This window comes from Lissotriton helveticus, chromosome 12 (genome assembly GCF_964261635.1).
Source record: "Lissotriton helveticus chromosome 12, aLisHel1.1, whole genome shotgun sequence".
Lineage (NCBI taxonomy): Eukaryota > Metazoa > Chordata > Amphibia > Caudata > Salamandridae > Lissotriton > Lissotriton helveticus.
Window position 1 is genome coordinate 785454124 of NC_136073.1, and position 1153433 is coordinate 786607556.

The window sequence follows — 1153433 nt, forward strand, 5'->3', positions numbered from 1 at the left end:
GAACAATCACAAGACAAAATGTTCTATATTTAGAAAATGGTGCAGGTGTTGCTCAATATGCATGGGATTATTGACTATATTATGGATAATTTTAGCTATTGTGATTCCTTCCCAAACTCATTTAACAAAATTAAAACCGAATGTGAGTACCAGTAAGCCAAATGAGAAAGAAAATGTACATGAAACATATGTATATAAGCCTGAGTTGCATCAAGATAAGTCAATTAGTGACTTCACTAAAAATACTTTTTCAAAGTTATTGCTTGAATATATTAAGACTATGAATGTTGATGACTGTTATATCTGTGTAAAGTTGCCAGCATCAGTGTCAGAAGGGGTGACCTATCACCACCTTCCTTTTACTTATGGAGTTACTTGTAGTGTAATCGCAAGTTTGTTCTATAAAACTGGTAAATTGGAGTATCAATATTCTAATGTGGATGAGATATTTGCGAAGTTGAAAATTGATGCCAAGCTAAACAAAAGGAGACATGCAGAAGTAATGGGAGAATATTTTATAGAAGTAGATGAGTTAACAAATGAGTATGCATTTAGTAATAATTTGATCTGTAAAATGAGAATTGAAGAGAAAACGTTTTTGAATATGGTTGAGGAGAGGAGAATTGCTTATAAAAGAAAAGAGAAGGTGAAACATGCAAAGTCAAAATATTATGCATTTGATGAGAATATTGAAGATAAAAATGTGAATGTGGTATTGAATATAGATGCACCAATGTTGGGAAAGTTGTGTATCAGGAGGGATATTTCAATATATGACAATTCTTTTGTGGGTGCAAGTCAATGTGAAGACACTTATAGAATTTTAGGAGGTTGGGGATTCAAAGGGGGAAATGATCCTGTTTTTCCTGGATTTTATTTCATATGTGGAAACAAAGCTTATTATAGACTGCCTGACCACTGGTATGGGACATGTTCTGTGGGTTTGGTCTTTCCCAAAAATTTTCATGTAGATAGAGGTACTAATGGAAAGCATGCGATAGGTAAAGTTCTAAGTAGAAAAAGAAGAGAGACTGTGTTAGAAATAATAGGTGATGTATTTGGAGCACTGATACCAGCAGTGGGAATTTCGTTCAATGCAAATAGACTCAGAAAATTGTCCACAATTGTTGATAAATTGTCAACAGATACAGCAGGAGGATTCCTAATGGTAGACACTGAAATGGTTGCTATGAGAGCTATGGTTATGCAAAATCGACTTGCCCTTGATATAATTTTAGCAAAAGAGGGAGGAGTCTGTGGGATTTTGAAAGTGCAACATTGTTGTACTTATATTCCAGACAAAAGTCAGAATATTGAAAAGTATATTATAAATATTACAGATTTGCATAAGGAAATTGAACCACTGGAGGTTGAAGGTGTTCTTGTAAGGCTGGGTAAAAGTTTCTCAGCAATTAAACATTGGTTTCAAGAAATAGGTAGTTCAATTATAGGTAAGATACTAATTCCAATAACAGTTTTAGTGATAGTTATAGTGATAAAACAGGGAATTCTGTTACTATTAATTTTTAGTCCTTGTTTAAAGCTGCTTAGAAAATTATATTAGCTTATGCTTGTTGGATTCAAGTCAGGGTATTTAGTCCTTGAGTTTTACTGTTAGAATGTGCGCTCTTAAAAGAGAGAGGCTCGCGCTGGCTCTCCTGTCTGAAACCTAATTGGTTAGAGAGCTCGCGCTGTTCTCGTGACAGTGTAAGTCTATAAATAGACTTTTCTCCTAACGGTCGGCGCTTCATCTCATGTTGGTGTTCCTGACGAGCGCTACTGTTTTCCTGTTGCTGGATTGTAAACCGATCAAACTCCCCACTCGGAATTCACCTCAGAGCTCCTAAAATTCCGACCTTATTTCCTAATCTTAGTCGAGCCCTTTTCCCGGTCAGCTGTTGGTTAATGCCGGGACTTCGTTGAAGAACGAAACTCCGCGTCTTCCCATTGAGCCCTGCCAGGTTATCGTGTGTCAGGAGATTGTTTAGACTTTGGAAAAGAAGATTCAATGTCTTAAATAACTTGCTGGTTATTTTTTAACTTGATTAACTGCAGTATAGGTGTAGGCTGTTGTATTCTTTTTCTATCACCCTACTGCAGATCTATCTTTGAGTGGTGAAATTGCTGAAGTCTCCAGGTATGAATCTTGCATGAATTAAATCAGTTTTGTTCACTAACCTAATTAACAACTAACACTTAAATAGGGGAAGCTTATTCTGATTCATAACTTTTATTTTTTAAAGGAGTCTTGAGATAGAGGCAGAGCAATTCTGTTACTATTGAGTGTGAACAAAGGCCACAAGAACCCTTGGTCAGTAAGAGATGTGTTTAAACAATTTCTGAGATTTGAGTTGTTGTCTAAGAAGAGTTATTTATTGTAAAAACTTAAACTACAGAATTGCATGAAATCTGAAGCGCATTCCAAGGAAAAGTCAACGGCCTGGAACACTATCAAGAGAAGCAACAACAACAACCGAAGGAAATATCTCTTATATGTTGTTAGTTTCTCTGTCCACTACCCCTTTCCCTTAGGGAAAAGTTGATTCAGTCAGTGTTGAAATTCCTGATTGTGTTTAATTGATCCTTGAGGGAGTTGGGAGTTTGCAGCTTAAGAGGAAACGTCAGAAGTGACTCACAGGACTTCTCAACAGTAGACGAAGCCAATTTAATTAAAATCGTTTCCTCTTAAGTCTGTAAATTCACCCTCATGGATGTCTCCCAGTTGTCGCAGTTAGTGCAAAAAATGACAGTGCAAATGGAGATTTTACGATTGGAGAATCAATCGTTTCGTCAAGAGTTAGATTAAACTAGAGCGGGTTTTTCTGTTTGGAGGGATCCCTCTAAGGAGAGAAAGCCAGTTTTAGCGCCAACAAGATTTGGAACTGAGGTGCGTCAGGCACGTTCCTCTGGAGTACAGTTAGATAGTCAACCAGTCCAAGTCACTGTTGTCACACCTACACCTGTCCCTTTGGCAAATCCAGAAAGATTTTCTGGAGATACTAGTAGATTTGCAACTTTCATTAGTCAATGCCAATTACATTTCATGTGTAAACCCCAATTTTTTCTTCAGACACCGGCAAGGTAGCATTTATAATTTCATATCTTGGTGGGGTGGCTGCGAATTGGGCAATGCCCTTGGTAGATAATAATGACCCTCTTCTTCATAATTTGCAAGATTTTAAGGTAGCCATGTCCAGTTTATTTGCTAAGCACACCTTAATTCAGTCTTCTGATAATGAGTTATTGAGTCTTCGTCAAGGGACCAAGGATCTCATTTCTTATATTACTACATTCAATAGACTTTTGACTGAAACTCATTGGCATGAGGAGAAGAGAATTTCTTTGTTTTATAGAGGTCTTAAAGATGATTTGAAAGATTCCCTTGCACACATAGTTAATTTGCCTGGTGATTTTAAGGAATTTCAGGATCTAGTGGTTAAGCTTGATCACAGGATAGGTGAACGTAAAAACTGAAAAAACAAGGAGTGATTTTAGAAGCTCACAATTTAGAGCTGAGAAAAAAGAGTCAGAAGTTAAGAATACTTTTGTCTCTTATATGTTGTTACTTTCTCTGTCCACTTCCCCTTTCCCTTAGGGAAAAGTTGATTCAGTCAGTGTTGAAATTCCTGATTGTGTTAATTGATCCTTGAGGGAGTTGGGAGTTTGCAGTTTAAGAGGAAACGTCAGAAGTGACTCACAGGACTTCTCAACAGTTTAACTACTAACAACTACTAAGAAAGTGTGTCTGATAACAACTGCTTATTTCCAGGCCGGTACATAATTAGAAAGTCAAATTCGCAAAAAACTTGTAGCCACCTCATCTGTCTAGGAGTAAAAGCCTTAAAAGTGGAATAAAATTGTAAATTTTTATGGTCAGAATATACGGTGATAGTATGTTTAGCCCCCAAGAGATGATGTCTCCATTCCTGAAACACATCTTTAATGGCTAACAGTTCTCGTTCCGCAATCGTATAATTCTGCTCAGCCAAAAGTAACTTCCTAGAAAAGAAAGCAATGGGATTTAAATGACCAGTATTTGAATCCTTTTGAAGCAACACACCACCAATGGCTGTCTGCGAAGCATCCGCTTCCACAAAAAATGGCCTATCAGGATCAGGATGAACCAAGATAGGAGCAGAGGTAAAAGCCCTTTTCAATAATGAAAAAGCTTGATCAGCTTCCTCAGTCCAAGAGAAAACTTTCCCTTTTTTCAATAACTGGGTAATGGGAGTAACAATTTCTGAAAATGTAGAAATGAATCGCCTATAAAAATTAGCAAATCCAAGAATTCTCTGTGTGTCTTTAATTGAAACAGGAATTGGCCAGGTTAAAATTGCTTCAACTTTTTTAGGATCCATATGGATCCCCTCAGGTGACAAGCAATAGCCAAGAAATTCCAATTTGGAGGCATTAAAGACACATTTTTCCAATTTAGCATATAATGAATGATCTCTCAGTCTCTGTAGTACTGACTGAACATGTTGCACGTGTTCTTCCAAATTTTTAGAACAAATTAAGATGTCGTCAATATAAACGATGCAACAGACATCCAATAGATCGTGCAAGACCTCATTGATAAAATATTGAAAAGCCGCCGGAGCGTTGCAAAGACCAAACGGCATAACAGTATACTAAAAAAGACCGAATTTCGTACGAAAAGCGGTCTTCCACTCATCACCTTCTTTGACTCTAATCAAATGATATGCTCCTCTAAGATCCAGTTTGGTATAAATACTAGAGCCTTTAATTTGATTAAGAAGCACAGGAATCAAAGGTAACGGATACCTATTTTTAATGGTCGCTTTATTAACCGCTCTATAATCAATACAAGCCCTCAAATCCCCAGACTTCTTCGCAACGAAGAAAAGAGGAGACGAGACTGGAGAAGTTGAATGACGGATAAAACCTAATTCCAAAAGTTCATCCAGATACTTCCTTAAATAAACATTTTCAGGTTCAGTTAAGGCGTAAATTCTACTACAAGGTAGAATAGCACCAGGAACTAAGTCAATCCTGCAATCAAAAATTCTGTGCGGTGGTAATTTAGTTGCTTCAACAGGATCAAAAACCTTAGAAAAATTCCTATACTCAACTGGAAGCCTATTAACTTCAGGATTTAAAGTAGCACAAAAAAGAGGCATCACCGGATCTCTGGTTTCTTGATAACAATGTAACTTACAAAAGGAAAACTCTAAGGTAACAGTTCTTTTAATCCAATCAATTTTTGGATTATGTAATTCCAACCAAGGAATGCCCAAGATCACACCAAAGGTTGGTGCATCAATAAGATCAAAGGCCACCTTTTCAGTATGTCCATTATCTGCCACTAAAGTCAATGGTTCAGTATTAAAACAAATCATCCCAGAAGACAAAACTGAACCATCAACAGCCCTCACAGACTCAGGTTCCTCCTTGGCAACAAATTTTAGATTCAATTTATGGGCAAACTCAATATTGAAAAATTCCCTGTAGCCCCAGAGTCCAAAAGCACAGGAATACTATGTCTTTGAAGAGTAGTTAAAATAAAGACCATCCGAATAGTAAAATGTTTTGGAATATGTGTAGTTATATTGGTGACAAATTGAGAGATCTTAGAAGATTTACTCGAGGAAACGATCTCGGCTTTCCTCGAGAATTCTAGTTTTCCGACAGATTTGTCGAAGGAATTTCAATAGCTAGGACTTTCTTTTTTGCAGGTTTAACAGTACAATCCTTAGCAAAGTGCCCAGGCTTGCCACAGTACAAACACAAATTGCCCTTACGTCTCCGTTCTTTTTCTTCAGGGGTTAAAGGACCTTTAAACCCACCCGACAAAACAGGTTCAACAAAAGTATTCTTAACTTCTGACTCTTTTTTCTCAACTCTAAATTGTGAGCTTCTAAAATCACTCCTTGTTTTTTCATTTTTACTTTCACCTATCCTGTGATCAAGCTTAACCACTAGATCCTGAAATTCCTTAAAATAACCAGGCAAATTAACTATGTGTGTAAGGGAATCTTTCAAATCATCTTTAAGACCTCTATAAAACAAAGAAATTCTCTTCTCCTCAGGCCAATGAGTTTCAGTCAAAAGTCTATTGAATCTAGTAATATAAGAAATGAGATTCTTGGTCCCTTGACGAAGACTCAATAACTCATTATCAGAAGACTGAATTAAGGTGTGCTTAGCAAATAAACTGGACATGGCTACCTTAAAATCTTGCAAATTATGAAGAAGAGGGTCATTATTATCTACCAAGGGCATTGCCCAATTCGCAGCCACCCCACCAAGATATGAAATTATAAATGCTACCTTAGCTGTGTCTGAAGAAAAAATTTGGGGTTTACACATGAAATGTAATTGGCATTGACTAATGAAAGTTGCAAATCTACTAGTATCTCCAGAAAATCTTTCTGGATTTGCCAAAGGGACAGGTGTAGGTGTGACAACAGTGACTTGGACTGGTTGACTATCTAACTGTTCTCCAGAGGAACGTGCCTGACGTGCCTCAGTTCCAAATCTTGTTGGCGCTAAAACTGGCTTTCTCTCCTTAGAGGGATCCCTCCAAACAGAAAAACCCGCTCTAGTTTCATCTAACTCTTGACGAAGCGATTGATTCTCCAATCGTAAATTCTCCATTTCCACTGTCATTTTTTGCACTAACTGCGACAACTGGGAGACATCCATGAGGGTGAATTTACAGACTTAAGAGGAAACGATTTTAATTAAATTGGCTTCGTCTACTGTTGAGAAGTCCTGTGAGTCACTTCTGACGTTTCCTCTTAAGCTGCAAACTCCCAACTCCCTCAAGGATCAATTAACACAATCAGGAATTTCAACACTGACTGAATCAACTTTTCCCTAAGGGAAAGGGGAAGTGGACAGAGAAACTAACAACATATAAGAGATATTTCCTTCGGTTGTTGTTGTTGCTTCTCTTGATAGTGTTCCAGGCCGTTGACTTTTCCTTGGAATGCGCTTCAGATTTCATGCAATTCTGTAGTTTAAGTTTTTGCAATAAATAACTCTTCTTAGACAACAACTCAAATCTCAGAAATTGTTTAAACACATCTCTTACTGACCAAGGGTTCTTGTGGCCTTTGTTCACACTCAATAGTAACAGAATTGCTCTGCCTCTATCTCAAGACTCCTTTAAAAAATAAAAGTTATGAATCAGAATAAGCTTCCCCTATTTAAGTGTTAGTTGTTAATTAGGTTAGTGAACAAAACTGATTTAATTCATGCAAGATTCATACCTGGAGACTTCAGCAATTTCACCACTCAAAGATAGATCTGCAGTAGGGTGATAGAAAAAGAATACAACAGCCTACACCTATACTGCAGTTAATCAAGTTAAAAAATAACCAGCAAGTTATTTAAGACATTGAATCTTCTTTTCCAAAGTCTAAACAATCTCCTATTTACACATGAATCCAGACACTTCTGGTTTAACAACTGTTCCTTGCCTTGCTAAGGCTTGTTTCTCAACTGGAGTCTAGTCTTTTGTTAAAAGTACTTAATTGACTCCCAAAAACACCTCTGCAAAATGTTCCACCAGAGTTAACTTTGAACTTGCCAAGGTTTGTTTTTAATTGTCTGTTTTTTCCAAAAACTTTTCTAACCCAGAACCAGGGAAGAGCTTTTAATTAAATTTGGAAAGTCTTTCCTACGAAGCGCTAAGGCTCTTCAGTTCTTTCTTACAATAAAAGGCATTAAATCTTACTGTCCCTTCAAATTGATTCGAAGACTGGAGACTCGAACCAGCTGCTTGCGCGAAGGAAGCTGCCACTCGATATCCCGGTTGGGCTCCTAGAAGAAGACGCGGACTGAAGACTCGAACCAGCTGCTGCGTGAAGGAAACTGACACACGATATACCGGCTGGGCTCTTAGAGCAAGACGCGAACTGGAGACTCGAACCAGCTGCTGCGTGAAGGAAAAAAGCTAAAGTAACTTCCTAGAAAAGAAAGCAATGGGATGTAAATGACCGGTATTTGAATCCTTTTGAAGCAACACACCACCAATGGCTGTCTGCGAAGCATCCGCTTCCACAAAAAATGGCCTATCAGGATCAGGATGAACCAAGATAGGAGCAGAGGTAAAAGCCCTTTTCAATAATGAAAAAGCTTGATCAGCTTCCTCAGTCCAAGAGAAAACTTTCCCTTTTTTCAATAACTGGGTAATGGGAGTAACAATTTCTGAAAATTTAGAAATGAATCGCCTATAAAAATTAGCAAATCCAAGAATTCTCTGCGTGTCTTTAATTGAAACAGGAATTGGCCAGGTTAAAATTGCTTCAACTTTTTTAGGATCCATATGGATCCCCTCAGGTGACAAGCAATAGCCAAGAAATTCCACTTTGGAGGCATTAAAGACACATTTTTCCAATTTAGCATATAATGAATGATCTCTCAGTCTCTGTAGTACTGACTGAACATGTTGCACGTGTTCTTCCAAATTTTTAGAATAAATTAAGATGTCGTCAATATAAACGACGTGCGAGGTCAAGTGCACTCCTGTTTGCTTTTTAACTCTTTATCGATTTGCAAAGACCAAACGGCATAACAGTATACTCAAACAGACCGAATTTCGTACGAAAAGCGGTCTTCCACTCATCACCTTCTTTGACTCTAATCAAATGATATGCTCCTCTAAGATCCAGTTTGGTATAAATACTAGAGCCTTTAATTTGATTAAGAAGCACAGGAATCAAAGGTAACGGATACCTATTTTTAATGGTCGCTTTATTAACCGCTCTATAATCAATACAAGCCCTCAAATCCCCAGACTTCTTCGCAACAAAGAAAAGAGGAGACGAGACTGGAGAAGTTGAATGACGGATAAAACCTAATTCCAAAAGTTCATCCAGATACTTCCTTAAATAAACATTTTCAGGTTCAGTTAAGGCGTAAATTCTACTACAAGGTAGAATAGCACCAGGAACTAAGTCAATCCTGCAATCAAAAATTCTGTGTGGTGGTAATTTAGTTGCTTCAACAGGATCAAAAACCTTAGAAAAATTCCTATACTCAACTGGAAGCCTATTAACTTCAGGATTTAAAGTAGCACAAAAAAGAGGCATCACCAGATCTCTGGTTTCTTGATAACAATGTAACTTACAAAAGGAAGACTCTAAGGTAACAGTTCTTTTAATCCAATCAATTTTTGGATTATGTAATTCCAACCAAGGAATGCCCAAGATCACACCAAAGGTTGGTGCATCAATAAGATCAAAGGCCACCTTTTCAGTATGTCCATTATCTGCCACTAAAGTCAATGGTTCAGTATTAAAACGAATCATCCCAGAAGACAAAACTGAACCATCAACAGCCCTCACAGACTCAGGTTCCTCCTTGGCAACAAATTTTAGATTCATTTTATGGGCAAACTCAATATCGAAAACATTCCCTGTAGCCCCAGAGTCCAAAAGTACAGGAATGCTATGTCTTTGAAGAGTAGTTAAAATAAAGACCATCCGAATAGTAAAATGTTTTGGAATATGTGTAGTTATATTGGTGACAAATTGAGAGATCTTAGAAGAAGATTTACTCGAGGAAACGATCTCGGCTTTCCTCGAGAATTCTAGTTTTCCGACAGATTTGTCGAAGGAATTTCAATAGCTAGGACTTTCTTTTTTGCAGGTTTAACAGTACAATCCTTAGCAAAGTGCCCAGGCTTGCCACAGTACAAACACAAATTGCCCTTACGTCTCCGTTCTTTTTCTTCAGGGGTTAAAGGACCTTTAAACCCACCCGACAAAACAGGTTCAACAAAAGTATTCTTAACTTATGACTCTTTTTTCTCAACTCTAAATTGTGAGCTTCTAAAATCACTCCTTATTTTTTCATTTTTACGTTCACCTATCCTGTGATCAAGCTTAACCACTAGATCATGAAATTCCTTAAAATCACCAGGCAAATTAACTATGTGTGCAAGGGAATCTTTCAAATCATCTTTAAGACCTCTATAAAACAAAGAAATTCTCTTCTCCTCAGGCCAATGAGTTTCAGTCAAAAGTCTATTGAATCTAGTAATATAAGAAATGAGATTCTTGGTCCCTTGACGAAGACTCAATAACTCATTATCAGAAGACTGAATTAAGGTGTGCTTAGCAAATAAACTGGACATGGCTACCTTAAAATCTTGCAAATTATGAAGAAGAGGGTCATTATTATCTACCAAGGGCATTGCCCAATTCGCAGCCACCCCACCAAGATATGAAATTATAAATGCTACCTTAGTTGTGTCTGAAGAAAAAATTTGGGGTTTACACATGAAATGTAATTGGCATTGACTAATGAAAGTTGCAAATCTACTAGTATCTCCAGAAAATCTTTCTGGATTTGCCAAAGGGACAGGTGTAGGTGTGACAACAGTGACTTGGACTGGTTGACTATCTAACTGTTCTCCAGAGGAACGTGCCTGACGTACCTCAGTTCCAAATCTTGTTGGCGCTAAAACTGGCTTTCTCTCCTTAGAGGGATCCCTTCAAACAGAAAAACCTGCTCTAGTTTCATCTAACTCTTGACGAAGCGATTGATTCTCCAATCGTAAATTCTCCATTTCCACTGTCATTTTTTGCACTAACTGCGACAACTGGGAGACATCCATGAGGGTGAATTTACAGACTTAAGAGGAAACGATTTTAATTAAATTGGCTTCGTCTACTGTTGAGAAGTCCTGTGAGTCACTTCTGACGTTTCCTCTTAAGCTGCAAACTCCCAACTCCCTCAAGGATCAATTAACACAATCAGGAATTTCAACACTGACTGAATCAACTTTTCCCTAAGGGAAAGGGGAAGTGGACAGAGAAACTAACAATATATAAGAGATATTTCCTTCGGTTGTTGTTGTTGCTTCTCTTGATAGTGTTCCAGGCCGTTGACTTTTCCTTGGAATGCGCTTCAGATTTCATGCAATTCTGTAGTTTAAGTTTTTACAATAAATAACTCTTCTTAGACAACAACTCAAATCTCAGAAATTGTTTAAACACATCTCTTACTGACCAAGGGTTCTTGTGGCCTTTGTTCACACTCAATAGTAACAGAATTGCTCTGCCTCTATCTCAAGACTCCTTTAAAAAATAAAAGTTATGAATCAGAATAAGCTTCCCCTATTTAAGTGTTAGTTGTTAATTAGGTTAGTGAACAAAACTGATTTAATTCATGCAAGATTCATACCTGGAGACTTCAGCAATTTCACCACTCAAAGATAGATCTGCAGTAGGGTGATAGAAAAAGAATACAACAGCCTACACCTATACTGCAGTTAATCAAGTTAAAAAATAACCAGCAAGTTATTTAAGACATTGAATCTTCTTTTCCAAATTCTAAACAATCTCCTATTTACACATGAATCCAGACACTTCTGGTTTAACAACTGTTCCTTGCCTTGCCAAGGCTTGTTTCTCAACTGGAGTCTAGTCTTTTGTTAAAAGTACTTAATTGACTCCCAAAAACACCTCTGCAAAATGTTCCACCAGAGTTAACTTTGAACTTGCCAAGGTTTGTTTTTAATTGTCTGTTTTTTCCAAAAACTTTTCTAACCCAGAACCAGGGAAGAGCTTTTAATTAAATTTGGAAAGTCTTTCCTACGAAGCGCTAAGGCTCTTCAGTTCTTTCTTACAATAAAAGGCATTAAATCTTACTGTCCCTTCAAATTGATTCGAAGACTGGAGACTCGAACCAGCTGCTTGCGCGAAGGAAGCTGACACTCGATATCCCGGCTGGGCTCCTAGAAGAAGACGCGGACTGAAGACTCGAACCAGCTGCTGCGTGAAGGAAACTGACACACGATATACAGGCTGGGCTCTTAGAGGAAGACGCGAACTGGAGACTCGAACCAGCTGCTGCGTGAAGGAAACTGACACACGATAACCTGGCAGGGCTCAATGGGAAGACGCGGAGTTTCGTTCTTCAACGAAGTCCCGGCATTAACCAACAGCTGACCGGGAAAAGGGTTCGACTAAGATTAGGAAATAAGGTCGGAATTTTAGGCGCTCTGAGGTGAATTCCGAGTGGGGAGTTTGATCGGTTTACAATCCAGCAACAGGAAAACAGTAGCGCTCGTCAGGAACACCAACATGAGACGAAGCGCCGACCGTTAGGAGAAAAGTCTATTTATAGACTTACACTGTCACGAGAACAGCGCGAGCTCTCTAACCAATTAGGTTTCAGACAGGAGAGCCAGCGCGAGCCTCTCTCTTTTAAGAGCGCACATTCTAACAGTAAAACTCAAGGACTAAATACCCTGACTTGAATCCAACAAGCATAAGCTAATGCAATTTTCTAAGCAGCTTTAAACAAGGACTAAAAATTAAAATTACATACCAAAAACTTTGCCTATATTTTTAAACTAATAAATAATTGAACTAATAGTTTAAATTAATCATGAATTGAATGTGATTCACACAGAACTAAGTAAGACGACCAGTAGCACCCCTAACAGTAAGATACTAATTCCAATAACAGTTATAGTGATAGGGATTTTCTTTATAAGATTATGCTGTATATATAAAGGTAGAAGAGATTTAAGAAATGTATTGAAGAAAAGGAATGAAGAAAGATTGGCAAGGATAAGAGAAAAGAATGAGATAGAAATGTAAGAAATTAAAGATAAGGTTTTCAAAGATTCAAGAGAAAAAGAGACAAAAGTAAAGATGTCATTAATAAAAAGAAGTTGAAACATGTTCTGTTAAGGTTTCCAAAATTTTGAGGGTTATTTGGTGATAAATCACCAGATGAGGGAATTGATGGAGCGAGGGGGCAAACGCAAATTTTGGGTACCCCTCGTGAAGTTAATGTCCCATAACAATAATATGTACTAATTGCATGTTTTGTGGAAATTAACCAACCATAGAGTAAAGTGCACACATTATTTTTATTTACACATGGGGAGAACTAACTTTGCTTGCATGTTGCAAAAATAATCTTAGCTAATATGTATTGTTATCGTATTGTGAACTAATGTGCAGCTTATTCATAAACAAACGCAATTTAAATGTGCTTATTGTATTCATTTACGTGATGGAGAGGTCGAAATGTAAGTATAAAACGCATTTGTGTGGCTTGCCTGCTAGGTAACAACTAACTGGGACACATTAGATAGGTGGGAGGTAAACAGAACGGGTTTAAATTCATAATTTAACATGAATCTGTGTTTGTTTCTATGATAGTTCCAAAAGTGGCCTCTGAGGCCTGTGCGAAAATGGCTGCCTGGGTAATATTGTGAGCAAGAGCTAGACAGCGCAGGCGCGCCAAAACCTGCAAGTCAGAGTGAACTGCCTGTGCTCGAGGAGGTTCAAGGCTGATGTGGCCCGGAACCTAAAATGTGTGCCAAGCAAAGATGATGTCGTGCTCAGAGCATGGGAAGAAATGTGGATGTTGCCACTAAAGGAAATGCCTAGGCCAAAGACTGTCCTAAAACAAAGCTCCTTTATTTTTTTGCTGACACTTTGAGAACTGAATGCTGTAATGGTGAGATGATGCTCACCCACCCCGAAATTGTCCAATGAGAAACCGAATAAGAGATGTTAGTTACTTTTTAGATAGATTAAGTTAGGGAATTAAGGTATAAAAAACCCTGGATTTGTCTAGTTGGGGTCGCTTTTTCCATTTCCATCGAAGACTCTTATGAATTTATTTGTTTGCTTTACAGGATTGAAGGATAAGATGAGGGTGTTAGTTAGGGATGTTAGGAGAGATTGACTCTGGAACTATTTGTTCTTTGCTAATTCTAACTGTCTTCTAAAATAAAGCGATTTTTCTTGAGCTCAAATAAAATTATCATTTTGAAATAAAGGTTACGTTTTACTGAATAAAGATTTACTAATGTTTAAACGTCAAACGTGTTTAAATGTTGGCTTTGAATAAAAATTAGAGATATGAAGAAGTAAGAGCTGGTCTTTGAATTCTTCCTACGCCTAATTTTCATTCTAACAGATCCATTGCCATTATGGTGGTGTGTCTGAATAATTTAAGTCTGAATAAAACTAGGGTAAATTGCCTTTAAATCTGCAGGTGTAAATAATAGTTAAATAGGTTTAGACACTCCACCTAAATGTTACGGCGTTTCTCCATGGCAAATTCACCAAAGCCTTGAAGCCAAGTGTAAATGAACAGGGTAAATGCGCAGTGTAATGGGCCCCACTGATGCATGATTTGTGTGTTTTAAGGTTTCAGGGTAATGGTGAGTGTTAATTAGAAGTGATTTCTGAAGCTGCGCTGTAGCAGTTATAAAAGGGAGGAGGACGGCTAGGTATGTGTAGGTGCTGGGCATGTGAGCCAGAGATGTTCTCTGATGTGACACAGGTAAGAGACATAACATATATTTGTTATGAATTATCATTGGCTAAGCATAAAATCTGGTAATAGGTGCAAAGCTGTGGTGCTACTCAAGTTTGCACTTCTGAAGTCTACTCATGGAAGGAAAGCAGGAAGTTCCATAGCTTTGCTGTCTGCACTGATAAACGTGATCCTTCAAGTTAGGATCTGTTGTATTTTGGAATTTCAACGTGGACATGGGTCTTTAGTGAGAGATTGCGTCTGTGCTGATAGGTACATTATTTCATCGGGAGAAAAGAATGCCCTGTTCCATGCGGGGCATGCTGAGATACGTGGAATGGTACGCAGACATAATATCGAACTTTTAATATCGAAGTGACATAATATCGAAGTTTAAATATCGATGATGAAAAATATTGGAATCACAAATATCGATTACAAAAATATCGTAATAAGTATGTGTGCTGAAATATCGATAACAAAAATATCTAAGTAAAAATATCGTTGTAAAGAAATATCGATAAATAGTAAAAATATCGAAATAAAATATATAGTAATAATTATGTAGTAATATGTGTTATTGTTGTGTAATAATTAATAATATTTAGAATTTATTAATAGTAATGTGTACCTATAAAATATAATAAAAAAAAATAAAAAAACATTTATAAATTTAGGAGCGGGATGTTGGGTTAATAGGGGATAAGGGTGGGGAGTGTATTAAAAATTTATATATTATAAATATAAAATTGCAGAATTTTTATTTTAATTAGAAAATATTAAAAAAAAAAATTTAAATAAATTTAATATAAAAATTTATTAATTGATATATAAATTTAGGAGCGGGATGTTGGGTTTATAGGGGATAAGGGTGGGGAGTGTATTAAAAATGTATATATTATAAATATAAAATTGCAGAATTTTTATTTTAATTAGAAAATATTAAAAAAAAAAATATTTACAAATAAATTTTATATAAAAATTAATTAATTGATATATAAATTTAGGAGCGGGATGTTGGGTTTATAGGGGATAAGGGTGGGGAGTGTTTTAAAAAAAAAATTTTTTTTTTATTTAATTGAAAAAATATAATTAAATTAAAAAACCATTTAAAAATTAAAAATTAAAAATTTTAATTTTTTTTTAAATATATGTTTTCAAATATATTTTTTAAAAATTTTGATATTTGAAATAGATGTTATTTTATAATAATTATTTTAAATTAATATAATATAAAAAATGTTTATAAATAAATATATTTAAATAGGAGAAAAAAATTAAAATGGTTAAATAAATCTGCTTAAAAAAAGTTTTTAAAATTTTAAATTTATTTGGAAAAAATTAAATAAATAAATCACAATATTTTTTAATTTAAATATATATATTTAAAAAAATTTTTTTAAATATGTAAAAACATTTATTAAACCAATATGTACATTAAATACAAATTTAAAATTTCGAATTTCGAAAAAAAATTGAAATAAATTGCGAAATTTTTTCTATTACATCTTACAATATTGTTCTACTTTAAAATATGTTTAACAATTTATTTGATATAAATAATTGGAATATTTTTTTAAATTTATTTCATATTTACACATTCGGATTAAGTATATTTGTTTGTTGAGTGTATGGAGTGAGTAAAATTGTTAACAATCTATATTGCTGTACAGTTTTGTATATTATACTACATTTGAATAGTGAAAATAAAAATTATTAATTAGAAAAGATTATTTTTAATACATTATTATTGGTTTTTTTTTTTTTTTTTTTTTTTTTGGGGTTCAAACTGCTTTATTGGAGAAAACAGAGTATGGTACACAGCTCGATCCGCCTACAACCCGGAGGCCGGCAGCAAAAATTATGAACAGTACACAGCCCAGAAGCCGGCATCCCGGGGGCCCGGCGGCGTATAGGAAAACATACAGGACGCTGGTTCTGCAGCCCGGGGCGTAGGACAAGCAAGGATGAGCAGCAGTTGAACAGGGTGTTGTAGTCGAGAGATGAAATCCCTCTCCTTTTGTTTTGTTTTTTGTTGTCAAACAGGAACCAAAACTTCCCAACTTAGGTAACAACTATGAGGCTGTATAAGACTGTGTGAAAGTTCCAATGAAGGGTGGTGTAGCAAGGCGGGTCAGGCAGGCCGCAGCCCATGGGGGAGCTAATGTCCAGGATTGCAACCCAGTGAGGCAGAGGTCTGCAAAGGTGCATCCCATAGAAGCATGAATTATAACGGGGTGTCACTCAGCAGTAGTGTGAGGCGTGCTGTGGATGCAGAAAAAATAGGATATGCATGCCCAATCATGAGGGGGGTGTGGGTCAGGCCAAGAGAGAGCGGCCCAGGTCATTCAGGACGCTGCAGGGGCATGAGAGTGCATGGGGACAAGGAAAGTCAGACGATGCAGGAGGTATTGACAGGTTGCATTCCGGGAGGGACGTCAGCGCATTGAGGAGGGGGAGGCAGATCATCCGATCGTGCATCGTCATCCGAGCGCGTGAGCAGGTAGTGCATCAGAGGTTCCCAAATATCCCTGGGCCTACAAGAAGGGGGTATCAATTCAGCAAAAGTAGTGTGTTGGTCTTGGCAATAAGTCAAGTCCGTAAGCCAGTCCTTAAATTTGGGCGCCCTTCCTCTGCCCCAGCGACAAGCAACCCGTCTCTTGGCTAAGAGCAAGGCGGTGTCAACAAATTTCCTGCATCCTCTAGGCAAGTGCACTGTGTATCCGAGGATGGCGATCAAGGGGTCAGCGGGCACCGTCTCACCCACCATCTCCGCGATAGCCTCCACAACCAGCTGCCAGTAATGAGCAACCTGGGGACAGTCCCATGCCAGGTGTAGGAAATCAGCATGGTCGGCATGGCAGCGTTCACATCTGTCGCTGTCAGCCAGCCCGAACCTATATTTCCGAGCCGGAGTATAGTATATCCGTTGAAGGAATTTGTAGTGAATAATTTTCAATCTGCTGCTAGCGGAGACGCGAGCGGTGAGCGTGCAACAGTAGTTCCACTGCTCATCGGTGACATCGAGGGCAAGTTCAGCAGCCCACCGTAGCCGAGCATTGGAGACCGGTTCCGGAGCCGCGCTTCGGATTTGGCGGTAAAGACCAGAGACCAAGTGGGTCCCGTCTTGTGATCCCAACAGGAAATGCAGTGGCGCTAGGGTCTCAGGTTCATTGGGATAATCAGGTAAGATGCCCCGCATCCCCGCACGCAGCCGAATATAGTAAAAGAGTTCAAGGGTGGTGTGTTCCTGTGCCTTAAAGAACAGTTCCTTAGTCTTGAAACTACTCTCATGGAACAGGTCGCCCCAGCGGGCGATGAGTAACCTATCACATAATTGACGGAAACCTCGTTCCGACAAGAGAGATAATTGCGGGTGATAAGTAAGCGGTAATTTGGGAGAGTAGGGCATCGGACACGACAGGTGTCTAGCGATGCGACGCCACGCATCTAATGTGCAGGAAACTGAGGTATGCGCAGTGGTGATGGATGTCTCAGGACAGTGTAGCAGTCCGTTGAGTGGTATAGGGTGCACAATCCAGTCTTCCACCGCTATGTGTGGCATGAAAGGAGTTGGAGCCATCCAATGGTAGGCAAAATGTGCCTGTGCACATTGGTAGTAAGTTTCAAAATTAGGGATGTCAAAACCTCCTCTATCGTAGGGAAGGGTCAGCGTCGACCATTTTAAGCGGGGGGATTTGCCGCCCCAGAAAAGTCTGCGCAGCTTCGCACGGAGCGTCCTGAAGAAAAAGGCACCAGGGTAGTAGGGGATATTGAGGAAAAGATATAGGAAGCGGGGCAATATCACCATTTTTATAAGTGAGGCTCTTCCCGCCATGGAGAGTGGTAGCGTGACCCACCTGTCCACTGAAGCCGTTAATTTGGTCACGGCCACTCCATAATTGGCACGGAGCGTCTCATCTTTATCGCGAGATATGCGAATTCCCAAATACCTAAGATCATCACTACACCACTCCAGTGGGTAATCGAGAGGGAAGGCATGCACCGCATCCGTGAGGGGGAAAAACTGCGATTTTGCCCAATTGATGTGGACACCCGACACCCCTCCGAACAATATGAATTCTCGAAGCAGGGGATTGAGATGCGTCTCGGGATGTTTAACGTAGAGCGTGATATCATCAGCATAGAGGGAGACATCTATTTGCCGCTGCAGGCAGTGCACTGCCCCCGCTCGGTGTAACTGCCGTATACGACAGGCGAGTGGTTCGACCGCGATGGCAAATAGCAGGGGAGAGAGCGGGCATCCCTGACGGGTGCCTCTAGTGAGTGCAATTGGTTGTGACAGGCGGCCATTGATTAGCACCCTCGCCGTCGGGTCCGTATACAAAAGTCGAACCCAAGAGAGAAATAATTTGGGGAAACCCATGCTGGCTAAAACCGAAAACAGGTATGGCCACTCGACCGAGTCGAATGCCTTAGTGGCATCTAGGAACACGGCAGCGATAGGGGTGTCGGGGTGGACCGTGCGAAGCAAGGTAAAAAGGGTGCGAAGATTATGGGACGTAGATCTTCCTGCCACGAAGCCAGACTGATCAGGCAGGACAATCCGGGTCATGAGCAGCGACAGCCGGGTAGCTAAGACTTTGGCCAGTATCTTAACATCGCAGTTTAGAAGGGACAGTGGACGGTACGAATCGCAAGTGGCAGGGTTTTTATCCGGTTTCAGAAGGGAGGTGATCGCCACTTCACGCATAGAGCAGGGAAGTATCCCATCGGCCAGTGATTCCGTGAAGACCTCACTGAGCACCGGTGCCATTATGTCAACATAGGTTTTATAAAATTCGGCCGGTAAGCCATCGAGCCCCGGCGCCTTGCCATTCTGAAGGGACATGATGGCCCCACGGATCTCATCCAGCTCGAAGGGAGCCGCAAGAAACTCCCTGTCCCCATCGCTGAGCCAGCACAGCGCCACATCGTTAAGGTAGGCAGCATATGAAGTGTGTACCTGTGCTGTAGAAGTATAAAGTGAAGAGTAGTGTGCTGTGAATGTGGATAGTATCTCTGCCGGGTCCCTGACAGCCGTGCCGGTGTCATCAATAAGCTCCAGTATAGTGTTGTGCACCCGTGGTGGTCGTGTGAGTGCAGCAAGCACTTTTCCGGGCCTATCCCCCTCACAATATCTCCGGGCCACCCAGTGTTTACCCCGGTATTTCACCTCCCTGGTCGCCTCTTCTTCAAATTTTGACAGTGTCTCTCTAAAGGTGGCGTGTAAGTGTGGGTCAGAATCCGTGATTATGCGGTGTTCCAGAGTCCGCAGTTCGCGTTCCAGTGTAGAAATGGACTGCAGGATATCACGCAGCACCCCATGACTTTTGGAGATGCAGAAGCCCCTGATGGTGACCTTAAAAGCCTCCCAGATGTGCTCAACTGACTCTACCGAGCCCTTATTTCTAGGGAAGAAATCTGCTATCTCCTCCCCCAGTTCAGTGCAGAAGACATTGTCCAAGAGTATATCAGGACGCAGTCTCCACTGAGGTCGTGGATTGTCCCATCCGGGAATGCTGAATTGCATAGACACAGGACTGTGATCGGAAAAGGTTCTAGGAAGGTGCTCTACTCTTAACAACTCTGCAGCAGCTTCTCTGTTAACTAGGAAGTAGTCAAGTCGCGCCCATGTCCCAGTGTGAGAGGTAAAGTGTGTCCCTTCCCGCCCCTGGGAATGTAGATGTCTCCAGGCATCCAAGAGACCACCCTCCTCCATGATTCCCTCCAGCGTCTCCCTGGACCTGGGCTTGTAGGAGCTGACACCATCCGCCCTATCCATGGGGGGCACCAGTGCGAGGTTGAAATCACCACCCCATATAACATGTCTTGCCCCAACAGCTACAATCTTCCCCCACAATGTGGAAAAAAGGCAGGAGTATCAACATTCGGTGCATACATAGATACAAATACATAGACATCGCGGCCAACCCTTCCCCACAGTAAAGCATACCGCCCCTCCCTGTCCATTGCCTCTCCGAGATGATGAAAAGGCACTCCGCGGGCAATAAGCACCGCAACCCCTCTGGCATAGGTCGAGTAAGAGGAAAAAACACGGGTGCTAGCCCATTTCGTCGCAAAAGCGGCAGCGCCCTGAGCAGGCAGATGCGTCTCCTGCAACATAACAACTTGTACATGATGTCTGTTCAGATAGGCAATGACATTTCTGCATTTCTTAGCATTGTTCAGCCCCCTGACATTCCACGATAAGCACGTCAATCTAGTATTCGCATTCGATACCGCCATGGGTGCAGAAAGTCTATATGTGAAAGTGACCTAGCAGGCCTAATGACAGTGCCCCGGCCGCCCCGCCCCCACCCAAAGAAACACCAGTTCAGCAGATAAAAATACAGTCTAAGCAACAGAAGCCTCGTAAAATCCAACCTCCCCCCACCCACCCCAGCATCCCAAACATGCCAGAAGCCATGGATCCCACCCTCGCAATCCCGCCCCCACCCCCCTTTCAACCGCAAAAGCAACTCCAAAAAACACAACCAAGTAATGGGGAACACCCAGTAGGGGTAGAGCATAGAGTGCGCACTGCCACTACCTGGTCCTTAGCTCCAGTACTGTACCACCCTCGGTGGAGACTAAGGCCAAGGGAGTGGTCCTTGGCATACATTACCACTGGGGTGCAGTGTCCATGCAGGTCCATCGTTCTCACAGCACTCCAGTCACAAAAGTTCTATACGCTGATGGAGGGCCATCCGTTGTGGCCGGCACCGTGCATTTACCATGCAAATATAGTTAATTATCTTGTTGTCCAGGGGGTAAATCAGCATTCTCCAGGTCCTCTGCAGGCACATTTCCGCCTCTGCGCGTTGTTCGGACCGATTTTAAAAAGTCCTCGGCCTTCTGCGGGTTGGTAAAGAAACGCTGTTTACCCTGATGGGTAATTCGTAGTTTCGCCGGATAGAGGAGGGCGTAGTCAATTTGGGCTTCCCGCAACTTTTTCTTTACGGGCAGAAACTTGCGCCGTTCGTCCTGGACCATCGGCGTGAAATCAGGATAGATTGAGAACGTAATCCCATTATACTGCAGTGATTTCTGAGTCCGGGCTGCCCTGAGGGCCGTGTCGCGATCACGATAGTTCAAAAGCCGCGCTATTATAGGCCTAGGAGGTAAGCCAGGCTGGGGCACTGGTGCCAGTGATCGGTGGGCCCTCTCCACTATAAACTGAGGAGAAAAAGCGTCCTCTCCTATGGACCCTTTAAGCAACTTTTCCACGTAGAGCTCCATTCTGCCCGTGGCCGTGGATTCCGGCACGTTCGTGATGCGCACGTTGTTGCGGCGGCTTCGTGCCTCCAAATCTTCGTTCTTTGCCGCTATGACACGTAGCAGGTTGTCCATCCTGGCCAATTGTGACGTATGGGTCGCGGTGGTGTCTGTATTGTCGGAGATCCGTTGCTCCGCAGCCGTAATGCGTTCCTCATGGCGGTCAACCTTGTGCACAAGGGCATCCAATCGGGCCGTGACCCCATCCACCTTCTCCACGACAGTGGCGAAACCCTGCCGCATCTCTTGGATCAGGCTTGCAAGATCCGCCGCCGGGGCCGGGGGCGGGGGGTTGGATTGTGGAGAAGATGTGCTCGGCCCTGGGTTCATCTGCGTCGATTTAGCGCTCTTGCGCGCGTTATCAAAGCTCAGTTTAGGCTGGCGATTCTCAGGTCGCCCCATGGCAACTCCCAGCGACGGACCACAAATCCGGACGGGCAGTAGCAGGGCAGTCCGATAGGAGTACAGGCCTCGTAAGGAGTGGGCGGTCGGGGGTGGGCAGGCGGATCCAAACGCAGCACGATCTGATAGAGCAGAGCAGGAGAAACGTCGCTGAGCCCCTCCGGTGTGCACCCCCCCAGGCCCTAGTGAAGCGCCCGTGAGCGTCCGAGCAGAGATATGCAAGCCTCGTTGAGGTCACTAGCTGTGTTGGGCCTATGGAGAACAAGTCCCAGGCATTAGGGTCTACAGCAGCCCTAGGTCAACAGGATCCAGGTCAGCAGGATGGGCAGCGTCGGTCAGTAGCGAGATAGCGTGTCTCACGGGAAGCGCCTCACAGGGGGGTAACACAGGGCCTCCACGCAGGGCAGAGATACAGCAAATCTTCAGCCAGACAGGGCCATCTGGCGTGGAGACGGCGCAGGGGTCCGCAGGCAAGGAGCACGCTCCAGCGGTAAGTGCCAGCGCGGCGGGGCAGTCCCCAATCCCTGCAGGTCCGCCAAGCCGCGCCGCGCAAGCCGGCACCGTCAGTGAAGCGGGGAGCAGTCCGGGCAGGTCGGAGCTCCGTCCGGCATGTGAAGAGCAGCCCCCCTCCTAGCACCAGCATTGAGGGTCTAGCGGCGATCGGAGGAGGGGGGGGGCGATCCAGCCCGAGGCAGGGCTCACAGTCGTCTCCTACCTGCGCAGCGACCGCCGCACTCCTTCTCAGTGGGTCCGCAGGCCGTGGCGACGAAGAGCGGCCTGCAGCCTCGTGGCGATCCCCAGGGTCGCGTGAATATGGCAGCCGCACCGGCGCTTGCCTCAGTTCCAGTGGCAGAGTCGGCGACGCTGCAGCTGCCCGTATCTTCGGCTCTGGTGCACGCAGAGCCTCCAAATTTGGACCGGGTGTGGAGAACGATGCTAGAACACAGGATAAGAACTTTTGGGGTGAATCAGCACCCCGTGGCGCAGGATCAGTGGAGGATCTTGTACCAAGGGACGGGAGCTGCGCGTCTAGGCAGCCATTCCGTAAGCGCGCCCTCTAGCGCCCCCCCTTAATACATTATTATTGTATATAGTGTTTAAGGTATGTATTTTTATTTAACTAAACATATATATACATGCATTTTATGTACCTTGGAGTGGGAATTTAAATGTATATGTAAATAGTGTACTAAAGTATTCCTAATTAATGTAGAATGGAGTAGGAATAGTAAATTATATATAATTAGTGTCCACCATCTATCTCTAATTAATGCAGACTGGAGTGAGAATATTAAATTATATTTAATTAGTGTCCAGCACCTACCCCAAATTAATGTAGACTGGAGTGGGAATAGTAATATTTATTTAATTAGTGTCCAGCACCTACCCCAAATTAATGTAGATTGGAGTGGGAATATTAAATTATAATTAATTAGTGTCCAGCACCTACCCAAATTTAATGGTGACTGGAGTGGGAATAGAAAAGTTATGTAGAATGAAATGTCATTAAATAAATATTTTAGTGAAGTAAAATATTAAATACTGTAGTGTTTTTTGGAACAAATTAATTTTTTTATTAACATGAGAAAGAACAACAATAAACATTTGTATAACATATATTTTTTACATTTATATTTATTAATATATTTGTGTAAGTTGTGTACATTTTATTAAACATTTCAAACAATATTGGTAATATTACTTAATTCAAAGAATACATATTTAATAAACATAAGTATTGTTAGAAGTAAATAAAATGGGAAACAACCATTACAACGCAACTTTTACAACGCACTACCATTACAATGAAATTTTTACAACGCAAAAACTATTACAACGCATGTATTTACAACGCATTTTTTACCAACGCAGGTACCTTTACAACGCATACCATTACAACGTAAGTATTGGTAAGTATATCATTATAAATTAAATTTTATATGTTTGGTTTTTTTTAAGGGATATTTTTAAGGGTCCAGGGTCAGTTTTCAGTTTTGGGTTAAAGGGGTATTTTTAGGGTTCAGGGTCAGTTTTCAGTTTTTGGGTAAAGGGGTATTTTTAGGGTTCAGGGTCAGTTTTAGTTTTTTGGGTAAAGGGGTATATTTAGGGTTCAGGGTCAGTTTTCAGTTTTTGGGTAAAGGGGTATTTTTAGGGTTCAGGGTCAGTTTTGGGTTTTTGGGTAAAGGGGTAATTTTAGGGTTCAGGGTCACTTTTCAGTTTTTGGGTAAAGGGGTATTTTTAGGGTTGAGGGTCAGTTTTCAGTTTTTGGGTAAAGGGGTATTTTTAGGGTTCTGGGTCAGTTTTGGGTTTTTGGGTAAAGGGGTATTTTTAGGGTTCAGGGTCAGTTTTCAGTTTTTGGGTAAAGGGGTATTTTTAGGGTTCAGGGTCAGTTTTCAGTTTTTGGGTAAAGGGGTATTTTTAGGGTTCAGGGTCAGTTTTCAGTTTTTGGGTAAAGGGGTATTTTTAGGGTTCAGGGTCAGTTTTCAGTTTTTGTGTAAAGGGGTATTTTTAGGGTTCAGGGTCAGTTTTCAGTTTTTGGGTAAAGGGGTATTTTTAGGGTTCACGGTCAGTTTTGGGTTTTTGGGTAAAGGGGTATTTTTAGGGTTCAGGGTCAGTTTTGGGTTTTTGGGTAAAGGGGTATTTTTAGGGTTCTGGGTCAGTTTTGGGTTTTGGGTTTTTGGGTAAAAGGGTATTTTTAGGGTTTAGGGTCAGTTTTGGGTTTTTGGGGTACAGGGTTAAAATAAAATTAAATTTAAATTAATTAATTAAATGAAATTAATTATATTAAATTAAATTAAATTATATTATTTTCAATTAATTTAAATTAAAAAAATTATTATATACTTACCAATACTTACGTTGTAATGGTATGCGTTGTAAATGTACCTGCGTTGTAAAAACATGCGTTTTAAATACATGCGTTGTTATAGTTTTTGCGTTGTAAAAATTTCCTTGTAATGGTATGCGTTGTAAAAGTATGAGTTGTAACGTCATACATCCAAATAAAATATACTGTTTGAAAAATACATATACAATGTATATATTCAAATACATGTTGTTAGTAAACAATAGTTTAGTATTTATATTAATATAAATATATTAATATTACATTTTGTAACAAACTTTTTAATTGAAGAAAATATTGTAGAATAGATTTATTTATATACATTTTGTTAAACATTTTGTTAATTTTTTTACACCATTTCAACATTTTTACAATTATAATAATAAATATTATGTATTTTATAATATTTATTTTTATAATTTTACAAATTGTGTACTGTTTTCTAAGTAATTTAATACAAATAAAAAATTACTATTTTTTCATAGTATTCCTTGGTTTATTAAATTAACAAATACTTTGCTTGCATTAAATAATAAGTGTGTATTTGCTATCATTTTCTTTAGTTTTGGGTCCTTTATTTTGTAACCGCTTTAGGTCGTTTTGTGTCATTTTGAGGAAGTTCAGCTAGCGGTTGGGAAACACTTCACGTCTCTGAAGGTAAGGTTTATTTAATATGTTTTAACTGTGTTTTAAATTAATTTTGAGAGTAGTTTGGTCGTATTTAGTGTTGTTAGAAGTAAATGTGTTGCATTGGAGATTATGATATGTTGTGTTTGCGGATGTACATTTAACGTACTTTTTAGTGTTGTATTGGCTTGTGTGTAGAGTTAGTGTTTCGATGTTTAAGTTTATTATTCGAAATATTATGTTGCTATTACTTTTAGTAGGACTATATGTGTTCTTTTATGTGGGTGGGAATATTTCTTTTATGTCTTTCACTTGCAGGAGTTCCTGATGTCCGAAGGAAGCGTTTTTTTTGGGGAGAAGTGTTCGTTAGTTTTATTAACTAATAGTTTGTAGACACTTCTTCAAATTTTTCGGTTTTCCTAGAGCGTTTTTTCTACATTTTTACATTTTTCGGGTTTTTTATGGTATTTCGAAAGAGCTTCGTGGAATGGATTTATCTATTTTGGGACACTTGTATTTTTTCATTTTTTTTGGGGTAACTGGTATTCGAAACTGGATTATTTTGGTGGAAATGGATTCTACATCGTTTGGAATATCTTTGGTAAGTTATTTTAAATTTTTATAATTGTGGGTGGGTAATGTTTTAATGATTATTGTTTAGTTTTATTTATTTCAAACATAATTAATGTGTGTATATATATTTAATTATATAATATATATTCCATACATTAATTTTTTTCGAAATAAATTATATGAATGTAATATTATTGTATTAGAACATTTTTCAATTGAGATTGTTTGTGGCTTACAGTAGTGTTTTGGCTATTATATTGAGGTATTCCATGCCTGTTGTGCTAGGGTACAGCTTTACTTGTTGCTCTAGGTATTTGTGCATTTGTTTTGTTTGTTTGGATGTTTTTGGAGTTAGTTCAGTAATGGATTGCTCCATTCTGAATTCCTGATAACTTTGCTCTTTTTGGAGGCATGTAATGAATTTTTCTAATGTTGGTTTAGTTCGGCCTGTTGATTGGAGGAAGGCATTGTGCCAACCTTCAACTGCGTTGTTTGTTTTAGACTCTCCATTTAAGGTGCTTCTGTAAACATTCCACCAGGGTATTAAGATTTTAGGATTTCTCCTGTGGCCAGATCTATGGAGTCTACCTATCCAAGTGTCCTCAAAGTAGTCTAAGGGCCCCATTAGGATAGCGGGCGGAAAACCACCCCGCCCGCCATGGAGGCGGAAAACAACTGCCCGCCGTGGAGGCGGTGCAACCGGCAGACAAATTAGGATCGACCGCCACTAGAGACCGACCGCGGCGGTAGTGGTGAAAATAAAACCGCCCGACGTGTGCGGTTATGACAAAACTCCGACCGCGGCGGTCGGAAAAGCAGCGGAAAAAACAAAACCGCCCACAGGGAAAGCGGAGACACCGCACAGGAAATTACGATATCCCCGAGGGTGGCGCGGGCGGAACCGCAGGCACCGACCGCCGCGGTTGAAGGCAGGATTGTATGGGATAAATGGCGGACAAGCACCAGCAAAGTCACCGCAGCGGACGAACATGAAATCCATGGCGGTCGATGTCAAAGCACCGCAGTGATGCCAAATTACTGCATAAACAAAGTAGCCCAGCCTCCAATAGATACAACACACACACACAGATACAGAAATGGGAAAAAAATATACAATACTACATAACAACACCCACAACACACCTGACAACCACTATCCAATTGGACACACCCACACAGCTGAGTACAAAGCCACCCCCTCCACTCACCACAATCCTTTGCATCTTTCCAGAACAGAAGGCCACACACCACATCTGAGAGGAGAGGCAAAATCGCACACCACACCCACCCACCCAAAACCACCATCAACACCACCATCACACCATCACAATCAAACCCCCAGCACATAACACACCTCATCACCACACCCCTGCACCCACACCCCCTGCACCCACAAACACCTCAACCCCCCCACACCATGACATCACTAAAAATGCCAAAATTCACAGAGAGTGAGTTGACAGTCATGGTCAACGAGATTGTGAGAGTAGAACCACAACTATTTGGGAACCTGGTCCAACAGACACCATTAGCCACCAGGACACAAATGTGGGAAAGGATTGTCCAAAGGGTGAATGCAGTTGGGGCCACCCCAAGATCCAAGAAGGAGATCCAGAAGCGGTGGCATGATCTCAAGAGGGTTGTCAAGGAGAAGAGGAGCAAGAACTGGAATCTGGCAAACGTGACTGGCAGTGGCCCTCCCATCCCAATGAAGACATTCACACCATGGGAGGAGAAGGTGCTTGCTATCCTGCTACCTGAGAGTTACACAGGAGTAGCCGGGGGAGCGGAGGCTAGTAAGTACAGACAAATGTTTAAGACCACATTGACATTTACCTCCTTGCAATACCCAACCACCAATACACTGTCCATCCCTAACCAACATGTAGCCAGCCATTCTGCTGAGGAGGCCTGTATGGGGCCGGAATGTCAGTACAACAACTCCCAGCATGCCCCCCTGTCCCACAGCCCAGCAGCATGGAGGCCTGCCCCACCCAGGAGAAAGTGTCAGCCATTGCACTGTTGAACAAACAAACTCACAGGTTGGTAGCCATCTTCACTTGGAGCCTGTTTGTGGGTGGGAGTGTGGAGGGAGGCCTGTCTCACTACTCCCAGCATGCCCCCCTGTCCCACAGCCCAGCAGCATGGAGGCCTGCCCCACCCAGGAGAAAGTGTCAGCCATTGCACTGTTGAACAAACAAACTCACAGGTTGGTAGCCATCTTCACTTGGAGCCTGTTTGTGGGTGGGAGTGTGGAGGGAGGCATGTCTCACTACTCCCACCATGCCCCCCTGTCCCACAGCCCAGCAGCATGGAGGCCTGCCCCACCCAGGAGAAAGTGTCAGCCATTGCACTGTTGAACAAACAAACTCACAGGTTGGTAGCCATCTTCACTTGGAGCCTGTTTGTGGGTGAGAGTGTGGAGGGAGGCCTGTCTCACTACTCCCAGCATGCCCCCCTGTCCCACAGCCCAGCAGCATGGAGGCCTGCCCCACCCAGGAGAAAGTGTCAGCCATTGCACTGTTGAACAAACAAACTCACAGGTTGGTAGCCATCTTCACTTGGAGCCTGTTTGTGGGTGGGAGTGTGGAGGGAGGCCTGTCTCACTACTCCCAGCATGCCCCCCTGTCCCACAGCCCAGCAGCATGGAGGCCTGCCCCACCCAGGAGAAAGTGTCAGCCATTGCACTGTTGAACAAACAAACTCACAGGTTGGTAGCCATCTTCACTTGAAGCCTGTTTGTGGGTGGGAGTGTGGAGGGAGGCCTGTCTCACTACTCCCAGCATGCCCCCCTGTCCCACAGCCCAGCAGCATGGAGGCCTGCCCCACCCAGGAGAAAGTGTCAGCCATTGCACTGTTGAACAAACAAACTCACAGGTTGGTAGCCATCTTCACTTGGAGCCTGTTTGTGGGTGGGAGTGTGGAGGGAGGCCTGTCTCACTACTCCCAGCATGCCCCCCTGTCCCACAGCCCAGCAGCATGGAGGCCTGCCCCACCCAGGAGAAAGTGTCAGCCATTGCACTGTTGAACAAACAAACTCACAGGTTGGTAGCCATCTTCACTTGGAGCCTGTTTGTGGGTGGGAGTGTGGAGGGAGGCCTGTCTCACTACTCCCAGCATGCCCCCCTGTCCCACAGCCCAGCAGCATGGAGGCCTGCCCCACCCAGGAGAAAGTGTCAGCCATTGCACTGTTGAACAAACAAACTCACAGGTTGGTAGCCATCTTCACTTGGAGCCTGTTTGTGGGTGGGAGTGTGGAGGGAGGCCTGTCTCACTACTCCCAGCATGCCCCCCTGTCCCACAGCCCAGCAGCATGGAGGCCAGCCCCACCCAGGAGAAAGTGTCAGCCATTGCACTGTTGAACAAACAAACTCACAGGTTGGTAGCCATCTTCACTTGGAGCCTGTTTGTGGGTGGGAGTGTGGAGGGAGGCCTGTCTCACTACTCCCAGCATGCCCCCCTGTCCCACAGCCCAGCAGCATGGAGGCCTGCCCCACCCAGGAGAAAGTGTCAGCCATTGCACTGTTGAACAAACAAACTCACAGGTTGGTAGCCATCTTCACTTGGAGCCTGGTTGTGGGTGGGAGTGTGGAGGGAGGCCTGTCTCACTACTCCCAGCATGCCCCCCTGTCCCACAGCCCAGCAGCATGGAGGCCTGCCCCACTCAGGAGAAAGTGTCAGCCATTGTACTGTTGAACAAACAAACTCACAGGTTGGTAGCCATCTTCACTTGGAGCCTGTTTGTGGGTGGGAGTGTGAAGGGAGGCCTGTCTCACTACTCCCAGCATGCCCCCCTGCCCCACAGCCCAGCAGCATGGAGGCCTGCCCCACCCAGGAGAAAGTGTCAGCCATTGCACTGTTGAACAAACAAACTCACAGGTTGGTAGCCATCTTCACTTGGAGCCTGTTTGTGGGTGGGAGTGTGGAGGGAGGCCTTTCTCACTACTCCCAGCATGCCCCCCTGTCCCACAGCCCAGCAGCATGGAGGCCTGCCCCACCCAGGAGAAAGTGTCAGCCATTGCACTGTTGAACAAACAAACTCACAGGTTGGTAGCCATCTTCACTTGGAGCCTGTTTGTGGGTGGGAGTGTGGAGGGAGGCCTGTCTCACTACTCCCAGCATGCCCCCCTGTCCCACAGCCCAGCAGCATGGAGGCCTGCCCCACCCAGGAGAAAGTGTCAGCCATTGCACTGTTGAACAAACAAACTCACAGGTTGGTAGCCATCTTCACTTGGAGCCTGTTTGTGGGTGGGAGTGTGGAGGGAGGCCTGTCTCACTACTCCCAGCATGCCCCCCTGTCCCACAGCCCAGCAGCATGGAGGCCTGCCCCACCCAGGAGAAAGTGTCAGCCATTGTACCCTGCACACTCACCTTACAGGTATGTAACTACCGTATATCTTCATGAAGTGTGTGTGTGTATTAATCAATTTACTATTGTACAAAATGCATAGACAATCAACCTTTAGGACACCATGATGTAACTCTCCACTATGTAATGTAACACGGTGTTGCCATGATTTGTACAACTGAGGACAGCAAAATGCGCTAGTGTACAGACAGCTGATGATACGCAGATGACACAAACACTGACCACTCCCCATCTACTCCACAGGTGATGAAGAACTCACTGCTGGGGACAACACCAACGACCAGCAGAGCCAGTCTCCAACTCCGGCACATGGACTCACAGATGCAGACTCCCAGGACAGTTTGGATGATGAGCTCCAGGCCGGCTCATCCGGTGTTCCACAGACCCAGAGGTCCCAGGCACCCATCCTCCCCCACCACCACCTCTACTGCAACAACAACGCAGCAGACCCCTGCTGTCACGGCCTCTGCCTCCACCGCAACCACCACCGCAGCCACTGGCACCAACACCACCACTACCACCAGTACCACCTGCAGCACCCTCCGTGTTCCTAGGGATGACCAGCCCACACCAACAACTGTGGAGGGCAGGGAGCCAGTGCGTGGCGCACCAGTGGCGAGGGAAGAGGTCCGTGGCAGCAGAGCAGGTGGGAGGGCAAGGGTCAACACCAGACCTCGGGAGGAGTGGACACCATCCCTGGACCACTTCACCAGAGTTGTGGACGCCTACCAAGAGGTCCAGGGACAAAGTGGCCGGTCGGATGAACTATTAAGGGAGCTCATCCTGCTGATGAGGTCCATCGATAACCGCCTGGGACAGATGGTGGACCTCATGGGCCAGCAAGTGGCGTTGCAGAGGGACAGGCCTGTGTCCCAACCATCACCGCCGTCCCCTCCTGTTGTGCAGCAGGATGACAGTCCACCATCCTCCCCTGCGCCAACAGAGAGGGGCGAGTCCTCTGACGCCGCTGGCCATTCAGCAGGCCCCCCACCGCCAAAAAGATCTAGGGGGCGTCCGAAGAAGAGCCTGGGAGTCTCTGGAAGCCAAGCACCTACCACACGCCAGTCACGGAGCCAGCCGTGAAGACAACCCTCTCCCCAACTGCATTGACTGTTTTGGACTATCTTTCCCCACATTGCCTTGGCAATGTCACCTGTCTGTTGGACTGGGTCACCACATCCATGTGGTGTCTACTCTTGCATCTCTGCGACCATGACTGTCAACTCACTGCTCATTCCCCACCTTCCTGTAAATATTCCCGCACAATTCACATGTCCACCCCGTAAATAAAATACCTTACAATCCAGATTTTGTGTATTGAATTCTTTAGTGCAGTATTTACAATGATGATAATGTCCATGATATGTAAACATGAAGTACAGTATGCAGGGCAGGAACACTCTGGAGCACCTAGGGAGACACAACAGAACTACAGTCACTGGTCTCATCGTGGCAACAGACACAGATCACAGCTCCACAAATATCCAAATTATCACAGGTACACTACACATTGTCTAGCTGATATGCACAAATAACGTCCAGAATACATCTCCGTACGTAACGTGCATTCCAACAATACCATACATAGGTGACAGAACATGTGGCATTGTGAACATCTGCGCATATCCATTCACAACATAAGCTACCACACTAGACTATGTAGACGTTGTAACTCGTCACACACCTTCAAGTGAAGTAGCGTTGGATTAGCTGCTGCCGTTGGTCAACTTCTTCCTCCTCTCCACTGTCCTCATCACTGGATTCAGGTCCCTGAGCAGGTTGTGGCCTTGGTTCCTCACCGTCGTCCAGGAGCAGGGGGACCCCCTTGTGGATGGCCAGGTTGTGTAGCATACAGCATACCACAACGATCTTGCACACCTTCCCTGGCGAGTATGCGAGTGCGCCTCCAGTCCTGTCAAGGCACCGGAACCTTGACTTCAGCAGCCCAAAAGTCCGTTCAATTACCCGTCAGGTCCTGCCATGGGCCTCATTGTAGCGGATCTCAGCTGGTGTCTGGGGATTCCAGAGTGGGCTCAACAGCCATGGCCTACTGGGATATGCAGAGTCCCCTGTGAATAAAAAAGACCCATAGCAATTTTGTACGACCACAGTAAAGCCAGTGAAACATAGCACGTGATAGCAGTAGTGTAACTCACCCACAATCCAGGCACGTTCAGGATGCAGATTCTCCATCATCCGTGGCACCATGCTGTTCCTCATAATGAAAGAGTCATGTGCGGAACCGGGATACTTAGCACACACATGTGAAATTGTCATGTCTGCAAGGCATACCACCTGCACATTCATGGAGTGGTAGTGTTTGCGGTTCCGATAAATGTGCTCCGTCGCCTGCGGTGCCACCAGAGCCACATGGGTGCAATCTATTGCACCGACTACATGTGGGATGTGCCCAAGTGGATAGAAGTCCCCCTTAACGGCAGCCAATTCACGTCCCCGGGGGAAATGGATGTAGCGATTCCGATAAATCATCATGGCCTCAAGTACATCCCTCAGCACCATTCTGAACATGGGCTGCGACATTCCCCCAGCGTTAGCCACGGTCTCCTGGAACGAACCAGTCGCAAAGAAGTGTAGTGCTGCCATTACCTTGTAGGTGGGTGTGAATGCCGTAGGATAGTGACGGCGAGGCTGCAGGTGGGGCTCCAATAGATCACACACGATCTTCAATGTCGGTCTGTCCAGCCTGAATTTCCTGATGATTGCCTCATTCTCCATGTCCTCAAGCACAATCAACTGACGTAGGAGATTTGGCCTCCTCCTAGTTTAGGATTAAACAGAATAGGTCAAGGACAAGCATCATGAGATGGCCATAGCACAAAGCATCAATGATGTAATGGGGAAACAACAAGCGCCAGAGAGATGCATGGCACATCTGGTTACATGGCTGCCCAATAGCTACACACAGAGGGCAGGCCTCTCCAGTGACAATACCCAAGTGACAGCAACACATCGGGGACTGTGAAAGTGGATACAATGATAGAACTTGTGACATGCGCAGACATGGAGCTACTAGAGCCACAAATCTAATGTGACTTAACATGTCTGTCATACCCATCTGCCGTACCTGCCACACCTCAATGCATCATGTACATTCTGCAAGCATTCATTACCACAATGATCACAATAGCAGGGACACTTCTGGTTGTGTGCATGATCAGTTCTGAATGCACAAGTCAGGTACGATACAATGCAGTGGCACCAGCCCGGTCAAGGTCTGCACTGACCAACAACACATTAAACCTCACGACATCTATGTAGAGCACCTGACGTCTGTCAATCATCATCACCCATCAGAACCCTTACTAAAATGGCACAAACACATGCTAAAGTGGCTCACACTGAACGTGCGTCCTCCTGTGGATGCAATGGCTCTGTGGCATCGTGTGTACAATGATGTGCCCTACACCATGTAGCTGCATGGTACTTATACATTGTCCAGGATTGACATATACAGCACTGTGTACGAAAATGCCAGAACCTACCGCCGGTCCCCAGCGGTGTGACCCCAGCACCACCATCTACCCAGCCAAGGTAGCCATTGGCACATGGACTTGTGGACATGCCGCTGGCTATGCTCCGCCGCATGAGTCGCGGTACCTACCGCCGGTCCCCAGCGGTGTGACCCCAGCACCACCATCTACCCAGCCAAGGTAGCCATTGGCACATGGACTTGTGGACATGCCGCTGGCTATGCTCCGCTGCATGAGTCGCGGTACCTACCGCCGGTCCCCAGCGGTGCGCCGCCGCCGCGGTCATTGGATGCTTTTCAATGATGCACCATCGCGGTAGCGCACCCCGGACACCCGTGGTGCGTTACCGCCGTGGAGCATTGCATACAGCCAATGGCATGGGTGTTCTATGTGGCATGATGCAGATTTGTAAAATGCGGAAGCGGTGCGCCGCCGCCGCGGAGGCGGTCATTGGATGCTTTTGAATGATGCACCATCGCGGTAGCGCACCCCGGACACCCGTGGTGCGTCACCGGCGTGGAGCATTGCATACAGCCAATGGCATGGGTGTTCTATGTGGCATGATGCAGATTTGTAAAATGCGGAAGCGGTGCGCCGCCGCCACGGAGGCGGTCATTGGATGCTTTTGAATGATGCACCATCGCGGTAGCGCACCCCGGACACCCGTGGTGCGTCACCGGCGTGGAGCATTGCATACAGCCAATGGCATGGTGTTCTATGTGGCATGATGCAGATTTGTAAAATGCGGAAGCGGTGCGCCGCCGCCGCGGAGGCGGTCATTGGATGCTTTTGAATGATGCACCATCGCGGTAGCGCACCCCGGACATCCGTGGTGCGTCACCGCCGTGGAGCATTGCATACAGCCAATGGCATGGGTGTTCTATGTGGCATGATGCAGATTTGTAAAATGCGGAAGCGGTGCGCCGCCGCCGCGGAGGCGGTCATTGGATGCTTTTGAATAAGGCAGACCCAGACAACCAATTGTAGCATCTTATCAGCTTCCTAACGACCCCAGGGGCCTATAAATCTGTGGGAGTGAGCCACACATTCCCACTGCTCACAGAGCCTGCTGCCTGGGACCCTCTCCTGCTGCTGCCTGGGACCCTCTCCTGCTGCTGCCTGGGACCCTCTCCTGCTGCTGCCTGGGACCCTCTCCTGCTGCTGCCTGGGACCCTCTCCTGCTGCTGCCTGGGACCCTCTCCTGCTGCTCACAGAGCCTGCTGCCTGGGACACCTCAGAACACACTTACGCCACAGGTCTGCCATATCCACAGGGATGTCAAGAACAGATAAGATCCGTGCCAGTCCATTCACGAGTGAGGAGCTGGATGTCCTTGTGAATGAGGTGCTGGCACAGTACCCACGCCTGTTTGGTGGCCCCAATGTCGTGGTAAGTCACCATGTAGGGAGCAGTAGGGCAGGGTGGTGTCAGACGTGTATTCATGATGCTGCAGTATGTTATTTTGGATGTGGGGTGCTGACAAACACTGACAGACAAGATGTTTCCAGGTGGTGGGAGTGTGTGTTTAGCATTGTGACTCTGTCCTAGGCCTATACTTGTATGTGTGAGTGGAATTTGCTAATTTTTGGGGCAGACATGACCAACGGTTGTTTGCCTTGTAGCTGGTTGGACAGTGTCCGCTTGTGATGTAATTTCAGGGTGCCCCTGTAGTCATCGTCAGTGTGGCCCACAGAGTAGGTTCAGTGGCTGCACAGCCAAAGTTTGTCCATCAGCCAACTTACATGCTACAGTTGCTGCACACTGATTAGTGGATATGCCCCATCAATGCCCTGTACAATTTCTGATTTACACAGTGCTGTCGATGCATTACTGTTGAAGCATCATTGTTTAGCGTGATCATCATGGAGACTACGAAGCTCAATGTGTGCATGCATTCACTAATGTTTATGCCATGCAGAGTGGCCTTGTGAGGGTACCCCCAGTTCTGGAGGGAGATTGGTCACTGTGAGTCCAGAATCTGTGTCTGGCTGCTGTACTGAAAGATGCTGACATATGACAATGTGTAAATGTTAATTTGGCCTTCTTTACTCTCATACCTGCAGCTCAAAGTACACCAACGTAAGGCTGTCTGGAGGGCCATAGCAGCAAAGGTGCGAGCCCTGAGGGTATCAAACAGACGACACACACACTGTCACAAGAGGTGGGACGACATCAGCCGGCTGGCTAAGCAAGTGGCAGAGATGACCTTGGGGATGGTACCACGCATAGGGCGTGTGGCACGGCGCACCATGACTCCGCTGATGGCACGCATACTGGCAGTGACCTATCCAGACCTGGATGCACGTCTGAAGGGGCTTCAGCAGCAAGACAGAGATGGTGAGTATCCGGGGAGGGAGAGTTTGTCTGGGAGTGTATGCATGTGTAGAGTGCCTGTGCCTGCGGTGACACATGTGATGTGCGTGTGCTGCCATGCTGTGATATGTGATGTGAGTGGCAACTGTGATGTGTGTCTGTATGAGGCATTGGCACACCATGGCCTTACTCTGCAGCTCCTGCCTGCAGTTATTTTATTTTGAAAGTTTTATATAGCGCGAACAAGATCTTTGCAGATATCAGAGCGCTTTACAGGACACGGGGGTGATAGAGTAATAGAATGTAATAGTTGAGGTAATAGTTGAGGTAGTTAGGTACAAGGTGCATAGTTACATAGGTAGGTCAAAAAAACAAGAGGTAGGACACAGGTGAGGTAGTGTTACTGTTTGTCACATCATTTAATTGACTTACTTTGTATTAGTTGCTTGTTATGCAGAGTTTTAATGCTGTTGTAGGTGTAAGGCAATCTGTTCAATTTTCTGTTGTGGCCTGTATTTTCTTTGATGTCTTTATCTGTAAAAAAAAAAATAATCATTAAAATCCATATTTAGAAACATATTTTTGGTAGCAGGTCTGTTTGCTGTTTTAATGTTAAAGCTTCAATTAATTAATGTTGCTCGAGAAAAAATAGAAAATGATTACTTTGTTAGTAGTTTCGTAGTTTTCTTCTTAGGTTTTTCTGTTATTTAGTAGTGAAGTTTTCTGTAGTGGTAGGAGATAATATACAATACATATGTATGAGTAATTTGTCCTTTTTACTAACTGTGTAATTTTAGCAGTTCCTTTAATTAAGTTACATTTTGTTACTTACTTTCAATCCTCTTAATGGTAGGTTGAATCTTAGTTTTCTTGTAGGTGTCGTCAAATGTATCCACAGTATTCTTTCCTGTCTTCTACTTTTCTCAGGTAATTTGTTTGTTGGATGTAATTGTTTATATAGTGTTTTGGAGTTAGTAATTAGTTAGCTATTGGTGAGTTTATGTTTGTACTGTTTTGATTCGTTGGTTTGTATTTTTGAAAAACGGTTGGTGTAATTAATTACCATATATGGTAAACGCTAATTAATGTTGAGCATACATACCTTTATATAATATGTTAAAGAAATAATTTATAAATGTGTAAATCATTTATTTTTAAATGTGAAAATATTTTTATTTATAAATTGTTGTAAAATGTTAATTGTAGTGCTAATAGTAATTTTTTAATGTTTAAAAGTGTTATAGAATAATAATAAAATTGTTCGATATTGCTTAAATAACGATATTATTGTAGTCGATATTTTTACTCTCGATATTTTTAACGTACTGTTTATAAATTTTAATTATCGATATTTAAATATTGCGATATATATGTGGTCGATATAATTGATATCGATGTTTATGTATTGCGATATTTTAATTTCGATATTTGTGTATGTGATTAAATAAGTATAGGATGACGATATATTTGATGTTGATATTTTAGTGTCTATAATTTTGTACTACGATAATGTGTGTTCCGATATTATGTCATAGATTCACGTGGAATATCTTTCTTTTCAGTTTTTTACAGTGGAAACCTAGCCCAAGGACAATGGAGCACTTTACAACAGAAGAGACTATGTTACATAATTTCTTTCCTTTTGTGGAGTTCGGGGAGGTTAAGTATTTCACCCTGAAACACACATTGTGGAGCTGAGACTAGGATTCAAAGCTGGTCCCCTATGTTCTAAGGTCAGCAGCTCTAGCCAAAAGGCCACTTCACCTCCCAAAATCATCGAAAGAGACCCTCCTTGACACAGAAACAAATTGAAAGGTGCAGGAAACTTGATTGATATAATCTTAAGGATGATGATGTAGGAGATATTCTGCCATGGTGTTCTGAATTTGCTAGAGCCTGAGAAGAAAATAGTCAGGTGCCCCAAGGAAGAGGATATTGGCAAAGTCCAGATAGGAGAGCCCTAAGGCAATGGTTGCCTGCACTAAGTGAAAAGACCCCTGGAAATAGGTCTCCTGACTATAATCAGATAGATTGTGTGGCTCCTTAATATTGAGTCCAGGACCTTTGAGGCTTCCCTTTCGCCTGCAAAAGCTGCTGCTGTAGCTGGGGGAGAGACTGCAGGTCCCAGCTTCCATCTGTCAAGCCCCGGAGGAGGGGCTGCCAAGCGTGTCCTGCACAACCACAGGGCGGGACGTGCCCGGGCGTAAACTGGGCGTAAAGCGGGCCCATCTGCGCCCATCTGCAGCCGGGCTGGGCCTACTCCCTCTTATGTTAGCCAGCAGCAGTTGCCATCCATATGTGTGTAAACATATAAATCATGGGTAAACGCAAGGCTGTTGGGTCTGCCTCCATATCCCGTACAACGGTCATTATAGCCAGTAGGCTTGAGAGTGCTGTGGGAATAATCTCAAACGAAATGGTGCTTACTGAATGCAGACTATTGTTAGAGCAACAACCATTATTTGATGAAGCAAGAGGCTGCATTAATATGGATAATAGTGCCCCTGGGTTAATCGAAGTGCAGGGGAGTCGCAACGAATACCCAAATCAGTGATTGCGATAAACATGTGGATAATGCGGATATCCACCTAGAGCTGGCTAGTCCGACGAACATACTCAATCATCCTTAAGTCCAGCCATCAAGAGGAAAAAAACAGCAGCCCAAGAATTGTCAATCAAGCAAAAGCAAAATGGCCAGGAAAATGGCCAGCTTTTATCTTGGATTAATCCTTAATCACAGCCAATGAAGACCGGTCATCACATGAACCGGGTTTGTTATGCCTCACAGTCCTGTGTGACAAATTCCACATTATGTTACAGGAACAGCTGAAACCCACTGTCGACAACCTAGACTGCATAGAGGGTCAATTTGTCGGATTGTCTAAACAGCAAATAATCACTTCTCCCTTACGCCATGACCCTCATATTTGCTGTACCACAGGGAACACTAATCATGCGGAACCAGCTGTGAGGACTGGAGCTGCCCCAGTCAGTTCCCATGGACATTCAGTAGGTGAGTCCGCTGGTGGCACCCATCGATTAGGTGTCAATGGTAACAGCAATTCAACTAGTAAAGCAATGGAAGAGCGGGGCGCAACAGGTATAGATAATACAAGAACAGAGCATGTTCCCAACAATGAGATGCTGAACTTACCCCCAGCAGCATGCCTGTATGTACTGGTGTTAGCTGGTGTCCCCGCTCTGAGACGAGATCGATCGGAATAATGGAATCAACTGCGTAACATAACCACCCAAAAGATCTGCAGATATAAACCTTTTAACGCAAGAGAACTAAATGATATCATAAGGGTACGGACAGTGGGTCTCTTTGGGGCTTTCAACTAAAAATACACAGGATGACTGCGTTGTGATAAATTTCAGACATCCATATTCATAAGAAATATACTCTGGATGAATGAGAATGGTTACCATGCTGAGTTCAGGATTGTCAGATTACTGCTAGGGTATTTCTATAAACCAAAGGTTACCTCGGTACCCCCCTTTTTGTGCAACTACCCTAAACTCAAGCCCCCCTTGGTATGTAGGAACAAATTTGCGGCTTTGAATGATCTAACCGATATTGATTGACTGAGGGGTCATATGCTTGCAATTAAGGAAGCAATGCTTAATCACTCAACATCTACATGTCGATCCAGTGCTCTTATATCTCAAAATGTCACCTCAAACCCACATGGTCCTTTACAGACACTATTAAGCTGGAATGTGGCAGGGCTCCGTTCTAAGATACATGTACAGGAGTGGCAACTTTTTGTAAGAAGTTATGATATTGGATGGCTCCAGGAAACCTGGGACCTTCTGCCTACGGTACTTGACGGATTTCAGTGCCTCGTTGTGCCTGCCGTGCCGTCTCAGTCTGGCCGTGTCTAGATGTCAAGTTAAACTTATCAGCTGGTGGCTGTGCTAGGTCCCTGGAGACGCCTAACAAGGAAGTCCAGGTTGTGCATTTTATGGGGGGCTTGATCATGTATCTAGTTAATTTTTATAACAATGATGTCAATAGCACTCCAAATATGGGGTTTTCTGTTTTATTTGACTGCATTGATTCATTGCAAGGCAAGGTCACTAACAAAGGGTATCAGGCTTTTTTAATGATTGTCTCTAGTGTGACAAAGGTCTCTCCAGTCCATGGTTATCATATGTGAAGGACATCTTTCAAAAGATTGGTTTGCCCCATGTTTTCTCTGAGCCTGGTTCTAATAGCAGTTTAAATAGAAAGCATGTGCAACTATTGTTATGTAATTTAGGCTGCTCCCTGACACTCAACGTGGAAAAGTGTAAGACCACTGTTGCAGCTTATTTCAGCAGGACCATAGACAGTCAACTGACTAATTGTATTTTTAGTGGACTGGAGCGTTGGGAACATACTTTATTGTTTAGTTTTAGAGCAGATACAGTCAAGTATCTGCTGTGTTTGCTGCTTACTTATCAGAAGAATCTTGACACCAACCCCTGTCCATGTGATGGTAGGACTGGGTAAACAATGCCGCACTTTGCTTTCTTCTGCAAGTTTTATATAAAACACACCAAATAATTTGTAATCCCTTTTATTAAATCCCCGAATTTTAGACAACCTGGACCAGCTTTTCATTTTTTGGTACAACTGACTGACAATTAGACAAGTCACCATGGTTTATTTTTTACAGCTACCAACCGGTCCCGAAGCACAATGCACCGTGATTAATCCTGCACCTCTGTTTCATTGGCTTTGATATATGTGTGCAATTTCCAACTTGCAATATGCTATTATGATATGACATTGCTGTTAAAGGGCATTTATTGTGTTTTTATTGCATGTTTTATTCTTGGGTTGTCTACTTTTATGGATGCTTTTGCACCCTAATAAAGTTGTTCAAATTGAATTGAGTCCAGAAAATTGTAGGAGACTAATATCATGAAAGAAATCTTGAGGAAATACTATTGAAAGGTAAATAGGTACAGATTTTCTATACCTAACACCATGTATATGTACCTTGATGATATATATCTTCAAAGAAGATAGCTGTGAAGTTAAGAATGGTAAATCTATACTTCCCTCTGTGCATTTACCTTTCGATATTTTGTTCATGATATTAGTGTGCCACAATATTCTTGTACGCGATATTCAAGAGTACAATCTTAGAGAATAATAGGAGGTGCTAACAACAGCGTTGATTTTAGGTCCGAGTCCAAAGTGACTCCGGCGCTTCCTACAAAAAGGTCAACGTGAGTTGGGGTGCAAGCCCAGTGAGACACTACACGTGTGGCATCGGTAATGTACATTTTTGAGCAGGTTCTCCATTCTGTTTTCCTGAGAATTGGAGGACGCTCCTTCTCCCACATCACAGCAAAGACCTGGAGCAGCCGCCCCACGCACTTCCGGACCCTCACCTCACTTCCGGAATTCCTAATATCCCTCAAGACCTGGCTGTTTGAATAAGCCTCTGGCTGGATACCCTATTGGGTAATTAGTTGTGCTTTATAAATCCTGACTGATTGATTGTCATTTAGTTTCAGTTGGCTTTTTGTCATCCAGTCACGGTTGACAACAAGGCAGGACCTAAATACGGAGAGGTCAGACAAAGTGTCTAATCGTTGGTCAAGATTTAGCCACATTTATGCATCATTCACATGACAGTAAAAAGTGACTGCGAGGAAATAGATAAGATAGGGCTGTGACAAGAGGTAGAAGGGGACTAGGAACAGAAATATGACAGAGCCTTGTTTTATTACAGAGGGTCTTAAGACAAGAAGTGATATTGGCTAGCAATGGAGAAGCCTAGAGTCGTAAATTCCTCTTTAAAAAAAAAGGGTCTCCTCTCTGCAGTTAACTCCTCATCAGTTGTTATAGTGGAAAGCAAATGGATTTACTCTTCACATCTCTCCTCGAATGTTCAAGCGCCTTCATTTTATTTTTCAGTACTAGCAGGACTCCTGCCGTGCTCTGCCTAAAGTCCGACAAACTTTGTATGTCTTCCGTTGTCGTGTCAGTGCAGTCTTTCACTGCTGTCACCTTGGTTTGGATAACAATTCTAGCCATCCTGTGCATCATCTTCATACGTGAAGCCTCAACCACCACAGTAGTCTTCCCAACCTTGTAATTTTATTTACAGTGATTATGAGCCAGATGTATCAAAGGGTTTTGCCCATTCTGTGTCTATGGGAAAATGTGTTCATACATAAGGCCCCTGGAGTACTATGGACTTCCAAAGTCTTCGAAGCGCTGATCTCAGCAGCTATTTTGTGTCTTCATCTATGGGGCAAAGAGATGCCTTCTCTCGACCTTGTAGCGAATTTGTCTCGGATCTTTGTGTGCTACTTCACATCATGGTACAACTATCAACAAACTGCAATTCTGAGAGGGGCTATGCTGCTCAGAGATGCACTAAACCCCAGACCCTCTCACTGCTGCAAGGCCTGTCCTGGCTTCACCATAACATGTGGCCAAGGTGAAGCTCTGTTACCGACCAGTGATGTTGCAGGTGGCCTAACAACCTATAGAGATGGCTACTAGTTGGCTACAAACTATAGAGCTTGCTACACTATGGGCCATATGCATGAACACATTTTCCCATAGACACAGAATGGGCAAAACCCTTTGATGCACCTGGCCCTATATGTACATTTCGATATATAAGTACAATCAATAATCAACCATTAGGCTCAAAGTCTGTAATCAATTACAAGAAATATTGATGTAATCTTCTTACATAGCATACTATTTCAATTATTTAATCAAATATCTTTCCAATACATAGAAGGCATCTTGTGGAGGAGTGTGGCTCAATGGTTAGAGCAGGCAGACCTTGATGCAGAGCTCTGGCCAGGGGCCAGGGTTCGATTCCCGCCTGGGCGGGTCTCTGGCTCATTAATTCCCCCGACTGGATATTCTCGCCTCAGTGCCTGTTCTGATCATGGGTCCCACGCTGCAACTCTGGGCAATAGCTTGCTTAGTCTCCACAACAGCCCCAAAAGTGCTGGGATGCCTGGCTGCACCTGGGGGGTGCCCAGAAGTGGACATTTCCCAGGAAAGCCAGGAAGGGTTCCTAAGCGGTATACGGACAGCGCCGGGACACCTCCGGTGGAGGTAGCTGTGCGCTTTACAAATTCCGACATTTACATTTTTACATTTTTTAGTTCCAATTGACATAATAACAAACCTAACCGAAGCATACTCTCAATTTAGTTTTCAAAACTCTTGGTGAAGGTTCTCCCCTACAGACTGGTGTGGTTCCCTGTTAAGGGCAAAAATAACAGGTGATGGACAGAATGCAGAACATTGTCATACATTCACCCCAGTACAGAGATCTGGGCCTAAATCCTGGTTCCCTGTTAAACCATCCAATAGTTCTGTGATATTTATTTGCAAAGGTTGCTCTTCTCCCAGTCAGTCTCATTGAGAGAAAGGGAACATTTTAGTAAATTTAGTAAACCATTTTATTAAATCACTTTTGTAATTGATTACAGACCTTCAACTCAAAGTTTGATTATTGGTTGTGGTTAGATATCATAGTGTAAATATTGGGACAATTGGAGCCAATATAGTATGTCTAGATTGGGGTCAACCCAATATACATACATACTGGTCATTTCCAACCAGGAGTCTCTCTCATTGGCAACCCTGACACCCAAGACCCTAATTCAAATAGCATCCCCTAATTTGCCCGCGCCTGTGATCTTTCAGAAGTCACCATCCCCTGCTACATTCACCACATTAAAGCTGCTTGCCACAGCACTGAGGGTAACTCTGCCATTTGTGCATGTCCTGCACCTTTGGGAGGTGGGAAAGGGAAACGAGTAAGGTGTTTATTTAATTTTATTTTATAAACTTTTATTAACCTTGTTGGCAGTAAATACAGACATTGATTTGGAAAACAATATCAGAGGCACTTTACATACATTGTAGGTAAGTATGCAATCACAATACAACAGTTGTAGGCATACAGTTTGTTACTCCATGACACACAAATAGCAGAGCCGGGACAGATAGAGTAAAAAGGCATTTCCACATAATCATATAGTAGCCGTGCCTCTTCCGTGACTCTTGGTATATCCCACCCGGCTCAGCCCATCGTGAGTCTATTACCTCAATCATGTTTTTTTCTGTGGTTAATGTAAAGACAGTGGCAAATAAGGGTGTGGGGTATGGGTAACCAGAAAAACCAGTACTCTAGGGGGTCAGGGGTCTCTCTCCTTGTACAGAAGCAGTCCCAGTGTCTGTGCCTGATTGTCGAAGGTAGGCGCTAAGCGGCTCCCAGATATCATGAGGCCGGGATCTCGGTGGCAGCAGCTCCCAGTAATTGTCTAGCTGCTCGTGACAGTATGTGGCATCCTTAATCCACTCCTGCACCTTTGGAGCCCGGTGTTATCCCCAGTTCATCGCGATCCTGTGTTTTGCAAGGAGCAACATTAGCACGACAAGCCTGTGGACCACGCGGTCCACCCCCGCTACGTAGCGCAACAGTCCCAGCAGTGGGGAAGGGGTTCATTGTACGTCTATCATGGTCCTAATAGTATGAAATACCTCCCCTCAGTATCTGGCGGTGGGTGGACAATTCCATGCTAAATGCATGAAATCCGCATCAGGTGCACAGCACCGCTTGCAGCAAGAGTCTGGAGTGAGCCCCATACGATGTGCTTGTACAGGTGTTCTGTAGGTGCGGTGCAAGCATTTAAAATGGATGAGACGCAGCCTGTGGTTGGGTGATAACATTTCCAGCTGGCTGCAGCAGAATGCCCACTGGTTATCTGTAAGAGGGGATTGAAGATCTGCATCCCAAGCTGCACTGGCTGGTGTGGAAGCTGCTGGTGCTGACTGCTGCATGAGATTGTATAATGATGTGATTAGTTTCCATGCAGTGTAATGTATTCCAGTGGTGCAAGGGCCTGTGGGGGATTCGGGAATGTTTCGAATAGCGCTCTGCAAGTCGCACGTAGTTGGTAATATAAAAAAGTGTCGAGTGGAGTATTTCTGGAAGGGTCTTCTTCTGGGGGTTCGAGCAAAGTGTCATTAGGAAATAGATTGGCAGAAGTATCAATGGAGTTTGCGGGCTTGGGCACAGGCGCCACCATCTCATAGTGGTGGCAGTTCAAGGTGTCTAGCCACCGGGACCGATAGAGCGTACAAGCGCGTATGTCCAGCGCGCCGCGCCAAGCCTCTCCATGCCCACCTTATGCACTGTGGAGTGTCAATCTCAGGGCCTGGCCATTTGTATGGGAGAAACAGGGCAGTCGAGACAGGACATGGTGAAACTTTGTCTATCTCTACCACCACATGAGGTTGGAAGGGTGTAGGGTGTGTCCAAAGATGTAAGAATTGTGCCTGTGCGCACAGTGCATATAGCGTAGGTCTGGTGCCCCCTTCCCACCCTGTGTTTGTGGCAAAGTAAGGAATTTATGTTTAACATGGGGCTGTTTCCCGGCCCAAAATATTGTTGTGAGATTGGATCTGAGTCTATTAAAAAAAAACTTGTATAAGTGGCTTGGGAATATTAATGAACATGTAAAGGAATTTTGGGAGTACCACCATCTTTGCAATGGCCATCTGTCCCACCAGAGATAACAGGAGTTTAGCCCAAATAGGGATGCGCTCTTCCAGCCAAATCATTGCACTGCCAAGATTGGCCTTCCATATTTCCTCTGTGTCACTACATACATATATTCCCAGGTCCTTCACTGGGCCATTTTCCCACTGTAGTGGGTACTTCACCGGGAAAGGGACCGCTGTCTCTGTTGCGGAAGCAGCGTGAACTTGGCCCAGTTTTCTAGACCCCAGCTATGCCGCTGAATCATATGATTTCACAGATGAGTGGTGAAAGATTTTTCTCCAGACGCTGCACATACAATTTGACATCGTCTGCATACAGAGACACCACCAGCCCGCAGGTAGTGAAGCGCAGTCCGCAATCTGCATGGTGTTGTCGGATTTGTGCAGCCATAGGCTCCATTGCAAGGGCGAAAAGCAGTGGGGACAACGTACATCCCTGCGTCGTGTCTCTGTGAACTGGGAAGGGGTCCGATGTTTGACTATTCATATGAACACGAGCAGTAGGCAGGGTGTACAATAAACGGATTAGCATGAGAAAGACGTTGCCCAGGCCCATCCTCTCTAGCAGCGGGTTAAAGCTTGGCGCTAGCTCCTGAGGTGGAAGCCGGGAGTACTAGTTTGCATTTTTAAAAATTGGTTACTTTTCCTTTGTTGTGTTGAAGTTTTGCTATTTTTAAACAAAATTGCGTAGACCTACCTATTTGATCTGTCACCCTGCACACTCCCCCCACAGCCGAGTAGGCGCTGGGACGGGGAAAGAAATACGCCGCCATTCTGGGGGTAGACTGGTTGCCGCACTAGTTGTTGGGACCTCCCGACTCCACCGGCAGTATTTAAATCGCGCAGTGCACCACTCGCGCTGTTAAAGCTTGGCGCTAGCTCCTGAGGCGGAAGCCGGGAGTACTAGTTTGCATTTTTAAAAATTGGTTACTTTTCCTTTGTTGTGTTGAAGTTTTGCTATTTTTAAACAAAATTGCGTAGACCTACCTATTTGATCTGTCACCCTGCACACTCCCCCCACAGCCGAGTAGGCGCTGGGACGGGGAAAGAAATACGCCGCCATTCTGGGGGTAGACTGGTTGCCGCACTAGTTGTTGGGACCTCCCGACTCCACCGGCAGTATTTAAATCGCGCAGTGCACCACTCGCGCTGTTAAAGCTTGGCGCTAGCTCCTGAGGCGGAAGCCGGGAGTACTAGTTTGCATTTTTAAAAATTGGTTACTTTTCCTTTGTTGTGTTGAAGTTTTGCTATTTTTAAACAAAATTGCGTAGACCTACCTATTTGATCTGTCACCCTGCACACACCCCCCACAGCCGAGTAGGCGCTGGGACGGGGAAAGAAATACGCCGCCATTCTGGGGGTAGACTGGTTGCCGCACTAGTTGTTGGGACCTCCCGACTCCACCGGCAGTATTTAAATCGCGCAGTGCACCACGCGCGCTGTTAAAGCTTGGCGCTAGCTCCTGAGGCGGAAGCCGGGAGTTCTAGTTTGAATTTTTTAAAATTGGTTACTTTTCCTTTGTTGTGTTGAAGTTTTGCTATTTTTAAACAAAATTGCGTAGACCTACCTATTTGATCTGTCACCCTGCACACTCCCCCACAGCCGAGTAGGCGCTGGACGGGGAAAGAAATACGCCGCCATTCTGGGGGTAGACTGGTTGCCGCACTAGTTGTTCGGCTCCTCCCTCTACTTCTACATATAATGAGCACCCCATGCCGGCCGCGCCCGGCCGGGGCCATGGGCCACAACCCCTGCATCTTTTGGCTTACAGAGAAGGTATTATAGCTCTGATTCCCTCCTTAGCATGAGGACTCCTGTAGAGACAGGCTGTACGCATTCCTATCATGCTTTAGAGCTGCCTGCGGTCTGTCCTTATTGTAAACACAAGCTGAATATCACCCGCACCAGGATGAAAAGCGTGACATTAACATGCTGCTCCTAAACTGTAGGTCTCTACCTAAACACAGCACAGAAGTTGCCCTTATGCTGGAGGAACACATGCCAGATGCAATTTTTTTAACAGAAACCTGGCTTACGCCAGATTCTGAACCAGATATAGTACAAGCACTACCCCCGGGCTTTCAGATTATGCGGAAAGACCATGCTTTAGGGAGAGGAGGGGGTGTGGCAATCATTTACAAAGAACAATATATATGCCGATGTACCCCTGACTTCATCCCAGACTGTGAAAGCCTAGCCTTTTGTATTGAATTTTCCCCTAATAACTGCTTCTCGGGCACTCTTATATTTCGTCCCCCAGGCCCCCTAAAGCAGTTTCATAAGGCTCTACTGCCGATTATGGCCGAGTTGGTAACAACCCCTGCCAACTTTACGCTGTTAGGTGACCTTAATATTCATTTTGATGCTGTCTCTGACCGCATTGCAATAGAGCTGTCAGATGACTTAGCTGCACTGCAATTGGAACAATTGGTCGATTCCTCTACTCACACTAAAGGCCATCTCTTGGACCCAGTTTTCAGTAACTGTACTGAGCTTAAGGTTGGGTCCACTATCTGTCTCCCCTGGACCGACCATCTACTTATCCCTCTTACATGGTCTATATGGAAGGCACCTTCCTCGATTCCCACTCCGAGGAATTTCAGGGATTGGTCCAGACTTCCAGTGGAACATTGGACCAATAATCTTATGACTTCTAGACCCCTTCCTAATGGGGATCCTTCCGCAGCCAATAAGGAATGTGGCGAGTGGATTTTGAATTCTCTTGACGCCACACTTCCGCTTCGAAAAATTACTATGAAACGGTCACGGAAGACCGCCCCCTGGTATTCAGGTGAACTTAGGGGAAAAAACGACATTGTAGGAAATTAGAAAGAAGGTGGCGATTGGAATACTCCTCTTCTGATAAAAACTTATACAGAGAGACGATAAGAGCCTACAAACAAGAGATAAAAGATACTCAAACGACCTATTTCACAGGACAAATCATGCGGGCAAAATCGAAACCTAAAGAAATTTTTCAAATAATAAAGAGCCTCACCAAATCCCCTCTTCCCCCCGTGGCCAACGGTAAATCGACGGCCCATTGTAACGATTTGGCAGAATTCTTTTTTCAAAAAGTGCACCAAATCTATGTATCTTTTACCACGTCGGACCTAGCTCCCTGTACCCGGGAACGGCCAATGCCGTCAGCAGTCTCCCCTCAGGTCCTAACAACCTTGGATCATTTCCCTTTATTAGAACAGGAGACCCTTGAATCACTAGCACGGCAAGTAAAGTCAGGCTCTCCCTGTGATCCAGCCCCCCCAGATGCATTGATTTCGGTAATTCATGTTGTTCTCCCCACTATTACGAACCTTCTTAATGCCTCCATATCTTCCGGCATAGTCCCTTCCACCTGGAAGCAAGCCATGGTGCACGCACTTTTGAAAAAAACGAACTTAGACCCTGGCAACCTCAATAACTATTGCCCCATTTCCCTGCTCCCTTGGGTGAGGAAAATTCTCGAGAAACATATTAACATACACCTCATGGATTTTCTCGAGAGCAACCAATTGCTTGATGCCACTCAGACGGGCTTTCGCCCTAGACATGGGACTGAGACTGCCTTACTGGCAGTCACTGAGGAAACCAGAAGGATTTTGGATCAAGGGGGATCAGTGGCAGTGGTCCTCCTTGATCTGAGCGCAGCATTTGACACGGTTAATCATGATACACTGCTGTGTCGTCTCTCTGATCTGGGAATATCAGGGAGGGCAATAACCTGGCTCAAATCCTTTCTGAGCAACAGGACCTTTCAGGTCTTTGAGGGAGATATTGTCTCCTCTAGTAAACCCCTGAGCTGTGGCGTACCGCAGGGCTCATCTTTGAGCCCTGCGTTGTTTAACGTCTACATGAGACCACTGGCCGAGGTCGTCCGCCCATTTGGTATTAAGATCGTTACGTATGCGGACGACACTCAGCTAGTGGTCTCCCTTGCCCAGGAGGATGGCCAATTGGCACAGAGTGGGCTAATGAAATGTCTGGAGGAAGTAAAAAGCTGGATGACAACATCCTGCCTTAAGCTTAACGGGGACAAAACTGAGTTGATGTTTCTGGGTCCCCCTACAGTAACTAACACCGACTCCCTATGGCCCCTAAGCCTGGGTTCACCACCTATTCCTAAGGACAATATGAAAAGTCTGGGGGTATGGTTGGATAAGTCCCTGACTTTCAATACCCAGGCGACCAAGCTGTCTGCAACCTGTTTTGGCCTTCTTAGGATGTTGAAAAAAGTCCTTGCACATTTATCTATGGAAGCCAAGCAGATAACTATTCAAGGTCTGATCCAATCTCGATTGGATTTTAGTAACGCTCTGTACCTGGGTGCGCCCAATTACACACTACGGAAATTGCAGATTATCCAAAACTGCGCTGCCCGCACGTTGCTCCAGCTTCCGCTCAGAATATCAGCAAAACCTGGACTCAGGAGCCTACATTGGCTCCCGGTGCGGGAGAGAATCTCCTTTCAAGCAATGTGTATCTCTCATCAAGCCTACTGGCAAAGGGGCCCGGCAATCAGCCGTGAGCTGATTACACCGTACCATCCTAGCAAACAACTCCGCTCAAGCCAGGCCTTTTGGCCACAGTCCCCAGAATTAAGAGAACTAGAGCTGGTGGCAGGATGTTCTCATATAACGCCGCCAAGTTGTGGAACCTGCTCCCCCTTCAGCTTAGGGCTAATCCTAACCTACTTTCTTTCCGTAAGCAACTAAAGACTTTTCTTTTTAATGCAAATAACTAGCTCTCTGAGCTGACCATTTTCAGCAGGTAGCACCACTCTTTTGTAGCGCTTGGACGCCCCAGGGCGGCAATCGCGCTGTATAAATCCCGTTTTCATTTCATTTCATTTTCAGTGGGAATATGTACTTCCATTCTAGCGTATCAAACGCTTTTGAGGCGTCGAACAATGCCGCCACAGCTGGAAGGTGGGGACTTAAGTGGTGCATCACTGAGGACATAGTCCAGGGATTATGTGACATCGAGCGACCTGGGATGAATCCCGATTGGTCGGGCCTAATCATTACCGGCAGTAGAAGTTGGAGTCTGTTGGCTAAAACCTTGGCAAAGATTTTATTGTCGATGTTGATGAGAGATAACGGCCTACAGGAATCGCAGGTATGGGCCGGTTTATCTGGCTTAAGAAGAGTGAATATGACAGCCTCACGCACTGAGGGGGGAAGCTGGCCTACCTACATTCAGGGCGTCAAGGTAGACTTCTAAGCGCTTGGGTGCCAAAATGTCAGAATACTCTTTATAGAAAGCAGCTGGCAGCCCGTCTAATCCCGGGGCCTTGTCCGGGTAGAGTCCAGAAATAGCCTATTGAATCTCCTCCAGAGTGATCTGGAAGTCCAGAAAATCCCTATGAGCGTTTGATAGCCATATCAATTCAATTTTGTTAAAGTATGTTTGTAAATCAGGGGGGGTGGAAGCCTGAGCTGTAGAATATAGCTTTGTGTAGAATTCAACCATAATCTGCAGCAACTTCTCTGCAGAGGAGTGACGTTGTCCCTCCGAGTCTAACAGCTCAGCAATATATGATGTGGCATGCGGCTTATGAAGCAGCCTGGCCATCGTTTTACCGGGGCAGTCTCCCTCCCCATACCTACGTGCTTGGGTCTCCTTTCCCAGAAACAAGGCATCCCTAGTCGCCTCCTCTTGATATTTGGATAACTTCTTGCGTATATATGCCAGAACGGAGGCTTCCCCAGAGCAGTGGAGTCGAGCCTCCAGTGCCGTTATGTATTTCTCGAGCGACGTAAGAGTTATGCGGATGGACTTCAGAATGCTGTGTTGCTTAGCTAGGCATTCGCCTCAGATCACGGCCTTAAAGGCATCCCAGAGCATAGCAGGTGATCTGACTGAGCCCGTGTTTTGGTCAAAACAGGTTTGGATTGCCATACGAATCTCATCTTTGAAGGCTGAGTCCCTTAGTGCTCCAGATGGTAGACGCCAAGAGAACACTTTTGAGGGACGCCCGGTGGGTGTAATGGTCAGCTGGACAGGGCATGATCTGAGAGTGTGTGGGGTAGATGGGTGACCTCCGGTTCCCACAGTAGTAGATCTCTGGTTATCAGTCAATAATCTATCCTGGCCCACGCACTATGGTGCAAGGAGAAACATATGCCCGCACGGGTATTGGGATGGATGTGCCTCCATATGTCCACAAGGTGATTGTCTTCAATGATAATGTGTAAAACACTGGCGGCTTGTGAGTGTGGGCATCTAGAGCCTCCTTCCCTGTCCATAGGATCTATGAGCTGGACATTATAATCACTGCGCCAGATCGTTGTTTGTGAACCGGTGCCTGAGATTAGGTGCCAAACTTTGGTAAAGAAGTCCGGGTCATTTCCATCTCCGACATAGATCATGGAGAGCGTACTCGGATGGTTGTAAAGTGTGCCTGTCAGAATAAGGTAGCGCCCCTCTGTATCACTGATACATTGTGTTGTGACCCAGGCCAGGCCTCTGCGAATGAGGATGCATATGCCTCTAGCATAATTGGAATACGGGCTGAGTATGCGGTGCCCCATCCCTTTATCAACAACGGGGGAGAGCCCGTCCCATCAAGTGGGTCTCTTGGAGGAGGCAAATGTCCATCTGATGCCTGTGCAGATAGGCGTGTACCAGGCGGATTTTCCAATTGACATTAAGGCCCCTAAGATTCCATGTGATAAGCTTTACTGAGGCTGGGCTACCCATGCATATAACTAAAATTCACAATATGCTGAAAAATCGGGCGGTGTATGGAGTGCAAGATGTCACCTCTGGGGTGTGTGTATGCACAGCCTATAGTGTGTTTTGTGTAAATGCAAAGCATTGTGCCAACCACATCGTGGAATGCCAACATAACTATCAAAAACAATAACAGTAAACACACCCTGCCCCCACCCCCCCTCCCACTCCAACCCCCCAATCAGGTTGAGAAGACCCCCCACATCTTAAGCATATGGGAATCATCCCTGGGGATAGTGGAGTCGCAGAGTAAACTAACCCACCAATAAAGGCTGGTTGGCCGAGTGTAGATGTGCTTGTATGAGAGCCCAAAACATATGATGATCAAATGCAACATATTGAGGGAGCCCTCTAGATAGCATATACATAAACAGCATTTTAACCATGTTGGAGCTAGAGTTGATAAACAGCAGTGACTGAGGGAGTACATGTCTTCCCGATCTGAACAATGTCTACATATGCATAGAGAAAGTTTAATTAGTGACAAACATTTTAATCTTTGTCGCTCAGCCGGGTATCAGACTCAGCATGTGGAGGCGTGTTTTTCTCTGGTTTGGACTGTACTTGCTTCTTGGCAAACCTGAGGGCCAGTTTCGAGTCTGTGAAATGGTGTGTTTTCCCCCCTTGCATTATGCGCAGTTTAGCAGGGTACAGCACAGCATACTGCAGGTTTGCCTGCTGCAGCAGTCTTTTAGCTGGCTGGAACTCACGTCTGGCTGCTTGTACAGCCATGGTAAAATCATGGAAAAAGGATATGCGGTCTCCTCTGTACTGGATTGGGCCTTTTCTCCTGGCTACGTGGAGAACTGTATCCCGGTCTTTGTAGTTCAATAGCCGGGCCACTATTAGCAGAGGCGATGCCACGGGGGGTAGACGTGGTCCTAGTGTCCTGTTCCAAAAAGGTCCCTCAGTAGTGTCTGAACAAAGTCCTCCATACGTGAGATGGCTGTGGACTCTGGCATTCCAGTAACATGAACATTATTCCTTCTCGAATGCGCTTCGAGGTCTTCATTCTTCTGCTTTATGAGATCTAGGACCTGGTCCATTTGTAGGAGGTGTTCAGATGTGGTGGCCTGAACATCGTCTGATTCACTGACTCTTGTTTCTAGATGATCCAGGCGGGACTCATGTGCGTCCACCCCAGTCTTCACCTTGTCCAGACGCGCTGTGAGGAGGTCCAGTTTAGCATCAATTGTTTTCAGGTTAGACCTGACCTCCAACATGATCTCTTTGAGTTCCTGGCCTTGGTCACTGGCTTCCCCTGAAGGTTGAGTGGTGGTCGCTGTGTCATCTTTGGAGTCCATCTGTTTAGTGGAGCGTTTTTTCTCAAAGGGGAGCTTTGACTGATGCCCCTCTGGTTTCCCCATGTTGTATGAGAGTGATTGCCAACAGTGGGTCCCCGTATCTGGGGATGGGGAGTGAAGGGGGGCTAATGTTTGATGCAATGTCTTCCAGTCAGACCAGCCAGGCCTGCTGGTGTGCGGTCAAGTTGTGATGGCTAGTGATCGCTCCGTCTCTGCCCACGTATGTACTAAGTGCATAGTCTCCCTCATGTGCTGCCCTTGGTTTCCTCCTGTCCTAGAAGTGCGTAGGTTGTGGGGCTGTCGTCTTCATGGCCCAAGGCAGCGCTGCGAGTGCGCTATTGGCACAGTGGCCGAGCAGGCCTTAAATGCGCAGTCTTTGCCAAAATATAGTTTTCGCCGTTAGGAGTTGGTCCTCTATTTCCCCCTGCTGCCCGCAGGCTGTTCAAAGATGACAGCGGAAGAAGAGATGGGTGGGATGCTTCATATAGCCCCAGGTGCCGTCTGGTAATGTCTGTGGCAATGGGGGCACAAGTTGCTGCCTTGCAATGTCTGTGGCAATGGGAGGGGGGAGAAAAAGCACAATGCCCCGCCGGTCACCAAGAGAGTAAGCGGAATAGCCACTTGCGGATTTGCCCCCAGTTTAGCAATACGTTTGTTGTAGCACTGCTGCCCCCACGGCCCACAGCCATGTGCTGAATATTTGGGGCATGCAGTGAGTGGGCAGGCCCCGCCTGCTCAGCTTCTTCCAAAGCAGGAGACAGTTGTTGGCCTTGTTTGGTGATCAGGGGAGCGTTCCCCCAATTCGCTTCCCCAGCAGCCGTGTTGTGCCTCGCAGCCCGGGGTGTGCACAATTCGTGTTGTCGGGCCTCAGTCGGAGCACCATCCCGCCAGGTTACATCTTCACCGCCGGCTCCCCGGCAGCATGCCACACTTCTCCCAGACCCTCACTGTGATCTTACCTTGGCCGCTGGAGCCAGGTCTTCCATGACTGGGATTCGTGGCCCGGATCCGGATTTTTGCCTGTAACTGGCCGCAGGGAACCAGCAACAAGAGTCGCACTCGATGTATCCGCTGATCGCTATTGTCCCAGCCGCAGCGACTCCGGCGAGAGTGCTCCACCACAGGGATCCGCTGCATAGCCGTGCACAAGTTGGGGCCCTCCTCGTGTCTCGAGTGGTCACCCAGGCCAGCTCACATAGCCTCGGAACGCTTGTAAGCCCAGATGAGTGCTTCTTTTCAGGTAGATGGTTTCGCTGTCGTATGTTACGATAGTCGTGCTCCTTATCGCAGCTGGATGTGCTCCTGAAGCATGTATTTTATCGAGGATTCTGTGCTCGGTCTGCAATGCTCGCGCACTACGTGGCTATTCTGCAACGCGGCGAAGCCACGCCCCCGAGTAAGGTATTTTCCTTGCTTGTTAAGCTCTGGACTTCAGACATTTCAATTACATTTTTACGTCTGCAGCAACACCAGTATTTGACAAGTCATTTCAATTTTAAATGGACTGAGTCACTTTATTTATACAGCATGACTGAATATGGAACATTTACAGCTATATGCGATGTGTTAATAGCATTTATCCTGGACTCAAACTTACCACAAATATGCTGTTAAACTGAGTATTTCACTCAAAATGCATGCTGGGGATCGTATTGTCTGACTCCAGGAACACATTGGAGCCAGCATTTAAAATCACGTGGTTGTTTGAATTTGCAACTCGCCTCACCTGTAAATAAGGCTCGGCATAGAGATGATCGCGTTAGGGTTGGGCATTGCTGTGTGCAGCCTTCATTACCTATGAATAAATGCTGTGTGTGGCAGAGCTGAGCTATGGTGCTTATTCTTAGCTGAATTAAACTACAGGAATCTCTGTCCCTGTTTTGCCAAGTCCTCCCTGCTGGGTTGGGGGCCCCTCAGGATGGAGATCGTTGTGTGGAAATATATATATATATATATATGTATTGCTTACTGGCGATTGCCAGTAGGTAGTAATAGTTAGGACCTATTATCCATAGGAAATCCGCAACATTCTATTCCCAATAACTTTGGCGCCGGTTTACGAATCTGCGCAAAATGTTCCAAACTTTTGGCCAGCTCCGGTCCGCTTCTATCCTGAAAATTTCACGATGATTCATCAAGCAGGGGCTGAGAAAAAAGGGGGGTCCCAAAACACGTTTTCCCCTTGCAATTTCCCATAGGACCTTTAGCCGCAGCTACAGCCCGAACTGCAGAACGGAATTAAACCAAATTTGGCAAAGAGGTAGTCCTTGGTTCAGACTCGTGCCTTTTGCTTATTTGGTGTAAATCCGTTCAGTAGTTCCTGAGAAAATGACAGTTAAAGTCATTTATATATCTATGGGCGCGGTGGATCCGCGTACCTATCCGCGTACCCTAAGCGCAGCCTGCACGCACCCTGGCGTGCACGAGCTGTATACTAATTGGCTGTGAACAGTCAAAATCAGGAAGTGTTGGCATCCATCTTTTTTTTTTTAAATCGCGGGATGCCCGTGCGTAGGATCCGCGCATCCTAGCGATATAAAAAAAGAAACGCGGTCCCCCGCGGTAAATATGGTAATTTGCCCCCGGGGAGGGGCAAATCTCGGGGGCATTATTAAAAAAATAGTGTGGGGGGTCCCAATCCCCCCACACTGCCACGGGGACCGCCACCCCCCGGGGCTCTTACTTAATATATGCGGGGGGCTCACGGGGCCCCCCTGCAGCCCCGGGGACCGTCACCCCCCAGGGCTTCTATCAAATGGGTGGGGGCTCTCTGGCCCCACCCCAGCCCCGGGGACCGCCACCCCGGGCTCTAATTTAATGTATGCGGGGGCTCACGGGGCCCCCCCCCCGAAGCCCCGGGGACCGCCACCCCCGGGGCTTCTATCAAATGGGTGGGGGGGCTCCCAGGCCCCCCCAGGGACCGCCACCCCCGGGGCTTCTATCAAATGGGTGGGGGGGCTCCCAGGCCCCCCCAGGGACCGCCACCCCCGGGGCTTCTTAAAAATGTGGGAGGGGGGCCGCACTGTCCCCCTCCTGGAGCCCTCGATGGCCCTGGGGACCGCCACCCCCCAGGGCCGGCTCCTGCGGTGTCCCGGGGCTCCTACCCTGCCATTGCAAACTGCTTTGCTTCATTGAAGCAAGAGCAGGGAAACCTGCTCTCGCTTCAATGAAGCAAAGCAGATTGCTTTTCCATATGGGGAGCAGCATGTTACCTGCTCCCCATATGGAAAAGCAATGCCGGCTCCCGCAGGAGACGGGGAGCCGGCGGACTGTGGGGGGATTGGGGACACCCCACGGTCCCTAACGGTGAGGGCCAGCCCAGGGGGATGAGGTCCCCGGGCCCGGAATTTGCCACTGCAAGGGGCCCACGCGGCCCCCTTCCCATAAAAAAAATTGAAATAATTTATATTTGGGGGTCAGGCCCTGGGGATGGGGTTCCCAGGGCCCAAAAAAAGTAAAAGGAAGGGAAGCCACACAGCCCCCCTTTCAAATTTTTTTTTTTTTAGAAGACGCGATCGTCCCTAGGCCCCCCCCCCACAAACCCTCTGCAAACGCGCCCTGTGGCGCGTGTTAAATTGGGGAATTAATTTACCCTTCAATACTGGGGGTCCCTGGGGGCCAACTAGCCCACCAGGTACCTTCAGTATGCACCACAGGGCTGCGTTGCAGAGAGGTGTTCAGAGGCTACGCCCCTTTTTACAACACTCTGCAACGCAGCTCCGTGGCGCTTACTAGAGGTTCCTGTTGAGCTAGCTGGCCTCCAGGGACCCTCAGTATTGACAAGGAATTAATTCCCCAACTTAAAACGCGCCATGGGACGCGTTTGCACAGTTGTGAAGGGAGGGGGAGGGACCTGAGTTCACATGTGTGCAAACACACCCTGTGGCGCGGTTTAAGTTGGGGAATTAATTCCTTGTCAATACTGAGGGTCCCTGGAGGCCAGCTAGCTCAACAGGAACCTCTAGTAAGCGCCACGGAGCTGCGTTGCAGAGTGTTGTAAAAAGGGGCGTGGCCTCTGAACACCTCTCTGCAACGGAGCCCCCTGGCGCATACTGGAGGTACCTGGTGGGCTAGTTGGCCCCCAGGGGACCTCAGGATTCAAGGGGACTTAATCCCGCAACTTAAAACGCGCCGCAGGGCGTGTTTGCACATGTCACCTCAGGCCTCACCCCCTTCCTTCACCATTGTACAAATATTCCTCTAAAATCAGCCGAACTACGATTTCTGATTTACTCACCTGTTATCAGGAGAGAACCCAATGCTGCATCTTTTAGCCCAGCACTGACCCTGAAAAGTAATTCTAAGCGTACTTACCAGTAACTTGTATTTCCTTCCATAGGAATCCATTGTGTGGTTTTCAGTAGAAAAGTTTCTAAGTGTGGAGTTTTGGAACTTTAAAATATTCACCTAAAATCATCTGAACAACTAATTCCGATGTACTCACCTGTTATCAGGAGAGAACCCAGTGATGCATCTTTTAGCCCAGCACTGACCCTGAAAAGTAATTCTAAGCGTACTTACCAGTAACTTGTATTTCCTTCCATAGGAATCCATTGTGTGGTTTTCAGCAGAAAAGTTTCTAAGTGTTGATTTTTGAAACGTACAAATATTCCTCTAAAATCAGCTGAACTACGAATTCCGATGTACTCACCTGTTATCAGGAGAGACGTCAGTGCTGCATCTTTGAGCCCAGTACTGATCATGAAAAGAAATTCTAACAGTACTTACCAGTTACTTGAATTTCCTTCCATAGGCTAACATTGACTGGTTTCACTTGGAAATTCTTCTAAGTGTGGAGTTTTTGAACTTTAAAAAATTCCTATAAAATCAGCAGAACTACGAATTCCGATTTACTCACCTGTTGTCAGGAGTGACCTCAGTGCTGCTTCTTTGAGCCCAGTACTGATCCTGAAAATTAATTCTAACCGTACTTACCAGTAACTTGTATTTCCTTCCATAGGAATCCATTGTCTGGTTTTCACCAGAAAAGTTTCTACGTGTCTATTTTCACAAACTAAAAATATTCCTTAAAAATTGCCTGTATGACTTAAACGCATTCTTTTGACTGTTTACAGGAGATGTACCCGTGCTGGATCCAGGATCCACCACTGAGTAAGAAAAAGTAACGTTAACACTACTTACCTGATAAGTGAATTTCCTCCCGTAGGATAACATTGGTGATTCTATGTGAAAAAGTTTCTAAGTGTCAACTTTTAAAATACAATAATATTCCTTAAAAATCACTACTGTAACCAAAACGCTTTTACTCAACTGTTTACAGGAGATGTCCCAGGACTGAATCTAGGATCCAGTCCTGTGGTTAGAAAAGTAATCCAAAAAGTATTTAATTGCATTTAACTAGAAATTCACATTGACCTCAATGTTGCATTATGCCTGAAATTGTGTTGCGCATTACAACAACTGTAACTACTGTACCTAGAAGTCTATTGCCTATTTGCAAAGTATTTAAACTAAAGTAATTCATTCTGAGAAAGTATGTTTTGTAATGTAATGTATAATTTAATTTAAAAAATAAAATATCTAAAAATAAATTGTATAAAAAAATGCAGAAAATCAGTATAAAAAAAAAATAACAATATATTTGAAAATTGTCATTTACAAAACTGTTGAAATTCACTGAAAAAACCATAGGTTTCAAACATGTTATAGTTAGGAATTAGCATTTAATAAACCTTAGAACTTCACTGAAAAAAACATAGGTTTTAGGGGTGTTATAGTTAGCTAGACATTTCACTCATATAAAACCATTGAAATTCCCCCATTATAGTTAGTTGTACTAACTATAACTCGCGCGCCCGCAATCCACTGCTGATGATGTCACATATTACATCATTCATGACATGATCAGTGACATCACTGATGACATCACTGATGAGATCTCAAATGACATCACTGATGACATCACTGGTGACATCGTCCATGTGACAAGCTGATACACCTCATCATACAGTAGCATAACCTTTCAACGCTCATTATAAAATATGAAGTACCATATTTGAAACCATTGACACACCAATACAAGTTTCTAAAAACCCACTCAGTGATTCCTACATCTACACACACATCTAAACACTTACCTATAGGTTCACTCATACATGCTAACAAAGATCAATAGAACACTATTAAATATACTTATACACCTACATCAACATTACACACCAGCACACATCCTATTCACTTATGCAGACATCCTACTCATTTATGCAAACAATTGATCATACTTATATTTACTAAGCTACACACTTAAACAAACACCACTTTATTTATTCATATAGATAGTTACTCATACTTAGTGTGTTATAAAATCACTATTACAAGTATACAGGTATCAATACGTCACTCATACAATCACTGAGTCTTATGTAGACTTATTTATATACAACAACTGTCACATACACTGCCTTTTATATTTCTAGTTTGCTGGACATATATCATTGAGAAATATATTTACTCATCACCACCCCCATAAAGAGATTCACTCACCGCAACAACTGTTTCCACATACAGTCTTAACCTCATATACCTACTAAATCAACTATTTACACATATTTGGACAGTCACACACGTCCCAACCAACCACACACACATTCATTCACTATCCCATACAAATACTCACTTAACTAATTAATAACTAATATAGACTTTCACATAGCTAGTAACCAACTTGTGTAGTACTTTACACAACAAGAGATAGAGTGATACAGGTATCCACACAGTTTAATCAATATCCCATATATTTAGTGAGACACTTTAAATTTGTTACTTAGACAGTCAATCACATTGCTACTAAATCCTCCATTCAGACACTTATACATCCATTCAGTCTTCAAGGCAGATTGCTATATATATATATATATATATATATAATACTTATTTAAATATCAAAGCAGACCACATTCACTGGATGAGGTGATCAGTGATGTCATTTGAGATGTCCTCAGTGATGTCACTGACCATGTCATGAATGATGTAATATGTGACATCATCAGCATTGAATTGCGGGCGTGCGAGTTATAGTTAGTACAACTAACTATAACAGGGGAATTTCAATGGTTTTATTCGAGATATATATATATATATATATATATATATATATATATATATATATATATATATATATATATATATATATGTATATATATATATGAAAGAAAACAATCCTGCTTCAGAGAAGAAGAGGCACGTACTCGAGGTATGTATGGAACAGGCTTCTTTATTGTTTTTCAGGTCTCCCACGACCCCGCAATGAAAGAGAGAAGCGTTTCGCCTGCTGCCAGGCTTTATCAATCTAGTTGGCGCCATGACATTTTCAGAATATATAGCCCTCTTCCCTCCTTCAGGCATAAATGGACATAGAGAATAGACTGCGTGGTTGACAATATAGGAGGAAAACATACTGGCATTCGACATATGCATACATTGCAAAGTGCAAGACATAAAAATAACTGCATATTGCACTCTAAGCATTTAATGCCAACAATTAAACATGAACTAATTCATGATATATACACAGAAAATATTATATACATCAGTCTGTTCAGCCTGAGATATAAACAAGTCATAATGACATGCCGAGGTACTTGCATAATAAACAACGATGTGGCGCCAATGCTCTCAACATATGCTGCATTCCTGATAATAAATCTAGTAAATACTGAAAGATTTAAAACTGCTTTAAATACAGGTTGTGCTGCCAATGTTAATGATGCTTACTCGCTCCCACTTCATTTTCTTGTAGTCCAACAACACAAAGTCTATCAAGTAAAATCTAAAATGAAGACACACTGAACAACAGTTCATGAAGCTGTGTTTTCAAATGCGCGCAAAAACATGCACTCTAGATGAAAGCATATTGGGCTTACAGCACTTCCCTGGGGCTCCTAGTTGCACAGGCTGTGCATAATTGCAACGGCAATGCCAGCCTCCGGGTACTTGCTATATATATTACATTGGTCACCGCCTTGAGTGGATTTCTCGCTTTCCAGGTTACTGGGATTACTGTGGTCCACCTCCAAATGCCGGGAGTGACAGAGGCGATACAGCGGATTTATCTGCTAGATGGGTTAAGCAATCCCTTGCTGGTGCCCCCGCGGACATATCTCCTGGCAATGTTGGAGGAGGTGTGATTGGGGATATGGGAGACGTGGCCGCTGGCTGGAGGAAGAACTCGGAGCATGCAATTTTGACCCCATTACCGGATGACGACAAGAACAGTGCATTCTGGAACTTGGAGGCGCCATTGGTGTAAGGCGCGCCAGAACTAAGTCAGGTGTTGGAACATACTCGCCTGGGGGTCAGCAGCTCATTAGTTAAGAGAGAGGGCGGGATATTTAAATCGAGCTGTGACGCCCTGCTCTCACACAGACACGCAAGCGGCGCTGACGAGGCGGGATGCCGAAATGCATACGCCGCAAGAACGTTGTGCCTGTTCACCTCTGCAAGAGCGGCTAAATAAAGTCTCCCTATCTAATCCTCAAGTGGGTCTCGCTTCTTTCGTGTGGAGAAGGTGTTGGACATGTTAATGCGCGAGTGGCCAGTATCGCGCTGGAGACCCCCACACCACAATGCAGATCCGGTTTACATTGGTCACCGCCTTGAGTGGATTTCTCGCTTTCCAGGTTACTGGGATTACTGTGGTCCACCTCCAAATGCCGGGAGTGACAGAGGCGATACAGCGGATTTATCTGCTAGATGGGTTAAGCAATCCCTTGCTGGTGCCCCCGCGGACATATCTCCTGGCAATGTTGGAGGAGGTGTGATTGGGGATATGGGAGACGTGGCCGCTGGCTGGAGGAAGAACTCGGAGCATGCAATTTTGACCCCATTACCGGATGACGACAAGAACAGTGCATTCTGGAACTTGGAGGCGCCATTGGTGTAAGGCGCGCCAGAACTAAGTCAGGTGTTGGAACATACTCACCTGGGGGTCAGCAGCTCATTAGTTAAGAGAGAGGGCAGGATATTTAAATCGAGCTGTGACGCCCTGCTCTCACACAGACACGCAAGCGGCGCTGACGAGGCGGGATGCCGAAATGCATACGCCGCAAGAACGTTGTGCCTGTTCACCTCTGCAAGAGCGGCTAAATAAAGTCTCCCTATCTAATCCTCAAGTGGGTCTCGCTTCTTTCGTGTGGAGAAGGTGTTGGACATGTTAATGCGCGAGTGGCCAGTATCGCGCTGGAGACTCCCACACCACAATGCAGATCCGGTTTACATTGGTCACCGCCTTGAGTGGATTTCTCGCTTTCCAGGTTACTGGGATTACTGTGGTCCACCTCCAAATGCCGGGAGTGACAGAGGCGATACAGCGGATTTATCTGCTAGATGGGTTAAGCAATCCCTTGCTGGTGCCCCCGCGGACATATCTCCTGGCAATGTTGGAGGAGGTGTGATTGGGGATATGGGAGACGTGGCCGCTGGCTGGAGGAAGAACTCGGAGCATGCAATTTTGACCCCATTACCGGATGACGACAAGAACAGTGCATTCTGGAACTTGGAGGCGCCATTGGTGTAAGGCGCGCCAGAACTAAGTCAGGTGTTGGAACATACTCACCTGGGGGTCAGCAGCTCATTAGTTAAGAGAGAGGGCGGGATATTTAAATCGAGCTGTGACGCCCTGCTCTCACACAGACACGCAAGCGGCGCTGACGAGGCGGGATGCCGAAATGCATACGCCGCAAGAACGTTGTGCCTGTTCACCTCTGCAAGAGCGGCTAAATAAAGTCTCCCTATCTAATCCTCAAGTGGGTCTCGCTTCTTTCGTGTGGAGAAGGTGTTGGACATGTTAATGCGCGAGTGGCCAGTATCGCGCTGGAGACCCCCACACCACAATGCAGATCCGGTTTACATTGGTCACCGCCTTGAGTGGATTTCTCGCTTTCCAGGTTACTGGGATTACTGTGGTCCACCTCCAAATGCCGGGAGTGACAGAGGCGATACAGCGGATTTATCTGCTAGATGGGTTAAGCAATCCCTTGCTGGTGCCCCCGCGGACATATCTCCTGGCAATGTTGGAGGAGGTGTGATTGGGGATATGGGAGACGTGGCCGCTGGCTGGAGGAAGAACTCGGAGCATGCAATTTTGACCCCATTACCGGATGACGACAAGAACAGTGCATTCTGGAACTTGGAGGCGCCATTGGTGTAAGGCGCGCCAGAACTAAGTCAGGTGTTGGAACATAGTCACCTAGGGGTCAGCAGCTCATTAGTTAAGAGAGAGGGCAGGATATTTAAATCGAGCTGTGACGCCCTGCTCTCACACAGACACGCAAGCGGCGCTGACGAGGCGGGATGCCGAAATGCATACGCCGCAAGAACGTTGTGCCTGTTCACCTCTGCAGGAGCGGCTAAATAAAGTCTCCCTATCTAATCCTCAAGTGGGTCTCGCTTCTTTCGTGTGGAGAAGGTGTTGGACATGTTAATGCGCGAGTGGCCAGTATCGCGCTGGAGACTCCCACACCACAATGCAGATCCGGTTTACATTGGTCACCGCCTTGAGTGGATTTCTCGCTTTCCAGGTTACTGGGATTACTGTGGTCCACCTCCAAATGCCGGGAGTGACAGAGGCGATACAGCGGATTTATCTGCTAGATGGGTTAAGCAATCCCTTGCTGGTGCCCCCGCGGACATATCTCCTGGCAATGTTGGAGTAGGTGTGATTGGGGATATGGGAGACGTGGCCGCTGGCTGGAGGAAGAACTCGGAGCATGCAATTTTGACCCCATTACCGGATGACGACAAGAACAGTGCATTCTGGAACTTGGAGGCGCCATTGGTGTAAGGCGCGCCAGAACTAAGTCAGGTGTTGGAACATACTCACCTGGGGGTCAGCAGCTCATTAGTTAAGAGAGAGGGCAGGATATTTAAATCGAGCTGTGACGCCCTGCTCTCACACAGACACGCAAGCGGCGCTGACGAGGCGGGATGCCGAAATGCATACGCCGCAAGAACGTTGTGCCTGTTCACCTCTGCAAGAGCGGCTAAATAAAGTCTCCCTATCTAATCCTCAAGTGGGTCTCGCTTCTTTCGTGTGGAGAAGGTGTTGGACATGTTAATGCGCGAGTGGCCAGTATCGCGCTGGAGACTCCCACACCACAATGCAGATCCGGTTTACATTGGTCACCGCCTTGAGTGGATTTCTCACTTTCCAGGTTACTGGGATTACTGTGGTCCACCTCCAAATGCCGGGAGTGACAGAGGCGATACAGCGGATTTATCTGCTAGATGGGTTAAGCAATCCCTTGCTGGTGCCCCCGCGGACATATCTCCTGGCAATGCTGGAGGAGGTGTGATTGGGGATATGGGAGACGTGGCCGCTGGCTGGAGGAAGAACTCGGAGCATGCAATTTTGACCCCATTACCGGATGACGACAAGAACAGTGCATTCTGGAACTTGGAGGCGCCATTGGTGTAAGGCGCGCCAGAACTAAGTCAGGTGTTGGAACATACTCACCTGGGGGTCAGCAGCTCATTAGTTAAGAGAGAGGGCGGGATATTTAAATCGAGCTGTGACGCCCTGCTCTCACACAGACACGCAAGCGGCGCTGACGAGGCGGGATGCCGAAATGCATACGCCGCAAGAACGTTGTGCCTGTTCACCTCTGCAAGAGCGGCTAAATAAAGTCTCCCTATCTAATCCTCAAGTGGGTCTAGCTTCTTTCGTGTGGAGAAGGTGTTGGACATATATATATATATATATATATATATATATATATATATATATATATATATATATATATATATATATATATATTACAACAAATTGCCCGAGGAAAAGGAGTGATCCTTGAAACGCGTCGGCACTTGAAAAATTGAAACGGAGCATTAACACAAGCCGCAACTCAATGGCGAATGGCCAGAGCGATGTCGTGTGCCTGCTCAAAGCTTTCGGGCAATTTGTTGTAACATATATATATATATATATTCACTGAAAAAACCATAGGTTATAGACCATATATAGTTAGGAATTAGCATTTACAAAACCTTGAAAATTCACTGAAAAAACCATAGGTTATAGACCATATATAGTTAGGAATTAGCATTTACAAAACCTTATTTTACTCACACAAAACCATTGAAATTCCATATATAGTTAGTTGCACTAACTATATATCGCGCACCCGCAATCCACTGCTGATGATGTCACATATTACATCATTCATGACATGGTCAGTGACATCACTGATGACATCACTGATGACATCTCAAATGACATCACTGATGACATCACTGATGACATCATCCATTGACTGTGTGTTTCTGTAAAGTTTAAATATGTTTTACATATTGAAAAATGAGTAGATGTAGAAGTGCCTAAATAAAAGATTTAGTAGGTGCGTGACTGACTTTATGAATGAGTAAGTGATTAAATGTGTCTCACTGAGTGCATGGGTTAGTGACTAAACTGTCTTAATTTGTGCATCATTATGTCTGTTGTTCTGTAAAGTGCTGCATGTGTTGATCAGTAGCTATATGAGTAACTATATGGGTTATTGATTGATTGTCCAAGTATTTGTATGGGAGACTGAGTGTGTGTGTGGCTGGCTGGGAGATGTCTGACTCTGTGCAGATCAATGTGTTCTTGTATCAATGATTGTATAAGAGAGTAAGTATGTGTTAGTATATGTTTGAAAATGTAAGGTACTCTATGTTTAACTGTATAGATTAGAAAATGGAAGTGTGATTGATTCTTTACAGGACTGACTAGGTGTGTGAGTAACTCCATGGATCAGTGGCAGAGTGTGAGTGTCTGTATAGGTGTATGAGTGCATATGATAGTGTTGTAAAGATGAGTGATTGTATGTATGAATGATTGTATGGGTGAATGAGTGAATGTGTGTGTAGACGTAGGAATCAGTGAGTGCGTATGTAGTAACTAGTATTGGTGTGTCAATGGTTAAAAAAATTATATTCTGTATTTAACACTGGGTGTAACAGAGGTTATATTAAAGTGTGAGGAGATGCATTGTATTGTCACATGAATGATATCATCAGTGATGTGACCATTGATGTCAAATGAGATGTCATCAGTGATGTCATTTGAGATGTCATCAGTGATGTCATCAGGGATGTCATTTGAGATGTTATCAGTGATGTCATTTGAGATGTCATCAGTGATGTCATCAGTGATGTCATTTGAGATGTCATCAGTGATGTCATCAGTGATGTCACTGACCATGTCATGAATGATGTAATATGTGACATCATCAGCAGTGGATTGCGGGTGCGCGATATATAGTTAGTGCAACTAACTATATATGGAATTTCAATGGTTTTGTGTGAGTAAAATAAGGTTTTGTAAATGCTAATTCCTAACTATATATGGTCTATAACCTATGGTTTTTTCAGTGAATTTTCAAGGTTTTGTAAATGCTAATTCCTAACTATATATGGTCTATAACCTATGGTTTTTTCAGTGAATTTCATAGGTTTTTTAATTGCAAATTTTTATAGTTTTTAAAAATAATAAATTTTAAATCGAATTTTATATTGTATCATTTTTTTTTTTTATTCTTTTTGGTGCGCTCCCGGGGCGCGGACCAGTGAACGCACGGGTAAGCGCAATCTTGCGACGCGCCCCGGGGCGCGTACTGATGAGCGTCCCGATAGCGCTATTGCCGCGAACGAAAACAACATCGTGATGTATTGCGTAGCCGCCACGCCTTGCGTCATAAGCGCGTATTGCGTAGCCGTGAGATGCGTCTTATGACGCACCGCGTAAGCGCACCCGGAAGCGCATACGATCGCGCAATGTAAACGCCCTGATGCGCTTACAAAACACGCCTCGGGACGCGCCCCGGGGCGCGTAGCGTAAGCGCGTCAAACCATGTGACTTTAAAATAACACTTTTCATTGGTTCATAACTTTTTTTTTCCAAATTGTGTGAAACCCACCCATTTCTCTCACTATTGCTTTGTACTTGGAGAGAGCAAGAGCTGTTCTGTGTTTTTTGTTCATCTCCTACTTTTCTGATCTACAGCAATGGCTGCAAGAGAGTCATCCAGCAGTGATTCCGACGGATTTTTAGATGAGGACCCTCCTCAGCAGAAGAAAAAAACCCATTTCATCTGGAAATTTTATGATATCCCTGAAGGGCAAAAAAAATCAACGCTCCAAAAGTAACCTGCAAAATATGTGGTAGTACTTTATCCAGAGGCAATCCTCTGAAAAAATATAGTTTTGGAAATGCTAATTTAATCAGGCATGTGAAAAGAAGACACCCTAACAACTTTGCCAGGGAGAGTGTCAGAGAGCTGGCACGGAATTTACCCACAGATGGCGACAGCACCTCCACTGGTGGAGCAACACCTTCGGGACCACCCCGTGGAAGAATGGTCCCTAACATTCAGCCGGTGTTTGCAGGCATCAAATTTCTGTGCACAGAGTGTGACGAACTGCTCTGCTATGGGGAGCAGAGTGTTGAACTCATTGCCATGAAGAAACAGCAACACCGCTGCCCTGCCAGTCCCTAAATTTTCACATTTTTTTGCTCCTGTTGAGCAGTTTTGGAATCCCTGTTTTTGTTTTTCCCCTGACAAAAATCAAAAAAAAATATAAAATCGTTTTAAAAAGTCTAAAAATATATAAAACAACAAAAACAAAAAAAAAGTTCTTTTCAGAACTACCTCCAATTTATAAAAAAATGCTATTTTTTTTTAAAAAATAGTGTCTTTTTTTATCTCCATGGTACGCTCCCCCGTACGCTCCCCGGTGCGCGTACCGGGCGCTCCCCCCGTGAAAATCGAATTTTTTAAATTTATTTTTTTACCCGCGGGACCCTTTTATGGCCCCCACATCAAACCTAGGGGGTCAGGGGGGCTCTACCCTGCCCCCTTTTGGTCATTTCCCCCTTTGATTTTTGCCACCTCTTGTGTCTCAATCCTACCGAGACACAAGATGGCGGCCGCTGCGGACTGTTTCGAATGTTTACAGACACCCGAGAACCAATCAGCTTGCCGTGCGCAAGTCGCGTGGCGCGCCCGGAGCGCTCCCAGGTACGCGCACCGGGGCGCGGCTCTAGATATATATCTTTTTTCAAACCTAATTTACTCAAAATTCACAGGAGCACATATCTTGAGACCTAGCAAAGGCACATCGGGCAAACAATATCTACAATTTTGCCAAGTTTCGTGGAAATCCATTCAGCCGTTCGGGCTAAAAGTGAGGCCAACCGCCCTATGGAAATTAACATGGGAAAAACACGTTTTGGGACCACCCTTTTTTCTCAGCCCCCCCTTGACAAACCCCCCCCAAATTTTCAGTTGCTGCTCAGAAACAAAATGTTCCATTTTCCTGAAAATTTCAGCCAATTCCGCCCACAAACGCCAAAGTTATTAGACATAGAATTTTCAAAAATCCCATAGAGAAAAAATCCTAACTATATATACCTACTGGCGACTGCCAGTAGGTAATATATATATATGTATATATATATATATATATATATATATATATATATACAAAGACAATGGGGTCGAGATGCCGGAGCGCTCAGCAGCGGGTGCAGGCTATGGGCCGGACCCAGGGCCAAAATTAATTTTTCAACAAAGTTTAGCCGCACACAACAATCCTTCTGATTTCCAAGTTTTTATTTTGTAAACAGAGCCAGTCTGTCAACCAACGCGTTTCGGCTTTACGGCCTTGGTCACGGTAGGGAGACACTACTTTCAACATCTATTTAAGCACTTCCTGTTAAAAACAATCCCATTGCATTATGGGAGTTGTAGTTATTACCAATTTGCTCCAAAAGGACAGACAACACATCATTATTTTATGTTGTGCTTGAGTGGCGATTGCATAGCATGTTATTACAGACATACATTGTTGTTATGCTGTGTATTCAAGTCTTAAATTGGGATGTAAATCATCGTCGTTTTATGATTATTTGATTATTTCAATGTGATTCTGATTAGTATCAAATTATTACACATTTTAAATCAATGATTGTCCCAATCTAAGGTTTTAGCTTTTAACTTGTACTGTTCTTATGTATAGTACATTTTTTTGTGTGTCCATTTCCATGCTGCTCGTAGGATTAGTATCCTTTGTCTGTATCCTATGCAGAGTCAGTCTGGGTACCCAATAGCTGGAGTGGTCTTTTTTCATGTTTTTTATGTTTCTTTCCTTTTCTATTTCTTTTCAGTTCTTACTTAGAGGTGAATGTACATCTCCTCATCATTATTCAGGCCTTTAGGCTTCTTAGTTTTTAACCTTATGATGTACTTAGATTCCAGATGTCTTAGTTTTCTTGTCCGATCACCAAGTCTTTCACTGTGTGTTATGGAGTCCAAACCAAAGAATTCCATTTTTCTCCAGTCGTTGTTTTGGCATTTGGCTAGATGTTTGGCCGTGGCATAATTCCAATCTTTATTTTTGACAGCTCTTATGTGCTCGAGTATTCTTTTCTTAAGCATACAAGTCGTACTTCCAGCATATTTTTTCCCGCACTCACATTGTATTGAGCATTTCCTGAATCCCACCTGTTGTTGCGATAACCATGTGTTTTTTATTATTGGAGCTTGAAAGTGGCTCTTAATCAAGTTGTCTTTCAGTGATCTTGCTTTTCTGTAAGTTATAAGTGATCCTGTTCCAATTGTTTTTCCAATGTCATTGTCTTGTAGCAGAAAGTGCCAGTATTTTTGAATGACTTTCTTTATTTTTTCATTTTCTTTACTGAAGGTAAACTGAACTGTCTTGATCACACACTGAATTAATGCAGACGCCACTTATACATAGAAGTTTCCAAGCATAGAAAATGGACTGAAAAACAGTTCATGTTGTTTTACAGACTTCAGTGGCAGCCATCTTGAAACTGCTCAATGCATATAAGAAATAGTACCAGATTAGATGCAAAAGTGCTTGCAGCGTTTTGCATTAAATGCCCAAAATTAATATTAATAGATGAACATAATATTGCGCACAAGTGTGGCTCCCCCTTATGTTATTTTTGGAATTGCTCATGGTTCCACAGCATAGCATTGTCTAGTACGGCGAAATAGGCTGTGTGAGACAATGGCATAGTGGCCCTTCAGGTTAAACTAGAACGACATCTGCTCCCTATGCTTTTCTGGATGCACATTAATTTTCCAACAGTGCTGAGCGGCAGATATATTTATCCATTATTATGGTGGTAGCAAACATAGTAGAAGACTGCCTTAGTGCGAAGTTCAATACTTGCACCAAGTGGCTAATGCAGATACCAATCAGTACAATTCCAGTGAAAGATGCAAAACTGAGAGGTAAGGGAGGGGCAAAGATTGTTTCAAGATAGAAAGGATGTTCTAATATACACTCCTAGACAACACAATGCACAATTGTAATTGATTTCATCTACTGGTGGGGAGAAAAGGGATAGGTCAAGATGGACAGAATTGTCAAATAGACATTCTTAGACACCAACACGCATATGTGTTATTAATTTCACCTTCTGGTGCATTGTACCCTGTACGCCAAGTGGTCATAAACAAAATCCTACTATGTTCTCATAACTGTATACATGTGAGTTTCCACATACCAACATGTTGAACTTTCATACCGCATGATAAATCTGTTGCTAAGCATAAATAGAAATATTAATCTTTAAACCAAATTTTAAATAAACGGAAAATCTCTTAAAAGTTCATATCTGTTGTGCACCCTTCACCACTGAGACGTGATTCTGAAGAAAAGGGTAGGGACCCCTGTCGCCGCCTCCAACCAATAGTGGGTCCCCTTTTTTCACCTGTAATAAAATGGAAAATACCTGATTAAAAACATTGGAATAGAAAGTCTACAATGGAAAAATCAAAATCATTATCATAAGAGCATATCCAAAGTTATAGACCATCCTATCTTTTCGGTCTTCCTATGTAAATTCACATAATGGGGACTAAGGTTAAAGAATCTAGAACATTTCCAAAGTCTCAAAATACAGCTCATTTCTCATGTAGATGTATCCCCATCTCTCCATCCAGATTGTGCGCCTGGGCTCTTTGTCTCCAGGTCTATAATGTACCTGGATTCCCTTTTCCTCAGTTGGAGGACCCTGTTCCCACCTCTGAGGTTCTGCTATATCTGTTCTACAGAAAAATATCTCAGGAGGGAACTGTTGGATAAATGGTATTCCTGACAATGTCTCACTATGGGGTAATGTATATCCCTGTTGTTTATAGCCCTCATATGTTCAAGTACCCTTTTCTTGACCATCAGGGTGGTACTTCCCACATATCTTAAGTCACAAGGACATTCCAAACACATAAATCACGGAAAAATGTGTAACCCTTTGATGCCTCTTACCTTAACAGCTGTCAAATAAAGAGCTATGCAAAAAGGGCGGAAGAACTATTTCAGGGTAAGAATAAACGTATTGGCACTTTAGTTTCTGTTTTTTGCTTCTGTACAATTCGTTCGACCTCTGTCCCAACATGGTCTTTGATGTCATCTGTGCCACATAAGATCGCAATCAAACTATTGGTTTGCAGATGAAGAAACTTAATATGATATTTAAGAATTTGACATTCAGAAAGTTGACCTAGGAATACATTCTGCCCATTGCTTGCCATTGACTTTGTGGTTTGTAACTCACATTTTCTTGCTTTGCATTTGCTGGCTTTATTTATTTTAGGCTACCCAGCATGAGTTGGTACCTTCCTTTGCCCAAACTAATTTTACAGTATCCTTCCCAGTGCACCCTCTCTGTAAACAGGCCTGTAAATCTTGTTCTTATCTGATCACGTTTGCTGTGCATTCAAAGACCGAGGTCAAATGGCAGGTGCTGTCTTCTGAGGGCATTTGTTTACTTTTTTCTCTATGACTTCAAAGTGAGATAATTTATGTGACTATCTTGCCAGATACTGGGGGTAGGAAAGAGGGTTTTTTCTATAACACAACATTTAAATGAACTGTGTAAGTATTTTACAATTTATCAGAATTAGGTACACTATTAAAGCACATTTTTTGTTATTTCTGAAGTGTGCTGGAAACAAACATTTTAATATGATCAAAACAAATCATTACACTAGGTGATGCAATGTCCACACATTTTTGTCTTTGCACTGTATAGTTGTATTAGTAAAACTGTATGTCTGTGCAAATGTAATGGTCATTTCAATTGAATATGTGCTGTGTGTAATGGCAGTACGCTACCTTACCATGCATGCTTCACGTTACACCACTCCACTGTACTCTGTGCCACTGCACTTTACAGCACTCCATGCCACTGCACTCTGCACATCTCCACTCTATGCTTCTCTACTCTACCCCTGTACCACTCTACTCTATGCCAATGCACGCTTTGCCACTCTACACCACTGCACTTTTCGCCACTGCACACTACACCACTCCAGTCTAGGCCACACCAATCTACTCTGCACAACTCCACTTTAAGCCACCCTGCACTTTATGCCCATACACTCTACGCCAATGCACTTTACTCTGTAACACTCAACTCTATGCCCCTGCTCTCTATGCCAATCCACCGTTAGCTACTCAAATCTACTCTGCACCACTGCACTCTACACCACTTTACTCTACGCCATTACACTCTAAGCCACTCTACACAACTCTACTCTACCCTGCACCACTCCACTTTCACTGTACTCTGAATCAATATAATCTATGCTACTGTACTCTACTCAACTCTGCGCCACTTCACTCCATGCCACTGCCCTCTACGCTAATCTACTCTTATGCACTGCACTCTATGCAAATGCACTCTACAAAACTGCACTCTATGCCACTGCGCTTAACTCTGCATCACTGTACGCCACTATTCCACAGCACTCTGCCACTCTACTCTGTAACACTGCATTCTCTATTCTGCACTACTCAACTGCACTCAATGCCATCACACTCTCAACACTATACTCTACACTATTCTATGCTACTCTGCACCACTCTATGCCACACTGCACTCTATGCCACTCAACTCTACTCTGCGCAATTGCCCTCTACATCATTCAATTCTGCATCACTCTATGTCCCTGCACTGTACACCACTCTACTCCACTGCACTCTACTATGCACTTCTCTAATCTACGCCAGTGCATTCTTACGCTGCATTGTACTCTGCTGAATTCAATGCCACTGCACTCTAAGCCACAATACTCTGCAACACTGTACACCTGTGTTTCCCAAACTGTGCGCCGCGGCACAGTTTGGGAAACTTCCACTTAGGCGGGCCAGGCATACACAGTGATGCCGAGCGTTATTTCTGCCCGTGTTCAGACGCGCCTCTAGGGACCCTCTTCATAAAGTTACAAGTAGGTTGCACACCTAAACATGCGCCTTGTCGGCGGTAAGTAAGCATCGGCTGCTACTATGACATGAATGCAATATAATCAATGGCACCTGAATTAAAATGCGGGCTTCAATACTTGGCTTTGCACTTGCTGGCCTCCCTGCGCAGGCCCGGCCCTGCTGCTCATCCTAATTCTGAGGATTAGGATAAGAAGCACATCCGGCACACCCGGCATTCTTACGCTGCATTGTACTCTGCTGAATTCAATGCCACTGCACTCTAAGCCACAATACTCTGCAACACTATACACCCGTGTTTCCCAAACTGTGCGCCGTGGCACCCCGGTGCGCCATTAGGACTAGCAAGGGGCGCCGCGGACTTCTCTGCAATGAGAGCAATTAAAAAATAGTGAGTCTTTTGATGCTCTCCCTTCAGTAATGATTTGTCCCAGCAGTCGCAGCGCAACATCTGTAGAATCAGGAATCATGGTTTGGCCCAGCCCCAAGAGCGTATGGCCGACATACGCACGTACATGCTTCACATACCTCCACTTAGGCGGGGCCAGGCATACACAGTGATGCCGAGCGTTATTTCTGCCCGTGTTCAGACGCGGCTCTAGGGACCCTCTTCATAAAGTTACAAGTAGGTCGCACACCTAAACATGCGCCTTGTCGGCGGTAAGTAAGCATCGGCTGCTACTATGACATGAATGCAATATAATCAATGGCACCTGAATTAAAATGCGGGCTTCAATACTTGGCTTTGCACTTGCTGGCCTCCCTGCGCCGGCCCGGCCCCGCTGCTCATCCTAATTCTGAGGATTAGGATAAGAAGCACATCCGTGCCTGTGCAGCTAGGCCAGCAAGGGCCAAAGCCAAGTGTTGCAGCCTGCATTTTAATTCATGTGCCATTATAGAAGGAAGCAGCAGTGATTATTAGATGGCTGCTCGGCTCAGAGCTTTGAAATGCAGGCTGCAACACTTGGCTTTGGTACTTGCTGGCCTCGCTGCACATGCTCGACCCCGCTGCTCTCCCTTTGAGCGCTGCTAATATTTACTGATTACTCTGACTACTGGACTCAGAGGTCTACCGCCCTTCACACTAGTGGTGGGACCTTCCCCGTGGGCAGTTTATTTTAGAGCCTTACCATTTTTTATTAATCAACATGTACAGAGGGGGGTCCGAAAGTCTTTTGTTCTGCTTATGCGAGAATTTGGACCAAGAGGCCTCTGGAATGTTTCTGGGGAGGGTTGAACACCTCAGAAAATGCGGGATGAATCCTGGTTACTTGGAACTGCTAGTGATGGTTTAAAATGAGTTTTTTGTAAGTCGCAAGTGTTAGATTCTTTATACGTACTGGCATAATAAGAAACACTTGTGTGCAGGGTAGGCTGCACACTCTGTGGGTCTGATCATGGCATCATATATGCCAGCATTTCAGAACAGTAACGTTGAGGTTTTTAATTGGGGAATTTGTTTTCCTCAGTGACTTCTATTTGATGCCGAGGTAACTTCAGGCGGAGACAGCGAAAATGAAGCCATTTTTGGCTTCAAACCCGGGAGTCTTCCGCCTGAATCGGGTCAGTTGGCATGTATGGGGCAGTTACAACTTCGAATCTGTGACTCATAGTTGGTTTTCCTTAAACCGGTATAGCGTGACCCCCTTCAGATAAGCGATGCAACTCTTCCTTATTTTACCATGGAAGCAGGCGTCTGCGCATGGTCCAGCGCATAACATTAGCATTTCCAGCTCTTAGTCCAGGTTTTGTAAAGAGAGATTGTCTTAGCTGGAAAGTCCTGCTTTCTCTCGCCATGTGCTGAGTGTGCCATACTCCTGCGTTGCCTGGTATACATATTGTATTGTTTCTCACTTAACCATTTAATGTTTTTTATTGAACAACTGTTATATTTTAATTTTGTTATAAATATGATTATAATACCTTCACAGGATTCATCCCAATTCATTTCAGGGAGAAAACTGGAAGTACTCCCGAGGTACAAATGACATGATGGGGAGCCGCGGCCAACTGCCAATTAGGACAAGGGAGCTGCGGGTTCGAAAAAGTTTGGGAACCACTGCTATACACCAACGCATTCTACACCAGTCCACTATACGCCACTCCAGAGTATGCCACTCCAATACACAACACTTTCTGCCACTCCACAACACCCTACGGCATCCTTTAACATTCTATTTTATGCCCCTCTCCTCTGCACCACTAACTTTTAGCCATGCTGGTGTACAACATGGCTAAAAGACATTGGCAAAGCCAATAGCTCTTGCCTCAGCGAGACCTATTAGCTGTGCCAATGCTGACTATCAGTGAAAGGTCACAACACCTTTAAAAGGAGGACGAGTTGCCAGACACGCTTTTGGTTTCTTGTCCAGCCCGGGTTGGTTAGCATTCCTGTCGAGATGCTTCTAAACCAAAAAAGCGGGTGAGAAATTGGACCACAGTAATAATGATGCTTGTGAGGACCCGGCGGGAAAATAAACTCAGAAGCATACAAACAAACAAGCCACGCGATCTCGCACTCGGCAGAAAAGCAAAACAAAAAACAAAAGCATCAAGCCATGCCTTCCGTCTCTTCTCTTGCTCCGATCGCACTGTTGGTGGTGGAGTTTTACAAATCAACCAGGTAACTCACAAAATTTGATGTGCCAAGGTGCTGGGGGAGCTGCTGGAGAAGCGCAGTCTCCCCACAGCACAAAGAGCAAAGTCCCACCCCGCGCTCCATGGATGCCCCGCGTACACTGCCTCCGTCCCGTCAGCCTGGCATCCAACCCGCCACCCAACAACAGCGGCTCCCCCGGCCCGCTCTGAAGCGGAGCCCGGGCTCCCCGCGCCCCCAGGGGCCAGAGTAGCGCCAGAGGCTCCTCTCCACACCAGGGATTTATGGTTCTCCCGGACCTGCAGGATCACCATGCAGCCCCCGCCGAGAAGGGTGAGCTCTGGCCGCGCTCCCCAGCCGCCCCACGTCTGCAGCAGCCCCCGCAATTCTGGGCTAGTAAAGAGGGCCCATGCGGAGTGGCCCTCGGGGAACACACACCCCTCCGCAAAACAAAGCAGCGGGCCGTGAAAACACCAGATGCAGGCAGCAGCCCTGCAGCCACATTCGAATGAAAGAAACTACGCCACAGACTCTCCTGGACTTCTTTACTTTCTCTTTTGTCCTGCCTGCCATTTTGCTGCTGCTCTCGGCCGCTTTTCTCTGGACCCTGACCCGCCCCCTTGTCCATTCCCTCCTCCTTTAACCCTTTTCCATCGTTTCCCCCTTGACGATCCTCAAATGTTTCTTCCCCTTTTCTGATTTGCCTTTTCTCCATATCCTTGTATCCCTCCCACCCTCCCTTGGTGCTGTGACTGCATCCCCCCTCCGACCCCACTTAAGGGAACTCTGCTTTTCTGTATATAGAGATAACTCTAAGCACTAGTATATGCAGTAGACATTTGTACTCTCTAACATTCCTATGTGACTCTTAGAGTATATCCATCCGTATCCCTTCCCTAGGTATATAGAGAGAACTCTAATCACTAGTATATGCAGTAGACCTTTGTACTCTCTACCATTCCTATGTGACTCTTAGAGTATATCCATTCATATCCCTTCCCTGTGTATATAGAGATAACTCTAATCACTAGTATATGCAGTAGACCTTTGTACTCTCTACCATTCCTATGTGACTCTTAGAGTATATCCATCTGTATCAATACACTATGTATATAGAGAACTCTAATCACTTCACTTTGATAACTTTATTTCGGTCAAAGACCATAAAAGTGCAATAAAATATGTACAAGCAGGATAATAAAACATAAATACGTCAGAATTAAAAAGTTATTAAACGTTGGTTATCAAAGGAATAGTAAAGCATAAAAACAGTAGTCCATTATTCCTTATGGATAAATGCAGTTCTTCTCCGCCACATGCCGAATAAAAACCGGGAAACGGCAAAAACAATGAGAGGGGCAGTGTCATAAGTTAGGACTCTACAGGCATGTACACAATGTCTAAAACCCAGGTTTTTGCATAATGGGATAATCCAGCACTTCCGAATTTCACTGTATGCTGGGCAAAAAAAGAGGATATGTATAATGTCTTCCCTGGTGTGATTACAGGCAGGGCAATTAGCCTTCATCGTTTTTGTCCATCTGGATGTGAATGTCGTAACCGGTAAGGAGCCGTGCCTCAATTGAATATATAGTTTTCTTGCCAGTGGCGGCTGCACCAGGTCCAAAAACGCCTCCATCCAGTATTCAACTTTTGTTATGAGGAACTCAGTGGACAATCTGCCCAGGGAAGTAGAACAGTGTAGCAGTTTGAGGTTATGGGATTTTACAGCTGCCACCAGTACAGTCCTCTGCATCCTCATACAGCTGTCCTCCGGTGTATCCCAAAGTTGGGGAAGACCAATTTGGTAAAGGAGAGTCTTAACGTGTACCAACCAAGGTATATTCTTGTTCTTTAACTGCCCCCAAATAGTATTGAATTCTGCTCTAAACGGTTCAAGCTCCGGCACAGACCAGAGCCTTCTCCAATAGAGCAGAGGTCGAGCTGCCACCAGATCAGTAATAGGTTCCAGACCCAGGTCCAGGCGTAATGGTAGCAGGGGCGTGCTTTGTGGAAGACCAAACAGATGTTGCATGAAAGAGTGCTCGACTTTCATTAGATTACATGCATTGGTGTGTCCCCAGAGTTCAGCAGCGTATAAGGCTGCAGACCTGACCTGTGTTTTGTATATTTTTAGGGCAGGGGTAGCCGGTTTAAAAGTTGAGGCACTATGGAATCTGCCTACGCCACCCATAATCTGTGCAAGTCTCAAGGAGAATCTAGAGACTTGTTGGTCCCATGTAAAATATTCAGTCAAAGTCACCCCCAGATATATAAAGGTCTTAACTCGCTCAAGTGGGGTTCCATTCAATGTGGGGTTTGGGCGGGTGTGCCTAGGGGGTTGAAGATCATAAACTTGGTTTTCTCCAAGTTGATCTCCAAACCCCACGAGGCGCAGAAGGAAACAAACCCGTCCAGAACCCGCTGGATGCCCGATGATGTCCGCGACAACAACAAAGTGTCGTCCGCGAACATCAAAGCAGGCACCCTACCAGTAGCCAGGCATGGAGCATCGTTATCCCTGACACAATTGAGTCTATCTATCAGGCCATTGACATATAAGCTAAAGAGAGTAGGGGCCAGTACGCAACCCTGGCGTACTCCCCGGGTAACAGGGAAACGATCGGATAATTCCCCGTTTTTCCCAAACCTCACCTGGGCGTAGTTCCCAGTGTGAAGCCGGATTAAGGCATCTAGTAAGTAAGGAGGGAGACCAAGTTCCTCCAACACTGTCCAGAGCCTCTCCCTAGGGACCAGATCAGATGCGGCCCGCAGGTCCACAAAAACAAGGTAGAGGCTGCCACCCTCTACTCTGGCAGTTTTCCAGAATAGGACCTGGAGTCGAAAGATCTGGTCCAGAGTCGAGACCCCTGATCTAAAACCGGCTTGGAGGGTGGTCAAAGTTTTGTTTTCCTCCATCCAGCCCAGTAATCTCTCCAGCAGAATTCGGCCCATCAGCTTCTGGGTAGTATCGTGTAGACTAATTGGTCTATAATTTGATGGGGCGAGCGGACAGCCCTTTTTAAAAATTGGAACAATCTCGGCTCCCAGCCAAGTCTCTGGTACTGGGGAGCCCTGTAGGACAGCATTGAACAGAACCATCAGATATGGGGCCCAGATTTTTGGCTGAGAGCGAAAGAGATCTCCAGGGAGCTTATCCAGACCCGGGGCCTTATTCGGGAGCAGTTTCTCAATTGCCAGTTCAACTTCCCTGAGTGTAATATTATCTGAACTATAAGTGGGAGACCCAATAGGGGCATCCCCTCTCACTATTGCAAGACAGGATCCAGGTCCAGGGCCCAAGACCTCCGGCAGTCTACACTCGTGCAGGGGGTCTGGGGCCATGGGAAGCTCAGGAGCCTGGCTGGAGCCATAGTTTTGACAGGGGGAAATCCCTGCACCCGGGGCCCCCAGCAGTCGACACTCGTGCGGGAGGTCCCGGGCCGTGCTAGTGCAGGAAATCGAAATCCCGGAGCCCAAGACCCCCGGCAGTCGGCTCTCATGCAAGGGGTCTGGGGCAACCGAAATCTCGGAAGCCTGGTTAAAGCCAAGATCATGACAGGGAGAAGACCCAGTGCCCGGGGCCCCCAGCAATCGACACTCATGCGGGAGGTCCCGGGCCGTGCGGGCACGTGGATCCAAACTCCCGGACCCCGGGGCCCCCGGAAGTCGGTTCTCGTGCTGGAGGTCCCGTGGCGCACATGCCCGAGGCTCCGAAACCGGTTCTGACAGCCCCTCCTGGGGCTGACACCCAACTTCCTCCAACTCAGGGCTTGTATAGAGTGACTTAAAGTGTGCCTCCCACACTATAGGGGCAATATTCGAGACCCCAGTGTCTCTCTCTCCTGTCACTGAAGAAGTAACAATTAGCCAAAAGGTCTTAGAATCTTTTAGGAGTAGTGCCTGTCTCATCTCTTCCCACCTAGATTCCTCCCACTCACTCTTTGCTCTAATGAGCACCTTTTTATACAGCAGTCTAGTTGTTCTAATTTTAAGGGTATCCTTAGATTTAATTGCCTTGAGTAGGTCTTTCTTTAAGTCTTTACATGCGTGGTTGTGCCAGGGATGTGTTTTATTCCGGCGCAACTTAGTCCCACTAACCGGATAGAATACATCCCCTAGACTCTCAACTAACTTTCTGTGGGTCTCTATAGTCTGCCCATGGGAGGAGGCATTTCCCATATCGCTTATCAGTGGAACAGCTATCTGGTAAATTTTTGCGAGACGAGTAGGAGAGTCTAGGCAAGAAGGCCATTTGACTCTTCTCCTATTGTTAGATATAATATGTGGTGGAACTATCGGAGTGGAATTAGAGTCAGGGTTAGTTTGTCCAAATGCACCCGGTTTAAGCGTTAGGACCAGCGCATTGTGGTCAATATTGTGCCTAGCGACAACCCCGAAGTCTTTAAACTTGCCCCAATGTTTGGCTTCCAACATGAGGTAGTCAATGGTGGAGGTTCGATTTGTCCTATTATATGTGGGCAGGCCAGAACATTCGTTATTGCCCCTTCCATTGCATGCCCGCAGAGACATTGCAAGGGTCAAGGCCTTAATTTGTAATACTAGCGGGGTCCAGGCCTTAAACGGGGTGATTCTTGGGGCTGGAATTTGCCAGAGCAAGTCGACCTCATCCTCCTCGCACAACTCGGATCCACCCAATGTCTCGAACTGACAATTCAGATCGCCACCAAGAATGATCGGAGTTGCGGGGTCAAGTGTCTGAAGGAAATGGTCGAGTGCTTGAATAGTACTCGATTCTTTCCCGTTCACGGTAGGCCTAGAGTAGATATTAATAATAGCCAATGTAGATCTACTAACAGATGTTAGCAAAACACATTGGATATCTGGCGAGTTTGTGTCCACCTGTACAGCCTGCATGCCCAAGTGTAAGCCTACCCATATGGCAAGGCCACCCGAAGGGCGGCCTTTCCCACCTGAGACTGCAGGGATGTCAAAGGTAGAAACCGGGATTGTCACTCGCCTCGAGGGACCAGGTTTCTTGCATCAAGCAAATGTCATGAGTGGTCATAAAGGAGGACCAGTCTGGTACGAGTAGCTTGCTCTTTAGGCCTGCGACATTCCACGAGAGTATTTTTATGCTACCTTCCATAGCCTTAACTTTATCCTTCTCCCCCCCATGTTCTCTTAGTAATACCTGATCCAGGCTCTGTTCAACCCTTGTCTCCTCCCTCTTTGAGGCATGAGGCCAGAGGATCTCATAACTATCAGAGGATAGTGACTTTTCCTGTGTTATAACACCTTCCTCTGGGTTACCCTCATTATGTTCTCGTGGGGGCGTACATGGCTGAGTGAGTCAGTCCACCTCCTCGAGGACGCTAAACCTATTCCAATGGGGTTGTATCGGATAGAATGGGGTGTGTGGAAGAAAACCCTCCCCAAATGGTTGCCAGTGGTGAATCCCGTTCGGGTGGGAGAGGGGATTTCTGATATACTGTGGACTCCTATTGTGAGGCGATTTGTGGATTGGGGTAGGGTAGAAATAGGACAAGTGCAAAGGGAATATTTGGTACTCTCTGTGGAAAGGAGTTCTACAGATGTGATGAACAGCAGGGGAGTCCCTAAAATTAATTGTTACAACATCCCCTGCCGCTGTTTTAGGGCCACTTCCAATCCAGTCTACTCTTCTCACTGCCAATATGTGGCCTGAAATGTTAGGAGGTAAGGGTCTATTTAGATTCAGCCACTGTTTGCACTTATTATGTAGGTCTACCTCCTGTTCTCTCTTCCCCTCACTAAGGGGTGGGACACCCACTAGGGCCACTACATATGGTTGTGCTTCTGGAGGCAGGTTTATTGTCGGCAATCGTTTAAAGGTTGCCTTTGGTGGGGGAGGTCTTGATGAAGGTACTACTTTTTTTGGTGCCGTATTTTTACCCTCCTTGGGATGTTGACTAGATTTAACAGTTTGCCCCCCCGCGGCTGGAGATCTGGAAAGACCTGGTGGTTTGGCTACAGGTGTGGGAGGGGGTACGAGGTTTAAGGATTTAGCTGCAGTACTTGCCGTCCTTTCTATTTGGTTCTACTGGAACAGTGGATTTAGCTAGCTCAAGACAGGGTACCTTTGTAGAGTCACCGACTGGAACAGGGGGTAACGAGTTACCTTGAGAGTTATGTGGCTTAGTTGTCCCCAAAGTCTTATTGTTTACCATGGAAGATAATCTATCAAGTTTTGAAACCAGAGGTTTAATGTGGGAAGCGATTATTTGCTCTAAACTGTTCTGGAGATCCGTCACCATATTGGTGACCCAGCAGGGTATCCCTGTAGTTGGGTGCCGGGGATGGTCAAATGGGGTTACCAAGTTATGATTGGGCTGTTTTTTTGTACCTAGATTTTTAGGAAAACTATCCTTTTTTGTCTTAGAGCCCACCCTACCAGGTTTTGATTTTGCCACAGGGGAAGGGGAAGTCAAGATACAGGGTTGATCGTCATTGTCAATAGAGGTCTCAACTAAAGCCAATGATAAATCATCAGCTACTGAAGTCTCAGCCGGGATCTGTGCACAGGGCAGCTCGGCAAATGTGGATGTTAAATAAGAGTCCAGGATCGTAGGATCAATGGCAATCGCCGAGCAATCTTCGCCATGGTCTTTAGTGCTTATTGTGGGTGGGAAGGATAATCTTCTTTCAGTATTTTCAATTACATTGGCGACCACCCCTATGGTCTGTTGTAGCATTTTATCAATTGCCGTCAGTGTTGGGAGGGACTGCGGCATTGTGGCCTGAAGTCTAGTATTTGGACGTGAAGCAGATGGTTTCGTTTTCTTGCCCTGGATACTCATATTTGCTGTGGGTTGCCTCGTTAGTTAACAGCAAAGTATGGGCAAAGGTATAAAAGACACAATAAGTCCAGCACAGGAATAGATTATTGCTCGAACTCTTAAGGGGGACAGCTAGCACAGTGGCCTGCAAACGAAAGGGAAAAGCGGATAACAGTACCTTGTGGAAGAGTGCCGGATACTTTCAGGATTAAGTGCCACTGAAAAGGGGGGTGGCCCGTCCCGTCCTCAGTCGTCCACGGACGGCCACAGACGGCCCGCCCTTGTCCCGGGCTTCTCCCGGCACGACCCGTGCGCGACCTCGCGCGAGGCGAGGGACCAGGCGTGGTTAAATGCGCCTCCTGGCGCGCGATGATGGTCTTCCTGGCGCAAAGGATCCTGGGTGATGGAGTCCCCAGCGGTGCCGGCAGAGCCAAGCCCGGACGGACACCAGCAGCAATTCTCAGGTAGGATTCGGGGGGGGAGGGGGGCGGAGCAAAGCCCGGCCGCGACGGCAGCTGCTGCGGGAAAGTCACCAGCTCGCCTCAACTCCCAGCTCGCCTCGAGCCCCAGCCACAATCCACGTAGCACCCAACAACGTCAGCGTCTCCCTCGGGGCTCAACACCAGGCGTGGTTAAATGCGCCTCCTGGTGCACGATGATTGTCTTCCTGGCGCAAAGGATCCTGGGTGATGGAGTCCCCAGCGGTGCCGGCGGAGCCAAGCCCGGCCGGACACCAGCAGCAATTCTCAGGTAGGACTCGGGGGGGGGGGAGGGGGGCAGAGCAAAGCCCGCCGCGACGGCAGCTGCTGCGGGAAAGTCACCAGCTCGCCTCAACTCCCAGCTCGCCGCGAGCCCCAGCCACAATCCACGTAGCACCCAACAACGTCAGCGTCTCCCTTGGGGCTCAACACCAGGCGTGGTTAAATGCGCCTCCTGGCGCGCGATGATTGTCTTCCTGGCGCAAAGGATCCTGGGTGATGGAGTCCCCAGCGGTGCCGGCGGAGCCAAGCCCGGCCGGACACCAGCAGCAATTCTCAGGTAGGACTCGGGGGGGGGGGGCCGAGCAAAGCCCGGCCGCGACGGCAGCTGCTGCGGGAAAGTCACCAGCTCGCCTCAACCCCCAGCTCGCCTCGAGCCCCAGCCACAATCCACGTAGCACCCAACAACGTCAGCGTCTCCCTCGGGGCTCAACACCAGGCGTGGTTAAATGCGCCTCCTGGCGCGCGATGATTGTCTTCCTGGCGCAAAGGATCCTGGGTGATGGGGTCCCCAGCGGTGCCGGCGGAGCCAAGCCCGGCTGGACACCAGCAGCAATTCTCAGGTAGGACTCGGGGGGGGGGGGGTGAGCAAAGCCCGGCCGCAACGGCAGCTGCTGCGGGAAAGTCACCAGCTCGCCTCAACCCCCTGCTCGCCTCGAGCCCCAGCCACAATCCACGTAGCACCCAACAACGTCAAAGTCTCCCTCTAATCACTAGTATATGCAGTAGACCTTTGTACTCTCTACCATTCCCATGTGACTCTTAGAGTATATCCAAATGTATCCCTTCCCTATGTATATAGAGATAACTCTAATCACTAGTATATGCAGTAGACCTTTGTACTCTCTACCATTCCTATGTAACTCTTAAGAGTATATCCACTTGTATCTCTTCATTGAGTGACTCTACTATTTGTACATCTGCAACTTCTCTTTCTGTTCGTATCTCTTCCTTATGTGACTTTGCATCTTGTACATTTGCAATTTTTTCTGTTTGTATCTTTTATGTAACACATGTAATCGTAAGTCCTTATGTTTTGCAACTGGTTCTTATGTAAAGCGCTCTGACACCTTCAGGTAAAGTTCGCGCTCTATAAAATCGCATTAAATAAAATAAAATTAAAATAAACTCAGAAGCATACAAACAAACAAGACACGCGTTCTCGCACTCTGCAGAAAAGCAAAACAAAAACCAAAAGCATCAAGCCACGCCTTCCACTCTTAGACCCCGCCCGCCCTCGCAGAGGCTAGAAGCGGCGCGCTACTGAAGTCTCGCGCCCGAGCCACCTTCGGGGAAGAAAGAAGCAGGCTAGTGCGCGGGGTGGAAAAGAGATGCTCCGGTTTGTCTTACACAACGCCTGTCATCTCATCTCGGCATTCCATTGGTTTGTCTTTGATGGGTGGGCGGTACGGCCACGCCTTCTCCTTTACTCCCTGGCTCAGTGTCTGTCAATCTTACTCGCGCCTGGCCGTGATTGGTTGACTGAAGGACTGTTGTGGCGTGTACTTCCGACGTGTGGACACTTCCGCCGATAGTCTTCCTGTGTGTGTGTGAGAGAATCAGCAAGAGGCTGCAGGGCCTCTTGGCTCATGCTCCCTTGCGGTGGTGCTAGGGAGGCAATAAACCTAGCAGGGAGCAGACCCAGTCCCCAGGCGCGAGCTCCCCCTCTACTCCAAGGCAGGCCCCTCCCGGAAAAGCCCACTCGCTCATAGTGAGCGTCCACAGGTAGGGACAGCCCAATACAGAGGATCCCGGAATGGTTCTTTCCAGGTGACCCCCTTCTCCCAAATAGAGATCTCCAGCCCAGGGGAAGGGGGTGCCTGGGGTCCCGGAAGAAGGGTCTCTAGCTGGATAAAGTCTACAGGTGGAAAACACCCACCTAGGCATACTGAGAGCCTTCTATGGAAAATAAGTTTTCCCAGACAGAACTCCCCAGTTAACAAGCCAGTCCCGCGACACCCCTCTATATATACAGAGTGCGCTCTGACAACAGGGCGCACACGAACATCCAGAATCGGTCGTAAACGGTGAGCGCCCGCCCCATTGCAAAGAGGGTTCCTTGCAGAACAAGCTCCCAGTGGGACCCCCAGAAGTCCTGATAATGACTCCCACTATTACATTGGCGATCATCTCTGATTGACCAGCTTTAATGCAACCTGTAATTGAACCAGGCAACCTTCAGAGAAGTTTGTGGCAACGTCACATTCCCAAGACAGACGACCCTCATCCTGTCTAACAGCCTCTAAACGAAGAAGCCTTTAACGTTTAAAATCTGTTTACAAAAGCCCTCGGTGCTCCATTTGCACGGGCGCAGACCTCACAGGAACGAAGATCGCTCCAGAGGAAAGAGACATTTATGTGCACTCTTCAGAGTGTTTAATTTCAAATAATAATTCCCCCTTCTTGCAAACGACCACCACACCTATTAACCAGGAAGACCATACAAAGTATGTACTAAAATTGCCCAGTAACCCACTCTTCCTTCCGGAAGGGGAATCCCCTCAAATAGACAGAATTTCCAGAAAGGGAGGTCATCAGAACAGACATCTGGCACGCTTCTCCTACCTGGGACACCCCAGATAGGATCCCCTGGGTGGAAAGCCTTCAGGACAGCGACCGTCTTGTGTATACCTGCCGCTCCCATGGAGCAGAAGCCAAAGACTGGGAAACTGGTGCTGTCCACCAGCTTGGATGCTAAAGATGAATTAGAGGAGGTTAAGTAACATTTTTGTTGTCATTGTTCTATGATAATTATATTCCAGATGGGGAACTCTTAGTGTGCAATGCGTTGTTCTGAGCATCAACTCCTTGCAGACAGATTGTGCTATAAAGGATTTCACTTCAGGTTCCATAGAATGCAACCCCAAAAGTACGTCAGAGCCTTTTGCTGAGAAGAAAGGACGAGTAAACTCTTGTCTATTGCTTGATTTGGCATCTGTTAAGGCATTACTGTGTACAAGGAACCTTAAGTGCAAGCGCTACTTTATAGTCCTAAGTGCATTACATCTTACCACGTGTATGTGTTGTCCTGCCCCAATTTGGAAACAAAGTGAAATCCTTGAAGGCACAAGTCCCTATGATGTCATTAACGTCCATGATATGTGTTAAAGCATGGTTTATCAAACCAGTTGTCGGAGACCACGGCGGTGGAGGGCAGGACATGGCTGAACTAAGAGTTACTTGTGGGCTGAAATAGTATCAGTTTTAGGTCTTGTGCTTTCTAGCCATTTGGAGGAAAAAATTGAGCTGAAGTTGGGTTATTTAAGGAAACTAGTCTTGTAGGTGAAATGTCACCTTGAGATAAGGTTGTGTCTTGCCATTAACCATTTGTGTAGCTATTTTTCCTGATTAGTGAAGCCTGAGTTTGCTACACAGACTTACAAAATTTGCGTAGCATTACTCTTTAGCTAACTTGGTACTTTCATTGTGGCCTCTTGGCTTGGTTACTTATTTTGAACCTGGGTAGAATCCCACCTTCAGCACTTGACTGACATTGATGTGATTGTAAACAAAGCACTTAATCTTCTTGCATCCAAAATGTGAATATGTGAAATGCGTTCTTGAATATGAGTAATGTAAATTTGTAATTCAAAGATATCTGACCATTTGTACATGCTGCTGTATTTTGCACCCCCTAATAGTTAACAAAGCTTCTTTGCTTCCCCGGGCCCTCACTACTTATAGCTTAATATGTACAGTGATCCTAGCTAGAAGATTTACTGTTCAACTAAAAAGAAAGTGAATAATGTGTATCCTTAGCTCCTTGCACTCTCCAAGGCATTTGCATTTATGCAGATTCTGAATTGAGAACACACAGATCTTTATATATATATATATACTAGCAGCCCGTCCCGACGTTGTCCGGGTATGAAATGTTATGTGTGTAATGTTTGTAATAGTAAATCTTAATTTATTGTAAGATTTCACGGTATACCACCTTTTTGGTCTCATTTGAATGTGGCCGTAGAATAAATTGAGTTTTGCAGCTTTTGTGTGTTGTGGAGTGTGTTGGTTATATAATTCCCAAGCAGGTTGTCTTTGACGTTAATGTGTGTAGGCTGACAGTGCCCAGCGTGATCCTGTATTTGCGAGGGCTGGTTTGAGGCCCCGCCTGAGCCCCGGACTAAATTTTAATTGTGAAGTGGTTAGATCGTGTGGTACGCTGCCTGTCAGTGTCCGCTGGAGCCGTTGGAGCGTGAATGTCGCGGTGAGTGAATGGCGCGCTTGTGCGCCCCTTTTTTTTTCTTTCCTGCAGCCACTTTTGAGAAATCTTAAGTTCCTATAGGAGTAACGTTTTGCTTTGTTAGTTTAATTTTGTAGGCAGTATGGAAAGGTCGGTGAATGCGGTGCCTGTTGGTGTTTTGATACAGCTGTGTGAGAAGTGATCAGAACGCCAAGGCGGAGCATGAATGTGCCCGCACATTGGTGGCGAAAGCCGCGCCCCTTTTTTTTGTTCATTTTAGTGCAGCCCCCTCTGACCATGCTGACGCCCACAAAGTTCGCGCCTCACTATATCTCATTAATGTCGCGTCATCAGAACGCCAAGGTGGAGCGTGAATGTGTGCGCACATTGCTGGCGAAAGGCGCGCCCCTTTTTATTTTTATTTTAGTGCAGCCCCCTCTGACAAAGCTGACGCCCACAAAAGTTGCGCCGCACTATGTGATTAATGGCGCCTGAATGGCAAATGCGGCACAGCTTGGTGTTTGTACACGGACGTGTGAGACGCGAAGGTGGATCGTGAATGGGCGCGCACATTGTTTCTGAAAGGCGCGCTACTGAAGTACGCGGCCATTTTTTGTTTTATTTGTGGCACGCCCCTCTGACAACGCTGTTGTGCCACGCCCCTCTGTCAATGCTGCACGCCCACAAAGGAATAACGTAGTGTAGTTTGACATGCCAACGCCCAAGTGTACTTTGACACGCCCACACCAACGCCCACAAGGGACTACTTTACCCCTAAGGTTGTTTGGCCTTTGTAATGTATATGGTGGCCAGCTGTATAGCCTATGTCCATCTGCTGCATCTCCCCTTTACAATGCTGTATTGGGTGTTGTGATTGGTGCTGTACTTCTTGAGTTTACCTGCCTCAAAGGTTTCAGCTCTCTCTTTATAATAGTATGAAAGGCGAGTTCAAGTTTCTCCCCGCGAGTGTGGCTGTGTCTTTACACGCGAGCGCACATATATATATATATATATATATATATATATATATATATATATATATATATATATATATACTACTATAATAAAGAGAGAACTGGGAACCTTTTGAGGCGGGTAAACTCAGGCACCACAGCGCCAATCAAAACACCCAATACAGCATTGGGCAGGGTGAGCAGATGGACATAGGCTATATAGCAGCAAAAAATATACGTTAGAAGGGCAAAGTACGTTCTTTGCCAAAGTAGTCCCTTGGAAGTAGCGCCATCTCGGGGGTGGGCGTGTGCGTTATCGACGTTCAATGCAGTAGGCGTCCTGACATCATGGGTTGGCCATTTTGGTAAAGTAAACAGGTCTGGCCGGCCAGGAGCGCGGAACCGTCACCCTGCGGAGTCCGACATGCCCAACAAATGGCCAGGAGCGCGGAACCGACACCCTGCCAAGTCACACATGCCCAACAAATGCCACACGCACAACCTTAGGCGGCGCGGAGTGTCCGTGTCCGGGGTGCGCGATGCTGGTAAGTAAAGTTGGGGGCGCGTGTCCTCGGCCCCGCTCGCTCCCCCGGCTCTCAGCCGCGCTACCTCCTCCGCCCCTTCAGTCCGCTCCTTCCCCGGCTCTGCTGCTCCCGGGGCTGGCCACTCTGCTGCGCGTCTCTGCACACAAGTTGGCGGTGCGTGTCCTCGGCCCCGCTCGCTCCCCCCGGCTCTCATGCACGCTACCTCCTCCGCCCCTTCAGTACGCTCCTTCCCTGGCTCTGCTGCCCCCGGGGCTGGCCGCTCTGCTGCCCGTCTCTGCACACAGTTCTGCCCCGGACAACGTCGGGGCGGGCTGCTAGTATCTATATAAACAAGGGCTCCTGTGGCCCGAAACGCTACATGCTCGGGATGTGGTGAAATAATAAACATCTTGCCTGAAGTTTCTGCGGGGTCTGAGTCTCCTTCACCGCCGCTGGAGGTTGGAAGTAGCAGGAGTTTGACTCTACTGAGATATATATATATATATATATATATATATATATATATATATATATATATATTGATATAAACATACTTGAAGATGAAGGATCACAAGAAAACAATAGCCAGCCAGGGCAAAACACTGTCATCTCTGCAGCCACTGAGCAAACCATCTTGTACTACCTGACGAAGGCGGAAGCTGAAACGTTGTAGTGGAAATATATTTTTGTTCTTTGCTGAATCTATCTGTTTGAGCCACTTCTTTCTTGGATATTGATATATACATAGATATACTGTTCTTATATTGCATGATTGGCTGCACATTCCTGCCAGTGTGTCTTTTTCACTGGTCTAGAAAGGAGTGAGTACTTTAGATACCTTTCCCAGTTTTGAACTTCTCGCATTCAAGGTTATTTTGGACAGACATGATGTGGAATAGTCAGCACCTAGGTCAGGGTTAATGACTAATTTCTCCCAGGCCTCCTGGTAGGCGTACATTCGTTTTCACCCAAGCCTTGTTGGTGGGTTGGATTAAGGTTCATGCAGTACCTTTTTTTGTGAGATGTGTTGGCATCTTGGCTAGTCCCCTTTTAATTTCTCGCTCCCTTGGCCCGCTCTTGTGGAGGTGCCAACAACAGTAACTTATTCTGGGTCAGAAGCTGCACGGTCTAGAGGATGGGATGGGCACACATCATGCATTTGTATTTTTCATTTGCTGTCTGTGTCAAGCGTCATGATGAACACTGAAACTGTACCTGGCTGCTTTGGCTCTGAATAGTGAATAAGCTAAACATTTTGCTCCTCAATTAATTGACAATAGAACACTGCAGAAAATAAATGAAACAGTCGCTGTAATCGCCTTATTTGCAAATTTACTTCGTGCTTTATTGTAGATTAAAAGTTTCCTTGTGCTATTGGCATTGGAGCGTCCTATTAGCACGTCAGTAGTCATGATGTCAGCTTTTGAATTGGTACGGAGTTAACACTGTTGAGAGGTTGGCTCAGGGTGCCTTCCATGAAAGCTTAAAGCACTGTGCAAGGTAGGTTAATGTCCTTATATTAACTCTTGTCTCTAATTGAAGAACTGGCAAAACTGTGTTCCAGGGATTTTCTGAAATATCTGCAGCTCTGTTGTCAGGAACTGTATTCGAAATACCCTACAATCCACAGAGAATGTCTTCTCACATTTAGAACGTGCGTGAGAAGCAAGTGGCGAAATACTTAAGGCATGTGGACTGCTATTAGAACTATATTATGAACATTTGTTGTTCATATACTTGGGATTTTACAAAGTGCTCCTCTCTTATGTTGAAGAAGCCCCTCTCTCAGAAAAGCCGTTGCACGGACCTAGATACTTGTGTTTTTTTAGGTTGGGTCAAGCATCAATCTGTTAGCCATCCTTTCCACCATCTGAAGCTTGTTGTTCAGGCAATCCATAAGATTAGTCTTTTGCAGTAATTAACTTTGGATAAAACAGCTATATCAATTTCCTGTGTCTTGTTTGGAAAACAGGTGATTAACACTGACATTCTGTTAGAGAAAAGTTATTTCACTCCTCTGTCAAAGTTTGTGTAAATCCTGTGCTTTAGATATATGGAATGTTGGGATGAGGATGTCCCCTGCATGGTAAATCGACATATACCCCTGTACTGAGTGCCGTACTGTTTGTGAGACAGGAATCCATACTTTTCATTTTGGCCCTGGCATCACATTAATCGAGTGTGTGCACAGGGGCCTAGTCCTGTCCTTGGTGATGTGAGGTTCAGTACCTGTTACGTGACCTACAGCTGCTTTTTTGAAGCATGGCCTCGTTATGGGGTAGAACTACAGTCAGTGACATGGATGAATCACATGAAGCAGTTCTGGAAGTATACTGAGTTTTGTAAATCAGGAGTGTGACCAGCTATTTTTGTTCCTGACAGAGAGAGGAGTCTTCTGACCCCTGTCGCGTAAAGTTCTGCTGTTTTGTGAATCACGGTACCTTGTGCCGAAATTTCGTATATGTGGTGTGTGTGTTTAACACGTTTATGGACGTAGAACCCTGTATGTGGTATTAGTCTTGAGAACTGGGACCAGTGGGATTCTTTTTGGATGCCACCTGATTCAGCATGGCACAAGAATGATGGTGATAGCGCTTCATCAGACAGTGGAAGTACTGACTTCATTCCTGTTGTTGGATGGTGGAGACAAGGTTGCTTTTAGAAATTCAATGAGAACATTGTCAGCAAAGGGCTGATGATTGGTTCTTCCTGAGCACTGACATTTGGCGAGGGTAGGTTGGAAGAGTGTGACTTTAGTTTCTACTGTTCAAGATGAGGAATTTTGTAGGAAGGGCCTGTCCTTTTTACTGCTTTGAAAAACAAAAGGTCTGTTAAGCACCTAGAACCCTGCCTGCTCAGATGGGTAACTAGAGTGCCTCGGTTTGCAGAAGGACAGACTGCCTAGGAGGAGGAGCCAGCTGTATTTCCAGCATGCGGAACACCCAGAAGTTGTTGAATGCTCTTTTAAGGGAAACTTGAGCAGACCCTTGTTGTCAGGACTCTTCCATCACAGACACCATAGTGGGCCTCATTCAGAAGTAAAGCACAAGAAGTAACCATGTGCTGTCTGGTACTCCTGCAACTCCTGAAGGTCTGGTGGGGTTGGTGCCAGATTTAAAAGAGAATCCAGTAGAGGAGTAGCTGCTGTCGCCATCTAGGAAGAAGCCAGATTCTAACCCAAAGACGCACCTGCCAGACAAACACCTTGAGAAGTACCAGCCTGAAGGCGGAACTGCCCACAACGAGCACCCATCGGATCCAGCCCCGAAGGCTACATCTTCCAGGATGGGGGCTCAACAGAGTAGGCCTACCAAGCTGCTTTTGCGTGCAGTCCAAGTCCTGAGTGAAGCTGCCTCTGAGAGTGCCGTCCAGGAGAATGTCTGTTAGCTTCGTATAACTGCAGCAACTCGAGAAGGCAAATGGGAGCCACTCTCAAAAGACTGAGCTACTACAGACTATGTTCTGTTGCAGGAACATTGAATGTTGCATATTCTATCCCATTTTGGGTACAAACTGTTGAACTGAACTACACAATTCTCTGCATGAGTAAAGCCCAAATGAACTGCTCCTGTGACTAAACTATGCCTATTCCTATCGTTTGATAGAGTTCCAAAGGCACCAGAGTTGCTTCTAGAACAGGAAGAGTGGGCCTTAGTGGTGTAGTGTACATTTTTACCTAGGAATCTGGTTGGAATCCCAACTTTGTAGGTGAGCTACATGATATTGTGTAGTGTTCTCTTTTGCAGTGTTGTTAAAGTACTTTCGTTTTACTAAGCCAAGCACTGAGATGCACAATATTTTATTGTATCATTTGTCGCTCTCTAGAGTTCACCTGCTCTTGTCCACCCCACACAACCTCCCTGAGAGCCTTTGTCTGCTAGCCCTCACTACCCTGTTAGACAAGTGCGGAAAAGATGTACGTAGTCCAGTTTTCCAAGCCATAGGTAGACCGACCACAGGATATCAGTGGCGAGGGTCCTCTTCCACCAGGTTTGAGCCCAGTAGCCCCGGACTGGCCTGGGGCCCATTCGAACAGGGTCAGACATGAAAGATGTGGTCACAAATACCCACTCCCCATCCCATTAACCAACTCACTAAGGAAATGCATCTTGAGGACATCAACAAGGAGTTTCAAATGAAGGTGGCGTTTGCCAGTAACATTGACCTGGAGATGGGGATAAATACTAAATAACAAAAAAAGCTTGGCTAACCACTAGCAGTGAATTTTAACAAAATACCGAGTCTGATGCACAGGATATTCAGTTTTGGGCTGGAAGCCATTCGCCAAGAGGTATATTTCCAGGTCTTCCACCAGTCTTTACCTTTTCAATAGGGTGTTGCTGTTTACAGCTTAGCCTGCAAAGCCTTTCAGCATCCGCATAGCTGATCATTGATATCTGTTCTGCTGTAGTTGTGAGAATCCTTGCTTTGAATCTGTCCAGTCTCAGTTGAGAATATTCGGGAGAACCTGATTGCTTCCTTGTTATGTTCATAATGGCCTTCATTGTGGACCCTGAGAGCAAATCAGTTGAAGACATTCTTGTTAGAGGCATTGGTGCGTTGCTGAGAAGAGGGACGATCGCGGCCTACTCTAATAAAACACCTCATGTAGAGTTATTGTCAGTTCCCCTACAAATGGACTGATCTTTTAGAGGAGAGCCTTCTAAAGGTCGGACGAGGAAGCTCAATGGGTGAAGCAGGTCTTGTCCTTTAGTACTTTAAAATATCCTTAAATAGTGTCACTAGGAAAAGTAGAGGTTACACCGGTAGAGACGTCTTGCAGTGGCCCACAAATGGGTGTGTTTTCTGTTTGAAAATGTCATCCATTGCAGACAGTATTTCTTAATAGTGCATTAAGTCCTGAATGGGTGAGAGTAAACGAGTACATACATAATGGCAGAGGTCTAAGCCAAACAGTTTAAGGCATCGAGGATGTAAAAAATGACCACGACATTACTGGGTACCACTTTGTAGGCATTGGAAATAATAGAACAGATTTAGTGTTCTTGAATGCTTCTGTTCGTCTCAACTTTTTAAGTTAGTGGTACTATATGTTACACTTGTTGCTGAAATCGTTGCACACACCCATGTGACAGTTTTTTAGGTTTTGCCTGCAAGTGCGCACGTAGTGCGCATACGCTAAAAAACCTCTTGAGATGTATATGTGATCGATGACCCGCCTCTGTCTCTCATTGGCTAGCTCCGTAAATGGAGGCTAGCCATTGGGAGACAGAGGCTGTCAATCACGCTTTCTCGGGGAAAACGCGATTCGGGGGCGTTTCTCTGGCTTTTTTTAAGCCCCGCCCCTTTGTCCCGGGCCGCGCTGTGATTGGCTGCCGGCCCGGGACACCCCCGTGACGTCATTTCCCGGGCCGCCCTGTGTTTGGCTGGCCGGCCCGGGACCTGACTTGTTTTTCATTATTGTAGACCGTCCGTGCTGCTTTGCAGCATCAGAACAAATAAGAAATGTAAAAAAAGTTGGCATTATGTCTTCTATCTATATTTATTTTGCTGCAAATGGGGTGGAGTGGTTGATTTGGTGATAAACACACATTAGTTTTTACCGCCCACGCAATGCGTGTAATCGGACCCAAAGTAATGCAATAAGAAATGGCAGCAAGATCTAACCTTGTTTTAAATTTAAATGCAAAATAATGAACAACAAATGGTGGTGTAACATGTTGCAAGAAGTCGGACACTGCACACGAATGTGAAGAGCCTATATAGGCGCAGTTACTTTAAAAAGGTTTGGGACTTGCATTTTTTGTATCCAGGGAGGTCTTGGCAGTAACGTGTGAAAAAACGCACCCCCAACTGATTTTTTTTTTGGGGGGGGGGGGGGCTGCTCTAATGGAAACTGCAATTAGCACAAAATAAATATTATGATTGACGTGCGGTGACCTGACTAACCTCTATGGTACTATCACGAATTGCATGCATAATTCACCGCACCGCTCGAACAACCTGTACATGCTCTACAAACGAGTGGCGCTTAGATCAGCCTCTCTTTAGCAGTTTTGCCATTAATCGGCGGGCCTGCGCAATTACTGGCAGTGGCAGCTGATGGGTAAGGAAGGCTGTTGAAATGCGATTGGGTCCCTTTAATTGGAGGCAAACTAAGTAGCATTTAAGAAAGAGATTGTTGCAGAGTGTTCGCTTCCTCGTTTTCGCATTCAGGTTCATTTTCTTTCTTGAACCCACAGGTCGGAGCGGTGCACGGGTGTCCCGGAGCTGCGCCTCTCCCATGCCATGGAGTTGGAGGGGCAATGGTGGAAGGGCAGCTGGCTGCGGACACCCACCAGGCGCTGCGCTACAAGGCGAGTTGGAAGCTGTTCATGTGTGCGCGCGCACCTTCTCCTGATTGCGGTTCACTGGGCTCGGTAGCTTCGCCTTTGCTTGGGGCAACTGTTCCCACAGTGGCGCATTGGGGCAAACCCCACCCCGAAACTATGCGAAGCCAGCTGCTCCCCTCGTGTGACTTCACACACAAGTGCCAGGGAGCCGGGCTGCCACTCCCTGGGCCAATTTATCCCTCCAACCAGCTGCTCCGTTCCTAGAGGACCGTGGCTCCACCCCGGGTGTATTGTATTACGCCCAGTCCTCGCACCTTGTCTACAGCCTTTTGGTTTTCGTGCGGGAACTTTCGCGGTATAATCCCGTTGCTTTCCGTTTTCTTAATCTCTTTATTAGTGCCATTTTAAATTCGTCTCGAGAGACACATGGAGCAGGATTATTATGTGTCCGTAGTGTTTTCTGTATCTGCCCGTGGTGTCTCCATTCTGAGTGGTTTCATTTTGAGTTTGGACTGTTTCCACGCTGAACGTTGGCTTAAACTGTTCTTTGTTGTCTGACATTTTCTCATGGTTTTGTTTACTAAACTGCATGTGTGTGAAAGCAAAAATGGTTGACTACATACAGGGCAGCTTGACATTCCTATGTTCAGAAAGTTGCCTGCTGCCAGGCAGCAGACCCGTCGTCATAGTTTCAACATAGTAACATAAAGTTCTCCCTATCTCACTGTGCTGCGTTTTCAAAATCTTCAAAAATGGTTACAGTCGCTGATTGATGCGTTTTAGCGGTACTTTTACTTGTGTTAGCCGCGCTGCATGTTTAAGTCTCATTACCTTTAATCACATGTCCCTGTTTCGTAAAGGTGTTCGCTTCTTTTGGAAGGCTCTTGTGGTCGTGCCAGTGTACGTCCAGGGCAATAATGCCAAGTTGAAATAACAGCCGCAAGAATTGAACATGTTTCGATCACTGTACCCCTTTGGACATCTAAATGTTCACATTATGTGCAACACTTTTCCATTTTTATGTACGTCGTGTCACAATCCCCGTTTCATTTGCACGCTTGGATGTGCATCATGGAAGTGCCGATAGCCAGAAAAGTCGAGCATGGCACGGGGTGTCATATTGTAATGTAGAAAGGCAACTCTTTGTAGAAAAATGGTTTATGTTGCCAGGTGTGATATTTTGCGAGCCAGGCTTTGTACCGCCTGAGAACAACTGTATGAGGACCTTTAGGATCGTTATTTGTACTGTTATGAATGTAAATTCATACTAGATTTTATTATTTTATTACTTCTACTCACTCAAACAATATGTCATCTGAGGTAAAGCTGCCACTGGATCTGCCTCATTAAAGCATTTCAGGCACTCCTGGTTTTTGCACTAGTTGCGCTAGGGGTGAGGGAACTTCCAGTTTCACTTCCCAACAAAAGTCGAAAGTGGCATCCTAATGGGAATAAAATTGAGGAAGTTACCACCTACGTTTATTTAGGGGTCAAAATAGATGGAAACTGAACATTCGCATCTCAGAAAAAGGCCATTTGGGTAAAGGCCTAAGCCATCAAATATGGATTTTCAACACTGGCCAGATCCATAAAAGGCCATGAATCGAAATCTATGGGAGCAGTTCTGAAAGCCAAATTGCTGCTAACCCTCGCATATGGATTGGAGATATTGTTAGGCGATGAGGCTCCTCTGCTTGATAAACTGGTAATTGGAGCCTATAAACAAATCTTTAGGCTACCCAGGATGGCCTCGCCTGCTCAACTCTAGTTAGAATTTTTAGTTACAAAATCGTCACTTGACAGGCTAGCGGCATTTGTAAATTTTTCTGTTTTCAAAACCAACACAAATACAAATTTTGTCATTTAAAATGCCAATAGCTCCAACTTTTCCAAAGGCGAAACCATTGCATTGTAAATGCTTGTTTTTTTTGTAAAATCAAATTGCCAAATACATTTTCACATGTTTATATATCTTGAATGGACATGCCATTATAGTGCCAAATGTTTAGCAGTTCGAAGGCTTGAAACCGTGTTGTGTTTTGATGGTGCCGGGTGTTGCCTGTATTCTGTTGTTGCAAGGCAATGTGTGAATATAGCTTGATCTAAGTTATCTGCTGAGGTGCGGAACTCTTAGCCATCTATGTGACTTGGAGATGTGTTGTTTGCATGATGTAAACAGATGCGTCTATGACTACTGTTGGTGTGACATAGATGTTCTGCCCATTAAAATCTGCGGTTTGCAAAGTTGTCTTGTGGGAAGAATCCAGTCTGGGGTGATGCCGTAGGCTTAATTGAAGAATTGTTCAGACTCCGTCCCTGCGTAAATTAATTGATATTGACATTGTTGTAGCAAGCTTTAAGTATAGATCACTTTTAATGTTAATCTTGAGTTAAGGGAGAAACTCTGGCAGCTGGGGAGAGGAGTCTTAGGGACCAGTGGAGAGGTGAGGCGTGGGCCTTCTAGCCATATACATTCCCTTGAAAAAGATCACTCCGCTGCTTGTTTTGAAGTAGATTTCACAGTCATTCTGCTTTGTGGGGTTTATCTTGGCTTTATTTCTGACTTTCTATGACCTTTTATTCATATTTGGATTGCTCGAACAGACAAGCAAAAATCCATGAACTATGACAGTGTAACTATTGTCTTTAATGTCAGTTATATACATGTATTCTACTGGTAGTGGTCGGAAGGAGCAGTTATGTAATATTTGCTTATCTCTCTGAACTGTGCCAGAATGGTGGGTTAGAGCGCTGATCCTTTGAAGATGGATCTCAACCCCTACATATTTCCTAACTGTGAATCACAGAAGGAATGCATTGGTTGGAACACTCTCTGTGTCTGTAAGGCCTGGATGGTCAAAGTAAACAGGTATACAGCTGGATTCACTTTGTTCTCTTTAGTCTAGCGGCTCCAACCATGTAACATGTATTTCCATGCTAAACAAACCTCTGAGGAGGGAGCGGTACGGTTAAATCTCAATTACTTTGGCTTTCTGATAAGTATGGTGCTTTTGATTAATTAAATTACACATTTGCCGCTTCCTTGGTTCATCTGTAAGGTTTTAGAATGTCAGGTTTAGTACTGAGCCATTCATAAGGATGGGGGCCTCCATGAGGGAGTATTTTCCATGGTACTGCCCGTGAAAATTTTGCTACAGCAAAACTGATAAATGGAATTGGATCAAACTTTACTCAGAATGCAGCCTTTTTGTTCTGAGTGTAAATCAATTATTTTTTAAAACATATTGTATCATTAAAACGTGACAGGAGGACTTTGAAGAGTTACATTTTAGAGACACATTGGTAGTTCAGTCTTTAGTTCAAAGCTTGTGAATACTGTTAATCAAGTTCGAATATTTAAGGAATTTGATTGGTTCATGCAAAGCTTTAATTCATTTTTAGGTCTCGCCTAGCGATACAGCGCATGCGCTACTCTCCATGGCGAGATCTATTGTTGTGGCTTTTGCTTCCGAAGGAGGACAGGAGATGTGCACTTGCCTGGACAGCCGATGTGTACGCTCACGGCGTCTCTTCTCTGGCGATCTCAGCTTGCACCCAGACAGCAGATGTGCACGCTCATGGCGTCGCGCGCGCTCCCATAGCGCTTTCACACGTTCAAACAATGCCCCCACAGCGCAGGCAGAGCAGAAAAAAACTTTTCCGCTCTGCCCGCGCTGTTCATCTGCGCTGTACTCCAGTAATGAAACAACACATTACAGGACGGAAAAGGGGGGGTCCCTTTGCACCTTGTCCACAGAAGTTCCAGAATATATATTTCTTTCAGAAAGCCTTAACCACCTTTATGTGCGATGGCCGAACTCCCGGATTCTATTCTCTTTAATTGGACTGAAACATGGTCTAGCGCAGCGTTCGATGGAAATCGCTTCTGGGAGCTTTCATGTTTAGCCCAGCCTTTGAACAAAACACATTTGCGTGGGCATATTATCCTTGGAAATGTCAGCCATATCTAAGGTGGTTTAACATATCTTGCATGTGGCGTTTTGGGCTGGTTTCAACTTAGCTGCTACTTTTTAGCAGAATATTAATTGGCCACGTGACAGCACTTCACTCCTAGGCGTTGGTGCACTGTTCTGCTCTCTTGTGTCCTAAGTGTTCTTCGTTTCAAACACATCTGCAAAACGATATCATGAAGAAGAGGAGGGAAGAGCAACCAGAGAGGAAAGGGGCACCTAACTAGGGGTAACTGCTGTGTGGTTTGTTAAAAATAACAAAAAACTTGAGAACCCACCTCCTTCCCATTAAAGAGCACCCTTTCCTTTAAAAAGCACAGCCACCGCAGCAAAGCAACTATGGACAAGCTGGAAACCGCATATGCATGGCTAGGGGGAAACGGGAGAAGTAAGGGCCGCAAAAACGAATCTCCGGGGCTTCCACTGAAAACAACCTGGTAAAGTATGTCAGAAAGAGAAATTACATAATGAACCATCAGAAAATATAGACCATAATGTACTACATGGAGAGTAGTAGAAGTTTATAAAGCAACCCTTGTGTAATATTTATGACAGTCTTTATTATATAATCATAAAACAAAAAACAGCATTTAAAACACACAGAGTTAACAACACTGAAACCATGTTATCTCCTTTTACAAAATACTTTTAGTGACACTGGGTTTTAATTAACCCGCATTGAGGAAAACGTGCTTCTCCCCCTCTGCCTCTAAATTGTTCTCTAGCTCTTTGCTGCTGCCCTCCACCCTGTCCTCCGTGTTACTACTTCCCCCGACCCGCACCCTTTTTCTGTTGTCCGTATCTTCTCCTCCCCGTTCCATCCAGCTGAACGCTGACCCCACCACCACATTACTTTTACAACACTCTGGCCATCCATGTTGTTTCCCCCCCACCATCCTGCAATTTGCAATACAATAGGTCTCGCATTTTTAGATACTTTTCCTATTGGTATTATAAATGACAATGCCTTTTATTATTGTAGGGTTTTTTTAAACACATAAATAAATGGCATTGTCATTTACAATCCCAATAGGTTAAAATCTCTCAACTGCGAGACCTATTGCATTGCAAATGCTTGTTTCTTCTACTATCTTGAAATTGACAAAGTCCGGGTGGTGGAAAAACAATTGCAGAGGACTGGAGTGGCTTGATGAGCATTGTTGAAGTAAACAAGGCTTAAGGGCTGATGTTGCAGGCTCTGCGCAGCATGGGTTTGGCAGAAAGCTATGAGATTGTGCACAGCCATAACTGACATCACTGACTAAGGCAAGGCAGAACAACTATATAACTCTTACTATTGGACAGGGTGAGGCAAGATGGGATTCCGTTTTCAAGAAAAGAGCTTTTTTTCCTTTTCTCTTTTTGTCTTCAAAAAGGCATGGTTTCATGGAAATATTTTGTTGAAAACGTTGATATTGCTTGTCCCCTTTGATGTATTTTACAATGCATCCAGATGTTTGCGAACTTCTGAAACCAATAAAAATAAAACTACCTTTTCGCTGCTGTTGGCCAAGGTGGTGAACAGCCCGTCACCTTCAGACAAGGCGTGTGTAGCCCTAGACTCTTCCAGGATACTTGAGCAAGGCAAGTTGGTGTAGCCATCTTGGACACTGCTTGCGCGCTTGGGCAAGGTGGAGGTAGTAAAAAAAAATTCAAGCTTCACCCTTGAGCAGAGCGGGAGTGGGTGTTTCCTGGGCCCTCACGCACTATCCTATCCCTGGGCAAGGTAGGGAGTTCAGGAATTCACCCAACCCAGCTGTTGGGCAAGGCAATGATGGGTGGTGGGGTATCACTTGCTGCACCACCCTTAGGCAAAGTGTGGATACTTTAAAAAAGATTAACTCTCCTCTTCTTGAGGAATCTCGCCATCCTTCGGCAAGGCTTGTGTAGTTAAAAAATAAATAAATTATCCTCCCTAGCTATTGTGCAAAGTGGGGGGGTGTTTACCCAGGCGACCCTGCCTCCATTGGAACATGCAAGGGAAATCAGTAACCCCTCACCCGAACATGTTTTTTTCAAAATTTTCCAGGTGCTTGCAAACATCAAGAGCAAGTAAGTGCCCATTAAATGGCTATAATTTGTCTAAGCTTCAGTTATAAACAACTAGCTTTGGGCAAGGTGGGTTGAGGAGGCTGTAAATTACATAACCCATTGGCACATTCCCAAGAAGCTGCCAGACCGATGCCCACCAACTAATGGGCAAACCATTGGGGAAGTCCTGTCCTTACCCGTAGACCCATAGGGGCTTTAATGGCTGCTCACCCTCCTCACACAACCTTGGGTTAATCGGGATAGGCAAACAAATAACCCCAAGAGAGGACTAAACCAAGATTAAAAATGGAAGTGATGTACATCAAAAATACCCCCAATGATATTTCCTGACAAAAGTAGTTGGAGAGTATTTCGGATTAACCTGTTTGTAATGGTAGTTTCGGCACAACACCCCATGATATTAAATTTACAAGGGACCTCCTTAGCTCACATTTCAGCTGTACTGCTTAACCACCACGGCATACTCTTTGAAATATCACAGATTTTACTCCTACAGAACCACATTACTTAATGTACAATATCAGAAATTCAATTTATAATAAAAAATGAACATCCAAATAAACGAGGACAGCATTCGTTAACATTACCTCATCATGTACAATAACGCAAATTACACTGTGTTGAAGATTCTTGTCCTTATGTTTATGTTTTTGTTTCCTGTTTGGGTCTTGCCTACCAGACAGCGCAAGCTGTCTCTTTGCAGAAAGACCTATTGTCAGCTTACAATGAACTTAAAGCCCGCCTATTGCTTACTATTGGTTTGCTTTATTGCCACTCATTCCCTTTCTTTTTATTCATTAGCTTGTGTGGGCTTTTCTTTTTGTTCTTGTTTGTCCCTCCTCTGGAGTCTGGCCTTATTACTTATATCCTCTCCCTACTTTCTTTGCTACTTTTTGATTAAAGTCTCCATGAGTGCATGTGTTTTCCAGCTATCTCCCATGTAATTTTCTCTCTCCAGCCCCGTGTGCTCTGTGTTGCACTGTCTCTCGCCCATGTGCTCTTCTCTTGCCACACTCCATGACTCTCCCACTCTTGTTTCTCCCCTGTGTTACTTTCTCACCCATGTGCTTCTGTCCCCTAGCTCCACGTTACTTTCTCTCATCTGTGATTTTCTCCTCCCCCTTCATTACATTTTGCTCTCTCTCTCTGATACTTCTTCTCTTGCCCTCTGTGTTGCTTCTGCCCTGCTTCTGCCCCCCCCTCCCGGGCTTTGTGTTGATTATGCCTTGTGTCTCTTGTTCCCCTCCAGCCATTTATATTGCTCCTGCACCCCCGATGCCCTCCGTGTAAATTTCGCCTCCCTGTTGCCTCACCAATTTGCTTAAAAAAAAGACGAAACACTATTGCGCGACATTATTTCACTTTTTATTTACCAAACCTACTCGGATTGGTAAATAAAAAGAAAAGAGGCACCTATGTCATTGTGTAGCCACATGGGTACTACAAACACAAAGCTGGTCATATCATAGGCTTTTTTATCGCCTTTAGCCATGCAGCACAGCATTGGGGATGCTGTACCGTATCAATAAACACCAATTGCAAACCCTATAGGCCCCAAAGGTGAGAACTATTGCCTTAGCCAATGGTACTTGTGTTGTGCCACTGTTTTCTGCCTTCTGAAAATGTAACATTTTCAGAACGGAGTAGCGTGCTGCCCACCGAACAGAACTTCAACACCTTATCAGGGGTAGCAAGCGCTATATAAATGCAAACCCTTCCCTCTTCTACCCCCCCACTATCCCTTTTCAATCCAAATAAGAAACTCACATGGCCAAATAATTTTTTTAAAAATACTGTTTATTTGCATTTTTACAAATTATGCAACAAAACTTGCAGTACATGACGTTCCACCAAGTGCTTTGTTTTCCATTCAAAATGTCAACATCTCCAACTCACATGGAGCCCCCCAAAATGTTTATCTGTAACGTCAGTGGATATCCGTATACAAATACCTTGTCAAGCAATACACCACAGCATCAAATACATGGTCCAGTTCTGTACCTGGCCCCCTCCCTCATCCGGCGCACAGTCACGGTTACATCAGATACATGGCGTCTCCCGATTGTAACCAGCTGACAAAGGGTTCCCAGATGTCTCTAGGGCGTGACCGTGTTGGTAACAATTCTCAATACATTGCCAACTGTGTCTTACAATATGTCACACTCACTGCCCATGTCTTTGTCGTTGGAGACCCATTCGCCCCCCAGTGTACGGCCACTTGTCTTTTTGCCAATAAAAAGAGTATTGCGGGCAGATTACGGAGTTTCGGCTACACCATGTCCATTATGCCCTGCAGCGCTATAACGGGCTCATGCCCGAAATTCAGTCCTGTTATTGTATTAATGTGATTGAATATCTGTATCCAATAATTCGCTATTGGTCTACATTGCCATGCTATATGGAGGAAGGTCGCTCGGTCCAAATTAATTTAATATCTCCTTATACTTTTTCATCACTAATCCTTTCTGAGTACCGGAGTAGTGTGCTACTCGCAGAAAAAGCGCTTCAACGCCTCATCAGGGTTAGTAAGGGCTATATAAATGCAATTACAGTTACAATGCAGCAATTCTGAGATAAAGGCTCATGTATTTTTATTTATTTTCGCCTGAGGGCAGGCTAAACCAACCATACTAATTGTTACTCTTACATATGTGAACTGTACGATTGGTTGCTTGGTGTGCTGTTTAGTATTTGTACTGTAACACCTGGAAATAATTTTACTGATAATTTCTAAATGTACTATAGGAGATAGTTTAGGTGTCTCATTGAGAATAAATTCCTACGGCCTCTCTTCTGCTGCACATTTGGCAATAGTAGAGAAGGAGCAAGCATAATCTGTTGAGAGCTGCTGTACTTTCTTCTGGAGACCATGGCAATGTCCAGTTGTCACCTTAAGGTTGTAATTTCTAAGTCTCACAAGATTAATCCTTCAGCGAGGGAAACCGGATCAACTTTTGAACAAAAGCAAATTCTCGTTACTTACAGTTTACAGAAGGAATATATTATTGAAAATAACATAGTCCTCTAAATTTTAAGTCCACATTGACTGGTTCAGAATATAAAATATTTTTCTTTTACTTCTAATACTTAGTGCCTAAAATATTGTAGCTCAGTAGGACTCTGCATAAGCATAACATGTGGTAGTATTATCCAGTTTGTTGGGAATTCAATGCATCCTACTGGAATTCAAGCCTATTTCAGTAGCATGTATGATAGTTCTTTGAGTTATTTTAGCAGTGTAAGTTGGCAACTTAGGAGGAACTTAAATTATTTGAGCACCTTCATGTTGCCTAAGACGGCTTTATTGTTGACTTCACTTTAATGCTCACAATTCAATGGCTTTACTCCATATCCTTGTTTTTGTCCTGCTACTTGAACACAGCTTCTTTCCCACATTTTGATCGGATGAGTTGTAACATTCCAAAGCTGATGTAAGTAAACTATTTTTCAATTGCCTTTTTAGCACTCCAAAGGAGCAAATGGCTTTCCACGCCCTCTTTAATTATCTGCTGTCCGCTCCTTCCCATTGCTCCCCAGACACCCGCTTCGTAGGCGTTACAAAATATATAGGTATATTTTTCATATATATATATATATTCACACATACACACACACACACACACACACACTTATTCAAAAACAAACTTTGTGTATGGGAATTTAGGGAACGCGCCAGCAGACAATTATTTTAAGAAAATGCTAAAAAATGTTGTTAGGCAACATAAGAATAAAGGTCTAATCAGACCCTTAGTGCTTTTTGTATAACACTGACTACAACTGTCTTTTTCTATTTCATAGCATTCAAAGTGCATATAACTGAGAAGTTGTAAAGACATCATGGGATATGTAGTATATTAATGAATACTGTATTATTGTTAGTTACATGCGCCATAAAGAATATAAATCCAAACTTATTTTATATAATACAAAAAGTTGACAGTTAAGCTTTGTAAAACATGATATATAAATTAATTTCAATGGAGTTATCTTTAAAGATTGCAAGACATAATGGCCTCAAATAGTGTGATAATTGCACAGTACAAAAATGTGTTGTGGTCCTTCGGGTAGGGGGATGTCATAGATTTCATTGTTATTGGAAAAGTTTGTATAACTTCTTCATCATGCATCTTTAAACTGTAGCAGCAAAGCACTAGTGGGGATTATGCTATAACAGATGGGATTCAGCTTATTTTAAATAAAACAGTATATACATGGGTATAGAGATATCACAATGTTGATATTATGTCAAAAGAAATATTTTTGGTAATTCATTTCTTTGTCTCCAGCATCATAAAAATATAAGAATAAAGCCCCAGTCGGCATAATGCCAGTGCAAATTAGGCTCAAAAATGTTTATGAAGAAGACAACATGCATGTTTTTTTATTATGAAAGCAAGTAAATATGGGAGTGGGTAGTTGTAATGTATTAAAAGCTGATATGATGGACTATATGTAAAATCACGCCTCTTTCACAAAGTCTCAAAGAAAAAAAGCTGAAAAAGTCAAAATGAACAGACGCTTGCAAACAAGGTATCTATGTACTTCTGTTTTCATGTGACGAGTCAACTGCGTTATCTTAACCAACAGACGTACTTAAATAAGTAACTAGAAATGGACGTTAATAGAATGGAAAATACTGTAACGAAGGTGTCATTTATCCTCTGATTTGTTATTAATATTGGAAATCAGTGTTCAGATGTACATGTAGTTCCTCACCAGATACAAGGCATCCAGGATGCTTTGTTTTCAGATATGTTTTCAGATATCAAGCGTTTATAGTCTAGTTGTCCTGTTAGCTCTAAGGATGTTTATGTTGACTTGATCTATGCCAAAGGAGCTGAGTAAATCTCTATTCCTGTTGTGTACCATATTGAAATGTCTCGCTACTGGATATGTTTAATCATTATTAGTGATTGAATGTTTCTGTTCTAAGATTATTCTATTTTTTACTTCGCTGATGGTGCTGGAACATTTAATAATGTAAACAGTTTTGCCGGAGATGAAACAAATAATTTATTTCTGATATGGCACATTATATATATATATATATATATATTTTTTAGTACTATTTTCCATGATTTATTCAGCCATTCTAATTTGTGTTTTGCATGTAGATGGCTTCAGACTAATCCATGTTTTAAAGATCTTGATTTCCTGTATGTGATATTGACTGGATTTCCATTTAGAGATTTTATTACACCACTTTGTAAGATTATGTGCAATGATTAGCAGTTAGTTTTATAATTTTTGTAATCCATGATCAGTCTTTTTGATTGCAATTCTTGTGTTTGTATTATGCTTGGTTATGAAGAGAGCTTTAAGGCTTAGCTTATCTGTTTGTTACTGCTGATTTAAAAAACAAATGAGCATATATTGCCTTTGTCTATTTGTGATCACCATCCTGTTTGTTCTTTGATGAAATCCTCAGCTATAATGCAGTTTATTTTCAAACTGTCAATGGGCTGCTGCTTTTTAGTTTTATAGAATGGGCGCTATGAGCATGGAGAAAGCTGTCGCCAGCAGTTGTTTACAGAAAACTTAAGTGTATAACTTCATCAAATGCTTCAAATTCCACTTCTCAAAAGTGGCCTTTCCTGTCATCAATATTCCAAGTTAACTTCATATTAATGTTACCACTATTTAAGAATTTCAAAGAATCTCTGGCGGTGCTTTTGTCACCCGACCAGATGATGACGAGTCTGTCTCTGAAATGGTGGTGCCAGGTTACTACTTGTTTCATATAGGATTCATATGTGTCTGTTTAAATTATTGTTCTTCCCACCAGCCCATCAGGAGTGTGGCGTAACTTGAAGCTAGTCTGGTGCCCATGACTGAGCTACATATTTGCCTGTACAGTTTTTTGTAAAAAAATATGAATGTGTTATGTACCAGGCAAAATTTTAGCATCTCCATGATCATTTTGTAGTGCTGTAGAAATTGGATCGGTCTCGTATTTAAATAATGCTTGCAGGCTCGGGGACAATCTTGGTGTTTGAATACTCCTGTACCACAAGGTTACATCCAAAGTGATCATGAGATCTTTGCATTGTCAAAGGATATTATGTATTTAGAGTCTGCACTGTCTCTGATATTGGATAGTAAGGAGAGCACATATTTCTGCAGTAAATGCTCCACAAAATCTACGCTGGCCTCTAAGTAACTCCTAATTGAACACCCAATACGTAGTCCTAGTGGTTTGGAGTTAGACTTGTGGACTTTTGGGAGAAAATAAAAGGTTAATTTTAAGAAATTTTAATTCATATTGATAAGGCCACGTTGCAATCAGTGATTCATAACAGCTAGTGTTTTGAAGTTGTGAAGTTTCTTCTTCTGTGTACATTTTTCTTATAAAGAGTACTAAGTTGCCCCCCTTATCTGCAGATCTGATTAAATTTTCTTCATTTTTTAGCAGTTGGATTGCATTATCTTTTTTGCTATTTAATAAACCGTTTTGTTTTTCCTTGTTTTTTTAAGATCCTCCGGCATGACATCTTGAAAGATGTCTACACCATCTGTTGCTCCTTTAGGCATGTATTTGGATGTTCTTTTTAGGTTTATGGGTTCCGAAGAATTTACAATATTTGCATCTGATGTTGATTCGGAAATGAATGAAGTTTCTGTAAAATCCAATAGTACAGCACTCGCATTTTTAAAGGTGAGACCTGTTGGCTTTGTAAGTGCTTGTTCCATCCAGTTAGCTCTGCGTTACAGATTCATCTGAGGTATGACCTACCATGTATAATTAGGCTTCGTTTAGTTAGTTTTATTTGAAATGTACACACCACAATATAAATTATTTGCTGATGTCTTTTTGGGTATGTTAGTTTGCAGTAATGTCGGGCTGATTTTGTTTGCCTGAACGTTTACTTTTGTGTATATGTACCCAGCTGTTTTCTCTGCTTGTGTGGCTGTAGTGATTTCTTTGTGTGACATACATCAGTCATACCAGTTGGTTTTGTCAATGCATGTTTACTTTGCATCTGTTTTCTTATAGTGCCTCAGAACCCCCTTAAGCAAGGTAGCATGGTGATACTGTATTAAACACTTTAGTAAAGAAATCTGTAGAGCCCAGACTGTTCAGTCAGGGCACTTCTTTGGGAGGTGATTGTTCCGAAACTAGGTGCTAATCCTTCATGTGTATTATTGTGGGGCACAACACCACAGTGAGAATCATTTGATTGTGCTTTGTGGCTTAAAACTGGGTTTTGATTATGCTGGTAGAAGTTTTAGCCTTGAAATGTCTAGTTCTGGAGACTTTAACATTCCCAAACACATTAAATAGAGAATGTAAGGCTTGCAGCTGAGTCTGCCAGAATGTTAAGTAATTTCCACATCACACAGGCTGATGGTAATCCATAACTAATTTACATAATAACCTGTGCCCTCATATACTCAATTGTAAAATAATTCTCAAGTCTTGGCTACATGGGACACCGGACACACTTATGGGGATGTTGGGAACAAAATCAGACCCAAAACCCACCTATGAACTTATGTTGTAGAGAACATCAGTTACTGATAAAGTAAACCACGCAACACATTTATACTCTTATTGGTGTAGGTTGGAAGACCCAACCCCTAGATAGATTCAGAGGAGAGTGCATGACAGCGAAGAGTGTGACCCAATGGGCACACTGATTCAACGGCTTTGAAAACAAAACCCCATCATAAGAAAATTATCTACCAATAGATGTCACTGCTAATGGATGCTGCACCAGTGCAGGGACTTGGATGCGTGCACACATTTCTTCTGCATTCTATTGTATTTTTGACTAGAAGAAAATATGTATATCTCTGCTATCAAAGAGCATGGCAAGTTCCTTGTTTGGAAGGGGACCCCACCTCCTCCGTGCTTGTCCAATGTAACCTGCCTTATGTACATTTATAAAGGTGTTGCTGTAGCAGTTGGCAGGGTATGGTGAGAAGCATTCAAAGCTTACTTAGTCTCTTAGCACACAGAACCGTGCTGAATTTCCAGGTCCCTCTTTACGATTTTGCCACTTTTCTGTGCTGGCCCTTTTTTGGCCAATATTACCTTTTTCGAAGTGTCTTTTGCCGGAGTGGGCTGCGCGATTGTCGTCTCCGTGGCTTCTTTCCGTCTTGTTTTTTTGTTGTCGTCTTTGTTTTCGTCTTTGCGTGGCTCGTTGTTGTCGTGTCTGTTTTCCGTCTTTGCCTGGTATGTATGCTCCTGTTTTTGCATTTAAGGTAAACTCGTGGCTGTCGTCTTTGTTTTCCGTCTTGTGTGCGTGAGCTCCTCACCCCCCTCCCCTCTCGTTCCTTGTGTGCGTGCGCTCCTCACCCCCTCCCCCCTCGTTGCTTGTGTGCGTGAGCTCCTCACCCCTCCCCCCTCGTTGCTTGTGTGCGTGAGGTCCTCACCCCCCCCTCGTTGCTTGTGTGCCTTTAAGATCTAAAACCAATGCAACCCCTGTCTCACAAGTTTATTGAACATAAACGCCATACGCCCTAGTTACATCTGATTACCTAGTTCATGCTCGTTGTAAATTTAATCTATTTTTATGAGGATGTGGATTGAACAACAATACTGATCGTGGAGCATCAAGTATATTAGTTTAATCAGATGTAGGGGTGCTTGTTACTAACAAAACTGCATCCTTTTCAGCACAGGTCAGCCTAGTGGAGGTAGGTAAAGTCTGTGAGAAAAGTGAAATTGTTAAAAGCGCGGTGGTTGTTGGTTGAGTGCCATTGTCTTTGTTTTTGTTGCTGAAGATGCATAGCGGAAAAAACTGCTTCATTTCGAAGTGGTCACGGTGATAATTACTTCCCGTTTTTTAATTGAAAGTAATGGGTTTGCTGCTTTAGGGCCCGGCTACCGTTCTAACTTGCTGCGTGTATACTTTAAATCCGTGATACTCAATGTACGGCCCATGGGGCCGCTTGCGTCCAACTTGACCTTTACATGCGACCCCTCCTTGTAAACAGCAGCAGTGTGTGGGGCTCGCAGTGTGTGGGGCTTGCAGTGTGTGGGGGGGGGGCTTGCAGTGTGGGGGGGTGGGCTCGCAGTGTGTGGGGGTGGGCTCGCAGTGTGTGGGGGGGCTCGCAGTGTGTGGGGGGCTCGCAGTGTGTGGGGGGCTCGCAGTGTGTGGGGGGGGCTCGCAGTGTGTGGGGTGCTCTGTGTGGGTGTGTGGGGGGGCTCTGTGTGTGGGGGTGCTCTGTGTGGGTGTGTGTGTGGGGGGCTCTGTGTGTGGGAAGGGCTCTGTGTGTGTGGGGGGCTCTGTGTGTGCGTGGGGGGGGCTCTGTGTGGGGGGCTCTCTGTGGGTGTGTGTGTGTGGCATTTGCGAGAGATTAAGCTATTGGCATTGTAAATGACCATGCCATTTATTTATCTGTTTTCAAAACCAACACATAAATAAAAATGTTGTCATTTACAATGCCAATAGCTCTAACTTTTGCAAAGGCGAAACCGTTGCATTGTAAATGCTTGTTCTTTAGAAGCCCTCACAACCTTATTAATCTTCTTCTAAATGTGTTCACTCTTCAGTCTGCTCAGCTCGTATTGCTGTAGTTGGTAGAACGTTCTTCGGCCTTGCATCTTTCATTTTATATTCATATATTTATATTATCGTATTTACAGAATATTCAATTATCATTTGTGACATTTTGGAGAAAAAAATGTTTTCTGATATTTGGTATGTTGGCAGATGAATAGTACTCGTTCGACTTTTGCCAACACTGCATGTCATCTTAGTTAATTTGTATATCTTGTCCACCAGACAACCCAGGCTGTCTGGTTTTGAAAGACTTTTTCTGGGCATATCAAAAACTGACAGTGCTTACAGCACACCCATTGCTTACCGGTGTTTTTCTTTATTGTCCGTGTCATGTGCATGCTTTTTATTCAATGACTGGCCTGCCTCTTCTTGTGGTTTTCACCCCACTGGGATTGTCTCTTGGCCATCCTTTTGATTGGTCAGCTTTTATCTGTCCACTACTCACTTTAAGGAACTAATTTTTAGGTTTCGCTGGAGGGCGGAGCTCTTAGCTCCGCCTCCAGAGAAATCTCTTGATTTCCAGTAAGGAGAATGGAATACGCCCCCCTGTCCCATTGGCTAGCTCCATAAATGGAGGCTAGCCATTGGAACAGAGATCTGTCCGTCAAGGCCGGACCAGATTCGGGGGCGTTCCCGAGATTTTTTCCCAGGGCGGAGTTACGTTTTTTCCGTTCCCTCCCCTTTCACTGATGCGCTGTCCATTTCCGCCCCCCTCGCTGTCCTGTGCACGTTTCCCGCCGTCCGTGTCCTCTCCCGCCCCCTCCCGCCGTCCGTGTCCACTCCCGCCCCCTCCCGCCGTCCGTGTCCACTCCCGCCCCGATTGATGGTTATCTAGAGCCGGTGCCCACCCGGCATTTGCCCGTAAAAATCAGCCCCCGCCTGCCTACCTAAGGAGAAGGGCCGCTGCGCTGCCCGCAGCGACCCGGAAGTGGTTGGCCGGCCGGCCGGCCAATCCCAGCGCGGCCGGCCGGAAGTGCCCGCCCCCGCAGCCCGGGGGGAAGAAAGAAGAAGCATGGCGGCCGGTTTGCAGGGCTCCCGTGATGCGAGGGAGCCCTGCTGCATCTAGGAGAGCCCAGGAGGAGAGGAACCCCGCCCGCGGCCCCAAAGCGACCGCCGGAGGAGTGCTGCAGGGAGCAAGGCTCCTGTGTGAGGAGGAGAGCCCCGCCCGCCAGAAGACAGTCGGTGAGTGCGGGTGCATACGTTTTTATAGACAATAATGTCTATTTTCGATGTTCATCTTTCAGCAGTTTTTAATTTTCCTAATCCACAGTCTGTCCTTTTAGCTCGGTGCGTCTTTCAATGCCCCGCTATCTTTTCATCTCTCGCAGCATGTTTGTCTTACTAACTCTTTGGCTATCCTGTTCCTCATTTTCCGTTCTATTTCGTCACTGGATTATTCATATTCACTCAGTATCATTTCGTTCCTTGGTTTTAATACTCCACTTTTACAAGTGTATCCCCATTCTCACCTTGTCTTCTGTTCCTTCGTTATAATTCCCTCTCACGGTCTCTTTTTTCAATCCCTCACACTAATCGCCAACCTCAACCAGTATTAGTGCACAATTCCCTCACTATCTCTAGCCTGCCTCGTCTCTTTAAACTAGTTACCCCACTTCAACCACAATCCTCATTCTGTCTCTTTATACAGCTCCCTCACTGCAATTTCCATCCTTCACCTGCCTCTTTATACAACTCCCTCGCTGCAATACCCATGTTCCACCTGTCTCTTTATACAGCTCCCTCACTGAAATACCCATGTTCCATCTGTCTCTTTATACAGCTCCCTCGCTGCAATACCCATGTTCCACCTGTCTCTTTTTACAGCTCCCTCACTGCAACCTCCACCCTCGCCTGTATCTTAATATAGCTCCCTCAGTGCTACCACTGTCCTACCATTGTCGACTCTTGATCCTATTCCCTTGCTGCAATTTCTACCGTGACTGTCTCCTTCCGTCATTGCAATCTCGCTCTATCCTCACTCTGTCTCTTTACACTATTCTGTTGCATCAACCTCCAAGTCCTGAACTTTTCGCTTTACACTGACCGCTTCTTTAAATTTTCATTCTAGCCTAGTCTCTTTGGACTGCTCCCTCATTGTATTCTATCTCTCTCCCTATCTCTTTATGCTATTCCATCACTGTGATCATTTGCTCTGTAATGATGCGATAAGGTACGGCTATGATAGCCAGTCGAGGTATACACGACTCCAGAATGATGGTTCCCTACTCAAAGGATAGTCATGACTGTCTTACTTTGGGTGGAATACACAGGTCTTGCCACTAAGTCAAAATCACCCATGTTGACTTGGGAAAGTGCATAAATCACTTTTCCTAAGGCATTGCGCACTTGGATTTTCAAAGCTTCTCATTCGCTGGAAGCAGAATGGGTGGTCAGCATCCTGAACTGAAGGGCAGCCAGTACAGAAGAGAAACAATGTGAAGGTCTGTGTGGGCCTGACTAGTGCTTGTTGGAGGTGGCGCTCAGCTGTGTGCTGCTTGGTCCTCTCCAGCTGGGAGGAGAGTTTCTGCCTCTCACCTCAATGCTTGCCTGCTTGTTTGCCCTGGAAGCACCCCAGAGAGAAAAGAACATCCTACGACCGACGTATCAGTCCTTCTGAGACTGTGTAGCTGTCATCACACTAGGACCAGCCAAGATGAATTAGCAGACATGACAATGACAAGAAAGTGCAAGTGAGCAGCCTGACCAGGGACCCTGACTAACATAGTCTCTTGCACCAATGTCCCAGCCACACCATTAGGCCTCCTCCTCTGCAGGCAGCTCATTTCTGCCTGCATTTGTAGGTTCAACTGGCATCTGTGGCCCCAACCATCCGTGCGCCACAAGAGTGTGTTGAGACACACTAGGGCCCACCATGCAACATCTGACCACTTCCACGTGGGTTGAGCATTTACAATGCAACGGTTTCGCCTTTGGAAAAGTTAGAGCTATTAGCAATGTAAAAGACAATGCCATTTATTTATCTGTTTTCAAAACCAACACATAAATACAAATTTTGTCATTTACAATGCCAATAGCTCAAACTTTTCCAAAGGCGAAACCTTTGCATTGTAAATGCTTGTTATCTTTTTGGTTAAACCTCTGAGAGTGCATGTGTTTTCCTTTGTGTGCTTCTCGTCCTATTGGATTGGCAAATGTTTATTTTAGCTATTGTCTACAAACAGCTTTGTGCTCTGTTGTTGAAGACCTATTGTGGGCAGTATCAGTAGTTACAGTGTGCTTTGCGTCTGCCCATTGCTTACCATTAGTTGGCTTGCTTGTCAGTCTCATTTGCTTGCACCTTATTCAATGGCTTTTCAATCAATCAATCAATCAATCAATCATTTGTAGAGCGCACTACTCACCCGCGAGGGTCTCAAGGTGCTAGCAGTACATTGAAATAATAGAAACGGCTGATGACCATTGCCTGTACCAACCTTCACCTTGAAGAAAGAGGGCGGGAGGGGAACACTCTCCTCAACAGGCAATTGTATCTAAACATATGCCAATTGTAGATGCGACCTGCTCCTTCATACAGAGAGTTGGTCCAGTTGGACAACAAGATTTTTTACCACTATTGTGGGACTTGGAGCTAAGCCCAATTCTGGAGGCCACCAGTCCGAAGACCAAAGCTGTTGGGCCTTACCAAACAGCATGATGTCAGTTTTGTCAGCTTTCAAATTATCTAATCCACACAGGAGCCTATGGGGAAAAATAGAGACAGGGTAACCCCCCACTCAACACGTTTCAATAACAACAACCCTGTACCCACGATGTTTTCTTATCACACAGTTACTTCTATTTACTGCTTTTAAATTTCACTGGGAAAGCACAAAGTCAACATCCAGTGCCACAACCCCTACACATAGAAATGGGTGTGTTATCAGTGTTATGTCCAACTTTCAACTAAAAATAAGGAATCTCCAGATGGAATTCAACGTGACAGTCACACAGAGCAATAAAAATAATGATGTCTGCAGCCTTGGAGCAGTACATTCACCCACACTCAATCTCCTGTGATAAAATGTGTGTAGAAGAGAATGAAACCTCACGGGCGCAACACCCTCGGGGTGGATGGCAGATGTTACCAAATTATAACCCCTTTCTCATCATTGGTAGTCATTCCATTCATAACGGAAAAGAAAGTGTCCAAAGGAAAAAACCAAAGCATGTGAAGGATGTGGTGCAAAAAAAGGAGTAAAAATATTCACTCCTTGTCGTGACACAGAAAAGATTAAAATCAACCGACACAACACACATACACCTTTTATTCTTTAATTTAGCTGCGATCTGATGAACTAAAAAGGAATGGTAGCTTAATTCCGCATACCAATACCTACAGCCAACATGTTTCACTGCCTTCGCAACTTCTGGCAGATTCGTCAGGGCTCACCATATGGCCACTGCACCAATGTAGGACATCTTAACTCTGGGACTGTCAAATTGAAAACACATCATCATTAAAAATTCAGTAACCCATAATGAATATCGTCTCCAGTCTCAATCAATTAGTATGCAAAATTCAACTAAAGGTGATTCATTACCCTCATCTAGCCACGTCTTCTCATACCGGCTTGATGGGGTAGACAACGAAGCAGACCTCTATATATTATTAGAGCACTTTTCCCGGCGGTCGTTTTTCCCGATCTGTAAATACAATGCCACTTTGATTTATTACCGTAGCGGAATAATGGGTAAAGAAATCCGATTCTCCACTCCCATAAACCCATGTGGGACACACTAGCATGTGCATTAGGCATGTAGCGATGTTCAAAGTGCCCCTGCTTGGTTACACACACATACTAATGGACCACTCACAATTAAAAATGATGATGATATACATGTCACTTCTTGAAGTCATAATGCAACTGTTGCACCCTTGGGACGTGAACTGTACCAACTTCGATGGCGGTCGGTTTTCGCAAATGGATCTATGCCTCACAAGCCTACCCATAGAGTGCTGTTCAACAACAGGCCCATTACGCCCTAGAACGCCCATTAAGAACACACAGCGCTCCCCTCCTCACCGTACGGGGGTTCACAGCAGTCAGTCTCTCATCCCAGGAACAACGGCCACATTCGCGTCATCCGGTTTTAAATGAAACCCCGCGAGAGCTAATCGCGGGCACGTGATCAAGACGACTCACGTGACCGCTACTCTGACTTCCAACGCCATATTGGATTGGGATGCTAGCGTTGACAGTTACCTGTCTTCCCCGATTATACTGCCAGCAAGGGGATGACATAGCCGATTTTCTGACTAAACGTGTGACCAGTGGTACAGTTTCTACACACATAGTCAGTATTATTCAATTTCAGTAAAAAACACAGAAACACCCTCTTCCCGGACGTTATGAAGATTTATTTTCCTTTCGGTATTATTCAATATCAATGATGCACACAGGGAAACACCCTCTGCCCCGACGTAATGGAAATACAAAAATGAAAATGAAAATACAGGTCCTAGGCAAATGACCAAACGGGTCCCATAGTCCGGTGGTTTCCTTCAATGACTGAGAAAAAATTCTCTCTTCTTCCACACAGCTCGTAGCACATCGCCCTATTATGAGACCTGCACCAACATGCTGCATGGGGGACACTCAATGGGGGACACCGAAAGAGCAAGGCTTAGAAAGAATCCTGCATTTTTTTGAGGATACTACTTTTTCCAATATATTGCTCAAGGGCTGAATGAATGGTCTTATGTCACTCTGTTCCATTCTATAATTTCGTTCAAACCCCATACATCGCTCTTTTCCCTGAAAATCCAACGGGCTTCTTTGGATAACATCACCCCTTCTATGTTGTTGGGATTGCCCTTCACTCTTTCAAGAACAGTCCACGTAAAGCTGTGTCTCTCTTTTGAGCAGTGTTGAACAAGTTTGGTAGTCAGTTTCCCTGCTCTGATGGTACTTAGATGTTCCTGTACTCTAATTTTTATTTTACGTGAAGTTAAACCGATGTATTGGAGTCAACACATATTGTGTTACAAATGTTATAGGTGTCACATTTGCGAAAGATAAAACTATTGGCATTGTAAATTATAAAGCTATTAATTTCGCTATTTTCAAAACAAGCACATAAATAAACAAGCATTGAAAATGCAATAGGTCTCGCAGCATTAGAGTTAGTGCTTTTAGAATTGTTTATGGGTTTTTTTTGTAAATCTTTAGCATTTTTGTTTCCTGTAGCCAATGCTAAAGAATTTCAAAAAAAAAAAGCCATAAACATTTTTAAAAGCTCTGAAATGCAGTCTGAAATGCTGGATATATATTCAGTACAGATACACTATATTGTTAATGAAGACATAGGATATAATATGTTGTACTGTATACACACAATTAGATGGGAACGTGCTGTGTGTGTCAGCGATTGAAAGAGACTGCACTCAGAGTTGCTGTGCGCATCAGTAAACACCATACACATATACAATAGCACCACACCCAAACAGAGCCTCTCTCAGTCTGGTAGTGTCCCCAGGGCCAGAAGGGTCTTCAACCCATGCTGTCTCCCCTGGACATCATGCTTGGGGACTTTAGGGCTCTGATGCTAAAAAAATAAATATATAAATATTAAAGGATTTATGAAGTCACGTCACGTGCGGGCGCCCAGACTAGCAGTGTGTTTCAATAAAAGAGCCTGCGGCATGCTGAATTGGTTTCTATAGGTGGTCTTCATAATAATAGCTGACTGGCGTCCTCCCCCCATCCCCGCCTAAACCCAGAAGCCCCTCTTCATCCGCTAAGGAAGTGGTGACAAATGGCTGGGCGTCAGTGCGTGATAATGCGGCCCCAGCGGGAGCTGCCAGGGGTAGCGGCACGGCCCAGCCCTTGACCAGTGACCAGAACAAATACAGCACTTAATGGGCCGCAGTGAGGTGAGCGTGGCCGGGCTTCACCTTGGGAGCTCCTCTGGGGACGTGGGAGGGAAGAAAGGAGCGCACGCGGAGAAAGGCAGACAGTTGTCTACGAGAAGAAAATCGGGGAGAATGGGGAATGAAAGAGGCCGTAGGAAAACAGGAGGACAGGGGGTGACGCGGGAGTGTCTGGTAAAACCTGAGCCGAGCACCAAGAAGGGAGAATATACAAAGTGTACAGGAATAAAACTAAAAGAGAGAGAAGAGACGATGAATCGCAGAAAAAATGCAAGGGTAAGAGCAGGTGAGATGGCGGAGCAGGACCCTGAAGCGGAGTTCGGAGATAAGGAATAGTAGAGAAATGGACAGAGCGAAAGTGCGCGCAGAACGGGGTTGAAGTAACGAGGAAAGTACTAGGAAAATGTGTATGCAAAGAGGTGTGGGCGGAATTGAGAAGAAAAAGTAAAGCGATTGGATTGAGGCAGTAAGCAGAAACAAAGAGAGAATGACTGATGAATTAAGTGAGAGAAATGTGTGGAGAACAGATGAGCACGAAGAGAAGTGGGGGCGAGAGGGTAGAAAGAAAAGAGAAAGATGTGAGAGTAGGCGGGAGAAACGAGGAGCTAAGGAAACAGAGGTAAAGGGAGGCAAACGTGTGGGGAGACGAGGAAAGCAGACGTGGCAAATGTTGGAGAAAAGAAAGGAACAGGAGATGGGCATAGAAGGAGGTTCAGAGAGGGAATAGAAAGGAAGGGATAGAAGTAAGGGGCAAAGAGTGACAAGTGAGCAAGAAGAACAAGACGGAGGGAAGAGAGGGGAGGGGGGAGGAGAAATGCGACACGGCGGGAAGGGGCAGGCAGGATGACTCAGGGGAGGGGGCGGAGCAGGGCAGAGCGGCATGTGGGTGTGAAGAACCGGGCCTTTGAAGTGAAGCTAAGCTTCACTTCAAAGGTGTCGGAGGAATGCGGGCGGCTGTGCACGCGCTTTTAAGCTCAATGCACATGCGCATTGAGCTTAAAAGTCACGGGCACTGCAAGGAATCGCCACGATTCCTTGCAAGTTAGATAAAGTCTGGATGAGCCCCTATAGTCTCGCTTGCTCGATGCGCATGCGCATCGACAGGCGAGACCTAAAAATGTGTCATTTACAATACCAATAGCTCAAACTTTCCTAATGCGAGACCTATTGCATTGCAAATGCTTGTTAATTCATCAGATCGCACCTAAATTAAAGAATAAAGGTGTATGTGTGTTGTCGGTTGATTTTAATCTTTTCTGTGTCACGACAAGGAGTGAATATTTTTACTCCTTTTTTTGCACCACATCCTTCACATGCTTTGGTTTTTTCCTTTGGACCTTTCTTTTCCGTTATGAATGGAATGACTACCAATGATGAGAAAGGGGTTATAATTTGGTAACATCTGCCATCCACCCCGAGGGTGTTGCGCCCGTGAGGTGTCATTCTCTTCTACACACATTTTTTCACAGGACATTGAGTGTGGCTGAATGTACTGCTCCAAGGCTGCAGACATCATTATTATTTTTGTTGCTCTGTGTGACTGTCACGTTGAATTCCATCTGGAGATTCCTTATTTTTAGTTGAAAGTTGGACATAACACTGATAACACACCCATTTCTATGTGTAGGGGTTGTGGCACTGGATGTTGACTAGTAAATAGAAGTAACTGTGTCATAAGAAAACGTCCTGGGTAAAAGCTTTCAAATGAAGTCAATTCGCTGTCATCCAGGCAGCAATTGCTATCATCCCTACTGAAAACGGTTCTTTAGTTTTTTCCAGATCATCGTCACAGGAGACAATTAGCTGTGTATCATCTGCATAAGAGGGTTTGCTGATCTACGCATGCATCTCAAACCGACTCTGTGTCCTTGTACTGCAAAGAGGCAGGGGAAACATAAATTGTTGCTTACAAACACGGATACGTGTATGATTTTTAAATAAGTTGTATTCTTAGTAATGTGTAGAATTCGCTGTGAGCTTAAACCTATGTAAGTGCATTTATTTACACTGTATTGGTTTCTTTCTATTGGCGATGGTGAGTTGGTGAAGAGGAATATTTTAAGGTCACTTGTGAAAATGCGGGTAGACAGTTTTTTTTCAAGATGCCAACTTCTCAATCTCGGTCAAATTTTGATAACTGGAGGCATCAAAAGTGGAAGTATTGAGCGAAATGATCACCAGAGTTAAAACCTTTTAGCTATCCAAAATAACCTAAAATAAATCTAACTGTAGAATATCTGGCTTTGAATCTTTGGATCAGCTAATTAGCTATTGACTTCATAAATGCGTACAAATTTGAATGTGGTGAAATAATTGGGTAATCTGTATACAATTTCCTTGGTTCCAAATGTGTGCAGGGGGCACGTTTGAATTTGTGTACCCACAATTAACATAAGCCAGTGGAAGATTATATTCATTAGTCTATAGAATAATTTAATTTGTGTTGTGATACACCTGTTTTTTGTTAAGTAGTACACATTGTAAAGCATCCTTGTTACGTGTTGTGGGGTAAACTACTTCTGTCTGAAAAATACGGCTGTTTGTCTCAGTGGAACTTTTCAAAATAGAGTTTTTTGATTGGCTTTTGTTGTGGTTACTAATAATGAGTACGATACGTAAACCGGGCCATGAGCAGCAAAGCGACTGCGTCCCTTTAAGATCTAGTATCAAGCTACAGCAAGGTCTGTAATAAACATTTGTCTGTATTGTATATTTTTTTATTTATAAGTATTTGCAATAGACAACCAAACAATAACACCAAGGACAGTATGCTTCAAGTTACATAAAGGAAGGGAAGCATACGAGTCCAAAGCAAATGGAAAGCTTGGGGGGAGGGAGTAAACATTGTTACTCAGCAGAGTGAATAATCAGCCGAGGTGGCTGAGTCCAGCATCATAGCGACTAGTCTAACAGCAGGTTTGATTGATACCCCTCACTATTAGTAGTGCAAGTTATCGGGGTTCCTCGTGATGTAGGTCACTAATTCGCAGCCAAATTAAGGTTCCGGAGATCGTCTGCAGCGTCATCTGTGGGATCCTGTATTCTAAGGAATGTTACCAGTGGTGCCCATATTTGTTTAGGACAAGACCGAGCAAGCATGAGATCCCAGTATGCGTCAAGCTTCTCCTGGAAAAAAATCCAGGATCGTGAAGTCACTTGTCTCACTAGGTGTCGGCTGTCTACCCCAATATATCGCCACCCTGCGCTTGGTCAGCAGCAGCACTGCTGTCAATCTTTTCATCTCTGGGGGGACCTCACCAACATATCCCAGCAGTGCAACGCGGTGTGAGCACTCGGGGAATGACCTGTGATGCATGGAGTATCTGTGAACACTGCCATCCAGATGCTCCTGACGTCAGGGCAGTTCCAAGCTAGGTGTAGGAAGTCCACGCTCGGCGCAGTCCGCATGGCCTGCGTCAAACGCTAAGCCCATCCTAAGCATCCATGCCGATGCTGCATTATAGATTTATTTTCAATCTGTTATCGCGATGAAATGATAGAATTTAAAATTGCAGATATGTATATATTTTGTTGTTTTAATTAGCTGGGAGGTCGTTACAGAGTCCATAGAAGAATATTCGGAAAAGCATGACTCAGAGGTGATCTTCCTGCCCACTCTCTTGGACACGTTCAGAGAGGTTATAAGGGGCAGGTTGGTAGCAGTGGTGGCCACTCTAAAGTGGGAGAGGGGCATAGTGCAGGCTAAACTACAGGCAGACTGAGGAATGCTTAAGAGGATCATCAACGCCTCTTCAGGGGTAGTAAGTGCTATATGAATGCAAGTTCAATACAAAGAAACTAGATTAAGGGCAGACCTGACAATACAAACTAATACAAGATCACAACTTCGCACCCTGCATATTAACAAAGCGGTAAGAGCTCCCCTTGACCTTGAAAAAGATGGTCTATGAAACGGGTGACAAGGCACACAAACTCTTGCCTAATATAGCCGAAATAAATAGTGACAGAGTTATGGGTCAAAAAATGAATCATGGAAACGTAACATACGGCAACAAGATAAAAGGCGAAATGGTTTAGTCCTTTTAAGATGAAGCTATATCTAGCAGTAAGGGGGTGGAAGCAGTGAGGCAGTTTTTTTTCTGAAAAGCCTTCCATTCCTCCACATCACAAGAGAATAAGCCAAGGGATTAGGAATTTAAAAAGGCAAGATCAAATGTGCAATTAAAGCACTGAAACGTAATACAGTTCCTTAGCCCGACAGCTTAAGTTGAGAATGCTATCAATGGCATGCAGCCAAATTAGCACCAGATCCCAATAGGATGGTCCACTAATTTCGGGAAATTGGTAGGGCCACCACAACTATGGAGGAGGCCGTAATTCTGGTGATAGCCAAACATGAAGCATCTGCTAAATGTTGACTTCAAACTTTATGGAAGGGTTTTGGCTAAGAGGCTTGCCCTGATCCTCATTGTCTGATACATGAAGACCAGTCAGGCTTTATTACAGGCAGACAAACTTTTGATAACGTTTGAAGGCTGGTCCACCTTGCCAAAAAGGCGAAATAGAAATAATTGATAGCCGAGCACGTGGCAGTGAATGCTGCAATAGCTATCGACAAGCTGGAATGGACTTTAATGAGACTGGAGCTAGCAAAATTTGACTTAGGGGTTCGGCACGGAAATTCTTTATGCTGTTTCTTAATGATCTGTCTTTTATGATTTTATCTATGAAATTGAATAAAAATTATGAATTTGACCTAGGGGTTCCATTTATAAATATGAAAATGGCCAGTTACCAGATCCTCAAAGTGAGAGTGTTAATAGACTGTCCAAGTTCAGCAACTTAAGACTTCCCTTCCCTTTGTCACCTATGCTATATGTAATGCATATAGAACTCCATGAAAATACGAAATTGTGAGAGCATAAAGGACATTTCATTCAATGAATGGAGCGTACCTTTTCTCTTTTTGCCGAAATTCTCTCATCATTGAGCGAGTCGGGTGCCTCATTCTTGGCGCTGATAGATATCCTGGAGGATAGTGGCAAATTCTCTGGTGGCAAAATAAATGGAAAACAACCCTGATCTACCACTGCGGTTAGATGAGGAAGGTGGGTGGAGGCTGTCTTAAGGTTCCCTCTAAAATGGCGACCTGGGGATTAGGTATCTGGGAGGTGTTCAGCTGACTCAATCTGTTACAGCATGCTACTTAGCAAATATGCCAAGACTCTGGGATCTAATGAAAGCTGACCTACAGAAAAGGGCCGTGTTTATATGCATCTTGGCTAGGATTCATAGATGCCTTCAAGATGAGTATAGATCTCAGACTGCGTACACCCTCCTGATGCCCCTACTAAGATTTGGAAATCTTTGATGACATGCACAGAGCCCTATTGACTTTGGTGTAGCAAGGGAAAAGGAATCGGGTCGCAACAATTTTTGGGTTTCGCCTGCCGAAAGGCTGCGCTCTGCGCAGCTTTTCAGCGCAGGTGAAATCCTATGTCGACACTAAGCACTTCGGGAACGTCCCCCGGCTCTCATTGGCTAGCTCCATAAATGGAGGCTAGCCATTGAGTGCCGGATCTGTCCGTCAAGGCCGGACCAGATTCGGGGGCGTTCCTGAGATTTTTTCCCTGGGCGGAGTTACGTTTTTTCCCGTTCCCTCCCCTTTCACTGATGCGCTGTCCATTCCCGCCCCCTCCGTGTGCCTTTCCGCCCTACCCTCGCTTTCCTGTGCACGTTTCCCGCCGTCCGTGTCCTCTCCCGCCCCCTCCCGCCGTCCGTGTCCTCTCCCGCCCCCCTCCCGCCGTCCGTGTCCTCTCCCGCCCCCCTCCCGCCGTCCGTGTCCTCTCCCGCCCCCCTCCCGCCGTTCGTGTCCTCTCCCGCCCCCCTCCCGCTTTTTTAATGTGTGACGTCACCTGCCGCCTCCCCACATGGTAAACATTACAGCTCTCCAGTTCTTTCGTTAGTACTGTGTGAAGATGTTGCCATTGCATTTTTTTCTTCTTTCTGAGGGGTCAAGCACATTTCTCCTGCCGACGGCTAGCTGGAAAGAGTTGGGTTGCAATTTAGACCTGGAAAATAGAAACAACGAGTTTTAGATGCTGAAGTTGGAAGGTCAGAAAAAGAAGGCGGGGAACTGAAGAGCCGCGGTAAGGAGGCGGTCGAGGGCAGGGGGTGCGGCGGGGTCTCTGATGGAATGGGGCACCTTGGTTACACGTAACGTGATGTTATGTACCCTAGCACTCCCACGCCAAGCAACATATGGGTGGTAGCCTGCGTCCTTTGCAAGAATCTCGTAAACTGTATATTTGCTCTGCACCCCGGGGCCGTTAATGAAGGGTTAACTTGTGATTATTCGTTTTTTTACGTCATGCACTTGCCATAATGTATATTTATAGCAAAGTGCGTTTTCTTGCTGCACAACAGCCGTTCTTTAGCTGAGAAACATTGTCTCGTTGATGCACTTTCAACCAACCCTCGTTTCCCTTTTTGAAGCACCTAGCACAGGGCGTCTCCTGTGCCCATGCTTTGCTCACAACCCGGTAGAGCTCGCGGCACGTACGCGTCGACAATGGCTGGGCCCAGATCCAAGGGGGGGACTGAGGTCCCTGCTGTGCAGGTGGAAGGACGAATGCTTGTGTCTGCTACGTATGCAAAGACTCGACGTGTGTCCCCGCAGAGCATGCTGTGGGCTCTGTAGTGCTGCAGAGCTTTTAAGTTTCTCGGGCCCATTTACGAGTAACTGGCCCATTCCATTTTTAGGCCTGGCTTGGAAGCATATTTTATAGTTGTGGCCTGATTTTTAAAAAGCTTAAATAAAAGAATCCACCCACCACGGTACAGCATGGGTAGCTCCCTTCAGCCTTTGGCTTCCTTACGAAAGACTGCACCTATGTAATAACGTGCACATCTTTGTAAACAGAAGTTCACTTCAGTGCTATGGCAGGTGGGCCAATACTTTGCCAGTTCGTTTTTTCCCGTTCATTATACTTCTGTTTTTCAGTCAACCTTGTGTGTTAAAGCTGTTCCGCCTTACAGTAAAGCAGTTGCAAGAGCTCCTATTTTTGTGGTATTAAGAATCATATATTCCTGCTCTGTGCATTAGACTGAAAAATTGGTGTCTACCTGTTCAGAGTTCAACCTCCTGGTAGGAAGCACTCCTACTGTTGTAGTACAGTATAATTTGATGATTATATATATTTTTAAATTTAACACTTACTGCAAGCATGTGGCTGCCATGTTTAGGTAGGCATCTGTTCTTCATTTTTTGTTTTTTCATATGCCAGCAAGAAAAAGAAACTTCACACCTGCTTGCCTAGTGCCTTTCGCAATGCTTGTTTTCCTTTGCATTCTGGGAACTTTTCCTGAATTTATAATGGGTTAACAGTTCTTATAAGTTCTAAAGCACATACTTAACAAAGGCCTTCTTCATATATGGTTGTTGAAACTTTAATGCTGCCCTAAATATAATAGTTCTATTCCCTTTCATGCAAAACCACAGACTGAGTTTTATCTTAGCTTAGTGATTATTAGTTCAGGCCAGATTTACTGCGATTTCGTCAACGTAAAATAAGCACCATTAACTTGCCTCGTTATCTATGTCTTACTTTATTGCGGCATTGTGAGGGCGCTGTGGTGTATGTGTTTTTTTAAGAAAAATATGCTGCGGTGGAATGTTTAAAAATAAATCAGACCGTGGTGGAATGTCCTGTGTTAAGGAAATTGGGGGGATATTTACAAGGCCTCTGCACCACTGGAGCGTCACTTTTTTTGACACTCCATTGGCGCACAATGCTGAACCATGTTTACAAGGCCAGGCAAAACAACAATGTGTGGCTTTTCATGGCCTTGTTTTACAGGATACATTAACCACGGATTTGCAGTGCATGTGGGGAGCTACCACTCGGAACCTCCACCCCTAATTACTTTCTACACTCCACTTTTTGCCAGTGCTGCGTTTCACAAATCAATACAATGCATCTCTCACAACGCAGACAACTACATAGATGCATGGCGTCATTTAGAAAGAACATTGGCATATGGCTGTACTAGAATATCCCATTTGCTTAAGAACATCTTCAAACAAGTGGGATTGTTGTAAGGGAAAAATAGTTACATAAATCCCGTCGACTCAGTGGGTAATAGCCTTGAAGCCAAAATCCCACACAACTGTTTCTTCAGACAGATAGTACAAACTCTTTGTTGGTATGGTGCTATTTTTGTAGAGGAACCTTTAGCCAATTTTGAGTTTTTAGCCATCCCCACCGTGTCGTGAGTCGCACGGTTAACGTAAATGGTGAAACTGAGTTTCAGAATATTGTGGGAGTGCAGAGTGCATAGGGAGTGCAGAGTGGAGAGTGCATAGGGAGTGGAGAGTGCATAGGGAGTAGAGAGTGCATAGGGAGTGCATAGGGAGTGGAGAGTGCATAGGGAGTGGAGAGTGCATAGGGAGTGGAGAGTGCATAGGGAGTGGAGAGTGCATAGGGAGTGGAGAGTGCATAGGGAGTGGAGAGTGCATAGGGAGTGGAGAGTGCATAGGGAGTGGAGAGTGCATAGGGAGTGCTGAGTGCATAGGGAGTGCAGAGTGGAGAGTGCATAGGGAGTGCATAGGGAGTGGAGAGTGCATAGGGAGTGCATAGGGAGTGGAGAGTGCACAGGGAGTGGAGAGTGCATAGGGAGTGGAGAGTGGAGAGTGCATAGGGAGTGGAGAGTGGAGAGTGCATAGGGAGTGGAGAGTGGAGAGTGCATAGGGAGTGGAGAGTGGAGAGTGCATAGGGAGTGGAGAGTGGAGAGTGCATAGGGAGGGGAGAGTGCATAGGGAGTGGAGAGTGCATAGGGAGTGGAGAGTGCATGGGAGTGCGTAGGGAGTAGGGAGTGCTATGGAGTGCATAGAGAGTGCAGAGTGAGTAGGGAGTGCTAGAGAGTGCAGAGTGAGTAGGGAGTGCTAGGGAGTGCAGAGTGAGTAGGGAGTGCTAGAGAGTGCAGAGTGAGTAGGGAGTGCTAGAGAGTGCAGAGTGACTGCAGAGATTAAGCCAACACATAAATACAAATTTTGTCAATTACAATGCCAATAACTTTAACTTTTCCAAAGGCGAAACCATTGCATTGTAAATGCTTGTTTTCTTTTTTTAAACCTCAAGAGGAAAGGGAGGATTGGGCTTTTACTCTATCTCCAATTACTACAAAGCGACCCAGTTACGTGTACTTGAATCGTGGCATACTTGGGGCATTGCTTTGTACTGAGTGCATCCTAGGCAAGAGTCTTGGAATGATTCTACATGACATAGATTGGTGCACAGTTCTGTATTAAAATATGGCAATACAAATACATTAAACTACACTAGTCTCAGTCTGCCCGTACTGCGTTATTCAAATATTAAGCCTGCACATGCTGTTTTCTCAAAATACTTAAGGAAGTAACACTGACATAACTGATTATCCATCATTCATTTTTCAAAGACAACTCAAGATGTCACTGTCGTGGCTGCACACTGATAAGATAGCTGCATGGTTGTGTACCATTGTGACACTTGGTCAGTAACTAGTGCTGTAAAAGCTACACATCCGTGTACCAGATTTGAATGGTGAATTGCATTTGTCTCTCTCTCTATGCTCATTTCACATAAAACGTGAATTTATATTCAGCAGTTGGTATAGTAATCGATCGAAATCACATGTCTCATATCAAAAAACTGCAATCAAAATGTTTGCGGCAATAGATGCTGAAACTGAATAAACAAGCTTGCAGTGACTGACTCCACAGAGCCTCCAGATAAGGTATAGATGTAATTTTAATGCAGTTGATGCTTTTGGAGTACCATTTCAATCCTTAGCAACTATCTTCGGCGTATGGTTTCATTTTCCAGAAAATGTATACGTATCTTAACTGGCAAACGTTGTTAGATCGACGCGTTTAGGATATTTTATTTCGCATCTTTCACAAGGGACTGAAGGACGAATGTGTTTCTTGTCACAAACTCACAAAATTGGTTAAAATTGAATTCTGAGTTTAATGCCCTCAAGAAGTAGTGTAAACCCCCCTTCTCAACCTAGCATCACCAATCTCGTCATTAATGCCAGCCAAGAAAAGTTTGAGGTAGCAGATATTTTAGGGTGGGCATGTGTATTTGATGGCAACATTTTCATGATACCTTCTTTTCCTTGCTGTCATTGTCACTGTGCGGCGTCTGTCTTGTTGGTGACTTAGTTTCCTTATAAGTACATTTTCTCGTTCCCAGTCCTGGAACGGCTCCTCTGTAAACTGTCGCACCCTGTTGAGTTAAGGACATGGAGTTACAGTATGACACAAAAACATATATAGTCGCCTTCTTTCAGAAGTACCCCAGAACTAAAAGTGGAACTAAAGCACTTGCAGGTGTCACTTCACAACCGCTCCTCTTCATAAAGGTTTTAAAGCTCATATTCTAAAACATTCTACTGCGTTTTGGTGTTGTTGCAAGAAAGAGCCTTGTGGATTTTTTTGGCGTTCCATATTTCTTCATCCGTCAAAAACTATTGCTAAATTCTTTAAATTAGTTCAGATTTTTTTATTGACCCTCTGAATAAGATTGATATTTGTGTTGGTTCTGTACATGCTCAGCGGCGTGAGTTTGTGTTATTCCACTGGTCTGTAATGGAGAATATACTGAAACTTCCAATCTTCTGCAGCTGTGACCCCAGAAATGCCATTAACCTGGTGGCTAACGTCAGCATAGCTATGAAATTCATGCCGCTTTAATACTTGGCGTGTGAGTATTTTGATGTATGTATACACTAAACGCTGTGGATAGTTACGTTGCTGATCCATGGTGTTCTAACACTGCCTGTCGCCTAAGAGATTGCCTTTTTAGGTCGAAGCCTAGAAAACGTCTGGTTTGCTATAGACATCTTGGGGACATTCAGAAAGATTACCTGGGAATATATTCCACCTGTTGCTGATCATTCACTTTGTGGTTTGTAACTCCCTTTTTATAGTTTTCTGTTTGCTGGCTTTAATTGCTTTATTTAGGCTGTCCAGGTTAAGCTTGTCCCTCACAAGGAGCAAAGCCTTTTCACACCAATGCCCTTTGTGTTCTTCCACGAGTGCTCTTTTCTGTAAACAGGCCTGTAAATCTTGTTCTTATCTTGTCAAATTTGCTGTGCATTCAAAGACAGGTCAAATTTAAGGCTCTGTCTGCAGAGGGAGCTTGGTGTTTAATTTCCTTTCTCTCACTTCAGAGTGAGAGGATTTATTTAACAGTGTTGCTGGATACTGGGGGTAGAGGAAAGTTTATTTTTTTCTTCTAGCGCACACAACATTATTTAAGTGAACTGTGCAAGTATTTCAGAATAAATTGGAATCAGCACAGGATAAATGAAGCACATTTTTTGGTTAATTCTGAAGGGTGTTGGAAACCTACTTTAATATGATCAAACAAATCAATACATTAGGTGAAGCCATTTCCACACAATGTTTGTGTGCTGTATAATTATATTAGTAAAACTGTATGTCTGTGCAAATGTAATGATCATTTCAATTGAAAATGTGTTGTATGTAGTGACACTGTGCTACCACACCATGCATACTGCACTGGAGAAGTGTGGCTCAATGGTTAGAGCTGGCAGACGTTGATGCAGAGCTATGGCCAGGGACCATGGTTCGATTCCCGCCTCGGCGGGACTCCAGCTCATTAATTCACCTGACTGGATATTCTCGCCTCAGTGCCTGTTCTGATCATGGGTCCCACGCTGCAACTCTGGGCAATAGCTTGCTTAGTCTCCACAACGGCCCCAAAAGCGCTGGGATGCCTGGCTGCACCTGGGGGGTGCCCAGGAGTGGACATTTCCCAGGAAAGCCAGGAAGGGTTCCTAAGCGGTATACGGACAGCGCCGGGACACCTCCGGTGGAGGTAGCTGTGCGCTTTACAAATTCCGACATTTACATTTCTACATTTACTCTACGCCACTCTACTCTGCACCATTGCATTCTACGCCACTGCACTCTACTCTGCATCTTTCCACTCTATGCTGCTCCACTCTACGGCACTAAACTCTATGCCACTCTACTCTGCACCACTCTACTCTGCACCACTCTGTCATTCTGCTCTGCACCATATGCCGCTGCACTTTTTTTTACTTCTTTACACCACTGCACTGTATGCCACTGCACTCTACTGTGCTACACTCTAATCTACACCACTGCATTCTATGACATTGTATTGTGCGCCACTGAATGCTGTGCTGCCGCACTCTGTGCCACTATACTTGGTTTCCAGGAGACGCGGCGCGCAGGCACCACTATCGGAATTTTCCGTCAGCAGCGCGGATGGTGACACGCGGCTTTTAAATATCGACGGAGTTTTTCCCTGATTTGGTCGGAGAGAAAATACCGGTTTGGCCTTTTCCACAATATTGCGGATTTGTTCACTGCAGATGCTTTTGTGACAACGCGCCCCAACTGAAAAAGGTCTTTTTAGGAATAAGGCTGGTTGGCCCTCCAAACCCTATCGCGGAGTAATAATGCGGAGCCAAGCTTGACAACGTGCGTCAATTAATTTGTGGATAAAGAGCCGGCTTAGCACGGTGTACAACCCACACTGATGTAGCCGGTAATCATTTTGATCCATGACTTAACCCTCGGTGCTTACAACAAGAGTTAAACGCCCCATCATTCCCCTCCCCTTCACCTATCACGTCCTGACGAAGACCCACGCAGTAAGGATCGACTGTCCTACACCATCGGGGTCGAAACGTAGACATCTACACCTTACAACAAGGAACTCCTAACCCTAGTTTGATATATTAATCATTATAGGAGTATCTCCTTAGGAATCTTTTGCTATGATATATGTCATGTTCCATGGCTTTCATGTATGTGGAATTATGTTTTGAACTATGTATTATGTTGTTGTTCTTGAATGTTAACTAGTGATGTAAAATCCAGTGAAATACATCCCCCTCCCTGCACCTCCCCCCTCCCCCTCTCTTTGTGGGCGCATTGAATCATGTATATTTAATGTCTGATTTTTCAACATTCATTGTTTGCCTGGTACAGTGGATTAAAAACACTGTTCACCTTCATTTAGTGTGTGTTTCTAAAATTCATTTAAATAGTGTGTGTTCAAAATCAGGAATTGTGTTTTGGTCTGGGACCCTCTATATATAACACTATACTCTACAGCACTCTACACCAGTGTGCCACTCCATTACATGACACTGTATGCCACTCCACGGCTCTTTACTCTTCACCATTCCACTCTACGAACACCCCACACCCCTCTGCTCTACCCACCTAACTTTGAGCTGAACAACAGCCACGCTGGTGTAAAACATTGGCTAATACACATGGGCAAAGTTAATAACTCTTGCATAGTCCATGTGCGTCTACTGTACTTACCAGCACCAAAAGAGATGCTTCGCTGATCTGCACTGGCAAAAAATCATCTCCGTAGAGTGAGACAATTTTGCCTCACTGACTGGGTGAACTCCAGGCTCGTGAGCCGGTGTTCATGTTTGTGACACTGGCAGTGTTTATCAGTCTGTCATTATCACGCCCATTTTATTTCTGAAGCATTTCAGGTAGCCTAGAAACCGCTTTAGATGTTAATTAGCCTCAAGTTTTCATTTAAAAAATGAACACCTGTGAACATGCAAGGTGGCTATGGGTCAGCCCTCTTCGATCACTGGTATGTACATTATGTTAATCACATGTCGCTTTCATCCACCACATTTTACAGCGCGGGGGCGTAGATCCTTTGTCCACTGACTGTCTTGTCCAGTTAGAGATGGCGTTTTGTATGCCAACATGTGCACAGCTACCTGAATAGGAGTACACTTCAGTGCCCAGCTGGAGTGCCTGGGCTGCTGGACCACTCGTTTATTTTTACGTATTTATAGATTTGGCAGGCATTTGTAGGTCTGGCATTTGAGGTGACCTCCGCGCTCATGCCAGACTATTGTTTCCCCCCAAAATCATACATAATATACGTACATGGTGGAGGCAGCTTTTGGTCCGCTGATTTCATCCTTTTGCCTGTTGAATTGTGCTTCACATTTTGCTCCGCTCGCAGCAGCATACCGCACGGGGCATTGGGTCGGCCCATTTTACCCATTGTCTCCTTTCACTTTGAGTGACTGCACAAAGCGAGCCCACATTGCTTACATCGGGTTCCTTTGTTTCGTTTTATTTTTAGAAAGTGTCTAAGTGACATTGTAACATTTGTAGTGCTTAGTTGGGAGTTGAATTATTCTTGTCTTCTTCACAAACTATAATAACAAAGGTGTGCTACAACTGAAAGTCTTGTCGTTTAAAACAGTACTCCACTCGTAAAACAACTGCACCGAAAATGTGTTTGCATTTTCTTTACTGCACGCAGAAGGCTACCATGTCTAGGTATTCCTTTTTAGTTCTGTAGGATGTGTTTGCCATAATTTTTTTTTTTTAATTAACCTTTTCAGAAGCTACATACACAAGACTTACTGGCATTGCCAATTATTTATTTTTGCATATTGCTTTTGTTTGCAAGAAAATAAACAATTGCACGCTTATCAAGTCCGGGCCTACTGCTTTGCCAGTGGTTGTTAACCATTGTCTTGACACCGCTTCCGGATAAACCAAGGAGTGAAAGCACCCTTGTTCTTTGTGTAATTTCCCTATATTAACATGTATGGGATATGTGTCTTGGTGGTAGGCATGCCTTAATGTACTGTATTTAATGTAATTTCTTCAGACACTATTTATTGTATGTTTCTCTTTGGTTTAAGGCTCGAGGCTTAGTTGTTGTGTTGCAGTTCTGTAGCCAGAGGCCTCTCCTAGAACCCGGGCTTTGCATCTCTTGGCTCTCTTCCTTACGTCCACCAGACACTTGTTGATGGGAATCTAAAACGGTGGGCTAGCAGGTAATCCGTCGGTATTTAGGCCAATTACAGCTATCACTCCTTCCCTTCTCAGGCTGCCACTGCCAGACTGTTAAAATAGGTTCTAGAGAGACCAGGATAAAGTCCCTCTGTCTCTTGCCAGGCACGCCCATGATTTACGGAGAAAGTAAATGCCTTCTCGGTGCATCAGAAGCACACAAATGCCAACCTTCTATATTTTAAGATTTGGTGCGGGAAGGTTAACAAGTCTGTGTGCCATGGTGAAAGAAGCTAGGCACTCCCTTTATTTGTGTAGCTCACTTTGGGGCAGCCACGTGCCAGCTCTGTTCAAATGTAGATGTCTTCTTCTATACTGCTCCTGCTGATCCTCCCCCAGGCAGGCACCAGTATTCTTTTGCTATGAAGATGAGTGGGCATCTTCGTCACAAAAAGGAATGTTTGTAGCACTGCTGAAAAGAAGACAGTGCAGAAGTTTGCTTTGCCTTGACTGAGTTCTCCGTCATGTGATGGTTCATTTCTGCGGTTTCCGCAGTCCTGAGTGAGTTTGCTCAATTGTTTCTTTACAGGAAACCTTTGGGACACCAGTATTTAAGTCGCTTATCTCCTTGAGACAATTTGAATTGAAGGCCTACTAGCAGCCATTAGGACTGTCATAGCAAACCAGCCAGAGTATTGACCTCCCCTGATAGGACTATTCTCCGCAGTGATTGTCTAATTATTGAAGACCCTGAACAGACACTGACTGATGTCCAAGTCTGAATCTTTTGTATAAAACTAGCTACCTTTAAAATGGACAATTTGGAACAAGCGAGCCAGCCATTTCCGCCGTCTTGACCTTGCATCGTTCAACAAATGGCACCATTTGAGCACATCATCATACTGAGGCTTAGTGCAGAGTCCAGCTCCATAGAGAAGCATACATGCATTTAGTTTTATCATCCGGGGGATCCTCCTCCACATGTAAAGCTACCTAACCTCGTGACTAGAACTATTTTGAGAAGACATATTCCTTAATTTAACTTTGCTTCAGAAACTATGCACAGATGTAGCTTCATTCACCCGAAGAAACTTCTACTGCACTGTTTGGACCAATCTGACCCCCAGAAGTTATCTGGCAAGCTTTTTTGTTCTCACCAGTGTGGAACCTCAACTGCTTTGAAGTATCAACTCTTAACCCAGACATACTAGTTTGAAAGAGTTTATCTTTTGACTCATTTTGGTTTTTAGTTACATTAGTTAATACAAAACGTTGCTGCTTTGAAAAGAAGGCTCACTTGAGGCCATGTTTGTTGTTCCTGTTGCATGTTTCTACTTCGTTACACAGGTACCAGTGCCCTTCAAGGAGTTTAGGCTATTAAGGATTTTCTTACACAGTGACTTCCTTTTAGAGGTGGGCATCTTTGTTGTGAACCTTGTGCCTTCGCAAACAGAGATAATTGAACTATTTTTATATATTTTTTTATTTAGTGTTTTATAGAGCGCGAACCAGACCCGTGAGGGTATCCGAGCGCTTTACAGTACAGGACAAATGGTAGGGGCGAGTCCAGGGATAAGGAAACAAATAGAAACAGTATATGGTAAAACAAACAGTCATAATATTCGACTACTATAAGGGATAGAAGCAAAAACGATGCAATAAACTAGAAAAGCAGTCTCATCACCCTGAAGGATTGTTCAAAGTGCAGGGTGGGTAACATAGGGGACGGCAGCCAAGGAATAGTGCAGTGATGATAGGTAAAGTCAGGTTGATGTCAGGTTTCGTGATCTTGGCTCTTTCCAGATGGAAAGTCGATATGTTTAATCATGGTATGCCAGCAGAGGCACACAGTGTGCATGGATGGCATCCTAATGCAAATGTTATACCATTATATAAACAGAAAAGAGTGAGTAACTAGCTCCAGAAACCCGATACCCTATTAACAGGTTCTAGACAATAAAAGTATAAGAAACATAAACAATATTTGAAGAATATTTTTGTTGGTTCTGAATCATCTGAAGATGTGTGGCATCTAGTGATGCAGTGGCTTCAAATACCAGTGGCATTCCAATAACCTCTAGCACTTGTTAGCATTATTTGTTGTTAATTATGTTGAGGTGTTCTCTTTGAGAAAAGTTCAGTTCCGAAGGACTTGCCAGCCAAAGACGTATACGTGAAGTTATCTCCGCCTGACCCTTTTCTCATGTGCTCATTTTATAGCACCTTTGGTAGGTATCGGCACTTGGATGCTAATGACAAGGGTAACTCGTCATGGAGTTTCCATTGATTTCAATGGAAATTGCATTAATGATCCAAAACAGCCTTAGCATCCAAGTGGTTATTGACTGTAGAAGGAAAGTTGCACATATGACTGTTCCGGAAGTCACAGCAGTTTGATTTGTGGATGGTTGATTGGACCTACCTGCATAGAAGTAGGTTATGATTATTCATTTAATACATTTAATATTTTTGCTGCCTAGAAATACTAGTTAGACAGTTTTGGCCTCATATGAATCTACTCCTCAGTGAAAATCATTGCGAAGGTGCAAAGTTAAGGGAACAAAATGGATCCTTGCCCAGTACCACATGCAAGCTCGTCTTTCCTCCTCACACTAAAAGTGCCTGGGAACCTACTGACATTTAGAAACCAGCCAAAGGCCATGCCCTGAGGCCACTGAAAATTGTGAAAACACAGCTTTGGCCAGCCTGCCCTCTGTTGGTATCTCTAGTGCGAGTTAAAAATGTATTATCGCAAAGGAGATTTTCACAGAAACCCTGAATATACAACGTTTTTTAAGTCTATTGAATTTTACAGCCTTAAAATGTAGCTGGTGGCTGGTTTGTTGCCCTCTGAGGGCTTTAGCCACCAATGGAATTTTCAAGGTGGAAGCAAAGGGGGAGAAACTCATTTTTATAATTCGTTACTCACCTGCTGATTAATAAGGCTCACTACAATCAAACGTAATGTAATGAACATTTTTATTAGATAAGTAAATCATCCAGGTCAATCTTTTTTGGGATATATATATTTCCGTGTCTGCCACCACTCACATTGCGCCGCCATCATGGAAGAACACAGAAAGGAGGCACTCGAAACAGCGACTCACATCAGGTAGCTAGTTGTAAAAGTCCTTTTTATTTTTTCATTTTCTTTGATGCAAAGTGCAAAATAAGTGACAAAAAACAACCTACCCGTTTCGGCCAGCGTCCATCTGTGTCAGAGTGTGTGTGGTGACATTGGTGTTTTATAGAGGGGTTGGTTGGACCTTCCCCCAGTTAAAAAAACATTTATTACAGAAGTTATTTTTTCCTGTTAAAGGAGCCTAACACATTTTTCAAAGTAGACTCTTTCTTTTTTACTTTTTATGTGTCCCCTTTTTTTTTTTACTCTCAAATGCCAGCTTTTTGCACTGATTTTCACATTCATGGTAGATTGCGAAAAAGATTTTTCAACATTAAAAAGTAGGAGAAGAATAATCATTTACAACCAATAATATCATTAACCTTGAAACAAAATTTAGGTTAAGTACCCATTTGTAGCAAAACTTTATCTTTAACTATATTGGCATCTATGCTCTACTGTTTATAAAGTAGATTGACAACAGACAAAACGGGGGAAATAAATATGATTTTCAGATTAGATTTCACATATTGAGACCTTCCCCATATTTTAAGATTCCTAAAAACATATTTTGACGTGTTTGTCGATTTCTGAAGCTATGTTAACAGAACACTACATATCGTCACTGTCCGCACCAAAGGATGCAATATACATTGAAGTGCAAGTTCAAGAATTTCATGACTTTCGAAGAGTCCAGCTATTATGCAAAATGTTAACATGTGTATGGTTATGACACAGTTGAAGTACATCTTGGTCCTATAAACCTATAAAAAGTTCAAATATATTTCTATCTTAATGAAATGCCTTGATTGTTTTGATCCTGTTGAGATCCTATGTCGGACTTTAGACAGATTAAACGCACATGCAAAAGCGCAATGCGAGTAAAGTGCATACTTGTAAAGATATTTCTATACATGCTGTTTATATACTGTCAAAGTGCATCTCATTAATGGTAAAGTACCCATTTTGTAATAGTCCTATTTCATTACAGTAGTGCACCTAAAACCAATTCAAGTGCAAAAATGCAATAAATTGCCAAGTGCAAGTAAACAGTAACACATACAAATCATGTTCACAGTTGTCCATTTTTATGTTATCAAAGTACATCTCATTGGTGGTGAAGTACCCATTTTATATTGGTCCTGTCTCATTCCATTAGTGCACTTCAATCTTGTTCAAGTGCAAAAATGCAATAAAGTGGCGAGTGCAGGTAAATAACAAGCATTTGCAATGCAATAGGTCTCGCAGCTTTAAAGTTTGAGTTATTGGCATTGTATATGACAATGGGTTGCATTAAATTTTTAGCTAAGTCTGTATTGGTGTTACTAAAGGTTCAAGACGACAAGGCTTAGTACCTCCCATCGACAAGCAGCCATCTTTTTTTCAAAGCCACACTTGCAGCTTAATGCACTGCCTTCAGTTTCCCAAAACATAATGGGTGGGTTATTTTGTGTGAATGTGTGTGTGCTGTATGTCTAAATGATAGGAGAGTGTATGCGTGTGTGTGTGTGTGGACTGTGAGTGTGTGTAAGTGATAGGAGTGTGTGTGTGTGCTGTATGTATAAGTGAAAGGAGTGTGTTATATGATAGATCCTTTTTGGGCAAAGAGCGAGTCTCCGCGTCTCCACTCAGCTAAGTTTGCATACCCAACGATCGGGTATCTTTCTTTCCCATGTTTAGCTGAGGAACATACTAACAATTTAACAACAAAAAACATGACCGTGTCCTTGTGTACTGTAACTGGTGCTCATGTAAATCGCCCCAATACCTTCGGGTCGCGTTCTCCTACATAAAACGGCAAACAAATATATATATAGCAGCTGGCGCCTATCATCTCTAAAGAAATCCGCGGCCATATATCAATCAGGCACAATCATCGTGCACGAATTAGGCATAGATCTGGTCAGGGGACATTGTACAGCCAGGCAGAATACTGGTTTTGAACTGTAGTAGTGACGAGTTTGCAGTGTTGGGGGTACTTTGGGGAGATAAACTTCCTGTTCGCTTTCGATGTGCCGACCTAGAATGTATTAGTTAAGAGCGAGTACCCACGATACAAGTATTATGGAAATAAAGAAAGGACTAAGGTGACTGCCTGCCGCTGCCTAAACTATTTATTAGGCAAGTGAATAACATACGGCTCTTCATCTAGGATAGGGAAAACCAGTCCACTACTATATCAGCTTCCTTACAGGAAGTGCATATGCGGGAGGTGACAAACTATTTTGTGCCTAAATATTTTCTACTGTAAATTAGATTTAGGACTTAACTAAAATGTGCTGTTCATTTTTCCTGCTGAGGCGAAGTGTTGAGCTCCGTGTGTGCCCTGCAAGGGGTTAACAGTCAGCAAACAGATCTCATGAGGGGCGGACCTTCGAGTCCGTGACGGCGCCCTCGAGCACACACTAAACAGTACCTGGGTCCGGGATGCCGCGGACAATGCGGGGAACAGCTGTGGACCGGCAGGGCTCAGCAGAGGCCCGGAGGTAGGTCCGGCTCGTGGCAGCGTTGAAGAGATGCGGCGCTGGAGCGGGGCCTCCGAGGGGCTTTGCGGGCCGTCGGGGGTGCTGTCTGTTGTCCGGGCGTAGGCGGGGCTCCTGGGGCAATCTGGCGGCTCTCCGGTGGGGCTCTGTCCGGCCCGTGAAGGCGTCTCTAGCTGAGGCGTTACGGGCGGGGCGCCCACGTGTGTGTCTGTGTGCGAGGGGGGGTGGGGGGACAGCACTCGTGTGTCTGTGTGCGTGCGCGTGTGTATGTGTGTGGGGGGGGAATCTCTGTATGTATGTGGCCGCTTGTGTGTGTATGCGCATGCGTGTGTGCTTCCCAGGAGCCAGCGCCTGGCCGCAGCGCTCGTTCGCGTGCGCGTGTCACTTTCAAATCGCCTCCAAGGCGATGCGCGCGGCCAGGACTGTCTCCTGGGAAGCACACATGCCGACAAAAGGGGCTCGGCGGAGACGCGCTTCGCGCGGCTAGCCGAGACCTAATAACACATACAAAGCTTGTCTACAATTGACTAACTCATTCTAAGACTCGGAGAGTTCCCCAATATCACATTACCAACCATGTTTACTCTGATGTGTTTTGGACATCAGTTGACTTGTCAAATTTGTCCTGAACCACACTTTCCTTAGATATAGATATATTTTACAGAACCCAAGATTTCCCTATAATTTAATGTAGTGTTGATTATATTCTGCTTCCTGTACTACAGTTAAGTCATTATTGGTCCGTTTTCATCCAAACGATTAGTACTAAAATTCTGCCATCTTCTCCATTTATAAAGTGCAAATGCTGGACCTATGCGGTAATGATTCATCCCCAACCATGAAAAATATATATGTTCAAATGTATAATACAACATGGTAACCAGAATTAGGAAGAGATTGACTGACTTATTTTTGCAGTATAGTCTTATAAAAAAAAGTGTGAAGTTACGCATCTGCATTGAGTCCCAATGGTATTTTAGTTCCCATCAATACTCTCCATTTGGATTCTGCTTTTCGGAGTGTTAAATCTCATTCTCCACCTCTGATGTTAAGAGGGATGTGCTCAATGCCATAACATGATAGGTTCTCAAAATGGCCTTCATGGTCTTTCTACACTCGTTTTGAGATCGCATAAGTAAAATCTTTGTTTTTAATTGCCCTAAGATGATGTAGGATACGTAATTTCAATTTGTTCACTGTACTTCCAATGTACTGATTCCCGCACTCACACTGGAGGGCATAAACAACATGTGTATTTTCGCACGTGATTCCTTCCTTAATTTAGATTTTCTCTCCTATCAGGTTGTTGACATCCTGACGGTTTTGGCCATGTTTACACTCCTTACATTTAGGGCATTTGTAAAAGCTACTCATTCTTAACCACTGGCTCTTGCTCCCACTTTTATCTGTTTTCTGATAGTGGCTATGCGTCAGAATGTCCCCAAGTGGCGGTGCCTTTTTGTAGTAGATGCCGAGATGGTTGGATGTGCATGCCTTTAGATCTTCATCTGTGGATAGTATCTTCCAATGATTTCGCAGAGCATCTCTTATCATATTACTGAAGATGTTAAATTGTGTAATATATCTGATTTCATCCTCTGTTCGATCTCTTTGCTTCTCATTGATGCTCTTTGGAAGTAACAGGGGCTCTCTTCTTCATAACCCCATGTTTTTGCATTATCCAATACCACCATTGGGTAACCTCTCCTAAGGAACCTTCTGTACATTTGGCCAATCTGTTCCAAAAATTCCTGTTCTTCTGAGCAGTTCCTCCTTGCTCGGAGAAATTCCCCATAGGGGACACTCCATTTCAGACATTTTGGGTGGGAGCTGTTTACCAATAGGATACTGTTGCAGGAAGTGGGCTTGTGGAAGAGTGTTGTACATATTTTCTGTTCCTTTATATAGATATGGATATCCAAGTAATCTATCTCCGTTTTACTGGTGTTGTATGTGAACTCAACTGGAATACGTTTGTATTAAGAGATTTAAGGAAGGCATTCAATTCCTCTGCATTGCCCTCCCAGATCAAAAACAACTTGTCTATAGAGCGCACCCAGAGTATAGCTTTTTCCATCACTTTTTTGTTTGCGTCAGACCAAATGTGTTCCGCTTCCTACATGCCCTTTGTCAGGTTGGCATATGTGGGCGCAAAGGAAGTCCCCATCGCGGTTCCTTTGCTCTGTCTGTTAAACTTTTTTTATCAAAGATAAAAACATTCTTTGTGAGGCAGAAATTCAGCATTTCTAAAATCATATTGGTCTGTCCTAAAACACTCCGAGATCTTGAACGGAGATAGGATTCACAGGCTTTGATGCCATCCTCATGTTTGATTGATGTATATAGTGAGACTACATCAATGGTCACCATTGTGTAGTCTTCTTTCCAGGGGATGCCAGCTATCCGATTTAGAAAGTCCATTGAATCCCGGATATAGGAAGGTAAGTTTCGCACATATGGAAAGAGAAAGATATCCAGAAATCTCGAGGTATTCTCCAGAAGCGACCCACAGGAATTGCCAATAGGGCGTCCTGGAGGATTTTCCAAACTTTTGTGAACCTTTGGTAACACATATATTGTTGGTGTGATAAGACTCATTATAAGGAGGTAATTCAATTCAGTATCATCCAATAATCCATCTCTATGCCATCCACGAAGCATGCTATGAAATAAGCTCATGATTATTGGTGTTGGATCTTTGAGCTTTTCATAGTTGTTCACATCGTTTAGCTATCTCTTGATTTCAAGGTAATATTTTTGAGAGTCCATTACCACTACATTCCCCCCTTTAACAGAAGGTTTTGTCACAATGTCATTATCCATTTTCAAAACATTTAATGCCCATTGATCATCTTTGGTAATATTTGACAGTCGTTGCTGGTTCTTCCTCCTTTCCTTGATGTAAATGGTTCGCAACTCCTCTGTCATTAGCTCTTGAAAAAAACCATATATGATGTGCCACAGCGATAATCTATATACTTTAGAGATCATTACTCAAGCCCTGATGAATTTCACATGTAGTGAATGAAACGCGTATGCTGTTCAGTTCCATTCATAAGAAAAATAAAGATTGCCTTTGCCAACATACGACCAGATTGGACTAATACTTGTGAACACAAGTTGTATGGTGCACTCCACGTATATTTGTTGAACTTTTCTGACTGGTGGAGGCAACACCTCTTAAAACAGCAGGTGCCGTGGTGGTGCACGCAATGTTTCTTTTCATGTTCTTTATCCAGATAAAGTGGTGATAAGGAGGGAGGTGCGATTCTTGCTTTGGCTCGCTGTTTCATTGTTGTGCATTACTACAAAAGTTAATAATAAAAAAAAAAATGTGAGTACATTTAACCCCTTTGCCGTGGTGCGAATTCTGCCGCGGTGGGCTATGGGGTGGGCGTGGCGCTATGGTGCTCATGACTGCTCCCGGACAGCATAAATCACGGTGGGCGTGTGCTCATGACGGCCGGGAGCCGTCAGAACTCTGCCCACTGATTAATTTTCCCGTACAGGCGGGGAATTAACACTGCGTCGGAGGAGTGGTAACTCATGACGGCCGGGAGCCGTCATGAGCACCGAAGAGGTTAAAAAAAATTGTTTGCCCACCTTATTACTTCCAGTTGCAAAGCCAATAGGTCTGATATTTAACTGATGTGAGACCTATTGCATCACAAATGCTTATACTGGAAACAATGCATGCTTAGGAGGCTGCCAACAGGCTGTAGACTGAGTGGGAGAAGAGGAGCTGTGGGCGGGAGAAAGGGGTGCTTGGCAAACCAAGAGTAGGAGCAGGCAGCGGAAGTCGGGCAAGGAGAGAAAATAAGCAAAAAAATAAATAAATAGAAAAATACCTTATCTTGGCTGGCCGTGAATACTGTCTCCTGTGCGGCGCTGATATCGTGAGAAAATGTCACGTTGACCACAGAGCATGCAAACAGGAGGCAGGAAACAAATAAAAAATGCGGGTGCTGCCATTGTGGCTCAAACTCTCACAAATGCGAGATATATTGCATTCCACAACACCTGGTGGCAGGGAGTGACTAATTCGTGAAAATAAACAAGGACAGGAGCCCGAAGATTTTATAGAATTCTGCTAATTAGGATGTTACAAGGTTGGGCTTGCAGAATGCCCAACAGAATTTGTTGAGGGGCTGAAAAGAAGTGTTTTCGATGCCGAATAGATGGGGAAGGTGGGTGGCACCATACCTTTTTTTTCATGTCCAGGTTTAAGGATTTTCTGGGAGAGTTTTTTTGGAAATCGAGCAAGCAATCGGAAAGAAATTTCTGTTCGAGGCTGAACCTGCCTTATTCGGAATTTGCCGAGGGGATATAATGCAATCTGAACCTGAAAAAGCTTTTATATTCCTCTCGTGCTCGGTAGCTCGCTCCCTAATTTTACAAAATTGGAAATCTAGGGAAGCCCCTTCCCATTTGTGTTGAAATTGTTTATTAAGAAAATTTTAAATAAATCACAAATGCAGATACATATGCAGAGGAAGAAATGGAGCATAGTATAAATGAGGAAACCATTCATAAAATATAACAAAGGAGGCATAAAACAACACATCCTCTAGTATTCATAAGGCAAAAATTGGGGTAAAAAAGAAAAGAAAAAGAAGAGAAAGAAAAGAAAAAGAAAAGGGGCCCCAGAGTAACAAACTAGTTGTGAAGAGAGATGGAAGCAAGAAGAATGATAAGGAGCCGAAAAGAGAGGAGGAAGAGAGAGTAAGCATGTTACGAGGATGGTGAAATTAAGGAGGGAGAGTAGCCGTAAAAGAAGAAGAGGGAGAGACAGAGTCATTATTCACTGTGGTTTCCAGGAATGGGGACCAAACTTGAAGAAAGATGGAAGCTTGGTCCTGCAGATTATAGATTACACGTTCATAAGAAGCTGTTTGTATCATTGCCACCAACCACTCCTCCTGAGAAGGAGGTATCGAAGACTTCCAATGACGCAATATACAAATTTTTGCCGTGGCTAAAGCAGTATGGAGGAGACGGGTCTGTGGCTTAGTAAACTTGGAAAGGCCACGAAAGTCATGTAAAATTATATTTGTAGAGGTAAAGGGTAAGGGCAATGACATAGAATGAGCCAAAGTGTTTCGTACAAAAAGCCAAAATGATCTGGTACGAGGGCACTCACATATAATGTGCGTTATAGCACAGCCGGAAGCAGAACATCTCCAACACAAGGAATGCGAAAGTAACTTAGCATGATGTAATTTGACCGGGGACCAGTGCCATTCATGGAGAATTTTAAACATACAAAATTTAAGGCGAGCTTCTCGAACACCCTTATGTAATCCTTCCAAAATGAGATCCCATTGAGTACCTGAGCATGTCACAGAGAGGCGTGTTTGCCATTTCAATTGAAGAGCTTTCGAAAGGGGTTGCGAAAATAGAGGGTGCAGAAAGGTCCTATAAAGACCAGAGGTGACACCCTTAAAAGTTCCCCATAAATTCAGATAAGATAAAATAGGAGAAGCAGACAACAATTCAGGTGGGGAACCTAGATGTTTTGTGATAGCTTGTTGAAGATGAGAATATTTACAGGATTGTGTGGGCGGTAGATGGAATTCCTCGCTTAATTGGGAAAAGGATTTAAATTTATCACCATGGAACAGTTGTTCTAGGGAATGAATACCAGCTTCCTGCCACAGAGGCCAGGACACAGTGCGACCTCGAACCCGAATAGCCGAATTAGACCATATAGGAGCATTAAAGTGAAGCCGCGAGTTAGATTTAAGGACACGGTGACTTCGTTGCCAAGACTTAAACATGGCAGATAAAATAGGATTTTTGGGATCAAGAGAACTGGAACCCTTGCCATATAAAAGGGACAAACCAGGGCCAGAAGCCAATAAATGGCGTTCAAGTGGAACCCATTGAGGGATGTCCTTAGACTTAGGTAAAAAGAAAGAAAGATGGGAAAGATGAAGGGCAATAGAATAGTGCTCGATAGAGGGAAGACCCAAACCTCCCTGCAATTGGTGGGATTTTAATTTTGCAAAGGTGAGACGTGGCTTAGCTGTACCCCATATAAAAAGTTTAATTTTTGAATCAATGGACCGAAGAGTAGCTAGAGGAATAGTCAAAGGGAGCATACCCAGAACATAAAGAAAACGTGGTAAGGTGACCATCTTAATCGCCTGAACCCGTCCCCAAAGGGATAAACCCAGGGCCTTCCATTTATCGAAGTCCCTTTGCATTTGCGCAATCAAGGGAGTTAAATTGTCCATGACAACGTTATCCAATCCCCTATTGAGGAGTATCCCTAAGTATTTAAGCCGAGAAGGTTGCCAGTGAAATGGAAAACCAGAGATTGCATCCTTTGTAGTAACAAGGGACATAGGTAAGGCTTCGCTCTTGTCCCAGTTTATCTTATAGCCAGAAAAAGAAGAAAAATCAGCAATGACACGGAGGAGAGCAGGGAGAGAGCGGGGAAGATTAGTAAGTGTAAGAAGAATATCGTCCGCATATAGATACATTTTTGAATGACCCCAGAAAGTTCTAGCAAAATGCGTTGCATAGTGTCAGATAAGGATTTGTCGCTCTGAGGCAATGCAACTTGCGATGAAGGAGGTGACGTAGAGCCATTACCTTTAACTGCCACAGGAGAGGGTTGTTTTACCACTTCATTGAAAAGTGACTGTTTAGGCCCACGACCACCATTTCTATTGTTAGACATGTCCGTGCACCTTTTCTATGGTGGTCTGCAGTAGCGAATAGAGGAGATATTGGAATATGAGGCAATGGTGAAGCCAGGAATATAGCAAATAACAATGAGGTAATAGGGTGTACGCAGTAAGAAAATAACCAATACTAACAGCAGACAAGTAACTCCTGAAATCGGAAAATTATTACAGTAGTGCCATAGAAAAGCGAATAATATGTCACGAAACCAATGAAATATCGAAGTAACTAATCTTGAGTACGTAAACTACCTTATAAGCAAAGCATGTAAATACAGTAAATGGCTGCAAAGAAAAACAAAGCACATGAGCTCACAATAGAAAATAGTGACTGTAAATGAGAATTTAGTCGTCAGTCTTTTCCGTCTGCCTCTCCTTGTAGTAGTGTAACTAGTAAGGTACCATATTGGGAGAATAAGACAGAGAACAGAAATAGTAAAACTGAGAAGGTCAAGTCAATTTGACACAAATATCACTTATGGCACATAAAGCAGCTAAGCAAAAGTGCCAAAACCAGTTGGTGAAAGTGAGAGGGAGAAATGGACCAGTACTCCTGCACGTGAATCTGCCAGTACCATTATTTCTGCCCTTTCAAATGATAGTCACTGTTTGCTTCCACATGCAATAACAAATATTAGAAGTGATAATTCAGGCAATAATAGTTCTGCCAGTACTAATAGAGCCGCTGGGCACATGTGCATATTTAATTAAGTAGACATGTTTCCGTGGAAGAACAAGTGTGCCAGTCTGTTAGGTTTCCCTTCATTCCTGTTGAGTCGCCTTTCTTATTCAAAAAGCATTCATTGCAGCTTGTGAGGAAAACTAACATGAGAGTAGCCTGAGGAGGGCGCTGCTTACTGTTCACATTGGCATTGAGAAATATCAAGAGGCAGCTTGCAGCATTTATAAAGCGCACCCCCACCATCTGAGGAGGCGCGGCCCTGGTTTTAAGGAGGCGCGGCCCTGTAGTAGCGCAGGCGCCGCCTCGGCTGAAGAGAGGCGCGGCCACAGAAGCGCGCAAATACCGAGGCGTACGCTGTGGAAGTCGGCCGCCTTACCATCACTCCGCTGCCATGGGAGTAATAGCCGCTGTCCAGGAAAGGAGACTACCGCCGCAACCCTCACGATTTCTGGAGCCCTGCCATCGCCAAAAAAAGTCCCACTCGAGCAGGTAAGTCGGAGAAGCTCGTCAGGGGTCCGTCCCTCGGCAGAGCTCTCCTAGCAGGCGGCCATCTTCCTGCGTGGCCAGACCACGCCCCGCCCCTTCCCATTTGAAATGGTTTAATAAAATTAAAAGGACACGGAAATTCGAAGAGGCCTACGCTAGGAGGGTAGGAGCCACTAAAAAATTGGAAAAAAATTGGAAGTTTTTTAACGAATTAGAGAAGATTAAAGAGAGATCATAATACTGGAAGTGGTAAACCAATGCAGCAGCTTTTTACTAAGAGACATTTGCATCTTCATCCAATCGTATTTTAGGGGTATTAGCATTTTGTTTTAGACTATGCACCTGTTAAAATTATGTATTTTGTATTTATATGATGAGCTGTTATAATTATACTTCTCTGTGTTTAAAAAAGCGGGCACCTATGAAGGAATTTGTCGATAAGAGGGCACTAGCACTTTGATATTGCACTTTAGGCGTAGTAGGAATTTTCTGTCATTGTTATACAATAAGAGAAATTGCACTTTGCACTTTGAATGATTATAGGACTAGTTGCTGTAGCTTTTTATAAATGTGCACTTTGCATTTTGTAGGGCGAATGATTGTAGGTTTAGCATGTTATCGATTTTGCACTTTAGGCGTATTAGGAAGTTCTTTTTTCCTTCATTGCTGCTATGTAATATGGTAAATTCGCACTGTGCACTTTGTTTTCTGAATGATTATAAGATTAGCTGCTGTAGCTAAAAAGCTGTCTTACTATTTTTTAAGTATTAATGTATTATGAACCATATGCTCTGCTCAAATAAAAAAAATTAAAAAAAAGAATGTGTTGAGGGGTGCAGAAGAAAATAAAGGCGTGGCTCACCAAACCTTTTTTTTTTCTCTCCACTATTCTCTACTTTTAGTAAGCAGCTCAGCATGCCGCCTGGAGTTGGCAAGCTGCGCCTTTCGCTGGAGTTGGGCGAGGTGTGACTAGTGGAATGCGCAATAGTTTGTTGAGCGGCGCCCAATAAAAGAAAGTGATGGCTCTCCAAACTCTTTTTTCAATATTTTATGCATTTAGAAAGCAGCGCAGCGCTATTTATTAAAATCGTTAAATATTGAAAAAAAAGTTTGGTGAGCCCTGCCTTTCGCCGGAGTGGAGCGATGCTTACAGAGACGAAAATAAAGACGAAAGGCATGCTTTTGCTGCCAAATACAAAAACAATAGTCCAAAAATAGCGTTAGGCGAATTGCGCACAAAACAAAAGTTGCGCAGCTGCCATTGCTAATTCCAAGCATGCATCATTAAAAAAAAAAATATATATATATATATATATATACACACACACACACACACACACACACACACACACACACACACACACACACACACACACACACACACACACACACACACACACACACACACACACACACACACACACACACACACACACACACACACACACACACACACACACACACACACACACACACACGACAGGGAGATACTGGGTAGGGACTAATAAGCCTATTAACAATCAAAAACATTTTCAAAGGACAGTGAAAGCAGCCAATTAAACAAATAGGTGGAGAGTGGGCGGAGCTTCAAGTCCATACCTGAATACAGCATGTCTCGAAGAGACAGCGCAACCGCTGCCTAGTCGAGACCTAAAAAGTGACTAGATCTACAGTGCCATCCAGAGGCCTCCTTGTGGTCTTATTAACCACGAGAATGGTTTAATGTTGAATGGTTTAGAAGTATCACCAGAGCCTCTTGGGGCCACCAGCTGCTCTATAGTGTAATTGCCTGCTGAAGTTTACCTTTTGTTCCTTGATTCAAGGTGTTAGGCTGTGTCAATTGGGACACTGTGGTGTAAGGTGATGAGAACGAAGACACTATGGTATTAGGTGGGGAGAATGAAGACACTGTGCTATTGGGTTGTGAGAATAAAGACACTGTGGTATTAGGTTGTGAGAATGAAGATACTGTGGTGTTGGGTGGTGAGAATGACACTGTGGTTTTAGGTGGTGAGAATGAAGATACTGTGGTGTTAGGTGGTAAGAATGAAGGCACTTTAGTGTTAGGTGGTGAGGATGAAGGCACTTCGGTGTTAGGTGGCACTTCGGTGTTAGGTGGTGAGAATGAAGGCACTTTGGGGTTCGGTGGTGAGAATGGAGACACTGTGGTTCGTACATATGTCTTATTTCTTGTGAAATGTGGTTATTGGAGCCATGAATCGGAGCACACGTCTCATCTGTGTACCTCCTCACTGAAATGTATGTGATATTCCACTTTTCAGCTCAGTTTACTCTCCCTGTCCCTCAGAAAAGAAACCATCTTGAGGCTACCTACACATCCCGCCATGTGAGGTGGCACTGAGGGCATCTCGGGACGTTCTTGCCATGTGAGGTGGCACTGAGGACATCTCGGGACGTTAGCTGCGTTCTTCTTAGAACATTACACTATTTATGGGGCAGTGCCTCTGCTGTGCACGTCTCCCCTCTGCTCATACTTGAGCCCTTCTACTTAGCGGGAGCCTTTTGCTGTGGCCGCAGCTTGCCTGGTAAAGTGGGCTACACATAATGCAGCGGGCCTCTCAGCCTTTCTCGTGTGCCTCCTAATGGCTTTTATTATTGGAGTCATTTTATTATATTAAATGTAAGGCTGGCTCTGAACAGTTATTGTTTGCTTGTGTTTTAAATGTAATAGCACAGATTACCCACATGCCCTCTCTCCAGTCGTGTCTCAACGTCTCAGGTTTCAGGTCTTTGTAGAACCCGGCTGCTGAACGGTGTGCATGGTGGTAGCTAGGTTGCAGGAAGAATCGCGGTGTCTTTGGTCTAAACAGGTATTCATGGCTGCACCGATTCTAGCCTCTTAGGACACTTTTATACATATTGATTGTGTCACTCTTACTCACTACTGTCCCTCCTCGACTACATGGGCTGTTCCATTTATTTGTTAGGTCGTAGTCTACCAGACAGCGCAGCTGTTTGGTTTGCTAAAGCATTCTGAAAGCTTCCCTGGGAATGCATTTCTGCCATTGCTTACTATTAGCTTTGTGGTTTGTAACTCACAGTTGCTGACTTTCTGTTTGCTGGCTTTATTTGTTTAAAAGGCTGTCCAGCTTGATTTCATTTCCCTGGTGAAGCATACCCTGTCTACTGTATCCTTTCACGAACTTGCTTTCTGTAAACAGGACTTTAAGTCTTATTCCAAGGGAGCTTGGTGTTTTCTTTTCTTTCTCTGCCTTCAAAGTGAGAGAATTTGTGTGACGATTCCGCTGTGAAACAAAAGGTTTTTTTTTACCACACAACACAAAATAAACTGTTGTGATATTTCAAATATATCATAAATAGGAAAATACAAATTCAGCAAATTTTTCTGTAATTCTGAAGTGTGGTGAAAACAAATCAATACACTAGGTGATGACATTTCCACACATTATAGTTTGTGCGCAGTAAAACTGTTTTTGTGCAAATGTAAAGTAATCACATGGGAAGAAATTGAGGCTTCATCCACCGCGTTGCCTCCCAGAATAAGCACACCCACAGGAACATGGTGGCTACCAGGTATATGTGCTAGAGCTTTTGTGAGTGCTGCATATCTGCAGTCTGAGAATAGGAACCGGATAGGTGGACTATGGGTGCATCTCCTTGATGAAGTAAGTAACCTGGGGCCGATTGAATCTCTGGAGCCACCATCTCACAGAGCAATGGAATGTCCTATAAAAGAATGAATGAGGGCGATCCCTCTCCTTTTCGCAGCGATGACAATGGTTTCCTCTTTAAAAAGGAATGTCTGAACTGGACTAAGGTTACATGACAGGGTGTCTCTCCATTAGGAGATACGATAGGGTACTCTTAAATCAACCTATTTAACGTTGTACCTCCCATGAATTTTACACATTTTTCGCACTGTGTGACTACAGGAGTCAACACCCCTGCCCAGACCAGGAAGTGCAGAGCCAACCCAAATAGGCTAAGGTAATACTGCACTTATGAAATGCTGCATGTATGCTTCATGTGTATATTTGAACACTTTGTTGTGCATGGTGTGTGTTTGCCTTTGCTGTGTCACGACCATCATGTGTGCCACCATATGAATGTTTTATGGTTTCTACTGCTACTATTGGAGCGGTCTGTCATATATGAATGCTTGTTTAACTATATGGTATTTTACCCTAGGTGCAGTACTATATATACACAAAAGGGAAGGTAGGACCTTGCCTTTAATTCTTTACACAATTATATGTCCGGGATCCTTCTACAGCCCTGCAGTATGCCCTAGAGGCAGAAACATGTTGGCAAACCAGAGTGATGTGTGAGACAGTACCCAATAGCATCCACTAACTACTCTCTATACTGTTTGTATTTATACTTTAGGTAGGTACCACCTAATAAAGGCAATCCTTGTGGTATACCTTTAAGTATTGTTCGATTAGAACTGGATCCCCAAAACGTTATCCAGATTGTTATATCTTATGAACTCCCTCAACAATTGTGAGGTTGAGTCTGACCTGGTAGTGCCAACTTAATTTGGGGGGGGGGCAGGGACATGAGGTGGCCTATGATGAAGGATCTTAACACAACAATAGGAAGAGAGGGTCTGAGGAGAAAATGTTTTTAGACCAGCAAGGGTTGGTTCCCCAATCCAATAACAAAACACACTATGAAACCCTCGGGTATGCACAAGTAAACAAAAGAAGAATAAACATATCCAGATCTAGTCTCTTACACTCTTGGGGTAGTCCCTTTATTACGACGAAATCCCTCCCCTTCCATAGGTGGCATGCTTCATCATTGGGATTCTCCGTGAGACGGGAAAACCTAGTCCCCCCATGGGAGCACTGGCAGGGTTAGTGACAACAGAAGGAAAGGTCTACACAGTTTCAGCCTATTGACCCTAAAAAGGTCTCGTGGCTTTCGTCAGGTCCTCTAACTGCAACTGCTAATTATAATAATCCGGCTGCTGACTACGGCACCCGGAGTACCGACTAAGAGAGCGGTGCCCCCTCCCTGAGCTGCATGCTGGGTAAAGGTGTGGTTAATTATAAGTAAATTACGGGCACAACCAGTGAATCACCAGAGAAGAATAAGGATCACTGGTTTTGTGTATTTCTGCTTTTTTCTTTCTACTTTCACATTGGTTCACAGCATTATTATCATGACTGTGAACAAGTATTTATAATTATCAGTAGTAGTTGGAAGTCCTGGCAAAAGCCACAACACCTTTTTTGGGTCAATAGGTTGAAACATGTAGACCTTCCCTTCTGTTGTCACTAACTCGCAGGTATAAGTTATCCCTGCCAATGCTCCTTTAAGACCTGTTGTGACATTTACTTTTATGACTATTGGGAGAAAGCTTGCCAATGTTTGGCTTTTTTAAATTTAGAAATGTAGCTGTATTTCATGATATATTTGTATTGGTTCTTGCGTCTTTGTGCAAGACTCAATGGAGTTCCCATCTCATTTCATAGGAATCGAATTGATTGGAAAGTTTCAGTACTATGTTCAGCACAATTGAGAGCTTCCTTTAAAGTTACTTCTAACACACCTTGAAATAGAAGTTTGTAGCACACTTCTAGATTTAGACTTTTGACTCCGGTTTTCCATTCCTCTTGGTTAGGACCTGAAAAGCTGGATTTTTACTCAAGGACTTTGATGCTTTTATGAAGTTTCTTGCGTCTTGGCAGTTTGAGTTGTTATAAAGGAATCGTTTTCACTTCACTTGATTTATCGAACGGATGAACACTCTCTTGAGAGCAGATCATGATGGGTGTATTGGTATCATGAAGGGTGTACTCAGGGCTCGACAAATGTACTCGACCGCTCGCAAATGCGAGTATTTCTTCAAGGGCGAGCCAGTTTTGAGGTCTACTTGACCGGCCTGGCGAGTGATATCTGCCACTTCAGTGCCAGGTGCCAATTTGTGGGTCGAGTGCAATTGAGGTTAGGTCGAGTAGAAAAGTGTACTTACTCAACCTGCAGGTCAAGTAAGATTTTTTAGATTCGTCGAGCCCTGGTACTGTTACCCTTCTTCCAGGTTAATGGTACTTCTAGGCTGCAGGGCAGGCACAGAACCTCTCTTGTGAAGCATAGAACTTTCTTCCCGCTGCAGATTTGTGTGCGACTGAAAAAATCTATAATAGAGCAATACATGGGAGTTGATTGCTAGTTGCTCTCCCTTTATGTACTCCCGTTTCCATAACCCAACTAGCCCTAGTTCACTTAGGGAAATTAGAGGTCTCTTGACAGTGTATGATGTGGGTCTCCCTTTCTCCCTTGCAATTAAGGATCGTTTTCTCCTTGGAAACATGAGAACATTCAGCTGTTTCCTTACTATTATTGTCTGTGACAACTTTCCATATGCTACTCTCTAAGCATATGTAGTTTACCATCTGCAACCACTAGACACATATATTGTTTAATGACTGGGTTAGAGTCCAGTAGTCGGACCAACATCGTATGATTTTGATCAAATCACTTAATCTCACTGTGCCCAAAAAAAAATATATATATATATTTATAATATATAAATATATATATATTTCCTGGAAAACCGTACCCAGACAGTGAGGCTGGGAGATTTCTACTCCCCTATCTCTGCACTCCCCTGTGGAGTCCCACAGGGCTCCTCGCTAAGTCCTATGCTATTTAACATCTACGTAGCGGACTTAGCGAGGGTAATAAAGGCCCATGGGGTACGGCTCACATCCTACGCAGACGATACCCAGCTGGTTCTGGCAATCCATAGAGATGGCCCTATTGTGGCAGCCAACTTCCAGAGAGCCATGCTCGAGGTCAGCACTTGGATGGCCTCGAACTGTCTGAGGCTTAACTCGGATAAGACCGAGATCATGACTTTCGGTAGGCTCTCTCCTGAATGGTCTTCTATCTGGTGGCCTGAAAAGCTGGGCCCTCCACCTGTCCCAGTAGAAAAGGCCGGAAACCTGGGAGTGATTTTTGACAGTAAACTGTCTTTCGACCTCCACACAAACAAGGTTGTCTCTTCAGCATTCTTTATTTTGAAAAAAATTAAGAAACTATTGCCTTACCTCCCTACCTCAGCTGGGAAGACCCTGGTCTCTACCTTAGTTTTCTCAAAAATAGACTATGAGAACGCTCTCTTTTTAAACACACAGAAGCGTGTCCTAATGAAGTTGCAGTCTATTCAGAATGCGGCTGCAAGGATTCTTCTTAACATTTCTCGTCGCAAGCCCACCACTCCTGCCATTCGTCATCTCCACTGGCTGAGAGTCGAAAGCCGTATCAAATTTAAGGCCCTCTGCATTGCCTATAAGGCAGTACATGGCGTTGGACCCAGGTTCCTCACAGAAGCCTTTCAGCTATACACCCCCAGGAGGCAACTAAGATCGGCTAACAACTGTCTCCTCCCTGTACCGCGTACAAGAACTGCCACCTGGGGAGACAGACGTTTTCTGGTGGCCACTCCAAAACTTTGGAATCTCTTGCCATTGGCTATTAAAACTGCCCCGAACCTGATGAGCTTTCGCAGGCTCTTAAAAACATGGTTGTTCAACCAGTAAGTTAATGGCTGATTTCTAGTAGCTCACAAGCGCCGAGACACCTTAGGGTATTTGTTGCGCTATAAAAATTTCGAAAATAAATAAATATATACCAAAAATTAGTTAGTAAGATTCAGCAAAATGATAACATCATTGTCAGGCAGTCAGACAAGGGGGGCAATATAGTTTTGTGGCCGAAACAACTATATTTGGAAGAAGCCCTCTCTCAACTCAACGATCCAGACTGCTATAGACACTGTGACATTGGTGCGGTGAGGAAAGCCCAAACTGACTTTTATTCTTTGTTGATGGGATGGCGGTCATTTGGACTCATTAGTATGGATGAACTGAAATTTCTGAAAAATGACAACCCCATCATGCCAGTTCTATACCTGATCCCAAAAATTCATAAAAATCCAGCTAAGCCCCAGGAAGACCCATTATTGCAGCATGTGGGGGGTTACTGGAAAACACAACTATCTATGTCGACTCGTTTTTGCAAGAACATGTGCAAAATTTACCATCTTTTGTTCAGGATTCGAATGATTTCCTTGGAAAAATTAATGACATAGATTGGGATCCAAGTTGGTGGTTAATTACACTTGATGTTACATCTTTATACACCAGCATCATTCACCTAGATGGTATTAGAGCTGTTGATTTTTATTTGGGTCAGAGACCATTGATGATGGCTGAGCACAATCGTATGGTTTTGTCCATGATCACTTTCTGCCTGAACCATAACTTTTTTATGTTTAACAACAGGTATTACCAGCAGGTCAGGGGTATTGCCATGGGGGCCTGTTTCTCTCCCAGCTATGCCTGTTTGCATATGGGCTACTGGGAGAGACAGGTCCTCTATGGTGAACACTCTGACATTGCTGCAAGGTCGATTGTTCGTTGGTATCGTTATATTGACGATGTGTTTTTAATTTGGTGTGGCACTCGTCCAGAGGCTGAGCAATTTATTAACACTCTCAATTGCAATAATTTTAATCTGGCGTTCACATCGGATATCAGCCAAGATCAGGTACACTTTCTAGACATCACTATTGAGTCTTGTCAGGGGAAATTACAGACTAAACTTTTCAGGAAGCCTACGGCAGGAAACACGGTGCTCCATGCCAACAGCCACCACCCTGCTCATCTTATTCGCAGCATACCTTATGGGGAGATGCTGCGGATAAGGAGGTTATGTAGCACTAATGTCCAATGCAACCTAGCACAGGAGGCCAGCAAGATCAGGTTCCTAGCTAGGGGCTACAAGAGAACTGAGATTGACAGGGCGATGTGCAAGGCCAATGCTTTCCCCCGCAATCAGATGTTGGAACGGAAGCAAAAACCCACTTCTACAGGAATTAAAGAACAACCAGTGACACTTATTTGGGCTTACAACAGGCAACATGGCGTACTTAGGAAAATTGTCACTAAGTATTGGGATCTCATTAAATGTGATCCCATTATTGGAGGTAAAATGCCGGCCAAGCCCTTAATCACCTTTAGGAAAGCATATTCTATGCAGGACGCTTTGGTTAAGCCAAGTCCTGAGGTGGTTACTCGAAAAAACTGGCTGGATAAAAGCAAGGGCTTTCGAAAATGCTCCAGCTGTAAGGCCTGCCTCCATGGTGTTAATAAATCGGAATACACTGTTGCCTTTTCTGCTACCACACGCAAGATCAATAAACAACTGACTTGCAAAAATGACTACGTGGTTTATGTGCTGGAGTGTCCTTGTGGCCTGCGGTATGTTGGTAGTACCAAGCTGCAGGTACATAAGAGGATACTCCAGCACATACGTGCTATTAACACCAATGACTCTGCGTATCCAGTAGCACGCCATTTCAAAGAGTGTCACAATAACAACAGTGCACTTCTGAAATACTACGCCATTGACTCGGTTGGTCCCCTGAGAAGAGGAGGAGATAGAGAGGGGTTACTAAGAAAGTTGGAAACCAGGTATATCTTGGAAATGGACAGCAAAGCCCCAGGAGGTCTTAACTCCACGGAGGATTTTTATACATGCCTATTGACTCCACTCTCCCTGCTAACTGTCTGGGTGCCAAATATTATTTGCGCCTCATCCATGCTCTGTATTCCCATTGCTTTTACTCTTAGTATGAATTGTACCGGTAGGACTTTAAACGGGTTAAATATCGATGGTCCTACATCTGATTAGCCAAGTTGACGACACAGTTAAATATCATAGTCTAGGATTAGGCTATGGTGTGTAAAGATAAAACAAACAGTAAGAGGAAAAGAAAAGAAATAAAAAACAATGATATGTTATTAATCACTATCTCACAGTCACTTCTGGTTGCACTATCACATGTTTAGTGAGTAGGCTTGTCAGGTGACTCAATCATCATCCCTGTTTCAATCTTGGAGGCTGCGATAATGTATTTGACCAGCTATTATCTCCTCCAAGACTAAACTCAGAATCTCTTGTGCACTTTAAATTCATATTCAGGTATATCAAGGTGCTTCTCATATCATTGGTTCAATCGCATTTATGCATTTTAATTTTTGTATGGCCATTTTATCTAGCTTGTATATATTTGGGAAATTCATTAAGTATATATTTATTGCGGATTTATTGTGTTGTACTTTTCAGAATGCACTTTATTCACAGAACAAAATTAATTCTGTGTAAATTGATACTAGTAACTGTTTGTACATACATACATAAAAAACACAATGTTGAGACATGATTATTTGCACATGTACAGGTGTTTCAAACGGGGTTTTTGTAATGGGGATTATCCCGTAATGCGTCTAGCAGCCTAGCAATATGTCATCTATGTCTATCATTACACAATGAACACATGTGATCCTGGCAACCAATCACGGCTTTAAGTACCTTGCACTTGCACTTTAAATTCTGCCTTCCCTCCCCCCATGCGTCATGTGATCAAGGCCTCTGTGCAGGCCGAAACGTTATGTCGATGTATTTAAACATTTATTTATTTAAACATTTGTAAAGCGCTACGAAGGCCCTTGGGCATCTCGGCGCTAGTATCTGCTAAATTCAACCCTACAGGAAGATGTGATTATTGGTCAAATAACCACGTTTTGAGTTGTTTTCGAAAGGACCATAAGGAGGGGCTGTTCTTTATGAGTAGTGGCAAAGAGTTCCAGAGCTTGGGTGCTGAAACAAGGAATCTTCTGTCACCCCATGAGACCAGTTTGGTACGGGGTACTTCCAGCTGGAAGAGATCAGAGGACCGCAGGGACCTAGTAGGCCGGTAGGGAACAAGTTGTTGAGTAAGAAAGGCTGGTCCCTTGTTGTGCAGTGCCTTATAGACAATGCACAGAGCCTTGAACTTAGTTCTGTTCCTGATGGAAAGCCAGTGCAATTCTCTAATGGTGCTTGAGACTGATTGAAATTTGGGGATGTCACCCAACAGTCGGGCAGCAGCATTTTGAATAGTTTGCAGCTTATTGAGAACTCTCTCTTGGGAATTTAAGAATAGAACATTGCAATAGTCCAGGGTGGATAAGACCAAGGACGTAATCAGGGTTTTGCCAGCTGAAGTAGGAAGAAAAGGGAGGATTTTTTTGATGATTCGTAGTTTATAGAATGCGGAGGAGGCAATCTGATTTGCGTGGGGGAGAAAAGTGAGCCGGTCATCAAACATGACACCTAGGTTCCTCACTTTACTGACTGGAGTGGGAGGTGAACCCATGGACTGTGGCCACCAGCGGGAAGACCAATCTGGGGATAAGTTTCCAAAGATGACCACCTCGGACTTATCCGAGTTCAATTTAAGGCAGTTGGAGGCCATCCAACTCCCTATGGCCTGCATGCCCAGGTTGAAATTATCAGCCATTTTTTGTCCATCATTTCTGATGGCCAAGACCAACTGGGTGTCGTCGGCATAGGATGTAAGGCTCATCGATGTGGGCCTTCCACGTTATTGAATAAAAACCACTGCTCACCTGCACTGTGGGTCTTCCTCTCTTCTTCTGCGCCGTTGGTATCCAGAGATTGGGCTCCTGGCGAGAGATTCTGAGATTGTGTTTATATATATATATATATATATATCAGACATTATGCAACTTATGCTCATGTGAAGCGCTCCCTTGGGCCAAATTTGCACTATATGAAGCTGTTTCTATTGGTTTTTGTAAAACTTTTATGTCCTTAGCCACAGAGAAGTAGTAGGAAAAGCAACTTTCCCAGTTTTATATCTGCTAAACGAGTCAATTGGTTATTGGCTCCATTTTTGTAGAGCCATATTGTCTTTTAATGTGTTCATTTGTTCCTTTCCTTCCAGAGATATTACCAGATTGGTATGTGAAACAGGAGATTGCCCTCCTTTCTTTCTTCCCCTTTCGGCACTACGATTGTAATTGTAATAGCATTTATAGCTCACTACCCCAGACGAGGCGCCAAAGTGCTTTTTACTGAATAGTATGCTACTCTGGGACCCAAAATGGATTAGTGGTGAATTAGTAAAGGGAAATCGGAAATTAATTTGAGTGGTGGACATGTGAGTTTGTTATTTGGATTGAAAAAGGATAGTGGTGGCAGAGACTGGTTTATGAATTGAATTCCAGTCTGTAATTTATTATAGCCCGCTGTTGATGGCTAAGCCGGTTTTTAAAGGCCCTGCACCAGAGTGGTGAGGGACTATAACGAGGGAGAGGGCTTTTAACTACCGGTAAAGCTCTAGACAGAAGGGCTATAAGGCTATTGGAACATTCCACCCACTAAGAGTGGAATATTCTAAATTAAAAAGGGGAAAACAAAGACAAACATTGGAGTGTTAGAGCACTGGGATTATACCAGCCAGTATAAGAACGGAGCTACTCGGTTGTCTTCCGTGAAGCGCTCAACATTCTAAACTTCTAATATTTATTGGACCATACCACGTCTGTCAAGGCTTCAGAAAAATGCTTGGTTGACCCTGGTAACTCCTGGAGAGAGATCTCCAAAACCTTGAGTTCTTATTGGTCGCTTTCTGTGCTTTGAATTTGTTTCCGTGCTGTTTCTGTCAGAGAATGTTAAAATTCTTTCTAGTTCACTGTGTAATAGTCTGCTGCCTGGAAGACTTCGATTTCGAATGAACATCTGCAAGATTCCGGACCAAATTAATTTCTTTCATGCATTGTACATGTACGAGACACTTTGCAGAAACACACCAGTAGTCTTGATGACCTGCTGGTGTAAAATGTCTTATAGATGAATAAATCTGTTCAATTTAGAATATCTATTCATTTTCTTTAATTGCCAATTAAAGCAGAACGTTTTGTCCTCATCAAAAAGTTTCGATTGAATGCAGGCTCTGTCAAACGTATTTGACACTAGAACTTTTTGTTGCCGAAGTTGAAGTTATTTTATGCCTCACCCAGTTTCCAGAATAAGTCTACTCTAATAGTGACGTTGTGAAACCAAAAAGAGTAGTGTGTGCACGTCAGAGCTTTTTGGACGTGTAAAACATAATGGGAATAACTATCCGAAAGGTGTAATCTATGTGTAAATAGCAACATTGTAAAATGTTTAGTTATGGGAAAAACATTATGTGGATTGTGATTTAAGGCAACCTTTTCAAACCATTCCTTAGGCATTGGCAAAGCCAATAGTTATCGCCTTTATAATACAAGCGCTGAGCTGTTACCTTTACCCATGTTTGTATTGTTTAAAATAAAAAAATCATATCAAAATACTTAGGAAAATAAACTTATCTTATGGTATATCAAAGCTTTACATTGAATTCAAGTTTTTTTATTCTTTATAAATGGCTCGGTTTATTTTTCTAAAACTTTTCACACTGAACGGAATGTAAATGTAATATGGAAGTATCAGAATGTTATAGAAACACTTGCTAAGGTCTAGAAGTCCAGAGAAGGGAATTATGGGCCTCTGGAAGTGTAATCGTAAGTACACTTTTCCTTCAGACAACCAGCAATGTGAGTGCAGCAGAAGGCCCTAGCTCCAGCGCCGCAAAAGTCTTTGTGTTCCAAAGCTTGTGCTTTCATTCAATATGTGGAATGCAGATGATATAACAAAAGTCTGCTTTTTGCCATACCCTGTTAAAAATCTCCCTGTTGCTATGCTTCTACAGACAAGCTAGGAAGGATGGGGAGCACCATAGCACTTGGGAGAAAGTGAGAAAACAGAATAACTTTCTTGGAGTGCTGAATGAAAAAGAAAAAAGTAGTTCCTTAAACGTGAGCATTGGAAGGATACGAGTCTGGCAATCAAAAGGGTTGTAAAGAGGCTATGCTGCAAGGGACCGACATACAAGAGAGCCATCAAATAGGAAGCAAGCAAACGAGGCCTACAATTAAGCCAACCAATGTTAAGCAATGGTTGGGCTGTAAGCCCACTGAAAGCTCTCGATAGGTCTTTTGCAACTAGACAGCTTGGTCTATCAGGTTGGGTCGACCTAAAAATTATTGTCAGACAATTAAGATCCAACCGAGTACTCAACCATGTGAGTTAAAGACTATGAGGTAATATAATAATGACCTCTGTGCTTACCGTGGTGTCCGTGGTCTTTTATGGACTAGCATGGTGCTGTGTAGGAAGTAATGCACTACAGCAAATGATGTCATACTTGGAGCTCAGAGAAAAGAGTCAACTTCTGGAAAAAAGGGAGTCAAAGTACATTATGTTGTGAGGTGTGAATCGCTGCAGAATTTTCAGAATTTGGAGACATGGAAGAAGTCTTCCATGACTTTGATAAATGAAGGTGGCATAAAAGATAGTTACTAGGGGAAGGGCAAATGGTTCATGGTCTGAGTTAATGTATGCTATGTGGATAGCTATAGTGAGGAGGTTGACTAATAGCCGAGGTAAGAGTTGATATATGAATGATAGAGATGGAAGGGAGCTTTAAGATTGATTTTTGTGATTTTTTCTTTCCGGATGTTCCAATTTAATGGATTAAAAAATTGCTGGAAACCAAGAGTCCTTGCTCATGGTGCCTCGCAAGTCTTAAGTGCATGTGGTTGCCCAGGACTCGTGTGACACAGACACATGTAGCATAGGTATCATGATAAACAAGTGTATGTAGATAATAAGAGTCCATCAGATTGAAATGATAATCACTGCCAAGCTCTTACAGCTCGCTCACTTTGTCATTAACGTGCCATGGATCACTCGCAGGAGACCAGCTGAACTGATTTTATTTACTTGTGCTGGCGATTATAAAACTACAGATATGCACTTTAATAAGTTGACATGCCAAAGATGTTTACACTGAACTATAAATATTTAAAGTGTTGCTTATTAATTTTCATTTTCCACAGAGCGATGGAGGTTTTTGATGGAAACTCCTACTTCAAGCTTGGGAGAGGGAGGTTGGAGACGGCCTGCAATGGTGTAAAGCTTATTGGCTGTTCTTTAGTTGCGACTCTCTCATTGCCAAGAAGTTTAATGGCTAGTGCATAACAGTTGGTTACTAGGTTGGTTCTGGAATTGTAGTTTGTTTCGGCTCTTATGTTTGAGTTCTGAGTATCCCACTCTATTGGCTCCTGACTCCCAGGGTTGTGCCATAGTATTCTACCTCCATAAGATTTGCTGGTTAAGTGTACAGTTGTTGCGCACAGATTCCATTTCCTGGTTGATGCTTAATATAAAACTATTTACTACTGATATTTCAGGGCTTTGTCACTGCAGGTTTTGTGTACATTAGAGACCTTGAATGTAATCCTTCAGCTTAGCAGGAGCCTTTGATGTTGTTTAACCCCTTCCATGCTGATGGCGAGCTCAGCTCGTCATCAGCATTACCTACCTTGTGCGGATGACAAGGTGAACTCGTCACTCAACATGTTGATTTTGAAATTCCAGCGCACAGCGGGAAAACCACTAGCGTGGAAGTGGTTAAGTGACCATTACATTTTCTGCATTCTGGACCCACCTGGCTTCTTAACCTCTAGTGAATTGCCCTAGGAAAGCCTGTGTAAATGAAGTTACATTCGTTGGTGTGTTGTAGCAAGAGCGCTCATAAGCTCCACATGCTGGTTAGTTGAAAGTAATGAGAGGTTCTTTCTAGTAAGAACGACTCCTTATTGATGTTTTGTATTTACCTGTGAGAGCGAACATGAGCTCTGTCTGAGTCTATGAGAATTCCCCAGGTTCTGAGCTTTTAAGTGATGTAAATGTTTTTCCAAGGCATAATGCCTAGGCGAAGGGCAGTAAGTTAGGCTGCGCTTCATCTATCCCCAGAATCTCGGCTTTCACTTTGTTCTTACAGAGAAAGCTATGTCATTCAGTGCAATGTGGTTGAGACATAAGGTGCTCTTGGCGAGTTGTGGATTTGAATCCCAACTGCTTGCAAATGGAAATTCACAAGATATTAATCAAGAAGTTGTGCTAGCATGTGGGTTCCGTTGTTGAACAGTAGGCAGAAGGGAGCCGACCATTGTGGAATGCTGCACAATAGTGTTTGTATTGACCACACTGACCAAACCCAAATTCCTTTGCTGTGTTTGGAGAGGGATAGTTGGTAACATTCCATAGTCCACCATGTTTTAGGCCGCATAGATAGCTGTGTTCTTGTCATTGTTGATAGAGAGCAATAAACCTTACTTTGATGTTGGCCGAATTGATTAAGTGTCCTTTGAAGTCTGACATCTGACCTGGAAATCATTTAGGATATGACTTGGTTTCACATGTTTTTGTGTTGTTCCTTAGGACTCCGTTTCTGTTATTTGATGAAGATAATGAGGTCATAGATTTGCCAGTAATTTTGCATAATATCTTCTAGTTTTCAGCTCCACTGATTATTTTTTTAGGTGGGAGAGTGATGATGTTGTTTCTGAACGTGTGGAAAATATCTCTTTGTAAAAGGGATATGTATCATATTTGTGATGTTCATGACAAATGCTGGGAGGAATTGTTAAGGCATGTGTCTATGTACAGACCCATGGGAAAGTTGGACCCTTTGTTCCGTAGGCCCAATTTTAAGACCTTCTTAGGCTCCAGGATTCTGTTTGTAATATAACTTTGTCGAATGAGGTATTGGTATGATGTGATGGCAGTGGAGTGTTGGAGAGGGAGATATATTGTGGCTATTAATGAGTTGTCTAGCTGTGTGGTTTGGCCTGCTAACTGTCTGATTGATTCCATAAGCCTGCACGTTTTCAAAGTGGTCTCACATATTTGGAGTTCAGCATAGTCACTCAAAGGTGGAATTCACTCATGATCTGAATTTCTGCAGATAGACTGCCATTTCAATGAGTTCCTCCAGGAATGCTAGTCCATGACCCTGCACCCAAATAGAGTAAACAGTGTTTGGTAACTCTTCAAGGCAGTTTCGTATTGTAGGCTAAAAAGACACCGCCCCTCTGTTGCATGTCTCAGAGAAGTATGTGCGTGCCCACTGTGCTTTTTTTTACTGACTGCGTTTTGATAAAGCCTGGTTTAATGGCAGGATAGGGTTCCATTTGGGGCTTGACCATAGTATCCAGGAGTTTCAATTATTCATGTAGTTCAAAATTGATACTTTGATTTTAAGCGGTGGGGTTTACGAAATGCTGGAATAATATAAGCCAAGGAGAGACTTTCCCTTATGGAATTATGCAGGCAGACGGGAGCTTTGCAACTTTTTATTTGGGGTCAATAACATTAGCCTTCTGTTGTCTTTAAGTGGTGGTGCGAGTGAAGGTGTGACTGAATAGAGGCTGTGCGGTTCTAGGATGATGCAGAGATGAGGATGGCTTTGTCACACTGTTTTTAAGTTTCTGGAAGGTCCTTGTGAAGGAAATAGAGATCCGTTTTTGTTGGCCTAGATCTTGATTTGTTTAATTAGAGTAGAATTTGTAGTATGTTGTCTGGGGGATATGATACTCTGAACCTATTCAGTTCAGGTTTCCCGGCATGATCTTAGGTTATCAGCAAAGGCTAAGTCAGACTTGGCATTTCCCATCATCAAACTTGTGTACATGCCTACAGATATGCTTTCATTGTGGTGCTTTTTAGTCTTTTGCTTGCGTGTTTTGATTTTCTGACTGTAGGGAGGATGATAGCGAAGCTTAAGGTTTCTCACTCTAAAACTGGCATGCTGGAGCTTCGCCATTATTGTAGGATCTCTCCTTAATAAGGTGATGCTAACATCTTTAATTTTGTAAATGAGTGGGTAGTTTGGGCTAGTGTGTGTGTGGGATTGTCCTGAGTATCAGATGTTGGTACGTGTCTATGGACAAGGGTGCACTAAGAGGTTCTAGGAAATGAGGGAGGAAAAACTTCATCAGACAGGTTTATCAGCCCTGGGTTATACGCAACAAGCAGTTAATGCTAATGAAAGTTGGCAGTCCACTATGGGCAGTTCATTGTGATGCATACGCTGATCATGGTGGTGCAGAGCAGGGTTTAAGGTATAGTTGCAGCAGAAGTTATGGACAGGATACTCACTGCAGCATCCCTTTCACTGGAGAAGAAGGGTTGGACTATTTACCTTGTAGGAAGCTGTTTGGGGGTATTGATCAGTCTAAGGAGGAATAAGTATTTGCATAGACTGACCTCGAGCAGTGTGGAGAGACTATCACTGTTTGAGTTTTGTAGTAGAGTATTTTGATAAGACTCAACGTTATGCAAGATCTGAACTTTAGCTGTGGTCATACATATAGGTTTGCTTATCAATTATGCCCTATTTTATGACAACCCTACACCAAGTTGTGAACATCCCTAACAAAGGGTGTCCCAAACTTAGATGCATTCTTAATTTTCTTGTTGGTCTGTATAGGAGATACAAACGTTAAGGGGGGTTAAAAAATGTGCCTTTGCCATTTTATCTTCCAGAGGAAAGTCCACACTCTCCTACAGCAAAATATGCTAATTGCATTTACGCTAAACTTGGCATGAAAGTAGAACTTTATTTACTATATGTTTCTTAACATGTTTGTTTGGAATATTTCGTAGTTTTTGACAAAGTGCTCGAAAAAGAGGTCATTGGTCTTGAAAGGGGCACTTAAATTGTATACATTGCCTGTGAGAAGTTGGCCTGGTATATGCTGTCCACTATCTAAAGTGGGGAACTTGCACCAGTCCAAACAACCCTTGTGGTGATTTAAGAGGTCAAAGATAACCTTAGAAATCTATCCAAGTGGTAGCTGTGGAGAGCAGCCTTCAGGCTTAGTCTTGAAGGAATGTTAAGCAGCTTGTTTTACCAGAATGCAACCTTATTGTATTTATTGTGTTGGTTCAATGAAAGGAGAACCACACAGTAGTTATAAAAATAAGTATTTATTATTATAACACCTTACAGTATCTGCTACATGCAGATAAACACTCAGCACACAATACTGTAGCACAGAAACAATCATAAGTAGCACTACTTACACAGTGGGCTCCAGGGGAAGACCATAACCATATACTAAAAAAGTGATATAAGCACCCCGACTCGAGTCCAGATAGTGTCTAGAGGTTGTAGAATCGCTGGGACCCCAAGGAACCTCCCAAGGTGAGGAAGGAGGGATCCCACGGAGGACGGGGGCAGTGTGAGAACACAACCGCGTGCTATGTACAATTCAGTGGGAGAGTTGCGGTTTCAGTTTTAAAGTTTAAGGACCCTTACCAGTGGATTACAAAGAAAACCTTTGGAACATAGAAGGTTGGAGAGACACCCCACCCGTTGATACCGAAGTACGAGAGTTACCTATCCCAGGGAATCCGGGTGCATAGGGCTGAAGTAGCGTCGGAAACCGTTGTCGATCTCAATGGGAGACTTCAAAGAAATGCCACTGCTGGAAAGACGAAAAGTGTCCGGTGGAACACAGGTAGATTCTTGATGGTAGGAACCTGAAAGCAGAGGGAACAGAGTCTGGGTTACTCAGGGGTGATCAGGGGCTCGGTAGACAAATCCCCACCGATGTTGGGTGCTTCAGGTGTGAAGATAGAGACCTTGACTCTGCAGCCACAGGGACCAGGAGATGTCGAAGATGACCAGGAGCCGGATACGAGCTTTCCCACGAAGGATGTGGAGTGCTGAGGGGTCGGTGTCCGACAGGACCATCAACAAGCCTTGGCAGCGGCAACCCACGAAGACAGTCGAGTAAGGTTACGGTCTAGCCCAGCAAGAAATCAGGAGACTCACCACAGCAAGGGGAGTTAGGGCAGGCCTGGAGCAACCAGGGGAGCCCAAGGAAAGCAGTGTTGTCCCTCAAATGGACCCACAGGCTGAAGGCACAGGAGTCGAGAGGAGACCTCTAGCAGTTTCACAAAGTCACAGCTTGCAGGGAGCTGAGTGCGAGGAGGCCGATGTCCTTTGTACGAAATGTGCTCAGAGGTCTGGGCTATCGATAGCCCAATGCACTTAGTAGGGGACCGCCAACCAGCATATGCACTTGCAAGAATACGCAGTGCACATGGGTTCAAGTTATGCGGCCCCCATTAGAGATACTAGCCTCAGGCTTGGTGAGAGGGCAGCTCAACCTCAAGGAACTTAGGAACCCACCTCCTGTGTTGCTGGAGTCTTAGGAGTCTGCAGGAGCTCAGGATCAGCAGACCCGTCAGTTGCGTTGCGGTGCCTGCGAATGCAGGGGATTGATTCCTCACCTCAAGGGAGATACTTCAGTTGTCCTTGAAGCTCCACAGGTCCTGTACGGAGCCTGTACGGTGCACAGGTACAGACGATGCTTTGGACGGAGAGGGAGACGAATACGGGCCCAGTTGAAGTCCAGAGTGTCCAGACGGTCGAAGGTCAGTGGTTTCTGGTTCAAAATCTTATCCATGGCGAATCTAGGGTTCTACAGCCAGGTAAGCCCTTTTGTACTCAGGTTTGGACAGAATCACGGGAGGGTCAGGACAGTGGGGAGAATACTCCCATGTCCTTTGTCCAGTTTCACGCCAGAGCAGGAGCCAACGGCTCCTAGGACTGGTTTGAACTGGACTATGCACAGGGACACCAAGTGTGCCCTAGATGCAGACTTTCAGGCACTTTGGAAGTGCACCCACCCTACCCCAATACACTAAATCCTGTCTGGTCACACCTCCCTGTGACAGGATGCCTATTGTCCTGCCTTCCCCTGCTCGAGCTTGGCTCAGCATCAGGAGAGCAGAAATGTGTGTCCGGTCGGCAGCAGCAATAATTTTGTAGTGTCTGGGTTGAGAAGACTGGTACCGGGAAGACCAGGGACCCCACGAAGCTCGCTTCAGAACATTGGAATCATACCTCTTACACCGGATACCGGTGTGGAGGTATGATTCCAAGGTGTTTGATTCCAAACACGACATGTTTTGTTGCAGCCGTTTGCGAGATAGCATTTTATGCGAGCATATAATGCACCTCTACCTATATGTCTGGCTGCGTCACGGACAACCAGGGAGAATAGTCTCCGAAGGCTGCAGGGGTGCTCTGCTCTTGCAGGGGCAGCCTCCCACGTAAAACCCAGCACCTGCCTTGAGGATTGTCTAGGCCTGCAAGATGGGTGACTGATAGGTTTTAAGTGTAGTGACCTATAGCTATAGTAAACCTATATTTAGCGTAAGTGGTGCATGCACCATCTTACACAGGTTGCAATGGTAGGCCTGAAGTTCACTTCTGCATGACCTCTCATGGGTGGCATAATACATGCCTCAGCCCATGGGAGGTCTCTGGGGTACCTATGCCCTGGGTACATGTGTACCATATACTAGGGACTGACAATGGTACCCCAGTATCCAATCTGGAGTGTACATAAGTACATACATAACATTTTAGGGAGAAAGCATATAGACTGGGGTCTTGATTAGCAGGATCCCAGTCAGACTAGTCAAAAACAGTGTAACATCAAGCAAAAAGTGGGGGTAACCATAAAACGCAGATCCTACTTTCCTACATTGTCTATTTAAATGAGTGCCATTAAATACTAATGGGATTGTCTCAGAGAACGTCTGAGGACCTGGGAATCTGTTTACATTTGTGAGAAAGAAATATTAGAGTTCTGCGAATCACATTTGAATATTTCATGAAATAATATATCTTTTTTAATTTGGTACTTAAAAAGTGCAGCATGCACCCTAGTAAGGGTATCCTGCTGCTAAGAGCCCAGAACTAAGTACACAGTACAAAGTCACAAGCATGAAGATGATGGGGTGGTAACAAATAATGGTGGTAAAATAGCCTGGTCTTCAGTAGCTTCCTAAATCTCAACAAATCAAATTCAGAGTGTAAATACAGTGGCAGCAAGTTACACCTGATCAAACTGCTGTCAAAAAGGGTCTACCGCCTAAAGTTTTTTGCCGAAATTTGGGAATCTTCAAGCGTGACTGATTTGCATATCTCAAATCAACAGTAGAGTAGCATTTAAAGCTATGTTGAAGACCCCATCGATCAGGAGTATAACTGCCTTGTTCACCAAGCACAAGGATTTCAAGTGAATCTGCTTCTTTACGGGGAACCAGTGCAAAGAAGGTAAGGCAGGTTTGATAGGGATCCTTTATTGTAAAACACAGTCTAGTCTGGCAGGTTAATTCAGAATGTGTTGCAACAAATTGAATTAAAAAATCTGGTACATCCGAATAGATTGTCTTGCACTAATCCAGACGTGCATCCACAAATGGCTTCAGAATCTGCACTTTCTGAGAAGGACAAATAAATATACATGTCTCATTGTGTCTTAGAAAAGGCAAGATTTTACCACAGAAGTGACTTGATCGACTGAAGGAATCTATTTCCTCACTAAAAGTTTTTCCCTCTGTTACTGGATTGCGTTAGGGGCACAAAGTACTTGGCTAGAGTGGAAGCTTCAAAAATTCAAGGAACTTGATAGCACAAAGGCTTTCTATCTTGCCAATGTTAAGTTTTAAGTGATTGACACGCATTCAAGTATAAATATTTAAGAGGCAGTCTTGAAGTTGTGGTGCTGCACTCTTCGGATTTCGCTCAAGTTTAACAATGATTTGGGTATCTCCATCATAGAGAAAAATATTGAACCCATGCGATTGAATAAGATGGGTCATGGGGACCATATTTAGATTGAAGACCCGTTCGGCGGGAACCCTGCCGGTGGGGACCTGTTGAGGGAAGAGGTGTGGTGCAGTGGCCAGGGCACCAGACTGGACCACTGGGTTCATGCTTTAATCCCCGGTGCCGGCGGGTGGTTAGTCCAGCACCATGTGACTCTGGGCAATAGCTCGCTTAATCTTCCCGACTTGACATGCTCGGGCATTAGTGCGCTTTACAAATACTGGATTTAATTTGTTTCTAAGCCCCATCATCTATTGCGAAATGGAGGAGGAGGTCAACATCCCTGCAATGCTATAAAGCGCAGTGACAATTACTGTTGCGCGGGACACCTACAGGTCAGGCCGGGCCAAGGGCGGGCCCGTCCTGCGTGTGACAGTGGCAGAAACCGACAGGACAGAGCGCACTATCTTTCATATGATATAAGCCTCTGGACCAAGGATCAGCCTACTTTGAAATGGAAGGTAGCCACTGGTTTAATTGTTTCTATGTCTTCACTGCTTTTGTGTCCACTATCTGCAAATAGGCTTTCTAATTATGATATCTTGCTAGTGTTTGCCTGTGTACCCGTTCTAAAATGGTGAAACGTAAGGTGCTGGAATCCAATAAAAAAAATTTAATTCAGAAAAGTGCTGGTGCTAACTGTACCCTTGAAAATATAGACCTCCTTATTGAAGAAGTTGAGTTTATTTTAAAAAACAGAGTTGATCCTGGTTGCTAAGACTGGCGACAAGGCTGTGTGGCAATAACTGTAATGGGGAGGACCTCCTGAGATGACTCCCAGACTTCATGCTCCTGTTGACATTGTGAAATCTGATGGACGGAGAGGAGTTGGCCTAACGGCTAGGGCGCTCGACCTCGGATCTGGGTTCGAGTCTCGGTAACGATGCCAAAAACCTCCTGTGATTCTGGCCAAATCACTTAATCTCCCCGTGCCTAAAATGAATGTCTGTCCTCCTGTAACGTAACTGGTGCTATGTAAAGCGCTCTGATACCTGATTCGGTTTGGGTCTAGTTCGCGCTATATAAAACTCTGCAAAAACAAATAAAAAAATAAAAAATTAAAAAATAAATGTACTACTCTTCCGCCAAAATTACTATTCTCCCCAATATTCCTTGTCCTAATAAGTTTGCACCATTGGATTAATCCAGTCTGTGCCTCCAATTAATGCCTGGACGTTGAGCAGGTAACCACCCACATCGCCTCTCAAGCCACTAATGCCAGTATTATAACTCCTGCAGATGACAGTGTAGAGGGTGGTGGCTTGAGCACAATACGCTTTGATTTGCAAGAATTGAAAGCTTTAGTCGGAAAGCTCATTGTACGAATCGATGCTCTTGGGAAATTGCAGCTTAATTCTAATTCACTAATTCTAGCTGAGGTGAGAAATGCCTTTACTGGGAATCCTAGTTTAATTGCAGAGCACCTTGATTTAGACAAGCCCTCGATGACCACTGTTCCTACTTTGCATCCCCCTTGTGGCCTTAATTCCTACTCCAACTAGCCAAGCCCCTGTGTCTACAACTAGGACCAACCTAGGGCTGTTGCCATCTGGGAGGGTTCCACATATAAACCATTCTCATGATAGTATCAATACAGATATTCGTAACAATACACAGCCAGTCTCTAAATTTGCCTCTGAAGCACACAATGATGTAGAATCCTTAGTCAATAAGGTCATTCACTTGGTTAAAACCAAGCATAAATGCCTATCAGTAATAAGATCTGACATTGTCTATGCAAAACGTTGTCTGCTGGGCTCCTCACGATTTGATTATATATCTCTGACGATGAAAGACAAGGCACTGGTTGATGGACTCATCAGTTTAGAGTTGCGCACTGGCTCCATGGTTGGGCCTCTTCCCACCGCCTTCAGACTTGGGTTACATTCTCAATCTGGCTCTGAACTATCCGACCATTCTGGGTCCTATTGTAATCCCCAGGGTACCCAAACAGATGCAGAAGTGGCCGGGTCAAGGCCCAACATACTAGACTGACTGAGTTCCCAGGTTGGTAGTTCAACCAGCAATGCAGAATCAGGTGGAACCGGTAGTGAGGGCCCGCGAGTAATGTGACTACGCATTGCCCTTATGGTGGCACTTGGGGCTTGGCTTCTGAGCGCTCTAGGGAGATGGAAGGGGCAACCAGTTCTATTAGTAATGAGGAACCAGGTGCAATTGACTGTGTGGTCCCTCAAGTAACATGACCTAGCACTGTTTATATGATGGCCCTGAGGGGACTGGACCCCGAGTGTTTCAGGGAAACTGAAGGGGTGAATCAAGTTGGTCACACCCAGCTGAAGTCTATGACAACGTTTTCATTGAACCGAGAGAACAGGAATCGAAAAGCCGATTTTACCATGATTTCCTGGAACTTGCTTGGTATACATTTTAAATTTTGTGATACTGAGTGTGGTACTTATATAGGGGAATTTGACGTCAATGCATTTCAAGAAGCGTGGGTCGTAGACAAGGTGTATCTCAATGGATTTACTTCTTATTATGTAATACCATCTCATAAATCTGGTTGTACCTCTGGGGGGTTACTGATTTTGGTTAAGAGATCTTCCTCCTGTTCCCACTCATTAATTGTGGATTCTATGATCTAATGGGGATTTGCCTTAAGTTTCTCTTAGGGTTGAACATGGTAATTTGTATTGTCTATGCAGGATTGGCACCTAATAATGTTGGAATCCCCAGTTCTAGAACTCTTAGATAGTAGCCTTATAGAATTCCATTAGACGTATGCCAAATTCATTATCACTGGGGACTTCAATGTCTCCTTTGAGCCTTCAGATTGTATTAATTCTGTGACTGAGATGGAGGATGAGCAGTGGAACATTCAGTTTCTTACTGGTAAACCATTCAGGTTTCTTCCCATATTGCTCTTTAGTTAGCAACAGAAATTATAAAAATCTACAAGAAGGGTGATGGTGGCGATCATTCAAACTATCCACAATCCCCCCCCCCCGAACCCGATCAGCCTTATTGATAATTTGCAGAAGATTTTTGCCAGACAGGTTCTTGGCAAACTGTTTAGGTGAACGGACATCATATAATATCCCCCTAGACAAGCAGGCTTTCGAGCAAAGATCAGTACTGTTGATCAGGTATTTAGATTTGCCATCTTGTATTGCAAAGTCTTTACGTGGCTTGTGTAGATCTACACGCAGCATTTGATCTTGTCCTGTAGGGCAAACTTAAGAGTGTTCTTGGTGAAATAAGTGCTCCATCTGAACTGGCTAATCTTATTCCTTAATGTATGTAGATAATTAATTGCAAGTGCACTAGGGCGTCAAATGTGAACTCATGGCCCACATCCCAACAAACAAAGATGAAAGACCGCAATAGTGACAATACAGAACTCAGAGGAATGCCACACGTACAGGGTCTTACACAGTATTCAAAAGGAAGAAGTGAAATTCGAAAAGATTTGCTCAATAGAAAATCTGGAACAATAGTAAGGCCAAATATTTAATTCCTAGGTCTCTGGCTTTGGCAGAAGGATGAAATGATTTTTGGTATCAGACTTTGCTGAAAGGTCGACAACAAGGCAGTGTGAAAGTTAACATCAGCAGCACATCTCAAATAAACAAGAACTAGTGCTAGTGTATCCTCTTTGCTGTGGCCTGAACAAAATCCCATCTGGGCCGGATATGGACTGTTGACTTCCACAAAATTGGACAATTGCTGAAAGACAACTTTTGCACCCAGTTTGCCCAGAAATGGCAATTGTGAAATAGGGCTGTAGTTGAACAAATCACCAGATTCTGGGTGGGGTGTGGGAGTCACACACCTGTTTGTAAAATCTCTAAGATGCATTGATAATGGCGTTAGCCCAGCTAGAGTCCGACATCAGATATTTTTTATGTAATTGATGAGGAACAGAGTCCCAATAATAGCCAGAAGGTTTATTTGAGGCCAGCAAAGAAACAAAGTAATTTTTGTTAGATGAAATAAAACTGACAAACTTGCCACTGTGTCAGGAAAGAAGTAGAAGACGTATCTGGGGTTTCACTGATAGGTTGATCAAATGCTGGCTGAATATAAGCAATTCTCTTTGTAAAAATATAAAAGCTATCTGATTACATTGATCAGTAGACTTGGTTGAGTCAGCCTGTTTTGGGTATTCTTGGAAATCTTTAATCGCACAGAAAATTGCTTGTGATGGATTAGGGGGGGGGGAGTTCAGAATTCTAAAAGTACATTTTTGTTCTTCAAATGAAGCGTTTTTAAACATAGTATGCCTTTTCCAATCTGTCCAAATATCTGGGCGTCCAATAGCTTATTGAGAAAGCTTAAGAGACTTACATTTTTGTCTACACCATGTGTTGGAGGACATGGCTTTTTTCTTGGGGATTAATTTTGAAGCTACCAAGCAATCACTGAAGAATTTGATCATTCATAATAGTGTTCCAATAATAAAGTGGAGGAAGCAAAGATGATCTTTGAAGAATCAAAGGAATTAATGCCATAAGCTAAGGCTGCAGCACAAAAACCTTTCTCCACACTCTCCATTCAGTTGTCTGCAAAAACTGTAACTTTATTCTTTAAAGGTGTGTAGATATAACAGGTGAAATACATCCCAAAATGGTTAGTCCTGGGAAAAGGATGGGAGTTGACATTCAGTGAGTTTGAATAAATTATATCTTAGAGTTGCCTTGAACATGAGTAGGGCCGATGAAGGGCTTGAATTACTTTTTTTTCTTGCAAGCTTGAAATTTAGGAAGTTGCTGACCTTTACAAGTTTTGCGACGTGTGGAAAAAAAAAAATCACACAGAAAAGGGAAGACCAGTGACCTGTTCTAGGCCACGACGATTCTAGACAGGTACCTAGGTGTTTGAAAAAATTGCACAGCAAAATGCTAACGCAATTAGTGGACAGTAAGCAAGCAAATTGCAATAAGTTTCAGACCATGTGGTTAACAGTTGATCTTCAGAAACGGGCGTGCATTTGTGCGATTCATAAAGACAGCATAGGGAATACATCATCCTGCACTGCTCTAAGCAAGTTTGAAGTACAGGGTGAGCGAGGGTGGACGAAGAAAGACACAGGAAAATATTTTGTGAAAATGAATTAAAAAAACACTTTCATACATTAAGAGCTCGCAAATAAGTATAAATATGCACGGTGAGGAATTAAAGTTTAGGAAATTTTGTGAAGTTTAAAAACAAAAACAGCATTGGCAGCACCAACTGGGTTCATCTTTGTGACGATTTGACTTTTGCCAATGATTTCTAGCTACGCGTTCAGCATCTGCGAGGCAGTACAGTGTGGCTAAAATGTAAACACAAATCAAAAAAAGTCTTTGATGTGGCAGTATGGCCATCTGCATAATTTTGTAGGCCATTGACCACGCATACAAAAGTGACGCAAGTCCTTTTTTTTGGTTATCGTTCTGAGTTGGATCGTAATTTTTAAAAAAAACTTGCACAAGTTTTTTCTTAAGCTGCGGGCAGGGCGGAAGAAACACTGAAGTGGTTGGGGAGAACGTTGAAACAATGTATCTGAAAGAGACACGTTCGTATTAGATTCCTTACCCTAGAATATCCCCAGGCGTCAGACTGGATCCGGAATTTTTTTGCGTAGCAGTACTCTTGCGCGTCGGTAGGCGTCGTCTGCGGCTCCGCGTCCGTCGTCGGCGTCGTGGGCGCCGTGATAAAGTCGTCGGAGTAATTAAACGCCGCCTCCGCGTGCTGACGTCAGTTTTCTTTTTTCCGCGCCAGCAGCACAGATCCGGAAAAAGTGGTACCTTAGTCACTTTTTGACTAAATCTTTTTGATCTTTTTGATCGTCCTTTTCGAGTCTTCGACTCCGAAACAGTGCCGGTAGGATGCCTGGTTTTAAGCCCTGTGAGGATTGCGATCGGCTGATGTCGGTAACGGACCCTCACCGTCGGTTTCTCCACTGTCTCGGTGTCGACCACGATGACAAGGCCTGTTCCGACTGCCGGGCTCTGACTTCGAAAGCTAGACGGGAGCGGTCCCGTAAGTGACTCGAACTCCGGCAGTCGGCCCCGAGCCAGGAGAGGTCCCGATCCGGACGGAGGTCGAGGGACCGGTCGCGGGAGCGGAGCCATCATTGGTCCGGGAGTCGACATCACTCCTCAGGGTCGAAGTCGTCAGGTAAGCACAAGAAGTCGAAGAGACGTCATCGCTCTTCCGACTCCCCCCGACGCTCGCGCGACGCGGCCGGGGGTTCGGGTGGCACCGCCCACGCGGCTCCGTCTGAGTCGCAGGCGCCGCGTTCGGCTCCATACCCTTCGGTCCCTGGGCCTCACGCGACGCCAGAGGAGATCGAGCGGTTCCTCGTGGCCATGAGGTCCCTCTCTCCTCCGACGGGTTCCGCGGCGCCTTCGGGCCCAGCGGCCCCGTCTGGGGGTCCTAGCGGGTCGGGGGCTTCGGTTCCGACACCGTCGGGTGCTTCGGCTCCTTCGCCGCCTTCGGGCCCGGTGCCGCAGGGCCCCACTGGATCCGGTTCCGGATCCGGGTCGTCGCCGGTGGATTTAACGACCTCCCGGCGCCGGCCCCTCAGGTGTCGCCACCGGCGCCGTCCTCGGGCGCTGCCGTCCCCGACGCCTCCCTCGACCCGATTCCGGCGCCGCTGGGCGCCGCTTCAGACGCCGTTCGGAGAGTTTGTTTTCCATGAACCGGCCCCATCTTTTCCTAACCCTGAGTACCAGGAGATGGGTGATGAGGAGGATTGGGAGGGGTCTGAGGACCCTCTGGCTCGTGAATGCCAGTCTCAAGAGGACTGGGCAGGGGAACTTGGGGAGGCCAGTGGTATAGACACTTCGCCTGACACTGGCTTTGTCTCGCCTCCTACCGTGGCTACGGAGGAGGGGGGCAACCTATAGTGTGGTGTTGATGAGGGCAGCCAAGGCCTTAGGCCTTGAGCTCCCCGTCGCGGCCGTGAGGACTAACCTCCTCACCGAGGTCCTTAAGCCGCAGTCATGCTCAGCCGAGCCTCTGCTGCCGTTTAACGAGGCCTTAACCGACGTTCTTTTGGGCACGTGGTCCAGGCCCGCTACGGGTTCGCCCGTAGATAGGAACGTGGCCAGACGCCATAGCCCGGCCCCGGGCGACCCATGTTTCCTGTCCACCCACCCCACCCCCAAGAGCCTGGTCATCGAGGCCTCCAATTCCCAAAACGCATTCCCGTCGGCTTCGCCGGACAGGGAATCCAAGAGGTATGAGCAGTATGGTAAAAAGATCTTCTCATCCCTTAGTCTGGGACTGCGGTCTTCCAACACCGCGTGCCTCTTGGGCCGTTACACCCACTCTCTGTGGGATACGGTTGTGGAAGTGCTGTCAGAGTGTCGGTTGGAGGTACGGGCCAAACTCGGCCAAGCCCTTGTGGAGAGCCGGGATGCAGCCAAATATTCTATCCGGTGTGGGCTGGATACCACCGACTCACTAGGTAGAGCGATGGCAACAACGGTGGCGTTCAGACGCCACGCCTCGTTGAGGTCCGCCAACTTTTCGGCCGATGTCCAAAACACACTGATGGACATGCCGTTTGATGGCCGTCGCCTCTTTGGCGACAAAGCAGACCATGCGCTTGAGCGCTTTAAGGACTCCAGGGCTACGGCCAAGTCCTTGGGCCTCTCGGCCCCGCGTCAGCAATCGGCTGCTTTTCACTCCTTTCGTGGCCATGGAAGGGGTATAACCACACGTGCTGCCAGCCACGCTCCGCAGGGCAATACCCAACGCGGTGGCGGCCGTGGAAACCGCCGTCCCGGCGGTAGGGGTCAACGGCGAGGTCAGTCCACACCTTCCCCCCGCAGCATCCGCCTCAAAACCCTCCTAGTCCGTGCTTTCAGGCCCATGTGACGCCAGTGGGGGGCAGGGTTTGCCATCACCTCCTCCACTGGCGCACTGTCACGTCGGACAGGTGGGTGCTGCAGATCGTCCGAAGGGGCTACTCCCTCCCCTTCGAGGCGACTCCTCCAGCCATGCCACCGCAAAACCACCGTGTATCGGGGGATCATTTGCGACTTCTGCAGGAGGAAGTTACGGCCCTCTTGGCCAAGGGGGCCATCAAGCGTGTTCCTGGGCCAGAAGTAGGGTGTGGTTGCTATTCCCACTACTTTCTGGTACCCAAGAAGGGCAAAGGGGGCCTACGCCCTATCTTGGACCTCAGGAATGTCAACAGCTTCCTCCGGAAGGAGAAGTTCAAAATGCTGACACTGGCTCAGGTCTTAGCTGCTCTGGACTCAGGAGACTGGATGGTAGCGTTGGACTGCAGGACGCTTATTTCCACATCCCCGTCCTGCCGGCCCACCGGCGCTACCTGCGGTTCACGGTTGGCCATGAGCACTTTCAGTTTACCGTGCTCCCCTTCGGCCTTACCAGCGCCCCACGGGTGTTCACAAAGGTGATGGCCGTGGTCGCAGCTCATCTGCGCAGGTTAGGGGTTTCAGTCTTCCCCCTACCTCGACGACTGTTTGAAGGCGGGCTCGCCCCAGACAGTCGTCAGCCACCTCCAGACTACGGCAGATCTCCTGCACCAGCTGGGGTTCTCCATCAATGTGCCAAAGTCACACCTGTGCCCCTCTCAGAAGCTCCTCTTCATCGGAGCGGTTCTAGACTCGGCGCGGTTTCGTGTTTATCCACCCGAACAGCGGGTCCGGGATATTCAGGCTCTGATTCCCATCTTTCAGCCGTTATCCCGGGTCTCGGTCAGGTTGACGCTGCGGCTTCTGGGGCTGATGGCCTCCTGCATCCTTCTGGTGCATCACGCCAGGTGGCGGATGCGGGCTCTGCAGTGGGATCTGACGTTTCAGTGGGCCCAGCATCAGGGCAACCTGTCCGACCACGTCTTGATCTCGGAGGGCACTGCGAGACAGCTGCAGTGGTGGCTCACGGACCGCGATTGGGTCAGCGGCAGATCCCTCTCCCTTCCCCAACCGGAGCACGTAGTTGTGACGGACGCGTCCCTCCAGGGCTGGGGAGGCCACATGGGAGAGGCGGAGATCAGAGGCCTCTGGTCTCCGGCGGAGGCCCGGCTCCACATCAACCTGTTGGAGTTACGGGCGATTCGTCTAGCACTGAAAGCATTCCTTCCCTCTGTCCGGGGGAGTGTAGTGCAGGTGTTTACGGACAACACCACCGCCATGTGGTACTGCAACAAACAGGGCGGGGTGGGGTCGTGGACCCTTTGCCAGGAGGCTCTGCGCCTCTGGCAATGGCTGGAACGCCAGGGCGTGACCCTGGTGGCTCAACACCTGGCAGGTTCTCTGAACGCCAGGGCAGATGAGCTCCGCCGTCGGTGCATGATGGATCACGAATGGCGTCTGAACTCGGACGTGGCGCAAGGCCTCTTTCAGCGATGGGGAGAGCCTTGGTTAGATCTATTGCCAACCGAAGAGAACGCGCAATGTCATCAGTTCTGCGCGTTGGAATTTCCAAGGCGGCACTCGCTCGGCGACGCTTTTCGTCGCGAGTGGAGTTGCGGTCTGTTGTACGCCTTTCCGCCTATACCACTTCTGCCCAGAGTGCTGAAGAAGATCAAGCGCGACCGGGCCCAAGTCATCCTTGTGGCTCCGGACTGGGCACGAAGGTACTGGTATCCAGAGCTACTAAGTATGTCAGTCGATCCCCCGGTTCGTCTTCCTCTTCAGGAGGACCTTCTGTCGCAGCAGCAGGGGACGGTCCTCCACCCGAACCTATCCAGTCTCCACCTCCATGCTTGGAGATTGAGCGGCGACAGTTGAGGCCATTTGACTTCCCTCCTGAAGTCTGTAATGTCATTCTGGCAACCAGGCGTCCCTCCACAGAAACGGTATACGCCTGCAGGTGGAACAGATTTGTGGCATGGTGCCAGCAAAGGCTGTGGATCCTCTTGCTGCCCCTCTCTCTGAGGTTCTTCTCTTCCTTCTTTCTCTTGCCCAGCAGGGCTCTGCTCTGGGCACTATCAAGGGCTACCTTTCTGCCCTTTCAGCCTTTCTGAGGCTGCCTGATCAACCTTCTTTGTTCAAGTCCCCCATTGTAAATAGATTTCTAAAGGGCATCACATACACGTTTCCTCCTGTTCCGTTTGTGATGCCTCAGTGGGACTTGAACCTTGTTCTTACGTTTGTGATGTGCGCTCCCTTTGAGCCACTTCACAACTGTCCTCTCCGCCTTCTAACTCTAAAGACTGCTTTCCTGATTGCCATCACATCTGCCAGGAGAGTGAGTGAGCTCCAGGCCCTTTCTTGTACTCCTCCTTTCCTTTCTGTCCATCCGGACAAGGTTGTGTTGCGTACTAAGCCATCTTTCCTGCCCAAGGTTGTTACGGCCTTCCACGTCAGGCAGTCTATCACCTTGCCAACCTTCTTTCCGCCTCCGCATCCCTCTAAAGAGGAAGAGCGGATCCACCGTCTGGACCAAAAACGTGCGCTCTCATTCTATTTGGATCGCACACGCCAGTTCCGGGTGGATACCAACTCTTTGTTGGTTACGTGGGCGCTAAGAAGGGAAAAGCGGTGCACAAGAGGACCATCTCCCGGTGGATCATCTTGTGTATCCAGGCATGTTACTCCTTGGCTAAGAAGGAGCCCCCTGTTGGATTGCGGGCTCATTCCACCCGAGCCACGGCGGCTACAACTGCCCTGGGCCGGGGAGTGGCCTTACAAGACATCTGTCAGGCAGCTACGAGGGCATCGCTGCACACGTTTGCAAGACACTACTGCCTGGACAGCCAAGTCCGGAGGGATGGCTTCTTTGGCCGTTCTGTCCTCCAGGACTTTCTGGTGTGATTATTGGTTTGCAGACCCACCAACGGGGTTGGTATTGCTGGGGTATCTATTCTAAGGTAAGGAATCTAATACTAACGTGTCTCTTTCAGATGCACAAGTTACTACTTGTGTAACGATATATCTGTAAGACATTAGTTAGTATTAGATTCCTTACCGACCCACCCATCCTCCCCGTTCTGCGAACTGATATCTAGGGTTAAGGTTATCCCCTTTCAGGGCCCTAGTTTCAATGGCACCAGTGTTGGTTTTTAACATGGCTCAGCGCTTCTGGCGCGGAAAAGCTGTGTCTAAGAACTGACGTCCGCACGCGGATGCGGCGTCTAAGTACTCCGACGACGTCATCACGGCGCCCACGACGCCGACGACGGACGCGGAGCCGCAGACGACGCCTACCGACGCGCAAGGGTACTGCTACGCAAAAAAATTCCGAATCCAGTCTGACGCCTGGGGATATTCTAAGGTAAGGAATCTAATACTAACTAATGTCTCTTACAGATATATCGTTACACAAGTAGTAACTTGTGCGACAAGGGTGTATAGTAGATGGAGAAGCAATACTGGGTGAAGGAGGGTGAACGCTGAAGCAACACGGTAAGGGACGTGAAAGTAACAGGGGTGTAGGGCTGGAGGTGAAGCAAAAGCGACAGGGAGGGCAGGAGCGAAAGTGACACTAGGGTTGGGGGTAGAATGGGAGCAATGGTGAAAAGCACATGGTCCAGCGCAAGAGGGAAGGGGACGGGGAGAAACTGTCTGTAAACAGAGAACAACAAAGAGTTCAGGGGAGAGATTTACATGAGAGAGGCGACTCAAAAATTCATACACACTAATGGAATGCTTCACACAAAAATAATGTATTGCTTTAACAGCAAGCTGACGAAGCAGCGATGGCAATCATTCAAATAAATTTTAAAGAGGCTATCCCCATGGGTCGGACAAACACAAGATGGACAAGTTAGGACTTCAATTAGAAGCGGACAAATGAGGGACATGGATAGACAACCATTGGCAAGCAGTGGCCGGGCTCAAAGCCCCTTTATTTTCTTGGTAAGCCACAAAATGGCTCACATGTGCTCTCTAGTAGGCTTGACCCTAAAATTGATTGTCATCAGCCGATAGGGTGCAGGACCACTTGAGGTACATGGGTGGCTGGTCATAGAGTCTGGTCCTTGTGTCCTACCACTTCTGCTCACAGCTAAATGACGTGTGCTGCTAGGTTGGAAAAGACCAGACCTGATGCATATGACACATGGATTGTATCACTGGTCACAGTCTCATATATTGTTATGTTAATAATGATTTGTTGTTAAATATAGTTGCTGGTTTATATAATTAGTTTGAGTTCACAAATCTCCAATTTGGCGCCGAGTTACGGCCTTGGTGACGTGGGCGCACTTTAAGGTTTTGTAGACAACCGTAAGTTGTGGACTTCAGGAGATTTAGGTTTTGATTTGGGACTATAGCGTCATTTTAACTAGGCTTTATTGCAGTAAATGTATTATTTTTTCACCTGTGAATATTAGAGCTTGAAGTACTTGACTATAATCTGTAATATACATGCATGGTCATCTATGTTTGCACTCTTCCGCGTATATGTATATAAAGGGACAGACCGTATTATTGCGAGCTAACCTCAGACAGAGGGATTCCCTCAACAATGTTCAGTGGCAAACTGCACACCGCTTCTGATTACTTCCAGGGAGGCGGTATGACCGAGAGACCATACATTGGTACCCGAGGGTTTTTTTGGGGATGGACTTCAGCTACAGATCGCTGTACGCGAAGAGAAGATGGTAGCAGAGGCTTTTTTAAAGGGGCGGGAATTCACATGCAATGGGTAGGTCGGTGACTCTTTAGTCTAGAAGTGGTAGATGGTGCTGGACACAAAGTTGAAGTAGTGAGGAGTATGGTCTCATTCACTGGAAGCCTCTCAGAGTCGCAGGTTGGTGGGTGAGTTCAGGCCGAAAACTGAATGAAGAGAAAGGGGAGGCAACAGTGGAAGCTTGAACGGAGGGGTGAGTTGTATGACCAGAGCTCACTTCCAGCGCGACATGGTTTGGAGTATGTGTTCCTACAGGTTAGCTAAGTCGGTGGGATCGTTGGGCAGACAGAACGAGTAACTCTAGAAATTCGGTCGCAAAGTAGCACAGGAACTCTAGAGGTTTGATGTCAGTTTGTGGGACTCACACTTGGTCTGCAAAAACGACTTCAGATGGTTCAAAACCAGGCTGTTGGACTTATTTATAAACAGCCTAAATGGTCTTCTGTCAGATCCTACCTGGCTCAACTTCATTGGCTGTCGATAGCTCATCGGATCTCTTTCAAGACCGGCTGTTCAGCCTTTAAAGATTTTCATGGAAAGAGCCCTAGATTTATTAGTAGCATTCTTACCAAATACTCTCCCCGGCGTAGCCTGCGTTCAGCCCATCACCTTCTGTTCGATACCCCTCCGTTCTGACTGAAACGTCAGGGAGGGTGTAGCTTTTCTCGCCTTGCCCCAAGACTGTGGAATTCCCTTCCCCTAGCTTTGAGAAGTTGCAATGACCTCCTCTGTTTCAGAAGATCTTTAAAAACACTGCTATTCGAGCAGGCGTATGCCTAAGGGCCCGGATCGCACTTGACTTCAGCTACCAGCGCCATGAAACCCTTGGGTGTACGCACGCTTAATAAATTCCTATTAACAATAACAATAACAATCCAGTAAGATCTATGGCGTGTCTAGGAGTCCAGTTATGAGGTCTATTTCAAGTAGTGTCAGTTACTTATTTATGGTAGGAAGTGAGGGGTTGGCGAACATCTTATTAGTTAGGTGAAAATGTCCATGTTGAGGGCTAGCTGAATTTTGTGGCCATGCCAATACCGTTTCAGCTGTACGTCACAGAGAGCATTATAAACAATACTTAGCCATATACTTAGAGAGGCCTTTTGACCTGCCATATCTTACAATTAAACGTTTTTGTCCCTTCTGCTTTGGTGGCTTTCCTCCCTATTTTTTGTTTGTCCCAGACGTGTAGCATTTATGTTTTACTCTTTCTCATTAGTTGAATGTAACCTTCCACTACTGACGTAGGAGAACTATTTATCTTATTGCATGTTTCTCTGTCATTTTAGCTCTAGCACTCTAGGGAAGTGCATGGCCTTTCGCTTTTCTCTCAGCACAATGCACTTAGTAATCCTCTTATTTCCCATCCACACTCTTCCTCTTCATCACTGTCCCCCCCCACCCCCTCCCTCCACCAACACAGTGCTGTGTTCTCTCTCTTGGATGGTCCCCAACTCCACCACTCTTGTTCCGCCTCCGGTGATTCCCAGCATTTTGCCACTCGCTGCTACCATTGACTTTGCCATTGCTTGTAGTATTAGCTAAGTCAATAGGGATAGGAGGGGGGTATTTTGGAACAATATTTTGTAGACTTTAAAGCTAGCTACCGCTTTGTGTCTAGACACACCATGGTAGCTTTTTGGAATTGTATAATTGCATTATTATGGATTCTTGTTGTTAAACCGTTCCAAAGTGTCTGTCACATTGTGCCTAAAGGCAACAACACGGCTATGATAGAAGTTTTCAGAATAACAATCCAAGGTGAATTTCGGCAGCTATTGTCTTTGCCAAGCTTCCGTTGCAATTCTAAAAGCATTGGCAAGCCAACCTTGACTGACAAAGAAGCATTGGCAGAATGGGACCTATTCGCTTTGCCAAGGCTTGTTTTGGATATGTGGACATTGGTGAGATAATGTAGCTGATTGATCGTGCTGTGCCGGCAGATGGTCACAACGAGACACACCAATTGCTTCTTCACCAGACATATTCTCATCCCTTCCGTCTAGCAAAATAATGTGTTGAAAGCCAATACATCATGGAAAGAAAACACTGAGGTGTGAAAGGTCAGTACTAAACGTACTGGATTATGTGTGTGTGCGGCTTCAATTTGACAAAATGCTGTCGGTTTAATGAAATTCTGGATTCTCAACTATATATGATTAAGTGAATCTGGCTTTCTAAGCATCTTGGCGAATCCTAATTTGATAATATGTGAGAATCTAATAAACAGCCATTTGAGAATCTCTTCAGATACTCTTCTACAATATGGCTGTACCAAGATCCAAATAATCTATTTAACGTCACAGTTCACTAAATCTGCATAACCTCTCTGGAAACCACTCCTGTTTCCAAACTCTTGCGAAACAAAGCACGTTCCGCATTTTTTATAAGATATCCGCACCTTTCCAATTGGCCTTAACCTTTTCTTTTTATTCTGTTTATTCAACATGTGTTCTGTCAAAGTACACATATTCATTAATTCAGCCATGACACAGTTGTGAACAGTCTAATGCTTCGCCCACCCACACATCTTGGGACGCCGATATTCAGGTTCGCACCTAAACCATACATTTTGGATTTGTTTATGACACAGTGCAGATGAACGCAGGCCGTAATCTTATTGATCTGTTCAGTGGTCCTTTTCCCCCTTTTTTCCCATTTCTTATTTCTTCTCGTTTAGTTCTTCTTGATACCTAATATTTCCTGGCTGGTTGTGCTTTCCCACTTTCGTATTGCTTCTGTTAGTAATACAAAGCTAGATCACAGCCAGATATGGTTCGATGCTTTAAACATTTTAACAAAGTCAGCAATGGATTTCGAGGGACATCCCATTACTTTTTCGTAGCATGTTTTAGATTCATATTATTGTCTTTAATAGTAACTCTTTTTTATAAAAAATCGCCGCTTATTTTTAGCATGTCTTTGACTTGTGCCTTTAACTTCTTTTTAGTTTTCCTCAGGAAAATCTTTTTTAATTTTTTTTTTTATTGCTCCGCAGTAGCAAGATTACACATAGAACACAACACAAAGAGACGACAATATAGTACAAGCCACTTCCACTTCAGGAGTCAAAATAATCACGAAATGCCCCCAGATGTTTATACTAATTTGACGTTTTTTAACCCCCTTTACAGCAAATAAACTCCATTCTAATTTATGCAGATTAAATATTTTAGCCCGCCAAAACTCAAATGCTGGAGGCTCTCTTTGTAGCCATTCAGAGGCAATACATAAGCATGCGACAGACATAGCAATAAATATCAGATGTCGATGCTTGTACAATGGATTCACATGAGTATCAACAAACTCCATCCCTGATAACATAATTGTAGGGGTAATTCTCATCGTGCCCATAAATGCAGATAAAAATTTCTCTATGTCCGATATAAATCCCGATAGTTTGCTACAACCGAAAAAAACATGAAGACTGTCTGCATTCTCTCCCCCACATCGAAAGCATCTTCCATCAAACTCCGCCCCCCCCATTTAAACATTCGAGCGGGGGTATAATACAAATCAAATGTAGTTTTAAACACCTGCGCCTTCAAATTGGCTGACATTAATACTTCCCTAGAATTAATGAGAACCTTCTCAATGGATATATTTTTCTCGCCCAGAATTATTGCCCATTTTTCATTATGCTTATCAAGATCATCCACTTTGTATGACAATAGTAACCTATATACCACCCCAATCTATTCCTGACGTCTGACCATCTCAATAAGAGATGTAGGAACTAGAGCCATTTTTGCCCTTAGCAAAAAATCCCTAATCTGAAGGAATTAAAAAAACTGAGATCTAGGCAAGTCAAAGTAATTGACCAACTCTTCAAACTACTTAAGCACCCCCCCCCCACCAAAAGAAAATAAATCCCCCAATTTTTTGACTCCTTTCCTTTCTCCAGCTATTTACAATGTTATCCCCGAAAATGAATGGTAGAATCTTTACCGAATTCAAAGGTGTATAATATGATATTTTCTCCAGTAAATCAATTTTTTTTATTCTTTTCCATACTTTAAAAGCACTATCTAGTGTCTTGAACCGTGTACGTTTATAATAACTCCCATCAATTTCCCTAAACAGACACGGTCTAGCAATAGGACCCAAAAGTATCTCAAAAATCGTCTGAGCTTCAGCTATGCTCCTGGCACCCTCACACGTTAATAAAACCCGCCTCCTTAACAAAAAACAAGAATAAAAATACAGAGTGACATCAGGTATAGCTAGCCCTCCTCTAGTTACTGATAGCGTCATAAACCGTATTGCGCGTCTTGGTTTTCCAAGGGCCCATATAAACTTTCCACACATCGATTGGAGGTGTTGTAGATGGGTACCAGTCACCTCGAAGGGACTATGAGTCCTAAAGCCTCGTTAAAGGGGGTATTAAGGGGAGGAGGGGTGGGGGGTCACGGAGGTGGGGTGAAGGGGGTGAAAGGGGAAAAAGGTCCACGGCAGCAAGTAAGCAATTGAATCTGAGGAAAGATAAAACTATGAGTTGGTTTCAAATACTTGGAATTTGTAGTAGTTATTATAAGGTGTTCTCCAGTGAGCTTGATGCATGGTTAGAGAGGGGAATGGCCCAAAAAGGTTGGGTTTCCTATTATAATGCCACATAAAGGGATAAAAATATGCTCATTAAATGTGCCTGGTCTCAATAATTGGGCAAAGCGGAAAAAGGTTGCAGCGGAGTTGCGATTTATTCAGCCAGATATGGTTTGTATCCAGGAGACCCATATACCTTGGCTTAAACGAAACATTCTGAAAGAATTGGCGTTCTCATTGGTTTCGGCATCCCAGCAAACCTGTATAACTAGGGGGGGTTGCTGTTTTAGTTAAATCAAATGTTTTTTTCCATTGGGCGGACTCTATCTGATAAAACGAGTCAATGGGTCGATGGGTGATAATTGAATGTGGGTTAGGGGAGAGTAAGTTCACGGTGTGTACTATTTATGGCTCAAATTTCGATGAGGTGGAAACCTTTGTTGAGTTGAATATGGAATTGGCCTCATGGGTGCAACCTTTGGTAATCTGTGGGGATGTTAACATTGATCTGTCCAATTCAGCGCTACAGGAAGTTCCCCATAAGTATAAAGGGCGGAAGCCACGGGTATTTAAAGCACTTTTTGATCTAGTCAATGATCATGGATTCGTTGATGTATGGGGAATGCTAAAAAAACTCAAACAACTAGTCCGACTGGATTCTTTTTTTGCTCCCTCTTCCCTATTAGTAGGCGCCTCTGTACAACTGTACCCGAGAATTTCTTCTGATTATGCCCCTATTGTCTTAGAATTATGTGTACTTAGGCAGCAGACCCAACCTAATTATTTTACCTTTGATCGTAAACATTGTTTAAATTAAGAATTTAAAGACCACATGAGGGGTTGGATGAGGGACTTCTTTATAAATAACAGACAGTCTGCTCATATCACTGTTATATGGGACACATTTAAGGCTTGTCTTAGGGGGGAAGTCTTTAATTATGGTATATACCAACAAAGGAAACTTAAAGCTGATCGACTTCACTATTATGATGTGTTGAGAGAGTCGGAAGGTGCTTTAACAATAGGTATTGCACTGCATATGAATAATCTTCCCGAATTAGAGGATACTGTAGCTAAGAATAGAGCTAATATTTTGGGCTTTTGGAATTTGGAGAATGCAAGAAAATACCTAATATTTAAACAGCAAAATCATGAATATGGGGAAACCATTGGTAAACAACTAGCACTATGGCTTCGTATGAGAGAGTCCGCTCTATCTATTCAGATATTGAAGGATCGGGCCGTAATGGATGTCAAGATCCACAGCAGATATTGTCTATTTTTCACCAATTTTATACTGATCTATATGCTCAACAGGGAGGGATAGAGGGAAATGAAAGACCTTTGTGGCAGGAAGAACTTTCATATCTTGACGCCGTGGAAGCAGAACAACTTGATACTCCAATTACTATGGAAGAATTAGAAAGTGCAGTCAAGATTTTAGCTGTAGGTAAAGCTGCAGGGCCTGACAAAATCCCTGTGGAGGTATATAAGCCTTTTTTCACGCATAAAAGATGAGATGTTGGATGTTTTTCGTGCTGCACAGGTGGGACATCCATCTAAATCTTGGGCAGAGGCCACTATTGTGATCTTCTGTAAAAAGGGTAGAGAACCGGATCTGGTGGCTCATATCGTCCGATTTCGCTATTAAATTGCGATAGCAAGATATACTCGAAGATTTTGGCAAATCGGCTATCCAAAGTTATTAGTTCACTGGTATCTCCAAATCACCATGGTTTTATATAATCACGAGGAACCGTTCCTCATGTCAACAAAGTTATAACATTTTTCGATATTGCATCTGTTGAAAAGCGAGATTTCGGTTTAATTTTATTAGGCGCAGAGAAAGCGTTCGATCGTATAGAATGGGAGTATTTATGGCAATTGATGTATCGAATAGAATTTGGGAGTGGATTTATGACTGCAGTAAAGGTCCTTTATGAGACACCGACTGCCAAAATCTCGGCTATGAGCTAGTTATCTGATACTGTTTGCATCACTCGTGGCACGAGGCAAGGCTGTCCTTGTTCTCCTCTTTTGTTTGCCCTTTATATAAATCCTTTTGTGGAACAATTATGTAATAACCCACGGGTTAAACCTTTTTCTGTATTGGATTATCAATTTTCTGTTTTTGCTTATGCAGATGATATTGCTGTGACCTCTTCGGATCCCTTTCTAGCATTGGACGAGATCGAGCGATTAGTAACAGTTTTTGGCCAAATGTCCGGCTACAAATTGAACGTGGCCAAAACACAAATTTTGTGTTCAGATAGCATTGTCTGGTTCGACACCAGAGTAGTAAAAGAGGTGACGTATCTGGGTATACAAATAAGAGCTTCAATGCATGAGGTTATCAAAGTGAATTGGAACTCCCTACTACATAATATCAGGGAATCATTAGATAGATGGGGACGTTTGCATTTTACTTTAATCGGCCGGAGTAACATTATTAAAATGAATATACTACCTAAAGTTTTATACTTATTTTGTTCAGGAAAATCTTTAAAACAGTAATGGGAGGTTCTTTGGATTTTTTTGCGAAGTTTAGTTAGGCATCAGCAATGAGTTATGGCCTCTCCTTCTGCCGTCTCCTTCCTCTTTTACCTGATTCTGCTCCCTCACTGCAGACCATGTGAATAAGCATGGCTACCTCAACTCAGTGTTGCTCAATCAGGTAAGTTATAAGTTTTTCTGCAAAGACCGCAAGGATCATTCCTTCTAGCTTCTCTGCTCCTTTCCTCTCCTCTGCTTGTTTTAAGTCTCTCATGCCTCCTTGCCTTCCACCCCGCTGCACTGAGGCAGTTTTATTATGCCATAAGGTGCTCAACAACTCTCTGAATAATGAAACACTGTCTCTAAGAATAATTTATTTTAGTGAGCTGATAAAATATCCTTAGCATGGTTGACAACAGAATAAGCAGCTTTCGCATCAATCTATTTAATGTAAACGAATTAGACAATATTAAGAAAAATACCTCCTACTAGCTGTACTTCCACTTTTGCTCACTGTACATCACATTTTATTTCCATTGTGTTTTTATGCTGCCTTTGAGCTCTCTTTGGTCTTATAACATGCTCACGTGGTCCTCTTGTTCCATCACAGAGCCTGATAAGTAAAGGGCCCAGATCCTATTTTCAAGTCTGAGCACTTTGGTCTAGCAATTAGTGTTGAGACCGGAATACCCCCTGCATGGTAAACTGGTATGTATCCCTGCTCTGAGTGCTGGGCTGCAACTAAAACTGGTATCATTAATGTTATTTTGACCCTGGCATCATGTTAATGTATAACGGAGATTATCCCTTGGCTAGCGCACTAATATTCTCATACATATACACATACGTTCTTATATAAACAGTGAACTGTATGAGTTCCGAACTATCCACACATCTCTTAAAAATTACAAATTTTTATTTAAAAAAAAGGGAGAGAAAGTGTTATTGTTACAATACACATTTGTCAAACCATTTGAAGCTAGTACATCATGGTCACAGAGCACATACACATAGATAACACTATTGCAATACAGTTTAAAAACAATTCATTGACACAATTTAATACAATAAAAAAGAATTTGAAAAAAAGAGCAATAGTAAACTTTTTTTTACACTAGATTTGTAAACAGAGTAAGAAATCACATTGGGGGAGAGACAAACAAAAGACATCAATTTTTAGTCATCAAGGTTACACATCTGAGAACCTGCTTATTTGGAATCTAAACCTAGGCCCAATATCTTCTAGACTTCCAGGTCAGATGGGTTCTCTTGATTGTGTATTATCCTGCGTCGACGCGTTTCGATGGCTATTTAGTGGTATACTGCCATCTTTTTCAAGACTCAGTAATTAGTCTCTCCTATAATCTGGGCACTGGGTGGTTGCCACTATCCAATATATACCTTTTCACATGACAGTTAAAATTCTAAAGGGGTGTGTTCGCATCCTCAATGCTCCGGACATTTGCTTCCTCTTAAGTGCAGCAATCTTATTTTAATGAACGCGGTTCCTCGATTCCGCCTTCCCTTAAGATTTGTTTGTTCCACAGGCTGCTTATCCTACAGGCTGCTGTTCCACTGGGTTCCGATATTATCCTCCTCGTGGGTAACTCCTCTGGCGGACTCTAGTTCTTTTGTTCTGCGTAGCCCCAGTTGATAAAAAGCCTCCCTGTTTATTTCTTCTAAAAATTGAATAGACCTCCTAATGGGAAGTGGTATCGATATCCGGTTTCTTGCGGTGATATCGGCTTGCTTAAAGGGCCTTTGTCTTCACCCGGCTAACTTGTGCGCATAGGCGTTCCACTCCCTTCTCTGGCTGACGGTTCGGCTCTGGCGGCTCGGCTCTGGCGAAAAAGTGATTCACCGAGAGCCGAACCGTCAGCCAGAGAAGGGAGTGGAACGCCTATGCGCACAAGTTAGCCGGGTGAAGACAAAGGCCCTTTAAGCAAGCCGATATCACCGCAAGAAACCGTATATCGATACCACTTCCCATTAGGAGGTCTATTCAATTTTTAGAAGAAATAAACAGGGAGGCTTTTTATCAACTGGGGCTACGCAGAACAAAAGAACTAGAGTCCGCCAGAGGAGTTACCCACGAGGAGGATAATATCGAAACTAGTGGAACAGCAGCCTGTAGGATAAGCAGCCTGTGGAACAAACACATCTTAAGGGAAGGCGGAATCGAGGAACCGCGTTCATTAAAATAAGATTGCTGCACTTAAGAGGAAGCAAATGTCCGGAGCATTGAGGATGCGAACACACCCCTTTAGAATTTTAACTGTCATGTGAAAAGGTATATATTGGATAGTGGCAACCACCCAGTGCCCAGATTATAGGAGAGACTAATTACGAAGTCTTGAAAAAGATGGCAGTATACCACTAAATAGCCATCTAAACGCGTCGACGCAGGATAATACACAATCAAGAGAACCCATCTGACCTGGAAGTCTAGAAGATATTGGGCCTAGGTTTAGATTCCAAATAAGCAGGTTCTCAGATGTGTAACCTTGATGACTAAAAATTGATGTCTTTTGTTTGTCTCTCCCCCAATGTGATTTCTTACTCTGTTTACAAATCTAGTGTAAATTTTTTTTACTATTGCTCTTTTTTAAAATTCTTTTTTTATTGTATTAAATTGTGTCAATGAATTGTTTTTAAACTGTATTGCAATAATGTTATCTATGTGTATGTGCTCTGTGACCATGATGTACTTACTAGCTTCAAATGGTTTGACAAATGTGTATTGTAACAATAACACTTGCTCTCCCTTTTTTTTAATAAAAATTTGTAATTTTTAAGAGATGTGTGGATAGTTTGGAACTCATACAGTTCACTGTTTATATAAGAACGTATGTGTATATGTATGAGAATATTAGTGCGCTAGCCAAGGGATAATCTCTGTTATACTGTTTAAAGTACTCCAATCCCCTGGTTTACAAGGGGTCCCTCTCAAAATCTTTAACAATCATGTTAATGTAGCATGTGCACAGAGTCCTAAACTTTTCAGACACTCGTCACAGGTCTGGGTTGAATCCATCATTATTCTTTAGCTCATTTCGCCACCCCACTTCAGACCCAGCTATTTGCAAATCAGTCTTGACCCTGTGCCTCATGGGAACAGTCCAACCATGTCTTCCCTGGACCGGGAACAAATATCCTGGGACCGGTTTCGGGGTAACACCCCCCATCAGCCAGGCTAGCTTGAATCTAGTGGCAAAGCGAGCAAGGGACCCATGTCTGGGCATACCCTGCCAACGTAGGGCTAACAAAGCACACACAAGGAGATGATGGACTGAGTGCTGAAACCTTTCAGACACTCGCCCCCAGTCACAGATCTGGGTTGAATCCATCATCATTCTTTAGCCCTGAGTGGGACGTGGGTCGTCCCGTGCTCTCCATGCCACTGGAGTCAAGCTAGCCAGGCTGATGTGGGTGAAACCCCGAAACCGGTCCCATGATGCTTGTTTCCAATCCAGGGCGGACCTGGCCTGGCAGTTCGGGCTGGACTGTTCCTATGGGGAACAGGGGCAAGACTGATTTGCATATGACAGGATTCAAACTGGAATGGCATGGGGAGCTAAAAATAGACGGATTTAAGCCCAGATCTCTGCACTGGGGTGAATGTTTGACATTGTTCAATATTTCGTCCATCAATTGTACCTTTTGCAACAAATAAAGAAAAACCTTATTGCCATGAAAGCGGAGAACCGTCTATGTACTGGAGGCTGCAACTGCCCCCAAAGATATTACTATGAGAAATTCTACCTGGAGGGCTGCAACTGTCACTGCTGAGTGCCTCATTGCTGCTAGCCAGGAAGGCCGTCACTGCTGGAGTTGTGTGCTGCCACAGACCCGACTCCCCAAAACTGTCACTGTTACTCAATTAGGCTGCTGCTGTTCCACCCTGAAAGAAGAGCCAAGACTTGAGTGCAATCTGCGCATGCCACAAGCCCATACTGCCGCAGGCAATCTGCATTTAAAACACAAGGCATAGCCTGCACATGAGGACGGAGACTGAGGCAATTGTGCAAGGCCCAAGTGCCTCTTTTTTTTTTTTTTAAGGATCCATAAAAACATTGAACTGAGTTTCTCAATAAGTGGGAACTTTAAAACCGTCAGCAACTGGGCTTAATCTTACCTGAGCCTGTAGAATCTTGGGTATGGGCTGACGGCATGATTGCGACCATAAAAGGAAGGATATCGATTACTGGGAAGGCGGTGTGCCGATGTAGAGTTTCACTGCTAGAGCAGAGTTTAGTACATCCCTGTATATTTCACCCAATGGGTTTTGTAGAACTTAGTACTCCTGTGATAATAAAGTACTTTCTTTTTCTGTAAAACGAGATCTAGGCAGACATTGAGTTAGTGTCTCTACAGGCTGACTGTTTAGTTCTGAGGTCTTGCTGTCATGCGCTTCCTGAGCCATCCCTCCCCTCTAATACTACCTCCTTGAGAAGCATGTGACTGCTCGTCATCATTAGCCTTAGCCTTCGAACTTGGCTCAGTTTGCAAACCCATAGTTGGACAGACCCGGGACACCAGTAGAATATGAAATGAACCACCACAGTTGGTCCCACTGCCCTATGTCTGCCTTGTGGCTGCCCTGTGGCTCCTGGAAAAGGTCTGACAATCGGAATGTTGAATTAAAGTGATTTTCGTCAAAGTAAACTGGCATCCTCAGCCTGGTGGTAGCCCTTCAAACAGACAAATATATTTTGGTTTTTGAAGAAAAACCACCTTGTTTTTAAATCTATGATCGATGTGAAGCTGTGAGTTCTTGGAAACGGAACAAGGTATTTTTACCTTGAAGACCCCATCCACAGATCCGTCCCCAACGATAGCCTCCCTGCTCAATAGGACTTGAAATATGAATTTATGCTGGATTCTCTCGTTTTGGGCAAGACCTAGAATGTTTTGTAAATGTTGATTTCCTGTCTCGAATAACACGGACAACGTGCAAATAATGGACTATTAATCGCACAGAGTAATTAATTAGAGGTTTTAGTATTTCTACCAGTGCTACTGATGCAGTGTATCCAAACCTAATAATGGTGCAATGCTGGTAGGGGATGGGGAGGCTCATTGCCATCAGGCAGTGTTGTTACCTTCTTCTTTGTTGGGAGCATTGTCCTTGTTGCTTGTAAGAACAAGCATTTGCAATGCAATAGGTCTCCCATTTGCGAGAGTTTAAGCTATTGGCATTGTAAATGACAATACCTCTTATGTTTCTGTTTTGATAATTAACACATAAATACAATTTACAATGCTAATAGCTAAAACTCTTGATAATAATAATAAAAATACATTTATAAAGGCCATGGCTACACTAACTAGTGTGTCCCTGTGCTGCAGCATCAAAGACCTCGTTCGGAGCAGTGCAGCGAGACAGAAGGGAAGGCCTAAGGGCGGAAAGAGCCAAGTCTTGAGTTTTTTCCGAAAGAGTGTCTCTGAAGAATTCATCCGAAGACCCAGGGGAAGATTATTCCAGTGTTTGGCTGCCAGGAAACCGAAGGATCGGCCACCAATTCTTTCTCTTTTGATGGCCGGTATACTAACCTGTCCCGTCCTACTTGATCTCAGCCGGTGGGTCGGAGTGTAGGGTATGAGTAAATCATGCAGATAGGTAGGCCCTTTCCTCTGTAGGATGCAGTGACTAACACACAGGGCTTTGAAGAGAATTCTTTCCCTCACCGGAAGCCAGTGAAGGGATGCTAGGTCCTGGTTAGAGGGAGCTCTCCTGGGTAGCATTAGAATGAGACGAGCTGCTGAGTTCTGAATGCATTGGAGTCTTTGTATACATTTGCTGCTTGCCCCCAGGTAGAGGGCATTACCATATTCCAAGAGTGAGGTTACCAGAGCGTGGACCATGGTTTTCCTAGCTGTCACGGGAAGTACATCAAGGGTCCTCGCATTACCCCAAAACATTTCCAAAAAAAACAATGCAAGCCCTTTTTATTTTCGGAGCAGCGGCCACCATTGTCCAGGGCTGATTGGAAAGTAAAAGCGCACTGAATGTTGCAGAAAAGCCTGCCGTGCCTGCAGTAGGAGAAACTTGTTAAAGAAAATAGTTCTCGCAGACTAAATAAGGCATACCGTGTAACAACAGAAGTAAGTGGGCCAGTCCTCATCGGAGGTTACAAATTAAGACAAGGCGGTACTAAGGAGAGAGTTACACCAGTATCAATGAATCCGAAGCCAGCATTTGCGAAGGACAATGACCTAAGAAAATGAAAAATCTGTGCGGAAAATGGGTGGGGCTTCAAGTCCATACTCGAACACAACATGCCTCGCAGAGCAGCGCATGCACTGCCCAGGCTCGACCTAAAACTGATCGTCTGTGGCCCCGTTACTGTTCACATTTATTTAAATTAACTGGATACACGTCTCTCACCATCATGGCTGCAGTAACAGTAATTAGACGTGTATTTTTTTTATACTAGGTAGTCAGTGACTACTCTTCTTCGGGGGCTTCACAGCGAAGATCTGCCAACTGTGAGCCACCACATAATTCCCAGAGCCACTGCTAACTTTTAAATGATTGACTTGTAATAATTTGATTCAGCAGTGTTCATGCAAACACTACTTTCGTGTTTACATGAACTATGCAGTACCCTGGTTAGACCTCTTGTCCTCTACCACCAGGCTTCTGGTGACAGGAAGAGGAGGAGGAGAGGGCTGTGTAAGGATCTACCTACAGAGTGTTGTTTAAGAACACAGCACTGTGTAGATAGATGTCTGACTTGCGCATGTGTTGGGCATAGTTGACCTGCTATCCCCTAACACAGGCACAATACCTTTTATTTATCAGACGTACTGCGCATGGCTCATGCAGAACAGTAATCTGCTAGAATGGACTGTTCGGGCGCCCATCAATGCATCCCTGTGGCAAATGAGGAGCCAGACAGAGCAGCAGGGGAATGCTCCCAAGCAGTGCCCTGGCTTCTGATATGTTTGTTCTTCCAGGTCCATCAACTAGCTGGGAGAGAGCTTGAGGTGGGTCTTCCTTTTAAACCCGGCCCTGCTGCTCTGTCTGGCTCCTCATTAGGAATCATGGCTTGCTGGTTCCAATGTCTAGCGCGGAATACTGCTCTTCTGCTGCCATGGAGAGTCTGAGTTGCCAGAACGGGAAGAAAGGTAACTATAAAAAAAAAAGAATAATTCAGTGTTGTTACTCTGTATGTTTGTGATGAAAGTGTGTTTTTTAGTGATTGAGACAGAATGAGATTAAGTATGATTGTGAGTTAGTTTAATGTGTTTGAGCGTGTTGATGAGAGTGAAAGGGTGGGAATCAGTGAGTGTCAATAAGTGAAGCATGGGAGTGAGTAAAGCAATGTGATTCAAGCAATACGACTAAAGCAGTGTTTGTAAAGCAGTGTGAGGGAGGTGGAGAATGTGGGAGGGAATTGGGAGTGAGTCAGGGTTGCCTTCATCAGTCGTGTATCGGGTACAGTTGCACCAGGGGTCCTGCTGCAACTGCTCCTGCTCCACTATTAAAGCAGAACACCTGTACCCCAGCAGTTCAGATTGAAGCCTTTGTGCACCAGGTGAACCTGTGGCAAGTATAACACCTCACCACTTTAAGGGATCACCAGCCCCCACTTTATGTACTATTAATTTATGTTCGTTTTGTGCTTTAAAATGTCTTGATTCTTTTTTTGTGCCACTCAGGTCGTTTGCTTTTCTTTTACAAGTGAAAAGAACCCATGTTTTCACTGTCTTTAAACTCCACAAACTAGTATATGTAAAACGTTTGTTTCGTGTGCTTCGTAACTGGAAATGTCGATTTCTTTCTAGTAATAGTCCTGCAGCTTGTAAACATGCAGCAATCTCGGGTGTACCCTCGGGCCACGTTTGCCTTCTCCCAAGTTCTTTACCAGGCCATTCGTTTATCTGAAAATACATCCTCGGCACGGATGAATCTGAAACGCACAGTATGTCCAAATTATCCAGAACGGAGCGTTTGCCCCAAGGGGCTACTTTGCATTCACTTCTGTGGTGTCGTTGATTAATTAAAGTTCGGCGTTCCGTTTAGTTGTGCGTATAGGCAAGCGTGCTTTCCTTGCATCACATCTAACGGAATTTATATCAAAGAAAAACACGGAAACAGAAAATTAGAATATTTTGAACATATTCCTAATCTCGCAGAGGCCTGTTTTTGAGGAGTGGTGGTAATGCTCGAGGTTGTTTAAATGTTGTAATTAGCAGCCAGGCTGTGCTGCTATGAAATCATGGGCTCTGCTCAACGTTTGGAGGCTGCAAATAGAAATGAATTAGTTGATCCTGGAAGCTCCCTTCCCTTTTCCTCTGGGGCAGTCCTTTCATTTATTCTGATTCACAGCCACACCCACGTTGGTTTTCTGAGTTGGTGTCCTGATTGCAGAGTGCTTCCAAATATAATGGAGTGAAGCACAGTTTAAACGCTGACATGATTTTCCTGTTGCACATCATTATACATGCACCGCAGCATTATTCTGATTATCCCTCTCGCATCTCCAAAATCATAATCTCTCCAGTCTCTGTATTCATAAATACAGCTGCTGGTTTATTTTGGTTGCTCAGATCCCTTACGTTATCACATTCGAAGAGCTTTAGCGAGACATTTTCTGGCACCCTCATTGATAAATTAAGATGTCATAAACGTATATCCATAAATGCCCCCTGAGAAGGTCAACCCCCCCCCCCCCCCAATGCATCTGGCCATAGTTTCTAAAGTGACCAAAAACTCGGGGTGTTTGCACTCTCCCTACTTTTTTCATTCCTTCCGTTATGAAAGTCCTTGGAATTAATGTGGAAGGCCTCTGCCAGAAAACAGCACGTTGTTTAGCCTGCTGATTTCGAATAGAAAGTAATCAGTACAATCCGTGCCGACTGCATTCACGAGTACGTGCTAGATGTATCTGATGAGGGCCCGTTACAATTCTTAACAGTTCCAAGGAGTAGATTAGCAGGAAAAGGTCTCTCTCTCTCTCTCTCTTTTTCTCTCTCTCTCTCTTTTTCTCTCTCTCTCTTTTTCTCTCTCTCTCTCTCTATATATATATATATATATATATATATATATCTCCCCTACTGGCAGTCGCCAGTAGGTAGTTATAGTTAGAACCTATTTTCCATAGGAAATCCGCAACATTCTATTTGGAATAACTTTGGCGCCGGTAGATGAATCTTCGCGAAATTTTAAAAACTGGTGGGGCGCTCCGGTCCGCTCCTATCCTGAAAGTCTCGGGGTCCTTTGTGAAGCGGGGGCCGAGAAAAAAGGGGGGTCCCAAAACGTGTTTTCCCCATGCAATTCGTTCATCGCGGCTACAGCCCGAACTGCTGAACGAAATTACACCAAATTTGGCAAAGAGGTAGTCCTCAGTTCAGACTCGTGCCTTTTGCTCTTAAATGGTGTAAATCCGTTCAGTAGTTCCTGAGAAAATGACATTTAAAAGTACATACGTATCTATGGCCACAGAGAATCTGCCCACCCTGCCGCGCACGAGCTGTATTCTAATTGGCTGTCAACACTTCAAACCAAGAAGTGTTTGCAGCCATCTTGTGCCTCGGTAGAACCAAGAAACCTAAATAAAAAACGATCAAAACGCGAAAAGGGGACAGGGTAGAAACACTCTGACCCCCTAGGCCTGTTCAGGGGGTCCCACAAGGACCCCCCAAGGCCCAAAAAAAAACCAAATAAAAAAAAACCCAGCAAAATCCGCGCAGGATGTGTGGATCCTGGTGATTAAAAAAAAAAATAATAAAAAAAAAAACAACAAAAAAAACGAAGCGTGGGCTCCCACGCTTGTTTGGTAATTGGGCTCACCCCCCCAGCCCCGGGGACCGCCGCACCCCGGGGCTTCTTGAAATTGTGTGGGGGGGGGCTCTCAGGCCCCCTCCGCCCCAGGGACTGCCACCCCCGGGGCTTCTTGAAATTAGGTGGGGGGCTCACAGGCCCCCCCGCCCCAGGGACCGCCACCTCCGGGGCTAATTGAAATTAGGTGAGGGGCTTCTGAGCCCCCCCCGCCCCAGGGACCGCCACCCCTGGGGCTTCTTTTAAATTTGTTGCAGTGGGGCTCTTAGGCACCCCCAGTCCCGGAGACCGCAACCCCCGGGGCTTTTTTAAAAATGAAATAACCTGTGTGGGGGGCTCTAGCTCCCCCCACACGCCCCGGGGACCGCCACCTCCCGGGGCTCTAAATATGTAAATTGGGATGTCCATGATGGACCCCCCAGCCCCGGGGACCACCATCCCCTGGGGCTTTGTATATTGTGGGGAGGGGGGCACGCAGCCCCCCTTCTGGAGCCCTCGCTGGCCCTAGGGACCGCCACCACCCAGGGCCGGCTCCTGCAGTGTCCCGGGGTGCCCACCCCCGGGACACTGCCGTTTGCAATGACAGGGTGGGAGCCTCGCGGCTCCCCACCCTGTCATTGCAAACTGCTTTGCTATTTGGAAGAGAGAGAGCAGGAAACCTGCTCTCTCTTCCAAATAGCAAAGCAGGTTGCTTTTCCACAGGGGGAGCAGCATGTTGGCTGCTCCCCATGTGGAAAAGCAATGCCTGCTCCCGCAGGATGCGGGGAGCAGGCTGGGACCGTGGGGGGATTGAGGACCCACCCAGGGCCCCCAACGGAGAGGGCCGGTCCCCGGGGCTATTAGTGGCCCTGGAGGGGGGCCACTCGGCCCCGGCCCCCCCTCCTCAAAAACAACAAAAAAACAACAAAAAAAAGCAGGCCCGAGGGATGAGGTCCCCGGGGCCATAAGTGGCCACAGGAGGGGGGCAAGTCAGCCCCCTCCAAAATAATTATAATTTAAAAAAAGGGCCATGCCCCGGGGGATGGGGTCCCCGGGGCAAATTATGGTCTCGGGGCGCTTACTGGAGGTACCTGGTGGGCTAGTTGGCCCCCAGGGGACCTCAGGATTCAAGGGGACTTAATCGCCCAACTTAAACACACGCCACGGGGTGCGTTTGCACAGTGGTGAAGGAAGGGGCGGGGCCTGAGCTGATATGTGTGCAAACACGCCCTGTGGCGCAATTTAAGTTGGGGAATTAATTCTTCTTCAATCCTGAGGTCCCCTGGAGGCCAACTAGCCCACCAGGTACCTCCAATAAGCGACACGGAGCTGCGTTGCAGAGTGTTGTAAAAAGGGGCGTGGCCTCTGAATACCTCTCTGCAATGCAGCTCCCTGGCACATACTGGAGGAACCCTGTGGTCTAGTTGGCCCCCAGGGGACCTCAGGATTGAAGAGGAATTAATTCCCCAACATAAAACGCGCCACAGGGCGTGTTTGCAGATATGTCACCTCAGGTCCCGCCCCCTTCCTTCACCATTGTGCAAACGAGCCCTGTGGTGCGTTTTAAGTTGAGGAATTAATTCCTCTTCAATCTTGAGGGTCCCTGGGGGCCAACTAGCCCACCAGGTACCTCCAGTATGCGCCAGGCAGCTGCGTTGCAGAGAGGTGTTTAGAGGCCATGCCCCTTTTTACACCTCTCTGCAATGCAGCTCTGTGGCACTTACTGGAGGTACCTAGTGGGCTAGTTGGACCCTAGAGACGCTCCGGATTCAAGGGGACTTAATCTCTCAATTTAGAACTGCCACAGGGCGCGTTTACACAGTGGTGAAGGGAGGGGATAGGGCCTGAGGTGACGTGTGCAAACACGCCCTGTGGCGCGTTTTAAGTTGGGGAAAAAATTCCCCTTCAATCCTGAGGGACTCTGGGGGCCAACTAGCCCACCAGGTGCTTCCAGTAAGCGCCACTGCGCTGCGTTGCAGAGAGGTGGTCTAGGCCGTGCCCCTTTTTAGGTTTCGCCTCGTCGAAAGCTGCGCCGCGCAGCTTTTCGGCGCAGGCGAAAACTTTTGTTTACCAGTATGTGGCTTATTCCTGCCTCTCTGTTCCATTGGCTAGCTCCATAAATGGAGGCTAGCCATTGGAAGAGAGAGGTGTCAGTCTTTCAGCGAGGCGATTGGTGGGCGTTTCTGGCGATTTTTTTCCCTCTCCGCCCCTTTGTGACGTCATTCCGGCGGTGAGTGTTTTTTTTTTTTTGTATCGGCATGTTGGTTTCATTTCCAACGTGTGCCTTGCAGGGGTGGGCTGCGCGATTTCGAGTTGCTAGCAGGTAAGCATCCCGTTCCCGCCCCCCTCCCGCTGTCCGTGAGCCCGTTCACCCGCCCCCCCCTCCCGCTGTCCGTGAGCCCGTTCACCCGCCCCCCCCCTCCCGCTGTCTGTGTGCCCGCCCCCCCTCCCGCTGTCTGTGTGCCCGCCCCCCTCCCGCTGTCCGTTAACTCGCCCCCCTCCCGCAGTCCGTGCATAGTAGGGGAGAATGGAATGACGTCAGCAGTGTCTCTGAAATGGCTTTGAAGTTCTCCCTCTTCAATGAGAAGTCAGTGCGTGAAACGACGACCCTCTCACCTTCCCGTGAAAGAGATGGCACAGTCCAAGTGTTTCCAAAATATGGGCTTTAGATTATTATCTGAGTAAAACTGCTCCGGGAACCGTGTATGCTCCGGAAAAGCCTCAGCCACCAGACATGTGAAGAAGACGCAGTGTCAGGGGGGCTGCTGCTGTTTGCATGTGGTAGCTTTCTTTTGTTTGATGTTGTCTAGACATCCCATGAATCAGCCATTCCGCTGCTGTCCTCGACATCACACACTATCCGAGACTGACCACTCGCGGCTGCCACAGTGGGAGATGGGAGCTCAGGAACCAGCACATTTGGATTTGTACATTTTGCTGCAAGCTGTTGCAAGCTAGGGACCTACAACTGGCAAAATAATGAAGTAATAGACATTTCTCAACGCTTTTGTGCTGAGCCCCGCCCCTAACTGTGTATTTGCCGCATTCAGCGTTGTTTTCGGGCCTGGGTCTGAAGCAGACCGTGAGGCATGTAACAGGTCTTTAGTCAGACAATTTCAGGTGCATAACACGTAATTAGTTTACAGCAGTTTTAAAGATGTCAGTCAAAAGTAGATGCATTCGGTAAAATGAGAGGCAAAATGGCGGAACACAAGTCTGTTCAGTGGGAACTTCTTCAGGGCCTCTTGCCTGGAGGTCTTTACACAGCCACCTCACAGTGCCAGTTATGCCTGCAGCAAAGGGCACATTGGAGACCCCGAGGCGGGTGACACTGAAGGGTTTTGGGGGACTCCATTGAAATGAATGGTCATGAACATATTTTCTAGAGCTTTCCACAGCAGTTACTGTAAGTACTCGAGTGCAGACAATATACCACTAAAAGGAAACAGTCATTGAGGGTCCCACTACTATTCTAGAAGAGACTTTAACAACCGAGTATTGCTTGGATACACTCTTCTTGATAACCTTAGTGTAATCAAAACCAGACAGCGTCCGTATTGGGCATCCCAACCATTCAGCAGTGTCGGTGGGTTGCTCCTAAGAAAAACTTTGCTCCCATGCATTTATTTACTAACAAATTAAGCCCTGATCGGCCCCTGCACCATGACTTTGACAATGCCCGGAACTGCTAGCTTCAAAGGGACACAAGCACTATATGCAAAAGATAATACACACTTGTTGGCACTGGTGTAACTGATGTACGGTTACAGCTGGAAGCAGTTTCCTTTAAAGTTGCCATATGAAAGGTACCTAATTATGACTTAATCACTGGCAACCAGTTATAGCATCCGCTCGGACTGTTAAAGGCCTTTTTTTCTTCTGAAGAGTCATTATCCAGTATGGAAGCCAGCATTGTTTAGACCCTTCCACCGGAAATAAAGTCTGACTTTCACACTCTTATATCTGTTCATGACTAGGGAGTACTAGGGAGTGCTAGGGAGTGCAGAGTGACTAGGGAGTACTAGGGAGTGCAGAGTGACTGCAGAGTGCTAGGGAGTGCAGAGTGCTAGGGAGTGCAGAGTGCTAGGGAGTGCAGAGTGCCAAGGAGTGCAGAGTGCTAGGGAGTGCAGAGTGCTAGGGAGTGCAGAGTGCTAGGGAGTGCAGAGTGCTAGGGAGTGCCGAGTGCTAGGGAGTGCAGAGTGCTAGGGAGTGCAGAGTGCTAGGGAGTGCCGAGTGCTAGGGAGTGCCGAGTGCTAGGGAGTGCCGAGTGCTAGGGAGTGGCGAGTGCTAGGGAGTGGCGAGTGCTAGGGAGTGGCGAGTGCTAGGGAGTGGCGAGTGCTAGGGAGTGGCGAGTGCTAGGGAGTGCCGAGTGCTAGGGAGTGCTAGGGAGTGCTAGGGAGTGCTAGGGAGTGCTAGGGAGTGCTAGGGAGTGCCGAGTGCTAGGGAGTGCCGAGTGCTAGGGAGTGCCGAGTGCTAGGGAGTGCCGAGTGCTAGGGAGTGCCGAGTGCTAGGGAGTGCCGAGTGCTAGGAAGTGCCGAGTGCTAGGGAGTGCCGAGTGCTAGGGAGTGCCGAGTGCTAGGGAGTGCCGAGTGCTAGGGAGTGCCGAGTGCTAGGGAGTGCCGAGTGCTAGGGAGTGCCGAGTGACTGCAGAGTGCCGAGTGACTGCAGAGTGCCGAGTGACTGCAGAGTGCCGAGTGACTAGGGAATGCAGAGTGCTAGGGAGTGCAGAGTGACTAGGGAGTGCAGAGTGACTAGGGAGTGCAGAGTGACTAGGGAGTGCAGAGTGACTAGGGAGTGCAGAGTGACTAGGGAGTGCAGAGTGCTAGGGAGTGCAGAGTGCTAGGGAGTGCAGAGTGCTAGGGAGTGCAGAGTGCAGAGGGAGTGCAGAGTGCTAGGGAGTGCAGAGTGCTAGGGAGTGCAGAGTGCTAGGGAGTGCAGAGTGACTAGGGAGGGCTAGGGAGTGCAGAGTGACTAGGGAGGGCTAGGGAGTGCAGAGTGACTGCAGAGATTAAGCTAATGGCAATGTAAATGACAATGCCATTTATTTATCTGTTTTCAAAACGAACACATAAATACAAATTTTGTCATTTACAATGCCAATAGGTCTAACTTTTCCAAAGGCGAAACCATTGCATTGTAAATGCTTGTTACATCTCTCTGCTATGCAGCTCTGTGGCGCTTACTGGATGTACCTAGTGGGCTTGTTGGACCCTAGGGACCCTCGGGATTGAAGGGGAATTATTTCTCCAACATAAAACGTGCCACCGGGCGTGTTTGCACAGTGGTGAAGGGAGGGGATGGTGTAAGAAAGTGGCTGTATATATACAGGACCGAAGTAAAATCAGCCGAACTACGAATTCCGATTTACTCACCTGTTATCAGGAGAGACCTCAGTGCTGCATCTTTGAGCGCAGTACTTATCCTGAAAGGTAATTCTAGCCGTACTTACCCGTAACTTGAATTTGCTCCCATAGGCTAACATTGACTGGTTTCACTTGGAAATTTTTCCAAGTGTGGAGTTTTGGAACTTCAAAATATTCCTCTAAAATCAGCCAAACTACGAATTCAAATTTACTCACCTGTTATCATGAGAGACGTCAGTGCTGCATCTTTGAGCCCATTACTGATCCTGAAAAGTAATTCTAACCATACTTACCAGTAATTTGAATTTCCTTCCATAGGCTAACATTAACTGGTTTCACTTGGAAATTATTCTAAGTGTGGAGTTTTGGAACTTTAAAATATTCCTCTAAAATCATCCGAACAACGAATTCCGATTTACTCACCTGTTATCAGGAGAGAACCCAGTGCTGCATCTTTTAGCCCAGCACTGACCCTGAAAAGTATTTTTATCCGTACTTACCAGTAACTTGAAGTTCCTTCCATAGGAATCCATTGTCTGGTTTTCACAAAAAAAGTTTCTATTTTCACAAACTACAAATATTCCTTAAAAATCGCCTGTGTGACTTAAACGCATTCTTTCAACTGTTTACAGGAGATGCACCAGTGCTGGATCCAGGATCCACCTCCGAGTAAGAAAAAGTAAAGATAACACTACTTACCTGCTAAGTGAATTTCCGCTGATAGAAACCTTTTCACATAGAATCACCAATGTTATCCTAAGTGTCAACTTTTAAAATACAATAATATTCCTTAAAAATCACTACTGTAACCAAACCAAAACGCTTTTACTGAACTGTTTACAGGAGGTGTCCCAGCACTGAATCTAGGATCCAGTACTGTGGTTAGAGAAGTAATCCATAAAGTAACTAATTGCATTTAACTAGAAATTCCTCTTGCGCTCAATGTTGCATTGTGTTTGAAATTGTGTTGCCCATTGCAACAACTGTAACTACTGTGCTTAAAAGTCTATTGCCTATTTCCAAAGTATTTAAACTAAACTAATTCATTCTGAGAAAGTATATTTTTTAATGTAATGTATAATGTAATTATAATGTAATTTAAAAAATAAAATATCTAAAAATAGTTTTTAAAAATGTAGTAAGTCAGTATCCAACAAATAAATATAACCATTACTACATTTAAAAATTGTCATTTAAAAAACCTTTGAAATTCACTGAAAAAAACAGGTTTCAGACATGTTATAGTTAGAAATTAACATTTAAAAAACCTTTGAAATTCACTGAAAAAACCATAGGTTTTAGGGGTGTTATAGTTAGCTGGACATTTCACTCGTACAAAACTATTGAAATTCCTCCGTTATAGTTAGTTGTTCTAAGTATAACTCGCGTGCCCGCAATCCACTGCTGATGATGTCACTTATTACATCATTCAAAATCTATTGTGTGTGTGTATATGTGTATATATATATATATATATATGTGTGTGTGTGTGTGTGTGTGTGTGTGTGTGTGTGTGTGTGTGTATTTATATATAGACGACCAGAGTCTCCTGCGTATTGCGGCTCTCCTTCAGCATGCGCAGGAATACAATGCACGGATCAAATTTGCGGTGATAATTTCTTTTATTCGCTTATCGGCTTCATAAGGTTTCGGCACTCAGGCGCCTTGCTCACATGACAGCGAAAGTAAGTGAGGGTGGAATATTTAAAGTGACAGTGCTGTGCTCCGATTGGGCTATAGTGCATAGGACTAGGCAGCGGACTTACACTGGGTACAATTAATGTGTAATGTACTGCAAGATGGCCACTACATTAATTCAATGTACCAACGCAGTAAAAAAGCATTGAAATTAACAGTAAAATACCTGTGCAAACATGATACAATCAATGTAAAATACTGAATTGCCACTGAGTTAAATACAATAGTAAAAATAAAATATCATAAAAACATTGACAATTCAAGTAAAATACCAGCACAATGAAGGTCCATTATATAACAATTGTCACACTCCCTCCTTAATCTAAAAAATTGGGAGTTGGGGTGCCTTCAAATCTATGCAAAAATCGATGCTTGTAACTAGGTTCAATTTTGAACAATTCCATGACCAATTATATTTGCCTATGCCCCTCCGGACAAACAGCATCCTGTGTGTTTTACATTTTCAATAGTGCAAATCTGTGAAATAAAGTGCATAGTGCATTTAACTAATGACTGCTCATGAATCCTCAAACATACACCTTTATAAAGCCGACTGAGCCCAGTCAGTCTTTAAAAAGAGAGAATTGTATCATATAACCTTGTTGATATGTACATTCAAGCAAGGTTATCCTGAGCTTGTAAATCAGTTTCGCCATTTATTTGTAGACAAAGGAAATCACAAATTTGAAAAAGGTGGTATTCAAGCCCCGGTATGAACACTTATTTACGAACAGAAATCCTATCTTATTGGTCCAGGGGTCAATGAATCAGGAAACGATATTGGGTAGATACATTTCATAGTTACAGATTGTCTTTATACACGTTCAGTCGTTCTCGAGGTGTGAAGCAGAAACTGTTGAATAAAGTAGAATAAGATTATTGTTTACCCGATTGTTGTACATCCACATATCATAGTTAATCAATACAGTTAGCAAAAATAGACATTTCGTTATGGTCTCAGCAGGGAACCAAAGATCGATGTTGGACGATGCATCTAAACATACGTATAAATATAAATTTATATAAATATAAATTTAAATATAAACATATACCTCCATTATGATTAAAACCATATATATATATAAATATATACATATTTGATTAAAAATAGAATAAAGAGCCATCATCACGTTCCCCATTTCAGAATAATGTTGAGACAGTATACTATGCCTACTTCCTGGAATTTCTTTTGTGAAGTAGAGGACCCTACTCCGTTAGTGTAAACAAGTGTAAAGGTCCTCTGTCACATTCAAACCTCCCGGTTGTTTACTATTGAGTTGTAATATGTATCTGGTTTCTAGTTTTCTTAGATTTGCTTCTCTGTCACCACCTCTCCTGCTAGCCAAAACAGAATCCACTACATAGTATCTGAGATCTTTGTTATTGCTGTTGTGGTGGGTCTTGAAATGACGTGCAACCGGATAAGTATTATCTTACGATGTAATGGCACGCAAATGTTGCAACACACGCTTATGAACAGGGAGCTTAGTGCTGCCCACATATTGTAGTGGGCAGGGACATTCTAAGACGTATACGGCAAACTCTGTTTTGCACGTAAGGGTCTTAGTAATTTTGTGCTCCTTGTTCCCAAACCCATCACGATAACTAGTGTGGTTGACCCCGTGTGTGCACGCCTTACAAGATTTGCACTTGTAGAAGCCTCCCCTGTTGTGGAACCACGCAGTCTTGGTGAGCACTTCCGGGCCTGTTTCCACCAGTCTGTCCCTCATATTGGGCGCTTTACTGTATGTGATACTGACCCGTTTAGGTAACTTGTGCCCAATGACAGGGTCCTTTAGTACTATAGGCCAGCTTTTGTTAATAAGTCTCCTGACCTCTTTATGCTGGGTACTAAAGCCCGTAATGATCCTAAAGGTTCCGTCCCTTGTACTGGGCATGGATCCAGTGGTCACTTCCTCTGTTATTGTACTGGTGGAGGGATTGCCTTTAGCTAGCAGGGATTGTCGATTGAGATTTCTAGACTTGTTAATAGCCTCATCAATAGTTCTCTGGGTGTACCCCCTCTCCCTGAACCTGGCGGCGCTAGCAGCTTGAGCCTCCATTAAGTCGCGCTATATACTCTCTTCAAAGTAGCCAGTACAGATAAGGCAAAGAAAAGAGCGCAGACCACCGTGGCTCGTCAGTTGCTGTTTATTCAGGTTCCTGGATCAGCGCAGCAGCCATGACGCATTTCGTCTCTTGCAGGGGACTTGATCTCATGACGCGCTTTAGGTGTAACATTTGGATTAAATACTTTTTATCTTTTTTAGATGCTTGCACCATGTGACCTTAGTTTTTAAAGTGACAGTGCATGATAATCAAACCGTTTTGTCAATAAAGTGACAGTGCATAACATCCTGCATGAAAATTTAACATTGAGTTGCATGTGTCCAGGTCTAAAATTATTGCATAAATACATTAACATAGTTTGCAACAACCTTTTATGCATTCATATAAATATATTAACCGCATGCGCGCTAGCGGTTTTCCCGCTGCGATTTTTAAAAAGCCGCGTTACATGACGCGTTACAAACGTCCATGCGTTTCGGCTGCTCCACACCGCCTTCCTTGTTCATGACCATGGCCACCATTTTACAATAACTTTTTATACTAGTTTACAAAATGAACATATAGAAAGGAAACTTAAAGTACTGTCATGGATGTCTCATCATTGTAGTCGCCATCTTTAAACATGTCAATTTTTAAATCCATGGACATAAATTACTGTGTTCAATTCATCTAAAAAACACAATAACGTGTGTAGTGCAAGATTAAAATCGCATAATTCAAGTTCATTATTATATACTTAGATATTTTTCATTTAGCATGTGGCAATAGATACATTTATATTAATAAATGGGGTCCTCTTGCAAGTGCCATATTAATTGACCTAATGAAAGACATACTATTTGAAAAACCATCTAGTTTCTAATAAATTATATTTTACAAAAGTGATGTCAAGGTACACATCATACAATGGTTTTCTTTGGCACAATAATCACATTATACTCACCCATAAACATATATTTATGTATAAACGCATATTGTTCATGATTAATTTCTATACATTTGTATACTAGAGTTATATGTGCAAGTGCTGGATTTCTCAATATATCTTATAATAGTATGTTCGAATCATATGATTACATATTTAAAAAGTTCCTGTTTACCACCACTTTATCCAAACTATAAAAAAAAGTTTTATTATACATACACAAAGAACTTCCAGAAAACATATATATTAACTGTACATGTTAGTGCCTACCATTCGCATTAGGTATCAGCTCGGTACCTAGTCCATCTAAGTCACCCATTCACCCTAAGTGTATTTATTAAAAAAAACTGTACATGTAAAAACACTCCAGGAGAAGTGCATATGTGAGTGAGCTTATTTAAATCAGCCACGTATATAATTGCTCATCCATATTATAGCCCATAGGCTCTTTACTATCCAGTTCCAAGATGAAGAACGTTTCAAGTTTTCGTAACTCCTTTTCACTGCCCCCCCTTTTGGGGATCTGGGCAATACACCTGTATGTTAATCAGGCATGATAACTCTCATTTGTATATTTTTTTTTAAAACCTTTATTGACATTTCACAGTTACAGTCAAAGTCCTTCAGACGGCACAGTTAAGCAAGGGTACAAAGGTAATACAGTCAAACAATGTAAATCAGGATCAAAGCAATAGTACACCTCACAGTATCGATGCGCAACTCAGGAGAGCCGAATAGAACATGGTCACAGGATCAGAAAGGTTTTTTTTTTTTTTTTTTAAATGAAGGAAAGCAGGATCGGATATCACACAGTTAAACATCGCCAACACTAGGGTTGCACCTGAGACCGGATATTTACGGCAGGACCATCATAGGCAGGGTATGCATAGCAAAACGTACAATCAGGATATTCGACAAACAGGTCAGACCCCCGCCCAAACAGTACCCGTCCGCCACGTAATTAAGCAGTAGAACAGAGACCCCTGTACTGAACTAGAGAAACGCACAGTGAATTACCTAAAATCAGACCCCCAGAAAAGGAGAAGAAGGAAGAAAAAGGAAAAGAAAAGCCGAAATAGCAACATGAAAAAGAAGGCCATGGAACTAAAAAACGAGTCAAAAACAATACCCCACCCCCATCCCCCCACCCTGCACCCCTGCATACGGCCACGGCCCACCCCCCTAGCAGCGTGCCTGTCGCCCAGAGTCTAAACCCGAAATATAGAAAGAAAGAGGCCAAGAAGAAAGAGAGAGACAATATCCAACACGAAATAAAAGGAAAAGAGAAGAAAATGATCGAAATCCCCACAGAAGGGGAAAAGAATCTAGGGGGGTCCCCAACACAGGCACCCGACCCCCCCCGGCCCCGCACCCCTGCGATAATACCGTGATGAATAATGAAATATAAAAAACCATAAGCAGGGTCAAAATCAATTATACAGCCCACCCCCGCAAGCTAACCAGCCAAGATGGAAAACTCTCCATGCTAGGGAAAAAGGAGCCAAGTGTCGTTGTTGTACATACAATTTGCCGGCCCGAGTAGAAACATGGCACAAAATTACAAGCGAGAAAGCACAAGTAAAACAGCACAATGAGCGGGTAGGCCAACGCAAAAAGAGCAGAATGTCCTGCAATGTTCCAAGAAGCTGCACCGTCAGGGGCGCCTGCCGCCATTTTGCGTCTGCTTTCCAAGCACATTAGATAGGAAAACCAGGACGGCCATTTCGTAGTTGCAAAGCTCGACATCAGGAAAAGCAAATAAAAGGATAATGTATCAAATGAGATCAGCGGACTCTCCGAGTATCCGACGTAGGCTTATGAGAAAGTGTCAAGTAGGCAGTCAATGAAGAGCATACAAGAAGTGATACTAGCGCAAACATTCTCCCACGTCGCCAAGAAAAACGGAGCAGGGTCCCACCACCAAACCTGTGCAATAAAGGTCCGAGCAAAGGCTGCACGGACAAAGTCTCGCACTCAAAATGCCTGCGACGATGTGTCCCTCCGTTCCGGTGGTGTCCGGCGCCCCCCGCAGTAATCCAATTCCAGCTCCTTCCTTTCAGCGCACGGGGGACGTCCACTCCACTCCCTAGCATTCACCGCGTGCACTTCCAACACATACTGTGGTCTCACCAGTTCAAATCACCACTCGCCGGGGGGACCCCAAATCCCAACGCCGCCGAAGCAAGTGTCATGGCCGCCCGCCCCAAGCCCGATAAAAGGGGGAGATGGAGTCAGCAGTCCCACGCCACTACCCATTAGTGTCTGTGCTCCACTGCAAGTGAATAAGCATGATCGGACCCCCACAATCCGAAAGGGCGCATTGGTGGTACTGCGCCGCAGCCAGTCCCACGCAGCGGAGATGTGGAGTAGGCAGCCCCTTGCAGGCCAGGCAGCACGCCATCCAAGCAGCCAGCAACAAGTAGGGGTCGAAGAAGTCCATTAAGGAGAGGGGGGGGGGGGGGACACCAAACCGGCGCGAAAAGCAGCGTACGTTCTGTCCTCCCGGTGTATGGGTAGCGCTGGAGCCAAGTCCACAGGGGCGGGCTGACCTGTTCAATTGTGGGGCGGTTCCTTCTGAAGCTCTGCATCCGACGTTGTTGATCTCGCTGGCGGCGGCGTAATCACGCCAGGGCCCGGCTGGAAGTCGCTCACAGGCCAGGAACACAAATATCCGTAACTCCGCTCTCGAGGCGCGGAAAGCGCTCGGAGGCGAACACATCCACTCGGCACCCCTTCCGACACACGAAAGCTCCGGTGTTGTGCGGGGCGGACGGGAAAATCAGGCGGCGGGAGAGGAGAGCCGGCGGAGCCGGGCACTCGTGCGACCATCTTGGCCGCTGGCCCGGCTCCGCCCCCCCCCCTCATTTGTATTTTTGAAATGTCGATCTACTGGGTAGCTGTGATAATTTTTTATAATCGCTCATAGGTGTTGGAGGATTTGCTTATGTACAGGCAAGTTGGTACTGCTCACATATATTTTCTGACAGGGCCACTCCAGTAGATATACCACATAGTCTGATCTTAATGTAAGGTTACCTCTATTCTTGATAGTTTTAATAATAACTGATGTTAAAATGTTCCGATGTGTTTCTATTTTTCCATGCTTTGCATTTAGGCACTTCTTAAATCCTTCCCTAGGTACAAGCCATGTCCTATTCTGTACATCTGTAGAGTGTGCATTTTGAACCCAATAATCTTTTAAAGATTTCGATTTTTTTATATGTTATTTGGGTATGTTTGTTAATCGGGCTTTCTATTACTGGGTCCTCCTTAATCAAATGCCAGTGTTTTTCAAGAACCCTTCGTATGATCAGCAATATATGTAGTTATAAATCTGTGAGATGTTTTATTGTCATTCTTTCTCCTTTTTAGGTCTCGGCTAGAAGCGAGCGAAGCTCGCTCTCGCCAGAGACCTTATTGTTAACGGCTCAGCTTCCCAGGAGGACAGCACTGGCCGCGCGCGCCGATTTGTTAAGGCCACGCGCACGAGAACGCGCTCGCAGCCAGGTGCTGTCCTCCTCGAAAGCTGCCTCCCTTCCCCGTGCAGGGCGGGCCGCCGCGCTGCCTGCGGCGACCCGGAAGCATTGCCGGCCAAACCGGAAGTAGGTGCTGTCCTGCACGGGTCCTCCGCCTCCTTACATTTGAAGGGCGACTTTGGGTGAGGGGGACCGCGGAGGATTTCGAAGCGGCTAGCGGCTGCCTCCTGAGACCACCGCCGGCCATACCCCAGGTACGGTGCGCGTCGCTGTCCTTCTGTCCGGCTCCCCTCTCCCCAAAAGTCCTGTAGCAGTTGATAGGGGTGGGGGTTCTTTTTCCGGGTACAGTGCCCCCGCCTGCCCAGTGCCCCAGGCACAGGTGCGTAGGCAGGTAGGCATTGTGCTGAGTATATTAGTGGCTAATGGACCATTCAAGCGCAATAGCCTGGGCCGGCAAGTAGCCGCGGTTAACAATGCATAGATGTTAAAGACAATTTATGGAGGTGGTTTGGGGTTTATTCTCCCAGAGAGAGGATGTTTACGAAAGGTGCTGGCATTTCATATCACTTTGAACCAGTGCAACTGTGTAAAACTAGGCTTTGCATTGCATTTGTTCGTGGTTGGTGGTGAAATATTTATTAGGTAAGGTCTCTCAAGTTTTTTTTCCTGACACATAGTTGCGAACTGGGGTTTTACGGTGCATTGCCAGCAACAGGATTCTCAAATAATTTTATCTGCAGCTCCGTGAGTCTCCAAAGAGGAACTTATCATTTTCTTTAAATACACTATTTGAAGGTCGCCAAATGCTTTAGAATGTGCAGAAGCGCTGTGTGTGGTGGTTGTACTTGTTGCTGCTGACAGGAGGTGGCTGACTGATTTTAGAATTATGTAAATTGGACATCTGAGATGTAACAGAGAACCTGCTCATTTACAGAACAATGCTCATCGCCTGGACTGGAGGATGAATAACGTCATTAAGTAAGGATTTAGTGCAGTGAGATCGGTAAAGTTATGGACCAGGCTCCTGACATATGAGGGGCTAGCGGAGTCAGTCAGTGTATTGAATATCAAAGTACACTGCTCGGACGGCCCGGGACCAGGGTTCGATTCCCGGCGCGGCAGGTTTCTGGACCAGGGTCAGCGGACTCGATAATTCTCTCGCCTCGGTGCCCACTCTGATCAGCGATCACACTCGGCAACTCTGGGCATTAGCTTGCCTCATCTTCACTAACGGCCCCACCAGACCGCCGGGGATGCCTGGTCTCACCCTGGAGATACCCAATAAGGGACCATCTCTCAGGGAAGCCAGGAAGGGTTTCGCAGCGGTCGAAGCGCCTTGGGACCCTACGGGTAAGTAGTGCGCTATATAAATGCCTATACATACATTTACATCTGGTTCTACCCTAGGTACAGTCCTATGTGGGAGAGATTGGTTGAGGTGCATGAGTTTCGAAATCATGCTCCAAATAGGGTTCGGCTTATCTCATGGCGCATACATGTGGAAGGTTGCGGTGTGTGTGAGAGGAGATGCAGCCATGCATTTACGCTTGCCGTTTGTTTGAGTATCGGGTCAGTAGCTTGTGTTATCAGAGGTGGGGAGAAGCAAGTCCGAAGTGCTTTTCGAAATTGGGGGTGGTTGTCAATCTTCTTATTCGAGCAGTGAATTGAATTCCACACTTTAGCTTCTTAGACAGAAAGGAGTTCCCCCGAGTTGGAGCCTTACTGAGTGGAGGTACCATCAATAATGGGTTAAGCCTGGAGTGCAGGGATCTTGTTAAGCAATATGTGTGGAGTTTTTAGGTCTCGGCTAGATGCAGAGTAGTGCGTGCAGAGTAGTGCGTGCAGAGTAGTGCGTGCAGAGTAGTGCGTGCAGAGTAGTGCGTGCAGAGTAGTGCGTGCAGAGTAGTGAGTGCAGAGTAGTGAGTAGTGAGTGCAGAGTAGTGAGTGCAGAGTAGTGAGTGCAGAGTAGTGAGTGCAGAGTAGTGAGTGCAGAGTGAGTGTGCAGAATGCAGAGTAGTGAGTAGTGAGTGCAGAGTAGTGAGTAGTGAGTGCAGAGTAGTGAGTAGTGAGTGCAGAGTAGTGAGTAGTGAGTGCAGAGTAGTGAGTGCAGAGTAGTGAGTGCAGAGTAGTGAGTGCAGAGTAGTGAGTGCAGAGTAGTGAGTGCAGAGTGGTGAGTGCAGAGTGGTGAGTGCAGAGTGGTGAGTGCAGAGTGGTGAGTGCAGAGTGGTGAGTGCAGAGTGGTGAGTGCAGAGTGGTGAGTGCAGAGTGGTGAGTGCAGAGTGGTGAGTGGGCAGAGTGGTGAGAGTGCAGAGTGGTGAGAGTGCAGAGTGGTGAGAGTGCAGAGTGGTGAGAGTGCAGAGTGGTGAGAGTGCAGAGTGGTGAGAGTGCAGAGTGGTGAGAGTGCAGAGTGGTGAGAGTGCAGAGTGGTGAGAGTGCAGAGTGGTGAGAGTGCAGAGTGGTGAGAGTGCAGAGTGGTGAGAGTGCAGAGTGGTGAGAGTGCAGAGTGGTGAGAGTGCAGAGTGGTGAGAGTGCAGAGTGGTGAGAGTGCAGAGTGGTGAGAGTGCAGAGTGGTGAGAGTGCAGAGTGGTGAGAGTGCAGAGTGGTGAGAGTGCAGAGTGGTGAGAGTGCAGAGTGGTGAGAGTGCAGAGTGGTGAGAGTGCAGAGTGGTGAGAGTGCAGAGTGGTGAGAGTGCAGAGTGGTGAGAGTGCAGAGTGGTGAGAGTGCAGAGTGGTGAGAGTGCAGAGTGGTGAGAGTGCAGAGTGGTGAGAGTGCAGAGTGGTGAGAGTGCAGAGTGGTGAGAGTGCAGAGTGGTGAGAGTGCAGAGTGGTGAGAGTGCAGAGTAGTGAGAGTGCAGAGTAGTGAGTAGTGAGTGCAGAGTAGTGAGTAGTGAGTGCAGAGTAGTGAGTAGTGAGTGCAGAGTAGTGAGTAGTGAGTGCAGAGTAGTGAGTAGTGAGTGCAGAGTAGTGAGTAGTGAGTGCAGAGTAGTGAGTGCAGAGTAGTGAGTAGTGAGTGCAGAGTAGTGAGTGCAGAGTAGTGAGTGCAGAGTAGTGAGTGCAGAGTAGTGAGTGCAGAGTAGTGAGTGCAGAGTAGTGAGTGCAGAGTAGTGAGTGCAGAGTAGTGAGTGCAGAGTAGTGCGTGCAGAGTAGTGCGTGCAGAATGCAGAGTAGTGCGTGCAGAATGCAGAGTAGTGCGTGCAGAATGCAGAGTAGTGCGTGCAGAATGCAGAGTAGTGCGTGCAGAGTGTGCAGAATGCAGAGTAGTGCGTGCAGAGTGTGCAGAATGCAGAGTAGTGCGTGCAGAGTGAGTGTGCAGAATGCAGAGTAGTGCGTGCAGAGTGAGTGTGCAGAATGCAGAGTAGTGCGTGCAGAGTGAGTGTGCAGAATGCAGAGTAGTGCGTGCAGAGTGAGTGTGCAGAATGCAGAGTAGTGCGTGCAGAGTGAGTGTGCAGAATGCAGAGTAGTGCGTGCAGAGTAGTGCGTGCAGAGTAGTGCGTGCAGAGTAGTGCGTGCAGAGTAGTGCGTGCAGAGTTGGCGTGCAGAGTAGTGCGTGCAGAGTAGTGCGTGCAGAATGCAGAGTAGTGCGTGCAGAATGCAGAGTAGTGCGTGCAGAGTGAGTGTGCAGAATGCAGAGTAGTGCGTGCAGAGTGAGTGTGCAGAATGCAGAGTAGTGCGTGCAGAGTGAGTGTGCAGAATGCAGAGTAGTGCGTGCAGAATGCAGAGTAGTGCGTGCAGAGTGAGTGTGCAGAGTAGTGAGTGCAGAGTAGTGAGTGCAGAGTAGTGAGTGCAGAGTAGTGAGTGCAGAGTAGTGAGTGCAGAGTAGTGAGTAGTGAGTGCAGAGTAGTGAGTGCAGAGTAGTGAGTGCAGAGTAGTGAGTGCAGAGTAGTGAGTGCAGAGTAGTGCGTGCAGAGTGAGTGTGCAGAATGCAGAGTAGTGCGTGCAGAGTGAGTGTGCAGAATGCAGAGTAGTGCGTGCAGAGTGAGTGTGCAGAATGCAGAGTAGTGCGTGCAGAGTGAGTGTGCAGAATGCAGAGTAGTGCGTGCAGAGTAGTGCGTGCAGAGTAGTGAGTGCAGAGTAGTGAGTGCAGAGTAGTGAGTGCAGAGTAGTGCGTGCAGAGTAGTGCGTGCAGAGTAGTGAGTGCAGAGTAGTGAGTGCAGAGTAGTGAGTGCAGAGTAGTGAGTGCAGAGTAGTGAGTGCAGAGTAGTGAGTGCAGAGTGAGTGTGCAGAATGCAGAGTAGTGAGTAGTGAGTGCAGAGTAGTGAGTAGTGAGTGCAGAGTAGTGAGTGCAGAGTAGTGAGTGCAGAGTGGCGAGAGTGCAGAGTGGCGAGAGTGCAGAGTGGCGAGAGTGCAGAGTGGCGAGAGTGCAGAGTGGCGAGAGTGCAGAGTGGCGAGAGTGCAGAGTGGCGAGAGTGCAGAGTGGCGAGAGTGCAGAGTGGCGAGAGTGCAGAGTGGCGAGAGTGCAGAGTGGCGAGAGTGCAGAGTGGCGAGAGTGCAGAGTGGCGAGAGTGCAGAGTGGCGAGAGTGCAGAGTGGCGAGAGTGCAGAGTGGTGAGAGTGCAGAGTGGTGAGAGTGCAGAGTGGTGAGAGTGCAGAGTGGTGAGAGTGCAGAGTGGTGAGAGTGCAGAGTGGTGAGAGTGCAGAGTGGTGAGTAGTGAGTGCAGAGTGGTGAGTAGTGAGTGCAGAGTGGTGAGTAGTGAGTGCAGAGTGGTGAGTAGTGAGTGCAGAATGCAGAGTAGTGAGTGCAGAATGCAGAGTAGTGAGTGCAGAATGCAGAGTAGTGCGTGCAGAATGCAGAGTAGTGCGCGCAGAGTGAGTGTGCAGAATGCAGAGTAGTGCGCGCAGAGTGAGTGTGCAGAATGCAGAGTAGTGCGCGCAGTGAGTGTGCAGAATGCAGAGTAGTGCGTGCAGAGTAGTGCGTGCAGAGTAGTGCGTGCAGAGTAGTGCGTGCAGAGTAGTGCGTGCAGAGTAGTGCGTGCAGAGTAGTGCGTGCAGAGTAGTGCGTGCAGAGTAGTGCGTGCAGAGTAGTGCGTGCAGAGTAGTGAGTGCAGGTGCAGAGTGGTGTGTGCTGTTGAGTGCAGAGTGCTGTGTATTGGCAATGTAAATGACAATGCCATTTATTTATGATTTAAAGAAAAAAAAAGAAATGTCATGAGCAATGCCAATAGCTCTACCTTTAATGATGCCGAGACCATTGCATTGCAAATGCTTGTTTTGAGTTGGGGCGGGATTAAAGAGTATTCATTCTCTATTCAAAGCCTCAGCTTTATTTGAGGCTGTATTAAGTATGGCTTGTGTTTACTCTCTTGAATGAAGCGATGTTTCATTCTTTCTCCACCTTTTCATATTCTTCATTTGGGCTACATATCCTTCTGGCATGAACAAATTATCCAAAAGGTATGCATTGTTTTAGGGGGGTTAGGTGAGAACTATCTGCATGAAGAATAGTATGTCCTGAATTAGGTTTTCTAAAAATATTAGTCTCTAATTTAGCTTCTCCTACCCAAACTAGAGTATCCCAAAATTCTATAGAGGTTTTGCTTGTTTACCCGTGAATTTTAGGTTCAAAGTGTTGGAGTTTAAATCTGACAAGAACACATTGGCCTCCTGTAAGTACCCTGCCACAGTACAAATAAATAATCAATGAACGTTAACCGCAGGGAAATGTGACTTGTCTAGTGTTCTATATCCGGCCCCAAGCACCTGCTTCTCCCACCAGCCCATATGCAAATTAGAATAGCTAGGGGCGAAGAAGGTGCCTATGACCTTACCTTGTTGTTGCTCAAACAATTCACCATCAAAGGCAAAAATATTCTTGGTGAGACGCCACTTCATCTTTTCCATTATGGCATTGTGCATCGTACACCCTATGGGTCTCATATGTAAAAAATGCTGGTCTGCCCGAAAACCATCCTGATGTCTAATGCTGGTATAAAGAGTTGGCACATCAAGAGTCATTAGCATCATGTCTGATTCCTGTTTAACATCATATATATCTCTCAATCAGCTGAGTCCTTGATATATGATGGTAAATTTGCGACAATAGGATTAAAGAAAAAAACAATATATTTTGATACATTCTCAAATATAGTATTCTGGACAGCAATAATTGGCCTGCCAGGTGGCTCTTTTGAGTCCTTGTTGATTTTTGGTATTAAAAAGCATACAGGTAGCACTGGATGATTCTGTTTAAAGAAACTGTACCCATCCCAATTTAGGAGTTCTCTCTCCAAAACTGTAATCTGTCATCAAACCTTTCTTTTACATTCAAATATTCATCCATAGTTGTATGTTTATAACATCCCATATTGCTTAACTGATTTAGTGCCTCTGAAGAACATTGCTGTTTGTCCCATAAAACAATGTTTCCTCCTTTATTAGAATGTTTTCACTATCACGTCTTTGGCATCCTTAATTTTCTTTATTGTTGAAAAGAGTTTTTTTATCCCTTTCATTCTACCAATTTCTATTGTTTCTGGGTGAGTTATAAAGATTTCGTAGATCCTTAATCACAGATTCAGAGAAAATATCCAAATTATCTCTAGGAATTTGCTGTACATATTTGATCTAGGTTGATAAGGTGCAATTCCTCTCCCTTCCATACCCAGATTAGTAAGCCGGTGTGCTCTACAATTCTAAAGTGGAGGACATGACACCTTCATGTTATAAAGACCATAGATCTTTCAATATATCAGGATCAGAGACAACTAATTGGTTGCTACTTCTGTTTCTGCTGGTTCTGTAGCAGAGATTGATGGTGGAGTGGATTCTCGCATTTTATCTTACTTTGTCAATTTTAGTTTTTGCACAGATTTATACAGATCAATCCTGCTCTATGAGTGCTCAAAGTTGTTTTCAAGACAATCAGATAGTCCTAATTCTAGGATGTTCTTCTCTTCCTCAGACAGCTCCAATTTGCTGAGATTTACTACAATTTGAGTGTTGTTTACTTCTTGGTTTGCTTCTGAGATCTTAATCTGGCTGTCATTGCCTGTGCTGGTACTCCTTCTCGTATTCCTCCTTCTGCCTTGTCCCCCCCTCCTTTGTTTCCTCTTCCTCGAGATATTCCTCTCCCTCATCTGTAATCTGTTCTTTGGTCCTGCTGTAAAAAGTGTATTTAATCTGCAGCTGTGAAGCGCATAGTTTTTCCACTTCCTCCTAGCTAAAGAGCTAAATTTCCTGCCTGTGTATTCATGTTGACTTTTGTTCGTATCCTGAATTTTTTGCCTTCGTATATTTTCAGTGTTTTGCAAATGTGTGAATTTGGCCCCTCTGGTTGTCCAATAGATTTTGCAGAAATGTTGTGGCTTTTCTATCCTTTACTCTTTGTTCGTATTTAGCCAGGCGGCCTGTGAGATCATTCTTGCATTTTACTATTTGTGTTTGCTTTGTCTCATTATCAAGAATGACACTGATTTTCTTAATTTTCTGAATTACTTCTTCCCTTTCAATTCCAGCATATTTAATTAAAATACAAATCATTCCCATAGAACTCTGGGGATTGTGTTCCACCCACTCCTTTAGAAACTCCGGGTGAGGATTTTCGAATGTCAGGATAATCATTATTCGTAGTGCTCTTGGGACTCTACTTGAATATACTGTTTTAGGGATGCCCCCCCCCCCATCTGGTAATTTCTCTCGTCTGGAGTTTTTCCAATAATTGCAAGATTTTCCAGGGGTCATTGCCAGTGCGGCACCACCCATGCTTTGTCCTGCAGCACTAATATCATTTGAGTCTGTAAACAATTTCAGCGTCTCTTGCTCCCTCTCTTCCTCATTCGTTTTCCACATGCTATAGTGTATTTTGGATGAGATTTTGAGCACGAAGCAGATTAAACCTGAATGTTTGCTATTCAGGTCCTGCTCACTGCATCTGACCCCCGCCCTTGTACGCTTCCCACTTAACCGTATCGGCAAATTTCGTTCACCAAGGGTCCTCCGACTCCTCACTCACGTCTTTTCCTCTATGTTCCTTAGGCAGCTTCAGTCTAGGTCACAGGGGGCACGCCTGCCTCGTAGCCGGTTCCAGTCATCAATGCAGTTGGTGACGTGCTTTCAAAGCGTCAGCGGTGCCGTGCATACGAGGCATCCGCCTTGCCTCAAACTTTTCTCTTAACTTTATCTCAACGATATAGAACAAACACAGGAACTCTAATTCTTCGTCCAAAGATTATTTGCTTAGCACCATGTAATAAAACATTCACGCGTTCCGGCTGCTTCACACAGCCTTGTTCTCTTCCAGGGGATGCTCATCAATAGTCATAAGCATTAGAATATTCCCGCCCATGCGCGGGACCCCGGAAACACTATATTATATGTGCCCCACATATATATGCTCATATATATATATATATATATATATATATATATATATATATATATATATATATATATATATATATATATATATATATATATATATATATATATATATATATATATATATATATATATATATATATATATATATATATATATATACATAAAAACATGCAATAGCAGCCCAATCACACCAGAGCTGAAATATGCTCTGAAGAATTTCCACCATACATGAATAATATGCATTTGAAACATGAGAAACAACACCAAAGATTGTTTAGAAACTGTTTTAATGCTTAGGCAGCAGTAGAAAGTCTTATAACTCACTGAAAGCATAGAAAGCTCCCAGGCTGCATTGCAAACGCACAGTCTAAAAAGACTGAAAAGCTAACCTGTAGCTGTATACAAAAAAACTGTCACCGTGCCTTTAAGGCACCCATGACCCCCGGTATCCCATCATGCCTCAGGGGTGACAGTTAGGTCAGTTGTTCTTTCTGGCTCCTTCAGGAAGGATCCTGGTAACACAGCTCCACTAATTTCTGTTTTCTGACAGAAAATTACTTCATTTTGAACAACTTTTTCTGCTTACTTTGACATTTTACATCTAGTCAAGTAAGAAACTGTCTTTTTCAGTCAGTTTAGTGAGCATTTTCAGCAGAGAATGCCTTCACTTTTTGACAAATGTCCTTCTTGTGGCAACAAGAAGGCAAAATCAGACAACCACGACGTTTGTATCCTGTGTCTGCCGGAAGAACATGATCCAGGCACCTGTCCTCACTGCGAGCACCTGTCAGGAAGAACTCTCAAAGATAGGGAGAGAATTCGCATCTATGGCCTGGCTCACAGGTCATCCAGAGGAAGGTCTCCGGTGAAGAAGGGTTCCAAGAAGGCTAGAACATATTCAAAAGAGAAGTCTTCCCACCCTTCAGCTTCGGCGTCAGACTTGGCGCTGAGAAAAGAACCACCGGTGGGTCGTTTGTCTTCAAAACTACCGTCGACGGCGGGCTCGCCGTCGAAAAGAACAACAGGTAAGTCGACGACGTCGAAGTATCCAGCTCCGTCGTCGAAATCCCCTCTGCCGTCGTCAACCGGGCGACGATCGGCGTCGAGGAATGTAACTCCGCCGCCGTCAACCGGGCGACGGTCGGCGTCGAGATCCAAGGCCTCTCCACCGTCGAGGGAGGTCACTCATCCGCCGTCGTCATCCAGGCGACGACCGGCGTCGAAGTGTGACTCCTCCGCCGTCGTCTAAGAAACGACGTTCGGCGTCGATGACCAAGACCCCAACGCCGTCGACAGTAAAACATCGATCGGCGTCAAGGACGCAGTCTCCGTCGGCGTTTCGTCGACGCTCGGCGTCGAGGGTGACCAATACCCCTCCGCCGTCGTCGCACAGACATTCGACGTCGAGACAGAGGGCTCCGTCGACGGCTGGTCATCGCCGTTCGACGTCGAGAGAGAGGGCTCCGTCGACGGCTGGTTCGACGTCGAGAGACCATAGATCCTCGCATCGATCGTCGTCGAGGCATTCGAAGTCGAGATTGTTGGACCCGCCGACTCCCCAGAGGCGTTCGACGTCGAGAGAAACACATACGACGCCAGAACGCTCGACGTCGAGACATTCAGAAAGGGCTCGATCGTCGTCAAGAAACTCTGTGATCATGGTTACGGAGTCAGCTTCTCGTCATTCTACTTCACAGTCTTCTGGCTCCTCAACTACATCCTCACGGTCCAGAAGTCCTGTCCTCAGATCTCCTGTGTGTCAGCCAGATCCGTCGGCTGCGGAGGTCAGACTGTCACCCAGATGGTACAAGTCATTGGACCATTGGCGAGATTCAGGGGCTACCAAACGTATGCACGAGTAAGTCAGTCCGCAACACAGATCTCCTCTCCAGAGACTGGTGGATGAAGTGGACAGGCGTAGTCCCCCCAGGCGCCAAGCAGACAAATCACCTGTGAGAAGACCAACCAGATCTCACTCTCCCAGAAGGGAAAATCCGGTGAGATCCCGATCTCCCAGAGAAGATCCTGTCAGATCTCGTTCACCAAGAAGACAGGATCCGGTCAGATCTCACTCTCCTAGAAGAGAAGAGCACCCAAGAAGATCACGTGAGAGGAGGCACGGTGCTCACCGTAGACGTCGAAGAACTCCGTCTACTTCATCTACCTCTTCTACCAGGTCTTCCAAGAGGGATTACTCTCCCACGTTGACGGATAGTCCTACTTCTAGATCCTCTCCAGTGGATGACATCGGCACTTATCTGGATGTCCTGCAAAGAGGAGCTCAGAAGCTGAGCATTGAAATGTCTGTCCCCCAGGTTACTACGACAGTAATTTTTGAAACTTTGCACGAAAAATCTATCTCTCGTCCACTGCTGCCTTTAGTCCTGGGGATTATGGATACGGTCAAGGACGTTTTCCTAACTCCAGCAGCCATCAGAGCGGTGCCAGCCCGCATACAAAAGAAATACAAACTGGCTTCTTCTGACCCAGTTTTTGTAAAATCTGACCCTCCAGCAGACTCTGTGATAGTGGCAGCGGCGAGGAAGACGCATGCAGTTGCTGCTTCCTCTTCAGTCCCACCAGATAAGGACAGCAAATCTCAGGATTCGTGGGGTCGCAAAGTTTGCAATTCAGCTGCCTCCACACTGAAGGTCTCCAGTGCGGCTGCACTGCTGGGTAGATACGACAGAGCCTTATGGGACTCCATGGAAAGGTTCAAGTCCAAACTGCCAAAGGAAGACCAGAAGGACTTCGAAGAAACTATGACAGAAGGATGTCTGGTGGCGAACCAGTTGATAAGCACAGCAGCGGACGGTGCAGTGCTTGCGGCACATTCCTACTCACATGGGGTTTGTGCCAGGAGGTCGGCTTGGTTGCGCCTCACAGGGCTGAAGCCGGATGCTCAGCATCGCATCCTTAATCTTCCGTTTTCGGGTTCCTCTCTCTTCGGAGAACATGCTGACGAAGAGATGACCCGTATGAAGACTGAACTGGATACGGTAAAAGCGGTGGGTTTGGAGAAGAAAAAAGAATTCAAACGCCGCTTTAAGACCAACAGTGGGAGAGAGGCTCAACAGAGGGTTCAAACCCCTCAGTGGTCCCAGAATAAGAATCAAGGAAAATCCCAGTTACGAGGCAAATCCAACAGAGGTAGAGGAGGTAACCAGCAGTCCTCTACCACCACGAGAGGAGGAAAGGCTTGATCAGTGGCTTCCTCTGACGCCGTTGCCCACTCCAGTGGGAGGAAGTGCTTCACAACACCTGGCAGAGTGGGTCAGCATCACAAAAGATCAGTGGGTGCTGAATATACTGCGCAATGGATACAGGCTACGTTTCCGTGCGCTCCCGAAAAGCATTCCTCCAAAGAACTCTTGCCCTCACCAGCTGAGCTTACTCCGCAGAGAGGTGACAGTCCTACTACAAAAAAGAGCTATAGAGGAAGTTCCTCCCTCTCAAAGAGGAAAGGGAGTCTACTCAAGATACTTTCTTGTTCCCAAAAAAGATCAGGAGGACAAGTTCAGACCTATACTCGATCTGCGTCTCCTAAACAAAGTCATCGTCAGAGAAAAGTTCCGCATGTTAGCTCTTCACCAAATATGCCAACATCTTCAAGCCGGAGATTGGATGTGTTCGGTGGATCTGCAAGATGCATACTTTCACATTCCGATTGCTCTACAGCATCGCAAGTACTTGAGGTTTGTCGTAGGAAGCAAACACTACCAGTACAAGGTACTACCCTTCGGACTCAAGTCAGCACCACAAGTCTTCACCAAATGCATGGCAGTGGTGGCGGCTTTTCTTCACAAAAAGGGACTCTTCATCTACCCATACCTGGACGACTGGCTCCTAAAGGGCCCGTCTCCGGTACAGGTAGCGCACTATCTGCAACTTTGCCTACACCAGTTGCACAGGCTCGGTCTCCATGTGAACCTGGAGAAGTCAGTCCAGCGGCCGACACAGTCCATCCACTACCTAGGCTCCGTTCTGGACACAAAAGTGGGAAAAGCGTTTCCTTCGGAGGAGAGACTTTTTTCCATGAGGCAGAAGTGTGCGATTCTATTAGTCTCGGCTTCCAACAGTCCGACAGGTAGCCTCTCTGCTGGGTTCCATGGCGTCCTGCATTTTTCTCATCCCGAACGCCAGGCTGAGGATGCGGCATCTACAACAGGCTCTCGAAGACCAGTGGGACCAGGCGACAGGGCGGTGGGAAGATCGTATCACTCTTTCCCAAGCAGCGAAGGATGCCATCAAATGGTGGACTCGGACGAGGAATGTGCTGGTGGGAGTGCCTTTTCACCAGCCACTACCAACCCAGTCTATAGTGACAGATGCCTCTCTACAAGGCTGGGGAGCGCACATGGGTCCCCTTCAGATTCAGGGTCAGTGGTCTGCACAGGAGCGGACGTACCACATAAATATGCTGGAGCTCAGAGCGGTGTTTCTAGCTCTCAAAGCTTTTCTTCCAGCGATCGAGTCCAACTCAGTCTTAGTTCAGACAGACAATACAACCACCATGTTCTATCTGAACAAACAAGGAGGCACACGGTCACGCCCTCTCTCCCGGGAGGCTCAAACCATCTGGCACTGGCTTCTCTCTCGAAACCTTTCAGTGGTGGCGGTGCACCTTCCAGGGGAGGTAACCAAAAAGCAGACGCACTCAGCAGGCACTTCGAAGATCAGCCAGACTGGGTGCTAAACGACGAAGTGGTAGAAGAGCTTTTTCGTTGTTGGGGTCGTCCAGCCATAGGCTTGTTTGCGGACGAAGAAAACGCAAAATGCCACGCCTTCGCGTCCAGATTCCACCGGCCAGGGACGCAGGGGAACACTCTCCTGATGGATTGGTCGGGAACATTTGCTTACGCGTTTCCTTCCCTGCCTCTGATTCCGAAGGTAGTTTCCAAGCTCCTCAGGTCGGACATGGAGATGATCTTGATAGCTCCGGATTGGCCACGACAGTGGTGGTACCCGGACCTGCTGCATCTGTCTGTGTGTCCACACAGACGACTTCATTGCAAACCGGACCTGTTGAGCAAGATGAACGGGAGGATACTGCATCCCAACTTCTCATCTCTCATCACTGAACCTGACAGCATGGCACCTGAGGTCCTGCAATATGGGCATTTGAATCTGCCTCCCGAATGTATGCATATTTTAAAGGAGGCTAAGAGACCTTCCACGAGAGCGTCTTATGCGTTCAAGTGGAAAAGGTTCTACATATGGTGTAGGGATCATCACTTATATCCAACTAAAGGGCAGGAGGAGGTAATCCTGCCATACCTCCTTTCCTTGGCAACTTCTGGTTTGAAATATGCTTCCATTAGAGTGCATTTGTCAGTCATAGTACTGTACAGGAAATCACCTAATCAGATTTCTTTCTTTCAGGTTCCGGTGGTTAAGGACTTCCTCCAGGGGTTGAAAAAAGTGTATCCCCCTGTGCGAAATCCTTCTCCTCCTTGGGAATTGAACCTGGTTCTATCCAGGTTAATGTCACCTCCTTTCGAGCCCATCCACAAGGCCTCCTTGCAACTTCTCTCTTGGACAGCGGCCTTTTTGGTGGCGATTACCTCAGCGCGCAGAGTAAGCGAGATACAAGCGCTCTGTGCGAAGGAACCATATACTGTTTTCCACCACAATAGAGTAGTCCTAAGGGCTCATCCATCTTTCTTGCCTAAAGTGGTTTCTGAATTTCATATAAATCAGTCCATTTCCCTCCCTTCGTTTTTTCCAAATCCTACGACCCCAGCCGAGCGGTCACTGCACTCCTTGGATCTTAAGAGAGTGCTCAAGTTCTATTTGGAAAAGACTAAAGGGATCAGGAAATGGATCAACTGTTTGTGAACTATGGTTCAATGAGGACGGCCATTCCAGCGGCCAAGAGGTCCATCTCCAGATGGATTGTCTCTTGCATTAAATTTGCCTATCAGCTTGCAGGCAAGCCTTTATTGGTGTCACCCAAAGCGCATTCCACTAGAGGGAAAGCCGCTACAGTAGCTTTCTTACATGACATTCCAATGTCAGAAATATGCAAGGCTGCATCCTGGAAATCGGTTCATACCTTTACGAGGCATTACTGTCTCTAATCTGATTCCAGGGACGATACTCCAGTAGGGCAAGCCTCCTTGAGAAATCTGTTTGGGTAGCCTATAGCCTGCTCAGGCTTGTTGATGAGATTACTGTCTTGTCATTCCTTTGCCCGCAGGGAAGAGGAGAGGCTCGCTATTTTATTCTAATGCTTATGACTATTGATGAGGATCCCCTGGAAGAGAAGGATTAGTTACTTACCTGTAATCCTAGTTCTCTTCCAGGGGTATCCTCATCAAAGTCATAAACAACCCTCCCGCCTCCCCGGGCAAAGGATATTCTTTAATAAGGAGATATTGTTAACCTATTTTGTTACTGGGTTTGTTTCAGTCTCCGAAAAGAACAACTGACCTAACTGTCACCCCTGGGGCATGATGGGATACCGGGGGTCATGGGTGCCTTAAAGGCACGGTGTCAGTTTTTTTGTATACAGCTACAGGTTAGCTTTACAGTCTTTTTAATCTGCGTGTTTGCAATGCAGCCTGGGAGCTGTCTATGCTTTCAGTGAGTTATAAGAATTTCTACTGCTGCCTAAGCATTAACCCCTTCGACGCTCATGACGAGCTGGGCTCGTCATGCAGTAGCCTGCTCACACGCTCATGACGAGCCCAGCTCGTCATGAATTATGGGTTTTTGTAAAGCCCAGCGCACGGCTGTAAATGTCCTAGCATCGATGCGGTTAAAACAGTTTCTAAACAATCTTTGGTGTTGTTTCTCATGTTTCTAATGCATATTATTCATGTATGGTGGAAATTCTTCACAGCATATTTCAGCTCTGGTGTGATTGGGCTGCTATTGCATGTATATATATATATATATATATATATATATGTATATATATGTGGGGCACATATAATATAGTGTTTCCGGGGTCCCGCGCATGGGCGGGAATATTCTAATGCTTATGACTTTGATGAGGATGCCCCTGGAAGAGAACTAGGATTACAGGTAAGTAACTAATCCTTCATGACCATGAGTGCCATTTTACAATAACTAAGTATGCTTGTTTACAAAATGAACAAAGAGAAATGTACCTTAAAGTGCTGTCATGGGTGTCTCATCTTTGTGGTCGCCATCTTTAAACATGTCAATTTTTAAATCCATGTATACGAATTACTGTGTTCAATTAATCAAAAATACACAATAAAGTGCATATTCAAGATTAGAATCGCATAATTCAAGTTCATTATTACATACATAGATATTTTAGATTTTTATACAGCAAGTGCCAATAGATACCTAATATTCATAAAATGATATCTAAATATACACATTTTGGTATATATTTAATAAGAACAGAAATACGCCTTGGAGTCTTGATGTGTGAAACCTGCTCCTGGTGTAAGCCGGATGCCTTCGTTTGCGAGAGAGATTTGTTTAACATGTGAAGCGGGAACCGGACCCGCGAAACGAGGTCCCCGCCACAAGGTGACCATTTGTTCTGACTTTCTTACAATACCCGGAGTAGTTTCCAAGTTCAAGGTGGCGAGCAGCAGTTTTTCACTCCACCAACACTGTGCTCAACTGAAATGCCTTTCAATTAACGTTTTTAAGTATACTATTAGCACAGTGCCATTCATGCTGAGCTCAAAAAACAAATTGCCACAAGCCTTTTGCCATTTTTGTAGCAAAGTTTTAAAGCATTGGATCTGAAAGTGCTTCCCACGCAGAGCAGAAAAATGGCAGTCTTTTCCCATTCCTGGCCCATTATTACAGCTTTGCATTGGTAAAATATCATTAAAGCTAACCTGAAATGAATAAATGCTGCCCCTGACTAATGTTTTCTCTGGTTAGAGCTCGTCAGAGAAGCATATCTTTGTCCAGATACAAGGGAGCACCCAGTCTATTTCCAAACAGTGCCCTTTTAGGATTAGAATGCACACAGTTTGCCATTTATCTTTTTTTAGCCAGACTTATTTGGGAAATTGTCGAAGGCTATCTTTTCAAAATATTGGCTTTCTATAATTGATCTGAATAGGTCTTTATTATTTCTTCCTGTCAATAGCAGTTTCTTAAAAGGCATTCAGGCCTCTTTCATCTACACCTTAGGTGCTCCGGTCTTCGGATTTGAATTTAATATTTTTGTTATAATTTAGATTTTCATAAAGCTCTCTGTCTCTCATCAGTCTGTACCCTGGATCTACAGAGATCCACTGAAAGTAGTGTACATAGGGATTAAATAAAGAATACAATGCTCACTAGATCTGATAGCTCAACGGCACAGGTTGTAAGTTGTATCTGGAATTTAAGCAGATATGGTTCAGAAATTATATGAAGAGGCAGGGAGTTCCAGAGTCGAGCTTCTTATTTGTAGAAAGATCGTCCTTCCCATTTGGTGAGTTGATCTTTTTAAAATTATTTTTATTAAACATGCAGATGTTTAGCAGCACATCACAAGTGTCACTTATTTACCATTGGGTTCTTATCCAAGCATCAGAAATGTTCAGGTCTGAGGTCCATTGACCTTTGCCTTGTAGACTACAATTTCTATTTCCCCATATCTTGCATCAATTACATAATTGTAACATTTCAAATCCCTCTGTATTCAGCCCATTTACCCCAGACTTTACCCCACTTCCCAGTGCATCCTCGGCATCTCAGCTGCACAGCACCAATAAAGGTCCTTCTCCTATTCCGCGACTCTAGGGGGTTGCACTGCCTCCAAGTCCTAGCTATATTCCTTTTTAGGTCTCGCCTGTCAATGCGCATGCGCATTGAGCTTGCGAGACTATATGGGCTTAAACAGAGTTTAACTAGACTGGCGATTTGATGCAGTGCATGTGCGCTTTTAGCTCAATGCGCAAGCGCAATGAGTTAAAATGCGCGTGCACAGCATCAAATCGCCAGCCATCTGTTGCCCAGCTTGGTGCCGCCAGCAGCTCTTCCTGCTCCACCCCCTGCTGCATCAAAGGCTTTCACGGCCGGCCGTGCTTTCAGTTTCACGGCCACCAGGCCGTGTCTCCTTTTCTGTTGCCCAGCTTGTTAATTAGAAAGTGTCTCTTACTAATTACATCCCTGCTTCACAGTAGAAAGGAATGCGCATTTCCCGGCCGCTTGCATTTCCCGGCCGCTTTTAATTTCATTTCGCGGCTACTTTACTGTGTCCTTAGTTGTCTCTCTTTCTCTCAATCTGTGCTCCCTCATCTCAGCGTCTCCTTCGCCCTCCCCCCACTGTCCCTCTCTTCCCACCCTCGCCCTCTCTTCCCACCCTCACCCTATCTCTAATTTTACTTTTAACTTCTCTCTGACCCCTCGTCTCCTCTTCCCGTGCCCCTCGTGCATGTCTGGCTGGTAATTATGGCTTGGCTGCAGCCACTTGAAAGCGGCTGTAGCCAAGCCATTATTAAATTTCAGTTTATATGCGCTCTCCCTGTTACGCAAACTAACAAAAGAATTATAGAGTATGAAGCTGCTGTCTGATCACAACACCGGCACTTCCTTTGTTACAAATTAAGCACTAGTAGGGCGGCTGTCACTGCGTGTTTGCAGCTATACACAAATAAAATTAGTAGCGAAGCTCCACTTTAGGTTATATTTATTTTTGGTGTGTATAAGAATACGTACACAATCACAGGCTATTAAGCACAATCAGTACAAAAGGGGGTGGTGATGGACGGAGCATCTGAATCAATCAAACACTCACACCCAGTCAAAAGGTCTGGGTTTAATCCATCACCGTTCTTTAGCCCACTCTGCCACCCCAGTTCAGACATGACTATATGCAAATCAGTCTGACCCTGTGCCTCATGGGAACAGTCCAGCCCGAACTGCCAAGCCATGTCTTCCCTGGACCGGAAACAAGCTTCCGAGGACCGGTTTCTGGCATTCCAGCCGTCTTCAGCCCGGCTTGCTTGAATCCAGTGGCAAAGTGAGCAAGGGACTCACGTCTGAGCATACCCTGCCACACTTATGGCGGCCAAAGGCGGTACAAAAGGGGGAGGTGATGAACGGAGCGTTTGAGCAAATCAAACACTCACCCCCAGTCAACTGAGTGTTTGATTGGTTCGGATGCTCCGTCCATCACCACCCCCTTTTGTACCGTATTAACCACAATCAGACATTAAAACCTAGTTTCCAAACTCGTTCATTGGCAGTTTTCCCCTTTAAACAACATCGCCTCCCCCATTTGAACACTTTATGTGCTCTGTGTACGTCTCCTTCGCCCTCCTCCCACTCACCCTCTCTTCCCACCCTCGCCCTCTCTTCCCACCCTCACCCTATCTCTAATTTTACTTTTAACTTCTCTCTGACCCCTCGTCTCCTCTTCCCGTGCCCCTCGTGCATGTCTGCCTCGCCGCCCCTCTCCAGGCGCTCATGTCTCCCTCGACTCCTCCTTTCTACCCTCCCCCCTCTTTCCTTCTGTTTCCCGGCATCTTTTCTCGCACGCATCTCTCTAACCCCCCCCCCCCTCATCTTCCGTTTTTAATTTGCGTAACAGAGAGAACATAAACTGAATTTTAATAGTGATTTGGCTACAGCCACTTGAAAGCGGCTGTAGCCAAGCCATTATTACATTTCAGTTTATGTGCGCTCTCCCTGTTACGCAAACTAACAAAAGAATTATAGAGTATGAAGCTGCTGCCTGATCACAACACCGGCACTTCCTTTGTTACAAATTAAGCACTAGTAGGGCGGCTGTCACTGCGTGTTTGCAGCTATACACAAATAAAATTAGTAGCGTAGCTCCACTTTAGGTCATATTTATTTTTGGTGTGTATAAGAATACGTCCACAATCACAGGCTATTAAGCACAATCAGACATTAAAACCTAGTTTCCAAACTCGTTCATTGGCAGTTTTCCCCTTTAAACAACATCGCCTCCCCCATTTGAACACTTTATGTGCTCTGTGTTAGGAAGGCTAAAAAAAGCATGCTGTGTAAAGCTGATGCCTGCTGAGAGCCCAGGCAAGAAGCCGGGGTGCTTTTCAAGAATCCATCTAATGTTACGTATGTCACCCTTTCTTTTCAACAGAATTTATTTGAACCTGTTTACCACAGCTCCCACCAGGGCGCATAGTCTCTCGCTTTCTTTCTCTCTGTCTCTCCTACTCTCTTTCTATCTCTCCCCCTCTCTCGCCCTCTCTCTCTCTCACTCTTTCCCTTTCTATCTCTCTCTTTCTCTACCTCCCTCTCTCTCTCTTTATCTCTCCTCACAATTTGTCTCTCCCGCTCTCTTTCTCTCTGGCTCTCTCTCCCCCTCTCTGGCTCGCTCTACTCCCCTCTCTCGCTCTCCCTCCCCACTCTCTCTTTCTCAGTCTTTCCCTTTCTCTCCCTCCCTCTCTCGCTCTCCCTCCTCCCTCTCTTTCTGTCTCTCTCCTCTCTCTTTCTCTCTCTCTCCCACACTCTTCCCCCTCCTTCTATTTCCCTCCCTCCCTCTATACTCTCTCTCCCCCCCTTTTTCTCTCTCTCTCTCTCTCTCTCCTCCCTCTCTCTCACTCTCTCCTTTCTCTCTCATCTGTTGATCGTCCTCCCCCACACACAACCCCTTAAACACATCCCTACACACACACACACACACATCAACCCCACACACACAACCCCACACACCCCCCCACCCCCCCACACACCCCTCCCACACACACCTCCCACACACACACAACCCCACACACCCACAACCCCACACACCCACAACCCCACACACCCACAACCCCACACACCCACAACCCCCCCACACACAACCCCCCCACACACAACCCCCCCACACACAACCCCCCCACACACAACCCCCCCACACACAACCCCCCCACACACAACCCCCCCACACACACAACCCCACACACTCACACAACCCCACACACACTCACACACACAACCCCCCCACACACACACACCCACACCCCTCCACACACACCCCCACACCCCTCCACACACACCCCCACACCCCTCCACACACACAACCCCTCCACACACACACAACCCCTCCACACACACACAACCCCCCCCACACACACAACCCCCCCCACACACACAACCCCCCCCACACACACAACCCCCACACACACAACCCCCCCACACACACCCCCCCACACACACAACCCCCCCACACACACCCCCCCACACACACAACCCCCCCACACACACCCCCCCACACACACACCCCCACCCCCCCACACACCCCTCCCACACACAACCCCACACACCCACAACCCCACACACCCACAACCCCACACACACACACAACCCCCCCACACACACAACCCCACACACTCACACAACCCCCCACACACACCCCCCCACACCCCTCCACACACACCCCCCCACACCCCTCCACACACACACCCCCACACCCCTCCACACACACCCCTCCACAAACACCCCTCCACACACACACCCCCCCCACACACACAACCCCCCCACACACACACAACCCCCCCACACACACAACCCCCCCACACACACAACCCCCCCCACACACGCAACCCCCCCACACACGCAACCCCCCCACACACAACCATCTATCGATCTATCTATCACCCTAACTCTATCTATCGCCCTCCCTCTATCTATCTATCGCATCCTCACAGCATCACTCAGCACCAACACAGAATCACTCAGGGCACCACAACATCACTCAGGGGCACCACAACATCACTATGCGCTACCACAGCATCACTGAACACTACAGCATCACTCGTCACCACCACATTACTCAGTGCCACCACAGCATCAATCTGTGCAACCATTCAACAACTGGTTCAAATATGTTCTCTCAATTTTTCAAGCTTTATTACAAATGTCACAAAAAGATGTTAATATTTCACTTCTGTTCTTGGATTTTCGTCACAATAAAATACACCGAACATAATCTTCACAAAAGTTATTTACAAAAGTTAAAGCTATTGCCATTATAAATTACAATAACTTTATTTAAGTATTGAATATTTTTTAAAAAAAAAGCCATTGTTATTTATAATATCAATACATCTAAGTCACGTAAATACAACACATATTGCATTACAAATGCTATAGGTGTCACATTTGCGATAGTTAAAACTATTGGCATTGTAAATGACAAAGCTATTCATTTCGCTATTTTCAAAACCAACACATAAATCAAATATTTGTCATTTACAATACCAATACCTCAAACTTTTCTAATGCGAGACCTATTGCATTGCAAATGCTTGTTGCTATTCTATCTGCTATCATTAGCCCCAATGTAATATACTTTGGCCATGCGGTTTAGCTGTAGCGCATAATATGTGCCTTCGGACATCTAGTGGGACCAGCTGCCCCGACACAGTGATCATTACCTGTGTGACCGTACTCCAGTATTGCTGCAGCAGTGGACCGCCCCAGTACATATGAAAAAAGGTTCCTACACCACCACATCCCCTCATGCATTTATTCAGGTCACACCCACTCATTCGGCAAAGTCTCGTCCTAATTGTGTTGGATCTATGTAAGATTTGTAGTTGTATGAGGCAGAACCTTGCTCTCATGGCCACTTCTCTAATATATGTTTTAAGGCGTGTTTCAGTTGTATGTACCAGAACTGTTCGGTGCCTGACATTTGATAGTCTGTCTGTAGGTCCTGAAAGTCCATCATTTGTCCTTCCAGACATCTCCCAAGTACTCAATACCCAGCAGTGCCCATGAATGGAAGCCCCGTAGTTTGCTCACCTCTCTTAAGAGGTCTCTGTTCCAGAGGGGAGTTTGTTCCTTTAATTTACCTTCCCAGCCAAGGAATTTAGTTGCCTACCTCGGTATTCGTACAGTCATTTGTGTATGTTGTGGTAATCCATTCACTGTTTTCCTTCAATACAGTGCCTCCAGGTATCCTCTCCGTTCCATCGATTGGTGGTCTACCCGGTATGCCGGCTCCTCCCTTTCCGCTATTACCCAGTCATTGAGTGCAACCAATTATGCTGCCCAGTAATATTTTCGGATGTCAAGGACTGCCAAACTTCCCTCATACACTCCCGTTGTAATTTATGGAGCGCAGTCCTGAAGTTCCCACCATCCCACAGTAGTTGCCTCACTTCCGACTCTATCTTGCGAAAGACCTCTATGGGTATCCTATAGGGGTGTTCTGAAGGACGTATAATAGGCGCAGGAGCTGCGTCATTTTAAAAATGGCTGTTCATCCCAGTAGCGAGAGTGGTAGCGTTCTCCTGCATAAAACGTCCCTCTGTAATCTATGTAGCTAGGGGAAGAAATTATCGTCTAGGAATTCAGTATTAGCTCGAGAAATCACAATGCCAAGATATTTACATTTAATTCTAATTGATAGGGCATTCTGACATGTCTGTATGGTTAGCGTATCCATGACCAATACAAGTATGAGAGATTTATCCCAGTTTATCTGGTAACCGGAGTAACTGCCAAACAGTTGGAATATGTTGAGTATATAGTCGATCGTAGATTGGGGCTTTGTGGCATATAGTATTATCTCATATGTAAGTTGTCTTGAAAGTAGTGTTCTGTCCGTTCTCAAATCTTGTCCTGGACCTGTTTGTCTCTGAGGTGCCACGGATCTAGGCAGGGTGACAGAGTATTTGTTCTAATGGGTCCTAGCAGTCGTAACCTCAACCGGTGAATGGTCGGATATACCCCTAGCCCTGTGCGTTGCCCCCTGGAAGCTAACTGCAACTGCAGAGTGTATCAATATGTAATCCATTTGGGCGTAACCCCGTCCGGAGCCGAAGAAAACATTGTATTGCCTAGTCAAGGGATTGTGTTCACGCCAGATATCCACCAACCCAAGAGCTTCTACAAAAGTCCTCAAGGCGCCTACCCCTACCTCCCTCCCTGGGTTCGATACCCTGTCCCTACTTGGATCCCTTGCTGCATTCAGATCCCCGCCTAATGTCAACATTCAATACGGAAGTTCTAGGAGTAGTGTACTTAGCTCAGGCAGGGTGTCTGAATGCATCCTGGGTGGTACATATACTGAGCACAGATTGAGATCTCTGCCCTCCCACAGCCCAGTGAGAGCTACATATCAGCCCTGTTGATCCTTCCATATCCTAGGGGGCACAAAAGGCAGGTTTCTCCTGACTAGTATCCCCATGCCTCGTGATCCTGTAGTGAACCCTGTGTGCGCCAGTAGCTTGTATCCGAGTCTGTCTAATGCTTTGCAGGTGTTGCCCCATCAAGTGTGTCTCTTGCAAGAGTACTGTGTCTGCTGCGTGTCGCAAGAAATATTCCATCACCATTGTTCGTTTAATTGTATTCCCTATTCCGTTGACATTCCAGGTCATGATTATCACGTCTCGTCCTGTGGGGGTAGGTACAGTGGGTGGTGTCTGAGGGTGTGTGTCAGAGATCCGTCAAATCATGAGTTTAGTCTAGCAGAGCCCCCACCCAGGCTTCGGTTGCCATAACAGCTTTGCATTGAGATGCGTTCCTAACCCCCTGCCCCCCCCGCTTCCCTGTCCCGTCTCCCAGTATGTGTCAAGCCTAAAAATGTGTTATACAAAATAATAAACATGTAAACTTCGAACCCCAAACTATAGAACTCACACTTCCCTGTTATCCTGAACAATGGGCACAGAACTCCCCCCCCCCACCCCCACCCCTCTTCAATTTGCTAAGCGCCTGTCGCCCAGAAACTGAACTATCAAACATCGGGCGGACTTAGGCCATTGGTGAGTTGCAACTTATTTAAAGAAAACACTATTTCAAATGACAAAAGCAGGATCTGGTTTGTGATGAAATCTGAGGTTTTAATGATAGTTGGGAGTAAATAAGAGTTCAAGTTCAGGATTCATCAAACTGATCCCAGAAGGATGGCCAATGACTTTTTGCCCACATACACGGTTTGCTGATATTGGTGGATTACACCTCAGAAGATTTTTATCAAACAAGACAAGAGTAGAGCAAGGTCCTAGGGTGCTTTATCAGTAACATCATGTAGATTGAAAATCAGCTTGGTGTCGTCTGCATAAAAATGTATTTGCATTTTGGAAGTCTGCTAAAGGGTGAGGATATAGATTAAGTATCAGGGTTGAAATTGATTCTTGCTGAACACCCTAAGTTAGAGGTTTGAATGAGAAATTGAAAGAGCCCAGTTGAACTACCTAAGATCTATGAAGGAGAAATAGGCAACCCATGTTAAAGCGAGACCTCGTATTGAGTAGGACAGTAGGCAATGTAATGGGATAATGTGATTGATGGTGATGAAGACTGGAGAGAGATACGGAAGAATTTGGCTTACTGTTTTGACTTGGCCACACACATGAAGAGATCATCAACAGTGCCCCAGCCTGGTCTAAAACCAGATTGTACAGGATGTAGTACCCGCTTTGTCTCTCCACATTTCTTTAATTGTGAGACAACAGCGTTTTCTAGTAGTTCTGTGATTTGGGGAAGTAAAGAAATATGTCTCTAGTTAGCAGGTTTAGATTCAGAGTGAAGGTTTTTTAGGTCTAGCCTAGCGGCAGCGTTAATGCGCTCCTCGCTCTGCGAGGCATGCAGTAGTAGAGTATGCTGTGTAAACCTCGCCCACTCTCCGCCCATACTTTTCATTGGCTGGTGTCATTGTCCTTGGTAAGTGCTGGCTTCCAATTCATTATGAGGCTTGTTAGTTCCTCCTTGTTACCGCCTTGTCTACATTTGTCACTGCCCATGAGGACTCGATCATTTACTGTGTCCTAACTCGGGAACTTTCATTACCAGTTCTGAGAACTATTTATTTCATTAAGGGATACAGCACGTATGGGGTGCCAGCTTTGGTAATGACGGCCGCTTCCTGATGTAATTTGCATTTCGTTTTTTACATTTTATTTCAAACTTTAATAAGGCGCGCAGCGCCCGCTTCAGGGACACCGCGTTCAGTTTATTAATTTGTTAAAAATTTAATACAGAGCGTGGCGCCCGCTTCAGGGACACTGTGCTCGATTAATTGTATTATTTTTTAAAAAAATTATATCGATTGCGGCGCCCGCTTCACGGAAACCGTGTTTTGCAGTGCAGTAGGTGTTGCTTTTGGTATTGTAAATGACAATGCTTTTTAATTTTTTATAAAACCCATTGCCATTTACAATGCCAATAGCTCCAAAACCCGCATTTGCGAGACCTATTGCATTGTAAATGATTGTTTTAAAATAATTTGGGCAAGTCACTGTTTTTAAACATTCTGGCACAATGCCTGTTGTAAGGGAAGTCTTTTTCATACCGGATGGTTGAGGTAACGCTCTAAGAAGGGCTTGAAATTACATCCTCAGGCTATCAAGATGGTTTGCTGCTGCTTAATTATTTACCACATTCTTTTCAAGTCGAAACATTAAATTCTGGAAACCATGAGGTAGCTTCTGTCCATACCAGAGGCTGACTGCTTCTTCTGGAAGGATCTTAAAGTCAAAGTCCACACTGATCTTTATTTTACCTGAAAAATAATCAGAAAGCATCTGTGCCAGATCTTGAGATGGAGCTATTTCTTTGCTGAGGTAAAATGGATTATTAGCAAGTGAGTACAATTATTGAATAATGTCCCTAGAAATATTTTGGAGGAGAGTATTTTTTGTGTGAATAGTACACCACTTGTGCCCTTCTGATTAAAAAAAAGTATGTTTGCTTGCCAGTTCTGAATAACTTATCCAACTTTATTGTAACCTATCCTTCATGAATCTTTTTTTTCTCTTCTACGAGGGTCAGCAGTTTCGAGTAAGGATGAACCACTTACAGGAAGCATTTTTTTGATTTATCTTTGTTCTGGGTTAAGCCCATTTCATCTAGGGTAGATCATTTTCTTTTATTAAAAGCCCTGGCTTTAAATTTGGAGTACTGATTCAGGCAAGTAAGCAAATTCTTGCTGCAGGGCTCTTTATGAAAGGCGTATTGCACTCCCAACCCACACTTTTTGAGGGCATATACAAGCATTATGAGTGACACAGTTCAGTGTAGTGTGAGGCCAGCTCCTAATTTATGTGTTTTGGGCAGAGGCGAGTCTGGTGAATGAGGTCAGTGAGGAATGTGGGATAGTGGCATCGTTACTGTGATCTATGGGAACCTAGATCACAATAACTAAATGCCACCATGTTTAGGTCTAGATTTGGAGCACGTAGGGCATTTTGTGAGATTGAAATACAATTGACAGTGGAGTGAGCTGCATGATCTACAACAAGATGAGGGCATTGCGCACCGCCAGAGGCAGTGTTAAAAGATAATAGTGCAAAGGCTGGAAACATTATACATATTCCCACTTGAACCTTGCCACAGACTCGACAACGCCACGGGCCTGCGGCAATACCGTCTGAGTGTCTTTTTACCAATTTAGTGGTTCTCCTGAAAATTTTAAGTAGGTTGTTCAGCATATTTTAAGATTCCCCATCCACCACCCCCACACAGAATGTGAACAGACTTGCTGTTACTACATCCACTCACAGTGTACTAGATCTGGAGTGCTGCTATTGAGCAACATTCAGGTTATCCCACTCAGCAGAGATAGCATGGCTTCTGATTCCTTTGGCCAGTAAATGATTTTGCTAGATATGTACGGTTTACATCCATCTCCATTCTTTTGCAGAATAGAATACTACCATATAGACCTATTACATCTTCCACCATCCTGAATTCTTATGCGTCAGTTGCGCTCAGTGTGTAAAAGGTTAATATGTCCACATTTGTGTATTGTTTGGGGTTCCTAATAGACCGATATCTATCTTTAGTCTTTTCCCTAGCAACCCTTTTTCTCCCATCCAGCTCAGCGCCTTTGCCAATGTGTGTCTTAATAAAAAGGCAATTCAGTGACGTTGTTCATTAGGGGCTTGTAGATGGTACATTGGTGCATCACTGTGAAATATTTGTTGAAGTGCGTAGAGAGGCCGTGAGCATCGTAGCACCCATAATCATGTTAAAAATGTTTCAGTTCATCTCAGAGTTCAGGTCTTCACCGCACTCTCCTGTTAATTGAAGTCTTGTTTTGTTGGTTCCAGAGGCTGGAGCGATGTATGGCGCAGGTGACCTCGATGATGAACGGACTGTCGGAGAGAGAAGCAAACGACGCTCTTACGGCACATGTGAGTTCGATTTTAACGCCTATGTCCCCCTATTGAAAGCTTTTGCAGACTGATCCCCAAGGGAGGGAACATGGACCATTATAATAGCACAGAATTACATTGTTTCTCGGTGCTCCTATTACTCTGTGTATCCGTTTTACCATCCGCTGAAGGATGTTCATCTAGGATTCAGACCTGTGAGCTGCTAGCATACACGTACCTGCCGCGGGTGCTTGGCCCACTTAGGTGATATCATCATCTTCCGGGAGACGAGAAGCTGTAGGCATTGAGGATAATGAGCTCCGTCTGTCCCTGCAGCGATCCCATAATTGGCTGTCCCCTGGCAGGATAAGCCCTGCATACAAGAAAGAGCAGGAGGTCTTCATAGAACCTGGCATTAGGATGTGTCTGGTAAAGATAATGTTACTGGAGCTGTAGAGCATCAAAGATGGTGGTTAATTGGGATTCAGAGATTTCAAATCAGTGCTGCGTGAGTGTAGCTCTTTCATGTTCCTTCCTTCCACACAAACGTGGGAATGACAATCATTCGTTATAGTTAAATTTATGATAAAACTCTCTGTATCTAGAGGCAAGGAACAGTTTCAGTTCTTCTATATTGGTTGACAAGTTACTAGGGTCCAAAGTTAATACAAAAGGCAACGCCTACAGATGATTCCATGTTGTTTTTCCAGTTTTGAAACAGTCTATTTAACCATAAATATAGTTGGCTAGTCTTATTTCATATCACATTTTATGCCTTGGCTGAGATACTATTACAAATATAACAGTCGTTTTCTGTCCAGGGAAGGTGCAGATTATCTTCACTTTTCGTTCTCGGAGAGCTTACGAATGTATGTTACTCTTATACATTGTTTTTCTCCTGCAATGTGAAATATCTATGTCATGTTATTTATCGGGTCCTCCGTCGCACTCCTTAGTCTACCTCTTCTTCGATTTCAACTGGCTTGAAAATATCCGCTTCCTGCGAGAAGGACCAGAAAGCTGCTCTAAACAACAGCTTTTCTATGGAGCCCTTGCGTGAGCTGATCTCTGCTTGTTCGAGCTCTGGCACTAGCATGTATCATTAATCACCCACTGTCCCCAAGTGCCAAAACAGTATATTGAGTTGAGTATAGCCACTCTTGACGGGGTGCCACAACCCCCTCATTTTAGGAAAACTGGATGGTAGGGCTTTTGTCAGTCTCCAGAATTTTGAAGATTTGCATCTCAAAAATGTGAAAAGGTCTTTGTATTGAAAGTTTGAAGATTGCCAGGTATTCTGGGTAAGATAAAAGCAGTGGGATCCCATGCACCATATCTCCCTGGATGCCCATGTTCCCTAGCTTTTCATTATCGAGTCAAGCATGGGCTGTATGAAATGACACAACATCGCAATGAAGGTCTCAGTGGCTGGCGTTGGACCTCATAGGTTTTTGGAGGAATTAAACCCAATCCAGATCTCTGCAACTGAGGAGTCTGGCAGACGGAACTGCATTGACTTTGGTGCTACCTGAACATTCTGTCTTACAATAGTATATATGTATAGAATAGGAATCACTGTCCAGACCAGCGAGAACCTCTGAAGCCATGCTCAGAAGTAGCTATTTTAAAAGAAGCATTGGCTTCTTCCACAAGGTGATCCAAAAATTTAGGTGAAATGTGTTTCCCATTTGGTGCATCTGAACTTTACCTCTTCAGTTGGAGAGAACTAGCCTCATCATAAAGAGTACATTGTCTCGTTATTTCCTAGTTATTCATTAACTAAGTGGTGCATGGAACTGCACTCTGTGTTGTTTGTTTTCTTACAAAGCTTTCTTTCCACTCATCTGCTTTCTAAAGAGCTTCAAGATACCACTTCTAAAACCATGGACATTACATATCCCAGGCATTTGTTTGAGTCTTTTGCTATGTTGCATGCTCGTTTATCTTATCCAACCAATTTCTTGATAGAAAGGTTGCATCTTGCATGAAGCTACAGATGTTTTATTCCAGTTGTCACTCGTGTTACTTTTTAGACTGGGAGCTTTTAGTCCTCAAAGGAAAGCTTACTTTTTAGACTGGGAGGTTTTAGTCCTCAAAGGAAAGCTGCTGCTATGACCTGCTAATGTTCCAATTTCAGAAACCTGTAGTTGTGCCACCATACCTTCAGGGCACACGTTTCTAAGCGTGGTCATTTTTTTAATGCCAGAGTACATGCAGAAGACGAGCTGGCTGCCACTGAACGTGTTTGCGTCATCTTAGAGTGGGTCTGCGTCCCATCTAACCCGCTGTTTTATTGGAAGAATTATGAAGGATGAGCTGTTTTATTGGAACAATACTGAATAATAATGCAAATCGCATTAAAGAAAAGTTACATGCCTGAAATGGTTCTTTTCATTCTGTAAATTACAGACCCACGTATTCTCCTCTATGGTTGTAGAAGTTGCGGATGTCCTTTATTTGGCTTCAAATAAAATTAAGAGAGCTAGGCTGGTGCATGGAGTTGAGGGGTTCTCTCAACGTCAACTTTGAAAAGAGAGGCCTTAATTCATTTTGAGAGTACTTCAGGGTCACTCTGAAGCTATGGAAATATCCGAACGGTTATATGTAAGCTAAAAGATACCATGATGAAGGAATAATACTATAATTGCATAATTTTTCGATCTCCTGCCTGGTCACCCCTTAAGTGCCCCATTCATCGTTTTAACCGACTGACCATGATTTCTGCACTCAAAGTGTTTATTTTGCTTAATCCACCTATATAAGGTAATGAATCTATCCAAGCTCCAACAGTGCTCCAAAACCATACCAGGCGCAGTGCAAAGTTATATATTGCATTGAACGTATTCTAGAAAACCCCATTGGTTATGTTTGAATGTGCCTCAGATGGACATTTTGCTGCTCTGTTTGGGCTGTTTTGACTACGTACATTAGGACGGGCCCTGTCTTAACAGAACTATCTGATAGAGACTTCTAGCCACAGATTCCTTACCTCAGCATTATTCCCAGTCATCAGACTGAATCTGGAATTTTTTTATGAGCAGTACCCCTGCGTGCCAATAAGTGGCATCATTTGGCTTCATGTGGCGTCGTCTGCGCCAGAAATGATGTGCACTGTGCCTATCTAGTGGCTCCCACAGCGCACTGACGTCTGTTATTTTCTTTCGGCGACAGTCAGCGCAGATTTGGAGTACTCCCCCCCCCCCCCTGTCAATTTTTCACAAACCTTTTTTCGACCTCTTATCAAATTTTTGGGGAGACATTGTCTCCTTGTATGGAAGTATGTCTGCAAGGAACGCAGATTTTAAGCCCTGTGGTGTCTGTCACTTGCAAATGTTGGTGACGGACCCACACATCGTGTGCCTCTGGTGTCTTGAGCACGAACACGAAGCCAAGACCTGCGTTGATTACCGCAGCATGCACCCCAAGTCCTTGAGGGAGCAGTTCTTCAAGCTCCTTGACGCTCAACATGCAACGCTGCAACTGTCTCAATCTCAGAGAAGTTCTCGGGATCAGTTGCAGAACCGCTCCAAGCACTCGTCGTTGCAGTCTAAGTCATCTGTGCATTCGGTAAGTCTCACAAATGCAAGAAGTCGAAGAAGTCTTTGACTTCACCATGTCCGTCAAAGTCAATTGATGCGACGAGTGAACCTTGACATTCTTGGCCTCGCTCTGCGGTTGAGCCTCCACCTGAGCCCTCACCATACCTGCCAGAGTTTCCTGGATCCGGAACTACCCCCACCCAACACTGTGAGTTTTACGTGGCCATGCACCTCACATTTTGTGACCCACCCTCGCTGGTGAGCTTTCTGGCCCTGCAGGGTCAGAGTAGCCCCTACTGATCTTCTGCCAGTCAGGCCTCTTGGACACATATCCAGATCGTCCCCATTGCCGCTGTCTCCATGGTCATCCCTGACTCCCGACACCGAGCCGGATGAGCGTCGTCCAATGTCGACTGGAGGCATTCCTTCCATGACGGAGCATGTGCCATATTACTGTGCGCCAGGACTTGGGGAAGAATGGATGGGGCCACTTAACCATGACAGATGCTATCTCCTAGTTTACACCGAAGATACCTGGTGTGAGGATCTAGCGGACGCCTGTGTAGGACTCGGGTCACTATGGCGAGTCCGATTTGATCAGGGTGGGCTATTTTCAGACCCTGCTGGACCTCTCTGTTGAGCTGATAAAGAACATGTGTTCTGTTCTCTCAGAAAGTGAATGAGCAATAAAGGTCCCTTTAAATCTTGTTTTTAACTTGTTACATGCTCTGTGTTCAGAGACAGAGGTCAAATGTAAGCTTATGTCTTACAATTTGCAGTCTGAGAAAGAAAAGTAAGCACAACCTCCATGATTAAATACGCAGCAAAGTTAGAGAATTTTGTAAAGTGAACTGCCTGACAATTGTGCTGTACAAAGAGTGGGAAATAAAAGGCTGTAGGATGTAATTTATTTTCTGACACACATTTAAATAGCTTAGAAATGAACTGTTCGAACACTTCCAAATATATTTTAGTAGTTATGAAATAACTTTTTTGTAATTCTTTTTGATGAAAAAAGAATTTAATAGGATGAAAACCTATCTGAACCCAATTTCCACAGATTGTTGTGTACGCAATATAGTTTTATCAGTAAAACTGCACTTTAGTGGGAAAGTTTGTGGCCATTTCAAAGGAAAGTATACTGTTTGCAAATGACATTGCCCTACCAAATTCTGCTTTAGTAATACAATTTATTAAAAGTGAGTTTTTAAACTTGACCTGAGAAACATTCCTGCCCCCAGCCTTATGGCAATGCTATTAGTGACCTGAGAGGCAGGTCAGGGGCTATTTGTACCCTATATATATGTTTGTTATACAATGAGCAAAGGTTTAGGCTGTTAAATCAGACAAAATAGTGTTTTTGGTTCAGCAGAAATGCTGAGCTTCCATATTTGAAGGTACTCTCCTTCGGTAATAAAGAAAAAGGCAGCTCGTAAAATAAAATATTTGCTGTGATCACACAATTTGAGACTATATTACACTCAAGTACATTACAGTTAGGTCGAGTAGATTATTCATATCACTAGACCTGCAGGTCTAGTAAGATTTTTATGATTTTTGAGGCCTATATTGGACTCTGCACCTCTTCAAATACTGCCTTGGTCTCCTCCTTCTGCGGCTATGGAAGAGGGAGCTTCATTTGCAATGGTGTTGAGATGGGCAACTGGGGTCCTGGGCTCTCTGCTGTGACAGTCGATACAAATGTCTTGACTGTGGTGCTTCAGCTGGTAGTAACCCCATCTCATCAGCTTCTCCCATCTAATGAAGCCCTCACTGATGCCCTAATTGGGGCCTGGTTCAAGTTCTGCACAAGGGCTCCTGTGAGTAGGGCAATTGCCTGCTGCCATCGCCACACCCTAGGGGTTCCCAGTTTCCTCACTCAGCACCCCACCATGGAGAGCTTGGTGGTCCAGGCCTCCACTTTCAAAGTACATCCTGGTGCATTCTTTACCCCTCCACTGGACAGGGAATCCAAGAGGCTGGATACTTTGGAGAAGATGTTTACTTCAACCTGCCTGGCAATGCGGTCAGTGAACACGGCATGCTTTCTGGTTCGATACTCCCACTCACTCTGGGACTAGGTTGCGCAAGTGCTACCTATGGTTCTAGAGGAGGCCCGGGCCATACTCAACCAGGCTATGGCTGACAGGAGAGACGCAGCTACGTTCACCATACGTTGTGGACTGAATACGACTGACTCGCTAGGCAGGGCGGATTCGTCAGTGGTAGCCCTTAGGTACCACACCTTGTTGAGAACCACTGGCTTTTTAGGGAGGACTAAGCATTACTTATGGACATGCCCTTTGATGGCTCCCGTCTCTTCTGAGACCAGGCGGACTCAGCGCTGGAGGGCTTCACTGACCGGAGAGCTGCGACCAGGTCCTTAGTCCTTTTCATGGGCCTTCGACAACCTCAGTTTTTTCTCTCCTCTCATGGCCACAGAAGGGGCTTCCATCTCTAGTTCTTAACCGCCCAGCCACCATGGCACGCAAGCTTCACAGTCCTTGCGTGGCCGAAGCTGCTGTACCTATAGACCTTGTGGGTTCAGGTAGCCAGAGGCCCCCCCCTGGCAGCCACAGCCTCCAAACCTTTTTAGTTTTCCCTCTGAAGGCCTATAGCTTCCAACGACTGGGCTCTCCAGATTTTCCGAAAGAGCTACTCCCTCCATTGTGTGACTACCTCTCCACCCATGCCACCCATTTACGACAGGCTGATTGAGGATCACATCTCTTTGCTCCTCCAGGTAGTGGTGGTTATTCCAGCTACTTTCTAGTGTCCAAAAAGGACAGAGGCCTTTGTCCTATTCTAGACCTGCACCCTAACAGCTGGGAGACTGGATGGTAGCAATGAACTTGCAGGATGCATACTTCCACATTTCCTACTTGCCTGCCCACAGACATTACCCTTCTGGGGTCTGGGTAGTTTGTAGGGCTGGGTGCTGAGTTTTAGAGTGCAGGGGGGTAGGAGTCGTTTTCAGGGCAGGGAACCAATTTTAGGGTTCAGGGCAGGGTGTTGGGGTCACGGTAGGGGATCGGGTAGTTTTTAGGGCTGGGCCAATAAATTGCAGGGCTGGGGGCCAGGGTTTAGGGCTCACGATGGGGCGGGCCAATCGCCAATTACCAGTCATGTCTTTACAACGAAATTCGTTGTAAAGGCATGCGTTGTAAAGACCCGGTCATTGTTAAGACCGTGTTGTTAAGGCACACATGGTTTAGGGAGTTGTTCCGTCCTACAACCTTGCAACTCACAGTTGCTTGCTTTCAGTTTTCTGGCTTTATTTGTTTAGGCTATCCTGCATATCTTTGTCCCTCCTGTGGTGCATAGCCGGTCTACCAACTCTCTGACTTGCCCCATGTATTCTTTCACTTGTGCTGACTCTAGGAACTCTCTTTTTTTCTTTTTCGTGAGGCTCTCCTCCAGGAGAGCTCATGTGCTTTGAGCTGTCTCCTGTATAGTAGTTCGTAGAAGTAAAATGCTGCATTTCTTTGAAAAGGTTTCCTGCCTCCTGTCTTTCTGCTTAACTGATTCTACTTGTCTCTGCCACTGCCAGATGCCTGAGGAACAATACTCTGTGTACAAGCATGTTTATTTTGGTCAGTGCTCTTTGCTAATAACATAACGTAATCAATCCCCTGCGTCAATTGTGTGCCCATGCCATAGGCACTGGAAGTAGGGGAGTTGGAAGATGGGGTCTGAAACCCCCCAAAATAATCATTCTGCAGTTGCGAGCAATAAATGGGCCTTTACATTTTGTTTTTATCTTGCCACATTTTCAGTGCATTCAAAGACCGAGGTCAAATGTTAGGTTCTGTCTCCTAGGGGGGGGTTGGTGTTTACCTTTCTTTCTGCACTGCCAAGTGTGAGGATTTATGTGATAATCTTACTGGGTACGGGAATGTAAAAAGACTGTCGGATATCAAAATGTAAATGCCTTTAAAAGAACTGTACAAATATTTCAGAATATATCAGAATTAGATAGCACAAATCAAGCATAAATTATTGTAATTCGGAAGTGTGGAAGAAACCAATATTTGAATAGGATCAAAACCAATCAGTACACTAGGTGATGCGAATTTCCATCGTTATTGTTTGTGCGTTGTATAGTTTATCACTAAAACTGTATGTCTGTGCTAATGTATGTATGTCAGCGCCATAGCACACCATGCATACTCTATTCCGCTTCACTCTACAACACTCAGCTCCACTTGATGCCTCTCCATGATACGTCTTTCTGCACCACAGTATTCCACTGTACTGTACTCTACTGTATGCCACTCTACTCCACTCCACTGTATGCCATTCTGCGCCTCCCCACTCTGCGCCATCCCACACCACCCTCAGACTCTGCGCCACCCCCTACTCCTACGCCACCCCCCCTTCTAAGTCACCCCCCCACTCCTAGGCCACCCTACTCCTACCCCACTCACCCTCTACCCCACTCACCCTCTACCCCACTCACCCTCTACCCCACTCACCCTCTACCCCACTCTCCCCCAACCCCACTCTCCCCCAACCCCACTCTCCCCCAACCCCACTCTCCCACACTCCACTCTACAGCACTAACTTTTAGCCATGCTGAACATCAGCCATGCTTGTGTACTACATGACTAAAACAAATTGGCAAAACCAGTAGCTCTTACGTAGCTGAGACCTATTGGCTTTGCCAATGCTTGTTCATTCTGGCAGGTGACTTTGCTCTTGGTTCAAAGGCCCCTGTTCCCGTGGCCTTCGGCTGGAACGATGGATTTTAAATTGAAGGATTGCATCGCCTTGCTTTCCAATTCTTTAAAGACTGTGTATCTGAGCCACGGCGTTCAGAGTCTGCGACAGCACTCGGTGCTCAGTAAAGGTCACGCCTTCCTCTGTCTCCCATCATCTCGCTCTGTTTCTGTGTTTTTCATCTGCCAGCCTTACCCCATTCCTCCTCCCCTCTGAATTTTACTTGAAGCAAATACTCCTTTAAGCCAATCTGATGTGTGCAGTTGCTTTCGTGTATGATTTAAGATTAAGATCTATTTTGTTTTCTCCCATTTTAGGTTTGTAAAGGACCCTCCCAGCATGAAGAAGTGTGTCTAGGACTGTTTGCTCTGATTCTCCTAGAACCTGCCCAGGCTCAACGGGTAAGAGATAACCTAGTCAATGTTAGCCCTCGGCGCGTCTTTTGTTCCTGAAATCTAACATGACCAGTGTTGGTGGAAGGGAAGTGGTAATTGGGGATGGGTCCCTGCGACCTCGCTGTATCTCACCTATTGACAAGATAGACTTCCACTCTAATGGACTGTGACACAGGGTTGTTACGGTTCGAAGACTAATTGTGACCACAAGGGGACAGTCCTTTGGCAAATTTATGGTATTATGCGCATTCCCTACCCTTCGTATCCTAGTGTCACTGTCTAGCATAGAGCGAAAGGTAACAACCAAGGCACTTGAGTAACGAATTGATAATATTGATAAAGGATTACACAAAAGGTGAAGGAATGTAAGTAGGTCTGAAGACAAATTTTATTACTATTTCGATTAAAAAGTAAAACACATACAATAATACAATTCATATATATCAAAAAAACTTTAAAAAGGGAGAAGACATTTTTTCATAATCAAATCAATAGAATCAGAAAAAGAGACATTCAAAACATAATTATTAAATCTCAAACAAATTAATTCTCAAACATAAAATGGGAAAACTTTATAAAACTGTGGCATTAACTAATAAATTCTCTACGCGCGTTTCGGCGACCAGCGCCTTCTTCTGGAGTAGCCACGTGTATCCTGTTTGCTAAAAACAAAAAAGGGGGGGGAAAAAAATCCAATTTAAAAATAATACTAACCTATAACTTATTCACAAAAAGTTATCATCTTTAAACAATTTTATAAAACCATTATGTAAATCAACCTACATATTACATCACTTTCATATTCTCAAAACATATACATTTTGTTTTTGCCTCTTCTTAGAGGACCTTCATTTCTTTGTGCATTTCAAACCTAACAAACCCGGGCGGAGGGGGGGGGGGAAAAAGTGAAGATACTGATATTAAAATGAAACTATCATGTATGATGTCGAATATCTTATACGGGGAGAGATGGGCACCCATTCTTCAAAATATACTTACATAAGGAAAACAACAGCGTCACAGGATAAAGTCATCAAATGCAGAATCGTTGCTCTGTACGACAATAATCTGAATATAAGGAATGAGATACCAGAATTCTATAATTAATAAATAAGATGTTTACTGACAAGAGTGTCAGAGAATGATTGCACTGTGTGATCTTTACCTAATAATAATTCAATAAAGTTCGGAAGCCGTAGATAGTTGCTTCAAATTTATAGCCAGGGAATTTGGATTGCTATATCGGATAATAGAAACATATTTTAGACAGTTGGATGGATATTAGATAGGCATCACTACATTAAGCAAAAAGTATAAGCTGTTTTTTATATAAAAAAAGGGATAGGCAGGTGATTATGGAAGGGTCTAGTACATATAAACATATGATTATTAAATAGGCATCACTACATTTAGCAGAAAAATATAAAGCTGTTTTTTTAAAATTAAAAAGGGATGGGCAGGTGATTAAGGAAGGGACTAGTACATATAGTAGTACCTGATTAAAACCACTATATACCGCAGTATTTTATGTTCTTTGTTGACGGTTCATGTAAAATTAAAAGATCAGTCAGATTCCTATGACAGAAAATAACATGAGGCTGAATAAACTCAGAGTTATGGGCGGTCATCAGTCAAAATAATATATAGGAATGCTTTTAAATAAGCATCTGCTTTTAAATGAGTACCTGATCAAGTGTAATAACGTGCAACACTCGCTCTTCAAAATATTGGTGAAATCTATAAGTAAAGGAACAAGAAATTGCTCACAAAGTCTCAATAATTATAGAGTAAGTCTAAATTTTACCGTGTTAAAAAGAGGCATAGAACATACCTCATAAAATTAGAAAAGGAGTTTCTAGTTCGTAGTTAGCAGAGGAGCCTTCTTGATAAAGAGATCTCCTGTTTGGCAGTGCAATGCTGTGAATAGGAAAAAGATATGGAAAGTTTCAGAGTTTAGCTTGAAACTTCTTAAAATAGCTTCTGGTTGAAAAGCGGCAAAGATATTAAGCGCTTACCGAGTAATTCTGTCCAAAACTGCTGCAAGGTTTGAAGAGCGAGGCGCGGGTTCTCTGGCTTCTCTGATGCGGAGCAACAAGTGAATGGTACACTCGCGGTAAATATAGTGTGCACGGCGCAGTAATTAAAGCGCAAGTGCATACACCTGGGGATGGAAGGAGGTCATGAACAGAGTGGAGGGACTGGTGATCCCGACCCGTTCGTGCACCTCACGATAGAGGATGCAAGTGATGGACAGCGTTGAGGGACTAGCGCCCTCTATGTTAGACATTAAGAACGGACTGTCAGGTAAACAGTCGGATTTCTAAACGCATGTGAATAGAAGGTAATGAGTAAAATAGAAGGACTAGTAATCCCTACAAATCCATTCACCTCGAGGGGTTACAAGCTGGTAATAAGCAGCTTCAACAAAATATGTTTAACCCAAACTAAAGTTAAAAAACGGACTGTCAAATAAACAGTCAGAATCATGAACTAGTTATAAGCCAAGTACAACAGACTGAAAATAATTAGTAAAAGTCACGGCACGGTAGTACATAACCTAAAAGGAGTGCCATCTCGGAAATTATTTGAGAAGGGAAAAACCACTTATTATTAAACAAAACAACTTGTGGGGGGAATAAAGTGTCTTATCTATATATTTATTTCGTCATCCAAAGTCTAAATGGAAGGAGGGTTTAGATGTTGACATAACCAAAGAAACTTTGGGATTTATGTCTATACAATCATTTATTCACTAGTGCATGATAATAATCATATTAAGTAATATTTTATTTATTTTGTCCTGTTACAGATTAATTTATTGCAAATTAATTCATTCCAAACTAGATGTTACTAATATCAAGCAACAAATATTTCCTTCTAACTGTCATGTGAAAAGGAGGCTATTCTTATAGGTGTTTTCACTTCAAGGTGGTAAAATTAATGCCGAATTCAAATGATCCCAACGTTTTTGGGCTTAAAGCAAATATAGGTAGACTAGCAAATCGCATTTTCCCAAGGGAGGTCACTGTTAAGACCTCGTCGAAATGTATCAAAAGTAAAAATCCAGTATACCTCCCTTTTCCTTCTTATTGCAGATCCACCCTTGGAATCTGGTGTTTGAATTTTTTCCAGTACACGCCATCTTATATCTTCTGGGCTGTGATTTAGGTCTAGAAAATGCTTGACCATAGGTGCAACCATTTTCTTTGTTCTGATAGCAGAACGATGTTCGGTCAGACGCGTTTGTATCATTCTTGAGGTTTCCCCTATATAACCTAGTTGACAGGGGCATTGTATAAAGTAAATGACGTTACTGGATTTACAATTCCACATTTCTTGTGCTTTAGTGGTATGTCCATTACAGCTAAATTCCTCGCCTGTAATGATACCTTTACAAGATAAACAGGAGGAGCATGGAAAAGTTCCTTTAATCGGGTTATTAGTTAGGATGGATCTTTGTACAGTTTTCGAATGGTCATGACAATTGGGAAATCGAGAATGCACAACAAAATCCTTAATATTTTTATTTCGTCTATAGGCGAACAGTGGCTTCTCTAGTTTTGTTTGTGCTGTGCAATTACTATTAAGTATATGCCAGTTTGAGCTAATGATCTGTTTCACCTTAGCATTAATGGTGGAATGCTTGGTGATGCAGACCAATTGTTTGTTACTGTCAGTCGATTTTTCTCTTAGAAGATGGTCACGGTCATAATATCTAGCCCTCTTGTAGGAGTTCCTTACCAGCCGGTGAGGGTAACCCCTCTCCAAAAATTTGGATCTCATGATCGCGGCCTGCTTATCGAAGTCCGCAAGGTCCGTACAGTTACGTCTTACCCGCAAAAATTGCGAGAAGGGAATACTGTCCTTTTGTGTTCTAGGATGAAAACTCCTATAATGTAGGAGAGTGTTCCTAGCTGTTAGTTTCACATGGAGATCCACCTTAAGTTTATTTTGATCAGTCTTTATCAGTATGTCCAGAAATTCAACTTGATCTGAACTCACATGTGTGGTAAATCGCAGGTTAGTGTCTGCTTCATTGATCCAGGATATAAATTCATTGAGGGATTCTCTCCCATCGGTCCAGATAAAAAAGATGTCGTCTATATATCTGGACCAATGGGAGATGGATTCAAAGAATGGGGCAATTTCATTCTGTATGTATTTGCTTTCAAAGGCCGCCATATAGATATTGGCGACCGAGGGAGCAACTGAAGCCCCCATACTTACTCCCTTAGTTTGGCGATAAATATGGGATCCAAATCCAAAAATATTTTCAGTGAGCACGATTTTTAGACATGCCAGTAAAAAAGTAGACGGACACTCTATGTGATGTTCTTCAATGAACCAGGCGGTAGTTTCTAAAGCTCCTGAGATTGGTATATTACTATACAAGGACTCTACGTCCATGGTGACTAGTAAGTCACATGCAGAATTAAAAGTGAGGCCCTCTATTTTGGAAATCATGTGACCAGTGTCTCGTACATATGATTTTATTTTAGGAATATGGGGACGAAGATAATTGTCCACGTATTTCGACAGTGGTTCTGTCACAGTTCCTATAGTAGAGACTATAGGACGATACGGAGGGTTGTTTGAATCCTTGTGTATTTTGGGTAGGCCATACACACAGGCTAATTTACCTTGATTGAAATTCAGGTAATCATATTCTTTATTTGATATGTGCCCATTGTCACGGGCTTGGTCAGTCAAGGCTCGTATATCTTTTGAGATTGTCAACGTGGAGTAAGATTGTACAGGGCTATAAAAAGAGAGATCTTGTAGCATCTCTAACATTTTAGTTTCATATAGTTTGGAGTCAATGATAGCGATGCCTCCACCTTTATCGCAGCCTTTTATAGTAAGGTTTTTATTTTGTGAAAGGGAATTTAGAGCTTGATGTTCATCTTTACTTAAATTGTAAATGGGTTTTGGTATAAAACGGAGGGCTTGATCCAGTTTTTTTAAAACTACCAATTCAAAAGTGGCTACCTCAGGGCCCAGTTGTTCTAGTGCAGGGCTAAAAGTGGAAGGGAGACTGAGACTAGTTTGTATATCAGCATTTGTGTACTCTTCTAGAGGACAGGAGGCAAAATATTTTTTCAAACGAATCTTTCTGAAAAAGGAAATAACATCACGATGTAATTCAAACAAATTAACTGATGAATGAGGCACAAAGGAAAGACCTTTTGAGAGCAATTTAATGTGGGAGTCATCTAAATCCGATGTTGTTAAATTGAAAACAGGGATTAGACTCCCTGTTTCCAATATTGTCTGCTCCTTGTTTCGCGGACAAATTGGGGCTCCTCCTGCTGGTGATGGTGTTGGGGCTGATAATTCCCCCTGTTGTGTGGTTGAAAGTGAACTCTCGGACGTCCTCTGCCCATCCCGCGATTCCCTAAAAAAGGTTGCCGTAAATTACGTCTTCCTTGATTAGGATTATAGCCAACATCTGGCTCATAGTAAGGTTCATTGTTCTCATTTTCAGAGTCTGTAGTGTCTGAAAAGGTTTTGACACGCTGTTGTTGATTTTTATTCTCTTCTGGGTAGTGATTGTGCTGATAAAAATCAACATTCAGGTATGGGTAGGTATTTTCTATTGTGCCAAATCTCTTATCTTTTAGGAGTTTGTCATTCTTCCGCTTTTCTAAATAATTGGAGAAGGACTCGAGTTCCTTGTTGCATTCCTCTATCCCTTTCATTGCCTCATCTATGTCTCCTAACCTTTTAATTTTATCTTCTAAATCCTCTATTTCTAGTCTAACCTCTGCTGCTAATACTTTTGCTGTTTCTATGATCAACATCATTAAATCACGTGAACATCTGCTGGCAATCATGCTCCACTTTTCTAGGAAGCTTTTATAATGTACAAATAGGCCAGGTATATTTCGTACACGTAGGCCCATTGGGATAATTCCTAAACGGAGGTATGCCAACATGAACTCTCCATGGGCTTCTATGCGTTTCAATTTCTTTTTAAGATCTAAAAGTTTCTTGATGTCATCATTATTGTGACTTGAATTATTAGGACGGCTACCAAAGGGGACAGATATGCCTACTAATGTAGCAAAGTCTTCATCACTGAAACCAAAGGTTTTTTGCAAAGCCATTCTGGAGGTAGTGGATGTGATAAAAGGGGGGGGGGGAAAGGGGGGGAAATAAAATGAATAGGGGTTTACGCTAGAAAAGAGATGCACAAAGAAAATGAATTACAAACAAGGGTTCAATAATAAACAATACTTGTACTGTCAATTAAAAAAGGTTAGAACAGCCCTACACAGGCAAGCTGTGGGAAATGGCGTAAAGGTAACAAGGACCCCCTGAACAAATTGATATTGTAAGTCCTAGGTCAGGGATTAACAGAGCGAAAGGTAACAACCAAGGCACTTGAGTAACGAATTGATAATATTGATAAAGGATTACACAAAAGGTGAAGGAATGTAAGTAGGTCTGAAGACAAATTTTATTACTATTTCGATTAAAAAGTAAAACACATACAATAATACAATTCATATATATCAAAAAAACTTTAAAAAGGGAGAAGACATTTTTTCATAATCAAATCAATAGAATCAGAAAAAGAGACATTCAAAACATAATTATTAAATCTCAAACAAATTAATTCTCAAACATAAAATGGGAAAACTTTATAAAACTGTGGCATTAACTAATAAATTCTCTACGCGCGTTTCGGCGACCAGCGCCTTCTTCTGGAGTAGCCACGTGTATCCTGTTTGCTAAAAACAAAAAAGGGGGGGGAAAAAAATCCAATTTAAAAATAATACTAACCTATAACTTATTCACAAAAAGTTATCATCTTTAAACAATTTTATAAAACCATTATGTAAATCAACCTACATATTACATCACTTTCATATTCTCAAAACATATACATTTTGTTTTTGCCTCTTCTTAGAGGACCTTCATTTCTTTGTGCATTTCAAACCTAACAAACCCGGGCGGAGGGGGGGGGGGGAAAAGTGAAGATACTGATATTAAAATGAAACTATCATGTATGATGTCGAATATCTTATACGGGGAGAGATGGGCACCCATTCTTCAAAATATACTTACATAAGGAAAACAACAGCGTCACAGGATAAAGTCATCAAATGCAGAATCGTTGCTCTGTACGACAATAATCTGAATATAAGGAATGAGATACCAGAATTCTATAATTAATAAATAAGATGTTTACTGACAAGAGTGTCAGAGAATGATTGCACTGTGTGATCTTTACCTAATAATAATTCAATAAAGTTCGGAAGCCGTAGATAGTTGCTTCAAATTTATAGCCAGGGAATTTGGATTGCTATATCGGATAATAGAAACATATTTTAGACAGTTGGATGGATATTAGATAGGCATCACTACATTAAGCAAAAAGTATAAGGCTGTTTTTTATATAAAAAAAGGGATAGGCAGGTGATTATGGAAGGGTCTAGTACATATAAACATATGATTATTAAATAGGCATCACTACATTTAGCAGAAAAATATAAAGCTGTTTTTTTAAAATTAAAAAGGGATGGGCAGGTGATTAAGGAAGGGACTAGTACATATAGTAGTACCTGATTAAAACCACTATATACCGCAGTATTTTATGTTCTTTGTTGACGGTTCATGTAAAATTAAAAGATCAGTCAGATTCCTATGACAGAAAATAACATGAGGCTGAATAAACTCAGAGTTATGGGCGGTCATCAGTCAAAATAATATATAGGAATGCTTTTAAATAAGCATCTGCTTTTAAATGAGTACCTGATCAAGTGTAATAACGTGCAACACTCGCTCTTCAAAATATTGGTGAAATCTATAAGTAAAGGAACAAGAAATTGCTCACAAAGTCTCAATAATTATAGAGTAAGTCTAAATTTTACCGTGTTAAAAAGAGGCATAGAACATACCTCATAAAATTAGAAAAGGAGTTTCTAGTTCGTAGTTAGCAGAGGAGCCTTCTTGATAAAGAGATCTCCTGTTTGGCAGTGCAATGCTGTGAATAGGAAAAAGATATGGAAAGTTTCAGAGTTTAGCTTGAAACTTCTTAAAATAGCTTCTGGTTGAAAAGCGGCAAAGATATTAAGCGCTTACCGAGTAATTCTGTCCAAAACTGCTGCAAGGTTTGAAGAGCGAGGCGCGGGTTCTCTGGCTTCTCTGATGCGGAGCAACAAGTGAATGGTACACTCGCGGTAAATATAGTGTGCACGGCGCAGTAATTAAAGCGCAAGTGCATACACCTGGGGATGGAAGGAGGTCATGAACAGAGTGGAGGGACTGGTGATCCCGACCCGTTCGTGCACCTCACGATAGAGGATGCAAGTGATGGACAGCGTTGAGGGACTAGCGCCCTCTATGTTAGACATTAAGAACGGACTGTCAGGTAAACAGTCGGATTTCTAAACGCATGTGAATAGAAGGTAATGAGTAAAATAGAAGGACTAGTAATCCCTACAAATCCATTCACCTCGAGGGGTTACAAGCTGGTAATAAGCAGCTTCAACAAAATATGTTTAACCCAAACTAAAGTTAAAAAACGGACTGTCAAATAAACAGTCAGAATCATGAACTAGTTATAAGCCAAGTACAACAGACTGAAAATAATTAGTAAAAGTCACGGCACGGTAGTACATAACCTAAAAGGAGTGCCATCTCGGAAATTATTTGAGAAGGGAAAAACCACTTATTATTAAACAAAACAACTTGTGGGGGGAATAAAGTGTCTTATCTATATATTTATTTCGTCATCCAAAGTCTAAATGGAAGGAGGGTTTAGATGTTGACATAACCAAAGAAACTTTGGGATTTATGTCTATACAATCATTTATTCACTAGTGCATGATAATAATCGTATTAAGTAATATTTTATTTATTTTGTCCTGTTACAGATTAATTTATTGCAAATTAATTCATTCCAAACTAGATGTTACTAATATCAAGCAACAAATATTTCCTTCTAACTGTCCTAAAAAATATTAAGGATTTTGTTGTGCATTCTCGATTTCCCAATTGTCATGACCATTCGAAAACTGTACAAAGATCCATCCTAACTAATAACCCGATTAAAGGAACTTTTCCATGCTCCTCCTGTTTATCTTGTAAAGGTATCATTACAGGCGAGGAATTTAGCTGTAATGGACATACCACTAAAGCACAAGAAATGTGGAATTGTAAATCCAGTAACGTCATTTACTTTATACAATGCCCCTGTCAACTAGGTTATATAGGGGAAACCTCAAGAATGATACAAACGCGTCTGACCGAACATCGTTCTGCTATCAGAACAAAGAAAATGGTTGCACCTATGGTCAAGCATTTTCTAGACCTAAATCACAGCCCAGAAGATATAAGATGGCGTGTACTGGAAAAAATTCAAACACCAGATTCCAAGGGTGGATCTGCAATAAGAAGGAAAAGGGAGGTATACTGGATTTTTACTTTTGATACATTTCGACGAGGTCTTAACAGTGACCTCCCTTGGGAAAATGCGATTTGCTAGTCTACCTATATTTGCTTTAAGCCCAAAAACGTTGGGATCATTTGAATTCGGCATTAATTTTACCACCTTGAAGTGAAAACACCTATAAGAATAGCCTCCTTTTCACATGACAGTTAGAAGGAAATATTTGTTGCTTGATATTAGTAACATCTAGTTTGGAATGAATTAATTTGCAATAAATTAATCTGTAACAGGACAAAATAAATAAAATATTACTTAATATGATTATTATCATGCACTAGTGAATAAATGATTGTATAGACATAAATCCCAAAGTTTCTTTGGTTATGTCAACATCTAAACCCTCCTTCCATTTAGACTTTGGATGACGAAATAAATATATAGATAAGACACTTTATTCCCCCCACAAGTTGTTTTGTTTAATAATAAGTGGTTTTTCCCTTCTCAAATAATTTCCGAGATGGCACTCCTTTTAGGTTATGTACTACCGTGCCGTGACTTTTACTAATTATTTTCAGTCTGTTGTACTTGGCTTATAACTAGTTCATGATTCTGACTGTTTATTTGACAGTCCGTTTTTTAACTTTAGTTTGGGTTAAACATATTTTGTTGAAGCTGCTTATTACCAGCTTGTAACCCCTCGAGGTGAATGGATTTGTAGGGATTACTAGTCCTTCTATTTTACTCATTACCTTCTATTCACATGCGTTTAGAAATCCGACTGTTTACCTGACAGTCCGTTCTTAATGTCTAACATAGAGGGCGCTAGTCCCTCAACGCTGTCCATCACTTGCATCCTCTATCGTGAGGTGCACGAACGGGTCGGGATCACCAGTCCCTCCACTCTGTTCATGACCTCCTTCCATCCCCAGGTGTATGCACTTGCGCTTTAATTACTGCGCCGTGCACACTATATTTACCGCGAGTGTACCATTCACTTGTTGCTCCGCATCAGAGAAGCCAGAGAACCCGCGCCTCGCTCTTCAAACCTTGCAGCAGTTTTGGACAGAATTACTCGGTAAGCGCTTAATATCTTTGCCGCTTTTCAACCAGAAGCTATTTTAAGAAGTTTCAAGCTAAACTCTGAAACTTTCCATATCTTTTTCCTATTCACAGCATTGCACTGCCAAACAGGAGATCTCTTTATCAAGAAGGCTCCTCTGCTAACTACGAACTAGAAACTCCTTTTCTAATTTTATGAGGTATGTTCTATGCCTCTTTTTAACACGGTAAAATTTAGACTTACTCTATAATTATTGAGACTTTGTGAGCAATTTCTTGTTCCTTTACTTATAGATTTCACCAATATTTTGAAGAGCGAGTGTTGCACGTTATTACACTTGATCAGGTACTCATTTAAAAGCAGATGCTTATTTAAAAGCATTCCTATATATTATTTTGACTGATGACCGCCCATAACTCTGAGTTTATTCAGCCTCATGTTATTTTCTGTCATAGGAATCTGACTGATCTTTTAATTTTACATGAACCGTCAACAAAGAACATAAAATACTGCGGTATATAGTGGTTTTAATCAGGTACTACTATATGTACTAGTCCCTTCCTTAATCACCTGCCCATCCCTTTTTAATTTTAAAAAAACAGCTTTATATTTTTCTGCTAAATGTAGTGATGCCTATTTAATAATCATATGTTTATATGTACTAGACCCTTCCATAATCACCTGCCTATCCCTTTTTTTATATAAAAAACAGCCTTATACTTTTTGCTTAATGTAGTGATGCCTATCTAATATCCATCCAACTGTCTAAAATATGTTTCTATTATCCGATATAGCAATCCAAATTCCCTGGCTATAAATTTGAAGCAACTATCTACGGCTTCCGAACTTTATTGAATTATTATTAGGTAAAGATCACACAGTGCAATCATTCTCTGACACTCTTGTCAGTAAACATCTTATTTATTAATTATAGAATTCTGGTATCTCATTCCTTATATTCAGATTATTGTCGTACAGAGCAACGATTCTGCATTTGATGACTTTATCCTGTGACGCTGTTGTTTTCCTTATGTAAGTATATTTTGAAGAATGGGTGCCCATCTCTCCCCGTATAAGATATTCGACATCATACATGATAGTTTCATTTTAATATCAGTATCTTCACTTTTTCCCCCCCCCCCTCCGCCCGGGTTTGTTAGGTTTGAAATGCACAAAGAAATGAAGGTCCTCTAAGAAGAGGCAAAAACAAAATGTATATGTTTTGAGAATATGAAAGTGATGTAATATGTAGGTTGATTTACATAATGGTTTTATAAAATTGTTTAAAGATGATAACTTTTTGTGAATAAGTTATAGGTTAGTATTATTTTTAAATTGGATTTTTTTCCCCCCCCTTTTTTGTTTTTAGCAAACAGGATACACGTGGCTACTCCAGAAGAAGGCGCTGGTCGCCGAAACGCGCGTAGAGAATTTATTAGTTAATGCCACAGTTTTATAAAGTTTTCCCATTTTATGTTTGAGAATTAATTTGTTTGAGATTTAATAATTATGTTTTGAATGTCTCTTTTTCTGATTCTATTGATTTGATTATGAAAAAATGTCTTCTCCCTTTTTAAAGTTTTTTTGATATATATGAATTGTATTATTGTATGTGTTTTACTTTTTAATCGAAATAGTAATAAAATTTGTCTTCAGACCTACTTACATTCCTTCACCTTTTGTGTAATCCTTTATCAATATTATCAATTCGTTACTCAAGTGCCTTGGTTGTTACCTTTCGCTCTGTTAATCCCTGACCTAGGACTTACAATATCAATTTGTTCAGGGGGTCCTTGTTACCTTTACGCCACTGTCTAGCATAGATACATTTTCCTGTTTGTGTGGCTTGTTGGCATTTTTCTAATACCAGGCACATAATTAGAAGGTAAAACAATTCCTATTTCACTGGGAACTTTGAGGTATGTATAATATTTCAGATTACTCTTGGAAATATGGCTTCAATGACCATGATGACAGCCACCAAAACCATCTGTAGACCTTTATCATTGTCAGGGTTACTAGGACTACGCAGCACGGAGAACCAAATTATTGGCAAGGCTATATTATTTGGTAGCATTATTTTCATCAGTTTCAGCTGAAACGTTTTTTGTAACATCAAAGATGTATCTGGCAGACGCAGTAAATCCATAATTGTCTGTAAACTCTGCAGCCGCAGTATAAGAATAATCCACTGGTTCTCTGCAATGGTCTTTGTTTTATCACAATTATTGGTGAACGCCTGGATAAAAGGGAGGCCAGGAGTGCCGTTAAAGTTGCGGTTTAAGAAACGATTACAAAATCTAGCCTTTTATACTTGTGCTCTGTTTTTCTAGACTAACAGTGATCCGCTGAAAAGAGATATTTATAACATGTTTATTTTGTGCACCTTTAGGTAATCATGCCAAAGCTAGACTGCTTCTTCATGTTTCTACAGATTTCTACCCTACAGCTTTTTTTAAATCTGAATTATATGAAACTAACTTTTTGCCACAAATATCTAACTGCCCTTTGGGGTGTTTAATTTTGCAGTACAAATTCTACTTGTATTCATCATATGAAAGAGAAACACATCAATGATTAAGTGGTTTGAGGGATGGGTGAAGGTGTGACAAACTATTTATAAGGAATAAAGTACCCCCTGCCGTATATTATTAGGATATTGAAAGTCACCTCAGAGTTCCATATCTGTATAGAGGCACTCTGCCTTCTGCCTCGTTCCCCTATGCGGTCACGGTACTCCTCAATGACTTGCTAATTCTTTACAGTGTACAGCGGGCGATGTTGTATGCCTGTGTGTATGTGTATATGTGTATATATATATATATATATGTATATATATATATATATATATGTGGTTATGTAAATTTTCCATTGAAAAGGCATTTTCTTTATTTGCTTATAAGCTTTCACACCGATGAGTGGCTCTGCACCAAATTTGTCAATCTTTCTTGGGGTACTCAGCTGAGGTCTAGCATACCAATGTTTGTGTATATCCATGCAAGGGAAAAAGTTAAAGTGGAATGGTGTGTGTGAAAAAAGGTGTTTTCCCATTTTAGTTCTCATTTGATCTTTTCCTTATGCGTGCAGCCAAGCTAGTAAATGACTTTACACACACATGGCTTGAAAGTAAAACGTTTCTCAGAAAGCATGCTCTTGTTGGCTTGGTATAAACTGATACATATATTTTTGAATTGTAAGCTTTAAAAAAAAGTTGCAGATCTTTGAAGGGCTATAATTTTTGTATCTTCTAACCGCTTCGGATCTGTGAATCCTGTATGACGCAGAAAATAAAAAAAATATACCCCATCACATTGGATGTGGGAGCCTTTTCCTCCGTTGTCTCTTTCGAATCTGCTGGTAATAATTTGGAACCACAGATCTGAGTAATCTCACTGACAAGACACTAGGGAAAAATGAGTCTTGCGGCTTCCATTTCAAGAGTTGGGGCACAGTCCCTGCATAAAAAGATAAGACTAAATAAGGGACCTGGGTGGGCATCCTATCCCCTAAACCATTCTACGGGGGGGGGGGGGGGAGTCCTTCAAAGAGCCACCCTTTTAGTGCCAATAAATTAAAAAATAAATGTTCATGGGATTGACGGATCCCCTTTGGGTGTCATGGATCTCCATTGGGGACATGAATACCCTTTTACCCTTTTGGTATCGACTTCTGTTTTAGGTATCCGGAATCCCAGAATCCTTAAAAGGATCCACAAATGCAATGCAAGCTTCTCCAATCAATGCTCCGCTTATTGGAAGTTTGTGATAAGGCTTTGGAACTGCGAACCCCGATTGGAGCTGCATAAGTCAGACTACGTTGCTTTGTGTTTACGGTACCCAGGCATGGAGTTTGCCCCAGACTCAAACATGCTAAACCACTGATATTCACCAGTACACACAAAAATCAATGTCATAATCAGTGCCGCCCTCCATGCTGAAATCACCAATTTGTCAACGGTACAGAAACAAAAAAAAGAGCGAACGCGAGAACACAATGATGGGTTGCCTAAATTTACGGATGTGTTGGTAACCATAATTGGTGAATTTCAGTGGCTTTATGCGTTTGAGACAGAACCATAACTCAGTTTATAAAGATATGTACCGCAGCAGTATACCGTCTAGTCTCAGATAACATCATTAACTTTTGCAGAACTTTTATTTTGTCGAGCTGGTTCTCTTTATCTGTAGCCCTGGTGCTCAAAACATATTTATCACTGCAGGAACAGTTGGTGTCATAATTTTCCCGAAGATTGATGAACTATGGCGCTCTAGCACACCAGAATCAGCAAGCCGCTTTCTCCATGATTATGTTGATGAGGACAGATTTATCACTGCAGTAGCAGTCAGTCTAATCAGGCTTTTGGCGTTGCTCGGGAAATGCACATCTTAAACAGTTTCAGTCACATTTCCTATGCAAATGTGATGTGCTCTGAATAACTTTGTGGGTGTTGTGGCAAGTGTGAACCTCTGGAACAGTTGGGGTCGTCAATGCAAGAATAAGCTACACTGTATGCAGCTCTGTTTAATGTGGTCCATAAAGTGTGATCAGCTAGCAAGGTGGTAACCTTGTAAAACAAGCCCCTTGGCCTATTAGACCTGAGCTTTCTATGACTTTACAAGGCTATGTTATCAGCGAATTGTTCTTAAGGGTGTTCCACGGGGCACTCAGCATGTAATGATAGAATATCAGTGGTGTGACTGAGTTAGATTAGTGTGTCCTATTTAACACCTTCGCTGCGGCGGCTATTCCGCCGCAGCGCTAAGGGGGCGGGGGGCCGCACGGCACTCACACGCTGGTGACGGAACCGCTCCGTCACCAGCCTCGAGTGAGCTGTGATGATGACGGGAGCGGTTCCGTCATGGCCCCGCCCACTCAATATAACGCGCTGCGCAGGCGTGAAATCAGCGCTGCGCAGGCGCGTCGGGCGGGCCATGACGGAACCTCTCCGTCATCAGCACAGCGCCACCGCGGCTGATGACGGAGCGGTTCCGTCATCAGCATCGATGTGGTTAAAGGGTTGTGAATGGATCGTCTTGAGTCAAGAGGCTATTCGCGATAGCTTACGCATCTTCTGGGTCACCAGGCTTCTTAGTCGGGTTTGTATCCAGGGCAGTTGGTAGTAGCAGGAGCTGTTGGGTGAATTCAGTATTTCCGCCTCGTTTGATGTATGGTAGACATCTTTCCTAATGTGTTCTAATTTTGGATGTTGTTTTAGTGGAGGGTGGTGGTGTAAACACAGTTGTACGCAATTGAATGGTTCATATGTGCTGTTATGGGTGTGCGCAATGAGTTTCTAATTAGTCTTGTTGTATGTTATGCATGGGACCTTTGATTAAAGATGTATGCACTTGTGAGCATTGTAATACTTAACAGTATGGTAAGTGTGTGCCTCTTTGGCTGTCTGTGTGCAAATTGCAGTGCCAGTTGGTGTCCTGTTAATGGCGTAAGTGTGTTTCTGACGAGACCGTGCTTTTAGGAGCTCTGAGAAAATCACTTGTAGCTTTATCAAGCTAGCTTGTCATGTATGTGCTGAGATCTTCATAAAGAGTTCATTTCAAAGTTCTGGCACTAGCAGAGCGCGCTTTGAGATCCGGCTGACAGACAGAAAGCAGAGTACGGATTGCACCGCTTGAGTGACAAAGAAAGGGGTCACCGGTATGCCAATGTCGGGCATTTGAGCGGTTACCTGTATATGAAATACATGCAGTATGGTGAATACTGACCCTCGCCCTGACGAAATTGCCCAAAGCATTTAAGGCAATGAAACATGTTAGCCCTCTAAGGAGTTAGAAGGCAACAGAGTGTCTTTTAAAGTGAGCAACCACACGGCATGGAATAAGGAGGCAAAGCCAGTGGAGGTATAGCTCGTTTTTAATTCCAAATAACGTGGTCTGAAGTCATAAGGTCCACCTTATTTTGGGTCAGTTCTTGTATGCACTAGGGAGACACCTCTTAGTAATTGCAGCACCAGCATCTTTACCAGTGGTGCACCTTTTCTCTCACTATAACTGCACATTATCTTTCTTTTCTTGTTTTTGATATGGTAGTGCTAATGTTAAAAACCTGAGCTCACTGTGAGAACCTACCAGTGAACTCCCATTGTGTTACTTCCGTGAGGCACTCCATATCTCTTCACACATTTTTCTGATATTTTTTCTGGTGTTTTCTTTTATATATTGCACTACACAATAGGGTGCACTAGGAGGGAACAGAATATTAAATTGAATATTAAATTGAATATTAAATTGAACAGGGATTCATGATAGGGGACAGTATGTGTATTAACTGCCCAGTTCGCACACAAAACTGTGGGAGCTGCAAGACATATCGAAATCCAAACAGATCTGTTCCGGAAAAAGCTTCAGGTCATATGGCTGTGTTGAATCTTTCAGTGGGGGGTTGACCTGGCTGCTTTAGAACCCCTATAGCTCCTTATTGAAGATACTGCTCCTCCTGGGAACAGCTGTTCTTGGAATTTATACTAGGGAATTCCTACCTGTCGCTGGGCAGTCTGGGGGCTTGTCGTTGCATATTTGCAGTTAGCCCCAGTGGGTAGTTAGGTGCTTTGGTCCTTCTGGTCTGACAAAAATGTCGGGTCTCCACACGGGTAGCTCATTCAAAAGTGTATGATTGCGCACTCGTAGCACAGATTTATATGCGGTTTAAAGCATTAAAGTGCAGCTCATCTCATAGAGGCTGCTCCAGATGGTCCTTCCTACGCAGCTGCGATCTCCTTTTCTAGACCACATCCTCCTGCAGGACACACTTGCAATGATCTTTCTTTGTTTCACAGCGAGTCTGCGTCTTTGTTCAAGAAAGGTGAAGAACATCCAGCAGGTTCAGGATCCTAGTCCTCTCTCATTTACCTAGTCACCCTGCAGCTGAGCTGATTACGGCACAAGGCATGCTCTCCTCTGTGAATGGAGTTTAGCAATTCCCTGTCTACAGCAGGCAGTTTCTAATTTCTGTAGGAAATCTACAGCTCTCCTTGCTGGGGACTTGTCTAGGGTGTACCTACCTTGGAAGAAAGCGAGCGATCCGGCATCTGAAACACATCGATTCATGTATTTCTCATCCACACAACTGTATGGTTCCTGGCACTGGTGAGGGAGAATCCAGGCATTGGAGCCTGGGTTTCAGTATTTTTCTAGTTTTGCGTCATTACATGTTGATTCCAGAGATCCTTGTAGAGGGCTGGTGTCAGGCAGTTGATGGCCTTTGGTTTATTGGTCCCAAACTGGTCATGGTAAAGTCTTTATTCTCTCTAATTTGGCAGGACAAGTGGTGACGCTTTGTGTGCCCTGACAGGAATCTGAGGCAGAGGAACAAAAACACAGAGCTAGGCTTTTACCGAAGTCTGTCTTAAGAAACATGTCAGGAAGCATGAAGCAGGACTGAAACATGAACTGTTCTTACACTTCAAAGGGACATCTGTCTCCCTCCTTCCTTTCAGAGAAGCCAGGTCCTTTTCAAAGGACCTTAGGAATGTTCTTACAGTCTACATCCCTGTCTAGCAGGTTTTCTCCATCCTCCATCTTCTTCCCTTTCCACCCACAGGAAATCCAAAAAGGAGCCCATCCTCATACAGTAAAACACAACAGACACACCACGCTCACTCTATTCCATAAAAGCAACATGCATTGCACAAACACTCTCTGTACATGTCGTCCTCGCCCTACCCAGAGCCCCTTACCAAAGCTGTCCACGGGCAGCTGGCATTATATTAAAAGGCGGGTGCAATGGGTTGAAGCTGATAACCCAGTGTTAGCACAGCATATAAAGGGGTGAAATTCCATAAGGTAGTATGACACCACAGCAGAGATCCAAATACCTGAGGTTAAAAAGTAACATTGTGGAAATTTGGGGGGCAATCACACAGACATACCTCAGACCCTTATGGAGTTTGGTGCTGCTTTGGGGGCTGTATTGACCAAACTCTGGCTTAATCCTCCTGCACCTTAATGCCACTCCGACCTGTCTGGATCTGGGGGCGGCTCAATCAAATGAAAGTGTGTTTCCTTCCTTTACTTGGGCAAAGAATATACCACGGCCAACTGGGCCTCCTTGACCATAATTTCATAAAAGTGTCTCAAGGCAGAAATAGATTTTTGGAGGACTCACCCGTTTTCGGCAAGGAGCTCATTTGCCGCATCTAAAATCTAAAATGGTAATGCTGCCTTTCCTCCTGTACTGTTTTGATATTCTCACTAGCCCTCTCACAAAGAAGTTTTTCTTGCGTACTACTAAGGGAGCTCATGTGGCGCAATGGCCGGTGCAGTATTTGGATGCCCAGCTTCAGTAGGTTAGTTGTTTGTCACTGGAAGAAACTTGCTTTGACGGACATCGCTTGCTTGTTGAGGAGGTACACCAACTTCTGCTCCCTGGTGCCAGACTCGGAGAAGCGATATATAATTTGGGAATGCCAGCAAGGGATTTTGTTCATGTGGATAATTGCAGAATCAGACTTGCATCTTAATTTAAAACAGTGGTCTGTTCAATCAAATTGGTGTCTGATATAGTTATAATCAAATTGACTAACAATCAATTAGACAAAGAGACCATTCAAGTGCAATAGTCTGAATAAACATGAGCAACACGGGACAATCTTTTTTTGAAAAAATATTTCTTATTTATGTCAATCAAAAATTTATGGGGTACATATCGACAATTCACGTTGATTACAATGCTTACAAATGAAAGAGGAATTACTCGATTCTTCCTACAGTTCATCTGAAAATCAAGCCCAATCCAGAAATAAAAACAATAAGTGACACCTATTTATTCTCAAATTAAAGGTCCCTTATATAGTTTAACAGATGGAGAAATGGACTCTATGGTCGACGTTTCGATCTTCTATAGTAATAACCCTTCAGACCTTCTTCAGGACAACACAGTGGGCATTTGGCAGTGACCCCTAAAAACAACATAATGTAATGCATTACTTTTATGTCTATGGAATTTCAAATCCTTACAAACATCACAGATTACCCGTGTATAATAAACAACAACTACTTTGCTCAATAATATGTTCTTACATCAACTTTATCAAAAATGCTAAACCAGGAGTCCTATTTCCCTGGATTTTGCAGAGAACAACTCTCTTTACATTTGTCATTGTATTACAGTACGTTAAATTCATGACCGCTTACTTCGTAAATAAATCCAGTTGTGACCTCAGAATCGAATGCGGTCAGAGGACTCTCAATGGCAGTCTTGGATATTGTCTAAAATGGGGAAAGGGGATATCAGGCACCTCAGCTAAATCCTTAACTATAGGTGGAAATTGACAATGGTGTTTACTTGAGTCATTTACCTGATTTTTATCTTTCCCAGACTGCTCTGTGGTCGAATTTTTCTTTTGAAGGACCAGTCCTTATTATTTTCTTCTTGCACTTTTTATGCTCCCAATCTAGAAGAAGGTCAAACGCAGAATTCTCAATTTTTGATCAATCATTGTCATTATCGTTTGAACATCTTGATTAGTTTAGATCTAATTTTGCGGAGAGGCTTCACAAACAGCACTCGTTATAATGTGGTAGAATACAGAACCACCGTTTATAAATTATAGTTGTGTTTACAACTCGTTGCCCAAGAAATGCGCTATCACTCGTGTTTTTGTGTGATGTTTCACGTGAGACGATTCGCATTTTACAGTGAGGTATACAGTCGCGTTTCTAAACGCGGAGCCCTAGGGAGCCATACACCGTTACGGGTAGTATGAACATTTGACACTTGAGTCCCCATATGTTACAGTACATACCGGGCAGTATTTAAGGAGGACTCGGAGAAGGGCAACTTTTATTACTACTTACAGTGTTGAGCTGCTTCTCGAGAACAGACACACAGGAGACTTGCCATAGGGACTCAGTCTATGCCTGAATACCCTTTTCTTGTGAGCTTACAGTTTCGCCCTTCTGATCAGTTGGCACTCGTTTTGAGCAAGTGGGTGTTACTGATCACTTGTATCTGTTTTTTTTAGAAGCCCAGTTTTCTGCTTCTGCCCTACCTACTGACTGTGCAAGCGCTGCTTGAAATTGTCTAGCCTAAATATCCATTGATTGCAAACTGCAGCTTTTTATTTAGCTGAAAAAGTGCTTTGCTGCTTCTCTTCGCACCCCCGCTTTCCGGCTCCTTCCTGTAAGTCTTGTCCGTCTTCCTGTGGAGATACAAATTTGCGTGCGTCCTCTGCCTTCCTCTCCACCCAACACTGCCCCTCTTCCTGCTGCCTTTGTTAATTGAGATCCTGTGAGTGCTTCCTGATTTCCTTTCATCCCTCGCTTTTCGTCGGTTTAGCTCTCAGCTGAATAAGATTTCTGTTCTCAGGATATAATTGGGTCTGTCACCAGCGCTCGATGTCAGATGCTTTAAATGTTTTTAATCCTGCTCTGTCACCCCCGCCCTATCCGTGTCCTCATCACAGACCCAGTCTTTCACATACTCAGAGGCTGCTCTTAAAGTCTTTTAGGAAGAGGCCATTTTGTTCAGGGCCATTCGGCATTTGGAAACCGAAATGTCATTGGCATCTCAGTTTTATTCATTTCAGTTATAGGTAATCTGGAAAAGTCTTGTGTTGCACAACTTTTCTAGGAGCAATCTACTTATTTGTCCGTTATTTTACCTGCCATTTGATTACCCAATCCAGTTTTTTGAGTGTGGTATTTTTATTTTTTCTTAAATGTTTTTCAGACCCTTCCCTTTGTGTTTTGTTTTTGCATATTTGTTTCTGAGCAGTGTTTTCGAGTTATGGTATTTTTTCATTTTTTATTAAATGTTTTACATACCCTTCCCTTTGTGTTTTGTTTTTGCAGATTTGTTTCTGAGCAGTGTTTTCGAGTTAGCCCTCCCCAAAGTGAGCAAAGGTGGCAATGTCCAGCTGGCATTTATACCCTATTCACTGTATGACGAGGCGGATCGGGGAAAGTTTCTTGCCAGGGTACCACCGAACCAAAGGCAAGCTTCTTCAGCTGATGCTGCGCTTTGGGAGATTTGTGGTTCCAAGTCTATCTGCGAATTCTCAATAGGTGATGCATGAGTCGGAGAAGAATGACCTGGGTTCATGGACCCAGGCATGTATTTATGGTACCTTTATGGTGTCCACGGCACCTGTCGGAGTACCTTGGACCCTCGCCACCATTTTTGGTGTAATGGTCTTGCAGGAAGAGAAAAGGATCTACAGATCCAGGGATTTTTTAAAAAAAAGTGTATTCACTCAGATAAACTTTAAAAAAACAAAGGTCATGTGTTTTTCCAGTCCAAAGAAAAAAATACCAAAATTCAATTGGACGATTAACAGCAATAGTTTGGACCGCGAGAAGACATATAAGTATTTGGGATTAACTTTGGATAGCCATCTTAATTACAAGCAACACCAAGAACATCGGAAAACAAAAGCTAAACAACTACTGTTTGCATTTAAAACCTTGCAAAAAAAACTCAGTGACAGCTCCACTACTCACTTATTAAAGGTCGTGGCATCAAAAATTTTACCCGCAATCACATACGGTTCTGAACTATTGAATGCTAAGGACGCAACATCCTTGAATATCGCCCAAACTAGTCTCTTCAAAAAACTGTTCAACATCCCGCGCCATATCTCACAAGACCGGATAAGACTTGAATTCGGGCTAAAGAATCAGACCATGGCAAGACAGGGAGCACCTGTCAAATACTATTGGAGAATGCGAGCAGCAGAGGACGACTCCCTGGTACATTATTGCTGGCTGGAAGTCGAAAAGCAATCAAAATTGACCAATTCGATTAATTCGTTCCTAAAAAAATCGATTGAGGCTTTAAAGTTAGAGGAAGCATGGCATACTACACCATCCTACTCGGAGTTTAAACAATTGGTCAACAAAACAGTCATCCAAATGTCCCACGATCAGGATAAAGCCACGTTGTCCAAGAAAACAAATGCATGGACGGTGCTCCCGACATATAAAAAGCTAAAGCCCCAACCATACCTTCTGGAACATTTCGTAAACCGAATGAAACAGCAATTAATTCTACTGAGACTGGGAGTGTATCCCACTAAAGATGTAACTCCTAAATGGAAACGCACCTGGTTTTCAACGGACTGTCGCCTTTGCGGACATGGAGATGAATCAGTGCTCCACCTACTCTGTATTTGCCCGGCACTACTATCCGAACGGAAAAAACTGCTGCGACTGTTGTTGAAAAAAGAGCAGATAAGGACATGCAGATCCGCAGTAATAAGATGTTTAGGAGGATCAACAGTGCAATTGGCATGTAAATCACTAAAGCTTTTAAGACTAGCTGCAAAAGCGTTGGCAAGGAAAGACACAGAACTTGATTCAGAAAATGCTTAGACATCTACTTTATAGCAAATATAAGTAAAAAAATCAGATTCCTTAAGCCAGATCAACTCCATAAGACTAAAAGGCACTAACTGTATTATTTTCCTTTGATTTCCTTTGTTTTAATAATCAAAATGTTTTAAACGGAAATTTTACTAACTAACTAGTGCTTATACATGAATTTTAAATCACAAGTGTTTACGTGTTTTTAGCGGTTAATCCGCTCTTTGTATGATTTAAACCAAATCAAATAAAGTATTTACTTACTTACTTACTCAGTTTGGAGGGGGCCTCGTGAGGGTTTCCCTACAATGGCTTGCGGGTCAGGGTGTGCCCACCATGCCCCCTTTTAATTTTTTGTTCAGGTCACAGGGGCCATTCTTCGCATCTTGAGTTGGAAGGCACAAGGGAATTTTTTCTTTTGCAGAAGCCACCCAGAACACTCTGAACCGTGGTACCAATTTTAACTTTGGAATCATTAATCTAAAATTGAATCATTAATCTGAAAGTGAAGACGGGAGAAAAGAACCTCTTATTAAATCGGATTCCTTGATTTATTTATTTTTAACTCTAGCTTTGTTGATGAGAAACGGCACAGATATACATACAAAAATGTTAACTCTTTAAAGCCCGCTCAGCAACTTTTTAAAAATCTTATATCTCAAAAAATACCCAATAGATGTATACATTATCAGCAAAAGCTCACTTTCTGAGTAAAATTCTACTTTCATGCCAAGTTTGGTGTAAATGTGCAAGAGTAAAGTTTCCTGTGGGAGATAAAATGGAAAAGCACATCTTTTTTTAACTCAGACTTGCCGTATGAGTACATCTTTACTCAAGGAAGTTGTTTGCTTGGTTGGTTTAAATCCATTCAGTAGATTTCGAAAAATTGATTAAAAGTCCTCTAGTCTTGGCCTGAAGAGATTACATTTTAGAGATATGTGAACTGTTAATTTGCAGATTAGAAAAGGGAACTTTTTCTCTTGCCATGCATTGCGTATTTGCAATCCAGCTACGACTCTGCTGTGCTCTGATTTCCTAGGTATCACAGAATAATTTCTGTAGCAGCCACCATTATCCAAAATCGAGCACAGTGTTGGGGGGAAAAACTTTAAATTAATAAATGGCAAGCGGGAGCATGGTGAACCTGCCGTCCCCACACAGTCCATGAAGGGGTGGTCCTAACGGGACCCTCTCAACAATAAACAAAACATTAAAAAATTATCTTTTTTAGGTTGATCTTAGTCTGCATAACGCCCGGTATGCTCATGACTGAGGGCCGTTTCCAGTTGTGGTTGGCTCAAGTAGGAGGTTAGTTGCAAGAAGCTGTTGAATGCGGTATCTGATTAAAAGAAAAGAGAAATTCACTGAAAAAACAAAGGCTAAAGTAAAGGTGTGGCTAGTTTTAGTTATAGCACCTTAACATTTGTTAAAAAAAATGCACCTTAGAAATTCACAGAAACAAAACAAAATGCAGTTATTGTTACAGAACAAAACCTAAAAATACTGTTAGTCACCAGATATGATAGGTAAACTAACCCAAACTCACTCCCTCATCATGCTCTGCTTATGACCTTACATATGACATTTCACATCACATGTTAAGTAAATGTTTGAGGACATTACTGATGACATCCCTGTTGATACTCTCTATGATAGTGCTGTTGACTTCAGATCGTGAACTGTTAAAAGAAATATGTGGAAAAATGTGCCTACTGCAGAATGCAGTTAAGATCCTCTACAGCCAAACACTGACTACGCATGACCAAAGACTATAAGCCGTGCGGGATGGTCGTCCGCAAAAGTAATTCTGTAGTAGGGGATCTCTGTGTATAGTCATAATCTAGTGAATAGTCCCACCCATATGCGTGGACCCCGGAGCAATCAAAAATAATCTCTTAAATTGTCAAAACATACAGAACTGCACAGACACTTAAGAGAGAATTTAAAGACAGATAATGCAGCCTATATCCACAGGCTACACTGTCCAGTACTTCAACTAGAAATTCCACAAAAATCCACAAACAGCACAGCCTGTCCAGATTTTTCAACCGAGAAAAACCCTCTGGAATGATAGAGAGGAAGAAGTGGACAGACAAGCCCCATAAGCTGCCATTATGTGGCTTAAAACAGGATACTGTGTCTTTAAGAGAACTTTCCAGAAGTCTCACAGTATCCCAAAATGCACTGCAGGTCCCTATGCCCAGAGTGCTCGAGGAAGAAGGCCAAGTCGGACCCACACGAGGTGTGCATCATCTGCCTTCCCTCATCTCATGTCCCAGAGGAGTGTGACATCTGCCAGGGTTTTTAACAGCAGAACCCTGAGAGATAGGATGAAGATCAGGCTCCAAGGCCTGGAAGACAGAAGACTGAAGGCGCAAGGTGGGTCTGGAAGGGCTTCCTCTGCCCATGCTGAGGCCTCTGGGGGGCTCCCCAGGGGCAGGAAGATCAGCAAACGTCCCCATTCTCCGTCGATTGCACCGACTACGGCGTCGAGAGGGATGACTACAGTCTGTTCCCCGTCTCCCCAGGGCTCTGGGTTGAAGCGGCGTCGACGCTTGGCGTCGAGGGAACTGAATACACCGCCGTCGAGATCACCGGTGACGATTTCGTCGTCGTCTCCGTCGTCGTCACGTAATCGATGTCGAGAGGTGGCCCAGCGTAGGCGCTCGCCGTTGAGGCGACACCGCCGTTCGCCGTCGGCGAAGAGAAGGAGGTCGTCGTCGAGGGGATCCTCGGCGTCGAGAAGGAGTTCGGCGTCGAAGAGACGCTCACCGCCGAGACTAAGGTCGCCGTCAAGGCGAAGGTCGCCGTCGAAGCAGAGGTCGCTGTCGAGGCGAAGGTCGCCGTCGAGGCGAGCGATCACTTTTCTATGCTTTAATGTGTCTCCCGAAGTGGGACAGGTTTGTGCAGACTTGGGTCCAGGGCACTCCCTGCCACTGGAACCAAGCTATACCTGGTTGATGAGCCCTAATTAGAGCGAAGGCTGTCCTCGGATGCTTGTGTTTGGTTCAGGGAGGGTCTGACCTGGCATTTTGGATTGGACTGTTCCCATTGGAGCAGGGTCAGTGCTACTTTGCATATAGCCGGGTGCAAACTGAGGTGGCTTGGCGTGCAAAATAATTATGGAATGGGATGCGGCATGAGTAATTACCAGTGGCTGAGATTAATTCATGCATTCCATCCATCACTTTTGTATACTTCAGTGTGTCCTCCAATTCGGACGGGAATGCAGAGTCGTGGTTTCTGTGCATACTGGAACCAATTAGTACCTAGCTGATGAGCTCCAATTAGGGCAAAACCAGTCCTCGGTTGCTTGTGGTCCAATTCAGGAAGGACCAGGCCTGGCAGTTTGGCCTGAACTGTTCCCATTGGAGCAGGGTCAAGATTGAGTCGCATATCGCTGGGTCCAAATTGAGGTGGCATGGTGTGCAAAATATGAATGGATTGGGATGCGGCCTGAGTAATTACCAGTGGCTGCGGTTAATGCACACATTCCATCCATCACTTTTTATATACAGAACTGGCACTGGGAGAAGATTCCAACTTCAGAAAGGTCGGTGAGATGGAAACGAGGAGGCCGAGAAAGTCAGCAAAGGAAAAGCAAAAGGTAACCCAGGGATGCAGTGGCGCTGAAAAGAGATTCTCCGAGTCGAAAACAAGATCTTCCCCAATGCAGAAACCAACCGTACCAAGAAAACGCATATACCATAATTGTCTCATGGGTTGAAGCAAAATAAGACCATTGACGGCGGACCCACAAACTGGCCTCGATAGAGAAAAGCGATCAAGTGTGAGAGGGATAAGAAGCCCAGAGCTTTGACACTTGACGTCGACCAAAAGGCTCTCGACTTCGAAAAGAAGAGACACAGGCTCAAAGCCAAAATGAAGGACATCATGAAAAGGGATTTCAGTGAATCACTTGAGCTCCTGATTCCATCTGATGCTACAACTGGAGAAGGAACCGGAAAGCCAAGTGTGGGCTTAGAACGCCCACAATACCAGAGCCACTAGAAGAAAAGGAAGAGGACATTTTCTACCCAAAAGAGCATAGCCAGTTCGTTGAGGGATTCCTATGGGACCCTGAGGAGGAAGGATGGCAGGACTCAGAGGCAGGCTCCCTTAGGGAGGGAATAGACACCCTCTAGACTAGAGCATCTCCACCTGATGACATTGCTGTGTACAATGTATTGGTTAAAAAGGCAGCTGACACATATGGGGTCCAACTGGAGGAGAGAGACACAGTCTTGCTTCCTATTGCAGACACTAATGCAGAACCAGTTCCTACCTATGTCGCTAAACGTGCTGGGCCAGGAATGAAGCCTTCAAGGAACGAGTCTCTGCAAAGATTCACACCATGAGTGGAAAAAAAATACAAGTATTGTTAAAACAACCCATCATGCAACTGTTGGAATGAAAGTGCTGACTCGATCATTGTCACAACTGCACACAGGACAGCAAATGCCCCAACTGCACACAGGGTCACCACTGAATAGGGAGCAAGAGAATTGAGATGGTGGGCCAAAAGGCAGAGAGATCTACGGCAACACAGAGACGTATCGCCATCACCAACACCCTTCTCAACTTCTAACAGCAGCACTGGGGCGAATTTGAGGAGCTCATGCAGCACCTCCAGCAACAATATCAGGCAATAACTCAACCCTTTCTGACGGAATGGCAAAAAATCACCTCAGACAAATGGATCCCAAACATAAGACAACACAGATACTGCATAGAATTGTTAAGACTGCCTGCAAACATAAAGTCAAGAACAAGACCTTGCAACAAACAGAAACAAGCTCACCTAATACAGATGGTACAGCAAATCCTCAGCAAAAATGCAATAGAAAACGTCTTAAGACTACAAAGGGGATAAGTGGTCTACTCAACATATTTCTTGGTACCCAAATAGGACAACACCCTCGGACCAATCCTGGATCTGCGCACTTTAAACAGGTTCATATGGAGACAAAAGCTGTAGTGCCGGGACACTCCTGTTGGAGTAGCTGCACGCTTTATAAATACCTGTCATTCATTCATTCAAGATGGTTACATCACATGAAGGCAACCCACAGCTACAAGAAGGGGTGTACTTGGCAACCATAGACCTCCGGGATGCCTACTTCCACATTCCTACAAACAGCAAATACAAGAAATACCTGTGGTTTGTTGTCAACAGAGCGCACCTCCAGTTCACAGTGATCCCTTTGAAGACAAAATCACACAAAGGATATTCACAACAGGCCTTGTGATGGTTGCTGCCTACCCAAGGAGATGGAGCCGTACCTGGACGCCTTACTGATGAAAGCTACATCTTTTGCACAGTGCAAAAGGAATTTAAAGACGGTCATACAAACACTGCATAACCTGGGTTTCTCCATACAGAAGGAAATATCTGTGAAAGTCAAACAAACAGTGGTGGCTAGGGAAACCAGATGTCACACAATCGCCTGTAGTTTATGGTATTCAGAAATTACCAGGAAGTTCACATTTGCCCACCTCAAATAATGGTTCACCACTAACTAGAACCACAAATAGCTAAACAATACACAGATAATTTGAGAGGCAAAGAGAACAAAAGAAAAGGTAGTAGAGGCACTGTTGCCAAGCGGACACAAATGAGACGAGAGGTTATCTTTGGCGATTGTTTCCTTTATTTCATATGGTTTGTTGGATTTTGCAATACAGCCAATATAGCCGTGTTTCTCCCGTATATGGGCTTCTTCAGGGCTGGAATATATACAAACATGAAAGGAGAACATATAAGAACAAAAAACTTGAAATAATTTTAAGAATGCAAACAAGGGCAGACAACTAAGAAAAAGAACACAAAACACAAGAAAATAACAAAATTGCGTACAATATCAAAAAGCACATCTTGGATTAAGTCATCAGATGAAAATGTTATCAAATGTTTAAAGTTGTTTTAAAACATGTAGCTCATCAACAGGAAGACTTGATCCAAAAGTGCCATATGTACATAAAGAATTAACATAAACCAATATTACTAACATGACAATGTAGTGAACTAGGGTATTAACATTCTATGCCAATTCATTTTGGCACATTGGTTATAAAGAACTATGTTATCCCATTACTTCTCATATAAAATAGGAGACATTATGTCACTTACCATCCAAAGAGTAAAAACTCCTCGATATGAAGATTTAGTTTCGAAAACGTCACTACTATTAAAGACCCAAAGGCTGTGAAGGAGAAAAGAAAAGGGGGGGAGGAGGTTGTCTAAATTAGACCAATGTATTAGGAAAAAAATACAAAACAGTAAAGACAAGTGCAGAAGAACATACATTAGCTATCTGACTAAATTAGTATAACAATAAGCTCCCTCGTACGCAAACAAGGTCGATGAATGAACATAGCACAAGATACCCAACATACCTGTGTTAGAAGGTTCAAACCTGCATTCCACTGTATAGAAGAGATCTGAGTATATCAATGGAGAGCTACAAGCAATAAAAAACACAAGGAGAGGAAAGAAACCAAAAAGAGAAAAAAGTCACCACAAACTTAAGTCAAACCAATAACCCACCCAATACTACTACCTTAAGTAGGGGGAAGAAGGTGGGCTAAAGAAGAGGAATATAACTGTCCCTGTATTTTGCCAGAGTAGTTCACAAACAAGCTAAAGATGTAGTGCCATCAGCCACATCTGGGACCAAATCTATAGATAAAATAGAAGTGCAGAAAGACATTTAGGGAACACTCCCATATAAAGAGTACATATTTAATATATTAAAATAGAAAGTCAATGCAAAAATAGCTAAAACAGGCCACACAAAACTGTTCACGTGGTAAACACCAGTACAAGCCCAAAACCACACGTAAGTATTTTATTTTATTTTTATTTATTTATTTATTTAGAGAGTTTTATATAGCGCAAACGTGACCCTTGGGTATCAGAGCGGTTCACAGATACATATACATGAGGTAGGTTAGAGATACAACTCGCATAACATTACCATATAGTGAATGAGGTAGGTCAGTATAGAGCTATACAGTAAACGTTTCACACTGATATGAGGTAGGTTAGGTATACGTCTATAAGGGATATATATCCTAGAATATGTACAATGGTTTGGTAAAGTCTAGTCATTTTGTAGCTTGAAGATTTTTCTGGATTCACATGCGACCCACCCACCTCACCAAAAATGAGCCGTTCAGAAAATAAGAAAAGACAGAATGATGAAAGTATAGGGGAGCCTCAACAGGAGAAGGTCGCCAACGGGGATAGGGGAAAGAAGAATCTGAAGATGGCAACAGAGCAAATGGGTCTGACATCATAGGAGGAAGGACAAGAACACCAGATGGTGGTCAACGCCGCCTAACAAAAAAAAAACAAATGAGAAAAGGGACTTACAGAGAAGAATTCCAAGCCCAACCACTAGATGGTGGAAAAATACACAGCATGTGAATCCAGAAACGTCTACAAGCTGCATAACTACTCATGCAGGTAAGTAACCATTTTGCCGGTTCAGACACCCCAGTAGTTCTAACTCTTCTTAATGGGCAGGAGTGGATTTGGGGAATCGAAATAATAGCAGCAGCAGATGCAAACTCTACTGTTCTTTGCCAGCACTGCTGGCTTCAAAAATCAGCGGAGTCACTCCTAACTTCTCCCCCAAATCATCTTCCGGTGAGGGCAGGGTTTCCCATTTCCACCATATGGCAGACAATTCTAATTGTTTGAGGCATGTGGGCTGCTGAATTCATATCTATAGCATAGATCGCCGCCTAGTGTTGGGTCCGGATGATTGCACATTGTTGTCATGGAAGAGTCTTCGAAGTATCACAAGATAGGTGGCTCCTCCCCTGGACTACAGTGTGCATGGGCATCGACTCCATCCCCAGATTGTTTTATTCCGCCATTGGGTTCGGATGCATATTTGATCACTCCAGTTCGAATTTGATAAAAACTTTCTTTTCGGCCCACAGGCCTTTCCTATATCGTCGGTATTGTCTTGCGTTCGGTGCCCAGCTCTGTTCTGGCTCAGTTCCCGAGTCGGACATCCAGAGGAGTCGCGTGGCTCTTCGGTGCTCGAGGCCCAGTCAACGCAACAAGACTTATTCGACAAAACATCATGGAACGGAGCCCGTTCAAGAGGTGCCCCGTGTGCAACTCCAAGTATCTCCACACCGACGTCCACCCGGTGTGCAACAAGTGCCTGTCGCCAGATCATGATGAAGCCAACTGTATGGCTTGTTCTCGTTTTCGCTCCAAGAAGACGATTCGACTTCGGCGCGCCAGGAGGCCCAGCAGACGGCACCTGACCCGGTGAACATTTTCGATACCGAGGGAGAAAAAGCAGACGAGCAGGAAGTGCGAGCCGATTTCTATTCCAGCGGCAGAGATCGACTCCAACGTCGACGAGGTAGGAGACCAGGATGGGGCCTATGGGGCCACGGAAGATAGCTCAGGCGAAGAGCTATGCCCCGTTCGGACATTGACTAAGGCTCAGGTCGAGGGATCGCCACATGGCCTTACCCAAGATCTTACACCTAAATCCACGGTCTCGCCTCCGGGCCCGACTACGGACACTTCTGCGGAGCTGCCATTAGTCAAATCGAAACCGAAAGAGAAAGCTTCCGTCTCGAAAGAAGCTTCTACAGAGCAGCCATTGGTCAAAGCGAAACCAAAGGTACAAACTTCAGTCTCCTCAAAACCGAAACTGATAGAGGCACCATCGAAACAGAAAAGCCTGTCGCATTGGTCGGCTCCACGTCTTCGGACATGTCGGTGCAGACGAAGCCAAAGAAGGTTGTCGAATCAGTGAAGTCGCTCAAGGGCGTCGAGCTGAAGACTGGGGCACCGAAAGCGCTTGCCAAAGCCGCCGACCCGAAGTCGTCGGCGCCAAAGACCGTCGACACAGTCAAGGGACTCGGAGCTCCAAAAGCTGTCGATCCTACCCGTCGGTCCGAAAAGGCCAAGAGTACTGCTACCCTCGAGTCACCGCATGGTAGTGGCTCAAGAGCACCTGTTGAGTCGGCGAAACCGTCCGCATCCTTCACGAAGCAGGTGTCGGACTCGTTGCAGCGCATTAAGGACAAGGCTTCCGCGGTCGATCCGAAGGATACTTCCACACCGAAGCCAGCCGCAAAACCGCACAAGTCGACGGCGCCGATTCAGTTCACGCTGCCGCCGAAAGTGGCGCCGAAGGCGTTCGCGCCCAAGCAGGTCGTCGAGCCGTCCATGACAGTCTCCACCGGGCCGAAGCCTAACCCTGCTGTTGTAGGCACAAAACATCGACAACCCCTACTCGAGGACCAGTCGGAACAGTTTATCGACGCCAACACCGGTAAACTTTCCATTTACAAGCGCAAGATCACACCAGCACAGCCTATGGAGTCCTACACAATTCCTTTGAAGAAGAAAAAGGATTCCACGGATTCCCCAGTTCTTGTTGAACTGATTAATCCACGTGCTCAGGACACTGCTCCAATCTCTCCCACTTACTCAGATGTGGAGGCTGGGGAAGGTGACTACGAGGAATACAACTATCCTGCCGACACTGATCCTGAGGATCAGCATGACACATGGGCAGATGCTGCAGACCCGGGGGATCCACAAACTGCCCCGGACACTCAAGTGTATGCTGTCAAAACCTCCCCTACTGAGGATTCTGCGGCATTTAATGCGCTTATTGAGAGGGCAGCCAAGAATCATGACGTCCAGCTTCATGCTGACCCTATTGAAGTAGACTTTCCGTTTGACACCTTTTCCTCCTCTGAAAAGACCGTTAAAACTCTGCCAATGCTCAAGGGTGTCTTGAAACATGCTGCAGACATTTTTAAAGATCCCACACGTGCCAGGGTTATAAACCCCAGAATTGAAAAAAAATACAAGCCGGCACCTGGCGACCCTACCTACATCAAGGGCCAGTTGCCGTTGGACTCTCTAGTTGTTTCCAATGCCCGGAAGAGGGCAAATTCACAAACTACTGGTGATGCTCCTCCCCCTGACAAGGAATCTAAAGTGCTAGAAGCATCAGGGAAGAGGGTGGCGGCTCAAGCGGCCAATATCTGGCACATTTCTAACACGCAGGCACTCTTGGCCAGATATGACAGGGCACATTATGATACACTTGAAACCCTGTTACAACACTTGCCAGACGAATATAAGGAGGCAGCAGAGATGCTCATTCAGGAAGGGAAACTCATCTCAAATGCTTCTATTAAGTGTGCACTGGACGCTGCGGACACCGCGGCCAGGGCCATTAACACCAGTGTAATGTTGCGGCGTCAGGCCTGGCTCAGGATCTCCGGGTTCAAACCGGAGATACAAACCACCATCCTGAATCAACCTGTGAACCTAGATCACTTATTTGGACCTGAGGTGGACACCACCCTGGAAAAAAATCAAAAAGGACACCGAGACTGCAAAGTCTATGGGGGCTCTCCAGTCCCAGCAGTTCAGGGGTAGCACTTTTCGTCGCTCAAGCAATAGAGGTGTTTCCAGAGGCCAAATGTCCCAGCAAACACAGTACACTAAAAGTGGCGCACAAACCTCATACAACAAACAGAGCAGAGGTGGCTATCGCGGAAACAGCGCCAAGGGCAGAGGTCGTGGAAACAACAGCTCCCGATCCTCCGCCGCCAACAAACAGTGACGCCTTGTCACTGCCCCCCGACCATACAACACCAGTCGGGGGGAGACTCCAACAGTTCCTGCCAGTCTGGAAATCCATCACCACAGACAGGTGGGTCAGAAAGCTTATCCAGTACAGTTATTGTCTGGAGTTAACATCCACTCCACCCAACATTCCCCCAAAACACCGTCCTATGTCCACAGAGCATTTGCACTTATTGCAGCAAGAGGTGCTCGTCATGCTGCAAAAAGGGGCAATCGAGCTCGTACCAGTGGAACAAAGAGGCTCGGGAGTGTACTCCCTGTACTTCTTGATCCCAAAGAAAGACGGGTCCCTCCGACCCATACTGGACCTCAGGCCCCTAAACCAGTACATTCTCTCAGAACACTTTCAAATGCTCACGCTGCAGCAGGTTCTTCCGTTGCTCAATCAGGGGGATTTCCTCGCAACATTAGATCTCAAGGATGCATATTTTCACATTCCACTACATCCGTCACACAGAAAATACCTCAGATTCACCATTCAGAATCAGCATTACCAATTCAAAGTCCTCCCTTTCGGAGTGACCACAGCGCCCAGGGTGTTCACAAAATGCCTGGCAACAGTGGCTGCGCACCACAGGAGACAAAACGTTCACGTCTACCCTTATCTGGACGACTGGCTTGTCCAAGCAAAGTCGGTCCAGCAGTGCGCTGCCAACATGTCCCACACCATTCACCTTCTTCACGATCTGGGATTCTCACTGAATTATCCAAAGTCACACCTTCAGCCCGCCCATGTGCGGCAGTATCTGGGCGCGACAATAGACACTCTGGCGGCCACAGCGCAGCCAAATTCTGTGAGAATCAACAGCATTCAATTGCTGATACAGAAATTCAGACCGCAACACTCGCTTCCAGCACGAGTGTTCATGCAGTTGATAGGCATGATGGCCTCCTGCATCTTCATAGTCCCGCACGCGAGACTACATATGCGTCCGCTTCAAGAGTGCTTAGCACGTCAGTGGAATCAGGCTCACGGGCAGTTAAAAGACCTAGTGTTGGTGACCGGTCGTGCATACAACTCTCTGCATTGGTGGAATCCACACAACCTTTGCAAAGGCCGACCGTTCCAGGAGCCTGTTCCACAGATCATCCTAACGACGGACACTTCTCTCCATGGTTGGGGAGCTCATGTACTCCACTACACAGTGCAGGGACTATGGACTACGCAGCAAAAGAAGATGCACATCAACCACCTAGAGCTGATGGCAATCTTCATGGCAATAAAGGCATTCAAGGTACATCTGTGCAACAAAGTCGTGTTGATCCGGACGGACAACATGACGGCCATGTACTACATTTAGAAGCAGGGAGGGACACACTCTCCACAGTTGTCTCATCTGGCTCAGAGCATGTGGAAGTGGGCCATTCAGAGGAACATCTTCCCCATGGCGGAACACCTCCCAGGCAAGGACAATCAGTTGGCGGATCTGCTCAGCAGGTACAGCCACCAAATGCACGAGTGGAAGATACATCCATCGGTACTCCACCCGTACTTCCAGCAGTGGGGTCATCCAGAGATAGACCTGTTCGCCACAAAGGAAAACGCCAAATGCCAAAGCTTTGCCGCCAGGTTCCCGCACACACAGTCGCAGGGCAATGCGATATGGATGAACTTGTCAGGCAAATTTGCGTACGCTTTTCCCCCAGCACCTCTAATACCGCTGGTGGCACGAAAGCTAAAGCAACACTCGATGATGCTCATCCTGGTTGCTCCAACGTGGGCACGCCAACCATGGTACACCATGTTTCTAGAACTTTCCGTGGTACCGCATCAAAGGCTGCACCTCACACCCAGACTTTTGACGCAGAGCCATGGCAACATTCAGCACCCAGATCCGCAACAGCTCAACCTGGCGATCTGGCTCCTGAGGTCTTAGAGTTTGGCTACCTCAACTTGCCTCCTGACTGCATGGATATCATTCGGGAGGCAAGGAAGCCCACTACCTGGGCATGCTATGCAGCGAAATGGAAGCGGTTTGTCATTTATTGCGTGGACCACAACATTGACCCGCTTGACGCGTCCACGCACAACATCATTTGTTATCTGTTACATCTTTACAAATGCAATCTGGCATATGATTCCATTCGAATACATTTATCCGCCATAGCGGCTTATCTCCAAAACAGGCAGCATCTCTCCCTTTTCAGAGTGCCTGCCATTAAAGCCTTTCTAGAGGGGCTCAAACGAGTCATTCCTCCCAGGACCCCACCTGCTCCTGAATGGAATCTTAATGTGGTCCTCACCCGGCTGATGGGTCCACCTTTTGAGCCTCTACATTCATGCGAGCTTCAGTTCTTAACATGGAAGTGGCTTTCCTAATAGCCATTACGTCACTGCGACGTGTTAGTGAGCTCCAGGCGCTCACTGTACAAGAGCCATTCATACAAATTCACTCCAACCGGGTAGTGCTGCGCACTAACCCTAAATTTCTTCCAAAGGTGGTTTCACAGTTCCATGTCAATCAGACTATTGAACTGCCTGTGTTCTTCCAAAATCCTGAGTCAGTGGCAGAAAGAATGCTCCACACTCTTGACGTCAAAAGGGATTTGATGTACTACATTGATAGGACCAAAGATTTTAGGAAGACGAAACAACTCTTTGTTGCCTTTTCCGCACAACACAAAGGCAACCCCATTTCCAAAGCAGGTATAGCCAGGTGGATCGTTAAGTGTATTCAAATTTGCTATCAAAAAGCTAAGCGCACTTTAACAATCCCCCCAAGAGCCCACTCCACCCGCAAGTTGGGGGCCTCCATGGCTTTCCTTGGAAATATCCCTTTAGAAGACATTTGTAGAGCAGCCACATGGTCTACCCCACACACATTTACAAAACACTACTGTGTAGATGTGTACTCCAAGCAGCTGTAGGGCAGGCTGTTCTAAAAACACTTTTTCAAACGTCTGCAGCTGGCACAGGCGGCCGCCGTTAATGGAGGGACTGCTGTATATTCTATGCTATAGATATGAATTCAGCAGCCCACATGCCTCGAACTGAATATGCTACTTACCAGTATGCATCTGTTCTTGGCATGTAGGGTTGCTGACATTCATATCGCCCACCAGCCTCCCCGGCGCCTGTAGCGGCTGCAGAATTTACACTTACTCTTAGCATGGTCATCGCTCACACTGTTACACTCCATCTTCGCCACAATGGCTAAAAACAATCTGGGGATGGAGTCGATGCCCATGCGCACTGTAGTCCAGGGGAGGAGCCACCTATCTCGTGATACTTCGAAGACTCTTCCAGGACAAAAATGTGCAATCATCCGGACCCAACACTAGGCGGCGATCTATGCTATAGATATGAATGTCAGCAGCCCTACATGCCAAGAACAGATGCATACTGGTAAGTAGCATATTTACTCTGCTGGGTCATTCTGCTACTCTGCAAGGGCTATGTTGTACTATTCATGTCCCTACCACTGGAATGCCCTTCTTCCTCCAGAATGTAGTCTCCCGCACATGCCTTAATTTTGGAAACCAGATCTGTCCCCTGTTGAACAATAGGGTCATATATGTGGTGGCTGTAGAGCAAAAGAGTACAGCATTCTATTCACTTTTCTTATTGGTCCCCAAGAAGGACTAAACTCTGGCTCTTACCCTTCTGATCTTGTTCATTTGACAGAACAAGTTCAAGAGGCGGTCCTTTGAGCCATGTCAACTCAATGTAGAAGAATGGTTAGCGCACATGTATTTTCGTCTTCCAGTTCTTCCTGCCTACCGGATATTCATGGTGGGATCCCAGCACTATGAGGTCATTGTTCTTTCGTTTGGAATGACCGCTCATTACGTATTTACTAAAGTGTGGGCAGTTTGGTGTCTTCCCAATGACTATCTGATAGACTTCCAGCTGTAGATTCCTTACCTTAAAATTATCCCCAGGTGTCAGACTTGATCAGGAAATTTTTCATGAGCAGTGCCCCTGCTCTCTGGTAGGTGGTGTCTGCGCCCAAAGTTATGCCAGTGGTGCCTATCTAGGCGCCACAAGGGCACGCTGACGTCCGTTCTTTTCTATATGCACTAACCAGTGTGGATCCGGGAAGAGCCACCCCTTAGTCTCTTTTCGACTAAATTTTTTCTGCATTTTGTCGAATTCTTTTTGAGGTCTTCGCTCCTGGTGTGGCAGGGATGTCATCAAGAAGGCTGGCTTCAAGACCTGCAGCATCTGTCACCGACAGATGTTGGTGATCAACCTGCACCTTGTTTGCTTATGCAGTCGAAAAGAGACTTAGGGGTGGCTCTTCCCGGTTCTACACCGGTTGGCGCAGATAGAAAAGAACTGACGTCAGCGTGCCTGGGTGACGCCTAAATAGGCACCACTGGCATAACTTTGGGCGCAGACACCACCTACCAGAGCGCCCTCACTTGGAGACGGTTTTCATCTCAAGTTGGAGCTCAAGCCTACTGTATACCTTTTTGCCCATACCACTCCTGCCCAGAGTTCTCAAGAAGATCAGGAACAACCACGCCCAAGTCATCCTTGTGGCTCCAGATTGGGCACGAAGAGTCTGGTATCTCAAACTGTTGAGCATGGCCAATGGTCCTCCAATCAGGCTGTCCCTTTGGGAGGATCTTCTGTCACTGCTGCAGGCGAGGGTTCTCCACTCGAACATCTCAACGCTCCATCTTCTTGCATGGAGATTGAGCGATGACACTTGATAGCTTTCGACATTCCTCTAGAAGCCTGTAACATTACCTTGGCAGCCAGACATCCGTCCACCAAGACTGTTAACACCTTCGCCGCGGGGCTAATTCCCCTGCGGGGCTGGGGGGGGACGGGGGCGCGCGCAGCGCAACGGTGCTCGTGACGAGCTCGACTCGTCACGCTGCACAGTGGCGCTGGGCTCATGACGAGCTGAGCTCGTCATGACCACGTCCGTTTCTTAGATCACTCTGAACCGCGGGGTAATTAGCCCCGCGTGTGAGCGCCGCGCGTGTTATGACGAGCTCAGCTTGTCATGAGCGCACGGCAACCGTGCCTCATGACGTCATGAGCACAGAAGGGGTTAATGCCTGCTTTGGACAAGATTAGAGGCGTGGTGTACAGAAAGACACATTGATCCCCCTGCTGCTCACTTCCTCAGTTTCTCCTGGTTATCCTTTCCCATGCCCAGCAGAGCTCTGCTATGGGCACTGTCAAGGGATGTCTTCCTGCAACCTCTGCTTTTTATCAGTTGATTGGCCAACCTTCCCTTTTCCGATCCTCTATTGTACATAGGTTTTTGAAAGGCTTATTTCCTCTCTCTCCTTTCATTGTGCCTCATTCGGACCTTAATCTGGTCCTGGCATTCCTAATGTGTGCTCCATTTGAACCCTTACATAATTGTCCTCTCAAGCTCCTTACCATCAATACGACCTTCCTGGTGGCGATATCATCTTGCCAGAGGGTCAGTGAGCTTCAGGCCTTGACATCCAAGCCTCCTTATCTTAACATCTACTCTGTGAAAGTGATGGTTTGTCAGAGAGATTCCTTTCTTCCGATTTCACGTAGGCCAGACTGATTTCATGTAGGCCAGACCATCACTCTGCCTACTTTTTACTCTCCGCCTGATCCCTCCAAGAAAGAGGAGCGACTTCACCGTCTGAACCGAAAAAGTTCATTGTCCTTGTACATTAACCGCGCAAGAGAGTTCCGGGTAGATTACCAACTCTTCGTGGAGTTTGTCAGAGCGAAGAAAGGTCGGGCTGTACAGAAGAGGACCATCTCATGATGGATCGTTCTGTAGTAGGGGATCTCTGTGTATAGTCATAATCTAGTGAATAGTCCCGCCCATGTGCGTGGACCCCGGCAATCAAAAATAATCTCTTAAGTTGTCAGAAAATTGCAGAACTGCAAAGACACTTAAGAGAAAATTTAAAGACAAATAATGCAGCCTATATCCACAGGCTACACTGTCCAGTACTTCAACTAGAAATTCCACCAAAAATCCACAAACAGCAAAGCCTGTCCAGATTTCCCTTGTTTTTACTGCAAAACCCCTCAGAAATGATAGAGAGGAAGGCCTGGACAGACAAGCCCCATAGGCTGCCATTATGTGGCTTAAATAGGATACTGTGCCTTTAAGAGAACCTTCCAGAACCTTCTCTCAGTATCCCAGAATGCATAGCAGGTCCAACTTACTTTCAGTTCTTTTTTCCGGCTCCTGCTTACAGGACCCTGTGCATTGAGCTCTCCCCTTTTCAGGGGTTTATTGGAGTTTTTTTGACACTTTTTGGTTTTAAAAGTGTTCTGCTTTGATTCTTGGTGTTTCCTGTTCACTTCTGTGTGTTTGTTCAGGCTTTTAGGGATCTAAAATGCCTGCCTTATTCGACAAGTGCCCAGCATGTGGAAGGAAGAAGGCCAAGACTGATCCACACGACGTCTGCATTATTTGCCTCCCTGATGAGCATGTCCCTGAAGATTGTGACATCTGCCAGGCCTTTTCTACAAGGACCCTGAGGGAAAGACAGAAAATCAGGCTCCAAGGCCTGGAGGAGAGGCGTCTGCAGGCTGCAGGTGGGTCTGGGCAGGCTGGGAAGGCTCCCTCTGCCCCTGCTGAGGCCTCTGGGGGGCTCCCCAGAGGCAGGAAGACCAGCAAAAGATCCCGGTCTCCGTCGACGTCGATAGCATCGACGACGACGTCGAGAGGGATGACGACGGTGTGTTCCCCTTCTCCCCGGGGCTCCGGGTCGAGACAGCGTGGGAAATCGACGTCGAGAGGCCTGGCCAGGCCGCCGTCGAAGTCACCGCCATCGACGTCGTCGTCGAGGCATCGCCGTCGACGAAGACACCGGCGCTCGCCGTCGAAGCGACACCGCCGGTCGCCGTCGACAAGTTTGACGTCGAGGGGACCCTCGGCGTCGAGGACAGTGAGGAAGCGGTCTTCGAGAAGAAAGAGTCGACGCTCGCCGTCGAGGTCTGGCCGCTCGTCGTCGAGGGGGCGACGATCGGCGTCGAGGAAGAAACGCTCGACGTCGAGGAGGCGGCGGTCGACGCCAGAGCCAAGAGATAGCCGTTCCACGCATGGGAACCGCTCGACGTCGAGCAGGAAGAGATCAGCGTCACCTGGGGTCTCAACCTCTTCTAAGAAGCGCAAGAAGGATTCTGGCGCCAAAAGTCATGCCGGATCTGGTGGCGGACGTAGGAGGCGTCGCTCACGCTCTGGAGGGTCTGGCTCACAGGCCCCTCCCTCGAAGAAGTCATCGGGCACGAGGTACTCGGTGGTCTATACGCCGCCAAGGCCTGTGACCCCTCCTCCTCTACCGAAGGAGGCTCCACCGGCTAAGCCGCCGCTCCCCTCCCTGCCTCCGCCGTCTACTGAGGGGCGGCCTCTGCCGCCAGTTCCTCCTCATAGGCCTCCGAGGTCGGTGTCCCTGCCTCTGCTTCCGACACCTCCTAAGGGTACGCCTACCCCGAAGCCCCAGGACAAACCACGGATGACGCCTCCACGCAAACCGGTGGAGCGCCCACGTGCTGGGAGGTCCCGCTCCCGCTCCAGGAGAAGGGAATGTTCGCGTCATAGATCTTCAACGCGATCTAGACGGCGCCACCGGAGACACAGGTCTCGTTCACGGACCAGGTCGTCTGGGACCAGGGACTACTCCCCGACCTTGTCAGATTCGCCGGACACGCGGGTCTCACCGGTCGACGATCTGGTGTCCTTCCAGGACGTGCTGTTACGGGGTGCAGCGAAATTGGGCATTACTTTGACAGTGCCCATTCCGAAGACCTCGGTCATCTTTGAGACGCTCCATCAGAAGCACTTGTCTCGGCCGTTACTGCCGCTGGTGCCGGGCCTGGAAGAACCGGCCCTGGATCTTTTCCTTACTCCTGCGGTGACTAAGGCGGCGCCTTCCAGACTGCAGAAGAAGTACCGGGCTCCTGACTCGGACCCGGCCTTTCTGAGGCTGGAGCCCCCTCCAGACTCGGTGATTGTGACGGCGGCGCGCAAACAACATGCCACCACGCCTTCCTCCACAGTTCCGCCAGACAAGGAATCTAGGTGGTTGGATTCCTCTGGGAGACGAGTTTGTGGGACTTCGGCGACCTCTATGAAGGCGGCTAGTGCCACGGCCTTGTTGGGTCGGTATGACAGAGCCCTCTGGGAATCTTTTCAACAATTTGTGGAACTTCTTCCGCGGGACAAGCGGGAAGACTTCCAGGAGGTGCTTAACGAAGGGATGTTGGTGGCGAATCAGGTCATCAGCGCTGCAGCCGACTCCTCTCTTCTGGCGGCGCATGGTTTCTGCCACGGAATAAACCAGCGACGACATGCCTGGCTCCGCCTTACGTCTCTGAAACCGGACGCTCAGCAGAGGGTTGCCAATCTGCCATTCTCTGGCGAAACCCTGTTCGGGAAGCACGCTGACGACGAAATGGCCCGCATGAAGGCGGAAGCTGAGACGCTCACAGCGGTGGGTTTGGAGAAGCCCAAGGAGACCAAGAAGATGTACCGTCCGTTCCAACGTCGGTTCGGTGGTCAAGGCAGAGGGCGTGGGCAGTCTTCTGGACAACAGCAGCAACAACAACAGCAGCAGTTCAGAAGACCATTCCAGAAACGCCAGAGGGGCAGAGGCGGCCATCAGTCGGCACCAGCGACTAAGGGCCAGGCCGGGTCTAGGCCCTGAGCACTTACTTCCCCGTCAACTGTTACCCGCTCCGGTGGGGGGAAGCATTCAATCTTTTCTGGCAGAGTGGAGAAAAATTACTCAGGACAAGTGGGTGCTGAATATTGTTTGCAATGGATACAGTCTTCGGTTCACCAGCCCTCCTCCATCGATCCCTCCGGTCGGCTCGCAGTATCAGCTGCGCGAGCTCCAGGCGGAGGCCGATATCCTGTTAAGGAAAAGGGCGATCAAAGTCGTACCTCTGTCTCAAAGGGGAAGAGGTCTGTACTCCCGATTCTTTCTGGTTCGAAAAAAGGACAAGAACGAGTTCAGGCCCATTCTGGATTTGCGACAAGCAAACAAGTGGATTCGCAGAGAAAAGTTTCGCATGCTGTCGTTGCATCAGATTTATCCTCAGCTGCAACGGGGAGACTGGCTGTGTGCCATCGACCTCCAGGATGCTTACTGTAGGAGAGTAGGGTCTGCTATCCTACGGGCACCCCAAATTTTTGCTTTTTGCTTCACTGGTTTATGACTTAATGTGGCTGTGGGCCTTCTGATCAGACCCACAGCCTGCTGTTCTCTCTCTAAATTGTTACCCATGTACTTTAGGTGCATAACGAAATTGGAACTGGTTCACCTTATTGGCCCCTGTAACAGTGTACCCAGGTACCCAGGGCATAGGTGCTTCCAAGGCCTACCAGGGGCTGCAGCATGTATTGTGCCACCCCTGGCCTGGCCTCCATATTTGACACAACTGGCTGATCACTCAGCTGGGGTAAGTCGGTGTAACCACCCCTTACTTAGGTGTAGTATGCCTATACCTAACCTAAAATGGACACATATGTTCCTATCAGCCACTCCTATGGAAGGCCTCATCAATCCTGGAGGCAGAGTGCTTGGAAATATGTGAGATGGTGCTCTGGCATGAGCTGAGCCTGTCTGCAGCTTTCGGAACCATGTCCTTTAGCTGTTTCATGATATTGCCATACCATATACTCTTAAGTGCATTATGAACCTCGCGGTTAAATGCTATCTTGGGTTTGGCTTTATCAAAACATGTCGAGTAATGTGTCATACAAATTGGAATACTACCCCCTCGCCAGTTCTGGCGACGGGGGTAGCATTCCACCCTTCTAGAGGGACACGATATGTACCTAGCCTGAACCCCGGTTAAAGTTAAACAGAGCCTTAGCATCCCAAAATGGATGCTGCCACCACAGACACAAGTCTGACCTCCTGCTGCTGGGAGTCTTTCCAGCGAGGGCAGCTTGGACAAAGGGTTTCCAGCCTGGGGAGGTGCTAGCACCACTCCAGACAGGATTTTGTGTATTGGGTAGGACAGGGCTGAATAGAATCAGACATGCCTGGGGCACACAAGGTGTCCCTGTGCATAGGCCAGTTCAAACCGGTGCTGGGGCTTTCCAGCCCCAGTCCTGGCGCGAAACTGGACAAAGGAAAGGGGGTGTAACCACCCCCCTTCCTGGTTCCACCCAGAGGAGGGACCTAGTAGGTGATCCGGCCCCCCAGATTCGAATAAGAGTGGGAGCTGTGTCCTGAGACTTTAGATCATCCTGAATCAACTTGAAATACAGAAGAAGACTGGACTTCGACATTCTGCTGCACAGAAGACGGAAGAGAATCTCCCTTGTGGCCAAGGAGTGACCACCCTGTGAACACAGGCACCAACCAGCAACTCGACGTCTGCTTTGCCACCGCCTCCCGCCGGAGCCCGAGCCCAGAGCCTGACAAGACCCAGACTCCCAGACTTCTCACAGCCCGATCCACAGTCCCTGAAAAGAAGGGACCCGTGGAGGCACCGAGAGACGTGGGACCGGACCTCTTGAAAGACCCCCGAGAAGCTGACTGCGCAGCATCAGAGGCACCCTCGACGCTGTGCTTTGGGGTTTGAGAAGCCCCAACCTCGAGCAGCCCTTGCACCGAAGATCAGCCCCCCAGCATCTCCACGATCTGCGTGGGGCCCTTTTGCATCGTGCCACTCGACGCGCCATCCCGGCCACTTGCCACGTGGCTAGCGGCCATCTTGGCGACGAAACCTTCAATTTACACTGCGGGTCTGGTTGCTCCAGACTTGCCCTCACTCCTGTAAAAAGGAGTACCTGCTCTGACCTTGCTGGTCCGAGTAACAAGCCTTTTTCGATTCCTGCGTGGCTTGCATTAGCCAAGGCCTGTTTGCTCCAATCAAGTTTCCGACACCGCCAACAGCGAGAAGCCTGCGTGGGACAGCTCGTGACCGACTCCTGGACGTCTTCGACCCCTCGTGTCCACGTGGCTGCAGAGAGAAGCTACACCTCGACGCCTGTTTGCACCCGACATCGCCTGGTTCCACTCTGGTTCCACGGTAGTCACTGGCTAGTGACTTTGAACATTGTCCCCTCTGCTTTCAGGTCTTCACCTCTTCAGATCCATCCTTGGATCCACCGGAACTCTTCACCTCGAGTCGCCTGCAGCATCTTCAGCTCCAAGCACTATCGACCTGCGTGACGAAACCCGACACTACTTCGACCCTATGCACCCGCTTCCTGTGGGTGAGGTAACTCAGCTCCGCCGGTGTTCCCACACTGGTACACACCTCTAGTGTCTGTGTCTAAAGTTTCATCCTTCTAGGTCACTCGGAAGGTTCCTTTTTAACTAACTTTGTAACTTTTACGCACCATTGACATTGCATTGGTAAAGCGTGCACTTTCCACACTGCACCCGAGTCCCGCGGGCCTTTCCCGACTTCTTCACTGCTAGTCCCGAACAGCTCCAGCGATTTCCCAGGCCCTAGGCCTCTTCACTTTCCCCATAGTGGTTCTTATACCACTATTTTAGTATATGGTTTAGGTGGCCCCTAGGGCTCATCCAAAATTGTGCAACTTTTGTGTATTTAAACTGTGTTTTGTTTTAACGCATTTGCTTCTGTGCTCATAAAGAGTATCAGGGTTATTTGTAGAAATAAATCTATATATATTTTCAATATATATCTGTGTGGTGTCCTTTCATTTGGTATTCAAGGGATTGTGTATGGTAAAACAGCTTGCTTCACATGCCTTTACAGAGTTTAGCCTAAGACTGCTTAGTCCATGCTACCCCTAGGATAGCTTGTCTATAAGGTTGACTTTACAACCTGCACCATAAGGGTTGCTTGGCATAGTACAAGGTGATCACTAGAACTAGTGAGCATCATATACCAGGCCAACTTCTCACATTGGTGAGCAGCGGATTGGGATTTGAGCTTGCTGTTGTTTTACCATTACAATCTTTGAAAATATCATTTGAAAGATCATACAGGTACCTGATAGGTACACTAAAACAAGACTAGATATACTTAAGTTCTACTGAACTTAGTTGTTGTAGAGGATAGGGAGTAGCACACCCTGACTACAACTACTAGATAGGTTTTGTAGGAAAACACAAGTGTAGGTAGATTGCAACACATCCACCACACTAGAGCAATGTCTGGAGCAGAGGGATCCACTGGAACCACCTCTGTTGAGAGTGACCCTCCAAGGGCACCATCCAAATTTGCTATCTTTCCATTTAAGGAACTGAGGCAACTGTGTTCCATGAGAGGAATCAAAACAGGTCCTACTCCTACAGCAGGACACCTCAGAGAGCTGTTAGACCAGTCTGAAGCTCTAAAGAACTCCAAACCAGGCCCCTCAGGGACTGGAGATGGAGGATCTCCCACTGAAGATGATAACCCTGATGCCCCTGCCCCTGTCATCCAGATAGATGAGGAAGACCAGACCCCTGGGAATACTCAGCCTGAGGAAGAAGAGGAGGAGGAGGAGGGAGAAGAAAGTGATTCTGATGATGGTAGAAATAGCCAGGGGTTAGTCAGCAGGCTTAACCAGGCTAACCTAAGCTTATTTGGGACTGAAGGTGGGTCCAACCCATTCAGACCCCCAAATGGACTTAACCAGGAGCATAGGAGGAGGAGGAATCACTCAGGTGAGTCCAATACTTCCCATGTTTCTAGAGGTTCTCATGGCAACTCCAGAAGGGAGTTGACTAGCCCTCAGAGAAGGGAACATGAGGCCAAAATGAGAGAGGCTGAACTTAGGATCCAGAGACAAGAATTAGAAGTTGCCCTGGCCAAAGAGAAACTTGCTAGAGCAAGGCAGCCTAGAGAGAGTGGATTAGATTCCACTGGTGGCAGCGCTATCCCTAAGGATAAAGACAGGTCCTATGACAATAGAAACCTGAGTAAGATTGTGCCCCCCTACAAAGTTGGGGATGATATCCACAAGTGGATGACTGCACTTGAGAGAGCTTGCAAAGTACAGCAGGTCCCTCAGGAGCAGTGGGCAGCAATCTTGTGGCTCTCCTTTGAAGGTAGAGGCCGAGACAGACTCCTCACAGTTAGTGATGGGGATTCTAGAAACTACCTGGTCCTGAAGAGTGCTCTGATTGATGGGTTAGGCTTAACCACTGAACAGTACAGGTTAATGTTCAGAGACAGCCAGAAGACACAGACTCAGGACTGGTCTGAATTTGTTGAATGTGCCACTAAGGCTCTGGAGGGCTGGTTGCTGGGAAGTAAGGTTACAGACTATGAAGGATTGTATAATTTGCTTATGAGAGAACAGATTTTAAATAACTGTCAGAACCAGCAGTTGCATCAACATTTGGTTGACTCAGATCTAACCTCTCCCCAAGAATTGGGAAAGAGGGCAGACAAATGGGTTAGAACCAGAGTTCAGCAAAAGAACCAGAACCAGAACCAGGGTGGTGACCAAAAGAAAACAGACCAGAAGGGTGGGGAGCAGAAAGCTAAAGACCAGAAGTCTTCAACAGGGCCCCAAACTAATACTGAGGGTGGGTCCCAAACTTCCAAGGAGAAGAAGAAAGAAGGTCAAAGAAAACCCTGGTGTAGCTTTTGCAAAAACACCACTCACTGGACAAGTGATTGTAAAAAGGGTGGAGCCACCAACACTGCAGCCCCTAAGGCACCTGCACCCACTAGTACAGTTGGCAGTGTTGGTCCACAGACTAAGGGGGTAGTGGGTATCACCTTGGGAACTGATGGAGATTCTGACCTAGTCAGAGTCCCCACACAGGCTGTTCTGATCTGTGATGGGGAGATTGATTTCTCCCCTACTGTCAGTCCCAATAATTTGGGCAAGTACAGACAGACACCTTTAATTAATGAAAAAGTGGCTCAAGCATACAGGGACACATGTGCCAGTGTCACTATGGTGACACCTAGCTTTGTGGACCCTGGACAGTACATACCAGGTGATAATTATCTGGTGACCAATGCCAGCAATGTCACTACTACCCATAGTGTGGCAATTGTTAACTTTTCCTGGGGAGGGGTAACTGGCCTAAAAAGAGTTGTGGTTAGTGCTGATCTCCCAGTAGAATGTTTGTTGGGCAATGACCTGGAGAGCTCTCTATGGTCAGAAGTTGAGTACAGGACTCATGCAGAGATGTTAGGGATATCATCACATGTCCTTGCTGTGACCAGGTCACAGGCCAAAAAGTGCCTCTCTGAACCTCAGGTCTTGGATCCTGGAACAATGGACCAAGTACCTCCCAAGACAAGGAACAGGAGGGCAAAGGCTGTGCCTTCCCAAATGCCTACAAGTGAGGATCAGCCTTCACAGGAAGATGATTCTGAGACCCCTGAAGGAACTGTCCCTATAGAGCTTGAACCTGATCAGGTTGAGTTTCTGGGGACAGGGGGACCTTCTAGGGCAGACTTGGGGCAGGCTCAGTTATCCTGTCCTTCTCTTGAACCCCTCAGACAGCAGGCTGCTGCTGGGAATGCTCAAGGTACCCATAAGGTTTATTGGGATGATGGGCTCCTTTATTCAGAGGGTAGAGACCCCAAGCCTGGTACAACCAGGAGGTTGGTCATACCTCTGCAATTTAGGGGCTACCTTCTTCCCTCCATTGGCACACGATATTCCCTTAGCAGGACACCTAGGCCAGAACAAAACATGGGACAGACTTGTCTGTCACTTTCACTGGCCTCACATGTCAGAGGATACCAAGGAGTTTTGTCGCTCCTGTGTAACCTGCCAAGCAAGTGGCAAAGCAGGTGGTACCACAAAGGCCCCCCTAATACCACTACCTGTGGTGGGGGTGCCCTTTGAAAGGGTAGGGATTGACATTGTTGGACCAATGGATCCCCCTACAGCATCTGGGCACAGATTCATACTGGTGGTGGTGGACCATGCCACCAGGTACCCAGAGGCAATTCCACTTAGGACCACAACAGCTCCTGTTGTGGCCAGGGCCTTACTTGGAGTTTTCTCCAGAGTGGGGTTTCCTAAGGAGGTAGTATCTGATAGAGGTGCAAACTTCATGTCAGGTTACTTGACAGCTATGTGGAAGGAATGTGGTGTTAACTATAAGTTCACCACTCCCTATCATCCACAATGCAATGGGCTTGTTGAGAGATTCAACAAGACCCTAAAGGGCATGATCAAAGGATTACCTGAGAAGCTCAGGCAAAGATGGGATATCCTTCTGCCCTGCCTTCTGTTTGCTTACAGAGAGGTCCGATGAAGAGGAGCTTCTGAGAGGGACACAGGTGCGACTTCGGCACATTGATGGAGAACCCCAGCAAGTGCAGGAGGTCGGCCGTAGTCTGGAGGTGGCTGACGACTGTCTGGGGCGAGCCCGCCTTCAACAACCAGTCGTCGAGGTAGGGGAAGACTGACACCCCTAACCTGCGCAGATGAGCTGCGACCACCGCCATCACCTTCGTGAACACCCGTGGGGCGCTGGTAAGGCCGAAGGGGAGCCCGGTAAACTGAAAGTGCTCGTGGCCTACCGTGAACCGCAGGTAACGCCGGTGGGCCGGCAGGACGGGGATGTGAAAATAAAGCGTCCTGCAAGTCCAACGCTACCATCCAGTCTCCGGGGTCCAGGGCAGCTAAGACCTGAGCCAAAGTCAGCATCTTGAACTTCTCTTGTCGGAGGAAGCCGTTGACGTTCCGTAGGTCCAAGATAGGGCGCAGGCCCCCCTTGCCCTTCTTGGGCACCAGAAAGTAGTGGGAGTAACATCCACACCCTACTTCTGGCCCAGGAACGTGCTCGATGGCCCCCTTGGCCAAGAGGGCCGTGACTTCCTCTTGCAGAAGTTGCAAGTGATCCCCCGACACGCGGTGGAATTGCGGTGGCATGGCTGGAGGGGTCGCCTCGAAGGGGAGGGAGTAGCCCCTTCGGACGATTTGCAACACCCACCTGTCCGACGTGACAGTGCGCCAGTGGGAGTGGTGATGCCGAACCCTGCCTCCCACAGGCGTCACATGGGCCTGAAAACTCGGACTAGGAAGGTTTTGAGGCAGGTGCTGCGGAGGGAGGTGTGGACTGGCCTCGCCGCTGACCCCGACCGCCGCCACGGCGGTTTCCACGGCCGCCACCGCGCTGCTGGGCATTCTGCGGTGCGTGGCTGGCAGCACGTGTGGGGACGCCCCTTCCGTGGCCACGAAAGGAGCGAAAGGCACCCGATTGCTGGCGCGTGCCGAAAGGCCTAAGGACTTGGCCGTAGCCCTGGAGTCCTTAAAGCACTCCAGCGCATGGTCTGCCTTGTCGCCTAAAAGGCGACGGCCATCGAACGGCATGTCCAGAAGAGTGGCCTGGACATCGGCCGAAAAATTGGCGGACCTCAACCAGGCGTGGCGTCTAACTGCCACCGTCGTTGCCATCGCCCTGCCCAGTGAGTCCGTGGTATCCCGCCCACACCGGATAGAGAATCGTGCCGCATCTCGACCCTCCACAAGGGCTTGGGCGAGTTTAGCCCGGACCTCCTCCGGGCATTGTGGCAGCACGTCCGCAACCATGTCCCACAGGGTGTGGTTGTAGCAGCCCAAGAGACACGCGGTATTGACAGACCGCAGTCCCAAACTCAGGGACGAGAACACCTTCTTCCCGAACTGTTCATATCTCTTGGGGACTGCTTTTAGGAGCTCTGAGAAAATCTGTTGCAAATTTATCAAGCTAGCTTCTCGTGTATGTGCTTAGATCTTCATAAAGAGTTCATTTCAAAGTTCTGGCACTCAGTGAGAGTAATACAGATTAAAGGACTGCATTACTTTTGATAGCTAGGCTTAATTTTAATTATATATGAACATTAAACAGATATTTGCAAAGCTGATGGGTCTTACCTTGTTGACCTATTAGCTTTGCCAATGATTTTTGCTGATGCTGAGAGGGAGAAAAAAAGAAAAAAGGTGTGAAGAAATGGCTATCAAGGACAGCCCCTTTAATCTGTCATGGTGTGTGCATGTGTCACATACATGCGTGCAGCTACCGAATGACTGGGGCACCAACACACATTATACACATATAACTACAGAAGTCAAGTAAAGGTGATTTTGAATCAGTGAAAAAAAACATGAAATGAATACTCAACATAAGTCCATTTAAAAAAGCAAAATTTCTTAAAAGCCTATAGAATATAGACATTCCTTATCGCGATTAGACCATAAGGTGACTTGTGCTTAAAAAAAGACAAAGGCGGATAGAACATAAAAGCACGACAAGGGCTATAACAGCTCAAAAAATGACATCAGCATTACAAACATTACATTCCCACCTTAAATCTCAACATTTATTACAATAGAGATAAACTATAGACATTTATACAAATATAATCAATTTGCAATTGCTTCAGATAAGGTTATATAAATAATGTCAAAAATTAATTAACCTTCACAAAAATGAGTCCATAAAATTACATTTGAAAAAAAAAGAACAAATTCTAGATTAAAAACAGCACAAAAACCTGCTATCTCATTAAAAAACGTTACTTCCCCACCATATTCCTCATTCTTGTGGCACCCGAAAAAAATGTATGGACCGCTGTGCAAATATATTCGGTTTGCAACAGCTGCTGATAGAGTAAGGCTGGCCTACTCCTTCCACTATTAAATAGCCAGAACAATGGAAGCTGTTGCCTACTTGGCTGAACATGCATTAGGCAACAGCTCTTTGGTTTGTTCATCAAGTTAGGGCCCAGGGCACATTGCGCATGTTTACTGTTCCAACTTTGCAAACAATATACTCTGCTCTCTCACCCGCCCTCTCCACCTTCCGAAAAACTACCACTGACACCAACGAATATATGATATCTGAAAGAGACACGTTAGTGATAGATTCCTTACCTTAGAATATCCCCAGGCGACATACTGGATCCGGACATTTTTGCGTAGCAATATCCCTGCGCGTCGGTGGGCGTCGTCCGCGGCTCCGCGTCCGTCGTCGGCGTCGTTAGCGCCGGAATGACGTCGTCGGAGTACTTAGACGCCGCCCATGCGCGCTGACGTCAGTTCTTCTTTTTTCCGCGCCAGCTAGCGCAGATCCGGAGAAGCTCTACCCCTAGTCATTTTTTTTTTTATTGGGTAAAAACTTTTATTGAGCAATCAAATAAAGGTTACAAGGATGGGCCTACAACCACACGGGCTGGCCGCTAAAATCAAGGCACAATGTAAAGATCATACGATCACTCCCGTGGTCAGGCGCAGATCAGATACCAAATGTTACTCGAAGTATAGAACAGGACACAACAATTTTCTGTTATATACATACAAAAAACAACAAACCACAAAAAGGCGAATGCATACTAATCAAAGTCAGCCCAGAAGGCGGAGGGGAAAGTCACTAATCAGGAAGACGGAATCACAATCGATAGGACTCAGCAAGGCGGGGGGGGGGGGGACAGCGGGGAGGAAAGGCAAATCATAAAACAGCATAAGAAATCTCGGGAACACCAGCCTAGGGAGACAGGGTGACATCGGGTGCGTCAACCAAGGGAGGAGTACAAATATTTCCACGATATTCGTTCCACTGACCCCAAATCTTCGTCCATGCCCTGGGTCTGCCCCTAGCTACATAGACGGTCTTCTCGCGGAACATGGACCAGTCCATGTTGTCCTCCCACACCGAGACGTCGGGAGGTCTAGATGCGCCCCAGAGTTGCGCAATGTCTCGCTTTGCAACCATGTATCCCAAGGTCGCCCATCTGGTCTGGGCCACAGAATAGTCGGTGGGTTCCCACAAATTCAACAGGCATCGTCGGGCCTCAGGCCGTAAGGCAATCCCAGTCACAACTGTCATCACCGCAAGTACTTCAGTCCAGTAGGCCGCCACCCCCGGGCACTCCCAAATAATATGTAGAAACGTCGCACTCATTCCACATCCACGTTTGCATAGACCATCCGGGGAGAAACCCATCACAACCAGACGCGGACCAGTAACATACACCCGGTGGAGGATCTTAAGCTGAACCAAACGGAGACGGGCAGGGATGGCGACCTCTTTCGGAGAAGAGAGTGCCGATTGCCAATCTTCGTCATCTAAGTCCAGCCCGTCGCCGACCCAAACCTCCCTAAGTTGGACAAGTAAGTCAGTGCGATTATTGATCAGCTTCTTGTAAATCAGGGAGATAGTGCTATCGGGAAGGTGGCCATCCAGAATGCGATCCTCGAGGGGAGTGGACTCGGGGAGGGCCACATCAGGAGTCAAAACAGAGGCCAGGGCATGTCGGACCTGCAGATAACGAAAAAATTCCCTATCACTCAAGTCATATTCGGCCCGAAGGGCCTCAAAGGACTTCATTCTACCATTCACACAGACATCACCCACTCTACATATCCCAATCATATCCCAGCGGTCAAAGCCCTTAGTAGACCAGAGACATCCCAAACGCTCTGAAGCATAAAGCGGCGTCGCCAGTGTCAGACGATTCTCCCATCCCAGACTCACATTCGCGGCGCGCCACACACTGACTGCAATCTTGGACGGGCCCATAAGATGGCGCCCAGCCGACCCGGAATAAAGCGCTCTATTAAAATCCCCTCCCGGCAGCTGGAGTCTGTCCATCTCAAAGGCCGGATCCCGACCCGGGGAATACATTGCATGGTTAATGGCCGACAGCTGGGTAGCCCAGTAATATCTCTTGATATCAGGGAGCGCCATGCCCCCGTCAAACCAAGGGATGGTAAGTTTCGCAAGGGCGATACGTGGACGCCCGTCCCAAATCAGCTGCCTTTGGAGACTCTCAATCTCTCGGAAATAGGTAGTGGGAACGTCATCATAGGAATTCTGAAGTGCATACAGGAATCGTGGCAAAGACATCATTTTGAAAAGGGCAGCCCTGCCCAGAGGGGACAAGGGCAACTTACGCCAGCGAGCCACATCCAGTCACAGTCTAAGAAGCGGGAGGAGGAGATTACGTTCAAACCGGAGTGAGGAGTCCAGCGTAATAAAGATCCCCAGATATTTGAAGCCAGACTGGACAACCTGGATAGGGAATCTATCCGGCAACGGGGGCAGAACACCCGAAAGAACATACACACAGGACTTAGCCCAATTAATAACCAGACCAGAGTTAGCGCCAAACGAAGTAAGAACGTCAAATAGAACATTTAAAGATTTGCGCGGGGAAGTAAGGTAAAGAAGAATGTCATCCGCGTAAAGCGAGACATCTGGTGACCATCGGATCCCCTTGAGTGAAGGTTCCCATCGAAGCCACGCAGCTAGTGGCTCCAAAGCAAGAGCAAAAAGTAGCGGAGACAAGGGGCACCCCTGTCTGGTCCCCCTACCAAGGCAAAAGGGAACAGAAACTCGACCGTTGACCACAACCTGCGCCAGGGGTTCGGCGTATAGTAACTTCACCCAACCAATAAATCCAGGGCCGAAACCAAATTTCTCAAGAGCTGCCCAAAGATAGGGCCACTCTATCGTATCAAAGGCCATCGAGGCATCAAGCGAAGCCAAAATGGCCGGCTCCGTCAGAAGCCCCGCCCTCGCAATGGCTCCATGGAGACGACGCAGATTAAGAGCCTTGTTACGATGCGGGATAAAACCGGACTGGTCCGGATGAATCAAACCGCTAATAACCCTCAGGAGGCGGGTAGCCAGGAGCTTAGCCAGAACCTTGGGCTCAACATTCAACAGGGAAATGGGCCTATAAGACGAACAAAGGTCCCGGGGTTTACCTTCCTTAGGAATAACAACGATCGTAGCCAGCCGCTGATCATATGGGAGAATACCCCGTTCCCGGGACTCCAAAAACATGGTACGAAGATAGGGCGCCACCCTATCAGGACGTAGCTTGTACAACTCAATTGGCAAGCCATTCGGGCCCAAAGCCTTGCCCGAACGGAGTGAGCGAATGGCAGTCGCTATCTCGTCCGTGGAGAAAGGAGACTCCAAAGAGACTCGGTCTAAATCGGAGACACAGGGCAGAGCTATATCACGCAACAAGAGGCGAGAGTCATCCACATCCCGTTCAGACACAGGGGAATAAACCACACGAAAATAGTCTGCAAAACATTCCACTATTTCAACCGGGTCAGTCACTCTCACACCATTCAAAGTCTGAATCACCGGTACCACACGATTCGCCCTCTCCTTCTTGTCCAACCACGCCAGCAATTTACCCGCTTTGTCCCCCACATCATACAAATGACCCTGTTGTTCCCGAAACATCATTTAGCCGCGTCCGTAACCAAAGACCTATAAGCAAATTGTTTCAGACCCAGGGCATGAAGTTTATCAGGAGTAACAGTCCATTCCAAGTCAGCCTCTATCCCAACAATCTCCCTCTCGAGTTCCACCACCTCCCGATTCCTCGCCTTTTTGGATTCAGCAATAAGGGAAAGGGCCTGCCCGCGGATCACTGTCTTAAAGGCCTCCCATAGGGACACCGCAGAGGAGACGGACCCCTCGTTGTCTAGAAAATAATTGTCCAACGACTTAATCAAGAGACCACGGGTCTCGGGGGAGGTTAGATACCATGGATTGATAGGAGCCACCCGGCCCGCCGCCGCCACCCCCATCTCAAAACAAAGCCAAAGCGGAGAATGGTCAGAGATGCCCCGGGGGAGGTGTCTAATCTCCCGAACAGCCGACGACTGCGCCGCAGGCATCAGGAAATAATCCAGTCTAGACAGACTCCCATGGGCCCCGGAATGGAAAGTGTATTGAAGCTGAGTAGGGTGCATGAGTCTCCAACAATCCACCAACCCAAAAGTATCCAGAAACCCACCCAGCCATTGTTGGGCCGAAGGAGTGTCCCTAGGGGGGTGACGATCATGTAGACCGGAGAACACAGAGTTAAAGTCACCCGCCATGAAAAGAGTACTATCTGGGAGGCTCAACAACACTCGGCCCAAATCGGAAAAGGTAGAGGTCTGTAGACCGGGGGGCACATAAACGGCAAACAGGGAAAGGGTCCGACCCTCGTAGCGCCCCACGAGGACGGCGTAACGCCCCCGATCATCAAGGATCACATCATCAATTGCCAGGGGGAGGGAAGCCCGGACAAGGATGCCCACCCCCCTGGAACCCGTGGTAAACCCCGAATGTGCGACGAGGCGATAGCCCCACCTGTTCATTGCACGACAAGTATTGCCCACTAGATGAGTCTCCTGCAGAAAGACAATATCAGGAGACAAACGTCGTAGACATTGCAACACCACACCCCGCTTTATACGATCCCCCAGACCATTGACATTCCACGAAATAAACCTCAACCCGCTACCCCCATCCCACACAGTGATGCCGGACCCCTCCCCCAGTGAGCATGACATCGAAAATACCATTAGCAAAATGGAATCGCCTTGAAAAAACAAAACACAAACAGCAAACTTCCCATCAACCCACCCCCCAACGACCAAGAAAACACCCCCCACCCTGCACCCCTGCAAGAAGCTAAAAAGCCACCCCAACATGCAGTGTGCCTGTCGCCCAGAAACCCCCATTCTACAAAAAGACCCCGGAGGAGGAAAGGCCCTGTCCCACCCGCCACCCCGAACAAAGTAAAGAAAGGGGAGAACACACTGAAAATAGAGGCACTTAGGCATAGAATCACAGAAGAAGGGACGTGGCACGGTGACCGAGTCATAGACCACAAGTTCAGCTCTCTACACCACCCTCGGCACCACCCAGGTGTTCGGCGGGCTCAGTCCCAGGAGGTCGGTCCGGCAGAGAGTCCAGCCAGTCATTCACGGAATCAGGCCGATCAAAGAAAAAGGTCCGGTCATTGTATTCAACTCGCAGCCTGGTTGGAAAAAGCATAGCGTAGCGCAGTCCCAAGTCCCGGAGACGCTTCTTGACTCCACGGAAGCCCATACGCTGTTTCTGCACCAATTGAGAAAAGTCTGGGTAGAAGTTCACCGTGGCATTCTCAAAGGCCACCGGGCCCTTCACTCGCGATGCCTGCAGGATAGCGTCCCGGTCCCTATAATGAAAGAGTTTCGCAACAATAGGCCTCGGCGGGGCGCCAGACTTGCCCTGGCCTCCCGGAACACGATGGGCACGTTCCACTGCGAAGAATTTACTCAACCCAGACGGAGAGAGGTAGTTCTGTATCAGGTCCTCGACCAGGAGATCAACAGAATGCGGGTCCGGATTTTCCGGAACGCCAACCACACGCACGTTACAACGACGTGCTCTGTTTTCAAAGTCCTCCAAGCGCCGGGTCATGAAATCGTTCACCCTTCGGAGGTTGCCAATCTCCGTCTGTATCTCCGAGACGTCGGCCGTAAGGCTGGATGACTTGAGATCCAATGACTTCACCTTCTCGTTGGTTTTAGATAGGTCGGCCCGAATCAAGTTCACGTCAATGGCCACGGTGTCGATTTTGTGGGCCAAAGCTTCCTACTGTAGGCCTAATGTTTCCTTCATGCCAGAAATGGCGCCCATGATGTCCTGCAAGGAAGGCTCCGTCGACTCTTCCACAGTGTGGCCAACTGCACTCGGGCCAGGGAAGGCGGCTCCAGGGGACCCCTTCGAATGGGTGTACCGATCCATGACATTAGACTGGACCGGGCCCCCGCGAAGGGGCGTTTTGGTCTTCCGTGTCTCTCGGTCCCCTCTGCCCGCCATGTTGGAGACCGCGTCCCAGGGGACTCACTCGACCCGGTGAAAACGGCCACAGGAGAGCAGGGCGTTGCAGCCGAAAGGCAGCGGCGAGGGTACCTCTAGGTGTGAGCCAGCCTGGAAGGACAATAAGCTAGCCAAAGGCACAACAGCAGTCTCGTGCCGCCGGACCCAGCAAGGGCCAGACTCCTTTGCCAGATGCACAGTCTGAGGCAGAATCGAAACCGAAACTTAAGAGGGGGACCCACCAGTCGAATCCCCCTGCCGTTGTTGTTCAACTCAGACACGGCCACTGTGCCTCACCCAGACCCGGGCGCACCTCCAGGGCGGACCCCGAAAGTTCGAGTCGTCGTATCTTCGGTGTCCCTGGTCCAAATCGAAATTCAAAAACCACAGGAAGATCAGCCCAGTGTCCTCTACACAAATCCTCGGGAAAAATCAGGATATGTTCAGGATATTATGCCGGGAGTGGCGGGGGTCCGGAGAGGGCTGTGCTCAGGCGGCCATCACGGATGCCCGCCAAGCTCCTCCCCCCCTAGTCATTTTTTGACTAAACTTTTTGATCGTTTCTCTACTACGAGTCTTCGACTCCAACGGTGCCGGTAGGGATGCCCGGGTTCAAGCCCTGTTCAAAGTGCGACCGACTGATGTCGGTCACGGACCCCCAATCGCCGGTGCCTGAAGTGCTTAGGCCTCAACCACGACGACCGCACCTGCTCCGACTGCCGGGCCCTGACGTCGAAGGCTAGGCGGGAGCGGTCCCGCAAGCGGCTCGAGCTCCGGCAGTCGGCCCGCGCCATTCCAGGTCCCGGTCCCAGTCCCACGGGAGGTCGAGGGACCGGTCGCGGGGTCGGAGTCCCCGCAGCTCCGGGAGTGGACATCGGTCGTCGGGATCCAAGTCCTCAGGTAAGAGGCATGAGAGGTCGGAGCGGCATCATCGCTCCTCCGACCCACCCCGACGCTCGCACGATGCGGCCGGGGGTTCGGGTGACACCACCCATGCGGCTCCAAGAGAGTCGCAAGCGTCGCCGCCTGCCCCACACCTTCGGGTCCCTGGGCACGGCACGACGCCGGAGGAGGTCGAGCGGTACCTCATGGCCATGAGGTCCCTCCCTCCTCAGCCGGGTTCCGTGGCACCTCTGGGCCCGGCGGTCCCGGCTGGAGGCCCTAGCGGGTCGGCGCTTCTGCCCGACGCCGCCGGGTGCTACGGCCCCGGCGCCGCCGGCGACTTCGGTCCCGGCGCCGCAGGACCTCACCGGATCCGCTTCCGGATCCGGGGTGTCGCCGGTCGACTTCACGACCGCGCCGGCCCCGAGGGTGTCGCCCCCGGCGCCCATTGTGGACGCCGTCCCCAATCTTCCCTTCGGTCCGACTCTGGTGCAGGAATGGCGCCGTTGGGCGCCGCTTCAGACGGCCTTTGGAGATTTTTATTTCCATGTGGCGGTCCAGTCTGTTGACCCTGGGTTACAGGAGACTGGTGACGGAGGTGATTGGGAGGGGTCTGAGGACCCTCTGGCACAGGAGTGCCAGTCTCAAGAGGACTGGACATATGAGCTTGGGGAGGCCAGTGGTATTGACACCTCGCCAGACACTGGATTTGTCTCCCCTCCCACCGTGGCTACGGAGGAGGGGGCTGCTTATAGCGTAGTGTTGACGAGGGCAGCCAAGGCCTTGGGCCTTGAGCTCCCCGTTGCGGCCGTGAGGACTAACCTCCTCACTGAGGTTCTTAAACCGCAGGCAAGCACCAGTGAGCCTCGGCTGCCGTTTAATGAAGCCTTATGTGACGTTCTTGTGGGCACTTGGTCCAAGCCCGCCACAGGTCCGCCTGTGGATAGGAACGTGGCCAGACGCTACCGCCCGGCTCCGGGCGACCCTTGCTTTTTGTCCACCCATCCCACCCCCGAGAGCCTGGTTATCCAGGCCTCCACTTCCCAGACCGCATTCCCGACGGCCCCGCCCGATCGGGAATCCAAGAGATATGAACAGTTCGGGAAGAAGGTGTTCTCGTCCCTGAGTTTGGGACTGCGGTCTGTCAATACCGCGTGTCTCTTGGGCTGCTACAACCACACCCTGTGGGACATGGTTGCGGACCTGCTGCCACAAAGCCCGGAGGAGGTCCGGGCTAAACTCGCCCAAGCCCTTGTGGAGGGTCGAGATGCGGCACGATACTCTATCCGGTGTGGGCGGGATACCACGGACTCACTGGGCAGGGCGATGGCAACGACGGTGGCGGTTAGACGCCACGCCGGGTTGAGGTCCGCCAATTTTTCGGCCGATGTCCAGGCCACTCTTCTGGACATGCCGTTCGATGGCCGTCGCCTTTTAGGCGACAAGGCAGACCATGCGCTGGAGTGCTTTAAGGACTCCAGGGCTACGGCCAAGTCCTTAGGCCTTTCGGCACGCGCCAGCAATCGGGTGCCTTTCGCTCCTTTCGTGGCCACGGAAGGGGGGTCCCCACACGTGCTGCCAGCCACGCACCGCAGAATGCCCAGCAGCGCGGTGGCGGCCGTGGAAACCGCCGTGGCGGCGGTCGGGGTCAGCGGCGAGGCCAGTCCACACCTCCCTCCGCAGCACCTCCCTCAAAACCTTCCTAGTCCGAGTTTTCAGGCCCATGTGACGCCTGTGGGAGGCAGGGTTCGCCATCACCACTCCCACTGGCGCACTGTCACGTCAGACAGGTGGGTGTTGCAAATCGTCCGAAGGGGCTACTCCCTCCCCTTCGAGGCGACCCCTCCAGCCATGCCACCGCAATTCCACCGCGTGTCGGGGGATCACTTGCAACTTCTGCAAGAGGAAGTCACGGCCCTCTTGGCCAAGGGGGCCATCGAGCGCGTCCTGGGCCAGAAGTAGGGTGTGGATGTTACTCCCACTACTTTCTGGTGCCCAAGAAGGGCAAGGGGGGCCTGCGCCCTATCTTGGACCTACGGAACGTCAACGGCTTCCTCCGACAAGAGAAGTTCAAGATGCTGACTTTGGCTCAGGTCTTAGCTGCCCTGGACCCCGGAGACTGGATGGTAGCGTTGGACTTGCAGGACGCTTTATTTTCACATCCCCGTCCTGCCGGCCCACCGGCGTTACCTGCGGTTCACGGTAGGCCACGAGCACTTTCAGTTTACCGGGCTCCCCTTCGGCCTTACCAGCGCCCCACGGGTGTTCACGAAGGTGATGGCGGTGGTCGCAGCTCCTCTGCGCAGGTTAGGGGTGTCAGTCTTCCCCTACCTCGACGACTGGTTGTTGAAGGCGGGCTCGCCCCAGACAGTCGTCAGCCACCTCCAGACTACGGCCGACCTCCTGCACTTGCTGGGGTTCTCCATCAATGTGCCGAAGTCGGACCTGTGTCCCTCTCAGAAGCTCCTCTTCATCGGAGCGGTTCTGGACTCGGCACATTTTCGGGTTTACCCTCCCGAACAGCAGGTTCGGGATATTCAGGCTCTGGTTCCACTCTTCCAGCCATTATCCTGAGTCTCGGTCAGGTTGACGCTGCGGCTTCAGGGACTGATGGCCTCCTGCATCCTTCTGGTGCATTACGCCCGGTGGCGAATGCGGGCTCTGCAGTGGGACCTGAAATTTCAGTGGGCCCAGCATCAGGGCAACTTGTCCGACCATGTCTTGATCTCGGAGGGCACTGCGAGACAGTTGCAGTGGTGGCTCACGGACCGCGATTGGGTCAGTGGCAGATCCCTCTCCCTACCCCACCCGGAGCACGTAGTTGTGACGGACGCGTCCCTCCAGGGCTGGGGTGGCCACATGGGAGAGGCGGAGATCAGAGGACTCTGGTCTCCGGCGGAGGCACGGCTCCACTTCAACCTGTTGGAGTTACGGGCGATTCGTCTAGCACTGAAGGCATTCCTCCCCTCTGTCCGGGGGAGTGTAGTGCAGGTGTTCACGGACTACACCACTGCCATGTGGTACTGCAACAAACAGGGCGGGGTGGGGTCGTGGACCCTATGCCAGGAGGCTCTGCGCCTCTGGCAGTGGCTGGAACGTCAGAGCGTGACCCTGGTGGTTCAACACCTGGTAGGTTCTCTGAATGCCAGGGCGGACAAACTGACAAAATGCCGTCTGTGCATGATGGATCAGGAATGGTGTCTGAGCTCGGACGTGGCGCAAGGCCTCTTTCAGCAATGGGGAGAGCCTTGGTTAGATCTATTCGCCACCGAAGAGAACGCGCAATGTCATCAGTTCTACGCGTTGGAATTTCCAAGGCGGCGCTCGCTCGGAGACGCTCTTCGTCGCGAGTGGAGTTGCGGACTATTGTACGCCTTTCCGCCTATACCACTTCTGCCCAGAGTGCTGAAGAAGATCAAGCGCGACCGGGCCCAGGTTATCCTTGTGACTCCGGACTGGGCACGAAGATACTGGTATCCCGAGCTACTCAGCATGTCAGTCGATCCCTCGATTCGTCTGCCTCTTCGGGAGGACCTTCTGTGGCAGCAGCAGGGGACGGTCCTCCACCCGAACCTGTCCAGCCTCCACCTACAAGCTTGGAGATTGAGCGGCAACAGTTGAGGCCATTTGACTTGCCTCCCGAAGTCTGTAATGTCATTCTGGCAGCCAGGCGTCCCTCCACAAAGTCGGTATATGCCTGCAGGTGGAACAGATTTGTGGCATGGTGCACAGCAAAGGCTGTGGACCCACTCTCTGCCCCCCTTTCTGAGGTTCTCCTCTTTCTTCTTTCTCTTGCCCAGCAGGGATCTGCTCTGGGCACTATCAAGGGGTACCTTTCTGCCCTTTCCGCCTTCTTAAGGCTACCTGATCAGCCTTCTCTGTTCAAGTCCCCTATTGTAAATAGATTTCTTAAGGGCATCACACACATGTTCCCTCCTGTTCCCTTCGTGATGCCCCAGTGGGACTTGAACCTTGTTCTTACTTTCCTGATGTGCGCTCCCTTTGAGCCACTTCACAACTGTCCTCTTCGCCTCCTAACTCTGAAGACTGCTTTCCTGGTTGCCATCACCTCTGCCAGGAGAGTGAGTGAGCTCCAGGCACTTTCTTGTACTCTTCCTTTCTGTCCATCCGGACAAGGTTGTGTTGCGTACCAAGCCATCTTTCCTGCCCAAGGTTGTCTCAGCCTTCCACATCGGGCAGTCCATCACCCTGCCAACCTTCTTTCCGCCTCCGCATCCCTCGAGCGACTACTACTGCCCTGGGCCGGGGGGTGCCCTTGCAGGACATTTGCCAGGCAGCTACGTGGGCCTCGTTGCACACGTTCGCACGACACTACTGCCTGGACAGTCAAGTCCGGAGGGATGGCCTCTTTGGCCGTTCCGTCCTCCAGGACTTTCTGGTGTGATTATTGGTTCGCAGACCCACCACCGGGGTTGGTAATGCTGGGGTATCTATTCTAAGGTAAGGAATCTATCACTAACGTGTCTCTTTCAGATGCACAAGTTACTACTTGTGTAACGATATATCTGTAAAAGACATTAGTTAGTGATAGATTCCTTACCGACCCACCCATCCTCCCCGTTCTGCGAACCGATATCTAGGGTTAGGGCCCTAGTTTCTTGGCACCAGTGTTGGTTCTATCATGGCTCTGCGTATCTGGCGCGGAAAAGCTGTGTATCAGAACTGACGTCAGCGTGCATGGGCGGCGTCTAAGTACTCCGACGACGTTATTCCGGCGCTAACGACGCCGATGACGGACGCGGAGCCGCGGACGACGCCTACCGACGCGCAGGGGTATTGCTACGCAAAAATTTCCGGATCCAATCTGACCCCTGGGGATATTCTAAGGTAAGGAATCTATCACTAACTAATGTCTCTTACAGATATATCGTTACACAAGTAGTAACTTGTGCGTTACCACAATTTCAAATACAACGCATGGCTTTACCACGCGAATTTTACATCGCTGGCGACGGGGGTAGCATTCCACCCTTCTAGAGGGACACGACATGTACCTAGCCTGAACCCCGGTTAAAGTTAAACAGAGCCTTAGCATCCCAAAATGGATGCTGCCACCACAGACACAAGTCTGACCTCCTGCTGCTGGGAGTCTTTCCAGCGAGGGCAGCTTGGACAAAGGGTTTCCTGCCTGGGGAGGTGCTAGCACCACTCCAGACAGGATTTTGTGTATTGGGTAGGACAGGGCTGAATAGAATCAGACATTCCTGGGGCACACAAGGTGTCCCTGTGCATAGGCCAGTACAAACCGGTGCTGGGGCTTTCCAGCCCCAGTCCTGGCGCGAAACTGGACAAAGGAAAGGGGGTGTAACCACCCCCCTTCCTGGTTCCACCCAGAGGAGGGACCTAGTAGGTGATCCGGCCCCCCAGATTCGAATAAGAGTGGGAGCTGTGTCCTGAGACTTTAGATCATCCTGAATCAACTTGAAATACAGAAGAAGACTGGACTTCGACATTCTGCTGCACAGAAGACGGAAGAGAATCTCCCTTGTGGCCAAGGAGTGACCACCCTGTGAACACAGGCACCAACCAGCAACTCGACGTCTGCTTTGCCGCCGCCTCCCGCCGGAGCCCGAGCCCAGAGCCTGACAAGACCCAGACTCCCAGACTTCTCACAGCCCGATCCACAGTCCCTGAAAAGAAGGGACCCGTGGAGGCACCGAGAGACGTGGGACCGGACCTCTTGAAAGACCCCCGAGAAGCTGACTGCGCAGCATCAGAGGCACCCTCGACGCTGTGCTTTGGGGTTTGAGAAGCCCCAACCTCGAGCAGCCCTTGCACCGAAGATCAGCCCCCCAGCATCTCCACGATCTGCGTGGGGCCCTTTTGCATCGTGCCACTCGACGCGCCATACCGGCCACTTGCCACGTGGCTAGCGGCCATCACTGTAAAAAGGAGTACCTGCTCTGACCTTGCTGGTCCGAGTAACAAGCCTTTTTCGATTCCTGCGTGGCTTGCATTAGCCAAGGCCTGTTTGCTCCAATCAAGTTTCCGACACCGCCAACAGCGAGAAGCCTGCGTGGACCAGCTCGTGACCGACTCCTGGACTTCTTCGACCCCTCGTATCCACGTGGCTGCAGAGAGAAGCTACACCTCGACGCCTGTTTGCACCCGACATCGCCTGGTTCCACTCTGGTTCCACGGTAGTCACTGGTTAGTGACTTTGAACATTGTCCCCTCTGCTTTCAGGTCTTCACCTCTTCAGATCCATCCTTGGATCCACCGGAACTCTTCACCTCGAGTCGCCTGCAGCATCTTCAGCTCCAAGCACCATCGACCTGCGTGACGAAACCCGACACTACTTCGACCCTATGCACCCGCTTCCTGTGGGTGAGGTAACTCAGCTCCGCCGGTGTTCCCACACTGGTACACACCTCTAGTGTCTGTGTCTAAAGTTTCATCCTTCTAGGTCACTCGGAAGGTTCCTTTTTAACTAACTTTGTAACTTTTACGCACCATTGACATTGCATTGGTAAAGCGTGCACTTTCCACACTGCACCCGAGTCCCGCGGGCCTTTCCCGACTTCTTCACTGCTAGTCCCGAACAGCTCCAGCGATTCCCCAGGCCTCTTCACTTTCCCCATAGTGGTTCTTATACCACTATTTTAGTATATGGTTTAGGTGGCCCCTAGGGCTCATCCAAAATTGTGCAACTTTTGTGTATTTAAACTGTGTTTTGTTTTAACGCATTTGCTTCTGTGCTCATAAAGAGTATCAGGGTTATTTGTAGAAATAAATCTATATATATTTTCAATATATATCTGTGTGGTGTCCTTTCATTTGGTATTCAAGGGATTGTGTATGGTAAAACAGCTTGCTTCACATGCCTTTACAGAGTTTAGCCTAAGACTGCTTAGTCCATGCTACCCCTAGGATAGCTTGTCTATAAGGTTGACTTTACAACCTGCACCATAAGGGTTGCTTGGCATGGTACAAGGTGATCACTAGAACTAGTGAGCATCATATACCAGGCCAACTTCTCACACTTACTTCCATGTGCCCATTGCACACAAACACAGGAAGTTCCTGCGGTTCCAAGTCGGCGCCAATCACTATCAATACACAGTACTGCCATTCGGACTGAAGTCTGCGCCGAGAACATTCTCAAAGTGCATTGCGGTGGTAGCAGCACACCTAAGGAAGAACAAGGTGTTTGTCTACCCTTACCTGGACGACTGGTTGATCAAGGCCTCCTCCTTCGCGGAAGCGCAAGCACACTTCCGGAAGACGTGCGTTCTCTTGAACAAGCTGGGGTTGCACATCAACATGTCCAAGTCGGTTCCGACTCCAGTCCAGTGCATTCAGTACTTGGGAGCCTCCATAGATACGCTGTCAGCAAGCGTGTCTCCTTCGGAGGAGCGACGATTATCACTACTTCGGAAGGCTCGGGCTCTCATGTCCGCTCCATCCACGACATTGAGGACGGTGTCTTCTCTACTGGGATCGATGGCCTCCTGTATCTTCCTGACGCCACATGCACGGCTGCACATGAGACCGTTGCAAGAGTGCTTGGAGGATCAGTGGGATCAGAGGAGAGGATCTTGGGACGACAAGATACGCCTATCTCTGCATGCTCTTCAGTCTCTGAAGTGGTGGTGTTCAGCGGAGAATCTCCTCAGAGGGGTTCCCTTCCACAAGGACATTCCCACTCAGGTTATCGTGACGGATGCTTCTCTCCAGGGCTGGGGAGCGCATTCCGGAGACCTACAGATTCAAGGGTCGTGGTCTCAGGCGGGGTCCACGTACCACATCAATTTCCTGGAACTCAGAGCTGTTCACTTGGCCCTGAAGGCCTTTCACCCGTCCTTCCAGACCGACTCTCTCCTTGTGCAGACGGACAATACAACCACAATGTTTTACCTCAACAAGCAGGGAGGATCAAGGTCACGCACGCTGTCGCAGGAGGCGCAGGCGATCTGGCGCTGGCTTCTGGCTCGAGGACTGACGATAACGGCTACCCATCTGCCAGGTGTGCAGAATGTTCAGGCAGACGCGCTGAGCAGACTGATTCAGGAAAACCACGAATGGGTCTTAAACGACGAAGTACTAGGAGAAGTCTTCGCAAGGTGGGGGACTCCAGACGTAGATCTGTTCGCCACCGCCGAAAACAGCAAATGCCGAGGCTTTGCCTCCAGGTACTACCAACCGGGGACGCTGGGGAACGCGTTATGGATCGACTGGTCGAACAGTTTTCTGTACGCTTTTCCACCCATTCCCCTGATTCCGACGGTTCTCATCCAGCTGTCCCAGTCCAGGGCGCGGATGATACTGATTGCCCCGGAATGGCCCAGACAGTGGTGGTTCACAGACCTGCTTCACCGGTCTCTCCTTCCTCACATTCGGCTGCCGTGCAGGCCGGACCTTCTCACGAAGTTCGGGGGGCTGATGTTGCACCCCAACCTCTCGTCTTTGAGTTTGGCAGCATGGCTCCTGAGTTAGTGCAATATGGTCATCTGAATCTCCCTGCAGATTGTATGGACATACTGAAGGAGTCTAAGAGACCTTCCACTAGGACTTCCTATGCTTACAAGTGGAAGAGATTTTGTATCTGGTGCAAGTCTAAGAACTATGCTCCGACGACTTGTAAGGAAGATGTCATCCTTCCTTATCTTCTACAGTTGGCGCAGTCTGGCCTTAATATCCATTCTATTAAGGTTCATCTTGCTGCTTTGACTGCCTACAGGAAATGCCCTTCGCAGACTTCATTCTTCCAGATCCCTGTGATCAAAGATTTTTTGGAAGGCTTGAAGAAAGTGTTCCCTCCTGTCAGGCTTCCTTCGCCTTCATGGGAATTGAATGTGGTGCTGTCCAGGTTGATGAAGGAGCCTTTTGAACCTATTCATAAGGCTTCGTTGCAGCACCTGTCCTGGAAGGCGGCGTTCCTCGTGGCCATTACATCGGCCCGCAGGGTGAGTGAAATTCAGGCGTTGTGTTGCCAAGAACCTTATACTGTCTTTCATGCTGCTAAGGTTGTTATGCGTACTCACCCTAAATTTCTTCCCAAGGTTATTTCTGATTTTCATGTCAACCAGACCATAACTTTGCCTACGTTTTTTCAGAATCCTTCATCTCCAGCGGAAAGGTCGTTGCATTCCCTGGATGTTAGGAGGGTATTGAAGTTTTATCTGGATAAGACCAAAGATATTCGTAGGTCTGACCAATTGTTTATCAATTATGGATCTGTCAGGATGGGTCTTGCGACCTCTGAGCAGTTTATCTCTAGGTGGATTGTGTCCTGCATACAGCTATGTTACCAAAAAGCTAATAAGACCTTAGGAGGTAAGCCTAAGGCTCATTCCACCAGGGGCAAAGCTGCCACGACAGCTTTGCTCCGTAATGTTCCGATTGCAGAGATCTGCAAGGCGGCCACTTGGAAGTCGGTGCATACCTTTGCTAAGCATTACTGCCTGGACACTGATGCCAGGGCAGACGCTCAGGTTGGGCAGGCTTCGCTGCGAAATCTGTTCGCACATTAGTGGCGTTAATTTTCTTTTCTCCACCGCCGCTTTGGTGTGGGGATGGGCTTGCCATTCTATTCACTAGATTATGACTATACACAGAGATCCCCTACTACAGAAGGAGTAGTTTCTGTCCTGTAACTCCAGTTCTGTAGTAGGGGTATCTCTGTTATAGTCATAAGCGCCCTCCCGCCTCCCCGGTGGAGAGAAATGTTCCTTTATGGAATGCGACAGGTCTGGCGTTTTACGCTTTCAAAAAGAACTGAAAGTAAGTTGGACCTGCTATGCATTCTGGGATACTGAGAGAAGGTTCTCTTAAAGGCACAGTATCCTATTTAAGCCACATAATGGCAGCCTATGGGGCTTGTCTGTCCAGGCCTTCCTCTCTATCATTTCTGAGGGGTTTTGCAGTAAAAACAAGGGAAATCTGGACAGGCTTTGCTGTTTGTGGATTTTTGGTGGAATTTCTAGTTGAAGTACTGGACAGTGTAGCCTGTGGATATAGGCTGCATTATTTGTCTTTAAATTTTCTCTTAAGTGTCTTTACAGTTCTGCAATTTTCTGACAATTTAAGAGATTATTTTTAATTGCCGGGGTCCACGCACATGGGCGGGACTATTCACTAGATTATGACTATAACAGAGATACCCCTACTACAGAACTGGAGTTACAGGACAGAAACTACTCCTCTCTATCAAAATCTTCTGCACATTAGCTAAGAAGCAACCCCCTAGGTTGCTCATTCCAGGAGAGCTAAAGCTTCCACAACTAGGTTAGCTTGTGGAGTTCTGGTTCTGGACATAAGGCAGCAACAGGGGCTTGCTTCCCTGCACATGTTTACTAAACACTAATGTTTAGACAATCCGGTCTGTAGGGATGGCCACTGCAGGACTTCTTTGTGTGAAATTGGTCTGCAGACTCACCTCTATTCCAGTTATAGCTTGGGCACCTATTCTAAGATGAGAAATCTGTGCCTAGAAGTCTCTATCAGATGAACAAGTTACTTCCTTTCGGTAAAGACCTCTCTGGTAGAGAGACTATCTAGCCGCAGATTCCTTACCGACTCACTCATTTCTCCCCGCTTTGCAAACAGATTTCTAGTGTTAAGGCTTTCACCTTTCAGCGCCTGAGTTTTCCACACCAGTGGTCAGTGTACTTCATGGCTCTGCACTTCTGGCATGTAAAGTCACGAAAAGTAACTGACGTCAGCGAGCCTGGGTGACTCATATAGGCACTACTGATGTCACTTCTATTGCGGAGCTATGAGATAGGGGGAGAAGGAGGAATGAGAGACTAGGTCGCCCTCCAAAGTCTTAGTACATAAGTTGGAATCCAAATTACTGGGTCCCGAGACCTAGCTCAAGTATAGGAAACTGAACTAGTTGATCAGTGTAACCTTACAAGAAAGAAAAATGTATTTCTAGTGTCCCCTCACTCACCGTGGGGCAACCCCGGTGAGTGAGGGGACACTAGAAAGAAATTTTTCTTTCTTGTAAGGTTACACTGATTAACTAGTTCAGTTTCCTATACTTGAGCTAGGTCTCGGGGCCCAGTAATTTGGATTCCAATTTATGTACTTCTATTGCGGACACATGGCTCCAAATGGCACCACCTAACGGCATGCAGGGGGTCTGCACACAAAATATTTCTGGATCCAGTTTGACGCCTAGACATAATTCTAAATTCAGGAATCTGCGGCTAGATAGTCTCTACCAGATAAAGCGTTACCAAAGGTAAGTAATTTGTTCGTCAGGAGCATGCACCGATTTGGGTGGAATTACACTGTGGGTAATGCCGGGTTCAAATCCACTATATCACACAATGTGAAATTTGTCTTGTTAATATTAGCCTACAATATGGAGATCACATGCAGAAATCGGAGCGGGAACGTTAATGGCATGTTATTCCCTATTCCACAGGGTTTCTTTGGGGATAAATTATAATCCCACTGTAATTCTGCATCCCCTGATTACTTTTATCCAGGGTATCAATAGTAGTGGGCATTACCACAGTGCGTTATGAATGCGCAGAATACGTGAAATACTGCATCCACCAAAGTCAGAATGTTACAGAAGTTAATACAGAGTCTAGCAACAGCCTGCGTTCTTCAGGGTCTACGTGCTTTATTTGTTAATATAGAGCCTAGCTAAAGACCTGTGCTCTTCTGGGTCTGTGCACTTTACTTGTCAATACAGATTCTGGCATCAGCCTTGTGCTCTTCCTGGTCTGTGCACGTTATTTGTTAATGCAGAGTCTGTCAACAGCCCTGTGCTCTTCCGCGTCTGTGACCTTTATTTGTTAATACAGATTCTGGCAACAGCCCAGTGCTCTTCCGGGTCTGTGTATGTTATTTGTTAATGCAGAGTCTGGCACCCGCCCTGTGCGCTTCCGGATCTGTGTATGTTATTTGTTAATGCAGAGTTTGTGAACAGCCCTGTCCTCTTCCGGGTCTGTGCCCATTATTTGTTAATGCAGAGTCTGTCACCAGCCCTGTGCTCTTTCGGATCTGTGCACTTTATTTGTTAATACAGATTCTGGCAACAGCTTCGTGCTCTTCCGAGTCTATGAATGTTATTTGTTAATGCAGATTCTGGCATCAGCCTTGTGCACTTCCTGGTCTGTGCACGTTATTTGTTAATGCAGAGTCTGTCAACAGCCCTGTGCTCCTCCTGGTCTGTGCACGTTATTTGTTAATACAGATTCTGGAATCAGCCCGTGCTCTTCCGGGTCTGTGCACGTTATTTGTTAATGCAGAGTCTGGCATCAGCCTCGTGCTCTTCCGCGTCGCGTCTGTGTACGTTATTTGTTAATGCAGAGTCTGTCAACAGCCTCGTGCTCTTCTGGGTCTGTGCACGTTATTTGTTAACCACTTGGATGCTAAGCCTGTGCTTGGACATTCAATGTAATTTCCATTGAAGTCAATGGAAACTCCATGACGAGCTGAGCTCGTCATGAGTTAATGCAGATTCTGGCATCAGCCCCGTGCTCTTCCGCGTCGCGTCTGTGTACGTTATTTGTTAATGCAGAGTCTGTCAACAGCCTCGTGCTCTTCCGGGTCTGTGCACGTTATTTGTTAATGCAGAGTCTGGCAACAGCCTCGTGCTCTTCCGCGTCGCGTCTGTGTACGTTATTTGTTAATGCAGAGTCTGGCATCAGCCCTGTGCTCATCCGGGTCTGTGCACGTTATTTGTTAATGCAGAGTCTGTCAACAGCCTCGTGCTCTTCCGGGTCTGTGCACGTTATTTGTTAATGCAGAGTCTGGCAACAGCCTCGTGCTCTTCCGCGTCGCGTCTGTGTACGTTATTTGTTAATGCAGAGTCTGGCATCAGCCCTGTGCTCATCCGGGTCTGTGCACGTTATTTGTTAATGCAGAGTCTGGCAACAGCCTCGTGCTCTTCCGCGTCGCGTCTGTGTACGTTATTTGTTAATGCAGAGTCTGGCATCAGCCCTGTGCTCTTCCGGGTCTGTGCACGTTATTTGTTAATGCAGAGTCTGGCAACAGCCTCGTGCTCTTCCGCGTCGCGTCTGTGTACGTTATTTGTTAATGCAGAGTCTGGCATCAGCCCTGTGCTCATCCGGGTCTGTGCACGTTATTTGTTAATGCAGAGTCTGTCACCAGCCCTGTGCTCTTCCGGGTCTGTGCACTTTTTAAATGTATTTTTTTACATTTTGTTTTAGTGCTCATATCACCTTTACCTCAAAATCAGTGCTTTCCGACCCTCGACCTGCTGCGTACTTTCGCTGGCTCTTGTCATGCCAGTCAAAACCAGATGTAATCATAGGGCCACGCATTACGTTGTTGATTTAGCCCTTATCCCGCTCCATCTTTGAAAATCAGCCCAGATCGTATTTGTCTTGGCCCCACTGGGTCTACAGTCAATATCCATTCAGCAATTATATCTTAGCCAATACAACCCTCTCGGAGGTACCGGATATGTCCGACATTTACAAATCTCCCTCCCAGCTAAAAGCATCAAGTGAAACCACAAAGCCTGCTGCGATCTGATCTGGAGTTTCCTGGGAGAGGTTTCCACTCCCATTAAAACTAAAGTTAGACTTAAGGTCATGGTTATCCTAAAAATATCAATGACCACATCCTCGACGTCCCGCCAATAAGCCTTTATCTCTGTGCATGTAAAAAAGAGGTGTTGGTCATCAGCTCTTAGAACGCTACACCTGCAGCATCAAGGGGTAAGCTCTTCTACAAACTTTGTTAGCTTTCGAGAGGTTCAATACAAGAAGTGATTACGCTTTAAATTGGCTAGTTTTACCGTTGAATGGAGTAATTTTACGGAGGCTTGTCATACTGTTTGACGCCTAGCCCCGTGAATGCCTTCTTTCCAGACAGAGTATGGCACCTTCAGTTTCCTATCCTCGGCATCATGCAGCTTCCAATACCACAGAGCGAACTCTTTAGCCTTTGGAGATCCATCCTGCAACTCTGAGTCAAATTCACACACACACCTCCTATCTCCTGTGAATGGGCTGCAAGCCAAGAAGACAACTGAAGATATTTGACATGGTCAGCGACTAGCTGCCGCCTCCCCCCCAATCTGGCACCCAATACCCAGGAACGTGGACACGAGACGTCTTTACTTTTTGGAAGGCGGGCGCTAGTCGCCCGGCCGTATTTATTAAAGTATGAAATTAAAAAAGGTTTTAATTGCATAATCAACAATGTATACAAAAATTCAGCAGGACATTTAGGTACATAATTCTTAGCAACAAGTTTGAGAGCCTGACTTTAACAAAACTCTAATACATGTTGTTTCCTAACTTAGACTAAACATCCTCATCTAGAATTTTTGTACATTTCTGGCCATATGGCAGGGTCACTACCGGTGTCAGGTCCTACAAGCTGCGCCTCCCCTCTGGATGTGCGCATGCGCAGTGTTACCCCGGGAATTGCCCGGTCTACGCCCTGAACTCCATTTACCCACTAAAGGAGGGCCCTTACTCTGCGCCGGTGGCGTCATGAGTCCACGCGCGCGGGGTGGCTACCAGCCTAAGGAAAGCGTGAACTACTCCTACCCGCGCTCCTTTGCTTTGCAGCATCTATTACCTTGCCCCTGGAGTTCTGGGAGTGGCCCGCAGGCCCCTCCCCCTGGGCGGGAACCTCCATAGGATGATGCCCGCCCCCTCAGACCTCAAATATGTGCTCACCGATAATGACCTTACCGCATGCCCCATACCTAATAAATACGACGACCTATGGGAAAAAATTCTAAAGGACAGCTACACTGGCTAATAAATAACAGTATCAACGTATAGCTACAAAGGGAAAAAAGGCCTAAAGACACTTAGCATCACATACAATTCACTTCACACATGACTTGCTAAAAGGGGAAAAAATTCCTGGACAAAAGCATCAACAAAATATACCAACAATTCCATCTCTATTACCCTGTGAGACCCGTGGACCGTACCTTCAAAACTTACCATTCAACCAGACATAAGAACTGCTACAAAACTTTTTGTTCCAAGGGATGGTGGGTGGGAAAACAAAGAAGCCCCGAGCGCGGGGCACACCGTTTCGGCGAGGGAGCGTCCAGGGACAAGAGGGTCTCCTGGGCGCTCCCTATCTCTTTATTCCCGAGGGGCCAGGTGGCCCCTCCTCTAGCCCGCCCCCCCTGACCCGGACCCACTTCCCAGGATCCGGGTCAAGGAGGCCGCCAGCCAATCGGCGGTGGGCCGCGCCCCCCAGGGCACGCCCCCACCACCGAATGGCGACCAAGGAGACAGTGGGGGCGACGGTCGCCGCGCCGCCATGCGTGCGGGGGGGCCGAGGGCCCCCCCTTTTCACATGGTCAGCGACTAGCTGCCGCCTCCCCCCCAATCTGGCACCCAATACCCAGGAACGTGGACACGAGACGTCTTTACTTTTTGGAAGGCGGGCGCTAGTCGCCCGGCCGTATTTATTAAAGTATGAAATTAAAAAAGGTTTTAATTGCATAATCAACAATGTATACAAAAATTCAGCAGGACATTTAGGTACATAATTCTTAGCAACAAGTTTGAGAGCCTGACTTTAACAAAACTCTAATACATGTTGTTTCCTAACTTAGACTAAACATCCTCATCTAGAATTTTTGTACATTTCTGGCCATATGGCAGGGTCACTACCGGTGTCAGGTCCTACAAGCTGCGCCTCCCCTCTGGATGTGCGCATGCGCAGTGTTACCCCGGGAATTGCCCGGTCTACGCCCTGAACTCCATTTACCCACTAAAGGAGGGCCCTTACTCTGCGCCGGTGGCGTCATGAGTCCACGCGCGCGGGGTGGCTACCAGCCTAAGGAAAGCGTGAACTACTCCTACCCGCGCTCCTTTGCTTTGCAGCATCTATTACCTTGCCCCTGGAGTTCTGGGAGTGGCCCGCAGGCCCCTCCCCCTGGGCGGGAACCTCCATAGGATGATGCCCGCCCCCTCAGACCTCAAATATGTGCTCACCGATAATGACCTTACCGCCACAGGCCAGCATTGTTAACCGACGATCTGGCCTCCCCCTGCCTTGACCTATCCTAGAAAGTTCTCACTCTATCAAAACCTTTCAACTAGGCCCTGATATTATCAGACCACAGGACCCTTCCTTCCTCCGACAAATGGACTCCCCCCACCAGGTAGAATTATGCACCTCAAATACACCCATAGTGGATCGTCTGCATCCGAGGGGGGGCTTGAACTAATTTTTCCCACTGTGTGTTGATCCTCTCTATCGAGTGATTCAACGCACGGACCGAGTCCGCCCCTCGCCCCTGCCACCACGGGATAGGTTGAGACCCTACTACTGTGCCACCCGGGCAAGTCCTGAAGACCCACCCACAGTGGAGATGAACTCATCAATGAGTATTAACCTCCCAAGTTTGGCCAAGTCAGTCCCCCCTAGGTGAAGTATCACCACTGACGGGGGGTCGGGCTGCTGAGCTAAGAGTCCCTGAAAGAAGTTACTGAACTGACCAAGGCACAGTCCCCCAAACCAACTCTTCCCTGTCCCGCGTCCAGCCTGTTGCTTGCGCTGGCACATTGTAGCACCTCCCCTTCAGGTGATGAGTTCCTCCCCTGCGTCACAGGTTGGAGAAACTGCCGGAACCAGGAAAAGATCAAGAAAACCTGGGTGACAATTCCCACTTCCACCTTAGGGAATGGGTAGCACTTACACCTGGCAGCAACACTTGGGCCCTTGGTGTCCTCTTTCTCGACGTATGCTTCCCTTTTGACGTCCACCCGCTGCTGATGTTGCGGTGTGGAGCACCCCTCCAATGTCCGCCCTGGACCCGGCCGTGACTGACACCAGCATCCCCTGAGCTGTCCACCTGTTGCAGCTGTTGTGATGTGGAGCACTCCAGATGTCCCCCATGGACCCGGCCATACATAAGTGGAAAAGATAAACACAGACCATTAGTGTTTCTGGCGATAACTGCTGTACATGCGCTAGTCTTACATTAGCATCACTTACTTGCTAAGTAAGTTTTCAGATAACCTTAGCGCCAGATGACTACTCATTCGTATTTAGTAAAGTGACAGCTTGTGCCACTTGCGGACATCCACGTTATGGCTACCTACGGGTGCCTGGTGGAAAGCCCTTCATGTAAGCTTAGACCTGTGGTCCTTAATGAATGCGATAGCCCAACCATTGATACTTCAGGACCATACACGGTGTGGAATGCCATAGAATCGTACTGTATATTTAGGTAATGTTCCTGACTTCACACCCCACGTTGATCCACACATGCCTGCATTCCACGTACTCAGATGCTAGGCTTTATGCCACTTGCTGACATTTACATTAGGGCTACCTAAGGGTGTCTGGTAATATGACCTACATGAAAGCGTCGACCTGTAGTCCCCCGTGAATGTAATGGCCCATCTATTGTTACCTTAGGACAATCCACATTGTGAAATGCCGTGCCATACTATTGTATATTTAGGTAATGTTTCTGGCTTCTTAACGAAAGCTGACCCACCCGTCTGCATTCAATGCCCTCCGATACCAGGCTTTAGCTGAGATGAACCCCAGGTGCACTCCCCACCTTACTCTCCGTTGCGAGTGGTCAGCAGCCTCAATTTGTGACACCCGTAGCGCATTTAAACTTCTTGCTACCGTGTGGTGCCTATTAACATAACCCTGGCTAAGAATAAGCCTGTAGGCTCCAATGAATGCCATAGCTCCCCCTGTAAGCTGGCCCAAGGGCCCCGTTCGCTCGCCACTTTGGCTTCTGGTAAACATCATCCTAGCCAACCGGACATGGCCAGACGCATCCCCAGAACTATGTGATGTTGCAACTAGGCTCTTGGGCACCTTATAGGTGTGACATAAGGGTGTGTAGCATTATCAGGACCCCCCGGTGGTCTTTCTACTGGCTCTATGCCCTGTCTCTATGCCATTCGTCGTTCCCCTACACCTTATTGATATCTGGCCTTGGGACACCCCTAGAGCTCCACGTGTATGGTGCTATATTACTATGTGTTATATAGGCCTACAGACTGTAATTACTCGCCTCTAATCTCATCATAAGCTCGACGTATATTGTGCCCATTTACTTGTGTGTTAGAATAAGTTTACCGACTGTAATTTCTTGCCTATAGCCTCGTAAAGGAACTAAAGGAATGTGTTTAAAACAAATACATATATTGTTATCCACCTGTTCCCTTCTCCTTTACTCATCCATGCCAATATAGACTGGTAAAGCCAGCTGTTCTACATTCCGTCAAGACTTAGCCTGAAGGCTGCCCGCAATACAGCTACCACTAGGATAGCTGTCCAATAAAGTTGGCTTTAACCTATCCTCAATGAAGAGTCGTTTGGACTGGTGCAATGTCCCCCCCTAGGATAATGAACAGCACCCCAGATGTAGATTAACCTTTGCATCGTGACCCATTGCATCTTTATTGGCATTGACCGTTCTTGTCAGTACCTCGCCCTCTACTGTGCACTACTGCTGTAGAGGTCTGTTGAGATCCCTGGACGTGAATTCTGGAATATTGCTTGGACTCTCCCATCCCCATCTGGCTCCTAAGTGTAGCAGTGCTGCAATCTCACGTGTCACTGGTGTGGAGATGTCGTATTATCACTAAATAGCTTTAGTCCCCCCTGCGGTGCAGTGGTCTATTGGAGAGACCTGATCCCATGTTACTACTAACATTTACTTTCAGGCTCTGTGTCTGTGCGCCACTGAGTACCATGGAACTGGGACAGCCTGTTCTACACTCTCTGTCGGATAATAAGCCCTAACCCCTGACACATGTCGAAAGGTGGGCAGAGTTGAGAAGAGTCAAATGTCCGGTATATGCTATGGTTCAGAAAATTGCACCTGCCTGGATCACTGGGCATTTGTCCTTAAAAAGCTGTGAAAAAATTGCATGAAGATTTCTAATTAGCCAGTCCCCACTCCAAACAAACGCAAAAAGCATTACGTGTTGCCAGTCAAGCTTCACCCCAAATACAGGACACCGTCAGATCATGGTGATATGGAGTGAAAACACCTTTTATGTTTTCATGCCTTCCTGATGCTAAGTCGCTCCTAACATTGGTTTCCATCTCACAATCGTGCGTCGAATGAGAAGCTAAGGGAACCCAAATAAAGAATGTACGTAGGAAATAGAGTCATAAAACTGTTATATATCTGGAGCAACTCAAGAAAGGCACTGACCCTACTTCGAACTCAAGCTCCCTCCTTATCCATCCCTATACTGTTATTTAGCTTAAGTCTGAAGCAACTCAAGAAAGGCACTGACCCTACTTTGAACTCAAGCTCCCTCCTTATCCATCCCTATACTGTTATTTAGCTTAAGTCAGGATAAGTTCAGCCTCCGCAGTATCAAATTTGAAAACTATTAGTTATGCCTAAATTTTCATGAGAGAAATCCACAGCCACAGATTGTAAATGCTAACACCAGTTGTCCCCAATTTAACAAACTGTAATGACAGTCAAGTTACCAGTTCAACAAAAGCACACTCATTCCTTTTGCTCTTGCACATGTTTACGAGACGCACCATGTCCAAAGCCATTCCTCCTAAACAATCGTTAGAGGACATCTAATGTTGAGGACCTGCATTGGCCACCAGTCCAACATACTGCAGGTTTTAAAGCCCTGTGCATAATATGAAACATGGCATGGAAATCGGCCCACGTTCCCTGACATAAAGATGCAACTGATATATCCTACTCGGAGCTCTAAGTTTGCAGAATCAGAATTGCCTCGTAATTTCCCCCGTTTTAGCCTGGAGAAATGTGGTGGTCGGGCTTCAGCACTCAGGGCACCCTCGTGTAACGCCCTGCCTGGCGACCTTCAGTAGACAGAAAGCACCTTAGAAATAGTTCCTCACAAAATTTAACGTACTGTTAAAGAGGGGGATCTGCCCCAGAGCAGTCGAAGGTAAGACAATATGTCCTGGCACCAGCTTTGAACGTTCACATAGAATCAAGGGCAATCCGCAATATGACAATAGCCCTTTACCCAAGATCAACCACTTCTAATAGGAAACCCAGTGCCTCCCAGGAGCCACACCAGCAGGTTTTGAATATTTTTAGTAAGACAGAGCCAAACAATGAATTTCCGGAACAGAGCCTTTCGCTAAGTATGCCCTTTAAAAATTGGCCCGGGCTCTCTTCGAGCGTCTGAGAGAAGATTAATGAACCCACCTGCCGTCCTACTCGTTTGCTTCCGGCTAACCTTTAGGTGAATCAATCCTCAGGGGCATGTAGCTACATCTTCGAGTTCATTAAACTAGTGAGTTGTCCTTGTGACTTCGCAAACCAAGAAATATCGTCTCAACTTGAAAGCAACATCAGAGACCATCGGGAGACATTATACCGTCCTCCAAATTACACCACGTAATCAGACTGCTCATATAGGGCCTTAAATTATCAAGAACCATCGGAAAGAAAATAAACGTTTCAGGGCATCAAACGGGCATCCAGCTCACTCACTGGGATTACTCACATAGAGGAATGATTAACATCTGAACATATCTCTTGCACACTTTGGTCATGAAAACAAAGGACATCACATTTCAACCCGCTTAACGCAAACCAAGAATTATCGTCTCAACTTGAAAGCAACATCCGAGACCATCGGGAGACATTATACCGTCCTCCAACTTACACCACGTAATAGGACTGCTCATATAGGGCCTTCAATTATCAAGAACGATCGGAAAGAAAATAAAAGTTTCGAGGCTGAAAAGGATATACTGGGAATTGTTTCCAAATTGAAACGTGACACGCTATTCACTATATATGATAGCGTTTGATATGAGTTGACTCTCTACTTATAAAAGCGGCATTCTCGTTCTTCTGAAAAGTCAATGTCTGACAGACAGCGCCTTTGAACATCTTTCCTTTGTTCGACATTTTTGTATACAGAAATGAGATCGTTTTTTATTACGCAGGGGGTGGGGGGGGGGTTGTTTCGTTGTTCGCCCTAAGTCTGAGCACAACCCCCGCGCCGAGCACCCGCGGCACCAACGGCCAATGGCTTAAAGCAAATGGAACTGCATTTCTAAACACGATATTGCTTAACGATAATTAGGAGTTGGCAGTGATCTGCTGGAGCACTACGTACACAACAACAAATGTTTTTTACATTACGAAAAGGGAAGGGGGTAGCACTTCCTGTAAAGCCTGTATATACATATATACATACACATCCAAACACAAACCACAAACACACCGGTAGTTTGGTATAGTCCCGCCAACCCCAGATAGGAAGCAGGGGGGGGGGGGGTTCGCTGTTCACCTTACATCTGAGCACAACACCCGCGCCGAGCACCCGCGGCACCAACGGCCAATGGCTCACCTTAATTGTCCGAGCCCGTGTTATGCCCACACCCGAGCCCTTTGCCGGATCGGCGTTGTCCCTGCTTGCCACTGCACTCCCGGGAACGCCGAGCAGCTCTCAACCTCGTCTGGGCTCTCCCTCCGACTCTCCTTGCGCCGTACGTCTTGCTCCTGTACCGCCGCCAGTTTTCTCCAAAACACCACGATATCATCTGTACGCCCCAATCGCGACGACCTTCTCCAATCCTCCTCTTGCGATCTCCGCCGATACCTGCAAAATAAAAAGAGAAATTTACAAAAACAAAGAAGCCCCGAGCGCGGGGCACACCGTTTCGGCGAGGGAGCGTCCAGGGACAAGAGGGTCTCCTGGGCGCTCCCTATGTCTTTATTCCCGAGGGGCCAGGTGGCCCCTCCTCTAGCCCGCCCCCCCTGACCCGGACCCACTTCCCAGGATCCGGGTCAAGGAGGCCGCCAGCCAATCGGCGGTGGGCCGCGCCCCCCAGGGCACGCCCCCACCGCCGAATGGCGACCAAGGAGACAGTGGGGGCGACGGTCGCCGCGCCGCCATGCGTGCGGGGGGGCCGAGGGCCCCCCCTTTTCATTTTGTAAGGGAGTTATGAGTCTTAGCCACAAAAACTTCTCATGGTAATCTACCCTGTGCTGTTAGTAATTCTGCCCAAACTTCAATCCCTGCTCTCTCTAGCGGAACGCTCAGCCCATCTTTGAGACACTCAGGGATACCCGGAGAATCCCAGATTGGTGTAAAATCTGTAAAGTAGCCCGTGCCCATTATCCTCCTAATTCCAAGCCAATGGGACAGAGCTGCCTTAATAACCTTCAGCCGAACCTTATTGACGGATTTCTTCACTCCAAATTTATACAAAAATCCTTCGGAACCCCACTTCCCTGCCATCTCTTCTCAAACAGCTTCCCAAGTTGAGGCCACCGGTGTACCCAGGAGCATCCTACAGTTTTTAAACTGGAAAGCTATACAATAAAGCTTTAAATCTGGGAGGGCTAAACCACCCTTTTCAAGCCTACGCCTCATTTTTTCCCATGAAAGCCTAGCTCCTCTAGATGCCCTAAAAAACGTACTATTTTTCCCTGAATCTTATCGTTTGCAGGTCCTGGGAATGTCAGAGGTATGCAATGTATGCTAATATAGGTAGTATCACCATCCTATTCAAATTGACTTGCCTGTATATTGTCAGGGGAAGGTTCTGCCATCTAGTGAACCAAACCTCTACCTCCTTTGCCACTCCAAGTTTTCTTGTGGAATTGACTCCAGTGGATTTAAAGTTGTAATGCAAAGATATCCGATGTTTGCTTGCATTTCCCCCTTCCAATCTAGTACATTCCAGCACATCATCTCCGACTTTGAATTATTTAATACAGCATCCTGAAAAGGCCCCAAATTCCTTTGCCAGGATTTCCGCCCTGGGAATAGTACTTACAAGTCGGAGTATAGATTATCAAATCCCCTGCGTACAACGCAATTTTATTATTTAAAAGGGACAAGCTAAAAGAAACAGCCTGACTGTCTCTCCTTAGGAACTGGGCGTTTGTTTCGATATATATATATCAAACAAAAATGGGGAGAAGGGACAACCCTGCCGGGTGCCCCTAGAAACAGGAAAACTCCTGGTAAGTGAACCATTAGGAAGGCATGGTATTCCCTATTCCACGGGGTTTCTTTAGGGGATAACTCATAATCCCTCTCTAATTCTGCGTCCCTTGGTTACCGATATCCAGGGTATCCTTAGTAGTGGGCATTACCACAGTGCTTTAAGAATGCACAATATGCTTGGAATACTGGATCCACCAAAGTCAGAATGTTACAGAAGTTAATGCAGAGTCTAGCAACAGCCCTGCGCTCTTGCCTGTGCCACATTTTTCGTCTCTGCTTCATTTTTCCCAGCTTCTGCGATCCCCGCTCCCTTCCAGTGCCACTTTCCCACTCCCTGCGTTTCCCACCTCGCAGCTGTCTTCACAGAAACCTGGATGAACTCCACCTCCGCCCAAACATCGCCACTGCCATCACAGAACGCTACAAGATCGTCCACAAGGACCATGTCAACAAACCGGGGAAGGCATCGCCATCATACACAAAAGCACGCTCCACGTAACCACCCACGCGGACGACCTCTCGACCAATATTGAGCACCTTCACTTTCAGGTCCAGACCAACCTGAACACCACACTCTTCGACACCCTTGTCTACAAACTTCCCGGACCTTGTCCACTCTTCAACGATTCCATCATCAACTTGATCGCACCCCATGCCTCCACAGACTACATCCTCCTCGGCGACCTCAACTTTCAGCTGGACGACTGCACAGACAAAAACACCTCATCCCCACTGAAGAACCTCGCTACTGTCAGACTCGAACAACTGGTCACCTCCCCAACCCACTCAGCAGGACACACGCTCGACCGCAACTTCTCCGCCAGCGACAACATCACCTTCAACCACACCACCGAGCTCCAGTGGACCGACCACTGCTGCGTCCACTTCTCCTTCACCAAACCCACCATACACCACCACGCCCACTGCTACCATTGCATAAGTTGGAACCGAAGAAGAGCTCACCACCTCCCTCAGCAAAACCCCTCCACCGACATCCATAGACGCCAACACCTCAACATGCAATATCCACCAATGGATCTATGACTGCGCCGACTCTTTGGCTCCCCTGAAGAAAGCCCCAAAAAAGCAACACTCCAAGAAAGCCAGCTGGTTCTTTACCGCCCTTCATGAGTCCAGACACACCTGTACTCTGCTCGAGAAGAGCTGGAGGAGCAGCAAGACCCCGAAATACCATTCAGCCTTCAAAACTGCTGTCACCACACACCACCATCTCATCAGAACAACGAAGAAAGCTGCCCTGCAAGAAAAGATCAACACCAACGCACTCAATAGTAAAGAACTTTTCCCTGTGGTCAAAGAATTGGCCAGACCCAGCACAGAGACAGCAGACATCCCCCCTCCGAAGACCTCTGCAACAACCTCGGGAACTACTTCCACCGCAAGATCAAGGAGATATACGACCGCTTCGACAGCATTGTTCCCCAAGATCCTCCCAACCCACATGCAACCATTGCACCCTATGACACCGGACCCCAACAGATCTTGCTCAACTGGACTCCCCTCACCGCGGATAGCACACTCAAGATCATGAAGAGCATCCACTCCGGAGTACCCTGAGATCCCTGCCCGCATCACATCTTCAACAGAGCAGCTACCACCATCGCCCCCTAACTCTACCGCACCATCAACTGCTCCATTTACTCTGCCAATTCGATGGACCTCAAGCACTTCGGACCCATCTCTCTTCTCCCCTTCCCAAGCAAGGTCGTCGAGAAGGCAATCAACGCCTAACTTTCAGAGTTCATCGAAGCCAGCCACGTCCTAGACATCTCCCAATTTGGGGTCCTAAGCAGCCACAGCACCGAGACCACCTTCCTCGTGGCCACAAACAATGTCCGCGCCCTCCCCAACTGAGGCAAGACCTCAGCCTTCATCCTCCTGGACCTCTCAACTGCCTTTTATACCGTCTCTCACTGCACCCTACGCACAAGACTCCATGACGCTGGCATTCGCAACAAAGCTCTGGAATGGATCTGCCTCTCCCTCCCTGGTCGAACACAGAGAGACAGACTACCTTGGTTTCTCTCTGAACCCATAGAGATCAGCTGCGGAGGGCCTCAGGGCTTCTCTCTGAGCCCTACTCTTTTCAACATCTACATGGCCCGCTCCCAGCCATCCTCCGGAACCACGGACTCAACATAGTCTCCTACGCTGACGACACCCAGCTGATTCTCTCCCTCACCAACGACCCCTCAGTCGCCAACAACTTTCACTACCGGATGGAGGCTGTTGCCACCTTGATGAAGAACAGCTGCCTCAAGCTCAGTTCAGAGAAGACCAAAGTCCTCATCATGGCCTACACCCCTTCTGCCTGGGGTGACTCCTGGTGGCCCGCAGCACTTGTAACCCCCGCCCCACAGACCGCGCATGGATTCTCAGCATCATCCTGGACTCCTTGCTCACCATGAGCCGCCAGATCAACGCCATCTCATCATCCTTCCACACACTACGCGTGCTCCGAAAGATTCTCAAATGAATCCCCACAGAGTCCAGAAAGACGATCACCCACACACATCAGTAGCAGAATTGACTATGGCAATGCACTTCACGCCTACATCAGCCAGAAACTCCTCAAGAAACTGCAGAACACTCAGAACACCCCCACCAGATTCATCCTCAACATCCCCGGCACATCACCAGCCACCTGAGAGACCTCCACTGACTCCCAGTCAACAAAAGAATCACCTTCAAGCTTCTTACACATGCCTACAATGCCCTACACAACTCGGGAACCTGCGTTCCCTATCCACTGCCTCGCGTTCCACGCACCCACCAGAGACATACTGGCCCTGGCTACTGTCCCAGGTATCTGCAAGACTACAGCCAGAGGAAGATCCTTCTCCTACCTCGCAGCTAAGCCCTGAACCACATTACCTCTCCACCTCAGGCAATCACCGGCACTGCCTGACTTTAGGATGGACTTCAAGTCCTAGCTCTTCAACTGAACTACAGCGTTCTGTCAAACTGAAAGCGACCCTTATGGGTGAGTAGTTGAGTAGTCGCGCTTTACAAGACATCTGATTGATTGCTCTTCTGGGACTGTGCACTTTTATTTGTTAATGCAGAGTCTGGCAACAGCCCCGTGCTCTTTCGGGTGTGCAATTTATTTGTGTTTAAACCTGTTGTGGCAGAATCAGCTCCTTGGCTAAGAGAGAGTAAATGCTGCTTGGTTGCCTCCTACGCTGGATGCAACAAATCCGAGTAGCTATTCCATGTGCTATGGCATTGCCCGTGGGCTGTGGGCTTGGAGCCTTGGAGAGCTGCAGGAGGGGTTACTGGAGAGCGCATGGTTAGATGGAGTGGACTGCTGAGAGCCGCAGAGGATCTGATGAAAGCATGTCTTCTGGAGAGCGCTGAAGTGCTCCATCTCTGCCCTCGTGACATTTATCGAGTGTGATTAAGCATCCTGTCCAGGTGATGCTGTCATTGGTGCTCTCACCCTTCCTTGCTCCTCTAATGCGGCTGTCCCCCCTCCTCCTCCTCCTCCTCCTCCTGTGGCAGGCACTCGGAGACCCCAGTGTCATCCTGGCTGCACCACCGGCTGTGTTGTGTTCTTCACACTTCTACAGCGCCAGGGCCGTAGCTTGGTCAGTAAGATTTGGTGGGGGGTGTTTCACATTTCCCAACAGTCACCTGGCATATAATGTTAAAATGCGTTATACGATGAGCAGAGCCAGGGCTTTAAGTGGGCCGGGTCTCACCGGGTCTGAGCACCGGCAGTTTTTTAAAGGGGGCCTCGAAACGGGTCTCTATCGGGCTCTGTTTTGTGCCCTGGCACAGGTGGTCCATTTTTTTTCTCTGGACTGCAGTGACTGCAGGCACATCGATGTGGCTGCTCACACTGCTCACTTCTCACTAGTGGAGAAGTTACGGCATGACGTCATGCCAGGTGAGCGTTGTAGTGGAAGGGAAATCCTTTAACCCCTTCGGTGACGATGACAGCTCCCGGTCGTCATGCGTCACGGTGGGCGTGTGCTGATGACGGCCGGGAGCCGTCATGACCACGCCCGCGATCGGAATGTTCAGCACCGACGCGGAATTCCGGCCGCAGCCAAGGTGTTAAAGAGTCATTTTCTCTCTGGATTTCCCTTCTGTTTTTGAAACTCAGGAGTAGCAACATTGCCGTGGTGTCAACAGGGCTTTAAGTGAAGCTTTTTCAATATTGTATACAAGCCATAGTTACTGCTTATTTATCTAATTCAACTAACAACCATTGGCAAAGCCAATAGTCCTGCCTTGTTGTAGGTATGATGTTACTTGTTGTATCATATATCTGGGTGCAATGACAGAAACAGCCAAATACAAGTTGGGCGGCACACTATGCTAAAGCACAGAATTTTGGCTTACGTGTTTTTAAGCCACCCCTTTATTTACATTGACCACGCCCCTTTGAGACCCCCCTCCTCCCCCAGTTTTTTCATCCCACTTAAAGCCCTGAGCAGAGTGCATGAGAGGGGCCTAAGGACCTGTGGAAGGGGAGACTAATGCTGATTGGTGAGAGTACTCAGACAGGAAACACTATTTTGTAAAATAATCAATATTCCTGAGGGCGTTCACAGCAGAGGGGGAGAGTATATGTGGGCGTTTTTAGTCTGTGTGTATGTAAACATATCTCGTGAAATCCGACAGATCTCACCATACCCAACTAAAAGCACATGTACCCAACTATTTATCAGAAAATAAATTTAGGAGGGGGTGTAACCCCTCAAAAAACCTAAAGTTACGCCCCTGTGTTGAGCTCTGAATTCCTCCCACCGCCGTTTGATCGCACAAGTTAGTTGTTTGTGTTTGGTGGTGTGTGCTTCTGAGACCGTTTGTGGCTAATTTCAAACTGGAGTGTGCGGTTAATGTAAAGGTGAACTGCTCAATCCCGGCGGTCTCGGATATAGGTGGCTGGGACTCGCGCGGCGCCTCTTCGCTTGGTGGGTGGTTCTCGGTTGTTTGCCAGGGCACGGTTCTTTCTATGCACTCGTCACACCCATGTCGGCGCCTTGTGGTAGGTCCATGCTTTGTATTATATGGATACTTCTAGGAGTGCATATAGGATGTGGACCATGACATTTCCGTTGATGTGATGGAGCGTTACCCATGATGCACCTTTCAGCATTGGGTACCGTTAAACGTCCTCTGAATCCCAGAGCGGAGTTATTGGCGGGAAGTGTTGGATTGATTATTTTATCCATGCAGTTTTATAAAGCGTGGGTATTGCCCACCGATGTTGGAACGCTTTACAGTAGAGTTGAAGCGTTACACAGGGAACATCAATTTCAACTACCTTGCATATTAAGTGACACAATGTAAAGAGGCGCGAGGCTCAGGAAAGCATCGCATAATATCCGGATTGAGAGGGAAGCCCCAGGAAAGGGTCAGCGCAGAACCTACGCCAACCAGGGGCGGCAGGGAGAGGAGGACTGCACCAAGATGTTTGACTAATAGAAAGGTTTCCGGTTGTGATTTAAATCACGTCAGTGAGGGAGCGGTGCGTAAACTCCGAGGTAAAATTCGCCAGTCTGGACTCAGCCTTCCTTCCTTCTGAAGTGTCAGCGGTTCTAGAAGCAGGTTTTCCGACTCCCCTGATGACCCCGCCCACCCTGGTAAGGTGGGGTGGAGCTGCAAGGGAGACGCGCCGGCTCTATATGGCTCTGGTTTATATGGGAAGCATGTGGAGTTTGAACACTACTGGGGAGATACAATCATTCCTTTTGGTCCCAGAGATGAAACGTGCTGCTGTGTGTAGAACTGCTTTCAGTGGAGTGAGATAGAGTTAGGAAAGGCCGCCCAGGGCAGCATTACAACTGATGTCAAAAAACAAAAACAAAAGAAAAAAAATCATCTTTGGTCTACATGTACTTGCTTTCATTGTACATCTATGTGCCTCCATGTACTTGGATCTGTGTGTCTGTTACTTTTCTCCTGAAAAAGCATATCCAATGCACTGCCCAATTTCTCATCCTGTACCTCTGTCAATATCTTTAATCTGCATATACTTACTTCCTTTATGCATCTATTTACTTTCAATGTACTTATGGATCTATATAGTTCTCTTTCTTCTAATTTAGCATTTCCAATGCATTACCCTATTTCTCAGCCTATACTTCTCTCAATATATCTTCTAGCCCAACTTTTTGACTCATCTCAAACTTCTTTCTACTACTCTTTCCAATTCACTACCCTATCTCTCACCCTATACATCTATCATTATATCCTCTACACCAACTCTTATTTATCCCAAACCCCATACCACTACTATGTTCCTCAAAATAACCCTTTTTTGACTCTCTCCTACTCTACCCCTCCTTGCATCATCTGACACCTCTTTTACTATACCGATCCCCAAAAACAAACCTTTCTAAACTCTTCCCCTGCAAAAGCCCTTTTTACTCATCGAAAAGCCTCCTCCTTCTGCTATGACCTAAAAAAAGAAATCCTTCACTTTTCTATCCCTCCACTATCCTTTCAATCAAAATTACAGACTAGCATAAATTCCATATTCCACTATACTAATTCACCACTAATCCTTAATGGGTTCCAGAGTAGCGTGCTACTCGCCAACAAAGCGTTTCAACACCTCATCAGGGTTACAAGCGCTATATAAATGCAAACCCTTTTTACCCCTCCCCAACCCTTCTCAATCCAAATAACTGACTAACATATCCACCACTCAAAATACTTCATATTTCAATATACTAATTTTCAACACTAATCCTTTATGGGTTCTGGAGTAGCCTGCTACTCGCCAGAAAAGCGTGATAAACACCCCATCAGGGGTAATAGGCGCTATATGAATGCAAACCTTTCTTTCCCTTCTATCTCCCAGCTAGCCTTCTCACTCCAAATAACTGACTAATATATACCTCTCAAATTACATTCATATTTCACCGTACTAATTCACCACTAATCCTTTATGGGTTTCCAGAGTAGCGTGCTACTCGCCAAAAAAAGTGCTTCAACGCCCTATCAAGGGTTAGAAGCGATATATAAATACAAACCTTCTTTTCTCTTCTATCCTTCTCCTACCCTTCCGAATCCAAATAACTGACTAACATATCCACCACATAAAATTTACTTGCATGTTTCACTATACTAATTCAACACTAATCCTCTATGGTTCCCGGAGTAGCGTGCTACTCGCTGAAAAAGCGCTTTGACCCCTCGTCAGGGGTAGTAAGCTCTATACAAATGCAATTACAATACAATGTCTGCACAGTGGTGAATGCTTGTAATGCCGGCCAGGAGAGGATTGCAGCAGATGTCTGTGCAGTAGTGAATGCTTGGAAGGCTGACCAGTAGAGCATTACAATGCTTACATAGGAAAAAATTAGCTGACCATTTAGGTGCTGTCCCTAGTATGACAGACTAGAATCAAAACACCTAATACTTTGATCCAATTATTTAATCATTTTGTTTTTTGTAAAAGACAATTTTTGTTTTGTTCACAAAAAGTACCTAAACGAAATACAAAGGGCACCACTACACGATATATACTTGTTTACAAAAACACACATGATTGAAACACATCTCATAGAACATAAATCAATTAAGCACAAATCAACATTTACAATATTACATAAATAAACATTTACCAGACCTACACCATCAAAAGACATTAACAAATATACATTTCAGATAACTACCAGTCATGGGCTGAAAACAGCAAGGGAGGCCCAAATGATGTTAGCTTGGGGCACCCCCATCCACCAGGGATTTTAAGTTCTTAGAAACGAAATATAACCTAATCTCATCAGTTACTAATTTTTTCTATAATTTGGTTCCCTGTTGTGGATCTTTGATGCCAACGCGTTACGGGGCCCTTATCAAAGGGCCTCTCTTCGGGGCTGTGACTGGATTCCTGTAAAAGTTCTCTGAAGATTCAATGGTTTTCAAGTGTCCTGGTATTAAAGAGCTGGTTGTGAAACAAGTTTAACGCCCATGGGAGCTTGTTCGCAAAAGCACAACCAGCCTCGCAGAACACTACTTTCAACTCACAGAGTGTGTCTTCATAACACGTGGATTCTGTGCCTTGGCTTTCTGTAATGTAAAGAGCACTCGAGGCAGACGGAGAACGCGCTCTCGGTGGCAGCAACCTCCCCATTAATTAGGCTCAGTATTCACTTTAAATGCCCGCGTTATTTCTTTTTTTGTTTTGCAGCGTAATGGAGAGACGCGGTCCGTGCGTATCTCTTGTTTCAATACGGATACTACTGGATTGAATCGGCAATGCAACCTCCAAATTAGAGGAAAAACAATCTTGAAAAATGCAGAAGATGATCTATAATCTAAGAAGACCATAGTACGCTGAAACTTCAACACGGAAATGAGTGTACTCTGCTACGTTCTTCTTAGATTAGAGATCATCCACTGCATTTTTCAAGATTGTTTTTCCTCCAATTTGGTGGTTGCATTGACGCACTGAAAGCTTGTACAATTAGTTATTTTAGGATTTTGCCTCATTTGAGATGTCCGCAATACTGATGTGTGGCTGAAATTGTGATTACCGGTTACATTGATCCTTCGCTGGATAGTTGAGTTTTGTGCCCTGATGAAGTCTGAGGTTATGTGCCTGTAGATGAAACACATGTTGGCTCAACTTGTGGCTACCTGTTATGTTGAAGGAGTGAAGCACATTGTATTTGGATATATATGAAAATTGAATAAACCACCATGAAAACGGATTAAGAAGACTACTACTTGGACTGATTATGTGTTTTCTGTGAATGTGGCTCAGGACTTTATCTGTTAGTAGTGAATGTTTGTAAGGCCAAACAGAAGAGCATTGCTGCTGATGTCCGCTTCATGGAGAATGCTTGGAAGGCCAACCAGGAGAGGATTGCAGCAGCGACCACGACTCGAAGTTGTGCTCTGACTGCCGGGGCATAGATCCGAAGTCTCTGCGGTAGCAGTCCTGAAAGCTCTTGGAGGCCTGGTAGTCCGCTCCGCACCATTCGTGGTCCTGATCGAGAGGAAGGTCACGGAGCCACCACCACTCGTCAATGAAATCTTTGCACTCATCGTGTAAGTCGAAGCACAAGAAAAAGACGAAGAAGCATCATCGCTCTTCGCCTTCTCCCCGTCAGTCAGCAGATATGGGACCCGGAGCGTCATCGCTCTCTGCTCCATCTTCAGAGCCTGCTTCTGGGACGGCTCCGCTCTTCCCTTCCTTTCCTTACCCTGCCCAGCTTCGAGCCTTTTACGAGGCTCTGCGTAGCATTTTTGGGCAGCCCGACTCGGCAGGTGCGCCTTCGGGCCCCATTGACTCGGCCGAGGGCCCTGGGCCTTCGATGCCGGTGGCTTCGGCACAAGAGGTCCCCTGGGGATTCAGGCCTGATCCGGATTGGCGCCAGTCGACCTCACTGTAACTTGCTCGATGCTGATTCCAGTGAGGACGCCCCCGACGCTGGTGGTGCCTCCAACTGCTGTCGACCACAGGCTCACCCCCCACTTGTATCCGGTGCCGGATCAACATCGCCCGACGTCGGTATCGGCACCGGAGGGTACTTTTGTACCACTGTTTATCCCTGGCGTTCCCTATCGCCCTGAGTGACAGCCAGAGGAGGGTGAGGAGGACTGGGAGGAGTCTAAAGACCCTTTTGCTGACCAGCTTGAGGAACTGGGTGATGCCAGTGGTTTGGATACCTCCCCAGACCTTGGCATACTCCGCCCCCCCCTCTTTAAACCGTGTCTACGGAGGCGGGACCTTCTTATGCAGTGGTGTTGCATTGGGCGGCTGCAGCCTTGGGCTTTGAGTTCCCTACGGTGACAGTCAGGACTAACCTCTTGACAGAGGTGCTTCAACTGGCAGCGGCCTCTTCGGAGTCCCATCTGCCTTTTGATGAAGCCCTCTCAGACATCCTTTTGGGCACTTGGTCCAAGCCCAGCATAGGGGCTCCTGTGGACAGGATGATTGCCCGATGTCACCAACCCGCCCCGGGTGATACACTTTTCCTCTCCCAACACCCAACCACCGAGAGCTTGGTGGTCCAAGCCTCGTCCTCTAAAGGTGCATTCCTTACTGCACCCCCAGATAGGGAATCCAAGAAGCTGGACCACCTTGGGAAGATGTTTTCTTCCGCAGGCTTAGGGCTGCGGTTGGTGAACACCGCGCATTCCTCTTGGACTGTTTTACCCATATGGTGTGGGATACGGTGGCGCAAGTGCTGCCACAGTGCCTGGAGGAGGCCGGGGCCGTGCTCACCTGTGCAGTTGCTGAGGGTCGGGACGCAGCTAAGTTCACCATCATGTGTGGGCTGGATACCGCCGACTCTCTGGGCAGAATGGTTTCCACGTCGGTAGCCCTGACGCCTGGTTGAGGACGTCTGTTTTTTCTGGGGATGTCCAATCTACTCTTTTGGACATGCCCTTTGATGGCCGTCGCCTTTTGGATGACAAGGCGGACTAAGCGTTTGAGCGCTTCAAGGATTCTAGGTGCTAATGCTAGATCCTCTGGCCTCGCAGCAACTTCTCGCCCCACGCAGTCTACCTTTTGCCCTCTTTCGTGGCTACGGAAGGGGTGCCCCTCCACGGTCCACCTTATCGAGCCACAAGATACCCAGTCTATGCGTGGCCGCGGACGTGGGACTCAGCGGCGCAGTTCTAGGGGCCTGTGGGCGGGCCAGTCCACCCATACCCCCCACTGCAGCAGCCTCCAAACCTTCCTAGTCCGACCTATCAGGACCACCGAAGGCTAGTGGGTGGCAGGATTCGCCATCCCCTCCCCCACTGGCAAAACTTCACGTCGGACAGGTGGGTTTTGCAGATAGTCCGAAGGAGCTACTCCCTCCCCTTCAAGACTACCCTTCCCTCCATGCCACCAACACTCCATTGCATGTCGGAGGATCACTTGGCCCTTCTCCGCCAGAAAATTACAGCTCTCTTGGCCAAGTGAGCTTTCGAGCGGGTCCCTGTGCCAGAAGACTGTGTGGTTGCTATTCACACTACTTTCTGGTACCCCAGAAGGACTGGGTCCAATCTTAGGCCGCCGGGCCCTCAACAGTTTAAGAAGCTCACGTTTGCTCAGGTCCTGTCTCCCCTCGACCACAGAAACTGGATGGTAGCGTTGGACTTGAAGGGCACCTATTTCCACATCCCTGTCTTGCCAGCTCACAGGCATTACCTATGATTCACGGTAGGCCACGAGCATTTTTAATTTACCGTTCTCCCCTTTGGCCTTACCAGTGCCCCTTGGGCGTTCACTAAAGTGATGGCGGTAGTCGCAGCTCTTCTGCGCAGATCAGGGGTTACAGACTTCCCCTATCTTGACGACTGGCTGTTGAAGATGGGCTTGCCCGAGGCTATCGTCTCCTACCTCCAGACTACTGCAGACCTCCTGCGTTCACTATCAATGTGCCAAATTCGCACCTGATTCTCTCTCTGAAGCTCCTTTTCATTGGAGCAGTTCTGGATGCAGCGTAGATTTGGACTTATCCTCCTGAGCACCGAGTTCAGGATATTTAGGCTTTAATACCGATGTTTCAGCTTTCTATCCCGGATTTCGGTGACAATGACCCTGAGGTTGCTGGGCCTCATGGCCTCCTGCATCCTGCTGGTGGATCATGCCAGGTGGCATATGCTGGCTCTGCAGTGGGACCTGAAGTTCTAGTGGGCGCAGCATCAGGGGAATCTTTCTGATATCGTCCAGATCTCCAAATGTACTGTACGTCCATTGCAGTGGTGGCTCACGAACCAGGATTGGGTCAACAGCAGATCCCTTTCCCAACCAGAGTTCACAGTGGTGACGGATGCGTCACTCCTAGGATGCGATGCCCACATAGGAGAGGCGCAGATCATAGGTCTCTGGCGGATTCCGGGCTCCACTTCAACCTTCTGGAGCTTCGGGTGATCCGTCTTGCACTGAAGGCATTCCTTCCTTCTGTCAAGGGAAGAGTAGTGCCGGTGTTCACAGACAACACCACCGCCATGTGGTACTGCAACAAACTTGGCGGGGTGGGGTCGTGGACCCTATGTCAAGAGGCTCTTCCCCTTTGGACATGGCTGGAACATCCGGGAATATCCCTGGTGGTTCAACACCTGGCAGGTTCCCTGAACGCCAGGGTAGACTAACTCAGCCACCGGTGCATGCTGGATCACGAATGGCGTCTTTACTCGAAAGTGGTGAAAGGTCTCTTTCAGCAGTGGGGGGGTGTAGGAAGGTGGATACCTGACTATGGTTACCCCAGATTTTTTGCCTTGTGTTTAGCTGGTTTTCGACTTAGTTGGCCTGGGATCCTGCTATTCAGGACCCCAGGCTATCTGCTCTCTCTGTAAAATGGACTCCATGTACCTTGGGTACATCTCCAATTGGGAATTGGGTCACCTTATGAGCCCCTGTACAGTGTACTATAGGTACCCAGGGCATAGGTGCATCCAAGACCTACCAGGGGCTGCAGCATGTATTATTCCACCCCTGGCTGGCCACTCAAACTGACTCAACTGGCTGATCACTCAGCTGGGGCAAGGTCGTGTAATCACCCCTTGCTTAGGTATAGTATTCCTATATCTACCCTTAAATATAGACACACAGTAACCTATAAGTCACTCCTATGCAGGCCTTAACAATCCTGGAGGCAGAGTGCTTGGTTATGTGTGAGATGGTGCTCTAGCATGAGCTGAGCCTGTCTGCAGCTTTCGGAACCATGTCCTTATAGCTGTTCTATGATATTGCCACACCATATACTCTTAAGTGCATTATAATCCTCGCGGTTGAATGCTAACTTTGATTTGGCTTTATCTAAACATGTCGTGTAAGGTGTCATACGCTTTGGAATACTACCCCCTCACCAATTCTGGCGACGGGGGTAGCATTCCACCCTTCTAGAGGGAGAAGACATGTTGAAATTACTGTACCCGGTTAAAGTTAACCAGAGCCCCAGCATCACAAAATGGATGCTGCTGCCACAGACACAAGTCTGACCTCCTGCTGCTGGGAGTCCTTCCAGCGAGGGAGGCCTGGACAATAGGTGTCCTGCCTGGAGAGGTGCGAGCACCACCCCAGACAGGATTTTGTGTATTGGGACAGGGAGGGCTGAAAAGAAACAGACACTGCCTGGGGCACACTAGGTGATTCATGCGTAGTCCAGTTCAAACCGGTGCTGGGGCACTCCAGCCCCAGCTCTAGCACCAAACTGGACAAAGGAAAAGGGGTGTAACCACCCCCCTTCCTGGTCCCACCCATAGGAGGGACCTAGTGAGTAAACCAGCCCCCTTTAGTTGTATAAAGGTAGGAGCTCACCCAGGAGACTTTAGATTAATCCTGGAATCGAACTGAAGATGAAACTCTGGACCCTTCGACATTCAACTGAAGCTGAAGACTGAAGAATCTCCCTTTTGGCCAAGGAGTGACCACCCTGGGCAACCAGGCACCATCCAGCAACTCGACGGCTTGCTTTGTCCTTGTTCCCGCCGGAACTCGCCTGCAGAGCCTGACAAGACCTCGACTCCCGGACTCCTCTGACCCCACTGCATGACTTCAGCACAGCTGAGCTCCGTGAAAGGCATCGAAATTCGTGGAAGCAGGCAACTTGGAAAGTCTTCAACTTGCTAACAGCGCAGCTCCTGAGGCATCCTTGAACCTGTGCCCTGGGGACTGAGACACCCCAACACCGAGCTCCACCTGCACCGAGGACCAGCCCTCCACACTCCACGAGATCTGCGTGGGGCCTTTCTGCTGGTGTTCTGCTCAATGCGTTGTCCGGTTGCTGGCCCGTTGTCTAGTGGCCCCCTGACGACGACTCCTTTGAAAATCCATCGCTGGTCTGGTTGCTCCAGACTGGCCCTCGCTTTCCTGAAAAGGTGAAGTACCTCAGACCCTCCTGGTCTGCACCAGAAGCCTTTTGTGTATCCTGCGTGGGTTGCCTTTGCTTAGGCTTGTTGGCTCCAATCTTGAAGTCGACCCCTCCATCTGCGAGAACCTTCGTAGGACAGCTCCTCTCCAGCACCTGGTTGTCCTCGACGCCTCCTGGTCCGCGTGACTGCAACGACAAGCTTCACATCTGCACCTGATTGCTCCTCGACGACATCTGGTTCCTTCCTGGCTCCACCCGGTCACTGGCTAGTGACCTAGACTCTGTCCCCTCGGCTTTCAGGTCCTCTTCATCCTAGATCCACCCTTGGATCCACCCGGACAACTTCCTCCTGGTCGCCTGCAGCATCTTCTTCCGAGGCTCCATAGGAAACAACGAGAAAACCCGACACACTTTGACACCTATGCACCCGCAGCCCGTGGGTGAGTTAACGCGAGTACTTCGGTGCTCCTGTAGGGATTGACTATCCTAGTGTCCAGTTTTGCTAGTTGTGTAATCCTAGTTAGACCGGAAGTGTCCTAAAACTCCATTACTTACCTTTCTATGTTCCCATTGACTTAACATTGACTCTCGCGTGAGAGTACTGACTCTGCACGCACCGCCTGTGGGCCTTATACTCCTAACCTAAGGGTCAGATAGTGTAGCCCCAGCGATCCTCTAGGCCCTAGGCCTTTCCCTTTCCAAAGTCGTGGTCCTTATACCACTTACTTAGTATATGGTTTTACGCGCCCCTAGGGCCTAACTGTAAATTGTGCTATTTAAAGTATTTCTAAGTGTAACTTGTTATGTGCTTTTGCCTCTGACCTCATAAAGAGTTCAGAGGAGTGTTAGTGAATAAATACATATATATTTTATATATATCCTGGGTGTTGTCCTTTCATTTGATATTCAAGGGGTTACATATGGTAAAACAGCTGGCTTTACACGCCCTCAAGAGTCTTTTAGCCTAAGACTGTTCTGTCCACGCTACCTCTAGGATAGCTGGTCTATAAGGTTGACTTACAACCATCACCATAAGGGTTGTTTGGACTGGTGCAAGGTGTTCACTAGAATAGTGAACATCATATACCAGGCCAACTTCTCACATTGGTGTGCAGAGGTTGGGATTAGAGCGTGCTGTTGTTTTACCACTTGTAATCTTGAGATATCATTTGAAAGATCACATAGGTACCTATAGGTACATATAAAAACAAGTCTTAGTATACTTAAGTTCTACTGAACTTAGCTGTTGTTCAGCCTGGGCCTAGCACACCCGGACTACAACTCCTAGATAGGTTCTGTAGGAAAACACATAGTGTAGGTAGGTGCAACACCCCACCACACTAAAAACCATGTCTCAGACAGCGAACCCCAGTGGTTCTCTGCCTGCAGAAGTAGATCCCTTGGGGACTGCTTCAAGATATGAAGCCTTAGCCTTCCAATAATTGAGACAATTGTGTACTTCTAGAAGGCTAAAACAGGGTTCAAACCCTACCCTAAAGTTCTTAGTTGAGCTCTTAGAAGAGTATGATGCTCAAAAGACACCTGACTCAGGTGCTTCAGGTAACTCGGATGAAGTCCTGCACTCCACAGAGGATACCACTGATACTCCAGTACCAGAAGAGGTAGAAGAGGTAGAGGAAGATGATTCTGATCCTGAGACAAACAGTCAGACCATAGTCAGGAGACTTAGTCAGGCTATTTTAAGCATACATGGGAGTCAGTATGGGCAGCCCTCATACAGACCCCCAAGTGGGCTTAACCAGGGGCGGAGAAGAGGGAGATCCCACTCCAGGGACTCTCTCAGATCTCATGCTTCAAATAGCTCTCATGGCCTTCCTCAGAGAAGGGAACATGAGGCAAAGATGAGAGAAGCTGCTCTTAGGTTTGAAAGACAGGAACTTGAGGTTGCCCTGGCCAAAGAGAAGCTTGCTCGTCAGGGGTGTGGAATTTAATAAAATATGTACTTGTCCATGGGACAAGTAGCTTCATAAATCTACATGTCCTGTAACAAAATCCACTTGTCCCTTTGGTGCCATGTAGTGCTGCAATCTCTTTATAGAAGAGCTCTGATAATAGCCTCTCTGGTTATGTCAGGCTAATACTATAGAAGGATTTGAATTTTGGAGTTTTTCACCAGCTCTTCCCTAATCTTTTCCCATACTGAGAAAGGTCGGCAATTTACCCCTGACAATGGCAGAAGTAAAGTTTCTTCCAGGGCTGGGAAAAATGTGGTTGGAGAAAAAGTGAACTTGTAAACACTCAACAGATTTCCGCTGGGCATATTCCTATTTGCTCATAAGATGCAATTCGCAAATATTTTCTAGGACTACGGTTTCCTGGCCTACTTAAGGAAATTCATGTACGTCATGAAAAACGTAAATCTGCATTAATACAAGGACATATATCATGGGTGCACTTTTGTGACTTTCACATTAGAGCCCCTAATTAAATCTGAGTTAACCAACACCTTTTCTTTTTATTAAAATGCTATCTCTTTCTATCTGTGAGCTGGCTTCATTGTGTGTCACAGCATTCTGCTCTTTTACAAAGTAGTTTTGTCCAGTGCCAGGAATTTCTATGGCAATGTGGCCTTTATGAGACCAAATACTAGCAGTCTAGTATGAACGCGCTGGCATACAGCACCACGCCTACCTGATAATCCCAAGGTAGAGAAAGGAGCATAGTGTAGGCCAAGTGAGTAACCAGAAAATTAAAATACCCCCCACGTTGATCCAAAGTTCTTATGACACCAAGCAAGCGAATAAAGTCATTGGAATCCTCGCCAGAATAGCTCTCTTGTCTCTTCCATCTAAGCATCTATACATTCATCCTTTCACCCACTGATATCTAGCATTTCACCTTTACATTGGCACCCATTCATTCTTTTATCCATTATCCTTTCACCAATCTGTTAATCCATCTGTTCATCCGTCAGTCCATCTACCCATCCATCTCCAAACCTATCCATTTCAACCATCCATCCATCCATCCTTTTGCTCATCCATAGTCCCTTCCTTTCACTCATCCTTCTACCCACCCTTCGACCCATCCATCAATCCATCCTATCACTCATCCATCCATTTATCCTTTACACTCATCCATCCTATCGCTCTCTAATCCTTACACCCTGTAACCCATCCACTCATTCACCCTTTCCTTCATTATAACATCCTTTGTCCATCTACCAACCCCGTCACTCAACCATCTCGGTCACTCAATCATCCATTCATCCATCTAGCCAGCCACACTTCCACTCACTCATCCTTTCACCCACACATCCATGCATGCTTTCACATTAATTACGAATCTTTGTCTGTCGAGCTGCAGACAGAAGAGGCCCATCAAGAGCTCCACCTCTACTACTTAAGCGGGGCGTTCAGGAAGGCCCTGTTCAAACCTATCCTGTCATCTCCAAACCTATCGATCTAACTGATCCATCCTGCCTTACTTTCACTCATCCATTCTTTTGCTCATCCATCCTTTCACCCCACACATCCTCCTTTTCACTCCTATTCATCCACCCTTTCACTCATCCCTCCATTCATCCTTTCACTCATCCATCCACCCATCCTCCTTTTCACTCATCTATCCACCTACCCTTTCACTTCCTCTATTTATGCTTTTGCTCATCCATCCACCCTTTCACCCGTCCATCTTCCGTTTCGATCATATATCCAATCCACCCTTTCACTAATCCCTCCATCCACCTTTACACTCAACTGTCCACCCATCCATCCATCAACCCTTCCACCCTGCCGCCAATCCATCCCCACCCAGCCATCTATTCATCTACTCTCTCGCCCATTAATCCACCCTTTCAATAAGCCGTCCATGCTTTCACTCATCAATTCACTTTCAACCTATCCATCCACTCACCCATCCCTTCATTCACCCTTGCACTTACCCTACCATTCTTTCACCATCCATCCTTACATCAATCCACTCATTCATCCATGCATCTCCCCTTTCACTCCTCATTCATCCATCCGTCCTTTCACTCATTCATCCATGCATCTATCCATTCACCCTTTCACTCATTAATGTATGCATCTATCATCCACTCTTGCACTTATTCATCCATGCATTCTATACATCCACCCCTTCACTTATTCATACATGCATCTATCCATCCACTCATTCATCCATGCACCTATCCATCCACCCTTTCACTCATTCATTAATTTATGCATCTAAACATCCACCCTTTCACTCCACTCATTCATCCAACTATACATCCAGCCTTTCACTCATTCATCCATGCATCTATCCATTCAAGTTTCAAGTTTCCAATCTTTATTTCGGCCAATTGGCCATAAAAGATAAACAGTACAAATACATCACAGTAAATCAGTTCATAAAAGGATAAAAACCGTTGGAAACCATGTACAAAATACATTAAACTATGCATCTTAAAAATTTTTAAGAAAGGCCCAACGTTTTTAAAATACGGTTACGCGTATACCAAACCTTGATAAGAAATTTTGATAGTGCAAAAACTATTGGGGGAGAAACCTCAGATTTTAAAATCCTGTACATTGGTGCATATTCCCTGCAGCCCATGTTCCTTATCAATGGGAGGAGCCAGTATTTTCTAGCTGCCTTGTAAGCAGGGCAGAAGAAAGCCACGTGTAAATCGGTTTCCTCCATGGCATCACAGGCCGGGCACTGCTTTGTGGTAGAGCATGGTGACCAGGTGCTTGTGAATGACCGGAAGGGCAGCGTGCCGTATCTCCATTGGAGATACAACTTTCTAGCAAGAACAGGGTAGATAGGATCCAGTACCTTCTCGAACCTATAAATGTCCTTGCTCTGCAGAAACTCAGAGGACAAGGACCCTTCTGCCTGCATTGTTCGGGCCCTGGTAGTTTATATTCGTAGTACAAACTAGCCAGTGACTTTTTTGAAATACTTAATGCGGCATTCGCCGGGTCCGTCCATAAATCAGGGAGCCCCAGTTCCATACATGTGGCTTGGATGTTTTTGACCCAGGGGATGTGGAGCGCTTTCGGATGGTTCAGTAATTCGGCCAATTCCGCTCTATATTCTGCAAGATCGTTACTGCTCCACAGCCTACGCCAGAAAGCTATAGGTCTCAGACTTATTTCATCCGCTAACGGTCGTAGGCCCAAATCCAGCCTCAGGGGGAGCAGCGGAGTACTGGGCGGAAGTGCGGCTATCCGTCTTATAAACTTGTTTTCCGTGAGTGACATAGTCCGACAGGGTGTATGCCCCCACAATTCCGCCCCATACATAATCGCACCCCTAGCCTGGGCTTTGTATATCTGAATAAGTGCCCCCAGTGGGCGGTATGTCGAACCGGTCATCAACCGGGCAATACCTCCAGTAGATTGTATAAGTTTGAGGTTTGCCCTAGTTTGATGGGATCCCCAAGACATGGTTTCGTTAAGAGTCACACCAAGATATTCGAAGGTGGATACTCTCTCGAGTCGCACAGCTCCCAGTTTCGGATTCGGCCGCAATTTTTGACTCGGATTCAGAACCATGAATTTAGTTTTTGCTACGTTGATTTCTAGCCCTCTGTCGGTGCAGAAGGCCAGAAATGAATCAAGGATCCTCTGAATCCCCATAGGGGTTTTGGATAGCAGCAGGGTGTCATCCGCAAACATAATTGCGGGCACCCTGCTGCCATTCAGTTTGGGAGCATCGGTATAGTTGGTGGCATTTAGATGGGCGATTACCCCATTGACGAAGAGGCAAAACAGGGTCGGTGCCAACACACAACCCTGTCTTACCCCGCGGCCGACGGGGAATCTGTCCGTCAGTTCCCCCGAACGGCCACACCTCACTCGGGCATAATTGTTTTGATGGAGCCTCTGCAGGATTTGTAGAATGTCCGGGGGAACGCCCATCTCCGCCAGGACGCTCCACAGTTTCCCCCTAGGCACCAAGTCGAAGGCGGCTCGTAAGTCCACAAAAATTGTGTACAAACTGCCGCCCTCGAATTTAGCTGCCCTCCAATAAATAAGATTCAATCTAAAAACCTGATCCACTGTGGATACCCCCCTCCTAAAACCCGCCTGATAGGGGCTAAGGGCACCCACCTCCTCCATCCAATCCTGGAGCCGATTCAGCAAGACCCTGCCAAACAGTTTCTGTGCCACGTCTATTAAACTGATGGGTCTGTAGTTGGCTGGGTGCAGAGGCGAGCCCCTTTTAAAGATGGGGACCACCTCTGCCCCCAGCCAAGTGCTAGGGATTTCCATACCACATATGACTCCATTAAAGAGGGCAGCAAGGTAAGGCGCCCAAACAATGGGCTCTTGTTTAAACATATCTCCAGGTAGGCCATCCAGGCCCGGCGCCTTTCCAGAAGCCAAGGCTGAGATGGCAGCATTGACTTCACCCAGCGTTATGGGCTCGCCCTCATATCTCTGCCAGCACACCTCCGTAACTGCAGTAGATTCTCCCGGTTCAGAGCTATATAAGGCCTGGAAGTGTGCCTGCCACACCCCTGGAGCGATGTTAGGCTCCAGTGCCGAATGTAGGTTCCCTGACCCCCCGCTCACTAACCTCCAAAACAAACGCTGGTTCTGGATCGCTAGGGCCTTTGTGAGTTCTTCCCACTGGTTTTCCTCCCATTCAGCCCTAGCATGGGCAACAAGCTTTTTGTAGGCTTTCCTACTATATTTTAGCCTATCCCCCCCTAGCCCCTCCTTGATTAGTCTGAGGAGTTCTGCTTTTGCCCTTCTGCAAGCTGCATTATACCATAGAGTTTTGCCTTGTTGCACCTCTCTAGGCTTTTGTAAGCTGGAGGAGAGATAAGGGGCCGCTACATTTATAAGGTCCTCATGGGCCTTATACAGTTTGGCCTGAGAATCTTTATTATTTGCCTCAGAATCCAGCCCCCCCACAATTTCCAGGATGGGAGTTATCCCATCATAGAGCAGGGGGAGTTTGTTCTTACTTGCAACCAAGTGCTCCCATCTAATTCTTCTCCTGGTGTTATCCAGGAGCAGAGCAGGTTTGTCCCCTTCCGCGTTAATCGCGGATAATTGGGGGCAAGGATGGATAAGGTCAAGCTCTAGCGGGTTGTGGTCACTCTCCGCCCTCTCCCTCACCCTGAAGTCCTGTATAGCCGGCCACTTCACTATTTGAGCCATGACATAATCCAGGCGAGATTCCCTTCCCGGTTTATTGTAAGTAGTTTTACTGGGTATATCCGAGATCAATCGCCCATTACAGGCTCGTATTCCAAACTTAAGGGTAAGGGCTGTCATTTGTAATGCTAATGGGGTCCAAGCCTTCGGTGGGGGCGCTTCCACTGGGGGCACTGCCCATCTGGCCTCTTCTTCCGCGGGGAACCCCTCAAAAAGACCGGGTAGTGGCTCAAAATGGGAATTAAAATCCCCTCCCACCACATAGAATGAATCATTCGGTAATTCAGATAAATAATTTGAGAGTTCCTCTATGGTCTGCGATTCCCTTGCAATTCCCACTGGCCTAGAATAGATGTTAATACAAACAAGTTTCACTTGGTTAGGCCAGGACAATGAGACCGCAAGAATGTCTTCAGAGTTGGTCAACAGCCGAGTTGCCACACAGCCCAGATGGGATGCAACCCAAGTCGTGAGCCCCCCCGATGGGCGACCTTTGCCTTCCCACCTAGCTGGAATAAAAAATGACATGTATCCCTGATGACCATAGTCCTCTCTGGCCCAGGTTTCCTGGAACATGCATACGTCCCCAGTCTCAATGTACTTTGCCCATTCCGGGTCACCCAATTTATTAGCCAGCCCGGCAACGTTCCAACATATTAACCTCAAATGGTCAGGTGTATTGGTTGCCTTGCCAGCAAGGTTAGAGGAAGTAGTTTCTGACTCCGTTTCATTCAGGAGACCTGGCACGTTGTCATCGGTGAGGGCAGGTGGATCCGGAGGTCTGCAAGATGCGTTGTCCACAAGCACTGGGTCATTCAGTGTGCCGGATGCATGCTCAGCACTGTGTACAAATACATCCAAAAGTCCCGTGGAGCCATTACCCAGGGTCGCTGTATCCTTTGATGATCCAGGGTTATTGCCAACAGTTGGAATTGATGGCTCATGGAATGAGCCAAAACCGTTATCCCAGGGCACTGAGTTGTATGCAGAGAGTCAATCAACCCCATCCAAGCTATTCAAGCAGTTGAAACGATTGAAGTGGAAATAGGGTGTATCCGGCAGTTGGTAATTTGGGCGTTGTACGGGATCCTTGGGTCTGCGCCTGTGTTCCACCCTTGTCCATTCGTCATGCAATTGAGCATTATGCATGCGAATTGGAGGGAAGAAAAAGGCTACAGGAAGGGTCTGAATAGTTGAATCCAGTGATCGATTTACGCCTTGACAGATATGGAGGACAGTGCCCGGATCTTTGAACGATACCAGAATACAATCCCCTATTATAGTTTTTCTGGACCTCCCTAACCAAGGGACCCTTCTAACCATAATAATCTCGTTGTTAAAACGTGATGGTAGGGGTCGGTTCCAATTTAGCCATTTGATAACCTTTTTCTTTAGGGATTGATAGTCTTCATGTTCACCTGCTCTTAGATGAGGGGCACCTGCTAGTACCACCGTTATACTATTAGTTTCTGGCGGGAGATCTGGTCTCCGTGGTCTCGAAGGTGGCTGGCCCGGGGAGTATGCAGGGACTCCACCAGCTTCTTGGTGGCCATCGTTGATCCCCATCTGGGAGCTTTGAGGGGCAGCAACTGCTGATTGTAGGGGCCTACTGGGTTCGATGTTACACGGTATCTTTGTTGGAATAGCCATTAAGGGCTGCAAAGGGGGGGCAATGGCCACACTCTGAGGGTGGACTATACTGCCACCCTGGGATGCTCCTCGGTTAGGAGGATTTCCTGCGGTGGGTTGCTTACTCACTAGGGTAGTTAGTGTAGTGAGGGATGTCTCTAGTAGAGTGAGCCTAGTCTCTACTTTGATTAGGCTGTCATTAATTGGCTGGAGAAGGGAGCGGAATAAAGATTCTATACTCCCTAGAGAAATGGGCGGGGAATTTATAGTGGAAATGTTAACCTTTGGGTCGTTGGTAATGCAAGCTGTATTCGAGGTTGGAACCTTAGGGGGTGCAACAGTGGGCACATGCTGATTATCCTTCCCAAATTGGAAGACCTTTAGATTTTTTTTCCCGAAATCTAGATGGGAAAGTTTAGGTTTCCCCCGTCCCCCCAATGACTTCCTACAGCGTTTGCTTGGAGGGGGCCTATGCACCTCTACCACAACACTTTGTTTTTGCTTGCTCTTCTTATTTGTGCTCAAAGCAGGAGTCTGCGTAACCAGATTGACAGAAGTAGGACAAACCGTGGGGGGAGTTGTGTCTATGATCATTGTGGACGCCGTACCCGGGGTACCTGGCGTATCCCGAAGTAGAAGAGGAAAGTCCTCCAGGGTGGGGGGGGTTTAAGCTATTTAAGAGCGTACCTTCCTCTTGAGAGGTGGGATACGGGATGATTTCTATTAGGGATCGGCTCTTTATAGATTCAATTGAGCGCCGTCGCTCCACCCTGCGTCTCTCTAAGGAGTTTTCTTTGGTCCCATCACCTTTGGCAGATTTAAAATAGGTGTCCAGCGTCCCTGTGTTGCTACCTCCCTCCCTTAATGGGGTTTCAGATGGTGCCGGCGAGGGCATCACCTAGGGCAGAATAAAATTGGCGAGTAAAAGTTAGAGAGGTGGCCCTGCCCGGCCTCCTTCGGCCCCTGACGGCCACAGACGGTCCCGCCCTTGTCCCGGGCTTAACCCGGGCGCTCCCGCGCGCTCCCGCGCAGCGTTGTTCACAGATCTTTATAGCTATGGGTCGGGGATGAGCTGGGCGGGGCGGTCAGGGAGAGCGTGCCAGGTGACTTGGCCGTAGGATTACCGGGACTCCTGGGAAAGCGAGTCCCGGCTCCTGCGCTCGCAGCCCTGTCTCTCGCACACACGCCCAGCTAGTGCCTGCAGCTCCTGTGGCTCCTTGGACGACAGAGGCGAAGCGGGACCCGCGGAGCGGGTTCCGCAAGCTGTGATGATGTCCTCCCGCTAAAAACGGCAGCTGGCCAAAGGTAAAGTCAGCGTCCCCACAAGGAATTGAAGGCGGGGTCTTTTTGAAGATAATGAGCCGGGCGGGGCGGTCAGGGAGAGCGTGCCAGGTGACTTGGCCGTAGGATTACCGGGACTCCTGGGAAAGCGAGTCCCGGCTCCTGCGCTCGCAGCCCTGTCTCTCGCACACACGCCCAGCTAGTGCTTGCAGCTCCTGTGGCTCCTTGGACGACAGAGGCGAAGCGGGACCCGCGGAGCGGGTTCCGCAAGCTGTGATGATGTCCTCCCGCTAAAAACGGCAGCTGGCCAAAGGTAAAGTCAGCGTCCCCTATCCATTCACCCTTTCACTCATAAATGTATGCATCTATCATCCACTCTTGCACGTATTCATCCATGCATTTATACATCCACCCATGCAATTATTCATACATGCATCTATCCATCCACTCATTCATCCATGCACCTACCCATCCACTCTTTCTCTCATTCATTCATTTATGCATCTAAACATCCACCCTTTCACTCCACTCATCCAACTATACATCCAGCCTTTCACTCATTCATCCATGCATCTATCCATTCACCCTTTCACTCATTAATTTATGCATCTATCATCCACTCTTGCACGTATTTATCCATGCATCTGTACATCCACCCTTTCACTTATTCATACATGCATCTATCCATCCACGCTTTCACTATTCATCCATGCATCTATTCATCCACCCTTTCACTCACTCTCCCACCCACCCTTTCAAGTCCATTATGGGCCTTTGTCTGCGGACCTGCAGACTGAAGAGGCCCATCAAAAACTCTACAGCTGCTGTAGTTGCTACAGCGATGTGTTCACAATGCCTCTGGTGCAGGCACAAAGTGAGATGAGAGGCCTAGTGCAAGGACAGAATTAGGGGTGGCCTTAGGCCTGCATGAAAGCCCATGGGGAAACTAATGAGCTTTAATGTAAGCCCTTGATTACGTAAGATATGAGAGGCCAAGGGGAGTGGGTCAGGGATGTCAGAGAGGGCGGCGGAGGGTGGTGGTGTGGGGTTAGGCAGAAGGTGGAGTGGTGGGGTTAGCAGGTTCAGGCACCGGTGTAACATAAGGTGTACAGGAAATGCAAAGTACCACGGAGGGGGTGCATGAGAAGGGAAATCATAGTGAGTTGAAGTTGAGCAGGGATATTGGAGCCCTATGAGGCCCAGGAGTGGAGCAGAGAATACAAGGCAGGGAGGGGTCGTACAGTTCAAGTGAGAGCAAGGGGCCAAGAGGCAGAAAAAGCAGCCTCTTACATGCCATTGCTGTGAGTGTACTGGAGCTGTAGAAGCTCAATGTGTGTCTCATGCTTGAAGAAAATAAAAGGACCAGGGGAGGGCCTGGAAGCCAAACGAACTTATCGAGCTGGCTCCAACTTTGAACTCTGCTTTATCATTTTGTTGTTCTGCTCTGGGGAAATAAAAGTGCAGGCCCCAACTTTTGCATTGACCCTTTCACTGCCAATAAACTGCTCAGAGCAACTTATTTACTGGCTGTGACCTACAGGGTTGAACAGCTGTTTATCGTATTACCATAAATCTGTCTACTTGTCCTTTGGACAAAATGCTAATTAAAACCTCTTGCCCTCCTAAGAAATCTAGATGTCTCGGGCGTCGGGAGATAGGAATTCCCCACCCCTGGCTCGTGCTAGAGAGCATAGAGTAAGTGGGTTAGAACCCACTGGTGGCAGCAATATCCCTAAGGATAAAGATAGGTCCTATGAAATAGACACCTAAGCAAGATTGTGCCCCCCTATAAAGAAGGGGATGACATCCACAAGTGGATTACTGCTTTGGAGAGGGCCTGCAAAGTGCAGCAGGTGCCCCAAAGTCAGTGGGCAGCAATCTTATGGCTCTCCTTTTCTGAAAAAGGTAGAGATAAGCTCCTCACAGTTAGTGATGGGGATGCTAACAACTACTCTGTCCCGAAGAGTGCTCTGATTGATGGGTTTGGCCTAACCACTGAACAGTATAAGTTGATGTTCAGGGATACCCAGAAGACACCGACTCAGGACTGGACTGATTTTGTAGATTGTGCTACTAAGGCTCTGGAAGGTTGGTTACTGGGCAGCAAAGTACATGACTATACAGGATTGTATAATTTGATTATGAGGGAGCAGATCCTTAGTAATTGTCAAAACCAGCTTTTACACCAGCACCTGGTGGACTCAGATCTGACCTCTCTACAAGAATTGGATAAGAGGGCAGACAAATGGGTCAGGACCAGGATTGGGCCTAAAAATCAGGGTGGTGACCAAAAGAGGGATAATACCAAGACTCAAGAGAAGGGTGGGGATAAATCAAAAGACAAATCCTCCACAGGGCCCCAAAACTCAAATGGTGGGGGTGGGTCCCAAAACACCTCCTCTGTCAAGAAACCTTATTGCCATGTCTGTAAACAGCCTGGCCACTGGAAGACTGATAGCAGTTGCCCAAGGAACAACAATAAGGAAAATTTTCCTCCAAGTAAGACTCCAACACCTCCTGTTTCTATTAGTAGTAATCCCCCAGGTGGTGGGAGTGCCCCCAAGAATTTGGCTGGGTTTACTTTTGGAACTCAGGTGAACTCTGGCCTAACCAGGTCCCCTAACATAGCTACTCTTGTCTGTGAAGATGGCATGGGGTTTGCCAACTTCACTGCTTGTCCCAACACTTTGAGCAAGTACAGACAGGAGCCCCTCATCAATGGTCAGAAAGTTGAGGCCTATAGCGACACAGGGCTAGCATCACTATGGTGACTGAGAGCCTAGTCCCCTCAAGGCAACTTTTACCTGGAGCCACATACCAGGTGACCAACATTGATGGAGTACAGAAAGATCATCCCATGGCAGTAATTAATCTCAGCTGGGGAGGTGTCACTGGCCCCAAGAGAGTGGCAGTGTCTACAAACTTGCCTGTAGATTGTCTACTGGGAAATGATCTGGAAATCTCAGCCTGGGCTGAGGTAGAACAAGAAACTCATTCTAAAATGGTAAATCTCCAGGGAAAGGTTAGTGGGGCTGTGATGGCCACAGCCCCAGCTCAGGAGATCCTCCCTGAAAAGGTTGATAGGGCTGTGCTGGTCTCAGCAGACTCCTTCTCTAGACAGATTGACAGGGCTGTGAGGGTAACAGCCCAAACCCAAACTGAGTCCCTTCCTGAAAAGGTTGGTGGGGCTGTGATGGCCACAGCCCAAACTCAAACAGATTTCAATGTTGTGAAGCCTGAAACTATGGATCACTCCACTCAAACAGAGAGCATTGGGGAGGAAGAAAAGTCTCCCTCCCACCAGCCATTAGGTGAGAGTCAGCCTCCTCAGGGAACTGACCCTACCCCTTGTGAAGGAACCAGGCACCATCCAGCAACTCGACGGCTTGCTTTGTCCTTGTTCCTGCCGGAACTCGAGCGCAGAGCCTGACAAGACCTCGACTCCCGGACTCCTCTGACCCCACTGCACGACTTCAGCACAGCTGAGCTCCGTGGAAGGCGTCGGAATTCGTGGAAGCAGGCAACTTGGAAAGTATTCAACTTGCTAACAGCGCAGCTCCTGAGGCATCCTCGAAGCTGTGCCCTAGGGACTGAGACACCCCAATACCATGCTCCACCTGCACCGAAGACCAGCCCTCCACACTCCACGAGATCTGCGTGGGGCCCTTCTGCTGGTTTTCTGCTCGACGCGTTGTCCGGTTGCTGGCCCGTTGGCTAGTAGCCCCCTGACGATGACTCCTTTGAAAATCCATTACTGGTCTGGTTGCTCCAGACTGGCCCTCGCTTCCCTGAAAAGGTGAAGTACCTCAGACCCTCCTGGTCTGCACCAGAAGCCTTTTGTGTATCCTGTGTGGGTTGCGTTTGCTTAGGCTTGTTGGCTCCAATCTTAAAGTTGACCCCTCCACCTACGAGAACCTTCGTGGGACAGCTCCTTTCCAGCACCTGGTCGTCCTCGATGCCTCCTGGTCCGCATGGCTGCAACGACAAGCTTCACATCTGAACCTGATTGCTCCTCGACGACATCTGGTTCCTTCCTGGTTCCACCCGGTCACCTGCTAGTGACCTAGACTCTGTCCCCTCCGCTTTCAGGTTCTCTTCATCCTAGACCCACCCTTGCATCCACCCGGACATCTTCCTCCTGGTCGCCTGCACATCTTCTTCCGAGGCTCCATAGGAAACGACGAGAAAACCCAACACACATTGACACCTATGCACCCGCAGCCCGTGGGTGAGGTAACGCGAGTACTTCGGTGCTCCTGTAGGGATTGACTATCCTAGTGTCCAGTTTTGATAGTTGTGTAATCCTAGTTAGACCGGAAGTGTCCTAAAACTCCATTACTTACCTTTCTAAGTTCCCATTGACTTAACATTGACTCTCGCGTGAGAGTACTGACTCTGCACGCGCCCCCTGTGGGCCTCCTACTCCTAACCTAAGGGTCAGATAGTGTAGCCCCAGCGATCCTCTAGGCCCTAGGCCCTAGGCCTTTCCCTTTCCAAAGTCGTGGTCCTTATACCACTTACTTAGTATATGGTTTTACGCGCCCCTAGGGCCTAACTGTAAATTGTGCTATTTAAAGTATTCCTAAGTGTAACTTATGTGCTTTTGCCTCTGACCTCATAAAGAGTTCAGAGGGGTGTGTTAGTGAATAAGTACATATATATTTTATATATATCCTGGGTGTTGCCCTTTCATTTGATATTCAAGGGGTTACATATGGTAAAACAGCTGGCTTTACACGCCCTCAAGAGTCTTTAGCCTAAGACTGTTCTGTCCACGCTACCTCTAGGATAGCTGGTCTATAAGGTTGACTTACAACCATCACCATAAGGGTTGTTTGGACTGGTGCAAGGTGTTCACTAGAATAGTGCACATCATATACCAGGCCAACTTCTCACAGGGGGAAGCCTGGGTTAGAGCTGTTCGCCACCGAAGAGAATGCGCAATGTCAGCAGTTTTGCACGTTGGATTTTCCAAGGCGGCGCTCGCTCTGCAACTCTTTTCGTCGCGTGTGGAGCTGCGGCCTCCTGTACGCCTTTCTGCCTATACCACTTCTACCCAGAGTGCTGAAGAAGATCAAGTGCAACCGGGCCCATGTCATTCTTGTGGTTCTGGACTGAGAACGAAGAGTCTGGTACCTCTAGCTCTTGAGCATGGCCTCCGATCAGACTGCCCCTTCCGGAGGATCTTCTGTCGCAGCAGCAGGGGACAGTCCTCCACCTGAACCTGTCCAGCCTCCACCTCCTTGCGTGGAGATTGAGCGGCGACAGTTGACAGCTTTTGACCTTTCTCCCGAAGTCTGTAACGTCCTCTTGGCAGCCAGACGTTCCTCCACTAAAATGGTAAACACCTGTAGATGGAACAAATTTGTAGCATGGTGCACAGCAAAGGCTGTGTATCCCCTTTCTGCCCCTTTTTCAGAGGTTCTCCTCTTCATTCTATCCTTGGCCCAGCATGGCTCTGCTCTGGGCACCCTTGAAGGCTATCTTTCAGCCATTTCGGCCTTTCTTCGCCTTCCTGATCAGCCTTCTCTTTTGAAGTCTCCTATTGTAAATAGTTTTCTGAGGGGCATTACTCATCTCTTTACTCCTCCCTTCGTAATGCCCCAATGGGACTTGAATCTTGTCCTTACTTATCTTATGTGTGCTACCTTCTAGCCACTACATAATTGTCCTCTTCATCTTCTTACTTTAAAGACTGCTTTTCTGCTCGCCATCACCTTTGCCGGCAGGGTGAATGAACTTCAGGCTCTGTCATCCAAGCCCCCTTTTCTTGCAGTTCATCCGGACAAAGTGGTGCTTCGCAGTAGGCCCTCTTTTCTGCCCAAAGTTTCTACATAGGTCAGACCATCACATTGCCCACCTACTTCCTGCCTCCACACCCTTCCAAAGAGGAGGAGAGACTCCACCGTTTGGACTCAAAATGTGCGCTCTCGTTCTACCTTGACCGCACTAAAGATTTACTGGTGGACGATCAACTCTTCGTAGGTAATGTGGGCACCAAGAAAGGTCGGGCTGTGCACAAACATACCATCTTTTGATGGGTTGTCCTATGCATCAAAATCTGCTATTCTTTGGAGAAAAAGAAACCTCCAGTAGGACTATGCGCCCACTCTACCAGAGTGACGGCAGCCACTACTGCTTTGGGATGTGGAGTTCCGCAGCTTGACATCTGCCAGGCAGCCACATGGGCATTCCTGCACAGGTTCACAAAACATTCCTGCCTGGACAGCCAAGTCCGAAGAGACTGCTTTTTCGGCCTGTCTGTTCTCCAGGACTTCCTGGTGTGAACTCCTCCGGCCCCTCCTTACACCTTATGTGCCACAGCGCAATTTGCGCTCGCTAGGGCAACAACTTCTGACAATCCCTTTCACAAAGTTGGCTCGCACTGGCGGACGCTCCTTCAGAGTGCTAAGAGCCAAACTCTGGAACGACCTGCCTCTTAGCATCCGCTCACTGGAAAATCTGTATGCCTTCCGGAGAGCCGTGAAAACCCACCTATTTTCACCTCTTTAGGTCCTCGCCTAGTCTCTGTCCTCTTGGATGTTATGTGGTTCACCAGCGCCGGGACGCCCCTTTGCTGAGGCAGCTGTTTGCGCTCTACCAAATTTTAACATAACATAACTTAGTTTGCAGACCCACCACCGGGGTAGGCATTGCTGGGGTATCTATTCTAAAGGTAAGGAATCTATAACTATAGTCTCTTTCAGATGAACAAGTTACCTACCTTCGGTAACAATGTATCTATAAGAGACATATGTAGTTATAGATTCCTTACCGCCCCACCCATCCTCCCCGTTGTGCAAACTGAATTCTAGGGATAGGGAATCCCTTCTAGGGCCCTAGTTATGTGCACCAGTGGTCAGTGTCTTGCATGGCTCTGCGGTTCTGGCATGGAAAGTCGTGTCAGAACTGATGTCAGCTCGCAGGAGCGGCATCTAAGTAGACACCACGGCGTCATCCCGGCGACCACAATGCCGACGGAGGTGGAGTGGACCGACACCACCTACTGACATGGAGGGGTACTGCTATGAAAAAATTCTCTAGATCAAGTCTGACGCCTGGGGGGTTATTCTAAAGGTCAGGGATCTATAACTACATATGTCTCTTACAGATGCATTGTTACTGAAGGTGAGTAACTTGTTCGTCTGTGGAGTAGTGAATTCTTGGAAGGCCGACAAGGAGTGCATTGCTGCAGATGGCTGTGCAGTGGTGAATGCTTGTAAGCCGGCCAAGAGAGCATTGCTGCAGATGTCTGCACAGTGGTGAATGTCGGGCAGGATAGCATTGTACCAGATGTCTGCACAGTAGTGAATGCTTGTAATGCTGGCCAGGAGAGCATTGCAGCAGATGTCTGCTTAGTGGTGAAGGCCTGGAAGGCAGACCAGGAGAGCATTGCAGCAGATGTCTGTGCATTAGTGAATGCTTGGAAGGCTGGCCAGGAGAGTATTGCAACAGATGTCTGAGCAGTAGTGATTGCTTGTAAGGCCCGCCAAGAGAGTATTGCAGCAGATGTCTGCGCAGTGGTGAGTGCTTGTAGTGAGGTTGGTCTATTATGTTCGGATCGTGGGGTCGATTACTTTTTTGGGTAAAAAGGGAGTACGAGAGACATGTTGGGGCCCCTTCTGTAGAGCACATTCTGCCATTCGTGTGGCCTAGCAGTGTATAAACATGATGACCTGCTTTTCTGTACACAGTGGAGACGTGCATAACCTCATTTCATCATTTGCCTATCCCTTGCCTTATCGACCAGCATGTGTGTATATTGTAGAGACTGTCGCTGCCAGGGAATGCATGGCTGTCTGCCCTTCACATGCACGAATGTGCTGTTGATATCTGCTTCTCCTCCTCCTAGTCCTACCGAGACCTCGCCCTGCTCGCCAGAGATGGGATGAATATCATTTTAAACAAGATTAATCAGCTGCTGATGGAGAAGTATTTGAAGCTCCAGGAAACATGCCGGACTCAGGTAAGGAAATGTGCAGCAGGCACCACCAACTTCCTGGCTGTGTAAGTCGTCAACATGTCCATTAGGCACCGCTGCCTTTTTCAGCCGAAAACTTAAAGATTCCAGCAATGGATGTACAGCCGACCCTGTTGCTTCCTTCAGGCGTGAGGTGTGTAACAGAGGGCATTGAAGGGCAACTGACGCCATTGCTCCCTTTTAGAACAGCATGGGTAAAAGAAGAGCAGCTGACACCACTGCTCCCTTCTAGAACGGCATGAGTAAAAGAAGAGCAGTTGACTCCTCTGCTCGCTTCTAGAACGGCATGGGTAAAAGAAGGGCAGCTGACGCCACTGCTCCCTACTAGAACAGCATGGGTAAAAGAAGAGCAGCTGACACAACTGCTCCCTTCTAGAACAGCATGGGTAAAAGAAGAGCAGCTGACGCCACTGCTCCCTTCTAGAACAGCATGGGTAAAAGAAGAGCAGCTGACACCACTGCTCCCTTCTAGAACGGCATGGGTAAAAAAAGAGCAGCTGATGCCACTGCTCCCTTTTAGAACGGCATGGGTAAAAGAAGAGCAGCTGACGCCACTGCTCCCTTCTAGAACAGCATGGGTAAAAGAAGAGCAGCTGACACCACTGCTCCCTTCTAGAACAGCATGGGTAAAAGAAGTGCAGCTGACGCCACTGCTCCCTTCTAGAACAGCATGGGTAAGAAGAAGGGCAGCTGACGCCACTGCTCCCTTCTAGAAGAGCATGGGTAAAAGAAGAGCAGCTGACGCCACTGCTCCCTTCTAGAACGGCATGGGTAAAAGAAGAGCAGCTGACACCACTGCTCCCTTCTAGAACAGCATGGGTAAAAGAAGAGCAGCTGACACCACTGCTCCCTTCTAGAACAGCATGGGTAAAAGAAGTGCAGCTGACGCCACTGCTCCCTTCTAGAACTGCATGGGTAAGAAGGGCAGCTGACGCCACTGCTCCCTTCTAGAACAGCATGGGTAAAAGAAGAGCAGCTGACACCACTGCTCCCTTCTAGAACGGCATGGGTAAAAAAAGAGCAGCTGATGCCACTGCTCCCTTTTAGAACGGCATGGGTAAAAGAAGAGCAGCTGACGCCACTGCTCCCTTCTAGAACAGCATGGGTAAAAGAAGAGCAGCTGACACCACTGCTCCCTTCTAGAACAGCATGGGTAAAAGAAGTGCAGCTGACGCCACTGCTCCCTTCTAGAACAGCATGGGTAAAAGAAGTGCAGCTGACGCCACTGCTCCCTTCTAGAACAGCATGGGTAAGAAGAAGGGCAGCTGACGCCACTGCTCCCTTCTAGAAGAGCATGGGTAAAAGAAGAGCAGCTGACACCACTGCTCCCTTCTAGAACGGCATGGGTAAAAAAAGAGCAGCTGACGCCACTGCTCCCTTCTAGAACGGCATGGGTAAAAGAAGAGCAGCTGACACCACTGCTCCCTTCTAGAACAGCATGGGTAAAAGAAGAGCAGCTGACACCACTGCTCCCTTCTAGAACAGCATGGGTAAAAGAAGTGCAGCTGACGCCACTGCTCCCTTCTAGAACAGCATGGGTAAGAAGAAGGGCAGCTGACGCCACTGCTCCCTTCTAGAAGAGCATGGGTAAAAGAAGAGCAGCTGACGCCACTGCTCCCTTCTAGAACGGCATGGGTAAAAGAAGAGCAGCTGACACCACTGCTCCCTTCTAGAACAGCATGGGTAAAAGAAGTGCAGCTGACGCCACTGCTCCCTTCTAGAACGGCATGGGTAAAAGAAGAGCAGCTGACACCACTACTCCTTTCCAGAACAGCTTTAAAAGAGCAGCTGACACCACTGCTCCCTTCTAGAACAGCATGGGTAAAAGGGCAGCTGACGCCACTGCTCTCTTCTAGAACAGCATGGGTAAAAGAAGAGCAGCTGACACCACTGCTCCCTTCTAGAACAGCATGGGTAAAAGAAGGGCAGCTGACGCCACTGCTCCCTTCTAGAACAGCATGGGTAAAAGAAGAGCAGCTGACACCACTGCTCCCTTCTAGAACAGCATGGGTAAAAGAAGGGCAGCTGACGCCACTGCTCCCTTCTAGAACAGCATGGGTAAAAGAAGAGCAGCTGACACCACTGCTCCCTTCTAGAACAGCATGGGTAAAAGAAGTGCAGCTGACGCCACTGCTCCCTTCTAGAACAGCATGGGTAAGAAGAAGGGCAGCTGACGCCACTGCTCCCTTCTAGAACAGCATGGGTAAAAGAAGAGCAGCTGACACCACTGCTCCCTTCTAGAACAGCATGGGTAAAAGAAGGGCAGATGGCGCCACTGCTCTCTTCTAGAACGGCATGGGTAAAAGAAGAGCAGCTGACGCCACTGCTCCCTTCTAGAACGGCATGGGTAAAAGAAGAGCAGCTGGCGCCACTGCTCCCTTTTAGAACAGCAAGGGTAAAAGAAGAGCAGCTGACGCCACTGCTCCCTTCTAGAACAGCATGGGTAAAAGAAGGGCAGATGGCGCCACTGCTCTCTTCTAGAACGGCATGGGTAAAAGAAGAGCAGCTGACGCCACTGCTCCCTTCTAGAACGACATGGGTAAAAGAAGAGCAGCTGACACCACTACTCCTTTCCAGAACAGCTTTAAAAGAGCAGCTGACACCACTGCTCCCTTCTAGAACAGCATGGGTAAAAGAAGGGCAGCTGACACCACTGCTCCCTTCTAGAACAGCTTGGGTAAAAAAAGAGCAGCTGACACCACTGCTCCCTTCTAGAAAAGCATGGGGAAAAGAAGAGCAGCTGGCACTACTGCTCCCTTCTAGAACAGCATGGGTAAAAGAAGAGCAGCTGACACCACTGCTCCCTTTTAGAACAGCATGGGTAAAAGAAGAGCAGCTGACACCACTGCTCCCTTCTAGAACGGCATGGGTAAAAGAAGAGCAGTTGACGCCACTGCTCGCTTCTAGAACGGCATGGGTAAAAGAAGGGCAGCTGACGCCACTGCTCCCTACTAGAACAGCATGGGTAAAAGAAGAGCAGCTGACACAACTGCTCCCTTCTAGAACAGCATGGGTAAAAGAAGAGCAGCTGACGCCACTGCTCCCTTCTAGAACAGCATGGGTAAGAAGAAGGGCAGCTGACGCCACTGCTCCCTTCTAGAACAGCATGGGTAAAAGAAGAGCAGCTGACACCACTGCTCCCTTCTAGAACAGCATGGGTAAAAGAAGGGCAGATGGCGCCACTGCTCTCTTCTAGAACGGCATGGGTAAAAGAAGAGCAGCTGACGCCTCTGCTCCCTTCCAGAACGGCATGGGTAAAAGAAGAGCAGCTGGCGCCACTGCTCCCTTCTAGAACAGCAAGGGTAAAAGAAGAGCAGCTGACGCCACTGCTCCCTTCTAGAACGGCATGGGTAAAAGAAGAGCAGCTGACACCACTACTCCTTTCCAGAACAGCTTTAAAAGAGCAGCTGACACCACTGCTCCCTTCTAGAACAGCTTGGGTAAAAAAAGAGCAGCTGACACCACTGCTGCCTTCTAGAACGGCATGGGTAAAAAAAGAGCAGCTGATGCCACTGCTCCCTTTTAGAACGGCATGGGTAAAAGAAGAGCAGCTGACACCACTGCTCCCTTCTAGAACAGCATGGGTAAAAGAAGAGCAGCTGACACCACTGCTCCCTTCTAGAACAGCATGGGTAAAAGAAGTGCAGCTGACGCCACTGCTCCCTTCTAGAACAGCATGGGTAAGAAGAAGGGCAGCTGACGCCACTGCTCCCTTCTAGAAGAGCATGGGTAAAAGAAGAGCAGCTGACGCCACTGCTCCCTTCTAGAACGGCATGGGTAAAAGAAGAGCAGCTGACACCACTGCTCCCTTCTAGAACAGCATGGGTAAAAGAAGAGCAGCTGACACCACTGCTCCCTTCTAGAACAGCATGGGTAAAAGAAGTGCAGCTGACGCCACTGCTCCCTTCTAGAACTGCATGGGTAAGAAGGGCAGCTGACGCCACTGCTCCCTTCTAGAACAGCATGGGTAAAAGAAGAGCAGCTGACACCACTGCTCCCTTCTAGAACGGCATGGGTAAAAAAAGAGCAGCTGATGCCACTGCTCCCTTTTAGAACGGCATGGGTAAAAGAAGAGCAGCTGACGCCACTGCTCCCTTCTAGAACAGCATGGGTAAAAGAAGAGCAGCTGACACCACTGCTCCCTTCTAGAACAGCATGGGTAAAAGAAGTGCAGCTGACGCCACTGCTCCCTTCTAGAACAGCATGGGTAAGAAGAAGGGCAGCTGACGCCACTGCTCCCTTCTAGAAGAGCATGGGTAAAAGAAGAGCAGCTGACACCACTGCTCCCTTCTAGAACGGCATGGGTAAAAAAAGAGCAGCTGACGCCACTGCTCCCTTCTAGAACGGCATGGGTAAAAGAAGAGCAGCTGACACCACTGCTCCCTTCTAGAACAGCATGGGTAAAAGAAGAGCAGCTGACACCACTGCTCCCTTCTAGAACAGCATGGGTAAAAGAAGTGCAGCTGACGCCACTGCTCCCTTCTAGAACAGCATGGGTAAGAAGAAGGGCAGCTGACGCCACTGCTCCCTTCTAGAAGAGCATGGGTAAAAGAAGAGCAGCTGACGCCACTGCTCCCTTCTAGAACGGCATGGGTAAAAGAAGAGCAGCTGACACCACTGCTCCCTTCTAGAACAGCATGGGTAAAAGAAGTGCAGCTGACGCCACTGCTCCCTTCTAGAACGGCATGGGTAAAAGAAGAGCAGCTGACACCACTACTCCTTTCCAGAACAGCTTTAAAAGAGCAGCTGACACCACTGCTCCCTTCTAGAACAGCATGGGTAAAAGGGCAGCTGACGCCACTGCTCTCTTCTAGAACAGCATGGGTAAAAGAAGAGCAGCTGACACCACTGCTCCCTTCTAGAACAGCATGGGTAAAAGAAGGGCAGCTGACGCCACTGCTCCCTTCTAGAACAGCATGGGTAAAAGAAGAGCAGCTGACACCACTGCTCCCTTCTAGAACAGCATGGGTAAAAGAAGGGCAGCTGACGCCACTGCTCCCTTCTAGAACAGCATGGGTAAAAGAAGAGCAGCTGACACCACTGCTCCCTTCTAGAACAGCATGGGTAAAAGAAGTGCAGCTGACGCCACTGCTCCCTTCTAGAACAGCATGGGTAAGAAGAAGGGCAGCTGACGCCACTGCTCCCTTCTAGAACAGCATGGGTAAAAGAAGAGCAGCTGACACCACTGCTCCCTTCTAGAACAGCATGGGTAAAAGAAGGGCAGATGGCGCCACTGCTCTCTTCTAGAACGGCATGGGTAAAAGAAGAGCAGCTGACGCCACTGCTCCCTTCTAGAACGGCATGGGTAAAAGAAGAGCAGCTGGCGCCACTGCTCCCTTTTAGAACAGCAAGGGTAAAAGAAGAGCAGCTGACGCCACTGCTCCCTTCTAGAACAGCATGGGTAAAAGAAGGGCAGATGGCGCCACTGCTCTCTTCTAGAACGGCATGGGTAAAAGAAGAGCAGCTGACGCCACTGCTCCCTTCTAGAACGACATGGGTAAAAGAAGAGCAGCTGACACCACTACTCCTTTCCAGAACAGCTTTAAAAGAGCAGCTGACACCACTGCTCCCTTCTAGAACAGCATGGGTAAAAGAAGGGCAGCTGACACCACTGCTCCCTTCTAGAACAGCTTGGGTAAAAAAAGAGCAGCTGACACCACTGCTCCCTTCTAGAAAAGCATGGGGAAAAGAAGAGCAGCTGGCACTACTGCTCCCTTCTAGAACAGCATGGGTAAAAGAAGAGCAGCTGACACCACTGCTCCCTTTTAGAACAGCATGGGTAAAAGAAGAGCAGCTGACACCACTGCTCCCTTCTAGAACGGCATGGGTAAAAGAAGAGCAGTTGACGCCACTGCTCGCTTCTAGAACGGCATGGGTAAAAGAAGGGCAGCTGACGCCACTGCTCCCTACTAGAACAGCATGGGTAAAAGAAGAGCAGCTGACACAACTGCTCCCTTCTAGAACAGCATGGGTAAAAGAAGAGCAGCTGACGCCACTGCTCCCTTCTAGAACAGCATGGGTAAGAAGAAGGGCAGCTGACGCCACTGCTCCCTTCTAGAACAGCATGGGTAAAAGAAGAGCAGCTGACACCACTGCTCCCTTCTAGAACAGCATGGGTAAAAGAAGGGCAGATGGCGCCACTGCTCTCTTCTAGAACGGCATGGGTAAAAGAAGAGCAGCTGACGCCTCTGCTCCCTTCCAGAACGGCATGGGTAAAAGAAGAGCAGCTGGCGCCACTGCTCCCTTCTAGAACAGCAAGGGTAAAAGAAGAGCAGCTGACGCCACTGCTCCCTTCTAGAACGGCATGGGTAAAAGAAGAGCAGCTGACACCACTACTCCTTTCCAGAACAGCTTTAAAAGAGCAGCTGACACCACTGCTCCCTTCTAGAACAGCTTGGGTAAAAAAAGAGCAGCTGACACCACTGCTGCCTTCTAGAAAAGCATGGGGAAAAGAAGAGCAGCTGACGCCACTGCTCCCTTCTAGAACGGCATGGGTAAAAGAAGAGCAGCTGACACCACTGCTCCCTTCTAGAACAGCATGGGTAAAAGAAGAGCAGCTGACACCACTACTCCTTTCCAGAACAGCTTTAAAAGAGCAGCTGACACCACTGCTCCCTTCTAGAACAGCATGGGTAAAAGAAGAGCAGCTGACACCACTGCTCCCTTTTAGAACAGCATGGGTAAAAGAAGAGCAGCTGACACCACTGCTCCCTTCTAGAACGGCATGGGTAAAAGAAGAGCAGCTGACACCACTGCTCCCTTCTAGAACAGCATGGGTAAAGCAAGGGCAGCTGACACCACTGCTCCCTTTTAGAACAGCATGGGTAAAAGAAGAGCAGCTGACACCACTGCTCCCTTCTAGAACGGCATGGGTAAAAGAAGAGCAGCTGACACCACTGCTCCCTTCTAGAACAGCATGGGTAAAGCAAGGGCAGCTGACACCACTGCTCCCTTCTAGAACAGCATGTGTAAAACAAGGGCAGCTGACACCACTGCTTCTTTCTAGAACAGCATGGGTAAAAGAAGAGCAGCTGACGCCACTGGTCCTTTCTAGAACGGCATGGGTAAAAGAAGGGCAGCTGACGCCACTGCTCCTTTCTAGAACGGCATGGGTAAAAGAAGGGCAGCTGACGCCACTGCTCCCTTCTAGAACAGCATGAGTAAAAGAAGGGCAGCTGACGTCAATAATCCCTTCTAGAACAGCATGGGTAAAAGAAGAGCAGCTGACGCCACTGCTCTCTTCTAGAACAGCATGGGTAAAAGAAGAGCAGCTGACGCCACTGCTCCTTTCTAGAACGGCATGGGTAAAAGAAGGGCAGCTGACGCCACTGCTCCCTTCTAGAACAGCTTGTGTAAAACAAGAGCAGCTACCACCACTGCTCCCTTCTAGAACAGCATGGGTAAAAGAAGAGCAGCTGGCACCACTGCTCCCTTCTAGAACAGCATGGGTAAAAGAAGAGCAGCTGGCACCACTGCTCCTTCTAGAACAGCATGGGTAAAAGAAGAGCTGCTGGCACCACTGCTCCTTCTAGAACAGCATGGGTAAAAGAAGAGCAGCTGACACCACTGCTCTCTTCTAGAACAGCATGGGTAAAAGAAGGGCAGATGGCGCCACTTCTCCCTTCTAGAACAGCATGGCTAAAAGAAGAGCAGCTGACACCACTGCTCCCTTCTAGAACAGCTTGTGTAAAACAAGAGCAGCTAACACCACTGCTCCCTTCTAGAACAGCATGGGTAAAAGAAGAGCAGCTGACACCACTGCTCCCTTCTAGAACAGCATGGGTAAAAGAAGAGCAGCTGACACCACTGCTCCCTTCTAGAACAGCATGGGTAAAACAAGGGCAGCTGACACCTCTGCTCCCTTCTAGAACAGCGTGGGTAAAAGAAGATCAGCTGACACCTCTGCTCCCTTCTAGAACAGCGTGGGTAAAAGAAGAGCAGTTGGCACCACTGCTCCTTTTCCAGAACAGCATGGGTAAAAGAAGGGCAGCTGAAACAACTGCTCCCTTCTAGAACAGCGTGGGTAAAAGAAGAGCAGTTGACACCACTGCTCCATTTCCAGAACAGCATGGGTAAAAGAAGGGCAGCTGACGCCACTGCTCCCTTCTAGAACAGCATGGGTAAAACAAGGGCAGCTGACACCACTGCTCCCTTCTAGAACAGCATGGGTAAAAGACGAGCAGCTGACACCACTGCTCCTTTTCCAGAACAGCATGGGTAAAAGAAGGCCAGCTGACCCCACTGCTCCCTTCTAGAACAGCGTGGGTAAAAGAAGGGCAGCTGACACAACTGCTCCCTTCTAGAACAGCGTGGGTAAAAGAAGAGCAGTTGACACCACTGCTCCTTTTCCAGAACAGCATGGGTAAAAGAAGGGCAGCTGACACCACTGCTCCCTTCTAGAACAGCATGGGTAAAAGAAGAGCAGCTGACACCACTGCTCCTTTTCCAGAACAGCATGGGTAAAAGAAGGCCAGCTGACACCACTGCTCCCTTCTAGAACAGCGTGGGTAAAAGAAGAGCAGTTGACACCACTGCTCCTTTTCCAGAACAGCATGGGTAAAAGAAGGGCAGCTGACGCCACTGCTCCCTTCTAGAACAGCATGGGTAAAAGAAGAGCAGCTGACACCACTGCTCCTTTTCCAGAACAGCATGGGTAAAAGAAGGGCAGCTGACGCCACTGCTCCCTTCTAGAACAGCATGGGTAAAAGAAGGGCAGCTGACACTACCGCTCCCTTCTAGAACAGCATGGGTAAAAGAAGAGCAGCTGACACCACTGCTCCTTTTCCAGAACAGCATGGGTAAAAGAAGGGCAGCTGACGCCACTGCTCCCTTCTAGAACAGCGTGGGTAAAACAAGGGCAGCTGACATCACTGCTCATTTCCAGAACAACATGGTAATAATAGTAATAATAATAATTTTAAAAAAAGAAGTGCAGCTGGCACCCTTGGTTTCCTCCACCATCGTATGTGATACACTGGTACAGAAAGGGTATAAGGTACCACTGCTTTCTTCTACTGTGATGATCTGGTAACTGAAGGTTCTCCGGCACCAATACTTTTTTCTGCCATGCGGTGTGGTGTGAGGGTAATGGAGATAAACAGGCTCCTCTGCCTCCTTCTGAGGTGTAATGGAAGGGCAACTAGCCCTGTTCAGACAGGAGGTGCCTGGCTCCAGCACTGGGCCGTCACCTGGTGCTGATAGTTACATTGGCTACAGGATAGTTACCTCATTATTTGTGGAGCCTCTGGACCACTTCCTCTGGAGCCATGAGATGCTTGGAACAGGACATTGAAACACATCCTGCTACCATGCCTACCGCCATGCGGTGCTATTCAGCAATGATGGAAGTGCATCTGGCACCACTGCCTCTTCCATCCAAGAGATACAGCAGTGACAGCACCAGCAATGAGTCAACAAAGCTTTAACATGGCGATTTGGGTTCTCCAGCTCTAGCGTTCTTGTGACATCTCAAAAGGTTCAAGATCTGGAAGGGTATACCCTCATGGTGCTTTGCTTTATCCACAGACTCTTTTTGTAGACCTTGTTAGGCAAAGACCTTCCCAGAAGACATTGCTGCTCACTTCCTAATCGAACAGCTGGATGGTCACCACTTTGGGGTGTGATTTTGGAGTCGGAGCGGATCATATCTAGGAGACAATTTTGGGGAGTCCAGGAACTGGGCCTGAAAGACCTATAGGGAATTCCTTCCAAACACCGAGGATTTCTTCCTAAGATTCTGCAGTGGATCACAAATATTGCTTAATTATCACTTGTGCACAGCATGCATGTAGGTTTAACTGCAGCCATCTAAAAACATTTCCTGATTTGTCTGTTAAGGATTTCCTACAGCCCGCATACTTCTTGTTTTCATTTTAGATCAGGACCATGTACATTGTTTGATATCTTTTCACAAACCTCCTACTAGTAAATGTTGTTTGTTATTTTTTTTAATGATCATCTACTCCGATTCTTGGTCCTTTGATTTTGTGCAGGAAATACTAGAATTTGTCTTTGACTCTATTTTGGGCCTGTAACTTGACCACTGTTTTTTCCCCCCATTGCAGTTGGTTTGGCTGGTGCGAGAGTTGGTCAAGGGTGGCGTCCTCGGGGCAGATGGCGTGTGTATGACTTTTATGAAGCAGATTGCAGGTGAGCTAGAGCATTATAACCCCTATTAATGGTATGTGACCTACTTTGAATATAAATAGTGCCAAGGACCATGGGTATATGCTTGTGAAGTTGCTGGTCCACTTTGATGTCCTATGGTTAGAGGTAGCGTAGATTTCTTGTTTTTCTTTATCGCTACAAGTATGAACCAACAGGCTTAGCATTTCCCAAGGACGAGATCGTTCCTACAGAGAAGCCCTTCGAGTTTATAGGTCGTTCCTGTTGAATACTTCTGTCTGTTTACAGGTTATGATCTAAAGTATGCACATTAGGGAATGGATGCCTGATTATTGTGGCAAAATTCTAATATTGACAAGTAAAATGTGTAAGATGTCTAATTTTTTTTTAAACGTGTGTTTGATGTGGCAATTGATATCTCGAGTGAAATCCCTGCTTAGCTAATTAATTTTAGAGTTTATGAGCCTTGGAAAAACATTAGCTCTTCTTGTCCCTCGGTTGCTTTTGCTGATAAAACTGGAGTGCTTATAAACTACATGAATTGTTCCTGCTGAGTATTCTATTCTATTCTGTTCTGACATATAATGAAAACAATTAGGCTCAGTATACTTGTTAAAACATGTATTCTCCCCTCTACTCGAGGAAATTCTGTTTCACTCGTCCTTAAGCCCGGACACTGTTAGTCTAAGAAGAAAATTGATGGTAATACGTGTCAGCAGTTTCCACTTCCTTCCACTTATGGTAGACCCAACCTATTGCCAGTCTTGTACCTTATGGTGCGCAGAGTGAGAAGGCATGTTTACAATTAGTTACTCCAGTTATTTACTAGCCCAGTTATTTACTAGCCCTCCTGTTTCAATTTTCCTTGTTATAGGTTCATTTATTTGGAAAACTGACTACTATTATTGTCACTCAGTATTCACTTGAGAGAGCTCAGAGGATAACACAGAAGTGAGTGGCGGGTTCACAGGATAAAAAGTACAACATGGTCAGCGACTAGCTGCCGCCTCCCCCCCAATCCGGCACCCAACACCCAGGAACGTGGACACGAGACGTGTTTTACTTTTTGGAAGGCGGGCGCTAGTCGCCCGGCCGTATTTATTAAAGTATGAAATTAAAAAAGGTTTTAATTGCATAATCAACAATGAATACAAAAATCAGCAGGACATTCAGTTATACAATTGTTATCAACAAGTTTGAGAGCCTGACCTTAACAAAACTCTAATACAAGTTGTTCCTAGCTTAAACTAAACATCCTACCTTGATTTTTGTACATTTCTGGCCATATGGCAGGGTCACTACCGGTGTCAGGTCCTACAAGCTGCGCCTTCCCCCTAGAAGTGCGCATGCGCAGTGTTACCCCGGGAATTGCCCGGTCTACGCCCCAAACTCCATTTACCCACTAAAGGAGGGCCCTTACTCTGCGCCGGTGGCGTCATGAGTCCACGCGCGCGGGGTGGCTACCAGCCTAAGGAAAGCGTGAACTACTCCTACCCGCGCTCCTTTGCATATTACCTTGCCCCTGGAGTACTGGGAGTGGCCCGCAGGCCCCTCCCCCCGGGCGGGAACCTCCATAGGATGATGCCCGCCCCCTCAGACCTCAAATATGTGCTCACCGATAATGACCTTACCGCATGTCCCATACCTAATAAATACGACGACCTATGGAAAAATTCTAAAGGACAACTACACTGGCTAATAAATAACAGTATCCACGCATAGCTAAAAGGGGAAAAAAGGCCTAACGACACATGGCATAACATTACAGTTTGGTTCACTCATGTTACTCAAAATTCCAATATCAACGTATAGCTACAAAGGGAAAAAAGGCCTAAAGACACATATCTTCAAATACAGTTCACTTCACACATCACTTTTCTACAAAGGGGAAAAAGTCCTAACACCAGATCACAATATACTACAACAGTCTACTCTCTCCCGTGGTCCATACCTTTGAAACTTACCATTAAACCGGACATAATGCTGCTTAAACTTTGTACCAAGGGATGGTGGGTGGGAAACAAAGAAGCCCCGAACGCGGGGCACAGCGTTCAGCGAGGGAGCGTCCAGGGACAAGGGGGTCTCCTGGGCGCTCCCCACCTCTTATTCCCGAGGGGCCGGGTGGCCCCTCCTATCGCCCGCCCCCCCCCGACCCGGAACCAGTCCATTGAATCCGGGTCAGGAGGGGCGCCGGCCAATCGGCGGTGGGCCGCGCCCCAGGGCACGCCCCCACCGTCGAAGGACCCGAGGGGGAGAGGAGGTGAGGCGGTCGCCGCGCCGCCATGCGTGCGGGGGGGCCGAGGGCCCCCCCTTTTCACATGGTCAGCGACTAGCTGCCGCCTCCCCCCCAATCCGGCACCCAACACCCAGGAACGTGGACACGAGACGTGTTTTACTTTTTGGAAGGCGGGCGCTAGTCGCCCGGCCGTATTTATTAAAGTATGAAATTAAAAAAGGTTTTAATTGCATAATCAACAATGAATACAAAAATCAGCAGGACATTCAGTTATACAATTGTTATCAACAAGTTTGAGAGCCTGACCTTAACAAAACTCTAATACAAGTTGTTCCTAGCTTAAACTAAACATCCTACCTTGATTTTTGTACATTTCTGGCCATATGGCAGGGTCACTACCGGTGTCAGGTCCTACAAGCTGCGCCTTCCCCCTAGAAGTGCGCATGCGCAGTGTTACCCCGGGAATTGCCCGGTCTACGCCCCAAACTCCATTTACCCACTAAAGGAGGGCCCTTACTCTGCGCCGGTGGCGTCATGAGTCCACGCGCGCGGGGTGGCTACCAGCCTAAGGAAAGCGTGAACTACTCCTACCCGCGCTCCTTTGCATATTACCTTGCCCCTGGAGTACTGGGAGTGGCCCGCAGGCCCCTCCCCCCGGGCGGGAACCTCCATAGGATGATGCCCGCCCCCTCAGACCTCAAATATGTGCTCACCGATAATGACCTTACCGCCACAGGCCAGTATTGTTAACCGACGATCTGGCCTCCCCCTCTATCCCCTGCCTAAGGACACTCTCCTCCTATCCCAGCCCTCTAGCCAAGCCCAGATATTGTCAGACCATAGGACATTACCCTCTTCTGTCAAATGAACCCCGTCCTTCAAGTAATACTTGTGACCCCAGATGCACCCATGAGGTATTGACTGTAACACGGGGGTTCGAAACAACCTATCCAACCGTGTGTTGATCCTCTTTACCGAGTGATTCAACGCCCTGACCGAATGACCCCCCCGCCACTGAAGTCGAGGTATGAGTTGTGACCACACTAGCGTGCACCCGGGGCAGGTCCTAGCTATCCAACCCGCTGTTGAGATAATCTCTTCAATCAAGATGCGCCTGCCCAGTGTTGCCAAGTCGTTCTCCCCAAGGTGAAGTATCACCACTGACGGTGGAGACCGCTGGCGTGCTAACAGCCCTTGGAAGAAACCCCTAAACTCGTGAAGACACAACCCACCTCTGCCAAAGAACGTGATATTCAACCCTAGTTGTGCCGCCCTTTCTTTCTTATCACCTGACAGGAATACACATTCCGCTCGCTTCACATATGAATGACCGACAATCCAGACATTGTTCTTTGTTGTTTCCTGTTCGCCGCTCCGTGCCGATGAATCTTGGCGGTGCCCGACGACAAATTCCTCCCCTGCGTAACAGGTCTGAGAAACTGTAAGAGAGCGGAAAGAGACCAAGCGTGAGTGACAAGTAATTATAGCATGTCAATCCGAACATAACGTTTATAGCAGTCTGATGACCACCTTCCAATTGTCTTCACTCTCTCCACCGGGAGGCCACCCGCCACCGCCTCAGTTGCTGCCCCAATCCTGAAGGAATGAGATCCAAAATCTCTAGGATCAAGACCTGCTTTTGTAACCCCTATTTTGAACACTCTCCTGAATTGATACCTGGTCAAGGGGCTCCCGTCGGCGTGACAGAGCAACGCCCTGCCTGCTGAACCGACCATCCGTCCCATGAGTGCTTCTACGTGCCTCACCGGGCAGCACGGGTTGGCGGGTGCCCGTTGCAGAACTATGGTGTGACCCCTAGCTTCTTGATCGGTCTTTGATTTCTGGATAATCACCCACATGGTGTCACCCCTTATCGTCACCCCAGCCTTCTGCAAACCACCTAATATGTCAGACTTGGATCCTGCCACAAGTTCACTAATTCTCAGCGCCCCATAAAATGCCAGGGAGAATGCCGCCTTAAAAAGAAGCACTTCCCACTCCGAGTTACAAACAATCTCCAGCGTGCCCAGTAAGGCTGTTAGCCGGGCCAACCCCATGGGCTTCCTCTTATCCTTCTGGTGTCCCTGAATACGGCGCCATCCCCTTAAAGCCTTGCGTATCATAAAGGTATTAGTGGGATCCCTGAAGCCCCTAGCTTGAGCGAAGAATGACACTGCTGCCCTATGTCTGGTCGCCGCCGCCACTGAGCGCCCCTCTTTGTGCATCCATTCTAAATAGGCTGCAAACCCATCCTCCTTCGCCCAAAGCACTTCCCACTGTGGCCCCAAGAAAGAACAATAAGACAGAAACGCCCCTTCGTAAGCCGTCTTGGTCCTGGGGGCTAGGCTAGCGACCACGAGGTCCTGTAATCTGGGGCACCAATCTGCCAAAGTACTGCTGGGAAGTGTGCTGGCGAGGGGTCTGCTGTGGGGAGATGTTCCCTGAAAACCTGCATTTTGAAGCGAGAAAGGGAGTCAGCAGCGTTGTTTAAAACACCAGGGACATGTTTGGCTCTAAAATTAGCATTCAGTTTAAGGCACCGCAGAACAATTTCTTTGATCAGACGAAGTATGAAAGGACACCGCGCCCCCTGCTGATTGATACATTCCACCACTGTCATGTTATCTGACCAAAACACCACTGATTGGTTACATAGGTGTTCGGGCCAAACCATCAGTGCCACCCATATTGGAAAAAGTTCCAGGAAGCCAATGTTGCTGAGCAAGCCCCATGTGTTCCATTCTTCTGGCCATTGTTGAGCGACCCACCTATTCCCTAGGATGGCACCAAAGCCCACACTACCGGCCGCATCAGTCCATAATCCCAACTCCGCCGATGTCGTGAGCGGGCCGGGCCAGACCACCCTACCGTTAAAATCTTCCAGGAATGCCATCCAAATGAGCATATCCTGGCGAATTTCAGACGATAGGCGCGTGCGGTGGTGCTTTTCCTTCAGCCCCCTCATCGCATGCGCGATGGAGCGAGAGAAGGGGCGAGCCATTGGGATGATTCTTAGTGCGAAGTTCAATTGCCCTACCACCTCCTGTAATTGCTGCAAAGTGACCTTCTCCTTCCGGAGGCATAACTGTAGCGATGCCTTGAATTTGCACACCTTGTCCCTGGGTAGTCTAAAACATCTCTCTATTGAGTCAATCTCGATGCCCAGAAATTCCAAGCAGGTGGTCGGGCCCACCGTCTTCCCAGGCGCAAGCGGGACCCCAAAAGCCCGCATGAGCACGCAAAATTCCTGCAATGCCAGTGCGCACTCCTGAGAACCCGCTGTACCGAGGAAGAGGAAATCATCTAAGTAATGCATGACCCTTTGATGGCCCGTCACTTGTCTCATGGCCCATTCAAGAAATGAACTAAACATCTCAAAGTAGGCGCAAGAAATAGAACAACCCATAGGCATGCATTTGTCCATGTAGAACCTATCCCCAAAGGTGAAACCTAAAAGATGCTGGTCCGCCGGGTGGACTGGGAGGAGGCGGAAGGCGGATTCTATGTCTGATTTCGCCATCAGCGCCCCGGGTCCAGTGGCCTGCAATAAGGTAACAGCCTGATCAAAAGAGGCGTACTTAACACTACAGATACCTTCGTCAATGGCATCATTCAGTGACGCCCCCTTTGGTGCTGACAGGTTATGAATCAATCTGAATTGCCCCTTCTCTTTCTTGGGGACAACTCCCAGTGGGGAACACACAAAATTGGGTACTGGCACTGCGGGAAAAGGGCCAGTTATCCTGCCTAAGGAAAGCTCTTTGTCAATTTTGGCGGCCACAACAGCCGGATTGTGTTTGACTGATAATTGGTTTCTACAGTGCGCACTGCCTGTGTATCCCTCGGCCGGGATCCTAAAACCTTTAGAAAAACCTTCCTGGAGTAGGGTGGCCGCTTTGTGGTCAGGGTATCTGTTTAACAATGGAATCATCGCCACCACATCCACTGGAGTGGGGGGGCGTAACCCGTCTGACTTATAGTGGTTTTCCCCTACCCCTCTGTCCTGTGTTACCTTGCTTGGACCTACAGGTGGTTTCTGGATGAGAGGGGTGCCCACAGGAGGAACATGCATGCCTAAACTTACACGCGGCCCTTGCGCAGGTACGCCTATTAAAATCCCAGCACACCCCTTTCTTCTCTGGCCCACCTGCCCTAAATTTCCCAGGTATTTCACTCGTTTGGGGGGGCCGAAAGGGCTGCTGCGGTCTAGTGAACGCCCTGACCGCACCGAACTGAGGGGGCGGTGCAGTGTCAGAGAACTGTTTGTGCCAAGCCATGGAATCTACCGAGTCCCACGGCAATGATCTATTGAATTCCAGTGCCTTCCTAAAGTTGACATCATAACCCTTCCATGCTTCCCCAGAATACTGTTGACTCCACCCCACAATCCTGCTTGAGTAGCAAGCCAATGCAGCCTGCAGATCTGGAGGACGCTCAGCCTTAACTGCAGTGAAAACAGCCCATGCCTGCATCCAATTATTGAGATTTTCCTCAACCCTGAATCTAGTACACTGCGCCCTCCATTCACTTGGGAGCATCCACTCTTTCAGTGCTTTTGCCTGCTCCATTTCCCTATTATCCAACAATAAAGAATAAATGTACACGTATTTATCAGCCCAAATCATTTCTTTCACAGCTAAAGACACATGCTGAGCTAGATTTTCGCTCCTGGAAGGTATCACACCGTCCCCCAAGAGCGGCAATGCCACTTCCTTACCAAGTGCGGGCACCGGGGGCGGCTGCCCTTTTACTCCGTCCAGCTGGGGAACACTTGGACCTGCAAGGGGAGAAGAAATTGGCAATGCAACACTGTCGGCGACCGGTGCCGATCTGATTTTTTCTACAAACCTTGCAGCCTCTGCCGCATGGTCTGCAGAATTCGGGAAGGCTCCCCCTTTTTGGAGCCATGGCATCATGGCCGTTAACTGAGACAACAATTCGGGTGGCATTGAATCTATATTACCCCCCGGGACAACAGGTACCACTGGGGTTATGCCCAGTGGTCCTGGCACAGCTGGCAGGGCGGGCGTCGGGTGTGGCCCGCCTGTACCCGGGATTGTGGGCACCGGTGCGGGAGCAGACCCAGCGTCTACTGGTTGACCTGCCGGCACCGGCACCACAGGGGCAATGGGTGTAGGCACATGCGGGGGTGGGACCACCGCGGGCGGTGCGGCGGGTAACGGATCCACTGGGCCTGGGGTGGGGACCGCCTCCTTGGGTCTCTTGGACCTAGGTTTCCCTTGCGGGGTGACAAATTCCCCTCTTGGCACTGGTGCCACCCTCTTGCGGATCGGTCTCCCGGACGGGCCCGGTGCCTCGCCCTCTCTGTCCTCCAACCGAGCTTCCCGCTCCTTAATTTGTCCTAGCTGTTGCCTAATGTCGCTCATCTCCCGCATCATAGCCCGCATCATAGCCTCCATGTTGGACCCCCTTTTTCCACCCCTTGGACCTGGCATGACGCTTACCCCAAAAAACACCCGCTGCCTACTTAGTTCCCAACCGGTCAACTGTGTGTACCTTTCAGATGGAGGGTCACCAGGGGGCTTTCAGCACCATGCAACGGCGACCGCAACACTAGCGGCTTGTCCGCTTATGTAGGGGGGTGAGCAAACCTAATGTAGACCCACCCGGCGGCCACCAGGAGCAATGAATGCTAGCCCCCCGTACCCCTCTTACCGACCAGTCCTGCGTCGTCGCCGGCGCTGTCAGCACCACACCAGGAGTCCTTACGTCCTTATCTGTGAGTGAATTGCACCGGTAGTATCGTTAAATGCCTGAAAAATAGATATGTATTACCACCATGCGTTAAAGAACAAGGCCGATTTAGGAAAACCTAATTTCAATACAATGGAGGCTTGAATCCGCACCTATTACCCTATTGGGGTGTGTACTAAAATCGTTGTGAAAAGAAAGATTTTATGCACAGTGTGCGATGACCGCAGGATCAAACTTTTGGACAGAGCGATTTACAAACAGTGGAGGCCTGAACCCCTGAGCGAAGTGGGCCTCCCCTATGACCAGAATTATGGTTTGTCTGCAGATAATAACGTAACCTTCGTCTAGAGGCTGCAAGGACTGGAAGGGTCTTTGAAATAACTCCCTACCCCCAGTTGGATGTGATACAGTTTTTTAGATTAGAAAGTTCAAAACACTCCTCAGCCCCTGTACTGACCAATAGTTGTTTTTTCCCCCAAAAACACACAATCCAGCAAAAAAAAAAAAAGGTCCTTCAATTATCAATATGCAATCCTAAGGGTCTCCCATCCAGGTGCTACCCTGGTTGACCCTGCTCCACTTCCCCACGCAGTACCTTGGATGAAACTGCCCTGTGGCCACAAGTAAACAGAAAGCGCTAAATTGCCACGAGTGAACACGATGATACACCGTTCTTAAATCAGAATCATTGCCCAGCGCTCCTACCAGTAATCCGCTGTTGTAAAGCGCATAGTCACCCGTAAGGAACACGAATTGTAGCGCCCCTCTGTGCACCGGAGTATCCCTCCGCCCTCTGATCGTTATATCACAGCCGGCACGCTGCTCTTCCACGTCCCCGTGCCAACAAATACCTCTCGCGGACGCCGTGCACACGCGCCGCTTTTTCCTCACACTCCCAGGACTGGGCGAAAGCCTCCGCTCCCGCCGCTGTAATTGCCGCTTCCTGCAGTCGCTTCGCGTCCCTCGGCGACGGCCGACCCGTGCGGTTTTCTCGATGAGGCGGGCGGCCGGCTCCACGCGGAGACCCCTCTAAGAATTCCCTGAAAAAGAAATCGACAATATAAAATGTCGCCTCGCGTCCTCAGCCGTAGAACAGCTTGGCGATCCCTCCACGCCGCTGATCCTGGCAATCCCGCGACGGCTGGCTCCAGGAACCGATTCGTAATTCCTGAAAGAAAAAGCGGGAAAATTTAATAAACAAAGAAGCCCCGAACGCGGGGCACAGCGTTCAGCGAGGGAGCGTCCAGGGACAAGGGGGTCTCCTGGGCGCTCCCCACCTCTTATTCCCGAGGGGCCGGGTGGCCCCTCCTATCGCCCGCCCCCCCCGACCCGGAACCAGTCCATTGAATCCGGGTCAGGAGGGGCGCCGGCCAATCGGCGGTGGGCCGCGCCCCAGGGCACGCCCCCACCGTCGAAGGACCCGAGGGGGAGAGGAGGTGAGGCGGTCGCCGCGCCGCCATGCGTGCGGGGGGGCCGAGGGCCCCCCCTTTTCATTTGCGTAACATAAGTGGGAAGATTTTTCTGTTTTAAATGTCAATGTTGAGAAATTGACAGCAACCTATTCTGATAGAAACTTCAGGCCCGCAGATCTCACCTTTTGAATATTTTTCCTTGTGTCAGACTGGATCTGTAAAGATTTCAGCAGTACCACTTCACACCGGATGGTGGTGCCTTGGGGAACCACACTGACACCGTTTCTGCCCTGGATAAGACATGCGGGGCCTCTGTAGGCACCGCTTCCATGCGCTGATGCGAGTTCCTTTCTTTCGGCGCCTTCAGACGCTGATCCGACGCACCTTCTAATTTCTCTACCTCGATTCTCATCTAAATGTTAACAGTATGCACGGAATGTCACACCCCCTAAAATGACAGGTTTCAAGCCCCGTAGGGACTGTCTTAAATAGATATCTGTGACAGGTCCTCATCAAGTGTGCTTGGGGTCAAGTCTCGACTCCAAGGCCTGTGGAGACTGCGCATCAATGAACAGAAGGCCATCGAGGAACGTTAGGCGAGACCCTCCAAGCATATGAAACACACATCAAGATGAGGGACGGAGTGCTGAAACTGTCCAACCACTCTCCCGAGTCAAGAGATCTGGTTAGAATCCATCATTCCTTTGCTCACTATTGCACCCCAGTTTGGACCCAACCATATGCAAATCAGTCTTGACCCTGCTCCTCATGGGAACAGTCAAGCTGGAACTGCCAGGCCAGGTCCTCCCTGTAGTGGAAACAAGCATCCTGGGACTAGTTTCGAGGTATCACCCCCTCATCGGCTCGATTTGCATGAATCTATTGGCACAGCGAGCTAGTGACCCATGTCTGGGAATACCCATGGCCACTTAAGGGAACATAGCAAACACAACAAGATGATGGACAGAAAGCTGAAACTTCTCAACCACTCTCGAGAGATCTGGGTTGAACCCATTGTTCTTTTGCTCACTATGCCACCCCAGTTTGGACCCAAGCATGAGATGTCTGCATGACAGGACCATTTTATGTCCCGCTACGCGTTCAGAATTCGCTCTTTGTCCCATTCATGTTGCCAAAGTCATGTCCGCTCCAGAGGTCGGTCTTCGTCATACTCCAAATCCTCAGGTAGGCATAAAAAACACAAGAAATTATTGCGGGTTTCTTCTCGCTCGCACCACTCTGATTGGTCTGAACACGCATAGGGGCACAGCCATCTTTCTTGTTCACGCTCTTGAAGTCGGCCAACTTTGGAGCCGATCCTGCAGCTGGTTCTAGCACAACCTAAGTTTCCAGGCCGTCTGCCACACCGTGTCCTATCAAAGAGTTCTGCGCAGCCTTGCTCTGGCTTTTTGGATCTCTGCTTTAATACCTCCTGCGTGCCTTTGGGGCATGAGCCAAACCTTGGGCTGATATCCTCTGCCCCCCCCCCAATATCCAAGATTGCGAGGCCTCTTCACCCTATTTCTTTCACAGCACCCATCACCAGATAGCCTAGTGGTACAAGCTTCCACCATCCGCTCTAATCTAAACACATTTCCCACCGCTCCCCCAAAAGGGAATTTAAGTGATTGGAAAGATTTAGCAAACGTGTCTTTTACTTCTACCTCTGATGTGTTAACAATAGCTGTTTGTTGGGACTATACTCGTACGCCCTTTGGGATTCCATGTCCTCCCTGGGGTGCAGGAAGAGCTTTGCCCTGTACTTTCCCAGACAATCCAAGATGGTCGTGAGGCTGCCAAGTTAATGATTTTTTGTGGCTTGGACACCACCAATGCTATTGGGCGGACCAAAGGCACTACTGTTGCCCATCACCGGCATGCGTTTCTCCAATCGACTAGGTCCTGGGCGATGTCCAGTCAATCTTGATGGACATTCCCTCTGACAGGACTTGCCTATATGGGGAGAAAGCTGATTCCGAGGTTGAACGCTTTAAAGAGAGCAGGGCTACCGCTTGCTCCCTAGGCCTTTCCTCCCAGCCTTGTCAACCGCGATTGTGGCACTGTTCATTTTGTGGCTTTGGCAAAGGGAAATTTAGGATGCTGGCACTTCAAAAAATGTAGTACCATCTACAAAAGGATTAAACGTGTGTGATAGACTTTCAAAGCAAACACCTCCTCTTATCTTGCTGGGTTATGGAAGGGCCTCTAATTCAAGGTGAACAACTAACACGTAACAAATACATAGTCCTCTTATATGACTTGTCCTTTTGTAACTTCGTGACAGCCTTCCTAATGTATCCTTTTTCCTCCCCGTCCTACTTTGACTGCTGGCGCATAAGGGCAGGCTCATCAAGATACACCAAAAGCATCCAAAATATTATACTCTATGGCTCGCGTCATAAATTACAATTCATCATTGACTGTATTCCAGTTATTAAGATCTGTTCTGTGCACCGTAGAACTAAAAGCAAATCATTTGAATGGCAAAATTATTTTTGTTAAAAAAAATGCATCGTTCACAGGCCTGACATTTATTTTTTGCTCCTGGGCTCCATGTCATTTGTCTCTGAGTCCAGAATGTCACAATCGATAGAAGAGCTTTTCTGATCTGCCTTGATCAGTAGTGTCAGAAAAGAAGGTTGGGAGGACAAGCTGACTTTATCCAAAGTACATGCACTATCTCGCCTTTGTTGAACCCTTGAAAGGAGCATGTTGAGCATTGTTCCTTTTTGAAAGTCCCGTCTTCATAGGTTGATTGATTGAGACTTTTACACCTTGATGACAGCTTGTGGTGCTCACATGGAAATAAAACATTTTACCATGTAGGTGTAGTTTTAAAACTAATTTCAGTAAAGCCTTGTTTGTCAAATACTTGTTGTTTTCAAGATGCAACATGGATGGCCATGGAAGTATAGAAAATATGGATATTGAAAGTAATGTTCCAAGATAGGTAACTTGTATAGTTCAACGGTTACTGCCAAGTTGCTCCTACATGCAAGATGTTGTGGGCATCTTTGAAGCATAGAAACTACCCTTCGAATAGGCGACTTCAAGCTTTGGCAAAGTCAATAGCTGCAACAGGTCATCTTGGAACCTATTTTCTATGCATCCACTATAGCCTCCAAGTTGAGTTTACACATAATGTGATGGTCATCTTGGAAGTGTAAAAAATAATTTTCCAAGATGGTGGCTGCCTCCGACAGCAGAGTTATTCAAGCATTGGCAAAGTCAGTAGCAGCCAGTGGCAATGTAGGGAGACACTAGTAGGGAATGGAACGCAAAACGCCGTGACCCGCAGCGGCGAAAGTGTCTCACCTTTGCGGGGTAACTTGCTGCTACGTTGAGTGTAAATTAACTATGACCTACTCTTCATCATATTCAAAATAACAGTTCCAGTATGTTTGAAGTTTGGAACACACAAGCATATGTAGGTATCCAGAGTCCTTCTGTGGACAATTCCCTCAATTGCACATGGGTCAATACATTCTGCTAGTGTCTGAAAGTGGGCTCAATAAAGATTTTCTTATATCAACAAATTATTGGCTCGATATCTTCATAATTAAAGATTCCCAGGAGCGTCCTACGCTAGCTCACTGCTACTTGTTCTAGATTTTAACTCTAACAATTCATCAAGCTGCCTTACAAAAGTGTTTGCAGGAAAGAGTTCTTCCTCAACAAGGCTGAGGCATAATGTTATGCAGAACATTTTTGAAAGAATAGCCAGCATCTCCAAATACTGAAAGACAGTTCTGTTAAATAGGACTATTTTTCTTTACAAGATTTTAGACAGTTTAAAATCGGATGATTTGTACGAGCTATTTTCCCCAAACTAGACATATCTCATTAATAATGTTATTAGAAGAGTGCGGTGCACCATGCCAGTACTAGAGGCATCAGTTCTCGTACGAAAGAAAGGCTGCTCAGTTTTGATACCACTTCCTTTGTTTAAGCTTGGGATTTTGTTATTAAAGGATTTTTTGGGGGAGGCGGTATAGGGGCACACAAATGTGATAAAAGGATGTTTAAGGGTTAACCAACACTTGCACAATAGTACCTTCGAAAATCTGGTTAAGTCTGTCTTCCATCTTTATAGCTTAGCTGAAGTCATTTATAGGGACTTTGTGTGCATTGTTTCTTGTTCCATAGCAATTAAATCGTCTATCCATCAAGGAAAGAGGGAGGTTTTACCAGTATTGCCCGAATATTCACAAAAGTGTTTCATACTTAGCAGCCCATACCTTGCCTAGAAGCTTATTGAATGTTTTCACCCAGGTGAATGTCCGTTGTACCGAACTTACCGTGAGGAGGTTGATAGATTATTTCGAAGTATTGCAAGTTTTGTCAGCATTGAGGTGATACCCGAGAAACATCCAATTTTCCTGCCTTCTGTTCTGCTTCAGGTACACCCTTCGCAGGATTACTGTTAATAATTGCTTTGTCCTCTGCAAGAATCGGACCTCAGAAGTGTGAGCTTGATGTTAAATGGTGCAATTTTAGCTGATGCACTGAAAGAACCAATTAAAAGCTCAATGCACTTGAGAAAGGTATTGGTGATATTGGTCATCTGTGCTGGGTTCATCCATTGATTACAAACGTTTCATGTCAGTAGTGGTTCATACATATTGCTTCTAACAGGCAGTTGTAGCGGGACTGACTTCATGCCACAAAGTCGGATGGTAAGTGAATTTCTGTGCGACAGCCCAATAAATGGCCGATTTACTTGGTCAAATTCTTCATTGGACTGTAGGAGTAATTACCAAAGCTATGCATTCTGCAGATGCGATGTCCATAATTATTATTTTCTGGTTTGTAAGATCTGTACTTCCATACTGTACCATCTGTATTCCCTGGAAGGAAATCATATAGAAATGGGGTTCTCTCTTGTGAGACAGTGAGTTAGTTTGCCTCTATCCTTGCAAGGAAAACGGGCGATTATATAATCATAAAGCCTTATTGTCGGGCTTTTAATGCAAACTACCAAGTTGGCCATTTTCCATGTTGTTAGCATCAATCTATAGAAGAAGCTAGTTTGAAAAACTTTAAAAGATAGCCGAGTTAAGATTGCAGACCTATTTTATAGCGTTCAGCTGGGGCGCTGGGCGACTTTCTAGATAATTGCAAGATTGCTTTCTACTTCTCCAGCCATTACCTGAAGGCTCAGCTGTTAAGGTTATCCTTGGATACATGCAGGCCTTCAGTTTGAGAGCTGTCATCTATCGCAGATGCAAATTAAGAGCAATCTGCATATGGAGTGAATTTGAATTCCATGAATATTTGCATAACCTTCTCAGAGACTTTGTAGATCTTACTGTTTTCCCTTAATGAAAGGAAATAAAATTTGATTTATTGAGCGCATGTCTGCCCGAGAGCGTCCCAGCGCTAAAGAACAAAGAGCAGACTGAAGAGGGTACCGTTAATTAGGGATCACTGGGAAAAAGAAACGTTTTAAGAAGCTTCCGGAACTTCAGATAGCTGGGTTCAGTTCGAATAATGCCAGGAAGGGCATTCCACAGCATTGCTGCATTAACCGAAAATCGACGGCCCCCAGAGCGCGCCTTCCTCACTCTGGGGACCATAGCCAGATTTCCAAGGTCAGAACGGAGAGTCCGAGAAGCTTTGTAAGGGCAGATCAAATTCCTAAGAATAGGGGGTCCCTTACCCTGAAGTGACTTGTGGGTTATACAGAGTGATTTAAATTTTATTCTTTCACGGATCAGCAACCAGTGAAGAGATCTCGGTGCAGGCTTGGCCGAGGATCTTATTGAGGAGCCGGTGAGCACCCGAGCTGCTGAATTCTGAACACGTTGGAGGGTGTTGATGGTTGCTTCGGGTGCCGCCAAAAACAGGGCATTGCTATAGTCCAGTCTAGATAATATTAAACCCTGTATTAGCAGATTCCTGGAATGGAATGGCAGGAGAGGAAGAACCTTCCGCAGAGACCGAAGTAGGCCATAACATATGCCTGCAGTTTTCTTCGCCAGAGTCCTGAAAGTCAGGTCTCGCTCTAACCACACCCCATAGCTTTTAATTTCGTCTTTCGGGCGGGAAGATCACCCAGACAGGGGGGCCAGATGGACTTGGGTAAAGATATTAGTTGGTGGCCCAATAGCATGAGCTGTTTTGGCTCCATTCAGTTTGAGCCGAGAGCTGGTCATCCAGGAATAAATTCCAGAGAGACAGGCAAATAAATTTTCCGAGCAACTCTCTTGTTGGGATAGCGAGACGACTAGTTGGGTGTCGTCCGCATAGGTGACTATTTTAATCCCAAAAGGATTAACCACATCCTCCAGTAGGGCCATATAAACGTTGAAAAGAGTAGGGCTCAATGAAGAGCCCTGAGGCACTCCACAATGGAGGGGGATGGATTTAGAGAGTGCGCTGCCTTCCCAGATCTGAAAGGTTCGGTTGCTCAAAAAAGATGAGAGCCATTGCAAAGCCATGCCCGATACGCCCAGTCTAGCGAGGCGCTGAATTAAAATTCCATGGTCCACGGTGTCAAAAGCTGCACTTAGATCCAGGAGGATTGCAACAGCAGATCCCCCTGAATCCAAGATGCATCTTGCCTCTTCCGCCACCGCTATCAGGGCAGAATCGGTGCCCTGACCCGGGCGGAAGCCCGTTTGGGAATTACGCAGCAGTTTGTTGTTTTCCAAAAAGGAGGAGAGCTGCTGGTTGACCATTTTCTCCACGATTTTACTGAGGCCTGGTAACAGCGATATTGGGCGGAAGTTGGCCAAATCAAGAGGATCGAGCCCAGTTTGTTGTTTTCCAAAAAGGAGGAGAGCTGCTGGTTGACCATTTTCTCCACGATTTTACTGAGGCCTGGTAACAGCGATATTGGGCGGAAGTTGGCCAAATCAAGAGGATCGAGCCCTGTTTTTTTTAAGAGGGCCTTCACCATGGCCTGCTTCCAACTAGGAGGGACAGCACCACGAGTGAGGGAAGCATTTAAAAGTTCAGTTGCTAGAGGGGCGATAGCATCTGAAATCCGCTTAAGAATATACATAGGCGCGGGATCAGACGGGGAGCCACTTTTCATAGAGGACAGAACTTTACAAAAATCTTCCCTGAATGTACAGGTAAAAGAGTCCAGGAAAGGGCCAGGGGTAGGGCAAGGGGTAGGGGCAGAGTGGTCATCAGAATCAGAAAGTGGCACACTATATGGTAAACTTTCTAAAATGTTTTGGATTTTAGTGTAAAAAAATCCGCTAATTGGTTAAATCTTGCTTCTGAGCTCTCCTGCCTAATTGGGGGTGAGGGTACCTTAAGGAGTTCCTTTACTATCTTAAAAGTTTCCCTGGACGAGTTAGAAGCGGATTTAATTTTCTCTTCGAAAAAAGCCGCCTGGGCTTTTTTCAAGGATGCTTTATAAAGCATCATAGCAGATCGATAAGCCGCTTTATTGTTGGAGTCCCAGTCTTTTCGCCATATGCGTTCTAATTTTTTGTACGTTTTTCTAAGATCCCTGAGTACTGTTGTGTACCACGGTGATTTAAAGACACTACTCTTCTTTGTTAAACTTTTTCTGGGTAATACCATATCTAGGGAATTAATCAGCCAGCTTTGAAAATTTATATCCGCCACTAATGGATCTGGATTCGGCAAGGGAGCTGTTTGTTCAAGTGTCAGGGTCAAGCTCTCCACGGATAGTTTAGACCAAGCCCTCTCTAAGGTGCGCGGAGCTGTAGCACATGGTGAATCCGTGAAAATTTTCCATGCAAACGGGACTAAAAAATGATCGGACCATGGGAGAGGGAGAGGGGGGCTAGAATCCAACTGAGTAATATTAGAAAATATTGGGTCCAGAAGGTGTCCTTTGGAGTGCGTGGCCTCCTTATTTATAAGATTAAGCTCAAAAGATTTAAGGTGGAGCCTAAGATCAACTGCCACCTTATCATCAGGGTCATCAAAATGTAGATTTAGATCCCCTAATATAATGAAATTGGGTGATGACGCAGCTGCGGCTATAGTAATGTCTAGAAGGGATCCTATGAACTGTCTTATACAGCCCGGAGGGCGATAGATAAGGAGACCTGACAGGGAAATATTAGGGGTGATTTGAATGATGAAATGAATACTTTCTGAGTCAGATATACAGCTGTCTTCAATCCTACATGAAAACCTGTCTTTATGGACTATGGTAAGCCCACCTCCCTTCCCATGTGACCTATGTTGGCATTGCATTAGGAAACCATCCGGAAGGGCACTAGCGATATCAAACTCCGAATTGGGAGATAACCATGTCTCTGTTAAAAACAATATATCCAGGTTGCCACCCTGGATCATTAGGTTAAGCTCGAATGCGTGCTTAGGTAGTGACCGGCAATTCAGAAGTGCCATGCTAAGATGACTCAAAGCCTGTTCACCAGTTGTCTTTACCTGGGTGATTTGAGGACACGACTACATTGCCTGGATTGGCTTTCTGACCTCTCAGGCTGACCACATCAGGCCTACCTTTTGTCTTCGCTGTATAAGCTCGTCCCTGGAGTATATCCTGCGGTGTTTAGAGGAAACCGATAGAATTTTGAGCCCTAAACCCAGTATGGCCCGGACAGGCACAGACGGGCTGGCCTCTGGCGCGCCACAGGTGCGCCCGCTGCGCGGACGGGAAGTGACGCTCATTTCATGGTGTCTGGGTCGTCAATCGCCCGAACACTAGTGCGTTAACGTCGACCTCTCCTAAGATGGCGCCCGAAGTCTGCGCCCGTGGGGTAGCTACCTGGAACCAAGCAGAGCCCTAAATCGGCACCCGGTTACCAGCTGAGCAGTAAGGAGGTACCCACAAGATCGAGATACGAAACAAGTATGAGCACAATACGTAATTTTTTAATAGTAAAGTAAAAGCACCAAAATGCGTGATTTAAAAATCAATGCAGCCTAAGAGCTGGAGAGAGCTATGACTGCGTGTGTGTGCCCTGACTCCCGGCTTTTCGCCTCAGGACCCCTAAGTTCTCATATGGTTCGCGTGGCCTTCCTAGTCCAATTTATGGTGTCTGGGCCGTCAATCGCCCGAACACTAGTGCGCTAACGTCTACCTCTCCTAAGATGGTGCCCGAAGTCTGCGCCCGTGGGGTAGCTACCTGGAACCAAGCAGAGCCCTAAATCGGCCCCCGGTTACCAGTGAGCAGTGAGGAGGTACCCACAAGATCGAGATACGAAACAAGTATGAGCACAATACGTAATGAGCGTTTCACTATTTCTTGTCACCTCCTTGTTCATTAGAGCCATTATCCTCCCACAGCATTGACGGCATTCGTAAATTGGAAGTTTTCGTGCATTCAAATTATTGTTCTTTTGTTCCGGAGTCTGAGTACGTATGAACATTTATTGGAGTGCAGTAACACAGTTGTCAGACAGCCTAAGTTTTCAGCTGCAGAGATGGGACATTTACTAAGCTAGTCCTAAGTGTGAGGACTTTTGTGACATTGTTGTAAAATTTTGTGCAAGCTCCTTAAATTTCTGCTTTGAACTCACCCCCTAGTGTTATTCACGAGCTACACTCTATAGTCCAGATCATATTTTAGAAACTCAAGGATTTCATCTTGCATGCCAGCAATAAAGACAGAATTGACCAAAGTGAACGTCTAAATATCTACAGAAGCCTCTAGTTGGTGGACACTTGAGTGGTATAACTTCAACTCAATCCTGAGTTCCCAAATAGCAATTTATAAGCATATTTGAGGCCACGAGGCAATATATTTTGAGGGGGGGAGCAAGAAAGTAATCCTTTCTAGTGCAAATCCATAAAGTAATCACTATTGTGTGAGTAATGTTCCTTGTTTTCTGGCTGACTTTAGCTTGCCATAAGAAGCTAGGGGATCTACCAACATCAAGGTCCAGTATTGGGGTAAGGCCAACGCCCCATATCAGTAGCTGCCAAAATCTGGCCAGTCCAGTAGTTAATATAGATCACATATCCAGATAATTAGTATTGGGACTGTAGAAATGACCTAGTGTAAACCTCTCTTCAGGCAGTTCAAACCAGAGTAGGAGCCATTTACCTTTTACGTCAGATGTCTGTGTTAGCACCCTAAAGCAGTGCTTCCCAAAGTTTTTTGGGACCACGACCCAATTTTTAAAATTACAAACTTTTGCGACCCACCTAGCTTGAATGGACATGAGGCAGGCATTTTTTAAAAATGTTAATAGGGTATCATGTGATAGGGCACTGTCATTTATAGATCACACATTTTCAATTGAAATGAATGCTAAATTTGTAGTTCCTATTCCAAATAACACTTGTAAGACTTATTTGCTTCTGTTACCACTTACGTTTAGCATTTCACTTCATAGATTAGACTTGAAATTTCTGTTAAATATATTTTATAGTGTTAGAACGGATAGTCTGTACTAAGACAAAGTGTGTTGCTTTCAATAGGCATTTTCTTTATCACAAATAAAAATCGCATCTATGAAAGTGCTTTGAGATCAAACTGAAAATATTGTACTTGCATTTGGTGGCTGCTCTATCTAGACTTACTCGATCTGCCATTGCTTATTCGGTCCACGGAAGAGGACACACTGTCCTCTTCCGTGGAACTCCAACGCATATGCAGGGGGAGCTTTGCATAACATAGCTTCTCCTCCCAAATTCAAAAAGAGGATTCTTGGCATCCTGCCAGCCCCCTTATCATTCTGTCTGTGCTTTCCTCTTTTCCTGAAGCTGTGCTCCCTTCTTTCCAGCTTTGCTATGACAGACCTCTTTTGTTAACAACTGTTGCTACGTCAAAGCAGTACATTATTGGGTTAAGAATTCAGTTCTACATGCTAGTGCTCTCTGAGAGCCATACATAACATATAGAATTTTAAATCGGTAACAGTGAATTAAGGGGATGTTTTTCAATGAGGAATTTTGAGTAACAACATATAGACGAGAGCAAAGCTCGAGTTGTCTATAACATCACTCTGAACCCTGAGGTGCAAAAGATCCCCATCATTCACTTTTTACCCACCTATAATTTTGTTATGTATGGCCCCCAAAATCATCTGTCCCTGTTCGAGGTGAAAAAATATCTCTGTAATTCACGTTTTACCCATCTATAATGTTGTTATGTATGGCCCTCAAAATCATCTGCCGGTGCTGTCATGTGCTACTCGGTGGCAGAGGAGTAATGGCTAGCCATACATACAATGCCCTCTCCATCCTGATCCAAATGTGGAAAAAAATCTTACCTGCATCCTTAACCAGCCCCCACCGCACTCCCTGCTTTCCTTTCCCGCAGCTGCGCATTCTGCATTCAGTCGAAGCTGACCAGCAGTGCTGCCCTGTCAGCCTGGCCTGGAAGGCCTCGGTGACATAGCTACAGTGGGTACCGAATGTTATTAGCCACTGAGCCATGCATAACTTACAGAAGGCCAATAGTGAATTATGGGGAGGTTTTCCAACAGGGGGTTCTGATTGATATCAAATAGACAACAAGAGCAAAGCTTGGGTTGTCTATGATACCACACAGAACCCTGAGGTAAACAACATCCATCTAATTCACTTTTTACCCATCTATAATGTTATTTTAGGCTTGGCACCCAAATCATCTGCCTTCTGCTATCAATTGTTATGGAGACTAGTAAGGGGGAACCATACACGACATAGCCTTTCCTCCCTGAACCAAATAAAAAAAAAAAAAATTGCCTCCTGCCATCCAACCCCACCACTCTGTTACTTTCCACCCCACTGCTGTTGAAGCTGTGTTCCCTCCAGTGCTGTTCTGGCTGGGTATGTGAGAGCTCTGCCTGGAATTCCTTTATGACGTAGAAACAGTGGGTAACAGCTTTTGTATATAACTGTTGCTACGTCATAGTAGTGAGTTTCTGAATTTGAATTCATTTATTCATAAAAGTGGGTCTCTACCAGAGCCATACATAAGATGCAGATTTGTAGATGGGTAACAGAGACTTACGGGGATTTTTTTCACCGTGGTGTTTTTGGTGACATCAGCTAGACAATGAGAGCGAAGCTCGAGTTGTTTGAGGTCGGTCAGAACCCCCAAGTGAAAAACAACCCTGTAATTCACTTTTTACCCAAGTTATAATTTTGTTTTTTATGGTCCCCAGGATCAGCTGCTACAGAGGGTGAGAGGAGCTATGGGGAAGTCTTACGTTAACATTTATTTATTTATTTATTTATTTAATTTGTATAGCGCGTTATAACCACCGGGGTCTCTAAGCGCTGATGGCGGCGTATCCTCCCTGACACAAGTTTTTAAAAAAAGCCTTATCTGCCATCCTTACCCAACCCCACCACCTTCTCTGCCTTCCTTTCCCCGCCTGCAGCTGTGCTTTTTTCTTCAACTCAAAGCAGAAAATCTGCGTTTTGCTGACCGGCTCTGGGAGCCCTTTAATGTTTTCGCAACCATGTGTAACAAGCGTTGGTAGCAACTTTTGCTACGTCATAGAAATGAGTTACCAAATTTAGAACCTGGTGTAAACGATAGAGGCCAGTTGTACGACTCGCTACCCTGTGATGGGATTTGAAACTACTTCTCAAAACGTAGTTAATAACAATAGTCTGGAGTAGTACATAGCTTGTGTGTCTTTCCACATAAATTGGTGTGCCTCTCCTGATAGCATTTGCCTGCTTTTCCCCTTGGATCCCAGTTGGTTTTTAGTTGTTGTGGTTTGCTTCCTACCGCTGCTCTTTTCACCGTTTCTTTCAATGTGGGAGAACCATGTTGGTTTCGAAATGTCTTCTTCTGAAATACTAATAATTCATATGTATCTTTCAAATAAAACTTGTAACTGGGCTTGGTCTGCTTCTCAGAAGTTGCAGACACTCCTTCTTTAATCCGAAACTAATATCTATTTGGAGACATTTCCGTCACTAGCGAGCCAGGGAAATTCTTTAAAGAGTTGGTAGGCATCCTTTTACATACTGCAGACCACCCATGGGCAGGCTGGTTATGTGTCCTTCCGTAGCCCTCCATATCAATGAGTTGGGAAGCCTTCACCAACCTAGATGTTAGGTTGGAGTTATTGCTTACCACCATGGACCAACTTTGTTGAAAATAATAATCATACATTAAAACTCTTATTTATGAGGATTATTTTCCTATGAAAGCTTATTCCGTAGAACGCAACACTCTATTTCTAAATAGCAAACATACTTTTTTATCCAGTGCTACAGCACCACCAGAGGCTTTCTAAAAGCCTACCCCTACAGAGAGGTCTTCGGGGCTGCTTTTCCAAAGGACTGCCTTTTCCAGTTCTTCCTGGGAATAACGTGTGGCAGTGTTGTCAACACCGGCCAGTATTTTGGGATGCAACTGGTACCACCCAGACAGGATTAGACGAGCGACCGATATCTGAGTAAAATATGGATCTCCTTTGTGTGTTCTTCATTAGCGCTGTAGACAATGGATTATTTCTGTCTTACGTCTGATATGCAGCAAACACTTTTTTTAAAATAATTCTCGATTCATAATTTTTAAATATTAATTAATCGGTATTTAATAAGAGTTTAGACACATGCAAGGTTAAAACATGTTGCTAGAGCTTACACGCCTCCTGCAAAGCATTCTCATCCTAGAAGGCTTCATACGCCATGCTCGAATTCAGATTGGACTGGGTCTGGGCCAATCTTTGAGACTGAGTAACCTTTCCAGATTTGGTGCTGAATCTCGTCCAGTGGCTGGCTTCATCAGTTTCAAAAAAGTTACAAGCACAGCAGTGCAGCTGCGTACCTTAATATTCCTAACACGGTATCCCAAGTCTAAATGTCTTCTATTTTCGAGTTGCAAGCCACACAGGAAAGCTAAAGTCTTTGGTGCCCTATCTGATGAAGTTCACAATGGAGCCCTTTCTAACACCAGTGTCAGCAAAGCCATACACCCCCAAGCTAAAGCTTTTTTTTCTTGTGAATTAATCTACCCTTAGCCCCTGGTGCTTTAGGTAATGTGTAAAAGTGATCCCGCCTCCTCTTTCAAAAGCTCTCCCTAATAAGAAGAGTAGGCATCTCCCAATGACCGGAAACGAGCTGTGAGGTTCCAGTCCTACCACTTTAGTATCCTCCGGAATGCCTGCTTTGTTGGACAGATAAAGTAGATCACTCTTTTAATCGTTGGAACACCTGGCAGACTGCATGCTAAGAGAGAAGAAAAAAAATCTACGAATAGAGACGAGTGATGTCTCCACACAGATTATCACCGACTAGGAAGGCCTTTAACTTCTTGTCTAGTTGTATGGTTATTTTCTTGCCAAGAACATTTTGCTCTATCTTTCGTGTCCACGGTTAGATGTCTATGAGGCAGCCTTTGATTAGCCTTTCTCTGGTTCAGAATTGTTTAGATAAGAAGTTGGTAATAAGGTGCAAAGAGTGAACTGCAAACTTGACACACCTAAGGGAGTTACAAGAAGACTAATGAAGTTTCAAAACCACAAAAGTACGATGGCTGTAGATCAGGTTTGAGCCCCATGTTCGCATCTGCCTCCAGAGCCCGAGTGATAGCTGCGTCAATGTAGATGGAGCAGAGAAGGACACCCCTGAGCTGCAAAGGCATCGGAACATACAAAGCTAGGATTCTGCCTCTCTTCCACCAACACTCGACAGCTTGAACGTAGTATAGTGATTTACCTTCAGGATTGAGAGCACATCCCCTGAGATCATTGTGTGCTGAAAATTGTAGTAAAATGGTTGGGCCTTGAATGTATTAAAAAGATTTTCCATTAAGTATTCAAAGGCAAACATGCCCCTTCCTTACCTGCCTGTTGTAAGAACTGAGTCCGTGTTGAGGTCCTGTTGTCACTTATAATGTAGAGCTAGGTTGACAAGTACCGTTTTTTGCCTATTTGCGAATTAACTTCTATGTCAACTTTATGTTCTCTGACATACCAGCAGAAAAGCATCAACCTTGAGGGCGATGAGGTGGGATGAGTCTTGGGAAGTCTGAGTAGTTGTATCTGGTCAATCAGCAAAGTTATGGTGGTTACCGTTGTAATGTCTGAGCATTAATTGTTCTGGATGCACTTTGGACTGTATTCTCCATCTTTTTCCACTTTGCTATCCTATCTCTTTGGCATCTGTTGTCAAAGTGTGGTGTTTCAGGTAAACTTATAGGTTGTCAAACGCCTTTACAAAAAATACACTGTATCATTTGTGATTCGCAGTTCTAAACTGACTTTCTCTCACTCTCTCGCCTCTTTTTTCATGAGCTGTTTTTCCCTACCCTTTTACCCTTCTTTCCATATTATGCTCCTCTTATCCTATCTTTTCTTAGACTTCATTTTTTCTCTGTTTTTGCCCCCTCTTTCTCACTCTTTCTGTAGCTATCTTTCTCTTACTCTATCCCTCACCATTCACACCCCTTCTGAGAGGAAGAACTTGCAGTCTTAATGTTGTAAAATGCTGAGTAGCTGCAGTCAGTGTTTATTGCTTAGAGTATCTTAAAAGCTATTGTAAAGCCATAAAGGTATTCCACTAAGAGTGGACATGAGACATCCGTATAATTAGTTGCACTTCATCTGCACGTTTTTCATCATTGTTTTCAAAAATGTCTTTTTTGTGCAGATCCATTACAAGTGGTAGCTTTGTTTTCTAGCTCTTCGTCTCACTCTCTCCATCCTCACCTTTCTTCCTTGTCTGCTATTCCTTTCTAGGTGGGGATGTGACTGCCAAGAATCTTTGGCTCGCAGAAAGTGTCCTCGATATCCTAACTGAGCAAAAGTAAGTTTCCCTCCAGTGTAACTTGTTGTATAAGTTTTACAAAGCATCGTCTTCATTTGTTGTGATTCATGCTGTTACTTGCTGCATGTGTTCATCCTATCTCTCATCCTTCACCAGCTATCACTGCCAAATGCTGCGCCCAACAGTAGCACCTCTGTGGGCATCACAGACGACATAGGAACACTTCCTACATAGGGTCCAAGCAAAGACAACATACTTCATGCACACACTCACATGGTGTAGCTTGCTGCTCCTTTTGATAAGTGCTTCAACGCCCCACAGCAGGGTAGTAAGCGCTTCACAAAGTTAATAATGCAATCCAGCGTTACAATCCATTTTCTAGATCCTCTTTGTAATTTCTTTATTCCATGCAACAGTTTGGTGCAGTAACGTTGAAATCCTTGGTTTCTCATCTTGGAGTGTGCTCACATGTATGTTGGAAAATGCCATTTATGTCGTTATGTTAAATAGAAGTATTTTTCTTTGGTGTATATGACGTTGGAACACCTTGTATATTTAGCATAGTCCCTTCAGTTTTAATGCCATGGAGTTTGTACATATTGTGTAGGTTAGTTTTAGGAGTCTTGTTGTTACCCCAGGCTTAGAACATGTTAAATAGTTTAGATGAAGGCACATACATCTGTGATAGTTTTCAGAGGTTGTGTTACACAGCTGAACTAATAAAAAGTTTTCCGTTGTATTTTGGCCTTCCTTGCACTTTTTTACAAGTAGTTTAGAAAGACTATTGTAAATGTCCCTGTACTGTGAGTTAAGAGCGTTTTACGCTGGTCACGCTAAAGGCATGTTGGACTGTGGGCTCACAACCTAGACCAAATATACCTCTGGGTGAGAGAGCGTTTGCTCTGCCTTTGCAGGCCCAAATCCTTTTTCACTCTGGTGCAGAAGAGAAAACAACACTCTTAAGTATTGTCTTTATCTATGGGGATAGCCCCCGCCCTGATGCAGAAATTAAGAAATCTCACAGGACTATCCCCAGAAACATACTTCTAGAGCACCAAATAAATTTACTGAGAGATTGAAGGAACCAACTTCTAACTCTCAATGTGTCATTCATAAGATCCTAGCAATCCTTTAAGTAAGCGACCAACTGCAGTTAGTCAGACTTGGTGACAGTATTGTGATCTGCATTGCTCTATCCTAGCTATTTATCATCAGAGTGCAGAGGCCGGATAAACAGAGAACCATGCTGGGCATTAGTTTGCTAAATCATGATATTAATTGTATGTTGCAGAACTCAATTAACATAGGGTCCAATGAAGAATTAAACTCCGAAATCCCCAGTACTTTCATTCACGCATTCTGAAATCAGGGACCAGAATGTTTGCCTAATTTACCTCAGGGTCCTTTGGGCAAAAATAATTCAGACTTGTGCCCTCCGTATTGGATAGGGAAAGCATTTAGGGGCATTTAAATGTTAAAGGATTTAATCAGCCCATTCTTCTGAGCACTACTGGAGTAAACAGTTTTCAGGGAACTCCTAAAGCTAGGCCTAAACAAGGTCTGCTTCTTCAGCCGTATCTTTTCAAAAACACTTTGACTGATTAAGCAAGATGATAAGATTAATTGGCGTAATAAAGTTTATTAGAGCCCAATTTGTCAGAGTGTGCTGCAAATATTGCAACCCTCTGCAGGCGTTCTACCACTTTGCTAACTACCTAGCACTCGGATATATTGTCCAAATACTCTTCTTTTGTCTGAGAGGCCCATTACATTCACCAAAAGTACTACTTTCTATTCAGTCTTCTAAAAGATGAGGACATGTATCTTAGATGGTTGTGGGAGAACTCTTTCAGATCTGAATTGGAAGTAAGAAATGTCTCTAATCTATTGACCGTTCTCAAGATCTTAGGACTCACTTATATACTGTAATGTGAAGTGGTATATTCTTAGGGCTACTGTTCTTAAGTTTGAGGATCAGTAGTGGGATTCTTTCAATTACAGACTCACATTTATGCAGGTTTAAAAATATATGTATATTTTTTTAATGCTTTTTTCGAATGGTTTGCCTTATAAAATGCACAATATAGGTTTGTCCTTACGAAGACTCCATAATTTGTTTTGTGGTGATCATTGTGGGGCGTCATTTGTAGTACGGATTGAAGTGCCTTAAACTTGTCGGAGGGAAATTGTCCTATGTTGGTGATGCCCCTATTCCCCGGTGGATGAAACGTTTCTTGGGGTAGTCTTTTGTGCAGCCTACAAAGCATTCAGCACCGTTTGAGTGTAAAGTCTCCTTGCAAAAAAGAAAGAAGACCGTTTCAATACAACATGGTCATTCAAATTAAATGGACTTTGAGATTGCTGTGATTATAATGACCTTTTGAATTGCAATGAATTGTTTTCTTTAAAGTTTGCCTTTAGGCACCTTAGTCCCATATTGTTATTTATGTTTTATTTTCTAATTTGACGTACTATATACGAAACATACACTAGTAATTTTGACTTTTTGAAAACCTTACTAGAACAATGCCGCAAACAAAGCTTGTAGGTCCAACTTTGGTTCTAGTGGAGCCCACGTCTGAGAGTCCTTTTAATGCACATGTGCAAATGATACACAATTCCCTTGTGATGGTGCAGGCTGTAGTGCCAATGTTTCTGTTAATTGTCGAACCATCAACTCGTTTTCAATGAGATAAAATGTTCTTAGAAATTGTCTACATCAGTCATGTGATGTAACGGGAATTGTGTGTGTGTGTGGTAATTTAGTGAGCCGTGATTCTATTGTGCAAGAGCTGTGTGCATGTTGGAGGAAAAGGGTGGAATTGAGAGGATTGCAGTTTGTGGTAGGGTCGGTTTGTATCATGTTATCTTGTTGCTCGTTTCGTGGGAGGCATGTAGGTACCATGCTAACTTCTAGGGTGTAACTGGAATGGAATGAAAAGTATTTTCTGTATGTTCCTATAGATTCACAAACTGACTGAAAATAGTTCCTGGCTTTAAAGTTAGTGTCTTATCATTTGATTTTTAGATCTGCAGCCAATGCTGAGAAGGGTTTGCATACTTGAGTTGCTGATTAAGTGGGTGGCGTTTTTGTTTCAGTTGTGCAAAACTATTCATAGATTTTAGACCTCGTTTCCTTCCTGAAAAATTATTTCAGCACATGATCTCGCTAAAGTTGGAGATTTTTTTCAGTATATTAAGGTACCACAAGGCATTGAACAAAGGCTTTTGATATACTCTCTGTGGCTCTCTGCAAGATGCAAGGTGGCTCTTTTGACAATCCCACCATCTCATCAATACTTGCAAAGCAGTCACGTGGAAGTTGGGATCCTAGGTTGCATAAGGTCTCCAGTGTGTCTGTTGATGGTTGGTCCAGGGCTCCAGTGTGTCTGTTGATGGTTGGCCCAGTGCTCCAGTGTGTCTGTTGATGGTTGGCACCGTGCTCCTGTGTGTCTGTTGATGGTTGGCCCCGTGCACCTGTGTGTCTGTTGATGGTTGGCCCCGTGCTCCAGTGTGTCTGTTGATGGTTGGACCAGTGCGTCTGTTGGCGGTTGGCCCCGTGCTCCAGTGGGTCGGTTGATGGTTGGCCTCTGCTCCTGTGTGTCTGTTGGTGGTTGGCCCCGTGCTCCAGTTAGTCTGTTGATGGTTGGCCAGTGCTCCAGTGTGTGTGTTGATGGTTGGCCCAGTGCTCCAGTTAGTCTGTTGATGGTTGGCCCCGTGCTCCAGTGTGTCGCTTGATGGTTGGCCCCAGTGTGTCGGTTGATGGTTGGCCCCGTGCACCTGTGTGTCTGTTGATGGTTGGCCCCGTGCACCTGTGTGTCTGTTGATGGTTGGCCCTGTGCTCAAGTGTGTCTGTTGATGGTTGGCCCCGTGCTCAAGTGTGTCTGTTGATGGTTGGCCCGAGAAGGAAGTCAGTCAGGCAGGCTTTACCGAAGACCTGTTCAGGCGGAGGCTTGCTCCCCCGCCCAATGCTTCTCAGAATAGGGCTCTTCGGCGGGCGTATAGCCACGGTTAAGGCCTCACTCATCGAGGGTGTCCCTTGGTGTGCGGAGTTACCCGTGCAGGAGAGAGCCGGCATTGTGCTAATAGAGGGGGTTGTCTGAGGCCTGTTGACACATTTTGTCCAAAAACACAAACCCCGATTGTGGCGTACCATTTAGCAGTGATAAGTGTTTCAAATGCCTTCCTAAATCTGGAGAATGCTGTTAGACGGGTAATAATCAATACGTGCCCTCTCTGTAGCGCTGCCTGTCGCACCGTGTGCCTCCGTGAGCTTGGCAGGCGGTCTCGCTTTGTGCCTGCTAGTGTCCGAGGCGGTGTGTGCGGTCACTTGCCGCACTGAAGCGATAGTGCTGGCGGAGTAGCGTTGAAATAATGTTCTGGGAGAATATAATTGGAGTGAGTGCGTCACGTCGGTTCGCTTTAATGAAATAGACTCTGTCCCCTGCTGGGAGCCCGGCTAAAGGCGGGCTCCCACGTGTGCTGCTCGGCTAGCTGTGGCTGGTCTCTTCCCAGCGCGGTGGCCATTTCGTATCCAGAGTGTGAAACTCTGGCGGGGCCGCCTTGGAGCGTGGAACTGGGCGCCTGCTTGACGGCCCTGGCTGTGTTCATCTCCTGCCTGACACACAGCGCCATCTAGCGCTAGTCTATCTGTAAACCATGCCTGGGGTCGGCTCTCTGCTGCTGAGGAGGGGAGCCTGAGGAATCTGCGCCGATAATAACCTAGCCTTTCAGGGAGCGCGAACTCGAGCCGAAGATTGCAGAGCGCTTTACATGAGCACCAGTTGCATTACACACGGGTTTTAGGCACGGCAGTGTTTCATGCTCATCGCTCTACTTTTTTAATTTAACGACTGGAGATGGTTTTTTTTTGTGTGTGATATTTGCAGCACTAGTTTGGAAGTGGTAAGCCTTCAAGTAAGAATGAATTGATTTGACTGGAAAGGGGCTGGGTTGCTGGCACGCAGGGTGGTTTGATGGTGATGGTTGGCTCGCAGGGTGGCTTGATGGCTGGTTCGCTGGTTGCTTGATGGATGGCTGGCTCGCTGGGTGGCTTGATGGCTGGTTTGCTGGTTGCTTGATGGCTGGCTCGCTGGGTGGCTTGATGGCTGGTTTGCTGGTTGCTTGATGGCTGGCTCGCTGGGTGGTTTGATGGCTGGCTCACCGTGTGGCTTGATGGCTGGCTCGCCGTGTGGCTTGATGGCTGGCTCGCTGGGTGGCTTGATGGCTGGTTTGCTGGTTGCTTGATGGCTGGCTCACTGGGTGGCTTGATGGTTGGCTCGCCGTGTGGCTTGATGGCTGGCTCGCTGGGTGGCTTGGTGGCCGGCTCGCTGGGTGGCTTGATGGCTGGCTTGATGGCTGGCTCGCAGAGTGGCTTGATGGCTGGCTCTCTGGGTGACTTGATGGCTGGCTCGCAGGGTGGCTTGATGGCTGGCTCACTGGGTGGCTTGATGGTTGGCTCGCAGGGTGGCTTGATGGCTGGTTCGCTGGTTGCTTGATGGCTCACACTGAAGACTGGGCGTTTGAGTAGGATGTTTTTAATGTTGCTTAGTGCATTTGATCCATTCTCGCCTGTTCATTGCTTTTACATTTACATTTACATTTACATTTACATTGCTATTCCTAGGATTGGTCTGAGCTATTGTTTTCTGACGCATTGAGGCTATTTTTGTTGTTAGATGGTCTTGGTACTTAGTCTAGGGATGTTCTGAAGGGGTGTTTTTCCTCATGGCAGGTGCTTGTCTTCCATGGTAAAGGTCTCCCCGTAGGAGGAACTTTTGGTCCTCTGTGTAAGAAGGGAATATAATGAATCAGGAAGGCACCTCATTGACTGATTATGTATGCCTCTCTATGGCAGTGATTGTTTTCCTGTCGAAGGGCCAATTGAGCTTCTTTGTAAGAAGGATGGAGGGGCTCATCGTCTCTGTCGGAAGTGTTTGACTCCTAATCGGAAAAAACACTTTGTCTAATACCGACCCCATCCAGCCTATATTTCTTCCTATGTGAGCTGATCTGCCTGTGGGAAGGTGCTGCTGGCTCTTGTGTGCTGTTCGCTCATGATGGTTTTTGAAGGGTGTTGTGCTTCTCCATGAAATTGAATCATGTCATTGGGCTCTTCTAGAGGAGACTTGATGTTCATTAAAACAGAGGCTGTAGAGAAAGAGTGGGTGCGAAATATCATAAGGAAATATTCACTAATTTCTTTATTTATTTCGGTGTGTACGCCATAAAAGAACAAACACACACAAATGCAAACGATGCTAAAACAGTTAAAAAAACTAAAAGTCAGGATAAAAACAATTTTGGATTAAAAATTCATTTGGGATTTAAAACAGTGAGAAGGTTAATCACATTGCTTAGTCCACGGTTAAAGTTTAAGAAAATTCATCCTATCCCACCACATAGAACTTAAAAAAGGCGATACTGAATAGACGATAAAAAGTTCAGTATTATATTTTAGGAGCCCGAATGCTTCTTTACAGTGTGTTGTGCCAAGGTTCCCACACAACTGGATCAACCATCTGTGTCTAATGTTGTGGTAACCCTAGCAGAAGAAGAATACATGGAGTTCAGACTCCTCTCCCGCGCTACACGCAGGACACCCCAATGTAATACCATTTGGCCATTTGTTGGCGGTAGCCATGCCGAAGCTGCACATACAGCTTCCTGGCTAATGCCGGTCGAATTTCATCTAGGCATGGCTTAATGTTATAAAGGAAATATGAAATCTGGGAAACAGAAATAGATTGGGGAAACTATGGTCCACCCCAGACCGGACGATAGTTAGGGAGGCCTGCACGAGCTTCATCATTGGCCGGCTGTGGATCCTGGAGTGGTTCAGGCACATTCAGATGCAACTGTCCTTGTTGGATCACCCCGATTTGTGGAAGTCCCTGTCTGTGTCCGCTTGGGATTCAAATGCAGTTATAAGACCCATTTGTGGAAATCCTTGGTTACAAGATCCACATGCGGTTCATGAAATAGTAGTTTTGTTTTAAGTAAATCAATGCCCATCTATGAACAAAGCGAAGAATCAGTCCCTTCGGCATCTGCTAGATCCCTCACCTTCAGACTAAGATAATGAATGTTCCCTTAACACAATCTGAGCCACCAGTGAGGCCTAGCTGCTACGCCACACTGCCCGGCTTGTGCCACAGCCATCTAGGGCGAGAGGTGCCTTTTCTCTTCTTTGCCCCCCTTAGGTCCTTTTGGAACTGTTGTGAAGATTAGGATTTGTTCTTTTGCAGCCTCACCCCACAGGGTGGAGCACGTGGTGCACATGTAGCTTCCCACTCACTGCTTTAAGTGGGCCGGGTCTCACCGGGTCTGAGCACTGGCTGTTTTTTAACCCCTTCCACGCAGGGCCTATTCCCCCGCGGTGCGGGGGGGGGTAGGGGGGCCGCGCGCGGCGCTACGGTGCTCGTGACGAGACCAGCTCATCATGTTGCACGGTGGAGCAGTGCTCATGACAAGCTGAGCTCGTCACAACTTCGCCCACTCCCATGGAACGCCCGCACAGGCGGGAAATTAGCCCCGCATGGGCGTTCCGCTGCAGTTATGACGAGCTGAGCTCATCATGAGCACAGCTCCACTGTGCCTCACGACGAGCTGAGCTCGTCATAAGCGTCGAAGGGGTTAAAGGGGGCCTCGAAACGGTTCTCTATTGGGCTCTGTTTTGCGTTCTTTTTTCCTGGACTGCAGTGACCGCGGGCATGTGGATGTGCGCCTGCTCACACATTGCTCTTCTCACTAGTGGAGAAGTTACGTCATTATGTCATGCCAGGTTAGCGTTGTAGGGGAAGGAAAACCCTTTAAAGAGTCATTTTCTCTGGATTTCCCTTCTCTTTTTGAAACTCAGGAGCAGCAACATTGTCGTGGTATCAGCAGGGCATGGAGTGGAAGCTTTTTCAATATTATATACAAGCCATAGTTGCTGCTTATTTATTTTATGCAACTAACAACCATTGACAAAGCCAATAGTGCTGCCTTCTTGTAGGTATGTTGTTACTTGTTGTATCATATATCTGGATGCAATGACAGAAACAGCAAAAATACAAGTAGGGCGGCACACTATGCTAAGCACAGATTTTTAGCTTATGTTTTTTAAAGTCACGCCCTTAATTACATTGGCCTTGCCCCTTTGAAAGACCCCCCCCCCTGCCCCCCCCCTCCCCTCACCAGTTTATTCATCCTACTTAAAGAGCCCTGTTCCCACTCCATCTCTCTGGGCTCCAGTGAATTGTTGGCCTCTTGGCACTTGTCCGAATGATCTTCCGCCTGCTGTTGCTGGCCACGCACAGCGACTTCCTTAGAAGGGCTAAGGAGGATTTGTAGTAGGAATAGATGTGCTTTGTTCCTTGGCCTGAAAATCGTAAGTGGACCGTTGCATGCGGCCTTCAAAGATCACAGTCCTGTACCACCTAAAGAGCTGTCGCTTGACGTGTAAGGGATCGCTGTCGAAAGAGCTTGGGTGTGGGCCGGACACCAATCCACCCACCATCACTGTGGAGCTGCTGAACTACGACTTGAACAACTTGTTCCCCGACTGCTTCCTTTCGGCCGCCACAGAGACCAGACGGTCTATGCCATGCTGTTCCAGCTCCCGACGCCTGATCATTTCCTCACAGATGGAGTGAAGGAAGCTGCTTGTGGTGCAAGGAAATGAACTACTTCAAAGCGGACCATGGAGTGTATACACCCAGCACTAGTGCAGTTCTCTGTGTGAGCTAGGCTTTGGCTTACAAGAAGCCTTCGTTTTAGTTCCATCTCGTGGCTAGCACAGTGAACAAAATGGATTTTTGAGTGATGGGAGAAGTGCGATCAGTTAGCTCTGTTGGAGTGTCTGGGATCACAAGAAATTGTCCTCAGATGTCTCGTCTATGTTTAGAGGTAGGTGTAAGTAGCTGTTTAATCCTAAAATATTCATGGGGGTGCCTGTGGTCCTGCGTTTATATCAGGAGACAAGAAAAGCTAGCTATAAGATTGCAGCCCTTCCCACTGTCCTGCCTCTCCAACCAAGGAAGAAACATTTTTTTTTTTTACCCGCCTGGTCCGCCTCCTCTGCGCCGCGTGCCGCTTATCCGTCCAGTAAGATGTCTCATTGAGTCCACACGCGTCTATGCCATCTTCTGTAGGTAACCGGTTTAAATTCTGGCCAGGCCAGTTTGCTCCACCATCCATCTAAGGTTGGTAAACTTAGGCACAGTGAATTCGGGCAATAATAGCTTTTATTTACATTCCTTAGAAATAGCATTATTACTGTATGAAGTGGAACATAATATGCAAATGATGTATTACATTTACACAGCACTTCATATCATGACGAGACACTGAAGCACATATTATAGTGTTGTATTTCCAAAGCTTGCAGTATAGTTTAGGAGTGAGGGGGCGTGAGTGCCTTTGGTGGAGGACTAATGGCCACAAAGTTAGGACCATGGCCAAGGGCAATAATACCATCCCTGCATTTTCCTGTAGGAGGTAGCTCCCAGAATGCTGAGTCATACGTCATTTTCCTGCCGCTGTTATTTATCATCTTAGAAACAGAGTTCCCATTTGCTGCGTCATGTCCTCTGATATTTTGGGAAGTTTATTGAGGATGTTGAATAAAGTCACAAGCTGTTGTTTTTTCAGTTGCTCCATGCTCCGGTTTCAGCCGCTCCATCTGAATTTCCCAATAGAAACTGTAGGGTTTGGAGAATGGCCTTCAGATTCTAGAGATGTAGGAGCAAATGGGGGCAGAGTAAGCACTTAGAATGCTTGATACTGATTTCCATGAATCGATCAGTCGAGACAGAGTTTTCAGTGAAATAGTACGAATTTGTCAGGCCAAAATCATCTGGACTTTCATGTGCAGAATTTGATGCAGAAACTTCTGTTCTGCAGTCATTTTAGGATTTTGCCAGCGACTGCCTTCTTGGATTCAGAATATTTTGTTAACTGGTAATTGAACAGTTGTTTGTAAAGGCAAGCTGTGTTAGTAGTTTTCAGTTGTTTTCTGCTACTAAACATTAGCTTTTAAAGTAGGCTTTCTGTATTTAGTGGCATTGAATTCTGACTGGCAAAAAATAAAAGGGTCTCCCAATCTGAACCTTTTGCAAAATAACCTATCCCGAAATGTGTCTTTAAAGGTCTTTCGAATCTAAACTTCCGATTTCCGGCCGCGGATGATGGTCAGTATTCCTGCTGCTGAGCAGAATTTATAGAAATGTAATTCGTTTTTTAGGTGCTTTTGTTTAGTCGGCTGCATGTAAGAAATTCCATTTTGAATGGGAAAATGCCGTTTACTCATGTACAACTTTTTTGCAAGTAAAACGTTTAGCCCACTTATGAAAAGTTGAAAATATATCTTAGTGTACATTTCTACCAGAGCTACTGCAATCTGGATGGAGGAAGTCAAACTGCTGTGTGCTAAAATGGTTCTTTTAAAAAAATTAATTAGTAGTGTGCCTGAAATAAAACCTGAATGAGTATCATGCATACTTTGCAGTTCATTTAAAGCTGTAGGTTTATTAACAAACACTGGTAATCCATTTAGACTCCACACTGTTGTTTGGAATATGGTTCTTGAAAATACTGTAAAACCCTTCTTAATCGCTTTTTGGGTTTCGCCTGCCGAAGGCGGCGCAGGTGAATTGGGTTTCGCCTGCCGAAGGCTGCGCTCTGCGCAGCTTTTCGGCGCAGGTGAAATCCTATGTTGACCATAAGGACTTCGGGAACGTCCCCCGGCTCTCATTGGCTAGCTCCATAAATGGAGGCTAGCCATTGGGTGCCGGATCTGTCCGTCAAGGCCGGACCAGATTCGGGGGCGTTCCCGAGATTTTTTCCCTGGGCGGAGTTACGTTTTTTCCCGTTCCCTCCCCTTTCACTAAAAGTGATTTCAGATGCGCTGTCCATTCCCGCCCCCTCCGTGTGCCTTTCCGCCCCCCCCCTCGCTGTCCTGTGCACGTTTCCCGCCGTCCGTGTCCTCTCCCGCCCCCTCCCGCCGTCCGTGTCCTCTCCCGCCCCCTCCCGCCGTTCGTGTCCTCTCCCGCCTCCTCCCGCCGTCCGTGTCCTCTCCCGCCCCCTCCCGCCGTCCGTGTCCTCTCCCGCCCCCTGTGAAAAACCAGGCAGGTGTGTGTGGACTGGCACGGCTGGCTGCTGTGAGGCCGAATAAGGGAAGTGATTCATAACAGCCTGGGGTCGAGAAGAGATGCCACATAATACCTTTGGGGGGCGTGGGTGCCTGCTTCAAGAATGCTTGGAAGGGCTCAGGTGCCGCGGCGTCAGGCAAGTCAGCAGAGTCCTGTGGGGCAAGGGAGGGGAAACGGGGGTTAGGGTGAAGCACCGTTGGCATGGTGCGTGGGAGAGAAGGAAGGAAAACCTTGAGTAGTAACCCTTACCTATCAGAAATGGGGTCGGTTCAGGCCGTGTCCGGGCGGAGCATCGGCGGCGGGAAGGAACTGTGCAGTCGTAGCTACGGGAAAAAATCGGGGTAATGCGTGCCGGTATGGCGAGGGGTCAGAGAATGAAGAGGCTTGTCACGGTGAAGGCTTACTACCTTGGTTACAGCGGTTCGTCAGCGGGCCGAAAGGAAAGGAGCTGGGATATCCCTTCCGGGTGGGTGACGTCGCAGGGATGCCGCGCACTGATAGGAAGGCGGTATGTGACGAAGTTGATGCGGGGACGGAGGGGAGGACCTGGAAGGAACAACAGGCCGGCGAGAGAGGGAGAAGATGGAGTTCGTGTCCTCTCCAGCCCCCCTCCCGCCGTTCGTGTCCTCTCCCGCCCCCCTCCCGCCGTTCGTGTCCTCTCCAGCCCCCCTCCCGCCGTTCGTGTCCTCTCCCGCCCTCCGTGTCCGTTCCCGCCGCCCCCCCCCAAAGGAGGAAGCCTCCCCGACCCCACCACTCCCGCTGTCCGTTCCCGCCGCCCCCCCCAAAGGAGGAAGCCTCCCCGACCCCACCACTCCCGCTGTCCGTTCCCGCCGCCCCCCCCAAAGGAGGAAGCCTCCCCGACCCCACCACTCCCGCTGTCCGTTCCCGCCGCCCCCCCCCCCCCAAAGGAGGAAGCCTCCCCGACCCCACCACTCCCGCTGTCCGTTCCCGCCGCCCCCCCCCCCAAAGGAGGAAGCCTCCCCGACCCCACCACTCCCGCTGTCAGTTCCCGCCCCCCCCCCCCAAGGAGGAAGCCTCCCCGACCCCACCACTCCCGCTGTCCGTTCCCGCCGCCCCCCCCCCAAAGGAGGAAGCCTCCCCGACCCCACCACTCCCGCTGTCCGTTCCCGCCGCCCCCCCCCCCCAAAGGAGGAAGCCTCCCCGACCCCACCACTCCCGCTGTCCGTTCCCGCCCCCCCCCCCCCAAAGGAGGAAGCCTCCCCGACCCCACCACTCCCGCTGTCCGTTCCCGCCGCCCCCCCCCCCCCCCCCAAAGGAGGAAGCCTCCCCGACCCCACCACTCCCGCTGTCCGTTCCCGCCGGTGGGAGGGGGAGGGGCAGAGATGCGGGCAGCGCTGGGAGCAGCGAGAGATGCCCAGAGCCTGCCAGTGTGCACCGAGGGTCCAAAGCGCCCTGAAGCCGCCCCTCTCTGAGGATTGCACTGATGGGCACGAGCATGGCGCACGGTATGGGACAGGAGGAGGCCTCTCGGCTGGGACAGCAAGGGGAGCCCGCATCTCCCGCACACAGGTACGCCTATGATTAATAACTTTTACATCACTTGTACAGCGCTTTTCTGCCTCATGATGCGAGTGCACGCGTGCTCCTGGGCGACGATTGTTTCCGTGCACGAGGGACGATGCAAAGGCCAGTATCCTAATTTAATTCACGCCCTCTGTATTATCTGAAGGAAGTCCTCCCATTATAGGAAATTCTGTTCTCCATGACTATAGGAGTGCCTTCCCAGTGTGTTCTTGTAGTCTGAGTGCCTGCCATTTAGTGCAGTGTTATACTTCTACTTGCATTGTGCACTTTTTGTGACATGCACACGTCACTTTTCCTCGTGTAATGTATCCTTTGCTACCTCTTGTATTGTGTTTGCCTCTGATACATGCACAATTGCCACCGTTGCCTCATGTAACGTCTTTTTTTTGAGTATCTACCTTTTATTGCAGTTTTATACCTCTACTTGTACTTTGTACGCTTTGGTAACATGCACACAGGTCACTTTTTTTCCACGTGTAACGTATCGTTTGTCACCTCTTGTATTTTGTTTGCTCTTGATACACGCACAATTGTCTCTATTGCCTCATGTAACGTAACGTAACGTTTGCCGCAGTGTGAACACATTACTTTTTGTGGTCCAGCCCACGTAGTTTAACTTGTCTGATTGCAAAAGGCCTACTGTGTGCCTACAACCTGTCCATTGCTTACCATTGGTTGTGTTTTTTGTCAATCTCATTTATTTGCTTCTTATTCGATGACTTTTTTTTGTCTCGGATTGTACTCCGTGAGAGTGCATAGGTTTATCAGCTCTTTTCTTCTGTCCCCAGTGTGATCCCCATAAAATTTCCCCCCCCCCTATGTTCAATGTTTCTCAGAGCTGTTGGCAATGTAAATACAAGTGCCATTTATTTATAAGTAAAAAAAAAAAAGGAATTTCATGAGCAATGCCAATAGCTCTAACTTTTCCAAAGGCGAAACCATTGCATTGTAAATGCTTGTTACAAGTATGAGCTCACTGTCGATTGCTGTTGGGTAAAATCAGTCTATCCCAGCCCCTCCTAATACATCTGGAGATTCGTGAGCTAGTCCAACCATTGCCTCTCTTCAGACTCCCAAACTGATAGAGGCTCTTCAAGTCCAAATGTGTACCTCACTTTCAGCTTAGCTTTGATCTTACTTCGGTCAGCAGGGCTGCCTGTTTCTGTTGGTTGTAGGGATCCATATGGCAATATCCAAGGAGAGCTTGTATGCTCTCCGCAGCATACTGCAGATAGTTTCTTTCTAAGAGTAGTCAGTAGTAGGCTGTGGTCACGCATTCGAAGCTCACGTTGAAAAGCAGACCAGAAGTTGGTTCCAGATGCAGTATAGTAAGTTGTCACGAAAGAGATTTATTTCTTCCAAAATATTCTTTAGTAAATGTATCTTTCATATAGAGTCGGATGAAAAAAAGTTTAAATTAGGAGCAAAGGGAGGGGGGCATACATAAGCTCTTACCATTTGTCATGGCTCCAAAGATCCTTGCGTAGTGATGTGAAGCAAAATATTATGATGGCCATTGCCTATACTTTGCATGAGGCTATGTTTATCTCTTTTTGGGACTGAACCAACACTGATTAAAACATTATGTTCTGTATTTTTCGTGCTTTAAAACCCAGATCTTTTGACTGGGTGTGAGTCTTTGATTGATTCAGATGCTCCGTCCATCACCACCCCCTTTTGTACCGACTGTAGTATATACGGCAAAGGTGCTCAAAGTTGGTATGGGAGGGCTAGCTTAATGCCCGAGTAGCTTCCCAGTTCTTCTGAGGACTACTTACATGTCTATTTTAGGGATTGTGGGATGGGGTGCTGCAGTCAGATTCTTCTGGCGATCCTCCGTACGCCTGGTTAAGGAATCTTGCAGTTGGGACCAATGATGGGTTTCTTAAGGCCTATATCTCGAGATTTATTAGCCGTGGTACCCTGTTCTTTTAACCAGGATATCCCTACTGGTCCGTAACTCACATTTGGATAGGGCTTAGTGGCTCATGTCCATGTTCACTGGGCTGTGCACTCGGGTATTCATAGCTGAAACTTGATATCATGCACGACAGAGGCCAGAAGGTGGAAAGGGGTCCAGGTGTCATCGGACACCCTCACTTCATTCATGAGGTGTAAGGTTTCATGTGTTACCAATAATGTAGAATAGCTGTGCAATGGTACGGGGGGGGGATAGTGGACGTCGAAGGCACTTATCCATCTGAGATGATTCTCATTTGCGTTGCTTCTAAAGTCACTAGCCGGTTCATGTCCTCCTCCTGCTTGGGCTCTCTGATTAGCATTCCTGGCAGATAGACATTTGCTTAGGGCCCAGTGCAGCACTTTGTCTTCATGCTGGGTGCAAGCTCAAGGGGATGGAGGGGGCAGCCAGAAGTTCCAGCATCCATGAAGCACTCTTTAGGACTATGCATCTTCTTCCGGCTGAGTGCAAGCTCAAGGTGATGGAGGGGCAGCCAGCAGTCCAGCATCCTCGAATCAATCTTTAGGACTATGCAGCTTCTACGGGCTTGGGTGCAAGCTCAAGGGGGTGGAGGGGGCAGCCAGCAGTTCCAGCATCCAGGAAGCACTCTTTAGGACTATACAGCTTCTTCGGGGCGGGTGCAAGCTCAAGGGGATGGAGGTCCAGCCAGTAGTTCCAATACCCAGGAAGCACTCTTTAGGACTATGCAGCTTCTTCCGGCTGGGTGCAAGCTCGAGGGGATGGAGGGGGCAGCAAGTAGTCCCAGCATCCTGTAATCTCTCTTAAGGACTATGCAGCTTCTTCAGGCTGGGTGCAAGCTCAAGGGGATGGAGGGGGCAGCCAGCAGTTCCAGCATCCAGGAAGCACTCTTTAGGACTATGCAGCTTCGCTGGGTGTTGCTCTTCAAACTACAAGCTATGGGTTCCTACTGGTGCAGACTAGGACAGCTATTTATAATCCAAATCATCCAGCTCTTTGTTTTTCAAACTCATTGGTAACCAGTCATGCTCGGAATGGAGGGTTTTTGCCGACTCCCTTGCGTGGAAATCAGGCAAACTGTCTTGGGCTTGCAGGATGTAAATTCCCACCCATGGCAGGATATCTTAAAAACAACTCTTGTGTTGTCACACTGGCTGTCTGCTCCTGGCGAAGTTTGTGCCAACAGGGTTGACTGTCTTAAGCCACACTTAAGCATCATTCAATTTTTCAAACAGATCTAACCTATTTTTACTACATAATTACCACAAGCTCTGAGTTAAAGGGAGCCATATGAATGTTCTGCGGGATTAGCTGTGGTTCAGTAGACCCCACCTCATGGGTATAGTAAGACTCTACCCGTATCGCCCAACCATAGCATCACCCCTGTTACCAACAGAGGCTTCTTCTTTGAGAGCAAGGCGTCGGATACTTTAGGTGGCCTTAACCACCAGAGCCTAATGCCTACACAGCACTCTTGAAGCATTGTCATCTGTTGAGACTACACAGTACAAAACAGAGGAACACTTTGAGGGGAAATGTGAAACATGTCACAAGTAGACTTGATTTAATCCGGTGCTGCCTGCCCGCCACACGAAGGGAAGCACTAGACGATATTGTAATAAATTCATAGTCCGCTTGGCGATAATACGTAGCATCAAATCATGGCAGGATCAAGACAAGTGCAGTACTCGGCACAGGAGAACCTTTGCCGTAAGTGTTCCCACACATACTTCGTGAACTTGTCTCTCCCTGGGTCTGGCATGCTCATGTTTCCTTCATTCTCAGAGTAAGTCTTAGACAACTGTAGGGGCAGACCAACCTAAGGTAGAAAGCTGCAACCCCTGCCCGTGAAAACAAGAAAACAGCCATGTGATGGTGGAAGCTCCATACTGAAGCTGACTTTGTATTGAAAATGGCCCTGTTAACTTGTATTCAAACACATTTCTGTTGCACATGTTATTTTTGTCCAGTTTACGATTTGTTATCATCCTTTCCCAGAATATTGTCCTCTCTCGCCAGGCATGAACACATCTGCTCTCTCTTCCTTCCTCTCCGGCTCCCGGATACTTATTAAAGTCTTGAAGTAGAAATGCTGGAGGATGGGAAGGGCGGGACCAGTTACTGGTTGGGTTGGACACTATTTGCTATAAGAGCTATCGCCTGGTCCTGGTACTCTGCCAGTCCACCTACGTTAGTGGCATGGGACAGAGAGAGGCACTGGGGTGTGAAATTGGAGGCAACCGTTTACTTGGCAAGAGTTTGCCCCCACTCCCCCGAACACAAGAAAATATGGGCAGATGTTGGACCTACTATGGACTACAGTGACTTTTAGGATACCAGGCGATGTGTATTTCTCTTTAATGCTGTACCTGACCGCTTGACCTGCATAAGTTCTTTAATGCTGTACCTGACCGCTTGACCTGCATAAGTTCTTATCATTCAAAACTCAATAACATTTTGGTTTATCAAAACAAATCTTGCAGTAGAGCAACCTTTATGGAACTGCCATAAACACAGCTGCTACTCTCCCCAACCAAAAGATGGCGTAGGGAAGTCATTTCTGCCTGCCTCCAAGGTCACCTAGAAGACACTTGTCTCTTCAGACTTCCTGTGGTGTCCCAAATGACAGGGGGCTCCGCTTCCAGTGCTACGTTCTTCCCTTGTTTTAGATTAAAATGCTTCCACTGCTTTAAGCTCTGCCATGTCTCCCTGTCAAGTGTGGTAGAGAGGTTTCACATTCCCACACACACTGAAATCCCATCTGCCAAAGTAACCCCTCCCAATGGTCATCTGGATACAGTTCTCATCATGCACTTGTTTTTGGGGTTCGACCGACTAAAATATCTCCACCTGTTCGCGAAATCCCAGGGTCATTTTTAAATATAAGTGATCAGAACAGGCATTGTTTTGGGTCTCACTTAAATGTGATTGGTCTGTAATCTGTACAAGTAAAGCACTGTTTCTCTTCAGGTTTAGAAAATAAAGCAGGAGGTGCTGCTGCAGCAGTCGGAACCTGTAAACAAACTGGCACGGCTATCACTGTTCGCCCTGGGTGGCGGGGCGTGGTAGTGTGTGTTGAATCTTCTATCCTCCTTCCTACATCTAAGACAGCAGAGAGTAAAATTGGGTAACTTTATGTCCCCCTCTCAGTCTGTGCAATGTGGGGTCCCGCAGGGCTCCGCTTTGAGCCCGCTTTAATTTAACATCTATGTAACCCCACTTGCCAAGGTGGTACGCTCCTTTGGCTACCAGGTATTGTCATATGCTGACGTTACCCAGATTATTGTCTCCAATACACAATCAACAATAGACTCTGCACCCAAGTTCCGAGCGTGCATGGAGGCAGTCTCGCAATGGATGGTTCGGAACTATCTGAAATTAAACGGAGAAAAGACGGAGGTCTTGATTTTTGGAGGAAGTCAAGACTTGTGGTCTGAGGACTGGTGGCCTTCGTCTTTGGGGGAATGTCCCCATCCAACCCACTCTGCCAGGAATCTGGGCGGACTTATAGATCCGGCCCTTTCTTTTGACCTACAGGTCAACAGAACAGTGTCTACTTGCTGTGCCATCATCCGTACGCTGAAAAAGATTGCTCCGTATCTATCGCTGGAGGCACTCAAACAATCAACAGTGGCCTTAGTCGCTTCCATGCTTGATTATTGCAATGCACTCTACGGTGGCATTAATAAGAGGTCTCTCCATCGCCTCCAGATGGTCCAAAATGCCGCGGCCAGGATGGTCTTGAACCTTCCTAGGCTTGCATCTGCAACTCAGGCTAGGAAGGATCTCCACTGGCTACCTATCCAAGCCAGGATTTCTTTCAAGCTCATCTGTCTGGCCCATAGGGCAATTTTTGGATCAGGTTCTGAAGGTATCAGATCTCTTGTTAGCCCCCACACTCCTAGTAGAACCCTCCGCTCAGCCTCTAGAAATCTGCTCTCTGTTCCCAGATTTAAAAGGGTGAAGTGGGGGGGGAGAGCCTTCTCCATCTTGGCCCCGAAACTCTTGAATTCTCTCCCCCATGAACGTTCCAGTCAACCCTCACTGGGGATTTTCCGCAAACTTTTAAATACCTGGCTCTTTTCCCAGGCCTATGGATCCTAGGTCTCTGGGCCCTCTGATACTCTGATACTCTGATACTCTAATTGTGTTTTGTTTTCTGTGATGTTATGTTTGTCTGTTTCCTGCGCCTTGATGCCCCTTGGGCTAGTTTGCGCACTACAAGACCTCTATTCATTCATTCATTCATTGTAGATTGGTAGGTAAACCAATTGGAGATTGGTGAGGGAATTGATGTGTAAGTGGTTGAATATTTTGTCGGCTGGGGCGGTTGAATGGGTGTGTTCATAGGATGGTGAATGTGTTTGGCTGGTACATGGGCAGGGGATGTATGGGTAAATGTGTGTAGGTGACTGCATGTATGGTTAGGTGAATGCACCAGTAAGTAGATGGGTGAATGTGTGGCTGAGTGGCTTTGTGGATCGTAGTTGAACAGGTAGAAAACTTTGTGTTGTTGCTTAGGTAGATGAATTAATGATTGGGTGATTGAATGGTGGATGGATAGGAGGTGGGTTTAATGGATTAAGTAAGTTGGTTAATGAGTGAATGGGTGGCTTAGTAGGTAGATGGACGAATGTGTTTGGGTGGGTGGATTGGAGAATAGATAGATAGATGGTGTGTGAGTAATGGCCTTGATAGTTGCAGAGCATTTCGATGGATGGGTTTATGTATGGTTGGGTAGAATACAAACAATTAAGTGTGGTGGATTAGTAGGCAGCTATGGGTCAATGGATGGATTGCATGGTGGATGAATGAGAAGATGGTGTTCGTGGATGGGTGAATAGGTGAGTGGGGGATTAATCAGATGGTAAGTAGTGAATTGGTCAGTAAGCTAATTAATTGTTGGGAAGTTGTTGGGTAAATGGGCAAGTGGATAACCCACTGGATAGGTAGCTAGCTGGCTGTGATGAGTAAGGAGATGGATCAAACGGTTGCTAGGTGTCGAGATAGTGATTATGTGAATAGAAGGATGAATATTTGAAAATGTTGATACAATAGATAGATGGGTGGATGGATGTTTTAGTGAGTGCACTGGGACACATGCCACCAGTAGCCAGATTGTTGCAACAGGCTCACACCATATGCCGAGACCTAACCCACCACACCAAAATCTCCACAGACTCTGCATACTACAGCTGGACCTACGACAACCTTGCAGGGCCTTTCATTGCTCTGGACAGGTAGAATGCAATGGTGCACTAGTGAGAGTTCAACGGCATACAAATACTAGATAATATAACATAACATAGCATTTAGATATGTGTTGAGTAACACAATGCCATTAGCAACCATGTTTGCTCACCACCATTTGCAAACTCGGATTTTAGGGATAATAAAACGTTTTCTCTAACATTTCAGTTTGCTTTATGTTTATGAGCATAGATTGTTAGAAGCGTAAGCTTCCTTCTCTTTTGGAGTTCTTGTTACTTTTACAAAGCTCTGCAGTTTAGGTTTTCTAATTTGACCTACATTATGGTTTGACTTGACAGCGCAGCTGTCGCCAGATAATGATGTTTGTCGCTGGAGAGGGGCTTTGGCTCCGCCCACATGTTGGGAGCCAGGACTACGTTTTGATTGGGCAGAAGTTGTGTGCTTCCGCAAAAAAAAGTGCTTGTCCTCCTCCAGCTGTGATAATTTTATTTATGTATCCAGCTGTCCAAGCTTGAGCTTTTTGGGACCCACGCACGAGCAACCCCCCCCCCCCCCCTACCCCACACACACACACACCCTCAATTGGAATGCTAGTAAAGTACCTTAGATACCTGTATTATTTATGTTGTATATCTCTGGCAGTAGGAGGGCAGTTATTAACCAACATGGATTTTTAGGTTTGGCTTGACAATGCAACTGTCAAATGACATTTTAACCCACACCAACATTATTCTACAGTTCTTTACTTCTACACAAATGCACATCTGTTCTCTTGCTATTTACTTGTAATGCTTCACATTACCAATCAAAATTCCTTTAAAGCCAGACCTGTTGGCATTGCCAGTGCTGGTTTTTGTAGACTGTTTAGTGAGACTAGACTGATTGAGCAAACATCTGCCATCGAACCCCTGGTTGTAGTATGAGCTCTTTCAGGAGCACAGCATTGTATGTATTCAGCACTGTTCACCTGTGGTCGTGAGTGTGCTTCAAGGGTAGGTGCCTGTGGCTTCTACAGATCGTCCGGGGGCTCACCCTTTGTGGTGGCCCTTACTTCTAGTCTAATTTCTGCCTGAAACCTTACTGGAGCAGAGTAGTATATGAAGGCGCAAGTATCACAGCTCTCAAAATTTCTACAACACACTTTTGCCATAAAGGTTTCCTGGGTTTCCTTCAGAAGACGAAGCGCTTCAGGCATCGGATGAAATCCTTGTTGAACCCTACAGAACCTTTGCCAAGGCAGATGTCTGTAAGAAACCGGCACATTGTTGATGAACATTGCCTAGTATGTGTAAGTATCGTACTCGCGCAGGGGGCAGCTTGGCAGTGTCTCTATACAATATGAAATCCATACTGAAAACCCTATCGCCAATAAAGACTCGATTTATTGTCTGTGGAGCATGAAGTGCTCCAGTTTCAAAGTATTTGATACCTAAAGCATGGTTGAGAACTGACAGTACCATACTCAATCATTTACCCTCTGTTTCTCTCCCTTCAGCGGTCCCCACTGTACTCCTACTGCACTGCCAGACACTTGAAATGGATAGCCTACTCAAGACACTTCCTTCACGCCTACTCAGGACACTTTCTTCGCAAGGGCACTATAGTTTTAAATACAGACCTCTTAGGCAACCTTTAAAACAGTTTTTCCCACTGAGACCACTGTCTGGGTTGTTTTTCATCCTCAATGTTCTTTAGCACAATTGCCGCACACTAAATATTCTTTGCCCCAAAACCAAACTCTACTGCAAGTCTGCGAAGCATTCTCTAAAGCTCTTACAAATAGTTTCCTAGATGTTTGTGGAGCCCCATCTGCTCGGCCCACAGTTTTCTGCCTCAATATTCTGGGTGCTTCATAGTTTAAACAATCGACTAGCTCCCCTCAGCCTGGGAGGCCACTGAGTCGGAGTCTATGAGGGTGTTTCTATCTAGGATTCTTTTAAGAAATCTTCAGCTTTTAAATGCGGACATTTGTCGTCCTTCGACATTTTGATGCGTGACCAAAACAAGCACAAACCATACCCATGCCGAAAGGTGCAGCAAATGATGTATCTAAGAAGTTTTGGACTTGAAGGTCAAACGTTTTCGGATTATCTGTAAATATCTTTGGATCGGTGGTGGGGCCATGTTTGCTGTCTGCAGCTCTGGAAGAAGGATAAGCACTTTGGATATGTCCTGTACTACAGACGAAAAGGAAACAGTTTTGAGCTTCTTAGGATTATTAATATTTTACATTTTGATCAGCCGTAGCTGTCAGCAGTGACATGTTTGTGCTTTTCAGTTTTCGGAGGAATTGCAGTAATTGAAGAGCCTACGCAACAAGTACCTTTGGACTATGCTGGGTGAACACTACTGACATACTGGTCCGATACATGGGCTTAAATCTACTTCTAAATACTTCTTAGGCCGTTTGTCTTTTGGAAATGTTTCCATCCTAGTTCCTCTTTTGTACTTGGCAATGCTGCGTTATGCTGTTTGGTCTGCTTTTTAACTCTAGTTAGAATTTCTCAGTATTTTTTATATTTATTATCATTTTATAAGAACAAGAATGTAAAAATAAAATGGATTGGTGCATTTAAATAGGCATTGCTTTTTTATTTGGGAAGGTTCTCTCGGATAAAAATGAATCGTTTTATTCGGCACACTGGTGGAGATATTGAGTGTTTATGAATTTAATGAAGATACCCATCAAGAGTTAGGCTTACTTCTGAAGTAAGGATATCTTCATCAGTTCCTCCCTTGTTTTCCATAGTGTACAAATGTGTGGATTAAACTATCCCAATGCTGAGCATTCCAGGAGTGTAAAATAGTAGCTTCTCTGAAAATGTAAAACACAATACATTGCTTCATGTGTTCCTAAAGAGATCTTCTTCCAAATACTTTGTGTTTAAAGTGTGACACTATCAAACAAAAACTGCAGTGCTTGAATGAGATCCTTTGGGCTAGCTAGTGGTTTCCAAAGGAAAACTTGTATTGTGTATGGAATTAACTCCAACAGAATCTTTAAGACCAAAACTAATAGATTAGGCATGGGCGGAGTTCCCTGTGCAAAACTCCGTGAAGAGACCAAACCCCCCAGAAGCGACGATGATTTCCGCAAGCGGCGGAGTGCACTAGGTCGCACCCTTCGCCTAATTTTTAGTGCTACGTGTTTGTCCCACGATGGAAAATCAGCACGAACTGCACCAAGCGCAGCTCAAGAGGGCACTGCTTCTTTGTGTCGCTCAAGTAGATGTTCTACTCCAGCGGCAGTTCCCTCAACGCGTACGGAAGCTTACTCAACTCAAGCGGTAGCGACGATCCGCCACCGCCTGCATTGAGAAATCTCACCAGGTGGTGGTCTGGAGTGAGATTTTACTCACTCGCGCTCACCAACTTAACATTGCCAAGCGCAAGCAAGGAAAAATACAGAATTTTTCGGAACTCTACATGCTACGCGGAGTGGGATAAACTCCACGAGCAGAATTTCACACCCAGGCTTATAATGGATTCATTCTTGGTTTCAAATCAGCAATTGGTGTTTATTGTCAGATTTGCAAGGAATGGGCATATGTTCATCTATTGCGTTAATTCCTTTTTTGTTGGGGAGGAGAGTCTGCTGACACCCTCTGGTGTGAAAATGTTTTTCCACTAATAACTTTTATTTTTTATAATGCTTCTTAATAAAGTTCTATGGTTGTATAGCACTATACCATACACTTTGCACAGTTAAATGTGACTCAATTTGTCAAATTCAGATGCACGAAGGGTCTGCACAGTAATCTTGGGATGTGAACTTGTGGCTAACTGGATGCATCGAACTCTCTATGGTGCTGGACTTACCTCGCTGAGCCACAGTTGCTGTATATGCCAAAACAATGGTGGAGAATGAATAATGCATCACTAAGGTCTCATGAACTCGGGACCGGGGTGTCATAAAACGTTTTTTCAATGCAGATTTAGAACACATTGGTAGTTAAAACGCTCTACTGGAGGAGGAAATTGTGGATAGGGAATTGTGGGTGAGAAATCGCCTTGTAAAACATTATGCTGGTGTTTAATTTCTGTGCTTTTATTGAAGGGAGTGGGTCATGAAGAGCAGTATTTTGATTGCCATGTCAGTCTACACCTATCTGCGACTAATTGTGGATCATCATGGGACCCAGCAGTTGTTGGCCCTCCGACAGAAAGAAGTTGATTTCTGCATGATGCTGCTGCGAGACCGGGTAAGAAGCAGATGCGGGTTGCGTCGTAGCTGTGGGGGACTAAAACCACACAACATGAGCTAGGAGTGGAGAGGTTTAATCCAGACAGAAACGAATGAGGATAGCTTAGAATCCAGGAGTGTACCCAAGAGTCTGTGGCCGGGGGTGGGTGGTTCAGAAGCAGAAACCAAGCCGAATTCAATAGGTGCCACCAGAAAGCTGAGAAGCAGTTGACTGGTTATTCAAAGGTCTAGTCAATTTACAAAGTAGTTTTTGTTTGCTGAACAATAAAAACCATAAAAGTAGGGACCATTGAATGGTTGGTTGCAGTGTGCTATTGTTGCCGAATGACGTGGTTCCACAGCCTTTAAAGACCTCAGATGCCTCTTGACCAATTAGAAGTTCACAGATCTCAGATGTCCACTAGAAGGTAATGCTTCATCACCTATGCGGTGCTTTTGTGAAAAATCTTTTGAGGGAAGGTTCATTGTCCTAAAATGATCCTCTGACTTCTCGAATGTCGACCAGTCGTTTTTTTAGCTAACCATGCAGAGCACTATGGGACTGTAGAGCTTCTGAACCCTCTTTAAGCAAGTTCTGAAACATTGGTCCAGGAGGATCAGATTCATGCCAGATTTTCAAGAAAAAACTGCTTAAAATATATTTATTTAAAATAAGTCTGCATGAAGCTCACTCACATAGTGAACAGTTATCCTTAAGATCTGGAATTGACCCGTCCCTCCTTAGCCTATTATGCTGGCTACTCCTGGCTTTGTAGAATCAGGGTCAGATTTTCTATCCAGGTCAAACACAATGCCTCTGGCACCATCTCCGATTTTTTTTTGTTTGTAGGAGAGGCTAGAATTTTTTTCTCCCTAACTAAATTTAATGTAGTGTTTATTTACAAAGTAAATTGGGCATTTAAAATGGAAATTGTTCCCACTTATGTGAGTATCTCCTATAGGAGAAAAATGTATTCAAAATATTTCTTCTTAATTTAAAAATGTTTCCTGGCATCTAGCGCAAGGTCAAACGAATTTAACTGTGTATAAAGTGATCGAAAATGACCAAGACCGAGGTCTAGGACGACACAGTGCTCACAGAATAGAGTGCACATATGCATAGCCAAACCCAGCCTGGGTGGCATTTTGAGGCAAGATCCTTTGTCTCTGTGTACACTTGATCTGAGACTGCTTTCTTGCCTGACATATTGACATAAGACTCAATGTCCAGTGAACCCATGCACACTTGGTGAACAGAAAATGAATATAGACAAAATTGATCTATATTGGTTTAGACATGTCCAGCCGGACAGTGGTCGCAATCTTTACTGGATCAAAAAAATATAAGACAAAGGATTCCTTCAACAATTCATCGTAGTGGGGCACAAGCCTGTACCCAAACACATACAGGTAATTACTGTATACAGAAGAAAGAAAACAAGGCTTATTAGGCAAGAACAAGGGTTTCTGTGAATTACAGTAAAACAGAACATCCAAAAGGCACCTTTACGCATACATAGTACATATTATACAATCTGTATAGGGTGCACATATAGGTCGACGGCGTTTCGATCCCGCTAAGAATTCATGGGGATCATCATCAGGACAATGGAATGAAGCCTAATAATTATTAGCCTCTATTGCCTCCGGGGCAAGAGCTGGCATGCTCGTTAAAGGCGGGTAGGGGAATGGGATGAAGCTTCCCAGTTACGGGGGCTTGTGAAGGACGCGTCCACTTGATCGCGTGATTCTAAGGGGGCCCCGGGTCAGTCGAGGTGTGTTCCTCCCTGGGGATTCAGTAGCGTTTCTCCGGAGAAACGCTACTGAATCCCCAGACTGACCCGGTGCCCCCTTAGAATCACGCGATCAAGTTGACGCGTCCTTCACAAGCCCATGTAACTGGGCACCTTCATCCCATTCCCCTACCCGCCTTTAACGAGCATGCCAGCTCTTGCCCCGGAGGCAATAGAGGCTAATAATTATTAGGCTTCATTCCATTGTCCTGATGATGATCCCCATGAATTCTTAGCGGGATCGAAACGCTGTCGACCTATATGTGCACCCTATACAGATTGTATAATATGTACTATGTATGTGTAAAGGTGCCTTTTGGATGTTCTGTTTTACTGTAATTCACAGAAACCCTCGTTCTTGCCTAATAAGCCTTGTTTTCTTTCTTCTGTATACAGTAATTACCTGTATGTGTTTGGGTACAGGCTTGTGCCCCACTACAGTGAATTGTTGAAGGAATCCTTTGTCTTATATTTTTTTTGATCCAGTAAAGATTGCGACCTCTGTCCGGCTGGACATGTCTAAACCAATATAGATCAATTTTGTCTATATTCATTTTCTGTTCACCAAGTGTGCATGGGACCACTGTTGTTTGAAATTATTACGTTCCCCGAGGTCCTGTGCTGACTCATTGGGGCTCCCTTGTTGTTAAAAAACATCAATGTCCAGTGAAGCATAAATATTATTACGTTTAGTCGAATTAGAAAATCTAACCTTAGTTTGACCCAACTATGTCATGAGAAACTCTATTGTGTGCAAGCAAAAACAAGAGAAATATTCAGATATGTCAAGAAATCATTTGTTGTCTGATAAGAAGACTTCCCTGGGCAGAGTATTGAAGTCCTCAGATTATGGCTGCCTGCTGCTGCACCACATTGGGGACACAGGCAAGCCAGAGCAGGAAGTCAGCACTCTTTCTGCAAACTCTCTCAAATGTTTACCTTTAGAGTATTGTGGACGTATTTCCCCCTTGCCCTAAAGGAAAACTCAATGGAGAATGGCTTGGAAGTAGACCGGGGTTCCCTCGCCTCTAAATCAGCTATTCCGATCTAGGCCTCTTCTAACCCAGATGTGCGGAATTGTGATGCCCCTGCTCGACGACCCAGCCAGGAAGGTGTCCACTTTATTAAACAATGCCATCTTATCTGCCTTCCTTGGTTTTAGGCTCAGCAAAGAGGCCAGGCATTGAGTGAGCATGCAGATCAAACTTCATATCCACAAAGATGCGTAATGCACACATTTTAAGGAAAGGACGGGTTGAGTGGAATGTATTGAGGGGTCTTGTGCTGGAGCTGTGTGCTGCTCACCCACTTTCATTCGTTTTAATTTCGCTTAATTTATGGCTTTTTCCCCAAGACCCCTCTCCATGCTGTCTCCGGTTGTGCGCTACTCAGCACACTGTGTACCCAGCTTGCTTGGCCGGTTCAAGTCCACGTGTCACGAGGATGCGAGACCGGTGACTTCAAATAGAAACCCCTGCTGTCCTTCACACACAGTGCTGTGGACTCGCCCTCTGCTGATAAATGTGCTCTGCTCATTCCACTTCAAAGCCGGTTCAGGGATCACATGTGGTTTGCAGCGAGGACACTTTCTCTTTCAAGACTGTTTTTTTTTTGGTCCTCAAGGTTTCTGCCTGCTCGACAAGAGGCAGTGTCCTAGCAGGGGGGGAGGGGGTGATAAAAAGACTGTTCGTGTGAGTATGTGCAGGATGGAATATTCCATCTCCGCGCGCTCCCCCGGAGCAGGTAAACAGTAACACGCATCTCTTTGTTCCTCCCCTGAAGTTCATGGACTGCTACATGATCGGCCGGGACCTGGTGCGGCTCCTGCAGAATGTTGCTAGGATACCAGAGTTCGAGCTGCTGTGGAAGGACCTCCTCCATAACCCACAGGCTTTGAATCCACAGTTCACAGGTAAACACCAGGCCCGAGCGGGACTCCCAGGTGATGGGAGCAAGGGGTATCACAAGCTCACCCGACAGGACGGCCTGGGCCCACGCATCTCTGTGCACTTGTTGTCAGTCAGTTTCACATTCATCACAGACTTTATACATGGAGAGCACTCAGCAAATATACATTCATTTACCATCAATAGGATATCAGGGTATGCGGAAGACGGGGCTATTTTGTGGTCGGGTGGGGATTGCTCGTGGTTTTTGATTTTCTGGCTGCAAAAAGTGATCAAGGGGGCACCAGATTTTCACGGTACAGCCCATGCGAAATAGGAGCTGTGATTGTGTATTTATGAAACAAGAGCAACGCATAAACCCATGGGAACCAGGGAAATGGCAATTATTCATGAGCTGTGGTTCTTATTGGTATCATTCAAGCACACTTTTCAATGTTCAGCAAAATCACTGAATGCAATTAGGGCCTCACAACTCAATGAAACACAAGGCCAACACTCCTTATTTTAGAAAGGCACTCTTTTATCCAGCTACATTGTCCAACAATCATTGTCCCAACATTGAAGCAACGTCAGTGAAAGAAGAGAAATCACAACCAAGACTAACCAAAAAGTAGTGACTGTAATGCAAAATATTGTGTATATAACAAACTACGTTTCATAGTAAACAATAACACATTGGTATAATGTAGTTGGTTATCCTATATTGTTGACCGCGTTCCAACTCTCTGCAAGATACAGGGGTCTCATGTGGGAATGACTGTTGCAGGGACATACGGGCCATGTTCCTGGTGTGTTAATGTGGACGGGCCCGACATGCAATGCAGTGCTCACCGGTGGTGATTGGTACATGAATATACGCACTCAGGGGTGCTAAATGTGCAGTGTTGAGTAGGTTATTTCAACCAGGTACTATGATGGATTGACTCCCGTACATTGTTCATCATTTGCTTAGCATGATGCCGTTCTGCACATATTGGTACCCTTCTGCAGGTGTGGCCTGCACAAAGGAGTTGGGTACCCAATGGCTGGAGTTTTCGACAGTCCATTTTCAGTCTCAGCCAAAATCAAAGGTGCAGTGACTTGGTCAAAGATCACAAAGGGTCCACACTTTCAACTGCAATTAGCCCACTTCATCACAACATTGAATGCATTGTTGAGGGGGTGCAGGTTCCACCGCCTGGAGCCTGCAGCTGGGGTCATTTGATGCAATAGAAGAATGACATCACATATATGTCCTGGAGCTCAGATCTGTTCGATTGCAATCCGGCAATGCGGTCTGACTAGACTCACTTGCCAGGTTTCTGTTTTGTTTTAAAATAGTTGCTATCTGACTACGTTTCTGGGGGTAATTTAAATAGTTTTTGACCTTTGCACTGTATTTCGTACTGAATTTCAAACGCTTCTGTATTTTGCTGCCCGCATTACACGTTATTTACCTTGCTCTTCTTGGCACATTCCTTTGGGGGACAATCGTGGAGCCTGTTAAAGCTCGCACGTTAAAGCTCGCACTCTCGATCTCTGCCGAGGTCTTTTTCCTTCCTAAAGGCCATCTTGCCAAGACCGTGGGGAAAATAGGTCAGCGGTGCGGAGCTAATGCGTTCAGTGCGCCCAACTTCCCATAAAAATTGGGACGTTGTGCGGACGCGCCACCGGCGTGCCAAAGGCAAACCCTCCTGTGCCCATCCGCTGCCCGGATTGCGCCCTGCGCCAGAACCCTGGCCACATTTCCCCCCCCCCCCCCCCCCCCCCCGGAAACTCACCAGGCTCAACCACCCAGGTAGGAACTTCTTGAGCATCATGTTTGATTTTTTGCTCTCACTTGGAGTGCCATCAATGTGTAAACTTCCACTTATCAGGCATTCCCAAACTGCTCCCCTGACCTATCACACCTAATCCTAAGCAAACTGATCGTGCCATTAACACTTCTGTCTGCACTACCAATATTAACTGTTCCTGATAAACACCCGCTCAGTAGTCAAACATAAATATTGGTTCCTTGACACCTACTCGCTGGAGATACCTTTTCTCACTGTAACTTGGGCATACGAGGCCTGTGGTCCAGATTTTGCTGCAGTCAACCCAGCGGGTTACGCTATTTATCGACCTGACTGTGTCTCCAAACGGGGTGATGGCAGTAACTGAATTGCGAAGCCCTCATTTTTAAATGCAGTCTCACTAACACCTATGTTTTTAATGGACTTTTACTGTATAGACCACTAGGCCCATGAGCCCTCTTCCTAAAATCGGTCATCAATGACCATCTCGAATCCCGTATGCAGTTCTCAAACTTCACCATTTTAGATAACTTTAATTTTCATCTTGAAAATTCTCCTAATAGAGACACGGGACAACTTACTGAGGTCCTTAGTTGTGTCCACTATAATCAAATGATAAATACTGCCACTCACTCAGCAGGGCATGTTCTGGGCGTTATTGTTTCAAGAAATCAAGACCTACAGCTGGATGCGACGTTCCCCCTCACCCGGTCAGATCACTATGCTCTCAGGCTCATTTTAAAACCTTTTTATTCAAGCACTAGCGGATACCCCCACAAAGGTCACTAAATATCGTGCCTGGAACAAAATCTACAAAAATGATTTTACTGCTATTTTAGATGCTTCGTAACCCTTCTTGGTAAATGGTCCTGTTCTAGATTCAGCTAGCTACTCCAACAGGGTCATCCAAGCAGTCACAGAACCCAACCGTCCGTCCCTTGATTATCTACCAATTTAAGATCCTTACATCAAAAATGCTGTAGGCAGGAAAAGAAGTGGAGGAAAAATTATAATCCTGACGGAAGAAACAAATACAAGCAGTATGTATCCTGGATTATAAAAATCAGATTATCCTAGCAAAATGTACACCACTACTCTGAAAAAATGACCTCAGCAAATAATTCAGCTAAGGAACTCTTTAACACGGTTCAGATCCTTTCCAATCCACCCATCACAAAACCAGTACCTCCTAGTCAATCTCTATGTAATACACTGGCACACTTTTTTCCCACTAAGGTAGCAGACGTTTACTACGAATTTGATGCTACTCGCAACACTATAGAAGTCCAGTCTATAACTAAACCCCCAGGAACCAATAAGAGTCAACTCAACAAGTTCTCTCTGTTGAAAGAATGGGCAATCTAACTAATAGAAAACACTAATGGGAGCTCTCTGACTCCTGCCCCCTCCAAAAAAAACTCTCAATGAAATAGCAGACACTGTAGCAGCTCCTCTCACTAACCTTTTGAGCAGAATTCTTCTCAAGGCTCGATTCCCAATGGTCTGGAAAAAGAAATCCATCCATCCACTGATAAAGAATCCTTCCCTTGGCCATACATGAGACAAAAAGTTATTGCCCTATCCCATGCCTACCCATTCCAGCTAAAATACTTGAATGAGACCTTAATTCTGAGCTGTCCAGCTTCCTAGAGGGCAACAAACTTCTTGACGCAGCACAATATGGGTTCAGAAAAAAATCACAGCACGGAGTCTGCTTGAATAGCTGCCACAGAAGAAATCAGATCTATTGTCGACAATGGAGGAACGATTGCTGTTATCCTGTTGGGCTTAATCGCAGCCTTTGACTCTGTACGTCACACAGTGCTAAGCAACCACCTAGCCACCATAGGCATGGGAGAACCGGCCTTTCAATTGCTTTGTTCCTTTCTCCTCAACAGAGAACAATCTGCATCAAGGGGAGAGTTTACATCGCAATCTTTCTCTCTACCCTGCGGCATCCCGTAGCGGTCATTTTGAGCCCCACCCTTTTTAATGTACACATTGCCCCCCTGCCCAGACTGCCGATATTCCAGGATTGTGTATGCGGATGACATGCAGAATTGTGGTTTCAATTTCTACTGCTATTTATGACACCGCTAAACGCTTCAGCACCTGCATTATCGAGATTGTTAGCTGGATGAGAAAAAATTGTCTTAAACTCAGTACCGAAAAAAACAAGTTCCTTTTTTGTGGAGAGATACCTCCTTTTGAAACTCATCCTGGGGGACCCAACATTTGGGCCCCCCTCCCTGTCCCGCCCCAGATAGTCAGGAACCTAGGAGTCCTCTTTAATGTATACTTGACCTTCTCCGACCAGATTGGCAAGCATACCGCCTCCTGCTTTCTTCTACTAAAATCGTTGAGAAAGATTGTCCCATTTATACCATTGGAACTGCAGAAATTGGGAATCACTGCTCTGGTGTTATCCAGACTTTATACCCTCCCCCTGCAGGATAAAAGCATCTACCAAAAAGGAATTGAATCAAAATTGGACAGCGAGGATCTTTTGCAGAGGTGGCCACTGAGCAAGAGACTTGGTGCGGCACCATCCAATCAAAAAAGCCAGGACTTAACAGGAAGCAGTGGATGTTTTTTTTCCATCTCATGTGCAAAACCTCTGCATAAGTCTTTCCTTCTCTTCCCCTCATCTGTAGGGTTCCCAGCAAAGCCAAGAGGGAATCATGATAGCTGATTCTGATTGCCCTATCTTGGGCTTGCCAATTTTGGTTCAGACCTTCATCTCTCAGAAGTTCAGCCCATTCCTCTGGGAAAACATTACAATCTCCTTTTGAAGGACAATGGACAGGCTCTGTATCAATACTTAGCATTTCTGAATGTATGGGTATGATTCTTGAACACTTAGAGCATGTGCAGAGAAATATTCTGCAGGATTGCTGAAATATTCTTGCCTAAGCCAGCATGTCTTTGACTGTTAAAACTTGTTAGCCCAAATGGAGGTGTTTCTGTCTCTGGTGTCAAGACGCTGCTCTCCATCCAATTTCAGTACAAGCACATTACATTTTGCTTTGCATACTGCATCTAGCTTGATCAAACTTCAAATATGCCTCAATTAAAGTGCACTTGGTGGCTATATCGAGGTTCAGGATCTTACCCTGCACTTAATTTCTTCAGTCTACCGCGTGCACCCATTTTTTGCCCCCTTGTCTCCTTCTTACTTCCCTAACGTCCCTATGTTTTGATCGGTCTCCCGCCAGCCCTCTTTTTTGATTTCCTGTCCACCCCGTTTTTGGTCTCCCACCCACCCTGTTTTGTTATTCTGTCTATGCCTTTTTGCTCACTCTTCTGCTCCCTTGCTCCATTTTGGCTCTCTGATTACCTTCTTGCACCCCTTTCACTCTTCTGGCCCCTTGCCTCCTTTTGGCCTGTTTCTCGCCTTCTGGTGCCCCTTTGACTTGACATCCTTAAGGTTGCTCAACCCCTAGGCGTCTTTGAGCTCGTCCACCCCCATTGCCTCTTTTGGCTCGCTCACCCGCTTATACTCTTTGGCTTGCTCGTCCCTCGCCCTCTTTTGGCTTTCTTACCCCTCCGCGTTTCCATTTTTTGGCTCTCTAGACTCACCTCTTTGGCTTGATCTCCCACGTTTTCTTGTGCACTCCTTTTCTCTTTCTTTCTCTGACTTCTCTTTTGCTCCTCATCCCTTACGCTCACCATTCCTCCTCCACTCCCTCCCTCCCATTCACTGAAGATTACATGATTTGTATATTGAAGAAAATAGTTGCGGAATCTAGTTGTAATATTCTTTATTTACAGTTGCCAAATTTTTCTTCATAATTGATCATTGTCCACACTTGCCCCACCTCTTGAGGGACCTCAGTCCCTTGAGGGCAAGAGATAGAAAGCATCATTTTATTGTGTAGGTTCCTTGTGTTAATCCGAGCATTCCGCTGTCTTTTTGCCCGCATGCTCAACACCCCAAAGCTCCCACACTCCACCTGTTGTGGGAGATCTACCCTTTATTCCACATTGGATGCAGTCCATGCTCTGTGGCACTGGTTTGTACCTTGGCCTCCCTGAATCCTCCATCTCGACTTCCTTGTGTTCATACTAGCATGTGGACTTCGCAAATTTGGACATGTCACTTCAGTGGCTCCTGGTGCAAACAAGAATATGTTTTGAGAATCTCTGTTGTGTACATCATGTGCCTGTTATAGGAAAGGGACAGAATTTGACAATCGACCCGCCACTAAAGTTCTGTGCCACTTTTAATATCAGGCTTATCGGACCTGCTGAATGAAAAGTTCACACTGCAGAGATCGTCTTGCGAAAATACTTGGCTTATCTGTTGAATAGTCTTGGCCTACTCTTCACTGAAAACCATCAGCAATTTATGTAAGCTCACCTGGTCAGTCTTTTTCTGTTTTTGTCTACTGTTTGGCTCCTGGTGCCAAAATACCCACGGCTGAAAGCTTTGGATGTCAAAGTAGATACTCAGTATCTTAATTTCACCCATGGCCCTCTTCCTTGTCCGAGCAGCCTTCTCGAGCCATGGGTTTGTACCTTCAGTGTATTTGAAGCTGTTCTATCACGGGATACAATTTCACCTTGAGTCCCCTCTTTGCTTTTCATGCCAGCAGTGAGTGATTATCCTGTGTGTAAATTGACCCAGATCTAGGCACACCCTTTTGGTCAGTCGAGCGTCCTCTTTCCTGAAACCTGTCACTCGGTCTTCCTAACTCTCATACAGAGCATTCAGTATGTGACTTGCCTTCCTTTGCTCTAGATCAGAGTTCTCCAAAGTCGGTCCTGGAGGGCCGGATCCATGGCCAGATTTTTTAGATTAGTACATTTATCTAAATGGGGATATGCTAAAAATCTGGCCTGGATGCGGCCCTCCAGGACCCACCAATCTGGCATGGATCCGGCCCTCCAGGACCCACCAGTATCCGGCCCTCCAGGACCCACCAATCTGGCATGGATCCGGCCCTCAAGGACCCACAAATCTGGCATTGATCCGGCCACCCAGGACCGACCAGTATGGCATGGATCCGGCCCTCAAGGACCTTCCAATCAGGCGCGGTGCGTCCATAGGGGCGTAGCCCGCAGGAGACACCGACAATGCATGCCAGTCAGCATGACGTCGGGAGGCGTCATGTTGATTGACATGATTGTCACCAGGCAGGCAGCAACACGAGTGCGCATGAGTGGGGACGGAGGGTGAATTTTTTGCCCACGCATGCGCACTTGTGTTCGTGCTTTTTTGCGCATGCCCATTAGGAGCCCTCCGGACTCATAATGGGCGTGCTGTGGGCGTAGAGTAACCTGTGCCCCTGCAGCGCCAGGATTGGCTGCAAGGGGCTGCCAGTGCCATTCGACAACGTGAAGGCGCCAAGGGGTTGAGGAGCAGAGGAGGTGCGGACCGGGACCGACGGTGATATAAGTTTTATAATATATTTAATCCCCCGCGCGACATCACATTACAGGCAAGGTGAGGGAAGTGCCCCAAATACTTGCAAAAGCCTTCGCCTGGTCTCTCGCTCCATTAATGACCCATTCACAGGATGCTCCTCGAAGTATCTCGGATCACCATTCACCGTGTGAGGGAACAATAGTGGATCTTATTAAACCAGACATAGCAAGCTTTCTCTGGAGCCCTGAAAGGGCTGTCTTCTGCTCCGTTTGCTAGGTTATGTGCCTCTAAATGACTCTTTCACTTAAGGTCCCTGGCAGTTCTAACCCAGATTCACGAGCAGCGGGCCTTAAAAACCACAGAGGTCATTGGGGTTATTCCTTAACTTTGCTGTCTGCCATTAATGCTGCCACTGTGTTTGGCAAGCAGTGCCAACTGTCTCGCAGGTCTTAGATAATGTCAGCAACAATGAGCGTGTGATGCACACCAGTTGCCGTCCCTCAATCCCCGCACTGAAGTGCCTATGGTCACATAAGTGTTTAAAGTGGGTGTGAGCCCTACGTCATACTGTTAAATTAATAGCTTTTCCGTGCCAGCAGTATGTTTTGCCATTGAATCGATATTGATAATGTAAACACTGGCTTTTGTTCAGTAGGAAGGTTTTATTACTTGGCAGGGAGCAATTCCTACATTGAAAGCAAATCTTCAGCCACTTAATAGCATAATATCTTTGCTTTAAAATTCACCATTTGCCTATCTTTTTCCAATTTTCTCTTGGGAGGAGGATCCAACCTGTACCCACTTTTGTTAGCTTCGCTTGCTCGCTTAAAAGTCATGCCCAACTTTTACGCCCCACTGCTTTCAAATGTCACCAGCCGCCCCTGCTTCCAATCTGGCCTGGATCCGGCCCTCCAGGACCCACCAGTCTGGCATGGATCCAGCCCTCCAGGACCCACCAATCTGGCCTGGATCCGGCCCTCCAGGACCCACCAATCTGGCATGGATCCGGCCCTCAAGGACCGACTTTAAAGGACACTGCTGTAACTAGAGCCCTACTCGTGGACAAAATCATTTGCGACCATCTTCGCCCCCTCTCTACCCAGCCGTGGTGTCCCAGAGCTTCTGGGGGCTCAGCTGTTTTTGTCAGAAATGAAGTGGAGTGAACCTTGGCCACTCCTTTATTTCTCCCGGTGTGCACATGTTCTGCAGCACATTCCCCACCACACACTGAGAAGAATACGTTCATACCGAAGCTCTGTCATCCGCCCCGTAGCTCTCTCAAGCTCCGGTTCGGATGTTGCCGTACCGGCCCTGCTGTGGGTGAATACATATTTGTCTTTCGTCCCCTCCTTCGCTGGTTCCTGTGCGCTCCGCATCAGATCAAAACGGAGATTTTGAGATTGAGCGAGGGCCCTGTCACCGGGCTGGCAGCAGGATCCTGACTTCCGGGGGTGATGAATGGCCTGTCCTTCCCAGGATCAGATATGGTTCCATTCTAGAGCCTCCGAAAGTTGTGGCGGGAAGCGCCTTGACAGGCAGCCGAGCGCGAGCCGCCTCAGGAGGGGTGTGCGCGCGGCCTCGTCAGGTGGGGTCTGCGCGCGGCCTCGTCAGGAGGGGTCTGCGCGCGGGGAGGGGTGTGCGCGCGGCCTCGTTACACTCTCCTCCACTTGTGCGCACTGAAAGGGACGCGAGATGCATTTAGCCCGCAGGTAACGTCAGCAGCCGCGAGACCTCCAGCAACAAGTCTGCGGGGATTAACGAAGCCTCTCGGTGATTAGCGCCGGGTACAAATATGCCTCCCCCGGGAGGAATTCATGGCCGGGACTGCTTACACATTTAATAATGAGCCCTGGCGGCCCGAGAGTTCCCGGCTCCAACATAGCCTGGTAAATCATGGCCGGGACTCCTCACACATTTTATAATGAGCTCCCCGCTCCGAGGCAGCCGCCAAAGCAGCGCAGGGCTCCGTCGTGTCGTTTCGGGAAGGCAAGGGTGTTAACAAGAACGAAAGACATGGGAATGCATATTGTACCACTTTTTACTCCTATTCCCTTTATTATTTCGAAGTTTTTTCTTACCATTTTGTACTCCTTCCGCTGTCAACTTTCCACAGATGCACTGATATTTTTGGAGTCCTCATTGAAACATGAAATATTCCGACCTCTGGAATTTAGTGAACACGTTTTGGTAAACCTCTGACATGTTGAGATCACCACACTTTCTACTCTTTTCATCTCTCTTTGTTAACTCCTTCACAAATTACCTTTTGCTTGTGCTTTTTTAAAGATGATTGAACTACCACATTTTCGGTTAGCAAGATCGTTTATCTGATTGAAGAAACTGTTTATGCCTCCAAACACTGTAAATCCACACGAAGCCTCTGACTCCAGAAACAGTGCCTCGCCTTTCTAGGTCGAATCACATTCACCCCCTCCTCTAACACCAACAAGCACTAAAAAAAAAATCAGTAATATGGCCACCAGCCCTCCTTACTTTACCCTACTACCGTCCTCACATTTTCCACTGCCTCCACCTGCACACTCACCACCACCACCTGACATGCAAGACACAGAGTCCGACCCAGTGAGTCCTTAATACCCCCAGGACCCAGTGGAAGAGCCCTTTATACTACAGGGGTTGGGGAAGATCCGTGGAAGAATATATAGTTGACCCAGATCTTAAGAGAGCAACACCCAGTAAAGCTGTCCCCACCAGATAATACTAATGCATATCATGCTGTCATACAAAGTGCAGCTCAACAGTCCCAGCATGCAGTAGAGGATGAAGATGATTTCCTGTTGCAAACCCTCTTCAGAACTGAAAGATCTATTAGTTTCATGCTCAAGAGCATGCTGAAGACCATGGCAAACCCTTCCGAAGATCCAGTGAAGGCCAGAGTGGTAACCTCTTGCATTGAAAGGAAATACAAACCAGCCTCACGGGAGCCAGCTTACACCAGAGGGGTGGTTATCCCTGACCCACTGCATACTGGTGCATACTCACGGGGTTACACTAGCCGTAAGCAATTTTGCAAAGTGTCTAGCAGTAGTGGCAGCACATCTGTGCAGCCAGACTATTCAAGTCAAGTCAAATAACTTTATTTCGATTCCATATAGAAATCATAAAAGTATACGTTTTAAAAGGACATTGCAATTAATCTACCATAAAATCACAATAGATGTTTACAAAAACTTAAAATAAAAATCACAATACAGGTTTTTAAAGCTAATTTCCGTCAAGACTCAGTATCTGTTTCTAATCACCAAAGCTGATCTAATAAAATTTAAAACAGCCAGACTATTCACTTGTTTCCATACCTAGATGACTGGATGATAAAGAGCAGCACCAAAGTCCAGTGTCTAGCCCGCACTCAAATAGCGGTGTCTCTACTGCGCAAACTGGGGTTCACCAGTGGAAAAAAGACATAACTCCTCTCCAGTCACAGCAAATGTAGCCCTTCCTAGAACCAGTTCTCAATGCAGAAACAGGCCGGGGTGGCCACACCAGCAGATGGGAATGGCATTCCAACAGCTGCTGCCTCTTTTTCAGATATATCGTGCTTTCACTGTCTGCACTGTGATTACACCATTTTGCTGTGATGGCTTCCTGCATACCAACTGTCCTACATGCCAAACTGCACAATACCATTGTCAGAGTGTCTATCGTGACAATGGTCACACACGTAAGGAAGGTGGGATGACCTAGTGTTGGTAACAACAAGGGCCCAGCATTATCTCCCCTGGTGCAATAGCAATAATATGTTGAGCAGCAGTTCTATTCTAAACGGGTGGCTATCGCCAGAGATGCTTCTCTTGTGGGATGGGGTGCCTTCCTTCGCCACATAACAGTCCAGGACACTTGGCCTCTACAGCACCAGGGTCGCTACATCAATTACTTGGAACTTCTAGTCATCAAACTATACCTCGAAGCATTTCTCCCCATTCTCCAGGGGAAAATGGCACTCATAAGGACAGAAAACTTGTCAGCCATGTTTAAATTCATGGGCGGGTGGGGGGGGCAGGGGGGGACCAGCTCAAACTGGTGGCCCTCAACATTTTGGACAGGTGCAGCACTGAGCCTGGGATTGCAGAGCACGTAGTGTGCATGCGTTCAAAACCTTTTGTCATCCTGATTTGAGATCTTGCTGCTGCTGCATTTTTTTGCTATGGTTCCCTCGCTTACATTTTTAAGGACGCTAGAAGGAGGCGGTTACATACATCTGCAAGTGCTTGACTTGATCACTGATTCTGTGGTGGGTCAAACTATATTCTAGAATCCCTTCTAATAGGATGGAGTCCTCATAATGCATTGTCTGGTCCTATGTACTCACAGTCCTGCATGCAGTGAGACCTATGCACCCACGAGTCACAGACCCTTTGCTTTTCATCCCTGCACACACAGCCATGCACATTCAGGCACTCGGGACTCAAACATACAAGCATGCAGACAACAATCATACATCCACACACACCAGATTTGCTCACTTTATTGTATTGGGTGCAAAAGTTTTCTAAAGGCCTTAAAATCCTGCAGGCAGCAGCTATCTTCAAACACTACATAGCACCTAAGTAATATAATGTTGGTTTGAGAATTACTGCAGATTTGGGGTGCACAGTTGTGGGAAAAATCCATGGATGTAATTAAATACGAGGCTATTTCAGTGAGGCGCACTAAAGCAGTCTACGTATTGTTGTATGTTCAATTCCTTATTAGTTATGCAAATGTTAATACTTTCCTGGCCATACTTGAGGTTTGTGAGGGCGCGCCTGTGTATGTTGTTGATGGTTGACGTCGGTTTTCTTCGTGTAACTGTGCAGTTCTTCGATACTGATTTGGCACCCCTTGTGTTCTGTGAGGAGGTACTCTACTCCCATCGCTGCACTGTGCTTCAGCGTGCATTAGTTGCCCCCGTGACTTGTCCTCATTATTTCATTGTTGGTGTTCTAGTCCTTTGGAGGAGGGAAGAATGGCTTCAGCAGGGGGTGGAGTGCCATGTTCTGCCTCTAAGCAAGGCATCGTTTACTTCCTTCTTCACAGCCTCCTTGACGCTGTCGGGAAGAGCTATTTTTAGGTGACGCTTCCTGAAGGATTGAAGCACTGTATACTGTGCTGCTTTTCTTTTCTTTCGGAGTACAGTGCTGATTCTTGGGGCATGTTTTTTTTCTTTGTTATATTGTGCATTTATATCTTCTCACTCCTTCTCCTGTGCATTTCTCCTATTCTACTTTCCTTCCACGTGGGAGATCCTTGAGTGCTTAATTTAGGTCTCAAGTGCAGCCAGACATTTTTCATCCATTGGTTTGTTATGCGAATGCTCGCATTTTCCTTACACCCACTACAGCATGAGGCAACTGGGCAGCCACTACAGCCATTGCTAACTTGACTGTGATTGACCCCTTCACAAAGAGCACATCTGCCCACAAAGTAGTTCCTTTCAGTGCTGTTGAGTACTATTGCACTAAGTGCTTTTAGAGACAAAAATACTATTATACACCTCAGCCAATTTTTCTTACATTGACGAGGCTCCTGCAGCTTCCCAGTAACGTTTTGAAAAGGAAACACGCATTGACAGACCTATCCGCTTTGCCAGTGCTTGTTGTAGGTCTGGTCTAGAGACCACTTCGCCTCGCTGCTTCTTGTTTTCTAGAAAATTCGTAATGTATACATAAATACAAATACTTTAGGTCAACTGTCTTCAACAGTTGGTATGTTCAAGTGTTGTCACAATTTGCTTCCCCCCACCATAGCATACAGCATGAGGCAGTGGGTCAGTCCGCATCATCCACTGACTGTCCAGCACTGCGAGTGACGGCATTTTGCCTGATTACTTGTTCTCGGCCACCTGACAAGGAGTGCATTTCAGCGTCAGGGCTGTTGTACCTCTGCTGCTGGGCCACTCCTTTAGTTATATATATATGTTATACTTATTCAAGTGGGGGGCTTTTCACATTGGGAATAAGTTAAAACCAGTTGTATGCTTGATAAGACAAGAGCTTTTGGCTTCTTTGGCAATGATTGTGTTTATTTATGTAGTCAACTACGAAACAGTGCAAAAATGTAGAGTAGGCTTAGAACCGGACTATTGGTTAACATTGGATGTCATTATTGTCACTGATTTGCTTTCTTGTTATTTGATGGCTTGCTTTCCCATTCCTCTGTTTATCCCTCCTCTGGAGCATAGCCTTTTTGTGACCCTTATGGTTGGATGACTTGTATCCTTCCCCTGCTTACATTTAGGGAACTACTTTTTTCTTTTTCTTTCAGTACTCCATGAGAGTGCACGTGCTATCTAGCTTTCGCCCTGTGTGATGCTTGCGGCCCTGGTGCATGCGCTGTGTTGCATTCTCCCTTGTGTGCTGCTTTCTTGTGTGTTTCTTCACTGTGCTGCTCTTTCTTTTGTCTGCTTTCCCCCCTCCTGTGCACCCTCGTACTGCAGGTATTTTCTTTATTTTGTGCACTTTTTTGGGAAGGTATGAAAGATGCTATTTCTTTCTTTTTTGAATAATTATCTAATGGGCATCCTCCATCTTACATAGGTCCATAAAACAACGGAAAATAGCGCCTTCAGAATGGCGCAAGAAGCTGACTTGCCATCATTGCATTTTTGGGGATTTTTTTTGCTGATGCTGTGCAGCTTCGGGGAAAAGTACATGCAAGCCTGATGGGTCCAAAAACGTAAAAGTGGTTGACTTTCCAAATACTTGTTTTAGGTAGAGATCTTTAAGTGTCCATTTGTTTTGAACCTGAAAATAGGAGAACTGAAAATGGAGTAGAATATTTTAAAGTTTCATCTACATGTCTCTGTTTTTGAGTGGGATACATTTACGTGTGGGCATTTTGAAAAGGGAAAGAATCAAGATCTCTTTAAGGTTTCTGATCTCCAGCCCTGTTGGCTTCATAGCACACAGGATACCAGACCTTGCCATGTGGTGCATTCACAGGCTGGTGGAGAGGGGAAAGAAAAGAGGCACAGAGCTTGCCCTAGCTGGAATCTCAAATCTTTGATTCCTGTTTTACAGTTAAATGGCTTGAAGTAGTAAAGCACCAAGAAAGGGTCAGTCTGCACGTAAACTATTCCTCCGGGCAAGAAAACTCCTCTAGAAAACGTCTTCATAGTCCTGCAACACAGGGCCTCCCCACAGCTCTGTCCTTCTGGGTTGGGGAATAAAGTGTATTAAAGCCCCTTCTCCAGGACATGGGTAAACGCTCAATTAAAGACATAGTTCGCTCAATTAAAGACATAGTTCGCCTTCGCCCACTATTATTCTGGGTACGCCTGAGAAGGACGCCCAAATTGGCAAACTATGCGGCAGCCCTTGACAAACTCATCAAACTGTACAGCTGCAACAAGATTGTGTGGTTGAGTAAATTGAGACAGCTGGTCTTAAATCTGGGGTTGGGTGAAACCTGGATGAGCCAATGCCCCCCACCCAAACAAATTATTAAGAAAATATTTTGGGATTGGGTGCAGGCAGAGGAGCTACATGGTTCTAACTGGGGGCCCTTAACCCAACAGTTTTTGGAGCGCAAACCTGTTAGGAAGTTTGAACCATTTCTTGACTTCATTCAAAACTCAAGAGATAGGTCTCTCTACTTAAAGCTGAGGTTTGGGACTCTCCCACTTAACAAATTTACTGAAGGTTGGAAAAAGTCCGGGTTCCCCCATGCTTCTTGCCCAGGGTGTCCTGCTCCCAGAGAGTCACTACCCCATTTTCTGTTTGCATGGAAAGCCTATAGGGTGGCTAGAAGAAGATGGCTGAAACCAATATGCAAAGAGATGGGTTTTAGGCACTACAGGATGGCTCAACGCATTCTAACAGACACCACATCTTTGACCACCGTGTGTGGGGTAGCAAAGTATTTGGGAAATGCTTGGCATACGCGTACAAAGCTGATAAAGAACAATACGACCTAGACGATTGTAGGCTACGCAGATTACTGTTCTTGATTACATTGCTGTAGCACTTTAAGTTTCTTGGTTTTCATTGTACATATGCCTTTTTATTTTATTTATTGCCTTGTAATTTGGCTTCATGTATTTTATGGATTGTTTTTAAGAACAGGAAATGTATACACTTTTATGATAATTTTGATCGAATAAAGTACATACTTGAAATACTTGTATTAGTGAGTGAGAGTGTGACCAGTAAGTATGGAAGGACCGCACATAATGCTTAGGCATCACTGTCACATTGCTTTGGCAGCTTCTCTTGTACTGCACAGGAATACTTCATGTAACGATTCGAGAGTTGCACCAAGCAGTGTAGTCTCCAGAACAGATGTGTGGGGTGTCGGGATTGTTGCTGTGGAGGGTGTGGTTGTAGTTGGGTAGCCCAAATGTAGGATGTGCCCCTGTTCAGGAATAAGCCGTGCCTGCAGAACTGCATGCTACCAGTACTGGGATACCATGGGTTCATCAAGCAAGGGACTTAACAGTACTTTAAAGCTCTCTGATCCCAATCTTAGACATTGTTGTAGAGTTGCACCTTACAAGTAAGCTGTAGCGGCAGAGCTTTTTCAATGGCTATTCAAAATTAATCATGCTACAAATCAGCATGGGGCAGTATTGGCAGAACTGTCTGGTGTAGGTACAGTAACAACAGTGTCTGATGGTAAGCAGCCTTTTGAACGAGTATTGTCCCTGTAGTAGGTTAGCATTGGGACTTTAGGGTAGGAATGAGCTTTGCCAACAGATCTGTTTTTAATTCCAGTGATTGGTTAAAGGTGGGTGCTGCTTATAGTGAACTGTCTGCATTTAAAAAGCGCCTATTTCTAGTTGGTGGTTTACAAGTTATTCTACAAGGAGGGAGTAAGGTGTAGTTTGTGACTGATTAATGTCGATTTCTAACCAAGTTATAGTAGACAGATGTATAATTTTTACATGACAGCAATAGTCAATATATTCTGGATCTATGGCAGATTTCTTTTCACTATTAAATCAAAAAGGGGGGATGAAGAGATCAATATTTATGGATGTCTTACACCTATGCTCTTCCCAGAAGTGAACTAGTTAAACCATCAAAATATGAGTACTTCCTCATAGGCCAGGTGGTCATGAAGAGGTGAAACCACGTGGCTAGTACTGCTGTCGAAGGCAAACCTGAAGGTCCGATCTTGATGCCCTCACTCACCTGTTAGGGTGTCATGCTTCATCATTTGGCGTTCCTTGTCTTGCCGGCGCTGCAATGCCTGACGGGCCTGGGGGCTCTTTGTCGGAGATCTTCTGATCCGAAAACGCCATTTAGAATAATGCATGTGAGGGGGCTATGCAAGAGTGTGTCAAGTGAAAGGTGAGGAGTGTCTAAAATAGACTCTGGTGCCCTCAAAATAATTTTTATGGGGTAAGGGTACCATGACTAGGTAAAAACAGTGGCGCCATCATACAGTCACAATGTACCTAGATAGCTGTCGGCTAAGTGAGGTCTACCTGTTTCATGCCTAGATTGCCCATAGGGTCAGACTGCACTTAATTAGGACCAAAAATAGTGATTTAGCGTCCTCTGAGGGGCATGAGACCTCCTTTCTTTTAAAGGATGGCTACTCAATATGTATGATAATGCACCTGGATGGTTGCAGTGCAACAATTCCACCCCAAGATGAGCAGAACAATGCCCCTTAGGCAAATTTGAATGTCCCGCAGAAACTGCAAGACAATTGTATGGGTCCGGAACAGTGCTGCAAGACTTACCCACCTCCAAGACGCCTGGTTCCAGGCATCTTGGAGGCGGGTAGGTCTCGCGACCTCCAGGCGTCTAGCCTCGTGGTTTCACTTCTTCGTGACCACCTGGCCTATGAGGAGCTACTCCTATTTTGATGGTTTAGCTAGATTTCTTTTCACGCCAACCACTGACCTTGCAAATAATGCCCCTTTATATTAATTGTATATAGCTAATCAAAATCTAAAAAAAAAAAGATGGCATGGCCCTGTCCCTGCTGGACCTACCGTGGACAGTGCTACTTTACAGGAGTAATATCAGGAGTTACACGTGGTTAGCATATTTATTTTAAGGCTGTATGGTTCCTGTACTCAGTTGTGAGTTAGCTGCAAGTGCAGTTGGGTTGAATTAGTGCTGGCTCCTTCAGGGAAGAGTGAGTTGACAGCCAGTGCTGCTTATGAGGATTGGGAGGTATGGGTGAAGTTGAGGGCTGTTCAGTAGCTGTGTATGCAGAGGGCCATGATGTTGAGTTTCCAGAGCTGTTTATAGTTGCAGTACTTAGAGAGCCGGGTTTCATAAAGGTCAGAGGTGAGCTGTCGTGCCTGGGTTGAGTGGGTTTCTCTTGTTTAAACCGCTTGTCCTAACGTGTGGTTCTTTATCCTCTCCCCACTGTAGGTGTTCTGCAGCTTCTTCAGTCAAGGACGTCACGCAAGTTCCTGGCTTGTCGCCTCACACCCGACATGGAAACCAAGCTGCTTTTTATGACGTCCCGGGTAATGTTGAGCTCAGAGCTGTGGAGAGACTGACCTACTGAAAAATATGGACAATACCAGAGATAGTAATGGTCAAAAGGGAACATAAACAAAATGATTCAAACTGTAATTAGCAAAAATGTTCAAATATCTGTTAGCTTGCCATTTGACTACAAAATACCTTTCCGTAGTGATGCAGAAGTGGCTTCAAACTTGCAAGTTCACTAAGCACACCCACCAGCTAACCCACCTCTGAAGAGTAGAAAATCACTATGGGGAAGCCCATCCAGCAAATGGGGTACAATGCCTTGAAAACGTTCCTTTGTTCCACACTTTGTGGAGAAATATGTATAGGGGAGCGATCTTGTTTGCAGGTCACCAGTAGAATGTCGTTGAGGACGGAAAATGGTTCCCAATAAGAAATCAGCCAAGTGGTTTTGTGTTGGGCCATGTTCAAATACCAGAGTTGAACATACCCAAAAAAACAAAGAGAAGGTTTCGGAAAGTGGTAGGGACTTAAATGTCTTAACTTTGGCCATTTGACTGCGTGGTGGTGTGGTGAGTTCCAGGACAATCCAAAGACGGAAGAATGGAAGCGGACCCTTGCAATCCCTGGGGCAGACGCTGTGCATCATGTTGATGGTGGTCTCCCTCCATGGACTCCCCTCTTAAATCCTGGCCCTTAGACGTCCTCTGCGGGGACGGGCCAGGAGCGAAATGGGACCAAAAGCCGGTGCGAGGCTGTTGCTTAACTGTTCAGACATGGATCTGTCTGCTGTACTTTATTCTATGTCTTCTTCTACTGTTTTCAAACGTTTTCCTTTCAAAAACTCTCAGTGAGACCTGCTTAGGCTTGCCCAGATCTCTATAGTTGGCATGTTAACCAGCTGAGTCATCTTACCAGGAAGGAGGACATGCTTCTACTCCCTACTGGAATGCGTTGAGTCTAGTTAGGAGTGCTGAAAGTGTCCCAGTATTGGAATAACAGCACACAGTTAATCCAAGTCCAAGCAGAGGGTCATGATAATCTCATGCATGACAGAAGGAGAAAGGCGCATTGCGAGACGTGTGGGCATTATTGTGGTACAAGGCTAGACTGACATCAATATATATTCATAAAAAAATATACATAGCTTTAAGGATCATTTATTTGTACCAAGACATTTCCAAACGTTTATCCCTGTGATTGCGTAGATTTATGCCTGTTTGGGATTCGCAAGCCCCATTGGGTCTCACAATAAATCTGCAAAAATCATAAACGTCAAATCATACTCCTGTTCCCCTATGTGTACTCTCTTTAACTTTCTGCATGGATTGAAACCCATAATATACACTTGGCAGCAGCATGCAAAAGCTGATGTTTTTTGCATATTTTTGTTTCTTGTGTGGAAAATGTTTTCCTTGTGGGGAAATCACTTTCCACATACCCCCTGCCCACCCCCAAGAATGAGTGGTACGCCCTCTTTTTTGCTTACTCTGAAGAGGACTCCGATCCTGCTCTTTACAAAGTAACTTTCCAGGGTGTGAAGAGATCTGCAAAGCCGCCCGGAAGTAGTAGTTGAGGAGTTTGCGCTGAGTGAACATTTTGTGGCCAAGTAAGTTACACTTGTGTGTGTAAAAAAAATAATAATACACACATAAATACAAAATGCTAATAATTAGGATTACAGGGGTGCAAATGAATACTGCTTGCTAATATGGAGCTCTTGTTAAGGCTTTGTCGAATATTGCAGTTAGTGAAAGCACTGTAATCCGATCTACAGGTGTTTTAAGGAACCCTCTAGGTGTCTCAGTATTCGTGTTCTGGTGCACGATGCATGTTGCCATTGATAAGTTTTGTCAGAGTTCTTTAGAGGTAGAGGTCTGTGGTGTTTTTTTGGGGGGTTGCTGCAGATCACAGTACATGTTCATTATGACAGATGTGCGATATCTTTGAATGGTGTAAGATAAACCAGTGGTGATGTGGTGGGAGCCCATTAATGTCTCTGATATTGGTGCAGAGTACTAATGAGAATAGATCTGCAATGTGTGGACCCTAAAGAAGGCTTTATAGTGGGATATTTGCATATTCCAGGTCAGAGTAGATGTGTATTAAGAGTTCTGTGGATTCCTCAATGCTGGGATATTGATGTAAAGGGCCAGACAAAAAGAAGGTATTGTGAATCTATTAAATGGTTGGTACTCTAAGAAAATGTGTAATAGGCAACCTCTATCCCCGTTTACTTAACTTGTGGCACATTGTAACCTTTATTGCTATCCACAGTGTTTGCTTGCATGAACGGCCCCTCGCCGTTTATGGTACCTTCCATGTCAGTGTGCTGCACTGTCTGTTGTGTTGGCAAATCTCTTAATCACAATCTCCAAGCCCCCACCCTCACCCAAGGACTAAGGAAGAGATGTGGCGTGACGGGCAGAGCTTCTGACTTTGCAACTGAGTGACCAGGTTCCAGTCCTGACGTCGGTTTAACAATATGTGATTCTGAGCAGATCACCTAATCTCCTTGTGCCTAAAAGACGAATCTGATATTGTGTGCCCTTGTGCTATATACAACTGCAAGTAAATAGAAAATATAAGAACATCTCTGTCTATATGATATTGACTCTAGACCCTGGCTCTAAAGTAAAAGATAGCATATCCTAGCAGGAGGATGCCTCTCTGGATAGCACAGGTTAGATCCGAGTCTTGAGATAGTCTAGCTGCACACTTGTAGATGTGCTGCCTAGCTGAAGGTGGCAAGAGCATTCTCTGCAGGCAGAGTATGATTTATATCCCTGTTGGCACTGTTGCTGCTTGCATCTTGTACAAGTACTCTGAGGAGACTGGTGGTACACAGGAGGCAGCCTTTTCTCAATATTGTTCGCATTGTTTTTTCCTTGTGAATTCCTCTCTAGCTCCAGGTTGCATCCACATTTTTGCAGGTTGCATTTTTCTGTGCATGGGGTGTGCCAGATCATAGTTACACTTGATGCCATTCAACAGGTTTTTTAAGGCACTATGGCTTCCAAAAAATCTGATGCCCTTTCCAACCTCATTTATTCCACCTTCATGCAAGTCATTCTCAAACCATGTCCAGAAAGATTGCATTTAATGTCTTTTTACGACACTTTTACTTGCTTGGCTTGTCCGTTTCTCCGAATAGTCTTCACATATGCTGCAGGTTCATCTTAATTCCGTGGTGTTTCAGTATTGCATCTATCCTGGGTCATGCCACCTTGGTCCTTCTAGAGCTCTTTTGGTGTAAATTCCTGATAGTTTGTGCACAACTCTTCAAACTTTTTGATGAGCAGACTGTAAATTGGTTTTTGAGATGTCCAGGATTGTCCCCATGTCCACCTTCTGAAAGGCAGGAAAATATTGGTTGTTTTACCTCTGATTTTGATCCATTCCCTCAGTCCGGAATTGAAAACCCCATGTGATGTACTCTGCCGCTTGGCACCAACTCTAGCACTCCTTGCCCTTTATTCCTATTCTCTTTGGGACTGCACATTTTACGATGCATTATTACTGTTTTTATTGTGCCTTTTCTCCTACTGTGACAGTGTTCTGTGTGTGATAAACTGTTTTCTTCTCGTTTATCCAGGTACGATTTGGCCAGCAGAAGAGATACCAGGACTGGTTCCAGAGGCAGTATTTGTCGACACCGGACAGTCAGTCGTTGCGCTGCGACCTTATACGATACATATGCGGGGTGGTCCACCCATCCAACGAAGTCCTCAGCTCGGATATCCTTCCCCGCTGGGCCATCATTGGCTGGTTGCTGACCACCTGCACGGTAAAAGACTCGGAGTCTTTGGAACAGTGTGCTTTTGTGGAATAGACTAGTAGGATGTTGAGGTACTGTGGTATGCAGTCTGTGAGAAATGGAGGGGCAGTTATTCATTGTGAAAGGGCAGTGTTCACTACGCAAGATGCTCAATGTATACCTTGTAGTGGAAAGAGTGGGGAGAAATTAAAAAATGGGCAGTAATCTATTGTTGGGGACGGAGGCAGGTGGAGCAAGGGAAGGAGCTCCGGAGGGCTAAGAGGAAGACCTTTTGGGGAAGAAACAGCTACATATCCCTGGAGTAAACAAGACGGGTGGAATAGTAATAAATCCCTGGAGCAATCAAGAAGGCTATTCCTTCGGTGCTAAAAGCGAGATTTGTAAGGGTGGCAGATTTGACTGTGGAAAGGGCAATGAGACCAGCATGGTGGATTGACTGGTAGACCTGTGTTTGGGAGAAAAGGTTGTAGTTGGAGATTGATCTGTTTAAAGTTTGATGGATCTAGTCTGGACTGCGGGCTAATGACACAGTGGGAAGAAATACATTGAGGCGGAAGATTCACACATTCGGGGAAATAAGTACTCCAGGCACATTGAGTCTGCAGTTAGAGTGGAATAAGCATTATGGCGGAGAGGGTCAGCGAGTTAGTGGAACACAGGTGTGGTGGCAACGCTTTGGGGCCTAGCGGCTCCAAGCATTAGAGAGATGTCATTGAGGGATTATGGCAAAGGGGTCTGAGATGCAATGACACAAGGCTACGAGAAAGGCATAGGATGACTGAGGAAGGACTGCAAGGCATTTGTGCTGAGGCAAAGTGTTGCGGTGACGGACAGCGAGATGTTTGCGCACCATGAGACTTTGGCTTTTTTCGAGAGCTCTGCCACTGTTCTAATTGTGATAGCTGCCCTACGGGAGAGCTACAGATACCGAGATATGTTTAAAGTTCTTCTTGAAAGATGAGAATAGCGTTCGTTCATGCGGTAGAGAAGTTGTTTAACAAATTGTCAGCCAAAACTGAAAAGATGTTTCCTGTAGGTCTCTTCTTAAGGTAGTGCGCCAGATGGAGAGTTAGGATGTGCATTTTGGGGCAGAGGTGGGCTGAGATTTTCAGAGCTGATGCGGATCAATCATTCGGGGGGCTGGAGGGTCGAAGATTTTGGGGCATGGCGGTCAGATATTTTGCAAAAAAGAGGAGTTAACAGTTTCAGGGCACATGGAGTGAATTTCACAAGGAGAGTAAAGATTTTCGAGAAGCAAAAGGAGGGGTCGGGGGCAAAGGTTTTGTTTCGGAAGTGACTTAAGTATTTGAGTGGGAGAGGGTTTAGCAAGATTTCAGTGTGGTGCAGAGGAGACCGACTTTTGGGCCACGACGGTTAGGCATTGAGGTGTAGGTGGGCAGAGACGTGGTATGTGGTCCAAGGGGGCTTTGTGCACAGATGTGAAGAGAGGGCATTGAGGCACACGTGGACAACGATGGGTGCTAATATTGGTCATTGGAGCATAGCTGCAGAGGGCAATAGTGTGCATTGGAGACTGGTGTGAGTGCAAGAGTGGCAGCTTGACTTCATGGGGAAAAGGGACATTGGGGCAGAGAGGTGGTAAAGATGATCCGATGGGGAACGTAGGCATGGGGCAGTCTCTGTCGCCTTCATTTTGTAACAGATCTATTGTTTTTAGTCTAATGTTGCAGCATCCAACGCCAAGCTGGCATTGTTTTACGACTGGCTGTTCTTCAGCGCCGACAAAGACAGCATCATGAATATAGGTGAGTAATCTATTCATTTACAGGTCTGATATTGCAGGCTACCTTTTTCATAAGCGCCAAGGCCAAGGCAGAGTCTTAAAGTGGCTTTAAGACTCTGCCTTGGCGAGTTATGGATATCTGATGAGGTGCGCTTATGAAAAAGCTCAGTTTTGATTAATGTTTAATGGTAAAAACTCTATTTCAGAATTTGGGCACTATCTCTCCACCATTGAGGGTTTATTTGTTATAAGAATAGTGGTATTTGAAAACATGAGAAGTCCAGACTGTTAATAAATTGTGTAATTTGTTGTTTTACTTGAGCACAACTCCTCTCTTGATTAGGTTACAAGGCTGGTGTTTCATTGAGAAACACTGCTGTTTCAAGCTGATCCATTTTTACCTCTCACAACTTCCACAGACCCCGCACCAAAAATATTTTTGGGGTTAACTAAAAAAATCTGAAACTTTAATTTCTTCTGAATAATCCACAAGAGCCATCCATTTCAAAACTGTGCATCTCTGTTCACAAGACTGCCACAATGTCTGTGGAAGCTAGCTTCTCCAGGACAGATTGTTTTCATCAAGGTTATTAGGATGAAAAAAAGTTTATGAATGTTCCTAAATCAACTTTTATTAATGTGCCGTTTATTTGCTATATATCCTATTGAACTGTGATGGTGTTTAAGTGCTAACAAAAAAGATTGCCATTTGAATAGAAGAATGCAAGTCACAGTTCTGAGTAAAGATACAAATCCCTGGCTTTTAGATAGTATCCAATCCATAATTTGTGAGCTATGCCAGTGTCTGTGATCTGTTTCTCACTGCAATACGACCTTTGATTTTCAGTTCCTTCTTCCACACTGCAAGGGTTTTTCGTTAATTTTGAATACAAAAAAGATATGTTGCCATTCCAGGCAAATCCTTCAAGGCTTATCGTGAACTTCAAAGACATGAAATATTATTGCACTATGTGAAGGCTGCGAGGACCTGCGATGGCACTTGAACTCTTATGTTTCTGCTGGGATCATTAAGATATCTCTCTCCTTCACCCCTCTGGGTTACTTTTCATGCTTTGACTTCACAGGCTTCTCATTGTAGCACGTGTACAGTGGGGCATGAGTTGAGATGTACAAGTGAACATAGCTGTTCGGCTAATATATACTGACACGGTTTAATAATGCAGCACCAATCATGTGGCGTCAGAATGCTACAGTACTGGCTAACTAATGAGTCGAATTCTGTAGCTGGGTTACTACTTGTTAACTGGACATTAAAATAGCAAACAAGTGCTTAAACGTGGGCTACGACGTGGTATAAGAAAATTCCACTAACTATGGGGCATTTGTTTCAGTAACCTGCCTAACATATGGCATCACAAAATGTAACTGGGATAACCCATGGCACCCATGATTTCAAATAACTTGACAAACCAGGACACAGGAATGTTCTAATAACCAGACCATGATATCTAAGCCGTGCAGTATCGGAGCAAGGCCCTGGAGTCCGAATGTTTCATAAATGGCCTGTTGTGCGGCAATACATCTTTCAACTATCGGGGCGAACATGTGATCAGTCAGTTAAGTGCACTAGCAACGGCATAAAATGCACTTGTAGCGGAAGTGTAGGGCATTAGTCCTTACAATAGTAGTTGTATGATAGAGGCACGACTAGATAAACCATGCATGCCTCTACCACGCATCCTAAACCATGAATGCGTCTTAACCACGCATTCCTTTACCGTGTAATTTCAGGAGGCCACCTTTATCCTCCTTTTGTAACAGTCCGATATCCCTGTACACGGAGTCTTAGCAAGCCTGCTTCAAACTGCCATTTTACTAGTCTTCTATCCCAGCGCACTGAATCTCCGTAAGCCTGCTTTGTACTGCAATTGTAATAGTTCAATATCCAGCACACTGCATCTCAGGAAGCCTGCTTTGTACTGCTATTGTAATAATCGTTACATACCAGTGCACTAAATGTCAAGGAGGCTGCTTCCTGCTGTTTTCTAATGGTACAAATCTCTCCACACTCTCAGAGCCAGCGATCCTGGTCATGCACCACTCCATGAAGCCTCATCCTGCCATTACTGCCACGCTGCTGGACTTCATGTGTCGGGTAAAGTATTACATCAACTTACTAGTTTTACCATTTCTCCCCTGCTGCTGTACTTCTTGAGTGCTCTTTGTTTTTACTGTCTTTGTAAACTCACTTCTCTGAACCCTAATACTGGGCAAAATGGCACAGCTTTAGTGGTTTCTTTAATTGCGGGTCAAGTTGTGAGCATCATTGTGCTATTTTTGGGTTCTTCAGCAAGGCTCCATCCTGGGATATTAATTCAGGTTCACTTAAGCCAATGGCTTCACAAAGGAATTCTACCAGTGTTGTGATATTTAAGGTCACCAGTAAGGTAATAATTTCTGCTTCATCTGCACCCAACATGTTTTCATGTTTATTTTGTCCTTAGGATAAGTAGGCCCAACCCCCTGCAGCACAAACCCTTTGGCTACAAGTTTACAGTACCACATTATGAATAAAGCGAGTTAGGTGATCTACCTAGACCAAAAAGTAAGGTGAAAAATGTGGGTGTGATGATAGATGACAAATTACTTTTTAAAGAACAAGTTAATTCTGTGGTCTCAACCTCTTATTTATATTTTATAAATAAACAAGGAGATTGCTCATCTACTCTCTTTTGGCCTGTTAAAAACGGTGGTCACTGCGCTAATCTTGGCTCAACTAGATTATTGTAATGGACTCTAGTAAGGCCTCCAAAAAACCCCATTTAAAAAACGTCACGGTGCAAAACACAGCAGCAAGGTTGCTTTTTAATATCCCTAGGTTAGAATCTACGTCCCTAGCTCTAAAGAAACTACACTTGTTTCTAATTGAAAAGTGTATCACTTTTAAGGCACTATGTCTTGCGCACAAAGCTCTGTATGGAATTGGTCCAGACTATCTAAAAAAGAACCTAATTTGGTATATTCCAACTAGATCTTTACGCTCTAGCTCTCAAAAGAACCAGGTAGTTCCCTCAAGCGGAAGGCGGTAGGAGCTTTGTTAGCAAAACTGCCACCAAATGGAATGGTCTCCCCAAACACTAAAGCCTATAACTGAGCTTTTAGGAAGGTGTTAAAAACCTGGCTTTTCACCAACGGAAAATATTTACCACTTTGACAGACAGCGCCGAGATGCCCCTGGGTGTATGCTCCGCTTTGTAAATAAAATCAATGTCAATTGTCTACAGTTAAGGTAATATTTGTGTCCATATGTTAATGCTGTTTGAACTTGCATTTGTTGTTCGTAATGCAAAGCCTTTGTTAGTAGGGTGAGCGACCTAAGGAAATGTTGTAAGGTCGAATGCATTACGGACAGTGACTCCAGTATAAAAATGTGTACACACGTTTGCAAAGTTTAACAATACCAACTATGTGTAATCCTCCCAGAATGCTCTCTTATTAAATGCAAATATGTGCAGAAGCTTGAAAGCAAGATTGATGATCTTTGCTTTCAAAATAAAATGTTTGCAGAAAAATGAAACTAAGAAAAAAGTTTTGCTAAACTACTGTGAAATTTCAGATACCATTTCTTTGAAGTATCATTTAGTAAAATGTGCTGAAGCATGCCTTTAAAAAATATATATACATTATGGAACATTTGTAACCAGTTTCAACAATATTAACGGAAACATGAAAATAAACAAGCATTTTCAAAGCCAATAGGTCTGACATTGGTGGTCAGCCTTTTGGTTTTGTCAATGTGTGTCTTCTTTTGACATTGTTTTAGTAAAACGTTGTTGTGGGACCTGTTGAGCCCTCACCAGTATAACAAAGATTGGCAAATAGCAAAACAATGTTTTGGTCTCAAGAAGCACACATTGCAGTAATAGTCCCGGGCGCTGAACAAAACTACTATCTGTGCTGATATGCTCCTTGTGGAAGAACAGAATGCAGACACTCACAGTAAAGCCAGCCAATAGATAGACAAAAAAGAACATGGAATTTTAATAAAATCAAAAGGTCTTTGGGAGCACCAGACCTAGTTGGAGACCCAGGGCCATAAGTATGAAACTTGGTTTTGCGATTCTCAAATAGCCATTTTTATAGAATCACTATTTGAGAATCGCAAAATGCTATGTATTTAGGAATTGCAAATAATTTTGCGAATCTTACATATTCCTTAATGCGAATCGCAAATTGCAATTCGCAATTAAGGAATACATCCCCATTCATTCCTATGGGCCTAGTGGCCCATAGGAATAAATGGGAAGACATTCTCAATTTGCGATTCTCAATTAGAGAATCGCAAATTGAGAATGCAATTTCAAGGGTGCCAGGGTGTCAAAAGGACACCCTGTTGCACCCCTGAAATGTGCATGTGTGCACATGTGGCACTCATACATGCCATAAGGGCATGTATGCGCGGCACATGGCACTTTGAAAAATGCAAAAAAGTGAATTTTTTAAAGAAATCGCAAATTACCACCAACGTGAAGTTGGTGCTAATTGGCGATTCCTTAAGGCCAAATTGCACTTTTTCTGTGCTCCTTACATTGCATTTAAGGAATAGCAATTTGCGATTCCTTAAATGCAATCGCAAAATAAGGAATCACAAATTTTGGGATTCCTTATTTTGCGAGGCAGTTTTGCTTTCATACAAACCATTAAACCTAACTGCGATCGCAAACGCCGAAATTCTGCGAATTTCGACATTTGCGATCGCAATTTGGATTGATACATATGGCCCCTGGTCCTTAAAGAAAGTCACCAAAGTGCACATGTATAGGAGAAAGTTAGTGTATGCAAGGAAAGCTGTAGTGCATGCAAACATAATGCTGTGCATCTTATCATGCCCCGTTTGAAGGGAAATTATTTGGCGCGGTTTGCTGGTATACCTTTATGGTTTGGTGTCATACATTGGGTGAATCGTTGCTCTCTTACACAAGGACACGTTGTTGGGAAACAAAGTATCTTCTTCTCCTGGTAGATCTGTGTTAGAGTGGGTCACTGAGCTCACTGCAGCAAAATTAGCCCCATGCCGAAGGAATTTCTAAAGGTGGAGCATGCTGTCAGTGCATTATCTCTGCTACTGGCTGAAGTGCTTTCAAGCCTTTGCTAATTGTGTGCTCCTGCATTAATACAGCTCACTGCAGGTCAAAAAGTGCACTGTTATTTGTGAAGCTGCGGCGAGAACTGGGTTATGAAAGCACTGCCTGTGAGCTCAGCTGTGCCATGTGCTGCTGTTCTAATAAGGGCTCTCTCAATCCTGCTGTCTACTTTCATTCTTGTGCGGGGGCAGCGATCTTCTAGCAGGTGCCAGGAAATCGAGCACTTTAGGTCAGGATTGAACAGGTGGTGCGTAGAATAAGAGGTGGTACGTTCTTGGAAATGCTCCCCCAGTCCTGGTCTGCCGCCTTTATTCTTTCTTTAGTGGGAGAGGGCGCGTGGGGTTTTGGCCCTGCGTGGGAAGGCTAAGATGACGTTGGTTCAGCAAAATACAAGATTTGCGATTTAAAGGACAAAACCTGTTTTAGTTGCGTGCAGAATAAATACTGTGTCAAAACTGTAAGAATATCCACCTATTAGACTGACGACAAGACCCACCGATCACCAGAACACAGCAGGTGCCTTATTGATTGGTTCTACTATTGCTGACCATTCCCTTTATCATTTAACTCAGAAAGTACTTGCAGCATGACGGATGGTTCAGGGATAGTTACGTGATATGCCATCTTATGACTGCATGGTATGCACTCATTTTTGTGAATGGCTTCTATACTCACCACAGGTGCTTTGGGGTCCTTACCATCAATGTAGGACATGACCATTACCTTGAATGACATCCTTACCATCAATGCAGACCTGACCAGTACCTTGAATGCAGTTTCAGCAATGTCAAGTGTTGATTAGAACTTGAAAAAACAATCCAGCGTACCTTCCCCCAAAAAAATTTCAACACAGCGGAGCCCCTCCTACCGCGTGCTACCTCCCTACGTACTTCCCCACACACCTCAGACAATTTTATCTACACGCATTGACTTAATAATTTAATCAACTTGCCTTCAACCCTTGATGTTACTAGCACATGTACCGCTTACTCCCTCTCCTCACTTACACACACACACACACACCTGTACAGCCAGTTACATGCATCCACACACTCCCACCATACCCACACCCATACCTACTTTACTCCAGCTTCACTTAGCTCATAGTGTAATCAATGAATACCTCTGTTCGCCAGGCTATCTTGCTATCAATCCAGAAAGAATATTTTACCGTTTCAAAAGCAATTTTTGTGCTAGTCCGTAGCGCTGGGGCACATAGTTCAACATTTCTTAGCAAAAAATATTATACAGCAGAAATGTAAAATGTCAAATTAATTTACATAACCGAAAGAGATAAGTTGGTGCTCTTGTGAACATACATTGAGAAATTTGTGTGCCTCCTAAACATGTGAATGTCTAAACCATATATCGAATCCCATTCAAAATACTGCCTAAATGAGGTGAAATAAATGACCCACTTCCAAACTAGACAAGGGATTTTCTGATCTAAATGCCCATGATGTCGACAGCATTTTGACCTGACAGCTAGTAAAGATCCAGCTTCAAGTCAGTAGTTAAGTCTGAAGAAAATACAAGCCACTTTGGTGATTTCGGAAATATTAATCATTACTAGGGGGTCATTAAAGGGAGAGTAGAAGAATAATTGGGGCTACTTTACCAATAACCCTTAGTTATCTTGAGAGGGCAGATTGCATGTGTATGGCAGGTCTGTCTGGGTTTGGGAACCTGTGGTACTGCTTAAATGCACCTTTTGCGGAAGCATAGTAAAGTTAAGATAAACTGGTAAACTAATTCAGATTTCTTTTCTCCCTCTACAGATAATTCCCAACTTCTTTCCTCTGCTTGAAACCAATGTTCGTCAAGGGGTGTTCAACTCACTCACCCACATCGTGGAGAAGCGTGTCCTTGCGTAAGCCATAGATGAGTCTGTCTTTATGCAACACTTCCAGTCACACAATACCCTAATTGAGAATTATGATATTGTTACCAGATTAGTTCACGTTGTGTCCGCAAACAATCTTCCTGTATTTTTTTACCTGGTTATCCGCTTTCTTTTCCGTTAACAAAGATTGGTACAAATATGACCTCTTTTTCAGTTTGTATTAACCCTGGGCAAAGCACTACGCTACGCTCGCGTAGTTTGCGAAGTTTGCGCAACTTCACACTACGCGAACTGCACATAGCACAGTGCAAACACACGTAGCGTAGTGCAGCAGTAATTTTTTGCTAGTTCGCGGTCCTCAACGTCAAGTTGGCGACCGCGAGCAAGCAAAATGACATCCTGGCAAGACTTTTTCCTCGTTCGCGCTCTGCAACATCAAGTTGCCGAATGCAAGCGTGGAAAATAAACCTCCCTTCAAGATTCTCAACGCGGGGAGGTTAGGTTTCTCATTGCGAGTGGTCGCGTATGCTCACGACCGCTCGGGATGAGAAACTACCGGTCCGTGTTGAGAAAGCTGCAGCTCGAGTAAAAATATCTTCGAGCGGCAGAAAACTACAGCTCGCACTGTGCAAGATGCCATTTTCAATGATTACACAGTGCCAGATGCTTGTCCGCACTGTGCAATCATGGAAAACGGCATCTTGCACAGTGCGAACAGGGTACTACGCAGTTCGCGTAGTGCACTTCGCGTAGCGCTACTTCCCGAACTACGTCCAGGTTTAGTTTGTATGTGTTATATTGAAACTGTATAGTTGTGCAACACATAGTGAAATGCTGTGGTGCGCAACCTCCTTTATTAGGATTGCAGCGTGCATGGAATCTGAGTGCATGTATCAGATTGTAGTAGGAATCTGATGAAAGTAGTCTGATTAAAGAATGCTCCTTTTTTGGTTTTGTTTATGGTGAGTTCTTCCTTTCACTCAGTTCAATACTTTGCTTTATTCGATTTTCATAAAATCACAAAAAGCATACAAAAAAGTACAATATCAGTGCATTATAAATAAAACAGTATTACACTAATTGGTTAACAAACAGGTAAAATAATACCATCATATTAAATATACCTAGCATAACAGCATTGCACAAAGCAGGGAGAAGCAGGGCTTCATATCTGATAGAATCTAGTTATCCGATTTTTCCCTAAAATGAATCACTGGCCACAAATAGCCAGATACCACACAACAAATTGAGTGTGAAGTCCTACGTCTGTAGTCGTTATGAGACTCAGGTGCCCTACTCAGTCAGTCTGCATCAGCAAAGAAGGTTCTTTACCTTTGAGCAGATCCTGCAGCCCTTTCCTTCTTCCTTTAGAGCCAGAGCTTAACCTGCGGCTGCTTGCTGTGACTCTACTGTCATGGGCTTTGCATAGCCTCTGGATGCTCCTCATGGAGAACAGGCCTTGACACATTCTACTGCTCCACATCTTTTCAGGCAGGGTGGATGGAGCATATCCTATTGCTCCTTTTTTTCAGCATGTTATCTGGCCTGAAATGAAGATGTTCCTCTCTTCATTTTTGATCAGAACCTAGCCTTCTGCTTCCTTGTAGACCCGAGGCATAGCCTGACCTCCTGCTGTTGCGCCTCCTCTTCAGTTATGGACTTAGGTTTTCCAGCTCAAGTTCAGAGCTCATCCTACTGTTCCTGTTTTTTCAGAGAGGATCCGAGCACATGCTCCTCCTCCTCAGTCATGGTAAGCATGTTATGTGGCTCCTTCTTCAGAAGAGAAACAACATGCCCTGCTGCTCCTCGTCTTCAACCGGAAACTAGCATAAATAGCTCTTCATTGTTGGTCAGAGGATACCCTGTTCCTTTCTCTTTTTACAATTTGCAGATCAGGTTACTCCACCTTATAGTGCACACTACTTATTTATTGTAGTCCTCTCTCTTCTGTGTTCCGTAGAAAAAAAAATATTTTGACTTTGTATTCATTATAATAAAATTACACAGAACCCTACCCATGGATTAGCAGAAAGATTAATCAATCCCTTCGCTGTTCCCCTGGGAAAGAAATGCACTTTACTGCCTTTAGATGTGAAATTGATGCTCTCTGTCCCTTTGTATGCTTTACATTTCTATACACTCCAAACCTCTTCTGTGCAGTCGGTGGCCAATTTGTTTTCTTGTACTCCCCATCAGCTGGATTCTGTATGACCAGCTGTGACAGGTGTACATTCTGGCCTGCCTGAATATGTATTCACTTTGTATCCCATTAGTTTGCACCCTATGTTTCCTATGTGTGTGTTTAGTGTGGACCAAGTATTTAGAAACTCCCATCTTTACAGATTGGACGGAGTGTATAGTGTCCATACATGCTCACAGTCGGGCTGAATGGAAAGATTCTCAATCCTTCTGACAAGTAAGATTAAACATTCAAGTCCTAATGCATTAGCCTCTGCTTTCTCTGCAGACAAGGTTGATAAGGATCTCCCCATTTTTTTGGTATTCTGTAGGGATGCCAGCATCTTTATTCATCACGGTCTGGTTGTGTCTATGTATTTACATAATTCAATGTCTTTTGGTTCAGAAGTGCTTCACTGGGTTGTATATCTTAATGAAATCCTTCTAACAATAAACTGCTTACACAAGGGTATTGAAAAGAAAGACACATGTAATTAACAGCCACAGCTCCCGTGTCTCTAGAGAACGCTTGCGTTCTCTCTAATCTTCGGCATGGCCATCGCTTGCAGAGCACAGGTCCTAACAAAAGAAGTGGGGGGACTAACCCAGTTAGGCCACATGGAAGTGGCATGACTACATGTGGCATCACAGTGCGTGTCATCGCATGTAGCATCAGAGGTAGTGACAACACAAGAATTGGAAACCCATATATTGTGGGTCAAGGTGGGGCAACGAAAAGGGGGTGAGTCAAGAGAGGCGGCTTCATGAAAAACAAGATATTGTTTGTCTGCTGCATTCTATGCCTCGCTCTGCAATTCTGTCTTCACTACCTCTAGTTCCCTTTTCAGATCTATCTCTGGTTGTGCTGTCACTTTCCTTTCTAACTCCACTTTTTTTTTTTCAATGGCTCTAATCCTCTCAAACTTCTTCTGTTTCATTCTCACTATTATATATTTTATTTTTTTGATGAAATTTTCTGTATTTGGGAACACTGTAATTAGATTTCTTAACTGATCATATCTTTACACTTTTCTGCCAATTTATATTCAAGATCAAATAGCACAAGTTGAAGGTAATCCTCTTCACTTCAGATGGGACTAACAAGTGGTTGTATTCAGACCTTCGTCACCTGTCGCACGAACCATGCAGCAGGCTTCCATGCATTGGGGATTTCCTCCTTTAGACTGCAACACTAGATCCTACACTAAGTTTCCACTGCTGAACTTGATCACCTCGCTCCTCAGTACTTTTATTGCTTTGACAAACTTTCCACAGGCCTACAGGGGCTCGTATACATGCTAAACATCCAGTTAACTCGTATTCCTTTTCCATTGACGATAGTCTCGATGTGGTGTCGGGAGAAGAAGATTGATCAGAGGATGCACCTGTAAGAGATACGACATCATACCTTGAGTTGGCAAACCCTGGCTAATAAAATTCTTCCATCTAGTACCCTTACTTGCATTTAGGGCCACTCTTTGCAGGCATTGTTTTCATTGTTCCAGTGAATAGAGAGTTTTTTAGGGCACTTTAAACTTAAACCCTCAATTTCCGCTAGAAATAAACGTAGTGCTTTCTGAATTAATAGTAACCAGCATTCGACCAAAGTCGTACATATGAGCCTAATCATCTTTCATGGAAGATGTCTTTGCTGTCAGGTACAAGGTGTGTATTTAGTGCTTGGGCTCAGGACACAACTCTGGTGTGACAAGTGTGTCTCCATACTTCTGGAGGCTGTTCGAGGCTGGGAAGTGAAGCTGCATTTGACCGAGCACAAGAAGTTGAGGGCTTTGCATAGGTTCCTCTCCATCTCTAAGTCACTGGCGCGGACACTTTCCATTCTCCGAGCCATTCCTGCGGCCACTCCACTTGAGCTCAAAGTGTTCTGGCAAGTCTAAGTGCAAATGCCAGCATAAAAAAGCAAACGATAACTCAACTCCACCCCACCACTCCCAAGGAGAAGGCATGAGGTATTTGAGAAGCAAGTCACACTCAGTCTAGGTCACTGATCCAATTCCTCAGCTGATCCCAATACACTTGGAGTTTCCCCTGGCCATCGTCTTCACTGCAGCAGTTTAAGGCCTTCACTGAGACCATAGTGCAGATATTAGGTGCACTTCTGGCACGGTCTATCATGTCTTTGCTCCTCAGAGAGCCTCAGAAGCCATCATTTGGGTCTACTGTTTGTGTGCCGTATGACCTCTTGGTACCTGCAACTGGCTTGTATTAACACTGGTACAGACTTCCACACTGGTTCCACAATCTCCACTGGTTCCTGCCACACTGATGCATGAAGATGTCACAGTGATACCTGTATCAGATCCAGAATTAACATCAGCAAGAGCTCGACTGATACTGATTTACGAAAGCACTACTGGTTGTTCTACAGCCTGACTCCAATTCCATGCCTCGAACGCACTGTAATTCTCAAAGGTCAATTATCTTTTTAGTTTTGACTCTGATCCTGTGCGCAAGCTGGGTGCACTTTAGGATGGTGATGACGAGGAGATGGCTTGATGATGCCTTATAATTTGATTTGCAAAACACCAGTGGGCTTGACACCTCCCCTGATACACAGCTTGACTCGCCACATGGGCCACCAATGGTGCCTTATGCACAGTGGTCGTTCGGAGCGCATCCAAGGTGATAGAACTGCAGTTTTCCTCCATCTAAACCAAACCAAATGTGTTGACAGTAATGCATCAGTCTGGGCGAGCAATGTCTGATCCTACACTTCCCCATCAATTATGCTTTTACAGTGTCTGAAACCATTTTCTTGCCCACCTGTGAACAGGCAGGTGGGCATATGTCATGGACTGGTGCCCTTGATTTGCTCACCAAGCATCCCATTCCAGTGAACCTTATTGTACAACCTTGAAATGTTATGTGAATGCCAGTATATTCCTAACCACTCCACCGGATAGGGAATCTAAGAGGATTGATGCCTTTGGCAAACGGGTTTTCGTCAGCGAGTTTAGTGTTGTGATCTGTCAATGCATTTTACCTGCTGTTCTTACACCCATGCTCCTTGGATCATAGCCAGTGAGATCTTACCAGCAGTTCTGGGAGATTTGAGGCCCAGACGATAAGTGATGGATAAAATACAGCCAAATAGGTTATCTGTGCTGGTTTGGTTACCACGGATTGCCTTGCAGGGCTGTTGATCCCTGTGTGGTCCTTAATCTTCATGGCTGGATGTGTTCCACTGGTATCTTCGCTGGTGTACAGGCTTCGCCGATGGACATGCCCATGATGGGTCCCTCTTTTTCGGTGAGAAGGTGGACTCTGCTTTGGTGCTTGTTGAAGGTAGTAGAGCAACAGCACATTCCTGGTGGGGTTTGGCTCCTGAAAAGCACATTTCTACACCATTTTCAGAACTTTAGAGGCTATTCCATGGGACTGGTGTACAGATAGACAGCCTTAATAATCAGTGATGCAGAACGTTACTCAGTCCCTCTGGGAACCCTGACACGGATCTGGCATACAATGTGCAGGCCAGCATGGGCACCAGTCATCCAGGTGTTCCACCTCCTCTTCTACACCAGCCAACAAACTGCTTTAGTTTGCTGTTAGCTGCTCATACCCATCCAGTGGGAGGCAGGATACATCATTTCCTTCTGGATTGGATATCCATCACCTCTGACAAATGGGCCTTGCAAATTATTAAAAAGGCTATGCCTTATCCTTTCTTTCCTCCCCTCCCAATATTCCTCCCGCTCTGGAATGGATTTCAGAGGAGCATCTGTCTATTCTACAGGAGTTGCTCCTGTTTCTTTACAAAGGCGCCATAGAGAAAGTACTCGACCCTGAAAAATGCGAGGTTGTTACTCTCACTATTTCATCATTTTGAAAAAGGGTGAGAGCCTCAGGTCTATCTTGGACCTCTCTTCTTTCAATGCCTTCCTATGGAAGGACAAATTCAACATGCTTATTTTGGCCCAGATGCCCTCTACTTTGGATCTGGACAACCATATGGTGTCCTTGGACTTACAGGATGTGAATTTTCATTTCCCCCTACTGCAGCCCCTGTGGTTCAAGGTGGACCAGGAGCATTTTCAATTTACCATCTTCCCATTTGGCCACTCCCATCCCCTCGTGTGTTCACGAAAGTGATGGCACTGCTCTCTGCCCATCTTCTGGGGGTTGAGAATCGCTGAGTTCTGTACCTCAAAGGCTGGCTTACTGCAGTCAGTCGTGAACTAGAACTCAACTTGTGATGTTGGTGGCATCCCAACTGATTCCCTCTCGGAGGGTTTCCTGCCATTGAGGTGATCCTGGACAGAGTGGAGTTCAGGGCTTTCTCTCCTCAGCAACTAGTCCCGGACTTCAACCAGACTCCTGAAGTTCTGGGCTCACTTCTGTATCCAGGTGATGCTGGTTCTGAGACTTTTTGGTCTGTTAGCCTCTTGCATCCTCCTTGCCAACAAAGCCAGGCGGCATATTGCGGTCCCTTCAGTGGAACCTGAAGCCCAACAAGACTGCTTTCAGTACAGATCTAGTAGGATGAATCTCAAGATCTACAGCTCCCTTCTCTACCTAGGCTGAGGGTGGTGATAGACGCATCGCTAGTGGCTTGGGAGTCACCTGGGGGAGGGGTGGAGATGAGGAAGTCTGGTCCACAGTGAAGGGCTGGGTCCATGTTAGTCTTCTGGAGTTTTAGGCAGGCCATTTGTTCTAGCCCTGAAGGTCATCAATGGGAGGCAGGTGCAGGTTCTCACAGACAACACCACCTTCATGCTTTACAGCAACAGGCAAAGCGGGGTCAGCTCTAAGATCCTCTGCTAGGAGTCCTTGTATCTTTGGAGATAGTTGAAGTACCATGGCGTCTTCCTGGCCACCAGTCACCTGGCGAAGTCTTTGTATGCATTGGTAGAGGAGCTAAGCAGATTTTGTCTGGCAGCTCAACAGTGGCAGCGACATCCCTAGATGGTGCAGGGCGTCTTCCGCCACAGTTGAGAACATGCAGTGTATTTAGTTTTGCACGTTGGAGTTTCACGTGCACTCATTAGGAGACTCCTTCCAGCTGGAATGGAACATGGGATTCCTGTACTCCTCTCTGCCACTTCCTATTTTGCCCTGAGTTTTGAAGAAGATGAGGTACAACTGGGCCCAAGTTATCTTTGTGGCCCTGAATTGGGCAAGGAGAGTGAGGTATCTGGACTTCCTGAGCATCTGTTCTGTGATCGGGTTGCCACTTTGGGATGATCTCTTGTCGCTGCAGCTGTCAGGGTCCTCCAGTGTACACAGTGCACACCTCCATGTATTGAAAATAAATGGCAGCAATTGACTGCTTTGATATTTGCCCTTCGAAGTGATGGATGTCATTGTCACTGCCAGGCACCCCTCACCAAAATCCATTATGCGGGGACACATTTTTGACCTGGTGGGGTGCGCTACATACAGATCTCTTACAGGCATAGCTGTATTTGTTGTGTTTTCAACCCAGCAAGGCCTTGCAGTGAAAACTATAAGTGCTTATTTATCTGCCCTTTCTCTGTTTGATGGGCCAAACATCCTTGCTCAAATTGCATCTTGTGATGAGGTTCTTAAAGGTTTACCGCACATTTTCTCCCAAGCCATTTGCATTTCCACTGAGACCTTAACGTGGTCTTGACACTTCTCATGCGTACGCTCTACAAGTTGATGTATACCTGCTCTGTGCGTCTCCTGACATTGAAGACTGTCCTCATTGCATCTCATCAGGTGAGTGAACTACAAACACCTTCAGTGCAACCACCCTGTTCACCTTTTATCCAGACAAATTGGTGCTTAGAACTTTGTTGGGCTTCCTTCTTAGAGTTATTTCCTTCCACATTGGACAGTCCATCAATTTACCAGTGATCTTTGCTCCTCTTCACCTATGAAAAGAGGGCTTTAAGGGTTTTACATAGATCGTAGCAAGGACCTTCGCTAGGACGATCAACTTTTTCTGCGGTTCTGTGGAACGAAGAAAGAGAAAGCAGAGCAGAAGAGGGACCTAGTTGAGGTGGATAGTTTAAAAAAAAATGTTGTTTTACATTTGTTTATTGAATTTCATTGAGTAAAAATCAAAAATATTATAGTGAGCAAAATACATCTATTTGTCCCCCCCCCCCCCATACCCCCCTAATATTAGCATGCACGGCACCCAACCCACTCAGACAGCAGCTACAGGTACAAGGAGGGAGGACCATCACAAGGGGGCATTGAAAATCCAGGGTGTTAGCCAGCACGGTACCAGCAGATTTAATGGCAAGGGGTGCATCACTACACCTGCATCTCTGGACAATATCAGTACGTGAAGCGTTGTTCGATTCCGATTGCTGTGCAGAAGATGCTTGCGTTAAGAAGTAGGTGCGCAGAGGGAACTATATATCTCTAGACCGTGAAGCAGGAGGTAAAAGTTCAGCATAGAAGATTAGTTGTTCATTACAGTATATTAGGTCCACAATCCAATCCTTGAATGTAGGCGCAAGTCCACGCCTCCATTGGCAGGTGACTCGTCTCTTAGCAAGCAATAGGGCCCGCACCACAAATCTCCTATACGCAGTGTCCAAGTCTTTGGCATGCCCAAGACGAGCTGTGAAGGGAGTCAGTAGGAGTTCTTCTATCTTAATGGGGAGAGCAGCTCACACCTCCTGCCAATAGGATTATACCAGCCCACAAACCCAAGCCAGAGGAAGGCAATCCGCGCCAGCCACCCCACATCTGGCACAGCAATCATCTGGCCTGAGTCCGAATTTATGTAGTTTGACAGGAGTGTAGTACACCCTGTGAAGGAACTTGTAATGAATAATTCTGAGTCTACTTTTGAATGCAGTCTGCGTGTCTGTGCACAGCAATAACGCCACTGCTCATCAGTAAGGGCCATACCATGTTCCACGCCCCAGTGGTGCAGTGCCTGCCCCCAATAACCTGGAGATTCTGATTGTGCTGTACGATACAATGAGGAAACCAGGTGCCTCGTTCTAGTGACTTGAAGCATGTTGTGATATGTAAGGAATGTAGGAGGTTTGGATGAAAAGTCAGCCGTCTTGGAATTGCTTTTCTAGTGGATGTATGTGAAGACATCCAGGGGGGAGGCCGGGGCCTGTCTCCTAGATAATCAGCCTGTGTAATAAAGAAGCTGCCGCGATACATATATCCCCAGTGAGTAAAATCTTGCCCGTTCAGCTGGAGCCTGCACAGGGTTTCATAGGTAACCAGCAGCCAGGAATATTATTCCAGGGAGAGTAGAGGAGGATATAGAAACTTTTTGCCCACTTTGTGGCTTAATCTCTGCCATACGCCTGAAGTGAATGCCACTGCAGACTAGTCAGTTGAGGGATGACCTGAAGGAGTGCCATGAAGGAAGCAGGAGGAATCGGCACCATATATTCTCACTGTATGGCCAGATGGGGAGAAACGGGTGGGCCGCTACCACTGAATAGCATGGTGGGCTTGAGCAGACCGATAATAAAGCTCCATGCCCGGGGCTTTAAAGCCACCCTCTTGAAAAGGTAATATGAGGGTGTCCAATTGTATAGGGGGCTGCTTCCCCGCCAGTGCTAAATTAATAAACTGCATTGTTACTGTGCAGAAAAAGGATTGATTTAACATTACAGGTATGTTTAGAAAGAGGTACAATAGTTTAGTCAGAAGTACCATCTTCATTAAGGCGAAACGCCCTGCTAAAGAAAATGGGAGAGAAATCTAACGGGTAATTTGATCAGTGAGTGTGGAAAGGGCAGTGCTATAATTGAAGCGTATTACCTCGTCTCTATCAAGGGAGCTCTCTATCCTCAGGTACTTAGGTTCTGCTGGACACCACTGCAGTAGAAAGTCCGGAGCGACTGGTGTGGTTGCCTGCATGAGGCAAAAGAGCACGGATTTCTACCTGTTGATTTGGATACCTGACAGCCCAGCAAACTGGACAAACTCCCTCAATATACCATTCAGGCTCAGGTGTGGATCTTGAAGACATAAGGTAACAAATATCCTCTGCATAAAGGGAAATGAAAAGGTACCAACTGCAGTAGCACAATGCCTAGCCGTGATAGTGCTGCCTCAACTTGCCAGCCAAGGGCTCAACCGGCAAGGCAGAAAGTAAAGGTGATAACAGGCAGGCCTGCCTTGTACCTCGTGTGAATGCAGCGTAGGGAGATGTCACCCTGGTTACTGGTTTAGAATAGAGAAGCGCAATCCATCACAAAAATGTATGGGGAAATTCCATCTGGCAAAGAATGGCTTGCAGGTAGTCCCATTCCAAAGGACCGCTGCTGCTGCCACAAGCAGTTAAAAAATTCTGGGTCATTGGTATTTGGCCCTTAGCAATTAACAATAGTGATCATGTGTGAGAGTAGTTCCCCCACATAATCGCGTACTTACCCCGATCATCACTCAGGGACCCCTTTTGGGTATATGGTACGCCTCCTGCAAACTAGTATTACTGAGCCCCCTGCTTAAGAAGAATAGGAGGAGAACACTCTGTAGGACCCCCATTTCGCAGCAAATGATGGAGAGTTGGATGTGGCTAGGTGGGTTTCCTACAACAGAACTATGTTTGTCTAAAGAGGAAAGTATATGTCTGTGCTTACGCTGGTCACTTAAACCGCAAACATTCCAGGTGCTGCAGTTATACAATGTGTGTGGAAGGGTAGAACAAGCAGTCATATTGGGTTGAGGAAGAGGGAGCATAGCATGCTCGCAATATGAGTCCGGTTATATGCTGTGGGACTGGAGTACTGAAACACCACAGACAGTACACATATAATGTCACAACAATGAGCTTTTAAGAAGAATATCCCCTCCCCCATGCTGACGGCCCAATTCCTTCAGGAAGACAATCCCACCTTTCCCATATGGCCCAAAACATATGAATGTAGAATGACACATCCAGTAGTTCAGGTACAAAGAGAGAAAAACAACTAACACCAAAATTGAGGGGGTAACCTGCAGGGTGCAACTAGTGATAGTCATCCTCATCGTGGCAAGGGTGTCGGGCGGGGGGAGGGAGTAAAAAGCTTCACCAAATGGGAAGGATATACCAAACAGGAAGGATATGCCAAGTGGCAGCCTCAACAAGAGGCTACGGCTACGGGTGCGGGGGCAAGCTGCTAAGTTTTAGTGTCAATCCATATCAAGGCCTCAAGGATGCAGATGCGTACCCCAGGTTGTGAACATGAACTCTAGCCAAGTTCAGCAGATGGTTAAGCAGCATTGGATGAAACTGCAGATTGTGCCGATCCTATGTCAAGGACAGGATGCTTACATAAAAAGTCTGATAGATCCGAAGCCGGGCTGGATATAGCATGGTGTAGGGAATAGCAGCCTGTTGAACCTTTTGTTAACCGGAATAAACTTTAAGAGTGCCTCCTGGATCGCCACAGTAAAGTCTGGGAACAGAGTGATACCGTTGCCTTCAGAGTGTGATTTTTCTGAGCCAGCCGAAAAGCAGTGTTGCGTCTTGGAATTTTAGGAGGTGAGCAAGAATCGGATGTGCCAGGACCCCTGGTGCGGGTTGAGCAGACCGGGTGCGATGCGCATTTTCCACGACGTGCCGCGAAATCAAGTCTGCTCCAAAGAAGGCTCCAAAGAGAGCTATTAACATTTTTGTCCACTGAGTCCTCCAGTTTGCCCATATTGGTGGATTCAGGCACACCTAAGATGCAAAGATTGTTGAGGCAGGAACGTGCCTCCAAATCCTCATTCTTTGCAGCTATCACCTTGAGGGCTTTCTCCATGTTAAGAAGAGTGTCGCCACGAAACGGCACAATCACCTCAACTATAGAAATATGCTCCTCTGCGTCCTGGAGCCGACCATCATGCTTCTCTAGTTTGCGAGTGATGGCGTCCAGCCCACTACCCATGGAATCCATTTGGTTTCGATTGAAGTCAGACTTTGTTGCATCTCAAGCAGCAAGGCCTTCACATCGGTCAAGTCCGAGTGCGCCTCCAAAGTCAGGCCAGCCACGTCCGACATCTCTGACCCAGTTTCAACCACCCTCTGAGCCTGGTGGGGGTCGAAGTGCAGGTTGGACTGGCGGCCGTCAGACTTGCCCATCGTGACCTGATCCGCACAGCACTGGAAGACTCCACCAGGGAAAGGTGTCATGTGAGAAACTGCAAAAAGGATGACGTGCCACTGGCAGCTATCCGAGAATCCCAGGTCAGCTGGAGAAATGACCAAGTATTGATAGGGCCCGGTCCCACCTTGCCCCTACCTATAAGTCAGGTGGGGGGCACGAGCAGGCCCTTGTCCCCTTGAGTAGAACAGCACACTGGGCCTCATGATGTCCTTAATTCTAGGGCAAGTCCAATAGTGTGCCTAGCTAGGCCTGCACCCTTCAGGGAGCGGGTCTACTGTGCGGGCCGAAGCCAGCACGGCTGGGCAGCAATTTGGGCCTGACCAACCCCCAGGGCATAGCGCTAATAGTGAGGAAGGGCTGCAGAAGCAAGCCCAAGACTGCAGCAACCCAGATCTACTCACTGCATGTGTGCCGCCTCTCCAGGCAGGCCCAGGTAGAGTATGGCGCCCGCCGTATTAGTAGAGCGCAATGCAGCCTGCCAGTTGCTGGCCCACTGCAGCCACCACACACTCAGGAAGGGTTGTCCACCACTGCTGTCTCCCCGCTATAGCTGAGCATGATCGATGACAACGGTGGTGGGCATCTCTGCCTCCAGGATTCCACCACATCTCCACACCCAATGTTCAGGCCTCTCTTAGGACCAGGTCGCTGGCGCCTGGACTCTCTGACCATGGCGTTCTCTCCTGCAACAGCACCGGGAGGCTGCTCCTCACCCCAGGGCAAACAAAGGGAGAGTGGACTCTGTACAGGAGTCACAGGCCGCTGATAAGGCAGGACGATGGAGGATATTATCCCCAGACTGCAAGAGCCTCACGAGAGTTCAGTCATCTTGGGCCCTAGCACCCCATGGATAGTTTTTTTTTTTATTAGGATCTGCGACGAGCTGGCCAAAAAGCAGCCCCTTGAAGATATGAGAGCCCATTCTACCAGTCCTGAAGCTTCTCCAATGCACTGGAACAGGAAATGCCTGTCCTTGACATCTACTAGACTGCAATATGCGCGTCTGCATACTTTCATGAAGCACTACTGCCTTGACAGCCGGGATAGGTGGGGAGGACACTTTGCCCACTCAAGACTTCTTGGTCTAAGTCAACTCCACAGACCTTCCACCTTGGGGAGCCACTGTGTTGGTATCTATTCTAGTGTAAGCATTCTACAGTTAGAAATATCCATCAGAACAACAAGTTACTTTCCTTGAGTAACACTCTTTTAGTTGGATACCCTATCTAACCGCAGATTCCTCACCGCCCTCTCTCCTCCTCAGGGTGGAGAGTCCATCTGGGAGCACTCTTTGCCTAAATATAGTAGTCATCAGTTGCTTGAAAATCAGTGCAGTCCATCTGGCCTCCACCTTTTTCAAGTCTCTTACGATTAATAGGATCCTGTTTCAGATAACACTTCAAATGTGAATTATGTGAATGAACAAGGGGATCTAAGCTTGAGGCTGTATATACAAGAGATTCAAATCGTGATATGCGCCTTGTCCAGTGGTATGGTGTTCAAAGTAGTATTTCATTGCCAAGAAGCCCTAGCGTAGCAGGCAGGAATACTAAGACGGTTCTACAAATGATAGAATAAAATAGTTTTACATGATTGTGTTCTTTAACAAATCATTGCACAATGGGGTTATCCAAAAATAGATCTCTCCACTTCATTCCTGAACAAAAAATGGCAATGCTCCTCATCCATGAGGTTGAAGTATGAAGTTCTCTGGGCAATTCCCTTTTGATGAATTCTGCATTGTAGGATTCTCACTGATAGTCATGAACCTAGAAGATGGGTGCCTGCAAGCTGGCGGGACTATTCTACGCTCTTGACTTCAGTGAGAATAACTACGATGTAGAACTAAGATTACCAGTCAGTAAGTAACATTTCCTTCTGCATTCTTTGTGATAGACGTGAGCATAGAATAATCCCACCTGTGTGCCGGGACCCCTTTGAACGTTCATAACTCAGTGAGGATTCCTACGATGCAGAACTAGGATTACAAGTAATACTCCGCGCTTTTCCTTTAAATCCATTAATACCAATTCAAGAATCTTGAAGCTTCGGAATTGTCGGGTAGCAACGATCCTCATTGTGCCAAAGAGCCCTAGGCAATGTCAGTGAAACCACACAGGTTGCCTTACAAGTTGAACCTCCTCACAAGATGACAGGGTTTTATTTTCCTCCTCAACCTGACATCCTTGAATTTGGCCTCATGTTTCCTTAAATCAGACAGTATAGTCATCGGCTTCTCCACAGTCTTTCATGGACATTTTAACAGAAGCTAAGTAGCCTTCAACCAGTGCTTCCTGTTTGTTTAAATGAAAGTAATTTTGCTTACGGTGTCACCAGCAAGGGTATAACTCTATATCCCACCAAGAAGTGATTCTCCTGTGCCTATTGTATTTGGCTCAAGTAGTGCTGCAAAACTCTTCCATCAAAGTCCTGCTTGCCCATATAGCACCTTCCAGAAAGGGTGTTAATAAAAGTATCTTTTTTAGGATTCTGTCATAAACGTTATTATGTTTTTTGAAGGCTTAGGGAAAGATTTTCACCTCTAAGGACCCCTCTGCCTCCTTTGGAGCTCACTTTAGTTCTGATGATATTAATGGGTCCAATTTTAGTATCTATTCACAAGTCTTCATTTTAGCATCTCTTGGAAGACCGCCTTTCTAGTCGCTTTTACTCTAGCTTGTAGGGTTAATGAAAGTCAAGCTCCTATTGAAGTAAAACCCCGTACTGTGTTCTATACAATTCGAGTAGTGACATGAATCCCTCGTTCTTTCCTCCCCAAAGGGATATATGAATTTCATTTTAGCTAAATTATTACACTTTCTCTTGCAGTCCTTCACCACCACAGCATTCATTGAACTCACTGGATATAAAGAGCTTTCAACCATTCTGTATAGACAAGATAAACATTAAACAAATATAAATAGCTAGTACTTTATCAACTACCGTCGTAGTCGCCAGGATCTGGCCACTTTAAAACAATCTATCTCTTGTTTTGATTCTTTCTGCTTTTCCCTTTTATGAATTGTCAAGTGGAACGCTGCCATGGAAACCAATAACCATTCAAACTAAAGGAAAAGTGGCTAAATTGGGCTTGCTGAGAGACATTCTTCTATTGGACATAGCCAAGGTGGCCCCATGGAAAGCATTCTACACTTTTACGAGATGGATAGATGGCTGTAGTGTTTGTCAGTCTACTCTAAATAATCATATTGGTTAACTCTGTATTCAGAGTCACCCCTGTCTCTCATGACAGAGCATGGTAGACCTACAAGGTTATGACATTTTTTACCTTGCTGTTCTAACGTGTATGACCATCAATCAAAACCCTGTGATGCAAAAGAAAGGATTGCTTATTTTTTGTCCTGGATTCTGCTTCGTAGGTGTCTTCTTTGAAGCCATAAATTACCCTCCCTTCTGCTCAGCTTTAGTTCTTGGACATCTCATTTAAAAACATCTGACATTTTTCCTACCTGCACTGTTCGCTTCAAAAGGAACTGACACTGTGAGACAACTGCCAGTACAAAGCATCATGGATGGTGAAAGCCCCTGGAGCCTTAAATGGACAGGGCACTTTTTAAAAATCTTTCATTGTGAACCTGTCAGGCTGCACCTTTTCTCATTACCTGAACATGTAAGCAGCAGTTTACATTACAGGTGCTGCAATGTAGTTTTTAGAAATTCTGTTTTGATGCTACATACAGTCTACAATTTAGAAAACCTCGCTTCTGATCGGCTTTTGAATGGTGCTCAGCGACATCCGGACTCTATTCATTTCGGGATACATATTGCTATGAAGTGTTCCGGGTTCCCTGCACCCAGTAGGGAATTATAACAATATTATGACTTTATTGAGGATTCCTATGGTGCAGCACCAGGACTCCCATTGAGTCATGTTAACTCCAAAATATTTGGGTTCTAAGCTAGTTGATTACATTAACCCCAGAAGAAAACGGTGACCTTTATCTCAGAAAAAAGATCCTGGCCGGTGAATCTCACCCATTCTGCTGAACTAAGCTCTTATGGGAAGAAGTGTAAAAGAGGCAAGACAAACCTGCCAGAAAATCTCTTTACTACAAACAATTTGCCAGAGCCCCACCCTGAACCGCGTTTACACTGACACAAATATTGGCATTTGATATTATACAATTATTTATTGCACCCTGCTTCATATGTTATGAGTAAAAACAATTGTGAAAATTATGAACAACTTGGAAGTATTATATATAAAAGTGCAGAGTTGAATACATACCACTCCTTTTTTACCTCATATCCCTGATCGGTCTACTAACTACATAATTTATAACTAGTTGAGTAACAGGATAGTTGCATTATTTTACTTTGTTGGGTCACGTAAAGTTCCTGCACAACCCTTTCCTGCCATCAGGAGTAAAGATAGAACACCATATTTCAGCATTCCTCCAGCAGGTGTGTAAACCTGCCTCCAATACTGGTATCTTACATACTATTTTGTATATGATGCTCTGAGGATCAAGGAGGAGTTACCTGGTGCTCTGCTACTTGAAAGTGATCAAGCCTTTTCTGTAAGTCATAATGAATCTGATGTCTGGCCTTCTGTTGTTGTTCCACGTGTCAAATCCTGGAAGTTCTGACGTTCGTCTTCATACTAGAAAGACATAATTAATGTATCTTTTCCATTTTACAATACGAATTTGGTATTCAAGTCATACTGGAAGCAAAAGGAAACATTTTGAAGCTTCAGTTGCCACTCAAACCATTCTTCAGTTTCAGCTGCCACAAGCTAACCTAGATCTGTGAATTGGGAATGTTGATGAGTGCATCCTGCAAGTTATTTCTAAACTGCTAGTCCTGCGCTTTAATTTATTTATTTATTTTATTTATTTTATGTTCTTGTATAGCGCAAGAATCGACCCCTTGCGAGGTATCTCCGCGCTTTGCTCGCAGGATGGAGTAGTTGCTATAGAACAGAGAATGTGGATGAACACTGATGTTTAGAAGTATTTAGTCTTCCTGGAATAATACAGTTTTTAATTTCTTCCTGAAAGAGAAGTGATTGTCGGTTTGTCTAAGGTCAGCTGGGAGGTTGTTCCAGAGCTTGGGCCCTACCAAAGAGAATGCTCTGCCCCCTTGTCTGGTTTTTTTAACAAGGGGGGTTTTGAGTAGCAGTTGATTGCTTGACCGCAAGGCTCTGTCAGGTTTATAGACAGGTAGCTTTTGGGCCAGGTAGTCAGGACCTTTCCCGAACAAGCACTTGTGGACAAGGCAGCAGATCTTGAATTTGGTGCGTTGTCTTATTGGCAGCCAGTGCAGTTCACGCAGCAGGGGTTTGGAGGGAGTTCTGGGGGGGGCATTCAGAACCAGTCTTGCTGCAGTGTTTTGGACTACTTGGAGGCGATTTATGGCACTCTCATTTGCTTGAATAAGGAGTCCGTTACAGTAATCAATTTTACTGATCACCATGGTCTGCACTAGGGTCTTTCTGTAGCTGTCAGAAAGGTAGGGGAAGACTCTTCTTAATAGGCCGATGGTGTGAAAGCAAGACCCAGCAACTGCATTCACGTGTTCCTTCATGGTAAGGTCCCGATCCAGTTTCACCCCTAGATTTTTTACTGTAAGTTTGGGGGTGGGTACTGGTCCCAAGTCAAGGGGCCACCAGTCGGGGGACCACAGTAAGGATGCTTTCCCAAAAAGCATTAGCTCCGTTTTTCCAACGTTGCATTGGAGGCGGTTGACAGCCATCCAATTAGAGATGGCCCTCATTCCTTCTGCAAAGTTGTCCCTGACGTTGGAGTTGAAGGAATGGAAAGGATAGAGGAGCTGGGTGTCGTCAGCGTAAGACACCGGGGTGAATCCATATTTTCTCACAATCTCAGCGAGGGGGGCCACGTACACATTAAACAATGTGGGGCTTAGGCATGAGCCCTGTGGCACCCCCTTCGTGAGCACTCTGGAAGCAGAGCGGTATGGTCCCAGGCTGACGGATTGTGAGCGCCCGGACAGAAAACTCTCCAGCCAAGAGAGGGCTTGACCTCCTATGCCCACACCCTGTAGACGGCTCGTGAGGATCTTATGGGACACCGTATCAAATGCGGCCGACAGGTCTAACAGCACCAGAATCATTGAGCCTCCTCTATCCTGTGACATCTTGATGTTATCGGTCACAGTGAGGAGAGCAGATTCGGTGCTGTAGTTGGGCCTGAACCCAGATTGGGAGTGGTCCAGGCCCCCTGTCGCCTCAATGAACCTGGACAAGTGGATGTTGACATGTTTTTCGGCCAATTTACCCAGGAGGGGCAACAAGGATATGGGACGGAGGTTGGAGAGTTCTGCCCATGGGGAGGTGGTATTTTTACGAATAGGATTCACCACTGCCTCTTTCCATTGTTGGGGAAGTTTGCCTTCTGTATAGGAGAGGTTCAAGACTCTCTGAATAGAGGGACTGAGATAGGTGGAGAGCATGTTCATCACTCTGGGGGGAAGAAGGTCAAGAGGGGACCCTGTTTTCGTGGTGTTTAAAAAGGATTTTATCTCATCCTTAGAGATTTCCGGAATCTTAAAGAAAGTTTCAGTATTGGTTTGTAGACAGGGAGCGTGAAGCATCTCTGTGTTGTTGGGGTGTTTGGCCAGTATTTTTTTATAAATGATATCAATTTTTTCCTCGAAAAATAGGGATATTTTGTTGCACAGATCCTGCGAAAAAGTATCAAGACTTTCGCAGGCTGTGGGGTTGGTGAAACTTCTTAGGATTTTATAGAGTTCTCTGGTAGAGTTGTCTGCTCCGTCAATTTGGGCCTGTAAGCTAGTTTTCCGAGCCTTTTTTATGTTGTTGTAATAGGAGGAGGCAGCTTGCTGATAGAGCTCTTTGCTTTCGCTGGAGTGGTTCTTCCTCCATTGTTTCTCAAGCTTTCTACACTTTTGTTTCTCAATTTTTAGGGCTTCAGTGTACCAGATTTCTTTTTTATTATTTTAAGGCTGGTTTTGGAGGTGTATGAGGTTTCACCATAAGGCAATGGATTTGATACTTGATCCTACCATTTACAGGCTGCATGTATTAGAACAAAATGAATAGATTAGGTTGTTGAGTACCAGTGTGGAGGACTAGAGAGACCTCTGGTTTATTGCACAGGCATTGACTTCCCACATCTGGGAAAAGAATGTTTTCTTACCACATCACAGGCCTTGAAGAACAACCAGCGACGCTATTGTATGCTTTCAAAAGTCAGGGCCATGCCGAAATGGACTTGCAGAATGTTTCCCAAAAGGTGCAACTCTAGAAATACTATACTAAAAATACAAGTCCATTGCCCTCAAATTAAATTGTCTTATAGCGTTTTTATTATTTTGTTTAAACTCTTTTTTTATTAGACAGAGCTTCTCATACAAGGCAGAGCCTGAGAGTACAGTGCAAGTCTAGGATTACAATACAATGTAGAATAAAATACACAAACGGGATTGGCAACATCTTCCAACTGGCAGCTGATAATCAGTTGGCACTTTTATGGCCACAAACACGGTTTCTAGCGTTACCCTCCCCTATGACAGAGAGCATCTGACCACAGAACAGGCAATCATGCTACATATCCAGGGTCACGCCACAGTTCGCCCGCCATGGGGCCCACACCCACTCCCGCTTTTTGGGGCAATACTGCTGTAGACTACCTCTTCTGCCCTCTGGCACCAATCAAGGTCATTCTTCCACTCTGCCGCTGTCGGGGGAGGGGCACTCCCCGGCGTCTCACAATGTTGCGCTTTACCACTACTGCCACCAGTGCTAGCCATATCTTAGACTATCAGGGCCAGTCCTCCTCCCCTTGCACCACCATTAGCAACCATTTGGCGTCCAAGGGCACCTGCACCCACATGACCCTAGACATTACCGTCGTCACCCCTCACCAATACTCCTGGATCTGAGGGCATTCCCAGAGAATGTGGAAGAAGGAGCCCTCCATGGCTTTCCCCCTTACGCAAAGAGGTGTGTCTAGTGTTTTGATTTGTGTAGAAATGTGCAGGAATAGTATGTCCAATGTAACATTTTGAGCTGCACTAGCCTGAATCAGTTTCGGATCGCTTTTTCCTGGGGCCGGTAGGGCCTACATCCAATCCTCATCATCTGTGTCTCCTAGATCTGCCCATGAGCGTTGCAAGGGTTCCATTGGGTCGGGGGAATTATTCATGAATTTTTAATAGATCACTGACACCCTCGGGGATAGGTTCCGAGAGCAAGCAGTCTTCTATGGGAGTGGAATCCGGCAGGCCTGTCCCCTCCTGTATATGGACTATTATGGCATGCCCAAGTTGGAAGTATTGGAGCCTCTCGGCTTCTGACAATTTATATTCCTGACTAAGCGTCTCATGTTTGCTGCCTCTGGCGTTAATGTTTGAGAAGGTACTGGTGCTCGCGGGTGTGTAGAGGCCCTCGTAGAAAGACGCAGACGCATCGGCTATCGCCGTGCTCTCGATGTGTAGGACTCTCCCCCCCCCCACCGCGACCCAGTATGGCTCCCTGTCCCTCCTCTCTAGCCAAGCCAGTAATTTGGAGGCTTTATTCCCAACTTCATACAAGCGGCGCTGAATGGTCAGCGCGTGTGCCCGTGCGGCATCCTCCACCAGTAACCTTAGGTCCTGCTGGCACAGTAGAAGTCTGATATAGATCCGCCCCTCCCTCCCTACTCCACTGCTCTAGCCTCCAGAGTAAGGATTTCTTGCTCACTGGCCCTACATTCAACCGCAGCGTCCTCCTGTCCCTGAATGACTGCCTTAAAGGCCTCCCACAGCATACTTATATCATTTGTATTACCTGACCAAGGCTGGGAGGTCTGTATTTACATTCCACCTCTTCACCCAGCAATTCCAGACAATATGCCCACTAGGTGCCTTAGAAAAGGTATTTTTAGACCCAAGAACCACACCACGGGGAAAGGTTTATTTTGTGGTGAAGAATCAGTTTTTGGAGAACTGCGCAAACGTTCTATCATATATATTTTTTACATACAATGCGGAGCACACAAGCGAAGATTATTGCATGAACAATAAGATACTGGTAACTTTGCTGTGTACTGAACGAAGGTGTGCCCCCCAAATTTGGCAGCGGTAGTGTCATTTAAAGGCAGTACTAGAAGTTACTGTATATTATGATCTCCTGATAAAGGGGATAACTGCGGAAACAATACTGTGAAGATTATACATTTCTTTACAAATCAGTAAGGTGAAATATCTCAAATAGATAGACCCCCCCCATCTGTAATATTGGATATGATGATCAAATGTGTAATGCAAGAACATGTATGAGTCTGAATGTTTAGGGCAGCATATAATAAAATGGTTTGTCATTTTCTTCGTTTTTCAGCTGCGCCGTGGTATTGCATCATACCATTAAATATATTCACTACTTTTATGTAGTGAGGGAAAATTTCTTGTGGGGGCTATTGCTGTGATGAAGACAACATGAATTGATGTATCACTAAGTTGAGTTGATGAAAGTGAATAGAGTTAAAAAAAAACAATGCACTTGTTTTCAGCACCAAGACAGTTAACTTTGAAGCACTACATTTCTGGAAGTGTTCCAGTTAGGAAGCAGTATTTGTAGTTTTCGTTGGCAGTGTCCTCCTTGTGTTATCGAAGCCCCTGTCATTATCTATTAAGTTCTTGTTGTATGTTTTTAAATAAAACAGCCTATTTGCTTTGCCCATTATCCTGTCAGACTCTTAGTAATCTTAGTTTGAACCAATCCATGTAATCTTTAAGTTCACTCCCTGCTCTGTGATGGAAGTGTCTGTGATAGAGTAGATTGTAAAATCCATTTTACTATCCAAAAGCCGAAAATATTGTTGATTTATATTGCCTGTTTTCTTAATGCATGTATTTAGTCATTATCCATGTTTGGAGGTGAAAGTATTTAATTAGATTCCTAAGAGTTCTGCTTGTGACTTATCCTTTCTTATTACAAGTCACTTCCTTGTCTCTTGTCTATTAGGCACTTGGCTCCTTTATTCGATAACCCCAAGTTGGACAAGGAGTTGCGCTCTATGCTTAGGGAGAAGTTCCCAGAGTTTTGTAAGGCGACATCTTCGTCTTCAGAAGGTGAGTAGCCCAAATGAGAAATAGCAGGACTACTTGAACCCTGCGCTGGTTGTGTCAGCCTCTTTATTTTATGGACTCTGCTTTTCAAATGTTGTGTAACAAAACAGGGATGTCCTTTTAATTTTCAACAAAGTTTAATATCACAAAGATGTCAGTGAAAAGGGTGCCATGCAGACTGGTTGGCTGCAGCTGTTCTGTCTAGAATGTAGTATTTCAGATAGCACTAAGGCTGCCAAACACTCTGAAGCAGTCTCTAATGAGGAGATAACTGAATTTGTGCAGGAAACAGCTGTCAGCTCTTCAGATATTGTAAGCAATCAATGATTCTATCAAAAAGCTGACTAAATATGAGGACACATGCTAACAAAATATCTGGAATTATGGCCTGAAAGTGACTTTAAGCAACATGTTTCCAAAAAGTGTCTGTATCAGGATACGAGAAAGGGTTCATCAAAAACATATTGCTAGAAAACGTGTCTTTGAAACACACGTAATGTGGTCCTGTACTGCATACTGCCAAAAAGCTGTTAGTAGACCACCGTGCTAGAAATTTTTGAATGGAAGACACCCGCTTAAAGTGATCTTTAAACCCAGCTTTCGCTGCCATGTGACCCTAAAGGAACTAGACGTTGTCCCCTTAGGAAGAGTGTTTTCCCTTTAACTATTTCAACAAGAGGAAAAAGGAAATTCCCAGGTTTTGAAGAGAACATGACCTAAGATCCGATGTTAAAGTCCTTTACAATTTATACAAGACCAAATCCAAATAATCTGAAAATAAGTGGAATTGGTGTTAGGTAGGACAAAAAGCAACAAATATCTTATTACAAAGCTAATAGTGAATTGCAATTTCCTCTTTAAAGTAGAGAGATCATTAGAAAACTTAGTCTACATCAGACTTGTATGTAAAGATGGCAGGCTTATGAGTACAATGGAGAAAGAGTATAGGCTCTTTAATTACAATTGGTGTTAAGGGAGGTATATAAGCCCTTAATAACTATTTAATCACAATAAGAATAGTCTGTGGCTTAAGTGGAAACATTTCTAGTGTATGCGACTGTTATATGGAGCAACTGAGTTTGTCAGAACGTTTTTAGAGATCTATCTCTTTTTATACATCAGCGTTGTGACAAAGCAGGCAGACGTTCCAGAGAGCCTTAAAGATCTTTTCTAAATAACAAACAGCAAAAATTCCCTTGTGGTAGACTTGTACAACATTAGGTCTTTAATTAATACTTTAATCACAGATATCTGACATTTACAATATTTCCACACACCAGACTAGATCCAGGAGATTTAAATATCATTGCTCTCATTTGCCGTTAGGTGGTACAGTGCGACTCTGCACCAAGTTCATTCAACTCTGGAATTGCCACCCATGGACGCTGAAATCAGTTCCTTTACTTCTGAGCCTTCAGATGGTTATCCAGAGCTCCGCGCCTGTTCACGTCTGGAGAGATTTGTTGAGAACAAATCTGCCAGTGTGCAAGAGAACATGCCACCTCCAAGACTACAGGGTTTAAATCTCGTACGGACTGTTGCAAATAGATGTCTATGATAGATCCCCATGAGGTGTGCTTTTGGGGTTTGGGTTCGGTGCACAACTCCAAGGGCTCCAACCACTGCGCCCGGTTGAAGTAGAGAGTGCATACCTGCTGTTGTTCCTACAAAAGATTTTCTTTGCGGTTGAGTTCTTTAGGTAAGTCAAAGGAGAAACACATGAAGCCCAAGAGGGACTCTGCCCCTTCTCACCGCTCTGGGTCACCTTAGAAAGTGCACCATGCCTCTCTGTCTCGCTCTTGTTCCATGAAGAGACAATTTTAACCCTGTTCCTAATGCGCTCCCACTTTCTGGGTCCAGTGGTGATGCCGCGGCAGTTTCAGGCCTTTCGTGAGATCATTCTATGCATCTTTGGCTTACTTCTGACTCTCTCTGGTGTGCCTTCGAGCCCCAAGCGTCAGGTTACTGCCAGAAGATCAATCCTCTGTTCTCCTTGAACCTGCTTAAGGTTCCTCACTGGCATCGGGCCAACTTAGGTTCCAACATCAAAATCTATGCTGATCCCTTGTGCGTTGACACTAACACTAGAGGCGGATCCACACCCGATTGTGTTGTCTGACGAGGCGCAGCCAATACTAAATCCTTCTGACTCAGACATAATACCATTACGGCAGTTGTGCATAATTGGGTAGAGACTTCTAGCCGCAGATTCCTTTCCTTTGAATTTCCCCAGGTATCAGACTGGATCTAGGAGATTTGTTTGCTAGCAGTACACCTGTGTGCTGTTATCTGGCGTCGTTTAGCTCTGTCTGTGTCACCTGCTCTGGAAGTGACTAGAAAGGGTCACTGGGCCCTAAAAAATACCAGCCATATGAAGAGAACTCTAATGTGGACTTGTCTGAGAAACTGGGTGATGCCAGTGGTCTGGATACTTCTCCAGAGACTGGAATGCTTTCTCCCCCTACTGTGGCTATAGTGGAAGGGAGCCTCATACACTGTGGTGCGGAGAGCGGCTGAGGTCCCTTGACCTTCTGTTGCCCTCGGTGGCCGTCAAGTCCAGCATCTTGATAGAAGTGCTGCAAGCTGAGTCTCCTCTCATTCAGTGATTCCCTCACTGACATCCTGTTGGGAACCTGGTCCACACCAAACACATGGTTTCCTGTGAATAGGACGATCACCCGCTGCCTCTGCCCCATGGGACCCACATTTCATCCCTATACCCTGCCCCAAACAGCTTGGTGGTCCAAGACAACTTTCCTGGGTGCATTCCCCCCCGCTCCCCCGTACAGAGAATCCAAGAGGCTGGACTTCCTAGGGAAGAAAATGTGTTCTTCTGCCAGCCTAGCACTGCGGTCTGTGAACACTGCATGCCTTTTGGGCTGCTACTCACACATTCTGTGAGACACGTTTTCGCAAATGCTGTCACAGGATCCAGAAAAGGCATGTGCCATCCTCTCTTAGGCCTTTACTGATGGGAGAGACACAGCGAACATTCACAATTTGTTGTGGTTTGGACACGACCGACTCACTGAGCAGTGTGGTTTAATAGAAAGTGGCCCTGAGGCACCACACCTGGCTGATGCCTGCTGACTTTTTGGGGGCTGTCCAAGCTTCCCTTATGGACATGCCCTTCAATGGCTCCTGTCTCTTAAGTTCGGAAGCACAGCAGACTTGGTGCAGGGGCACTTTAAGAATTCGTGGGCTACGTCCATTTCCTTGGACCTCTTGGCAGCCCCATGTTGCCCCCAATCTGCCTTCCATTCCTTTCAAGCTGTGGAAGGGGTTTGCAAACAAGATCATTTCTTCTACGCCACCGAGCCGCACATGCTCCTCAGCCAGTTGTCTGGTCTAACCCACCCCTCCTGCAACAGCAGCTGCAGCCTCCAACAAGCCCTTCTAATCTACTCCTTTACGATCATGGGCATCCGGTTGGCAGCAGAATTCGCCATCAACTCCCCCACTGGCAGTCCATGGCATCGGACAGGTGGGTCTTGCAGATCGTCTGAAGGGGCTACTCCCTCCCCTTCGAGAATTCCCCTCCCTCCATGCCACCTTTTCACGACCGGCTGATGGAGGATCATTTATCCTTGCTCCGCAAGGAAGTCATGCTCTCTTGGCCAAGGGAGCAATACAGAGGGTTCTGGTGCCACAAGTAGACAATGGTTGCCATTGCCACTACTTTCTGGTTCCCAAAAAGAAGGGCCTTTGTCCTATCCTCGATCTACATGCCATCATCTTCTTCCTCAAAAAGTAGAAACTCAAGATGGTCACAGTAGCTCAGGTCTTGTCTGCCCTGGAGACTGGATGGTAGCGTTCGGTTTGCAAGGACGCCCATTTCCACATTCCTTTCCTGCCTGCCCACCGGAGCAATCTGCACTTTACCATAGGCCACAAGCACTTTCAATTCACCCTGCTCCCCTTTGGCCTTGCCAGTGCCCCTCTGGTGTTAACCAAGATAATGGCGGTTGTCACAGCTCATCTGCAGGGATTAGGAGTACCTGTCTTCCCCTATCTCGATGACTAGCTGTTGGAGGTGGGGTTGCCTAGGTTGTCTTCTCCCACCTCCAGGCTATAGCTAACCTTCTGCACTCGCTGGGGTTCACTATCAACATGCCGAAGTCACACCTGACTCCCTCTCAGACTCTCCATTTCATTGGAGCTGTTCTGTACACAGTGCAGTGTCTGGCTTATAACACAACATAACATGGGTATTTGTAAAGCGCACGTTCACCCTTGGGTATCTCGGGGCTGAATACCAGATGTTCATTGTTACCCAACTCAATGGTACTCATTTTATCTACCTCAGATGGATGAAAGGCTGAGTGGACCCCCCGGGATTTGAACCTGTGACCATGAGGTCGAACACAGGCCACTGCAGTGTACGCATTAGTCCAATGAGCCACCAGATGCGAGCGGCGAGTCCATGATATTCAGGCTATGATACCGATGTTTTAGCCTCTATCCTGGATTTTGGTGAGGCATACCCTGAGGCTGTTGGGACTCATGGCTTCCTGCATCCTGCTTGTGACACGTGCCCGATGGCATATGCAGGCTTTGCAGTGGGACTTGAAGTTTACATGGGCACGGCATCAGGGGAACCTCTGCGACATGGTCCAGATCTCGACGGGAACTGCAAAGGACCTGCAGTGGTGGCTGGTGGCTTACGAACCTCGATTGGGTCAGCGGCAGGCCTCTCTACCTTCCCCAATCAGAGCTGACCGTAGTATCAGATGCGTCTCCCATGGGATGGGGGATGGGGCAGCCGTCTGGGAGAGGTGGAGTTCAAAGTTGTCTGATCTCCAATGGAATTTAGACTCCCCATCAATATGCTGGAGCTCTGTGCGATCGGACTGGCATTGAAAGCTTTTCTGGCATCGATCAAAGGAAGGCTAGTGCAGGTGTTCACAAACAACACCACCTCCTTGTGGTACTGCAACAAACATGGTGTGGAATCATGGACCCTATGTCAAGAGGCCCTGCACCTCTGGACATGGTTGGAACAGCAGGGCATATCCCTGGTGGTTCAACACCTGGCGGGTTCCCTGAATACTAGAGCAGACAAACTCAGCCGTTCATGCCTAGCAGATCACGAATGGCGTCTCCACTAAGAAGTGGCGCAAAGTCTCTTTTAGCAGTGGTGAGAGCCTTGGTTAGATCTGTTTCCATCTGTCGAGAACGCACAGTGTCAGAAAAGCTCAAAGCAAATATCATTTTTGGGTCTCCGAAAAGCACAATTTGCCATATTACTCACTGACTTTTGAGGGGACAATGTGTGAAAAGGCATAATGCAATCACTCAGTCAATTTTTCCCATTGCAGCTGGGGCCTAGCCCTTTGCCAATGCTGATTCTTTAGTGGGCAGAAAGTAAATAAATAAACCATGTAATTTGAGTAAAATCAAGAGATCTTGGTCACAGCAGACCTAATGTAGATTTTGTTTACTTTGTGAGAGTTGCAGGTCTCTGACTTATTGCTGGATGAGAGCTGAATATTTAATTCCATTTTCTCCTGCCTTTCATTTTCCTAGCAGAGGAGGTGTGATGGAGCTGCTGTTCTTAAAAACTGGAAGGAATAGTCTTGTCACCCACAAGTGCCCTTCTTGGCCCATCTCTCTGCTCCAAGCCCTCTGCTGTGGATTGTGAAACTGTAATTCAACTTTATTTATTGCTTAGGTGTGCAAACAATCCTATTCCAAAATAATATGCACTTTTTGTTGCTGTTGTTCAGATAGCTCTTTGTCGCCTTTTTTCCCGTACTATCTCTTAAATAAATCTTGCGCCGATTGAAGTGAGTCAAAAGTGGACATCAAAATGATGCACATCTATAATGCATTGTACGTGAACTAGAATACACCTTACATCGTTTCATCGTACGTTATAATCACAAAACGCTTCTTGGTACCCCACTCTTCTTTAAATCTTTTGTTGACCTAGTCTCTTGCAGGGAATCCTGTGGTCACATACAATCATGGCCAATAGTCATGCCACATAGAAAAGCATTTTGGGACCCTTGTATTATGTTTAACCTATTACAGGCACATTAGGGTTTTCAGTGTGAGTAATATATAGTTGGGGTGAAGGCAGGGGAATAACTTACGTGTGTGTGTGTGTGTGTGTGGATGGGTGTCTGGGAGTGTTTCCACATCCAAATAAACAAGACAGTTAAAGAGTAGACATGGAGGCTGAAGACTGTGGAATGCTTTTCTCCAGAGTACTATATTGCTCTTCTGTGTTTTATAACATACATAAGTGAGAACGTAGTAATGGAATGTATTCAAAAGGATTGTTACACACAAATAGTAACACATTCAGTGTGTTTTCTGAAAGACCCCTCTATTGTTGCGTGCATGTCATTGCACAGTATTCATCAATATACAAATATGCTTACGGGTTAGATCAGGCATTTCACTTTTATTTTTCTTGCATATTTTTGTACTTGTTCGCCTGAAGGATGACTGTAAACCAAGGTAAGTTGAATTCCTTTATTGCTAGACTTAGAAGGGCACACCTGTAGTATCCGCAGCCTCCGATACGAGTTGAAGGATGAACTTTCCATGTCACACTGGATGTTGTGTGATGGATCACCAGAGGAGAGCTGTGAGGTGATAATATGCATCACAAGATCATCCTTTGGTTACTGCTCTTCTATTTATTTTTATTCACATTTTGTCCCTTACTCTCCTGAAATTCCTTCTAGCAATGCTGGAAGAAGAGGAGAACCTTCAATCTGGGGCTAGAGCAGTGTCGGCAGCATGGTGTTATCAGTACCGGCCCAGAGTCTGCAACTATGCATAGTTGTTTTTATATAAATTCTCCTCACAAATCACAAAAAAATTGACAACAAGGAGAAATGGTATGCAGAGCTGTTCTGATGTCATATTGGTGGTCGCAAACCACCAGCATTTTACAGACTGTTGTATTTTGTTACACCACTATTAATAAGTATCCAAAACCTATAAACAAGCTCAATGCAGAGAAAAGGAGGATAGTGTACTGGAGTCACAGATCCTGTGTCCCGATTTCAGTTTTCTCACTGTACTAGCTTCATATTAGACTGTTTTGACACACTGCACCAAGACAGTGTGATTGGCTGTTGGCACATTGGCCCTATAATGGGTATGGGGTTCTAGGCCAGAATAATTGCTTCTGTATCACCACAGGAGAGTTATAAGTCAAGCCATCACACATCCTTTAGAATTCATATCGCAAACCACAAAGATGCATTAGTGTACAGGGTTATCTGAGTAGTCAACAACCTGGTAACCAAAGTTATGAGTTATATTCGGAATGAGAAAGCCTCACCTTCTCTTTTGTGGCATGATTAAGCATCCTCATTCCATCCTGATGACATGATACTCTCAGGGTTCACTCGACCTCATTACGTGGGAGTTCTTGATAAGTGATATACTGGATAATGGCGTGATCCAGTTTATTTTAAAAATAGCTTGAGATATACTCAAAGGAAATACCTTTATTAGTGGGTACCTCTGTATGATTAAAAGCAAATACGAAAATTAATGAAAATGATGTGTAATGATCCATTCATTCTTAATGATTCCAGCTGTTCCAGCCCACTATGGTGCCAATACTTGGTCAATGGCTTTCTTCAGGTCTAAATCAAGCCCTACTTCTAGTGCTACCTAAAGGATTTGCTCGCGGGAAAAGGAATTTCCTACTTCCACAATGAATATAAAAACACGCAGGCTATGGGTTGCTATGGCTTCGTAGTCCAGGTGGAGGGCGACTCCCTCTGTAGTCGTGCAATCCACCTACTGTGCCTTCTGTCAGTCATAATGTTGAGGGTGTAACTGCTTACCAGAAACCCTGTGTGTTCCCATGAAATGCCAGCAATACTTTCTAGGACGTCTCTTCTACTATTGGATAATTTCTATAGTTTGTCTTTATTCCACTGTTTAACTTGCACTCCTGTGTTTTTGGGACAGCTGTACTCCTGAATCGTCTAGGCCTTTCTATAGATTCATGGATCAGGTTGGCTAAAAAGTGCTAGATCCCTCCACTCTACCTGTTAAAAACCTCACCCCAGATTGATCTCTGGGCTCCCTGTATCCTTCCAACACAGGGCTTCAATATTCCTTCACCCGCTGCTTCACCCTTCACTAGTTTATGCCTTGACAATGTTGATTACAAATGAGTCGGATTGTGTTCTGATATTTTTTTTTAAATGCATATCTGCAGTACATTGATTAAATCAGCGGGTGGCATTTTGTAAAGTGCTCCTTTTCACCATACTTTTCTGTAGTTTATGTCTATTGTTTGATTCTCACGAAGTCCATTTCCAAGGAACTGGTCTATGGGTGGAAGCTTGGTGAGCACGAGGATGATGTGTGCATTTGGAAGTCTGTTCATTCTCCCAAGTGCTCCCCATGCCACCTGCTGATCCACAGCAGGCTGGACTTTTGAGCTTCTTCCCCTTCTATTCCTACAGTCAAAACGGAAGAGCCCGTTTCCATGGAGATGGAAAATCACATGGCTGACAAAGAGGACAGTTGCTATGATACTGCTGAGGCCGCATTCAGCGATGATGACGAAGAGGTGAACATCAAAAGTGAAGAGCCGAGCAGTGAGCCATCACCACCAGCAACTCAGCCACCGAAGGGTATGAGTATGCGTCTTGTTCTCATCTACGTGTACAGTATTCTTTTTGCAGGCCATTCCATTGCGTTGACCCTCAATTCCAGACCACTTTTGCTCTTGCAATATGTTGGACGAGATGTGCTTTGCCCAAACGTGTATTCTTCTTCATTTACACACCAGTCTACGTTTGCTTTATGTCCACATAACATGTTTTCAGAAATGCTGTTACAAGTATGGAAGCCTTCTCTCACCCCTTTTGTCTTTATCAGACCTGCACTTGGCAAATATACAGCATTTGGAATATATTTCAAGTGAGCTTTCATTTTGAGGAGGCAGCAGAAACTCCTTATGTTGAGAGAGGAGCTGCTGTTGAGTTATGCATGAGGAGTAGTTTGGTGAAATGCATTGGCCGGCAATAACATATCTCCTTTATGTTTCCTGTAGAGCACCGTAACGCCATTGTTGTCTACATTTCTGTTTGTAGTAATGGATTTAGTCGACCACTTCATGCTAAATGTTTCCTCCTCCCTATCTACCATTCAGCTTTGCTGTTCTTGCCCATTTGTGCTGTAATTTTAACGTTTCAGAAACAACCTATTTTTCAGTTACCTGCTGGTGTCTGCTTGCCATGGGGTGCAAAGTGATCTTGCATGCAATTTTCTTAATGTTACAATGCTTAGATGAATGTAGCTTGATGACTAGTGGAGGGATATCTTGGGCTTTAAGTAGCTTTTCCCCAACTTTGACCAATATTTTTCAGAAGTAGACCTCAGCATAGGAATTTGTAACGGAGAGTGCTATGGGGAGCAGGGTGCTGAAGATGCAATGAACCATTGCCTTACGTTTTACTCCCTTAGAATTATAAATATGCTCTAATTTGTTAATATAAAGATGACATCAGAGATATTCAGTACACTTGTGCATGCCCTTTCTCTTTTATCGATAATACATATTCAGTAGTTGAGAAAAGGAAGAGCAAAAGACTAAGAAGTTTTTAATTATCACAATTAAAGTCTCATAGTACAGTAAACTTCTTTCTGTTAACACCATGCCCCTCTTGGCAACTTAACTTGGTTAAGTCTTAACATTTCTCTTAAACTACCAGCAGTTCAAAAGATCAATACGCATTATTAAAATAGCTATAACCCCAAGAACAGTGTTTTAGTTGTGTATTTTCATTACTGAAAAGCACTCAAATGTTGACTATGCAGGTGAATGTACCAGCATAGTCACTCCCCGAGAAGTAACCATAGTTAAGATTTTCTAACAACCCCCGAGGATGAGGCAGTCCCTCCCCCCAATTGGAATCTGTTACATTTACTAAAGATAATCCGAATTTCACCTTTTCATCTCATCTGGATGACCTATATGCCCATGCTCTTTTTTCAGTGAGTGGTTTGAGTGATTCTCTTTACCCTGGAACAGGGAGATTTCAGATAGGATGCCGATATCCCTGAAAGAAAATAAATTTCTCTTTAAAGCATGTTCGGCTTGTGGTTTCAAAAAGTTCTTCACTGAGTTTATTGCCTGCCTTTACCCAAAAAATAAGGCATTAAAATGTGATATCAGTATACCTTTAAGATTAAAAACACTGCGTGGCAGAGACAGGCGCCTAGCTTTAGATCTACAAACGACATGCCCCGCCTCGGGATGCCGCCTTATTAAGATGATTTTACTCTACGTGCCCGTTAGGGAACTTCTGCTAAAAGACACATACAGGGAGGAACCTGCACCTGAAGGTGCCTGAGCTACTCGCCGGAAAAGGTTCTTTCTTAACCTACCTCTGTTTCAGAAGAGCATACCATCCTAATGCAGCCTGCAACGATCCTTTTGGCTTGGCACCTGCAAAAATGGCGGGCACAGCTATCTTCATACTCTTCCCGTAGAAAATGTTGTTGACAACAGCCTCATTGATAATGAAAATTATTAAATCATCAGCTCCTCAGTTTCCGTTGACGCCATCTTCGACGGTCAACTCATTGTCGTCAGCCTCATCGACTGTATGGTCTTCAGTAGTCCTTTTCTCTAACAGCTTAGTTGATTGCCATGTCCTCGTCATTGGCGGGTGCTTTCTCACTGCAAATTGCAGATCATCCAGTGGCCTCTGCAGCATCTTTTGTGGCTTGGACTTTGCATTTTGTCTGTATCGCCATTACCTATCACTAGAGGGACCACTGAACATTGTGTAGCCCCTCTCTCCTCTGAAGTTGTTGCACCATCTAATAACCCATATTTTGGAAACGTATTAGGAATACAAAGATAATATTCAGAAATGTGTTTCAAAAGGAGATCAGACCTATACGGTGTATAGTCTGCAGCAGTTAAAAGCTCAGTATTTGCTGGAATATGATGAGGATTATTCACTTCGATGGCCGACAGTTCTGCAACACAACCAGCCTGCTCCACCACAGCAGTAGCCACTAGATCATCTTTTGCTTTCTCACTACTTGCACCAGTGACTCTGCCACCACCTCAGCTGGTTCAAATTCCACCCAGTGTCAGGGAATATGGGTAACCTAAGCGTAAAGGAAAGGGAGGATGAAGTCCCAGACACAGAAGGTGGACTAGAAGAGGAATAAATGAACCAGGATGCAATTGATGACCGTGACTCGCAAGATCAACATGACCTTGAAGATTCGCTCATACCAAAAAATGAGCACCATCTCAATTGAAAGCTACACCGGATGACATTTCTAAATTTCACCCTCTGCTGGAAAGCTGGTCAGAGAAATGTGGCCTTCTCATCACGGTTACAGAGCAGCAAAGTTTCCACTTTGATTTTAAGGAACAACCCAGAAAACATTTCAGAAAGACTTTTAAGTCCATTCGTAGCCTCTTCACAACAAACCTATCTCCTGAGGCGGAAGCCGGGAGGCGAACCTACGCTAATATTTTTAAAAAAAACGAACTATTGTCACTGTCTTGTGTTTTTTAAACTCACTTCCTTGCAAGCATTCTGTGCACTTGCTCGAACCTGATCGGCCCGCGCAGCTGATTTAAGCGCTGCCGCGAAGCCGGATCAGAACACTCCTACAGGCGCCAGTAGCGGCTAGGACAGAGGCCACGCCCCTTTTTTAAGGCCACGCCCACTCCCGCCAGTACATAAGACGCTGAATACAAGCACCTTGTATCACAACAAACCTATCTCCTGAGGCGGAAGCCGGGAGGCGAACCTACGCTAATATTTTTAAAAAAACGAACTATTGTCACTGTCTTGTGTTTTTTAAACTCACTTCCTTGCAAGCATTCTGAGCACTTGTTCGAACCTGATCGGCCCGCGCAGCTGATTTAAGCGCTGCCGCGAAGCCGGATCAGAACACTCCTACGGACGCCAGCAGCGGCGAGGACAGAGGCCATGCCCCTTTTTTAAGGCCACGCCCACTCCCCACCACCCCCTGTCTCCCGGATAAACCATGTGCATCTGCCGGAAGCGCAGCGGACGAGCGCAGCGGGAGCGCCGTCTGCGCGCCTAAGGCAAGCCCGTCTGCGCCAGACCGAGCCCAGAGCCCTGGACCCCTGCCTCGGTCACATCAGCTCCCCTGAGGTACACCCAGGAGACTCTCCTCAAACTTAGGGACTTCTCCTCTGCCCCCTGTCGCAGTATTATCTCCCTACAGGAGGGACAGTCCTGTTGTACGAACTGTCCATACAGGCTCACTCCACGCCTCCCCCTTAAACCACGTTGGCTTAACATGGCCCTACTCAACTGCAGATCCCTCCCGAAACATCAAACAGAAATCAATATGCTCCTACAGGATTCGGAGATTGAGATCCTCTTTCTAACAGAAACCTGGATCAACGCCAACTCTGACCCAGACATAATCCAAACACTCCCACCAGGCTATCTTATCAAACACCAGGACAGACCCTCTGGGACTGGAGGTGGGATAGCAATCATCTACCGTGATCACCTCTCTTGCCTTCTTAAGGACAGCCCAATCCAGGACTGCGAAAACGTCCACTTCTCTATCCATTTGCCACCAGCCACAACCCTCTCGGGAATATTAGTCTACCGCCCCCCCAGAACAGCAACGGCTTTTTGGTGACTCCCTTGTGGAATCCATCACCTCTCTTGCCTGCCTAACCCCTAACTTTACGGTCTTAGGAGACCTAAATCTCCATTTCGATGACCTAACTAACATAACAGCCACTGACCTAAAAAATGACCTAGCCTCCCTAAACCTCCACTTGAAAAGCAACCAGCCCACCCATAACAAGGGCCACCTGTTGGACCCTATATTCACAAACCTCTCGAGACTAATCGTGAATATCCCTGTCCCTTGGTCAGACCATTTTTTAAACCCCTTCAAGCTCCAGCTGTTGGCCGAAACACCGGAGAGCCCGCCTCCTCAAGTACCATCCCGACCGTGGCAAAAACTGGATACGGCCTTATGGGCACAAACACTCGGCGGTACCTTGCCAGTGCTGGACTCAGACCCCTCCAGAGCAGACGTTCAACTACGTGGCTGGATCGATCAATCACTGGATGCTATCCTTCCTGTCAAACCCCTCCCCACCAAGGAGAAAACCCTCAAATCTCCATGGTTCACCCAAGAACTACGCCTGCTCAGGAAACAGTGCAAAAAGCTCGAGCACCTATGGAGAAAGGACTGGTCGACGGAAAGCAAAAACTAATACAGATCCGCCATAAAACATTACAAAACCTGTATAAAAAATACCCAGGCTACCTTCTTCGAGAAAAAAATACTAGCAGCATCAAACTCCTCCAGAGAAACTTATCGCATCGTGCATCTTCTTACCAAAACTCCAGACCCTGTGCCCGTACCAGACCAATCGGGCACCAGAAGCAATCGGCTAGCTGAGTTCTTTGCAACAAAAATTAGCAATATCATCAAATCCCTCCCATCTCTCACTTCCTCCCAACTCCCCGCCACCCCCCCTTCGTGTGCAGAGGCCCCTCGCCTCCAAACATTTCCCCAGGTCCCCACCGAACTTTTTCTGACCACCTTACAATCCGTGAAAAGCGGGGCTCCATCAGACCCAGCTCCAACGAGCAAATTAAAACTGGTCGCTGCCACCATCGCCCCTCCATTCACCCAACTGATTAACGCCTCCCTCGCACTAGGCACGGTTCCAGACGATTGGAAAAAAGCTACAGTCAGGGCACTTCTTAAAAAACCTCATCTTGATCCAACAGACTTTCCAATTTTAGACCAATTTCCCTCCTCCCGGCCATCGGCAAAGTCACGGAGCGAATTGTAAACCACCAACTATCCCCTTTTTTAGAAACCAACAATCTCCTTCGCCAATCCCAGACAGGGTTCAGACCTGGACAGGGAACAGACACCACACTACTAGCTGTGGTCGAAGAGGCAAGAACCATCATAGACGCAGGAGGATCAGTGGCAGTGATCCTCCTAGACCTGAGTGCCGCCTTCGACACGGTGGATCACACCATCCTTATCCACCGGCTCAGCTCGGTAGAACCTTTCAGGTGTCCGATGGCGCAGTCCTGTCCAGCGCTCTCCCCCTCCAGTGTGGTGTCCCCCAGGGCTCCTCCCTGAGCCCCACACTTTTTAATGTCTACATGTCCCCCTTAGAGGACATCATAGCTCCGTTCGGTATAAAAACAGTCATGTACGCCGATGACACCCAACTGGTGGTGTCATTAAACCAGTCAAGTAAAAGCCTGGACAACCTAGCAGCCTGTCTTGAGAACATCTTCCACTGGATGTGCGAATCACGCCTGAAATTAAACGGAGATAAATCCGAGATCCTCCTCTTGGGCAACCCACGCAAACTCCCTCCTTCCCTTTCTTGGCCACCCTGCATGGGATCACCTCCCACCCCCAAAGCAGAAGTCAAGAGCCTCGGTATCTGGCTGGACCAAGAGCTCAACTTTAAAGCCCAGGCCAGAAAAACCTCTGGCATCTGCTTTGGGCTCATTCAAAAAGCACGGAAAATCCTCCACCTGCTCCCCTTTCAATCCAGGAAACTGCTTATGCAGGGTCTGGTGAACTCCAGACTGGATTACGGAAACGCCCTTTATCTAGGGGCCCCTGCATCGGTCATCAAAAGACTGCAATGTGCTCAAAACGCGGTTGCCAGACTCTTAACAGGGACCACATCCAGATACTCCGCCAAACCGGCCCTCAAAAGCCTTCACTGGCTACCAATCAAGGAAAGGGTCACCTTTAAGACCCTGTGCATTTCACATAAAATAATGCAAGGCAGAGGCCCGCCAATCCTGAGATCCCTCATCAAACCCCATCACTCAAACAGACAACTCAGATCTGACTCTCTCTCCCTGGCCAGCATCCCCAGAATAAAGAAGGCCCGAGCTGGGGGGCGATTGTTCTCTTACAATGCCCCTAAACTATGGAATTCTCTTCCACTGTCCATCCGAAGAGAACACAATCTACTTGCCTTTCGTAGGCAACTAAAAACATGGCTCTTCCCATAATTTTTCACCTCCCTTCTCCCCCCTCCGGAATAATAGGTCGTATGTCAGCGCTGGGACTCCCTAGGGTAGCTACGCGCTTTAGAAAACCACATTCAAATTCAAATTCACTCTTCCACTTCCATGTATGGAAAATAAATACTGTGCTGCGAACTCTGGACCTTCCTGGCGTAATGTTCACACATGTCTACATTCAGTCGTCGCAGCTCAACCTGCATCACGCAGTCGTCACACCTACCTTTACACCTCTTTATGGAATGGCAGGTGCATTGACGTAATGGACGAGAATGAAAGCCATGGCAGCAAACTCCATTGAGATAATGAATACACTAGCCATTCCTGTCCTTTACCAGACCAGCAGCCAAAGCATTCATTCAAGAAGGGACTAGACAGTTGTCTGATCTACTCGGTGTAACTATGGATATTTCCAATGTGGTAGTTCATTAGTTAATTCTTTTAAAACTATGATAGCTTAAGGGCACTTGTTTTCGACCGGATATATAGTAACATTCCTCGAAATGCCTTTAGTTGGCAAAATAAAATGTGGATGAAGGTCTTCAAGGCATAAAAAGGGACACTCACTTGTAGTGTTGATATTTTGTGCATCCTCTGAATTTCCTTGATCCAGAACATCACAGAACTTCATAGGAGGATCATTGCAGTATGGTTTCAGTGGAGATAGTATGGCCATTGCCACCAGCCAACAGCAATCAAGGATATTACAGAAAGCTGAAAAAGGACAACAAAAACCCTTCATAGGTGTAACAGTGTTGTTCATACACTTAAGACCAAGACACAAACGAGTGATTGACTTCTCCACATTGCCTGTTGCCCCTCTCCATTCTTTGAAGTGGAGAGTGGCAGACTTTGCCTTACAAATGGAGGGCAGCGCTGCAGAGCGCTGAGTACACAAGATTGTCCGTTGCAGAATCTAATGGAATTTTGGCAATAGCTGCCCTGCTTCTCACGTACCACAGAACACCTTTAACATGTGGCCAAGCTACAATATGAAATATATGATCTACTGGATACATCAACACAATAAGGGCTTTTATTCCACATTCTTCTTTGTTCGGAAAGAAGATGGGCAGTTGGACACCCGATGGAGATCTGCAAGATCATTGTTGGTTTCTTAAGAGGCAGTCCTTTGGAATGATCACACTTCAAAGAGGTATACTCGGTGCTCCAGTAGGGGAATTCCTCAAGTCCTTAGACCAGGTGTCTCTAACCTTTTCAACAGTGAGAGCTACTTCTGGGCAATGAAGTCCATTCTGAGTTGCTGCCAGTAGTAAATTAAGCACTCTTGAAGAAGGGAAGTAGAGAAAGAAAAAAGAAAGGAAAGGAGTAAAGGAAGAAAGATGAAGTGAAAGAAAGGAAGCGAGGCAGGGACAAAACTCAATGAAGAGTGGGAAAGAAGAGACAAACTGACTGCAGGAAGAAAGGGAAATTTGGAATAAAGGGGAATGAGATAAGGAAGGGAGGAACAAAGACGAGAAGGAGCAATGAGGAGAAGGGGGGAAGCAAGAAGGACCAAAGGAGAAGAAACAAATGTTATATGTGGGTAATGAAAGGAAAGGGGAGAAGGAAAGAAAGAATGCAAGTAAGAAGGGCAAAAGCGGAGAAGGTAGAACAGTGAGAAAGAAGGAAACGGGGGTGTCTCCGTGCATCCTGTTTTGTCACAAGAATGCTAATCAGTCTCTGCAAGAAACTTATGGCACTTTCTACCAAAAGCATGTGTTCAATTGCAGCCTCTATGCAGGTGCACCTTCACGACATAAGTTGTGCTGTGATACGGAAAGACATGTATGCGTTCACCAAACACTACCACTGAAGCAGGCCTCGGAGGTGGCATAGGGGAGGTAACGTGTGATAGCAAACCTAAGCAATGGTGGCCTTTTAGCGGGAGTGAGAGTGCTGAAGCATTCACCTGATTGGTTAATGTTTGGCTGTTTTTGAATAATGTGCCTGTGCTACTCAAGAAACACTGTTATTGGTCCTGCAGCTATTTTAACAGTGCTAATTGGCTCTTTTATACTATCCTGGATTCAGATACTGAAAACCGGGAATAATTCAAACATGTGAACCTATAAAAAATACCCATACTGAAGAACTGAAGTTGTAAGTAACTTATTTTCATTAAGCTCAAAAAGTTGTGATTTCTTCGTAGGCAAAAAGAGAGAATTTCGATTCCACCCGATCAAAGAGACAATCATTGAGGAGCCTATTGATATTACACCTTATTTGGACCAATTAGACGAGTCTTTGAAAGATAAAGTGATTTCCCTCCAAAAAGGAAGGTTTGTGTTATATTACTTTACCTGCAAGATACTCCACTCCCTGTGTGTGCGTGTGCAATCCTCTTTCGATGATGATTCAATCCACTCCCTTTACTTCTGCAATGACCCTCATTATTTACCTGCCACACTACTTTCATATTTTTTCACTATTTCTCTTCCTACTCCTTCACAACAGTGAAACTATTTTTTTAACACTCTACTTGTCTCTTAATTTCTGGTCCCTCCCCTCTCATTACCAGCATGCGTTACCTCTTAGGCGGCACTCTGTTCATTATCGTGGTACTCTGCCCCTTCCTGTTATCACCTACCGTCTTGCTGGTACACTGTTCTTGTAATCCTTGTCCGTGCTGTTATTTTTCGCCTATTCTTGGCTACCTTTTCCGTGTCTTTTATTTCATGCTCCACCTCCCTTTCTTTCATTGGTGCTTATCTCTTTAATGCTTCCAGACTCTCTCCCTATTCTCATCTTTAGTTGCTCCCTGCATTTTCTCCTGTGCCCTTTCTACTCTTTTTTCTGTATTCTTGCTGCGTGATTCCCCTTAGCTTTTCAGTTTTATTCCAAGTTGTTTATATATATATGTGGTGCTTACCTATATTTTTCTGATGCAGTGATACCGAGGCCCAGTGTGAAGTCATGCAAGAAATTGTGGAACAGATCCTAGAGGTAAACTAGTTATTTTGTGCCTTGTGTGAAAGTGGTATGTGGCGAGCAGTGTACTACGTTTGCATTGTGCATCATTGAATCTTGTATATGTATTTGTTTTCAAGGGTAATAACTTATAAGGAAGACTTAAAGATTAGGTGTATCGGCAGCGAGCACATGGAGCTGTAAACCCTATATTGTGGGAGAATCACGTTTTCTCCTTGTTTACCCATTTCGCTCTCTGTTTCTGTTCTCCTGCTTTTGGTCTAACATTTTGTAATTGCTGCATGTGTGCGCCTTCCTGTCTAACTGTCCATTACTTCCCCTCCATTCCTTTCACCCCTTCTCCCTTTATCTGTTTTCCAGGAGGACTTTGATTCAGAACAGCTGGCTGTTCTTGCTTCCTGCCTTCAGGAGTTATTTAAGGCTCATTTTCGAGGGGAGGTATTACCAGAAGAGATTACCGAAGAGTAAGTGGTTTGTATTCTTGTGATATATAGATATGTTCACTTTTGTGGTGTGTGTATACACCTTGCTTCTCCTCTGGATTATTGTCCAGAAGATGACAGCCACTGCTCAGTTTTCAAATGAGATGTGCATCCTAGTATACATTTGGATATTTCTATGTTAAAGTCGATTAAAGCATTGTGTTGAGTTCCTTAGGTTCTCCAGGCCCTTATTGATGGCATTTTCCTGCCAGTCTCCAAAATGCTCAAAAAGTGGCATCTTTTACAAAGCTCCCATAGCATCATTTGGGTTTAAGGGCCATCGCTTCTGCCTCTTTCCACTACTTAGGGGACTAGACAGGGGTATCTCCCCCTGCCCCTTTCTCTTTGTGCTCAATGTTAGACCCCTGTCTACACACTTCAGGATCTCAAACTGGGTGACAGGCATTCGTTTTGGGGAGAATTGCACAAGGTCTATCTCTTTGCAGCTGATTTTCTCTTCACCTTGTCTGACCCCCTACATCTCTCACAGCGATAGTAGACTTAATCGATTCCTTCACATCGCTATCGAGCTTCAAGGTCAATAAACACAAATCACAAATATGGAAAGTCACAATACTGCCCTCAGTGGTACCACAGTTCTAACAACTCACCCCTTCCAATGAATGGACACCTATGTTCGATACCTAGGCCTCACCATTACAAGATACTTGGAAAAATTTACCCATACCAACTCGCCCGGTTTTGCCCTAGTTAGTGCTTGTCAGTCGGGTGCAGCTTGGTTCCAATGACGCAGCAAGCATGGGACCCATGTCTGGGTTCCTCCATCGCACTTAAGTTGTCGCACTAAAATAAACAAAAAAGTGATGGGAGAGATGCTTGAATCTCAGCCACTGGTAATTACTCGGGCAGGAACGCGGTTCGTCGTTCTTTATGCCCACCATGGCCTCAGATTAGAAATAGCCAAACAGTCTTGGGGTTGTTTGTGATCGTTTGGAGAGGGAGTGCTTGTCTGGCATTTCAGGATGAACTGTCCATAAGGAGCAGAGTAAGAACTTACTTGCATTCAATAGGCCTTTCGCTAGAGTGGCACAATGGGTGGAAAAACAAAGGGTTGGGATGTCAGCCCAAGCGATTGCAGCGGTTAAACTTATTTGCAAGCATTCCTCTCATCCCCTTTTGTCTGTACGTATTCCACTCCCTGACAATATCTGTTCCCATTGGTGAAATGCGTTCCCTACAAAAAAGACTAACAGACTAAGTATGAGAAGGCAAAATGCTTTGCCTCTCAGCTGTGCTCTAGATGCTGCCTAGGGAGTGGAGCAGGTGTCTGGTGTGCCCCAACTTGGTGGCATACTATTGGGTGGCACGCCTACGATGCATATCGGAATGTGTGGTGAGGGAAAGAGTGATTTAGAAAATTACTATGCATGGAATGGGCTGTAGCGTTCTGGCTTCTCTGGGACTTGTCCTGGCTTGCTCATTCTTACAGACCCTGAAAAATCTACCTCTCTATTGTCCTAAATACCTGGGACCAAGTAGCACCCTGAAGGGGGCTCACGACGTACCCTTTCCCCAACACTCCTGTTAACCACAACCTGTGTATATTCTGGCAGCAGCAACTGCATTCTACCAGTAATGGGAAACGGGGAAGTGTAGAGACATGTGCGATCTTTAAGAAGGGCATCATAAAGCCATTTGAACAATCTAAATAAGAATTCTGTTTCTAAAGTGACTTGCCTACAATATCTCCAATTGTGACACTTGGTGCTCTGCCAGCCCAATGCAAATGTTGCCACCATACCCCTCACACACTTTGAAAAGCTAGTTTGTAGCTTCTATGGCTCCAAGGGTCTCGTATGTCGAACATATCAAGCTATCCAAAATAGCAAACCAGCCAGCAAATTTCCCTTCAAACATAAAAGGGAACGGGACGTTGAGACTATATTCTCTCACAAATGGTGGGAAAGGCTATGTCGGAAAATCCTGAAGACTCACTGTAGCACCCGCAAAGGGTTCACCTACAAACAACTCTACCATTGGTACTTAACACTTGTATGCCTTTGGTGCATGTTTCCCTCTGTCCTCGATACATGCTGGCGCTGTGAACAAGAACCCGCAACATACATAACATATTTGGTGGCCCAGACCTTGTGGGAAGATATCCTGGGCCAGTTAAGAGGGATCTCCGGATACCCTATCTTGGCTGACTATGAAATTCCTAGTTCTGATACTTGACACTGTGGAAGGTATGACATCAGCTGATTGGGCCTTGGTAAGGCATGTGGCAAGGGCTCCAAAGCAACTACTGCCCTGTACTAGAAGAAAGCGTGCTCTGCACTCCTATGGTTCAACAAACTATGGCATATTCTCGCCATGGAACAGGTAACCTACAGTGTATCTCACTCTGATTGACTACCTCTCTAGATGGGAAATCGCATGCTTTGAACTGCTCCAGCTTTTCACTTATTCACACATCATGGAATAAGAGCAGAAACTCTATAAGACCCCAGTGCTAGGCACCTCCATCTCTGATCTTCTAGCACACTCTTTCTTACTGAGCTTGGCCACAACCTAATCAATGATCCCTTCTCTTTCTGGATGGGATGTTGATGGGTGGATCATAGGGTGGGAGGTGAGAAATGTTTTGACAAGTTAATGTATGGCATTAATTGTATGAAAAGCAAAGAACCCATTTTGAGCTCTTCGTAAGCTTGATCTTAGTATTTATCATTAAGGACACTTGCAGGATTATATTTTTCTAAAGCTGTTGTATTGTGTTGTGGAAGGCTGGTTTCTGACTTGGGATATCCAATTTTTTGACATTTTGTTTTGCAGATCCCTCGAGGAGTCTGTGGGAAAGCCTCTTTACTTAATATTCAGGTAAGTGTGGCGTAGACATGTTTGCCCTCTTTCTAAATCCAAAAGACCATGCACATTGTATGGTATCTGAGGACTTCGAGGAGGTTCTGTTTGAGATGAAGGCAGGACAAAGCCGGGATGCATCCCACTGTGAGATATTCATATGAAGTGGATCCTGCTGAAAGATGCCTTTATCACATCACTCACAAATGTTCTTTTAGTGCTATCTACATCGGAGAGAACTATCTGATACACTTTCTTCTATTGCCCTTTTTTAGGAACCTGATTCAGATGCAGGAAGATAACAGTGGCTTTTCATTACTCCTAGATCTCTTGTCTGAACTCTATCAGAAGCAGCCAAAGATTGGCTACCACTTGTTGTACTACTTAAAAGCAAGGTGAGGACAAAAGAGTGGTTGAAACAGCAGCTCTACTAGGCTATGGAGGGATTGACAATTGGTGGCAGTTGATAGATTAGTGTGGGGCGCACCCCCTTGTACTTGTACCACTTGAGAGATTGGTCCTCCATACCTGGGTCTCTTGATTTCCACCTTGATGTATGTGATATGTTTTGATGTTTAGCACTTGTGAATTGCATGTTGTGTTCATGTATGAATGATGTTCCTGAGGACATGTCAAATTTAACAGACTTTGATCGTTCCCTTCCATGTTTCCTTGTGCACACAAGATTTTTCATTTAGTTTCCCTTTGCATATTTCTGTAGTTTGTTTAGGCGGGTTAAGTGAATTGCCAATCAACTCCCACCAGGCTGGTATCAATTGAGCTAGAGGACAATGCAACAATTTACTTGGCTTTTGGAAGCTCTGCCTGCAGATCTCTAAACTAAGATACCTATAATTGCAACATTTGGCCCCTTTACTGATGCAAACCATTTACTACGGCCTCCCCTTTTGCCCTGCTTTGAGAACTGTCTGGAAATTAGAACCTTCTCACGCTTGAAATGTACTAATAGCACATAAGAAAATATATTTAGAAAAGGCTTGTATATTGGCAATTAAGCACATATTAGCCAAGTGTGCATCATCTAAAGTCACTCACTCCTAACTTCTCTGTCAATATAGTAGTAGAAGACATCTCACCAGACGTAGTTTGGAGCATCCTTTAAGGATGATTAGGAAAACTTCCCATGGTATTATTCATGCAGCACACAAAGCAGTGGACCTTCCGCAGTCTGAGCATCTAAATTACATAAACAAAAATTTTCAATACAATAAAAGACTTCAAAATGAAGAAGCACCTTGATTGTTTGCTCTCCCACCAGACTTATTTCCGCACTCAAAGAAATACGGACACCAATGCTCTCCTCCCTATAGAGTCACTGTATCAATTTGCAAAGCTCTATGGCTTATTTACAGAAGCTCCTCAGGAAACTAAAATCTAATGTCCAACCTCTCTGATCACTTCTGGTCACTATCCATGCTACCCAAACAGAGCCAATCTTATCGCTTAACACACCCTGATCACTTTGTTTTTGTCAAGTGTAGCTCTTCAGAAATCAACAGAAGACTTGTAGCAAATTTTAATTCACTTTCTGAACTTGAGAAAGATAATGCATGCCATCATCCCTGATGCGGCAAGGGGTGCAGTGTGTGCCATTATTTCTTGAACGCACATGAATGGCAGAGTCTACCAGAGAATTTAATTCCCTTATGTGAACCCCAAGGCAGCAGTATGGTCTGAGATAAATTCTCAGCAAGAATCAGCCTTCAAAGAGGCACCATATAAGAATGTTAACTCTCTCTCTCTACATACTAGCTGTCGACTGTTCCTACAAAAGATCAGAAACCTCCCCAGATATCGAAGAAAGCAAAATGATTTCCCATGTATACAAATTATGGCTTACCCAGCCAGCGACCTAACCTTTGAGTAACCCTTCTTAGTTAGTTTCCTGCCTCAAAGAATATACCTATGTTTCAAGTTAATATCTAAACAAGGGGCAAACTGAGATCCCACCCAGTTATAAACCTTGACTCACATATTTCCACATTGCAATTTAAATGTAACCATTAATATAGATAACATTTGTGAATATTTATGTTCAAGGCGTGTGTGGTTGTAGAGACACATGCCTAGCATAATCCTGCCATCTAGTGTTGGCCTCAGATGTGGGCATGTTGTTTTTCTTCGACAAAAATCTTTTGAGACACTAGGTAGTGTGACTCCTTCTCTTGCTGGTAATGCGCATGGTCCTTGACTCCATTGTTTGATTGTTTTCTTCCACTGTTGTGTTTGGACATGTACTCCTCTGTTCCAGTTCGGCGCCGTCTTCACTCATCACTTTTAGGCTTTATCGTTGCTATTGTTTAGATCGTGGCTGCTTCTTCTCTCTCTCGTCTGTTCGAGGACATAGACTTCTTCGGGGCGACTCGAGTTGGCAGTGGACCTTTTGGGGCGGACCTTACTTCTTTGGTGTTACCCAGCACCAGGTTCACCTTAGTTGGAACGGACGCCCTTCTGCTTCAGCCCTTAATGCCACGCCTAGTACCGGTGCATCGACCTCCACCAGGTGTGCAACTTTTGCCTCTCCCCAGAATACGACGAGGCCAGCTGCGAAGACGACCCTGCGTGATCGTCGATCACAGGGTCTCCAAAAGTCTTGCCGCAGCATCGAAGAAACACCAGATCTCTTTGGTCACAAGAACCTTCACAAGGAGATACAGGTGCAGGCGTGAACTGCAGACTATGGAACATTCTTCCCCGACGACCCCTCCAGCTCTGAGGTCAAAATACAGAATCTCACACCAGGTCAAGCTGGGAGTACTGTGCCCCTTCCACCTCGCCCGACCCCAGGACACCACCACAAAGGGTCGCCTACCCATTCCAGACATGCTAAAATCCACCACTGGGTGAACATTGCCTTCAGACCAAGGTGGCACCGACTGGCTGTCTTGAACACGCCTATCTTCGACTCAGTGCCGAAAATACAGCCCATGCCGCACTCTCCCGAACCAACTCCTCCTGCATCGGAGCCGAGCCCACCATCAAAGGCGAAATCCTGTGCGCAAAAACACTGTTCGGCCTCAGCACCGAAAACACCTGCTTCGGTTCTGAAACCATCGCCACCGCAAACCTCTACAGTTGAAACATTTGCATTCGGCAAATTATCACCCAGTTCCGAACCGGTGGAGCCTGTGCTACACTAGTGGACTAGCCATAGTAGCCATAGCAAAGCAACAAGAAATCATTCCGAAAGGTGTGTCAGAAGGCATATAAGACAGAAACCGCTGTGTTATTTGAAGCTTATCTAAGGAACTATATTCTTTAACATGTTATTGTTCTTACACCATCATGGTTCCCTCACACTCTTTACAGTTATTTATTTTCCGGAACTTCTGTATTCACTGGTACTTCCATCTTCAGTTGATTATTTGTTGTGCTCCCCACACGCAGACTCGTATCTCATAGCTAACTTTACAAACCACAGTACTTCATTAATCTCTGTATATCTTAGACAGCCTCCTGCCTTCTTTCTGACAAGATCTTTTATATGGTGGCGTGTAAATCCTTGCGTTTTGCTAGTGCTGTATCTTTTCTGAATATCAATAGATATGGCAAATCAAAAAAGTGAAGTGAGTGATCCACTGTACTTCCTCCTATTAACCTGGATGATATTCTAAAGACCCTAAATGCATCCACAGTGAAAATATGAGTGTAATTATGTGGTATGAAGTACATTCATGTGGATTGTTATGTGGCATAGAGTGTATTTATATGGGGTGTATTATGTGGTATTGAGTAGAGTGTAATTAGGTAGAGTTGATTAGTGTTGTTGAGTGGAGTGGAGTGTAAAAATGTTGTGTGGTATTATATGGTGGAATGGTTGAATCATGGTTGTACTGTCGCGTCGCCGGCATCCAAGTCTGTGGCTATAATAAACTCCTCAAGAATGGCGATTGCAGTAACTGTCGCCATCCAGAGTTAAAAGACAGTCAGAAGTAGGGGATTTCTACTGTTTTGCACTATTTTCAAAGAAAAGCAGACGGCTCTAAACATCAGATCATGAGCTCTGAAAATACACCCATTTCAACGTTTAATGCATATGTTAATTTAAACAAACAAACAGTTTCAATTTAAAAGGCTGGGACGCACACAGGAGAGCCACCTGTAGCTCAGTAGCTACTTGTTGGAGAAGCATGATCCTAAACCTTTTAAAAAACTGTTCCCCAAAAGTGGCTGGATACAGTATTTTACCGATAGCAAAATGATAAGAGAAGCAACAGAAGGAAAAAGCATTGGGAAATGCTAAAAAGTGAAGCATTTACTTTCTTCACCAGCATTATACAAAAGCAATGCTATACAACCATACAATCACCCCCTAGAAAACAGCATCACAGGAACAAGACATTACACATCCTTTAGGCCTTCATAACCTTTTAAAAAGTTACCATACACACATCCTCCCAACTGTAGAGCGAAAGCTCCAGCTAAGGGAGAGAAAAATTTAAAAATGAAACACCCCTCGAGGACCCAGAAGATGACCAGGAAAGGAAAAACATGCCATGCTGAATGATTTGGTGGTGGTCCCATCGTACTAGGACCACACCGGCTGAGTTATGGGCAAACATTTTTTTGTTTTATAAAGGGCTCTGCAAAGCATTGTGGGGTAAGTTTCCATAGTGCAGTGAATATTATATTATCTGCTTCCCCACTGAACCAGGGAGAGAAACAGTAAAGTTTTCCTTGCGTTTTCTTTCCTTTCTGCGGCCTCGCGATGCGTTTTCCTTCTTTCAATGGGCGCACTAACACATGCTGCTGCGACAACCGGCAGCCTTTCCTGGTGGCTGCCGGTCCAGCAGAAGCACACAGGGTCTGGGGATGGGGTCCTGGCCTCCTTTAACATAAATCCGCCCAGAAGTGCCTGTATTGCATACAAGATGGTGACAGTATAACGAGGCCCAATATGTGTGTGTGTGTGTAGAACGGTGTTCTTTTTTTAGTGGTCAATCAATCATAACATTTGTATAGCGCACTACTCACCCGGCAGGGTCTCACGGCGCTTGGGGGAAGGGGTCCGCTATTCCTCGAACAGCCAGGTCTTGAGTTGTCTCCTGAAGGCGAGAATGGTCCTGGGTCAGCCGAAGGTGGATGGGGAGGGAGTTCCATGTCTTGGCCGCCAGCTGGGAGAAGGATCTACCTCCGGCGGTGGCTCTTCGGATGCGTGTTACGGCGGCGAGGGCGAGGCTTGTAGAGCATAACTGGCGGGTGGGCGTGTAGAAGGTCAGGCAGTCGTTGAGGTACTTGGGGCCCAGGTCGTGGAGAGACTTGTGTGCGTGGGTGAGGAGCCTGAACGTGATCCTCTTGCTGACGGGAAGCCAGTGCAGGTCCCTCAGGTGGCCGGAGATGTGGCTGCGTCGGGGGATGTCCAGGATGAGTCGGGCGGAGGCGTTCTGGATGCGTTGGAGTCTTTTCTGTAGCTTGGCTGTGGTTCCGGCGTAGAGGGTGTTTCCGTAGTCCAGTCGGCTGGTGACGAGTGCCTGGGTGACTGTCTTCCAGGTTTCGGTCGGGATCCAACGAAAGATCTTGCGGAGCATGCGTAGGGTGTTGAAACATGATGAGGAGACGGCGTTGACTTGTCTGGTCATCGAGAGGGAGGAGTCCAGGATGAAGCCCAGGTTGCGTGCATGGTCTGTTGGTTTGGGAGTGGTGCCCAGGGCAGGGGGCCACCAGGAGTCGTCCCAGGCGGAGGGCGATGGTCCCAGGATGAGGACTTCCGTCTTATCTGAGTTCAGTTTCAGGCGGCTGTTCTTCATCCACTCTGCGACGTCTTTCATCCCTTCGTGTAGGCTAGTTCTGGCGGTGGCGGGGTCTCTGGTGAGGGACAGGATCAGTTGGGTGTCGTCGGCGTAGGAGATGATGTTGAGGCTGTGTTGGCGTGCGATGGCTGCAAGAGGTCTCATGTAGACGTTGAAGAGGGTGGGGCTGAGTGATGATCCTTGCGGTACGCCGCAGATGACTTCGGTGCGTGGGAGGAGGGAAATGGGGTGGAGAAACAACGTGAGGTACGGGTCACACTACTCAGAACTCGAGAGTCCAAAGAGCATGTCCCCAGGGAAGCAGTTTTGTTTCAAGTAAGATGTGGCATAAGAAACAGAGCTGCCGCCTTTGAGCCTGGGGCACTGGGTTTGTCTCACAGGTTGGCTGGTAACACATATTTTTTTTATCTCCTAACAAATGGAATTAAACCATGTTTGAACAGTTACAGGATCGGGTGAACAAACGGGAGCAAAAGAAAACAAGGGGGAGGGAGAAGTGCACGGAATAGGCACCCGTCTGATGAGCAAGAAATGCAAATGCTGTGTGTGCTTGCTGGGAAGTGCATACAAGATGGTGACAGTGTAAGAGGCCCAAGACGCGTGGGGAAGTGGTGCATGGGAGGTGGGGAAAAGGGGTGGGGAGGCAACATGAGGGACTGGACTCACTGCTCAGAACTTAAGAGTCCAAAGAGCATATCCCCAGGGAAGAAGTTTGTTTTCGAGTAAGACGTGGCCTGGGAAACAGAGCTGCGGACTTTGAGCCTGGGGAACTGGCTTCAAGTCTGGTCCACTGGTAACACAAAAAAAATAATCTGATAACAAATAGAAATAAACAATGTTTGAACAGTTACTGGATCGGGTGAACTAACAGGAGCTAAAGAACACAAGGGGGAGGGAGGAGAAGTGCACGGAACAGGCACCCATCTGATGAGCAAGACACAAAGAAATGAAAATGCCATGTGTTTTTGCTGGAAAGCCAAAAGTCAACAAAAAGAATAGTGCCCAGGATCAGTGCAGGAACACAAGTAATATGTGAAGTCCTCAAGCCCAAATTCTGAATACTGCAAAAAGAACTATTGATGGACAGAATGATGAACAATATCATGCATTCACCCAAGTTCACAGATATGGACCAAAATGTTGTTTTTTTGTTCTGCATGCCATTCCAGTTTATACCCAGCCATATGCAAATCAGTCTTGACCTTGTTCCCCATGGGAACAGTCCAGCCTGAACTGCCAGGCCAGGTTCTCCCTGGACCGGACACAATCATCCTGGGACCGGTTTCGGGGTATCACCCCTCATCAGTCAGGCCAGCTTGCCTCCAGTGGCATGGAGAGTACGGGACCCACGTCTGGGCATACCCGTCCAATTCTGGGTGACAAATGCAAACTGGGGTGGCATGGTGAGTAAAAGAACAATGGATTTAACCCAGATCTCTTGACTGGGGGTGAATGTTTGATTTTCTCCGCATTCCGTCCATCATCTGCGTGTCTTTCCCATTCTGAATACAGCATGTCTTGTAGAGACAGCGCAAGCTTTGCCTATTTGGGACCTAAAAGAACTTAGTTTTCAGTGAACCCACTGCCTGAGTATTTTGCCAGAGACAATAAATAAGTTATCTGTTCAAGCACATTGCAGGTGACCTAAATTGTTCCTAGAGACTCTCCAAGATGGCGAAGACCCTCCATGAAACTGTTGAACATGCGTTAAACAACTGAGTTGAACTAACCCAAAGGAACAGCCTATTAGAGTGAAGAACCTCCAGAACTTGATAAGAAAACGGGGGTGGGAGTTGGGGTAAGTGGGAATTTAGGGAATGTGGTTATTTTACCTCTATGTTTGCAAAAAAAGAGATTGAAACAAAACTGGCCCATATTGAGGCGGGACCCTGACAGCCCACACTGCTGAGTCACGAGTTTGTGGATGGATGGATGAGTGGGATGACTGCAGCGACTTAGTAAGCCTCCCTAGATGTTGCGCCAGATGACAATGTCATTTTTTCACTTCTTTATGGCATGGGCTTTATTAAGTTCCGCTCTACCGATGACTACAAAGGACAATGGATTCTTTAAATTTTAAGTAACATAAGGTCCTAGCTTATAATAAGATGCGCCTCATCCCTCTCTCCAGGCCACATCAAAAAATACAAGAAAATATGAAAAAGACCAGAAATGCATGAGCTGATGTAACTTTCTGCCTGGGCTCGATAAACTGTCATTCTAATAGAAAGACAGAAAATTTTTCGAAGATATTTGAAAAGTCACAAATCTCCCCCTTGGTAACATTGTCCATGAGCATCCATGTTATTAGGAGGGTTCAAAGCGCGGCCACCAAATGTGCCAGGACCTTCAGGTTTTTTGTGTGTGTGGAATTGATCAGTTTTAAGAGTCCTACTTTATCCACCTGCAAATCACCCCTTCTTTTGAAGTGTTACAGGATACCATGCTAGAGGTCGAGTTCCAAACTTACTACCACCACCTCTCGGAGTAAACCTTGGCTGCTCAAGGCAGGTGAGGTCGACGGAGAAAATGGCTTGGTTATCCAGCTGAGGACATGGGACACACCCGAGGAAACCCCCCTTATCCCCAGGGAGACCGCCCGATCACTACAGACTGGACCAGAGAAGAGGCGGCTGCACTCGCCGGGTGTGGGTCTTTACACTTTGTATAGCCTTCGCTGCGGCTATCCTGCAACCTGGCAGAGAAGAAACACGTCTAATTGTATGTAAAAAGAGAAGCTTACTCATCGCGAGGGACACCGAAGCCTGAATTACAACTGACGAGCTTCTGTTACAGCACGCTTGAACTCTCCAGAGGGGAAGCGATTTCTATCTCATCTCGGAGAAGATTTAACCTTCTGTTAAAGGTTTATCCCCTCCTAATGAGATTAAACGCTGCCGCTCCTGCCAATTCATTATCTTTTATTGTGTGTGTGTGTGTCAGAGGTACGACCCTTCCCTCCTCCAATCTTCCTCTCCGCATCTCTGCTTCCTTAATTAAAAGCGCTGCTGAAATTAATTCTTGGCAGCCGCTCCCGCCTCGGTGTTTGCATGCACTCAGGATTGGTACAGGCTCCGGTCCCGTGAACCGGGTCCCAGGCAGGGAGCCAGACCGAGCTTCCGTGCTCCCCCCGGACGATTTTAGGTTCTGTTCGGTTGTCTTTGGGGGGCTTTTGAGACTGCCTGGCAGATGGGACTGAAGCTGTCCCGCCTGCCTTCATGTCATGCATAAACATCCCTCTCAGTTGCTTTGCACTGCTCGTTTGTTGTACTGAAACCTGTGTGACCAGACTCTGATCTGGGTGTGGTAGCACCAATGTTGGAGGCAGGGGCGGCTCTAGGCTCATGGCGGCCCTGAGCAGGGAGCGTAGGTAGGGGGCCCCGGAAGAGGGGGTCCGGGCTGGGCGGTGAAGAGGTGGGGTCAGGGTGTTTGGAAGTGGAACAGAGCCGGAGGCTGCCAAATCCCTGCCACTGGGCCGCCACGCAAATATGTATCCATCCTCAGAGGATTATTATATGAAGAATATATATTGGCGGGGTGGTCCCTGGGGTATGGCGGCCCTGTGCAGGTGCACAGCTTGCACATGTCTAAGGCCGGCCCTGTTGGAGGTGCTGAAGCACTGTACATCACGCTGTTGTAGGAGAGCTGGGGTCCTCATAACATGGCCATATAAGTGAGTGACCGTGCAAAAGGCAACAGGCGAGATGGTGAACCTGTGTGCTAATAGAAGCAGGGTTATGTGGGATGAGGGTAAACTACAAATGATTATGGACTAGAGGCAGAAGGGTGAGGTACACAGCCTTGGGATAAAGCAGGAGAAGGCCGAGCGAATGACATCCGGGGAACTCTTCAAAGGATTCATCCAGGATTTGAAAATCAGGGGTATCCAATTGCCAAAAAGGGTAAGACCGATAACTGAGTGACATTTTTGTGATTGGAAGATTGCAAAGGGGGACTTGAGAGTGAAGCCCAGGGAAGGGTGATGCGCAACCAAGGAGTATTCTGCCTCCTTGCTTGTTTCAGGTGTGCCAGAGGTAGTCAGGGTTTGAACTTTTGTTTTCTTTCAGTAAAGCAGCAGCTGGAAAAATGAACCTATACGAGTCCTTTGCACAAGCCACGCAGCTGGGCGATCTCCATACATGCCTGATGATGGACATGAAAGCCTGCCAAGAAGACGATGTTCGGCTTCTCTGTTACCTGACGCCTTCCATTTACACAGAGGTACGTTTCCAACAAGGCTGAAGCCTGCTGCACACACTGCACTCTGTGATGGTTTAATATCTCATTCTGAATCTTGTTTGAGGTCCTTAAATCTCTTGATAATTTAAGCTGGGTCTGCTAGTCCCCGGCATGATTATTTCTACTAGCTTGCAAGTCCTCCAGTAAGGGTTTCTCCTATATTTTTTTTACATTGCCCTCCAGCATCGCTTCTTCTCCAGAATCATACACTGGAAAGTCCTTCATGCTTTATGCAGAAGTACTTTGGAAACACATTGGAAAACCATCTTCCTCTTCAATTATTTTGAGTTTTCACAGTTCATGGGGGCTCTGCCCTCTTCACGACTTCATGCCTGCTAAGTTAATGCCTAGCTCCGAATGAAAACGTTGTGTTCTCTTCCAGGGGATACTCATCAATAGTCATAAGCACTGAATAGTCCCGCCCACGTGCGGGACCCCAGAGCAATAGCCAATAATATGCATATATCTACATATATATATATATATATATATATATATATAATACATATAAATACACATAAAATACCCATATATAGATAATATGCATATACATATACATATGCAGCCTGAAATACACCATACTAGGCTCAAAAACTGCCATTATTGCATGTAAAACTTTTACATTTGCTAAATAAAGACATATACATTACATTATATGATAATGTAAAGAAGAAACACTGCCCTGAGTTTCTTTGAAACACACAACCTTTATTTTCAAAGGTAAAAACAGGCAGGATCATAGAGGCAGATTACCCTAGATAGGCTGCATAGTAACAACTGAAAAAATTGCCGCCGTGCCTTTAAGACCTCCATGAGCCTCCAGGCTCCCATCATGCACCACAGGTGACAGTTAGGTCAGTTCTTTTTTCCGGCTCCTTCTGTGAGGATCCTGGAGCATTGAGCTCGCCAGTTTGTGATATTTTATCACTTTCTTCTGGTATATTTCTAATATTTTCGTCTTCACTCGACGTCTTTAGTCATTGTTTGACTAATTCAACAATTTTTTCCTGGTTTTTGCCTATTTTTCCAGTCATAATGCCGGCCTTATTTGTTAAGTGTCCGGCCTGTGGTAAAAAAATGGCCAAAACAGACCCTCATTCGGTCTGTACTGCTTGTTTACCATCTTCTCACAAGCCAGAAGTCTGCTACCACTGCAGCAAGTTTTCTAACAGAACCCTCAGGGAGAGGGAGAAGAGCAGGCTGCAGTCCCTGTATGACAGAGGAGAAACAGTGAGTGGAAGAGAAGATTTTCACTCCAGGAAGACTTCTTCTCATCACAAAGAGCGCAAGGATAAAGGGGAGAAGAGAAAACATTGGTCTCCTACTCCGTCGAGGGACAGATCTTCTTCCAAGGTACCTCTGTGCTCAAAATCGGTATCCAAATCGCCGTCGAGGCGTCTGTCGACGTCGAAGCATCCTTCACCATCGAAGAAGATCTCGCCATCGAAGCAAGGTGAGAAAAGACAGAGGATGAGGTCTCCTGCGCGTAGGCGGTCCAGGTCTGGCTCGCCTGCGGCTGCAAGAGGTCGGGACTCGACGTCGTCTCATCGACGTCAACTGTCGCCGCTGAGAGGCTCGGAACATATGTCAAGGTCGCCGTTGAGAGGTGCCATGACGTCGAACCGGCCAGCAGGGGTTTCGACGTCGAAGAGCCCCAGCCATTTGGCGTCGAGACATGCGACTCCGAGAAGACCATCGCCGTCGAGGCGCACGACGTCGACACCTAAGAGACCATCGCCGCCGAGGAGGTCGCCGCCGAGGAGGTCGTCGTCGTCGAGGAGGTCGTCGTCGTCGAGGAGATCGCCCTCGGTTTCTCCGGCAGCTAAGAGGCCTAGAACGGTGTCTAAAGACCGGTCTAACATTGCTACTGTGTCTTCTGGGAGTGCCTCTTCCTCCCCTGGACTACAGATTGTGCAGGTCTCTCCAGAGCCCTCGAGAGCACCTTCCCCTCTTCAGCCAACGACTAATATCTCGCCACGATGGCTGGGAGATCTTAAAGATTGGAAGATAAGGAGAATTAATCTTCCAAGGTCTTCTTCTAGGTCACCTGTTACTGAAAGACCTGCATCAAGATCAAGATCGCCCCCAGGACACTCTCCAAAGAGACGTGAGTGTACTCCTCCGAGAAAATCTTCATCAGTGAGGAGACGGTCCTCACACTCTCCTAGATCATCACGTCGCCACTCTTCGAGGAGGCGCAGTCCAAGATCTTCGACAAGGTCTACGAATTCGAAGAGGGACTATTCTCCGACACTGTCATCAACTCCTCCGAGTATGATATCGCCGATTGATGATGTGATTACCTTTAATGAGGTTCTCTGTCGTGGAGCAGCTAAACTTATTATCGAAATGCCAGTCTCTACCACCAAGACGACGGTAATTTTCGAAACTTTGCACCAAAAGCTAACTTCAAGGCCCTTGCTTCCTCTGGTACCAGGTCTGTTGGAGCCTGCGCAGCACAAGTTCCTAACTCCAGCAGTGTTGGGAGCGGTCCCTTCTCGGATCGCTAAGAAATATAAAGCTCCGGACAATGATCCGTTCTTTCTGAGGGCTGAGCCACCACCTGATTCTGTGATTGTCTCAGCGGCATGTAAAAATCAAACAGGAACAGCTTCATCTTCTGTGCCGCCGGATAAAGACAGTAAAGCTATGGACTCAGTAGGGAAGAGAATGTGTGCCACCTCTGCTTCCTACATGAAAGTTGCCAGCGCTTCTGCTTTGCTGGGTTGCTATGACCGCGCACTTTGGGACTCCATGTCTCGTTTCGCAGAAAAGCTTCCTAAAGAAGATAAACACGACTTCCTTGAAATCTTACCTGAAGGTGCTCAGCTTGGTTGAGGCTCACGGGCCTTAAGCCGGAAGCACAGCACCTGATACTTAATATGCCTTTTAACGGAACATCGCTCTTCGGATCTCATGCTGACGATGAGATGGCGCGAATGAAAACAGAGCTCAATACAGTGAAGGCTGTTGGGCTTGAGAAAAGAAAAGATTTCAAGAAAAAATACCGTCCTTACGACCGGAGACCGAACCAGCAGAGGGTTCAAACCCCTCAATGGTCGTCGCAGCAAAATCAAGGAAGATCTCAGTTCTCCCAGCGTCGCCCTGGTAGAGGAAGAGGTGGCATTTCCAGGCAGTCTGCACCTGGAAACAAGCAACAGAACAGAAACAGTGAGCTTTTGCTTCCCCTGGGCCCGTTACCCACTCCGGTGGGGGGGAAGTGTTCGTTTTTGCCTGGAAGAGTGGACAAACATCACAATAGACAAATGGGTTCTGAATATTGTCAGGAATTGATATGCCATCAGATTCAAGTCCCCCCCACCTTCCATTCCTCCTCAAAAGACTGTCACCCATCGTATTCATCTTTTGAGACAAGAGGTGTCGGCGTTACTCATAAAGAATGCCATCGAGGAGGTTCCAAGAAACCAGCGTCGACAAGGCATTTACTCCCGATATTTTCTAGTTCTAAAGAAAGGTCCAAACAAGGAGTTCAGGCCCATACTAGATCTCGGCTGTCTCAACAAATTCATTCGACGAGAAAAGTTCAGAATGCTGGCTTTACATCAAATTATTCCACTTCTGCATCAAGGGGACTGGATGTGTTCCATAGATCTTCAAGATGCTTATTTTCACATCCCCATCGCCCCAAAGCATCGGAAGTTCCTAAGGTTTTGCATCCAAACAAGCCACTTCCAATTCACAGTCTTGCCCTTCGGGCTAAAGTCAGCTCCTCGCACCTTTTCAAAGTGCATGGCAGTAGTAGCGGCTTTCCTGAGGAAGAGACGCATTTCCGTCTATCCTTATCTAGACGATTGGCTTCGAAAGAGTGCGTCACCGATTCTGCTGCAGCAACATCTCAAGTTCTGCATACACCAGCTGCGGAGACTCGGCCTGCACGTAAACTTCAAAAAGTCTATCCTCAATCCAACGCAGAGGATACACTACCTGAGCGCACTTCTGGATTCAAAGGACGCAAAAGCGTATCCTTCGGAGGAGAGACTATCCTCCATTCTCCTCAAGTGTCAAACGCTACTGAAGACTCCTCGACCCACGGCCAGGCAGATGTCGTCTCTTCTAGGGTCTATGGCCTCTTGCATTTTCCTCGTTCCAAACGCCAGGCTGCACATGAGACATCTGCAGCAGTCTCTGGAGGACCAGTGGTCCCAGTTTTCCAATCGTTGGGAGGACAAACTGTCACTACCCCTGTCAGTACAGATCTCCATCCGATGGTGGATGCAGCGGAGTCATCTGGTAGTGGGAGTTCATTTTCAAGAAGACATACCCAGACAATCGCTGGTGACAGATGCGTCCCTTCAGGGATGGGGCGCTCATCTGGGGTCTCTTCAAATTCAAGGAGTGTGGTCAGAGAAAGAAAGACTGTATCATATAAACATGCTGGAACTCAGAGCTGTCCACCTAGCTCTCAAAGCTTAGCTTTCTTTCCTGCGATCAAATCATCCTCCCTGCTTGTTCAAACGGACAATACAACAATGATGTACTATCTGAACAAGCAGGGCGGAACGAGATCCAGACCTCTGTCGCTGGAAGCGCAAGCAATTTGGAAGTGGCTTCTGGCTCGGGGCATGAAAATATCGGCGGTCCATCTGCCGGGTGTCCTCAACGTCCAAGCAGACGACCTAAGCAGGCACTTCGCAGAAGCACACGACTGGGTCTTAAAAGAAGTGGTAAGAGACGTTTTCCAGGCCTGGGGGACACCAGAAATCGATCTCTTTGCAGATGCCGAAAACGCAAAATGCCGCGTCTTCGCGTCCAGATACCCACAACGAGGGTCCAAGGGGAATGCTCTGTGGATGGACTGGTCAGAGACATTACTCTACGCTTTTCCACCGATCCCACTCATTCCCTTGGTGATCAAGAAACTGTACAAGTCCAAGACAAACATGATCTTGGTGGCTCCAGATTGGCCTCGCCAATGGTGGTACCGGGATCTCCTGTACCTGTCCAAAGTACCGCACAGGAGGCTGCCTTGCTATCCGGATCTGCTGACCAGAGCGAACGGCAGGATGTTCCATCCCAACCTGCCGTCCCTGAAGCTAGCAGTGTGGCTCCTGAGTTCGTCCAATACGGACATTTAGGCCTCTCGCAGGACTGTATGCACATTTTAAGAGAGGCGAGGAGAGCTTCTACAAGAAAGTAGTTTGCTTTCAAGTGGAAGCGGTTTTTCATGTGGTGCACTGCTGGAGGTCATGACCCTGTTCGACGTCAAGAACAGGTAGTTACCATACTTACTTTCTTTGGCCAAAGCAGGTTTACAGTATTCTTCCATAAAGGTCCATCTGGCAGCAATAACAGCATATCGAAAGTCCCCCACTCAGGTTTCTTTCTTTCAAATGCCAGTTGTGAAGGATTTTCTGGAGGGTCTCAAGAAGGTTTATCCTCCTGTGAGGGCTCCCTCTCCTCCTTGGGAGCTTAATGTGGTTTTGTCCAAACTGATGGGTCCTCCATTCGAACCTATTCATAAGGCGTCCCTTCAACATCTGTCGTGGAAGGTGGCCTTCCTAGTAGCTATCACTTCTGCGTGCAGGGTGAGCGAGATTCAGGCTTTTTGTTCTACAGAACCTTATCTCGTTTTCCATGCGAATAGAGTGGTGCTTCGGACTCATCCGAGATTCCTTCGTAAGGTAGTCTCAGATTTTCACATTAACCAGTCAGTTATACTGCCTACGTTCTTTGCTAACCCGAACACTCCAGCTGAGAAAGCTCTACACTCTTTGGATTTTAAAAGAGTTCTGAAATTTTATCTTGATAAAACCAAGAGTGTTCGAAAGTCTGATCATTTGTTTGTGAACTACGGCCCTCTGAATACAGGCTTGCCTGCATCTAAGAGGTCCATTTCTAGATGGATTGTGTCATGTATTATGTTATCTTATCAGTTGGCACGGAAGCAGCTCCCGGGCAAGCCTAGAGCGCATTCCACTAGAGGAAAAGCTGCTACGATTGCAATGCTTAAAAATGTTCCAATTCATGAAATTTGTACGGCAGCTACGTGGCGATTGGTTCATACCTTTGCACGCCATTACTGCCTTTATTCTGATACTCAGGCGGATGCTCAGGTTGGTCAAGCATCCCTGAGGAATTTGTTTGGGTAATATTTATTAGTATACTGTTTAGAGAGTCTGGTATTCGTCCGCAGGGTATGGGATGGGCTTGCTATTCTATTCAGTGCTTATGACTATTGATGAGTATCCCCTGGAAGAGAAGGATAAGTTACTTACCTGTAATCCTAGTTCTCTTCCAGGGGTATACTCCTCAAAGTCATAAGCAACCCACCCTCCTCCCCGGGCGAATACCAGGACTGTCTATTTTTACATGTTACCCATGCTGTTATCACACTGTTATACGCCATCCAAAAGAACTGACTTAACTGTCACCTGTGGTGCATGATGGGAGCCTGGAGGCTCATGGAGGTCTTAAAGGCACGGCGCCAATTTTTTTAGTTGTTACTATGCAGCCTATCTAGGCTCAATCTGCCTCTATAATTCTGCCTGTTTTTACCTTTGAAAATAAAGGTTGTGTGTTTCAAAGAAACCCAGGGCAGTGTTTCTTCTTTACATTATCATATAATGTAATGTATATGTCTTTATTTAGCAAATGTAAAAGTTTTACGTGCAATAATGGCAGTTTTTGAGCCTAGTATGGTGTATTTCAGGCTGCATATGTATATGTATATGCATATTATCTATATATATATATGGGTATTTTATGTGTATTTATATGTATTTATATATATATGTAGATATATGCATATTATTGGCTATTGCTCCTGGGTCCCGCACGTGGGCGGGACTATTCAGTGCTTATGACTTTGATGAGTATACCCCTGGAAGAGAACTAGGATTACAGGTAAGTAACTTATCCTTAATGTTGTAGGCTCACTGTTTACTATAGTTGTTTGATGGCCTTTTTTACCATTTCTCCCTGTTAGGTATTTTCTGCACAGCGTTGTGCTTGAGAAATCTATTGTTTTAAATATAAACTTAAAAGGGACTTGCATCCAGCCTCCTCTCTTTCCTGGCTTCTCATTGGTTCCTGTGCGTGCCACTTACCTTTCCTGCATTCCTATTGGCTGCTGCGTATTTTCCTGCATTTACCAATGCTTGTTCTGCGTCTGCTTCTCTTATCAGTTTCCCGCCGCCAAAATACTGTTAACATCCGCTTTGGTGGATCTATATTTTCATAAAGTTTTGCCTATTACGCTTGCATATTTATGTAACATTTGATCGCCCGGAGAGATTGAGTGATTTGCATAGAATCACAGGATGTTGGTGGCACAGCGGAGATTCGAACGGGGATCCTCAGCTCTCGAGTCAGCAGCTCTGACCACTGATCCAAACCCTCCCCACTTCCATGTTACCTGTCTGGGAGCAATTTAGTTCTCGCGGACGATGATTGATGAAATCAGCTCTTTATTCATTACATAGGCGAAACGATGCATTACCAGTGCTTGTGATATTTATGGTGTATCGAGCATTTGGTAAAATAAAAGGTTATTTGAAAATTCCCTTGTGTCAGGCTGGGATTTTTTCAGTATATTACTCTAGGACTGAATTCAACAGTAACTAGAGCTTGTTATCATCAAAACTCCCCCTGTCCTTCATTTTCCCGAATCTAACATGCATCTTTTTAGTTGTATATATCTCTGCACATGTAGCATTAGGGAGTCCTTCATCATCCCTATTCAACATTTAAAGAACAGCATATATTGAAGCTGTCCTGCCTGCATGATTTGTGGCTGATGTGTAGTTCAGTTCTCTAGTGAGCACCGTAATGTTTTCATTTTGCAGAGGGGCGACAAAGAAGAATAAGATAGGCCAATTCAAATCCTGGGCCCAATGTGGCCAATGGGCATTGTGATGACGCTTCTCACCTAGGTTGTGTACATGACACTGATGTCCTCAACTGTCAGCAATCCTCAAGTAAATGACAGAAAGTGCTATGAGGGTTGTGTACTATAATTTCAAGCTGGATTGAGACAAACCATGGAAAATGCCCAGTAATGGTGACGAGGAGTCAAATGTACAGGAAGTCGATATCAAGAAATGTTGAGGAGGAGGCTCAAAAATAAAACAGTTCAATGAATGGGAAAAAGAAAGAAGCTGCAGCTCTGGGGGAGAAGAAATCAGTCACACAGAGAGATCAAGACACAATGGGAATCACTGATCGCACAAGGGTAAAGGTAGTTATTTTGCCAAACCATAACTCTCACCCAGGAGGGTATTGAATTAATTCAGTCAGGGTGCTTCTCAAGGAGCATGGCTAAAAAGTTCAAGGCCCCCAACCTCCCCCATCACTTCCCCATCACCTAATTTTCCTTTCCCCACAAGGCCAGGGATTATTCACCTTATTGTTAAAATAAAATTAACAGAATTTATAAAGCGCACAAGGCCCATGGGCGTCTAGGCGCTGTAGTGTTGCCAAGCTGAATAGTGAACTGATTAGAGTACTTCAAATTATACTGCGCCTATTTTATCGAATTAACCGCCAGGTTTTTAAGGCTTTTTTAAAAAGGAGATGCATCTTCAGGGATGTAAGATGGCAGGAGAGAGTATTCCTGAGCCTTGCCGCAGCAACTGAGAAAGCTCTGCCTCCACATTTCGTCTTCCGGACTCAACAGTATAATCCAATTTTGGTTGGTTGAGCTGAAATTTCTAGCAGGTACATACCTTTTGAACATGGGTTTTAAATCCTTTTAAATCCGATACGTTCTCCTTATAGAGTGCTTTATGCACCATACACAAGGTCTTAAACTGGACAGGTTTCTCTACCGGGAGCCAGTGGAGGTCTTGGAGTCCTTTCAAACACCGAATGCCATTTTGGAATGTCCAGCGTGAGCCATGCCATTGCATTCTGCACAAGTTGCAGCTTTGCAAGAGTTGACTTGTTGGCCTTAAGGAAGATTAATTACAGTAATCTATCCTCGAAGAGACCCAGGCAAGAGCACCGTTCTTATGCGCTGGGAGGACAATCAATGGGAATATCTTCCTCAGCATTCTAATCTTCTAGAAACAGGCTTAGACTGTGCCCATAGACTGCTCACTATCCAGAAGGACACCTGGATTTTTAAGTGTCTACTGGAGTCGGAGGTGTACCTAGCGTGTCTGACCACCAGTTGCTGTTCCAAATTGAAGAGTGACCTCCAAATAGAAGTACCTCTGTCTTCTCTTCATTTAGTTTAAGGAAATTCTTGGCCGTCCAAGATGCTACAGCCTTCATGCAGAGATTAAAATTGGCTGAAGTATCCTTGGTGTCTTTCGAGATTGACACAGTGATCTGAGTATCATTGCCATATGACGCTACCTCTAACCCAAAAGAATGAACAAGCTTAAGCAGTGGGGACACGTAAAGATTGATTAAGGTGGGGCTCAGAGAAGAGCCCTGAGGGATCCCAAATGGCTCTAAGCGAAACTGGTTCATTACCACCGTTTAAGATCTCACAGTAAGAAAAGAGGACATCAGATTCAGAGCTGTGTTTTTAATTCCTAGTTCCTGCAGACGATTCATCAGCAGGGTGTGAGAGATGATATCGAAGGCCGCGGACAGATTCAACAGGATCAGTCCAGCTGCCCGCCCTGCTCCAACCAGGCGTCTGATGCTATCAGAAGCAACTACCAGAGAAGATTTTGTTCCATAGTTTCTACCACAGTTGTGTTGCGACACATCTAGCAAACCTGGCTCCTCCAAAAATCCCATCAATTTTTGATGAATGTGTTTCTCCGGAATCTTTGCTGGGACACGAAGCAGAGAGATAGACCTAGATTTGGCTTCTTGAGTAGGGGACCTATTACGCCCTGTTTCCACATCAGTGGATCGTGCCCTGTCTTAAAGACTGTGTACATATTTGCCATTTGAGGCCGTATTTGCCACCTAGTGCAAAATATTAGCGTAGCAGGACTCCTGCGTAGATCCCGATTTAGTATTAAGGAGTAGTGATTCCGTTAGATCTTGCGTCAGAGGTGCAAAGACCTCCAGTGTCTGCACATCCTGCTCCTTCACCTCTGTGGTTGCTATCGAGCATTGCTGCAATTCCCTACTGAGGCTGGGGGAACCATCCTCTGTTGCATTATAGGCATCAAGCTCCACATAAATAGTTGCAATGTTATGCTGAAAGATGTCAGTAAGCTTGTTTCATAATCCTTGTGAGGCCTCTGTTCCTGAGCTCTCACATGCTATCCCTTCCAGATGGCCCTAGTACATTAACTTATAAATAATGGCCAGACCTCCTCCTGGTCTTCCTATCATATCAAGTCTTAGGATTGAGTATCCGGAGAGAACTGCATCAGCTAGGTCCGGGCCAGAGGCTTCATTGGCCCAAGATTCTGTGATAAATGCCCAGTCCTGGCGGTGGGTCATCATAAATTCAGGAAACTCCATTTTATGTTTTACCAGGGTAGTGCATTAAGTCACAGTTAGCTGATCTGGTTTGACTTATTACTGCCTGATATGTGCCACATTGCTAAAAAAAATTGATTTGGGATGTAAAAATTGGGCTTTTAAATAGTGGTACTCCAAAAATCTGCTTAAATAGTTGTGTTCACTTCACGGAATACTCTTCCTCAATGGAGGTTTCACCCTCACGCTCCTCTGTCGGCTGCAGCTCTTCAGGGGCCGTGTGTTGCGGAAGGAGGTTGCTGTTCTGCTGCCACTTCCTGGTTGAAGGTGGGTTCAGCTCTCTAGTCGTTCTCTATTCAGACGACTATGTCATGTACTGGGAGCGGACGCAAATGCGCCTGCAGTGCCTTCAGTCACTAATAGCTGAACTGGTTAGGCATTTTACTGCTTTGTTATTTGCGCTACATTTCCCTATATTTTTAATTTGGGACGTCAAAATTGTGCTTTTAATATTGGTGCTACACAATTGTGCTTTAAATAGTTGTGTTCACCTCGCGGAATAGGCTCCATCAACGGGGGTGGGGGTTGTTTTGTAAAATCTGAGAACACCAAATGTGACTAATCCAGGTTAGAGTTTCAAGACTAACGAGAGAAGGAATAGTTGAAAGTTGTTTCGGTCCTACAAGAAAACCTTCCTCTCTGTGAGGAATGTTGTCACTCTGAAATTGGTGCTCAAACATATAACAGCAACTAACTCCCATCACAAAAGGCAAGGCCTATATCCTTTATTAAAGGAGCAAAGCCCACTACTCTAACTCATTTAGACAAGGTAAATTCAGATTTTCCTGTCCCCAGCCCCCCATTACACAAGTTACATTTGGTACGTTTTTGGACGGCTTGGCTGCAAATTCTTTGTGGCCTGTGGGTACTCAAGCCTGGCAATGACCTCCACAGTGGCTTCCAGTCAGCTTGACCACTTGATCAGGGTCTGGCGCTACTCTTTATTTGGGAAGTTCATCCGCCACCTAAGTGGGGGGGGGGGGGGGTAGTGGCTAGCCTTCTTCTAGGAACTTTGGCCTTGTCCTAGGTTTTTAGGGGTGGTAGAAAAATCTGGACCCTGGTAAAGGGTTTCTCCTTGCTTGTGGTGGCGTACAGTCTTTATAGAGGCCCAATGCAACACAGACTTTCTGGCCATAAAAAGCAGAATCCACCTTTGCGGGGCCTTGAAGGCAAGCCAGGGAAAACTTTAAAGTTGATGTCTCTTCAAATTATTTCTTCACTCGAATTAGGGTTATCTTGAGCATATACCCCTCTCTTTTCTGGGCTTTCCATTCAGGTATTTAGAGATATAGTTTCGAAACTGGTCGATGTGTTCTTTTATAGGTACAACTATGAAGGCGAGTCCATTTTACCCTGGTTGCCAGGAGAAGGCCAGAAAAATATAGGAAAGGGTGTGTTCAGGGTAGTAATAGGAACGCTAGTTAAGCTGGGAATGGTTTTCCACCATCCAGACATCTACGGGTTAAATGTAGGGACCCCTTGAAAAATGACAGCCGTTTCTCATGACTGGTATGGGTAAAGATAACCTGCAGGGCGACCATATTTAGCTCACTTCTACATGTTACTACCACTGGACCTCCAGTCGCCCTGCACACGGTTTTCCAGTCCCATACACAGAAAACACATTCTGCTGTGTCCAATGCACACGTTTTAAGGAATGCAGGGACCCTAGTTTTAGGGACTCAGTAGAATTTGACATGGCGAGCTTGGAACTAAAACAACAGTGTCCCCAAACAATCGGCCGTCTGCAACCCAAAACCTATTTTCGATAACTTACTTAGTTGAGGGACAGCACTGTAAAACTACCAATCCCCTTTTATCACCGGCACAAATTAGAAGTTCTAATTTTTTATGAGGTTGCATATGGATACCAGCATGTGTGACCTTGCAAAAATAGCTGATGATTACAGTCTGAAAGCTGAAAAGTTGACCATGCCTCTTAGGTAGCAGTTGAACTAAACTACACACTCTAAACCAAGTTGTGCCTTGTTGGGGGTTACTTTAAAATAAATATTTGCTCTATATATATATATATATATCCTGGCTTGTCTCCCATTGGCTGGTTAAATAGTGCAGGCTTCCAACTGACGTCAGCTATATCAAATGCTGTAAAGGGGGGAAAAAACTTTTCAACATAAACATTTTCGAAAAGGCATGAGAAAAGTCTGCATTTTTTCATTTGAATTTGTTGTAGATTCACAAGCTGTGCTTGATGTTGTCGTCTAGTGGTTTGGTTGATTGTTTTGATCAAAGCGTAAAAACTTTGGCGCCACCTTTGCACGCCATTACTGCCTTTTATTCTGATACTCAGGCGGATGCTCAGGTTGGTCAAGCATCCCTGAGGAATTTGTTTGGGTAATATTTATTAGTATACTGTTTAGAGAGTCTGGTATTCGTCCGCAGGGTATGGGATGGGCTTGCTATTCTATTCAGTGCTTATGACTATTGATGAGTATCCCCTGGAAGAGAAGGATAAGTTACTTACCTGTAATCCTAGTTCTCTTCCAGGGGTATACTCCTCAAAGTCCTAAGCAACCCACCCTCCTCCCCGGGCGAATACCAGGACTGTCTATTTTTACATGTTACCCATGCTGTTATCACACTGTTATACGCCATCCAAAAGAACTGACTTAACTGTCACCTGTGGTGCATGATGGGAGCCTGGAGGCTCATGGAGGTCTTAAAGGCACGGCGCCAATTTTTTTAGTTGTTACTATGCAGCCTATCTAGGCTCAATCTGCCTCTATAATTCTGCCTGTTTTTACCTTTGAAAATAAAGGTTGTGTGTTTCAAAGAAACCCAGGGCAGTGTTTCTTCTTTACATTATCATATAATGTAATGTATATGTCTTTATTTAGCAAATGTAAAAGTTTTACATGCAATAATGGCAGTTTTTGAGCCTAGTATGGTGTATTTCAGGCTGCATATGTATATGTATATGCATATTATCTATATATATATATATGGGTATTTTATGTGTATTTATATGTATTTATATATATATGTAGATATATGCATATTATTGGCTATTGCTCCGGGGTCCCGCACGTGGGCGGGACTATTCAGTGCTTATGACTTTGATGAGTATACCCCTGGAAGAGAACTAGGATTACAGGTAAGTAACTTATCCTTAATGTTGTAGGCTCACTGTTTACTATAGTTGTTTGATGGCCTTTTTTACCATTTCTCCCTGTTAGGTATTTTCTGCACAGCGTTGTGCTTGAGAAATCTATTGTTTTAAATATAAACTTAAAAGGGACTTGCATCCAGCCTCCTCTCTTTCCTGGCTTCTCATTGGTTCCTGTGCGTGCCACTTACCTTTCCTGCATTCCTATTGGCTGCTGCGTATTTTCCTGCATTTACCAATGCTTGTTCTGCGTCTGCTTCTCTTATCAGTTTCCCGCCGCCAAAATACTGTTAACATCCGCTTTGGTGGATCTATATTTTCATAAAGTTTTGCCTATTACGCTTGCATATTTATGTAACATTTGATCGCCCGGAGAGATTGAGTGATTTGCATAGAATCACAGGATGTTGGTGGCACAGCGGAGATTCGAACGGGGATCCTCAGCTCTCGAGTCAGCAGCTCTGACCACTGATCCAAACCCTCCCCACTTCCATGTTACCTGTCTGGGAGCAATTTAGTTCTCGCGGACGATGATTGATGAAATCAGCTCTTTATTCATTACATAGGCGAAACGATGCATTACCAGTGCTTGTGATATTTATGGTGTATCGAGCATTTGGTAAAATAAAAGGTTATTTGAAAATTCCCTTGTGTCAGGCTGGGATTTTTTCAGTATATTACTCTAGGACTGAATTCAACAGTAACTAGAGCTTGTTATCATCAAAACTCCCCCTGTCCTTCATTTTCCCGAATCTAACATGCATCTTTTTAGTTGTATATATCTCTGCACATGTAGCATTAGGGAGTCCTTCATCATCCCTATTCAACATTTAAAGAACAGCATATATTGAAGCTGTCCTGCCTGCATGATTTGTGGCTGATGTGTAGTTCAGTTCTCTAGTGAGCACCGTAATGTTTTCATTTTGCAGAGGGGCGACAAAGAAGAATAAGATAGGCCAATTCAAATCCTGGGCCCAATGTGGCCAATGGGCATTGTGATGACGCTTCTCACCTAGGTTGTGTACATGACACTGATGTCCTCAACTGTCAGCAATCCTCAAGTAAATGACAGAAAGTGCTATGAGGGTTGTGTACTATAATTTCAAGCTGGATTGAGACAAACCATGGAAAATGCCCAGTAATGGTGACGAGGAGTCAAATGTACAGGAAGTCGATATCAAGAAATGTTGAGGAGGAGGCTCAAAAATAAAACAGTTCAATGAATGGGAAAAAGAAAGAAGCTGCAGCTCTGGGGGAGAAGAAATCAGTCACACAGAGAGATCAAGACACAATGGGAATCACTGATCGCACAAGGGTAAAGGTAGTTATTTTGCCAAACCATAACTCTCACCCAGGAGGGTATTGAATTAATTCAGTCAGGGTGCTTCTCAAGGAGCATGGCTAAAAAGTTCAAGGCCCCCAACCTCCCCCATCACTTCCCCATCACCTAATTTTCCTTTCCCCACAAGGCCAGGGATTATTCACCTTATTGTTAAAATAAAATTAACAGAATTTATAAAGCGCACAAGGCCCATGGGCGTCTAGGCGCTGTAGTGTTGCCAAGCTGAATAGTCAACTGATTAGAGTACTTCAAATTATACTGCGCCTATTTTATCGAATTAACCGCCAGGTTTTTAAGGCTTTTTTAAAAAGGAGATGCATCTTCAGGGATGTAAGATGGCAGGAAAGAGTATTCCTGAGCCTTGCCGCAGCAACTGAGAAAGCTCTGCCTCCACATTTCGTCTTCCGGACTCTCAACAGTATAATCCAATTTTGGTTGGTTGAGCTGAAATTTCTAGCAGGTACATACCTTTTGAACATGGGTTTTAAATCCTTTTAAATCCGATACGTTCTCCTTATAGAGTGCTTTATGCACCATACACAAGGTCTTAAACTGGACAGGTTTCTCTACCGGGAGCCAGTGGAGGTCTTGGAGTCCTTTCAAACACCGAATGCCATTTTGGAATGTCCAGCGTGAGCCATGCCATTGCATTCTGCACAAGTTGCAGCTTTGCAAGAGTTGACTTGTTGGCCTTAAGGTAGATTAATTACAGTAATCTATCCTCGAAGAGACCCAGGCAAGAGCACCGTTCTTATGCGCTGGGAGGACAATCAATGGGAATATCTTCCTCAGCATTCTAATCTTCTAGAAACAGGCTTAGACTGTGCCCATAGACTGCTCACTATCCAGAAGGACACCTGGATTTTTAAGTGTCTACTGGAGTCGGAGGTGTACCTAGCGTGTCTGACCACCAGTTGCTGTTCCAAATTGAAGAGTGACCTCCAAATAGAAGTACCTCTGTCTTCTCTTCATTTAGTTTAAGGAAATTCTTGGCCGTCCAAGATGCTACAGCCTTCATGCAGAGATTAAAATTGGCTGAAGTATCCTTGGTGTCTTTCGAGATTGACACAGTGATCTGAGTATCATTGCCATATGACGCTACCTCTAACCCAAAAGAATGAACAAGCTTAAGCAGTGGGGACACGTAAAGATTGATTAAGGTGGAGCTCAGAGAAGAGCCCTGAGGGATCCCAAATGGCTCTAAGCGAAACTGGTTCATTACCACCGTTTAAGATCTCACAGTAAGAAAAGAGGACATCAGATTCAGAGCTGTGTTTTTAATTCCTAGTTCCTGCAGACGATTCATCAGCAGGGTGTGAGAGATGATATCGAAGGCCGCGGACAGATTCAACAGGATCAGTCCAGCTGCCCGCCCTGCTCCAACCAGGCGTCTGATGCTATCAGAAGCAACTACCAGAGAAGATTTTGTTCCATAGTTTCTACCACAGTTGTGTTGCGACACATCTAGCAAACCTGGCTCCTCCAAAAATCCCATCAATTTTTGATGAATGTGTTTCTCCGGAATCTTTGCTGGGACACGAAGCAGAGAGATAGACCTAGATTTGGCTTCTTGAGTAGGGCACCTATTACGCCCTGTTTCCACATCAGTGGATCGTGCCCTGTCTTAAAGACTGTGTACATATTTGCCATTTGAGGCCGTATTTGCCACCTAGTCCAAAATATTAGCGTAGCAGGACTCCTGCGTAGATCCCGATTTAGTATTAAGGAGTAGTGATTCCGTTAGATCTTGCGTCAGAGGTGCAAAGACCTCCAGTGTCTGCACATCCTGCTCCTTCACCTCTGTGGTTGCTATCGAGCATTGCTGCAATTCCCTACTGAGGCTGGGGGAACCATCCTCTGTTGCATTATAGGCATCAAGCTCCACATAAATAGTTGCAATGTTATGCTGAAAGATGTCAGTAAGCTTGTTACATAATCCTTGTGAGGCCTCTGTTCCTGAGCTCTCGCATGCTATCCCTTCCAGATGGCCCTAGTACATTAACTTATAAATAATGGCCAGACCTCCTCCTGGTCTTCCTATCATATCAAGTCTTAGGATTGAGTATCCGGAGGGAACTGCATCAGCTAGGTCCGGGCCAGAGGCTTCATTGGCCCAAGATTCTGTGATAAATGCCCAGTCCTGGCGGTGGGTCATCATAAATTCAGGAAACTCCATTTTATGTTTTACCAGGGTAGTGCATTAAGTCACAGTTAGCTGATCTGGTTTGACTTATTACTGCCTGATATGTGCCACATTGCTAAAAAAAATTGATTTGGGATGTAAAAATTGGGCTTTTAAATAGTGGTACTCCAAAAATCTGCTTAAATAGTTGTGTTCACTTCACGGAATACTCTTCCTCAATGGAGGCTTCACCCTCACGCTCCTCTGTCGGCTGCAGCTCTTCAGGGGCCGTGTGTTGCGGAAGGAGGTTGCTGTTCTGCTGCCACTTCCTGGTTGAAGGTGGGGTCAGCTCTCTAGTCGTTCTCTATTCAGACGACTATGTCATGTACTGGGAGCGGACGCAAATGCGCCTGCAGTGCCTTCAGTCACTAATAGCTGAACTGGTTAGGCATTTTACTGCTTTATTTGCGCTACATTTCCCTATATTTTTAATTTGGGACGTCAAAATTGTGCTTTTAATATTGGTGCTACACAATTGTGCTTTAAATAGTTGTGTTCACCTCGCGGAATAGGCTCCATCAACGGGGGTGGGGGTTGTTTTGTAAAATCTGAGAACACCAAATGTGACTAATCCAGGTTAGAGTTTCAAGACTAACGAGAGAAGGAATAGTTGAAAGTTGTTTCGGTCCTACAAGAAAACCTTCCTCTCTGTGAGGAATGTTGTCACTCTGAAATTGGTGCTCAAACATATAACAGCAACTAACTCCCATCACAAAAGGCAAGGCCTATATCCTTTATTAAAGGAGCAAAGCCCACTACTCTAACTCATTTAGACAAGGTAAATTCAGATTTTCCTGTCCCCAGCCCCCCATTACACAAGTTACATTTGGTACGTTTTTGGACGGCTTGGCTGCAAATTCTTTGTGGCCTGTGGGTACTCAAGCCTGGCAATGACCTCCACAGTGGCTTCCAGTCAGCTTGACCGCTTGATCAGGGTCTGGCGCTACTCTTTATTTGGGAAGTTCATCCGCCACCTAAGTGGGGGGGGGGGGTAGTGGCTAGCCTTCTTCTAGGAACTTTGGCCTTGTCCTAGGTTTTTAGGGGTGGTAGAAAAATCTGGACCCTGGTAAAGGGTTTCTCCTTGCTTGTGGTGGCGTACAGTCTTTATAGAGGCCCAATGCAACACAGACTTTCTGGCCATAAAAAGCAGAATCCACCTTTGCGGGGCCTTGAAGGCAAGCCAGGGACAACTTTAAAGTTGATGTCTCTTCAAATTATTTCTTCACTCGAATTAGTGTTATCTTGAGCATATACCCCTCTCTTTTCTGGGCTTTCCATTCAGGTATTTAGAGATATAGTTTCGAAACTGGTCGATGTGTTCTTTTATAGGTACAACTATGAAGGCGAGTCCATTTTACCCTGGTTGCCAGGAGAAGGCCAGAAAAATATAGGAAAGGGTGAAGGGTGTGGTCAGGGTAGTAATAGGAACGCTAGTTAAGCTGGGAATGGTTTTGCACCATCCAGACATCTACGGGTTAAATGTAGGGACCCCTTGAAAAATGACAGCCGTTTCTCATGACTGGTATGGGTAAAGATAACCTGCAGGGCGACCATATTTAGCTCACTTCTACATTTTACTACCACTGGACCTCCAGTCGCCCTGCACACGGTTTCCCAGTCCCATACACAGAAAGCACATTCTGCTGTGTCCAATGCACACGTTTTAAGGAATGCAGGGACCCTAGTTTTAGGGACTCAGTAGAATTTGACATGGCGAGCTTGGAACTAAAACAACAGTGTCCCCAAACAATCGGCCGTCTGCAACCCAAAACCTATTTTCGATAACTTACTTAGTTGAGGGACAGCACTGTAAAACTACCAATCCCCTTTTATCACCGGCACAAATTAGAAGTTCTAATTTTTTATGAGGTTGCATATGGATACCAGCATGTGTGACCTTGCAAAAATAGCTGATGATTACAGTCTGAAAGCTGAAAAGTTGACCATGCCTCTTAGGTAGCAGTTGAACTAAACTACACACTCTAAACCAAGTTGTGCCTTGTTGGGGGTTACTTTAAAATAAATATTTGCTCTATATATATATATATCCTGGCTTGTCTCCCATTGGCTGGTTAAATAGTGCAGGCTTCCAACTGACGTCAGCTATATCAAATGCTGTAAAGGGGGGAAAAAACTTTTCAACATAAACATTTTCGAAAAGGCATGAGAAAAGTCTGCATTTTTCATTTGAATTTGTTGTAGATTCACAAGCTGTGCTTGATGTTGTCGTCTAGTGGTTTGGTTGATTGTTTTGATCAAAGCGTAAAAACTTTGGCTGTCAGTAGTATTTTGCTTTACAATGTCTCCCCTTCGATTGATATTCTTTTTTAATTATATGTAATTGTTTTTTGATGCAATCTTTTAAATTATTTTGTATGTATCGTGCATGTACTTTTTAGGTCATATTGACCGAAATAAAGTTGATTGAACTGAACTGGATATTCCACAATGCCTCTTGTGCACCAGTGCCAACTTGAAGTGGCTTTTATTAAAACCACTGTGTAATCTATTAGGACACAGTAAGAGAAAGATAGTAAGGCAGCGTTTTGAAATCTGTAGACCAGACTGTTAATAGAAGATGTTCTCATGACTTTCATATTTTTTTATATAGTTGTGAAAATCAGAAATCATTTAGCGTGCTTGCACCTTTTTTTATCCATGCATTGGAAATTGCTTTGTAGAAGATATGCCACGAGGCTGATGCTGCAAATATAAACTTGACTGCAGTTCAAAACTCTATGCATTTCAAAGATGAGCACTCAAAATGGTCCTCCAACCATCATGTGTTACATGTAAGCATGGTAAGCATTCAGCAGGAGTTCAGCGAGATTAGGGAATGCTAAGAAGACACTGTCAAGTTGGCAATTAGGTGGTTCTAGGCCAAAGCCTTTCCAGTCCCCATCAGCCTTACCTTGCTTCATCAACATAAAGATAACTTTTGTCCCTGATGCCGAGAGGTCACTCCAGAGAACTGATTTCTGTATCATGTGTTCAATTTAATGAAGACCTTTTGATATGCTTCAGGATGCATGGTTGTGATTACAGGCCATCTCACATTGCTCCAACTAGAGATGCAGGCCCTTAAACACCAGCATACACAACAGCTTGCACCTTCAACAAAGATTCATTGTTTTTCAAATTAATAAGCACTGAATTGGACCAATGCTCTGCCCAAGATGCCGTAGAAAGAGATCAATTCAAAATTATATTTTATCAATCCATCGAGAAAGTTTAACAGACCATGTTCTAGGCCATGTACTAAACACCCATCTTAGTTATTCACCCTAATTTAATAGTATTTGCATGACTGATAGTTTTTCCCATTTTTGCAGTTTCCAGATGAAACCCTGAGAAGTGGTGAGCTGCTGAACATGATCGTCGCTGTCATAGATTCTGCGCAGGTAATATTTGTAAGATGAAGGTTGTTTTTTTGGAGTGCAGATTAAAACAAGTGCGCTTCTCTAGAAATGTTTTCCTCCTAACAAGTTTTCTGTGCACCCTTTTCCTATTTAACTTGGCCCATCCCACACTTCTGTTGTGCTCCTGTCTGTAATCATCACTCTATATGCTTTCCTTTCCTCTCATTCTCCTCGTTTCGTTCGTACCTTCCTGATCTCTGACATGGTATGCACATCATTCTTTTCTTCCGACCAGTAAGTCTCTCTGATGCTGATATCGTTGTTGCTGAAGCCTAGAATCATATTGCGCTCTACCAGTGTAGCTCTTTACCTAGGGATTCCTGACAATCATCTATTTTTCAGGCTCCTTTATGCTTCTCCTGACAAGCAAACACAAATTGTATTTCAAATGTGCTCTACCACCTGTCCTCCAACCATGGAAGTACAAAATGTTTTCCCTATCCTAGGAATGAGATCTTCAGTCATTGTGCAGTACTTTTTTGATGGTACTCCAACAGTGGCTTTTGAATCTGTTTGAGGTACCTGTAGGTGACAGCCCAATCAAAGATTCAGAGGGTGGACGTGTCACATCTGAATTAGAGCAGATTCAGTCCGTCACATCCTCAAATCGATTTTTTTTTAACTGATTTCACCAGGGTAGCAGTGGATAAGACACCATTGATTCACCCAGTTGATCTGCATTCACTTTAGAATTACAACCAGCAAAGCAGGTTTACTTCGAGAATGTTTTAATTAGGATGAAAATGAAAGTGCATTTGATGCAATTTAAACAATTCACTTGGTGTTTGTAATGTATGTTAATGGAGGTTAGAGTCTCCATCATCATTGATGTTCATAAACATTGAATATCAACACCAGCGTGCGATCTTGGAGGAATTGCATTCTGGAAATTTCTTTACCAGCAGAAACATAATTTAAATGCATTTTCTTTTTCCAAATCTGATTAGAATTAGAACACAAGTCTCATTATCCAAGTAAGACTTAATCACCTCCGTCTGGATCATTTTAAGAAAAGGAACAAATATTAGAAATTGGTCTAGGTAGGTATTAGCTTCATTCCTGATAACGTTGTCCGTTCATGTTCTGGTCCCATGAGCAGGATCTCAGAGCTTTGAGCTCTGTTGCTTACCTTTTACTTACATTTACTCACAAGAATATTTTTTTTCCTCACACCTGATTTACCTTTTAACATCTTTTGACATTTACTTGTTTTTTTCTACTGCTTTTACTAGCTAATGCTAGTAATTTAGTATGCTTCTGTGTTCGTTAATGAGAGAAAAGGGTCAAGAAAAAGACCCATGTAGTCTCTGCATTGTTTTCCTGAATCACACACTGTAGGAATGCTTCTCTGCTTGAAAGTGTTGTGTATCAGCTGAAAGGCATGAGTTGCAAGGGAGGCTCAAAGACTTTAAAAAATATATGCTGCTGTATAAGCTTTCTCGTGGTTTCAGCTAACCTGATTCTTTCCCAACAAGTCTGCCTTTCCAGTATGTGAGTGAGGAGGGAGATAGATGCTTTCAGTGCCTTTGCACATCTCAACTGCCTTTTTGGCATCTCGAACCAGTTAAAAAACTCCAGATTTAGACTGGTGTCTGGGTATATTCAAAAGGTGAGGAACCAGTGGTTAGAAGTATACATCAGAAAGGGCATTACCAAAGTTAAATACTTTTTATTTCTCATGAATACTTTTACCTAACCACAGATTCCGCACCACCCGCCCACCTTCCCGTACTGTGGAGTGGACATTCAGGGGTTATAAGGTCCCAAGTTGTTTTTTCACTCTGCCAGCTCATGCGATCTGTCACCCATGCCCCAGGTTTGCGGGCATGAAAGAAAACTGTAAATACACAGTCAACAGCACACAGGGTCAGTGTCTATATGCAGCTTGTGTTGTCGTGTCCAAAGGCGTAGCTGAGAAGTGACTGAGGCCGATAGCTTGCAGGAGCTATTACAAGAGTTTTTAGATCCAACCTGACACCTGGAGAGATTCACAGGTTGAGGAATCTGTGAGAGTATTCACAAAAAAGATCTGTACCGTCAATTCAACTAGAATAATGGGTTGCTGGGTTTTCTCCTTTTGATAATCAGAACCTACACCGGCACTGTCTGAGTCTTCATTGTTCACAGTATTCCTGATAAACTTGATTACAATGAGGCTGAAACCTTCATTTTCAGTCAAAGTATTTTCGCAGTTGAATCTGTCTTACTCCTGATTTACCATTGTTCTATCCTCTGACTCACCCTTCAGAAGATGAGGAAGTTTTGCGGAGCAATGACCCTGGATGAGCATATACCCACTGATCTGCGAAGTTCGAGACTGGTAATGATCTATCTAGCCTTTTCCTGGCCTCTAGTGGAACGGAAAGTTGGGAATCCGCTGTCTCCTTGGATCTCCTTAAGTTATGAGCTAGCGGTAAGGACTTGTCTGAAGGTTAAAGACACCTCCCTTTGAGATAAAGCGTTATGCTTGACCTCATTTTAAGTAGTTCCTGTATAATACATCTACTAGGCAACGACTTGGGCCTCTGCGTTCCATTGCCGGAGATCGTGTTGTGTGAGCAGTCCTCAAAGCGGGTTATCATCATTTCAACAAAATACCTCCCCAATTTGCTATTGTCATAATTCATTGAAGGAATTGGATGGGAGCCTATATTCATTAGAAGAACAAGTTGCTTACATTTTGTAAGGTATTTTTGTGACTGCTTTTGCAGGAACCTCACCTCTTGGGGGTGGCGTAAAATGATTTTGTCAGCTTGCTTGGCTCCGCCCTCTACATCGTTAGTCATTGACGGGCACTTGAAAAATCTAAGCAGAGCTGGTCACAGCCTCCCATGACTCATTATATGGATTCCCATTGCCAGTTCCAGCAGGTAAACAACTCCATTTATGACATTAAATGGTACCACCTAGTGCATTTAACTTGATACCACTGCAAAAAGTGTTTCCGGATTCAGTCTGACTCCAGGAAATGTGTTCATTAAAGGAATCTGTGGGAACAGTCTCATACATTAGAAATAATGTTACCGAAGGTAAATAACTTTTTTGCCCCCTTTCAGTTCACCCCTTCTTTGTAGCATTGAGGGAGCCCTAATTGTTTTATTCCTATCTCTCTTTATACCTCTTCATATACTCAAGTATGTTCCTCCACCCTCTCCCACGGTTTTAGGTCTCACCTCAGCAGCACAGCACATGCACACTGTCTCCTCAAGACATGCAGTATTTACAGTGTGGGCTTCGAGCACCTCCCATCTTTTTCATTGGTTTCTGTCAGTGCCCTTCGTAAATGCCTGCTTTTGTTTGATGAATATGCTTAACACCTTCAATGCTAAGGCAATTCCCCCCCGGTGCTGATGTCTCCTGGATCCCATTGTTCATGACAAGGTCAGCTCGTCATAAGTGCACGACCAGTGTACTGCATGACGAGCTGAGCTCGTCATGAGCAGCGAAGGGGTTAATAGTCCCTCCTTTTGGACACCTTCCTTGAGGACGGCCCCTGTTACATGTGCTCTTACTTTTTAATTTACTTATGATAATCTGTGAGCACTATTTTTTTTATTTGCCTGTCTCTGCTCTGGGTATTGGATTGTAGTGATGTGTGCATGTTTTGTTTACTTCGTATGCCAGCTTGATGAAAGGTTTGCAGCTGCATCATTTGCCGTACTTGCTCATTCTTCACAGCCTCCACACTCTTGTTTCCTTTAAACAGCCATGTTTATAAGTGTTTGTTTACTTTGTGCGCCAACTTATTTCAAGCTTTCGCATCGGCTGCTCCCCACCCTGTGCCGCCGCAGACTACCCCATGTCTAATGAACAGACCTGTCTTTGTATGCTGGATTTCGATGGTCCGTGTACAAAGTGAGCTCCACTGTTGCCTCAGATGCTCACTAGTATTCGAACAAGAGGTGCAAGCAGCCAGGTGACTACCATGAACTCTGAGAGCCTCTTCTGCTTCAATGTGTAGTCTTTTTATTCCTGCTCTGCCTTTCCATAATTATGAATGAGTGTTGCGGGGAAGGGGGCCGAGGTAAGCGACGGTTGAAGAAGATAATATGCAAGATGGTGACTTTTACCTGCAATTTTAATCTAGAGATCATTGGAAAACTAAGTAGAACATCAGCACACCAAATTTAAAACACTTACTGGGAAAAATTGGATACTCTTTGTGTAAAATAATATGCTTTGTAGTCAACTATACATGCGGACAATTTATATTAATCGAGGGAAACAAGCAAAATCTGTTTTTATCATCAGTTGTGTCTGCTCCACATAGTATTAATTTTGTCATGCCACTTTATTTTATTTATTTATTTTAAACCTTTATTTTATAAAATGATGACGGATACAGATTTACAGCCACCAAGGCCGAACAATAATGCGAAGCAAAGAGAATAAATCAGTACACAGCTCATCAGCCGACAACCCGAGGGTTCGGCAGCGTAGAGGCATGATGTGGTTCGGAGCAACTGGCAGATGAGGAGAAATAAAAGGTTCTTATATTTTAGTACATACAAACAACAAACAAGAAACCCCACAAGAAAAAGAGTCGAGGCAAAGGTGTCAATAAAAGGGCCGCTGCGAGTGGCATGAGGGAGACAACGAAAAGCAAGCAGCAGGAAATCATGTAAATGGGGAGCGGGGACCAAGAGCAAGCAGTATCTCACAGTAAGTAGAATTTCAAAAACACTGGAACGAACAGTCAAGGAGAGCTTGTAGTATCAGGGGGTTCTGCAAGGGGAGGGGCACAAATCTCTCCACGATGCGAGTTCCACTGACCCCAAATCCTATCCCACTTCTTGGGCCTACCTCGGGAGATGTATACAATTTTTTCTCGAAACATGCACCAGTCCATGTTCTCCTTCCAGGCCGAGACCAGCGGTGCTCTATGAGACCCCCAGAGCTGAGCAATGTCTCTCTTTGCAATAATGTTGCCCAGTGTGATCCATTGAGTCTGAGCAACGGTACAATCATTCGGTTCCCAAACATTCAGCAAACAGCGTCGGGCCTCAGGAAGTAGCCCGACGCCTGTCACTTCTCTCATCACCGCATGCACTCTATTCCAAAAAACCACTACCGCCGGGCATTCCCATATAATATGGAGGAAAGTAGCAAGCAAACCACATCCACGCCGACATAACCCATCCACAGAATAGCCCATATGCATCAATCGTGGACCCGTGACGTAGACACGATGAAGAATCTTGAGCTGCACCAGTCGGAGACGCGCCGGAATAGCGACTTCTTTCGGAGAGGACACTGCAGCCTGCCAGTCCTCATCATCTAACTCCAGCCCGTCACCAGTCCATGCCTCACGTAGCTGTAGGAGAAGGTCCGAATGGGTATTAATACGTTTTTTATATATGAGGGAGATAGTGCTGTCGGGGACATGCCCATCCAGCACTCTATCCTCCAAGGGAGAAGACTCAGGAATCGAGATACCAGCAGGGAAGACCGAATCAAGCGCATGGCGGATTTGAAGGTATCGAAAATATTCTCTATCACTCAGCTTATATTCCCGTTTTAACTCGTCAAAAGTTTTGACTCTACCGGTGGTCCAAAGATCACCCACTTTGCTGATACCAATTAGGTCCCATCTGTCGAACCCCTTCGAAGACCACAGACCACCCAATCTCTCAGCTGCATATAAAGGAGTCGCCCTAGTAAGTTTATCAGTCCAGCCCGTGGCCGATGTTGCACTATCCCACACACGTACGGCCACCGCAGTGGGGCCCGTCAAATACCTCCTGTCGATCTTGGAATAAAGCGCTCGGTTATAATCACCCCCGGGCAGTTGCCACCTATCCATATCATAAGCGGGACTAGGAACAGGTCCATACATGGCATGGTTGATAGCACTTAACTGGGACGCCCAATAATAGCGCCTGACATCCGGTAAAGCTATACCACCGTCATACCAGGGCAAAGTCAACTTCGCAAGCGCTATGCGCGGCCGCCCGCCCCAAACCAATTTCCTCTGGAGGCTCTCGATGTCTCGAAAGTAACCAGCTGGAACCAGATCCAGCGTGTTCTGGACGGCGTACAAGAACCGGGGAAGGGACATCATTTTAAACAAAGCCGCCCTCCCCAAGGGGGAAAGAGGCAACCCACACCAAGCCGCCACATCCGACCGAAGTCGGGTAAGCGGAGGCAGTAGATTCCGCTCGAATCGGACCTTGGGGTCCTAAGAAATATAGATCCCCAAGTACTTGAAACCAACACTGGAAACAGGTATAGGGCAGTAGCGAGGCAGAGAAGGCTGTCCACTCGTAAGTGGGTAAATACAGTATTTAGTCCAGTTGATAACCAAACCAGAGTTCTTCCCGAAAGAACACAGGACATCAAATAGGATACCCAATGACTTACGGGGAGAAGTGAGGTACAACAATATATCATCAGCATAAAGAGATACCCGATCCTCGAAGGTAGGGGACCACCGTATGCCCTTAAGCGAGGGCTCCCATCGGAGCCACGCGGCAAGGGGTTCAAGAGCCAGCGCAAAAAGGAGAGGCGACAAAGGGCAGCCCTGTCTCGTGCCACGCCCGAGGACAAAAGGATCCGAGGCCCGTCCATTAACCACCACCTGTGCAAGCGGTTGTTCATATAGAAGTTTAACCCACCCAATAAACTTAGGACCAAACCCAAATTTAGCGAGAGCAGCCCACAAATAAGGCCACTCCACCGTGTCGAAGGCCATCGAGGCGTCAAGGGAAACCAAAATGGCCGGTTCCGCAAGAGACCCCGCCCTCACCAAGACACCGTGGAGGCGACGGAGATTGAGTGCAGTATTACGGTGGGGGATAAACCCGGACAGATCAGGGTGTACCAAATCACCGATCACCGTGATCATGCGGCTCGCCAAGATTTTAGCAAGAACCTTGGGCTCCACATTTAAAAGCGAGATCGGCCGATATGACGAACAGTGTTCCCGGGGTTTTCCATCCTTGTGGATGACCACAATGGGCGCCAGTCTCTGATCTCGGGGAAGAAGCCCGAGATCACGTGACGCCAAAAATGATCGACGAAGATACGGCGCCATTTTGTCGGGACACAATTTATACAGCTCGACCGGCAAACCGTTCGGGCCCGAAGCCTTACCAGAGCGAAGTGCACGGACAGCGAGCGCCACTTCATCGGTAGAAAAATCCGCCTCCATAAGCTCCCTGTCCGGGTCCGACAGACTAGGCAATGTGATATCTCGGAGCAACAGATGCGAGTCCTCCACAGGTCTGTCCGAGACCGGCGAGTACACCTCCCGAAAGTGCTGGGCAAAGACCTCAACTATCTCGACCGGGTCCACAACCCGCACACCATCCGCACGTTCAATAACAGGCACCACACGATTCACTCTATCACGTTTGTCAAGCCAAGCAAGCAACTTCCCAGCCTTGTCACCCACATCATACAGGCGACCCTGCTGTTCACGGTTCATCGCCTTAGCCGCATCAGTCACCAGAGCTCTATACTCAAACTGTTTGAGCGCCAAGGAGTGCAGGCTATCAGGCGTAATCACAGATTCCATACGTTCCTCCAACTCAGAGATATCGTTTTCAAGTCGTACCACTTCTGCAGTTCTGCGCCCCCTTTCACTGGCAATCAAAGAGAGAGTCTGACCTCGGATCACAGTTTTACACGCCTCCCATAAAATAACAGGGGAGGATACTGACCCTTCATTCTCAGCAAAGTAATAATCCATACATTTAACCACTTCCTTACTAATGTTGGGGTTACGAAGATGCCACGGATTATTAGGAGCAACACGACCTCCGGACTCCAGCCGTACATCAATAGTGAGCCACAGTGGGGAGTGATCTGAGATCCCCCTCGCCAAATGCCTGATTTCTCTCACGGAGACCATCTGCGCCGCTGGTATAAAAATGTAATCAAGTCTCGAGAGACTGCCATGGGCCCCCGAATAGAAGGTGTACTGGAGCTGTCCAGGGTGAAGTTGTCTCCAGCAATCTACTAATCCCAGTGTATCCATGAAATTTCCCAACCATAGCTGCGATGGGGGGAGGGTTCTACGAGGGCTACGATCTTCTTCTCCGCTGACAACCGAATTGAAATCCCCACCCACCACCAGCAAGCCATCGGGGAGTCCCAGGACCACCCCACCCAAATCAGAAAACGTGGTAGCCTGTAAACCAGGGGGAACGTACACAGACAAAATGGAGATCGTCTTCCCCTCCCATCGACCCCTATCATCCAACACCTCTTCATCTATCTCAAGGGGGAGGGAGTTCCTAACCAAGATACCCGCCCCTCTCGACCCAGTGGTAAAGCCAGAGTGGGCCACCAAACGGTATCCCCTTCTATTCAGTGCGCGGCACGTATTTCCTACCAGGTGCGTTTCCTGTAGCAGAACAATATCCGGGGAGTGTCGCTTCAAATACTGTAAAACTATTCCCCGTTTTATTCTATCCCCAACACCATTTACGTTCCAGCTCAACACTCTCAGCCCCCTACCCCCATCCCAGACAAAAACCAACAGTCCCCCCCCCCCGCCACAAAGCAGGCACAAAGGATAAAATAGTGACCAAATCAGAGCCTCGAAACAAACAAACAAGAAAAGACCCCCCCTCCTCCCCCCAAAGAACCCTCAACACACAACCCCCCACCCTGCACCCCTGCGGTAGACCAAAAAGTCACCCCAACTTGCAGTGTGCCTGTCGCCCCATTAAACTAACCTACAAAAAGAGAGAGAAAAGTGTCCCCTGAGGAGGAAGAGTTCCGAATCCCCCCACCCCCGGTATCCATAGCGTATAAACATCGCTATCACAGAGCCACTGCAAAGCGTCCAAGAATGGCTCATCGGCACTGACTCACTACTCCTGTTCTTCCAGGCCGCCTTCGGCACCTCTCGAACTCTCCGGGCTGGTACGCTGTGTCGGAAAGCTATCCAGCCAGTCACTAGCCACCTCAGGGCGATCAAAGAAAAATGTACGTTCGTTATGCTCAATCCTCAGGCGAGCCGGAAAAAGCATGGCATACTTCAGTTCCATGTCCCTGAGGCGTCGTTTCACCCCCGTAAAGGCCATACGTTGCTTCTGTACCGCCTGAGTGAAGTCCGGATAAAAGCTGATCGATACGTTTTCGAACTTAGTGGGACCATTAATGCGGGAGGCCTGCAGGATAGCGTCTCTGTCCCGGAAATAAAAAATCCTGGCTATGATAGGCCTAGGAGCTGCCCCAAGCTTGGGCTTCCCACCTGGAATCCTATGAGCAGGCTCCACCGCAAAAAGATTACTAAGGCCCTTCGGTGACAGATAGTTCTGGATAAGGTCCTCTACCAAAAGATCCGTTGGTACCTCCGTAGAATTCTCCGGAACGCCAACAATGCGAACGTTATTTCGTCTGGCCCGGCTCTCGAAATCATCCAGCCAACGGGCAAACGAGTCTCTGGCAATGCGAAGATCGCGGACCTCGGTTTGAAGATCCGAAACATCTGTAATTAGGCTTGCCGTCTTAACATCCAGAGATTTGACCCGTTCGTTGGTTTTCCCCAGGTCCGTCCTGATAAGGTTGACCTCAATCGCAACCGTATCTAACTTAGTGGCAAGAGTTTCATATTGCTGACCCATCGCAGACTGGATATTGGCAATGGCGCCCATGACATCCGCCAAAGTCAGCTCCTCATTCGCAGGAGTACCGTCACCAGACTTTCCGAGGGACTTGCCCGATCCACCCGGGGAGACCTTCGGGCGAGTGAAGCGTTCTATAGTCTGGGTCTGAACGGCTCCGCCTCGATTCGGGCCTCTGGTGTTACGCCTCTCAGGGTCCGTCCTGCCCGCCATGATGGTCGACGAGCTCCGAAGGGTCCTCCGAGATCTGGGCAAAATGATTTCCTCTATGGCAAGCTTATTAAGTTGAGAGGTCAAGGAACGACAGCCAGAGGAGAGTAGGCGACTAAACCAGGGCAGCAGTGGCAATCAGCAATGAGTCGGCATCAACAATGACCGAAATCGAAACCGAAAGTACCACAGAGGCAGCGGAGGCGTCTCTCAAGCCGTTGTTGTTCAATTGCCACTTGGGCACCCCGGCAACTCAAGACCCTGGATGATCACTGCCATAGGCCTCAGAATACGGGGTGCAGCAAGTCCAGTTCCCGGTTGCCAAATCAATTTCTGGAAAAAGCTTCCAATATCAGCAGGGCATCAACAAGAAATACCCGTCGTCCAAATCAGGATGTGTGGCAGGATAGATGAGGGTGGCGGAAGGGGTCTCGGGAACCCTCTGCTCACGCGTCCATCTTGGATCCGCGCGTAGCTCCTCCCCCTGTCATGCCACTTTTAAAGCAGCTTTTGAAATACTGACTTGGATAAATTCTTCGAAAGTTGTGATTAAATTATGCTAAAACATATTGGACACTGATGTATTGTTCTTACTTTATACATCCAAGACCTAGATTTCAAATGTAAGGTTGCTTTTCATTAAGTTTTATTGTTTTAACTTTTTCTTCTTTGGGTTTCAGCCTAGTTATCTTTAATTTCTGTTTCCCTGACGGGTTGTTATGGCATGCTAGCACAGATGATCAGTTGGTGTAACTTCTATTTCTTTGTAACCAAGTGCTCTGAAAGAACTACAATAGTAACTGAATGCTGCGACTCTAATAAATCTGGTCTGCCGCCTTTAACAAAGAACCTTGGCACCCTATGATAAGCTCATTTCTCACAGGAAAGCCTTACACCTGACTTCCCAAGGTTATCTATCACTGCCCCAGCCATTGTGTTATTTCTACATTCTTATATAAATGACGTGTCATTAGAGGCGGTGAAAGATGTAATTCACTTCCTTACTCAACTTTTTGAAGGGCAGAGTGTATAGACGGCTTGGGTTTTAAACCGGTTCTTAGCATGAAGAGGACCTGTTCTGCCATATCTTACTCTCCTTCTGTGGTTGTGTCTCTGTTTGAACCATGCCTTTGAATGATGAATCCCAATAGACTTTTGTTTTTGCTCAGTGTTCACATAGCTAGGAGCCATTCATTGTTAATGCAGGAGGGCCCCTTGAAGCTCCTTTCATCTCTGCGGTTGTGAACTTGCAAATTAGCCTCAACTCCTGGTACCCGAGTCACAGGTCGGGACAGTTCACCACCTAGTCTTGCAAATGCCCTGCTCTCTATTTCAGTAGGTTTCAGACTTTTTGTTGATTAACAAAAAATCATCGAATTATACTTGGAACTCTGCAGTTGCAGAATACCAAGTCTACTAACTTTGTTTTTTAGGTCAAGCTTACCAGACAGCACAAACTGTTTGGCTGCAAAACATCTGTTGTGAGCGTACCAAGAACTTGAAGGAACTAGGAGCCCGCTCATTGTTTGCCATTAGTTTGTCTTATTGTCTGTCTCATTTCCTTGCTTCTTATTCATTGGCTTTCCATGTCCATCTTGTGTTTGTCAGCTTTCTTCCTCATCTGCTTCTCCTCTTCTCCGTGTTGCTCTCTTTCTTGTGCATCTCCACTGCCCCATGCTCCTCTTTGCGCTGCTAATAGACCAATCTAAGCGGTGATTGCGATGTTACATTTGTCAATAAAATGGCACCCACATCCTTCTGCCTGGGGACGCATGCATGGTTCACCACTTCAGCAGTAGCCCAGCATGACCCCAGCACTAGTGCAGCATGACCCCAGCACCAGCGCAACACTACCTGAGTATCACTCAGCACCACCTCTGCACAAGCACACTACCTCAGTATCACTTAACACCGCATCAGCACTACCTCAGTATCAGTGCAGCACCACCTGACCGTCAGCTCAGCACCACCTGACCGTCAGCTCAGCACCACCTGACCGTCAGCTCAGCACCACCTGACCGTCAGCTCAGCACCACCAGACCGTCAGCTCAGCACCACCTGACCGTCAGCGCACCACCTGACCATCAGCACAGCACCACCTGAGCATCAGCACAGCACCACCTCCGCATCAGTGCACCACCACCGCATCAGTGCACCACCACCAGTGTAGCACCAACTCAGCATCACCTCAGCGCAGCACCAACTCTGCACCACCTCAGCACTAGTGCAGCACCACCACCTCAACATAACTCGGCACCACAGCATCACCTGAGCATCACCTCAGCACCAGCACACCACCACCACCTCACCACTACTCAGCACCACCTCAGCCTGCCCTCAGAATCTGGCATCTGGTGTTTCTCGTCTAGTGTCTGTCTGCTGCTCATGTTGTAATTCAGATACTGTTTTCCAAAACTCCACCCTCCTGTTGTTAATGCACCGCCCCCCATCCCCCAATAATATTAATAAAAGCTACAACAAACCAGCATTAGGACAGGCAGCAAGAAATTGCTAGCATTGCAAAGACGAAAAACTGGAAAAACATTTTTTATGCTAATTCTTTTTTTTAATAAGTGTTCAGTTGCATCTGTCTTCTTGGTTATTTATAAGGTAACAAAAATGCTAACACGTTTTATTATTACTTTTTAACATGCTGCACAGCAGTCACACTGCTCTACGACATAGCTTAAAGACATTGGTAAAACCAGTAGCTCTGGCAAAACACTTATAAGGTCCCAAAGGTGAGACCTATTGGCTATGCCACTACTTGTCTTACTTCTTACCCTAGTCCTGTATACCAGCAAGTACCCCACTACCTCGGACTATATCCGTAGTAGGCACTCTGTCTGTATACCATTGTACATGTATCCTTTTCTAGACCCTATCACCCTTTCCAGTCGCCATACCCACAACTTTCTATATCATAGAGCATCTACACTTGGAAACAACCCCATAATAAACCACTTTGTATATTTGGTATCTCTACCCATGGCTATTTCCAAGCACATCTTATTTAACTATACCGTACAACCATACCTTTATCTCAGTACCTGTACTCCTGCTTACCCCTCTGTGCAGTATATCAGCCCGTTGCTTATAGCCTGGATCTATATCCTACTAATATCATAGTGTCACTGCCTATGCAATGGAACCCATATCTCTTGCCGATACCTTAGCACTGCCCTATGCCCCGGTACCTTTGCCCCCGACAATAAACTAGAACCTCTTCGTGTGCCTATAAGTTAGATTCCCTCTCGCTCATATACATATTTGAGTCTCTGCTCTCAGCTCTTCTTAACTAATCCCTAGCGCCTCTCGAATACTCGTGCAGCTTTACTGTAGTTTTTTCCACATTTCCTCCGTTTTTTCGAAGGAGAGAATGTTCCTCCTTTTAGCATGTCGTCAGAATGGATTGATTGATGGTTGTTGTCGGTCTGCGTTGTCCAGGCTGTGTCTCCATTCAGTGCTTGTTCTCCTCTGGGTTCAGGCGGAGTCGTGCAGTGGGTCTGATTGGTTGGAAGGAAGTGTTGGGCTTCATTCCTTACTATTGCCCCCTTTCCGGCCCGTTTTCCTGCAGCTCGTGTTCAGATTCTATTTGCGTTTCTTAAAAACAAAAAAAGCAGTTATTTGGCTCTTAGCTACACATAACTAAACACTAGTTTCGTAGAAGAGCAGGTTCTTAATAAAAGTGCCCGACATGGTTGTAGAGAATCGACGTTGTAAATTCTATGAAGGTTTAATGCATAGGGGAACATTCTGATTACAAGTGACGTTTCCTTCATCTTCAGTTATATGTCGATGAGTCTCGTGAGGAATGAGGGGGCAGAAGCAGTGAACGGGGACATAAGCTCGCTCGCCTAACTTCTCGGTCTTCACTCGCTTTAATGAGAACGAACGCTTTCCCCGCGCAACTTTCGAGCTTTGCAAACAGCGGGCAAAAGCCCCGGGAGTGTTCCTGCGGCCGCGCGCCAGACCCCGCCGCCTTCGGCCAGGTGCGCGCGGATAGTTTTGATTAAAATTCCGAGGTCAGGGCGGGAGCGCTCTAAAGTGCGTCAGCCCAGGTCTGGACCTGGCGCGCTGAGGCGGAGTGAGGCACAGCCCGAGAATATTACAAGCGCTCTCCTTAGATTAATGTCGAGGCGTGTTTCACTTTAATCTCCGTGCGTGGCAGCCGCTCCCCAATGGGCCCCTTCCTGTCAGGCAGCGAGGACCCTGCTCGGGCCTTCATTACGAGGAGCTTGGGAAATAAGCTTGTGTTTACCAACACAGGTCCGGGTACCGAGTATTCTCAGGAGGGGGAAATCCGGCTCATTGCCAGCCACCCGGAAGATTCGGTTTCTGCAGCCGTAAAGAGGTCTGCCACGTTTCCGCGGCTCTCAGAATCCCATGGACCGGTACCTGCTGTTATCACATGGAATGTGTCGCCCGCTCCTAAAGATGGCTTCCTCCTAGGACATTCCTAGCCAAAACGGTGGTTGGGATACGCACTCCTTTGAGTTTGTACTTGAAGGTCTATGTAGGTAAGTGGTGCCCGTGGGGTTGAGCCCCCTGTACCAGGGTTGAAAACAACTGAATTGTTGCACTGTTCCCTCGAGAACAGTGTCTCCCCAGAGCACTCAAAGCCAAATTCAATGAAATGTTTCAAAGCATATGAGCAAAGTTCAATAAGTCTTTTTAATTATGTCTTTGTCTTTTTTATATCATGATAATTCTCATGTTCTGGTAAATGAGCTAATTGTTACCAGAACATGAGAATTATCATGATATAAAAAAGACAAAGACATAATTAAAAAGACTTATTGAACTTTGCTCATATGCTTTGAAACATTTCATTGAATTTGGCTTTGAGTGCTCTGGGGAGACACTGTTCTCGAGGGAACAGTGCAACAATTCAGTTCCTCCTAGGACACTCTTAGGTACCCACGCATCCTACCTCGGTGCACCAAGGGCACATTAGGAGCAGATATCCAGCATATCTCTTCAAATGAATGCCAGGTCTGCGCTTCATAGTTCAATAAATCGAAAATGTTGCTGTTACCGCTCTGCCAGTAGCATTTTTTTTTTTAAAGAAAAAAAAAGTGTGTGTGTGTGTGTTTTCACTGAAGTAACCAAAGGTTACAGGGAGGTTCTAGTTAGGATCAGATTTCACTCTTACAAATCCAGTCAAATTCAGCACTTACAGTTACCTGAGCTAACCATAACTTGCGCCCCCGCAGTGTACTACTGACTAGTTTCTCCAGCAACTGGGATGAAGGTCTTGAGTTATGCAAACTTGAGGATGTCAAGCCATCTGACCAACGCCTACGTGTGTATGGAGAGCATAACCCACTTGGGTGGAACTACGTGGGTTAACAGCGGAGCCCACTGGGGTGTATCGCAGCACTGCAAGTACCATCATGCAACTTGTCTGAAATCCTGTGAAGGCGGACTTAAAAAGATATAATTTGTATCACATGACTGCTATGTGGCTGTTAACTCCGGAGGCCTGTGAGCAAGTCACGAAACGCGTAAGGCCATTGTAAAAACCAAAGGTTACAGGGTCGTTATAGTTAGGGTCAGATTTCACTTGTACAAAACCAGTGAAATTATGCAGTTATAGTTACCTGAGCTGTCTATAACTTAAGCCCCTGCAATTCACTGCTTATGATCTCACATATTACATCACTCATGACATGGTCAGTGACCTCACTGATGACATCATCCACTGTATCACTCACACACTTGCTCCCACCCCCATACAAAATATTGTACGCCTACTCACACACCCATGCAACCACTGACGCACCTATTCACAGACCTATGCCAGTACTCTCTCACGCCTCCATAGAGCCACTCACACACACACACACACCTACTCACTCACTCGTACACCCATTCACTCACCCATACAGCCACTCATACAACCAGTTACTCACCTATATAGCCAGCTACATAACCACACACTCACCCATAGAAGCCCTCATGTACTCATTCACACAACCACGTACTTACCCATTCACACATTCCTGTACTCACCCATACAGCCATTCACACTCACACACTGTCCAATACAGTCACTCACACACAAAGTCACTTAACAAAACAACTACTCAAACAGCCACTCACTCACCCATACAGCCACTTACACACTCAGTCACTTATTCATACAGCCATTCAGAAACCCAGTCACCACACCCACTTACCCACTAATAGAGCCACTTACACCGTCACCCACCCACCCATACATTGACTGACACACCCACTCATCACCAATACAGCCACTTCGCATCTCACACACCCACACAGCTACTTACACAACCACTTATAAACCCATACAGCCACTCACACACCTATACACATGGGTATATACAGACACACAGCCACTCACATGATATATATTAAAAGTAGTATCACTAATTAGCCGTACACCTAGTATACTACTTTAAGTTTTGTAATACCTTAGTATATATATTGAACAATCATAAACTCTTACAAAATACTTACACTCACTGGATGGTGTCACGAGTGATGTCATTTGAGATGGCATGAGTGATGTAATATGTGAGGTCATAAGCAGTGCATTGTGGGGGGACGTAAGTTATAGTTAGCTCAGGTAACTTTAACTGCAGAATTTCACTGGTTTTGTATGAGTGAAATCTGACCCTAACTATAACGTCCCTGTAACCTTTGTGTTTTTTTCAAGTGAATTTCTATGGTTTGGTTTTTAACTAGTAATCACGTTCTCTGACTGGTAGAGAAAGGATGCTGGACCTCCAGCCAGCTCTCCGGATCCAGCTGTGTAGGACTTACAGGAGGTACCAGGATGGCTTCTTGGGTTTCAAGGTCCCTCAGGAGTAAAGTGGACTTCATCCCCCAACCAATAACCAATAGTGCAGCACAAGCCGCGTTTGCAGAGTGGTGGAGAAAGGGGGCGTGGCCTCCGAAGACCTCTTAGCAATCCCGCTGTGTGGGACTTACTGGAGGTAACAGGAGAGGTAGTTGGCCCCCAAGGACGTTGGAAGCCAACTACCCCATCGGTTACCAAAGGGGGTTTGCTGAGAGGTGTTTGGTGGCCACGCCCCCTTTCTCCATCACTCTGCAATTACGCCTCCTGGCACACTACTAGTTGGGGGATGAAGTCCCCTTGGCCCTTGAAGGTCCTTGGGGGCCAACTAACCCTCCAGTCACCTCCAGTAAGACTCGCACAGCTGGATTGCTAAGAGATTGTCAGAGGCCATGCCCCCTTTCTCGACTACTCCGGCGCACTACTAGTTGGGTGAAGTAGTTCACTTTAGTCCTGAGGCCTTCAGGAGTAAATTGGAATTCATTACCCAACCCGAAGCACCCCAGGAGGTGCGCTCGCAGAGTGGTGGAGAAAGAGGGCATCCGTGACTTACTGGAGGTAACAAGAGGGCTTGTTGGCCCCCTAAGTCCCTCCGCATTCAATGTACTTTATTCCCTAATCACCTCTGCCCCAGGAGGCATGTCTGCAGAGTGATGGTGAAGGATGTGTGACCTCCGGTGACTTGCCGGAGGTGTTTTTTTTTCTCAGGGAAGGGGGCTGCGTAGCATCTTGCAATGGGCGTCTGGATGCAGTTTTTCATGTGTGTCCCTGTGGGTAGCATAATACATGCTGCAGCCCATCGGGACCCTCTTTAGTACCCATGCACAGGGTACCATTTCTAGGGACTTACAGAGGTGCTGAAGTCCTTGGCAAATGGGTTACAATTAGACATTTACCTTGTTTTAAGGGAAAGAGCACTAGCACTGGGGGCCTGGTTAGCAGGGACCCCAGTGCACTTTTAGTCCAAAAACATCATTAATAGGGCAAAAAGTGGGAGTGACCAAGTCAAAAAGGGCACTTTCCTACATCATTCAAACACCACTCCTTTCACATTCTTCATTGTACACCATACTCATTTAGTGGAAACTCAAAGCTGCCCAGTTATGAGCAACTGAATGGATATTCCATGGGAGGGTTGGTAAGTTCTCTCCCTGGGTTCAGCCAACACTGACCTCATACTTCTGTGACCCTGTTTTCAGGATTGTAGCCACTGTCCAATGTAGGTTGAGTACAGTTTGTGGCAATACTCATAACAAGTAGAGCCTGAAAATATGAACCCCAAGTTAGCACGCTGCTTGTCAAGTTACCTAATTAACAGGCCAGGATGGCTTAGCTCTACTTAACAGGCACATACTGTTTGAGTGGCAAAATGAATCAGTAACAACCCTGCCCGTATCATCTATAGAGGTCCTATAGAGGATCCTATGGTTCAACAAAGGGTGACGTGGAGTAGTATCAGAGTCAGAACCACATAAAGCTTTAGTTTCTTTTCTTATTCCTTTCTTTATTGATCATTTCATCAGAGGTTTATTCAAGTATCAAAATTCAGTCATTTAGAATAAATGGCATTACACACATTAAAATCTTTACAACAGATCAGAAGTAATGATGGCAGTCCCGCACATACCTCAAATATCAGAGCTCACATCAGTCATATCATCAACAGTTGACTAACTATCATACCTTCTATCAGACATTCATACAATACAATCACAGTGGTACTTCAAAGCCTTAGTATGCAGTCAAGATGGACAATACTGCATGGATAAAGGTGAAAGAATGTGGGGCAGGGAAAGATGGAAAAGGTCATCTAAAACAGAAGATGTCCTGCCACCACCAAGAACCACGCCGACGCGCGTTTTGGTGTTGGGCCCAGGTTAGGCCGCACCTTAGTCAGGGAGATGAGGTATCACCGAGTGGGGGACAACACAACTGAAAATACAAAAGGAATATATGTACATATATACAAATATAACAACAATGATTATATATTTCATCTTTCACTTTACATTGTATTATCTATCAATATGTGTTCTGATAACCACTGTCACTCTGCACAAATCTAGCCATATTCAATTAGGGGGAAGATTAACCTCCGCAGCGCAGGGAAAAGGGAACTCAGGCATCCACTCACAGGTTGCATAGACCCATCATTCAATCATCTTACATTCATTAGCTTTCAAGCGGTAAAGGAGTCTCAATATGTGAGCCTTATCAGTAATGGGGGGAACTAAATGGTACCCCTTCAAGCTTTGGGCGCTTCTAAATGGTACCCCTTCAAGCTTTGGGCGCTTCTAGAGTAACGGAAAGCTCCTGGTAGAGCGGGCAATAATGCCACCTTCAGACTCTATCTAAGGCGCTAGATACGTCTAACACTTATCCAAGATGGACTTTTGTTATCACCACCAATCAAGGGGGGGTGGGGGTAGCTAGTACTGTAGGTACCATAATTGGACTCCTTGAATATAGTCAGTCCACAATATCTTTACACCAAGATCACACCCTCTGCAGACAAAACAAGAAAACATAGAAAAAATCAAAGGGAAAGATGAGGATATAAAAAGTTCTCAAAGGTCAGGCTATGTGGGGATTATAGTGGTCATCGCGGATCCAGGCCTGCCAATCCGCGATTTTAGTAAAAAACAAAATCGGGGTAGGTTCAAGGCGTCACAAGATAGGACATACGCCAAATTGGGTATAGCGGGTAGCAGTGGGTTAAGATCTCGGACTGGCGCTAGTGAATTAGCTGGTGGGCTTGTGGAAGCGATTCCAAATGTATTTTCCAATGTCAAAACCTTAGCTGCTTTCTATACAATAGATAGGGGGCAGGCTGGGTGAGTGGGCCACTGATCATGTTGATCGTCGGCACTACGATGCTGTCTCCAGCCGCATGACACCCCGATATAGCCGGTTCCAGATCTGGATGAGCTTGTGGGACAGCAGGCTAACCTTCGCAAGTGGGGGATAACACCGCGCGGGCTCTTTACCTTGGAGAGAATCGGGGTCAGGAGTATGCTGTACAGACCCACTTCCGGGTCAATGGAAACCTGGTCACAACTTTAGCCGAATCAGTGTATCAGGGTCTAAATTCAAAATAATTGAGAATTACGTACGGAGGTGCCAAGGTTACATATCACGCGCAAGCTACACAAATTAAAACGCTACGCAATCAGAGTCTAAGCATTCTCAAGGAATAGAATATCTGCCCTAAATAGCCAGCGTGTCTATGGGCGAGAGGAAAGGCACGGGGTAAGGGCTTTACCTCAGAGATGATCCACGGAGGGCCGTATGTCGCCCCGCAGCACTTCCGGGTTACTGGGAGCGTCGCCGCAATACAATTTAAGGTAGATATCAGGTGATCTGAGGGGGAAAATAGCAAACATGCTTCAGTCAGGGGGGTAGGATACTAAAAGCCCCACAACGGGGTTTCAGTCAAATCACTGGAGTTTTTAAAAGGTCTGACTTTAGTGTAGCGTTCTGGGTCGCTTACCATGAAACGGCTGCAAATAGAACGCTCAGGGCGGGTTCCTTAGCGGTCTTCAGCTGGTCTCTTTTCAGCACAGTCGAGAATCGGCCTAAATCTCCACCAGTTTTTAAAGACCCCAATCCGTGTGGAAACGCCCATTAAGTGGCTTCCACAAGAGAACGAAGCCATCGAGGTCGGACTATAGTCGATTGCTGAATTACTCAAATGGCGGCCATCTTGGAACGGTATTGGCCCAAAGGAAGCCGCCTAAGAGGATGCGGCAGTTCCACTCAAAGCCTAATTAGGCATAAAGTGGAGGATCCATGTGGGAACACCCATTAATTAGCTTCCAACGATGTAGTTAGATCGGACTATAGGAGACTGCTGAAAAACTTAAATGGCGGCCATCTTGGAACGGTATTGCACCACTGGATCGCGCATAAAAGCATATGGCATTTCTACTCAAAGCCTGATCTCACAGAGAACAGAGCATGAAAGGGCCTTCAAAGTATATGATCACAGGGACCAAAAGGTCCAAAACAATATCAATTTACTCAACCGTCCACCAGCCCAGGCATGCATAGCCATGCAAGTTTGATGCCTAGGGGGAAAGACGGGTGGGCGGGGGAGGAAGGAAGACTGAGTAAGCCCCCAATAGGCTCATAAGTGTACAACATTGTTGGCTCATCAAAAGACAATTGTTCTGCGGTTACCCTCGTTCAACTTGCTCTAAGATGGTAGGGGGCCACAAGATAGATATATGTATCTCATAAGGGCGTATCATCCCCCTGTTCCCCTAACTCTAAGGTGGTAAAGAGCCACGAGATAGATATAGGTATCTTGTAAAGGCACATGGAGGTAGTTATTCTGCGGTTACCCTCGTTCAACTTCCCCCAAGATGGTAGGGGGCCACGAAATAGATATAGGTATCTCATAAAGGCATATCATCCCCCTGTTCCCCTAATTCTAAGGTGGTGAAGGGCCACGAGATAGATATAGGTATCTCGTAAAGGCACATAGAGGCAGGCTAACTTAAAAATATACATATCAGAATAGGACGCATAAAGATAGGGGTCACAATACTACACTCAGTCGTCCACCTATGTGATAGCATTGGGCCAGGGGCACTCCTTGTTGAGGCCCTTTTTAACTGAATTCAGAAAGAAGATCCAAAAAACCTCTCTCTTTTTGCGGAGGGCAGTGGGGTCCACTCCAGGTTTAGCCTGGATTTTTTCACGTATGGACCATCTCAATTCCTTCTCCATATGTTTGTTCTCTAACCAATGGGTCACAATGGGGGTGGAGGATTTTTTATTTCTGATGTTCGACTTATGCTCCCCAAACCTAAGGCGGCACTCCCGTCCTGTTTCGCCCACATACGGTAAGTTGCACGGGCATTGAATCACATATATTACATTGCCTGTGCGGCAATTGGTCAGCCTCTTGTTACGTGCCACCGAGATGGTACGGTCACTGCTGGTGACAATGGTATCTCCAATCATCGCGTGGGGACAGGCCTGGCAGGTCCCACACCGATGGTTTCCAAAGATAGGATTGAGGTTGCTAATGGCTGTCTGTAAGCTAATGGGAGGATCCTGCATCTTGCCTCTCACAAGATGGTTTTTTAGGTTCTTATTCTTTTTGAACGCAAAGATGGGCCTGAGTAGGGGGGGTTTGTTATCCTCTAGGTTGAAGAGGTGCCAGCTAGAGTTAATGATTTGCCTGACCTTGTGGTTCAGGTTAGAATGACGAGTGATACATACCAGTTGGTACTGTTTGAGTGACTGGATGTGGAAGCTGGTACTTCTGGAGTTCTTAAAGCTGCAGTGTTGGCTTTGCACTCTTACATCCTAGTTTTTAATTAAAAAAATGCTACATAGAGTAGTTTTCAATAAAAATGTACTTTATGACTAAATTAGCTAATTGGCTGCATGTTTATCAATTTTAAACATTTTGTTTTGTTGCCGAAAGAAGCCATTTTTCTTAAATTGTTCACATTAAAAAATATATATACTGGAAACATTGTTCCCAGATATTCCACTTGATTGGGGAGATATTCTTTTGCATATCAATTAAGAGAGTACCCACTCGGAGGCAACTAGGATTACAGGTAAGTAACTCCTCAGTACTTGACTCCTGCAGACCATGAACCTTTGTAATACATTTGCTGTGACAATGTAGAATAATAATTGGCCCATAATTGTTCTCCCTGTTTGCCTGTAGGATGATGTCTGTATTTTATAGCCCTTCAAAACGTCTTTAACTAGATTGTGCTCCTGATCACCCCATCGTTTGCAAACTGGAAACCCCAGTCTGGACATGTTCTGTCTGTCAATATCCATTGATCAGCTTAACAGAGAGGCTTGCCTTTGTTGACTAGGATCATTTTTCACCCAAATTGCGAATGTCTAATTTGAAGGACTTTAACATTCCTGCTAATTAATGATTACATTAATTCTTGGAGATGTCGCTGGTCATTGGTGTCTTATAGTCAGAATTAAGTGTTGGGTCAGAAGTCTTACATTAAACGTGATAGAGAGTATTAAATTACCCGTCTTTGCAGATGTCCTGGCTACCTGAGTTGTCTTTAGGCATGCAATGCTTGTGGATAAGACTGCGTTGACCAGATGACTAAAGCCACTGTTTGCTGTCTCAACTTTGAGTGGGTTGTTGCCTTTGATGACTACCTGTGGGCCTTATATAAACTTACATGTGCTGCTGACTACATGTCTGTCTGTAACAAGGTCTTGGTTATTCTCTAGCTTACTCACTGGGCCGACAGGAGCCAGAGAAAGAGCACAGGTGGTGTTGTGCATTATGTTACATTGGATGCCACGCCAATGGGGTGGGTGAGTGAAAAGTTGTACTTCTGCTTTAAACATTGCCAGCACTTTGTGTCATTTGGCTTGTTTACACTGTCTGTATGGGCCTTTGTCTATGAGTCCATACAACAAAACATGGATGATTTCCGCAAAAAAGTTCCCGCAGAATAGCTCCTACATTGTGATCCACTGAACGATCAGAAGTTAGCCCTTCCATTACCGCTGAATCATAAAAGAGAGTTGATGTGTGCAAAATTTGGGTTGATGCCGTTGAAGGTTGTTCGGTATGGCAGGCTCCAAGGTGACTCAGACCGCACTTGTAGAGCTGTCCCCGAGTCTCTCAGTCACAGACCTTGTGTATGCGAAAACCTACTCCCACTCCGGAATCACTGGCTGCGGCCAATATGAATACAACTGAAAATTCGCAATTGTCAAAAAGGAGGAGAGTAGTGCCTAAAGGATGAAGTCCTACAGCTAACAGGAGCTTCCTGAAATATGTCTCTTGTGAAAAAAATCTGTCCAGACTCAATTTCCATCCAGTGGAACCCAACCCAGTCCAAGCAGAGCTCAAAGAATGCAGTACTTCAGCTGCGACATTTTGGGCCTCTTGGGGGTTGGCAAGAAAGACCATTGACGACGCATGGTAAAAGCCCACAGAAAATGACCCACACAACGTCCTTTCCCCTTTCGACCACACTGAAGCTCTCCCATCGGGGTTGTCGGTGTCTATAAAGAAGACAAGAAAACCAGTAAAGGGCGTGGCCGGCAATTTATCTTCATCCCAGACAGTACTTCTAACTCCCAATTTTAAATGTTGGAAAAAAATGTTAAAAAATTGTAATAATCCTAAAGATAAATTACCTCCGATTGTTTGTTTATCCGAGCTTCCATTTCATCTTCTAGAAAGCGGCTGGATGTTGTCAACGTGTGAATGAGTGTCTTTAATGGAATCATTCTTCGCGCACAATCCGACCCCTGTGCCACTCAGTGGTTTGCGCATCCGTCTAGCACTTCAGCGTGACTGTTGAGTAAACATGTATGGCCTCGTTTGCCAAGATCCTTGGAGCGGGTTGCAAGGCTTGACTCGGGGGCTCGGTGCTTTGCCCTCGGGTTTTAGTAATGGCTGCAAGAGTTGCCATGGACACAAGCAAAGGGAAACCAGAAATAGCTGCCGCTGCTGCGGGAGGTTAATGATGTCAAGCGATAACCATTCTGACCCGGCCATTAGAATCTGCACTGTTTACGTAAGCCTGCGTTGTTGGATTTCTCGGTAATATTTTATATATATATATCTAGAAAAAAAGCTGTCCAGAAAACAGTATGCATCTGGGAGTTTTTCAAAAAGAATTTACATTGTTATCCTGGCCCCCTCTCAGGTACGTTTTATGGTGGTGTCGGTTAATTAGTCATATATTCTGGGGCGACTTGTGGTTCATGGCGAGGGAGTGGTTGCATCGCCTCTTCTGCCCCCATATTCCTCCAAGAGGGCGTCCTCCGCGCTGTCTGAGGGGCTGGGGCCCGTGTGAGCACAGGACGAGGTGACCTAGTTAGCTTGGCACAGTCCTTCCACCTCTCCCGTCTGCAATATTGAGATATTTTTATATCACCAAGCCTTGTGTGACTTAGAGTGCGGCGTCTCTCTGGGGAGGGCTCCAGGCTTGTCTGCTTGATGGATAGGGGTACTTAAGTAAAGGCACAGCTTCTATTATTTGCAGTTTATCTGATCTTCAGGCCAGGAATATTTTCTTGTTGATACACAGTGAATCAATCTGCTTTACTCGAGCAAGCCATCTAAAATAAAGTAGAGAAGCTTGGAAGTAGGCAACGGTGGAGGAAGGGCGGTGAGACCCCTCATCCAGGTAGAGATTAGCAGTGGCAGCTGTTAATTCCATCTGTGAATGAGTGTTGATTTCAAACTAGGAATGAGAATTTACGGCCTAAAAGACAGGATAAGTGCGTTTTGCATCTGTCTTCTGGCGAGGTTTCCCTCATGACCCCCTCCAACAGCTGGGTCTACTAACTTCCTGGCCGTCCCTCAATTAATTTCTAGTTCCACCGGTTGTGGAGTGCATTGCGTTTTTTCAACAGTTCTTGATCCATTTGAATTGGGGCACCTCCATCCAGGGGGGATCCCTTCCTACAGTCAGTTACCACTGTTTGTTTCACCCCTTCATTAATAGAGACATCTTGCTTTTTATTTCCTGTTATCGCCGACATTCAATCCCTCTTCCAAAGCGAGATCAGAATGCCCCAGAATAAATCCCTTCCTCAAAACTCCCTTACACCAGTTTAGTAAAAATCATAAGAATGCATATGGATCCTGCAGTGATTCCATAAAACAGCCATATGGTGCCTCAGCCTTTTCAGTCATAATCATTTGCTGCATTCACCAGTCACATAGTCAGAAATATTTTGTGGTCACTGAAATTATTGCATTATCAATTAGTCAACCTTAATGCTGTTTTATCCCTTCACCACTCAGTCAGTCCTCAAATAACTTCGCCAATTGCTTACATTTTCCTTCTATCACTTGGGGATTTGCATAGCCATCGATATGCATATGTCGGCATTAACATGTCTGTAACTCACAAATCGGTCATTGATCCCCAGTCTTGGATCCTGCTTTCCGTTTTTCAATCTAGCCAGCGTCCACTATCAGTTACACAAGTCACTGTTCCTTCTGTCACCCAAATGTAGATTTTATTTCCATCACCTTATATGTAGACTATTTCCTCCTACCACTAATGCATTGATTCTTCCTTTCGTCACCTGATGTATTATGCCTTCATCCAGTCAACTGAGCTCTGAGCCTTTCCAACAAGCTCAGATTATTCTGCTTGTTGCCAAATCTGCCACAGACTGTTCTGACGATGGCCCCTGTTGCCCAACTATCTTTAGCAAGTCATCCAAAATGTGTATATTTTGGTGCTAAAAATTATCTTTTACGAGTTTCAGCTGGTTTTTAAGGGGGATATTTTTGTTTCTAGGTATTGCTCTGTGTCTTGCTATATTCCTGTTCCTAGGGATATATTCACCCTCTTGTTAAGTCAGTGTTTCCATTCTCCCATTTACTTCCTGTCTGTTCCCCCCCTCACAGACTTTCTTTCTATGTGTTGCTCCTTCACTGCAGAATGCTAAACTTTGGTGGTCTCATTTACCCTCCATAGATTTCGTGCCTTTTAATATTGTCTTCTATCACCAAATGCTTTCTTTGCTTTTCAGCTCCAGGAATTGGTGTGCCATGTGATGATGGGAAACTTGGTCATGTTCCGGAAGGATTCCGTTTTAAACATCCTTAGTGAGTATGGGCAAATTATTTTAGTGAATTGAATACTTCATTGAATAAATGCCACATATATTCTGGTCCAGTTTTTCTTTTGGCCACCAGTCCACCACAGACAGGAACCAGCCAAATGCAAAGCCGCCTTTGTCCTTCTGCAATAGGGGTAGTTCAGCCTGAAATGCCAGACTAGGTTCCATCCTACCATGTGCCCTTAGGGACCAACAGTAATAGTGCCGGGCCATCCTTCTCCACATACCTCTGGTATGTTCCAGTACCACCCCATGAGACCCCAATTTTGTTCTTGAGTTGGCTGATGCACATGCATTTTGAGCCAGTGACATCTGGCAAATTAAAATTTTCTGGAAGGGTGAACATCTTTGTTGCCATCACATCTGGTCAATGTGTAAATGAGGTTCAAGCTATTTGCAACTTTAAGCTGGTCACAACAGTCAGCAGACTGGGCTCGAAGACCACAATTCCTCCATTCTGAAAATGATGTTGGAAATCTGAAAAAAAGAATTGCTCTTCCACATTTCCTCTATGTTATCCTGCCTTTTAGCTGAAAAAAGTATCCAATACCTGGCTAGAAGGCCATTATTTGCTTCTTTCTTATTCGAAAAAGCTTTTAACAGTCCTCAGGTAAGATTTGTGTGTCCTTTGAGGACCATGATACTGGTTTAGCAGGTGTTTAAGCCACCATTGCTAGATGTTTAACATCATGTATCACCACCTATATTGTGTATGCAGTCCAACCTTCATCAAGTGTACTGGCACACTCCACCATGGCTCAGGAGCTGTTGGCATCATTTTGCAGGCATGTGCCTGCCAGACATATCCCAAGCTGGTATGTGGGCACCCCACAGGCATTCTCTTGTTACGATGCTCCTGAGACTAAACTGCTTGATAAGCCTTTGTGTACTCGTGTGCTCTGCGTTCAACTCAGACGTTGAGAATGGGAAGGAGCATACAACATAGTGGAACAAAGTTATGTATGTGGTGCTACTACTCTTAACCAATGGCATTTTTAGGTCGAGCGACCTATCTCAATGCGCATGCGCATTGAGCGGGAGCTCGATATATAGGGGCTTATCGAGAGTTTACCTAACTGGCGATTCCACTGGCGATTTGATGCTGTGCCCGTGCGCTTTTAGGTCAATGCGCAAGCGCATTGACATAAAATGCGCGTGCACATCATCAAATCGCCAGTCAATCACCAGCAGCACTCCTCCCACACCTTTGAAATGAAGCTTAGCTTCACTTCAAAGGCCCCTGCTGCTTCACACCCTCATGCCGCTCTCCCCGCTCCGCCCCCTCCCGCCGTGTCGCATTTCTCCTCCCCCACTTTCACTTTGATGGCCGCAGGCCGTCTCTCGTGTTTCTCCTTGTTTTCGCATTTCTCCTCCCCCCCCACATAACCAAAATTTATTTACTTTCAGGCCGTGTCTCCTTTTATTTTTGCTTGTTTATCTCTTTTCTTTCCTCTTTTGCACGTCACCCTTTCCTGTCGTTCAGTCTCCCTGTGCCATTCTCTCTTGTTCTTGCACTCATTTGCTTTATTTTTTTCCGTTTATGTTGCTCACTTCTTCACCATCCCTTCATGCTATGCCCCATTTGGCTCGCCCGGTACCCTCTATTGCTCTACCACAAGCTATCCCACTCTTTCTTCTGCTTCTACGAACTTCTCTCGTGCTAGGCTGACCCCTAACATCTCTATGCTTCTCTGCTTTCCCTCCTCCACCAGGTCATGCACTTTGCCCCCTCCAGGTTCCATTTTTCTGCTCCCGTTATTGTCCTGAAGTCCTCCTGACCCTTCTTTCCCCACGCTATCCCCCTTCTGCGTCTTTCATCTTCCCCCGATGTCACCTTCTGTATTCTGAGGTCTCCTTTCCTTCTTTCTTCCTTGTCTCCCTCCTGTCACGCTTTCTTTCCCCACTCCTATTCACTTAACCTCATGTAACTCACCTGTGAGCGTTCTCCCCTCTCGTTCCTCATGCTGTGCTCACTCTCTCACCCAGAACCACTGCATCCGACCCCTACGGAGCGATGTGGTTTAGCGCTTATTCAGCCTTATTCTGTTTATTTGTAATTACTATCCTTGCCCATCTTTGCTGTGCAGTCGGTCACTTGTGGCTCTCGTCAGGTCCCGTCTGTGCTCCTCTCTTGGTTCTGGTCTGTTGTTTGCATCATTAGTTTGGTCGCGTGCTAGCCTCACGTTCGTGTTTGGTCACATATGGATTGATTTCTCTTGATGTATTCTTCTGGTGTAGCTCATCCTTACCCCCTGTTTTTGCCTCTCGCGTGTGTCGCTGTCCAGTTTCTCTTTTTCAGCTTTTTTTCTGGTCAGTTTATTGTTAGACTTAGTTTCCGTTTGCTTTTCCTCTCATGTTTAAGTAGTGTCCTACCCGTGTTCTATGGAGTGGTTTCTAGTCCTATCCTTTCTGTGCTGCCCAATTGTCAGTTGTTGCTCTGTTTAGCTTGTCTCATTCAGTAGATTTTTTTTTTATTTTACAAGTTTTACATAGCGCTAGCTTGACCCGTGGGTATCAGAGCGCTTTACATACACACAGGAGAAAAAACAAGCATCAGCATTGCCAATAGGTCTCGCCTTTGTGACCTTATAAGTGTTTAGCCATGCAACAGTTGATGTTGCACCAAGGATATTGTGTTGGATAACTAAAGACTTATAAGGTCCCAAAAGCGAGACCTATTGGCTATGCCAATGCTTGTTCCTATAATTGCTGCCATTGTTTCCCCTCCTTCACCACCCTCCAACTGACCCTTCTGCCATTAGTCATAGAAAACACTCTAACTCCTTTAAAAAAAAAAATGGATCACTGCCAAGAGCAAGCCTATGCAAAAATATAGGGTTGTCCAATGTATGTTGTACACATGCTTGTGTTGTACGGGCACACAGAAAATGTGTATTAAAGCCGAATCATGCACTGCTACTTGCAGCAAGGATTTCCGTTCACTCGCAGACTACCAATTTTCTCTCAGCAACCTACTGGTAAAGTGCAGGAGCGATACATAAACCTATGACTGGAAAAAAAATCATGAGACAGACCTATCTGATAAGGCCGTATGACAGAGGTTGCCCACTGCTGAACTGAGCTGTACTTCCCAGTGCATGTCTCCAGGGTACCTTATATGAACACAGACTTAGATCCCTGCTGTGCATTCATGGAAGAAGATATAGTTGACCTGTTTGATGGATACTTTTACCTGCAGATTCCTCGCCTGTAGAACAATTCCCAGGCATCAGTCTGGTTCCAGAAAACTTCAAAGCAACGAGTTTGCCAATAGAGTGCGTGGACTACTTCACCACCTGCAGTGACAACAGGCAACGCCACCAAGGACATAAATCGCCGATCCTGGCGCATCAAAGTCAGTTCCATTTTTTTCATGCCTTCAATGCGGATCCGGAGCTTTACTCTGAGGAAATTCCCTCACCCCACTTGAAAATGTAACAGTACAAAGTTTCCTCCAAAAAAGTTTGAGTTTAAACCCTGTACTGATGCCGGAAGAGTTGCTGGCACCACTCCTCTCCATTTTCATCAATCATAGAAGGAAGAAGTGTTCCATAGGTAAAACTCCTCATCGTTGTTCATCTCCCACAGGACCTTTGTCTTCGTAACTGCAGCTTGGCGACTTGATGCAGATGGATGCTCCGCACAGCCCTGCTCCTTCTATGGACCCGGCTCTGAACAGACCTCTGTTCTCAGAGCCTTTGGCGCCGGCACATCCTTCTGTGGAGCCTATGATGGAGAAGTGTGGCTCAATGGTTAGAGCTGCAGACCCTGGTGCAGAGGTCTGGCAAGGGACCAGGGTTCAATTCCCGCCTCAGCGGGTCTTGGGCTCAAAATTCCACAGACCTGATAATTCTCGACTCGGTGCCTATTCCAATCATGGAGTCCCACTCTGCAACTCTGGGCAATAGCTTGCTTAATCTCCACAACGGCCCCAACAACGCTAAGGATGCCTGGCCTCCACCTTGGGGGTGCCCAGGAGTGGGCGCCTCACAGGGAACGCCAGGATGGGTTCCACCGCGGTATTCATACAAGCGCCTTGAGACCCTTGCGGGTGAGTAGTGCGCTATACAAGTATCAATTTACAATTTTTTTTTTACAATGATGCCTTTCCACAGTTCTCGGCTCCAGGGTCAGGCCAGCCAGCGCTTCTGAACGCAATGTATTCTATCTTCGCCAAGACCTCAGCGCCATCTGGCGCCCCATCGCGTCTGCCAATTTTCATGACTTTCCTTCGGTGTGGCACTGTTGGAACCACTGCCATCACCACATTGCTTTGACCCAGTTCTGCACCTCTCGGTGCTGCAACTAATGTGAAGGTGTGCCTCCCTGCTTCCACCTCCACCATCTCCTCACACAATGTTGCCAGCGCCACAGTTCGACATAGAGTGTCAGATCCACTCTCCTAGTGAGATCCAGCAGTTGCTTGAAAAGGAGGCTTATAGAACACGCCTCCATGAAATGTTTTTCTCAGATTCCAACCCTGTGGAGTATTTACCTGGTGGTGACCAAGACCCCCTGGGATTTCAAGGTCGGTCTTCAGTCGGTGGCTTAAACTCACCTGAGCTGGCTATGAGCCTCCCAATTGGACCACCAAAGGTTGTGTCTTTGCACAAAGTCTTATTAAAGGGGTCAGAAGTACTGGACTTGAAGTTGCCAACAACCTCTTCAGAACCCCCTTCTTCCCTTCAAATAGGTTATATTTGAAACTATACGGATGGCATGGGAGAAACCTTCTGAACGGCTCATTGAATGCCGTTATCGATCTGCTCCTGGCGATCCCACCTTTCTTTCCACGCACCCTGATCAAGAGGGTTTGGTCGTCCAAGCGTCTTGTCCGGAGACCCAATCAGGAGGTGCATTTCCTACAGCTCCCTCCCGCAGTGAATCAAAACTTTTGGAAGCCTGGGGCATAAAGGCCTGTTCTGCAGGGAGTATGGCCTTGAAGTCCCTTAATGCCAACTGCCTTCTTGCCTGCTAAAACCACGCCCTGTGGTACATGGCCCTGACGATTCTCTCGCATGTTCCTCCCAACATAAAAGAACATTTTCAGGTGCTCATTATTGGTAGACAGAATGCCTCCCAGCATATTAATGAAATGTGCGCTGGACAACGCAGACTTAATTGCCAGAGCCATGGTGACTTCAGTGACAGTATGACACCACGCTTGGTTCAGGATGTCTAATTTTTCATCCGATGTCCAGGCTAATCTGATCAACCTCCTAATTTGACGGCATCCGATTGTTTGGAGTTAAGACTGACTTAGCACTGGAGAGGTTCAAGGGCTGGTAAGTCATGGCTAGGTTATTGAGTCTTCAGCTTCTGACTCTCATTCCTCTTGCCACTTTCACAGCTTCAGACTAGGGTTCTCCTTTTGGTCCCGGCCGTACACACCAGCACCAGATTCCTCTTGTCCAACAGTACAGTGGCCATGGTAGAGGTAAAGACCATGGATCCGCCTTACAACCCACCTCCTCTTCCTCTACATCAGGTAAGCAGGCATAGTTTGATTTCCCAGGCTCATGCAGAGCCTGTGGGAGGGCAGGTGTCCTGTTTACTTCCGTTCTGGATTGCCATTACTTCAGACCAGTGGGTCCTTCAAATTGTAGAAAAAGGGCTAGCCCTTCCCTTCCTTCAGGGAATGCCCCCCTTTCCCCCCTCCTTCCGCTCCACCTCCAACCATTTTGTCATTCAACAGCAGGAGGTGACAGCTCTCCTCCTCAAAGGAGCAGCAAAGTTAGTGCCAGAGACGGAATAGAGCCAGGGGATGTTACACATGTTACTTCCTAGTGTCCAAGAAGGGTGGCGGTCTGTATCAGATTCTGGATTTCAGGAGCCTGAGCTTCTTCCTCACAAAGGAAAAACCACGAATGCTGACCCTGGCTCAAGTTCTACCGCCATTTGAGCTTAGAGACTGGATGGTGCCTCTGGATCTGCAGGATGAGTACTTCCACATCCCTGTCCTGCGAACTCATCTGAAATATTTGTGGTTGGTAGTGGGTTCTATGCACTAACGATTTGCAATAGTAACCTTTGGGCTGACATCGCCACCTTGAGTCTTCATGAAGGTGATGGCAGTGGTTGTGGCCCATCTCAGATAGTTTGATATCCCCATTTTAATTTACCTGCATGATTGACTCCTCAAAGGACATGGTGGCGCGCCATTTGCAGTTGATGGCATCTATCGCTGTTCAAACTGGGCTTCTCGATCAGCGAGCCCAAATCACATCCGAGTCCCTCACGACTCCAGTCCATAGCGTCAGTACTGGAAACTACCCTTATCCTAAATTCTAATAGGTTTGGTTTACACTTGAGTTTTAGGGGGAGTGAGTTCCACAACCTTGCTGTGCAGGCTAAAAAACTCTTCTCGCCCCATTTAGCTTTTTTGAATTTAGGGACAATAAGATTTCCCCAAAGAGACGAGCGCAGAGGTCTTGTAGGAATGTATTGTTTAAAGTGTTGTACCAGATAGGCTGGGCCAAAGCCGTGAAGGGACTTAAAGGCTGTGCAGAGGGCCTTGAACTGAATATGCTTACTGATACACAGCCAAAGCAACTAAATCAAAGGTTGGGAGGCAGAATTGTGTCTGGGGATGCCCGGCAGTAATCGTGCTGCTGCATTTTGATGGATCTGTAGCTTGTTCAAAAAGCATTTGTGGACATTGGCGAACGATGCATTACAATAATCCAATTTGGAGGTGATGAGGACTGTGACTACTGTTTTTTGTAGGGTCAATGAGATGTATGGAAAAACCTTTCTAAGAAGTTTCAAAATATGGAAATATGAAGATTTGATGTGATTTATCTGACCTTCAAGGGATATTTTAGTATCAAAGACAATTTCCATCTTTCCAGTACAGCGCAAGAGTCTCAGCCCTGAAAGTTCCTAGCTCTGCTGGCATCCTTCATTCTCCTATTCACTCACGCCCAGTGGCACATGAGGGCCTTGCTGTGGTACCTCTACAGGCAGTGGCTTCAATACCAGTCTTACTCCATCACAATCTTGCCTAGCACTGCAGGGAAGTGGCTTAGTGGGAGAACAAGGTGAACCTAATTCGCAGGATGGCCTTCACTCCCCCTCCTTCTGTGACTATGGTAGTCAAGGATGCCTCCACCATAGTGTTGGGAGCTCATTGGAGGATCTGGAGATCAATGGCCTCTGGTCTCTTGAAGAGCAGGTGCTTCACATCAGCCCGGTGGCACTGCGGTCAATTTGGCTGGCGTGCAAGGCCTTCCTACACTCGAACAGTCCCCCCAGGTCTTGAAAGACAACACAGCTACAATGTGCTACGTGAACAAGCAGAGGGAGTTGGATATCATCTCCTTTACCTAAAAGCGTTGACTCTGTGTTCTTGAGCACACCTCCTCCTCACCCTTATTTATTTATTTATTTATTCAGAGTTTTATATAGCGCGAACAAGATCTTTACAGATATCAGAGCGCTTCACAGTAACAGGGGGTGACGATAGCATGAGGGTGACGCAACACAATATTGGGTGCAATTTAAACTTCAGTAGCATGATCGGATAGCAGTCATGTTCTAATAGAATGTCAGTAAACAATCAGATAAGCGAAAATAAAAGACGATACTGAGTCTTTCATACAACTACGATAAAAATCAGAAGAACTAATGCTAAAGGGATGGCTTATCCCTGCATCTAAAAGTTACAGGGAGCAAGGGGAAGGGGCCTCGATATACAGTAGGCTAACATGAATAGTCTAAATAGATATTTAGTGAGTAGCATACAAGGATCGACTAGCCATCATGTCATTGTGGCAAACAAGAAGAATAAACAAATCTAGATCATGCAAAATATGACATTGTTTGACATTAGACAAACATGAAACCAGTAATACCCAAGCGGCGCGAAAGTCTCTGAGGAACAGACATTAAAGTTCAGGTGAACTTAGCCATGAGGATGGCTTTCACCTCTTTCTTAAAGAAGGCCGTGGAGGAGATAAGCCTGGTTTCGGGAGGGAGTGCGTTCCAGATCCTCGGCGCCATTCCTGAGAAGGAGCGTTTGTATGTTTTTTCCTTCCGGAATCTGCGAGGTTTCAAGAGTAGATTTTTTGTACTTCTATTGGATCTCGACCCTCCTGATATAGTTAGCTTTTGAGTGAGGTAGTTAGGTGCATTGTGGTGTACAGCCGCGTGTGTCATCACAGCAATTTTCAGATGTATTCTGGCTTCAAAGGGCAGCCATTTCAGAGATTTCAAGTCGGGTTATATGAGAGTGTTTTCTTGAGCCCGTAATGAGTCTCGCGGCAGCCTTGATTCCACAAGTTCTCAGAAAGATTTGCCAAGTCCACGCCCAAGTCATTCTCATTTCCCTGGGTTGGCTAAGAAGGGTGTAGAATGCTGACCTTCTGTGTTTCTCCACAAGTCCCCCACTTTGCCTTCTACTCAGGATGGACCCTCTCTCCCAGTCGGTGGATTAGTCTGCATCCCAATCTCCAAGAGCAGACCATCACTAACATGCTTGGAGATTGAGCTGGGACGTCTGAACTCCTTTCAGTTGCCACAAGAGGTGGTAGACGTCATCTTGTCTGTGTATTGCTCCTCCACTAAGTCTGCTTATTCCGGCAGATGGGGAAACTTTGTTATTTTGCTTGGTGTGTGGGCAATGGCGTGGATCCCTGCATGCCATACTTTCTCAAGTGTTTCAATATGATCTTTCCCTTGCTCAAAGTGGATGTGCCATTGCCACTGTGAAGGGTTATTTAGCTGCATTGTCTTATTTCCTGTCAGCAGGATCAGCCATTCCTGTTTAAGTCCCCTGTTGCCATGCTTTTTCTCATGGGCCTGCCCAGTCCTTTCCGTCCATCTTCCTTTATGGTTACTCAGTTAAACTTAAATCTGATTCTTACCTTTTTGTGGGAACTCAGTTTGAACCCCCTTGCAGTTGTACGCTTCGTATATTTACCTTCAAAACTCTGATTTTGGTTACTATCACTTCTGCTAGAAGGGACAGTGAGTTGCAGGCCCTTAGCTGCCGCCCTCCTTTCACCACTTTCTTTCCGGGTCAAGTTGGTGTTGCAACCCATGGCTGCTTTCATTCCTAAAGTGGTCTCTCCTTTCAATTTTCCCCAATCCTTCACTCTTCCGACCTTCTGTTCTTCTCCTCATCCTACGAAAGAGAACTACCTGGACCACACCAAGGAATTCCAGTTGGATGACCAGCTTTTTATCGGATACTGGGGTTCCAAAAAGGTTAAGGCGGTACAGAGGAGGACTGTATCTCGGTGGCTCGTCCTCTGCATCAAGACCTGTTACACCTTACCCAAGAAAAGCCTTCTAAAGGAATCAGGACCCATTCCATCAGGACTAAGTCAACCACTTCTGCACTCACTGTAGATGTTCCAAGTGCAGGCATCTGTCAGGCGGCAACATGGGCTTCCTTGCACACTTAACTAAGCACTACTGTCTGGATGCGGAGGTGCACAGGGATGGGCAGTTTGCCAGGTCCGTCTTGCAGGATTTCCTTGTCTGATCATTTATCAACCCTCGTCCTGGGCATGGTATTGCTGTCAAATCCTTTCTACAAGTGAGGAATCTGCAGGTAAAAGCATCCATCAGAAAAAAGGTTACTTACCTGCGGTAGGGTTCTTTCTAGTTGATACTCCAACTACCTCCAGATTCCTCATCACCTCCATGCCTTCCTGTTTGATGGATGGTTGATAGGGAAAGTTAATAAGATCCCATTTTGCAATATTTTAGTAATGCATTCTTTCTTCGATGTCAGTCGGCCCTCTTGCCTCAGTCTTGGGGATAAAAACAAAGGGAAACTGATGTGGATGCGCAGGGATGAGTGCTTTATAGCCTCTGTGATGTCAGCCGACATCACTTCTGGCGCGGAGTCCAGCGCCCTGTACTGGGGAGCTTCTCTCTGTGAAGTTTATCAGATCATGTCTGACGCCTGGGGATTGTTCTACAGATGAGGCATCTGTTGGTAGATAAAGTATCCATCAGATAGATCGTTACCTCACGTAAGTAACTTCTTTGCATCAGGCCTGCAGCAACAGAAGGGAGTAGATTGCTCAATTCTACGGTGCAACGTTGCTTTGGGATCTTTCCATGCAGAGGGGGTGCCGGGCTGAGCCCAAGAGTGCAATGGAGTTTCAGAAGCAGAAAAGCAGTTTTATCTTCACAGGGCTTTTAGCACCTGAGTGTTTGACGCTCCTTCCCTGGACTGTAACAACTCGGACCAATACAAAAAAGGTTCTATTATCTGTGCTTACTGGAGAATTTTTCAGCACTGTTTGACTGAAGTACAAAATAATATGACCTACTTCCTTTTATAAGATAAGGATGTGGGGTTTTATAGGATAAGGACGCACTATCTCCCAGCTTCAGTAGTCATTTCAGATTGATGACTTCCGTAGAGAGTTTGCAGTATGTTTCAAATTGCTATATTGTTGGGGAGGTTATTCTGTGTAGTCTGCTACCTTGGTTTCATATTTTAGCTGATGAACTACTTTCTCAAATAGACAAGCCCCTGGCGTCTGATGTAAGATCTGTGCTAAATTGAGCATCTCCTACGTATGATTTGAGAAGGGAATAACCCAGATCTGTATCCATTGCCCACATTATCAGCGCACAACCAAATTGTTCCTATTTATGACAAGAGTCTGCAAACAAACAAAACAATCAAGTTCTTTTCTCTTGTCTTGTTAGTGTTTTCCATCACACTTCCAGGCCTCATAAAGCAAGACAGCCTAGCGCCATGTGTCCGATAAATGCCAGTCTTGTCAGATTGGTTCTAAAGAATGCTGGGACGAGCTTAGGAGTTGACACACAGTGGATCTTGTTGACTAGCTTTACTGACAGCTCTGAAAGGTGCCTGCTCCATGGACCGCTTTCTCCTTTCAGAGGCATTCCTGTTTCGGAGAGTGACTCACCAGTATCATCATCAAAGCTTTTGTAAGAAGACGAGCCAGTAGTAGATATTTTAATGCAAAATGGACAACCTGAGTTGTAGCGAAATCCAGCAAGCTCTGCCTGGCAGGTCCTTTTCAATGGCTGTTTGGGCTTAGGAACAGTAAAGTCACATGTTAGGCTGTAAGCTGAAAAGGCATTCTCTTAATTCCCCTTCATGAATGCCTTTGAGTTGTACAGCAGCTAGCTTAACATTTCCTGGTCAGATCTGCCTTGAGGAATTAATACTGTAATGTGTGTGGTAGCCATTGTTTGTTTGAGTGCCATATCACATTTATAATAAGCATAATGCAAGACATGTTGAGTCCATGCTTTTAAAAACAAATAGTGTGGTGCTAAGCCACAAGTAAATCCGAGAAGTAGACCGAGCTAAACTGCTCTGGAAAATGTTGCCTGCTTATTAATGTTTTGTTGAGCACACATGTTTCTACTCTGTTTGTGTCTTCTGGGTGTGCCTGGAGTCTCCAAGATCACAAAACCCACAGACCATAAGCCCCATGGAAATTAGCCACTGTGTTACTTAGAAAATAGACTACAAATCTGCAGGCAGAATAGGGTTTATGGAAAATAGGATAAGCTGGCAGATAGGTAGTCAGCAGGCCTCGAGCAGATGGAAAAGGGACCCTTTCAAAATGTAAACGGTCTGCTGGTGATCTCGACAGGCAATTTAACCAATCTGACGTATGAGTTAATAATTGACTCCAGTTACTTCCCTATTGTTTTTAATGTGCCTTAGTTTACCCTTAGGATCAAAAAGCTTTAACAGAATAGGGATTACCCGCAGGCATTTTAACTTTTCATCCCAGAAAGTCCTTACCAAAAATGCCCTCCAAGTGCTCCCCCATAAATGAGGTCGAGCCCACCTGGACTCTGAGGAAGCATGGCACACAGAAATGTTCTGACTCGGAGTCCTTTATCAAAAGAGAAGTACTTCTCCTCTTCTCTCTGGCAGTGGTATAGGGCTTTACAGATTTAGTTCAGTGTAGTAGTATTCCTCCATGGTACAGGGTCTGGCATTTGTTGACACTTTTTTTTGGTATTGATGCATCTGAAAGAAGCACGTTAGTTATAGATTCTTTACCGTAGAATTACCCTCATTCGTCAGACTGGATCCAGAAAGTTTGTTCTTCCGCTGTACCTCTGCGCGTCGGAAGGTGGCGTCGGTCAGCTACACGTCCGTTGTTGTCGTGGTAGCCGGAATGATGTTGCGGTACCTACTTAGACGCAGCCCCCGTGCGCTGATGTCCATTCTTTCTTTTTCAGCGCCAGCCAGCGCAGATCCAGAGAGAGCAGTACCTCCAGTCACTTTTTGACTGACGTTTGTGAACAAGTTTTGTTGACGTCCTTTTTGAGTATACGACTCCTGGTGCACGAGGGATGCCCGGTTTCAAGGCATGCAGTTCCTGTCACCGACTGATGTCGGTTACGGATCTGCACCGCGCGTGCCTCTTTTGGCTGGAGTGCAACCACGACCCCAAGTCGTGCTCCGACTGCCGGTCGATGGCGCCGAAGGCTTTGCGGGAGCGTTCTCGAAAGCAGCTTGAGTGCCAGCGCTCGGCTCCACGCCTTTAGAGGTCCCGGTCGAGGGACCGGTTGCAGAGCCATCACCACTCGTCCAAGTCATCGAAGTCTTCGCACTCTGGATCAGGTAAGTCGAAGCACAAAAAAAAGTTTGAAGAAGCATCGTCGCTCTTCGACTTCTCCCTGTTAGTCAGCTGACGCGACGAGGGATGCAGGCGGTGCCCCTCCTGTGGCTCCACGCGCAGAGCCTGAGGAGTCTACTTTGGGCTTCCCTCCCTTTCCGGGACCCAGAGCGACTCCCGCCCAACTTCGTAAGTTTACAAGGCGATTCATGTCATCTTTGGGCGACCCGAACCCGCCGGCGCGCCTTCAGACCAGAGGACTCTGTTGGGGGGCCTAGTCCTTCTTCGCCGTCAGCTCCAGCCACGGCGCAGCAGGCTCCCCTTAGATCCAGGCCTGGATCCGTAATGGCGCCGGTTGACCTCATTACACAGTCACTGGCGCCGCTTTCTCCGGCACCGCAGCCGCAACCGACGCCGGACGTGTCCCTGGCCGGCGTCGACCCCGGCCTCCATCCCGATGGGGAGCTCATCCAGCGTCATCCGACGCTGGATCCGGGGCCGAGTGGGGTTTTTGTGCCCCTGTTAACTCCTGGGGTACCTTTTCGGCCAGATTGGCAACCTGAGGATGAGGAGGAGGGCAGGGAGGGGTCAGGTGACCCTTTAACTGATCAGATAGAATCTGAACAGGACTGGAGAGAGGAACTGGGGGAGGCCAGTGGTCTTGACACATCCCCTAACCTAGTCATGTTGTCTCATGTTACCGTGGCTAGGGAGGAGGGAGCATCATACGCAGTGGTGTTGCGTAGGGCGGCCAAAGCCCTCAACCTTGAGCTTCCTACAGTGGCTGTCAGGATTAACCTCCTGACAGAGGTGCTTCAGCCAACAGCGAGCTCTTTGGAGCCCCTGCTGCAGTTTAATGAGGCCCTTACCAACGTCCTTTTGGGCACGTGGTCCAGGTCCAACACGGGGGCGCCCTTGGATATGATGATTGCCCGATGCCACCGCCTGGCTCTTGGAGACCCCAGTTTTCTCTCCCAACACCCCACTCCGAGGAGCTTTGTGGTCCAAGCCTCCACTTCCAAGAGCGCATACCCTACTGCTCCACTGGAAAGGGAATCCAAGAAGCTGGACTATCTTGGGAAGAAAAGGTTCTCTTCCGCCAGCTTGGGACTGCGGTCGGTAAACACTGCATGTCTATTGGGCTGTTATTACCACTCTGTGTGGGATATGGTTGCGCAGGTGCTGCCTCAGTGTCCAGAGGAGACCCATACAGTGCTCTCTCAGGCTTTCGCCGCCGGGAGGGATGCGGCTAAGTTTACCATCCGTTGTGGGCTGGATACCGCCGATTCTCTAGGCAGGACGATTTCCATGTCTGTAGCCCTTCGTCGCTACACCTGGATAAGATCGACTGGCTTTTCGGGGGATGTCCAGAACACCTTGGTGGACATGCCCTTTGATGGCCATTGCGCCTCTGGTGACAAAGCGGACAACGATCTAGAGCATTTCAAGGACTCACGGGCTATGGCTAAGTCCTTGGGCCTCTCCAGCCGCCCAGTGCAGTCTGCTTTTAGCCCCTTTCATGGCTACGGAAGGGGTGCCCCACTACGTCCTGCCCAGAGCCACAGGCCACAGCAATTTTCCCGACGTTTGCGCAGCGGGGACGTGGGCACCGCCGTGGTTCAGGGGGCCAGCGGGCAGGCCAGTACACCAACCCTCCCTCTGCATTTGCCTCCAAACCCTCCTACGTCGACCTTTCAGGCCCATCAAATGCCAGTGGGTGGTAGGATTCACCATCACCTCCCCCACTGGTGCACTATCACACTATCACGTCGGACAGGTGGGTTTTGCAAATAGTCCGAAGGGGCTACTCCCTCCCCTTCGAGGCTACCCCTCCAGCCATGCCACCTCAATACCACCGCATGTCGGAGGATCACCTGGCACTTCTCCAACAGGAAGTTTTGGCTCTCTTGACCAAGGGATCCATTGAGCGCGTTCCTGCCCCAGAAGTAGGTTGTGGTTTCTATTCCCACTACTTTCTGGTACCCAAGAAAGACAAGGGCCTGCGTCCTATCTTGGATCTCAGGAACGTAAACCGCTTCCTCCGGAAGGAGAAGTTCGAGATGTTGACGCTCGCTCAGTTCTTGTCTGCCCTCGACCCTGGAGACTGGATGGTAGCGTTGGACTTGCAGGACACTTATTTTCACATCCCAGTTCTGCTGGCTCACCGGCGTTACCTGCGGTTCACGGTAGGCCACGAGCATTTTCAGTTTGCCGTGCTCCCCTTTGGCCTTACCAGCGCTCCTCGGGTGTTCACGAAAGTGACGGCGGTGGTCGCAGCTCATTTGCGCAGATCAGGGTTCCGGTCTTCCCCCATCTCAACGACTGGCTGTTGAAGGCAGGCTTGCCCCAGGCAGTCGTCTTCCCTCCTCCAGACTACAGCCGACCTCCTGCATTTGCTAGGGTTCTCCATCAATGTGCCGAAGTCACACCTGATGCCCTTTCAGAAGCTCCTCTTCATCGGAGGGGTTCTGGACACAACGCAATTTCGGGCTTATCCTCCCGAACAGCGAGTCCGGTATATTCGGGCTATGATTCCAATCTTTCAGCCTCTATCCCGCGTTTCGGTCCACATAACCCTGAGGCTGCTGGGCCTCATTACCTCCTGCTGGTCGATCATGAAAAAGTGGCATATGCAGGCTCTGCAGTGGGACCTGAAGTTCCAGTGGGTGCAGCGTCCGGGGAATCCGTCCAATTGCGTCCAGATCTCGGAGGGCACTGCTCGCCCGTTGCACTGGTGGCTTACGAACCAGGATTGGGTCAACGGCAGAACCCTCTCCCTTTACCAACCAGAGCACATGGTGGTGACGGACGCATCCCTTCTGGGATGGGACGGCCACATGGGAGAGGCAGAGATCAGAGGCCTCTGGTCTCCGGCGGAGTCCGGACTCCACATCAACCTTATGGAGTTTCGGGCGATTTGTCTTGCACTCAAGGCATTCCTTCGCTCTGTCCGGGGAAGAGCAGTACAGGTGTTCACGGACAGCACCACTGCCATGTGGTACTGCAACAAACAGGACTGGTTGGGGTCGTGGACCCTATGTCAGGAGGCCCTCCGCCTCTGGACATGGGTGGAACATCAGGGCATATCCCTGGTGGTTCAACACCTGGCAGGTTCCCTGAACGCCAAGGCAGACAAACTCAGCCGCATGTGCATGATGGATCATGAATGGCGTCTTCACTCGGAGGTGGTGCAAGGCCTCTTTGAACAGTGGGGATAGCCTTGGTTGATCTATTTGCCACAAAATAGAACGTGCAATGTCAGCGATTCTGCGCGTTGGAATTTCCAAGGCGGCACTCGCTAGGGGACGCTTTTCGTTGCGAGTGGAGTTGCGGTCTGTTGTACGCCTTTCAACTTCTGCCCAGAGTGCTGAAGAAGATCAGGCGCGAACGGGCCCAAGTCATTCTTTTTTTTTTTTTTTTTGTCCTCATTAGCCTTTTCGCCACCCAACTTCAAAAACGAGACTGAACCGCCCATGGGCTTTGTATCTCATTAGCCAACTTTACAGACCTAGGCTTGCGGGATACGACAGCGGCTGATGGGCCTCTCATTTTGTACTGTCCGGGGACTACGAGGCCAAAAACCCCTGCCGGCCGCTACCTTATCTGTATATCCCCTGTTAGAAGGAGGAAAAACAGTCGGCGAGATAGGCCAAGACTCATTGGACTATTCTTTTTAACAGACCTAACTTAACTTCCAGCCCCGTTGTCCCCCCCTAGCCAAAATACTGTAAGAAAAATAACCAAAATCTGTGCTTTTTCCTTTTCTGATCCATAGAGTCTAATTTGGCAAAATATCTCATAGCTTTCACCCAATCCAGTAGAGTCGGGGGTATGGCCGAAACCCATAGTTTACAAATCTCCCTTCGGGCAAGCAGGACACCATAAAACACCAATTTAGCTTTATCATTAATGATCTTACTCTGTAGGTCATATCTTCCAGTAATAATAAATTCAGCGCTTACCTCAATCTTCAGGTCAACAGGCCGAGACAAGCAATTACTTACGGCCTCCCAGAACTCCCTGATGTTTGGGCACTCCACAAACATGTGCAAGTCGTCCACATTGGCACTTCTACATTTGGGACATTCCACCAAACCGCCGCCCTTGAATTTAGAGAGTCTACGGGGAGACCAGTATGCTCTGTGGATAGTGAACAAAAGATTTCGCCTTAAATTTGCAGACTTGACTGTTTTATATAGCATAGTCATCGTTACTTGCCATTCATTCTCCGTAGCGATGTCCGGCAAGCGTTCACCCCACAGGACCACTGGAAGTAGAAACGGGCCATCCTCCGTATCCAACATTGACCAATACCATAAAGCCACTTCTTTTTTTATACACTTGATTTGAAAAAAGTTTATCTTCCAGCTCATTCTGAAGTCCAATAACAGTGTCCGTTTTGCTCACCCAACTTTGTATCTGTAGATACTTAAATTTTGAAAACCCCCTCCCCCAAATGGCTTCCCCTTGCCCCCAATCTATCAATTGTCCATCGGGAAATAGATCTCCCCAGCATTCTAGACCCGCTGCTCTCAGCGGCATAGCTAGCGCATCTTGGGACCAAAGAGGTGAACCTGGGGCATCCCATATTGAAGCCCTATATCCATAATAGGGAATTTTTATAACTCTCCTGATTTTGTACCAAAGTTCTGCTGCTTCACGCAACATTTGTAACCTTACTTTCTTGAAGTACTTTGGATCCGAGAATTTGCACAAAAAACCATCCTCATTATAGTTACTCTTCTTAAGCATGGCTAAAAACATGCGTCCAATATCTGTGGCCATCGGAACGCCCAATAATACCCTAAAGTTCTTTAACTGAAAAGCCCATAAATACAACAAAAAGTCTGGGGCCGCCAATCCACCTTTAGACCATCTTCTCCTAAGTTTCTTCCAGGACAAACGGGACCCTTTCAAGGCCCATATAAAAGAACAAATCTCGCTCTGTAACTTCTTAAACCAGTCCTTATTAAATGCCAGGGGAATTGTTTCAAACAGAAAGGTCATTTTTGGCAGGATCACCATCTTAACCAGATTCGTGCGGCCATACAAAGTGAGTGGTAGATGCCCCCAGCCTCGCAGTATAGAACCTATTTATTTTTTAATCTTCAAAAAGTTGATTTTAGTTAGTTCACCGATGTCGTGCGTAATCCTTACCCCCAAGTATCTCATCTCCTTTTTGCACGGGATATCTTCTGGGTCCAAATTCCACGACATGATTTCGGTCTTATCCTCGTTTATTTCATAGCCAGAAACCCGGCCAAACTCTTTGGTGAGCTCCAATAAACTACGCATTGATTGATGCAAATTGGGGGTGTAGATGATGATATCGTCTGCATAGAGACCTATTTTATTAACCCATCCTTCTACGACAAAAGGTGATATATTTTCTGCATTCCTAATCCTGCAGGCAAGTGGTTCTATATACAAATTAAATAATAATGGGGACAGGGGGCATCCCTGCCTTGTGCCACGCATCACCTTAATGGATTGTGTTAGCGTACCATTGATCAGTACTTTGGAGGTGGGAGCGCAATATAAAGATAACAATATATTGGTGAAACACGTCCCTAACTCGAGATGACCTATTAGGGACTTCAAAAAAGACCCGTTAACTCGGTCAAAAGCCTTGGCGGCATCAAGTGCAATTACTGCCAATGGAAGTTTATAGGCTGTGGCCAAATCTATAGAACCTATCAGTGAGAAAGTGAGCTCCTTTAAAAATCTGCCCCTAATGAATCCTTTTTGCTCCTCCTGTACTAATTTTGAAATAACCAAGCTTAACCTGTCAGCCATGATCTTTGCAAAAAGTTTATAGTCACAATTTAGTAGTGATATTGGCCTGTATGAATCAAGATATTTGGGTGATTTTCCTGGTTTAGGAATTAAAACAATAACCGCCTCATTCCAAGATTCAGGCATTGCTGCCTGCCCTTGAAATATACTATTGAATAACTGATGTAATACTGGGGCAATTTGTCCTATCAAAGTTTTATATACTTCCGGCGGAAGACCATCCGGCCCGGGGGCTTTGCCATTCTTGCCCGATTTTATAGCCCTTTCCACTTCCATTAAAGATATTTCACCATTTAGAATTTGTTTAAATTGGGATGGAAGTAGATTTACAAGCTGCACCCACTCCCTAATGGCCAGAGGCTCCGGTTCTAAATCCTCCTTATATACTTTCGAAAAATACTCGAAAAAAGCCTCTGCAATTCCTCTACTGTCTGTAATTGCTGTATCTGAGTCAACAGTTTTCACTTCCTTAATAAAGTTGCGTAACTGGTCTTTCTTCGCCTTCCAAGCTAAAAGTTTGCTGCAGCCTTCCCCATAACTAAAATGTGCCAAATTGCTAGCTTCCCATTTTTCCTTGATTCTATGCGTGAGAACTGCCATAAGATCTAGTTTCAACTCTGCTATATCGGGCGTAGCCTGCTCCGCTATTTTAGAGTCTCCCTCGTCAGTAATCTTAGCTTCGTTTAGGCGGATTTTCTCTTCCAGTTCTGAAACAACTCTATAATAGTATCTGCGCTTCTTAGCGCCCAAAGCTCCCAGCCTACCTCTCAAGAACGCCTTACATGTTTCCCAGACCATCTCAACCGTAGCCGAACCTAGATTCTTCTCTAAAAAAACTCCTAATTCCTCCGTTGTTGCTTTTAAATATTCCTGGTCTAGGAGAAGGGTGCGATCTAACCTCCAGGCTGATTCCAATCTGCGTGTCTTAAACCTCAGATTCAGTGTTATAGCGGAGTGATCTGAAATATGAACGCCTACATGGCTAGTATCTGTTACATAATCCATTATTCTTAAATCCAGCAAAAAATAATCTATTCGTGATTTATGTTTATACTTTTGGTTATAATACATATATCCAACCTGCTGGCCTGCTTTTACCCGCCATATATCACATAGACCAAACTGGGTCAGCAGCAGCCTAACTCTGTTTGACATTTTCACATTACCTTGTGCCCTTTTTCCTGAGCGATCTAGAATATTATCCATGACCGTGTTGAAATCTCCCGCCATAATAACTTTCCCTGAAAAACGTAGTAATTCGCTGGCCAAAGTATCCAGAGGTCCTACATCATCTTGATTTGGCCCATAGTGTCCCAAGATATTTAGCATTTCCCCTGCCACTTTTGCCTGCAAAATCAGCCATCTCCCTCTAGCATCTGCCGCCGTGGATTCGAAACAAAATTGCACTCCTTGCCTGACCAGAATCGCCACCCCTTTTGTAACTAAAGTTTGAGGTGTATTAAACAAATGTGCGACCCACGTTTGAGTCCCAAAAATATCCTTGCACTCGGTGGCAGTTAGATGCGTTTCTTGTAAAATGATAATGTGGGCCAATGAATCTTCTAAATATTTTAAAATTAAACGTCTCCTGGACTTTACACGTAACCCATTAACATTCCATGACAACATTTTTAAATCCAACGGACTAGCCCCGCTCATTAGATACCAAACAAAATATAAAAGCCAACCTAGTGACAAAAATAGGCTTCTGAGGACTATTTTTATACTTTTTTCCCCACCTCTTCCCTCCCCCCAGACCCCACTCCAGCCCCCCCCCCCCTCTCCCCTCTCTCCCACCCCCCACCCACCTTGGAAAACCCGACCAACCTGCCCATGGCCTCGGCCCTTCGAGTGCCTATGGTGATGGTGCTAACCCTCTTAGTGCTAGTCAATCCATACATTTTGTACAGGCTAACCTAAAAAAAAAAAAAGGACAATTCAGAGCCAAACACTAAATTAAATGTTTGCCTCTTGAGCCATCTCTCTGCATTGCTCAATAAAGGTGTCTACTTCTTCGACAACACGGAACGAATACATCTTGTTTCGCCACATTACTTTCAAAAACGCCGGAAACTTGAGTTGAACTGTAGCACCCAAATCTCTAAGAGGCTCTATCCGTTTGCCTAGCTCCCACTGTCTATTCGCCGTTACTGGGGACAAATCAGATCTTATTTCTACCTTGGCTCCATCAACTGTTATACCTTTCTTTTTTAGAGTAGCTGACAAAATGTTCTCCTTTAAGTTGTACGTCAAAAAATTAACTAATATTTTCCTTGGTTTTATTCTATTTGGATTCAGCCTGAAGGGATCGCGGTGTACCCTCTGTATGTCTGCAAAAATCAACTCCTCGTCCTCTTCCAGATCTAGCTCAGATTTCAGAAGGTGCACCACATATTTTTTAACATCTGCGCCTTCTTTACCTTCAGGTAACTTCAAAATTTTTAGATTGTTGCGCCTTTGCATATTCTCCAATCTCTCCACTCCATCTTCCTGCGCCCTTTCTCTAAACTTAATCTCATCGACTTCCTTACGATTGTCTATTACAGACTCCCACAGCTTTTTTGTCTCTGCCTCTAAGGCATCTGTGCGTGAGCTTAACTCATTAAATTTAGCCTCTAGCAAACTGCAGGACGCGCGAATACTTTCTTGATTAGCCTTCGATACCTCAAATCCCTCATGCTTGTCCCTATCTAATTTCTGTAGCAAGGCAATTATCAGCAGATCTGGATTAACCTGATAGAGTTCATCTGCTAAAACTTTTTCTCCCTCGGGGGTGTAACTGCTGGAATTCCCTACCGCACTCCCGTCATCCTTTGCTGCTGTTTCCCCTGAGACATTCAAGTGAGCCATGCCTAATATAACTGGATCCGCTAAATCAGTTGCCTCCTCGACGCCACTCTCCTGACTCGAACCTTCCATGCCCGATGCAAAAACCTGAAATCTGTTGGGACTCAAATGGGGGGGACCAATCTTGCAACCCCTCTAAATCGGGAACCTCCCCTGTGCCTACCTCTGTCCCCTGACTTTGACTCAGCCTTACAGGGTCCGGTTTTAATGTGAGTATTTTCGGAATAGGTTTGAAATATGAATTAAGGGACGGGGTTGTCTTAATCTTATGCTCCAAACTGTGTTTCACCAACTTGCAGCTTTGTTTGGCAATGTTTATTTTCTTTTGTGCTTTCTTTAGGGAGGTAACTGCACAGTTACTCGTTAGTGTCTTGCTCTCCACTCCCCTCCCCGCACTCCTCAGAGTATAGCCTACTTTAATCGGCTTAACTGAACCCCCTACAGGGACAACAGTACCTCCTAGATTCCCTTGTTCAGCTTCTGCCTTGCTGTCCTTGCTCTCTGTGATATTTTTGCTGGTATTTCTGCTGGGCAAGACTGAAATTAGGTCTGCGCCTCTTCCTCGCCCCCCAAACGCTCTCAGGGCGATTTTTGCAGCAGCCCGCCGGCCTCTCCCTACCTCCTGGGCAGCCCTCTTCCACCCGGTCGATTCTGCTCGATCTGCCGCAGCTGCTGCAATCTCGGCTAGCTTCGGCCTCGGCGTCCTGGTTCCTCCGGGAGTCTCAAGCTCCTCCGCCTCTACCTCCATACGGGATCAAGCACTCCGTATCGACAAGCCGTGAAAGAAAGCAAGACGTCCCAGACCGGCTGTTCAGAAGCCGCTCTGCACTGCAAGCTTCACGTCGTGCCTCCGCCCAGAATAACAGCGAAAGGCTCCTGCCTGTACCGTAACGTGCACCACCACTCCTCCTGCACTCGCGACCCGCTGCTAGCCGGCCGCCATGTTCTCCAAAGACACTCGGGCCCAAGTCATTCTTGTGGCTCTGGATTGGGCACGAAGAGTCTGGTATCCCGAGCTGCTCAACATGGCCATCGATCCTCTGATCAGACTGCTTCTTTGGGAGGATCTTCTTTCGCAGCAGCAAGGGACGGTCCTCCACCGGAACCTGTCCAACCTCCACCTCCTTGTGTGGAGATTGAGCGGCAGCAGTAGACGTCTTTCGACCTGCCTCCTGAAGTTTGCGATGTAATCTTGGCAGCCAGGCGTCCCTCCACTAAGACAGTATACACCTGCCGGTAGAACAAGTTAGTGGCATAGTGCACAGCAAAGGCTGTGGATCCCCTTTCTACCCCTCTTTCTGAAGTACTCTTGTTCCTTCTTTCTTTAGCCCAGTAGGGCTCTGTTCTGGGCACTATCAAAGGCTATCTTTCGGCCATCTCTGCCTTCCTTCAGCTTCCCGATCAGTCTTCTCTTTTCAAGTCCCCGGTTGTTAATAGTTTCTTGAAAGGCATAACTCATCTCTTTCCTCCTATTCCCTTTGTTATGCCCCAGCGGGACTTGAATCTCGTTTTAATCTATTTAATGTGAGCTCCCTTTGAGCCACTTCACAACTGTCCTTTGAGACTCTTAACTCTTAAGACTGCATTCCTGGTGACCATCACTTCTGCCAGAAGAGTGAGTGAGCTCCACACTCTTTCCTCCAAACCTCCTTTCCTGTCTGTCCATCCGGACAAGGTGGTTCTAAGGACCCGTCCATCCTTCCTTCCTAAGGTTCCACTGCCTTTCACATCGGACAGATCATCACTTTGCCCACCTTCTTTCCGCCTCCCCATCCTTCGAAAGAGGAAGAGAGGCTCCACTATCTGGACCCAAAACATCTTTCTATCTGGATCGCACAAAAACAGTTCTGGGTGGATGACCAATTCTTTTTTGGCTTCGTGGGTGTCAAGTAAGGTCAGACCGTACACAAGCAAACCATTTTTCGATAGGTCGTTTTGTCTATTAAAGCATGCTATTCTCTGGCTAAAAAGGAGCCTCCATTGGGGCTACGCACCCATTCCACCAGGGTGACGGCAGCCACTACTGCCTTGGAAAGAGGAGTTCCTCTACATGACATCTGTCAGGCAGTTACGTGGGCATCACTGCACACGTTTACAAAACACTACTGTCTGGACAGCCAAGTCCGGAGAGACCGCTTCTTTGGCCTTTCTGTTCTCCGGGACTCTCTGGTGTGATCTTTTGCAGACCCACCACCGGGGTTGGTATTGCTGAGGTATCTATTCTAAGGTAAGGAATCTATAGCTAACGTGTTTCTTTCAGATAAACAAGTTACTTACCTTCGGTAACGATATATCTGTAAGAAACATTAGTTAGTTATAGATTCCTTAACGCCCCCCCCATCCTCTCTGGTCTGCAAACTGATTTCTAGGGTTAAGGATATTCTTTCAGGGCCCTAGTTTTGTGCAACATTGGTCAGTGTCTTCCATGGCTCTGCGTTTCTGGCGCAGAAAGTCGTGTACAGAACTGACGTCAGCGTACGAGGGTGGCGTCTAAGTAGCTACTGCGACATCATTCCGGCGACCACGACTCCAGCGATGGACACGGAACCCACCAACGCCACCTTTCGACGCGCAGAGGTACTGCTGACAAAAAAACTTTCCGTATCCAGTCTGGAGGGTAATTCTAAGGTAAGGAATCTATCACTAACTAAAGTTTCTTACAGATATATTGTTACCGTAGGTAAGTAACTTGTTCTTTTATTCCTAAATCTAGAAATCTTATTTATATTCAACCGCAAGTTCCTTTATACAGCTCTTAAATAAACAAATCCCATATTTGACTGTTCTACTGACCATCCCAAGCCTCTTTTGTCTGAATCAGATTCCGAGTGAATCTTTCATCAGGAAACACTTAAGATTAAATTAACGTTAAGTATTTTGACTTGTTTTATTAACAGTGTAAAGGTAGATAGGCAAGGGTAGTTCATCAAGTTTAGTTGTTGCCAATTAATGTTTGAGGCTTTTAAATATGTAGCCATATTTGATTGATCTTCTCTTATTCTGTATCTTAAATTGTCTCTTGCAGTCTATGATTTGTAAATGTAGACAATTTAGAAGTAACATTTGTTAACTCTTCCTGCTAAACCTATGTCAATCGAGATATTCTTTGTTGTTGAAATTTGTCTCACCACAATCTTTTGATTACATTAACTATGCCCATCACTGCAGATAGTGGACTGGTTTTTTTATGGTCTGACATATATATATTTGTTTGGATTGCATTTTTATTTACTTTTGATACCAAAGCTTTACACAATATGATTGGTGATTTGAGCCAGTCACCAGTAAGACTGTTTGTGGGCCTGTGAAGAGATATTAACAGGGCATTCTCCTATTTTTGCATGCTTTTGTGTGAAGACATGCATTTTATGAAACTGTACCTGAGTCTCCTATGTTGTGGTTGAAAGACATTCATTTAACTATTGTCTTTCAATAGCAGTTATTATTCCTCCAAATCGTGAGTGACGTTACCAACTATTTAAGTGTAAATGGTGTAAATCCGATGTGGTAACAGTGTCCTTGCTGCTATGTGTCGTCGTTTACATAATTGCTTGATTTGCTTTTCTTGATATCTGGCTCTTACCATTTATACAGATTAGTAGTTACTGGTGCCTAAATCTGATTTTTGGGTTTGCAGATCTATTTGTATTTATATTACAAAACTCTGATATATGTTATCAAAACTGTATATGTGAAAAACTGGGTGCATAGGGTAAATTATATTTTTTCTAAAATCTGTTATAATTCCAGATTAATATTGACATACATCTTCAGATAGCATGACCTTATGATGATCAACATGTTTTATTTGTTATGTTCTATGATAGGCTCCATTTTCCAGATGAGCCCTTGAGTTTTTTTAATAGTTGTCCTTTCTTGTATTCACTGTTGCAGCTCGTCCTATGGTTCTTTAGCCTAAAGTGAGTTCTCCGGGTGAGAACGCTGCTGTTGCCGCTCTGTCGGGCACTGTTCTGTCAGAGAACTCTATTGTGCTTCCAGCTGTTTTCTGTTTGTCCGCTTGCACACTACTCGTATGCTTTGATGCCAAAGTGCATTGTCAAATAGAGCAAGCAGGTGCCAAGAGTTTGATATGTTAGGTGATGGAATTTCTCTATCCCCTCCTCCAATCATGCGGGCACTGCTTGCGATTCCATACTGGGTATTTTCATTATATTTATAATCGGCCAACCCCACCTTCCATGTATTAAAGAAATATATGGCATCTCTTCAAATAGAATTTATGAGCCGGCATGGAGGAGGTTTGAGTGCCAAAAGGCAGGTAAGTGTCTTACTTGGTTAGTGACCAGTATTTTAACCACAGTGCATAGTTTTTTTACGGTAAAACGTTTGTTATAATTATTTAAAAATAGTATTCCTGAATTACACTATAACCACTGAAATATTTTAGGTACTGTTAGTATACTGAAGATTGAGAACTGTAATTGTGATATGGGTCAACAAGCCTGTGATGTTGGCTTAAAGTTCACCACCATGCCGTGGGCCAGCTGAAACCTGTGATACTACATGGAATTAATATCCTTATAACAGTAGCATTGGCAACAGCGTTAGTCATCTATGGGCCTGGGTCCTTTGTAGGCACCGTAGCACAGTTCTTCAATACAATGACCAGTAGTAATAGTGGCATAGCACCTCTGGTATTCTATCCAGTGGTGAGAAATAGATCAGTGTCATAGAAAGAGGGTTTGAAGGCAGCCAACACCTGTTTCACTCCAGCCAACCAACTGGAGAGCTTTTTCAAGGCTTATTTGCCATTTAGATCATTTTTATTTATACTAGTAGTTAGGTCAAGTTGACAGATAAGCCTTGAAAAGGATTACCGGTTCATTGGGCAGGGCAAATTTCACGTTGGCTATTTCAGATTCATCTTTAAATAAAACACATTTTCCCATCAGAATAAAATATTTCTCCTCATTGGATAGAGTGCAAATGGTGGTGAGGTAAAATTCCCCTTTCTCAACTGCTTACACAGACATGGGCTACAGGGCCGCACCCAGCGGAATCCACTAATGGCACCTGCAGCCACATAACATATGAAGTAGTGCAAGCCTATCTTTCAGCCTTAGCCACCACAGAGGCTTTCACACAGACCGGACCTGCTCTCGTCTATCAGTCAGCCTTGGACTGTCTCTCGCAAGAATTCTTTAACCCCTTCGCTGCGGTGGCAATTTCGCCGCAGCGCTAAGGGGGTGGGGCTGCTGCACGGCGCTCGCGTACTCGTGACGGAACCGCTCCGTCACGAGACGCGGTTGAGCTGTGTTTATGACGGAGCGGTTCCTTCACGGCCCCGCCCGCTCTTAAGAACGTTCAGCGCAGGCGCTCCGAGCGGGCCGTGACGGAACCGCTCCGTCATCAGCACAGCGCGGCCGTGTCTGATGATGGAGCGGTTCCGTCACCAGCAGGGGAGGGGTTAAGAGGCTCATTTCTGGATCTGAAGTCCAGAAGTGAAACGAGAATAATAGAAGCGGGGGCAGAGCTGGAAAAGATTGAGTTGTCTGTCTGGAACTGTTGTTTCTTCGGCATTGTTTCCAAATCTCCAAGACAGATAGCTTCCCAGTAAGACGGATAGCTGGCTCATTTGTTCTAATGACTGCATCGTGTTTGGAGCTTATGCCATTCCATCTCACTGGCTGAGGTGGAGAAGATCCTGTATAAGATGTGAATCCTTTAATAGCTGTGTGTGAGAGGTACAAAGGGGTTACAAGCCTGAAAAGAGGAATAGCGAGACAAGCGACTCTGAAAGAAACCTGACCTGGACAAATGCACTTACAGCTAAGGGACCTTTTCTCATTATGGCCTCCAGTGTGGATATAGTATCAAGAATGGCTGCGTTCGAGGCATATGGGCTGCAGATGTTACATTTATGAATAGATCGCCATCTGGTGTTGGGCTCGGATGATTGCACTTGTTTTTCTTCTGGAGAAGTCTTTGTCGTCATCGATGACTGCTCCTCTGGGTGTTAGTGCGCATGGGCATCGGCTCCATCCTTAGATTGTTTTTTTCCGCCATCGGGTTCGGATGAGGATCGAAGCGCTCCGGATCGACTTCGATAAAGAAAGTTATATTCGGCGCGTAACCCTTTCCAATTCGACGGTATTGTTATCGAACGCGACTACACTTCCATCTTGACGCGTTTCAAAGAACGACGACTACGAGAAGACCAGCTCGACGTAGTCCAGCCCGGAGTCCATGGAAAGGACTCCATTCAAAAAATGTCCAACGTGTGGTGCTAAGTTCCCACACAAGGACCTACACGAGGTGTGCAACCTCTGCTTGTCCCCTGAACACGAATCCAGGGACTGTGAGGCCTGTGCAGCATTTTCCTCAAAATCGACGATTAGAAACCGTCGAGCCCGAAGACACGAGGTATCGAGAATGCAGTCACAAGCAATCCCGGAGCTGTTCGAGGACCAGCACCCAGAAGAGAAGGCAGCAGAGGGCGACGAGGCGGGGTCAGATGCGGACGAGTCCGACGTCGAGGAAATCGACGTCCAACAAACCGTGAGTGACGACGTCCCTTTACCAAATAACAGACCCCGCACGGTGTCGACCCCGCCCTCGAGCCAGGTCAGACAACCGAAAAAAGTTTCCGACGCCCCGCCTTCGGGCCCGGCAACGAAACCGAAACACTCGGTCTCCCATCATGGTGGATCCGATAAACGACCCACCCCGACATCGACACCGAAGCTCCATACAAAGGAAAGCTCGAAGTCGAAACAGTCCATGTCGACACCGAAACACGCTTCGACGTCGAAAACAACCTCGATACCGAAGACATCCTCGACACCGAAAACATCGGATCCGAATAAAATCTCGGTGCCGAAAATACAAATGGACAGTCAAAAGAAAAAACACCTTTCGGACCCGAAAACTACGGTACCGACACAGGAATATAAAACTGATCCTAAACAAAAGACTCTGTTTATTGATCCACAAACTGGCACGGTAGTCACAGAACTACCTAAAAAGAGGAAGAATGAACAGTCGGACGACAAAACTCCTCAGAAAAAGAGAACAATGGGGACAAATACAACTCCTCCCCCTTCTCCACAACCTAGAGACACACCCTCTTCTTCTCTTCCTCACAATAGGCCAACTATTCCTCCCACACGACCATCTACACCTACAACAGATGTAGAAAGTGACACAGGGGAGGGAGAACATCCTAGGGATGATGAAGACACAATCCCAGAGGAGGCAGACCCATGGGAACAGTACAATGTAGGGTCAGATAACGATAACGACCCTGAATTGTATCCATCAAAACCTTCACCTCCTGATGATAATACTGGTTTTGCGCAACTCATTAATAGAGCAGCAAAATACCACAAGGTAGAACTACATGCAGAACCTCAAATAGAGGATTTCCTATTAGAAACACTACCTGCTGCACAAAGAACATCAGGAACACTACCAATGCTTAAGGGCCTTCTCAATCACACATCAGAGATATTCAAAGACCCGGTGAGGGCTAGGGTACTGAACCCAAGAATTGATAAGAAATATAGGGCAGCTCCAAAAGACCCAATATTCATCAAAGGACAAATTCCTCTGGACTCACTAGTGGTCACAAACGCTCGTAAGAGAGCAAACTCTTTATCTACAGGAGAAGCTCCACCTCCTGACAAAGAGTCTAAACTAATAGATGCCTCTGGCAAAAGAGTAGCATCTCAAGCGGCAAACAGCTGGCGCATAGCTAATACACAAGCACTACTTGCAAGGTATGACAGAGCGCATTATGATGAATTAGAAAAACTCATCACACATCTCCCTAAAGAACATCAAAAAAGGGCAGATCAACTCATACAGGAAGGGAAGTTAATTACTAACACTTCAATCAAGTGCGCCCTAGACGCGGCAGACACTGCAGCAAGATCTACAAACACAAGCATCATGTTAAGGAGACATGCATGGCTCAGGGTTTCAGGGTTCAAACAAGAGGTACAAACATCATTACTGAACCAACCTTTTGATGAGAAAACACTTTTCGGCACAGGGACAGATGAGGCCTTAGAAAAGATGAAAAAGGATACGGAAACGGCTAAATCAATGGGAGCATTGCAACAGCCGACCCAAAGAGGTTCCTTTCGTAGGTCCACCTATAGAGGAGGAACCAAAAATACAGGTACAAGCCAGCAACAAACCTCTTTTACACCGACATCACCCAGAGGTAATTCTAGAGGTAGTTACAGAGGTAACAACAACAAGGGTAGAGGTCGCGGAAACAACAACAACCGCAACTCTCCAACCCCAAAGCAGATACATGTCTTCCCATACTTGGACGACTGGCTAATAAAGGCCAAGTCACAAGAAGAATGTCTTCAGAACACACAGAAGACAATTCAGACGCTGCACCAACTAGGGTTCACTGTGAACTACACAAAGTCACACCTGCAACCAAGCAAGGTTCAACAATATCTAGGGGCTACTATAGACACAGAAAAAGCCAAAGTATACCCCAATCCAGTCAGGATCCAGACAATGCTTACAATCATTCAAAGATTTCAACCACAACACTCACTAACAGCAAGAGTGTTCATGCAGCTATTAGGGATGATGTCATCCTGCATACTGCTAATACCATATGCCAGACTACAAATGCGTCCGCTACAAGAATGTTTAGCTACACAGTGGAATCAGGCTCAAGGACAGATTACAGATCTGGTGTTGGTAGACGACCGCACACACAGCTCTCTGAAGTGGTGGAACACAACAAACATTACCAAGGGGCGGTCGTTCCTAGAACCAATTCCACAGGTAACAATAACAGCGGCTGCATCGCTCACCGGATGGGGAGCGCATATGGAGAAATATACAGTACAAGGAAGATGGAGTGTGCAGGAAAGAAGACTGCACATCAATCATCTAGAACTACTAGCAGTGTTTCTAGCATTGAAAGCCTTTCAAATGCATGTTACCAACAAACCAGTCCTGATCAGAACAGACAACATGACAGCAATGTATTATATTCAAAAACAGGGGGGGACGCACTCTCTCCAACTATCCAGACTAGCGCAGGAAATTTGGAGATGGGCCATTCCTCAAAACATCTATCTGTTAGCCGAACACCTACCAGGAGTTCAAAACCAGATAGCAGACATCTTGAGCAGACAGTCGGAACAAATACACGAATGGGAACTGCACCAACAAATACTGCAGCCATTCTTCCAAAGATGGGGACAACCAGAGATAGACCTCTTTGCCACTCATCAGAACGCAAAATGCCAAAGCTTCGCGTCCAGGTACCCACACCACCTGTCGCAGGGCAATGCGTTATGGATAAATTGGTCCAACAAATTTGCATACGCTTTTCCCCCTCTCCCACTAATCCCATTAGTGGTCAGAAAGCTGCAACAACACTCAATGACCATGATACTAGTAGCACCCACGTGGGCACGACAACCGTGGTTCACCACGCTCCTACAACTCTCACAAGTGCCACACCAAAAGCTAAGAATTCTACCCATGCACCTTACACAGAGCCATGGAGAAATAATGCACCCAGATCCCACACAACTGAACCTAGCGATCTGGCTCCTGAAATCCTAGAATTTGGGTACTTAGATCTACCCCCAAATTGCATGGAGATAATTAAGCAAGCGCGACGTCCCACCACCAGAGCATGCTACGCAGCTAAGTGGAAGAGGTTTGCTATATACTGTACCACTAATAATATCAACCCTCTGGACGTATCAACAAAGGAGATTATTTGCTACTTACTACACTTACAGCAATGTAATCTCGCGTATACATCTATCAGAGTACATCTAGCAGCTATAGCAGCGTACCTACAAAGCAGGCAGCACATATCCCTGTTTAGAGTGCCAGCGATAAAAGCCTTCATGGAAGGCCTTAAAAGAGTCATTCCACCAAGATTACCACCTTCCCCGGTCTGGAACCTCAACGTAGTACTCACCAGACTAATGGGACCACCTTTCGAACCTATGCATAGGTGTGAAATACAATTCCTTACATGGAAGGTGGCCTTTCTTATAGCCATTACCTCACTCAGGAGAGTAAGTGAATTACAGGCACTGACAATACAAGAACCATTCCTACAATTACATCAGAATAAGGTGGTTCTTAGAACAAACCCAAAGTTCTTACCGAAAGTAATTTCAGCATTTCACATCAATCAACCGGTGGAACTACCAGTCTTTTTCCCAAAGCCACAGACGGTAGCAGAAAGGGCCCTACATACACTAGATGTCAAGAGGGCCATTTTGTACTACATAGAAAGGACACAAAATGTCAGGAAAACTAAACAACTATTTGTAGCATTTTCCCCAACACATAAGGGCAATCCTATCTCTAAAGCGGGCATCGCTAGATGGATTGTAAGATGTATACAAATATGTTACATAAAAGCAAAGAGAACATTAACTGTTCCTCATAGAGCTCATTCTACACGTAAGCTAGGAGCATCTATGGCATTCTTCGGAAACATTCCCCTAGATGACATATGTAGAGCAGCAACTTGGTCTACACCACATACCTTTACAAAGCACTACTGTGTTGATGTGCAGGCTACACAACAAGCCAGAGTGGGCCAAGCTGTATTAAAAACTTTATTTCAAACATTTGCAACAGACACGGGTGACCACCGCTAGGGAGGTAACTGCTGTATAATCTATTCTTTAGTCAGTCATTATACTTTTATTCGACACATGTATCATAAAAAGTACAAACATATAATACACACATAATTATAAAACCAGTTCATTATTTACAAAAATACACAAGGTACATATAAAAGTTATGTGGAAAAATTGACTTGGTGAACATTTTTTAAAATCTTGGTCCTAATAATCCAGGCACATGATAAAAACTTAGCAACCCCACAAATAGTAGCCATAGAAGAGGTGTTGGAGATAAGAATACGCAAAGCTGATTTATAATCTCTAACACCAAGGTTCTTTAGTACTGGTTTTAACCATTTCTTCCTAGCCGGGATGTATGCCTTACAGGCAAAGAAAAAGTGGCCCAATGATTCTTCAGGATTTGTACAACCTGGACACTTCATATCCTCTTCCCTCCTATTATTCCATCTAGACGTAAAACTTTTGAGGGGCAATGTTCCATATCTAAATTTAAGATATAAGGTCCTTTCCCGAGGAATCTGAATGAAATCCAAGAACAATTCCAGTTTTAAAGTGCATTTATGGGTCAAAAAAGTCTCAGTCAAATGTCCTGAATTTGGGTTCTGTAGCGCCCTGGCCTCTATCCAGTCCCAGTATAATTTTTTCACCACTAATTTTGGTGGAGGGGATTGGGATACCCAAGCGTCACTTAAACCCACACTTGCTGCAAGATGTTTTAAGGCATTTAGCCACTTAATTTTGCCTGCAGTGTTTAATTTTAACAATTCGTCTAACACTAAGGCATAATTAGCTAATTCAGGTGTCCTCCTCAAACGGACCCAGTATAAGAGGGGACGGAGCTGGAGAATGTCCCGGATAGACTTTCTACCCAGATCTAAGAATAGAGGTTTAAGTGGGGTAGAAGATGGAAGTGATACCAAGTCCCTCATAAACTTGTTCTCCGCCAGGACATGGTCATTGGTATTCTCATTGCCCCATAGTTCCGAGCCATAGACAGCTGAGGCAATTGCTTTACCCTCATAAACTGATAAGGCAGGGGCAACTGGCCTACTCACAGAGAGATGTTGGTTTTTTAAAATAGTGCCGGAAACTCTTTTGAGATTTAAAATCATTTTACATATATGGGGTTCCCATTTCAAGTTGTTATTAATCCTAACACCGAGGTAATCAAACTCTTCGACCACCTCCAGAGGAGATCCATTCAAGGTCAAATGGATGTTCCTATATTTCCTCTTGGTGGTCATAACCATTAGTTTAGTTTTGGTTGTGTTTATTGTAAGTCCCCGTTCCTGACAAAAAACACTAAACCGATCAAGAAGGGTTTGGAGGCCTGTGGGGGTTTTTGATAACAGGAGGGTGTCGTCAGCAAAGAGGAGCGATGGCGTTTTCTCCCCAGCCACAGTGGGGGCATCTGCTGGTGTCTCTTGCAGATGTTTCACCACCCCATTTATAAAAAGGGAGAATAAAGTAGGGGCCATCACGCACCCCTGCCGCACCCCTCTGTTAACAGGTATGCTTTTAGTAAGTTGCCCCTGCGCCCCCCAACGTATCCTAGCATAGGTACCCTCATGGAGTTTAATAATAAAATTTAGCAAATAGGATGGGAAACCCATATCCAATAGGACATTCCAGAGTTTGACACGGGGTATTACATCAAAAGCAGTTTTTAAATCAATAAAAGCCAGGTAGAGACTCCCTCTGGCTATTGACACTATTTTCCAAAAAACTGCACAAAATCTAAAAACTTGATCAATTGCTCCAACATTACTTCTGAATCCAGCCTGAAAGTGGGACAAAATATTTCCTTCCATGAGCCAGCCCTCAATCCTATTTACAATTACCCTACCAACTACTTTTTGAATAACATCAATTAAACTAATTGGTCTGTAGTTGGCAGGGTCCTCTCTCTCGCCCTTTTTAAAAATGGTGACAACTTCAGCACCCTTCCATGAGTCGGGTACTTGCTGGCCCAGCTGAATGAGGTTCAAAACATTTACAATAAAATCAGCCCAAACCAAGGGATTAAGCAACAGTAAATCACCTGGTATTCCGTCCGGGCCAGGTGCCTTACCCGGTTTTATTTTGAGGATGGCCTCCTGTACCTCACGGGGCGTAAACAATACATCTGTGAAGTCATCGTTTAAATGGACCAAACAACCGGTACCTAATGTAGGGGGTGCTAGCACAACTTCCGAAGTGCCTACGCCATATAATTTCGAGAAGTGGGAGTGCCATTGGGACTCAGTTATATGATTTGGAATGGGCTCAGCGCCTCGTCTATCAAGGACGTTAATCAGTTTCCAAAATACAGTGGCATTTTTCCCATGAGCCGCTTCCTTTAAAGCCTGCCAATGCTCCTCTTCCCAATCTTTTTTGGCTTTCGCAATACTAGAGCGATAGTCATTTCTAGCTGATCTAGCTGCTGAAGCATCCTTATTTTTAATAGCTATTGAGATTGCTTTTCTTTTTTCTCTACAGGAGACAGTATACCAAGGGTTCCCCTTTTTTTGCGTGCATTTAGTCAATTGGCATCCCTTGTTTTTTTGGAGAAAAACATACTAATCTCCCCTATTAGGTCTTTATACTTAGTTTCCAGCACCGACCCCTGAGACTGGAGTGAAATTTGATTCACAGATGCCAGGGCAGATGAGGCAGCCAAAACTAGAACCCTAATATTCTCCAGTGTCCCTTCATTACACCTAACCACATTCCATTTAATCCAGCGATTACAGTTAGAAGGGACTAGTTCTTTGGTAACCAGCTCATTTGGAGCGTCTTCACCAATATTATCTCCCCAGAACATACCCATGCAGAGGGGATTGTGGTCACTATCGATCCTCTGACTAACCTCCATATCAACAAGTTTAGCCCATGACCATACATCCAAAAGGATGTAGTCAATTCTTGACGGGCAGCCTATTCGATTGAAGGTCGTGGCGCCCATGCGGTCTGATTTAGTACGGCCGTTTAGGGCCCATAGGTCATGGGCAGACACCAGGGCATTTAACTGGATAGCTCGAGCCGACCATTTCTTAATTGGGGCCAAAGATAAGGATGGAATTAACTGGTTTCCTGGTTTATTATGATAATCCAAAAATTCGTCCTCATCAAGAGGCTCAAATGTACAATTAAAATCACCTCCCACCAGTACTGAGGATTTAGAGGGGAGGGATGAAAGCCTATTGTCCAATAACTCCAGTATTGGAGACGATTGGCCCCCTGGGAGCCCCCTGACATAGATACAGAAAAGTTCGAGAGCATTCCTGGTCAACTGCCTTTTAATAGTTATATGGAGGATGTCATCACAGGGGATATAGTTAACAATAACCTCACAATTCAAATCTATCCTGATCCAAATGAGTAGACCACCCGATGGACGCCCCCTCCCAAGCTGTGTTGCAGGAATAAAAAATGTAGAGTAACCCTGCTTATGTTCTGGCTCTACGCACCAGGTTTCCTGGAACATACAGATGTGGAAATCTTCTAGGAATTTGTTCCATTCCGGATCGGGCAAGTTTTTCTTTAAGCCCGCTATGTTCCAGGACAGGACTTTAACAAGGGAAGGGGACAGCAAAAGTGTATCCGGGGTTGCCTGAAAATCAACATCCCCTGTAAAGAGCTCTGGAATAATGCTTTCCTGGTCGGGTAGTTCCTCCCTGGTTACAGCGATAGAACCACTATCCACGGGGGTAAATGCCCCACAACCCTTGGCATCTTCAATACACTGAGGTGATGGTCAATCCACCTCTTCCAACCCGCTAAAACGATTATAACAAGGAAATAAAGGATAGTTGAGCTGTGGGCCCCATCCTTCTCCATTGAACTGTGAATCTCCCTTCCACTGATGCCCCCTCCTCCTATGGACTAGATTCCATCCTTCCTCTACAGGCATTCCCCACTGTTGCGGGTTCTGATATACGGATGGAGTGTTCCCATTACAGCCTCCACCCAATCCTTTCTTAACCGGCCTCAACCAACTCCACCTAGCATCCTTATGGCTCTCTTGCGCATAAAAAAAGGACAGGGGTTTGGCTGATACCACAGACTTGCTATCACAAGGAGGAGAGGAACAAATAAATTCTACAAGTCGTGGGTCCTCAAACGTGATAACGACACAATCGCCCTTTATGCTTTTCTTCTTCCCACCTACCCAAGGTGTCCATTCTACCATAAGTATATTCTTGTTTAGGCTAGGTGGTGGAGGGTAATTTTTGTCAAGCCAGTGGCATATTTTATTTTTAAGCGCCCAAAAGGGCTCAGAGGTGGACATTGACAGCTCGGGAATCCCCGTCAGAACGACCACATACGGACATGCATCAGGTGGTAGATTGATGTTACGTCGCGTAGTGGTTTTTCTGGACTGTGACTGGGGAATAGTAGGAGCTGGGTTGTTAGGTGTCCTTCTGCTCACTGCACTAGGTACATTTCTGTTCGCTACACTCGGACATGTGGAAGTGGAGGGTTTGATATTATTCACTATGTTAGTTGCCGGTAGAGAAGAAATGGAAGGGTTGATTGTGGGAACCGGAATACTCCCCGTGGATGGATTTGTGTTAACAGTCCCAGTGTTAGTAACAGGCAGTGGAACCACCGAAATACAGGGGCCAGGGGTGGTCAGCCTAGGGTCTTGTAGCGCAAGAATAGTAGCTAGTTGATGTTCAATATTAGAGAGCCTATTCTCCAGAGGCGAAAGCAAAGATTTTAACAAGCTGGACATAGACTCCATTAGAGAGTCAAGCCCGTCCCCTGAATTAGTTAGTGAGTCATTGCTTCCGCTGGTATCCAAAATGCTGGCCAGGCTGCTATCAAGAGTTATATCGTCCGGAACCCCTAAAGATAATAAGTGAGGAGTGGAGTCTAAGGGGTCAGACTCAGTATGATCAATGGGGGCCTGGAGAGTCCCATCATTCACTATCGCCACACCTGTATTCTCCCCCCCGGAATTGGAACCCATGGACCCTTGGCGGGGTTATCAGTTGGAAGATTTGTTGGGGTCAAGACATTTAAAGTTGACATAATAGTGTCTGACCCACCCGTCTTGGAAGGGACGGTGACATCATAGTTATCTATCGCGGGTGGATGGGGGATATTAGGGGGTAATGTGCTCATAGAGGGGGCATTGATGGGAATTAATGATTGACAACTGGCGGGAGTGGAATCATTAGTGGGCATCCCAGGAGAAGTAACAACAAGGTTAATCAAACTTTGCGGCGGGGAATGTATCATTGCTATGTTGCCCAATGAAGACCTTTTAGCGTGAGCAAGGTCCAATGAAACCCTCCTTTCCATTAAAGAAATACCCTGGTCTATCAGAGAGTTTGTCCGAGAGATAAAATTATCTAGGGTACCAATAACTTTTTTAGTTTTAACGTTTCCAGCTCTCTGGCTCCTAGTTTTGCGAGTGGACATCTCTGACAGGGTAAAAAAAAACAAGCAATAATAAAATAGCACAACAAATGACCCAAGAATAACAGTGAACACAGAGCAAACAGATAGGATACCCAGAGGAAAAGTTACCCCAATAGCTTCAATCAAAAAGCAATTGTGAAATTAAATACGAAGCTATAGTGCAGGGGAAATATAAGGGTGCGCCCAGACCAGACACTACAGACCACGGAGGGCCACAGAGGGCCCGCCCTTTGCCCGGGCTTAGCCCCGCGCGCTCCCGCGCAGCGAGGAGCTTCCAAATTTATGGTCCTGAACCAATAGGGCGGGGTGGGGCGGGGCGGTCAGGGAGAGCGGGGCCAGGTGACTCGGCCAGAGACACCGGGACTCCTGGGAAAGCGAGTCCCGGGTCGCGCTCGCAGCCCTGCCGCCTCACAGAACCCCACAAGAGCGGCTGGATGCAGGAACCACCGGAGAGTCAGTCAGGTGAGCAACGAAGCGGGACCCGCAGAGCGGGTACCGCAAGCCGTGGGTGGGAAAGCCTGAAGAAAGCAACTACGCCGGATTCAGATTCAGCAAAGGAGTGTCCCACGGGGAAGAGTTCCTTTCCTCTTTTTCACCTGGTGCTGCCGGGGCGGGGCGGGGCGGTCAGGGAGAGCGGGGCCAGGTGACTCGGCCAGAGACACCGGGACTCCTGGGAAAGCGAGTCCCGGGTCGCGCTCGCAGCCCTGCCGCCTCACAGAACCCCACAGGAGCGGCTGGATGCAGGAACCACCGGAGAGTCAGTCAGGTGAGCAACGAAGAGGGACCCGCGGAGCGGGTACCGCAAGCCGTGGGTGGGAAAGCCTGAAGAAAGCAACTACGCCGGATTCAGATTCAGCAAAGGAGTGTCCCACGGGGAAGAGTTCATTTCCTCTTTTTCACCTGGTGCTGCCGGGGCGGGGCGGGGCGGTCAGGGAGAGCGGGGCCAGGTGACTCGGCCAGAGACACCGGGACTCCTGGGAAAGCGAGTCCCGGGTCGCGCTCGCAGCCCTGCCGCCTCACAGAACCCCACAGGAGCGGCTGGATGCAGGAACCACCGGAGAGTCAGTCAGGTGAGCAACGAAGCGGGACCCGCGGAGCGGGTACCGCAAGCCGTGGGTGGGAAAGCCTGAAGAAAGCAACTACGCCGGATTCAGATTCAGCAAAGGAGTGTCCCACGGGGAAGGGTTCCTTTCCTCTTTTTCACCTGGTGCTGCCGGGGCGGGGCGGTCAGGGAGAGCGGGGCCAGGTGACTCGGCCAGAGACACCGGGACTCCTGGGAAAGCGAGTCCCGGGTCGCGCTCGCAGCCCTGCCGCCTCACAGAACCCCACAGGAGCGGCTGGATGCAGGAACCACCGGAGAGTCAGTCAGGTGAGCAACGAAGCGGGACCCGCGGAGCGGGTACCGCAAGCCGTGGGTGGGAAAGCCTGAAGAAAGCAACTACGCCGGATTCAGATTCAGCAAAGGAGTGTCCCACGGGGAAGAGTTCCTTTCCTCTTTTTCACCTGGTGCTGCCGGGGCGGGGCGGTCAGGGAGAGCGGGGCCAGGTGACTCGGCCAGAGACACCGGGACTCCTGGGAAAGCGAGTCCCGGGTCGCGCTCGCAGCCCTGCCGCCTCACAGAACCCCACAGGAGCGGCTGGATGCAGGAACCACCGGAGAGTCAGTCAGGTGAGCAACGAAGCGGGACCCGTGGAGCGGGTACCGCAAGCCGTGGGTGGGAAAGCCTGAAGAAAGTAACTACGCCGGATTCAGATTCAGCAAAGGAGTGTCCTATCTATTCATAAATGTACCATCTGCAGCCCATATGCCTCGAACGGAATATGCTACTTACCAGTATGCATCTGTTCTTGGCATAGAGGGCTGCAGAGTGGTACATGCCCTCCCTGCCTCCCCGGAAACCTGTGTCTGTCCCAACATTATCTTATTTAGATACACTTACATGGGCATATCTTTATGTATTCTACTACACTACTCCATCTAACCCTACTATGGCAAAACAATCTAAGGATGGAGCCGATGCCCATGCGCACTAACACCCAGAGGAGGAGTCATCGATGACGACAAAGACTTCTCCAGAAGAAAAACAAGTGCAATCATCCGAGCCCAACACCAGATGGCGATCTATTCATAAATGTACCACTCTGCAGCCCTCTATGCCAAGAACAAATGCATACTGGTAAGTAGCATATTCCTTCTGCGAACCGTCTGTTTGTTGCACACATTCCCAATTTACTTGCTCAACCACAGTGGGACTCAACTTTGCAGTCCAAAGCTTGCTAGTTTTGAAGATTGGACTACTTTGCAATCGCACACTGTGGGGCAGAATGCTAATGTTTGCTGCATTATTTCCTTTTTCTTTCTATGCTCGTTTAGCTTTCTTAAGTTGCACTGACTGGCTAAGCACATTTGCATAGTTTGCTGATCCCCACTGGAGTCTAGGTATCTGGGACTCAATTGAATAAGAACAAGCCTGTCCCAAGCAGGCACGTAAAGGTGGTTTGACTAGTCTTAAGACCAGCTGGAATTATTGTGGTTATTCCATGTGTAGCCATCCTGACCGGAGAAACCGTGCTCGTAGCAAACAAGACTGAACTAAAGGGAACCGAGGCAGTTGCAAGAGGATTCCTGAGGTTCCAAGATTGGGGTTCGCCAGTAGCTGTTAGTCATTTTATAGACGTGGGCCAATCCATGGAGGATTCTATAAGCTGGTTCGTGGCTTTAAAGTCGACGAGGGCTTTTATGAGAATCAAGTGCAAGGAGCTCCTTGTTTCAGAAATGTAATTCCTGTTATGGGGGACATAGATCTTTGTAACAGCCTCCTCGATCCATCTGAATATGTGGTTTAGGATATTGTACATGCCACCTTGTACGGACCAGTGTAGATGAGACGGGGATTAACGGCTGCTCCATACATGACTGTTTTACGATGAAGAGAGCGACAGAAGTATCTCTTTCAATGGAGTAAAAATGACGCCCTACTGCATTGACTTGCAAGACTCCTGCTGATTTCAGAAATAATGTGCAGATTTTGACTTTAGGCACAGGAGACAAATAAAGTCCCAATAGGTCTGTTCATTTGGCCAAGACTGATGTAGGGCTTCCGGTTTTACACCATTTAACTACAAGTAATTATGTCTCATCCATTCCTTACCCCCAAGACTGCATGGTTTTAATGGAGAGAAGAGTTCATCAGGGCCACGTACTCCGATGTTGTCTTAGTTTGGACATGCAGCAAAACATTGTTTAATGATGTTAAATAGGGGGGTAGGGGTCCAGGTACACATTCATCATGTAGGCAACAGTGAGGACCTCTGAGGTACTCGGCAGGCGGTGATGGCAGGGGCCTAGTTTGAGAGGCGAGTCCTAGCCGGTGAAAAAGAAGCAAACATCTGTTAAGGTGAAGGAGTCTCCATTAGACTCCTTGGAGAGCCTAGATAATGTATAATTTTCCAGGATGTCTAATGCTTCAGACAGGCTCAGTATGACAAGTAAAGCTACATTACTGGTCTGGTCCTAAAAAATTAGTAAAGCGGTGTCTGTAACATAGCTATACCTAAACAAGTTTGAAGATGGCTATTACAGTGATTTTTATCAGGAAAGTTTTAAAACTCCGCTAATATCGTTTTACTAGTTTGGCTAATACAGGCAAGCAAGTGATGTAATTGCAGTTGCTTAGCGTTTGCAGCTAGAAATAGTTTATTCAGAAAAAAAACTGCCAAGCCTTTTTTGCACACATCAGAGCCCTCATTGACCGAGGGGTCATGATGCTCACAGTAGAAGTGCAGAGGAGGGGGGAATATTTCTTCAGGACTTGGGCAGGGTCTAGTACAGAGTCTGTAGGTTTAAGATTACAGTAGATCAAATGAAAAGAGGTTCATCAGCAGGTTTAAGGGAGAACTTAGACTTAGTACAAGTCTCAGCGGCCGTCCAGGAGCAGCTTCTACATTAGATGCGTTGTTTAAAATGAAACTGATGTTAGGAATTTTGTCATCAAAAATGAAATTCAGACTATAACAGGTTGCCTGCTAAGTGGACAGCCCTCAGAAGTAGGTGGATACTTGGTAGAAGAATGCTCCCGCTTACAAAAGCACCTGAATGATTTGGACACCTAATGGAGCAGACTAAATACGTGTTTAGGCTGGTCTGTTATCATCTCTGTATGGTGTAAAATGAGCAGGACAATGTGTCATTTCCTCGAGTTTGAGGTGTTTAGTCCACCTTGCCTTGATTCGAGAAAACAAATTAAACTTTTGTAACTCCTCGCTCGTTTGGCAGTTCAGAGAATGACTATCATTGGTCTCAGCAATTGTAGACTAAAGGTCTGTAATGTGGATAACGTTGGGACTTAGCAAAAACAGTTGAAATGAAGCAGTATTTCTAAAGTTTTCAGATTGAAGCCATGAGTTTAAAAACATGAGACCTATATATGTGAAATTCACATATTCTAGGCTTGACTCTCCTGTTGGCTGTGATGGTCCACAATGATACATGCGTCTTAGTAGCGAGATTGTAGATTGTGTTTGACTCACAGCAACTGTCTAAACTCTGCAGTAATTGCAGCGTTTATGATTTGTGCCCGTCGTGTGGTGCATTTATCGCTGTATATTCATTCTATGCGGCACGCTCTGAATTCTCAGCGTGAGGCGGTACTCCAGGCAGAATGTGCCAGGGATCCGTACCAGTTAAATTACTCAAACTCATCAGCGACAGAAACTCTCATTAATAATGCAGGTAATTGGAGATGGCATCTGTTGCCATTGCCTGCCAGTTGTGGCAGCTTGCTGAGCGCCCCCAGGTTATTGCCAGAACCCTGAGAGTCGGTACCAGCGTCAGATCTATGCGGGACTGACATCTGCTCTGATGCCGTACTTGAATGCCATCCAGAGTTTGGGAGCTGGATGAGAGCCAACAGACATGGCATATGGCAGCCCGGCCTATTTCCCGCCTCATATTTCGCATATATAACAAGTTCTCTCTGGAGGGCCACAGTAGCAAATTAGAAAATGCCACTGATTTGATGAGTGCGAGAAGGCAAGAATTAAAAGCTAATGGGGAAGGAGCAGGCATCTTTATTGAAACAATTGAGATATTAGATTTGGAATGCGGGTACTTGGATGGCATCCTGTGCTGCTTTGGAATGCTCATGAATTGGATAATACCGTTCATCATCGAAGAGGAATGATGCTGAAATGGTGTTTTTTGTAATAGCAATTGGGGGTGGGGGATTGGGTTAGAGTACCAGTTGCACAGAATACACCAATGGACTTGGGGAAAGCAGAGGAGTTTTTGATGAATTTGCACCCATAATACAGGTTGAGAGGGATTCACATGAGCATTCCTGTATCTTGTGCTATCCTGCTGAAGGAATCTTGGGTAGTTTATTGAGTTTAGCACTTTTAACCGCTTAATTTTCATAGAACATCTGTCGGTTCTAGTATTACAGCTATTGGGGTCAGTCATAAGGCCCACTTCCTCCACACCATAACAGGAAACACATTTTCACATTTTTGTGGTGCACGCACAAGGGTCTGTGGTTCGTGGGGGTTCTCAGCTATCATAAGATGCCTAAAGCAGGGAGGGATATATAGCTAAACTTAACTAGCCTGGGAGATTCCACCAAAGCTTCTTAAAGCAACTATAGCTCTCTATGAGGGGACTTGGGTCCAGGTCAAAATAAGCCCCACAGCCTTATCATCAAGAGTCGCAACTAACAACGGACTGAAGCAGGGCTGCATCCTGGCCCCATTATTATTCAATCTTTACAGTGCAGACTTGGGGAATGCCCTGAAAGAAGCCAGTCTAATGGCCCCAAGACTGGGCAAGGCGAAACTCACAATCCTACAGGACGCTGATGATACTGTAGTAATGGACCACACCAGGATGGGCCTTCAAAGAGCTTTAAAGAAACTGGGAAAGTATAACAAGGAAAGCTGCCTGATTGTTAATCAGAGCAAAACAAAGATAATGATATTTGGTAAACATCCCCACAAAAAGCAAACTACTTGGAGCCTGGAAGTCCATCAAATAGGGACAACAGCAGCCTATTATTACCTTGGGGTTTGGCTATCTGAGAGGGCCACTCAGGCAACACACATACAACATCTAAACGCCAAAACCAACTGCGTAATCCTCTCATTGAGGTGCTTAAGCCAACGCCTGTCAAGCCCAACAGCAGAGCCTATGCTTACGATCCTCATAGCAAAACTAATACCGGCGATTAACTACGGTCACTTGGCCTTCCCAGGAGCTTAAGACAAACTTATAGCAGCAGCTCAGATCAAAGCATACAAGACGGTACTGCAAGCTACCAGATATGCAAGGAACACCAGGCTATGACTGGAATTAAGGCTCTGCTGACCAGCACTGGCACTTCAGGAAGACTTAATCAAGTAATACTTTAGGGACCTTAAAGCCTCGAACAACCCCTTCAAATATCATCTCGAAACGATCTTCAGGGAAGCAGACTCCCCATGGCACATCAAGTTGGGCCAAGCATTAGAGACCCTGAAAATCGAAGCAGAATGTTTACCCCTACCTGACCTTCCGCAAATGGCCTGGTCAAACGCCGTGAAGCAGCAGGTCCGCTCCATCTCGTATGAAAAGAATCAAGCCCTACTCCACTACAACACCAACACTACGGTACTGGATGAGTCTTATACTCTGGGGAAATCCCAACAGTACCTACAGAAAACACTACCAGCCCAGGCTTGTAGAAGAATTCTTTTTATGAGGCTCATTGCCCTGAAAATCTCAGACTTTAATTCAACATGGGCGCGAGAAGAGGGTGCAGTCTCTTGTCAGCTATGCAACTATCAAAGGGAATCCTGGCTTCATCTTTTATGCGGCTGCCCTGAAATGGCCAGCGAACGACAAAAGATGCTTCACCCCATTTTTAGGGCCCACGGGGCAAGGTCCTGCAAGGAAGCTTCGGACTGGTATTTCTAGGATACAAAAACCTACACTCAATCAGACAGGCACTAGAAGCCCTGCCATGCCTTCCCGAGTCAAGGTCAGGTAATAAACTGAAACAAAAGAAGAGCCACACCCTCTCGTAGCCCACCTGTGGGAAAGTACACGGATTTCGTCAAGGAAAAGCCGCCACCACAAGCAGCAACCTGGCATCCAGTGGCGTAAATGACACACCTTGGATTACAACGGCTGCTAGATGCCTTTGGGAATTTTATGAGGTCTCTGGATCTTAAAATTAACGCAAAAAAGTTACAAGTTATGATCATGGGGAGAAGTTCCAGGAAGAAACAAGTTAAAACCTTTTTTTGTTGCGAGGAAGAACTTAGCAGAGTGTCCACATTTCCATATTTGGGGATCATCTTTGACGAGAGAGGGAACTGGGGCCCGCAACTTAAAAATAGAAATATTGCCTTTGCACGAACAACTTTGGCACTTCTGGGCTTCACAAAAAAACTGGGGGCAAGGCCAATAGAAGCCATAATGAAGATGTACAAAGCCAAATGCCTTGCAGTCGCCACATATGGTAGTTCAATATGGGGCTACAGTGCCCTAGATCGTATGCAGGTGACTGAGAACAAATTTATGAGATCTGTCCTAACAGTGCCACAGTCCACTCCCTCATACACCATCCATTCTGAATTGGGGGTAGGCTTCATTTCTGACATGATAAAAATGGCTCCTTTAATATGCTGGATGAAGACCTGGTTGAATCAGGAAATCTCCTTGAACCACATTATCATGAAATATTATCTCCTACTAGAAAATGTTAGTAAGATCCGGTGGCTGACATATATTAAAAATAGTTTTTATAAACTAGGGAGACCGGAGCTTTTCTCCTCACCAGAGTTAATAACATCTAAGGATATTACACAAATTAAGGGTGCTATGTCACAGATGCTGGCATTGGAGAGAGAGGACTTAGAACTAAGAAAACCCACTGTAAGGGCTAACCTCATCTTAGTTAATTCATCAGGATCCGAACTTTACCTTAACATGGTGAACCGTCCCTATCACAGGCATCTTTTAACTCGCTTTCGTTTTAATTTGATCCACCTGAACCTAGGCTACTTCCCTAAATGGGGTACCCCGGAAAATGCTATGCCATGTAACTGTGACAACTTTTCCACTCAGAACACAATGCATTTCTTGATGTTCTGTGGACATTATACGGAATTAAGGATGACATTTTTGGTTCCTATACTCAGAGGCAGGGTTTTTGCAAGTTAGGCCTGCTCTCTTGTACTCACACTTACTAAATAGCCACCGCATTATTTTTCATGTTGCCAGTTTCTTAGTGGGCGCTGCCCGGATCAGGAAAAGGATTAATTGTACCTAAATGAATTTAGTTGTTGTTAATTAGAATGATGTTATTTCATCCTGTAAAATTGATAGCGAAGGTAACTAAATTGGTTGATGGTTTTTTATATTCTGATTTTATGAAATTTTATGAACTTTTTAGGAAATTTTTAATGGTTACAAATTTTCTATTCTATTCGTGTAAATAAATGTGTATTTTGTATTGTACCGTTGCCTTTTTATGATATTGATTTATCGAAATAAAGTATTCTGACTGACTGACACACCTTATCTGTGCCCGCAAAGTCATCATAAGAGTCAGCTTTGCTAATATTACAACTACTCGGCCCGGGCAGTAGCACCTTACTCCGAACCTCAAAAGCCTAATATCTCACTGCCAGGCCGAAAACCACAAACCACAGCAGAGGACCCATAAATCCTCTAGGAGTTCATAAATGCACCACCTTACAGAACTGTTGTGCCCAATCACGCGCGCCCCAAATCTCACAGACTGTATAATGATGTCACTCAGCACCTTGAGATTAAAAACATCCCCTTAATTGACTATTTACCCATCTATTATCTTATGATATGTATGGCCCCTAAAATCATCTGCTCTTACTTTCTGCTACTATGCAGTGGCAGAGACGTAATGGGGAACCATACATAACATGACCTCTGTTATGTATACCTGTCAGAAAAGGTTAAAAAAAAACCTTACCAGCCCCCACCACCTTCCCTGCCTTCCTTCCCTCTCTTGCAGCTGTGCTTTCTGCATTTAGTCAAATCAGACAAACAGGGAGCCCTGTCAACCTGGTATGGAAGGCCTTTATGACGTAGCAGCAGTCGGTAAACAGTAATCGCCTATTACTGTATCATAGCAGTGGGTTAGGAGATTCAGAAACTAAAATAAATGATGGAGGCTATCTATGAGAGCTACACATAACAAAAATTCAATACATGCTTTCGTAAGCTCAACCACCAGATTACTGAATAATACAGACTATTCATATGGAACATCTTCTAGTTACAAAGCTATTACTACAGGCAAGTAGCTTTTCCAACTTCAAGTACCATACAAACAATGCATTATTTACTCTCCAAGTGATCCGGTAGGAGGCATGAGTCCTTACATAAGCGCACATTTCCAAAATCCACAAATAGAAGGTAGGCATTCTTCGCAGCTAGCACTCCGACATTTATAAACAGGAACCCCATCACTTGATGGTCAGCCATGGACCCTGACTTTGACATTCTTCATCAGTGTGTCTTTTTCTCTCAAAATGCCATAGACCCGGATTCTTTTTTTTTTTTTTTTTTTTTAAACCTTTATTATGCAGTAAGGAATATACAAATACGGGCCTACAACCAGCCAGGCCGGCCACGACACAGTATGAGAGGCCAATGACTCCGGAAGGATGTTCCCCGGAATCAGCCAACAATATAGAAGCAATCAGTTCAGTCTGAAAAGGTTAAGTACGGCCATCGAGCAGGATCAAAGAAGGTTAATTTTATAATAAGGAGTATAGCAGGATCAATTGCAGTGTATGGATATCCGAGTTCCCATAGCGGGCCACGAAGCAAACAGCAAAACACAAGGGCATCAATATGGATAATCATCAGCAACAGTTTACATCAATCAGGATATGGACGCCATATATCAGAGCAGTACCCACCGTGGCTCGTCTCTTGTCTACCTATCACCCAGTTACATGTTTTAGACAGAACGGAGGAACCGGAATAGCAACAGTGAATATAATCATCCGCTATACTAACCTAAAGAAGAAAAAGAGGGGAGAAGGGAGGGAGGAAAGGGGAGAAGTAATATAAGCAAGAAAGAGAGAACGCCGCGCTGATGCAAGCGCCCCACAGCAATAAGCACGCAAAGAAAGTAAGGATATCGCCAGCAAGGTGGTCATGTGAGTCGTAATAGCAATGTGGCAAAACCGTAAGAAGGAGAACAACACACCTCCAGTTCCCACCCTCAATCGTACCATGGGAGACAAGCACAGACGCGGCGCTCCGATAAAGGGATACAAAAGAGCCATAGAACTGAGGAAAAGAAAACAGAGAAGAAGCCCCAGCCCACCCACCCCACCCTGCACCCCTGCAGAAGGCTACGGCCTACCCCCCCAGCAGCGTGCCTGTCGCCCTAAACCAGAACCCGAAATATAGAGAAGTCAAGGAGAGAGAGAGGAATCAAGAGGCAAAAAAGGGAGAAAGAAATCAAGAGGGGGGGGGAAGGAGACCATCAATCGAGTCGTTCGGCCCCAGCCCCCCGCCCACCCACACAATTATGCAGCGTCTAAACGAGATCGACACAATCTCAGGTATCATAAACTCTCAAAGGGATCGTCCTAGACCCGGATTCTTGAACCAGTTTTGCTCCTAAATAATTTTCTTTATTATTTTTTTTAACTCAGATAGTGGACCATGTTTTCATGTTCAGTTCTAAGAGTTTGTTTTCAAGTTTTAAAAGCACCTCATAGGATTCAATATAAGGATTTCAGGTCTGTCTGCTTGTTGTTTGTAGAAGTGCCTCTCTCCATAGTTAATCTTTATGGTTAGGAACTTTAGTATTTTTTAATAAGGTATCATTATAATCTTGTGTTAAGGTGCTTTACTCAAAATATTTAATTGCACTTTTTTAATGTGTTAATGAGGAGCGTTACTCTTGTTGAAACTCACTTGAAAGCTTAATATTGTGTACAGTAACCTAATTGAGCTCCTTTTCATATTATGCATACGTTTGATCTTTGGTACCTGTCCTACGGAATGTATGTTTTTGCCTTTTTACCCAAATGCCATATCTGATGTGCATGTCAACAAGTTTATTACAGCTGCAGTCTTGTTCCCTCAAAATGTTGTACTGCCTTTATAGACTTTGAGTATTTAAATTGGGCCGTGGATAAAACGAGCTTCAAAGTCATTGGTTTGTTACAGACCATTTATAAACCACAACTATGCCTTCAGTGTGGTCTCTTGTCTTGTATGATGGTAACAAAACCTTGACTGTGGGAACACCATGACTTAAGGATTCTTCTTACAATAGGGGCCCTTCCGGGACCACGTTGTCAGGGCAGGCATGCCCTCTCCTAATACTAATGTGTGCTCTGCTACAGACTGAGTACTCAGACACCCTTTGCGGGACTCAAAGTGCAAGGATGTAAGTCTTCTAGCGAACAAAATTACTAGAAGCTTAATGACTGATGCTGTCAACTCCCAGGCCTGACCTCCTCTCTCAATGGCAGCTCCCATCACTGCAACACTCGTTTACTCCACAGGACCAAGGGAGGAGAACTTTCTCCTCTGCTTCTTTTAACATCCGTTGTTTTAATCAATTAAATCCTCTTTATTTCTTCGTGCACACCTAGAACGTAGGTTTTGTTCCTCTGATACAGTTTTAAATTGTTTTCCAAATCTCTTCCAGATCCATAATTCCTCTGTGTTTAGGAGGCACGCTACTATTCACAGGAGAAAAATACCCTGGATGACTCCCAGGCACCGAAGGTTGCTTAATTAAAAGTGGATACAATTATTTAAAAGCCTTGTATGGAGGTTCTAGACTAAACAAATAGTGGGGGGTTTCGTTGTACAGCCCCCTCAATTCCGCAATGTTAACCCATTCATTTAATGTGCTTTATACTGGATACCTGGATGCTGACTTCTCTTGAGCATCCGGGTCTAGGTTATTACTGAAGCAATGAAAGGGGCACCCTGTCGGTAGTTTTCACATCTAGTCTAAACTTCTCGTGTAGACCATAGGTTTTGATAGCAGTGCCTGACCACTTCTAGAAAAAAGAGAAATACCAGCTACCCCTAGGATTAGTTAGTGGTGCATGTATAATGGAATTCACGCTGCTGCAGTTTTGCTGTTGGCAGCCCTGTAAATATCGGGTGATAACATTGCCTAAAATAATGATGCCTATTTTGAGTGAAGGAGGCAATTAGAGGGAAGTTGCCCCAGCAACTTTGTGAACTACAACTGTCTCTCTCAAATGTAGGTTAGCAGCAAGCACTTAACTCCCCGACCCATCATGCCTTTCTCAACAACAGTGTCCCATCTTAAGAATGTTCTATAGGCTCTTATTTTGGATTTCGCAGTGAATGTGAATCCGCTTGCGCTGATACTGTTCTAAAGGCTTCTGTTTATGTACACAATTTCTCACAGCTACAGCAAATCTTTGTATGCAACAATGCTTGGTTTCAGACAAGAGGAAACTGGTTTCAGGTTTTCCGAGGCCACAGAGTGTATTGCATTTTAATATTGCTGACAGAAAGACTGGCTATATTAGCCATTTGATTTTATGATTCTACTGGAAGTACAGAGACCCGGTTTCACTGGTGAACCTCAACTCACTTAGGTTAAATTCAAGAAAGAATGAGATCCTTTCAGTTGGTGGTTCTTTCAGGAATGGTCTATGAAATGACATCTGACAAGCCTCAAGACCTTGCCGCAAACGTCATGTTAGGCAATTTAAAATCTAGGTTTTGCTGACTGTTGTTGTTCTTATCTAATCCGATGAGCAGGGTAACGTTATCATATTTTTTCTGCTGGAAACTGTTGAGACAGATCATTTCCTTACATTCTGCAGTGTAGCCGGATATACTGTCCAAGTACCATATGGGCATTTCTTTATTTAGGAATGACCGAACTTAATTGATTACTTGTCGTGCTGAAGGTGGAGCAAACCTTGTCTTTGAACTTGTTCGAATGGCTCATAAGTCGCTTCGTATTACGTCCCAGCACTGGCTTCCAGTATTCAAAAGATAGAAATAAGAGTGTGTGCCAGGTTCATGGAGCAAGTGATGATCAAGGTTCCTCCATTTTTATATTTAGGCTGCATAAAGCTAATAGACACCTTAAGTTTGCTTTTGGTTGTCAATACCAAAAAAAGAAAACAATGTAGACCTGGTGGTCCTTTTTTGTTTGTATATGGTAACCAAAGCTTGCAACAGGCTGCCACTCACGGTTTGCCTTAAACAAAACCTTCTGCTTGTCAGAAAAGCTCTGATAACTTGGCTTTTTCTTCAATTATTCCCTGGGTACTTATTAAGTTGGCTTTCCAGTCTAACCCCTAATGCCAGGACACCATTGTGGTAATAGTGTTCTCAACATATATGTAATCCAATTGCCTCAATAGTGTTCTGTTTGTAAAAGTTCGAGGTAACTAACATCTAATTCGTCAGTTTTGTGTGGAGTAAGGGCCTAGAGATACACGATGTATGGTCCCTCCTAGCACCTCGCCAACTGTGACTAGCATATTAGTATGCAGTATCTCCTATTTGTTTCCTGAAAACTCCTATCATGGGCACTTCTGGATACCTGATTTTAACTCTATCCCTCTCTGACTCTTCTCCACTCACGTCTACCGCCTCGAGTCCTCCCTCACCCCACCCTTCCTGCCCAAAAAGTGTTAAGGCTTCTAGCACACTCCTCCATTTTGCTTTCCTGTTTCTCCAGCACTTTTATCTATGTGTCATATAGCCAAAATTTGTTAAACGTCAGTAGTTATCCCACTTCTAGGATGAGCACTCACCCCAGCTTTCAGTTTAACAGTAAATAGTAATGGTGTTGCTGAAGACAAATGTTATTCACCATGATAAAATGTAAAAGGTGCACATTATAACTACCAGTATAGTTTTTAACCTAATAATACTTGAGAAAAATAAGGTATTCACTACGCACATGTAAGTTGCAGAAATAAAGAGGAAAAAGTAAAGCTGCTTTTCTCAATAAAGTAGTTATCTACACATTTCTGTAAACAAGGTTACGTGATAGAGTAGTCATGGAGTGCTTTAAACAAATGGAGTATACAGTGCAGCTTTATAGAATGCCGATATTTCTGCACAAAAGTTCTGTGAAAAATATGGGACCTTAGACATTGTTCAGGAATATGTAATGAGTGACTGACTTTCAAACACCGGTCAAGGTGTGTTGAAGCATTTTGTTAATGTTATATGCCATTCTCATCATCTCACCACCACTCCCTGCAGAAACCCACTCCCAATTAGAAGGCCAAGATCCTACTTTGACCAGCCTTCCCCGGTAACTAACCCTTCATGGATAACTGACCTCTTGTGGGCAATCAGCCACAGTGGTCAAGGAGCTATTGCGTATGGTCTTCACACCCATGCATAACTTCTAAAAGCGAGCGCGCTCCCTCCATAGAGTCACTCCTCCTTAGGAGGATGACCACATACTACGTATAACTTTCACTCTATAGCAAACCTTTTAAGAATAATTAATCTCTCCTGGTCAATCAACGAAACATGAGTTGGTAAGTCCCTGCTATGAACCGTCTTCGGCCTGTGAACCACCATTCATGGAGCATTCACTCCAATTACATACCCAAGACCCATTAGAAGGGCAAGCATGTTGCGAAAGCTTACACCAATTAGCAAGCAGTACAGAGGCTTAGAAAATTGGGTATGAATGTATCTCGCCGAATACTTTCCAGTATGATAAGCATATGGCAAACTCACATTTATTGCATGATGTCATCAGTGATGTCATTTGAGATGTCATCAGTGATGCCACCAATGATGTCATTGAACATGTCATGAGTGATGTAGTATGTGAGACCATAAACAGGGCATGGCAGGGGCACAAGTTATGATTAGGTTGCTGAAGTATAGCTGGCAAATTTGAATGATTTTCTAGTTTTAAAATGTTATGTTATGAGTGGCAGTGTCACCTAACTATAACGTCCCTTTAACCTTTTTTTCAGTGAAAATATATATATTATCGTGCCTGACATCTCGCACTATTTATATTTAAATAAAGTCACTGCGGCCAGCAGTGTATGCTGATTTTGGAGTCCGTGTCTTTCTCCGTTTGGTGGTTACAGGCGCCGGAGCGGTAGAGAGAGAGAGAGCGGTAGAGAGAGAGAGCGAGATATATATATATATATATATATATATATATATATATATATATATATATATATTATATATATATACCTCATCTTGTATGAGACTGGTGCCTGGAACTGGACATGATGTGAAGGCCTGTATCTATTGCCGTGCCATGCTTTGAGGGAGCGGTCCCTCAAGCTTCTTGACGTGCGATGCTGTGACTTCTCTATCCCGATCGATAAGAAGGGACTAGATACAGAGCCCGCAGTCTTAATCGCGCTCGAAGTTGTCAGGACACTCGGAAAGTTCCACTGCAAGAAGTTGAAAAAGTCTTCAGCTTCGCCTCTTCGACTTCGCCTCGTCCGTTGGCTGATGAAACGAGGGAGCATCGCCATCTGAGGCCTGGGTCTGCGGTAGAGCCGATGCCTGGGTCAGCTCCATGCTTCCCTGAGTTTCTGGGAGCCTGAGTGACTCCTGCTCAACTCCCAAGAGTTTTATGAGGCCAAGCGCCTCATATTTGAGTAGCCCATTCCCACCGGCGTGCCTTAGGGTCCGCACTGGTTCAGAAGGGGCCCCCACTGGTTTGGGAGGGGCCCCCACTGGTTTGGGAGGGGCCTCCACTGGTTTGGGAGGGGCCCCCACTGGTTCCATGCTGGCAGCCCCGATGCAGGTCGGGTCCCTTGGTTCCACACATTAGTCCGGTCCAGCGCCGGTGGTGCCACTTCGACCTTTCTCGACGCCGGCCCTGATGTCGACACTCCTGGCGGTGCTGTCTCCATTCTGATTCCAAACACGGAGCCGGAGGGGCGTCGTCTGACACTGGCTCTATCTCCGACTGGAGCAATGCCTTCCAGGCCGGAGCATGAGATCTTTTCCTATGGACTAGGACTCGGGGAGGTTTGTGAGGGTTCTCTGGACCCTGAAAAATACCGGCCTTTAGATCCCCAAATGGACTGGTGTGAGGACATGCTTGATATGTAACAATCTAGGCAATCATAGAAATCGCGGATCAATATCAGGACTATTAGTATCAAGGAAATTAGGCTACAACAATATAATAAAATTCCAGTATTTTATTGACAATTAAACAGAAACTCGCATTTCGAAATTTCAAAAGGAATCAGGTTAAAAAATTCTACAATCGAAGAATTGACATAATCATAAAAAACAAATTACATATTAAAACATTTGTATTGGTAAGCAACAGGTTAAGGGGGAATAAGTGGCAAGTTGGTACTCTACGCGCGTTTCGGCGACCAGCGCCTTCTTCTGGAGCAGCCACGAATGATTATGATCGAGACTTTTGGATGTGTAGATCAATTGCTTTGGAAAAACTGAACCATCAACGATATTCTTTATTTTGGCAGTTTGTACTAGGATGTCCAATTGACTTCTTAGTTTCTGTCTTTTGCAAATTGATGATATCTGATCGCCGATGTGAATTTTCTTATAAACTAAAAAGATTGTACGTTTACTCCCGCCGTCCGGAACCTTTAGGTTGTTGAGGTCAATTAAGGATATCTTGACATAACTTGCAAACGATGAAAATCCACCTGATATGGGGATCTTTATTTAGAGAAGACTTTCCTTTATACTTGTATGCAGTACTTCAGTTTTGACGAGGTTGTGGATTCTTTTTGATAAATATTAAAATAACTCCCTGTCCAACAAGATATGACAGGGCTCCAAATTTCCGGCGGCGGGACAGCACGAGTTCACGATGTACGCGGTTATGAGACATGGCAGAGGTCAGTTGACTGGACACTTCTCCAGATACTGGCATTCTTTCTCTCCCTATCTTGGCTACGGAGGAAGGAGCATCCTTTGCAATGGTGGTAAGAAGGGTGACTGGGGTCCTTGACCTTAGCCTGCCCTCGGTGGCTGTCAAGATCAATGTCTTGATGGAGGTGCTTCAGCCGAAAGTGTCCCCATCAAAACCGCTTCTCCCATTTAATGAAACCGTTACAGTGGTGGCGCGCCAGAGGCAAGCCCGTCTGCGCCCGTCCGCGCCCACCCGGGCACAGGTCCAAAAACTTTGCCCGTTTCACCGATCCAGCTCATTAGCTACCCGCGTAAGGTCCTTCTCCAACTTAGACCAATGAGAAATCCAAATTGTCACTCCCTGCATAGGCCAGATGGCCCATACACCCATTGCAGTCTTTGCAACCCTGTTATTCAGGGAAAGATATATGATGTACTAATCGTAAACTATTTGCGTATGGCCTTATTGAATTGTAGGTCCTTGCCTAAACACTCCTTGGAGATTAACCTCCTGATTCAGGACTTTAAACTTGACATACTGTTACTGACGGAGACATGGTTATCTCCGAATTCGGAAGGAGACCTCGTGAGTGCGCTCCCCTCAAGGTTTCTTATTCATTTTCAGAATAGGCCCATTGGTAGAGGGGGTGGGCTATCCATAATGTATAGAGACCATCTCACTTGTAGGATGGCGGACAGCGGCATTTCCGACTGCGAGAGCTCTTACTTTGCCATTCAAATTTCCCCTACCTACTCCATATCAGGTCTGCTGGTGTATCGCCCTCCGGGCTGCCCAGGGCACTTTGTTAGCTCGCTGCTGGAAACAGTGATTGTCTCTGCTTCCACTGCGTCCAACTTTGTCGTGTTGGGAGATCTAAACCTACATCTTAATGACCCCCATGACAAAGTTGCGACTGAACTCCAGCTCGATCTCAAATCTTACGATCTGGGACTTAACAAAGATGCCACCCATAACAAAGGACACCTTTTGGACCCCATTTTTTCCAACATTTCGTCGTTGGAGTCCAGTTCCCCAGTACCCCTCCCCTGGTCCGATCATTTTCTGGTCCCTTTCTCCTGGCAAGTCGGGACTGATACTCTTCGAACCCCGGCTTCTCGCACTTTGGAAAGAGCTTGGTCCAAGCTCCCCCTCGAGAACTGGACGTATAGACTGGAACAGACTGCTCCATTACATGACCCTGACCCTGTGGTAGCTGACAAAAATTTCAGGAGCTGGTTGGACAGCTCACTCGACCTAGTCCTGCCTAGGAAAAGAGTCGATAAGAAGAGTAGAGTTGTCAAATCTCCTTGGTTCACCCCTGAACTTGGAGTCCAAAGGAAAGAATGCAAGAAACTAGAGCGTGCCTGGAGGAAAGATTGGGCCAATCATAACAAAGAAACCTATCGCTTAGCGATTAGGGCCTATAAAGTCTCTCTCAAGAATGCCAAGGCTGCATTTTTTGATGAAAGAATTAGAACTTCCTCCAACTCCTCTAGAGAGACATTCCAGATAGTAAAGGAGCTGTTGAAGGCTTCCGACCCTCCCCCAGTTCCGGATATCTCAGGGGCCAAATGCAATCAGCTCGCTGACTTTTTGATTCCAAAATTCAAAATATTCTAAAAACTTTGCCACAATCTGATTGCTTATTAGATCCCTGTAGCAAGCCCTATGCATCTGGCCCTCAGCTGGACTCCTTTGCTCCAGTTTCCGGGGAGGAATTTCAAAAAGTCCTGGCAACTATGAGAAGTGGTTCTCCCAGTGACCCTGCACCTATGCACATTCTCAAACGTATCACTTCCACCATTTCCCCTCTGGCCACTGACTTAATTAATGCCTCTCTGTCTCAAGGTATTGTCCCTCCAAGTTGGAAGGGGGCTATTGTAAAAGCTCTACTAAAAAAGCCTCAGTTGGATCCCACAGAGTTGGCCAACTTCAGGCCTATTTCATTATTGCCGGGACTCTCCTCCTTTCTGGAATCCATTGAGCTACTACGTAGCTCTCAAACAGGCTTTCGTCCTGGCCAGGGAACAGACACGGCCCTTATATCAGTCATTGAGGAGGCGAGGTGCATCTAGGATTCAGGAGGATCAGCAGTAGTGATCCTCCTGGATGTAAGTGCAGCTTTCGACACGGTCAACCACCGTGTCTTAATTCAGCGCCTGTTCGATATTGGAATTTCAGGCACTGCCCTGGCTTGGTAAACATCCTTCCTAAATAATCGGACCTTTCAGGTATGGGAAGGTAATGCATGGTCCAACTTAATCCCTCTCCAGTGTGGGGTACCGCAGGGCTCCTCGTTGAGCCCTACTTTGTTCAACGTGTACATGTCCCCACTGGAAGACGTGATTGCTCCATTCGGGATTAAAATAGTCAGCTATGCGGACGACACCCAACTAGTCGTCTCGCTTACTCAACTGGACCAGTGCTCTGGAAACCTTCATTCCTGTCTGTCCGAAATTTACGCCTGGATGAGCAAGTCCTCACTTAAACTAAATGGCTCCAAAACCGAGCTTATGCTTTTAGGGCCCAAGTTGACATCCCTACCCAACTCCATTTGGCCTGACTGTATGGGGGCTCTCCCCCTCCCAAGAAACGAAATTAAGAGCTTAGGGGTTTGGCTTGAACAGGACCTCTCATTCAGAACTCAAGCCAAAAAAACGGCTGGCATCTGCTTTGGCCTACTTCGTTCAGCCAGGAAGGTCCTTCCGCTTCTTCCTTTTAACTCAAGGAAGCTTCTAATTCAAGGACTGATCCTGTCTAGGCTGGATTATAGTAACGCCCTTTACTTGGGCGCCCCAGAAGCTACAATCAACAAACTTCAACAGATTCAAAATTCTGCAGCTAGGCTGCTCACAGGTACATCGGCAAGGTCCTCTGCGAGACCGGCCCTTAGATCTCTCCATTGGCTGCCAATCCGGGAGAGGATAAAGTTTAAATCTCTGTGTATTGCCCATAAATCTCTGCAGGATAAGGGTCCTCCTATTTTGAAAAGCTTAGTGCCCCCCTATAAGGCTAACAGGACTCTCCACTCGGATTGTGAATGTCTAGCCAAAATTCCCAGAGTGAAGAGGTCGTGAACAGGAGGCCGTCGATTTTCCGTTAATGCAGCGACTCTGTGGAACTCATTACCATTGAAGATGCGAGCTGAACCCTGCTATCTGCGGTTTCGGAAGCTTCTCAAAACCTTCCTCTTCCCACAGGTCCCCTAACTTAGTTCTTTCCCCCCAGTATCTTTGGTTCTATAGCGCTGGGATGCCTCCGGGTAACCATGCGCTTTATAAATCTGCTTCCATTCCATTCCATTCCACAGACATCCTGCTTGAGACTTGGTCCAAGCCTAGCACAGGGGTTTCTGTGAAAAGGACAATTGCCTGCCGCCACTGCACTGCCTCAGGGAATCCCAACTTCCTCACACCACACCAAGGTTGGTGGTCCAAGCCTGTATTTCCCTATGTAAATCCTGGCACGTTCCCTACCGCCACAGCGGACAGAGAATCCAAGAGGCGGAATACTTTAGGGAAGAATATGCTTTCTTCAACCAACCTGGCACTGTGGTCTGCGAACACGGCATGCCTTTTGGGTTGTTACTCCCATGCTCTATGGAATTCTCTTGCACAGGTGCTGCCGTTGGACCCAGTGGCTGCCCGAACCATACTCTCCAAGGCTGTTGCTGACGGGAGAGATGCATCTAAATTCACGATCTGATGTGGACTGGATGCTACCAGCTTGCTCGGCAGAATGGTTTCCTAGATGGTGGCCATTGGCGCCATTCCTGGCTTTTCAAGAGTTATATATGAATGGGATGACCCGTGAGACCACTGGACCAGGGTATTAATATGGTACATGAAAAGAATGGTCACAGTGGAGTTCAATGACAATCCAACTTGAAAGAAACAAATTCAAACATGCATCAAAACAATTTAAACATCACCTCAAGAAATTAATGAATAATTGTGATTTAATTTTCATCACAACCCAATGAATCAATCAAATAGATAATGCAATTGATGTATGAATCAAAATCATGAAACTTGGTGCTCAAGAAAAGGGGAGAGGGTGAGTGTTTAGGAAGGGTTGCGTGATGGTGTAAAGGAAGGGGGAGGTAATGTGTATTACATACATCCAAGCATTGTAGAACCTATCCCGCCTATTACTTGGCAAATGCATATAGAACAAAACATAACATAGTAGGTACAGATACACAAAACTCTGTTGCCTATATTTGATACATAAAACAATATGTCGACGTTTTGACCCCTGTTATCATAAAGGTGATTTCAGTCTTATTGGGGGATCTTCATCAGGGCCTTGTGGGACTTGTGCAGAGGGGACGGAAGCACCAATTGAAAATAGCACGAAGAATCCAGCTGCGTATTAGAAGAAGGGCCTGTAAGCTCTGTAAATAAATTGAAGTGGCCACAGTCCAGAAATGGAGGTGCTTGGTGCCTCAAGTACACCTGGTTATCCGACAAGGTTGATTAGTAACCTGACGGCGGCTCTGGTCTGGATTCAGGAAGACTTGTAACATCGATGTCATGACTAATGATGAGGTCAGCGATGTCTGAGGCATGTTTCACTGCCAATCGGCAATTGAGTAGTAAACAGTTTTGCGGTTTCATTGTCTTTCCAAGATTTTTGTCTTGAATGCTGGAAGATATAGGTACTTTTTTCAAATTATTAAGATTGAGTTTCCTATTATTGGGCAGAGTAGTTCTATTTGCATTGATTGGGATCGATCTAGTTTTATCATATCTAGCGATGGGGCTATCTGATGCAGATTCATAGGATAGAAGTAAGGCCTGAGTTCCATCGTCCGATAGATCATTGAGATGTTTGAGTGGTCGATTTTGTCTGTTTGTTAGAGTCATGGATGCCCATTTTAGCTTGAGTTGAAGATCATGTACTGATTCTTGAATAAGCTTAGTTTTAGTAACTAATTTCTTCATTTCGTGTCGAGCATTTTGAATGTCAGGGGATAAACTGTCACTTTGCAAATTAAGTATTTCGATTTCCCTATATGTAGATGGAGATTAACAAGAAGTGCACACATGATTGGTGTGTGATTTGCATGAGCTATCTAGATCCGAGTGATTAGGATCAGGGATTTTTTCAACGTTTGTTCTTTCTCTATTCATTAGGGTGACTGAGGATCCATTGAGGATAATCTGCATAGAGCTCCTGTTATCACAGGATCTGGTTGTCATCCTTGAAGGATGGGAATTTTGTATAGGAGCTGATGATGTTGATAATGCTATAGTGTGATGTCTAGATCGAGGGCTATTCTCATTTCCCCTATTAGCTGCTCTGGGATTGCTACCATGTGGCCAAGGATTCAGAGTGAACATACTCGGGTGTGAAGGGTCGGACCTTCCCTGGGGAATGGTGCTGAGTAGATATTGGTGCAGAGTATCGATTTGTCTCCTATATATTATTGGATTGTATAAGTATGATACCATTCTTGAGATGTCGAACCCGTCAGTAGCAGAGTGTTTTCTTCGAACGGAAGGAGCGGCTTGCATCGCAAGCCACCTCGTTGTGCTCGGGAGATGCAAGTTGCAGACCTGATGGAGATCGGATTGCATGACAGCGAGGACAGTAGCGAAAAGCCGTCTTTTCCATCACTCTGAGGACATGGTGGGAGAAAATGCCTGACAGAAGAAGGCCCAAAGCTCAAAGGCCCACGTGGGCCCAAAGCTGGCTGAAGCCGTCAGGGCAATTCAGGAGTCGCCGAACTGAACGCAAGGGAAATTGAAACATGATAGATAACAATACAAAGGAGGGAAGGAAGCATGTAAACCAAACAGTTCACTGCAGTGGTGTTGAACCGGGACACTGGAGTACATGTCCGAACCCGATGGCCGAAACAAACAATCTAACAATGGAGTTGATGACCATGCACATTACCAGCAAGAGGAGGAGTCACAAGACCTTGTGACTATAAAGATGGCAGAATGATGCACAGCAGGCGAATCTACAGCACTATCTGCCACAAAAAGATGCTTACTGCAGAAGTTACATTTTCCTTTTTCCACTTCTGCCGTAGGTGGCGCGCAAAATACCCCTAGAGTGACCATCATAAGGTCTGAAACCTCTGTCTCTTCCCAGAACACATTGAGATAGCCAGTGAAGACTGCCTCTCCTTCCGCTGCAAGAAAACAGTGGGGTGTGGGGAGGATACACTGAAAAATGCAGAAACTATTCTGGTTAGTGACACCCAGCATTTTTGGAGCCAAGGCAATGTCCGACGCCAAGGAAGACACAGTTGGCCCTTAGGGGATCCCAGGCCAAACAGAGTAAGATGCCAAGGCCCTTTTCTCCGCAGTCTTGAAATATAGAGGAGGGGATCGAGTTGCTTGAGCCAATGGTTGAACACACCCCTGCCATGGTCGGAAGATGAAGTTGATACCATAAAAGACCCTCCACACCTGCACCAGGTCAGCGTCAAAAATGTATACTGAGGAGAGGGTCCATCTTCAACAAGCAGGCAGATGTCCCGGACAAACAAAAATAATTATTTTAATCCAGACACAAGCAAGATACTTTACAAATACCTGGGACTTATCAAAATCCCTAAGAAGCACTCGCTCACCTTCAAGATGGAGCCTGCATTTGACTGTTGCATCATCAAGCCCTAAAAGGGTTGGAGATTTGGCCACCAAGCCTACACCATTACCATCCACACCTCCTCCTCAACCACCACCACACTCTCCTCCACCTGAGCCACAAGATACTGACTCAGATCCAGGCAGTCGTTATTATCACCATGACCCTTGTGATGAAGATTTTAGGCGACAAAGGGAGTTGATCCTTGGTATTATTATGCAGTAGACCCATAGAAAGACCCAGATCTAGAGCTGTACCCTGCTAAGGCATCACCACCAGATGGCACTACTGCATATCATGCAGTAATTTCTAAGGGCCGTACGACACCACCATCTGAAATTGCATACTGTGAAGCTCGGGGGCCACCTTCTTGTCGAAGCATGTCCAAAACAGAACGCACAGTATGTTATCTACCCCTGCATTAGGGATGCCAAAGGTGGCCAATGCTGTTTTCGGAAGGCCAGTAAAGTCGAGTTTTTAAGTCCCCTTGTAGAAAAATCAAAATGCAAGCCTGCCCCAATTGACTGTGCTTCTGTTTGGGGCAATATTGTTCCATACTCCTTGGTAGTGCACACTGCCTGTAAAAGGGCCTTTGCACAGACCACAAGGGACACTCCTCCACTTGTCAAAGAGTCCTAAGAAAATCAATATTGCCAGAAAATGGGTAGCGCTTGGTCCAGCCACACACTGGCACATTGCTAACTTGATGGGCTTCTTCTCCAGGTATGAGCACTACAATATGGAGGATAATGAGAAGCTTCGAAAGAGAGAAGACAGTTGCTGTCCACTGAGGGCAATGCCGTTAGCAGTGCTAATATTAGGTGTGCCTGTGAACGCTGCAGACACAGCTGCTTGGGGTATCAACACTGGTCCAATGGTAGATAACGAAGAAACTATTTTCATCACGGAGGGCCCAATTAATCAACTCCTAGTTTTCTTAGAGATCCCCACTGTGTTTCAATCACAACAGATATGAGGTCAGAAAATCGGGACACACAAAGATATCCTAGACATTTTGAAGATTGAATTACAAAACCACTATATGAATACAATTAACATTAAATTCTTAGTTCCAGAAAAGTTTGGTGATAGGTGCTCCTGAAGGTACTTGTGCAGATTTAGAGAGTAGGAGACAAAAGGTATGGACATATTACAAATACCATATTTCTTCATATGGAAGCCTGTCTTAACCCCTTGTGTGTTCATGACGAGACCAGGCCGTCATGAGTCACAGTTGAGCTGTGCTCATGACGGCCTGGTCTCGTCATAACTCCGCCGCTCCACCCACACGCGCCTAATTCCCCGCCTGTGCGGAAGAATTAATGAGTGGGCGGGCTCGTGACGAGACCAGGCAGTCATGAGCACAGCTCCACCGTGCCTCATGACGGCCTGGTCTCGTCACGAGCACCGCGGTGCCGCGCTCACTCCCTGCCCCCCCCCCCGCAGCGTGGGGGATTTAGCCCCGCAGGGAAGGGGTTAAATTTAATATATACCAAATCTGTTTATTCAGAAAGGGGTACAGTTAACAATTACAAATTGCCCCGCTGTGAACCCTTTATTAAATCCAGGATTTTTTGGGATGTCGACGTTTCACCCAAGCACACAAAAGGGCCAGTAAGTGCCTCAACATAAGGTCTTCATCATGACTGGGAAAGTGCATAAAGAAGGAGCAACCTGGAAAGAACTGTCATCCATGTGCGGTAATACCGTTCATAATTTCAACTGAAAATTGAAGTCCAACAGGCGCGTCATTATTTGGTGATATTCTCTCACATTAAATATATAATTTGATGTTAGAACGATCTGTGGGGGTAAATTCAAGCAATATCGTTCCAGTTCAAGGGCTAAATCAGAGACATTTCACTGGGAAAGCAAATCTCAATTCCACCCATTCGTGCACAAATCACAACAGGCTCTACACCAACTACTAAGTATCCTCCTCCCGCAACCGTGAGCTGAGGAGGATTTCATTGTGCCGTCTGTGATTAAAACTGTTTCTTCGTTATTTACAACTGGACCACTGTTGTCTGTATCGAACGCTACCCAGGTCATTCAGGTTAACTTTGGATCACCCTGTTGTTTTGTAACAGTAGGGTATCAAGACTGGCATCCTCCTCTGTAGGCATGCCTGGCTTAGGGTGTTGGGGTTTAGACCCGAAGTGTAACAGCAGCTCTTAAATGTTCCTTCTGATGGTGAGCATCTATTCGGCCCCCAGATTGATCAGATTCCCATAAGGATCAAAAAGGACTTCACCATTTCCAAATCTAAGGGTGCCCTGTAGGGAGGAAGACTGATGCATTTCCTACTACAGTGAAAAAGCATCACATTGGATCAGTGGATTCGTGGGATGATAGATGAAGGGTTATTTATATAGCACAAAGTTTACTGTGAAGCAAACGGATTACTGAACAGTAGACAGGAGCTTGAGATGATATTCAGGGTCATTTAGAATGGGCCAAGTAAGGTGGATGTTCAACCTACTTTGAATACACCTTCTTTCCACAGGCATTGTGTTGGTTTCGGCCACATGACCCACACTGAATTTCGTTGACTGTTCTGGAAATACAGCATTCCATTAATTGTGTGGAAAAAAGAGGAAGTGATGGGTAATGCGTGACATGGTGACAGAGCCTATAAATGGGTAAAGCCTACCAGTCTCAGGTTTGTAGTCACTTATTTTTCTTTGCGCGTTAAATCCTAAGGCAGCTGTCCTCCATAATGCCATTCCATGAAACAACTTGTCATTTGTGTATTGGAAGAGGCTCAAGAATGAAAACTAATAAATGAGCAGTTTTTTATTTGGTTTTCTCTCTGTCGTGACTCCTGTGGTCCTGTCTTCCTGTTGGATACTTCTACATGCAGATTCCTCACCTGTTGAATATGTCCCCAGGCACCAGACAAGATCCAGAAACTGTATGTAGCCCTCCTATTCCTGTAGGCAGCACTGGCTCTATTTAAGGGCAGAAAGCAGCACCCCGTTGATTTTTCTGGAGCCATATATTGCCCACATGTAGCGCCAAAATCACTTGCCCGCCCATTTGCACCATGCATTTAGTGGCAGAGTTGAGGAAGCAGCAGATCGATCGTGGTAGGGCAGTCCAACAACTAGATTGGAATCTTCTCAATAGTAGTATTGGGGCCATTGTCAATTCTTCAGAACAGGGAAGGTGGTGGTACTGTGAGGCATCTGCAGGTTAACAAAATATCCTCTAGATAGATTGTTACTGAAGGTAACTAACTTTTTCTACTGATGGATACTTCTACCTGCAGATTCCTCGCCTGCTTCATAGATTGCCTTCCTCTGGTGGGTCTGAAGCAATGGTCAAAAAGGAAATCCTGGAGTACAGAACATGAGACATGGCCACCCTTTCCCACTTATGAACTCAAGCAGTAATCTTTTGTGAAAGTGTGAAGAGATGCCAGTAATGCCACACAGCCAATCACAGCCTCTGGCATAACCCTTGGCGCCAGCTCTGGTCGCAGATTTCCCCAAGATGTGCCTTTTTAACAAAGGCTTGGCACCTTTTAATGCACAGAATTATCCATCGTGATAAAGAACTCTTCTGGACTGCCTTGTCCTTTTTGTTGCCTAAATACCCCTCAAGATTTCCTTTGTGCAATGAATGTAGTAATTTGCTGTCCTCCTGGTGTCCAGCCGGTGTATTCTCTCCTCCTCCTTGGTTGGATGCGCTGGCAAAAGAAGGAAGGATGATGTACTGGACCCAGATAGAAAGGGGTCACTACCAAGGGAAGGAAAACTGCTTTAGTCTCTGGGACCAACTTGTCTGGATATAAGCATGTTAAAGGTGGACAAACACACACACATTGCCTGCAGCTCCCTGATGTGTCTCATCAATATAATGGAAGAACAGCCTTAAAGATCAAAAAACGTAATTGACAACACTGCAGGTTTTTAAACGGAGCCCCCATCAAAAAGGCAAGACCAAATTCAGATCACATTGGGGGCGCAAGAAAATGTGTAGGGAACAACACTACATTAGTCCCTTCTGAAATATGGTGACAATCGAAGACTTAAATAAAGATGGCTGGTCAGGGAAGCAAGTAAATGGAGAAAGCCTGCCCACCGCACAGCCCTGCAGTGATAGCGAGACACAATACATCAGCTAGATGGGCCTTCTGCAGGTCCAACTTTTTCTCTACTTCCATGCGACCAAATCTGTTCCATCTTTTTGAGTAGACACAACCCCTTGGATGGGCAGCGCCATTCTCTGGTGACAATTGGAAGGAGCTTAGATGTCCCAGCTTCAATCACTTGAAGGTGGAGGTCCAGGAAGCTGAGATGTAGAACTTAACCCTCTGACTGGAAGTGAAAGTATGGCCTGAATGGTAGACAAAGCAGAGGCACAGGGAGTGTCTCAGTAGGTCTGTGTACCACACGCTACTTGGCCAGTCCAGTTGCAATCAGAATTACTTGTGCCCAATCCTGGCGAATCTTCCTTAGAACTTATGCAATCATGGGTATGGGATGTAGCACATAGTAAAGTGAATGAATAATTCCCCCTCAAACAAAAGGCATGCCAAAATGCCCTTAAAAAGATACTGTTGGGCACCGAGCCCGGGTGCAGAGATGGAGACAGTGTTTCCAGCTGACATAGGAGAGCTATGAAAAGTTCCTGGATCCAGTATGGCGCCTGGAGATATTCAACGGGTGACGAATCTGAAGGTAGGTAGACTATCCAGCAGAATGATTGTTACTGAAGATAAGTAACTTTTTCTTTCCTTTCAACAATTCGCTCTCCAACCACATAGTTAGATTTGGAGGGGAGTGGCACAGGGACATAGACTTTTAAATTAACTCTTTGTGCGCTGCTAAAATACGCTCTCGAACTTGATCCTTACTAGATCAGGCACCCAAAGAACCTAGAGGAATGAGTGGCAATAACTAGTAGTGCTAGAATCACTTGGTAACTATTGTTAATGCTGGAGTACTCTTCTCGGTTAATGCTGTATTAATCGCTGTGACTCTTATGAATCCTCTCATGTACTCTTATGAATCATCTCATGTACTCTTATGAATCATCTCATGTACTCTTATGAATCATCTCATGTACTCTTATGAATCATCTCATGTACTCTTATGAATCATCTCATGTACTCTCGTAAACATTGTCACATAAAATGTGCATCACTCTGATACCTTCGGGTCTAGCTAGCACTACATAAAACTCAAAATAATAATATCCGCAAAGCACAAATTCCCCATCCTGAAAATGGTATTGGAAAATGTAAAATGGTTTGAAATTTCATGGGTAGAACAGAACTGCCAGAAGTGGAGGCCAACGACAGTATCAGGCTTCTTCATTGCTTCCTGTAAAAAATGTCCTAACATCTTAAATAGGTAGATTTGTGGACGCTTTGACACTTGGCCATGCCCTCTCTGCTTTGCCGAAGGCCAGAGCATGTACAATGAGTGATCCGATTGAATTAGATGGTGACGAGCTGGTATTTTTGTTGTTAGAAGAAGGGCAGGGATGTATGTGTTTTAGCCCCTTCGCAGCGGGGGTAATTCCCCCGCTATGCGGGGGGCGCACAGCGCCCCGGTGCTCGTGACGAGCTCAGCTCGTCACGCAGCACGGTGGCGCTGTGCTCATGACGAGCTCAGCTGGTCATGACCGTGCCCGTTTTTCGGAACAATCAGCACAGCGGGGGAATTAGCCCTGCGTGCGAGCGTTGCGCGGCTCATGACGAGCTCAGCTCGTCACGAGCTCCGTGCCTCATTACGAGCTGAACTCGTCATGAGCACGGAAGAGGTTAGGGTGGGTGATCCATTGAAGCCTACTAGAGGGATTTCACTTGTTTGGAGGGTAAGATGGCTCCAAGGAGGGGGACTTCCAGCAAATAAGTATGAGTTTGAGTTGTGCCAAAACCAGGGACCCTAAAATTATGGGGTAGGAGAGGGCCAAATTAGGTGCAGGGTTTGCTAAATTATGCGGCAAGTTAAAGCACATTACGCAGCATAATGCTGAAAATGTTGCGATAGTGTCCTCTCGTTATTTGATGATGTTTACACGTTAACAGGATCTGGGCAAAGGATTCACCTCATTAGTACCAGTCTGACACCCAAATGCAGCAATAAGTACCAGAAAGGTGACCAGCCAAAGTTTGCAAAGGGGCCGTCAGTGCGCAGCTGCACGTGTTGGAGCCTTTTTAGTAACTTTTGAGCTAGAAACCAATGTTTCTTTCAAAATCTGAAAGTAATGCAGCAGATGATGATAGCTTGTCAAATCCATCATTACCCAGAAAATGCTGTAGCCGCAAAATCCCAAGTTCCACAAGCATCTTAAACCTATGCCGCACACTGCTTCTCAATGCCAAGCCTCCTTTGGTCCCCATAGACTTTAACCTTAAATCCTGGTTTCTTTTACCTATCTACCTTGAGTTCCTGCTATATTTACCCCCCGTTTCCTCACCCCATTTGCCCCCTTTGACTCTCCAGCTCGTCCTTTTATTGCAGCTCGCTGTTGGTCTGTGTATCCTCTTTGTCACTTTTAATGAAATCTCTGGCCCTGTGAATGTTTTTCCCTCCTCGGAGTTGAACGGGTGCCTGGAAGATCCAAGCGAGCCTCTTTGTTGATGTATTTCTAAAGGTCATTATTAACGATAATGAAAATTGCATCAGCTCCTGAGCACAGAGGGCCCGGAGGCCTGCAGGAGAGTAATTGGATTGAGTTAGTCGCTTCCCTTCCTTGCCTTCCCTCACACTGTACAGTAACACTACTGTTCTTGCATTTCCAAGGCGCCTTTCCCCGCTTTTACTTTTGGCTGAGGATAAAATGGTTTAGTTCTCGATGCAACTGTCTTGTAGAAGAGCCAGCTTGCTGCTTGAATGGAGCAGAGATATTTTGGGCCAGCTTTTGTACCACAGAGCAGCATCTGCTCGTTCAGAAGCAAGCTCATGTTCGAACCCCTGTCATTGAAACCCTCCAGCAGAGTTTTAAAGTTTGATACCTGCGCATTGCTGCCTTTCCTGGTACAGACAAGGGCTTATCGCGGAGGAAGGGACCTCCTTAAAACTTTGAACACGTTCCAACAAACATTAAAATACAAAGCAGGCTTCTTCTTGTTTATGTATTGGTTTTCTCTTGGGAAATATGTCCTTGCACCTTCAGACTGCCAAAATGATAGATAACGGCGGACTTGGTTATCTTTTAATACAGCAAATGTGGGGATTTGTATTATAGGATCATCTGTCAAACCCGAGGTTATAATATGCAGATGACCTTAAAAAGCCTGTTCATATGGGCGGTGCTGACCAGGCCTACTCTTAGTGAACAGCAAAAAGAGGGCGCTAGCCTCTCCCCACTGTGTTGTCCACAGTTCCAGGGCGGGTATTGTCATTCCGAAGAGCTGTCGGTCTGATCTTAAAACGCCCATCAAGCTCTCCGCTGATTTTAGGGTTTTCGACCTGGTACCTTCAACATAGGCCAGGGTCCCTATTATGTATAGGGTGCCCTTTCCCTGTTTGCGCCATGGCACACCTTAAAACAGGTGTGCCAGGTGCAAACAGGGGAAGTGCGCCCTATTACATAGAATGCTCTGCCCCCTGGTCAGCCGCAAACTTGTGCTACCCTGGGGGCAGCGCATTCAGGTGATATACGGAGCTTTGAAGCAGCCGCTCCGTGTTTACTGTGCAGGCAGCAACCCGCCTGCACTTTTAAAGGTGATTAGAGATTCCCCTTGCCGGCGGGTGCAGTGAGTGACTACACCCACCTGCAAGAGGATGTCTGGGTGGTTCATAGGACCAGGGCCGGACTGCTGCAATCCCCCGGTGCGCCGCACGGGTGGGGGCCGGTTTTGGGCCCCTGGGACGGAAACCGGTCCCGGCAAAGAGCACCTCCAACCCCCCGAGTGGGGAGGGGCGGCCGAGCACTTTGCCAGGGCTGGTTGTGTTTCCCAGTCCCGGTTGTGTTTCCCAGTCCGGCCCTGCATAGGACCCCCTTTCCCCCTCCAGAGGGCTGCTATCCGGGAGCTACTAGGTGCGCCTCCTGAGAGCTTCTTTGCCTCTGTGCCCCCGTCTATAATACAGCGCAGTCTGAGGCACAGGGATTCCCTCATTTGCATGGGGTACGCATCCATGCAATACAGCACCACCGCTTTCGGTATTACAGAAGGGTCCGCAAAAGCGTCTACTGCCCTTTCTGTAATACCAAAAGTGCCACAGGGACACGCAAAGCGGGTGTAAAAGCCTGTTGCGCCCCCAGGGCCCTCAGTGTAATACGGTCCCAGGTCTCTCTTTGTGCAGTCCTGGGAATCTAGCACTTACTGCCATTTTGATAGTATTTTCTTGTCAGTGTCTCCTAAAACGGGGAGTTTGGCTGATCTGCTTTGGAGCTTGCAGCAAAAGAGACATTCATTGCAGGGGCTAAGTGGAGCAAGCGTCCATTTCACAGAACCCCACCCTAAAAAGAGTGAGAGCTTGCTTTTGACATATACCTGGGGCTATATTACACAAAGTGCCCCAGGGGCGCAACGGGTGTTTGCGCCCGGTTTGCTCTCCCTCGGGGCGCTTTGATATTACAGAAGGGCTGCAGACACTTCAGCCCTCTGGAGCCCATGAAGCCCCGCCCCCACCCAAGCATTTCCCTCACTGACTGCATGCGCCTGCAAGGGGATCTAAAACCCCTTTAAAAGTGCAGGCGGCAACCCGCCTGCACTGTGACAACCCAGAGCAACTTCAAAGCAGCCACTCTGTTTTTCACATAAATTTGTTGCTACCAGGGCCACGCAAGTTCACGGCTGTCCTGAGGGCATCGTATTCACCATAATAAGGCGCATTTACCTAGATTGTGCTGGGCGCACCTTTTAAAAGGAAAATGCACTGCATCTCTATTAGGGCCCCCGGTGTATTATGCGTTCTAAACCAAGTGATGAGGGAAGGTTAGTATATAAGGTGAATGGATGGGGCCTACCTTGGTTAATTCCCTTTGTTGAAATGTCACCACCCCTCGTCGACCCATAACTTTTTCTCGCTGCTTGCAAGATCCCCTGCGCTGTGAAGTCCAATAAATAAAATTATTTTACTGTTCAAATGGAGGTGTTCACTGTCCTGAAACTGGAACCAACGCTCGTCTTAAATTCAGGTTTAATTATCCTACGCTGTCCTATCCCCCATTTAATCTTTCAACCTTCCAGCTCTGGTTCTACTGGTCTTTGTGTGTAAGTGAATTAGTTCTGTTTATCAGTACCTGAATTTAAAACTCACTCCTGATGGGTCTCAGTGACTGCTATTTCCAGCAAAGTTATTTCTAATGAATATGTAGTTTATGCTGTATTTGTGTAAAATGTGCCAAGAGTTCAAGGTCCTGCCTGCTGACCTTATCCTCTGTTGCTATGTACAAATGTGCCTTCCACGCTGCCATAGTTTGCACTGCCGATTATAAACTAAAATAGCCACTGAGTGTACACCTGACCACAGTCTGCCTTAGCTGGGTACCCTAGCCTACCAGAAAGGGGACCATGCGAGTTTCAGACATTGTGTCGGAGCAAGTTCGTTGTGACTAGCCCTGGGTTTCTTTTCGCCCTCTTTCTAGTTCAGAGCCTGGATTGGGAGACATTTGAGCAGTACTGCACGTGGCAGCTCTTCCTGGCACACAACATCCCTTTGGAGACCATCATTCCAATCCTGCAGCACTTAAAGTACAAAGGTGAGTGACACTGGTGTGGCTTCACTTTACGAAACTGGGACGAACACAGTGGGCTGCCCTACCTGTGCTAAAGAAGAGGCGGAACGCTACATTGCTTGTAAGTGGGAAGAACAGTTGGACGATATATCTTCTAGAGCCCATAGGAAAGATTGTTTTAGAACAACACCGTAGGTGAGGTGGAACTGTTTTCTCACTATTAGCGTTTTAAGGATTCACCCGGGGTCTCGAAAGTCTGGAGGAGAACTCATACGGTCTTAAATCAGTGGAGTAAAGAAGTGGACGGAGAACATGAGGGCTGGACTCTCGGTAAAGGGCCGTACAAGGGAAGCATATATAAAGGGGGGGTAGACCCAAATGGTCACTGAGACCTGGGTAGTCAAAGTACTGGAAGAGGGGGTCTCAGTGTAGAGAGAATAATTTCACTTAGTTGCTTTAAAAAGAAATCATCAAAAACAAGCAATGAAGCCACACTGTTTTAATTCACAATGTGGAATAATATAACAAATATACTGACATTCGTTGGAGCATATAATAGGTTGTACAGTGCCCAAAAGGGGGGAAGGTGGTGATGTGAGGAGTGTGTAGGTATAGGATTGTGACAATAAAATCAATACGGTATCACGGAATACATTCGTGTTTTAGTTAACAATACAAAAAGGAACAAGTTCTCAATACTTCATTTGATATTGGTTGCTCTACTGGAGTATGACTGTCTTATGCATCGCTATTGAGAACTTGTTCCTTTTTGTATTGTTAACTAAAACACGAATGTATTCCGTGATACCGTATTGATTTTATTGTCACAATCCTATACCTACACACTCCTCACATCACCACCTTCCCCCCTTTTGGGCACTGTACAACCTATTATATGCTCCAACGAATGTCAGTATATTTGTTATATTATTCCACATTGTGAATTAAAACAGTGTGGCTTCATTGCTTGTTTTCGATGATTTCTTTTTAAAGCAACTAAGTGAAATTATTCTCTCTACACTGAGACCCCCTCTTCCAGTACTCGTACAAGGGAAGCGGCATGTTCTCAGAGCAGTTTTCCTGAGAGGCAGTACTGTCTTTCAGTGCATTAGTCTGGATGAAACGCATTATATTTATAGGTTCTCAGAGAATGCGACAGTGTGTCGTTAAGGTATTCTGTAGAGGAAGGAATGCGACTTTTACCACGGGGTTTTGGAAGGGATATTGTACTATCATACTGAAATATTCTAGGGAAGAGGAGATGGGTGTTTGAAAGCATTTGTAGAGAAGACTTTCTTTCGATGTAGTCCGTTCCTGAGCAAGAGACTCCCTCCTGCAGTCCAGTCGAGCATTGTAGAAGGCAGTATTATATGACCATGCTGTGTACGATTACAACTAAAGGTTGAGGATCTCAGTGCAGTCGCAAAGATAGGACGTGACATTCGCTCACTGTTGCGGTGATTGTGTGTCTTCTAAAGGGAGGGAGATCGGATACAGTCGTGTTGTGGGAGGAGCCAGGATCTCTTCTCAGTGTTTTTGAGAGGATGATAACCCGGCATTCTGGTGATCTTGAGAACCAAGAGTTGCTCAGTACATGAGCCAAGAGGGGAATAGTCAAAGACTTGTCCAGTATTTTACTCCAAGAGGACATGGGCTCTGGCAGTAGAGGAGTGGACAGGAGACTGGCTCTTTAAGTGCAGTATTTTACAGCGATAAAAACTGGGTACCACCCTTCCAGATAACAGAGGAGAATACTAGATCTTGCAGTAAAATGTTCTAAAGAGGAAGCAAAAAGACTTGGCTTGCCGCATCAGGGTCTTAGATGAGGGCTGCGCCTTGCGGCTCTGTATTCTAGAGGTAAAGGGGCTTGGGTCCGCAGTGCAGTATTCCAGAGTGGTGGAAATGCGGTTTTGGTGCATTATTCTAGAGCTCAAGAGACCCAGTCTCACTATTAAGGTACAATGGGATGAGCAGAGATGCACAACCAGAACCAGAGCCCTCTTGATATTATGTCTGATTTAATTGTGCAGATTTGATTCTGCATGCGTCTTTTTCACATGAACACATCAAAAATGCAGTCTGTATTCTGAGAGGTGTTTTTTGTATCTTTCTAAACCAGAGCACCCTGAGGCACTGTCTTGTTTATTGCTGCAACTGAGGAGAGAGAAGTAAGTACTGCCTGCTCTCTGGCCCTGATTTGTGCTTGTGAATAAAAATTACATGCCTTCTGCCCATGAACATTGGAATTGTTTGCTTTGTCTGAATAAATGGGAAAAAAGTAATTTCCAGCTTGCAGCCTTGCAAGTTAATTTATGATTTCTGCTGGTCCAGTGTGCCACGTTTAATTCTTCTTCTTGGCTGTTTATGAAGCAATTTATTGTGCACTCGATTAGATATCTGTGCCATCAGCATGCTATTGTTGGGAGTCTTTGGAAAAAAAATACATTCATAGATATAGGCAGATGCACATTAATGCTAGCGTCAAACCAAGTTAAGAGATGTATCCACTCGAAGAAAAGCTATAAGACAAATAAAATGAAGCAGAAATAGATGTATTTAATTATTCCAAAGTTCCTACAAAAGGCAGATCAATTGTATTGCATTTGTGTAAATAAAAAAACGACTTTGTATAAATTTGATTATCGTGAAGAGGTCATCTTGCTTGGAAATGTTGCTTACCTTGTTTGAGAAACAGCTCTTCATGTCCATTCTGTCCACAAACAATGTGTTTTAGCACATTGGTATGACTGCTTGTTGTAGAGCGTATCAATGGTACAGCTGCTTGAACCGTTTGAATATCTTCCCCATTGAACATAAGTTTAAAACAAAGGCCACCTTAATCTCACTTTAGTGGGGCAGAAGAAGAAACTTGAGCAGCCAATCACTCAGATATATCAATGGCATCAGGAAGTATAGATAATTATTTTTACCCCAGAACTATAATCTGACGTAAAGTCAGGTTTTAAAAATAAAAAAAAGAAATAGTTTTAACAATGGGGAAAACACGACATTTCGTCAAGATATCAATACATGGTCCTCTTCTTATTTATTGCTAGCCAGAACCTTCCCAAGAAGCATACTGCACAATGTGAGCTCCTCAGTAGCCTCTGTTTCTCCCAGGAGCTTCCTCTCAGCATACCTAAATAGTGCCATCAACCATGGCGCAGACCGCTTGTTCCTGAAATATAAAGATTCAGGCTGGACATGATATGAGCTTAATCAATGGTGCATTCAGATGGAGCCAGTAGAGCGTCCAAAAAGCGGGCTTGGGGCAGGAGATAATTCATTTGAAACCGCTAGAAAATGCGTGGTGAAATCTGACCCAGGAGAAAAACCCTTGTAGCTGCTCACTCTAGTATAGCAGCAACACATCTGGCAAAAGAAATCTATGGAGACGCACTGCATTCCTAGCAGTGTTGGAACACAGTGTAGCCATTTTGATTATGGTGGCAGAGCCCTCTTGTTTCAAAGCTCACTTGAGCTGGTTGATTTCTGATCAGCCAAAACAACGACCATGCCTCATCTGTACTGAACTTCCTTCAGAGGGAGTGCCCGGCTCCAGCAATCATCTCATAGAGAGAGTGGGAAGGTTAGCTTGTAAGGCATTCTCCATTTGTGCTATCAGAATGGCATCATGAGTTAAGGGTGAAATAGATACTGGAAGATTATTCATCTTGGGTCTTGTGCCCAAGTCACAATGTAGGAAGATCCGTAAGAACAACAAGTGTACATTAAATCACATTGGACCAGTGATAGTCTTAATGAATACCTAGCTCGACCAAGAAAGTCTAAGTCAGATAAATGTCTATCTTGTGTTGCGGTCTAGTTTGTAATATTTCAAGTTCAGAAAGTCTATGAAGCAAAGGAGCTTTGGAACCGATTTCCCTTGCTCATACCTACTTCCAGTGTCAGATTATCACACATGTTCTATACCTGTGCTATGGTTCTCCTATAAGATCACGTTTGTTTCATGACTGAGCCCATTGTGCTCGCTAGCTCTTAGGAAACAGAGTTTAAGGAATGGAGGAGGATAGTTCTTGGGGAAAGGATTGTTTGGGGGGGAAAAGGTGGAGCTCCGTCGGAAAAGTTCAATATTTCAAACTCAAGGCTTTGGTTTTGTTACCAGAAAATGCTCCAGCGCTGAAAGTGGTATTCTTTTTTCAAGGGGTCCTTCGTGTGGTGTGTTTTTTGCCAGTGCTCAGATTACATAGTGTAAGATCGTTAGTTATTTTGGAATCCGTGTTTACCATTGGCATAGGGGAGGCAGATAATCTGGTTTACTGTGTCTGTAAAGAGTTCTTAACTGATGTATGCTGGCGTGGCAGAAGTTCTAGAGTCAGAGAAAGCATTTTGTTGTCTGCCTTGGCCATGAATGGATATTATACTGCTTTCAATATGGGAACTTGCCATTTTATGAAAAAAAAGAAGCAATTCAACTGCAGCACTTAATTAACACTATTTGTTTACTTTATTAGTGCTTAGTGGCAAGAATGCTTGGCGTGCCTTCACAGTACCATTTGTGTAGATGGTATAGTATTTTCCACTAAAAATATACCTACACTAATGTCTTTACTCCAAAGTAATATTCCCCACGTCACTATGCTTGGGGAAAATATGCTACCAAGCACGTGATCTGTGTCATGTAAGGAAGTGGCGTTGTACTGCTTTTCGATTGCCTACAGTGTGCGTTTCCCCTTTGAAGACAAGACAACACATGCCTATGGTTCACATTACCAGTTGTTCGACCTGTCCATTATTGTCTGTGCTTTTGGGAATAATACACTTTATATTTGACAGCCAGATATGAAGGTTTTCAGAAAGAAATGTTCTAAGCCCTTACAATGAGCCAAAACGCTGAAACTTTTACAACACAATATGGTATTGAACAAAGGGAGGGACTAAGTGCTAGTTTGAGAGGTCCAGCGTACAAGACCAAGAGGCAGTATTAGCAAAACAAGAGTACAGAGTTCCTCTGGTTGAGTGAGATAATGTGGTACTGAACGAAACCTGTAATGTGATCCACGGGGGATCAGCAGGGTGTGTATTGAGGAGAGGGAGCCTGTCAGGTATTGCAGCGCCGACCTGACGAGGGGCAGGCTCAAATGATGAAGCATGACACCTAGCTTGCTGGGTGTGTGAGAGCCCTAGTTCCAACAAGGAGAACTCCCTCTCCTCAATACACACCCTGCTGATCCCCCATGGATCACATTACCGGTTTCGTTCAGTACCCCATTATCTCACTCAACCAGAGGAACTCCGTACTCTTGTTTTGCTAACACAAATATGGTACCAAGTTCTCTTCTTAATACAAAATCAACCTTTGGTTTATGAAAATGTTCATTTGAAATGATTACGGCTTGGTTTTGGTACCGCATTTACTGTAAAAATTGTTTATTTTCCTGCTGTGCTTATTTAATGAGACAATGATTCTCTCCTCATGACTGTTGGGTATTCATTAAGTGTATATTACAGTATTTTTTTGTATTGATGAAAGCTAGCTGTTATATTAACCTGGTGTGCAACATGTTTATTAGGTCTCACATAGGCAACGCTTGCGCTGTCTCTTCGAGACATGCTGTATTCAGGTATGGATTTTAAGCCCCGCCCATTTTTCACCTATCTTTTCAATCGGCTACTGTTACCGTCCTTTGTAAATGGTGGCTTTTGATTTCTTAATAGGCTTAGAAGTCCCTCCTTAGTACCGCCTTTTCTCCTACTGTAACCTCCCATGAGGACTGCCCCTGTTACCTGTGTTGCTACTCAGTATGTTGTATTTACAGTTTCTGAGCACTATTTTATTAATGACTTTCTCCTAGCGGCTGTTATAGACAGGACACGCTCTCCCGCTTCTGTCGCCCACCCTGCAGTTTAACTGCAGGGTGATGCTGCACACAACCCATCATCTTTAACAATGAAGGTCACGCCTTTCTTTTCTTCTGCATGGCTCGCCAAACTCTTTATTACATTTTTTTAAAGTAGCACAGCACGCCTCTCAATCTTGAACAGTGGTGGCGGCGCGACTCGGGCAACTTGTTTTTTTCTTTATTCAAATTTTTTTGAGCCGCGCGGCACGCCGTTTTTCTTCTCTTGTTCATATTTGCGTTGCATCGTCTCCCTACACGTAGTAGCCATATCTCTACACGTAGTAGCCATCTCTGGCATAAATGTTTCTGTGGTACAAACATATGGCAAGCTTTGCACACAACACAAGCGCTTCATGGCCGCTTTATTTTTGTGTGTTTTGTAGTACAAACATGGAGTTTGTATGCTCCCACTTCACTGAATCTCCCTGTGCGGAGCCGCCCCCACACCACCACCACCACCTCCTACCCATCGCTGCTTTTGTTTGCTTGTTTACATAGCTCTCATTCACGACTGTATCACTATTACTTAACGAGTTTGAATCGTCGAACATGCCAGTCTTGCATCTTGACATCTTTCTATTATTTGCATCCCTTTCCGTAGGAACGATTAGGACTTACTTTTATTTTGTGAACGTAATTTTAGAATATTTTTATAACTTCAAACATAGCATGGATGATGGTTTGCATATGTACATAGCGCATACAAGAGAACGGTTTTTACTCTTTCAAAATGGCTGGCACTTTTGACCTATAAGGGAGCGTGCAGTTCGATGTCATGTTGGTTTGATAACTGTTCCATTTCTATGAAACTTGAAGTTGTGTGATGTGAATTCCTCATGATCACTGCCACAATGCAATGTTATGAGGTGGAACAAGGGGCAGCCCAGAGTAGCAGGGTTTCTGTGCTGGAAATGGGTTGGTAAAAATTTGCAAACTTCATTTCTGGTCATAGGTTTGCTTACACTTGAACGTTCAATTTTTCACTTGTGTACCCCAAAACATTTTAACTCGTGAGCCACATCTGCCAAGCTCTGAGCTTGCTTATATGCAGCATTTCCATGTTTTATGGTGCTTAGGTGTGACGTTTCGATTCCTGTTCAGTACTCTAGTGTCCATAAGTGTTTCTTGGGTCAAGCATGGGCTCCTGGATCAAACTACATGACCAGTGCTTCACAGCCGCCGCTTTTATTTTAATTTGCATCAGCAGCACGTTTATATCTGTGGTACAATGATGGAGATAGTTTGTATCCGTTCCTAGAAGAGCTATCCGCATCTTGTTTTTTATTGGACTTTCTGTGTGTTTTCACCTGATTGATCTTGTCTTGTGTTTATTAATAGCCCCGATTTCCCCGCTATCCCTTTTAATTTTATTTGCATTTCCATTGCATCGCCCCCCTACACGCAGCAGCCATCTCTGCTGGAAACAGTTCATTGCTGCGGTACAAACGCAGAGTTAGTATGCTCCTACTTCACTAAGTCTCCCCCTGCGGAGCCGTTCCACACCACCACCTCCCACCTTGCTTTTGTTTGCTTGTTCAAGTAGCTCTCATTCTCGACCGGATCGCCAAGACTGGGTTCTCTTTTCCAGTAGTGAAAATCTGAATTCTTTTCACATGCACCTTAGTGAACTACTTACTGGACACTTTTGTTACTTTTTCATTGTCGATCTTGTGTTACTTTTTACTTTATTCTTTATGCTCTCCATGCACACCTCCAGTATATTAGTATGTGTCTGTGCGTGCATTACTCTCTGTGCGCCGACTAGCTACGTTATGGTGTAGCAATGCTTCACACGTTTAATTGTTTTTAAATGTTGTTCTTTATTGGCCATGGTTTCTTTGCTTTGTTGATGCTCTTTACAGGAAACACTTCATTCAAAGAAAGTAAACCTAATACTTTATTAGAACATTGCAATGTGGAGCACTCCATTGAATACAATTGAGTGCTCAATTCTTCTACGGGCCCGTAAAAGCCTGCAGAGCAACATTCCAGGCTCAGAGAGGCCTTTGTTTTATTTGTTAGAACATTCTGCCCTCTAGTGGCAGAATGTTCTAATAGCCTTATAGCCCTTCGTAGCTGGGCTATACCAGCCATTAAAGTCCAGCTCCCTTGTTAAAGGCCCTTGCGCCCGGCTCTGGTCTTTAATGCTGGTGCGGGCCTTTAATGGCCGGTATAACCCGCTACGGCGGGCTATAAGGCTATAATATGTTCCAATTGAACCACTACCCACAGTGTTTGAGTTTAAAATTTCTTGCACTGCCTGGGATCCATCTCACGGTCGCTGTGCTTTATCTGTTATTGCTTATGAAAACAAGGAACCCACACTCAAAATCTTTTCACACCGTTTTAACTCAGGATGAAGAAGGATAAACAAACCTGAATATGTTTATCTCGGCAATTACTTGCGCCGTTTTATTCAAGAATTTTTGAAGTGAAAAAACGATTTATATCAAGAGAAGTCTCAATGTCTTGAACTTACTTGCCAAACACGTAAACTTATACAAATTCAAAAAAATACGTGAGTGCACAAACATGTGAAAGGGTACATATGAGTTAAAGACTCAAATCCAACATAACATAATTGCGCAATAATTTGACAAAAACAAACATTTAGATTATGCAGAGCATAAAACAAATATGCATTACAAAAATAAGTGCAAAGGGAATACTCATTACATCATCATACGGTATTCAAAAATAATTGACCAAAATGAAGCCTTTTGGTGTGCTTCCATATAACAAAACAACCTCTCGGTAGCAATGTTAACAGGCGTAATGTTCCTAACAGTCTTAATTATTTCTAAACTGGCTAGGATTTAATCCTGCACGCCTACGCGTTTCGAGTTTGGGAGGGGTCTTCTCAAACTCTCTTCAGGGCCAAATATATTCCATTCCCCTTTTGAGGACCGGTTCATATTGAAGCTGTCCAGAGATTTATATGTGTTAAAAACTTGACTTACTGGTAGCGCTTTTGCTGTTTCAAAGTTCAAGCGTCTCTTATTTCACGGAGAGCTCAGTAATTAGTCAGGGTCCATTCTTGATAGTTTTCTCTATTGCCGCGGTTCTGTGTAAACAAACGCGGGTGATTGTTTAGAGAGCACATCGTGTGTTATGAACGGTTGGACGCGTGCTGACTATTATGTGAAAACAAAGCCCAGGATCAGGCGCAATTGCTCTGACCTTGATGGATTCAACACACATGCTGACATCTTTTGTGATGAGCTAAGTAAAAGAGGTTACCCCAAAAAGCTTTTGAAACACTCCAAAAAACGTGCACGCTTCACTCCGAGAGAAGAACTCCTAAAAACTAAAAACAAGAAAGACTTGGACAAACTCGTTTGTGTCACCACATATGGAATACACACGAACAAGTTTCGCCAGATTATTCTGCGCAATTGGCATTTGTTGGAGGGGATGGGTTTCCCTCTACAAAAACCTATTTTTGCCATGAGGAAAAACTTGAGCGTTGGCCAACAAATCATAAGAGCCGATAGTTTCATTCAAAAACCCAAAAGTGATCTAATTTCCAAATGGAACCTCAAACCCATCACAGGCCACCATAAATGTGGTACTTGCGTGGCCTGCGCCAGTGTTGTAGAAGGAGATGAATTTTGCCACAATGGCACGAAATGGAGACACAGTTTACACACAAACTGTAAGAGTAAAAATGTAATTTACGGGATCCTGTGTACTTGCAACAAATTGTATATAGGCAAAACATGCCAACAGGTGAATGTCCGGATAACCCAACATCGCTCACGGCTTAAGAAAAAGGTTCCAAATGCACCAATGGTTGACCATTTTGCTAACGCAAACCACAAAGAAACTGATTTCAAATGGACCGTTCTGGCTGGAATGGATCCACAACACAAATCGCCTAACGTAGAGCAAGCCTTGTTGCGTAAAGAGGCATATCTAATTATGCGGTTCGATACATTCAATACTGGCCTCAATTCAATGAGTGAGCTGTCTAGGCTTTAATCCCCGCACCACAGCGGTTTTTGACTCACAGCCCGGGAATGGTGATAGATTCAGGCGACATGAATTTTTACAATGAGCTTGGTTCACTACATATCCCATAATGCCCCATTGCGGCGCCACAAAATTACTCCCACTCTGATTGGCTGAGCCTGATGAGGAGGGTCCTTTCATGCCTCTGAGAGCACCGACGCGCATCCACTGTGTGAAGGAATGCGGCAGAAACGCTGGTTGCGGCGCTGACAGGTACGATAAACTGGAAACAGCAGCGCTTGCTGCCGCGCTGTCCCGCGCGTTCTTTTTATTAAATATCTGATCTTTGATAATGCCAGTCGAGCACAATCATCTTAAACCTCACCGCGGCTTTGTTTTCACATAATAGTCAGCACGCGTCCAACCGTTCATAACACACGATGTGCTCTCTAAACAATCACCCGCGTTTGTTTACACAGAACCGCGGCAATAGAGAAAACTATCAAGAATGGACCCTGACTAATTACTGAGCTCTCCGTGAAATAAGAGACGCTTGAACTTTGAAACAGCAAAAGCGCTACCAGTAAGTCAAGTTTTTAACACATATAAATCTCTGGACAGCTTCAATATGAACCGCTTTTAATATTTTTAATATATGTAATGCGCCCAATTTGTTTACAGCGCGCCAGGCTTAAAACGGATATCTACATTTATGAGAACTACAGCGCAAATTGGTTTCTCTTGTACCTGTTAAGCAGGTAGGAACTACACGCCGTTTTCATATTTAATTCATTACTAAAAGGTCTATTCGACTTCCAAGGTTTCATTAAATTTTGTGTAAATCTTTTTAGAGTACCGCACAGACCGTATTGAATTGCAAGATTTTTCTGGACGATTTGAATTACCTCAAATCCCTAGAGGTACGTCTATTTTTACTGTTGTACAAAAGAGGCAGCTTGAGTAGGTTGAGGGGAGCTTTCAGTAATAAGTACCTCCAATTTTTGTGTTTTTATCAATAGGTCATCAAAAGGGGAATGGAATATATTTGGCCCTGAAGAGAGTTTGAGAAGACCCCTCCCAAACTCGAAACGCGTAGGCGTGCAGGATTAAATCCTAGCCAGTTTAGAAATAATTAAGACTGTTAGGAACATTACGCCTGTTAACATTGCTACCGAGAGGTTGTTTTGTTATATGGAAGCACACCAAAAGGCTTCATTTTGGTCAATTATTTTTGAATACCGTATGATGATGTAATGAGTATTCCCTTTGCACTTATTTTTGTAATGCATATTTGTTTTATGCTCTGCATAATCTAAATGTTTGTTTTTGTCAAATTATTGCGCAATTATGTTATGTTGGATTTGAGTCTTTAACTCATATGTACCCTTTCACATGTTTGTGCACTCACGTATTTTTTTGAATTTGTATAAGTTTACGTGTTTGGCAAGTAAGTTCAAGACATTGAGACTTCTCTTGATATAAATCGTTTTTTCACTTCAAAAATTCTTGAATAAAACGGCGCAAGTAATTGCCGAGATAAACATATTCAGGTTTGTTTATCCTTCTTCATCCTGAGTTAAAACGGTGTGAAAAGATTTTGAGTGTGGGTTCCTTGTTTTCATAAATTATATGGGCCCTTACCCCACTCATGTCCGAATGGGCCACACTCCCCCTTTTTTGTAAAAATTATCTGTTATTGCGGCATGTTGGTCAATGGATTTATAATTTTTCCAAAAAGCCCCAGGATATGTTGTTTGCCGAGCCGCTTCTTTTGAAGAAGGCTAATCTTTCTATTTTAAAGGAATAACCCTCAGAGGGAACTTTTTAACTTTACAATACATCCTCAAAATGTCGAGGTTAATATACTGGGAGTGTGCCCTAAGACTGACAAGGCTGCTCAAACTTTTTACATATTATGCAGCTAGCCCACTCACAGAGCACCACACTTCATGTAGAGTATTGCTAATAGGAGACTAATCTCAAAGGAACATTATTCTTTATCAAGCTTGGCAGGATGGAAGGCTGTATGGCCCCACTGGAAGCTCAACCTGACACCTTCAGTGTACACAAACAGCTCTACAGTTGATTCACTGGTTTAACTGCTGTCTCGCAGGCATTCATTGCGTTACCCACGCTCTCCTCCTTTTTTGGGGGGTCTTTTGCGTTCACCGGCTGTCCCTCTTTATGCGTCTGTGGCCTGCTCTCCCCTTCTTTCTCTCTTTTTCACACAATCTTTTTGCTCCTCTGTCTAGAGTGCATTTTCTACTTTGTGCGCAAACTATCTAGCCCTCTCCATCTTTCTATTTATTCTGTGCAGCTCTCACCCCTATCTTTTCACCATGCCACATAATTCCAGTACACAAATACACTACACACCACACAATTTCACAACTAACCATTTTAATTCAACCCACAGAATTCCATTTCAAACCACTTACATCCACGCCACTCTTTTTTTTTTTTTTATAGAATCTTTATTCGGTGATTAAAAAACACCATAAAAGCACACACATATTTACATGAATAAAAAAGTCATTAAACATTTTCAAGATCCTTGTACGACATGTTAGTGTTAACATAAAACACGGGCAGGCAAGAATGTAACACTATTAAAATTATAAAATCAAAGGCATTTCATTCCTCTCCCCTAGTTAGTCTTAGCCGGACCGCTACCTTAATAAAATTCAATATGCAACACAAAGTTAAGGGGTCCGATGCTTTTTGTAAAAAGACTAATGCCTCCCTGGCGTGTTCCTGTTTAGCTTTTTTTAAGATATTTACAAGAAATCTACGTCTGGGCATTGTAAAAAAAGGACAGAGTAAAACAAAGTGAATGGAATCCTGCGTAGACCTGTTGTCGCAGCCGCAGGGTCCCTTCTGCTCAATTTGTGTTGTGAATCCTGCTGGTGATGCCAACATAAATGGGAGTAAATTCAATCTGAAACGACACATCAGGAATCTATCCTGCGCGTTGTGCATAAGGTACAGATAAGGCTCCATACCCTCCACGCTCTTCACCAGGTTGTGGGCCCTCACTGTCTTTTTAACCCCTTCGGCCTCAGCTCTGCAATAGCTTTTCCGCTCTAGGAAAGTTTTCGCTACATGTATCTTGTGCTGGGCTACAATTGTTACGGGGTTAGTGAAGAGATTCCCAAAGCCTAGTTCCTCTAGAGTGTTCTTTACATAGTTGAGCCAGGGAATACGCATACATTTATCCCTCTCTAAACAGTCCGATAGGATTTCTCTGCTAAGAGACGCGTCAGGGTTAACCCAGATTTTTAACCAGGCCACAATTGGCCTGAGTTTTACCAAGTCATCTAGGTATGGCCTCCCTAATTCCCTGTGTGCTACAAATCCCGCAGTACTTGGGGGTGTCCTCAGGATGGATTTCAGATATTTGTTTTCTTCCCGTTGAATTCTTGTGGTGTTAGCAAAGCCCCAAACTTCTGCCCCATAGATTACTTTGGAGCATGATACAGAGCTGTACAAGTTCATCACCTGTTCCGGGCTCCATCTGCCTAGCCTCCTGCCATAGCTAGCTATTGCCCCGTTAGAGGCAATCATTTTATTACAACGTTCCTCCACCAAAGAGTTAAACTGTAAGGTGCCATCAAAAGTTACGCCAAGATAAGGAAACGTTTTGACCTCTTCTACTATGTGGCTTCCTATTGTATAAGTGAATTTAAGGGAGGTTTTTTTTCCCGCCAGGAGCACATACGATTTACCCAGGTTAACAGAGAGATCTAGGGCGCCCATGAACTTAACGAATCCGTCGATCAAGATTTGTAAGCTCCTGGGAGTACGCCCAATCAGGACCGCGTCATCTGCGTAAAGCAGGACCGGAATATGACGTGACCCTACCCTTGGGCAATCTGCCTTTAAACCTAACAAAAACTGTTCCAAATTATTAATATAAAGGGAGAACAAAAAAGGGGCCAGAATGCAGCCTTGTCGGACTCCACTCCTACAAGGAAAGGAGTCGGTCAGTCCCCCCTCCGTGTTAAATCGAACCTTAGCCGTGGTGTCACTGTGCAATTCCCTCAATATATTAATTAGGCCGCACTCAATCCCCATACTTGACATCATGTCCCACAATTTCCCCCTGTTGACATGATCAAATGCCGCTGCCAAATCCATGAATCCCAAGTAAATCGATTCATCGCTGGCCAAGGTATATTTGGCAGTCAGCATATAAAGGTTCAGGCATTGATCGCTAGTGGACCTCCCTGTCCTGAATCCATATTGCGTGTCCGAGAAGATGTTATTTTCTTCGGTCCACTCGGACAGTCTATTAAGGATCGCCCTACCCAAGAGTTTGGCCGATACATCGATCAGGGAAATAGGGCGATAGCACTTGGGATCGTCCCTATTGCCCTTCTTAAAGATCGGCACTATAATCGCTGTAGACCAGGACGGTGGCAGACCACAAATAATTGCAGTATTTATAACCCTGGTCATTAAAGGGGCCCATAATTCTGTGCTGCTCAGAAACAGATCGGGGGGAATTCCGTCAGGGCCCGGGGCTTTATTTTTGGTCAGACCCTCTATCCCAGCAGTGATCTCCTTAATAGTAAATATAACTGATGAAGCCTGAGTAATCGTTACAGGTGGCTCTACAAAAGTACCAGGCTCATGGTTATACAAACCCTGAAATGGGTGACCCACTGTTCAGGGAGGATGTTAGACCCTATCTCCGGGGTATCGTTTTCCTGGAAGGTTGGTTTGTTGATAATTCTCCAGAAACCCGCTAGATCCTTTCTTTCCCCTGCTTCTCTTAGTTCTGCCCATGCTTCTGCCTGGAGAGCGAGTTTCCTCCTCTTGGTCTCTTTTTTATATGTTTCCCTACACACCTTGATTTTTTTGAGGGTCCCTTGGTTTAGATTTAAGGCAGCTTTTTAGCTCCCTCAATGCTTTGGAGCAGTCTTTATCGAACCATCGAGGGTTATCATAGTTCCTTGTGGGCGCACTAGTTTTAAGCAGGCCATCAATCAGGTTAGCAATCTGATCGAATGCTTCTAGTAGCCTTGATCCGTGGACTTCTGTATCTAAACAGTCATTAATGGCAGATTCGCCCACGTCCACCAGGGCCTTATAAAACTTTTCCCCATCTATTTTGGTCCACTTCAGTCTCCTACCTTGATCTGTTACCCTCTCCGTGATCATGTGCTGGTCTCTAGTTCTCAAACCCACCCTATACATCAGCTCCAAAACAAGAGGGTTATGATCGCTAAAACTGCTCCATTCTATCCCTACACTAATTATCTTATTTAACAGGGATCTTGAGGCCAGGATGTAGTCTATAACAGATGAGCATCCTCTACCCTTGAATGTAGGTGGGAGTGTGCCATCCTTCTGTGTGCCTATTATGTTAATAGTATGCTCAAGATCATACTTGAGCCGGAGCATACTGAAGGCTGACCCTGTCGGCGTGTGGGAAAAATGCGGCCCCTTCTCCATGGGGCATTGAGACCAGTCTGTATTTATTTGGACCAGTGCCGGACAAAGGTGACAATTAAAGTCTCCCATGACCAGCAGCGCATGTGACTGCCCCTTTTTCTGGACTGTTATTTCCTGACCCAACCTATAATCCAATTCAGCCACTAGTGAGGTATGGTTTCCCGCTATCTCATTGTTATAGATGTTAAAAACTGTAAATCTTAACCCCTTCCCGGAGAACCGGACTGCCTGAATCCCATGGGAGTTCCAATCTGGGGAGGAGCAACTACCTGGAAGGTCTAGATCTATATAAATGGATAATCCACCCATGGCTCTCCCTGATCTAGATTTTTGAGCAGGTACAAAGAAACACTTATACCCCTGTAAATGATAGTTGTTCTCCGGGGCCCATGTCTCCTGCACACAGATTACATGGAATTTTCTGATGTAATCAAGCCACTCTTTATTATTGAATTTGCCTGCCAAACCTGCTGTATTCCAAGAGATCAATCTCAGTGCCTCACCACTCCGCACTAGTCCCCCATAAGACCTCATTTGTGTCCCACGCTCTAACTCTTTTGTCTCCAGGCCATGACCCACTCCTATGCATTCTGTGTCTGTAGCCCCAAATCCATCTAGCAAAGACTTCCCGTCACAACTCGGTGGTATTTGCTGTGACAGGAGACTTTGCTCCTCCATCTCCCCAGACAAAGCCCCTCTTTCCCCGTCTCCCAGTGGGACATTGTCCATTTGTCAATCCACCCCCTCAAGACCACTCAAACAGTTAAACCGGTTGAAAGTGTGAAAGGGTGACTCTGGGCGGCTGGGTAGTGGCCTGGGGTTAGATTCGTGATGTCTCCCCCTCCAACCAACCCTCTCCCAGTTATCATGGTTTAGGACCGGGTGTACAGGAGCAGGGATAGGGGGAAAAAAGAAGGACACCTGAAGGGTTTGAATGGTGGATTCCCGGGATCTATTCTTGCCTTTGCATATGTAAAAGACAGTTCCAGCATCCCTGAAGCTCACCAATATACAATCCCCTATTATGGATTTATATGTTCTTCCCACCCATGGCACCCTTCTGACCATTATAATTTCATTGTTTAGATGTACCGGGAGGGGTCTATTTATGTTTAGCCACTTGATGACCCTGCTTTTTAGGGAACAAAAATCCTCGGTTTCACCTACTTCAAGTGGGGGGACGCCCGCCATAACTACAGTGAAATCATTTGCCTCAGGGGGTAAATTAGGCCTACGTGGCCTAGGGGGGAGCTTCATTAGGGGAGTCGGTACGGCGTTGTCTACAGGCTGTACCAGAGGGACGGGATCTGCGGGGGGAATGGACCTATTGACATTGAGGGACTTAGTAGGTACAAGGTTAGTCCTCAGGGGTTGTGGAGGGGCCGCAGAATTCGCGGCTTGTAGGGGGGCTAAACTCGTAGCGCTATTTAGAGGCTGATGGGGGACCGGTGGAGTGGGAATAAGCTCCGGAGACCTTCCTCGGAGGCCAGACGAGATTTTCATGCTACTTAATGTGGCCTCCAGGATGGTAAGTCTAATCTCGACCTTTTTGATACTCTCGCTAATTGGTAATAGTAGTGACCTGAGCAGGAATTCCAGGTTACCTAGCGGGGCAACAGAAAGGGGGGCATTAGCTATAATGTTTCCTGTGTCTATTGTCTGAACAGAGGCCAAGCCATCCTGTGCGGTAGATTTGGAGTGTAAACCATCCGCAAGTCTCACAGACGATGTGGAGGGTTTTGATGACCTCCCAAAGTCAGAGTGAGGGGTTTTGGGTTTGTTTTTGCCCTGGGTACCCTTCGACTTTCTCCTGCGTTTGTTTGGGGGGGGGCATGTACTCCTTGTGCAACAGCTGGCTTAGGCTTAGCTTTCCTCGCTATCGGGGCTGGTGGGGGTTGCGAGATTAGGCCAATAGTCACCCTACTAGGGCTTGGACTAATGGCTGGGGTTAGACTCGTGGATGGAACTGATGGAGTGTTCGTGCAATCCCTCAACAGGAGTGGGACGTCATCTATTGAGGTCAGCTCTTCGCTGGGCGTGGCGGGATTTTCTCCTAGGGGTCTATTTTTCAGATTATCGATAGAGCGTCTCCGCTCTGCCCTTAGCCGGGTTAAGGTGCTCTCCTTGTCCCCTTCCCCCACCGCCCGGGGAAAGTAGTTCTCTAAGGTCCTATTTTTAACTCCTCCCTGTTTCATAGGGGTGCCCTCCCTTGCCGGAGACGGCATGACAGCAGGTGTTTAATGGTAGTCAATCAAAGTCTATATCAGCGAGTTGGACCAGGGTTCTGATAACCAAAGCAAGAGGACAGGCCCAGCCCAGCCTACTCCGGCCTATGACGGCCTTAGACGGTCCCGCCCTTGTCCCGGGCTTCTCCCGGCACGCTCCCGCGAAGCGGTAGCTCTGGTTACCTTTGTACAGTACCGTAACCACCTCGTGGACAGATAGGCGGGGGGCGTGGCCAGCGGGGAGAGCAGCCCAGGTGTGATCGATTGGGCGCGCAGGGACTCCTGGACGCTGGAGTCCCTGCCTCAATGCTCGCAGCCCCGCCGACACACTCGCCTGCCCCGCACTCCCCACGAAGGTGTACTCAACAGCCAACAGCTTCCAAAGTCAGAAAAGCGCTGCGGGACCCGCGAAGCGGGTCCGGCGAGGCGCTATGCAAATCCTCGCGTGCAAAGGTGCACAGGCTTCCCACAGAGCGCCAAGGTCCCGAAACAGGTCGTCACAAACAGCAGAGGGGTCCCAGTTGGTCGTGTGCTGGAGCCACTTTTACTCCGTTGGCGGGGGGCGTGGCCAGCGGGGAGAGCAGCCCAGGTGTGATCGATTGGGCGCGCAGGGACTCCTGGACGCTGGAGTCCCTGCCTCAATGCTCGCAGCCCCGCCGACACACTCGCCTGCCCCGCACTCCCCACGAAGGTGTACTCAACAGCCAACAGCTTCCAAAGTCAGAAAAGCGCTGCGGGACCCGCAAAGCGGGTCCGGCGAGGCGCTATGCAAATCCTCTCGTGCACAGGTGCACAGGCTTCCCACAGAGCGCCAAGGTCCCGAAACAGGTCGTCACAAACAGCAGAGGGGTCACTCAAAACCAAACACATGGGTAAAAGGCATTGCCATTTACCAGCCAAAAGCTCTAACTCTCTCAAATGCGAGACCCGTTGCATTGCAAAGGCTTGTCTATTTTATGATTAAAATAAAAAACACTTTTTGTTGAAACCCAGTTGTGTTTGTGGTGTGAAACCCGTGGGATGATTACATTATACATCATTATAGATGGGGAACAGTGAATTACGGGGACGTTTTACACCGAAGAATTGCCTCTGACATCAAATAGACAAAGAGAGCAAGCTTGAGTTGGCTATATCACTGGGAACCGCCCTAGGTGGTGCAATATGCGGACCTTGATAGCAGAAGAAATCCAACTCTGAGGGACTGTATTGTAATTAAAAATATCCAACTCTGAGGGACTGTATTGTAATTAAAAATATCCAACTCTGAGGGACTGTATTTTAATTAAAAATATGATGATGAGTGTTTTTTCTTCATCTTTTGACTCTCGTCGCTTCCCACTGCTGATTTTGTTGCATGTCTTCCCTCTCCAGCGGTGCGGGTCTGTAGACATGTGAGCCCATATGTATTTTCTCGTCGGCGAGAGCACGTGTCTAGCAGCAGACACCGCGGCCGGGCGCAGCCGAGCGGTCTCGGGCCGCCGCGCAGCCGCTGTATCGGAACCATCAGTAATTAGCTGGAGGCTTGTGTCCCAAAGACCTTTTGAAGCCATGAACCCCCCGCCATTCACCGGAGTGAAATTAAACCGCCCTTTATATTCACGCGCGGGTGAAATATTGGAGTCGGATTGTCGCATCTTCAACCCCGGCCCCAGAGGTTATGCAAACAGATTAGGTTCGAGTGGGGCGAGAGCTGCGCGGTATATTAATGAAGCCCCTGCGAACTGCAGCCGGGGAGAGGCCTGGATGCTGCGTCGTGTGCTCCTCGAGAATCATCTAACATCATAAGTAACAAGCATTGGCAAAGCCAATAGGTTTTGCCTATATGAGATCTACTAGATTTGCAACTGTTTTTTAGCCATGTTGCACATCAGTGTGGCTGCTGTGCATTGTATGGTATGGCATGTTATGTCCTGCCATTGTATGGTATCGCCTGTCATTGTATGGTATGGCATGTTATGGCCTGTCATTGTATGGTATGGCATGTTATGTATGGCCTGTCATTGTATGGTATGGCATGTTATGGCCTGCCATTGTATGGTATGGCCTGTCATTGTATGGTATGGCCTGTCATTGTATGGTATGGCATGTTATGGCCTGCCATTGTATGGTATGGCCTGTCATTGTATGGTATGGCATGTTATGGCCTGTCATTGTATGGTATGACATGTTATGTATGGCCTGTCATTGTATGGTATGGCATGTTATGGCCTGCCATTGTATGGTATGGCATGGTATGGCATGTTATGGCCTGTCATTGTATGGTATGGCATGTTATGTATGGCCTGTCATTGTATGGTATGGCATGTTATGTATGGCCTGTCATTGTATGGTATGGCATGTTATGGCCTGCCATTGTATGGTATGGCATGTTATGGCCTGTCATTGTATGGTATGGCATGTTATGTATGGCCTGTCATTGTATGGTATGGCATGTTATGTATGGCCTGTCATTGTATGGTATGGCATGTTATGTATGGCCTGTCATTGTATGGTATGGCATGTTATGGCCTGCCATTGTATGGTATGGCATGTTATGGCCTGTCATTGTATGGTATGGCATGTTATGTATGGCCTGTCATTGTATGGTATGGCATGTTATGGCCTGCCATTGTATGGTATGGCCTGTCATTGTATGGTATGGCATGTTATGGCCTGTCATTGTATGGTATGACATGTTATGTATGGCCTGTCATTGTATGGTATGGCATGTTATGGCCTGCCATTGTATGGTATGGCATGGTATGGCATGTTATGGCCTGTCATTGTATGGTATGGCATGTTATGGCCTGTCATTGTATGGTATGGCATGTTATGGCCTGTCATTGTATGGTATGGCATGTTATGGCCTGTCATTGTATGGTATGGCATGTTATGGCCTGTCATTGTATTGTATGGTGTGGTAACGGAGAGAGAAGTCAAAAGCCACGCGGATGGTGGTAATGGGTGGTGGGAGGAAAGGAAATGTGCAAAGGCACATGGACAGAGGGTGGGATGGAGAGAGTGGGTAAAGGCAACATGGACGGACTGTGGGAGAGGGCAACACGAGGGAATGTCATCTGTAATACAACTAAAACAAAACTCAGAAAAAATGTAAGTGACATGCGCACTCCGAAAATAAACTTTCTCAACTGTGGTGTAGCAGGTTGGAAGCAGTATCGAAGACAGAGAGAGGGTGCAAAAACCATAGGGACATCATGGGAGAGGGACAAAGGCAACATGGACAGAGAGAAGGAATGTGAGAGGAAAGGTGCAAAACAGCACAGAAGGACGTGTCTATCATACAACAAAAACAACAAAATTCAGGGAAATATGAACATGAGCAGCCTGAAAATAAATTTTCTCCACTACGGTGAAGTGCGTTTGAAGCTGGAGTCTGACCTGGCGACAAAAAGAGCCTGCAAACAGATGCAGTATGATGGAGTACTTCCTCCAACAGAAAAAATACAGCAGCCAATCAAAGCGCCAGTGGCGGAAGGACACTCAGTTCGATCAAAAGCATTACTTTGGACATTTATCCCAAAACAGCATTCCCTCATTTGCATCGCGTTAACGGCCCCAAGGAAATGAGTGTATGCCTTTGCCCATATGCCAATGCCATATTACTGAGTCGGACGCAAGGGCAAAGAGTCACTCACCAGGGACACTGATTATGCAGGACACATGAATGAGTGCACAGTTGGTGTGCCCATGACAGAGCCATGGGAAGGGAGGGGAGACAGGTCCATAGGACTCCAGGTATTCTTTGGGAACCCAGAGAATAATAGAACTGTGTATTTAATCAGCAAAGGGCTTCCGGCTTCCTTAAACTGGAGTTTTGGGTGCGAGTGTGGCGTACAGTCACATTCTTAAAGCAGAGAGTATGTGAAAGTGGGATTGCAGAACAGGAAGTTCATGAGATGTATATCACACCCAGGAAGAGGACGAAAATAAACTGCTTCCGCCGAAGCCTTCTTTGAAGGGGCTGCTAGTCCGCTTCCTCACTTGGTCCTGGTTCAGAAGTCGAACCTGGCTAAGAATAAGAAAAGGGCGACAACTACCGTTCTTAACATTTGAAGGGAAATGTTGCTTCTAATAAGACTTCCATCTTTTAAACAAACGACAGATTTTCTTTCTTCTAAAGAAATGAAAATAAGTCTCTTTGAAATCTCTTTGAAGCAAGGGACTTATGAAAATCCTTTGATGATGACTGAGACCTCAGGACCCACTTGATTGAAGCTGCTCTAATTGGATTGCTTAACTTTACCTTGAGGTTCGACTAAAATATCCCTACAGCTGTGAAGATATTGATGCGGAAATCGTGATATTTCTTCGAGCTTGATGAAACGGGTCTTTGTAGCCCACTCCTTAGGGTAAGCGTGTTTCTGAGTTGGGACTTGAGCCAGCTCTCTCAAACATTGGAATAGGCGAAAATAAAGGGCCAAATTGGCTTGTCCGGTCTGTCAAGAACAGACTACCTCTGGGTCCCTTCAAATGTTAATAATAATGTCTCTGTCATGATCTCACACACCGAAAAAATGCTTCATCATGCCCCAAAACAGTAGGACTCTGTGATAACGATTGTGATAAGTGATGAGAGCATTATCAGTCCACCCCTCTTCCTCGTCTGATTCCTTGATAATATAAGAAAAAGATGGTAACCCCCCGATGGAAGAGAACTGCTGGATCCTAAAAGCACTGCTGCTCACGTTATTGAATGGCAAACAACACAGCTTCCGCTTTGACTAGGGTTGTGCTCAGACAGGACATTCTAAGCGGCACAACACTGACTTTTTTGTATTCTACGAGGTGTGGTGCAAGCAGATTTTGAATTTGTACACTCAGCTGCAGTTGGACAGCACCTGTGAGTTTCACTTCTGCCAGGTTATAACTTATAAGCCATTGATGTTGCTAGGCGGATCCATCTGACATTTGACCGGGTCTCAAGCCACAAACAAGCATCAAGCATGGAAAGGAGTTGGTCGCGCTAGGTACACCTTTACCTCTCTGCCTTCTTCGTGGAGGTGGGACAAGGGGTTCAGGGGAAGAACTGTCTTGATAAAGGTCACTAATAAAGGTGCATCAAGAGGCAGGTCCCAGGGTGGTGTGGTGAACATTGATTTTTCTTTGTCAGGTGGACGCAATCTCATAAGCGGAGCTTTGTACTGAGGGTACCCTTAACAATGTGACTGCTGAACTGGAAAGACCTCCAATGGAACCTTCCCTCAATTTACAAAATGTTTTTTAGGGGAGAGGAGGGGATCCTTGGAATTTTGGAATCACTAATCATATAATGAGCACCTGCTGCATGAATAGCAATTGAGTCGCATTGATTGCTGTACTAAGGCCACGTGCCTCTACACTCCCACTTGCATTATATTGCATTGCATGAAGCCAGAGACCTCGTGAGGCCAGATTGGTTCCTAGGCTAAATTACAAATTACAGGTGCCTCCCTCAGGCTACCCTGCGTCCTTCTCCCAAAAGCCTACTCCTTCTTTCAGTGCAATCACATACAGAAACCTCATAAAAATAGATTACTCGTCACCATTCACCCAATGCACCGTCCATGCATTGCTGTGGTCACAGGTTGAATTTATGATGTAGCGGCTGCTTTTCCATGCTGGTTTCTCTATTTCTTGAAAGGTTCACTGAAGTAGCTTCCTCCTCGTCTTAAAACTAGCATGTTGTATTAGATCTTGGCCTGCATATGCCTATTCACACACCATATTTTGTTAGGGAGACTCACCAGTTCATGATTTTAGTATCATGCGGACGCATCAGTTGTCCTGTAAGGGCCTCACACAATCTGACCCTACTTTGCCTAAACTTATTTTACTTCCCTTGATTGAATCGTACACTTTGAGCTACCCTGGAAATGAAACCAAATCTTCTGATATTGTGATTGTGTATTGTAGGAATACATGATCCATATCCAGGGCCTTTTTGACAACTTCATGCTGTATTCGAAAGGATGTAATCAAAAAAACAATGTCCTAATAGGATGAACTGACAGTCAATTAAACATGCATGCGTATCGCATTGCTGGCAAAGAAAAAGGAGAACACTCTTCAATTTAAAGTAAGATATTCATTCATCTTATTTTATGGTATGAATTCATGGTCAGTGGTATACAGTTATAAACAGCACTGCATAAACTCAATTAGTGACAACCAAATAAAACTTGGTGCTCTACAAAAGTGACTGTAGTGAGGGTGGCGACTCAAGTGAAGGGGTGAACAGCATGGACGGCGCACAGTGAACAAGGTGCAAACAATCTACAGTGGGTGGCTCAATCATGTGACAAGGTGATATCACAGATTCAGATTGCTTTTCAATATTTAGACCACATTAGAGAGGTACGCCTGTTAATGAGCTGTGAAGTCGACGGCGTTTCGATCCACGTAAGTGAGGATCGTCATCAGGACTGGGTTGTCTAGCTTGGGGCGTGCTGGAGGGACGCTTGGTAGCGTGCGATCGCAGACGATCGTCAATTGGGGAATGAATCTGCACGGGGGCACGGCAGTGGAAGTTTGGTGGCCGTGTGATGACTGCCGAAGGCCAACACGAGTCCTTACAGATCAGCGTGCCGGCATAGGACAGCGTCCTATAGTCTGGATAGTTCAGGCTTGATAATGGCAGGTAGACTTGCTTCAACGTGAGGGAGCTGACTTATGGAATGACCGGGCGGCTGTGTAAAGTACGCCGGCATCAGCATGAGTCCTTACGGAACTTCATGTCGGAGAGGGACTGAATCCTAAGGTCTGTGATATCACCTTGTCACATGATTGAGCCACCCACTGTAGATTGTTTGCACCTTGTTCACTGTGCGCCGTCCATGCTGTTCACCCCTTCACTTGCGTCGTCACCCTCACTACAGTCACTTTTGTAGAGCACCAAGTTTTATTTGGTTGTCACCAATTGAGTTTATGCAGTGCTGTTTATAACTGTATACTACTGACCATGAATTCATACCATAAAATAAGATGAATGAATATCTTACTTTAAATCGAAGAGTGTTCTCCTTTTTCTTTGCCAGCAATGCGATACGCATGCATGTTTAATTGACTGTCAGTTCATCCTATTAGGACATTGTTTTTTTTATTACAACCTTCATACCCAGTCCTAATCAGGTATATGGGTCGCACTCCTGTAATTTTTACTATACTGTATTCGAAAGGAAGCATAGGATTAAGTGCAGGCAGTGAGATGCCCTCATGTCATGTTTTGCTCGTTGTATGAAACTGTTTTCAATTTCCTGTATCACTGGCGACGTGTAAAAGGAGCAGAGTTCCGATTGCTTCCCCTGGATACAGTCGCTTCTCAGATTTACGTCTTGATATTCCGTAACGTCAGGCGCTGCCTTCAGCCCATGCATCAATCACTGAGCCATGACCGATTCTATGGCTCCGCCATCACCCTGACATGCTGTCAGCGGGAAACCTCTTGCTGCCCCAGGAGGGTGGCAGCGTTGAGTGACAAGCTAGATGCAGACATCTCTACATGCTATTCTCTCTCTGAGTCACAAGGACAGAACGATAGGCTTCCCAGGGATAAATCATAAAGTCAGCACTTAAATTTGATAGTTAATTGTCACAGTAACCCTGCCTAAAATAAGCTTAAGCTGACCATGAAGGAATCTTAGCAGCATCAAATCTCTTCATCTTCTGATCATACGCTTTGCTGTAACAAAAGTTCCAGCAGAAGGCAGAGTTTTAAAAAAAATCCTTTTCAGTGTTCGGTTGTGTTTTGATACAGAGATTGCAGCTTACATATGGTAGTGTCTTAACTCTAGGACGGTGCAAGCAAGGCATTCTTAAAACCGAAGACGTGATGCTAAATCCATGGGCCACTGTGCCTGGCACATGAGTTAAAAAAATTAATTTGGAACCAGTTAAGCTTTTTTCCCCACAAATGATCCCTAGGAGACTGTGGCCTTATGAAATTTTCTCCAAGTTTTGATGCTCCTTGTCTCAGTGGTCGCAGAGGCACTTTAGAGGTTAGACGAAATGCTCAAAACCTTGAAATGAACGCTGCCATATTTGCTATTGCCACAATGCCACTCAACATGCCTCAGGAGCAAAAGCAGTGAGACTGTAGCCTGCCGCCTCCTATAATAAAGACTTTTCAATTTTATCTGTTACCGGGCGATGGTTATAAATTACCTAGAAGACTTCATTAGCCTCTGTCTCCCTCTGCTGTGATATGTAATATGGATGAAACCAGAAAATTCCTTTAATAGGTTGGTGCTTTGGCAATGTCTTTCACCCAACCATGCACTTTGTATCTCTCGGTTAACGTATGTAGGAAACCTGTGTGCGATTTTTAACTTTAAACAAAATATCTTTTATTATGTTTTCCAAAACGACAACCATCTTGAAAACCATGCAGTGACTGTCGGCCACAAACCTTTGTGCAATGTTAGATGAACCTGAAGTTTTTGATAATCCTGGTTCCTACCATATTATCTCCTAGTATTCCATCAAGAATCCTTTCTTGGACTTAGAGAAGTAGCCCCATTTGGAAGCAAGTAAAGTCATTTATATTGCTTATTCTTTGCTTCTAACTTCGGAGAGTCTGCAATTATATTTGTCTGCTTTTACTAAAGCCCAAGATAGGTACATGATGGCCCATTTCTGACTAAGCCCGGTTCATTTTATGGTTGATTTCAGAAAATGGACGAGTGGCCTAGAGGCCATTTGGCCTGTCCATGCGAAGAGATGTCTCAGAAAAGCACTTTACACTGATTTATTTGTAAATTGCATAAAGATACTAGTTTGTTTCACTAGATAATAGGCCATTATTGAAGAAATACGGTTTTATGCAATCCAGGCATGCTTTTTTTTCTTTTTTTGCATCAACTTAAAACAATGTAGATACATTTGCTGTAATAATATCTTTTTTAAAACAAGCATTAAGGGCCAGAAGATTAATTTGTATTTAAATTGGTATTGTTTTGTCTTAATATATTTTTTTAAAACAATTTTTAAGGCCCAAGAGACGGTCAATTTTTACCTAAATTTAGATTTTTGTATCTTGTATTTGTTATGCTTTTATTACTTTATTCTAATGCATGTATTCTTTGTAACTATAAATTTATTGTTTGATGATTGTTGTCTTTTATGGTTGATCAACCGAATAAAGACTGACTGATTAATTCCTCAGCATTAGACCATTGTTCGTGGTCAACACGATTGTTTTAGTTAACAAACATGTTTTTTTTCTAGTTTCCACTCTTTGAAATGATTACATCAAATGACAGTTTGAATCCGTACACAAAATCAAACTAGGAACCGAACCATCTCCAAAATGAATATCTTTCGCTTTATGCTTTTTTTTTCTTTTTAGTGCAGGGAGTGGTGCTTTTTAGGTCAGAGATCAGCCAATATCCCTCAGACAGCCATTTTGCTGCCTTTATTTCTATTTTTAGAAATAACGAAGCAAGACCATGCTACGCGTTTTTTGTTCTACAGAGTAATTTTGCGTTCCATTGATACAGTTTGTTCACCCAAAGAGATTTGTTCAATGTTTCTAGCTTATCTTCATTTTTCTGAGGTTTGGTTCCTGTCACAAAATGGACTGTTGCGTGGCAATTTGCGTTAGAATATACGCTCTAGATGCTTTTTTTTGCTTGCCCTATAACCTTAACATCTTGACTTGAAGACACTACTTACAAATGAGAACTGTCACCTTTAGGCAGAATCAGTTCGAACTTTTCTCAACTCAAATCTTGTACTCCTACTTTCTTGGCTATTACACCTCTCAGCAAAGTGTCACGTGTGCCTTTTATGTAGGTACCCGCATCTCCTCTCCTGTTCATTGGGAAGTATTTGACCCAAGGTTCCTGTCTATACCATCTGACTCAGTGCTGGTACACCACAGAACAAGCTATTCACATGGTGTTATTGGCACCAAATGGTCATGTACTAATAGGTTTGGGGACATAAAGTGTGCCAAGGGAGATAGATCAGCTGAGAAGGGTTTTGGAGCAAACCTCGTATGAGGAGCATGATGTGACTGTTCCTAAGGCGGAAGAACATTGCTGCTCTTTTGAGGAAGACGCAGAGTATAATTAGGCACTATGCCACCACATTATGAACTTAGAGATGTATGTGGTTACAGGAAGGAGTTTGAAAATGGTGCCTTGCGTCATTCCTTTATCCCTCCCGGTTCAGATGAACACAGTGCCAAGTGAGTTTGACATTCCAGTACAGCACTCCATGCCACAGGTATGTGATTTGACACTTTAGAGACCCCGAGAAGCCTATAAAGGCTATGTTTCTGTGGTCTATGTGATCCAGTCTACTCAGTCTGTATTACCTCAGCTTGCCAATAATACAGTTTTCCTCTCCTGTGAAATAAAATACAAGACTCCTGATTTGAACTTAGTGTTTCAGCAAGGCAGCTTGTCATCTGACTCCTTTGTGATGATATCAAAAGTTCTAAGGAGTTCCAGTGACGGCAACATCTCCATATAGGCGGAGATAGTCTTGGGGTGTACAGAGGAAGAAGGGTTTTACTCCATGCAGCCAGTGCTACCTACGCCTTAAGCAGGTTACATTGAAGCAGGTGGGTCAGAATAGAGAGGTTGTTTTGCAATACTTTTCAAAAGGAGAGGCTGTAGGGGAAGCGTTCATATTGAGAGCAAAGACAATCCAACCATTGGGTAGCCCACCAGCAGATTTTGCAGATTAGTGTTTGCTCGTGAAGTGCTTACTGATCCAGTGGTATGCTTGTGCTGTTTTGTCTGGCTTCCGTCCAGAGGTCCAGCAGCATATTACCCATCTCCTTTTTTCCAGCTCTACTCTTTCTGGCCCTTATTCAGGTAGTAAAATACAAAGGACAAGGACACAGATGACAACTCTGTTAAAATAGCGGATACAAGCCTTTTCATTTAGGAAGCCCTAGGAGATATCAGAGGTTGCAAGAAAAAGATCGACACCAGTTTGGCACTGCCCACGAGGCAGATGATGAGGTTGCGGAGATGCAACAACTGTCTAGTTCAAGGGAACTGAGCACTGTAAGTAAATACTGTTTCCAGTGTCTGTTTCCCTTCCAACACTCGGTTGGAGCGAGAGTGCAAGATTTTCTTTCCCAGTTGGGAAGAAATCGCATAACTTTCTATGGGAGCTGGAGTTGTCCCTGTATCACTGCCTTCAATACTTTCAATTTCCATTGGAAATTCCCCTGCTGCTGTAGATTCCTTCTATGGCGCATGTTGTGCTTCACCAAGTGAAGGCTGCAATCGTTCTGGCAAAGAATGCAGTGAAGGAAGTTCCTGTTGGAGAACTGTGAAAAGGAGCTTATTTATATTTTCTGGTGGCCAAGAAACCACCAAAAGGCAAAAAGCTCAATTTAGACGTACTTTGCCTCAACACATTTATAATGAGAGAAAAGTTTGCAGTTACGTTATGAGTCGTAGCTTCCTGCCAGGGTGTTTTACCGGTCATATTAGATTTCAAGGGTGCATATTTCCATTTCTCAGTTGGAAGGAACCACGGCAGATACTTGTTTCTTGGTGGATAATTTCCACTGTTAGTTCGAGTTTCTATTCTTAGGTTTGAAGTCCGCTCTAAGGGTAGTTTCAGACTGCCTTGCAATACTGGTTGCAAATCGTTAGCATCCACATCTCCATGCCTTTCTCTATGTGGACATCTAGCTGCTGAAAGCCACCTCAGTGGCTGAAGCTGTTGACACTCTGTGGATCACCTAAAATGTTGCTTCTTATCCGCGATTATCGATTATCCTGGAGACCTACCTTTGACTCCTCATCAGAGTGACCTCCTTAGTACAAATGAGGGTATGCACAAAAGGTTGTTGTTCCCTTTGACGAAGACGTGCATCTCCGTTTCTGCAGTTCCTTACCCTTTATCGGATTAGTTGTCTCTCCATAATTTCCTGCTGCGTTCACTTGATCCTGCTTCAGACTATTTCTGATGCGTGTTCAACTGAAGGTCTGCTTATTTCTGACCATTGGAACGACAGGGTCACGCTTTCTAATCTTGCTCTTCAGTCTCTCCAGTTGTCGATGGACGCCACAAACAAGGGAGACTTCATATTGAAGCCAGCTTTAAATGGGGCGGGGATCATTGAGCCGGCGTCATGGAAAAGGTAAGAACCCTTATGTGTGATCTTTTAGTTCAGACCCTGGACTGCAGTTACATCTTTGGGCTGAGATTCATCAGGCACGTTTTGCATACATTTCTATGTGTTCTGCGGGGAAAGATTACACTGGTTCAGACAGACAAGAAAACCAGTATATTTTATATGCACAAAAAATGAGGCCGTTCATTTATAGAAATCAGTAACTTAAGCATTTGTAAATTCACCAGTCATTCCAGGCCTTAGAAACAATTTCAGCCTGAATCAGGGTATTTAATGAGGAGCTTCTTAGGAGAGCACAGATGACCTACAGTTGGACTTGGTTTGAGTTATCTTTGACTTCTGTTCCTATAGCTGTTAACTGCAGAAGTAGGAAATGGGCTTTTATTAGACGTATGTTTTTTCTTACTATGAGGACGTTTGGAAGGTCAGGAAAAACAATGATTCTCATTTCTCCCACACTGGTGAGGAGAATATGGTACCTGGGCATTCTGTGACTTAGTTGCATCTCCCATCTGCCTCCTCTATTGACAGGGCCGATTGTCACCGAGCAGCAGCGTCATTTTATCACCACATACTGAGTTCTCTCCGTTAGGTAATATGGTGTTTAAAGTTCTATAATACGGACAACTGGATCTAAAGTCAAGACTTTATCAGGACATGCTACTAAAAGAAATGGACACGATTCTGGTGCATTTCGCATCATCACAGCAGCTTTCATGCCTGAAGGGGATGGTGGCCATATTTTTTCATTATTGCTAAGCCCCACCCTGTGTCGCTAGGTATAGGGAGGGTCCTAACCAGAGGTGTTTTTTAAGATCCCTTTTAGTTAGGGCTTTCTGCAGATCAGCAATCCAGCTAACTAGTGGCAGGTTTGTCAATGGATTTTCCTTTAGTGCCAATGCCCTGGTGTGAATTTAAATACTCGATTCAGATGGTAGCGTTTTTTGATAGCAGGGACTTCTGCCTGTATGGTTTGTGAAATCAAAACAGCGCTGGTAGATGAGCAGTATTTTTGTGTTTCCTTGAGGCAAGATGGCGCTGAGAACTCACACTTCCTTCTTGGCTAAGTTGTCTCAGACCGTAGCTTTACCAGCCTTTTTCCGGAATCTGGAAATTAATGGAGAAAGCACTCTCCGGTCATAAGGTGCGAGATGGTCACTCAAATAATACATTGTTAGGGCTAAGAAAACTAGGACAATCGGCACTGTTTGGTCACATATGTCAAGGCTATTCAGATGTCAAGTAATCTATTTAAAGGAGGATTTAGGAGGACACCTAACTGTGAACTCGAGTTGAAAAGGGGGCTTCAAGCTGAAGGAAAATTCACTCCACCCGAGGCAAGGCAGCACTGGCGGCTGCTTTTCATAATGTCGCTCTTATTGAGCTCTACAAAGTGGCTACGTGGAAATCAGTGAATACTTTTGTTCTTGAATATTTTATCAATTTAAATGCTAAAGCAGGTGCCTGGATTGGCCAGGTGCTTGAGCAGTCCTTCCAGTTCCAACCTTCAGCGGTTGGCAAAACCATATACTATAAAGTGTAATATAGCACTTTTTATAATACAGTTGATTATGGCCGGTAGCCCCAACAAATTGTTAAATTTTGAACACTTCTTTTCCTTTGCACTCACATTTATAGGGCATGTTGCATTTAGTGTTTAGATGTTAAATCGCCTTTTTTTCAGGGCCGTTTCACTTACTTAACACCTTGACCGCGGCGCCGATTCCGCCCCTGTGCTGGACATTCCAGAACAGGGCGCGGTCGTGACGGAACCGTTCCGTCATCCGTCATCAGCACAGCTCAGCCGTAACTGATGACGGAACGGTTCCGTCACCAGCATCGAAGGGGTTAAACTTACTGTTCTGAAAATGTGATGTACGTGTTTACAGGCTGGCTATTGTTTATGCTTCATCCGCTTGGCAATCCACCTGTTTCTCTTGCAAACAACATTGCATTTGCCCTAACATATAGCCCTTTGACCCTGTGCTTTTTAATGTAGTTTTGAAAAATTGTTTTAATGTACTTTTCACAACTGCCTGAAAAGATTTTTGCTGGGTCGATCACCATGTTTCAAAGAAAGTGATGGTCCTTTCTGTTTATCTCAAAGATCATTCCAGCTTCTGAATACATAAGGGATTAGCTCCTCGTTCTTGTATTTTCCCTGTGCTGCACTCACTCATTTGTGGTCAACATTCATTATATGGATCTGAAATTAGCTTTGTGTTTTTAAAAATGACTATACCGGGGCTTCAAGCAAATCCCATGCTGTTTGAGTCCACACGTGTATGTGAAGTCTGCATGCACCCACTGCAGGGGAGCTCCCGAGGGAGCACTTGAGAGATTCAAAGACTCTTCAGTGGTTGTTTGGTCTTCACTTTGCGGTCCCTTCAGTTCTTAGGATTCAAGAGTAATTTGGAAGATTCATCGAGAGAGAGCATATGTTGACCCTACATCCCCACCCGCATAAGTGACCCTCTGATCCAAACCTGCAGTAACTCACTTGTGTTCTCTTCCCCTGAAGGGAAACCTGCCTTCAGAACAAGATGGTCTGGTGCTTTACGCAAGCCTTCACAACCTCAACCTCCTGCTTGAAAGCGTTACACCTAGGCCAGTCCTTTCGCTGTAGAGCTTTTATTGTTTGTCTAGTTGGCCGGTGGCCATCTACAAAATCTGTGTACACCAGTAGGTAGGTAGGGTATTTAATCTAAGTTGTTAATAAGAAAGCCTAGATATTTTTGCAATGAACACTCCTCGCATCCTACAGTTTGTGATAGTTCTGGCAGGAAAAAAAGTCTTCACAAAGGAAGAGTAAAGAATTATTTGACCGTAACCTCTGCATGTCTGTTTTCGGCTGATCTAGGTTCTCAGATTAATTTCTGTTTTTCAGATACCAGTGATGCAAGATATATTTATTTATAAAATGTGTTGACTACATTATCCCACTGTGGAACTTGAATTTATTTCTTCAGCTGCTAATTTAACTATTATATTAATGCCATATTCAGCATTTGTCTTCAAAAACTGCTTTCTCACTGGCATTCTTCAGCTGGCTGAGTAGGGAAACGTGGCACATTGTTGGCACCATTTGACCTGTCACACTTTCTAAAGATAGTTCATTGCACAGTAAAGCTATGCTTTGTACCTCAAGATCAGAAACTTCGCCTTTTTACCTATGCTTACTGTTTTCTGTCATCTTCCGGGGCAAAAGGGCACTTGGGTACTACATTTAGAAAGCTAAAGGTACAAGTATTGACAGTAATGCAGCTGTTCTTAACGTGTGGTCCGTGGACCCCTGGCGATCCGTGGCACCTCCTAGGGGTCTGTGACTGTTTAGAAAATTCAATATTAGCAGAGTAAGAAATGATGCAAATAAAAAGGCAACATTGAACAATATAAAACACTATAAATATGAAGGAATTTGAAATTGTAAACTAAAAATTAGGTTGGCATCCTTCGCTTTGTTCATGGGAACAGCAAACAGAAGTATGAATGATTGACCGACTCAACTGAAGCACTACTACAGGCTGGTAAAAAGAGAAGAAGGTTTAATCGGCAAAAAAGTGACATGTTAAAATCTAACATATTTCTTTCCATGTTGTTAATGAAAGAATTTTTTTTTAAGTTGGAACCATCCATTAAAAGTTTGCTTTTTGTTTTTTTTGATTGTGAATTAAAGAAAATATTTCGTAATTTGTGTATTTATTTGAAGTATGCCTATTGCTGTTTTTCTAGTATATTTCTGAGGTTCAAACCATAGACATTGCTTAGGCCGAGCTTCTTATAGTGAATCAGGGGAGATCCATAGAAGGCAAACGGTTAAGAACCGCTGTAATAATGTATTTTGTTAAGTGTGAAGAGCGCCTTGGCAATGTGATTAATCAGAATCAAGCAATTTTAAGATGGATACTTTCAGAACTCAAGTTCTGTTATGGGATAGCAGGTAAAGATACCTCGGAAGGATTTAGAGCTCAATCTAATTGAGATAAAGTGCATCATCTGCTATTCTTAGGAGAGAGATTCTGAGATGATTTCTCAGCCCCTTGTCCAAGCACTGCTGTTTAGATTGCCATAAGATGGAGGCTTCTCAGTTTGGCAGTGCTTTGTAATGTTGCCATTCTCTAGATCCTAGCCTGCCCTCTTTTAGTAACTGATTCACAACAGCAAGCTGTAGAAAGTTGGATCCATTTAAAGTTTGAACGGGCCTGTTTATTCTTTTACATTTTATATTATTATTCTTATTTTGTTTCTTGTAAACTCTATCCTTACCTTCAGTCTTGCATGGAGGGAATAGTGCTGTTGCTGAGGGCACCTGCTGTAAGCCTCTCCTAACAATGCAATAGTTCTAAAGAGCTTTTAACATATATTTGCAATTACCTGACACCTGTTGGGATACCTCAACCTTTGGTGTCTCAGGACTTGGAGATTTTCTGCTCTCTCTGTGCTGAGGTATCCTTATTCGCAAGATCATAGGTATTTTCTTACGTGTTACTACCAAGCGCTTCGGGGTAGTTGTGCTGAAAAAAGTGTGTGCCGCTATGCTACGCCTGGTGAGACGGTGTACACTGCAACATACAACTGCTTTTTGATCAAAACATAAAATCAGAAATGTGGTCTGTATTGGAGGATATGGTTTATGTCGTTCTTTTCATATGAGGAAATAGGATCATAGTGTACAAGCTAACAGATCTTAGGTCCTTCCTCTACTCGCTTGCTTCCGACTAATAGTGAGTTGTAGAATGTTATGAAATGCTTGTGCAAGGATTGCAAAAGATTGAAGCTAATGTATTCCACAGAACTGCAAATAATCGAACTGCTAGAGTAGAATGAATTGAAAACCGTTGAGCATTTGTGTGATTTGAGCTGCCATTGTATGTAGCTTTATTACCTGAAATAAATATGGGGTAAGTCTTGGGATAGTTAATGGGAGCGTCTAGCTGTCCGTACTCTCTGCTCCTATCTTGATACATGCATTCTGTTCTCAGGCCAAGCGAGGAAATGGTGAAAATGGTTCTGAGCCGGCCGTGCCACCCAGATGACCAGTTCACCACCAGTATCCTCCGTCACTGGTGCATCAAGCACGATGACGTCCTGGCGGAGCACATCAAGCCCTTATTGATCAAGAACAACAGTTTGCCACGGAAACGACAAAGGTGAGCCTGGAAGGTACCAGTCTGATTAGCGTGGATCCTGGTGGTAAGGGTTGAGTTTGTTCTCAAGAATGGGATGGGTGCTATTGAAATAGATTTGTGGGAAATGTAGCTAAGTACCCCGATGCAAGGCGCAGCGGGGAAATAATCTGGTCTAATACTACTTTTGATTTATTTTTTGGCAATATGGTGGTCTCTTATTGTTTTTTTTTCCAGTTTCTAAACAATTTTGAGTTTCGCAATCGCAGTTGTTTCAAGGGAAGGAGGATTTGGAACTGTCTTCTGGGCCGGTTTTACATCGCTTCTCTCTGCCAGTGCATTACTGTTTAGCTGTTTCTTCCGGCAAAGATGAAGTATAGGAAACCACTTGCTTAAAGCCTGGTTTATTGCACCCCACACTACCCCCATACCCGCTGCAACTCTCCAACCACTATAATCCGGTGCCCAAGGATTCAGGGAGGAAAGAAGAAGAAACGTTTTCCTTCTGGGTGAATTCTGTTGTAACTCTCCCGCTTTCACAACACAGGGATTCTTGACAGAAAATACACGGTGCTTTTCCTGAGATCTAGGTGAAACACAGTATGAGGTCAGACCCTAAGAGCAAGGTGAGATGCTCACCAGGAACTGCCACGGGGTTGTTTTGGGCAATGGGAGCATCATTTTAAGATGTACTTTCCAGTCCTCTCAGATGCAGGCAATTCCGAATCAGTTGTGATGGTGGAAGAACCTCGACAAAAAGTACCAGGATCACTTTGAAGGGCATTTTTTCCTGTGTCACAAGTTGAACACATCACATTTTAGAGTCTGTAGAGACCCATTCTACACCCTCACAGACGTCACTCTGGTGGAACAGTCTGTAGCCATCACTTCAGAGCAGGATGACCCATCTTTTGCTTAGGGTGACCAACTGGCATGGATGTAAATTCAGGACGGTGAGTGTAAAAATTCAGGACAAAGGGTCAAAATTAAGAACAGGAGGTCAAAATTCAGGACAAAACTTCAGGACAAAGGGTAAGTTTTACAGACACATCAGAGGAGGTTGCGCAATAGTATAGAAGTAAGCCCATCCACATTCAACCATTTGCAAACCTATCCATCATGTATCCTTCCATCCATCATTTCACACATCCAGCCACCCTTTCACACATCCACCCACCCTTTCTCTGATCCATCCATCCACCCTTTCTCTGATCCATCCATCCACCCTTTCTCTGATCCATCCATCCACCCTTTCTCTGATCCATCCATCCACCCTTTCTCTGATCCATCCATCCACCCTTTCTCTGATCCATCCATCCACCCTTTCTCTGATCCATCCATCCACCCTTTCTCTGATCCATCCATCCACCCTTTCACTCATCCATCCACCCTTTCACTCATCCATCCACCCTTTCACTCATCCATCCACCCTTTCACTCATCCATCCACCCTTTCACTCATCCATCCACCCTTTCACTCATCCATCCACCCTTTCACTCATCCATCCACCCTTTCACTCACTCATCCATCCATCCTTTCACTCATCCATCCATCCACCCTTTCACTCATCCATCCACCCTTTCACTCATCCATCCATCCATCCACCCTTTCACCCATCCATCCACCCTTTCACCCATCCATCCACCCTTTCACCCATCCATCCACCCTTTCACCCATCCATCCACCCTTTCACCCATCCATCCACCCTTTCACCCATCCATCCACCCTTTCACCCATCCATCCACCCTTTCACCCATCCATCCATCCACCCTTTCACCCATCCATCCATCCACCCTTTCACCCATCCATCCACCCTCCCTTTCACCCATCCATCCATCCACCCTCCCTTTCACCCATCCATCCATCCACCCTTTCACCCATCCATCCATCCACCCTTTCACCCATCCATCCATCCACCCTTTCACCCATCCATCCACCCTTTCACCCATCCATCCACCCTTTCACCCATCCATCCACCCTTTCACCCATCCATCCACCCTTTCACCCATCCATCCATCCACCCTATCCATCCACTCTTCCACCCTATCCATCCACTCTTCCACCCATCCATTCACTCATCCATCCAGCCATTTACCCTTTCACTTACTCATCCATCCAGTCACTCATCCTTCTACTCATTCACCCTTTCAGTCATCCATCCTCCCTTTCTCTCTCAATTGACCCTTTTACGTAGCCATCCTTGCTCCCAGCCACCCACCCATCTACTCATGCACTCATGAATCCATCCATTGACCCGATCACTCATCCATCCTTTCTCCCATCCATCCACCCGTTCACTCCTGTATCCATCCACCCTCCCACTCTCATCCATCCTTTCACTCATCCGTCCATTCATTAACCCTTTCACTTATCAATCAATCCATCCATCAGTTCAATCTTCTATCCACCCATTACCTCGCCCATCATCCATCCTTTCACTCATCCAGCCACCCAGTTACCCATCCATCTACCCTTCACCCATACTTTCATACATCGTTTCACTCCTCTATCCATCCATCCTTTATTATTCATCCATTCACCTTTTCATTCACCCTTTCACTAATCCATCCAGCCATCCACCCATCCCTTCACTTACTCGCCCACCTTTGCATATTAATTACGAGCTGAGCCTTTGTCTGCAGAGTTGCAGACAGAAGAGGCCCACCAAGAACTCCACCCTTGTTGTAGTTCCTAAAGCAGGGGGGGGGGTCACTATGCCCCTGCACATAGAAAAAGTGGCAGTCATAATTAAGTATGTTTGTACTTATGTACTGTATGAAGACACCTTTATTCTTTTCAATAAAATCACTTTGTGAACTGAAAAAAAGTGAAAGTCATGAGTCGTGCATTATGCACAGTGCCAGGACATGAGGTGACTGTGACATGGTGTTGTTTCCAGGGCTTTAAGTGGGATGAAAAAACGGGGGGTCTCTCCAAAGGGGGTGCCTTTCGAATGAAAGCAGTGCAGATAGTACAGGAAAGCACTGAGCCCGTACATTAATATCCGAGCACCGGCAGCGCGCGCTTGATCGGCATCCGTCCGAGTGTTCGCTCCCCGTGACCCACGGGCTGAGCTGTCCTTCTCTGATCCGTTCTCTGATCTCATTTCCGTGCTTTGTCATGCACGTGCGTCAGTTTGAGGCCCTTGAATTTAACGTGCGAAGAGTTGGCATTTTGTTTCAGCCCGGGGAGGGCGGCTGTATTTAATGGTGACCGCGCTGGCCCTCCTGCAAGTCTCCGTCTCCTCTCCACGTGGAGCAATGCTGCCACCTAGTGGTTAGTAGGAGTATCTTCTGTAGTACAGCCTTAAAGGAGGGTGAAATTCCCCTATTAATTAATGCATATTTGGATCCTGAAACAGGAGAAGAACATCAAATGGGCTGTATATTTTAATCTTGTGTGTGGATGGCTGCAGGCGCACAGAGATTTTTTCATTTAGTTTTTAATTTAGTCTTAAAAGACTTCAGGGGGAGTCTTAATCTAAGCCGTGTGTTTTGCAGTGGCTTGTTAATGGAGTTTCTTTAAGCCTATGTCTTTAGTTGATGTTTTTGTACCTGGTGACGGTCACCCAGTGTGTCTTTTCAATGTGCCTTTTTAGTGGGGGTGCACAGTAGTGATGGGCCTTTTTGGGGGTTTTTTGCAAGGAAATGCACTAACGGTCTTCACGTCTCTGCATTTTAATTTGTTATTGTTCTGCCTGTGCCGAGACACCCGTATAGGACATGTCAGGCTAAATTATGTCTCAAAATCCACGGGCTAAACATTATAACATTGGGTCCCCAAAGTGTTGTGCATAGTATCAACGTCTTTCACCACACTTCGGGGAGAATTTCAAAGGATCAATAAAGTTAAATAAACCAGCAGTCAGTCCTATGTCTGAGAGTGACATATATTTCTCCAGAAGCATGCTTTGCTGGGACCTATGGACCCTACTTGCATAGGGGAAAATATAATTCCCAGAATCCGGATTGCTGTTGGCTAAAAACTTTCTTGCTGGATTAGCCTGCATGGATTGGCTCTTAAATACGTCAAACAAATTTGGGAAGCAGTGGAGCCAGGTACATGTACTATTTTATTACATGCACCTTACTGCCATTTGTATGGTCCAACAGCTCCTTTTGAATCAGAGTGCCCTTTTTGATTAGAGGAGATTCTTTTACCAAATCACAGTGGTCTGTTTATATTGCATTTATCTGATAGAGACTTCTAGCCACAGATTCCTTACCTTTTGAATTATCTCCAGGTGTCCAACTGGATCTGGAAATTTTTTCTTAACTAGTACCCCTGTGCGCCGGTAGGTGGCGTCGTTCAGCTCCGCGTGGCGTCATCCATGTCAGAAGTCACATGCACGGTGCCTATATAGCTGCATATGTCCGTTCTTCTCTTTACGCAAAAGTCAGTGTACATCCGGAGAAAGCCCTCCCTTAGTCATTTTTTAATCAAGATCTCTTTATTAATGTTTTTCAAAACAAACTTTAGGAGGCTTCTGTTTCACTACATCATAATAACAGGCATGGAGAATCACACTGTACCGATTAGCTTGAAGAATTGCAAGAACTCTGGTGGCTGAGACATGCACCCCTTTACCCATTCCTATGGTAGCCGCTAAAAACCTTTTTTGTTAACACCCTCACTTAGCGGCGGCTCCTTTATAGGAGCTTTGCCCCACTAGTTTGGGCTGCCAATTCCCCTGAAAAATAAAGCAGCTTGAATTCTTTAATTTATTTTCTGTTCTGTTATTTTTGGTGAGGTTTTGTTCGTTCAGTGCCACTGCCACTTACTTTGATCTAACAGCTCATTGTTTGTTTCATTGGCCCAGCTGGAAGCAAATTACATGATGTCACATGCCAATAGAGAGGGAGAGCCTGGAAGGGGGCGTGGCTGCTGCATGTGCATCTGAGGAGCTGTGTAATTAACTGATCATGTAAGGCTGGCCGGTCTCTGGACTCGGCCAGCCTGACATGCGTACTTAAGCCATCTCACTGTAAATTAATTCTGTCTTGAGGACATGGCCTGTGCCAGCTAACATAGTCCTCTGTCTTCACTGGGGCGCTTTGTTGCTTTGTCCTTCCAATCCTGGCCGGCTCTCATGCTATTTAATGTAATCAATATCATAAGAGCTACGTTGGCATTGGCTCTTCGGCACAAAGCAATTCAACCACAACATCAGAAGTCTAGAAATCTACTGGCAAAGAATCTGTGGGTTCTAAGGTTAAAACAGTGTGGTATCATTGCTGTACTCCAGACTTCACAAGAACTCCTTTGGGCTAGAGGAACTAGTCCCCTGCAGTTGGCAGGTGTACACCGCTAAGTTCACAACCTTGAAGTACTACACATCGAGCCATCCGGCGTGGCTGCTCAAAAGTCACTGGGCAGGTGACTTCTGGAAACTGTAGACCCTCAGCGAGGCTCAGCTTTCTACAACATTCCCATGGTCCTCTGGAAGAAGATGTCCTCCACTACAGTGCTTGCAGGTATCAAGGCTTGTTGGTCAGTCCGACTAGTACCTGCTTTATTCGACGCTTCAAGAGAAGGGCTCCATCTGCATCAATGACCATCCCCACATGTGGCTTCATTGTAAAGATCCTGGATTTGTTTTCAACCTCTCGTGGCACACCGGCCAGCACCAGTTGCAGCGTCTCCTGATTAGCACCACGGATAGCCAGAAGCACCACTCCACCATAGTCTCCCAAGCCAGGTAGATCCAATCTGCCTGGAATAGAGTAGAATAGTATTTATTATGCATGATTAATTAAAACCGTTGCATACATTAAAACATAATAAGACATCTGTTCATATATATTTAAAAATGCTGTTAAGTAGTCCACATATTTAATTTCAGTTACTCATTAAAAAAAAAGAGAAATAAGGAGGAGGAGGACCTTTGCCACAGTTATTTGACCTCTTTCAATGTGCCATTTAGCCTTTTTCCAGTGGATCGCAGTGTTGTTTTAAAGAGGGCCGTGGCCAACATAGGGAGACTCCTCAGTGTCGTTGCCTTAACACTTGTTTTACGTCGACAACTTGCAACACTTTGTCAGAAGGAAACACTACGGAGTGATTATAATGAAGATCTCTGAAGCAAGCCTTTTTTACCACTTGTTACTATTTTGAATTTAACGAAAAGAGGAAGAGTTTTTAGGACGTTGGCTCCGTGGATGACTCTTCTCCCACTTGTTCTTTTTGATGGATTAATCAGTTTGGCAAAGCTTCTGTTGTTGAATGTTCCAAGGGCAACGTGCATGAGTTTTTCAGTCTCTTAGCTGGTATGTCGAAAAACGTTGTTAGTCGACAATATAGCTGCACTCTCTCTGGGTTGAAACAAAGCAGTACCGCTTGTCTAAAGGTCCTAACTACGTACTGTCTGAACAAAGGTTTTAAAAGGCTTATTCTTATGTCCCTTAGGTTATTGCAGGTGCAGATAACGTGTAATAGGTCCTCCACTCCGCAGCCACAGAGGTGACAAGGCTGATCACCGCCTTTTCTCTCCCAAGGGGGAAAAACTGATTAATTACACCAATCCCCCAGCGGAGTTTTAAGAATGTATCCTTTGTGGTCATTTTTATTCCGATTTTCAAGTATGATTGCGGTTTTAAAGCTTTGTATGTATTCAGTACTACCCAAGCGTGAGAACGTTTGGATAGCGTGTTTTTATCTTCTGCGACTGACAATTGTCAGGAAACCTTTGTTACGTTTTTTTTAAATTCAGAGTGTGACACTGTAATGCTCCAGAGGTCTGTGAGTCCTAACAGTTTGATTGAGTCCTGCAGGTACTCTCTAGCTGGTGATTTTGTAGGGTGGAGTAACTCTGTCCATATTTGACTGTTCAGGGATCCTTCTGCTGCTTCTTTGATTTTATGCCAGCATTTTACGTATGCTCCCCTTCTTTCAATTGATTGTTTTTGTAGCCCAAACTCCAACCGTATTTGGGCCGGGGAACCATACCTAGGGAGCTGAAAGATGGCTCGATATGCGTTAGTTATTGTATTCTCTACGGCTATTGCATCTTTGCCCTTCATTGCTGAGCTACCGTATGTTATTGTAGGATGAAGTTTTGCTTGCAGGACTTTTATTAAAGGGTCAAGTGTTAGGTCCGGCAGGTGCTTCTTTAGAGGTTTTATAGCCAAATATATCATTACCTCTTTCCTCCGCAAGGATTCTATCTGTGGTTTGAAAAAGTTGTTTTGGTCTAGTATTAATCCTAGGTATTTGTAGCTGGATGCTTGATCTAAGGAATGACCGTCCAGGAACCAATTGAAGCTTTTCTTCCTATGGTGATTTACTGCTATTATTCTTGTCTTGCTATAATTTATTTTCAGGGTGTTCCTTTCTGATACGCTGTAAGTCACATTCAGGAGATGTTGTAATCCAATGGGGATTCGACTTATCAGAACCAAATAGTCTGCATATAACAGGTTTGATAAGGTTATATTTCCTAGTTTTTGGAGACTCCTGGTCCAAGGCCAGCTCCTTGCTTAAAGTCCAAAGGGTTTTGCTCAACTCGCCTGCAAGTACCTTTTTGCTAAGGTAGCCATTTAAAGACCGCAGGGCTGATTGACAGCTCAGTTTGACAGCTAAAGTGCACCTCTGCACCCTGCTCCCCTGAGCCAGGTAAAATTGTGATAGCTGTTGTGAACTGGTCTAGAGACTCACAAGACCGTAACCCTGAGTGGGTTCTGTTGAACTCATTCTCTAAGTAACCTATTGCATATGTTTTCCCATTGACCACAAGTTTAATGTTTTACACTGCTAAACTACTGATTTATTTAATTCTTTAAAATTGATGGCTCCAGTTATCCTGTATGTATCGATTTCATTTTGGTGTCTAAAAAATATATAAAAATCGGCTCTATTTTCATAAATTGTTTTTGAATTCTCTTGACTTGTGCCAATTACTTATCGGCTGTTTTGGCAATGTGAAATGCTTAACATGTTCCTCTGAGTAGCATGTCTGCTCTTTGCCTCTCTACCAGGATTGCGAGAAAAGAAGGTGTATGAGAGAGTACTCAGGGTCCATCTTTGTCTATTGTGCTAGTATTACATCGTAAGGAACCTCTGCCATACCACATAATACTTTTATCTTGCAACAATCCCGGTCTTGACTTCGGCTCTATACTCACTTTCTTCCACCTCGCAGGTAAAATGATCATAGAAGCTCTTGATGAGTAGAACTATTTTCTGCGGTATGCCAGAGGCTCTCCGTAAACGCCGGAGGCTATCAATAGGGGATACTGTCAAAGTATTTCTCAAAATTGATGAAGTTGATGTATAGCTGTCTCTGGCAATCTGTGCCCTGCTCTTTGACATTGCTCAGAGTAAGGATCTGATCATCACGCCCTCTGCCCGTTTTGAAACCAGTCTTTTTTATTCTGAACTGCTGTCCACGGCATTAAACATGCACTATATAATGATATCCGCTAGGATTTTACTCAGGATTGAGAGGAAGGCGATTCCACACCAGTTGTTACAATTGCTTGATGCTCCCTTCTTTGGAATCTTGACAATGATACCTTGTTCCAATCTTCATATTGTCTTGGCAACAAGCTTTTCTGTTCCTGAGAGATGGGATGGCAGTGATGATTTCTTCTTTCAGTGGTGGAGCAGTGTTCACATCCAAGTCTGTCTCTACTTTTTGGATTTTCGCTAACCTTGTTGTTACAGCTCTGTTCAAGACATCTTTGAAGTGCTCAGCTCAGCGTGCTTCCTGCTCTTTCTCTGTTGTGAATAGTCTGCCTTGTTTGTCCATGATAGAAGCGTTGAATGTTGCACACGATTAACAGTGTACTATCCTCGTGATCTTTAAGACTTTTCCCTATTCTCCAATATTGGTTGTCTCTTCTGCTTGGCTGGCAGGGTTATCCATGTATGCTTGTCTGCTATTACTATTCTTTTGACTGCTCTATTGGCATCTTTTTACTGTTGCCCCTACTTTCTCAGATTTAGTCTTTATACATTTTTTCTTTGCTGCCCTCCTGTCTACAATACCTTGCTACCTTGCCATTTGTGTTGTTTTTTCCATTCGTTCCTTTTACTTTGCTTGGTCCCAAGGCATGTTTCATTGCTCTTCACATATATTGAAGAGATATGTTCCCATTTCATGTTGACTGCATGGGCAGCTGGCTCAGACGTCTCCTCTCCGATTTCTGCCAGAAGTTGGAACCTGTTTTTAATGTGTAAGACAAATAACTTATTTGTCTTGGGTTCTTGTAATTTTGCCACATTGGAGTGTTGTCATCCTGATGTTTTGTGTCCTGTTTTTCTGAGCATCCGCTTTAAAAGAGCGGTCATTAGATTGTGATCACTGCTGACTTCCACTCGCCCTTAAAATCTTGCAGAGAGTGTCTCCAGGTGCCGCTTCGTAGGTGGTCAATCTGGTTTCTGTCTCCCTTCAGTGGGTGAGCACCAAGTTAGTTTGTTAATATCACGGTGGGGGAAGAGAGTCCATTCTTTGACCAGATCATTTATTGTGCAAACTTCCAACAGTCTTTTTACTTTGTCATTCATTGCTCCACAACATTCATTACCCATGGCTCTGTCATGGTTCATGTCATTTTCCACTTTAGCATTCAAGACCCAAATCACAAACTTCAGGTCGTGATTCAGCATGGCTTCAAGCTCAACGTACCTCTGTTGGTAGAATGTTCTTCACTATTTCTTCTGTGTCACTTGTAAGAGCATAGCACTGGATAACAGCGGTGTTGATGTGTCTACCTTCTAACTTGAGGTGGGCAGAACTTGTGGTGTTTCACTCCAGGGAATTCTACTGAGTTGCATGAAAACTCGGCGAGATTCTGAAGAGTTTCGCCAATGGACGGACCTGGGTATGTCGCTCTGCTTGTGCTCATTTTTGATTCATTCCGGGAGTTCATTCCGCACTGAAAAATCAGCGCAAACTGCACCACACAGTGAAAACTTACCAATGGGGGGCCGCCTACAAGAAATAACTCAACCACGCTGTGGTTGGCGGAATTTGGCCGAAAATCCACATTACTTGCGTAGCGCAGAGTGGCCAAAACTCTGCAGGCAGAGCAGAATGTATCCCCTATTTTTAAACGGGCAGTCACGAGTCTGCTGCTGACTGGCTTCCACTCAGGCATCTTGTTCAGGATGATGGCTATTCCTTTCCGATGTTGGTAATCGTCCTTTCTCAAGTACAGTACTGCCTCTCATGTGGTGGTTTCATTCTGTCATATCCGGTCCACCTACCTTTGCTGACCCCAGAGTATGTAGGTTGAGCCACCCCTTCCTGTGTCATACATAGTCCATATGTTCCAGAATATGGTTTTGCACTTGGCAATGAGAACTTCCGTTATCCTGTCAGTAGTTTCCATGCAACTTTTACTACTGAACTGTCTATCATACATGTGTCATGCAGATACTCTGCAAGTTCCTTGTGTCCAGAAGATTTAGTGGTTCTTCCTGCTGGTTTCGTAACAAATGCTTTTTTATAGGACAAGGTTGTTAGTCTTGTGCCCAATCTGGAGGACAGTGGATGGCACTTAATTTGGTCTCTACCCTTTGACTTCTCCAGCTTGGGTAACCCTGCCAGGACACTAAGCTCCTACTGGCAAAACTCTCCAGTTCACTGAGAAGGGCAAGCCCCTCAACTACTTCATGGTGGCGATCCTGCTGGAAGTAAGAAGATTAAAACAAGCATTGGCATTGCCAATAGGTCTCGCTTGTGGGACCTTATAAGTATTTAGTTTTGCAGCACAATATCCGATTATGCAACAAGGATATTGTGCTGCAAAACTAAATACTTATAAGGTCCCACAAGCGAGACCTATTGGCAATGCCAATGCTTGTTTTTATTTAATGATATTTTATATATCTGAAAGAAACAGGTTAGTATTAGATTCCTTACCTTAGAATATCCCCAGGCGTCAGTCCGGATCCGGAAACTTTTGCGTAGCAGTACCCCTGCGCGTCGGTAGGCGTCGTCTGCAGGCGTCCCCTGCGGCTCCGCGTCGTCGGCGTCGTGCGCCGTGATGACGTCGCTGGAGTATATAGACGCCGCCTCCGCGCGCTGACGTCAGTTCTTCTTTTTTCCGCGCCAGTTAGCGCAGATCCGAAGAGCAGTACTCCGGTCTTTTGACCAAGTGTTTGTAAAACTTATTCTTTCTACGGTGCCGGTAGGATGCCTGGGTTTAAGAGCTGCGACGAGTGCGACCGCATGATGTCGGTCACCGACCACCATCGACTCTGCCTCCGGTGTCTGGGCGCGGACCACGACGTGGAGTCCTGCGTCGACTGTCGGGCCTTGACTGGAAAAGCTAGGCGGGAGCGGTCCCGCAAGCTTCTCGAGCTCCGGGTGTCGGCCCCGCGTCGAGAGCGGTCCCGGTCCGGTCGGAGGTCGAGGGAGCGGTCGAGGGAACGTTCGCGGAGCCGCCATGGGCGCTCCGGGAGTCGCCACCATTCCTCCGGCTCGTCAGGTAAGCACAAGAAGTCGGGGCGTCGCCATCGCACCCCCGACTCCCCCCGACGCCCGCGTACTGCGGCCGGGGGCTCGGTTGACCCCGCGGCCCCGCGTGGGTCGCCGACGCCGTCTACCCCATACCCGTCGGTCCCTGGGGAAGGCGCGTCGCGTGAGGAGATCGAGGCCTTCCTCATTGCTATGAGGGCGAGGTCTTCTCCGGCGGGGCCTTCGGCGCCTGCGGGCCCGTCGGTCCCGTCTGGGGGCCCGAGCGGTTCGGGTGCTCCTGCCCCGGCGCCGCCGGCGGCTCCGGCCCCGGCGCCGCTGGTTCCCCCTGGTTCGTCGCCGGCTGGTCTCCCGGCCTCTCCGGCGTCGGTTCCTGTGGGCCAACCCGTGGTACCGCCCCCGCGTGGTGCAGCGACTCCGCCGTCGGCTCCGGCCGGCGTCGGGTCCCCGGCACCGACGCCGCGCGGCGCCACCCCCCTTTCCTCCCCGACTCCGGACGCGGAGTCGGACCGGCGTCGGCCGACGCCGGATTCGACGCCGATGGGGCCCGTTGACCCCGACGTCTATATCGTCGACCCAGAATATGGGTATGATGACGATGAGTATGGAGAGGGTTGGGAGGGGTCTGAGGACCCTCTATCCCGTGCCTGCCAGTATGATGTGGACTGGGTAGGTGATCTGGGTGATGCCAGTGGCCTGGACGAGTCGCCCAACCCTGGGTTTGTCTCTCCGTCCCCTGTGGCGTCTGAGGCAGGTGCTGCCTATTCGGTGGTCCTGATGAGGGCTGCCAAGGCCTTGCACCTTGAGCTCCCCGTCGCGAAGGTCAAGCCGAACATTCTGACCGAAGTGTTTAAACCGCAGTCATGCCCCCAGGAGCCTCTGCTGCCGTTTAATGAGGCCCTGTCGGATGTCCTTTTGGGCACCTGGTCCAGGCCCGCTTCTGGTGCGCCGGTTGACCGGAATGTCGCGAGGCGTCACCGTCCATGCTCGGACGACCCTGCCTTTTTGTCCACCCATCCCTCCCCGGAGAGTCTGGTGATCCAGGCCTCCACTTCGCAGTCCGCATTTCCGTCGGCTCCGCCCGATAGGGAATCAAAGCGGTATGACCAGTTTGGTAAAAAGGTCTTTTCCTCTTTGAGCGCTGGACTGCGGTCTTGTAATACCGCGTGCCTCTTGGGCCGCTACACCCACTCCCTGTGGGATACGGTCGAGGAGTGTCTGCCGCAATGTCCCCAGGAGGTGCGGGACAAGCTCACACGGGCCTTAGTTGAAGGCCGGGATGCGGCGCGGTACTCGATCCGTTGTGGTCTCGACACGACCGACTCACTGGGACGGGCGATGTCCACAACGGTGGCGATTCGTCGCCATGCTTGGCTGAGATCTGCCAACTTCTCGCCAGACGTCCAAAATTCACTCATGGACATGCCATTTGATGGCAGTCGCCTGTTTGGTGACAAAGCGGACCACGCGCTGGAGCGCTTCAAGGACTCCAGGGTCACGGCCAAGTCCTTGGGTCTTTCGACCCAGCGCCAGCAGACGGGTTCGTTTCGGCCCTTTCGTGGCCAAGGGAGGGGAGGTCCCACACGTGCTGCCAGCCACGCGACGCAGAACGCTCCCCAGCGGGGTGGCGGCCGTGGTTTCCGCCTTGGTGGCGGTAGAGGCCAGCGGCGTGGTCAGTCCACGCCTCCCTCCGCTGCTGCATCCAGGCCTTCCTAGTCCGAGCTTTCGGGCTCACGTGACGCCAGTGGGTGGCAGGGTTCGCCATCACCACTCCCGCTGGCGCGCGATAACATCGGACAGGTGGGTGCTGCAGCTTGTCCGAAGGGGCTATGCCCTCCCCTTCGAGTCCACTCCTCCAGCCATGCCACCGCAGAACCACCGTGTGTCGGGGGACCACTTGACACTTCTGCAGGAGGAAGTTACGGCCCTCTTGGCCAAGGGGGCCATCGAGCGCGTTCCTGGGCCAGAAGTAGGGTGTGGTTGCTACTCCCACTACTTTCTGGTACCCAAGAAGGACAAGGGAGGCCTGCGTCCTATCTTGGATCTACGGAACGTCAACGGCTTCCTCCGGAAGGAGAAGTTCAAGATGTTGACTTTGGCTCAGGTCTTGGCTGCTCTAGAACCACAAGACTGGATGGTAGCGTTGGACTTGCAGGATGCGTATTTTCACATCCCCGTCCTGCCGGCCCACCGGCGTTACCTGCGGTTCACGGTAGGCCACGAGCACTTTCAGTTTATCGTGCTCCCATTCGGCCTTACCAGCGCCCCACGGGTGTTCACGAAAGTGATGGCGGTGGTCGCAGCTCATCTGCGCCGGTTAGGGGTTTCAGTCTTCCCCTACCTCGACGACTGGCTGTTGAAGGCGGGCTCGCCCCAGACAGTCGTCCACCACCTTCAGATGACGGCAGACCTCCTGCACGAGCTGGGGTTTTCCATCAATGTGCCGAAATCACACCTGTGTCCCTCTCAAAAGCTCCTTTTCATCGGAGCGGTTCTCGACTCGGCGCAGTTTCGGGTTTATCCTCCGGAACGGCGGGTCCGGGATATTCAGGCTCTGATTCCCATCTTCCAGCCGTTATCCCGGGTTTCGGTCAGGTTGACGCTGCGGCTTCTGGGGCTGATGGCCTCCTGCATCCTTCTGGTGCATCACGCCAGGTGGCGGATGCGGGCTCTGCAGTGGGACCTGAAGTTTCAGTGGGCCCAGCATCAGGGCAACCTATCCGACCATGTCCTGATCTCGGAGGGCACTGCGAGACAGTTGCAGTGGTGGCTTACGGACCGCGATTGGGTCAGGGGCAGATCCCTCTCCCTTCCCCAACCGGAGCACGTGGTTGTGACGGACGCGTCCCTCCAAGGCTGGGGTGGCCACTTGGGAGAGGCGGAGATCAGAGGCCTCTGGTCTCCGGCGGAATCCCGGCTCCATATCAACATGTTGGAGCTGCGGGCGATTCGCCTGGCACTGAAGGCATTCCTCCCCTTTGTCAACGGGAGTGTGGTGCAGGTGTTCACGGACAACACCACCGCCATGTGGTACTGCAACAAACAGGGCGGTGTGGGGTCGTGGACCCTTTGCCAGGAGGCTCTGCGCCTCTGGCAATGGCTGGAACGTCAGGGCGTGACTCTGACGGTTCAACACCTGGCAGGTTCTCTGAACGCCAGGGCGGACGAACTCAGCCGTCGGTGCTCGGTGGATCACGAATGGCGTCTGAACTCGGATGTGGCGAGAGGCCTCTTTCAGCAATGGGGAGAGCCTTGGTTAGATCTATTCGCCACAGAAGAGAACGCGCAATGTCATCAGTTCTGCGCGTTGGAGTTTCCAAGACGGCACTCGCTCGGCGACACCTTTCGGCGCGAGTGGAGTTGCGGTCTGTTGTACGCCTTTCCGCCTATACCACTTCTGCCCAGAGTGCTGAAGAAGATCAGGCGCGACCGGGCCCAAGTTATCCTTGTGGCTCCGGACTGGGCTCGAAGGTACTGGTATCCCGAGCTACTCAGCATGACAGTCGGTCCCTCGATCCGCCTGCCCCTTCAGGAGGACCTTCTGTCGCAGCAGCAGGGGACGGTCCTCCACCCGAACCTGTCCAGTCTCCACCTCCATGCGTGGAGATTGAGCGGCGACAGTTGAGGCCATTTGACTTGCCTCCTGAAGTCTGTGATGTCATTCTGGCAGCCAGGCGTCCCTCCACAAAGTCGGTATACGCCTGCCGGTGGAACAGATTTGTGGCATGGTGCACAGCAAAGGCTGTGGATCCCCTTTCTGCCCCTCTGTCTGAGGTTCTCCTCTTCCTCCTTTCCCTTGCCCAGCAGGGCTCTGCTCTGGGCACTATCAAGGGCTATCTTTCTGCCCTTTCCGCCTTCTTGAGGCTACCTGATCAGCCATCTTTGTTCAAGTCCCCTATTGTGTTAAGATTCTTGAAGGGCATCACGCACATGTATCCTCCAACTCCGTTCGTGATGCCTCAGTGGGACTTGAACCTGGTTTTGACTTTCCTGATGTGCGCTCCCTTTGAGCCCCTTCATTCCTGTCCTCTCCGTCAAGACGGCCTTCCTGGTAGCCATCACCTCTGCCAGGAGAGTGAGTGAGCTCCAGGCTCTTTCTATTCAACCTCCTTTCTTGTCTGTTCATCCTGATAAGGTGGTTCTTCGGACTAGACCTTCTTTCCTGCCCAAGGTAGTCTCTGCTTTTCACATTGGGCAGTCCATCACCTTGCCCTCCTTCTTCCCGCCTCCGCATCCTTCAAAGGATGAAGAGCGGCTCCATCGTCTGGACCCAAAACGTGCGCTTTCATTCTATATGGATCGCACACGCCAGTTCCGGGTGGATGACCAACTGTTTGTTGGCTACGTGGGTGAGAAGAAGGGAAGGGCGGTACAGAAACGGACCATCTCTCGGTGGGTCGTCCTGTGCATCAAAGCATGCTACTCTTTGGCTCGGAAGGAGACTCCTGTTGGGCTGAGGGCCCATTCCACTCGGGCCACGGCGGCTACTACTGCCCTGGGCCGGGGAGTCCCTTTGCAGGACATTTGCCAGGCGGCTACGTGGGCCTCGCTGCACACCTTTGCGAGGCACTACTGCCTGGACAGTCAAGTCCGGAGGGATGGCTTCTTTGGCCGTTCGGTCCTCCAGGACTTTCTGGTGTAGGTTGTATTGGTTCGCAGACCCACCACCGGGGTTGGTATTGCTGGGGTATCTATTCTAAGGTAAGGAATCTAATACTAACCTGTTTCTTTCAGATGAACAAGTTACTTACCTTCGGTAACGATATATCTGTAAGAAACAGTAGTTAGTATTAGATTCCTTACCGCCCCTCCCATCCTCCCCGTTCTGCGAACTGATACCTAGGGTTAAGGACATCCCTTTCAGGGCCCTAGTTTTCAAATGGCACCAGTGTTGGTTCTCACATGGCTCTGCGTGTTCTGGCGCGGAAAAGCTGTGTGCAAAGAACTGACGTCAGCGCGCGGAGGCGGCGTCTATATACTCCAGCGACGTCATCACGGCGCACGACGCCGACGACGCGGAGCCGCAGGGGACGCCTGCAGACGACGCCTACCGACGCGCAGGGGTACTGCTACGCAAAAGTTTCCGGATCCAGACTGACGCCTGGGGATATTCTAAGGTAAGGAATCTAATACTAACTACTGTTTCTTACAGATATATCGTTACCGAAGGTAAGTAACTTGTTCAGTGCGAACATTGCCCGAAGGTGTCAGAACGCTTTACAAAAGAACCAGTTGCGTTATAAGGACTTTGGATTACATCAGTTACAATAAAAGATACAAACAGAAAAAATGTCAAATGTACAAGTTGTAAAGTCACTCAAGGAAGAGATGTAAACAAAAAACTGCAAATGTCCAAGTTGTAAAGTCACTTAAGAAAGAGATACAAACAGAATTTTTTTGTGCAAATGTACAAGTTGTAGAGTAACTCAAGAAAGAGATACAAACGGGTAAACTATAAAATCACATAGGAATGGTAGTAAGTATAAAGTACTACATATACTAGTGGGTAGAGTACCTGTAAATCCCGAATGTTTTTCTGACTGACGGTGAGGGTGGCGCTAGAGAGCGATTGCGATTGCGAGACTGAGCAGTTTGGGCAGGGGGCTGATCTCTTTACCATACAGGCAAAATGTCCGTCCAGCTGAAGGGAGCTGCTATTTTTGTGACTGCGCGGCTGAAACTGGTTTTGGAAGTAAATGAAGAGATGCAGGTGCTCTCCAGCGCCGGCCCGCTGGGAGGGTTTGATGGCCGCTGCTTGAAAAGAAAATGCACATGTTTCCCGAGTCCAGCAGCAGCTGCGAGACAAGGATTTATGTCGCTCTCAGAACTCGGCCCTTTCAGAATGCTACATTTAATCACACGCACAGAAAGCAGAGCAAATGTTAAAGATGTTGCATATAAAAGGCAGGGGGCTGATCTCTTTACCATACCGGCATGCTGTTTATTTTTCCAAAGCTTGAGAAAACCTGTTCGATAAAAAGCTGAAGGAGGAGGGGGTGCGAGGGATGAGGGAACGTGGCCTGGGGGAAGCTGGCTGGGGAGGGGGAGGAGAAATGCAAGGAAGGCTGTGTGCGGCGTAATTAGGGGAGGAGAAGCCGAGAAGCCGCAGAGCGCACGCTGGGCGAAGCCCTTTGATGTGCTGTGCGGCAAATGGAGGGAGGCTGATGCGCGTTCATGTTTGAACACGTGGTTCACGTGAACTTCATGAAAACGCCAGCAAAAAGCTGGTGGTTTCATGATGATTTTCGCTACTTGAATTCTCGCTCCGCTCGATGCGCATGCGCGCATCGATAGGTCGCGAGACCTAAAAAGAGGATATACACCACAGTTTTCAACAGAACCTCCTGAGGTCAGCTTGCCTTAGATTGGTACTACTTTTTCAGTGAAGAAGCAAAATGTTCACTATTACCACACAGCTGGAAACCTCCTGCAATTACTGTCCCAGAGTTTATGGTCCAATAAGTCTGTTATTCTGTGCTGGGTCCATATTTCCATACCTTCTGGAAGCAGACATGAATGTTGCATGCCATGAGCAGATAGAGGCGTTTGATTAGAGTTGCCACGCATGGTAGTGCATTCGTTTGGCAGTGGAAAAGTAAAATAGACTCTGGACCTAAAACTTTAGAAAAGAAACTGGTGTCACTTCTTATTTATCGCCCCACATACATATCATGGGAAACAACCGTTACACCTGCATGCCATTACAATGAAATGGCTTGCTGCATGGGGATAGAAGGTGTTCAATTTAACTCCAGCACCTTCCCTACTGTTGCACAGACTGGAGTTGGAATAGTAAATTATACTATTCTAAACTCCAGCGCACCCCTGACAGCAAGTCGTTGTAACGACTTGCGTTGTAATGGCATGCGGGGTAAAAGCATGCGTTGTAATATCATACAACCACATATCATATCAGGCATTTCCATGTTTGTCATCACTGATATGTCTGTTTGTTTAATCAAAAGACAGGAATAATGTAGGAACGAGAAGTAAAGACTAGCACAAGTACACTTATGGAGCAGTCTGAAGCTGTACGTGCTCAAGTACCCATGCCTAATTCACAAGTTAGATGCAGTCTTATATCCTGTCCGCTGGGACTCGTTGTTTCCTCTTTTCTCCAGCACTAGGTACTACAGAGGTCTGTTTTTTTTCAATTCAAAACAGCCACTCTAATCAAGCCAAGACAAAGCAAGGCTTCTGAAGTGTTTACATCTTCAAACACTCCCCATCTGCTTGAAATATGTTGTTCAAATAATGTGTGCCCATCCTAACTAAAAAGTAAAAGGGTTCAACGTTTATTTTGTTGGTGAGGCATGCGGATTGGTACACCTGTTTGTGAAATAACAATAGGCTTGAGATCATGGCAGTGATTGTACTACTTTGGTACGCTTCAGTTTTGCATTTCACCATGTAGTTTTATGGTGTTTTACCGCATCCACTCTTTAATATACCTTAAAACATAATGCTTCCTGAGAAAGTGTGTGAAACTGTTTCGTTTAAAATTGCGAAAAATAAAAATGGAAATTCTTATGAAAAAAGACATTTTAAAAAGTTTGCGGAAATAGAAGGCAAGGTTAGGGAGGCAAATAGGATGCTGTTTGAGATAACGTTGGGAATGTGAATTGAATAAGAGATAATCCTTGAGGTGGGATTAGGTTAAGAAACAGAACATTGGTTAAGATGAATATTTACAGACATGCTTAGGGATAAGCACTGCGATCTGAGAACCTTATGGTTTTTGAAAATGTTTAAGGTCCCAGTGGCATGTGTAGTTAGATTTAGACTTTGTGTTAGAAACCAGATAAGATAAAGCCTGTGAGCTATGGTAAGGGACGTTTCATAGTTTAGGGGAAAGCTTAGTGTTAGAGGCTATTAGCCAGGGCTAAGGAAATTTCATAGCTTGGGGATAAGCTTAGTGTTAGGGGTCTCTATTTGAAGTTAAGTTAAGCACTTAGAGATAGCAATTTAATTATTGGTAGTGTTTTTCAGTTTTTTCCTTCCTCGGGTTTTTTTTGCGTTTTTTTTTTTTTGCATTTTTAATTCAGGATAGGCATTTTCCTCACCTAAAGTTTCTCACTTTTACATGTTCTCACTATTTTTCAAACTTTAAACCTAGGGCTCTCTAGAATAATCTTTGGATCCTCATGTAAAAAGTCGGACAGACAATCAAAGGGAGGTTGTTTGAAAACTGCCACAGGCATTTTTCAAGCACACAAAGCCCTGGGTTCAAGTCCCCACTTTCTCAGCGGTTATTTGGGCAGTGGTCTTCTGGAAACAGCAAGCAAGGGCTCAGCATCTAAAGCCCCAAAAAAAACTACTGAAAATTTGTGGAGACAAAGGGACTCATTTCTACCTTGATAAGGTGCGAAGGCAGCGACAATAGGAAAAGTGAACAATAAAACATTGGGGTGAAAAAGTAACTCAAACCTACCTTAACTGTTTCCAGCATGTCAACACTCTTGAATATGTGGTAGATGCGTTATTGCTTCAACTGTTGCAAAGCCAGGATGCTGGAGGAAAAGAGATCCCTTATGTGGGCAACTGGAAAAGGCTTTCAAGAGACAATAAGCAATTTTCAAATCACGAAAGTAAAAAAACAATTCACGAGAGTCTCAGGAGCAGTTGCAAGAATATAATTACTCCAGCACACATAGTTCCAGTACACCCTGATTCAGGCAGTACACTTCCACTACCGCAGTACAGTCATCAGCAGCTCTTTATCTGAAAGAAACACGTTAGTGATAGATTCCTTACCTTCGAATAACCCCCAGGTGTCAGACTGGATCCGGAAGGCTTTTGTCAGCAGTACCCCTGCGCGTCAGTAGGCGGCTGCGTACGACTCCGCGTACGTCATTGGCGTCTTAGTCGCCGAGGTGACGTCGCTGGAGCTACTTAGACGCGCACTGACTTGTTCTTGCTTTTTCCGCGCCAGCAAACGCAGATCCAGAGAGAGCGGTACCCCCAGTCAATTTTTGACTGACTTTTTGGGGACTTTTGTCTCTGTTTTTGTTGTTGTTTTTTCAGACTTTGACTCCTGGTGTGTAGGGATGCCCGGTTTTAAATCTTGCGCTGCTTGTTCCCGCACTATGTCGGTGACGCACCATGAGTGTCTCTACTGTCTGGGGCTCGACCACCACTCCGAGTCGTGCCCCGAATGCCAGGCCCTGGCTCCGAAAACTTTGTGGGAGCGGTCCCGAAAATTGCTGGAGGCCCGGAGGTTGGCTCCGTGCCGTTCAAGGCCCCGGTCCCGTGGGAGGTCGAGGGACCGGTCGCGGAGCCGCCGTCACCATCGTTCGACGAAGTCTTCGCACTCGGAGTCAGGTAAGGCGAAGTACAAAAAGTTGAAGAAGCAACGTCGCTTTCCGCCTTCCCCTAACCTGTCGCGCGACACGGCTGGGGGTGCGGGTGGCGGCCCCCCGCGGCTCCGGCAGAGCCTATGAAGTTGCCGATGGCCTACCCGCCCTTTCCGGGTCCATCAGCGATTCTGGCCCAGCTGCAGGAGTTCCTATCAGTCATGGCACGCGCCTTTGGCCCGTTGGCACACCTTCGGGCCCTGTGGGTCTGACTGGGGGTCCTTGCTCTTCTATGTCATTGGCTCCAGCCCGATGTCGTCGCTGATTCCGGTCTTGACGCCGAGAGACCCCCATGAATTCATGCTTGGATCCCAGCCGATGTCGGTAGGTCTAGTATGACCTATATCGACAGCGCAGCTGCCAGACGGCTGCCCGACCGACGCCGCCACCGGCTTCTACCCCGATGTGGGGACGGTGCCGGACCGGTGTCGATCGAAGACGATTCTGACGCCGATGGGGAATTTGTATCCCTTTCTCCATCCACCTCCTTCTTTTCCACCTGCCCGGCAGGTTTGGGTGGATGGGGAGGACTGGAAGGGGTCTAAGGACCCTCTCGCAGCCCAGTGTGAGTTATACCCAGACTGGGAAGAGGACATGGAGGATGCAGGTGACCTGGAATTTACTCCAGAACCTGGCACACTATCTCCTCCTACCGTGGCTACGGAGGAGGGTAGTACATATTCTGTGGTGTTGCGTAGGGCGGCCGGGGCTCTCTACCTCGAGCTCCCTACGGTGGCCGTCAGGACTAACTTCCGCACAGAAGTGCTTTGGCCGGCGTCTTCCTCTACGGAGCCGCTGCTGCCCTTCAGTGACGTACATTTGGACGTTCTTTTGGGCACCTGGTCCAGGCCCATCACAGGGGCTCCTGTGGAGAAGAACATGGCCCGATGCCATCGCCTGGCCCCGGGCGACCACCTTTTCCTCTCCCAACACCCTACCCCTGAGAGCTTGGTTGTTCAAGCCTCTGCGTCCCTAAGCGCATTCCCTTCCGCACCTCCGGACAGGGAATCCAAGAAACTGGACAATTTGGGAAGAAAATGTTTACTTCCGCCAGTTCATGCCTGTGGTTTGTGAACACCGCATGCCTCTTGGGCCGTTATTCCCGTTCTGTATGGGATATGATTGAGCAGGTGCTGCCTCAGTGTCCGGAGGAGGCCCGGATGGTGCTCTCCCAAGCTATTGATGAGGGGAGAGACGCAGCCAAGTACACGATTCGTTGTAGCCTTGACACCGCCAACTCGCTGGGCAGAGCGATTTCCTTGACGGTGGCGCTACGCCGCTACGCCTGGTTGAGGACCACTGGCTTTGTCCGGGGATGTCCAGAACACTCTGATGGTCTTGCCCTTTGATGGCACTCGCCTTTTTGGCGGCAAGGCAGACAGTGCGTTGGGGCGGTATCTGAAAGAGACACGTTAGTATTAGATTCCTTACCTTAGAATATCCCCAGGCGTCAGACTGGATCCGGAAAATTTTGCGTAGCAGTACCCTTGCGCGTCGGTAGGCGTCGTCTGCGGCTCCGCGTCCGGCGTCATGGGCGCCGTGATGACGTCGTCTGAGTACTTAGACGCCGCCTCCGCGTGCTGACGTCAGTTCTTCTTTTTTCCGCGCCAGCAAGCGCAGATCTGGAAAAAGCAGTAACCCTAGTCATTTTTGACTAACTTTTTTGATCCTTTTTTGATCCTGTTTCGAGTCTTTACGACTCCGATCGGTGCCTTAGGGATGCCCGGGTTCAAGCCTTGTGATGATTGCGACCGGCTGATGTCGGTCACGGATCCTCACCGCGTCTGCTTGTCATGTCTGGGCGTCGACCACGACGACAAGGCCTGCTCCGACTGTCGGGCCCTCTCTTCGAAAGCCAGGCGGGAGCGGTCCCGTAGGCGCCTCGAACTCCGACAGTCGGTCCCGCGCCGTTAGAGGTCCCGTTCCCACGGGAGGTCGAGGGACAGGTCGCGGGCCCGGAGCCACCACAGCTCCGAGGGTAGGCCTCACTCCTCCGGGTCGAAGTCGTCGTCAGGTAAGAGGCACAAGAAGTCCAAGCGGCATCATCGCTCCTCGGACTCCCCCCGACGCTCGCACGATGCGGCCGGGGGTTCGGGTGACACCGCCCACGCGGCTCCGTCGGGGCCGCGGGCGCCGCGTCCGGCCCCATACCCTCCGGTCCCAGGGCTGAACGCGACGCCGGAGGAGATCGAGCGCTTCCTCATGGCCATGAGGAACCTCTCTCCTCCGACGACCCGTCTGGGAGTCCTAGCGGATCGGCGCCTCCGGCCCTGATGCCGTCGGGTGCTTCGGTCCCGACGCCGCCGGCGCCTTCGGGCCCGGCGCCACAGCTCCCTGTTATCCCGACGCCGCCGGCGCCTTCGGGCCCGGCGCCGAGGGGTCCGCTTGTTCCGACGCCGCCGGCGCCTTCGGGCCCGACGCCGCTGGCCCCCTTCGGGATCTGGTTCGTCGCCGGTGGATCTTACGACCTCCCCGGCGTCGGACCCTCGGGTGTCCCCTCCGGCGCCGGCCCCGGTCCTATCCCCATTCCTGTTCAGCCGTCGGGACGGCCCCGCTGGGCGCCGCTCCAGACGTCCTTTGGTGATTTTCACTTTTATGAACAGGCCCCATTAATTGAAGACCCTGAATCTCAGGAGATGGGTGAGGAGGAGGACTGGGAGGGGTCTGAGGACCCTCTGACCAGGGAGTGTCAGTCTCATGAGGACTGGTCAGGAGACCTTGGGGATGCCAGTGGCCTGGACACCTCTCCAGACACTGGCTTTGTCTCCCCCCCTACCGTGGCTTCGGAGGAGGGGGCAACTTATAGTGTGGTGCTGATGAGGGCTGCCAAGGCCTTGGGCCTTGAGCTCCACGTCGCGGCCGTGAGGACTAATCTCCTCACTGAGGTCCTTAAACCGCAGTGAAGCTCGGCTGAGCCTCTGCTGCCCTTTAATGAGGCCTTGACTGACGTTCTTTTGGGCACTTGGTCCAAGCCCGCTACGGGTTCGCCCGTAGATAGGAACGTGGCCAGACGCCACCGCCCGGCCCCGGGCGACCCATGTTTCCTGTCCACCCACCCCACCCCTGAGAGCCTGGTCATCCAGGCCTCCAATTCCCAAACCGCATTCCCGTCGGCCCCGCCGGATCGGGAATCCAAGAGGTATGACCAGTATGGGAAGATCTTCTCATCCCTGAGCCTCGGCCTGCGGTCTTCCAACACCGCCTGCCTCTTGGGATGTTACACCCACTCAGTGTGGGATAAGGTCGCGGAAGTGCTGCCAGAGTGTCCGTTGGAGGTACGGGCCAAACTCGGCCAAGCCCTTGTGGAAGGCCGGGATGCAGCGAAATATTCGATTAGGTGTGGGCTGGATACCACCGACTCGCTAGGCCGAGCGATGGCAACGACGGTGGCGGTCAGACGCCACGCCTGGCTGCGGTCCGCCAACTTCTCGGCAGATGTCCAGAACACTCTTATGGACATGCCGTTCGATGGCCGTCGCCTCTTTGGCGGCAAGGCAGACCACGCGCTTGAGCGTTTTAAGGACTCCAGGGCTACGGCTAAGTCCTTAGGCCTTTCAGGCCAGCGCCAGCAACCGGCTGCCTATCACTCCTTTCGTGGCCACAGAAGGGGTGCACCCACACGCGCCGCCAGCCACGCACCGCAGGGCAATACCCAAAGCGGTGGCGGCCGTGGGAACCGCCGTCCGGGCGGTCGGGGGCAACGGCGAGGTCAGTCCACACCTTCCCCCGCAGCATCCGCCTCAAAACCCTCCTAGTCCGTGCTTTCAGGCCCATGTGACGCCAGTTGGAGGCAGGGTTCGCCATCACCACCTCCACTGGCGCACCGTCACTTCGGACAGGTGGGTGCTGCAAATCGTCCGAAGGGGCTACTCCCTCCCCTTCGAGGCGACTCCTCCAGCCATGCCACCGCAGAACCACCGTGTATCGGGGGATCACTTGCGACTTCTGCAGGAGGAAGTTACGGCCCTCTTGGCCAAGGGGGCCATCGAGCGCGTTCCTGGGCCAGAAGTAGGGTGTGGTTGCTACTCCCACTACTTCCTGGTACCCAAGAAAGGCAAAGGGGGCCTACGCCCTATCTTGGATCTACGGAACGTCAACGGCTTCCTCCGGAAGGAGAAGTTCAAGATGCTGACACTGGCTCAGGTTCTTGCTGCCCTGGACCCAGGAGACTGGATGGTAGCGTTGGACTTGCAGGACGCTTATTTTCATATCCCCGTCCTGCCTGCCCACCGGCGCTACCTGCGGGTAATGGTGGGCCACGAGCACTTTCAGTTTACCGTGCTCCCCTTCGGCCTTACCAGCGCCCCACGGGTGTTCACGAAAGTGATGGCGGTGGTCGCAGCTCATCTGCGTCGGTTAGGGGTTTCAGTCTTCCCCTACCTCGACGACTGGTTGTTGAAGGCGGGCTCGTCCCAAACAGTCGTCAGCCACCTCCAGACGACGGCAGACCTCCTGCACCAGCTGGGGTTTTCCATCAATGTGCCGAAGTCACACCTGTGTCCCTCTCAGAAGCTCCTCTTCATCGGAGCGGTTCTGGACTCGGCGCGATTTCGGGTTTACCCACCCGAACAGCGGGTCCGGGATATTCAGGCTCTGATTCCCATCTTTCAGCCGTTATCCCGGGTCTCGGTCAGGTTGACGCTGCGGCTTCTGGGGCTGATGGCCTCCTGCATCCTGCTGGTGCATCACGCCAGGTGGCGGATGCGGGCTCTGCAGTGGGACCTGAAGTTTCAGTGGGCCCAGCATCAGGGCAACCTATCCGACCACGTCCTGATCTCGGAGGGCACTGCGAGACAGCTGCAGTGGTGGCTTACGGACCGCGATTGGGTCAGCGGCAGATCCCTCTCCCTACCCCAACCGGAGCACGTGGTTGTGACGGACGCGTCCCTCCAGGGCTGGGGAGGCCACATGGGAGAGGCGGAGATCAGAGGCCTCTGGTCTCCGGCGGAGGCCCGGCTCCACATCAACCTGTTGGAGCTCAGGGCGATTCGTCTAGCACTGAAGGCATTCCTCCCCTCTGTCCGAGGGAGTGTAGTGCAGGTGTTCACTGACAACACCACCGCCATGTGGTACTGCAACAAACAGGGCGGTGTGGGGTCGTGGATCCTTTGTCAAGAGGCTCTTCGCCTTTGGCAATGGCTGGAACGCCAGGGCGTGACCCTGGTGGCTCAACACCTGGCAGGTTCTCTGAACGCCAGGGCGGACGAGCTCAGCCGTCGGTGCATGATGGATCACGAATGGCGTCTGAACTCGGACGTGGCGCAAGGCCTCTTTCAGCGATGGGGAGAGCCTTGGTTAGATCTATTTGCCACCGAAGAGAACGCGCAATGTCATCAGTTCTGCGCGTTGGAATTTCCAAGGCGGCACTCGCTCGGAGACGCTTTTCGTCGCGAGTGGAGTTGCGGTCTGTTGTACGCCTTTCCGCCTATACCACTTCTGCCCAGAGTGCTGAAGAAGATCAAGCGCGACCGGGCCCAAGTCATCCTTGTGGCTCCGGACTGGGCTCGAAGGTACTGGTATCCAGAGCTACTCAGTCTGTCAGTCGATCCCCCGGTTCTTCTGCCTCTTCAGGAGGACCTTCTGTCGCAGCAGCAGGGGACGGTCCTCCACCCAAACCTGTCAAGTCTCCACCTCCATGCTTGGAGATTGAGCGGCGACAGTTGAGGCCATTTGACTTGCCTCCTGAAGTCTGTAACATCATTCTGGCAGCCAGGCGTCCCTCCACTAAGTCGGTATACGCCTGCAGGTGGAACAGATTTGTGGCATGGTGCACAGCAAAGGCTGTGGATCCTCTTTCTGCCCCTCTTTCTGAGGTGCTTCTCTTCCTTCTTTCTCTTGCCCAGCAGGGCTCTGCTCTGGGCACTATCAAGGGCTACCTTTCTGCCCTTTCAGCCTTTCTCAGGCTACCTGATCAGCCTTCTTTGTTCAAGTCCCCTATTGTAAACAGATTTCTTAAAGGCATCACACACACGTTTCCTCCTGTTCCGTTTGTGATGCCTCAGTGGGACTTGAACCTGGTCTTAACATTCCTGATGTGCGCTCCCTTTGAGCCACTTCACAACTGTCCTCTTCGCCTTCTGACTTTGAAGACTGCTTTCCTGGTTGCCATCACCTCTGCCAGGAGAGTGAGTGAGCTCCAGGCTCTATCTTCTAAACCTCCTTTCCTCTCTGTCCATCCGGACAAGGTCGTTCTGAGGACTCGTCCTTCTTTCCTGCCCAAGGTGGTCACGGCCTTTCACATCGGGCAGTCTATCACTTGCCAACCTTCTTTCCGCCACCGCATCCCTCTAAAGAGGAAGAGCGGCTCCATCGTCTGGACCCAAAACGTGCGCTCTCATTCTATTTGGATCGCACACGCCAGTTCCGGGTGGATGACCAACTCTTTGTTGGTTACGTGGGCGCTAAGAAGGGGAAGGCGGTACACAAGAGGACCATCTCCCGGTGGATCATCTTGTGTATCCAGGCGTGCTACTCCTTGGCTAGGAAGGAGCCCCCTGCTGGATTGCGGGCTCATTCCACCCGAGCCACGGCTACTACCACTGCCCTGGGCAGGGGTGTGCCCTTACAAGACATCTGTCAGGCAGCTACGTGGGCATCGCTGCACACGTTTGCAAGACACTACTGCCTGGACAGCCAAGTCCGGAGGGATGGCTTCTTTGGCCGTTCCGTCCTCCAGGACTTTCTGGTGTGAGTATTGGTTCACAGACCCACCATCGGGGTTGGTATTGCTGGGGTATCTATTCTAAGGTAAGGAATCTAATACTAACGTGTCTCTTTCAGATGCACAAGTTACTACTTGTGTAACGATATATCTGTAAGAGACATTAGTTAGTATTAGATTCCTTACCGACCCACCCATCTTCCCCGTTCTGCGAACCGATACCTAGGGTTAGGGTTGTCCCCTTCAGGGCCCTAGTTTCACTGGCACCAGTGTTGGTTTTTGGCATAGCTCTGCGTTTCTGGCGCGGAAAAGCTGTGTCTAAGAACTGACGTCAGCACGCGGAGGCGGCGTCTAAGTACTCCGACGACGTCATCACGGCGCCCACGACGGACGCGGAGCCGCAGACGACGCCTACCGACGCGCAAGGGTACTGCTACGCAAAATTTTCCGGATCCAGTCTGACGCCTGGGGATATTCTAAGGTAAGGAATCTAATACTAACTAATGTCTCTTACAGATATATCGTTACACAAGTAGTAACTTGTGCTTCAGGTCTCACAGGCTACGGCCAAGTCCTTAAGCCTTTCGGCCACGCACACTCCTTCCGCTTCTATTTCTCTCTCTTTTTGTGGCCAAGGAAGGGGCGCCCAAACACGTTTGTTTCAGAGCCACAGGTCTGCGCAGCAACAGTCTCAGCGCAGCAGCGGGACCCACAGAGGTGGGTCACGGGGCCAGCGGGTGGGTCAGCCCACCACCTCCCCTGCAGCCACTGCCTCCAAACCTTCCTATTCCTGTCTTTCAGGGCCACCACACGCCAGTGGGTGGCAGGATTCGTCATCACCTCCCCCACGGGCGCTCTATCACTTCGGACAGAAGGGTTCTGCAGATAGTCAAACGGGGCTATTTCCTCCCATTCAAGACTACCCCTCCAGCCATGCCACCTCAGTACCACTGCATGTCAGGGGATCACGTGGCACTTCTCCAGCAGGATGTTGTGACCCTCTTGGCAAAGGGGACCGTTGAGCGGGTTCCGACGCCATAAGTAGGTTGTGGTTGCTACTCACACTACTTCCTGGTTCCGAAAAAGGAAAAGGGCCTGCGTCCTATTTTAGACCTTAGCTTCCTCTGGAAGGAGAAGTTTAAGATGCTCACACTTGCTCAGGTCTTGTCTGCCCTAGACCCGCAAGACTGGATGATGGCGTTGAACTTGCAGGACGCTTACTTTCATGTCCCCAGCCCACCGGCGTTACCTGCAGTCCACGGTAGGCCATGAGCACTTTCAGTTCACTGTGCTCCCTTTTGCCCTTACCAGCGCCCCTCGGTGTTCACGAAAGTGATGGCGGTGGTCGAAGCTCATCCGAGGTTTCAGTCTTCCCCTATCTCGACGACTGGCTGTTGAAGGCGGGCTCGCCCCAGGCAGTTGTCTCCCAGCTCCAGACTACGGCTGATCTCCTGCATTTGCTAGGGTTCTCCATCAACGTGGCGAAGTCGCACCTAATTCCCTCTCAGACGCTCCTTTTCATCAGAGCGGTTCTGGACACGGCGTAGTTTCGGGTTTATCCACCGAACAGTGAGTCCAGGACATTCGGGCTAAGATTCCGATCTTTCGGCCCTTGCCTGGGTTTCGGTCAGGATGACCCTGAGGCGGCTAGACCTCATGGCGTCCTGCATCCTGCTGACCAATCATGCCAGATGGCATATGAGGGCTCTGCAGTGGGACCTGAAGTTCCAGTGGGCGCAGCATCAAGGGGACCTGTCCGAGTATGTCCAGATCTCTGAGGGCACTGCACAACAGTTGCAGTGGTGGTCCCACTTCCTTCCCCAACCTGAGCACACAGTGGTGACGGATGTGTCCCTCCTGTGATGGGGCGGCCACATGGGAGAGGCGGAGATCAGAGGCCTCTGGTCTCCAGCGGAGTCCAGGCTCCATATCAACCTTCTGGAGCTCTGGGCGATGCTACTTGCACTGAAAGCATGCCTTCCCCCTGTGAAAGGGAAAGTTGTGCAGGTGTTAACAGACAACACCACCGCCATGTGGTATTGCAACAAACAAGGTGGGGTGGGGTCGTGGATCCTGTCAGGAGGCTCTGCGCCTCTGGACATGACTGGAATGTCAAGGCATTTCCTTGACGGTTCAACACCTGGCAGGTTATTTGAACGCCAGGGCGGACAAACTCAGCCGCAGGTGCATGATTGATCACGAATGGTGTCTTCACTCGGAGGTGGTGCAAAGTCTCTTTCAACAGTGGGGAGAGCCTTGGTTAGATCTATTCGCCACCGAAGAAAATGCGCAATGTCATCACTTCTGCGCTTTGGAATTTCCAAGGCAGCACTCGCTCGGCGACGCTTTTTGTCTCGAGTGGAGCTTCGGTCTATTGTACGCTTTTCCGCCTATACCACTTCTACCCAGAGTGCTGAAGAAGATCTGGCACGACCGGGCCCAAGTCATTCTTGTGATTCCAGACTGGGCTCGAAGAGTTTGGTATCCCGAGCTACTCAGAATGAGCATGGATCCCCAATCCGACTGCCTCTTCGGAAGGATCCTCTGTCGCAGCAGCAGGGGGCGGTCCTCCACCCGAATCTGTCCAGCCTCCACCTACATACGTGGAGATTGAGCGGAAACAGTTGATTCCTTTTGACTTGCCTCCTTGAAGTCTGTGATAACATTTTGGCAGCCAGGCGTCCCTCCACAAAATCGGTATACGCCTGCAGGTGGAACAAATTTGTGGCATAGTGCACAGCAAAGGCTGTGGATCCCCTTTCTGCCCCTCTTTCAGAGGTTCTACTGTTCCTTCTTTCTCTGGCCCAGCAGGGCTCTGTTCTGGGCCCTATTAAGGGTTATCTTTCTGCAATTTCAGCCTTTCTCAGGCACCCTTATCAGCCCTCTCTTTTCAAGTCCCCTGTTGTAAATAGATTTCTCAAAGCCATTACTTACCTTTTCCCTCCTATTCCGTTTGTAATGCCACAGTGGGACTTAAATCTGGTTCTTACCTATTTGATGTGCGCTCCCTTTGAGCCGCTTCACAACTGTCCTCTTCATTTATTAACTTTGAAAACTGCTTTCCTGGTTGCCATCACCTCTGCTAGGCGCGTGAGTGAGCTCCAGGCTCTTTCCTGTAAGCCTCCTTTTCTGATGGTCCATCCGGACAAGGTTGTGCTTCGCACTCGTCCTTCCATCTTGCCAAAGGTGGTCACTGCCTTTCACATCAGGCAAACTATCACATTGCCCACTTTCTTTCCGCCTCCGCACCCTTCCAGAGAGGAAGAGAGGCTCCACCGTCTGGACCCAAAATGTGTGCTCTCATTTTACCTGAATCGCACACAATAGTTCCTAGTGGATGACCAGCTCTTTGTTGGCTACGTGGGCTCCAAGAAAGGCCGGGCTGTACACAGAGGACTATCTCCCACTGGGTCATCTTGTGTAGTAAGGCCTGTCATTCTCTGGCTAAAAAGGAACCTCCGGTGGGATTGCGCACCCATTCTACTATTCTACTAGGGCGACAGCAGCTACTACTGCATTGGGACGTGGTGTCCCCCTGCAAGACATCCGTTGGGCAGCTACGTGGGCCTCGCTGCACACTTTTACTAAGCATTATTTCCTTGACAGTCCAGTCCGGAGAGACTGCTTCTTTGGCCGTTCTGTTCTCCCTGACTTTCTGGTGTGATCTTTCTTTGCAGACCCACCACCGGGGTTGGTATTGCTGGGATATCTATTCTAAGGTAAGGAATCTATCACTAATGTGTTTCTTTCAGATGAACAAGTTACTTACCTTTGGTAACGATATATCTGTAAGAAACATTGGTTAGTGATAGATTCCTTACCGCCCCACCCATCCTTCCCATTCTGTGAATTGATTTCTAGGGTTAAGGTCATCCCTTTCAGGGCCCTAGTTTTAGTACACCAGTGGTCGGTACCTTGCATGGCTCTGCATTCCTGGCACGGAAAGCCGTGTACAGAACTAACGTCCGCATGCGTGGGCGCGTCTAAGTAGCTCTAGGGACGTCATCTCTGCGACTACGCTGCCAACGACGTACACGGAGCCGTACGACGACGCCTACCGACGCGCAGGGGTACTGCTGACGAAAGCTTTCAGGATCCAGTCTGACGCCTGGGGGATATTCTAAGGTAAGGAATCTATCACTAACTAATGTTTCTTACAGATATATTGTTACTGAAGGTAAATAAGTTGTTCTTTAATTCCGCTTCTGTTTTACCCCCACATTATGATGACAGTTTATACATGGATTTACAGGAGACCAGTAGGTCTGGTACTTCCCCCTGATAGCCCTAACCATACCGGGCTGCCAACGGAAGAGTGCTTCTTGTGCTGTCGTAATTGGACTTCCCACTGAGGTGCTGGACCTACAACTGCCTTCTGTTAAAGTTAGGTCAAGCGTCCCTTCAGAAGAAGTCTTGCAACCTGAGCCTGCTTCTCTGAGGACATGCTTCAATTTAAAGAATCCCTAACTAGCAATCCAATGTGCATTTGAACTGGAACATGCAAGACATCACACGCCAGCATGCAGAGCGCCCTACGCCTGAGAGTTTGGTGCTCCAAACTTTCACCAGCCAGGTGAGTCCTCATTCCTTCACCACGCCACCCGCCTCTAGACAGGGAGTTGAAAAGGATTGAGGTATTTGAAACAATTCTATTCTTTTCGGCCATCTGGCCTTGAGGTCGGTCAGCACGGCCTGAATATGTATGGCTTTCGGGACCGGGCCAGTGAGAACTTGCCAGTGGCCACAAAAGAATTTAGGGCACCAGTCACTCAGATTTGTGCAGTCTACACCTACATGCTTAGAGACAATGCCGTAACAATGTCCCCCGCTGTGTGGGTGGCACAAGCTTCAGGTGGGTCCATGCGGCACCATGCACAAGCAGTAGCTGAGAGCTCCTGACTGGGTCCGGAGCATCAGGCCTCCTCTATGTACTTTGCAAGGGGGCCCGCTCAAGTTTTGTAACGCCACTGTGTAGAGATTGAATGGTGGCAACTGACTGTGTTTAATGTCATCCTTGCTGCCAGGTGCCCTTCCCAGAAATGCTTTATGCTGGGCGCTGGGGCAAGTCTGTAGCCTGCTGTGCGTCTCGTAAGAAAAATCCCTTGCAAACAAAGCTGTCGGACGTCCTTTTGTTTGTTTTATCTTTGGCTCAACGAGGCCTTGCCGTGGGTAACATTAAATGTTATTTGTCAACCCTTGCAGCCTTTCTACATTCCTTGTTTAAATCACCTGTTATGATGATATTTATCAAAGGTGTGACATGTTCCTTCTCAAGCAATATGTGATTCCACATTGTGAACTTAACCTGGCCCTTACCTTTCTCATATATATATATCCCCTCATTGAGTGCCATCATTGTTGTTGGCTGCGTCTCCAGACCTGGCCAGCTTCCTCATTGCAATTACACCAGCTTGACACGTGAGTAAACTTCAGGCACATTCAGTGAAACTGCCCTCCGCCACCTTTTACCTGGACATGTTGGTACTGAGGACTAAGGCAGAATTCTTGCAAAAAGTTGGGGCCCAAAAAAGCTTTAAGCGTTTACATCATTGATCTTACCTGCAAACATGGTGTGGATAATCAGCTTTTTGTGGAGTTCTCTGGGGCCCTTTACTCCCCCCACTGGCGTCATTATGGTCTGGCTGACACTTGTCTGGAGCTACAAGGAGTGGGAAGGGAGTTTATTGATACAAAACCTAAAACTCCATTTCTCATCTGTTTAGTTCATGAGTAGCATCACATACATTAAGGATGTGGTGGACGGCGCCTGTGGATTTAAATAGCCTAAGTTTGACTTAACCCTAGTTTGATTTTGGCATCCTAAACATTAACTAAAAACTATACAAAGGCCGTTTTACGTTCTGTCTGCAATTGTCAACGTTGCATACTTAAAAGAAACCTGAGAAGGTTTGGGTATTGAGTCAGAACTGGGAGTCTTTTTCCATCTACCATCCTAAATTGGTGTCTGGTGGTCAGGGCCGGACTGGCCAAAGCAGACACCGGGCAATCCCCCGGTGCGCCGCAAAATCGGCCCTGTACCAAAATCGGCCGAAAACCGGCCCTGGCAAAGAGCTCAGCGGCACTTCCAACCCCCCCAAATGGGGAGTGGGAGGGCCGGCCGAGCACTTTGCCAGGGCCGGTTGTGGTTCCCAGTCCGGCACTGCTGGTGGTTTATAAATGTATATGTACAGTGAACTAAACTATACCGATCCAGACCTTCAATGCATGAGAGCTGGTAAATAAGGAGCCTTTGGTTCCACCCTATGGTTCCTCTGATAAGGTCTCTGAGAGCCGAGGTGAGAGGGACGCCTATCTCTGGACTTCAAGGGATTGTGCAGTATGAAGGCTGTGATGGAGATCATGGCTGCCGCTCTCTTCTGAGAAGCAGTGTGAGTTTAGATAGGTCTGCGGATAGGTCTGTGTGTTTGACTGCAGCATCCTAAACATTAATTAGCATAAGACCATTTGAAATCCATAACAAGTTGCTTAAGTCTGAGCCCTTACTGCCTGATTCACCCCGATAGTCTGGATATTGAATATACACCAGCATCCAAAGATCCCCCCCCCTTCGAGGCAGCATTTGATTTTAACAGGTAGCGTGGCTGAGTCGTGGATTGTCCCTGTGCTCCGAGATGAATGTCCCTGTCCTCCTTGCAGGAAATCCAGCTCTGGATTTGAGATACATTGCAGTCAGCCGACTGAGTCTGTTGTGATAGATGTTGTAATGATTTTGGTTCATCCCATAGGACGCACCGGAGCGCATTGCCTTTACTGGCCAATGAATGATGTGGGCTGATATATGGGGCTTAGTTAGTCATCCAGTAACACTGAGAGATTAGAGGGGCTACAATTAGTGTATTATAATAGAAGCACAGGTCAATCTTTCTGAAGCAAATGAACACATTTACTAAAAATGAAAGCAAGGCTGACCTTTGAAGATAAAAGATGTTTCTCTTCTGAAATGGTAAACTACTGTGGATGCTGATTCTGTCTTTGCTAAACCTGTGAGGGCAGCCCAACCTGGGTAATAGCTCAGCCTTTTTTGTGTTATCTGTGTAATTTTTCATTTTTCAATCCTTGCATCTATTTCGATGTGAAGTAATGCCTATGTTCCTTTTCTTTTCAGAATTGTCTCTAGAAACAGAATGGCACCAGGCCATCATTTAGTTTCATCCAGGGGGCATCTGACACCTTAGTTCAATCTGCGCAGGGTGTTAACGCCGCATATGATTTAATGTTACTCAGCTGTCACTGAAAGGAAGAGTATATTTACCCCAGTATTTGAACTTTCATAGATTCCCATGCTTTGTATCATTCCCCGTCGTCGGAATGGGAGTCTCGGTAACAAAAATACCATAGCTGTAGGTACAAAAGACCAAGGAAAAAGGCCTAGGCCTCATTCCCTTTTGTAGCATATCACCCTCTTTGTGTAAAAGAGACCAAACTTAGGCCTCAGCCAATCAGAAGTGCCTCACCCCTTAGAACCTTCCTGAAGGAACCTCAGAGCCTCAGATTTTCTACCGCACGTTGTGCTTAGGGAGTCTCCTTTGAGCTCTGCTCAACTTCTACTCTTCAAAGGATTTCTTTCAGGATTTTTTCTTCAAAATCTTCAGCTTCTCTTCGGGATTGTTGGCTGCCTTCCAGGATGTCAGAAATGGAGAAGAAAAAAGCCCTTTTCAAACCTTGTTCCACCTGTGGTAAGAAAAGGCATTTTGTGGAGGATAGGCACAAAGACTGCATTTACTGCCTCTATCCTGACCACCAGGCTGCGGACTGTAAGATCTGTCGCACCTTTTCGGCCAAGACCCTCCGGGACCGTGAGGGGGTAGACTCTTGACATGGCTCCATAAGATGAAAACCAGGAAGGATACTGTCTCTAGTGACAGTGAGGATGCAGCATCGATGTCTTCTTCAAGAAGGTCAGTGAAGAGGGGTAGGGGTTCCCCTTCTCCTTCTATGGAAAGATATTCCAAGGCCTCAAAAAAGACCCCCAGTGAGTCTGAGAGCCCAGGTCCCAGCAAATCTCCTCACCGAGGTGTAAAGGAGAGGGTAGGACCAGATACGCCTTCTAAAGGTGAGAAGACTGTCACAGCCTTCAAAAAAACCTTCATCCCAGTCTTCTGAGAGGAGTTCCAAGTCCTCGACGACGAAGGCGTCGACGGCGGAAGTCCCGTCGACGGAAAAACCGAAATCTGCATTGATGTCGTAGACGATCCCGTCGACAGGGGAGTCGTCGACGAAGGTGCCGTCGACGGCGGTAGCATCACCGTCGACGGAGACGACGAAGCCGCCGACGACGAAGGTGCCGACGACGAAGGTACCGACGACGAAGGTACCGACGACGAAGGTGCCGACGACGACAGTTTCAATCTCGCCGTCGACGAAGGTGTCGACAATGACAGCGACGACGATGTCGACGACGACGGTCTCGCCGACGAGGGCGTCAACGACATTGACAATGACAACGGCTGGCGTGTCGACCGCTTCCTCGTCGACGACTTCGACGACCCCGATCTCGTCGACGCGTATACAACCGTCGACGACGGAACCATCGACGATATTGTCCTCTGAAAAGAGAATTACCATTTCTGTGACACGGATCACGCCGGAGATGACTTCTCCAAGGAGTGTGTCTCCTCTACTGCCAACCATGCTTCTTCAAGAAGGGGAGTCAGAGGAGGATGACCTGGACTCATACAGCTATGCCAATAGTCCCTCCCAACTTCTAGTCAAATGCCAGGACACTTGACTCTGAGGGCGAATACGGACACGAGGATGTGGGCCATCATCAGTTGGCCCAGTCGTAACATCGGGCTGAGCAGGAAATGGTTACAGTGCCATCTTCTTTTCTCCAAGATCTGCATAAGATGCTGCAGGACTATAAATCTAAGGCGAGTAGGCCTATTCCGGTACCGTCAACGCCTGCAACTCCTGCAGGGATTTCAGCCTCATTAGTCACGCCTAATATTCCAGCTCAAGTTTCCCCTCGGCCTCAAATGTCCATCCATCAAGATTCCTCCGGGTTACAAGAGGTCCATGATGATTCCTCGGATGAGGATCAGCAGTCGGATCATGACTCTATTCCCAATACTGAATATGACGAATATATCACTGCTCACCGCTGTTTTAGCGGGTTAGTTGCTGCTCCACACTCCTTTCAGCCATCTTGAGGGTAGGCAGGGACATATTTTCAACGCCATTTTGGTGAGCGTTCTAGTCTTCCTGTAGGCTGACCATCCCCCATTTAAACCTGCCATGATGACGCGCAGCGGTAACGCGGAGCAGGCGCGCCGTACCCACGCCGGAGTCCAGCCAGAGTCCTGCCAGTCTGCGCTCGTCAGTGTCGAGGCTGCGGTGGAGGCAAGGTACGCTGGCTCTGTGGCAATTAGTTCTGTTAAGTCCAGGGAGTGGCTAGGCTTTTTCGATAAGTGCTCCCCCTCTTGCCATGATATTCTACTCCCAGACACGTGGGAAGGCTCAGTTTGTTGCCGTCATTGCAAAGCCAGGTTTACGCCTGAGTTGGGCTCTCAGGACGATATCCATCCTACTGTATTACGAGGCGGACTTATTAATGCAAGGTCAATGTGCAAAAATGCACAGCACATTCACGACCTGATTACTGAAATGAACCTAGACTGGTTGCTTGTTACGGAAAGCTGGCTCCGTCCATGGAGCAACCCGGACTTAGCAGTGGCTCTCCCACATTCTTTCTCTATTCAGCGATTAGATAGACCCCTACAACGGGGAGGTGGCCTGGCCATCATTTATCGAAGTGCTCTAAAATGCACTACGTATGATTTGCCAGACATTAAGGGAGCTGAGGCTATGGCATTCTGCCTTACTATCCATGACGCCTTCTCTTTCTCGGGGGCCTTGATTTATCGCCCACCTGGCCCATCCACTGACTTCCTGGAAAGCTTTGGAGATGTGCTGAGAGAACTCGCACTTAGGTTTGCCTATTGCACGGTGCTGGGAGATCTTAACCTCCACTTAGATTCCCCTAGCGAACCAGGTACTATGGGTTTTATGGATATTATCAATATACTTGGCCTGACCTTGTTAACACTGGAACCTACCCATATAGCAGACCATGTGTTGGACTGTATTTGTTCTAACTCTGACTGTTTAGTGATTAAACCCCCCTCTACTTTAACGTGGTCAGACCATAAACTTATTCCATTCGACCTCCTTGTAAAACAGAAGGCCGCGGCAAAATGTATGAAAACTGGCTGTCAGCAGTAAACCAGATTGGATAAACGCCTTTAAAAGGCCCGATCTATTGGAGAAGTTAAGAGTCAGTAAACCCGCATTAACAGGTCACAAAATGAAGAAGAACAACAACTCAAGCTGCACTAAAACCAGAAAGAGTGCTCCATGGTTTTCACTAGCCTTAAAAATTGAGTTAGGCGAAGTGAGTGCAATTACGAGGCGGCTGCTCGTGATATATATAAATCTACACGAAGGAACTATCATGCCGCAATCAAGCTGGCAAAAAAACACACTACTCAGAGGTCATTTCTTCCTCCGACAAGGGACAGAAACAGATATTTAAGATAGTCAACAGTTTCACCAATCCCACAGCACTCTCTCAGAAAATTCCCCCCTCTCTACCGCTCTGTAATGCCATAGCTACCTATTTTGAGAAGAAAATCTCCGATATTGTTAAGGACTTCCCTTCTATTCCACCTATTCCGACAAACGTAGAATCAACGAGGACAGGCTTTGAGGCAATTAACTTCTCACGCTTTGACTCATTTATGCCCATTTCTTTGGAGGACTCACATCAGGCCAACTCATCAATAAAATCTGGATCTCCATTTGATCCCTGCCCACCTATGGTCCTGCGGACCTTGGTTGAGGAGATAAATCCAACCATCAATAGTATTATTAATTCTTCACTGGCCACGGCAGAAATCCCAGGTGACTGGAAGTGTGCAGCGGTCATGCCACTTCAGAAAAAAGCCCTACCAGATCCAACCACCCTGTCCAACCTGCGTCCGATATCCCTACTCCCCGCGGTGTTCAAGCTGACGGAGAAATTCGTTAACAAACAACTTACGAGTTTTTTGGAGGAGAATAACATCCTGCACTCCAATCAATCAGGGTTTCGATCCAAGCATTCGACTGAATCTGCCCTTTTGTTTACGGCAGAGACATTACGAATGGCATTGGACCAAGGGAAGAAGGCCGTCCTGATTTTACTCGATCTATCGGCTGCCTTCGATACGGTCTCACATTCTATCTTGGTGGACCGTCTGGGTAAAGCAGGTATAGGAGGAGTGGTACTGGCAGGGCAAAAAAATGTCCTCACCCAGAGACGTCAGATTACAGTATTAGGCGACTTCAAATCTGAAGAAAAAGATATCAGCTCAGGAGTCCCGCAGGGCTCAAGCCTGAGCCCTGTACTTTTTAACCTTTACATGGTACCCCTGATTGAGCTAATCGCCTCTTACCAGATTAACACCATTTCGTACGCTGACGATACTCAGCTGATCCTGGTGTTGGATAGGGAGCTGTCTGGCGCTGAGGAAAATCTGAAGAGCTGTCTTACGGCTACGTTTGAGTGGATGAAGAACAATCACCTCAAGTGTAACTCAGGGAAGACAGAAATACTACCCTTTGGATCTCAAAATCTGTTCTCCCCTAAACAATGGTGGCCTGAAGATGCTGAAGCTCCCCCTAGTACCATCTCCTCTGCACGAAATTTGGGCATCAAATTTGATGAGCAATTATCATTTAAGCAGCAAGCGGTAGATGTGGCTAGCTCCTGCTTCCAGATTATTAAATCATTGAAGAAGTTCTTTGACCTTCTCCCTCTTGCAGCCAGGAAAACAGTGGCAGTAGCTTTGATAACATCTAGACTGGACTACTGCAACAGCCTATATGCAGGTACCTACAAAGCAGTTCTCCATAGGCTGCAGATAGTCCAGCATGCTGCTGCCCGCCTGGTACTTCGCTGGCCGAGAAGATCATCTGCATCGACTGCGCTTAAGATTTTACATTGGTTACCCATCCATAAGCGTGTCCTATTTAAGGTGCTTGTCATCACCTTTAGAGCCTGGACTAGGAAGGAGACGCTGTGGGAAGCTGAGGGAGAATACTTGCCCCGTTTGCTGGAGTTGGAAACTTCTACTGCTCGCCGCTCCCGCTGCGCGGGAGCCGCTTCGCTGTGGGAGGAGGACGACTGTGACCCACCAACGTTGCAGCATCTGACTGGCTGACGCGCCGAGAGGGAGAGAACACCTGTGGAGGCTGCAGGGGTAGCGCGGCAGGGACTCACTATCCCAGGAGTCCCTGCTTGACCACGAGACATCTGGTCAGCGCACCCCTGTGTGCCCCGCCCCCATCGGCAAACCGGCCAAAAAGAGAGCAGCAGCGCTTTTCAGTGTGACCCAGGACTAGGAAGGAGACGCTGTGGGAAGCTGAGGGAGAATACTTGCCCCGTTTGCTGGAGTTGGAAACTTCTACTGCTCGCCGCTCCCGCTGCGCGGGAGCCGCTTCGCTGTGGGAGGAGGACGACTGTGACCCACCAACGTTGCAGCATCTGACTGGCTGACGCGCCGAGAGGGAGAGAACACCTGTGGAGGCTGCAGGGGTAGCGCGGCAGGGACTCACTATCCCAGGAGTCCCTGCTTGACCACGAGACATCCGGTCAGCGCACCCCTGCGTGCCCCGCCCCCAACGCCCATCCTATATCAGCAGAGGAGAGACCGTCTTGCGGGACGCAAGCGGGACGCCGGGCGAAGCCCGGGCAAAGGGCGGGCCGTCTGTGGCCGTCCGGGGCCAGCAGGGGCCGGGACGGGCCATCCCCCCAACAACTAAGGTAAACCAGAAGCGCATTGCGTGGGGGTTTATATCATCATTGCCCACGGCGTTATTTGACCCTTATGTCTGCATATTCCCCAATGGCTACCCGCTCTGGCAGATGTTCGCGCAGAGGGGGAAATTCCACGCTGGGGACCATGGATAACTTCATCACACGCGCTGTCTCTGTTGTGGAGAAGGAAATCATCCTAGCAGAACGTAGATTATCACGCGAATACTTGGCGAACAAACGATCCTCTATGGGGTCACTTGCGCAAGCCAAATCTCCGCCAAATATCACCTCATCGGAACCCACTACGCCCTTACTCCTTAGAGACCAGCAACCCTGTGTTGTTGACCCGAGGCCGGACAGTGACCTTTTTCTAATAATGCCAGATCCAGCATTGTCAAACAGTATACCAGCTAATAATGTAGTAAGAATTGAGTCTAACACTACAGCGCTTGTCCCACCTGTCTTACCCCCAATAATGATACATGATATTCCCAAAGAACAAGCTCTACAATCACCATCTCAGCAAACAAGTAGGGCTACTGCAAAACGGAAAAGACTACTCACCCCACGCAAAACATATAGATTAAAGGCTCTAAAACGAATCCGTAGAAACTATATGATTGGGGGAGCTAATTACAAACCAGTAGCCACTGATTCTATGACCAATGGGATAGATCGAAGTACCCCTTATGAGTCTGATTTACTGAATATTTCTGCTGGTACTACCCCGGTTATTGATCTTGCTAACAACTCTGAAGTCCCACTAGCACCGGATTTACTGATAGAACGGATGCAATCCCTTATGACAAGTTTATTGCTACCAGTAACGGAAAGACTAAATGGATTAACGGAGCGCCTGGACAATTTTGAGCAAAAGTCCCTGGACAATTTCTTTGCCATAAAATCATTGATTAAACTTCACTCTAAGATTGGACAGGAGTCTATAAGGACGGATGGGAGTTCAATGTCCTCTAACCCAGCACAACCAGCTTGTCCGCCTGGGATTGATAAAGTGGTAGATCTAGGTGGGCCAAATGCTGTATTGAGGGGACCGAGAATGGAGCCCACCGAAGTACAATCAAAGACTGGTGGACAGACATTGGCTGCTCCTCCAAAGCCTGCTCCGCGTAGATCCAAACAAATAATCAACACTACCACTTCTTCAACTTCGGTGCATTCACAACCTACAAATGGGACGGGACTTATAGCCCCCACACCAGTGTGTGATAAGAGTAACAATGCCCAAACATCAGATGGCAATTTAAGAATGCAAGTGTCAAAGAAGGTTCCAAATGCACAACTTCCACCCGGGTGCCAACCATATGTGGTAGTACTTACTGGCGTTCCCGCTTTGAAACCTAACAAAAGGGAGACTTATGACGAACTGAAGAACAAGACCTTATATTGGTTAAGGGAAAATAGACCTCTACCGTACAATGTTAACTGTGAGGTCATTCAAGTCCGAAGAGTTAATTGGTTGGGTTTTAGGCAGAAAGACATTGAAGGGGACTGCATTTTGGTTAATTTTAAAGATCCCTCTGTAGCACAACTCGTGTATAACCAACAGCCACGAAGAAATAGCCGAGGAATTGGGACTTGCGACCTCAGTTATTTTTACCCAAAGCAATGGAATCAAGACAGTAGGGCCCGCCGTCTGCCAGGTTTGATGGATAGTAGATTCTCATTCTTTGACCCCCCGACCCCTGTTGGTTTAACAAACCCATTAACCAACGAAACGGATAAAAACTGGTCTTGGTGGGGCCATTGACAAACAGAAAAAAACTACAAATCCAATGGATTGCCTTCTCCTATGGCTAGTGTGGACCGGTGGGAACCAAGCATATCACCAAATGCAGATATTGGTGCTTTGCCTTCTGCAATAGAGTTAACCAAATCCACTAGGGATGGAAATTTCTTAAATGATGAATCTGGGGCCCAGATATGTGGAAATGAGTTATTGGTGGAACCTATTGAGGGGACCTCATTGAACACAGGGGATAGACACCAAATTAACATAGTATCAAGTAAACCAAAACGAGATCTGAAAATTATGTCATGGAACATTGCAGGGTTGGTAAGAAACCTTTGTGATAGGAATTGGAGCACCTTTTTGGAGGAACATGATGTTATATTCCTACAAGAAACCTGGGCAACCGATATTGTACACAGACTGGGTTACAAAGCTTTTTTTTGTGGTGCTATTGCATCAGTAAGAGGGAGACCATCAGGAGGTTTAATAATCTGGATTAGTATATCTCTGGATGTTGTTGTATCACCCTTGTACCTTGCCTCTAAAGATTTGCTCGGGGTAAAGATAGCTACGAAAGATTTGGGCGACATATACATGATAAATGTTTATAATAGACCAAATCCACAAAAAAAGAAGGAATCAGTAGTTATAGAACAACTTAGCTCCTATCTGAGTAATCTAGAGACAGACTCGAAAATAATCATAGGTGGGGATTTCAATTGCCGATTCGAGCCCATATTGGGGCTTGAAAACCTATTGGAAGATGAGGATAGAGCTCATAACATCCCGCCCCTAGATAGTGTTAAGTTAGTAAAAAGTACAGTGGCAGCTATACAAATCTATGAAATGACTGTATCCTATAACTTGAGGGCTTGCAACGGACGATTGGATCCAGATAAGCCAGCTAATGACACATTTAGCAAGGGACAGTCAAAAACACTGATTGACTTTATGCTGATTTCAACCAACCTTTGGTACCTATTGTTGGATTTTAAGGTCGTGAACAGATCAGAAAGTGATCACTTCCCCTTACAATTGGGGCTGCAATCAGGTCCTTTTTTGATAACTGCTAGTGAGACCGAACAAGAGAGAGAGGTGGCTGAGGTTGTGGTTTCCAATAATAGAAAAGCAGTAAAATGGCCTAACATTCTGGCAAAAGAAGATATGCTTGTGGGCATTTACAATACTTTCTCAGATATCATCCCCTTATATGAAAACCTAAAGTTGGGTTCTCATGATGTCTTGCTAATGCATAACCATTTAATAGATTCTTTAACTCCCCTCCTGAGCAAACCATTCAATAACAAACATGGTAATACAAGAAGGCAATTGGAACTAGAGACACCTTGGTATAACAGACAGTGTCATCTAGCAAAAACTAACTTAATTAATGCCGTAAAATCCAAAGATCAGATGAGGGTTAGAGAATGCAGACAAGAATATAAAAGACTTTTGCATAATGCAAAAAAGGAATGGGATGATCTAATCTGGGAAGATCTCCTAAATGCCGCTAGGAACCATGACCAATGCACCTTCTGGAACTTAATAGCTAAAAATAATAAAACAGGCAGCTCAAATAGAGACTTCTTTTTGGACCAAAAAATCTGGTTTGATCACTTTAAAAATCTCTATGATCAGGATGGGCCATTTCCTGAGCCCAATTATTTCGGATCTTCCCCTTTGTGCTCTAACATAGAGAAATTCAGCATTAATGAAACACTGTGCGCAATAAAAGCTATTAAGGCAGGAAAGGCTCCGGGGCCAGATAAACTACCGGGCGATTTATTCACCCATAATATAGAAGTATGGTGTCCCTACATAAACTTCTTGTGTAACTCTATCTTGCTGGGAACCCCGATCCCAGAAACTTGGAAAGGGGCTGAAATAGTCACTATTTACAAAAAAGGGGACCGCTACAATCCAGGTAATTATAGACCAATAAGTTTAATTGATATTTTACAAAAAATCTTTGCCAGACACATTTTAAACAGACTTTTAAATTGGGTAGAGGAATCTGAAATCCTTTCAAAATACCAAGCAGGATTCAGAACTAAAACAAGCACCGTGGATCAAGTGTATAGGTTCATGTGTATCTGCTGGAAATACATCCATATAAAGAAGTGTAGTATATACGTGGCATTTGTGGACCTACGCTCAGCGTTCGATCTTGTTCCTCGCCACCTCTTATGGGAAACACTACGGAAGATGGGGGTTCCAGATGACTTGTTGACTAACCTTATAAAGCTTCATACTGACAACTTTGCCAAAGTTAGATGGGGAAGAAATGGCGAACTTACCCAAGCCATACCGGTAAAAAGGGGGGTCAGGCAAGGGTGCGTGCTGGCCCCAACCCTTTTTTCTTTATTTGTTAATGACATTCCCCTCTATTTGGCACAATGTAATCATGACTCCCCTAAGTTGTGCAATGAGGCAGTCACAGCACTGTTATTTGCTGATGACACCATTTTAATATCCCAAACGCCAAAAGGCCTGCAAAACTTAATCAATAAATTTAATAGTTACTGTGAGATAAAGGGGTTAGAAATTAATTCTTCTAAAACAAAGTACATGGCCATTAATCCCCCTAAAAATTTTAAGAAGAACTTGGCCCTGAACAACATCAAACTTGACTATGTGGATTTCTTTGATTATTTAGGTATTAGGCTGGATAGCAGAATGTCTTGGATAAACCAATTAGAAAAAAGTAGGCTAACACTCAAGCAAAACTCCCTCCCAATTTTAAAAATCCATGGTGGGAGTAGCTCAAAAGCTATAACTCCTGCGATTGAGGTGTTTAAAGCCAAAGCACAATCTGCCGCCCTTTACGGGGCTGAGATCTGGGGGCCTTATATAAAGAAAACATTTGATACTGATGAAAATGTTTTCTTTAGACGTCTATTAAGACTACCAGGAAGAACGCCCCTAGTACCAGTATACCTAGATATTAGTTTAAAACGCACTGGCCATTTGAGTTGGCTGAGGCCATTGCTCTACTGGGTAAGATTATGGTCCACCCCGGAACTCGCTGATTATAAAGCAGGACTAGTGGAAGTTATGGTGTTAGATTCCTTTAATTCAATCAAGTGGTTGAGACATGTATCCCATTGGCTTATAAAAATAGGCCTCTCACACTTTTGGGAAACACCTGCGCAGTCAATTATTTCGCTAACCATTTGTAAAGAACAAGTAAAATCTGCCTATTGGAACTTTGTGAACACTAATGTATATGAACGCGCTACTGGCTCACTAACGCATAAGTTTTTACAATTCAAGGACCACCCCTCATTTGAATATTTTATGGATGAAATTGAGCCACCCTTGGCAAAAACTGTTCACCTCCTCTATAGATACGGGGTCTTACAGATTAATGCGAATACTTGCCGGTGGGGAGGAGCTAAAAATGATCCAATTTGTAAACTGTGTGATTTAAAACAAAGAGAAGACGAGACTCATATTCTCTTTTTTTGCCCGTCATACAGCTTACAACGTAAAAAATGGATCATACCACTTTGTAAAAACCTAGGCACACGCTCTTATAAAGAGGCAGAGCGGTTACTTAGATCCTCAACTGCTAGATTGGTAACATTTGGTGTGAGCAGGTACCTTCATGGTGTTTGTTTAACTAGGAAGAAACTTGGAATGATATTGTAAAAATATTAAATGTTTTTATTGCTGGCTTTTTAATTATTTATAATTGTATAAATATTGTTTTTAACACTGGGTCATGTAATATTGCTGATTGTAGGTTCTTTATATGATTAATGTATCTCCCTAAAATTACAAACAAATTGTAAATATGGATCAGGGTTCGCACTTATTGCACTTCTGTATATATGAATGTTTTGTTATTTGTAAAACAAATTTTTAACTGTGAATATGTTTGCTTGTTTGTATTATATGTCTGTGTTGGCTTAATGACTAAGTGTCGAATAAAAGCTTTTACAACAACTTTAGAGCCTTCCAGTTTCAAGGACCAAGATATCTGTCTAATGGCTTCAAACGCTATTTGCCAGCACGCTGCTTAAGGTCTGCCAATCAAAACCTCCTGGTAATTCCTAGATTGGGATTGGCTACCAAAGGGGGGAAATCTCTTTTTGTATTAGGAGCAAGAGCTTGGAATAAATTGCCAGCTCAACTTCGGCGTACAGAGTGAATTTAGGAAACTCTTGAAGACTTGGGTCTTCTCACTCTCAGATGCGGCTTGTAGGGCATTAGTGTAAAGCTTGCAATATGTTGAAGTTGCCTTCTGTCCACCAACCTTTTCCAGCAGGGTTGGTTGTTGAGCGCCAAGATGCTCCTTGGAGCGATAGCAGCGCTATATAAGTGCGATTTTACATTACATTACATCCAGCATCGCCAGTCCCAGATCCGGCGGATTCCCCGCCTGCGGACATTGGGGGCTTCCATCAGCTGATAGAAAGAGCCGCTGCAAGATTCAAATTAGCCATGCCTAAGGTTACCACGGATTGTTTTTTATATGATTTCAAGGAACCTTTTAGGAAATCAACTAGGTCCATTCCTATTGTGGATCATGTGTGGAAGGAGGGCCTAAAGGCCATGAAGAACCCGGCGACGGTGGTCCCGGAGCTACCGCGTCTGGATAAAAAATACAAGGCATCCAATGATGGTCCGGCAGCCTTAACGGGTCATCCAAGACCAGACTCTGTGATCTCGCAGGCTGCGCAGAGGAAATCCCGTAACCCCTCTGCTCCCTTAACAACTCCTCCGGACAAGGAAGGGCGGAGGTTGGATAATGTGGGGAAGAGATTTTCGTCGATTGCAAGTTTGCTGGTGCGAGCGGCAAATGCCCTAGCGATCATGGGTAGGTACGACCGCCAGCTTTGGTGTGATGTCACCCCATATCTTGACCAGCTGCCTCCGGAGTCTACGGCTGAGGCAAAGAAGATCTTGCAGGAGGGAGAAGCAACGTTGATGGAAATCATTGACTGTGCAATGGATATTGCGACGACGGCGTTCCGTTAATTGGCTGGGGCGGCAGTCCGCCGCCTAGGATGGCTCAAAGCTACTTGGTTTCGGCCTGAAATCCAAAACCAGGTCCTGGATCTTCCCTTTGATGGTGAAGCATTATTCGGTAAACTCATTGACGACACTCTTCAAGAAATAAAAAAGGACACAGAGACTGCCAGGTCCTTGGGGACCCTTCAATACAGAAAGTCTCCTTTTAAGGGATCCAGAGGTCGAGGTGGTAACTACAGAGGATCCTATCAACAACAACAACGCTATTCCACCACGGGCTCAGGTTCCCAGCAATACCGTCAGCCTTATCAACAGCGGCAGGGCCAGTCTACCAACTACTCCAGGCCTTACAATAAGGGAAAACAAGCTGGACGGGGTCGAGATTTGGCAAAACGCCAATAGCGGCCTCCTGGCTCTTCCTACTGGACCCTCCTTCAAGAGATCATCAGTTGGAGGCAGGGTCACCAAATACCTTCACAACTGGTCCAGGATAACATCGGACCGTTGGGTGCTCAACATCATTCGGAAAGGGCATTCCTTGGAATTCACGCAAGTCCCTCCACCCAAGCCCCCGGCAGCCATTCCATCGAAACACCAGCGTCTCCTGCGGCTCGAGGTCCAACAGATGCTCCGGAAGGGAGCGATAGAGCCGGTCCCCTCAAACCAAAGGAGCAAGGATTTTATTCCAGGTTTTTCCTGGTGAAGAAGACGCTAGAGAAGTGGCGCCCCATTTTAGACCTCAGGGAGCTAAACGCCTACCTCATCTACCTGTCCTTCTGGATGGTCTCTCTCCAGGACATCTTAAAGCTTATCAGCCCGGGGGATTTCATGGCCACACTCAATCTCGAGGATGCGTATTTCCACGTTCCGATTCACCCAGCACACAGAAGGTTTCTGCGATTCACAGTAGCCAAGAGCCATTTTCAGTTCAGTGTCTTACCCTTTGGACTCCGTTCAGCCCCAAGAATTTTCACAAAGGTACTGGCGCCAGTAGCAGCTTTCCTGCGAAGGAACCATTTCCAGGTCTTCCCCTACCTGGACGACTGGTTACTGAAAGCTCTGTCCAGGGAGGCAGCGCTGGAGGCTGTTCAAGCTTGTACCAATTTGTTTCAGAATCTGGGACTCACTCTGAACAACGAGAAGTCTTCCCTGGTTCCGTCCAGGAAGGCTCGCTTCCTGGGAGCCATCTTGGATTCAAAGCTCTCAAGAGCCTTCCCTACTCAGGAAAGGAGAGACAAATTACAGACCTTGGCTCAGGACTTACAAACAAAAAAGTGTCTTTCAGTTCGCCGCTACAAGTCTCTACTGGGGATAATTTCATTGTGTATCCCACTAATTCCCCATTGCAGACTAAGAATGCGTCCTCTGCAGGAGCAACTAGACAACCAGTGGAAACAGGTCCACGGTTCATTCGAGGACAGAGTGACGGTCACTCCAAGGATGAAGGAAGCGGCCTTATGGTGGACAGATCAAGACAACTTGTCCCAAGGTCTATCCTTCGTAAGCGACCCGTCTCCTCAAGTGGTAACAACAGACTCGTCATTGGAGGGTTGGGGGGCAGTGATGCAAGACCTGCATGTCGGCGGTCATTGGTCGCCCCAGGAGAAACGCCTCCACATCAACCTGTTAGAGCTCAGGGCAATACGACTGGCTCTACAAGCTTTTCTTCCTCGCCTGGAAGGTTCACAAGTGCTTATCAGGAAGGACAACACCACAGCCATGCACTATGTGAACAAGGAAGGAGGAACCAGATCTTGTCCATTGTCGCAAGAGGCCCAGCAGATCTGGGAATGGGCGATCCTTCAGAGGATATCGCTGAGGGCAGAACACTTGCCAGGCGTCCTAAACGAAAACGCCGACAGACTGAGCAGGTCATCCTCTGTCAGCCACGAATGGAAATAGAATCAGAGAGTTTTGGAGGAGGTCTTCAGCCAGTGGGGCAGACCAGAGATCGATCTTTTTGCCACTCCGACCAACAAGAAATGCCGGTCTTATGCAAGCAGGCTTCCCCATCGAGGTTCTCTGGGGAGTGCGCTTTCGATAGCATGGTCGAGGAAATTTGTCTACGCTTTTCCTCCCATACCTCTGATTCTTCGGCTCATCAGGAAGATCAAGGAGGAGCCGTGCAGGATGATCCTTATAGCCCCTGCTTGGCCGAGGCAGTTCTGGTTCACGGAACTCCATCTGCTGTCGATAGCCCCTCCTCTTCCTTTGGAGGTTCTTCCAGATCTCCTCACGATGCCCGAGGGACAAGTTTGGCACCCAGATCCGCAGTCACTACACCTGACTGCATGGCTCCTGAGCAGCGAGAATTTATGAACCTACCCATTTCAAGTGAGATTAAGGAGGTCCTTTCTCAGGCAAGAGCTCCTTCTACGAACAGGACTTACCGTCTTAAGCGGAAGAGATTTTGTTGCTGGTGCAAGAAAGAAGTCATTGATCCTTTCGCTTCCAAGCCTCATCAGATCCTTCCTTATCTGCTGTCCTTGGCCAAGCCGGGACTAGCCCATTCATCAATTAAGGTCCATTATGCGGCAATATCAAGGTTTAGGAGGACTGGATCTGGACCCTCCTTGTGGTCCTCCAGAATTGTCAAGCAATTTCTAAAGGGATTGTTCAGAGTTTATCCACCAGTGAGACCGCCTCCTCCGACATGGCATCTGAATCTAGTCCTTTCTCAACTCATGAAGGACCCGTTTGAACCAATTCATCGTTCTGCCATGAAATACCTTTCATGGAAATTGGCTCTCCTCCTCGCTCTCACGTCGGCTAGGCGTGTTGGAGAATTCAGGCCTTGACTATCCAAGAGCCTTTCCTTCAATTCAAGAGAAACACTGTCATCATGAGAACTAATCCGAGGTTTATGCCTAAAGTCCCCTCGGACTTCCACTTGAATGAGCCGGTCATTCTGAAGGCATTCTTTCCTCAACCGGCTACACCAGCAGAGAGGGCATTGCATTCGCTCGATGTGCAACGGTGTTTGAAATTCTACTTGGAGCATACTAAGAGTTTTCGAAAAACCTCTCCGTTATTTGTTGCCTTCGGAGGTCCAAGCAAGGGCCTTCCTCTTTCCAAGCAGGGCATTTCAAGATGGATCACGAGTGCCATTCTGCATTGTCACACTGCTGCAGGAAAACCTCTGACTGGGAAGATTCGAGCACATTCCACGAGATCTGTGGCTTCTTCTACAGCCCTCTTCGCAGGGGTGCAGATCAAAGACATTTGCAGAGCTGTTACCTGGAGCAGCGATCACACCTTTACCAGTCATTACTGCTTGGAGTCCCTACAACAAGAGGATGTGGCAGTAGGACAGACTGTCCTGAGGAACCTCTTCCACTGATTGGTGAGCTTTCCTTTCTTTCCCACTTTCCGTCTTTCACATTTTGTATCTTTGTCATGTTGCCTATTGCTATATTGTGATGATGCAAAATGTGGTGTTGTTCCTAACTGCTTGCTACTCTGATACAAAGCATGGGAATCTATGAAAGTTCCAATACTGGGGTAAGAAAACAAGTTACTTACCTGTAACTTTGGTTCCCCAGTATTGGTAACTTTCATAGATTCCCATGCGCCTGCCCACCTCCCCGAGGAAAGCTCAGCCTACAACAGATATGGTGTCTAAGTACACAACGGCTACGAAAATCTGAGGCTCTGAGGTTCCTTCAGGAAGGTTCTAAGGGGTGAGGCACTTCTGATTGGCTGAGGCCTAAGTTTGGTCTCTTTTACACAAAGAGGGTGATATGCTACAAAAGGGAATGAGGCATAGGCCTTTTTCCTTGGTCTTTTGTACCTACAGCTATGGTATTTTTGTTACCGAGACTCCCATTCCGACGACGGGGAATGATACAAAGCATGGGAATCTATGAAAGTTACCAATACTGGGGAACCAAAGTTACAGGTAAGTAACGTGTTTTCTTCTGTGCCTATCACATATGACTTGCACTAAGGCAAAAAGACCTTTCAGCTGTGGAATCATGTTGAATAAAACAGACGTGAAATAAAATGATTCAGTTGGTTTAATGATCCAAGTGCAGGACATTTGCTGGACTTGGGTATGCTTGCTAGTGTGGATTGGTGCAATCATTTTTGAGTTTATGGGAATTTGCCCAATAAATGCCATCACCTAAAGTTAGCACTTGGTTGAAAGGGAGCACGGTGGTGCTAAATCATACCTGGGTTTGGTTGGGCTATTGATAGAAAGCCAGGGCGAGACATTGTGGTTGTACTTCCAGTATCATTCTTACTTTTGATTTGCTCACCAGAAAGCACTGACCCTCTGTGTGTGTCTCTTCTTTTTCTAGCTTACGTAGTTCAAGCAGCAAACTAGCCCAGCTGACCCTGGAACAGATCTTGGAGCATCTGGACAACTTAAGACTTAACCTGAGCAACACCAAGCAGAACTGTACGTATCTAGGCATGGCTGAACGACATATTAAACCTTAGAAGAGGGGTACACATACTAATGTCATGAAGCAGTGCAGACCTGCATATAGACTATAGGACATGAAGCAGTTATCCCCCAGCATATCTTTACTTGTGCTGCAGGTCACAGACTAGCTCAGTACATTTGTAGCACTATCATGCATCACATCTTCGAGCTGCTCGCTAATTGTTTTGGGAATTATACAAACCGATGACCATTACTAAAAAGAAAAGACCATCAGAAGTATGCACATCACTTGAGAAGTTAATCCAGGTTCATTGCGAACAGTTTTTATGTTCAAATGAGCGTGCAGTGCAACACAAATACAAGCCCTGATGTACGTAGGTTTCACCTGCCTACCAGTTACAAACTTAACTCCAAGCAGAACGTTGTTTTGTAGCTAAATAGTGCAAATTTATAATTCTTAGCCAAACAACAGCGAACCATTTACCTTTTGTGATGGCATTTACCAGCTTGCCGAAGTTAAGACGCCAGTGTCACGAATATATATTTATGAAACGGGCTGCCCTTAATATAACACCACCTAGAACCTGGGCATTCACTAGACAGACACCATAGGTTCTATGTGATGAAGGCTTTGACAAATGCAAATTGAGTAAGTGGATTAATAAAAGATTTGACTAATTCAAATGCAGTTAAACACATCAATTAATGAAACAGAGTGGCACACGTGGTGCAATTACCCACCGTTTTTTCTGCTGTATAAAAAGTCTTCAGTGCCTTTGAGCGTTCACACAGTGATGAATAATATAGTGTGTACAAAAAACAGGCAAGGGAACTAGAATGTACAATCGATGTTGCCTATTGTACATTCAATTATAAGTCAACCGATGAATGCTGTCGAATAGATACCATTTGCCTTTTATGCTGATGGCGTTTCAACCTCAACTGTTAAAATTCATGCGAAGCAGCGACCATGTACTAACAAAACAAGCATTGGCATAGCCAATAGGTCTCGCTTTTGGGACCTTATAAGTATTTAGTTATGCAGCACAATATCCTTGGTGCAACAAGATAAATTGTTGCATGGCTAAACACTTATAAGGTCCCAAAGGCGAGACCTATTGGCTATGCCAATGCTTGGTTTTATTGCAGCTAAATTGTCCTATCCCTGCACTTGCTGTTCTCGAATAGTGACAGCTGTGCCACCCAGACTTTGTTGTCTCTAATTCTGATTTACATAAGCACTGTTTTGTATGGAAATATAGCAAACCTGCTCCAAAATCATGATAATGAGAGCAAACAGCATGTGATAAAAAGCTGTTTTAATTTTTCTAGCACACCGTTGGATATGTGTCACTGAAAGGTGCTTGAGTAAATACTTGCCTTTGGCAGATAATAAAACAGTGTTTGAAACTGCTGCCAACTGGGCTGTTTGAGCCATTAAAAGTTCCTTTGCCTTTTCCACAAGTCGAATGCCATATATGTTTTTTGAAGAATTCATTGCTTTTATTGCTTTATGTGATTCGTCCATAGGTGTATTTCTTTCTGTGTGAAGTAAATAGTATTTTCCTAAATGTTGCAAAAGAACATTAACTTTCATGGTTGCACTTTATTTATAATATCCGATCAGCGCCGCTGGCGGAAGGCTGCAGTGATTTAGGATGTGTCTGGTTCTCTAAAGTGTTCTTGATCTGACCTCCTGCCTCGCCCGTGCTTCAAGGAGTTCGCCCCGGGGAAGGGGGAGGGGTTGGGGGAGGGGGTGGGGTGAGGGGGTTGAGAGGACAAGGACAATATATTAACCCTGAGAAACAAAATGGTAGATTTGAGGGAGAACAAGAATAATAAGCTGCAGAAATTTAAAGAGAAAAGAAAAAAGTCAGAGGGCGGAGTATTTGCGAGAGTTTGAGCTATTGGCATTGAAAATGACAATGCTTTTTATTTATGTGCTTCTCATAAGCAGAGACTCTAAGTACAAAGTAGGTGTTAACACAACGCTTGCAGGTTTTCAAAACACAAATAAAAAGCATTGTCATTTACAATGCCAATAGCTCAAACTCTTGCAAATGTGAGATCTATTGCATTGTAAATGCCGGTTTACTCATGGAGAGGTTTCTACAGTATGCCCAGATGAGAAGTGAGCACATTGTATATGCACAGTCTGTTGTCGCCGCACTTGAAGACGGAAGGGGTCACTGCCCACACCAAGCCCGAGAAGCACAAGGGCCAATCGAGTATGTCTGCTCATAGCGCATAGATGTGAGTTGTTGAGCCCCAAGCACTAGAGAAGTAAAGCTACTCTTTTGCCATGCTTTCTTTGTTAGATTTTTTCTCTGGAAGCCCAAAACTTCAATAAAACCAAACGAAAACGACTGGGAATCGTTGTCTTTACATGCAACTTGCAGGCACATTTCACTGACCATCTGAACTGTTACTGGGATTAGAACCTGCTTGGTTTTACAGACATAACACATGTTTTCATGATCTGCAAGGAGCTACTGCGGCAGAAGCCATCGCAAGCTATCAACATCACTCAATAAACGTAAGACGTGCACTTGGAGGTTTATGCACTATGCAAATAAGCCCACACGGAAAATAAACGAGCAGCAGGCGCTTAATATGCCAAACTATTCCTGTCGAAAACATCAACACTGATCTGGCGCATGGACACATGGAGCAGCGATGCATGGTTTTGATTTTACATGCAATAAGACTACTGTACAAATGTTTCTTCTGTAAATACTTTACCATTTTCGTTTACGTGCGCAGCTCACTGAATGAACTAGATAGTTTATAAAGTAACAAGTTACAATGAGCGCGCACCTCTCGGGCCGAGGAGAAAGACTTCACCTGCCAGTGAAACAAGATTACACGGATCCAACCGCCCGAAGCCCGCCAGGCATTTAAATTAGTAAAAGAGCGGCCGGAGATCAAAGGAAGGGTGAAAAAAAAAGCAATTAGAGGGGAGGAGATGGGAGGCCAGCGCAGCCACTGCCAAACGAGTCACGGCCTGCGGCCGTGAATAGGTGACGGCGGGGGGTGGGGGGTGGGGAGCAGAGCTGTGTGAGGAACAGATGGGAAGACTCGTGCATGAGAGACAGTCACGTGATTGGGATTTACGTGCACTGTCCAAAATCCGCCGCTGCCTTTGAGGTGAGGCATTTCTGCTTGGCTGTATAAATCTTTTCCTCCTTATACTCAGAATCCACAAACTGGATGGGTAGATCCGCTGGTTTCAGAGCTCCTTAATCTTCCAATCAACTGTTTCTCATCTTCAATAAAGGGTTCTATTTACTGTAAGTCTGCGTCATCATTCCTGCCTGCTTAGAGGATTCATTCTGTAAAATCTTAGAATGCAGTGGTACCAACAACACGACTAGAGATTGAAGTGCTGTAATTGAAGGCAAAGATGAAATTCCCAATGCCGAAAACTCCAAAAGAAACGGTTGGAGTTGACGCTGAAAAAATACTGGGTTTTTTTTACAAATAGGTTGGATTCTCTACTAATGGAACGTAGACAGTTGCCAGTATGCCCTTATTAAAGTATAGTACTTAAACTGTGGGATTTAACTTACGGTGGTTGTGAACTTCACCTCTGCCAAACAGTTGTCATTATAGCCAACCTACTCATCAGCATATTCAGACAGAACCATCGGTGAAGAATGTTTTCTCTCATGTGTGAACTTAAGATTTGAGACAGCGAACTTTTCATTTTGAGAGGGTTTCCCGAGAAGCTCGCTTTCCTTGTGCCCACTGAAAACGTGCTCGAGGGAGAGGTGGGGGGAGGAAGCGACAGGAGCTGGGGGAGAGGGTACACCGAACAGGAGGAAGGGAAGGCTAAGAAAGGCTGTGTTTGCGGGGAGAGAGAGGGGAGGTGCTGGTGTGGGAGGAGGAGTGCTGCTAGGGCAAGGCTGTGTTTGCGGGGAGAGAGGGGAGGTGCTGGTGTGGGAGGGGGGAGGTGCTGGTGTAGGAGGAGGAGTGCTGCTAGGGCAAGGCTGTGTTTGCGGGGAGAGAGGGGAGGTGCTGGTGTGGGAGGGGGGAGGTGCTGGTGTGGGAGGAGTGCTGCTACGGCAAGGCTGTGTTTGCGGGGAGAGAGAGGGGAGGTGCTGGTGTGGGAGGGGGGAGTTGCTGGTGTGGGAGGAGTGCTGCTAGGGGAGGAGAAGCCCTGGCCGTGAATGCTCGTGCATGTTTGCTCACGTGATTCACGTGAACTGCAAGAAAACCGCGGGGCTGAAAGCCCTTGGTTTGAACAGGATTTTGCCGACATGAATTCTCGCTCCGCTCGATGCGCATGCGCGCATCGATAGGTCGCGAGACCTAAAAATGACAAGTACATATTAAAAGGATTTCATGCAAAAAAAGGTGTCTCCAAAAAGTAAAAAAAGGGCCTACTCACTGTATCCAGTAGAACAATGAGAATTTAGAAATTAACCGCAGAGCAATAGTCTCTGGACAAAAGGACAGCCTCTTGAAACACTAAGGGGTGCAATCGGTCGAACATATTTTTGAAGGTGTCCATGCTATGCATCTATAGGTCTGCTATTGCCACGCTTACCATGAGAGAACATGCTAATAATTATCAGATTTTTTCTTAAGAGATATTCAAGCCTCAAATAGTTTCTAATGAAGGATCTTAGCTGAATTTCAAGAAAGACCGCCCGAGGATGCTCAGTCCAATTCTGTACTAGTGTAATACATTGTTAACTTCATCATAGACTTCCAAGTAAAAAGTTATTATGGTGCACCAAGGTATAAAAGAGGAGATAGTATAGTAGAAAATGGGATCATCAAAATGGGGCCATTCCAAAAGAGAGCACCACAGGAGTTTGAGGACTTCGTCCCAAAAAAAAGTGTCAGGAAAGTCACAGTTCTTTTGTTTTTTTAATTTTGTTACCTACGTCTTCCTTTTTGACTCAGCAACTTGTCTAGTTGCATCTGAGGAGGAACCTGCACAATCTGATATAGCGAAATGCTTTGCTCATTAGATAATACTCAGTTATGACATTTATTTTGTCTGCATCTTTTATTGACATCTTAGCCAAACCGCCTACAACAAGGTTACTGCGCCTGACATTGCAAATTAGCCAGATTCCCCGCCTCAGTCTGTGAAGCGAACAGCCATCTAATATGTGGGAGATTTTACCTTGAAATTACTCACAGAAGCTAGTCGTGCTTGTGGCCTGGGCACCAGAGGTAGAAGTCATGAGGATATGACATCTCCTTGACGCAAGTGCAACACTGCTTGAAGCCGAACACTTTAGGGGTGACGTCCATAATTTTCATGCTTCCAAATTTAAGTGATCTTTGAGCGTTTAAAAAAAAGAATGGAGATGCTGTGGATCTGCTTTGAAGGGCTCTGAAAATGATTTATTGGATTGGCCGATGGTGCCTTATTTGGTTATGTAACGGCCCATCCAGAAAGGTCCAATAGCTGCTGCTGGAGTCATGCGGTGTCACCTCGCAGCGCAAGTTTTCTGAATCCAATCTAGCATGCGGTGAGGTTACTTGAGATGAGCAATTTGTTGGTGGATAGAGATTCCAGCAGTAGGATTGTTACTGAAAGTTAGTAACTTGTGCATCTGAATCACCGTAAAGGATTACAATATCAGTCCCATCCTTGGTTACATCCAGTACTGGAAATCTAAACAGTCCCCGACCTTAAGGTTTCACAGTTTCCTTCTGTAGCAAGAAAACATGAAAATGAACAAGTGGGTGCTCAAATCAAAGGAGATGTTCTAGAATTCAGCTAAAACCCTCCTCCTCCTGTACCACTAATGAAAAAACGATTGACGCATCAGTATTTTTGATTTTGGAAAATCTAAGCTGCCCCGTAAAGGATCACTTCATGGGGCACAAAGTGGCACTTTACTTGTTGATTAACAAGAAATCAGAGGAATAGCATCTGATCCCGATTCCAAGTAGTTAAAAAGAAATCTCCAACAACACAGTTCTCCAGCATAGAATTTTTTTCTAGAGTGACATATTTAAATTGTTTGTCAACCTCCAGCTAAGAACTTCAGGGTATATTTCAGTTAACAGTCATGTAAAATGCATACACACATAGTTAAAACTTCACACACTATATTAATTCCATCCACCACATTATTAGCTCGATCTCTAGTAAATAAGATGTGAATTTTTCTCCCTCTGAGGCCCCCACACCTCTGAGAGAGCTCGGCTATTTGATCTGCGATTTCAAGTTTTAAGTGACCATTTTGAACCGAGGACAGTTATTCCTCAGAAAATAAATAACATTCTGTTGCCGTTTGTTTGATTTCACCTTTTATTAGAGGACTGTTTCAATTATTGCTTCGGTCCAATGTGGTATATTTTCCTAATTTTCCTTCACAGGAAATTGTACTTTGATGATATTCATATGGTCTGCATATATTGTCTCTCTCCTGTACACAGCTCTTTGAGAAACATGCCAGACGTCAGTGAGAATGTCATGGGATTTTAAAAGGCAATTTGCCAAAAAGGAAAGTTCTGACATGGGTTCTGTCAGGTGTCCACCAAAATCCTTAGCCCTACTTTATCATTGACCCATCACTTGTCCACCACCCCAGTGTTGACCAGTACCTCGTTGAGGCTATGCTGTAATTAACTTCCATGACCCACAGTTATAAAAAACAAATCAGCAATGACGACCCTTTTCACAACCACCTCATCAACGATGAAAGATTCCTTGATAAAGAAGCAACATTGGCAAAGCCGATGTGCCAGCCTTTTGAGTTTGTCAAAGCTTATTTTATGTTGTCATAATTTCTGCAAATCTTTATTGCTGGTGGATGCTAACAATTTCTTTTTTTTAACTGCTAAAAGCAAAAATATGTGGTTGCTCTCAAAAGCACGCATTACCATAGAAATCCCTGGTGCTTAAAGGAACTATTGTGTGGATGTACTCCTTGTGAAATAGAGGAATGTCTAAAGTGGGTTGACCATTACCCCGTGCAGTATACTTTAGTGGGCGGTAAAAAAATGTGAATTGCACAATAAGAGACCAAGTGATGGAGAATGTGGCCTATAAGCTCCTATCAGTAAGTGTATGAAACATATAATTTTACTAAAATCAAAAGATTTTGGATAATGGTAGTCCTATAAAACTGCCAGCTCTGAGAATAACTGTAGCCCTTCTCAAGGATCTTTTTGCTGAATATGCAGCCTTGTTTACAGGTTTTGCCTAAAAGACTTTGCAAAAGTGCCCGTCAAAAGCATTGAGGAATCCAGCCATCTTCGAGGCTTTGCATCTCTTATTGTACTTGGAGACTTTTTATGTTGGACTAGTAGACAAAATAATCTATTACAAGAAATTATGTATACATGATGACACTGAATATCGTTCAAGTTGAAGGGAGTAGCACTTCCCTTAGTAATTGGGGTAAGGCCCCATGAGATCTATGAGTCACTGTAGGGGGTTCCTCGTATCAACAGGGCTGATTCACCTGTGTCGCTCTCGCTGTCTCCGCCGGTCGGCTACTCCCTTCAACTATCCGGCGGCACTGAAATCTTCAGGCCACTGTTGATACAATTACACCTTTTATGGTCCTGGCAAAGCAGTTTGGAACTCCTTCTGAGACCACAAAAGTATGAAACATGTTGACCGATACATATGCCCACTAGGGACATATTACTTCCCAAACTATAAAGAGACCAAACATCCCTTAGAATAGCACCATACACTTTGTTTTTACTAAAGACCGAGGGATCTCCTTAACCCTTTCGCTGCGGCGGCAATTCCGCCGCAGCGCTAAGGGGGTGGGGCGGCCGCACGGCGCTCGCGTACTCGTGACGGAACCACTCCGTCACGAGACGCGGTTGCGCTTTGCTTATGACGGAGCGGTTCCGTCACGGCCCCGCCCGCTCTTAAGAACGTTCAGCGCAGGCGCGGAATCGCTGCTGCGCGGGCCGTGACGGAACCGCTCCGTCATCAGCACAGCGCGGCCGTGTCCGATGACGGAGCTGTTCCATCACCAGCAGGGGAGGCGTTAATAATAAAACTACTCACTCCCCCTCCAGCCATTTTTTAACGCACACTTATAGGACCTAACTGCCACTTACACCCTTGCACCCATGCAGCTTCATCAAAAGATCTTCGATAGAGACCCTTCGGGGGACCCATAGGACATTGCAGCGCCAGCCTGACTAGGAGCACAGCCCAATGATGAAGCCTGACATCCTTCGGGGTGTGTAAGGGCATTAAAATGAGAACTCACTATCCCCCACAGATAGAGGAGCACTAGGCTCGAGCATGTCTCACTGTCTACTTCCAAACCTTTTTCTATAGGAACGGTGACTCCCTTATGGTAGAAGTCTAATTTCTGATAGATACATCTGCCGTGTGGATTCCTCACCTTGTGAATACCCCTTGCGTCAGCAACATTCGGAAATTCTTTTTTCGTAGCCTCGCGCCGACGTGGACTCCTGACGTCATAGAGACACGACCTCGCTCGCGACTCCGCTGACGTCACCGACGCCTATAATAGGCCCACGCCGGCGTGATGACATCAGTTCCCTTTTTTCCGCGTCGTCGACGCTAACGGTTATCGGGAATCTCTGTAGCCAACGGATACTTTGTTGCCTATATTGTTACCTTTTCCTGTTTCTCTGTATCTTATTCTTCGAAGATGTCTTCTAAAAAGACCGGCTTCAAACCTTGCAGAGAATGTGGGAAAATGATGTCCATCACCGACCCTCACAGCGACTGCATCTGGTGCTTGAGCTCGGACCATGATGTGGATGACTGCTCTTCGTGTAAGAAGATGAACCCGAAGGCCCTTAGAGAGAGAGAGGCGAAACTCTAGCTAAGATGAAAGCTAGAAAGGAGAAATCATCGAGGTCTCGTTCTCGAAGGGCGAGGTCGAAGTCAGGGTCGAGATCTGGATCCAGAGGGAGGTCATCATCGAAGTCGACTTCTGAACATGTTTCGAAGAAGAGGAAACATAAGAAGAGGGGACATGAGTCCCGACGTCGTTCTGGTAAGGAGTCGGGATCGAGGTCGAGGTCACCGAAGAAGGTACGTTCGAAGGTGGTGACCGTTGATGTTTCGGATCCAGATCCTGAAGGTGAGGCCTCCCCTTCTGAGTCGAGGGCTCCGGCTCCGAATCCGACTCCGGCTCCGAATCCGACTCCGAATCCGTCTCCGGCCCGAGATGAGGAGGAGCCTCTTGAGGATGAGGATTCCGCGCCCTTAGGTGAGCCGAATCCGGGCGCTCCTCAAGACAGGCCTGAGGGTTTTCAACCACCCTTTCCTGCCCCAGGCCAAGACCCATCTGCGTTTCTCAACGCAATGTACGGAGTATTTTCGAGGGCATGGTACCCCTCTGGTGCACCTTCGGGTCCCATGGGTCCCTTAGCTTTTAATTAAGGAGTCCCTCACTCCTTCCCTCCAGCTCCGTTTATGCCGTGCATGCCGGCTCCGACGCCGCTGTGGCATTTTCCGGCTCCACCGAAGCCGTCGACGCCGGTTCCGGCTTCGCCTGCTCCGAGTCGTCCTCGAACACATCCCTCTGAACCATCGAGTTCGGTTCCGACGTCGATTCCGAATCCGTCGGAGCCGATGGTGGATCCGGTGGCAAAGCGGGTCAAGATGAGATCCAGAAGAGAGGCTCAACGTCTTTTGGAGGAAAGGAGGTTCTTAGATTCACAATCTGACATTGAAGAAGGTGAATTAGATGAAGATGCTTTTGAGGAATTGGCAGACGCAGGAAGCCTGGATTTCTCTCCAGAGTGGGAGTTACCCTCAGGCTCTAGTACTCCTTCTAAGGACGTTCAACCCTATCATTTGATTATGAGGAAGGCTGCCAGTCTCCTTAAGTTGACTTTACCTACAGCAGAATTCAAGTCTAATATTCTGACTGAAGTATTACATTCTCCGAGTTCAGTGGTGGAACCTCTTCTTTCTTTCAATGATGCTCTGACAGAGCCCATTCTAGAGGTGTGGAAAAAGCCTTTGTCGTCTCCGGCTGTCTCTAAAAGTGTAGCCAGAAGATATAGGGTTGCCCCTGAGGATCCTGCCTTCTTAACCTCTCACCCTTCACCGGAGAGTTTGGTCATTCAGGCTGCATGCTCCAAAAAGAACGTTAGCGCTTTCCCTCAGGTTCCTTTTGAGAAGGAGGTGAAGAAGCAGGATCAGGTGGCAAAGAAGTCCTTCTCCTCTGCCAGTATGGCATTGAAATCATCAAATGCCACTTGCTTGATGGGGAGATATTTACATGCACTGATGGACTCTTTGAGTGTTCTTGTTCCAAAAGTTCCTGATGGCAGCAGGAAAGATTTTGAAGAAGTCATCTCTGACGCTCAGGCGGCGGCTCGCCAGGTCATTCAGAGCGGTTTGGATACTGTAGACTCTGTGGCACGCATTACTGGCACTGCTGTAGCTACTAGGAGGTCTGCCTGGTTGAAATCTTCTGATTTTTCGGCTGATGTTCAAGCAACATTGTTAGATCTTCCTTTCGATGGTTCAGGCCTCTTTGGGAAGAAGGCGGATGCGGCCCTTGAGAGGTTTAAGGATAGCAGGGCGACTGCTAAATCCTTGGGTCTTCAAATAAGGGGCTCTTCATCTGGCAGAAGATTTAGAGGTTTTGGCCGCTCTTCCTTTCGGAATTTCCGGCAAGGCCAGCAGCAGCAGCAGCAACAGCAGCAGCAGCAAAACTCCTTGTACAGGACATATAGGGGAAAACAGAGAGCACGTCCTCGTGGGCGTCAGGCCTCTTCCTCCCCCACTTCCTCAAACCCCCCTGCCTCTGAGAAGCAGCCCTAGATCCGACATTCAGGATCATGTGGGTCCGGTTGGGGGCCGGCTTACCCATTTTCTACAGGATTGGGAATCGGTTACATCAGATCTTTGGGTTCTCAATCTTGTAGAAAATGGGTATGCCCTTCCCTTTCGGGAATTCCCTCCCAATTACCCTCCTTGCCAAGGTTATTGCACCGAGGAACATCTGTCACTTCTGCAGGAGGAAGTGTTGACTCTAATAAGAAAGGGTGCGATAGAGGTGGTCCCAGAGCAGGAAAGGGGTCAGGGATGCTACTCCCGGTATTTCCTGATTCCAAAGAAGGATGGCAGACTTCGTCCAATCCTAGATCTCAGGATCTTGAATCTCTATCTGAAGCAGGAGAAATTCAAGATGCTCACCCTTGCTCAGGTTCTTCAAGCGCTGCAAGAAGAAGACTGGATGGTGTCGCTCGACTTGCAGGATGCTTACTTTCAAATTCCAATCCTGAAGTCGCACAGGAGGTATCTCCGTTTTACAGTGGGATCGCAGCATTACCAGTTTGCGGTCCTTCCGTTTGGACTTACTACTGCGCCTCGAGTCTTCACCAAGGTGATGGCAGTGGTGGCGGCTCGTCTCAGGAGATCAGGGATTCCAGTATTCCCTTATTTGGACGACTGGCTGATCAAAGCAGAGTCGTCAGAGAGAGTCCTCCATCATCTGCGCAACCCAGTTGTTGTACAGGTTGGGTTTTTCAATAAATGTACCCAAGTCTCATCTGGTGCCCTCCCAGCGCAACCTGTTCATAGGTGCGGTACTGGACACAACCGTATGTCGGGCATTCCCTCCCCCTCAAAGGATTCGCGACATACGGGAGATGATTCCTTTATTTTACAATGGAGCGGTCGTTCCAGTCCTGAAGGTCCTTCGCCTGCTCGGTCTGATGGCTTCTTGTATTCTGTTGGTCAACCATGCACGCTGGCACATGAGGGCGCTCCAGTGGTGCCTCCGCAGACAGTGGTATCAGCACAATGGAGATCTCAGGGAGTCAGTGAGGATCTCCAGAGAAGCTGCAGCGGATCTGTCTTGGTGGGGCGTGGAAGGCAATCTGTCCCAAGGAAAGCCTTTTCATCTTCCCCCATCGGTGGCCACGGTGATAACGGATGCATCCACTCTCGGGTGGGGTGCTCATCTGGGGGATCTGGAGGTCAAGGGCCTTTGGTCTCCAGAGGAAAGGTTGCTTCACATCAACCTTCTAGAATTGCGGGCGATACGTTTGGCGCTCAAGGCCTTCCTCCCTTCCCTTCGCGGTCGGTCTGTTCAGGTCCTAACGGACAACACGACTGCGATGTGGTACATCAACAAGCAGGGAGGGGTAGGGTCGCAGTGTCTCTGCAGAGAGGCTCTGCGTCTCTGGTCCTGGGTTCAGGACCATCAGATTTGTCTGATGGCGAATCATCTGGCCGGAGTGTTGAACGTTCGTGCAGACAGTCTCAGTCGGCAGTTCTCTGCCGACCACGAGTGGAGGCTTCACCCGGAGGTGGTTCACGACATCTTTCGGATGTGGGGGACTCCTCAGGTGGACCTGTTCGCCACTCGCGAGAATGCGCACTGCCTGTCATTCTGCAGTCTCCAGTATCCGATGCAAGGAGCCTTGGGGGATGCGTTTCAGTTGAGTTGGAGAGGTCAACTCCTTTACGCGTTTCCTCCCATACCCTTGATTCCTCGGGTTCTGAGGAAGATTCGCCAAGACCGGGCCCAAGTTATTTTGATCGCCCCGGATTGGCCAAGAAGGGTGTGGTATACAGATCTACTCCACCTCTCCTCTCACCCGCCGCTCCGTCTCCCTCTCAGGGCAGACCTCCTCTCTCAGATGGAGGGGCAGGTTCTACACCCCCACCTCCTGACATTGCACCTTCATGCCTGGAGATTGAACGGGGCAACCTGATTTCCTTTTCCCTCCCGCCTGACGTTGTGGATGTCATCTTGTCAGCCAGGCGTGATTCCACTAAGTCCATCTATTCTTATAGATGGGCGAAATTTGTCTCGTGGTGTGGGGAAAAGTCTATTGATCCATTGAAGGCCCATTTGTCTAATGTTCTCCAGTTTGCCCTTTCTCTGGCGCAGCAGGGGCTTGCGGTTGCCACGGTGAAGGGTTACCTTTCAGCGTTGTCGGCATTTTTCTCTGTTTGCCTGACCAGCCTTCTCTTTTTAAGTCTCCTGTGGTCTTAAGGGTTTTGAAGGGTCTTACTAATAAGTTCCCTCCTTCACCTTTTATTGTGCCTCAGTGGGATTTGAATCTTGTATTGACGTTTTTGATGGGTGCTCCCTTTGAGCCTCTCCATAAATGTCCCATGAGGCTTCTTACCCTTAAGACAGTCTTCCTGGTTGCAATAACCTCGGCAAGGAGGGTTAGTGAGCTTCAAGCTCTTAGTTCCAAGCCCCCTTTCCTGACCATTCATGCTGATCGAATGGTTCTTAGGACCAGGGCTGCTTTTCTGCCTAAGGTGGTAACTCCCTTCCATCTAGGACAGTCCATTACCCTTCCTACCTTCTATCCTCCCCCTCACCCTTCCAAGGAGGAAGAGAGACTGCACCGTCTGGACCCTAAGAGGGCGGTGTCCTTTTACTTGGATAGATCCAAGGACTTTCGCTTGGAAGACCAGCTCTTCGTTGGATTTGCTGGCTGCAAGAAAGGAAGAGCGGTCCATAAAAGAACTTTATCGAGATGGATCGTCCTCTGCATAAAGATCTGCTACTCTTTGGCCGGTAAGGAACCACCAGAGGGTATAAGGGCTCATTCTACAAGAGCTAAGTCTTCATCCTCTGCATTGGCTAGAGGTGTACCTGTGGAGGACATTTGTAGGGCGGCAACTTGGTCTTCCCTCAACACTTTCGCGAAGCATTACTGCTTGGATACTGAAGTGAGGAGGGACGGTCATTTTGCACGCTCTGTCCTTCAGGATTTCCTGGTCTAGAAGAGTGGACACCCTCCTCCGGGAGTGGGGACTGCTGTGGGACTCTATTCACAAGGTGAGGAATCCACACGGCAGATGTATCTATCAGAAGAACAAGTTACTTACCTTCGGTAACGCTTTTTCTGGTAGATACAATATCTGCCTGTGGATTCCTCACTGACCCACCCGCCTCCCCGTTGTCCACTCTTCTATGCCGGAGTTACTGTAATGTAATGTATATTTATTTTGTTGTCAAGGAAATGTTTCAATTGCTTTCCTGCTTTTGCTTAACACTGTGTGTTTTGCCTTGACTATTGTGTACTGTGTATACTATGTGCATTTCTACTGTCATTATTCCGTCCATGTGCCTCGATGGCACGGAAAAAAGGGCGGAACTGATGTCATCACGCCGGCGTGGGCCTATTATAGGCGTCGGTGACGTCAGCGGAGTCGCGAGCGAGGTCGTGTCTCTATGACGTCAGGAGTCCACGTCGGCGCGAGGCTACGAAAAAAGAATTTCCGAATGTTGCTGACGCAAGGGGTATTCACAAGGTGAGGAATCCACAGGCAGATATTGTATCTACCAGAAAAAGCGTTACCGAAGGTAAGTAACTTGTTCTTCGGGAGCACGGGTCACTGGACCTCCGCAACTAGCTCCTTGTGTCCCCCCTCTTTTATAATAGGTCTTTCTCAAACAGACATCTAAAAACTGTCTATAGGCAAGACCCAACTATGCCTGTTTTAGGCAGTCCTTTGGGTTTTTTTAGTGATGGAATTTAGAATTAAAATTTAGAGCTGTGAAATAAACTTGCTCGATTAGCCATTTAAAATTTCCCTTTAAAAATGGGGCCTACAGGCATCACTTGTCCCCCAAAGAGAATGTTGACAGTGCTCTTTTTATCAATACTGGAGTTGTCCAGAATGCTCAGCAATGTACGCAGTCAATTCTTTCCCTGTTTGTAATTAAGATCCCGTAGACTTTTATATGTGGAGTTTTTTAAATCGTTTCTTTTAATTTTGAAGACAATTTTCCTGGTGGATCACCTTTCCATAGATTCTTATCTCTGAACTCCCAGACACCTCCTTGTATCTGGAAACCTTTCTTTGCAGTGGCACCCAAGGAGTGCCAAGTGGAGCCAGAGTGGCACCGGCCGACCATGGTGACGCTAGAGCCATATAAGGTGCCACCTTGCGCCCTGATGACCATTCCCTTTTCTACTCCTAACAAAGACCCAGTTCTCCCTCCATTATTTTAGAACAATCTTTTTCTCCTTTCTTAAGCCATGTTGTGAGGAGTTTGGTCATTCCCCCCCCCCACCCCCCTCATAATTGCAGAGACCGTTTGTCACCTATAGATGGAGTGGTTCAAGCTGTACCTGTGACATTGATAATAAATGTCCACCATCCATCTATTGCCTGGAACTTAAACACTATGGCAGCAACTTGACAAATGTGCACACGATGGAGATTAAGGAAAGAGATGCCAGGTTGTTTTTAGATTAAGCCCACCAGAATGAGCCCTTCTGCTCCAATTCGCAGCCTCTATGTACTCTCTTCAGAAGGGGGAAAGATTAGACGAAACATCTTTCTTGCGTATGAAACACAGCAGGTGAGATAAGATTGTCTCCTTTTTGATGCGGTCGCAGTCTAGGATGTAATCCCATGACAGCAGTACCATTCTCTGACACTGTATTCTCTAACGTTACCTTTGCACAGAGGACGACAGTGATGCTGACAACTTGTTGTTGGACCACTACAGAGAGGCTGGTTTTTATCTTGACCTTTAACAGTCTAGCTGGTTGGATACCTCACTAAAGCCATCAATGCGTACACCACACCACACCACTCCTCCCTTGCTGATAGAGAACTCCTATTTCAGACGACTAACTTTTTTGTTTCGGGTTAAATTTATCCTTCTCTGTCACTGTGTTGAGGAAAACCAAGACCAATGACACCCTTCCATTTTCCTTGGTAGCACTGTCCCTTTGCAAGAGCTCTTGGAATTGTTCTATAGAGCTGCCCCTGTCGTGAAAAATGATTTTTGTGGATTTGCTGTGAAATCTTTTCTTGTCTTTTTCCTTGCAGTTTTCAACCAGACCCCAATCTTGCAGGCTCTGCAGCACGTCCAAGCCAGCTGTGATGAGGCTCACAAAATGAAGTAAGAGTTCGCTGTTTGAGACCCCAAGTACAGACTGTGGCCTGCCCACATGAAGAATTTTGTTGTGATTCGTATTAAGCTTAGACAGGAAGCACTTTAGTTGACATACCTTCCAATGGGTGAAGTGATAGCAAAATGGATCATAAAAAACGAGAAACACTGTCCTAGTTGCAAAGCCCCTGTGGAAAGTATTGCCCACCTACTATATGTCTGTCCAGCGTACAAAACAACACGGAAAAAATGGCTGAACCCGATTTGCAGGCAGCTTGGTACGCGGGAGCACCACGTTCCACTCCGTATTCTCAAGTCTGACTCTAGACCTTTTTTATCCTATTGTGTGGCAAAGTACCTGGGGCAAGCTTGGCTGATTCGGTGGAAAGCGATTGCAAGAAAAACTTAGCTTCCACTGCACAGATAACAGCCAAGACCTCTTAACCTCAATAGCATTTGTTTTAAATGTCACCACGCACACGCACTTTATTTCTTTTTAACTCTTGCTAGCCAGCACAAGTAAATGAAATGAAAAGTCTCCCAATGTATTGCACTGTGTTCAAACAAAATGATGAAATACTGTTGGTTTTGTAACTAGATTTTAGGATGATCAAATGTATATTTATGATTGGATCTTTTTTTATCTGTACTTATTTTATTGTTTTATGTTGCTTTTATGACTTTTTATGTCGAAATAAGGCTTGTGATGATATAGCCTTATAGCCCACTGCAGCGGGCTATCTGAAAGAAACAGGTTAGTATTAGATTCCTTACCTTAGAATATCCCCAGGCGTCAGTCTGGATCCGGAAACTTTTGCGTAGCAGTACCCCTGCGCGTCGGTAGGCGTCGTCTGCAGGCGTCCCCTGCGGCTCCGCGTCGTCGGCGTCGTGCGCCGTGATGACGTCGCTGGAGTATATAGACGCCGCCTCCGCGCGCTGACGTCAGTTCTTCTTTTTTCCGCGCCAGTTAGCGCAGATCCGAAGAGCAGTACTCCGGTCTTTTGACCTAGTTTTTTGATAACTCTAACTCTAACTTTTTTGGTGCCGGTAGGATGCCCGGGTTTAAAAACTGTGACGGGTGCGACCGCCTGATGTCGGTCACCGACCACCATCGACTCTGCCTCCGGTGCCTGGGCGCGGACCACGACGTCGAGTCCTGCGTCGACTGCCGGGCCTTTACGAGCAAGGCTAGGCGGGAGCGGTCCCGCAAGCTGCTCGAGTTCCGGATGTCGGCCCCGCGTCGAGAGCGGTCCCGGTCCGGCCGGAGGTCGAGGGAGCGGTCGAGAGAACGGTCGCGGAGCCGCCACGAGCGCTCCGGAAGTCGTCACCACTCCTCCGGTTCCTCAGGTAAGCGACACAAGAAGTCGGGGCGTCGTCTTCGCACCCCCGACTCCCCCCGACGCTCGCGCGATACGGCCGGGGGTTCGGGTGGCCCCACCCTGCGGCTCCGCGTGGGTCGCCGACGCTGCCTGCTCCATACCCGTCGGTCCCTGGGCAAGGCGCGTCGCGCGAGGAGATAGAGGAGTTCCTCATGGCCATGAGGGCGCTGTCTCCTCCGACGGGGCCTACGGCGCCTGCGGGCCCGGTGGTCCCGTCCGGGGGCCCGAGCGGTTCGGGTGCTCCTGCACCGACGCCGTCGGGTGCTCCGGCCCCGACGCCGCCGGCGGCTCCGGCGCCGCTGGGCCCTTCAGTGTCGTCGCCGGCTGGTCACCCGGCCTCTCCGGCGTCGATTCCATCGGGGCAACCCGTGGTGCCGCCTCCGCGCGGCGCCGTGACTCCGACGCCGGTTCCGGCCGGCGTCGGGGCGCCCGCTCCGGGTGGCGCCACCCCCATTTCCTCTCCAGTTCCGGACGCGGAGTCGGACCGGCGTCGCCCGACGCCGAGTCCGGCGCCGATGGGGCCCATTGACCCCGAGGAGCCGGTCTACATCGTCGAATCCGAGTACGGAGATGATGAAGATTATGGAGAGGGTTGGGAGGGGTCTGAGGACCCTCTGACACGCGACTGTCAGTACGACGTGGACTGGGCAGGTGACTTGGGTGATGCCAGTGGTCTAGACGAATCGCCTAACCCTGGTTTTGTCTCGCCTCCCACTGTGGCGTCGGAGGCTGGGGCTGCCTACTCTGTGGTGCTGATGAGGGCTGCCAAGGCCTTGCACCTTGAGCTCCCCGTCGTAAAGGTGAAGCCTAACATCCTCACCGAGGTATTCAAACCGCAGTCATGCCCACAGGAGCCTCTGCTGCCGTTTAATGAAGCCTTGACGGACGTTCTGTTGGGCACGTGGTCCAGGCCCGCTTCAGGTTCGCCTGTTGACAGGAACGTTGCCAGGCGCCACCGTCCGTGTTCGGACGACCCTAAGTTTCTGTCCACCCATCCCACCCCTGAGAGTCTGGTGATCCAGGCCTCCACATCCCAATCCGCATTCCCGTCGGCCCCGCCCGACCGGGAGTCAAAGAGGTATGACCAGTTTGGCAAGAAGGTCTTCTCGTCCCTGAGTGCGGGACTGCGGTCTTGCAATACCGCATGCCTCTTGGGCCGCTACACCCACTCTCTGTGGGATACGGTCGCGGAGTGTCTGCCGCAATGCCCGCAGGAGGTACGGGACAAGCTCGGCCAGACTATGGTTGAAGGCCGGGATGCGGCGAGGTATTCGATCAGGTGTGGTCTTGATACGACCGACTCGCTGGGCAGAGCGATGTCCACGACGGTGGCGATTCGTCGCCACGCCTGGCTGAGATCCGCCAATTTTTCGCCGGATGTCCAGAATGCCCTGATGGACATGCCGTTCGATGGCAGTCGCCTGTTTGGCGACAAAGCGGACAACGCGCTTGAGCGCTTCAAGGACTCCAGGGTCACGGCCAAGTCCTTGGGTCTCTCGACCCAGCGCCAGCAAACGGGTTCGTTTCGCTCCTTTCGTGGCCACGGAAGGGGCGGTCCCACACGTGCTGCCAGCCACGCACCGCAGAACACTTCTCAACGCGGTGGCGGCTGTGGATTCCGCCGTGGTGGCGGTCCGGGACAGCGGCGAGGTCAGGCCACACCTCCCCCCGCAGCAGCCTCCAAATCCTCCTAGTCCGGGCTTTCGGGCCCATGTGACGCCAGTGGGTGGCAGGGTTCGCCATCACCACTCACGCTGGCGCACTATCACTTCGGACAGGTGGGTGCTGCAGCTCGTCCGAAGGGGCTACTCCCTCCCCTTCGAGACCACTCCTCCAGCCATGCCACCGCAGAACCACCGTGTGTCGGGGGACCACTTGACACTTCTGCAGGAGGAAGTTACGGCCCTCTTGGCCAAGGGGGCCATCGAGCGCGTTCCTGGGCCAGAAGTAGGGTGTGGTTGCTACTCCCACTACTTTCTGGTGCCCAAGAAGGACAAGGGGGGGCCTGCGTCCTATCTTGGATCTACGGAACGTCAACGGCTTCCTCCGGAAGGAGAAGTTCAAGATGTTGACTTTGGCTCAGGTCTTGGCTGCTCTAGACCCGCAAGACTGGATGGTAGCGTTGGACTTGCAGGATGCGTATTTTCACATCCCCGTCCTGCCGGCCCACCGGCGTTACCTGCGGTTCACGGTAGGCCATGAGCACTTTCAGTTTATCGTGCTCCCATTCGGCCTTACCAGCGCCCCACGGGTGTTCACGAAAGTGATGGCGGTGGTCGCAGCTCATCTGCGCCGGTTAGGGGTTTCAGTCTTCCCCTACCTCGACGACTGGTTGTTGAAGGCGGGCTCGCCCCAGACAGTCGTCCACCACCTCCAGATGACGGCAGACCTCCTGCACGAGCTGGGGTTTTCCATCAACGTGCCGAAATCACACCTGTGCCCCTCTCAACAGCTCCTTTTCATCGGAGCGGTTCTCGACTCGGCGCAGTTTCGGGTTTATCCTCCGGAACGGCGGGTCCGGGATATTCAGGCTTTGATTCCCATCTTTCAGCCGTTATCCCGGGTCTCGGTCAGGTTGACGCTGCGGCTTCTGGGGCTGATGGCCTCCTGCATCCTTCTGGTGCATCATGCCAGGTGGCGGATGCGGGCTCTGCAGTGGGACCTGAAGTTTCAGTGGGCCCAGCATCAGGGCAACCTATCCGACCACGTCCTGATCTCGGAGGGCACTGCGAGACAGTTGCAGTGGTGGCTTATGGACCGCGATTGGGTCAGGGGCAGATCCCTCTCCCTTCCCCAACCGGAGCACGTAGTTGTGACGGACGCGTCCCTCCAGGGCTGGGGAGGCCACTTGGGAGAGGCAGAGATCAGAGGCATCTGGTCTCCGGCGGAGTCCCGGCTCCATATCAACATGTTGGAGCTGCGGGCGATTCGCCTAGCACTGAAGGCATTCCTCCCCTTTGTCAACGGGAGTGTAGTGCAGGTGTTCACGGACAACACCACCGCCATGTGGTACTGCAACAAACAGGGCGGAGTGGGGTCGTGGACCCTTTGCCAGGAGGCCCTGCGTCTCTGGCAATGGCTGGAACGTCAGGGCGTGACTCTGACGGTTCAACACCTGGCAGGTTCTCTGAACGCCAGGGCGGACGAACTCAGCCGTCGGTGCTCCGTGGATCACTAATGGCGTCTGAACTCGGACGTGGCGAAAGGCCTCTTTCTGCAATGGGGAGAGCCTTGGTTAGATCTATTCGCCACAGAAGAGAACGCGCAATGTCATCAGTTCTGCGCGTTGGAGTTTCCAAGACGGCACTCGCTCGGCGACGCCTTTCGGCGCGAGTGGAGTTGCGGTCTATTGTACGCCTTTCCGCCTATACCACTTCTGCCCAGAGTGCTGAAGAAGATCAGGCGCGACCGGGCCCAAGTTATCCTTGTGGCTCCGGACTGGGCTCGAAGGTACTGGTATCCCGAGCTACTCAGCATGTCAGTCGGTCCCTCGATCCGCCTGCCCCTTCAGGAGGACCTTCTGTCGCAGCAGCAGGGGACGGTCCTCCACCCGAACCTGTCCAGTCTCCACCTCCATGCTTGGAGATTGAGCGGCGACAGTTGAGGCCATTTGACTTGCCTCCTGAAGTCTGTGATGTGATTCTGGCAGCCAGGCGTCCCTCCACGAAGTCGGTATACGCCTGCCGGTGGAACAGATTTGTGGCATGGTGCACAGCAAAGGCTGTGGATCCTCTCTCTGCTCCCCTTTCTGAAGTTCTCCTCTTCCTTCTTTCTCTTGCCCAGCAGGGCTCTGCTCTGGGCACTATCAAGGGCTACCTTTCTGCCCTTTCCGCCTTCTTAAGGCTACCTGATCAGCCATCTTTGTTCAAGTCCCCTATTGTACAGAGATTCTTGAAAGGCATCACGCACATGTTTCCTCCTGTTCCGTTCGTGATGCCTCAGTGGGACTTGAACCTGGTTCTGACCTTCTTGATGTGCGCTCCCTTTGAGCCGCTTCATTCCTGTCCTCTCCGTCTTCTCACTTTAAAGACGGCCTTCCTGGTTGCCATCACCTCTGCCAGGAGAGTGAGTGAGCTCCAGGCTCTTTCTGTGAAACCTCCTTTCTTGTCCGTTCATCCTGACAAGGTGGTTCTTAGAACTAGACCTTCTTTCCTGCCCAAAGTAGTTTCTGCTTTTCACATCGGGCAGTCCATCACCTTGCCTTCCTTCTTCCCGCCTCCGCATCCTTCAAAAGATGAAGAGCGGCTCCATCGTCTGGACCCAAAATGTGCGCTTTCATTTTATATGGATCGCGCACGCCAGTTCCGGGTGGATGACCAACTGTTTGTTGGCTACGTGGGTGAGAAGAAGGGAAGGGCGGTACAGAAACGAACCATTTCTCGATGGGTCGTCCTGTGCATCAAAGCATGCTACTCTTTGGCTCGGAAGGAGCCTCCTGTTGGGCTGAGGGCCCATTCCACTCGGGCCACGGCGGCTACTACTGCCCTGGGCCGGGGAGTCCCTTTGCAGGACATTTGCCAGGCGGCTACGTGGGCCTCGCTGCACACCTTTGCGAGGCACTACTGCCTGGACAGTCAAGTCCGGAGGGATGGCTTCTTTGGCCGTTCGGTCCTCCAGGACTTTCTGGTGTAGGATTGTATTGGTTCGCAGACCCACCACCGGGGTTGGTATTGCTGGGGTATCTATTCTAAGGTAAGGAATCTAATACTAACCTGTTTCTTTCAGATGAACAAGTTACTTACCTTCGGTAACGATATATCTGTAAGAAACAGTAGTTAGTATTAGATTCCTTACCGCCCCACCCATCCTCCCCGTTCTGCGAACTGATACCTAGGGTTAAGGACATCCCTTTCAGGGCCCTAGTTTCACATGGCACCAGTGTTGGTTCTCACATGGCTCTGCGTGTTCTGGCGCGGAAAAGCTGTGTGCAAAGATCTGACGTCAGCGCGCGGAGGCGGCGTCTATATACTCCAGCGACGTCAGCACGACGCCGACGACGCGGAGCCGCAGGGGACGCCTGCAGACGACGCCTACCGACGCGCAGGGGTACTGCTACGCAAAAGTTTCCGGATCCAGACTGACGCCTGGGGATATTCTAAGGTAAGGAATCTAATACTAACTACTGTTTCTTACAGATATATCGTTACCGAAGGTAAGTAACTTGTTCATACTGGCCATTAAAAGCCTGCTCCAGCATTAAAGGACTGAGCCGAACGCAAGGACCCTTTAACAAGGGAGCGGCCTTTTACTCTTCTGTATAGTCCACTACATAGGGCTATAAGGCTGTAAGAACATTCCACCCCTAGAGGGCAGAATGTTCTACATAGTAAAACAAAGGCCTTACGGAGCCCGAGTGTGTTTAAATCCTCTCGGGGTCCGTTAGGCCTTTTGTTCACAGCCACCGCTTTGAACAAAGGCAACATTGGAATGTTGATGCTGCGGGCTTTTACCAGCCATTAGAAGCCCAGCGGTGCTCAATGTTCTAATGATATATTTTCTTGCTTCCATGTATCTAGAATACACTGCCTTAAAATGTGAATATTTTGTGTTCGCCATTGTGATGTGTTAATTATATCTGGTGTTTTTTCTTTTTGTAGATTCAGTGACTTATTCTCTTTAGCAGAAGAGTATGAAGACTCCACAAAACCACCAAAAAATCGGAGAAAAGGTCCTATGACCAGCCCTCGAAGTCGGAAAAATGCTACACAGCCTACAAATAATGACGATGAGTCTGTCTCCACCAGTGCTTCTGTACGTCTGAGTGAGATAAGCAATCCTCGACCTTGCGTATCAAGATTTATTTGGGGCAGTACATCAAAAACTGGGGCAACAGTTTACCTGGTTCTGTACCCATGTGCACAATATAATTATCAATTTAAAATACTAAACTTGTTTAGGACTTGAGATTTGTTAATATAGGCGCACTTTTGATAAATTGCTGTTTGGTGGAGGATGGTTTCACCAGCACCAAACAGTTGCAATTCCTGCTTCAAGAATTGCAGCAGTTACTGTTAATATTGACGGAACACTGTCTGTTTTGCCTGGGTTAACGATATCTAAGACACTCGAGATACCGTTGGATAGCTTAAGCTGCACTCGTTGTGTTGTGTAGGTTCCTGATCCTAGAATTTTAGGGATTACCGATTTGTGTACTGGACTGAAGAACATTGGCTATTTTGTATGGGCTTCTGATGCACGTATTGTAGAGGTAGTCCAAATATGTTGCCCAAAACAAGGCAGAATAATTAATGTCTTTGGCTACCCTTGGCTGAACCGTGTGTAACCTTGGTGAGTCCATGAACAATATTACTTTTAAATCTGCATTAAGGTGCAGTAAAGATTAGTGTGCCTTTCTAAATGTACATTTGTAGCAGTTACGAGCAAAGATGTATTCTAGATGTACTAGTATTTGAGTTGTTGCTTTGTTAAATTGGTGAACATTAGAGTAGTGGGTAGTTTCTAATTATAAACTTGAAGGAGCTTGGTTCATCTGGAAAGAGGTCTTTTGGCAATGTTGAGTGGTTAATGATAAACTTCTGACAATGACTGCTGGTTTGAGCCGTAGAATTCATCAAACTATGTGCATTCTCATATTATTGAGTTGCAGGGTTGGATTGCAATCAGACTTGAGTGTTTGTACGATCAAGTAATACGTTTAATTTAGAAAACAGTTTAACCATGGGTTATCAGCCAAAACTAAGTCTCCATTTATATACCTGTGCTTTAATGCACTAGTAGCAATGTGCTCAGAAATCTAAATTCCAAAATACAGAATGGGACTGTTCAGTTCCCTGGCACTAATGGCTATAGAGAATTACGCTAATCACTTATCTTCATTGCTTTGGTTCTCCTAGTATTCAGGATGTTTGATTACGGTGAAGCTTTACCCTACTCTGAGATCCACTTACCTCAGGTGTCTTTTTTCAGGATGAAGAGGATGCAAAACCGAAACCTACCAAGCGGAAACGGAAGGGCTCTGCCGCAGTGGGCTCCGACAGCGACTGAGGGGCAGCACGCCCCTTCTCTTCTGATACGCTCCACGCTTGCTGTCACACGTGTGGCTGAATGAAGATCAGGAACCAGGGGGTCTGCAGTAGACGAAGCACGCCGTCCGCAGCCAAGGATGGGCGACCGCGCGGGAAGAAGAGGCGCCCTTTAAGGGCTCTGGGTCAGTGCGAGGATCCCTTCCCTTCAGGATTCCAGTCTGTACTGCCAGCCTTCGGTTTCACCTTTTTAGATTCCTTTTTTTTTTTAAGCACCGGTCTTTTGGTGAAAGATTTGACATATTGCTGTCCTCAAGAAACTGTGTGAGTGATAGCTGTCACGCTTTACTCAATATTTAGAACCTTTGTCATTTTCACTGGTGATGGCAGGCCAGAGAATGACCTGCATCTCTGACATGTGCAAAAGCAAGTGAGCAAGTCAGGAAGACAAGCCAACTGGCATCTTAAAAGACAGAGAAAACTTTATAGCAAAAACTCCTATTTTCTTATCGGAAAATGTAAATAGTGGCAGAAGGAGAAAATTGGAATTGAACTGTTTCAATAACAGGATTTTAATAATGAAATTCATAAAATTAACAAAAATCCTACTGAAAATCACCAAGAGTCGTGAGTAAAATGGATCTTGGGCCTTTCATTCCAGACTGCAGATGGTGGATAGCATCGCCAGTATTACTTACTATACTGAGCAAGAATTTGACGGTGACCAGGGAAGTCAACAAAGCTTGATTATCAGCCACCCACATTAGGCACTGCTAGAATCTGTTACATAGAATTATGTTCCTCGCCTACCCCTGTTGTGCACTGCCAGTGGTCTCATTTGCTAGTTACTCACCACAGATCATAAGCCTTTTCCAGACTTGCTCTCACGGAGTTGGAACCCTAATCTGCTTCTCTGTGTGACTACACTTCCTGGAATAGATTTCGTTCTGCACCTAGCGGGTGCACACTCTTTTGTATAGCAATCTTAGACTTGATCCTATGGTTCTTAGGTTTGCGAAGAGCTTATGATTTCATTAAAACCCATACTTTGTGGGACTGCTGGTGACCATGTTTGAAAACAATACCTGTATGTTTAAGAGGATATGTTTCACAAATGTAGTTGAATGGAAATTCCTCTATAACAGGAACACACACTTTGTTTCCCATTACATTTGAATCACCTTCATATGGAGCAAAGGCATTTGTGACCTCTACACCTTGCTGCCAGGTTACCTGCACCTCTAGAACTAGCTCTGTCTGACCGTGACATTCAAAGTCTGGTAGAGCCTGTACTCCATAGGAAGCGCACAGGAGGAATCCATTTTTAAGATATGAGGCTCAGCAAGGAATGTAAAGTGCATGCTCTTTATTCTAAAAGACTTGCAAAATGTAAGGACACTCAATTTGTTTAAAAGGGCAGATTACAAAACAAAACAGTTGCACAGAGCCACAACATAATCTCTCTCTGTGCTTATCTTAGAAAGTGTTGCACTAGAATAAGGCTTTTAATACAGTGCACTTGCCAACACAAGTCTCTATCCACAATTCCATACTCTAGCCTCAGTTATCCTATCTGCCCCTCTCTCTTGTGCTGTTCTTTAACTTATCCTACAACGTGGAATGCTTTCTACCTTCTGAAGCCAAACTGCCATCACCCCTCAAGATGAAAATATTTGTTTAGATGGTGTTGCCTTTTTATGTTACATAAGAATGTCTTCTGTGCCTTTTGACTCCTCCATTATTGTTTTTCATTATGATCTTGCCTTTCTTTGTTGTACAGTGTTTGCTGACTCCGCTGTTCTCCTTTCTGTGCTTCTCTGTCCCTCCTCTGACACTCCTGCAAATTTCTTGTGCTTTTTCTAAAAGAAATCTGTCACTTCATTATCACTTGAGACACTTTGATACATGTGAGAGGACTTGGAACTCTTTATGCACTGCTTTACATACCAGTACTAAAATTAGATAATCCTCCTGTTGAGTCTTTAAATTATTTCTTTTTAGATTTCATTACAACAGTTTGGCGATTCAAGGTGCAGGTTTCAGGAAGTGCTTGAAGTGCACTCAGTCACACTACACTGGCTATCATAGTGCCTGGGTCGTTTTCTTTAAACCTTCACAGAGGCACCACTCGCTGGCATTCAACTTTCGAGACCTTCTCATGCCCATTCTAACCTTCCTCCAGTCAGTGAAGCCCAACATAGGCTAGGGCGTAGACACATTTTTGGGCAAGATAATAGAAAATAAGATTGCTCTCCTGGTAGTGGATAATGTCGATGGACTGCGAAGAGTTGAGGAATCTTGGATATTAGGCACAAGCATTGGTTTCAAAACTGCAGTTCTAAATGATAAAATGTGTCCAGTCTTTTCCAAATCTCAAAACTGAGACTTCAGCCTTAGCCTGTGGCATTGACTGTTGCTTACAACACTCCTAATGGCACACATTCTACTCAACTCTTACTGAATCCTGCAAAAGATTGTACTTCTAAATAGGTTGTGCTTCTTTTATCTGCTGTGTGATAGCAGGCCAACTCTTTTGGTACAGCTTCCTTAGACATATTATTTTTTATGTATGTATATATATATATATATATATATATATATATAGATATATATATATATATATATTAATTAAACGTTTTGGTTCTCCCTTTTCCCTGATTCACAGCTGCAGTTCCGGACGTCAGGGGGTTTATGTTGCAAATGCTCTACATAATTTAAATTTCAAGATATACTGAGTTTATTTTGCAATCCATTAGACCATAGAGATTTTTTCCACTATCAACTAAAATTATACTGTGGTTTTATTTGTACTCACTTCTAATACGCTTTGAATATTTTCTTGCATCTCACATCTGATTTTAGAAAGATCATTGTCCCACAGAGACACCTATTAGCCTAGGTTCAAACCTTGTTCACTTTGACCTAGGCTAACAGCAACAGAAATCTTACTGTTAGTGGATTGTCAAACGTTGGCAATTATAAAAACAACTGCTGTCCTGGTTATTTACTTAGTAATGCTGTATTCCTAGTTGATAAGCTTCTTCCAAGCTCCCACATATATTCATCCAGTCTGAATCTAGTTTCTCTGGCCAGTTAAGTGGTCAGATATGAGGTGGTGGAGCCAGGGCCACGCCGTCAAGCTGCACATGCGCTGAGGTGTCCCTTTGCTTAAAATTTAAGCTTGTACATACCTGTCCATCTGGCTCTGGTTGGGGAGAACTTGTACTATAGTTGATAACTGTATATCCTTTCTTCTTCGTTGATCTGGTCCCACAGCAAGACAGTTCTCCTATTCCACTAATAGCTTTAATGTTGTGTACTTTCCTCTGCTTGCCCTGAACTTATCCTACTTTGCCTTCTACCTTTCTGTAGGTTTTGCAGTTTTCTTTTCCCCTATGCATCTGTCCTGAGCAGATTTTCATTGGCCTATGTTTTCCTGTATGTTCCTCTCTCCACTCACCTATTTGCTTTTTATTCTCTCAGGAAGTCGCCAATTCCATATTTTCCTGTTTGTAGTTCCTTCTTTCCTATTTGTAGTTCCTTCTTCCCTATGTATCATGCCTTTTCTGTAATTGCAGCAATTATTCCTATGCAGGATTTTCTCATATGTCCTATTTGTTTTTAGGTGTTATCCTTTATCATTTCCCAATTTTTTACTTTTTGTCGTGACCTAGAGATGCTTCTCCAATTCATGTTGTCCGGCCCACTTTGCGTACATAATTTACAGTCGTCCCCAGCTTTACCACATTGGATGTAGCTGGCAGTGTTAGGATTGTTGTGGTCTCGCAATATCCATTAAATTCCTCATTCCTCATCAGGACCTGGACACTCCGGGAATGTAGCCACTACAAGGTGAAATAACTGCACCAACTGAGCCCTTCAACAGCCGCGGTCAATGTTGAAATAGGGCAAACATTGACCGCTATTGCTCCTACATATACAAATAAAACGAAAACACTGATTCCATTTAAAACTAAATTCCCATGCATCGCATCAATTTATTGCCCCTGTGACAGAACTATGGAAAAAATCAGAGTAGTGACTGAAAAAACTTTTGCATTCAGACTCAGTCTCCTGATTGCCCAGCCATTGATAGGCCCTCCACCCACCCCACACACCTAACTACAGGCGAATGCTACCAAAGGAAACTGTGTATTATGTGCATTACTTCCGAGGTTGAATTTAGTGACCAGCCTGCAAAGGGTGGCTACAAATCTCATATAGTAACCCTTGTTAGAAGTGAATCCCCCGTATGTGCCAAGGTAATGGTTATGGCAAATGAACGCTCACCCTGGAGGTATAGGCTCTTAAGGTGGATCAAGTTTTAAAAAGCTGTGCAAACTGCATCCGTTTATAGAGAAACCAGTGATTGAACAAGCATTTCCAACTTCATGAATGATCTCACAAAAATGTGGTTAATGAATAAAAAAATATTGGAGCACACCTTCTACCTCCCAAACATCCACAGGAAATACCACTAGACAGTGACCAAGAATTGGAGTGCTTTGAAGGTTTGACTCCCCTCTTGCCTCCAGGGGAGGTACAAGTCAGAACAATTACTTTTCTTTTGTAGTTCATGTGGTCTACTTCACTGTGTCCACCTGCAAATATGTGTAATGAGTTTCAAAATATTGCAGCAGGAATGTTATTTTATTGCACGCATTTAATAGCTTATTACTAATTATAGACCATCCAGCGGCCATAATTGGGAAGGAGGCCAAGAGTATGTAGCAGGTACATGTGGGGGGAATGGTCAATACAGGTAGGGTGGATTTTGAGAGCTAATGGAAGGTTACTTGAACTGCCATTGACTGCCCTGTTCCTCCTCCGTGGATAAATGGAGGGCTTACATTTTCTGTTACTTTGTGAGTGAACCACTCCGATTATGACATTTAAACAATAAAGGAGACAAAACAACAAGAATGGGAGAACAGATGGATCAGCCAGAAGAAGAGTGGAGAAATGTCAAAAACAGAAGCTGTGATATTTGCAGAAAACATCTGAAGAAAATTAACGTTCTTTTCTTTAAATTTGTAAGCTTCTTTAAAGTAGAATTGAGCATTTCCCCAATCGCGAGATTGCATCTGGATAAAAACAATTGGATACTTCAAAAAACGTTCTGTTTTTTCCAGAGTATTTGCATTTTGCTGTGTTTTTAAAATACAATAAAACAGTAAAACGTTTTGTAGAAAATATTTTTACGGTAGCGTTTTTCCTCAATGTTTTACTTGAATGATGGATTTGTTGTTAAAATCTCATGTGTCGTTTCTCATAAGTATTACCTACTCTGGAGTGCAAGATTACTAATGATCGATTCACTGTTGCAGCTGTTATTCCTGGAAGAAGACTAGGAATCTGTCACCAACGAAAGTAAGGTATCTAGCAGGCGGCCATTTATAGGAATTTTGTGTGGATCAAGAGATCTCACGTCTTTTCGCGTGTCCAGGAAATCCAGCACAGTTCTGTATCCCTGAAAGATAAACCTGATGAATAAATTAGTCCTCATGCTGACGCGACAAGCAGAAGATGACCCCATATTGGGACCGTAGGGAATTCTCTTGTAAATCATCCACATCTGCCTTCATGCTGAGTCCCCTCTACGAGATTTTGTGTTTTATGTTGTTGAATATGAATAACATTAAAGGGGCGCGAACTTTGAGGGGAAGAGGCATCTTAATACCTTCTTAACCCTGGCCAGTGTGAGATAAATGCACCGCATAATTAAGAAATGCTTTGATGCCTATGAGAAACCTAACATATAAGCTTGAGACGTGCTTTACAAAGATAGCAGACTGCTTAATATTTCATGTCACTGACTCGTTTTCATGATAGGTTTAAAGATGTGCAGTCCTCTCAGATTGTTCCCACGTCTACTGCATTCCTTCAAGACTCTTGATGCAGATATGAGAGTAAATTTAAGGTGGTGTTTAATTCTTAATTTCAATGGAGTAGGATGGAGATTGAAAAATGCTTGTGTCTAAAGGAACATTCACCTCTGGTACCAAAGGATTTGTTTGGTTCCATCTGAAAAGAAACTCAAAAACATCTCCATATGCACGCACATTTCCATAGAACTTGTGATAAATTTGTAATTGTGATGGATACTTCTAACCACAGCTTCCTCAGCTTGTGAATAACCACAGACTGGATCTGGAAACTCAAAAAGTAGTGCTCCTGTGCGCCGATAGGTGGCATTGTCCAACTCCATGCTGACGGAGCTGCATATAAGCTCCACTAATGTACACTGACGGTTCCATTCTTTCCACGACTTCAGTCAAGGTCCTGGATCTATGCTCCTCTTCTTCATCATTGAAATGATTTTTACCTAACTACTTCCTCTTTCTAAATTCTTCCAGTGTACATGGGAACATCTCACCCCCTAAGACTACAGGGTTTAAACCTTGTAAGGAACGTCACAAACGGATGTTCGTGACAGATCCGCTTGTGACAGATCCACATGAGCAGTACCTTTTGTGTTTAGCTTCAGCGCACAGTTCCACAAATCTGCAACAACTGCAGCCAGATTAATCCAAAAGCCACCTGAGGACATGAAGTGAAGCTCTAGGTGGCAAAATACTACAAGAATCCATGCAGGTCCCACGCCTGATTGAAGTTGAGTGTGTGCTCCCAAAGCCTTTCTTGCAGCAAATCTTTGGGTAAGTCCTAAAAGAAACATAAGCAGTCAGGACTCTGCTACTTCCTGCCCGTGTCATTCACCAGAGAAGGCACCAGGGTGTCTATGTGCCGCCAGGTCTCACTCCACCGTAGAGCTGATTCCAACCTTGATCCCAATGCATGCAGGAGATGGAAACTCTTAAAGAGGCCATGTTATGCATCTTTGGAACACTTCTGGCTACGCCTAGCGAGCCTTCAGCCCACAGTGATCTGAGGTTCCGTGAATTCTGAACCCGTTTCATAAAGGTCATGGTTTCGTTACGAATTTGATATTAGCGAACCGTAACTAGTTAGTGCGGCAAGTATGAGTGTTTTCATCATGTTAGACCAATGGATTCACTACGTATTTAGAGATTTCGTCCTGAACCCTTGGGTTCCATTTTGTGTACGGCAGCCATTTTGTGGTTGTCCTCACATAGGCCGATGACTGTGGCTGAACTAGTCTTTTCAAGGATATGTACACCTTAGCTCGAGTTTGTGCTGACTCCTGTTTGACCTGAGTGAACTGACCCTGTTGCCTGAAGCTGACCTTGTTAAACCAGTTCCTGCCCTTTAGCTGATCAAGATTAAGGATCAGAGCACAGGACATCATAAACTTTTACTGCACACAAATATGCCTTATCCTACTCTCACCTTTTTCTGCTCTTTTTTATGGTCTATTTACGATTGGGTTGTGCCCTGCAGACTTTCTGCGCAAGGCGAAAGCTTATGTCTAGAGATGTGTACTCATGTCCCGCCCCTCTGTTCCATTGGCTAGCTCCATAAATGGAGGCTAGCCATTGGAACAGAGATCTGTCCGTCATGGCCGGAGCAGATTCATGGGCGTTCTGGCCATTTTTACTCATCCTACCCATTGCGATCGTCATGCGGCGGTGGGCGGTGTTTATTATTTTTTTTTCTCAGCTTTGTTTTCCACCATTTCAGAAGTGTCCTTTGTAGGGGTGGGTTGCGGGATGTTCCACTGTCTGTTCCCGCCCCCCTCCCGCTGTCCGTGTGCCCGTTCCTGCCCCCTCCCGCTGTCCGTGTGCCCGTTCCCACCCCCCCCCCTCCCGCTGTCCGTTCCGCCTCCCGCTCTCGATTCCGGTGAGTAGGGAGCACTGGCCGCTGCAGGTCGGGCCGCAGCCCCGGACAAGGGCTGCCTGTGCTCCTGGAGGCTGTTCAAAGGTGTTCGAGGGAGGCTCGGAAGTCTCCTGCCCGTCAGAGCGCCTGGAGGCCGGGGACCGGTCCAGATTCCTTCTCACCATTGTGGCCTGAGAGAGGCCTTTGTGTGCGGCTGGTCCGCACAGAGGAGCATTCACGCGGCTGCACATCTGTGGAGCACTCGCGCGCCTGAGGGAACAGAATGCTATCTGTGTTGATGTATATATCCCAAATGGTGTTTGTATTGGGCCCTAACAGGGGGATTTCAAAATAGGCGTGCTAAGGCTGTGTAGCAGAGCAAACCCAATGCCGATCTTCTACGTCGGTCCATCTGAAGGCGACTTTAGCAGAGATCTTTAAATGTAGATCTTGTCAGAACATACTTAAATCGCGAAATTTGAATTCTGTTTACTTTGAAATGCGACTTGCCCGTTCGTGATTTATTTTCAGGGTCTGTTTTTTTATTTTATTTATGTAAGCCACTCTCCTGAAAATGAAGTCACTATAATGTACACTGCACTCATAATTATGAATTATAAAATAGGTTTAGTGCCTTTGTCCGGTTTGGAACCTATATTCTATGAAAGGCACTGTTTGGTTTTGGCCACGAACCTGGTGCAGTAAATGGAATGATCAGTGGGGGCGCAGACTCGTCTATGTGTTGTTTTTGTTTACCAACAGGCAGCCAGAAAGGTCGCTTGTGACGTGGTGGGTCACAGAACTTGGGAAAGGGTTTAATCCACTGGACTGAAGGTGGACGTGGCCATGTGTCATACTATGAATGCAGTCCGTGCTAAAGATCAGTCCTGTTTTTAATCTCATTATCTGCCGTAAAAAAAGAACTGAATTCGAACAGTGATTGGTTCATGTTTTAAGTACATAGTTCTGTGCTCGTCTAATAGGAAGGAGGCGCTAGTATAATGTTCATTTCCTACGTCACCAAAAGAATTCGTTAACGCTGTTTTATACAACATACGCCTGTCTTTGGGTAAAATCCGTTCACATAAATTTCGTTTGTAAACATGTTAAAGGCATAATTTCGATTATGATAATGTTGCCTGCCCACCTCTATCGCGTAGTTTTATTTTTGTTGCAGAAATACCTTCGTTCTTTAAAAGATGTTGGCGCTTACTCCGTCGGATCACGCTCACGCAGGTAGATAGATTATTTTTCGGGTTACCTAATGCGGACTCCCTCCACACCCTTCTTCAGCTACCTTGTCCCAGGCAGGGGTACGGTCCGGCTTCACGCCCCCGGTTCGTGGCTTCCAAGCCTATATTTCTGCGGTCCAATTTCCCGCATGAAGGATCCGCGGGGTTTCCCGCCACCTGAAGTATTTTGTGTGTAGAAACGGAACGAACCGCAAACCAATGCATCCAGCGCCTAGAGTCTGGAACCAAGCACTCCATTTGAAAATCTTCACTTTGCGATCGTTTTAATAGCTTCATATTTAAAATTCGAATGCGGTACTTTGAATAATTATATATATTTTTTATCGTGTCTTGAACATCTCGACGGTGGATTCGATTGAAAACTTGAGTAAAAGCTGCCGTGATCCTACCCCCTTCCCTTTCTTGTTTAAGACGCCGCAAACCAGGCTTGGCATGCGGCGCCTTTAAAACAAATCCATTTAATAAACGCAAATCGATGACTCCCAGAATTGAAAGTGATACTACATATTACCTGAAACAAGAAAGTTGACTGACCCATGGGGATCACCTGTGGGACTGGTGTAGTTAACAATAATGCGTACATTGTATTACGGCCACATATCAACCCATGCTCCCCCCGCAGCGCACCTCAGCTGAGATAAACTACTAATTCAAAACTTTCCCGCGGTGGTGAGTAGAAGACTGACAGCAGGATATGGGCAGATGGACACAGCCCCCTCACTATTTTAATCATCCCTTGAGGCCGAAGGAGTCAGATTAGCAAACCCTCTGGGGCAGATTTACAAGCGCCAGTCGTGCCTACAGACTTGTGTGGAAACAGGTGGTGAAAACAAGGGCTCCGCTCTTGGGTTGCACCCGCCTCGCTCTAATGTGCAGGGGGTGGCTGCTGCGCAGGGTTTAGCTGCTGCGCAGGATTTAGCTGCTGCGCAGGATTTAGCTGCTACGCTAACGCCAGATGGGCGCTAGTTGTGCTCTGTGGACTTGTGTGGAAGCACAGGTGGGGGAACTAGTGCTCGGTCTAGCGTTGCACCTGTCTCGCTCTTCTGTACAGGGGTGAGCTGATGTGTTATACCAGGGCGCTAAGAGTACTGTGCAGACTAGTGTGGAAACAGATGTGGAAACGTGCTTAGGCAGGGTGACTTATCAGTGTTTGCGACATGAGCCCGGCACGCTTCTGGTGTCTGCAGACGGGGCCAGGGTGGAGTTCCTCTGAGGTTTATCGACGCAGCTTTTCCAGCCCTCGTCACCCCAACCGCCCTACCTCCTTATTGAAACACACCTCACTAGGATAGGGCTTGATTGCAGGAAAGCCCTGCTCCATAACATGACCGCCCATCATCTACCCCGTCACAGTAATTCCGTTTAAGACAGGGAGTGCATTGGTAGTAGTGTTGTACACACCACTACTGAAGCGTGCATTCCTTCTTAAGGTGCATGCTATATTTCCAGTTAATTGCAGCGCATTTTAAGGTCACATTCCTCAATTCTTTTTTTGCAGTTGTATATAGCGCAAGCTCCGTCCCAAGGTATGGGGGCGCTATACATGAGCGCCAGTTACGTTACACAAGGATCCAATAATTTTTTGATAGGCACGAGGAGATTAAGTGATTTGCCCAGAATTACAGGATGTTGAGCCATTTGCCGTCAGTGTCACCCTTCCCTACATACCGTCTCCCTCAGCGGGTCCAATGCAACTCCGCAAGGGGACTCTGCAGGACCTGTGCTCACTCATCTGAACGTGAGAGGCAGGCAGCACAGACTGTAAAAGTGAAACTCTGTCTCAAGGCATCCATCTGGAAACCAGTCATCCCAGGCCACTCCAACCCTCAGATCTTGCCGTTCCTCCACTCTTGTGCCAGGTCTTCCCAGCTCCTTCGCCCACACCCAGAAGTTCTGTCACAAATACGACTCCTCTCCTCCCTCGTACACACCAACCCAGCAGTTTCACCACAGTTCTGCCTCCTCTCTCAAGGCCACCGAGTACAGTCAACTATAGACAAACAGGCGGTTTTTCGTTTTAATGTATGTCCAGATTTGTGTCGCAATGTATGGTGGTGCAGTGTATGACTGGGCGTTCGAGACCAAGTGAGTTGGGAAGGGAGCATGTATTGTATTGCTCAGTCTTGAATACACTACCTCCTACAGGGGCGCCTGCTGACTCTCCTCTTGATACTCTTCTGCAGGAGTAAATGCACAAGCCAGTTTTCATCGTAGTGCAAAATGATAACTGAAATAGTTGCAATACAAATCGCATTTGCGAGAGATTAAGCTATTGCCATTGTAAATGACAATGCCATTTATTTATCTGTTTTCAAAACCAACACATAAATAAAAAGTTTGTCATTCACAATGCCAATAGCTCAAACTTTTCCATAGGCGAAACCGTTGCATTGTAAATGCTTGTTTATTATGGGTTCGTTCGACCTGTCTAAAGAATAATGTTGGGTTTGACCGATGATTGATCATGAGCTGGGCAACTGAAAAGTGGGTTTTACTGTCATGCGATACCTCTGGTGTGGATACATGTGATTGGACAGTTTGTAAATGTTAGGTATTTGTCTGGAATGTGATTTTTGGCATAAAAAGGGATGACTTGCTTTGTAAAATTGAGCAGTCTCCTGAGAACTCATACCGTGATGATTTCTAGGACTTCTGTTACTGGCTGCAGTCAATAAATTTGATCTTTGACGCCACCAAGAAGTTTCCGTGTCTCTGTATTCTAAGTCAGGTGGAACCCGAAGACTTTGGGCGTGCCCCTGGCGCCGCTGGGTATTAAATAACCCGGTTCTTCAGTTGGCGCTTCCAACGTGGGGCGACTTCAGCGGTACCGGTCCAAGCCTGAAGATCGTAAGGAGCTTCGTGAGGAAATTCTGGAGGACGGCCACCACTTCATCGACCCCGGCATGTCGAACGTGGACTGAAGGTCTTTTCTGCGAGGCATCCCGCTTTCCTGGCGGCTACTAAAGACTGCTGCCCTGACTGTCGCCCTGTCTTGGACCCATTTGTGATGCTTTGTAGGGCGAGACGATAGACGGGTCTTCTGGTGGCGTGACTGATACCTCAGTTAAGTATAAGTGGTCGCTCCCAGTCCTTAGTTTTTGGTTCTTTGGTTCTTAGTTTGTTTGGTCCTTAGTTTTGATTTGAAAATTGCAATTTCCAAAGCCGAGGGACTCGTATATTTGCGAGACTATCATTGTAGATAATCCCTTGAAGTTTGAAGCTAGATTAGTGAGCAAACATGCCTAGTCTTAGCAAAATTAGGAGGATATTTTGTTGTGGTTGTAACAGGGATTCCCGATTGGAGGATTCATGTCCGATACCTCCAGTTGGAACTCCGACTTATGAGCTCTATTCTAAATACGGCGTGGGCCCCATTTCGTTTAATGAAGTATGGGTCCGTTACACTAGGAAAGATGGGGTTTTACGATGGCCCCAACATGGTAGTTTTGATACTGAGATTTTAGATAATCTAGAAACCAAATTGTTTGGGAAGAAAGCCCGGCCGGCAATGTTTGTCTCCTTTCGCCTTTGGCGTAAAGAAGCCAAACAGAGAGAAATCAAACCAGCTAAATGAGATAGGAATATGTCGGTACTACAAGCTGCTAGGCAGTATAGGGATGATGGAGAGGAGCGAGCGAGTGAAGTTTCAGATAGGCAGCGTTGTATGGCCATAGATAAATGTTATCCGGCCTTGCCGTCTCCTTCTCCAAAAGCGACTGAAGATCTTGAAAAAGATCCCTTGATGTCTCATTTACTGAGATTACCACCTCCTTATGTGCAGGGTGCTACTGCACCTCTAATACCTCCGGTTGTTCCACCCTTTGTGGTTCAACCTCCTGCTGTTGCACAGCCACCCGGTACTCCACAGATGGCTTTACCTCCTCCTGCGCAACCCGCTCTAGGGTCGCAAGCTTCGCTACCAGCTTTGCCTCAAACTCCTTTGCCTTCCGCTTCTGCATCTGAGACTCCTACTGTTCTTATTCCTACACCTTCTTTGCCTCAAAATACTTATTCTCCTGTTCTTATGTCTGCTTCTTCTCCTTCTGTTTGAAAACGAATGACAGAGACTGTCACTAGTTTATTGTCTCCATTGTTTGGGTTATTGAATATGACCCCTGTTTTGGAACATAGGCAGAGTCGTAGTCAGCTTCCTGGTTCCGAGGAACGAGCTGTGTTGGATTTGTTAGCTCGTAAATGGATTATGAATGCCTCAAGGTATAGTTTGCCAGCGGTTATGGATGTTTTCTTTCAGTGGGAACCGCCCAAGCAAAGGTATGTTTTTAATGTAATGTGTATGTTTCTGCGTCAGGAATGGGAAGATAATGATTTGGGTTTGATCCCGCAGGAACTACTTGATGTTCAGTCGGATTTTGCTAAAGGGATGATAGTGGAATCTGATATTACAGATGCCGTAGAGACGATATTGGCTTTTAGATCTAGACTTCCGTCTCAGACGTTGTATGAACCTGATCCCGCTGTTAGGAGGGAAGTGAGACAGTATCCAATGAGAGAGGTTCCTCCACTTTAGAAAAGAGACGCAACTGCTAATCCGCCTGTTTGGCCTCATTTTCAGCGAATATGGGTACATGTCCCTTGGAAGAGAGCCGAGGTCTTGGCTTTTAAGCAGACCTTACCTGATCCTCGTAAGTATCCTGCTGGTTACTACAAAGAGTTGTCTCAGACAGTAGATGCGTGTATAATGAATTTAGCCGACGTTGACATGTTAATGGGTAATGTAGTTCCGCAACCTTTGTGGGCGAAGATTCGTCATGAGAATCATGCAGCAGATTTAGGTGATACTTGGGCGAATATTGTTGCTGCAGATGGTAGACAAGTAGGAGGTGCTAAACCTGAACCCTTAGTTGCAGAATTACCTGGTAGAATTATTACTTTGATGAAGACGATGATGCCTGCTTTACGAGTGAATTGGGATAAGTTAACAGCATGTAAGCAGAAGAAAGATGAAAGTGTATCTGATTTCTTCACTAGGTTTGAAGAAACATTTATAGATCATAGTGGTCAGGATATGAGTACGGAAGGTGGTCAAAGATTATTTGTGGACAAATTTGTCTTTAATTTGCTCCCTGAACTTTCTAATAAGTTGAAAGATTCTGAAAGTTCTTGGGCTGTTTCATCGTCGGCCCAGATATTGGCGACTGCACAGTACTATGAGAATAGGGATAAGGACGAGAAAGAAAAAGCAGAGAAAAAGACTTAAAGACAAAGGTTCTTTTACAGCAGGCGTATCCGCCTCGCTCGAATCAGCAAGAGTCACAGCAATGCCCACAGTTTCACCAACCTCCACAGTTTCAGAGACCGCAACAGAACGCTGGGTATTTTCCTCCAAGACCCCCCTTGGGTTTGAATCAGTGTGCGTATTGTAGGGAGGAAGGTCATTATAAAAATGAGTGCCCTGTGTTGCGACAGCGTGCGAGTGGTATGACGGCCCGAGAGGTCGTGGTGGTTTTCAGCAAGTGTCTAGGGATAGAGGACGTGGTGCGTTTCCTCAGAACGAACGTTCCTTTTCCCCGCAAAATTCTATGAATTGCTTTGATCAACAGAAAATTGCATCTGGTCAGTCGACTATGCTGATGACTATTATGTTGAGAGTGAGAATGCTGACTATAATGATTGTTAGGACAGCCATGGACAAAGAGAGGGAGTAGTGTTGGTTCCAGTAGATCAGAGTGGGCCTTATGTTGCAGTAGCCATATCGGGTGTGGTAGAGCCTTTTCTTTTGGATACTGGTGCAGCGAAGAGTTCTATCATGCACTCTAAACTCCCTGGCGCACCTTTGTCTGGCTTAACTAATGTTTCAGTAGGATTCTCTGGCGCCCCAGTTTGTCACCCAGTTTCTAGTCCCTTGTCTCTTTCTATAGGGCCTTGTGAGTTGGAAGCACCTCTCATTTTAACGACAGGTTGTGGTGAGAATTTGTTGGGTTTGGATTTGTTGAAAAGGTTGCATGCAACATTACGTTGTTCTCCTTCGGGAGTACAGCTTGCATTGGGTAAGAGAGTGATCTCTCCGATGTATTTGTCTAAAGATCGGCTTCCAACGGAATTGCGTTCTCTCCCTGATACTCTTTGGGCTACTGGTCCTAATGATGTGGGTCTTTTGGAGATTCCACCTTACGTTGTAACGCTTAAAGCGAATGTTAAATTGCCGCGCATTCCCCAATATAGGATTTCTAGCGATGGTGAAAGAGCGCTTTTAGCGATCATCTATGATTTGATTGAGAAAGATGTGATTGAAGAAACGAGAGGTAATGTGTGTAACAGTCCCGTTTTGCCTGTCCTGAAGCGCACTGACTCTACTCAGCCACCTGTTTATAGGTTTGTGATCGATCTTAGAGAGGTTAACAAGATTGTTGTGCCACAGTTTCCAGTTGTTCCGGATAGTACTGCTTTGTTGACTTTGATTCCTGCTTCAGCTGCCTGGTTTTCAGTCATAGACTTGAAAAATGCTTTCTTCAGTATTCCAATTGCTGAGGAGAGTAGAGATATTTTTGGCTTCTCTTTAGGAGGCCGAAGCTTCCGGTTTAAGAGAGCTCCCCAAGGCTATTGCGAAAGTCCTTCTATTTATAGCCAGGCTTTGAAGACTCAGCTTGATACTCTTGTGTTGCCTGCTGGTGCTGCTCTTATTCAGTATGTGGATGATCTGTTAGTGGCCGCTAATGATGAGAAAACTTGTAAAGAAGCTACTCTTTCTTTGTTGCGACATTTGTCGGACTTGCATCATAAAGTGTCACCTTCTAAGTTGCAGTATTGTTGCCAAGAAGTGACCTACGTAGGTCGTCTCTTGTCAAAGGAGGGAAGAAGGTTGACCCCAGAACGAATTTAAGCGATTGCTCAAATGACTGTGCCAAGTACACAGAGAGAAGTGCGGGCTTTCTTAGGTATCACGTCGTATTGTAGACAGTGGATTCCGAACTTTTCTTTATTGGCACAACCTCTATTGGCATTGACTTGTAAGGATATACCGAACCCTCTTCCTTGGTCCGACGATTGTCAGAAAAGTTTTTCTGTGATGCGTTGTGTTCTGCTCCTGTGTTGGGTACTCCTGACTACAGTAAGCCTTTTACACTGTACGTCCACGAGAGAGAGGGTTGTGCATTGTCAGTTTTGACTCAACAATTTGGTGATAAGCAGCGTCCATGTGCGTATTTCTCGTCAACTTTAGATCCGGTAGCTAGAGCGTTGCCGAGTTGCTTGAGAGCTACAGCGGCAGCGGCTGTTTCTATCCGACAGTCTGCTGGACTGGTGATGGATAATACGTTGATTTTGATGGTTCCACATGCAGTGGATACTTTATTAAATCGGACAAAAACTCAACACCTTACTAGTGCAAGGTTGTCGGGTTATGAGTTGACACTTTTGGCTAGTCATGTGCATATTAAGCGATGCAATGTATTAAATCCAGCAACATTGTTGCCGACGTCTGTGGATACAGATGGTCAGGAACAGTACGGTTGTTTTCTGAGGACGGAAGAGGAGACGAAGGGTAGGATCGATTTAAAAGATTCTCTTCCGGATCCTGATGGTACGTTATGGGTTGATGGTTCATGCTACAAGCTTCCAAATGGTGACACGACTGCAGGATATGCCGTGACGACATTAAGTACAGTTGTTGAAACTGCACGAGTGAGCTATAATTCAGCACAAGCAGCGTAATTGATTGCATTAACGAGAGCGTGTGTTTTGTCTGAAGGAAAGAGAGTGAATGTGTATACCGATAGTCAGTATGCGTTTGGTGTTGCCCATAGTTTCGGACGTTTGTGGAAAGAAAGGGGATTCCTCACATCCCATGGGACTAAGATTCAGCATGGACAGTTGGGGAATGAGCTTCTCGAGTCACTTACTTTGCCGAAGCAAGTTGCGATTGTGAAGTGTAGTGCTCATCGGAAGGTTACGGATGATGTTGGCCGTGGTAATGCGTTTGCGGATGAAGTTGCGAAAGACACAGCAAGAAATCTGATGAGTCAAATGTATGTGGCAGGCCCTGCGAGATGGATTGGTGATGTTGGAATGTGCGAAGATACGATTGAGAGTGTGAAATCGATACAGGCTGAAGCTACTGAAAGTGAGAAGAATGTTTGGAGAGAAACTACGGGTAGATTGGATTCGACTGGTTGTTGGGTTGAATTGTCAGAACACCAAAGATGGATGTTGCCAGATGCGTACGTGCTTGCAGTGGTTACTATGGCACATGGTTTGTCTCACATCAGTGTGAAAGGGATTTGTAAGTTGTTGGCTCCAGTATGGCAGAATGCTGGAATTTCTCAAGTGTGCAGAGAATGTGGTCAAGAATTGCATGGTGTGTTTAATGTATAATCCTGGCAAGGGAACCCCAACTCCACTTTGCTCCTCCGACGTATCCGTTCGAGGTTTTGCAATTGGATTTTATCCACATGGAAAGGTGCAATAATTTAAAGTATGTCCTTGTAGTTGTTTGCGCCTTTTCTAGATGGGTAGAAGCATACCCCCCAAAAAGATAATACTGCCTCATCCACTGCTAAAGTCCTGGTCAAAGAATATTTCCCTAGGTTTGGGTTGCCATGGATGTTATGGAGTGATAACGAAAGTGAATTAGTGGGGAAAGTGATGAAGAGAGTGTGTGAAGGGTTGGGAATTCACCAGAAATTTCACGCTGCGAATCATCCCCAATCAGCTGGTTTAGTTGAGTGCTATAATGGCACGTTAAAGTTAAAGCTGGCTAAGATTCAAGCGAGCACTGGTCTTCAATGGCCTGATGCTTTACCGTTGGCACTTTTGTCGACTAGAACTACAGTACATTCCCGGATAGGCCTTAGTCCGTATGAGATTGTCTTTGGCCGTCCGGCAAACGTTTGGGGAGTGCCGAGGCCAACGAAGTTCAGTGACATCGATTATCCTATGCTAGTGGACTACTTGTATGACTTAACGACTAAATTACGTGTCTTGCATCAACAGGTTCATGATAAATTGCCGCCAGCTTCTGTGGATCCAGGTCACACCCTCAATCCTGGTGACTTGATTTTGGTGAAGAACTTTCAGCGAACCAAGAATGATCAGCCCCGCTGGACCGGCCGACACCAAGTCTTGTTGTCTACGAGGACCTCAGTGAAAGTTTTCGGGAAAAAGAACTGGATCCACGGCGTACATTGTAAGAGAGCACCGTTGCATCTGCCGTATGACCAGTGGGTCCGTGAAGGTATTGCAGATTCCGAGACTGAAAGGGTGCCGAAGTTTGCACCGTTAAGCGACGCTGAGTTGGTGTGGAGAGGCTCCGAGAAAGAAGATGACTATGTCCTTCAAGAAGCTGTGCCTGTGTCTCAAAGATTAGACACTACTGAACCTGAACTGTTGTTTCAGCCTCAAACGAGGCCTGGAAAAGAGCGTTATAATCTACGTCCTAGAAACAATGGACTAATAAAATAAATGGATTCCTTTTTTTGATTTTTGGAACTTAACTCTCTCAGCCAAGAAACTTTTTTGGTATATTTTTGTGAACCACCATCCGGGTTCAGCTGTAGGGTCACGGTGTAAAGACTAGAGAGTGCAAGCCGAAGACGCAAGGTCGGCGGTTCTGGTTGGTCTTAGGGAGTTCCCTGGGCTGACAGAAGCATTCCTTAGCAGAAGAAAACCAACCGCCGTGAACAGCATCGGTTAGAGGATGGAGTTTTTTGAGATTGAGAGAGCCGTTGAGAAAATGAACTTTAAGAAGAAACTGTGTAAAATTATGCATAGCAAATGTTTTTTGATCACATGTCTTTTGATGTTTTTTAGCATGATGTTAGCTTTGTTGGGTTGGTTTGTATTTTCTCTTCAACTGATTTCTGCACCCATTTTCCAACCTACGACTTTACCTGCTACTACTTCTTTGCATTCTTTTCATACTTTACCTGAACACGAACAGATTAGAAGGTCAGAATTTGTAAATAACTCATTCATACAGTTATTGCATCAACATCAGTTGGTGGTGAACATCACTAATTGCTGGGTGTGTGGTCTTATGCCTCATACTACGGATACAGGTGTTTCCTATTTGATTTTTTTGTTAGTCAGAACGGGTCTTTGTGGGCTTTTCAGACTATGTTCCTTTATGCCCTTGAGGTTTATCCTCCGCGTTTTGGAAGAGAGAACACAAGTAACCAAGCTTTGGTGAAAGGAGTTTTAAACATGAGTAGAGAGATCGATACTTATAGAACTATTCCCAGAGATGAGTTAATGGCATATGTTGATTGGAATGCAACCGGATATAGTATTAGTCTGGGTGAGCAGCAGAGACGAAAAAGGTCACCTCCGATTTGGATTGTACCCCATCGTGGTCATTTTTGTCTGCAAGGGAAGGGCAAGAATGCGAGAGCTCAGGGAAGAGTGTTTGTACTCAGACGTATGTCTTTGCGTCTCAAACTTCCCCACCGTTTTTAGCAGCTAAGGGCACGTATTTTGTCTGCTATGATAGAGCATATACATGGCTGCCCCCTGATTTTTTGGGAACATGTTATATTGCATATTTGTTGCCTCCTACGTACACTGCTGCCGTAGATTACCACAGAACGAGAGTCGTTAGGGGTGTCTTCAGTAAGGAAGATACCACTGGACAAGAAGTGGGAGACTTTTTCAAGGGTTTCTTACCGTTTTGGGGACCTATTGCAAACAGTAGAAATATACGGCAATTGACAAGAGTGGTTGAATCCACCATAAATGAAACTGCTGGTGCCCTTAGTAATCTGACCGCTGAGCTTCAAGCGGATCGCCTTATGACATTACAGAATCGAATGGTTTTAGACGTCATACTTGCAGATCGAGGGGGGTATGTAAATTGATTCAATCGAGCTGCTGCATTTTTATTCCAGACAATGCTCCTACAGTGTACCAGGCCATTTCCAAGCTACATAAGATCTCCGAGTCTGTACACATGGACGAAGGAGATTGGTCGTTGATGGGATGGTTTTGGGGATTGTTATCCACTTGGGGATGGAAGATCCTGATGATCATTGGGATGGCTTTAGCGATTCTATTCCTGTTCTGTCTTTGTGTGCAGTGCGCTCCTGCTATATGTGGCCTCTGTGCTACTACGTGTGCAAGGAGGCCTGCCCCAAGGGAGGTACTAAGTAATAGAATTATGCTCCAGCAACATCTTGATGATCTGATGAATATAGACCTGGACTCAGATTGACGTGAGTTTAGGTTATTGCCTATGTAAGGGCAAAAGGAGGGTCTGAGGTTCCGTGAATTCTGAACCCGTTTCATAAAGGTCATGGTTTCGTTACGAATTTGATATTAGTGAACCGTAACTAGTTAGTGCGGCAAGTATGAGTGTTTTCATCATGTTAGACCGATGGATTCACTACGTATTTAGGGATTTCGTTCTGAACCCTTGGGTTCCATTTTGTGTATGGCAGCCATTTTGTGGTTGCCCTCACATAGGCCGATGACTGTGGCTGAACTAGTCTTTTCAAGGATATGTACACCTTAGCTCGAGTTTGTGCTGACTCCTGTTTGACCTGAGTGAACTGACCCTGTTGCCTGAAGCTGACCTTGTTAAACCAGTTCCTGCCCTTTAGCTGATCAAGATTAAGGATCAGAGCACAGGACATCATAAACTTTTACTGCACACAAATATGCCTTATCCTACTCTCACCTGTTTCTGCTCCTTTTTATGGTCTATTTACGATTGGGTTGTGCCCTTTTTTATTATGGGTTAGTTTGACCTGTCTAAAGAAGAATGTTGGGTTTGACCGATGATTGATCATGGGCTGGGAAACTGAAAAGTGGGTTTTACTGTCATGCGATACCTCTGGTGTGGATACATGTGATTGGACAGTTTGTAAATGTTAGGTATTTGTCTGGAATGTGATTTTTGGCATAAGAAGGGATGACTTGCTTTGTAAAATTGAGCAGTCTCCTGAGGACTCATACCGTGATGATTTCTAGGACTTCTGTTACTGGCTGCAGTCAATAAATTTGATCTTTGACGCCACCAAGAAGTTTCCGTGTCTCTGTATTCTAAGACAGGTGGAACCCGAAGGCTTTGGGCGTGCCCCTGGCGCCGCTGGGTATTAAATAACCCGGTTCTTCAAGTGGTCCACAGGCCCTCCTGTTGGGTTACTACTGGTGGCTCCATCCATATAGCCATTTGTGCCCCTTGAACATGGGTCGGGTTCTGCACCGGTGCTAGCTTCACGTCACTTTGCACCAGTACGTTGGACATTGACTCCAACACCGCTGGTGGCTGGAGGAGAATCCAGAGCCTATTGAGGTATAAGACTCAGAGTTGAATTAGTCTTAATGGAGGCCACGCCCAGATCCCAGTGTAGTGCAGCCAATATTTAATCCCTCTGACTCACTTTAACATTGCTGCATAGTCATGCACAGACACTGCACAAACGTGTTAGCTTGAGCTCGACTCCGACCTGGGGCAGCCATATGGAGACTACAATTGGGGTGATGGGGAAGAATTTGCCCGCACCATGTGATGAGGATAACTGGTGGAGCTGCAAGATGCCGATTGGGTTGGATACCCCACCCGATACTGTGTTGGGTCTCTTACCTGTGCCCCTCAATCAACCCTGCGCACAACTACAACCCCCATCCACCCCTCTACCCGGAACAGCAACTGAGGAAGGTACACCCTTTGCAGCAGTTATAAAATGAAATTGCGTACATTTAAAACTCCCAATGTAAAAAATACAAATTACAATAACACTTATTTAAAATCACTATTAAAATGTATTAAATTATTTTACTTAAAAATTAAGTTAAGAATTTTATCAAAGAAAAAACCTATACGAAACATACTTATTAGAGTTTAAAAAATATTAAAATAAAAACAGCATTTCATATAAACAGTAGAATTTTATAAAATTAAAAGTATTCTCCTATAAACCCAGCATACCATAACTAAATTATTATAATTGTTTTAAACAAATGCAATACATTAAAACAAAAAAAACTTAAATGATATAATTACCAATTACACACCAATATTAATAAATATATGTTTAAAATACATTTTCATGCCATATTCTGACCCACAATATTTTTGACATTATATTTAAGGCACAATATCAGTGTTTCACAATATTCTTTCCATGATACATTTGTCAACTACTGCTTTATAACAACCTTGAATTGTACCCCTGGGCACTCACCCCACTGTTCAGGACTAAGTTGCATCCTAACTAGGTTTGTGCTATATAAAAATTACAAGCTTTTTTTTTTGATAAGTGTCCTAGCACATAAGAGTTTGTCCCCTTGAATAAACTACATATGGGTAACCAATATTTGTATAATTTGTGCGTGGAGTGTTTTGGTAGTATTTTTTTACAAAGTTGTAGATTTGTGGACAACGACATCTCAACATATTCGATAAATGTTTGTGTTTCAGTGATCCTAATGGCAGGGTCAGTGCGAAGAGTTTGATATGTGATACCTCATGTGTTTGTTATGAAAAAGTATTTAATCTTTGAACTTGTAACACAACTGAGAATGAAAGTTGTAGTTTATCATCTCCTTTGTCTCAAGGATTACCGCGTGTGGCATTCTGGCTAACAGAACAAGGTACTTACCTTCGGTAATGATATATCTGTAAGAGACATAGATTAGTTATGTGTTCCTCACCTTAGAATTACCCCCAGGCGTCAGACTGGATCCGAAGAATTTTTTCTTCCGCAGTACCTCTGCGTGTCGGTAGGTGGCATCAGTCGATTCGTCGTGATCGCCGGGATGCCATCGCGGTATCTACTTAGATGCCGCCCTCACGCGCTGACGTCAGTTCTTTACATGACATTCCACGCCAGAAGCGCAGAGCTATGCAAAACACTGACCACTGGTGCACACAACTAGGGCCCTGAAGGCAAGTCCCTTACCCTAGAAGTCAGTTCGCAGAATGGGGAGGATGGGTGGGGCGGTGAGGAATCTACAACTAATCTATGTCTCTTACAGATATATCGTTACTGAAGGTAAGTAACCTGTTCATCTGAAAGAGACAATTAAATATGGTTTCCTCACCTTAGAATAGATACCCCAGAAATGCCAATCCCGGAGGTGGGTCTGCGAACCAAGTTCAAACCAGAAAGTCCTGGAGAACTGAACGCCAAAGAAGCCATCTCTCCGGTCTGGGCTGTCCAGGCAGTAGTGTTTTTGTAAACGTAGATGTCATGAAGGGGGACTCCACATCCCAAAGCAGTAGTGGCTGCTGTCGCCCTGGTGGAATAGTCATGCAACCCCACTGTAGGTTCGTTTTTCAGTAAGGAATAGTAGATTTTGATGCAAAGAACGACCCATCGAGAGATGGTCCGTTTTTGCACTGCCTGACCTTTCTTGGCACCCAAATAGCCAACAAAGAGCTGGTAATCCACCCGGAATTGTTTTTCTGCGATCCAGATAGAAAGAAAATGCACGTTTTGGATCCAGACGGTGGAGCCTTTCCTCCTCTTTAGAAGGATGCGGGGGCAGAAAAAAGGTGGGCAAAGTGGTGGTCTGTCCTATGTGGAAAGAGGTAACCACTTTCGAAAGGAAAGAAGGCCTAGTGTGAAGGACAACTTTGTCCGGATGAACAACAAGTAAAGGAGGCTTTGAAGAAAGCCTGAAGCTCACTCACCCTGCGAGCAGAGGTGATGGCAACTAGAAAAGCTGTTTTTAGAGTCGAGAGTCTGAGAGTACAATTATGTAGTGGCTCGAAAGGAGCACACATAAGCTAGGTCAGAATCAGGTTCAAGTCCCACTGGGGCATTACAAAAGAAATTGGAGGAAACAAGTGAGTAATGCCCTTAAGGAAGCGATTTACAATGGGGTACTTGAAAAGAGAAGGCTGATGAGGAAGCTGAAGAAATGTCCCAAATATAGCCCTTTAAAGTGCCCAGAGCATAGTCCTGCTGGGCCAAAGAAAGAAGGAAGAGAACCTCTGAAAGGGGATCCACAGTTTTTGCTGTGCACCATGCCACAAATTTGTTCCATCTACAGGCGTATACCATTTTGGTGAAGGGAAACCTGGCTGCCAAGATAATATTACAGACTTTGGGAGGAAGGTTGAAAGCTGTCAACTGTCGCCGCTCAATCTCCACGCAAGGAGGTGGAGGCTGGACAGGTCCGGGTGGAGGACCGTCCCCTGTGACAGAAGATTCTCCCGAAGAGCTAGTCTGATTGGAGGATCGATGGCCATATGCAGAAGCTCGGGATACCAGACTCTTCGTGCCCAGTCCGGAGCCACAAGAATGACTTGGGCCCGGTCGCTCCTGATCATCTTCATCACTCTGGGCAAAAGTGGTATAGCTGGAAAGGCATATAGAAGACCGTAACCCCACTCACGACGAAAAGCATTGCCTAGAGAGTACCGCCTTGGAAATTCCAACGAGCAGAATTGCTGACATTTCACTTTCTCTTCGGTGGCGAATAGATCTAGCCAAGGTTCTCCCCACTGTTGAAAGAGACCTTGCACCACCTCAGAGTGAAGATGCCATTTGTGATCCATCATGCACCGGCGGCTGAGTTTGTCCGCCCTGGCATTCCGAGAACCTGCTAGGTGTTGAACCACCAGGGGCATGCCATGATGTTCCAGCCTTTTCCAGAGACAAAGTGCCTCCTGACATAGGGTCCACGACCCCACCCCGTACTGTTTGTTGCAGTACCACATGGCGGTAGTGTTGTCTGTGAACACCTGCCCTACTCTCCCTTTGAGAGAAGGAATGAATGCCTTCAGTGCAAGACCGATCGCCTGAAGCTCCAGAAGGTTGATGTAGAGCCCGGACTCCGCCGGAGGACAGAGGCCTCTGATCTCCGCCTCCCCCATGTGGCCGCCCCACCCCAGAAGTGATGCATCTGTCACCACTGTGAAATCTGACTGGGGAAGGGAGAGGCTTCTGCCATTGACCCAATCCTGGTTCGTTAGCCACTACTGCAATTGGAGTGGTGCCCTCAGAGATCTGGACGCAATAGGAAAATTTCCCTTGATGCTGTGCCCACTGGAACTTCTGGTCCCACTGCAGAGCCCGCATATGCCACCTGGCATAGTCCACCAGCAGGAGGCCATGAAGCCCAGTAGCTTCAGGGTAATTCTGACCGAAACCCGGGATAGAGGCTGAAAGATCGGAATCATAGCCTGAATATCCCAGACTCGCTGTTCGGAAGGATAAGCCTGAAACTGCGCTGTGTCCTGAACCGCCCTGATGAAAAAGAGCTTCTGAGAGGGAATCAGGTGTGACTTCAGCACTTTGATATTGAACCCCAGCGAATGCAGGAGGTCAGCCGTAGTCTGGAGATGGGAGACGACAGCCTGGGGCGAGCCCGCCTTCAACAGCCAGTCGTCGAGATGGGGGAAGACTGGAACCCCTGGTCTGCGCAGATGAGCTGCAACCACTGCCATCACTTTCGTGAACACCCGAGGGGCGCTGGTAAGGCCAAAGGGGGGCACGGTAAACTGAAAGTCCTCGTGGCCTATCGTGAACCGTAGGTAACGCCGATGGGCCGGCAGGACGGGGCTGTGAAAATAAGCGTCCTGCAAGTCCAACGCTACCATCCAATCTCCAGGGTCGAAGGCAGACAGGACCTGAGCCAGGGTCAACATTTTGAACTTTTCCTTCCAGAGGAAGGGGTTGACGTTCCCGAGATCGAAGATAGGACTCCGGTCCCTGTCCTTCTTGGGCACCAGAAAGTAGTGGAATAGCAACCACTACCTACTTCTGGGGAAGGTAACTAGCTCGATGGCTCCCTTGGCCTAGAGAGCTGTAACTTCCTGTTGGAGAAGTGATCCTCCGAAATGCGTTGGAATTGAGGTGGCATGGATGGAGGGGTAGTCTCGAAGGGGAGGCAGTAGCTCCTTCAGACTATGCAAAACACACCCGTCCGACGTGATGTTGAGCCAGTGGGAGAGGTGATGGTGAATCTTGCCGCCCACTGGCGAAAGGTGGTCCTGAAAGGTCAGACTAGGGGGGCTTGGAGGCTGATGCAGAGGGGGCGCTGGTGGACTGGCACGCCCACTGGCCCCCCAAACCACGACTGTGTTATCCACTTCCCCGGCTGCACAGACACTGGACTGCTTGCGCAGGCCTGTGACTCTGGGCGGAATGTGGCTGGGCACCTGCGAGACCCAAGTATCTGGCCGTAGCCCTGGAGTCCTTAAAGCGCTCTAGCGCGTTGTCAGCCTTATCGCCAAACAAGCGACGGCCATCAAAGGGCATGTTCAAAAGTGTTGCTTGGACATCACCCGAAAAACCAATGGATCGCAGCCAGGCATAGCGTCTCAGGGCTACTGACATTGAAATCGTCCTGCCTAGTGAGTGGGCAGTGTCCAGCCCACATCATATGGCGAACTTCGCTGCGTCTTTCCCTTAGGCAACAGCACAGGAGAGCACGGCCTGAGCCGCCTCCGGGCACTGTGGCAGCACCTGCGCAACCAAGTACCACACCTAGTGGGAGTAACAGCCCAAGAGACATGTGGTGTTCACTGACCGCAGTCCTAAGCTGGAGGAAGAAAACATTTTCTTCCCAAGGTGGTCCAGCTTCTTGGATTCCCTATCAGGTGGTGCGGTAGGGAATGTATCCTGAAAATGTCATGGATATGAATCTCCTGGACCTAAGCTGGACGATCATCTGTAGGCTGAGGCACACTAGAATTTAGCTAATAATAAGCATCCTGAAAAGGTACACGCAGATTGCCTTTTCAGGTTTGCTTTTCATAAATACTTATGTGAATACATGATAATTTCTAAATCTGAACAAAAAACATGTCTTCCTGTGGAAACCTTCTCCATTAACTCTTTTGACTGGCTCCGAATATATACAAAAAATGTGAACTCTGCAAAATGGAGAATACAGAAAAAAACAGTATTGACAAAGTCAGTAGGTCTCGCCTATGCAAGAGCTATTGGCTTTGCCAATGAGTTTTAGCCATGTTGTACACCAGCTTGGATGCTGTTTAGCACGGTGGAATAAAGTGGCATAGAGTGGAGTGGCATAGAGCAGATAAGAGTGTTGGAGTGGCGCATGGTGGAGTAGTGTGTCAGAATAGAGAAGGATGGGGTTGGAGTAGAGCGAAGTGGCCTAGTGTGGAATAGTGTTGTAGTGTGCAGGGTGTGGTAGTGCATTGACATTACAGTCAACACATTTTCAATTGAAATGACAAGTGCATTTGCTCATACAGGTTGATTGATAAAACTACAGCGCACAACGTGTGGAAATGGCTTCACCTAGTGTACTGATCTGTTTTGATTGTATTAAACTGTTTGTGTCCACCACACTTCCGAATTACAAAAATGCTTCTTTTATAATTCTGTTATATTATGAAATATTTGCACAGTTCATTCATAGACATTTAAATGTTGTAGTGTGCTAAAAAATATATATATATTTTCCTTCCCAATACCTAAAACGATTGTCACGTCATTCCTCTCACTTTGAAGTCTGAGAAAACAAGCATTAAAAATGCAATAGGGCTCGCCTTTCATTAAGTTAAAGCCATTTGCTTTGCTATACAATACCATTAGCAAAGCAAATGGCTTTAACTTAAACAAAGGCGAGGCCTATTGCATCGAGGAAGCGTGTCGCCGCCGTCGCATCACCAGAGAAGCGTGTCGCAGGGCTGTCGCATCACTGAGGAAGCGCACAGCTGCTGAGCATCGCCGCAACACCGGAGTAGCGTGTCTCCGTCACCGAGGGTGTTGCCCCATCACCGGAGAAGCATGTCGCAAGGCCTGTTGCGGGTCAGAAAACCACTGAGTTCTCCGCACGGCTGTCGGGCGTGCACGCATCGCCTCTACGTTGTCGCATCGCAGTAAAGATGCAATTTTCTCGGATCGTCGCATCGCATCGAGGCGCCATCTGATTCTTGGCACACCAGAACCGGAGCGCAGGAAGAATCAACACATCGCCTTCTCTGCAACGCTTTTGTTCATTTTGCGTTACGCATAACCGGTACTTTGTGAGTAAAGTGTTGCATTTCATCATCTACAAATTTATTTTTGTAACCACCTTTCTAAAGACATTCTACTGACTGAGTTTTTGTATGTTGGATTTTTGCTGTTTGGGTCTTGTTTAGTTTAGATAAAGATATATTATTTTCCTAAGCTTGTGTGGTGTCCATTTGTGGTGTTTTCACTGTGTTACTGTGAGTGTTGGTACACATACTTTACTCATTGCCTTTGGGATACGCCTATCTGCTTGTGCCAAGCTACCAAGGGGATGAGCAGGGGTTATCTAAAGTGTATATCTCCCTTACCCTGACTAGAAGCAAGGGTCCATATTTGGTCAAAGGTACCTACCTCTGCCAACTAGAGACCCCCAGTTCTAACAACAATAGAATGTAAATATCTGTAAATGAATGGTACAAATTCAACAGCTAGCAAAGCAACATGAATCACATTTTATGTAATTCTGAAGTGTGATGGGAAGAAAGAATTTAGTAGCGTCAAAACAAATAAAGTCACTTGGTGATGCACATTTCCACACATCATTTGTATGCAATATAGTTTTATCAGTAAAACTGTATGTCTGCAAATGTAGTGGTCATTCCAATGGAAAATGTGCTGTCTGTAAATGACAGTACACTACCACAAGATGCTTTAGTTAGATAAACATAAAAAAAATCGCCCCTCAGTCCATTATAGCTAAGTGGGTCGCAAAAGTTTGTCGTTATAAAAATTGGTTCGCAATTCTAAAATGTTTGGGAAGCACTGCTCGAGTGGCCATTTACACTTACCCTAAAGTCACAACACATAATCTGCTCCTCTGGATCCCTTCACAGCCCGTAAATGGGCTGCACTGAAGGGGTGGTTATGGATGCTAAGTGACCATTTTACGCCCCGACTTCTCAGCCAGCCACCTTATGAGTCTTGTACATGCAGTTGGGGGGAGGTCCTGACCAGACTAAAGGAGGTGACAGACAGGGAACTGCAGCTGACTCCAGGTGTTTGCCTGTTACACTGGTTTCCCCACACTGCCCGTAACAAGATCACCAGTAAATTCCTAGACTTAGGATTAGTCCTAGCTAAAAGAGAGAGATTACTAGTCATTGGAAAGCGATAACTGCCCCTAATACAGCGCGATGGTTGTGGGAATTTATAAAGTGGGCGGATTGTGAGGGGATTTTCCGACTACAGATGGCCCGGAGGACTGACAATGATAAATGACTGGAAACGGCGAGGGCCTGGGTAGCGATGGTGGACCTTCTTAAGGGCCCGGCTGAAGACAATGACTGATCCTCTGCAGGCAGAGGACTCACCCTCCAGCTTTGGAACTTTGCCTCTGGTGTGTGGATGGGATGAATGTTGGGTGCGGCGAATTATGTGTGTTATCTTGCAGTCCTCAGGATCGGTGTGATGCTAAGAGGGGTCCACCTCTTGATCTAATCAATGCCTAATATGCCGTTATAGCATAGGTCAGTGGAAGGATCAAGTGAGGAAAGGTACGGAAGGTAACAGCAGGGAGGGAGATCTGAAACGACACACATACCATGAACTACAACTCCACTATATACCATAAGCAAGACAATACTTCTCGCAATATTCACTGCTGTACCTGTAAAGTAATTAAATGTAAGAACACTATATGAAGATAATTCTCTTCTGGCAAACAGGGGTCTTCTAGGTATCATGAACTACATCCAACCTGCTGTGAATAATACTGCTTTAAATCCAGACAGGTTGCTTCTATGTAGCACATACCTTCTTTGTAGTTTGTAGGGAAAAGAAACACACAGGGTTACGCCACCCATAAGATTCCCTGAACACACAGTACCTCTGTTGCTTTCCTGGTTCTCCGTTACTGGAGTTTTTCAGCCTCTTAAACAAACGTCCTCTGCACGTGCTTGACTTCAGCTCACCAACAGAGAACTGGACGCGGCCGACAAAGCTGTGCGATTAGGCTTCCACTTTGAGCCCTCAACAACGTCCTCCGCATGAGCCACCACACGCGAGCTCGCCAACGGAGGACAAACAATCTCTGATGCTTCTTTAGTAATACACACAAACTGTCCTCCGCATGAGCCGCCTATGCGCGCTCGCCAACGGAGGAGAATACGGCCTGATTTGCCGTTTGCTAAGTAGATACACAATGCTCCTTCTTGAGTAATACCCACAAACCGTCCTCCGCATGAGCCGCCGACGTGCGCTCGCCACCGGAGGACAATACGGCCGAAATTGCCGTTTGCTACGTAGACGCGGATAACCCACTCTCCTTCGCAAAAGCTGCCAACTTTACTCACCAACGAAGGAAAAATCCAGATCAGGACGGGAGACTTGAGGCAACACGAACTTCTCCTCCAATGAATAACATCAAACTTGAATTTCCGACACTGTTTCCTGACACGGGGGGCGCTAAGTAGGAAACCGCAACATCGCGACGTGCTCCTCGGGGCATGATGGGAGTTGTAGTTTCTCCGATGAAACAGGACGTGTAACGAGCTGTTGTGCTCAATTCCGGACTCATAACAATGTGAGAGCATCCCCCTGGATGAGACCCTGATTACTCACATAAGGATTTCAATATGGTGGTAGGAATGTTTACTGGGCGACAAGAGAGATATAAGGGAGAGCGGCATGTCTGAGGGGAGGGGGGAGGAAGGGACAGAGGTGGCAAGGGTGGAGTTGCTGTTGTTTTTAAGTGGCCTTACTAGGGGAGGGGAGGAGTTCGAGTATGCACAACCTTAGGGCAGCAGGGTACTGCCATCCGGGATAACGTCAAAGAGTGGAACAGATATGATTAATGTACTTTGTGGACAACAATGCTGATGAAGCCAGGGACGAAGACCTGGACGAGGTAGTCCGGGATGTGAATATGACACACTATATCCTTAAAATGACACAATGTTGTATACTTGGAATTAATATGCACAAGGAATGGGGAATGTCATGTATGTGGTAAAAGAAACCTGAATAAAGTTTGTTTACAAAAAAATGAGTCTTGTACATGCAGGCCCATACTTAGATGGAGAACCAGCGGACCCCTCCCTACCCTCTCTATATTACTTCATTCATCATCTGTGCAGGGTTCAACCCCTGAGTGAAACCAGTGAAATTCCAATTAGTGCTTTGCATTTTGCTCCACAGCAGGTGCTTAACCCACCAAGCTGTTACACCTGCAGTGCTAGAGGGACCAAGAGTTCCATTACATGCCTGTGCAGCCCAAGTACTCTTTTATAGAGGGGGTGCATTTTGCAAGTTGACAACAAATTAAGCCTATTATAACGCTATCTAAGAACCGCTGATCCCCGGCCTTTAACCACTGCTTCCATTTGTAGCTCTATAGTCGTATGGGCAAAAAGTAAACTGCAAACGGCATAATCAAAAGGCGCGGCACATCTCACTCAGAGTCTGAAACCCCACACGCTCAAACCTGAACTTTCACAAAAAATATGCATTCTGGGATTTGTAGTATCCTTTAGCTTGATATACCAGAAGATAGATTTGGAAAAGAATAGGCGAGCACTGGGAGCCCTTGTGACACGAGTGACCCAATGGCTTTACTCACCCGTGACAACCAACACCCTGAGAGTTAACCATGAGGCCCTTATTGTGATGGATGACGTCCAGGGCAGGGCACACCTTGTACTCTCATGTGAGCGTGAGGCGTGCTCCGCAGACGTACAATGTAGGAGCCAGTAACTAATCACCTCTTTATGGTAACGGCGTCGGCCCGTGAGCCGTGCTGGGGTTCAGGTTCACCTGTGGATGGAGCGGGAGCGGGCTCCAGAGGCCGGGCACAGGTAAGAAGTTCCCTCCTGTGCTTTTAAATGCCTTTGACTCCGTGCTCTGATGATGGCTTTTAAGTAGGGCTGACATGAGTCTTCCTATCGGTGACTTCAATCTGCATCCTTTCCTTTTACTTAACAAAGCTTTCTGGGAGATGTAGTCTTTCTTTGCTTTAATTGAACCAACTGGACTCACGCGCCGGATGAGGGTGCTTTGTGAAATAGGCGCCGGCGACTGGATACACTGTCCTGCGCTGACAAAGCCACAGGACACAGGTACCTGGTTCCGAGTGGAGTGTCGTGGGGATACGTGAACTGACATTAAAAAAGACATAATACTTGAAACTTGATGATTTGATCGGAAATCCTGAGGATTCACCAACGACCCAGAACTTTCCGTCATACCTGAGAAAAGATCGGCTTCATGCACATGACCAGAAACTAGCAGTGTTTTATCCACACTAACTTGTAGCACTGCCTTAACAGAATATCCAGTACGCTTCACCTATTGCCATCAGCCCAGCCGGGTCGGAATTATCACTGAGTGAGCGCCCTGAAGAAGTCGCGGAGCAATACTCCTTGTGCGACGAAACACGTGTCGGCTGGCTTGTTCTACGTGCCTTTACGCTTGAAAAGGAATAAAAGACTCCACTTGAGTGAACTACACATTGGCATTACTTCAAGTCCTTTTTTCTTCGATCTGGATGATGAATTGTGCTTTGTTATATTGCTACTTATATGAACGTTACTTTCTCCAATGTGTGCCTAGGCGCCTGTTTTCTGGTTTTCTGTGTGTGGGATTTCCCGTACTATAACACGCACCATATCATGTTTATTTTGTGAATTCACACACTTTAGCGTGGATTCGCTGAGTGCCTGAACAAAACCCTGACTTCTTAAAAACCCTTTTCTAAGTGAATCATTTGCAATGTAATCGGTCCGTATCTGCGGCTAGTAGTCTCTATCAGATGTACGAGTTACTTACCTTCGGTAACGATGTATCTGGTAGAGACGATTCTAGCCGCAGATTCCTTCACGGCCCGCCCTTCCTCCCCGTTCTGCTAGGACTTTTGGCTTGGTTTTCTGCACTCGCCTCCCGGTGGGTGGCTGTGTCTTCTGTGAGTTCATTCTTTTGCTCTTTTTGACAGGATGATTAGTCTTATTTCTTGTTACTTCCTTCTCTTTGGTGCATTGGAGGATGGGTTTATAGGTACTCCTGTGCCCCTCTGCTCTGGTTGCTCCAGGATTGGGGCTTGCCTTCACTTTCTTCCCTCCCCTCCCCCTATTGTTACTAGGGGTCCTGGCACCTCTGCTAACCTCCGGGTTGGGGTCATCTGACTGTGCCTTTGCCCCTTGTTCGTCTGAGGGGTTATCGCACTCTGTGATTTGTTATTTCTTCTTTCCCTGCTTTTGGGTACTGCTGTGTTGACACTGCTCCTTATGGTGTTGTTCGTAACCATTCCTTTTTCCAATTTTTCTGCTCTTTCGCACACTGTTCCCATACTCTCACAGTTTTGTCTGATGGCTCCGCGTTGTGCCGCGGAAAAGTTCTCCGAAGAAAACTGACGTAGGCGCACCGGGGTGGGACTTATGTGACCTCGCTGACGTCACGTACGCAGACAACGCTTGGGCGGAGTCGTGTGATTCCGTCCCCCCGGCACGCAGGGATGCTGTGGCAAAAAAAATTCCGGATCCAGTCTCACGCCTGGGATAATTATACATTCAGAAATCTGCGGCTGGAATCGTCTTTACCAGATACATCGTTACCGAAGGTAAATAACTCTTACTTCTAGCATGAAAGTTACTAAAAAATAAATCCCTTCTTAAAAGTTGACTGTTCACCTTCCAGTTGCTTATTGTATTTAGGTGTTAGACTAGTACTGATGATGTGAAAACTTTGTCCAGGGAGTGTTAATGTGTACAAATTACACAATAATTAAGTAATACTATTAAAAAATGCTGCTTAATTTGTGCTTTCTTGCTGCATAGTTTAGTCATTCAAACATCCTGCATAATTAGGTCCTCACCTGTCGTATAATTATAATGGCCTTGCCACTTATGGCCGGCATTAATCGTGGCTGGGTGGGTGGGGGATAATGAATAATTTTTTTTTTCTTACCTGTCCGCCAGCCAAATCCCACGTTTTCTCATCTCCTGCTTCTGGCAGGAACAGGAAGCAGGCAGCCTCCCTCCCCTAAGACAATCACAACGCTGCAATGGCAGCATTGTGAGTGGTGGGGATGCTGCCCAGCCAGAGACTTACGGGGAGGTCATTTTCTCCATGTAGGCTGCATGGAGAAAGGGCAGAGTGTGCAAGTCCGGTTTGGAAGGCCCCAGAGGGCCGTACAAACAGTCATTGCGCCCTCAGGAGTGGGCACGACACTCCTCCCCTGCCATCTCGCAGAGCAGCTCTGCCCACCCGCCTGCCCAACTAAACATAATATGGTGATAATGGAAAGTTTCTGCTTCTCGCACTGTGAGAAAGCAGTGGGGCGATGCTCCTCCGCCCTAGTGGAGGAGCCGCCCCTGGGCCTGGCTCATAAGGCACTTACGGCTGCCTTATTGTTGTTTCTACATGCTATAAAACAGGTAATGCTAGTGCCTAATTTAGAATGCCGTCACCTGTTTGCAATCCACTTGGCTACCTTGGCCAGAACTTGAATACCTTATCACCGGACCTCAGATAAAATGCCGCCCTGCGACCAATGACAATTTAAGGCTCGTAATGCAGTTAAATCTAACCTCCGTGTCAAAATCAGGTGTGCCGCACGTAGGCGCTTCCTTGCCTCTTCCTGGTGTCAGCTTAACCGCATAAGAGCACAAGACAACACAACAAACTTGGAATCTCGCGACATCCCTTCGGGATCATAAAGAGCTGTACAAAACTCGAGCCATTATATATATATATATATATATATATATATATATATATATATATATATATATATATATATATATATATATATTTGAGTTTTATATAGCACGAACTAGACCCGAAGATATCGGGTTTCAGGCCGCTTGAAATGAGCACCAGCTTCGCTTCAATTAATAAATAAAAGTAAACCTTGGTTCCTGGGGGTGCTAAAAAATCTGCGACTAGCAATATGCCCAGGTGATGTTAAGCAGTCCCTTGCGCATCGGTCCCTTAGTCGGGGTAAAAGATTAACTGTTGGTAAACTGTTGTCTCAGATAAGAGTGTCAGGTGCAGTAAAGAAGGGGGGGGGGGGGCTCATTTGGGCTTGGGAAGTCGTTTGAGAAGGAAAACGGATCTAAAGATCAGCTTCTCAAGATTGTAAACAACTAACAGGAAACTGTGGGATGGGGCACAGCTGGCTGCATGGTTTAAAACCCTTGGCCGTGTGTGTATAATTAAAAGCACGCTTGTTTTCCTTTTTAGTACTCCCCCCTCAGGCCTTCCTGTTAAGACAAATCCATCATTAGTTTGAGGGCCTTGTTTGTCAAGGGATGACAGCCGGTCTCCGCCCCTTCTCTTCTCCAGTGTGAACTCATTAAACAGTAGCCCTTTTCAGGGCTAATCAGTGACTCCTATCCTGTGTGTCTGTTAAGGTTTAGCAGGCACCAGTTGTACCCACGGCAAACTCAGAAAAGCATGGGTCCCACCGTTTTGTGGGTGGCAGTGATCACTCTAAATTATTTTCCTCCATCTGTCTTTAAACCCTTTAATGCTGAGGGACCCTAGTGAAAAACGTTTTCCACCCCACCACCCATGACGAAACCTTTAAGGTTTTTCCCCCCAGTTAATATGTACCTTCTTCATCCACTAAGAGTTATAAAAAATCTTTCTAAAGACCCCAGTAGAAGACCTCAAGACGAGATCCGTTTTGCGGCTTGGACTGCAAGTGCTTAATTTGTAAAATCAAAATAGTAAAAAAAATAATGAAATACAGGGAACTCTAAAAATTCCATAGTGGTACGCTGCTGGCAGTGACGAATACCAGGCTTGCCAAAAATACGTTCTTGTCTCTCAAAAGAACCCACGTCCTGCAGCGACAGCACAAATTAGGAAGTGCTGCTTTCCGAAGCCAGGTTCTTCTTTGAGTTCCAGGTTCCTCTTCGAGTGCTAGGTTCCTCTTCGAGTTCCAGGTTCCTCTTCGAGTTCCAGGTTCCTCTTCGAGTTCCAGGTTCCTCTTCGAGTTCCTCCGGTACCTTTTCTGCCCTCTACGCAGTCGGATGCCTAAGAATGGCCCCCCAGATTCCATATTTATTTTCCTTATGTGTTCTCCACCTATGTGATATTTATTGTATTCAACACCCAAATCTTTACTTCTCCTCTTTGATTTATTTTTTTATAATATTACCTTTGAAGCAAAGTTTTGTCACCTCCTTTCTGCCCTCATCCATAGAGCTCTAAAGCAAAAACTTGTAATTTGAGTACTTTATATTTAAAAAAAAGTTAGTAAATAATTAAAGTATATCCCCTCATAGATGACCCCGCCAGCCCCTTGGGCATCAATTTGCACCCACATTTACTGTAGCGGAGGGCAGACTCGCTTGCCTTTATTTTATTATCATTTTAACTACAATCAGCATGATATTTCTGCTGGAAATGTCTTACATGCCAGTGGCGGTGCACAAATTAGAAGAAATTATGGGATATATAAGCTAAACTATTCATGGAGGATTGAGAAAGGAAGCTCAAGCCTCTTTGCTCAGAAGCGGTATTTTATTACGAGGAGACACCAAAACCAAGACAGAGAAAATACACCAGTAAGACTGTTAAACAGAGTACAATAACAAGATAGAGGCAACACTAGGGGACCTGCTGGTCACTCTGCCACTCTTGCATTTTGTCGGTGGGGCAGGATTGGCTGCTGTGATCAAACCATACTCTGTGGCCCTCAATCGGTGTGGGGCTGGTTTGAATATTATTGCCTGGGCTGTTTTCTAGTTTCCTGTCTGGATGAGCTACTTATAGTTTCTGTACACTTTGTCATTCATTCATGAACTGTTCTTTTCCTTCCAGTCTCATGAGATGACATTTCAGGGAAGCTCTGAACTCATCATGCACGGGGATGCCTCCGATCCAATGTAGGAGCAATTTCCAGTGCTGGGGACTTGAGAACAAAGTGACTTGGCCGTGACTAGCTTGTTCTGGTAAAACGGAGCGGTAATTCCGACATGCGGAAAAAATACATATTCTTGCCATGGCCAGGGAAAAAAGTATTGGTAAGCTCCTGGCATTCCTTCGTTAGTAACCCCCATAGCATTAGCTCAGCTGTGCGTGCTACCTTAATCTTCAGGGAATGCTTTAAAAATGTTTCTATATCCTTCTTTAGGGTTTCTAAGATGGACAGGTGGAAAACATATGAACAATATTTGCTCCTGTACTAAGGCATCTGGGGAAGAGGACCCCTGCTAAGCCTCCCCATTGTGCAATCTTGGCCACCGTATAATAAATTAAAAAGATAGTTTTGTAATGTTGTGCCTATGACCCAGTTAACCTCAAAACGGAGTGTCCATACTTGAGCCGGTCTAGAAACTCGACAGTTTTCCTACCTAGTCTTTGTTTCCATTTCTCACAATGCTTCTCTAAATCATCAGGCGTAATCTGGCTCAGCCCTCCATATATTTGGATTATGGTACACCCTTTGTGATCCCTAATAGCCTCCGTTATAGGGGCTTTGCTAAATGCTCTTACCCCTCCCCCTTTCTTTTTGGCTAGGTAACTCCGCACCTGCAAATATTTAAAGAAGTCTTTCCGATCAACCCTGAAGAACTGGGCTTTCTCGAATGGCATTATTATACTTCTGTCCAGCAGATCCCCCAATCTTCCCCCTCCAAGATCCTCCCAGTGCAGCATTACAGCATCGTGTAATATCTCTGGAAATACAGGGCTCCTAAAATGCAGGGCATAAAAATTCATCCTCCCTAACCCAAGTTTCTTCATCACCACCATCCATACATGGGATGCCGCTCATATGGTTCTGAATCTAACCTTCTTGTAGTAACTGGGTTTGTTAAATTTCAAGAGCCAGTTGTGAGCCTCCTTTCCCATTATTCCTATTATTGACATTCCAGGGGGGAAAGTTATGGAATTCCCTCCCTCTGGCCCTCCGCTCCCAACACAGCCTCCAGCTGTTTAGAAAGCATCTAAAGACCTGGCTGTTTCCGGCCAAAGGAGCTCTAGTGTTTGGTGACCCACTTCTTGGGTCCCTGCCCCTTTTTCCGTCATGATCCGCTCAGCACTAAGACACCTTTGGGTATTGCTTGCTTTATAAAACCAAGTCATGATTCATTCATTCCTTCAACTCGTTTATATCTGGGAAACCATTGCTACTCCATTGGTCCATGATCTTACCCCCAAGTAGACCCCGCATAAACTGAAGTGCTGCTGCCCAATAATACATTCTTAGATCCGGGACAGCCCATCCCCCTCTCTCCCTAGGAAGGGTCATGAATCTGAGAGCCCTCTTGGTCTACCCCTGTGCCCATATAATTTTGTTAACCATAGTTTCATCCCCTTGACACAGTGTTTTTTGATCTCCAGGGGTATTGCTCTAAAGAAATAAAGAATCTTTGGGAAAACATAATTTTAATAATATTGCACCGGCCCTCAATTGAGAGATACAAATTGCTCATTCTGTTGTGATCTTTCTTCCCTTTCTGAATAACCGGGGTAAGGTTTAGCTCCACAATTTTTTTCAGCTCTGTTGTTATTATCACGCCTAGATAGACCGCAGATTTCGTCACCCGGGAGTCACGCAGATGGACCCTGCTACTTATTACAATTTGGGTTTCGTCCTGATGGAGCAAATAACCTGACATTTTCCCAAAATCACCTGCCTCTTTTTTTTTTTTTAATTTCCGTTAAGGCTAAATGAGGATCAGTCATCACTATCGCGAGATCGTCGGCCTACCCCAAGATTTTTGCGTCAAAGCCGTGAAACTTTATGGGTGAATTCTCAAGTTGGTATTGATTTTCCGAATCAGGGTGTCTATGTAAAGTGCGAATAAGAGAGGAGAGCAAGGACAGCCCTGTCTTGTCCTCCATGTGACTGGGATAAGTTCTGTTTAGCCTCCCATTAACTGGAGCCGGGCCCAGGGGGCTCTATACATTACACAAACTGCATCAATAAAGCCTTTACCAATCTCAGCCCGCTCACGAGAGGCCCACAGATACTCCCAGGAGACCCTATCAAACGCCTTTTCGTGCCACACAGAACTAACGCCATAGGGCCTCCGGAGATTGAAGCAGCATCAAATAATGTAACCACTCTGCGAGTGTGGTTGGCAGTTCCTCTGCCTGCGATAAAGCTGCCTGGGGGATCACCTTACTTATAATAAGGCTTAACTGACTAGCTAGCACTTTTGAAAAGATCTGAACGTCCCTGTTCAAGAAGGTTATGGGTCTTTAAGACCCAGTCTCATTATGATGTTAGCCCTTTTTCAAAAATATAATAATATTAGCCCAAGATTCTGGAGGAGTCACCCCCTTCTGAGGCTGACACATTATGTCGATCAGATCGGCCCCCAAAGTTGAAAAAAGACTCTAAAATTCTAACGGGATCTGATCAGGAATCTGATCAGGACCCGCAGCCTTTCCAGAGGGTAGGTCTTTTAGCGCCCTTTGAATTTCTTCACCTGAGAATGGGGCATCTAGGGATTCAACATCTTCTAGGGAAATCTGCTCTGTTCGACTGGAATCTAGATAACCCTTTATATATCTCCACAGAACACCAGTCTTTTCCATATAGTTTCTCATTGAGATTGCGGAATTCTGATATTTCAGTAGGGCTGGAAAGTAATATTCCCATGTAATTTTTAATCTCTCGGATCAACCCACTTACAGTCTTTTGTCTTACCCGTATCGTCAGCAAGTGCTCCACCCGCTCACTGTATTTGTAGAAGTCTTGCCGCCAAGCCATATATTTTTCCGCAGCTCTTTCTGCCGAGACTTCCCCGATAGCTGCTTTTGCCAAGGTGAGCTTATGCAGAATTTTCTCTATACATATCCCACTGGTGACTGCCTTGACAAGTTCCTCCTCAATACCTGTCATGGCGCTGTATAATTCATTTAAGCGTTGGGACTGCTTCTTATTACGATCCAGGCAATACCTTCATGTCAGAGGTAAGATGGCGTCTGTGTAAATAGCCCTTGGAATTAAGTACTGAACCATGGAGAATTAGCCCGACAAACATCCAGATAAAAGGCTCATATGTTTGATATAACTTACCCACATTTTTGGCCTTGGACTGTCGTGTAGTTCTTATAAACCTATATGGGATCTGCGCGTTTAGTCCACATTCACGATAGGATTGGTGTCAGACTGATTCTAGATACCCCTACTGGGTATGTTAGCCTGTATACCAGCTAGCTCACAGTGCCACTATAAACACCTCTTACCAAGGAGAGAATAGCACATGGCAACTATTGAACATGACAACTCTGTCCCATCAGGGATCGTGGAAACAGTGTACCACTTTCCACTCAGTCACTTCTGCTCACTTCGTCTCAGAGAGATACACATAATAAACGGTGGAGACTTTTTTCAATAAGCATCTATTGAACCAGCGTCATTCTAGTAGGTGTGCTGAAACAACCATTAGACAGTAACATATATAAATGATTATAAGCACTAACAGAGTAGAAGGATGGTAGATTTCTATCATCGTGCTAAAAACAATGAATACAGGCAAGTATATAAAATACATGACAGTACAATGCGTACTCCTACGATGTAAAATGCGTACTCCTAGATGTACCTAAGTGTACCTAGCATGTGTATGGGTGTGAAAGCCAAGAATCCCTCTAGGATAAAGTCAACCTCATAACCTGAAGTGAGAGACTGTTGGACCCTGTCTTGGTCTCGAGATGGACACCCCTGCAAGAGATTAGACCACTGCGAGCTGGAGTGTCTGCGTGCAGGAACCTCACCATCTCGTGTCAGTGTGTCAGCGTGGAAGTCATTTTCTCCTCTGACGTTCTCAGCAAGATATGGTGTATATAAACCCAAAGTGGTAACCCCTGGGGATATACCTTGCTATGTCATGTCAGACTAGGATGACGGAAGGAATTACCCTTATGCATAGTTATTATGCAAGAGATGGTAGGCCTACTGTCCTGCTGTGATTCCAAGAATCCTCATGCATAATGAATGAGGCTTAAGCTTTTTCGGAGAAACCCCCATTTCATCTTTGGACATAACCGTAACTAGGTAAAAGGTCATTATTAATAACTGTTATGCAGTGTAATGGTAGGGGAGAATATAGCTGAAAGGTTATATGACTACCTGAGCCTATATTGAAGTACCTATATGGAACAAAACAGGACCGGGCCGCGATCCGTGGATCAGAGGCAGCATTTCCAGCTGCAATCTTGACCGGAGTGCTGGTTGCTCACTGCGTACTGCGGCTCAAACCGGCGTTTGCTTTGGCCCTCAGAGGAGGAGTCAGATTGCTCAGGTGACTCGCAGCCGGCACCAGCAACAACAGCAAGATGCCTACCAAGACAGCTCGCACTGTACGAGTAAAAAACTTTGATGCTGCTATCAATGCCACACCGTCACAGCATCATTAGCCCCAGCGAATGGAAATCCTACCCTTTTGCAGCGCCCCTTGGCTGGGAGACCAGGGGCCAACAATAACAAGACAGCCTTGAAGGGAAGACAGAGCATAGAAATCATCAACTCAGGAGATAGAAGAACGAATGCTAAAACATTACCTGGAGAAAAGCAAAGTTCCCAGTGTAAGCCACCTTCAGCAGCATCAGCAACAACAGAGCATCATGGCATTTTTTCCAGCTGTCGTGACTACTACAGGAGATTCCATGGTGGGAATATTAGTAGGCTGCAGCTTGATAGACCTGCAGGGTAATGGTGCAACCTGGGGAAGCTCGGAGTGGAGTGCCTTGAGAGAGATCTGGGAATATCGACAGAAGGACAAACGGGGCCATGGGGCTTATAGGGTGCTCACCTCACGCAAGTGGTTATGTGTCACCCGTCAGCCAACTTCGACATTTTCATCAACAGCACACTGCATGCTGAGATTTATACGCTCAAAATTAAAAGCGACACTACAAGTCCCAGAATGCAACGTGCTGCCAACTATATACTTAGAACTGTTTAAGGAAACTAAACAACACCTAAAGCTACCTGGGAGCTATGAATACATTTTTGATTTAAGGTCTCCAAACCTGCCCCCCCCCCCCCCCCATGCCTCAAATATCTTCTTCACTTTTTACACTGCCTGGCGTGTCCTTGAAAATGACTGATTCGGGTGCATGAATACTTACCAGTTTATCCAGAAAGGGCTCTCTATCTCTGCGATAATACATGTTTTGTTCTTTTCAAATCTTTTACAAACATTCCTGCGCTCTGTTTGTTACTTTCCTCCCGTGAAGTAGCTTTCTAATCCGGCATTTTCAAGGCCGGTGCACCACGATTTGGAAAGTCTGTTGTCAGAAGCAGCACCCATGTATTCTTTTTATCAGCACAACTTTAACTTAAATCTACCCAGAGTTGGCAAGCGCCCATTTTGCACACGGGGGTGGGGGTGCGGGGCTGGTTGGCGCGGTGCGGTGCACGTCGGGATATGTTATGGGGAGGGCCAGAATGGGAACCCAAACCAGCTGCTTTTGTTACTGGTACCCGATATAGCAGCACTGCTGCAAAATAGCCCCCCCCCCCCCACATATGCGATCTCCCGGGGAAGCGCCCGTCGCCCGCTGTTGCCAGTCCGGCCCTGGTTATGGGGACAAGCTCGCTTTCGTTGTACGTGTGCTTGGAAGCCCCGTTCTGTGCACTTTCCTGCAGCCGCAGACAGTATCCATCCGCTCCTCACCTTTGCCCCAGTTCCCCCACTCGCCGCCCCCCTCGCCTGCTTTCCATTAGTCACACGTGCTCGGCGGAGCAGACAGAAGGCCTGCTTTTTAGGCCCATAATCATTTCCTTGTGCTGCTGGAAGCCTCCCCGGTCTGGGCTCAAGCAAAAGGTAGCCCAGCGGGTTGCTCTGCCTGCTGCCGAGATTAATGGGCGATCTGCAGGGAAAGAGTTTGGAGGAGTCGGTGACCCGAGCACTATTGGGTTCCTGATCACAACTACGGGCTCATTTCGTTTCTGATCAAATCGCCCGTTGTGCCCGTAAACACAGGATTTAAACGTGTTATTTGCCACGCGCAAATTGTACCTCCCACACACACACACACACACTGCCAACAATTTTGCACCGGAGAAAACATGTGCATTATTAACACATAGGCCTCTGGTTGGTGAGATGCAATGTTGCACTCGATTCAGAGTTTGACACCATTTTGCACTCCATTCAGAGTTCGACACAATTTTGCACTCGATTCAGAGTTCGACACCTCGGAATGGTGAATAACACGAACATATGATATGTTATTCCACACTCCGATGTGCTAGAAAAGTGTCACTGCTCCCTGTTCTGTTACTGTGCACCAGCGTGGAGTGCAATTTGTGCAGGGTCTGTAATCTCGTTTTGGGTCTGTAATCTCGATTTGGGTCTGTAATCTCGATTTGGGTCTGTAATCTCGATTTGGGTCTGTAATCTCTATTTGGGCACAACTGGGAGTTTGCACCCAAAAGTGGATTTGTAATCCCGCAGTTGGAATCGTGTTTCGGGTCCTAACATGAGGTTATACTTAAAAGGGGACAGGACAGGTTCAGGTTCACCGGGGTCCAGCATTACCCTGGAAAATAAACCTAGTAATTACTAGTATTTTAATATACTTTAGAACAAGAAGGAAAGTAAAAATAAAAAAATCCACGTTCCAATTTGGGATAACATATAAATGATGTTTTCTTATGATGCATAATGTATTTCTGTTAATTGGTGGTATTTCTATTTATCCAGCACAATTTATTAAACTGAATGGAATTTAAGAAATGACTCGAAGATATTCAGCAGAAGTGTACAGGCGGTGGTGTGATAACGTTTTACTGCATGCCATACCCTGTACTGCTGCGTCTAACCCCGGGGGAACATGCAATAAAAATAAACTGTAACTGGTAAATCGTATATTGTCGTCTCTAGCTCACGTCAGAGCACTTTGAGACACTGTAAACACGCAGAAAGACGATAAAGATCTGTTGAACTCAAAATGGACTGATAGCCATAGTCATATATAGCTTTACTCGGAGTCATAACAAACATCCATAAAAGCAATTGTACAAATATAAAACATCTATCGATTTCTGATAGCCACATTAAAAGCTGTCAGCACGGCCTCCAAAGAGATGGGTAGGCCTCATAAACACAGTAGGTGAGAGTGCACCACAGGCTGTGCTCATACATTTCTCATTCCTGTCTTGTGGGTGTTTTGGAATAAAGGCCACCAGGCCTTACTCCCAGGGCTTTAAGTGGGATACAAAATCAGAGGGGGAGGGGGGTATCCCAAAGGGGCGGGCCAATGTAAATTGGTGGCGTAGCTTAAAACATGTAAGCCAAAAATCTGTGCTTAGCATAGTGTGCCGCCAGACTTGTATTTTGCTGGTTCTGTCATTGCATCCAAATATATGATATAACAAGTAACATCATACCTACAAGTCAGGACTATTGGCTTTGTCAGTGGTTGTTAGTTGCAAAAGATAAATAAGCAGCAAATATTGCTTGTAGATAATATAATAGAAAGCTTTGACTTAAAGCCCCGGTGACACCACAACAATGTTGCTTCACCTCAGTCTCAGAAAGAGGAGGGAAATCCAGAGAGAAAATGACTATCTTTAAAGGATTTCCCTTCCCCTATAATGCTCACCTGGCATGACGTCATGTGAGAAGTGAGCAACGCACACTAGTGAGAAGTGAGCAGTGTCAGCAGCGTCAGCAGCGCTGTCTCGAAACGGGTTTCTATCGGGCTCTGTTTTGTGCCCTGGCACTTTTACTGCAGTCTGGGAAAAAAGACAGACCACCTGTGCCAGGGCACAAAACAGAGCCCGATAGAGACCCGTTTCGAGCCCCCTTAAAAAAACTGGCGGTGCTCAGACCCGGTGAGACCCGGCCCACTTAAAGCCCTGCTTACTCCAGCTTCATTCTGGCGGAACCCCCTCCAGTTTCCCTCTTCAAGTCAATGCTTTTTGTGGAAATCTCTTCAGAGGCAGCCCCCTGTGTTTGAAGACAGAGCTGTCTCTGAAAGCAGGACAGCATCCTCCCATCTCCAGCCCGCCTGAGGAGGTTGATCTTGTCCTAATCAAAATTCTCAAAGTGAGTCCTACATTGTGTAGATCTCTCCAGCTTGAGTCAGCAGACCTGCCATGTTTCCCTGGTCCGTGCGTGACTAGAGTCTCCAGTCTAGATAATTCTTGAACTTGTAGCCTTTTTTATTCCATTATAAAACCTGCAGTAAAAGTCCTACAATTTAAAGAAAAAACCTTGACTGGAGTAGCTCATCACACATGGAACTAGGAAACTTGGCAGCCAGTATAACCCGATCCATTTTGAAGGATTCTTAACCGCATCGGTGCAGCGCATTTTCCCGCTGTGCGCTGAAGATTGCGGAATCCCGCGGTTCATGACGAGCTCAGCTCGTCATGAGCGTACGAGAGGTGTAACTCATGACGAGCTGAGCTTGTCATGAGCGTCGAAGAGGTTAAAGGGACCGCCTGGCGAATTATGTCACAAAACACAGCAGGCATTATCAAATGCAGGAACATTCTTGACTGCCGACTGTTGGTGATTGGTAGCAGTGGCCAATGAGAACTGTTTTCTTATTAAACAAGATGGCTCCTTATACGTGTGAAAGGCAGATAGGCGCTCACTTTCACCAGTAATCCACATCTGTCCTACCGACTGCAAATATCCGTCTGCATTACTTATCTGATCAAACTGCTTCTGGGACCAGGGTACATATACTACTGAGAAGGATCTATGACGATATAACGAGGGCCATTTCAACGCGTTCTGTTAGATTGCGGTTTTCACAACGCAAGTCGTTACATCGACTAATGGATGCGTGGTAAACAATGTCTCCCACTGAGAAGCTCTAAGTTGAGAAAACTGAGCTTATGTTCCTGGGTAACTGCACAGACCCATGGAACAGAATCAGCTGCCCGGATAAATGGAGTGCGGCCCCCCATCAAGAACTTGGGGATGTGGCTTGACCAGAATCTTTCTATGGATACCCTGGCAAAAAAACTCTCAGCTACCTGCTTCTGTATTCTACGCTTGATCCGAAAGTTCATAGACCTTCTCCCAGACCAGGTGCGGAGAACGGTGATTCAGGCACTAGTGCTCTCAAGTTTGGATTACAGTAACTCACTGTACCTAGTGGCCAATGTTTCCTCTAATTTCTTTCCACTGTGTGCGGCAATGTACGGTCTCTGTGCGCTGCAGCCAAAGGGTATGTGCAGCAAGAAAATGACCTTTTATGCGAATGCCGCGAAAAGCTCCCAAAATCAGTTGCATTTGCCACTCTAAACAACTGTTTTACAGCGAAAGCAAAAAAATGGGTATTTTTAAAAACATTACACCATGTAATAAAGTATTATGCCAGTTTTGTGACGTAGTGGCACACTCATAAGACAGGACCTGTTAAGTAGCACCTACATCCCAGTTAGAGAAAACAGGAATCAGAAGATTGAACCATTACAAAATGTTACTGTAGTAACACACACAAGAGCCTCTCTCAAGGCAGTAAAGGTGGTGGAAGTTACGAGAGCTGCTACATCATACAAAAGTGCCCTGCCTCTGTAAGGGACCCATAAATGAGCCATGGGAACATAAATAATGGTTTCTGGTCAGGAGCGGTTTTATATAGCGCAGTGTGCAAACCTAATGTTGGTTCAAAGTGTGGGGTGCAGGGTGAGATAGTAAGATAAGAGGGGCCGGAGCAGTAAAGTGATAATTACAAGGCACCGCATGAATTAAATTCTGTGGGGAGCAGAATGTAGAGATTGTGTCACTCTGTAAAAAAAAAAAAAAGTAAGAAAGAAAAGTAGGCATAATGTAGCCATGCAACATAAAAGTAAAGGCAGCTGGACACCATTTAAAAATAAAGTATTGCATTTCTCCGAGCGCTTAAATGCCCGGTGTATTTTGCGGTTGACTAGTTATTTGGTATATGGCAATTAGGATATACCTGGATTATCTATCTTGCAAGTTTACTGTAGCTGCTTAGAAATACAGTCATGTGATAAATGCATTCGTCAACATAGCCCTGCACAATTACACAGCACAAAAAAGAGGAGTATTTGAAGAACAATTATGCAAAAGGTGTTGCCCTGGAATCAGCCTGGCGGTTCTCTCTGCCCAACGATGCAGACTACCTGTTGCTGCAGCATCCAACACTCACCCGTTGGACTGCCTTTCCTGCTACATAAAATTATCTTCCCTCTCCGTCAGCACGGACTGACTAGTTGCGCTCTTCCGTGCAATCCCCTCAGCCCTTTCACAGTCTGTAATCATTTGTAGCATGAGCTTTCCATCTATGTTTACTTAACTATTGGTCAAGAATTATTAACACCGCCCTAGAGCAATGTGAGAAGAAATATAGGGGGAAAGCATATTTAAATATGTTATAAAGATGCATTAATAACTTCTGGCTAATAGGTTAAATAAACAAAGTAAAGTAATGTGAAACAACTCGAGAAAATATAGGCCATTTGAATTCCAAGGCTCAGACACAATATGGGACTGTATATACAAAACGTTCTGTTCCTAAATAAAATCACCCAGAGTTCTGTAAAATAACAGCCAGAGCGAGTATTGCTGACAAGCCGTGATTGATACTAAAACACACACCCCTGCAGAATCCTGCTGAATGCCACCTCCCAAACCTCAATATGAACAGAACAAGCAGCATATGTAGGAGCCGCCTGCTCTGATGTCCGTGACCCTGCTAGACTCCAAAGTGCCATGGAAAAAGAAAACGAATCAATGCAATTGCATGGTGTCCCCTTCCAATGTGATCTGCTCCTTCCCACGCGCCTCCTATTGAACTGCTGTTGCTCATCCTGTTCTGCTGTGGCCGAAGAAAGGTTTCACGTTCTTGTGTGATGGAGGCAGTGACCCGGCAATGACATGTGCGTGCAGCACTAGTCTCTGAGCGCTGGGGAAAGGTAGGGTGCATGTGCGCACAAGCGCGCACCCTACAGGGAACACTGCTAGGGGCCCCCAAATACGTAGTCAACAGGCTTCAGATGGTTCAAAATGCGGCGGCCAGGATGCTACTGAAAATACCCAAGTAGGAGTCAGTGAAAGATTCACTGAGCAAACTCCCCTAGGTTACTATCCAATCCGGAGTCGAGTTCAAGGCACTCTGCTAGCCCACAAAGCTATGCACGGCAGGGGGCCAGCCTTGTTACAGTCCCTCATTTCCTCATATGTCCCCAACAGGTCCCTCAGGTCCTCATCTGATTCCCTCATGAGTACAAGGATAAAAAGAGCCAGATGGGGAGGAAGATCCTTCACCCATTTAGTCCCAAAACTTTGGAACTCAATGACTACTGAATCGCGACCTCTAAAGGACCTATGTAGTTTCAGGAAGAAACTCAAAACCTGGCTCTTTCCATGATTGCCATGCTAAGCCGACCCACCACCCTCTCTGCAGCCCTTGGATGCCCTTGGGCAGCTATGCACTTTACAAATCACAGAAACATAAACATGCAATGGATACGCTGTGTAAGTCTTTCAGCAAAAGTACAATCTCTCTTGATTTGAGAAGAGCTAGACAAACTCTAAAGAGATGCAAACAGTGTGCAAACTTGCGGATTAGTTGAAAACAAGTATTTTATTTATTCAGTCTAGCAGCAGGTAACATTTAAGCCATCCTTTGTTATAGATTATTTTCATAACAAATGTATTGATCTTCCAATAAATAGTGTACCATGGAGAAGCCATTCTCACACAGTGGAGGTAGTCAGTGGTAAATCACTTGGGTTGATTGATATTCAAGGTCTAAGCGGCCTTAGCAGTTATTTTTGGCCTTGGTCTAAGTCAAAAACAAAATGACAAAATGTAAGAGGTCTTCACTTTTTAATGGCTATGCAGTGTATTTATGTTAATTACAGTAGATATGTGATTCCTTTGACTCTTGCCGCTTTTATCGCGCTCCACGCTGGGTCTGCTGTGACTTTGAAGAGTGCTTTGTTTGTTTGGCTGCCCGGATTACTGCTTGCGGAACCCGCTGCGTGGGTCCCGCATCGCTGAGCCCACCACCCATCTGCCTTCCTGAAGGATCTTTTTGCTTGTAACTGCGGGGACCTGCAGGGCTGCGAGCGCGTTGTGGGCGCAGGACTCCAAGTCCCAGGAGCGCCCACAACTCCCAATTACCAACAGCTGGGACGCTCTCCCTGCAGGCTCCTCCCCTGGTTTGCCATTGCGGTAATAAGCCGCTTTTCTACTCGCACTGGTGGATTCCTTTGACTCTTGCCGCTTTTATCGCGCTCCACGCTGGGTCTGCTGTGACTTTGAAGAGTGCTTTGTTTGTTTGGCTGCCCGGATTACTGCTTGCGGAACCCGCTGCGCGGGTCCCGCATCGCTGAGCCCACCACCCATCTGCCTTCCTGAAGGATCTTTTTGCTTGTAACTGCGGGGACCTGCAGGGCTGCGAGCGCGTTGTGGGCGCAGGACTCCAAGTCCCAGGAGTGCCCACAACTCCCAATTACCAACAGCTGGGACGCTCTCCCTGCAGGCTCCTCCCCTGGTTTGCCGTTGCGGTAATAAGCCGCTTTTCTACTCGCACTGGTGGATTCCTTTGACTCTTGCCGCTTTTATCGCGCTCCACGCTGGGTCTGCTGTGACTTTGAAGAGTGCTTTGTTTGTTTGGCTGCCCGGATTACTGCTTGCGGAACCCGCTGCGCGGGTCCCGCATCGCTGAGCCCACCACCCATCTGCCTTCCTGAAGGATCTTTTTGCTTGTAACTGCGGGGACCTGCAGGGCTGCGAGCGCGTTGTGGGCGCAGGACTCCAAGTCCCAGGAGCGCCCACAACTCCCAATTACCAACAGCTGGGACGCTCTCCCTGCAGGCTCCTCCCCTGGTTTGCCGTTGCGGTAATAAGCCGCTTTTCTACTCGCACTGGTGGATTCCTTTGACTCTTGCCGCTTTTATCGCGCTCCACGCTGGGTCTGCTGTGACTTTGAAGAGTGCTTTGTTTGTTTGGCTGCCCGGATTACTGCTTGCGGAACCCGCTGCGCGGGTCCCGCATCGCTGAGCCCACCACCCATCTGCCTTCCTGAAGGATCTTTTTGCTTGTAACTGCGGGGACCTGCAGGGCTGCGAGCGCATTGTGGGCGCAGGACTCCAAGTCCCAGGAGCGCCCACAACTCCCAATTACCAACAGCTGGGACGCTCTCCCTGCAGGCTCCTCCCTTTCTTTTTCCACTTTGGACAGTATATCTAGATCTATAGATTCCCGCGGCGCGGGAGCGCGCGGGAGGGCGCCGGGAGAAGCCCGGGACAAGGGCAGGACCGTCTGTGGCCGTCCGGGGATGCCCGAGGACGGGACGGGCCACCCCACTAACATCTACGACCCAGACTTGAAGGTAGGATCATAATCCATGGCATCAATCAGCGAGAATTCCAGTATTGTGGGGACCAGCAGAAGAACCCTAGATAACTATTTTACCAGGGCTTCCGTGGACTTGGACAAGGATGACTCATTATCCGAACGTAGGTTAGAACGACGTTGTTCGATTGAGTCCATGAAAAATAGACCATTAATTGATCTGGCATCACCACCCCTTATGTCGGACACCGCCATGGACATTGCCTATGAAGATCCGTTGTCCTTGGACAAATTTCCCCTATTGCTTAGAACTACTCCACCGCCTATGGTCTCTTTATCGATTGTTTCTCCACCTAATGCTTTGCTTCTAGGAGTTCCCAGTCCTGGCCTCAATGTAGAAAATGCATCTTGTCCTTTACCAAAGGAGTCGTCCAAAAGGTTAGGCAGACCTCCTACTATGTGTAAAGCCCCTGGTCCACCACCCACTAAAAAGAGGAGGGGGCTAGGTGCTCCTCAAAGGGGCAAGCTTAGTCATACCGAGTTTGGTAAGTCATTAAAATCTAAGACAATTGGTGCAATTTCATCTAAAATTACAGTACCTACTGATACAGTGCCAATAGTATTACCAACTCCAGACCCAAACCTTACACTCCCTGATAACAACCAAGGGGGGGGGAATTGGGGTTGTTTCCGCTCCAAGTTTAGTTATTACTCCTCCTGCTGACATCGAGCGGAATACTGTCGAGCAGTTACTCAGGTCCTTTATGCTCCCGATTCTGGATATCTTAAAAAGGGTGGAGCACCGACTGGGCAATCTGGAGGCATTGGTTGCTGACAGGTCAAGTATTCCTATGACCTCCCCAGGGTCTATTATTGTGCCGACAACTGTACCCCAGATTCCAACTGCCTCTGCTCCTATCCCGCCGGCCCCAAACGGCTCCAATAGTGGGAACAAGGGAGCCACTGAACCCCCTGATAGTAACAAACCGAGCTCTGTGGATCTCCCCAAGAGTTCTGCCAAGGCTAACACTGTAACCACTAAGCCTCTAAATAACACCCACCTGAAAAATCTGGCTCCCCAACAGGTACAGGCTCCTGTGCAAACAGTGGTAAAATCTACAGCCCAGTCTACAAGAGAATCCCAGAAGGGTGGTGTAAATCCCAGTACTAGGAGCCAACAACAGGGCAGGGGGAGGTTGAGCCAACACTCTAATGACAAACTATATGGTCCTAATGTTGAATTACCCCCTGAGTCGCTACCTTTTGTAGTTGTACTCACAGGGGTCCCTCCATTAGAGGTAGGCAGAAAGGAGGGCCATCCTCAACTAAAGAATAAGATTCTCCATTGGCTAGGACAAAATAGACCACTCCCATATTACATCGATGGGGAGATAGTCCATGTCAGGCGTCTGCCCTGGTTGGGTAACAGGGAAAAAAACATCGAGGGAGACATAGTTGTTATCAATTTTAGGAACCCAGAGGCAGTTAGGTGTATACTAACTGGCCTCCCTGGGAATCCGAATACTGCTATAGTCCCACACGATCTAACCTACTTTTATCCGAGGTCGTATGTGACCCCCGCCCTTTTTTCCGGGGGGCTACCTGACTTACATGGTATAAGGAACATTCACATGCCCTCCCATAATAGCTATGTGAGTCTTTTCCAAAGGCCCCCGTTAACTAGAAACAATCTAGGGTGGAACACAGTCCCTGCCAGTGGCCGTAGTATGCCCCTTGGGGCGCCAGAGCACCTGCATGGGAGTAGGAACATGGAACACCTGATCCCTTTTACCCCACTGGAAACCTCTAACAGATATGGCGCCCTTTCCAGTCTCGAAGGGTGCGATTGACTTCCCGTTTTGGCCACCCCCCTTGCAAATGATCCAAGTGTTGGTGGTGGGGGGCTAGTAGGGGAGGATACCCCGACTAGGACAAGGTTCCCAATTATACCCCTCCAACCTGGCATCCCTCCCGCTAGTATACATGAGGCCACCAGCATCACAACTAACCATGATATCTCTATGGTACAGACGAGTTCTGAAGTGGGAGATCCAACTGTAGAATATGCCATACCCCCTATTCAGTTAACTGCCCAACAGCCTCGCAAAAATAAAAATCTATTATTAATATCATGGAATGTGGCGGGCCTGGCTGGAAAGTTAGATAGTATGGAGTGGTGCAACCTGGTGGACAACCATGGCATCTGTATATTCCAAGAGACATGGGCCATGATTACTCAACACAGAATGGGCTTTGTTACTTACGCTGAGCTCGCAACTAAGGGACCTAGAGGTAGACCATCTGGTGGCCTGACTATATGGGTGGGTGTTCATCTTGGGTTCTCGATTAAAAGGATCAACACCAATACCTGTGATATATTATGTATCCTCCTAACCCGCCCAAACACACCCAAAATAGCGATTATTAACATCTACCTACGCCCTGTTTCAGGGGATGGGGCCTCACAGACTTTAGAGTATTTAATTGCACTATTAAACAGCTTCTCAAGCGAGATCAAGGTGTTAATAGGGGGAGATTTTAATTGTCATTATGAGCCACTTGGGTTTTTTTTCAAATAACAACAGATGAGGATGATGCCTGCCGGATTCCACCCCCAAATGTCTATCAAACTAAATCTTGGACATCCATGGCCATGCAGCTCACTTCATTGACATATACATTCTCGCTTAGATCTTGTAATGGTCGCTTTCCGGGGGACAGCCCAGGAAGGAATACCTATAATGGAATGGGCCATTCATCAATAATAGATTATCTCATGGTTAGCATGTCCTTATGGCATTTGATCCGAGAATTCTATGTACTTGACCGTTCTGAAAGTGACCACAATCCCCTGGTAGCAGACTTGGATTTGCCACTTCCCGACGGGGAGTATCGAGAGGATGATATGGTTTCCAGTAACATGAGGATCCTACAGGGTGGTAAAAGAATTCGTTGGGCTTCTATTAAGTCCTCGTCAGATAACCTGGCCCTATTGTATAAAAGTGTCATTCCCCAGTTTGAGCGCTTAATAACATTGCACGAAAGTGCCCAAAATCTTGATAAAGACGCTAAATTCTTAAATATTCATAAAGAACTAATGCTGGCCTTGGTGGTTAGTTTTTTTAAACCAACAAACCAGTCCAACCGACAGGCATGTACCACCAATCCCTGGTATAATCAGTCTTGCAGGAGGGCGAAGACCACCTTAATTTCTGCCCTCAAAATAGGCCATAGAGCAACCATCATGGCTGCAAGGAATACCTATAAGAATCTCCTTTCCAACGCAAAATCTGAATGGGAAACAGAGAAATGGGATGCTATTAAACAGGCATTAATTATAAAAGATGCAAGAACTTTTTGGAATCTGGTCCATACTGGGAAGCCAGAGGGTAAGGCAAAGATTGACCCCAACATTGCTGAGGAAGCTTGGTGTGCCTACTTCAGCGATCTTTACTCTAGTTCTGTTTCCCAGCACAAAGCTTTACTAACCACGTCACTGAGATTGGCACCTGGATGTCTCCCTCCCCCATTTACCATGTCGGAAGTTACACTTGCGGTACAAGCATTAAAATGTAACAAGGCCCCAGGGCTGGACAAGATCCCAGGTGATCTTTTCAGAGATGAGCCGAAGATCTGGGTCCCTTATCTGACCGTCCTATTTAATGCTATTCTCGACGGCCAAGATGTTCCAAGTACCTGGCTGGGGGCCGAAATCATCCCGATTTACAAAAAGGGCTCTCCGTTGGCCCCGTCAAACTATAGGCCAATCAGCCTAATTGACGTCACTCAAAAAATCTATGCCAAACTGCTTTTGCAACGCTTGCAAGATTGGATTACTGAGAACAACATCCTCTCCCACCTGCAAGCAGGGTTCCGAGCTAAAACATCCACCATCGACCAATTACTACGGCTCCAGGTACTTTACTGGAAGCACGTGGTCTTGGAAGGGGTAGTCTCTACCTGACATTCGTGGACCTCAAATCCGCTTTTGATATGGTGGACAGGAATCAATTGTGGAGCATATTAACAGCAATGGGGATTCCACCTTATTTGTGTCATCAATTTAAGAGACTCCACGAAGGAACCTATGCGAAGGTACGCTATGGCAAATATGGCCAGCTGACAAGAGCTTTTCCAATTGAGAAGGGAGTTAGGCAGGGATGCGTACTTGCCCCTACTTTATTTTCCCTTTTTCTAAACGGCCTTGTTGATGACCTAACTAGCGTCCATAATATTGACGCTCCCAATTTAGCTGGTGGTAAATTTCCTGCACTTATGTTTGCGGACGACACCCTGCTGCTCTCAAAAACATCAATGGGGATGCAGCGGGTGTTAGACCAATTCACCGAATTCTGTAGGAACAGGAATTTGGTGATTAATATAGATAAAACAAAGTACATGGTATTTAATGCCAGCGCAATTAATTGCCCACGCACGCCCGAAAATGGATGGACGACCCCTGGAAAGGGTAAATAATTTCACCTACTTAGGTCTGACCCTAAATGATAAAATGAGTTGGGAAAATCAAATGATTAAGGCTAACCTAACCCTTTCTCAGTCCACGGGGGGGATTCTCAAAGTACAGAAATCGTGTGTCCACAAAATAGTCAGCGTACCGATGGAAATATACAAGGTACAAACCAGATCTTCCACCCTTTATGGGGCGGAACTCTGGGGGCACCGCCCAGCGAGTGAGATTAGCATAACTGAGAATAACTTCATCAGACAGCTTCTCTCCCTACCAAAGAATACACCACTAATTCCACTAAGGCTGGATTTAAACCTAAGGCCAATTGCAGAAACAATTGCCTCCCGCCCACTCCTCTACTGGCGTAGATTGTGGAGTGTCCCGGAGCTTGAGTGCTATAGAGAAGAACTGAAGATTGTGATGGCACGCCCGGGTGCAGGGAGGATAAAGTGGTTATCTTTTATAAGGGGGCAGGCGTCCAGGATTGGCATGGAGAATCTCTGGTCCAATCCGGAGGTCGCATGCCAATCCATCTCAAAGAGAACCCTGGCAGATTCTATAAAATATTACAACTTACAAGAAGTCCTTCGATCGGCAGGGCCCTCTAGTCTCACCGACAGCTTTTTGGATTTTAAGAATGTATACAGCTTTGAGAGGGAACTAGACATCATAGAACCGGTCCTAGCAAAAAAACTGTATTTACAGTTTAGGTATGGAACACTACCCCTCCACTCCTACACCGATAAATGGAAAACTGGTCTAGTTCGTCTTTGCCCAGGTTGTGATGATCCAAATGAATCCCTAATGCACGTGGTTTTGTTCTGTCCTGCTTATTCTGTTAGCAGGAAGAAATGGATTATACAGCTATGTATGAATCTAGGAATTAGGAACCATATAGAGTTTTTTAGAATATTAAAAACTGATACTAATGCATTAATAGTTACTGCTATAGTTAAATTCTTGTTTTCAATGTGGTTAATCAGACGGAGAATGATTCGGTAGTAGCAAGGCACTCCAATGGAGGTAGATTGCCTGTCCTACCAAAATTTTGATTTCTATCGTGTTTTAAATCTTTTAATCTGTGTATTTATTGTTTCAGTATTTTAATCGTCACTCTAGATACCACATGCTAACGGATTTACTGTATATATATAAAATGGGATGTAACTGTGTATTAGTTGATTGTTATAAATGTATTTTTTTCTTCTTGATGTACTTTTATGGTTCATAAAAAAACCGAAATAAAGTAAAATGATGATGATGAGATATGTGTATGTATCACCAAAACAACTGAAACAAACATTAAATTGATAAATTTAGCAGATATTACATAAAGAACATAACTTTGACTAATTTTTGAAAAAAAAACATTCATCAAGTGTATCGTATATTAGAGAGTGCAAAAGAATACATTAACTAGCTTCAAATAGTTCTATCAATGTTCTTAAGACAATTGATAGTTCATTTCTTCTGAGGTGAGGGGTTATCCTTTGTAAAGATGCTTCTATAAAATTCTTATTTATCCAATTATCCATTTTCTATTTGTGGGTAGATTTCAAATTTCTCAATAGAATTATTTTGCTGAGGACTACGCTGTCTTGCGAACCCAGGGTGCAGATTTTGTCCATTAATTTGACTGAGGACCAGACCATTAAAAGTAAGACGCAATGCGTCAAGGTAGTTGTACTTTAGCAATTAAACTATTCCTTGACTTCATTTACTTGAACCATTCAAGAACCTACAACTGTTAATAAACATTTGCCGATAGTCTGCCTTTTCTTTGTGCCTCATATACTTATACAGGAAGGTGTCTGGAAACTCTGGTTTGGTACCAGTATGTTGCTTTGTCTTGATGCAGCTAATGTTCTTGCAGTAGTAGCAAACTCCATCAGGTGCTAGGAAGTCTGTCTACCACTCTAACAACAAATGGTAGGTCAAAACCTCTACTCTTCCTTTCTAATCTCAATAGAGATCTGAAACTAGATTATAATTTGAGATTTTAAGTAAAACAGATGAAATATTTTATGCAATTTCCAACACTCTCCAAGAGACTTCCCCCGCCCATCAGAAGGATATTGTCTAAAATCGAAATCTACATCGTTTAAGCTTATGTTCGAAATAAACTTTCTCAGAATGTTTCTGCAGTAGGTTCTCTTCTTTTTTTATGTTGAGTCTGAAGACCGGAATAGCTTGGGTTTTCCTCATAAGTAATGGCTTGGATGAGAATGAGGGAGATTGAGGCAAAATTGCGATTACTTACCAGTAATCTTCAGTCCTCTTAGTCTAGCTCATCCCAATCATTACAAATGAAGATTACTAGTAAGAAATTTTTTGGGACCTATTCTGTCAACTGGAAAACGAATTCTCTGAATCGCCCATTGTTTCAATCTGCCTTGTGGGATTCTTCAACGTGTCCCGATCACGGAGGAACTCATCCCCACATTGATCTTTAAGATATTCCCCAACACAACATTTTCGAATCCAACACAACGCTTGTCTTATCAGTATGAATCTTGGATGGGCAAAGGACATGTATGTACTGTGGACGACTGGCTATATAGACACACTCCCACTACAATGACGCCCAGTGTGGCTCACAACGAAGACTATGCCCTGGTGGTGCTCGCTGCTGGCAGGCTCTCCTGTTCTGTTGCTTCTGCTTCCTGTTCATAGAGAGGCCTCTGGTCAATAGATGCCTAAAATCTGCAAAGAGTCAAACATGAAACACAGAGCTATGGTGGCATGTTAAGTATATTTTTTTAAAGTGCAAGTAAGACCGAGCCCCTTGGAGCTAAAAGCGTAACATAACTGCTATCAGGAGAAAGACAGTGATTGAAATAGCCAGGTGAATGGCTTTCCTTAACTTAATAAGAGATGGTTCAGAGTGAGTAAACGTCTGGAGAGATTCCACAGTTTGTCCACTGCAAAAGAGAAGGTTTGGTCTCCAAAAGTCACCGTATTTGCCAGTGGCAAGAATTGATTAGCCGGACGTAATGGTTTATTGGGTCAATAGGGTTGGTACATGGGTGTCAGGAATTGAGAGCTGTGATGGTGTACTATTTATGATCAACACTGAGTAGTTTATGGGTTATACTTGAGCGTTTTGAGGAGCCAGTGTAAGGATCACGAGTAATCCTCCGATGGCCTTACGGAGTGGAGCGGCAGCATTTTGGACCAATTTGAGGAGGTAGAGAAGTTTTACTGAAAAGTCAATTAGAGGACGTTAGCGCATTTCACCCTACATTGAATCTTGGCATTTTCCACAGGTACAAGAAAGTTCTTATCAATATAAGGAAGTCGTTTTCTTAGGATACTGAGTTGTCTGTTACCTGTCCCTGACATTTTTGTCACTTGTTTTTCATGTGTGAAGGTTGAGTCCAGTGTATGATGCTTAAATTGCATATTGGTCTGAGTATAAAGGATAACATTGCATTACCTTAGGCAAGGTTGTGCTAAACATGGAGAGGTATTGGTTGTAAGAGGCACCTCAATTTTGGATAGATTAAGCTATAGAAAGTTAGTGGATGTCTGTCAGTATGTTATCGTTGAGCGTTACAGAAGTACTGTTTGTCGCGTGTCTAGTACCTATTTATTTAGCTGCTTGTTCAGGAACAGTTGCATTAGGACTCTACAGTGTGCATTACATGTCTATACTTTTGTTTTTATATTTCAACCTCGTGAAAAAAGTGCCACAGTCAGAAGGCCTGAACGTCCTCCAAACTCTTGCTCACTTCCAGCCACTTTGTGCATTTAGGAGTCTTGCCAACCCTTGATTACTAGAGTCCTGGGGCTTCTGAAGGTTGCACACAAGCTGCTGCTTGTCTAGTGGGGGAAGCTGTCAGTGCTCTGGGCAGAAGCAGCTCTACCTTGATGGACTAGCTTTCCTTCATTTGAACTTTTAAAAACCAAGGCACCTCTCAAGTTTCATGGTTTAATGTCAGAGTATCTTAATTAACTCTGTCAGGCTTTTTTTTCCCTTTTTAATAAAAAATATGTCTCAGAAAAGTGTTGCCAAGTGAAAGGTTTCTCAGATGTTGTCTAAGCAGCACTGTTTTGTCAAGATGTTTGCTTAACCTATTAGAGCTGTTGGCAGATACACCTTCAGGAAAGCTCTTCAGCCCGCCCATCGCTTACCATTCGTTGGAGTCATTGTCACTCTTATTTGCTGGCTTTTGTTTGGTCCGTGCGTGCAGGCCTCACATTCTCCTTGTGTGTTTCTCAATTCCGTTGAGCATGGACCAAGTACTGAGTTATACTGATCAACTTCTTTGTGAGTGTCTTTCCTCTGCAGGCTCTCTCTGGGCTGGTGTACTGACACCCATAGTCTCAAACCTAGGTCAACTGCTGCACCAGCACACTATACTGTCTCTGTCCGCTCCCCGACAAATCTGTGACAATAATATGCAAACCGATCTCGGTGTACCATATCATGACCAGGCCGAACACTAGGCTGCAAGACCTTTGCGTGCAATAAGCCATCACCCTCCCATCACATGGAAGAGTAGAAGTGGGTGAGCCCCTGAAAGCTCAGGGGGATGCATGGCTCTGGATTAGCTCGAGAACTTCATGGCGCCTCAAGCCCACAACGAGCTGAGCTTTCACTTGACTTCTGTCTGACACCACCGCTCCCCTTGTGGTCTAGGAGTTAAACTAAAAAAATTAACATTTGAGGTAAAAAATGAGAGGTAAATAGACACCCATTTAGTGACTGATTCGTACAAAGTGAAACCAGAAACCCTCGGATTAATCCCAGATCGCCCCTTAACCAAACTGTATGATCTTAGGCAAATATTTTATTTCACCCACCCTCATTATTATATATAAAAAGCACCTTCAAATTGTGAGTCCAGAATACGAGCTGTAGAAAAACATAGCGTGTTTGTTTTAAAAGAGTTAAATGTTGCTCTCCCTGTGAGAACCTGGGCCACATACAAGGTGCACATGATAACTGACTTGCTTTATAGGTCACTTATGGCATTTTTTTTAGTGTTATATAGCGCAAACTCAACCCAAAGGCATTGGAGCGCTTTATGATGATCACCAATTACATGACACAATACATTATTTGTCCCCTTTTCTAGATTTTCTTAAAATCATTCTGTGACTGTTATGTTATTCAACGAGCCTGATCCATAGAAGACAAAATGCATATTTGGACAATTTTTTTATTTCAACCCTCTTTTATCGCAAGATTATTGCACTGTTCTTGCACTAACCGGGATTCTTTTTTGTTTCATTTTAAATCTTTGTATATGTATTCATGAGTCACATGGTTTTAACATTTTGTTATGGATTTTAGTAATCAAACAATAAATTTGAATTTGACACAAGACATTTTTTATAGGGTGTTGTTACCTGGACGGAAGCAGGGGTCAGAATAGATCTAAGTGCATGAGAAAAAAACTGTCACTTTTAGTAAGTACATGTTAATGCAGTGATATTATGTGACTTATTAAAGTCAACGTGTCTTCATGTTAAAGAATACACAAGTTAAAGTTTTGAGTAGACTTTCTCATATTTTACGTGATGTTTGCAGCATGATTTACATGGCAACCATTTCCAGGGCAGGGCTCATACACGGGCGTCTAGAACCATGGCAGACACCTGGCTTGGAGTTCCCTGCTAACTTGTTGGCTTGCCCATCTCTATACAGCGGTGGGGAGGAGGTGTTGGATTGGCCTATAGGCAGGGCTACTGGAATTATGTGGCAAGGTTGAGTAAATTATGAGGCAACAAATGGCAAATTATGTGCCGTTATGAGGCACATTTTTAAATAGTATTACTTCATTATTTTGTTCTTTTTACACTTGTTGACAATGTCTGGGCATTGGGTGCACCTCATTTGTACCAGTTTAATACCTAAATATAGCAATAAGCAATGGAAAGGTGACCAGTCAACCTTTTCAAAAGGCTTTCCACCCAGCGGTAAAAAGTGCAGCTGCGTTTTTAGTAACTTTTGAATCAAAACAAATGTGGCAAATGCGGCAAAAATTTATAATTGTGCGGAAATCGCAGCGGCTGCCCTATTGTATACTTCCAGTGGCACTGCCTATAGGGCAATCAGGCAGTGCTGGATGGGCTAGTCTGACAAGGCAGTGTCTGGGGCTGTTTTTCTATAAATGTTTGGGCTAATTTTATTTTTTATTTTATTTAATGCAATTTTATATAGCGCAAACATTACCCGAAGGTGTCAGAGCGCTTTACAAAAGAACCAGTTTCAATACATAAGGATTTAGGGTTTACATGAGTTACATAAAAGATACAAACAGAAAAAATTGCACATTTACAAGTTGTAAAGTCACACAAGGAAGAGATACAAACCGAAAAAATTGCAAATGTACAAGTTGTGAAGTCACTCAAGGAAGAGATACAAATGGATAAACTCTAAGAGTCACATAGGAATGGTAGTGAGTACAAAGGTCTACTACATATACTAGTGGTTAGAGTTATCTCTATTTTTTTTTTTTTTAAATGAGTTTTTTATTGCAGAACTGATACACGGCCATTCAGCCCACAACCCGGAGGTCGGGAGGCAAATTGTAAGCGACATAAACAACAAGAAGCCGGATGTAGATCGTCTTCACTCTGCGGCTCAGCCCTGCTTTTACGTTTGTTGTAAATAAGGAAAACTTGAAAAGGAACAACCCAAGAAAACAGCCCCCCCCTCCCCCTCCCCTAGTGCAGCAAAGTCCACCCAACAACTCGAAGGCAAGACAGCATAGACACAGGATCAATTGTTCGTGGGGTAATATGTTGTCCGCCCACCAACCAGTTCATCTGTGAGCGTGTAGGAGGAAACTATCCACAGTGTGTAGGAATGTATAAGAAATCTATCGCATTACAGGGACGTAGGAAGTTCAGCGGCGTCACTGTCCGTGTCGCTAGAGGAATTGTGATTGCGCAGGGCTTGTACTAATGTTTCCCATGCCTGTGCAGAGTCCAGTGCTTTTTCGTTCTGCTGCTGCCTCGCTAGTTGGTAACGCAGGGTGCTCTCCCCCTCCGCCCATTTGAGTAATTCAGTGCGCCATTTAGTGCCCGTCGGACCAACTTGTGCCTTCCAGCGCCGCGTTATTTCACGTTTTGCCAGGATTAGTCCCATGTTGATAAACTTGCTAGTCACCCGTGTCTTGGGGGTATGCGGGAACCAGTGCAGAAGCGCCACTGCGATGTCAAACTGGAGGGTTCGCCCCGTTACCTCTTTGAGGGTTTCCCCCACCATCTTCCAGTAAGAGGACAAGGCAGAGCAAGACCATAACATGTGAGCCAGGTCCGCTCCGATTGTCCGGCATCTCGGGCAAGCCGCAGTGTCAGAGGCAAAGTACTTCCGTATCTTCTCCGGGGTGAGATATGCGCGGTGCAGAATGTAAAAGTGGACCAATTGGAACCTAGCGTTGCGCGTGCTCTTTCAGGCCCGGCGCATCAGCTGAACCCATGTGGTCTCCGGAATGTGCCTCCCTATGTCCGTCTCCCATTTGACCCTAAGCGCCTCCAGTGGAGTCATCTGCTCCTGGGTCATCCTAGTGTAATAAGCACGTTACGGCTTTGACCGTTCCGGCTGCCATCATCACATATTGGCATGTCAAGGACAAGTTAGAGTTATCTCTATATACAAATATATACAAATAGTAGATTTTCTCAGGATTACATTTTACCAGCGATTAGGCTTGGACAAATATATATCACATATTTACAGAGTGAACGGAGAGAAAAGAAAAAAAAAATCATGGCCAAGTATGTTAGTTTTTACAGTTGATTTTCCCGATATTACAGGCATACAGTCTCACATATCTTGCAAAATATTCATACAGCATGTATTTAGAAGGCAAAACCGGGGCCTCTATTATTTTAGTGTCGGGACTATTTTTTGTCCCAGTTCGACCCTGGAGAGGAGCCCTGTCGAGGCAGGCAAAGTACTGTCACACTGCCCTTTCTGTCCTGGATATGGGTAGTAACTAGGCAGCGAGGGACACGCAAGACACTGTGCGCTGCACCATAGTAATAGCAGGTAATCTTGGGAAAATTACTGAGTGGCGCAAACTATGCTCTGTCCACACTTATCACCCGAGGAAGCAGGGAAACCAGAGAGGGTAGGTTTGTCACTACCGAATGGCATGGACAATTTCACACTTTAGTAAGCCTGGGGTTGCTCCTTGCTCAGCTCGGCTCCCAGACTTTGGATGCCAGGCACTACATTTAAACAGGCAACCTTTGCCAATCATACCTAATCTGTGACAGCAAAAGAGAGCAACCGGGCCATGCTCAGCCTGGGATGATGGAGCATGGCATTGGTACACGTGGAACATTTATTTCATTTTGTTGCTATATATATGCTTCCAGTATTGATACACAAATTGGACTGTGGTCCTGTGTGTGGGTCAGAATTGTACTACTTAAATACTAACATAGAGAAATACAACAAACACAGGTAACTTGGGATGATGGGGCAATGGAAACCCGATGACGGAAGGCGGGAGGGGGCCAGGGACAGCAAGCTGACCACACAGGGCAAGTGGGAGAAGCAGTGGCAGCACAACAGACGAGGTATGGCAGGTGGGAGGGTTAGCGGCAGCCCCACGGACAATGGCGGGAAGTGGAGAGGTGGCAGGCGCATGCACAAAGGACCGTGGAGGGCAGAAAGGAGGGGGTAGGGGCAGCTCTTAGATAGCAGACGGAAGGGAGAAGGAGCAGGGGTAGCAAGCTGGCCACGCAGGGTGGGCAGCGACAGCAGAACAGGCCATGCATGGCGGGAGGGAATGGCAGCACAACGGACCATACAGGGCAGGAGGGAGGATATAGGGGCATCGACTTGGACGGTGGAAGGCAGGGTGGATGGACGGGGCAGGGGCGTAACACAGGCCACCGCAGCCCACGCAGTGCGGGGGGGGCCCCTAGCTCCAAGGGGCCCCCTTGGCACTGAACTCTGGCCGGGAGTGCTCCTGATTGAGCCCGGAGGGGCCCCCCTAAGTACAGTGCAGGGAGGCCCCCTCACTTTTCATTACGCCAGTGGGACGGGGCAGCATGCTCCCCAGGCTGAGCAGACAGGAGGGTCAGTGGCAGCATACCCGGCCATTCAGAGCAGGCAGTGATGTCTTCAATGATTTTAATTAACATGTCGTGAGTGATGTCATATGTGAGGTCTAATGAAAAGTAGGTGGTTGCTTCTGCTCCAGGCCTTCTTAGAAAGCAGTAAACGCGCATGAAGGCTCGCGGTAGTATACTGCTTTAATTCCAGGGATCCAATAATGTGTTGTCAGTTTGTAAAATTCCTGATGCTTGTATAGGCAGCCTTGAATTCATCAATCAGCGGAGCAGGTGAAGTGTGAACACACGCAATCACGGCTATTGAGCCCTAAAAGGACCAACACCCACGTGCCAGAACTATCACGACCTTAACTCAAACTTGATGGCTGACTACGACGGCTTTCACTACTAGACGTAGAAGGTACAGCTCAAGAATGTGCACTCTCTGTCGAAAATCACATCTGTTAAAAATACTCCTACTGGTCCATGACAAAACTGCCAAATTATAAAGCCACCTATACATAGAAAGGTTTCAACATGTAAGGAAGGACGCAAAATAAGCATTGTTGACAACTTTTAATTTTATTTTCAATATTGATTATAGTGAGCTTTTCTTTTTGACTTATTTCCGCAAATAACCGTAATGATACTTTCAGCTTTATTTTTTTCAGGGAATTTCTAGATCTTATTACCATATGTAAATATAATGTCACTTTAACAATTTTTCTGCCGCCACCACCACGTGCCCAATTCAACTATGAACAGAGCAGATTCGATTTGTATATATTCACATGTAAGGTGAAACGTAAAAAGTTTTTCGAAACCCAGCATAAAAGTGTGAAGAAAAAAACATTACACACCTACATAGTAATTTGTTGTCCTTGGATGCAGAACTGATAAAAGATCTTTTGGAACTAGAACGTGGGGAGGAGGGTGGTGTGTCGGACCGTACTGACTTGGACCTACTAAGTGAACATAAATTGCTGGGGGAGGAGGAGGCTGATACCCCTTTCAGACATCAGTTTCAATTCACACCAAATATGCCACAACAGCATAGATACATTCACCGAGAACATGATTCAAGAATTTTAAAAAACGAAGGACATGGGTATAAATACATGGTAATATAACAACACCTTGGAAATTGAAGTTCAGGAAAGCAATGGAAAAATTGTCATCCGACAATAGTTTATGTGTTGTCAGGAGCTCTGATGAAGTGGGTAACGTGGTTCTCTGGCCCAAAGATATGTACTTGAAAGAAGCATACTCGCAGTTGAATGATGTCAAATTTTACCCAAGGATCGCTCAGACAGAATATAATAGCTTGAAAGAGATGTTTTACACAGAATTGAAAGGGTGGCGGGATGCGGAATTGTTAAGTACTGATGAATACAATTTTCTAAGTGTCAAAACCCTAAATTACCAATATTGTATTTGATACCTAAAATCCATAAAACAAAGATTTCCCTCCAGGAAGGCCAATCATATCTGCAATTGGAAGTTTGTTTGAAAATATGTCCAAGTATGTGGATTATTTCCTACAACCTTTGGTAATGAGTTTGCCATCATATATCAAAGACACTACTGATTTCTTGAGAAAAGTATTTAATGCACAATGGGAGAAAGATTTCTTAATGATTTGTTTAGATGTGACCTCACTTTACATAAGTATAAGACACACAGACGGTTTAAGAGCAGTGAAATATTTTTTGAGATCTAGGCCAGTTAGATTTCAAAGGTACAATGAGATGTTGATACTAATGATACAATAGTGTCTTACCAATAATATCTTTTTGTTCAACAATGAGCTATTTCAGAAAATACAAGGGACAGCGATGGGAACCTGCTTTGCCCCCAGCAATAACAATTTGCATATGGGCCGGATGGGAGGAGCAGGTACTACATAGCACAGAACTACAGAAATGGTTCCCACACATAGTGGTGAGAGGTAAGATATATTGACAACCTCTTTTTACTTTTGAAAGGTGACAGAGAAACAGCTGATGAGTTTGTTAGGCAAATTAACATTAACAACCTCAACTTGACATCCACTAGCCATATATGTGACTCCAGCATTGATTTCCTAGATGTAAGGTTGAAAGTAGTTGAATCACAGATAACATCCACAGTTTACAGGAAAGAGATAGCAGGGAATACCACCCTACATGCTATGAGTTTCCACTCGGCAGCATTGAAAAGTAGCATACAGTGTGGTGTGCTATTGAGAGAAAAATTAATCTCTAGCTCTAGTGAAGCCTTTGAATGTACACAGAAGAGCACAGTTGTATGACTAAAAGTCAGGGGTTACAGTGAAGACACACTCAACAGAGCGAAAACCAGAGTTGCATCACAAAAGAGAGAGGAACTCCTGTTCAAGCATCAAACACAAAACCAGAAAGTAGACACTGAGTGCAGATTAATCACCACCTTTAATAAGCAACACAATGTTTGGAAACCATTACAAAAGCACTGGCATATTATCCAGCAGTAGGTCAAGAAGTCAGCCCTAAACCGATGGTTACTTGTAGAGAAGTTCGTTCCATTAGGGACACTCTGGTAAATGATGACTTGATAGAGTTCTTTAGCTGAGTTTTTAGCCGATTCAATTTGCGACGAGAAGTAAGCTGCCTTTTCTGTTACCAAGTGGGATTTATATTTGGTTAGAGAGAGTTTATAAGTTTCTCTCTCATGGGAGTCAAATTGGGCTCTCCATTTCCTCTCTAGGCGTCTGCAGCATTGTTTTTCAAGCCTTAAGGCATTTGAGAACCAGTGGCCAGACGGCCGGGTCCTGCCTTGGCCCACTTTTTTTTATAGGGACTAATTGAGAGAAGGCAAAATTGAGCCAGGTGGAATAAGACGCGGCTGTGAGCTCCAGATTGTCAACAGCAGGGGGGTTGATGAAATCAGTAACTGCTCTAATTGATTTTGATCATCTTTTGCCCAAGCTCTATGCTGAGCTGATATAATCCTCTTGCTCGGGGCTGTGTTAACTGCAGAGCAGTTAATCGTAAACAAAAATGGCTCAGTGATCGCACCAGGCTAGAGGGACCACTTTGAGACTAGAGATATCATTGTTATTAGAAAATAGTGCATCAAGCGTGTGACTTCCGCTGTGTTTGGAATCTGTGCTAAGAAGTTTAAGGTCAAAAGCATCCATGATTTTTAATAAGGAGACAGTATTCTTGTCTTGATCTTGTGCTAAGTGAAAGTTAAAATTACAGAGGACTGTAAAATTAGCATTACAAATGTCCGCCTCAAGTAGTGAGCTGATAGAGCTTAGGAAGCCGGATTTAGGGCCTCGAGGGCGGTAGATAAGTGAACCCCTAAAGGTATGTTTATTAGTGAGCCCTAATTTGAAAGACAGTGCTTCCTAGTCCTCAGACTGTATGGTAGTAAAGTTAGCCCCAAGATTCTCCCGATAAGTGACAGCCAGTCCCCCTCCTCTTTTCAGTGGACGCTCTTGCCTATGCACACGATAACCGGGAGGCGGAGCTGTGAGAAGTTCAGGTATTGAGGTGTTAGTAGCCCAGGTTTCCGTAATAAACAGGATGTCAGATTAGGAGAATTAATGAGTTCTGCTACTTTGAAAGCGTGTTTTACTAAGGAATGGGAGTTGACTAGGGTGCATATTATATCCTTAGAGTCATGTCTTCCAGATGTTTTCAAGCTAGAGTCAAGGAAGTTAGCAAGGGAGAAAGGGCCGGGAAGCTGGACACCACAGTTATTACAGGTTCCCTCCGGGCCCTGGCAGAGGGCTAGCAGGTTAAAGCAATTGCAATTAAGGTCCTGTTTATTTAAGTCAAGTTCCTTACTTGAGAATGAAATTCCAGTCCTCTAATCTGCGGCAAAACTGGAAGGGGTTCTGGCGCTAGGCGCATTTCAGGCGCAGATGGGCTTGCCTTTAATGTGCCTTTGGCACGCCAGTGGCGCAGACGTGCTGTGGAAGTCCTCATATAGCCCATTTTTAATTGTTTTATGAGTTTGTTCTCATTTTTTGCTTTATTTTATATTCTGTTCCCAGTACCTTTCCCACACAGGGGAGCCTGTGTAGGGTAAGCGGGGTCCTGGGCCCAGGTACGTCCCATGTTTTGGTTGCTCACCTGTTCGTAGAGTGAGATTAGCGCTGGTGTGTAATCACTCTCCTATATATGGGTACTCACAATTTTGGAAATATGCAAATAGCTACTGTTTCTAAACTCTATATTTTGTTCCAATTTCAGAAATACATTAGTGTCTTTCATCCTGATTTTTCACTGTATATATTTTCCCAAATGAATTGCTATATACCCAATACATAATAAAAAAGCATTGCAAGACGCTGCTCAGTTATTGGCTCTGGGTTCGTCAGATTCTTGGTGTACCTACAAGTCCTATGTATCCCCACAACCAGAAAGGTCCAGCGGATGTAACAGTATATTGCTTTCAAACATCTGTCATAATTAGAAGTTAGAGGTGAAAACGATGGCACAAATGGCTGTTTTTTATAACTCATTTTCAATTATTCCTATTTTCATTTTTTTAAAAAATCTTTATTATTCAGTTTGTAGCATACAGAGAGCAAGAAAACAAATGAAATTTAAGACAATAAAGTGTATGTCATAATAACATACTTTCACAACAAAAGTTCCAAATGCTGAAGCATTGGTTGCCATATCTTCAGCCCTAATTGTTTTTTTTCTCACAGATTTGATTCGGTATAAGTTAAATTCAAGATGGAACACATTATAGAACTTAGCTCTCCACATTTCAAAGGCGGGTGCCTCGGGTTTCAGCCACATTGTAGCAATACATAACCTAGCTACCGCCATTGCCATAAAAATAAAATAACGGTGGGGATAATAATTCTGTAAGCTTTCCATGTCTGTACCAACCCCGAAAAGCAGCAATTCTCGACTAATACGACATTGCACCTTCGTTGTTGCTAACAAAAATTCCTCAATAAATAGAAAAAACTGAGAGACTGCATTACAATCAAAGAATACATGAACAATATCTGCTTCCTCCATTTGACATCTAAAACATTTTCCATCATGGATATCACACCACTTCATCACTTTGGCTGGCGTGTGATATAAATTAAACACAGTCTTATAATGTTGGGTACGCAGATTTGCAGTCAGAACTACTACACCCGCCATGTCAATCGATTCTTGCAAAAACAAAAACACATAACTACCCAGTTGATTTTGACATTTCATATCTTGCATTTCAATATCATCCGGTTGCTTTGAAAGTAATATTTCATACAAGGCCCCAATCTTAGCCCCTTTTAAAAGAGCTTCAATAAATTCAATGTTAACAATAACCTGTGATCTACAATATTTATATAAAAAATCTCGTAATTGTAAATATTTGAAAAAATTATTCTTAGTAATTGCATATGCTTCCATTAGATCCATAAATGAAACCAGTGCACCATCCTTAAATAGTCCCCTAAACGACGAACCCCTTTGTCTCTCCAAGTTCTCATCTTTGTATCCCAGAATATCGCCGGGAATATGGCCCTAGAGTCGAGAGGTGTATAGAAATTAATCCGTTTAATAGCCAGGATTTTCCTAAGCCACTTCCACCCCTTGTAGGCTGCAGTCATAATTTTAAATCTAGTACGCTTGAAATAGCTTGGCTCAAAGAACTTCAACAAGGCTTCACACGCCTGATTTCCCAGTGTCATCTGATAAATATTTGGTGATTCAAACTGCCGTGTCACCCCCCCTATTACCATGTACCTCGCATTTTGTAAAAGGCATACTAAATAATATAAGATAAAATTTGGGACCCCCACCCACTGCATACCAATGGTAACATCATGTATTATGAGGCACGACGGGGTTTCCTCCAGCCCCAAATAAACCTATCCGTAATGCATTGAAGCTGCATTAATTGTGCCCTTGACAACTCCAAAGGAACCGTCCGAAAGTAGTATAGCACTTTGGGGAGGATGCACATCTTTAACACATTCCGACGTCCAACCATTGACAAATGTAAGCATTCTATCTTTTCTAACTGGCTTTTAGCAGCCCCTAATATGTCATTCCAATTTACATCAATTATCTCCTGAATGGACAGCCTGATTTCAATCCCCAAGTACTTAGCCTCTTTTGTTACTCGTGGCTCACTTGGACACAGCCCCGTCGTGCAGATAACTTGGGTTTTAGAAATATTCAATTTATACCCAGCAACCTGTCCAAATGCTTTAGTCAAGCGTTCAACCTCCCTTAATGCTGACTCAGGGTCCGATGTCACGACCGCAATGTCATCAGCATAAGCGAGGACACGTACTTCGTATTCGCCTACCGGCATTGATTGTATTAAATTAGTAGACTCCAATAGCTGTAATAATGGCTCTATATAGATAGCGAAAAGTAAAGGAGAGCAAGGGCAGCCCTGTCGCGTTCCCCTGGTAATATAGACAAACGATGACTCTTGTCCTATGGTACATATTTTGGCCCGAGGGCGCCTATACATAATTTGTAAAGCCTGCAAAAACAAGGGGCCAAACCCCATTTTACGCATTGTGGGCCATAAAAACATCCATGTGACGCGGTCAAATGCTTTTACCGCATCCCAAAAAATAATACCAATATTCTTTTGAAGTGCAGTTGCATAATCTATTAAAGCTATTACCCGATGGAGATGATTTACCGTACTTCTGCCTGGAAGAAACCCATGCTGATGACGAGATACAAGCATTAGGGTAACTCGCACCAACTGAGTAGCCAGTATTTTAGAGTAAACTTTTGCATCAGCGTTAATTAATGATATGGGCCGGTATGACCCAGGCATTTGAGGGGGCTTGTCTTTTTTTTTAAAACTACTATATTGGCGGCATCCCAGGACACCGGAAAGTTTCCACGTTGAGCCATAATAAAAGTAGCGAGCATATCCTCCTTTATAACACTAAATAGTAGTCGATAAACCTCCAAAGGAAGTTTATCCGGGGCAGATGCTTTCCCGAACGCTAACTCTTCTACTGCTAGCTGTAGTTCTTGCATAGTAATTGGAGCCTCAAGCATTTCCCTCTCAGAAGACCCGAGTTTAGAAAAGTCAAAATCCTGGAGGTAGGTTTCTATTTGATCTTGAACAATTAGATCTTGGGTATATAGTTCTTTATAATATATACGAAAAACCTCCATGATACCATACATGGTCTCAACCGAATCCCCTCTATCATTCACCAACATATCAATACGTTGAGACACCTGCCTGCACCTTATTCTTTGGGCGAAGCATCTACCCGTTGCCTCTCCATATTCATATCTTTCAGTTTTATGGACATTATACTGAGCAGCAATATCTTGACTCCAAACCCCATTAATCCTGGCTTTACAACTAGCAACCTTAGTTTGTACAGTTTGGAAGTCAGCATTAGATTGAATTACCGACATAAGTTCACACTCTGCCACTCTGAGTTCCTCAATCAACCCTGCTATCAAAGCTTTCTGTTGTTTTTGTTTAGCCCAACCATAGCTACATGTTTCCCCCCTAATGCCAGCTTTAAAGGAATCCCAAACCATTGGTTGGCTAGCAGTGCCTCTGTTGTATTCTAAAAACTGCGTAGCCCATAACTTAATATGAGTTATAAACTCCTCGTCACTAATACGTTTTTTGTTGAAAGTAAATGCTCGTACTTCACGTACCGGCTGCAAGCAGGATAAACATTAAAACTACTGGGCTGTGATCAGAAGTGATTTGAGACATAACGTGCATCTTTGCACCAGCAATTAAAAATCGGGGTAGAAAAATATAGTCCAACCGCACAAATTTAGAGTGGGGAGAAGAAAAAAATTATACCCTGGATTACCCGGATTTATCTTAGACCACCCATCAACTAATCCATGTTGGGATATCAGCTGATATAATGCCCGATATACCTTCGGCTTACGGCCTTGATAGCCCTGAAAATGAGAATCCCATGTATGGGCGTCTCCATGTATGTTAAAATCACCAAGTAATATCAATGGTATTGGCCACTGTGCTAGCTCCACGTACAAGAACTCAAGAATTTCTGCCTTGTCAAAGTTGGACCCGTACACTGTACATATTGTAGCTTTGGTAGCCCCTATTGTACACTCAATAATCGCCCACCATCCGAGGTTGTCAACCCGTATCCTACCCGTACCAGCTACAGCTCGACTACCCATTATGGCTACCCCTCTATTCATAGTAGATTGTTTAGACACTGCTAGTACAGAAAAACACAATTCTAGTAAAGCCTTGTGATTGGACCAGGGAATATGGGTTTCCTGCAGACAAAGGATATCGGGATTAATTAAACGTAGTTCATTGGTAACCCATTTTCTTTTCAAAGCATTATTAAGACCGCTGACATCAAAGGAGCAAATTCGTAGATTCCTAACTGACATCAAAGCTGATAAGTTGCTGGTCGTTAACGAATAAACAAGAGTTTAACTTCACTCCGACATAATTAAAACAGATGCTATGAACTGACATTTTAGCTTTTTCCCCACTAACCCTTACACCCCCCAAACCCATAAGCCCCCAGTGCCCCCTAACCCACCCCAACACCACCACCCCAAACCCCCCCTCGCCCCTAGAGTGAAACCCCCCCCCTTAACTAAGGCAATAGGGCTGATAGCCCTTGTGATGCTCGGTGAGTGGTTCCCATGGTACTCGGCTCACCAGATCTGCAAATCCCCTTGAATAAATCAGCCTTTGTCCCTTATCTAATAAATCCAACAACTGGGAAAAGAAAACAAAAAGAAGGGAAAAAGGAAAACTATATAGAATCAAAATGTCCAACCGTAGAATGGCAAAAATATGGCAGAACAAAAAACGGTATACCTTTCCCAGTTCTCTTCCTATCAGGCCTAGCCATATCGTATAATACCTATCTTGCCAAACAATTGTTCAAAGAAATCAAGATAGCCCGTGGCTGCTGAGGGCTTACTTGACCGCTTCTTGCCGGTCGCTGCCGAAAAGGAAATCTATGGGCCCATTGTATCTCGCGACTCCAGTTCCATTCTGGAACTTTGGGGAGTGCTTCCTCAAATAACTCTGCAACAAATTTACGCACATCCTGTCCCTCAAGACCTTCCGGGACCACTAGTAAGCGTAGATTATTACGGCGAAGGCGGTTCTCCAATTCGGCAATCTTATCCTGCACATCATCTTTATGCGCCTTAATTTCGGCCACATCAGCTGTTTGGGACACCATCTGGTCTTCCAGTGAAGATATCCGCGCCTCCGCCATTCGAGCCGTAAAATCATTACAGGTTTTTGCCAAGCGTCGAACGGTATTTTGTAGCTTTCTGCAAGCGGTGTGTGTTTTTAAGTGTTCCGCTCGAGCCTCCAGCCGGTGGTCATTAATGGATCTGTAAATTTCCTCCAGCGATACTGGACTAGGCGCTTGACTATATTCCACAAATACAACAACCAGGGTTTGGCGTAATGCGCAGCAGGGCCACGCCGTAAATAGTTTAAACAGAAAAATTGCCAATATTAATATTAAAAACAAGGCAGTAAACAATCTTAATTTGCTCTTATGCAGGCAGAGTCCCCCTAAAAATAATACCGACCTCAAAACGACGACTGAAGAGACCACGGCGAAAGATAAGGTAATGCATGGCTAGTTTTGGCAAAGTAAGACGAACGGATATCAGATGCAACAATGATTAAGTGTTCCATTTCCTCACGCCCACAGGGACGACAGTGACAATCCTCATACGCTGTTTATAGACTTTTGTGGAAAGAAGGATTTCTTCCCTTCTCAGATACACAGGTAACTGCGATTACAGTGGGGTAGTACAGTAGTTGAAGGTTATTTTTTAAGATGAAACAGTAAGAATAGGATATTCTTGTGTCTTACAGGATACATTCCACATGGTCCTGAGGAGAATCCCCCAAATTAAGGGGCTTCGAAACGCGTCGACCTTTTGATTTGGGCCAATCTTCTGTTTTGTATAACATACATAAAAATGTAATTTGTAAAAATGAATTAGATGGCTCAGTTAGTATAAAAAAACTAGTCTTGTTAGAAACTTTTAAACTGTTTAGTACCTTGTTCAGAAATTGTGGGTAAGGTACATTTTCACTTTGTCATCTTTTTTTCATTGCTTGCTTCTTTTGAGTGTGAGAATGTGGTATGAGAGTGATATGGAATGACTGTTGATATGGTGTTTGGAATATGAATTCTGTCTATTATTCTTCTTTTCACACAACACTTGATCCTTTGAAAAAAGTCCCCCTCTTTTGCACATAATTAGGATTTTGTATATATTAGTATAGGTGTATTATATTTCTCCAATGTAAAATGATTGATGTAATCTCTTAAAAAACTCCAAAAATAGTTTAGTCAATAAATAGATTGAGTCAGACGAAACTAAAGGTCTGTTTGTGATACAATTGTTTTATTTCATTGACTATATTCCACTGCATCAGCACCCCCACTAGCTTGACCTGAAAGATCTAGTCTCTCCAGTAGCTGTGTGCCTACGGAGAGGTCCCAGTCGGTCATTTCCGTGGTGGTTGTAGTTAAATCTACACTGCCTCCTCTGTCCTTCTTCCGAATAGTAGAGACTTGAGCAGAGGTGTCCATGGAGAGAGTATTTTTACCAAGACTGCCCTCCAGCACAGTTGGGGTATTTTCTCCATCGCCGTCTTCTGGAAGTGAAACTTCTTCCATATCTGACCCTTCAGACTGTTCCGCTAACGAATAAAATTTGCCATCCTTGCTACTTGGCGGCTCATGGGTTTCTTCTTCACTGGCTGCACCTTCTCCATCCTCCATTGCCTCTATAGCTTTAGACCCGGCCTCCATCTCTTCAACCGCTACCAGAATACGAGGCGCCCCAGATAGCGGTGTGGATATGTCTAAAGATAACTGCGATGGATGATCCTGCTCCACACCTTCTCCATTTCCGATTACATCAGCCTCTATATTAGGATTGGAAGCAGCGATGTTAATTTTCTTCAGCCCAATAGCCGACTGAAACATTTGGGGTATCTTAGGGTGGCCCGGTGTTGCATCTTTACTATGGCCGGCATTCCCAGAATCTTGAGCACCCTGCATTTCTTTGTTTTTTGCAGCGAGCGCTGTACGCGTACCAACTACCCCTTCCCCCACAGGTCTAGTTTTCGCTCCATGGGCCGACTTGGGTGGCATAGCAGATCACAGCAGATCGTAGTATTATTAAATCAATAAAGCCCAGTTCCGAGACACTATGATAGTCCTCCGTCACCCGTGACTCTCAGCCAGAAAATCGGTAGCCACATTTTTACACAATGTTTATCAAGTTTGGAAGAAATCGTTTCTAGTGTTTCACTAAATGAAGCCACCATTAGCACCACTGTAGCTCATCAAATGAGTATAGATAAGTATATCCACTCCAGCCCCTCAACAGTATTTAAGCTACAGCCAAACACAGATTAATCCAGCTACGCCGTCTTCAAGAATACTCTTACATCCGATAACTGTAAAGTAATCTTACTGTCAGCGTTGCTCCCAGCACCAGAATTGGTTCCAAATTGAAATTTACAGGTTACTCCTACTTGCGATAGCCCCAGGTGTGCTAGCGGTGCATTAACGAAGCCAGCATACAATAGGATGCAGTGGTAAACAGCCAGCGCTCTTCTCCGATCAGTCACCCGCTTTTAAATACAATGTTGCCGCGAGCCTCCACATCTCAGCAGGACTCATAACTTCCAGCAACTCTCGAGCCGCGGCTTCGGCCACCGCGACCCCGGGTATGTTCAGCGAGAGCCTGCACGCACTTGCCGGCCGCGTCACTCCCCGCTCACCAGCTCCGGCATTCAAGCAATCACGGGCGTTCAAATGATCAACATCTCCGGTGCAGTCAGACGCTGAATCCCGCACTTTCACCCGCCAATCCTCCAGCCGCCTCCACGCTTCTCCTCAAGAAAACGAGCAGCCACACATCAAAATCGTCCTGAACAGGTGAGCCGTGTTCCAAGCAAGGGAGCTCCTCACACACACGTCCACGCGGCGGACGCCATCTTGCCCAACTGCCCCAATTATTCCTATTTTCAACTGTTAGCTTCTATAAAGAAACCTTGAAGGATCTACACAAATGACCCCTTGCTAAATTCAGAAATGTAATTGTAATTGTAATTGCATTTATATAGCGCTTACTACCCCTGACGAGGCGTCAAAGCGCTTTTTCGGCGGGTAGCACGCTACTCCGGGACCCACAGAGGATTAGTGTTGAATTAGTATAGTGAAACATGCAACTACATTTTAAGTGGTGGATAGGTTAGTCAGTCATTTGGATTTGGAATGATAGCAGAAGGATAGAGTAGGACAAAAGTTTGTATTTATTTATCGCTCGCTTGTTGACACATGCTATTCAGGGAGCCTATAAAGGATTAGTGGTAAATTAATATGGTGAAATATTTCAGTGGTGGATATTAGTCTGTTACTTGGAGTGGGAAGGATAGCGGATGGATAAAAGGGGAAGAAAGATTTGCATTCATATAGCACTTGTTACCCCTGATGGGTGTTGAAGCGCTTTTTTGGCGAGTAGCACGCCACTCCGGAACCCATAAAGGATTAGTGTTGAAAATTAGTATAGTATAAATATGAAGTAATTTGAGTAGTAGATACGTTATTCAGTTATTTGGGCATTATATTAGTATAGTTTAGTCTGTTAATTTTGATAGAAAAAGGATAGTGGAGGGTATTGCTTTCATACCCATTTCTACCATTAATTGGAAGAAGGTTGAAAGCACAAAAAATAGCAAAAATAGGCTATTTCCCAGTAAAATGCCAAAGCTGTGTAAAATATTTTGGTTTTCTGACAAAAGTCTGTCAGTCCCTGAAAGCTGAGAAAATAGTGAATTCAGTCCCACGTACCCTTTGTTGCTACCATTTGCAGGAAAAAAAACAGACGCTTTCATTTGCAGCACTATTCTCGCATTCCCCCCCCCCCCCAAAGTCGCTGTATTTTGGCTAATTTCTGGGTCCCCACCAGGGGAATGAACAAACCCTGGGTACCTTTAGAATCCCCATGATGTTGGAAGAAAAGGACACAAATTTGGCGTGGATACTTTATGTGGTCAAAAAGTTACAGGGGCCTAAGCGCAAACTACCCCAAATAGCCAAAAAAAAGCTTAGCTCGGGGGGGGGGAATGCCTAGCAGCGAAGGGGTTAAACTCCTGAGTTTTTGATCTTTACATATCTGTTCCAGCCTACTTGCCCAATAGACTTGTTTCAGTGTTGCTATTGGGCCCTTTGTTAATTTGTCTGGTTGCAACCACACCTCATCCATCTTAAGAATCTCTCACAAAAGCTATATCTTCTTTAGCCATGGTGGGATATAGAGTTTCTTGCCCAGGCTGATAATCTCCTCCAGGGTTGGCCTGTAGATAACAAGTTCAGGGGTGTTCCAAAGTCAAACCCAATGCATTCAAGGTTTTAATAAAACCATATGATCAACTCTTTTTAGTCCCAAGTCAAATCGAAGTGTGGTAAGTGGGGTGCTCCAAGGCAGATTAAAAATGGACATGATAAAATGATTTTCTGCACTACTGAACGATGTTAGGTCTGTCAACCCCCAGAGCGCTGCGCCATACACTACCCCTGATAAGGCCATGGTTATATATACTTCCAGGGCTGGGGATACTGCTCCGCTGGAGGTGGCTTTGTATTTCATTGCAAAAAACACAGTTTGTATTTCATCCCTATGGCCATAGCCCTTTGGAGTAAGATAGATTTACTTTTCCTTATCTGTTGTGCCCAAGATATCTTATCAGACAATCTTACTCCCAAGCAATCAAAGGACTTTACTCGATCCAAGGGAGCCGTCTCTAGCCTCATATTGCCCTTATTGTATTCACTCAATCAAGACTGATGGCACACACTCAAAGACTGGATCCAGACCAATTGGGTAAGTATAAAAAAGGTATACTTATGTTTTATTTTTAGAACCAAGCAGGACTTGGCACAGGTAAGTAAAATATGCTCTCAAATGCAAGACGTACAAGGAAATGCAGTTGTGGTTGAATTTGAAATAGTTACAGGTTGGTAGAGATTCAAAAAACAGTTTACATTACACAATAATTACTTTTAGAATACTGTGTAGTTACTTATAGACTACTTTGAGTAATGGGGGTCGTATGCCTAAATACCACACATAAGGATCTCACATTACAAGGTAAGTAAGACTTTTCTTGGCTTGAGGTAAAGTTACTGTTTTCCCCATACAAACAACAGTTCAACACTTAAAACATTTTAGGCCCAAACTTTTATAACATGGGTTACTATGGGAGAAAAATGGTTATCGGTTTCACAGGTAAGTAAACGTCTTACAAGTGGGAGTTTTGGGGGCTAGGACTAAGGCTCCTCAAGGTCTAGGTTGACACTTGAGTTGCACCACCAGCGGCAGTGGGACTGGTGGGGGCGCAATGTTAGCCAAGGGGGCTAAGGAGGCCTTTGGTTAGGGACTGCTTATGGATAGGCCACTTGGGTGTGGGAACAAAGCTCAACGGGTCAGCACTGCAGGGGACAACAATCAGCACAAGAGCTGCACCACCAGCGGCACAGGAGCGACCAGGTGCAGGGTGCTAAGGCGATGTTGGGGACCTTGCAATTTTTAATGGAGACCTTTGGTTCAGCAAAGTTGCTGCAGGCTCAGGCGGTGAGGCTTCCTGAAGGCAACCACCTGCTGGAGAGGTAAGTTTAATTCTTGAGGGATGCCTGGACACATTCGGTTGGACTCCTCAAGGCCGTGGGGCATCGGGAACAGTGGTGTCTTCTAGCATTGGGTTTTCTTACCAGCTCTTTTTGCAGTCAGGGGGGACCCTTCAGGTTGAGGCTGCAGGCGTCGTCTTGTGGTGTGTCGGGGATCACCAGATCCCAGATCAGGATCACTGGGGAGACCTACTCTTGGTGTTGGGCCACTTGGGCCATGGGCGTTGGGTGCAGAATTGCTGAGTCGCCGGAATCTGGATTCTGTTCTTGGAGTCTTTGTTGAGCAAATCCGGTGCTCACAGGAGACAGTCTGTAAGGTGAGTGCAGAGCAGGTACTATGGGGGGCTGCTGGACATGCGAGGTTCTTCACTATAGGCAGGTCGGAGACGGGACAGGCCGGTAGGGCTGAGCCCAAAGCAGTAGGTGTCCTCTTCTTCCTGGGTCAGCACGGCTCTTCGGTCTTTCGTCTTTCTTCCTCAAATCGGATGAGGCAAGGTTCAGGGTGGCCCCTAAATATTAGATTGAGTGGTGTGCAGGTTGGGACCAATGGGTCCTTTCCTTGGGGTGAGTACACCCCTGTTATGCCACTCTCCAGTGGGAGGGGGAAATGAGCCTCTTCCTGATTGGTTCAAGATGAAGGGGACTGAGATGTGTGCTTCACCTCGCCTTCCCCATCTGAGGGGTGGGGTTGGCATTGGTGGGCACACCTCTTCTCCTAGATTGGTTTTCTTGCTGATTCTCCCTCCCAAAGTGGGGGGCAGAACCAGTGGGAGCCAGTTGCTGGGGGCAGCAAAAGGCAGGGACAGATCACAAAGGCGGCAAGCCTTTGAAACTACCCCTTCGTGGACCAAGCACATTCTGTAGGAGGAGGCATGACACCTCAGCACAGGATGAGCTTTGTTTCTGGACTCAGAAAGCAGAGGGTCTCTATACCAAAGGGTCCAGAAACCTGTCTGGAGGCGCCAAATGGCTGCACCCATTCAAGAAACAAACCAGGGCTGGTCGTTTCTCAGGGGGCATCTCTAAGATTTATTTATTTATTTTTATTTATGAAGTTTTGTATGTCCTCTTAGTGCATTTTACATTAAATCCCACACTGGCATCAGTGTGGGTTTAATGTGCTAAGAAGTTTGCAACCAAACTTCCCAAGTTTTAGTAAAGCCATTATGGAGCTGTGGCGTTCGTAATGACCAACTCTCAGACCATATACTCTTTATGGCTTTACTACACTTACAATGTCTAAGAATTGATTTAAACACTGTAGGGGTACAGGGCTTGTGCCACTGTAGCCTCACCCCAGGGCTAGTGCACCCTGCTAGAGGGGTGGCTTCCCTAGGTCTCAGGCAGTGGGTTGTAGGCATGATATACAGGGATGTGTGCCATGTCAACTCTTAACTTTTCTCTGCACTAAAACACAATGCAATGGCAGTGTGTGGGTAAGGTACAGGGCCTAAAAGGGTGGCACAATAGCTGCTGCAGCCCTTAGAGGCCTTACCTGGTAACAGTGCCCTTGGTATCCATGGTACCTTTTTACAAGGACCGACATGTGGCCAGAGAGGTGCCAATTGGGGTTACAAAGACACAGTTTTGGGAAAGAATACAGGCCCCGGAGCCCGATTGGCCTATTGGCCATTGGCCGCGACTCCCCATTATGTTACCTGCTTTTTGGCGGGTGGGGGGGGGGATGTTAGCCCAGCCTCGGAAGGACTTACATTTTTCTCCCTGAAAATATTTGGGATGAAGCTGATGAAGGTATTATAATCATAGATTAAAATTAAAATATAACAATTATTTAATTATACAAATGTAATTGGTTATGTCAGGAACAATACTCTTCAGCAGTGGGGGTCTGCATATGGAATTTTTAAAAACTATTTTTTGTTTTAAAACCAATTACCTTTAGAGGGAGGGGCGCACTGCTAGAAACCAAGTGGAAAGGCAGATAGGCGGGGGACAAAATATACAATTTTCATTGGCACCTTTCGTGAAGTTTCGAAAATGTGCCAATGCATGCCAGCAGGAGTAGAGTGAACATAGAGTAGTCTAGTTACCCATAAATTAGTCATGCAGTTCAATGCAAGCATTCAAGTGGACATGGATAGATACACTGAAAAAGCCAAAAGCATTAGTAAGCAATAATATAGAATAGCCACATCTTTATTAACAATGTTTCATTTTGTCCTGAAAAAGAAAAAAAGGAAATGGTTGTAGCTTTCTAACTTTCTGTAAATGTGCCTAAAATTGTTTACTGGACAAAAGCACGTAGAAAGTGTTTTAATAAATTGACAAGCTGTCTAATTATTACAGACATAAGAACCGACTCTACTTCCCTATTGTGGCAACCCAGAATTTACTGTATTTAGAAGTGCCACTCTGTTCCCATTTACAAACCTGGTTCAATATATTTTGGTCAGGGAATGGAATAATTTCATGAAAAAACTATGCTCTACTACACATCTGTTCCCATTTGCAATAATCCAAAAACGAGCGTTGTAACCTTTCTTATTAACTCATGCGAATTCTGCCCCCTCTGCATGTTTAGCACCAAAACACTTCTGTGAAGCTGTGGTTACAAATAATAAATCCAAAATGCACATATTTAAATCTTTATCTTTAAATAGCTACCAGGAACTGGAAATGTTGTGGCATACAAAAACCTGCAAGCCCAGGGTCGTGTGGTGTTTAAAGTTTGAAAGTAAATACGAACAATTCTAAAATAAATAAATGGCATAGTAACCATATTAAACCTTGTTCGGTGGTGCACCCTAAAAATGAAAAAACATAATTCCTCATGATGCGTGTGACCAGCTGTCAGTCTCCAGGATAACCTGTAATTTTACCGTACGTACAGCAACCGTTTTCACAATTGCCCCACATAAGAAATTGTTTGAGTGTTGTATTTCCTGCCAGTCCGAGCATTGTACTTACAAAACTGTTCAGTCAGGCAGACAGCTGGCTTGTAAGAGTCAGTGCTGGCTGGAGGATGCAGGACTGTGATTTATGCTTATGGTTTCTTCCAGTGGTTCCTAATCTGTTTACGGCGCCCTTAGCTAGATTTTATGGCGCACCAGGGTGCCACGGCGCACAGATTGGGAACCAATGCTTTAAAGGTTGGTGCAAGCTTTTGCACAAACAAATGTGAAAACTAGAAGTAAATGGGCTTGCTTATTCTTGTGTCGTGAAATATGGGTGAACAAAAAGGGTTGTACGACGGTACAACGCAGGTAAATACTTTGTATGCCTTTGCCACACATTTTTTAGCGCGCATGTTTATACCGTGAATATGCATTTACAATGCATGCCAATACCACGCATTATTTTTAGATTTAAAAACAATGTATTTGTGGGGGAAGACCCCCACACCCTCCAACTTACCTTAAATGCGTGGTATTGGCATGTGTTGTAAATGCATATTCGCGGTAAAAATATGCATACTAAAAAATGCGGGGTAAAGATACAAGGTAAAAACCTAGTTGTAAAGGCTGTTTCCCAACAGAAAAGTTGTCTTGTATTAGGATGCTTACTGGACCTCTGTCCTGGATCCACAAGTTCAGTTAGCTATTTTATTTTGGGATATTTTCTGTTATCTTTTTCTGGATTGCAGTTGTGTCTTCAGGCCTTGTTCATCAACTGAAAGCGATATTTGCTGACCTGTCTGTCTTAACTTAGGGCGATTAAACGCAATATGAATGTTTACTGGTGAACCGTTTTGACAAAAATGACATTTAGACCAAATTATTGGCGTCAAATCATCGATAGAATGAAATAAAGTGTGCTTCCCTGCATTGCAAGTATGGTTTCACTAATAATTGCTCGCTTTACATCATTTTCCTAATTTCTATTTCACAGTTGCTACTTTCTTTTAACACTGGTCTCTTCAGTATGGTGTATCGGTTGAAGCAAAGCCAGATTTAGGGTGAGATTTAGAATAATTGAATGTAACGGGAGAGGGAAGGCCATCTGAACTAAGCACATTGCAAAGCAGGGGTCATTAGTGTGGATTCTTTTCTTGGTGAATAAAAGTAAAGCTGCCTGGTGGTGGTATGCACATGGACCTGCCTACATTTCTTCTCAGTTTTAAATTCTGATATTTGTTTCTAATGTCCGGTTTGTTGGATCGTCATCCTCGGAGTAGCGTTGAGTCTGTGTGCTTGCTCGATCCTGCAAATGGCACTGTAGAGAGCACTTGTCATTCTTCGGTGCACCTCCTTCCCAGACGCAACCTTTGTGTAAAGAATGCTTCTCCCAAAAGAGCGTACCGGGTCTGGCTCCAAGGAGGAGCACTCACAACAGAGACACAAGGAGGTGTGAAATCTCTTCACTCCAACCTTCCTGACACGGCAATTAGACAGACAATGAACAGGCCTGGCCAACAAGGTTTCTCACCTTGAACAACAGGATCTAGACTCCCACCCTTAGCCCTACCATATGCTGAAGTACACTACTAAGAATGAATCCCCAGGAAGTTTCTAAAGGTAGTCCTGTCTCCACCCCTCCCAACTGTCTGGATCTCCAACTCCTGCCCATAGGAATCCAGGCAGTACATTTCTATTGCCTGGGAAGGCTCTTCTCACGCCTCATCATATGCTATGCTAAACCAGGAGCATCCAAATGGATCCTTTTTAGGTCTCGCTGAGCCAGCGCATGCGCTGCTCTGCAAGACATTTAGTGCGTGGCTTCAGAAAATGCTACCACACGCTTTTGCTTGTGGCGGCCTAGAGCTTGCGGTTATGCGCACAAGCGCGCGCGCCTTGCTCCGCCTCTCCAACGCTCGCTATGAATCTCCTTCTTCCTCTTTCCCTAAGGCACGAGCTGTGATGCAATGAGGCTCGAGAATACTTCTGAGGGGGCAACATGTGTGAGCGAAACGAAAGACTTTAGCAGCACCACGGAGACCTATTCCAAAGGGGTCCTATTGCGAAAGCCACATGCGCCCTTTCACGCTGAGACTTGTGTGCTCGAGCTACACTCCCTCAACACTTTTAATAGTGCAGCACCGGGTCAACGTGTTCTTTACACCTGTGCACCAGCTCTTCACAATTACGTCTCATTCACGGCTTTGGACTTGATTCGGGTTTAGTTACTGATTCAGAGCTAACAATCCGGATCAGTGAAGTACAAGGGTACATACAGCGCACGCTTACATTCAAAATGTGGTTGTAGTGCCGCAACTTGCTTCCTCCGTCTATCCGTTTGCACAAGTCGACCGAAACAGATAAACCTTTAGACGCGCGTTGATTTTAGCACTCTAACACTTTCTATCTCTCTTTGATTTTGTTTTTTTTCATAAAATTGAATTACATTTACACTTTCTGTTTACTTCCTAACAGTGTCGTGGATTTTGATCTCTCTTTGAATCTCCCTCTAATCTCCAGGATGAGACTTTTCAAATAGAATCACGTCACCCGTCAGTGGTTGCCAGACTCATGCGTATGTATGTATTTCATTCATAGCTGCGAAGAAGAAGGTGATGGGAGTAAGCTATTGGCGGGAAAAAACACAAGAAAGACAGTCAGTGAAAACCAGTTTGATGGTACTCAGTGGGTGCAACACCTGCTTGCTTCTGCTGCAACAATGTTTCGGTCTTACAGCGAGGCTCAGAATTACTTAGAGGAAGTATTTCTAACTGTAGGGCGCTTCGTTATGTTTATTGTTTTCATATTTGAAAACCTGACCTCGTGATAAGATATGACCTTTTCTTGGTGCGATTTATTATTAGAGCTTGATTAAGTCAGACTCGAGAATGACGGTGGTCATTTAGTCCCAGCGCCCCCCGCCAGCGGAGTAATCGGTCGCAACTATCACGGTCTCCATCATTTGGATAACTTTCAGATTCAGGTAGCACACGGGTGCTAACTACAGCTTGGGTACTGGCATGCTCCCATTGTGTCAGACACATGTCGCCTGCCCTTGGGAACTACCATCCTCAGCACATGCAATGGAAACAATGTTGATCTTGCCTATTGCTTAAAATCTTTGCAGCCATTACAATATTGTAGAACTGACTACCAGTAATGTTAATAAGCACCTTGAGATTTCTGCAATATTATAGGCAAAGTCCATGCTAAGAGTATTTCCAGTGGCAAGGGTCCCATCTGCTTCTAATTCTGAGATTCGGTCCTATTTTTTTAAATTGTATAAATCATAATAATGTCTATATTGTCTCGCTAGAATATATGCTTTAAAAAGTGTATTTTCACGTTTGAGATTGTCCTTGTGACCAGACTTGGGGCCCGCTTCCAAGTATTTTGGCCTTTGAAAAAAAATACTTTGATTCAGAGTATTTGTGAACAGGTTTTACCTGAAGAGCACCTGGCTTTCCTTAAAGACCGCATGAATTGGCAAAATACATTGGAAAAGTGCTACAAGTGCATGGATCGGAATGGTCTTTTTTTTTTTTTTTTTTTTTAACAAGATATCTTGGGAAGTTGTGTGCCTAGTAAATGCACATACGGTTTTATGCCATTGGATCTTGTGGACATTCAAGTAAATGTGCACTGGTGTTCTTAGAATGGAGTGAGAAGAAAACAAGTGTCGGAATACTTAAAACTGGAACCACACTTTGGGGACTACCCTTCAAGGCATTTAGGCTTATTTTGTTGTTCTCAGTATACTTTGATTTCAAAGGCCCAACGATCATTTTTTACTTCATTAATACTAGCAGTCACTGGCATTGTATTGTTGTATAGATGTAAAATGTCTGGTGGTAATTGGCAGAGTAAGTTGCACCCTTAACCACAGTATTTTATATTAGCAGCAAACAATGTTTAAATCCAGCCTTGTAGGTCTTGCTTTATTTTAGTGTATAACAGTTGATGCAGTCTACGTACGGTCTATTCCGCTTCTCACATTCAAAAATGTAATAAACTATCAATAATTCAACCTTAGCATGGCTGCAAAAATAGCAAGTAAGAAAGCATTCTACATATGAGTGCGCCTCTTTTCCATTCTGCGAGTTTACATGTATATAGACCGTGAGATAGGCACACAGGCACATAGATCTTTCTCCACAAATACGACACAAGGATCCCATTTATAAGGGTTTGTCGGAACAATTTAGAAGCGGTATTATTTAATGTGTTATGGCGAGGACAAATAGAGAGAGATGATTTGCTACATTATTTCATCCACTCTATTTATGATATAGTACTATTATACATGAAGAAATATTAGCGGGAAGAGAGGTGTGCAATGTGTGTGTGTGCGTAAACACACATGGAGACAATTAACGAGGTATTTACATGTAAGTGCTAATTTTGTGCATGCCTGCATGTAGAATGAGTTCTCATTCCAGCCGCTCCATTTTAAATCTGCATTCCTTGGTCCCTCCAGATGTGCGCAGCGGAGACAGGGGTTCTACAATCTGAGCAATGCCGAGAGCTTGTTGTTTACAGACAACACCCCAGTTGCTTTTGACCCACCACGCCCTTATCCCTGCTCTGTTGTTTTATCCACCCCCCCTGCTTCAGCCAGGCCACGCTTGTTCTTTTAACCGCATGCGTGCGGGCGGAATTCCGCCCGTACGCTGAGTTTTTTAAAAACGCATGTTACGTGACGAGCTGGGCTCGTCATGAGCGTGCGAGGAGGCTACCTCATGACAAGCCCAGCTCGTCATCAGCGTCGAAGGGGTTAAAGGCTCCTCGCTCAGAAGGTGAGTGTTTCAGCTTGTGTGCGCGTGTTCTTGTGAACATGTGAGTGGAGAACATTCAGAAAACGCCTACAACATCTTGTGACCATGCTGCGTGTACAGTTCCCTGAGTCAGCCACGGCATTCAATAAACTGTGTTTTATTGCAGGCAGGAGTCGGTAGGGCAGTAAGGGTGGCAGGCGCCCTTGTACAAGCAGACAAAATGGACAACCACTCTGCTAGTGCGCTATAAAAATAAAACCATAACTGCAGTTCAGATGTAGCCTACTCCACTGCACCAGATGCACCAAATATAGCTCCGCCCGGCACGTAAGCACTCTCTCTCTCCAAATCTCACTCTTTAAATCTCTCTCTATCTCTCTCTCTCTCACTGGTCGGTTAACATGCTAGCTGTCTATTTGGGAGTAGGACGTAGCTGATACTCAACAGTTACTGTGTAAACAAGCATTGGCATAGCCAATAGGTCTCGCATTTGGGACCTTATAAGTGCTTAGCCATGCAACAGTTGATGTTGTTGCACCAAGGATATTGTGCTGCATAACTAAATACTTATAAGGTCCCAAAGGCGAGACCTATTGGCTATGCCAATGCTTGTTAATATTGGAAGCTAAACTTTAAGGGCAAACAGCAATAAGAAAACTGCTTCAGCACATGCAGAATTTCAAAACCTAATATTTTCTCACGCTGTTACAATAATGAGGTTACAGCTTTTTTCCAGTGCAGCATAAATCTCTTGATATTTCCCAATATATGCATCCAGCCATTACTTTACCCTTGAAACTCCTGGGCTGATCAGCTGTCTTGCAGAAGTAATATTCTAGTGGTATTTGTGGACTGAATCTAGTGCCTTCCAAATGTTTCTAGTAAAGCACTATCCCCCAGATGCATCAAGCATCCATTTTGCGATTCCTTATTAGCGAAAAATAAGGAATCGCTAATAAGGAATAGCAAAATGGTATGCAAGAAGAAATCACTTTAAAAATAGCGATTTCTTAAAATTCCTTAATTGCGATTCGCAAATTGCGAGTCGCAATTAAGGACTACCTCCCCATTCATTCATATGCGCCTAGAGGCCCATAGGAATGAATGGGAAGAATTTTCAATTTGCGAATCGCAATTAGCGAATCGCAAAATGAGCATGCGATTTCAAGGGTGCAGGGGTGTCCAAAGGACACCCTGTTGCACCCCTGAAATTGATCTGTGCACATATGTTGCGCACACACATGCCCTTAGGGCATGTGTGTGCGCAACATGAAACTTTCAAAAATGCACTTTAGTGCATTTTTCAAAGTTTTTGCAAATTACCATGAAGTTGTACTTCATGGTAATTTCCGTGCCCTATTAGCGAAATTGCTATTTTTTAAACTTTAATGCATTGCAGTTAAGGAATCTCAATTTGAGATTCCTTAAATGCAAGTAATCACAATTTAGCGAATTCTCAATTTGCGATTTTTGCATTTGGGATGATGCATCCCAAATGCAAAAATACCGGTTGCAAAGGGGCAGATTGTGAGAATCTGCCCCTTTGCGACCAGATTTTCCTTTGATGCATCTGGGTCCCATGCAAATAATACTGTCGCACCCTCAAATTGCATGCTATGGAAAAAAGCCTCCTCTATCTTCCTACAAACGCTGCATAAAAACCGACCTTGACTTAAACCTTCTGATTGTCACCCCTATTTTTTGCCTTCAATTACATTTTCCTACTTCTCATCCCTGCATTCATCCTTTCTCGAAACAGAGTACTCTGTCATATGTATGTTTGCCTTAATTTCTATTATGCCATTTCCCCAAATTGCCCACGCCTCTTTTGAAAGATCTGAATGAACTCCTTTGTGCTGCATCCCTCTATCTCCTTTATTAATCCCACCAACCATGATCACACCTAAATCCTAATAATTCCATCTACCGCAAAGAAATATATGTAAATGCATTAGATTGTTTCCTTGAGAGCACAAAGGTTAAGCAAATGACCAATGAACACTTGACTAACCACTAACATTTGGTTCCTGGAGCAGCTTGCAGCCCGGTATAAAGAGCTTCCACGCCTTGTCAGGGTTAGTAAGCACTATATAAATACATTTACATTTGAAAGCTTTGGGTATTGAGAAGTCGCACGAATACTATTAGGGGGCTTATTTGGAAACCCCTTGCGCCGCCGGTGCGTCACTTTTTTCCCATATTAAAAGTGGCGCACTGGAGGCGCAAGGGGCTTGTAAAAAAGCCCCTAAATAATTAAATTAGCAAAAAAATATACAAACCTAAGGCATTTTTTACTCAATAAATAGCGACTTTTTATTTCCGAACGAACACAAACGAATAACGTTTACGAACGCTGTACAGAAAACCAGGAGAGACTTTTCAGCTACCTCAAGTACATGTCCCTTCGACGACTGAAAAATATATTAACTGCCTGCTTGAACATAAACAGACTTCGTAAAAGAAGTGCCCCTCTTCAAAGGCCTCTCGACCACTGCAATTTCGACCGTACAAACTCGAGGAAAGTATAAACCTGGAGAGTAAAAGCGCAAAGCTTCCAGCGGTTTACAAAACAGAAATGAGTGAGTGGAGCTGGTGCACCTCCCAGAACCTCTGCGGCGCGCGCCTGCCTCGACTCCCAGATGGAACACAGGCAGCCTTTCCTGGCCTCCGCCCTGCAGGATCTGCGCGCGCGCCACGTCAGAGCGATCGCGCGCCCTCCCGCCGCTGAGCGCGCACGCGCCCCTGGAGCCCGCTCCGCTGGAGGCGGCGATTCGAACTGAGACTGAGACTTCACTTCCACCCGAGCTCTGGAGCCGAGCGGGCGTCCGGGTCTGCGGAGGCTGTCACCGAGGGTCCCCGTGCGGCTCACGCAGCACGTCAGTGAGCGACCCCCCTTGCCAGCTGCAGCCTGGACTGAAAATCACCACTGCACTTTGGGGCAACTCGGGCCGTCACTGAGGACTTCCCTACCTGCCACCGAAGACCACCTCCCTGGAGCCCTTCGCTGCGTGCCTCATTTTTTTTTACTACACTCTTTTCTAACTCCGACTTAAAATTTTTTTTTTTTAGCTTTGTCTCTCACTGGGTGCCTTAGACATAATCCCCACCCCACTTCTATTTCGTATGTTATCCCCACTATTTTAATCCAGCTGTTTTTTTTTTTTAAACCGCACCTCCCCCAATTACTTCCCTCTGGATTTGCCACAAGTTTTCTTTGTTTACGTCTATGGGCAGGTAATTTCATCCACCACTTTCAGGCCTATGCTGGGAGCCCCGGCTAAATAAAAAGGTCTTGCTTACCCAGGCATGCCCAAACCCCCTTGGCTTACAACAAGTTTCCCTTTCCCCTCAATTACCTCTTAATATACCCAGTTTACTCCAAGAGACACCTAGTTTGTCCAAAAACCTCTTTAACTCCATAAGATACATGACTTAAGAGAAGACCATTGGTAAACCAGAATGGTTTAGATTAGCACATCACCCCTCTGCTCTCTGAGATGACTTAAAACTCTAATTTGCTTCATTCCCTGTCGCTCCTGTGTTCACCCTCAACAGATCCTCTGTTCAGTTTGTTTCCAGAGTGTGGAGTCCTACTTCCCTTTGACTTTACAATGCTGCTGTGGGCCTTCCTGGCTGGGCTGGTCGCCCTTCTGTTCCTCCAACGTATCTGGTGGCCTCATCTGCCTGCAGACCTGGCCTTCTACCTGCGGCTGATGCGCTGCATGCGGGAAGTCAATTCCTGTATACGCCAAGGAGTGTGTACCATGGTCCAGCGGTTTGCGTTGCGTGCTCGTGCTATCCCTAACAAGACCCTCCTGATCTACGAAGGGCGTCGCTTTTCATATGGCCAGGTGGAGAACTTAAGCAACCGGGTGGCCAATGCCTTGCTTCCCCAGTGCCGCAGCGAGATGCCTCCTGGCTCTCAGGAAGGACACCCTGGCACTTTGCAATCTGGAGACACCATTGCCCTGCTCATGTCCAACAAGCCTGCGTTCATCTGGGCCTGGTTTGGGCTGGCCAAGCTGGGCTTCATCGCTGCCTTCCTTAATGTCAACGTGAGGCACGGTTCCCTCCTCCACTGCTGTCGTACATGCGGTGCCAAGGGGCTCCTCGTTGGAGAAGGTGAGAGCTGGGGTGGCGCGAGGGATGCCATTTGCAATGTAACAGTAATGGGACACTTTTACATTTTAAACATTTATTTGTGAATTTCAAACACCAACCAGTCATGGGTCTGTAACTAACACTGATGCATATTCAACCTTTAACATGCGCCCTGCTGACTGTCTTCCCTGTTAAAGTAGCCTATTAGTAGATCTCTTGATGAAATAGAATAAATAACATTGGTATGTGTGTGTATATATATATATATATATATATATATATATATATATATATATATATATATATATACCCTTTACACAGTACCTGTTGCCTGGATCTAATCAGTTTGTCTCCCTATGTAAAGTTTTAGTTTGACTCAGCATTGTGTGTTGTGCATAGTGAGTGAGAGAAGTATATTACATTGCTTATGGACTGGTATGATATTCTGTCCGTTATCTAGCTTTGAAAGTCAAATTTGAAGTCCACAGGTATTTTAATTTTAAAAAGTGAGGTTTTCACCAATGCATAATATTTTTCGGATTAGAAAATGGTACCTCTTACACCGATTGGCACTTGCACTTTCTACTAGTTTGCCATTTTTGTAATAAGTGAATTCATTCTATTTGTAATACTCGGAGGAAAAAAAATTGAGCCAGTGAAGTGATGTTGCCAAACGACAAAGACTTTGAAGCACTGAGATTCGTTTCTGCATAGAATTACCTATTTGCACAACAGTAGTAAAATTGTTGCTCTGTGAGTTTGTTTTTCATGATTGCTGCGCTCTAATATTCATTTTGTTTAACTAGTGAGTACTTGAACTTTTATTATTTTCTGCTTAGCCTTTTTACAGCATGCCACTCTTGGTAATCAGGTCATCTCAAAATGATGTGCCACATTTCTTGGTAAATTATTACTTGTTCGCTGAATGGCTGGCAGGTAGTGAGTTGGGTGTAGGATAGCAGAGAGGTACCACCTCTGATAAGGAACCAGTGCCTAGACAACTTTCACATCACCAGTGTGGCTGAATACACAGAGTGCATGGCAGCTGAAGGAAGAGGATCTACTAAAAAAAAAACCACCAAAACTAGTTAGTTTTCTCTTAACCCGGCTATATTTACATCGCCACCTCAGGTGCTGTATAAACTCAGAGTAGATAAGACAGCACGGCAAGGAGAAGCTAACTGACCGAGGTGTACCAGGACTTGAATGATGTGGTGGGCAAGGTGGCATAGCTCATGTTATCAACAACTTTATTGTTCATCATATTATAAAGTGTACGTTCTAGTGAGGGCACACATCTATAAAGCGCTAGAAGGAACGCCCAAAGGCATCATGATGCTTAAAAAGTTATACGGGAACACACCATAGAACGTTCTTGCTTGTAATTTCTTAGTTTTTACACAGTGAAAATTCAACAGTTTAACGTTGTGAGAACATTTTTTGGCCATCCTTTTTGCTGAACATTTTAACTTGGTTACCAGCCTAATTCAAAGTGACAAAGCCGCATAAATGTCACGTTCAGTTTTGCCTACCAAGAATGTTCAGAGAGATGAAACTAATAAGAAACAAGAAACTGTACGGGGGACCATGATGAAAGCAGGTGGCATTCCTCAACACACATGTTGTTTCCATGGCATACAATGCGAATTGGACTATAAAATACAACTGAAATAAACTCCTCCTTACTCTAGAATATAAAAAAAGTAGCATAGCGAAAATTAGTTTCAATACTAGTTTGTTCAGGTTTGCATATAATGTCATTCTGGTGTGTGTTTTCTTTATTGGGTGAAAGTCCATTAACACGCTTCAACCTTCTCATTGGGTTAATCTCGGTGTTTTATTTTGGAAACTGCTGCTTTGAAACTCCGAATTGTTTGCTAATTACAAAAGTACCAAAGTTCAATGTCCCAGGGACGAATCCCTCACCAGCAGAGAGCTCCCCGCACCAGTGCCCCTGATTCACCTTTGCTTTTTGAGAAGTCAGGCATTGACCTGTAAACTGGTGTGGAACGAGTGACGTTTTCTTTTGTTTGCAATCTGCGTATTTTGCATGGAGCCGGTTTTAAAACATAGGTGCATGGGCATTCAACACGTCATAGCAGAGGACTTTTTCCTCCTAGATCATGGGCTAGTCTCAAGTTGTGATGGGTGTAAGGAGTGAAGAGATGTAGTTGAAGTGAAGTCCTCTCCATTGAAAGACAAAAAGACCTGTAAGGCAAAGAGTGTCTGCAACATGGAGATCGACAAAGATACACGTGTTATTATACCTGGCAGAGGAAATATGACTATATGTAACTTCTCTACTGGTCAGGGTTTGCTGGTGGCCTAAATATGGAGTTTATGGTCGAGGCAACAGTAACGATTAAGTGCTGATTTCAATGCGATGAAACAACTGGGTCTTCTTGCTGTGCCCTTGGGCTGTCAGCGGTGACTCAGCAGTTCCTAAGCAAGAAACTTGTTCACCATTGGTGTCCTAAGGCCTTTGGTATGATTGACATGTTCAAAAATGCAGTAGGCGCATTTTTTGGGTCTTGGTAGCCCAGGTGTAGCATGGACGAAAAGTTAGTCTCAGTCTAGAGGTGGTGCTGGATTAAGAATTTAGAATCGGTATAAATCAGTCAAGATAACGCTGAACGGTCAATGTACATCCAGCGCTACAGCTAACAAAACATAGGTTTTCGTTGTTTACATTATAGGTGAGTGGACCAGTTAAAATGATGACTAATGCACACAAGACGGGTCTGGCATCCTCTGTGGATGAGATATAAATCCAGAGTGTTATAATGGCACTACTGTCTCAAGGCTCATCAACGATGTTGTAGAAAGCCTTGTGACTCGCATCAAACGTAGCATACTTCTTCTCATAGCAGACACCCGGGGCAAACAGCTGCCGCCCAGTTTACTGGAATAGGCCGACTCAGGTTGGTTAATTAACAGACAACAAAAAGTCTCACAAATCTATGCAGGTTTCTGTTAAAGGGAGGACCAGGGTTTGATTACAATATTTTGTTCATGGCACTAGTTTGTACCGGAGCAGCTCTTTGTATAACCAGATATTGTTCACAGTCTGTAAAACATAGATTTTTTTTCTCACCAGCCCCCTGGCTGTTTCATCGAGTCAGTGCATATGCTTGCAAAAATGCTGCAGAACCGTACTAAACAGCAATTCAACATTCATGAACATCCCGGCCCCCATCCCTTGAGGGGATCGGCATGGCCTTTAAAATGCTGGTGCATTTGTACACTCCACCCTTGTTGATTTTCTGAGGACCTCCTTCAGAAGCAAGGATGATCGTGAAGAGACACCCTTGTTTTCTGGGAGGTATTCCCAGGCACCATCAATACCCCATTCTAGAGGGTGCCCTAAATGGACACACAGTGTTCTACCTCTAGAGCCAAGCACAGCTAGCTCACTCCTTGATGGTCAGTTATCCTCTGTACCCATTTGATACTATCTTGCAGATGCACGCGCCACATGTCCAAGCCCCATGCCACAGTGGAGAGGTTCGCTTAACTACCTAGGCAGAAAATATTGGTCTGAGTAACATGATCTGTAGAAAGACCCTCCTGCCCATCTTCAGCCCTTACTGTAGTATGGAAGTGATAAGGTACTTGAAAAGAAAGAACTTACACAAGGGCACGTACTCAAATATTTGTATTCTTTGCAAACTGACTTCAGAGACCAGTTTTTACAATGTTTCTCTCTGCTATTTAATCGTAGCCAGGTTGCTCAGCAGGCATGGCCAGAGGTACACAACTTGATACTTGCAAACCACCCACATTCTAACGGCAAACTCACCATCCAAAGAAATCACTGACACCAGTTCCTTTACTGTTGCCAGGAGCTAAATAGAAGATAAGGACAAAACGTATCCACTTTAACCTTCAAAGCCCATATGCCAACATTCATAGAACCCGCTGAAGCTCAGTTGAAAGTTTAGTTACTCTAGTTTTCCAATTGAGGACCTGGAGAATAGGTACAAGGACTGTCTTCTTTGGTAGACTGACTGAATGTCCAGGGTTGAATCCTGTGAACACCAACCTATATATGCACACAATTAAGACAAGTTCAGCGTGCCTGTTGTATCACCCTCAAACTGTTGTGGTTACACCTATGGAGAAAAATAAAATTGGTAAGTATCTCTCCCTCTGATAAGCTGACTTATTCATGTCAGTACAGGCAAGTTAGGCAAAATCTGTCATAGATTTTCATATCTGCAGGTGATGCAGTAGAGTCCTGTCGGATCCCCAAATCTGTATACTCAGTCAATTATAGATTGCATTGTATTTGTATTTAGTATAAACCAATTGTTCGCACATAATGTGAACAAGAATGATTGTAAAACCTATGAAACAAGTATTATGTCGATTTAGGGCAAAGGTTAAATAAGCCACAATCATAGTTCATCACCCATCTATAACTAGCTAGTCTAATCCCTAGCTAAGTTAGTACCAGTTGTCTAACAGCATGGGTATATCGGTTTACAGTCGTATTCCAAGTCATTTAGTCTGCTCATGTACCGCAGTATAGCGCTAGGTCTAAAGTCGGCTTTCCGTACTTTGGCAGTCAGTCCATGTGATTAACCTCAGCCCAAACATCAGCATCTTGTATCCTGTGCGTATATGTATATATGTTCCCTGAAGAAACCAAAGGTTACAGGTACGTTCTAGTTCGGCTCAGATTTCACTTGTACAAAACCATTGAAATTCAGCAGGTATAGTTACCTGAGCTAACTATAACTTATGCCCTCGCAATGCACTGCTTATGACCTCGCATATTACATCACTCATGACATGGTCAGTGACATCACTGATAACACCTCAAAATACATCACTAATGACCTCATCCAGTGAGCGTGAGTGTGTTCTAAAAGATCGAGTTTTAAACATATGTATACTAAGGTACTACAACTGTTAAATTATTATTATACTTTCTGTGCTACTGAGTGATACTGTTTCTAACAAAATATGTGAACGTTTGTGGATTGTATCTGTGTGTGAGTGGGTGTCTGAGTGCCTGTGTGGGTGTATTAGTAGCTGATGAGTGTGTGTGTGTGTGTGTGTGTGTGTGTGTGTGTGTGAGTGACTGTATTGACGTGTAAGTGTGTGTGTCAGTGGCTGTATGGGTGAGTGAGTGGCTGTCTGCGTGGCAGTCTGCATGGCTGGATGTATGAGTGTGTAAGTGACTGTAGGGTGAGTGAGTGGGTGTCTGACTGCCTATATGAGTGAGTGGCTGGCAGTGTAAATGGCTGTATGGGTAAGTGAGTGGCTGGTTAAGTGAGTTGGTGCGTGAGTGGCTGTATTGGAGAGTGAGTGTCTGTGAATGGATGTATGGGTGAGTGAAGCGATGTGTGAGTGCTAGATGGAACTGGATGTGTGAATGAGTAGGTAAATGATTGTGTGAGGGCTTGTATGGGTGAGTGAGTGGCTGTGTTGAGGCTTTATGGTAAGTGTGTGTATGAGTGGCTGTATAGGTGAATACGTGAGTGTGTGAGTAGCTGTATGTGATTAGCCTAACTATAATGTCCCTGTAAGTTTTGCTTTTTTAAGTGACAGTTTTTTTGAATTTTATTTCCTAAATTTAACTAACCACTAGCATTTTTCAGTGAGTGGGTGTGTGATTGTCTGAGGGCTCTCTGTTCTGCTGTCTCCTGCTCATTTTTCTGCCTCTGTTTTACCTCTCGGTGGTTTCTCACCTTTATTTTGCCTCTTGCTGCTGGTTTCTGATGTCTATTTTGCCTCTTTCTGCTCATTGCTGACCTTTATTTAGCCTCTTTCTACTCTGTTCTCACTTTTATTTTGCCTCCTGATGCTGACTTATGATCGTTCTACTAGTTTCTCACCTTTTATTTTGCCTTTCTGCTCATTGTTGCCCTTTATTTTGCCTCTTTCTGCTAGTTTTGCACCTTTTATTTTGCTCTTTCTGCTGGTTTCTCATCTTTATTTTGCCTCTTTCTGCTCATTGCTGCCCTTTATTCTGCTTTTTTGCAACTTTTCTTTTGCTCTTTCTGCTAGTTTCTCACCTTTATTTTGCCTCTTCTGGTCCTTCCCCCGGACTGCGGGAGAGCCTCAAGGCCCCTACAGTCCCAGCCGGCCCCCACTTCCTGTGGGAGCTGGCATTGCTGTTGCGCAGAGGGAGCTGCTAGAAAGGCAGAAGCATTCTGTTTCATCTCTTTCCCTGCCGCATGTCTGTGGGCAGGGAAAGAGATGAAACCTCTCCAGGACATAGCAGGAGCCGGCCCTAGGTGGTGGCGGTCCCTACGTCCATTATTGGCTCCAGCGGGGAGGGGGGGCGCACTGCCCCTCTCCTTTGATCTGAATGGGCTGGCCCCGGGTAGGTGGTGGTCTTTGGGCCGAATATGGCCCGAGAGGGGGCTGCACAGCCTCCTCCCAGTTTTAATTTTAATATAGACCCCATGGAGGTGGTAGTCCCCGGAACCCAAAATGCATGCCCCCCCCCCTTAGTTTTAATTTAGCCCTGAAGGCTTAAAAGAGCCCCTCGCAGTCCTTTTTTATTTTCTTCTTTATTTTTTAACTCCTTCTCCATTGCAAATCCAGCTTTTTCTACTTTCGGGGCCTCTACAAAGAAGCCTAGGGGGGTCAGGGTATTCCTACCCAGCCCCCTTCTCTATTTGTTTTTTAAAAAGATTTTGGGGAGAATCGACTGAAACAGAGTCCCAAGATGGTTGCCAACACTTTCTGGTTGAAGAGTTGGCAGCCAGTCTATATTTCAGCATGGAGACTGTCGGTTCCTTGTCCCTAGATATACAATTTTTTTTATGTCTAAAAATCTCTGGAAATTAACATTGGACAATTGGCGAGCGCTGTGGGGGAGGCTGCAAGCAGGGAGGAGATCGCCCTGGGAGGTCCTGCTGCATTGACCTGCATTGACCTGGTGCCGTGAGGGGAACGGCGGAGGACACACTAGCGCCACACCAGTGCCATCATCCTGACCGCCGCGAGGGCAAGGGACCACATCCCCCAGGTGCCCCGGCGGTCAGGTGACGTCAGCGGAGCGCCCGGAGGCGCGGGGAAAAGGCAGGGGAGCCGAGCGCTGTTTGCGAGCGCTGTGGGGGAGGCTGCAAGCAGGGATGAGATCGCCCTGGGAGGTCCTGCTGCATTGACCTGCATTGACCTGGTGCCGTGAGGGGAACGGCGGAGGACACACTAGCGCCACACCAGTGCCATCATCCTGACCGCCGCGAGGGCAAGGGACCACATCCCCCAGGTGCCCCGGCGGTCAGGTGACGTCAGCGGAGCGCCCGGAGGCACGGGGAAAAGGCAGGGGAACCTCTCGCATCGCGAGTCGCGCGCGGGAGCGCCGGGCTAAGCCCGGGCAAAGGGCGGGCCCTCTACGGCCCTCATCGGACATAGGAGGACGGGGACGGGCCACTCCCTTTGGCTGTTTGTTGAGGTAATTTACCAACTCCTATTACATACCTACATGCCCAAGTCCAAAGCAGGGGATATGCCCAATACAATCCCAGATGATATATTTGCTCATTCATCTTCTTCCTTCCCATGGCTGGAGGACTTAAATAGTCTGTGCAAAGTCAAATATGTTCCAGCAGCACTTTCGCCCACGCGAAAACGTAGCAGCTCACTATTACCTACAAGGGAGCTGAAATCTATACCTCTCAGGGTTACCCCTGCCAAAAGGAAGCTTGAGGGGGACAAAGATAATGGGATTCTTACTAAACCTCAAATATCTGATAAATTTGCTGTAAGTCCAATTCCACCTTCAATTAATTCTCCTTCTACTGTGCCACCTGATGCCCATCTGGACGATTTGCAACCATCTCCCCACCAGGCCCTTCTGACCACGATCGAGCAACTGTTGAAATCCTTAATATACCCTTTGATGGACAAAATCAATACACTAGAGAATAAACTCACGGGGCTGGAGAACTCCATTGACTCTCTCCTGAAACCATCAGCCCACGTCGTTACTACTGATTGCTCGCCGACAACCGCCCATACAAATTTATCTAACCCGATTATTCCTCATGATGCGGCGCCTATTCAACCATTAATAACCACTTCCTTGTTGCCTACCAAACCCAAAGGCCCCTTGAAAGTGACTACACCACGTTTTATTCCACCTAAACACGTCCGAACCACCCACATACATTTACCGCCTGAAGCAGCGCCTTTTGTATTAGTCCTATCGGGAGTCCCTGAACTTACAAAAGGCAAAACTGAGAGTCACGAAGAACTTATGAACAAGGTTAAGTTCTGGTTATCAAAAAATAGACCTCTGCCTTACCATCTAGATGGCCGCATAATAAGTGTCCGGAGGGTGGGATGGCTTGGACCCCTTAAAAAAGACATCTTGGGGGACTTGATCCTGATTCGATTTAGGAGCAGACATATTGTGCCATATTTGCTGACATGGCTACCTCAGAACAAAGATGGTCTTATTTCCATTTGGGACCTATATGACTTTTATCCTTACATGCCCTATAATCATTCAACCAGTACACGGGGCTTTGATAACATCCCAGTGGGCAGAGGAAACCATTTTAATAGTTTTTCACTGCCTACTAATTGTCCCAAACCGTGGTTTTACAGCCCTTTGTGCTGTAATTATTAAATCTCTTTGGAATACTGTGACTTATAACGTTGCCTAAAGATAGTGCAAAGTACGTCTAATACGTTAACTGTGTAAAACTAAAGTCTTCTGGAGATTTATTTAATTTTAAAATGTTTTTGAATGTATTGTTGTATGTGTCTGTATGCTTTTATGATTTTCATGTTTAAAATCGAATAAAGCTTATTATATTATATAAAAACATTGGACAAACATCTTTTTTGACCAATCCTCTTTTTCTCGCTCCCCGCTTAATGGATTGCCCCGAAAGTTTCTATGCACAACGAGAAGTACTGGCTCACTCTTTAACGTAAGTTTTGTTAAGATTTGTCAAATGGCTCCAAAGATGTACACTTTTCTTATGTAAAAATGGTCCTAAATATGCCTACCTACTGGCAGTTGCCTGTAGGATATTTAATGAATACATATAAAATGTTCTCACCCACACGCGGTGAAGAATGAGCCACTCCATAGCAACATTTCTCTACAATACTTTTTAGATAGCAAAAGACAATGACGCGTTTTGACCCTATAGAGGTCTTGATCATGTGACCTCTCCATCTTGGTGCGTTTTTAACTTGTGATACAAGATGGGACAACAATAGGCATAGTAGAAAGACTGCCTGTTATAAAACATACATTACAAGGGAAATAAAAAACATTTACATCCATTATCGTCTCCCTCTAACTTATTTCACATTGTAATTTACATTGACCATTATTTCTTGTTAGACAAATTAATACATCCGTAAGTCAACATTCATAAGGCTGAAAGTAGCCTATTGATCTGATCTCAGTCTCAAAAAACACAAATAGTAGAAAAGAGGCATTATTCTGTAAGGCTAAAATTAGCCTTTTATTCTGTACTATGTGAGCCTGGTAGTTGCGGCACAATTCGTATGAAATTACTATCTTTAGCAATTACAAATACAAAAATCATAGTAAATCATTCTCAAGGCTGGCAACAGGCAAATATTCTATTGTACCTTTCAACAAATTCAGTCATGAAGGACATGGTGTATCCATATTACATGTGTAGCCTTCTTCCCATTCAGAGGTTAAAAAAGGAAATAAGACTTTTGGCCTTTAAGGCTAAAAGTAGCTATATATTGTGCCTTAATTCATCAATCAGCAATATTGTATCAGATTGCCCAAATTCCCGAAGTATCTATAAAGTCCGTTCCATACGTAACATTATAAATATCCTTCTCACAATGCTGACCTCACCAAAAGGGAGAAATTGATCCACGTCTACGTACTTTCTCTCCAGTGGAGTTAACTCTCTTTATCGTTGCTATTCTCAAATCTTCCACGGTTTATGCCCACATACCCAGTAGTAAAACAAATATTCACAATGGTTAAACAGATTCCAAGCAAAAAGTAAAAAAGTAACTAATGTAAAATGAGACATCAAAGCCTAAAGAGAGCTGAACATTTTCACATACCCCTGTGTTTTCTTACATCATTTCACATCTACATTTTCACAAAAACAATACACAGAAAAAATAAAGAACTCCACCAAAAAGTATCAATCACAGGAGGCTTACTCCGTTGCCTATCTCATAAGTGGGAGTGCAATTTCTTGTCGGCATTCACCCCCATTGGGTGATGTAACCAACCTGTAAGATTAGTTTTCATTCAAGTCTGCGTATTGGAGTCACTCTGTACTCACCTGTCGTATGTTTGGGTACCGAATCGATGCCCAAAAATGTGGCTGTCGTCCATTGTCCGTTATGTACCTCATTAAAATGTTTGTCTGTGCTGTAACTCTGGTCATTGTGGGTGATGGCTCTTTAATGCTCTAATAGGCATTTTTGTCTGGAAATGTCAATGAGCCAATATATCGTTTGTCACAAGGACATGGGTTGGCATACACCACAAAAAGTTTTGCATGTAATCACTTTAGGAATATGCCATTTCTTATTTATTCTTTGCAAAGTGATCTCATATAACATAACATAACATGAGTATTTGTAAAGCGCACGTTCACCACTACGGGCATCTTGGCGCTGAAATAACAGATGTTTATTGTTACCCAACTCAATGGTACTCATTTTATCAACCCCAAATGGATGAAAGGCTGAGTGGACCCGCCGGGATTTGAACCTGTGACCATGAGGTCGAACACAGGCCCCTGCAGTAGACGCATTAGTCCACTGAGCCACCAGACATATACGTTGGTACTATATTTGCAAGCTTTGCATCTGCCTCACCTGCAAAAGGGCTTGCCTTGTTTGTACCAATTAGTTGCTTTAGGCATTAAATGGCTGTGTCACAATATGTCTTTTAAAGACACATTTTTCTGATTAGTGACTGTGGGGGTATTCCCAATTTTTTTCACTTAAGATATGATCCTGTGCTAGAATATCCCACCTGTTTCTCAAAATTCTCTTCAGTTTGTGGGGGGGGGGGAACAATGTGCACTTTGTCATGGAGATGACTGCAATGTTCAGGTTCAGAGAAAATGCAAATAAAAACGGTTTAAAAAAAAAAATTCTGTTCAGTTTCTCTGCTTTGTTAGTGTATTTAGTGATGAACCGGATGGGTTCTTCCCAAGGATGATATGTAACAGATCGAGGGAGAAACAAATGCAGGTACTATGACCTTGTTTACTTTTTTGTTTCAATGCTCTCCGTGGGTAATCTCTGGCTCACAGCCTGGTCGTCATCTTCTGTTTCACCCTCTGATAAGTATGTTAAGAAATGCAATTCCTTATAGCGCTGAGGTATTTGCTGAAAGGGATACTCCATCTAAAGCTGGACTGGTGGAGGCTTGATGCATGTAGAATATAGTTTCAGGCTGTCTTTATTTTCCTAAACAGTTCTGTGTTCAAGGTTCCATCTACAAGTGTCAGTTGAATATCCAAGAAATCTATGGTGTTCTGGCTAAACTGAATTGTGAATCTCACATTCATATTGTTCTCATTCAATGCAAGTCCAAAGACATTCAACTTATTCACATCACTACCCCATACAAAAAATACACAGTTGATGTACCTCAGGCAAATGCTGATTTTCTCAGTCCAAGGTGTCAGATCGTCGCCCCTGCTCCTCCCATCAGCCTACCCTCAAATTGGCATAGCTGGGAGCAAAGCGGGTGCCCCTCGCAGTCCGCTGTATCGGTTTAAACAAATTTTCTTCAAACAAACAAATGTTTTCAGACAAACATCTCAAAACCATGTGTATGTGTTGTAGATAGTTGATGCTTCTGCCCTGTAGGAAATACTTGCAGGCATTGAGACCATTGGTGTGTTTAATTCTCTTGTAGTGACTCTCTACGTCCAAACATACCATCCACCATGTTTTCTCTCGATGGAGATCCTGTACTTTCTGGATACAATTTTTTGTATTCCCCACACAGGAATTCAGACTGGTTACAAGTGAAAACAAAAAATGGTCAACATAAGTAGATGTATTTTTAAAAGACAATTTTTAAAAGAAACAATTCGCCGTCCTGGTGGTTGTTAAGACTTTTGTGGACTTTAGGTAGCAAATATCAGGTAGGGATAGTGGGAGAATTATTTTTCAGAAATTGTAACTCGTCCCAATTCAGAAGCTGGTTCTTGTACAACCCCTGCAATAGGTCTACATACATCAGTTGTAGGTTTCTAAAATATGACCTGTCCACTTTAACATAGCATGCCATGTTACCTAGCTGTCTATGCGCTTATTTTTCGTAGTCCTTCCTATTCATTAAAATCACATTACCTCCCTTATCGGAGGGTTTTATCACCAAGTTTTGATGTTTACTTAATGTAGTTATGGCTTCCCATTAGGGTTTGCTAAGGTATGCGGAACCTCATCACAAAGTTTCAAGATGTCATTTGCGACCACCTCACAGAATACATCAATGTTATCTTTTGGTGTTGGTGGGACATATTTAGATGGTAATTTAAAAGATATCACTGCGAGCCCCTGTATCAATTATACCAAATGAGTGGGGCGATTGAGTTACAAAAGTGTGATCAAACGGGTCACATAATACCCCAAGCATAGTTTCTTCCCTAGAATTGCCTAAATCATACAAACATATGAAGGGTCTCAATGTTACAAAATAATAAGTTTGTTCTTTTTCTTACTTGGCAGGCCAATGTCTAAGCAGGTCTTCTTTGGGGTTTCAGGGCATTAACCTTGTAAAGCTTCAATTTGCGAGCAAGTTTATATGAATCTACTCGCAATTGTCCATAATCCGTCAGCATGTACAGACAGAAGGACAGCCCCAGTCTTAGAACTTCCCCCTTTCAGTGAGTTCCCTTTTAGAGAGGTTTATTACAGTGAGCTGGGATGTGGTTTCCTTCATTATGGCTTCTTCTGTGCTCGGTATAATCTCACTATAGGGGGTTTAAAGGGAGGAATTATTACCATACACGGTACCACTCCATAGATCAGAACTCACAAAAAGGTAACCGGATGGCGGACCCAAGCTCCTCACCAAAGAATCAAAGTGAGGGGGGCGCAGACGCACACATGTGTTAAGACGAGAACCCTCACTCCTAAGGTGACATGCTTCATCATTGGGCTTCCTCTTGCACATTGGGACTGCAAGGTACCCAGTTTGGGCTACAACTCCCCTGCAGGAGAGGAATGTGATGTGTTTTATGTCATCCAATGTAGAGCAGAGTGCAAACACATTTATAATGTGAATTAAAACTATCTTCTGGTTGACAGAGTCAATCCTTTATTGATGGCCCCAGTGGATATATTAAAATAAGCTCACTGAGAATAGGGATATAGACGTTCCCTATTCGGATAAGGTCAACATGTTTCTGCCTCGTTAGACCGAAAAGGCTCTTAGCATTTTTCAGGACTGTTCGCTTCATCACTCCACCTAATGTGTGTGAAAATTATATTTGAAAATTACCATCCTTTTACTGGTATGGAAAATATCAGTTGTACCAGCCAGTAGTCCGGTCCACATTCTGTAGGGATATAAATACACACTTCAAAACACAGCATGCGTTTTTACAGTCCCAATTTGCAAAACACCAGTGTGTCCCGCTATCACTGCAAAAGTGTATAATCTTAAATATAATAACAACAAAGAGAGGGCGAGGAAAATAAAGGGAACGCCCTTCTCCCAGGATTAAATCCGCAAACAACAACGTAGACGGACCCAATAGGGGATCAGAGTGTGGATCAATAAAGGATTGACCCTGTCAACCATGAGATAGGTTTAATTCACATTAGAAATGTGTTTGCACTCTGCCCCTCACTCTGCCCTACATTGGATGACATAAAACACCTCACACTCCTCTCCTGCGGGGGAGTTGTAGCCCACACTTGGTACATTGCGGTCCAAGTGTGCTAGAGATAGCCCAATGATAAGCATGTCAACTTAGGGTGAGTGAGTGTTCTCGTCTTAACACGTGTGCGTCTATCCCCCCCACTCACTTTGATTCTTTGGTGAGGAGCTTGTGTCCACCATCCGGTTATCTTCTTCTGTGCTCGGTCACGTCTTCCCATGCTGATGTTGCTGTCTTTTCCTGCGTTCCCATCGTTTCTGGTTTTGGAGATATATATATATATTCTATAGATCGTGGAGTGGTCACTTCGTGCCAGGCTCCTGCTTTTCTGCAAAGGACCATGAACAATTCCTTTGTTCATATGATAGAAAGTACATAGAAACTTCTTCTCTTTGTCCTTCAGGACAGAACTTGCATGGTAATCTCTCCTTGTTGGCACGTTTCTGCTGCCGTGTTCATTAAAGAGCTTGAGAGAAAGGTAAATGTCCCCATCTCTAGCCTGTTAACCTGAGCCTCAGGAAAAAAAGACAGTCAAGCACACATTTTATCAGGTGCACTATTTGAATGTGTCTTGATAGAAATACAAGCCATCCCTTTTGTCTTGTGTGCATGCTTTCATTATATACTGCGATGCATAAAAAGTGACTACCATGCATTAAGGGCCAGTGTTGTATGTAATATTGTAACAAATATAAAAATCCATACTACGTGACACATCAAATGCCAGAATGAAAGAGGCAGGACGGCAGACAGAGCCATGGGCGGGACGTAACAGTGTACACATACGCTGGTGTATTCAGCAGGGTGCGCCAGCACAGGCCTCTGTCCCGATTCTTTTCTTGCTTCTGTGTCCTACAGTCCTCTGAACTTGGACTCTCCTACTCCATGAGCAGATCTCCAATTGCTGGGCCCCATGTTCGATTCACAGAGCCGGGTGGATTTGTCTGTCTTGCCCATGGCAGGCCACCTCTTTCGCTTCCACCTTGGTTACAGCTGCTGAAGCACATCTGCAAGTCTAGGCCGACTCCTGGTCTCAAGGTTCCTGGCACCCGAGTGTCCTGAAAAATGTGCATGCATTACTCCATAAAATTGCACAGCACTTTTTCAGAATTACAAAAGAGAACTAAAGGGTGGATGATGGGAACCAAGGGTTCTCCAAGTTTACACAGTGCTCAGTCACTGGAGTAGCCACCTTGGAAAATCAGGTGGTTCACCTAATAATTCAGGTTCCTCCACAGGTAACAGAGGAGGTAGAGGGAGGAGATGAAGTGGTTTCTGTTGTTTAGTCATTCTTATAGGTGCTTTGTAAGGGTTTCTGTCACTTGATGACTCTTTTTGTCTCTTCTCGCGTCTGCAGGAATTGGGTGAGGGGTTCCCTACTGTTCTACTTGTTTCCTGTGTCCTACTCTTAGCAACCTTTGAGCTATGTTGGAGCTAGGAACCTAAACCCAGAAACAAATAGATAAATAAATCAGGCAGGGTAAAACAGGATTACTAATGATGGGAACAAGTCATAATCTGATGGGGGAGGATATCAGAATGGGTGTCAATCACCTCAGCTGTTGTTCACATTGGATAACAGTCACTAAGTCATTCCAAAGGGACAACAGTTATATCGTAGCTGTAAAATATAAAAACACAGAGATGAATGTCACACAGGGTTTCATCCTCTTTTGTATGCTGTCCTTTAGGCCTATGGCTATTCTGCATCCCTAGAGCATCTTTCATTCTGACCACAGTCTCGGTGCCTTAATGTCTTCTGACTGCTAAGGTCTCATGTACTTGCCAGGTTTAGGCGCGTGTCATTGACCAACCTTATCTATCCAATTCTTTAATATTTTCTTGTATTGGGCTTCTGGTGAGTGCACTTCTCAGGATTATGATGTGTTTTTCTCTTTCAGCCATTAGATGGAGACCTTGAGATCAGGGGTTTGGTCCTCTTATCTCTTTCTGGTTGCTGTTTCTGTGTTCTTCATCTTCGTCTGGTGTGCATGGCAGTGAAAGAGGGGCTGTTTTCTTTCCATCTGTCGCTCTCATCTCTCGCCTCATCCTCACCGGTCCTTTTGACTTGTTAAGAGAGCAGACACCTTCTGAAGTTCACTTTAGAGGTATTAAATATTTTCTTTGCTGTTTGGAGCAGTTATATTCCTTTGTTTCTCAGAATCTCGCCCGGTATTTTTTTTCTGCCTTAGTGTATCAGGAAGTTCGACAGAGATTGAATTTGGGAGCTTTTTTCTTATCCCACTCATTTCATTTTTGCTTGGCGAACAGAGACATCCATTACTGCGCTTATCCAATTTCTGTTTAATTGCGTTGGACATACATTTGTCCCCTCTATTTGTAAATCAATACTTAGTGAAGCGTAGGACCCTACTGCATAGATGAAAAGGCGCTGACAAACGGGCGTGAATCTGGCACTGTTATCAGACATTTTTGTCTACAATTATACACATGAATGTCCTGTTATGGGAAATGAAATCGTCTCAGGATTTAAAGGTTCCTTCTTGTTGGCAAATTTAGAATCAATCTTTGAAGCTTTGCATTAACTTTTAATGGAGCTAAAAAAAAGTATAATTGTGACAGCATCATACTGAATAAAGCTTTGTTTACATAGGATCAGTGTGAATTAAATCAGCCCTGGGTGATCTACATGTGTAGCGCCTGTGGGAAAGGAGTCTCAGAGACATAAAGTGAATTGACTACATCATTTTTTTCGAATGTGAAGCCGGGATTCAGAGCCCAAACTCCTGCTTCCAAATTTTCTGTAGCTGCTAGCAAGAGAACAGCAAATCCGCTCCAAGCTCCCCTCCATGTACTCATAGGCTCATGAAAGAATTCCCTCTAGAAAGGACACAGGAGTTTCCATTACAATTGGGGGTGGGGTCGCCTTAGGACTGTGGTAAGTGTAGTTCGGAGTTTCCATGCCAAACATTTCTGGGATAGTGCGTCTTTTTGAGTGGAACCCCGCAGTATGGTCGAGATGCCCCCCGCCTGACCTAATCGAGTCATAATGTGGTAAAGATTACATTGGCGTTACTTTCTTTAACCTAAAATGTTAAGTTCCAAAAAGACCTTCTTTTTCTTAACTGCTGCTGATAGGTGCTCATACTTCTTTGCTCAATGAATGTGTAAGAGTCTATTGGACAGAGTTAGAACGATCGGCTGCAAAACCAAGGACTGGAAAGATAAATATAATGATATTTGGAAAGGCAAGCGGCCTTTCTGTTGTATACATCTGTAACTCAATTGTCGCAACTTTTTTGATATAATAGCACTTCTTTGTTTTTTCTCAAACCGTGAAATTCACAGATTTTTCATTTGTAAATTTACACTGTTGGCTTGAGGAGCTCAAGTTTGAAAAGGACAGTAAATGCTCTAAAGCCAACCATGAGTTGGAGTAAGAAAGTGGTAAAAGTCTGAAACAATTGCTCCTTTTCACAAACTGTTGTCCAAGAAAGTAGCCTTGATCACGTTGAGCTCACCTTTGCAGGGCAAGCAATTGCCCTTCCCAGTGGTGCTGTTGGAACAAGGTGACGCACTGTAGCATTGTGAGGTTAAGCTTTCTCTTACCTGCGGCTCATCGCAATAATACGAATGCTGTTCTCTCTTAACTGACCTGGCAAAAGTAGGTGGAATCTGGGCTTTTAAAGATTGTGTAGTTCCTGCTCATGTTGGCAGCCTTGGTTGCCCTTTCATTGCCTTTCCTCGTTCATTGGTTGTATTTGTTCAGCAGTGGGCAGTGTCTTTGCCTGTTTTTGTAAATAAAAAGTGCACGGCTACTGCTCATGTGACTAGTTATTGATTTTTGTTTTTTTCTTCATTTTTTTGGGGGAGGCATCCTTTCACTTATTGACCACGATATCTGTCTGGCACTTTCGTCATAGAAGGTCTAGTAATCCATATAATGCGTGTTTGCACATGCTGAGCATTTCTTTGCCCTTATGGCCAGCCTGGTGCTATGTAGCTGTCAAAATGTGGTGGTAGTTATTACAATTATAGCTTGTCTGTATATCTCTAAAATGCAATCACCCATCGCACCAAAAGGTGCTGTATCCCATAGCTTGATAACTGCACCTCAGTGATCATTAACACAACATGAAAATACATCCTAGATAAGCTCAAAACAAAAACTCCCTTCCATTCCTCACACAGTACGCAGTGTATCTTGCTATCATGTGGATAAGTGCTTTAACAACCCCACATGCGGGAATGCTACCATAGAAATTGTTTACTACCCCTTTAGCCCTTTCTGAACCTACATAACCTGTTTTATTCTGATTAGACTCGAGAAAAAGTGATCAAGAAAATGAATATTTTGATCATTCAATGTTAAAATGGTATAAGAAATGAATGAAAAGACCTGTGATGATTGGAGGTTTCACAGAGGTGTAATACCAGTTTCTATATGAAGGTCTAATGGTTTGCCTCATCTTGATGGTGAAGATGAGCCTGTTCCATAAATGGCCTCTAAAAACCGCAAAATATTTTTCCTTTTGGACCTGCAGTGTGGTCTCTGGCTGGGTAGTAAATTTAACTAGAGGAACGAAGGGATTGTTTAGGAGGTAGTGCTTTTGCTAGCCAGGTACATGTCATTTTCAGTAGTCTTTCCTGTACCTTCTAATAACTTTTATGCTAGAACTGCAGACGTTTTTACACCATTTAACAGCAGTTATATATAAACCTCTCTAAATAATTATTTTTTGTTCCACTGATTTTTCTGACAAGTCATGCGAATACCCCAATTAGGTTGAAGCCTAGAAGACAGCGCGGCTGTCTGGTTTGCTGTAGACATCTTGGGTACATTCGGGAAGCTTCCCTGGGTGTGCATTCCGCCCTTTCCTTGCCATTGGCTTACTGGTTTGTAACTCACATTTCCTTGCTTTCTATTTGCTGGCTCTATTTGTTTTAGTCTGTCCAGCTTGAGTTCATTGCTTCCCTTGCCCAAACACCGTTTGCTGTATTCTCCCACCTGTACTGGATTTCTGTAAAGAGGCCTTTAAATCTTGTTCTTATCTTGTCTCATCTGCTGTGCATTCAAATTCAGAGGTCAGATGTCGGCGTCTGTATTTCAGCTAGCTTGTTGTTTACCTTTCTGACTTGGACTTCAAAATGAGAGGACTTATGTGACAATCATGCAGGCTACTGAGAGAGTGTTTGTGGAAGGCTGTACGATGTTAGCACGCAATACAATTTAAAAGTCTGTTAAAGAACTGTGCTGATATTTCAGACTAAAGCTGAATTAGAAAAGCACAAATGAAGCAAATTCTTGGGTAATTGTGAATATTTTAATACGATCAAAATAAATCCATACACTAGGTGATTACATTTTCACACATTATCGTTTGTGTGCTGTTTACTTTTACCTCTAAACCTGTGTCTGTTCCAATGTAATGGTAATTTCAAGTGAAGATGTGTTGTCTGTAATGGCAGTGTTTTACTTCACCATGCATATTCCACTCTACTCCTCTCCACCACGCCGTTCCACACTCTAATATGCACCACTCTACTCTACGCCTCTCTACACCACTCTACTCTCTGCCAATGGACTCTGTCTCACACTACTTGTACCACTGCACTCTTAGTCATGGTACTCTCTGCCACTCTACTCTGTAACACTGCACTCTGCCACTCCACTCTGAGCCAGTGCACTCTACTCTGTACCACCCCACTGTACGTCAATGCACTCTGTGTCAGTCCACTCTACGCCACTGTACTCTAACTTGCATCACTCCACTCTGAAACAATCTACTCTGTGCAGCTGCACTCGGTGCCATTGCACTGCGTCACTGCACTCTACTCTACGTCACTGCACTCTACCCTGCGTCACTGGACTCTACTCTGCGCCACAGCACTCAACGCCACTATGCGGTACAACACTTTACGCAGCTGTAGTCTAAGCCATTGTGTTCTACGCCACTTGTGTCTACGCCACTCTGCACCACTATACTCAATGCCCCTACTGTCTGAATGTTCCTCTGTACCACTCTACTCCACTGCACTCTACGACAGTCTACTGTGCAACACTGCAGTCTCTGCTACTGAACTCTGCCTCACTACTCTCCACTTCTCCACGCCACTACCCTCTATGCTACTGTGCTCTACACCACTGCATTCTACACCAATGCCGTAAACAGCATTTTACTCCGAAACATTGCACCCTACGCCACTGCACTCTACGCCCACTACTCCGCACCACTGCACTCTACGTTACTATAACATACTCTGCAACACTCTACCCCACTGCACTCTATGCCACTGCATGCTAAACCACTCTACACTGCTCTACTCTGCGCCGCTGCACGTCATGCCACTGAACACTATGCCACTCTACACCATTGTGCTCTTTCACTGCACTCTGCCACTCTAATCTGCACCACTGGACTCTGTCACTGTACTCTGCGCCACTCTGCATATCTGCACTCTACTCTGAAACAATCTACTCTACGCAACTACACTCCGTGCCATTGCACTGCCTCACTGCACTCTACTTTGCGACACTGCACTCTACTCTACTCTGCGCCACTGCACTCTACTCTGCGCCACTGCACTCTACTCTGCGCCACTGCACTCTACTCAATGCCACTATGCGGTACAACACTTTATGCAGCTGTACCCTAAGCCATTGTACTGTATCTCACTGCAGTCTACACCACTCTGCACTACTGTACTATGCCACTACTGTCTGACAGATGTGGAATTTAATTAAATATCTACATGTCCATGGGGCAGGTTGCTTCATAAATCTACTTGTCCTGTAACAAAATCTTCTTGTCCCTTTTGTGCCATGTAATGCGGCAACACATTATTGCAGCAATCTCACTATAAAAGAGCTCCTGAAATAGCCATCTCTGATTATGCCAGGGCTCCTTCCATAGGAGGGTTTGAATACTGGCAATTCCCTATGTTGCCATGTTTCCACAGATCTACATACCGGGGCTGGAGGTAATGGTAAGCAACAGTTCCAGCGTTGGAAGGCCTGTTGAGACTTTGCAAACCTACTAACTTGCATGTTTTAAGGGTTTTCAACAACTCTTCTTAAATCTTCTCCTATACTGAGAAAGGTTGGAAATGTACTCCTGACAATGGCAGACATAAAACTTCTTCCAGGATTGTGTAAAAAGTGGTTGGAGGGAAAGTGAACTTGCAAACACTCAGATTTTTGCATGAGCAAATCTACACCTGCATATTTGCTCATGCTAAAATGCAGTTCACAGATATTTTCTAGGAGTACTATTTCTAGGCCTACTTCTGTAAAGTATTGTGAATTCATGAAAGCTGCATATTTGTACTTAATGCAAGGACATGGGTGCACTTATGAGACTTTATTTAAAAATAGGGTCCCTAATTAGTGATAGCTCATTCTGTTCTTTCACAAGGAGCATATCGACACACTCCGTGCTAGGAACTACTTTGGCAATGTGTGCTTTTTGAGACCAAAACAATTTTTGCTTTTGCCAATGTTTGTTATAATGGTGAGGGCCCGGCAGCTCCCACCCAAGTAAGCTTTTACAAAAACCATGCAAAAACCAGTCCCGCATGGACAAAACCAAAAGGCTGACCAACAATTTTAGGCCTAGTGGCTTTGCCAAAGCTCGTTTATTTTTATGTTTCTATAATCTTGTTAAAACTGGTTACAGTGATTTTCCATTATGAATATTTTGGGGAAATACTAGCATACATCAACACATTTTACTAAATGACACTGCAAAGAAATGGTACCTAACATTTTACAGCAGTTTAGTAAAATGTTTTTGCATTTGTTTGTCAACATTTTATTTTGAAAGCAAAGAATCCTCAATCTTGATTTCAAGCTTCTGCAAATATTTGCATCTAATCAGCGAGCATTCTGGGAGCGTTACACATAGCCTCATATTGCTAAATATTGAAAGCGTGTGTACACATTTTATACTGGAACCACTGTCGGTAGTGCAGTCTGAGCTTACAACATTTACTTAGAGCTCTCACACTAATAATAAAGGCTTTGCATTAATGAACCATAAATACAAGTTTGAACAGCATTAACACATGGACTCAAATATTACCTTAACTGCAGGCAATGCCTTTCCCTGATCCATAATGTGATACTGTAAACTGGCCGCCAAAGGGTTTGTGCTGTAGGGGGTAGGGCCTACTTGTCCCAAGCCCTACTGAACGTTATGCCACTCTACACCAGTATGCTCTGTCACTGCACTCTATGCCACTTGACTCTAATCACTCTGCATCACTCTCCACACCACTTTAATCTGTTCTGCACCACTGCACTCCATGCCACTGGACTCTACACCACTGCACTCTACCATGAACTGCTCCACTCTACACCACTTCAGTCTACTCTGAAACAACCTACTCTACATTACTGCACTCTACGCCAAGGCTTTCTACTCCACTTTACTCAAAACCAATGCACTCTGCGCAAATCTACTGTATGCCACTCTAAAACACTACTCCACTCTACGATGATTTATGCAACTCTCTCCGTCACTCCATGCCACTTGATTCCACTCTATTCTACAACACAGTACTCCACTCTATGCCACTTGAATCTACAACACTCTCCCCCATATGCCATTACACTCTCCTACACTACTCCACGCCACGATAAGCTACTCCACGCCACTCCACATCACTCTATGCTACTCTACTCTCCTACACACTAGCCCACCTAACTCTGCTCCCTTCTACGCCCTTCCACTCTACTCCTCCATGACACTCCTCTCTACTCTACATCACGCCACTCCATAACGCTCCACTCTCCTCTCTTGACGACACTCAATGCTGTGCCACTCTTCTTTACCCCACTAACTTTTAGCCGTGTTGAACAGCAGTAACGCTAGTGTACAACATGGCTAAACACATTGGCAAAGTCAATAGACCTTGCATAGCTGAGACCTTTTGGATTTGTCAGTCCTTGTTTTTATTGACTATGCCTCTTGCCTACCATTTCTTCGTTTCATCAGACTAACTCCTTCTTTGGGGTTCCCTGATCACCATCCTGGGGTGATCTGGTACATACAAGTGAGCTTTGGAGAAATTTGTCTTTCAGGGTAGATTTGATACCTCGTACCTAAACCGCAATTTTTGAAAAAATAATGCAGTACACAGTGTCATTCTTATCCAATATGCAGTTTTGTTTTGAGAAAACCCGTCTCACCAAAGAGATCGGAGAAAATATATTTGTTTCCTTTTCATATTCGGTCGCCAAGGCTAAGTCGGAGACAGAATGACTTTGTTCTCTGTTTTCTTACTTACCCGGCAAAAACAAAGTGAACTCTGTTATATGACACAGGTTGTTTTGAACACTTTAATGCAATAAATACCACTTTAAACCTACTTAGCAATGTGAATGTGCGATGACAAGCAGACAGGTGGCTGCTGTCCCACACTGACTCCCAGCAGAGCACTATGCAGACACCTTTCTGTCAGTGTCTGTTTTCTCTAATGCAGGCTTCTCCAACAAGGCTCTACTCCACTGCATGCTACATCAATGCTCTCTTCACCACTACACTGCATCACTCCACACCACTTTAATCTATTCTGCACCACTGCACTCTATGCCACTGGACTCTGCACTACTGCACTCTACCCCGAGCTACTCCACTCTACACCACTTCAGTCTACTCTGAAGCAATCTACTGGTAGCTCTCCAGCTACCTGCAGGTAGCTCTCCTATGTGCAGCTCAGCGTACTAAAAAAGCTTTTGCTTGAAAATTGAAACGCATGTATTTGAGACGAAAATGTTTGTATTTTCAGAACTCATAAGCTGATGTTTTGAGAAAAATGCTCCACTTTGTGAAATATATTTAAAGCCGGTAGTTGAGTGCTAAATCGGGCAGTGTGAGGAACTCTTACTACTCATATTATTATCTTGGTAATACAGCTACTATGTCTGTTGTATATTGCCCATGTAGAGGCAATAGAAATTGATTAAACCTTTTTTGCATTATTGATGACAACGCTGTCTGTGGTGATATTGTCTGCCATTCTCACTTTACAACAGTAATAACTGTAGCTTAGGTTAATATTTATTAAACATGAGTAGTTCTTGTTATAGAAAGAATTGGAGACCCCTGCTATAATGTCTGTGAATTTCAAGACCATATACTCGGGAGAAAGTATCTTAAAAGCTAGACACTTTTTACATTAAGTGGCACTTCTAATTCTGCCTGGAAAGCTACTGTGCACCCAGTAGAGTACTGACAGTTTTTTGTTTAACAGTTGTCTAGTGAGTCCACCATTAGATTGTAATGAGGAAATGACGTGTAGTTATTGCCGGCTCCCACGTCTTGCAGTATGTGAAAATTAAATACATTCCCATGGTGCAGTTGGCATAGCAGGTCATGTAAACTGGGGTTGTACCCGGTTATTAGCCTTATTCTGTTCTTTTTTTATTGTATTCATGAAACAGTTGTCTCTGCTCCATGGAGCTCGCTGTTTAAGTGGACATTTGCACAATTAATCTTAAATAGTTCCTGTTAGAAATTGGGTCTCTAGTTGACAGAGGTATGCACTATGTTCAAGTAGGGACCACAGTCCTAGTCATGGTAAGTCACAGTACAGTCCCAAATTATCCTGTGAATAAATGAATAATTTTATTGCAGAATTACTTAAAATCATTGCAAATTGCACCTCAATATCGAAAAATGATAGTTAAAAAAAACACAGGTCTTGCTCTTATGTAAACAGTAACTTTGTGCAAAAATGCATGAATTAAAATGACAATTAAAATTTTACCACGCACCTTTTGTAAGCAATGACTGTGCAAAAGTCAACATGCTACATCGCCAGTTTCTGACGGAAACGTCTAATGTTCAAATCTCACTGTGGCAGGAATATTCCTGGATTGTGTTGTTTTTCTGTATGCTGTTGCCAGTTATGTTCTGCAGCCTCCATTCCTTTTCACAGACTAGGCTTTTAAAAAAAATGTTAATAGATTTATATAGCGCATACTAGACCCGAAGATATCAGGTATCGGAGCGCTTTACATGAGCACCAGTTTCCTTACAGATGGACACAGTCATTTTTTGTTAGGCACGGGCAGATTAAGCAATTTGCCCAGAATCACAGCATGTTGAGCGTCGTTGCTGAGACTCGAACCCAGTTCCTCCGCTTTGAGGTCGACCGTTCTAGCCGTAAGGTTACATCCTCTCCTGGCTTTGCTGTGCATGTCCCACGTGTTGTGGTCTGGATTTTATCAGTTTCGGCAGCTCAGTTTGCATCTGGTTTAGTTTCATTTAGGTCCCTTCGAGCAGTACTGATGAATTTGCCAAATTTAGCCTGATTTGAAGGGACTGTGCAGGCAGGGCCGGACTGGCTACCGGGCGTTTTGGAATGCTGCTGAGCTGAGGGCTGATTTCGTTGATGGGGACCTGCGTGTACTGAACGAAATTCGTTTCGCTTTAATTATTTCGAAGTACACACAGGTCTCCATGAACGAAATCAGCCCCCACAGCAGTGAAATCAGCTCCCAGCTCGGCAGAATTCCAAAACGCCCGGTAGTCAGTCCGGCCCTGTGTGCAGGACAAGAGGAAGGCAACTGAGTCAGCACATGTTCTGGTTTTAGCAACTTGCGGCGGTTTTGGAGTTAGGCGGGGCAGAGACATATTAGATGTAGATTCTGCTCTGTGGTTGCACAGCCTGCATCTGTCAAACTTCAGCAGGGATTTCCTGCCGGGGTTAAATTCCTTTATTGGCAACAACACTATATGCGCCCATTGGATCTCTTTCAGGCATTTCTTACCTACGGCGCTATTCAAGTATGGCTGAATGTTGTCTGTCTCGTATGATATCATTAGGCCCGACAACACGCTGATATCCTTGAATCTGGCTGTGTCAACCCTCCATGATAACTGGAGAATTTGGTTGTTTAACACCTTCTTGATTGCTGCATACTTTACTTCCTCTTGGGGGGCCAACACACTGTAGAAAGACCAAATTCTACCACAGTATCATGCCAATACTTTGCTATGGGTTCGATCCCCCTTCAAATATCATTTTCAGCACCTCCTCTAGGGATCCTTTCTGGGCTTTTAGTGTCTTAAATCAGTATTTTAACAGGGTGCTCCTACATTCTTATTTTTGTTGCACCAGGCCAAACTCAAGTCGGATCACGCCATTTTGTGTGTATTTAGGGAGCAGAAAAAGCCTTTTGTAGCATTGGCACTGAGCTTTTTTCATTATCTTTTCCATCGTCCCTCGGAATGCTTGTGATGCGAACCAGCTATTGCAAGCAGTTTATGTTTTGTCACTTTCCTTATCGGTACAGTGGTTGGGCTGTGTAGTTTACCCTGTAGTTTGCACAGTGCGTAGACAGTGGCTTGTATTTTGGCTCTTGTCTTTGACCTGTGCATGGCTGCCTTTCCTTTATCGTTTAGCCACGCTCCTAGGTAGTGGTATGCTCTTTCTGTCACTATATTCTTACTGCCCAACTGCCACTTGAAGAGAATCTTTTTTGGGTGTTGTTCAAAGACCACGACTTTGGTTTTACTGGGGTTCGGCACAATTTCATTTGCCTCATTGAAAGACGTTCAGTGCGTTCAAACCTCTTTGCAATCTAACTCTGGTGTGATCATAGATCTCCAGGTCACCAGCGTACTGGAGCACATGTAATCGGTGTTGTCCAATTTCCGGCGTTAGCAAGGTTGCGCCTTGTAGGGCTTTCCCAAGATCGGCCATGTACAAATTGAAAAGAGTTGTCCGTAGGACGCAGCCCTGTTTTAACACTCGTCAGTTGGCAGTTTGTGTGTAACTGTGTCCCCTGCCAGGTTGACTCTCACCCAGGTGTTGCTGTACAATGACATGATTGCCTTCAGGAGGTTTCCTGGAATCTTCCAGCTGTACAGTTTGTTCCATAGCTTAATTCAATATACTTGGTGGAAGGCGGTTGGCTCCTGTAACAAGGTGCTGGCTTGCGCTTTGCCGTCGATATCCAGCAAGGCAATGAGCCTGTAGTTTTTTGGGTCTGTTTTTCACCCTTCTTTTAAAATGTTTGCAGCATAGAGCCTCGCCAGGAGTCCGGTATGTCCCCCAAGGATCTGCATTCAGTGTACAGAAAGGATAGGATTTCCACCCAGACTTTGATGTCCTGTTTGAACAGACCGCCCGGTAATCCAGACCGCCCGGTAATCCATTGGGGCTTGGAACCCCATCCCTTCTTATCCTTTTTATGACCTTTGTGATCGCTTTGGTTTACCGTGCTCTACCGCCCTCATGTGACGTGGCCTCTTCCTCCGCGACCGTGCCTTCTGACCATGGGGTCTTCCTACTGCTTTGGCACCCAGATTTCATCGTGTAGATTTCTGCCGTATGTGCCATCCAGGCTCCCACAATCACTGAGTTTTGCCTGTCCATTTTTTCATTTTCCATTGTAGCTATGTATTCCCAAAATTGCTTCTGTTTTTGTGTTTTCACAGATCAAATACTTTAATCCATTCCCTCTCAATCATCAGTCATTTTTGTTTCCATATTAAGTGTTTATGGTTCAGGTGGACTTCATTGTAAGCGCTCTCTGCCACCGAGGTCCCGTTTTTTTTATATTCCCGTTTAACATGCCTCAGAGTGAGTGTACTATCCCTCAGGCTTCTGTTGTATTTCCATTTTTGTTCCGGATTCCCTGCCATCTTGTCTGCTGTCTTCCTTGCCCCACTGAACAAGACGGCATGCAGCTCTTCTATCCCGGTGGCCCAATTCTGGATAGATGGAGTGGGTGACACACTGTTTCCATCTTGATCCCTGATTCCAAGTATCCCATTTTGCTGCGGTAAATTGGTGCCAGGTGATACTCTTTAGTAATTTATACTCCTCCACTCCTCGTGTGTGGCTTATGAGCTCCATTACTTTTCCATGTTCACTCTGAAGATTGAATTCTGTAATGAGCATTGCGTGGTCACTTGCTTCATGTTGGTATGTCCCGAAGCCTAAGATCTGGTACCCCCTGCTTTTTCCTAAAGAAGGTGTAATCAGTTATTGTTTGATTATTGAAGGTGATGAAATGTGATTCCTTAGGACTCTTTTTCTCTGTCCAGGCCTGAGCTGAAATTAGTTCAAAAGTGCTTAGGAAGTTGTCAAATGCTCTTTCTGCGGGCATTCCATTTTCGTTTTCCGGGCTCAGACGGTGAAGGTTAAAATGCCCTGTGATGCCTGTGATGATCATTTCCAATGGGGCATGTTCACAAAGCACTTCCTCTAAAATGGCAATAATCTATTTAGTTGTCTCCAGGTTCGAGATGCCATTGCTTTTGGGATATACGTTGATAATTAAAAGTTAATTTCTGGATTTGCCATCAAATAGCCCATTTATCACAGTACACTGTAGCATACGCAGTGATTTCCTGATCTCTTTAATAGAGACTTCAGTTGTGTGTTTTACATGTATTGCAGGGCCACCCGATGGCCTACTGTGGGAATGTAATTTTCTAGCTGGTATATGTATGCTTGCACAGCCTTGTAAATGTGCTTCAATGGTTACCCAAGTTTCCTGTACACAGGGAACATCACCCTCCTGCAGATTTGCTGTTTAATGTGCTTATGATTCACGTTCCATGTTATGAGCTTCAGGCTCGGTTTTTGTGCTCTCTGTGGGGGTCCTTCACTGTTGTTTCTTAGTTTGATGGCTGTTTTGCCTGTTTTGTGTCATAGGTCTAGGAGTAGTTATCGTATCTGCCCTACAATGTAATGGCCTTACGGGTCTGGGTCCTGTGCCAGCCTTTGTCTGCTCTGTTACCTTCAGATACTTTTCCCTCTTTTTGCCCCTCTTTTTCACTGTATTCTATGACTAAATTGTGGACGCTGGGTGAGATTTCTGAGTGATGGGTCCCTCGTAGCAAGCTTCGTGTGGTTGTGCCATCTCTTTGTTGTTCAGGGCGACCGCCCTCTTGGATATCGCGCACGTGCAGATATTTTTCGTTGACGGACACCTGGACCATGATGCCCCATTTTTCAAATCTGTTCTTTTCCCACAAGACCAAATGAGCGTGGGCAGTTGTCTTCCGTATTGGTTTCATGTTTTCCCTGGTGCTCCACTGCTTATTTTCCTCAAAGTGTATACTGAAGAGGTCTTTACTTGTTATGTGTGTCAGCGAGGGGATGTGTGAAGCAATTTCAAGATATTTCCCATGTTGAGAGTGCCTTTCCTTCCTTGTGACGTAAACAGAGGTCAAAACATCACTTTTTGTGAGCCACTGCGTGGGCCCGAGGATCATCTTCGTTTTTTGTTTGGCCCTATTTTCCGTCTGGATGCCGTTCATTTGGTCGTTTGGCAGTGCATGGCTTAGCTGGTCGCTATTTGTCTCCACTATCCTGGCGGTCTTTTTCTTGTTTCTTCTAATTCTTCCTGTGATGCTTGACAGGCTACATCTGTCCCCAAAGCTCTTCCTTGTCTCATGCGCCCTCCGGTCACCGCTTGCGCGGGCCTCCGATCTTGTTTCGGGTTCCTCCCAGCCGCCACTTGGGCTACACTGAGCTCTTTTCTTTCTGAGTTTTGGATGGGGGCTTGAATCTGGTGCTCACCCTCTGATAGCTTGCACAGAGCAGGCAGGCTTAACTTAGAAGGCAATGTATAAAGTATTTGTGCAAAAACCCATACAAAGCCCACGGTGTACGTGGGCTTTACAATAACCTTATAACATAACTTCTGAGGCCCAGAACTTGGAGGGAGCACCTCAGGCAAGGGTAGGACTCGCAGAAGGCAGTCTCGCAGCATCAGCAGAACTGCAGGAAGTCTTTTGTGTCCCTGGGACTTCAGAAACAGGAGGCGAGCGAACAATCCTTGGAGATCACCTTGGAGGGAAGGCAGAGCCCAGCTCTCCTTCCAGCAGAGCCAGAGAGCAGCAGGGCAACATGCAGGGAAGCTGTACTTCCAGAAAAATAGTCCAGTTGAGTCCTTTGAGGAGCACCGCAGTTCTTCTGACAGATTCATTCTAGGTCTAGAAGTGTCTGATCTGGGAGGACCGAGCAGACCTGCCATGTTTCCTCTTCTCCAAGGATTACATAGTGGGAGAATCAGAAAAATTGGCCTTTGAATTACAGATTCCTCAGGCATTCCTCATTATTCAGGTGACTCAAGGTTTATTGCAACACATTGGGGTGGCATAGGGAGCAAAAAATGATGAATTTTACCCAGATCTGTGCCTGAGGTGAATGTTTGACAACTATGTTCAGCATTCCGATCATCATCTTTTTGTGTTGCTATAGTTGCCTTATGTGGGAAGGGTATACCCAGACGGGGTTACCGTGCTTGTTGTGCCGCTGGATACAACCTAGCCTGGCTGATTAGGGGTGATGCCCCGAAACCGATCCCAGGATGCTTGTTTCCGGTCCAGAGAGGACCTGGCTTAGCAGTTCGGCTGGACTGTTCCCATCATGGGGAGCAGGGTCAAGACTCATTTGCATATGGCTGGGTCCAAACTGGGGCGGCATGGTGAGCAAAAAAACGATGGCTTTAACCCAGATCTGTGACTGGAGGTGAATGTTTGACAATGTTCAGCATTTCGTCCATCTTTTTGTGTTGACTCTCAAAGTTCAGTTGGTAATCCCTGTCCATTCCGCACTACCAGAGTTTACGGACTCCTGGTATTATTAATTATGGGGGCGCAGAGCTAGGACCCTTGTTGTGAGACAATTAATCACTATAGCCAAATTATGAATGAATATTTCCACATAAATAAATCAATCAAATAGAGGAATTAATTTAATTTTGTGAAAGTATTCTCATGCACTGCAACTTTTAGAATCCCAGCCATGCTCGCCTAGATTTTGTGCAGCTTGTGTAAGTCCAGCTGTAACCGGAAATACTTGAAAACAGGGTACTCTAGGATAGGTATTGTCTGGAGGCATTTAACCTTTTTTCTGAATTTGCCACTTGAGTGCTGATGGATGATAATCTGTAACAATTGGGACTCTGCCCCTTTCACTTGTGCTGGCCTTCTGGGTAAGTGTATTCTCTCCCTGCATTATCTGCAGAGTCTCAAGGGTGTAGTTTTCAACGGAACTCCTCTGTTCCTTTTTTGCAAGTGTCCTAATTGCTGCAGGTAATAATGAGTGTCCTATTTTGGTGGTGTCATCGCGTCAATTTTAGATAACCAGACCAGCATCTTTTTGCTTATTCCCCAGGATCTTGCTCCTTTCTTTTCACGAGCACAGACTTGCACGTCCCTTAAAGGTAAATTAGGTCTGCATTGTGTACTGATGGAGGTGAATCTGACGGTAGGGTGGATGATGTGAATAAATATGATCCATATGTTCCAGACAGTAAATATATCATGAATGTATTTTAGCCATGTGGGGGATTTACTAGAGAAATTAACAACTATGTGAACTCTAGTTTTGCCCATAAAATTTTTTAGATTTATTTTTTTTACTCTACATATAGTAGAAAAAAACTCGTTTTCAGGCGCAAAAAAAGACATCCCTAGGAAGGGAAGGACAAGGAAACGAACGAATTAACAATATTCAAGCAGGAGCATTCAGACTGGTCAGGGGTTCATTAGGCGCCATATGTGATGTTGAGGTAAGATAGAGCCTTCAGTAGACCTTTTAATCTTAATAGTAAAATTATTGCATGTAAACATGAGCAGTCTTGCCGAGTGATACGTTTATTTAGTGGCATTTTAATTGATTTTATGTTTAGAGACTTAATCATTTGTGGCATACTGTTGGTGTGAAGAAACGTAGTCAGGACAGACCCTTCAAACTTATAAATTACATTTGTAAAAGATTATCGTTCTTCGGCACCTAACTTAAAAGACATCATTCAAGAAAATGCACATATTGGTCAGTGCAAGAAAAGTTATAAAATGTTCTTCCAAAAACTCTGGTTATTTCCCATCGCACAGTTTCCAATTGATGAGCATTTACCTAAGAAGCTGATGTAAACGAACTTATAGCTAATGCACTGATCTGATTCTACGTGGTGCATCACAAGAATATGCCATTTACATACTGCTGAAATGACCATTTCTGTTACAAAAACAACTTGACTTGAAACAAAACTTTGATCACTGAAGATTTTAATGGAAGTCCCACATGTGATGCAGTGCAGTGACCGGTCTGAAAAAACAAAAGATAATCCAGAAAATAAATGCTCTCTGTTGGCGTTTCAGCAATCATGTCGTTTAAGTACTTGATAAACCCGTAGCTCGTTGTTCTAGCTACACGTCCATTTGCTGTTAGAAATAATTCATTAATTTCATTCCAACGCGCCTGAATCACCAATTCAGGGGTTTCTCTGTGCTATGAAGCATTGGTCCAGAATATCAGTTGCGTAAAAGTTTAGTTTTCATACGTTTCCTAAAAGTAAGGCGATCAGTGCACTTGCGGAGATAAAGAGGTAAATAATTCCAATATAGGGGCCATAATGTAGTTGGCATTTTTAAAAATTAACTTTATGATTTACAACCATAACCTGCAGATACTTTGGGTAGTGATGGTGTGGTACTCGTTGGGTCTCTCGAACTTGCTGAGAGTATGGCAATTCTGGGAAGTTTGACAGTGAAATTTGATTCTCCTACCTAAATGTGGTTGTGGCACAAATGAGCCATGCTGAGTACTTCAGCATCTTTATGTCTTCACCGTAATTTTAATGCTGGGTTATTGTCTTTAATATTGTTTGATAGATATTTCACAATTCAACACTTTAGGCCTGATTCACAAAGGGAACTTACACTTTTAAGTACACTTACACTTTGGAGTAAGTTTACTACTATCGGTATTCACAAATTCAGAGTGTAAATGTACTACAATAGTGTAAGTTACATATCTTCACCTCCAGAAGTACAACAATTGCTTTACTCTCGTGTGGGTGTTTGACATCCCTTTCTAAACCCCTCCTTGACCCATCCTAAACCCCTCTTACTCCTCACTAATCTCATCCTCTTCAGGAGTAAATCTGTCCCTTTTCCCACCCACTTCGGCGTGCTTCCCGCAGTTACTACTAAAACCTATACTTGAGTATAAGAGCCATCCCTCATCTTAATCCAAACATCTCCTACTGTAATATCATCAGACTTTCCAAAAATATTTTGAGTGGGCCCTACAAATATTTTGGAAAGTAAAAATGTTGTCAAGAGAAATAGGTCATTAGGCATAGGCACTCAGAAGTTCTGCAATAACAGAAGTTGTGTTGTAACTCTTAACAAAGAAACACAATATTATTTTCGACATTACCGTACATATTGAGCCAACATTACCCCACCTTGTTTATTTGTCTTAATTCTTTTCATGGTTTTTGCTCCTGAATTACAGAACAAAAATGAAAGTGTCTTCTAAAAGTAGCCCAGAATAGAACTTGCCAATGTGCTTGTTAAATATTAAACTTTCTGAAGCGGTCTCTGAAATCCTCAGTCTGCTGAAAAGACGGTTCTCATTAAAAAGTGCTAATCAGTTTCTGAGAAGAGGGAACAGGATTGAATGCACCAATCAGACATTGACAGAGCAGCTCCTCGTCTCTTGGCAACCCGGCTGAGTTTGCGGGCACCTTCCCCGGGCCCTTTACCCAGCCTTTTCATGTTTTGAGTCCTTTCATGAGCACTTTGAGCCGAGGATGACAGTCTGCCTTGATGGTCGCAGCGCGAGCGGCTCACATGCTTGTTAATTGTGAAGGTTGCAAAAGTTAGCCCTCCAAATAGCAATTTCTGCACTTGGTGAGAAAAGGATCTAATGCAATAGAAAAACTGTTGCAAAAACACGTCCCCAGCATCCTGCTCGTCAAAATGAAAAATTCTAGAAAAGTAGTTGCAAGATAGTAAAACAAAAAAACATAGATCCACCCTCAAATTGTGGTTTCCACAACAACCATGGGAAGCTTCCAGACCTCCTTCAAGCTTGTCAGGAAACGGAGAAATTCTTCCTGAGAGTTTCTTAGCCCTGGCCCTTTTCGGACCGGTCTCTCCTTTCAAGAGAACTGCCTCCAAATAGAAGCCCTGGAGCGGTCTGGCCTTGTTTATAAACTTTTGATGGATGGCTTGGATAGTGAGTCCAGCCTAAACAAGTACAGATGTGGCAGACCACAGGAACGACGCCCACATATGGAAACAAGTGTTTTAGAAATGTCATTCGGCTCCATAACCATTCTACCCACGTGTTGTCCCGAAAAGTAAAACAGTACCATTCTGTCATAAGCACCAATGTAATTTTATTTTAACATTTCAAAATGTTCTCAATATATTGATAGGGGACTCCAACCAACGTTTTAATTTATTGTTTATTCCACTGGCCTAGCCCTTCCCATGTGGGACATATTTTTAGGTCTCGCAAAAGGCAGCCCAGACATATTGTTCAATTTGGCTTCATTTTCACTCACATTTGCGTGACTCTTGTTTACAATTTTTGTGGGTGTTGGAGCACTGGGCCCCTTCCTCTTACCATTTATCCTGCAATGAACCTTTTGTCTGCCTCGCCGACTTAACGCCAGAGGATGTCATAGCCCACTACAGGCTCAAAAGGACATCCATCTAGCATATCCTGACCCTGATTGCTCACAGGCTGACGCCACCAACACAGCGGAGAACCAACATCCCTCCACAGACAAAACTGCTTGCTGTGCTGCACTTTTTGGCCTCTGGGACATTTCAACCAACAACATACAGAGTTGGTGGAGTATCACAGCCAGCCTTCTCATGCTTTGGAAGCCAAAAAATTATTTATGAATAAATTCTTACCCTAAGTGTGCTAGGCCCACCTGCTTGAAGACAATCGCTCTTACTTCCATTGGACAATCATTTGTTATGGTTCTTTCTTTTGCAACTGTCTCTGAATATGCTGTCATTCCTTTTTAGGTCTCGCCTGTCGATGCGCATGCGCATCGAGCTTGCGAGCCTATTGCGGCTTTAACAACGTTTAACTAAGAAGCAAGGAATCGTGGCGATTCCTTGCAGTGCCCGTGACTTTTAAGCTCAATGCGCATGTGCATTGAGCTTAAAAGCGCGTGCACAGCCACAATCTCCCTCAGCCGCATTCCTCCGACACCTTTTGAAGTGAAGCTTAGCTTCACTTCAAAGGCCCCGGCTTCTTGACACCGACATGCCGCTCTCCCCGCTCCGCCCCCTCCCCTGCCCGCCGTGTGCATTTCTCCTCCACCCCCTCCCCACAGCAATGCCCTCCGTCTTGTTTGGCTTTGAAATTCTGGACACCCTACTTCAAAGCCCCAGGCACCCCATCTGCTGCCTTCCGCCTGGCATGTGTTTGGTGGATCCCAAAGGCGACGCTACACCGGTTCCCTCTCTTGCTCTCCTCCCCCCTACTCTCTCGTGCTCCCCTGATACCGTCACTTGTTCTGTCTCCTCAGATGCGGCTCCCTACTCCTCCCCCCCTGCTTGTTATTCGAAGGATGCGTGCTTTTTAACATGCACTCCACTGCAGATAAAAAATAAATAAATAAACGTGGGATGCCGTATCTCCCTCTGCCCCCACCTGCCCTTTGCCTGCCTCGGTTTACTTATGGCGGTGGTATGTCAGGTCTGTTAAACCTTTCCCCCTCTGTCGATACTTTCAACAATGCGCACAGTTATACACAGGGTGCTGCCGCTTTAAATTACCCCTGCACAAAGCTCGCTGACTGCCTGCAGATTTCAAACTCCCCCCGGCCGTTCAATAGACTTGGCGGTTATCATGCAGTAAGATTACTGTAATTAGTTTCACTTTACAAGAGGAGGTAGCTGTATGCTTTCAGAGTTTGGGCAATTATTTTTAATAGAAGTCTGCGCACCTTTTAATAGCAAGCACTCGCACAGCGAATCAAAATAAAAGCCTTGTAGCGCTTCTCACAGAATTTACATGGTTGGGTCAAGGGACTTTTAAATATTTCTGGCTTTTCACTATGACGCCTGCATGTGGCTCACGGTGGGCTAATAGGTTTTAATCCTGCACAGTGGTAAACACTTCCACTTTCAAACAGTGCTGCTGGGCGGCAGCTATCAAACACGTCATACGTGTCCACTATTCACTGTAAGCATGGGTTTAGCATGGGTTTATCACTCTGCTTAGAGCATCACTGGCATGTTTTTTTTTCCATTTTGTATATATTTGTGATAGCATGAACACACACACAAAAACACACACAGTTTTGGCACTGACTATCGCAAGCGCATGTAAAACTCACGGTTATCATTAACAGAATGGATTTTTATAAAAGCACAACAAGGGTCTCTTTGACTCTATAACCTTTTGGTGCGCACACACGGACTATATCGCTTCTACACAGTAAATTTTCTGGCTGCACTGTCAGCACAACATATAGATCGTGATTACCAACGCCACTCATCCATTTGCAAAACGAAAAATGTAAAACTCTTCTATTGCGAGACCTATTGGCTATGCCAATGCTTGTTATTTTTTTACTCCTACCTGTTGTCGATTTTGCATTTATGTCCTTCCTCCCATCCTATTGTAAAGCGCTCTGATATCCCTCTGGATTTTGTTCGCGCTGTAAAAAACTTTATAAATAAACAATTCAATTTACAGTGTAACTCAGTTGGCTACACTTTAAGGGCCAGGAATTGATAAGTAACAGTTAAATGAGTTTATTCGAAATTAAGGGCCAAACTAATATATATAAATCTCAAGAGCATATTGTAAAGATACAGAATCACCAACGGTAAACCGAACCGTCAAGTAAAATCAAGTCTTGGTAGCATAATGCATACCGGAAATTCAGTTGCAGCAGTACAAAAGATAAGAAAAAGAATTTGATGATTGATTAGTGTACAGGTTTCAATCCTCCTGTTTAAGCATGAATAAATCTAAAAGTCCCCTATACTAGTCCCAAACTAAAATTGGAAAAACTAGGTAACCTAGTCAAATCGGGGAAAGCAGGAAGGTTTCAGCATAGTGCAGACTTCAGTAGAAGTTCTCCAAAACGAGGCACAGTGTAGCATAAAGACACACGATGGAAATATGAGCGGAGAGATCAGTACCTCTGAGTCTAAAGGGTATCTGCTCGAAAGACTAAAGTGTGAACACCAATTAAACCCACAGAACATTTGAGATTTCCACGTCATCAATTGCAATAGTTTTCCACCTTCTTTCAGTAGAACTTGGCAACTTCACTCGATTTTCACAACCTACGAATTGAACATCAAGATTATCTTGGATGTCTCTTTGCTCTTGATATGACGTGAATAGGAATCTTCTCTCCGTTCATTAGCGCTGCTCATTCTTGCCAAAAGTTCTTCTTGTGGACTCCACTATCTCTAATACAGAATACGCCTTTCACGAACTGTGAAATCATGTGAACTCACCTGCAAAAGAAAGAACATTACAGCGCAAGCAAAACTCTCATGTTGAAGGTTCAACATTGACGACCAAATGTTGAAGGCCTTTGGTTACGCTAACTTAATAAGTCCGTTTACACAGTAAATACATGATTATATATGCATCTACGATTACAGAATAAATGCGAAACATTAATAAATGAATACATGAGTACATAAGAATGAGTTTTCAGTATAACTTGAAATGCATAAGTGTAAATTTGAACGAGCACTACAATCTGTAACATTATAATGAAGGTATTAGAGCACACACTTATATGAACGACTACTTTTTACAGTGAATACACTCCACAAATAAAGTTAAGGCTTACTGTATATATGTTGTGCAAATGCACGTAAATATTGCTCCTTAGTGACGTGAAAGGGTGGAGCTGAAATTGTGGGTCTCCCGCGGCTTTCCTTCTTCTTGTGTTTTGTCCCGCCTCTGGAGCATCAATCTATTACTGTGTCCTTCCACTGCTAACTTCTTCCTGGGCTACTTTATTCTTTATGTTTAAAGATGCTGTTAAAGTGCATGTGTTTTTCCGCTGTCTCCCTTGTGTTTCCTTTGAGTGCGTCTCACTCCTCTGCCAAGATTTGTGTTCCTATCTCTCATCCGTGTGCTTCTCCCACACTAGCCCCACATTGCCTTCTCACCTGTGTGTATTCTCCCCACCAGATCTGTTGCTCTTACCCATTTAATCCCAACACCTGCACCCCTGTGTTGCTTTCACCCCTCATCCCACATGGTGCTTCCGCCCCTCACCTATGCCCCATGTTGCTCTGCTCTTTGTTGCTTCACTGACGTGCTTTAAAAACCAACCCCAACCTTGCCCCATTTTGCTTCTGCACCTCGACCCTTATGTTGCTTATGCACCCTCACCCATGTTGCTTCCTCCCAACTTCAAAAAAGAAGAAAAAAACGTTTTTAATTTAATTAAAAAAATAAGTTTGTGGTACCGATTCGACTCAAGTCGGTAACAAAAAAGAAAAAATACTGCATCATTTTGTAGGTGCATGCATGCCTACAAAATGATGCAGCTGGGTGTGTCAAAAGCTTTAAAAACATTCTTTAGCCATGCGATTTTGCATGATGGATGTTGTGCCGCACAGCTAACACCATTAGCTAAGCTAATGGGCCCCAAATTCGGTTTTGCTATTTCTTGTTACTATTTTGCAGCTTGTTAGGAGATATTTAGAGTTTGTAACCCTGCTGGGTGGCCATGCGTTGCTGACGTGCATCATGATGGTGGTACATGTTTCTATAGTGCGCCTTGACAGGGGATTGTTGTTGTTTGTTACACCTCATTCGTGGACTTGTTTGTGAGGCTACACCATAAGTTGTGTATATTTGCTGATAATGATGTGTATATGTTCATACATTTCTGGTGAACATGCTTTATTTTGCTAGCACTGAGGATGGGTATATTGCTGTTGTATATGCAGTGCTTAATTTGAAAATAAAAAAATGCCAGGGCCTTTCTTCAGGAGGCAACTGTAGTTTGCACCACCCATTGCTACTATAAGAAGGGCTTGGGAAGCAGGTATTTGTCATTTTCAATGTATCACGAAGTAGTCAATAACTGTTGTTCAGCTCATCTCCGAATAACACAAACAGCGCCACCATGTGGCAGCTGTCATAAGTACCGGTGTTGACAATTAAGTGCTGGCGCCGAGCACCAGAAACCCCCGGCTCAATTTAAGGACTATTTAATGACACAGCCTTCTGAGTGGGCATTGTTGTACTGTCGCTCTATTCTCGGTGGACATTTTTGGGTTGTTCAATTCATTGATGCATGACTGTGAGTACAATGTTGTCGTGGACTGACAGTTGTGAAGTGATACAACATTGAGTTTACTTTCACTTGGCTGACTGATTGCATTCTTTGTCTATGCTGGCTTAATTTTGTCCGATGTGTAGGATTCATTTTGCATACCATCGCGATTACAAGCCTGAGTGGCGAGTAGTTCCGTGGCCTACACAGGCATGTACATACAGATATTTGAAAGTAGCATTTTGTATTTGTGAGAAGTGTAGTGATGCAGCTCCACAGTACAAGTCTTCCATGCGAATTGGAAGTTGTTCAGAGATTTTGTCGAACAATCTTCCGCTTGACTATAGGTGTTCCTATATATTTCGGCAAACATCCTGTGGCTTGTTTATTGATAGTGTTATAAGGTATGACTGATGTACATGTCCTCTTTATATTATTGTAACAACATGGAACTCTTGGGTTCTTGTGATGGTGTGATTGGTGTGATGATGTTGAACGTTGTTCTTGGTCATTCATCATTTTGGGGGAAGGTTGCTTTGTGCTGTGTGTGCAATCAAATTGTTTCCCATTTCCTAAGGCGATACGTCTAACTGCGCTTCATGTTCCTTGTGGTTCTGCTACTAGAACGAGGTGTTCAGATTTTTATTGATTGTGCCTGTTTGGTGTAGTATTGTTCCATAGTGTACTTTTCCTTCAGCATGCTGAATTATATACTTAAATTGTGTGCTGTAGTTTGGTATTTAAATAAGTTGTTGTTCGTAGTGGTAATACAAACCTATCTTACCCGAGTAATTGGTTTCTGTATTATTGCTGTTTGCTCAGTCCCAATCATAATCTTCCATTTGCATTTTTCCTTTCTAGTACCTCACTGCATTGGTTCTCTTCATAAGAATGGGTGTTTGGGATGACCTACCAGGCCTCCCAGAGTGGAGTGGACCTCATAGTATGTCTGAGTGGTCTCTGCTTGCTGGGTGAATAAAACTGTGGGAGATGGTAAGTTCTGGGGCACGGCAACAGATGCATGTGACAGGCACCTCTTTGGAAGATGTGAAGCGGACAAGGTGAATTGCAAAGAGCTGTACCACATGCCTAGAGCAGTTAAAATAGAATTGCTCCTGTTTACTCTACTATGTCTTGATACTTCTTCATTTGGGCCTCCACAGAGGGATTCTACAGTACTGCACCTCCACCCACAGGGCCCTGAGGCCACCATGCAGTGGTTAGGAGTGCGCTACAAAAACCTGATATAAATACTTACATTTAAAGTTTGATGGATGTGTCCAAGGAAATGCGCAGAATCATCTGAGTTATAATAATAGAAATATTGGCAAGTAATCGGATATTGATAAGTTTCTTCAGTGCCCACTGCTATAAACAACATTGACTTATTCATGTAGTACATATGTTTCTAATTTAGTGCAGCAAGGTGCAATTATAGATACAAACCTTAAAGTAACTAATGGCATTAGGTTGTAAGCTTGCCTGATTTGAGAATGTATTTGCTTCTTCGTTTTATAACAATGTTTAGAATTCCTAGAGCAATTTACTTCCCTAGTTTCCATAAGTGATTAGTTTTCCCAAGCTAATACACTGCTCTTTCTACAATTAATCTATGCTACTGTTTGTAAACACATCTACTGGAGGCAAGGTTTTCAATTTCAGTTTAATTTATCAAGATACGGAACTCCTATGGAGGTCCACGTAACATAAAGCATTAATAAAACAGTGATATATATAGTGCATATTAAAATCAACAAATGGAAAGTATAAAACCTCCAGTCTGTTGCATACATAATTTGGTGGCATCATTTAATGTCTTTTATAAAGCAATGACACGCATAGCACCTCTGGAAATATGACTACAGACCTGTAATTGCAACCTTTTGGAACTGACATTATGGACAGTGAAATAGAAAATGGGTACACATCATATACAATACCCTTAAAGCGCTTTATATAATATATAAAGTGCAATGTGTGTGGTGCAACATGTAAAGTGCAAATAAGGCATAACACATTCTTACAAGTGCAACCATCAAGAATAACGGCATACATTAACAAAAGTGAAATATATCAATATTAAGCATCTAAAACACATGACCGGAATATACTCTTTTTCAGCACAATCCGTCGGAGCATTCAAAACCTAATATTAGTTTGACACAAACACCAATGAGGTGCCACAACCCTAATAGACGAATAAAGGTGATCTAAAAGGATTAATAGATCTTGTTACTGATCAGATAATTCATGGGGAACATGGAATTCATTCTAAACACCCAACAGTAATACACCGAGGCCCTAAAAGTTCTTCTAAAATGACTAAACAATATTTTTTAAAACACCCACTAGACATTCACGAAGGCCCTAATAGATGTTCAAAAAGGATCTAAAAAGTGATAAATCATGTTGCATATCATTTCATTCATGGGAAACAATATGATTTTGCGACCCTTCAATGCGGAATGTATGTTGTATTTGAGAAACAAAGGCCTTAAAAACTGGCGACAAACATTCTGTAACACAGGACACACAAATGATATGTGGTTGAGATTTTGAATATCAAGCTGGCACAACTCGCATCTTCTATACTTTATCAAAGTTTTATCCCAAAAGCCTGTAATCACATGTAAAGGGAGAAAATCCAGTCTCAGCAATAGGATCCGCCGTCTGATTCTATGTGGCAGATTCGATTTCAGGTAGGGCTGAAATTTGTTTCCCAGGTTGCTCTCCTGAACCACCTGATTACACGGGTTTGACTGGTTTAGGGCAATATCTCTGGCCAAACTTATTTTAAACACAGAGCCCTTCATGAAGCTCTTCAGAGCAGACCTGGGCAAAAAAGAATCTATATTGAGATTGAGCCCAAAGGTTTTATTAGCCCGCTCAAAAGACCTAAACACGTGCTCCGTTCTTTCTGAAAGGAGAACATTTCAAACTTCAATGCTGCCTACAATGTTTCCTCCTATGCACAATGAAGTGAGTTTCCTCCCCTCTAAACAAGTAGCCAGGAAGAAGAAATAAGCGATAATAAACCAAACTCAAGGCGCTAGGCATGAGGGTCTGCAAGTGTATTCAAATTACACAACTGACGAAAAATTTAGCCTTCAATCCGCAAAAAAAATGTGTCAATAACTCCTATCTAACTCTTCACACGCATAGCACAAAGAGACAGGGATTTTGGCCCTATAGGCTGACAATACATGCCCAAAATGACGTCTCCCACAATTTTTGTAAAATCAGTGCAGGGCCTTGGTCTAGGAGAGTGCCCTGCTCGAACAGAGCTTCATGTGATCAATATGCGGCCCATTCTTAGAGAAGATCTTCCCAAGATAGAGCTATGAGTCCACTATTTCTAATTTGTCAGGATTCCAATTCAAATTCCTTTTTAGTCTTGACCTATTCTTACAAAAGATCAAGACTTTGCTTTTAGAAATATTAATCTTCTGAAAGTGGGATTCTGCTTACTCTGACAACGCTATAAGAAGTCACTGCAAGCCAGTAGGAGTTAGGTCCATAGTGGCTACACCATCAGCATATAGTAGCGAGCAAATGGACATTGCACCAATTCTGGGAGGATCACCCCATCACTTGATTTAAAGTGCTTAGAAGATCATAAATATATAAAGAAAACAAAAGGGGAGCCAACAAGCAGTCTTGCTTAAGACCATTTTGGGTGTTTGTAGCATATTTTACAGTCTGGCTTACGTTATGCAATTCTGTAGTAAGTTAATCTGCTTACTTTTCCTATGGCACGTTCCTGCTGTACATATACCACAGCACTGCTTTTTCTGAGGTAGCTCAATAAAGTAATTTGCTAATGTTTTTGTAAACAAGATTAGATTCTCTGCAATCATATGTTTCAGTATTTCTATTTTACGAGGATATGATAAGGATTCCTGAGAAGCTTGTAATTAAGGAAGCCTGTTCTGGGCAAATATTGTCTCAGATTTTTCCAAATTATATCAATTTCCAAGAGTTTGAACCTATTCTTGTGAATTCCCTTGATGTTTAAAAAAAATTCCCGGAAGTTCTTTTTTTTCCAAGATGACATAGATCTAATCTTTGCTTTCACTTTTACAGAGGAAGCTCCATGTCCCTCTGTCTTTCTCCTCCATGTTCACCTGCTCTTTGTCTTGTTTGTTGGTGGACACCCACAAACTGCATCCTTTGTTTCTCTCCTCTTCAATCCTTTTGCTATAACCAACTCCTCAGTCCTTCCACTATTTCTAGTCAATGTTTTTTCTTTACCATTGATTGTACCAATGTCTCTATCCTCATTCATGTCCCCCTGCGTAAACCCTGCATCCTCTGCCTAAACACATACACATACCAATCTACATTTATAGTGCCATTTTGCCTTCACCTGTCTAAATCCTACAAACCCTAACCTTACCTAAACAGTAATACCTCCATCCTCCTTCTGTACTAAAACATTTTTATCTCGATATATCCTAGTAACTGTTCCCACTCCCATTATTACTTCTCACTTTTTAGCTTTACCTGTTTACTTGTCCATGTCTTTCTTTTTACTTTTTATTCAAATGTTCTCCAGTTTTCAAGGAATGAGGGCTTCCTGTTTTGTAAATTCACCAAAATGGTTTCCCAAGTGCGCAGTCATCTGTCCGTAATCTGCGGTTTACTTTATCTCCGGAAAGAAATTGAGCTAAATACATTGATTTTTGCCAATCCCTAAAATATGCACCTTAGTGGGCTTGAATGTGTGCACTACAGGATTGTATATTTTAATTGATATAGTGAAGCTGAACATTTCTCCTTTGCAGAGCATGAAATGTTGATGCGGTTGAGTGACCGTGTTTCTTAGTTCCGTAGATCCAGTGCTGTATTGTGCTGTTGGACCACAGATTACAAGTTTGGGAGAGTAGAATTCCCCTGTGGAATTCAACTCTGCACAATTATAGGTGGGCTAGTGTAGCCGCATCTGGATTTCCCTGGTGTTGGAAAACTGGTTTAATCTTACAAACTGGAAATTATGTCCAGTAAAATCGCTTTGAGAAAGGACTGAATTGCAGTCGAGACCCGCTTCCCTGTCACAGAAGTTCTCCTATGCCTTTACCTCCTGCCAATGGCATGTAACACGGCTATCCTATATAAGCACTACGTCACCATCAGAAAGCATTATTACGGATCTTTTTGGGATTTGATTTGGATGTCAATGTTTTTTTTTTTTAAAGTATATTTTTATTGCAGAATTACGGACAAAACATCGGGAAAATCAACCATCAGGACCACCTCCATACAAGGTACCACATGTTTCCTGGGTTGTACACAGCCCATCAGCCCACATCCCGGAGGCCGGGCGGCGTAAGTTCAATGTCCAACAAGGTCTCCTAGTATGTTACAGAGGGATGTCTGGTCAACAATATAATCCTGTTTCCGCATTTTATGTCCCCTCAACAACAACTTCCCCCCCCCCCACCCCTAGATATCCCCTGGAGGGGTCGTGCCTACCGTACAAGCAACACTTGAGCTCACTGGGTCTACAGAGCATGGTCCCGCCGATACATCAGCGTGACGACTCACCCGGTTTTTACTCGTCGCTACCTACGTTCCAGCTCTAACGGGGCAGTCTACGAACTCCTCTATTCCCCCCCTCCCCCTAACTGCTGCTGATGTGGGTGGTGATGATGTGTGTTGGACAGAGTGGCGCGTCATCAATAATGATTAAGTGTTCGTGCTTCTAGTCTCCTGGAACTCAGTCTCCGAAAGTCTCTCCTCTAATTTGGATGTCAATGTGTTCTGAATTGCCTCATTTAGATAGCCAGGTTCTGGTTAAAGTGCTGTGCCTCTTGCGTAAATGGCCTCTTGGAAATGTCACCTATGTGTCTTCAGCAGAGGAGCAAACATTTTCCATCGGCATGAGAGTTGCGGTCCGGTCCATCTCATACGATTCATTTAAGCGATGCAAGAACCTCACTCCACTGATCTGTAAAGCGAGTCCTCACAACAAAAACTCTGAGTCTCTTCTTTACAACCAATAATGTGTCTAGGCAGCAATAGGAATCACAAAACCTAGAGTTGATTAAGTCTGTATTGTGTGACTTATGTGCAGTTGTCTGTAAAACCTAGGTTTTCTGGCCTGGTTTACAGCTGTTATTATGCATTCTTACATTTTAGTAGGTTTTTTATTACTATAGTTTGTATGTAAGCTTGCATATTTTCGATAGATAGATAGCAGGTTAATATTCCCCATGACAATCTAAATGCTTGTGGATTTAACAGAGTTTCACTTAGAGAACTATGACTAAGTGGGATTAATTTGAGATATACAAATCAAAAAGGGAATATCCATTTAAGGGACAATTATGGACAACGAGGACATTTCTTTATGCTGTTATATGTCCACTAAATTGGTAAATGTTAAATCTTAGGGGTGTACTTTATCACACATTAGAAGAACATGGATCAGTTTGAGAATTTTCTTTTTCTAGTGACTTTGTGTCTGTTTGGTTTAGTTTTATAACTTTGGGGATTCATTAGATCATATACTTCAAGAACATGGACAGAATGTCCACAACATTGATCAAGCTTCTCCCAAATTAGCTAAGCTTCATATCACTGGTTATTGATTAATGATTATGTATTACATTTGTATGTCTATATTTTGTGGGGTGCATTCTGTGCAAGTTAATCTTCTTTTGTGTTTGTTTTTACGATTTTTTTAATACCATATATGATAGCCAGCTGATATGTAGTACACATCTACATTTGGATCTGGAAAACCTTGTATCTACTTCTGTCCAGAAGAAGGTGGCCTAAAAATATATAATCAATTACTGAAACATGTCAACAGATATTCAGAACTCACTACTATTCTGAAAATATATGAATAAAATTGCTAGAATCAATTCATGGTACAGTGATTAATCAGTAAGAGTGATCAAGTGCAAATAACTATTTTTTTGTATGTTTTATTTTGAGATTCCATGTAGTAAATGTGATGCATACTATATATATATGCTTTTTGCATTTTGTAAAGTACACATACTGCCATTTATCTATTTGTTTATTTGGTTCCGCCTAGACCGTGCATGCGCTGTCTCTTCAAGACATTTTGTTTACCATCAGTGGAATTACAGCCCGCCCATTACTCATCATTGGTTGGCTTGATTGTCACTCTTATATGGCTGCTTGTATGTGGTCAGTGTGTGGCAGCTTGATCTGCTGAACCCTCCCATGGAGCATGGGCCAAGTACTTGTGTTCTTCCACTGCTTCTCTTGTGGGAGCTATTTCTTTCTTTAACCAGCCTTTACAAGTGCACCTTGGCCACATCCTGCATTCTTAAACAGGTCTCATATGCCTGCTTCTCAGTGCGGGACTGCTTTTTCTTCAAGAGGGGACCTTGGCCACATAATTTATTTTACTTATTTTTATTTATTTAGCTTTAGACAGTCCTAGTATTCATACTTCTCTGTCACCAGCATGTGATGACTTCTTTCTTCAGCTTTAGTTTATCTCCGACACGTCTAAGGCTTGTTGTTTTGTCTCTTGATGCTTTTGGCCTACTTCCCCATGCACTACTCATACGCTTCTCAATTCACCACCAGTGCCTCTAATCCACATTGCTCACCCTCTCTTGCGTTTACTCAGCCCTCGCCGCCTTGCCATTGGAGGCCTTGAGTTCATATTGACACAAAAAGCATAAGTTCGCACATTCTTTTAGTTGCAGCTGTAAGTTGCCCCTGGATTTTTAGTTTTTTAGAGTGCACTTTCATGCAAATTGCACTTTCTTCTTGGGATGGTAAACCGTTAAAAACGAACATTTGCAATGCAATAGGTCTCGCATTTGAGAAAGTTTAAGCTATTGGCATTGTAAATGACAATGCTTTTTATTTATCTGTTTTGATAGGTTATTTAGTTGTATTTATTTTTATTTCTAAAGTTTTATATAGCGCTAGCTCGACCTGAGGGCATCGGAGCGCTTCACAGTGTGTACATGGGAGCAAATATGTAGTTTACATAAAACATTATGACAGACATAATGGCAAAATTGTAGTACATATACCCAATGGTATCCATTTCAATGTCGTTACTGTTATATAAGAGAAATGCTTGATTCCTAGGAACAACTCTGACAGGACAATCATCTTTTCGTTACAATAATTACTGTGCCTTATTGTAAGAAAATCAACGCACTAACCACCTGCTTGAGCTATTCCAGACATGAGGATTTAGGAAAATTAAGAAAATATATTGTTTTGTTGTGCAAGCCAAAGGGAGTGATAACGTGTTACAAATGCATAAGCACTATTAGTTTCATTACCTTACATTTTGTTGACAACATAAAGTCTTAGTTTACTTTCTGTAAAGCTTTCTTTGAAGCGGGTAGTGTGCATTTTACCAGGTCCCTAAACTGTTTCCTTGTCACGAGACAGGCACCCCACTGTATCCAATAGATGCTAACAATGTCTCCCTTCAAGTCTAAGATTGAGACTACCGCCCACTCTGCCGAGCAGCACAAGTCACCCTAACCTCTCACTCCCTGTGGAGTGTGGGGACTCCCCACCCCAGTTCTGCACCCCAAATGAGGGTGCTCACTTTCTTAGCACAGCCACTTTTCAGCATGCCCTGTTCTCACTGCTGCTGCCACGCGCCAAGAAGGGTGCCCACCCCAGGGCATGTCACAAGACCTGTATCCAGCCTTGGGCTGTCCTCTTCCACATCACTGTTAGCAGTTGCAGTAGGCCACTACAGGGAAACCAAGACTACAACTCCCAGAATGCATTAGTCCCCACTCAAAGCCTACGGCTGAAACATGGTGCACTTAAATAAGTGTAAGGAAACAACCTTAGTGTGAATATTCAGCAGGACCTGCGTTTCAGATGCACAAGGCTCTCTCTGTGACCTTTCTAACAATACAACCTCGGCGAATAAACGCAGGCTTCTAATTTTTCACGAAGAGCTTTTTACCAGCTAGCCTGTGCACATTTTGTGCTAAACCAGCGCAATCCCGATGTATTTGGGTCTCGCGTAATTTGTGTTTATTACACTGCGGCATTTTCGCTTAGAACTATGAAGCTGAATGTGTGCCACGCCAGCAGGCGCTAAACAAGAAGCGCCCACCTTGTGACTTTAGAAACTGCATGCACACTACATCTTGATGGTATTTTCTGCGCCTCGTGTATCTAATGGCGGGCATACTTTAGTACAATTTTCAAAGCTAACAACCTCTGAAGAGAAATGAGCAAAATACCAATAACTCCCCCAAGAATAATACTTGTAAAAATCACTTTTTTGAACCCCCCTTGTTAACAGGCTAACAGTTTCGCTGAACTGTAACTAGAAGGCACTTCAATAACCCATGTGCTAAACTGCAGAGGAATGAAAGGAAGCCCTTTTGCACTAAATTTGAATCCAGGGCCCCCAGTTTGCTGAAAGATTAGCGCAGCGGGAAATTTGCCCCGACAGTTTTTACATGCCATGTTATGGGAAGCCGTTCACGTCAAAATTACAGATCCCCAAATACGACACCTTCTGAAATGCATATCATGATGCAAAATGATTATGACACACACCAGAATGAATATAATATATGTCAAGGTAAATATGACACCTGGCAGAGTGAATCGAAATTTGCCTAGCTTACGTAACGGTAAGTTTCAATTCTATTAAGGACACGGAGGCGAGGATTATGCTTATTCTTCCTTCGCTTTATTACAAATAGAAAAACACAGCAGCCTTAGAAAAGCTCAAAATCCATGTCCAAACTGCAGGAAAAACTTGGAAACAAACAGCTTTTAAAGTTTGTAAATCCAGGACAAACTACAGCTCCCATGAGCCTTCCAACATTAGTCCTTCTATTATGTCCAGTCCAGGTACTAAAGCCAGTCCCCTCTCAACCTTCTTCCTCTTTCTTCGCGCTGGTTCCGCACACTCCTCATTGGTCCCGGTCGGAGCCGTCATTTCCTAGCGGAAAAAAACGACAACGTAAGAGAAGCACCGAGAACATCACTGACAGCACGCAAGTTGAGAACATCATCAAGACTGGCATTAGAACATGCACCACGCAAAGATGGAAAACAGTTTACTTACTGAGATACGGGTGGGTTCGCAACGCCGAACTCCAGGGTGGGATAATCCTCGCCTCCGTGTCCTTAATAGAATTGAAACTTACCGTTACGTAAGCTAGGCAAATTTCGATTCTATGTCAGGACCGGAGGCTTCGGATTATGCTAGTTCAAAGCTTACTCACCACCAAATGAGCCAAATCCACCACCGGTTTAAAATAAAACCTTGTAAACGTGGAATCAGAGGACTAATCTGCTGTTCGCATCAAATCCTCTAAACGAGCTCCCACTGAACGCCTTAGAAGCCATGGCCCCCCTGGCTGAGTGAGCTCCAAAACGTTAAGTATCAATGCCTGCCTCTTGCATGACCCAACGCACCCACCTCGCAATAGTGGGGGAAGAGACTGCTCTGTGTGGTTTTCGCAGGGCAATTAGCAATTGTTGTTCGCCCGGAGGGCAGATGTCCAACGTCATGTCTTCATAAGCCTTCAAACATTGCACGGCGCACAACTTGGGAGTGTCCACAAAAGCCGGGTACGAAATAGTACGTGACGCCGACCTTGTGCGACGACCCACTGTAAAAGCGACCCCCGTCAGGGGAAAAAGACTCGCGCCGAAATGTCCAAGGCGCACACATCCGACACACGCCGGTAAGAAACCAAACGCAAAAGCACAGCCAACGTAGCTGAAAGTTCCATTAAAGATAAATAATCGGTAGCCTGCCAGGACAAAAAATAGGTTCAGGACCACAATGACGTCCCAAAGAACCGAATACCGAGGCTCCAGAGGTAAAGAGAGATGAACGCCTCGCAAGGGCCTGCAAACGCAAGGGCGTTCCCCCACAGGAGAACCCTCCACAGGCCGGTGTCCCGTTGAGACTGCGGAACGCATAGCCTTAATCGTCCTATTAGCCAGGCGCTTAGTTGCCAATTCGGCTAAAAAAGTTAAGATGGAAACAAGGTCTGCGACCACGGGATCCAAGTCCCTTCGAATACACCAACGCCGCCACTTAAGCTAAGCGGGTTTGTATCGATTCGCCGTACTGTCGGCTCAGGCTTTGTGAAGCGGGCTCTCAGCCGAACCCGAAAAGCCCGGGAACGACCAACGTCTCCGGGAAGTCTCCATGCCATGAGGCGGAGAGAGAGAGAGAGCCCTGAATGACGACGGGATGTGGCTCCCGATTCCGGATTGAGCAAGAGATGAGGAAAACAGGGGAAGTAGGATTGGAAAAATCCCAAGAAAAAGTCCAGAAAATCGTCAAACCAGACATGAGACTGCCAGAGCGGCGTAATCAACACCATCTCTACCCCCTGACGGCGAACCTGGGCCGCCGTTCTCACCACCATTGAGAACGGAGGGAGCGCAAAGGGCGTCTCCCGACTCCAATCCTGGAGGAAAGCATCCATGGTTACTGCCAGAGGGTCCGGTCTCCAACTGAAAATCTTGGGAGTTGGTGGCACAGCCAGGACGCAAACAGAGCCACCGAAAAAGGAACCCCACCGGGTACTCAGCCATTGGAAAAACTGGGACGTCCAGCATCCGCCGACTGGCATCCTTTAGGTAGCGGGAGAGCCAGTCTGTCACCTGAGTGGCTCGGCCCGGCAAGGAGACTGCCGCCACCGGTATGTGACGTGCAAGGCAATAGTCCCAGAACTCCCTTGCCAAATCCGCCAGAGCTCGGGAGCGAGGTCCACCCAGGTGATCGACGTACCGGACCGCCGAGACGTTGTCCATTACCAAGAGGACGCAGGACATCACCAAATACTTGGCTCGACCTCGGATCGCAAAAGACCCTGCTAAGAGCCCCAAACAGTTTACATGTAGCCTTTGTTCGTCGAAGGCCCATGCGCCGCCTGTGGAGAACTCCCCGCAGCGGGTACCCCAACCTGACCTGCCGGCATCGGATCCCATCACTAGGACCGGGACCGACCCGAAGGTCGCCCGGCCACTCCTAGCCGCCATATGTGAGAACCACCAGGACACCCCCGCCGTCACGTCCTCCGAGAGGGCGCATCTGGTCGTAGGACATGTCCCTTTCGGAGGTGTCGGGCTTGGAGGCGCTGGAGCGCTCTGTAGTGCAACGGCCCTGGGAAAAAGCGCCTGAATGGCGGATGACAGAAGTCCGATCCTTCGAAACCTTCCGCCGTAACGCATGTTTGATCCAGGCTATCTCCCTCGAGGGAAGACTGAGAGAGGCCCCGACCGAGTCTATGACAAAACTTAGGGACGTAATGTCCTGACACGGAACCAGAAACGACGTGGATACGTTGATGACGAAAACCCCGCCTCTGGAGAAGCAGAACCGCTTGCTGAAGGTGACCAGCCAAGGCCATTGGACACTGGGCCATCAAAGGATGCCGGTAAGGTAAACGATCATCCGAATACCTTGTCCCCGCAGGAACTCCATCGTGAAGTACTAAGGGTCGAGGAAAAAATACCGAAGGGAAGGGAGGTGAACTCGAACACACAGTTCCAGCAAAACTGAAGGAGCGCCAATGTGGAGGATGGATGGGCCCCACCAAATAGGCGTCCGCCAGAGCCAGGCGCACCACCCAATCCCGTGGGAGGAATACATTCCGAAGGAGATGAAGTTTCTCCATCCTGAAGTGTCGGTAGATCAACCAACCGCTGAACCCTTTGAGGTGGAACACCGGACGTACGCCGCCATCCGTCTTGTCCACTAAGAAGATATTGCTGAAAAAAAACCCATCGGGATGCCGCGTTGCACTCATCGCAAAAAGGCCGCTAACCTGCCCTTCATGAGAACCCGGTTTGAAGACAGGACACTTACCGTGGGAATTGTTGGGTCCAGGGGTCTAGCGGTATCCTCGACCGCTGAAGCGGTGGCCTCTCGTGGGGTAAAAAATTACCGAAGTTCGCTGAGGTTCGGTACCGGCCCCAGCCGGAGCCTTGCCCCCTACCGGAGGCTTGCTGCCCTGCTTGGCCGAGTACATCAAAGGAAAGGCTCCCCAAAGGGGCCGCTCTGCGCCACCGACCCCGCTTCCAAAGAAGCCAAAGCACATAACCTCGGGTCCAGCTTAAGAAGCAAAGACCTCCGCCGTTCGGTGGGCAGGGAGCAGGTAGCGTTCCCCAAAAAAGGATCACTCTGAGCCCAGTTAGACACACTCAGGGGAAACAACCGTGCCATTGGCGTACGCCTCCTCCGCCATGTTGAGGCTCCCCGTTGCGACCCAACCGCGCCAATTTGTCATAGCACGACCGGCAGGAGCGGTCAATATCCTTTCGTGAGGAAGGTGGCCATCTTGCGCTGAACACTGGCGTCAGAGCCACCTACCCTCCAAAGTCGTACGCAGGCGACCTGTCACGGACCACGCCACCGTGTCTACCGGTGCCCAGGCGGCGGGCCGCGGATGTCCAATCTCATCTGGGAACAACATGCCGGACCCGTCTCGGGGTAACGCAGCGGTCAAGCTCGAGGGTGCCAAGAGCGCACTGACTCCCCAGCGTCACCGTGTCCGGGGAGACCGGCCCTGGGGACGGGGGGTGCGGTCTCCAAACCCGCTGCAGGCTCAGGGCCCGAGAGTGGCGCAGGGGGACCAGTTCGGCGCATTCCCGACAATGCGCGCAGACAGGCGATCCTCCATGGGACCCACCACCACAGTCGCACAGCGACATATGCAGCTGTTGACCGCTTGAGAAAATCTCTCATCTTGCAAATAGGAGATAAACAAATAACCATCATGCATGTGAAGCTGTTGACTGCTTGCTAAAAATTCTCATCTTGTAAATATGAGATAAATAAAGAACCATCTTGCAAATGGGAGACAGATAAATAACCATCAAAATAATAAATAAATAAATAAACATCAAAAGAAACATCAAAATAAACATCAAAATAACCATCTTGTTCCATGGTTGCAAAGCAGGGAAGGGCAACCTATAGCAAAAACAGCCCTGTGAAGCGTACCCCCCTGATAGAGGGTGTCAAACAACCAGAATATGGGCAGACCACTTAGACTGCAATTACGTTTTGGGCCAATAACCTGGCAAGGTAGGGCTGCATGAAACCCCCCCAACGCGCTGGCCCTCCACACAGGGACCGGGCCTAACCACCCCAAATGCGCGTTGCACCACACAGAAATAAGTAAATAACGTGCACTCGCCTACCGGCGTCACCGCGGTCTCAGCCGCCTATACAGACCCCGTAGGGCGTCAGTGAAATGAAGACAGGGCCAGATACAGACCCGGAGCACCGGGCGTAGAGGGGGTGGAGAGGGCAAAGCTCTGAGCCCGACCGGCTCCTCAGCGCGGCCCCCCAGCAGGAAGGGAAGCGCGCCGAGGAGCAGGCGAGACGACCGAGCGCCCTCTGGCGGGCGCCTCAATCACCGCACCGCCGCTGGGGCAAACGTCGCGAAAGGAGCGAGAGCGCTCCCGCGACAGGGCTCTGTAGGGAGGGAAACGTTTTTTACACAAGAAACGTCAACAGAGCCCAACACACCCCCGTCGAACTGCCGAAGGGAAATACATCGCCCCAGGCCCCAAATCAAAAAATAGGGAAAACACTTAACTGACTGCTGCGTGAGCAGCGAAGAAAGAGGAAGAAGGTTGAGAGGGGACTGGCTTTAGTACCTGGACTGGACATAATAGAAGGACTAATGTTGGAAGGCTCATGGGAGCTGTAGTTTGTCCTGGATTTACAAACTTTAAAAGCTGTTTGTTTCCAAGTTTTTCCTGCAGTTTGGACATGGATTTTGAGCTTTTCTAAGGCTGCTGTGTTTTTCTATTTGTAATAAAGCGAAGGAAGAATAAGCATAATCCGAAGCCTCCGGTCCTGACATAGAATCTGACTTGAACTAAAACAAATATGAAACCTGGCAGGTTGAATATGCTACTTAGTGATTAATATGGATAACACACACTCTGAATTGAATAAGAGACATATTGAAACATACATCAATGATACTTTAATGAATATGGCCCTCACTGTAAACAATATAGCAATCAGTGAAATAAATACAACATGCATCAAAAAGAATGGGACATTGCTTGAAATGACATATGCGAAGCGGAATATGACATACAATAAAATGAAAACGACAGATGGAAATGAACATGTTACCGAAATGAATATATTATATTCTGAAAAGAATATAAGGCATATTGAAATTATAATATACACTGAAATGGATGTAACACATGTTGCAATGAATATAAATTAAGTTGAAATGGATATTACCTACATTGCAATGAATATGAGATATACTAAAATGAATAGCAGATGATTTCAAATGAATATGGCTCGTGTTGAAATGAATATAAGCCCCATTGAACTGAATTTAACACGCCTTAAAATGAGCATGAACAAAGCTGAAATTCTCATGACCTTTGTCAAAATTAATATGACATGCATTGAAATTAATATGCTACATATTCAAATGAATATGATATATGTTAAAATGGATAAGTTGCATCTTAAAATGTATATGACAAGTGGTAATATCAATATGACATCTATTGAAATAAATATAACATTGATTGAAAAAATCTAACTCATGTTAAAATGAATATGAAATGAGTTGAAATGAATATGAGGTCTATTGAAATGAATTTGCCATGTTTTAAAATGAATACGAGTAACATTAAAATTAAAATTAATACAGCTTGCTTTGAAAGTGATTTGATACACATTGACATGATTATGATACGTGTTGAAATGGATATAATTCATGTTAAAATTAATATAAGATGTGTTATTTTGAATGAGACATCCATTGAAAGCAATATGATATATGCTAAGATGAATAGGACATGCATTGGAATGACTATGAGCCCCATTGAAATTGATTTCAAATGTCTTAAAATGAATATGACCAACAGCAAAAATAAAATTAAACTTGTCAAAATGAATATGTTATGCTTTGAAATGAATATGATATACATCAAAATGGATATTTCATGTATTGAAATGAATATGACCTATGTTGAAATGGATGCGGGCCATGCTAATATGATTATGACAAGTGTTAAGGTGAATCTGACATCCATTGAAATGAATATGACATTCATTGAAAGGAATATGACACATGTTAAGATGAATATGAACCCCTTTGTAATGAATATGGCACCTGTTAAAATGAATATGTCCACATCAAAAGGAATATGACATTTATTAAAATGAATATGGCATTTTTTAAATGAATATGAAACTATTTGAGATCAATGTAACATGCTTTGAAAGTAATAACCATGTATTGAAATGAACACAAACCATGTTTAAATGAATATGACCCCTGTCCAAATGAATATGGTTTGCAATAAACTTATGTTGATTTGCTTTAAAATGAATGCTACATATTGAAATGATAGCCTGAAATTTGATGAGGACTACATTGAATCAACTACAATTAATAACAGACATTTCCCAGGTAAAATCCAGAAATACTTCCAAGCCCGCAGCGCTGCGTGCCCCAGGTGTTTGAAGCAGGGCGCGGACCTGGAGCACATGCTCTGGAGCTGCCCAATCTTGGGGAATTACTGGGTGGAAGTGGGGGAGCTTCTTAGGAGATCACTGATAGACAACTGAACTTTGATATTGCTGTATGCCTGCTACATTGGTTCCCGCACGCGCCCAAAACTAAGGTAACGAGTAAGTTCATTGCTTTAGGACTGCTGTTAGCCAAGCGAGAAATTACTTGGCACTGGAAATCGAAAGAAGGGCCATCGTGTAAAAGATGGAGAGCAGAATTACATAGGTGGGCTAGTAGCGAGAGCTCTGTTAGGTTCCAATTGGCCAAACGAATGAATAATGAAAAGGCTCAGGAAATGGCCAAAGCTTGGGACGTGATGGTACAGGCTCTGCTGAATTCTCAGGCGGAGGGGGCAGATTGAATTGTATGGAACTTACTTGTGATAATTAGTAAACACACTGTGATATGAGCCTTCCCATCATTGCTGGTGCTATGTTGTGATATATATCCTTTGAAATGTACCCACACCAATTGCCATATGGAGGGGGGAGTTCTGAAGGGTTTAGTTGGGGATACATTTGGGAATGTATTTGATGGATCTATAGTGTGATGGATGCTGACTCTGGTTTGTACGATGTCTAAAACCAATAAAATATATTTTCAAATTAATAACAGACATTTAACAGAATATAAAACAAGGAACCAGTTTTTATCATGCATCCATTACATGCATCTATTTGCAATGCAGGTAAGTATTTCTACATTTGTCACATTGTACTTATCACATAGGTAAGTATTTTTGTAAATTAAATAATTTTTTTATGTGTGCGTAGAGATAAAGGAAGGTAAGGATGATTTTAGGAATTAAATGTGGTTAGAGGTAAAGGGAGGTAAGAATAATTTTTGGTTTTAGAGGTGGGTAGAGATAAAGGGAGGTAATGGTGATTTCAGGGTTTACAGGGTTTAGGAAGGGGGTAGATGTAAAGGGAGGGAAGGAATAAAAAATGGGTTCTCATGTACAAAATAAAAAGAACACACACACATATAAATCCATATACATGGGCGTGCACACATATGTATATATCTTTATCGTTTCAGGATGTCTAAATTATGTAAAAGAGGAAGTAGGGAACTCTGGGTAGTTCCCAAGTTTACATGGAGTGCAGTTCCTTACTATGGAGTACTCTACAACACACCCAAATCTGCTCACCTCAAATGTAAATTTTTCTAGCAAAGTTTTTAAGTATAGGATTTGTACAGTTCCATCCACTCCAAGCTATAAAGTGACTAAGGGCTATTACAAGTTTGGCGGTCTTGGAGTGGGCTGCCACGCCAGCGCCATACTCCAAGACCACCAAACCCGTAGTCTAGCTGCCCGCCATATTCTGATTGAAATACATGTCAGGCAGTCCTGCGGTGGCTACCCGGCCCATGGCGGTGCCAATCAAAGAGTCATATGTGAGCCTTAGAAAGGAGGCAGCATGCAACTGCCACAGCATTTTCCAGCATGGCATGGACTGTGAAGTCCATGCCGTGCTGGAACACGGGGTGCATACAGACAGGGGTGCAAACCATGTGCCCCCTACATGTGTCTCCTGGCCCAGAGGCAACAGAGGGCCATGTAGGGCCCCCTTAGTTTCCTCACCACCACACTTTTCATAATGGGCTTACCGCTCTGAAAACTGTAGCAGTCAGGAATCTCTTAATATATTTGGCGGTGCCACAGCGGCATCACAAGCATATTGCGGGCCTCAGACGCTGCAAGACCAACAGGGATCTTGTAACCCTGTGGTAACAGCGGTCCTACGGCGGTCCGACCATCAAAATCATAATATGGCAGTAGGACTGCCGGTAGCCGCGCTGCCACATGGGTTTGGCGGTCCAACTGCCAAATTTGTAATTAGGCCCTAAGTCTTTTGTCATTTTTATAGCAAAGTCTTTAAACACAGGATTAGCTAGTGCCATCCATGCCAAGAAACAAAATAACCAAACTGTTGTACCACTCAGGCACTGTATCACAGCTTTGAATCGAATAAAAGCATCCCTTGACACATGAGTCAATCAATCAATCATGTGACTTGTACAGCGCGACTACTCATCCGTAAGGGTCTCAAGGCACATGTAGGGGTGATTGCTGATCCATAGAAGGCACTGTGGTTGAGTAGAAGACCCAAGTCTTGAGGTCTTTTCTGAATTGAGGCAGTGATGATAATTACCTGAGGTGGAAATGCAGGGTGTTCCAGGTCTTTGCTGCACGGTAGTAGAAGGACCATCCTCTGGCCGGGGTCTTGTGGAAATGTGGCCAGGGCCAGTTGGGCAGAGCGGAGGAGTCTGGTGGGTGAGTGTAATTCAAGGCGGTGGTTGAGGTACGCCAGTCCCATGTCGTGTAGGGTTTTGTAGGAGGAGCTTGAAGCAGATTCTTTCGTTGAATAGGAGCCAGTGTAGGTCTCAGGTGGCCAGTGATGCTGCCGTGGTGGGGTATATTGAGGGTGAGTCTGGCGAAGGCATTCTGAATGTTCTGCAGAGGAGTTTCTGATTGATGCCGGCGTAGAGTGTGTTGCCATAGTTGAGTCTGCTGCTGATGAGTGTGTGAGTGACGATCTTTCTGGACTCAGTGGGGACCCGCTTGAAGATCTTTTGGAGCAAATGTAGCATGTGGAAGCGGGATGATGAGACTACGTTGATCCAGAATGATGCAGAGGTTTCATGCGTGGTCTGTGGGTGTGGGGGAATCCAAGGCTTGGGGGCGTGGGGGGATCCAAGGTCTGTAGGCATGGGGGGATCCAAGGTCTGTTGGCCACCAGGAGTTGTCCCAGGTGGAGTGTGTTTGTTGGTGAGGGAGAGGATCAGCTGGGTGTCATTGGCATAGGCGAATATGTTGAATGTGTTTCTTGATGGAGGCTGTGAGTGGGTCCATGTAGATGTTGAAGAGAGTGGGGCTCAGGGAGAGTGGGGCTCAGGGAGGAGCTCTGTGGTCTCTGTGGGTTCAGAGTGCAACTGTGGTAGTCTGATTCCCTGTGTTTGACCAATGAGGAAGGAGCGGATCTATTCCAGGGCTTTGTCAGCTTTGTGGAGTCTTGTGCATAGGGTGTGGTGGGAGATGGTGTTGAAGGAAGCAGAGAGGTCCAGGAGGATGAGGGCTGCAGTTTCACCCCAGTCGAGGAGGGTGAAGACGTCATCTGTGGCTGCAAGTAGGGTGGCCTCGTGCTGTGGTTACTTCAGAAGCAGTATTGGGAGAGGTCCAGGATGTGGTTCGCTTCAATGAACTCAGAAGGTTGGACGTTGATGGCCTTCTCGATGACATTGGCTGAGAAATGGAGCAGAGAGATGGGTCTGAAGTTCTTGAGGACCTTCCGGTCGGCAGAGGGTTTCCTCAGCAAGGGGTTGATCTCTGCGTGTTTCCAGTATTTCAGGAAGGTGGTGGAGTTGATGGAGCAGTTTATGGTGCAGCAGAGTTTGGAGCAATGGAGGTGGTGGCTCTGTTGAAGATGTGGTTCAGGCAGGGGCCCGAGTGGGCTCCAGAAAGAATGCTCTTCATGGTCTTGAGGGTGTTGTCAGCAATGAGGGGAGTCCAACTTGGCAGGGTCTGCTGGGGTCCGGTGTCATTGGGTGCGGTGGTTGCGGGTGGGCAGAGAGGGTCTTGGGTATTGAAGCTGTCATATATCTCCTTAATCTTGTAGTGGAAGAAGGTGCTGTGGTTGTTGCAGAGGTCTTGGGAGGGTGGGTTGTCTCCTGTCTCTGAGCTGGGTTTGGCAAAAAGTTCTTTGCTATTGAGTACATTGGTGTTGATCCTTTCTTGTAGGGCCACTTTCTTTGTTCTAATGAGGTGGTGGTGTGCGATGACAGCGGTTTTTGAAGGCTGAGTGGTCCTCTGGGGTCTTGCTGCTCCTCCATCTCTTCTCGAGCCATCTACAGTGGCGTCTGGACTCATGAAGGACGGGAGAAAACCAGCTGGCTTTTTTGGAATGTCGCTTGCCTGTTTCTTTTTTTTAGGGAATCCAGTGTGTTGGCGCAGTTAGAGATCCATCAATGGTGGTTGCATGCTGAGGTATTAATGTCTGCAGATGTCGGAGGTGGGGTTTTGCTGAGGGAGGTTGTGAGCTGTTCTTCAGTGACCTTGTTCCAACTTCTGAAAGGGTAGCGTTGGCCGCAGTGGTGTATGGTGGGTTTGGACGCAGGGGTGGTCGATCCAAAGGAGCTCAGAGGTGTGGCTGAAGGTGATGTTGCCGCTTGTGGAGAAGATGGGTTTAAGCGTGTGTCCTGCTCAGTGGGTTAGGGGAAGAGACCCATTGTTTGAGTCCGACGGTGGGGAGGTTCTCCAGCAGGGATAATGTGTTCTTGTCATTGAGGTTTCCCAGGTGAAAGTTGAAGTCGCCGAGGAGGATGTATTCTGTGGAGGCCAGAGCGTGTGGTGCGATGAAGTCGATGATAGAGTCGCCGAACCGTGGACGGGCCCGGGGGGTTCTGTAGATGAGGGTGCAATTCGGGTTGGTCTGGACCTGGAAGTGGAGGTGCTCCATGTTGGTTGAGTTGTCGTCCGAGTGGGTATTGAGGCGGAGGGTACTTTTGTGTTCAATGGGGATGCCTCCAATCAGTTTGTTGATGCTGTCCTTGTGAATGATCTTGTAGCCATCCGGGATGGTGATGGTGATGTCCGGGGCAGAGGTGGAGTTCATCCAGGTTTCCATGAGGAAGGTGATGTTGGGGTTGATGGAGTAGAGTATGTCCCGGATCTCCACTGTGTTTTTGTGGAGGGAGCGTGTGCTGAGCAGAATACAGCTGAGGCATGGGGTCTGGTATTTGTCGGTTGTGCATTGGGTGGGGCTGTTGGGTGGTGGTAGGTAAAGGTACAACTGCATTTTCAGCAGGAAAAAGGGCCCAAGGTGTCATTTGGCGATGCCCGGCGGCACACACATATCTGTATAGATCTTATATATATATATATATATATATATATATATATATATATATATATATATATATGTGTTGTTCAGCAAAGCCCCAGAAGCTAGATATATATATATATATATATATATATATATATATATATATATATATATATACGCACGTTTCTGTGTCCAATCTTGTGGGTTGCAGAAATAAGAAGGCAGGCACACTGGTATCCGGTTTCAAAATTTAATAGCACCAACCCCCCTCACCCCTTACAGACGCGTTTCGCCTTCGCAGGCTTCGTCAGTGTAACACAGTGCATGGTTGAAATCGCCATTTTTAAAGCCAATTGTCCTATTCACATTGATAAACATAAAAGAAGGACAACAACTCTGCAAAATTACAGTGGCCATCTTATAACGTGCAAATTGCATTCACATTATCGGCTCGAAAGTGGCGAGTATAGTGAAAAGTGCATAGTGCATGATTAAAAACACATGGATTAACCATTCTATGTACAAGAATTCATTTTGTTAATATACACAGCGAGAATAACTTTTGGCAGTATTGAATTTTAGTAGCACTGAGGGAATATATTTCTATCAATTTCGATTTTTTCCTCATTCATTAAAGTGCAAAAGTGTCTTTATCACGCCCTGAATGGGCAATTCAATAAACAGTACAGACAGTTCTAGTAAGGACAAATTCACTTCTGTTTGAAAACACTTTTTCTCTATATACAGATTGGCAGGGCAAATAGATGTTTTTCACTGATGCCTGGAGTACCGGACTTATAAGTGGACCCAAAGTTCTTCATTGTTATTTAGCCCCCATTATTTAGCCCCCAAGGAGTCATGGTTTTAAGACTGATAATATACTTTGACTCTAGTACTCGAAGGGATTTTTCCCTGTCCCCTCCTCGTTCTAATTTGGGTACCTGGTCCATGCAATAAAAACTAAGTTTTTCCCATTTGCTTTGATGGTACTCAGCGAAGTGGCGGGCAACGGGATAAGATTTATCTTTATTTGTAATAGCCCGCATGTGCTCAAGAATTCTTAGTTTTGCTGGTTTTATTGTGCTGCCGATGTATCGCAGCTTGCAGGGACAGGTCAGGCAATATACAGTATACTCAGAGTTACAGTTGAGCAACTGTTTGATTTTGATGTTGGGTCTTTTTTCCCCTGTTCTATTGGGATACTCCTGTACTTTGCCACTGAATTTGCAAGCCTTACATTTAAGACACGGAAAAAAGCCAACTATGTTTGTCACCTTGATGGGTTGGACCGATGGTTTAAAATGACTGTGGACCAGGTGGTCTGCCAACGAGGGACACCTCCTGTAAGTTATCAGGGGTCTCTTTGGCAGACTGTTTTTCAGCGTTTTGTCAGCAGTTAGTATGTGCCAGTGTTTTTGGAAGATGTTAACTACATCTGACGATTTGGTGCTGAATTCTGTAATCATTCGCACCTCGTCGGGTGCCTTCTCTTTCACCTTCGGAGTTAGGAGATCCCTCCTATTAACACCAGAGGCTTTAGTTTTTGCTTGTTTGAGGAGTTCCTTGTTGTACCCTCTATCCTCAAACCTCTCTTGTGCTTCCCTTAAGGCGAGGCTGTAATCACGGTCCAGAGAACAATTTCTCTTTAGACGTAGGAACTCGCCATAAGGTACATTTTTCACTAGACTTTTAGGGTGATAAGAGTTGGCATGTAGGACAGCATTCCCCGCCGTAGGTTTTCTATACAGGCGGGTCTGCAAGATGTTGTTGTGTACAAACACCTCCAAGTCCAGATAGTTAATACTGGTGGCACTAATGGTACTGGTAAACCTTAAATTGAGGGTGTTCGTATTCAAGATTGTGATGTACTTTTCTGCTGACTGACGATCACCCTGCCAAATTATGAACAGGTTGTCTATGTACCTAGTCCACATCAAGATTTTTTCGGTCCATTTTTGATTAGAGTCCCTCCAAGCCTCGTGTTTCTCCCACCAGCCTACGAATAAATTCGCGTAGCTGGGGGAGAAACACGAACCCATGGAGGTACCTCTCTTCTGATTGTACATTGTCCCATCAAATAAAAAATTATTGTTGAACAGACAGAATCTAATCATAGACAATATCATGGAACTATGGTTCATAAATTGTTCGGGTTTGAGATCCAAGAACCATTTGATGGCAACCAGACCCTGTTCATGGTCGATACATGTGTAAAGGTTGACCACATCAAGTGTGATCAACAACATTCCAGGGTCCCAGGTGATACTGTCCATGACACTCAAAAAATCTTGAGTATCTTTGAGGTAAGATGAAAGATCTTTAACAAAGGGTGCCAGGTATGAGTCTATAAATCTAGAGGTGTTTTCAAGAAGGCTACCAATGCTGGACACTATTGGGCGTCCGGGAGGTCTTTTTGCATGTTTATGTACCTTTGGCAGATGATAGAATGTTGGTACAATTGGCGCTTCACATCTCAAGAATAAGTACTCATCCATTGTGAGCATACCTTCTTTCTGCCAGTTTTCTAACATAGTATGGAAAGACAAGATGCTTTTATTATACTCCGTTCTCTGTATGGGGGTATAGCAATCCCTGTCTTTCAATTGTCTATGTGCTTCCATTAGGTAATGCTCACGATCAAAAATAACCACATTGCCTCCTTTGTCCGAAGGTTTAATTTCGATTGTTGTATCTTCCTTCAAAGACCTAATGGCTTGCCATTCTTTTTTTGAAATGTTCGATGTGCTTTGACTTATTTTATTTCTTGTCTCCGATGAAATCTTGTCAAGATCTTCCAGAACTGCTTCATTGAAGAGATCAATAGCATCGTAGTTCGTAATAGGCAGCTTTTTTGATTTGTTTTTCATGGAGCTGGGGTCACGTTTCTGTGTGACGATGGTCTGTGATGGTGTCTCGGCATTAGGCATATTACCAAATGGTTCTTGAGTAGGTGTTAAAAGTAATTCTGCCAGTACTTCGCATGTTTGAGTATCATTTTGACTTGCGCTGGAAACACCAGAGTTCACTGAAATGATATTATTTTTCCCAGATTGAAGGAAAATTTTCTTGAACTTGAGTTTCCTAATGTACTTAAATAAGTCGATTCGCACTTTCACAGGGTCAAAGTCACTGGCTGGACAAAAGCTTAGGCCTTTTTTCAAAATAGACATTTCTTCCTCAGTTAGTATTCTCTTAGAAAGATTAATGATGTTATTTTCTTGTTTGTCTATTGCGGTTCAATCCGCTCCTGTTGGCTCTCGGGGAGCTCATTGCTTGTTGTCCCGCACCTCTTGCTCCTCTTACCCCTCCGCGTCCTCCTCTTTGATTTTGCTGTGGCGCCGGAGGGTGATTCCTCTGTTGGGGGCGTAGACGAGTCTCCTTGATAACCTCGAACTCGTCGAAAAAAAGGGACCTCAGCTGCCTTTGTTTTTTCTTTTGTGCCTTCGGTTTGCTCACCTTCAGAAACTTCAGATTCCTCGGTGTCCTGTTCCACAGATGTTACATTTGACAGATGACAAAAAAAAGAAAAAAAAAAAAAAAAAAAATATATATATATATATATATATATATATATATATATATATATATATATATATATATATATATACACACACACACACACACACACACACACACACACACATACACGTGTTACCATCCTTGTGGGGACTATGTGTTTACACCAGCCTTGTGGGGACTAACCCTTCCCAATGTTTTAAAAATATACCAATAACAGAAAAATGTTAAGAAAAAATTCATAATACAGGATCCTGCTTCAATTTGACAAATATGTTGTTATTTAGTCACGCGCACAGAACCATCATTGTGGGGACTTGAACATGTGTTACCATCCTTGTGGGGACCTACTCAATAATTCTCATTTGCGATTGAATACACTCATTATCTAATAGATAAATGCTATTTTTCAGTGCCATACATACATAACATGATACTTTAGTCCAATTTGAATAGGTCCTATGTCCTAGGTGCACCTAAAACAGGTATTTATCTAATAATGCATTTTACAGTAGAAAATTATCATATATATAAAGTGCATGGACAGGGATTCACGGATGTTTAGCCTATTACTGAGTGCACACAAACATTAAGGAATATGAAAACAACACAGTTAAATTAATTTAGAGGCTTAAGATCCTGCAATGGGGTCAGATGGCAAAACCAAGTTGCCATCTGACCACCTAGTTGTTTTTCATCAACCTCACCAATTGGCACCATCTTCGTATGGCTGTGCATTAATAGTCCCCAAAGAGATGGCATGATATTATAATAATATTCTAGAGCTGACAGAGTAAGTGTATGATGATGATAATTTTCAAGCCCCCACAGAGATATTGCATGATTAGATTGATGCCCAAGTCCACACAGATATTGTGGTTTTGGTGTACGATGATAGTCATGCTGCAGTTCATGCAGAAATAACACTATTAAAGTAATGCACAGGTCCCACAGAGATAGTTTGTGATTATAGGAATGCCCAGGTCTCCACAGAGATAGTGTGGTATTATAGCCATGTTCAAGTCCCCACAGAGATAGTGTGTGATCATATTCACGTTCAAGTCCCCACAGAGATAGTGTGTGATCATATTCACGTTCAAGTCCCCACAGAGATAGTGTGTGATCATAGTAATGTTCAAGTCCCCACAGAGATAGTGTGATCATATTCACGTTCAAGTCCCCACAGAGATAGTGTGTTATCATAGTAATGTTCAAGTCCCCACAGAGATAGTGTGTGATCATAGTAATGTTCAAGTCCCCACAGAGATAGTGTGTGATCATAGTAATGTTCAAGTCCCCACAGAGATAGTGTGTGATCATAGTCATGTTCCAGTCCCCACTAAGATAGTGAGTTACTATAGGAATGCCCAGACCCCCACAGAGATAGTGTGTGATTATAACCATATTAAAGTCCCACATAGAGAGTATTAGGATAGTGCTGTCCAAATCCCTGTAGAGAAAGTGTACGATAAGTCATTCTGACATTCATTCAGAATCGTATATCGCTTAATTATAGTCACTCTCAAGACCCAGTTGACAAAATGTGTGATTATATTCATGTTCAAGTCACCTCAGAGATAGTGTGTGATTATTGTTATGTTACATCTCCGCAGAGATAGTATGTGATTACAGTCATGTTCAGGGCCCCACATAGAGAGTGTTATAACAATGATGCTGAGGTTCTTGCTGTTATAACAGTCATGCCTAGGCTCCTACAGAGGTAGTATGTGATTATAATGATACCTAGATGCCTGCTCAGGTAGTGTGTAGTTACAGTCATGTTCAAGTGATGTTGAGATATGTTGTGATTATACTGAAGCTTAGGTCCCCAAAGCGATAGTGCATGATTACAGGGATGCCCACTAAGATGGTGATTATTGACCTATAGAGAAAATGTGTGATACATGTAAAGTTCCAGTCCCTCTAAAGACAGTCTGTTATGATATACATGTTGATGTCCCTGAAGAGATAGTATGTGATGACAGTCATATTCAAGTCCCACAAAGTTAAAGTATATTGAACCCATGTCCCCACAGAGATAGAGTATAATTATAGACATGCCAGGTCCCCATAGAGATATGTGTTATGAAATTCATGTTCAATTACTCAAAGATAGCGCTTGATTGATTATATTGATGCCCAGGTCCCCACAGAGATAGTGTGTGATTATAGTGATGTCCAGGTCCCCACAGAGATAGTGTGTGATTATAAGGATGCCCAGGTCCCCACAGAGATAGTGTGTGATTATAAGGATGCCCAGGTCCCCACAGAGATAGTGTGTGATTATAAGGATGCCCAGGTCCCCACAGAGATAGTGTGTGATTATAGGGATGCCCAGGTCCTCACAGAGATAGTGTGTGACTACAGGGAAACCGGGTCCCCACAGAGATAGTGTGTGTTTATAGGGATGGCAGGTCCCCACAGAGATAGTGTCTGTTTATGGGGATGGCAGGTCCCCATAGAAATACTGTGTGTTTATAGGGATGGCAGATAGTATGGAAAGACAAGATGCTTTTATTATACTCCGTTCTCTGTATGGGGGTATAGCAATCCCTGTCTTTCAATTGTCTATGTGCTTCCATTAGGTAATGCTCACGATCAAAAATAACCACATTGCCTCCTTTGTCCGAAGGTTTAATTTCGATTGTTGTATCTTCCTTCAAAGACCTAATGGCTTGCCATTCTTTTTTTGAAATGTTCGATGTGCTTTGACTTATTTTATTTCTTGTCTCCGATGAAATCTTGTCAAGATCTTCCAGAACTGCTTCATTGAAGAGATCAATAGCATCGTAGTTCGTAATAGGCAGCTTTTTTGATTTGTTTTTCATGGAGCTGGGGTCACGTTTCTGTGTGACGATGGTCTGTGATGGTGTCTCGGCATTAGGCATATTACCAAATGGTTCTTGAGTAGGTGTTAAAAGTAATTCTGCCAGTACTTCGCATGTTTGAGTATCATTTTGACTTGCGCTGGAAACACCAGAGTTCACTGAAATGATATTATTTTTCCCAGATTGAAGGAAAATTTTCTTGAACTTGAGTTTCCTAATGTACTTAAATAAGTCGATTCGCACTTTCACAGGGTCAAAGTCACTGGCTGGACAAAAGCTTAGGCCTTTTTTCAAAATAGACATTTCTTCCTCAGTTAGTATTCTCTTAGAAAGATTAATGATGTTATTTTCTTGTTTGTCTATTGCGGTTCAATCCGCTCCTGTTGGCTCTCGGGGAGCTCATTGCTTGTTGTCCCGCACCTCTTGCTCCTCTTACCCCTCCGCGTCCTCCTCTTTGATTTTGCTGTGGCGCCGGAGGGTGATTCCTCTGTTGGGGGCGTAGACGAGTCTCCTTGATAACCTCGAACTCGTCGAAAAAAAGGGACCTCAGCTGCCTTTGTTTTTTCTTTTGTGCCTTCGGTTTGCTCACCTTCAGAAACTTCAGATTCCTCGGTGTCCTGTTCCACAGATGTTACATTTGACAGATGACAAAAAAAATAAAAAAAAAATAAAAAATATATATATATATATATACACACACACACACACACACACACACACACACACACACACACACACACACACACACACACACACACACACACACACACACACACACACACACACACACACACACACACACACACACACACACACACACACACACACACACACACACACACACACACACACACACACACACACACACACACACACACACACACACACACACACACACACACACACACACACACACACACACACACACACACACACACACACACACACACACACACACACACACACACACACACACACACACACACACACACACACACACACACACACACACACACACACACACACACACACACACACACACACACACACACACACACACACACACCCCCCCCCCCCCCCCCCCCCCCCCCCCCCCCCCCCCCCCCCCTCACGCCTAGGTGTAAAGCAGCTCCTGTATAGAGCACCCTCAACAGCAGCAACGCTCACCTCTAATGTCTGTTTTTCTATCAAAGTCATTAAGCGTAGGATTAGCACAGTGCCATTCACGTCCAGATAGAAAGGGACAAAGGCTTTTGCCATTTCTACAGCAATGTTTTTAAACATAGGACTAGCACAGTGTTAGCCAAGCTGTAAAATGACAAAAGCCTTTTACCACTCCAGGTGCAGTATTACAGCTCTGAATAGGTCAAATACCAACCAAGCCAACCTGAAATTAACAAAAGCAACCCCTGACACGTGTTTCGCTGTCATTACAGCTCTTCAGAGCGGTTTAGCTTTGTCCAGACACAAGGTAGCACCCAGTATAAGTCAAAACAATACCCTTTCAGGCTTAGAGTGACACATAAATTGTGCAAAAAAGAAGCAGAGAACTCGGAGTAGTTCTCAAGTTTAGGTGGAAAGCAGCTCCTGTATAGAGCCCCCTCAACACCAACGACACTCTAAATTTGCTCACCTCAAATGTCTGCTTTTCAGTCCAAAAATTCTTTATTTCGGCCATATAGACCATAAAAGATGCAATAAAAGAATACATACATTTAAAATACAATATAAAATACATAAAAAAGAGTCTCTTCTCGTCCAGCGAGGAATAGAGAGTGCAAGACATTACCAGGTTCAGGGGGCTATTTTCTTTCTGATTATCCATGCTGCCATTAGAAATTTGGATATGGCAAACACAATGTGTCCCAGAGTGCTAGTTTTCATAACCCTGTATGCCTGTAAGTAGTTCCTGAACCCCAGGTTCCTGCAAAGCGGTGCTATCCAGTATTTCCTGGGTCTGTGGTAGTCGGGGCATACAAACATTATATGAAGGTCATCTTCCTCATGGGTATTGCAGCATGGGCACAGTTTGTCACCCCCATTAGACCATTTGGAAGTGAAGGTTTTAGTAGGGAGTGTGCCAAACCTCCATTGCACAAACAGTTTTCTCGCCAGTACAGGGAAGATATAATCCATGAAAGGTTCAAAAACATAAGAATTTTTGGCTTCCATAAAACGCGCAGTCAGAGTGCCGCTATTGTGAGCATTAACCATGAATGACAGGCTCTTGTCCTTGTACATTTGGGTCAGGGCTTTACGGGAAATCCTTTGGCAACCTCGAACAGGATCGTCCCAAAGCTCTGACAAGTTCATACTGAGCAGTTCATTCTTGACATAAGCGAGCCAAGGAATTTTGCTGTTGCGGTTCAGGCTCATGACATGAATAAGGTCCTGTCTGTAATGGTATAGTTCGTCAGTGGACCATAGCCGGTGCCAGAACTTCACAGGCTTTGACACAAGCTCTTCAGCGATGGAGGGAAGACCCATGTCTAGTCTTAAGGGCAAAAGTGGCGTGCCTTGCGGGAGTCCAAGTAAGCGTCTTAAAAAACTGTTTTCTACTCCTGCCAAGTCTTTCCCTGCTTTATAGCCCCATAACTCACTGCCGTACAAGGCTGCTGCCTTAGCTTGGGTCCTATATGTTTCCAGGGCCGGGCTTAAAGGCTTAAAAGTGGAGGTGTTTGCCACCTTCAAAATTGCACCCGATAGCTGGGACAGTTTTACCCTTGATCTGGCTATCTGGCAGTCCCATGAGAGGTTTTCCTGGAGTGTTACCCCCAAATATATGAAGGTAGAAACCCTTTCAAGGCTAGCGGTTCCCAAGGTGGGATTTGGTCTGGCTTTTTTGGGAGGATTGAAAATCAGGAACTTGGTCTTTTCTGTATTCACCTCCAACCCGTGTTGGCGACAGAAAAGACCAAATCCATTCACGATCCTCTGGATCCCCATGGGGGATTTGGAAAGCAGGAGGGTATCGTCAGCAAACATTATTGCCGGGACCCTCCTGCCTGCCAGAAGTGGGGCATCATTGTCCTTAATGTTATCTAGATGCAATATGACGCTGTTAATGAAAAGACAAAACAGTGCCAGGACACAGCCCTGCCTGACTCCTCGATGGACTGGAAACCTGGACGAAAGCTTGCCATCCCTCCCACACCTCACCTGTGCATAGTTGTTCTCATGCAGCCTGGTTATAATGCTGAGTAGTTGAGGGGGTACTCCTAACTTTTCCAAGACCTCCCACAATTTTCTGCGCGGGACTAGATCAAAGGCTGACCTCAGATCCACGAAGACCATGTACAGCCTTCCCCCCTCTAACGTCACCGTCTTCCAATAGAGGAGGAGGAGGTGGAAAATCTGGTCCATGGTCGACGTGTTCTTTCTGAAGCCAGCCTGGAGGGGGCTCATAATGTCGTTGTCCTCTACCCAATCTAGCAGATGGTTGAGAATGAGGCGCGCAAAAAGCTTTTGGGGTACATCTATCAGGCTAATCGGCCTATAATTGGCCGGGAGCAGAGGAGACCCCTTCTTATGAATCGGTACAATCTCTGCCCCCAGCCAAGAGCCGGGGACCGCCATACCTCCTAAGATGGCATTAAAGAGAATAAGGAGGTACGGGCCCCAGATGTCTGGATGATGCCTAAAAAGATCCCCCGGTAGCCTATCCAGGCCCGGTGCCTTCCCCAGCGTTAGGCGCTCCAGAGCAGACACCACCTCCCCTAAAGAAAATTCCAGGGCCGTGTCCGGGGCACTTGTAGACACTGCCAGCACTCCATCTGGCCAGGAAGTAGTGTCTTGGTAAAGTGCCCCGAAATGGGCCTCCCAAAGCGAGGGGGCAATGTTAGGTTCAATTGCTGTTTTAAGTTCCCCCATCCCATTATTTACCAGGGCCCAGAATTTCCTAGAATCTCTAGCTTTTAGGGCTTCAGACAGTTCATGCCAGTGATTCCAGTCCCACTCTGCCCTTGTATTGGCCATTGCTGCTTTATACTCCCTCCTAAGGTCTCGAACCTTACCCTTATTTGACCCCTCCTTGATTGTGGCAATAAGCTCAGATTTGATTGCCCTGCAGGAGGGGGTATACCAAGTGGGGGCACGAGTCTTTTTCCTTCGGGTTGGTACTACCGGATGGAACACCTCTACAAGATCCCTCGCTAGTTCCTGGTGAATGTTAGCTAATTTCTCATTATAGTCCGGGGATCTTGGTTCGTTTAGGAGCGCGTCCACCTCCTTGAACCAGGGGAGTGCCAGGCCATATAGCTTATTTATGGCATCTTCTGAGCTTAGAAGCTTTCCCCATTTAACCCGACTCCTGTTTGTGGTAAGGAGCATATCCCCCTGATCCTCTCCGCCAGTATTGGCGGACGAGCCCGCTAGGGGCAGAGGATGCTGGATCTCTAAACGGAGGGCATTGTGGTCGCTATCCGACCTTGTTAACACCCTGAAGTCAAGGACTTTTGGCCACAGTGTAATATCCAGCATTATATAATCCAGCCTCGACTCATGGCCCTTTCTGTTGAAAGTGCACACTGAGGGGGTTCAGTGCAAAATTCAAGGTAAGGGACGTGAGTTGTACTGCTAGTGGGGTCCAGGCTTTGGGGTTGGGCGAAGACGAGGGTGGAACCCCCCAGTAATCATCCTCAGCAGTGAGGGCACCCTCCTTTAGACCTTCTAGGGGTTCGAAATGGCAATTAAAGTCCCCTCCCAACACTATCTTATGGTCACCTGACAGTTGGCCTAGGAAGGAGGACAGCTCGTTTAGAGTAGGTGATTCGTTTGGCGAGGCAACTGGTCGCGAGTAAACGTTAACAATGGCCCAAGAAGAATTACCAGGCCATGTAAGCAGCACGCACTGGATGTCCTGCGAAAACGTGTGCATCTTTTCCGCCTGACACCCAATGTGACTCGCTATCCAGATTGCCAGTCCTCCCGACGGCCTACCCCTCCCGCTCCATTTTGCTGGGATTTCAAAAATTTCGAACCCTCTTCTAGTTTGTGGTTCCCTCGCCCATGTCTCCTGAAAAAGGAGGATATCGCTGGCACTTAACAGGAGATCCCACTCCGGTGTGCCTTCCTTATTTGCGATCCTTGCCACATTCCAGGAGAGAATTCTCAACCCTGGATCTTGTGGTGGTGGCCCTGGACCTCCGGGGGAAGATGGCGCGGTGGCTATGGGGGGGTCAGAGTCTTGCGGGCCATTGGTAGTTACCGGAGTGATAGGTGATGCATCCACCTCCGCTAATTGCACACAATGACCAATCCAAGTACCAAATAGTGGCCCTTCTTGACCCGGGATGCCTTCCAGGGTACCCCTTCGTTCTTTTGCGGTGTCCTGTGGCCCGCAATCAGTTACAGGAACAGCACTCAATCCCCCCCCTACTTAGGACCCCACAAACTAGCTTTCCAGGACTCAGTAGAGTGTCCCCCTTTTGTGGTCAGTCCACTTGATCAAGACAGGAATATCTATTGCGGTGAATGAAATTACCAGGAACGGGAGGTATATGGTGCTTTGGCCTGTAGCGTGAGCCATCTACAGCAAAGCCTACTCTAGTCCACCCCTGCTCCCTCCCCACCTTCGTGTTGCAAACATTTGGGTAGAAGTGTGAGAGAGGTACTAGTTCGATGGTGGACTTGTCAGGTCTTACAAGCCAGTTACAAATATAGGTGGCGACCTGAGGGCTTTTGATACTGACAATGATGCAATCCCCCGCCCTGTTCTTTTGGGTAAAACCAATCCATGGGATCCTCCTGACCATCAGAACCTCACCTCTCAAATTCGGAGGAAGAGGCCTGTTGATATTGAGCCAACTTATTACCTTATTACGTAAAGAGTCCTGCGGCTCCCTTATGTCACCGGTGAGCTCAGGCACTCCCACCATGATCGCCGTGTAGGGTACTGCTTCTGGGGGCAGGTTGACCACCCTACGCCTAGCATGGGGGCTAGTGGTGTTGCCGGTAGGACAGTTGGCAGCGTTCTCATCTCTCATCGGTTGGAACGATGCAGGTTGCTTAGATCTCCTGGGAGCAGGAACAGGAGGCCTTGACGTTTGGGATGGCAGTGGGTGCGTTTGTGGGGCAGAAGCACCGTTTTTGCTATGCAGGGCCCCTAGCTGGACTGGAACCACATTTGAAGCCTGGGAGGTCATTTCAGAAGTCGACGGTGTGTTCCCAGTCGACTCCCGGGGGGCTCTTGGAGCATTTGGGGCCAACATAGGACTGTTCCTTTTATGAATATTTTCTATGGCCAACAGTCTAGCCTCTATAGCATCCAGTTTAACAGAGAGAGGGTTCAGCAAGTTCTTAAAGATGTCTGTAAGTAAGCTGATAAGCGTGTCTGTATTGTTGGAGGGTGCCCCACCAAATATAAATGGGCCTGAATGCACTGGTAAGGCCGTAGCTAATGAAGAGTCTGAATGGTCCGCCCTAAACCCTGGGGAAGTAACCTCAGGGGAGGCCGAGATGTCTGTGCTGGCATCCAGATTTTGCTCGGTTGTGTCAACTTTGGCCCTCTTTGCCCTTTTTAGTTTCCTCGTCCTTTTCCTTTTCGGTGGTTGTTCCACTCCACTACTTACGGGATCTGTGAGGAGAACAACCTGGCCCACTTCCTGCGACTCAGTTCCCATACAATCCACATTAAGAGAGGGATCAGCGATCCCGGATGGCCGTGGTGAGTCTCTATCCCTCTGCTGGTTTGATGGGGTTCTTAATTGTTGCAGGACTGACTCAATAGTCTGGTCGATGCTGTCCAAGAGTGACAGATGGGTGGCGTCCACAAGTAGAGGGGTGCCAACATCGATTGAAGAGTCCGTGGAATCCAATGTCACGTTATCAGAGCCCATCTCGTGCTGAGTGTCCAGCGCTGGCGGGCATTTATTGGCTAGAGCACTGGCCTTAGGGAAGAATTTTTCCAAAGTACTTGAACACTGTTGTACAGCTTTACTCCTTGAGACCCTGGTCGCCATAATGCAGTGAGACAAGGAGGGGCCGTGGGATACGGGACGTCAGAGAGGAGGCCCGGTCCGGTCTCTACCAGCCTCTAACGGCCTAGAACGTCCCGCTCTTTGCCCGGTCTTCGTCCGCGCGTGTCCCGCGGGCCGGGAATGATTATCCACCTATATGGTTCCTGTTAGTATAGCCCCACCCCTAATTTCAGGGGCCAGGGAGGAGTCGGCGGGAAGAGGACCAGCTGTGGCAGATTATCGCACTGCCCGCTGGTCCTCGCTGTCCCGCAGCCCTGCTGGAAGCGGCTTAGTCCCTGGTCCGCTGGTCTTGAGGGTCCCCACAGGCAGGGGTGCAGGAAGGAGCAAGCTCCGATATGAAGCAACAGATGAGAGGGTGCGTCCCGCAGCAGCCCGTCCGTTCACAGCCCGTTTGGAAGGTAGGCACAGACTTTTATAGAAAAGCAGACATTTGACACTTTAAATAAAACATCCGGGGTAAGAACACATGTAACAGGGACAGTCCTCATGGGAGGAAAGGAGGTACTAAGGAGGGACTTAGAAACAAATTAACCAACAAACAAAAAACAATTTAAAAAGACACTCAAAGAAACTAATTAAGTACATAGGCAGAAAATGGGCAGGGCGTCAAGCCCATATTCTGAATACAGCATGTCTCATAGAGACAGCGCAAGCGTTAAGCGAGACCTAGACATGTTAAAAGGACTACAACACTCAATAATTCATCACGGAACCTATTTGCAAAGTGTGGGGAAGAAATGTTAGGGAAGAGTGGTGAAAGATAAATGAGGGATGATAGAGATCAGAAATGAAGGGGTGATGGATGGGGAGAAGGACTGAGACTAAGGCATGAAGAGTAAGTAGTGTGAGATGAGGAATACTGCATGAGGTATGAGGAGCAAGAGATGAGTAGTGAAAAATGGGAAGTGAGGAATGAGTGATTAGGAGTGAAGGCTAAGAAATGAAGACTGAAGAGTAAGACTACAAAACCAAGGATAAAGAGTGAAGATGAGGAATGAGGAGTAAGGGATGAGAGTTAAAGAGTGAGAAATTGTGAGTGAGAGATTAAGACAGAGGTGTGAAAGGTTATTGAGGGAAAAGGGTGAATGAGTGAGGCGTAAAGGATGAAGAGTAAGACAGAAGTGTAGCAAAAGCAGTGAGAGAAGAGAGCTAAAGAATGAGGAGCAAAGGTTGAGAGGTGAGAGGTGTCGGATGATGACTGAGGGTTGAGGCCCAAGCAGTGAAAAAAGTGAAGAGTGTGGTACAAAAAATCTGGCACAAGAAGTAAGGAGTAAGGCATAAGCGTTGAGGTATTAGGAAGAAAAGAAGAGAAGTGAAGGTCTCATGATGAAGAAAGAGTAGTGAAAAAAGAGAAATGAGGGGTTAGGGACAGGAAGCAAGAAATGAAGAGTAATAGGTTCAGACTGAGAATTGAGCAATGGGAGATGAAGATTGAGGGATGAAAAATCTGAAGTAAGGCATAGACGCATAGACAAAGAGGTGAAAATTAAAAGAATGTGCAGTGAGAGATGAGGAATGAGAGATGAAGAGTGAGGTATGAGGTGTGAAAGTAGAAGAGTGTGGGATGAGGTGAGGTACTAGAACTGATAAATAAGAATTGATATGGTGACAAGTGGAGAATGGGGGTTAAGGAGAGAGGTTTGATGAAAGAGGGGTGATCACGGAGTCATGAGGTCAAAGGAAATTGGATATATGGATGAGTGGTAAGGAATGAGGAATAAAATAGACAGGGTGGTGAATATTTTAGGACATCATCATTTGTCAATTGCACTTATCACGCAAAGCGAAAAGAAAAGGTGAAATCCAAGAGATATAGAATGAGCGATTAGGGGTAAAAGGTGAGGAAGAATGAAGGGAGCATGAGGGAAGAAGGATGAGGTTCCAGAGCCTCTGGAGCCTTGGATTGTTGTTAAGGACTCACTGGACCCACAAAAGTATCTTCTTGGAAGAAGATTCAGAAGTTTGAGATCATTTGGAGCATTTTTGTCAAAAACCTCCATAACTTGACCGACCTGTCGTCGAGAGCCAAGCAGGCGACGTCAAACCGTGAGCCCTATCACCTTGGATAGTTCTCCTGCCCTTCCCTAATGGAGAGCATAATCAGGGAGACCTATTCCGGTCAGGGGCTAGTGACTCCATCCCATCCATGGCACCAAAACAATTTGAGGTGGGAACTGTAAAACCAACAGGCCTTATCACATGCTCAATGGGAGTCCTTACAGGGCCAATGCGAAGACATGACCTTTTTTTGTGCAAAATTATCACAGTCCCCAACACAAGATGGTTTATAAAAATACCCCAGCTGGAATACCTGAATCATAAACTCTCTTCTGAGTCAGGGAAGCAGGCCAAATAACCTCTGCACTACCTTGTGTGGATCTGAAGTTTATAATTATACAATCACTACAATGATCCTTGGATTCTGACCCCAACCGTGCCACTCTCCATGTGAGCAAAATCTCAGTAGCCATGTAATAGGGGAACTTCCCCTATTGGGCTAGCCAATTTAAACATCTATTAGTCCTGACCCTCCTTCTGATTCATTGATTCACATTCAACTCAGGAACTCCTACCAAAACAAGTACATATGGGCAAGATGCTGTGGTGAAATCAGTCACTGTTTGCCTCTACATGCATACTGGGGTATTTAGCATAGGTGGCTGTATCCTCGCAGCTCCAGTGTTTTGTTTTTTTGTGCAGATTTATATAGCGCAAACTCAACCCAAAGGTATTGGAGCGCTTTACATGAACACCAGTTACATAATAATAATAATAATAAAACATTTTTAAAGCGCATGGCTGCACAGCTGTGTATCCCCGCGCTAACTGCAGAAAATAAACTCACAGAGAATCGAGAAGGGGATAGATGGAGATCATCATAGGGAATCGAGAAGGGAATAGATGGAGATCATCATAGGCTTATTGAGGAAATAGATGGGTTTTCAGTTTGGCTCTGAAAAGAGTTTCTGAAGGTTCCATTCTTAAGTGAACAGGTAGGGCATTCCAATGTTTCACCCCGAGGTAGCGAAAGGAGCGGCCACCAATTTTCGCTCTGTGGACACGGGGGAGTTTGAATAGGGACATTCCTGAGGACCTGAGGTCTCTGGTAGGGCGGTGGATGGTCAAGAGGCCTTTTAGATAGGAGGGACCCTTGTTGTGGGCTATCTTGTGGGCATAGCAGAGGGTCTTTAATTTGATTCTCTCCCTAACGGGGAGCCAGTGCAATTTGGACAGTGCCGCCTTGGCTGATGTTCTTTTGGAAAGACCCAGTACCAAGCGGGCGGCCGCATTTTGCAGGAATTGGAGCTGGTGAAGATGTTTTTGGTTCAGACCTAAAAGGAGAACATTCCCGTAGTCCAGATGAGGTGTAATGAGTGCATGAACGATAGTTTTCCTGGCTTCAGTAGGGATGAGGTCGATGATTTTTCTAAGAATTTTTAACGTGCCAATGCATTTGCCTATGATTTTATTGACATGGGATTTTCCTGATAGATCAGAGTCGATCATGATCCCTAGGTTTTTGACCTTCTCAACAGGGCGAGGGCAGTCGCCTAAAGTAGTGGGCCACCATGCTTGAGACCATAGTGAGGTTTTATTCCCTATCACTAGCACCTCTGTTTTGTCTCCATTCAACCGGAGGCAGTTGCTGTCCATCCACATGGCGACAGCAGCCATGCACTCCGAGAAGTTGGAAGCATACTTCTTGGTGTCAGGAGTGAGCTTAAACATGAGCTGGGTGTCATCGGCGTAACTGACAAGGACACTTTTATGTTTTTGGTAGGCACGGGAAGATTAAGTGATTTGCCCAGAATCACAGGATGTGGAGTCGACCCTGAGGCTCGAACCTTGGTTTCCCAGCTCCAAGGTTGGCAGTCTAGCCATGAGACCACACCCTCCCCCCTAAAGGACAATGAGGCGTTATTAACTCCTAACACTTTTGATATGTGCAAAGTACCCACAACTTCAGTCCCTTTACCATGGCTAATTACGGCATCTCTAGGTAAAGTGGCTGTGTGGCTAGTGCTAGAGTCCTTAAACAGTTTGAAATGGCAATTGGAGGTCATAATCTGGACACCATTTTCTGCTACTGGTATTGAACATACAACTTGCTTTTGTTGGGATCAAACGCAATTGAGACCCCTTTCGAAGGGTTCCAACTGCACTGTCAATGAGGAAAGTTCTTTATGCGGATATTTTGTAATTTTTCCAAAACAGAACTCCATGAGGTCCACAGCGAAAGGAGGTGTAAGCATGGTCCCCTCTAGGCTGGAATTATAAGGATCAATAATGTTCGAGTCAGCATATGAGCTAGCAAGGGCTAGAGGGAACTGAGACGTGTGCTGCTGTTTAGGTCGTTTGGTGGCTCAAGAAGGTCGAGATGTAACTTTCAGGCATGCCCCTGTTGGATTAGGAGCCAGATTTGCCTCCTTATCACTGGCTTGGTTGTTACCCAACCCCAAATGGTCCAATGCACTATTTGTACCAGTTGAGCTGCATGATAAGGAGCCGTCCAAGTTTGCATCATTTGGGATTCCCAGAGACAATGTCCTCTTAGTCAGGGATATTTCTGTGGAAACGATTCCCATAGCCCTCTGCAACATTTTATCGATCCTGGTATTCTTAGAGGGAGAAGGTGCTTTTGCCTCAACCTCCTGGGGTGTGCGTTTTCCCATTGTAATTTGGCGTTATCAAAACCTCAAGATCACCAGAGGCAGTATCCAATGAATAGCAACCAGGGTAGAGCTATACCCAAACATGTTAACAGATTCACACTATTCAGCTCTCCAGTACTATATCAGAGAGCACTCACCCCAGGATCACGATGTCAAAGTGTGGTCTAAGCCTCCTCCGGGCTCTGATGGGTGTAGGACATACCCGTCCACGGCCCGTGCAGCGGGAGTTTGGGGATTGCTTTAAGCGCTAAATAGGTTCCTACCCCTAGCCACAGATGCAGGGGCGTGCCTCCTGGAGCGATGGCAGCTAGAATGTGGAGTCCCCAAGGAGTAAAATGGGGAGGGATGGAGGCATTATGGGAATGTGTATACACGCTGATTCCAGGACAAAAGCTCCTAATGTAATAGTATCTGAATGTGCTATCTCGGCTCTATTTCAGTGTTGATGAATGCCACTATGCTTTAGAGGTGCCATCCTGATGTGTGAAAAAGATCTGCGAAGAGGGATACTGCTGGAATGTTAATTTATTAAAATATATGCTGTCCCATGTGTTAAGGTTGTGTCATTTGTTGTAGGCAAGTGTACTGTTTTGAGTAGAGTTGATATAACACAAAAGCTAATTTGAAACTAAATAAAAAAATTAACATTAGAGAATGGTTTAAATATAAGAAATCTTGAAATTGATATAAATAACAGTGAAACAAATAACACTGCTCTTGAAATGAATATGTGCATCACTGAAATCGAATGTGAATCACATTGTGTTGCATAGAATGCTGAATGAACTGGATAAGGATGTGAATGAATTGGATACGGTGAATTGTGTGTATAACACATACTGAGAAGCACGTGACACTGACAGCCAATCACAGCCGTATCCTCTGAGGAAGCTTATTGGATCAGGGAAGGTACTGTTCCGGCGCGCCGTTGGAAGTGGGGAGAGGCGGATCCTGTTGAAGGCCCCGGGCGCTGTGGCCCCTGCGCCCACACCATACCACAAGCTCTGCTCGCATTTATGAACACCAGGAACAGCCTGAAAGAGTCCGTGCCCATTATCGCCACTCGGGGCGAATATGACTGTTGCCATCAGCGGCTGTAGGAGTGAGACGGGCATGGATTGGCTTGCTCCGTTGAGGCCTCTTTGGGCCCCTCATCCTGGTGGTGTGCCTCTCGCTGTCCCGTCGAAACGACGCACACTGCACTTCTCACGGCAGCGCAGTGCTGCAGCAGGGGTTGCAGCGCTCTCAGGTGTCCATCAGGCCCCCCACCCTCCACCTGAGATCTAGTCGAGTGCCGCTGCTGCTTCATAGTGAGAGCCACTGTTGCCCCCCAGATATGCATATTTTTTGGAGGAGTGAGGCTGCGGTGATGACGGTGTCGGGCCATGAGCCCGGATGCACCAGCGGCGAGAGCACCGAGATTCTACTCCACGTGCCCAGAGGGCTCCGCTCTCCCCCCTTATGAGCCCCTGTTGGTCAGCCGGCCCATGTACGGGGAAGGTACACACTACCTACGGATCTTTACTGACGCTCTAGAAAGTGCTGACTGTACCAGGCTCCCTTGCAACATGATTTCCATTCGGCTCCTAGCCGTGCAAGCTGTTAGCACACTTCTTATAAAGCCCTCAAAGTGGCGTGCCTTTAAATGCTGAAAGTGATAGAGATAAATGCCTCGGCATCAGATCAGCGCTCGATTACATGGTGGTGCGCAATTTGCATCCTGGTTAAACATAGGCTGCACGCTGAATCCGCATCCTTCCTTCCATCCATCCCGATATAGGCGGGAGACGACCGAATTCAAGGCTAGTCTCCCGCCTCCTGATTGCTACAGAGAAAACCCAGATTCCTCTGTGGGCTTCCCCGGACAGGCACAGTTTATGTGTGACTCCAAGTATCCCCTACCAGTGCCAGTGGCCTTCTCTTCCTGGAGGCCAGTGCACATTTTTGTCAGCCTCTCTGCTGGCCATGGCGCTTTCTCCGTGCAATGGCCTAAGCAAATAGGCCTCGACTAGTGTGTACAAGTGAGTGGATTCTGGAAAAGGGAGGTAAGCAGTGTAGTCAGTCAGGGAGCGGTCTTGAAGAAAAAACACTGATAAGGGTGAAAGTTGCAAAAACAAGTGATTAGCTCTCTGGTGCTCAATTACAACGAAACGAGGGCAAGCAGTTCTTCCAAAAAATGCTCACTAGTCCAGCTAACCAGCCCTTTTTGTCGAGCTGGACAAATGTTGACCACACATGAGCGCAAAAAGCACAACAGTGTTCAGAGGCTAGCAGAGTCCTGTTGTGTGCACCTATTCAAATGAATCAGCAATTTGGAAGCCATTTTTAAGACCCTCTAAAGAAAATAAAAGTATATGCTTTGGCACCAAAGCTAATAAAACATGTATTGACATGATGCCCGAGAACTATATTTGCGGTCTGGTAGTGGTATCCTGGCAGACACTTTTGTAATGGCCTGTGGAGTAAAAAACGGTTAATGGATCCTAATCAGCGGTTGTCTTTATTTTAGTTTGTAAAATGTGTACCGTGGCTCTGTGTACAGAGAAGTGGTCTTTTGAAACCATACTGCTTACGTTTTTTAATGATCTAAACAAAGGACATTGAAACATGTCCCTTCCAGGCAAAAACAATAATTGATTTCTGAATAATGAGTGTAAAAGGGTAAAGGTAACCATGTTGTTTACATTTCACATTATTTACTTATTCTTGAATTCGCTATCTATTTGCTTTTTCCAGGATGGTGGTACTTTCTTGTTCAGGCAGCATATTGCGCTTGTCTAGTGCGTAATTTGAATTGAGTGGCATCCAGGTGGTTATAGCGGGGCACAATTGGATTGTAGCTGAAGGCAGTGTGAGTTTCTCTGTGGGGCAGTATGGTTTTCAGTGGGGAGAGGATATGGCACCATGGCCAGAGCTGCCAACTTTAGAACTGAGGAACCAGGCTCAGCCTTCATAACCAGTCCACCCGAACACTCTCCTGAGGGAGCAGATTCCCGTTCTAGACTTTAGAAGGGACTGCTAGACCATAGAAGCCCTGGTGTCTTAGCACCAGCAGGGTTAACCTAGTGGTGGCAAGTGTGGGTTAACATTGAAGGCCTGTCTACCACAACCCATAATGAAGATCACCAACAGTCTTGCGGGCAGGACGAAGCAGCATACCCTAGAACAGTGACTCTGTCACTGAGGTCACAGAACCCTTGAGGCCAGTCCGCCCCACACATTGGTACCTCCATTGTCCTTGTTTTATCAGTATTAGTGCAACTCACCAGGGATTGGCAATGCAGGATTTGCATGCACACCAAACTACGGGACGTATTTACAAGCACCTATCGCCACTACAGCATCACTTTCAGTGATGTTGTGATGACGATAGCGGTCTCTCCTTATTTACAAGGCAGAGTTAAGCCACTTAATGTAGCTTAACGCTGCCTTGTAAATAAGGCACCTTTTCACGCTGAATTTAGCGTGAAAGGGGAGGGGGAGGGCAATGGGTGTTACGGTGGACTGCCCACCGCAACACCCATTGATTTTGATGCTGCACCCTATTTACAAGGGTGGCATAAATAGAAGGCAGCGCCAAAATTGAGACCAGGTAAAACCTGGTCTTAAACAGGCGAAACGAGATGAAATGCTTTATTTCTTCCCGTTTTTGCTTTTTCCATGTGTGCTGCCTTGTGCAGGGAACAGCGAATATCCTATGATTGTTTATGTGCAGGAAGGTAGCCCTTCCTGCACATAAACAATCATTTTGGAAAAATAATGACATTTTATAACTTCTGGGTGTGCCACATTAAGCAGTGGCTCAAATAACACAAGGGAACCCAACCAGTTTGCTGAGGACCGTGGGTAGTTACTGTTATTAAAGACAAAGGTCCTTAGCTTTCAGAATTTACAAAGAAATAAGATAAAATATAGACCATAATAGGCAACTATATGTGTCACTGTCCAGCCGGACAGGATATTTATTTTCAAAAGAATAGGAATTGTAGTTCAGGAATAGTTCAACAGGCACAATCCTGTACCATAGAAATTCAGAGAACATACAGGGTGTTCGAAGCAGGCAAAAGAAATGAGCAAAATTGGCCACTTTTAAATCAGTGTTCAATTAAAGTAGTGCCAAAGAAGGCACCAGACACAACAGAATTTGACATAATAGTTTGGTTGCGAAGGTGCTTTACAAAGTCGACGTTTCGATCCCTTATGCTCAATTGTCTGGGATCATCATCAGGACTGACATATTTTACAGCGTTTGCCTGACAAATTGACATACAAATGAATTACCGCCTGTAAGAAGGGGAGAAAAAGAGAGAGGTAGGTAGCTTTAGAAAGTTAGTTACTCAACCTAGAAAGAAAAAGAAGAATAATGCTCCTGATAGTCCGAGTGTTTCAGAGGACCATTACACTTAATCGGACTCGACTTATTCGTGCATAATATATTGTGTTACACTCGTGAGGGGCCGGTCGGAGTGCCTGTGACTTGTGAAAAATGGTAGAGAAACATTCTCCTGGCTATATATACAATTTGGAAAATAACTATTTCATTTCACACTCGACCTTGGCGGTACAACCGTTATTTGTGCCCTTGTTTATAAAACTGGCCTATTCACGTTTGAGCTGTATTCTTTTATCATGCACAAACAACCGTGATATTGTCATGCATTGTGAGGCGGCTAGCGCGCATTGGGTTTGGCGAGGGCTTATGCGAGGGACATTGCGGGTGGAGGACTTACCCAGATAGGGGTTAAATAGACCCTATTCAATCGGATGGCGTGTATTTTAGGTGCCCACCAGGTCCCTTTTTTCCGTTTCAGGTGGGCACCTAAAATACACGCCATCCGATTGAATAGGGTCTATTTAACCCCTATCTGGGTAAGTCCTCCACCCGCAATGTCCCTCGCATAAGCCCTCGCCAAACCCAATGCGCGCTAGCCGCCTCACAATGCATGACAATATCACGGTTGTTTGTGCATGATAAAAGAATACAGCTCAAACGTGAATAGGCCAGTTTTATAAACAAGGGCACAAATAACGGTTGTACCGCCAAGGTCGAGTGTGAAATGAAATAGTTATTTTCCAAATTGTATATATAGCCAGGAGAATGTTTCTCTACCATTTTTCACAAGTCACAGGCACTCCGACCGGCCCCTCACGAGTGTAACACAATATATTATGCACGAATAAGTCGAATCCGATTAAGTGTAATGGTCCTCTGAAACACTCGGACTATCAGGAGCATTATTCTTCTTTTTCTTTCTAGGTTGAGTAACTAACTTTCTAAAGCTACCTACCTCTCTCTTTTTCTCCCCTTCTTACAGGCGGTAATTCATTTGTATGTCAATTTGTCAGGCAAACGCTGTAAAATATGTCAGTCCTGATGATGATCCCAGACAATTGAGCATAAGGGATCGAAACGTCGACTTTGTAAAGCACCTTCGCAACCAAACTATTATGTCAAATTCTGTTGTGTCTGGTGCCTTCTTTGGCACTACTTTAATTGAACACTGATTTAAAAGTGGCCAATTTTGCTCATTTCTTTTGCCTGCTTCGAACACCCTGTATGTTCTCTGAATTTCTATGGTACAGGATTGTGCCTGTTGAACTATTCCTGAACTACAATTCCTATTCTTTTGAAAATAAATATCCTGTCCGGCTGGACAGTGACACATATAGTTGCCTATTATGGTCTATATTTTATCTTATTTCTTTGTAAATTCTGAAAGCTAAGGACCTTTGTCTTTAATAACATTAAGCAGTGGCGGCTGGTGACATTTGAAAGTGGAGAGGCGTAGAAGTTTGGCTTGAGTGCCACTGGCAAGTGAGGGAGCTTGACAGACTGTCATAAAATGGGTTTGGAGGGGTTCGTCCTGTAGGAATTTTTATTTTCAAAGAGGACAAATGATGCATTTTCCAGCAAATTTGAGAAACCAAGAACTTTTACAAAGCACTTGTGAAAATGAAACGTAAAATATTAAAATACAGAAAGATACTCCATATATTAGTGAATTAAAATTGTTCCAAGGTTAGTCTAGTTTATAAATTCAAATTGTACAATGCAGAAAGCAACGTCTGCCATTATCCTACCTGGACACGGTTGTCACTCTCTGCACTGCATCTGGTTGGCACTTAAAGCTGAAAATGTTCCTACAATAATGATTATGTAATAACAAGCAAACACGTGGGCATTGCAAAATTAAAATGTTCATTATAGTTCGAGCAAAATGTTAACATGTAATTACGTATGTATTAAACTGAATGGTAGAAGCCTTCCTTCTCTTTATAACAAACTTTAGTTATGATGACACCAATAAAGAGATTCATTTCATATAATGGATTTCCTTTCTCAGTGTTTACACAGTGCAGACTACAGCCCAAATCCATATGTCCTTCCATCAGTTACCAGGCCCGGTATTTATGTGCTGACAAATGGTTTGTATTTATTGCTTGAATTTGGACCTAAGTGTCTGCTTTAGGTAGTTTTATTTTGACTTAATTCATTTGTTAAGACTGAAACACAGACCTTTAAACTACTTTGGTGAAGGAATTAGCCCAGGCACCTTTCCTTTGATGCCACATCACCCAGACAATCTACATGCATTGCCACAATATTAACAACATTGCTGATTTTTTTTAATACGTGCACAGGCAGCGCTCCATGAGCTGCTTAGTATTGCCTTCATTGCTTGCCTTGCCTGCTGTGCTTATGGCTTGTCATTCAGGGGCAGGCCTGAGCTGAGAGTCGCATAATTCAACAATACTACACGCAGGCAGAACACCACACTCTAGTTACTAAATACTATTTATTGCAGTTAAGCACACCGATATGAATCCCGATCCTTAATCATCTCACATTGCTGCTTTTCGACCGGAATAAAACAGAAAGAACACACTGCGCACTGCAAGGCAGTTTAGTGGTAGTGTACAAGGTTAAACAGAAAGTGGTAGTGTGCACAACATTGCTGATTTTTTTTAAACACGTGCCATGCTGCAGTAGCGCTATATGCACTGCTCTTATGATTGCATTGCTTGCCTCCCCTGTGACTGTGGCTTTTCATTTAGGGGCAGGTCTGACCTCTGGGTCAGATAATTCAACACCACCGTACACAGGCAGCACATCACAAACGAGTTGCTATGAGACACCCGATCATAATACCGATACATAATAATTTTAAACTGCTGCCTTTCGGCCAAGACCAACACATGCAAAGAACACTCGGGGCACTGCAGTCCAGTAGTAATAGTATAAATATGCGAAGAAAACACAAATTTCGTGACCTGTGATATTTGATTGTGTACAAGGATGGACTTTACAAAGGCGAGGTCTTGGAGGCCCACTCCGAGTTTAAGTTAACCTCTAATTTATCGTGACAGGCCTGATCAGAGGGTCACATAATGCAAGACTTACACACAACACATAGTGACGTTGTGAAACGCTATTTCACTGCGCTTATTTTTACAGATCCATCCCACTCCCGATCCTTACTTACTTTTTGGGACAAACACAGACAAAACACGGTGAAGTGAGTGCAGTAGAGGAAAATTGAAACATCCTTATTCTTGGTATTTGAAATACCACAATTGTGTTTTTTACTATGATGTTGCTTAAATTTGCAAAGGCGAGTAGCTGAGGCCCGCTCTGAGCTTGAGTTTACTGTCTGATTACTTTGTGAGATACAGTGTGCAGCAAGGCCCGCCCAGCTTTACCACCAGTTTGTAACTCGTTGTGGACTGTGTGACGCAGTAAGTAATTATAATTCACAAAACAGCAGGGGAGATCTTTCAATGCCCTTTTTTTTAAAAAAGCGAACATTTAAACTTCAGGGATGTCATGTCACACAATAAACACACTGCATCCCCACAATCAGGACTGCACTGCCCAAAAAAAACATTATGCCACGCACAGTTTGTCTAATCAAAATGACCCATGTGAGTTAGTTGCAGGCAGCAAAGCCTGAAGATATTATCAATGACAGCATGTCAGACCGAGATTGGAGTCCAAGAACTCAAAATAGCACCTGCGCTAGCTTTTAGAAAATCGGGCTTCTTTATCTCTACAATAGTAACATAATACTTATAATTGCAAAACAAATTTTCATCTTTAGTTAAAAGAATTCACAAACAGCCTCAGAAAAGTATATCTTATAAATGTCCTCCTACATTTTCTACACCATGGTGGGAGTCTCACGCCATCTTGGAGAGCTGTCTTCTTGCCAGGAAGACACTTGCCTGGACCCACTACGATTTCTCCACCACTCCTTCTCCTGCAGTGCCGTTAGTGACGCTGCATGCAGAGAGAGTGGGGGGGGGGAACAGCAGGTGACAGAATGGCCAATCACTGTATGCCTTCATATTTGAGCTGTGCAGTGATTGTCCATATGCTCCATGGACCTAAACTCCCCACCCCGCCCTGCTTCATGTGCAGGAGGACCGGGCCTAACTGTGAGTCCTGGCCAATCCAGACACTGCCCTCTTTTCTGAGAGCAGACAAGGATTGGATCCAGCAGGTGAACCCAGCGTTCATTCCGAGTGCAGGGGCCTGCGGCTGGGATCCACCCCCCACTCACTATGTAAAAATAATGAGAGGCCAGTCTAATGAGCATGTCGGGTTGGCCACGGAAAGGCAGTCGGCCAACCTGGTTTGCGCACCTCGAAGTGTATGTGCGTTGACAAAGTGAGCCTGTATTCCTGATTGCATGTCAATTACCTTCAAGCCGCACCCTCTCATCACGATGCAAGCAACCCAGCCCGCAGCTGATTATAAAAAATTAATGCCCAGCGTCCGCGGACAAAACGAAAACATTTGACTGCAATTATTTTCATTAAATTCAGGGGTTGGGGGGCAACGCCCCAACACCCTAATGAGGGAGCCGTCACTGCATACAAGTTACAAAATGGCATTCAAATATTGTTTATGTGCAGGTACCCCATCCTGCACATAAACAATCTTCCCCTCAACACGGGTACCCTTGCACTATGGTGTAAGGGTGCCTGCATTTGCGCTAGGGTAGTCAAAGTTGGGGCCAGCGCATGTGGAAACGCAGGGCTGCCCCATATTCTACTAAATATGGTACAGCCCTGCATTTAAAAGTGATGAGACGTGTCGTTAGCCTTCTTGGCTTAACGATACGCTTCACCACTTTATTGTAAATATGCCCCTACATTCACAAACTTCATGGTGTCTCTGCTTCATGCACAATGTGAAATGCCAAACAAATACTAGAAATTGGGATGTTCCTTCTGGCCGCACCTCTGACCTAGATGCTCTGCGGGTGTCTACTGTATTAAACAAGTTAATAATCTATAGTCCAACAAGAGCAAGTGGGCAGGAGCCCAGAGGCACTCCCATGTCATGAGAAGTTAATATACTATACCTGTTGCACTTCTAGCAACGGGTGAGTGCTGCTCCCATCAGAGGAAGGACCTGTCTGTGCTGGCTCCCGAGACTAATAAGATGCACAAAAGAAATACCATGCAAATAATATGGTTCAGGGCTAGCTTTGGGTTTTGGGGTACAGAGGTATTTTTAGGGTTTAGGGATAGGTTTGGGTTTTGGGGTACAGGGCAGATTTATAGGGTTAAGATGGGTTAGTGTTTAAGGGTGTTGGGGTATTTTAAGGAGTAAGGGTGGGTTATGATTATGGGGTGCAGGGGTATTTAAAGGGAGCAGGGTGGACACCCAGAGCTGGAATGTACATAACCTGGGAAGAAAAAACTATGAAATATTGGGCACAACGCTCTCTTTTTTTTCCGTTATCCCGCACCCCGCACACGCCCACGCCCCCAGCACACGCCCACAGCACACGATATGAGACATGGTATGAAGGGCAGAACGTACCACACGCCCCCACATTTGTCACGCCCCCAGCACACGCCCACAGCACAAAGCAGACACGCCCACAAGGGACTACTTTGCTGGCACGGTTCTTTTACCTTTTAAATGTATATGGTGGGCGTCTGCATAGCCTATGTCCTTCTGCTGCAACTGCCCTTTCCAACGCTGTATTGGGTGTTGTGATTGGTGCTGCGGTTCCTGAGATTACCCGCCTCAAAGGTTTGGGCTCTCTCTCTTTATTATATTAGCATGGATGAGAACCCATTTTTTATTCCTTCCCTCCCTTTACGTCATCTACCCCCTTCCTAAACCCTGAAATCACCATTGCCTCCCTTTATCTCTACCCACCTCTAAAACCAAAAATGTTTCTTACCTCCCTTTACCTCTAACCACCTTTAAACCCTAAAATCATCCTTACCTCCCTTTATCTCTTCGCACACATAAAAAAATTATGTTATTTACAAAAATACTTACCTGCATTGCAAATAGATGCATGTAATGGATGCATGATAAAGACTGGTTCCTTGTTTTATATTCTGTTAAATGTCTGTTATTAATTGTAGTTGATTCAATGTAGTCCTCATCATATCATTTCAGGCTACGTAATATTCATTTCAATATGTAATATTAATTTTAAAGCAAATCAACATAAATTCATTGCAAGCCATATTCATTTGGACAGGGGTCTTAAACATGGCTTGTGTTCATTTCGATATGTGGTTATTAATGTGGTTATTAATTTCAAAGCATTTATCTCAAATAGTTTCATATTCTTTAAAAAAATGTCATATTCATTTTAATAAATGTTATATTCCTTTTGATGTGGACATATTCATTTTAACAGGTGCCATATTCATTTCAAAGTGGTTCATATTCATCTTAACATGTGTCATATTCCTTTCAATGAAAGTCATAATTATTTCAATGGAAGTCAGATTCACCTTAACACTTGTCATAATCATTTTAACATGGCCCACATCCATTTCAACATAGGTCATATTCATTTCAATACATGAAATATCCATTTTGATGTATATCATATTCATTTCAAAGCATAACATATTCATTTTGACAAGTTTAATTTTATTTTCACTGTTGGTCATATTCATTTGAAGACATTTGAAATCAATTTCAATGGGGCTCATAATCATTTCAATGCATGTCCTATTCATCTTAGCATATATCATATTACTTTCAATGGATGTCGCATTCAAAATAACAAATCTTATATTAATTTTAACATGAAATATATCCATTTCAATACGTATCATAATCATGTCAATGTGTATCAAATTACTTTCAAAGCAAGCTGTATTCATTTTGATTTTACTCATATTCATTTTAAAACATGGCAAATTCCTTTCAATAGACCTCATATTCATTTCAACTTATTTCATATTCATTTTAACATGTATCATATTCATTTGAATATGTAGCATATTAATTTCAATGCATGTCATATTAATTTTGACAAAGGCCATGAGAATTTCAGCTTTGTTCATACTCATTTTAAGGCATGTTAAATTCACTTCATTGGGGCTTATATTAATTTCAACACAAGCCATATTCATTTGAAATCATCTGCTATTCAGTTCATTATATCTCATATTCATTGCAATGTAGGTAATATCCATTTCAACTTAATTTATATTCATTGCAACATGTGTTACATTCATTTCAGTGTATATTATAATTTCAATATGCCTTATATTCTTTTCAGAATATAATATATTCATTTCAGTAACTCATATTCATTTCCATCTGTCGTTTTCATTTTATTGTATGTGATATTCCTCTTGGCATATGTTAGTCATTTCAAGGAATGTCCCATTCGTTTTGATGCATATTGTATTTGTTTCACTGATTGCTATATTGTTTACAGTGAGGGTTATATTCATTAAAGTATCATTGATGTATATTTCAATATGTCTCTTATTCAATTCAGAGTGTGTGTTATCCATATGAATCACTAAGTAGCATATTCAACCTGCCAGGTTTCATATTTGTTTTGGTTCAAGTCAGATTCACTATGCCAGGTGTCATATTTACCTTGACATATATTATATTCATTCTGGTGTGTGTCATAATCATTTCAGAAGGTGTCGTATTTGGGGATCTGTAATTTTGACGTGAACGGCTTCCCATACCATGTTTGCTCACTGTGTATCCACCAATGAGAGTACAGTAGGATATAGCGCTTGCTTCAGAGCCGCATTTATCCCGCAGGTCTGCACAGCTGGCTACGTCATCTGTTTTAATGCGTCATGGAAGATAGCTAAGATGGTTATTGTGCCTGCTGCATGCAGCGCGTTGCCGTTAACCTGCTAATCACAAGTCTGAATCCTGGAGCGAACGCTGGGTGGGTTATGTGACTACCAAAAATATATGCATGTAACCCACAGGACAGAAAAATAATGTATTTTTTGATGAAACGTCTCCTCCTATATGTTCACTTTTATGGCATTGATTTGTCGAATAAAGTTTCTTTGACTGGACTTGACACAGGACAAAAGTTTTAAACCCTGGACGGCAAACCCATTCTGTTGTGGTCCATAAAATCAGCATCTCTGGTATATAATAACCATTATTAGGCGGTCACAAGCAAATAGGTTTGTGGTCAGAGTTGTGTGCACATGTTCATAATTATAACAAAACACATTGCTTATAACATGTATTAAGGAGACATCGAATCGACCTGGCCTTACCAGGATAAATGATGCATCACATTAGGTGTCATGGAAACCTGTAATATAGCAGGTGATAATGGGATGTCTAAAATGAGTCTGGCATAGCAGCAGTTACTCTATTCATCTGTGATACCCAGCGGGGTAGCGGAGGGCAGGGTGCAACAGTATTTCATCTGCACGCTCTGACACCCATTCGCAGCCATTACCCCCAACTACTGCAAATACGATTGCCCGAGAATAAAGACGTTTTCAGTTTGACATTCCTGAACAGTGGCAAGCGGACTATTTCTTACGCTATCGGATGAAACTTCTTAAAGTACAGTACGCAGTCCCTCAAGGACATATTAAAAACCGGGGCAAGGTGTTGGTAAAAATAACCAGGCGACTGGAATGAGACCAGAAAATAGGTTGACGTAGCCCAACATTAAGAAAAATCTAAGCAAATAAGGAAAGATGACCCCTGTCTATCCACTGACCCGAATGCTCGTTCTGCCTTTTTTCAGTAAAAGGTACTTACTTGGTCCTCAGATTTAACCAAGGTTGGTCAAGCCAAAAGGTGTGTCTCCTTGGACTTTTCTCAAACCACCCTTATTGGACTAATTTTCACCCTACAAACAAGCGAAATGTCCCATCCTCTATTAGCCATCTCCATTAGGCACTTTAAATACAAATACAGAAGCGTTGATACTCCCTTTACAGAGTAACTATTTGTTCCTGTGGTGTTGATTGGATCGCCCTCCGAAACCCGAGTGGCAATTTTTTCGAAAACTCAAAAGAGGTGTGCAGAAAGGACTGCGTGGGACCGGTATGAGTAGTAAACTTAATTTATGGGGAAAGGTACATTGGGCGATGCAATGATGGTCACTGCAAAGGGGTGGGGGAGTTACAAAAATGAATTACAAAATGTATATTGCTGGGACAACCCATCCTGGGTGTAGGGAGTCTGAGGATAAAGCTGCAGGAGTGGGGGAGTAGGGCTCGTGTAGAAACCTTTTTAATCTACGTACAATATTTCTATAAACGCACACTTTAAATTTGAGGGGGTGAACATCAGCTCGAGAGGTTTTACATAGCCCGACTCCATCCCGCCAAAATTTCAAACCGGCTGGAGCTCTGTAGTTGCGAGCCCCCGCCTCCAACTAATAGGGGCCCTCATACTAGTGTGCAATTAAAAATAACCATAGTGGGGTATTTAGTCTCCATCTGTACGCTCTTCTCGTGGTAGTTTTCGTCCTGGTTTGGTGACACGAGGCACCCAGACAGACATAAGTATTTTCAATTAAAGTAAAAAACCAGCCATGACGAAGCTCATACATCAAGGGCGGCGTCGCCTCCACGGTAATCGTGTGGCGTGGCTCCTGAGGGCACCTGTGCAGAATGTTCACCTTGTCGTGAAAGATGATGTATCGTCCGGGCCTGCGCGATGTTTATATTCACGGGCAGACATATTGAAAGTGCCCCCGGGTGATGCATGACTCTGCAGCGAACAGCTTCATCGAGAGGAGACCTTATTTACACTGAGAGGGGTTCCATGCTGCGGGACGTGAATGGCTCTTTACAGGGCGGGCGCAGACTACAATTTGCACGGTATTTGAATGGGCCTTACAAACAAAACAAAAAATAAGTGGTTACCGACTTAAACAAGCACAGCCCTGGCGGCCCATACTCACGATGACAAAGAAAGAGTGCGTCCCAGCTTATGAAGGAGACCATGTAATGCCACAAGTGAGAGATCCAATCCCGGTGGACAGGGCCAAAAGTGGACAGGGCGGTAACAAGGAGGGACTAATAGGCCTCATTTTTAATCGTGTGCCAGCGTTTAGCTTGGGGGATGACGCCAGCAAATTAAATAGATGGGTGGGGCTTCAGGTCTGCCTCTGAAAGCTTCGGAATAGGTATTGATTCCAAGAAGCTCTCGCATGGCAAGAGTAGCGAATGCGCGCTGCTAACGCCAGGCGAGACCTAAAAAAACAACAAGGTGGATGCATATCCTCATGAGGCTGCCCTGGGAAGCCGGACAACCGTCCCCTCTATAAACAGCACCACCAATCTCAGCACCCTCTCTGCAGATAGCCAGCCAGCTCAGCTTAGCTCAGCAATGGCCATCTTGAAAGAACAGAGGACCTGAGTGTGTAATAAAGACAGTATGTGTCCTGCAACAGTTCTCCCTTTGCATCACTTTGTGTTTTACAGCCCTTATCTGTTAGATTTATAGCAGACTATCTTTATCTGCCTTGCAGCCTGTTCCAAAGCACCAACTCGAGATAAAGGGCAACACCACCCTCCGCGCCCTCTTTGCAGACCGAATGCAACTAATTATGAACGCAGATAGCAGTTTACTGTCGCCAGAATCATTTTGGAGTTTTTTTTTTTTAAAGAACTGATTTTATTTGCCAAATAACAAATATATCGCAGAGCACTGTAACCCAGCAACTCGTGCATATAGAATGTACTTTGAAGTGACTTTGACAATTTCCAAGGCAAAATAGGACAATTTAAGAGCAATACATTTGAAGTATTAACAAAAAAAATAAACAAACACCAACCCTCCCCCCCCCTCCCCCCTCCCCCATCCCCCGTTGCACTCATCCCTACCCCAGAGCAAAACCATAAGAGAACAGTATTTTGGAGGTTTAATAAACACTGAATGTTCACATTTTATGAGATATTGTATTTAGAACTCACTGGAAATTACACTGAATGTTCACATTTTATGAGATATTGTATTTAGAACTCACTGGAAATTTGGTTTAAACTGATAACATAGGATGCATTTAGACACTTTCGACAGCATTCCATTGCTAAGTTTTGAATTAATGTGAAGCTTAAATAGATACCTTGCTTGTCTTTTAGTGTATTAGAAAAGCTTACAGTGCTACTCCCAGTGCTAATGCGCTTTGGTCTATGTGTATGAGAGATCCTTGCCTACCTGCTGCAACCTGTGCAACTCTTGTTCTGTTGTGAGAGTCAATCTGTGCTAGTACAGTTCTGTGTGCTAGGGATCCTTGTGCACCCATCTACACTTCATCTGTTTTTGTGAGGGAAACCTGTACTGCTGTATGGGCGGACAGCTTGGACTGTTGCTGTTTGTATGTCAGAACAACGAGTTCCTCAACAACGCCTATCTTTACAACGCAGTCTCTACAACGGCTGCGCCTTAACCACAAATTTGTTTACCACGCATTCCTTTACCATGGATTTTCGTGGTAAAGGCATGAATGGTATACATCAATCTGTGGCCAATGTTACCCCTCCCTCCCTCTCTCCCTGAGCCCGAAATACACCGCCTTACCTCCTAAAAACTACCTTGAACTCCCTCTACCCCCTAAAAACTACCTTGAACTCCCCCTACCCTGTAAAAACTACCTGATCCCCCCTCCCACCCCTTTAAAACGACCTCAAACCCCCACCCCTAAAAACTACCCCAAACCACCCTGAACACCCCCACCCCCTAAAAACTACCCCAAAACCCCACCCCCTTAAAAACTACTCATCTTCTCTTAGGAAGGTGACCATTCCGAGATTTCAGAAAGGCAAGTGGGGCAGCTGCTCCATTTCGGTAGCAGCAGCAGCTAAAGTGGGGAACACTCTGCCTACTCATATTGCGAGCTTGGACTCCTTCGTTGCCTTCCGTTAGCAATTGAAAACCTGGCTCTTCTCCCTCCCGTGATGGTAGCTCTCTGGTTGTAGCGGTTTTCTTCCTTTACCGACCTTAGTTCTTTGACGCCTTTTGGCATAATGCGCTCTACAAATCCCATTCCATATTTGCTTTGCCAATGCTTGTTTCATTGGTGGGAGCTTCCAGGTTGTGTGTCATTTGAGACTTTGTCCCCTTGGTTCAGAGGGGTTGTTCTCATTCTTTTTGTTCTGTATTTTCAGGTCTGGCATTTTTCAAGACCTTTTGATTGTAATGAGCTTACAGACAGCATAATTACTTATCGGGGCTTTTATCCAGCCCTCTTCATCCTTTGGTCTGTTGTGGTGTTCACGTTTTTAATCTTCCCACTACAGCATATACCATGGCGCAGTCGGTCAGTCCACCTTAGCCGTTCACTGTCTTCACTGTGAATGATGGTTTTCCTCTCTTTCACAAGGTTTAGATCCTCACACTAAGTAGTTCCCTTTAGTGCCAGGAACTGCTATGGCAATGTATGTTTTTAGGACCAAAAATATTTTTGATTTTAGCCTACTTTTTTTTTCTGACTCAATAAGGGCCCAGCAGTCCCTCTAGTAATAAAGTTTCCCCAAAATATATTAAATAAAAAAAAGCATTGACAAAGCCAAATGGCTGGCTTCCAAAAAAATGATCTATTGGCTTTCCGATTGCTTGTCCGGTTTCTGAACATGCTTAGTTTTCCTATAATTTCACACTGCTTTAATGTGTAATCAAGCTTTGCTTTACTAAATTTGTTTTTTGTTTTTTTCGTGGAATTGCCTATGAATATCTTGAGGTCGTGACTCCTATTAGAATGCTGTTGCATTACTTACATTTCATGTAAACCTATAATATGACCAGTTATTATTGAAAGTAGGCCAAAATATTCCATATACGACAGTGTTTTGGGCACTCGTGAGATATAACCATTGAGCTTTAGGAGTTCTCCCTGCATAGGTGCTTCTGGGTGGCCTTCGTCCCCCCCCTTCCCCTGCATTGGCTTGAGGGAAATTGTGTATCTGTTGTGAATCTGTGCTCCATTGCTCACTACAAAGGGTGCAATCTATTCCACATCACCATGACGTGAGAATGGAAGCAAAAGGTGAATGCTAGTGAAGGCTATCCGCCACTAATATTTCAAGGTGGCACAGGGGAATCTTTCCTGGCAACTTCCCCTCTCTTGCTTGTGTTGGGTGGCTGGGTCCACACCCGTTTCGGATGAAGCAGAGATCTTTTGCAGAGGGCTTCTCTACCACTAGAGACAGTTGTTCCCTTGCTTTTTCACCTTCTCCTCCCTTATGTAGGCACGAAGAGAAGCCAGCTTCCAAATTTTTCCGGAGGGCTGAGATCTGTGATACAAGGCACACCTTTAAACTGTGTCACATTACCAAAGTGACGCCAATAGAAGTAGCTTAATCAGCACCTATAAATATTTTTTACTATATAGCACTTAGGAAGTGACTGCAATGATAGAAAACAGTTTTAAAGGCCAAGAGCACTAAATGGAAGTTTCCATAAAGTTCCTAATACTGAATCTGTGAACTCTAAGCTGATTTCGTTATTATCTGTCTTAGAGAAACCCTCAACTTATTTGCACCTAACAGTTGTTTCATTCATGCACATTAACAATTTGCCTTAAAAGATGGGCAATAGAGAAACTGGAAAGATGAGCCTCGTTATCTGGCTCCAGTAAAACATGTTTGACAATAACATATTTATTTGTCTGTTCCTTTGAGGTAGCAAAAAACTTCAATTAGTACTGGAAAGAGCGTTAATATTCCACTGAAGAACTGCTTATAGATGAACGGCCAACTGGACATAGCACAATCTGGCTTCCTTGCGAACCACAGGACTGTTCGTACTAGATATGGACCAACAGATATGCGTTCTAGATGATGCACAGATTACACTCTACAGTTCTTTGGATGGGCCACTACCATTCGCCCGACTCTAATTGCAGCACTACAGATTCCTAACCATGGATTGTTTGACTTGGTGGCAGTACGGTGAGAGTGGTTACCTGCCTTCTCACAATACTTTGAGACTTGAAAAGGCCCCAGGCCTGTGCACCACAACAGTGCGGAACATGTGTTGACTGTTGTCTCATGATGTTGAAGAACTCAGAATAAATAAATTTTACCTCACATCGGATCTCCGCAGTTTTTGGACAGCTCAGTGGGCTTGCCGTCTGAGCTTCAGGTGGTCTACAACGCGGCTGCCAGGCTGGTCCTTAATCTACTCAGAACAGCTCACATAACGAACGTCTCATTTTACTCTAGTGGCTTTCCGCCTGTAAGAGGTTTACCTTCAAGTCTCTCTCTGGTACACAAAACTTTGCATGGGAAGGGTCCAAGAACGGTAGTTCCTTTCTTCGTGGAGGCAATCTCAGCTGTACATAGATAGGTCTGTCTTCTCACTGTCCCAAGGATAACGTGTTGGAGGACAGACGGCCGTGTTTTTTAACTCTCTGCCCCCCCCCCCCCCCCAAAAAGACTTGCCTAATTCAATAAGATTAGAGAATAATTTTCCTCTTAAGAAAAAACTCAAGACTTTTCTCTTTTTGTAGGCTTAAACGTTTTCCTAGGCATAGCCCATAGCAGAATTTCTTACAGCGCCAGAATGCCAGTCTGCTTTATAAATATTTTAACATAACATACCTTAAGCTGCTTCTGGCTTTTTATCTCTAAGCATTTTGGGACTTTTAGATCCTTGCATATCAGCTTCTTTCTGCGAGAAATTTATGAAATTCAATATTTTTGTTGGTTTTTGTGGGTTCTTCGGAGTTTTTGTATTCCTTGAATGCACAGGACTCCAGTTGAAGACTCAATAAATCTGAGGCATGCATCAGCCAGAAATGTAAATACCAGGTTTATTATTATGCAATCACTGGAGTTTGAGCTCAAAACACCTGCTTGTTAGCTCAGTAGTGTGAAGAGTTGAGATTCTGGTATCTGTTGACTTAAGGGTATATTTCCTTCTAGACTGAACATTATCTTGGCAGTGGATACTCTTTATCCAGGCATCATGGCCCAGGCATGCAGAATCAGGTGATCACTCTTACGAGGAAGCTTTGGTTACGATTGAGGCATTTATGCAGAGCACGTTCTTGCACAGATTAGATTTTGGATGTGCTCTCCATATACTTGGTTTGTTGTCAATACCACAGTCAAAATGGTGCCTGCGGAATCTGGCTGATGAGTGCATGCAGATAATGCAAGAATGACATTAGATTGGCATATTTCAGGCATTGTAAAATGGGCTGCACATGGTTAATGTTTTTCAGACTCATCGGTGGCCAAGCAGTGCTTCAGAAAATATTTTGAGTTTATGCTCGACCGCCTGTGGCACAGTGTTTCAGTAAAACCCAGTGAACTCTAAACTGCTTCTCTAGCCTCCTCCAGTTCATGTTTAATGTACCTAGTTCTCCCGGTTATATTAAACACCTCTGTTTTATGTTGTATGTTATATGTTGGAACCTAAACAACCAGAACTAACATAGAACAACCACTAGTATTTACATATTTTATGTTAAACGGCTGGCAAGTCGGAGGGGCATATGACAATGTCAGATACGCTAAAGGCCTATTTCCACTACCAACCAACAACCGTAATCAAGGCCCAGGCGAGAACGAACGGCGCAGCACTGTGAATTGTTATATGCCATATGTGTCCGAATCTGTATTGTGAAAATACCAATAAAAATTTACAAAAAAAAAAAAAAATGACACTTATGCAGTAAAATGAATCTAAGTGCATTACTGTGTTGCATTTCACTTTGTTAAATGTGCTAAAAATCAATGCACATTGCACAGCGTGAAGAACAAAGCACAGGGACACAGGTTTGTAAAATAGAAGGCAGTGAAAACGAAGATTGTGCTAGAAAATCTGGGGAGAATGGCAACCCCACCTCAACTGCCTGTTTGTGTCTGCTGGTCTCTGACCCTTCCTTTCAGTCCCAGGCAGAGAGAAGGGGATGCAACCAGGCATTTGTTAGGAATCTTCACAAAAAAGTTTCATCCTCTGATTTTCTCTGGCGTCTGCACTTGTCTCTTATTGGCAAAGCCCGTAGGTCTCGCCCGTGACACTGGTTGACATATCAATGTATATTGCATGTTTTGGTGCTTGTGTTGCCCAAGATCCAGTGGTATAAAGCCCATATTTTACAGGAACCATGAAATACGGAAAATAGTTCACATCTGTCTGTAAAGTGTGGATTTGATCATCCTAATGCGAGCCACCCCAACACCACTCTGCATATTTACCATGGTTAAGGCTACTAGTAGAATGCAACATGGAGGGCTAAATTATTTGACAAAGTTATCTCCATTATGCAGTAAAAAGAACAAATTATATCGCACATTCTTTAGCAGTGTTATTTTTACCAATTTTAGGCAAAAAAGATATTTCTTTTGTGAAATCTGCACATTTTGTCGCAATTCCTATGGCAAATGTGATACATAATAATTATGCAGTTTACACTACTTCCACAAAACTTCATAACTCTATTTGTCCTCATCATAATCCAATATTTTATCAACCATTTGTTATAGTAGCCAATGGAGAAGGCCCACTCATTTCAAAGCAAGCATTAGCAGAAGGGTGTGTGCAGATGTACGCAGTAAAGGAGAAATACAGGCCTAGGCAGCAGAATACAAAGTGCAGATGGAGTTAGTACGGGGGGGGTGGAGGGCAATAGACACTAGCTTCAGTAGAATAGAGAAATAAAATTAGACACAGTAGAAATGGAAAGTTACAGGCCCGATTGCAAGAACACGTCTCTGAAAAAATATGTAGATCAGTTAGTACAGAGGCACAGAATAGGTGGGAGATTAGGCCTTGTAGAGCAGTAGACATATAGGGAGTAGAGCATTGCTAAGCTTCAAAGAGACAAGCCAAAGACAATCAGTAGTACAAGCGATGGTGTAGAAGTGTAACAAATAACACATGCTATGCATCGCATTTCATATACACGTGATTTGCTTTTTTTGCAGGAAGTGTTACTTTTTTTATATGATAAGCTTAAGAGAAACGCCTAATTGATTATGCAAATATGACGTATTTCCGCTCACAAAATCCTCGCTTTAGTAAACTCTGTACTATATTCCCAACAGAAGTCGTGTCAATGTTTTTCGATCGTCCTGCAACGTTTGGCGGAGCCAGAGCCAAAGAGTTCATCCCAACTTTCTCAAACTACACCCAAGGGAGATTCTGCCTGCCCTCAGTTGAATAGAAACTGCAAAATATCATGTAAGCAGACACAGAGAGTTATGCTAAAGTCTGTTTATTCAAAAGATGGGCATGTAAGATTCCCAGGTTTCTGTCAAAAGAAGGGAGGAGAGATCCAACTCTGTACCTTAAATATTTTAATTGCAGGATTTTTTTTTAGCAATTATAGTACAGAGTTGCATACAAGTGGTTTTTCTTTTGTTGGGATGCAATTCAATGAAATGTGATGGTTCCTGGTACACACCAGAAGACTAGCTCCCCTTTGAAATAGAAAAGAAGAGACACTTCTTCAGGGAGTGATCTAGAAGGCAGTAGTGCATTACCCAGTAGACCGCTCCTGGAAGAGACACTCTTTCGTGGTGATCTAGCAGTTAATAGTGGATTACCCAGAAGGAAAGGGACACTCCTTCAGGGAGTGTCTGCAGATATCCCGGTTAGATCCTGAGGGCTAGTGTATAAATTGTGAGACAGGACTGGGTAAGAAGTGTGTGAACTCTGACATGGTATAGGGACTGTCATTTGCTCGGCGCCTGCAAATGTAAATGTAAATGTAGTGCCTATATAGCGCACGTATCACCCCCGAAGGGGTCTCAAGGCGCTGTACACATACCGCTGTGGAACCCTTCCTGGCCTTTCCCTGTGAAGTTCCCACTCCTGGGCGCCCCCAAGGTGAAGCCAAGCATCCTAGCGCTGTTGGGGCCGTTGTGGAGATTAAGCAAGCTATTGTCCAGAGTTGCAGAGTGGGACCCATGATTAGAATAGGCACCGAGGCGAGAATTATCAGGTCCGAGGAAATTGTGCCCAAGCCCCGCCGAGGCGGGAATTGAACCCTGGTCCCGGGCCAGACCTCTGCATCAGGGTCTGCCGGTATACCCATTGAGCCACACTTCTCCGCAGGCCTTACTCTGAATAAGTCACACGCCCGGTTTCCAAATTCCCAGATTTAAAACATCTGGGAACAACTGCTGTTGGCACTTGACTTTGCCCTGAGCACGGCCAGACCCTTCGTTGAGAATCCGAAAACCGCATTAGTTGCAAGTGGATATCCCTCCAGGAATAAGGAGGACAACATAAAGAATACAGTAGGGCACAATCACAACAGACAAATTGTGGAGAAGTGGCAAGGTTCCCCGCCGATTGTCATACAGTCTGGTATAAATGAGGAAGAAAGGCAGCAAGATCTCTGTGATCTCTTTTGCATTTCGATATAAATCCCTAAGGTGTCCTAAAAGTGGGGAAACATCTCAGACAACAACACAGGGAATCAAAATAAACACCCCAAGACCAGCCCAAATATTAACAATAATACCCTATGAGCGAGTCTGATAATTCACTTTGGCAGGTAACCGATGAGATTGAATAAAAATGTTTAATTCTACGGGCTTGAGGAGAACCCCTTTGTCCATGTAATACCCCTGGAATTCATATAATATCACAGTCAGCAATCCTATTCAAGGCCCTTCTTGATGCATTCCTCACAGACATTTGCGATTCAGCAGTTTGAAATATGAATGAGACACCACATCCTCCTGCATCGCAAATAGTTATTCACGATAATATTGTAATATGCATTGCGTCGGGCACAAATCCTCTTAGAACCTCCATAAATGCACTCGATTCAGATAGAACCATGAGAGAAAGGTTATACAGATTAGCAATAAGAGTGCTTGATGTTCACCATTTTGGTCCCACTGTAAGTAGATATGAAGTCAAGCACCACTGCATAAGATCAGTACATATTCACCACCACTACAGGTTAGCAATATTCATAGAGCACAAAAATATTATTAAAGGAGATGGTTCCAAAGGGACCTAAGACATTGGGCAAATAAGGTAGTAAAAGTGACTCTTATTACATACCCATAAGAAACACACACATCCCTAGGGGACTGTGGAGACCCCTTCAGAACACCTTAAAAAAACGTTCCCTTCAGACGAGAAAAAGATACACAAGTATTGTAAACAATGGTACACAGGCCCAAGCACAGCCATGGCCAAAGGAAAGGACATTAGACGAAGACATAATTGAACACACATCGACTAACTTTTGCTCAAAGTATAGTGGAAATAAAAGATAGAAAAGGGAAGCCACCCTGTTATTATGGGAGGTATTCCGCTATATTAAAACAAACGTGGAACCAAGAGCACCCAAAGAGGCTCAGTTCCCAGAGAAGCCCTGCCCTAAGGTTTTACCCCACTCTACCAGCTGCGGGGTACCAAGATCCCGCTAGAGTTCCACCTAAAGAGGTGAGACAAAGAAAATGGGGAAACAAGGCCCCTTCAACTCCTCAGACCATTACAGCACCAGGCCGAAGAGACAGACTCATAAATGAATTGCAGCACACTGTTAGGCGGAAAGTTCTGAAAGCCCTACTACGGACTACGGGACATGTTGTTCTTGATCTGGGCAACACTACTGCAGAGACTTTGAGAAAGGCAACTTGAGGGACGGATAAAAGAAGGATGTGAGAGAGACATACTCCACAATATCATGAACCCCCAAACCAGTTACAAGACTTGGAAGGGGCAGAGGAAGCTAGACAGTGGGAAAACATGCCTGACAGGGATACAAATGAACAGCACACTAATCGGAGACCATATCATTTATACCTGCGTCCTAAGCGGGAGTCATTTAAGAGACACCCGCAAAGGTGGAAAAAGTCAGTCTTTAAAAAGAGTAGGTCAAGTTTAACACCCATAGACGTAATAGAATACAAGGAGGGGCGTTACTATTGTCAACCCTTCTCAGATAAATTAGCAAAATGGACTAAAAAGGAGGTGAAGAAGCAATTACCCGAGAAGGATTTTTTCAACCCATTTACTTAGTAACTGCCGAAGGCTGTATACAGCAGGGACAGGGCAACCCAGATTAGAATCCCCCCTTTATGCAAGAGTGTCTCACAGTTTGGGAGGAGTATGCTATAGGCAAACCAACTGGAGTGATTCGAAGTAATAGACCAGAATCGAGGTTAGGCCCAAGACCTGTAAATCTTCTACCAATAACTCAGTTATACCCGATTTTCAAGGGTGGATAACTGCCCACATATGTACCATGGGCACAAATGGATAAAGAGAATTTAAGAAAGACATTACCTCCGCTGTCTGAAGGAGCGGGAACATGGATAGAATGCTTTGAGAAACACACTAATGGAGCGAACCTCGCCTTGGGCAATGTTAAAAGCTTGTTGAGTTTGCATGTGTGAGATGAAGTAAATACAGTTTTTACCAGATCAGGATTCCCTCAAATAACATAGATAAATGCACAGTTTAACAGATCATTCTTCAACAATATCCATCAACATGTCGGGGATGCCCTCTGGCAGACATACACAGAGAGGCCAGACATTGAAGCCCTTATAGCAGAGATGATAAAACTGACTAAAGACATTTCTGAATTCATCAGCAGAATGATGGGTACAGAAAGTAGGATGTTACTGGGAAAACACTGGAGGAAATGTGATGTTATTTTTATAATGTATTGCAATGAGGCCTGCCCATGGCTGGATATACACGCAAGTCTAGACGGATTAGTGGGAATAGAGGCTAAACCGTGGCTAGAAATACAAGCCCATATAATACATTATTTCATGCGGAAAAAAGAACAATACAAGAAGAGGACAGAGCAGGCAGAGAGGGCTGCAGCCAAGTTAGTGTAACAGAAACTTAAAAAACCAAGAACAGACAGAGCATTTGTAGCAGCACCACAAATCAGTAAGTAACGTGGGAAAGAGACCAGGAGGTTTTCCAGGAGGCCATGGGCTAGTGCAGGGAAAAAGACCAGGAGGATACAGGGCAGGACCACAGAGTTATTATTGTGGCAATATGGGTAATTTTGCAAGAAAAATGTTGAGCGAAAATGAACGTTGAGCAAATGCAGGGATGATTCACTCAACAGAGGCAGATGAAGCCACAACAGATGTAATGGGCTTCCCAATGACCTCACAGTTCCTTACGGTTCAAAGGGCTGCACAACAGGGTCAAGTGTCGGAGAATATGCTCCAGGTTGTCAGAAATACTATGGGAGAGGACCAACACAGGTCCAGAGGGGAGGAGTAACTGTTCAAGGAGTTAATCCCTTTTCTGCCCAATCCCAAATGTCCAGCGGGACACCAACCAACAGTTATATACACAATGTGATAGCCCACAGACAACCATTATGTGTACAATACTATCGGTAACCCACAGATCAGATGAGGTACCCACTGTGACAGTAGCCATAGAAGGTCACCCCTACAGGTTTTTAATCAATACTGGGGCCACTAAATATTGTCTAAAGGAAGGAACACTACTACATTTTCAGAAGTCAATGGACATAAGGGTTTTCTGGGGCTGTCAGGAGGGTTCCCTTTACTGAATCAGTAAGCATGCCAATAGGAGACCTGCAGATTGAAGGATCTTTGTTATATTCCCCAGAGGCACCGGTCAGTCTTCTTGGAAGAGACCTGATCAGTAAGCCTAATATGACTATCACTTTTTTGGAAAATGGGTTGATGGTATGTTACACTCCTGGTATTACACCAGGTAGGATGTTGTCACGCTTAGCTCATGAGGACTTGGGACAAACGGTCAGAGCAATTCCTGTGAATACTGAGGCCTTTTTCCATGTAATATGTGTCTTAATAGCGCACACACCAGTGCTGCTGGGAAAGGCAGTGCATATACCAAAAGATCTATTGTTCAAAACCAAGAGAACTGTGGATCCCATAGAAAACCTGACATTTGTTGGAAATAATGGCCCTTAACATAAAGCCACGCTATGCATTATTGATAGCATTTGACAGGAGACCAGACCAGTAACGTGGGCATCCGTAGTATTTACAGATCCAGAATTAAATTAAGGGACATTTCAGATGAAGAGATGTTTGATGATAGACCATCGAATGGGACAGTGGTGTTTCAAATGAATATTCCTATTAGAGTACAGTTACAATACTGGAGAGTGTCAAAACATGCACAAGACAGTACAATTAAAAAACAAAGGTTTGGCAAAGGTACCAGAGAGTCTTTGGACAAAGGGCTGATTGAAGGAACTGAGCCCGTGAAAATAACATTGAATCCCGGGGCAAAACTGCCCAGGGTATGTCTGTATCTTTTATCTAAAAAGGCAGAAGAAGACCTCTTTCCCACATTACAGGTAGTACTTGATCAGGGAGTGATATATAAGAGAGCATCACCCTGTAATACACCCATTTACCCGACAAAAAAAGGCTAAGGGGGGAACTTGGAGGATGATTCAAGATTTTTGCGCCCTGAATAATATAGCAATGCCAGACTTTCCAGTGGTACCACACCCATCAGTCATACTGACAAACATTCTTACGAATGCCACCTACTTTTCAGTAATTGATTTGAAAAATGCATTTTTCAGCATTTCACTGCAACCAGATGGTCAATATGTAACAGGATTTACGTAAAGACAAACTCAGTACTGCTATAGAAGGCTACTCCAGGGCTTGTGTGAGCCCCAAGTATCTTTACCAAGACAGTGAAAAAGGATTTAATGAACGTGAAATGCAAAAGCACCCTTTTACAGTATGTGGACAACATTTTGGTATGAAGCCCTACTGAAGACATATGCAGGGAGGATACTATTGGTCTCCTTTGCATGCTTGCAGAAACATGATGCAAAGTGGATAAAGACAAATTACAATATGTGTAGAGAGAAGTTCATAATTTGGGGCAGATAATATCAAAAGATGGGTGGAGGGTGACACCTGACTGAGCAGAGAGCATCACAAATATGTCTATGCCGATCACCACAAAACAAATGCAGCTGTTCCTAGGACTCTGCAATTATGTAAGACAGTGGGTATTTGACTATGCCACCCTGACTGCATCATTTTTGACACTCTAAAAGAGTCCCATACCAATGGTAACAAACAAACTGGACTGATGAAAGAGAGACAGCATTTAGGGAGTTGAAGAATGCAATAACAAATGCTCTAGTGTTAGGTCTGCCTGACTACAGCAAACCATTCTACCTCTTCTGTCATTGTTATGGAATGAGAATGACGGCCATTCTGACTCTAAAGACATCAATGGGATATAAATCAATTCCCTACTACAATGGGCTTCTAGAGCCTGTCATGAAAGGTCTCTAACCATGTGAGCAAGCATGGGCTACAGCAACATTTACACTCCAGAAACGCACCACAATAGTGATGATGATGAATAAGTACGCAACTGTGCTAATTACAGACCAAATATAGAAAGCAAAGTAGGAGAAGACCCTATCACCGGGTGCATGTTGCTCTTTGTTGGAATCTCCTGCATAGATCAGGAAACTGGGGATAGACATTCAGGAGCAGCAGTTGTAAGAGCTGAACAACAGGGATCATCTGATGAATTGCAAGTCATTATCCAGTTACCACTTCCTTCTCATTTATCCACACAGGCAGCTGAATTAGTGGCCATCATTGACGTATTGCAGTCAGCTGAGGGATTTGCGGTCACCATATTTTCAGATTCAGCTTACCTCACCACCACTGTACACTCGCTCATTCACAGATGTGAAAGGAAGGAATTTCTTAAATCGGATGGATCCCCTGTAATGCATAAAGATTTATTGGCACAATTAATAAAATCTTTGATACTTCCATCTTAGGTAGCGGTGATAAAGGGTGCAGTGCACACCAATCAGCAACCCCTTATCTCTAGGAGTAATTCTTTGACCAATTGGGCAGCAAAAAAAAGCAGTTAGAATGTCCCCAAATTATAATCAAAGTATTTGTATTTGCATTTATATAGTGTTTACTACCCCATACGAGGCGTTGAAGCGCTTTTCGGCGAGTAGCATGCTATTCTGGAACCCTTAAAGGATTAGTGGTGAGTTAGTATATGGAGATATAAAATTTGTAGCTGTGGGCATGTGAGTTTCTTATTTGGATTGAAAAAGTATAGTTGAGGTAGGGTAGGTTTTTGCATCTATATAGCGCTTGCTACCCCTGATGAGGGGTTGTAGCTCTTTTGGTTGGGTAGCACACTACTCTGGAGCACAAACCGGATTAGTGGGGATTACTATAGGGTAATATGAAATTAATCTGAGCGGCGGACATGAGTCTGTTGCTTGGATTGAAAAGGATAGTGTAGGGATAGAAGAGGCAAGGGTCTAGACATTGTTTTTTCCCAGAGATCATAGCAGCAGGAGGAGATTTGAGTTGAATAAAGGGGAGGTGGAGGTGATTTCGTCATGCACAAATATTATTGATCACATTATAGCCTGTCTTACTGGCTTTGCCACTGCTGGGTAAAAAAAGCAGCGAAAGGGATTGCTTTTGTATGGAATGCAAAAAAGTTATTAAGAATTGAATGTGACATATGTTGATGATTTAGTATATTTTTCAATGCAAAATACTACCTCAAGCATTCCAATGTAAGGCTTGAAGGCAGAATACCCCCCCCCCCCGCCAAAGAGTATGAAAAAAGGGGATACAACTCCCATGGGTGGAGCCAAAGCCCACTGTGTAAATAAAAAAAATATATATATCAATAGATCTACAAATAAATTTGCTATCAAGTCAGACTTAAAAAGTGTGCATAAACCGATACCGAGGCTTACAATAAAACGTAGCTAAATAGGAAAGAATGAGTCCTGGTAATCAAGCCAAAATCCGTTTTTGTTGGTTTTTGTTTTTTAATAGGAAAAAGGTCTAAAGTAACCTAAATAGTAGTGCTAAAGTAGTGATGGGGCAACAGTTAAAAAGGTAAAAATGTATAAAGAGAAAAAAAACTTTGAGAGGAAAAAGGTGTCTTAAGAAAGAAAAACACCTCCAATAAAAGTGGTACTGTGCAATATTTAGGGGAGCTTTATAAAGAGCATCCTGGGTCTAAGGCAAGCGCAACCGTAAATTCAAACATTCCCACAGAATAGCTGATAGTGTTGGTTCGGGCACAATACAAAACCCCCATGCTATCTTTTTGTAAAAGGAACCTAGTCACCGGAAGCAAGCAATTTTAGGCACTCTGTAAGGAGCTATTGCTTTTCAATAGGTGGAACTTTGAAAATAACTTAATGTATTAATAAAAGCAAACTGGGCTGGTCCATGCATCTTGTGGCCCTTTTTGGCAGTAAATGGACAGACTTAGATCCTATCTGGCAGGCCTGGGCAGTATCTGCTGGTAATAGGCATAATTGATGGGGCTGAAGGGGATTAGAGAGTTGATGCTACAAGAAGTAAGGAAATGGGATTGAATGACATTTCCTGGTTTCCTATATACGGTCCAGCCCAGTTTCCTTAACCATAAATTAAACTTCAGTTCAGCTGCCTTCAACACTATGCTACGCAAACGAATGATGGACGGAATGCTGAATGAATCATAGATTCACCCCCAGTCAAAGGATCTGGGTTAAATCCATCGTTCTTTTGCTCACCGTGCCACCCCAGTTTAGACCCAGCCATATGCAGATCAGTCTTGACCCTGTGCTTAATGGAACAGTCCAGACCGAACTGCCAAGCCAGGTCCTCCCTGGACCGGAAAACAAGCATCCTAGGACCGGTTTCTGAGTATTACCCTTCATCAGCCAGGCTAGCTTGAATCCAGTGGCACAGTGAGCAATGGGCCCACGTCTGGGCATACTCATCCCACTTAGGGTGAAAAGTGCTACGCAAACAAATGATGGACGGAATGCAGAATGAATCATACATTCACCCCCAGCCAAGAGATCTGGGCCTAAATCCATCATTCTTTTGCTCACCATGCCAACCCAGTTTAGGCCCAGCCTGGGTCAAGACTAATTTGCATATGGCTTGGTCCAAACTGGAACGGCATGGTGAGCAAAAAAACGATGGTTTTAGGCCCAGGTCTCTGTACTGGGTTGAATGTATGACATTGTTCTGCATTTTGTCCATCAATTGTTCTTTTTGCGTTTGTCACCCCGAGTGGGACGGATTTACCCAGACGTGGGTCCCATGATCTCCATGCCACTGGAGGCAAGCTATCCTGGCTGATGAGGGCTGAAAGCCTGAAACCGGTCCTAGGATGCTTTTTTCCAGTCCAGGGAGGACCTGCCCTGGCAGTTCGGGCTGGACTGTTCCCATTGGGCCAGACTGATTTGCATATGGCTGGGTCCAAACTGGAATGGCATGGTGAGCAAACAAACAATGGATTTAGGCCCAGATCTCTGTACTGGGGTGAATGTTTGACATTGTGCAGCATTCTGTCCATCAATTGTTCTTCTTGCAATACTGTGAGCAAGATATTCTAATCAGGGAACAGTCACTGGTCACGCAGAGAAATAGGGTCGGTAAGCTAAAATATTTTTACCCTGTTCTGGAACACATGGCACAAGCAACACCGAGTCCGAGACCATGGAAAAGAATGATAACAATACATATGTATATGGTCTTATTACAAAGGCATTCGGAGTATGAAAAGTAGTACTCTTATAGTACTATTTACATACTCTTACAGGCCTTGTGAATTTGAACTAAAATACCGTATCTAAAATGGGAATATTCGGGAAATAGGCATGCATAATAAGAGCTCCCGGTTTTATGGTGTTTTTTTTTACATTTCCATCTGTATTTATCCATATTTACATTTTTACAAAAGTTATTTTGGGCGCTGTGAAAAATGGAACAAACTATTAAATCTCCACACATGTTTTTGACTGATAAATGTACACTCCTGCTTTCGTACCTGCTAGATATCAAATTTATGAATACATGCAAACAATAAATCCGTATACTCGTATGGAAACCTGCACAGTCTAGTATTGACCTTGTGCGTTTCGACAGCTGTTTTAAGCATCATTGGGAAACGTTCCCTCTTTCTTAACTAACTTACTGTTTCAGTGGGCAGCTATTGACCTGGTGTCATGACCGTCGTCAGTATTTACAATCGCTTAAAAAAAGCACTCAATTTCTGTCTGTCTCCATGTTTAAAAATAAATACATACAGGAAAATAGTTGCTTTCCAGTCTGGATTAATCTGTAAAAATGAAAACTGAGCGTCTTATATGTTATTAGTACAAATAGAAAGGACTATGCCCTCATGTCACTAGTACTAACAGGGATTGGAAGCTTCTGGTCAATTTACAAAGGCATGACAGAGTGTTAAGAGTTCTCCTGCAAAACTAGAAAGAGAAAATAATGACGTACTGAAAGCTCCATATATTAACTCAAAAAAATGAAAGTGCTCATTTCATGGACCTCGGAAGAGGCAGGGCCTGTGTGCCCCCTTTCTATCTGCATCTCAAGCCTGCAGCTTACAATCCAGCTGTGCAGTGTGCAGGTGTTAACCATCTGAGGTATGTCTATCTGGTGGTGCGGGCCCTCATTTCGTGCAGCCCAGTGACATCTCTCCAGACTACTTATCTCACTTTCTATCCCTTCATCTCTCCCTGTGTCCTCCTGCCAGCATGGAGAACCGCCTCATAACAGCACAGGCAAAAACAACAGTTGATGGACAGAATGCAGAACAATGTCATACATTCACCCCAGTACAGAGATCTGGGCCTAAATCCATCGGTTTTTTTTGCACTCCACACCACCCCAGTTCAGACATGACCATAGGCAAATCAGCCTTCACCCTGTGCCTCATGGGAACAGTCCAGCCTGAACTGCCAAGCCATGTCTTCCCTGGACCAGAATCAAGCATCTTAGGACCGGTTTCTGGCTATCAGCCGTCATCAGCCAGGATAGCTTGACTCCAGTGGTGTGGAGAGCACGGGACTCACGTCTGAGCATACCCGTCCCACTCGGGGTGACCAATGCAAAAACAACAGTTGATGGACAGAATGCAGAACAATGTCATACATTCACCCCAGTACAGAGATCTGGGCCTAAATCCACCGTTTTTTTGCACTCCACACCACCCCAGTTCAGACATGACCATAGGCAAATCAGCCTTGACCCTGTGCCTCATGGGTACAGTCCATGGGAACTGCCAAGCCATGTCTTCCCTGGACCGGAATCAAGCATCCTAGGACTGGTTTCTGGCTATCAGCCGTCATCAACCTGGAATTGTGGCGAGTGGCTGTATAGGCAACTTCCTTTAGGATGGCTAAGTCTTTGGTCACTGTGCACACTTCCTCTCTGGTGATTCCTGGAATCAACATTTCAAAAATGCATGACCATCCCATAAGCCATCCAGCGACCTTGATGACCCGTCATCGGAAGAAGAGAGCTACAGAGTATTAAGGTTCCACAGCCTGGAAAAATGGTCCGCAAGAGCACAGGCTGTTCAATTATGTGCAAAAGCAACTGCACGTTGACTGCAGATAACCAGCTGGTAGTTTATGAAGGCTGTAAACACCACTGAAGAGAGCTTCAAAGCGATTAAGGAGGAGTTGAGATCGATGAGAGTAATGATTATTCAGCACAGATATGTGATGGACTTGATAACGGCTACGGAAGGAGGCGTATATGCCAAGATTCAAACGGCCTGATGCACTATATCCCACCTAATGACGCAGAGAACAGGACACTCACAGAGACCATAAAAGCTCGAGTCACCTTGCAAAAGAAGATGGTAGACGAGAGAGATGCCCCTAACAAATGGCAATCAGGGTGGTTCACTTGAGTACCATCCTGCATGTCTGGACTATTTAAGGCCTTGTTGCCTGTTCTGATATTTTAGTGATTTTCTATATCATCCAGGAAGTGTTAGGATGTTGTAAGAGGGTTAGTCAGAAGTAGGGCTGGATATTCTCTTAAAGGTTGGTCAATAAAAGGCAGGATGTTGAGGAGAATGTATACACATTGATAACTCCAAGCAAAAGGGAATGTGAGAAAATACTTGAAAAATCAACTAAAGGGAGGAATGTTGTAATAATTGTAGAAAATGAAAAAGGCCCTCTCATGTAAATGCAAGAATTAGCAGGAAGTTGTGTACAGATATACGTATTAAAGGAGAAATACAAGCCTAAGTAGTAGAATAGAAAGTGCACATGGAGTCAGGAGCCAGGGGGAGCGCAGTAGACCTGAGCTTCTGTGAAATAGAGAAATATAATTAGACACAGCAGAAATAGAAATTTACAGGTCCGCATTGTAAGAACACGTCTCTGAGATAATATGTAGATAAGATCGAACAGAGGCACATGATAGATGGGAGATTAGGCCTTGTCGGGCAGTAGACATATAGGGAGAATAACATTGCTAGGCATCAAAGAGACAGGCCAATGACAACAGGTAGTACAAGAGGTGGTGTAGAAGCATAACAAATAACATGTGCATATGTATTGCATTTCATAAGCACATTAATAGCTTTTTGCAGAAAGTATTACTTTTTTATGTAATGTGCTTAAGTAAATGCCTAATTGATTATGCAAATATACTGTATTTACTCTCCCAAAATGTATAAAAGAAACTGGCTTCCACATTGTAAGTTGAAGTTCCGATTCCAGTTCCATGGAGCGGACTGGACTTTCGCGCTCTTTATTAAACTCTGTACTATATTGCCAACAGAAGTCATGTTGTCTTTTTCTTTCGTCAGGCAACAAATTAATTCACCGAAAGTAAACAAATCCTCAACATTCTAATTCCAATCAGTGGTGATTGTTGGCTGCACTTACAGAAACAACTTTTTTAAGCTAGCTATCTCAAAATAAACATATTATGTGTAGCTTGTAGTATGGCCCTATAATTCCAACTTGGAGTTCTGATGGGAATTACAAACCACTTGGCCTTTTCAGAAAGAGAGAGGGGGGTTTTATATATTATAATATATATATATGTCAAACAAAACCCTTTCAGGCATAGAGTGACGCATAAATTATGCAAAAAAGGAGAGAACTCTGGGTAGTTCTCCAGTTTAGGTGGAAAGCAACTCCTGTTAGAGCACTCTCCACTCCAGCAACACTCTAGATCTGCTCAGAAATGGCAATAGACTTTGTCCTTTTCTATCTCGGCGTGGATAGCACTGTGCTAATCCTATGCTTAAAAACTTTGATAGAAAAACAGACATTAGAGGTGAGCAGATCTAGAGTGTCGCTGGTGTTGAGAGTGCTCTAACAGGAGCTGCTTTCCACCTAAACTGGAGAACTACCCAGAGTTCTCTCCTTCTTTTTTGCATAATTTACGCGTCACTCTATGCCTGAAAGGGTTTTGTTTTGACTTATACTGGGTGCTCCCTTGTGTCTGGACAAAGCTATACCTCTCTGAAGAGCTCTAATTAGAGCGAAACACTGTGTCAGGGGTTGCTTTTACTCATTTCAGGTTGGCTTGAGTTGGGATTTTACCAACTCAAAGCTGTAATATTGTGCCTGGAGTGATAAATGGCTTTTGTCATTTTCCAGCTCGGCAAGGACAGCACTGTGCTAGTCCTATGCTTAAAGACTTTGCTGTAGAAATGGCAAAAGACTTTGTCCTTTTCTATCTCAGCGTGGATGGCACTGTGCTAATCCTATGCTTAAAAACTTTGATAGAAAAACAGACATTTGAGGTGAGCAGATCTAGAGTGTCGCTGGTGTTGAGAGTGCTCTAACAGGAGCTGCTTTCCACCTAAACTGGAGAACTACCCAGAGTTCTCTCCTTCTTTTTTGCTTGTATGTATATATAATATATATACACTTTTTTATATAATATTTTATATATAATAGCTCCAACGTGCAGTCATGCACACAGAGATACGGACGACTTAATAGGTTTGGTGCTCAGTGAAGCATGTTTATTTTCTCCATTCAGGCAAAGTTGATCAGACTTGTTTCGGCCAACGCAGTGGTGTATATATGTGTGTGTATATATATATATATATATATATATATATATATATATATATATATATTTCACTCACTCACGGCTCAAGCACACAAAACCACAGAAATTTGCCAGGTATTGTAAGCAGCGCACACCATAATTCACATTACCCACCCAAAATCTTTTTCTACAATATGAAAGTCAGAATTCGGGAGCAAATTTCATCATGGCGGGGGAAAAAAACCTACAGAGCCCCTCTCCACTCCTTATGGAAAGGGGCAGAGGCAGTGCTTTTGAATGGGCCAGTACTCACAGGTACTGAGTACCGGCACTTCTTATTTTAATCACTGTTAGTATCGGCGCTTCTCTACTGCCTGGGAGAGTGCCACTACTCCTGAAAGGTAGGCTCATTGGCTGCTAGTGCTGGTGGGCACTAGGCTGTCCAAGAAGAAGCTGTCTCTGAACTATTCAGCATGGGCTCCTTTGCATGATGTCCCTGCGGTCACCATCAGACTGTGTATGACAGTGGAAGACCCATTTAGGCCCTGTGCTGTTAATCACAATCACACTAGCTAGTGAGTTTGTGCAAACACAGGTATGGAGGCAGCACACTGACAGCGGCATTTAAGAAAGCCATAGGAGGTAAGAAGTTTACAATGCCTTTAATCCCTCCCGAGACTGAGTGTTTGCTTGTGTCTGTGTGTTTGCCAGCTTGTGTGTGCCTGATTTTTTGTGAGAGAAAGAAGGGAGAGAATCAGGACACTTTCAGGAGATCTTATAAAGGGAATGTGTGGAATGCTTTTGTGTACATGTCTGCTTGTTTCTTTCTGTGTGTGTGCACGCTTGAGAATATATAGTATTGTGCCAAACAACTACACATATCAGTATGACATTAAGAAGTTGCAAATATTGCAAAAGAAGGAAATGTTAACATATTATTCTGTTTTGCTTTCATTTTGTGTAATGATTTAACCTGTTTTGTTTGCATAAAAGCTTTCTTAAAGCACTGAGTATGCTCCGATTAACGCACCGGACGGCGCCTTGCCACCCTTAGCTGACACGAGTTGCTCAAAAATGTTGTTGGGCTATGCTTTAAGAGGAGCGAGTCAGTGAACTAATATGTTAAGTTCATGTTCTGTCCCATCTTAAAACTTGCTTTTCTGTTCGCCTTACCAGAATCTTGAAACATACAGGAAACAATCATTTCCACATTCACAGAGTTACAGGTGAAGTATATGTTGGGGCCCTGCTAGCCTCCTTTGGTTTCAGGACAATTTACAGACCCTTTGGTGTGTAATGTTATGTTATCCAAGATGTGCTCATGTAGCACGTGTGTAGTCAAACAGCATGCATTATGTCCTTCAGCTGTCCTGGCAGTGGTTTTGGGCTTAGTATCTCTAGCCCTTTTTGGAAGATGTTGACATAACCTCACTTCTAGTTTAGTTTAAGTTGTCTCATCACTAGTATATATTTTGTTGTGTTGATTAAAATAGGTGTTAAATCAATTTGGTATGACGTTTAATGGCTGTGACTCGTACTCCAACCAAAGCTTCTACTGAAATGTTCAGGACAATTAAAGCCATGGAGAACCTTTTTTTTTAGTAGAAAGCTTATTTCTTCTTTACATTTTTTTTTAACTTAGCTATGTTGTGTTAATACTCTGTCCATATTGTGTAGCACTTTGCATTCAAAGCTTCCTATGTAGCAATCTTTGGCTGATGCGCCAACAGTTCAGCAAAAAACGTAGCCTTATGGGCACATAATCCTGTTTGACCAAGTACTTGACTGTCTTTTCGAATTAAAAATCTAAATGAAATCGGTGAGGTGCCCTTCATTTTAGTGACATTAATTATGATGTGATGATACACGGGCACTGTAGACACTTGGGCCACGCTGTGGGAGGGATTCAAAGCCACTATTAGAGGGATTTGCATCACTAAATACGTAGGGGCCTTGCGCGAGATTCGGGCCGCCATGACACGTATCGAGACAGAAATATCCAAACTGGACAGGGACACACTCACGGACACCGACGGTAAGGTAGAGGCGAAGAGGTTAGAGCTACTGCAGGAGTTCAGGGATACTGCAGATAGGGAATTGAAATATCTAGGCGCACAACACTCAGCTAGGCAATACGGAGAAGGAGACAGACCTGGCAGGCTCTTGGCTCAATTGCTCCGCCCTCCCCGACAGGCCTCATACATCTCTGAAGTGGTGGATGACTTGGGCGTTCGACATCAGACCACCCCTGCCATCTGCGAAACCTTTTTATCCTACTACAAAACATTGTACACCTCCACTCTGACAGGGGATCATCGCGACCCAGGCCCCTATATCAACGAGATCTCCATGGTGTTCCTGGAAAAGTATATGCAGGATTTCCTGGCTATGCCTATCGATCCGGACTGCGTCATTGAGGCTATAGATGCATTGAGGGGCTCCTCGGCATCGGGGCTTGATGGCTTTTCGGCCGACTTTTATAAAGAATACAAAGAGGAGCTGGTACCCCGCTTGATAGAGATGTATGCGGAGGCACTCGAAACAGGGGTTTTGCCACCCACGCTCCGAGAAGCTGTCATCGTTCTACTCCCTAAGCCGAGCCGGGACCCCGCGAGGTGCGGCTCTTACAGACCCCTTTCCCTACTTAACCTAGACTACAAGATTTTAGCCAAAGTCCTAGCAACCCGACTGTCTTTACTGATGGAGTCTATTATCTCGCCAGCTCAGTCTGGATTTGTCCCCCAAAGATCCACCTCCTTTAATCTCAGGACGTTGTTTTCGGTGCTCCACAGAATAGACCCAGATACACCAGCGGCTGCGGTGTTTTTGGATGCCGAAAAGGTGTTTGACTCTTTAGATTGGCCCTTTTTTCTGTCTGTCATGAGACGGATGGGCATGCCGCCGCTGTTCGTCTCTATGGTCGAACTGCTTTATACCGCCCCTAGGGCGCGCTGCGCCTGAGTGGCACTGTTTCTGATAGCTTCCCTCTCTCTCGGGGAACCCGGCAAGGTTGCCCCCTGTCCCCTCTGCTATACATCCTGGCCATGGACCCTTTGGTGGGGCACTTTCAGGAACACCACATGCACCGTGGGCTCCAGTTTCGAACGGGTCCGCTTCTTATTTCCCTATACGCGGACGATACCATTTTGTATGTCAGATCCCCGGAGACGAATCTGGCGCCCCTGCTACTGGAGATCACCCGCTTTGGGGAATACTCCGGCCTTCGTATTAATTGGCACAAATCCGACATCTTTCCACTCACCCCCTCCACTGAACGCTGGGACTGCCCGTTCCCGCTTGAATGGAATGCTGATTCGGTGAAATATTTGGGTATCCACATTCATTTAGACACGGTATCAATGATTCGACTGAACTATGGCCGGGCGTTGGACTTCCTGGAAGATAATCTGGCACATTGGCTTCGCCTTCCTCTATCGATGGCTGGCCGTATTGCCATAATTAAAATGATCGTGCTCCCCTGTTTTTTATATCTCTTTAACAACATTCCGATCCCACTCACTAAAATCTTCTTCACCCAACTACGCTCGTTGTTGCTACGGTTGGTGTGGGGAGACAAGAACCCGCGAGTTTCCTGGCGAATCCTGACACTGCCTTATGAAAGAGGAGGCTTTGGAGTGCCCGATTTTTATCTTTACTACCTGGTCGCGCAATGCGCTTATGCACACCCCTGGTTCCACCCAGACGCTCGGATTCCATATCTGCGGCCGGAGGCGGACTTGGTATTGCCGCTTGCCCTCAACACGGTACTGCCAAAAGGCTTACCCCGAGACCCGCAAGACATACAGACTGTTTCCACTACATCATGGGCTTGGATGCAACTGCGTAGACTACTCCAGTTAGACGTGTTGTATTCTCCGGCTCTTCCACTACCGAACCCACACTGGTTCCCAATCACCGCTGAAAAAGTGGTTTGCAACACACTATCCAAATATCAGCTCACCACAATAGGGGACCTGTTCCCAGACGGACATGTCTTTTCAGTGTCAGAGGATCAGCGATTCACTGACCGGACGTTTATGGATTTGTTTGTATTGACCAGAGTGCGATCCATGCTACGAGCACAGTTCCCCTCGTTCCCACTACCCCCAGATGACATGGCTGCCCTAACCTTCTTACTCCAGTCCCACACAGGCGCACATATGGTTTCTAGGCTGTACAGACTCTGTGTGGCGGCCCTTCCTGCTTCGGACGCGAGGGTCCGTGCGGCATGGGAAACCGATTTAGGTAGAACTATCTCGGATGACCAATGGGCCGCTTGTTGCCGAGCTACTAAAGATGTCTCCATTAATAGTAGGCACAAATTGATACATTTCAAGTTTTTGAGGCGGGTGTACTTCACACCGGACCTGGCCCACAAAATCGACCCAACCAGGCCTCATAGCTGCCCCAAATGCAAGGCCCCGCATGCCGACTTTGCACACCTTACATGGACTTGTACCAAACTGCATGACTACTGGCTACAAGTACACCACATCTTAGGTGGCATTCTGGAATGTGAGCTGCAGCCCATACCAGAGATTGCACTGCTTGGTTTTGTGGTTGAGTTCCCCCGCGCCACGCGGAAGCTGGCTGCCATAGGCTTCTTGCTAGCGAAAAGGGAAATTGCTTTATTATGGGGGTCCAGAAGAATCCCCAACTCCAAGGCATGGTTACGCAGTCTTGCCCAATGCAACATCAATAGTGTGGAATATTCCACGCAGGTCCCAACAGCTTCACGCCCAGCTGATATCTGGGGCCCATACCGACAGTACGTTAGCAAATTAACGCAAGCTACACAATCCCAAGCTGCCAGTTCTATTGTCCCGGAAGGGGTGGGATAAGTATCACTAGCATGACAGTTGAGCTTTGCCTGTTGCGTTATGAAGGTCTCGTCAGTAAAACACTACTGGGACGGGGTGGGCGGGAACTGCCGATTCCATGGTTAGTGATGTTTGAGAAAGGGGGTTTTCTTCTCTGTCATTGCCTACTTGGCCCCTATTTGATGATGTTGCACAACTGATATCTCCTCATATGTCATTTCCTTGATCAACGTCTGCCTATACTAATGCTGTTACCACCTTAATAATGATTGTTGTATTGCTGGTCGCTGTCTCTCTCACGATGGCATATTCATTTTCGTTATGTTTGAAAGCATATATATCTCTTTACGTCATTCTTCCACATGTGCGATTCCACTATAGAACTGGAAAAAGGAAAATGAGTCTTCTAGAATGTGTTGCACCGCCTGTAATACTATTGGTCACGTCCTCCAGCTGCTTATTTTGTATAATGACTGCTACAGTTTTCATTGTACTTTGTTTACTATGTGCTTGTATGCTTGTACGGACCAATCTGATGCGAATAAAGAGATTTAAAAAAAAAAATTATGATGTGATGATAGTGACGGAGTGGTGTGGTGCATGGGCCAGGGCAGCTGACTTCGGAGCACAGGGTTCACGGTTCGATCCCCGGCTGATGCGGCAGTTCAGCTCAGCACCGTGTGACTCTGGGCAATAGCTCACTTAATCTCCACGATGGCCCCCAGTGCCTTGAGACCCGCAAGGGTGAGTAGTTCGCGCTTTACAAATACGTATTTACATTAATTATGATGTGATGAAGGCTTCGCTCTTTACCTGTAATCATGGGAGAACATCGCCATGAATAATTTTCAAAGCCTGTAGTGTTGCAGGTCTCATTTGCTCAGAGGGGAGAGTTCTTGGTGCAGTCACTTTGTAGCAGCATTGCAGTTCTTTTTGAGGCAGCTGAAATGTCATTCGTCACAAACCCTAGCAATAGCATAGTGGGAAAAGCGGAATGTTACCTGCGAGCTTGGGTCTGCATGTGGGGCTATGTAAGAATATAATTAAGGACCCCGTGTATCGGTCAGGAGGAAGTTTATACACTAAGCCAGAACTTCCCAAACGTTTTAGAACCACAACCCACTTTTTAGAATGACAGACTTTTGCCTTCCACCTTGCTTTAATGCCATGAGGCTGGCAATTTTTGAATACAACTAAAGCATTGTGCGGTGCAACGCTGTCATTTACAGACCGCACAATTTCTATTTAAATGACCACTAAATTTGCATAGACACAGCTTAACTGATACAGCAATACTGCACGCAAAGGACAGATAGTGTGTGGTAATCTCGTTTCCGTGAATATTATCAGTTGTGCATTACCAAGTAAAGTGTCTGGGTTTGTTTTGATCCTATCAGAATCTTTCCTCCCATCACACTTCAGAATCACAATCAAGTGCTTCATTTTTGCTTCCCTAACTGCTGAATGTGTACAGTTCATTTACAGTAGTTACATTTTGTTGTGCTTTAAAAAAGTGACATCCTGCAGCCTTTCCTTTCACACTTCATGTACCCCAGGAAGATAGTCACATAATTCACTTTATTTTTCTTTCTCTGACTTTAAAGTGAGAGAAGTTTATAAGCACCAATCACGTGTTAAAAAATAAGCATCAATTTGGCTGAAGATACAGCTTGACATTTGACCTCTGCCTTTGAAGTGCAATAAGTTAAATACAAAGTTCAAAGACCTCTTTATTAATTCCTTAGACTTCGGAACACGCCAAAATTTAACTTGTGACCCACAGTTTGGAAAACACTGCTCAAGACACTACATTCTTCAACACCTTCTTCCAGATGTGCAACACCAGAAGGACCCTATGCGTCAGTCACCAATCAAAAACTAGTGCAGTACAGGCTCTTGCTTGTATTCCAATGTGGGGACGCCACATTTAAAGCTTTGTTATAGGCTTTATCAACAAAGCCATAACTTTTGTGTGTCCCTTCGATGAGACCAATTTCTCACGTACAACATAGCTGAAACACATCTTTTGCAACGAAAGGAGCAGGTCCATTGGATCTCTTCTTCGTTATTTGCTTCTGCAGCATTGCACCAGATTGCTCCGTCTCATTCTGGATCATTGATGTCTGTGCACGTGCTTGATCCTGGTGGCCTGCTGCAGACCCAGAAGTCTGACCACCATGCTTTTGCCCTGCATACATTAGCATCTATTTATTTATTTGTAAAGTTTTATATACCTCGAACTAGATCCCGAAGGATATCAGAGCGCTTTACAAGTGAGGCCAAGAGTGTAATGACAACATCTAATTTCTTAGGCTAGCATTAGGTAAAATGTAGTCATGTTCGTAGTCATAGCAGTTTATTTAGAATGAACTAACATCGCTCTGCCCATTTGAGGATGTATTTTTCCTCAACACTTTAACTAATGTTCTGTCTAACAGACTTATTTCCTGTATGTAGTACCTTTGTTAGTCAAAACACATGCTGGCTTTGATGCTCGCTAGCATTTTCAGGTCTTGCCTCCTGTGTGTCTGTGGATCAGTCTGATTTTGGCCCGATATATTCTTCGTAACATTTAGTTACTCTCTCCTCCTCACTTCTCCCTTTAATCTACCTTTTTGACTACCTGTGAGTTCTGCTTTGGTAGACCCCAGCAAACCTTATTTTCTCCCCTTTGCATTCTTGCTTTGCTTGCAGTGGCTGATGTCATGTTGAAAGACCCCTTATGGCCATTGGTACCTCATTCATAAAAGCAAGATCTTCAAATCCTTTGCGGTTGTTATTATTTTAGGCTAAAGGCAAACGTTTATAGGAAAAATGAGCCTAGAGGCAAACCATGACCTCGCAATATAAATATGCATCCATCCATCTGATGCCACGAACTAGGAATGAACCCGGCCTAGACGAGCTTGATCCGTAGACGCCTTGGAGTGCCTGCAAGGTCTGGGTAGACAAGGAAGCCTTTTAGGGCTAGGCTTTCAAAGCCTTCCTCAATCTCCCTTGAGTGCTGGATTTCCAGTAAAGCAAAACACCTCCCTGCACTGTCAATGTGCTCTTACTTTCCGCCAGTGTTTGTTGAAGGGTGGTTTTTGGCTTGACTGCTGATTGAACCCAAGTTTCAAAACATGAATTACACCATCGCTGAGAGCAAATTATAGCCCGTTCTATGGTCAGTAAAGGTTTTTTTTTCTGGTTGCTGTTATGACGGTGTAGCATATTTTCTTGGTAACTGTTGCAATATTTAGCCTGTTTTCATGCTATCGGTTGTGGTCAGGGAGTTGTTTTTCTGACTGTCCTGATGACTTTGCAACGTTTTATTCTGGTTTATTTGACAATATAGTGTGTTTTGCTGGGCTTTGACATGACTCTATATTCTGTTTACCGGGTTGTTTTGACATTGGCACCGGTTTCCCTTCTGACTGTGATCGTTTTACTGGCGGGTTTATTGAGTTCTGTCAATATTTGCTTCCCGTGGTGCTTTAATGACGAATCATTTCTTGGTTTTCTGCATGCTTCCCCGGCACTAAAACGTGCTTATCGACGCAACGGTGGCATTTTAGAATACTTTGTAGCAGAGCTTTAAGTGGGCCGGGTCCTACCGGTGCTCAGTACCGGCAGTTCTATAAAGCAGGTCCTGAAACTGGTCCCTATGGGGCTCTCCATTTTTGCTCTCAGGCTGAAAAAACAAATCTTAACTCTGCCGCAGTACCACCCTTCACTGCCTTTGATGTAACTTCTAAGGGACTCGTTACAGTTCTTTCAGAGTCTCCTCAATTCAGATCTGAAGCATTTTCAATATTCTATACTACAACAGCCATAGTTATTGCTTATTTATGTCATACAGCTAACAACCATTGGCAAAGCCAATAGCAAAGGCTGGTTGTAGGTGTAATGTTACTTGTTGTATTCCCATCAGAAACTTGGGGCCTGGCTTGAATAATTGTAAACGTATTCTCTAAATATGGTATCTCGCCTTGAGTAACTGGTTATGTAAACTGTAAATACGTGCTCTTCTTTACCTTATGTATCCTGCACCCCTCCCCCTCAATACTCGAGCTGTAACTGGTTGATTCTAAGTCTGTCTGTATATTGCTTTGCTCTCCTGTAAAGCGCTCTGATACCCTAACGGGTCAAGTTCGCGCTCTATAAAACACATAAATAAATATATATATCTGGATGCAGTGTCAGAAGCAGCAAAATACCAGTAGGGCCACACACTGTACTAAGTACGGATTTTCAGTTTCCATGTTTTTAAGCCACGCCCTTAATTACATAGGCACGCCCCTTTAAGAGACCCCCCCCAGTTTTTTCATGCCACTTAAAGCCCTGCTCTGTAGTCTTTTTGGTGACTTGGTTGTTTGTTTTCTGCGGCTCACTGTCTTTTCCATGTCATGTTCGCCACAACCGGGTATTCCTTCTGAGAGCAATGATAATGTAACCTGTGCACCTGGCCGCCCTGATAATATTGTTTGATATTTGCTTAGTCCCTCTGGTGAAATAGTAATTTGTTTTCCTAATTATTGCATTAAGAATGTAGGCCATTTCCTCAAACTCTATCAAGGTCTTATTACTTAATAGTGATCATTATTATTCTAAAGCAAATCTTTCTCATCATGGCCCTTTTTATGGGTTAAAATGTTAACCCTGGACACGGGCACAGTATTTCCCCATTTGCTATAAACACAAAATGCATTAAAAAAAACCTGATAAAGCCGGAGTTAAGATTCCGCAAATGCAAAACTGAGAACACCTTACAATTTACCAGTTATGGTGTATAACACACAATGCACGCCTTAACTCAGACCCCACAATGTTGCCTGTTTGTCGACAGCCAGTGCTGGAAAGTTGGGGATGTTGCCAGATTCCGATTCCGGCAGCTATTTTTTGGCCTGATTTGAGATCCGGCCGGCCTAGGGGAACCTGCAGAGCCCATACGCACACTGACTGCATTCCATTCTGTGCAGCAACCTGCAGGCAGAAAGGAGGCTTTTCTTTTCTGAATTTATTTTCACTTCCAGTTGGGCACAAACCAAGGCCTGGCCATCATCCCTCTTATTGTTCAAATATCATCCTGGCTGGGAGCGATCTGGAGCCTCACACCTAGATGACAGTGAAATGGAAGGAAACAGCGTATATCTTCCCAAGTACTTTAGAGAAACTTTGCCTTGGCAGCAGGTTTTTGACTTTGTTCAAGTCCCCCTATTTAAAGATGTGCATGCATTATAAGGATGCAGGATGTATTTGTGTGTATGTCATTAACCTAAAAATGATTTAAATGGCACCTATTAATTTATTTTTATTTAGTTCTTTTATAACACTACTCATCCCAGTGTAGTGTGTCAGAACACTTTATATTCGGGGTGCACGGAACTCTCAGAGATTTACTCAGTGGAATTCTGCAGAGTTGCATAAAAAGATGTTATCTTTTTAAAGCCAGGAACTTGTTCCGTGCTGCAAAATCGGGTTGAACGGCACCAGGTGGCGCACCTGGGGGCGCTGCTTCTTTGCTGCAGCTAGTGTAGACTTTTTCCTCTAGCTGCAGCTTTCTCACCGTGGACAGTTGCAACCGCCCGTCTTGAGAAATCTAGCCAGGTGCCGTTCTTGTGCTTGCAAATCGTGCTAGGGGATGAAAATTCTCGCCCGCTCAACAACTTTTAACGTTGGCGACCTGTGCATGAGAAAAAAACTCCACCATGAGGAGGTTGGTGGAGTTGTGCTAGAACTCAGTGTTGCAAGCAGGACGTGGTGCGGGTAAAGCTCTGTAAACTCCGCCGGCGGAGTGGAGTTTATCACCCACCCCTACTTTTAGATCACACACATGGACACAATAAATCATACAAGTGCGTAAGTCAATGTAAAGGAAATGTTACTTAAGACAATGAGGATTATAAGGTGTAGGAATTGTATGTTGTCCAGACTTGTAGACATTATATGTTAAGAATGAACGATCTGGAGATACACAAAGTCACCATACAAAACATAACTTTGCTTGGGGTTGTCTGTACTAACAAGACTTCATTAATTCCCAGAGGAGTCCTTCTTTGCAATCTTAAAATAACAACTGTTTGAGGAAAAAAACAATAAGGATCGAAACCCATGACTTACAGTTTGCGTGCAGCTCCTTGATACCGGTAAATAGGTCACTTTACTATATTAGAAGGACTGCAACTTATGAACTGGAAGTGTCAAAAGCAGTAGCTCATTTACCTATCTGCATAAAATGCAAATCTGTGATCTTCGTGTTAAATGATGTGCTTTGCAGCAAGCACATTGTCCAATCAGCTATGACTCAAAGTAGCATAGAAGGTTAAAGCACATAACTCTCCTAGAACCACATTATCAACTAGATTTATCTGCCACTATTATAATCTCCTCAAAATTAATGGCACATAAATATTTCTGCAGCAGTTGTCTTAACTCTGGAAGACCGTTGTTCTTAAACTTTTGATTTCTGCGGATGACTCTTAATCATTACTGGAGTCCGCGAACCCCCACCGAATCATTATTAGAATCCGGGTACCCCCACTGACTCATTACTGGTAGCCGAGGAAGCTGGTTTAAACTTGGTCGATGATTTGAGCTGCAAAAGAATAAATGAATGATGAAATATTGTATTTAATTCACAAACATGCAAAATCAATATTTACATGTTAATAGGAAGTTTGGAGCTTTTTTAAAAATTCAATTGAGACAGCCTCTCGCCCATACTATATTCTTTTTTATCCACTTGCACTCTCCCACAAATCAATCTGAGGATACCAACTAAATTTTTTAGCCTCCAATTTGAAATTCCTTCACATTTACAGAACATTTTAAAGTTGTCAATTTTACATTTTGCTTCTTTATTTATATACACTTTTCAAATCTGTTAATATTATTTTATTTTCCAAGCAGTCCTGTACCCCCTACGCCGTGCGTCATGGACACCCAAGTGTCCCCAGACTATAGGTTAAGACCTGATGCTGTGAGATATTTTAAAATGTGGTCTCTTTCTAAACCAATTATGGAAGATAAAGCAGATTTGCTGTTGCATTTATCCTGGTTGACATTTTTTGCATCAGATTTGTTTTAAATGAATGTATAAATGGACTGTCAGACTCTGCTTTTCAAGCTCCGCCCCTCGCGAGTCCACACATTTTTCTCTGCCACACTCTGACCTCAATGTATGGGTTCCTGGACCAATTTTTTTTCAAATCCAGCCCTGTGCACAGTCCTTAGCTTATTTACATGCAATCCCCCTGAGGGGTGTACTGAGCATGTGTGCAACCGTGCTTCAAATCTCCATTGCCACACTGACAGGCAGAGCTCTCTTATTCCTTATAAAATGGAAATCACTATTATGATTTGTAATTCAGGACCTAGTAGTTATTCACACTTTACCTATATTATTATACAGGTGCAAAAGCTCAGCTGATAAAATCATTCCATAATGCATTCCTTGTCTTTTACTTGTCTGCGATCGATATGGGCAAATAAAACAGATGCTTCTCCTTATACAAAGCAAATTCTATTCTGCTGTTTTTCAGTTAAGAGCGATTGTAGGCTAAGTAGTTTTTAGACTCCTCCCAAAAACGTAGACAAATAATCTAAATAGAAATAGCATATCTTTTGGGGTTTTTATCATTGTGACTTTTCATTTAGATTGTGTCATTAAGATCCTAAATTAATTAGTCGTTCCCTTGCATTATTTTGCTCACAGAAAACCTGAAAACTGTAGACCTCCTTTGGGTCAGTACAGACCTAGAGTTTAAACTCTGCATTCATAATAATTTTCTCTAGAAGAGTAATTTCTTGTGCAAAGGTTTATGCACCTTTCTAGAAATGTCATATCTCACCTAGGCTATCTGATGTTTCTTTTCAATCCAATGTCTTCTTTATTTGATTTCTTATTTCGCGTTTGCAGGTAGATTTGAATTTCTTTATCATAAATCTTTGAATGGGCGGTTAAATATATTGCTCCCTCAGTGTCACCTTGTATTTGTATGGAGTTTGTAATTTTCTCCTGATGATGGATGGAATATTTCTGGGCCTGTAATTATTCGAGTGCAGTTAAGCCATGGGTATGTTGCCGTGTTAATTTTTTTTTTTAGTCTCTGGTTTTACTGGCTCCAACTTCAGCTTTAACTATGTAGTTCTTTAAGTTATTGTGGGTGTAGACAAATAGTAGTCTTTGCAGTTTCATGTTGTGTAGCTCTGGGACGCTCCCTAATATTTTCCAAGTAATCTCAATACCTTTCTTTATATATATTGCCTGCAGTGATTATAATAAGATACATGTAATTATATTTTTTAATTTTGTTTTTGACTTTCTGTAGAATTGTTTCAGAATTTCCCCAGGCTAAAAAGGTTTGGCACATCTCATGTTCTCTGTTTTTATATGCTGTAGGCTTTTTCTTAGAATCCCCTTTGTATGTTACCTTTGATTTTATGTTGGATTCTGTATTGGAACTTCTGTAGTAGGGGATCTCTGTGTATAGTCATAATCTAGTGAATAGTCCCGCCCATGTGCGTGGACCCCGGAGCAATCAAAAATAATCTCTTACAGTGTCAAAAAATGCAGAAAATGCATAGACACTTAAGAGAGAATTTAAAGACAGATAATGCAGCCAAAAGGCTACACTGTCCAGTACTTCAACTAGAAATTTCCACCATAAAATCCACAAAACAGCAAAGCCTGTACAGATTTCCCTTGCTTAACAGCAAAATCCCTCAGGAATGATAGAGAGAAGAACCTGGACAGACAAGCCCCATAGGCTGCCATTATGTGGCTTAATTAGGATACTGTGCCTTTAAGAGAACCTTCCAGAACCTTCTCTCAGTATCCCAGAATGCATAGCAGGTCCAACTTAGCCTCAGTTCTTTTTTCCGGCTCCTGCAAGCAGGACCCTGGAGCATTGAGCTCTCCCTTTCAAGGGTTTTTGTTGGTGTTTTACACTGATTTCGATTTTTGGTACTTTTAAAGTACTCTGGTGACTTTCTTTCTGTGTTTCTGCACTCTTTTTTGTCCAATAATGCCTGCATTATTCGACAAGTGCCCTGAGTGCTCAAGAAAGAAGGCCAAGACAGACTCCCATGAGGTCTGTATTCTCTGCCTTCCCTCTTCCCACATCCCTGAGGAGTGTAGGATCTGCAGAAGCTTCTCTGGAAGGACCCTGAAGGAGAGGAAGAAGATCAGGCTTCAGGGGCTTGAGGAGAGGAAGCTGAAGGCACGAGGTGGGTCAGGAGGGGCTCCTTCTACCCATGCTGAGGCCTCTGGGGGGCTCCCCAGGGGCAGGAAGACCAGCCCGCGCCCAAGGTCTCCGTCTGGGTCAGTTGCGCTGACCACGACGTCGAGGGGACGGTCAACGGCCAGTTCCAGGTCTCCCCAGGGCTCTGGGTCGAGAAAACGTCGCCCGTCGACGTCGAGGAACGTGTTCCGGCCGCCGTCGAAGCCGGTGTCGATATCCTCGTCGTCGCTGTCGGCGTCGAGTGATCGACATCGGAGGGCCCGGCGTCGGCGCTCGCCGTCGAGGCGACACCGCCGTTCGCCGTCGAGGACATCGTCGTCGAGGGGATCCTCGTCGTCAAGGTCGCCGTCGAGACAAAAGGCATCTCCGGCGCCGAAGGGGTCGACGTCGAAGCATTCCAAAAGGCCGACGTCGAGACGGTCGAGAAGATCGACGTCGAGAAGGTCGGAGAGGTCGACGTCGAGGAGATCCAAAGGGTCGCCGTCGAAGCGATCCAGGAAGTCGACGGCGAGACCGGCGAAGAGGTCGAGGTCGCCGTCGAGGCACCATCGCCCGTCGTCGAGGTTTCGTGGCTCGTCGATCTGGTCGGGGTCGACGTCGAGACGAAGACACGGTTCGACGTCGAGGAGTGTGATTCGGTCGACGCCGAAGGACCGTTCGACGTCGAGGGGACATCGGTCGTCGTCTGGACACCGGTCTTCAGCGTCTGTAGGTCCTAAGGACAGGCCCAGGACTGTGGGGGGCTCCCCACTCTCTGGTAGAGGTGATGGCTCGCCGGGACCGGCGCATTCCGGGGTGGATACTCCGATGAAGCCGTCTACGCCTCCTCCGCGGCCTGCTGTGCCGAAGGGTCCTCCCCCGAAGGCCCCTACCCCGCCTCCGAAGCCGGCTCCGCGGGACCCGCGTCCGGTTGCCCCTCCACCCCCGATCCCACCGAGGGAGGTGTCGATGCCTAAGTTCCCGACGCCTCCGAAGAAGACTCCTAAGAAGCCTGGAGCTCCTGACCCTGGGAGGCCGAAGGAGCGTCCGAGGCCCAAGAGGTCGAGGTCTCGCTCGGGGAGACGGGACAGATCGAGGAGTGGCCGCGGATCTTCATCACGATCCAGGCATCATCACAAGAGACGTCGGTCCAGGTCACGTTCTCCTTCTGGGACCCGTTCCTACTCGCCCACGCTGTCCGATTCGCCGGAGACTAGGGTGTCTCCGATAGACGATATTAGCACATTTCAGGAGGTTCTCCTGCGTGGTGCGGCGAAGTTGGGCATTGAGGTTGAAGCGCCTACGGCTTCTACCTCGGTAATCTTTGAGACTTTACACAAGAGGCACTTGTCTCGCCCCCTGTTACCTCTGGTGCCGGGGCTCCTTGAGCCCGCCGAACAGCTATTCCTGACGCCGGCGACGGTGAGATCTGTCCCTTCCAGGATACTGAAAAAGTACAGGGCTCCGGACTCAGACCCAGCCTTCTTGAGGAAAGACCCGGTACCGGATTCAGTCATCGTGACTGCTGCTCGGAAGCTTCATTCCACCTCCCCTGCGTCCACGGTGCCTCCGGACAAGGAGAGCCGGTGGATCGATTCTGCTGGTCGCAAGGCGTGTGGGACATCCGCCTCGTCCATGAAGGCAGCCAGTGACTCGGCTTTGCTGGGACGTTACGACCGGTCCCTTTGGGACTCGATGGAGCAGTTCGCAGACCTCGTCCCTCGAGACCGCAAGGAGGACTTTGTGGAGATCGTCAAGGAGGGGATGTTGGTCTCTAATCAGGCCATCGGCGCTGCAGCAGACATATCGTTGCTGTCCGCGCACGGATATTGCCACGGGATTCACCAGAGACGCCATGCTTGGCTCAGGTTGACATCGTTGAAACCGGAGGCACAGCAACGCGTGGCGAATCTCCCGTTTTCCGGAGATACCCTCTTCGGGAAGCACGCGGATGATGAGATGGCCAGGATGAAGGCCGAAGCGGAGACCCTGACGGCAGTGGGCCTGGAAAAGCCCAAGGAAAAGAAACCCTTCCGACAGTACCAGCGTCGGTTTGGGGCGCAGGGTCGTGGAAGGGGGCAGTCTGCTGGTCAACATCAACAGCGGCAGCAGCAGCAGCAGTACAGGCAGCCCTTCCAGAAGCGACAGGGTGGTAGAGGTCGTCAGCAGTCCTCTACCGCGACCAAGGGCCCGGCCGGGTCCCGTCCCTGAGCTGTTACTTCCCCCTCGTCCGTTACCCGCTCCGGTGGGGGGAAGCGTTCAATTTTTTCTGGCAGAGTGGAGAAAAATTACTCAGGACAAGTGGGTGCTGAATATTGTTTGCAATGGATACAGTCTACGTTTCACCAGCCCTCCTCCATCGATTCCTCCCGTCAGCTCGCAGTATCAACTGCGCGAGCTTCAGACGGAGGCGGACGTTCTGCTAAGGAAAAGGGCGATCGAAGACGTACCTCTGTCTCAAAGAGGAAGAGGTCTGTACTCTCGGTTCTTTCTTGTCCGCAAGAAGGACAAAAACGAGTTCAGGCCCATTCTGGATTTGCGGCAGGCAAACAAGTGGATTCGCAGAGAAAAGTTTCGCATGCTGTCGTTGCATCAGATCTACCCTCAGCTGCAACGGGGAGACTGGATGTGTGCCATAGATCTACAGGACGCATACTTCCACGTGCCCATTGCATGCAAACACAGAAAATTTCTGCGCTTTCAAGTCGGCACCAATCACTATCAGTACACGGTGCTACCCTTCGGACTGAAGTCTGCACCCAGGACATTCTCAAAATGTATGGCAGTGGTAGCGGCACACCTGAGGAAGAACAAGGTGTTTGTCTACCCGTACCTGGACGATTGGTTGATCAAAGCCTCCTCCTTCTCGGAAGCTCGAGCACACTTCCAGAAGACGTGCGTTCTCTTGAACAGGCTGGGGTTGCACATCAACATGTCCAAGTCGGTCCCGATTCCGGTGCAGTGCATCCAGTACTTGGGGGCCTCCATCAATACGCTGTCAGCAAGCGTGTCTCCTTCGGAAGAGCGACGTTTATCACTCGTTCGGAAGGCTCAGGCTCTCATGATAACTCCGTCTACGACGGTGAGGACCGTGTCTTCTCTACTGGGATCGATGGCCTCTTGCATTTTTCTCACTCCTCACGCACGGCTACAGATGCGTCCTCTGCAGGAGTGCTTGGAGGATCAGTGGGACCAGAGGAGAGGTTCTTGGGACGACAGGATACGACTGTCTCTACATGCTCTTCAGTCTCTGAAGTGGTGGTGCTCGAAGGAGAATCTCCTCAGAGGCGTTCCCTTCCACAAGGACATTCCCACACAGACCATCGTGACGGATGCGTCTCTCCTAGGTTGGGGGGCGCATTCCGGAGATCTGCAAATTCAAGGGACGTGGTCCCCGACGGAGTCCACGTACCACATCAATTTCCTGGAACTGAGAGCTGTTCACTTGGCACTGAAGGCCTTTCATCCGTCCTTTCAGACCAACTCTCTGCTTGTTCAGACGGACAACACGACTACGATGTATTACCTCAACAAGCAGGGGGGCTCGAGATCGCGCACTCTGTCGCAGGAGGCGCAGGCGATCTGGCACTGGCTTCTGGCTCGAGGACTGTCGATAACGGCCACCCATCTGCCAGGTGTGCAGAATGTTCAGGCAGACGAGCTGAGCAGAATCGTGCAGGAAAACCACGAATGGGTCATAAACGACGAAGTACTAGGAGGAGTCTTCGCAAGGTGGGGAACTCCAGACGTAGATCTGTTTGCCACCGCCGAAAACAGCAAATGCCGAGGCTTCGCCTCCAGGTACTACCAGCCAGGGACGCTGGGGAACGCGTTATGGATCAACTGGTCGAACAGCTTTCTGTACGCTTTTCCACCAATTCCCCTGATTCCGGCGGTTCTCATCAAGCTGTCTCAATCCAGGGCGAGAATGATTCTGATTGCCCCGGAATGGCCCAGACAGTGGTGGTTCACGGACCTGCTTCACCGATCTCTCCTTCCTCACATGAAGCTGCCGTGCAGGCCGGACCTTCTCACGAAGTTCGGGGGGCGGATGGTGCACCCCAACCTCTCGTCTTTGAGTTTGGCGGCATGGCTCCTGAAATAGTGCAATATGGCCATCTGAATCTCCCAGAGGATTGTATGGGCATACTGAAGGAGGCTAAGCGACCTTCCACTAGGACTTCCTATGCTTACAAGTGGAAGAGGTTTTGCATCTGGTGCAAGTCTAAGAACTATGACCCTACGTCATGCAAGGAAGATGTCATCCTTCCATATCTGCTTCATCTGGCGCAGTCGGGCCTTAATGTCCATTCCATTAAGGTTCATCTGGCTGCTTTGACTGCCTACAGGAAAGGCCCTTCACAGACTTCCTTTTTCCAGATCCCTGTGATCAAAGATTTTTTGGAAGGCTTGAAGAAAGTGTTCCCTCCTGTCAGGCTTCCTTCGCCTTCATGGGACTTGAATGTGGTGCTGTCCAGATTGATGAAGGAGCCTTTTGAACCCATTCATAAGGCTTCGTTGCAGCACCTGTCCTGGAAGGCGGCGTTCCTCGTGGCCATTACATCGGCCCGCAGGGTGAGTGAGATTCAGGCATTGTGTTGCCAAGAACCTTATACTGTATTTCATAATGCTAAAGTTGTTATGCGTACTCACCCTAAGTTTCTTCCCAAGGTTGTTTCTGATTTTCATATCAATCAGACTATCACTTTGCCTACGTTCTTTCAGAATCCTTCATCTCCGGCGGAAAGGTCTTTACATTCCCTGGATGTGCGGAGGGTGCTGAAGTTTTATCTTGATAAGACTAAAGATATTCGTAGGTCAGACCAATTGTTCGTCAATTATGGCTCAGTCAGGACAGGTCTTGCTACCTCTAAACAGTCCATCTCGAGGTGGATTGTGTCCTGCATACAGTTGTGTTACTACAAAGCTAATAAGACCTTAGGAGGTAAGCCTAAGGCTCATTCCACCAGGGGCAAAGCTGCTACGACAGCTATGCTCCGTAATGTTCCCATTGCAGAGATCTGCAAGGCGGCCACTTGGAAGTCGGTCCATACCTTTGCTAAGCATTACTGCCTGGACACTGATGCCAGGGCAGACGCTCAGGTTGGGCAGGCTTCGCTGCGGGATCTGTTCGCACAGTAGTGGCGTTATTTTATTCTCCACCGCCGCTTGGTGTGGGGATGGGCTTGCCATTCTATTCACTAGATTATGACTATACACAGAGATCCCCTACTACAGAAGGAGTAGTTTCTGTCCTGTAACTCCAGTTCTGTAGTAGGGGTATCTCTGTTATAGTCATAAGCGCCCTCCCGCCTCCCCGGTGGAGTGTTGTTCATGATCATAATGCTACAGGTCTGGCGTTTCCTACGCCCTCGAAAAGAACTGAGGCTAAGTTGGACCTGCTATGCATTCTGGGATACTGAGAGAAGGTTCTGGAAGGTTCTCTTAAAGGCACAGTATCCTAATTAAGCCACATAATGGCAGCCTATGGGGCTTGTCTGTCCAGGTTCTTCTCTCTATCATTCCTGAGGGATTTTGCTGTTAAGCAAGGGAAATCTGTACAGGCTTTGCTGTTTTGTGGATTTTATGGTGGAAATTTCTAGTTGAAGTACTGGACAGTGTAGCCTTTTGGCTGCATTATCTGTCTTTAAATTCTCTCTTAAGTGTCTATGCATTTTCTGCATTTTTTGACACTGTAAGAGATTATTTTTGATTGCTCCGGGGTCCACGCACATGGGCGGGACTATTCACTAGATTATGACTATAACAGAGATACCCCTACTACAGAACTGGAGTTACAGGACAGAAACTACTCCTTTTGGGTGAAACTATAGGGTGGCAAAGTAGACTGCTTCAATCCGTGTTCTTCATGTATAGATCAGTATTTATAGGTCTATTTCACACCTTTAAATGGTACCTAAAAGGTTAACCAAGGGTTAGCCTTCTCTTAATGTAAGTTTAATTGAATAATATCTGTACTGTTTTTTAATATTCTGAATTTTTCTTTTGGTCCACTCCATATAAATATAATACTGTTGATAAAGCGCCACCAGTATTGAATATTGCCAGTCCGTTAAGACCTATTTCTGCAAAAAAAAAGTTCTTTTAAATGCAAGCATATTCACAGGCAACAACACAGTCCACCGATGTTCCTGTAGTTAATAGGAAGTATTTTCCATCAAAGTTCACGTTTGTTATAATGGATTGTCCTCATGATTTTCTTCAGGTGTTCGACCTTTAGATGATCGTTTAACAAACTTTCCATTGTATAAGATCCTCCTCATGTGGAATTGCTCCATAGAGGTTTGCCACATAATATGGTATTAATATTTCTTCGCCCTAAATTTCAATCTTATAACTTTTCAGTGAAGTCTGTTGTGCCTTTTGACGAAGTTTGAATGTAACCTAAGAATATAAGTAATAACGCAGTACTTTAGACAGATTCTCTGAAACTGAATCATTCTCCAATATTGTAGAAATTAATAGTGGCCCCTGTTGGTTTTTGTGAAGATTTTGTAAACAATTTGATTTTGTTATTCTTGGAGTCTTACAGATTCAGAAACTGTTTGTTTCTAAACCAATTTCTTCACTCAGTCTTGATTGAAGATGAAGAGTGCATTATGAAATAATTTTATCATTTGGGATCTGACATGATGATGATATTGGTGAGAACTGTGAAACCCAGAAATCCAAACCAGAACAGTGATTTCTATTTTAACTAGAAAAAGAGAATGCAGCCAGTCTGTAATGGCGATAAGTACTATTGAACTGGCTCGCGGCGAGACGCCAAAAGGACACTGTGTTTGACATTATATGATAACTGAAAAAATATATAAGCTATTATGTATATGAAGGAAATAATCAAAAACACGTAAAGGTGATGAGATATATTTGACCACTGGCAGTCACTCAGAGGAGCATTCTGACCCATCATGTTTTTTGCCAACCCTGCCACCTCAGATTATACCCAGCCATGTGCAAACCAATCTTATTCCTGCCCCAGAAGCAACAGTACAGCCAGAACTGCCAACTCTAAACTGGAACACAAGTAGCCCAAGAAAGATTTTGACCTTCTTTGGCTTTTTCAGTCGGTGTAGCCTGGTTCCAGAAGCACAGTGAGCAATGGACCCACGTCTAGCCAGAGCCTTGGCACTTCTTAGGGCGTTACATCAGAGACACAAAAAGTGATGGGAGGAATGCTTGCAATAGGCCTAACCACTGGCAATTGCTCAGAGTAGCACCATACACACTTACCCGTTACGTATCGTATCCATGTAAAACTTTTTTTGCAAAAAAAAATAATAAACACAACTTCAAAAAAGCAGCTTTCAACATTTACAGGACTGTTTAACTGCACCAGAAAAACTGAGGTCGCCATTGATGGAGTCCAGACCACATCTTGCAGTTATTTATAGCGCGGAACCTACTTGGCTTGAAGGCTCCATTGCACATGCATAAAACATTAGGTAACTGTAATTTACCCTTAGATTGACTTTCTGCTTTCTCGTTGGCCGAACCCGGGCAGTCTTTGTGATTCTTACTGCTCATCCTTCAAACATATTTTTTTGTGCTGTCCCACAGGGATCCACCCTTTGCCCCACTTGACTTTCTGCGGTAAGGGGTTTGGGCTGAGCCTATATTCTTATGTGAATGTCACTCAATTTATTCTGCATCTAGACGGTGACCCTGATCTAAGCATATCCATTTTCAGGAATGCAGGCATGCTATTACCACATGAATGATTGATTATTCCCTCTGTTTAAACTCTGATGAAACGGAGATACTTCTATTTGGAAAGATATCCTTCTTGGTGACCCACATAACTTTGTGCAGCGTCAGTTCCTAAAAACCTGCCCCATAATCGGAGTATTATTTTTAACCATCTACTATTCTGCTCGCAGCAAGTAAAACAAGCATTTTCAATGCAGTAGGTCTCGCATTTACACGAGTTTAAGCTATTCGCATTGTAAATGACCATGCGTTTTATTTATGTTTTAAAAACCAAACCATAAATAAAAGGCATTGTCATTTACAATGCGAATAGCTTAAACTCGTGTAAATGCGAGACCTACTGCATTGCAAATGGTTGGCATCACGGACAACGGGAGGGGTGAGGGGGCTGGGAGGGAGAAGGCACGGACAACGGGAGAGAGGGAGGGCAGGGGGTAAACCAGGCACGAAGGGGGGTGGTGTAAGGAAGGCACCAAAGCACGTTGTACCTGGAGTACGAAAATTAATAAAGAAAATAGTGCTCACAGTCTAAATAACACATACCATGTAACAACCGAAGTAATTAGGGCGTTCGTTCTTACTAACTGTCCCAAGATGTGCCTTCCTGGGCCAGATTCCCACCCCCTTTCGCTCTATTGTCCTTCCACTTTGGCGATATAGATGTTAGATACTTGAGGCAAGCGTCTTGTATCCAAAAACCACAGGCCTCCTCCATGGCCCACACTGGGAGGAATGTTGTTCATGCAGGACCCTAACTTGTTAACCTGTGAGATGTTTCCAAAAAGCATAAATAATGAGTTAGGGCGTTACTATAGAAAACATAATGGCTGTCATTCATTTGACCCACATCCACCACTGAAGCAAACAACAAAAGTGTCTACCAGCAAGAAGAGAAACCATGATGAAGAGAAACCATGATGAAGAGAAACCATGATGACTGTCATTCAGTTGACCCACTTCCACATCTGAAGCAACCAACAAGTGTCCCGATGAATACCAGTGTCCTCAAATCAAACAAATGAACACATCCTATGAAACCGTGTACTTGACATGTAGGAACTTGTGGAGAATTCATTTTGATCTTAGGTTGACCTGTCAAGACAGTGAAGTGAGAATTTAGCTCCTCAGCAATCCAATCTGTGCTCTCAGGCATACTTCATCCCCCAACACTTGCTTGGTGAACAAAGGAGTGTTAAGAGAACCACAGGCTGTTTCAAAATGTCATTTACTAAGTCCCCCCTGTCAACACGACGAATACCACATCTGGCAGCACGAGCTCTTGATGTGATGGGATAGCTGCTTCGCGTCTAAAATGAGTTTGAGACATCCATGCCATACCACTGGACCTGCAAGCTTGGTGTGTTCTTTTTCCTCATTGTGAGACCTGTGCATTGGAATAACTGAATATACATGCATTCTGCACCATGAAAAACAAGCATTTGCAATGCAATACGTCCTGCATTTATGCGAGTTTAAACTATTGCATTGTAAACGACAATGCCTTTTATCTGCATGTAAGGGGAAGCTTGGTTTACGAGCCGTGGAAGAGTACGAGTGTAGGTGGAAAGGCGGGGAGTCGTCAAGCAGCAAAAGCTGACGTGAAGAATTTCCCCCACCAGGGACTCATGAAGATGAGTCACAGGAATAATGCAATCCTGAGGTGAAGGTGTTTCCTTCCATGTGCTTAGGAAGAAGTTTGGAAAACAAACTGAATTCCATATCCCTCAGAGAATAGAGGGTGTACACCTGAGTTTTGCCAGTGCAGCGACTTCAAGCTAGTAAACGGGTAGTAACTATTAAAAAACTTTTCCCGCCCTTTGTGAGTAGGCTCTTTAGGATGTGCCCCTCCTTTGGGTGAGAATACATCACTGGTCCTGAGGAATGCTGAGTCGATTAGGACTCATAAACTGAAACATGTCGGCCGTTTTTTAGGACAGGGGGTTCAAATTTACTTAACCCTTGTATGTCCGATTTGTCACTTCTGTTTTTAATTGAGTTTGAATCACCCCTCTATTAAAAGTGCTGGTTGGGGGAGTGGTCTACACTCATTTTAACTTGCACTATTTTGTCGTATTATAACACGTACTAACAACTGGAACCCAATGAAGACAATGGCTACCTACCGTGTGTAGGTGCCTGAGGGTTCATTTTTCCTCACTGGGAATCCATAACTTATCAACGTGACACATTTCATGTATTTACACAGGGCACATATGGGTGACGGTGGTAAGGATAGGTGGCCTCACCCCTTATCCTACTGTGCTTTATTTGTATTATAGTTTAGATACTCTTTAGTTGTTCTTGAAAGTTTATCCTAAGGGGTGTGAGAGTACTCTGTTACCCTTTCTCTCTTGTTGTTTAGGGAAGCTTGGACTGCTGCTGCATAGGGTGCTGTTATTTTTCTGTGTGTAAAGGGAAACCTGCATTGATGCTTTATAGGGTGCTGTAATTCTTCTTTATTCAAGAAGCTTGTACTGTTGCTGCATAGGGTACTGTAATTTTTCTGTATGTAAAGGAAAGCTTGCACTGTTGCTGGAGGGGGCGCACATTTTTCAGAATGTAAGGGGAAGCTTGCATTGCTGCTGCATAGGGTACTGCAATAGGTCTGTGTTAGGGGACGCTTGCTGCTGCATAGGGTACTGTAATGCTCTGTACTGTAGCGGAAGCTTGCATTGCCGCTGCATAGGGTACTGTAATGATTCTGTGCAGTAGGGTGGCTTGCATTGCTGCTGGATAGGGTGCTGTACTTTTTCAGTATGAGGGTTGAACTTTGCATTATTGTTGTACTGTGCTGCACCTGTTAAATACGAGAAAATTGTGCACCACTGCAAGGTCTGTTCCAAGTGTCCGGGAAGCTTGTACTACTGATGCCCATATGGTACCTGTTCTGCATGTATGCTGTCTGCACTATGCTTGTTCTCTGTGTGTGAAAATCTTGCACTCCTGAGAGCGATGCAGTGTATCTTGGGTGTATGTGTGGGGGGGGAAGGGTGCGCACATGGTGGTTGAGGGGGTTGCATGTGTATCCGTGTGTCAGCGTCTGTCTTCCTCTCCTACAAAAAATAACCTACCTGATCCGGGTGAGGGGCGCTTGAACTGATGCCTACATGGCACAGGTTGTGGTTCAGAAGATTGCACTGTTGCTGCCTCTGGTGTACCTGTTGTGTATGTGAGAGAAGCTTGCACCTCTGCCGACTACTTGATAAGGTTTGTGCGTGCCAGGCTTGCGTTCTTCACAAGCTGTACCTCTCCTGCTGCCTATGCAGTGCTTACTGTGTGTTTGGGAGGTTTGCACAACTCCAGCTTGGACTATACCATTTCAGTTCTTGAGGGGGACACCTTGCAGAGATACCACACAGGTTGCGACTGCTCTGTGAGGGGAAGCTTGCACTCGAGCAGCCACTGCTATTCTTTTGTTGTGTATTGGGGACACTTGCCCTATCCCTGAGTGTGCAGCGAAAGCTTGCACGGCTGATGTCCGTGTGTCCTACTGATGCATGTTCAAATCATGTGACTACTCAACAGGCAAAACCCTCCGACGCTTCTGGTTACAGTCGGGTAAGCTGCATTTACTGCTTGTGGACAGTAGAGGGCGGTCTACGCTCGGTGTTCACAGCTCCATCCACTCTGAAGAGAAACAGCCCGTGCCTGACCAAGGCTTCCCGGCTGCCGCGGACTGCCCCCTCCAACTTCGGTCCTCCGTGAACTGGTAAGGTGCGAAGATCCTCTAAGAGGGTCCCCGGAGCTCTGGGGCATTTCTATGTCCAGTTCTCGTGGCTGACCACCTTGTTCTGCCCAAGCATCCCCTTGGCTTTCAACTCCTTCTTAGGTTAGATGGTTACATTTGTTTTTATTTATTTTTAGGATACAGCTTGTTTGCAGCATGTTAAGGCACTGGGATGTCCGTGCAGGATAATGCCTAGAATGTCAGCCACCAGAGTCAGACCATTTTTGTCCAGGATTGTAGAGTCTTCTAAGGCGGTTGCCCGGTTTAAATTGCATTTATATAGCGCTTACCACCCCTGACGAGGTGCCAAAAGCCTTGCCTCCAGCTCTTCCACTCTATGTGTTCACTGCGAGTCTGCCCTTAGGGACAGCTCGGTGGACCCTGTTCTAGGCGCTGTAAACAGAGATTCCGAGCTGCCTTTCCCATGCTACAGCGGATGCCTTTCCCAAGAGTGTCCTTATGCTTCACAGTTTATGCAAAAGCACTCCTATTCCCTAGTACTAGGAGGCGCTATATAAAAACCATAAACAAATAAATACATTAAACAAGAAGACAGACTATAAATTAGAATTTAAGACGCAGGAAAAGTATGTTAAAATAAACAAAGTGGATAAGTAAAATATAAATAAAGCAACATGCAGGAATTACTGGAAACCGTGACTTGAAGAGAAGGTTCACAACCTCTTTCCTTTCATTTAGTTGCCTCCCTTTGAAATGGATCCAAAAAATAACAAGTCCGCGAGTGGTGTGCGTGTGTGCCACAGCGAGACATCTGGTTTCAATTATCATGCCCGTGTCTGGGCATGATAATTGGAACCACATGGTTGCCGTGCGGGTAACCGACACCAATAGGCCATGGGCGGAGCAATACGCCCGCCTTTGGCCAATTGCGTGCTGTCTTTGTTAAAAAGACGCACGCAAAGGCCAATAGCGTGGGCCAAAACAAAAAGCACACGCACAAGTGTGTGAGATTCCTAGGTTAGTTTTGAAACCCCCTACATGAAGTATTCACCAGAACAGCGCATGTGTGCTGTTACAGGCTCGACCTAAAAAGGCAGAAGAGATGACAGAAATTGTTCAACAGGTAAACAGACCTAGGGGCAATGTATCTTTTGTAACCTTAAACTTTATATCCCAGTCCTCATTCTGTCACTGGCTCTGATCCTGCCCCTGCAGCTGTAGTTTCTGTCCGTGAAAGTGGGGAGGAGCACACTGCTTGCATGTAACAGTGCCATTACCCCATAGCGTCTTGGTAGGTGTAGTTCAGTTTTTCGCACAAAGTTCATATTATTTTTCAGCTAATGCCGTCCTTCGAAATCGTATCTCTAGACACCAGTGTTTCGGAATTCCCCCCTCATCAATAGAGAATGTTTACGGTTTGCTGGACATGCTGCCAATTTTTTTTTTTTATTTCAAATCTTTTTTATTGAAGAAAGAACATAAGAAGAACAGAAAGATAAAAACAGAAAGCATAGTACAAAAATTACATACAGTACGTGTGGGCATGGCTGACACTAAAGTTGCTTGACAAATGCTGCAGAAAATAACATTGTAATGATGTACATATATGGTATTATACCTGTGTTACACAGCCAAGTAGTTGTTCTACACTCTGAACCAAATATACACGAAATAAGTATAATACAAAATAAATAATACACAAGTACTTAAAAGGTATTTTCCAAATAGCACATACGCTGGTATTTTACGTTAAGAAATCGAATATGGCCCATACTGAGTTCTTGTCGGTGTCGCAATACTAAGTGTAGGAGGAAGCAAGCCATCAATTACGTCACACAGAGCATGTTCGGGTCACATACATACAAGCAAGAGAAACTAGTATTCCCTCTAAGGAGGACCGAACGAAAAGGAGGAAGCATCAAGAGACTTCCAGAGTTTTTTTGTTGATGCACGCCCAGGAGAGGATTGTAGGGCATTATTGTCTACTCCTCTGATACAAGAGACCCACTCTCACCGCATCATAAATGAGAATTCCTCAGCATTCTTCCATTTACACAGTATAACCTTACATGCTAAGGTGAGAAGCAGGTCTAACAGTTGTCGATCATACTCATTAGCCACAGTTGGGTCTAAAGCACCTAGAATGACATAGATAAATTCTCTCCGCGGTTTGATTTTAAAAATATGTTCTATGCAGTTGAAAATGTTATTCCAATAGTTTTTTAGTGAAGGGCAATGCAAAAACATGTGGGACAGGTCACCTTCAGCCTGATGACAGTTCCAGCAGTTTGGGGTATCCCTTAGTTTACGTATAAACAGTTTTTGGGGTGTCCAGAACATCCTGTTAAGCAACATAAACTTTGTTTGTGATAGGATTGGAGAAACTTTGTTCACAAGAGCTGTTGCGTTAATTCTATCCCAGTCAAATTCAATTCCCCTGTTGTTGGGTTCATCCACCCATTTTAGTTCATTACGCTTTTGTGCTTTCCCGGCTTTTGGGATAAGGTGTTTGTAAACTTTAGATACGAAATGACCTGCAGCTTGGAGACGTGTTAGCTGTGGTTTAAGCCATGGTTCAAGGGGTTTAAGTGGACGTGAAGCCAGGACTGTTTTCAGTTTTAGGAAAGCGTAGAAGTACATTGGCGTAAGGCAGTGTGTTGCCTGGATCACCGAGTATGGGAGTGGTGAGCGTCCGTCATATAGGTCGGACACCATGTTTATGCCTTTCGACGACCAGTGTTCCCAGTGGAGTGATTCCCCATTAATTCGAATAGTTGGGTTATGCCATAAGGCAATGGAGGTAGTGTTTTTTATTTTTGGACCGGACGAGTGTGTTTGGTCTAGTCTTAGAAGAGCTCGCCTAGTGTTTAGCATGATATATTTAGAATGAGGGAGATGCGCTAGATCCATGGTGAGCAGTGCTTGAAGGGGTGCGTCGCCAACAATAGGTTTCTCTATCTTTATCCATAGTGGGGTATAACATGGGTCCTCGATAAACCAGGCTGCTCCCTGCTTGCACAAGAATGCTGTCTGGTAGTTTCTAAAATTTGGAAGCCCCAGGCCGCCTTTTTCCTTGGTCAGCTGTAGCTTTTTCATAGATACCCTGGGCTTCTTCCCCTGCCATAAAAATGTACCAAACAGTTTATCTATTTTGTGCAGGAAGTCATCCGTGAACGTCATAGGGAGCATGCTCGCCAGATAGTTTATCAAGGGTGTTATCATCATCTTCAGCGTCTCGGCTCTCCCCCACCACGATAGGAACTTAGGGGACCAACCATCTAGTAATTTTGTTATTTTATTCAGGAGGCGCTCTTCATTGACTCGTAATGTCGAAATTAGGTCTTTATCAAAATCTAATCCTAGATATTTAAAACAGTCCGGTTGCCAGGTTAAACCAGAATTCCCCCAAATCTCCTTATTCCCTATATTATTCAATAGTTTTACCTCAGTTTTGTCTTTATTCAAGGAGTATCCAGAGACTTCCGAGAATTCCTCTATGGTATTCATAAGGGCTGGTATTGCCTCATCTGCTTTCCCAGACATGACTAAAACGTCATCTGCGTATGCTGTAAGCTTGATGACACAGTCATTAAAAGCAATTCCAGGGATGCTATTGTTATTACGGATTTGGTACAGGAAAGGTTCTATGGCCAACAGGAAAAGCGAAGGGGACAGGGGGCAACCCTGTCTTGTTCCCTGCTGTAATTTGAAGGAAGAGGAGAAGGCACCACCCGCACGAACCCTGGCCGAGGGACAGGAGTAAAGGGACATGACCAGTTTTATGAATGATGGACCCAAGTTAAATTTATTTAAAACAGCCTCCAGAAACGTCCAATCTACCTTGTCGAAGGCTTTTTCCGCGTCCAATGTTATCGCTGCAGTGGGAGTGGAGAGAAGTTTAGATTTTTCAAGGACGTGTGCCAATATTCTTGTATTGTCACTGGACAGTCAATTTTACAGAAAGCCAGCTTGTGAGGGGTGGATAAGTTTCGGCAAGATTTTCTGGATTCGGTTTGCCAGGATCGAGGCTAAAAGCTTGCAATCTAAATTGATAAGCGAGATGGATCTGTCGTTTTTTGGGAGCTTCGGATCTTTGCCCTCTTTTGGTAAGACCGCTATGACAGCCTCCGCCAATGTGCCTCTAACCTCTCCCGTTTCGTTAATTTCATGGAACATATGAAGCAAAGGGGAAGCCAATGTCGAGGAAAAGCATTTGTAAAATTTAGCTGTAAACCCATCAGGTCCTGGGGCTTTCCCGCAACAAAGTGATTTTATAGTTAATTTCATGGAACATATGAAGCAAAGGGGAAGCCAATGTCGAGGAAAAGCATTTGTAAAATTTAGCTGTAAACCCATCAGGTCCTGGGGCTTTCCCGCAACAAAGTGATTTTATAGCTTCTATCACCTCGGCCTGTGTTATCGGGTTGTTCAGCACCTCTCGGTCTTCTAGAGGGAGGGTAGCCAGATCGCATTTATCTAAGTATTGTTTAACCTTATCTTTGTCTACATGTTTGTTCCTCGCATATAGACGCTCTTAAAAGTCCTTGAATATATCGGCAATCTTAAGGGGATCAGTCCAGGACACTCCCTTGTCATCTAATAGTGAGCTGATTGTGTTTTTTTGTATCTTAAATTTCAGGTAGGCCGCTAGTCCCTTCCCCGCCTTGTTAGATTCGCAGACTTGATAACGCTTCCTTCTATCTAGCCACACCCCAGCCCTTTCACTTATTATTTTGTTGTATGCGTATTTTTGGTTAGTTAGTTTATTTAGAGTCACTTCTGACCTGTTCTGTATATAGCTGGCCTCTAATGCGGTAATGTCAGCCTCTAGAGTCTCCAAGGCCACGTTGTAGTTATTATTTATGGCGGATTTAAGTGTAATGATTACGCCTCGTACAGTACTCTTTAGAGCCTCCCAACGGGTGGAGTCTGTAGTTTCCCCCCTCTTGTTGTCTGTTAGATAGTCCTTTATTGCGACTTCAATAGTATTTCTGTGTTTCTCATCCCTAAGTATTTCATCGTCTAGCCGCCATAAGGATTGGCGGAGATTTGGTTTTATATTAGATACCGTGAGTGAAATGCAAGAATGATCTGATACAACCCTCGGCTCTATGCTTGTGTCTTCAATTCTGGCTATGGCATTTGTAGTGACAAATAAATAATCGATTCGTGAGAATGAGTCATGTGGAGGGGAGTAGAACCTGTAGTCCCTCCCATCTGGGTTTTGTAGACTCCATGAGTCTATCATATTGAATCTGCTACAGAGTTTGGCAAAGGCCTTATGTGCCTTATTGCTGCGAAAAGGGCATTTAGAGTCCCTATCTAGGGTTGGGTCAGCCGGTAGATTAAAGTCACCAGCAAGGATGTGTACCACTGTGTCGGGGATAGTGTCCATCTGTTTTGTAAGCTCTGACCAGAATGATAGATCACATGTGTTCGGGGCATAAACGTTCGTAATATTGAACTCAGTGCCATCCTTAAGTAATTTGGACGTGATCCATCTGCCTTTGGTGTCTGTTGTTGATGAGATGACTTCTACATTAGCCTTCCTAGCGATAAATGTCACCACCCCATTCTTCTTTCTAATAGCTTCGGACCCTACTACCTCTGTGAAAAATGTGTTCCTGAGTGTGTGAAGTAGTTTGGCCTCTAGCTTCGATTCTTGTAACAAGGCAATGTCGCCTTTCTGCCTACGTAGGTAGTCTAGGATTTTCTGTCGCTTAACAGGTTGGTTCAAGCCTTTCACATTGAGCGATAATATTTTCAAGTTACTAATTTTCGTCGTCCCTATGGGCGTATCAATTGATTGTGTCATCTTGATTGTGCATCAAAACATCTTAACTCAGATGGTGAACATGTGTGCCTGAGTATATCAGACCTTTGGGTGTTCTTGTCGTGGTTTTTGACAGGGACCTTATTTAATCTCTTGACCAACCTCCATTGTGACTTCCCCATTCTGAGCCGTCTGCCGAACATGGCACAGCCGGTTTTAGTACTAAAAGTTAGGTCCTGTGAGCCTTCTGGTGATGACATGTAAACTCTGGGCCTAATGTGCATCCAGTATGAGTTGTGAGCGTAAGTACCAGTGCGAATAAAAATAATAGATAAGACAAAAAACAGAGAAAAACATCCCATGCCCAACCCTTCCTCCCCTCCCATCCCATCCCCCTCCTCCCCTCCCATCCCATCCCCCTCCTCCCTCTCCCTCATGCTGCCAATTTTCTAAGGTATAATCCCACTCATAGCGTGCAGGCATTCTAAAGCTCGTCAGCTTCGGGCGGCTCACGAGAGCCTTTTATCAGTGAAAGTGGGTCGGAGCTCACTGCTTGCATGTAACAGTTGCTGTCCCTATCTCAATACAATGGTGGGTGAACTGTTTCAGTCCATGTCCTCCCCAGCTTTAGTGTGCGCACCCTTGAAAATTGAAAACACACAGAGGAATGTGGACTTCATGAGTAAACAAAAGGAGTGGTTGCACTGTAGCACACACCTCCCTACATACACCTCATAAGTGCAGCGACCGCGCAGGACGCCTTTTACGTGGCCACCCTTGTCTTCTACAGTGAGCACTGATCTACTTGGCAGGGAGAAGATGTGTTCTGTTCTGGTGATTGTCAGTAATTTTTAATGTTAATTTGTTTTCATCCGTAGGAGGAGAATGAGTGGAATGTTTTTTTATACTGACATTCTGAAAGCTCTCATTAAAAACAAGGAAAGCGGGGGTGGAAGGCATATTGCTCTGGTGAACCCTCCTGAAAGACCCGCAGAACCAGGCTTGCATGACAGAAAGTCAAATTAACAAAACCGTGCCCCAGTTCAACAGGAGTCGCCCTCTGACTTTGGTTAATGAACTAGAAGTTATTGCGGTAATTAATGTGTCTCTAGGCATGTATGGTTAGCTAATGACTGTTTAATTGGAGATCATTAGGGTGATGCACTAGCAGATTACCGGGGAAGTGCTTAATTTTTGGCAAGCATTTGATGTGATCAAATCCCATGAACTTTTGATCCCTTCCCCCGATTTCCAGCCCTTGGTTTCTCAACCGGATAATTTGAAAACCGTTCAAAGTGATGCTCATGGCTGCTTCGCCTTGCATGAAGCCTGGCCAATGCACTTTAGCAAACCATGTACCTCAGGTGGCTCACTCAGATGTGATACCGACTTGTCCTGAGGGCAAACATCTGGGCTCCAGACCCCCACCCCAGCCAAAACTAATTACATTTAAAGGAAAGGCTGTAAAACTATGTTGAGGAATTTATCTGATTATCCTCTGTTTCAGAAGGGTTCTTTTCAGAAATTTCTGTAGGATGTCTTTGTCTCGATCATTAAGGCAGTCATTCAACCATAGTTGAAGCAAGCAAAGTTTCATGTGCCACATTTTAAAGTGATATCGTCTTAAACCACTGTAAATCATGATTCCTAAAGTATGAGATTGAATTAAAAAAATGTTTAAAGTGGCACCTAAGTGTGATTAAAAGGTCCTTCAAAAACGCATCAAATCAGTGCATAGCCTGTTATTGCATTTTCTCTCCCACTGTACTTATTATACACTATATGTACCGCAATAGTAAATCCGTTTCTTAACACAACCAGAAGGATAATAATGGATATATTTATTCCAATGTGATGGTCTGATGGTGTGGTTAACAGCTTACCTTTACTTTCAAAAAGAGAACACATCTTGGTGTACTCTTTCTTAAGTACATGGTTAAGAATTTGTCAGAATTTTTAGGGATCAAAAGATAATTCTACCAGTCTTCCAAGCATGGACTCTGAGTCTGTCATCAGTCATGAGGTCTTTGGCTTGTGGGTCTCACTCGGATCTGTTATGAACCGCTTCCATCCTGGCAGTACGGTCTTCCATTTGCTGGGCTTGTTTAATGATTGCCGTCTTTTAAAAATTGTTTATTGGATCTCATTTTTTAAGCATTTCTTCAGGTTTTTCCTGAGGGAGGAAGGAATCGCAAACTTTATAATTGCCACAGGCTTCTATTAGTGCCGGGATCAGGCAGAGTGGCGTTAAATTCCACCACTTCTTTTGTGCCAGTTTCTGCAATGGTTTGCATTCCTGTTGAGTGTGGAGTCTGTGGGCTGCAAGGCCAAATATTTTCACATGTTGTTGGGGGTGAGTCTGTATGGGATGTTCTTTTGTTCTGTCCTGACTCATTTTTTGTCCCTGCATTTGATTTTTCCGTCTATTGGGATTGCCTCCGAGGACCAGCTAAGGGTTTCTCCACCGCTATATTTGTTGTTCACCCAGTGGGGAGCTGGCTGGACTCTGCTGGATTGGGGGTGTGCGCAGAGTTAATCCCACCAATAGTGCAGGGTGGCTAATGTCACCTCACAAGGCTTCGGGGTACATGTGGTTTCACCTGTACTCTTAGGAGAGATATCAATTGACCCCAGAAAGACCCAGAGCAGCGGCACATAAACAGGATTCTCCACTTAGCACTGAGTGAATGTGGTTGACTGCGCTTGCATTAAGTATGGAGGGGATAGACCAAATATGATGTAACCCAAGACGGTGGTTCCATTCAGCATGGTAATAGCCATTCCCCAGTCCTTTCCTGTAGAGCAAACCTACGGAGCCTGCCCCTTGGACACCCACAAGTAGTCTCCTTTATGTCTGGTTTCTTAGCTTTGAGATTTGCTGAAATGAAGAATTTTAACCTGATTTTGCTGTGTTTGCAGCTCTGTCCCACATCTGCCCAGTAGTGTTTACCGCTGCTATGGAGTTCTTAGCCGTATGAAGCTCCGTACATATTCCAATGGCCATAACAGGCCCTCTCCTTTGTGTTGAGCTGAGAGCGGTCTGAAAACTAAAGAGATAATTCTCAACAAGAAGTCAGCATTGCCCCTCTCTAATCGATAACCCTGTTGCCCATTTGGTGCTACCCCTCTCGTCCACTGATGATATACCCGGCGTTGGATTGATTGGGCGAATGGTCTTTTAAACTGGCGAGCCTTGTGAATTAATGTTCAGTATCAGACAGCTTCACTCTGAGGATTGGACCCAGTTTAATCCTTGTAAATCAATATGTGGTGTGCTACAGAAGTATATCTTATGACCCAGAATACCGTACAATTAATACCAACTCTGCCTTCATTCTGAAGGGAATCCTTAATTTGCAATATGCCCCCCACGACTGAAACCCTAAATAGCATGCTTACTGTCTCTTTGACTACTTTAGTGGAGTTCAGCATGATGCTTTTTTGTACTGCATGCCAGCTGGTCTCATCAAACCCAAAAAGCATCACTGACTGTAGGAAATGGCCCATTTTGCAGGGTTATCCCCAAACTTTTTGTTTCTTGCTCCTATTTTTTCCTGACTTGCTTGTGTTGGTTCTAGGACTCTGGGCACTTTACTACTGTTAATCAGTGCTAAAGTGCATATGCTCTCTGTGTAAATTGTGTTATGGAGTAATGTTTCCATGATTGGGTATTTGATTTACTTGTTAGTCCCTAGTAAAGTGCACTGAGTGTGCCAGGGCCTGTAAACCAAATGCTACTAGTGGGCCTGCAGCATTGATTGTGCCACCCACGTGAGTAGCCCTAAACAGATAAACTCAGACCTGCCATTGCAGAGTCTGTGCGCAGTTTGTAACTGCTGTGTCGACATGGCCAGTGCACACACTTGCCAGTCCCTAACCTTCCCTTTTCTTACATGTCAGGCACCCCTAAGGAAGGCCCAAGGTACCTCTGTAGGCAGGGTGCAGTGTATGTTAAAGGTAGGACATGCCCTGGAGTGTGTGGCATGTCCTGATAGTGAATTACAGTCCATTTTGTTTTTCACTATTGTAAGGCTACCTGTTCCCCATAGGACAGAATGGTAAGTTTGTTTATAACATCTTATAAACCTTACTGGCCCTGGGAACTAGGTAGGAAAATAAAAGTTTGTATGCCTGAACTCAGAATCTAAAGATGCATATTTTAGTGAAGGTGATTTTTACATTTTGTGTTTGAAAATACCACTTTTAGAAAGTAGGTATTTTCTTGCTCAGTCATCCCATGTGCCTCTGCTCAAATGTGGATTGCCTGTCTGGGTTTTGGACGAAAGAAGGCTGGGGGAGCAGGAGTGGCTCCGGATAGTCTAGGTGGGTCAGGAAAGGGCTGAATAGACCTGGGCTGCGATGGGGGAAGGGGGAGGTTTCCTTGCACCTCTAAGGGCCTAGTCTGCCTCTGACAATGTCGTCTCCACCTCCTGCCAGGAAATCACACCAGATAAGGAAGAACTGGTTCTGGCTGGGCACAGACACTCTTTGCCTAAGAGATCAAAGGCTTTTGGGATATAAATATTGGGGCTTAGACCCCTGAACTTTAGAACTTTTTTGGATCAAGAAGACTGCCAAGAAGAGCTGGAGAAGCTGTGAGGAGGAACTACCACTTTGCTGTGTGCTTTGATGTGTTGGCCTGCAGTGGCTGTTTCTATCTGGGGCAGTGAAAGGACTGGACTGAACTTTCTGCAATCTGCTTTTTGAGTTTCTCCAAGGACTTGAGGTAGAGCTTGCCTCCTGTTCACAAAGTCTCGGGAACAGCAAAGACTTCAAGCTCTTCTGCCCACAGCACTGGGTACTGTGTGTTTTGTGCTGCAATATAGAGGCAAAGCAACTCGACGACGTCTACGACCCCGCTGCCGACTCCATGTCCTGACGGCACCGCAGAGGACACCGCCGCACCGTGACCTTGGTCTCACCGACAACACCTGCTGACACCGCCATCGAGCCGCTGCTCGCACCGCGACCTGTAGGCACCGCAGAGGGCAACGCTGCACCATGACCCTGGTCTCACGGACGACGCCACCACTGAACTGTTGTTCGCGACGCGACCTGTGGGGCCCGCACTCCGCACCGCCTCGCTTCACGACGACGCCTTGGTATCTCCGGCAATGCCACTCCTCGCCGGAATCGATGCCACTGCTTGTACCGTGGCTCGAGGGCACCGCTCGTAAAGTTAGACAACGCACCGCCCTCATCCCGCATCGCAGCCTTGGCCTACCGACGCTGGGGCCATCGACGCTTCAGCAATGATGACGACGCCCCTGCTTGCACCGTGACCTGCCAGCACCGTCACGAGCACCGCCTCCATCTCGCACCGCCTCCATCTCGCACCGCGACCCTGGGCTCACCGGTGAAGCCATCCGCCACCGAGCCGCTGCTCACACCGCGACCTGGGGGCACTGCACGCAGCACTTCGCACTGTAGTGATCCCAACCGAGAGGAGATCGACCTGCAACGCGTGTGACTTCGAGGGCCCTGACGACTCCTGCATCGACCTCTGTAACAGACGCCTGCGGACGCTGTGTTTTCGGACGCTCAACGAGACGTCGCCAACGCCATGCATTTCTAAAAGGTACTGTTTGCGAGTCTTCCTGACACCGTAGCTGGCCTGCGACGCTGCGATCAACCAGTACTACTTGGATTTGTTTGTTCACGATGCCGTGATAGCCCTGGACCGAGCTATTATAATCAAGGAACTGTTTTTAAAGCTTATTTTGACAACTGTAGATTTTTAAGTACTGGATTGTGGATTTTTATCGTTTTTGGTCTTGTCTTAAAGTATATAAAAATATTGGCTATTTCTCTAAACTGGTGTGGTGTCCTTTTGTTGTGCTTACACTGTGTTACGGTTGGTTATGTGCAAATGCTTTGCACACTGCCTCTAAGATAAGCCTGACTGCTCATGCCAAGCTACTGAGGGGGGTAAGCAGGGGTTATTTTAGGAGTGTAACTCCCTTATCCTGACTAGAGGGGTGGTTTCTGCCTGGCTTTGGCGCATGCCCTAGCCTACCAAAAATCCCATTTCTAACACTGACCCAAATGGAACAGTTGACTGTAGCGGTCATTCTGGGAAGATTAAATGTTGTTGAGCTTGCACTACCTGTGGTGTCTCTCTGTCCTTTGTGAGCTTCTTTTTGATCCCGTCCCAAAGGGGCACAAGAGTTTTCCATTCTACTCTTGGCTGAACTAGGCTGCCCTAATTGTAGATCACTGTTTACTGCTTCCCTAAAACCTACTGTTCCATAGATTCTGCTGCTAAAAAGTGCGGTAAAATCACCCAAACCTAAACCAGTTCCCCACGGCTGTTGAGAGCTCGTTGAAGTTCCTGCCACAGTAGAAAGGGACCTTAGCCAACAGATAGTGAGATACCGGACCCTAAAATGTGGCACTCTGGAGCAGCATGCTGTAGGTGGGAGTCTATTATCCACAATAGTTGCATTCTGCTAGAACTTTGACCATGGGACCAGCTATAGAAGCTTTTGGTCCCCCCTGAATTGTAACAACGGCCCCTGTGTCACAGACCGCCCCAACCCCACATCCTTAGTGTCTCTGTTAACTGTACAGTCAAACTGTGACTGTCGACCAGTTTCCCCTGGTAACCTGAAATCTCCCTTTTTGTGAGTAGAGCACCCAGCTTACATTTGAGCAGTGAATTGTTTTAGGGGAAAGTACCCTGGCCCCAGACTCTCTGAGAAAACTCTTGGCACTGTGGACTGCTGTGAGACTGGGAAATCGGAGAGGCGTGCTACGGCCCATTCGATGTTTTGGATCCTTCTGCTGGCACCTAGAGTCACTGGGAAGCAGAATCTACAGAAACATCACTCAAGACATCCAGGAGACTGCAGAAGACATGAAGTCTCCAGCTGTATTGCTTCTGATTTGAAACAATAGGACACAACTAAATCCAGCACTCCCAAGAGGAGGCAAATATGCTGCTACACCTTTAAATACCACACGCAAATCAGCACTCCAAAAAGACGAGGCAATAAAAGAAGACCCAGCATTCTCCTAAGGCGAGGCAAGAAGACAGATTCAGGTGCATTAAAATGAAAAACACATATTTATTAATCCAATACTTTGAGAAGGAAGGGAAAATATATCAGTTAATGCAGACTTCCAAATATCAAGTAACTTAGGCACAAAACCAAAATAACATATGGCATAAGTACATGGAGCAGAGAAACTTAGAGATCATATACAAAGAGTAAGTAAGAAGAAATACATCACCGACCATTCACTGGACATTCTTGCCAACTCAGCTGAAGGAGCCCTTGACAGCCAGGCAGAATTCTCGATCGGGACCCTTAAAGTTCCCTGCGGCAACACGTCTGTTCCACAGCCAGCGCCCGTCTGGGTATCAAGATGTCCTGCCTTTAATACCTTGACTCAACCTTAGGAGAAGGTTCTAGAAACCTCGCCCCCTTTCTTCTGTTATGAAAAAAAAGCTGACTGTACTGGTCTGTGTCAAGGTCAAGACAGAAGCTGGCCAGGCCACTGAATTTTGACTACGGGACAGAGTTGTACATTCCACACATTTCTCTGGCAGCAACAACAATCTCTGCCCTGAAAGGTACCAAACACACATTCCACACAACATGTTCCAGGTTACGTTGCACAGTGAGGAGCGAAAACATCCCCTTCCTGCCCTGCAGCTGCGTGCGAGCACAGAAAATGGAGTCAGCTACACAAGATTGAGTCAGCATAGAAAATGGGGTCAGTTATACAAAATGGAGTCCATGCTAAATATATCGTTCTTAATAGCATTCCACCGTCTCATAGAACAGAGACACCAATGTTATTGCAGTTCTAGTGTCTTTCTGTGCTGGTGTTATAGAACTGTTTGGGGGCTACACCTTAGCCACAGAAGGTGCTAGGACCTTTTTCTTTCCAGTTCTCTGTTGTGCTGCTCTCTATACCAGCAGAGTGTAGCTAGATCTTCACACTTTTAAACATTGGGCTCTCTAATTACAGTCTTCCACACTTGGAGTGACAAGATTTTGATAGCTAAAAACTAGAACATTTAAAAATCATAGAAAAAGGACTACACATTTACATTATTTGCACGACACAGAATAACTAAAATAACCATGATCACCAACTTATAAATCACAGACAAGGTGCTAAGGAGAATGCATTAAATGCAACCCTCAAACACTGAGTCTTGTTTTTCTGTTAACGTGTATGTATATTTTTTGCTGTCAATTTGACCACTATATTAAGTCAAACTCACGAAAGATAATCGACACTTGTGCTAGATCAAGAACCACTTGAAAGGTTTGTACTCCTTCCGCATTGTTGGGAAACGATGACCCCAGTCCTGTTGGCAAATAAAATATGAGGAGCCATGGCCATGATGCAGAGCAATATACAGTAGACACTGAAGAAAGCCCACTATATGTTTATGAATGTTTTCAAGTCCTAGCCATGCCATCAAACCTACCCTTAGAAACATCGAAAGGTGCCCGCCCCACTCACAGCACTTTTTTTGTATTCAATAAACCGTAGTTGTAGTTGCTCTGAAGTAGCCTTGGGCTATTGAAGGGTTCTATTTATGCTATGCAACAACGTTAAACTGATTTGTGGGGCCAAGGTAAAGGCTGGCAGGATAATTGAAAGAGATGAATTGTTTGGATGTGGATAACCAGCGATGGTGATAGTTGAGGTGTCAATCGTTTTATTTAAAAAAAAAAAAAGACTAGCCGTCATCTCAAATATAGCTCCTAGAATGATGGTGTAACTCTGGAATAGAACATTTCCGAAAGGAGCGAGAACTTTGAGGCAAAAACTGTCCCCAAACATGTCCTTCCATATATCCTTAGGTTGCTTCTTTTCAATTTTGACACAAGCACAGACATGTTGAAGGTAAGGGCAGGACAGTGCATACAATAGATGATTTTTGTGACAGTTTATCGATGAAAACAAAATGAAAAATAGGCCGTATGGAATGCTCTCAAAGTAGACATGCTTACATTTTTAGTTGAGATGTTTTTGGGTATTCTAACTCTCCAGTCTCCTGAGATGGCTCTTTAGACTAGTTTTAAAGCTTTCAGGGGTTGGGTCAGGTAGGGACATCGAGGTGTAGACGTTCCAGTGATTGGGCCTAAAAGATGGAGAGAACCTGGAAGTTGCGCATGGCGGCTTTAGTATGACCAGTAAGTTCTGGCGTGTGATCCTCAGATTCCTGGAAGGTGTGTAGCAGGTCAGGATGTTACTGAAGTAGTGTGCAGAAAAGTGTAGGGTGGATACTAGTGAAGGCCAACGGATGAGAATTTCAAGAGGGATGGACGGGGAGTGATCTATCGGTCCAGGATGACAAAATGTTGAAACGGAACAAAAAAATGTCATCAAAACACATGGACGTTTTGATGGATTGTCCCTTTACAAAGGGGCGAGATGGTTCTCAAGGCCTGCTGCTCCCAGGCGACAATGTGGGGGTCAGCTGCCCACAGAAACTGGGTGGAAATTATTAACAGAAATGTAGATCATAGCAGGACAACACTATGTAGGAAGGGACAATGAAGGGAGGGGGGTGGAGAACCGTGCAAGCTGTGCACACAAGTGAAGCAACGAGCCATTACAGAGAGCGACACATAAGGGGGGAATGTTAAGATACCTCAGTTACACATTAGCAAGGCTGAGAAAAGAGGACACTGGAGCATAGCTATAGGGACAAATCTTTCTTGTCCACCGACAGGGCTGTCTACAACCCGAAGCTTCCTCACCACAGCAGGCATCCCCAGGTTTGTCATTTCCCAACAGGGGGTCAGTGACCTCTCTTGCTCCTCCATCAAAAACATTAATTTACGCCACTCCCTCAATGGCGTCCAGCTAAAATCCCCATGCAGTCGCCTGTCTGGTGTGAACATGAGAGGAGCCAGACATGCTCTGAATAAGGTGCCCTTTGTCTCATGAAACAGCACAATGTCGCTGCCTGTGATGAATGTATTTCTGTCTTTCTCTGCCATGACTTATTGATTATTTCATTTTTATTTCTGCTCCGACCTATCACGTTTTCTGTCTTGCATTATTCATTTTTCTTAGTTTGTTTCCTTTTTGCACTTTCGTTTCGATTGCTCATTATCTTACCTTTTTTATTTCTTTATGTTTCCTATTCTTTATCCGTTCTTCCCCTGGATGATTCTTGTGTAAAAAGGGCCAAGCCTTACCGACTTAGATAAACATTTGACAGCAAGCATTGGTGACCAGAACATTCACATACAGCTCTCTCTAAAAGTACTTCATTGAAAAAGAATATTGATTTCGCATGTGTATGTTTTATGTTAATTATTGTATACTTTACGTTTTAGGTTTAGGATTAGCCAATAACTTTTGATTTCACTAAAATTCTTTATATATTATACTCATGTGTGGGAACTTTTAGCCATCCCTCTTCATCCAGCATGGCTGTTTCACTGATGGCACTCTGCTCTTTCATAAGGAGCGCGCCGCAAACAAACATGGTCTTGGACTGCCGGCCACCTCCCCCCTTGAACACCGACTGAATTACCCAATTCAACCAGTCAACACATGGGGGTCTTTGGAAGTCAAGGGGGGGGTACGGGGCCCCCCCCCCTGGCCGTATTTATTAAAATATAAAAACAAATCAAAAATTTTAATCAAATAAACATTTCTGACAATTATTAAAATGCACACTTTTCAGAATATTAGATTGACATCCGTTTCGACATGGTATGATGGGCTAACCTTAACAAATAGCTAATACAGCGTGTCTCCTAACGTAATCTAGTCATCCTGAAAATTAAACTGCATTCTAATAATTCCATTACTTTTTAATAACTTTTTATTAACTTTAATAAAGGCCTACGGCAAGGTCGCCAACCGGTGTCAGATCCTTTTACAGCTGCGCTCTCGCGTTGAAGATGCGCATGCGCAACCCAGGGCACGTTACACCCACGTGCGCTCCCCGAACTCCATTTAACCATAACAGGAGGGCCCAGACACTCGCGCACCTTAGTGACGTCATAGTGTTGTGAGGGGTGGCTACCAGCCTGAGGAAAGCGTAGACTCCCTCCCCCGCACCCTTTAAATTAATGGAGACCATCTCCTGCCCCTGAAGTTCTGAGAGAGACCAAATGGCCCCTCCCGCGGGCGGCCCCTTTCGTGAATGGGTCCGCCCCCCCCCGTAAGGACCTTAAAATGCTGCTCACCGATTAATGACCTTACCGCCAGACACACATAATAAATACGACAATGCTATTCTAAAAGGAAAAAAGGCCTAAGGAAAAAATTGTTAACACACAGCAAAGCATAAACATCTACATATATAGTTACTCCTGTAAGCGGGAAAAAAGGGGCCTAAGGAAGGAACTGGTTAAAATTTAGGCACTGCACCCACGTTCAACTTCTGTACTTCCTTCCAGTAAACAGGAAATTCAAGGCCTACTGTATCAAGTCCCCCTTATATCTATGTCCCGGCACATTGACAAAACCTGATACTCACCATTTGCCAAGCCCCAAGGTCTGCTAATAAGGGATGGAGGGTGGGGAAAATTAAACGGCCCCACGGTGGGGCGAGGAGCGAGCCTGGGGAGCGCGGGCACAAAGAGGCCGCTTCCCGCGCTCCCCAGGCTCTTAACCCCTTCGCTGCCGCGACCCCGCCCCCTCGCCCCGGAAGCACACCAGTACTTCCGGGGCGAGGGGGGCGGGGAACGCGGCCCCGAAGGGGACGGGTTATGGGAGGGACCGGGCCCCGCCATGCTTGCGTGGGGGCCTATTGGCCCCCCCTTGTATCATGGTCTTGGACTGCCGGCCACCTCCCCCCTTGAACACCGACTGAATTACCCAATTCAACCAGTCAACACATGGGGGTCTTTGGAAGTCAAGGGGGGGGTACGGGGCCCCCCCCCCTGGCCGTATTTATTAAAATATAAAAACAAATCAAAAATTTTAATCAAATAAACATTTCTGACAATTATTAAAATGCACACTTTTCAGAATATTAGATTGACATCCGTTTCGACATGGTATGATGGGCTAACCTTAACAAATAGCTAATACAGCGTGTCTCCTAACGTAATCTAGTCATCCTGAAAATTAAACTGCATTCTAATAATTCCATTACTTTTTAATAACTTTTTATTAACTTTAATAAAGGCCTACGGCAAGGTCGCCAACCGGTGTCAGATCCTTTTACAGCTGCGCTCTCGCGTTGAAGATGCGCATGCGCAACCCAGGGCACGTTACACCCACGTGCGCTCCCCGAACTCCATTTAACCATAACAGGAGGGCCCAGACACTCGCGCACCTTAGTGACGTCATAGTGTTGTGAGGGGTGGCTACCAGCCTGAGGAAAGCGTAGACTCCCTCCCCCGCACCCTTTAAATTAATGGAGACCATCTCCTGCCCCTGAAGTTCTGAGAGAGACCAAATGGCCCCTCCCGCGGGCGGCCCCTTTCGTGAATGGGTCCGCCCCCCCCGTAAGGACCTTAAAATGCTGCTCACCGATTAATGACCTTACCGCCACAGGCCAGGTAGTTAACCGACTATCTGGCCCCCCCCCAAACCGCCTACACTGAAAGGTCATAACTTCCTAATCCAAAAACCCTCTACCCCTGCTATTTAATTCCCTATCCCTAGGGCATCCCCGACTCTGTCCACTGGACCCCCCACCCTGTGAGTAGAGCCTCTAATAAACGTCAGCCCCCCACTATCAGCCAACTGTTAGTCTACTTAGTCCTGAGATGACCCCCCTGTGGGATATTCTGCGATTAATGTGTAGGAAATAGTTTCTCAACCAAGTGTTGATCCTCTTTATCGAGTGATTCTTCATGTCCTAAATGACCGAGGGTCCCTGCAGATGCTGTGACCGGGGGTATCCTGGTACTACCATTCTACCCTTCCCACTGGCATACTGTACAGTCTGCTAACCATCCACACACAGCCACTACGCTCTGGAAAGTGTTAAGTGTATGGTACTACTTTTACCATGGAAGTCCCCACTTCCTGAACCGGGGAAATGAGGCGTTGCATATGCCTATCATTCCTGGGGTTGCCGAGGCTAGCAATGCACACCCTTGTATATTGTCCCATCTCTACCGTTGTCACTTACCACTTGGTGATCTACGCATATCATCCTGAACTGGTGGCCCTGCGAGCACAGGCGCCGTTACTGTAGGTATACATTTTTCTGTTACGGCAAATACTGCCATTTTTTGTGAAACCACATCCTGCTACATTACTGCCGCCAGCCCAATATAATGGCTTACACACCGGAACAATCAACTTTGTGTTGGCACCTCCTGCGTCTTTTGATTGCTCGGCCATCACACTTGCTTTGTTGTTTGCCATCCTCTACCTGACGTCAGCATCCCTTGGGCTGTCCACCTGTAGCAGCTGTTGTGATGCGGAGCACTCCAGATATCCACCACGGACCCGGCCATACATGAATGAAAAAGATAAAACACAGACCATTAGTGTTTCTGGCGATAACTGGTGTACACGTGCTAGTCTTACATTGCCATCCCTTGCCACGTTTGAGATACGATTAGCGTCAGATGCATGCTCCTAAACACTTCCCACTAAGTGTGGAGCATAGCCTCAGTTTGTGTCCCCTGTAGCGTGACTGTATTAGTGTTACGAGGAGTGCCCTGTAAAAAATGGCCGTCATTAACGAACACTAACCCGTGTGTAGTGCAGTGACACAAAGCATGGAGTCCTCAGTGCATACCATAACGCCCTCATGCTCCTGAAGAATGATTAGGATAGCAGTTAAAGGGAACAGTCCGTTTGCATTAGCACCCACCCAATCACAATTTGATGAGATATACGTGTTCTGAGTACCGAACCCCTCGCGCCGGACTGTTGCCTTCGAATGGCCTTCATTAACGAACACTACCCAGTGTGCAGTGACATAAAGCATGGAGTCCCCCCCTGACTACCATAGCGCCCTCCTGACTCCTTAAGGATGATTAGGAAATCAATTCGAACACCTCGCGCCTGACTGCTGGCTTCGACCGTGGCTGACAATGGTAACGCTAAATACCACAAAGGGGCAACCATAACCTATATATATTATTCCTATGATACCCTACTGAGCATCATTACCTTAACAAGTTGCCTGCAACAGGTGGCCCTCCCGCTGCCACACATGATTTCCCAATCAATTCATAGTATACCGACACCTGTTGCAAATCATGATACAACCTTAGTGTCAACCGATCAGAGTGTAATGTGGTATCGTTCATTAACCCGTTCTGCCTCCCCCATTTCAGCCCTGGCCCGATGTAAATCTGTCCGACCCCCCTGCCCATCTAAGGGCACCAGCATTATCAGAGATGGGAATTAGGCATGGTCACAACCTCCCTTTTTAGATCCCCTCTACTATAGTGGGTCCTTTGCTTGCTAAATGTCCTCTGAGAAGATTACCTGAAACTAATAGGCACACTTATGGAATGTCAATTTCCTGACTGACCTTTGGTACGGCTGACTCATGAACGCCATAACACAGGAGGGTAGAATTTAGTGCTCAATGCTGTTAGGTAGACACGCAAGCGCACACAGGTAACCCTGAAGTAGTATTGTCAATATTACCGGTAGATATATTGACTACCTAACCCACTCTGCCATGTTATCGTTGTAACTACCATTAGCTTGGTCTGTGGGCGGAAACCCAGGTGGAGTGGACACACAATATTGTTTACTGAGATCCCTCCTGTTGGACCAGACAGGACCTATTAATTTTATGAACAGTGCGGACGTTCTGAAACAACAAGTATCCCCGCACCCAGAAAGAAATATTGTGGGGTGGCGGGGTCAGCGAAAGGAGGGTGTTACACCTGGGTCAGATCACCGTGCCCGCCAGCAATCACTGTTACCCTGTCTATTCACCGAATAAATAACAACCACGACTGTCTTGTCGCTGAGTCAGAAAGGAAAACAAGGGCACAGTAACTGCCATCCCAATTTCACAGCATTGAACCCCAAGTGGGCAGTTTTTTTACGCTCCCTGCACTCAACCAATCTGACAATGATCGTTTACAGTGTTCTTGCCCAAATGTAGGTATACAACGGGCATCGTCTCTGAGATTAGAATTAACATATGAAATGCATTTAGATACAGTGCATCTGTAGGCATACAATGGGCAGCATCACTGAGATTAGAATTAACCCATTAAATGCATTAAGATACAGGCATACAATGGGCAGCATCACTGAGATTACAATTAACCCATCAAATGCATTAAGATACAGTGCATCCCAATATAACACATTTTAAAACTTGTTGCTTATCCTGCACATCTGTCGTGGATACCGCCCTCCTGGGCCTACATTGGACATTCCTTGTTTAAAGACAGAGCTAAAGATCCTCCAATTACAGCAGGCAATTATTTGTGGCCCTGAACCCTCCTTTTGATTACCTTGTGAGGTAAGAGCCCCACTGCCTCATTGCTTATGCCCCGTAGCAGGTGGTCACCCCTGCGCCCAAAACCCGCCCAGACGGGGACTGTACTCCTGGACCCCGGCCAGACCTCTGCATCATGGTCTGCCAGACTAACCATTTTCTGGGCCACCCTTCTCCACAAAATTGGAGCCAAACAGTACTTGATATCGCCGTGCCAACATCAGTACACCCACTTTGGGCATTAGACATTGAAGTGTACCGGGATGTACAGCCGAATGTCTTATGGTCATTCGAATAATGACCGCTCGTTGTGACATCTGATAGCTTAAATCTGGAGATCATGCAACCGTCTAAGCCCGGCGGTGTCAGGTCGGCTCCATTATATTAACACAGCCTGATGCCAATGTAAACATGCCAATTATTATATCCCTGACTGCTTGGGCATAAAATATTAATTCTCCTCCGACCTGCTAATAGTCCTTTTCATAACCTCAACTTCCTCCCCATCTTGATGCTACGAGGAGTGCCCGTTTTAATAATAACACTAGATACACACGCTTAAATTAATCCTGTTTGTTTCCAACAACAATACAACATTGCAACAATCACAATTGGATGTTGGAGGTTACACTTCATCCACAAGCCATACATGCGGAATTTGAGCTGTAATCCCATCCCTAGTTCTTTATCGCCCTCCATAGTTCTTTATTCCCGGTCACCCAAAGGGTTTTGGATCTTCGCCGTGCCCCCAGTTCAATATTGTTTTACTGGTAACCAAAGTATGTTACTGGGGCACCGGCCATTGTGCAATATGTTTTAGAACCTCTATCCCCTTCAACAGCAAATTATTTCAGCGTTTGTACCATCAGTAAATTACTAGAGCCTTACATGCACCCTCGCTACATTATTAGTATTTTATCGTATCCACAGCAGTTTATTTAACCTTTAGCCCCCCTTTGCAGTGCCTTACTGAAGCATTATCTTGCTACACAAATTTATTGAGGGTTTGACTCTTCCATAATTGGTAGAGCTGTCAATCAAGCCGCCATCTTATATTGCTTTTTTATCTGCACAACCTACTGATGGTTTCTCCATGTTTAACCTAGTCACCAAAGGGTTATTGTGGCAGAACCGAAATCCCTACATAGATTTACCCATGATTGTTACCTGCTGAATAGTTGTGCTGCCCCCCTGTCTTCTAATTGGCCGGTTTGTTTCACGTCATTCTGAATACTCCTACCAATGATAATGTGAATGAGAGCAACAAGGCAATTTGCATGACTGTGCTGCTATTTTGAACCACAGAGATGCGTGAATTCACCTGTGCATAACACCCTTCACAGGAGCGAGCCTGGGGAGCGCGGGCACAAAGAGGCCGCTTCCCGCGCTCCCCAGGCTCTTAACCCCTTCGCTGCCGCGACCCCGCCCCCTCGCCCCGGAAGCACACCAGTACTTCCGGGGCGAGGGGGGCGGGGAACGCGGCCCCGAAGGGGACGGGTTATGGGAGGGACCGGGCCCCGCCATGCTTGCGTGGGGGCCTATTGGCCCCCCCTTGTATGTCGTTTCCTTCATTGCCACGAGCTACTATGGCATTGTGTGCTTTTTTTAAGCCAAAAATAGTTGTGCTTGTACTCCGTGTTCTTATATTGGCGGTGCACTGGCAGGACTGCCATGAAGTTGACAAAATAAACCCAGCATTGACAAAGCGAAAAGGCTGGCAGTCCACGACCGACAAATATTTGACTTTTCAAGTGGCTGTTATTTTGGTTCGTAAAAGCTTGCCTCTTTGTGAAGTTGATGAATTGATTTTGTTTAATTACTGAATTATGGTGTTTGTTGATACATTTATATAACGAATAAATCTAGTTTTGTCATTACACTTACTCTGATTTTTTATTTATGGGGGCTGCCTGATCCCATATATATAGTGCGCCTGTCACTAAATGAAATGCCCAATTTAGATCTAAATGAGTGTTAACCTATTTTGCTTCCCAGATCTGTGATTAATTCATCCTTGTATCCGCTCTTAGTCCAGTTCCAGTCACCCATGTTTGACCTATTGAGAGTGAACTATGGATGTCGAATAAATTTCCCACCTGAATCTAGTAATATCTCGATCTTTGCGGAGTGTGTTGCCCTGGGTGGAAGTGTGATATTGCAGTGTCCGCCAATTACTCCAGTGCACATTTCAGGAATTCTCTGGTTAGACCTCACTGGGTGTGATGGATGTGTGTGCGAATGGCTGTAGTGTCATACAAGAGTATCCTTATATGTTCAACTAGGATTTCAAAAAGCATTCGAAAATAACACAGGAAATCTATGCTTTATTTTTTGACCAAATATCATTATCAAAAAAATATATTTGTCGTTTGTTTAATCGTAGTTACTTGTTTTGAAATTAAGAATGATGTTGATATTGAAATCTGTATCCGTGTCCTTGGGCTGGCAATTGCCTTTGCATCCAGTGTAACAACAGTACCGGTATGTTTTGTTGGCTGGTAGTTTTCTATGAAGCTATGAATAGCAGGCTAGTCAATTTCCAGTTACGCATTCCCTTCCCATGCTACTCCGTTGTTTACAGCAATATGTATTTGTCTAGTAATTCTAAAGAGGACAACAAATGTATGACTAGGCGACAGTCGCAATTGAACCAGATGCTCTATCCTGAATGGATCTGCCAGTAACCATTCAATTCAGGACTCCCCTTTTCCGTAAGAAGCTAAAACCCACCCATATCCTTAGTTTAGAACAATATATAGTTTTTTCTCCGTGTCCTCCAGTAGTGTATGCACGTATGAGCTATTGGCATTGCCCAAACATTGCTAAAAGGTAGCTGAGCGCTGTATGGGGTCCAAGGCAACCATATAGTCAGTGAGGGATTTGGGGAGCGCGGAAGTGGACTGTTACCTCGTTCTGATAGTGTTTGTAAATAGGCGATTCTTAAGCTCTTTTGAAATTGGAGTAGGGTTGGGGCAGGCTTAATGGATCTAGGGATGTGTTCCATATCCGTGGTGCATATTGCCTAGGTTATTCTCTTTTTACACTTCGTTGTCTCCAGTTTGATGTGTCCTGGGTGCTGGTGTGCCAAGAGTCCCTGGAAGTCTTGACCTAGTCAGCCAGATGGACATGACCTCCAGTTGTCTTGACTTAGATGATGACTCAGCTGCTTTGGAGTTGGCGTGGACCAGCGAGCCAATGAAGTGACTATACTTCAAGCAGGGTGTAGGTAATGTGGGCATATTTCTACAGGCCCTTGCTGAGGAAAACTGTGATGTGAAGATATCTGTTGGAGGGGGGCAGTGTAGAGTCTGGAAGGCTGTGGTGCAGGGCATTACCACAATCCAGATGCAAAAATGAAAGTACTTGAATGGCAGTTCTGAAGTCTCATTTTTGGGTCTCGCTGGCAATGCATCCTGCAAGGATGCATTTGTCCAGCTGGAGACCAATAGCGATCAGTCTGGGGGGAATGAAGACAAGAGGGTGCACGAGCTTGGATTCGTGTGCGCGAACGCGCACGTCGCGTCCCGCAGACAGACACTCGCTCACACACACACCCCCTCCCCCACAGTCACACACACGCACTCCAAGACACATACACGCACACACACACACGCACGCACGCACACACACATACACAGCCCCCCCCCGCACGCGCGCACACAGAACTTTGAGGTCACTCTTGAAGGCCTGGGAGGAGGCGGTGGTCCGGATTTTTTTGTCCTCTCGCGGTTTGTAAATACAAAACATATTGCATTACAAATGCTATAGGTATCACATTTGCGAAAGTTATAACTATTGGCATTGTAAATGACGAAGCTATTAATTTAGCTATTTAAAAAAAAAAGAAACATAAATAAAAACTTTGCCATTTACAATACCAATAGCTCAAACTTTCCTAATGCGAGACCTATTGCATTGCAAATGCTTGTTGTAATAAAGTTTTTTCTTTCTTCACTTGAGAGAGCTAGTACCAGACCGTCTTGGTGATGCGTTTCTTGAGGATGAGGTTTGTGCTTTAGGTGCATCCTAGTCATTTTTTGTTTGGTGAAAGTTGGGGTTCAAATCCTTCCAGATTCATATTGTTGAAGCAAGTTTGGACTGGTTGTTTGTTGTTTTTGGTCAACAGTAGGAGTTTTGTGGCAGTGGGACTTAACTTCATGCAGACAATGGCCATTCAGGTCTGGATGAGATGCAGGCAGCGTTTGTGACATTGGATGTCTGGGTAGGTGGAGGCTTTCAAAAATAGTTGCATCTCGTTGGTGTATTGGTGAATTTTGATGTGGTTATTCGTAAGTAGAGTCCCTTAGGTCTCCACATAGAGGATGATCGTGATTCGGATTACGTTTGAACCTGAGGGTACTATGTAGCTCCTGAAACCTGGTGATGACCTTGTCAATAAACAAGTGTAGGTTGAATTCTATAATAGAAGAAGAGTGAAGGACATTGTCAGTGAATCCCAAATAATACCAACTTCAAAAGGCTGTCAGCGGTGATTAGAGTTTGCCCCTTTTGTGATTTATGTTACCAAAACTACAAACTGATCTACCCGTTCAGCCATTGACTAGCAGGTTTACAAAACCTGTGGACTCAATAGTGGTGTTTGAATTTCTCTTTATCTTGTCTTGCAGACTTGGTTGATGCTGTGCAGGAGGTTTTGCCAGAGCTTAAGGACATGGGGATCCAAGTTTGGGTGATGGGAAAGGGATCCTATCCACCCGAGATGACTAGTCTGTTACAAATGATGGAGGATGCATCTGAGGAACCAGTCCCTGCTCATCTATCAACTCCTAGCAACTTGCAGTCCACTTTCATCTACATCTTCACTTCTGGCACCACAGGTGATATTTGATTTGCATATATGTGTGTTTGAATAATGCTTAACCCACAATGATGTATGCCTCTACGAAAATAGGTGACATTTAGGCATGTTTGTTAAAAATAGGCTATAATTTAGCAATATTCTGTCCTTGCCTTGCACAGAGATACATGAGGATATTGGCGGTCTCCTTTGAACCTATCTAGCAGATTCTCAGAAGTAAGCTGAGTGGGAGCAGGACATGGTGCTAGAAGAAAACCGGAGAAGATGTTTTATTTTGAGAACTTCTGCAGAGTGGCACCTAGGAGAATCGAAAAAGCCACAGGCATAAAAACCCAGGCAAACACTAGAATAGAAAATTAACAATGGAACAGTAGGTGTAAGGAAAAAATTACAAAAACAATGCTTCGAGAAAATAATTCTGAAAAGGATAGACGAGCTGCATAATTTGGCAAAGAATGCAACTATGGATGGAGACATTAAAACACGTAGTAGTATCAATTGCCTTATAAATGGGGTTGTGCTGCTATGTGACCCAGAACAATTGTCTGCCATCTTAGTTTGGGATAGGTCGAGGTAGGGCAGCTAGTTTCCTCATCTTGTGCTGGAAATTGATATACCTCCTCCAGAGCAGCAGGGTCAATCTCGAGGTTGATCGGTAGATAGGAGCTATACTCTGCAGTATTTCAAGGCACAGCAAAAGTCCCCCATCTCATGTTCGTGCTCTTTACATGTCAATCTGCTCGATTCTCTCTTTCTTCATTTCAACTTCCTTCCCCATCATTTGGAACAGAAAGCGACCCTGCCACAAAAAGGGTTCCAAAATGGGAGTCGAAGAACTGTGAGCACCAAGCATGAGATGGAGGCTCTTGAAGCTTGAGGTAAACATCATCACAACCTCTAGAAGTCACCAGCAAGGGACGCGGGGAGTGCAGACTGTAGTAGGGCTTAATTGTATACTCTCTACCCTGCAAGAGGGCAGAATGGAAAGTCATAATAGGCAAACAGGAAGGAACTGCATGGGGAAGCCGGTCATGTAAAGCCGACCAAATACATTTGTGAACACCATAGGGCATACACGTAGACATTGGCAACAGGCTCGCAAAACGAACACTATCGTTTTCAATGTACCAAAAATAGAAGGAAGTCAGCCTAATGTTATATGCATAGATGGGACCTCATACTCATGTTGGAAAAGTACCATTAAAGGATGGAATGGTGGTTCAACATGACCTGTATGTACATGGGCTGACGTAAACTGTTTTACTTGAAACACACACAACATGGGTGTATTTGCCATGTGGCAGGCCAATGTACACGTGCAGTTGGTGGTTCAGGAAATACAAAACCATAAAAGTTTGGGGACAACTTTATAGGAGTTCTACTTGATGGACCAAACTGTGTCAAAAACCAAACCTTATCTCCATCCTTCTTGATAGGAGTGGGAGGTAATTTGGTATACACTGGTGCTTGCTTGCAAATCCAAGTTCATAGTACACTACATGTTAAGAGATGCTTACGGTCACCGAGAACACGAAGTAGGAAAAACACTTGAATGTTCAGTGCAGTTTAAAAAGGAAGAACTTCGGGATAAAATCCATAAATAAATAAAGGGCAATACCTGTAGCTAAATGCACTTTGATGTTCAAGATAATTCTGCAGCTAGGAGTATGAGGACCTTCCAGTCGGTCTCTCGAGTGTCCAAAAACATTGTTTTAGTATTTGATTAAACTCTGGGTGTTATGCTAAGGTCGACAGCCAGAAGTAAGCTTGCGTTGTAACCTGTGAAATTCAAAAATATTGCAAAAGAAATCTTTTGAAATTTCTCTTGCTTTGGGGTGCCAATTAGGTGGTTAAAATGCACCATTTTGAAAAAGTATCATCCTAAAGGCAGTGCATCCACCTGAATGAGGGAGATAGCAAGACCCACAATGAATCTGTAGTGAATATAAGCCAAGGTCTAGCAGCTACTTCCAAGTGTTAAAGATGAGGAGAACATAGTAGATAACTCTGCACAAGCAGAATAACAGACAGCATAGGTTTTTCTTAAAAGTGTTCACTGGAAATAGTCGCATACCCTATTGGTCTTGGAGGAAATGGTTCAGTATTCGGTAGAAAAGAGGTCATCTTTCCACTTTGTGATGTGTACATGAAGAGGCATGCGTGTTAGCCAAAATGTGTCCACTCGGAAATTAAAGGTGTTTTTCCTGGTCACCATCTTGCCTTTGTAATAAGACTATGCTGATCACTCTTTACGGTGCAGCTGCTTCAACAACAAGCATTTGCAAAACAATAGGTCTCGCATTTACGAGAGTTTGAGCTATTGGCATTGTAAATGCCAACAGATTAAACTCTTTACAAATGTAAGACCTATGCCTTTGCAAATGTTTTTTTCTTGTTAAAGCCCCCATGCCAAACATTCACGTGCATGAAAGCCGCCCACTTTCTTTAAAAAATCTTTGTCTAACGAAAGGTGCATGGCCGCTATGAAAGTGAAACCGCGGCATGGGGGCTTTTACAAAAAAAATCATCTGTTCGTCGAACAAATGCTTTTTTTAGTAAACGCACCCATGCCGCAGTTGCACTTTAATAGCGGCCGCACACCTTTCCTTCGACACAGTTCTTCTAAAGAAAGGGGCGCGGCCTTCATGCATGTGAAAGTGCGACATGGAGGCTTTGATAATAAAAAAAATATTTGCAATGCCATAAGTCTCGCATTTGCGAGAGTTTAAGCTGTTGGCATTTACAATGCCAAAAGCCCCAACTCTTCTAAATGCGTGACTTTGACATTGCAAAGAAGCTGCCGCCATTTTCCCGGCCGCTTGGAAACTGAAAGCACACATGAATGTTAGGAAAGCACGTCGTGCCTGCAGTAGGTCAAAACCCAGTAAAGAAGATAGTGCTTATTAATAATAATAATAATAATAATAATAATAATAATATAATTTGTAGAGAGCAACAGCCACCTCAAGCAGAGGTGTCCCGGCGCTTTGCAGTCAACAGCAGGTGAGGGAGGTCCAGCCGAGGTACTAGCATTGGCTGAAGAGGCAAGTCTTCAAGGTCTTTCTGAACTCGCGTTCGGACTTGATCAGGCGCATATGGGATTGCAGGGAGTTCCACAGTCTGGCCGTCCCCACAGTGAAGGACCTGCCTCCCATACGGGACTTAGCAAACAAGGTACACCGAGCAGGTGCTGGGAATTAGATCTCAGTGTGCTTTCTTGTTGGTATAGGCAGAGCCTACGCTTAAGATCGCCTGGGCCACCATCTTGCACAGCCTGAAAGGCCAGAGTTAGGGACTTAAACTCTCTCATTTTAGCTACAGGTAGCCAGTGAAGTTGTCTGATGTGCAGAGAGATGTAGTGTTGGAACGGGACTCAACAAATTAATCTCGCTGCCGCATTCTGTACCATCTGTAATCTATTAATCAGATAGGCAGGTAGCCCAAGGTAAAGACAGTTTGCGTAGTCCAGCCGAGAAGTCACAGAAGTGTGTACCATGTTCCTGCAACAATCCTCCGGCAATAGATGTAAGAATTTCCTCAAACTTCTCAACTTCCCAAAGCATAAGGCTTATATATGACTGACTTGGGCCGAGAAAGAGAGGTCTGTCTCCCATTTAACCCCCAGGTTTTTTGCCGTGTTTGCCCGTAAATGTGGCGACCCCATTTCTACTGGCCACCAAAGTCTGGCGGGGGAAGAAGATGCTTGGCAGAAGAACAAGACCTCTGTCTTGTCTCAGCTTTTATTATTCATCCAGCGTGAAATGTCCTTCAAACACCCCCTAAATCTAGTAAAAGAATCAGCAGTCAGATCCTTAAAAGAAAACACTGCCTTCACTTCCCAACAATCAATGAGAGAGAAGAGTGGCACCAGATAGGTGTTGAAGAGCAATGGGCTCAAGGCCGAGCCCTGATGTACTTCGCACCACAGTGGCTTGGGTTCCAATTGATGGGGTTGGAGAAAGACCCTTTGAGAGCGGTCTTTAAGGTAAGACTGGATCCAGGAGAGTACTACCCCCTGTAAGCCCAGTTGTTTGAGTCTGTCCAGCAGGATTGGGTGCGCAACCGTGTCGAATGCAGCGGACAGATCTAAAAGGATCAGCATCGCTGAAGCCCCTGCGTATATCATCATTCTTATAGAATCCGCCACCTCCACCAGTGCAGTCTCGGTGCTGAATCCTGACCGAAACCGGACTGAGTGTCATGCAGAATGTCATGCCCTTCTATAAAATTGGCGAGTTGGCTTGCACCAGATTTACCAGCATCTTTGCTGGTGCTGGCAGTAGTGAGATCGGGAGGCAGTTGCCAAGCTCCGTCGGGTCAGCGGTCAGCTTTTTTGATAGGGGCAGTAACAAAGCATGTTTCCAAATATCGGGGAAAATGCCTGTGGAAAGCGAGGCATTCCAAATGTGATTTAAAACAGGGTTAATCAAATGAGTCAAAGTCCTGAAAAACCTCATGGGACATGGATCCTCAGGCGAACCAGACTTGCATTTCATGATTTCAGCCAGTGATTCCTGCTCGGAAATAGGGAGAAAATTTGAGAGGGAGCCCTTAGCATTTAGGATTCCCTGTGACTGTGGCTCAGCCATCTCATCCCCTGCCGTAAATGTGGCATATACCTTCTGTAGTTTGTCCTCAAAGAAGTCTGATAGCTTCATGCACAGAGAGGGGGAAGGCTGTATATTACCCTCCATCGCAGAAGGCTTGGTGAAGGAGCGGACTATGCTGAAGATCTCTTGACCAGAGTTTTCTGCGCTATTAATGCGCTTCATAAAGTATTCCCTTCTAGCCTCCCTCATCAGTTGGCGGAGCTTTTTCATGGCATCCTTATAGGCCAGTTAAGCCGCCGCTTACAGACCAATTAAAACATACCGTGTCGCAACAGAAGTAAAAGGGCCAGTCCTCATGGGAGGTTTCAAATGAAGACAAGGCGGTACTAAGGAGGGACTAACCAGGCGATTAAGGAATCAAAAGGCAGCATTCACAAAGGACATCGACACAAGCCAATGAAAAATCTGGGCGGCGAGTGGGCGGGGTTTTAAATCCCTAACTCAATACAGCATGGCTCGCAGCGCATGCGCTGCCAAGGCTCGACCTCATAAAAGATTGACTAGGTTCTGGATGTCTTGAAATGGGTGCAGAAACAGAGGCCTCCTTCAGGCATAAAAAGGCTTGATGCGCATCTGAATCCCCCCCCCCCAAACATATGATTCTTTTTTTTTTTTAAGAAGATGAGGGATGGGAACCCAATAAAACAGTTAGGGTTTTGTGGATTTCCTTAAAAAATAAAAATCTGCAGATCTCTGGAAGCTTGAGTTTCTAACATAAGGACAACCCAGTCCATTTTAGAACCCGCAGATGTCTTCTGTGATGCAATGAAAGCCTGTCAACATAAACAACATATAGTCAACATAGCATGATTTAAAATGCTTTTCTCCAGTTTACATAATTGATGAAAGGCTCATAATCAATTGCAAATCTTTTAAATGTCTATTTTGGTCAGAAAGAGATCTAGAATTTTGTGACAGCGATACAATTTGATTCTTCCTAAGAGCCTTCTTACATGTTCAGATAAAGTGCAAATGTGGTATAAAGGGGCGGCTACATTGAGAGTAAAGTCGATCCCATGGTCTAATTCTTGAGAAAGATGGAGTGCATGAATTTTAAGTTGCTGAAATGCATCAATAAACCATTGGTAGATAATATATTTATATGCCCAGTATGGGATTCTCCCTTGATGAACTCATTTTTATGTTTTTGTCGGAAGGAACGATTCCAGTTAAGTAAAGTTTGAAGAATTGTAAAACGAAGAAGTTGGATATTAAAACCAATGACTGTGATGTCCCAGTAACTATAGAGCTGTGCATTTCTAACTATGGCATTCCTAGGATAAATAGATGATTAGGAGCTGCTGTAAATGCATAAGCAAGTGAAAAAGAAATTTCTGAGTTTTATCTAGCGCACACTGGACTAGAAGGTATCCGGTATCCGAGCGCGTTATATGGGCAACAGTTGCATTACATAGGAAACATTCAGTTTTGTTAGCCATGTTAGGTTACTAATTCATAGTATTGCTGAACAACTGCTTGTAAGAAAACCGTTCTCTTAATTATAAGACCTGAAGTTCCATCAACAGCCTGAACCTTATCAGTAGTAGACTTAAAGTTGGTCAGCATCTTATTGATCCCGACTTGCTCTTTATCCAAGATTATCACCCAAAGTGTAATGTTGAGAGTAGGACTGCCATTTTACAGTCTATATTTTTAGAGGCCAGCTCTGAAAGTGTTTTGTGGCTCCAGTTCCCTGTTTCTCTGTTATGCTGGCATTCTCTGTCCTGCTTCGTCCCTCTGAGTTGTGGTGTCGGCTAGGCTTGTCCGCAGCAATGGTGCAGGGAAAGTAACAGGACCTATGCTGCTGATGACACAAGCTTTGATACTTACCTTACTTTCTTTATCTGACGTAGAGAAGATCAGATGATGAAGTATGCCACCTCGGTGGATGATGGGATTTCGTCCTAATTAAAGGACTCCTTCACTAGTGACTAGTTATCTCTGCTTTTGTCTTGTGTGGTGCTCTCCAAGCACGGTAGATCCGAGGATTCTCTGTATTGTGCAGTAACTCTTGAGGAATCTGTCCTCGCTGGTCTCTAAACTTCCCTTGGACCCCCTCCCAGTTTTGTTTTCTGTCATCATTTGATAGCCATAAGTACCAGATTAAATTAGCAGCTACATTCCCCAATCAACCACCTCTTGATTAACCAAGGGTGATGTGACCTATTCATTTAACAACAGTGCAAAAGCCCTTATCGAATGCATTTTGTCAGGGCTCCTGATCAGCTTTTGCATCTTCTCTGATAATCTAAATACAAGCATTATTGGTACCCGAGTGTTGGACTGGAACTCCAATAGCAGCTCCACAAATATTGCCTGCGAGGACATTTGCTAGCCGGGCATCTGTAGCTGCTTTTTGTCTTACGAAATAAGATTTTGGTCTTCTTTGCAAGGACTTGCTTTTCAGCTGGTAAAATAATGTGACGTGTGAAACACTCTGTCCAGAAATAGACAGTTAAGACGTGGATTACAAGTTATTAAAGGTACATATTTGAAACCATTTGTCAAACTTTTACTCATTTATTTGGTCTTGTAGATGAAATGTAAGAATCTTCTAATGTCAAACGTGTGAAAAGAATGTTATGTCAGCAATGTAGGATTAAAAAAAACTCATTAAGACCACTATGAAAAAGGTCCAAATGGAGTGGTTTCATTACAGGGTCACTCTGGTGCCATTTGTATGCAGGGAGTTACATAGGACATCATATAAGGTTTTCCTTGTTTGAAATCAAGGAGCATAGTTTTCAGTGGCATAAAACTGCATTGGATCATCTAGCATTGTTGCCTCACAGGCAATCCGGATAAGTGGTAATTTACTAGAATCGGATACTTAATGGCAAAATTGTATTAGCCGAGTCAAGGTCATTCCAGCTAGGTTGCTCATTATAAAGCTCACCTTACAGTACTACACTCATGAGGTTTTTGGTAAATTGTCCGTACCTGATAGGATTTAATAACGTACTTGGCCTTTTAGGACAGCCATCTAACTTGACTTGTCCATTATGTCGCTTGGAGCCCCAAGGTACAACACGTCAAGTTATTAATCGCTCTCCGTGTACAGTTTTATGTTATGGATGGCCCCAATCCTCTTCCTCCCGGGTCAGTTGATCTTGTGGATCAGCGACTAGAAGCAGAAGTCACAGAGGGAACCATGCACAACATGGCCAATCAAACATCCGTTCCTTTTCCCTTAGCTTACTTCAAAATTAAAATATACCTGGTGTTTGAAAATACTTGAAGAGGCTAGTTTGATAGCCAAAATTTGTGAGACCAGCACTAAATTAAAGGTTTGTTTCTTGGTCACCATGTTGCCTTTGTACCAAGTGTTCTGCCACTCGTCGTACCACCCTCTGGACTAAACCTTCCTTCTGGCGTGTGTATATATCTAAACTTCAATCTCTTAATGAAATCTTCAAATATATTTCCCCATTGGTTGTATGGACCTTAGGCAGTCGACTTGAAGCGACGTAAAGGAACAAACATCAGCAATACATTTTCAATGCTGTGAAGCCAATGTGACTCCACAATCAAGACCAAGAATCCGCTATTTCAACCAAGTTTATTTTAGAACATTAATCCAACCAGTATGTATGCAAAGCAATACAAAATTTCAAAAGGTATAACAATACGGTCTGGAGACTGAAATGTGCCAGTACATTAAATCGTAATAAAATGAGATACAAAATAGTAACAACCACAATTCTAAGAAAAGATATTATCGCAATAAGGTGTTCCATAACTAAACTTTCCTTTTCTAAGCTAAACGTAGGCGGGGACCAAGATTTCTAAAGGGGAATTCTGAAGGGGAAGAATGGAAGGTGGCAACATTAGGTCTAACTTCAGTAAAAGTTCCAGTAAATGGGGAAAGTGTCCAGCATGAAACTTAGCACTCAGGAAAGTCCAGCAGAGAGGCTTTTGTTCACTCTTGAAGTCAGGATGAAGTCTGCCTAACTAGCTATGAAGCACCAATTAAAAATGCTGTCAACAGTTTCCAGAACATCCATATCTCGTTCCCACCACTGAAAGGCAATTAGGTTATCGCATCGGAGAAGAGTCGACATACACCCTAAGTCCTCAACTCCAAACAGTTCGGTACACAGCTGTTAAAATTGAATGCCGCTTCCTCCTGGTACACCGTGGACAGAAAATCTTCTCTCTTCATCATTTCCCAGGCCTCACTGTCAGCCGTCTAATACACAATAATAACCATTTCACTAGCTAACAAGAATCAAGAAAACACACCTGCAAAGGAAATAGAGCACCATACTGACCGTGTTAGTTCAGACTTTTTCAGCAAAGGCCTAATGTCAAGCTATGTTAACTCGAGAATCAAAATGGATGCACATTACAGTGTTATAGATCAATAGAAAGCAAATAAATGTCAAGCTTGAACATATATTGATCATGATGACATCAGTCTGTAAATCAGCCTAATGCTGCTATGTGTAAACCTATAGAAATCATAATGGCTACATATTTCATTCGATTAAATGTGCCACACACGTTGATAAAATTATACGTGCATAAATGTATGTACATGACGTAGGTAAGTTGGGGCCTAAATCGCGCTGCTCCAATATAAAGTTTTGCTCTTGCCCGAATGGAGAAATGGATGTGACGTCACTTTTTTTGTTCTCATTCCAGGGCTTCCGAAGGCTGCTCGGATAAGTCATCTGAAGTCAATAATGTGCTTTGCATACTACGAACTGGTCGGAGCCCGGAGTGATGATATCATTTATTTGGCGCTGCCATTATATCACATGTCCGCTTCACTGCTGGGGATTGGAGGATGCATTGGCATAGGTATTTAAGAACAGATAGTTAAATAAGAGCTCTGATTTGCGCACGATGAAATCATCCTGGCATTTCATTAACTGCTGTCGTATCTCTGTTATATATGGCACAAGTATACAACATTCCATTTGATGAAATTGGCTTCCATGTTCCATGGTTTGATCGGTGGGTTTTCGGTAACATTCAATTCCATTATGTTATATTATGTGGCATATTATGATGTTTAACAACTTCTGTGGTTCCATTACACTACATAGTTTGGTATACATATATCCCAATAAATCTGCAAGTAAGGCTGTCCGTTTATTATTCAACAGAAAATGGTCCCATAACATGATTGTTTGTTAATGACACCTTTTAAGAGTTGTATTAGCTTTATTGTTGTTTTAGGCAAGTATGTGTACTATTTACACACAACACTATCTGCACAGTGGTTGCTGATGGTCTCTAGCAATAGTTTTTGGGAATTGGGACTTACTTTTCATCATCAGACTTTGGCCTCCTGGATGAGCAGAAACTGCCTGAAGCTCAACTCGGAGAAGACAGAAGTCCGCGTCCTCAGACCCTTCCCCTCGGCATGGGACAACACCTGGTGGCCTACTGCCCTCGGCAGCCCCCCACACCCATGAACCATGCCTAAAACCTCTGCATCGTGCCCTACTCCTCCCTCTCCATGACCAACGGGTCAACGCTGTCGCCTCCAGCTGCTTCAACACCCTCCGAATCCTCCGAAAGACCTTCAAGTGGATCCCCCACGAATCAAGGAAGGCCGTCACCCACGTGCTCATCACAAGCAGACTGGACTACGGAAACGCCCTCTATGCTGGGATCAACATGTCTCTGATCCACAAGCTCCAGACCATACAGAACACCGCAGCCAGACTCATTCTCGACATTCCTCGACATGAGCACACCACCCAACACCTATGGAACCTCCACTGGCTCCCCGTAGAGAAGAATCACTTTCAAGATATCACCCATGCCTACAAATGCATCCACAACACCGGACCTCAAGACCTCAACGAGAGAATGACCCTCCAACTACCCAAAACAAACATCCGATCCACCGACCTAGCCCTCGCTGAAATCCTGCGCATCTGCAGAGCCAGAACAGGTGGACAAACCTTCTCCTACATCGCAGACAAGACCTGGAACGAGCTCCCACTCAACATCAGACGCACCCCCTCCCTGAACATCTTAAGGAAGATGCTCAAGACCTGGCTCTTAAACTGAACGGAGCTGCCCCCCCCCCCCCAGCGCTTTGAGTCCCTCACGGGTGAGTAGCACGCTTACAATTCCCCTGATTGAATGATTGATTGATTGGCCCAGAGCAAGCAAAAAAAGGGAAAAAGTGATAAAGAAGGGGTAAGAGAAACACGAAACCAGTGCCAAAGGGATAGCACAGGGAAGAAACAGAACCTGCAAGCGTTGGCTCCTAGAAAAAGCTTTGGGGCTTTGCATTTATTTTTATTTATTTGCAAATTGAACACAGACTATATTGTTTGCGCAGAAGCCCCTTTTAGTCCTGTGTCCTTACTCCCTAGGTGCCACCTGTGTGCTGAAGAAGAAGTTCTCAGCTAGCCAGTTCTGGAATGAATGCAAGAAGTATGACGTCACCGTGTTCCAGTACATTGGGGAACTCTGCCGCTACCTGGTCAACCAGCCGAAGGTGAGTCTTCACCGTGTGTGCAAGTGTGACTTTCCAAGTTATGAGCAATAATAGAAGGCTTTGGGGAAAGAAGAAACTCCCCTTTCTATAGAAAATGTTCACCCAACATTGGAGTGTCTTGAAAATCAGGCTTTCTAGTTAGTAATGCTGACTGATGATTATGGGCATCGCTGCTGTCATTTCATTATCCATTGCTGATGGGGGGGGGGGGAATATCTGCTTATTTTGTCAAACTGAACATTATATAGGGGTAGCTCTTTTCACCCTTAGCTTGTTGATCTATAGTCGTGATTTACGCTATTCGGTTTCAGTTATTCTACGGTGAAAAAGTTTAATGAAACATAGGCACATCCAGGGTGCCTTTTGGTGTTTAAAGGGAAAGGAGAATTTGTATTTATTTTGTTTGGTATGAACCCATTGCCCTTTCAGCCAGAAAGGCCTACTTCAGAGCAGAAGCGGCACATAGCATGAAGCCTTATGGTACAGTACACAAAACAGAGACGTTGATTGAAGCATTTCTGCATACCAGCTGATTTTCAATTAACCTGAGCAACAGACAGGTTATATGGCCCATCCCCATGGTAGACTTGTTGCATTATGTGTGTGGTGTGCACCTTTCCAGTCTTGTGATATTTTTGCCTAGACTAGTTAAGTCTAAGGCAGGCAAGGATGTCTGGAAGCAGGTTATTGATATTTCTTAGATCCCCGGCATTGTCGCTAGGGTCTGCAGTATTTTTCTGCTAATATTATTTGACTTTTAATACGCTTCTGCAAAAGCTGTTCATGATTGTGTATGCTAATCTGTGTAAAAGTCACTAGATCGGGACTTTTTATTTTGATGCTCCAAGTGTTATTTGCTATTTATTACCTCTTGAGTGTGGTGAGGGGCCATGACTCGCAAGTGGTGAAAGATCAAGTGGTTCATGATATCCTTCTCTCAACAGTGTTGATACATTCCATGCTACTATTGGTGGATGGGCACACATGCTTTATGACCTCCAGAATTTTCCAGCGTAGAAGTTATAAATTGAGAACCAGAGCACCATATGAAGTGAAGAATGTTACTCTTGCTTCCAAACTAGAACTCTGGTCACACGAGGCTCATCCGAGGGACTAGGTACCCTGAACATCACTCCTCCCTAAGGATCCTCCTAACCTTACAAAGAGCACAGCAGCAGACCAAGGTCAAGCACATAAATTCCGTCAGTTTCAATTTATACGTTGGTGCTTCTTCTCCCAAGACCCGCTGCCAGGGGTCGTATAAGAAACAAAATGTTCATAGGAAGAGGAAGGTGCACTCCAATAAAGTCAGTTGCGCAAGAGGTTTATGTGAAAGTTCTCCTCTTTATTTATTCTTTTCGTGAAAAACAGCACAGCCAACACGTTTCGTTCCCCCACTGCCACGGGAACTTCGTCAGGGCTTACGTAGAGAGCACTTAAGAAATAAGCTTGTAACAGAAGATTGATAATCCTCACTAGGTTCCGTCACCACGGTTGGGTCGTCCTAGACAACCAAGTTCTAACTCTCGCAGCTAGTCACAACGATCAGCAATAATGGTGCTTCTGAAAGTAGTCTCCTCATTCGGAAGCCAATAACTAATATCCTCCTATACAAAGGTATCCTCCTAATTCTTAATTTCGAATTTAGAAACAAAGCTCGTAGAAAGGATATTTAGCAGAAATTTCGCTATTTTCAAAAATGTAGATAATGGTCCAATTTCCAGTTACAACTATTAATGACCACCAAAGTCAATTCAAGGTGCCAGGATTCATAAAACGTTACCTCAGTATTGGCGAATCATATCTCTAAGAAGTTTGGCCAATAGGTTCAATGGTCATCAAAATTCACCCCTCCCAGTTTCGGACGTCAAATAAAATGTATATCGCAACACCGTTCTCTATCATAAGGCACTATTCCAAAGGTTGGAAACGGGAGGTGGAGAGTGTACGTCGCCTTCAGAGACCCGACGTCCACCTTCTAGATATTTCATCCGTAGTAAGGATGAAGCAAGTCCACGGCACCTGTGATAAGGTGCAGTCGTTACGTTCCTCTAGTGACCAGCAAAGACCATCTTTGAGGTAACGCTTTATGTATACATGATCTGCCACGGTGGTCTCTCCCTTTCCTGGAAGGTCCAGGGCAACAACCAAAAGTTTTTTTCTTCTCCCTTTGTCATTGTTCCTCTAGGGGACATGCAGCTGATATGCGCCCACAGCAACTTCCCAGTAAAGCCCTCTTAGTGGGCAGTGTCCGTACTGCTACATTCTCAATGTCGATTTTCAAGAAAAGGACATCAAAGTTAAGGCCCTTTTCTCCTGTGACCAGGAGAACAGTGCCGGCCATTCCCAGAACACAATATGCCTGGTCGCCAGCACAGGACATCCCATATCTGACTTCTCCTGCCCTGCTCCTGTTTTCGGACATGAGAGAACATGGCTGATGGTGGTACACCAACATCATCCCACTCACTCAGCCTCCCTGGCAGGTCTTGCAAGGTCCCTGTGGAGGAGCAGCAGCAATGGTATCATTGTCCCAAAAATAAACCTCAGGGGGAACTTCTCGAGACCCTGGCCGACACCAGAGAAGGGATGGAGGAGGAGCTGTCCCCAGCCCTCTCCAGGAATCGGGCATCCACCATCATGGACTACAACATGCTCCCACATCTCCTTCACAAATCACTCTTAGAGCACACTCCTCCCCCGCCCCCACCCGCCGAACGTTTGAACGACCCATAGGAGGGAATATGCAGAGTTCAGCAACTTATCTTCCTGGCTTGGTCTACCCCCTGAATTCTGAAGTCTGCATGTTCTTAAATAACCTGGTAACTTATTTTCAAAGTTCTGCAAAATTAATAAAGAAACTGAAAATGTGCACTGTTTTGCTGAAAACGAAATCATCTGGTACACTTACTGAACAAAATGAGTAGGTGCTTTGCATCATGTGACCTCTCAAGCTTTCTGTGTACTGAGCAGGGCACTTCACACTTCAATGATCTGGTGAGTACAAAACAAATTGAAAAAACACCCACTGAAGTAAGCAATAGAGTAAGAAAACAGTCCTCACACCTCATGGCCCTCCAGCAGACCCCAACTTGTAAATTTGGATCAAGATGGAAGTGAAAGCCCTGACTATGCAAATGTCTTTAAGCTTCACGCACCCTTTTAGCATCCCTTATTCCAGGAAGAGTTTTAGAATAAATATTTCTAAAGACATCATTACTTTAAATATAACTTCAAATCCGACTAACAAGCCCCAATAAAATATGCTTTACCGTCACAGAAGTGCCCCCCCCCCCATTGCAGAGGGCTGATTCCTTTTTTTGCACATAAGTATAACCCTCAATGAGCAAATAGTGTTATAGCCAATGCTTCCTTCTGTAGATTGGTTTGTAATGGTCTTTTTATATACTTAGGAAAGGGAACAGGTTGTCATATTAAATCTCTCTCTCTATATATATATATATATATATATATATAACGAGTTGGTTCCTAATATCTTCCGTCAATGGCGCTGCTTGCAGGTGCGTAGCTTTCTGCGGTAGAACCAAACCGCTAAATATTCCAACAACGTATTCCAAAGGAAAAACAACAAAGCCGCTACTCCAGTCACAAATTGTATTCAGACAAAGTTAATTTATTTTTAAATCCATTATCAGCGATTTAGCACAGCACAAACCAACGCATTTCGATAGTTCCCCACTACCTTGATCACGGTTGTTAAACCTGTGTTTGCTGACTGTATTATTTAAAAAATGGGAAATCTCCACCCACATGTAACACATGACAACCTTCATTCTCATTTCCCTTTTGGGAATTCTGGGATATGTAGTCCATTACATGAAACATCCCTTCGTTATCGTTTTGTTTATACTATCATGATTGGTTTGAATTGCATACAAATAAACATTTAATTCACAATTAATTGTGTCTCTTGATAATTGTTCCTTTCAGTTGTGTTACTTCACCCAACTGATTCGTTTATGCAAAATATCGGGGTGTCTCACAGTCATTGGATACATCAAGAGTTCTCTTCCGGGTTCATCCGTAAATATGGTGTCAATACGAGTGCTTCTTGGTTGTAAAGCCCCTGACGACGGGTGAAATTCCCAGAAACACGTTGGGCTACAGAAATGCCAGGTGGGGAGGCGCACTGCACGTGAAGCCCGGAGGGGAGGAGGACTGTCGTGTGCCTCCCGAAATAGCTTCAGGCACATTGGGAAACATATTACTGGCGGCCGCCCGGTCGTGGGAGAGCACCATCCACTGTGATGTATTCCTATAGGTTCTGTATCGATCCCCCTATTCCTGACCCTATTCTGGTTAACAAGTTAACTAGCAGCCAGCCCATGGTGCTGAAAACCCCCATGATGCAGGAACCGTTATCTGAAAAAGCCACACTACGGCACAGGAACGTGTTATCTGATTAGGTCATAACGCTTGCCATCTAATTAGACAAGCGATATTCCTCCAGCCCCTGATAAGGCATACGGAGTTCTCAAAACAAATCAAACCTATGATAACCTGGGAAAAACCCTGCGGCCATTGTTTTGATTTCATCGAGAACTTCAGCAAAAGAATGCGCTAACGACCAAGTCGTATGACATCCTTATTGACGTATCTATGTCCATCCTTACGTCAATCTCGGCACCTTAAAGGTATAAATATTACCGATATTGCCCTATGCAAACACACGCGGTGGTGACGAGATCGGAGCAGCCAGACTTGCCGAAGCCCAGAGCAGAGCAGACCCCGCTGGCGCAGCCCCGCCTTCCTGACGCGCTGAGAACGACACGCTGCCTTTTCTCCTGCCGAGAAATCCAGCCCCGGCGCTTCCGGGTAGCCCTCGCAGGCAGCCTGGAATATCGAGACCAGAGACGAGAGATACCATCCCTCATTCATCCTAGATTCCAGGTACAGAACTGAATAACCCCTCACAGAGAATTCTTTAGTCAGTCACTTGGCAAAACAAACTTAACTTAAACTGTAACTTTCTATTCCCACCCACGTATTAGGCTTAGGTCAGGTACACGGGGTAGGCGTAGTTAGAAACACCAGTTGAGTACGATTAGTCAAATGTATATATGTATGTATCTATTTTATTCATTTTAAACCTTCATATGGCTTAGAAACCATATCAATGTTTTTACAGTATTATTTTATACTTCTGCTTTTAATGTATGCACTTTACTTAACCATAAGTATTGCAATAATATCGATCCATTTCTCTTGTATGAGAAAAGAGACTGATCAATAAATAACATCTTTTATTGAACACGCCCGTCTCTTCCTTTTCTCTACAATCTGATGAGACTAAGAATGCACGTACTGACTGAGTAAAATAAGTTGCCTTTTGTTCACACGACTCTCGAGATACACTCTTGATTAGGGGAGAGCAAAGTTGTCATGTTCTATGGTTGTCAGAAACTAAATCCCTTCTTGTCTATCCAGGGAGGTTCAACTCCTCCTTGCCTATTCGAGAAAGTTTCTAGTGAACTCTGAGCTAGCTGGCAAACCCAAAACTTTAAGTCTAATATCGACAGTAGTAGACCTAGTTAACGTCTGGTCTAAGCCTATACTATTGAAGGTATTATTCCAATGCGCAGAGCCTATTGGGATAATAGGAACTACACTACATGGCGCCCAACGCGTTTGGAAGGGCGATAAAACTAACGTAAGACATTTAGAGTAACTCAGTCGTGCTTTTTCACTCAGACCCCTTTTCCCCATAATACTCCAAAGACGTCTGGAGTGGGCGAAAGGTCATATCCGCCAGACCTCGCAGGAGGGAACTCCTATGTATGGTTCTTGGTTTAGTCAACGTTGAAGGATACACTGTTCCAAAATATTGTGCATCTAATCTTTGTTTCCATAAGAAACCTGATCTGCAAACAAAAGAAATAACCTTCCTGTCGGTAAAATGGTAGACAGTGATGAGGAAAGAGAGGCAGTTAGGATAGCAACTGAACTCGCAGCAGCAGATAATGCACTGCAAGACGCTGACCAGGATATAATACACATCCCGGTCATCAAAAGAAAATCTATAACTTTAAAACTTATAGAAAATGGACTGACACCTAGAGGTGGCACAGTCATATTCGTAATTGAGGCACACGAATATCGGCAGACAGAGGTATTCTACACATGGATAAACTTTCCAGCAGCAAATGCTGTAACAAAGTACTTCCACTATTACAAAACAGAGGAACCTCCTGAGGAGTACACTCCTTTTGAGGAGGTGGAAGTACCACTTAAATTTCAAGAGCATCTGCTCTTATTTAATGGCGCCCTAAAACATAACAATCACATCACCAGGCTCGGTCCCTTAGGTAGACCAGGAGCAACGTGGCCGGTCCTAGCCGGATACACACCACATCCAGACATCGAAAGAATGCCTGCACCAGAGCTTTTAACACAGCTAAAACAATTAATAAAAGTACATAGACAATTAGTCCAATATGTGATGCGGACTTCAACAATACAACCAGCAATTAAAATTCCACAGCTGACCCCTCACCAGGGGAACACAAATAAAATTACACCACAGAACATACAGTCCTGCCTAGGTAAAGTACCGGCTAAACGGGAACAAATACCATTCTGGTTAGCACAAAAAATCACCCAAATAGAGGCGGTGTTTCCAGACACCACCCCGTTAGAAAAACACAGGATTCTGACTATCTGTCTCCCAATGGGAATCGCACCACACGTGGAGGACTGTGACACTTGGGGTACAGTCTTTGCTTCCATCTACACAAAAACGCACGGTGTTCCATCCATTTCGGTAATACCAGATGTGCTAAAACAAATTCAAGATGAATACGGTCCAGAACTCGCTTTAACTCTTGGTATGAAATTACTAAAAGACTTCAAGCAGGTCTCGGCTATATTATTAGCCAACATAAAGGGAGAAGCAGCAAACGTGGCGATCCGCCAGAGGTTAAAGGAGACAGATATAGCAGACCAACCAGCTGAAATTGCCAGAATTATAGAAAAGTCCTATGAGGAACTAGGTAGAGATAGTTTAGGTGGAATACCAGTAAAACCACAACTGATTGAAAGTCCTGAAAAAATATTTTTTAATAATAATTCAACATCACAAAAAAAGAGCTGGGATGGAAACAAACAATCCAATCCTAAAGAAAAGAAATTCCAGTCCAGAGGAAGGTCTCCTCGGCGAAGAGAAAAGTCTCCGAACCAAAGACACAGGTCACCCCAAAGTGACCCCTCTGGGAAAAGATATAACCTTAGAAATAGGGATAATATAAAAAAGCCTGATAGATATCAAGACATTGATACACGTCCCTCTCAATCTTTTCAGACTTCCTCGCAGAAATCGGAAAGAAGAGGACGATCAGAACAAAGAGAAGAGCACGCCAAGTCCAAAGACAAGGAACCTGCTCATCTGAAAAAGAAATTACAATTTCCAAAAAAGAAGGTAGCCAGCATTAAAATAGTTAACAATGCCGAGAATACTGAGGACACAACTGAAAAACGGAGAATGGGCTCAGACAGTGCTAGACAGCGCAGCAGAAGTGAGCATAGCTCGCAAAGTCCTTATGAATCATCTGGAGACAGTGGACACGAATGAATATCTTCAAGTGGAAACTGCAGACACCAGAGTTAGCAAACGTCACAAAATATATGAAATAACTTTACGTATAGAAGGGGATAAGACTAGAAAAATAAGGGGACTATTTTGGGATAATCTCTCCAAGGGCTATGACATCCTTCTAGCTGAAAAAGACTGGCCACCAGAGTTTGTCAGGGAGTGCCCTCATGGCGAAGAAATAATTATGCCGGCCTTCTCAAATCATATCCCAATTCATAAAAAATACACACTTGCTAGAAAGTGGGCAGTGGCTCAAGCTCATGCTTTATATAAAAATCATGTAGGATGGGATGAGGACTCTCCTCCTCACAAAATCCAGTTAAAATCACAACCTACTGCACAAAGGCAGTACCCAATTAAGCAAGAAGCTAAAAAACAGGTAAAAGAAATCCTAGATCAGCTAGAATACCAGGGGGTAATTGAAACTTGCACCTCACAAATGAACAACCCTTTGTTTCCGGTCTCCAAACCAGACAATTCATACCGTCTAGTTTTGGATTACCGACACCTTAACTCATGTTGCAAAACTTTTGCAGTGCAAAACTCTCATAGTGCAGCACTAATGAATAACATAGTGCGCAAAAAATACAAAACAACATTAGACATCTCTAATGGATTTTTTTGTCAAAACATAGCACCAGAGAGCAGATATTTGTCTGCGTTCTCAATAAATGGCACTCAAAAACAATTCTGTCGGTTAGCCCAGGGGTACAAGAACAGCCCGGGAGTATTCTCAGCGAGAGTAACAGAATTACTACAAACATATGATGACGAAGCATTATCTTATGTCGATGACATTTATTTAACAGATGATGACTTGGATACTCACTTGAAAAGAGTGAACACCATAATACTTGGGTTCGCAGCAGAGGGTTACAAATTCAACTTTAAAAAATCCAGAATTGCCCATCTGACAGTCCTGTTCTTAGGATATGAATTATCAAGTGAAGGCAAAAGCCTGGCTGACAATTTCCTAGAGAAATGTGCCGTACTCCAAGCACCTAGAACACTAAAAAACCTACAGTCAATTCTAGGCTTCCTAAATTTCGGAAGAACATACATTGCAAATTACGCAGAAAGGGTCAAACCCCTTTATGATCTAATAAAACCAGATTTTAAAAGAACCAATTGGACTCAAATACACACAGAAATTCTGAGATCTTTACAAACAGACATGTTAATTAAAACAAAATTAGAAACACGTGATAACACACGCAATCTTGTGATTCGAGTCATCCCAGGAAGATGCGGATTCACATACCTGACCTCTAATGAGGGAGAAAAGGTACCAATTGCATTCAAGTCACACTTGTACACAGAAGCTGAAAAGAAGTTCAGCATTACAGAAAACATTGTTCATGCAGTTCAAACCGCAATAGCTAGAGAAAAAGATAAAGCTGACGGTAGACATATCAGAGTCGGAACAGCAGAATCAGCCTTTGAGGCATTAACAACACCATGTAATTTACCAACCACAGCATTGAATCCAAAGTGGATACAATGGGTGAATTCAATTACAACGGACAAAGTATACTACTATTTTGATCCAGAATTAAAAGAATTAAAAAATCTAGAATATGAAAGAACATTCCCTCTGCCAATCGACATTCTGCCCTTACGACAGTACGCCTGTGTAATCTATACAGACGGACATGCTCAACCCTCCGTTTGGGGAGAACAAGCATACAACCCCACATGTGAGATTACAAAAGAAGTGTGGCGCGGAGGCAAACTAAGACCTCTATTAACAAAAACACACTCAGTAGAAACTAATTCAGAACAACAAACTGAAATATTAGCATTAAAAATAGCGCTAGATAATGCGGATCGCGAATTCCCGACACTTATTGTGTCCGATTCATATTACTGCGTCAAATCATATAACAAGGATTTGCAGACATGGATTCAAAACGGTTACAAAGATGACACAGGTGCAACAATAAAGCAAAAACTGCTTTGGGAACAAATAGTTCTGTTACAAAGAGAACTACCAAAGACTCACGTGATACACTCACTGAGTCATCAGCGTGATGGCGTTCACGTTGCAGGGAATTCATTGGCTGAGACAGCCACAGCGGTAGCAACTAAATCGGCTTCCGTAGCTAGAAAAAAGCGTACAGTAAAATACATTGACGGTGAAACAGTGCTGGCGGTGAAAACGTCATCAAAAGGCGACTGCTCAGCGCTACCGATCAATTATCCACTCAATTATACATACATAATCGATGCAAACTCCGTCCCTTTTGCTCGAATCCCTGGAGTGGGGGATAGAGTGATTCCAAACATGGACAGGAGAACCTTGTTAATTGCAGACGCACATATGGGCGAGGGTCTCAGACACCTCAAACTAAAAGATTCTCTGGAAGAATTACAATCAAGGTACTGGTGGCCAGGCATGAGCCTGCATCATACCATGTTTGTAAAAAAATGCCCAAACTGCAACAGAGATCGCAGTGGCGAGAGAAACGGTATACTACTGTGGCGTTTCACTTCAGAAAAAATCAACAGTAAAAAGCAAAGCGTCCGATTAACATATACAGGCTAGTTTCCACTTATAATGTAGATCCTCAGCACTCGGCTGATGTCTGGACTGTTATACAAAGATTAGCGAGTCTAAATGGCATATACGCTAGGAGCATGCTACGTTTGACCAATGTTTTCACTTTAGCTCTCAAGCTTGTGGGAAAGCTCGGCCAAATGAGCATAGCATAGCGGGATTCTTCTCACTTCCTTCCTGAGGGATACGGGATGGTGTAAAGAAAAAACCAAGGCAGAAAGCAATCTATAACGGAAAGGATATTAGGTTCGGGAGCTGGGTGGGTCAAACATCTAATAAGTGTCCAAGGTAGTCTAAATAACCTGCCAAGAAATTCTCTGAAGGGATTCAGTCCGTACGAATTATTATTTGGAACTAGGATGTTAATCTCTGACCTTGACAGTCAGACTTCAGTGGTAAAGGAAAAAAGCTTTGATATCAAAGATCGTTTGGCTATTTTACAGGACTTAAACGAAACAAGAAAAGACCTGAGCAACATAAAGTTGAAACAACAGCCAACAACCACTGAAGAACCACCACCTGTCCCAGCAAGACCTGTCTGGATTCCAAAAGTCGGGGATCTAGTCAGAGAAAAGATTGCGGTAAAGAAGGAATTTGGGCCTTCTTACAGAAAAGCAGTTCCTGTCTTGTCTATCAACGGGACAAGATCAGTTGTACTACCGCCCCTTGCTGGTAAAAAGGAGAACCGAGTTGTATCAATCGACCTGGTAAAACCACAATCATGTGGCCGATAACAAATAGTAGGCCAAGTGGACTCCCGATAAGTAGCAGAACACCAAGGTTTGCTACCAATACAGAGGTCCTAACTAAGAGGCTAATCACATTCGAAACGCCTACACAAGAACAACAAGGACTATGCAACAATGCAATGGAACTTAAACCTCTGAAAACCCAAATAAAAACATTTAGCAGAGACACACCAATCTATAATGAAGTAACAAACGACTATGCAAGAAACAATAATCCTGAAGCAATTGGAACAATTGACAGAACTGCATCCGGCTACTTTATAAACTTCGATGATTCCTCTGAAGACCTCAGTGAATCAAAAACACAGCCATCAACAAAAACCTTTAAAGATAAAGTTAAAGAACTTTTGAAACAACTGAAAGAAACATATCTGATTTCTCCATGGATCGAATTTTGGGTGGGTTTTGGTGCATTTATCCTCATACTTTGGCTCATCATGGTACTAACTTTGGGACGCTTCATTGAGGGAAAATATGCCAAAATGGACACAGCAAGTCAGAAAATCAACTTGATCCTCAAACCACACACATCTTCACACGTCGAGAAAAGAGAACTTTCTTCAGTCAACTTCACAGCCAATCCTATACCGGGTGGGGTAGCATGGGACAACACTGACTACGAAATCTATGGTCCGGTTGAAATCCTGAAATATCCACACCAAATTAAGATATCATTGAGTGACTTTGTTAAACCAAGCTCATTTGCTGATGATTGGGACTTCGAAAGTATAAATAATATGATGTCTGACCTAGTGATGTCTGCTAAATTTACCAAACATGATTATTTGCAGGGTTCTACAAATTATGATAGTATGTACTGTTATAACCACTATGGTAACCATTTTCTACATAGATCTGCACAACCTAGAAATGTTTTAAATTATAATCAATGGGAACATTGTGCAACCCCTCCAAAAGGAAGCTCAAGAACCTTTTATGACAAATATCCATATTTTTCAGGTTTTAACACAAGTAATGCTGAAACATTTTATTTCAAATTGTCAAATAAGACAGGGACAAAGACCATGATAACAAACACGAAATTGATATATTCAGACTCATTCTTTGAACAAATGAATACTTTTGGTTTTGATTATTGGGACAAAAATGTTGAAGTAAAAAGTGTTTGGGGTACAAAAGAATGGCAAGTACAGGGTATAGAACCTTTGTTTAGAGCCTGCATGATCCCAGAACAAATTATATTTTTAAATGACACTGTTCAACAAACCACCTGTCTTGGCCTAGCCAAAATCAAAGACTTAAATAAACCGTCTATTCCAAAACCAACAATGTACAGCAATAGCTCTACAGATGAGGAGATAGACGTAAACTATGTATTAAGCCAAAACAGAACACATCCAGATTGGAAACAGTGGTTGATCTGGCCCACAGATACTACTAACTGTCAAGACAGATTCCTGAACAAAACACAGGGGTTCAAATTGACCAGGCCAGACCCTAGATATCCCCAAAGACAACACCCAGGGATAATAACCACCTACAGTGTGGGCAAATTATGCCTTCAATGGCTACAAACTTCCACACTGGCAGAAATTAAGCAACACCTAACTTTACTTACTGATGGTGCTGACTTGCGTGATTTCATTATGGGACCGCGCAAACAGCGTCAAAAACGTTTCATAGCAGCCTCTGTATATGCAGCATACGAGGCCTGGAAGGTGACTCAAATTGAAACAGCAGAAAGAATACAGGAAATTGACCGTATTAATTTGGAAAAATCACTTTCTGTAGTGGACAATGGGTTAATGACTCTGTCCTCCAGAATTTTTTCTTTGGACAGCATTGTGTCTTCAGCAATCGACATAATATCGCAAGACTTACTGTTGTTACAACACGGTCAGTCTCAATTGCGTTCTATTGTACAGCTTGGCTGGACGTTACAAAATCTGCGTTCAGGCTATGTGCCTTGGCGTTTAATCAACACAACGTCACTATTCAATATCTTTAACCTTACTGATAAACAAATCAGTATGGCACAGAAGGGTGCTGATTATACAATCCTGAGCATTGAGAAACTTGAGAGATTACCAGTGACAATGTCAGAACGACCTGTCAGTGAATGGATAATACATGGGATAATTAATATTCCAATATCTACCTTCAGGTTTCAATACTGCCAAAAATATATACAGGCTGGCATGTACGAAAAATTGGGAAAAGGGTACATTAAAACAACATGGAACCTGCCCTATTCACATGCATGTGTCAGTAATAAAGGACAGAAAGTGTTTCTTAGTGGCAATAATTGTGAAATGTCACTAAGCGGTACACTTCTGTGTAACGGAATTAGTTTGCATGGAGCCTGTGAAGGGAACTCAAATAACCTTTCATGTCACCAGCTAGGCACACCTGCAACAGAGATAGAACCATTCTTCCAAAGACTCTACAATGGGAGTTACATTCTAATTGTAGATCGCAGATGTTGTAGTCTTATGCCCGGGACTCCTTACCTCGTAACTACGACTGCGAAGGTCAAGTGCTGTGGACGCTTATTGTTCCCCAGCTCCCTTCCAGACAGGGAGGCAAGGGCATGGCCCAACTTGAAAATTACTTCTATTCGAATAGATACTTTGAGCAGAATGAAAACAGTGCTTCTTCGGATGCCGACCAGGCTCACGTCATCAAAAGAAACTTATGATCTCCTAGTCGCAAGGACGACTGCAGAGATTCACTCATTGTTATCAACTAATTCCCCCATACATTTCGCAGAAATCCTGAATGAAATCTTAAATATTTCTGATACCAGTGGAGTCTCACAAGTATTTAAGACAGTATTTTCGATGGCATTAACACCATTCAATGCCATATTGGGTATTTTTCCAGATTTCGTCCATTCGATTTTTGGCGGACTTCCCCTCATTTTGGGACTAATTGCAGGAATCCTATTCTTGGTCCTAATATTTCGTTATGGCAAACCATGTCACAGACAAAACACCTGCGACAAGGGAAGAAACAATCCGAGCCATTGCATACCGGGACCGGATATCAAAAATCCTGGGACTATCCCGGCTTAGAGACCTGAACATGACTTGGTTTCTATCATTTCGACCAATGTGGCATCGATGTGTTTTACCTGTATTAAGGTGCCTGCTATGCGGAGAAGAATGCGTGTTAGACACCTGTCTGACGCTACAATCGGATGCGCCAATGGATGCAGAAACATTGTTGAGTCCAATAAAGGCTCATGCTTTGTGCTGCCCTCAACGGCTACCAATCCTGATGACGGCATTCGTGGAAGCTTCACCATCACGATCAAGGGGTAGTGAAGTTCAAGATGAAAGCAGCATCGATCAGGTACGACCTTCTGTCATCAATCCAAATCAAAACGCCAGTGGAGACAATCATGCGAACGAATGCATGGTTACCCCTTTTTCCGAGTTAGTGGAACTCTCCCAGGAAGCTGTTGACAGCTTTTTCGACAGTCTAAATGATATGATGTTCTCTCCAGAGCAGAAATAGAGACTTTTGAGCAAGCTCGCACACGGCGTTCCCTGAATTTGGCCTTCAACTTTAATAACAGAATACCATGAACAATTTTCCCTCCAGTTCACGGACAGCAATTTTTTCAGCAGCCCCAAAATATTTTTGCATATTTTTCGGGACACTTATCTTCTGCTTAAAGTAAGAACTATTCTTAGAGAACTAAAATTTCTATTTTTAGATACTTTATAGACATTAGTTGCCCGCTGGTATGTTAATAATTATTTTATTCTGTGATGTAAAGTCTCATATACCAATTAGCAATAATGTATACATATGCGTGATTACTTTAGCATTATTCTACTGCTTGAGTGCATATATTACATATGACTGCCTTTTTCCGTATATTTGATAATTTCAAAATGCATTTATGTATTTTGGGGTGGTAAGGTATACACGATACTCTACAGTATGTTTTACTATGCATAGATTCGTAAATATGTCCATAGTTAGCGTGGAGTGGGTGTGATGTATTCCTATAGGTTCTGTATCGATCCCCCTATTCCTGACCCTATTCTGGTTAACAAGTTAACTAGCAGCCAGCCCATGGTGCTGAAAACCCCCATGATGCAGGAACCGTTATCTGAAAAAGCCACACTACGGCACAGGAACGTGTTATCTGATTAGGTCATAACGCTTGCCATCTAATTAGACAAGCGATATTCCTCCAGCCCCTGATAAGGCATACGGAGTTCTCAAAACAAATCAAACCTATGATAACCTGGGAAAAACCCTGCGGCCATTGTTTTGATTTCATCGAGAACTTCAGCAAAAGAATGCGCTAACGACCAAGTCGTATGACATCCTTATTGACGTATCTATGTCCATCCTTACGTCAATCTCGGCACCTTAAAGGTATAAATATTACCGATATTGCCCTATGCAAACACACGCGGTGGTGACGAGATCGGAGCAGCCAGACTTGCCGAAGCCCAGAGCAGAGCAGACCCCGCTGGCGCAGCCCCGCCTTCCTGACGCGCTGAGAACGACACGCTGCCTTTTCTCCTGCCGAGAAATCCAGCTCCGGCGCTTCCGGGTAGCCCTCGCAGGCAGCCTGGAATATCGAGACCAGAGACGAGAGATACCATCCCTCATTCATCCTAGATTTCAGGTACGGAACTGACTAACCCCTCACAGAGAATTCTTTAGTCAGTCACTTGGCAAAACAAACTTAACTTAAACTGTAACTTTCTATTCCCACCCACGTATTAGGCTTAGGTCAGGTACACGGGGTAGGCGTAGTTAGAAACACCAGTTGAGTACGATTAGTCAAATGTATATATGTATGTATCTATTTTATTCATTTTAAACCTTCATATGGCTTAGAAACCATATCAATGTTTTTACAGTATTATTTTATACTTCTGCTTTTAATGTATGCACTTTACTTAACCATAAGTATTGCAATAATATCGATCCATTTCTCTTGTATGAGAAGAGAGACTGATCAATAAATAACATCTTTTATTGAACACGCCCGTCTCTTCCTTTTCTCTACAATCTGATGAGACTAAGAATGCACGTACTGACTGAGTAAAATAAGTTGCCTTTTGTTCACACGACTCTCGAGATACACTCTTGATTAGGGGAGAGCAAAGTTGTCATGTTCTATGGTTGTCAGAAACTAAATCCCTTCTTGTCTATCCAGGGAGGTTCAACTCCTCCTTGCCTATTCGAGAAAGTTTCTAGTGAACTCTGAGCTAGCTGGCAAACCCAAAACTTTAAGTCTAATATCGACAGTAGTAGACCTAGTTAACGTCTGGTCTAGGCCTATACTATTGAAGGTATTATTCCAATGCGCAGAGCCTATTGGGATAATAGGAACTACACTACACCACCGCAGTGATCAGCAGCCTTACTGCGGCCGAGGCAGTGTTTCCAAACAAGTTGGAAACGTGAGCACAGGACTCCCGTGATGATTTTCAGTGTGCCAAACCACCCGCAGCCTACTATAGGCAGTTTAAGGATACATTCAATTCCTAAAGACACTCGACTTAATTGGATATTGCACTAAAACGGACTACAAGTCCCAAGAATCTTGGTATAAAGCTGGACTTCACACGCCCACCAAGGGACCTGTATTAATTGGTTCATCCGTAAATATGGTGTAAATACGAGTGCTTCTTGGTTGTAAAGCCCCTGACGACGGGTGAAATTCCCAGAAACGCGTTGGGCTACAGAAATGCCAGGTGGGGAGGCGCACTGCACGTGAAGCCCAGAGGGGAGGAGGACTGCCTTGTGCCTCCCGAAATAGCTTCAGGCACATTGGGAAACATATTACTGGCGGCTGCCCGGTCGTGGGAGAGCACCATCCACCGCAGTGATCAGCAGCCTTACTGCGGCCGAGGCAGCGTTTCCAAACAAGTTGGAAACATGAGCAGAGGACTCCCGTGATGATTTTCAGTGTGCCAAACCACCCGCAGCCTACTATAGGCAGTTTAAGGATACATTCAATTCCTAAAGACACTCGACTTAATTGGATATTGCACTAAAACGGACTACAAGTCCCAAGAATCTTGGTATAAAGCTGGACTACACACGCCCACCAAGGGACCTGTATTAATTGGTTCATCCGTAAATATGGTATAAATACGAGTGCTTCTTGGTTGTAAAGCCCCTGACGACGGGTGAAATTCCCAGAAACGCGTTGGGCTACAGAAATGCCAGGTGGGGAGGCGCACTGCACGTGAAGCCCGGAGGGGAGGAGGACTGTCGTGTGCCTCCCGAAATAGCTTCAGGCACATTGGGAAACATATTACTGGCGGCCACCCAGTCGTGGGAGAGCACCATCCATCGCAGTGATCAGCAGCCTTACTGCGGCCGAGGCAGCTTTTCCAAACAAGTTGGAAACGTGAGCACAGGACTCCCGTGATGATTTTCAGTGTGCCAAACCACCCGCAGCCTACTATAGGCAGTTTAAGGATACATTCAATTCCTAAAGACACTCAACTTAATTGGATATTGCACTAAAACGGACTACAAGTCCCAAGAATCTTGGTATAAAGCTGGACTACACACGCCCACCAAGGGACCTGTATTAATTGGTTCATCCGTAAATATGGTGTAAATACGAGTGCTTCTTGGTTGTAAAGCCCCTGACGACGGGTGAAATTCCCAGAAACGCGTTGGGCTACAGAAATGCCAGGTGGGGAGGCGCACTGCACGTGAAGCCCGGAGGGAAGGAGGACTGTCGTGTGCCTCCCAAATAGCTTCAGGCACATTGGGAAACATATTACTGGCGGCCGCCCGGTCGTGGGAGAGCACCATCCACCGCAGTGATCAGCAGCCTTACTGCGGCCGAGGCAGCGTTTCCAAACAAGTTGGAAACGTGAGCACAGGACTCCCGTGATGATTTTCAGTGTGCCAAACCACCCGCAGCCTACTATAGGCGGTTTAAGGATACATTCAATTCCTAAAGACACTCAACTTAATTGGATATTGCACTAAAACGGACTACAAGTCCCAAGAATCTTTGTATAAACCTGGACTTCACACGCCCACCAAGGGACCTGTATTAATTGGTTCATCCGTAAATATGGTGTAAATACGAGTGCTTCTTGGTTGTAAAGCCCCTGACGACGGGTGAAATTCCCAGAAACGCGTTGGGCTACAGAAATGCCAGGTGGGGAGGCGCACTGCACGTGAAGCCCGGAGGGGAGGAGGACTGTCGTGTGCCTCCCGAAATAGCTTCAGGCACATTGGGAAACATATTACTGGCGGCCACCCAGTCGTGGGAGAGCACCATCCACCGCAGTGATCAGCAGCCTTACTGCGGCCGAGGCAGCTTTTCCAAACAAGTTGGAAACGTGAGCACAGGACTCCCGTGATGATTTTCAGTGTGCCAAACCACCCGCAGCCTACTATAGGCAGTTTAAGGATACATTCAATTCCTAAAGACACTCGACTTAATTGGATATTGCACTAAAACGGACTACAAGTCCCAAGAATCTTGGTATAAAGCTGGACTACACACGCCCACCAAGGGACCTGTATTAATTGGTTCATCCGTAAATATGGTGTAAATACGAGTGCTTCTTGGTTGTAAAGCCCCTGACGACGGGTGAAATTCCCAGAAACGCGTTGGGCTACAGAAATGCCAGGTGGGGAGGCGCACTGCACGTGAAGCCCGGAGGGAAGGAGGACTGTCGTGTGCCTCCCGAAATAGCTTCAGGCACATTGGGAAACATATTACTGGCGGCCGCCCGGTCGTGGGAGAGCACCATCCACCGCAGTGATCAGCAGCCTTACTGCGGCCGAGGCAGCGTTTCCAAACAAGTTGGAAACGTGAGCACAGGACTCCCGTGATGATTTTCAGTGTGCCAAACCACCCGCAGCCTACTATAGGCGGTTTAAGGATACATTCAATTCCTAAAGACACTCGACTTAATTGGATATTGCACTAAAACGGACTACAAGTCCCAAGAATCTTTGTATAAACCTGGACTTCACACGCCCACCAAGGGACCTGTATTAATTGGTTCATCCGTAAATATGGTGTAAATACGAGTGCTTCTTGGTTGTAAAGCCCCTGACGACGGGTGAAATTCCCAGAAACGCGTTGGGCTACAGAAATGCCAGGTGGGGAGGCGCACTGCACGTGAAGCCCGGAGGGGAGGAGGACTGTCGTGTGCCTCCCGAAATAGCTTCAGGCACATTGGGAAACATATTACTGGCGGCCGCCCGGTCGTGGGAGAGCACCATCCACCGCAGTGATCAGCAGCCTTACTGCGGCCGAGGCAGCGTTTCCAAACAAGTTGGAAACGTGAGCACAGGACTCCCGTGATGATTTTCAGTGTGCCAAACCACCCGCAGCCTACTATAGGCAGTTTAAGGATACATTCAATTCCTAAAGACACTCGACTTAATTGGATATTGCACTAAAACGGACTACAAGTCCCAAGAATCTTGGTATAAAGCTGGACTACACACGCCCACCAAGGGACCTGTATTAATTGGTTCATCCGTAAATATGGTGTAAATACGAGTGCTTCTTGGTTGTAAAGCCCCTGACGACGGGTGAAATTCCCAGAAACGTGTTGGGCTACAGAAATGCCAGGTGGGGAGGCGCACTGCACGTGAAGCCCGGAGGGGAGGAGGACTGCCGTGTGCCTCCCGAAATAGCTTCAGGCACATTGGGAAATATATATATATATATATATATATATATATATATATATATATATATATATATATATATATATATATATATATATATATATATATATATATATATATATATATATATATATAATGTAAATGTTCAGGAATTTATATAGCGCAAATCACCAAGCGGTTTCTAAGCGCTTGCTTAGGGAACCCGTCCTGGTATTCCCCTGTGAGATAACCCCGGCAGGGTATCCGCAAGGTGAAAGCCAGGCATCCCGCTGCGAGGGGCCGTTGTGGAGATTAAGCAAGCTATTGCCCAGAGTCGCAGAGTGTGAACCCGTGAATCGAGTAGGGACCGGAGTGAGAATTGTCGAGTCCATGGACATTTTAGGACTCAATACCCCGCCGAGCCGGGAATTGAACCCTGGTCCCGAGCTGACCTCTGCTTCCAGGTCTGCCTCCTCTAACCAGTGAGCCACACTTCTGTGTGTGTGTGTGTATGTATGTATATATATATATATATATATATATATATATATATATATATATATATATATATATATATATATATATATATATATATATATATATATATATATATATATATATATATACACACACACACACACATATACTCTGGGTAGTTCCCAAGTTTTAGTGGAGAAGCACTCTGCAACACCAGCAACACTCTGAATTTGCTCTCCACAAAAGTCTGCTTTTATGTCAGTTTTTAATCATACCATTAGCACAGTGCTATCCACACTGAGATAGAAAGGGACAAAGTATTTTGCCATTCCTACAGCAAAGTCTTTAAGCATAGGATTAGCACAGTGCCATCCATGCCGAGCAGTAAAATATCAAAAGGCTTTTGCCACCAAGCACAGTATCACATTTTTAGATTGTTTAAAATACCATCCAAGCCAACCTGGAATGAATAAAAGCAACCTCCGACACGTGTTTCGCTGTCATTGTAGCATCTTCGGAGAGGTTTAGAGAGGTTTAGAACACAACAATAATCCCTGGGTGCACACACAAACTAACATGAGCACATATAAACTAGTCTGAAAATGTAGATTCTGATTTTCTACAGATTGGTGCTAATGCCTTTGCATTCTGATGCTAAGTGGGAAACTGATTGTCACCAACATATTATAAATAAAATCTAGGTAGAACGCCTAGAGTGTTTGGAATTACATTTGTCCAAATCCTTAGTAAAGCAGGACACACTGTTAAAGAGCAGTTGCAAGGAAAAGAGAAAGAAAGGTCCACAGTATCGTGAAGTCTACCTTGTTCTTTTTAGTTTCCTTCTGTCACTATATCAGAACAACTTTTATATTGCTCTACACAGTGACAGCCAACATGCTTTTGCATCGTCAGGTGGTTTCGTGGACTAATGCGCCCACTGTAGGGGCCTGTGTTCGATCTCATGGTCACAGGTTCAAATTCAGACGGTGCCTGCAAGGGCAAGCACCAACTTGCAAAAGATCTTACACTTGTGTGGCTAGTACTACAAGGAGTAAAAATAAGAATTGTGTAACTGAAGTGGTACAGAGGGGTGCATTCAGTACTCACGATTCCTTGAGTGGTGAGTAATCTCTGGTACAAAACTGAAGAGCTGCAAACAATTAGTGAGATTGAAAAAACACAGTTAGTATGTAGAGTAAACATTAGCGAGTCCTGTCCAAGATTTCTACTTGAATAGAAATATATGTGAGAAGTTAGCCTGGCATATGATGTCTACTAGTTCTAGTGGACACCTTGCACCAGTCTAATCGACCCTTATTGATGGTGGTTGTAAAGTCAACCTTATAGAAAGCTATCTTAGGGTTAGCTCAGGCGAGCAGTCTTCAGGCTAAGACTTCAGAGAGCAAATTAAGCTAGTTGTTTTACCAATCATAATCCCTGGAGTACCAAATAAAAGCATACCACACAAGGTATATATCAAATATATATGTATTTATTCTAAACACAACCCCTCCGCACTCTTTATGAGGTCAGAGGTAAAAGTACAATACAAGGAACTTAATTAGCATACGATAAGTTGCACAGTATACGTTTTGTACTGGGGGCCTCACAAACCATATACTAAAATAGTGGTATAAGAACCACGTCTGAGATAGAAAGTAGGCCTAGGGCCTGTGGAATCGCTGGGGCTTCTAGGAACAACCAAGGGTTAGGAAGTAGGAGGCCCACGGGAGACGTGTGCAGTGTCTAAACACAGCCACGGGTTACCATTGACTTTCTATGGGAAATGAACAAGTTACAAATTTACAATTTAAGGACACTTCTAAATGAACTACGATGGAACCCTTTTGGACTTGGACACTAGGAGGGCCACTACCCTCGAGACTACCAGAGTACTCGTGTTACCTCACCCACGAAAGCCGGGTTCATAGGTGTCTTTTGATGTCGGGTTTCGTCGTCGATTTCAATGGAGAGCTGCAGAGAAGTGCTGCATGCGTCCAGAGGAAAAGTGTCCGGGTGAATCAAGGGTGGATCGAAGATCTGTAGAACCTGAAAGCAGAAGTGACAGAGTCTGGGTCACTTGCCAGTGACCAGGATGGCGATGGAAAGCTGCCAGCCAATGTCGGGTGATTTCAGGTGAAAAGGTGAAGTTTGTCTCTTCAGCCACGAGGTCCAGGAGGCACCGACGACGACCAGGAGCTGGATTCGAGCTGTCCCATGAAGGATCTAGTTGACTGTGGTGTCTGTATCCGGATTGGACCCAACAAGCCTTGGCAAACGAAACCCTCGCAGGATATCGAGATTGGCTTCGTTGCAGACCAGCCAGGTCTGTGGCTCTTCTCCTTTGCAGGGAAGCTGGAGTAAGCCTGGTGCAACCAGGAAAGCAAGTTAGATTCAAAAGTAAGTCTTCGGGGGGCTCACTAGCCAACGGACTAGGAACTGGGAAGATGCGTCGAGCTGAAATGCAATAGCTCGGCCCACGGGACACTCGTGGAGTGTGGGCCTCTGAGCTTCGGTGCAAATGGTGCTCGGGCTGGGGCTTCAAGCACCCCAATGCACAACTTCGGAATACCTCTGGAAGTGAGTGTAGCTTGCAAAATGCAGGATGTCCATGAGTTCCGGTCCCACGTCTCTCGTGTCCGCCACGGGTCTCAGCTTTGCTGTGAGCGAATGTCGGGGTCAGAGATGTCTGGAAGTCTGTGTCCTGTGTCGCAGATTCTTCGGGACCCGGCAGGAGCCTCGAAAATGCAGACCGGCAAAGTTGCTGTTGGTGCCTGTTTGAACAGGGTGGTCACTCCTTGACAACAAGGGAGATGTCTTAGAGTCGAAATGGAACATCGAAGGTCCAGAATTTATGTTTCAGAGTTTCGTCCAGGGTAATCTAAAGTCCTAGGGACTGGGATCCTATATTTATACTAAGTTTAGGGGTTGTACTAACTTAAAGGTCCCTCCTATGGGTGGACCTGGGAAGGGGGTGGTTACACCCCTTTCCCTTTGTCCAGTTTCACGCCAGAGCTGGGGCAGAGTGCCCCAGCAACCGGTTTGAACTGGGAAATGCATGGAGCACCTAGTGTGCCCCAGGCAGTGTCTGGAAAGCATTCACTGAATGCAGCCCTCCCTGCCCCAATACACAAAAACCTGTCTGGGGAGGTGCTAGCACCTCCCTGGACAGGAAACCTATTGTCCAGGCCTCCCCTGCTGGAGTTTCGTCCAGCAGCAGGAGGGCAGACTCGTGTCTGTGGCAGCAGCATCCATTTTGTGATACTGAGGCTCTGTTTAACATTAACCGGGTTTAACAGTAACTACATGTCTTCTCCCTCTAGAAGGGTGGAATGCTACCCCCGCCGCCAGGACTGGCGGGGGGTAGTATTCCAAAGTGCTTGACACCTTACACAACATGTTTTGATAAAGCCAAACCAAAGTTAGCATGAACCGCGAGGATTATAATGCACTTTAGAGTATATGGTATGGCTATATCATAGAACAGCTATAAGGAGATGGTTACGAAAGCTGCAGACAGGCTCAGCTCAAGCTAGAGCACCCTCTCACATAAAACCAAGCACTCTACCAACAGGATTGTCGAGGTCTGCCTTAGGAGTGGCTTATAGTTGTATATGTGTCTATATAGGTATATAGATATAGGTATACTATATCTAAGTTAGAGGTGATTACACCACCTTACCCAGGCTGTTTGAACAGACCTGTGGTGTCAGTTTGGAAGGCTAACCAGGGGTGGCACAATACATGCTGCAGCCCCTGGTAGGCCTAGGTGCCCTGGGTACCTAGGGAACACTATAGCTCACAAGGGTGACCCAGTAACCAATCTGGTATGTACCTAAAGTACATGGTATCAATTTAGAGAGAGAATCGGTAGGCTGTGGGCCTGATTAGCAGGTCCACAGCCAGACTAAAGTCGAAAAACCAGAGAATCACAGCAAAAAGTGGGGGTAACCATAGGAAGCAGACCCTACTCTCCTACAATATAGTCATAAATTTCAGGCCTATATAGTTTTTAAAAATGGTGCATAGGTATTTTTTGTAAGGCAAAAACACTAGTGGGGGGAGGGGGGTTATTTTGAGTTTGATTTAGCGACGACGGAATTGGAACCTCGGCATAAAAAATAGTAAGGGACCCCTTTTGTGGGGCGAAAACTCCCTCGCACCGTGACCACTAAACAATTGTCTTTTCAAAAAACAACACCCCTTTGGGAGTTTGTTTCCAAGAAACAAAGACAAGGAGAGTGGCCTGCTATGAGACAACGCCGTCGGGCATTATGTTTTTGTTTAAAGTGCTCTCACGGTATTGGTAGAAGTGCTTCCAACATAAGTTGTCCCTGAAGCGGCGAGCCGGTCTAAATGTGTCTAAACATCTGGCCGGGATGACGCACGGACCTCGGTGGTCTAACGGATTCTCTAAGTTACCTTCGTCTATCGGAAGAGACTTCGCCATTGTAGGTTTTCTAGTGCCTTTTGCAGTAAATCTGCGAGCGCAGACAACTTTCTTTGTGAATCCAAGCCCAGCGGGTTCAGAGTAGTTTAGGTAACGAGTCACATATGGGTCTGATTGCAGGAAAAAAACCATTCTTTTTGTTGTGACAACAAAATTAATGGAAGTTATAGAGAACTGTAGTGCCCGAACAAAATTTACTGCAGGTAATTTAAATTGCTCGGGAAGAGAAGCGGCTGGAGCGGTCGACATCGAAACTCGGGAACCGGGTCTCGGCGACGACACTTAACATCCTGTTATTCTGGGCAAATCACGTAACCCCCCCCCGTGTCCAACAAAAATGAATGTGTCCTCATGTAATGCAACTGGATCTAATGTAAAGCGCTCCAATACCTGGTTTAGTTCGCCTAAATAAAACTCTAAAAAAAAAAAAAATTACAAAAAATTAGGTTTATGCAACTTTTTGCCCTATCGCAGTTTACATTTTCAATTATACATACGTTTATAGTTGCTTCTGTGGATTCACTTCCAGAATAGAAATGAAAACTTTTTTTTATGTAAATATAAACTTGCCCGTCAGTGCCCGGCGCTACCTCTATCCTCCTATGTCCAACTGTATATGGGTTTCTTCTTCTTTTTTTATTTTTTTTATTAACTTCACATCCATGATAATGTTTATTTTCAGATTAAATGTCGCTCGTGAATGTGAAATCCCGTCCGCAGTTGCCCCCGTTCAGTACTTGCTCGGTAGCTGTGTGTCGTGCTTTGCTATTAAGATGGTCAAATATAATTGCTAACTTCGTTTTGGTCTGCTACCTCAATTTTGTTGTTTAAAAAAAACAAAACTTCACAAAATCCGTTCAATAACAATGCACAGTGGGTGTGATGATGTGAAAAGATGGTTGTCTGGGGGATGGCGGCTCCCCTGCTCCCTCTCTGAGCAGCAGCGTAAGCTCCTTATGCACCACTTATTTTGTGTACGTGCTCCCTGTCGCCAGTGGGAGATCCCTACATAATGGAGTGGTGTGTTGTTGTTTGTTTTCCATTAAAGCAAGGACTTAAGTCCTCAAGTATTTTGAAAAGCTTCCCTCGAAGCTGGGAATAGCAAACATAGTCAGCCCTTGATTGCTGCTAGAAGACAGATGTTGCTTTGATGTTGGGGTATATTTTAATGAACGCTGGAGAAAAAACCCACCCTCGGTTCCCTCGAGAGAGCCTGGGCCTGCCTTCTCAAGTGTCCACTCTTGTCGAGTGTGACTCCCTTGCCTGAATTCAGCATCCACCCTCTCACGTCCTGGCATTGCTTGGGGAACGCCAAGTCTCTGTTATAGTTTGCCTTCAGGCATGTATGTTTAATGAACTTTTAAATCTAAAGCCAGATTTTAAACTCATAGTGAATAGACTTGATTTTTAAGTTGAAGATATGCAAGAACTCAGGTGTACAGTTCACCTCAAACAAGCTAAGAGAAAGGGCCCTGTAGTTGGTTGTAAGCCACTGATTGTTTTAATAATGCGCCGTGTAGGGGTTCAGAGCGGAGGCCTTTATTGCTAGAGTAAGGTAACTGTATGGGAGGTACACACACCTGCACGTATCTTGCCCTTACTGTAAGTCGCTCCATAAACCAGAAAATAAGTTGGTAGAGCTCCTCACCAAAACAGCTGTCGTTCTAGGTGCTAATTCTGATGGGCGGACAAATTATTGTATAATTTAAGCAGCAAAGGTCTTGCTAAGTGTGCATAGATGCCTTCATTGATAAACAGTTTATAACTCAAATTGAATTTTTTATTTTGTTTTAATTCATAAAAAATGGTTACAAAAAGCAATACACAATATATATTCTTTCATACAATCTTATTTGATATCAATATTACTTAAAACACGAGCATATCATTTCGCTTGGTTAATTTCAAATCATTGGAATGATTAAAATCCAAAAGATTAAGACTGTGAGAATGCGTTTCTCATTAAAACAGCAAGGTTTGACTTTCACTTAAAAGCCTTTGGAATTGTTGTGCGAATTTTGCTAGCCTTGCCCGTTCTATCGGGGTTTCCAGATTAAAAAGGAGTTTCATTGCTTCTATACAAGAGCGAGCACCATGCTTTAGAAAAACTGGTTTAGTAGAGTGTGACGTGCATGCCACAAATTTGGACAAATACAGACATAGTGGGCCAAAGATTCCTTATATTGGTGACCCAGTCTGCAGAAGGTGACCATCGCCAGGGATTTAAAATGGACATTAATATTTTTTATTGACAAAGCCATAAGTCTGACTGAAAAGATTGGTTTTAAAATGGATTTATTCAGTGCACAATTTAATTAAGGCTGGCTTAATTTCTCTCTGGAGGAGCTAATAATAATCCAAATGTTGCTTTTGAAGGTTTCAATTTAGCCCAAATCTTCTTGCCTGGATAAGAGTATTATTGATTCCTTAGCACTGTTTTTAGTATTGCTGGTTGATTGATGGAAATTTCCCCAATTCGCCGTCTGGATTTAATTTAGTGCAGGCAGTCAACAGAAAGTCCGCCCAAAGATTTTTACCCTTTGTGAAGGGTTCCTTCAAAATTTCTTTCATAGTGTTGGGTGGTGCTGTGCAAATTCTGTGGTAGTATCTGATTATAGCTGCCCAATTTTCAAAAGATTGTTTTTTGAAACCAAACTCCAGCCATCCCAAGGCATTCCAGGCATTGGCAGGAATTTGGAAGATCTGTGTGAAGGCTCGGCAATGGACGGTCGCCACAGTATTCACCAGTGCTGTGGGGAAGACTAATTGCCTACAGGAGATCGAAGGCAGTAGCTTAGCTCTTATTCCCTTTCGAATTGTCTCAGAATGGACTATATCATTTAGCACTGAGTTTACACATGGTGTAAGTCACCGCCGTGGCCTTTGCATCTATAGAAGAGATGTGTTGATTGGGATTACCATTGCTCATAAACCAAACCCTCACTCAGCAATGTTTGGAAGTGCATGATTTAATTTGAAACAATGCTGCCGTTCTTTGTGGTCCTTCTTTTATCATTTTCAGTCTGAACACAAACCGCTTCCAGTACAATACTTCACCAGTTGTTTTTTCTTTTGAGCTTCTTTATTTCTCTGATAAATAACAGTTCAAAGCATCCTATCTTTATTTATCAGATCTTTTTCAGAGTCCGATTTGCGTTAAAAAACCAAAAAAAGCCAACACACAATGTTTAATGGTCGCTTTTTCAAGACGTCATCATTTCTTAATAAACCTCTTCATGAAAAGTGTGCTAAGATTGATGCACACTCATAGTAGTGATTCTTTGGCTGTTGTCAAACCTGCACTGGTAGTTAGATACCAAAATGTTGAATATTTGTAGATGGGGAGGTATTTGCTTTAGTGGAGTGGCCATGTTGGAATGGAGAGGACGATCAACGGCCCATCCCATGATGAGGCTCACTCTTGTCTTGTTGAAGGTCAGGCGGTGTGGAGAGCTGAAGCAGTTTTGCGTGGATCTCCTCAACTCTTTTTCTTATTTCCTGCTGAATGGTGGAATTGTAACTGTGCTGTTCAAGGCTGGGTGACAGTGGAGTAAGCAGGGTGTGTGCAGAACTACAGAAGGAGGTGATTTGGGTGATCTAGAAGGTGATGCTTGTGAAGGTGTTGAGAACAATGTGGGGTGCAGAGAATGTTAGTGAAGAGAGGTATGGAAAGCGGCCGGCGGTTAGCTGGCAGGTGCAAGGTACAGGGATGGAGTGTAAGGGAATCTTGGAACTGTGCATGGAGAGAGAACATTTGCATTTTTTTCAGGGCCTCATGAGAAAGAATTGGAATTGGAAACATCTAGACCAGAAGCATGCATGCACTTGCTGAAGGTGTCCGGATTTCCTGGTGCAGGATTGTGTTTTTTTTATCGTTTTCAATTTAAATCAGATATTTTTATCCCAGTCCCATCTCCAGGTGAGCTGCAGACAAGTATCGACCTCATTTTGGAGTTGGGTGATCACAAAAACCAGGAAATCCGCAACATATTAATTCTAGTCCTCCCAGTCTGTCTGGTTTAACAGGCATTTCTCCTGGTAAGCGCCCTGTAATGCTGGGAAGGGGATGTACTCAGTCCATTAATGCTTAAGTCTTTCACTACTGCCTTAAGCAAGTTAATGGTAACTGTTAACAGTAGCTATGGGACCTTGGTGAACAAGATCTAAAGGACCTCGGTGACTCTGGTGTCAGCAGTGTTGTATTTGCAGAACAGCAGGACTACAAGAATACTCCAAAAGTGAAAAAAATAACTCTTCCAGCAAGATGACTGGGAACTAATGACCAGGGCTGCATGCATTTTGTTGTGAATACAAAGACATCCTTGGCATTTGTTGTCAAAGGAACTACCCATAGGGACACTTGGCTTTTTTGGGATTGTACAAAAACTATACAGAGTTAATCTGCTATACCAATAGGCCCCGGGAAAGGATGGTGTTTGCTTGGCATATCCCTTTCTAAACCCATCTAGATGAAAATAACCATAATGCTCTTAATGCCCCACCAACAGACATGCATGGCCACAAGAAGTAAAGCAATTAGTGGGCATGTTACCAGCAGGTTCAGTGGTTTATGGTCAATGACTGTCTCAATTATCTCTGTCCTGTGCTGATATTGACAGCTAATATAGCCACCTCATTCAGTAGGTTTGGTTCTAAACCAATCTTATGGACAGGGCCATCGGAATTATGCAATTCTACAGCCGCAGCATTTTCTGCATAAATATGGATTTGCCACCATAATACATCACTTGCGCATTATGGGCAGATTGTTGCGGAACATTTTTTTGCACAAACAGGTCAAAAGTTACAAAAACAATGGCGACATGAGTTCCCGTGCAGTGGAAAGCCCCCAGCAAAGGTTGACTTGTCATCTTTCAGTTCTTTATTGCTGTATTTGGTTTCTAACCTAGTACCTATTAGATTAAATATTTGCTGAGACCGGGATACCATCTGTAAAAAGAACAAAACCACGAAGTAATACAAAATTGTGGCTCATATCACTGCATAATTTTCTTTGTCTTGCTGCATAATTTAGTCAACCCTGCGGCATAATTTGGTCCTCCCCTGCAGCATAATTTGGTCCTCCCCTGTAGCATAATTCCAGTGGCCCTGGTTCTGGGTTATGTGATTGTAGGTACAGCCCCACTACTGTATATTGAGATGGCTTGTGCAATGAGCATTGAATCCGTTTGTTAATTCTAAGATTGTGTCTTCAGGGTGAGCAGGAGACGCATCACAAGGTACGTCTTGCTTGTGGGAGCGGTCTGAGGCCTGACGTCTGGAAGGAGTTCAGCCAGCGGTTTGCAAAGATCCAAATCGTGGAGTCCTATGGAATGACAGAGTCCAACGTCACCTTCTTTAACTACACCAGTGCCATCGGGCCTGTCGGCAGGGGTGGATTTATCTACAGAGTGAGTGAATACTGTGACTTGCCTCCATCTACATGCATCCTGTGGCATTTAGTTACTTCATTAACTATAGAAAATGTTTTCACATTGTTTTAATAAAACCATAATTTTTTACAAAAACTGCTAATGGGTAACACAGTCAAACACCTTTTTCTAAAGATGATGAAACAAATTTCATGTAATTCAAGGAAATGTGATGTCATTTAGAGTTTCGAGTTGGTACTTCATATTGTCTAGGAATTCAGTTCCCTTGTCTTTATGCTGAAGTGTATATTGGGCCTAACACAAGGAATAGTGCAGTCTAGATACAACATAAAACATTCCATTTCCTCCTCTGGATACTGGCTGGACATAACTTTTTAAAACATTTTTGCACAGGTGCAATGATTTAGACTCATGCTTCCAGCAAATTATCCTATTCATGTCCACGTGCATTGAGCCAAGGCATGTTATAAGGGGAAAGTAACAGCCTCTAAAATGTTCATTACTGGGTCTGAGTCCTTTTTAGGTCTTGCCTGAGTTGAGCATGCACTGTCACTTGCCAGACATTTTGTTAGCGTAAAGAGGCGTTAGAGCTTTGTTTACACTTTGTGTGTGTGTGTGTGTGTGTGTCCTCCCTGGAGCATGGACCAAGTACTGCAGGAACTCCTTAAGAGTGCATGTGTTTGCCCACCATCTCACCTCCCCTCGTGTTGTTGGTTCCCAGATGTTGCTTTTCCCATTGTTGTTTCCCTGTCATTGCTGCTCCGTCAGTGCTGTTGTTCTGTTGTCTCCCTGTTGTAGTTCTTTCCCGTCATTGTTGTCATGTCTGCTCTTGCATTCTTAGTTGCCCTTGGCCTATCAAATTCCCTGTATGGAGATTGCCTCTCGTTCCCATACACTATCCTTTGACTGTATGTAAGGAATTCCCTGCAGGCTGAATGGGTTTGAACCTGCAGACATCAGCCTCTACCTTGCATCTGTAGGAATTCTGAGATATTCCCTGCACTCCAAGGGTCTCGCATTCCCACGCCCTGACCCCTTGATGACTGGGAAGCTTGTCATACTCGCGCCCAGATTTCCTGAGGCATTCTTTGAGCTTGGACTGCTTTATCATGCTCGGAAATTAAATTGCCTTATAATTTCAGGGTCTCTGGATCACTCCCCGGTCAAAGTCCTGGCATTTCAGAGCTCAGGCGTTCCAGTACACCTTGTGCTCCTGGTCTGCGGGGCATTACCTGAAGACAGAGGCCTCTCTGACATCCCTACGGCCTGCTCTGTGCAAGTCTCTGAGGCATTTCCTGCACTCCGAGGGTCTCACTGACCCTTTAGCTACCCTTTCAAAATGCTTGAGACTTTTTCTGCACTCTAAGCTCCTCTCTGGTATCCCATATCCTGCACTGTCAGGGTCTCTGGTGGATTCTCTCTAATATGGTGGTCTCACAGGCCCAGACCCTGTCTCCTCTGGGTGCCTGAGACATTATTAGCTCTCCAAGGGGCTCCGATCACTGTACGTAAGAATCACGTTTTTTGCTTGCCCCGCCCTTCTTCTGCCAAGTAAATCAGCCATTGTCAAAGCCATTAGTTCTCCCCTATTCAAGAGCAATTATCTTTGTCAATGTTTTTTAGCCATGCTCTACAGCAGAGCGGCTGCTGTGAAACATGACTTAAAGTAAGGGGGGGGGGGCACTCTAATGCGGTAAGCACTGGCCGTGTTAAAGCCCTTTTCTTCCTTTACGTTCAGCCATCCTTCACAGCATCCTCACTGCTGTACAACATGGCTCAACAATACATTGACAAAGCCAATAGTTCTTGCGTAGGAGCATTCTATTGGCTTTGCCAGAGCTTGTTGACGTAGTTGCTGCTGGACTGATCTCTGCTGCTATCCTGGTTAATGATCTGGTCTCGATCCAGTTGACTTTTTTTGAGAAAGTGGGCCCTAGTTGGGTTGGAGGTGAGGTAGGATTGGTTGCAGATCACCAGATGGGAGATTCCAGGGTTCTCGTTATATGACCGGAGCTGTTTTCCTCTGGGATCCTGCAACCCCAAATCCATCCCTACCATCCATCCTGCTTTCTCACAACTTGCCTCTCATCCTTTATTTTCTGCGGTCTCGCTACAGACAGATTCAGCTGTTTGACATCTCTCCATGATGTCCTTCCACCCCATGCTCCTTGGAAGCGCACCAGGTTCCGTGTTGCAGCCTGGTTGGTGCCAATACCATGTCTCTTCACTGCCATCGTCCCATTGGATACCTCTTAGATACCCATTTGATACCAGGACCTAAAGCAGCGGCCTTCTTGATGCCCTGGATGATGTCAAATTTAACTATACAGTGCTGCGGTTCTCCATAGTGGTACCCACTCGCGGATATGCCAGCGCCAAAGGCTTTTAAACTCCACCAGCATTGAAAAAGCCAGTAGCAGTGACGGGCAATGTTAAAAGTGTAGACAGCACTAAAAACATTGTTTTCTCTACTTTTGAAATGACTGCTGCGTTGCGTCTTGCAACATGCGTTTTGTGACCATTTTTCAGCAGCACACCTATTGATGCAACGCAGGCGTATCACACAATGTGCGTCTATTTCGAATGTAAACAAAGTAATGTTTTCACTGCTTATTAAACTTTTAACTTGGCCAATTGTACATGGGCAAGGCCAATTGCATCGCTTCCTCAACATTGGAAAAGGGAGAGCATTTGCCTCTCCCTTTCTCCTAGTTAGGAAATGTGGCTTTGGCTGAATCATGCAATGACTGGATGATTTCTCGCACCAGCTGGCGCTTCAGGATGGCATTTGCACACAATGGTCTGTTGAAAACTTTACCACAGTTGGGTCTTGTGTCCATGTTCCAGTTCCATTCAAGGAGACTCTGGTACTCGGCAACATACATTTTATTGCACTCATGCTTTTCTGTTCCACCCAAATTCTCTAAGAGCTTCCTGCAAAAAATGTCAATCCTCTTAGTTAAAAGCTTTATGTACATCAACTGTGCACTCCGATATAGTAGTAAAGTTTTATTTCTGAGGGTAAAAAAACATAAAACGTATACAAAATAAGATATAGTACAGTATACCATAACATATAAGCCATCATTTCATGCAACGTTAAGAGTACATTTAAAAGACTTCTTTTATCCATAATTCAAGCATCTTAAAGTGCTTCAGTTAATCTGCTATTCGGGTATTTTGATTCCTCGTAGGAGGTTGTGTGGCTGGTCAAATGATAATCTATGTTGTTTGATCTAAGTTATTTCAGTGGAAGTGTGCATGTATTTACTTGGTTGGTAAAGAGATTGTTTGATTGACATGAAAATCCCAAATAACCTTGTGAAGGAATTTCGGATGAGTCCTCATAGCTACCTTGTTAGAGTGAAATACTGTATAGGGTTCATTAGAGCATAATGCTGGGATTTACAGGTAAGAAACCATACCTTTCCTTCGGTCCTCTTCAGTCTACATTCGTACAATGCCAGTGGTGTCCGCTGACCCATCGCTACCTTATGTTCTTTGTAAAATTTTGAACTGATGCCTACAACGAGTAGGACACTTAATATTAAGACTCCCATTATTTTCTCGTTCTATTCAATAAGCTGGAGTTCAAAGCTTTTTATTTTTCCTTTCAAATCCTTCCATGTCTACCTTCATTTAGTGCTTCGGCCTATCAAGGTATTTTAACCTCTGTACTACCTAGTGCATAAAGCCCCCCCCCCCCCCCCAAATGGGCCTCCCACTCCTCTGGATGAACTGTAAACTCCAGTATAACGAATAAAATCTGTCTTCTAGACGTTGTCTCAAATGTTTACGTTTGTCCAATTAGTTTTGCTCCTACCATTCATTTTTTTTTTTTTTCATTCCACCCTAGTATCATGCCTGAATGTTCTGAAGGACATCTCGCAGATGTCCTAAGAGCAAAGTTTTAGGAGAATTTCAGATAAGGTCAACCACGAAAACATCCTGGTGCAGTTGTTTTTATTCATTTATATTAAGAGGTTTAATCTCTTATAACTTCATGGTTCTCCAACCATCCTCCATCTGACATGGCTGAAGAAGGCCCAGTCTTGCTTCTCTAGCTTTTTTATTCTCAATAATAGTGCATTGATTCTATTTAACATCATCATACATATCCGAGCTAGGCTTTTTGAGTTTCTGGCAAATAGCATTCGGATTTATGAGTGGTCCTTGTCCCACATTTAAATGGCCAGTTCGGTCGTTTCCTTGTACTTTGGCGACATCTAGTGGTAGTGCCATAGAGTGCCGCACTGCACATTTTAGGCCGCTCTGTTTAGAGCGACGGAGACCTTAAGAAGTGTAAAGGAAGTCCGTCTCCACCCGAGTTTACCACAGACCAGCACAATGCATTTCTTATAAATTAAATCACCGTCATATATTAGCTAGATAGACACAAACATGACAGTACAATGGAAGATGTGCGGGGGCGTGGCTTGGACGCCGATCGGGATGGCGGCGTGAGCTCGCTGCTCCGCGCGGAATCCCGCTAATTCTCCTGTTTTTCGGGACCCTAGGCGACCCGGAGACGACGTTCCTGCCCTCTGAAGGGTGAGGGGACTGCTGGCCGTAATCGGTGAATCGCTGGGGGACTGCTGGCCCCGGGGAGATCGAGGAAGAGGCGGCCGAGGTGTAGCCCGGGGTGTGAAGAAAATGGCGGCGAGGTGGCCGGACGGTCCCGAACTTCGGCCCTGAGTCCGGCTGTCGCCAAGCAGAGAGGGACCCTGCACCCGGCTGCTCGCAGCACTGGGATTGGCGGCGCGACGTCCTGAGGCCGGGGGACGCTGCCCGATTCACCCAGGAGATCGGGGGTTCTCGCCGGCCGCCGTCCCACGACTCATTCTCCCCCCACGGGTCCAGTGGGGGTGACGGAACGGGGCTCATCCGCCTGGCCATTGCTTCTGAGACCATTGGCGGTGGCATTGCATTGCCCGGTGCCCGGTTATCGGCACAGACCCACGGGAGCGCCCGCAGTACGGGTGGCCGGACTTGTGACGCAGCACCCTGACATGGCGGCGTTCGGAGGGCCGATGCCCGGGAGCCACGAGGGGGACTCGGCGACATCGACTCGGCTGAGTGAGAGTCCCTCTCCGGAGCTTGACCAGGAACAGCGGCTGAACCGGCGCTTGGATGCCATCCTTGAGGCGATCACCTCTACCAAGGAGGCGTTGCACAACGACATTGCCCAAGTGGCCACGGGCCTGGGGCTGCTACGCGCGGACCACGCAAAGCTGGCGGATCGGGTCAAGGAACATGACCAACTGTTGCTTGACCTGAAGCCCTCGGTGGTGACCGCGGAACGCAGGATTACAGACATTTTGGCCCGACTGGACACTCTAGAGCGGAGGGCGGAGGATGCCGAAGGCCGCAATAGGCGGAACAACGTGCGGGTCGTAGGCCTGCCGGAACGGATTGAGGGGGAAGATGCGGTGGCCTACATGGAGAACTGGTTCCGCACTGTGGTGGCGCCGGAGGAGCTTACTCCATTTTTCACTCTGGAGCGAGCTCACCGGGTGCCCGCTCGCCCGCTGGGAATTGGCCGCCCCCCCCGACCAATGGTGGTGCGGCTCCTCCATTACAAAGACCGAGACCTCCTCATCCAGCGGGCCAGGATGTCGGGCCCTTATGGGGTGGAGAACAGCAAAGTAACGATCTTTCCGGACTATACGCAGGCGGTCCAGAAGGCCAGGGCATCGTTCCTTGCTGTGAAGAAGGAGCTCAGGGAGGAAGGCATTCAGTACTCCTTGCTTTACCCGGCCAAGCTGCGGATTATCATGGATGGCACCACACACTTTTTCCAGACTCCGGATGAAGCCTGGCACTGGCTTGAGTCGTACAGAGCAGGGACGGACAGAACGCACCAAAGTAGGCGAGACCAACCCAAGCAGTCCCGGGTGCGGCAGTCACAACGAATCAGGTCCCGTAACAGGCGCCAGCGGGAGAAGCGGGAGGCTCAAATGGCGGCGGAGAAGAGGGATGCACTCGCGGCGACGGCGGCCATTACAGGGTCACAACAGAACAGTGAAAGGGCCGAAACGGACTCGGGAGGAGAAGGCAGCAGAACAGGGGAGGATCTTTCGGAGGCAGAGAGCCAGAAGGGGCCGACAGTGACCCCACAGACCTCGGATGAAATTTTCTGCGGCTAAGATAGACTTTGGCCTAGATCGGGACTTCATGGTAGGGTGATATCCTGTTGCTGGAGGGCGGGTTGCCGGGTGGGGGAGCTGAGTGTATTAGAGGGGATGAAGGGCGGGACGCGGGCTCCGCTAGCTGGGGTCGGCGGCGACTCACCCCCCCTAGGCCCTTAAGGTCGACTGTGGTGGAGACCACAGGATAGGTGTGCGAGTAGTTGGATCAAGGTTTGGATGGGGGCGGCCATTGGGTTCGTGTGCTCTGTCCTGGGGAGTGGGGTTTGGGGTATGTTTCAGTTTTGGGGTTGTTTGGGGGGGGCAACTGCATTGGGGGGGTCATGGACCGTTGGAGTTTAATTCGGGCTGTACGGACTTGGTATGGGGACATTACCTAATTTGAAATGCCTAACGTGGAATGTCCGGGGGCTGCGGACTATGGTGAAACGTCACAAAGTACATGCATACCTGGTACGCAGGGGGGTTCAGATAGCTATGCTCCAGGAGACTCACCTCACCAAAAAAGAGTGCGCTGCCTTGCAGAAAAGATGGCGGGGCCAGGTTTTTGGCACCACTTATTCAGCGTATGCCAGGGGGGTCTTGATCTGGGTGAGGGCGGGGATACCCTTTCAGGTGCTGAATCAGGTAATGGATCCGGATGGCAGGTTTGTAGCGGTGGAGGGGAGATTATACGGACGGGATGTGGTTTTATGTTGTGTTTATGCACCGAACACGGACCAAGGCCGATACTTTGATAACCTCTCGGGGTCCTTGGCCTCTTTCCTGGCGGGTCCGATAGTGCTAGGGGGGGACTTCAATTCGATTACGGATGTGGCTCTGGATAGGTCCCATCCCCCCTTAGTAGACTCTCCTGTGCGCAGACTGGCCGCGCACAGGAAGGACTGGCAAGACCGATGGGGGTTGCTAGATGTCTGGAGGGAGAGGCACAGGGGAACCAGGGATTACTCCTTTTATTCCGCTCTACATGATTTACATGTCAGGATTGATTCGGTGCTTTGCGGGAGCTCCCTTGCCCCATTGATTACCCATGCTGAGTACCTTGCTAGGACGATATCCGATCATAACCCCCTGTTGGTGCATATTCAATGGCAGAGGGAGCGCTCCGTAATACCAACATGGCGGCTTCGGCCGGAGACGCTAGAGGATTCTGTGTTCGCCGATGCGGTCCGGCAGGGCATTGATGGTTATTTCGGTGTGAATGATGGAACGGCGACGAGCAGGTCTGTTGAATGGGATGCACTGAAAGTGGTGGTGAGAGGGGTGTGCTTGGGCAGGTTCTCGAATGCTCGAATGACTGTGCTGAATGACTTAATGAAAGCGGAAGACACTTTGAGGGACCTGGAGCGCCGCAGGCCAACTAGGCCAGGTACACGGGCCCAGTTCTTGGAAGCGAAGGAAGCGGTAGCCGCGGAGACGGAACGTTTGCGCTGCTATGATTATAGGCAGTACATTATCAGGGCACACGCAGAAAGGGACAAGGTGGGCACCCTCTTAGCCAGATTAGCTAACCCGGAACTTAGGGGTTGCCCGGTCCTCAGCATTATTGACGCGCAGGGAGGGATGGTGTACTCCCAGGCAGCTGTATTGGACCGCTTTAGGGGTTACTATGAGGAATTGTACCGGAGTCAGCTGGGAGTGGGGGTTCAGGACATCGTGGAATACCTGGGGGAGAGGCCGCTTCCGGTCTTGGGCGACGACGACGCGAAGGACCTGGGTAGCCCGATCACGCTAACGGAAATTCGAGTGGCTATCAAACATATGGCCCGTAACAAGACGCCCGGGGTGGACGGACTCCCAATCGAGTTCTACCAGCACTATGTGGACGTTCTGGCACCCAGGCTGCTGGTGGTGTATGCGGAGGCCTTCGAGAAGGGGGCATTGCCTGCCTCCATGCGGGAGGCCTTGATAGTGCCACTCCTCAAGCCTGGCCGGGATGCCACGGACGTGAGGTCTTATCGCCCGCTGTCCATGCTAACGGTGGACTATAAGATCCTGAGTCGCATCCTAGCTACTAGACTGGCCCCGCACATGACGGGCCTGGTGCACAGGGATCAGGCCGGGTTTATACCCACAAGGAGCACGGCGATGAATATCCGCCGCCTGGTGGGAATAATGGACGCCATCTTGGATGGGGAGGGATCGCCGGCGGTTCTGTCCGTGGATATTGAGAAGGCCTTCGATAGTTTGGAGTGGCCTTTCTTGGATGGAGTGCTGGAGCGGTTTGGCATGGGCGATGGCTTTCGGAGGTGGACGAGAGTCTTGTATAATTCGGCGACGGCGAGGGTTCGATTGGGCGGCTTGGTGTCTGCCGCGTATCCGGTAGGCAGGGGAACACGGCAGGGATGCTCTCTCTCCCCTCTGTTGTTTGCCCTGGCGATGGAACCCTTAGCGGTCCATGCGAGGTCAGGCGATCGATATGCGGGGATAGTGAGTGACGGGCGGTGGCATCACATATCGCTCTATGCGGATGACCTGCTCCTGTACCTAGCTGACACTTCGGGGGCACTGGTTGGAGCGATGGATCTGCTGTCCGAGTTCGGCCGATTGTCAGGCCTTAAGGTCAATTGGGCAAAGACCTGCGTGTTTCCGCTGAGAGCGGGATCACCAGCCCCTAGTAACGACCTAGGTGTGGCGTGGGAACCCTCTTGCATCACCTACTTGGGTGTTCGCATTTACCACTCGGCTGCTGACCTGTTGGAGGGTAACATTAGCCGTTGTGTTCGGTCACTGCGGGGCAGCTTGTCTTTCTGGTCGACCCTCCCGCTGACAGTTCTGGGCAGGATAGCATTGTTGAAAATGGTGGCGCTCCCCCGCTTCCTTTATTATTTCCGAACGCTACCTGTCTGGGTTCCCCAGGGGGTGTTTAGGGAACTGCGGTCAATGATTATTAGCTTTCTATGGGGGCATGGCCGACGCAGGATAGCCTTGAGCACGCTACTTCGCCCCAAGCTGGAGGGGGGCATGGCCGTGCCCGACCTTGAGCTGTATTATTTAGCGGCGCAGTTGCAGGTCCTTACGCAGAACGTGGCCAGGGTGTTCCGGGGACCGGAGGAGGACCGGGATCGGGGGATACAGCGCCATGTGCTGTCGTACATTATTATGCAGCAACGGCTCGAATTACGGGCCCTCACTATGGAGGAGCGGACGCTTCGGCTGTGCTGGCAGAGGAGCCTCCGGAGGGCGAGGGCCTCGCGGCCTTATGCCCCGGAGATCCCGATTGGGATGTTGACAGCTTTGCCGCACGGAGGGGATTGGTCCCCGTTGATGGAGTGGGAGGCCGCGGGGTTACAGGTGGTGGGTGACTTGTATATAGATGGGGCATTGGCACCGTTCGACGTGCTCCGGGACCAGTTCGGACTGCCTGAAGGGGGCTTCCTGCTACACGCGGCTGTAGTGTCTGCCATGCAAAAGCACTGGAAAGGGGGGCTTCTGGAACCTGCGACGACTATGGCGTGCCAATATGTGGTGATGGCGGCTGGTACGTTCAAAGCTGTGACGTGCCTCCATAATAGGATGCTGCACGACGGGCTGGAACCACTCCATGGGCTCAAAGCTAAATGGGAGGGGAGCGTTGGCCGGCCCATACCGGATACGGCATGGGGCCATATCCTGCGACGCACGTGGAAGGGCACCAGGAACGCGCGCTTTCAGCAGGTTCATTTTTATGTGCTCCATAGGGCCTATCTAACTCCAGAGAAACTACAGCGGCACTTTCGGGTGCCGGATGCCTGCTGCCCCCGGTGTTCGTCCCTTGGGGCGGACATGGACCACTTGTTTTGGGGGTGTCCGCAACTGGGAACTTATTGGGCTGAGGTAGGGGAACTCCTGAATGAAGTGACTGACAGGGAGGTAGACTTCGACATGGCGACGTGTCTCTTGCTCTGGTTCCCGCATACTAAGCACACCAAGGTGACCAGTAAATTCATAGATCTGGGTCTGATATTGGCTCAAAGGGAAATATCGTGGCACTGGAAGGCTAGGGGGGGTCCCTCACTGCGTAGATGGAAGAATGAGTTGCTGCGATGGTCTGACTGCGAGAGCGTGCTCCGGATGAAGCAAGCAGTGAAGTTGGGGAATGAGAAGGCTCTGGATGCGGCCCGTGCGTGGGAGTTAGTGGTACAGGCTCTGCGTGATGCTTTGGTTGTGGATGTGGACGGCGAGGGCTAAGCCGCTGGACACCGCGGGGCGAACACAGCAGTATGTCATTAAGCACTGTGGTGGAACCATCCAATTCGGTAGAGCGATGCACACACCTTTGCAGTTGCCAGGGGGGGGGGGTGTTGGGGGGATTAGCTGTAGAGGGGTTTGGGGGGGGCTGGAAGCCATTGAAGGGTTGCTGGTGGGGGCCTGGAACTACTGGGATAGGGGGTCCTGAGTGGCGGGCGGCCTGATTGGGTGGGACGGCCTGGTACGAAGGCCCGTATAACCTTGGGCAGGCCCGATGGGGGCAACTACGTTGATACCACGGGGATGGCTGACGGGAATGTTGTTGTGGGTGGGGGGGTAAACGCAGATACGTAAATCGACCTTCTGCCAGGGTCCCAATGGGACGTACACTATGCTGTGCTCCTCCAGAGCGAACTGATGTGCCGCCCGGCCTCCGGGATGCGGGCTGAATGGCTGTGTACAACCGTGAACTGTTATTGGACGGGGGGGCCCACAAGTGCACTGGCTGTTTACTTTTCCTGCTGTTTATAACTCTGCAATAAAAATATATTTAAAAAAAAAAAATAATACAATGGAAGATGTGCAAAAGTTTTAAAAAATGGGAATTACATTTCATATTAAAATCAGCCCGAAGCACCTCCGAACAGCCTCCTCCAAAGCTTTTTGGATTCTACCCACATCGCGGCCGGGATGTCGCACCTTCCCTACCACCACGCAGCCCATGCCTTCACCCTTCTCACCCGGACATTCAGAATCAAAACTAGAAGTCCTGTTCCTGGTGGTAAATAATGGTCTGCTAAGCTTTCTAAAGCGGGGTATCTGAAAGGGCGGGCATGAATTCCGAGGGTTCATTTCTCTATGATAGTTAGGGTGCACAGCAACCCTTTTCGTGTTCTCTGGATAATCAAAAGCCACTAGAGGGCACCAGAGCACCACCTTTAAGTGCTCCTTAAAGACATGACCAAGCTGCGCGTGGCCGTCAGACTGTGTCCAGATACCGTGCAGAACTCCACAATGCCAAAACAAGCATTTACAATGCAATGGTCTCGGCATTATTAAAGGTAGAGCTATTGGCATTGCTCCTGACATTTTTTTTCATTTAAAAAAAAAAAACCTAAGTAAATGGTATTGTCATTTACAATGGCAATAGGTGATCATTAGAGAGTAGTAGAGAGTATTCGCCGTCAGAAAGCCACACACACACACAGAGAGCCACACACACACAGCCCCCCATACACACACAGCCCCCCATACACACACAGCCCCCCCCACACACAGAGCCCCACACACACACAGAGCCCCACACACACACACAGAGCCACACACACACACACAGAGCCACACACACACACAGCGATCCACACACACACAGCGAGCCACACACACAGCGAGCCACACACACACACACACACACACAGCGAGCCACACACACACACACACACAGCGAGCCCCCCACAGCCCCCCACACACACACACAGCGAGCCACACTCACACACACACACACAGAGAGCCCCCCCACACACACACACAGAGAGCCCCCCCCCACACACACACAGAGAGCCTCCCCACACACACACAGAGCCCCCCCACACACACACACATACCGAGCGCCACACACACACACAGCCACACACACACAGAGCCCCACACACACAGAGAGCCCCACACACACACACACACACACACAGAGCCCCCCCACACACACAGAGCCCCCCACACACACACAGAGCCCCCCACACACACAGAGCCCCCCCACACACACACAGCCCCCCACACACACACAGCCCCCCCACACACACAGAGCCCCCCCACACACACAGAGAGCCCCCCCACACACACACACAGAGCCCCCCCCACACACACACACACACAGAGCCCCCCCACACACACACATACAGAGCGCCACACACACACAGAAACCCACACAGAGAGCACCACACACACACACAGAGAGCCCCATACACGTTTCTTCATCCATAACTGCTTTCTAGGAGCTGCTTGTCGAGAAAAAAAAGTATATTTTGGTGAGATCAAAAGCCCGTATTGCCACCATCCCTTTACATGACTTTCTGTAATGTTTTAGTCCGAGGTGTATCTTTAGAATCCAAGCCATCGGCCTGTGGGGTTAAACAAGGTTATACTACGAAGCATTGTGGAACCAGGAGTACTGGCGAGATATTAAAATGGCGGCCGAATGAAAAGTGGACTAGATTAAAAACAAAAGAGGGGCTCCGAGCCGGGCCCTCGGCTGCTACAAGGGCGGTGCAGCGGTGGGCACGCGCTCTGAGAGGCTCGGGCGCGCTGGAAGTCCACAGGGAACTGGATTTATTGTATATCCGTCTGTGATTACGACATTGAAGGAGACACATCTCCGGCAGATTTAAAATATCGAATCATGAGGCCGGGGAGGGAGTGAGTGCCCCAGGCACTGTCTGAGAAGACAATAAAGTGGAAATATGGGCAACAATAAAAGGCGGGAAGCTGCAGAATGCGCGGCTGCCTTTGATAAATATTGATGAGCCGGGCAGGCTGCGGCTGCGGGCGCACGAGGCGGCGGGAGACAGGCCATCGAGAGGGTCATTCCGAGGAGGCAGATTGTGAAGTGCAGCAGAGGGACGGGAAGCTTGCTCCGAAAACCTGCTCGCAAATAAGATCAGGTGGGGAGGGGGACTCCCCGTCCCTGATCGTGCATCTTCTCAGTATTAGCAGTCACCAGTCTCACTTCATAGGACACCCAAGACGATCTTGCAAAATTATAATTTGTTTTTTTATATAGGGCTTCATATTGCGCCTCAGCCATTTCTAAGCGCTATAAATAACAAGTGTTACTGCAACACAATAATATCATAGTCAATTTACCTACTTCAGGGGTGTGGCTGGGATACATGCTCTTGACCTGCAGATCACCTCAGGTTTCGGAGGCATGCGTTTCAAGCGCTACACCACTCTCCCAACATCAAAATCAACTGTTTGTAACCTCCGACAACCCGGAAAAGACACTCTTCTCACACAAGACCCTCGGCGGTGCACTTGTAAAACCTAACACTACCAGGGGCAACAGACGTGTTTAAACCAGCACATAAATCTACACTAAATGCATTTATTGATAAAAAGCGAGTTTATTGCTTACAGGCAGTCAGGCGTTTTACATAAACGGTGAAGGCCTGCTTGCATCCAGAAACAAGCGCATGGATGCAAGGGCCGGACGCGGTCTGGCAGAAATGGCTGTCGCAAAGCTCCGACATTTTCGGAATCGGGGGCGTGTTTTTTGTTGAGTGACGGATGAAGTCACGGTGAGAGAGAACGCAAAAAACACACCCCCGAATCCGAAAAAGACGGGGCTTAAAGGGAGTGACGCCCCTCTCCTCCAATGGCTGGCCAGCATTTACGAGGCCAGCCAATGGAGAAGAGGGGCGGGCTCAAACCCCCTAACTAAAAAACATTAAATCTTCGGACCGAACTGCGCAAGCGCAGCCTACGGTCCTCGACCTAAAAAAAAGATCTACACGTAGTACTAGAGCCCAGAGCGCAGGGCACAAGTCCTAAAAAAAGAAGTGGGGGGATGCTGACGTCACGACAGGAAGTGGCGTCACAAAAGTTGGCTTGCACTCAGTTGCAGTTTATAGTTATTGAGCTCCGGTAAAATAAGTGGGTAAGTGGGGGGACCCGTCCACCCGCGTGGTACTCCGACTCGAGCCCTGCCACATCGAAAACCTAACATAACTTGTGTATTTGTAAAGCGCACTCTCACCCAGAAGAAAATCTTAGCGCTGAATAACAGATGTTTATTGTTACCCAACTCAATGGTACTCGTAAAGTATAAACACAAAGTGGAAGCTAGCGCAGACGGACAGCATAAATGAAGAAAAGTGACATCTAAGAACTCCTCAGAAAAGGAAAATGTACCTCTAAAAGACATAGGCGAAAAGTGTTGACTTGATGACGTTGATATGCTTGTGTGCGTTGCTTGGAGCCCGTTGTAAAGATCTCTAATGTTGGGCGCCATGTTCAAAATTCTGAAAAAGTGTCGAGTAAGACGATGCAGTGCCAGGGCCGGACTGGGAACCCAAAGCAGCCCTGGTACTTTTGTCGGACTGGCCCCTGGGGAGGCACGGCCTAGTCCCTAGAGGTTGGAAACGCCTGCTTGCTGCTTTTGTTACTGCAAACTGCGATGCTCGATACGGCTAGTCCGGCCCTGTGCAGTGCCTTTCAGAGGGCCACATCACTGGATTTACATCCACAGATTGCATGCTATCCCCAAAATACCCACCTGCTATATTCCAAAAACCCTACATGATAAATTGACATTGACTTGAACTTTACATTTTTCTCTCCCATATTTATGTTGAATGCCCATTTCTCTCCCTTCTATCTACCTCTTGTGTATATAAACTACTCTGAAACGCATGCCTCTACATCTTAATTTCTTTCTTTGAAACCGTAACTGTGCAACCTAATCATATTTATTCATTTCATTAACCATTTGCTTCCCACAGCTCCTTCTAATGAGCACGACCAAATCCTTAACATACCACAAACACACTGAAGTAAATGCATGGAATGGTTTCCTACATAACACAAAACTAATTCCAATAACCAATGGATTGAACACTAACTTTGGGCACCCAGGTAGCGTGTAACTCACTGTAACTTGCTACAGAGCCTCGTCAAGAGTAGTATGAGCTATACAAATGCAATTTCAGTAGCAGAATGACTGGTCTTCCAATAGTAACAGCTGCCCTGTGTTTCTTACAGCTCTTCTCCTCCTTTGAACTAGTGAAATATGATGTCCTTAACGAGGAACCATTTAGAAACAAGGAGGGGCGGTGCGAGAAGGTGGCCAAAGGTAAGGTTTAGATTGTACGGAATCCGAGGAGGGTCATCGGGAATCGTATTGGGGGTTTCTGCTCGGTGCACTTTGTTAAAAAGTTCAGCAAATCCTGTTTGTAGGTGAAAGTCACAGTGGCGCAGCTGGGGGGGGCGCAGTCCAGCCCAGGCGGCACTCTTTAAGTTGGCGACTGAGGTGAGCAAGTCTTCTGTCGACTACCACCACCTCTCCCCCCCCAAAAAACATGTCTGTCGACTAACAACCCCCTTCCCACTTACTTGCATGGGTGACAAATGCAGGGACCGCCCGGGCGGCAATAGGTCTAGCTACTCCGCTGGAAAGTCAGCACACATATAAGACAGTTCTCATCATTGCATATACATTAAAATGCATAGATATTAGATTGCCTGCACACTTGTGGTTGATCCCAGAACACATTTTCAAAAGAGATAAACATCAAACCAACAAATCCAATGTAATGTTTATTTCATTTTAAAACCAGGTCTTCAAGTTCCAGAATGCAATACAAATCCAGCATTGGTGAAGCCAGTAGATCTGTTGGCAAAGTTGTGTAATGGATGCTTTTTGCAAAGCTATGCCTCAAAAAATAAATAAAAAAGAGGAAAGCATGTAGCAAACTAAACCCAGCTGCGATATGCTCCTTATAAAAATTGTAGACTAATGTGGCTGTTTCATGAGGGATGCTTTTGAATTTGCAAAACATTGTTCAATGCATTTTATTTGTGAATGAGACCAGAATAAAATCCCTCCTAAGGAAGCAGGTAGCCATAGTGCCACTTGAATAAATACTGTGTAACTTCAGCTTTAAGAAAAAGACCAAAATAAATCACCTTCAAACTGTAATTCCAAAAAGGGGGGTGTAGAAATGACCACAGGAGCGTATTCAGTTGAAGAGTAAACACGCAGGTTTATTGATTATATTAGGTAAAGAGTTCAGGACCCCAGCCACAGCTGGCAAACATTAACAGCCGCGTCGAGCCTCACCGAGGCGCTCACCCTGGAACGCTCTCTACAGTGACATTCGAAGTGATGTCACTGCAGCTCGTTCCAAGGTGGTGCGGAGGGCAGGGGTGAACCAGGCGGTGGCAGTTCCGACAGATTGGGAGATACCACACATCCCCCTACCCTACAAACCTTGGAACATGTAATACCAGAAACAGAACACCAACATGGTGAGCCACTACATAGTCACATATTGATCCAGATGTTTGGGGCGTCTAACTACCCTCCGGCTACTTCTGCGTGAGGCATGGGGTTCCCCACTACACTCCCTTGCGGGTAGGCTCCCTCCCCACCGGGTCGGCCCCTCACTCGTGGCCTTTCCGTCAATGACCTTGGGAGGGAGGTGCCACTTTGCCACCCTTCCTAGATTCCATATCTTCCCCTCCTGGGTTTTTACCGCATTTTTGAACAGTTTTACAATCTTCGTTGGTTTGGTGAATTCCGACCAGTGCGCCCTGCCTGTAGGTGCTCTGATCTTCACTGTGTCCCCTACCTTGAGCCCAACCTCTTTCACTGAGTGTAGTCTGTCAAACCTGTCTTTCCTCTCTATCATGGCTCTGTGCTGTTTATCTAGCCCTTGTGCTTCTCTAGTGTGCCCTGTCCACCCTTTCTGCCACCCCATCCAACCTGGTGATAGCTTTGTGTTGGGCTTCCTAGCTCTGAGGAGTTCAAAAGGGGTGATCCCCGTTGTTTGGTGAGGGGTCAGGTGATACGCTTCTAGGCGTTTTCTCATCTCCTCTTTCCAGTTCAACCCATTGCTCCTTGCCAGTTGGATGCTTAGTTTGAGCGTTTTGTTGAATCTTTCTACCATTCCGTTGGTCTCGGGGTGGTACAGTGCGCAACGTTTGTGTACGATCCCATTGTTCCCAAGGAATTCCCCCATCTCTTTCGAGCATAACTGTACCCCATTGTCTGTCAAGAGGCTGCTTGGTAGACCTTCCTGGAGAAACAGTTCTTGTAGAAACTCAATGACCACTCTTGTGGTTATTTCAGACACTGTCTTCACCTCTGGCCACCTGGAATACATGTCCACGAGCACAAGGATGTAGGGTGTGCGAAGCTCACCTGTGAGAGGCCCTATTATGTCCAATGCCACTTCTTCCCAAGGGCCCGCGGGTGGTGGTCTGCATTGCATGGGAGGTGTGTGTTGCTTGAGGACTTTGTCACTCGTGGCGCATGGTATACAGTCCCTGACCTTTCTCTCAATCATACTGTCCATGTTTGGCCACCAGTAGTCTTCCCGCATTCTCTGCTTGGTTTTTGTGATCCCAAATGTCCCTCGTGGGCGAGATCGGTAAGATACTCCCTTAGCACACCGGGAGGGATCAGCCTGGTTCCACGGAACAGACACTCATTGGAGATGGATAGTTCATCCTTGACCATCCAGAACGGCCGCAGGGTGTCATCCTGTTTGTCCTGGTGATTCCAGTTACCCTTTACCTTCTCAGATACCTTCATCAACAGGTCATCATTTCTTAAAGCTTCCTTCCCATTTACCTCACCCACAGCTCCTTGGGTGATCGCGCATACCTTTTCGGCCAGCGCCTCGTCCTGATCTTCATCGTTGTCTTCACCTACTTGTTCTTCATCGATTTCACCCACCAGACGCGAAAGGCAGTCAGCGGCCAAATTCTTCGCCCCAGGAACGTATTCAACATCGAACGTATACTCCTGAAGATTCACCACCCAACGTCTGATTCTGCTTGAGATGGCGTCCAGTCCATTCTTGTTGAAGACCTCCACTAGGGGTTTGTGGTCCGTTCTCAGATTGAACTTTGCGCCCCAGACGAAGTCCCGGAATTTGTTCACCGCCCAGTGCACAGCTAAAGCTTCCTTCTCTATCACTGAGTAGTTCACCTCAGACTTCTTGAGGGATCTTGATGCGAAAGCTATTGTCTCCTCTTCGCCCATGCCCATCTGGGTCAGGACCGCTCCTAGTCACTTTGAACTCGCATCAGTCGTTATAACCGTTTTCCTATTAGGTATAAACGCTTTGAGGCTAGGGGCTGCTGCCAGGGCTTTCTTCACCTCTTCGAACTCCCTCTGGCATTCTTCATTCCACACGAACTTCACATCTCTTTTCAGTAATTGTCGTATGGCGTATGTTCTGCTTGCAAAATTCTGCACAAACTTGCTGTAGAACTCCAGCATGCCCATGAATGATTTGATTTCTTCCTTGTTCTTTGGTGGGGCCAACCCGACAATGGTGTCCTGGAGCTTGACTTTAGGTTGAATGCCTCTAGACGTTATCTTGTGTCCCAGGAAATTGAGCTCTTCACACCTGATCCTGCATTTCTCTCTTTTCACCGTCAAGCCCTGTTCCTTGAACCTCGCCAGCACTTGTCTTAACCTGTTGTCGTGTTGTCTGTTATCTTTGCCAAAAATGAGCACGTCATCTTGGTAACACACCACGCCAGGATTGCCGCTGAGTATGTTGCTCATCAGTCTTTGGAAAACCGATGCAGCCGAGACTAGGCCGAACGGCATCCTCTTGAATTTGAAGGCCCCCATGGGTGTCACAAACGCCGTAAGCTCTTGGGAATCCTCATGGAGGCTGATCTGGAAATAGGCAGAGGTTAAATCCAACGTTGAGAACACTTGTGCTCCTTCCAATCTGCTCATCATCTGGGCGATGTTGGGTAGCGGGAACTTATCTACCACGACTTCTTTATTCAGCGCTCTGAGGTCTATGCACAAACGGACCGAGTTATCCTTTTTCCTGGCTGCGACAATCGGCGCCAGCCACTCCGTTGCTTCCACAGGTTCAATCACCCCTAGGTTGCACAGTTTCTCCAGTTCCGCTCTGACCGCTTCTTGTATTGATATAGGTAGGTTTCTCACCTTCGCCACCACGGGCACCGCATGCTCCTTCAACTTTATCTTATGTGAGTAATTTTTGAGGCACCCTAGCTCGCCGCTGAACACCTCCTTAAATTCTTCTTCAATGTTTCCAGACCTCTCCTCTATTTCCTGCACTAAGATTTGTGGGGTTTTTTTAGGGTTGAGGTACACACCCAGTTCCTTTTGTGCTTGCCAACCTAGTATGTTATCCCCTACTAGCGATACATAAATCTTGGAAACTGTTACTCTGTCTTTGTACCCCACTGTGCCCCAAAAGTAACCCTTCATGTTGATGGGACGATTTCCATATCCCCCTGGCCTGATATCCATTTTGTTCAACTTTATTTTACCTTTTTTCACACTTTCAAATTCCTTAGCATTGATGATAGTGATTTTAGAACATGAGTCAAACAACGCTTCTAAACCTGTCTCTTCTATAGTTATGTAGTCTTTAGGATAGCTAATTTGTGCCCCCCTGCACTTGTAAGCCAATCTCGTCACACACACTGGTAGCGCATTCCTTTCCCTGCTTCTTGTATCCTTGACCACTCCTGCAGTACTGTCTGAAGTGACCCTTCCTTCCACACTTACTGCAAGTATACTTCAGTGCGGGCAACTCTTGTCATTCGCCATGTGTCCTTGCTTGCCGCATCTATAGCAGTTACCTTTAAAGCTCCACCCCCTTTACCCCCGGTTTGTTCCCTCTGCACCTTCTTTTGCTCTTTAACTGCTAGCACCTCTTCGCTTTCTGTCACCACTGCACTCACCTTGACCTTATTCTCAACGTCTTGTTTTATCTCATTCACACATTGCATCATGTGTTCGACCTGCTTGGCTATAATAAGTACCTCTCTTAGCGGAGGATCATCTTTCAGCCATAATTCTTCCCGCACCCGCTCTGTTCTACATGTCAATACAAACTGGTCCCTTATCCTTTCTTCACACGCACCACCAAACTTGCACGTGGCAGCTAATTTTCTTAGCTCCGAAACAGTCTTCAATTGATTCCCCTTCCTTCTGACCTCTCTTGCCAAAGTGGTATCGTTCCATAATGGTGCTAGTCTTAGGTAGATAGTGCAGGTCAAGTTTTTTTAGACTGACTTCAAATTCATTCAAACCCCTTGCCTCCTGTGCACCCAGTTCCGGGAGATGGTCTAACACTTCTTCGCCTTCTGCCCCCATGTAGTATGACAACAACGCTATCTTCCTCTCTAGACCTAAGTTTGGCCCACATACTGTTGCTTAATTCAGGAAGACTTTCTTCCATTTATTCCATTTCATAGCAGGTTCCCCAGGGTTAGCTAAGAAGAAGGGTGGGGGCGTTACATTTTGCATGCTTACCTAGTAGTGAATTTGCGTGTAAATAACTAAGCAAAGACCCAACGCCCTGCAGACCTACAACCAACCAGACCCTTATCCAGAAAGTGTCACCACAATGGATCAGCTAAGAACAGTGTCGCAACATTCCTTGAACAGCACGACTGTTGTCGCAAATTCTAGATTCCTTGTCAGCTTGGGATAAGCAGTTCACACAGTGGCGAGTTATTATCTGGCAAAGTTTTCCTGTTGCCCTTGGGCTGTAAGATGGCAGCACGGAGGAGAAGGGGAAGAACTCTTTATCACACACTGCTGACACCACCACCTTTTGAACATGTACTGCGGGACCCCAGCCAATTTCTATGTTGGAGTTAATGACAGCCAAGCCCTGCCGCTTCCAGTCGTTTACACCTGTCCAATGACCTGTCCAAGTTCTTACAGGATAAAGCGCTTCCTCCTTTTCGCGCCGCAGCCTCTATGAATCCCTTGCTTCCGCCGCACAGAGTCCCGCCAGGCGCTGCACCACAGACACTTTCCTCGGATGCTCGTTTTCACAGCCCATACGTTGCTAGAGTTGACTTTCCGGGCTCACTGCCTCCCCACGTTAACGCGGTGATCTCTCTCTACAGCGCACCGCCGCAGCCTCTAGGAATGCTCAGCATGTGCCGCACTTCACGTTAGACAGCAATTCCTCCTTTCTTTATTCAATCACTTTCTGTGCCCATCAACAACTGTCTGATACTCGGTACTCCAATCATCCGGCAAATCAGTGTCGCGATTCACTCTATTCAGCCGCTAAACAACGACTTCTTCTTACGCTTGTTTTCCTCCTTGCAAATACCTCTGCACAGCCACCCATAAATTATCTTCACCACAACATCGGCGCAGTCACTCCCTATGTGGTCTTAATCTCCACTCACCGTAGGAGTAGCTTATCTCGCTCAGCGCTGTCGGATCGTGTTAAACACACAGAACACCTGTCAACTTTTTTCCCGGTTTGAAAGTGATTCCTTTCACTTGACGTTTCGCTCCCAGCGTGTTGGGGTCCGTGTACTTCAGCTCCAATGACCCTCGTCGCCAGTGTAGAAATGACCACAGGAGCGTATTCAGTTGAAGAGTAAACACGCAGGTTTATTGATTATATTAGGTAAAGAGTTCAGGACCCCAGCCACAGCTGGCAAACATTAACAGCCGCGTCGAGCCTCACCGAGGCGCTCACCCTGGAACGCTCTCTACAGTGACATTCGAAGTGATGTCACTGCAGCTCGTTCCAAGGTGGTGCGGAGGGCAGGGGTGAACCAGGCGGTGGCAGTTCCGTCAGATTGGGAGATACCACAGGGGGGCAAGATAAAAACTTTCTATTTAAAGTTACTATAAAAAATCAATATAATAACACACTTTGACCCACATTTGTCTCTGAAGCAAAAGGAACTATTTTTAGGCAGATGTGAACAATGTGCAGCCCTTGTGCAGTCACTAAAAGTGAAAGGAGGCAACTAGTAAAGTTGGCTGACCCAATTCTCCCATGTTGTTTGCTGTGGTGGGAAGAATCAAAATGTTCAATTTAACAGACCAGTAGATGAAGGCCTCTGATTGAAGCCCATTGTATGCATGAATCTGGTGTATTCATTATTTGGAACAATAGAGATCAGATGAGACCACTAAAGCTGTCTCAAAGGCCAGACCTAAAAAACAGGACAAGACGAGCTTCTCCTACCTAGACTTGTGAAACTTGGTAACTCCACAGCATTTACTTCCTAGTTTCATGGTAGATGGTCGCTCAGTTCAGTTTTCTGGCCTTTGGTCAAGATCACAGATCCTAGGCTTCAGCCACTATGACTTTACTTTGCTTTAAAATACGACCAAGTTGCCCATTATCAAGATGGACGGGTCATAGAGCCCAGTGAAGGATGATTACCCTTATTCATCACAACTCGCTCACAAAACCAAAACATTCCTTGTTCAAATCTCTAAAAGTGTTGTAGTACTTCACTTTCAATGAGATCACCAATCTTCACATCATCATATAAATATTTCAAAAAATTCTATCATAAATCCACTAATATTAAATTTCAGTGATCTGGGCAGGTAAGAGAAACAGTTACATTGGATACTCAAAAGATAATAGGTGGAGGGTGCTGGATTTGCAATCATACGATCTTGCTGCCCAATTGCACTATCTGGGATGGTTTGCAGAAGAGGGTGGGGCGGTGTTTCATTTCCGCAAGGATGTTTGACCAGCGCAGAAATATTGACTGCATTGTTTCACCTGATAAAACCAGTAAGGGGTGGTATTAAGAGCTGGTTGACTTGCTTTGAATTTTGGAGAGGCCTTCTAAGATTACACAGAGTTAAGGCATTATATGCCTCACAGGTCCTCTGTCGACTTTGAGATTTTCCCAGAATTTCAGATGTTATGGATAATTTAAAATAGAAAATGGAAATTACATATTTTTGAATGATCTCTGAAATCATAATCGATTTATTACTTTTGAGGAGGCTTGCATGGCCTACTCCTTGGGGAAGTAAAGTCTTTTTACCGACACTCTCAGATCCCAACTATGCTGGAAGATAAGACGATGGGGAAGAGTGTGATAACATCATTATCCTGTGTGATTAGAAATGATGTTACGAAATAGGAATTGGAAGCCCGTAAAAATTAGAGTGTTTGTGAGGAGCTGTTGAGTAAAGATAGCTGGAGCAGGGTCTTCAACTTGTGTGGAAGGCATAGAGCTATGCTACATTTCTGTTGACTTGCTTCATTTTTTTAAACAGAACCTCTATGACACCTCATCTCTCAAAGTAGTGGAGCTTGCCAGCCAAGCATTGACTAGCAGTCTGTCAAAACAGTTTATTTCAGCAATTAGCCCATTAAACCAATATATACATATAAAACAAATATTCAAAGTCAAATTGCTTTTGCATAGTGCAAGAGTATATCAAACCGAACTAGTGAGGCTTAAACATGCAGATGTTAAAATCATCCAAATAGAATACATACATAAAAGCATATTTTACAAACAATGTCTATGCAGACAAAGCCATCAGGAATGTTATGCTGGTTGTCATATATTAGAAAAAAGTTTATCCGAGGAGGCTTCATCTAGTTATGCTTACAGTAGGATTCCAAGTACTTTTCTTATGTGCCTGACTGCTACGAGGTAACAACCAAGATTTAAAGCCATCTCTTTACTGCAGTCAGATCTTAGGATCCAATAAGCTTCAGTGTAATGTCTTGTGCCTAAAGCAGAACATACCGGCCTAATCCAGGACCTCCTGGGCTTAGCATATGCTGGGAAAAGAAAAGTAGATGTGCTTTGTCCTTAGTACGACCAAAGAATAGCGGATAATTCTACGTTTACTGTCTGGTGGGGTCCCACTTCTACGTGAAATCGGTTCCAAGTATCATGCCAAGTTGAAGTATAATTAGAAAGGTGCGCACTAGTGGTTGAATAAAAGCATCCATGAATAATTCTAGTCCAGGGACAGGTTTAAAAATCAGGACACATCTCCTCGGGCGACCCCCAGATGCAAACACTTTACTTGCCATAGCACCTCTTACTGAATGTGCTCCAAACTTCAACATATCTACTCCAGATTCCAACATACAACATCTCACCCAATGAGCAATAGTTGCAGTACTCATTGGATTAAACGGTCTAACATACAAAATCAATAACTGATTCACTACATCCTACCTGAATTCAGCCACTGTACTCTCATACTTCTTTAAACATCGTACAACACATAACTTTGGATGATCATCAAACCTAGGGTGAAAAATTGACGAAGACATAGTCTTTGTTCTTTTTTTAAATATTAATATATTACCCCATCTGGGTTATAAAATCTATTACTCACCTCCAAAGCTTGTACATTTGATACTCTCCTGAAAGATATTAAACATAAAAGTGTTGCAACCTTCTACTCAACTGCCGTAAGGTTAAGAGAGGATTTGACGGCCAACTTTCTATTCTTTTTAAAACTAAATTCATGGCCCATAAATAGCTATGTCTGGGTTTAGGAGGTCTTCGTAACTTAATCCCCTTCATCACTCTACAAAACAAAACATGCCTCCCTATCGAAAAACCTTCTACTGGGGCATGACCTGCTGCTACCGCAGACCTATAACAATGAATAGTCCGATATGAAAGACCCTTCTCAAACAAGTTTGAAAGATAATTAGAAAGCACTATGGCAAATGCCTCCACAGGATCCACATCTCTCTCCAAGCACCAACTAACCCATTTCCTCCAAACTCCAAGTTATATCTTTCTTGTCCTCGGTGCCCAAGATTCCTGCAGCAACTCTTGACCCTGTTCTGAAAGTCCTTCAAACTGCTCTCCTCCCCTGAAAACTTCGATTCAAGAAGGGATGAACCTCTCCTCCTGGTCCTACTAACATCTCCTCCAACATAAGAATTAAATAAGGCTCTTCTACTACCAACTCCATCGTCCCGGGAAACCAAGGTTGTGCCATCCAAAACTAAGTTACAAGTACAATCTGACACTTCTGCCGCCTCATCATTAAGAGCATCGTCTGATTCATAGAAAACGGAGGAAAACCATAACCCCGAAGATTCTTCCAAACATGTTGAAAAGTGTCCCCTGCCTCCGCCTGAGGATCCGGTCTCCAACTAAAAAACTGAGGCAATTAGAAAGTTAACAGGGAGGCAAACAGATCCACCTCCAAGGGACCCCAAACATTCTGAATTCTTCTGAACAGACTTACACTCAAGTTGCAGTCGCAATTAATCACGGAGGTATCTTGAATTCCAATCTTTTGTCTCGTTGAACAGACCTGGAAGATACTCAGCCTGCAACCCTATTTTCTGCTCCATACAATAACTTCATATCTCTTTTGCGACCCAACTTAAATTCTTTGATTTGCTGCCACCCAAACAATTTATATATCGACCTGCTGACACATTGTCCATCTTTAGTAGTACATTGCAGTTCTTCAATCTTTTACCAAAACTCTGCTGTGCAAAAAGGCCAGCCCTCCTTTCTAAACTATTTATATGGCTCTAACTATCCTCCAGTGACCATCTGCCACCAGTCTCTTCCTGTTCCAAACATGCCCCACAACCATAGAGGCTTACATCGGTCTCCAGAACAAAATCTGGAAATATCCCAGAAATTGCTCTGACATTTCACGCTTCTAAATCCTCCAACCACCAAACTAACTCCTCCTGTGCTTCCGCTGAAATCTCCACTTGATCTCCATACCACAATCCCTTCCTTAGACCTTCCGCTTTCATCCTTTGCAAACCCCTGTAATGAAGGCGTCTTGGAAAAACCGCCTGCATTGAAGAAGAAAACAAACCTATTACTCTTGCTAATACTCTTAATGAAATAAAATTCTTCAAAATCTGTTTTACCTCTGTCTTTATTTTTACAACTTTCCTTTCTGGTAAACACAAATCGGCTTGTGAAGTATTGACTTGGAACCCAAGACACTTCATTCCTTGACATGGTTCCAGAACGGACTTCTCCAAATGTATCAAAAAACCCAGAGACTCCGGGAGCTGGAGAGTTATTGACAAATGATTACTCAACTCTTCTTGATTCTGAGACATCAACAAAAAGTTGTCGAGGTACATTATCATTTGAATTCCTCTCTCCCTGAGATACGATGGCACTGGACTTAACACCTTTGTAAAATACCAAGGTGCTCACGCCAGGCCAGATGGGAGGCAAACAAACTGATGCTGAACTCCCTTCCATCTGAACTATAGAAAATTACGACTCTCCTCTGCTATTGGAATGGTAAAATACGCATTACCCATATCCAATTTTACCAGCCAGTCGTTTCTCTCCAAAATATTTCTTAACAGATGGATACCCTCCATCTTGAAATGTCTGTAAACCAGGTACCAATTCAAACTTCTCAAGTTTATCAAAGGTCGCCATCCTTTGTCCTTCTTGACCAAAAACAACGTGCTCACAAATACCTTGAACCTCTGTGCTTACCAACTCCATTTGTTCCTTCTGAAAAACTAACACTCTTGGTTCCAACTCTTGTATCTGCAACTCTTTGAATTCCACCGAATATCCCTGAACTGCCTGTAGAACCCATTGATCCTTTGTTAACATTCTCAAATTTTGATAGAAAAATCTTAATCTCTCCCCTACCTTTCCTGGGGATAACCCAGAAATCATCCTCATACCTACCCTGACTCTCTTAGCCGAATCAAGCCCTTCTTCTGCGCTGACATCCCTTGACACCTCTTTCTCTTTGAGGGTAAAACCCAGTTGCTGACTGGAATCCCCTAAAGGAAGGTCTTCAAATTATTGCTATTGGGACTTTGTATTGAATCGGCCGGAGAAACGTTCCCTTTCTCAAGCTCTGTCAAAAACACATCCTCCAAATACTCTCCTAAGGGAACTCTGAGTCTTATCAAGGCTAGTGTAGGTGGATGTGTATTTTCTAACTCCTTACACTAGTCCTTCACCAAATAAATATCCTTGTGGATCGTCACTAGGTTCCTTTCTTGCAAAATCCCCCAATTTTGGACTATTGCACATAAGGGCAGCTTTTAGTCTTTCTGCCATAATGGCCACATTCGCATTCCCAAGGAAATACACCGCTTTTTTAGACCAACCTCTCAGAAGCTCTATATCTACAGAGAGAGAATTCGTTTTGGCCCCTCAGTCATGTCCAAAATCCTTGCAAGAAGACCAATTACATCCAACAAGCGATCCTGGCACTGTTTTACTGCTCTTCCTAATCCCTTTCTGGGATCACAACCCATTTTGAATAAAAAACAAATCAGATCCGGATCAAGATCTGGGATTGTGCACGCCTTATTATGTGATACTGAACGAGAACAGTCAACCCGCATCACAGCTCTAGCTTCCTTCTCCAAAGGTTTCTTTATCCACATTCCTATAAAGTCTGCCAAATGCGCAAGCGGCCACCATTCCGCACTTCTAGGGTGCCTTATTATATCTGGACTGAATATATCAATACCCTGAGGGTCCTTAACCAACCCTTTCTCTTTCCTGACCTTTTCCCCGTTCTCATAATCCAGATCTTAAACATCTGTATACAAATTATCTGATACAAATTCATCAAACTTCTCCACATCACAGCTATGTGTATTATCATCCTCCGGTCCTTCCCGATTCTCATTGGTGCCGCTAAGGACACCCTCTTTTGTGCTTCGCTGAGCACCTTCTCTTTGTGTGGTGCTGAGCATCTTCTCTTTGTGTGGTGCCAAGACCACCTTTCTGCTAAGCCGCATACCTATCACCTTCTCTCTCGCTATGTTCTTCGCCTTCAATTTCCTTTTACCTGATATGCTCATAGCCTGTTCAGACATCTGCACCCTTCCTTTCCCTCTTAAAAACTGAACCCAAAATTTACTTTACTGACGTTCTTACTTCTTCCTGTACCATTTTTCTTAATGAATCCTTATTTGTCCTTTTCCATTGTTGCACATTCTCCACTCATATTTTCTTCACAAAACATTTTTTCTTTCTATTTTCCTTTCCTTTCCTTTCTTTTCTTATTTTCTTTTTCCCAAAATAAACTTTTCCCCCAAAAATAAAACACTAAATTCTTCTAGTCCTAATCCTCCAACTACCACTAGTAACCGCACCTACAACGATTCTCTGAACTGTCAGGGTTGCAGACAATTCATCGCTATGACAATCCTGAACGCTCATCAAGGTCTCCTCTCTCTCTTTTTTCTTTATTAGTATGCGCTGACTCTCATACGATATTTAAGAAGCTGTCTATGAGGAAAACCAGTCATCTAGCACCTAAATGGCTGATTCAGTAATGTAAATGCATTACGTCACTGATCTAGAGCATTGCAAAGAGATCTAATCTCCCATCAACCGCTCTTTACATCTCTTTTCAGTGACGTTAGCGGCTACTCAGTCCTTGAACAACGGAGCTGCGATGCTCCTACCCAGAGCGTCTTCTAACCAAGCGTCTTTTTAAAGAAAAACCCCAACCAGCGCGAGGTAATATAAAACAAACTCCTCACTATTAAATGCTTAAATGCCAAATTTTAAACTACGAACTTTATATATTTTAAAATCAATACTTACTTGCTTGTATTTATTCTTTAAAATAAGGACATTTTCTCATAAATTGGGAATAAAACCAGACCACGCTACTACTGAACTACACAATTCATGTTTATACCAAAATCACAGATAAATACATACTTTTAAAAATACAAATTTAAAACATGCTCTTTTACAATATATTAGACTTATGCAAGTACTAACAGATACTTAACTGACAGGAGCAGCCAATAAAGGAGTAAGATGGCTGCTGTGTTCTGGTTTATATAGACTCTGGTGGTGTTCTTCTGGAGTTTTAGGTGTGCCTGTGATATTCTTTAAAGTGCCACAGTTTGGAGTGGCAATAAAAGGTTATGCATAATGTTATTCTCCGGTCTTGAAATGTAATTGGCATTGGTCTGAAATGGATTTAACCAGAGCATACCCAGGCCTAGCGGATTCAAATGAGTTTTTAAGAAATTAACCATGGAGTGATAATATTACTTAAAGATAACATTTCCTCAAGGGCAGACCTGTATATAGCCAATTCTGGGTTGGACCATAATCTAATCCGATAAAGTAAACGTCTTAACTTGACAAGGTCCTCTAATATTGTAAGGCCAGTGTCCAAGTAAAGGGAGACTTTTGGAGTACTTTGTGGTAGACAAAACTGTGATATAATAAAACAATTTTCTTGAACAGACGGCCCATTCGGATTTTCCACTCCTCAAACCTCCGCCCTAAATGAGGCTGCTGATTGCACCTTGACCCTGTATATTTCAATAACTGGGGACACAGATTTGGGTGTTGAGGCTTTAAATCGTTTGGTGACTGAGGTTGCACTATGTACCAGAATAAGTTCAGATTTTAGAAGTTGGGACTTCCATTTGGGGGTTTTATCGAACCTCAACCCCAGATAGTCAAATTGGTCTGCCTGCTGGAGTTTTGCTCCACTCATATAGAACCCCCGGTTCAAAGTTTTGTCGGGGTTAAGAGTCATAACCTTGGCTTTGGATGTGTTAACTTACAAACCGCTAGAATCACCGTAGTTTGCAAAGCTGTTCAATAAATTCTGTAACCCCCTAGGAGTGCGGGATAGTAGCATATTGTCGCCCACGAATAGTAAGGCAGGAATGGGTAGCCCCCCTAATTTTGGGCAATCATGGCCAACTTTTAGTAAGAAATCCACCAGGTCATGGATATAGTGGTAGAACAAGGTGGGAGCATAGACCAGCAATGCACTGGCTAGCAGCGAAATTGCCAGTCATTGAGTATTGGTGCAAGATGTGGCTGATTGGTCAGCAGCTGAGGACATTAACATGAAGATGATGTGAAGTTGGCAATGGATCTGATTGATTTTAAGGTGTTTATGCGCTTTCTAAAGCACCTGAGGGATGAAATGCCACCTTGGACAACTTGGGAGGGGTAATACATGAATGACAACGATGTCAGAGCAAAGCTCATGTGATTAAGTAAAATATTAATGCAGATATCTTGTCCGCTCGACTGTCAATTATACCTAGAAAACTAGGATGCAAATGTCAATATGTGTATTGTGGAGAAGAGATGCAAACTTGAAGACATTTTCCCGTTATAATTTGATGCTTATGCTGAAAAGATTATAGTAAAAAAAAGCAAAAATAGCATTGGCAAACCCAAAAGGCCTCACCATTGTGACCTATTGGCTTCGCCAATGGTTTGAGACACGCTGGCCACAGGAAAAGAAAAAAAAAACACATCTTTGGCACGGCTAACTGCCCGCATCATGTTATTGCTTTGAGCACCACACATGCGTGTGCCTACAAACTGACATGGATGCTTTTTTTTTTTAAGTCTCATGAAACAGCACATGCACTTGTGCTTGCGAGACATTTTGTTAGTTTACAGTGGGCTTAGACCCTGCACATTGCTTACCAATATAGTCATTCTCATTTACTTGAGTCTGATTTGTTACTTTGTTTTTTCTTCACATCCTCTTCTTGTGTTTAACCTTCTCATGGAGCATGGCAAAAGTTCTTGTATCCTTCCACTGCTTGCGTTTTGGGAGCTACTTTTTTTCTTTTTTGTTGAAGCACTCCATGACTGCGTGTGTTTGAGAGCTGGCTTCCTCATGTGCCTCTTTCTCCCCATGGATATCTGTTCTGTTGCTTACCTCCTCACGCTGTCCGTGCTATTGCGTGCCCTCACGCACTGACCTTTTATTGCTTGCCTCCACCTGCTGTCTGTGTTCAAGCTTTCTCCCTTCCACTGTCTGTGCTCTTGCTTGCCCCCTCCCACTGTCTGTATTCTTGCTTGGCCCAATAACTGCCTCTTCTTGCTTCCTCTCTATCTTTACTCTCACTGTTCATGTTGACCCCTCACATAAAATAAGTGCTATGACGTGTCACATCACTTACCCTCCCAGCCTCCCTCCCTCCTTCCACCAGTAAACAAAGCGCATTATGACATGGCCAGCGCTGGCCGCAGCATAGCGCACTCTTGTTTTATTTCACCCTTGCTGCATGGCAGCCATGCTGCTGTACAGTACGGCTAAGTACATTGACGAAAGCAATAGCTCTCGTATATAAGATCTATTTGGTTTGCCAAAGCTTTTGTAAGCCATGGTGTACAGCAGCCACGCTGCCGGTGTACAACATGCTAAATATAGACGAACCATTTTCTTCTTTTTAGTTCCAATTCTGAGTTGGATCGATAACCAAAAGAAACTAAAGCTTCCAAAAGCTTTTTTGTTTTTTAATTTCGGGCTGGCGGGAATGTGGTGGAACAACATGGGGGACGATGGGATGAATGGAAAATCAACATGGGGGTGAACAGCGAAGCAACACCGACAGGTCGTGGGGGAAATACTGTAGTAAACGGTCGGGATGCAAAAGCAGTAGGTGATGAGGGCTGGAGGGGACACTAGAGCAATAGGTTGGGAAGGGGAAAGCACAAAGTGGTGAGGAAAAGCAACACGGAGGGCACTGGTTGGTGGAAGCAATAGGGAGAAGCACACGGATGAGTGCAAGTTGCAGATGGGCGCAAAGAGGAGTCAAGCAACGGAGAACTATACAGAGTGCTGGTAGAGAGACATACGTGAGGGAGACATCTTGAAAACACACAAACTCTAATGCAGTACTTCACACGTAAGAAAAAAGTAGTGCTTAAAAAGCAATCAGCAATGCCAGTCAGCCTAAGAGACTGTAAAATTCCTTGTTGATGATTTCACCCTAAATTGATAAAAACCTAAGTGTAATCAGGCACATTAAATCCAGAACCAAATTAACTTAAGACAGCCAAAAAACTAGCTGGAGCCATTTTGCCCATTGACAATGGTGATGACACTTACTGTAACACAATATTCCTCTCTACCACCAGATTTAGCTGAAGTTACATCACCTCTCCTCTGTACTGTGAGAGCTTCAATGGCTGCCTTTGGAGGACAGAATTAAATTCAGAATCACCAGTATTACATTTACATAGCTTAAACAACAATCTGCCTATATTCACACTACTTTATAAATATATGGATTTGAACAAAATCTTGGGTGTAAGGATTTCTTATAGCTAGAAAGTCAGAACAACATATAAAATGCATCCGTTCATTTTCTGGTCCACCCACTCCACGTGGAACTCACGCCTATAAGACTATCAAAGCCTAAAAGACCTCTTACATTCCTGAAAAAATAAAACCATTTGAGTAGAAATCCATTACTGTAATATCGTCCCTTCATGTTCCTTTTAATTGTCTCTCTTGCTGTCTCCCGCGTCATTCTCTTGCCCTTGTTCTCTGCAGCTTCCTGAACCTTATTTCTCTGTATCAGCATTCTATGAGAAATAATTCCTTTGTTTTCTTCTTTATCCATTCCCTTCCCCCTCCTCTTCACATCTCAATCCTTCGAATGTAGTATACCCCCCTTCTTTTACCTTGCTTAATTTTTTTGATCAAATAGTTCTCATTTTAGACTTCTTTATCTTGATGTTTCATGATAACCAGGTTTTATTGTAAAGAGTCTTTGGTCTTTACATTTTTCCTATGCAGAACACAGTTAAACCTTTCCAAGTTAGGGCCTAGCGTTACATACACTGCAAAATAATGTATAATACATAATTGTGCTTCAGTAGTACCATTCACTAAAGATTTAAAGGCTTCACTTTGAAGCCCATTTTTCTGATTTGCCAATATCCTTTCCTTTGGCATCTCCCCCTCATCCTTTTCCTAATAATCTAATCCCATTTCGCCCCTTTTTAGAGCTTTCATATTAGTTACAAAACAACGCATGTTTCGGGGTTTTATTTTAGGACGATCTTAGTTGAGATATTGAGTAGTCGCCACATAAGCTCCATTGTTTCTAAAGCTAATGTCAAAAACTCTAATCTCATTTCAAGGTGTCCTAGATTTGTTTTTCTTTCCATTTTGCCGTTCTGATAGCTTAACCCTGTGTTTAACTGTTGCTTTACAGTTTGCCATTAATTGATGCAACTAATTCCTTTCTTTTGTGGTGCTAATATTATTTTCAACTCAAATGTTTATTTAATAATTAATTGAATCACTACAGTCACATTGAGAAAAAGTGAAATATAGTTAAAATAGAATAAGATATGCAAATATTTAGGTATTGGCAGTTGTGTGTGCAACACTTAATAATGTAAAATTCAATGCCAGTATTGTAAAATCTTCCTTAACCCTTTGAGTTCGGGTGTCGGCCAATGGCCGACACCTGCACTACCTCCCTAGTGTGTCTGTCTGCCATTGGCTGAAACTGGGGAGGCATATAAAGGCCTCTCTGTTTCAGAGACCCAGAAGGAGTCCTTTACAATAGTTTGAACTCTGGCTACTTGGAAACAGCTTGCAGAGCAGCCGGAGTCTTCTTTTAGCGATTAGTGGAATGACTATTAGTGCTCAGGGCACATTACACTAAAGTGAAAGTAGAACGAGCCGTGCTCGAGGGCATATCTCAGCACCCCAGCACTGATTGGAGTGAGAGAGGTATTGTGAGAAAGGGGAGAATCTCCTGTTGATGACAGTGACCTTCTATTTCTGTTCATTGTAGTCCGGTTCTTTTCTCCAAACTTGTCTGACTAGTTGCTTTGGTAAAGACAGTGCTTGAAACATTTGTTATCAATTTTGCATTCATATCCTTGTGCCGTGCTTCCTAAACCACAACCTCTGTTTGAGCTCAGGTGAGACTGGGCTCCTGATCAGCCCTGTCACTGACAAAAGCCCCTTTTTGGGATATGCCGGCAGCAAGGAGCTTTCGCAAAAGAAGATCCTGAAAGATGTGTTCCGCGACGGAGACAAGTATTTTAACACTGGTGACTTGATGATGCAAGACGAAAATGACTTTGTCTACTTTAAAGACAGGACTGGGGACACTTACAGGTATTGCTTGGATTGACATTTATTCTCTCTTTCTCATTCTCTCTATTTGTTTTGTCAGTAGTCACAAAAACAAGAGTGATTGAAATACTGTGTTTTAGGATACAGCTTCTGTATCCTTGTTTACTATACAGTACTAAAAATTACATAACTGAGTGATGGGGTGTGGGTGCATACTGCAGAAACATTTTCCATTTTTAGATGTATTAAAAACCTATATTGAGCACTCATTTAACTCTCAATTTTACCATAAATTTCTAAGAGACACCTAGATATACAATGTACTTGTGTCTGGTCACATGCCTCTACCAAATGTCAGTGCCTCAACTTCTTAACAAAACCTTTAACTTCCCTTGTTGATTAATTGAATGTTTCCGTATTTTCTTGGTTGATGTACACCATCAACAAAAGTTAGCATAGTGGGAGAACTTTATTGAACCATCTACTTTCTTGAGTATACTTGGACATGTACTTCCATCTCTGACTTGCAAGGGCAGCGTAGAATTCCAGTGAAAAACATTCCTTTACTGTGTATAATTGTGTGCCTTTTCTGTCGTTCGACTTATTGTATTTGTGGGTTTTTTCGGAGGTGGAAAGGTGAGAATGTCGCAACAACTGAAGTTGCAGAGCTTGTAGGCGTACTGGATTTCTTCGAAGAGGTCAATGTCTTTGGTGTCACTGTGCCAGGTAAAATATGGTTCCATTCTCCGCTCAGTTGTCTAAGAAAGTTTCCCATATGATGATGCTTCCAAAATATCTTGTAATTAGAGATCTTGGAATAATTTTGTATTAATCAGAATATAGTAACAACGGGATGTTTGATTAACGTGAAACATTGGGCTGACATTAACTATATCAAATGCAACCATCTACTCCTCTCCTTACATGCACTCCACTTAGCTGGCCACTTCTCTTTGCTTATACTTTCATTTGTGACGTAATTTATCAAAATGCTATAGATTTTCTACATTTTGCTTTTTCTTTTCTAGAAGATATTCATTAATGTTGATAAACACTGAAGAGTCGCTCCTCCAAATTGGATCCTGGGGCCCTTTTATTAAAAAAGTAGCTCTAAATACATTTCTCTAGATTCTTTTTTTATATAAATAAAATATAGTTTTGGTAGCCTATCGGCAAGTTATATTCATTGTTTTTTTATTTTAATAGACGATTATGAAGGGGAAAGGTCACCAAACGTAAACAAGTTGCCACAAAAAAAACATTTTCACAAGTGTTTCTTAAACAAAATATTAGAACAGGGAAACTGAAGGTAGGTAGGCCACACTGATCCTGCTCCTTAAAGTAAGTACATGATTCAAGCATTCCATCATGCTCTATCAGTGGTGGTTAACTAATTTTTAAATGCTTAGGATTCTGGAAACAACTAAGTAGTTTTCATATAATGTTAATGAAGGTTCTGCCAAAAAAGCACAGAAAGCAAGCAATTCAAATACCTCTCGTATGTCTAAGCTTACCTGTAAAAACGATTCCTCTCCAACTAGGTAATGAAGGGAAAACTGGTATGGCTGCTGTAGTGCTCCGACATGAGCACGAATTTGATGGAGCAAGACTTTACCAACACGTGGTGGAGTTCTTGCCATCTTATGCTCGACCACGGTTCATCAGAATCCAGGTGAGTATAGAGCGGACACCTTTTCTTTCGCCATCTGTTTGCCTCCATTTATTGAACAGGCCACCTTTTTTTCGTGAGTGCAGCCAGTTCCCATTGATGAGATCTGTGGATCCTGCACTTTCAATTGTAGCGTCAAAGCAGACTTTGTTGACCTTCTTTGAAAGTAGTTAGACATGTAGGTTTTGTTTGTGTGTGCATGATGTTATGCATGTTACACGTCTTGCCTGGAGAAGTATCCATCCGCTGGAATGGACTCTCAATTATTTCCTTTGTTTTTTAATTAGTAAACATTTCATAATTTGTTACGGCTTATTAGAATGCCCTGGTATTTTGGTTCAGTGATAGCGCGTGGAAAATACCAATAGCGCAGGGTGTGGGATTGCTTCTGGCCGTTCTGAGCTAGGGAGAATATAATAAGGGAGCGGTTCCCAAACCTTTTGGACCCGCAGCTCCCTTGACCCATTGGCCATTGCCTGTGGCTCCCCACTGTTACTTTTTTTGGAGGGTGGAGGGGATGTAAGCCATGCCTTGGGAGTACTTGCATTTTTCTCCCTGTAAATAATTGGGATGTAGCTCATGAAGGTATTATAATCATATACGCAGTGTGTTTCATATTACCAAGGCGGCTCCTCTAATAAAATATTCCTAGTTACACTTCTTTGCCGATGCCTTTTTGAGTACCCTCTCAAACTTTTTTTATCCCACTTACAGTGCTAGATAGCACCCCTATGCATGTAGGCCCCATTGCAAAGTGTTGCTGCACTTGAAGAATGTTTGCATGCACTTCCATTTCTACTCATGTCATAAGTGCCAATACACCTGTCTCAGCAGGGTGACTCGCTATTTTTTAGACCACGTACAGCTTTATTTTTGCTGTCTCCTCCCTATAATCACCTCCAAATCAATGCAGGTAAAATACGTTTGTCAGATTTTGTAATTTTTTTTAAAGTCCCTCTTTCTTGCTTCCCAAATGTTGGCATTATGCAGTATATGGTGTTTTACTTCCCTGTGCTCAAGGAGAGAGCAGACCTGTCTGGAAATGTGTGTGTATTGAAATAAATGAGTAATGGAAGTACCTATGATTCAAGTACAAATGTCAATACGTAATACTTAGCGTGTTTAATAGACAGGACAACTGTACTTTCCTGATAACTTGCATTGGTGTAAAATGCATTTGGAAAAAAACAAAACTATTAACGAGTAACAAAATAAATCCGGCATCACCCGCTTACTTTGGGAGTGTTGAAATGTGGGGATCCAGTGAAATATGCAGGTCCTCTCCCTCGACATGGCATCAATTAAGCACCACGTTTACAGCTTTAGGCATGTCACTTACAAATCATCGACATCATGTGTTTAAGTCTAATTAGTTTAACGGAAGCCAACAACCCCTTCAACATTAAATGCATTAAAGTGCTTGGTGCGCAGCTCCCCTGGCTAGGTTTGACTACTCCCCAGGGAGCCACGGCGCACAGTTTGGGAACCATTGTAATAAGGCATAACATAGACATCTGCCACCTGATTACTGCATTTATAGCTGTTCACTCTGTATACCTTACAGTACCATGAAGATATGCTTGCATCATGCACAGCACCATGCTCACGGTGTCTCATATCCTCTTACCCTTGCCAGTTTTCTAGCTCTTACCTCTGGGCTCTTTCCGCTCCTCAGCCTGTAGCTGTCCCGCAACCTAGTGACTGAGCCAAAAACTGCATCGTTATCTTGGTAACACAGAACTTTGTAGGCTGAGTGGCTCTTCACAGCATATTTCATGCCAGCTGTTGGTGTGTGGGCTCACCACCGCCAAGTGCTTTCAGCTTATTAACCCGTTCAAACACCAAGGAGTAAATATGTTACTAAACATTAAATGCAGTCTTACAATATCATTTGTTCTTTATATTACCAATGCCTTGCATTCATCTGCTGCTCCCTGTAACCAGGACCCTTCTCTGTAAGTATCCGGTTAATGTAACAGAACTTTGTAGTGAAGGACAAAGTGGTTTGCTGGGGGACAGTTTTACCATTGGCTAGCATGTTATTTTGGCACAAAGAGTTTTTTAGGAAACGTGTAGTTGTTTGTGGGGAGTCTGGTCCTACCCACCAAGGGGTGGTGCTCCCATGCTTGGGAATAAAATAACGAACACATGGATACAAACCTACTGTGGTGAGTGCCTTTTTATACATTGCTTCTATACGTACATTGTCTTCTGTGCCGTTTGCTCTTTTCACTACACATGTTGAAAGCCACCCACAAGCCTTTGTTGTGTTATTTTTCTTTTTTTTGCCTGAGTTGGCCAGTACTGGAGTGAACATCAGTATGTTGAGGCTGTCTGGAGACCCACACACTTCAGATTTCTAAATGTGTACTTTCTGTTTACAGTAGCAGCAGGGCAATTACCTGTCAGTTCTACCTGCAGCTTACAATGACTTCCCTCTTCCCCGTTACAGAAAGATGACATACATGGCGACTAGCCATGCACTGTTGAGTCAGGTAGAAGTCAGGCCTCACACAGCCATATAAAATCATAGATTCCTAGTTCATTTAACCTCAAGCGCAATGATGTTTACTTTCTAAAAGAGAAGAGAGAGAAACAAGCATTTGCAATGCAGTAGGTCTCGCATTAGGAAAGTTAGAGCTATTGGTCTTGTAAATGACACATTTTTTATTTATGTGTTGGTTTTGAAAATAGCAAAATTAATAGCTTTGTCATTTACAATGCCAATACTTTTATCTTTTGCAAATGTGACACCTATAGCATTTGTAATGCAACATGTTTTGTATTTACGTGACTTAGATGTATTGATATTACAAATAACAGTGGCTACATTTTTAAAATAATTAATACTTAAATAAAAGTTATTGTAATTTATAATGGCAATAGCTTAAACTTTTGTAAATAACTTTTGTGAAGATTATGTTCAGTGTATTTTATTGTGACGAAAATCCAAGAACAGAAGTGAAATATTAACATCTTTTTGTGACATTTGTAATAAAGCTTGAAACATTGTGAGAACATATTTGAACCAGTTGTTGTTGAATGGGTGCACAGATTGATACTGTGGTGGCGCTGAGTGATGTTGTGGCGACGAGTGATGCTGTGGCGATCGGTGATGCTGTGGTAGCGCATAGTGATGTTGTGGTGCCCCTGAGTGATGCTGATGTGCCCCTGAGTGATGCTGTGGTGCCCCGTAGTGGTGCCATAGATAGAGTGAGGGCGATAGATAGATAGAGTGAGGGCGAGAGATAGAGTGAGGGCGAGAGATAGAGTGAGGGCGAGAGATAGATGTGTGTGGTTGTGGGTGTGGTTGTGTGAGGTTGTATGTGTATTCAATCACAAAAGAGGGGAGAGGGTCAAATTAGTTTAAACTCTACCACTCCAGACCCCCAATGACCTCAATTATACACACCAGAGGGGTGAATAGAGTGAGTAACATAAGAATACACGTGCATGTATACACAACAAAAATAGAGAGGGCCCCAATAGGGCAAATCACTCTATTTGAAAAAACTGCCCTCACTCACATACCAAGGTATGTGACATGCTTCATCATCGGGCCTGCTTACAATACGCCCTGGTGTACCCCACACAGGGCGGAGCATAAGGGAGGGGGAAAAAATAATAAATTTCACTTAACAAGACATATAGTCGAGACAAATAGACATAGACAACACTGAACACATAAGTTGGTGAAAGTCGTGCAAACACCAAGTGATCTCAACCGAGGAGTGCGACAAAAAGGTGCAGTATAAGGAGTGATTAAAACTGATTAAAGGTGTCAACCAAAAACAACCTTTATTAAACTTTTCTTGACACCCCTACCAGGGTTAAAAAATAGATGAAAAAGGATGGGAATAAGCCTCTGAGCAATAATTAGGAATCTCAAGGCATCTCTCCTACCACTGTCAGAGTCAACATGTTTCGACCGCTCTGTGTGTGCCTGTAAGGTCACTCCGGTCTTCTTCAGGACCGTCGCATTCGGTATCATAGGTTGTATGTGTGGCTGGCTGTGTGTGGTTGTGGGTATGTGTGGTTGGGTGTATTGTTGTGGTCGGGTGTGTGGTTGTGGTTGTGTGTGTGTGTGGTTGTGGTTGTGTGTGTGTGGTTGTGTGTGAGATTGTGTGTGTGGTTGTGTATGTGTGTGGTTGTGTGTGTATGTGTGTGAGATTGTGTGTGGTTGTATGTGTGTGGTTGTATGTGCGGTTACAGAAGGATGTACGTGGAAGAGAGCAGCAGATCAGCACAGCAGAAGAGAACAGGGAGTTAGAGGAGGAGGCGGTGGAAGGGAACAGTAGATCAGCACGGGAGAAGAGAACAGGGAGTTGGAGAAGGGGGCGGGTGGAAGAGAGCAGCAGATCAGCATGGGAGAACAGAACAGGGAGTTAAAGAAGGAGGCGGGTGGAAGAGAGCAGCAGATCAGCACAGGAGAAGAGAATAGAACAGGGAGTTAGAGAAGGAGGTGAGGTGGACGAGAGCAGCAGATCAGCACAGGAGAAGAGAATAGAACAGGGAGTTAGAGAAGGAGGTGAGGTGGAAGAGAGCAGCAGATTAGCACAGGAGAAGAGAACAGGGAGTTAAAGAAGGAGGCGGGTGAAAGAGAACAGCAGATCAGCAGAGGAGAAGAGAACAGGGAGTTAGAGAAGGAGTTGGTTGGAAGAGAGGGAGGGCGATAGATAGAGGGAGGGCGATAGATAGAGGGAGGGCGATAGAGGGAGGGAGGGCGATAGATAGAGGGAGGGCGATAGATAGAGGGAGGGCGATAGATAGAGGGAGGGCGATAGATAGAGGGAGGGCGATAGATAGAGGGAGGGCGATAGATGGAGGGCGATAGATAGAGGGAGGGCGATAGATGGATAGAGGGAGGGCGATAGATGGATAGAGGGAGGGCGATAGATAGAGGAAGGGCGATAGATAGAGGGAGGGCGATAGATAGATTAAGGGCGATAGATAGAGGGAGGGGGATAGATAGGTAGAGGGAGGGGGATAGATAGAGGGAGGGGGATAGATAGATAGAGTGAGTGAGGGCGATAGTGAGTGAGGGCGGTAGAGTGAGGGCGGTAGAGTGGTAGAGTGAGGGTGGTAGAGTGAGGGTGGTAGAGTGAGGGCGGTAGAGTGAGGGCGGTAGAGTGAGGGCGGTAGAGTGAGGGCGGTAGAGTGGGGGCGGTAGAGTGGGGGCGGTAGAGTGGGGGCGGTAGAGTGGGGGCGGTAGAGTGGGGGCGGTAGAGTGGTAGAGTGGTGAGGGTGTGTGATAGTGGTGAGGGTGTGTGATAGTGGTGAGGGTGTGTGAGAGTGGTGAGGGTGTGTGAGAGTGGTGAGGGTGTGTGAGAGTGGTGAGGGTGTGTGAGAGTGGTGAGGGTGTGTGAGAGGGTGTGGGGGTGTGTGAGGGTGTGTGGGGGAGGGTGAGGGTGAGGGGGTGTGTGAGGGGGTGTGAGGGGGTGTAAGAGGGTGAGGGTGTGTGTGAGGTGAGGGGGTGTAAGAGGGTGAGGGGGGTGTGAGGGTGAGGGTGTGAGGGAGGGTGAGGGGATGTGAGGGAATGTCGGGGTGAGGGTGTGTGCAAGGGTGAGTGTGTGTGATGGTGAAAGGGTGGGTGAGGTTGAGAGGGTGGGTGAGGGGGTGTAAGGGTGAGGGGGTGTGAGGGGGTGACAGGGTGAGGGTGTGAGTGAGGATTGGGGGTGTGAGGGTGAGGGTGTGTGACAGTGAGGGAGGGTGAGGGTGAGTGGGTGTGTGAGGGTGAGTGGGTGTGTGAGGGTGAGTGGGCGTGAGGGTGAGTGGGCGTGAGGGTGAGTGGGCGTGAGGGGGTGTGAGGGTGAGGGGGCGTGGGGGTGAGGGGGTGTGAGGGAGGGAGAGTGAGTGGATGTGAGGGTGAGGGTGTGTGAGGATGAGGGTGTGTGAGGGTGAGGGTGTGTGAGGGTGAGGATGAGGGGGTGTGGGGGTGAGGATGACAGGGGTGAGGATGAGGGGGTGTGAGGGTGAGGATGACAGGGGTGAGGGTGAGGGGGTGTGAGGGTGAGGGGGTGTGAGGGTGTGTGAGGGTGTGAGAGGGTGTGTGAGGGTGTGAGAGGGTGTGTGAGGGTGGGTAAGGGTGAGAGGGTGGGTAAGGGTGAGAGGGTGGGTAAGGGTGAGAGGGTGGGTTAGGGTGAGAGCGTGAGAGGGTGTGAGGGTGAGGGGGGTGTAAGGGAGGGTGAGGGGATGGGAGTGTGAGGGGATGTGAGGGTGTGTGAGGGTGAGAGGGTAAGTGAGGGTGGGTGAGGGTGTGTGAGGGTGAGAGGGTAAGTGAGGGTGTGTGAGGGTGAGAGGGTGAGTGTGAGGGTGTATGTGAGGGTGAGAGGGTAAGTGAGGGTGAGCGGGAGAGAGTGAGCTAAGGGGCGGAAGAAACGTCTGCAGGGGAACAGAGACAGAAGAGCGATGCACAGAGACAAAGGGGATGAGAGGAATGGGCGAACGGGGGAGACACAATTGAAAGCTAAATGCAGTTCTGCTGTCATTTACCTTGGAGCATTAGATTGGCACAATAACCAAAACTGTCTTGGTTTCCTCTGCGTTGCCTAAATACATTTTGTACTGGGGCTTTTATCACTTAGAGAAGTGAGTAGAGCTGTTGTACACATGGCATGACTGTGAGCATATAAGGCCACCTATGAGACTTTGTGAATTCAACTAAATACATCTGTCCCTTGGTGGCGTTGTTTCATGGCGTGTATTAAAAATTCCCATTGCCATCCCACCAGCAAATTCTGCAGCCATCAGCCTCCTCCATTATTCGTTTTAGAAACTAGGCCAAAAGTGAGCATAGGTTAATTAAAGTTTAAAAAGCTGTCCTGTGATACCAGATTGCAAACACCACCAATAACTCCAGGGGTTAATTGTAGAATAAAGCCAGCTCGCCTCACTAAAGTCTCTAACATGTCCACTTCGGAACCAGAAGACCAGAATTTTAAAAGCCAGCATACCCTAGTGAGCAACTAACTTTAACTTTTAGTACCACACCCCATTACTTGCCAAAATTGGGAGTAACTAAATATGTTTTTGTTTGTATTTGTGCAACTGTGTAAAGCTTGTTTATTCAGTTGCTACTCTTTACTTTGTCATGATTGTTTGACATCAAATTGATAGGCTTCAGTCAAATTTAAGTAATGTTAGGTTAAACGTGCTTCCCGGCGGGGCAAGGAGAGTTAAGTGGAAAGGTAAAACGAGGGCAAAACCTTTGTTGCCAGGTACAAATTGAAAACTTATCTTTCACTAGCGCAATATTCTATGTAACCACAAGATGGCAGAAATACTTTATTTCTGCGTGATGCCTATACAAACAGTACGAGTTAAGCAAAAAAATATGTTATCTCAATCAGCAGGGATTCTGTTTGAAAATATTTTATAATCATAGACGCTGCTGCTTTTTCATTGTAGCACACAGGTGTTAACATTGTTGGAAGCGGAAAAGGTCGACAATCAAAGGAGGGTAACGTACTAATATTTTGAGACAGTGACATGAGACAAGGGAGACGGAAAGAGGGAGGAAGAAGCAAGGGAGACGGAAAGTGGAGGAAGAAGCAAGGGAGACGGGGAGAGGAAGGAAGAAGAGGGAACGTGGAGGGAAAGTGAAAAAAAGAGAAAGTGAACAAGCATTATCGGAAAAGCCAGCGCCGAAGGAGTAAGGCGGACTACTGCTGCAGGGGCGGTGTGCGCTCTGAGGGAGGCGAGGCGCTTCAACAAAACCATATGGGGTGCAGCAGGGGGCGGAGCGGATCGCTTTGAAGTAGCTCACGGCCTGGCGGCCGTGAAAGTGAGAGCAATTAGGGGGGGGGAGAAGTGAGGCCAGCGCGCACTGCGCACGATGGGAAAGCCTGTGGGAGGGAGGCTGATTGCTTAGATGTGGAGAGCATCAGGAAAGCTAAACCAGCAGGTGGATGGGAGCGCGTTCACGAGACCACATGCACTTGTGGAAATCCGCCGGCTGGTTTAGCTTTCCTGATGCAACACTAAAATTCTCCCCTATCAATTCCTGTGGAATGGGATAGGCTCGACCTAAAAAAGAGAGAGAAGAGATAAAATGACAGTTCTGTAGCATATGGTGTATGACAAGGTGAATATGTAATGAAAAGTGAATATGCAGTATTCTGAGTTTTTATTCTCGCTGTTTTTATGCTTTAGTGCTGCCTTAAAATGTCACTTTCTTATTATTTGATTTGATTAAGTGGTACCTCAGGATGCAGAGGCTGCTATAAACGGTCAATAAAGAGTTTGTTTTTGGGGCTGTAAAGAGCCACTTGAACTAAGTTGTTGAAACCTTAAACTTGTCTGTCCTTTGGCTTGAGGTAAACTTTGTGAGAAAATGTGTTATCAATTTATGATTAAGGCTACCAGTTTTCAATTGTTATTGATTTTTTTAGAGAGAAATACAAACCGAAAACGATCTGTTTTCTTGTCTATATTTATTTAAAAATTTGAATAAAAACTGACATTTACACCAGTATTTTATCTTTTATAAATTCGTAAGCTTGAATCATTCCCGTCTCAGAAATGGGAGTCCCACTGTACCTTAGAAAAGCAATGCAATGATAGGTGTAGACTAGAAAAGCCCTAGGCCCTTCAACTATGTAACATATCATGGTGCTTTTTTTTTTTTAAAAAGAGGCCAAACTTTGGTTTCAAAGAATCAGGTTGCACCACCCTTTGGAACACTCCTGTGAGATTTCCAGTTCCTCAGATGTTTCCACCCCACACCGTGTAAGGGAGTCTCCACTGAGCTCTGCTCAGTTCTACTAGTTCCAGACTTGTTCTAAAAAGAATTTCAAAGCTATATCTCTTCAGATATATACATATATATTCATACTCCTGTATATCTGTGTTTCATTCTACAAATCTGACTTCCACATGTCAGAAAAGTAAAGAAGAGCCTAATCCATGCATGTTGTACTTGTGGTAAGAAGATGTTTTATTTTGATGACCCTCATCAAGACTGCATCTGCTGCCTTTGCCCATCCCATGAGGCCACTAATGCAAAGTATGTCATACATTCTATGCTAGAACATTGAAGGGAAGCAATTGATCTGGCTCCAAATACTTAAGACCAGAAAGGAGCCTGTGTTAGACGAAGACAGTGAGGGTTCTTAATCTTCCTTTAAAAGGTTAGAAAAAAGAGAGAGGGTTTCACAGAGAACGCAGTCCATCCAGGTCTTCTCTTGAAGGTGAGGGTTTTTTCAAGGCAAAAGGGGAAGCAAGAATCCTTTCCTCAAAAGACCTTCAAAAAACAAGGTGTAAGTCTTCTACACCTTTGCCTCAGGTTAGTCACTCACTCTGTCTATGGAAAGATCGTCGACTAGCTACTCAGTCGATGTGAAAATTGTCGTCTGCGCCGTCGATGACAAAGACATTCACCACAGCATCTATGACCTCCACTACTAGTACCATCTATGTGCTGTGAAAAACAGTGTCTTTCTCTACGACCACCACCTCGTCGACAAGTCATACCCCTAGACCGTTGACGCTGAAGGTAACTTTAACCTTGATGACAACACCGGCACTCCCGTCGACTACAACAACGACAAAACCAGCTTCAGCGTTGTTGTCACTCAAACCAACGTCCACAACACCATCCTCATCGACGACCCCGTCGACAAGAAAAAATTCTCTAGAAAAATTGCAAAAGCAGGAGAAATCAAAACAGCTTACCCCTGCTGATACTCCACCAAGCAAGGTGTCACCATTGCTGCCTACCCATCTGTTAGCCGAAGATGAATCAGATGACGACGGTCCCTTTGGGGTTGCATGCAGCCCATCTGAGTTGCATGTCAAATGTCAAGAGGATGAGTAAGACAAGGGTGAATATTACGAACAAGGGTACTACGCCCCTCCAAACCGATTCCACCAGCTATATGAGGAAGAAATGGTGTCTTCCTTCATCATTAGTGTTTAACCTACAGTTCATGTTAACTGATTACCAAAGGCGTTTTCACCAACACCACCTACCACTAGAGACACTTACCTACCGGCAAAGTCTCCATCTGTGCAGCCGTCGACTCCACAAGCTCCAGGACCATTGCTGCTGCCTTCATCGTCACAGCACACTCGGCAGACAGCTCTCCCCCAAGATCCTACATCTTTTGATGATGACAGAAAAGAGGGCGAGCTCCGTGACACTCACACAGAAAGTAATGAGTATCTGTTGCCAACATCATCATCTCCAACACCACCTCCTGTAGATTCTCCTCCCGAAGACATAGGGGGATTCCATAACCTTCTCAAAAGAGCAGCAAACATTTTCAAATTACCCATGCCCACGAAGCAGACTGACTGCTTTCTTTATGATTTTAAAGACCCTTTCGAAAAAGCCAGCCACACTTGCTGCAGTTCTACTGCGCCTAGATAACAAGTACAAGGCCTCGGAGGATGCTCCGGCATGTCTCACTGGACACCCTAAACCAGATATGGTGATCGCACAGGCAGCCCAGCGCCGTTCTAAAAAACCTTCAGCACCATTTCAGCACCTTCAGACAAAGAGTGTAGGTGCCTTGATAATATTGGCAATCGTTTTTCTTCCATGTCAGCTCTTACAGTAAGGGCAGCAAATTGTTTAGCTGTTATCGGATGATACGACCACCAGATGTGATCCGAAATCTCTCCGTACTTTGATAGGTTTCCTGAAGATGTTAAAGCAGAGGTCAAGAAGGTCTTGCAAGAGGGTGAGCGTACATCATCTGAGGTTTTTGATTGTGCCTTGGACATACTGGGTGGATGCGCTGGTCCATTCAGCCGAAGAGCTAGGTCTTGAGGGTCATCCTGAAGGTGTTCAGAGAGGGGGCGCGTCTGATGTCTGCCGGTAGCTCGTTCCATGTCTTGGCTGCAATGTGGGAGAATGATATTTCGCCTGCTCTGGTTCTGTGGATGCCCAGGGTTTCTGCCAGTGCGAGGTTGGCAGATCGGAGGTTTCTTTTCGGTACGTGGAAATGTATCCTGTCGTTGAGGTACTTGGGTCCGTTGTTGTGTAGGCATTTGTAGGGTGAGTGAGGATTTTGAATGTGACTCCGTTCCCGACGGGGAGCCAGTGGAGTCTCCGCAGGTGTTGGCTGATGTATTCGTCCCGGGGGATGCCGAGGACAAGTCTTGCCGTGGTGTTCTGTATTATCATTATCTGGAGTTTGCAGAGTAGGGACTTGTGGATGCCGGCGTAGAGAGCGTTTCCATAGTCTAGCCTGCTGGTGATGAGTGCGTGGGTGACTGTCTTCCTTGACTCAGGGGGGATCCATTTAAAGGTCTTGTGAATGATGCAGAGGGTATTAAAGCAGCTGGAGGTGACGGCGTTGACCTGTTGATTCACAGCGAGTGATGAATGGAGTACGATGCTGAGATTTTTGGCGTGGTCTGAGGGGGAGGGCGGGCTTCCGAGGACGGTGGGCCACCAGGTGTTGTCCCAAGCTGAGGGAGTGGTTTCAAGGACGAGGACTTCTGTCTTCTCGGCGTTGAGTTTAAGGCAGCTGTTGATCATCCAGTCTGCAACGTCTTACATCCCTTGCTTGCAGCGCACATAGACCTTACACTGCCGCACACAGAGGAACAAAATTAGAGGGAACATTGCATGTGACACACACTCCTCACCTAGGAAGCTTACCTTCTCTCTCAGTGGGTGGTTTCCTTACACTCGTGTTTTTATAAAATCTGAGGGACTGGGGCTTCTCACAGGAGTGTTCCAAAGGGTGGTGCAACCCAATGGGTTGAAACATACGTTTAGTCTCATATTAAAAATAATGACCATGGTACGTTACAAAACTGTAGGGCCTAGGGCAGTTCTAGTTTACACCTATCATTGCATTGCTTTTCTAAGGTACCATGGGACTCCCATCTCAAAGAAGGGGAAAGATTCAAGCATGTAAATCTATGAAAGATTCCACAACTGGAGAATTACAGTTACAGGTAAGTAACTTATTTTCTTACGTTGGTTGTGAGTGATTCTTAATGTTGTCAGTCTTGTCTGACAGGCCTACAGTTGTGTGGATTGGCAAGAAAGTAAAAAAAATAAATGTCCTAAATCAGCTTAGACAGCTGTAGATATGCACAATGTTTATACTAAAATGTGCATTTTGCATATACGTCAAATGGTTTATCATTCACAGGTTTTCATAGCATTGGTACCTGCCATATATTCTAGCCTGAAGGTACATTTGTTGGTTAAATAAATGTGGTACTATTCTAGTTTCAGCTTAATTTTTTAACAAAAGCTAAAATACCTATGGATAAACACAGATAAATGTAGACAAAACAAATATGGAGAAATATTGACGAACATTTAAAAAAAAAAAAGAAAAAAATACCATGAAACTGGGATCCCGCTTTATGGTTTTCCGGGGGATTGCACGCTGCTTGGCTTCCAGTGGTTACATGTGTAGCCTATCTGCCATTGGGTATGCAGTTGCATTGATGAAAAGCTTATTGTGTCCTGTCTTTGATTTAGGATTCTTTGGAAATGACTGCAACCTTCAAACTGCAAAAAGTTTCCCTGATGCAGGAAAGTTTCAACCCTACCGTGATTCAGGAGCCGCTGTACTTCCTGGATGACTCCTGCAAAGCATATGTACCCCTGAGCAAGGCCGTCTATGAGAGGATCATGGCTGGGGATATCCGCCTCTGAACGGATTGTTATCCAATTGGAACTGGACCGATGCAGAACTGTGACCGGAGTAATATCCAGCTGAGACCACGACATCCGGCTATAACTGGAGCCCATTTATAGATTGCTATAGACTTTTCTTTTAGCAAGATTTTGATACACATTGAGAGAAATTTGTGGGAGTGTTTGAAACACTGTGATTTCATAAGTAGGAAGATGATGGACAATTATTCTGATCCAGCAACCACATGTTTCTTCGTATTTTTCCAGCAGAAACATTGCCTTTGGGACTTGCATGCTGGAACAGAAATTATATTTTTTCTAACAAACAATTCATCTTTATAGAGATTTTTAGAACTTTGAGATGAAAAGTATTTTCATGTATTCAAACAACTTTCTAAGGGGTGTGAAAGAGCATGTAATATTGAGAAGCACACATCATGAAGCATTTGCACTAGATGTGTAATTTTTCTTGCACTCTGTAGTCCACTTGTAGACACAGCATTGTTGTGTCCTTCCCTTCGCCGCTATTTAGCAGAGACTCAATATGTTTCTCTATCATGTCATGTAAAATCCCCATGATAATCCTATCTGTTTGTAGAAAAGACAACGGAGAGTGAATCCCTGGCAGAGTCCAGCACATGATGGTGAAGCTACTTCTTGGACTCTAAGCTTGAGTCCAAGGAAACCAGATTATGAACTCTGTGGATACAAAGCATTACATAACATCAGAGTATGTAAGAGGCGTCATAGTCTGCCATCTCAAACGAAACCTACCAGAGGATGCCGAGAAGGATGCTGCCATTAGAGCCTCCTGATTTCAGACTAGGCAGAATTGCTCCTTTGGGATGTGTGCATGACACCCATATCCGTAATAGGAGATTAAACAGAAAGGTGGCTCAAGCTGTGGAGAGACAGAACAGGATTTTGTAGCAAGAGTCCAAATTAACTAGCGACAGGACTATGTCATGAGCATTGAAGAACGATGAAATTAGCGAGTAGAAATTACACAGAAATGTGGCAATATTGTGGATTACTGGCGTCCGTATATGTGGAGTACACTGAACTGTGAGTAGAAATTCCCTGTAAACAAGCTGCTTCAAGCCTATTGGAGACCCCGGAAGGGAGTGAGTGGAGATTTTACAAAGCCAGTCTCCGAGCCAGTTGGGAAATGTGAAGCCTGTACATGTCGACTGCCCCAACTATGCTTTGAGTGCGGTGCTCTGAAGCCGTTTTAGTCTGTTGAATGTAGGGAGCAGGGATTACACTAGACCGGGGTCCTACAACCTTTTCTTTAATCGAGCTACTCATGTTTAATGGAAATCATTCCGAGCTACTAATATTATTGGTATTGTAATACTGACCACCCCAAACAAGATTAGTGTCTGCTCCATGCAAGAATACCAGAAGTAATCCTCTCACTGCATCAGGCAAGTTGCCAGCAGTAATGTAAAAAGGCTTTTTCAATTTGGAATGCCCCTACTTGGGTAATTCATGACAGCAAAGCTACCATGCCTCTGGCACCAAGATTTGTCACTCAAACATCAGCTTTAAATATAATTTGGAAATCCATCTTTCTACAAACATCGGCTTGTGAGTTCAAAAGATGCACACACTTTCATCTCAAATGTACAAATTTGGGATAAAAATATTAATTGAACCGAACAAAAGCTGCTAATTTAGTAGACCAGGCTGTACACTGGAGACCTACTGCCAGGTAGGTGGACAGCTACCAGTGGCTCCTGAACTACTTGTTGGAGAATCCTGCACTCTGAGCCTATAGGAGAAGACAGAAGTACTCAAGAGCACCTACACGACTCAGCTAAATAAATGACTGATAGCGGGTGGTTGAGTGGGTATTTATATGAACTTGTTGTGCGTAGACGAGAGGCAGCTGATCGTTTAGATAACACTCCAGGGGATGCTTCTGTAAATATAGGTTACATAGAAGGATGTAGCCTAGCAACTAAGTGGTATTGTATAGATCCATGAGTGCTTGGTTACAATTAGGTGTCCAAATTTGGTTAAATTCTTTGATCTTGAACAAATCACTTTTCCTCCCTGCACCGTAGTCTCCATATCTTCCAAAATGAGAAGCGCTTAGAAATGAGTTAAATTGCAATAATCTGCTGCCTAATTACAGGGTGGTTATGCTTGATCTAAAATTGGCTAATGCAGACTGCAAGAGACTGATTGGTGTAAAGTGGAAGCACCTGTCTGTAAAGAAATGTGATGCCTTTTAACCAGTATACGCTCTTATAAGTTTATCATTGCGTGTGAACAGAAATCTCAGTTTTGCATGGTCAATTTTGTATATTTGAAGTCAGCCTCAGAAACGTTGAATGTTGTTACTGTAGCTTTTAGTTAGTATATGGCTTTCTTGCTTTCATGCAGCCTGCGGTATTAACAGGGTATGCGGTGTACTATCAATTCCGCCATTCATTTTCCAATTTCCTCTCACCACACATAATTCTTACAGTCTTCTGATGGAAATAGCTGAGCTTTTGTTAGTGAAGGGCAAGAAATGCTGTTGAATCCCTCAAAAGCTTCCCGGTATGTTTTCTCTTCACCTAGACTTAGGAAATTTCTGAATATCCGAACTTCATCAGCCAGTTTAACACATCTGAAAATTAAGAGCATACAATTCTTTCTGTGCCATCTGCTCAATCCAAACTTGCCACAGAAATGGATTCTGTCCAGATTCATAACCTTACATAAATTCTCCATCAACTGGCTAGGCAATTAATGTCTTTTTTAAAACGCAATCACTTTTATCGCTACGATTTCTTTCTTAATCATTGAGTCTTCTTCAATATTCATAAAGACTGAATATTTCCAGCTGTGTGTGAGAACCATTAATACATTTTCAGAAACCATATCATTTTACAATGATACACAGCTGTAAGTCTATCTGAAAGGCTACGTTGTATTTGTGTTTTGTGCTTTTTTAAACGTTTACAGCTCAATATTAAAAAGCTCCAAAAAATAAACAGTGCCACACACTTCTGCATGGGCTCAAGAGGCAAAGTTATTCACTGACAATCAGACAATGGCTTGTCTTTCTAAAGAAGTAAAGGACCAAGACTTGATATTTTTAAAAACAAAACATTTTTGTTGTAACACATAGTCACCAAACCAACGTTTAAATATATTCACATGGTCTCTTCATGCAAACTTAGCGTACAAAATCTCTCACTAAAAATGTTTAAAATCTACGACAGCACAACATTTTAAATAGGTCTAAAAGCATAGCTTGCATCAAACCGCTAAGCCTCATTTTCTTAGTCTTTTTAAAAGAGAAAAGTAAAAGGAAAGCAGTTCCAGTGGTTTTGTAATCTTTGGTAAACCTGAACAGTAACTTTAAGTGGTTCTTGGAGCTCAGAGTCTCAAATTGCGGCACAGTGGCAGTTGGCCCCTCGGTTCATTTGATGAGATTAGTCAATTTTTCACAGCAGTCCTTTTTTTCTGGAGCATTTTTCTACTTTCACAATAATATTTACATAGTCTTATGTTTTCAAGCCTATTTTTTGATTGGTAAGTGTTGAAAATGATACTGCTTTGTCCCTCGTCTTTGTTTTGCCTTTTGTCTTACAGAAATCTGCCTACAGTGGTGGCGAATGTAGTCATATTTTCACCTAGGCGGGTTTTAGTGTGAGATGCTTTTTCCAGTTTTGAGGAAAGATTTTTCCTCTTTGGGACTGCCACTAGAAGGGGAAATGCATTGATAGCTATTGCTGTTTTAGTGACTCAATCATGGTTCGAAAACAGTGCTTTCCCTATTGTGACAGCACAATGTTTCTGACCCCACCACAGTCCTTTTTAATCCTCTTCAATCAGAGGTCTGCCCGCCACTTTTTACTCGAGGCCTGATCTTGAGAGAGGGACTTGGAATTGATGGAGAAGACTCATGATGTTGATAGAAACTCCTCAACCTACTCTTAATGCCTACTAAACCAAATTGACCGGTCCAGAGCAGAAGAATTGCTAAAGAAAACAGGCAGCCAATGCTAAGGTTATATCGAACCGTTGACATCAAAACACTACACGTACCTTTGAGTTCTGAGGAGTAATATGTGGATTGTGAATTTTACTGAGACAGAGCAACCTCGAAGCCTATTAGTAGCTAATGCCCATTATCCTTCACTATTAAGCTTCTAGTCGGAGCAATAAGGTGACCAATATTTCTGCTGATAAAATAATGTATTCCTCCAACTCTTAGGAGCACTAATGGCTGAAGTTATTTTCAAGAGATCTCCTACAGTCTCTGAGCTCATGATTGTTTATTACGTCCCCATGATTGTTTAATGTGTCCAGCATGGAAAGGTTGGTAGGAGACTATGATGGCAAGTGTATTTGGCTATATACCTGTGTCCTAAGTCGAGCTTTATATCCACAAAGGGTTCCTATATCTGTGCAACACATTACTATGTTAATGACCACCTTCAGTGTAATTTTGCATATCACCCAAGTGAAAACCATAATTTAGCCCAATTCTAAGTGACAATTTCAAGTCCTCAATGCATGGTTTGTTTTGAGGATTTCTTCAATCTATGGACACACACTCTCACAGGGATGTGCACTCACTTATGGTGTCATTTTGGTAAAATCTTGATTAAGCTTTCATTGTTTTTTTAAATGAACGGTGACAAAGGAGCGGAACCGACTATTCTATGCTGTTTCAACAGGTGTATACTTGGACAGCATTTCATATTCTTACAGTGGAAAGCTGGTATGCCTTCCAGCAAGATTCCTTGAGTGCTGGGGCTGAGAGTCTTCACTTAAGAGCTTCACACACAAAACAGAGAGAATTGTTTTCAAAAGTTTGATCCAATTTCATTTTTTCTTCCGTTTTTAGTTCTAGTCGATATTTATACTGCTCATGTCATGAATAAACAGAAGGGTGTATCCAATGTTTACGGGGTTTATTGAGACACCTTCTAGAAAGGAGCATGTCACTAGAAACTTATAACCTCTACATCTAGATATTGTATTAGTATAAAAAGTTATATTAAGTTATCATGTTCTTCTGAGGAAGAGGTCACAGTGTCTCAAAAGTGAATGAGATGTAATGACTTCAAAGGACGTGGATTAGTTTAGTATTTGAAAATGATATTTTCTGTATTGAAGCACAATTGCAGTATTTTTGGCCCTCTCAATCATGGTTTTGAGGCCTACAATTTCAGTTGCTTACTTGGTTCAAAACACCTTATAAAAGTCAAGACTCTTTTGTTTTGCCTAAAGTGAATCTAGAACTAATGAAGTGAATCATTTGTTCATCATGCAGCTTCTTCCTCTCGTCTTCCTATTCCAAGACCTATTCAATTTTATCAGGTTCATCAGTATCTTTCAGTGCATTGTGCTCAGTCATCATAAGGTCTTATTGTTACCAGTCATCAAGTGTCTAAAACACATCCCAGATATATTATGTTGAGTCCTAATGAGTCTTTAAATAGAAAAGAATAACTATTACAAGCTAAAGTCCAACAAAGACAACTACGTAGTTGTTTTCCTCACTTATGTATTTTCAGTGAGATTTCAAGAATTTAAGCATTGGGGTGTTAAAATCACTGAAAAAAAGATTTTTTTTCCCCATCTGTAAATCGAACATATTTTCCAAATGTGTGAATTATGTCTTACTTTGAACACATACATGTCACACTTTGATTGTCTAAGAAGACAATTCTACTTATTAACTAAGAATGCTGACATGAATACAGTTGCTAAACGTCTTGGATATCAATAAATTCCTTCTTTCTAACGTTTGTAATCAATCAGCACTGATTTTGTCTTCTTCCCCTTCATGGTTCAGATATAAGACTGTGCTGGCATTGCTTCTTTCGAAAAATGTATCATTTATATCCTTGATACACCTATACTTGAGTAACCTTGCTAATTCCAGTGTTCTACTCTAGGAGACTGTATCCCAGTTGGAACCGTTTTTCATTGTTTTCCTCTAGTAGAGAGGCAAAGGAAATAACTATTAGTTGAATTGCTACACTGTGTTCTTTTTAGACACCACCTTAAGTTTGCTATGTGTATATAGATTTATATATACACACACACACATATATTTAGATAGGTGTGTGTGTGTGTGTGTGTGTATATATTTATATTTAGGTTTTTTTAAAGACAAAAAGGTAAACTTTGCTGTTATGCAGATATTATGGTTCCAAAATAATTATAAAGAGTTTATTCTCTTTTTCAAATACCAGTTCCAGTTCCCGGATCCAGCCTATAGACGTAGTGTTGAAATTAATGAAGACCTGCTTCAGGGAGCATTGGTGTCACAGACATGTACGTTTCTGCCGACATAAACAAAATCAGTTGGAACCCCAAACCAATAGATATACAGATTTTAGTGACGCATATCATTTATATAGAGTGTAGGTCTCTTCAATTTGAAAATTATCAGCGCTCCTGATTAGATAGTAAGAAAGGTTATAAGCCATAAACACATTGTCTGCAGTTAGAATTACTGACAATGGAAACGGAATTTGTTTGGGAAAAAACAGTTAACATATCTGTGCCTTGTTTATAGGCATCCGAACCATCATTACATACTCTTCTTCTTATAGCCTTGAAGGCCACTGCTGAGGTCTAAACCGGTTGTTAAAGGCCCTAACCTTGAGTTATAGGCCTGAGCTGCAGGCGAGAGCCAGTAATGCCAGAGCGGGCCTTTAACAGCTGGTATAGTTTGAGGCAGAAGGTCTATAAGTTCAGAAGAACATTCCACCCACTGAGGGTAGAAGATTCCAAATGAAAAAGGGAGAAACAAAGACAAACATTGTAATTAGCCCGTAGACACTTCATTGTCTTTAGTGGAGCTTCCAACATCCCAGTGTTTTAATGCAAGCATATTACAACATTCTACATTCTCCAGACGAGTAGCATTCTTCTACCTTAAGCAGATTGCCCACAACTGTGGAATTTACTACAGATATAGCAACTTAGGGGGCACCCTCAAGTAGAATGTAACACTCAACAGATTGTTAACACATGTATTTAACTAATTCAGCATAAATATAATCAAATTAAATAAGCATGTGCTGGTATTAACAGTCAGCAAGATAATAATAAAAAGAGAAGTTAGTCGCACAAGGAGATCCACCATGAATTAAGTCTTTCTAAAGATTTGGAATGGGATGGGTGCCTTATATATATCAAGGACTTCTCTCATGTCCCCTGCGTAACCGGAAGGGAAGTGAACATGCTTTTCCTAGCGGTACCTTTTTTTCGAAAGTAACTTCAGCTCCGGGCAGTTCGACTTTGGAAAATATCATACTGTCCAAGCTGAGTTACTGTCTTTCCCTGTACAAACTCACACAAAAATAACTTTGTCCATATTCCTCTCTCCCAATGCATTGAGATTGTTGTGGGTAAACTAGCTAAGCTACTCTGCTTCTAAGGAATTGCGGGCACCCTTGGCACCACCTTTAAACATCTTCTTCCAGCCATTTATGTTTGATGCGCAATACTCTATTGCTTTCTCCTTCTGAGCCATCATTTCCAATAGGTATACCTTTTAAGAAAAAAGGGAGTTCTCGTAATATTGTTTTTCTCTCTTAAGCTAATAAAAATTCAGAATATATAAATTCATGCCTGCGCAAACTCGTCCGGTTTTGCTAATGGAAAGCTTCACAATGATAACGTAAGGGTCAATGGCTGCAGCTCTTCAGCAAGATCAGATGTCCGCTTAGCCATATTTTCCAACATTTAAGACCCCAAGCTGTTCATTTCATCCCAATCACCTTTTTTTGTTCAACCGCCTCCCCTGCAGGGCAATAAGGGGAGACTGTTTTAGATCATAGGTCCCTGTAAGTATTTGCTGGTGTCTCTTTCTACTGTTTCTTGAATTTTCATTAGCCTAAGCAACTTGGAAAATAGAAAACGCACAAGCACCGCCCCATCAATAATCCTGACTTTGGAGTTCTGCCTACAGAAAAAAAAACTTTGAAGGAGTTCCCTGCATTGAAGACGTTGGGGAATCCATGTGATAGTGAGGCATGTATACAGATTTGATGGTAGAGTTGTGTAAAAAATTAAAGAAATTGAGAGATTTTAGAATTGTTTAAAAAACATTTTTTAATAGAACATGCATCTAATGTCAATCCGAACAGCATTTACGTGTGTGTATAGTATTCCATTGATCTATTTGTAAGCATCTTTTTTCTAGAAAATAAAGAAAGTGTTTCTCTGTTTTTTGTTGTATGTTTTAATGTGCTTTATCCATTACAGGGCTGTTTGATTGGTGTTTGTATTATGGCACAATCTGCGGGTGGTGGTTGCACATCTATGCTAGATACAGGATGTCTCTTGGATTCATGGGTTTGGAACAATTCTGTCCTGCAAGACTAAAACCCAGTTCACTTTTAAAAGTACAATCCAGTAAACGATGACCCCCATTCCATACACCTGTAGTAAAAAGAGCAAAGTCCCTTTAAACTTCATGAAACATTTTTCTCTGGAGAGCTCCAGAAGGGTCAAGTCCCCAAAAGCAGTACTTCTTTTTCCACTTTGCTAATGGTATCTTTGAATGCTATTTTGAACTTTCATTATTTTATAAACCGATCAACTATATCATTTTATTGTTTTTGGTGTATTTTCCATATACATAGCTTTATCTTTCACTTCAGTTGCATAGAAGAATTCTTATTGTCTCATTGTTTCCAGGTATTTTTCCATTTCATCTGTGGCCACAAAACCACCTTGTGTGTGTGTTGACATTGTAGAAGGTTGATACCCGGGTTCATCGAAGATTGCCATTTAAAGGTGTTTGAAAAACCCCATCTGAAGACTCCTGAATCAGCAAAGGCAGAGTGTGCACTAGACAGGAACCCCCTCAGGTGTCAGGCAAGTTCTCCATGACCTATGTGACTCGAAGGCAATTAAACTATCTTTTTATGTGTATTGGCTCAATACTTAGAAACACAGGAAACAGGCAGTACTAGAAGCTCACCAAATTGCCAATTAAATCCTCTTTAGGCTTTGACTTTCAGGTGGTACTGAAGTTGAACTGTAAAGGCTTATTTGTGGAGTGGGTTACAGTGTCTGGTGCAGGTACCGCTTGCATCACTTACACTAAATACAACTAAGCAGTATTATTTTTTTTTTTAAAGATATAAAGATTTTGTTGTTAAGATAATATGCTCACTGTCCTTAATACGGTTTATGGCATTAACATTTCTCATAGGTAACTTACTCTGTATGTTTTCTGCGTCTTAATCATGCAAACAATGATTAAGTGATATAGAAATAGTTCTGAACTACGCTTTTCCCCATTGTACATTTTCTACTGTTCTGCATTCTGTGTTGACGCAGTTTGGTACCTTACTCCGTCGCTCTGGTCATGTCTTCATGGGAGCTGTGCACTGGGACCCCAATGCTCACCAGCGAGCTCAGTTTAAAGCTCTCTGGGTGAGTTAATGTACTTTAGGCGGGATACAAACAGTCATGGACCTAGGTTTTGGGGCCAAGACCTGCACGGGTGTAGCACACGTGCATCAGTAAAGAACACACCATGCAGATGAGAAGCTATGCGCACAAGGACATTGGTCGCAGAAGTACCAGGGATTCAGGTGCAGTACACAGATTCACACGAGCAAGAGTCACAGCAGAAATAGCAGCATTGCATGGGTGCAGGCATGCGGAGTTGTACATAATCGTCAGGGACAGAAGATTGCGTCATGTACTGGATCACGGGGGTGCACACTGGGTTTGAGGAACGAACACTCGTGCACATCCAGGTGGGGCTGGTCTGCCGTTGCAGGTTCCGGTCTCCAGGTTTGGGTGTAAGACCTCTTCTCTTCAGAATCTGGATGAACACGAGAGCCTACATTAGCTCAGTAGACATGTTCACCAGTAGCAGCAGAGTTTTTGTCCTAGTCCGACGGGTATAGTCCTTACCCCTAAAAGGGAGACAACTTAGAGTTATACCTCTAGTCCTCGCCTTCCTCTAGAGGTATATGAAAAACTCTTGAAATAGAACATGAACGCTGAATGTGCTGTCGGGTCCAGCTTTTTTCCCGGGCAATTGTTCAGTCAACTTTATAGCTGGACCCAAGTCTTGGGGGACCAATTAGCTCAGAGCTCTTTTCATTAATTGGTCCAGCTTCATGGCCGTCTGTTTCGGATGAAACTGTAACTCTCCGTTTGTGCATTGATTCCTCATACTCATCGGAGTTACACAAAGCGCAGGATGCAGCCACTGGGTAGGTACTGTATCTTCTCTGTAAAAGGTGTGATGGTTTGGCCTTGCATTTGAACCATTCTTTTGGTTGGGTGTTGCTCTTGCCACATCACAGGGCACTTGTGCAGGATCTGACTTGGTCCAGGAGGGGTACAAAAGGTCCTTCCTGCTGTTTTCCCCCGGGTAACTCAATCCAGACAGTTGTACACTGCTTCACAACCAGTTCAAGATAGAAGAGGGAATCTGAGGCTAAGTGTACTTGGACTTGCAGGTTGAAAGGGGAGACTGCAAGCATCCTTTTCGGAAACCCTAAAGATTACTCCATTATTACTAGAGATCCTATACAGCCAGAGGTACCTCAGCATACCTCAAGCATTCCCACATACTCTTCACATTCACTCAGGGGGAATAATAGGACCCTGCCATGATGTTGCACTGAGGCAATCTCTCATATTGGTCCAGGTAAGAAGCTCTGACCTCCCCTGCTGCAATGGGCCAGCATCAACCAGCTAGTCATAGGGGCTTTATACACCAATGCGAAAAAATGTCACTTGAGTAGAGCTGTGTTTGTGAGCAACATACTAAAATTATGGAGTGCGTATGTCAGGAGACCTGTGACACTGGTCTCCTGCAAATGAAAACATACCAGGGCTGTCAGATTCGTAAAATAAGGGGCAGGTTGCCACATGACCACAGCTCCGAGAACTTACAACCCTACTTCAGCCACCTCAAATGTGATTGACACAACTCACAATGAGGTTTGTGTCGAATCAACATTAGGTTGTCTCTCTTTTGTCACTTGCGGTTTGGAACTGGAGCCGAAGGACCAGCAGTTTAAAACCTTCGCACCAATCTCTGCATTGTGGGAATTTGAGTCGCTGTCGAAACTTAGTGCGTGGCTTTGCTGGCTTGATGTAAAACAAAAACCCTGACAAAATGCAACAATAAATGTGGTGTCGAGCCCCATTCTGTACCTTGGTGCACTCAAGACACAACATTCAGGGTTTCCTAATAAGCCTGTCGTCCCAGCGCCAAAGTATCCGTCTCCCATTCAGCTACTGAACTATTTCCCTACCACAACCTGGATGTCTCTCCTTTACCGAGGTCCTTCAGAGATCTCTTTCTAGTGCCACCACTTCATGCTGCTGACTCCAATACAACCCCACTGATCGTGGGGGAATCCTAGCTAACACAAGCACTGGGTGTGGCGTGGGCTGAATCACTGTTGTCCAGATTCCTGCTCATGATATTCATTGGGGACTCTTCCTAGTAGGAACTAAAAGTGTCCCCACTTGCAGAAGTCTAGGCAGAAATGGAAAATAAAGTGAGGAAAAAATTCCTGGCTGAATTGGAGTACTGCCAATGTAGTATGGCGTGTCGCTCACCGGGGTGGAAATGGCTTATATATCAGGCGCATGAGGTGGGGGGCACGAGGTCTGGGCCCATAAAAAAGCTTCCTGGCAAGAGGAAGGCTAATGGTAGGTTTTTCCAACTCACGAGATTCAGGGAAGCTCACTCACGGTATTGAGCCATTCGGAGGAAATGTTGGGATGGACCATGAGAAGTTTCCATAACTTCTTATGTGAGGAAACGTGAACAATTCCTGGAAAGATGTTTTTGATATGGGCTACGATAAGCTGTTTATGATTTTAAAAAAATGAGATAATTTCTCGCCATCTGCTCTGCTTTTGGCCTTAAAGTAATGCGTGTACCCCACAGCCCAACAGATGAAAGTAGAGTTTTCAAGAATAAGAATTATTGCCATACCACTTTAATATCGCTTCACTGTTTGAACAGACAGAGTAATTGCAAGAATATTGATGATGAAATACAGAAATTCTAATTCCATTCCAAATCCTGCACTCTGATGAACCTCTAACCATCTTTGATGTGATGCATAGGCCAGCATTTGTTTCAAATCCCAGGCTAGGAAGTTTAAGCCTTAGATCTGTCCGAGGTCCCATCAGAGACCGAAAGAAGTAGCTAGATCTGAGCTAAATGGCGAGTAGAATTATTCCTGTAGCTCAGTACGATGAAGACTTCACTCATATACAACACTTGCAAGTTTACATCGCCAGCTTATCAACTCCAGTAGATAACAGCAGCAAACAAAGCGCCCCATTTGAATCTGACCACACACCAATGCTAAAGCATGTGAGACACTGCCCATATGATCCCGTCACACAGACACAAAAGGCCTGATTTAGAGTTTGGCGAGGAGAGAGGTAAGTCCCTCGGGATGGCGAATGGCCCTGTGGACAACTCTAAATACTAGCAGGAACTGCCACCTAGGTGGTTTCTGTCAATGTTGTAAACATTTGATGGACAGCTCCATCAAACATGATGGTTGACTGTCAAACTTTTACTGGTATCACTTTTTCCCAAAACATGCTCACAGAGCACGAATTTCGTTTTGAAAAAAATTAAACTAATGCCCCCCACACTGAGTTTTCTCCCATGGTTCGGGGTTAGTATTATTGTTATTTTTTTACTTTGCCTTTTGGGGTGACGGCCAGCAAACAAACACATAATGTCACACATGGGTGGACTGCATTATTTGTTAACCTCAAATGGCCAGTAAGTACTCCATTGGATGAGTGTGTTGTGATCGAGCCAGTGTAGGCTCCGTCGTTGACATACTTATGATCCACCTGCTTCTAAATCGGGTGGGCAGACCATGTGTGTGGCACAGAGGGTATATGACTTTGCTGACATCACGTCCGTGGACGACGTCAGGGTGGGGTCGTGTGGTTCCATCCCCCGGCGCGCAGAGGTGCTGCTGCAACATTTTTTCTGGATCCAGTCTCACGCCTGGGGATAATTCTAAGTTAAGGAATCAGCAGCTAGACAACGTCTCTACTAGATACATCGTTACCTACGGTAAAGTAACTCGTACTTCAGTGGAGTACCCCTTCTGCCGAACTCTAAATCAGGCCCAAAAGAATTCACAAACATTTGACTTTGACAGGGTCAATTGTTGTTTTGCATGATATTCTGCTTTGTTCATGCCAGTGTGTTTGGCCCATCCAAAGCAGGATGGTCTGGTCGGGTCCAAATCAAATATTTTTTTCTAGAAAAAGTAATTACCAGTGACCCGGTGGAAGTTGTATCTGGAAAAAGAAAAAAAAAGTACTTTGCATTTGCCCTTGCCCCTAGTAACGGCAGCACTAGGGGCTTTCAGGTTCACCCTCTCTTCCTGGCTGCTCCCTCCTTGCTGTCCTGACACTTGTTCCTGATTCGATCTTTAAAACTAAATGGCATTAAGCTGTGCCTGTGTGGTTGATCAACAAAGACCGCTGCCCACCAATCGTACCATAGTCTGAGTAGGCCTCCCCTGTGCACACACTGGACCACCATGGCCACACGATGAAGAAGAAAGTTGTACCAATGCATGGCTTCACTAGTGGTAGGAGTAATTGCTTGATGAGTAGAGGTAAGCGCCTCAACTGTTTAGTCTGCATTGACACTTGAGACTGGAAACAGAGCTCAGGTTGATGGAGCAGCCTGAGTCTGATGTAGGAGCCATCGCAGCGGGACAGAGCGTTTGTCACCTGAATGAAACATACTTAAAGGAAGGAGAGAGGGGTATTTCATTCTCATTAGGAGAGTGGTTGATCAGATGAAGGAAAAGTGTGGGACCCCGTGAAAAGCCCATAATGTCCAAACAGAGGTCTGAGGTGTTTGTTAATTACTTCTCTAGATTTTCAAATTAAGAACTTAGAACTCAAATACAGGAATGTTAGTACACAAGCACTGGGGACACTTTCCAAAGGAGAAAGGCCATCTTCAGGCTGTGGCCACCAAGTGTGAAGACCTCACCTACCTTTGTTAAGGGCAAATATTTCAGCCCAAAAACTTTGAGTCCAGGTATAGAACCCCTACAATGTGACAGCCACAATTGTGGATTCTCAAGATGAAGGCCAGTTAACTAATGCTCTTCTTTAAAGTTATTAATGCGGTCCCTCTTACTAGTTAGAGTGCTGAGAAATCGCAGTGTTTCCATCCATGAAACTGGGGCTGGCACCTCCGGCAGACACCTATGCCCCATGACCTGATTGAGATTAGGGCATCAGTCAATGGACACTAGACTATCTTCCTATTGGGATGAAAGATCCAGTGTCATTTATTTTTCTAGCTGGACCGCAAGGGAAATTCTGGCAATACCGAACAGTATAAAGGATTACTGACCAAATGAATGGGGCAAAAAACTCAATGCGCGTCAAGGCTGTTAATTTTTTGTTTTTCAACAATAATCTATTGCCTTGGGAATTTGTTATTGAAAAACAAAATGAAAACTGTGCCATGAGGGCACCGGCATAGCAAATCCTCAGTGTCTTCCATGGAGCCACAATGGCGGTGACTCTTCTGAGAGGGCAGAGTCTTCCTGCCTGATGAATATCTCTACATATGGCAGGCTGTACTCCACCAGCCCAACAGAGTTCATCCACTTAACTGGCAGAACTTTGTACAACACGCCATACTTAAATTAAGGCCCTTATCTGGTTTACTATTTGTGTAAGACCTTTTCTTAAGTTGTTTATAGGGAAAACCCGGAGAGTGTGACCTTCCCAGCCATACCTCCTCTCAAAGACCATCAGGGAAGCTCGGGTGATGGAGCAAGAGATGGCCATAGTTAATAAAACCACGTAAGCAAATAAAGATTCTGGCCAAGATGATTTAGTGGGGGTTTTACAATACCTTCTTTTACCGGTGAACTGCACACCTGACAAGTATACATAACTCCTCATAAACTGGTGCAGTAACAGATTCTTCATATTTCTTCCCTAAACCAAAAAAGCACCTGGCATGCAATGCCTCTTACAAGCCTATATCCTGATACACGTTGACAGCAGACTTCAGCGTACAATGAGATCCCCTACTCCCTCAACTGATGGATTCAGCCAGTCAAACTTTGTAACTTGGCGCCAGACTAAAGATAATATTCCGAAGGTGGTACACCTTGTAAGAATAGAGGACGCCCAAGGGACTGGTATTTTTGGGTTCTAATAAGACTTTTATCTGTGTGTGCCCAGCATTCCTTAGACCAGTCTTGTAAAAAGCTGGGTTCACACCTGGATTTAGAAAATGGTTACCAGGAAGGTATGTCAACTCATCCACAAGGATTATAATGAACTGCTTTGTCTCACCCAAGGTGGAGCCGAACAAGGACACTAAACAGGTCTACCCACTATTCCTGGTATGGTTTGTTCTGAGCATTTATCCATTGTCCAGGATATCAACAATAACCATTTAATAAAAGGGACAGAGTTTGAGGGTGACGCGCATAAACGTACATCTTTCCTGGATACCAATAGATTTTCTATTGAATTATTTAGAGGACAAATTCATGTATTGTTCTGTTATTTGTATCACTCACTATCCACCAAATGTCATTGCCTTTCTATTCCACACAAACATGCTAATGCTGGGCGGATGATACTTCTGAAATGTGTCGCATTTGTAATGTTTTTGTTGCACTCCCTGAGGAAAAATGTAAATAAAAACATTTTGACACAAATATGCTAATATCAGAATGTAATGTGGGATGCTGCAGCTATTCACAGTGCTTCTTGCTGAAATGTTTTGTTGAGTACCAATAAATACACTTAAAAAAGTGCCTGGTTGTAATTTAAACTCGGTATGGGCTCTTATTCAGATGTGTTAATGTTGTGAGCATTAACCTGTATTGCTTACTTAAGGGAGACAGTAACCATTTTTGTGACACTCTTGCAAAAGCCAATTTCCTAGACTTTCTTGCAGATTTAAAAGATGATAACTTTCGGTAGGGACTACTTTAAGAGAAATGTTCTTCCTCAGGTGTTATACCTATTTTAGGGATTCAGTTAGCACTGCTGTTTTGTTTTACTCATTTAGTCTTAGTGGGGTTTACATATATATATGGTGGGAGGGTTGGAAGAAAAAAAACATATCTACTAGCCTTTTATGGCCAACCTACTGCAGGCTTCATGGTAACAACTGCAGTGCCACCTCTATAGTTGGGTTTCTGCTGCCCTGCTCCCACACTTGCAGGAGACCAGGGCATTGTGGGGAGCAAGAGGTTGGGCTCATCAGGTGGTGGCAGCTCCTGGGGCTCTTTGGGGTGCGCAGTGCTCCTGAGAACAGCTGCGCTGGCTTATGATAATTTCTTTTATTGTGTGTGCGCAGTGATCGATACTGCCATAACTTTTTAACTACTTTTACTTGTTTGTTCTAAATTCTGCCTAAACAGTGTAGTTATTTTTTTCCTTTGCTTGACAGCACTGTAACTTGTGGCATTTACTTACCTGTCCGCCCCTTCTGCCACGGTCCCGCGCGGCTCACAGTGCCGATCGCGTGGAGGGCAGCGTCTTCACCGCGGCTTCCTGTGCCGGCCGGTCGAAGGGTGGTGCGCCATCTTGGGAGTAGCCGGAAGGGCGCGCATACCGCAGGCAGCGGTCTAGCGGCCCGAGGCAGTCTCCTACAAAACGCGCATGTGCTACCGGAAGCGCAGCGGACGGGCGCAGCGGGCACGACTTGGGCGCGCCGAAGGTGCGCCTAAGGTAAGCCCGCTGCGCCTGTCCGCGGCCAGATGGGGCATGTCACTCTGCCCATTTAATCCAATACTCCTCTATCGATCTACTCGATCTGCATGCCCCCTGGCCTCTCGCCCTGACTGCCCGGTCAGAGCTTGATCAACTGGGTTTGGGTCCCGCCCGAGAAGTTTTTCCTGAGCTTGATGCTTGCTTGGCTTCGCTCCCTCATCGCTCCACTATTTGCCCCCCTCCCCTCAAACCACCCCTCAACCTCGAGCTCAAAGTGAGCTACCTTAATACCCGCTCACTAGCAAAACATCAGATGGAAATGTTTCACCTTCTAGAGGCCGATAGTCCCGATATATTGTTTATAGCGGAAACCTGGCTACATGATGGATCCTCTCCCGACATTCTGGCAGCCATTCCGCCTGGCTATTATATCATTCAAGCCAATAGGGCCTCTGGCAAATCCGGGGGGGGTGTGGCAGCCATCATTAAGCTTCCTACCAGATTTTCCGTTCTTACTGTACCCTGTATCCCTCAGGTTGACTGCTTAGCACTTAGGTTGGAATCCTCAGTGTCACCCCTTATTTGTGTCTTAGTTTATCGCCCTCCTCAATCCATGCCTGATTTTCCGACTATGTTCGGAGACCTATTGTCTCAGGTAGTTATCAATAATTCTAAAATCCTAGTCCTTGGAGACTTCAATTACTGGCCCCTGGACGAGAAGGAGAGCGCGTGCTCTGCAGCCTTATCTGATCTTTTATGTGGCCTGAATTGTTGTCAACATATTAACACTGCCACGCTCTCAAAAGGCCACATACTGGACCAGGTTTGGACTTCTAATTTAGAGATCTCGGCCCCCCCTTATACTGCCGTGTGCATGGTCTGACCACTCCCTTATTTTTTTTCCCCCTTAAAGCCCTTATTTGCCCCAGTAGGCCTCTGGAGGCGAACTTCTCGGTCCGGAACTGGAATAGAGCTGATATTAGCCAATTCGTCGACTTACTCAGCACCTCCCTTCCCCCAAATCCAACTCAATAGATACTGAAGCTTCTGACTTAACCCGCTGGCTCGAATCGGCCAGCGATGTGGTTGCCCCCCTCAAACGGGTCAAAGTTAGGCGCCCTCATGACGCTTAGAAATGGTTTACCGAGGACCTTAAAGTTTTAAAACTACGGACTTAGACAAGCTGAGCGCCGTTGGCGTAGAAATTATGCCCCTGAAGCTAAACTAGAGTACTCAACTTTACTTAAAGGGTACAAGTCTTCCATTGTGTTAGCCAAAACCCTATATTTTTCCAGCAGAATTGTGGAGTCAGCTAACAAAGCTAAAGACATTTTCTCGATTGTGGAGGAGCTGTCTCACCCAGACAGGGTCTCCATTAAACCTCTCCCTTCACAGGGGCTTTGCGACTCTCTTAATCACTTTTTTGTTGAAAAGATTGAAAAAAATCAAAAACAGCATTTCGGTGTCGCCCTTATCTGACTCTCCCGGGTCCCTCGCTGTCTCCCTCAACCCCCACTCTCTCACTCAGATCCCCCTTATCTTGGAGGCGGACTTCTCCGCTCTTCTACGCAAAGTCACCTCAGGGTCCCCCACTGATTGCTGCCCTCCCAAGATCCTACGCGAGGCCTTCATTGCTTGCCCAGCCCCCCCCCCCCTTGGCACTCCTGAATAATTCCCTCACTCTTGGCCTAGTCCCTAGCTCTTTTAAGGCAGCCGAGATAGTGCCCATCTTAAAGAAACCTACAGCCGATCCCACGATCATGAGCAACTTCCGCCATATCTCCCTCCTTCCCTACCTCAGCAAGGTGCTCGAGTCTCACGTCACTAACATCTTGAGCTCGTTTGTTGAGCAGTCTCATTTTCTTGACTCAATAGGCCGGGTTTAGATCCGCCCACTCTACAGAGATGGTCATACTCTGTCATGGAAGAACTGCGTAGGGGGGCCGACTCTAACATCAGTCAGGCCCTAGTGCTCCTGGATTTGTCGGCCGCCTTTGACACGGTCGACCATGTCATCTTGGTCGACCATGTCAGGCAGGCTGGCATCAGGGGCACTGCCCAGGACTGGGTTCGCTCATTTCTCACCAGCCGCCAACAAGTGGTCCGGCTTTCCCAGTTCTCCGCTGACAGGGTGGGGTTGGCCCCTTGGCGTGCCGCAGGGCTCTTCTTTATCCCCGCTCCTTTTTAATTTATACCTTACCCCCCTGATCCGGTCTCTCCGAGATAGGAATGTCACCGCGTTTAATTACGCGTATGACATCCAGTTGGTCTTCAACATCGACCCCTCGGACCAGTCGGTCTCAGACTTTCAAGCCACCCTTTGTCACATCAGCAACTGGATGGGGGCAAATCATCTTAAGCTTAACCCCGACAAGACCGAACTGGTTCTTGTCGGGGGGCCCTCCAACCCTTGGAATTCCAATTTCTGGCCTGCTAGCTTGGGTCTTTCCCCTCGTCCAGTTGACTCAGCCAAAAGTCTGGGGGTTATCATCAGTAAAGATCTTTCGATGAAGCCCCAGATAAATGCCACTGTCTCTTCTTGTTTTTTCCAACTGCGCAAAATTCGGAAAATCGCGCGGTTTCTTACCACCGAGGCTCTTACCTTAGCCCTTTTGGCGTTAGTCGTCTCTAGGATCGACTACGCCAATTCCTTGTACATAGGCATCCCAGATTATCAACTTAAACGTTTGCAGCTTGTTCAGAATCAGGCGGCACGCCTCATCTTCCATCAACCGAGGCACCATCACGTCCGCCCCCTGCTAAGATCTTTGCACTGGCTCCCTGCTTCTGAACGCTGCAAATTCAAGCTGGGCTGCCTTGTTTTTAAATCTCTGGGTGGCTTAGGTCCTACCTTTTATCTCTTCCCTCATTCATCCTTATGTCCCCTCTCGCAATCTTTGCTCGGCTCACTCGGCTTTACTCAAAATCCCGAGAGTCAAGCGTAAGAAATGGGGAGGTTTAAGATTCTCATTCCTTGCTCCATCTTTTTGGAATGCCCTCCCATTGGACATAAGGCTTGCTTCTCCCTATACCTGTTTTAGATCCCTTCTTAAGACTTATCTGTTTCGCATTGCATACAACTAAAATGTTTTTCTCTTCTCCGTTCTTTTTCTCTATTTTTTTTTTCCTGTTGCTGCTGTGCACTCCCTTGTCCTGTCCAGGCGGTGCCCATCGTCCTTCTCTGCCCCAGCGCCAAGAAACTGTATAGTGTATGCTGCGCTTTACAAATGCCTTTCACATCACATCAAATCACAAGAGTTAAGTCGACACGAAAAAAGCTCTTGCCTGCAGGTCCCCGTTTGTCATTGTGCCTTTTTGAAAAGAATAAACAACTTGATAAAAACAACAATAAACATAACAAGGCCCAGCCATTATCTTCTGATTTCTGCCTAGGGAGAGATGCTGAGCTGGAGTCGGGTACTACTGCGGTTTTAGTAAGGTGGGCGAAGCCAGTTATAGATTAGGCTACTGTGCAAATCATTGCATCTGATAGATGCTTCTAGTCGTAGATTCCTTACCTTTTTTTCTAAAAGTACCCCTGTGTGCCGATAAGTAGCATCATTCAGCTCTGCGTGGTGTCAGAAGTGATGTGCGCAGTACCTCTGTAGGCGCCAACTTGGCGCACCAATGTCAGTGCTTTCCTCTCCGCGCCAGATAGCGTTGATCCGGTCTGAGCTACCCCTCAATCATTTTTTGACTGGCTTTTTGGGAGTTTTTGTCAAACTTTTTTAAGATCTCTCCTTGTGTGTAGGATTGTCACCTAAGAAACCAGCTGGTTTGAAGCCATGTAGGGCCTGTCATCGTTCGGCGGCGGTGACAGACCCCCCACTTGGTATGTTTGTGGTGCTTGTAGTGTAACCAAGACTCCAAGGCCTGCGAGGACTTCCACACCATACACCCCAAGGCGCTGAGGGAGCACTACCCAAAAGCTCCTCGCTGTTCGCAGCTGTTGACTCAGCGATGCTCCAGGTCTCTTTAGTGTGGCAGGTCCCAGCGTCTTTCGTGGAGCCTTAATTGATGGTCGTCGTCGCACTCAGAATCGTTGGGGAAGTCAGGTAAGTCCCACAAACACAAGATGTCAAAGCAACCTTTAACTTCACTGTGTCCGTCAAGGTCTTCTGACGAGACATAGGATTGGCGGCACTCCAGGCACTGTGAGTCAGTGGAACTTGAATCCGTGTCCGCTCCTTGCTTCCCTGATTTTACCAGGGCTGGAGCTACCCCTGCCCAGCTAAAGGTTTTATGCGGCCATGTACGTCATATTTGGGTGGTCTGGCCCCTTCAGAGCACCTTCGGACCACCTGGGCTCTGGAGGGCTCCCTACTGAATCCGCGCCTTCAAGTTTGCCCGTGGCGCCAGTTTGACCCAATGCATCCCTTGCTGGATCTGGAGCAGAGCTGTTGGCGACAGCGAGACCTTCTTCGACGCGCACTCCATTGCCGATGCCCCTAGGCGGCGCAGCCCCCATCCTTATTCCTGACTAATGCAGAGCTGCGGTGACTGGCGACTACTAGGTCCATGCTTCTCATAGCTGAGCCAGTTCCTCTTTTTCTTGATAGGCCTAGAGAGGGACATGAATGGGAGGGGTCTATGGACCTTTATGATTACCATTTCCCTGAAGAACAGGAAGAGGACAACTGGTATGAGGATCTGGTGGAGGCGAGTGGTTTGTTACCCTCACCTAGCACTGGCCTGTTCTCTCCTCCTACCGTGGCTATGAAGGTGGGGGGCTGTTGCGAAGGTGTTGAGTTGTGCAGCTGAGGTTTTGGACCTTCATTTGCCCACAGCGACAGTCAAGACGAACATCTTGACAGAGGTGCTTCAGCAGGGTTCTCCCCCTTCTAAACCCCTTCTCCTATTTAATGAATCCCGTACAAATGTCCTACTTGAGGCCTGGTACAAGCCCTGCACAGGGGTTACTGTTCATAGGATGAGTGCCCACTGCCGTCGCCTCTGGACTTCCCAGTTTCCTCACCCAGCACCCCACCCTGGCGAGTTTGGTGGCACAAACCTCCACGACCAGGATTTACCCCGGCGGGCTCCCTAAAACTACACCGGATAGGGAATCCAAAAGGCTGGACACCTTTGGCAAGAGAATGTTCTCTTTCTCAAGCCTAATACTGTGGTCAGTGAACACTGCATACCTTTTGGGCAATTCTTCTCATACGATATGGGACTCGGTTGCGCAACTTCTGCCTATGGTCTCGGCGGAGGCCTGCGCCATACTCACCCAGGCTATTGCTGACTGGCAAGATGCAGCAAAGTTCACTATAAGGTGTGGGCCTGACTCAATGGGCAGAGCAATTTCCTTGTCGGTGGCCTTGCTGCGCCACACCTGGCTGAGAACAACAGTTTTTTCAAGGGATGTCCAGTCTGCTCTCATGGACATGCCCTTTGATGGCTCTCGCCTCTTTGGTGAGAAGGTGGATTCAGCTCTAGAACCCTTTAAGGACAGCAGAGCTATGGCCAGGTCCTTAGACTTGTCTTTTGCTCCTCGCCAACCCCAATCTGCCTTCTGACCCTTTCCTGTCCTCCGAAGGGGTCTTAATTTGTGCCCTTACCCTCCCCACCACCATGGCCAACAGGCTTCTCAGCATTTTTGTGGTCAAGAGCACAGGTCCCACAGATAGCCTAGGGCAGGCGGCCAGCGGTCAAGTCAGTCCACGACCCTCCCAGCAGCTATTACCTTCAAGCCTCTTTAGTTTGCCCTCTAACCACAATGGGCATCCAGTGGGAAGCAGGATACTTCATCACCTGCCCCACTGGCAGTTTGTGATATCACTGGATTATCCAGATCATCCAAAGGGGCTACTCCATCCCCTTTCTAACCCCCACAACCTATGCCACCCAAGTACGAATGACTGATGGAGGACCATCTCTCCTTGCTCCAACATGAAATGAATGCTCTCTTGGCCAAGGGAGCCATAGAGAGGTCGTTTCTGCCGTGACGTTTGGCGTTTTGGAGACCTTTTCTCAGACTAATATCGGCTGTCGACTCCTACTCTTGCACATATATTTTGCATTGAGACTGACAAGGCTTGAGATTGCAACATATGACTTTGGAGATGATGATATAGTACTTATAAGCCTGGTCTAGGCATCTGTCAGCAGGCTTGTAAGATCTCAGCCTATATGCACGCTGTGGTCTTTGGAATTTCATCTATATTATGGATTGATTGAATCGTAAATACATTATCGACCTTACCAAGTGTTATTCCTGCTTGCATTCGCATCATTTTGCGTAATCAACGGTGCCCTGTCATCTATTTCAACCGACAACCTTGCTGTCTATACTCTTTTAACATCCTTGACCATGCGGAATGCTGTCTTACTATTTTGATACTGAGCATATCGGATGATGATGACCTAGATGGGAACGGTTTATAGGCAGTTGCTCTGGTTATCGTTTTGATTATTCTTTCTTGTGGTGATTGATCTTTTTAAGTCACAAGAGCCCTGAAGAAGTCCTCCAGTAGGACGAAACGCGTCGGCTGTATCACTGTGAAATACCTGACACTTATGACCACGTTTTAAAAAGAAAATTGGAATAAAAAGAAATCTTAACTCCAAATTATACTTCTGTTCTCTTAACCCCTTCGGTGCTCATGACGAGCTCAGCTCGTCATGAGGTACACCTCTCGTGTGCTCATGACGGGCTGAGCTCGTCATGACCACACCCATTTCTATTATGGCCCAGCACAGCAGAGGAACATCTCAAGCAGCCAAGGTGTTAAAGTTTGTAAACTATGTGTGGTGCACCTGTGCTTTTGCTTTAAACTGTTATGATCCCATGAGGATTTGCACTGTGATGGTGGGTGTGTTTCTGTGGTCACACAAAATAGAGGGGTAATAACACTAGAGGGATAGCAGTTCAGGTGCCGTAGTTTGAGGTTTCCACTGTCATACCTTTTGTTCGAGCCATAGAGAGGGTGCCTGCATCAGAAGTAGCTTGTGGTTGTTATTCCCGGCACTTTCTGGTACCAAAGAAGGATAGAGGACTTTGTCCTGACCTAGATCTGCGCATTCGCAACCATGGGAAATTCAAAATGCTCATGCTTGCCATAGTCCCGTCTGCCCTGGACCCCGAAGACTGAATGGTAGCGTTAGACTTGCAGGATGCATATTTCCACATTTCCCTTCTGCCTTCCCATATGCTACTTGCAGTTCACAATGGGCCAAGAGCACTTTCAGTTTGCCTTGCTCCCTTTCAGTCTTACCAGTGTCCCTAGGGTGTTCACGAAAGTGATTGCGGTGCTTGTATCTCATCTGTGGAGGTCCGAGGTCCCAGTCTTCCCCTACCTCAATGATTGGCTGTTGAAGGCAAGCTGTAGTGCCAGAGGCACTCCCATGTATTGGGACCACGTAATGACCTTTGACTGCCATTGTTTTAATTGACTTTAGGTGTTTTCTTGAATGTACGACATCATTTTTCCTGCAGGTGCCCTTTTCCCTGAAGATTTATTTTGTAGTTTCAGAGGGGGAATGTTCACTTCTTACAGCCTTGCCAGGAACAGAACTTGTAGTATGTGCATTTGAAAGCATGAGTGAGAGAGAGTGTACTTCTCTGTCTTGGAATGCAATGGTACATGCAGTGGCGCTCAAACGTGCATTATGTGGTACATTGGGAGAGGAAGTGTGTAGTACTATAGGCAATGGTACACAAATGTGCATTGTGTTGTACATTGGGAAGTATTATGAAGTTCTTACTATTGGCTTTGACATGCCCTCATGCCATCTGGAATTCTGACTCTGTCTAGCTTGAGCTTTGCGCACACAGACAGTCCCCCAGATCACTCAAGTTGTTTAGGCTTTTCAGGTTCAAGGTTGTTTTCTGTACTTTTGGAGACTTTCATAAGCTTCACTAAGATCATGTGTGGGATGCGTGCTTTCTTACCTTTTAGAGCAGATGATGTTGCCAGAGAAATGTGTGAAATGTACAGCTCTGTCTCAGAGTCCAAATACAGTGGCCTGGTGAGCTTCTGTTTTGACCTTGACACAGACCAGTACTGTCAGCTTGGTTTTTCTTAATAGAACAAAGGGGGTGAGGTTTCTAGAAAATTCTCCTCTGGTTGAGTAAAAAGTATTGAAGGCGGGAAATCTTGGCTCCCAGACAGGAGCTCGCTGTGGAACAGACGTGTTGCCGCAGGGAACTTTAAGGGTCCAGATCGAGACTTCTGCCTGGTTGTCAAGAGCTTCTTCAGCTGAGTTGGCAAGAATGTTGGATACTTGATCGGTGATGTATTTCTTTTATTGGCATTGTGATGTGTCTGTTTGCACATTCAAGTTTCCAGTGGCGGTAATCATCTCATGTATTTAGTGTATATATCTTTCGGATTTCTTGCAGTGGACGTCCAGTATTTTCTGCTTGTATTTTATTCCATGAATTTAACAGTTGCATTTACCTACCTACAAGTGTGATATTATTGCTTGCACATATATGTATATCTCAATATACATTTGAATGTTGTTCATTTGACATCTGGGAAAGCCTTCCTGTTAGAGAATGTACACAAATAAAACTCCATGCTTTATTTTGAAAACCGTCTTTTGATGTGCCTCATTTTATGAGAGTTAAATCCCTTTGCTGGAGTTTTTATTACTTTTCCTTGTGTGTGACTCGGTGTAGGGGCAGCGGTATTTTCTATTAATTGGGAGTGCAAAGCAATACAGCGGGTTCACCCCACGCAGTTGTCTCCCACCTTCAGACTATGGTGAACCTCCTGCATTCACTGGTGTTCACTATCAACGTGCCAAAGTCACACCTGACTCCCTCCCAGATGCTTCTTTTCATCAGACCCGTTCTCGGCACAGTGCAGTTTCGGGCCTATCCTCCCGAGCACCGCGTCCAGGATAGTCAGGCTATGATTTCTGTGTTTCAGCCTCTATCCTGGATTTTGGTGAGACTGACTCTGAGGCTGTTGGGCCTCATGGCCTCCTGCTTGTTACTCATGCCGATGGCATATGTGGGCCGTGCAGAGGGACCTGAAGTCCCATTGGGCACAGCATCTGGGAAATCTCTCCAACATAGTTCAGATCTCAGAGGCAACCGCTAAAGATCTGCAGTGGTGGCTGACGAACCGCGATTGGGTGAGTAGCAGACCCCTCTCTTCCCCAGCTGGAGCTGACAGTAGTGACAGATGCATCACTCCTGGGCTGGGGCGGACACTTAGAAGAAGTGGTGATTCAAGGCCTCCGGTCTCTGGAGTACGTGCTCCACATAAACCTGTTGGAGCTCTGGATGATTCGCCTGCCACTGAATGCCTTTCTTGCTTCAATCAAGGGAAGACTGGTGCAGGTATTCAGAGACAGCACCACCGTCATGTCTATTGCAACAAACAGGGGCGTGGACCCTTTGTCAAGAGCAGGGCTTTTGCGCTGGTGGCGCCCTGTGCAACAATGTTTGTTGGCGAACCCCACAGACTCCCAACACTACTACCCTTTAACAGTACCCCCTCAAGATTCCATAACCACTCTCCCTCAGATGTATTTAATTAGTTGTATAGCACCACCTATACCAGTGTAGGGTGTCAGAGCACTTTACATCGCACATACATTACACAGAGACAATCAATTATACATGTGTAAATCAGTGTATAGGAAATGTTACATAAGCCAGAAGACTACAAGGTGAGTCACATGTCATCCATACTGGTAGACAGTATAGCTTAAGAGTGCTTGGTCTGGAGAAGCAAAGACTCAGAATTTAAAACATAACCTCATGGTTGGGGGTTACATTTAATAATAAGGACTTTTTTTGACCTAAATGAAGCCTTTAGAAAAAATTATAATAAAGAAAAATGGAGGAAAACATATAATGCTCTAGTCTATACCTTGCAGTTTGCTTGCAGCTCTTTGATGACAGTTATTAGCTCACAGTTCCATGTTATGATTTTAACATCTACACAGCTAGTAACAAAAGAATCTCTCTGACAAAAGCACTGACCTAAACTATTTGCACTTTGTGAGCTGCATGGTACACATGGTACGCATATTAACCCTCTTTGCTACCATAAAATGAGTTCAAAGTTCCACTAGACAAATCTCCTTTCTTCAGGAAGAACATGAATCACCGGAGTTATCTTGATATTTTTATTGTTGTATGAAAATTGCCAGAGGCCAACAATGCAGCAACAGGTGCTTTTAAAACCATAAAATACTTCCAAACAGGCACCCCCTCGAAGAGTCTGCAGCTGGTGCGGTGGCACCGGTCGCACCGCCCTGGAACCAGCCCTGGTCAAGAGACCCTGCGTCTTTGGACATGGCTGGAACAACAGGGTATTTGCCCTTGTGATTCAACACATGACCGGCTCGCCGAACCCCTGAGGTTACAAACTCAGCTGCAGATGCCTAGTGTATCACAAAAGGCGCTTCCATCCGGGGGTAGTACAAGGTCTCTTTCAACAGCGGGCAGAGCCTTGGTTAGATCTGCTGGCCACTGCAGGGAACGTGCAAGGTCAGCAGTTTTGTGCACTGGAGTTTCCAAGGTGACTCTCCTCAGACACTTTTTATCTCGAGTGGAGCTCCGGCCTCCTGTCGCCTTTCTGCCAATACCGCTACTGCCCAGAGTTCTCAAGAAGATCAAGAAAGACTGGGTTCAAGTCATTCTTGTGGCTCCGGATTGGCACGGAGAGTCTGGTATCCTGAGTTGTTGAGCATGACCATGGGTCCTCCAGTCATGCTGCCTCATCGAGAGGATCTCCTGTCACAGCAAAAGGGAAGGTTTCTGTACTTGAACCTGCGCACTCTCTGCCTTCATGCATGGAGATTGAGCGGCAACAGTTGACAGCTTTAGACCTACAGCCTGAAGTCTGTAACATTATTCTGTCAGCCAGGCGTCCCTCAACCAAGTCTGAATACGCCTGCTGTTGGGACAAGTTTGTGTCATGATGTGCTTCCCACAACATTGACACCCTTTTTGCATCCTTCTCTCAAGTTCTATTGTTTACATTATTCTTAGCAGAGCAGGGCTCTGCTCTGGGACAGTTAAAGGTTACCTTTCTGCTATCTCAGGATTTTCATGGTTGCCAGGCCAACCATCTCTCTTTAAGTCACCCATACTGGCTAGGTTCCTTAAAGGCCAAATACATAGGTTACCCCCTACACCATTCATAATGCCTCAGTAGGACCTCAACTTAGTTCTCGTTTTTCTCATGTGTACACCATTTGAGCCTCTTCACAGTTGCCCTCTTGGACTCTCGACTTTGAAAACTGCCTTAGTGGCCATAACATCGGAAAAGAGGGTCAGCAAATTACAGTCACTCTCGGTGCATCCTTGTTACATCACTTTATGTCCACACAAGCTGGTCCTCCAAACACTTGCCTCCTTCCTTCCGAAGGTTGTGACTCGATTCCATGTAGGCCAGAACATCACCCTGCCTACTTTGTTTGCTTCACCTCATCCCTCCAAATAGGAGGAGAAACTCCACCGTCTGGACCCCCCAAAAAGCTTTGTTGTTATAACTTGACCACCTGAGAGAATTCCGGGTGGATGATCAACTCTTGGTGGGCTATATGGGAGCAAAAAAAGGGAAGGCAGTACAGAAGAGAACCATCTTGCAATGGATTGTCCTGTACATTAAGTTCTGCTATGCATTGGCCAAAAAGCATCCCCTTAAAGGGCGTGCAAGCTCACTCCACCTGAGTCGAGGCTGCAACCACTGAATTAGCGAGTGACAGCCCGGTCCTGGACATCTGCCATGCAACGTGGACCTCATTGCACATGTTCATAAAGTATTACTACCTGGACAGTTAGGTTTGTTGTGATGATCACTTTGCATGTTAGGTCCTGGAGGATTTTCTAATCGAATTGGTTTTGCAGTCCCACCTCCAGGAAGGTATTGCTTGAGTATTTATTCTAAGGTAAGAAATCTGTGGCTAGAATTCTCTATCAGATGAACAAGTTACTTACCTTCAGAAACGCCTTATCCGGTAGAGACTTTTATCTAGCTGTAGATTCCTTGCAATCCTTCCCACTCTGCGAAACAATTACGTTGTAGGGAAAACCCCTTTCTAGGGCCTTAGTTTGTCACACCAGTGGTCTGTGCTCATTGTGGCTCCACACTCCTGGCGTGGAAAGTTGCAAAAGTAACTGACAGGGCACCAAAATGGTGCCTATAAAGGTAATAGCGCATGTCACTTCCAGCCAGAACGACACCACCCAAAACCAAACGATGCCACCTACTGGTGCCCAGGGATACTGTTCGAAAAAAATTCCAGATCCAGTTTGAGGCCTGGAGATAATTCTAAGGTAAGGAATCTGCAACCAGATAGTCTCTATCAGATAAGGCATTACTGAAGGTAAATAACTTGTTCTTTTATGCTTCCTTTCACTCCATGGTACAGTTCAAAGAAAGGTGTTTTTCCCTGAAGGAAGATGCTTTCGATGTGACCGACTGGTCTAATTCTGGAACCTTTTCTTCTTTTTATTTAAAGCTAATAGAACACACTTTTTGAAGCCTATGAAAATTAGTAATGTTGGTATCAGCTTGATCTAAAATATCGAATTTCCAAAAGGAGTGTTAGAAGAATCTGGATTTGTTTTTAGATATAGAGGTTCCCATTATACCTCCCCACCCAAACTTAGCAGATGAATTGTTGACGTAAAGTTTTGTGTGTTTTGATTTAAAAATAATGTTGAATATCCATTTTAAAGTGTTTGTGCGATGGTGCTACTTAGTCTAAAAGTAATGTTTATTCTTTCAAGATAAAATCTTTAGGAGAGCAATTGATGAGTAAGTTTATCGTTTCATCAAGGAGATGTGAAGGGGGTTATTTGTGCACCTGGATTTTGAGTTCGTTGTTATCCAGGAAAAGAGAAGGTGATCTTAGCAGGAACGTAGCCGATTGATATAGTGTTCTTTTAGGCTATCTTTGTTTAATTGCCCTCCATGGTCTTTTATCGCACAGGAACGGGAGCGTGTGGTTCATCAATATAGCCACACCGTGGCGCTGTTCCCTTGATAAGCCAGTCGTATCAGCAGGACAAACTAATTAAGTTTGTAATGTATTGTACTGTAATTGCATTTATATAGCGTTTACTACCGGTGACAGGCGTCGAAGCACTTTTTCGGCGAGTAGAACGCAACTCCGGAACGCATAGGATTAGTGGTGAATTGGTATAGTGAAGAAGGAAAGCAATTTGAGTGGGGCTATGTTAGTCAGTTACTTGGATTGAGAATGATAGTGGAGGGACAGAAGAGGGGAAAAAAAGGTCTTTAAATGTGTATGTATATATATGTGTGTGTGTGTATATATGTGTATATATATATATATATATATATATATATATATATATATATATATATATATATATATATATATATATATATATATATATAATTTACACACGTCATGCACTTACCTTCACGAAGTCTTGGTTGGCATGTCTTTTGGCCTCTTATTGGTGGCCTGGCATCTGTTGCATCATTTGGACTCTTGTCCACGATAGTGTGACTTACAGCTAGCTAGCTTCCATTAGATCAATTACGCAGGTGGTCTATGCCCAATGGGGATGTATCTAATACTTTTCATCCACACAGGTTATATGGGGTGCACCTACCCCTTTAAGCTTCCTTTACTGCTTTGTCACACATTGCTTAGTGTGGGTTTGCTTAGCTGTTATGTCTTGACGTGATTTCATTGCCATTTATGCACGAACCCCCACATGCATCAATGTAGGATTTTGCATTTCTTAAATAGCGAAAATTAAGGAATCGCTATTTAGGAAATGCAAAATCCTATGCATCAAGAAATCCTAAAAGTTTTTAGGATTTCTTAATTTTCGGAAATTGCGATTCCTTAATTGTGAATCGCAATTAAGGAATGGCATTACATTGATTCCAATGGGCCTAGAGGCCCATAGGAATCAATGCCGTTTTGCATTTTTTTTTTTGCACTCGCAATTTGTTGATGCATTGCAAGGGTGCAGAGGGGGGTCCGAAGGACCCCCTGCACCCCTGTAATGTATTTTCAAGTGCATGTTTCACACACACATGTCCTAAGGACATATGTGTCTGTAACATGCAAGTTTAAAAAATGCATTTTTTTGCTTTTTTAAAATTTTTCGCAAATTAACACGAGGGTCAACCTCGTGTTAATTTGCACTTCCAATTTCAAAATTCGCTATTTTTTACAAATTGATGCATTGCATTTAAGGAATCGCACAAATGCGATTCCTTAATTGCATTTGCATTTTTAAGAAATGCAAAAAATAGCGAATTGTTTAATGCATCCCAAAAACGTATTTAGGAAGTGCAAACGGCCAAATTTACCGATTCGCACCGTTTGCACTTCCTAAATAGGTTGATGCATGTGGGGGCATGTATTTTACATGTGACCCATGTCAATGATGTCCCGCCCAGCATGTTCTCTAATTTGTAATTCAGTGGCGTAGTGTGGTTTAGTTTGTATGCATGTATTCATATGCTGCTATACGCCAATCACAACACTGCTCTGAACATTAATTACCTTTTTGTATTTAATTTCCTTAGACATTAGGTTTAGTGAATGCAATTAATTCAGTGAATCATGGTTAATTGTTTTTCGCTTTATCATGTTGAATAATGCATGTCATTTATATTATTTTTTATTATGGTCATTCTTTTTCACTTCTCATTGTTTCAGTGAGCACGGTATGTCTTCTGTGGCAACGTTTTAGTCTGGCAACTCAAGTGGTACTTAAGGGCCTGTTAATGGCGGCCGCACTATGTGGTCAAGGTGGCTGTGTCCACCGAAACGCGTCGTCCAGCGACCATCTCTGCCTAAAATAAAAACCTCGCTGTTTCCTGGTTGCCGGTGCCTGCTTTTATTCTTTAGAGAGCGGGACGACGTTTTGCTGATAAGATATATATATATATATATATATATATATATATATATATATATATATATATATATATATATATATATATATATATACATACACTCAACTGTAGTGTTGCATTTAAACAGTCTCGGAGGTGTCGCCACCGCTGCCAGTAGTTTACTATTTTTGGACACCTCAATAGTCAGGGAAATAAATGTTGCTCTGTCAGAGTCGCATTTGGGGTAGTTATCAGCCCAACTAAGTTGCGACTTATGTAATATCGCCAGGGCATTGTAGGTTCAGTGAAGTGTTTTAAAGTGGGTCAGTCTGATTTATTGCATTTATAGTAGCCTTACTTTGTAGACTCCGTGCCCTAGCCTATCCTGGAGCTCATAGTCTGTTGCCAATATAGTCCCCATTTCTCTTTAACATTTAGTCCATTCCTGTTAGCATTGTAAATTCCGGGGATCGCCCACGTATCCTGATCTGCATAGGTTCTCAAACGTGATGAACGAGTCATCCACTTATAACTTGCTAGGAGAAATGTAAACACCCTGCCTCCCCCGTTTCTGCTAAGTAATTTCGATGTCATCTGCCTCCCGTCTAAATGTAAGCTTCTTTTTTTTAACTAATATTGACAAAAATTGGCCAAAAGAGCTTGCATTATGTGATAAAAAGCTTTGCCGATTTTTCAATTGGCTTTTCAAAATTCAAATACACTGCTTGTGTGTGTATCTTCACTGAACAAAACAAAGGTTAAAATGATGTTATAGTTAGGTGTTCAAATAAGATTTTTAAAAGTGTTTAAAGCCAAAAAACACTGACATTCACCAGTTAGTTTACTGAGCCAAATACATCTTGCGCCTGAACCATGCACTGCTTAGGACCTCACATATTACATCACTCTTGACATGTTAATTGACATAATTTATAACATTGCTGTTGACATCTCAAATTACATTATTGATGGCATCACTAATAAAACCATAGTCATGTATAGCATAGAGTTACCAAGTGTTCAGATGTGGGTCCATAACCTGAAAATAGCTTATGCCCTAGAGGCAAGTGTGATTGTGCAGTTGAAAGTTATATGGTGTCCCATTTACAAATAACTAAAGGTGGGGGTACAAGTATTATTCTGTGTAAAAGAAGATATAGGCTCAGTGCACCTGATGTGGGTTGCAGAGGTTTGTTTGAAAGTAGGTTGTGGCTAAAAGCCAAAGCCTGTTGCACAAAATCTGTGAGAAAGGCCAAACCGTCTTTTCACAATCGAATATTTACCAGTGAATATCTAGGCATGTGGACAGTAAAAATGTAGGAAGATACCCCTATCTTCTATACAGGGAGGGGGTAGACAGGCAAGAAAAAGAACTAACCTTGTTTGTAAATGTAGTTTGTCTCCTTTTGTTTTATCATAGAAGCAAACCACCAAAGCTCACTACTGTTGACAGACTCTAAGGCGAGATACTAGCAATTGCATGTCACAATGTTAGGGAACACAAACTGTTGCAATTTTAAGGAACACAGAATATTACAAACTAAATATAAAAATAATATAAAAAAATATATTACTTAAAAAAATGTTTTATTCTTCGCATAAAAACATATAAACACCTCCCTAGGTGTTACAATCTAAATCAAGTTATGCTCATGTCCCTAGTTAGAGACAATCGTTAAAAAGAGTCATTTAAAAACAGTCAAACTGTTTTTAAATGACTGTTTTTAACATACATAAAGTAGAATCTAAGAGGATCACTTAGAGGTGGTTAATTTCACACTGATGTAAGCCTGGCTCTAAGATCGTGTACAATTGAACCCATCTCAAAAATGTGTGTAGTGTATTTTACTAAACTACGGATGATTGTCCATAGGGCCACTCAGAAGGGCTCTTTTCAGTGGTAAATGTATACCTGTCAACTTCTTGACCTGAAATTGCGAGTCATATAAAGTCTTTAAGAGGGTAGTCCCAATAAGGCAAATAGAAAATAGATCAATGAGGCACAGGTGTAATCGAATTACTGCAAGCCCAGAAACCCTGTAGGATAGTGCTACAATGATCGTATGATGTCATCTATCATGTCATGAGTGATGTAATATGTGAGGTCATAAGCAGTGCCTGGTGGGAACGCAATTTATAGTTTTGTCAGTAAATTATAATTGGTGAATTTCAGTGATTTTTTGGGTGTATTTAAACATTAATTTAACTATAATGTCACAATGTCAATGAATTTGTGTGGTTTTGTTGAACGTAAGCGAATATCCTATTACGATTCTGAGCTACAGCGTTACTTTGTTTTTAATTATTTTTTTTAACGTAAAGTTAAATCTTATTACCATGCCTAACTAGAACATCACTTTAATATTTTGTTTTTTCAATACATTTCTGTGGGTTTTTGATCATAAAAAACAAATTTGGAGAGAGAAAAGAGGAAGTTTGTCTGGCTTCCCTGTACTAGTCTTTTCAAAGCATAAAGATCAAACTTACTATCATGTGTTTTCAAAGTCTCTTAATCTTTTTGAAGAAGGAACCATCGGGTTGTGTTAAAAGAACACTAACTCACTAACCTAGTTGATGACATGCTTTATCACTGGGTTCCCACCCTGAGTTCCTAGTGCCCCATAATGTGTGCTTCGACTCCAGATTTACTCTGGAGCTGGGTTTTTGGGAAGTGCTAGTGATTGAAAATTGTCTCGAGGTCTACCACCTAATATGGTACTTTTATTCAATGGCGACAATGGGTAAGTATAAAAATGTGAGGGATATCTTTTGGGACTTCAATGGTCCTTTTTATATCCCTTACTGTGTGGTCAACATGTTTCAGCCATTAACCATGTGGCCCAACTGCTCTGCGGGAGTCCTGCTTACTGAATATTCCTTTGATATTTAAACAGCAGCCAAGGTTTGCAGGGGTGTATACCCTTGCATTTCTGAAAATTGATGCATTGTGAAAGCTGGCAGCTAAACACAAACCTCGAACAACATGAGATGAAGTCCCCCTGAGGTAAATGGATGATATGTTTGCCGCCCAGGCCTATATGGAATTAACTCTGCAGAGGAAAGAAAGGATGGGCACCTTCTCTCTTATTTTATATATAATGGCACAAGACTGTGATTTTAAATAAGAAAGACGCAACAAGGTTTTGAAAAAAGTTACAAATTATGGACTTTGTTGTCTTCTTACAAGAGAGTTACTGGGACTCAGGCAATATAAACTATAACACTGTGTTAAGAAAATGCATCAGCAAGTGGATAGATGAGAGTATGTAGTAGAACGTACGCTCAGTGGTCCCAAAATTTGATGAAGAACATAAAATTGGAGAGATTAATATTTTATAACATGGTGACTACACTGGAGTCCTTCTTCAATGTTGATGACCTTTGTATATTTAAAATCAAGAGTAACTGACCCTCACATTAGCATGTGATGAAGAACAGGTTCGGGTCGAAACGTGTCATGCTATGATTGCCTGCTGTGACAAAAAAAACGGATCTATTTTGTTTCCAATTGGTTGGACTTCTATGATTGAGTTGTGAAAACTATGCAATCATTCTGGTGACATATATATATATATCTGTGTGTATAGTTTACAAAATGGTCTCTGAAATCCCTTGTGTTGGTGAGATAATGGAGTGCTATGACTGAAATGAAGATTCCCCAGAAGGAGAACAAGGATTACAGGTAACTTGTTTTTAATCCCATCCAGTTTTCCTTATTATTGGTCCCTAGCTTTTGTCAACCTAGCAGTGCACCCAGTGTTCACCGGCTCATTCCCCTGAGCTTGCATATTTCGTCCGAACCGGACAGAAGTGTTCATCCAGATATGAAGCAGCTCCTCATCAAGGGATCTATTATTTGATCTCTATACATCAATTTTTATATTCTTGTTACCTCTTTTGTCTTCTCAGTCCAATCTTAAGCTTTTTCCAGTGTGGAAAAGACATTTGATCTGCCAACGTGCAATATCTTGAGTTTCACAGAAACGCCGGAAAGAATATTATATATTTTTGGTTGTGTTCTCTGCATTTCCTCTTTACTGCATTCAAGCAGTGTCACAGTATTTGCACAAGTTTATATAGTCTGGAGATAACATTTATATGTTATCTTCACATGCCATTTTGCCTCTCTTGCACACTGATCATAATATTGATTCTCTGTCCTTAAGATAAGGAGACAGAAAGTTAAAACCCTGCGCAGAGTACCCGACGGTGGTGGCAAAACGAGCTGTGTGCATTCTCTCCACCGAAAACAAGTTTGGCCATCCCTTTGGGGTTGTTTCTTTAACCCATTCCGTGCTCGCGTCGGCCAACGGCCATCACAAGCACTACCTCGCTGGTGCTGCGCACGTCAGTTCGCCGACGCAGCCCTGCCCACTGATTAGAACTCCCACACCGCGGCAGAATTCGTGCCGTGGTCAAGGAGTTAGTTACCGTTGTTCAAGAAATATTTCTGTGCTTTTCCCTTCTTCTGGTAGATGTACCTGGCATGCTTTGTTAACCCCTTTAACTGTGAATTTCAACTGTGCAACATCATCTGTCCTTACGTTGGTGGTCTGTTCCACTTGTGTCACTCTCTCTGCCACATGTTGCAGATCTGTGTGCAGCAGATTTAGGTCTCTGGCAACTGTATCAACATTAGTGTCTAAGGGGTTCTAGTATCATGTGTAGCCTTCAAAACATCAGTAAAGGTAAAGCCCACCATTGCCTTAGCGTCTTTCCATTGCCTGCTTCCTTGTTTCTATTATGGCCTTTCTATATGCTTTCAATTTGTTCTGTTGGGGCATCTTAATGTGCGCGTCTCTCACCACAGTGGATGTTGGGGACCAATACTCTCTCAGTGATTGTTTACTTTTATGTTTAACCAACGAGTCACCTTACACAGTTATGAGGTTGCCTGCACGTAAATCCCTTGGACGAAGCCAAACAGAATCGTTCAAATGCAGTATACAGTTCTCTGTGTGACCCGTGCGAGATGTAGACATCGTTCAGAAACCTTCCACACCTATAAGACTTTCAAATTTATAAGGCAGAGAAGGCAAAACCTCTGTATCCAGCTGCATGGTTTCAGTCACTCTTTCCCTGTGGTCCTCCAGTTGCACCAAGAGCTCTTTACCCTGGGTCCAGTGATCAGGAGGTGCCATTTGTAAATCTGTTTTTATTTGTTACAGTGTATGCTTTCATGTGGAAGGTGACATCTTGGATCACTCGCAATATGGCTTCCGGGTCCATCATAGCACTGAGCTGGTGCAATTACGGCCCCGGAGGAACTTAGGCAAACCCTAGACAGAGGGGGGAGCGCTGCCCTTATCCTCTTAGATCTCTCAGCCGCATTTGACACGGTCAACCACGATGTGTTGGTTGAGCGTCTTGCTTAGCTGGGAATCAGCGATAAAGTGCTCCTCCTACTTAGACCCTTTCTGTCTAACAGGACACAACCAGGGGCACTTGATGCATTTGTTTCCTCATTGAGCCACACCCTTTTTAACTTGTACTTCACCCCCTTGGCCAAGCTGATAAGAACCTTCCGATTTACACTGGTGTCCTATGCGGACGACACACAGATTATTGTGTCCATCAACAGCCCGTCCACGGATACTGCATCTCTATTTAAAGACTGTATGAGCCACATAGGGAAGTGGATGCAGGTTAACTGTTTAAAACTTAACACATCAAAAATGGAAGTTATGTTTTTTGACAACACGCCAATCATCTGTTCAGATAGCTGGTGGCCAAATCACATGGGCCCTTTCCCTACACCAGCCAACAAGGTAAAGAATCTTGGAGTTCTCTTCGACTCTAAGCTTTCCTTTGAATCCCAGATTAATTTCATTCTTAGAATCCTGAAAAAAAGTACTTCCATTCATCCCATTTGAGCTAAGGAAAAAAGCAGTCACAGCTTTAATTGGTTCTAGGCTGGACTATTGCAACGCTCTTCTCACTAGCGCGAGCAAGCGCAGTATACATGAACTCCAGATTACTCAGAATGCCGGGGCCAGAGTCCTGCCCGGGCTCACCCGCTTTGATTCAGTTTCCAAGGCTCTCGCAGAGCTACTTTGGTTGCCCATCAGCAAACGCATTCAATTCAAAGCTCTATGTATTGCATTCAAGGTTACACTCGGCAAGGGTCCTTGGCAACTGTCGCTATTCTTCAAACCTTATATTCTGGTCAGATCACTGAGATCTCAGACAGTGGCAACTTGTCCATCCCCAAGCGACATAAAGTAAAACGGGGAGGTAAACACCACTGCCAAACTTTAGAACTCCCTGCCCACTCCTCTCAAAAATGAATCCAAAGTGTTTCAATTCAGGAAGCGCTTCAAAACCTGGCTCTATTAACATACCTTCATAATGCGATTTATGCATACTGGTCTATCTAGCGCCTACACACCTTCGGGTTATGTAGCGCTTTATAAATCCCTCATTTCATCCTGTTTAGACACACCACTGCAGGCCTACGTCTGCCAAACAATCCCCTGAATTCTGCCTTGGAGATCAAGCGCACAACAGGGCAAGCAGGAGTCTCCCCCCTCCCCCACTACAAGTTTGCTCCCACCTCAGGACTGACGCAGATTGGAACTTCTGAAACTGAGATAGTAAACGTGTCCGGGACATCATTTTGAATATAGCACACAAGCCGATTAAATGTTAATGGGAGCCAGGATGCAATATCGCGCTGTCATTTATCTATCTGGTGTTAGATGTTCCTTTCCCAGGCAACGCCTTCATCCATTAACACATAGCTGATAAATATGTTAAATCCTTTTAAGCAATCAAAAAGTCTGGTGGGCAACTAAGATCTTGTGGCTGTTGGTCAATTCTGTATACTGTGGACTTGGCAGTGTTGATCTTGTGACCTGTAAATTTCACAGAAAAATAAAGAATCTAGAGGGCTCTCGGACCAGAATTTCAGCGCTGACCCATTTTGACCACAGGATTTACCCAGTTGCAACTGACTCAAGGGCCTGCCTAATTCTTCCCTAGTAATATCTGCCGCCAGGTGTTCCCGCTCCTCTCCCAGCAGCCTCCTCGCATGGAGACCCGCAGTGGGAGCAGATCCTTCCGTATGTAGAGCCTCACACTAGGTGCAGAGCTCCATGCTATCGCTTGGTTGCCCACCACTGGCCTTCCTTGTTCATCTAGCCTTAAAGCGATATGGGCTCTTGTTTATCTTTCTCAGCATAGCCAGTGCCTTGCTGGCCTGATTGCCCCATGCTAGATGCGGCTCTGGGTTGATACCCAAGCCACCCTTGTCTAATAAAGCAATCTTTACTGAACTGCAGCTTCTCACATTAGTTTGTGCTGCTGTGCCCTTCTACCAGTAATTTTGGGGTTCCTCTGCTTCTACGTAAGATCATTTTGGATTTACTATGCCCCTTTCTAAGAGTAGTTTACATTTTTTTTCTGCACTTCTCACTTTGGTGTTTGCTGAACTGTGTCCATCGAAGAATCGTGCTTGCTTTTCTCTGTGGGCTTTCTGAATATGTCTCCCTCTGCCTTTTTAAAAAAAAAAATTTTTTAAATTTGTTTATTAGTTCATTAACAGTGAAATCATAGTACAGCATTATAAACAATCTCAGATGTACATTATCAAACCCCATAGCACAGTTAAATATAATTGTTACAGACCCCTCATCCCCAGCGCTTATTATCTGTACATATCCCTTTTCGCCTACATCAGCCACTTTCCCTTTCATTCTATTCATCCTCTGAGACCTCCCCGTCCTGATCATTTCGTGGTTCACATATATCTACTCTGAATTTGTTCCATGCCCCCCAGACTTTACCCTACTTCCGGGGACACCCCCTATTGACAAACACCGTTCTCTCAGCCACCATGGCCGTGTCCATGTCTTTACACCATTGGGCCAGTGTTGGAAGCTCCGACGAACCCCATTTTTGTGCGATATTACGCTTGGCGAACATAATCCCCAATGTGGCCCAATCCTGTGCTTGATGCGTAAGGTCCTTAGGCTCCCAAACGTTCAATAAACAGCATCCAGGCTCCGGTAGTAGCGAGACATTCTCTGTTTGGGAAATCGTTATCACTTTGACCCAGAATTCCGTAATTTTAGGGCACTGCCATATGGTGTGAAAAAAGGTACCTTTGTCCCCACAACGATGTACGCAGTATGGGTGCGTCGTTTTTCCAATCTTGTAGAGGGCGTGTCTGGTGTAGTAGGATCGGTGTAATATTTTTAACTGCACTAGTCTAAGGCGCGATGATATACCAATAAACCGCGGGGAAGCCAGCGCCTCCTGCCAGTCAGTCTCGTCAAGGTTTCCCACATCTTGGGCCCATTTCTCCCTAAGGGGTCCAGTAGGATCTGGCAGGTTATTGACCAACTTGCGGTAGGTAAAATATGTTGCTTTCTTAAACACACAGTGTGTTAATAGTCTGTCTTCCAGAGGAGATGTCTCTGGGACCTCTGTGCCTGGTGGTAATGCTTTTGTCAGTGCATGTTTTATCTGTAGGTATCTAAAGGTTTCGGAGGAGGCCAATTTATAGGTCCGCTGAAGGCACTCAAACGTGAAAACATCCCTTATTTTCCTCATATCCCCCACTGTAGATATGCCTATGTCATCCCACTTATCAAAGCCCCTACTATTCCTGAGTTTACCCAGTCTCTTTGTGTCCCATAGAGGTGTCATTTGAGTTATAATTCCCTGCCAACCAAGTTTGGTCTGTGCTTTGTGCCAAATGGAGATTGTATACTTCACAGGTCCTACCAGTGCTGCGGACCTCCCCCGCTCGTATAGGGCAGCCAGCATACCATTTGTTCCCAGCGCTAATCAGTCCGCCTTAAAGGCAGGGTCTGTCTGCGGGGCATGGATCCACTGGTTGATGACTTTCAATTGCATTGCCCAATAGTATAACTGTATGTCAGGGAGCGCAATACCACAATCATACCATTCCCGAACTAACTTGGACTGCGCTATACGCGCTGGTTTATGTCCCCACAATAAGCTGGAGACCTGGCTGCGATCGCCCTGAAGTAGCTCGACGGGACAGTAAATGGCGTGTTTTTCAACACATATAAGAATCTAGGGAGGGCCATCATTTTGTAAAGCGCTCCCTTACCTAGTAGCGTTAGCGGTAGAGTTCCCTTTTCAGGCGGTCGAAATGGGGGTTGGAGATTGCGTTTAAAAAAGTCATCAGGGTTGGTTGATACATATATACCGAAGTATTTAAAGAACGGGACAGAGATTTGAAGTGGGCAGTCCAAGGGGAGCTGCGGCGGGGGCCACTCAAGACATATAAAACTGACTTGGACCAATTTATGGTGTAACCCGACGCCCTCCCAAAGATTTCACATATGTTGAGGAGAACTAGTATTGATCGTTTAGGGGAGGTGAGATATAATAGCACATCGTCCGTGTATAGGGAGATGCAATCTTCCCACCCATCAGCCCATCCAAGACCTCTTATCATGGGGTTCCATCTGATCCACGCCGCCAGCGGTTCCAGCACTAGGGCGAAGAGCAATGGCGACAGGGGGCACCCCTGTCTCGTGCCCCGCGACAGGGGGAAGTCCTCTGAAATGTGTCCATTAGCCATGACATGGGCTACTGGTTTAGTATAGAGAAGACGGACCCATGCACAAAAAACAGGCCCAAAGCCCAAATGCTGGAGGACAGCGAACAGAAAGGGCCATTCAACCATATCGAAGGACATCCTAGCGTCCAGAGACAAAATGACTGCAGGTTCTTGCATAAAGGGGGCGCAGGCTAGTACTCCATGTAGGCGTTTCAAGTTGAGAGCCGTACTTCTGCCAGGCATAAAACCGGATTGGTCAAGATGGTCAGGGTCGTTAAATGTGGTGTAAGCCTGGTCGCTAGTAGCTTAGCAAGAATGTTTGCCTCCGCATTGATCAGAGATATAGGGCGATATGAGTTGGCGTTGTCAGCTGATTTGCCCGGTTTCGGTATTGCCACTATGGTAGCCATACGCTGTTCTAGTGGAAGCTCGCCAAGTTGCAGGCTTTCGGAGAACATGCGCAGCAAATGTGGGGTAATGGTCCCTGCCGTCTTTTTGTAAAGTTCTATGGGTATCCCATTGGGCCCTACTGCTTTGCCAGACTGTAGTGAACTAATTGCTCCCTGTATTTCCTCCACCGTGAGGTCAGTTTCAAGATCAAGTGCCACCTCAGGGCGAAGCCTGGGCATGTTAATGTATTTTATGTAACTAAGAGCCCCCTCCTGTGTGATTGTAGAGGTGGATGTGTATACCTTTCGGAAGTGGTGGGCTAGCGTGTGCACTATCTTCTGCGGGTCCGCAGTAAGCTCATTACCTTCCGTAGAGATCTGCGCTATCAATCTAGTACCTCGCGTCCACCGGCTCGGAAGGCCCGCTGGGCTCCTCAAACGTAGACGTTATCCCGCCGACCGGAAGAGGATCGCAGGACGCCAAATTGGACCTTATCCTGAACGAAATAAGGGCTACGAGGGAAGCGCTTGAATCGCGCATAGACAACATGGCGACGGGCCTCTCCCTGCTCCGAGCAGATCACAACAAACTCGCAGAGAGGGTGTCGGAACAGAAGATAGCGCTTAATGACCTGATACCTCAACAGACAGAACACTCAACAAAGATCGAGGGCATGGAGAAACAACTCAAACAACTTTGGGACAAGGTGGATGATGCGGAAGGGCGAGCCCGGCGCAACAACGTCCGCATTTTGGGCATTCCGGAGCGCAGCGAGGGGAGGAACCCTACCCAATTTGTGGAAGACTGGCTCAAACAAATGGTAGGCCCGGAAGATCTGACTGCCCTATACAGTGTGGAACGAGCGCACAGGATGCCATCCAAACCACCACAGCCAGGGGCACCACCGCGTCCATTGATCGCTCGCCTCCTCAGCTACAAAGATCGGGACACAATACTGCGTGCAGCCCGGGAGAAAGCACCAATCCGTTATGAGGACAAGACTGTGTCGGTGTACCCAGACTTTACGCCGACGGTACAACGAGCCAGATCCACCTTTCTGGGGGTAAAACGCAAGCTCCGCGAGCGGGAGTTGAAGTATGCCCTCCTGTTTCCCGCCCGTCTCAAGATTCTACATGGCAATAAATCCCACTTTTTTGATTCACCGGAGGAAGCGGAGGAATGGATGGAAGTAACACTCACACCGACAACCTCACAGGACCCATTTGCCGAGGGTGAGAACAGCGGTCATCGTCACCGGCCAGACCGACGACGCCCTACTACTGACACTGGCCAAGCCCCCTCAACTCGAAACCCCCCGACTAGACAAGAAGCGGCGACCGGCTTGGAGAGCCAACCGAAGGTGGTGCAACTAACGGAGGAAGCACTGGCTGCACATGACGCGGGCACAGCGAGAGACATAGCCAGCATGTCGGGCACACGCACTGAGGTCTCGGGATCGGCGGACAGCCTGCAGCTCTTCCCCAAGATCACGGCGCAAATGGATGCGGAATTCTGACACCGACACTTTGAGCACTAACTGGGTGGTAAAGTATGAACTGCATGCCTGGTATGATTTGCCACGAACAGGTGGGTGGCCGGAAGGGTTAAACCTGCTTAGGGCTTGCTATGTCACCAAGGCATAGCACTGATCGGAACCGAATTGACTACACCCCCATCATATGAACATGGTTATGTTTGACTGTCACCCATGTTGGGTACAGAGGTTTGGACCCCCGGTCTGTTTATCTGGGGACCTCATTGTTCAGGGGTTAACCGTTTATTTGGCGCTCTCCCACTACTATGGAGTACACTTGGTATGCTCACCCACGAGCACAACATTGACACAGTCTGAGATCAGTCATGGGGCCACTTAATATTTACACCTTGTGCACCTGGAACGTAAGGGACATGGGCTCGGTCTACAAAAGACATAGAATACTGGCACAACTCAACCGCAGAGGGGCCATGATAGCTTGCCTCCAAGAGACACATCTGAACACTGCTGAGTCCTCGAAACTGTCCAAGAAATGGAAGGGCCAACTCTTTGCCAAGTCCTACTCTGCATTTTCAAGGGGGGCGGCTATCTGGCTTCGCAATTCTGTGCCCTTTCAACCCGTGGAGCGGAGAATTGATAGTGAGGGGAGATATGTATTTGTGAGGGGTGTGCTGGATGGAGCCGCTATTGTACTCGGATGTGTGTAGGCACCTAATTCCGGACAATCGGACTTTTTAACCAGTCTCAATGGTGTGTTAGTTGATTGGGCAGGATATCACTGGATTCTTGGGGGGGACTTTAATGCTGTGCTAGATGTTACATTGGACAGATCACACCCACCACTACACGCCACAGACAGCAGGAAACAGGCGGCTGCGCTGACACAATGGGCAGATGGGTGGGACCTGACAGATGCATGGCGCAATAAACACCTATCCGACAAGGAGTACACTTTCTTTTCTCCACCACATCAACTACACACCAGAATAGACCGAGTGTTCTGCTCCCGCCCTCTGTTGGAGGCGATCCTCACGGCACAGCATATGGGGAAGACGCTTTCAGACCATAACCCTGTAGAACTGACGATACAATGGGGTAGAGTGCTGACGCCAATCCCGACATGGCGGTTGCCTGTAGAACTACTAGAGGACGCAGTCTTCAAATCATCAGTAGCGTCCGCCATAGAGACCTACTTTGATACAAATGCTGATACTGCTAGCTCCAGACAAATAGAGTGGGACGCGTTTAAAACATACATAAGAGGGGAGGCGATGGCAACCCGGGTGGGTATGAAAAATGAGGTGATTGATGGCCTTAAGGACATAGAGGGTAAACTGGCCATGCTAGAACGGGAGGCAGCGGGCACGAACCTACCCTTTACACCACTACAAGAAGCACACATTAGACACGCTGAACTGCTTGAGGACTTACGCTTACTGGACTACCGAGAACACACTGCCAGACAACACACCCAGGCTGATAGGTCGGGACCACAATTAGCTCGCATAATACGGGACTCCCCGACACACCTCCCTATATTGGAAATTGTGGACCAGGGGGGGTACGTTGACCTCGACTCAGTTAGGAGTCAACACTGCGTTCAAGGAATACTACACTACACTGTATGGCCGGCATCAGCCCGTATCACAAGTAGCATTAGAGAACTTCATGGAGGGACTAGATCTCCCCCAGCTGACAGTTAGGCAGAGCGACGACCTGAAACGTCCTATCACCGCAGCAGAGATTAAACAGGCAATACGCGCCCTCCCGAGGAATAAAACCCCTGGGACGGACGGCTTGCCCGTAGAATTCTATGAGGCGTTTGCCGACCTACTCGCCCCACGGCTACTGATTATTTACCAAGAGGCGCTGCGGACTGCCATCCTGCCGCAGACATCCCTACAGGCTTTGATAACTTCCCTCCTGAAACCGGGTAGAGACGGGATGCAACTGGCTAATTACAGGCCCTTATCCCTACTTAACACTGACTACAAAATACTAAGCAAGATATTGGCCACTAGGTTAGCGCAATACATCCCCCAGTTGATCCACCCCGACCAATGTGGGTTTGTACCTGGTAGAAGCACAGCCATGAACCTTCGTAGACTGGCCCAATTGATGCCACGAGACCGAGATAACATGAGCACGGACGGTTGTATCTCCCTAGACCTGAAACAAGCCTTCGACTCCCTCAGATGGGACTTCATGTTTGCAGCGTTTGCAAAATTCGGGCTACCCCCGGAATATGCTGCGTGGGTCCGACTACTGTACACCCAGCCCACGGCACGGGTGCGTACGTCTAGATGTATCTCTGGACCCTTGGCCATTTTCAAAGGCACCAGACAGGGGTGCCCGCTCTCTCCTCTCTTATTTGTTCTGGCACTCGAGCCGCTCCTCTGTCGGCTACGGGGGGAAGCTTCTCACCGGGGCATTCAGAGAGGCGGGAAGACTCATGTGGTGTCCGCGTATGCGGATGATATAATCCTATACCTCCGTGATATACGAGGTGAACTAGACCCCATACCCACGCTTTTCGAGGAATACCGACTACTGTCGGGCCTAACGATTAGCGGGCCCAAATCATACGGATATTGCTTTAAAGCTGCCGGTTCATCTGCACCACTGCTTTTCCCGCCATACACTTTCCAAATGGCGGAAACCACTTTCCGCTATCTAGGAATTCAAATCTACAGAGGCGAAGAGGAGATGTTAGACGGCAACCTGGGCAGAGCGATACGGGCGCTGAAATCGCAGGTACAGTTTTGGACGTCGCTGCCCCTATCGGTGATGGGTAGGGTGGCGATCTCTAAGATGGTGGTGCTCCCCAGACTCATTTACTTCTTCACTAACCTACCGTTCCTAATCCCAGCGCCAACTTTCAAGACGCTGGACACACTACTGACGGAGCTAATCTGGGGGTCGGAGCGGAGACGCATAGGACTTGCCACATTGCAGCTGACCACTGGGACAGGAGGACTGGGAGTCCCGGACTTCCGGGCCTATAATTTCGCCTGTCAACTACAATGGCTGGCGTACTGACTTGCGGGCCGAAACCTACATGAGATAGACATGACGGAAGAGAATCGCTCCACAGGAAGGATCCATGCCCTGCTCTTGCCCCGTTCGGAATTCCCTAGGGACACCCCCCCCCCTCCTTCGCCTTGCAGTACAGTACTGGCGGAAGGCGGTTAAGTACACAACCCCGGCGACTTCATACGCCCCCACAATCCCATTACTGGGTATTCCACTAGAGTCCGGAACGCTCTCAGCGCAAAGACTAACATCGTGGCACGACGCAGGGGTCATGCACGTTGGGGACCTATTTGCAGATGGACACATGCTGTCCTTTGAGGACTTCAGGACCGCACATCATATACCAGGAGGTTCGTTCCTCTTACATGCTGGTTTACGTCATTTCGTGACAATGATGTGGACGCGAAATGGTGATGAGCCTCCCATTAACCCACTGCTGACGATGCAATACCTAATGGGGACGGGCAGCCACCTAACTAGATGGCTTACTACCGGCATCAGAGCGGGGAGGGCGACGTCTCTGTTGCCCCTAAAGGCGAAATGGGAAGCTGACATTGGACGGCCGATCGAAGATAAGGAATGGGAGCGTATCCTACAATACCCCAAGAGAGTGGCTAGGAACCCGAAGTTCAAGTTTATTCAATTAATGATACTGCATAGGGCGTATCTCACACCTCGCCGTATACACGCTATGTTCCCTGACGCCTCAGACTCCTGCTCTCGGTGCAGTACGGATGATGCCTCACTGCTACACATGCTCTGGGACTGCCCGAAGCTGGGCTACTTCTGGACAACTGTACAGGAAGGGCTCACTAGAGCGGGTGCGCCCCTTTTGCCACACACCTCGGAAAGAGCACTATTGGGGCTGGGTCCAGCGGTGCGCACGAGGAGTGTGTCGGCACGCTTCACTGACTTGGCTATGCTGCTTGCGAAACGTGCTATAACCATGCGATGGAAATCGCCCAAACCACCTGACCATGACATGTGGAGGTCTGAAGTTGTACGCTGGTGCAGGGCGGAGGGGGAGGCGCTACAACGCGAAGAACGCAGGGGCCATAGCAAGATATTGATATCACTGGACTGGTTCACATTGCTAGGGGCTTTCAAGGCAGAAGGAGACGATGAATCTAATGTCTCACCCCCGCAGCTTGAATTATAACTTGTTTGTACTGTTTAGCCAATTGTCACGGACGTCCATGGTACACCACGACACGCCTGAACCGGGGTAACCCGCCATACTATCGATTATGCCTCTAGCTGATTGACATGATTACTGTATTTATCAGAAGCTGTTTCTGGGAGTAGCCAAATACCAATGTACGTACTCCATTGTACATACGGAATGCCAAGGGAGGAGATGCCAAGGTTGGGGGTGGGGGGTGTTTTGAGGGGGGTTTTGTTTAATTACCTACAGATGCAACAAAGCAGAAAATGTATACATTATGTGCCTTCAATATGATGCATAGAACCTATTACTGTACTATTACTTGTCTGTTGACAATAGCATGCTATGTCTCAACTACTATGCAAATAAACAAATAAAAAAAAAAAAATCAATCTAGTACCTCGCTCCCTTTTGTCGAGCCATGCAAGGAGTTTTCCCGCCTTGTCACCTGTCTCGTATATTGTGTGTTGCACTGTCGCTAACCGCTGTTGGGCCAAACCTCAGTGGTGTTCCCTATACTGCTGTTGTTTAAGGCGCAGGGTTTGAAATGTGGCGGGTGTTGGATTGGTAGTATGTTGTGCCTCCACACTATGCAATTCCAATTCTAGGTCCCGCAGCTCTCGCTGTTTTACCCTTTTATGCCCTGTGATAGATGCGATGGCCTGCCCTCGTATTACCGTCCTGTAAGCCTCCCATAAGGTAACAGGGGAGTCTACCAATGCCATATTGTCGCCAAAGTAGTGTTTAGTCGCTCTAGTGAGTGCCTTTTTGATTTTGGGGACCTGCAGGAACCCAGGATATATTGGATATATACGCCTTCGCGCCTTGTGGTGGTATGTGTATTGCATGAGTATTGGGGAATGATCGGAGATGCCTCTAGGTTTAATCTCAACACTTTCAACATTGCTCAGGCAGTCCACTAAAGCCAAAAAATAATCTATTCTCGTCAGGCTATTATGTACCCCAGAGTGAAAGGTGTATTGTCGCTCTGTCTGATGGTGCCAGCGCCATACATCTGTCAGTCCAAGGGCCTCCAGAAATCCCCCGAGACGAGAGACGCCTGAGTCACCTGCCCTCACAGGGTGCCGATCTATAGTCCCGTCTACAATAGCGTTAAGGTCTCCCCCTATCAGTAGCTCACCCACCGGAAGGTCAAGTAGAAACTCACTGAGAGCCGGAAGTGTAATCGAGTGCAATGCAGGTGGAGCATAAACTGAGACTATGTTGATAGACCGTCCTTCCCACTGCCCAGTCAGGCCTGCAAACCGACCTTGGTCATCTATTTTCGTACTATGGATTATCAGTGGAAACTGCTTTTTTACCAGGATACCCACCCCTGAGACCCGGAGGAGAATTCTGAGTGCACCTTCATTGCATATCCCCATCTGTCCAGTGCCCTACAGGTGGTGCCGGCGAGGTGAGTCTCCTGCAACAACACCACTGCAGGAGAACTCCGTTTAATACACTGTAGGACCAGGCTTCTTTTAATTTTATCTCCCAGACCTCGCACATTCCATGTGAGCAGGGAAAGATGGGTCACCTGAGTCATCGAGTTCACTCCCTGCGCGGGGCTAGGCGGGATGTGTTGTGTCATGGTAAATGGTGTACATGTTATACCTGTCCGAATCACTGGGGCCTCACCTGTTTCCTACACTGCGCTTGAGTGATGCACACCTGTATACTGCACTTGAAATCATAACAACCAATACCCATAAACAAGAAAAACTTCCCATGCCCCCCCCCCCACCCTGCCTCCCTGTTAGATGGACTCAGAACTGCCCGCCACCCCAACTCAGCAGAGCGCTTAAGCCCATTCCCCATGAACAGTACTTGCTTGTAGGGGGAGAGAAGTCCGGAAGGATCTACATTTTTCCCCTCCTCAAAGGCACTTTTTACTTAAAGGTTCAATGACTTTTGTAGCGACAGTGTGCTCTGTTATGTACCACTGTAGCAATCTTTAAGCCGGCTGCAATCTGCATTACAGTCTCTCACTCTCCTGCTTCCTCTTGCTGCTGGCGGGTTCCTTCCACATCCTGTCCCTCTGCCTTTTCTGATCTTTTTATTGCATTTTCAATATCGATTCCTCCCCCTCCTCCATAGAGAACGTTTAATCCACTATGACCTTCATCAGTAGTTGGATGAACGCGAACCAGCTCAAGCTTAATCCTGATAAGACTGAGCTGGTCCTTACAGGGCCTCCAGGAAATCCTTGGAAAGCCAATTTCTGGCCAAGCTCCCTGGGCTGTCCACCATCCCATGTCAACTCTGTAAAGTGCCTAGGAGTCACCATCAGCAATGACCTCTCTATGAGGGCCCAAATAAAATCAGTGGTTTCGGTTTGCTTTTTCCACCTACGTCGTATTAGGAAAATTAGCAGATTCCTTTCTCATGACGCCCTCGTCCAAGTCACTCTGGGATTGGTCATATCCTGGATTGACTATGCGAACGCATTGTATGCCGGAATACCCGCTTACCAATCTCATCAACTTCAACTTATTCAGAATCAAGCAGCCAGACTCATTCATGGCCAGTCAAAGTCTAGTCACACTAAACCTCTCCTTAAGAGCCTTCATTGGCTCCCTGTGGCTCAGCGCAGCCTCTTCAAGCTGGGCTGCTTGACTCGTAAGGCCCTCTCTCTCTCTCTCCAAGGCCCGGCCTTTATTGCCTCTCGTATCCACCGCTATGTTCCTTCCCAGGTCCTACGATCGTCATGCTCAAACCTTTTGTCCACATGTACCTTTAGACGTAAGAAGCATGGTGGCTTGAGATTTTCCTCACAAGCTCCACTCCTTTGGAACTCACTCCCCCCAGATCTCTGTCTAATCTCCTCCTATCCTCAATTCAGGAGGGCGCTTAAGACCTGGCTCTTTTCTCAAGCATACAATTAACTTACTTCACCACGCTGCTGCGTTCTCAGTCCTTCCTTGAAAGCGCCAAGAAACCGCTGGTGTATGTGCGCTATATAAATAATTTTTATCATATCATATCATCATTGTACTCCTAAGATGGCTTGGGTTTTTGTATTCCTCTGCCTACAATCATGCTGTGTTTTTTCCTGCCACCTCTCGCAGCAGGATTGTCTTTCTCTTGCTCTTCTCCCAATGGGAATGTCCTCTTCTGTACACCTTCTTGCCGTGATTATTGCTACTCTGATTTTCACAGTGGTATTGCTTTGCAGCTTTTAAAGTACTTCACTTTTCACTATGGTGTTTGGTTTTCTCTGTCCATTCTCGTAAAGGTTTTGTTTTTCTGCCACTTTTTGTGTTTATCTTGACATCTGTAACTGGCCCCTACGTCATCACCAGAAAAGATCTTTAAGAAGCAGTACTTAGTGTTGCGGAGGATCTACCTACATGTTCACCCTCCTCTCCACCAACATTTTATTGTGAAGGTATGTGTATCACTGAATGGGTTCTTGCTTTGTTTGCCTTTTCCGAAAGGTTATCTTAACACATTAGGCCTGATTTGGTTAAGTAACGGCGACAAGTCAATGATCATGACTGTAGGCCTTATTGGTTCATTGGGCAATGTTCTGTCTGAGGCCATAGGTTTCATCTTTTTATTATTCAAAGTTACGACAAAGGCAGTAGACCCGACATATTTATTGTGAAAAGCATATGGCAAAGTCAATAGGCCTTTAAGAGTGGATTATTACTACTCTGTGTTCAAGCCCTTGTCACATGGCCAATGGGGACATTGTTGTCTTCCCTAAGTTAGCATAAGCACACTGCAGATTGCCCGCTGCTTTGCACATGTTACTACACAAGTTTATTTTGCAAATGCATCTTTTGTTATTTTTACATGAGAACCTATTGCTGTTTTCACGCTTTGCAGGTTCCTGGGATTTAGTCTGAACATTGTGAACAAGGTCGAACAACAATGCCCCTGGTTATTCTGTTCTGGTCAGGCCCTAGCACCTAGACAAGACCTACAGATGCTGCTGTTGTTTGAGAATACGTACTTTGGTCTTATTGGAATATACGGATAGATAGTGAACTCTTGAAGAGGGACCTTTCTGGGGGGGAAGAGCAGGACAGCACCTATGATATAGATCTCCCATCCATAGACTGAGGTACGGTGTCTACAGATAAAGCACAGAGATCTTCTAATATATAATCATCCTGCTTCTAGACAAGGGAAGGGAAGTTAGGCTATGCTGTCTTTCACTATGACTTGCCATGCTTACCGTATTTGTGTTATGCATTTTTCTGCTTATTGTGGCCCATATACTGCACCCTAGAGCACGTTAGGTAAAATAAATAGTTTAAACTTGCTCGTGTCTGTCAGATCTTATGTGGGCAAGTACAAGAGTGTGAGCGAAAAGGTATGTCTTGCAACTGCGATTCCTGAGAGAGTCAGGTGTGTTGTGTTCTGGGGTGTCTAATCACTTGGTCCTCTGCGAGTGAGTAGGAGGGTAAGTGAGACACTATAGCTAGTCGGTCCCAGGCTCATATGTACTTAGGTAGTAGGATGACTCAGTCCCTATATATTGAGGTCCCATAATCCTACGCATGGTTCTGTGTTTGCGCAGAATCCCTGCGACACCCGTAGATAGGTATTTTGGTTCATGGAATATCACATATTAATATAGTAAACAAGGTATTTGTTGTTGTTTACTACCTCTGAAGAGCCTAGGGGAGAAGAGTTGCACTGTGATCATTATTCTTTGGCTCTCTTGGAAGGGACTACATGTTCTTCTGCACACTGCAATTATGCACATATTTTCATTGCATCGCTGTCTGCCAGATGGTTGCTTTGTAGGAAAGCGTATGAGTAATACTCTAGGTTTCAATTTGGTATGGCGATGAGACAATGATCATGGCAATATGCCATATTATTTCACTGGGAAATGTTATTTCAGGATGCAATAGTTCAGATCTGCTTATTATGAAAAGTATTGACAAAAGCAGTAGGCTTGACTTTTTTAATGTGAAAAGCATATGTTAAAGCCAATACGAACTTGTGTTGATTATTGTTTCACTGTGTTGAGCCTGCATACTGGTATTTTGTTACATGCAAGCTCGCAAAATACCCTATTAGACAAGTGCATTTGTGCTGCTTACCACCTCTTATAAACCCGGGGGCCGAAGATTTGACTGTGAGACTCCGTTTTAGACTCCTATAGTTGTATATTTTTTGCCATCTGTAATTGCGTACATATTTGTACATTTATGATGTTATGGTTCTGACAGATCCTGAATTTAGAAGCTTTGAACCTGAGGCAGTGAGTTTGCCGGCTTCAGACACTCATTCCATTGCCCTTTGGATTGCAGCATTTTACCTCCTCACTTGTGCACATCTGCCTCAAAGTGAGTGCGTGTTAGTTTCCAAGGCTGGTGTGCTTGTCCTTAAGTTTTTCCATTTCCACTTTGGAAGGTGCCCTTTCATTTCTTTAATTTATCTTTTTTGTATTAAGTTTGTTTTTGGTGTTTCAGAGTACCTGGTAATTTCAGAGACCGGGCTCCTTGCTTGCCGCTCATTTAACAGGAGTGTGCCTCATCACATGAAGCCACTGCTTCTAAACCTGGCGGACATCTTGGAATAGTAATGTCCATAGTACATCAGTGTCTTGACATTCCAAGATGGCCACCACATTCAGAATTATATCGGACATCATGGATTGGTAAAGCAATGATTATTATGCACAATAACCTATTGAGATGGCTGTCTAGCCTGATCTTTACTGAGCAATATCTTGGAATGGTATTATGCAGTGTATCGTTTTATCATTCCGTGAAGGCTGGCATGTTGCTTCTAAACGTGGCAGTCATGTTGGATTTGTAAAACGATGATGCGCCATGCACAGTACTATTCCTAGATCAGCAACTGCTATGTTGATTATTTTTTATTTATTTCAAGTTTATGCCCACTATGTTTAGAAGCTGGTATGTTTTCTTTTTTTCTACTTGCAATAAATGTATCTTTATATGTTTTTCAAGTTTCTGTGTGTGTTTTTTGTGTATGGGTGAGCGGGCGAAGGCAAGAATGAGTCTGCTGGGTGGACGAATGACTGCAAAGACTGGACACACAGTGCATGTTTGATGATATACTGATTACCTAAAGTCACCTGTGACTGAAGAGGCATTTTCAGTTGTAAGCCAGTCTTATTTGCATTGCCAATACTTGTAACGGTGTTTGTTGCTTTCCTCTATCACTTTTTCTTTTTCAGCCACTTCTCAACGTGTTTTTTGCTGGTCAGTACCTTTTTCCCCAGTGATTTTTTTTTAATGTTTTTTTTATTGCTCCTCAAAATACTGTTTGCTTTTGTGGCTCTCATGGTGGTGTTGCTTTTCTCTGCCCTTCTTAAAGTGTTGTTTTGTTCCTCTTGGTCATTTTAACGTGTTTTTGCACCTCCCTGACCGTGGTCTGTCTGCACGCCATCTTTATTCATGATCTCCTAATGCTTTCTAACAAGTGAACATTGGGACCAGGCGGGGTCAGGGACCCCAAGCGGGGAATGCTCTTTACACATTCAGGCACACAAAAGTTCTCAACAGGGTTGGAAAGCCAACAAAAACTAAGGCAAATTCATTGAAAGGAAGTGTGAAGCCTACGATTTTGTTTTGAAAATAGATGCATTGCTGCAAAGGGAGAGCAGAATGAAAAAAGAGGCGTCTGTAGATTAGAGAAAGAAATAAGACTTCTTATCAATTCCACATAGATCAACACCATCCTCCGTTTACTCTAGGAATTGTACCTTATTTTTGGGGGGAAATTACATCTCTACTTTTGAATGTGATCATTCCCAAAATGTAGACTTATTTGTATTTCTTCTATTTTTTTTATATAGTTTATTATGTAAATGGGAAGGCTGGTTGCTGTACGTTCTTTTCCCACCCAGGCCTCTAAATAAGATTTTGACTCGGGAGTTTCTCTGAGTATAGATTTATGTGAGTATCTTCCTTGGTTGATTACAAAAAAAATCCACGCGTCTCGGTGGATGGTGATGTGATCCACCATGTATTAAAGCTGAGCGGGACAGGAATTATTTTTAAAAAAAATCCCTTAACATTGTAGCAGTTGGAAAAAGATGTAAGCAGATATTTACCTGTCTGCATAGACATTATCTAGGTACTGCAGCCCATCTCATTAAAGGCCTTTTTTTAATTTATCAGAATTACTCCGACTCTGAAAGAGCTTCACTGGATCCCACGAGCCACATGCAGATATTGCAAGACGCGCTGCATGGTCTAGAAGGTAGTAAACTCCACAACGCTCCTCCATAATTTAAAACCAAATTCAAAGACCTCTGGCAAAATATGCACAGTCTTCACCACAAGCACTGCCAGAATTTTAATAAAGAAATGCTAGGAGTACAAGACAAGACACAAAGGCTTCTGCTATGCTACCAGAATCAGGAACCTCACCCCGGGTCATACCTGGTTGGCCTAAACCAATCTTCACTTTTGAAAAGTACTGAATATTATTCTCTTCGGCAATATCACCTGCAGCCTATCCTTCTCGGTGCTGCCAGTTGAGAACCTTCTTCTACAGCCCCACTCCTCGTGCGCCTACCCCACACGGGTCTTGCCTTTCTCGCTCCTAATTCCACATGTCCCCAGATACCGCCTTAGCACTCCCCTCCCATCCCCTGCTGTCACTCCCTGCACCCCATCACATCACCAACTTATAAAGCTCTTGGTCCTGTAAAGCCCTCCATTCCTATGACATAGATTTGGCCTGCATAAGTCATATGCATACAAACATACATAAATCGCCTCCGTTGACTCCGCAAGTGCATTAGAAGGAAATCTGAATGGTGGCAGAAGGGACCTGTGCGGCGTTACCCTATGGGGAAGGGCCCTCTCAGGTTCCTTCTTCAGGGTGGGTGGGCGTTTCCAGGAAGCTCCAGGTGCATGGGGATACCCTGGTTCAAATCTAGCCGCACCTACTCTTACTCCTGTCTACTGGCGATAATGGACAGGGCTCTCCTATCCAGAAATGTCCACAGGATTCCCCTGTGTACCCCTGACTTCCAGTATTGAGGATTTTGCTCTGACTTGGCAGCAGGCTTCATACCCGAAGACATACACTTTCACAATGGGGCCTTTATAGTCATAAGAGTTAATAATGAAATAAGTTGTAGAGCGCTATGTTGACCCAAGGATGTCTCTCGACGGATCATACCATCACTAGTATTGATACCGTCAAGTTGAGAATGAAGAGGCTTCAAAGGTCCCTCAAACCACAGCATTACGTTTGTCTGAGTGTAAACCCTAAAAGCTAAATATATGAAAAGGAAACAGGGTAGAGGAGTGGCTCTGTGTGACATGATTCCTGCTATTTACTGGTATTACAGTCACTATTAGAATTGTGCTAAACTAACTTTTAATTGCTTGAACAGATTTTGTAGCCACTCTTAAGTATTTCCTGCTGTCCGTTTGGTCTACAACACATATATTACAATCAAGAAAAGTAAGAATATTACAAAATGTTCAAATAAAAAATAATCATGCATATATATATATATATATATATATATATATATATATATATATATATATATCCATCCAATAGAAAACGCCTGATTTAGCCATCTTCTTTAGAGGGGTATATAACATTTACGAATTGTATCATTTTTGATTTACGCATACCTAAATGTTGAGTGATTTTCAAAGGCCTCAACATCTAAGTTGTGGATGCTTGAGATCTGATGTGGCTTTATTACTCATACATATTTTATACCATGACACTTAATATGGCCAGCGACAGGTGTTTAAGCAGGTTTAAAGGGAGGACCCCAGGAGTGAGATCTGGCTTGTAAGGGATAGTTTGTAAACACACAAAGGTTTTGGAATAAACTAGATATGTTTATGGGAGCACTTTATTTATTGAAGGAGTGTGTTTGCTTTGGTAGTGAACATCATACTACATCTGCACACGTGTAAAGCACACATGCGTTGATTTGTACAGATGGAAATGTTGCTGACCAGGCTGATAAGCCCTATCTTATAAGCCAGGGTATAAATCAAAGATTCATTTAGTTAGGACTTTCCCCATGTATCTTTGTAAACCAAACCTTTTATGTTACATAATAAAAACTGGCATCTTTACCCCACAGTAGCTAGTGTGGTATTGTGTCTTTGTGTAGCATTTGTGTACCACTTTTTAACGCATTATGAGGTCCCAAATTCGCTTCTTGGTAGGTCTAGTGAGTAGACAATCTGCTTGTTATGCATGGGTGTAAAGTGTTGAGTTGCGGTTAAGCTTATGTGTGTTATGTTTGGTGCCCTGTGCGAGGTTTGGAGGTGCCGTCCAATCATATTGCAGCAAGGTTGTGATTGCTTTAAGAATGATGAGAGGCAGAGCCTTCTGGGAGGGATAGAATGTCAACAGCCTACTCTTACCTTTAATTTTGGAGTTTCTAAAATGAAACCTCAGTTTTTCTATAGTAACTTAAAATGGAGGTGCAGGGAACAAAAACCATCCAATCTTCGGGACACCTAATACCTGCAGTCTCTTATCAAGTGATTTCACCACAGAGTCCTGACTCGAGCAGGGTTTGATTGGAGGGTTTCCCAGTAACAACTCGTTATTTAAAGCCATTGCCGCTTTAAACATGACTTTATTGAACAAAACTCTCAATGGAGTTTACCAAAGAAGATCATTACAGTGCCCGTTCCTCTTCATTTGATATAATGGGTGCTTAATTGTAATTTTTCCAAACAAACTCACTAATGCAGCATGTTAAAAAAAACATTTTAAACATTGTTTAAACCCACATTGTTATGTGTCGTGGAAGAATACATTTCGGAAGAACATCTGCACACTGCAAACCCCCTGTAGCCCTCTGTCCAGTGGTTTCACCCCAAAATAAAGGCACAGACTGCGACTGTGAATATACAACCCCCCTTTATAGCTGAGCGATTCGAAACAAAAGCTGAGAATAAAAACAAGGTCTAAAGGGAGCATCTCTTCTAAATGTTACTTTTATCATCCAGAAACACATTTCTCGAATTCACCAATGTGTTGTCTTTTTAAAAACAATTACGCTCGGGTACCTAATGCCAAACAACTTAATTAACATGAAAAAAGTGAAAAAAATACTTAAAGTGGAAAAACCAACATTCTTGGGAAGTCTGAATGAATGTACAGTGCTGAAAAGTTAGCCTGTCTTCCACGCCAATACCTCCTTTACTTATGTACTGTTTTAATAAGACATCAGGTAAAATGTCATGGGTCTGGGAGCTGCAGGGTGATTGTGTTAACAGTTTAGTAGTTTTATCCCCGACTTAATGCAGCCCTTTCTAACCCATCTGCCCTTCGGGATGCGCATCTGTGTAAAACCTGACAGGCTCCGGGTCCCTGGAAGGACCCACATCGAAAGACCCTCGAACTGGAGTTTACTATCATATCAAGAACAAGAAGAAACTGTTCTTCAGCGGCCCCCTGAAGACACGTGGTTTGCTGGAGCGAGGGGTGCGGGCTGCATCGGATGCTCCCTTGCCTGGTGATGCTTGTGTTTTCCTGGTATTTCTTCATCAGTGGGACAATGGCAGGAGGCCGGGGCTGGGGGCGTGCCCTGGTGGTACTGCCCCCCACCCTCTGCACTGCTCCCCCTTTTTGATTTACATGGATGAAAAGGCAGCCCCGGCCCCCCCGCCCCGCCCCTTGCTCGGGCAGATAATAGAGTTAACAGCTTGTGTAAGTGACACCGGGGGTGGTGTTTGCAGCTTAGGCTAAAGGGATTATGGAGGGTCTGATCGTCTCCCTGGGTAACTGCGAGCTCTATTATAAAGGCTAATAGGGTAAAAGCCTAGAACTGGCCCAGGCCATAAAGGGGGACAATAGGGCAGAGGAGAAACAGCTCTCCTCACCCCCCCCAAAAAAATAAAAGCAGCCCTGGCATGGGGCTCTGATCGGGAAACCTAGAGATGGAGGCAGGGACAGCAGGGCTGGGGCAGGAGAACCCCAAATCTCTGCTTCACCTTGTAGGACATAGATACTGTGGACAGGGAGGATGGAGAGAAAAGGGATCACAGAGGGGGAGGGCAGGAGGAACAATGAAGGGAAAAGAGAGGAACGAAGGATGGAGAACAGAGAGCTGACCTGAGCATGTGAAAGAGAAGAGGCCAGGGGGACAAAGAAAGGGACAGAGGAACGAAGGATGGGGAACAGAGAGCTGAAAGAGAAGAGGGCAGGAATTTGTATCCGATCACATGCCAACAGATCCATCAAGTGTGCTCATTCCCTGTTTACTTTTTGCCCACAGACCGTCCATGATCTCTACCTCTGCTTTCTTGGGACTGGTTTGTACTTTTCTCTTTTCATGGCGTTCGTAAGGTTGCTATTTTTGTTTGCCACCACTTCTTGGTGGCTCTTCTGCAAGCATTCTGGGAAAGCTGTTCGGACTACTGGGACCGAAGTGTTGAGACAATTTGCTGCTACAGATCACAATGTTTAATCAACGTTTTTCCTTTAAGAAGCCTGTTGAAATCTTTTTCTACAGATGTGGGAATGGCGTCACTAGGGGGGTGCGGGGGGGGTGCGGACCGCACCTGGTGTCACCCCTCACATGGGGTGACACCATCTGGTTACGCTGTGTAACACAGCCCTGCTCGAAGGTGAGGGCGAGTGTGTCTTCTGTATTTATTTAAAAAGCATGCTTTACCTTGCAAACACCAGATGCACTATTAGAAAGCACTCTGGGCCCTCATGCGAAGTGGTGTGCTTTTCCTGCATCGGCTATTACATACCCGAAAATACTGATGAAGGAACAGAATTACACGGTGATTATGAATTGTCATCTGAGAAACGGAAATATCTACGCGAATTAGTGTTTGAACACAGATATTTGCAGGTTTTTCCCATATTTTGATTTCCCTGCACGTATTTCTCTTGGTTTTTCACCGCAAAATATAAGGCAGAAATCAGTTCCCCCACAACATGAAATACTGATTCTGCCTTCACAACATTTTACGTCGAATCGGGATTACCATACTGCTTGTAAATACAGGCAACACGAAGTCAAAGCTTGTTACCTCGCTGTTTATTACTGAAAGAGGAATCTCCGACAGCGAGCCCTCATCTTGGCACAGATTGATCTCATGGAGTTTTATCTAAGTTCGGTCAGCAGAATGTGCCAAGTACAAGTATCACTATAACCACTTACATTCAGATAGCATCACGACACAGTTCGGAGTGAAACGAGAAAAGTAAACCATGGTGGCTCGGGCCTTTCGGGAGTTTAGGTTTTCTTTTTGAAAGTTATTTTCATTTGTTGAAAGATGCGATTTTCAAATTTAGAGGTAGCTTTTAGAACCTTCACAGTTTCTACTATAACTCAACATAATTGACCTCATTAATAATGTTGTATTTTACAAAAGGACATCCTACATGCTTACCATATCTAATTACTTTCTTAAAAAAATATTTCACTCTCTATTGACCAACAAATTTGAGAATGTAGAATTTACGTTTATTTATTCATCAATGCCCTGAAAGCATCCTTCTGGGATATCCATGCCATGTTACAATATTTACTCTATGCCATTTCAGAGATACAGGGTTTTATTCCGATTTGACAGACAGGGTACTCTGCCACAAACTGTTCACCAAACTGTTGATATGCCCACTTTATTACGAGTTGAGTGGCCTGGCAGGCTTCAACCCCAAATTCTCCACTGACTCTGACGCGGGAAATGATCGACCGATAGCTTATTATTGGTCCTTCCATCAGTCAACACATGTCAGACCATCCTTCCTGTTAGGGTGAGCATTCTAATGTCATTTTTTTCCTGTCGAGGACCAAAATGATAAGCCTGATGCAGGGTCAGACTGGCTTATAGAGCAATCAGTCAGTCAGTTCTTGATGGCTGGCCTGACAGGACATTGTTTGGCCCATTTTTATTTTTTACTGTTTTTGGAACTGTTATATGGTCTCCTGGGCTGTTTTTTTATTGTTGATTACCTGGTATTAAAACAAACATTGCCTGCAGTAAGCATGCCTTACAAAACACTTATAGAACATCTTTACACGTTTAAAACTGCCTGGATTTGCAAACATGGGCCACTTTTTAAAGTTTCTAACACGCTAATTGGGGTCACTTTTTCTTTGGTGCCTGGGCCTGGTGCAAACGAAACAAGAGCAACACAAAATGACTACCTGAACTTAGGTATAAACGTGGCAACTAAGAACAGGTGTTCACTTGGAATAATCTGTCCAAAATAAGTTAAAATAGGGCAGACATGTGTAGTGTCGCACGCACGAATCATGCGTTCATACTCATGAACACATCTCTCTTATTAAAAATGCAACACATTTTTGACAACTTAGAAATGCATAAATGAGCATATAAAATGGAGGAATGACGCACCATTTGTTATCTGCGTGCAAGGGAATGTGCGCAGATGAGTAAGAAATATTTGTTTGGAAAAATATAATATAGCGCAACAGAGCATGCATTTTAGTCGGCAAAAAAATGCACTCTCTCATAATAAATTCTTCATAAGTGGCACAACTCACTGAAGCCTGACTCAAGCGGAGCGCAGAACCAACCCGGTTCATGCCGGTGTGTTGGCTAAGGATTAGTGTAGGACGCATTCTGTAAGTCTGCTTAATTATCTTATATACAAGAAAAAGTCCCCAAAATAACTGCCATGTTGACAATTTTTTTTTCATATATATGAAAGTTGAGGGTGCAAATATATTTTGCGCGTCAGGCAAAGTGATGTTCGTTTTTAACATTCACTCCACTGCCAATGAGTCAAGACTGAAAACTTGTAAGGGCAATCTTGTCCGTTCTGCCTGTGAGAACTTAGGCAGCAGTTTCATATTGACTGGTTTTACTGCCACTGCACGCATGCAAAGCACATTTAATGAGTTTATTTCAGTCACTTTGTTAAGAGCCGAGAACTGTGAGGGGGAAACCATGGGGGTGGAGAAGGGGACGAAGAAAGGGTTAAAAGAGCTGCAGGCGGGGGAGGTGGGGTGCAGGCAGAGGGGGAGGGATGGGGCAGGTAGAGGGTGAGATGGTGCAGGCAGAGGGAGAGATGGTGCAGGCAGATGGGGAGATGGTGCAGGCAGAGAGAGGGATGGTGCAGGCAGAGGGTGAGAATGGTGCAGGCAGAGGGAGAGATAGTGCAGGCAGAGGGGAGATGGTGCAGGCAGAAGGGAGATGGTACAGGCAGAGGGGAGAGATGGCGGAGGGGAGATGGTGCAGGCAGAGGGAGAGATGGCGTAGGCGGAGGGAGAGATGGCGTAGGCGGAGGGAGAGATGGTGCAGGCAGAGGGAGAGATGGTGCAGGCGGAGGGGAGATGGTGCGAGCAGAGGGGAGATGGTGCAGGCAGAAGGTGAGATGGTGCAGGCTAAGGGAGAAATGGTGCAGGCAGGGGGTGAGATGGTGCAGCCGGAGGGGAGATGGTGCAGGCAGAGGAGACCTAGTGCAGGCAGAGGGTGAGATGGTCCATCAGGTAAGTTGTGAGGGGGTGACACCATGAGTTTCCCGCACCGGGTGACACCAACCCTAGTGACGCCACTGGACTGTGCCTGGACCATTGTCCTCTTAGCGCCAAGAAACTCCCTTTAGTCTTCGTTTGAGACGAGAGACAGCCACGTGGATGAGCGATTGTAGGAAAGTGCCCCTTTATGTATCGTTACACCCACTTTTTGCCTGACACTTGATGTACTTCAACTTGATGTGACCTGGGTCCCTACCAATCAAGGTTCCAGGGCCTGTGTTCTTTCCCAAAACTGTTCCTTTGTACCCACAATTGCCACATCTCTGGATACAGGTAACCTCCTTGTTACAGGTACCAAGGGCTCTGTGACCAGGGAAGGCCTCTGAAGGCTGCAGCACTTAGTGTGCCATCCTTGGTGGCCCGGTACCTTTACACCCACACCCTGCCACCGCAGGCTGCATGTTTTTATGAAGTGAATAGTCAATATGGCATCCATCCCAGAGGCTCATGCCTGCAACCCACCCACTGCCTATGGCCTAGCTAAGTCACCCCTCTAGCAGGGTGCACTAGACCACAGGAGAGGGCACAGTTGCAGGAGCACTGTACCCCTACAGTGTCTAAGTCAATTCTTAGATATTGTAAGTGCAGTAAGGCCTTAAAAGAGTATATGGTCTGGGAGTTGGTCATTACAAACTCCACAGCTCCATAATTGCTTAACCGAAAGCTGGGAAGTTTGGTAGCAAACTTCTCAGCACATTAGGCCCACACTGATGCCAGTGTGTTTTTTTTGTTTTAGTTCCAAATATTTTATTGACATTTAAAAGCAATATACAGTAATTCAAATGTTACATTGCTGTTGCAAAGCATAAAAAGAACTTTACCAAAATACATGAGTAGTAAAAGGAGAATACACAATAGTCCTCGTGAGAGATTGCTTGCAGACTTGGGTTCTACAATACAAATCCACTACAATCGCGATTTTTATTGCATCTGTGAATATTTGCTCTTTGAGAAGTACGTTTCCCTAAGATAACAGAACAAGAGACAGTATATCTTATGTATTAGGTATCCCTACTGTACAAGAAATATGCATGATGCAACTAATGTCATCGGGGAAGGTATTGGGCAAAACAAAGGAGAGAAAAGGGAAAGGTTGCAGGAAAATCCAATCCATAGGTGGGGCTTTGTCCATGGTCCAAAATGTGATCGATATAACTGCAAGTGCTTGTTTAAGTCCAGACTGTTGAACTTGTCTAGAGAGTGCCAGACAGCAGTGGAAAACTAGAGGGGCTTCTATTGGTTGGATTATGACTCACGTGCCCCTCTCAGGAAAGAGACCCAAGCCCTCCATGTATGAAATGAGAGATGATTGAAGGATTTCCACTCAGCCAAGATTGCCTTCACAGCGATCGTCGGGAGGAGATCAAGTAGAGTCACATAGACATGGCTCTACTTGATGCCAGTGTGGGTTTTGATATAAAAAGCACTCAGGCGACATCTTAGAGAAAAACGCCCAGCCCGGGTGTGGTTCCTGAATGGCTATACGCCATTTGGCTCCATCAGACAGGTTTCTGGACCCTGGGTAGAGGGCCTTCGCTCTCTGTGTCCAGAAACAAAGCCCATCCTGGGTAGTGGTGTCAAACCTCCTCCCCCAGGATGGGCAGGGTCCACGAAGGGAAAGCTTCAAAGGCCTGTCGCTTTTCTTATCTGACCCTGCTTTTTGATGTCCCCAGCAACTAGCCCCCATCGTTCTGACCCCCATTTTGAGTGGGAGAATCGGTGGGAAAACCAAGTGAGGAAGAGAGGTGTACCCACCTTTGTCAACCCCACCCCTCAGGGGGGGAGGGCGAGGTGAAAACCACTTCTTAGTCCCCTCCATTTTGAAGATGTGGGGACACAGCCAACTAGAGAGAGGCTTCTGCACCCCTCCTACTGGAGGTTGGCATATTAGGGGGTGTACTCACCCTAAGGTAGGGACCTATTGGTCCTGACCTTCCCCTGCTGTAAGGCCCCAAATTTTGTATTTAGGAGCAACCCTGAACCTTGCCTCCTCCGATACGAAAAGAAGAAGGACCGCAGAGCTGTGCTGAATGAGGAAGAAGAGGACATCAACTGCTTTGGCCCCAGCCCTACCGCCTGTCCCGACTTCAACCTGCATCAGTGAAACCCTGGCGTGTCCAGCCGTCCACTAGAACCCGGAGTACCTGCACTGCCTTCATCAAAACTACTGTCTCCCATGAGCACTGGATTTGCTCAAACAAAGACTCCAACACAGACCCCGGATCCAGCAAAATCCGCTGTCCTGCACCCGACGCCCACGGCCCGTGTTCGAGTGGCCCAACACCAAGAGGAGTTCTCTACAGCAATCCTAACCTGGAATCTGGTGATCTCCCGACCTGCCTTGACCTTCTGCCAGACACCTGCAGCTTCAACCTGCAGAGTACCACTGACCACAACCAACCAATGGTGTCCAAGCATCCCTCAACAATCCAACTTACCTCTCTTGCCAGTGGTCTCCCTCAGGAAACCTCCTTGCCTGACCTGCAGCCTTTCTTCCGAACCTGAGATCTATATTGGAAACAACAGGGCTCGCGATGTCTTCTTGGCACTCTGCATCCGGCCTACTCCATACCGCTGGTGGTGCCGCTCGTGGTGCAGCTCTTGTGCTGATTGTTGGCCCCTGCAGTGCTGATCTTAACCCCAAGAGCTTTGCTCCCACAACCCAGTGGCCTGCTCATAAGCAGCCCCTAACCGACGGCCCCCTAGGCCCATTGGCTAACATTGGGCCTCTGCACACTACATCCTGCCGCCCTAGTGCTGCTGGTGGTGCACCTCCAGTGCCTCCTTAGCCCTTGGGGAACCTTGGTTCTAACCCCAAATAGATATTCTTGTGGGTCATTTACTTACCTGCTAATCAATACCATCCTTTCCTCCCATTGGAACCAATACTAGAATTTTCCTCCAATTTATTTTGGGTTGAACTGACTTTTGTATGGAAACCAAAGTAACTTTGCTTTAAACCAAAAACTGTCACACTTAACTGTGTGTTGTAAGGTCCACGGTGTGATATCTAGGCATATCACCCAGAGTAGTCAAAGTAACACAAAATTAATCTACAGTAATTTCTAAGTATTTGGAACTGTTTTGAAAACAAATAGAAACTTGTAACGATTCTAATTTCAATTACAAGTGTATTCCTGTGTACAGCCTTGCATTTTAAAGTGTATTTTACCTACATGTGCCAAGTTCTGCTTCGTTCTATAAATAAAACATAAGTATACCGTTTTAAACCTACCTAATTGGTCTGGGTTCAGTCTCTGAGCATGTGCCATCAGGTCGTGTCTGAGTGAATACAATAAATTCTTAACACACCCTCTTGATAAGCCTAACTGCTTGACCACACTACCACAAAGAGAGCTGTTAGTGATTGTCTAATGTTGACTCTGCTATACCTCTGGGGATCGACTGGACTCTGTGCATACTACACCTAACTTTGGGATAGTATACACAGAGCCAGCTTCCGACAGCGATAGAGAGATGTAGCCTGGCTCTTTAGGTCTAACTTATGACAGCATAGCTGTCCAAAATATATGTTCCTAAAATATACATAGAATGGGCTTTGTATCTGTTTCTTTCCATCATTGGCTTTCTTTTGAACCACTTCTTTCAGCCATTGGTTCGAGACTTTGTCATCTTGACTCCGCCCAGTGAAGTATTCAGCTTTCAACTACTGCTATTGGCTGTTTGGGTGTGTTCCTTCTCCTCTCAAATGTTTACATTTAACTACTCAACGGACTACTTTAGAGTTATAACCTTCTCTGTACTTTTCTGCTAGCCTCCTTCGTGTGTGTTGATCTAATATGCTAGGGCTGCATCTGTTAATCCATTAAGAGCTATTGGCTTTGCCAATGTTTCTTTTGCTTAAGCACTTGCCGCTACCAGGGGATCTATCCTCCAAACTCCTGTGCAGAAAACAGAATACCTTCAAGGGTTAGATGGCCCATACTAGGCCTCCAGGTGGTCGTTCAACTTGACAGAGAAAAATAAATCAAGGTAAGTAAGCTCTACTCAGTGACTGTACAACAGTTAGGAAGACAAGCTGCGACTGAAAGAGAGACAATCTCACTTGAAGCATTGGGGCCATGGTGGCTTTTGCAAAGCTGTCTTTGAATGGATCTTATTGAATCCCCTAGCTGTCCTGTGATAGGGTAACGTATCAGTGGTTACTTATCTCTGACTCCCCGGCTCATGGGTGTGTTATATGTTCTCATGTTCCAGTCAATGCTGAAACTGGAGTCAAGAGTTGATGCCACATACTTACTACTTCCACCTTTACAGTATTTACCAACTTGTTTAATATTTGTAAGTTAACTCTAGTTTTAAAAAAATGGGAGAACGAACACCTTGCAAAATTAATGCCCACAACACTCTTCCTAAGTGATGTAAAGAAACCATTTGAAAGTCGAGGACAAGCGCGCGCAGCTCAAGATTGTAAAACACACTAACTACAGAGTTCATATAACCTCTTCATTGTACTGTTCATGAACTGTCCACAGTTATTTGGGTTATTTGTGGTGTCATGCTTTTGCAAGCAAAGACGTAAACTGCTTATACGTTCAAGTGAAATCTAAATGGTGCTGACTCTTCAGTACCCACTGCTCTCATATAAAATGTAGATTACATGCCTACTCTGTACTTCTGCTTGCTTCTTAGATGGGAGATGGGCCCCCTCTGGGACACAAGGGTTTTGAATCGTATCCCTCAAATAGAAATCTTGAAGGCTTAATGGTGAGCTCCTGTGTCTTGGAGATACACAGGATAGCTACCCCCTCCAGACCAGCCTTTCATTCTCATTAGTGTTTCTGGATTTATTTTCTACTGGGAATCCATGCTGATTGTGCCCAATGGCAGATGAAACTTCAAGTGCAAACCAAGACATCCACCAGCTCCCCACTGATGTCACAGTCTTCCTGTGATCCTCTAGCAGACATGCGCAGTTTGTATTTTTGTTAGCTGCTGTTAGTCCAAGTGTCTGCAGATGTGCAGTGCACTGCTATGCACCCTGGCAGTAATGTATGAGAAAATAAAGAGGCGGGGTTCCACAATGGGAAGCTGCCTCTGCCTGCTTGATGAACATCTTTGACAATGAACTGAAATGTTTCTACTTCTCCCATCACTCATTCCCGGCTTCCTGGCCCTCTTAATGTTTTCTACTTGGTCCCCTTTCCTGTCGGCGTGCTTCAAGTTGAGCCCTCTGTCCTCTTTGCTATTGACTCTACATCCCCTCTCGTGTTGACTTTTTTTTTTCTTCAGCCATATAACTTATAACCAGGTATCTCTAGAGTCATTTTTTCTTTCTCCTTCATGCCTCTCCTCAATAGGATCTCTTACTGCCTCACTATCATAAGAACTTTCAACTAACCGCTAATCTCACTGACCGCCTTACTGTTCTACTTTACTGTTTCTATTCACTGACCGCCTTACTGTTCTACTTTACTGTTTCTATTCACTGACCGCCCTACTGTTCTACTTTACTGTTTCTATGCCTTACCACACTCCTCGCTACAGTTACTTTCCCCCCAGACTGATTCTTTCCACTGAGAACCCATGAGATCCATTAAAAACTACAGCTTGTGGCTGGAGTCCTTCTTCACCTTCAACACCACAGCGGCTAGGTCCCAACTGATAACTATTAGAATAATCCACCAGGATCCCTCTTCTAACAAGCTGGAAATCCATAAAACAAGTGTCTTTCATTAGAAAAGTAGATTGTATTTTGCTTATGACTACTGCTCTCCCTATTCACTCCCAGGAACACAATCCTCACTTTTCCTGCACCCTTTTTGGGTCTCGCTGGCAATGCATCCGCAAGGATGCATGTGTCCAGCTGGAGACGTATAGCGATCAGTCTGGGGGGAAGGAGGACAAGAGGGTGTACGAGCTTTTCTTCCTGGATTCGTGTGCGCGAACGCGCACGTCGCGTCCCGCGCCGTACACATGCGCGCGCAGACAGACACTCGCTCACACACACACCCCCTCCCCCACAGTCACACAGGCGCACTCCAAGACACATACACACACACGCACGCACACACACATACACAGCCCGCCCCCCGCATGCGCGTGCGCACACACACATGCTTCCCCCCCCCCCCCCGCAGCTCAGCAACCCACTCACCGGCTTCCTTCGTGCGGCGGCTCTCCTCCGCTGCAGGGCCCGGCAGCAGGACTCTTCTTCCCTCCTTCCGCACCGGGGCGCAGGGTAGGCTCCTGCCTGCTCCGGTGCTCCAAACAATCGCGGCTCTTCCGTGGGAGGCGGGGTAGGCTCCCGCCCTCCTACTTCCTGTTTCCGGTTGTCGCGCCGGCCTGCCTGACTTCCTGGTCGCAGGCCAGCAGAGTAACGAGGATGTTTGATTTGCGGTATTTATTTATTTATGCATTTTTATATAGCGCGGACTTTACCCGAAGGCGGTATTTATTTATTTATGTATTTATGCATTTTTATATAGCGCGGACTTTACCCGAAGGCGGTATTTATTTATTTATGCATTTTTATATAGCGCGGACTTTACCCGAAGGCGTCAGAGCGCTTCACATTAGGAACAGAAATGAAACATAATGAGAAACATTACAAAAGAACAGGTTACAAAAACATACGTTACTTACATAAGGTAATAGTGACAATTGTGAGCAAACAAAATACATGAGGTAGTAAAAACTATGAGCAACCAAAAATACATGAGGTAGTAAAGGTAATAGTGACCATCGTGAGCAAACAAAATACTTGAGTAAAAATTGTGAGCAACCAAAATACATGAGGTAGTCAAAAGTGCACAAGAGGAAATGAAAGTGACAAGTGTGCAGTTATAAGAGAAAACAGAGTATAATTAGAGGTATAGTCCTGCAATAAGTGCTAGACACTCAGGCTCAGGAACAAGCGTTACATGGGCAAGGTGGCACTTGTGCAAGTATCAAAGGCAAAGACATGTGAGAGGTAGCAGCCGTGTGTTGCAAGGGCAGAGTGGTGTGTGCATGTTACAAAAGGGCACCGAACACCAGTACATGGAAAATACTGCAAAAAGGCAGACCCTCCAATCACACGCATACACTGGGAAGGCACTTCCATGGTCATGGAAAGTAGAAATTATCAGTAGTGGGAAGTCTTCCTCACAAATAGCAAGAGGACGTGAATTACTTTTGGAGGTGTCTCTGGAGGAGGAGAACTTTGAGGTCCCTTTTGAAGGCCTGGGAGGAGGCGGTGGTCCGGAGCTTTTTTTTGTCCTCTCGCGGTTTGTAAATACAAAACATATTGCATTACAAATGCTATAGGTATCACATTTGCGAAAGTTATAACTATTGGCATTGTAAATGACGAAGCTATTAATTTAGCTATTTAAAAAAAAAAAGAAACATAAATAAAAACTTTGCCATTTACAATACCAATAGCTCAAACTTTCCTAATGCGAGACCTATTGCATTGCAAATGCTTGTTATACAACTTGTTCAGACAGTTGCCAAGTTCACACCTTCAAAATCAACATGGTTGGGCATATGCTGAACACAGAGCTTAGTACAAAATTTCAATTTTTGCACGTGAAGTTATCAACAGCACACAACCACATCATTTGGGTGGTGTCTCATTGCAAATCGACACACACCCCTTCCCTCTACCAATCGCTGTGGTTTTTCCTTTTGAGTTTTGATCTTTCTAACAATTCAGTCCTCTCCTCCAGAATGACCTCACTCATTAACTGAGTTTTAAAGGCGTGTTGCTCTTCATGGGCCATCCCCAAAGTCCGGTCCTTGACTCCTCAAAATACTTAGCAACAGTACCAGCTGCTTGGCACCATGCCGTGGTCCTGCCCCTGCTGAAAAGGGTGAATGCTGATGGAGCGGAACTTTCCAATTTCCACCCTATCTCCCAACTCCCAGCCTTCTCTAAAATCCTGGAGAAGCATGCCAACTTGTAGCTGTCTCAGTTTGCAGCCTCACATAAAATCCTCCATACATCTCAATCAGGTTTTAGAACTAGATTTTCCACGGAATCCGTGCTCTTGGGCGTTACTGACACCCTTCGTAAATGCCTGGACATGGGAGAAACGATGGCACTCATACTGCTTGATTTGAGTGCTGCTTTCGACACCATATCTCATACCACTCTTCTCCAAACTTTACATTCTTGGGGTATTGTCTGAACAGCACTCAAATGGTTGACTAGCTTCCTTTCGGATAGGACTTTCCAAGTCTTCTCCCCCTCTGCCAGCTCCAAAGCTCATGTTTCCCCGTACGGAGTACCACTGGGATCCATACATAGACCGTTACTCTTTAACATTTATGTTAGCCCTCTGGTCGCAATTGCTGAAGAAGCTGGGCTAACAATTTTCCCTATGCAGAGGACACCCAGCTTATCTTCTCCTTGTCCGCCATAGAGACACCTAATGTGTCATCGCTCCAGGTAGGACTTCAAATGATAGCGGGCTGGATGCTTTCCAGTCGATTGAAGCTCAATGTTGGGAAAACTGAGGTCCTCATCCTCGGCCGAAATAAAGATCTTTGGGGCCGCCTAAAATGGGTGATCTTTCTAAACCCTCGCTAGCTGTCCGTAAACTAGGAATTATCATAGATTATAAACTCTCTATGAGGCAGCAAGCAGCCAGAGTTGATTCGACCTGCTTTATCATACTTAAATGGCTGAAAAAAATATTATGGATGTTGCCCCTGACAACACAAAAAAAAGGTCATCCAGGCTCTAATAGTATCCCGACTGGACTACGGCAACATACTTTACTTGGGTGCCAACAAAGAAGTAGTGCGTAAGCTGCAGGTCGTCCAAAATTCTGCTGCCAGGCTACTGTGCCAACTACCCAAAATGACACCTATTTCAGGAACCCTACGTGACCTCCACTGGCTCAGGGTGAAAAATTGCACAAAATGTAAAGCCCTTTGCTACATGCACAGGATTAACTCTGGGACTGCGCCTCAGTACCTCAGGGCCCTGGTTCACCCCTACCTCCCGACACGTCTCCTTCAATCCTCATCTCAGGCTAAGTTCAATATTCCCCGGATCAAACTAGTACGCTGGAGTGGGAAATCCTTTGCGTGTCTCGCTCCCTCACTGTGGAAATCTCTCCCCCTTCAACTCCAGCACGAAACTATCTACTGTAAATTTCGGAAGGACCTGAAAACTTGGCTATTTAACCAATAAGAGTGGTTCCATTCTTCTGCGTGTGTCCCTTGGTGCCGGTAAACCTCCGGGTAGCTGTGTGCCCTACAAATTTAGTAATAATAATAATGATAATTTATATGGTGAAGCCTCTAGCCTGTGAGTTCATTCGGCAAAATCAATCCTGGTTCCACTTAGGGGCAGAACAAAGGATATTGAGTGGCACACCCAACTCTGTGTTCATACCCAAAGCTTTAAGTCCCTTGGTATAGAGGTCACCCTTACTTGGCAAACTTACCTGGAGGGTTAGTTTACATAAGGGTGGGCGTAACTCGTATAATTTGCTGTAATCCTGTATTTAGCACTATTTTCTTAGCTCAAAATGCACCCTTGTGTCCAAAATGAACCAGAGGAGGCATATTGTGCTAAGAAAATAGCACTAAATGCAATAGAACACGAACAGCCGCTGCGCTTGCTAAGTTTGATGTTCCTGTGCTCCTGCTGTAGTATTTATGTGCCATATTACTCATAATTGTGTGAATGGGCATAAGCGTGTAATTTTCTGTCGTTTTCCCTGAAAAGATTAACCCCTTCTGTGCGGGGCATATTCCCCCGCTGTGCTGGGGGGAGGGGGGCGCGCGCAGCGCCCCGGTGCTCATGACGAGCTCAGCTAGTCATGAGTCACGGTGGTCGTGTGCTCATGACGAGCTGAGCTCGTCATGACCACACCCGTTTCATTAGAACGCTCGCACAGTAGGGGAATTTGCCCAGCGGGTCATCAGCTCGTCATGAGCACCGTGGCTCATGATGAGCTGAGCTCGTCATGAGCATCCAAGGTGTTAACGTAAAATTACCCTGATTACTTAGGCTTAGTTAAAATTTCACCAAGGCCTAAATTTAAGTCCCCTATTACCTAGATTACAGAAAGAGATGAATCTTCAGCTAAATATCTGGGACTGGAGGGCCCTATATGGCATTGTAATTGTATTGTAATTGCATTTATATAGCGCTTACTACCCCTGACGAGGCGTCTAAGTGCTTTTTAGACGAATAGCACATTATTCCGGAACCACTAAAGGATTAATGGTGAATTTGTATCGTGAAATATGAAAGTGATTTGAGTGGTGGATATGTTAGTCAGTTATTTGTATTGAGAAGGATAGCATAGGGATAGAAGAGGGGGAAAGGGTTTGCATTTATATAGTGCTTGTTACCCCTGATGGGGTGTTGAAGCGCTTTTTGGCGGGTAACACACTACTCCGGAACCCATAAAGGATTAGTGGTGGATTAGTATAATATGAATTATCTGAAAGGAAGTTGGGTGGTGGCTATCGGATGATGGTCTGGCCTAGACTTCTATACATGCTTCCAAACTTACTCCTTTAGATCCTCCAGAGTAGGTTTGATGACCTATAGACAGGCAAGGGTGTGTTTGTTCCTGTGGGTAGATTGATTCCAGCGCATTGCTTATCCTTATGGTGAGGGACTTGACTGAAACATAGCGCACAACTGTCTGGTTTCTGATGTTGGGAGCTTGCTGAAATTTTCCCGTTTGGTGATGTCTGACTGTGCAACCAAACCAAGTAATTTCTAATGTTAGGTGCTAAAATTGCGCAACCCAAAATAAAGTTCTATAAGTGTAATATATCCTGGTCTATTATAATTATGCGATTTTACAGCAGCGATATAAGCATAATTATGGATTTGTTTCATGTACCACATAATCCATCATCTAATGCATAATCTGCAGTTTACACCCCGAAAAATAATTTCCATCTCAAATGCATCAAACCTTTCATAAAAACTCATTAACATGTGTTGCAGAGCCGTGGAAGGCTTTTCACAAAGTTTAACTAGTCCCCTTACATTTTTCTTATTGCTGTATTTGGGTGTTAAACTAGTACTTATGAGGTGAAACCTTGGCCCAGCCAATGTTAACATGTTTAAAAATTGCAAAATTCTTAAGTAAGACTATTAGTGAAAGTTCCACATAAAGCTGCATTAGTTTCCTTCTCTTCCTGCATTATTTATTCAACATTCACATAATTTGGTCTTCCCTTGCCACACATTTCCTGTGGTCCTGACTATATCTACTGCAACACGCCCTAGTACCACACCAAACAATTTTGGTTGACTCCCACCACCAATATACAATCCACTACAGGCTACAGTGTTTTTTGGTCCTTTGTGCCAGGGGGATCTCTCATGATTACACGTTGCTAGTCATCAATGCTCCTGTTGACTAATATCAAGGAAAGATGGGAGGGCTGGGTGGGCCCAATGGAAGAAAGTGACTGGAGAGGTGCAAAAATGGTCCCTTGTGAGACAGTCATCGCTGTAGGCTAAGACTCATGCAGCTAAACTGTCTGGACGCTGCCAATATTACTCCTGGAAAGCAGCCATCTCCTTAGCTACGTGATGTTCTCTGAAGCGAAGGAGATAGCCGCTGAGCACACATATTATCACCAGCATGAGCTATGAGTAATTATGCATCAATCTATCAGTGTGCCCCCAATGAAGGACAGTTGTACTAAATGCATGGTAGATTTTTTTTAAAGGCAGTTGTCGAACATTGCAGCTGATCAATGCAATGTGGATGGTGACGCAAGCCTTTTTCGAATTATGCAAATATTGAATTTGGAAATAAGGTGAAAAGTTATTAACAAACATGAAAGTCCTTTTCCCTGTGGATCATTTGCAGTAATTTATATTGACAATAATCAGTGGTTCATGTTTGGGACTATTTGTTGGGTGATGAATGGCTGGGAAGGTGGTTGGTTGTATGTTTGTGTCCCGGGACAGAGGATGGACCAGATAGCTTGCTGCAAACGACAGGAGACTGCGTAGAATATGAATGAGGCTGAATTACCTCTTGGCTGTGCAATTTTTTGTTATCTCTTGAGTAATTTCGCTAAGAACATGTGCCCCATATTTCCCAGCTGGGGATATTAGAGGGTTTCGGCAACAACTGAGGGGAACGTTCTCTGGGGGACATTGGTACCTTGATTTCCAAAAGAGAGTTTACCAGTATTACTCATTTTCAAATAACAAAGGTGTCAATGAGTTCAATCTTCAGCTGCCCAGACTTCAGCAAATTCTCTTTGTTACTTCAAATTTAGGATAGGAAGTGATAAGAGCACACATGATGAAACCTCTGTACTGCTGCTGCCTAACCAACAGGCTGCAAGGAATATAAAATCAAGAAACCTTGCCTCTGATAACCGTCAAATAACCCACAAATCACAAGGGAGACTCCCCTCTGGTCCAATGGTAGATTGCCACAACTTGCTGGCTTGGAGGGTTTCTGGGACTGGGATAATATTGGGATCCCTACCTTAGGGGCGTAATGCGCGGCATGGTTCTAAAATCTTTCCAGGATCTCCAGCATGAATTTCAGATGCCGAAAACACAATTTTACAAATACTTGCAGGTTAGGCATGCCATCCTTCCCAGCGTTGCAGATTTGGAGTCTCTTTCGAGTTCAGTCCTGTTGAAGCTAAACTTTTTATGGGCGACCTGCAGGACCATAAAATCTCCAAGATATACCAGTCCCTAGTGACAAACTGCCCCACTACATTAGATAAACTCAGGGAAATGTGGGAGGAAAGCCTTGGTCCCCTGGATGGAGAGGACTGGACGGAAGTACTTGCGTCCCCTCAAGGAGTGGCAATAGTCATGCGCCTTCGGCTAATCCAATTTAATTACCTACACCGAGTATATTATACTCGCGTCAGGCTGTGGAGGACGGGCTTGATAGCGACCCTGCAAAGCCTGTGATGTGGCCATGCGAATGGTACCCTGTTCCACACGATTTGGCAGTGTGCGGTGCTCAAAAGGTTCTGGTGGCGGTTTTTGGCCCGTCTTGCTGAGGTTTTGGGGTGGGAGCGCCACTTTTCCCCAAAATTGGTGCTGTTACATATAATGGAGGGGGTGGGGGGAAATATGTATAAGCGCCATCTGATCCTACTGGGATTTACGCTGGCTAAAGGAGACATTGCTCGGAAGTGGAAGGCTGGGACCCCGCCATTTCTCTCGGCATAGAAAAATGGTCTGGATTTCAATATGAGTTTGGAGGTTCCTATCTTTAAAGCTCGAGGGTGCCCGCTGAAGCACTTTAAGATTTGGAGGAGATGCCAATCCAATCAGAAATTTGTATAGCGCGCTACTCACCCAGAGGGTCTCAAGGCGCTTAAGGGGGAGGGGTTCGCTATTGATCGAACAGCCAGGTTTTGAGTTGTTTTCTAAAGGAGAGGTGGTCCTGGGTTAGACGAAGGTGGGTGGGGAGGGAGTTCCAGGTCTTTGCCGCCAGGATCTTCCTCCCATGGTGGCTCTTCGGATGCGTGGAATCGTGGCGAGGGCTTGATTGGATGATCGCAGTTGGCGGGTGGGAGTGTAAAAGGTTAGGCGATTGAGGTATTTGGGTCCTAGGTCGTGGAGGGCCTTGTGTGCGTGGGTGAGGAGACAGAACGTGATTCTCTTGCTGACGGGGAGCCAGTGAAGGTCTCTTAGGTGTTCGGATATGTGGCTTTGTCGAGGTATGTCCAGGATGAGTCGAGCGGAGGCGTTCTGAATGCGTTGAAGTCTTTTCTGCAGTTTGGCTGTGGTTCCGGTGTCGAGGGTGTTACCGTAGTCCAGTCGGCTGGTGGCAAGTGCTTGGGTGACCGTCTTCCTTGTTTCGATGGGGATCCATCTGAAGATCTTTCGGAGCATGCGTAGGATGTTAAAACATGATGATGAGACGGCGTTGACTTGTCTGGTCATCGAGAGGGAGGAGTCTAGGATGAAGCCCAGGTTGCGAGCATGGTCCGTTGGTTTGGGTGCGCTGCCAAGGGCCGGGGGCCACCAGGAGTCGTCCCAGGCAGAGGGGGATGATCCTAGGATGAGGACTTCTGTCTTGTCTGAGTTCAGTTTTAGGCGGCTGTTCTTCATCCACTCGGCTACTTCTTTCATCCCTTCGTGTAGGTTGGTTCTGGCGGTGGTTGGGTCTTTGGTGAGGGAGAGGATTAGCTGAGTGTCATCCGCGTAGGAGATGATGTTTAGGTTGTGTTGGTGTGCGATGGATGCGAGGGGGCTCATGTAGACGTTGAAGAGGGTGGGGCTGAGTGGTGATCCTTGTGGTACGCCGCAGATGACTTCGGTGGCCTCTGATCTGAAAGGGGGGAGGTGGACTCTCTGGGTTCTTCCGGCGAGGAACGAGATGATCCAATCCAAT

The 1153433-nt window shown here is 45.5% G+C and overlaps 2 protein-coding genes across 2 annotated transcripts; both read left to right on the top strand.

Annotated features, from left to right (window-relative positions):
• The first annotated feature begins 85656 nt into the window (after nucleotides 1-85656).
• INTS3 (integrator complex subunit 3) lies at nucleotides 85657-735181 on the top strand. The gene is made up of 30 exons (XM_078670092.1): nucleotides 85657-86837; nucleotides 239304-239387; nucleotides 247924-248007; nucleotides 360301-360414; nucleotides 370494-370578; nucleotides 395506-395572; nucleotides 419418-419562; nucleotides 423119-423248; nucleotides 440718-440815; nucleotides 444376-444567; nucleotides 446237-446324; nucleotides 448339-448418; nucleotides 453186-453277; nucleotides 475427-475533; nucleotides 483975-484145; nucleotides 492712-492841; nucleotides 493451-493505; nucleotides 493851-493954; nucleotides 496769-496813; nucleotides 497071-497190; nucleotides 506634-506787; nucleotides 527199-527267; nucleotides 553404-553479; nucleotides 623780-623893; nucleotides 625989-626037; nucleotides 658431-658598; nucleotides 709853-709953; nucleotides 725690-725762; nucleotides 732730-732883; nucleotides 734060-735181. The coding sequence occupies exons 1-30, from the start codon at nucleotides 86766-86768 to the stop codon at nucleotides 734135-734137; spliced, it is 3099 nt and encodes a 1032-aa protein (XP_078526218.1). The 5' UTR covers nucleotides 85657-86765; the 3' UTR covers nucleotides 734138-735181.
• An 87576-nt stretch (nucleotides 735182-822757) lies between these two features.
• Nucleotides 822758-1085729, top strand: SLC27A3 (solute carrier family 27 member 3). Its single transcript, XM_078669844.1, has 10 exons — nucleotides 822758-824094; nucleotides 988502-988711; nucleotides 997947-998105; nucleotides 999641-999765; nucleotides 1029419-1029613; nucleotides 1044667-1044757; nucleotides 1063102-1063300; nucleotides 1063887-1063984; nucleotides 1064800-1064930; nucleotides 1077376-1085729. The coding sequence occupies exons 1-10, from the start codon at nucleotides 823584-823586 to the stop codon at nucleotides 1077550-1077552; spliced, it is 1896 nt and encodes a 631-aa protein (XP_078525970.1). The 5' UTR covers nucleotides 822758-823583; the 3' UTR covers nucleotides 1077553-1085729.
• Nucleotides 1085730-1153433: the final 67704 nt, after the last annotated feature.

Excerpts from the sequence above, each read along its gene's own strand:
- SLC27A3 (XM_078669844.1), top strand. The coding sequence starts at position 823,584 with ATGCTGCTGTGGGCCTTCCTGGCTGGGCTGGTCGCCCTTCTGTTCCTC. Across the intron at positions 824,095-988,501 it reads GGGGCTCCTCGTTGGAGAAG|ACTTGGTTGATGCTGTGCAG; the intron begins GTGAGAGCTGGG and ends CTTGTCTTGCAG. Across the intron at positions 1,063,301-1,063,886 it reads AGGACTGGGGACACTTACAG|GTGGAAAGGTGAGAATGTCG; the intron begins GTATTGCTTGGA and ends GTTTTTTCGGAG.
- INTS3 (XM_078670092.1), top strand. The coding sequence starts at position 86,766 with ATGGAGCAGAAGCCAAAGACTGGGAAACTGGTGCTGTCCACCAGCTTG. Across the intron at positions 493,955-496,768 it reads CCAGAAGAGATTACCGAAGA|ATCCCTCGAGGAGTCTGTGG; the intron begins GTAAGTGGTTTG and ends TTTGTTTTGCAG. Across the intron at positions 732,884-734,059 it reads CTGTCTCCACCAGTGCTTCT|GATGAAGAGGATGCAAAACC; the intron begins GTACGTCTGAGT and ends GTCTTTTTTCAG.